Source organism: Leopardus geoffroyi, chromosome E3 (genome assembly GCF_018350155.1).
Source record: "Leopardus geoffroyi isolate Oge1 chromosome E3, O.geoffroyi_Oge1_pat1.0, whole genome shotgun sequence".
In the NCBI taxonomy this organism is placed as follows: Eukaryota; Metazoa; Chordata; class Mammalia; order Carnivora; family Felidae; genus Leopardus; species Leopardus geoffroyi.
In genome coordinates, this window is record NC_059340.1 from 39,964,531 (window position 1) to 41,037,111 (window position 1,072,581).

Consider the following 1,072,581-nt stretch of genomic DNA (forward strand, 5'->3'; position numbering starts at 1 on the left):
CACAGGGGGGCACCTGGGTGGCTCGTCTGTTGAGCGTCCGACTTCGGCTCAGGTCATGATCTCACAGTTCGTGGGTTCGAGCCCCGCATCAGGCTCCGTGCTGACAGCTCAGAGCCCAGAGCCTGCTTTGGATTCTGTGTCTCCCTCTCTCTCTGCCCCTCCCCCACTCAAACTCTGTCTCTCGCTCTCAAAAAATAAAACATTTGAAAAATTAAAAAAAAATTGTATACACAGGGAACCCAAAAGAATGACTGAAAACCCGTAAGAAACAGTGAAAAGAAGGTTGAAGTGACCAGTTACAAAATTAGCATTAAAAGAAAAGCAATAGCTTTCTTATAAACAAACCAGGTAGAAAAATATATTTGAGGAAAAGAGCATTTTTTCAATAGCAACACCAGAAGAAAACATGTAGGAAGAAATGTAATGAGAAATATGCCCATATGACCTATATGAAGAATACCTTTACGGAGAAAAATGTAGAACTCTTATCAAGAGACATAAGAAAAGGGTCAAGTAAATGGAGAGATAGATCTTGTCTTTGCATAGGAAGAGTCCATATGAAGATATAATTCTCCTAAATAGTTCTACAAAGTTTACATAGTCCCAATAAAGATTTCGACAGGATTTTTAAAAAACTGATTCAGAAGTCCATATGAATCACAAAGGTGTGAAATTAGGCAAGAAAATTCTGAAAGGGACAGATAATGACCAGGAACTATCCAAAAATTCAATTTATTTTTATATAACTTCATTAATTAAAAAATACCAGACTAGGATAGTAACAGCTCAATAAAAAAAAGAAGAATCTATATATATCCACCAAAGTATACATGGGAATTTAGTATGTGATAAAACATTTCAAATTAACTGAAGAAATATCAATGACTGCATTGATGTCTGTTTGTTTAACAACGTAGGTGAAATCAGTTCTTTGAAAGACATAACCTACCAAAACTCACTCGAGAAGAAATAGGTAACCTGAATAGTTCTATTTCTACTAAAGAAATTATATTCCTAGTTACAAACATTCCAAGAAAGAAAATCCAGAATCAGATGGTTTTATTGGCAAATTCTAACAAACATTAAGGAAGAAACAGTATTAATTCTATACAATCTCTTCCAGGACTTGGAAAAAGTGAGACTACTTCCCAACTCATTTTATGATGTCAGCATTACCTTGTTACCAAATCCAGACAAAAATATTATAAGGGTGACATATAACTAAAAACATAATAATAAGGCAAAAAGAAAAGTCTTTACTCTCGGATGTCATGATATTCCCAAGAAGTCTACAAAAATTTTTTACAACTAGTAAGTATGTTTAGCAAGGTCCTAGGGGACAAGGTCAGCATACAAAAATTGAGCGTATTTCTATATACTAGTAAAGAACACATGGAAACCCAGTTTTTTCAAAGTACTATTTGTGATAATGACAATACTGATGAAATGAAACGCTTAGGAATAAATCAAGCAAAATATGTGCAGAATCTAGATGAAAGAACACTAATGAAAAGGGTTTTTTTTGGTTGTTTTAAGAAATAAATGGAAAGGCATACCATATTCATGGACTAGAGAAGTCTGTACTATTAAGACAGCACTTCTACTCACGCTGAATTTTAGATTTAGTGCCATCTGAATCAAAACCTCTCCACTATAGTTTGTAGGCACCAACAAGCTGACTTTAAAATTCATATGAAATGAAGAAAAAAATCATATGAAATGGCAAAGGGAATAAAATAGTCAAAATCATTTTGAAAGAGGTACAAAATTGGACACATACTACCTCATTAAAGCTACACTAATCATGACAATATAATATCAGCTGAAGCACAGGCAAGCCAACTATGGCCCATGGGCCAAATTCAACCCACTACAGCCCAGCCTACAAAGTTAAGATTGGTTTTGACTCCTTTTAATGGTTGGAAGATCTGCCCTCAACCACTGTTACTGAACAATGAATAGCTTTGAAGTTAGCTTTTACAGCGCTCATGTGTGAAGCTTACACTGCAGTACAGTCATTTAGATGACAGCCAACATGGTTTGAATCACAAGTAATCGCAAACCATTGTAAGCACTTCGCATGCTATCAAAAGATAAAACAAGAAATGAAATCTCCATTCCCACACAAATTCACAGCAGATATATCTTCCAAGCTCAGACTACAGTTCCAGCAGCATTTTTTCCACATTTTTACTCGATGTGTAAGTACAAAGGAAGTTTTCGTATTTCAAAATCCATTTAACTGTGCGTTTGAGGAGTTTCTACCTCGCCTTCAATTGGTGGCCATTAATCTATAATGTAATGACATGCTAAAAGGCAAATATCAAGAGAGGAATCTAACCGAATTCTATAAATGCCATTCAAGCCATGAATACACTCCATTGAAATCATATTCATGGTGAAACACACGAAATCTTATTACAAGTCAGTTTTAACAGACGAAGGTTTACAATAAATTTTGATGGTAGGGGATGCTGCCTTTGAACCCCAGCAAAGCAATATGTTATCCCATAAAAAAAAAAAGAACTTCATTTTTCTCATCAGTAGATACATATTGCAAAAAATATACATTTTCAATTATACAAATGTCACTGATAAAATTTTTGTGGAAACCTGTGTCTTATATAACAAGTATCTGTCTGATGTCCTGAATGTTGCCTCTTGGCATGCAGAGCCTAAAAAATGTAATACCAGGCGCCTTACAGAAAAAAACACACAAAATCCTGGACTGAAAGATTAAAGATACACAGATCAATGGAACAGAAGAGTCCAAAAATAGATCTTCACACATGTGGTCAATTTTCCACAAAAGGGCAGATCAGTGGAAAAGGAAGTGTCTTTTTCACGGATGGTGGTGGAACAGCTGGAATCCACGTATGGGGGGGTGGGAGTAAACCTCCACTTTGGTCGGTACTTCAATCCATTATACAAAATGAATTCAAAATAGAGCATTGGGGGGTACCTGGGGGGCTCAGTCGGTTAAGCATCTGACTCTTGATTTCAGCTCCAGCCTTGATCTCAGGGTCGTGAGTTCAAAGCCGTGCATTAGTCTCCAGGCTGGGCTTGGAGCCTACTTAAAAAAAAAATAGGGCATTGACCTAATTGCAAAGCCTAAAACCCTAAAACTTCTAACACACACACACACACACACACACACACACACACACACACACACACAAGAATGTCTCCCATGACCTCAGATTAAACAAAGATTCCTGAGATATGACACCAAAAGCATAAAAGAAAATTTGAAAACTTGGACTTCATCAAAATTGAAACCTTTTTCTCTGCAAAAGATTAACAGAGTGAAGAAACAAGGCACAGATTGGGAGAAAATATTTGTAAATTGCTGATCTGACAAAGGAGCTGCATGCAGAGTATATAAAACTCTCAAAACTCAACAGTAAGAAAATTAACCCAATTTTTAAAGATGTTCAAAAAGGATATATATATACATATATATATATATATGGCAAATCAGCCCATGAAAAGATGCTCAGCATTATCAGTCATTAGGAAAAGCAAATTCAAACCACAATAAAATACTACTACATAGCTACTAGAATGGCTAAAAAAAATTTTAAGAGGTGGCAAAGTTACAGAGCGACTGGACTTCTTATATACCGCCAGGGGTGATGCAAAATGGCACAGTCACATGGGAAAATATTTTGGCAGTTTCTTGTGGTTTCTTTTAAAGCTAAACACACACTTCCATACAGTTCAACAATCCTATTTCTAAGGTTTTACCTAAGTAAAATTAATGTTTATTTTCAAACACACAAACAACGTTTGTTTTTTTTTACCCAAGAACCTATATACAAATTATTAATAGAAGGCTTTACTCAAAAGCTCCCCCAAACTAGGAACTGGACCCTCGCTAAGTGCCAAACACTTTTCGAAGTATTCTGTGTGTTTTCGTGCTGTGAACGCTCACGACAATCCTAGGAAGTGAGTACTGCGTGATCCCCACTTTACACAAGGGAACCAAGGTACAGGGAGGTTACGTCAGGCATTAAGAGCTGGGATTTAAGGCTGCGTGGCCACAGTCCATAACCATATTTTAACCACTACAATATTAATTCCTCTCCATCACAGAATGAAGGAGTATGTGTATAACCCTTGGTCTAGAGTGAATCCTATGGCAACAATCAGAGAAATCCTATTCTAAAAATTCTGCATTGAATACCACCAACTTAGGTACTGCTGTACAAGAAAGTACATATATAAGCATATATAGTTACAGTTAGGCAGGGAGATAGTGTTTGTACCTCTGCAAAAGAAATAGCTGCTGACGTATTGGTTTCATTTTTAAGATGCATTAGTGTGTGTAAGTATATATACGTGCCAGCCAACTTTTGCAATGACAAGGTTTAGTGCCTTTTGTAAAGCCATAGCTTTGCTTATGAGTGTCACCATGGGCTTTAACTTTTGCCATCAATCTTGACAAATGTCTGAGCCACAGGACTCCCAAGGAGAATTCCATGCAATTTCTTGGCATGCTTTCGCGCTATTTGAATGTAATTTACATACCAGAGACTGTTAAAGAGTCCTGGAACCCAACTGCCTGGCTCCTGGTCTCACCTCTACTGTGTGACTCTGAACAAATTACGACCCTTATCTGGACCTCCGCTTGGAATAGGACACCGGATGGAGCATCTAGGCTTAGTGGGCCTCGAGCAGAGATGTGATTGTTGACAAATCCTAGAAGGGTCCAGCCCTCTGCACACAGTTGTTCGTGACCAAGTGCCCAGAGCCTGGAATCTTCCCACAGAACATCTTCCTTTGCCATTGACCTTCATACCCTCTCAGTTCATGATTATAATGGCTGATAATAGTTACCATGGGAGCACCCTAACAGGATTAAGAACAAAAGTATTAGTTAGTACTCCGCATGTGTCCGTCTTGGTCTGCATGCTCCCTCTTCCTGTACCCCCACCTTCCCTTCTGTCTGAGGGAAGTCTGAGTCAGCCAGCTCTGATCCTGGATTTGGTTATGCAGAACGCTTTCAGGTTTAGAAAGGGATGGAAAAAAAATTGCAAGGTGTAACCAATATAACTTAGAAATGGCAAGGATTGGTTCTTGAAAGAAAGATTGAATGAGGAAGAGGCTAGTCGGCCAGGCTTATGGAGTCTCCCGGCAGACACTTGGGTTGCGAGGGAGGGGGTGACGGGGAGAGAGGGTCTTTAAGATGCTTGCGACCCATTAATAATCCCCCCCCACACACACACACACCTCTCTTATAATTGCATTCGGTTCTTTTGTTTTTTGTTTGGGGGTGGTTTTTTGGTTTGGTTGGTTGATGTGGTTTTTCTTGTTTTTGTTATGGGGGTTTTGTATGCTCATTATAGAGACCAGCCTGTGTGAGTCTCTAGCTATACCCACGTGGCACTATCATTTCTTTTGCATGTGTGCGGCAGGCATTGTGATAAGCATTTATGCGTTTTCTCATTTGACCCTGAAACAAAATACTTTTGAGTTCGGTATGACTAGTATCATCACTTTGATTTTAGGGATAGGAGATGGAGGTTCTGAAAGGTCAAATGACGTGCCCGCACTAGTTAAAGGGCCAGGGCCAGATGTGAAGCCGGGTCTTCTCACTCTTTCATTCAGCAACTATTTACCAAGTGCCGCCTCTGTGCCAGGCATTCTGGGACCCTGAGATGTAGCCATGAAGTAGACAAAGTCCCTTGTCTCTTGGAGCCCACGTTGTAGTGAGGGAGACAGAGGGAAGGAAAGCCAACAAATGAGTAAGTAAACAGCACCACTTCAGATGGTAAAAGACAAGGGGCCCCGCAATCACTAATCCTCGGGAGTCTTTGGGAGGCTGGGGCAGAAGCCTCCAGACTGGGGTCATTACTTTACAGTTTTGTCGGCCGCGTCCTGGTGGCCGAGATGCGCTGGGAGCGGCCGGAGCCGGGCTGGCAGCAGGCGGCGCCCCAGGTGCGCCCCCGGGACCGGGACCGCTGCGGGGAAGCCCCGCCGCCGGGCAGCTGAGCTGCAGGTGCGCCTCTGACGCCGAGGATCCGGAGTCGTAGGCCCCTGGCAGCGCTCAGTCCGGGCACTGGGGACCCGAGCGGGCCGGCCCGCGGCGACTGTTGGCCCCGCGCCTCCCTGCCCCGCGCACGAGACTCAGGCCCTAGCCCCTCGCCCAGTCCCGCCCCGCCCCTGCCACGCGACCTCACCGCCCCCCAGGGGATCCCTGGGCAGCCTCAGGACCTGTCTGCACCAGGTGACTCTGCCCCTGCCTTGGGACACTCCCATCCATGGTCGACCCCAACGCAACCTCAGGACCCTCTCAGCTCCAGATGCCCCCAGGCTGACCCGTATCCCTCCTGTCTGAGGGACCCTCCCGTCGGAGGTGACCCGGACCCTGTCAAAGGCTCAAAACAGCCAAAGTAAAACCAATGAATCGCCGAAGTCGTAATCAGCCAAACTTTATTGTGCACCCACCAAAGTGAATTTGCAGACCAGGAAGGAAGCTCGGGGGATATATTGTAATAGAGCAGCTCGCACAGCGGGACAGCGGAGACTGTTCCTCACAGCGCTTCGTTACATTGCACTTTTCGGGGGCCGTCTGTCAACCTCGGCACATAGTTCACGTTTTGCTCATCATTTCTAGAGGCACAGCAAGAAATGATCCAAGTCAAGTTCGCCCTGCCAAAAGAGGCCACAATAAGCTCTGCTCCCAGGACTAAACTGGCTCTGTCTGCTCAGGGACCCTACAAGGTTGGTCTCGGTTTGTTTCTGATTTTAACCACCCTAACCCACGACCTTCCTGCTGAGGTGACCCCGACCCTGAATCACCACCCGCAGGCCTCCCCGCCCTTCTCCTCTCCGCCCCACGACCCTGGACACACCGCAGGATGCTGGGCCTTCCAACCTGCCCTGCGGCCGTTTTCTAGAAGGTTCCTCGCCCTCTGTCCAGAGCTCCCAGGACCTCCCCGCCCGGCCGGCAGTCCGAGCCAGGCCCGAGGCGGCCACTCGCCCTCCCTCCGCGACACCGGGACCCGCGCCCAAAGAAGAACAGTGCTGGGGGAAATGGCTGAACGGCCGGGGAAGGTCGAGGTTCGGGGAGCGACTGCTGCAGCCGCTGGAAGCGCAGGTGCACGCCACGACGCCCCGCCCCGCTCTGCCCTACCCCCCGCCGGGAGCCCGGCGCCCCCTGCCGGTCGCGCGCGGGTGCGCGGGGTCTGCGCAGGCGCGGGCGGGGCGGGGCGTCCGGGCGGGCCGGGCACCCGCAGGGTTGGCGTACTGCGCACGCGCGAGCCGGCCGGCGCGCCCCCTGCAGGAGCTCGAGCCGCCCGGTCAGCCCCGCCGCGGGTTGCAGGTGCCCCCTCCCAGCCGGGCGGCCCAGCCGCTGTCACCACCGGCGGTCGTCGCCGCCGCCGCCGCGAGGCCGAGCGCAGCCGGGCCCGAGGCCGGGGACCCCGCGAGAGGGCAGCGCGCCGGCCGCCGCCGCCCTGGCGCCGAGGGTCGGTGAGTGCCGCCGGGACCCGCCACGCGCGCTCGCTTGCTCCGGAGGCTCGCGGCAGCCCCCCGCCCGGCCGCCTTCCTGCCGTGGCCGCCCCCCTCCCCCCGCCCATCACTCTGCGGCCGTCCCCCTCCCGGCACCCCGCCCCGGCGCGGCAGGTGCACCTCCCGTGGAGGCAGCGCCTGGCCACCGAGACTCTGGCTTCCCCTCGGGCCGAGCCTCTGGGCGTGTCCCCCTCCTCGAGAGCGTCTCCCTCCCGCCGGCCCCCGAGCTGGACGCGCCGCCGCACCCTTTGTGCCGAGCCGGGAGGGGGCACAGGCGGCACCCGCTGGCCTTGGTCCTGAGGCACCCGGAGCATCCGCCCGCCAGAGCCTTGCAGCCCTCAGGCCGGGAGCCCCGGCAGGGCCGCCGGGATGCTGCTGGCTCATCCCTCGTTCAGAGAGATTCTCAGTGTGGGTGGGAGTCCTTCCCCACCCTGGAGTCCGCCTCATTCCCGGGAGCCAGAATGGGGGGGCAGGGGTCCACTGTTCATGGTGGGAGTTGTGTGGTGGACAGAAAGGCAGGGACGCCTGGCCTGGGTGGAGAGGCCTGCAACCGCTCTCAGTAACCTCTGGAGTCGGTATGAATTTGCGTTTACACCTGTGTTGGCGTTCAGGCAGTACGCTGTCGCTTCATGAGGGCCGGTTTTGTCTCCTGCACCAGGGTTTAGGACAGGTGTATATTTGGTTCATGAATGAGTGCCTTGGTCACTTCCTTAGACGTCGCCTAATTAAAGCCCATCACCTCACAGGGTTTATTTCTGTGTGTTGGCTCCTTTGCCTCCTGAACTTCGAGCCCACTTACTGCCACGACTGGCTCTCGTCGGGCTCGCATTCCCAGCACATAGCCAGAGTCTGGCACATAACAGGCACTCAAGAAACGCTTGTTGAATGGGTGGCTGACACCCTGAGACAGAGCCAGGGCCTGGGCAAGGTGCAAATGAAAGTCAGCCTGACTTTTTTTTTTCCTACTGAACACCTGTGTCATTTGATTGGGAACGTTTTGGGGCTGCCTTTTGTAAACCTGAAAGGATCAAGGTTGTTTTACAAAATTTGTGTCAAGGGAAAATAAGAAAAAAAAAAAAAAAAAAAGAAAAGGAGAACAGGTAAAAATGGATGGCCTGGGAATCCCCTCACCTGTTTTTCAACTCCTTGCAGATTTTTTTTTTCACTGCACACTTGGTCATCACATCTGGCAAACAGGATGACATGGTTCGCTCTCCGAGGCCATCTCCCATCATCCTGATGAGACAGCCGTTTGAACAAGACAGAGCAGCTCAGGTTGTCCCTTCAAAGACGCTAGCCTTACACGGTGCATGTGCCGGTCTCCTGGGAACCTGTTTTGACTTGGTCTCGAGTGAGAAGGCCCAGGGAGGACTCTCTCCGTGACTGTTTGTTCTCTAGCCCTGCTTCCCATGACGACAGTAGACCTATCCGCTCTCGAGTCAGTGAGGGGGAAAGCATTCTAGAAGTCTGGGGAGAAGGATGGGCAAGGCTCTAGCATGACAGAAAGACCGATTGGATGTGATCCCTGCTCTTGGGGCCCTTAGGATGTTGCTAGAGTATGATTTATTCACCAGTAGCTGCGACGTAAGACAGGTTGAGATAAGTAGCAAGCGAGGCATCAGCAAAGCTGCCGCAGGCGTCCAGAGGCTGAGGGGCGAGAGCTGAACCCTGACTGCGTGTCAGAATCGCCAGGAACGGGGGAGCCTGGGCACATCGGTCAGTTAAGCATCTGAGTCTTGATTTCAGCTCAGGTCATGATTGCGTGGTTCATGAGAGTGAACCCCAAGTTGGGCTCTGCAGTAACTGTGGGGAGCCTGCTTGGGATTCTCTCTCTCCCTCTCTCTTAGCCCCTCCCCCACTCACTCATGCTTGCACACACCCTCCCTCTCTCTCTCTCTCTCTCTCTCTCTCTCTCAAAATAAATAAACTTCAAAAGAAAAAGGAATCACCCAGGAATGAGTCCCGTGCCCAGACCAGAGCCTAGAATCTTCCGGAGTGGGCCTCTGATGTCAGTTTCTGTCTTGAAGCACCCCCGGGAGATTCTGTCGTGCAGCCAGGATGTCCACGGCTGCTTCTCAGAGGGGCTCGGACCGGACTGGGAAACGATTTTCCAAGAAGACAAAACCCCAAAAGTCCCAGGCCCCTGTGGGAAAGTGTATGGTGTTGTCCCACTGTCCCTGTCCTGGGAGACTTGGGCTTTGCTCATCCCCCGAATGGCTCAGAGATTCAGAGTCAACAGGCAGACAGGTACCTTTGCAGGAGCTGAGTAATGAGCCTGAGCCGTGGTTACCTCTCCCTGGGGGCCCTCAAGTGCCTCATTACCTCATCTCCTCCACCTAGAGAGGCAGGACAGAACAGGGATGGGACCAAGGCTCCGGCAGGGCTGAGGGAAACAGGAGCTAGCACAGGCTTTGTGGGACCCTCTCCTGGGCCACACCTTTGACTTAAAAGTACAGGGGCGCCTGGGTGGCGCAGTCGGTTAAGCGTCCGACTTCAGCCAGGTCACGATCTCGCGGTCCGTGAGTTCGAGCCCCGCGTCGGGCTCCGGGCTGATGGCTCAGAGCCTGGAGCCTGTTTCCGATTCTGTGTCTCCCTCTCTCTCTGCCCCTCCCCCGTTCATGCTCTGTCTCTCTCTGTCCCAAAAAATAAATAAACGTTGAAAAAAAAATTTTTTTTTAAAAAGTACACCCCACCAAGCCCTGCCAGGTGACGAGCTTCACTATAGACTCGGAGCTGTGCGACCCTGAGGAGACGCCCTGGATGGGGTGGGCGGTGCTGGTGAGCGTGAGGCCAGCAAACCACGGGCGGTCCAATGCAAGTGACCACAGCCTTGAACCCAGCCTCCGGCGGCTCTCGGACAATGACCAAGGCTTGTGGATCTGTTCCCACCTCATCTATGCAGGGGCCCCTCGGGTAAATCCATCATCCACCAGCTGTTTCTTGTGTGCTGGTATGCGTCAAAGAATTTGAGCTTGTACCCCCTGGGTTTTAATTATTTGTTTGTTAAGTAGAGCCGTGTACTAGTGTCCTGAAAATCACAGACCTAAATACATACAGAAATACAGACCTTTTAAAGGGACAGGAGGCAGAGCAAACACGATTAAATTTGTTCCACATATTGACGCTACCAGACCAACCTTAAAAACATGTGCTGTTTTTATGATTATTTTTTTAAGTAATCTCTCTGCCCAGCTTGGGGCTTGAACTCCCAACCCCCAGATCAAGAGTTGTGTGCTCTGCCGACAAAGCCAGCCAGGCACCACCCTTGTATGTTGTTTCTAAAAGAAAGCCTTGTGAGCAAGTCTCCATCCCATTTATTTTAATTTTTTTAATGTTTATTTATTTTTGAGAGAGAGAGAGAGAGAGAGAGAGAGAGCAAGCAGGGGAGGGGCAGAGAGAGAGAGAGGGAGACACAGAATCTGAAGCAGGCTCCAAGCTCTGAGCTGTCAGCACAGAGCCCGATACTGGGCTCGAACCCACGGACCGCGAGATCATGACCTGAGCTGAAGTCGGATGTTTAACCAACTCCATCCCTTTATAAAGCCTTGGTGAAACTTGAGTCCCCTGGTCAGCAGGTCTGGCTCTGGGTTCTGTGTATTTCAGTTCCTGGTTCTGGTGGTGTCACAGGGAAATGCCATGTTCACAACGTCACCTGTGAAGCCACACAGACCGCGCTCCCAGCTGGGAGACTTGCTTTTCACTCCTGCTTATCAGCCTGCGAGGGTTCTTGGGGCCCTAGGCGTTCAGGGGCTGTCGGGGCAGGGAAGCTTCTGGCGCCCGAGGTTCCTGGAGTGTGGGTGTGAGCGTGTGTGTAGATGGCTCTGTTGCAGCGGACACCCACTCCAAACACCCTTCCGAGCTCTGGGGTTTAGTTTGAAAAGCCGCAGCTCTCACACCTTGTCACCTTTTCTTTGAAGGGACAGGTTTGAGTGTGTTGGCTTAAAAGAAATCAGCTAGCTGACATACTCACGCAGTCATTCGCCATTGAGTAAAAGAAAAGGCCTCTCGGAAGAGAGTCTGCATTTCCTCCTTACGTGCTGAGTCCTGAGATAACCAATGAGCCTCCCGGTCACTGGCGGCGTTCACGGTCATTTCCCAAGTCCCGACAAAGTATCAGAAAGCTTCAGCTGTGATTTCGTTTGTTTGTTTTAATTGAGCACAACGCATCATATCCCGAGTCATGTGAAGCCCCAAGACGGGGGCGAGGCTCCAAGCAAAGCGGTGGGCGGGGGCCCAGGGCCACGCCGTGTCTCAGAGCCCCTCCTGCCCCCCGGGGTGCATGGCCCCCAACACACAGGCCAGCAGGACTGCCACGGTCCTTTCGTGTACTGAGTGTCGGTAAAGCCCATTTGTCTCTCAGTTTTAAAGAAAAATACTTACAAGTGCAATTTGTCACCGTCTATTCTAGTAGATCGTCTTGCTCACCCAACTCACAGCTCAGTAGTGGGGTTCACTGGCAGGCACCGGACTCTATGAACGTGCCTGCTGTTTTCAGCCTGTGTTTTACGGTGTTTATTTATTGGTGTTAAGACACTGTATCTGCAGAATCCATTGAAATAGACATTTTCATGTTCATTGGGCACCTCCCCGCAAAACACCCCCCACAAAAAAACCCAGAGATCGTGGATCAACAAATGAGGAGCAGCATTACTGCCCTCCCCCAATCCCGCTGCCTTCTCGGCACAGCGTCTGAGGCCTCAGTCCACTTCCCTTTCTGGCTCATTCCCTGCTGCTCCCTCCCCAGGCGCTAAGAACTACGGCCGCTCCCCACCACATACTCTTCCACTTTTCCGTGATCTTATCCCACCCCCCCCACCCCCGCCACCCAGCTACTGGGACACTCGAGACTGGCCTCCCTTGTCACCCACCCCAGGAGCCTTCCCAGAGCCTCCCTCCCCCACGTCGTGCGCACGCACACAATAAACCCGATCTTCTCCAGAATCTCCCGACGCCTCCTTTGGCTCGAGCCACGGCACTTACGGTACACGTACGCGTTCGCAGGCTGTGAGCATCTTGGGTTAGGAATGTTGTGATTCCCATTTCCAAACCCTCAGCCCCCCTTGCACAGCAAGAACTTGGCAGATGTCTGTTGGATGAATCAATGCTTTTTTGTCTTGTGTATCGTAGAAGATTCTACCCACAAGCATTAATTAAGTACCTATTTGGCGTGTACACACGTAGGCCTTTACTACCAATGACTGTTGTGGACTCCCCGTGTCGATGAGGAAATGCCTCCCTAGCTGAGACAGGTCCTCACCAACCTGACTCCTCAGGAAAAGCACCGAGTCCCGGCCAGCGCCACCAGTAAGGCCCTGTCTCTGTTCCACGCCCGTGGAACGGATGTGCTTTTCTGCTCCCTGTGTGACACGCGGAGGGAAGCCCAGCTTTGTGGAGACCCCCCCCCCCCATTTCTCACCGTGCCGTCCTCCAGCCTGGGCAGACTTAGGCTCCCCTGGGAGGAGATGCACTGAGCTCGGGATGTGACAGGAGCTCGTGACCCAAGGGCATGTGCCCTGCACCGGGGCCCTGGGCATTTCCCCTTGCTGGTCTCGAGGCCGCCTCGGCAGTGACCTCTCTGGAAGCGTTAATGCCACCCTGTTCCTTATGGGCTGAAATGAAACCTGGTTTTGCACGAGCACACAGACCGGGGGGGGGGGGGGGGGGGGGAATGTTCCAGCCCAGAATGGGAAAGCACAGGTGAGGCAGTGGAGGTGCGTGGCGTCTCAGCGCGCCCTGAAGAACCCCGCCAGCGTGGCATCTGCACAGTCACAGTGCCCGTGAACTAGCACGACCCACAGATCTCGAACGCGCGCAAGTTACTGGAAAAACCGTCTTTAGAGGAATCCTGTGCGCCACTCTGAGAGCCCTCAGGAGCTAGCAGGCCACGGGGTGCGCTGACTGTGGACCAATTCAGTGACTCGCCTGAAAAGCAAACATCAAAATACTCAACGCTTTGTGTAAAGTTTAATATTTTAACAGTGAACAAACAAAGCTTTTAGTGGGTGGGGGCGGGGGGAAGCTTTCCCTTCCCCTTGTGGCTCTGCCCCTGAGGAGCGAAGGTAGCCCCACAGGGGAAGTTCTCAGCGGCTCTTGTGGGGCGGAGGTGGCGGCTTTGCAAGTGGCCCCCGCCTGAGTGTTTGCCGTGGGGTGGAAGGCGCGGGGCTGGCTCCGGGTCGCCGTCACCGCCACTTCTGGGGACGCTGTGCCTCCGCGTTGAGTGTTTGAAGCAACTTTTCACTTCCTTTCCTCATGCACCTTTGCTTTCGTAACCAGGAAGTTTCCCAGATTTTGTAATTCTGGGAATCTCCTTTAAATTTCTTTTTGCTGGAACAGACCGGAAGCAAGTATGGCATCGGTTGGGACTTTGGATGGCGCCGGGTGTGCGTGAGGCCACGGGCCCGGTGCTAGAGAGACACAGAAATAAACACCTATCAAAGTGGCGGGGCTCCGGGAGTATTTTCTGTGTGATTTCTAATGTTACATTGTGGGAGCGACACATGTGATTTTATAAAGATGTCGACTACTTTCAGGATCCACGGGGATGTGGTAGCCAGCAACACAGGCAGGGAGGGTCACGTCCTGGCTCTGCGGCTTTCTTCCTGTGCGATCCCGGGTCAGGTGCTTCCTCCTCTCTTTGTAAGAGTGGAGACGGCAGAAGCCAGGGCTAGAGGAGCTCTAGAAGCATAAAAATGATGTGAATGCTTCTCTTTCCATGCATCGGGGGGAACGAAGACCCACCCCTGCGGCCTCTGTCCCCCTGAATCCTTCTTTCTCTGTTATCGGATCTGCTCTGTCTTAAGTAACACACTTGCAATCCGTTTTGCTGTTCGTTTTCTAACTTGGTGAGAGGTGTTCCATGATCGCTTTCCATGTTTTGCTCTAGAGCCCTCCCTTCGCCCAGAGGTGCCCAAGAGTCATGCCAGCGAGCCCCGGGCCCCTCCTGATGTCCCGTGAGGCGTCAGCCACCCTGCCGCACTCGAGAGGCCCGCAGGCCCCACCCCAGAGCCCTCGAAACAGAGCTGCGTCCTCCCAGCCAGTCGTGCCATAGCCCTGGAGGGAGACCGCGGCCGGGAGCCTCTGCCAGGACCCAGGTCAGTTCACGGGTGCTGCTGTCGCCTCGTAGGGACTGCGGGAACACGCCCGGTCTAACCTTGTGCCCTCCCCAGCCCTCAGCCGGGAGAGGCAGGATTAAGCACGGGGATGTGTCCTTTCTTGGCCAGACTTTCCCAGCAAAGGAAGTCCCCTACTTCTCTGACCAGAAGACTTCCTCGAACCGTGACCTTTTTGTATTTCCATCTTGGTAGAGGAAGAAAGTTCAACCCGGCCGGGTGCCCGTCCGCCTGTCCTGGGGATGATGGGCCCCGCTTGAGGAAGTGCTTTCCCGTCTTAGCCTAACCCGCTTCTGGAAACCTTTTATAAACCACAGGCCCTCACGGGTCTCACGAAACCACTGCTCTTTTATTAACTGTCCACAACTGATTTTATGACAGTTTTTCCACCTTGTTAATTTTGAAAGAATTTGGGTAATTTATTAAGTCACTAGTTCATAGCACTCCATACTATCTCAGCTTTCATGCCTTCACGTTTTAACCATGCAGTTAATTAAAAGCGTATCTTAGGTTAGTTTGTAAGTAACTTCTCTGAGTTGTGCTCTCTACCAGTATTTGTTGACTACTCTCGAACGCATAAATTTTGAGCATTGTTAGATGGATCTGCACCGCCCCTTCTTAACTAAAAAAAGCAAGAGTTTCATTTTATTTTTTTTTTTTTAATTTTTTTTTTTCAACGTTTATTTATTTTTGGGACAGAGAGAGACAGAGCATGAACGGGGGAGGGGCAGAGAGAGAGGGAGACACAGAATAGGAAACAGGCTCCAGGCTCTGAGCCATCAGCCCAGAGCCCGACGCGGGGCTCGAACTCACGGACCGCAAGATCGTGACCTGGCTGAAGTCGGACGCTTAACCGACTGCGCCACCCAGGCGCCCCAAGAGTTTCATTTTAAAAAGAGCTTTCCTGGAAATGACTCCGACCGACTGAGGCCAAATGTAAAGTTGGCCTTTTTAAGAAAACCCACGAGTTCTCACTCCGCCTGCGGGGTCTCAGGGCGGCTCCTCCGGGTGGTGGTGTTAGCGTGCGGTGCGCTCACGGAGGAACGATTGCCTAGCCATTTGTCCGAGCGTTCGCGCCTCTTAACGGCCCCTGGTTGTGTGGGGTTGTTTCCACCCGTGTGCGGAGCCAGTTCGTTGAACTCAGAACTTTCCGCGTGTGTCACACAGGCGTCTCCTCACCTGAAGGACTGTGAGCCGCGAAGGGCCCCTCAAAGGTCCCCCCGCGACCTGGCCGTGCGGACGGGAACCAGGAGTGCTCTGGGGTGTCCCCACCTCCACCGCCCACGTGCCCACCCTGGGTCTGAGCAGCCTGGTCCACCCCCAGCCTTCATGCCAGCAGCTTCCGGAAGGCGGTGCTGCCGTGTCCTGGACGTCGTGGGGTCTTCCTGAGCTAACTGACACCACCTCCTTCTGTAGCAGGTGAGCGTCTCACCTGGGCCCCGTGTCTCTGCTCACACTAGACCCTAGACGCCTAGGGAAATGCACGTCCCCAGATGGAGGGAGGCCTTTACAACGCCCCACCCCATGTGGGTGAATGATGTGAATGCTTCTCTTTCCATGCATCGGGGGAAACCCCGCTCTTGGTTCTGCCCAGCTCTGCGCACCGTTGTTAGATATGATATCCCGCTGTGCCACGGGGCGGGTTTTCTTTGGAGATCTTCTTTCTGTCATGGGGAGGCCACATGGCAGCATTCACGGTTAAAGCAGGAAAAACTGGTCCCAAGCGTTCAAGGCGGGAGAGCCGGCGGGCGCCGTGCCATCGTTCTGCCCACCTGTCCGCCTACCGTGTCTGCTCCCGGTCAACAGGGCGAGGCCCTCTCCCCGGCCTGTCTTCCCCACCGCGCCGCTCTCTGCTCTTGCTGGTTCTGTGAGCGTGGCCAGGGAAGCCGGGGGAGGGGGGATGAGCGGAGAGGCAGCACAGAGGACACAGGGGACACCTGGGTGGTGGTCACCCCGCGCCAGCAGCACGTGGCGCATAGAGCTGGTCTCTGAGGGTGCGTCTCGGGAGGAGATGGTCACCGCCCTGGAGCGCGCCTTCTCTGGGAGCGGCCAGAGCAGCGCTGGCAACCGCGCAGCAGCCGGGAAGGGGGGACGCGGCAGGAGGGCCCCGTCTGAGAGAGTCTCCCGGCCCCCAGGTGCACCGGGCCTTCCGGTGGGCGCGGACATGGCGGCGCTCAGGCAGCTGGCGCTCCTGCTCTGGAAGAACTACACGGTGCAGGTGGGTGTGCGGGGCGCGCCGGGAGCCGGGACCCAGGAGGGGTGGCCCGGGGAGGCTGCCGTGACCCCCGCCGCCACGCCCTCCCTTCCTCTTCCAGAAGCGCAGAGTGCTGGTCACCGTCCTGGAGCTCTTCCTGCCCCTGCTGTTCTCTGGGATCCTGATCTGGCTCCGCTTGAAGATCCAGTCGGAAAACGTGCCCAACGCCACCATCTACCCCGGCCAGTCCATCCGGGAGCTGCCCCTGTTCTTCAGCTTCCCCCCTCCCGGCGACGCCTGGGAGCTGGCCTACATCCCATCCCACAGCGACGCCGTGAAGACCATCACAGAGACGGCGCGGAGGACGTTGGTCATCAACATGAGAGGTGAGATGTCCCCTGGATCCCGTCGCGTCTGGCCGTGAGGCTCGGGCCCGGGCGAGCGGCCCCGGCCGGCGGCCAGACCAGCATCGCCCCTTGTTGGCGGGTCACTCGTCATAGAGTGGGGACCAGACTTGCAAGGGCGGAGTGGAGCCCCGTGTGTGCCCGCTGCAGCAGCACGGGCTCTGGAACCGCTCCCGATTACTCGTGGTGGGAACAGCCGTCCACACCCTGGGAAGGCTCTTGCGTTACAGGGGCAAGGTGTGCCGGGAGTGTGCGGTGCTGGGGCCTTTTCTGGGTTGTGGTTCTGGGAGGACAGCGCTAGCAGAAGGCATCAGGAAGCCTGCCGAGGGACACTCCCAGTACGCGTGCCTGTCACCTTCCTTCACTCTGCTTCCAGTGTGAAAAGCGTGATCGATCCCTTTCCCGCCTCTCGATTTAGGCAATGTAACCTCGGGGGGAGGTCCTTGGCCCTTACTGGGTGATGACCGGGAAGCCCTTCGTGTGGAGCAGGGTCTGGTGACGGAGAAACCGTGTGACACATTACGTTAGCATCCACTCACATCTTCCCGACCCCACACGCAGCCTCCCCGCTGGGGGTCAGTCTCTGAGATGGGGTGGGGGTGGGGGGGCAGGGGAGGGGCACCAGTGCCCTCGGCCGCCGGTCTCTCTGCCCAAAACGAAAGCCTCCCTGATCCCTGAGGACAGGCGGACAAAGCCCAAAGGAAACCTGTACCTATGCAGTCTTTGATCTGAACGTGACCCGGAGCAGCCAGAGTGCTGAGTGGGACGGGCGCTCGGGCAGCTCACGGCTTTCCCACAGCTCGGGGCTTCCGCTCGGAGAAGGACTTTGAGGACTACGTCAGGTACGACAACCGTTCCTCCAACGTGCTGGCCGCCATAGTGTTCGAGCACACCTTCAACCACAGCAGGGAGTCCCTGCCACTGGCGGTGAGGACCCCACCCCACAAAGCCCCTCTCTCCCTCCCCCAAACAAGCCTGGCCTGCAAAGGGGCTCTGCCAGCCTGGGAGGTGATACCTGGCCTTGCTGCCGGGCCAGCGTCACTGTCACGGGCCCCTCGGAGGGCGCCCGGTGCCGTGCTAGCCTGGGGGGCTGCACGGTGGAGGAAGCCTGAAGGAGGCAGTGCACTGCAGATTCTCATCCCCCCGCATCTCCAGGCCTCTGTGCACAGATGGGGCAGGTGGGAAAGGAGCAGACACCTGGGACCTGCCCACCCCGGCATTAGAATTTCAGCTATCTATTTAAACAAACAAAAGGAAGTCCTTTGCCCATCTGATGGCATTAAGACCCGGTTAATTTTTTTTTTTTTAATTTTTTTTTTTCAACCTTTATTTATTTTTGGGACAGAGAGAGACAGAGCATGAATGGGGGAGGGGCAGAGAGAGAGGGAGACACAGAATCGGAAACAGGCTCCAGGCTCTGAGCCATCAGCCCAGAGCCCGACGCGGGGCTCAAACTCACGGACCGCGAGATCATGACCTGGCTGAAGTCGGACGCTTAACCGACTGCGCCACCCAGGCGCCCTGAGACCCGGTTAATTAAGACTGTCCAGTTCCCCGAGCATTATTTCTGCGGCCCTCCGCCGATTATCAGGGACGCCTCAGGTGCAGAGTTCCTGTAGGTAGATAGCGAGACGGCGAGAACACTGCGGGGGCTCGGCTGCGGGGCCCCTGTCGCCGCCCCGGGCAGGACCACTCGCTCTGACGCTCCGGGACCCTGTGTCATTGGCGAGGGGCAGGAGAGGTGGTGACTTCACGGCACTGAGCCCCCTGATGGGTCTCTGGTTTGACGCGGATGTGTGCCTCTGTGCCTGTCAATCAGAGCAAGTGGCTTTATCTTTGGTCCCACAGGTGAGGTACCACTTACGGTTCAGTTACACACGAAGAAATTACATGTGGACCCGAACAGGCTCCTTTTTCCTGAAAGAGACCGAAGGATGGCACACCACTTCCCTTTTCCCACTGTTCCCAAACCCAGGACCAAGGGAACCCGCGTCCCCCGATGGCGGAGAACCTGGTGAGAAGCTTGGGCAGCGGCTGGATCCCTCACTGGGCCACTGCCTGGTGATCGCGGGGGTCCCACCTTGCCTTTCTTTGCAGAAATACTCCTAAAGGAGCGTTTGATCATCTTCTGCGTAGAAGGAGGGAAACTTCTGGGAAAACTGGGTTCTGAAAGGTTAAAATACTCAGGATGGCAAAGGCCGTCTCTCTGGTTCCCAGGGGGCACATGCTCTCGAAGGAAACCTCTGTGTTTCGGTCAGTTTGCATCCGATCTGTGGGCTTGGTTTCACACCTCCCTTCTCTCCCTGGCTTCCACTGTGTCCAGGCTAATGGGCTTTGTAAGCCGTGTGGTCCTTGAGTAATTGTCCAGGGTTAAATTGCATCCGTGGGGCGCTTGCAGAAACTGGATCTTGGCCAGTTGTACCCTGTCTTTGCGTGTGTTGGTCTGTCCCGTGTGACCTTGGTGGGCAGTCGACCTGTTGGTCTCCTCGCAAGCACGGTTGTGTTCTAGAATGGAGTGGAGCCAGGGGTAAGCGAGGAGTAGCTGGGACCCGTCCGTGGGTTCCAGGAGGCAGCCAGGGTGTTGCAGAGAACACAGGATCCCACGGCCTGTAGGAGGCAGAGCGTGTTCGAGATTTTGGTGGAAAGACCCAGGAATGTCTCTAAACGATGCACCAGGGGGTAGCCACACCCACTGCCTGGGCCAGGACTGTTCTATTTGTGGGGACACTTTCCTGAGGTTGGAAGCAACAGGAGAAAGACCAGCAAACTGCACCAGGTACAAACTTGAAATTTGACAAAAAAGGAAAAGACGTAACACCAATGACTCTGTTTTGTGTTTTGTTTCTCTTCCGAGATTTTATTTAGCTTCAAGTTAGTTAACATGTAGTGTAGTATTGATTTCAGGAGTAGAACCCAGTGATTCATCTCTTACATACGACACCCAGTGCCCATCCCAACAAGTGCCGTCTTCAGTGCCCATCACCCATTTAGCCCCTCCCCCACCCACTTCCGTCCAGCAACCCCAGTTCGTTTTCTGTATTTAAGAGTCTCATATGCTTTGTCTCCCTCTCTGTTTTTATCTTATTTTATTTTTCCTTCTCTTCCCCTATGTTCATCTGTTTAGTTTTTTATTTTCTTTTAAAAATTTTTTTAATGTTTTTATTTATTTTTGAAGGAGAAAGAGAGACAGAGCATGAGAGGGGGAGGAACAGAGAGAGAGAGGGAGACACAGAATTCGAAGCAGGCTCCAGGCTCTAAGCTGTCAGCCCGGAACCCATTGCGGGGCTCGAACTCATGAACTGTGAGATCATGACCTGAGCTGAAGCCGGAGGCTTAACCGACTGAGCCACCCAGGCGCCCCTATCTAGTTTTTTAAATGCCACGTAAGAGTGAAATTGTATTTGTCTCTCTCTGACTTATTTTGTTTCGCATAATACCCTCTGGCTCCGTCCACGTCATTGCAGATGGCAAGATTTCCTTCTTTTTCATAGCTGAGTAATATTCTAGTGTGTATATATGTGTATCACACACAACATCTCTTCTATCCATTTGTCAGTCCATAGACATTTGGGCTCTTTCCATACTTAGGCTATTGTCGATAGCGCTGCTATAAACATTGGGGTGCATGTGTCCCTTCGATACAGCATACCTGTACCCTTTGGATAAATACCTAGTAGTGCCATTGCTGGGTCGTAGGGTAATTCTAGTTTTAATTTTTGAGGAACCTCCACAATGTTTTCCAGAGCGGCTGCACCAGTTTGCGTTCCCACCACCAGTTGCAAGGGGGTTCCCCTTTCTCCGCATCCTCACCAACATCTGTTGTCCCCTGAGTTGTTAACGTTAGCCATTCTGACAGGTGTAAGGTGGTATCTCATTGTGGTTTTGATTTATATTTCCCTGATGATGAGTGATGTTGAGTTGTTTTTTTTTTTTTTTTTTTTTTTTTTGAGAAATGTCTGTTCGTGTCCTTTACCCATTTCTTCACTGGATTATTTGTTTTGTTGGGTGTTGAGTTTGATATGTTATTTATAGATTTTGGATACCAGCCCTTTATCTGATATGTCATTTACAGATGTCTTCTCTTATTCCATCGGTTGCCTTTTAGTTTTGTTGTTTCGTTCATTATGCAGAAGCTTTTTAACTTGAGCAAGTCCCAAGCGTCCATTTTTGCTTTGCCTTAGAGACATGTGTTATAAGAAGTTGCTCCCTCTGAGGCCACAGAGGTTGCTGCTTGCGTTCTCCTCGAGGATTCTGATGGCTTCATTTAGGTCTTTCGTCCATTTAGAGTTTAGTTTTGTGTCTGTTGTAAGAAAGTGGTCCAGGTTCATTCTGCCTGTCGCTGTCCAGTTGCCATTGGATATTCTTTCCTGCCTTGTCGAAGATGAGTTGGCCATACATTTGTGGGTCCATTTCCGGGTTCTCTGTTCTGTTCCATTGATATGTGTGTCTGCTTTTGTGCTGGTACATACATACAACACCAATGTTAAAAGCAAGTAGGAGCCTGGGGAAAACATTTCAGCAAATGACAGGGGTCCACGTATTTTTATGTTAAGGACTCATTAGTCCACACCAGTTACAAGGACACAAAGACCCCTGAGGTGTGGAAGGGATGCGGGCCTGGCACCCAGCACGCCCTCAGCATCCCCAGCCTGGGCTCTGCCCCAGCCCCGTGTCCACACCTCAGACCCGCTGAGCCCGTGATGGGAATTCAGCCTCTGGAATAGTCAGAAAGGAGGAAGGGTGCACACGTGCAAAGGTGTTTGCCATGGTCACAGACCTGCGGGCGGCGGGAGACGATGGGGGACAGGGTGACGCCTCCATTCCTCGGAGCGCTGAGCAGCCCCAGAAGTCGTGGTGACAAAGATGAGGTAACAGGACAGGCCTCACGAGCAGCGGTGTGATGTGATAAGACCAGTGTCCCGGGGCCCTGTCCCTCCCCCGCCTCAGTGCCTCCACGTGTCCAACGGAGACACGGCCAGCTGCTCTGCAGGTGGGTTGTGAAGAGCTGAACCCCCATCCAGCACCACGGCGGGTGTCGGTAACTGCTGCCACAGCCCCAGAAGTCTCAAACCCAAGGGCGACGTGGTACCCGCCATGCTGGGCTCTTTTCTCCTCTTTTCCTTAGGGGCTGGCTGCAGGCTGCTGGCATTTCCATGTTCCAGGACGCTGGGTCGTGTTGTAAATGTCACTGTACTTTTTGAATGAGGGTGCCCCTCTCTGTCCTCGGGGACTCGGGCTGCCTTGTGCTCCCCTGTGGCTGTGCCCACCTCTTCTTTAGGCCGCTCTGCCGGGCCAGGCTCAGGACTGGAGCTCCCTGTCCCGAGCCTGCCGCTCTTCCCAGGCCCTTCACTGGAAGAATTTATGACCGCCCACGTGGAGGGGGGGGGCCGGAAAGGGCCAGCGCGGAGAGCGCACAATGCCCGAAGGCCTTCGGGCTGTGACTCCGCCTGCTTTTGTGGTGCTAGCTTTGGGGGTGGGGGGATGGAATAGAAGCTGCCAGTCACCGGGCCTCACGACAGCAGCTGGTTACACCGGATTGTCTGGGTGGACCTGATGCAGTCACGGGGTCCTTCGAAGTGGACGCGGGAGGCAGTCGGGAGGGTCAGAGAGATGCCGCCCGGCTGGCGTTGGGGGTGGGTCAGGGGCCACGGGCTGGAGATGAGGGCGGCTCCTACAAGCTAGAAGACCGGGGACACCGTAGGAGCATGAGGTGGTGTCGCTCCGGGGCCGCGTTCACCAGGGAGACCCCGGCACAGCTCAGGGCACGCGGCTCCGTGAGCCGCGCCCGCGATGCGGCCCTTCTGACGCGAGCCCACCCATGTGCGGGACGTGCTGTGCTCCGCACCCAGGGTACATCCGAGAAGGCTTCCTGGCTGTGCAGCACGCAGTGGACCGGGCCATCATGCAGTACCACGCAAACGCCTCCACGCACCAGCTGTTTGAGAAGCTCACCGTGATCGCCAAGAGGTTCCCTTACCCGCCTTTCATCTCGGACCCGTTCCTCGTCGCCATGCAGTATCAGCTCCCCCTGCTGCTTGTGCTGAGTCTCACCTACAGCTCCCTCACCGTCATCCGGGCCGTCGTGCAGGAGAAGGAGAGGAGGCTGAAGGTACCCTGCCCCACGCGGCCCCGCGCCATCCAGGCGGGGCGTGGGCCGAACGCCCACCGTGGTGCCGGTGACCCCCGGGCTTCTGTGAAATCAAGCCCAGTACATCCAGATCTTTCACACCCAACAGAGCACCGCATTTTGCGTACAGCGTGCTGAGGTCTGAAACGTTGGAAAGACCACGGTTTGGATGTGCTGGGTCAAGTGAGACACGGCTTTGAAACTAATTGCACTGCTTTGTCTTCACTTTTTGGCCGTGGCTACTATAAAATTCTAAGTTGTTGTTGGTTTTTTTTTAAGTTTATTTTTGAGAGAGAGAGAGACAGACAGACAGAATCCCAGGCAGGCTCCATGCTGACAGTGCAGAGCCTGATGCAGGGCTCGAACTCACGAGCCTCGAGACCACGACCTGACAGAAATCAAGAGTTAGATGCTTAACTGGCCTAGCCCCCCAGGCACCCACTAAAACTCTAAATTATATACACACACGTTCCGTTTCTGCTGCGCAGAGCCACTCTAGAGAGAAACAGCCTTCACGGAGGGCCCGTTCACTCTGCACAGATCCGGGACAGCTGTGGGTGTGGACCGCCAGGCTCACTGGGATGGGGGTTAAGGAAAGCGTCGCCACAAAGAACGTCCCTGCCTTAGTCGGGTACAGTTGTGTGCTAGCGTCACCTGTAAACTCATCCCAGTGACGCGCCCATAGTGACCCAGACGCCGTGTGAAGTCCTTCCCTGGCGGTTGTCTGCAGGGCCGGTGAATTGATACTTAGCGTATTCTCAGTGACCACATCTGCGATCGCTGGGGCCTGTAAGCCGCGCGGGCAGGCGGCCGGGAGAGGGTTCGGGGGTGCCGTCTGCTGGGGCACCGGAAATAGCAGCGAAGTGAGGCGATGACGCGGTTGGCGGCAGACGTCAAATGGCTCACGAACCGGGGCGCCTGGGTGGCGCAGTCGGTTAGGCGTCCGACTTCAGCCAGGTCACGATCTCGCGGTCCGTGAGTTCGAGCCCCGCGTCGGGCTCTGGGCTGATGGCTCAGAGCCTGGAGCTTGTTTCAGATTCTGTGTCTCCCTCTCTCTCTGCCCCTTCCCTGTTCATGCTCTGTCTCTCTCTGTCCCAAAAATAAATAAACGTTGGAAAAAAAAAAAATTTAAAAAAAAAAAAAAAAAAAAAAAAAAAAAATGGCTCACGAACCAACGCTGGCGCCCACACGCGTGGGGAGAGGGAGGAGGAGGGCAGGGGATGCCGGCACAGCGGGACCCGCGAGAGTCCCCCGGTGGCCCGGCGTGGCACGCGCATGCGCCCGGAGGCACGGGCCGCAGGCCAGGGTGCGGGGGTGTCAGTGCGGCCCTCTCCCCAGGAGTACATGCGCATGATGGGGCTCAGCAGCTGGCTGCACTGGAGCGCCTGGTTCCTCCTCTTCTTCCTCTTCCTTTTCGTGGCCGTGTCCTTCGTGACCCTGCTCTTCTGCATCAAGGTGAGTGTGGCCTCGCCAGGAGCCTGGCGGTCGGGCGGACGGGAGAGGCCGCCGCGGCACCCCAGGCACCCCCGGCCTCGGCTCGGCCTCCGGGGTGGGGGGTGGGGGGGGGGGAGGACGGCGCACGCGGCCCTTCTCCCACCCTGTCCACTCTCGTTGGAGGCCGGGAACGTTTAAGGTCTTCCTGGTTTTGTCCCCACCTTCCCCACCGCGGCCTGCCCGGGTGACCGTGGACGCCCGCCACGCAGGTGAGGAAGGGCGTGGCGGTGCTCGCTCACAGCGACCCCTCGCTGGTGCTGGTTTTCCTGCTGTGCTTTGCCGCCGCCTCCGTCTCCTTCAGCTTCATGGTCAGCGCCTTCTTCAGCAGAGGTGAGCCGTCCTGCCCTGGGCCCCCAGGGGCCCCAGCGAAACCCTGCCGTGTCCCCCCCGGGCCCCCTGCCCGGAGTCAGAGCAGCTACGGCTGGGGGGGGGCTGTGCTCTGTGCCTTCATTCAGACCCTGTCCTCGGGACGTCGGGCACGCACCTGATTCCAGCCCTTTCTTCTCTGGCCGTCAGCATGTCCTAACCTTGCTCTCCCGCCCGAGTCGTGTCCAGTAGCCGTGGAAAGCTGTCTCCGCGCTGGGTGTGTTCCCGTGGCCGCGCACGTCGCCCGGCAGTCCCGGGTGGTGTCTCTTCCTTTAGCTGCGCTTTGGTCTGAGGACTGGTGTCTTTTTTCAGCTCCGCAAAATCCCGCTCACACGTCGACCCGGTTTTGGGCTCCGTGATCACCGTCCCTGCCTCTCGCGTTGTCCTCGTCTCTTTTTTCCTTTCCTGTTGGGGCAACATACACATAACGGGCAGTTTACCACCATAACCATTTTTGCGCGCACAGTCGAGTGGGCTCCACGCTGTGTCGTAACCGTCCCCACCACCCACCCCAGAGTTTTTCCGTCCCCCCAGACTGAAGCTCTGTCCCCCTTACACCGACTCTCCGTCCCTCCCCGGCCCTGGCGCCCACCATCCACCTTCTGTCTCTGCGGTGGCGGGAACTCGCGTGAGCGGGATCACACCTACTTCTCATTTTGTGCCTGATTCTCTCACTGTGTGAACCGCCCTGGGGTTCATCCACGTCACAGCGGGTTCGGGATTCCCTTCCCCTGTAAGGCTGAGTGACATTCTGTCGTGTGGATGGGCCACTTGGCTTATCCACCCGTCACCGCACACTCGGGTGCTTCCACGGTCCAGCGCTTGTGAATCGTGCAGCCGTGACCATGCGTGTGCAGGCACCTCTCCGAGACCCGCCTGCAGCCCTTGGGGCCGCGGACCCAGTAGCGGGAGTTGCGGGTCCTCCACTGACTCTCTGTTTAGTTGTTTGAGGAACTGCCAGACTTTTCCACAGCGACCGCACCGCTCTCCATTCCCGCCCGCGGCACACGCTTTCCCCGCACCTCGCCAGCACTCGTCATTTTCTGATTCGGGGGGTGGTTTTTTAAAAGTTTATTTATTTGTTTTGAGAGAGGTCAGGGGAGGGGCAGAGAGAGAATCTCCACACTGGGCATGGAGCCCAGTGTGGGGCTCCATCCCAAGACCCCGGAATCATGACCTGAACCCAAATCAAAAGTCAGATGCTCAACCGACTGAGCCACTCGGGTGCCCTGGGGGTGTTTTGGTAGAAGCCATGCTGGTGGGTATGGGGAGGGTGTCTGGAGGGAAAGCTTGTGTGCACCTGTTTGAGCTGTCGGCTAAACTAGCCACTGTTTTCACGGGACACCGTGTTTGTTGGGAAGAATGACCATCAGACTATGATTACTCCCCTTGGATATTTGGCACTTTCTCAAATGGGAGCTGGTTTTTAAGGAAAATAACTGGCGGTATCTGACGTCCATTGAATTTTTAAAATTCTTTTTAACATTTATTTTTGAGAGAGAGACAGAGCACAACAGAAGCGGGGGAGGGGCAGAGAAAGAGGGAAACACAGAATCTGAAGCGGGCTCCAGGTTCCAAGCTGTCAGCAGAGACAAGGGGCTCGAACCCAGGAACGGGGAGATCATGACCTGATCCCAAGTTGGAAGCTTAACCGACTGAACTACCCAGGCGCCCCTGATGTCAATTGTAAAATTCAAGCTTTCAAGCCAAAATAGGATTTTACATACTTGAATCTAACACCGTGCGCGTGACGACGCGCTTGATCTCTTAGGAGGTTGGTGTCCGTGTTACCGGTGAGATTTTTTTTCTGTATGTCACATAATAAAATGTATTTATTTACATTTAAAAGATCCACATAGGGGCGCCTGGGTGGCGCAGTCGGTTAAGCGTCCAACTTCAGCCAGGTCACGATCTCGCGGTCCGTGAGTTCGAGCCCCGCGTCGGGCTCTGGGCTGATGGCTCAGAGCCTGGAGCCTGTTTCCGATTCTGTGTCTCCCTCTCTCTCTGCCCCTCCCCCGTTCATGCTCTGTCTCTCTCTGTCCCAAAAATAAATAAACGTTGGAAAAAAAAAAAAAAAAAGATCCACATAGCTCAGCAAGCAATATTTTCCTCACGACCCACGTATCACATTACAAAATCATGCACGAGTCACAGCCCTTTCAGATAGACAGGTGGCTTTTCACATAACAGAGCATGAAAAGTTCTTTGGTCAGTTTGAGTCCACGTGGCACGTGGCCTTTGAGAAACGACCGCCTGAGTAGCGCTGTCTCAGAGAAGAATATCCGGAAATACCGAGAAGGCTGTTAAAATTCCTCCTCCTTTTCCAACCACTTATCTGGGTGAAGGCGGTTTCCTTCATGGGCCTCAACCCAAACGGTGTGATACGGCAGGGTGAACAGGGAGCAGATACGAGAACCCAGCTCTAACCTCTTAAATCAGACATTACAGAGCTTTGCAAAAGCGTAACACGGTGCCACCTTTCTCACTAAATTGTGGGAAATCTAGTTGATTTTTGTAAAAATACTGTTAGCTTAGAGTGGGTTCAATATTCTTAAAAGTCTCTAGGCTCAGTCGGCGGGGCCTCTGGCTCTTGATTTTGGCTACTCGTGGAGGGGAGGGGAGGGGAGAGGCTTGTCTGTTTGGTGTGTGCCAGGCTCCCTGGTGAGTGGGATGCCTGGTGGGAAGCGGGGTCGGGCCGGGGGCTCGGGGGGTCCGGTGTGCACGGTCAAGGTGCAGTCTGCAGCAGAGGGCGGGGGAAGTCGGCCTGGGGGTCACGTTCCCCACGGCACATGTGCCCGGACGAGCGGAGAGGCCTCGGGTGGCGCTTGGGGTCCTCAGGCCCGCGCTGCAGCCCGTGTTCGGCACACCTGTCTTCTCTCCGTCCGCAGCCAACATGGCGGCAGCCATCGGGGGCTTCCTGTACTTCTTCACGTACACCCCCTACTTCTTCGTTGCCCCCCGATACAACTGGATGACCCTCAGCCAGAAGCTCCTGTCCTGCCTCCTGTCCAATGTCGCCATGGCGATGGGGGCCCAGCTCATGGGGAAATTTGAAGCGAAAGGTGAGTATCTTCCTTCTGGCGAGCTGCCCTCGCCGACTGAGTTACTAAGAGAGCCTGACCAGGGGTGGCTCCAGCTCCGAGCAGGGCACCCCAGCGAGCCGGGGGTGGGACAGAAGGTGCTCAGTCACGGGGAGGCTCACGTCCCAGCAGGCGGGAGGCGGGGCAGGAGCCCTGAAGCCCAGAGGACAGAGCGTTAACGTGTCTCGTGCTGCGCGGCCACCACTCGTGGGGGGCAGTGTGGCCTCAAGGTCCTGCTGGTGGCGGGGGGCGGGGGGGGTGGCGGGCATTGTTGCTGCGGGACCCCATGGGGGTCTTGACTCAGCACCTGGTCCCAAGTCTACAGGGAATGGGGTGGGGGGGGGGGAGGAGACAACCCCCTGCTGTCGGTCAAGTGGCAGAACCAGAACCAGCCCCTCCCTACGCAGTAAGGGGGGATGAGGGCACGGACACCTGAGAGTGAATCAAGTCACAGGCCAGAGCTGTTGTCCTGAGTGTTGTGAAATTTCCTGATCTTGTAAACGTCACAGGTTGAACAAAGCGCATCACTGTGCTGACTTTGGCACCTGGGCTGCCTCCCGCTCAGGTTTCCGGAAAGGGTGGAGAGGGTCCGGTTGAACCCTGAAAGCCACCCGCTGGGGCGTGCCACCAGGGCTCTCCAGGGCTCCCCAGGCGCTCAGGACCTTGGAGGGAGCTGTCCCTGCCCCTGTGCTGAGAGGAGGCGGGAGGGGGAGCACGAACTTCTGCGTGGCCGCCCTGTGCCGGCGTCCGTCCCCGAGCGCGTGCCGCTGCTCTGGCCTCCTCTCTCAGGGGGTGCAGTGCAGTCTCCCATCCCGGGACTGACCTGTGCCCCTGCGGTGCCGGCCCCGTGCACCCCGGGTCTCCGTCTCGGGCTGCCTGGTCTCATTCCCCACAGTCCTGGCTCTTGTGGCTTCCTGGTGGGGGTCTGTGGGAGGAGAGAGCCCATGGCACCTCCACGTGGCCTTGTCTTTAGAAATGTTTTCTTCCTTGGCAAGGTCTTCTGACACTTTGGCTTTTATTTATTTTTAACGTTTATTTATTTTTGAGAGAGAGAGAGAGAGAGGGAGACAGAGGATCCGAAGCAGGCTCCACGCTGACAGCAGTTAGCCCTCTGTGAGGCTTGAACTCAGGAACCATGAGATCATGAACAAGCAGAAGTCGGGTGCTTGGTCACTTGAGCCACCCAGGTGCCCCTGACTCTTCGGCTTTTAAATATCTGTGTTTCTGGAGCCCCTGGGTGGCTCAGTTGGTTAAGCGTGTGGCCTCAGCTCGGGTCGTGATCTCGCCATCCATGAGCTGGAGGTGTCTGTGCTGACAGCTCAGAAGCTGTAGCCTGCCTCAGATTCTGTGTCTCCGTTTCTCTCTGCCCCTCTGCCACTCGTGCTCTGTTTCCATCATTCTGAAAATACTCATTAAAAAATCTGTGTTTCTGTGTTTAGTAGTATGTGATAAATGTACACTTGTTTATTTATTTTTGAGAGAGAGAATAGGCAAGCACGGGGGAGGGGAGAGAGAGAGAGAGAGAGAGAGAGAGAGAGAGAGAGAATCCCAAGCAGACTCTGCACTGTCAGCTCAGAGCCTGATGCAGGGCTCAGTCTCACAGACTGTGAGACCATGACCTGAGCTGAAATCAAGAGTCAGACAGTTAACCGACTGGGCCACCCAGGTGCCTCTGACAGTGCATTTTAAAAGTCTGCATTTATGGGGGCGCTTGGGTAGCTCAGTGGGTTGAACGTCCGACTTCAGCTCAGGTCATGATCTCGCAGTCAGTGAGTTCAAGCCCCGCATCGGGCTCTGTGCTGACAGCTCAGAGCCTGGAGCCTGCTTCGGATTCTCTGTCTCCCTCTGTCTCTCTGCCCCTCCCCCACTTGTGCTGTCTCTCTCTATCTCTCAAAAATAAATTTTTTTTTAAATGTAAAAAAAAATTTTTTAATAAAAAAAAAAGTCTACATTTATGGGGCACCTGGGTGGCTCAGTCGGTTAAGCATCCGACTCTTTTTTTTTTCAACGTTTGTTTATTTTTGAGGGGAGGGGAGGGGCAGAGAGAGGGAGACACAGAATCTGAAGCAGACTCCAGGCTCCGAGCTGTCAGCACAGAGCCCGACGCGGGGCTCGAATTCACAGAGTGCAAGATATGACATGAGCCGTAGTCGGACACTCAACTGACTGAGCCACCCAGGCACCCCGCGTCTGATTCTTGATTTCAGCTCGGGTCATGATCTTACGACTCATGAGTTCCAGCCCCACCCTGGGCTCTGTGCTGACAACGTGGATTCTGTCTGCCCCTACCCCACTCACACTCTGTCTGCGTCTCAAAAATCAGTAAACAAACACTTATAAATAAATAAGATGCACTGTGCCTTGCAGGGTTCAGACACTTTGTTTTAAAGCCATTAACAAAGAAGAGTATAACTATACAGCCACTCTTGTTCTCAATGTTCTACACTGAATTTACTTAGGCTCAAGTTGTTGTTTTTTTTTTTTTTTAACGTTTATTTATTTTTGAGAGAGAGAGCACGAGAGGAGATGGGAGGAGATGGCAAAGAGAGGGAGACAGAATCCGAAGCAGGCTCTAGGCTCTGAGCTGTCAGCACAGAGCCCGATGCAGGGCTCAAACTCACGGACTGCAGGATCATGACCTGAGCCCGAAGTCAGACGTTCAACCACCGGAGCCACCCAGGCGCCCTGACGCTGAATTTACTTACACACGCAAACTTCTAATTGCTTGAGAATGAACAGTGATCAAAGCCAGAGCATAGCCATTTCCGCGAGGGGCCCTGGGGCCAATCCCCAAGCACCGTTTGGGCTGTTGTCGGCAAACCCACAGAAGACGAAACCCTACGAGTGCCGCTAAGGAGAGTTTGTGTGTGAGTCAGGTCCTCCCGGTTTCTGAAAAGACCCAGATTGAGTGCCCGCTATTCCAGAGCTGGCCTTCACCCAGACCGTGCATGTGTACGTGCGTGTCTGTGTGTGTGTGGACGTGGACGGATGTGCACGTGGGTCGTAAATCAAACCTGAGCCTCCCTCGTCAGTCCACAGGCTCTTGCTGGTTCTGTAACTTTCCGATTTTGTGGCTCGCTGTTGTCTAGAGCCTCGAGGAAAGTCGCGGGTGTGCCGTAAAAGCGGGAAGGGAGAAGTCGCGCTGGCTTGGCGGGGACCTGCGCGCGGTGCCGCTGGGGCCGAGGGGCCGTTTCAGGCCCCCGTCCCGGTGTCTTCCAGGCGTGGGCGTCCAGTGGCGAAACCTCCTGAGTCCCGTCAATGTGGACGATGACTTCTCCTTTGGGCAAGTGCTGGGCATGCTACTGCTGGACTCCGTGCTCTACGGCCTGGTGACCTGGTACGTGGAGGCTGTGTTCCCGGGGCAGTTCGGCGTGCCCCAGCCCTGGTACTTCTTCATCATGGTGAGTGCTGGCGGCCCTCTTCCGCACGGGGGCAGGGGTGTCCCCCGCACACGCCCCAGGCCCCTCCGGTCCCTGGCACTCAACGCCTCGTCGGGCATGTCCCGCGTGCAGTCAGGGAGCCGTGTGTCCCAAAGGCCCTGAGACCCCCTACTGGCCAAGATGAGCCCTGCAGTCCAGGATCTGGAAAGGGCTCGCCCTGGCCCTGCAGCACAGGACCGGCACACGCCCACCCCCCGGCCTCACGTCAAACAAATATCCCACTGGTTCCTCCGCCTACCAAGTAACACAGCCTCCAGCCTCTTGTAAAAATGATCGCGTTGCTGGGATTCCCGGCACAGTCCCACCGCCCAGAGACGAGCCGTGCTGACCCCTTGGTGTGCAGTGGTTCAGATTGTTCTGAACACGTACCCTCCAGCAGCCTGAGCCTGTGGGTGCGTGATATACGCACACTTGCTTTTACGAAAAGGGGACCATGTTGTACAAGTCTCGAAACTTGTTTGGGGTGGTTTTTTTGTTTATTTAAGTTTATTTTACTTTGAGAGAGAGACTGTGTGTGTATGTGTGGGAGGGGCAGAGAGAGAGAGAGAGAAAGAGAGAGAGAATCCCAAGCAGGCTCCGCACTGTCAGCTCAGAACCCAACACGTGGCTCGAACTCACCAACCACAAGATCATGACCTGAGCCAAAACCAAGAGTCAGACACTTACCTGACTGAGCCACCCAGGCACCCTGAAGCTTTTTTTTTTAACCTAACTTAGCTATCTTAAATACAAATGTGTGTGAATCTGTGTATAAATATGCTTTTAGATACCTGTGCATAATTATAAGTTTTGTTTTCATCTTTGAATTAAGTATCTGCATTTTCAGGAATCACCTTCGTTTTTTGTTTTTTGTTTTTTGTTTTTTGTTTTTTAACTTTTTTTTTTTTCAATGTTTATTTATTTTTGGGACAGAGAGAGACAGAGCATGATCGGGGGAGGGGCAGAGAGAGAGGGAGACACAGAATCGGAAACAGGCTCCAGGCTCTGAGCCATCAGCCCAGAGCCTGACGCGGGGCTCGAACTCACGGACCGCGAGATCGTGACCTGGCTGAAGTCGGACGCTTAACCGACTGCGCCACCCAGGCGCCCAATCACCTTCGTTTTTGAGCACAGCACCGCGTGGGGCCACCACCATGTGGTCCGTCAGTCCCTGCTGCTGGCGGGTGAGGTGCCACCTGAGTGTCCCCTCTCTGGTTCCACACATACTCACCATGAAGACACTGGAGTGTTTCATCACATCTAAGGTGCCCCTGATCCATAGGGGCACTGTCACTTTCTCACCAAGACAAATGGTGACAGTTAACTGTGGCACTCCGTGATCTGTGACACATTCTGATTTCAGAGCCCTGTAAAACGTGACACGTGTGTCCCTTAAGACCAACAGGCTGGGGACACCCGGGTGGCTCAGTCACTTAAGCATCCGACTCCTGATTCCGGCTCAGGTCCTGATCTCACAGTTTGTGGGTTCGAGCCCCACCTTGGGCTCTGCACTGACAGCTTGGAGCCTGTTTGAGATTCTTTGTCTCCCTCTCTCTCTCACTCTGCCCTTCATGCTTGTGCACATGCGTGCACTCTCTTTCCCTCTCTCTCAAACAGCAACAACAAACATTAAAAAAAAGAACAACAGGCCGTGGTGTGCTAGAACCATTCCAGGCATGGGAAGTACCAAGAACGGAGAGGGGGGTGCCCCTGTGGGGCTTAGCTGGGGGCGGCTCTCCCAGGGCCCGGTTCTTCCCTTTCCTGTGACCCTCCCCACACCCGTGTGTCATCTGTGCCCATGGACCACCCAAGGGCAGGGGTTCTGCATGGCCTGTGGCTGTATTCTTACACATCCCACAGCCTGGCATTGTTGTGGCTAGACAGAGGGCAGGGTTCCTTGTCTAGACTGAGGGCATGGTTTTTTATCTAGACAGAAGGCAGGGGTCATTGTCTAGATGGAAGGTGGGGGTCATTGTCTAGATAGAAGGCGGGGGTTGTTGTCTAGACAGAGGGCAGGAGTTGTCTAGACAGATGGTGGTGGTCATTGTCTAGACAGAGGGCAGGGGTCATTGTCTTGATGGAGGATGAGGGTCGTTGTCTAGACAGATGGCGAGGCTCATTGTCTAGATGGAAGGTGGGGGTTGTTGTCTATACAGATGACAGGGGTCATTGTCTACATGGAGAGTGGGGGTCATTGTCTATACAGATGGCAGGGGTTATTGTCTAGATGGAAGGCAGGGGTTGTTGTCTAGACAGAGGGCAGGGATTTTCTAGAGACAGATGACTGTGGTCCTTGTCTAGACAGAGGGCGGGGAAGCTTCCTCATAGCAAGGGAAGGCCAGGCCTTTTGGCTCCCCTTGCTTATTTTGTGAGCTCCTGTGTAGCTGAGTGAGGGCCAGTCAGGCGTGGAGACACAGCCTCCCTCCTGTTTTGCCCGGACAGCGCCCCGGACTGGAACATTCAGCAGCCTGTCTTTGGTTTAAAGGTCCTCATTTACTTTTCATCTGTGTCACATGTGAGTTGTCTGCACCACCAACAAGCCTGTCAGGGATTGTGTGCCCAAATGGCGGGTCAGGAGAGAGGCTCAGAGCCTCCCTGGGTAGATGAGGGAGGAGCCGCGTGCACCCGCGCCCCACAGAGGCCTCGGGCCACCCCACCTCTGCAGCAGGGCCCCGGGCGAGGGCTGTTTGCTGACAGTGTTTGGCGTGTCGGGGAACCTGCTGCCGTTCCTCACAAACACAATGAACTGACATGAGTTGGCTGCTTGAGACCCGTCTGCTTTCCACCCCAGCCCTCGTACTGGTGCGGGCATCCACGGACAGTTTTGGGGAAAGAAGAGGAAGATGATGATCCAGAGAAAGTGCTCAGAACCGAGTACTTTGAGGCTGAGCCAGAGGACCTGGTGGCCGGGATCAAGATCAAGCATGTGACCAAGGTGCCACACCCTGTGGGGTGGGTGGGGACGGGGACCTCATGCCACGGGGCATGAGACCTGCCACCTTGCCCAGGGCTGTCTCCAAGCTGGGGGCCATCCCCCAGGCCCTATTGCTCCTAGACCCCCGTGGCTGCTCTCTGACCCCTCCCCAGGCTCTGTCCCCAGGGCTCAGGGGACTCAGGGGGGAGCCAGCAGTGCATGCTGCCTGGGCTTACCCTGGAGTCAGCCCTGCCCCCAAACACTTGCTGGTCCACTGCAGCGGGACAGACATCACCCGGGGCGGGGGTGGGGGGAGGCATGGCCTCCAATCAGCCCTTCGCCAGAAATTTCCCGCCTCTGCACTGACCGGCCACGCTGGGCACTGTCTCCTGAGACCCGTCGGGCAGGTGTTCCAGCGGGGGTCTGGGGGCCAGGCAGGGCCTGAAGTCCAGGGCTGCCCTCGGCCTTCGCTGCAGGTGTTCAGAGTGGGGAACAAGGGCAAAGCAGCCGTCAGAGACCTGAATCTGAACCTGTACGAGGGGCAGATCACGGTGCTGCTGGGCCACAACGGCGCGGGGAAGACCACCACCCTCTCCATGCTCACAGGTGAGGCGCCACGGCCTCGGCTCCGGCCGGCCGGTCAGCGGTCCGGCCAGGCAAGGGTCACACCTCGTGCTGACGGGGGTGGGGAGAGGGTCCGGTGTTCCCGCTGAACTTCGGCCTCCGGGTCTTCTGCTTGGCCCTAGGTCTCTTTCCCCCAACCAGCGGCCGGGCGTATATCAACGGGTACGAGATTTCACAGGACATGGTTCAGATCCGCAAGAGCTTGGGCCTGTGCCCGCAGCACGACATCCTGTTTGACAACCTGACCGTCGCAGAACACCTGTACTTCTACGCACAGGTGAGCCGGCCGGCCGCTGAGTGCGCTTAGGTCGTGTAGTGGTTTCCTTGTCTGCGAGCTTGGGCCCCAAGGCGTGAACCCCCAGCTTCCCAGCAAATAGAACCCACCTGGAGCAGCCGCTCGCAGACCTGCAACGGGGCGGCGGGGAGGGAAGTCAGGGCACACGGCGCAGCACGCGGAGGGAAGGAGGAGGCGCCAAGGCCGGGAGCCCCTGCCCGACGTCCCTGCCCCCGCTGTCTCAGCTCAAGGGCCTGTCCCGCCTCAAGTGCCCCGAAGAGGTCCAGCGGATGCTGCACGCCCTCAGCCTGGAGGACAAGCGGGACTCCCTGAGCAGGTGCCTGAGCGGGGGCCTGAGGCGCAAGCTGTCCATCGGCATCGCCCTCATCGCGGGCTCCAAGGTAGGCGGGCGGGAGGCCCCGGGGCGGGGCGCCCAGCACGGCGGGCGGCCACGGGGAGCCGCCGCCACCCCGCCACCCCGCCACCGGCTCCTCGGCCCGGCCCGCAGGTGCTGATGCTGGACGAGCCCACCTCGGGCATGGACGCCGTGTCCAGGAGGGCCATCTGGGACCTGCTGCAGCAGCACAAGAGTCAGCGCACCGTGCTGCTCACCACGCACTTCATGGACGAGGCCGACCTGCTGGGGGACCGCGTGGCCATCATGGCCAAGGGGGAGCTTCAGTGCTGCGGGTCCTCGCTGTTCCTCAAGCAGAAGTACGGTGAGCGGGGCGGGCGGGGCCCTGCGGCCGGGACAGGGGCCGGGACGGGAGGAGGGAGCGCGGGAGCAGTCTTGATTGGGTTAGGACGACGTCCCGCTGTGACCGGGAGGGGGCAGCCAAGCGTCAGCCAAGGCCGCCGAGACCAGCGGTGCCCTTGCAGAGGCCACACTGGCTACCGTGGAGGCGCGCGGCCTGTGGCACATTCCAGGGCTGGGTTTGCCATGTGAGTGTGGCTTCCTCGAAGGCAGCTCATGGTCCGACGCCCCAGGCCCACACACATCCCACCAGCAGACGAGCTCCCCTCCTCACACACCCCGGGACTTGTGCACCTCCCTTCCCCAGTCCCTTGGCCGGCGCACAGCCCTGCCCGGCGGATGGCGACCAGACGTGGTCACCCTCGGGGCCGCCGTTGTCCGGGGCTCCCTTGTGGAGAAAGCAGAGAGGGCAGGTCTTGGGGACGGTTCCTGCCGCAGCCTGAGAGTGGACTGCAGAGCCCAGCTGTCCTTACCGGCAGCGCTCCCAGGTGCCCCAGTGTCTCCGCCCAGCAAGGGACTGGGAGAAAAGCCCTGAGGATCGCACCGAGGGGTCCAGGCGCACCCGCTCCAGTGCCGCCGTCCCCGCTTTCCGGCCTCTTTCCCACGACCTGTCCTGGTCACAAGCCGAGGGCCCGGAGGGACGGCAGAAGTAGGACACGGCATCCCGGGGGGGCTCCTCGGTGTTGCAGGTGCGGGCTACCACATGACGCTGGTGAAGGAGCCCCACTGTGACCCCGAGGCCATCTCCCGGCTGGTGCGCCACCACGTACCCAGCGCCACGCTGGAGAGCAGAGCCGGCGCAGAGCTGTCCTTCATCCTGCCCAAGGAGAGCACCCACAGGTACGCGTCCCCGGGGGCGCAGGCACGGCCCTGAGAAGGGGGCTCAGTGGGCCTCGGAGGCTCCATGCGTAGGGTCCCCTGCTCCTGCCTGTCAGGCTCGGCCAGCAGGGCTCCCAAGCCCACAGCTGTGACAGCAGGTGGAGAACCAGTGCAGTGGAACTGGGAACCCTCCCTGGGTGGAGAGTGTCTGCCGTCGCTCTCGGCACACGGCCGGCCCCTCCCCCCAGGTTCGCCCACGCACAGCACCCATGAGCTCCTCGTGGAATCGTGAATGTGTGTGTCTTCTTTGTCTCACGCTGTGAGTCACGCGCCGAAGCCTTGTGAACAGAGCAGGTTCTGGTGTGGGGGGTAAGAACCCAACCCTCGATTCATGTTCAGAAACTTTGGGGTATAAATCTTTAAAGTCTGTTTAGCGTTGCTACGAGCCCGATCGATGGCATGGTTTTGGGTTCCCCCACTCCGTCACACCGTGACTTCGTCAACATCTGTTCCAGCACCACGCACTCCTGGTTTCCCCCCAAGAATACGCCAGGAGACATCCTTCTAGAACACTCTTGGTCTAAATCTCCAGTGACCCCCTCAGGAGGGGCAAACGGTACCAAGTTCCTTCCGCAGAGGTGATGTACGTGACTTCCCCGTCAGCAGGACGGGACAGTGTCCATTTTACACCACGCTTGCCAGCTTTGATGAAGTTCTTTTTTAAATATTTGCATAGCCAGTGGCTGAAATGGCATTTTGTTTTCCTTCCGCTCCTGCTAACAGGAGGTCGGTCTTGCCACCGCTCACACAGCTTTCTCTGGATATCGTGTGTTCCTGTCTCTCGCTCGTGTATCAGTCAGAGCATTTTATGGAGCGATATCAACCATTTTTGCTGCAATTTTTTCCATTTGGTCGTTGACTGATTTTGTGGGACTTTTTTCCCCATGCAGATACTTTACATTTAACGGGTCCTTTCTTTTCCTCTGAGATTTTTTCCTTAGAAAGTGCTACCCCGCAATCGAATGAATATCCTCCAGGTTTTTTGGTTTTTTGTTTTTGTGATTTCACGTGGATGTTTTCTAGCAAACAGTATCTCAGGCCTAAGTCCTCACGGCAGAAGGTCATGTGGCCGGGGCGCCTGGGTGTCTCAGTCAGTTGAGCATCTGACTCCTGATTTCCGCTCAGTTCATGGGCTCGTGGGATCCACTGAGTGTGGAGCCCGCTTAAGATTCTGTCTCTCTCTTTCTCTCTGCCCCCGTCCCCAGCTTGCGCATGTATGTTCTCTCTCTTAAAAAAAAAATGTCACGTAGGGAAAAAGAGGGGGAAACAAACCCAACTCCCGGTTTTCCAGGCAGCTTTTCCAGGCGCCAAGGCCTCTCTGCCCCGCCCCGGGCCACGTGGAGGAATAAGTTGCCTCCAAAGTCACTGAGAGGCAGCTCTTCACTCGAGGTCTTGCTTCCAGGTTCGAAAGTCTGTTTGCCAAACTGGAGAAGCAGCAGAAGGAGCTGGGGATCGCCAGCTTCGGGGCCTCGGTCACCACCATGGAGGAGGTCTTCCTCCGGTCAGTAAACACGGGCGTCCATCAGTCTAGGCGCCGATGCTTGTCGACAGCATGCCGGTGAAGCAGCCCCCTGACTGTCAGATCCAACCCCGACCTGAGGGGGGCGCGCCGGCGTGGGCGGGGCCCCAACTCCCCAGGGCACTCAGAAGGCAGAGGGCGGCTGAACTCCGATCTCCTCTCCGGAAACTTCCGCCCCACCCCCCTTCATGGGGAGGGTGCAGGCGGCCCAGCGGCCTCTGTTCACCATGTGGGCCCGACAGGCAGGCCCCCAGAACTGCGGGCGGCAGGGGCTGCCCAGGGTGGCGAAGATGTTCACCAGATTTTCCTCCAGCGCCTGTTTGGCAGATGGAGTGCTAGGGACTAGAAGGAACAAAAGTACGTGTGAGGTACATGTTTTTCTCTGAGGATCCCGGGACCTAGCGAGGAGGCAGAACAGTGAGTGTGTGCGCGGTGTGCACATATCAGGTGGCTCACGGGTGTCCACGCAGCCCCACCACCCACCCGGCCGCTGCCTGCACTCCCCCCACGCACACCCGTCCCCACTGAGCCATTCCTGGGCGGCTCCTTCCGGAGCACACGCACCTGCCCGTCGGTCCCAGCTCGGCCCCGGGCGCCCGGACCCATGGCGCCCAGTGCTGGCACAACTACACTCCCGGGGCCTCCATCATGCCCCCAGTACCCCCCTCCCCGTCCCTGTGGCTTTGGCCCATCTCCCAGGAAGACCGCGGTCCTTGTGGGCAGGGGCTTTGTCCGGTTATCTGTCCCTCGTGGACTCCACGTCTGGTGTTCTGATGGCATCTGGTGATGGGCACGTGAGGAGACACACCACAGCCAGCAGAGCTAACAGCGTGCCCCTCCTCCTCCCTCCCTGACGGCCCCCACGGGGAGCTGAGCGGTGACCGGGCCTCCTGTGTCTTGGCACAGTGTGGGCAAACTGGTGGACACCAGCATGGACATCCAGGCCATCCAGCTCCCTGCCCTGCAATACCAGCACGAGAGGCGGGCGAGCGACTGGGCAGTGGACAGCCACCTGTGCGGGGCCATGGACCCGACCGACGGCATTGGCTCCCTGATCGAGGACGAGTGCACCACCGCCAAGCTCAACACTGGGGTGAGTGCCAAGGGCTGGGCCGGCCGGTGCGGGAAGGCTGGGAGACCCCTGAGCCCCACGTGTTAGCATCCAGGGGGACAAATGAGGGCTCCTGGAGGGTCAGTTCACTGGGAAGAGGGCAGATTACAGCTCACGCGCTCACAGCAGGGAGAAGGAAAACCCAGCACATTGTAATTCAGAGACTGTAATATCGTTTTGTTCTAAGTGGGCCGCGTTGCATATGCTGCTGACTCTGCTCTGTTTACCGAGGGCTTTGCCGTAAGCCTGGTGTTCGCTCAGTAAAGGGCAGCGCTGCTCTATCTTACAGACGGGAAAGCAGAGTCTGGGTCACGGTGGCCTGGCCAGCACGTGACAGAGCAGGAGTCTGACCCTGGAGGGGTCCCCACGCTTGGAGGGCTCCCGTATGAGCGCAGACGGGGTCCCCTGCCAAGATCGAGGGAAAGGCAGCGGCCTTGGCTCCCCCAGTGTGGTGGGACCCCCCCGAGGCCCTTGTGGGGACCCGCAGGGACACGGATGGGCACATCTCCCGTGTTATCGAAGGAGGAGCTTTGCAAGAAGCCCTGGGGCCTCGGGGCGCACGCATCGGTTGGAGGCCACCAGGCGTGTGCTGGGAGCGTGCCTGCGGCTGAGGGTGGGGGGCAGGGGTGTGCTGCTGGCCCCGCGGGGCACCGTGACAGCCCGTCCCCTCTGCCACAGCTCGCCCTCCACTGCCAGCAGTTCTGGGCCATGTTCCTGAAGAAGGCCGTGTACAGCTTGCGCGAGTGGAAGATGGTGGTGGCCCAGGTCCTGGTCCCTCTGACGTGCGTCACCCTGGCCCTCCTGGCCGTCAACTACTCCTCGGAGACCTTTGATGACCCCATGCTGGAGCTGACCCTGGGCGCGTACGGCAGAACTGTCGTGCCCTTTGCTGTCCCCGGGGCCTCCCGGCTGGACCAGCAGCTGTCGGAGCAGCTGAAGACCATGCTGCAGGCCGAGGGCCAGGAGCCGCGGGAGGTGCTGGGTAAGGGCCGGGCCCGGAGCCCAGCTTCTCAGCACAGGCACCGTGGGCATTTGGGGCGTTGGCTCCTCCCTGTCCGCGCACCCTGGGATGTTGAGAAGCATCGCTGGCATTGCGTCCCCCTCTCCCCACCCCGTCGTCGTGACAACCACAACTGCCTCCGGGCATCACCACTAGGGGGAAGGCCGTTGCCTGAGTCAGGAAGGCACAGGCAACATCTGGGACTAAGGTTTGCCCAGGACGGGCGGCTACTTAGGTCTGTGTCGGGGTCAGAGGTGAAACATGAAACCTCCGTGGTGTCACCGTTGCCCTTCGTTTGCCGGGCTGGTCACAGCACACACTGAGGTAACATGGTGCTCTCTTCCAGCACCTCAGACCGAAGCACCTGCGTCCCTGGCCCTGGCAGTCAGACGCGGCCCTGGGTTCAGAGCAGGCCTCGAGCTCGGGTCAGATGGGCCAGACGTGGGGGAAGGTGTCCTTGGCTTGCTGCTCCCTCCCCCTGCTGGACCGCAGCCCAGAGACTCAGGAAGCAGGCTCTGGTTTAGGGGAAGGCTGGATGCCTCTGCGCCCCGGAACCGGAACCAGCCCGCCTTCTAGTGCCCGCTTCTGCCCCGAGTCCCAGTGTGGCCCTGACCACCCCTGCGACCCTGGTTAGGCCTCAGGAGACATCCTGTCACCTCCGTGTGCCCTCGGCCACGTTTGCCGGCTGTCCCCCAGCCTGGCCCAAAGATTCTGGGCATCTCGTGGCACACGGTGGCTCTGGGGGGTTCGGGACATGGCCTCAGATGTCCCTGGCCTGAGTCCTTCTGGAAGACCAAAGTGTCCGTTCCCTTGTCGAGCGTGCAACCTTCCGGCTTTGTTCGCCTCGCCGTGTGGTCTTGTTTCACTGCTTTTAAGGCCATCGGATGCTTTTTCTTCTGTAACGGCAGCTGCGGCCCCATTGGCAGAGCCTCTGTCACTCTTAACGTCAGGGCTCCCGGACACGTCCCTGCCCCTCGCTGACCCTAGGGCCTGCAAGGCAGACGTCCTCTCTCTTGACCCTGTTTACAGGCCAGGGCAGTGAGGGCGTGTGTAGGTGCACGTGATGCTGGGCCGGGCAGCCGCCAGCGACCATAGGGTGGACCCCAGCACCCCTGTCTGAACCCCTGTCCCCACATCTCCACCACGGAGCGAAGCAGGGCTGGGGCGGGTCCTGGCTCCTCGAATGCCAGGAGGGTCCGGCACCTGCAGTGGGGTTTGCCAGGGTTCTTGCTGGTGAGGAGAGAATCCTCCTCCTCCCTGGGCCCTACTCCCTCAGGCCACTCTTTTTAAAGACCACCTTTTTCTCCTGATTACAAAAGGTTACTTACTCATTCCATAAAAACTGGGAAACCAGAGAAACAGGCGGAGGTCCTGTCTAATCTCGCCCCTTGAGGGCAGACCCCTCCCCGCTGGCTCGCCCAGCCGCCCCACAGGAGGTCACAGGCCTGCCTCTTAGAGCCCCTCCCTCTCTGGAGCGGCCTCCTCCCTGCCCCACCGGCCCTGGTCCAGGGCTGCCTCCCTTTAGTCTCGGGAGGCATTTGGGGGGCAGAAGAAGGAGTGTGGCCCTCCCACTTGGCCTCCTGTGGCCCCGGGGTGCCCATTCGCCCAGGCCCCGCCGCTCCCATGACGTGGCCCCCCCGGCCCGTGGGCTCCGCGAGAGTAGAAGGTGGTGTTTCCTTGCCACGGCCCCTCCAGGCCTCCGAGCTCCTCAGAGTGGGCACCTCGGGCACGTGCCCCAGGGGCCGTTGTCCGCTCCTGACCCTCTGTCGCCCCCCAGGTGACCTGGAGGAGTTCCTGGTTTTCAGGGCTTCGGTGGAAGGAGGTGGCTTCAACGAGCGGTGCCTGGTGGCCGTGTCCTTCAGAGACGTCGGCGAGCGGACGGTCGTCACTGCCCTGTTCAACAACCAGGCGTACCACTCCCCAGCCACCGCGCTGGCTGTCGTCGACAACCTTCTGTTCAAGCTGCTGTGCGGCCCCCGGGCCTCCATCGTGGTCTCCAACTACCCCCAGCCCCGGAGCGCCCTGCAGGCCGCCAAGGACCAGTTCAACGAGTAGGTGCACTGCCCCTGCCAGGGCCCTGCCCCCACCCATCAGGGCCTTGCACCGGGCACCGCCAGGGCCACCAAGGGCCACGTAGGCAGATGAAGCACAGTTTGTGCCTTCAGGAAGCTTCTGGGTTTCGGCCAGGGAACCTCTGCCCCACGTCTTCCCCAGCCCCGCGTATTCACTGTCTCCTCAGACAACAGATTAGCTGGGGAGGCCCTATCCCACATACTGAAGTATCCGAGGGGGGACTCCTGAGGCCTCGGAGCACAGCCGTGCCCTCTTCCCTAATCTGCACCCGGCTCCTGCTGGCCATTGTCCCCGGGGGTCTCGGCACACGCTTGTGCCCGGGGCAGTGCCTCTGTGTGTGAACCAGAATACAGAACACAGTGAAGTCAGGTATTGCTGCCCAAGGTGGCCTCAAATCAGGGAGCCCTGTGGGCCTCTCTCTTCTCAGGCCTTGTCATGCTCTGGTATGTGTGGGACTCTCCCCCATGCTGGTCACAGAGCCCCCTAAACGCCCCTAAACCCCAGAACGTCCAGAAGAGGCCAAGAAAATCAGTTTCGGAACAAGATCAGTGACTCCATGTGGGGCGATTAATTAACGGGGAGGGGCAGCCTTATCCCCACCCCCCACACACACCAGACTGCTCTGGGCCTTGCGATGTCTTCGTCCCCCTCTGCTACCTCCTGTCTCTACCCTGAAAGCAGAGACACAGCAGCCGCTCTGTGCCCTCCTTGTCCTGCCGGGGACAGGCGGGCACACGGATGAACACTCGTGGCGGGTCGGACTGGTGGTCTGAAGGCCGCACAGCCCTGGGGAGGGGCCTCCGCTCTGCTTGGGCCCTGGGGACACAGGCCTGCGGGGCCCTCAGACCTGGGCGGGGTGGTCAGCGGCCACAGGTGGGGTGGGGGACTGTGCTGGGGACATCAGGAAGTTGGCAGCTCCCTCCCGGTGGGCTCTGCGTGAGGAGACCCCCAGGTCAGCTGAGGTCGGGGCGGCAGGAACTTTGGTTCTGTTTCAGCAGCTTTAGGAGACGGAGGTCACCTGTTGTGACGTGGGCTGGAGTGGTTGTTAGTACTCACAGGGCGGGGCCAGCCCCGAATCTGATAGAATTGTCCCAGTTGTTTTAGTTCCAGATGCATCGTGAAAGGATGACCCCAGAGAGTCTGCTTCACACCCTCATCACCCTCATCACACGTAGTTACAAGTTTTTTCCCTTGTGGTGAGAAGTTTTAAGATCCTGTCCAAGCAACTTTCAAATGAGCAACCCGGTGTCGGGTTAACCTTAACTGTGGTCACCGTGCCCGACGTGGCATCCCCAGGACCCACTTATTTTATGACTGGAAGCTAGTTGACGCCCTTCACCCGCGTTGCCCACCCCCTGGCAAGCACCAGTCCGTTCTCTGTATCTGTGAGTTCCTTTTTGTTTCGTTTGTAGATTCCGTGTGTAAGTGAGATCTTAGGGTAGTCGTCTTTCTCTGTCTGACTTAGTCAATTCGGCACGGTGCCCTCCAGGCCCATCCACGTTGTCACACACGGCAGGTTCTCCTTCTCTGTTGTAGCTGGAAAATACTCTGTTGTATATGTAGCACAGTCTGTCTCTCCACTCACCTGTCGATGGACATGCTGTTGTTTCTGCCTTGGCTGTTGTAAATAACGCTGCTATGAACATGGGGAGGGGGAGGTTTCTTCATTGTTTTTTTTTTTTTTTTAATTTTAGAGAGTGTGTGCGAGTGAGGGAGCGGGGCAGAGGCAGAGAGAGAGGGAAGGGAGAGGGAGAGAGAACCCTAAGCAGGCTCCACTCTCAGTGCAGAGCACAATGTGGGGCTCGATCACATGGCCCTAGGAACATGACCTGAGCCAAAATCGAGTCAGACGCCCAACCAACTGAGCCACCCAGGCGCCCTGAGGCTTCATTTTCTTTGGATAACCACCCATAAGTGCAATTGCTGGGTCATAGGGTGGTTCTGTTTTTAACTGTTGTTTTTTTAATATACATATTTTTTTTTAATTTTTTTTTTTCAACGTTTATTTATTTTTGGGACAGAGAGAGACAGAGCATGAACGGGGGAGGGGCAGAGAGAGAGGGAGACACAGAATCGGAAACAGGCTCCAGGCTCTGAGCCATCAGCCCAGAGCCTGATGCGGGGCTCGAACTCCCGGACCGTGAGATCGTGACCTGGCTGAAGTCGGACGCTTAACCGACTGCGCCACCCAGGCGCCCCAATATACATATTTTTGTACTGTTTATTTTTGAGAGAGAGAGAAAGAGAGCAAGAGAGGGGCAGAGAGAGAGGGAGTCACAGAATCTGAATCAAGCCACAGGCTCTGAACTGTCAGCGAAGAGCCCAATGCGGGGCTCAAACCCATGAACTGTGAGATCATGACCTGTGTCAATGTCGAACACTTAACTGACTGAGCCACCCGGGCGCCCCCTATTTTTAACTTTCTGAGGAGCCTGCCCACTGCTCTTCAGAGTGGCTGTTCCAGCTTGCGTGCCCGCCAGCAGGGCACGAGGGGCCCCCTCTCCCGCATCCACGCCAGCACATTCTCTCTTCGTGATGCTGGCCATTCTGGCCGGGGAGAGGGGATCTCTCCTTATGGCTTTGGTTTGCATTTCCCTGGTGGTTAGTGATGCTGTGCACCTTTTCACGTGCCTCTTGGACCACAGTACAATCTTACTGCGTGGCCATCACACCCTGAAGGAGCCCCGGGACACCAGCAGCCACCTGCCCCCCGACCCGTGTCTCCTTTTGCAGACGGCCTCCACTCTCTTCCTGTCTCCATGGATTTGCCCGTACTGGACGTTTCGTGTGAATGGAATCATCTAATAAGAGGCCTTTTGTGACCGGCTGTTCTCACTTTTCAAGGGCTTATCCACGTTGTAGTGTGGATACTTAATTCCCTCTTTTTTTTTTGGCCAATAACATCCACATGTTGAAGCCCTGCTTATTGAGACAGCCAGGAGGTTTCTGAGCAACAGAGTAATGCCACCAGTGGTGGTTTCTGGAAGGTGTTGCTGGCAACCTAACGCAGAATGCACCGGATTGGGGGCGGGGGGGGATGAACCACTGCAGCCATGCAGATGCCAATGGGGTCCACCAAGGGCAGGGCCAGCCAGGCAGGGGGTCCTCAGGAGATGTGGGAAAGGCAGCGACAGTGGGGCCATTGCCTGAGTGGGGGACGTGGGGGATGCAGGGACAGCTTGAAGGCGACTGGGAGAGTGGTATGTCCATCACTGGGGGCAGGAAGCCCAGAGGAGGAGCTGTTCTGGCAGGGAGGGGTTTTCCTGGCTCGGGGACACGCCCCCCCTCCCCCCCCACCAGCTCCGGCATTCCCTCTTAAACCCCTTTACTGCCTGGCCCCTCCATCGCATGCTTTGGATGGATGCTGGCTGGACTCACTGTGCTCAGTCCCTGACCTGCCCTGTTCCCCCCGCTCCGCAGGAGCCGGAAGGGATTTGACATTGCCCTCAACTTGCTCTTCGCCATGGCGTTCCTGGCCAGCACGTTCTCCATCCTGGCGGTCAGCGAGAGGGCCGTCCAGGCCAAGCACGTCCAGTTTGTGAGCGGTGTCCACGTGGCCACTTTCTGGCTCTCCGCTCTGCTGTGGGACCTCATGTCCTTCCTCGTCCCCAGTCTGCTGCTGCTGGTGAGGGCTGTGTGGTGCGGGGACCCTCCCCTGCACATCCCGGGGCCCTGCCTTGGCGCCCCTGCGCAGACCACAGGTCCGCGCTGGCAGATCAGCCCCAGTTCTGGGATGCTGGCTGGGAATCCCACCGGCAGCACCCCTCACCTGTGTCTGCACCCCCAGCCTTCATCCCACTGTGGCGGGCAAGGTCCAGGCGCGGGGCGCCCTGGTGACCGCTCCAACGGCAAAGGGGAGGGGGGGTGTCATCGGGGGGGGGGGTCCCAGGGCTGAAAGCCACCCTGGAGACAGGGCCCCCAGGCACCGCCTACCTCTGTGCTGCCGCAGGTGGTGTTCAAGGCCTTTGACGTGCACGCCTTCACGCACGATGGCCACATGGCCGACGCCCTCCTGCTGCTCATGCTCTACGGCTGGGCCATCATCCCCCTCATGTACCTGATGAACTTCTTCTTCTCGGGAGCGGCCGCTGCCTACACGAGGCTGACCATATTCAACATCCTGTCGGGCATAGCCACCTTCCTTGTGGTCACCATCATGCGCATCCCAGGTGGGAGCCTGGAGATGACCCCCCAGGTGCCCGGGGGCCAGGTGGCACCAGTGTGGCCACTGGGCCAGGCCATACTCAGGCCCTTCTGCCAAAGGTGGTCCCACTGGGCCGGCAGCCAGCGGCTCTGCCTGGCGGTTTCGGCAGGGGGGAGCGGGCCAAGGAGGAGGGGGCTTCACCCAGCTGGGCACCCGGCCCGCACACCCTCGGATCTGCGGACCTGTCCTGGGGGCGGGTGTCCTGCGTCCCTCAGCGTCCACTCGTCTGTGCCCTTCCCCACAGCGGTGAAGTTAGAAGAGCTTTCCAGAACCCTGGACCACGTGTTCCTGGTGCTGCCCAACCACTGTCTGGGGATGGCCGTCAGCAGCTTCCACGAGAACTTCGAGATGAGGCGATACTGCACCTCATCGGAGGTCGCGGCACACTACTGCCGGAAATACAGTGAGTGTCCGGGCCCCGCGGCTGCCCCTCCCCACTCCTGCCTGGCTTGTTCCCACGGAGGGGCTCCTTCCACAAAACAGCCCGGGCTCCCGCAGTCCTGTGCGCTGCCTCCAGGCTGCGCACCTGCCTTCACGTGGCCGCCGCCCAGCATCTCTGTATCTCAAATCTTCCTCTGCCTTTCTCTTGTAAGGACGCCTGGCGTTGGATTCAGGGCCCTAAGCTACACCTGCAAAGACCCTTTTCCTAAGTGGGGTTGCGCACAGGTTCTGGGCGCTAGGACATAGACGCGTCTTTCTGGGGCCACCTTTCAGGCTCCCACAGGCGCCCTTCCTGTGCCTGGAGCTGTCTTCGGCGGTGGTAGCTGTCACCACTGTGACCATGGCAAGGCAGGGAGGAGGTGTCCCATCTTCACATCCCAGTGCCGTCCCCAAGGGAGGAAGGGGCGTGTGAGTGAGCCAGGGTGTGACCCGGTCACTTGTCACGGGCACCCCTCGCAAGGTAGAACTGCCCCAAAACGCGGGGAGTCCCCGGGGCTTCTGAGGGGCAGTGACAAGGATGACAAATGGATCCCGGGCCTTCGTGGCCTCTGCCGAGGGGCTGGTGTGCAGGTGCCCGTGGGCCCAGAGAGGGGCTCAGGCCGGGACCTGGGGCAGGAGAGCGCTCCGGGGCCAGGCTCAGTGCTCACTCCCTCGCCCGCACAGACATCCGGTACCAGCAGAACTTCTACGCGTGGAGCGCCCCGGGGGTCGGCAGGTTCGTGACCTCCATGGCTGCTTCCGGGTTTGCCTACCTCAGCCTGCTCTTCCTCGTTGAGACGGACACGCTGTGGAGGCTGAAGACCTGCCTCTGTGCCTTCCGGAGGAGGCGGGCGCTGGTGAGTGGGTCCCGGGCACTCCCCACGCCTCCGCCGCCACGGGCCTGGGGCTCAGCCACCCGGCAGGGTGCAGGCGTCCAGGCCCTCGTGTCTGCCACACACACCCCACCCCACAAACAAAACCCGCGGGACCGCACTGGACACACACACGTGAACCCAGGGCGAGGTGGTGCTCTGACATGAAGACCCCTCTGGGAAGGACTTCGCGTCCACGCAGTACAGCCCCCCACCCCCTCAGCCAAGTGTCACGGCTTTCGCGGCGCGCCCTGCACAGGCCTTTCTCCTCGGCCGTCAGCCTCTCCTCGATGCCAGTGTCAGCCCCGGGCCCACCCAGCCATCCTTGTGAAAGTCCCGAGTCCCTATATGAGCAGTCTCAGAGACCCCCATCCTGTGTCCTGTGGAGAAGGACCTCCTGAGCCGGAGCTCACGGGTGCGGTCTTTCTCTGGAACCATCAGACGGAAGCGTACTCTCGGACATCGGCACTTCCCGAGGACCAGGATGTGGTGGACGAGAGGAACCGGGTCCTGGCCCCCAGCCTGGAGTCCCTGCTGGACACTCCTCTGGTTATCAAGGAGCTCTCCAAGGTAAGGCCCCCCCTGCCCCCCACTCCCCGGGTTCCGCCCCTGTGCCGCTGCCTCCAGGCCTCAGTGCCCGTGCCCCGCAGGTGTACGAGCAGCGGACGCCCCTGCTTGCCGTGGACAAGATCTCCCTCGCGGTCCAGAAAGGAGAGTGCTTCGGCTTGCTGGGTTTCAACGGAGCGGGGAAAACCACTACTTTCAAAATGCTGACCGGGGAGGAGACCATCACTTCTGGGGACGCCTTTGTCGGGGGCTACAGCATCAGCTCGGAAATCGGGAAGGTGGGTGTGGGAAGACGGGGCACCCTGGAAGCAGGGATGGGCTCGTTTCTGGCTCGCAGTTCACAAGGCAGTGACCAGGAGCCAGAGCGAAGCAAACAATGAGGGGGAGACAGGACAGGAAGAGAAGAGCCGCCCCCCTTGTCCTGGCCGGGCTGGCAGCCAGGTCCGGGCTCTCTCTGAGAAGCTGCTCTCTGGACCCGGGCATGTTGAGTTCACAGCGGTCTGCAGCCTGTGCGCACAGATTTATCGTAGTGGTGCCCTGGGCCGTTCAGACCAGGCATTGCACCAAAGCCGGGTAAAAGTTCACCAAAGCACACTGCTAAGAGCATTGTAGAGCCCGATGCTCAGTGAGGAGCCCCGGCTAAGATCTGTGAGCCCTGAGAGACAGCACGTGACCCGGCTCTGCAGAGGGCACGCTGTGTTCCCTGGGCTTGGGTCTCGGGGCCTTGCCGGGTAAAGGGGAGAAACTGAGGCCTGTGCCCCCCGTGGCAGGGGTGTCCCAGGAGACTTCTCCACGTGGGGCCAGGTGAGGAGGATCCAGGCTGCCCTCCCACTGCGTCTACCACTGGGGATTGGGTGGAAGGTTCTGTGTGCCGAGGCGAGGAACAGAGAAGAGTCCGTGCCTGGTGGCGACTGCGTGTCCCGGGGGCTTCTGGTCTGCCCTGCCCCCAGAGCACAGCCCACACCGTGTGGAGGAAGGCCTTCCTCTCCAGACCCCAAGAAGCCCCATACAGTGTTTCGGGGCCCATGAGCAGTGGACACACGCCAAGAAACCAAGGCCCATGCCTAGAACCCGCACATACGGGTGCCCGCAGGAGACGCAAGCCCACTGCTTGAGCTGGGCAGCCGCCAGGCCCAGGTCATAAAACGTCTGTGTTTGCCATGGTGAAGGGAATAAGCGAGATTAGAAACATACGCGGGCAAGAGAAAACCATAAATGTGACCCAGAGGCTGGGGAGGGAGGGGACTCTTGGGTACATCCAGTCTGAGTTCCGGGGAAGGTACTAACTGACGGGGCAGTGGCCGAGAGCATTCCCAGGCCGACTGAACACAGGTTCTGGAAGCCTAGAAATGGCCAGGAAGGCGAGGAGAAAGAAATCCCGTGTCTGGGATCCATGGTTCCCCCGCCAGCCAGAGTGGTCCGGGAGAAGGTGCCGGCCCCAGGGGGCCCTGGCTCTGCTGGACGGGGCCCGCCGCTCAGAGCCCTGCCACCGCATCACCTGACTGGGTGACAAGCCACCCCAAAGGTGTCGCCAGCAAACGTGCCCTCCATCCGAGAAGAAAGGAAGGCCCGAGACACGTTACATGCCTGATGGGTGGACGAGCCGTCGCACGGCAGATACTCTCACGGCGACGAGCGCGTGTCCTCACTACCCCACCCACGCGCCCGTGGTCGCCTAGGCCCCGGCCCACCTCTGCGCCATCGGTGTGGGGTGGCAGGTGCGCTTCCCCGAGCCGGCCAAGCGCGTCCCGTGTCCCTGACAAAGCGCAGCATGCTGGCCGTGAGCCGTGGGTGGCCATAGACACACCTGCTGGGCGGAGCCTGGGGGACTCCCCTCTGACCTGCCGCGTCTTGCCTCCAGGTACGGCAGCGAATCGGCTACTGCCCCCAGTTCGACGCTCTGCTGGACCACATGACGGGCCGGGAGACGCTGGTCATGTACGCCCGGCTCCGGGGCATCCCCGAGCGCCACATAGGCGCCTGCGTGGAGAACACGCTTCGGGGCCTGCTTCTGGAGCCTCATGCCAACAAGCTGGTCAGGACGTACAGGTGTGCCTGCGCTCGGGTCCCCTTCCCTGCCCCACGTCTGCCCAGGGCAGAGTTGGAGTCTCCCTTACGATAAAGCGGGGGGCAGCCAAACGGGTCGGGGGCCAGAGCCCATACCCGTTGATGTGGCTTTGAAAGGGGACTGGGGGACATGACCCAGGCAGTGTGCCAGGTGGAACGGGGCTGCCCTGCCCGTTCCCGCTGCCCAGAGGCAAGACCACTAGTAAGGCGGCGTCGGGCCCCTGTCAGGCCCCCTTAAGTGCAGACGGTGTGTATGCTGACCACCTTGGGCACAGCTTTCAGTGGGGCCTCTGACACTGCAAGGTGGGCTTCGCAGGCATCATGCTGCCCTCATTCCTGTTCACCTGGGGTGCCCAGCAATGAATGGGCCCCGTCCGATGCTGGGACATGGGGAGCCCGTGCTGTCAGACTTGTCTCACCCCACCCTCTCTGCCCCCAGTGGTGGCAACAAGCGAAAGCTGAGCACCGGCGTTGCTCTGCTCGGAGAGCCTTCCGTCATCTTCCTGGACGAGCCGTCCACCGGCATGGACCCCGTGGCCCGGCGCCTGCTCTGGGACACCGTGGCACGGGCCCGCGAGTCGGGCAAGGCCATCGTCATCACCTCCCATAGGTAGAGCCGGGGTCTCTAGGGGTCGATGGAAGAGCCAGAATGGAGGCTGTGGAAGGGGTGGGTTGGGTGGGGCCGGGTGGACAGACGACCAGCCAGCAGCTGGTTCAGAATCTGTGAGGAAAGTCCCCGGGCTTAACCATGTGGGCCACCCTCTGAACACGGGAATCGGGAACAGCTTGATCTGGCCGACAACACCGGCCCGCCCGCATGAGCCTTTGACGTGGGAGGCAGGCAGTGGCGCCCCCGGCCCCGTATCAGACCTCTGTCCCTCTCCCCAGCATGGAAGAATGTGAGGCCTTGTGCACCCGGCTGGCCATCATGGTGCAGGGCCAGTTCAAGTGCCTGGGCAGCCCACAGCACCTCAAGAGCAAGTTTGGCAGCGGCTACTCCCTGCGGGCCAAGGTCCGGAGCGAAGGGCGGCAGGAGGCCCTGGAGGAGTTCAAGGCGTTTGTGAACCTGACCTTCCCAGGTGTGTCTCCGTGCCTCATCCCTGCCGAGTCCCGGGCCCGCGACCCCTGGGAGGAGGGCCGTGATTCCAGGGTCCCGGGCGGCTCTCCCCTGGCCCCCACAGCCCGGCCCTCACGGGGACCCGGCGTCTCCTTCGTGCAGGCAGCGTCCTGGAGGATGAGCACCAAGGGATGGTCCATTACCACCTGCCCGGGGAGGACCTCAGCTGGGCCAAGGTGAGTGGGGGCCGTGCCAGCACCGCTGGGGCTGGGGAAGGCCCTTCCAGGAATGACTCCTTCTGTGGCGCCTCTAGGCTCCTTCCAAAGAGGAGAGTCACTTTCTGCTCTAGCTCTCACCCCCAAATCCGCTAGGTCTGGGGGTTCACTTAAGTCAGAAAAAAAATTGGCGTAAAAAAGGAAACTGACCCGCAAAGAGGATATATGTTGCCCAGGGTCACGCTCTGAGCTGGCAAGATTGGGGGAGGCCCGGCCCCCCGCCATGCGGCACAGCCCCCTGCTCCCCGAAGGGCTGGCTGCTCCCTGCAGGTGCGCCGGGGACCAGGCTGGGGCAGAGCTGGGACCTCTGGGAGCCTTACCGCTGCCGTGGCCGGGGGCCTCGCACGCCAGCCGAGGAGCCCACCCTGGGCTTGCTGGCAGCAGCCTTTCTGCTCCCACAAGGTGTTTGGTGTCCTGGAGAAGGCCAAGGAGAAGTACGCGGTGGACGACTACTCCGTGAGCCAGATCTCCCTGGAGCAAGTGTTCCTGAGCTTCGCGCACCTGCAGCCTCCCGCCGAGGACGAGGGGCCCTGAGGAGCCGGCAGGGGCGGGGCAGGCGGGCGCCCAGGCAGGCGTCCCCTCCCTCCCGGTTCATCTTACCCTGCACCTTTATTTCTAATCACTATTTTCTGTAACGGACACGAGAATCGAGGCACAGTAGGGACCGGGCCTCGGCGCCGTCACGCTGCGAACCGGCACGCGAACGTCCATGTCCGAGGCAGGCGCCGAAGCCCCTCTCTGGAACTCGGGGCCCGGCCAGGAGCGGTCCAGCAGCCCGCGCGGGCACGCCTGGGGGTCTCTGGGCAGAGAGCCGCTCAGGAAGGGGCTGAATTAGCTGAAGTGCTCGCGACGAGAGCACGCGGGACACCCCCACGGTCGCACACGGCACGGAGCCTCCCCGGGGGTGAAACGGGAAGTCCGCCGGGCAGCGGGCAGCAGGGCTCGCCAGGTTGCCCAGAGCGGAGGGAAAGCCGCCCGTGGCGGTCCACGACGGAGGTGCTGGCTGTGACGAGGCACCGCGGCCTCGGCTCCCGGGGGGGGGTCCCGGGAGTCACTGCGCCACACAGCCCGGACGCCGCGCCCGGCCGGCCGGCCCCATCCCACCGGCGTCTTCCAGAGTCAGCTGGGGCCGGGGGAGAAGGCGGTCCCTCCTCCCAAGACGGGCTTCCTGAGAACCCGCCCGCGGGAGGCCGGCCGGGGCCCGGGGCGGGACCGAGTGACTGTGTGGAGGGGTGCACCTACCGCGTGGTGACTCTGTGCGGAAAATAAAGTCTGGGAGGGAACATGGCCACGTCTGTGAGTCACACGAGATGGGGGTCACGGGCCCGGTTCCCTGGCCTGCAGGCCTAGCACGGGCCTCCCACGTCAGGTTTCACATGGACAAAAAAGCAAGAGCTCGTTTCTGCCAGGTACGTGGTAACTTCCAGAACTCACCACCAGGAGCTGGAGGAATAAGCCAGACCTGCCAGTGCCGAAGCAGGTTAAATGGGCACCTGACACACCCTTGGTCTACACGAGGAAGCGCGAGTGCAGCGGGGCAGAGGGGGAAGCTGAGGGGGGCGGGGGCGGACGGGGCTCTGACTCGAGGGCCCCTTGTGGGTTTTAGGCCATTTTCCAGAAGATTCTTCCTCCACATCAGCTGCCTTTTTATTTATACTCTTATTTCTTGACGGTTTTCTAAATGTCGTTTTGACACCGTCCCCCCCCCCCCCCCCCGCCGGAGAATTCAGTTTTAGGGAAGACCTGTCTCATCACCGTGGCTCCTTCAGGAGTTTCCCGTTTGCATTTTTACTGGCCTCTGGAGGTCTGTGAATGCTGCCCATGGCCTCCAGCTCTTCTGTTCCCCCTGGAATTCTTTACACCATCAGCATTTAGTTCCACATTATAAAAAATAAATTCGGGGGCCGGTGTGGTCTAAGATGAGCCCCACAGAAGGCGTGTTCTGGGAGGTGGGCCTGTGGCCCGACACCAGGCCCGGGGGGGGGGGGGGGGCGGGGAGGGAGGAGCATAGAGCTTGGCAACTGCAGTTAGGGAGAAGGGACCCCAGGAGCAGCAGGAAGGGGCACCACTTTTGGGGTCCCCATGGCATCCCCAAGTCATCTGCAAGGCTACTGGAAACCTAGCAGTAGAGCTCAAGGAGCCGGGGCTGGAGCCCACCTGATTTGGTTTGAACTGATGCAGCTCCAGGCCCAGGGGAGAGGGGAAAGGACCACGGACACCCTGACAGGAGAGCTGGCCTGCTTCATCCCCCACGCCAGCCCATCCCGCTCTCCCGCAGACCCTGGGGCCCAGAGGGTCCCTGGACGTGCTGGTCCCAAACAGCTGCTGCATCTGCTGGACCCCTGCCCCTCCCCAGCTCATCAGCAGACCCAGAAGACAAGGTCGCACCTTGCCTACCCCGTGGGCCTGGTGGGGGGCTCCCAAGGGGCGGACACCAACGTGAGGGCCAAGAGCAAGCCTGTGTAAGATCCTGCCCCGTCCGATGGTGTGGCTCGACCGAAACACAGACCGTGAACTGCCCCTCGGCAGGACACCTGCACTCAGAGGTTAGAGGGGGCTGCTCCACAGGGAGGGTTGGGCAGACCCTGCTGGGGGCAGGGCTTAGGCCGAGCTCCATCCACTGCTTTCCCTGTGGGGAAAGAATGCCAGGCAGCAGGTCACAGGGCGAGGGGACCCCACCCCAGGCCCCAGAAACCGCTCCTGCGGAATGGAGACTGCAGCCGGCTTGCTGTGCACATCAGAAGGCCCAGTCCCAGCAGCTTTGAAACCACACAGGCGTTTATTTCTCCGTCAAGTACAAAGTCCAGAGACAGTGGTCTGGGTGTTGTCGCCGACAAGGCCTCGGGAAGCCAGCCTCCATCTGCCTGCTCTGTCCAGGTGCAGGCCTCCCTCAAGCTCTGCTCTTGGGTTCAAGGTCACCCTGAGGCTCCAGACAGAAGCAGCAGGGGGACGGGAGGAGGACACAGCTCCCGGATGTCACGTGCTTCTGAGTCCACGTCGTTGCACAGAACGCAGGCACATGGCTGCTCCAGGGAGAGGGAGCCGGGACACAGGGTCCTTTATTTAGCTGGGTACCCCAGATAAGAGCCAGGTCCCAGGACATCCCAGTTTCCACCACGACTGCAGTGTGCAGGTTCGCATCCTCAAGGGGTCCACAAGTGTGCCTTCGTGGTCCACTTGCGCTGGCGAGACCCCACCTGACTTAGGAAGACCCACAGGCTAGCAGAAATGACCCTACCCTAGGGCCCAGCCCCTGCCCCCCATGGTGTCCCTGACCCTATGGTCGCAGGGACACAGAAAAACAAACTGGACAGGTTTTTTTGCTGGGCAAACGCCACACCCGATCTTCAATCCAGGACTCCAGAAGGAGCGAAGGTCACCTCAGTCTCAGGGACCTTCAGCCCTGTCTCACAAAGCAGCTGACAGGACCAGGGCAGAAGAAGGAGTGAGCCAAGGCCAGCAGCTGGAAGGAAGGCCGGAAGGCTGGTCCAAGGGTGGCCGCAAGCTGCCTGGGGATGACCACACATCGTAGGTGGGAGAGGAGCCAGCCCGTCCGGTCCAGCCTGGACCCACGTGAGCCCGGGCTGAAGTCAGTCAGTCCCTTGACCACAGAGACAGCAACGTCCCGGTGCCCCAGAGCAGTCAGCCCGGACACCCACAGTGCCAGAACCTGGAGGTGAGGGGGGAGGTTTCCGAGAGGCCAGCCCGGGGCTAGACCACCAGCCAGGGCAACAGATTTGGCGATGGCATCTGTAGGACACCCCATGCCAGCTGCTGTTCGGCTCCCTTCTGGGAACCAGCACGACACCGATGGTGTAGGCCAGCCAGGTCCTCTGAGACCACCCCCCCCCAGCCCCCACTCCCACACAGACTGGTCAGTGAGAAGGGAGGGCCACCTGTGCTCACCCGGACCCTGTGGCCCTTACCTGCACACCAAGGGACATTCCTGGGTAGACAGCTTGGGCTCTATCTGGACCCAGAGGGGCTCCTGCAGCAAAGAGGTGGCCACAGAGGTTCTAAGAGGTCCCCCCAAAACCAAAGTCAGGATTAGGCTGCTCACTCCACCCCTCAGCTGAGGCAAGCGGGCCATGTGTGATATCCCACTCTGCAGACACGAGGTGCCTTCCTTGAACCCCGGCTCAGGTCCACCTCCAAAACCTGGGAGGTTCGAGTCCCTGAAGCCTATCTCCTTTCCCAAAGGACAGCAAAGCCCCTGGGGTCCCCGCACGAGGGGGCTCAGGGAAGGTAGGTTGAGAGGCTGCCTGAGAAGGCACGACAAGGCAGAGGTCTCGACCCCGGCAGCCCGCCCAGGAGAGCACCAGGAAGCGGGGCGCTGGGCCCTGGAGTCCCATCCCCACCTGACAGGCCCACGTGGTGGTGTCCTCAAACAGGCACGAGGAGCTGAAGCTACGGGGTCGGGCCCGGGGAGCGGGGGCCCTGCCTTCCTTCCTCAACACACAGGGCTGCCCAGGCCCCGCTCCTGGGGCCCGGCCTACACCACACAGATGCTGGCATCAGACGCCTGCAGGGTTGGAGAAGTCCCAAGTCGGCTGGCTGTGGGTGGCACAATGTAGGTCCTGGGAGCAGGGCCAAGCCATCTTGGCCCCAGCCGACACTGCGACACGGCCCACAGGTCCGCCAACAATGCAGCGTACGAGCTCCACTGCTCCGCGCCCAGCTGTGACCGCCCCGGCTCAGGCACACTATCCTTGACTTCCCTGGGGCAGAAATGAACATGGGGCTTTGGGCATGAAAACCAGCACAAGCCCCCAGCTCACTGCTCAGCCACCCCCAGGAGAGTCCAGAGTCACCTGCTGGCAGGGAGACGGGAGAGGTCTCAGGACCCGACAACCCACACCTTAGGAGGCACAAGCCTGCAGCCAGAGAGGCTCCCCACAACTCCAGACCCTCGCTGGCTGTCTGACCCTTTAAGGCCCAGCCTGGCCACCGAGAAGGACCAGCCAGTGCCTCTTCCTGGGCTCCTGCGGGGGCTGCAGGCTCTCACCTCCACAGAGAGACACAGGCCTTCTCTTCTAATGCCTGCCTCAAGGCCACCGAGCCATGACCGCCTCCCTGACTCCACCCAAACTCTTCTGTTCTACCTGGCCGGGCAACCCCTCCCCTTGGTGCAGGGACTCTCAGCGGTAGGTAGGAGTCCTTTCTTGGGGATGCAATGCCTACTTGAGGCTCCCGGATGGCGCACTGTGACCTCCAGCACCATCCAGACTAAACCCTCTCCGTGTCCCCGGTCACCAGCCTCCAAGGGCAAGCACTGCAGAGGCCCACAGAGAATGAAGGCAGAGGGAATATTCTGTCTTGACAAGGGTACGTTTCCAAATGGAGAGCAGCGCCACATGCCAGCAGGTGGCCCCCGACCCTGGAAGGGAAGGGAGGGGCTCAGGACACTGGCAAAGCCTGAAAGATGCCTGTGGTATAGTGCTCCAGGCCTGGGGCTGGCTGCCCAATGCAGTCTCCAGGAGCCCTGCCCCACCCCCCTCCACCAAACCTGGGCCAAAGGCCTCCCGAGGTCCCCAAAGGACGTAGCGTCCCAGCCCTCAGCCCCCAGGGCCTCAGTAAGTTGGCACAGGGGTGTAAGAAGGGTGAAGCCAGAACTCCTGGAAGGCCAGGGGGCAGGCGGCCTCCAGATTTATTTCCTTATGTTTCTTCTGAACACATTCTGTTCATCTTCAAAACGGCAAAAGATGCTCAAATTTTAAAGCTCAACAGCTGATAACACACTTGGTAACAAAAATCAGCAATATTTAGAAACAAACTTGATTAAATTCATGTGTATGAATAAATCATGCTTTTAGATTTAACATAAAACGTGTTAAAATTTATACGCATGCCAAACTATAGCATTCCGCTCATTTTGTAAAAAGTAGCGGGGGTTGGCTGCCCGGCTGGATTGTTCCCACCCTTGCCAAGGTGGGGTCGCTGGCCCACTCCTTCCCCACCTAGGGTGCCGGTGCGGCCCTGGGCATGCACTGATGGTGGGCCCAGGATGTGTGGGGCTCCGACATGCTGCCACGGCCACCCTGTCCCCAGGGCTGACCCTCTGGGCCCCTTGACGGCTGCAGGGCAGAGCCAGGGCTGCCCTCTGTTCCACTCACTCCTCCGTGCGTGGCCATGGCAGACATGACAATGACAGTAGAGAATTCAATGCTCTAAATGCACCCCCACCACGCCAGGGCAAATCTAAATCCAAAGGGAGGCCCCTGCACCGGACTGACTGCCTGCCTGCCAACACATCCCCCCTAGAAATGTGTTGGTGCCTTAGCAGAAGGGACACAGGAGGGGGCTGCTCCTTCCGGGCTCCCTTTTGTCCGTGACTCTGAGACACCCCCCAGCCCGGGGTGAAGGTGTTGGGGCACAGCTGACAACCTCCGGATGGGGCCAGATTGGCTGGACAGGGAAAGGCACCACCATCCACAGGCTGGGAAAACCACAGCGCAGAGAACAATGACGTGCAGACAGCGTCTGCAGCGCCAACCGTCTGGTCACCAAGCTGCAACCTGGACTCCCCGGTCCTTGTCCTAGCGGTTAGTCCGTCTCCACATCACAGAGATTCCTTTCTCCAGAAAGATCCGATTTCGATCTGTTCCCTTCTCTTCCTTGATGCACCTACCTGTTCGGACAACGTCTGGGGCGGGGTGCACCTTCCTCGCTCCCACCAAGGGTCATGCAGTAACAACCGCTTGCCGGACACGGGTGGGGGAACGCTGGCGGCCCCGTGGGGAACAAAACCCGAAAGCGCTAGCCTCTTTGGCGCCGGGTTTTATTCTCCCAGCCTCCTGCCTGGGTCCGGGCCACACTGCTTTGCCAGAAGGCTGACTGCCTCCCTGCCTGCGCTGTTCACCGGCCAGGGTGAAGAAGCCTCGGCGCCGGATGTTGCACATCCTCCACGTCGCCCCACCACCGCTGAACTCCACCTTCGTAGCCTGGCCTGCGAGCCGCCACACTGGCCTCCCCTCCCTTCTTGCAACGCCGTAGCGCGGCTATTCCCTCTGCCGGGCGCCCCCTCCCCCTCGGGTCTCAGCCGCAGTGTCACCTCCTCGGAGGCGCTTCCCCCTCCGCATCCTGTCTTCTACCCTGATGTTCGCTCCCAGGTCGTGACGGTCGCACTGTCCCCCGTCTAGTCCCGGAACCCGGCCGAGCTCCGTCAGCGCAACAGCGGCTTCCGCACGGTCACTCCGCCCACCTGACGTGGTTTTTAACCGCACGAACCCAGCCCCGCACCCACTCAGGCCCCTGAGCCGCCTGAGCCCCGCGGGACCCCCACGGCCCGCAGCCAGAAGCCGGAGCGCCCGCACCGCCCTCGGCCCAGCCACCGGCCGCACAGCGTGCGAAGCGCGGGGGTCAAGGGTGGCGCGCCCGGGCTACCGCCAGACCCGCCGCCTGCCCAGTGCGCACGCGCGAGGGCTGGGGCAAGGCCGCCACTGCGTTAACCCCCTCCGCGCCGCCCCGGGGGCTGCCCCAGCGGCGCGGCGCTGCCGACCGCGGTCCCACAATCGGCCGGCCCCCTGAGGCGTGCCGCCAGCCCCTGGCAGTCCCCGACACCTCCTCAAAAAGGGAGCTAGAGGAAGAGTCGCCGACGCGGCTCGCCAAAAACGGCCGTGGCCCTTTAACATTCCCCTCGCTCGCGCCCATTGGCTAGGGCGCTCTGCGTCATCGCTGCGCGCCCGACAGCGGCGCCTTCCCGCTCCCTAACCCTGACGCCAGAGCGGCGCCGGCCTTAGCGGCTGAGGAGAGCGGGAGGAGGTTGCGGCGGCGGGAAGATGTAAGTTGGGGGAATCCGACCCCATCCGAGCTCCGGGGACCGCCCGCAAAGCTCGGCGGGGCGCGTGGTGGAGCCGGCCCGCTCCTCGGCCTCTCGGTAGGGACGGCAGCCTGGCGGTGCGGCACCGGGTCTAAGAAGAAAGAGTGTGGCCCGGGGCGGGTGGAGTGGGAGGCGCCGAGGCCGCGGCCCGGAAGTGGTCGGGGCCGCGGCGGGCGGAAGGGCGCCTCAGATCGTCCCCCTCTGCGGCGGGCCCTGCTAGGCCCGCGGGACTCGGAGCAGCCGGGAGCGCGGCTTCCGCCTTCGGGGCTCTCTCGCCGGGTTGGAGACCCAGGCCCGCAACGCCAGGCCCTGCCCTGGAAGCGCTCGCGGCCCGGCGCCTGGACTGGGGAGTTGTGAGTGAACGCGGACGGGGGCGGCGAGGTCGCGCGTGGGGCCCGTGCCAGTGGGTGCGGAGTGGCTTTGGTGGGGTGCCCTGGGAGACCGACTGAGCCTCCCTTCGAGGCCGTTAATTCAGACATGACTCCACGGCCGTTTACCAGGCTCCCGGGTGCCGTTTTCCGCGCGAGTCCTTGGAGATACGGCCCCTGATGTCATGCAGCTCCGTTGGACGGGTTACCCCCCACAAGGGAGGTTACGGGAAGGTTCAAGTCCACGAAGGGAAGTCGTGGCTTTTTCTTTTATTTCGCATGAATTGTGCCTAAAATGTGCTTTTAAATGGGGAAGGTGCTCTGAAGAGTTGAGCCGAAACGCCATCTGCTCGAGGTTTAACTAATTGTTCTCTCTCTCTCTGGCTGTTGGACGCGCACCTTTCCGGAGGATGGGGGAGGTAACCAAGGTCCTGTGCTGTTACCTGAACTTGTGTGAACAGAGAGCCTCAATCTTTGCTTTCTAGCACTCGGCCACGCCCAGCAAAGTGTTCGCTCACCCTGTGGTTCTTAATTCGTAGAGTTTAAGAATTCCGGTGGTGCTTGTTGTCACCGAGCACACGGGGGGGGGGGGGGGGGGAGGGGGGTGTGAGTCTGCAGTCACGTGTGCCTACGGAGCACTTGAAATACACCTAGGCCAAATTGAAGGGTTTAAAGGCTTAGTGGGGGGGGTGGGGGTGCAGATATTTCACTAATGAGTTTTTATACTGATTGTATGTTGAAAAGATAACATTTGGGGTATAGCGTGTCCACTGTATTACTGAAAGTCAATTTCATCTGTTAACTTACCTAATGTGGCTGCTAGAAGATTTAGGATTTTAGCTCACACTCTATTTCTATTGGACAGTACTGCACTTGGTGATCCTGACCGGGTGGTTCAGGGACCCCTGGTGAGCATTCAAGAGATTATGTGTGACTTTGGGAGACCAGAGTTCACGTGGGGAAAAAGCTTCCAAACATGGAAAAAACGTCCCTTTCTTCTAAGGAAAGCTAACATTGATTGAGCCTTAACTAGGTGCCAAGTTTCTTTCATGAGTAATAAATTTGCTTAATGATCTTGGTGACTCTGGAGGTGTAGGAACTGTAATTGTCACTCTAATGCTTTTGAGAAATTGAGGCTCAGGACGGTTAAGTGACTTACCCAAGGTCACACAGCAAAGCTCTGAATTAAACAGATACACTGACTCCGGACGCTTAACCAGTGAATTACACTTCCCGCTTGTCGGAGGCCACTGAGCTTCTCCAGTGTTGCTTGCTCAGTGCCCATAGCACCTTACTGTTTTAAGGCAGAACATCTTAAACGACGTTATCAGCTTGGAAAAGAGCAGCAAAGGTGGCGTTCTGCTTGCTTCTGCTCTAATCTGATCGTCCGAAGCTGGCCTTCACCCTGGAGTCACAGAATTTATTCAGGATCTTGGGCACCCCTACACAACGTGAAACAGGATCCCAGTTGGCTGCTGTGTCCAGGTTACTTACAGGCTGTTGAGGAAGAGGAACTAGGAGTAGTGGAGACCAGTACCTGAGACCTTTGCTTGCAACTCAAGCAAATTGTAGAAAACCTCACTGCAAATATTGAAGTTTGTTCTAAGTCATACTCCCTAATGGTACTAATGACCATTTATTGAGCACATGCTGCAGTCCAGATACTTTGTTAAACCTTTATGAGCAGTGCCATCCAGTTCTAGTGCCCCCCCCCCCCACACGCATGTGATTTTGGGGAAAAAATGTAAGCATAAAGTTAAAAGAATTGCAGTGACTACCCTCATAACCACCACCTAGATCGTACAAGTCCCATTTCTACCAGATTTGCTTTTTACGCGTCAATATTTTTATTATATCTTGAAGTACGTTGTAGCCTCTGGTGTAACACTTCTATCTGCCTGTCGTTAACTAAAGTTGCATTTGCAATGACTCTTTTTTGGGTTTTTTTCTTAAGTTTATTTATTTTGAGAGAGAGCAGGGGAGGGGTAGAGAGAGAAAGAGAATCCCGAGCAGGCCCTCCACTGTCAGCTAGGAGTCTGATGCAGGCTCAGTCTCACAAACTGAGATCATGACCTGAGCCGAAATCAAGATTTGGAGGCTTAACTGACTGAACCCCCCGCCCCCAGGCGCACCATGCAATGACTGCTTTTTAAATGTTCATAGGGGAACATTTTATTTGTTTGCATTTGGGTATTAAATGTTTTGATGCTACCTGTCGCTTTTGAAATGGTTTTTGCTTCCAGTCGTAGCCTAGATCCAAAGTATCCTACGAGGAAATTACAGCAGTTAAACAAGAGATCTGACCACACCAGTAACCCTTTCAGGAGAGCCACTCTTGGGGTTTTTTTCTGTTCTGCATGCAAATGTGGTGCTGTGGTATTGGGGGGGGGGGGGCGGTAGAGGGCTCATCAAACCTATGAGTGCAAAATGGGTATTGTACCTCCTGTAAAAATACAGTGACGGGCGCCACCACCGTTTCCTTAAGGAAAAGACCACAAACTGAGGTGAGGGTCTACCTGTGGGGGTGGGACCCTCCCCAAGGAAATGGAAGAGGTCCCTGTGTGTTCCTGGCTTTGTGGACGCTCGCTGCTCGCTGTGTTCCTTGCCATCTTCTCGTGTGCTCGCCTTTTGACTGCAAAGCGAATTTGTTGCCTTGCCAATACGTTCACTCTGTAAATCCTTTTATCTTGTTATTAGGCTGCACTTTGGCGTAAATTGCAATCGATTAGGGATCGTTTCTCAGACTCGAGTTAGAAGTGAGAGTTCAGATAAGTGAGGCCGCCATTGCTGCTTTGAACACCTCAGAAGGGGAGAATGGATTTATCAGGAGTGAAAAAGAAGAGCTTGCTAGGAGTCAAAGAAAATAATAAAAAGTCCAGCACTAGGTAATCCTTCTGTCAGATTTTTCTAGTGCTACTTTGGGGGTGCTCGTTACTAGGGACCCTCAGAAAGGGGAAGATTGGAAATGTCTCACATTCTACAGTGAAGTGTCCTAAGCCACAGATCGTTTTGTTCTGTGATCAGCTGGGGTCTCTGTAGCCCTTTGGATCCCCTCCTGGGTAGTGTTGTTTCAGGGTTTGGTCAGAGGGGCTCGTGATCTCACACTCTTCCTCACCGTCCAGGGCTCCCTCTCCTACCAAACGCAAAGACCGCTCTGATGAGAAGTCCAAGGATCGTTCTAAAGATAAAGGGGCCACCAAGGAGTCTAGTGAGAAGGACCGGGGCAGGGAGAAAACGCGGAAGAGGCGCAGCGCTTCCAGCGGCAGCAGCAGCACCAGGTGGGGCCGCGGGCGGGGCCCTGAGAGCCACGCCCCTTTCTGTCCACTGAGCCCGCCCACTGCTCTGTAGTCCGAATTCTTCACGCAGAAGATTGTGGGATTGTTAATAAAGGCCTTAACTGTAGCACAACGCTTTGGGGTTTGCTCCGGTTCCCTATGGAGGATGGTGTTAAAGAATGAGACATCTGGGGGTAGATTTTTCTCTCCAGTGCTTTTTTCTTTAGTTGTGATTGGATTGCCTGAGCCTAAAGCTTGCATTTCTTCGCTTGAGCGCCAGCCCGAACCCCTCGGTAGCCTCCTTCCGGGATGGATTGGTGTTCTGACCTGCAGGCTCTTTCTGTACCTCCCAGCAGTCAAGGCTCCTGTGTGGCTCGGAAGCGGCTCCTTCCTTTCCTGCCCCTGCGCAGTTGGAATGCTGTTTTCTGTCCCTGCCAGGGGCTTTGGCTAGAGAAGGCTGGGGCAGATATCGTCCCCACCCCCCCGGGGTGGGGGGACGACATGGAGGTTGGAAAATAATGAGGACAGCGGTGGCCTCTTGGGAGCATGAGCACGTACAGGCTCTTCTGTGTCTGCCGGGAAGAAAGGCTCCCCTCCGCTGCTGCTTGTGACACTTCTGTCGCCCTGGTCAGGTCCCGGTCCAGCTCTACCTCCAGCTCGGGCTCCAGCACCAGCACTGGCTCGAGCAGCGGCTCGAGCTCTTCTTCCGCATCCAGCCGCTCGGGAAGCTCCAGCACCTCCCGCAGCTCCAGCTCCAGCAGCTCGTCTGGCTCGCCGAGTCCTTCTCGACGCAGGCACGACAACAGGAGGCGCTCCCGCTCCAAGTAAGCTCCCTTCCGGCACCGCTTCCCACGGCGGGGGGGTGGGGGTGGGGGGGTCTTGGTTTGGAGACCAAAACCCCAAAACTTGTCAGTCATCTGGGAACTCAGTTTGCAAACTGGGGACTATAAAGTGACAGTAGCTGTTATAAAAGTAGCCTGTAGAGGAGTCTGTGTCTTACTTAGTCGGATTTCTGAGGCAGAGATAACAGGAATATGCACGAACTGGTAGGGAAAGCTGCCTTATAAAAAACTCAACAGTAGCAGTTAGCAGCCCCACTTAAAAATTTTTTTTGACTTGACAGAAATTGATTGTTTCCGTTGTTGTGTTTTTTCAATCAGATCCAAACCACCCAAAAGAGATGAAAAGGAAAGGAAAAGGCGGAGTCCTTCCCCTAAACCCACCAAAGTGCACATCGGGAGGCTCACTAGGAATGTGACCAAGGTGAGGGATCTCTCCTTGGTGGACAGAGGTGGACAGAGGTCCACTCACCTCTGTCCAGTGGGCAGAGGGGGCACGTCTCTTCAAATGTTTTAAATGGGAAACCAGAGAAGCTGGCCTTTGCTGGAGGTAACCGAGAACATAGGCTCTGAGGACACTGGCGGGAGCCCTGACTCCTTTATCCGAGTTGTTCTGTGTGAGAGAGACGCCCCAGGTGCCTATCCTGTCATCGTCTTGGGGTGACTTCTCAGCTCCCACACGGGTAATTGGTGGGTGCACATCAGAGTGACCCTTCTTTCCTCTAGGACCACATCATGGAGATATTCTCCACCTACGGGAAAATTAAAATGATTGACATGCCTGTGGAAAGGATGCACCCCCACCTGTCTAAAGGCTACGCGTACGTGGAGTTTGAGAATCCGGACGAGGCCGAGAAGGCTCTGAAGCACATGGATGGAGGTGGGTGACCCTGCCTGCGCCCCTCTGGGCCCACTCTCTGCTCCCTGCGCGAGGCTGGCCTCGGCCTGGCGGAGGGACCTTTCAAACCAGTTTCCACCAGCTCCCTGCAGCTCTTGCCCGACTCCATCCTTGACCAGTGGGGGTGTGTTCACCAAAAACAAGTTTATGAGATCTCATTCTTGGGAAAATTTCAGCAAAAGTGAATACATTAACATCTTTAGAGTTTTCCAATCTGTGAGAACTTAAGGAACGAAGGGGTTTATTTTATACAATATTATGAATGTGAATAATGCAGCATTTGGCTTTTGTATGGCAGTGTTTTCTCTAGTCCTCTCTGAGAGTCATCTTCTGTTATGCTGACGTTTCAGCATTTTTAGGTTTACTTTGCTGAATTCATACATTTTACCCATCTCCCTCAAGCTTGTGTCGTAACTATTTGTGACATTTGTAGCTGTTTTGTATTGAGCAGAAGGGTTTTGACGGCGGCTGAGCACTTGTGAATAGTTTTGGATGGCCGGTTTCCATCTTGTCTTCACGTCTGTGTCTTTGAGGAGCGTGGAATCGGTCTCCGCCCCAGCTCGCTGCTCTTGTCATCCACGCAGCTGGGGCTGAGAGCCGGCTCCGTCCACAGCACTGTGCATGGGGTATCTGGCCACGCAGGGAAGAGTCTGAACACCCCAGAACCTTGGAGTCCTCGGAAGCCTGTTACCCACTGGAAAAACAGTGTAATGGTGTGATGGCTAGTCTCCCTGGAGCCCTGATGGAGCTTGGACACTAGGAACTTTCCCTTAACGCTAAGCTAGCTGTCTTCAGTCTACTGAAATCCCTTTGAGGGGCGCATGAGTGACTCATTCGGTTGAGCGTCCAGTTCTTCATTTTGGCTCAGGTCGTGACCTCACAGTTCGTGGGACCAAGCCCTGTGTAGGGCTCTGTGCTGACAGTGAGGAGCCTGCTTGGGTTTCTCTCGCTCGCTCGCTCGCTCGCTCTGCCCCCCTCTGTCTCTCAAATCCTAAAACATAACCAGTCGCTCCCTTTGAAGTTTTTTAGGAGTTTGTCATGAACTGTGCCCACCGCCTCTTGATCTTAACCACACCTTCATTTTAGAGACTCTCAAACATGCGTCTTTGAGAGCTGGAGCACTTGCTAAGAATTCAGGACACTCGGCCACGTCCAGGGTGTGCATGGTCGTAGCCCACGTTTTTCAAGATTCTGGTAGGATCTGTGTGTGTGTGTGTGTCCACATACTGTACTGCGCCTCATCGAGTGGAGCAACTCCATGCTGGCTCCAGAAGGAATGTGGAAGAGCTTGGCCTTTCCTGGCAGCTGCCCAGAATATAGAGTTGTCTTCATTGCTGTATGATCGGTGTCCTTGACATTCCTGATTTGGGCTGGCCTTGGCAATGGGCCATGTGGAGGCAGGGGGTGCCTTAGGCTGCGTTTACTTAAGTCTCGTGAGTGCGTTCTGAACACCGGTCTACATGCCTGATCCACCTCCTTGCCATCTCTGCTGTCGCCTTGAGGGTGGGAGCTGAGAAGATGAGAGAGGGCACACGAGGGCTGTGCTCGGTCCCCTGAGCGGTCCCTGGACTGGGCCAGGGTGCGTGCTCCCCTGAGGTTCCTGGGTCTGCGCCTTGGTCTCCTTTGCTTGCTTTTTCTGAGGCCCTGAAGGCTCCTTGGCCTCCATCCTGAGCCGCCTCCCTTCACTGTTCTCATCGGCTACATTCGCATACGTGGCTGCACTCAGAGTCCCCTCCCCAAGGCACTTTTTCCACACTCTGAAGACAGACTTGACAGCTGAACCTTGGTTTGGTTTTGCTCCCCTGCCCCAGTAGTACTTTCTTCTTCCCGAGCCACGATGCAGTCATAGCTCACCTAGAAACAGGGGTGCCGATCATCCCTCCCACCCCATCCACCGCCACATTGTAGTGACCTGGCGGCCCATTTACAGTGGACACTGCCCTCGTCGGGACCCAGCACCCAGAGGCCACCTTCTGGTCCCCTGGGAGGAGCCCTCTGAGGAAAGTATCTCCACGGCGGGTATCGGGAGGGGGGCCAGGCCCCCTGGCTAAGAGGCCACACGTCTTCGAGGGCAGTCCTTCTGGATCTCTTACATTTCACCCCATCTGCTTCCCTCAGAGCCCCCACAGTGCTGCCCCTCCTCTTGCCTGTCCCTCCCAACCTTCTAGAGGAGGCAGCTCAGCGCTAGGCCCACCTTCTGGCTCAGGTCAGGGCACAGCCCTTCCCCATCAGTGAACGGGCTCAGGTGTCCGCTTGGATGCACTTCCTTTGGTGGCTGCTGTGCATGAGGGGTCTTGGTGCCTCGAGACTGAGTTCCCTCTTCGCTTCCACGCTGGATGCACGTTTCCTGGCCAAACCGCCCACAGTAGTGACTGGGTGTGATATTTTGTGACTTGATCTTTTTTTCAACAGGACAAATCGATGGCCAGGAGATCACCGCCACCGCTGTGCTGGCCCCATGGCCCAGGCCACCGCCCAGGAGATTCAGCCCTCCCAGGAGAATGCTGCCTCCACCTCCCATGTGGCGTCGGTCGCCCCCACGGATGAGAAGAAGGTAGGTCTGTTTGGAGTCTCCCAGAGGACTGCTTGAGGCCTGTGTGGGTTTGTTTCATTTACACACACAGCATGATGGTGCTGACCTTGGAGCCCTGCTCAGCCTGTGGGCTGGGATGGGACGGCCCTATGGGGCACCGCTGCGGGTGGACCACTACTCCTGGAGTCTGGGTCCTGTCCCCTTCCTAGCTAACAGGACTGGAAGGCTCAGGAGAGGAGTTTGAGTCAGGTGAGGGAGGGGCTGTCCCTGGGCAGAGGCCAGAGCACGGCCCTCCTCTGCTGGTGGTGTTGAGCCGCCCCGTGCACGGCCCTCAGGAAGGAAGGGCTCCCAGGCAGTGCCGTCAGAGAGCCATCCTGGCTTAGAGCGTTGACGTGTGCAACTCCACAGAATGTTCCTTCCAGAAGCCAGCTTCGTCCTGTGGCCGGAGACACGGAGCTGTGTCTGTGGTGGCAGCCTCGGCGTCTGACTTGGTCTTTCCTCTCCCCGCAGGTCGCGCTCCCCGAGACGCAGGTCCCCGGTGCGCCGGCGGTCCCGCTCGCCCGGCCGCCGCCGCCACAGGAGCCGCTCCAGCTCCAACTCCTCCCGATAAGCAGGCCACCGGGGCTCTGCACCCTGGAACTTCTGTCCCGTCCACTTCAGTTCGGTCACTTGTGTAGCGGCAGGAGGATTGGTAGGAGAGAAATTCCTCACTCAGGGCAGGCTTCGAAGGCGGCGATTGAGGCGTTTCCTCTGAAGGCAGAGTTCCAGCTGCAGGAGCGTTAGTGGCTTGGGGTTGTGCCTGTAAAGACGCCCGCCAGGCCTCTGGCTAGAAAGCTCCCACGTTCGCAGTTCCTCAGAGTCCATTCAGTGGCAAAGCCAGCAGGGACAACGCAGGGCTCCGGGTGGCAGTGCGGCCCCAGCCCGGGGGTGGGGGCTGGGCCAGTGGCCTGGTCGTGCCCAAGCTTGCCGGTCTGAGGGGCCCCTCAGGAAGGGGCCTGCCTTCCATGCGGCTGCTGATCCTGCTGGCCTGGCCCTGCTCCCCCTGCTCCGGTCCTCCTCCGATATCTACAGGCAGACGCCCTGTGTTCATCCCCGGAAATGGTTGTTTTTACACGTACTCATGCACACACACCACATCCCGCGGCTCCCTTTCTCTCTGCACTTGGTGAACAAGTTGAGAGCCAGCTCCACAGGGCCATCAAGCACCCCCCCCCCTTGTACCTGTCATTCACTGTGGTCTCGCAGGTTACCGTGGCAACGTGTACATTGCTTTTTTGGCTTTTATTGTACAGTCAGTACTATAAATTTGTTGTTTTGAGTTTTGTAACTTGTAGCATTTTAGGCGCTGTTGTGTTTGTACTTTGTTGTGTAGAGTGAAGGGATTGTGTTGAATAAACGGGATTAGACTGCAGACTGAGTACTGGCTTCGCTGCCCCCTTCCTGTCTGTGACCCCAGAAACAGCTTCACTTCTGAAGCTAAAAACTTGAGGCACTAGAAACACACGACCGCATCTTGGTTCATTTCCGCAGGCACACTTCCAGCGTCTGAGCAGAACAGCCGGTCAGCACGCCAGGGAGTTGGGCAGATCTTGCCTGCACGGAGAGAGGGATGCTCTTATCACCTTGATATTCCCAGGAGCTTGGCGTTTAGCCTGACCAGAAACCGATCTCCTTGGCTGCTGCCATGTTAGTCAGCCACGAAATAATGAAAAAAACGGTTTTCCACCTCAAAAGTCGGTTGTGTCACAACGAAGACTTAGAAACTGTAAAAAATTGAGGTTTCAGTCACCCAGCCCTGAACTTGGCCCTTCCTGTGTCCATATTCAAATGGGATGTCAGCGAGACCACCTCCTGCCAGGCAGCACAGTGGCTTCCTACCCAGCAGGGGACACCAGTGTTGAGCGGGGACCCTTTCGGTGTTTCCGAATGCAGGACAGAGCAAATAAAATCAGGTGCTCCCTTTGCTGTCAACAGTGACCGCCTCCACCTCACCCCCCGTGGCACCCTTTTTAGTCCTCGGGCTCTGCAGGGGGGCGGTTTTGAGAAATGACCCTGGTGTAATTCGCTTGCCTTTGTTGCGCCTGCTGGGATGGCTGGGGCTGCTACCCGCAAAGGCCCTTATGGCCTCAAGCTCACGACCGACTCTGGGACTCACACGCTCCCTGAGTCGTGCAGTCACCCCACCCCCCATCCGCAGCTGTCGCTGCCTTGGCCTTAGCTTTGGTTGGTGGGCAGCGTGGGAAGCGTGCCAGCCTCCCAGGGGTTCAGACGTGGGTGGAGGCGAGCGCGGTGGCCTCCGGGTTTGTGAGGAGAGTTTGTCCCAGACGGGACCACGCCAGCCCTCCCGCCGCCGCCACCTAGCGTCACTGCGGCGCTCCCCCGACTCTCCTGCTAACCACTGTCTCTCGGCAGTGCCCCGCCCTCGACACCCGACACGCCAAGTGGGGCGGGGCTGCTGGAGGCGGGGCGTGGGCCGGGGCGTCCAAACCCCAACTTGGCCTGGTCAAGATGGCGCTGATGGTCGGAGCGCGCGTCCTGGCTCGCAACCTGCTCCGCCCGTGTGCGTGACTCCGGGGGTCTGGAATTGGGGGGTGCGGGGCAGCAGGGGCCCGGGGAGCCGGGAGGGGGGCCGGAGGAGACAGGGGCCCCGGACCCGAGGGAGCGGGAGGTTTGGGGGGGGGGGGCGGGATTGGGGACAGGGAGGTGCCGGGGACCTCAGGGAGCTGGAGGGAGACGGGGAGCTGACTGGGGTCCGGGGCTAACGGGCCTCGCGCTGTCGTTCGTAGGGTCCCGGCTGCCGGACGCGGTTCCCGGGCGGACGGGGCCGGCCGCCGGCGGCGGGGACGGTGTGCGGTGTTTCGGGAGCCCTCGGGTGCTGGTGGAGACGGACCCGGCGAAAGGTAAGCGCTCCTGCGGCCGCACGTTCGGCCCCGCCGTCTGGGCTTTCCCTGGCTCGGCCCGCCCCGGGGCCTGGAGGACTCGAAGCAGGGGTGCCACGCCGTCCCACGCCCGCTCCCTCCTCGCCCGCCGCGTGTCTTCCTGCCCGCGGCTCCTGGGGACGCCTGAAGGCCATTCGAGATCAAGCCCTATACGAAGACAGTTTCTGTTGCGTTCAAAGCTTAAAGGTCATCAACCCACGTGCTTTTCCCCAGTTCATTATGAAGATAAAAGTGTTTTGGTTTGTAAAGTTTGAGGGGTATGCTCCTCTATCTAAACTCTTCAGTTGGAAATTGAAAATAATGGAAGTATTTTAGAGTAAAGTAATTTTTTTTTTTTTATATTCTGGCATGACACAGGACCTAGCAGATGGTTTACTAATTAAAGCCAGGAGCCACCTCCCACCCCCATCAGAGCCTCTGGGAAAACTCTCCAAAAGGGACAGAAAAGGTAGAAAAAGCACCGTTGAGTTTTCTCTACCTGAGAATGTTCCCAACCTGGGTCCTGAGAAGGCTTGCAGCCAGGGCTGGGCCCACTTCCAGGTTTTGGGGACACGCTGTGCTCAGGCCTCCAAGAGGAGCTGGGGGGCTGCTGTGGTTGGGGGGCTGCGGCCTCAGCCCACCTCCCCCGCGACCTGGATTCGCCCCAAGTCCTCTGCGTCAACTCATGGAAACCTTTACCCTCTCCCCTGAGTGTCCTTGATTCTGCCGGACCGGGCTCTGTAAAAATCCAGTCAGCCTCAAAAACTTCCCTCTGAACCAAGTTCGGGGAGCTTGCTTCTGGGAATTTTGATCGCTTCTTACACGTCCCTGTACGTTCCTGTAGCTGGTTAGTAAGTAACCTCTCCCTCAGAAGCCGGAGGTCTCAAAACAGCCCGTTTGTCTTCAGGACTTGGTTCTCACTCCTAGAGGACTGTTTACGTTGACCATCTGAAGATTTCTAAGGTCCTGACCAGGGAAATGTAGCCTAAATGAACGGTGGCCCTTCGAAAGCCCTTGGGGTCTGTCCTTGGGCCAGGTAGCCAGAACAGATGGCCTCAGCTGGCCCAGGCTGGTGGCTGCCCTGTCCCAAGTGCTGGTCTGCCCCCTCCCCCCACCCCCGGCCTCCCTCGCTGCTGGCAGGACGCACAAGCGGATCGTGGAGAATTTAAGAATGTCAGCCCGCCAACATGTTTAGCAAGAACCAGAACCCCCAGTGCACTTCCTCCTTCGTATCTGGTCTTAGAGTCTGCTCGCTCACTCCTCAGGAAAGTAAGGCCATCTCCTACTCCCCTGGGGACAGGGGACTGGCCTCTGGAGGAACAAGATAAGCAGATATTTGCTCATGAACGTTCACGGCCGCAGTAGTCACAAGAGCCTCAAGGTGGAAGGGACCCAGTGTCCACCAGCACACGAACAGATACAGTGCGGTCCACACGTGTGCAGGGAGACACTGGGCCTCAGAAAGGGGTGGGACGTTGACCCAGCGGCACAGGCCGGCCTGGAGAACGCGGTGCTCAGTGAAAGGAGCCACGCATAAAAGGTTGTGTGCTTCCATGCACACGAAACGTCCAGAGTAGATGGGTCCGTAGAGGCAGAAAGTAGACACTCAGTGGCCAGGGGCCGGGGAGGAGCCGGAACTGCTCGTGGGCGCAGGGTCCTGTGTGGGATAGAAATGCCCGGCAATTAGATCGTGGTAGCATTGGGACACTGTGCATGTCCCTATAGACCTGGACCGCCCACTTTCATTTATTTATTTATTTTTTAATGTTTATTTTTGAGAGAGAGACAGAGCAGATGCAGGGGAGGGGCAGAGTGAGAGGGAGACACAGAATCGGAAGCAGGCTCCAGGCTCTGAGCCGTCAGCACAGAGCCCAGCGCGGGGCTCGAACTCACGAACCGTGAGGTCATGACCTGAGCCGAAGTCGGACGCTCAACCGATGGAGCCACCCAGGCGCCCCGTGGACTGTCCACTTTTAAATAGTTAGCTTACGTTAGGTGAATCTCACTTGTATTTGAAAAACCAAAACCGGGGCGCCTGGGTGGCTCCGTCGTTTGAGCGTCCTGACTTCGGCTCAGGTCATGATCTCGAGATGTGAGTCCAAGCCCCGCATGGGGCTTCGTGCCGACGGTGCAGAGCCTGCTTAGGATTCTCTCTTTCCCTCTCTGCCCTTCCCCCACACGCACATACAAGCTGGCTCGCTCTCTCAAATAAATAAACTTAACCAATTTTAATAACCGGAAGTTAAAAACGAAAACTGTCGCTTCCCAGGGCCAGGTTCAGGGTGCGGGATGGTTGGCTGTGCTTTTCCAGTCCTGGGTGTGAGCTTTCTCCTCTTCATTTTCAAACTAGGGGTCGCCGTGATAAAGTTGAAGAACCCCCCGGTGAACAGCCTCAGCCTGGAGATGCTGACGGAGTTTGTCATCAGCCTGGAGAAACTGGAAAACGACAAGACCTTCCGAGGCGTCATCATCACTTCGGTGGGTGCTCGTTGGTTCCCCGAGTTCCGATCACGGCAGGAACCTGCTGTGAGGTCACGTCCACACGTCACGTGCTGTAGAATGACCAGGTAGACCCGGATGCCGGTGCCACCAGGGACCCTAGTCCTGGGCCTGGTCCAGGGGGGCCCCCAGTGGTCCTGGCATGCTGTGGGCAGATGGCTCCCCCCAGAGCACCGCGACCTCTGCCCCAGGCCGGACTGTGGGGAGAGCCTCAGTGCCCTGCAGTCGGGCCAGAACTCAGGGGAGGGCAGTGAATTGTCTGCAAGGGTGGCCTGGACCCCGCGCTGATAGGTGACGGGTAGTCCACCGGGATATCCTGTTGGCAGTGGAGCCACTAGGCGTGTTCCCTGGTGGCCACGCTCCCTCGTTCCTCTTCGCCTGGGCCTTAGAGTCAAGTTCTCAGAGGGCAGATTTTCCCTTCTGAATTCTCTAGGGAACCTTGGTGTTGCGTCCAAGAGCCGACAGATGCTGCTGTTTAATGACATCTGTGGGAGGGGTGTCACCGGTGAGGCCGGGGAGGGGGCGGTCCTCAGCCTGGGCCGGGTAGACCCCATAGACCGACAGGATCGGGGGCCACGCCGGCTCCGGCAGCCCCACCTACTTTGCCAGGAGAGGAAGTAGATGGGAGCGCGGCCTGATGTAACAAGCCCTTCGTCGTGTCAGGAGGAGTCCTGGAGTCGCCTTTCGAGTTGCGGGGAGCCTCCGCATGAGCGTCTCCCAGTAGAAGGGCCACCGTTCTACAGAGACCAGTGAGGACGTCTTGTCGCACCATTGTTACAGGCAGAGGGTCGCGGTCTCTTCCGGGCAAGGCTTGGCACGTCCACTGGGCACGCGCCTGCTTTCCTTAAACCCTCAGCCGGTCCTGGGTGTGACCTGGTGTTGTCCCAGCTCTGAGCTCTCGGGGTGGGTCTGATGCACACACCAGGGGAGTCCCGTGGAGTGGCCCCCCGGGGAAGAGGGTGGCGCTCCAGGGGCAGGGCTGGCGCTCGTGGGCACGGGTCACTGTGACAGTTGAGGCTGACCTGTCTAGACGTGTTGCAGTTCCCTGGGAGTGTTTTGCTCGGGAAAATTTCTGAAAATATTCCCTTCAAGAAGTTTCACAGCGTGATTGATCACGCCAGGAAACGAGAGCTGGGAAGACCCACGACTTCTGTCCCTCGGCAACAAAGCGGGGCTCCGTGCGCCCGCCCCACCCCCCCACCCCCCCCCCCCCGGCCCCGGTCTCAAAGCGGCACGGCCCCCGGGGGATGGGGAGCCGGCGTGTGTCCCTCCAAAGCCCACATTGTCCCCGGGACTGTGTCATCTTACAAATGTGTCTCCGTGTGTCTTTGGCTGGGTGCCTACTGTGTCTGCAGCACAAGGCCTGCCCAGTGGGCCCTCAGCAGATGACGGTGCGACGTGACGCTGCTCTCGTGGGGACACACGATAGAGGCCGCAGACGAGGGCTCACGACAACAGCAGCGCGTTTTTCTCCGCTCTCCTGGAGCGTCCCTCTCCGCTTCTTGCAGCTGCTGCCGGGTGCTGGCACCCCTGTACCCCGCCTCCTCCACCCCGGGTCTCTGCGTCCACGTTTCCCTCCCCTTAGAAGGACCCCTGCTCTCACGTGGTCTCACGTCGGTCCCATCTGCAAAGACCCTGTTTTGAAAACAGTCACACTCGTGGGCACTGGGGGTAAAGGCAGACACGGTTCGGCCCGCTGCAGACGTGCTGCCGAGTCCCAGATCACAGCCCGTCCGGTCCGTCTGGCGGGGCGAGCCCCCGTCAGCACGACCGCGGTGTCTCTCCCGCAGCCACAAGCTTTCCTCGAGCGTCCGGACCGTGGGCGCCCTCTTCCCCGCCACGTGCAGATGATCTGCGTGGGGCATTTGGAGGGCAGGGAGGGGTGCCCGCGTTCGGCATTGGTTAGGGAAGGCGGCACGCGCTCAGAGCAGGGGCAGCCCTGTCCCCGCCACCACCCCGTCCCCGGGGCGCCTGTGACAGCCAGGTCGCGCTGGCACGCGGCCTAGGGAGACGACAGGTTGGCCTCCAAGCGTCTGCGTGCACAGGTCCACGTGGAATTGCGCTCTGCACCCTGCACACGAGCTTGGTCCTGTTGCTTAATGTGAGGACGCGGAGACGTCGCCTGTGACCGTCCCGTACTTCACGTGTCGGTAACAGGTCACGCCAGCCCCGGACACGCTCCAACCACGGGAACATCTCGTTCACTTAGAAACGTTGTGACCACGCGACGGCCCCGCGTGGTGGCCACGGAGCAACCCCGCCCCGCCTCTGGGCCGGCAGTGTTTGCTGGAAAGCAGCGCCGTGCTGGCGGTCCCCTGTGTCTGCTTCCCCCGCTCTGTGGCGGCTGTGTCGGGACCTGGGGCGTCCACACGGGACCCACAGCCTTCTAGGCCAGGCTTCTGTCTCGTGCGTGACCGCCCAGGGCAGAGTTCTGGCTCCTCAGCTCATTGCTGTCCCTTCCCGTCCTGGCTCGCTTCTGACGGCAGCACCTCCCGGCCCGCGCTGGCGTCTGCAGCGTTCTTGACCTCGAGGGTAAATCAGAACGTGTGCCCCCTCCGGGCCTCTGAGTTCCCCTGCCAGCACACGCGGCCATGCCCAGAGCCCGCTGTTTATGTTCCTGAGGGAGCACCCGACCCTGCCTGCCTGTTTTGCCTTTTCCCATTTGAAGCTGGAAAGTAGGAGGAGCTAAGTCCGAGGGAGGTCCCAGCTTCGGCTCCTGGGGGCCTGATCCTGCCACCTTGAACATGACCTCGCCCCCACTGCATCTTGAGCGCCTGTGGGCTCCCGGGCCCCGGGGACGGGTTGCTGCCAGGAGATGGACGGTGACGGGGCCCCTGGCTCCTTCACTCCGTTAGGACTGCCCCGGGATCTTCTCGGCTGGCCTGGACCTGACGGAGATGTGCGGGAAGAGCCAAGCGCACTATGCCGAGTACTGGAGGGCCGTGCAGGAGCTGTGGCTGCGGCTCTACCTGTCCAACCTGGTGCTGATTGCTGCCATCAACGTGAGTGTCCCCGCTCCTGAGTGGCCTCACTGGCTCACCAGAGCCAGCCCGGCGCGTGGGGGGGCATGAAGAGGTCCTGTCCTTGGGAAGGCTGGGAAGGGAACAGTTGGGGGAGACCCTCGGATGTGCACAGGGGAGCCTCCACTGCAGACAGGCGTGACCTGGTGACGGGGTACTTCGCGGGGCGGGGGGCAGGGACCAGGGCACGTGGTCGACGCGGCCCAGCAAGAGGGCTGTATAGGGAGAGGGGCTTGAGGAGGGGATCAGATTCACGTCTGGAAACATCGTTCCGGTCTGCCCTCGAGAAGGTAGGGGCTGTTCACGCTCAGGAACCGGTGTGCCTGAAGACAGGGGACACGCCAGGTGAGGTGCCAGAAGGGTCTGAGCCAGGGGACGGGAGGGTGGCGAGAGTCAGGACGACCCACGAGGCGCGTGACAGCCGACGGCAGCTTGCCGTCTCTGTTCAAGGCAGTGCAGTGCGTGAGATGAGGGCGGTGTGAGTTTGGGGTTCCCAGGACATCCCGCTGGGGATGGCGATGGGTCCCGTGGGCCGTGACGGGTTGTGACCGCTCCGGCCGGATGCTGGTTTGGCGTTTTAGCATCCGGACCAAAGCCGTGAAAAGAAAGACGGCTTGCCACCCAGACAGGAGGGAGATTTTCTGGCCCCCGAGAGCTGGTGGCCCTACGAGGTGACGGGGCTGATGGGCAAGCCCGAGTCCCCGTGGTGCACGGCCAGCCCAGCCGGTGTGGGTGCAGCACCCCGGGGGCGCACACCCACCGTGGGACCTGGCTCTCCGGAGCGCAGCCCCAGAGCCAGACGGCGCGTCTTCCCCCGCAGGGAGTCAGCCCCGCGGGAGGCTGCCTGATCAGCCTCACCTGTGACTACCGCATCCTGGCGGACAACCCCAAGTACAACATCGGGCTGAACGAGACTCTGCTGGGCATCATCGCCCCGCCCTGGTAAGGCCGGGGGCTGGGCCCGCCCTCCGCTCGGCCCTGGGGCGAGCCCGTCTGCCTGGGAGACTCCAGCAAGCGAATTGTGTTCCAGGTTTAAAGACACCCTGGTGAACACCGTCGGCCACCGCGTGGCAGAGCGCGCCCTGCAGCTGGGGCTGCTCTTCCCGCCCGCAGAGGCCCTGCGGGTGGGCATGGTAGACCAGCTGGTGCCCGAGGACCAAGTGCACAGCACGGCACTGTCGGTGATGGCCCAGTGGCTGGCCATTCCAGGTGAGGGGCACAGGGAGGGGCTGCAGGTGTGCGCACCGACGGGCGAGCCTCCCCCCGCCACGGCCGGGTGCTCTGGTGAGACCAGAGCCTTCACGCCAAGGTGCTCTGTGCAAGTCGTGGACGTGCCATCTATAAGAGCGGACTTAGTGTCCTGAGGTCACTATAACAGATGACCCCGAGGTGGGGGGAGGTGCTTAAAACAACAAAATGTGTTCTCGAAGTCAGCAGGCCAGGAGACCAAAATCAGTGTTTGGGCAGGGCGGTGCTCTCTCCAGAGGCCCTAGGGGAGGCTCCTTCCTGCCACTGGGGGCTCCAGACATTCCTTGGCTTGTAGATGCGTCGCGCCCAGCTCCGCTTTCCCCTTTCCCCTTCACGTGGCCTCCCAATTGCACACCCCGCTTCCTTTCTCCTGTTAGGACGTTTGTGGCATTTAGGGCCCACCCTAAACCCACGATGATCTCATTCCATCTACCTCCACAGAAACCCCTTTCCAAATAAGGCCACAGGCACAGATTCTAGAGCTGCGCTGTGGACTTGTATGGATCTTTTGGGGGGTCCACTGTTCAACCCACTGCACGAGTAGAAACAGCCTGCGTGTCCGTTTATAGAAATAGGGCTGGTGACGTCAGCGGACCGTGCCTAAAGGGCCAGGTGGATCTTCGGCCTGGTGGGTCAGCGTCCGCCACACTGTGGCGTTGGAGCACAGAGGCCGCCAGAGCCTGTCTGTGTTCAGTAGAACGGGCGCCCCTGATACCTAAATTTCATATCCTCTTCACGTGTCCCAAAAATGTCTTTTTTTCAGTTCTTTTTTTCCAATTATATAAAACTGTAAAAACCGGGGCACCTTGGTGGCTCAGTAGGTTAAGCGTCCGACTCTTGATCTCAGCTCAGGGTCTCGAGCTCGGGGTCGTGCGTTCAAGCGCCACGTTGGGCTCTGCCATGGGTGTGAAGCCTACTTTAAAAAAAAAAAAAAAAAAAGGAGAAACGATTCTTAGCTCACGGGCCACGGGGGCCAGGTTTGCTGACCCCTGACACAGACACACGGCTACGTGCTGCGCCGCTGTTATTTACGTCGTAAGAGAACCTGTAGTGGAGGGAAACTAGCCCCCATAGTATAGTTGAGTGAGAATAACAGGGTAAAAGGCAAGGCACCCTGGATGTTTTTCAAGGAAATGGGTAGGCAGTGGGGAACAGGTGATTTTCATTTTTTTCTTTGCTTAGTTGTATTTTCTCAGTGTCCCGGCAGAGCTTCTGTTGAAAGTCTCTCGGGAAGGTTGGGCACGATACGACCGTCTTGGGGTGGGTTCTCACACACGGACCCCTTTCTGTAGACCACGCTCGACAGCTGACCAAGAATCTGATGCGCAAGCCCACAGCCGACCGCCTGGTCACACAGCGCGACGCGGACACCCAGTACTTCGTCCAGTTCATCTCCCGGGACTCCATCCAAAAGTCCCTGCGCGTGTACTTAGACAGGCTCAGACAGAAGAAAGGCTAGGGTCCGGGCCACGCACGCGGGGTTTGCACCACATGTGGCCTTCTGGGGGCCGTCTTCTTCCAAGGGGTTTTAAGCAAGGTATTTTCCGATTTCAAGGTACTTTCAGCTCTTGGTCTCACTGGTCTTAGAAGCTCTGTTCCCGGTAGCTAGTGTCCCAAGGCCACTGCCCCCCAAGAGCGCCTTTTCCGCCTGGCAAGTGGGCAGGGCGGGATCGGGGGGCGGCATCTCTGTTGGGGAATCGTGAACTGGCAGGAGGGGCAGTGCAGGATTCAGCGACATCGCTGTTGAATGTCCCCTTTCCCCGAGCAGAAGTGTGAATAAAGTCCTCACGTTGTCCCGTAACTGGCTGCCCGGCCGCCTGACTGCTAGGGGCACGTGACCAGCCCGGTGTGGGCCGGTGAGCCGCACGGGACCCCCAGAGGAAAGGACTCTGGCCACCCCATCTGCCTGTTTACATGGAGGGGGCACAAAGGTTCAGAGACCGGGTGCTTGGGAAGCAGGGAGGGGTGAGCCCGTCTGTGCCACAAGAGCCCCGGCCTTACTTTAGGAAGGTGACCTGAGAAAAAGTCACGCGGGCTCTTGAAGCAAACGTATGCCCTCCACACAGTTCAGGCCGGTTCCCAAAGTTGCCAAACGTGAGATGTTTCCCAAACCAGCAACCTCGCTGGGCCCCTGTCAGTCACACCCTGTCCCCCATTCGTGCTCGTTCCCGATCCTCGGGTGATGGGCTTCCCCGGGACACAGGCCACAGTTCTCCCCAAGTCCTTGTCCAGCCCAGGGCTCCTGAGAAGGAACCCGCCCCGCCTGGGCACGGCGTCCAGCCTGCTCGCCCCTGAGGGAGAGAGAGGGCGGCAGGGACGGTGAGGTTGGCCCTGTCTGTCAGCACTGCCCGCGCGCGCGCGCGCGCGTGTGTGTGTGTGTGTGTCCGTGTCCCCAGCTGCGCTCAGCACCAGTCCTCGGACGCATTTACGGTTGGCACGGAGGGAAAGCAAGCACACTCGGGAGCTGTATTCTAGAGCCTGGTCTGAAGGGCGTCAGTTCCCAGCAGGGTGTGACACGGGTGGGCTGGGCCATCCCTGTTCCCCTAGGGGGCTGGGACCTGGGACCCACTGGGCTGCAGCACCAAAGTCTGGGCCTCACAGGGGTGGAGTCCTAAGAAAGGACACGGAGGCCTTGAAGCCGACCAGTGTGTGGTCCTGGCTAAGCGCTCGCTCCCGTTTATTGAGCACAGCCACGCGCCCGGCGCCCTGCAGGTGCTCCTCACAAGGAGGAGGTAGATGTCGTAGCCCATTTTACAGATGGGGAGACAGGCTGAGTGGGCCTGTGATGTGTCCACAGCCACGTGTCCAGCCAGCCCTGCCCCACGGCTTGCTGGGGCTTGGCCAGCCATCCGGAAGGAGATCAGTGGGGGCCAGAGTCCTCCTCAGGTCGAGTCTGGAGGCAGCGTGCCCTGACCAGGCCTTGAAGGTTTTCAGTGGGACTTCAGGGTCACCTCCACAGGAAAATGGTCACTGATGGCAAGGGCCTGGAGGGAGAGGAGGTGGGGCCTGCTGGGCAACCTCTCCTCCCTTGCAAGCTCCACCCCCTCCACCTCCCACCCCTCCACACCCCCACACCCCGCCCCCGGGGAGGGGGGGGGCGGCGGGCATCTACAGACCACTGTGCTGCCTGCAGGTGGCGTGGGGCACGGACTGGGGACCCCACTCCAGAAGAGGCCAAGGGCATCTCCTCCCGCCATCCCACACTTGTTCCTTTCGGCTAGAAATGAGCCCCTAAGGGCGCTTCCGAGACACTAGTGCGGGGAGGGGCGCCCACGGCCGTGGGCAGCAAGACACTGGCCACCCCCACGCCCGTCAGTTCCCCCCCCCCCCCCCGCGCCCACCTGAGTCTGGTCCAGGCCGAACTCCTCCTGGAAGTCGTGCACAGCGGCCGAGTGGGGCTTCAGGCTCCTGCGCAGGCGGGCGCCGCACACCACGATGCGGTCGTAGGCGCAGTCCGAGTTGCCCACCGTGGTGTCCGCGCTGTCCGGGATGAGCCACTTGAAGACCTCGCTACTGCGCAGGCGGATTGCCGGCCAGTCCTGCGCCCTCACGTAGCTGCAGTCCGCATTGAAGTCGCCCAAGAACAGCAAGTCCTGCGGGGCCGCGAAGCCCGGGCTGAGCCCGCGAGAGGGACGCATCCCCCACCCCCACCCCGGACGCGCCCGCTGGGGGCGGGGGCGGGGCTTACGTCGGTGCCCCATTTGTCGATCACGTCCAGGTACACGTCGTAGAGAGCGTCGATCTCCGCCACGGCCTGGTGCGGCGCCGCGTGCAGCGGGATCAGCACTAGCTCCCCGGCAGCTGCGGAAGGCGCGTGTCAGAAGTGGGGGGGGGGGGGGGGGGGGCGGGGCTGGGGCGGGGCCGCGGAAGGGGAGGGGCGGGGCCTTACCCGAACCGGGTGCGGAGAACTTGACCACGAAAGGTTCACGGCTGAAGGCGTCCTCCGGGTCCGGGTACTGGTACGTGTCCACCACCGACACCGCGTCCTTCCTGGGGGAAGGAGACTGGTGGTGGCGCTGGGCCGGCCCCATCCTGCCCTGCGCGCCCAGGCCCCGCCGCCCCGCCCCTCACCTGTAGACGAACAGGTACATTTCTTTGTACTGGTCCCGACCCAGGGGCTCGCTGCTCACAAAGCTGTACTCGTGCCTGGACACGCTGCGGAGACAAGGGCCAGGCCCGCGGTCAAGTCACCCGCCGGGCCCTGCGAGCCCGGCCTGGGCTCCGAACGCTGGACCCTGTCCCCCGCACCTGTTGATCTGCTCCATGAGCGCGGACACGGCGCTCAGGTCCGGGTCTCGCACCTCCTGCACCAGCGTGATGTCATAGCCAGCCACGATCTGGGGGAGGAGCCGGCAGGTGCGGGGTCACGCGCCGGCGGAATCACCGGAGAAGCCCAGCTGCGGCCCCGCCTCCCGGCCCCTGGCCTCACTTGCGCAATGACACCGCCGCAGGCTGGGTCCGACACTTTGCTGTCGCCAAAGCTCTGGATGTTGAAGGCTCCGATGCGCAGCGCCGCGGCCCCGGCGGCCCCCAGCGCCCAGAGCGCGGCCATTAGGGCGCGGAACCCACTCATGGCGCGGAGCGGGCGGCTGGGAGTGACAGAGACGCTCCTGAGCTCAAATCTGGAGTCAGACACACCAAGCCGCCCCTCTCCGCCCCAGCCCCGGGGCCACGGGGGCCGGTGAGAACGCTTGACACAGAGGTTCCCTGCGTCTCCATGTCTCCCCAGTGGTGCACTAGGCTTACCGTGGCCCTTCTCCGTCGTAGGGAAACTGAGCCCCAAATACAAGCACCCCATTCCCATCCAGCCCCCTGGTCAGCCCAGTCCTCCCCAGCCACGGCACCCCCACACAGGCCGGCTCCATCACTCACCTGGGATGCGGGTGGGGCGGCAGCCGAGGCTCAGGATCTAGGTCAGAGATCCAGGCTGGGGGTGTGTCTGTGGCACAACACAGACTCCTCGCTTGGTGGGGCAGCAGTTCTGGTGCCAGGGCTCAGGCGGGTATTTGAGGCCCTGGTCCAGGGAGGGGCTGGACTGCTCTGGGTCCGCCCCCTCAATGAAGTTGGACGCTGGAACTCCTGGTGGCCGGTCCCAGGGAGAGCCCTGACGGCCAGGTGGCAGGGGCATCCACCCTGGGCCTGCTCTGGTGCCCCCAAGCCCATCAGAAGCGGGACTCCGCAGACTCTGACCACCTCCCAGCACCATGTCAGGACTGGATAAGAGGGTCAGCCATCCAAGGTACCGTCCTTGTTCCTGTCCTCCCCCCATCCCCCAAAACTAGGTCATCCAAAATCTCCCTCCTTCAGCGGCACCTTCTGGGAAAACAACGCAGTGCACGCCTGTCCCCCCACACGCTGTCACCTCAAGGGAAAAAGCCTTGGTCCCCTGTCCCAACAGACAGCACCAGGGCTGGAGGCGGGGAAACGGCATCCCCTTCCACCCACCTGGGGGGGGGCTCAGGAAGCTGGAGTCACGACTCCCACTGGGCAGGGCAGCAGGAGGAGGCTGCCTGTCCACATGCCAGTGACACCCACACACCGCCAAGGTGCCGCCAGCCCCTCCGGAGCCCTGGGCGGGGCGGCCGGGCATGAGAGTCCAGAGGGTGGCCCGGGCAGGCGTGCTGCCACAGGGAAACCTGCCAGGACAGTGGCCCCAGACCCCGAGGCTGCCGCTGCCACGGCAACATCACAAGTGGCAGATTTTCACATTTTATTGTAAAGCAACAAAAAACTATTTACACTCCCACATCCCCTCTGAACACCTGAATGCTGTGTTCTTTCTTCTCTGGGTCCTCGCCCCTACCCAGCCCAGCCCCCAGGACCCTGCAGGCGGCCACGCTAGACAATGACCGTCTGCACCTCGAGCTGGCCCTCCGGTGAGGCGATGACCAGCTCGCCCGCATGCTCTAGGATTTCAATGTCCTCCGACGAAACCATGGTCACGGTGGCCTGCTCGGCGCCATTTGCACCCGCACGGGCCGTGAGCACGGTGCCCTCGCTGATGGCCGAGGCCAGCGTCATGGCCACCTGTTCCGTCAGGCTCTCAGGGGTGGCGATGGTGATGGTGTCGGCGGCAGCCGCCTCTGGGCCCAGCCCCGCCTCCTGGTCCATAGTCACATTCTGCACGATGATCTGGTGCCCGGCGCTGGCCTGGTGCACGATCTGCTGTACCACCTTCATGATGTGGCTGTCCACCTGTGGGGGGCTCACCGCTCAGCTCGCGCTGCGGAGGGGCGGGGGCGGGGACGGGGGCCCCCACCACCCTCCTCGGCCCTCCCCCAGCCCCTCACCTCTGTCTGGGCTCCCTCAATGATCTCTGCGGCTTCGCTAGCCTCCGCGTCGTCCGCAGCAGCCTGGACACGGGTCAGAGGTCAGCCGACTCCAGGGGAGGCTCCGCCACGCCACCGTCCCACCCCGCCCCTGCCGCACCCACCTCAATGATGTACTCCTGGGTGTCGGCCACGACGGAAGAGAACTCGACCAGCACGGCGTGCGGGTCCTCAGTGAGGACTGCGGCGGCGGCCGCGGGGCTCTCCTCGGCCACCAGCAGCTCCTCCACCTCCAGCAGGCAGCCGCCTGGGGCGGGGGGGTGGGGGTGGGGGGGCTTGGTCAGCACGCCGGGCACCCCTCCCCGCCCTCGCCCCCCACCGCGCCGGGCCCTGACCTTTGGTGCGCAGGTGCCGGTTGAGGGTGCCGTGCTCGGCGAAGCCCCGGCCACAGCGGTAGCACTTGAAGGGCTTCTCGCCCGTGTGGTGCCGCACGTGCCGCACCAGGGAGCCCTTCTCCCGGAAGCCACGGCTACAGAACGGGCACACGTGCGGCTTCTCCTCCAGGTGCGTCCGGAAGTGCACCTGCTGGGCGTTCTGTGGACCCGCCCCGTCAGTGCCGGCCTGGCCTCGGCCTCTGGGCCAGGCTGGAGGGGCTGGGGGAGGGGCTGTGTGGTCAAGAGGCAGGGACGGGGCAGGGATCTGGCCCAGGAGAGGGGAGCCCTTGGGTCAGCGGTCGGGGCCCGAGCACCCACCTTGGTCTTGTAGCACTTGCCACACTCAGGACACGGATAGGGCCGCTCATCTGAGTGGACGCGCCGGTGGCCGCGGACATGTGCGATGGTCTTGTAGAGCTTCCCGCAGTCTCCGCAGCGGAAACGTCGCTCGTGCACGTGAACCTCCTGGTGCTTCTTGAGCAGGTAGGCCTTGGGGAAGGCCTTGCCACACTGCACGCATGTGAACGGCCTTGGCCCTGGGGCCGCACGGGATGTCAGGCCGGGTCGCCACCCAAGGGGCCCAAACACACATCCTGGCTGGCTGCCAGGTGCCCCCCACTCCTGCCACCCACCTGCGTGGCCCCTTTTGTGGGCCTCCAGGGTGGCCGCCGTCGGGAAGGTCTCACTGCACTGAGGGCACGGGTGGATCCTGGGCACGGCTGAGGGCCCGCTGGCCACCTGCTGGCGGGCGGGGGGAGGTGTCCCAGCATGCCTCCAGCACCCACTGCGGGCCGGACCCCAGCAGCACCAACAACAGAGCCGTGGCACCCCCCACACCGGCAAGCTCCACCATGAGCCCAGGGAAGGCAGTAAACGGGGGAAAATCACTGCAGAAAGTGGCTCAATGTTTCCACCCCAGGGAGCACAGCAAGGACGGCTCCCAGGCCAGGGTCGTGACCCTGTACCCAAGGTCTGACCCCCAAAGGAGCTCGCCAGCGGCGCAGGCACCTACTGTCTCCACTGGCTCCACCTCCAGCAGCGGCAGCTCCGGGGGACCGTCTCCCAGGGGCTGGGGACTGGGCGCCGCGGGAGGGGCTTGCTCCAGGGCCCCCTCTTCTCCAGTGACACGCTCAAGGACAATGCCGGAGTTCTGCATGGCCTGGTGCAGCAGGTTCTCACGGCCACCCTCACCGGAACAGGGAAGCTCCTCGGAGCCGGGGGGCTGTGGGCAGGCAGACGGAGGGCAGCTGGTCAGGCAGAGACACTCGGTACCCACTTGCACGCACTACACGGAGCAGAGCCAAGGGGCCCCAGGGGCACTGTGCATACGTCTTGGGGAGCCCCACAGCCCATTCCACCTCACCCCAGCTCCCTGCCCTCTGGCATGCCATTGGTCTCCTGTCTCCCCTGCAACCACACTGAGCACCAGGAAGGCAGGCCAGCTTGGTCCCGTTCCCGCTGGAGCCAGTGACCGGCACAGAGCACGGCACTGAGCGGACAGAGGCCAGCCCCTGACCTGCCCGCACCTCTGGGGCCAGGGCTTTCATGCCCAAGGGAAGTTCTTGCATCTGGACATGGACTTCGTGGATGACAGTGCCCTTGGCGTCTGTCACCAGGTGAATCACAGGCGATGTCTCCATAGGTTCGCCCGTCACCGATGATGATGTAACGGTCCCCACGGTGGAGGCGCCAGATCCTTTAAGGCAGAACCAGGAGAGTCCCTGAAGAGACCGCTGACCAGGGCAGCACCCAGGCCCGGGCCAGGGCGGGGAGCCCCTACCTCGCGGACCCGCAGGCGCGTCCTCTTTGCCCACAAGCACGTCCTTGCTCGCGCTGAAGCGAATCTTTTCCGTGCACGGGGTCAGAGACTTGAGGTGCCGGGTCAGCGCACCCGACTCCCGGAAGCTCTTCCCGCACTTGGCGCACTTATAGGGGCGCTCATCTACAGAGAGGGCAGGGTCAGCCCCGGGGCCAAGGGGCAGGCAGGCCCCCAGCCACAGCCTCATGCTCCCCCCAGAGGCAGGGGCCACAAGGCCGGCTCACGGCCGCCTCCTGGCTCACCCGTGTGCCGCCGGTGGTGCCGGATGAGCGAACCCTTGGTCCGGAAGGACGCCCCGCACAGCTTGCACTCGTGGTCCTTGCGGCTGCTGTGGGTGACCATGTGGGCCTTGAGGATGCTGCCCTGGGGGAGAGCGGGGAAGCAGGGCTCAGGCACCTCCCCGGCGGAAGTGGGAGGGAGGCCCGGCCCCACCCGCCGGCGGGGCCCCGAGCACGCAGCCCCCGGCCTCACCGTCTTGAAGGTCTTGTGGCACAGCGCGCACACGTATCGGCCGTCCTTGTTCACCAGCAGCTTGACCTGGGCCTGCTCGCCCTCCCCGGGAAGGCCCGGGCCCTGACGGCTGGGGCTGCCTGGGGCTTCCGCCATCTCGTTGTCCCCCGGCTCTGCCTCGGCGGCCACAATGACCTCTTTGATGTGTCCACCGCCTGAGGAGAAGAGGGTCAGCCTGAGCCTCGAGACTCTGCGGGCCCTGCCACCTCCTTTGATCCCTGCCTGGGGACGCTGCTAGGACATGGTGGAGCTGTCCTGACCGCCCTCCAGCTCCAGGGCCTAGTATCTGCTCCCTGAGCCGGAGGCCGCCCAGAGGAGCTCCAGGACCCCAGAATGTGCCCAGGGGGAAGACCCACCATGAGCACCGGTGCCCCCTCCTAAGCCAAGGAGCGCAGGACTGGATGTGCGCAGGGGTCCTGCCCCCTCTGAGGACAACTGAGTGCCAGCACAGAGACGGTGGATGGGCTGGCCCCGCTCACTGCCCCGGCTCCCACTGTCAGGTAAGAAAGATGCCTCGGGGGACGGGGGGGAGGTCACCCACTGTGTCTTGAGGCAGGCAGGCTGGGGACCCTCCCGGGAGAGTGAGTGCTCCCCAGAAACCTGGAGCTGCCTGAGGAAGGAGGCCTGGCCTTGGCGCCTCTCGCGGGTGATGAAAAGATCTGACAACGTGCAAAGCTAAGCTGTAAACACACTTCATAATTTCTGCTCATAAAAACGACATGTGGGAAGCGGCTGTAAAGCCACTTCTTAGGAACCGTCTCAATCAGTCAGACATAGTGTGTTGACAAGCCATTCTCACACAGAACGCAAGCACCGTGACTCAGACAATTAAGGCCATCTCTCGCCCCTGCCCTGGCTTATGCGCTGGATGCTCTATCTTTGCTCCGCCCCAGAAGCAAACCTCCAGAAGGCCAGGGACCTCTGCCAGGCGAGGACTTGGGATAGAGCGTGGCACAAGACACAGCAGGCGGACGGCTCAAGGAAGGGAGAACAGGGCTGCCCTGAGTCCAGAGATGAAAAGCAAGTTTGTTTCCAGCCAAGAGGCCGGAGGGCCGGGAAGAGGTATCTGGCCCCCCACACCGCCCCTGCCGACTGTGGCCCCTGGCCCCCCAATCCTGGGAAGTCAGCAACTGGCAGTTTAGGACTCTAGCCAACCCTGGAGCAAGGAGTAGCAGACTCCTACGGGGCATGTGGTGCACCCAAGATGCCTGCAAAGCGGGAAACTCCCAAGGGGACAGAGAGGCAGGAGGTACCCAGAGGGGAGCCCTCAGAGCACAGGGACGAGCCACCGAGCAGCAGGTGTGGGCCAGCTGGAGGTCAGGGGGGCGGGAAGGGGCCTGGCCAGAGGTGCCACCCAACCCCAGGGGATTTGTTTTCCCATATGACACCATCCAGGGCCAGAGCGCGGCCCCACCCCCCACATGACAACATTCCTATCCAGAATGGCAACAGGTGAATGTCCCTGTCCACAGGAATGTCAGGCAGGGGAAGGGACAGCATGGAGACAAGGACGGATGTCCGGCTGCCTCCGTGAGGTGGGTCCGTGGCAGAAAGGCCTACTCTGCGGCTCCCCTCCCGAGGTCTCCACCCCTCTTCCTGCCCCATCTGGTCCCAAGGGCTTCCCAAGGCCAAGGTGTACCTGTCACCCAAACCCACATCCTGTGCAGCCGCCCACTCAGGCACCTGCCAAGACTCCTGCCCAGCAGACCCCTAGATAACAACCCTTTCTTCCAAGCTGGGCAGCAGGCTGCACCCTCCTGTCCGGCTGCCCTTTGAAGGCTCCCCCTTCCCATTCCAGACCTATCAACTCCCCCCTCTCCCGCCGCACACCAGCAAGGCACTCGAACTTAAAAAGAGCCATCAAGGAGGCTGACTGGGCACTATACGCTCATAAAAGCCAGGTGAGAATCAGGGCAGGAGTTGCCACCCCCACAGGGGAGGGGACAGCCAAGGTCAGACAGCAGGTCCGGACAGGGCTGGAGCCACCAGTGCATCCTGCAACCTGACCCATCAGAGTGGACTGTGGGGTGGGGAGCAGGAACCGGGGTTGGCAGAAAAATGGGGAAGATTCCAGAAGGACCAGGGAAGGACCAGGGAAGCAGCAGGAGCAAGCAGCCAGCTCGTGACTGTGCACAAAGTGAGGACTCCCTGAGCGCAGGCCACACGCCTCCCCTCTCCTGGCGGGCAGGGCTTGGTGCCCAGTGCTCACTCTGGAGGGCCTCGGCCCTCCTCAGCCAGGCTTTGCTCTCAGGAGAGCAGAGGGTCACAGCAGCAAGGGTCCCTCGCCTCCAGCCCTAACCACAAACAGCTGTGCTGAGAGCCACACATGGACAGACACTGGGAGACCGCGCCGGCTTACCCACGATGTCGGGTGCGTGGCTGATGTCTGTCGTTAATGCGGCCGTCTCCACCACGATGTGGGCCACCGTGATGGGCTCCTCCGGGTCGGCCACCGCTGGCACCACCTGCCGTGGGGGGACAGGGGACAGAAAGGATTCTCCTGCAGGGCTCCAGAGTTCCCTTGGCTTGGAGAGGGCAGGCTTGGGTTTATCTCCACACGGGAAGGCTGCGGTGGGACTTGTCATCTCCTCCGACATCTCTCCCACCCCTGGTCTGAGTCTGACTCCCATCCTGGTCCCTCCAACCCAGGCCTAAGGGGTCAGCCCCGTCACTCAAACGCCCCTGGCCACCATGGACTGGACGCAGAGCAGCGAGCACCCTTGCAGAGGGCTCCCGGGAGAAGTGACCGGCAGTTCCGGCCGAAGCCCAGTTGGCTGTGCAGGGATGAAGGTCAGCACCCTCACCCACCAGCCCCAGCCAAGCTATCAAGCGATGTGGGTCCAGGGGCCTTCCTGGAGGAAAGGGCACCACCGGGAGGGGCCAGGAAAGAGCACAGGGTCTGAGGGAGATGGCTGTAGTCCCACCGTCCTCTGGGCCATTCCCTGTGACGACCTGAGGTGGCTGACATCTCCCAGAGCCTCCTTTCCCAATGCCATCCGACGAGGGGCCCGAGAACACCACCGTGCAAAGGTGCTGGGGACCTTCAGAGGCCTGGATGCGTACAGCACAAGCACGTGCAGCATGACAACCTTGGCCATGTTTATGACAAAGTGGCAGGACTCCCAGAGCCACCCTTTGCAGGATCCCGAGAAACCATGTGTCAGGGGTGCCTGGGAGCTCAGGTGGTTGAGCATCTGACTCTTGTTTCGGCTCAAGTCATGATCTCAGAGTTTGTGAGTTCAAGCCCCACGTCAGGCTCTGTGCTGACAGTGCGGAGCCTGCTTGGGATATTCCCCCTCCCTTTCTCTGTCTCTCTCTCTGTCTCTCTCTCTCTCTCTTCCTCCCCCAGCCTCTGTCTCTCTCTCAAAATAAATAAATACATTTTAAAAAGGAAAAGAAAAAGAAACCGTGCGTACAGGGCAGGAGAGAAGCCAAAAGAACAAAAGCCACCATGACAGCCCTGAGCCACTGAGCCAGGACAGACCCTGAGCCTCCAAGAAAGGAGGGATGTCAATTGCGCAGGCTTCAGCCAGAGGCTGCTGGGCAGGCAGGGCCATCCCAAGCCATCCAGGAAACCAGGAACACTGCCAAGCTCTTAGGGACAGGGCCCAGGCTCCCTCACCCATGACCAGATGCCTGTCCTCTGTCCACCCCCGTGCCACAGGGAACCGGCTGCACAGGTCTGTCAGGGCACGCACACACCCCTTCCCAGCCACCAGGTGAGCCCAAGGAGGAGGGCGCACATGTGCGTGGACGTGTGGTGGCAGGTGGAGAGGGCTCACCTCCTGGCCCAGCAGCGCAGCAGCAGCAGGGGCGGCAGGCAGGGCCTCCTGAGGGGCCCGCTGGCAGACTTTTTGGAGTTTGTGCTGAACAAAATCTTCCAAGGCAGTGAACTCGGCCTGGCAGCGGCCACATCTGTGCACATCGTCCTCATCTGCAACAAGCCTGTGCTCAGTGGGGCCTGGGAGGGCCTCCAGCCCCAGGCCAAACCCACCGAAGGGTGCCATCGGACCACAGGCACCTTCCAGCCTCTGGTGACCTGCGGAAGAGGTGCCCACCCCAGGGAGAACAGCATCCAGCAGGTGGGGGCCCCAACCTGAGAGTTAGACTGCAGAGATCCAGTGAGGCTGCCGTGCCCAAAGCCCCCACTTCAGAGATGAGGGGACAGAGCCCCAGGGAGCAGCTAAGAGGTGGAGGGATTCACCCAAGCCGGTTTGGGGACAGTGGAGGCCCAGAGTTTAAGATTGCTTCATCGGCTCTGAACAGGCAGGAGCTCCCTCTTCTGGAGAAGACACTCAGGGTGCAACTTCCCAGAGAGGCTCCACACCCCAGGCTCAAGTCCCTCACCATGTAGGCTGACCATGCCTGCCCCAGGTCCCACAGCAGGCACTTCCCACTCACTGAGCCCCTCCTGGGTGCCAGGCACCTCACTGGGGAAGTCCCCAAATCCAGCCAGCGCCCTGGGGAAATAAGGATGACTATTCTCATTCCAGGAAAATGACCTGAGATTCAAGACCACCCAGCTGGTGAGTGTTCGGGCCAGAATCTGAACCTGAGGGTCTACTCCAGATGCCCCGCTATTTGCACAAAGGGATGGGAGGATGTTCCTTGTGCTTCTATAAACGTCTGCCAGTTCCCACCACCTCACATCCGGTCCCACATCAAGGTCAAACCCAGGCCTGGCACACGGAAGGATCCCAGTCCATGTCTTTTGACTCAGTGAGCAAACAAAGGCCCACACCACAACCACGACGGGCCCACACAAGACCACCTGCCAGAGGGCGATCCCCTCCAGATGGTTCGCAGTCACAAGCGAAGCACTGACGTGCCCACCACCCTTTTAACCTTCCCCCCTTGCTCTCCAAGTCTGACTCGCTGTTGCCAGCGAAGGAACACCCACCACAGAAGGGGACACACTCCGCCCCGTGTAACAGCGACAAGGCTGGGGACAAGCACAGCAGGGCCCAGCAACCTCCAAAGAGATCCCTCTCCAGGCTGGCACTGCCCCTAGTGGTACTGCCCCTCCCCCAGCTGGAATAAGAAGGAGCAAGAAAAAACCATGCGCTGAGAACAGGAGTTCTGCGGAGACAGGGGCCACTACCCCAATATCGCTAGCCAGCCCCCCCTCCTGTCTGGCCCAGTCTATAGCCTCATGAGACAAGCTCGGAGGAGAGAGACCCAACTTCTGTCTGCACAAGCTGTCAGGGCGCCGGGTCGTCCGCTCTGCCCTCAACCAGTTGCCACCAGCTCCGTCTTCCTTCTCACCGGGGTCCGGGGAGGCAGCGCAGCCCAGAAGGTAGGGGAGTCGGTTGAGGAGTCACACAGCCCTGGCATCCAGTCCAGTCCTTGCTACTTACTAGCTGGGTGACTTGGTCACCTTCACACCTTTGAACCCCAATTTCCCGCATCCACAAAATGGGAATGAATCACAACAACAACAACAGGAGCGTCCAGGGTTGGTTTGAGGACAAAAACGCTGAAGCCGGGTAAGTGCTTAACACGTTTTTAGCAGCAGCAGCGGCAGCAGCATCCCCTGCCCAGGAGCAAACAGCCAGAACGTGGCGAAAGTGGCAGGTGTGGGACGGAGCCCGCAGGCCGGCTGCAGGCCACCGGCTCTCCACCACTGGGCTCTGCTGCCTCCCCGAGGGGCAGCCGGGGGCCTGGGGGCGAGGCCCCGCGCTACCCCACCCCCAGCCTCCAGCCCCACCCCAGCCAGGGCTCTAGAAACCCGTCAGGGGCATTGGGAGGGGGCCCAGAGGAGGGCGGGGCCTTGCCCAGACAGGGAGGCGAAGAGGCGCCTGACCGCCGGCCTGAGGGCCAAGGCCGCCAGTGGAGGCGACGGCAGAGGTCTACACACGAGCAACCCCACAGCCTTGGGCACCTGTGAGGACCCGCGAGTGGGCACCGAGGCCCACGGGGTGATGGGCGCCCCACAGGAGAGGCCCGAGGGTCTGAGGAAGCCGGGGAGCGCGTGGAGGGCTATGCAGGACCCCTTGGGGACCCGTGAGGTCCGCAAGGAACCGGGGTCTGGGACGGTCGGTCGCGTCCACAGCTTAGGCCCTCGGAGCCGCCTCCAGCCAGGACTGAGCCGTCCCCACCCCGGCCGCGCCCGACCCTGTCAGGCCCCGTCAGGCCCTGTTACCTTCTTCGCTAAAGGGCGCCGGGAGGCCGAGGAACCCGCCAGGAGCCAAGGCCGCCGCCGCCGCCGCCGCGACCCCGCCCTCGCCCGCCTCCCGCCCGGCTTCGGCCCGGGCTTCTGCCGTATGCGCGGCCGTCACCCGCACTGCCATCGCGCCCTCCATGTCGCAACGCGCCGCAGGAAGATGGCGGATTTACGACCGTGTCGTCATAACAACGGGCCGCGCTGAGGCGAGCGAGAGAAAACGACGAGAGGAGGCCGACGGGGCGGAGCCAGGTGGGTTTGACAGACAGGCAGCGGGGCGGAGCCTAGGAAGAGAGGCCTAGAATCTCAGAGGCGGGGCCAGACTCCCGGAGAGAAGGCAGGGGGAGGGGCTGCTCGGGGGCGTGGTTACGCTGGAGCGGACTGACTGGCAGGCGGAGGGGCGGGGACAGAGGCGGGCCCGAGGGGCGGGGCTGGGTGAGGCGGGGGCGTGGCCATGCTGGAGGGGCGAAGGGCTTGGTTCCCCGAGCGGCCCCGGAAGCTTCAGGAAAGGTTGAAACAGACGTTCTGAGCCGGTGGTGCAGCCGCGGGCGCCCCGCGGGCGAGACACTGCCCCACCCCAGCTCCGGCGGGTAGTGTGGTGCGCGGGTAGTGCGGTGCTCGTCGCCCCAGCCCCACCCCTCGGGTCAGAGGCACCCGATTTGGGTTTGGCTCACGGATAGCTTCGCTAAGCCTTTTATACTTACGCGTATTTTTTACATTGTAATAAATATACATAAGACTTGCCTTTAATGGCATTTAGTGCATTCACAACGTGCACACAATGTGCATCACCACCGCCAAGTTCCAGAACATTGTCGTTATTCCGAGAGGAAACCTAACCCCTTAGCACTCACTCCCCATTCTCCCCTACTCCCAGCCCCTGGCAACTACTTTCAGTCTGTAAGGATTTGCCTTTTCTGGATATTCTCAAATAAATGGAATTACACATGTGGTCTTGTACATCTGGCTTGTTTTGCTTAGCATAATGTTTCCCAGATTCATCTGTACTGGAAGCACGTCACTACATTTCTTTTTATAGGCTGAATAATATTACATCGCCAGGAAAGACCACAATTTATTTAGTCTTCGCATTCGGTTGGGTTGTTCCCACCTTTTCCACTATTATGAATAGTGCTGCCATGAACACACATGTACAAATTCCTTTTATTCTTTTCAGGTGATATTTTTTTTTTTTTTTTTATTAAATTTTTTTTTTTTTAACGTTTATTTATTTTTGAGACAGAGAGAGACAGAGCATGAACGGGGGAGGGGCAGAGAGAGAGGGAGACACAGAATCGGAAACAGGCTCCAGGCTCTGAGCCATCAGCCCAGAGCCTGACGCGGGGCTCGAACTCACGGACCGCGAGATCGTGACCTGGCTGAAGTCGGACGCTTAACCGACTGCGCCACCCAGGCGCCCCTCAGGTGATATTTAATTAGCTCTATGAAGCTAAGCACTTTACAGGATTTTCTCATTTAAGTACCAATCGCCCCCATTTTGAAGATGAAGAAACTGAGGCACAGTACTGATAGGACGCTTGCCCAAGGGCGGACTGGAGACAGAAGTCTGCACAGAGCCATGGGCTGGAAACCCACAGGATGTGCTCTCTGCCACATCAGTTATCTTCTGTGGCCCAGCCCTGTGCTGAATCCCAGAGACTCCGATGAATCAGAACTGGTCTCCTCCAGGAAGGCTAATCTCTAGAAAAGACCAAGCAGAGACTCAAGGGATGGGGCAGAGAGTAGACTGTTCTGCCCTGGCAAGGACACCAAGCAGAGACTGTCTCCATGCTGGGGCTGCCCAGCTGGGCCCCCGAGGACCCTTGGCCTGGCAGAAGCTGGCCTGTGTGAAGCACAGGTCAGACGGTCAGAAGTCAGACTGGGGTAACGATTGAGGTTGCTTTCTGCATGAGGCTTGCTCGCCAACGCAGGGGGATAGGCAGACCGTGTGAAAACATTTCAAAAGGATCCCTCTGACTGCTGTGCGGATAAAAGGTCCTCAGGGCCCATAGAGGCAAGAAGATCCCAGATGGATGGTCTCTGAGAGGGACAAACCGGAGGAAGACTGGGGGCTGGGGGGAGCTTGTGGAGGGGGCTTCTGGGAAGGGAGGACCAGGAAGACAGCTCACTTAAGGATGTGCTGAAGAGTAATGGTGAAGCCAGCATCAGAAAGAGAGAGGAAGCCCCAGAGGAATGGGATAGGGCAGGGTCTCAAAGGCAGAGGACACCCTGAGTGTGGGTGGACACGAGGAGGAGCCGGCCCAGGGGAGACAGAGAGCCTGCCTGCCGCGTGCTCCAGAACCGTGTCCAGAGCGGACCAAAGCTCCTGCCTGGTGGCTCCCTGGGAGTCAGGAAAGGGCATCCTGCACCAGTGAGTCCCAGGTCCTGCGTTAGCGAGAGCCCAGGCAGGCCAGCGGGTACAGGGGCAGACAGGCCTAAGGTCACTGGAAGGCAGAGTGGCCAGAGAAAGACAGGAAAACTGGAGTCCCCACTCCCCCAAACAGCCTCCTCCCCAACCCAGCCCTCCGCGGCACGGGCTCCAGAGGCACCCTGTGTGTTTTTAGTCAGTGCTGTGCTGACCTGCTGTGGCCAGAGCCACGGAGACTCCATCACCCTTTATGAGGACTGCTCAACCTCTGTTCTTTGATGGACTTATTGAACCAATCCCATGCTGAAGAATATTTAGATTGCTTCCGAATTTTTTTTGTGTGCCACTTGAGCCCTTTTGAAATGACTCCCTTTTTTACTTAGCTCATTGGAAGCAATACCATCTGCGAAAACAGATTCAATGGCTACTTGCATTTTCTAATACAACTTTTTTCATGTTTGCTTATTTATTTTGAGAGAGAGAGAGAGAGAGAGAGAGTGAGCATGCAAGCAGGGGAGGGGCAGAGAGAGAGGGAGAGAGAAAGAATCCCGAGCAGGCTCCTCACTGTCAGCGCAGAACCCAACGTGGGGCTCGATCCCACGAACCTTGGGACCATGACCTGAGCCAACATCAAGAGTCAGACCCGGCCTGCTGAGCCACCCGGGCACCCCCATTAGTTCCTAATACAATTTAAATCCATGCAAGGCTGTTAAAATTAAATAGCGTCTAGTGTCTGTCCTTGTACCATCTAAATCCGTGCCCCATATAGCCTGCAGGGGGGGGCTTCCTCACTTTGGGGAACCCTGGCGCCATCCACTCGCAGGTATACACTGAACGTCTACCGTGTGTCGGGAACACATCATGACCATGATGCACTCCTCCCCCATCTATACAGGGCACCTCCCTCAAGGTCAGCCCCCCTGCCATAAAGTGCACTGTCCCTTCCAGCCTCCTGCAGGACCATGACCACAACCACCTCCCCTCTCGACACTGGCCGCCCCACCTTTCCCACCGTGCCGGCTCAGTCCCTACAACCCACAGGACGTGTCAAACCAATCAGGTATGGCAGAGCTCCACTTTGGAGTCAACTGAGTTTAATCCCAACCCTACCTCGTCCAGCCGGTGACTCTCTCTGGCTCAGTTTCCTCATCCACGAATGGGGACACTACTAGCCTCTGCCTCTTAGGGCTGTAATGCAGGTGAGGAACAGGGCTCAGTGCCTAGATGCTTACCAGTGCCCAGTAGACCAAGGCACCCGGGCAGATATTGCACATGCTGGCCCATGGCTGGACAGCAACAGCACTGGCCAGTGTACCATATACCCTGGATGCTTCTGGGTGAAAGCAGGATTTCTGATCTTCTGTCAAATCCAGCTCCAAAACTAAGTGGGAAGACACAGGGAGGAAGGTGCTCCCCTTGTGGGCAGTGGGTGCACCAGGCAGGAACACTTTGCATGCCCTGCCTTTGTGGGCCACGGCCCCTCCAATCTCTTCCAGGGTTCCCAGGCCAACAGAGACCAGCAGAAACGAGCCACGTATAAATAAACAGGGCCCTAAGGCAACTGAGGTCACTGGTTTTACCTCATGGGTTTGGGGGTGGGAATGGGTCCAGAGCAGAGTTTATGGAGACCTGGGGCCCAAGAGAAGAGCAGGAGTTTGACACTCTGGGAGCTGGGGGTCTGGGGCACCTGTCACAGGGTAGGCTTTCAAGAAACCGGGCCCTTTGCAATTCTGCTCCCTGGCCCTACTGGAAGTAATAACAATAAACATACACCTACCTGTGAACTTGCAGTTCCAATCGCAATTATATTTCACCCAAGAGAAATGAGTGCCGGGGTCCACAAATGAGTGTGTAGGAACCAGAATGTTCACAGAAGTAGTATTTACAATGCTCCCAAACTGCAAACAACCCAATGTCCACCTACTGGAGAACAGACCGACGGATGTATTCTTACAAGGGCTCACATGGCAATTAAAACAACAACAGAAAAGGATGGATTTCCCAGACATTGTGTCGATCCATAGAAGCGAGACTCATGGCAAGTCTGTGAGGCCATCTGGAACAGGCAGAGGAGGCTATGACTCATTCCATGGGGACAGAAGTCGGAAAAGTGGTTGGGGGAGGGGTATCCGCTATTGACTGGCTGAGGGACTGTGAGGGAACTTTCTGGAACGAGGGAAATATTCTCTGGCTTGATGTGGGTTGTGTTCACACAGGCGTATAGGTATGTAAAATTCCATCAAGCTGCACACTTAAGATCGATGCACTTCTACTGTGTATGAGGCCTCAATAAAAGTTAACAATGATACCAAATAAGATGATGGTAAGTGCTGTGTTGTACGCAGTGTCTTCTTAACCCCTAAACCTGCCGCCTTGTAATAACTCGTTCGCATGACCACTAAGGCAATCCGCCGCCTTATAATAAATAACCCGTTCACAGTACCACTAAGGCACAGGGAGAGCGTTAAAAAAAATATATTTTTTTTTTTACACTTATTCATTTTTGAGAGACAGAGAGAGACAGAGCACAAGCGGGGAGGGGGCAGAGAGAGAGGGAGACACAGAATCCGAGGCAGGCTCCAGGCTCTGAGCTGTCAGCACAGAGCCCCACGCGGGGCTCGAACTCACCAACCCCAAAATCATGACCCGAGCCAAAGTCGGACGCTTAACCGACTGAGCCACCCAAGCGCCCCTTAGGGAGAGCGTTTTTGCAAAGGACCGGATATGGGAACGCGAGGCCTGCCGGGACGGAGCCCCGGGCTGCACTCGGCACTCAGCCGTAATCGGCTCACGCGCTAACACCGTGTCCGTCCGCAGCGTGCCCAGGGCGGAGGGCACGGCCCGGCGCCGCCCAGGAAAGGTGCAGGCGTGACGCCGACCCCAAGGCGGACCTCTCCGCCCGCCACAACGCCCCGCCGCGCTCCTGCCGCGGAGAAGCCAGCCAATCGGCAGCCGGCCCGGCCCGGGGTCACTCGATTAAGGGCCTCCGTCACCTAGGCTGACCACGCGGCGCCAATGGGCGAGCTGCCCTGCGGCCGCCAATGAGCTGCGGCCTTACGTCCAGCGCCGGCTCTGGGCTCCTCCGCAGCGTTTCCGCAGTGAACGCTCCTCTCCGAATGCCGGTTGGCTCCCTTCCAGCCAATCACCGGGGAGCCTCGGACTCAATAGCCAATGGCCGCCCGCCTCCCAGTGCCGGGCCGCGACGGTTGGCGCTGAGTTCCCGCAGCCCGCGGGAGGCGGGGGCGGATTGGCGCAGGTGGCGTCCAATGGGCGGCGCGCGCGAGGAGCGGGGCCAATGAGCGCGCCGGGGGCGGGGCGGGAGCTGCGGCGGGCGGCTGCAAGGAGCGGCCGGTGGCAGCGGCGGCGGCGGGCGGCCGGTGGCGGCGGCGGGCGGCCATGGCGGCGGTGGCGGAGGCCGGCGGTGACGACGCCCGCTGCGTGCGGCTGAGCGCCGAGCGGGCCCAGGCGCTGCTGGCCGACGTGGACACGCTGCTGTTCGACTGCGACGGCGTGCTGTGGCGCGGCGAGACGGCCGTGCCCGGCGCGCCCGAGGCCCTGTCGGCGCTGCGGGCCAGCGGCAAGCGCCTCGGCTTCATCACCAACAACAGCAGCAAGACCCGCGAGGCCTACGCCGAGAAGCTGCGGCGCCTGGGCTTCGGCGGCCCGGCGGGGCCCGGCGCCGGCCTCGAGGTCTTCGGCACGGCCTACTGCACCGCGCTCTACCTGCGCCAGCGCCTGGCGGGCGCACCGGCCCCCAAGGCCTACGTGCTGGGCAGCGAGGCCCTGGCCGCCGAGCTGAAGGCCGTGGGCGTCTCCTGCGTGGGCGTGGGGCCCGAGCCGCTGCTGGGCGACAGCCCCGGCGCCTGGCTGGACGCGCCTCTCGATCCGGATGTGCGCGCGGTCGTGGTGGGCTTCGACCCGCACTTCAGCTACATGAAGCTCACCAAGGCGGTGCGCTACCTGCAGCAGCCCGGCTGCCTGCTCGTAGGCACCAACATGGACAACCGGCTCCCGCTCGAGAACGGCCGCTTCATCGCGGGTCCGTGCGGGGCGGGGGCGGCGGGAGGCTCAGGGCGGGCCGCCGGCCGCTCCTGTCCTCTGACCCCGGGTGCTCTCCTCCCCTCCCTCTCCGCCCCGCAGGTACCGGCTGTCTGGTCCGAGCCGTGGAGATGGCCGCCCAGCGCCAGGCCGACATCATAGGGAAGCCCAGCCGCTTCATCTTCGACTGCGTGTCCCAGGAGTACGGCATCGACCCAGAGCGCACCGTCATGGTGGGAGATCGCCTGGACACAGACATCCTCCTGGGCGTCACCTGTGGTCTGAAGACCATCCTGACCCTCACCGGCGTTTCCACTCTAGGGGACGTGAAGAGTAATCAGGAAAGTGACTGCATGTCTAAGAAGAAAATGGTTCCTGACTTCTATGTTGACAGCATAGCTGACCTTTTGCCCGCCCTTCAAGGTTAAAGACTTAGTGTCTTTAATCTCCAGAATAAAACAAATTGAAAACCACTTACCCAAATTAATAGGTGGGGCTTAAGCATCCGCTCAGCTCGGTGGCTTCAGAGAGTATACTTGGAGTTAAGTAAAGGCACTAGTTGTTAACCTTGTAAGTAAACGTTTGGGGGGTGATGTTGTTTACAGATGCTTATATCTGAAGATGCACTTTTAAACCTGGAGGGCGTTGTGGGGGTCCTGGGCATCCGGTGCCATTGACAAGGGCAGGCTTAATCTGTCCAGGATTCGGGTCACCTCAGGGTGGTTACCCAACCTGCTCATGGGACTGAAGCAGGTCTAGGATGTTCCATGTTTTATTGAAAATTTTATTCAGGGATTGGGCCTCCTATACAGGGTAAAGGGGAGGACGGTCCGGTTATTTTGACTGTTGTGAGGAACTTGTACAAAGAGCCCCAGGGCCTGTCTGTGTGGTCGTCTGCGGATGATCCTGCTCCAGGATCCCGGCTCCTCACCTGCAGGGAGTGGAGGACAGGGTATGTCCCTGTCCCTGGGCCGCAGGGTGCTGACCTCACCACCACTGCCCCACGCTTCCTTAAAAACCACTCTGATGTCACAATCAAGTGTCTGTTCCGCTTCGGATATCCAGGGCTGCCACACCTCATATGTGGTCATGGAGTTCTGGCAACTGCGTCCTGCTAAGCCTCAGTTTTTTCAAGTGTGCATTTAAATCCAGCTGACTTGAACTGAGCAAAGCGTTGGCTGAGCAGCCAAGAGGGTGTGGATGCCTTTGCTGAACTCTGGGCAGCTGTGCAGAGAGCTCAGAGTAGTGTTGGTACCAAAAATTATTTTTTTACAGTTTTGAACAACTTTTGTCAAACGGTGGAATTGAATCTTAAGTGTGTTAATTAATAGCTGTGCTCTGTCTTGTAGGGAAAAATCCCCTGGAGAAGTCTCCGTGCCCCGCAGCCAGCAGCACGGCTAAAGGCCTGTGCTGGCCAAGGAATGCCTGTCGCCCTGGGCGCCCTGTGGGGGAGGGGAGGTGGGGCGGAAAGAGGTGTCCCCAAGAACAGGAAATCCTTTTGCAAGGCGTCCGATGTCTTCCTGTCCTCCCGTACCCTGTCGGGGTGGGGGTGAGATGCCAGTGGTCCACGAGGCCACTTATGTCGGCTTTGGAGCCCCTTGTGGGAGGCCAGCAGGAGGACTGGCCGGGTCCACCTGCTAGCCGAGGGTTCTTGGCAGTGGGCCCTGGCCTTTTCTGCCTCTTCCTAAGTTGCTGACCTGATAAGCAGACTGTCCAGCCGTACTTGTAGGGCAGGGCCTGGGAAGCTGTTCCTTTGGGCCGACTCCTTCCCGGTGCCTCTCCCCGTATTCCACTGGCACTTGCCCCCAGTTTCTCTCCTAGCCCCAGAGCCGCTCCTTCACTGAATCTCTTCAGTTCTCATAGCAATAAAGGGTGTCCCAAGCCTGCAGCTCTTCCCCGGGCCGGGGTGGGGTGTCTGGGGTTTGAACTCTGCGGCGGGGCAGCACGAGGGCGGCCAGCACCTGTGAGGTTGGTGGTGCTGACGTTGGCTCTGCGAGGTCGGCTCAAGGTGGGTCTGGATATTGAGCAGGCCTGTCAGGGCGTTGTCACCCACACCAGGAGCACGCGGCAGGTGCGGTGGCCAGCAGCACTTCCGCTGGGCAGCGGCCCGGGAGCCCAAGCGCGCCGCATCTCTCCCTGTTGCACTGTGTGAACCCAAATCTGTATTAAACTCTCAAACCTGCGCTGACTCTGGCGTTCTTTGCCCGTGTTTTGACAGCGGCCCTCGTGCAGAGGCTGCAGCAGCCTCGCCCAGTGTGGGTGTGGGGGGCTCCAAGGAGGACGCGTTCTGGGATCGCAGTTCCAGGGCCGGGGTGCCGACCACCACGACGTCACCGCATCCCAGGCCCGTTAGAGAGGGGTGGGTGAGTGGGTTCCGGGGAATTAGGAAAAAGGCACAGAGGGAGGCCACGGGCAAGGACTACAGGGTGTGAAGCTTGTTGGGAGCACACATCCTGTGAGCTGCCGGTGCCCGGCGGAGCCCTGTCACAACCCGCGTCCTGAAGAAGCTGGAGACGCAGGCTGGGAGCAGGGCCTCAGAGGAAACCACCCTGGGCAGGGCCGGGCCGGCAGTGCAGGGGCTCCAGTAGGCTGCCTGGACCCATCCTGGTCTCACACGTGCGTGCCATGTCTGAGGAATTGGGAAGCGGCTGGGGGGACATGGGATCAAAGGACACAGGCAGCGCGGACTCCCTTACCGGTCATTCATGAAATGCATTTATTGATGGTTTGCCACGTGCCAAGCCCCAGGAATCCAGAAGTAACAGTAAAGAGACTGGAACAGCCTCTTTAGAAAACTTAAGCCCGTCCCCAAGCAGACTGTAAAGTCGTTCTGCCTGGGCCGCCCTCGGTGCCAATCAGTGGGACCTGGTTTCCCGGACAGCCATGCACTTCCAGTCTCCAGTCAGCACAGGCCAGGTGTCCAAGAGCCAGGCACAGCGACAAGCACCCCACCCCACCCCAAGGATGGGGGCTGTCCCGGCTCTGACCCTGATATCAGGTAGCTGGGCTGGCGGGAAGCAAGGGGGGCAGGAGAGGAGGGGGGCCGGGATGGTTGTTGGCTCATCACTGTACCGAGGTTTCCCCAGCTGACGGCAAGGGGCAGCAGACAATCCGCGCATTGTCACCAGGGCCGCGGCATGGAGCAGACGGGCTGCTGCGAGGAGAGCCCCGGGCCGGGCCAGGTGAGTGCCTCCAAACACCTGGTGCCCTCGCCAGGGACAGAGACCCAGGGCTTGACCTGGGCAGGGGACAGGAGCGCAAGTGCCCACCTCCCACCCCTCGCCTTCCCGAACCAGCCTGCTCCCCGGTCTCTGCTCTAGGCCCCACGGACTGCGACGTGCCCCCGGGTGAAGGCCAAGCCCTGGAAGACCCCCGGCCTGCTCCTGCTGCTGCTGGCACTGGCCGCTGCGGGGGCCGTGGCTGGAGGGCTTCTTGGCTTCGCTCACAGCCCTCCCAAGGTGAGCTCCTCCTCAGGACCCAGCCAGGGACACAGACACTGGGAGGTGGGGGGAGGACAGCACACCCCAGCCTTCCAGTGGAGCCAGGGCCCTGAGCAGAGGCAGGAGGCCCCGGCAGGCGGAGGGGTCAGAAACCTCACAGGGAGAACTGGGGGCGTGTCGGGGGCCGCCCCGGCCTACCCAGCTGAGCTCTGGCTTCCTGATGTCAGCCTCTGCTGCAGATGCTCCGTCTGACCCTCCCGGGCCCCAGGGCACTCCGGTCCAACCAAACCACCCAGGTGGATGCGGCCCGGAACGTGGCGACCATCCGGGTGACCCCAGCCCAGAGCAACCACAGCTGGGCGGTGCTGTTCGATGGGCAGAGCGTGAGTGGGCTGGGGGTGTGGTCAGCACCCACGGATGTACAGGTGGCCCTGCCTCACCCGCCTGCCTCCCCAGGGCTGCGTCTGTTACCGCCCCTCAGAACACCGGGCCTGCTTCCTCCGCCCGATGGAACCCCGAGATCGCGAGACCCTAGAGCTGCTGGTGAACAGCTCACAGGTAAGCAGCCCCGTGCGGCCCATGCGGCCAGGCTCCCGGGGCCAGGGGACAAAGGGTCCTGTGTACAGCCCGGCCCTGCAACGGGCCGGAGCTCTGGTTTCAGGGAACAGAAGCCCTGTCTTCCCTCGGCTGAGGCTGCTGACAAGAGCTGAGGGTGGTGCCAGCACCGGGCCAGCGTGTCCAGGGGACAGGCCCTGCCCCGATCAGGGCAGGTGCAGGTGCCCCAGTGCCATGGCCCACCAGAGTCTTCTCCGCAGGCCCAAGGGTCTCACGGCCCCAGCCAGGACACCCGCTACGTCCAGGAGCTGCTGGCAGTGCTTGGGGACCGTGAGGTGGACCCCGCCCAGGTGGGGGAGTCGGTGCGGCGCCTTTGCACAAAAACGCCCATTTACTGGGCCCGTCGAGCAGAGGGTAAGTTGGGGCTGTGCTGAGAGGCCCGGGCTCCTGCACGACAGTCTGGAGAGAAGGGTGAGGAGCCCCCTGGGGCTCAAGCAGGCCCCTTCCCCCAGGACCCCGGAGGCAGCGGCTGGTCTACCTGTGCATCGACATCTGCTTCCCCAGCAACATCTGCGTGTCGGTCTGCTTTTATTACCTCCCAGACTGAGTTCAGAGCCCGGCCCGGCCCACAGGCCAGCCAGCTGGCCGTCCCCGCCATCAGTCGCAAGGAAGGTGGCTGCCGGCGGGGCTAATAAACCCTGCACCTGGCCATAACGGTGTTCTTTGTGGCTTCAGAACACAGAACGGGCAGGTGGTGGAGGGAACACTGGCTTGGGACGGGACACCAGCCTCGGATCCCCTAAGTCACGTGGCTCTGGAATTTCGGAAACAAGGGTAGGCTGGCTCAGGTCGGCTGCCTGTCACATCCACATAAGCAACTGGAAGCTGAGAGGATCCCAGGCCATACCGGCCTGGCCCCTGGAAGCCGGCCGAGGGGACCAGGGTAGCCAGGCAGGGCCAGCTGGCCTGGGCTGGTGGAGGTTCCCTCTGAGCCGGGCATCTGAACAGACGTATTCAGCAGGCGCTGCCTGGGCAGCTGCCTGCGGCTCCAAGGGGGCCCAGGTTAGCCCAGCACGCTGTCGTTGAAGGCCAAGCAGACCACAGCTTTCTGATGGCCCCCGTACTCTCTCTTGATCTCTCCTGTCTCCACGCACCAGAGCCGGGCCAGGTTGTCAGAGGAGGCTGCGGGGAGGGTGTAAGCAGTGGCTCAGCACGCAGCCCCAGGGCAGGAGTACAGGGGGCTGGCGGGTATGGGGATGGACAGGCCGGGTACACCGGGCTCACCGGTGACGATGTACTGAGAGTCCCCCGAGAAGGCGCAGCCCCACATCCAGCCTCGGGATGACTCTCCCGGGTTGCTGCTCCTGATGCTGAGCTCTGTCATCAGGGAAAAGTTGGACGTCCTCCAGATCTTGCATGTCTGGTCAGCCGAGCAGGTGGCAAGGAGCCTAGGGAGGGGCGTGAGTGCGGTGGGGGTGTCATCAGCAGTCACTCCCACCCTGCACCCCTCCGCCATCCACGAGGCAGGCCCCGACCCATCAGGCCCCCCGAGCCCGCACACACGTGGAGTCGGGGCTGAAGCGGCACTGCAGGGCGTAGCGGGTGTGTGCAGGGATCTTGGTCTTGGGGATGAGCTGTGTCACCTCGTCGCCAATGCCCCCAGTCAGATTCCAGACGTAGCAGTTCCCCTGCAAGCAGGCGAGGAGTCATGGGAAGCCTGGAGCCTTCCATCTGACGCACAGGGAAGGCTGCCCTGGCAGCTGGACCCGGACCCAGGGGCTGCCACCCAACACGCAGAGATCTGGGGGCCCGGGACGTGTGGCCGGCACCTCTGGTCCTGCCCGCACAGACTGCCCGGCAACCTGAGAGCGAGAGGCCGCGCCTGGCCTTCGTGAGTGCTGTTGGCCAATGGGAGTGTGAAGAATGAGAAGGGAGTCGGGCCCCTCAGACAGTGGGGACAGAAGGAGGGCGGTCTGGGGGACACCATGGGACAGCTGATCTGTTGAGATGTAAGGACGTTACAGGGAGAAGACGAGGCCAGACGGGGCATCGGGGCTAAACCCCAGCGTCCCAAGGCCAGGGTGAAGAGCCAGGTCACCTAGGGGTCTGTGCAGGGAATGGAGCCCTCGGGCAGCTGAGAGAGAGTGGCACAGGGGTGGAGGGTATCAGTGAGGGCGGAGGGAGGACACAGAGCGGCCGCAGCCGATGTGCGAGGACACAAGCCAAACTGGGACCAGGAGGAGACGGGGAGGAGAGGGAAGTAGAATCGAGAGGCTCTGGAGGTGGAGGTGACAGCCGCTGGATGAGCCATGGTAGGAGCGAGAGGGGGCGTCAGGATCGACACCCGGGTTTCTGGCTTTGGTGGCTGGGTGGGAGCCCAGGGTGGGGGGAGCAGGCCTGCGGGGGGTGGGGGAGTGTGAGGGAACATCTGGGGAATAAGCCACGCGGAGGAGTAAGGAGGATAAGGGGCCGGGTGGAGCTGGCCTCCCCGGCGCGCTCACACCCAGGACTCACGGTGCTGTTGACGGCTGCCATGTAGCTGGCATCGGGGTCGATGTGGGCAGATGTGATGGAGACCTCAGGCTCGGGTATCAGCTGCTCGTTGTGGTCGGTCTTCAAGTCCCAGATGTGGATGGCGCCGCTCTGGTCACCCACGATGAGCTCCGCCTGGGGTGCAGCGGAGGTGAGGGAGGGCGGGAGTCTCCGGCCCTCCTGCACACCTCGGTGCCCGGCCCCGTGCGCACCCCTCACCTGGTTGGGGTGCAGGCACACGCAGTTAATGGGTGCGTTCACCTGGAAGATCCGCTGACACTGTAGGTTGCGGGACCTTTGGGGCGGGGCACACGCTGTGGTGGGTGCGATCAGCACCCCACAACGTGCTCTCTGCATTCGGCACCCCCAGGGGCGGCCCCCGGCCTCAAGGTGGCACTTGATGCGGTTCATGCTCCAGAGCTCTCTGCGGTGTCAGGCTGAGGCCGGGCTCGTCTTTGTGTGGCTTCACCCCTGCGCTACCCTGCTTTTGTCACTGCCCTCAATAAATCACCCACTCGGGAAAGCCCATCTCAGCCTCTGCTTGGAGGGCCCCGCCCGGAGACGGTCTCCTGGCTGGCCCCCAGCCCCACACAACCAGCAGCAGGCCCCTCCTACCCACGGCCCCACACCTGAGGTCCCAGATCCGAGCGGTGCAGTCCTCCCCACCCGTGTACATCCACCGACCGTCCTCATGGAAGCCCACAGACGCGATGTTCTTGTTGACCCCGTCGTAGCTGATGATGGGGTTGGGGTTGTTGGAGCTGAGATCATACATGCGAATGTGCTGGTAACCTAGGGGCACAGGGTAAAGTGAAGAGTGGCTGTGCCTGGAGAGGCTCAGCAGAGATGGAGGGTCGGGGTCGAGGGTACAGGTACCTGCAGCCGCGATCATGCTGCGGTCAGGCGTGATCTCCAGTGCGTTCACCTGCTAGGGTCTGTTAAGGAGCGTGACGAACGGAGCCCTGGAGCCAGAACCCCTCAGGGCCTCCACCGTCTGGCTCCGGCTGCTGCATCCTTCCCACCCCAGGCACCCGTCCTTTGCCTAAGCTGTCACCGCCGCCAGGCGTCCTTCCCCGGGTGGAGGATACAGAGTCCTGATGCTGCACCGTGCGGGTACAGATCCCACTGTGGGCCTGCCAGAAGCGCACCGTGTGGTCATAGCCCGCAGTGGCCAAGATGACCGGGTCACTGCCCACCGTGCCCGGGGACGTGTTCATGGTGTGGAAGAAGGCTTGGGTCTGCACTGGACCCGACTTCTGAAAAGTAGGGGCCAAAGGTCAGAACATCTGCACCAGAGAGGGAGGTGCAGTATTTAGGGAACACCCTCTGGGTCCACTGGGTGCTGAGAGACAGGCATTATCACTCTCATTTTAGAGATGAGAAAACAGGCTTAGAGGTTCAGAGAACGCGTGACAACCTACGGACAGCTCCCAGCTCCAAGGCACGTGCTCCGTTCCGCGCCCCCACGGACCGGGACAGGACGCCACCCCACCCGTCGCCGGCAGGGGGCGGTCACGCCCGGGGCGCCGCTCTGCCGCAGGGGCGGGCCGCGCATGCGCAAGGAAGCGGACGGGCCGGAGAGGAAAGCCGAGCCCTGCGGCTGCGCATGCGTAGCAGGCCCGCGGCTAGGCCTGATGGGAGGGGGCGCTCTCTGGCCCCGACCCTCGGGTTTCCCGGTGCTTCGCCGACAGCCCTGGCTGCGTCCCGCTGGGCCACCTTCACCCAGGCGCTCTCTCCTGGCCACCCAGGAGCCGCTTTGCGGCCCTCGCCCCGCGGCCCCCGTACCTTACACGCGGCTCTGCGCTCCGCCGCGGCCCAGGACGGCGAGCGGAGCCGGAGCAAGTCGATAGAGGCCGCGGCCGAGCGTAGAGTTATCGATGGGCCTTGGGCGACACCACGAGACTTAGGCGGCGGGGGGGGGGGGGGTGGGGTGGGACGAGACCAACGTTCTGGGGCGGGGGGAGGACCCCGTGAGGCCTGGCCTCAGCCTTCTCCCCACTGGGGCACCCCACCCTTCGGACAGCTACCCATTTTCCAGGCTTGGTCCCAAGGGGGGCTCCGCCCCACCCCCTTCCCTCTATCCCCTGCTCCCCACGCCCGTCTAGGATGCCCAAGTAAATTACAGGACGCCCAGTTAACATTTGAATTTCAGGGAAGCAATGATAATTATTTTTTTGGTATAAGTATATCCCAAATATTCCACGGGATATACTCATACTAAAAAGCTAAATGGGGAATGCAAATGTTTAACTGGATGTTTTCTAGTTTTATTTGCTAGAAATGGCAATCCTAGTCTGGGCTCTTTCAGTCCTCTTCAGCCCTGGCCTGACCCTCTTGTCTGCCCCCTCTGCCCAATGACCCCTCCAAAACTGGGGTCCCTCATGCTTCCTGTTCTATTTAGCACGCCCACACTCCATGCACTGTGGCCTCATCCTCTTAAATGGAAAAACAAAAATCCCACGGTTTCTTCCCACCACACTGAAAACACAGCAACACACCTCCCCTCCTTCCTCTGGCTCCACATCCTCCCACCATGCCGCTGGGCCCTGGGTCCCAGGAACTTCCCTCCAGTACCTTCCCCACCTTCCTCCTTCCCCTGGGCTTGCTTTCTCCCTCTGTCTGCTCCAGATGCCACGTGCTCTATCCTGCCAGGGTGGACAACAGTAGAAGAATTTGACATCGTTCTGAGGGAGAGAGAGAGAATCCCAAGCAGGCTCTGCGCCATCAGCACAGTGCCTGACACAGGGCTCTATCCCACGAACCAGACTGTGAGATCACGACCTGAGCCAAAATCAAGAGTCAGCGCTTAACCCACTGAGCCACCCAGCCGCCCCTGGGCGTGTTTTTGTTTTAATTGTTTTCACACACTATGAAATTAACCTTTTTTTTTTTTTTAAGTTTCATTTATTGGGGAGACTGGGTGGCTCAGTGGGTTAAGCGTCCAACTCTTGATTTTGGCTCAGGTTATGATTTCACAGTTTGTGAGTTCAAGCCCAAATCAGGTTCTGTGCTGACAGTGCAGAGCCTGCTTGGGATTCTCTTTACCCCTTTCTCTCTCTCTGTTCCTACCCTGCTTGCGCGCACGCTCTCTCTCTCTCTCTCAAAATAAATACATAAACTCAAAAACATTTTTTTTTAAGTTTTATTTGTTTATTTTTTAGCGATCTCTACACCCAACATGGAGCTTGAACTCACAAACCCTGAGATCAAGAGTCACGTTCTCTTCCCACTGAACCAGCCAGGTGCTCCTGAAATTGACCATTTTTAAAAAAAAAATTTTTTTTTTCAACGTTTATTTATTTTTGGGACAGAGAGAGACAGAGCATGAAAGGGGGAGGGGCAGAGAGAGAGGGAGACACAGAATCGGAAACAGGCTCCAGGCTCTGAGCCATCAGCCCAGAGCCCGACGCGGGGCTCGAACTCACGGACTGCGAGATCGTGACCTGGCTGAAGTCGGACGCTCAACCGACTGCGCCACCCAGGCGCCCCAAAATTGACCATTTTTAGAGGGAACAATTTAATGGCTCGTAATACATTTACGGTGCTGTGCAATCACTACCTCTGTTTAGTTCCAGAACATTTTCATCACCCCAGAGGAAAACCCTGTACCTCCGTGCCCTCTCTCCCCCTTACCCCTCCCCACTCAACCCCCGGCCCCTGGCAACCGCCAGCCTACTTTCTGTCTCTATGGATTCGCCTGTTCCGGAAATTGCATATAAATGGAATCCTACGATATATGGCTTTTTTCACTGAACATGATGATTCAAAGTTCATCCAGGTGGTGGGGGTGCAGGTAGCACTTCACTCCTCTTTATGGCCCAATAATATTCCATCGTGTGGCTGGACTGCGTTGATTTACCCGCTCATCCGCTGGGGGACACTTGACTTGTTTACACTTCTTGGCTATTACGAATTATACTGCTGTGAATGTGCTGGCACAAGTATCTTTTTGAGTACGTGTTTCCATTTCCCTGTATACCAGGAGTGGAATTGGTGGGTCACATGGTAACTCTATGTTTAACTTTTTGAGAGACCGCCAGAAGGTATCTGGTCTTCACAATGGCTGTGCCAAGGAGAAACCACGCTGGTTTTGGAGATGGGGAAACAGAGGTTCAGAGAGGTAGAGTCATACGTCTAAGGGCACACAGCTGGAACACGATAAAACCCATCCTGCTGGGCTCAGCTCTCCCATGACCTTGCCCCTTCTCGGCAGCCCGACACCTTGCGTGTCCCCTCCATCCTCCTCTGTAAGTACGGGAGCTCCGCCCAGGCAGCTCTGGGAGCGGCAGATGAATACGTAGGGTCAGAAGGCTGGCAGGGGAGCTCTGTGAGCCCCAACACCTGAAAGACATCCGGAACAGTCTGAACCCACGAAGGAGCCTGAGAGCAGGAGGCAGGAGGGAGGGCTGGAGCTGAGGGAAGGCTGGAAGATTCCACCAGGTATCTCTGGGGTCCCACCTGTGGCCCAGGGGCCAGGCCCTGAACTGTTTGTCCTTTCTGTGGGGGCTCTGGGTACAGCCTGGGGACTGCACATGTCCCACACCTAGGGGTAACTGCTGGGCCGGGCAGGGCTCCCCACCCAGCCCGAGCAGCTCCAGCATCTCTGCTGGGCGGAAAGAGGGGACAGGAGGCATGGCTGTTGACCCTGTCTTATGTAGCAAGCACCAGCCGAGCACGTTACAGAGGTGGCGTCTACGAGAATGAGAGGAACGATGGCAGCTGACATATGCTGTGTGCTCCCAGCAGCCCGTGGGGACGGTCCCCTTGCCATCCCCACTTTATACGTAAGGGACCAGGCAGCAGGGCTCTGGGGGGCTGGGAGGGGCACCTCCAGCTGGTGGGCAGGAGCAGGGCTTGCGCAGGTCCCAGTGGAGACTGCCATGCAGCTGGGAAGGGGGCCAGCCCGGGCTGCAGTGAGGCGGCCTCCAGCTCGACTCCAGGCTGAGCTTCAGCAGTTCTGCTGGCTCAGCAGCCCCTCCTCCCGGGATCCTCGGAGGCCCGACTTCCTGGAGGGCTGCCCAAGTCCCGCCTCTGCATCCTCGTACCCCCCAGTCGGAGCCTGCCTGCGACCCCCTCCTCAGGCTTGGGGGGGCCCCAGGCAGACGCACGTCCCTGTTTTCACGTGGACCTTCCCCTCAGCCCTGGGCTGCAGGCAGCAGCACCGCTGGCCCATTTTACGGATGTGGCAGCTGGGTGTCAGGGCTCCTCCAAGGTTGCCGGGCTGGTCAGTGGTGCATCTAGGACTTCTTGACCCCTCCCAGGCCATTAGCCTCACATAGCAGAGCGAACTGAGCAGAATCTGTAACAGCTCTCGTCTTCAGTTCCTGAAAGTGGACCACACAGCAAGGTACCCGCTTACAGGTCTGGGGAGTGACTACGGGGTGCCTATTTGTGGGTTACAGATACAGCTGAGGGGGGGTGGGGCGGGGCGGGCAGCTGCAGGCGGGACCAGTTCATTGCTCAGAGGAATTAGAGAGTTCTAATTTGGAACTTGGCCTTTTGGGCCATGATGAGAGCGTATTTGTCAAGGTAGGAGGACAGAACCTATTTTATTTAATGAGTTATTAGCCTGGCTTATAACAGTTAAATATTTGGACATTTGGTGTGTGGGCCTCTGTTTGTACCCTTGCCCCAGGCCCTGCAAACGTCAGGCTCGGGCCAGAGTGGTTTACCGTGGTCAGCCGAAACACAGAAATAATGGTGAGGAGGACAGCTATCTTCTTCTTTGTATTTTTTGTAACGCTTCCGTGTGCTAGGCACCCTGCTGGGGTCTGCAGATTCGGAGATGAGTAAAGTATACTTGCTACCCAGAGAGCCCAGGCAGAGAGAGCCAAGAATATCACAATATCCACAGCAGCCATTTATTGAGCACTTACTAACTTCTACTGCAAAGTGCTTTATGGAGAGCATCACGATTAATCCTCAAAACACTTAAGGAAAGCTATCATCATTCTTAACCCGGTTTTACAAAGGGGAAACCACGACTCAGAAAGACAAAGACCAGGAAGACAAATGCAGTGAGAGGCAGACCTAGGGCACATGCAGAGACCAGTGTGGGTTCAAAGCTCGGACACGTGACCTTCAGATTCTAGGACCTTGGGCGGGTCACTTGGCTTCTCTTGAGGCTCACTTTCTTCACCTGTAAAACGCACACAGTAAATCTGTGAAGTGACCAGCATGGTCCCTGAGCTAGCAGAGGCCCAGGAATTGGTTACTATAAAGGGTGGGGGGAGGGTCTTTGTGTTTAGGGACAGCCCCCACCCCCACCCCAGGAGGCATATGCTGAGAGACTTAGGGCTCACTCCCTAAAGTCCAAGGAAGACCCCATGGTGGGGAGGGATCAGCTGCCTGGATCGGGGGATCGTACCGCGCCAGCTGCTTCCCCGCCCCCAACCCAGCCACCCTCCACCTGGACCCTGCTTGATGGTCTAGCCGTAGGAAGCGGGGTATCCGGTCATCGTATGCGCAGTCCCCTCCAAAAGCTCCTGACAGCCTTGCCCTGCAGGGGTGGGGGGTGGTGATCTGCCCCTCTCTGCAGATGAGAGCAGTGAGCCTGGGCCGGCACTCCGGACCCTAGCCCACCTGTCTGTAGAATACTGCAGCTGTGACAAGGTGAGCGCCGGAGGCCCAGGAGGTCAGAAGGGTGAGACCTCTGTGTGTGAGCACTGGCTGGGGGGCACGAGGCCGTGGGGAGTGGTCAGTGTCTGTTAAGCAAGACTGTCCAGCCCGGGAGTTGCCACAGTCTGTGGCCCGAGGCTGGAGAGTAAACACACTTGGTGGGGGGTCAGAACGGTGCTGGGCAAGACTGTGACCCCGTCGGCGCTGGGGATGGGGGTTGAGCCCCCATTGGTGGCAGGTGTGGGAGGCTGCACCGCACTTGGTGCTGGAGGGCTGCCCTGGGGTTGGGGTTCAGACTGAGGCTGGGGGGCAGGGAGCTGTTGCCCTGCATTGTTTGTGGAAAGAGCAGGAGGCTGCAGGGGAAGAAACGGCAGTTGGGGGTGGGGGTGCGGGTTCCCTGACACCGAATTCATTATTGGGAGATTCCTCTTCACAATCCCTCGACACCTCCCACGGGAACCACGGGCCAGAAATGTCTGACAGCCTCTGGCAGGCCGGCTCCCGTGCCGCCCGTTGCACGCCCGTGCCGGGGTCTCTCGGCGCCCGGGTCCCCGCCCGCCCACTGCCTCCGAGTCCCTCCCCCCGCCCCGTGGGTCCCGCAGCCTCTGGAAACCTCTCTCGGGCTCAGCCTCGCGCCGCCGCCGTGTCGGGGCTCAGTGTCCAGCACCGCCCCCCCACCCCCGGCGACTGCCGTCCCCAGCCCCTGGCGGTCGCCTGGGGCCGCGGGCTGTCCGCAGAGGCCGGCGCGGCCGGCGCGGCCCGCACGTGGGGAGGGGGCGTCTCGGGAGCACGGGGCCCGATGTAGGGGCGGAGCCAAGGAGCCGGGCGCGCGGCCGGCGCGGGCGGACGGAGGTCAGCGGCCGCAGGAGGGGGACCCAGGCGTCCGGGAGGCGGCGCCAGGTGCCGCGCCCCCGCCCTGGGCCGCCCCCCGCCCGTGACGCGCTCCCCGCCCCTCGGCGCCGGGAGCCCGAGCCCGAGTCCGAGCCCGAGCCCGAGCCCGAGCCCGAGCCCGAGGACCGCGCCGGGCGCGGGCGGCGGAGGAGGCGGCGGGGGAGGCAGGAGGATGCGGCCGGGGCCGCGGGGCCGCCGCCGCCGCCTCTGAGCCGCGCCGAGCGCACGGAGCGCAGCCGCGTCGCTGCGGCCCGGCCGCGCCATGGGGAAGGAGCAAGAGCTGGTGCAGGCGGTGAAGGCGGAGGACGTGGGGACCGCGCAGAGGCTGCTGCAGAGGCCGCGGCCCGGGAAGGCCAGTGAGTGCGGGGGGCGCGGGCGGGCGGGGGCCACCTCGGGCGCCTGCCCCCCACCCCTCCCGGCGCGGGGGATGCTGTCGGGTCCCCGGGGGCGGGGCGGGGCCAGCGGCGCCCAGACCCTCGGTCCGCACCCCCGCCTCCGGCTCGTCCCCCAGCCCCCCCCCCCCCCCCCAACCAGCCGGCACCTGGCCGCAGGCGTCCCCCTCCCTTCCCGGGCTACGGGCTTACAGCTGGAGGGCTTTGCTGGGCCGTCAAAGGGCGAGGCAGATGCCACCCCCACCCCCCCAACCCCCCCCCCGCCCCGCTTCCCCACCGTGGAGGGAGGGAGGGGGCCCTGGCGGTGAGGGGCCACCACAGGACTGACAGTCCCTGTCAGACCCCCTCCCCGCCCCATGTTTAATAACACGCTTTGCAGGGAATGGGGGGCAGGACCATGTTGGGGGTGTGGCTGCCCAGGCATGGCCGGCTGGGGGCCATTTACTCATGCGGGAGCAGAGGCCCAAGGTCGCCCAGCCCAGGGCAAGCCTGTGCTCCAGGCGAGTGCAGACCCTGCCGCAGACCCTGGTCCTCTCTGGCTTCCCTGCTGGGAAAGGGGCTGGGCAGTGGGGGGAGGGGGCTCCCAGTGGCCATCCTGAGCTTGCGCTGTGAGGGCCCCTGGGAAAGGTTGGGAGCTTGGAGTCCTGATCCCAGCACTCATCCCAGCTCAGCCCAGAGCCTCCCCGGGGGCCACCGGAGATGGATGGATGGGTGTGTGGACCAGCTGGGTGTGCGGCTGCGCACGTATGGCCATGTCAGTGTGTCAGGGCACCTGTGCGGGCGCGGGCAGGACTCTGCAGGGTGGCACGTGCGGTCTGGGTGCCTCACTCTCCCCCCCCACCGCCCCCCCCCCCCCCCAGGGACTGTAGGTAACCCAGGGCACGTATATACAGGCTGGCTCTGTCTTGTGGTCTCCAGGCCCAGGGATGGTCTGCTAGTTGGGGTCAGCTTCACGGCCTCAGGGCTCAGAAGGGGAGGGCTTCTAGGCCGAGGCAGCCTTAGCAGAGCCTTGAAAGCAGGTGGAGGGATTGAAAGGGAGGGAAGGCAAGGTAAAGGTTTCCACCTAGTGGTCACGCGACCTTGGGAACCGAGGACTCCGGCTCTCCAGTCCTCAGTCTCCTCATCTGTAGGATGGGGGCGGTTTTGGTCCCTGCCTCACAGAAGAGCACGCACGAAGAACAGGTACTTCATACGTGCTCGGGAAGTGCTGTGACTGTCTCCTTAGGCAGCCCCAGACGGGCTTCAGGGGAAGCGGGGGCATCAGATTGGGCCATCCAGGGAAGGTGCGGGGACTTGTACCTGGATCTTTGCATTTGTCCCTGCACGGTCTGCTTTCTGGGAGAGACACCTGCCCTGGGCCCCGTATCTGGGCTCTCTGACTCACAGGGGCGGGCGTAATAAATCAGACAGAGAAATCCCTCCATGAATTAGCTCGGTTGTCATGGCAACGCTGGCCTGCTTTGGAGTAAGATGTATTTTGATTCAGCAAAGTACAGGCTGGAGTTTGGGCCAGGGGGTGGGGGGCATCCAGCGGTGCTCTCTCGGACCCCCGGACTCCAGAGGTCTTCCCTGGATAGTTGTTGCTGTGACCTCCACCCACTTCTGGTACCTTCCCTCCACCCCAAGCCCTGAGTGTTGCCCCAGGGTCTGCCTCCAGGCAAGCCTCCTCTCACACGCTCAGGCACCGGGACCCTCAGCGGCTGTCCTTGAGGGGAAGGAGACGGTGCTCTGGAGGGAGAATGCCAGGGTGGGGCTGGCCTTGTGCCCTTTGTTCTGGCCCCACCTCCCCTTCCCCGAATTCACTGCACGCTACAGACCAACATGCCTGTTTCGTCTCGCCTTGGCCCACTAATACTTTCCTTGCGGTGTCCGGCCAGAGCTCCCTGCCTGGGGTGGGGGCAGGGGGGACACCACCTGGCCCTGCCTGTCCTGGGGGGGTGAGAGAGCACCTTGCCCTGTGCTGGCGTCAGAGGCCAGGACTGCATCCCTAGAGGGGACAGATGTGGCTCTGTGGGGCTGGCAGACAAGTGGCTTCTGTGGTTGGAGGAGCATCTGGGCAGGGGTGGAGGGAGGCCACAAGGGCAGCGTGCGAGAGGGGCTGAGACCCCACCCCCACCCCCTGCCTGGGCCTCTGCAGTTTGGAGTCTGGGGCCCACCTCAAGGGCAGGGACGGTCCCAGGAAAGTGGTGAGAGGACTGGGTGACAAGAGCTGGGAGAGCCCAAGACACGGGGCAGGTTGGGGACGAAGTTTATGTACATCGGCTACGTGGAGGCTGCAGGACTTGGGCCCTTGTGGACCAGAGAAAGGGGACCGCTGGGTCCCCACCTGCCCCCTTCTCCCCTGCCTCTCAGGCCCCTCCAGCCGTGCCTGCTCCAGCGTCACACAGGGCGCCTGTCGCTGTGAACTGCGCCTCCCCAACCCCAGGCAGGCTTCGGTTGTGTGACTTCCCTGTGAGCCCGGGGCCCACCACAGGAATCGGGGGTGCTCCAAGATCTCGGGCTCCCCTCCACCAATTCCAGCTACTTTCCCCTCTGAGGAGGCCTGCAGCGAGGAGGGGGTGACGGGACCTCAGCGGGATTCCCCCCTCGTGTAAGGAGTGGTCTTCCTGATGGGGACTGCCCTTCCCCACTGGTGTCTGTGCTACTTCTGGGGCCTTGACCTCCAGCCCCTCTAAAATTTCAATGCCTGCAGGTGTGGCCAGGTGAGAGGGGTGGGGAGACCTGGCTACCTGGGAATTAACGAGAAGGGGGAGCAAACATCAGAGCTGGGCAGAGTGTTCTAGAAGAGAGCATCCTGAGCATGGCCCCCAGGGGGCAGGTGCTACGGGACAGCAATGTTGGGGATCCAGGGTATCTGTTCCGGCACCAATTTACCTAGCATCTCCTATGGGCCCCGCACTGTTTCTGCCACCAAGGATATGGCATTGAGCACAATAGATAAAAACCCCATCCTTCTGGATCGGGTTGTTTAGTGATGGAGACAGACAACAATCATTAGGCGGCATTGATAGGAGCCAGAGAGAGAAACACAACAGATAGGGACAGGAAGGGGGTTGCCATTCTAGATGGGGAGCCCGGTGGGGCTTCTCCAAGCAGGTGACATTTGGATAAAGTCCTGAATGACATAAGGGAGAGAGTCATGGGGATAAATGGGGGAAAAGCAGCCCCCCTCCACCACAGACACAGTGTGTGCAAAGGCCCTGTGGCAGGGGCCGCCAGTGTGCTGTAGCACCATCGCTGAGGCTTGTGTGGCTGGAAGAGGGCTGATGAGAGAGTCAAAGCGAAGCAGGAGGGCCATGTCCTGTGAGCCATTGGCCAGCATTGGTCTTCGCCCCCAGTGACACAGGAGCTGTTGGAGGGTTTCAGGAGAGGAGCGATGGGATGTGACATGTTCTAACAGGGTCCCCCTGACCTCAGTGGTACAGAGGACAGACTGAGGGGCAGGGTACAAGTGGGGATGCCAGTGGAGAGGTGATGGCAGCGATCCTTTGAGAGATGCTGGCCTGGTCAGGGTGCTGACAGTGACCGTGGGGAGAATAATAGGACCCCGAGTGTATTCGGAGGTCGTCTTGAAGGTGGAGCCAAACAGGACTTGCTGATGGAGACACTATCGGGCGCTCAGGGCTGACTCCAAGGTTTTGGCCTGGACCACTGAGGGGAGGGTGGCTTTGCTGCCACCTTAGATGGACATCAGTGCCCCCAAAGTGTGTGAGCAGGGCGGGAGTGGGGCAGCGGAGACGCCTCTTTCCCAGGAGCCTCTGCTCTGCTCTGCTCTGTGCAGGAGAAACCCCTCGCTGGAGAGGTTGGGGGTGGGATTCCCACAGAGCTAAAACTAGTAATTGCCACTTATGGAGGCGACTCTCTGCCAGACCCTTCATGCTTTAAGGGTGGACGCACACTTAAGCCTATGAGGCTGGCCCCATTAGCCCCCTTCGAGCTCAAGGCCAGGGCTATAGGGCTAGTAAGGGCCCAGTGAGACTCTGAATTTGAGCCCTACTGACTTGGTAGGCTCTGTGGGCCCTCGAGGCCTCACACCATGCATCCCGCGGCTGAGAGCCAAGGCTGGGGCAGTGGGGGCTGCTGTGGGTCACCAAGCAGCTCCTGGAGCAGCCCCTCTGTGACTCGACTCCCTTGGGTTCCTGCTCTTGGGGGCCCCTGCCTCCATCCCTGTCCTGGGCCTGGACAAAGGGGCTTCTGTCCTGCCAGCCCCTCCCTCACAGAGCGACTGACCCACAAATGGGTTATGTAACCATGGCCCAGACAGGCAGGGGCTTGGCCTGAGTCCGGCTGGAACCGAGCCCACAGGGAGGGTTTCGGTGGGCTCCCCTCCTCTGACAGTCAGCTGGTGGAGGCCAGGACCTGGGTGGGGGGGGGGGGTGCGGTTCGGGAGGAGACTAGGGACCCAAAGGGAGGGCTTGGGCCCCTCGGGCTTCAGGCAGGCTGATCCCAGTGCCCAAGTGGGCCCTTGTAGATGTGGTGGCCATGCTTGTGTCGTCACTCAGGGGCACCAGGCCGCCAGCCTGCCTCCCCTTCCTGCCTTGCCAGGTGGGACTCAACCACACGGGCAGGCCCAGGGCTGGGAATGGGGGGAGGCTGCACCCTGAAAATGCAGATCTTCCCCCAGAGATACCCCCATTTCCGGGTGTTCCAGCCTTCCCAGGCCACCCCCGGCCCCATCTGGGTCCTTTGGAGAAACAGATTGTGCCGGCTCTCTCCCTCCCGCCATCGGCAGGTGCTTAGCCAGCGTCCCAAGGGAGGGGGTACATGTGCACATGTGTGTGCCTGTGTGGGTGCACAGCTCTGGCTTCCTTCCCCCGGTGGGGACAGGCTTGGAGCCTTTGGCTCTGTGAACTTACCAACACCTTAGTTTGGTCCAAAAGCTGGTACCTGGAGCTGAGTGCAGGGGACAGAGATGAAATGTTTTCTGGCTAAAGACTAAAGATAGCTTTGGCTCTGAGCCTGCCAGAGAGCTAGCCAGCACCCTCTGCCTGCTCTTAGGCTGCCTGGAGGGGCTGGGCAGAGCCCCCCTCACTGTCACTTTCCCATCCCTAGAGCTCCTGGGCTCCACCAAGAAGATCAATGTCAACTTCCAGGACCCAGATGGGTGAGTTCTCAGCCAGGGAGATGCCCGGCTGGCAAGGGGTTCCAGGGGGGCTCCTGCGGAAGGCCGGGGTGCCCGGGTCCTTGCCTTTTCATGCCTGTCGCCTGCTGCAGCTTCTCGGCCCTGCACCACGCGGCCCTGAACGGCAACACAGAATTGATCACCCTGCTGCTGGAGGCCCAGGCTGCTGTGGACATCAAGGACAACAAAGGCAAGGCCTGATAGGGACCTCGGAGCCAGATCAGGGGGTCAAGGTCAGGGGTGGTGTCTCTAGAGACCTGAATGGTCCCATGATTGAGGTGTCAGTCCGGAGTCTCCATCTGGGTGGAAGCGGGATTCCATGGGATCAGTATCCTGCGGGCCTGGGTTGGGTCCAGGGTCAAGGGCTAGCTCCCAACGGGCCCCCTGCCCACTCCTAGGCATGCGGCCACTGCACTATGCGGCCTGGCAGGGCCGGAAGGAGCCCATGAAGCTGGTGCTGAAGGCGGGCTCGGCGGTGAACATCCCGTCTGACGAGGGCCACATCCCTCTGCACCTGGCAGCCCAGCACGGTCACTATGATGTGGTAAGGGACGCCTCAGCGTGGGGGTGGGGAGGGCCCTGGCACGGGTGGTGCCAGCCCAGCGGCCGCCCTCGAGTCTGACTGCGCCCTGCGGCCCCACAGTCCGAAATGCTGCTACAGCACCAGTCCAATCCGTGCATGGTGGACAACTCGGGGAAGACGCCCCTGGACCTGGCTTGTGAGTTCGGCCGCGTCGGGGTAAGTGTCCCCAGAGAGCCGGGTGGGACTCCCATCTGCTCGGTCTTCCCTCCTGGGGTGGGGGAGGGGAGACACGCCTGCAGCCTCCCGCCCCATGTGCGGGCCCCCCTTCTCTGACCCCTCCTCAAGGTGGTCCAGCTGCTTCTAAATAGCAACATGTGCGCGGCCTTGCTGGAGCCCCGGCCGGGGGATACGACCGACCCCAACGGCACCAGCCCCCTGCACCTGGCAGCCAAGAACGGCCACATTGACATCATCAGGTATGGCCGAGTGCGGCTGGGGGGAGGGAGACCCGGCCGCGGGCTTCCTGCTCCCCGTTTAGTGACAGGAGCAGCCAGGGAGCCGCGGGGATGCCATCAGGCCTCCGCGTGCAAAGGATGCCTCTGGCCGCCCACGTAAAGGATGCACTGGAGGGGCCTGGGGGGTGGCTTCTTCAGCCCCAAGCCCAGGTTGTGGCCCTGACACTTGCTGGGCGACCTCGTGGAGACACTTGACTTCTTCGAGACCCCGCCGTACGGGTTAGCACGAGGCCAGCACTTGCACCAGTGCTGGGTCACTGTCAGACCCCCTGTTGCCCGGGAGGCAGGGCAGGGCTGGCTCACCCTCAGGGCCTGGGACCTGGGGCCCCATGGGGGGATGGGACGGAGCTCCTGCCACGAGGCGCTGCCCGCTCCCACCCGCCCACCCTCCTTCTAGACTCCTCCTCCAAGCCGGCATCGACATAAACCGCCAGACCAAGTCTGGCACAGCCCTGCATGAGGCCGCGCTCTGCGGGAAGACAGAAGTGGTCCGGCTGCTGCTGGATGTGAGTCAGGGGGCCGGGGGAGCTGGGGCAGGTGGGGGCCTGGGGGCTCCTGACGGGCCTCACCCTCTGGCACATACAGAATGGGATTAATGCCCACGTGAGGAACACCTACAGCCAGACGGCCCTGGACATCGTGCACCAGTTCACCACATCCCAAGCCAGCAAGGAGATCAAACAACTGCTTCGAGGTGGGACCAGGGCGGGGTTGGGGGGGGGGGTTGGGGATAATGGGGAGGGCAGGGCTGGGTCAGGCCAGCTCGAAGGACTGTGGGGGGGGGTCTGTCTCCTGTGTCCCCAGAGGCCTCGGCGGCCCTGCAGGTCCGGGCGACCAAGGATTACTGCAACAATTACGACCTGACCAGCCTCAACGTGAAAGCTGGGGACATCATCACAGTAAGGGCGGCCCGGGGCTGCGCGGGCAAGGGTGGGCGGGACCCCGGGCGTGACGCCCATAACACCTTGTGCAGCAGTTGGGTGGTCTGGGGGCCACCCGCCCACTGGGCCTGTGGGGTGTCCCCCTGAGCACGCCCCCCTCCCACCCCCCGCCTCATCTGGCAGGTCCTAGAGCAGCATCCGGATGGCCGGTGGAAGGGCTGTATCCATGACAACCGGACGGGCAACGACCGGGTGGGCTACTTCCCGTCGTCCCTGGGCGAGGCCATCGTGAAGCGAGCAGGCATGTCCCACCCAGGCCTGGGCTTGGGGGCCCGAAGGAAGCCGGTGCACGTGTGTTGGGTGGCAGGGCCACTCCTAGGTGTGGGATCCAGAGTGGGGTCGTGCCGGCTCTCATCAGCACCCCCACACCTTTTCCTTCATTTATTTAATAGACATTGTGCACCAGCCACTAGGAATAGACGGTGACCCAGACGTCCAAGAATGATGGACGTCATTCTTGTTCTCAAGGAGCTCACCTCTGGGAAGGGAGGGGAGTAGGGGCCAGTGGCGTAAATACACGAACAGACATGACGACTAATGCCATAGGGAACGTGGACGGAGACCTGCTTCTTAGGGTGCTCAGAGAAGCCCCTGAGATGTGGGAGGGGCTGGCCCCAGGCACAGCATCCTGACAGCAGGGCTCACATATGCAAAGGCACTGAGGCAGAGGAGAGCATAAGGTCCCAAAGGAGGCCAGCATAGCATGGCTGGTGCAGAGTGAGTGAGAGGGTTGGGGGGCGAATCCACAGGGCATGGATTGTTTTCAGACGGGGACCACCGAGAGGGTTACCTCCTAGAGAGGATGAGGACATTGACAGGTGGGGTGAGGGTACGGTGTGTGTGTGTGGGGGGGGGGGCAGTTAGGAGGCGTGGCCAGCCTGCCCAGTGTCATCTAGGCTTTTGGAGCCCTCTTCCCCCTCCCTGCTCCCCTGGCAGAGAGGAGGTACACCCTCTGCTCTCCCCACCCAGGACCACAGGGCCACTGGCAGGACTGCCTGGCCTGGGCCCTCTTGCCCCGTTCTCCTGCTCTCAAATGTATAGGGTGGGGAGGGGGTCTTCTGAGGTTCTCTCAGCTCCTTGGAGACAGCTAGGGCCAGACAGGCCAGGGACACCCCCCTCTCCATGTCAGGCCCCCGGACCCGGCTGGTCTGAGATTCCAGGAGGCTGTTCCTGGTCCACAGGTTCTCGGGCAGGTACTGAACCAAGCCCATCCCAGGCAGGCAGCTCACCGGGGCCCTCTGCGCCCCCCGAGGAGATCTGGGTGCTGAGGAAGCCTTTTGCAGGTACGTGGGGGGGCCCCCCGGTGAGCAGGGCAGCGGAGCTTCCCAGGCAGCAGCCGGGCCGGCACCCACGGAGGGTGCTCCCTCGTGTTGGCAGGTGGGGACCGCAGCGGCAGCCTGGGCAGCGTGGCTGGTGGACGAAGCAGTGGGGGCCACACCCTGCATGCGGGCTCCGAAGGGGTCAAGGTAGGTGGTCTGGGGGCAGGGCCGGGGCCGCCTGGGTGCAGAGCGGTGCTGGCCAGCCATCCCGTCTGGGTTGCAGCTCCTGGCGACGGTCCTGTCACAGAAGTCGGTCTCTGAGTCCAGCCCTGGGGACGGCCCCGCCAAGCCTCCAGAGGGCTCCACAGGTAAGAGCAAGGACGTGGCACTGCCGGCCTGGCGAGGAGGTGGCCCCCCGGGCGGCCCCGGCCCCACCACGCCCTCTTGTCTCCAGGTGCAGCCCGGTCCCAGCTCCCAGCGGCCCACGCAGGGCAGGTGTATGGGGAGCAGCCACCCAGGAAGCTGGAGCCAGCCTCGGAGGGCAAGGTACAGGGCCGGGGCTGGCAGCAGGGAGGGGCTCCCGGGCAGCCTGCGTGGTCTGGCCACGGCGTGGCGGGGGGCCCTTGACAGGCCAGGCCCGTACTTCTGTCCGTCTGTCAGTCTGTGTGTGTAGCTGTCATCTATCGCGTGGGTCATGTGTGTCAGCTAGCGCGTCCTGGCGGTGAGACGTGGGTGTGAGGTGAGCAGGGGACGTGCCTGCGTGTGGGTGGTGATGGTGAGCCGGGCACGTGTGCTTGTGTGTGTGCGTGTAGAAGGCTGCGGTGTGAGGCGAGACCAGGTGTGTGTGTGTGTGTGTGTGTGTGTGTGTGTGTGTGTGTGTGTGTGTGTCGGGGGGGTGAGCAGGGCCCCGTGTGCTGAGAAGGTGCGAGCGGCTGGCTGTTTCCTCCCCCACGCCCCTGGACGGAGCCCACCCGCCAGGGAGTGTGGGGGCTGTGCTGAGGCGCCCCACCCGAGGCCCGGTCCCGAGCCCCTTATGCGGGGCTGCACCACAGGGTGTCCCTGGTGCAGGAACGGGGGGATGGTCAGGGAAGCCCATGACACGGACAGCAGCTGGACTCTTCTGGTGGAGACCACGGGAGGAGGCCAGGACGCTGATGGAGCTCGCGACGGCGGCGTCGGGGAGCACACAGTGAGGAGCGGCACCGGTGCCAGGCCGCTCCAGGCCCGGCCACAGGGGGACCGGCGGACGGCAGACCGAGCGGCTGAGGCCTTCGGCTGAGCAGAGAAGGAGACAGCGCAGCGGCCGGGGTGCACGCACGCCCGGTGGGCGGGCAGGCGAGCGAGCCTGCAGCGGGTGCCTTGTGTCTTCCAGAGCGCCGAGGCCGTCGGCCAGTGGCTCGCCACGTTCCAGCTGCAACTCTATGCCCCCAATTTCATCAGCGCTGGCTACGACCTGCCCACCATCAGCCGCATGACCCCGGAGGTGGGCTGCCCAAAGGCTGGCCGCCGGTCACGACTGACATGGCCCCCCCTGCCCCCAGCCTGCTGCTAACGGGCCTCTCCTCTACCTAGGACCTCACGGCCATCGGGGTCACCAAGCCAGGCCACCGGAAGAAGATCACCGCAGAGATCAGCGGCTTGAGCATTCCCGACTGGCTGCCTGAGCACAAACCCGTAAGGCTCCCTGCACCCCAGCGGCTGTGCCCAGGATGGTCAGACAGACAGACAGACTGCCTCCCTGGCTACAGCCCTCACCCGCCCTCCGGGGCTCCAGAGAGAGAAAAGAGGATGGCCTCTGTTTATCTGTCACGGGTGCTGGAGCCAGCCTTCTGGGGGCAGGGGTGACAGCCTCTGGGGTTCGTCGGGGCAAGGGGAGCCTGAAGCCGGGAGGGTGCCCCTCTCTAGTACGCGCTCCCGCAAAGATCCCTCCACACCTGGGCAGCCACCCGGGCACCCGCCTGGCACCCCGCAGCACTGCCCACCGCATACCCACCCAGACGCTAGAGGCCCCCGTGCTGACGGATGCGTGTGCACCCAGACACGTGTGCGGGGAGGGTGTCCGCCTGCTTCGTGTGTACAGACAGCACGCGTGCACCAAATATAGCCAAGGCGCCCGCTGACGACTGCGTGCACACACCCACACATCGCACCGCACGCGCTGGCTGTGTGGATGGCGGACGCCCACACAGACCACGGTTCGTGCCGTGGCTAACTGTCAACCCGTGGTGTGACAGGTTCTGGGCCTGCGCAAGGCGGGCCCCAGGCCTGTGGAATCTACGCTGCCTCTCTGAGCCTCGGGCTGGGCTGGAGGAGAGATCCCGTGGCCCCCCGGAGCCCCCAGGGCTGTGGGTCGGCGACTGGCGGGTTCGTGCTCAGCGTGCTCCGTCGGCGGCTCGGGGGTGCTCCCAACGAGCAGGTCCCCGTCGCACGGGCCTGCTTTGCTCTGTGCACCCAGGGGTGACCAAGTGTGCCGCGTGTTGGTGGGCGAGTGACATCCAGCTGGGAGTGTGCACAGGTGGACGTGGTTCAGGGAGCCACCACGTGCTTCTGGGTAAAGAGCATCACGGGTAGTTCCATGCGTGCGTGACGTGTGCCCAGTGAGGGTGTGGAAGTGGCGAGAGGGCGTGCGCGTGACGTGGAGAGTGTCGGTGCCCGCGTATGGCTGGGATGCACCGTGTGCGTACACGTGTCCGGTCGGTGGTGCCGTGTGTCCGTGTCTATGACGTATGACGTGCAAGGCGTGTCCCCCGGGGTGCCGTCCCCACGGCTGCCTTGGCAGGTGAGGAAGCTCGTTCTTGCCCCCCCCCCCCAAACGGTGTCCCGAGGATAGGGTCGCCCCTGTGTGTGTGTGTGCGTGTGCTCGCACATGCGTGTGTGCTGCTGGCCTTGGGCTCCTACTGAGGTCGCGCTGTCTCTGAAGCTGACACCTCTGGCCTGTCTATGCGTCCTTCTGTCTGTCTGTGCCAGGCTGGCCCGGTGCCCCCACCCCCGAAAGCTCGGAGTAGCGAGCAGGGTGTGGACAGCTAGCTCGGGCTGCCCTCCGTGTCCCCTGCTCCACAGGCGAACCTGGCCGTGTGGCTGTCCATGATCGGCCTGGCCCAGTACTACAAAGTGCTGGTGGACAACGGCTATGAGAACATCGACTTCATTACCGACATCACCTGGGAAGACCTACAGGAGATCGGCATCACCAAGCTGGGTGAGGCCCCCGGCCCCGGGCTCCTCCGCCTTCTGGTCCCTGCCGCCCTCCCCGGCCTGACCTGCCCGTGCCCTACCCAGGCCACCAGAAGAAGCTGATGCTGGCAGTGAGGAAACTGGCGGAGCTGCAGAAGGCAGAGTACGCCAAGTTCGAGGGGGGACCCCTGCGCCGGAAGGCCCCGCAGTCGCTCGAGGTGATGGCCATTGAGTCACCTCCCCCGCCCGAGCCTGCCCCGGCTGACTGCCAGTCTCCCAAGATGACCACCTTCCAGGACAGCGAGCTCAGTGGTGAGCTGCAGGCTGCCATGACTGGCCCGGCCGAGGGGGGCGCCGCTGCCGCCGCCGCCGCCGCCGCCGCCACCGCCACCACTGCTGAGAAGCCCTCCAACCACCTGCCCCCGACGCCGAGGGCCTCCGTGCGGCAGGAGCCCAGCCTGGGTGGACAGGCGCGGCACATGAGCAGCTCTCAGGAGCTGCTGGGGGACGGGCCCCCTGGGCCCGGCAGCCCCATGTCACGAAGCCAGGAGTACCTGCTGGACGAAGGGCCAGCCCCTGGCACCCCACCCAAGGAGACCCGGCCCAGCCGCCACGGCCACAGCGTCAAGCGGGCCAGCGTGCCTCCGGTGCCTGGCAAGCCGCGGCAGGTCCTTCCGCCAGGTGCCAGCCACTTCACACCTCCCCAAACGCCCACGAAAGCCCAGCCGGGCTCCCCTCAAGCCCTGGGGGGGCCTCATGGTCCAGCCCCAGCCACAGCCAAGGTGAAGCCCACCCCGCAGCTGCTGCCACCAACAGAACGACCCATGTCACCCCGTTCGCTGCCTCAGTCACCCACACACCGCGGTTTTGCCTACGTGCTGCCCCAGCCCGTGGAGAGCGACGCAGGGCCGGCCGCTCCCGGGCCCGTGCCCGTGCCCGCGGCCGCCCCCCCGCCCGTGCCCACACTGTGCCTGCCTCCGGAGGCTGACGCGGAGCCAGGGCGGCCCAAGAAGCGTGCCCACAGCCTGAATCGCTATGCGGCATCCGACAGCGAGCCAGAGCGGGACGAGCTGCTGGTGCCAGCCGCCGCAGGGCCCTACGCCACCGTCCAGCGGCGCGTGGGCCGTAGCCACTCGGTGCGAGCGCCCGCCGGAACCGACAAGAATGTCAACCGCAGCCAGTCCTTTGCGGTGCGGCCCCGAAAGAAGGGGCCGCCCCCGCCCCCGCCCAAGCGCTCCAGCTCAGCCATGGCCAGCGCCAACCTGGCAGATGAGTCGGCGCCAGATGCTGAGACGGAAGGGGCTGGGACCGAGGATGGCCGGCTGGGGGTCCGGGCACAGCGCCGGCGGGCCAGCGACCTGGCTGGCAGCGTGGACACCGGCAGCGCTGGCAGCGTGAAGAGCATCGCAGCCATGCTAGAGCTGTCATCCATTGGGGGTGGGGGCCGAGCAGCCCGCAGGCCCCCCGAGGGCCACCCCACGCCCCGCCCCGCCAGCCCGGAGCCAGGCCGGGTGGCCACGGTGCTGGCCTCGGTGAAGCACAAGGAAGCCATTGGGCCTGACGGCGAGGTGGTGAACAGGCGCCGCACCCTCAGCGGGCCTGTCACGGGACTCCTGGCCACCGTCCGCAGGGCGCCTGGGGAGTCAGGGGGGCCTGCAGACCACGGCCACTTTGTGGAGGATGGGAGCGCCCGGCAGCGGTCTCGAGGTCCAGCCAAGGGAGAGGCGAGTGGGGAGGGCCCGCCCCTGGCCAGAGTGGAGGCCAGTGCCACGCTCAAGAGGCGCATCCGGGCCAAGCAGAGCCAGCAGGAGAGCGTCAAGTTCATCCTGACGGAGTCTGACACGGTCAAGCGCCGGCCCAAGGCCAAGGAGCGGGAAGCAGGTCCTGAGCCGCCGCCGCCGCCACTGTCTGTGTACCAGAATGGCACGGGCACCGTGCGCCGCAGGCCGACCTCTGAGCAGACTGGGCCCCCGGAGCTGCCCCCGCCGCCCCCACCTGCAGAACCCCCGCCTTCCGACCTGATGCACCTTCCCCCGCTGCCCCCACCTGACACGGATTCCCGGAAGCCAGCCAAGCCGCCTGTCTCTCCCAAGCCCATGCTGGCTCAGCCTGTTCCCAAGATCCAGGGCTCACCCACACCTGCCTCCAAGAAGGTGCCGCTGCCAGGTCCTGGCAGCCCAGGTAGGTGAAAGGAGCCAGCTGGGCAAGCCCCCCCCCCCCCCACCTCCCCACTCCATGGTTTGAGGGGTTTTCCTCTTGAACTCGAGGAAGGCCAGGTGGAATGGGGTGGGAAGCACAAGGTGAAGACCCTTGTGCTCAGACCTCAGACCCTGTCATCCACCCACCCATTGGACAACACTGCCGACCCCAAATTGGGAGGAGGGTGGATGTTCGTCACCTTGCTCAGTGGATGAGGCACAGAAACCCATGGATAACAGCACCTGTTGGAGGGAAGACAGGTGCACGATGCTGGGTCACGGAGGACTCTGGGAGGCTTGAGAGTGGCCAAGCTTGAAAGTCACCCCAGCACTAGAGAGAGGGGGCAGGCTTCCAAGCAGAAGGATCAGACATGCGAAGGCCCCATGGTATTCAAGCAACCCAAGGGCCAGTGTCTGCAGCAGGCCACACCTGAAGGGGGATGGAGGGAGTAGTGTGCGGACAGAGAAGGGTCTGGAAGCCGGTGACCCGAGCAGATACGCATAGGGAAACGCGCCCCCTGGCGGCTGCAGGGAGCCGGGGCTCCGAGGGGCAGCGGGGTCCGCAGCGCTGTTCTCGAGGGCGAGGCGGAGCGCTGCGGCAGGGCTCTCCCGCCCCCTGTGCGAATCTCCTCCTCCCCGCAGAGGTGAAGCGCGCCCACGGCACGCCGCCGCCCGTGTCTCCCAAGCCGCCGCCGCCGCCCACGGCGCCCAAGCCGGCCAAGGCCGCGGCGGGGCTGCAGTCGGGCAGTGCCAGCCCGTCGCCCGCGCCCTCGCCGGCTCGCCAGCCACCCGCCGCCCTCGCTAAGCCGGCCAGCACGCCGCCCTCGCTGAGCGCCAGCCCCGCCAAGCCCCCGTCCCCCGGCGCGTCCGCGCTGCACGTGCCCGCCAAGCCACCGCGCGCCGCCGCCGCCGCCGCCGCCGCCACCACCGCCACCGCCGGGCCCCCCGCCGCGCCCGACGGCGCCTCGCCGGGAGACAGCGCCCGGCAGAAGCTGGAGGAGACGAGCGCGTGCCTGGCGGCCGCGCTGCAAGCCGTAGAGGAGAAGATCCGGCAGGAGGACGCGCAGGGCGCGCGGTAGGTGCGGGGCGGGGTCCGCGCGCGCTCCGAGGCTGCGGCGCTCCAGCTCGAGTCGAGGGAGGGGCGGGGCGGGGCGGGGAGGGGCTGCGGGGCGGGGCCCGGGGCAGCAGGGGGCGGGGTCGCGTCGTGCGGGGCCGGGCCCGGGGCGGCGGGGGCGGGGTCGAGTAGGGCTGAGGAGCGGAGGCAGGGGCGGGTCGTGCGGGGCCGCGGAGCCGGGGGTCGAATCTTGCGGATCGGTGGAGGCGGGGCGGGTCGTGAGGGACAGGGGCGGGGCCCGGGCAGGGTGTCGCGCGCGCGAGCCGCCAGCTCACGCCGCGCCCGCCCCCAGCCCCTCGTCCGCGGAGGAGAAGAGCACCGGCAGCATACTGGACGACATCGGCAGCATGTTCGACGACCTGGCCGACCAGCTGGACGCCATGCTGGAGTGACGCGGCTGCTCACGTCGGGCCCGCCCGCGCCGCCCGGGGCCCCCGGCCCGCACACTGACCTTTACCTCAGGGTGGGCACCTCTGGGCGCAGCGCGAGCGGGCAGGGCGGAGGGCCGACGGGGGGCCAGGCGGGCAGGGGCGGGCCCGTGCTGCCCATCCCCTGCACAAGCACAACTCCTGCCCCCTGGGCCCAGGCCGGACGGCCGGCCTGGAGGACTGCCTGGCCAGGGGACCCGAGGGCTCTAAGTAAATGCTGCTGCCCGGCGGGTGCCCGTCCCCGTCTGCTGCTCCCTGTGCAATAACTGCTGGGCCACACCCGCCCACCCGCGCCGGGCTCTGCCTGCTGCGGGCGAGGAAGGGCAGCCCCTGGCCCCCTGCCCTGAGGCCAGGCCGGGTCTGCCCTGGGAGGCAGTGGGAGGCGGACGGTCGCTTTGGCCCCCTCCCCGATCTGTGGCAGAGCACAGGCCTACGCCCAGCACAGAACTGCCCATTGGGGACTTCTGCCAGCCGCTCCAGCGCAGCACAAGGGACTGGGGCTGGGATCACGCCCCCTGCCCCACTGTACCCCCCCAGAATATAAGCTATCGAGAGTATTAATTTATTGGGAATGAGCTGAGGCAGATTTCCCCAGAGAAACAAAAAGGTATAACTTTAACAAATATATATTTAAAGAAAGAAAAAATATTATTGATTCTATAGAAAACCATTTACCAACTGTAAGGACACTGAAGTCTAGCTCAAGACAAAAGCTGTTAGAGGCCCTGGCTGTCTGTCTGTCCATCCTTCCCTCCCTCCGTCTAGGACACCTGGCCCAGTAGCACAAACAGGAGGCTGGGGTCCGGGAGGGTCCGTGCTCCGCTAGGGCCTCCCCTCGCTCTCCTAACTTCTCTGCGTCTGAAGAACTCGAAGGATGTGCCTTGCTCGCTGCTGGGCTGTGTCCTCCACACCGTGGAGCCGGTGGGGAGGGGCTCCCTGCTCTCCCAGGGTGCCGGTGTGAGGCGCGCCTGGGCTCCGGGGGAGCCGTGCGTGCAGCGTGGGCACGTCAGCTGGGTGACCTCGGTGGGTGCAGGGCGTGCATGCCAGGCTGCGTGTGGCGTGTGTCAGGGTGTGCCTGACCCTCCCTCCTCAGGGCTCCTCGCTGGCCCCGTACAGACAGCCTGCCCTCCCCCATCTGAGTTCCCATGGACGCTTCTGCTCATGGTCCAAGGCTGTGTCGTGTGGTCGTTCTTGCCCTCTCTCTCTTTTCCTCTCTCTCCCCTTTCCAAAAAGTACTGACTGGCCTCCTCTATTGTGTTTGCTGATCCACGTGTGTTGGGCACAACTTTGACGTTTCTTAAAAAAAAAAAAAAAAAAAAAAAAAAAAAAAAAAGAATTTAAAAACGCCGAAAACCAGCGGTTGCGAGGCGGGCGGGTGGAAGGGGTCAGCCAAGGTGGCATCTGAGCGTGTGGGCCCTTTCCAGCTGTCATGCCCTGATACTTCCCCAGGTGGGTGTGCCTGGCCTCTCTTCAACGGGCGGCCCAGGCTGGGGCTCCAGCAAGTGGGGAGGGGGGTTCCGGGCAGGGAGCTACTGTCAGCTGTCAATAAACAGCAGAAAACAGAGCTGCCTGGCTCACTTCTTGGGGACGTGTGTTGGGGAGAACGGGGGTCTAGCTTGCTCCTGGCAGGGAAGAGAAGTCACCAAGAGGGCCACATCCTGGAGCTGACAGGAGCCCTTCTGTGGCTCCTCCCCAGCCTCCCTCCCACTGGCCGCTGGTGCCGCAGCACAACAGCATTCCCGGGTGGCCTGTCACCCCAAGGACTATCCCCACTCACAGCCACAGTCTGTGCAGCTTTTATTTCAATCAAGAAGTAATCAAATCTATATACAGTCTAAAAACAGTAGAAAAGGTGAGTAAAAAGGCCCACAGTCCATCTGGGGCAGGGATGGAGGGTGGGCCGGGCGAGCATCGTACCTGGCACCCAGCGGGAGGGGCTGGGCACTGTCTTGGCGGCGACGATCACAGGACCAAGCAGAGGGAGGCTCGCCGGGCACAGGGTGGGGAGGGCACTGCCTGGCCAGGTGAACCTGTCAGTCTGTCCCCGCAGGGCAGGCAGTGAGCGCCCCTTGAGACCCCTCATGTGGCCAGCCTGGTTGGGACAAGCCTAGGGAGGTCCCAGAGGAAGCCAAGACTGGTCTGGATTCTGTTAGCAAGTCCAAACCTGCAGAGGAAGGGCTCTGTTTCAGCTGCCCCTCCGGCCACGCCGCCCCACCACCACCTGCCATCCACACCTGCCCTCCGGTGCCACCGACCCAAGGCTTCTAGCTCCTCGCCCCCCCGCCCCCTGCTCCACACGCACAGCCCCTTTGGAAGGCCTGAGCCGAGGCACTGACCTTCACAGTGCTGTCCACAGCTCCCGAGAAGAGCCGGCCCCGGGACACGGCCAGTGCGGTCACACTGCCCTGGTGACGCAGCAGGGTCTGCGTGCAGATCATGTTGTCCATGCTCCAGACCTGGGGGCACACGGGACATGAGGGCCTGCCCACCTGGGCCCAACCGCCCACCGTGAACCTCCCACCATCACTAGGTCCGCACGCACCCTGAGAGACCGGTCATAGGACGCGCTGAAGACTTTGGTCTGGTCTGGCGTTGAGATGACCGCCAGGGCATACACAGTGCCAACGTGGCCTGTCAGGGTCCGCACCTGCTCCTTGGACTCAATGTCCCACACCTGAAGGAATGGCCCAGGCAGGTCAGAGCCACAGGCTCCGGGGAGGACAGCGCCCCGGAGGCAGGCCCTGCCCCTAGGTGCCCGCCTTACGTGGATGAGGTTCTCATAGGTGCCACAGACGATGTGGTGATTCGTCACAGCGATAGAGTAGACGCTGCCGCCAGATGTCTGCAGGACGTGGATGCAGTCGAGGGTCCGGATGTCCCAGATCTACGGACAAGCTCGAGCCCGTCGGTCCCAGGCCCGGCACCTTCCCCTCAGGGCCTCTGGACGCTAAGCAGCCCGCTCGTCACCCAGGATGTGTGTGAGGGTCTCCCCAACCCGGCGGCATGGGGGCAGGGCAGACGGAGCCCCCGGGGCCGGCCTGGGCAGTGCCGGCCCAGGGGTCTAGCCTAGTGAGGGGTCTTCCCACGCAAAGCGTGTGGGGACGCACCTTGATTGTCTGGTAGGAGCCGCTGTACAGGTAGCTCTGGGCAGCCACCAGCGCCCGCACCCAGTGGTTGAGGCCCGTGAGCTCCTTCTTCAGCTTCAGTTCAGTGCCCACGATATCCCAGACCTGTGGGGACGGCCACGGATGCAGGCTGGGGCGCGGGGGTCCGGTAGCCCGCCGCCCCACATGTGCACACGCGAGGCCGGCCTGACCTTGATGGCCTTCAGGGAGCCGCTGAACAGCATGTTGTGGGAGGAGACCAGCGTGCACACGGGGTTGTCGTGGGCCCGGATCGTGTTCACCTTCTGCAGGTTCTGGATGTCCCACACCTGGCGGGAAGGACGACAGGAAGCCTCGGGTCGTGGTGGCACGGCGGGCCTGGGGCCCCCGGAAGCCGGTGCGGCCCAGGCCCCTCCCACCCACCTGCCGCGGCCCCACTCACGATGATGGTGCAGTCCGCCGAGCCGCTGTAGAGCTTGCACCTGGGGGAGCGGAGCCAAGCGGTCAGGGCAGGAGAAGCCACCGTCCCCGCTGGTGCGGCCCTGCCAGGCCAAGGGAGCACCAGCCACCGGGAAGCCACCGGAACCGGCAGCTCGGCCGGGTTCCTCCTGCTGCCCCCAGCCCTCCGTCCTCCCGTTCCGGCGAGGGAACCTTGGGGGTAGAAGCCCGACCCCGCCGCCTGCCTGGCAAGCGTCCGACAGCAAGCTGCGAGGTAACTACCCCTGTTCGCGCCGCCGACGGCCACGCTGCTGCTTTCCGGGAACGCACGTCTCTCCCTCTCCTGCCCACGACATGAAGTCTCGTGACACGAGACAGGAGAGAAGGTCGACAGGGGCTACCCTTCTCGGGCGAGGGGGGAGCTGGGCAGGCTACTCTGTGGTCCTGTCCCCAAGCTGTGCCTGAGGCTCTGGCTACAGGCCAGCCGAGCGACGGCTCAGTTCCTACCTCCCCGAGGCGCCCCAGCTCCGGGGCCACACACTGTGAACGTGGGGGCCTGCGTGCCACCACCTAGCCATCCAGCCCTGCTCAAGGATGAGGGTGCCCCGCAGGAGAGGTAGACACAGCCAGCTGAGGACACACGTGGCCCGTGGGGGGAGCAGGGCGTCTCCCGTCCCCGCCTCCACGTGGGTACCATGCATGCCCGCACTCACCCCTGGATACAGAGCGCCAGCACAATGCCGTCGTGGCCTTCTAGCGTCTTCTGGCACTTGTAGGTGGTACACGTATCCCACACCTGCAGAGGCCACGATCAGGCTGGGTCCCAGGAGGGTCAGCCCAACGCCAGGGGGCAGCATGGTGGGAATGTGGAGGGAAGGTGGGCGCAGGCAGGCCAGAGCTGGCACAGCTTGGCAGGCAGTGCCCATTGCCCCCCACCCCCTGCCACCAGGCTGTAGACCACCTCCCTGGGCAAGACCCCACTCACCTTGATGGTCTTGTCAGAGGAGCCACTGAAGAGCAGGTCCCCCATGGAGTAGACACACAGACACCAGACGGGGCCCTGGTGGCCCACAAAGGTTCCTTTGCACTTGAAGATCTGTTGTGGGTCATAGGCTGCGGAGACGGGAGGAGCCGGTGAGGGCCCGGGGGCGCCCAGGGGCAGCAGAGGGGGCAGCGGCAGGCCCGTACTCACATCCGAGGATGCCTGTGTTCAGCCGCGCATTGATGTGGGACAGCTCATCCTGCCAAGACCAAGAGTACAGGGCATGCTGGCTGTGGGTCCGTGGTCCCCCTGCCCCCACGCGGCAGCAGCCGCCTCCCCCAGCACAGACACTGAACCCTGACAGCGGGGTGGCAGGGAGCGGGGCAAGCCTCCTGTTGGGGCCTAGGCCGAGGGCTGGTCCTGCGTCCCCACCCCCCCACCCCCCCCCACCCCCCCCCACCCCCCCCCACCCCCCCCACCCCGCACGTGGCCCCCTCCCGCTTACGTTCAACATGGACGCATCCCTCCGGAACTCCATGAGGTCCTCGCTGAGCTTGCTCTGGTTTTCGTCTAGGACGTCTGAGTGGCAAGGAAGAGGGTGTCAGGGACCGGGAGGAGAGGCCACACCCCTGCCTTCTGGGCCGCGCCCTCACCGAACTTGAGCTCCAGGCTCTTCTCCAGCTGGTCAATCTTCTCCGAGAGCTTGCCCAGCATGGAGCGCAGGAAGGCGATCTCCTGGTCCTTCTGGGCCAGCGCCACGTGCATCTCGTGGAAGCGGTCGTCCGTCTGCTGCAGGAACTCCTTCAGGCCCTCGAAGCGGCAGGTCTCCAGGTGTGTCTCGTACGTGTCCTGGTTCCCGATGAATGTGCACCTGGAGACGCAGGATGGCTGCCCTGCCCACCTGCCTGCCCAGTGAGGCACTGCCCCTGCCCCCCCCCCCCACGCCTCCCCACACCTCCCACCTGCTGCCCACCTGTCCATCCTGCTCCCACTCAGCACCCATCAGGCCGCTTTGGGAGGAAATCTAGTCCTTCTGCTCCCGAAGCTCCTTAAGGGCTCTTCCGCAGCCTTCGACAGCCTCCCGGCTCCTGCCTCTTCCCCCCCTCCCACCGCCCCCTGCTCTCTAGCCCACTCATGATGGTCCAGCCGCCCGAAGCCCTCATGCTAGTCTTTGGCTCACACCCACACATGCATCAGTTCTCAGGGACCCCCCCGACCACTCCGACCCCTCTGCGTTCCTGTGGGGCTCAGGCCTCTCCTTCATGGCACCTGTACCTCAGTTTGTAATTACATAGCTGACGGTGAGGCTCCCGCTAAGGTCCGTCTCCCCAGGACCCTGGCTGTCTCCCCAGCGCCCAGCACACAAGCAGATCTCAACAAGGGTTCGCTGAAGGAGGGACTGTGAATGCCAGCCCGGAGGCCCCGCCGCCCCCGCCCTGCCCGCCCACCGGCCGGGGGCAGCCCACATGCCCGCCCCCGCCCACTCACCCGTACTTGGAGTGGGGACACTTGATGTGCTCACACTCCTTGAGGTGGGCCTCCAGGTTCATCTTGAGGAGGGGCGGGCAGCTGGGGTTGTTGGGGCACCGCACAGGCCTGTAGTCACAGCTGCCCTCGTGGTCCCTTTGGGAGGCGGGCGTCAGTCCCCAGAGGCACCGGCTCTCAGCACCCCTGGGAGGGGTGGGGGGCGGGGGCCAAGGACAGCACTTACTTCCGAGCGCTGAGCTTGATGGTGAAGGGGCACCCTCGGGGATCCACCTCAAAGACGGCAGGCTTCCCGGCCCCCGCTGCCCGGCAGCCGTGCCTGCAGTGGATGAACAGCTCCCCGATCTGCTCGGCCACCGCGATGTTGTTCACCACCACCGTCAGCTTGGCGTGGTCCACGGGGCACTTCTCTGGAGGGGAGGGCGTGCTGACCTCACCGTCCACCTGGCTGTCCCTGCCCCGGCAGCTCTGCTCTGAGTGCTGCGACCAGGCTGCGCTGGGGGCGGGCTCTTCCCTGCCTGGTAAGTCCCGGTGTGGCAGGCCCGGAACGGGCTCCTCAGGCTGGCTGCACCGAGCCTCTTTCTGGGCCCTGATGCACCCATCTACCTGCCCCGCTGCCATGCCTGAATCTGGATGGGGGCACAGCTGGGCCACCAAGGGTGACCACTGGGTGAGCAGGAGGGACCGGAGACCTCTGGGCTGACTCAGGAGTCTGGGACAGGGCAGAGGGAGCTGGGGCAGAACCTGGAGAGGAACTAGCCCCGGGCCCAGGGGCCCAGGCCTGAGAGGGTGAGGCGGGGGGCCCTGATGGCCAAGGCACTCTTGCTGGAAACAGCTGGTGCTGAGGCCAGGAGGCCCCGCGATGTGGGTCTCACCACTTCGCCCATCAAGGTCCGGAGCCCGGCCTGAGTGCCCCGTGGCAGAGACGCTGGGGGCAGGGCTAGGGAGAAGCCACCACGTGCCAAGGGCGTGATCAGTGCTGGGCCTAGGCTGGGACCTCTCCGGAGGGACCCTTCCCAAGCGGGGTCATGAGGTCAGCCGGACCGGGGTCTGGGGAGGGGGGGGGGCCCTACCTGACTTCAAGGCGCATCTTCGGCAGAAAGTGTGCTGTGGAGACAACGGGTGGGCTTGGGGCATGGACACAGAGTCGCCCCCACCCCGTGCCCACCGAAGAGGGCAGCCCCTGGGCGGCCACGCCCGGCCCCGTGGTGGCGCACGTGTCAGGAAGGGAGGGGCGGCCTCACCCCGCACGTGGTGATCACGGGGTCCTTGAACACGCTGCAGCACAGCTGGCAGCACAGCTTCACCGACGGCTGCTCAGCAAACACCAGGGGCTCCTAGAACCGGGCAGGGCAGGGTGAAGGGGGGCCGGGGCGCAGACGGCGGTGGGGGGCGGGGGCGGGTAGCGGCCAAGAAGGGCCTGCCGAGGAGGCCTGGGGCCGGGCCTGAGCGTGAGAGGACCGAAGCAGGGAGGACCCCTCCAGCCGCGCCCTTGGCCGTGCGCACCTGCTTCTCTAGCGGTGATGGAGACTCGAAGACCCCACACGGGCGCCGCCCTCACTTCCCAAAGCTGGACCCCAGGTAGCCCACAGGAAGAGGTGCCTGGGGAGTGGGGGGGGGGGGGGGGCGTAGGCCAGACCTTCCCGCCCCTCGAGGGGCCGCCTGCTGGGCGGACACACCTACCGGCTCCTCCTCCTCCTCGGGCAGCGAGAACGTGGAGCGCAGGGACATGCTGGACTCTGAGTGCAGGGAGCGGACGGAGATGGCCGAGTCGGAGCGGCGTGGGGTGCTGATGGGGGGCTGCGGCGCACAGGGACAGGCGGGCCCGTCAGCCGGTGGGGAGGCCGGGGCCCCCTCACCCCGCAGAGCCGCCGCCTGTGCCCAGGGAGCCGATGGGGCGCCCGGGCCCCCCGCCGGCCCAGCGGTCCCGGCCCTGTGGCTGGGCCACCCGCTCACGTCTGCCAGCTTTCTTTGTGTAAATGGAGAGACTTCCTGCTATTCAATTCCAGAAGGACACGCTCGCCTGGCCTGCTTCCTGCTTCCCGTGAGGGAATGTGGGCTGCACACGGGGCACCTCCACCAGCCAGTCCCGGGCCGGCCTCCACGCCTGGACTGCCAGAGGAAGGGAAGGCCGGCAGAGGCTGGGGGCTCCACGTCCCCTTGGGTTTGGCTGCCCGTCTGGCTTCCCTGGCTGGGGACACGGGGCCGGGCCACTGAGGCTCCCAGGGAAGGCAGGGACCTCCCCACTGAACCCTGGCCAAGATTCTCAGAGGGAGGAAGAGCCACGGGTGCCTGCCTCTGCCTGAGTCACGGAAGATGAGGATCTGGGGGATCCTGGGTGGGGAAACCGTCCCCTCCCCCCCGCCTTGGCCTAGAACCCCCCAGTAAAGATCCTGTAAGAGCCACTGCTCCCCACCCAGCCCACGGGCTTCCTCCTGGCCCCGGCCACTCTGGGGAAAATCCCCTCCCGGGCAGCCATGGGTGAGTCAGAGGTCACGGAGGCCGAGGCAGGCGGAGCCAGGGAGTGGGGCGCAAGGTGCCTGCTTTGTGCTTAGAGAAGGCCTAGTGTAGCGCCTGGCACACAGCGCGTTCAAGTAATTAAAAAAACACTGTTTCCCTTAGTATTAAATAGGAAACGAAGGCCTAGCAGCCCAGCATGAGAAGACTCGGGTCCTGGAGGCTGGGAGGACAGGAGAACCAGCTGGAGTCCGTGGGGCCACCACGCTGGCGAGAATCCCAAGAATCCACAAGGGGAAGCAGAAAGCGAGGCTCTGCAGAGGTGAGCGGCAGGAGGGCAGGAGCCACCCCCTCGGCCAGGGCAGCTCCTCGCTTCCGACGGGCCCAGAGCCCAGCCACACGGTCCAGTGGCCAGGCAGGCAGGGGACAGCCACTGTGACCCTGGCCACACAGCCTGGGCACTGGCAGCCAGCCTCGACTCCACCCCAGCCCCTTCCTCACTCCGAGCCAGCGGCACGAGGTTCTCTGGCTCTCCCTGTCAGCACAGCCCTCGCAGGCCTGTTGTTATCCCCCAGCTCCGGCCGCCCTCCTTCCAGCCACCTGCTCAGGGGTCCCGCCTCCACCCACCAGCCCACCCTCCAATCCTCTACTCAATAGCAGACAACTTTAAAAATGGAAATGTGATCTGTTACCCACACGCCTGAACCTTCTGTGGCTCCCATGGCCTTCAAGACGGAGCTGAGTGCGCTTCGCCCTAGCTCGCAGGCTCTGCACCCTCCGGCCCCACTGCTCCTTCCTCCTCCACAAAGTCCTGCCACGGGCGCTTAGGCCTCACGACGTCCAGACATACCAGCCCTCTGTCTCACCAACCCACCGTAGCCTGCAGACCGTAGCTCAGGGCGTGCCTCGAGGTGGAGCCTCCCCTTCAGCTACCCCTGGGACTTGGCCCTGGGGAAGGACGGCATGGCCGGAGGCCGTGGGGAGAGAAGTGACCACGGCACAGACCTACCATGCTATCCTCCTCGTCCCGCGGTGAGTAGGCGAGGGTGCTAGAAGAAGACGGTGTCCTGCGGTGCTGTTTGTACGTGCTGGTCCCATCGGCTGCCAAGAAGAGAGGGTGGGGTTGCCACGAGTGTGATCCGGAGGGGCATGGCTGGCCCCCCGTGGCGGGAAGTGGGCTCCCTGGAGGGACGGGCCCGGTGGGGGCAGGGGCTGGGCCAGACAGGGGGCTAATCCCCTCCGGGAAGTCTCCTTGCCCCCCACCCTCTCCCGTGTCCTCCTTCTTGATCTGAGGGCCACTTGGCTGGGGCTGAGCTCGTGGGCAGCTGGGAGCCACCCTGCCCCTGTCAGGGGCCTGAGCAGGACAAGGGCCAGAACGCAAGCTGGCCTGAGCCCCCAGCAAGCCCCGCACTGGCCCTGCATCCTCAGCCCCCTCCAGGGCCAGGCAGGTGGGGAGGGAGGGCACAGCCTGGGGCCAGCCCGGCTCAGGTGGTCTCCAGGGCCTATCCTCTGTGCCTGGAGCTCCGGAGCCCCCGACAGTCACACTCCCAAGGCAGGCTGAAGGTGGGGTGGAGGGATCATCTCTCTGACTCTACAAGGTGCCAGCGGTCTGACCCTGGGGCTGCCCTGTGCCCAGCTGCGGCAAGAGCCCAACATCTGAGTGATTAATCTGGAGGTTGCCTGGCACGAGGTGGGATGTCATCTTGCTTGGCCCTCAAGGTAACCCTGCCAGTGGGCGGGTCCTCTGATGTCCTCAGTGCCCAGAGGAAGAGACAGGGACAGAGGCCTGAGGCCCCTGTGTGTGGTGGGGACTGACAGGCAGCCCGCTGTTTGGGTCTGTTTGTCTCCCAGCTGTTCCCCTGGCCAGAACCTGGAACCACCCTCGGGCCTTCTCAGCCCACTCCAGGGAAGGCGTTGGTCAGGAGTCCATGGGGAAGCCAGAAGCCCTGGAGTGGCCACCACCGGCCTCAGGCCCGCCCAAACCCAGACATCACGACCAGCCCCAAAGGCATGGATTCATGAGTCGGGCTTTAAGCAGCTCCCCTGTCACTGGGCCTCAGTTTCCCTATCTGTGAGAGGGGTCAGGTGAGGTGACTGTTCATACCCAGTCCGGACCCATCCCTGCCACCGATGGGGTTGCCGGGTAGGGCGAGAGGGAGACAGACTCCCATCACTGTCTGCTCCAGGAGCGCGGGACTGCCGTGACGGGGGCCCCTGCAGCTTCTAAGAGTAAATGAGGCGTTGAGGAACAGTGACCTGGGCGCTTGTATTAGGGGAGACGTTTATTTATTCTCAGGACAGAACATCTAAGAAGGAAAAGGGGCGCTTTTGGAGCATCTGATTGAGCCACCCTGGGGCAGAGGGGCCAGCGTGAGCACGTGCGCACAGTGGTCCTGTGGCCTCACTGCTGACTGCTTCGAGAGGGAACCCCGGAAAAGCAATTAAAAATCGGCTTCACCTACGAGGAGCAGAGGACCAAAAAGGCAAAGGAACAAAGTCCATCCCTGAACCCCCAGCCCTGACAAGAGAGGCAACACACCCTCATGACTCAGGGAAGGAGGTAGTGCCCCGGGCCGTTAGCCCCCTCACAACCTCCTCGAACACACGGCCCCGGGCTGGAACCGGTCTGGAGAAAGGACATCGCGAGGACTTCTTACCACCCACACGTGTCCAGCGTGGCCCCCAGTCCCGACCTCCCGGAGGCTGCTAGGAGCCAGGGCGGGGATGAACCAGAGGATGCTAGGACAAGGGACAGGGAAGGTGGGGCAGCCCTCCCCAGAGGTAACGGGTGAGGCCCCAGGACGGAGGTGCTGGGATGCCCGGGGTTGCAGGGGGAGGAGAAGGATGCGGCAGCAGAGGTGGGGGGGGGGGTGCGGCAGGCAGCCTAGGGCCGACACCGATGCCCCCTCCTGCCCCACCAGGACGTGCCCGCAGACCCCAGTGGGAGTAAGGGACGCCCAGATTCTGCCCAACCCGCCCTGGCCTGGGCTCACAGGCTGGCTCACCTTTTGTGATGGTGGTGACGGCCGAAAAGGCAGGCCCGAAGGTCGTTTCCATTCTGGTCTGGACAGAGAACAGGTGAGACTTGGCATCGACCCCCAGCGAGGATGTGTACACACACGTGGACGGGCACCGACACGCTTTCATAGCACCATGGTCACGTGCGCGCGTGAGCTCACGAGGACACACGCGGCACAGGCCCTCCACGTAGGAGGGGACTGCTCTGGAGGCTCTGCGGGGACCCCGGCACACGAGGTGGGCACGAGGGGCAGACCCTTCCCCGTGAGGTTCCCGCTTACCCCGGCGGTGACGTCGGCAGTGGGAAGGTTGGCGGGCCCCCCGGAGAAGCGGTTGTAGCGGGCGCTCTTGCCCGAGCTCATGCTCTAGAGAGGCATCTAGGGTCCGCGGGCAGCGTCTCCTGAGGGGGGAGCACAACGGTGGTGGGGACGGTGGCCCGGACTCGTCAGATTGGCCGGCGTTGACCCACGCGGCCAGGCCTGCTCTGGCTGGTCCACTCCAGGCACACTTTGGCCTCTCCACCACCAGTGCCAACAAGGGCGGGTCCATGCGGGCAAAGTCTCTTTCCCTCCTCCCATCCCAGGTGTGCACAGGCCCAAGGAAGGGAGGAGGCCCTGGGGGCAGGCAGGCAGCCGGCACGCAGCTTTACCTTCCTTCAAGGCTCAGGCTTTTGGAAACGTCACCAGCTCTGCCCCAGAGGCGGAAGCCCCCGCTGTGCTCTGCCCGAACCTCTGGGTCTGAGGGCAAGTGTCCCTGGAGCCAAGACTGGGCCGTGGTGTGGCACCCGGGGCGGGATCAAGCCGTGTGCCTGCTTCCTACCAGGTAGGACAGTCCCGGTCTGCAGGATGGAAGGACGCTGGCCACACCCCAGACGACCTGTCGGTGATGTACCTGGGGCCCAGCCTCTCAGAGCCTCATCACGCAGATAAAGCCCCTTTGGGGCAGGGGGAGGAGATGAGAGTCCTGATCCCAGACCTTGTGCAGGTCCAACTGTGAACTCAGGACTCACAGGCTGAGGTGGTGGGGAGAAGGCACAGTGGGTATCACCCTGGGCCTGCAAGAATTACTCCCCCCACCCCACTCCACCCAAGACGAGGGGCCTGGCCATTAGAGAGGAAAGGGGGACCAGCCTGAAGCCCCAATCGTGGATAGCCTGGGGAAGCCACCCCACTGCCAGGGCGACGCCCACCTTCCCAGGGGCCCTCCTGGGGTCAGCGTCCACAGCAGCATCTATCTCCCCTCTGGAGTCAGCCGTAGCCTCGAGGGCCCAGCTTTAAGCCAGGCTCCCCGCGAGGAGGAGCACAGGCGAGCTCTCTCCCCGGGACACCCCTGGGAGGCCACAGCTCAGGCTCATCACCTGCTGCTAGACCGGGCCAGCAGAAAGAGTGTCGGGAACTCCCGGGGAGGCCGGCACGTCCCACTCCCGTGGGGCGCAAGGGCACATGCAGGCTGGGGCCCACCCTGTGCTGTGAAGGCCCCCCACGACTGAGGAGGGGGCTCCGGGTGGAGGGGCTGCTGAGCCACCTGGCCGTGTCTGCCTCACACACGCCACAGCCACTCGGTGGTCCTCCAACCCAACCTAGGGGTCTACGGGGAGGGGCTGGCTCCTGAGCCACGTGTTCCCATGCTGCGCTGCTGAGCTGTCACAGTTCCTGCATCTTCTCTCCCACCTGCCCCTTTGAATACCACCTGCGATGCCACCCTCCCCCCGCCCCCAGTCTTCTAGACTCGGGCCTCGGTGCGGGGGCTGTCAGTCCCCACACTTGGCCCTGCTACAAGGCACCGCCACCGATGCTCTCAGCGCCCTGGGGGTCCAGGTAGACCAGGGGATGGGGGGTTCCCAAGATGTTGGCCACAGCCTCCCCCTCCTGCCCATCACTCCCCCTGCTGTGACTCAAGAGACTTGGCTGTTAAGTCCCAGACCAGGCTCTCCGGTGGCTTGTCCTCATGGGGGAGAGGCAGGGACTCCCGAGAGTGGGCAGTACCAGGCCCTTGGTGGAGGCGTGGCTGTGGTGGGTCCAGAAGCCCCACCTCCAGTGCCGCTGCTGGTCTCCACGCTAAGCAGGAAATCCTGGGGCCACACTGCTTGCAGCAAGGACACCCCGGCTGGGGTGACGTAGGAGCTCCAGGACTCACCTTTTGGGAAACCCAAGGTCGGCTCCCGCCTCGGCACCACGGGGCGTGCCAGGAGGAGGCTGGGGGTGGGTCACGGGGAGGCGGCCGGCCCACACTGACCTGGATTTTACAATTCATCTGCTCCCTCTGCCACAAGCTCCCGAGGCCCAGCGGCCAGCGGCTGGCTCCAGCGCGCGGCTCCCGTGGTCCAGGCAGCCGGGACCCCAGCAGGGACTCCCCCCAGGACGGCGGCCAGCACGCCAGCCCCCGTGGGGCCTGTGTGCCTGCTGCTCAGTCTGAGGGAGCAGGCGTCTGGCTCTCCCTCACTCTGAAGTGAAGTAAACAGAAAGGCACGCAGGGCAACATGCAAATCGGCTGGAAAGTCCCCTGACAGCCAATAGCGGCCAGGCCAGCAGACACACAACCCGGGGGCGGGGTGGGGGGTGGGGGGGGGAGATGTACAGACTGGCCAGAGAGCAGAGTGGAGCCAGGGAAGGAGGGAAGTAACTGCTTCCCCATTTACATGGTTTGGCCTGCACTCCCAGCCAGGGACCCGAGGCGGGGGGAGGGGGGGGTTGCTGGGCTGCAGCCACCGCCTCCCCCAGCTGTGCACCCCCAGATCACAACGATCAGATCCTACCCTAACTAAGCATCCTGGAATTGAGCAAGATGCCCTGAGCCTTCCGCTCCGCTCCCCCAGGGGCTGCATTTTGCAATAAGTCTTCGCCGGTGTCTCCCAGCTCTGTGGGCCCAAACCCCAGAAACAACAGCACAGCTGCGTACGCCCCCCACCCCGCTGGGCCCGGCTGTCCGGGTGGGGGGTATGCCCCCGCCCCCCAGGGGTAGGCCTCCTCGCCACCCCGCACCAGGCCTGTATGCAGGCGGACAGGGAGTTGTCAGCCACACGACTGGACACTCCCATACTGGGAAAAGCTATGGGCTGAGCCTACCAGGCACAGCTCCCCTTCCCTCCCCAGCCGAGTCCCCCCACCCTGCCTGCTCCAGGTGCCGTGCCTCCGCAGAGCCCAGGCGAGGGACACAAGGACCGTATCTCTTAAAGAGAAAAGACCGCATGCAGGTCCTGCTGGAGATGGGGCCTCAGGTGAGGCTGGTGGGAGAGTGGTACCCAAGGTGCCCGGGGTCAGTGCAAAACCAGCTCCCCTGCTTGAGCCTAGGGTCAAGGCCCAGGGATCTCTGTTCACCCAAGTCCATGTCCAAAGGGCCCCTGGGGCACACTCCTTGCCCGACAAGGGAATGAAGATCCACCTATAATGCCCCAGCCCCTCTTCAGGAAAGCCCCCACCAGCCCCGTGCTCTGGGCAGCCTACACCAGAGAGCAGGCCAGCTCCCTTGGGAACCCCTCCCCACTCCCACCCCCTGGAGGGAGGCCAATGGGGTCTGCTAGGCTCACCCTTGGGAATGTGGGACAAAGATCCCCCACTGTGGTCCCTGTGGCTGGCAGCCAGCAGAGTGGGTAGTGTAGGCTGTAAATGCTGGAGTGGGACGGCGGGGGGGGAGGGGGGGGAGACGACAGTGGGATGGCCAGAAGCAGGTCCTTCGAGGAGTGGGCGTGGTGGGGACCCCTCAGCAGCATGTGCTGAGCCAGCAATGGGGGTAGGCTGGCCCTGGAAGCACCATCAGGCCACACATTTAGTGGTGACTGCCCCAGGGTGAGCATGGGTGGCCAGGACACCTCAGCCCTGCCTGGCACAGAGCTGTGGGTGGCCACCAGACTGCAGCCAGAGCTCCAGATGCAGTCCCTGGTATCACCCATGGACCACCCAGCCCCTGGGTCGGCCCCCGCTGGCCCCCTGGCCCAAGCCCACGCAGGACTGCCAAATCCTACAGAAACAGGCTGGGTTGCCATAGCAAAGCCATATACACCTCTCCCAGCAGTTCCCTGATGTCCCCTTAGCACGTCTTTTCCATCCCAGATAGGCAGGGTGTGACGTCAGGGCCCCCCCCAAGCACCTCAGCAGGCCCGGGTTTGAGGCCTGCCCGACCCCCTTCCCTCCGAGCACCCAGCCCTGGACTCTGCCCTCACCTTCCATCCTTCCCTCTGTGCCCACAGTTCCTAAAGGGTGGCCTCAGGGTTGCCAGACTGGACACCTGTCGTGGCCTCCTCTCCCCAAGGCTGTGTCCTCGCACTCCCCACCCAGCCTCTCCAGCACCCGTGGGTCCCTCTGCTGGAGGGAGGTGTACACCTGACACAGCCTGGGGGGCTCCTAGAGAGCTTCCCAGAGGAAGGGGCTGCCCAGATCCAGAGCAGGGAGAGAGTATTCTGGAAAAAGGCGGTGTTTGGCCTCCTCTCTAGCCGTAGGGGCCACTTTTACCTGCCCACACCCTTCCTCCAACTCAGCGTCTGGGCCGACCCAGGCTGCAGAGGCACAAGGGGGAAGCAAGTCCCAGGCTGTCTTAAATCAGTGAGTCTAAGGTCAGCCGGCTGGCTTAGTTGGAAGGGCGCGCGACTCTTGATCTTGTGGTCGAGAGTTCGAGCCCCACGTAGGGTGGAGAGATTACTTAAATAAATCAAGCTTCAGAAAAAAAAAAAAAAAATCAGTGAGTCTAAACTTGTGGAGACAGGTCCTGGGCCTCTGCCCAAGAGCCCAGGGACACCTCGGACCCGGGCTACACCTCCAGGCCGCCCTGGCTGTTTCCGCCTCCCTGACTTCCTCTTTCTTGGTTCCCTACAGAAGCTTGGGGAGTGTGCACAAAGTCCCAGCCGGGAGCCCCGCCTGGACATGCAGACACGCACCAGCCCGCTCCACTGTCCATTCCATGCCCTTTCAGCCCAGGCTGTGGTACTACAGTCTTTCTGGCACATTCCTTCAGTCCCGGTTTCCGTGAGGCTGCTCCTTCCCCGGGGGATAGCCGAGTACCAGGTCTCCATGTGACCTCAGCACTGGACTCCAGGACCGCTTTCTCCCTCCTCTGCCCCACCTGACCCCATGTCCCTCCAAGGAGCAACCGAATTTCTTCTGTGGAAGGGTCAGCACACCGGGGACACCCCGGGGCATCTATTGAAAGCTGAGGGGTTCGGGCCCCTCTACGAGGGTACCTCCTGCATAAGCCAGCCAGATGGCCCGGTAAAGTCCTAGGAGCCGACTCAACAGCAAGGTCAGGCCAATGGGGACCCAGGTTCGGAGCAAGTTATGTCCTGCTGACCCCTCCCAAGGCTGGGCATATGCTGGCACACTTCACTTATGTGCTTATACTGACCCCTCCAAGTGTTCCTTATGGACAGCACGACGGTCAGGCCACAAATGCAGGACTCAAGACCTGGGTTCAAATCCCACCTCTGCCACGTAACAGCTGCGTGACTTTGGGCAAGCTGCTTGCCCTCCAGGGCCTCAGATTTCTCACTCGTTAAACAGAGTGGATGTACTCCCATCTGAAAGGAGCTGCGAGAGGCGGGGCAACAGTGAGGGCTCCACTGACAGCAGCCCCTCTTCGAGAGTCAAGAGTAGAGGCCGGGAGGCCACCCCAGGACTTAGAGCCCACAAGGCATCACGCCGCGGCCAACCAAAGCCCTGTTGTGCCAGCAAACCGAGGAGCCCATGGTGCACCAAAGCCAGCCGCACACCAAGCCGTGCCGAGGAGCACCACACCGCAGAGCCCAGGCCGCCTGGAGCCGTCCAAACAGGTCAGGCCCTTCAACCACACCTCTCCCGTTTCCCAAACTCTCTGATTTCGCAGCCGGCCGGCCGGCCAAGGTTCACACCCACTGCATGCCAGTCCCTGTGAGGGTGAGAGGGCACGTGGTGACGGCTGAACATGAGTCTGACCTTGAGAAGCTAGGGGGCCTGGCAGGAGAGGTAGACAGGCTCGGGAGCATTAGTAAGCCCCATTCGAGCTGCCAAAGACCCTTTTCTGTGGGTTCCTGTCCCAGCAGAGTCAGTGCTTCAGGCTCTGATCTTTCCCATTCATTTCCAGAAATATCGTGTGTGACACACAGCCACAGTAGGGGTTGCTCCACAGGGACCCCTCAGGAAGGAAGACATCCCCTCCTTCCCAGCTGGTTACCTCCCTCAGCCAGGTTGCCAGGATCCCTGCTTCCCCTCAGAGGGAGCTTCTGGATTCCTGGGGCCAGTGCAGCTATAACATGCAGGAACCGTGACACACAGAGACCCGGGATTCCGGAGAAACGTGAATGCCCAGAGCAATGCAAGTAGGGATGTATGACACGGGGAAGGGGTGTGGGAAGGGAGAGGCCCAAAGAGAAGGAATGAGGAAGAGGGAGGTCACATGCTTGGCAAAGGCCAAGGGGTGGGCAGCCCTCAGGAGAGGGGGCCTGTGTGTGCACAGGAAGGGGTGTGAGGGATGGGGAGAAGGGTGACCAGTCTGGGCAGCTTGGAGCTCTAGGCAAGGGAGGCAGCAAAGCAGGGTGGAATCCCCAGCCCTACCCTCCACCCCTGTCCTGCCAAAGCAGGGTGGGATCCAGCACAATCGCAGCCTCGGCTCCAGCTGAATGCCCTGGACTTGTTCAAGGCAACGAGGCCGGAACAGCCAGACAGCCTCATCTCCCACCCCCTCTACACACAACCAGGGGCTCTTTACCGGCCTTGGATCTGATGCTGGCTCTCCTGTGCTCGAATCCTCCAACAGCCTTCCTTGCAGGCACAATACAATCCCTCCACCATGCACTCTGGTGTGGCCCCGTGGACTAGGCCTCTCACCCCTCTGCCAGCACTCACTGGCGCACCAAGCCCTTTCTTGCTCTGGGCCTTTGCACACCTTGCTCCCTCTGCCTGGCATGCTCTTCCAGCAACTTCCCAAGACAGGCTGCTTGCTGTAGGCACCTCCCCCCTCTCCAAGCCACTCGAGAGCGCCCCGTACTCTTTCTCAGCGCCCTGTTTCTCTCATAGCACCTATCACAACTCTTTAGGATTCTGTGTGTACTGTCAATCCCTCCCCGCTCTAGATGGCCGGTTCTCAAGCCGGGGTGTGTGGGGTTGAGGGAGGATTTTGTCCCCCAGGAGACGTTTGGCGGTGTCTGCAGGCATTTTGGGTTGTCAAGACGTGGGGGTGGGAGAGGTTACTGGCATCTAATGGGTGGGGACCAGGGATGCTACTCAACATCCTACAAAGCACAGCAGAGAAGGATCGGCGAGAAGTGTCAACAGCGGCCGGGCTGAGAAAAGCTGCAGAAGAGCCTACGAGAACTGGGACCCCGGCGGCGCTCAACGAACGCAAAAAGAAGGAATGAATAAAGAAGGGGAGAATGGGGCAATGGGGCGAGCGACGGACAGACGCCGAGACCCCGGCCCGTGTCGGCCCCGCCCCCCCCCCAGGCCCGACGCCTCCGCGGACCCCGAAGCGCCTACCGCGCGGCCCCGAGGCGCGAGCCCCGGGCCGGGCGCGCCGCGCGGACACTCACCCGCCCGCGGCCGCCCGGGAGCGGCAGCGATACCCTCCCGCTTCATCGTGCCCCCGCGGCCGCTGGCCGGGAGACAGACCGGACGCGCGAGCCGGAAGCGCTGAGACGCTACGCCCGCCGGGACTTGTAGTTCCCCGTCTCTCAATGCCTGGGTCCCCGCCTCACGCGCGGCTCTCCAGAAACTACGAATTCCGGCGGCTCCGACGTCGCGGGGCGGGATTGGCAGCTTCAGAATCACTCTATGTTGCAGATCGGAGTCTGATTGGTTCTGTGCATCTGTCGCTCACAGTTAAGGTCCAAGGCCTCTGCTAAAGGGAGAAGCTTCGCGAGTCTGGTTCAGGAGACCGGGGGCGGGTACTTCCGGCATGATTGCCCAATCGCAGAGGTGGGGCACTTTCTATAAAAGCTTCAGCCTCGGGCGCGTGCTTTCTTTTGGGAATTCAGTGGCGGCCGTGGGCGTTTGTCTGTGCGGACGCTGCGAGTCCACGTTAGGGGAGGATCTGGGCCCCGAATGGGGCTGAGGGGTCCTCCAGGGCCATCTTCCGCCGGTGCTCCGCCTCTGTCTTCAGCGTTGTACGCGTTCCTTGCTCCGCCCGCCCCTCCCCCCACCCGTCCCGTTCTGTTGGGAAGGTGCGACTCCAGACCGACTTCTCTCCGCAGGTAAGCCTGGGCCGGGCTTGGTTTCCCCTTTGCAGCCTGGAGCCTGTGATGAATTGCTTTCGTTTCTGACACCTCGTATGAAAACTGCATGTGCAGTCTGATTATTTTGCAAGACTGAGGCTTCAGGGTGCGCCCCCCTTGACAGGAGGGGCTGGTGTGAAAACATCTCGAAAAAATCGGGGTAGCGGGCTTCTGTCTACATTTCGGCTCTGTGTGTCTGACTTGTAGGGCGGTCGGTGACGTGGTTGGAGACCGTGGACGTAAATGAACGTCAGCCCGGGGCCTGGTGGTAAGGCGGGAGTCCACGTCCGTATCTGCGGCGCTTAACAATAAAGCAGAGGTGGTGAGTTGATGGGAGCGCAAGTGTCTTTATTTTCACACGCGTTTGCCCCCCAGAGGACTCCGCGGGAGGACTGGCTCGTTCCGTGGCAGTCTTGGGAAGGGGTAGAGAAAGATGGATATTCACACGGTGACCTTTCAACTATTGGGATGCCTTCTCGTTTTTTTGCCTGGAAGAGCAGAAATCCCGGGGCGGAGCGGGGGGTCTTTGTCTTAAGCAGGTGAGGAACTCTTCCTCCTCACCGGCCACAGAGCACTGTTTTCTGTTTGGTTGGGTCTTGCAGAGGGAAGTGGACATCAACCACCCAACCACCTAGGTTCCCCGTGCTCCCTAGACAGCAGCCCTAGTTGAGGGTACTACCCTCTTAGCGTTGTCTTCAACCCGTACTTTGCCGAGGGCGCAAGAAGGGGACTTCTTGTAACAGAAGAGACCGGCAGTCCAGAAAACACAACTTTATTCACCAGGACTGAAAACAAAGACTCTTAACCTAAAGACCTATGAGCTGGAGCACACTGCCAGCCTCCTGGCTTGACCTCACTCTGCACAGGCCTCAGCTGGGCTGGCAGTTCTAGTTTCCCTGACGGTTTCTGATTTCCCACATGCCGTTCGTGTATTAGAAAGCCGCAAACTTGGCGTCCTCCAGGCAACACGAGAGGAAGACCCTGCTGATGTTTGAACCAGAGTCTCTGAGTGTGTGGGCTGGCAGCTTTGGTCCTTGGGGCACAGATGCATGATTGGATGTGCAGCGAAGCCCTCTGCCCCAGGCACGGACAGGAGTCCGGCCTCTCCCTGCCTGGGCAGCGGGTGCCGCTGAAGACATGGCTTTTGAGGGGTTAGGCACTGTACACGTGGCGCTGGCACCAGGGTCCAGCCTTGAAGCTGGGCACGTCCAGGAGAGGGCAGCAGAGTGCCGTGGCAGCAAGACCAGGCTCCCCGCATGGGCTTTACATTGTGGGGTGTCTCCTGTACGGGAGGCCGTTGCTTCTCCATCAAGGCCTTGGGGGCAAGGCCCTGAGTCAGGGGCTGCAGACCCACTGGCTCCGTGAAGCCTGTCGGAACTGAGGCTCTAGGGAAAGACAAGGCTCTGTCTGGGAGTCCCAGAAACGGCCGCCCTCGAGTTGACTGCCAGGTGACCCTCTGTCCAGCCTTGCAGGGGCCTCCCAGAGGATGTGCAGTGGCAGTGCCCAGTCAGGTTCAGGGTCTGCAGCAGGAGGCCCCTCGGCCCTCCCTCTTGACGTAGTCGTGCAGCCGGAAGCGAGGCTCACTGGGGACCTTCATGGAGCGCTGCTTCAACTCCCTGTGGGGCAGAGGGGACCATGGGACAGCTTCCTCCACCAGCAGAGAGATTCAGACTCTGGGTCTGGAGGAACTTCCTGGTGACTACCAGCACTTACTTTGCTACGGCTGTGAAGGCCAAGTCTACGTTGAGGCCTGTCTTGGCGCTGGTCTCCATGAAGGGCAGCCCGTACTCCTGCAAACAGCTGCTGCCAGCCAGGTGGCAGCCTGGTGGAGATAGCCCAGGCCCTGCAACCCCAGGGACGCTCCCCGGACACCCACCCCACCCCGGCTCACCTTAGCCAACTTCTCCCCATCCTCCCTTTTCACCACACGCTCCTGGGCAGAGTCCACCTGGCATGGGGGGGTGGGTCTTGGTGAGAGCTGGCCCAGGGCTTACCCTACCACCCCTGCCCCCATACAGAGCCACGGTGGAGAGGATGGGCTGGGGTGCCCACCTTGTTCCCCAGCAGCATGAGCACCACGTCATGTTGGGCATAATCCTGGATCTCAGTCAGCCAGGCCTGTGGGGGAAAAGCTGAGACCAGGCTGGAGGCTGGCACTCTGCTCGCCCCTTGCCCCTCCAGGCCTCACTGCTTGGGGTGCCTGTTGGGCTCTGGCTAATAGGAAGGCCCAGAAATCGAGGTCCCTGGGCCCTGTTGAGGCACCCTCGACAAGCACCTTACCCAAGGTGTTGGACTGACAGAGCTGGAAGGTCCTCAGACTCCCTTCAGCTCATGCTCCACCTGAGCCACCAGAGGGGCCGCCTCCCTGCAGTCAGTAGGGTCCTTAGCCCCCTGGGACCCTAATGCCATCACGGCCTGTTCCTGCCACCACCACCAGGAAGGAAACCACTGACCTGGATATTGTCAAAGGAGGCCTTGTTGGTGACATCATAGAGCAGCAGCAGTGCTGGGGGCAGAGGACGAGTGAGGACACCTCCAGGGCCCACCACAGCTTCCTGTCACCCACACCCACACGCATCACAGCCTCCACACTTCCTGCCATGCTCCTGCCCAGGGCACCCTCCTCCGTGCAGAAGCCAGGGAAACCTGACACCCACGAGAGCACAGCCTCTGACTCCCCGGGACTGGCGTCCCCCACCCACAAGCTCACCATGAGCATCACGGTAGTAGGCGTGGGTGACGCTCCGGAACCGCTCCTGGCCAGCTGTGTCCCAGATCTGGAGTGACAGGCACAGGGCCGCCAGTTCCTCCTGGGTGTTCACTACCCTCAACCCTCTGCCCCCCGCTGCTCCCCACACCACTCACCTGCAGCTTCACCTTCATGCCATCCACATCCAGAACTTTGTTCTGAAATAACAACCAGCCCGGTCCAGCAACCAACAGCTAGAACACTGCTGCCCTCCGGTGGGGAGCTCCCAGCTTCCCCCCCTCACCGTGCCTCCTGCACCTCCCCCTGGTGAGCCCCTCCTGGTAGCCCACTCCCACCCTGGAGGCCCAGCACCTGCTCCACCAGCTCCCTGCCCTTGAAGGTGACTTACACCACCCACCTGGTCAGTCGCTGAGTCCCGTTGCTCCCGCCTCCCCCCACTCCCTTCCCTCTGCCAGCACCCCTCCAGCCCAGCCTGGCTGCCCACTTCCCCCTGTGCCTAGCCATAGCCAGCTTCCTGGTTTAAGAGCCGGCAGCCCCCTGAGGGCGGGTCCCAGCACAGTACAGTAACCACAGAGCCTGAAACTGCCTGGTACACAGTGGGTGCTCATTAAATGTTTGCTGGCCGGTAGTGGTTCCTAGCCGGACCTTCCCGGTGCAGGGCTAGTGGCAGGGAAAGACCCAACCCCACGGTTCCCATCTGCTGTGGTGGGGGTGGGGGCCCCTGGCAGCTGGAACACCACCGCCCCCCTCTTCCCCAAGCTCCTGCTGTCAGGGTGCTTCTGGGTCTCCAAGGAACCAATGGCACAGCCATCTGCTGGGCTGAGGCGGGGGGGGGGGGGGGGGGGACTGGGAAGGACACCCTGCCTTCACTGGCACCCTGAACAGGGGTGTGAACCAAACAGCCTCACCTCCCTCGCCACCTGCCCCAGAGCCAAGAGGGAGGTGAGAAGGGGGGAGATGGGTCCAAAACAGGGCAAGGACCATCTGTCCAGGGTCAGAGCTGCCCCCTTTCGGCACCTGAACCCTTACTTCATCTCAGAAGACTTGAGGGGACCTGGACCCTCAAGCAGGGTAACCCATGGCCCCCCAGACTGGGAGGAGCCCCCTTTCCTGTTCCCAGAATGGGCCTCCCTCCCAGCCTCCCACCAACTGGGTCTAATTAAAGGGTGAGAAAAAATGCAAATTTGGGATTTGTCTAGAACACACCAGCACCTTGGCAAGGCAAGAATTTAGACTGGTGACTCGAGGTGGGGGCTGGAATGCTGCCACCCACCAGGCCGAAGGCCGCAGCCCTCAATGTCGCCTGCTGACTCCACAGGCTGCTAAAGGTGCCAGGTGGGGGGAAATGAGAGGGAGGTGAAGTCCAGGGGCACTTCCCTTCCCCTCAGAAAACCCCAGGACACCCCTCCTGCTGGGGGCAACCTGGGAGGGGGCTCTCGAAGAGGGGGGAGCAGCCAGGCGGCAGCACTTCCCGTGAGCCTCCTCACCCAAGGGCAGGGACCCGCCCCTGCTCCCAGAGGGGGTACGTGCTCCACACCACCTGTCTTCCTAGGTCCTTTGGCAGGTTTCCTGGCACCTCTGTACAGAAGGACAGTGATGTTCGCCTTCCAAGTGAACATGGGCCTTGAGTGTCCTCTGTCAGCCATCACCCGGAGGGTGGGAAGGCACCACGGCCCACCTACCCTGAGGCACAGAAGGTAGCTCCAGGCACAGGGGTGCTCTCCCTGCTTCAGTCAGATGCAGCCCTCACCTGTCTCCAGGACCCTTAGGGGGTCAGGAGGTGTGGTTTGCTGGGTAAGGCATCCCACCTCAACCACCTGGGCCCTGAGAGCCGGGTGGTCCAGACAGGAGCTCGAGCTCCACCCTGTGAGCCTGTTGGTGTCACTGGGGTAACGGAGAAACCAGCTGCCCAGGGGTGTTGTGAGAGCCCAGGGAGCTGGTGTCAGGGGCCCAGGGCATGGCTGGGCCAGCTCAGTGCTTAGGACGTGAGCTTCCACTCTCACCCGGAAGTCGATGCCCACAGTGGAGATGAAGGTCCCTGCCAGGAAAGCCCCGTCCTTGAAGCGCACGAGTAAGCAGGTCTTCCCCACGCCTGAGTCCCCCACCAGCATGACCTGGGGTGAACAGGAGGGTCAGAGGTGTTAGGGACAGAGGGGACCAAGGTGCTGGCCCACCCAGAGGGGTGTCTGGCCTTCCCTGCGCTGGCCTGGCCAGGAGTGGAGGAACCGGTCTCGGGCTCACAGGTTCGGCAGGACTTGGGGGAGACATAGCAGCTATGGTGGCTGCCAGCCTAGACCTCCAGGCTCCCACCTCCAGAAGGTTCTGTCCCCTCTTGAACAGTGGCCCAATTCATTCAACCAGTGAGGAGTGGGGGCAGCTGCCTCCATCCAGGGTCCTACCCAACCCACCCCAGACCCTGGACATCATGCTTGATCTGGAAGGAAAGCATGTGGGGCTTGGTGGGGAGCTGGGTCTGGGGATTGGTAGCTGGAGACCTTCTGAAAGGCCTGCAGGGGTCTCTGTGCCAGGGGCTTCTTCCCATCCCAGTAAGACTCTGGAGGAATTTGCCACATGGGAGTCAGATCTTGGTGTGAGGAGGGGCCTCGGTCAGGTCTGTGGAGCAGGAGGGGCAGTCAGGCCTCCCCCCTCCTCCCCTCCCCCAGCCTGCTGCCCCAGGCTCCAAACCCAAAGACAGTCCTGACAACCCCTCCACGATTCACAGGCTCCTGCCCAGGGCTGAAGAAGGCTCTAGTGCTCCCTACCCGACTGGCAAACCTCTTCTTAATCTCCCCCGTCCTCCAAAAAGAGAAGACCCACAGACCCTGGGGGTGCGGAAGGCAGCATATGGGAAATGGTGAGACTGGGCCCCGCGCGGGGGCGGGGGCGGTGTCATTCGGGACCCGGGACGGAGCACCTGCCAGGTCTGGGACCCTTTGTCCAGCCCTGCCAGCTGTGGCGTTAGGGGGCAGACCTTGCCAGCTGTTAGGTATCTGAAATCCGGGTCTGAAGGCTGTGTGTGTATGCCATGCACCGTGCCAGCTGCTGGATGCCGCTCCGGCGGGCTCCCCGCCGAGGGTCCGCGGGGTCCTGCATCCCCTCCCCGACCTCTCCCGGCTCGGCTCGGGCAGAGCGCCACCTGCTGCGCTCGCATGGGGCGGGGGCCGGCTCACCTTGAAGGCGACGTCGTAGAAGTCGCCGCCGCCAAGCGAGGGCCGGCCGGGCTGCGGGGGTCCGTTGGGCCGCGCCTGGGGGCCGGGGCGCGCAGTCCCTGGGCGCGCCGGCCGGGACCCGTCGGCCGCAGGCAGCGCGGAGGCAGCGGGCCCGCTGGCCCCCTTTCTCTTGGGGGTCTTCTTCCTGGACATGGCGGGCGGGCGCTCAGGGAGCTCCCGCTGCAGCCGCCGCGCCCCGGGCCGCTCTGCTCCCCGCGCCCGCCGAGCGCGACACGGACCCGAACCCGTCCCGCGGCGGCGGCGGCGGCTGCGGCGACGGCGGCGGCATCGCGGGCGCCAGGCTCCCCGCAGCCCCGCCCCCGCGCCCCACAGCCCGCAGCCACTCAGGCCCGGCCTCCCCACCCCGCCGCCAATGGCCGCGCTGGGGCGGGGGCATGCAAATGAGCCGGCCGCCCCGGGGCGGGGTCACGAGGCCCGGCCACTGCCCTAGGTGCTCCCGGTGGGCTCGCGTCCGCCGGGTGCGTGCAGCTCCCGCCCTGCCCCAGGCCCTGCGACCTCACTCCGTGGCCACCCACCTCCGTGAGGCGGTGGGTCTGGGTGAGGCGGGATCCTGTCGTTTTCCCGCGTGTACCCCCTCCCCCCCCCCCCCCCCCCCCGCACTGCTCCTTGCCCAGTGACCCTCACTGGACGGCCTCTGGGCCTGGGACGAGGGGAGTGCCCGAGAAGGGGGCGCTGAGGCAGTGGGACTGCATGGGGTGGACACCCTGGGTTTCTGTCCCTTCCCAGCCGGAGATGCCACCTGGTCTGCTGCGCCCTCCCTTCTCCCCTTAGGGCAGGCAAACAAACCGGGAGTGGGGGCTCCCAGCGCTCTGGGCTCATCTGACAGCTGGTTACCAGAGGCAGGACACAGCTAGCACTTGAGAGCCGCAAGGCGCCCTCCCCCGCAGCTTCTGCCCGCTGGGCTGAAGCCTCAGGACCCTTGGGTAAAGGGAAATCCACCTTAGGGCAGTAGCAAGCCCTCTGAGGGGCCTTTTCCCTGGGGCTCTGCCCTCAGGGGTTTGGGAGGAGAAGGGGCTAGGAGGTTCCTCCTCCAGAATGTGGCTAGCTCCTTGCCCTTCTGGTGCCAGGTTCTGGCCCCAAGGGGGCCAAGTGCTGAATGTCCAAATCCCATGCTAGGCCCTGGCAGACCGGCCTCCAGAGCCTGACACCTCCTCTCCACCTGAACTGTCTGTCTCCACCCAAGATTCTCTGGGTTTTGAGAATGAGGCTGAGACAGTCATGGAATCCCAGGAGCAGTGAGCCAACATGCCCCTCACCTAGGGCTTGGGGGCAGCGGGTGTAGGCACAAAGGCATTTCTTCGGGGATCAGCCTTTGCTCCATACCTCTCTGGGAGCTGGAGGGTTGGCCTGGCTGTCCCCTAAGATGTGACAGCTGACACATGGACCCTAGGTCCTTCAGAGGCCTGAGCCCTCTCAGCTGGCAGGTCCCAGAGCCCAAATAATTATAATGGGCAGAAGATGCCTCTAGGGCTCAGAGATCGGGGACAACACAACAGAGTGATTTCCCAAGAGGGGCTGGCAAGGCCCTTCACGGGAGAGGCTGTGGAAATCGCCCTTTCCCGAGTGTCACTGTGTGCCAGGCACAAGTTATCCTCAAACCTATCCTGTGAAGTGAGTAATGCTATGATCCCCAATGTTCAGATGGGAAAACTGAGGCCCAGAGACGGAAAGGGAGCTGTCCAAAATCACCAGGCTAGAAAGTGACAGAGCCGGGTTTGTACCTAACTCTTGGCTCCAGAGAACATACACTGCCCCTTGGCAGGGTTGGCCCAGGATTCTCTGGAGACCCATCCCTCAGGGCCCTGGCAGAGCCGGGGGACAAGCCTGAGGAAGCCCTCTGAGGGCCTACTCTCTTGTCTCACTCCTCTTCTTCCAGGCCAATGCAGATGTGTGGGCAGCGGGGCTTGGGGTGGGAATGTGGAGCTCCCACTGCTGGGGCCCTGGGGATTCCAGGTGACCTACCCTCCATGAGGCCAACTTCAGGGTAGCCGCCCCCGGGGTCTCAGCCAGTGCCCACTAAGCCCAGGATCCAGGGCGACCAGAAAGGAGTCTGGGGTGCCCGAGGGGTAGGTAAGGCAGCCTGAGTCGAGGGTGGGGCTAATGCTAATGGGGTAACGGGAAGAGGGAAGGTAGTAGGCACTTCGGAGAGACTGGGGAGCCAGGAGGGGCGGGCAGCTGAAAGCAGCAGAAGGGAAAGACTTGACCTTGTAACCTTTAGAATCAGAGTATGTATATGTAAAAACCCAGGTCTCCGGTTTGTTTTGAAGAGAGAGTTCGAGGTCCCTGGACCACAGCATCCCTCCTGCCACTCTTGCCTTCCAGCAGTCCTCCTAATCTTTGATCATTATGTCCCTTGGTTCCTCTGTTCGCCATCTGTCTCATTCTCTGGGATGAAGTTCTCTGGGTACAGGAAGCAGCTTGTCTTGGTCACTGCCATATTCCTGGCAGCTGGCTCCAGGCCTCGATAAACTATTATTAAATTCGTGAAAGAAATATGAGTTAGAAACGGGCCCCACTTCAGGAGGACACGTCATTGCCAGCAAGGATTTAAGGCAGAAGGTACCTCCGTGTGCAGTGAGGCAGGACTAGTGTTACCCAGTAGTGAGAGCAGGGCCTTGTGGAGGAGGGGCATTGGCTCCAGGCTCGGAAGGTTGAACAGGAGTCCAGCAGGAGAGGACACAGAGAAACTTGCCAGGTAGAGGAGTGAATACGTATAAGCTCAGAGTGCCAGTGGGTGGGCTTTTGGAGAGGAGGCCACAGTGTCGTGTCCGGATGCTTGGAGAAAATCTCATCGGTAACATAGGAGGGGGCTAGATTCGCAAGTGAATGTGAAAGTTCAGCCTAGAGGCTTGGAAATTGTTCGGCGAGAAGTAGGGAGCCATGCACAGTTGCTGAGCAAAGCAACAGAGGACTTTGCTACAGGAGTACAGGAGGTAAAGTGGAGGGGGTGCAGGGTGCCGCCTGTAGATGGGGAGATGAGTTGGAAAGGGGTGGCAGGAACCGAGGGTGGGGGGAATCAGCCCCTGGGGCAGAGGCAGCATAGCGCTGAGGTACGCTAAGGGGCGACTTCTCTGCCACCCCACCCGATCGGGAGGGAAGGCCTCGGTCTCCTGCCTTTGGGTCTGTGATTGCTCTGACCAGTACCTATGGCTGAAGTGGCCCTGTGTCCGTTTCTGGACCCAGACCTTCTAGACTAGCAGTCCTACATCCCTTCTCCTGGAACACTCATTCCTGGGCCCCAGCTGACATACCGTGAGAAAGTCCAAGCAGCCTTGTGAAGAATCCCGGGTGGAAAGGAACTCACTTGCTGCCCGTGGAGGATAGGAGTTGTCCTGGCAACGAGCGCTTAGTTCTGGTGGGTTCCATGCGGAGCTGGGATAAGCTGACCCCACTGAGCCCTGCCCAAACTGCATTTGGGGGATTTTTGTTCCACAGGAATAGATAACTAGAACAGGCTGCCAGCCAGGGGAAGGAAGGGGGCCAGTTCGGTGGGAAAGGTCAGCAGGGTGGCCTTGACCGGACTTGGGGAAGCCCAGACTGTTGGGATCTTCAGGCCTGCAAAGAAGACCTCTGGGCCTCCAGGGCAGGTCCCTGAGGCGGGGTGTGGCGCTGAGGTGAGTGCTGAGGCTGAGCTAGAGTGCGGAGTGAAGGAAGGGTGCCTGTGGGCCTAACCCTCCTCGCAGGGGGCTGGTTCTGCTGGCCAGAGAGGGTGGACACATATCTGTGTCTCAGCAAAGGGAGAGAGCAATCCCAGATATGTTCCCGCCTCACTCCTGGATCCTCCCTCCAGCACCCTGTGGCGGCCTGGGTTCCTGATGCCTTCCTGTGCCTGGGCCTCCAGCTCCGGCATGCTGCCCTCTGACTTGCCCTTCTGGCTGTCCGGACCCTCTGTCATGGAGTGACGTGTGCCATGAGTACCCAGACACAACAACTCTCTGGGACCTACGGCCTGAGGCAATCCCTCTCTGGAGCCCCATTTTCCAAGCCGGCCAGCCTTACCGACACATTCTGCTGACCCACGGGGCCATGGTCCTGGAGCCAGGCAGTCTTCCTCGTCCTTCCAGGCACTGCTTGGAGCCCCCTCCTCCAGGCAGGCAGCCTTCCAGGCTCCTCCCACCCCCACTCCTTGCTCTACAGACACGCTGTGGACACACATTTGCTCCCCACGGGTCCCTCAGGAGGCTGCATGGCCTCCGCACCGGCCTCTGAGCTTCCTGAGGACGGCACCCGTCCTGTCTCCACCAAGCACTCAATGAACAGGTCTGTGACTGAGCAGGACAGGGCTGGACTGGACCTCAGGGGTCTTGTATTCAGTGGGGAGGGGAGTGGCAGCCCTCCCAAGTCTCATGCCCCCAGAGCCCCTCCCCAGAAGTGAGTCCTAGGGAACTGAGCTGCCTGTGATCTCAGGGAGGGGACCCTGGCTGGGGATGGTGCCAGAAGGCAGAGGCCCCGGATCCCTGGCTGGCTGCGGGCCCCGGGGCACGTGGTGTCCTGAACCTGCGCCCCTCTGCCTGGAATGAGGGGGCGAGAGGAGCTGATCCCTGAGGTCCCTTCCAGCTCAAACACCTTATGTTCTATGAAATCCACGTGAGCGTTGCCATGGAGACGGCAGAGAGGAACTGTAGCGGCTCCCCCCAGAAGACAGAAGAGAGAGTCACCCCAGGAAGCGGCTGATGTCAGAGGTGTGCTCGCCCCCTCCCCCCAGTGCCCAGGTGCACAGGGGCCACGCTGAGCCCCTACTCCCTCCTGCTCCCTCCTGCTCCCGCGAGGCTGAGAGGAGACACCCTGCCTGCGGCACTCGGCACTCACTGGGGTTGCACCGAGGCCCTCCCGGACAGGACAGGTGGTAAGGGGTGGGTGTCCGCCCGTTGGGGCAGGGACTATTGTGTGAGGGCTGGAGCAGTGGGTGGTTTCCCTGCAAGCCTGACTGCCCTCTGGCATCCCTTCCCCCCCCCCGTGGCTCAGGTACTCAGACCTGAGTGCTCTTGGCGGTCCGTCTCGGGATGCAAAATGTGCCTGAGCCCCGCGGGCTGCTGCTCGGTCCGACTCTGCACTCAGGCCCCTGGCAGGTGAGACCTCTGTCGGGAGGAGCACAGGTCAGCCCCCCACTCCAGGCTCTCCGGGCAACCTTTGAGTGCTGTGCTGGGGAGGCAGAGGTATAAAGGAATAAAACGGATACCTGTGTAGCCATGACAACTGCAGGAGTCCGAGCACCGGCTGCGCCTGGTGTGGGCCAGTGATGCACTCGCCTTGTCTCTCCTTTTCTCCTTAATTATGGAAGTGATCTGTGACTTCCGCCCACGAGAAATAAAAGTGCTTGGGGCACCCGGGTGGCTCAGTTGGTTGGCTGTCCCACTTCGGCTCGGGTCATGATCTCGCGGTCCATGAGTTCGAGCCCCGCTTCGGGCTCTGTGCTGCCAGCTCAGACCCTGGAGCCTGCTTCGTATTCTGTGTCTCCCTCTCTCTCTGCCCCTCCCCCACTCACGCTCTGTCTCTATAAAAAATTAACATTAAAAAATTAAGGAAAAAAAATAAGAAATAAAAGTGCTTGTTCTCCCCAAACCGTTATTAGGTCTGGCAGTGGCGACCGTATCAGTCTCCCACAAAAATGTAGGAGAGGTAACAAAGATGCATAGCAGGTAAACGTGGTACCACCACAAAACAGCTCAAATTTGTTATATTCTGCTTGCGAGGCCACGGTGAATGGAGATATGAAGCTGACGGGGCTCAGGGAGCTAAAGCAAGTCTGGGTTCTTCTGGGGAGGATCCTTGCCTCTTCAGCTTGCTTTCCTTGGCTCGTGGCCACCTTCTTCCAGCTCCCCTTTCCAGAGCCACCCGGCCTTCCTACTGCCATCAAATCTCCCATTACAGGGACCGTTGTGATCACATTTAGGCCCCCTCTGGCTAATCCAGGACAACCCTTCATCTTAAGACCCTTAACTTAATCACAGCTGCGAGGTCTCTTTTGCCAGGTGAGGCCCCGTTCACAGGCTCTGAGCACCAGGACCCGTATCTCTCTGGGATCCACTGCTCAGCTCCCTCAGCACCGTCCACGTTTTGTAGTTTGCGGTTTTGTGGGAAACAAAGGTTCTGTGGTTGACACAGACCTGAAAATCACCGGACAACAGATTCCTTCTTCTGTACTATCTTAATCCAGTTTGTTTAGGCATACAAATTATGCTATACCGAATACGTTTCATTACACATAAATATGCATTAAATTTATTGGGATGTGCCCATGTCCTCTAAGAGTACACATAAAATCACATCAGATCACATATCTGATCTGTCCACATTTGATGGGATTTTCCCATAAACAGATCTGGATTCAGTGTCTTCTCCCCTCCCCTACCCCATGGCTCTGCTACGTTTTCGATTTCTTCCTTTATGATTGGTCTATTTGAGCTTTTTATTTCTTCTTGAGTCAGTTTTAATAGTTTGTCTTGTTCTAGCATATAATGATCCTATCGAGATTTCAAAAGTTTATGAACAATTGCACATATATTTCTTTTATAATTTTTACTTCTATTTCTGTGAATAAACCTGTGTTCTTAACCTTAATGCTCCGTATTTTGTTTTTATCTCTCTTGCAGTCACACTTGCCAGCAGACTCTTTTTAAAAATCTCAGTGGCTTTATACATCAAAAATAGCTCTCTTTGTTTTATTGATCCATTCTACTCTTTCTTCTAAGGTAATTTATACTCTTAGGGCACCTGGCTGGCTCAGCCGGTAGAGCACGCGACTCAGTCAGTCTCAGGGCTGTGAGTTCGAGCCCCACCTCGGGTGTCGAGATTATTTAAATAAATAAACCTTAAAAAAGAAAATGTACAATTTGGTAAGTTTTTACATATGTATACACCCATGAAACCATGACTGCGATTAATACAAAGGAGGAATCTATCGCTTCTACGTTTACCTTTCTTTTTTAATTAAAAAAATCATTTTAAGTTTTATTTATTTATTTTGAGAGAGAGAGAGAGAGAGAGAGAGCGCGCGCGCATGAGCAGGGGAGGGGCAGAGAAAGAGGGGAAGAGAGAATCCCAAGCAGGCTCTGTGCTGTCGATGAGGAGCCTGATGCGGGGCTCGAACCGGCAAACCGTGAGATCATGACCTGAGCCAAAACCAAGAGTCAGATGCTTAACCGACGGAGCCACCCAGGGGCCCCTACATTTATCTTTCAATTACCTGGCTTGTCAGGGTGTCCTGCCTTGTCCCAAGGTCCTCTGCAGACGGCTCTTCAGGCCTCACCTCAGGTAGATGTCCTTGTGTTTGGGTGGGCTGAAGGGAGCGTGTAGTGTACTAAACATATATTTAGTATGCCTCCTCATCACGAGAATCCTTGTTCTGTAGCAGAGAAATGTAACAAAATTTACATATATTATGATCATCCATGTGCTGGGTCTTATTTGATTAATAATGCTTATTCTGATTAATACATTGATCCACTATTTCCTTTTGTAATTCTTTCCTGGGCTGATTAGGTTTTCTTGTGTACTCCTCCCCCCCACCCATTTTTCCCTTTTACGCTAACAGCTATCATTAACTTCATCAAAAACCTTAAGGGGCACCTGGCTGGCTCAGTTGGAAGAGCATGCAGCACCTTGATCTTGGGGTTGTGAGTTCAAGCCCCACATTTGGTGTAGCGATTACTTAAATAAAATTTTAAAAACTTAAAAAAAAACCTACCTGAAAATCTAAGTTTTATCAATAAAGAATTGTCAGGGCACCTGGGTGGCTCAGTTGGTTAAGCATCAATGCTTGGTTTGGGCTTAGGTCATGATTTCACAGGTTCGTGGGTTCAAGCCCCATGCTGGGCTTTGTGCTGACAGCTTGGAGCTTGCTTGGGATTCTCTCTCTCTCTGCCCCTCCCCCACCTCAAAAATCAATAAATAAACATTAAAAAAAAAACCCAATTCTCCAATGTCCCCCTCTCTGAATCAAACAAATCTTTGGCCCATTTTATTTTCTGTTTGTTGAAAGAGTCAAGAATTTCATTTCCAGATAATGAATTTCTTCCCTAAACACGTCTTTTCTGTTTCAGAAATCCTTTTGAAACAATTGTATTTACTCCACCACCTTCTTCAAACAGTCACTTAGACTGGATTCACCTGCTTTTCTCATTTTTCACCTCTCTTTTCCTATCTCAAGTTTGTCATTTGACTGGAATTAAAAGTTTGGGTTGGACGGGCACCTGGGAGGCGTGAGGACTCCGTGGAAGGAGGCTGTGGAGGGAAGGGTGGAGAAACGAAGGATGTGGGTTTCCTCCCCTTTGTCTCACGGGAAGAAAAACCCTTTACCGCTACTCTGTACCCTTCTCTTTCCTCTGACATCTAAGCATCTAGGAGCAACGGGCCACTGCCACGTGTACTCCCTCACTTGCCACCAACCGGCTGGCATCTGGCTTGCTATCTAACCCCTCAACTCCATGCGCCCTCAGTAAAGGTCATGGGTGAATACAGTGCCTTCAGCTTTATGCAGGCGACATGGCAGGATCGAGGGACGGGATGACCCTCAGGACTAGGGGCGCTGACATGCCCCTGGATAAGTGTTCTGCCCGCAATAGATAGCTCATAAACACACGTCCCCCGAGTGCGTGATGCCAATTGGCACATGACATAGGGGCCGAGGAAGCTTCTTAGAGGAGGGACCTCTGCTGATTCTGTGAGCATAAGTAATCGTGGAGGGGGGATGGAAAAGCACTGCAGGCAAAGGGAACAACGTGGGGAAGGGCTAAGAGGCGGGAGGCTGTAGACAGTGCTGGAAGCCCCAAGGGGGGGGGTACATGTGGTTCTGTGCAGTGTGGGTGGGCCAAGGGGGCATGCGTGGCTGCACCACCCCCAGCCCTTGGTCTGTTCCTGCAGCCCGAGCCCCTGCTGGCTTCCTCCCTGTAGCCTTTCTCTCAACTTCCATACACCTTACCTGTTTCCCACTACTTCTCTGGGGCATTCTCATTCAGACTCCCTCCAAACCTTCTTTCCCCTCCTTCTCTAGGGTGGGGCTCCCCACATCTGGGGATTTTCATCTGCCCCAGGTCTGCTCACCCTCCCCTCCCAGTCTCACCCCCCCCCCCTTTAAGTTGCACTCTGGGCACCTTCTCCAGTGGCCTAGGGCACCACGTGTCCAGAACCTACTCCTCACCTTTCCCTCCACATCCCTCCTCCCTGAGGTCATGCCCACCCATCCCAGCCCCCAGCCCCCAGATGAGGTACCATCTGAGCCTCTTCCTTTCCTCCCCAGAGCTCCTGCGTCACCCCATCAACCCCACCTTGGCTTAGACCCTCATATCAGTGTTTTCCAAACTGGGTTCCCAAGCACTCCCTCTGTGACTCTGTATAAAAGTGTTCATGAGGCCCAAGAGGCTCGCGGGCTCAGCAGTCTCTCCCTATTCCCCCTCCTGTCTAACTTAAGTCCTTCTCCATACCCTGTAGGGAATTGGTCCAAGAGGCTCCAAATTGGAGAGTTGAGCCCTGAGAACGGGCCACAGCTGCCAGAGCTGGACTATCGGCCGCCTTCCTCCACCCTGGACACCTGGAGATCCTCTGCCTGTTCCTGAGTCATGTGACCTCCAGGACATGGCAGACTGCCTGTTCCCTGTTCATCCCTGGCCTCTGCCTCATGGGGTCCCCACCTGTTCACCCTGGGATCTTTCCTGAGAGCTGGCTCTGGGCTGGATGTGATCTTCCCCCAGCCCTGAAACAGCCCTAAATGCTATTTCCGTCACACAGATGAGGAGAGTGAGGGGTTTGGATGCCACGGCATGCTGGGGGGGAGGGGAAGCAGGGCTGCAGTGCGCCCCATGGTGACCTTGCTTGGGCTCTTCCAGTGACAGGTAGCAGGACATAGACCCAGACTTGTGGATCTGGTTGAGGTTTCCAGCTATTTTAAGCAGGGGGACAGAGGACAGGAAGTCCGGAAGCCTTGGGATGCAGTCTGGCACCTGGTCTCAGGGTAGTGGGACAGGGACCTCGCCCATGTGAGGATCTGGGGACTTCTCCCTGTGACCGCTCTGCTCCCTACAGTCAGGCATCCACAATGGCCCGATGGTGGAACAATTTTATTACTTCTTCACTGAAAGTTGAGACAACGTAAAATCCATCCTTTTAAGAGCGCAATTCAGTGATTTTTAGTGTATTTACAAGGCTGTGCAACCATCGCCACTACCTAATTCCAGAGAACGTCCTCCTCATCCCAGGAGGAAACCCCACACCCATTAGCAGTCACTCCCCATTCCAGGCTCCCCAGCCCCGAGAGCCACAAATGCACTTTTCTTTTAGATTCGGTAGGACGCGGGTGCCCCGGCTGCAGAGCGAGGCCTCCTGCCCTCCGCCCGGCGGGCGGCGGCTGGGACGCTGCGCCTCCCCCGCCCAGCTGAGGCCCACCTGGGGCGTCACCTCCGTGACAGCGGGGACTAGCCGCCACACGTCGCCGGCCCTCTGGAGGAGCGCCAAGAGAGGACGCGGTGCGTATTTACTGAGCGCCTACCCCGGGCCAGGAGCTTGGAATACGGCCGAGACGGAGAGGGACAGAGGCGCTGGGAGTGGGCGAGCGCCCGCAGCGGGCGCTCAAAGGTCGCGGGCCGCGGGGGTTACCACCGCTGGTGTTCGTACTGCGGCGACGCTCGCCACCGCGAAGGGCTGCGGGGCGCCCCGGCGGCGGGGAACCGAGGCTGGAGGGCGCGCGAGGGCAGCTGCGCCGAGGCCCCACCCGCGCCGCTCCCGAGGGAGGAGTGCGCGCGGCCGCGCGACGCCCCGCCTACCCCCCGAGCGCGCGGCCGCCCTGCAGAGCGAAGGGCGGGGCCTGAGGACGCCCCGCCCCCGCCCGCCCCGCGCCGCGCCAGGAGCTGGAGGAGGAGCGGCGGCGGGCCCGCACTGCAGCGCGAGCGCGCGACCGGCCGGCCGTGGACGTAGAGTGCGGCCGGGCCCGAGCGCCGAGCGGGCGTCGCGCAGGCAGACAGGCCGTGGCCGCCGTCGGATCCCGCCCCGCGCCCCGCCATGCAGTCCGCGGGCCCCGCCTGAGCCGCGGCCGCCGGCGCCGGGCGGGCTCGGGGGCTCGGGGCCGGGCCGGGGCCATGCGCGCGCTGCCCTGACGATGCCGCCCGCCGCGCCCGCCCGCCTGGCGCTCGCCCTGGGCCTGGGCCTGTGGCTCGGGGCGCTGGCGGGGGGCCCCGGGCGCGGCTGCGGGCCGTGCGCGCCGCCCTGCCTGTGCGGCCCGGCGCCCGGCGCCGCCTGCCGCGTCAACTGCTCCGGCCGCGGACTGCGGACGCTCGGACCCGCGCTGCGCATCCCCGCCGACGCCACCGCGCTGTGAGTAACCCGCCGCCCTGCGCCGCGGGCCGGGCGGTTGCCATGGCGCCGGGCGGGCGCCGGGACTCGGGGGCGCCCGGGGCGTGGGGCGGCCTCGGCGCGCCTGCACCCTCGGCTCCGGGGAGAGGCCGGGCCGGGCAGGCCGCCGGCCTGGCGGGCCTCGCAGGGCGTGGGCGCGTCCCCGGCCTCTGAAGGGGAAACGCAGTGCGGGCCAGGCCTCTCCCAGGGCGAGGCTCCAAACGCAGTGAGGTCGGCCCGACTAAATAAGGAAAACCCGGGACCGCGGCCGGTCCTCAGCCCCCCTGGCCTGCGCCAGGGCGGAGCAGAAACATCCCGGTTTCTCTGAAAGCAGAAGTATCCCACCTGGTGGGGCTCCGCAATCGCGAGTTAAGGGGGAACCCGCGGCAGCGCGCGGGGGCTGCGTGGGAGGCGTCTGAAGGGAACCCGCAAACTGTTAGACGCTAATTAGAGGCTAATAGAACGCAGCCTGGGGGAACGCTCTGCACCTGGGACCTCTGCAGCAGGAAACCAGGAGGGAGAGAGCTCTGTCTGGGATGGCGGGCCAGGCCTCCTGGAAGAGGTGTCTGGACAGAGATTTGAAGGATGTGTAAGAATTGGCCTGATGCTGAAGGAGGAGTCTGGAGGCTGCGGGAGGCGGGGAGGAGGGAGCCGTGTGTGCAAGGCTTGGAGGCTGCATTTGGCCATGTGCGGGTGTAGGGTACACCCCACTGTGGCAACTGCAGGGGCATTTTGAGGGAGTGGGGCAGGACGAGAGGTGGGCTCCGCTCTTAATGGACCTTATGCCCCTCGTGTCTAGGGCTCCGATGTTATCCTGGGGACAATGGGTAGGTGGAGTTGCCAGGACTGGTTTAAAATGCTGAAGAGCTATTGTCAGGTGTCCACTTGGACTCAGATGGTGTGATTTGCCCAAGAACAAGTAGCGGCCAGCACATGGCAGGGCCCAGTTTGCCTGAGGTGCTCCGGACCCGGAGTTGGAATGGGGAGGGTACAGGGGACCAGGATTTGCAGACCGTTGTCCCCTGGCTAGGGGACAGGCTCGGGGCCTGCTGATCTGCATTCCTGTGGCCCTGTGTGGATTTCTTGGGCACTTTCAGGCACCTGAGCTGGGAGTCCCGTTCGTCTTTGGCCGCATGCTGGAATCCTCTGGGGAGCATTTAGTGTCCTCAGACCATCCCACCCTGGGGATGGGTCCTGGAATTTGGTTCTGTAACATTCCCTGGGCGCCTCCAGTGTGTGGGCCCCTTTAATTAGGGGACCCGTGGCCAGTGTTGAGATGAGTTTGGATGTTGGCGGGTAGGTGGGTGAAGTAGGGAAGGGTACTTCTCCTGGGGGGTCTGGATGTCCTTGGGGCTTTGTCGGGTGGAATTGGGGGTTCTCCAGGGTCAGGTGGGAGCCTGTCGCTCAGCCACCTGATCACTTAAGCCTAAGTTGCCATCCCAGCTGTCTCAGAGGTGGGAGATGGGCGTGTCGCCTGCACCAGCCCCTGTATAATCGCTTCCGATGCACCCCACCTGCTTCTGGATGCTGTGCGTGAAGTTACCCATCTCTGGTTGGCTGGGAGCTGCTGAGGTCAGGCCTGGCTCCTTCTGGTTCTTCTCTGGTTTCCCTGCTTCCCCAGCACCTGGTGCTGAGCTGGCCTCCAGGAGCTGTGCAGGAAATCAACCGTAGAGGTGGTCCTGTAGCGGGGAGCAGGCTCTGGAGCCTCTTGAGCCCAGTGATGGAGCCCAGGACTGTTGCTTCGTGTGTGTCCCCTTAGGCTTTGGTCTTGGGAACTGGCGGGCTGGCCCAGCCTGACAGGACAGGATTCCCAGGTTGCTGGACCCGCTGAGCTTGCGATGGGACCCTGAGAAGTAGGTAGATGGGGATCAGAGGATATCCCACACTGTCCTTTACACCCCGAAGCTGCCTCTGGGAGATTTCTGGAGGCTGGGGGCCAGGAACTGAGGGAGATCGGGCTCCCCACTGGTTCCCCAGACCACCATCTGGGCTCTGTCGGCTGCCCCAGCAGCCTGTCAATCCTGCAAGCCCTGTGCTCAGGGAGAGGGAGATAGGGGAGTCTTCTCCTCTCCAAGGGAGAAGGACCAAGCTCAGAGAGGGCAGGGAGCCTGCTGGGTAAGGGTGTACGTGCCCAGGGGCCCCAGCAGCCCTGCTTTCTGGGTGCTGCCAGCGGTTCAGGCCTGGTACCTGTGTCATCAGTCCCGTGGCCACCCCTCCATGAGACTCCTCGTATAGCTTGAGGTGCCCCAGGGCCAGACGGGTATAAGGACCAAGGCTGGCCCACAGGGGACTCGGGGCCTCAGCGCCTCAGCATGCAGGATGGCCTGGGCTTCTGAAACTGAGCCTTTCCTGGGTGAGATGGTGCTGCTGGTTAGGTGGCCTGAGAGAGGTGACGTCACTAGCAAAGGGTTGCTGTTTTTAAAGCATCATCGTGTACCATTGGAACATGCACAGAAGTAGGCAAAGTTTTGTGCTGAACCTCATGGACCCGTTGCCCTCTGCCCTGCCCTCCACACTCCCACCTCCGTTTTTGAACCAAATTCCAGCTCTCTCGTTCTTTGATGTATAAACATTTTGGAGTGGATGGCCACGCCGTGGTCTCCCCTAAGACAGTGGGTGATTCCCTGATCTCAGTATGTATCCAGTGTGTCAAGGTTTTGGATTGTCTCTGTTTTTTGAGTACTTTGAGTTAGGATCCAGATACGGTCCTCACAGTGCAATTACTGTGCTCCGTCTTCTGACAAGGTATCCGTTTTCCCACATCTCTTTCCTTCCTTATGCTGCTTGTTGAAAGCGGCCCTGACTGGGGTCTGGGCTTGAACTGCACCTCTGCCATCACCATGGCGACGTCTGGTTTGTCCCGCTGCCCTCTGTTTCCTGTAGTTTGACAGTCCAGGGCTGTGTTGTGTGGCAAGCCACATTTCAAGTACCCCGGAGGCGCTTGTGGCCAGTGGCTACTGCATGGCACAGGACAGCACGGAGGTAGAATGTTGGTCACAGGAGAGAGGTCTGGATGTGACGGTGCTCCTCCGGCTGTGGTCTGTCGATCAGTGTCACGTGTGGCTGGCTGTTGTCGGCCACCCCCTTCTCGGGATGTGTGCTGTTGGTTTCCGTCGGTGGTCTGTAGGACTAGGTTTGGAGCAGGAACTTGGTGGGGACTTGGTTCATGGAGGGAAATATCAGGACCTTAGGGTCTTTTGTCACCTGGGGGTACTTAGGGCCTCGCCTCTAAATGACAGGAGGGAGCGAGGGAGACCGGGGAGGCTGGGCCCCCAGCATCTGCATGGCACACGGGCGTGAGGGGAGGTGGCATCTGTGGCCGTTGGGCCCGGTGTGTGCGTAACGCGTCCGGCTGTACGTGCCGCGCGTGTTGCTGCCTTGAGGACTGGCCTGGCCACAGAGGGTCCCCTCCCTGAGCCCTCATCATCAGACGGAGAGCCTGGCTGCTGTGTGCTGCGCCCCGTGCCTAGAGTCTGTGAGGCTCGGTTATTACGGCCAAGCCCATGTTAAACCGAAGACACAGATGCGGGGAGTGGGCTGCTTTGGAGGCGCTGCCTGGACGGACCCCCGGTGTAGGTGACGCTGCAAGGTCTGAGGGAGTGCGTGCCAGACGGGGACAGCCTGGAGGGGTCTCTGAGGCTCCAGGTGATGGAGGTGTGGGAGAAGCAGGCGGGGAGGGTGGCATTGAAAGGTCCCTGATGGAAGTGGCAGGGAACACTGGCTGCTGCATGGAGTTGGGTCTCAGGAGGATTGGCGCCTCCCGCGTGCCCAGCTGCTCTCCCCTCATGTTCCCCGAGCTGCACGGTGTGGCCAGCCTGCACTTGGAAATCAGAGAGAAACGCACGTGTAGCTGTGGTTTCCCAGTGGGACACGGAAGGCTGAGTTGCCAGAGCTGTAGACAGGAGGGCACCTGCCAGCTTCTGGGTGTGGTTGGCCCCCAACTGGGCGGGAGGGCGAGTGGGGAGGCCTTGGCTGCGTGTGCACACTTGGGTACGAGAAGGGACCGACACCGGAACGCCCACAGCGCCAACAGCCAACCCTCGGGAGCCCACCGGCGCCCGGGAGCCTTGAGGGCGGCCGCCTCTGGGGATGGGCCCACCTGCAGGGGTGAGCATGTGCAGGCCGTTTCTGTGATGGGCGCCCGCGGCCAGAACGTAAACGAAGGGCGTCTTACACACGGTCGATGCTGATGAGATACACGGCCCAAGTGAAAATGGGTGAAGGATCTGAACAGACGTTGTCTTCAATAAAGACGCGGGTGACCAGGGAGCACGTGAAAAGATGCTCAGCATCCAGCTTTCGAGGAAACCCAGATCAAACCGCAGTGAGAGGTCTATCACCAAAGACGGGTCATAGCACGTGTTGGTGAGGACGTGCAGAAGCTGGAACCTTCACGCACCACGGGCGGGCGTAAAACGGGGCGGCACATCGGAGAGCCATCTACCAGCTCCTGGAAAGATTAAATGTGGAGTCACGGTAGGAGCCAGCATTTCTGCTCCTGGGTGTCTGTTCAAGAGAACTGAAACCCGTGTCTACCCATAAACTACCCACGGTAGCAGAGACGTGGAAACAGCCCCAGTGTCTGGCAGCAGACGAGCAGATCCACGGAATGTGGTCCGTCCACACGGTGGAGTACCACTCAGCCATCAAAAGGAACAAAGCGCTGGCACCTGCAACAGCCTGGATGCGCCTTGAAAACATGTTCGGTGAAGGAAGCCAGACTAGAGGCCCCGTGTTGAATGATTTCACCGGTAGGAAATGTCCCGAACAGGCAAATCCACGGAGCCAGAAAGCAGATTAGTGTTTTCTCCAGCTGGGGTTGGGGGATGGGGTTTGGAGATGACGGCCAAGGAGTGTGGGGTTTCTGTTTGGGGTGATGAGAATGTTGTGGAATCACACAGTGGTGATGGTTGCACAACCCTGAGAAGATGCTAAAAACCACTGAATTGTATACTTCACAACGGTGAACCTCAGAGCATGTGAATTACATCCGAATTAAAAAACAAATCTCTGAAGAAAAGAGTGGGGGGGGGTGCGCACCCCCACTCCCCACCACTGTCTCGTCCTCTCCCTCTGTGTTGCCATGTTGTGGGCTCCTTGCTAAGCCTTTTCTGTCCTTGATCTCTCAGTGCCTTGCCATAGTGCTGTGGGGTTGGAACTTGATGCGTTTCACAGACTGGGAAACTGAGGCTTCCCGAGGTGGAGTCACTTCCTCAGGTCACATGGCTGGGGAGTTGTGGCAGAGAAGTGATTTTGTCAGCACGTTCTGGAGCAGAGCCCTGGAGCTGCGCACGGGGGCCTGGTTCGACGAGGTGGCAGTGGGGACATCTTTGAGTGGGATTGAGAGGGACTGGGTGGGATCTGGGCTCAGCTGCCTGCTCGGCCCTGCCCTGCGAAGCCCTTGGGCCCAACTCCCTCCTTGGACTTCCCTTGGCCATCCACGCTGTGGTTCTTCCCGCTGACTTCCTGCCTGGTTCTAGGAGGGAGGCGTGGGGACCCAGGAGTCGGGACTCTGGCCCTAAGTCAGACCTGGGTCACGTCCCAGCTCCCCCATTTTCTTTTTAAAAAAAAAAATTTTTTTTTTTTTTTAACATTTATTTATTTTTCAGACAGAGAGAGAGCATGAACAGGGGAGGGTCAGAGAGAGAGGGAGACACAGAATCCGAAACAGGCTCCAGGCTCTGAGCTGTCGGCACCGAGCCCGATGTGGGGCTTGAACTCACAGACCCCGAGATCATGACCTGAGCTGAAGTCGGACGCTTAACCGACTAAGCCACCCAGGCGCCCCCCAGCTCCCCCATTTTCTGCGTGACCTTGGCTGAGTCACTCAGCCTTCCTGAGCTGTAGTCTCCACACCTGCAAGGCAGGCACCTTGAATGGATGCCCTCCTGGGGTTGTGGGCTCCTCCACAAGGCTCGGTGCTGAGGCCACAGTGATCGTAACTGTTGCCCAAGTGGCCCTCAGTTCTATTCCCCCATGTTCTTGGAGCCTGTTACTTTGTCCTCAAGCACCGGCTGCCGGGAAGTGGGTCCTTGGGACCTGCCCGCTGACAGACAAAAGCCCGAGGAGAGGACCCCCGGAGCACATGTGCTGGTGACTCAGATCTGAGCACATTGCTCAGACCCCACGGCCGATGAGGCAGGCACAAGGGAGCCCCAGCAGGCGGACCCTTGCACACTCTCAGCACCCACCGCAGGGACGCCTGGTGTCCAGAAGCCTTCCTGCCGCCCCTGGTCTGACCTCGGGGGTGCCTTCCACGCAGGGTCGCGCAGCGGTGGGGATTCGTGAGGCCTGGTGCGCTCCTCTGGTGTGTGGATCTCAGTTTTATGCGTTTGTGTTTCTGATGCATTTGAGTACAGATTCGTGACGCTTGGAAGCTTGGAGGTATATACAGAATGTGTGAATTCTCATGGTCACCTTGTTCTGTGACCTGGGATGATGTGGCGCCATTGAGATCCAGGCGCCACGAGAGCCGCTTGGCACCCTCCTGCTGCTTGCCTGTGGTCACGCACATGGCACAGCCTTGTGATCTCCCTTGGGCTAGCAGTGTAGGTGCCCGGTGTTGGTGAGACTCGGGTTCCCTTTCCTGCTTCCCTGCAGGCTCATCTTGTGATTCTCCCCCGAGACCAGAGTGTCGTCTCCTGTAGGGGCCTCCTCCTCCTCTCTCTCTCGCTCTGCCTTGGCCCTGAGCAGTGAGTCTCTGGCCACTGTCCTATCACAGCTGGCTGGGTGGCCCTGCGGGACGTGGGTCCTGCCCCCACGGGCTACCCCTGGGACTGGAGGGGGGGGTACTTCTCCCACCACTTGTGTTTCCCCCACGGCTCTTGAGACCCTGGCTCTCGAGGGAGACCCTGGCTGGGCTTTGGTGTCAAGTAAGGAAGCCATTTTGGATGGAGATGCACATTTTCCTTTCCGGAACACTCTGCAGTGGCCAGCGCCAGCAGCGGGAACCCAGACGGGCCCAGCCCACTGAGCACTCTGGAATGAAAACACCCCGTGTGTCCTGCCGCTGTCTGGGGTGGTGGCGGCCGTCTGGCCCCGGGCACACTGGGGCCTGGCCCTCCGAGTTGGGTGCCTGTGTGTCTCCAGCCGGCCAAGGCGGGGCTGTGTCCACGGGGTGGGCCGCGTGCAGCGGGGGCGCCGGCCGAGCGTGCCTGCAGTCTTGCTGCCGAACAAAACGCAGCTGGAAAATGCAGCTCACGTCCTTTTTTCCCGGAACACCTCGTTCTTTGTGGCTTGGCAGCCGTCTCCGCCAAGGGGCCCGGTGGTGCCCAGCCGCCCGTGCCAGGGAGGGGGCTGCATCTGTGGCCAAGGTGGGCAGGGCTCTTTCTCTCCCTGAGGTGCTGTGGGCCCCGGCCTGGACAAGTGTGGTGGCTCCGGCTTTAGCAGCCCCCCTGGGCCCTGAAGGCACGGAGCTCGCTCCAGGGTGCTGGGGGCCACCCTGGAAAGGGCTTTGTCCTGAGGCAGGGCCAGAAGCCAGCTTTTCCTGCTGGTTTAAGCAGGGGACGAGGGCCAGTGCTCAGGGCAAGGCTAACAGCCCTGGCAGCCTCCAGGTTCTGGTGCCTTCGCACTGCTCTGTAACCCTGCTGTCAGGCTGGTTTGCACGGTCGTCTCTGCCCAGCAGCCGAGTGGGTGATGTCTGTGTCCCTGGAAGGCCAGAGGCCACATGCCAGCTCCCCAGCCAAAATGGGGAGGAGCCCAGCTGTTCTTGTCCGGTCTTCCGACTCTGGGAGGTGATGGTGAGGAGGGTGGCCTCCCAGAGCCCCAGCACTACCACCTGTGGGAGGGGATGGTGTGTGCTCCTGGCTGGCTGTGACAGGTCTGGATGTGGTACCCAGGCACGGTGCCAGATCTGGAGGGAGGCTGCTTCCCCCCCCCCCCCCCCCCCACTTTACTGGTCCTTTCCTCCCCTTGCCCAAATTCCCAGCTGTGGGTGGAGGGGCAAGCTGGACCCTCTCCTGGGCAGCCCTGCCTTGTTAATGCCCTGAAGGTGGCTACCTCTGGTGAATTGAACTTGGAACACCTCTCCTCCAGAGGATGTCTTTCCCTCCTAGTGTGGGGGACACCCCATACCTTCATCTCCTTTCTGCAGGTCAGAGCCCCCCCCCCCCCCGCCCCCGCCCCCATGCCCCAGCCCAGCCTGTGGTCCCAGGGCTTCCTAGGCCAGCAGTATCACCACCCCAGATACCCGTGTCCTGTCCTGGTGAGGGTCCACTTGTGGGAGGGCAGAGCCTGGGTGAGGGGGCCCCATAAGATGCTGAGAAATGTGGGCCACTTCCTGGATCTGGAAGGTTCCCTCGGCAGGCCTTTCCTCCTCATCTTGGTGGCTGAGACAGCCCCTTGCTGATGCCCTGGGGCCGGAGGGGCCCTCCCTGTCCCTTCTCCCCAGAGAGCCTGCCCCTGCCCCTCCCCCATGGGCCCACTCGGCATGTTTGTCTTCAAATCCGCTCCTTCCTAAACTTGAATTCATTAATTTAAACATCATCATTTCCGGTCCTGGAAGCCAGCCTTGCTCACCATAAATAGATGGAATGAAAACAGAATGAGGTTATTACACTCAAACTGGCTCGGGTGCTGGGCTCCCAGCCGCCTGCCCCCAGTGCTGCTAGTGAGGCGGTGGGGGGGGGGGGGCGGTGGGGGCCCAGGTCCAGCACTCTGGCCTCTCCCCTTGTGCCTGGGCCTGGCTCCTGAGGGCGGGAGGGGGGCATGCGGGGTTCTTCCTTGCTGGGCTGATGAGACCTGTGGGGCCTCCGGGGAGAGGACAGGCCAGCCCAGGCTGTGTTTCCAGGAGGCCTGGGAGGGATGGAGGGAGGAGCACGGAGCCCTGGGCGTTGGATGGGGAATGGGGTACCTTCTCCCCCTCCAGCAAGGCCGTCCTGTCCTGCCAGAGGGAGGAGGCAGCTGCTGGCTCGCAAGGAGTGGGTTACATAACCTCTGCAGAGGCCCCTCCAGAGCTCATTCCACCCCCCCCCCCCAAGCCCTGTTTCCAGTGCGGCGGCCAGCGCAGGGGTGGGGGTGACAGGCTGGGGCCTGGCACTCACCCCCGCCGCTGACCACATGCGTCTGGAATGTGCAGATGTTTCCTTGGGGGCTCCGGCTGGCCCCCAGACCCCGCCCAGCATCTGGACTAGGGAGCGGGCACAGGGGCCACTCCTCTCTTTGGCAGAGGAGGAAACTGAGGCTGCTCAGGGCTGCGGGACAGGGTCCCAGCTTATCCTGGGCCTCTGGCTCCTCCACTCTAGAAGGGGACTGCTCTGGGAGACCCCCCAGACTCAGGAACTCTCAGGATGTGCTGACTGTGGCCATCCTATCCTCAGGCTTCCACCTTCACACACCCTGACCCACTCCACTTTACCAGTGCAGCCCCTTCTGATCTCTCCCTGCCCCGCCCTGCCCTCCCCGGCCTGGGATGTGAGCAGGGGCGGGTCGTAAGTGCTGAGCCTTGTGTGCAGAGGGCACAGGGGAGCTGCCGTGGCTCATGGGATGGGGTCCTTTAGCAGCTGTTGCCGGCACTTCCAGCTCCGTAGTCGAAGCAGGGATCCCTCCACTAGGCTTCTGCTTTGAGCAGGAAAGACCAGACCCAGACATACAGGGACATGCGGTTGGATGCCTGAACTCCAAGGCCCGAGAGAATGTCTGGTCTGGAAAGCGGGGGGAGTCAGGACCACCCCGGCACAGGGGGACAGACTGGGCTCCCCGGTGACTGCTGGGTGACTTTGGGGGAGGAGAAGGAAGGCCAGCCTCTGAGCCTGATCCCTAGTGCCTGGGGAGGTGAAATGTGTCTTGTGCTGTCACGGATGTGTGCCTGCCCCCTGGTGGTGTGTGTGTCCCCAGGTCACCCACCTCCTCCCTAAGCTGGCCTGACCCCTGCAGCCTGGGCCTTGGGGTCCCTGGAGGTTGTTTGTGTGGGCCTCGGAGGGGCCCGGGAGTGTGTAGCTGGCCCAGAGGGTGGGCCCTCTTTGCCCCAGGACCTCTTAAGGGTGCTGTCTGGCCAGGCTACTGGCCCTCCTCCCAGGAGGGGCCGGACACTGCTGTGCTTGGCTGTGCTGGGCCCCTGCGGCAGAGGCTCCCTGGGCGTGCTGTGTCTCCCCCTTGCATTGCAGGACCCCGGTGTAGGGGCAGGGTGTCAGACTGTGATGATGTCACCTGGGGGTTGCAGCGGAAGTCCTAGTGGCTGGGGGGTTGGAGCAGGGCTGGCGTGAGGCCTCCTTGGTGTTCCCCCAGAGCAGTGATGGCAAGAACAGATGGAAATGTGGACAAGTGGCTGTTTGGGACCTTGGGTCTGTGGGTTCCTTTCAGTTTCCTCCTTCTCGCGTCCCCCCAGGGCTCCCCCTCAGGGTCCCTTCTGCTCTTCCCATCCCTGCCAGTGCATACTGTCATTGTGGCCTGCCCCACGCAGATGCTCCCACATCTGGGCAGGCTGGGGGCTGGGGCTCAGGACCTTTGGTGTGGCACCTGGCTCCTGTCCTGGTTCTGCCCTTAGGGTATGGGACCTTGGCCAGCAGGGTCCCGGGGAGCCTGCTGGTGTTTTCTGTGCACTGTGGGCCAGGCTCGGCCCAGGTGAGTGCTGGGGTGGGGGAAGGGGCTCAGCTGGGGCCTGGAAGGCAAGGAGCACGTGGCCAGTGCCCGTGACTGTGTGACCATGACGGTGGGGCCTTCCGCATGTGGGGGAAGGGAGCCTCAGTGGGGCGCGCTAGGCCAGGCGGAGCTGGATGGAGGACTTAACTGGGCCGAGGATGGCCTGGAGCCACAGGCCAATGAGGCCAGGGACAGTGGTGCCCTGACAGGCCAGGGTGGGTGCTGGCTGAGTGGCCTGGGACCCAGGCTCGACCTGCCCCTCCCACCCGCTGCCCTGGTTTCTCAGGCACCACAGGCGGCTCCCAGCAGCTGCCACTCATGATGGATTTTCCAGAAAACGGGATGTGGAAAAACATTTTAGGGATTTTCCTTCTTTCTTTCCTCTTGTGCTTGAGACCCAAGCTGGGAAGCTCTCCTGGGAACTCTCACCCCGTGCACCACCATCCCTAGGTCGCATCTGTCCGGATCGTCTCTCTCCTGGGACTGTTGGTTCTCATGCCGCCGCAGCCTGATTGTCCCTCAGAGGCCCAGGCCCCCTGCCAGCCTCAGTTCAGACATCCGGGGGTCCATCCGTAGGTCTCATGGAAGTTTCTCATGACACAGCCATTGCCACTGCAGAACGTCGTAGTTGACCAGTGGGTGTGAGGCCGGCTGTGTCTCCCTGGCCTCCCAGCCTGCCCAGCCCATCCTGGGAACCACCTGGCAGGGTCAGGCCTCTCCATTGTTGGAGTTCCTGGGACCTACACGAGCAGGTGTGTGTGTGTGTGTGTGTGTGTGTGCGTGTGTGTGCGCGTGCGCACGCACGTACACACACACAGTTTTCTCCTCCCACCCGTGGGAAACCGAGAGGCTCGCTAAGGCCAGCGCCTCATCTGGGGCACCTTGCTGGGACGGGCAGGGCTCTGGCCTTGAGCCCATTGTCAGTCACAGTACACCTCCTCAGGGTGGAGGAGGCCTTGCTCTTCAGTGGGGCTCCTGGCCCCCCGTGCCACCTGCCTTTGTGTCTGCTTCCCTCTGAAGCCCCCATCCCAGGTCCCCTCGGGCAGTCTGTCCTTTTCTGCACGGAAGTCTCCACACCCCGTTTCTTGTCTTTCAAGGGCAGAATGAGTATGGGAAACGGGGGGGTGGGGGGACTTGCCTGCTCCCAAGATTGAGACGTTACCAGGGCCCCTGGGTAGCACGGTCGGGTTAAGCCCCCGCCTCTTGACTTCATTCAGCTCAGGTCATGATCTCATGGTTGGTGGGATCGATCGAGTCCCGCATCGGGCTCTGTGCCGACAGCGCAGAGCCTGCTTGGGATTCTCTGTCCCCTTCTTTCTCTGTCTCTCTCTCTCTCTCGATGAATAAATAAACTTAAAAAAGACCGAGTTGTTACTGTGCACCCCTTTCCGGCCCTTCCTTTAGATCTCCGTTTGTCCAGTTGCAGAGAGAGGGGCTGCATTTTGCGCCTGGATTTTTCTTGCCCCTGAGGGGGCTGCCCCCGCCCGGCGGCTCCAGGCTCTCTGACTGTAAAGCCTGGTTTGCCCCACAGGTGACAGGAGGGGCTCTGCGGCTCCCCTGGCTCCTGGGGGGGGGGGGCGGCAGTGCCGCCCTGTGAGAGGGCTCCAGCTGGTCCTGCCCTTTCCTAGGCCCTTGTTGGTTGCCATGAGATGCTGGGTGGCCAGCGGGTCTCCACGGTGAAGCAGCTGTCAGGGGCCATGGTGGGGGTCATTTCCTCAGCCTGGTTCCGGATGTGGTTCCTGGCATTGCAAGCCAGGCAGGGGTACTGCTCCAGCCACCCCAGCCTGCAAGGTCCCGGGACTCTCCCCTTTCTCTGTGTTTTTGGGGGCCTGTTTGTATGGAGGCCTGGTCTCAGCTGCCACTCAGTGCCTGGGCTCCTGGGAGGACCTTGATTTCACACCAGCGTGTTCTGACTAAGGTCCTGCTGTATTTGGAGCAGGCCGGGCAGAGCAGGACCCGTTTCAGAGGGTGACTATTGCGAGCTGGGTGGGGGCCAGGCAGGTGTCCGGGGGTGGGGTGTCTGGACTGGGCTGTGGCTGGGGTAGGCGGGAGTTTTGAGCGTTTTAAGAGCTGGGTTGGCAGGACCTAGGAATGGTTAGGCTGGGAGGAGGCATCAATGGATCCCTGGCCTCTGCACAACTGGGTTGTCACTGGGGGCAGGGGTAGGGCTGGTGAGAGGTGTTCTGGGGACCTCAGAGGGCGGGAGGTGACATCTGCAAGGGCAGAGGCTCTGCGGGTGGGAGGCCCAGGTGTCATCACTTTGGAGGCCGTGACCAGGGTCTACTCAGACATGCGTGAGCCTGAGGAAGGGGTGAGGGGAGCAGTGGAGCAGGTGACCAGAGGTGTTCACCAGGTCAGGGTGGTCCGTGGGTCTCTGTCCCAAGAAGTGGATGGGCAGGGGCCACCGTGGCCTCCACCCCCAGGCCAGCCAGGAATCTTTGGCTACAGAGCGTGTTGCCTGAAAGGCTTTGACTCTCCTGGAGGAGTGGGGCCAGCGTCGCCAGCACCAGGGGTCACGGTTCTGAAAACGTTCACAACTTGGATAAAAGTCTATCGTGCTGTTTCCATTGGGGTGTCTCCAGTTGTTACCCACAGGGAACGGTTTTTCCGTCCGTCTGTGACCTCTGTGTTTCTCTCACTAATTTCATGTTCTTTAAGTCTTTTTTCCCCTGTAGTCCTCACCGTTTATTAGCAGTGTGTGTGCAAAGGGCATTAGGGCCTTTGATCCCTTGTCTAAATTGCTAGCGCTCTTCTCGGCTCGTTTTCTGATTTTATTGATACTCTGTGTGGAGGTTGCATGTTTTTCTGTAGTTGGATCATCTGGCTCGGATGTTTTGTTTCTGCCTGTCGTTTCGTGCTGTGAAGAGTCTGTCGCGTCCTCCTGTATCCTTTCAGTCTGTTCGGTTCTAGAAGAGTGTCACCTTTAACTTTGGGTCTTGGTTTTGGTTTTTGTTTTTCCCCACTGCTGAGACGTTCCCCTGTCACATTTGATTTTGAACCTCCTGGGGTTTATTGAGGTCAGTCTCTCACTCCCGGTGGCTAGTGTTGTCTGTGTTAATCTTGTGTCCTTGAGTGGACTCTTGCAGGGTCAATATGTCTCCGGAGGGCCCAGCACACGCAGCTCGGTGTAACATAGCGTAAACCTGCGTTTCGTGGTGATTCTTGCCCGGTGATGCTTCCCGTTGAACCTGTGTACTACTGTGTTCTTACTGGGGTCCTGTTAGCCTTGGGCTTGGCTGCGTTCCATTGGCATTGCTGTGCTGTGGGGTTGTCCACCAGGGTCTTCTCCTTTTATCGGTCTTTGCGCCCCGCTGTGTCTCAGGGCATTTTGAGACCATCTCCTTCCTGGAGCCGGCAACAGCTGGGCCCCTGGCCCTGGAGACCCTTGGGCTGCCATGCTGGGCCAGGGGGTAGGGGACTGGTGGGGACAGGGGTGTGGATGGCGCGCTCAGGGCTCCCAGCCTTCTCCTGCTCCTTTGTTTGGATCCCATACCCTGGCCCCAAGTGTAGTGAGTGGGGGGTGGGAGGCTGCAAGTTGTGGCTGTGAGGAAGCCTCTGGGGGTGGGCCTGGGCCTGGGCCTGGGCCTACACCTGCTCGTGTCCTGTCCGGGGCTCGGGCACTGATTTGTGGCCGCTCTGCTCCTTAGAGATGTGTCCCACAACCTGCTCCGGGCACTGGACGCTGGGCTCCTGGCGAACCTCTCTGCATTGACAGAGCTGTGAGTGTCCCCTCTGGTGAGGGGGGGGGGGGTCAGGTGGTGGCTACCTGTCACCGTTTCGGTTATGGGGGCTCCCGTCAGACACGGCTGAATCCCCCTTTTCTTCCAGGGACATAAGTAACAACAAGATTTCTACTTTAGAAGAAGGATTATTTGCTAATTTATTTAATTTAAGTGAAATGTAAGTTGTGGTTTTTGGTGGGTGTTGGTAGCCAACCCTGAGGCCCCCAGTAACCCTCCCTGCCGTCCTGCCCTGGCCTCCGGGCCCACTCCCCTTTGAGACCAGGCCCCGAGGGCTGTATGCTCGCCTGCTGGAGCCCTCCGAGGGCCTGGCGGGCTGCCACGGGGTGGTGGGACGCTGTGTGTGTCGGGGCGCCCCCGGCGCCCACTCCCTGGGGCGAGGCCAGTGCAGACTTCCTTGAGGGCCCCTCATCTGCCCTGCCGACTCCTGAGCGCCCGGCCCTGCGCCTCCTGCAGAAACCTGAGCGGAAACCCACTGGAGTGTGACTGTGGTCTGGCGTGGCTGCCTCGCTGGGTGGAAGAGCAGCGGGTTCGCGTGGTTCGGCCCGAGGCGGCCACGTGTGCCGGGCCCGGCCCCCTAGCTGGCCGGCCCCTGCTCGGCGTCCCATTGTCAGATAGCGGCTGTGGTGAGTATGGCTGAATGTGACCAGCTGGGTCCTTCTCTGTCGGCTAGGACCCCGTAGGTGTTCCAGGGTCACCGGCCTGGGGGGTGGTGGCAGGTGGGACTCTGGGAACAGAGGCACCTGGGCAGCAGTTGTGGCTGCTGAGACAGACGAGGTTGGGGGTCAAGGGAGCAGTGCAGGTGGGAGGAGGGGAGGGTGGTGAGTGCCAGGCCGGGGGGGGTGGTGGCGACGTGATCTGGGGTCTAGGATGGGGCACAGACACCGTAGGGGTGGGGCCTGCCTGGGGACCAGCCTAGGGTGGGGACAGGGGTGCAGCAAGGGCGGGGCCTGCCCAGGACCAGGCTGTCTGCTCTGTCCAGGTGAGGAGTACATCGCCTGCCTCCCGGACAACAGCTCTGGTGCCGCGGTGCCGGTGGCCTTCTCCACTGCCCACGAGGGCCCGCTGGCACCCGAGGCCTGCGGCGCCTTCTGCTTTGCGGCTGGCTGGGGCCTCGGGGCCCTCTCGGACCAGGGCTGGTGCCTGTGCGGGGCGGCCCAGCCCCCCAACGCCTCCTCGGCTTGCCTACCCTTGTGCTCCAGCCCCCCGCTGCCCCTCGCCCCTGCCTGCGGGGGCCCCACCCTCCTTGAGAACGTCTTCCCTGCCTCCCCAGGGGCCGCCCTGGTGGGGCCTCCAGGACCCCTGGCCTCTGGCCAGCCAGCAGCCTTCCATGTCACTGCCTCCCTGCCCGTCAGCTCCACACACTGGGACTTTGGTGACGGCTCCCCTAAGGTGGATGTTGCTGGTCCTGCCACCACTCACCGCTATTCCCTGCCCGGCCACTACCAGGTGACAGCCGTGCTGGCCCTGGGGGCTGGCTCAGCCCAGCTAGGGGCCAAGGTGCAAGTGGAGGCGGCCCCTGCTGCCCTGGAGCTCGAGTGTCCAGTCTCGGTACTCAGTGATGAGAGCCTCAAGCTTGGCGTCCGAAATCGTGGTGGCTCCGGCCTGGAAGCCACCTACAGTATTGTGTCTTTGGGCGAGGAGCCAGGTCGAGGTGGGTGCCTTCTCGCCCCCAGGGGCTGGAATGGGTGGGGCAGTCCTGGCTGGGCCCACACTGATGCCCCCATCCCTGCCTGCTGACTCCCCAGTGGTGCATCCGCTCTGCCCCTCGGACACCGTGATCTTCCCCGGTAATGGGCACTGCTACCGCCTGGTGGCCGAGAAGGCCGCCTGGCTGCAGGCACAGGAGCAGTGCCGGGCGTGGGCCGGGGCCGCCCTGGCCATGGTGGACAGTCCCGCCGTCCAGCGCTTCCTGGTCTCCCAGGTCACCAGGTACCTGCCCCCACCCCCAGACAGGCTGTGAGGTGGGATCCCCGGAATGCTGGGTCAGAGACAGAGCCTAAGTCTTGAGGAGGATCAGGAGAGGTGGGGGTGCTTGGAGGGGCCAAGGCCGGCCGGCCGGCCTGAGTGGGGCCTGGGAGCCCTGCTCATCCGACACCATCTCATCAGCGTTTCAGACACAGATGTGGAGGTACGGGTAGGGTAGGGGATGCATCACAGGTCCCACGTGCTGCCCACCCCCTGCTGTCCCCTGCCGAGCCCCTCCTGGCAGGGGCAGGGACAGTTCTGGTGTGACCATGGAGGCCACCCACGCACAAGGAACCTCTTGGACGCCTTCGTCCCCCCAGGCCTGCGAGGAAATGTGCTCTCCTATAGCAGGCCTCGCCCCTGCCTCTGCTCTCAGCACCTGCCAGGGCTGGGAAGGGAATGGAGGCTGGACGCCTGCTTCTCCCAGAGTCCCTGTTTGGGGAGGTGTCGATTGCAGTGTGGATCGCATCCACAGCGACATCCTCAGCGTCCACCAGAGGAACTCGAGGCCCAGAATGGTCCGGGCCCTTGCCCAGGGTCACTCGGTTAACTGGCGGTAGCCGGGCCCCAGTGCCTGGCTCTGACCATGGCACCTCACTCCTCTCCGTGTGCCATCGTTTGTCCCCGTTCCTGACCTTGTGTCTATCAGCCCAGTCTCCAGGAGGGCCCTCCTACCTTGTCAGAGCTGTGAGGAGTAGCGTTTGGGGAGCTGATGTTCAGGCGTCTTGCTCCCCAAATGCAACACCTGGAGCCTTCTCACGGAATAAGCGTGGGTGTGTGCAGCCTTTGGCCACATTGAGGCCTCTCCCGGCAAGGAGCCCTCAGCTGGGCCCCTGGCCCCATGGGCAGGTGGGGGTGGACATTGCCACCGCCTTGCTTGCCAGGTCCTTTTTCTGAGCCTCGTTTTTCCTCGTCTCGAAAGTGGGGGGAAGGACAAGGTCTCACCTGAGGGGCTGCTGTAGGGAACGAGGAAGAAGCCCCCAGAGAGACAGGGCAGGTGGAGGGGTGTCTTTGGAGAGCCCCCCCGAGTGCCCTCTCCCCCCACCATCTGCCTGCAGGAGCCTGGACGTGTGGATTGGCTTCTCGGCTGTGGAGGGGGCTGAGGCGGGCCCTGCCGTGCGGGGTGAGGCCTTCAGCCTGGAGAGCTGCCAGAACTGGCTGCCTGGGGAGCCGCACCCTGCCACGGCTGAGCGCTGTGTGCGGCTTGGGCCCGCGGGGCAGTGCAACACGGACCTGTGCTCGGTGCCCCACAGCTACGTCTGTGAGCTCCGGCCTGGAGGTGCGCTTGGGGCTACCGGAGGGGCTAGGGGGCACCTTGTGTCCTGGACCAGGACAGCTGCCTCCCTAACCGATGAAAGGTCTCCTGGCCGCCCTGGGAGCTCCTCCGCATGGCTGTCCCGCCCCCCCCTCCCCCAGCCCCCAAACACGCAGTGTTTCCCGGCTGCCCCAGGACAGTCCCGTCTCTCACCCAGGCTCCTTCCTAGCTGCTCAGTGTCGGTTTGGTGTTTGCTGAGCACCTGTTGTCCCAACCTGAGCCTGCACCAGATGAAGCAGACGGAGGGGGAGGGGGCTGGGGGGCTACCGACAAGTGGCTCAGTCCTGGGTCTGGCCCTGCCTGGGACCCGTGGACACCCTCTTCCTTGGCCCGCGACCAGCACCTTACCGTACACGCGCTGTCCCAGGTCCTGTGTGGGATGCGGAGAACTTCCTTGTGGGAGCGCCCCCTGGAGACCTGCAGGGACCCTTGAGTCCCCTGGCACAGCAGGAGGCCCTGTCAGCCCCCCAGGAGCCTGTCGAGGTAGGCTGACCCCAGGACCCTCCACGACCTGATCTGGAGACTTAGCCTTGGCCTGGCTTTTGAGTGTCTCTGAAAAACAAGCTCTTTTTTCTGGACCTTTAACGTCCTACCTGCCAAGGAGAGACACGTAGGAAGCCCACTGCCGTGCACAGGGGAGAGGTACCCACCCGGGTAGCTCAGAGAGCTGTGAGTGCTCCTCAGTGTTTTCTCTGGGTGTTTGTGGATTTTTAAAAAACAAGGTCAGGGTCCTGCTGCCCACAGATGGTTTTGACCTGATTTTTTGTCTCTAGTGACCGTTAGCCACAATGTGAAGCCCTGTCTGGGGGCTCCTTCCCCTCTGACCCAGTGGGTGCGGGGGGGGTGGGGTGGCGGGGGCTGGGGTCTGTGGAGCTGAGCAGTCCCCCTTTCCCCAGGTGATGGTGTTCCCCAGCCTGGGCCTGAGTAGAGAAGCCTTCCTCATCGCTGCCGAGTTCGGCACTCAGGAGCTCCACCGACCCGCCCAGCTGCGGCTGCAGGTGTTCCGGCCCGAGGGAGGAGCAGGTGGGGCTCCGTCCCGTTGGGGCAGTGGGGACCTGTCTGTGCCATCACGTGTAGTGGCTCCTTGGCTATTGGACTGGTCTCTAGCCTTGAGATCCACAGAGTGGGGTCTGTAGAGAAACCGACTCCTGCTCGGTGTCGCCGGGACTCGCCTGAGTCAGTCAGCTGGCCTGGTGTTAGGAGGAATAGAGGAGGGATGGTGGGGGTGAGGGTGGGCGTGCTGCCTGGCAAGACCTCGTGTCTCCCTGGGGGTGGGGGGTCCCTGACACCCCTCCTCTCCTTGCAGGGGCCCCAGGACATGGCGGGGAGCCTGAGAATGCGTCCCTGGAGAGCCAGGCTCGGCCGGTGCCCGCGTGCACCCCAGAGGGACGCTGGTGCCCCCAAACTGGTATCCCCCTGTCACCGGACACCCTCTGCCGGCCCCGGGTCTGTGCCAACGCGTCCACGTCAGGGCCAGGGCCCCCTGGGACCTCCTGTGTGCTCTGGAAGGAGTTTCTGTTCTCCGTGCCGGCAGGCCCTCCCACCCAGTACTCAGTACGTGTGCTGGCTCTGCTGCCTGAGGCCTGGGTCTCTCCCTGAAGCACAGACAGTACACTCTTCCACTTGGCGCACCAGGCCCCTGCCTTTCTCCGGCTTTGTCCTTGTCCTTGCTCACCCCCCAGCATGAGAAGCTGCCACCCGGGCCCTTCTGCTTGTCCTGCCCCTGCCTGGCCCGCATCCTGGCCCTCTGCCCTGCACACGGCCCATCCCTCTGAGCCTGTCTGTCAGCCCCCGGCCTGGGGGAGTGAGTGAGTGAGTGCCCGAGAGCCGGGCCCCCTGTGGGTGTGAGTCTAGATTACCCCAGGTGGATCCCGCCTGCCTGCTGGAGCCCCTGGTTCTGTGCTCCCTTGTAGCCCCCCGCCCTGCAGCGTCCCGCTGTGAGGACCCGACACAGCCCGCCTCCTTCCTGCAGGTCCCCTTCCAGGGCCAGGACGGCCCCCTGCTCCCCGGTGACCTTGTCACCTTGCAGCACGACGCTGGACCAGGTGCCCTCCTGCACTGCTCGCCGGCACTCGGACCCCCTGGCCCTGAGGCGCCGTACTTGTCCGCCGTGGCCTCGGCCTGGCTGGCCCACCTGCCCGCCCAGCTGGAGGTGGCCCCGACCGGCCCCGCCTGCGCCCTGCGGCTGCTCGCCGCCACAGAGCGCCTCACCCCTCTGCTCGGCCTGAGGCCCAACCCGGGGCTGCGGCGGCCTGGGCACTATGAGGTCCGGGCCACAGTGGGCAACAGCGTGTCCACGCACAACCTGTCCTGCGACTTTGATGTGCTCTCCCCGGTGGCTGGCCTGCGTGTGGCCTATCCCACCCCCCACGATGGCCGCCTCTACGTGCCCACCAACGGCTCGGTCTTGGTGCTCCGGGTAGACTTGGGCACCAACGCCACGGCCACGGCCCACTGGCCTGGGGGCAATGTCAGCGCACCCTTTGAGGCCGCCTGCCCTGCCCCGGTGGCTGCCCTGGTGCCCAGCTGTGCTCTCGAGGCCAACACCACCCTGTTCTCGGTGCTGGCCCTGCCTGGCCTCCGCGAGGGCGATCACACGGTGGAGGTGGTGGTGGAGAACAGCGCCGGCCGGGCCAACCTCAGCCTGCAGGTGAAGGCCGAGGAGCCCATCTGCGGCCTCCGGGCCACACCCAGCCCCGAAGCCCGGGTGCTGCAAGGCGTCCTGGTGGTGAGTGAGGCGGGGAAGGCGGCCCGGGGTTGGTTTCTGGGCAGGTTCTGTTCTTGGGCTCCTCAGACCGGCGCTAGTTCCCGAGTTAGCGAGGAAGCACCTGTCAAACAGCAGCTCTGAGCATCTGCGGTCTCTCCCACGGCCCCCAAGCAGCTCTACCTTCATGGAGCCTGAGTGTCTTCAAGGCCCCTGCTGTGTTCCCGTCATGCCGAAGGGAGTGCTTTTGCGGGGCGGTGGTCCTCATGTCACCCTGCTGCTGTCAGTGCCATACCTGCTGCTCGGGGTGTCCCCCCACGCCCTCCCACACACGCACAGGTCAGCCACCAGCTCTACGGCCTGCACACGGGCTGTCAGAAGGGCCGCCTCTGACCTCAGCTCCCTGCTCACACCTGTTCTGTCGGCTGACTCGGGTAAACACCCAGAACCACAAGGCCTCTTGAGACTCCCGTGCCTTCCCAAGCAGCCTGTGCTGAGACTGCGGGCCCCGGGCAGGAGCCCGGGGACAGGGTGCATGGAGACTCAGATGGTGGGCTCTTTCTGTCCCTGGTGCTAGATCACTTTCCAGACAGGAAGCCGGAGGAACTGAAACGTCAAAGGGCATGTCAGCCCATAGTCCTATGACACGTGGCCCCCTAGGCCCCCCACCCCCCTCCCCCTGCCCTCCACCTCCCGTGGTGTCTGAAGTCTTGGCCTGGGAAACCCCCTGGGGAGGCGTGTCCAGGTGGTGGAATTCTGCTTAGGGCAGAATTGGGTCTCCAAAGCCCCAGCGCCGCCCACACTGTGCCCTCCCTGCAGAGGTACAGCCCCATGGTGGACGCCGGCTCAGACGTGGCCTTCCGCTGGACTATAGACGACAAGCAGTCCCTTACCTTCCACAATGTGGTCTTCAACGTCATCTACCAGAGCGCTGCTGTCTTCAAGCTCTCGGTGGGTGGGCGGGGGCGGGGGCGGGGCGGGGGCGGGGCCGGGACCGGGACTGCCGTGCTCATCTTGGCCTTCTGTTCCGCTTTGCTTCCCGAGGACCCCTCGGCTGGCCGCGGGTGAGTGCAGGGTGGGGTTCTGACTGCGCTGCTTTGGGCCTCCTCGCCACCGGCTGGCAGCCCACACACTGCTACCTGTCCCCACAGCTGACGGCCTCCAACCATGTGAGCAATGTCACCGTGAACTATAACGTCACCGTGGAGCGGATGAACAGGATGAGGGGCCTCTGGGTGTCTGCAGTGCCACCCGTGTTGCCCCCCAGTGCCACGCTGGCACTGGCTGCCCACGTGCTGGTGGACTCGGCTGTGGAGGTGGCTTTTCTGTGAGTGCTCCTGGTCTGGCGGGCAGTGGAGCCAGCCGAGCCCTTGTGGGGCTGAGGCCCGGCTCTCCCCCAGCCCACCCCTCCTCACCTGCCAGGAGGTGGTGGGTACATGGGACCCTGGGAGAGGGGAGCGGCTGCAGCCGGCCCAGCGTGCTCCCGCTCCAGCCTGCTCATTGCCTGCCTGTGGCCCGGCAGGTGGACCTTTGGGGACGGGGACCAGGTGATTGGCCAGTTCAAGCCTCCGTACAATGAGTCCTTCCGGGTGCCAGATCCTGCGGTCGCCCAGGTGCTGGTGGAGCACAATGTCACACACGCCTACGCCATCCCAGGTGAGCGCTGGGGCCCGCCACCCTGCCGTGGGGACAGCCCCCTTCTGCCCAGTCTGGGTTGGTGGCCTGGGGCCCTTAATAGAGTGAAAGAGTGGTGTCCGGGCCACTGAGCCCCGTGATTCAAGTCTCTTGGGCAGAAACTGGACCTTCCTGGCCCCTACTCAGACCCACTTTTGGCTCAGAAGGGAGTTACCTTTTATTTTTAAAATTCCAGAAGTTTCACACGCAGAATGCACAGTGATCATTGGTGACCCCACCATCCTTGCCCTGCACCGACCCTCTCTCTTCACCAGGGAGGGTCTGCTCCCATCTCATTTATGCCCCAGCCCCGCGTCTTGCCCTCTGCTTGTGGCACCCTGCACTGGCCCCATTGCGAGGACCTCCCGGGACAGGGCCCAAGGGCATTCTCCCTTGACGTTTTGACCGAGGGCCTGTTCTATCTTCCCGAGGGGCCCTGGCGCGCAGCAGCACGGGGTTAGGTCATGGCTTCGCCAAGCAGGTGGTGGAGGTGGCCCTGGCCCTGTTCTCACTCAGGCCTGTTCCCCAGGTGAGTACAACCTGACCCTGCTGGTGTCCAACGCCTTCGAGAACCTGACGCGGCAAGTGTCTGTGAGCGTGCGTGCCACCCTGCCTGCTGTGGCTGTGGCCGTGGGAAGCCGTGTCCTGGTGGCTGGCCAGTCTGTCACCTTTGCCCCACACCCACTGCCCTCATCTGGGGGCATCCTGTACACGTGGGACTTCGGAGATGGCTCCCCAGCTGTGACGCAGCACCGGCCGGAGGTCAACCACACATACAGCTCAGGGGGCGCGTACCGCGTCCATCTGGAGGTCAACAACACGGTTAGCAGCGTGGCGGCACGTGTCGGCATCCGTGTCTTTGAGGAGCTTCGGGGCCTGAGCGTGAGCCTCAGCCCGTCTGTGGAGCAGGGCGCACCTGTGACCGTCAGCGCCGCCCTGGAGTCGGGAGACAATGTCACGTGGACTTTTGACATGGGGGACGGCACGGTGCTCACGGGCCCTGAGGCCACGGTGGAGCACGTGTACCTGCGGGCACGGAACTGCACGGTGACTGTGGGAGCGTCCAGCCCCGCGGGCCGCCTGGCGCTGAGCCTGCCCCTGCAGGTGTTTGTCCTGGAGGTGCTGCGGATCGAGCCTGCGGCCTGCATCCCTGTGCAGCCCCTCGCCCGGCTCACGGCCCACGTCACTGGGGACCCCACCCACTACGTCTTTGACTGGACGTTCGGGGATGGCTCCTCCAACACCACCGTCTCGGGGGACCCGACAGTGACGCACAACTTCACACGGAGCGGCACGTTCCCCTTGACGCTGGTCCTCTCGAGCCACGTGAACAAGGCCCATTACTTCACCAGCGTCTGCGTGGAGCCCGAGCTGGGCAACGTGACCCTGTGGCCCGAGAGGCAGTTCGTGCGGCTCGGGGACGAGGCCCGGTGGGTGGCTCGCGCCTGGCCCCCGTTCCTCTACCGTTACACCTGGGACTTTGGCACTGAGGATCCTGCCCGCGTCGGGGGCCCCGAGGCCACGTTTGCCTACCCGGCCTCTGGCTCCTACCTGGTGACGGTTGCCGTATCCAACAACATCTCGGCTGCCAACGACTCCGCGCTCGTGGAGGTGCAGGAGCCCGTGGAGCTCACGGCTGTCCGGGTCAACGGTTCTCGCGTGCTGGAGCTGCAGCAGCCGTACCTGTTCTCCGCCGTGGGCCGCGGGTGCCCCGCCACCTACCTGTGGGAGCTGGGGGACGGTGGGCTCCTCGAGGGCTCCGCGGTCACCCACGCCTACAACAGCACGGGCCACTTCACCGTCCGCGTGACCGGGTGGAACGAGGTGAGCCGTGGCGAGGCTCGGCTGAACGTCACGGTGCGGGAGCGTGCGCGGGGGCTCAGCGTCAACGCCAGCCGCACGGTGGTGCCCCTCAACGGCAGCGTCAGCTTCGCCACCTCCCTGGAGGCCGGCAGCGACGTGCGCTACTCCTGGGTGCTCTGCGACCGCTGCACGCCCATCCCCGGGGGCCCCACCATCTCCTACACCTTCCGCTCGGTGGGCACCTTCAACATCATCGTCACGGCCGAGAACGAGGTGGGCGCCGCCCAGGACAGCATCTTTGTCTACGTCCTGCAGCACATCGAGGGGCTGCAGGTGGTGGGGGGCGGAGGCGGCTGCTGCTTTCCCACCAACCGCACGCTGCAGCTGCAGGCCGTGGTCCGGGACGGCACCAACATCTCCTACAGCTGGACCGCCCAGCGGGACGGCGGCCCGGCGCTGGCCGGCAGCGGCAGAGCCTTCTCGCTCACTGTGCTCGAGGCCGGCACTTACCACATCCAGCTGCGGGCCGCCAACATGCTGGGCAGTGCCCTGGCCAATCGCACGGTGGACTTTGTGGAGCCTGTGGGGTGGCTGGCCGCAGCCGCCTCCCCGAACCCGGCCGCCGTCGATGCCAGCGTCACCCTCTGTGCCAAGCTGGCTGGGGGCAGCGGCGTCATTTATAGCTGGTCTCTGGAGGGAGGACTGAGCTGGGAGACCCCAGAGCCGTCCACGACCCACACCTTCCCCACCCCCGGCCTGTACCTGGTCACGGTCACGGCTAGGAACCAGCTGGGCTCGGCCAACGCCACCACTGAGGTGGCCGTGCAGGTGCCCGTAAGTGGCCTCAGCATCAGGGCCGGCGAGCTGGGTGGCAGCTTCGTGGCGGCGGGTTCTGCCGTGCCCTTCTGGGGGCAGCTGGACTCAGGCACCGACGTGAGCTGGTGCTGGGCGGTGCCGGGTGGCAGCAGGCACGGCCAGCACGTTTCTGTGGTCTTCCGTGACGCCGGCGCCTTCTCCGTCCGGCTCAACGCCTCCAATGCCGTCAGCTGGGGCCTGGCCACGCGTGAGCTCACGGTGGAAGAGCCCGTCGCGGGCCTCGTGCTGTGGGCCAGCAGCAAGGTGGTGGCGCCCGGGCAGCTGGTCCACCTGCAGGTCCTGCTGGCCGCCGGCTCTGCCGTCAGCTTCTACCTGCAGGTCGGCGGGGCCGCCACGGAGGCGCTGCCCGGGCCCCGCTTCTCCCGCAGTTTCCCCCGGGCCGGGGACTACACGCTGAGCGTGCAGGCGGAAAACCACGTGAGCCGGGCCCAGGCGCAGGTGCGCATCTTGGTGCTAGAGGCGGTGGGTGGGCTCCAGGTGCCCAACTGCTGTGAGCCAGGCATCCCCACGGGCACGGAGAGGAACTTCACGGCCCGCGTGCAGCGGGGGTCCCGCGTGGCCTACGCGTGGTACTTCTCCTTGCAAAAGGTCCAGGGGGACTCGCTGGTCATTCTGTCAGGCCGCGACGTCACCTACACCCCCGTGGCCGCGGGGCTGCTGGAAATCCACGTGCGCGCCTTCAACGAGCTGGGTGGCGTGAACCGCACCCTCGTGGTCGAGGTCCAGGACACCATCCAGCACGTGGTGCTGCGCAGCGGCCGCTGCTTTACCAACCGTTCGGCCCGGTTCGAGGCCGCCACGAGCCCTAGCCCCCGGCGTGTGGCCTATCGCTGGGACTTCGGGGATGGGGCCCCGGCGGAGGACACGGAGGAGCCCTGGGCCGAACACTCCTACCTGCAGCCTGGAGACTACCGCGTGGAGGTGAATGCGTCCAACCTGGTGAGCTTCTTCGTGGCCCAGGCCACGGTCACCGTCCACGTGCTGGCCTGTAGGGAGCCCGAGGTGGACGTGGCCCTGCCCCCGCAGGTGCTGATGCGGCGCTCCCAGCGCAACTACCTGGAAGCCCACGTCAACCTGCGTGACTGCGTCACCTACCAGACGGAGTACCGGTGGGAGGTGTACCGTGCCGCTGGCTGCCATCGGCCGGTGCGCATGGCCCCCGTGGCTCTGCCCAGCGTGGACATGAGCCGGCCCCAGCTGGTGGTGCCACGGCTGGCGCTGCCTGTGGGCCACTACTGCTTTGTGTTCCTGGTGTCGTTTGGGGACACCCCGCTGGCACGGAGCATCCAAGCCAATGTGACAGTGGTCCCTGAGCGCCTGGTGCCCATCATCGAGGGAGGCTCGTACCGTGTGTGGTCGGACACTCAGGACCTGGTGCTGGATGGGAGCAAGTCCTACGATCCCAACCTGGAGGACGGCGACCAGACGCCACTCAGCTTCCACTGGGCCTGTGTGGCCTCAACGCAGGTCCGGTGCACAAGGGGGTGTGAGGTCCCCTCTGGCTCCCTTGGTCGTTCGTGCGGATGAGCCTCGGAGGGGCAGGGGGCCTTCCAAACGTGCCCGGGGCTGGGCTCTGCTTTGAAGCCGTCCAGGGTCTCACGACCCCTTCCCTTGTGGCTACAGAGTGAGACTGGCGGGTGCGCTCTGACCTTTGGGCCCCGGGGGAGCAGCGTGGTCACCGTCCCCCGGGAGCGCCTGCAAGCTGGCGTGGAGTACACCTTCAACCTGACCGTGTGGAAGGCAGGCCGGAAGGAGGAGGCCACAAACCAGACGGTGGGTGCCACGGGCCCAGTCCTTAGCCCAGCAAGGCGGAGATCCGGGCCCCGGGGTGGCCGAGGTACAGCCAGGAAGGGCTGAGCACACAGGGCCATTCATGCCAAACACTCTTGGTGAAGGTTTCCTGTGTTTTGGTGTTCTGGAAGCTGTTGGTTCTCACTGTGAGTTACTACATTTGATTGATACAGATTCTCTTTAACAAAACGTTTTGCTTCAGTTTTGTTTCCTTCCGGAAGCGCTGCGGCCTTCCGGAGCTTAGAGGGGTCCTGGGTGCTCTAGGTATTTATTAGTGAGAAGTAAGGGGTTCCAGCAGCACCAAAGGCAGTGAGGAAACCGGCCCCCTTCCCAGAGCATGGGTGTCCTCATTTTTGAACAGGAAGAGCCTGTTCTCAGCCCTGGGTGGACACGTGCTCAACATTGCTGCCCCCTGCACCCTCCAGGCAGGTCAGGACCGAGGTGCCAGCGGCCCCTGGGGCCAGCGCTGCTGCGGCCTGCCGATGGCGGCAGGTGCGCGAGGTGCTGCTGGTGCCTGGGACGGGCTGTGTGGGGACGGGGGAGCTCGGAGCGGGGTCCAGCCTGGATTGGCTGAGGTGGGACTGACCTCAGATGGGGCTGTGCAGCGAGCACGGCCGCCTTCACCCCACACGTGGCATTCGTTCTGTTTCTCCTCCACGGGTCCGTCCGTCCGTCCATCCATCCTGTTCACAGGTGACTACCTGAGTGCTTCGTGTGTGCTAGGCCCAAGCTGGGTTTTGGGTGCTACGGAAAATAAACACGAGGTGGACTCTGTCCTCTTGGGTGCCCACCACCATCCTCCAGACTGGGAGACATCAAAAACGGAACGAATGTACTTGAGCAGGGCTGAGCCCACGGAGCCTTGGGAAGTTGGACTCCGGGTTAACTAGGTGCCGGCAGGGCCCAGGGAGGAGCCTTCCCAGCCAGGAGAACAGCATCAGGGCAGAGGCCAGAGGCCCAGCTCCCCTGGGGAGCCTGGCCGGGGCTGACTGCCCTGTGCAGACTCAGGGTGTGGGCCCCAGGAGTGGAGGCCCTGGCTCAGGTCGTGGCTTCTTATCTTGTCCCCAGGTGTTGATCCGCAGGGGTCGGGTGCCCCTTGTGTCCTTGGAGTGTGTGTCCTGCAAGGCACAGGCCGTGTACGCAGTGAGCCGTAGCTCCTATGTGTACCTAGAGGGCCGCTGTGACAACTGTAGCGGGGGCTCCCAGCGAGGGGTGAGCGAATGTAGGACTGGGGGGCGGGGCGGGGCCGCGCGGGGGCGGGGCCTGGGCGGGGCAGGGCGGGGCTGCTCCCGGTCCTCAGCACCTTGGTCTCTGTCCCCTGGCTCTGCAGCGCTGGGCGGCGCGTACTTTCAGCAATCAGACGCTGGTGCTGGACGAGACGACCACGTCGACAGGCAGTTCAGGCATGCGGCTGGTGGTACGGCGCGGCGTGCTGCGGGACGGCGAGGGTTACACGTTCACCCTCACGGTGCTGGGCCGCTCTGGTGAGGAAGAGGGCTGTGCCTCCATCCGCCTCTCCGCCAACCGGCCCCCGCGCGGAGGCTCTTGCCGCCTCTTCCCGCTGGACGCCGTGCGCGCCCTCACCACCAAGGTGCATTTCGAGTGCACAGGTGAGTACAGCTGCAGGGGACAGGGAGGCGCGGCGCAGGGAGTCTGGGGCGCCGCTGACACTGAGGGGCCCGCAGGCTGGCAGGATGCGGAAGACGCAGGCGCCCCACTCGTGTACGCCCTGTTGCTGCGGCGCTGTCGCCAGGGCCACTGCGAAGAGTTCTGCGTCTACAGGGGCAGTCTCTCTGCCTACGGAGCCGTGCTGCCGCCTGGTTTTGCACCACACTTCCAGGTGGACTTGGCCGTGGTCGTGCAGGACCAGCTAGGCGCCGCTGTGGTTGCTCTCAATAGGTGAGCCTGCGCGGGATCTGGGCAGGTGGGAGCGGGGACTGCCATTTGTTCACCGAGAGCTTCTGCACGCAGGTCTCTGGCCATCACCTTGCCCGAACTCCCTAGTGACCTGCCAGGTGGCCCCCTGGACCTCACGACTTGGCTGCACAGCCTCACGGAGAGCATGCTTCCCAGACTACTGAGACAGGCTGACCCCCAGCATGTCATCGAGTACTCTCTGGCCCTCATCACTGTGCTCAACGAGGCCAGCGCAGGGGTGAGGAGTTCCCTCCTCTAATCTGCCCTCGGTGGGGAGCATGGGCCCGGGCCAGTCTTCGCTGCCTCGCAAGCAGTTGGCCCCCTGACTCGTCTCCTTGAAATAACTCCTCTTCTCCACAGTCCCAGCCTGTGGACCCTTCCCCCGATGCCAGCCCTCCACACCCCCATGAGAAGTCCTGGGAAAGCCCCCTAAGCCCCCTTTTGTCCCTGAAGAAACAGGGTTTGAGCCGCTGCCCGAGTTTTCTAGTGGCTGAGACAACTTGTGTCGCTGCCAGTGAAGCTGCCCATTGCCCTGAGGGCTCCCCTGTGCTCACTGCCCTCAGCACGAGCAGGCGCTGGCCTCGTCAGCAGAGTCGGACCCCAGGCGGCAGCTGCAAGCCCAGATACGCAAAAACGTCACGGAGATTCTGGTCTCCCTGCGGGTCAACACCGTGGATGACATCCGGCAGATTGCTGCGGCGCTGGCCCAGTGCACGGTAGGGTGGGCCTCGGGCCCCGTGGCAGCCCCTGTCCTGGCCATGTCTCCCTGGCCGTGTGCCTGTCCTTGGCCATTAAGCATGTGAGCCGCAGGTGCGACTGTGCAGGGTGGCCTAGGGGTAAGGAGCGGCTTGGCTCTAAGGAGAGCACACGTGAAGAGGCTGTTCCGGTGCCCTCCCACTCAGCCCATGGTCACACCTGATCGGGCTTCTGCAGCCCCAAGCGGTTAGCCACCACTGTCGCCCAGGACTCGAGAACCAGGCTCGGCTGAGCCGAGCACAGTCTTGATGGGGACGGGGGCACGCTGTGCCTCTGCGTGGCGGGAAATTGCTGCACAGCTTTCAGCAGAGAAGGAGGCAGAGAACCTTCCCAGGCGGGAGAGGTGACCTGTGACACGTGGCCAGGCACACGGATTAGGGCGAGTGGCAGGACCGCGTTACCTTGGACCTTCCTCGCCCGCGGGTGGGGAGAAACCACAGAAGAGCTCTCGGCAGGGAGGCACATGGCTAGAACCCACGCTTGGGGTGGTTTCTCCAGCTGCAGCGTGAAGGGTGTTGGGGAAAGGCCTGGGCCACGTGGCCGGTGTGACGGAACTGAAGTGGGTTGAGGGGTCACGGGGGGTGCTGGCCCTGCTAAGCCAGGCCGGAGGAGGGCTGCCTACGGCATCTGGCCTCCCTGCAGGTGTCCAGCAGGGAGCTCGTGTGCCGCTCGTGTCTGAAGAAGACGCTGCACAAGCTCGAGGGCATGATGCACATCCTGCAGGCCGAGACCGCCGAGGGCACCGGCACGCCCACGGCCATTGCTGACAGCATTCTCAACATCACAGGTGCGGCCGGGGCCAGGCAGGCGCGTGCTCCCCACCCCCGCCCCTGCTTGCCCCCCCTCTGAGCCCTCCCCGCCACCTCTCCTCCCACAGGTGACCTCATCCACTTGGCCAGCGCGGACGTGCAGGGCCCGCAGCCCTCAGAGCTGGGCGCAGAGCCGCCGTCGCTGATGGTGGCGTCCAGGGCCTACCACCTGTCGTCGGCCCTCATGTGTATCCTCATGCGCTCCCGCGTGCTCAACGAGGAGCCCCTGACGCTGGCCGGCGAGGAGATCGTGGCACAGGGCAAGCGCTCAGACCCGCTGAGCCTGCTCTGCCAGGGCGACGCCTCGGTTCCCGGCTGCCACTTCTCCATCCCCGAGGCCTTCAGCGGGGCCCTGTCCAACCTCAGTGATGTGGTACAGCTCATCATCCTCGTCGACTCCAACCCCTTCCCCTTCGGCTACATCAGCAACTATACTGTCTCCACCAAGGTGGCGTCCATGGCCTTCCAGACGCAGGCCGGGGCCCAGATCCCCATTGGCCGGCTGGCCTCGGAGCGCGCCATCACCGTGAAAGTACCCAACAACTCAGACCAGGCTGCACGGGGCTGCCACACCCCTGCCGGTTCTGCCGTCGTCCAGCCGCAGGCCTCGGTCGGAGTTGTGGTTGTCCCCGAGGACAGCAACCCTGACGCCGGGTTGCACCTACAGCTCACCTACTCGGTGCTTAGCGGTGGGTGCTGCGGGCCTCGGCCCAACCTGTGTGGGGGACCCTTGGTGAGCAGGTGTCTTTCGTGCCCCCCCCCCCCCCCCGCCCCCGACTCGTGACCTTTAGGAAAGTCTGCCTCCTGCTTCATAGGCTGGCCGGGGCCTGGCCCCAGGGCAGCGGGGAACGAGGCAACAGTGAGTGCTGCCGGCAACAGAGAGCTCTCCAGCCCCCCAGCCCCAGGCTGCAGGGCTGCCTGGGAGCGTCCCCCAGGGTGTGCGAGCTGCGCGGGGCAGCCGTCCAATGCTGTCCTTGTGCCCCTAGAACACTACCTGTCCCGGGAGCCCGAGCCCTACCTGGCTGTGTACCTGCACTCGGTGCCGCAGCCCAACGAGCACAACTGCTCAGCCAGCAGGAGGATCGGCCCGGAGGCGCTGGCGGGTGGGGACCACAGGCCCTACACCTTCTTCATCGCCCCAGGGTGAGCCCACGCCCCGCCCTGGGAGCAGGCCACCGCGGACCCACAGTGGGGGCTAATCTCTGACGGCTGGCTGGACGCCAGCGGGGTCACCGGGTTTCCTGTGGGAGTAGGTCTGGCGGCAGGAGGACCGGAGGCGGGCGTGGCTGCAGCTGAGGGGTCCGGGAGCAGGACCCGCCCTGACTCGGGCGGGGCAGGGTCTGGCTGTGACACTTGCTCAACTTCTAGGAGCAGAGACCCAGGCGGGACTTATTACCTGAACTTGACCAGCCACTTCCGTTGGTCGGCACTGGAAGTGACCGTGGGCCTGTACACATCCCTGTGCCAGTACTTCAGTGAGAAGGACATGATGTGGAGGACAGAGGGCCTTGTGCCTTTGGAAGAGACGTCGCCCAGCCAGGCCGTCTGCCTCACCCGCCACCTCACTGCCTTCGGGGCCAGCCTCTTCGTGCCTCCCAGCCACGTGCGGTTCATCTTTCCAGTGAGTTGCACCGTGTTCCTGGGGGCTCGGGGGCCCCAGCCTTTCTCTCGTCCTGAGGAAGTGAGGTGAGGGCCGTGCCTCCTGGACCTGATGGCTCTGTCTCCCCAGGAACCGGCCTCAGGCATGAACTACGTCGTCCTGCTGACCTGTTCCGTGTGTCTGGTGACCTATGTGGTCATGGCCGTGATCCTGCGTAAGCTGGACCAGCTGGACGTCAGCCGTGTCCGCGTGATCCCTTTCTGCGGGAAGGGGGGCCGCTTCAAGTACGAGATCCTGGTCAAGACTGGCTGGGGCCGGGGCTCAGGTGAGGCGGGGGGCTGTCTGGTCCAGGCCTCCCGGCTGCCCTTGCGTGTGCTCTCTGGCTATCTTCTCTGGTAGCGACTATCTTAGTAGACGATGGGACGAGGGCTCCGTTCACCCGGTGCCGCGTGGGGCGGGAGCTCATCAGGCCTCACGGTGCTCTCCGGGCACACGGGGCATCGGAGTGCGGGGCCTGCCTGTGTGAGCGAGCGGACGACGGTGGGGGTGGTGGTGAGCCGTTACTGGGAAGACGGACTGACCGAGCGAGGACAGTGTGACTTGAACGTTAGACGTGCTGGGGGCAACAGCGTTCGATTTCTTCGTGCAAAACTTGCTGAGCAGCGTGGGCAGTGCTGGCCGTGTGGCTGTAGGAGGTGCCACGCGCGTGAGCGTGTTCTCCATGCCTCGGCCGCTTCCTGCGCTCCCCCCTCCGTGTGTCTTTGTTGGCCCTCCTGCTCTTGCCCCCCCCACCCCCGGCGTGTTCTGGTTGGCCCTCCTCGGTGACCCCGCCCCCCGGCGTGTCCTCATTGGTCCTCCTGCCTCTGCCCCCCCCCCCACTTGTCCTCATTGGCCCTCCTGCTCCGTGACACCCCTCTGACCGCTCACGTGGGTTGCTCTGTGACATCTTTGTTCTTTCTCTCGTGGTCCCTGTCTGCCTACGTTGGCGAGTTTGGTGTCATGGCCTCGGCCAGTGTCGACCTGACTGGTGACCGTTGTTCTGAACGTCTCTCCCACGTTACCACTTGTCTCCTCCTCGCTGTGCTCTTACCCTCACCGGCCAGTCCCCGTTTTTGCAAAACATCATGTGCATATGGTGTCACAGGGAGGTGGGGCCGACTGTGTCTCACGGAGTCGCTCGGTTAATCTGGCGCCCCCCCTGCTGCGCCGTGTCGTTGGCGGCTGCGTGTCTGGCACATTGAGGGGGGTGAGAGGGCACCTGTCAGAGCGGCCTGTCTGCCGAGCGAAGGAAGGTCCGCCCGGGGTCACGTACCCAGCCCCGCTGCCTCTCTGTCCATCCTCCAGGGACCACGGCACACGTGGGCATCATGCTGTATGGGGCTGAGGGCCGCAGCGGCCACCGGCACCTGGATGGGGACAGGGCCTTCCGCCGCAACAGCCTGGACGTGTTCCAGATCGCCACGCCGCACAGCCTGGGCAGCGTGCGGAAGATCCGCGTGTGGCACGACAACAAAGGTCTGTGGGGGCGCCCGCGGCCGCCCCTCCGGCACCCCACCAGCGCCCTTCAGCCTGACTCACCGCCCCTCCCCTGCAGGGCTCAGCCCCGCCTGGTTCCTGCAGCACATCATCGTCCGGGACCTGCAGACCGCCTGCAGCACCTTCTTCCTGGTCAACGACTGGCTGTCGGTGGAGACTGAGGCCAATGGCGGCCTCGTGGAGAAGGAGGTGCTGGCAGCAAGTAAGGGCCTGGGCCCGTCCCTGCCCGGGCTGGCCGAGGCGTGGCCTGTGCCGCTGGCCTCCTGAAGCCAGCTGTGCCCTTTCTGCAGGCGACGCGGCTGTGCGGCGGTTCCGGCGCCTCCTGGTGGCCGAGCTGCAGCGTGGCTTTTTTGACAAGCATCTCTGGCTCTCCCTCTGGGACCGGCCACCTCGGAGCCGCTTCACCCGCGTCCAGCGGGCCACCTGTTGCGTCCTCCTCGTCTGCCTCTTCCTGGGCGCCAATGCTGTGTGGTATGGGGTCGTGGGAGACGCCGCCTACAGGTGGGTGCCCGTGGGGGGCCCGAGGATCTCCTCCTGCCCGACCCCTCCTACCCCCCCACAGCCTCTCCCAGCCCGGGCCTCTCTCCTCTCCTGCCACACAGCGCGGGGCCCGTGTCCGGTCTGATCCCGCTGAGTGCCGACACAGTTGCCGTCGGCCTGGTGTCCAGTGTGGTCGTCTATCCCGTCTACCTGGTCATTCTGTTTCTCTTCCGGATGTCCCGGAGCAAGGTGGGCTGGGCCCCGGGGAGCTTCCAGAGGACAGAGCGTGGGCCTCGTTGCTGCCGCCAAGGGTGGCCGGAGGGAAGGGCAGAAGGTCGAGACGACTGACCCAGGGAGACAGAGAGATGCAGATTGTCCAGATCACGAATGAACCAACGGGGCCCCACTTCTGATGCCACGGAAATCACAGGGCAGATGGGGGGGGGGGGGGGTGGGTCCTGTGACTGCTGTAGACCAGCCTGTCAGGTGACTGAGGGGAGACGGGCAGGGTCCCGGAAAGACCCGGGAGGATGTCGCAAACCTGAGCAGATCTCTAGCAAGAGGCCAAAGTGGCGATTTAAACCCTCTGACAAGGAAGAGCCCAAACGGCCTCCCTGGTGGTTCCCGTGCACCTGCCGAAGGGCCAGCACCTCACAGGCTCGGAGAGACAAGGGGCAGGTGCTTCCCGCCCGATCTGATGGGGACTGCACGAGATGAGGGAAGGACAGAGCACTTCCCTCAGGAGGGACCCACCGCCATACCCTGGGGGCGTGTGCGCCAGGGGTCCCGTGGGGTAATCCGCCGCCTGGTTCGAGTCGATGACAAATAAAACTGGAGTCCTCAGCTCTGCCAGCTGCGTTCCAGTGCCCTGAGCGGCTTGTGGCTACCGTGATGGACAGTGCAGATACAGAACGTGTGCCCGATTCTAGAACATTCTCTAGCACAGCCCCAGCCTAGGCTCTGCCTGCTCCGGAGGTGGCACACTTCTGCTGAATGCCTGCCTCTCCCCTAGGTGGCTGGGGGCCCGAGCCCCACCCCCACGGGGCAGCCGGTCCTGGACATCGACAGCTACCTGGACTCGTCTGTGCTGGACAGCTCCTTCCTGGCCTTCCCGGGGCTCCGCGCTGAGGCAAGTGTGGCCCCCCACCCCCCCCCGGGGCCCTGCCCGGGCTGGGTGGGTCCCGCTGCCTCTGGGCAGCTCAGAACCTGAGGTGTTCTCTGTGCTTCTCAACAGGCCTTTGCCGGACAAATGAAAAGTGACTTATTTTTGGATGATTGCAAAAGGTAGGAGTCCCCAGAGCAAGCGTGAGCCTTGGCGTGGGTCCGCCACACCTCGTGCGTGGTGCATTATGGGTGTCTGCGCTGCGTGCGTTTTGTCCCCTGGCCCCGTGTATTGTTGTCACACATGCTCTAGGGCCGTGTTGTACGTGTGCCCCCCTGGGCCCCACTTGTTTCACCTGTGTCACCTACAGCCTGGTGTGCTGGCCGTCCAGTGAAGGCACGCTGAATTGGCCGGACCTGCTGAGTGACCCATCCATCGTGGGCAGCACCCTGCAGCGGCTGGCACGGGGCCGCCTGGGCCCGGAGGAGGACGGGCTCTCCCTGGTCAGCCCTTCCTCACGTGCCAAGTCCTTCTCAGCTTCGGGTGAGCAGGGGTGGGGAGGGTGGTATCCCCATGCGATCCCCGGGAAGGTTCTGAAGAACCTGGGGGTGGGAGAAACCATGCCCTCGCTGACGTGTTTTCCCTCTAGACGAGGACCTCATCCGGCGGATCGTGGCTGAAGGGGCCGGCAGCCTGGCCCCTGCCCGGGACGCGCAAGTAGAAACAGATCTGCTCGCTGGCCTGTAAGTCCCTGGCTCCCGGGGGTTGGGGGGTGGTGGGGAGCCCAGGCCAAGAAGCCCCGCTCCCCGCCTGGGACTGGCCTTGTGCGGGGCTGGGCCCCTTACCTATTGAAAGGACCTCACAGGATGGCAAGCGTTCCCCACAGGTGGCGGAGGTGTGGGGTGATGGGGTGCTCAGGACCAGGTTTTCCAAACATCCCGCTTGTTTTCTTTTGAGATTGTTTCAATTTTACGTTTTTAAGAATCTCTCAACTTCTGAGATGGACGATTCGTGTAAAACTATCTCTTATTTCCTTTTTTTCCTCCAATAATCACATATCTGCTCCTTTTAACTCTTGTCGTTCTCAAGCACCAAAGATGACACATATGAACCGTCCTGAGCACAGGGAACGGTGGGGGGAGGGGGGCCTCTCGAGTCGTTTTGCAAACACAGATAACCGTGGCATGATCGCATGTTACGAAGAAATTGGAAATTGATTCAGAAGGTCTATACTATGGGGAGATCCTGGGACAGCAGCCCCAGATAGCTCCAGCCCAGAGCCTTTCCTCAAGTCCAGGTTCAGGCCTTGGGCTGACTGCGCGAACGGGCCCCACGGACGTTCACTGGCCTGCGCGGAGCTGCCCGCCCCGCAGGGCCCAGGCCCCCCTCCAGAGACGCTGCGCCCCCCCCCCCCCCCCCCCCCCCGGGTCCCGGTCTCAGAACCGGCCCGGTGCACGCTCCGGCCACCACAAGTTTTCATTGACTCCCGACTCCTCTCTTGGCGTCCTTCCTCACGCACACCTGCCGCTGCCCTTCCGGTCCCGAGTCTGACCCTCCTGTTTGCTCTTGCGCCTCCGTCCAAACGTCCCCCTCGGCGGAGTCCTGCTCCCTGAGTCAGGCCCTGCCGCTGCTCTCCTAGGGCACCAGCCCTCTGTCGCCATGTGACCGGTTACCCCAAAACTCTGCTTCGAGGGAGCCAGACGGCAGGCAGGTTGTGGTTGTCCCCATCTGACCCTCACCCTGGCTGGCTTGAGTGCCCTCACGGCATGACGGCCGACACCTCAGAGCGAGTGGCCCAAGCAAAGCAGGAACCACAGAGTCCTTTACGACCCAGCCCTGTCAGTCACCACTGTGTCCTTGCCCGCGGAAGTGGCGGGAGGGGGGAAGTGTCCCTTGGAGGCGGCTCGCCTTACGACGCTCCAGCAGCTGCGTGAGCTGGCCCTGCCGCCTCCGTCGACCGCTTCCCTCCTTTTCTGCCGTCATCTTTGCTGTCTTCTGCCCCCCTTCTGCCTAGAGGCATCCTCCCCAAGACAAGAGCCCCAGGTCTCCTTCCTGCCGTTCTTGGCGCGGCAGCTCCCCGGCTGGGGCCTTCCTGCCTGCAAATGCATGAGGGCGTAGTGATGGGGACCTCCTCTCTGTCCTCCCTGCCTCCGGGCGTCTTGCCTGCACGCTCCCCCCCCCCAGCAGCGTGCGTGGCCTTGGCTCCTTTCACTCGGGGCCAGAACGGTGCCGGCCTCGGCCGGGGACCCGGGGTGCTGGCCCGTGACAGACAGGCTTTGGTCTCCTGCGGCTTGGTGTTTGGTGAAGCCGCGTGTATTTTAGGCCATATCTGCTATGCCACCTGCCCTGACACCACATCCACATGTAAAACATGAACGTGGGCGTCCGGAGAAAGCCCTAGAAAGAACAGGAATGCCGCTGCTCCTGCCTAATGAGGATATGGAGCACCTGTTCTCTAGTCCATCTCAAGAAAAAGTTTGCTTGCTGTCCTGACTTCCCACCCGCATAAACGATACTTCTCACTCTGTCGAAGGCTCACAAACCCGGGCGCGTTCAGCGCAGCTCATGGCAGGCACCTGCTGGGAGCGGGGGAGGGGGGCCTGTTCTGTGTAGTCAGGGCACAGCTGTGCAGGCCCCCTCGCCAGGCGCGCGCTTGGCCCTTCGGAAGTGCCTGTCACACCCTTGTTTCACATCCCCCCGCCCCCGGAGCCCCCGTTCCTTGGTGGGGCAGCTGTGCAGCCGGCCAGGTCAGTGTGGCGCCGTGGGCCACACACACTTCTCTCGGCCCCGGGAACCCTAGATACTGTCGGGATTTTGAGACAAAGGTGTTTCCTTGTTCAAGAGTTGCATCTTGGGTCACAAAGCTGCGTCAGCGCGCGGTCCCTTTGTGAAACGTGGGTCTGCGTGGGGAGGTTGGGGGCGAAGACGCGAGGTGTGCGGGGTGCGCCCCGGAAGGTCGCGACGCGAACTCGGAGCCTTGGGGCCGCTTCAGCCATGCTGCGAGCCACCGCCGCTGGGGTGACGATGGGAGAGGACTCTGTCCGTGGGTGGAGGAGCAGCGAGCGAGGGGGAGACGGCAGCGGAGGCTGACGTGGGTTTTCGGCCTGAGGGGCAGGGCAGGCACCGGGGGCCCTTCCCAGAGTCACCGGTGGTGGTCTGAGCCCCAGCGCTGTATCTACCCGGGTTTGGGGCAATGTCTTCTCTCGGCTGACACGGGGGCGGGGTGCAGGGGTACGGGGGCTCAGGGACGTCGTGCTGTGGGCCGACAGCTGAGCGCGGGCTACGCCGCCCCCCCCCCCCCTTTCTGTGCCTCAGGTCCAGCGCTCCTGCGGAGAGGACGGAGACGCTGATGCTGCAGAGGCTGGGGGACAGGGGGCTGCCCAGCCCGGGTCTGACCTGGGAGCGGCCCCAGTCAGCAAAGCCCGCCAGGACAGGTGTGCTCTCGTGTCCCCAGGATGCCCCTCTGGGCCCCTCCCCGTGGGCTGCCCGTCACCTGTCTTCCTCCCTAGGACTGGTGGACGGTCTGCGGAGGCGGCTGCTGCCAGCCTGGTGTGCCCCCCTGGCCCACGGACTCAGCCTGCTCTTGGTGGCTGTGGCTGTGGGGGTCTCCGGCTGGGTGGGTGCCGGCTTCTCCCCTGGTGTGGGTGTGATGTGGCTCCTCTCGAGCAGCTCCAGCTTCTTGGCCTCCTTCTTCGGCTGGGAGCCGCTCAAGGTGAGTGGGACGTTGGGGGGCCGGGCTGCCAGCCCCTGGCGCCTGTGGGCCCCTCTGACGCCTCCCTTGGCCCAGGTCCTGCTGGAGGCCCTGTACTTCTCCCTGGTGGCCAAGCGGCTGCACCCCGACGAGGATGACACCTTGGTGGAGAGCCCGGCTGTGACCCCTGTGAGTGAGCGTGTGCCCCGTGTGCGGCCCCCACACGGCTTTGCGCTCTTCCTGGCGAAGGAAGAGGCCCGAAAGGTCAAGAAGCTGCACGGGATGCTGAGGGTGAGCCGCTCTCCTGTCCCGTGTCTGGCCGAAACCGCACCTTCTTGCAGGTTCTCCCTCGGAGACCCCGCGCGTGCGCCCTGTGGTCCTCTCGCCCCCGCCCCGCCCCCCTCGGCCCCAGCTCCCGGTGCCTGTGCCCCGCCGTGCCTCTTCCCATGCCCGGCTCGATGAGCAGCCTCGCAGGCCCTACGGGCCATCTTCTCTGCCTTTGGAGGGACCACCTGTCCGCCCCTCTGGCGGGATGCTGGCGGGTGTCTGTGCCGCCCCACTGGCACCAGGCACCTTGGCCACGGGCGGTTTGCTGGCCAGTGCCGTGACGGTGGGCCACACTGGGATTGGCTGACCCCAGGGCCGTCCCTGCCCCCAGAGCTTCCTGGTATACATGCTCTTCCTGCTGGTGACGCTGCTGGCCAACCATGGGGACGCTTCCTGCCACAGCCATGCCTACCGCCTGCAGAGTGCCATCAAACAGGAGCTCGGCAGCCAGGCCTTCCTGGCCATCACCCGGTACAGGCATCCCCGTGCACATGCGCGTGTCCACCTTGCCAGGCCGGGGAGGCATCGATGCCCGCCAGATCCCTTCTCGATCTTGTCCTTGGTGCAACCCAGTCCCCAGGGGACGTGGGGCAGCGTCTTGGATTGTCGTGGGTTGTCAGGACCGGAGTAGGTGGTGTTGGCAACACGGGACCGGAGACACTGTTCAAAACGTCCCGGGGCGCCTGGGGGGGCCCAGTCAGTTGAGCGTCAGAGTGTTGGTTTCGGTGCAGGTCACGATCCCACGGTGTCAGGGGTGAAAGCCCCGCGTCAAGACTGCGTCCTGACATTGCGGACCCTACTTGGGATTCTGTCTCCCTCGTTCTCTACCCCTACCCCGCTCATGCTGTCTGTGTCTCTCTCAAAACAAATAAGTCAATAATCTTCGGGTACCCAGAACCGCCCCGTAACACTTCCTGCTCCAAACGTCAGTATGCTGAGCTTGAGGCTTCTGGGTCTTGACCTAGTCCCGTCCCGTGGCACTGGCAGCCTGCTGTTGGCTGGGCTGGGGCGGCAGGAGCAGTGCTCTGTGGGCCCCTGACCACCCCCGCCCCCAGGGGTGCAGGGCACTGCCGGGTAGAACATGGAACTCTGTCTGTGTGAGCAGGTCTGAGGAGTTTTGGCCGTGGCTGTCCCACGTCCTGCTCCCCTACATCCATGGGAACCAGTCCAGCCCGGAGCTGGGGCCCCCGCGACTGCGGCAGGTGCGGCTGCAGGAAGGTGAGCCGTGGAGGGAGGCCTGGCACTGCGTCCTCGATCTCCCCCAAAGAGACACCCCTGGCTGCATTCTGGTTCCAGCTGTCTGTCTAGCTGCGCATCCCTTACGTTCTCCGTCTGTGACACTGGGACCTCTGCCTTCTGGGTTGCAGGGAGGGTCTGGTGGGATCACGTAGAGCCCAGCTGGCAAAGAACTCCCCCTCTGCTTTCAGCACTCTGCCCAGACCCTGCTCGCCCGGGTGTGCCCATGTGCGCGGCAGCCGCAGGCTCCTTCAGCACAGGCGACTATGGCGTCGGCTGGGGCAGTGCTGCCCACAACGGCTCCAAGACGTGGGCCTACTCTGCGCCAGACCTGCTGGGGTGAGCACAGAGGGAGGGCCCCGGGATCCGGGAGGATCCGGGACGCAGGGAGGGGGGGTTGTTCCCCACGGGCGCCCCCTAGCCCCAGCCAGCCTTGCCTCCCAGGTTCTTCCAGGGCCGGGGCCGGGCTCTAACGCCGTCCCCTCGCCGGCAGGGTCTGGTCCTGGGGCTACTGCGCCGTGTACGACAGCGGGGGCTACGTGCAGGAGCTGGGGCTGAGCCTGGAAGAGAGCCGCGCGCAGCTGGGCTTCCTGCAGCTGCACAACTGGATCGACAACAGGTGCTCGCGCTCGGCCTGTCCCCGTCTCTCCGCACTGCGGCGCTTCCGGCGGGCACACGGGGGTCCCCACGCGGCCCCCCTCCGCGGTCCACTCCCCCACCCCGCCGCTTTTCCGTGTCCCTGTCTTTCCCCATGCACCTCACTGACCGCTCAGCCTCCACCTCCTCCCCGGGCCCCGCGTCACCCGCCGCCCAAGCCCCTTTGTCTGGGAAGACACCCAGTCTTTTTACCCTGCCCGCCCCTCTCGCCGTGTAGGAGCCGCGCGGTGTTCGTGGAGCTCACGCGCTACAGCCCGGCCGTGGGGCTACATGCCGCCGTCACGCTGCGCCTCGAGTTCCCGGCGGCCGGGCACGCCGTGACCGCAGTCAGCGTGCGCCCATTCGCGCTGCGACGCCTGAGTTCCGGCCTCTCGCTGCCGCTGCTCACCTCGGTGGGTGCCGGCCGCGCCCGTCCCGTCGCCCCGCCCCCGCGCAAGTCCCGCCCCGCCCCCTCCCCCCTCACTCCGCCCCGCCCCCGCAGGTGAGCCTGCTGCTGTTCGCGCTGTACTTCTCGGTGGCCGAGGCGCGTGTGTGGCGCCGGGAAGGGCGGACGCGCGCCGCACAGTCCGGAGCCTGGGCGCGGTGGCTGCTGGTGGCCCTGACCGCGGCCGCGGCGCTCGTGCGCCTGGCCCAGCTGGGTGTCGCCGACCGCCAGTGGACCCGCTTCGTGCGCCGCCGCCCACGCCGCTTCACCAGCTTCGAGCAGGTGGCGCAGCTGAGCTCCGCGGCTCGCGGCCTGGCCGCCTCGCTGCTCTTTCTCCTGCTGGTCAAGGTGAGGGCTGGGCCGGCGGGGGTCGGCTGGGGCCCGGGCCGGCTCCAACCGGCGGCGGTTGGGTCAACTGACACCGCTCGCCCCCAGGCCGCCCAGCAGCTGCGCTTCGTGCGCCAGTGGTCGGTTTTCGGCAAGACGCTCTACAGGGCCCTGCCGGAGCTCGTGGGCGCGGCCTTGGGCCTGGTGGTGCTCGCCGCGGCTTATGCCCAGCTGGCCATTCTGGTAGGTGGCGGTGAGGCCGTCAGGGGAGGGGGGGCTCAGCCCGGGACGCGCCCCTCACGCGCGCCCCTTCCCCTTGCAGCTGGTCGCTTCCTGCGTGGACTCGTTTCGGAGCGCCCTGAGGGCCGTCTTGGTGCCCTGCCCTGGGTCTGGGGGTCCTGCCCCGTGCCCCGCGGAGTCCTGGCGCCTCTCCCCGCTGCTGTGCACTGGGCTCTGGGCGCTGCGGCTGTGGGGGGCCCTGAGGCTGGGGGCGGTCCTCCTGCGGTGGCGGTACCACGCGCTGCGTGGGGAGCTCTACCGGCCGGCCTGGGAGCCGCAGGACTACGAGATGGTGGAGCTGTTCTTGCGCAGGCTGCGCCTCTGGATGGGCTTCAGTAAGGTTAAGGAGGTGGGTACGGCCCAGTGGGGGGGAGAGGGACGCACCCTGGGCCCAGGGGAGCCCGGGGTGCAGCCGGACTGACGGAGCCCCTGTGCCGCCCCCAGTTCCGTCACAAAGTCCGGTTTGAAGGGATGGAACCGCTGCCCTCGCGCTCCTCCAGGGGCTCCAAGTCGTCCCCGGACGCACCCCCCCCCAGTGGGGGCTCAGACGCCTCCCGGCCCTCCACGGCCTCCAGCCAGCTGGACACACCCAGCGGGGGCCTGAGCCGGCTGGGGCCGCGTGGGGAGCCCGAGCCCTCTCGGCTCCAAGCCGTGTTCGAAGCCCTTCTGACCCAGTTCGACCGACTCAACCAGGCCACGGAGGATGTCTACCAGCTGGAGCAGAGGCTTCAGAGCCTGCAAGGCCGCAGGAGCACGGGTGCCCCCAGCCCCTCCTCAGACCTGCGGCCAGCCCTGCCTGGCCGTCTTGCCCGGGCCAGTCGTGGCGTGGGTCTGGCCCCGGGCCCCTGCAGGGTTTCCCTGCGGGCTAAGAACAAGGTCCACCCCGGCAGCACTTAGTCCCCGGGGGGTCCTGGGCTCAGACCCCTTCCCTGGGGTGGGCCTCTGGCTTCAGTCTGCTCTGCAGAGGGAGCCAGAGCAGACACCGCTCAGTATTAATTTCTGCCACCCTTACGGTCTCGGGCCAGGCAGAAGAGCTGCACGAAGGCCCCCAGGGAGCAGTCGTCTCTCTCTCTGTGGGTCTCAGCACTTTAAAGACGCCATGTGGGCAGCCAGGACCCAGGGTCCCCTCCCCGGCTCCCCGTGGGAGGACACAGCAGTATTGGGCTGAGTGCCCAGCCTCTGAGATGCTAATTTATTACCAGAGTCCTCAGGTACAGCGGGCTGTGCCCGGCCCCACCTCCTGGGCAGACATCTCCCCTTTGCTAAGGATCCAGGCTTCGGGGAGGGGAACCTGCACCTCCCGTCGTCTCCCCCTAAGTTATTACCTCTCCCTTGCCCCTGCTGAGTGCACGCACCTTCAGCCGCAGTGTCTCTGTCGTCAGTAATTTATACGGGGTTAAAAATGTATTTTTGTACGTAGCTCTCTTTTTCATTAGGGCCGAGGGACCTGGTGGCTGCAGTGGCTCCATGCCCCCCGTCTCCTGTGGGGAGGGGTGCTGGGGCTGCAGAGCTGGCCTCCCTCCCCAGACACCTAACCAGAGTTGGATCCAAGTTGGGCCTGGGGCTGGGATGGGAGGCTTGTTGGAAGGGCCCAGCCATCGCCTCGGCACTTCCTGTCACCACCCCCCCTCCCCACCCCTGTGGCCTTGCTCTCTGCCTGGGCTGTGACAGCAAGAGGGCAGAGCCCAGACCTGCGGGTGTCAGGTCTGGGGGAGGAGGAGGACGCGGGCGGCGCCAGAACTCCAGGGTGGAAGGAGCCCTGCCCCGGGGCTGGCTCCCGGGGCTGGGGCAGGTGAGGGTCTGTGTACCGGAGAACACGTGGGTGGTGGCACGGTGGCCCCCGACCGCAGCCCAACAGGCCCTGTACCACCTCCGTGGGTGTGGCCATAGCTACAGCCTTGATCCCATCCCCACCCGACAAAGTCAAATAAACCAGCTGGCTGACTGCATCTGCGTCTGGCTCTGAGTGACACGGGGGGGAGGCCGGGGCTGCACCACTGCTTTATTTCATTTGCGCATATAACGGCGGGGCACGGGACCCGGCTCACACGAACTCGGTGAAGTCATCCACAGAGGAGATGAGGCGCTTCCGCTGGCCCGTCTCGTACGTGGGCATGGGCTCAGCCGGGGCTGGGGCCTTGGCGTGGCCCGGAGGGTGCGTCTGCGTCAGCGGCAGGCTGGGGTTGGGGTAGTGGGCTTCCTCACGGATCTGCAGGGGACGGGGAGCCTTCAGGAAGAAGCGGGGGCGGGGGGGCACTTGCCCTCCATGAGCTGGATGCCAGTGCACGCCCCCCTCCCCCCAAGGCATCTGAGGCCCACCTGCCCTACCCGGTGGCGCAGCCGCTTGATGTGACGGAGCCTGGCGATCCACTTGGACGGGTAGATATCCGTGGGGTTGGAGCGGCTATGGTGCACCTGGGAGGCCATCTGGGGTGGGAGACGGGGAGCACTGAGGCCCTTGTGGCCGGCACCCCTGGGCCCGTCCCACCCTGCCCCGGGCCGACCCCTCTGCTCACGTTGGCGTGCAGAGCCATCTGACGGGCCACGAAGGGCAGGTTGCGATCAGACACGATCTTGGCCACGCTGGTGTCCACGAGGCCCTCCATATCTGAGGAGACACAGAGCTCGTGAGGGGCTCAGGGCCGCGAGGGCCTCCCCGCCCGGCCCCAGGGCTCACCCTTCCTGCACTGCAGGGACACCAGGTTGCACTCGTAGTCCAGGGGGGTGATGATCACGTGGACGAAGTTGAACTGGCCCTGGGCAGACAAGGGCAGAGGTCACCCCGGGCCTTGCCCCTTTCTCGCTCGGCTCCGAGAGGCGCTTGCTAACTCCACAAACCTGCCCTGTCGGTCACTAGCCCCGTAGACACGCTTCCGACCGAGCCTGGGGGCAGGGCCGTCCCTCATCTCCTCCCCCGGGCCGCCTTCCCTCCTAAAGGCCGACTCCACATCCAGATCCCACCAACTGAATCCCCCCGAGTTCAGGTCCAGTCACGACCCTAAACAGGCGCATGACCCCCACCTCGCCTGCCTGTGCTACCCGTGACTCCTGCTGCCACCTGGCTGCCAGCTGCCTCCCTGTCCTGAGAGCAGCCCGGACGCCTACACAGGCGGACCGCTTCCCTGTGCGTCTCTGGGTGTGCACCACACACACCCACCCCAGCTCCGTGCCACCCCTCGGGCACCGTGGCCCGCGACTGGACTCTCACCAGCGGCCTCGTGTTTGCGTTCAGCGACCCCCTCTGAGGCTTGCTGTTGGGTTTAGAATCTGAACACTTGTGAGCTTCGGACCTGCCCCCCGACCCTGCCTTCCACATGCTGTGTGATGACACGAGGGAGGTGTCAGAGAGGGGGACTCCGAGACCCAGGGACACACAAATCCCTGCTCTGTGCCCGGCCCCCCACTAGGCTCATTGGCTCCCGTGAGGGCCGCTGTCCCCGTCATTGTCATTACAGAGAAAACTGGCTCGGGGGGGGGGGGGGGGGGGGGGGGGAACGTGCCCACTCCAACTGGTGGCAGGAGGCACTGGAGGTCCTTTTATTGCCGTACTGACCCCGACAGTGCCTGCTGTCTGCACTCAACACAGACCAGAGAGAGCACTTGCCCAGAGGTGTAGACTCGAGCCAGGGGTGCCCACCTGCGCCCGCCTCCAGGGCCCCCACTCACTTTAATGGTGCCCAGTTTGAAGTCCTCGCCAGAGTCATTATAGACAATGGACACAAAGTCGTTGCCCAGATGGCGCTTCTTGTCACAGCGGTGCTTGTCCACGTCCTTGGTGGGCATCAGGGTGGCGATATGGAAGACAGCTGCAAGGCGCATGGGGCCAAGTTGAGCGGGGCCTGGCATGGCCCCAGGCAGAGCACCAGCGTGGGGCGCCTCTTGGTTCCTCCAGAGGCTCTCGGGCCTGCGGGACCCGCCCCCTCCAGTGCCTGGCCAGCAGCCTTGCCTCCTCACCCCGAGGGCATAGCTTCTGGATGCACAGGCGCCAGCCCCACTGCTACCCCGTCCCCGTCGGGGGAAGTCAGGCCCTCAGCCACCCTCGGCCACCCTCAGCCCCGAGTGCGGGCCGGCGGAAGGTGCCTACCCTGCATGATGTCATCGTGCCAGCAGTAGGTGAACTGGCCGTCCTCCCCGCACACGTCCAGACCGCCCAGGTACACCTTATCGGGCTGGCAGTCCTTGAGCTCGATGAGCTTGCCCAGGCCCGTCAGGAACTCTGTGTACCGGTACGAGCCGTGCTCGTTGGACAGGATGGCGAGCTCGCTGCTGCTCTGTGGGGAGAGAGGAGCTCGGCGGCACCCGCCCCTGCCCGGCTCCTCGGGGCCCCGGCGCGCACCCGGGGGCGCCATCTGGACCCCGTCTCTCGCACAGAGCACGGGTCCACCAGCCAATTTGCTCAGGCGGACCAAAAACACACCCAGAGGCTGGCATTCCGCGGCATCCCAGCCCCGCGCCGCAGGCCTGCTCCTCTCATGGGGACGAGGGGCGCCCCGCTCCCACCGGCTCTTCGTGCGGCAGCCAGAAGGATGCTCCGGAGGCTGGGGCCGAGTTACCTCCAACCCTCGGCTCAGAACCATTCATGGCCCTCCCACCTCCCTGGGAACAACACGCAGCCCTGAGGCCGTCCACGCCTCCCCTCTACTTCCCCATCCTGCCTCGGCCCCGTGTGCGCGCCGTGGGCACTGCGCCAGCCACCCCGTGCCCGGGTCGCTGATGTGAGCAGTGCCCCGCCCACACCTGTGGCGTCCACGCACCCACCACCATCTCTGCAGCCCCCAACATCCCTCTGGGCACCGTGGGCTCACACGCTCCGCCGTCACTCCCGCCGCATCCCGGGCACTGGAACAGCAGCCTGCACAGGGCCCCACGAGCACTTGATGCTCTGGCAGCTCACGCAGTGACTGAGCTCGGTGGCGGACGAGGGGCCGGGCCCTGAACCCAGCCCCAGCCAGGGAGGCCATCCGGCTGGGCTCGGGCCCCCAGCACCCTTACCTGGCCTTCTCCCACGTACAGGACAGCGATCTTGTGTGTGTCGTAGGATGGGATCTGGTCGAGGAGCTGCACCGACCGCTCGAAGGACTGTAGCCACAGAGCCCCGCCTGAGCCTTGGGCGGCCGTCGTGCCACCACCAGCCCGTCAGGCGCCTGTCCGGGGAGGGCTCTCCTCGCCCGGGGGCAGGAGGGGGGAGGGGTCGCTATAGGCTGCCACAGGGAGCTGAGGCTTGGTCTCTGCAAGCCTGGGCTGTGGGCACCCCACGGTGTCCCCCACCCAGGCTCCGGGGGGACCCCGCACCGGAGAGAAAGCACACGTACCTCATTAGGCAGAAGGATCGGCTTGTTGGACTCGTCGCCAAAGAAAGGAGAGTGGTAGAGCTGCAGGAACACGAAGCTGCAGGGGCAGAGATGGGAGGGCCGGGCCGGGCCCGGTCACTGCTGGCACCGCCGCCCCATCGCCGAAGGAACCGCCCTTCTGTCTGGCTCCCACCGGCCACGGGGCACAGACTACACGACCCGTCGGCCGGGGGCCACTCAGGCACCGTGTCCCCATGGGGACTGTCCGGCAGCTCCCGCCCGAAAGGGCAAGGCTCACCTGGGGTTGATGCCTGGCACCTTCTCAGTATTGGAGGCCCCAGCTCTGCTCTTGAAGGCGTCCCGCTCTACCCTCTTGCCTCTGCGTGACGGGGCTGAATCCGAAATGGTGTAGCCTCTGGGACGCAGGCCACCGGGGGAACGGGGACAGCCAGAAGGCAAGGGACCCTCGGGCCTCGCAGGGCCCCGGCCCTGACTCTCTTCACCTGGGGTTGACCAGGTGGCACCTGCCCCGTCCAGAGTCCCGGACTGTGAGCGGGCCTTGGCCTCGGGGCTCAGCCGGCCAACGTCGGCCTTGTCCCCAGGGTCCCCGAGTGTATCCTGCAGGGTCTGCAGCTCCGGCGAGGAGCTAGACTTGCTGAGGGGCTGGGCGGGCTGGAAGGAGAGCCCCGCAGAGGGCCGGGCTCCCTCGGCAGACACGGCCCGCCCGATGGGGAGCCCTCCGGCAGCCACCTCCTCTGCGGCGAAAGACTTCTCCTCTTGGCTGGAGCTGGAAGACGACTGGAAAGGAAGGAGTCCAGAGAGCCTTCGTTGGAAGACACCAGTGAACCCTCCCAGGGGCCTACGCGGGGGCGACGAAGCCCCACCTGCCCCCCAGCCAGGGCCACAGGAGCCACTCGGCAGCAAGCGGATGGCCACGGCCCCGCCCCCTCCCCTAGGACGACTCCTGCCCCTGCTGAGCAGCAGGGCCACAGGATGCCGACAATGAGCCACTAGCCCTGCGGGGACCACCGGGAAGCCCCGGGCCATCCACGCAGAAGGGACTCGGAAGGACAGCTAGCCAGTTCTTACATAACAAAAGAGGAAGAAAAACCTCGTGTGAGTTCACAGCAAGCCAGCCGGAGCCACAAAGCCTGGAGCGGAGGCCCCGCCCCTCTTCCCACAGCGCCCTCCCCCGCCTAGTACTCACTCTACTGTAGGCTTCAGGGCGCCGACAGCGCCGCTCTGGGCCCAGGGTGGCCTCAAAGTCCTCCAGCTCAGTGGGCTCGCCTGGCAAATCAGTCTCGCTGGGACTTCCCTCCTCCAGAACCACCGCGGAGTCTGGGAGGACACAGATGAGGCTACTAGGTGCTGGCCCGGCCCCCAGGAGCTCACGTGGCCTGAGGTACCAGCCTCTCCCCGGCAAGAGAGCACAGCGGCCCCCCAACAGAGCCTCACCTAAGGCCTTCCTTGCCTGTGGCTCTAAGCTGCCCACACCCCATCAAGTCAGCTGGAGAAGGGCGCCCTCAGGGGCCTGGATGTGACCCCTGACACGGGGAGTCTCCAACACAGGCTCCCGGACGTAGGGACGTGGGGGGCATCCGGCTCCTGGAATCCCCAGCCCAGGATCCACAGCACCCGCCGCTGCTGCTCCAGCAAGGGAAACGGCCGGGGGCGGGACCCAAGCCCAAGAGCCCATGAGGGAGGAGCCCCCGCCTAAGACGGGGTCCCAGCTCAGAAGGAGTGGCGCGCCCACACTGGCCCCCAGGAACCGGGACGAGAGGCCAGAGTCCCTCTGTGATGGGACCTGAGGAGAAGCCTGATGGAGAAACACCCGTGCGCACACACAGACTCGGAAGCCCGTTCTGGAAAGCCGAGGCGCACTATCGGAGCCCAAGCCAACCCCGAGCTGAGGAATGCTAAGGAGGGTACGATGCCCTGAAGCAGCATTTCCTGTGCCGATGTGAGGGCAGGGGCGGGGGAGGGGGAAGCAACCGGGGGTTAGCGCAGCCCGCGGCCGCCACACACGCAGCCCCACACGCACACGGCCTGCCAGCCGCCTGCCGGAGCCCGTCTGCACGCTGCCCTTTCCCAACTGGCTCCTGTCCACATGTGGGCACCCAGGTGTGCCCAAGGGCCATGCAGGTCAGAGCCCGCCCCTGCCAGGGCCTGGGAACAACGGGCCAAAGGCTGGTCTGCAGGGCCTCTGGCCAGCCCACGACGAGAGGCAGACACAGCCCAATTTGTGGGTTCGCAAAGCCAATCGGACCACCAGAAGCCCGGGAAAAGTCAGCGGGGCTGAGCCCCAGGGCCAGGCTCGCCCCAAAGAACTGCCCCCTGCCAGCATCTGTGGCTTAGCTGCCCAAGGTCACCTCCTGAGGCCTGAAGATGTGGCTGTAAGGGCCTGCCCGACGTGGGGACAGAGCTCAGCCACGAAGGGCATGCAGCAGAGGGGGTCCGCCAGCAAAGCGCAGGCATTCTGCACAGACGTCCTCATGCGAGTCGGGGCCCTTCTCCCAGAGGGCACGGAGCGGCTCTGGCGGGACCACGGAGGGATGAGCGGATGAGGGGCGATGAGAACAGCATCTACGAGGCAGAGCGGCGCTCTGGAGCAAACACCGCTTCCCTTAAAGAGACACACGAGTACCTGCCCAGGAAATGCTCCTGTGCAGCTCTCCTTGGCAACTGGTCTGGTACAGGGAGGAGAAAGAGGCCACTGCAAGGGAAACCGCGAGCGGCCAGTCAGCAGAAGGGGAGACTATGCACAGTCGAGCAGAGGAAAGGCACCACTAGTCCCGCACAGAGCCCGGGCCTGGAGAGAGAGAGCGGAGGGGCCAGCGGCGCCCGGCTCCTCAAGCTGCCGGAGCCGGCGTCTGGAAGGGGAGCGCGGCCCTCCTCCTCGCCAACACAGGTCCCGGGCCGCTAAGCGCCATCTGCGGCCACAGGGAAGGCCAGACGGTGGCCCGGAAGCTCCGCAGCAGCAGGCTGGGCACGGGCACGAGCGCAGGCAGGTGCAGACTGTGTGCTCGGCGCATCCACACCCACACCCGAGCAGAAGCGCGGCTACCGCCTAGAGCCCCGGCCACGGGCGCTCCGAGGAGAGCGCAGGGCAAAGGCTTTGCGGGGGCTCTGCCGTGCCCGCCCCCGCACAGCTACCGCCCGCCTCGGGAAGAGGGTCCCTTTAGTGGGAAGGGGCCCTGCTCCCACGTCAGGCTGTGGCGGTGGCGAGGAAAGCTCCGGGACCCCCGCTGTGGGCGCGACCCGCGGCGCAGGGGAGCGACGCTGCCTCCAGACAGCACGGCCAGGTCGGGCGGGATGGGTACCCACCTGTGTTAGAACGTGGGGGCGGAGGGGGCTTGGCAGAGCCGGCCGCCGGCACCGAAAGTGACTTGTACAGGGCCGTGTCACGACGCTCCTTGAAGCGCTCGGCGGCCATGAGGGCGTTGGACAGCTCCTGCAGGGGCATGTTGTTGATGTCCGAGGAGAAGGGGCTGAGGGGGTTCTCCAGGCTCATCAGCCAGCTGGTGTTCCCTGCGGAGGGGCAGGCAGCACCCCTCAGGCCGCGGGCCCGACACCGCCACCGGCCATCCCCACCCTCAAGGGCACATGCCCGGGGTGGGCAGAGCTCCCTGTGCTCAACCAGGGAGCGATGGGGAAGGGGGGGAAGGCTCTAGCAAAGGCAGGCCCCTGGCTGGCCCCGACGCTCCACCCCCACACCGCCAGACCCGCAGGTCAGGAGTAGCCCCAGTCCGGTGGTCGCCCGCCTCACAGACGCACAGGAGGGCCTCAGCTCATACCACTCTCCACCCCAGGTCAGCTCTCACACCGTCAGGCCCGGCAGAGGCACCGCAAAGAACACACATCACCGAAAAGCTTGGATGGGGCAGAGCTGGGGGCTTTCTGGGCTCCCTCTCCCCACAAGGCCCACGGGCCAACGCTTTGACGCTGCCCTCCACACCGAGCGTCCTCACATTGAGAGCATCTCCCTCAACCCTGACCCACCTCCTCCGGCCCTTCCTGGGCCTTCTCATCCAGTCTCTGGCCTCCCCCGTGCTGGCTCCCCAAGAGGACCCAGGGCCCACAGCCTTACTGCCTGCCCAGGAGGCTCCCCAGGACCGGGCGCCTCGTCCTCCCCAGTCACCACTCGCCACGCTGCGCCCTAAGCGGACCCCAGGCCCCGGGCCTTGGCTTCCTTTAACCTCAGATACCCATTACAGGCTGAATCGTGTGCCGCAAAATTCCTGTGCGGAAGTCCTCACCTCCAGCACCTCGGAAAGCACCACGGTAAGGGAAAACCCAATCTCCCGGGTGGTCCCTAATCCACAGAGTCCTCACCAGGGGACACACACCCGCACAGAGGGACGACCACGCGAGAACACGAGGGAAGACACACGCGTGTGCACCCCGGGAAGAGAGGCCTCAACAGGATCCAGCCCGGTTGGCACCCTCACCTGGGACTTAACAGCCCCTGGGAGCAGGAGAAAATACCTTTCTGTTGCTGAACCTGCCCGCTCCGGGGCACTCTGTCAGGGAGGCCCGAGCGGACTAGCGCAGGCCCTCCCCACTCAGGCCTGTGGATCCCCCTCACCGCTCACCGTGTGGGCGTCACGGAGCAGAAGCTCCCTCGGCCCAGCCTGCCTGCCCCTCCTGTGTACCTAAGACCCTCGTGGCTAATGGTCCCGCAGCCACTGTGTGTGCTGACCGAGGCCCAGGCGTGCCAAGGGCAGACCCGTCAGTACCCGTGGGCCTCCGGACCAAGATCTCCGCCCAGCCCTGGGTCAGCAGGGGTACGTAGGCCGCCAGGCTCGTCTTCTCCTGCGCCGGGAGCTGGGCGGCAGCCGAGGCCCTCTCGGACGTACTGGCTGGTGTGGTCTGTGCGCCTGGGCAGTGGGTGGCTGGAGCATCCAAGGCACCAACACGAAGGCCGTGGCCCCCTGGGGAAGGGGAGGACAGGAGGGCTGGTGACCCCCACCTGCCCGACGCAGAGCCGCCGGCTCAGAACTGGCTGTTCCACCCAGGGCCCTGCTGGCCACGGAGCCCCAGGCCAGCAACCAGAGGCAGCTCAGCCCTCTCTGGGTGTCAGCCTCAGTGGGCCCAGGGCAGGAGGAAGGGGCCCCAGCACCTGCCCCACCTGCCCCCACCGTCGGACCGTGGCTCGTTCTGGCTGCAGCAAAAGAAAGCTACAGGGGTGAGCTGAGCTGAGGACAGGGACTGCCGAGGGTTCACAGGAAACACAAGCCATGAGAAACGGACCCTCGGCGACAAGGGCCCGCGGGCCAGAGTGGTGCAAGAGGCGCACCGCCTGCCACACCCCGTGACGAGGGCTCGCGGAAACAACACCCCGGCAGTGTTCGCGAGTGCGTGCACCCACAGAAGCCCCGAGGAGGCAGGGAGGGGCACAGGCTCACCAGACATGGAGCGGACGCGGTCCCGGGCCCCACGGCACACCTGCTGCCCAGCCTGGGACTCCAACTTGGCAGGCGCCTCCTTTGTCTGCCTCACGTGCGCACCGGGGTCAGAGCTGAGGACGGAAGGGTCCGTGCCGAGCGTGACCGAGATGCCTCACAGGCTCCAGGCCGGCGTGCAACCGAGCCACCCCAGCCTGGGCTCGGGACCGCCAGGGTCACGGCCCGATAGGCAGGGGCTGGAAGGTGCGGTCACCTCAGCTCTGGGCTGCCCTGCAGCTCTCCTGAGTCCAAGCCCAGCAGTGACCGGGTCCCGGTCCCCACGCTCGTCGTCACAGTGACGAGCTTGTTTCCAACCAGCCAGGTCTTGGTCCTGCCACCAGCCAAGAGGAACTCCCCTACAGGGGACCTGAAAAGCAGAGGGGCATCGGCCAACACCTTGCCCAGTGGGCTCTGGACAGGCGTCGTGGTTCCAAAGGCGCTTCCGACTGAGGGCCGCCTGCAGGAAGGAGCCCCGCACGACTCACCCGCCACCGCCACTCTGACCCATTACAGTCACAGAAGAAGAGAGCGCGGTGCTGTGCCTCCCTCCCAGCCTGTACCTCTTGGGGACCGCCGTGAAGTTGGAGAACACGTATCTGGCCATCATGTCCAGACAAGTCTCCGTGAGCTCCAGGTGGAGATTTTTCAAGTTGTCGTCAGCCTGGGCCATTGAGTTCTCGTCCGCAGACCCCAAGCTGGCACTCGTGAGGGACGTCTGGATCCTGCTGAAGGGAGGGGCCCAGCGAGGTCAGGGGCCGACCGGCCCCTCCTCTCCCCCCGGGGGCCAGAGCTGGAGGCATGCATTTGCTGGGGGGCCGCGCCCACAAACGCCCCACCGGGGCGCACGGCCAGTGGAGCCGCGGCGCGGCAGACCGCGCCGACACATCCTCCCAGAGAGAGGAGGGCAAGGCCTCACGGGAGACACCAGAGACCGACATCCCCTCACCGAAGCGCAGGAGTTAGGGGACGGCTTTGTGGCAGAGCCCTTTAGTCATGCAGAGACACGAAGACCACACACACACACACACACACACACACACACACACACACACACACACACACAAAGATTGCATTCTGCCCACGGGGCCACCTCCCGATGACGGGGAGGGTCTGGGCTTCGTGTGCAGCTCTTCACCCTGAACTCAGGCCGCCCCAGCTCCGCACGCACCCCGTGACCAGAAGGGGCTTATGTGGGCTTAATTCTGATGCCAATTTTTCAAAGCCCCTTTGCCACGTTCTGCTTGTGATAGAGACTGTGCTAGAAAAGAGCGGAGAGCCTCGCTGCCCCACCCCCAGCCCCCCAAACCACACTCAGCAGAGGCCAGCCTGAGGCTGGAGCCCAAGCCAGGCTCCTAGGAAGTGGGTCTCCTGGGCCCGAAGGGGCTTCCTTGGGGAGGAGACCACCCCCATCCCGCAGCTCAGCGCAGCCTAGCACGGCCGGCGCCTGGCGGGAGCAGCGACCCCCAGGGGCCCACACCCGCACTCAGACACAGCAGGGAGAAGTGAGCGAGGCCACGCCCCTCAAGGGTTCTGACCTCACCAGCCCGGCCCCCACCCCCGCTGCCCCACTCAAAGCCCCCCGCGCCCTTTCAGCCGCCCCAGAAAGCGGACCTTTACTAAGAGAAAGCTCAAGAACAAAGTCCACCTGAGAGGATACGAAAGCCAATCCCAGGAGCATGCTCCCCCGTCCCCCGTGGGCGCTGCTTTCATACGCAGAGGCCCCTCGCCTCCGGGGACAGGCCTGTGGGCAGCTGCCACCGGGTGCCTGGTTTCCTCAGAGCTACCGCCCTCCCTGCTTTGGGCTCCCAGGCCAGCCTCCGAGGAGGCCTGCAGCCAGCCCGTGCTGGGATGAGGCTCGGGGACAGAATGCAACCTTCCCAACCCTCACCACCAGGCTCCCCGGGACCGAGGGCTGGGCTGGGCTGGGCAGGACGGGCCTCTGTCTCCTGCTCCTCCAGCTCCGGCCAGGCGACGAGGTCATGCAAGCGCCCCATGCACCGCCACCCGGGCGCTCCCGCCTGCAGTGCCGCCGCACGGGCCAAGCTGCAGGGTCTGAGCCCCCCACCCGAAGAAGCCCACTACCTGCGGACCACATGTTCAGACACACTGATGCTGCGGCACCGGAAGGCGTCGGCTGCAGAGCTCTCCTGGAATTCTCTCACGGGTGGGGAGTTATTCAAGCCTTGTTTGGGGGGTCTGGCTATCCTCAAACTACCAGGTGAGGAAGGAAGGCCCAAGCCCCAGAGAGCCCAGCTCCCGGGAGGGGAGAGCAAGCCATTGGAGGGATGAGAAGGAAAGGTCACAGGCCACGGGGTCAGGATGGACAGCCCGCGGGTGAGATGAACAAAAAACCATGCCAGAGGCCAGTTAGCAGGGGGAAGAAACAGAAAACAAAAACGCATGAAAATACATCTTGTAAACATAACTGAGAAAAAGTCACGGTACCAAAACAAAGAACATTAGTGCAAATTAAACGTGTATGGAGTGCTCCGCACGGCAGATTCCAGGCTGCGCTGACCAGGCGTCCCCCCCACCTCAGCCCTGCGGCCGGCACCACCCAGCTCGGGGAGCAGGGAGCGCGGAGCCCCCACAGGTCACCACTCAAAGAGGCCGGTTCTTAGTTCGAGGTCCCGGGCCCCCGGCGACCCGGGCTTCAGAAGCCAGCTTTTAACTTTAAGTCACGATGACCTGGTCATTCTGGAAAATGCCGTACTCCCCCCCTCCCACCCCCCCAGGGGAGAACTGAAAAGCTGGGGCAGAAGGCGGGGGCAGAAAGAGGAGTCGCCGTTCCGGTGAGGTGCAGACGAGACAAAGCCTAGCACGGCTCTCGGCTTTGGCAAAAGCGGCTGTGACGGGACAGGGGAGCGTGTCCCCTGACTGGCAGCAGGCTGGACAGCAAGCTCAGGAGGAAGGGGGACCGCGGCCCGAGGCCAGGCTGACTACAGGGCCCTGGAGCTCCTCCTCACCCGGGCCCAGGTACTCGGCTTCCCGGGAGCCACAGCTGCCCTGTCGCAGCCCTCGGCTCACTGGGTGGAGCCGGGCCACCCAGACGCCCTACAGCTGGCACCCTGATCCCGTCGGCAAGTCCGCCCTCGGTGCTCCGTGGCCGGGACTGGCTGCAGGCCACGGCGCCGGCCGCTGCAGCTAGATGCGGGCGTTAGCAGCATCGCAGGCCCTGCCCTACCTGACGCCGGGACCCCTGGGGCCCAGCACGGCCCGCACGGGGCATCCCCTCGGCCACGTTCCCTTTCCGCTAGACAGCCCAGCGGCAACAGGTCAGCCCAGACCCCACCGTGCCGGTCACACAGGCCACGCTCGCCGACCCACCCCGGCCCGTGCCCTCCACAGACACTGGGCACGCCCTCCGCAGGCCCGCACCTCTTGGGCCTCTCGTTGAGACTGGTGCTCCGCGCTCTGAAGCTGTCCTTCTCCGGGGTGTCGTCAAAAGACAGGAGGACATTGGAGCGTAGGCCCTGGCAGTGGAACAGAGCTGAGCTGCAGGCCAGGGGGACTGACCCCCATGTCTCCTCCCTCTGCAGGCCTGGGACATGGTGAGCACAACACCCGACGACGCCCACCTCCCTCTCCCCTGACCGTCACCCCACTGCAGCCAGGAGCAAAGCAGGTCCCACCCTGCAAGGAGTTTGAGCTCCTCCGGCCTACCTTAGTGATATAAGGAACAAAATCCTTCCGAAAAGGCAGACGGCATCTAATGAACCACATGGCTATGACGTGATGGGCCAGGCACACGATGTACTGATTAAACCTGAGGAGGAAGACAAGCGGTTTGGCCCGGTCCAGGCCCCCGAGGCTGATGTGCCAAGCCGAGCACAGAAGGGGGGCCCAGAGGCCACAGGCCCGTCCTAGGACTGAGACCAGCACGCAGGGGCACCTGGGTGGCTCAGTCGGTTAAGCGTCCGACTCTTGATTTCAGTTCAGGTCGTCATCTCGCAGTTCGCGAGTTCGAGCCCCGCATCGGTCTACACTGGCAGCGTGGAGCCTGCTTGGGATTCTCTCTCTTCCTCTCTCTCTGCCCCTCCCCTGCTCCCTGGCACGTACTGTCTCTTAAAATACTTTTGTCTAAAAAAAGACCAGCACGCTGTCTGCTCCAAGGAGCCGCGGGCTGGCCCAGGTCACAGGGAGGGACGTGACCGGCACTTACTTGGAGGGGTTGGTGTACGGCAGGGAGATGGCAAACACACTCGCGTACTGCTCAGCGGCAAAGTTCCTGTAGAGGTGAGGCAGCCTGGCCAGAGCTGCGGGACAGGGACACGGCCGGTGAGGGGGCCTGGGCCAAGGCAGGCCCACACCCGGTGTCCCCAGGGTCCTGTGCTACTTCCAAAAGCCGGCGCGGCCACCCTGACTGAAGAGGGCTGCAAAGGAGTGAAGCTCGCAGCCTCCTTGAGCGTGACCTTCCCTCGACCCTCAGCTTTCTATTCCAAGGGCCAGAAACCCACGGTCCCCGGGCCAAAGCCAGCGGCCTGCGTCTGCATGACCTGTGAACTAAAAACGGCTTTTATGTTTTTAAAAGCTACGAACCAAAAGAATGCACAGCAAAGGCCAACACGTGGCCCTTTACAGAAGTGCTGGTGGCCTGCTCTGCTCCCGTCCCCCACCCTGCTGAGGGCCAGACAGCGCTAGAGTACTGGGAACGAAGGGGGGAGTGAGGCAGCCCGAGCTCCTGGAAGTCGCAGTCTGAGAGGCGAATCAGCAAAGCCCCTCGGCAGAGCTCACACGCAGGGTGTGTGCCCTGAGGGGAATAAAGAGGATGCCGAGAGCCAGGCCAAGTGCAGGGACCCATGTCGGGCAACACAGAGGCTTCAATGCCATTGAAGCTAAGACAGAGGATGAGAATGGAGCCAGCCACTCGAAGGCCAGGAAGGAAAGCAGTTAAGGCTTGGGTGTAGGAAGTGCAAAGGCCCTGAGGCAACAGAGCATGGCACAGCCCAGGTGCTCCATGGAGACCGCGCACTAACCTATGTCCCAAGAGAGAGAGCAAAATGAGCTCAGAGAAGTCAACACAGGTTATTCTGGGTACATTGCAGCCCCAAACCCAAGAGTCCCCCGCCCCCCCCCCCCCCCCCGGCCCCCCCCGGCCCCCCCCCCCCCCCCCCCACACACACACACAACGACAAGCATGCAGGCGGATGCTTACTTGACAGGAATTCGAGGAGTGGAATGGCCATGCTGGCTGTGGCCGAAATGTGTGTAAGCTTCACGACCAAGACAGGCAGCGCCTTGATGATGATGTCGGGCATTTCGACGCTGCACACGGCCAGGGCCACCACACACTGGCTGGCACAGCGGTAGATCAGGCCTTGCTCCAGGCAGTACACCATCTCCCGCTGCGGGGCAGCACGGGTGCCTCAGACCCAGCCCGCCACAGGCCGGCCCTCCGCACCCCTGCCCCTGCCCACACACAGGTTTCTCTCCCCTCACCCCACTCCAGAACGTTCTACAGAGGGGGAGACCAAGGCTTAGGAAGGTGAAGCGCCTCATCCCAGGTCCTTAAGCACATAAGCAGCACAGGGCCAGGAGGTGGACCCACCCGAGGCGAAGGGACAGCAGGGCAGCTCTGGTCAGGCCTTTCCTGGCACCTCCGACCGGCCAACGCCGGCAGGCGACGCTCCCCGCCCCGGCTCCTCAGCCAACCCCGGAGCTGGGACACGCTGGGCCCGTTAGCCCCCCGGTCACGGAACCTTATTACGGGGGGAGGTTCCGCCCGACGCAGCAAGACGGGCAGAGGCCCACACAGCTCCGGGCAGCCAGTACCCAGCAGGAGGCAGCTCCCGCTCAAGCCACAGCCTCAGGCCAAACCACCCGGTAGCTCAGGGCCCCGTGGAGGATTTCGATTTCCTGAAGCCAGCCCCACCCGCCAGGAACGCCCTGGGCCTCAAGGGTTCTCGGGAAACCTTCACCCCGGCATGGCCTGCTGCCCAACAGGGCACAGCCAGGACGAACCAGGCCGAGCCACATAGGAGACGGTGCAGTCAGGGAGGGAGGGAGGGAGGGAGGAGACGGGGAGCGTGAGCTCCCGTCCTTGCCACGACCAGGAATGCCGGCTCAGAGCGGCCCGAGGCTAGTCGAGGCCCCACTCCTTGCCAGCTGTCACCGTGAGCAGACCACCCGACCTAAGACTTCAGTTCCCTCGTCAACGAAGGCAGAGTGACCGCGAAGCATCGGGACTTTAACCGAGATAGCCAATGTGATGGCAGCACGGGCCTTGTGCCCAGCAGCGGGGAACAAAGGGGAGGACTGCTGCCGTGTGCTTCTGCACCTGACGACAGACGTGGAGGCAGACAGAAGTCCGGCGTCCCGGACCCTGTTGCCTGGCCTCTCAAAACAGGTCCAGCTCTGCCAAGTGGCTCAGCGCTTGTCCTGAAGCCAGGGTGGGACAAGCAGGCGGGGCTCCGCAGAGAGAAAAAATGCTGCTGCACGTGGGGTCGACAGTCGACACCGCATTAAGCCCACACCACCCGGAAGGGAACGCAGGAGCGCCGCGCCAGCAGGGGTCCGGCGGCCACGGGGAAAGCAAGGCCAGCTCCCGGCCGAGCAGCCACCCGGATCATGAGAAAAACGTCCGGCCCGTGCGGCTAGAGCAAACATCCTGGGACCCAGGCTTTCCAATGCCGGCACCACGAGCTCACCTGTCCCTCCCCCACCCGGTACCTGTCTGGCTTTGTCCAAATAGTTATGGTAAGAGATTAACGCCGTCAGCACAGGAACCACAGCCAGGTGCAGGTCTGTCCTGGAGAAACCTTCCGGGGTGCCTCGGAGCCGCTCCAGAGTTCTGGGACCTGAAAGCTAAAGACCAAGGCCCCCCATGTGAGGCCCGGGCGGATAGCCAGGCAGACTGCTCGGGGGCCGAGGGTGCGGGGGAGCCCGTGAGAATGCAGGTCCGGTGCAAGGAGGCCTCGTGAGCCCAGGGGGTGGGGGCTCTCCCATTTCCTTTTCTGGCCAAGGGTCTGCCTTTTCCCAGAAGTGTGCAGCAGGGGGCGCCCACGCTGGTGTGCTACGGACAGTCGGAGAGGGGATGAGCGTGTCACAGGAGCCCCGGTGAGGGGTGAGGAAGACGGCGGAAGGACTCAAAATACCACATCTGGCTCACAAGCCCTTCAGTGAGGCCTCCGATTTTCTGGCCCCTGAGCTGGGAAAGGACAGGGCCCCACGCGCGATGTGCGCTGCACGCAGGGGTCTGTCTCTGGGGGAGACCGCCCTCTCGGGCTTCCACGGTTGACCTCCCGGGGCCTCACGGTCCTTGGGAGGAAGGCACCGGCTGCAGCCCCGGTGTGGGTGGTGACGTTACCATGGAGCAGAGGGCGGAAGACAGCTGGTCGACGCTGCACGGGGACGTGAAGATGAGGACCTTGAAGCGCAGGGACTCGGGCAGCTTGCCGAGAACAAGCTTCAGCACCTTCCAGTCCGTCTCCTGCAGGAAAAAGGGCCGCTCAGCGGGGACCATCTGGGCCCTGCAGACACAAGACGCGGCTCAGGGCCTGAAGCGCAGTCTGAGCTGGGCAGTCTGAGCTGCGTGACCTCTGGACGCCCTCTGTGCCCGCAGCCCGAGAAGCACGTGCCCCTCCGAGAAAGTTCACCCCGGCATGATGGCGGCCGCCCTCCCGAGGCCAGGCTGAGCGGGAGGCCCGGTGCACGGCCCCTACCGCCTCTCCCTTCTGAGCCGGCCCCGGGACTCCCCACACCTGACCCCCTCCCCGTGTACCCGGTGACCCACAGGCTGCCCGTCCAGGGCACGGCGCCCACGGCATGCTGACTGACGCCCACCCGGAGCACAGTGAACATGCAGCAAGGAAAAAGCTCGTGTACTAGCTCAAAGAGAAGGGAGCAAGCATTCCTGAACAATCTACAAGCCCACACACACACTCTAGGACCCAAATCCACCTGGGCACACGGCAACGGGAAAACATGGTCGTAGCCCCCTGCAACTTCCAGAGGCCGCCACCCGTAAGCTCAGTGGCCACCAAACCAGAGAGCTGCTCCCCAGATCCCACCTGTGACTCAGAGGCCTCGAGACTCTCACAGGAAGTGTCCGACGGCAGCCATTAGTGCCAACGCCCAGCGCCCCCAGGGAAGCCGCTTCCCTGCCCGTGGCCTTCAAGGGCTCACCGAAGCCCCCGCAGGCTTCCCAGCCCCGCTGTGCCACATTGCTAGCCACGTCACCTCTCCCCGGACCCTGTATGGGAATAGGCCTCTGCCCCTCCCCTTCCGTGTCACGGCCCCAGCTTTGCCTCCTGCCGCCAGAACTGCACCTACCCTGCCTGCAGGCTCGGCTGACTCCTGCCACTGGAACCTCTCACCTGCCCCTCCAGGTGCCCCCAACCGGGGCTCAGTGCACCCCAGTCTCCTGCTGAGGCACACCAGTCCCGCGATCCCGGCTATCTGCCTACCTGCCCCCACATCATACCACAACCGTCGCCCAGAGGCAGGAAGGTCTCCTCGGTTCTGTGCCCAGCCCCGGGTGATGGCTGCGCACGGCGGATGCTCCCCACTGTGACCTTGGGGTGAACCTACCAAGGTCGCCGCTACAGAGACAGGCACCATGCCCCGTGGGCGGCACCAACCACCGCTCGGTGTGCCCTGGCTCAGCTGAGGAACCAGCCACCCCACCTGCTTTAAGCACTGCAGCAGGACCCGGAAGAGCAGGGAGTAGGGCAGGGAGCCAAGCCGCACAGCGGGACCGGCAGGTGCTGGGCCGGACGGCCCGGTGGGAGGCGACAGGGGGCCGCCGGCCTTCTTCTCAGAGCCTCTCTCTGGCTCCCTGTGGAGACAAGTGGCAGGAGCCCTGAGGCCGAAGCCCCCACTCCACGGGGTCAGGACAGGTGCTGGCCCCCGGCCCCGCCCCACACTGTCGTCAGGACGGCTCTGGACACTCGCACAGACCCAGGGCCACCCCAGGGCAGACGGCGGTGGACGCCACGGCCCGGAACTGGAGAAGCAGGGCTGACACGCACGTGGAGTCGCAGACGCAGTAGGGGCTGAACCTCACAGCCCCGTCCTTGCTGGGCAGGCCGAGGCGGTGCAGGGAGTCCGCCCTCAGCAGCAGCAGGAAGTCAAAGGCCTGCAGAGAGAAAGCAAGGTCCAACAAGGCAGGGACGACGCCGGGCCGTCCACTGGCACCCAGGCATCTCAGAAAGGGCCATTCCCGCAAACAGCCAACGCGCCCCGACTGCACTGTGCACAAAGAGGCACCGGGGCCGAGACGCAGGCGTCCCTACCTTCTCCCTCAGAGCCCGCGGAGGTGCGCCCTCCCCACGGCAGGGACAACACCGTGGCCTCATGCCAGGCACAGCGGGGCCCGCCCCAGCGACAGAGGGAAAGGGCATCTCACATGCCGGGTGAGCAGCACCACGCAGCCCAGGGTGCCAAAAAACCAGAACCCTGCTCGGGTGCTGTCACTTCCTCCAATGAACAACAGGTCACTTAACTGGGCTGCCCAAATGACAGGGGGCTGCCTGACACGTGGATGCTCTAGAAGGGACCAGCGTTTCTGTCCCAGAGGCCTCTGCTCAGCGGTGCCCTCAGAGCAGTCAGTCCTGCCAGCTCTCTCAGCAGCAGCGACCCTCCACACCTGGCCCCGCCCCACCCCGCCCTCCAGCCCCGCCCCTCCACCCAGCCCAATCCGTAGCCCCGCCCCTGCGCCCTACAGCCCCGCCCAGTCCCACCCGCGCCCGGCCCCCCAGAGACTCCACAGCCCCAGCAGAGACCAGGCTGTGGCTGCGTGCCACCCTGAAAGACAGTGCAGTCCCCTTTCTCTGCCCACACCTGAGGCCACGGGAGGGCTCAGACTTGCACACGCAGAGGCACACGCACTGCAGGCAAAGGGAGGGGCAGCAGCTACTGGGGAGGCTGCAGCCCCAGCCGGTGCTAAGGATGGAACGGTCCGCCAAAGTCCCCTCCTGGGACCACCTGCCACCTCCCCGGAGTGAGGTCCCCGATGTCACCAGGAGGTCCCCAGGAAGGGACCGTGGGCAGCCCTGAGGCGCAGCTTGCTCCACTACGGCCACCGACAGCCGGCTGGCCCTCCTACCTGCAGCCGGATGCTACTGGCGATGGGCAGGGTATAGCCGTGCTTGTAGTGGAGCTGCAGGTGGCTGACGAGGGTCTCGTACACACGCACCGCGTGGCTGGCAGGCAAGGCGTACAGCTTGGTCTGCAGAGAGAGCACGCCGCTCGCTCGGAAGGCAGCAGGCTGAAATGCAGCCATGCGGCCAGCACCCTCGTGCCCAGGAACCAGGACAAGCCCTCCCCAAGTAACTGGGAGGGGTCTGCCATTCCCTGGAAGGCACAGACCCTTCAAGCCACTAATTCCAGTCCAGGGACTTCATCCCATGGACACTCCACATGTGCACACTCTCAGTTATGGGGAAAAAATCAGGAACAACGACACGTTCACGCCCTCAATGGGAACTCTCCTAATAAATCAGGAAAATCTGTCCAATGGCCCACCACTCGGCAACATGGGTGACAAGACCCCCGTGGGCTGGAAGCACGTTCTCTCTGCCACCAGGAAAGTGGACAGACCAGGCGTGAGGCCCCGGGGTGCTCGAGGAGGGTAAGGGGGCCCACTCACCGGCCACCGGGCTGTCATCCCACTGTAGCCCCCTTCCTGCCCCACCTCCCTGATAGGTGAGCCTGGGAGAGGCCAGGTGAGACTTTGGTGTGGGGGGCTTCGGGGTGGCATGGGCCGCCCAGGGGCAGCAGGGACCCCTCTGTGGTCCGTGGTACTCTTGAAGAGAACAGTGAGGGCTTAAAACATGTGTCACTGCTATTCTTTTTAAAGACAACTCATTAACAAAACAAGGTGGGGGGAGGGAGGGAGCCGGACACAACGCTGACAACACAGGGGCAGGTCCAGAGAGGACAGAAGAGGACGGACGGCTGCCTGCCCGTTCTGCAGGAAAGAGAGACAATCTAACTCTCTGCTGTGTGTATACTGTTTAAGTGAACGCATAAATGACTTATCAAGCTGTTTTTTACCGTTTACTCTTAAGAGAGAGAGAAATACAGAGCATAAGCGGGGAAGGGGCAGAGTGAGAGACAGACACAGAATCCGAAGCAGGCTCCAGGCTCTGAGCTGTCAGCACAGAGCCTGACACGGGGCCCGAAGTCACAAGCCATGAGATCATGACCTGAGCCGAAGTCGGACGCTTAACCGATGGAGCCGCCCAAGCGCCCCATGGATGACTTTTTAATTACATAAAAAGAAAACAAAAACGGCCTGGCCCCAGACTTTGCCACAACTAGGAAACAGCTTGGCTCTGTGGCCCCACCCTCAGGTCTCCAGGGCTGGGGTCCCAGGTGAGGGTAACAGATGGCCTCTCTCACGTCTCTGCGGCAGGGACCTGGGGGCGCTCAGGCCACAGGCCCCTCAGCCCAGCATGCTCCCTCACACGTCACAGCGGTCAGGAGAGCTGGGCCCCCCCTGAAGGGGCACCGGGGATGGGCTGCCCGGCTTTCCTCCCCCAGTTCACGCTGGCACACCACAGCGTCGTCACGGGTAAGCCCTATGGGAAACTGCCACGCCCTTGAACAGCTCATGAACTGCAAGTTTCCGAGGCAACTGACTCGAACACTCTGCTTCACGGAATACTGACACCGGCAAGTAACCTCCACACACACTGTGGTGCTTTGAGACGGACGGCAGGGCCCAGGCGGAGGTTGTCTGGGGCGTGAAGGGGGGAGGCCACGGCCCCAGCGACCCTCAGGGACACGGGGGGACAGCCACGCCACAGGAGGGCGAGGACATGCTGCTACAACTGAGGGAAAGAGTACGTGCCGACCCTCTAACTGGCAACCAACTCCTGTTCACAGCGTGCAAAGTGCTCTCGCGATTCAACGAAAAGGCAAAGACCCAGTTAAACAGCGAGCAGAAGATGTGCACACGCTTGTGCCCAAAGTGACACCAGTGACCGATGGGCACATGAAAGGCCGCTCGTCACAGGCATCAGGGGAAAGCAGGTCAAGCCACAACAAGGTAGCACTTCCCAGGCACCCGCACGGCTACACTCAAGAAAAGCAGAAGAGGAGTGCCGGGGAGGATGTGGACGAAGCAGAACCTCACACCCGCTCCCGGGAAGGTCTAACGGAGCGAGCCCGGAGGAAGGCAGGCTGGCGGCTCCTCAAACAAAGCACAGAGTTACCGTCTGACCCAGGATCCCTCTGCTAGGTGGGAGCCCCAGAGAGACGGAAACCTATGTCCACACCGCAACTTGTACAGGAGTGTTCACAGCAGGGTGATTCACGAGACTCCAAGGGTGGAAAGAACCCGTGTCTCTCGAGCGACAAAGACGACGCAGGCAAGGCACACCGGCACGACTACGAGCCCTGGACGTGAGAGGAGCAGGCATGGACGCCTGCCGCCACGGGGAGGAGCCACAGGAGCTCGTGGTGTGGGATTCCATTTCTGCGAAACGTCCAGAACAGGCAGACCCACAGGACAGAAAGCGAACCAGGGGCTGCCAGGGGCAGGGGTGCTGGGGGGGGGGGGGGGGGAGGGGGTGGCTAACGGGTGCAGAGTTCCTTCTGGGGAACGAGGATGTTCTAAAACCGTAGTGATGCCCACACAACTCTGAAGATACTGAAAAAAGCCACCAAACCTCACACTTTAAGTGGATGAGTTACGTGGTTTATGACTTACATCTCAACAAAGCTGTTCAAAGAACCCCAGCGCCCACGGGGCCAGCGTCGATGGCGGGCCTGCGGTGAGAGCTGAGGGGACAGTCCCGGCACTGACTCAGGGGCATCTCCGCACAGACTGCTCTGGCCGACCCTGTCCACCCCTCCCCACAGCTCTCGGGAGCCCCGCACCCCACGACCGGAGGGGTCTGGGTCACTGCCAGTTTGCCCTCTGCGGCCCCCAGGGGGGTGCCCGGGGTCCCAGGAGACGCATCCCGACAGGCGGCTGGCCGCCGCAACCTCCCAGAAGAGCAGAGGCCCACCTGAAGGATCACCAGGAGCCCCAAGACGGCAGTCTTCACATCCTCTAAGGAGGCTGAATATGCCACCACATCTCTTTCCTCCAGCTCAGGGGGTGTGGAAAGGGAGCGGGCCATCACCTTTAGAGAGAACACGTGTGCTCACCTTCGCGGTTCAGGCCTCCCTCCGGCAGCAACCATCAGACCTGATGCTTTCTCCTGTTTCTCAAAAGCTGCATTTCACACACCTGAGGGACCGACCGTTCAGAAACTGCAACGTATTTCAGCATTAAAAGAAAAACGCGCTGGCTGTGCAGCAGTACTGGGCCGAAGCCTGCTTCCCGGCCGCCCCCCCCAGGAGCCCCAGATGCAGGCCCGGCGAGGTCTCCAGCGCTGCCCATCCCTGCCGTGGGAGGAGCCCTGCCTGCAAGGCGCACCGATCGCCCTGGGGAGAATGGGGGCAGAGAGCCCAGAGCCTAGTGCCGCCTGCAGGGCTTTGCCACAAAGAGGGGTCCCTCTGGCGGCCCAGGTACCCGCCGGAGGGGCTCTCACCTTCTCCACAATGTCCAGCAGGCTGTTGAAGTGGTGGGTGTGACAGCCTTCGGCCAGGTCCACCAGCAACTGGGTGGCCAGTTTCCGGACTTGGGGGTCTTTGTCCTCCGGGATGTGGGAGAGCTGAGAGATGACCACCGAGCTGATCAGCTCCTCCTGTGGCGGCACAAGTGGGCACACGTGAGCCACGTGCGGCAGAGGCGTGGCGGCACCTGAGGGATGCTCTGCGTGGCCGGGCCCAGGCCCAGGTGTGATGCAGCAGCGAGCGTCCTGGCTACTCCTGACATTCACCGTCACGGTTCAGAACAGTCCTAGGCGGAGGGCCCCCTGCATGCGAGCCCTGGGGTAGGAAGACCTCATTCCTGACATCACAGAGTCCTCGATAACCGGCCACAAGAGCTTTCACGGCCGCAGGTACAAAGCACCACAGCAACAGAGAGCAGGACAAGACCGACCCTGACATGAGGGAGCAGAGAACCCAGAGGGCCTTCCTGGAAGAGGCAGCACTGAACTGGGTTCCAAGGGACAGAGATGCAGACAAAGGGAAAGTTAAGAGGGTAGCAGAGGGCGGACAGGTGCTGGGAACACGGGCAATGACAGGAATGCTGGCTAAGGGACAGGGGCAAAGCCTGAAGTGCGCCTCCTGGAGGAAAGGGGACACAGGCAGGGGAACAAGGGCAGGGGCACACGGATGTCTCTGAAGGACAGATGGACTCTGGCCACAGACCAAGTACATGATGGGCCAGAGGGAAAAAACTGGCAGTGGAGACACAGGCAGGGCCTGGAGCCACCGAGGTCAAGCTGGGATTAGAGAGGGTGACACCGAAGCAAAAAGAAAACGTCCTCACGCAAGACCGTGTCCAGAATCTTTGTGTTTTAGGTGACTACTGGGGCGAGATCCCTGCGGGCGGGAATGGAGTCAGGGCCCCTCACTGGTCTCTAGGCTCAGCACAGGCCAGGCAGGGGGCTCCGGACAACAGAAGGACGCGAGAAGTAACAAAGGAGCAAATGTGGACTTAAGAAAGCCTGCTACACAGTCCAGGGCACACCCAGGAGACCCGCAGTGCCCGCGCAGCTCACAAACGCACCTCGAGCCCACTGATCCCGGAGTCCCACCCCCACCAGAACTCGTACCTCATAGAACTGCCTGTTGATGAGCAGCACAAAGGACAGGACGTCGAGCACCTTGATGCGCACAGCACTGCGGGATTCGTTCCTGGGGGCAGGACACAGCGGCTAGAGGTGGTGGTGGGCAGGGGGCGAGGGAGCACGGCTGCTAGAGGCGGCGATGGGGGGGGAGCACGGCTGCTAGAGGTGGGTGGGGCGGGGGAGCACGGCTGCTAGAGGTGGGTGGGGCGGGGGAGCACGACTGCTAGAGGTGGGTGGGGCGGGGGAGCACGGCTGCTAGAGGTGGGTGGGGCGGGGGAGCACGGCTGCTAGAGGTGGGTGGGGCGGGGGAGCACGGCTGCTAGAGGTGGGTGGGGCGGGGGAGTACGGCTGCTAGAGGTGGGTGGGGCGGGGGAGCACGGCTGCGAGAGGTGGGTGGGGGGGAACACAGCTGCTAGAGGTGGGGGGAGGCACGGCTGCCAGCCTCAGCCTCCACCAGGCCCTAGCTCACCTGCAGCCCGAGTCTGAGGGCTGCCCCTGGGCCCCAGCCCCCAGAACCACGCACCTCTGCAGCAGGGTAGACCCTGCACAGGGCCCAGCTTCTCGACATTTAGACCCAACACTGGGCAAAGGGGCAGAGAGCTCAGCCCTTGGAGAGAGTGTCTTTTTACACAACCACTCGACAGGAAGAAATTAAGTGCAGGGGCCTCAGAGGACTCTGTCCTACTGGAAAACAAACCTTTTCCTGCACAGGGAGAACTAGTCCTTTCAAGACTGAGAAAGGAGGGCGCCTGGGTGGTTCAGTCAGTTAAACGTCAGACTCTTGACTTCAGCTCAGGTCACGACCTCACGGTTTGTGAGCTGGAGCCCTGTATCGGGCTTTGCGCTGACAGCACGGAGCCAGCTTGGGGTTCTGTCTCTCTCTCTCTGCCCCTCCACTTACACTCGCGCGCATGCGTGCTCTCTCTCACAAACGTTAAGAAATGAAAAAAAGAAAAAAGGGAAAAAGGAAAGCCCGGACTCCCTATGTGCCAGACTGGGCCCCGAGCACAGACACAGGCCTCCAAAGGCTCCCTACCGGAAGAATCTCTCCATCAGTAACTGCAGGTTGTGAATCCAGCCGTCCTTTGCCGGATGGATGGACTGAGCCCTGTAGGTTATTAAGTTTAGGAGGGACGACTCCTGTCAAAATAAGAAACAGCTGGCATTAAGGAGCCGCTCTGCCCTCGAGGAGGGTTTCCTACATGTAGGCGGGCGCGCGCACACACACACACACACACATACGGCCCGTGCTGCTGGCCTGGGGGGGCATATCTCCTCAGGGACGCCAGCCACTCAGAGGCCCAAGGTGGGAAGTCTACACAACAAAGGCTCTAATGGCAGTAGTGAAAATTCATTTAAAAACCCACATCAAAGCCTTGGCATCAGGCTGTGCGTTTCTGGTGCCAACAAAGCCTGTGGCCCGGGGGCAGACGCACCAAGCAGCAGGTGTCCCTGGAGCTGGCCAGCACCTTCCTCCAGACAGGTGGGAGGAAGCTGATGGTTAGGCTAGCACCGACTCTAACAGACCCACGCTCGCTCGGCTTGCTGATGCCCCAGCAAACTTCCCTGCTGGAGCACAGACCCCAGAAAAGCAGGAGCCTGCTAGCCCTTTATCTCAAACTCAAGGAAACTGGTTTCAGACCCGCAGGGCCATGGCCCCCAGAGCTGAGGGGTCCCACTTCTCCCCCAGAAGCCTGACCTAAACCAGCCTTCTGCCCAAGCACCAAGGCCCTGCCCAGTTGAGGGAGAAGAGGTCTCACCGGCCTCTGGTCTGCACATCTCTCGACGAGCTCGAAGTATCTCTCGTGCGAGCCGTGGAACTCATTCTGGTCACACAGCTCCTCCACTGTGGTCAGCAGGTCATGGACGATGGCTCTGAGCTCCGGGCTGTCCAGGCTCTGAAACGCCAAAGTGCAGTCACACAGAAGTGACTTCCGCTCCACGGGTCTGGCCCAGCAGCCAAGCCCTGAGGGACGAGAGTCCAGTCGCTGCCGAGCTCCAGTCCTCCGCCCGCCGGCCTGGCCGCCGGCACACCACCCACCCTAGTCCCCCAGGAGACCCAGCCCTAAGGCCACACCGGACACAGCCTCGTCTCTTCTGCGGCTCCCGTGCCGCCAGCATTGCCCCCTCCTGATGTGGCCAACGCTTCCTCCAAGGCTACGCTAAAGTCACGGGCGGCGTGCTGAATGCTCTGGGGAGCCACTTACGGGCCACGAAGGGAATCTGCTGTGTTACTGTCTGGATCAACACCAGCCTGCCCCCTTGCTCGCCCGCATATTCCTGCTCCAAACCATGGAGCAGCTTTGGCAAAACCAGCCATCCTCAGTGGGCGGCCAGATGACACCACGGAGAACCATCAGTGTGGCCTCAGCAGGCTTGGGGGGAGGGAAGCAAAACGCACGGGGGGCCGTCCCCCGGTGAGGTGAGCCTGCCGCACCCGAGGATCCACAGCCAGCTGGGAAGGGCCCTGTGGCCGGCCAGCACCCGGTCGCGGTCCGCCCTGGGCCGCCGGCCATCCCGCCGCCTCACCTGGAGCTGCTGCAGCAGACGTTCGATGATGTCCAGCAGGATATCCCACGTCACAGCCTGGAGCTCCCTCCGGTACTTCTTGATGAGTCTGGTGACAGACAGGACGATTTCATAGGACACCACCTCGTTCGGACAGGTCATGGCCTGGAACAAGAGACCTGGCGGTCAGCCTCTGCCTGCTCATGCATAGGGAGCCCCCCTTCACACGGCCCTCCAAACCTAGCTTAAGAGGCTTTAGGGGGACTCGCTCCCCACACTTCTGTCACGGCCACAGAAAGAGGATCTTAGGAGCTTGCAAGCATTTTCTACACCGGCTCCAAAGGGCTGGACTCAGCCAGACCATTCACTACAAATTCTGGGCCACTGGCTCGCCAGCCTAGCAGAATGTGAAAGCCACCCTGGGACAGGCGCTGTGCAGGGACCGCACCTTCCACGCCGCGGGAGGCAGAGGCACGGCGGGAAGAGCAGCTCGGCAGAGGGAGCGTGAGCCTGGACACGACGCGGCGGCTAAGAGGATGGTGTGACGGCCCCAGCTCACCAGGGGCCGTGACGGCTGTGTGACAACGTGCATGGCAAGCGCTCTGAACACTGTCAGCACCGTGGCAGCGAGCTACTTCGCTGGCCTTGTGCTACAGCAAGAGTGAGATGAGCGCCTGATGACACAAAACCACCAACCAGGGGGAATCTTCCTCGGTTCTGATGCTAATTGACAGAAGATAAAGCTCGTAAGATACAAGGTGTGCTTGAAGATAAAACCTTCCAGTGGTCCTGAATCTCGTCCCCAAGCTGCAAACGGCACCTCAGCCCCTGCAGTAGGACCCACCTCGAATGGGCCTGTGCCCGGCCTGTGACTGTGGAGTCCCCGACCCTGCTCCCTGCACACAGAGACCACCGTACCTCGTAAAACGACGGCAGCACGGAGGTCGGGGAGTTCTTGAGCGAGTAGAGTCGGTGCGCCCCCCAGAGAGCCATGCCCACGAAGAACACGGCCCCTCTCAGCAGCGGGGCGTCTTCCATGTAGGCTCTGAAAGCGTTCCGCAGAGAGAGCAGAGGTCAGCGGAGCCCAGGCGGCCTCCCCGAGGCCCCTGCTCTCACGGGCCAGAAGCAAAGCTGGCCAAGAGGTGGCGGGCAGGGAACACAGGCCAGTAGCCAACAACCAGATTCAACGTCCTAAGCGATGCATTCGCCCCACACTTGCCAGACGCCAGGGCACGAAGGTGAGAGAAAGTCCCCAGCCTCCGGCTGCCGAAGGTTTAAGAGGCACACGTGCGAACCAGAGAACCACAGAAGGAAATGCCAAGTTTCTAGCTCAAATGACAGCTAAGAGGGGAAGTCACGGGACAGAACAAAACCGGCTCAGGGGCGCCTGGGTGGCTCAGCCGGTTAAGCATCCGACATCAGCTCAGGTCATGATCTCGCAGTCCATGAGTTTGAGCCCCGCATCGGGCTCTATGCTGACAGCTCAGTGCTGGAGCCTGCTTCAGATTCTGTGTCTATCTACTACTCCTCCACTCACTCTGTCTCTGTCTCTCAAAGATGAATAAATGTTGAAAAAAATTAAAAAAAAAAAAAAAAAAGAACAAAACTGGCTCAGGCGGTCAGGAAACCAAGGACCATGCTACATCAAAACACATGCAGAAGCTCGGCCAAGGTCACGCCAGCAAGAGGCGGCGGCATGTGCCGAGGCCTCGGGCGGCTGGGAGAAGATCGAGGACAGGCGAGAGGCCCACGGGCTGAAGCAAGGCAGGCCACCCAGGCCCTACCCTTCACGGGGGGTTTCGTTCTTATCCCCAGAGCAGTGGGAGCCACCCTGGCTCCGAGCAAATGGTGCCACAGTCCCATGGTGCTGGGAGAAGGGCATGGAGTTGCTGTGCGGAGGAAGGGACTCCAAGAGGTCATGAGAGGGTACAGGAGGCCAGTGGGGAGAGTGGGGGGCAGAGGGGCGGAGGCCCTAGATGGGGAGACACCTGTGACAGCCTGGCTGTGGGAGGTGAGGGCAAGGGCCTTGTACCAGGATCAGCAGTGAGGCAGCCTCCCCGGAGGAGGCCCGAAGGGGGGGTGGTAGATACGGGTTCAGTTCTGGATGCTCTGACTTTCCAGCAGAAGAGAGGACAGGGACCAGGCACGGGAGACATAAGCTCTGGCTTTAGTGCAAGCTTCTGGAGCAGGCACCAGAGGGACAGGGAAGCTCCCTGGGAGCCTCTGCTAGGCAGGACCCAGCACAGCCAGCCTCCCCAAGGCGGCTCTGTGGCCGCGGACCAAGCCGCCTCGCTCTCACCGGTCCCCCCAGGGCCCTGCCCACACTCGCCTGTCCTCCATGATGCGGCACATGTTGTAGATGGCACTGTGACCCAGGTGGGTGCCCAGGAGATTACGCATCAGCTGGGAAACAGAGCACACCATCATTAGAGACTGGCAGATAGGAGCCCCGGGCCCCGTGGGCCAGCCTCACGCAGCCACTGTTCTGGAGCCCCCCAGGTCCGGCTGGCCCTCCACCATCGCCTCCCAAACAGAGGCAGCAGCTTCCAAAATGCCCCCAAAACCCTGACCTCAGCTCAACCGCCTGGGAAAACGCTACTGGATTCCCCTCCCCAGGGCACGGTCTGGCCACCTGAGACTCAGATGGCCATTCACCAGAGAGATGGGTCTTGTCCTATCCATCCAGGAAAGAACTGTCCAGAACAACAGCTAAGACCCCCACCTTCCAGCAAGGCTCACAGAGCTCCTTGACGTTGACGGTACGACAGAGAGTGACGATGAACAGGGGCAGGCTCTCAGCCGGCAGACAGTTGTAGCAGACGACGGCGTCCAGCACCTGCAGAGAGACCTGACGGGGTGGAGAGAGGGGTCACGTCGGCCCTGCCCCACCCCTCACCTGCAGGGGGAACACCCTCAGCCTCCTCCCCACCCTCGTCTAGTCAGTGACTATCACACCTCCCCACTGCCAAAGCGGCCTTCTTAGAACAAGAGTGACGAGTGTCACCCGTCACTGTGGGTCATCCCACCCTCAACCATGACCCCCACGGCGGAGATCATCCAACCAATCGTGCTTCCTACTATAGCCAGCCCAGAGCCACACGACCAGCGAGGGGCAGTGCAGGCCTTGACCCCAAAGCTTATGCTGTCAAGCACTATGCCAGCTGGCCTGCCAGGAAGGAGAGGGAGAAGAACCGTCCCTGGCAGGACCAGCTACTGACCTCTATGTCCACAGAGGACACAGTCTGGACACACAGCAGGCAGATCATGCTGTTGGAAGAAATGCCAAGTCAGTGAAGGGACGTTTCCCAGAAGCTGCGTGGCTCTGTCTCACTTTCTGGTGACTCTACAAGTCCCCCTTGTAGGAAGGACTCATCCCCCTTAGGGCTCCGCTCACCCACTGACAGGTGCCCGCTCTGTGCCAGCCACTGCTCAGGGCTGGACATACAGACCAACAAGACCCCACCCGTGCCCTCACGAATTTCACAGAGTGTTTCGAAAGAAATGATACCAAAACTTATAGTCAAGAAACATCGGGCAACGTTACTCGTCCGTAAAAGAGAAAATGCTATCGTTTTACCAACTGAGGTAGAAGGTGTCTGTGGCTACTCCAACCTCTCCCCTCGTTTGCTGACTTCAACAGCTTTATTCCCAACACAGAGCTAAAATAAAAGCCCGAGGCGGCAGGACTGCGGTCGGAGGAACGTTATCGGAACTGTTCTTACTGGACCATTGATGCGATGTATTCATCCAGGTAACAGCTGTTGAATTTGACCAAGTTCACAAGCACCAGAAGGAACTCTGAGGACAGGCCGATGTCCATCCACTGCAGCACAAACCCAGCTGGGGGGAAGGGGAGGACAATGTACTGCCCACTCCCCTCCTCCCCGGGAAGACACCCCAGTCCCTCTCACTGCAGCCAACCGCAGCCCTGGCCCCCGTGCGACAAGACGCCGTGCACGGAGCCGACAGAGGCTCGCTGGAGCCCAACAGGTCAGCATGTTACGGACCCGGGAATTTGCCAGCCCCCACGATGCACTGAGGGCATCTAGGCTGAGAGGCAGTAGCAGAGTTTGTGCATTTGATGCTCAGAGCCCGGGATGCGGGGCTTGGGAGCATCACCAAGCACGCATCCAGGAGGCCAATTCCTGGCCCCCTCCCCCTCCCCGAGTACCTCTCAACAGAGACAAAAAGCCACTCTTGACCACTGGCCAAATAACCTCAGAAAACCTGAGGACAGGCTTCAAGTCAGCACCTGTCCTGGGGACCAACTGACAGCTGAGGCCCATCTCTGGCCCCGAGTCAGACTGACTTGTCCTTCCTCTTCTCTCCACAGCAGTGATAAGAAACCTCAAGTCCCAGAGAAACATCACCCCATCAGGACAAGAGAGGAAGGCCAGCCAAGGACAGGGCTAGGAGGTCAGGCCCAGAGCAGAGGACCAGGAAGAAGACATGGCGAGATGGCCCCAGCGCCCCAGAAACCCAGAAATTAGGGCACTCTAATAAAACAGACTGATGCTGGGTCAGCAGCACACTCTCCCTACAGAACACTCAGACCACCTGCTGCCCCGCTAAAAGGCCTCACTCTCCAGGGATTCTGAGCCAGAGGGGCTGGAGTGAAGCCCAGGACTGTGCATCTCTAACAGGCTCCCCGGGAGATGGGCAGCTGATCTAGGTTGCACACAGTTGAGCGGAACCTCGCAGTACCGCGCCCTCTGCAGGCCATCCCTGTAAACTGCAGCACTCGCTCTCGGCCTCAGCAGCCCTGCAGCAACCCGGATCAAATTTGATCCCCAATGCCAGAGAAACCTCACACCCGACACGGCACCCACCCAGTTCTTCTTCCAAATATGTGATGTGTCTCCCATTGTCTGTGAGGGCCTTGAAAACTTCCAGTCTTTCGTGGAGATCTTCGTTAGAGGGGTAATCCTTGATGACCTTAAAGAAGAGGGCCCTGAGGACGCCCAAGCGGTCCCCCTGAAGGTAAAACCACAAGGTCAGCAGTCCCGCCAGGACCCCCAGCTGGGGTTCCCGAGCAGCTGTGGGCCGTGCAGGAAGTACACTGGGCTCCAGGACTCCTGACCCTGGGACCCTCTCTCCTTCCCACAGAAACGACTGTAGGGGGCACACTGGGCACATCGGAGCAGCTCCAGATAGGTGTGCGTATAGAGCACCTACTGCGTGCGAGCTCCGGGCACGGTGGTGGCACACAGCAGGGGACAATACAGTTCTGGCCCTCATGGGGCTCGTGGCTGGGAAGAGACACGTCTGTGCCCCCACGATGACAAATAACAGTGTAACCGCACTGGGAGGCTACAGGCCTCTGCAAGCAGCTGGAGGACCAGAGGAAAACTCCAAGAGGGAAGGGTGCCTTCCAGACAGGAATGGTGAGGCAGCCCGCAGTTCTAGGGAAGGCTGACAGTAGCCGGGCCGGGGCAGGGGGATGGGGGCAGCCAGAGCACATAACGACCGTTCCCTCATGGCAGGCACGTCCCTGACAACTTACACGAAACGCCTCACTTACACCCCAAAACGCTCCTGAGAAGGAAGGAACAAGCACCCCCATTTTGCAGGAGAGCCAGGGGGGATGCGCACTCAGGCGGTCCTGCTGCGGAGCCCCTGGGAAGCAGGCCCCCCCCCCTCGCCCGGCACCCTCATCAAAGGTGAGAGTCCACGCACAGCACAGCAGGGGCTGTCAGCGGGCCGCCCCACGACACCTCCCCCACCCGTCCCAGCTCCGCCGACGCACACACCCGCCGTTACCTGCCCCTGCACGATGGCCTTCAGCAGAGCCAGCACCGCATGCCGGGCCTCCGGTGGCCGCTCTGGCTGCAGCATGTCCTCGACGGCCTTCCAGAGCGCTTCCACTGCATGCTGCCACCAGCAGGGAGGGGACAGCAATTAGGGTGTGCTGGCCCCTCAACTCAAGGGACAGTACCATGAGAAAAGCACGGAGCGGAACAGTCCTTTGGACGTAGAACCCACTCCTCTCAAGCCCATGCCTCGTGTACCGGGCACAGCCCACATGACCCTGAACCTGACACAGGTGTAGCTCCACGCTACTTAACCCCACCGGTCCCGGCCACAGCCTGTGGGGAGGGAGGAGAGCAGCAGGCTAGGGGAGTCGTCCCGGTTGCCCCAGAGATCAGCCAGGAACCCCCTTTCGAGCTTGCCCAAGGAGTCTCAGAACCAGGCGGTCCCAAGTCTGCAGCCTGAGGCAGAAACCCTGCTTCCCTGGCTTCCCTGCGTACACACACCAGCTGAGGGCCGCCCTGAACCACACCATGGCCAAGACCTCCGTGTGGGCTTCTGGAATCTGCCTCCTCTCACTAAGCCCCACTCAGCGCACGGAGAGGGATCCCGTTCCCCACAGCTACCCAGGGTCAGCCTCTCACACGTCACCTTCTCTTCTCCACGTTAACCCTTCGACCAGGGTTTGCTGACCACTCACCCTTTCCTGGGCTCACTTCTCTTAGGAGGGGACTAAACGTCTCTTAGATGTTGTCTGATCGACATCCTGACTACTTCGGCATACTCTGGAACTTTCTCCTCCTTTGTCCCATGCTCAACACTCCTACTGATGCAACCTAAGCCACAACAACAGGCAGACACCGAGCCTGTGGACTCTGCCAGCCTCTCGGGCTAATGTGTCTACTCAGGCGATGGCAGCCGGGACACTGCACGCCCACACCCACAATTTCCCAACACAGATGCCTACTGTCACATTTATTCCGGCTGACGAGTAGCCCGCAAGTTTTAGACGACCTGCCGTGGACATCTTGGTTGCTCTCCCCTCCCCCTTAGCAAATGCCAATCTGCTAAGTCCAAGTCTCCCCCCAAGTCGCTCACGCAAACTCGAGACAAGGCTGCAGCAGAGCTCTTGACGTGCTCTCCTGACAGCTGCCCACTCTGTCCTCGGGATGCCCGGAGAGAGCCCGCAAACATCTGCCCGAAACAAGCAGACACCTCTCCCCAGAACACACCAGAACTGCTAAGCCTTGACTCACGCTCTTTGCTGACGTTCCTTTACTTCCCTGCCCCCAAGTCTGAAACGTGACGGGGCACGCAAGCACGTGTTTTCAATCGCCGTAAACCCTTTCTTGGAACTGCCGGAAACGCCTCAGTCCCTCCACGTGTAACTGACCCCTAAGAGTGATACTCCACGCGTTTCCAGAAGATTCCCCATCACTAAGATGCAGGTTAAGCTTAGCAGTTAGCGGCCAACCCCGTTCCCAGAAAGAGCCGAACAAGCCCTCCCAACAGGTCCCCGCCATTCAGCAGCCAACTGAGGCAGACCTTACCTCTTCAAACTTCTTCGTTTTTGCAACTTCACAGATCTGCCCGATCACCCGGATGCGATTGTTGAGGCCACATTCAACGCTCAGCTCCTGGAGAGACACGAAAGAAGGCAAAGGGGCCGGCGCTCAGGCGACAGGTCTCCACAACCGCCAATCACAGACCACGCCGAGAGCTGTACCGCATCTCCCACACTGGAGATTTGCTGCGGGTCCTTCTGGAATCAGGAATCGCCCGGAGTTTACTGCTCCGTCTCAGTGGGGTGATCACAGACCACTCGTCTTTTTCAAGGCTGCGTTTCTTTGCGTTGAGATGAAATTTACATAACAAAATCAGCCATTTGAGGCATTTAAAACTGTACAATTCAGTTTCTAGTACATTCACGCTGCCCGCAACCACCTCCACTGATTCCAGAACATTCTCATCACCTCAAACCTGGGGGCAGTCATGGCGCATCCCCCGGGCCCCGACAAACTTTCTGTCTCTACGGGTTTACCTGTTCTGCCCACTTTACAGACATGGAATCACACGCTATGTGGGGGCCTCTGTGCGGGGCTTCTCTCACTCGGCATGTTTTCAGTGTTCACTCACGTTATGGCAGGGGTCAATGCCTCATTGCCTTTCGTTTTGTTTACACGTTCACCAGCCGATGAACATTTTGGCTGTTTCTGAATGGGAAACTTCACAAGGGCAAAAATCGGACATTTATAAAACACGGTGCCAGGCGTGTGGTGGAAAGATTCACACCACACACACGGGAAGACAAAGACCCGCTCCTCCCAGGAACTCACAAATTACCAGTTAACGCCTGGCTACCCTCCTGATCACAAGGGGAAGCCGGCCATGGCATTTAGGCCATGTCCGTAGGATAGGTTTTCCTGCACTAACGCCTGAATACTACCTCTAGTGTGCTGGACCAAGTCCCCGGGACCCTGACTCCCTGAATCTCCGAAGGAAAGACATATATGCCTCTGCACTACTGGGGACAGCAGCCCTGAGCAGCCGGTCGCCAGCAACCCATCTCTGGCAGAAGCTGGCGAGGGACCAAACCCAGCCTTCCTCGCATCTCCCGACAGGCTGGCAGGACAGACGCAGGCAGCTCACTCACTCTCAGGATTTCCGCCGTGATGATAAACTCCGTCTGCTTGCCCTCTGCAGACCTGGGGTTTGGCCGCGGGGTTCCCAGTCCAAACAGAATCCTGAACTTCTCCTTCAAGCCTGAATCCTTGCTTGTCGGCTTGGCCATGGTGGGCAGGGACGCACCAGAGGCCGCCTCTGCGCCGAGGAAACGAGCAGAGATCTCAGGAGCAGCTCCCCTGCACCTGCCCCGCTGCAGACCTCCGGGACCCCAGGACCCCCAGGCCTGGCCAACAGCAGGCCGGCTGCCGCGCCGCCCGACTGGGGGCACAGGGTGGAGTCCCCGACGTTCGCCCCCTCTCTCTTCCCCACGTGGGGGCGGCCTGTCGGGGGGTGGCGCCGGAAGCAGGGAGCCCCTCGCACCCGCTCTGTTTTAACACCAAGGAGCGCTCGCGGCTCCAGGCTCCGGCTGCGGTGGGCTCCGCGGAAGCCCGGGACCCGGGACACCGCGGGGTCCGCCCCCGCCGCCTCAGCGCCGAGCAGGGCCCCCCGGCGCGGCCGCCTCCCCCTGCCCCATCGGGGTCGGGCAACACCGCGGGCCGGGACGGCGCCTGCGGTCGGGACGCCGCGAGCCACTCACCCCGCGCCGCGCCCGCCGCGCGCCAGGCTCCCCGGCGCGGAGAAGGGAGCGCACCCCCGGCAACCGCCCCCCGCCCCAAAACGGGCCGCCGCCGGAAGTTCGACCTGCACTTCCGGCGGCGGGCGGGGCCGAAGGCGGCCGCCGAGCTTGCTGGGAGTCGTAGTTCCGGGCCGCTCTGTGCCGGAAATGCGGGGGCGAGCGTCACGTAACGTGGTCACGGGGGCCGCCGGGAAGTGTAGTCCGCAGGACTCAAGCATGAACGCGACGGGCGTGAGGATGGTGACCCGGAGCCGCAGCCGGGGCCCGGGGGCCGGGCCGCGGGGGGGTGGGGAGAAGGCCGCGCCGCTCTGGAGGGGAGAGGCGGCTGCAGGTAGTGCCGCGCCCGGATCGGAGCCTGGGGAGAGAAACGGGGGAAGGGGCCTGCAAGGGGCTGGGGACTGGGGGCTGGGATTCGGGGTCGCTCCCACGTGCGGCCCTGGCTCCCACCCTGCGCCCTGTTCCTAGGACACAGGGGCAGGGGTCCCCAGGGACTGGGTCCGGGCGCTCCCACCTCCCCCATCATCGTTCTGAACTGGAAGCCTGCCCCGAGATATTCCACTTGTGCCAAGCTAGCTGTGGGCCGACCAGCCTTATCCTCGTAGCTGCTTCCCTCTCAGAGAGACCAGGTGCCGCGGACACGTGCAGCCGGAAGTCCTCTTTCCCGGCTGGCTAGCGGGTGCCTCCCGGGGGGCGTGGTCTTCGCTAGGTTTATCCTCGTAGGCATTAAGGACCTAGGAACTGCGGGGTGAGCAAGACCCACGGGTCCCTGCAACGTGCCCTGCAGGGCGTCCAGAGGGGGGTTCCCGTAGGCACCCAGTGAACTTAGAGGTAGTCCAGACAGGGAGCTCCACTGTGATACAAGCATGGCGGAAGCACTGGGGCAAGGCGAAGTCTGTGACGATGGCCGCTAGGCAGGAGCTGTGATGCTGGGGTGGAGTTTGGAGTTCGCCGCGACTACAAGGAAAAAGCAATAAGGAGACTTAAACAGAAGTGATGCAATCTGTTTTTGGGCCAGAAATTTCTCTCCGGCGCAGTGTGGAAACTAGATTGGGGGGGGCGGGGGGACCATGGCAGAGGCTGTTGGTAGAGTCCTCCTGTGCTAACGCAGACTTGGTCAGGAAGGCAGTGGCGTAAGGAGGGCTGAGTCGTCAAAGGGTGGCCTGCAGAGGCCAGAGCACCCCCGCTGCGGTAGATGGTTGTGGAGTGAATGATGCTGGGTGAGTAGCAGGTAGGGCACCGCCCCCACCCCACCCTCCCCTGTGGCCCCTGCTGAAGGCTCGGAATGGCACTATTTGCAGAAGGAAGGAAGAGCCCCAGCCCTTCGAGGCATCGGCGGAAGACACAAAAACTGAATGTGGCCTACGATCGCGAGGAAGAAGACACCAAACCCCCCAGGGCACCAAGCTGGGAGCCCCGGGACTGGCGGCAGCAGCTGCTGAACATCCGCGCCATGAGGAGCGGGAAGGACGCACCTGTGGACTGGCTGGGGGTTGAGCACTGCTACGACTCCGACGCACCCCCAAAGGTAGGCCGGGGCCCCAGCCGCCTGGGGACGCCCTTCTGGACGAGACGCCTGCTTCCTCTCAGGCCTCGGGCGGGGCACAGCCTGACACGTGGCAGCTCGTGGCTGACGCCCTCACCTGCAGGACCTGGTGCGCCGGCCGGCATCACCTGCTTCATGGTGGCCACTCAGCAGGCCAGGACTACCTGTGCCCGGGGCTTCCTGCTCCGTCTCCTGCCAGCAGAGGCCCGGGCGCAGCAGGCCAGCTCGGTAGTGTTTGCTGAGAGTTCCTTCCACTTCATGGCCTGGAGCCTGATCCTTAGACGAACTCGCTTCTAATCCCAGCCCTGCTGCCAGGGACCTGGGTGCACGTAGTTGTTTGGGCTTCACCTGCTCACGTGTGACACGGATGGTGTTACTCACGAAGCAGTCACAGGCACACGTGCAGCCGTTGGCTGTCGAGCACCCATGTGCCAAGTGGGATTCTAAGCGCTGCGGTCGTTCGCTTAAACCTTCCAATGATCCTGTGAGGTAGATACCGTGGTTGTCCCCACATCACGTGTGAAAAAACAGAACAACGCCAGGCCGGACCCCGCATGCACTCTGTTGGCCAGGGTGGGTGGAAGGTGGACGCCCTACGGGTTGCCCAGGGTCACAGGTGGAGGTGGTACAGGGTTTGGCTGGGGCCCGGCCCACAGTGAGCGCTCAGGACCTGCCACTCCCCTGGTCCCTGTCACTGTGCAAGCAGGTGCGGAGGTACCAGGTGCTGCTGTCGCTGATGCTCTCCAGCCAAACCAAAGACCAGGTGACAGCGGGTGCCATGCAGCGGCTGCGGGCTCGGGGCCTGACAGTGGACAGCATCCTGCAGACGGATGACAGCACGCTGGGCACGCTCATCTACCCCGTCGGCTTCTGGAGGGTGAGCCCACCGGCCTGGAGGCTGGGGTGCCACCGGCCTGGGAAAGATGTCAGGAAGCTGAGGGGAGACCGTGGGGGTGCGGGAGGCCAGGTGGGGCATCTCAGGCCACGGGGACCTGGATGTGAGTTCCCGCTGGAGCCTCTGCCCCACTGACCAGCAGATGGACCCAGGGCTGTGGGGCCTCCCTCCTTGGCCTTTCCTGTTTGCAGCCCACCCCTTCCTTCCTCCACCTCCCCACCCAGCTGACTGGCGCTTCCTTTCCTCCCTGAGGCTACCCACCTCTCCCTTTGTTTACTCCAAGCCTCCCTGGAGTGCGTCACCCTCCTCTCTGGAGCCCCAGCAGGCCATGGAGCGCTGGGTGGCGAGTGGGCGGATCTGTTGAAGGCAGCCAGGCGGGTGGGGCCGCTTCCCCTTGGCACTGGCATGGGCCACAGTTTTGTCAGATGGTTTTTAAATAGCCCTCTCCACTCAGGCACAGAATGGGAACCACCCAGCTGGCCTGGCGGCTGGAGGGGGAGCCCCAGGTTCCAGCCTTCCTTCCTGAAGGCCCAGGTGCTGCTGTGCCATGGCCGGCCCACTTAGCCTACTTGGTTTCTGGGAGAATGATGGGGCAGGGGACCTGGGCTCGACCCCACACACATGTCATTGGCCCAGGCGGGTGGGAAGCAGACAGGCTCATTCCCTCGGCTCATTCTCACCTCCTGGCAGGATGATGCAGACAGGTGCCTCTGAGGGTGTCTTGGGCAGGTGACAGGCAGCTCTGGGCACCTGTGGCTCTGCCTCGGGACTCCACTGTCCACTTCCAGGGCTGACCGCCCCTTCCACCTTTCAGAGCAAGGTAAAGTACATCAAGCAGACTAGTGCCATCCTGCAGCAGCGCTATGGCGGGGACATCCCAGATTCTGTGGCAGAGCTCGTGGCACTGCCAGGCGTTGGACCCAAGATGGCACACTTGGCCATGGCGGTGGCCTGGGGCACCGTGTCAGGCATCGGTAAGTGGCATACACCCACAAGGAGGGTAGGGCAGGGTTAGCTGCCGTCAGGGCTCCCCACGTCCTGTGACCTGCAACCCCAGCTCATGTCTCCTCACCCCCAGCTTAGCCCAAAGGGTCAGAAAGATGTTTCCAGCACTGCTGGACCTGCCTCGCCTGTAGATGGGTAGTTGTGGGAGGAGATCCTATGTGCTGAGCACCTACTGTGTGCTGGGCTCTGAGAGGCCCCGGGGACGGACTCAAGGTCTATGCGTGGCATTGTCGGAGCTGGCTCAGTCTGGGGCAACTGAGCAGACTTCTTGAGGCGGTGATAACTCATTCAAGAGCTGAGGAGTGAGGCGGGGCTGGCCAGGCAGAAAGAACAGCATCCCCAAAGCCGTCAGATGGGAGAAAGACCGGTAGGAGGCTCAAGAACGGGCATAGGCAGGGGAGGCACGGTAAAGGCAGGGGGAGCCTGGGGAAGGAGAAAGGGCTGGGGATACAGGGAGGAGGAGCTGGGTGGGGAGCCCCTCCTGGAATCCATTTCCTGACATTGGTGGCCCTCCGAATGAAGACAGACCCCGCTTAGGGTGTTGCTAATGTTTCAGATCTTTGCCCAGAGTGTTGGGGCTTCCGAGGCCAGGCAGCGGTAGCCTGGCCAGCCCAGAAACCAGGGCTTGACCTTGATTTCTCTGTGTGCCCCCACCCCAGGCTCCTCTGGAGCTCCTGCAGGAGCTGGGGAGGAGGTGGGAACTTCCCAGCGCTTCCCCGGCTACTAAAGCCTGGTCCCTGGGGTGGGGACCCTTCTGAGCCCTGCGCCCAGATGGAAGGGCAGCACAGGGCTGAGGGCCCTGACTGTGAAGTTAAGGCTAGAGACCCGGCAGCCCCAGAGACTGGCACTGGGCCCGGCAGGGGGCTAGGTCAGAGCCTCCCCGCTCCCCACTACCCCCACAGGCTTCTGCAGCCGCCAGCCTCTCAACAGATACTTGAGCTTATCTTGACAGTGGCTGTCCTCGGCTGCCTGAGTCCCAGGAGGGGTCCCGCAAGTCTCCTGGGGGAAGGGCCCACAGCCCAGGCGACCCGACTTTGGGAGCAGCAGACACACCAGGAAGAAGTGTCAGATGTCACCTTTTCTGGTTGTCTGTGGGCATGGCCACCTGTAAGGAGAAACTGGAAAGGGTAGGCCTCTGGGTGACAGGCGATGTGGTCACCTCTATGTTACAGAGGAGGAAACTGAGGGTTGGTAACCCACCAGTGCGACCCCTATGCCTGTGTGCTCTCCCTGTGCTCCCAGGGTGCCCTCCGTCAGGGTCTGGGGAGGGCCTGAGCCTTTTTCCAGACTATCGGTAGCCGGGGGGAAGGGAATAGATGTGAGACTCACTTTCTCTTTTGCGAAGTAGAGAGAAGGCGGGGACTGCCGCTGGCAGGAAGGACGAAGCCCCCGTGAGCAGGTGCCCAGGCCAAGCCCTGGGGTGGACCAAGCCAAGCCCTGGGGAGGAGCAGGGGCTGTGGCCCAAGTAGATGACAGCCGCAGGTGGCCTGGCCACACTCCCTCTGTCCCGACCAGGCAGTGGCAGGTGCAAGCTCTGTGGCTCCTCGAGCCAACCCTCTGGACCCAGCTGTGACCACCCGGCCTGGCGCCCACAGCCGGTGCCTAGACCAGGAGGCACGGCTGCACCCCAGATGGAGGGCCCAAGCCCTGTGGCTCAAGCCACTGACCCGCCCTCTGTGCAGTTCTGGGCCCTGCATGGAAGCCCAGGGCCAAGGTGGGCCCGGGGCTCCGGGCAGGGACTGGGACCGTCGGGGCCGGCAGGCGTGCCCTGTGCTAAGCAGGTCCTGTCTGCAACCAGCGGTAGACACGCATGTGCACAGAATTGCCAACAGACTCGGGTGGACCAAGACAGCGACCAATTCCCCGGAGAAGACTCGTGCTGCCCTGGAGGAGTGGCTGCCCCGGTGCGGCAGGGTAGGGGCGGGCGGGGCTCCCCTCAGTCAGCCGCCCTTGCTGACGCCCCCCTCCACCTTCACAGGGAGCTGTGGGGCGAGATCAACGGACTGTTGGTGGGCTTCGGCCAGCAGACTTGTCTGCCCGTCCACCCACGCTGCCAGGGCTGCCTCAACCGGACGCTGTGCCCGGCCGCGCGGGGCCTCTGAGGACCATGGTGCTTCGGCCCTGGACGCCGTTCTGGGTAGTGCGCTGCGTGCCTTTGCTGGGGAGCCCCAGCCTGTTTGTAATAAAGCTTGGGAGTTGTTTGCAGTTGGGGTCTGAGTTTTGTTTTGGTTTTGGGTTTTTTTTTTTTTTTGAGTTTATTTATCTTGAGAGAGAGCACAAGCAGGGGAGAGGCAGAGAGAAGGAGAGACAGAATCCCAAGCAGGCTCTTTGCTGGCACAGAGCCTGATGCAGGGATTGAACTCACAAACTGCAAGATCATGACCCGAGCCGAGGTCAAGAGTCGGACGCTTAACCGACTGTGCCACCCAGGTGCCCCCGGGGGTCTGGCTGTTTTACCCCAGGGGTTTGGGGACAGACTGGGAAGCACGTGCAGGAGCTGTGTTGCCTCTGCTCTGGTGTCTGAACTGGGCTGCCTGGGAGGCTGGAATGAGGATGTGACAATCCGGGCTCTGTACTGGGTTGGGGGAGCGGTGGCGGTGACGGATGTGCAGGAGTCAGAGGAGATGGGCCGTGGGAGCCAGCTGCAGCCAGCTGCTGGGAAACCCGCTGGAGATACGGCCTCCTCCCTCCTGGGACACACGCTCCCCTCCTGAACTTGAGCGCTCTGACAGCCCTCTGCCAGGAGGCCCTGCCCTGTGTTTACAGAGCCACCCAGCCTCCAAAGTAACACCAATAGGCCCAGGCTGGGAGCCCACAGGGCATGAGACCCAACCTATGTGTACCTGCAGGGGTGGCACCAGGGCAGAGGGAGCGCAGGGAGCGTCAAGGACCTGGGAGGCACTGAGGGCAACTTGCTGGGTGAGGGGCAAGGGGGAGGCTGACAAGAGCCCCAGAGTGTACCAGTGAAGGGGTGGGGGGGGGGGGTACAGGGAGCTGAGACAGGTCAGGCTTGGCCGCCTGGCGGATACAGTGGAAAGAGGCTTAGGAATGGGACCCCGCTTCCAGCAGCTGAGACGAGTTTCCCCAGGGCCGCTGCCCAGACCACAGCCCTCCACCCGCAAGCAAGGGCTCAGGAAGGACAGAGGCGGCCAAGGGTCTGAGGAAGGCCTGTTTATTCCGAGGGCGCGCATGCGCTATGGCTTACAGGGCAAACAGCGATATCGGTCGGGTTCAGAGCAGGGAGGAAAGGGAGAGTGGGTGGTGTCTCCTGGGGGCAGGCAGGCTCTCCCCCAGCCTCAGGGCTGTGGTGCAGGGACAAGAGGCCTGTCCAGAGGCCACCCTCTTCAGGGACACGGGACCTCTATCCTCAGGCCCCTGGGAGCCCAGGCCCTGTGCCCTAGACCAGTTCAGCGGGGACATGGGAGGCCTGGCTTAGTGACCCCCCCACAGCAGGGACAGGGGCAGAGGGGCAGCTCCTACAGCCACATCTGGCCTCCCAGCCTCACCTTGGAGCCCCCACACTCACAGCCCGGTCCCCCTCCATCTCTCTGTCCCTGAACGTGCCCGGGACTCCCAGTTCGGAGGACTGCTGTTGAGGAGTGGGGAGGACGTGGTTTGCAGAGAAAGGTTTGTTTTATTGCAATTACTTAGAGAGCGCGTCCTAAGGGGGTGGGGGTGGGGGCGGGGGCGGGGGCGGGACTCTGGTATTAAGTGGAAACATGTGTGGAGCTGGAGCTCTGTGTTTGTTTTTTTTTTTCTTTCTTTTTTGGAAGAAAAGCAAAAACAAAAATTCCTTTAAGTCAGCAGGCCCGGGCAGAGCAGCAAGGGCCGGGCCACGGTCGCCACTGCCTCTCCCTCTCCCTCTCTCACATCTGGCAGGCGGGGGGGGGGGGGGGGGGGGGGGGGGGCGGGGAGGGCCCTCTCCCCTCTCCCCTCTCCAGCACCCAGCAGGTAGGGGGGCAGGACGGGGCGCACTGGGGCGCACGTTGGTTCCTGGATAGCGGTGGGCCCAGCACGGCTTCAAGGGGGTGAGGAGGCACCCCCTCCAGTCCACTGAGGCCTGGGGAACTCGGGGCTGGGCCCGTGCGGGGAAGAGGCCGGGTCGCCGGCAAACAGGCGGGGGGGGGGGGGGCTCAGAAGTTGCTGAAGATCTCGCGCTTCCGGTTCCAGTCCATCTGCGGTGCCCGCTTGTTGACCCGGGTGGCTCTCGCCTTCTCCTTGGCCTCGGCCGCCGTGGGGCTCAGGTGGAGGCCACTCTCCTGAAAGGGGTCACGTTTCCAGGTGCTGCTGTCCTGGGGGCAAGCAGAGTGGGCAGGTGGCCAGAGTGAGCCCTGGACCCGAGCCCTCAGTCAGGTTACCCTACCCAGGAAGCTCACACCAGAGGCCTGCCGACGGGGCCGGGGCGGCAGGCCCAAGGGGCTTCCTGGAGGTGGTGACCCCACTGCCTAGGCCGACAGCTCCACAAACACCCACCCCCAAGGCCTCTGACCCCCCCCCCCCCAGCGTGTGATCGCGGCAGTGGAGATGGGCAGGCACTTGCTACCTCAGTGTCCTTGTCTAAGCCAGGCAGATCACTTCGGGACGAACACGCCGAGCCACCATTGAGCTGGGAAACCAAGGGCAAGGCGTGGCTTCAGGGACCCTGCCCGGGAGCCCGTGCACACACACACGCGCGCACGCGTGCCTACACACACGTCAGAGCCGCACTCATGCTTCCGCTTGGCGGAAGGCGCGGAGCCTCTACCGTGCTGCAGGCCCAGCCCGGGGCGGGACGCTGGACAGCCAGCGGTGAGCGAGCAGGCGGCCTGGCCCTGGCCGGCTCACGACAGGAATCACCCCCAGGAGCATCACCTGGGGTGAAACCAGGGGCTGCTTCCCAAGGAGACACTGAGTGTGACTCCAGGTCGCCAGCCAGCAGTGGGCAGAGGGAACGGCACAGCCAGGCGCCCCACGGAGCTGGGGTGTGGCTGGCCCAGGACAGGCTCCACGGCGGACGTCAAAGCTACAAGGGGTTGGGCAAGAGTGAGCCCCACGATCGTACTGACACAAGCAGACCTCGAGCTGGGGGTGGGGGGCTCTGTCCAGCCTGTGGGTCCCCAGAGGCCCCCACTGGGGTCTCCTGTGCCCACCCTGTCCACTCCCGGCCTCTCACCTGGGCAGGGCTGGTCCCGTTGGTGACGGGTGATGGCAGTGGACCTGTGGGGACAGTGTGTCAGAGGCTGCCCAGCCCCCCATGCTCCACCACGTCCCCAGGCAGCAGCCCACCTTCCACATGCTCCTCGGTGGGTGTGACCCGTAGCCGCCTGAAGTGCTCGTCCGTCTCAGGGTCCACCACCAGCAGCCGGGCCTCGTCCTCTCGCGCCTTGATGCTGGACACCACCTCCGCGTGGCGCAGCCCCTCCACGTTCTGCCCGTTCACCTGCCACCAGCAGCGTGGGGTCAGCGCTGCCTGAGGTCAGGCCCCCAAAGGCCCCCTGAGCCACCTGGCCAGGTGTGGCATCAAATATTCATCAACGTTGTCACCAGCCGTGGCAGCAAGAGGAATCCCAGCTCAGGTTCCCAGCATGTTCCCTCCTCCAGCAAGGACCTCCCTGCCCAGACACACACGCAGGGGACACGGGCCGGAGACACACTCGGGGTGGGGGACGCAGGCCCAGACACACACTCAGAGGACAGGGGCATAGACACACACACACACACACACACGTGTGTGTGTGTGTGTGTGTGTGTGTGTGTGTGTGTGACAGGTACCTCGATGAGTCGGTCCTGGGCGCGGAGGCCAGAGTGAGCGGCAGGTGAGCCTGGGTCCACAGAGCGGATATACTGTCCCGGCCGGGACTTGTCACTGTGCAGGTTGAACCCGTAGCCTTGGGGGCCCTTTCGCAGGTGGCAGAGCCGAGGGCGTAGCTCCCTGGGGGGTCCACTGACATCCTGCAGGCACAAAAGACCAGGCTCCGCACTGCTCTCCCACCCCCCTTGAAGCCACCGACCCAGCCCCCAAGGCCTCTGGGCCCCAGTATGCAGCTGCAGGGGCGGTGGGCCAGAGGGATCCCCAACCCCACACCCAGCGGCCCCAGGTCTCAGGGACAAATAGTGCACCCGTGCCTGCCCCCGCCCCCTGCCCCCTTAGGCTGCTTGTGACCGAGCTCCAGCCGCAGGTCCTAAGCAAAGCCTCAATTTCCAAATCCAAAAACAACTTCAGGACCAGGGGCTTTGCAGGGGTGCTGACAGAGTCAGCTGAAGGGCAGCGGAGAGCACAGGTGAGGGTGGTAGAAGCCAGGTGAGATAGCTGCCACTCGTGACAGTGTCCTGGGGCCACTGTCCCTGGAGGCCCTGCCCGTGCAGCCCCTCCCCGAGTGCCGGGCTGACGTTGTCTGTTCTCCCAGCGGCCTCCATAGGCCAGTGCGATGTGTTTGCTTTCACATTCCAGAGCAAGCTGCGGCCACCCCCACCCCCACGGGGCCCAGAGACAGGGCACACGGGCTGCAGCCGAAGCCAAGTGAGAAGGCCAAGGGTGGGACCTGCCCTCCTACCCTCCCAGCCAGAACACAGAAGGTCACTCGTGCCCCCAGAGTCCCCCCACCCTGCCTTTGACAACCCAGAGCCTTGCCTCGCTTTACCTCTGGCATCCTGCAGCAGGGCTCCGGGTCAGGGACCGTGCAGGCAGGGGCCGAGCCCCAGGACCCCCACCCAGCCACAGCCTGGGGCAGTGACCGCAGTGCCGAGTGGCTAGCGGCTGACGGTGCTCAATTAAACATGGCCGGTGGCCGGAGTGCGCGGGCGGGCAGGCAGCTCAGGTTTCCCGGGACGCCCAGGACGCCCGGGACTCGAGTGTGCCTGCAGGTGAGCGTGTACAGGGTGGGGGTGCTCCCAGGGGCCCCTCCGTTACTCTCCACCTACCCTTGCCCTCAGGGAAGGTCTCCAGGCTTTGGGCACCTGCCTCTTGCAGCCCAGGCCACCCCCTGACTACTCCAGACCCCAGGCCCGTGAGCTTGTTCCAAGTCTCAAACCTGACCGTGAGTGCCCTAACCTGCTAGTCGGCCCGGCTGGAGGACCGAGTACAGCTTTTATCACAGGGCAGGTGCCCTGCCCGGGCTCCGGGCCCCCTGCTTGTCCCAAACACCCTCTTCCTGACCAGCCTGCACCCCTCCTCTGGGACCCCGGTCCCCAAAGCCTGCCCAGACATGCCCTCCGGATCCCCACTGCAGGCCACTACCTGGCCCCATGACCCCAGGAACTCAAACAGGGCTACAGTTCCTTGGTCCCAGGGCTTGGGCTGGGCAACATGGGCAGAACGTATGGGCGTGAGACCCCCAAGTTCTCCAGGGCCCTGTCGCACAGACTCATCCGCTCTCCCAGACACACCTGGAAGTGCCCGTCCCTTGCGGGCTATCAGAGCAGAGAGGCCCTGAGGCTGGCTGGTCCGGAGCAGGGCCAGGGCCGGGGTTACACACATTTCGCAAGGGCACATGCAGAGGCACGCGGTCAGAGACGGGACATCTAAACACACACGGCTCACAAACACGCTACCCGGCGACACGTGCGTGCGAGGACAGCCCAGCCCCCTTGGCGCTACGGACTCTTCTCACGCCCTCCACAGCGACCTCCCTGGCAGGTCTCTCAAGGCCCCCAAACAGGAAGCAGGACTGCAGGAGCATCTGGGGCCGCGACGCCAGGCTGAAGTCACATCCGGGTTTGGGACCATCCTGGCCATCTCCCTGCCTCAACCCGGCTCGGCCACAGCTCACCACACCAGCCAAGAGGCTTCTCCTGAAGTCTTGCCTAAATTCCCCTCTTGGATCCAGGGACCAACAAACCCAGCACCGGACCCTCCAGTTGAGAGGCTGGGACGCGGGGGACGAGGCAGCGGAGAGGCCCAAGGAGAGGCCCCGAGAAGAGAAGAGAAGCAGCGGGTCAGGAGGGGGCGCAGGCAGGCCCTAGCGCATTGCTCAAATTCCTCACTGCCTGTCCTGGCTCCAAGCACTTCCTGCCGCCTCCCAGCCAGGCCCTCGGGCTCCCACGGGCTCCCACGGGCCCCTGGCCGGGCAGCCCAGAGCTGGACAAGCCCTGGTCTCACAGCCCAGCCCGCAACCAGACAAAGAAGCTGGCATGGGGGTATACCCCCGGAGCTGAGCTGTGCCCCCTCCCCCCACATGGTGACTCACCAGCCCTGGCAGAGAAGGGCCCCCATTGTTGCTCTGGGTCCAGCCGGCTTGCACCAGGGGGCCCCAAGTGCCCTCTCCTGACCCTGGGGGACATGGGCTAAGCTGGTTGCCGGGGTCCTCTTGGTCCACGCTGCCCCCACCCAGCCCCCACCCAGCCTGACCTGCGCAAGCCCCCAGGATGGGCTCTGTGGAGGGGCTCCTGGAGCTGGGGCTGCTGCTGTGGCATCCCGAGAGCGGGCCATGGGAGGCAGGACAGAGTGGCAGGCAACGAGTGTCCAGCTGGAGAGGCCTGAGCTCTCTGGCCAGCCCAGGCCACCACCCCATTTATCCACCTCCCACTGTGGGCCCCCGGCTCCCCAGGGAGGGGTGGGGACAGGGGCACTGAGTCACTTTGGGGAGCAGGGTGGTGGCTGGGTTCCCCCTCCCATGCCCGGGCCCCAGCTAGGCACCCCCTACTGGCTAGCTTTCAGTCTCAAGAAAGGAAGGAAGGAAGCTGCTGGAAGGCCCTGCCCTGCTCCCAGGACCCGAGGCTGGGGGGACAGGGAGGCAAGGGAGGGGACCCCGGCGCCAGAACGGAAGGCAGAACAGAGCCCTCTGGTAGTTACTAGGTCCCATGCCGGCCAACCCCTGAAGGACTCTCCCCCTTACTCACAGCCCCTAAGGGCCTCCAGAACGGGGGTGGGGGCCCGGGGTCTGTCACCACCTCCACAGCCCTGGTGCTGCGAGCCGTCCCGTCTGTTCGGGGGCTGTCCCCTATCGTCACGGTCGGGATCAGCTGCGCTGCAGCTGCAGGGCCACCGAGCCTGGTCTGGCCGGGGCTGAGTCACCACCACCGACTAGGACCCCGCAGCACCCCAACGGGAGGGGCCGGCCGCATTAGTGGATGCCGCAGCCGGCATGGAGGAAAGGGAGCCATGACTCCCAGCTTGGCCCTAAGCAGACCGCATGAGTCCCACCCGGTCCCCCTGCCCCATTGCACAGGAGCCCTGTCGGAGCATGGCCCCATGTGTAAGCATCACCCTCCCAGGCACCCTGACAGCTAGTTAGTCCTGTGCAGGTCGGCCGGGGCCCGGCTCTTCCTTCTGACACTGAGCTCAACTGATCGGACACCGGGTCTCTGGCCGGGAGGCTGTGGGGGTACACCCTGTCCCCTGGGCCTCCCCTGACCTTCTGGACTCCCTGTCCCCAGGCCAGCCCCCACCACAGAGCCCTTGCCACTCAGGCCCCACTTTGTTCCTCTAAAAATACACCCAGAGGAAGCCCCCTCCTAGGGCTTCCTGTAGCTCCCAGAGCCTGAAATAGCAGAGGGGGAAGGTCCCACCCAAGGACAAGGTGCCTCGACACCCCACCCTCCAGATAAGGCCCGAGGGCGGATCTTTCCACAGGAAGGCGAATTCAGCGTTTGTGTCTAACTCAATGGATAAACGCCTAGGGGGAAGGGCACTTCCTCCTGGAGGTAAGATGCCCGAAGGAGGCCCTACTCCAACTGTAGGCCTGCAAGGCCAGGGGCCCGGGCCAGCCAGCGCCCCCTCCCAAAACCTCGTTGAAAGCACATACCTGACCCTGATGCCCCCTACTCGGGCCATGACCACCCCCGAGGGTTCACGCGCAGACCTGTGCGCATGCTGGCTTCCCACCTGAAAAGCCATCTGCCCCCCAGGACAGACACCGTAGCGTCCGGTCACCAGCACCACCAGCTCACACAGGAGGCATGCGCACCCAGAAACTCTGCACACAGAAACTTCAGATCTCACGCCACCTAGGGCAGCTGGTTCTCAAAGTGGGATCTGGGGAAACCCCTGGGATTGGATCCCTTGAAGACATTTCCCTTGGGGCACCTGGATGGCTCAGTCAGCTGAGCACCTGACTCTTGATTTTGGCTCGGGTCATGAGCCCAGGGTCGTGGGATCGAGCCCCGCGTTGGGCTCCGTGCTCAGATTCTCACTCTCTCTCCCTCTGCTCTTCTCCCCACCTCCTCTCAAATTCAAACAGACAAACATAAAAAGGGGTGCCTGGGCGGCTCAGTCCATTAAGCGTCGGACTCTTGGTCTTGGCTCGGGTCATGGTCTCACTGTGCTGACAACACAGAGCCTGCTCGGGATTCTCTCTCTCCTTCTCTTTCTGTGCTCCTGCCCTGCACACACGTGTGTTCTCTCTCTCTCTAATTAAAAGAGAGAGAGAGAGAGAGAGTTTTCTTTAAAAAAAGGCAAAGGGGGCATGAGGGACAACAACCTTGGGGCTTCAAGAGGGCAGAGTAAGCACAATGAGGCTCTTCCTCTCAGCCTCCCCCAGGGGGCCACCCCCAAGTTCTGCCACCCGGAAGGAGGTCCACACGCACGTTAATTCCAGCTCTTCCACCCTGGAGTGGAGGCAGGAAAGGAGAAGCACCCCAACCGCTGTAGACCCCAAGCTGAAGACTCAGCTTAGAGTATCCTCAGCTGTCCCCAACCATGCACCGCCCATGGGGAAGGACCAGCCCCTCCCTCCCAGGGCCTTCCCAGCACAAGCAGGCTCCTCAGACAGACAGACACCTGAGGCCAGCACAGAGCTAGGGACGCCCCCTCCTGGGGGACCTCTCCTCCCAGGCCCCCGGGCCCGTCGGCCAGGCTCGACAGAGTGACCTTTCCTAGGCCAGGTAGCTCTGATGGGCATCCTGGGGAAGAGGGTTGGCGATGGGGGGCCAGGGACCGGGGCCAGGCTGCCCTGATCCCACCTGGCTTAGAACACAAGCTGAGGGCAGAAAGAGTGGCTCCACGTAGCCAAGAGGGTAGTCGCCAAGGCCCCGGAGAGGGAGAAGAAGGGATGGAGACAGAGACTTCTGGAGGTGAGCGGAGGCGGAGACGGCGGAACCTGCCATACCTTCTGGCCAGCCTCGGAGCCGACGCTGCCGGCACGGGCCCAGTCCGGCTTTGGCTCCCAGGGGTCGTGGATGGGCGGAAGCCCTCGGTGGGCCATCTCCTCAGTGCAGGTCAGCTGCCGCCTGCGGAGCTCCTCGTCCGTCTCCTTGTCCACCACCAGCAGCCGCGTCTGCGTTTCCACAGCCTTGATCCTCTGCACCACCTGCGGCAGGCAGGTTGGCGGGGAGCAGGTCAGCGGTCGGCACTCTGGGCAGCACATGGACGGTGGCACCACCCGGGGCTGGCCCAGGATCACGGGCAGGCGGCTGGCCTGCCAGCGGTGGGCGGCTGGACCGAGAGGCCCGCCGGCTCCGCCCTCCACCCCCGGGGGCTCAGGCAGCTCCCTCCCTCTTTCCCCAGGACGCCCGACACAGGCTGCAGGGACTACAGGATCACTGCAGGGACTCGCCTCGGCCCAGGGTCCTGTCCGAGAAGGGCCGGGAAGCTGGATGAGGCAGCTGGTCTGGAAGGTGGTGCGTGGCTGGGCTTCAGGGTTTCAGTGTGTGTGCGCGTGCGCACGTTGCATGCGTGCATGTGTGTGTGCACGTGTGTGCAGGCATGCATCCATCTGCCTCAGGGTTTGCCTCTCAGTCTGGGTTTGAGGGAGCAAGGGGTCTCCCTAGGTGCCAGTCTGGGGGGGGGGGGTCTCTGCCCACTGCTGCTCTTTTCAGTAGTGGACCACGGACGTCTAAACTGCGGCCTTGGGGTGCCTGGGTGGCTCAGTCGGTGAAGCGTCCGACTCTCGGTTTCGGCTGGAGTCATGATCTCACGGTTTGCGTGAGTTTGAGCCCCTAACGGGCTCGTGCCAACGGCGCAGATCCTGCTTGGGATTCTCTCTCCCTCTCTGCCCCTCCCCCACTCGTGCTCGCTGGCTCCCTCTGTCTCAAAATAAATAAACTTAAAAATAATAAGTAAGTAAACCCCTGCCTATGAGCCCTCATTTGCCTCGGAACCATGGCCACGGACCTTTTCCTGCTGGACCTGCAGAGAGGGAAAGGCCTGGATTCCTGTGGCAAGGCCCTCGCTCGGGTACCCACACACAACCTGGTAAACAGGGTTCAGACCCAGCAGGCGGAGGCCACCTGTGGGACAACTGTGACGCTATGGCCACCTGTGCGTCTATGTGGGTGCCCGCAAAGCATCTACATCATGTGGGTGACCATGGGGCATGCGTGCCAGGGTGTACCCTGCAGGGAGACAGAGCAGTGACCACTGGGCATTGGGGTGGGAAGGACAAAACCCCCACCCCCACCCCAAATCTTGGGGGAGGGCAGAGAGGGTCCCGTCAGCTGCTCAGAAGTCATCAACAGAGAGGAGGGTGTGAACCAGGCCCATCTTCCCCCCGGCCCCCCTCCGATCCTGCTCTCTCAGTGAGAGCGACAGGAGGACCCCAGCACCCTGCCACTTCCTGCCTGTGGGACCCAGACAAGACACACAATGTCCTCAAGCATCAGTGTCCTCATCTGTAGAATGGGAACTGTAACTGCCTCTCTTCCCTCCTGGGACAGCATGGTCCTGCGTGTAAACTTAGAGATGGACCCCCAGAGGCCTGAGAGAAGCAGGTGCCCTTGGGGCAAGGGCGGCAGGGACTGTAAAACTGAGGCCAGATACCAGCTCTGCCAGCCCCTCCCTTGTTCCGTCCAGCCAAGACCTCTGGCCCACACCCCCACCCTCCTTCAGCAAACTGCTTTATCCAGCTGACACTCTGGGTTAAAGACAGAACGGAGGCAGACAGATGGACAGACAAGGGCCCCAGGGGTAGACACAGCAGTTCAGCTGCCGGTCCAGCCAAGAAGCCATTTACTAATCTCTAGGCCCCAGGGCTAGCCACGCAGACAGGTCACAGACTCACAGGTGCTGGGGAGGACACAGAGAACCCTGAGCAGAAGGGGTGGAGGGAGGCTGGACTCAAGCCAGGTGACTCCCTGGCAAGGGGGAGATAGATCGTCCCCAGGAAGCAGAACTTGCAGAGAAGAGACCCTGCCTTCCCTCTGGCCCTCATCTCTAGCTGCCGGAGGCGGAGGGCCGGGGCAGTGGCCCCCGCAGGGCTGGGCAGCCTCCAACGAGACACCATCAGCCAGGACACACACGATAACTACACATATCCAGGCAGGTGGACACACAGGCTTGGACACACACACACACACACACACACACACACACACACACACCCAGGCCTATATATTCACACATACACTGTCCAGCACCCAGAGCCCAGCTCACACACACACATCCCGGCATGCAGATCTGTCCACACATATACACCTAGGGGTACAGACCCGTGTATTCACACACACAGTCCACACGTGCGCACGTGCACACACACACACACACACACACACTCGCTGATACAAGCACGTAAAGGTGTGCCCTTATTGTGACACCCTTCTGTACACCCAGGCAGATGTGCACACACATGGGTGACCCCCAGAGGGACCTGTACACACACATACCCAGCTGTGTACACACGCACGTGTTGACACTCACGAAAAACACTCAGGGCCCCCAGTTGCACGGAGACGCCCCCCAAGGTGACGGACGCCTCCATTCATTGCACACTGAGGCCCTAACAAGACTTAAGTGTCAGGGCCAAGGGCCAGGAGCCGCAGTGCAGGCCCCTCCCTGCCAGGATGCCCCCTCCGCGGTGCAGGACGGAGCTGCCTGAGGGGCAGAGGCGAGGAAGGAGGCCGGCGGCCTCCGTGGCCACTTCCCCCACCTCCTAGCCGGAGCCCACGCAGGGCCTTGTGCGACCCCCTCGGGCCCCCGGGCAGGGCGCCGAGGCCTGGGGGCAGGCAATGCGGAGGGCGGCGGTCGTTGACGCCCCCCCCTTCCCCCTGCCAGCTCGGGGAGGGGGCCCAGCGGGGCAGCGGGCCGGGGGCGGGGCGCGGGCACCCACCTGGTGATGCGTCTCGCCCTCCACGTTGACGCCGTTGACCTCGACCAGCCTGTCTCCGGCGCGCAGCGCGGCCGCCTCGGCGGGGGAGCCCGGCTCCACGCGCCGGATGAACTGCCCGCGGCGGCCCTTCTCGCCGTGCAGGTGGAAGCCGTAGCCGTGCTCGCCGCGGACCAGGCGGCACAGGCGCGGCCGCAGCGGCTCCGGTGAGGCCATGACGCCGGCTGCCCACCGGCCGGCCGCGGGCCGGCCACGGCGCTGACGCCTGCCGCGGGCAGGCAGGGGCGCGGGGGGCGGCGCGGAGGCGGCAGCGACGGCGCCGGGGTCCCGGCGGCGCCCTCGGCTGCTCTCGCTCGGCTCTCGTCGACTCGGACTCGGGCTCCGGCTCCGGCTGCGGCGCCGCCCCCGCGCCCGCCCCTTCCCCGCCTCCTCCGTTCGGCCGCCCCCGCCCCGGCCACGGCCCTGCCTCGGCACCCCGCCAATCCCGGCGGAGGCTGCGGGGCCTAGGGACGCCCCCCTCGGTCTTGCCCCGACTCTGGGCAGCCTCCCTGGCGCCAGCGCCTTTGCCTCCTGTTCCAGCGGCATTTATTGACCACCTACTGTATGCGTGGCACCAAGGCGGGCTGTGGAGGTGGGGGGAGGAGTGGAGAAAGGGTCTTCAGGGTGAGGAACCGGCCAGAGGGTAAGAACAAGAGCCACAGCTCTGCCCACCATCCTCAGGAAGTTCCCCCCCCCTCCCCCCGCTACACACACACACACACACACACACACACACACACACACACACACACACACCGGTGTCCCTGTGTCAGGATCCCTCCTGCACCCAGAGCTGCCCTGGCCCAACAGAGTCCCAGGATGGTCCAGGAGACAGAAAGAGGAGTTTGAAAGTGACAAGGCGGGGCGCCTGGGTGGCGCAGTCGGTTAAGCGTCCGACTTCAGCCAGGTCACGATCTCGCAGTCCGTGAGTTCGAGCCCCGCGTCGGGCTCTGGGCTGATGGCTCGGAGCCTGGAGCCTGTTTCCGATTCTGTGTCTCCCTCTCTCTCTGCCCCTCCCCCGTTCATGCTCTGTCTCTCTCTGTCTCAACAATAAATAAACGTTGAAAAAAAAAATTAAAAAAAAAAAAAAGAAAGTGACAAGGCAGCAGCCCTTCCCTATATTCTGGAGGCTAGTGACTGGGCAGCGCCCTGGCCCTCCCAAGGAGACCGTGTGGACCTGTGCTGGGCACGTCCATTAAACATTACCCCCCACACTCCTCTCTTAGCCTGGGCCTCTCACTTGTGCCCCTGGTCATCCCAGGCAGAGATTAAATGTACTGAGACCTTTGGCCTCTGACCTCTGGCTGGTGACCAGTGCTCACAGAAGCTGTTCCCAGGAGCTGGCCCCTGTGATCTCTGCCCCAGCCCTCCCCTCCCTCTGTCCTTCTCCCCTAGCATCTAGCCGTCCCCAGCAGGAGTACCCCTTCCCCCAACCAGACAAGAATGACAACAGAAAACCATTTATGCTTTGTGGTGGCTCTGAGTACACTTTATCTGGAACAACCCCAGGGTGCAGATCAGGGAACCAAGTTCTAAAGAGGAATGAGACCCAGGCGAGGTTCCCTGGCTCCTCTTAGGGCAGGGCTGTGAGATGCCAAGTCCACACTTTACCACCGAGCGCTTCCCCAGCCTCGGATCCAGGAAGACAGCTGAGCTGCAGGCTCCCCCTCAGCCTGCCCCTGCCCCTTCCCAGCCTGCCCAGCCCCCTGCACATACCTGGTTCCCCGGGCTGAGGCTTAACCAGCCCAGGCAGTTCCCCATGGGGACAGAGGCAGGCTCAGCTTGGGCCTAGTGCTTGCCGCTCCTTCTCCCCTCTCCAGTGCCCTCAGCCTGGGCTCCCAGCCTCCGCCCAAGCACAGAGCCCTCCTCTGGGCAGCCTCCTGGGCTGCAGCCCCTTGGGTGTCCACACCCCAGCTGCTGCCCCTAAAAGCCACTTAGGCCAAAGCTGCATGGCTGCTTCCCCACCCCCACCTCTAAGTTCCTGGCTGATGCTGCCATAGGCGTCTGTCTGCTTTTCTGTCCAGAGGCTGCCTGTCTGGCCTGTGACTGGCCTCTCCGGACCCAACCTGGTGCTGCTGCTCCCGGTGGCTGTGAGGATGGGTGTGGCAGTGCTGCCTACTATATACTATTCCTGATGGGGCTTAGGGGTCACCCCATAGCAACCAGCACCAGCCAGGACCTGCCAGGCTGTAGCTTGGGGCCACACCAGCATCTAGGGAGGTGGCTGGATGGGAGCCCCCCAGGCTGGGGGCAGAGAAGGTAGGAACCCCTGGTCCTCCCGGTTGGGAAGCTTGGACATCTCCTCCCCCCCCACCCCACCCCACCCCCACACATAGGACAGACACTCCCGGGATCAGCCACTGGCCCTCACTGCCTCCCGCAGCCCAGGACTCAGCCAGTGAGTGACGATGGATGGGAACAGACCACCACCGGAGGGAGGCGGAATCAGGGGTGGGTGGTCATAGTCAGGGGCCAGGAACACTGCTTCACAGCATAACAAAAGGCAACAAAGTAGAGTTAATAAGGGAGGTAGGTAACACCCCAGAATAAAGGAGAGCTGCAGGTTAAGTTCCAAAGGGGGAGCAGGAATGGGGAAGAGGAGCAGGGGAAGAATGGGGGCCCGACAACAGAGGCAGGGAAGACAACCCAGCTGCTCTCCTGGGCAAACTCTCCCATGCCCATCCTCCAGCCTCTGACTGAGAGAGAAAAGCGAGACAGAGAAACAAACCGAGGGAACAGCATGGACAAAGGCTCAGAAGAGCAGACAGAAAGGTGTTCAGGGGGCTGTAAGCTGTTTGGGGTCTCCGGCGAAATGGGCCAGAGAAAGTGATCATCTAGGCTGGCAGCAGGGGGAGGTCAGGTGGGAGGTGATCCCCACGCCCCGAAGCCCTCATCCCACTCCTGCCACCTTGCCACACAGGCCTTGTGACAGGCGGCGACGGAGACCTTTCCCGGCGATTCCCTCCGCAGAGGGTCCCCCTGGGGTGCGGGTTGGCCTGGGGCTCCATTGGTGGGGAGGGGGCTTTCCTCCGAGCTCTGGCTACCTCCCAGGGGCAACGCCCCCAGCGATGGGCGGAGCCTGGCCCTGGGCGGGGACTCTGGGCTGTGGCGGTGGGCTGAGGCCTGGTCCCGAACCAGAGGAAGGGTCGGGGGCCCGTCTGTGGGGTGGAGCCATTAGTCTGACGCCCCGGTAATGGCCCAGAGCTTCCCGGGCCGGCGCTGCCTCCCTAATGGGCATTAATGGCCCCACGGGATGACAGGACCTCGCGTATGGCCTCCTCCCTCGGACTACGCCAGGCTTCTCTTCAGAGCTCGAAACTGGAGCAGGCGGGGGACCAGCGCGACGGAAACTGTGATGAGAACGAGAGACCCGGAGACGAGAAGGGGAGACAAGGGGAGAACCGCGACGACCACCGAGGGAGGCAGCGCAGGAGCCCGCCCACCCGCTCTGGGCCCGCCCACGCCCCTGCTCCCAGGGAGACTGCAGCCCCAGAGAGCAGCCGCGCAGCGCCACCTGCTGGCTGTCGCTGGGATCGCTTCATCCGAGGGGCTGGCCCAGGCCCCGCCCCTCTGGCTCCGACTCGGTTCTGCCTCCCGGGTTGGGTGGAGATTAGAGCGGGAGCGACGCACTAGGGCTCCTTGTACTGCAGGGGCACGGGGGTGCACGTAGGTGGTGGGCAGGGAAGCTGGGCCTCTGCCAAGTCCCTAATCGGGGACTTTCACCTTGGACCTGGCACCAACCTCTCTGGACTGGGGTACCTCCAGGCCTCGTGAAATCTAGCGTCTCACCAAGTGTTCCGGCACTTGTGACCAAACATTTACAGGCCACTTGGCACCAGGCGCTGGTGAGCACTGGGGAAACATCGCTTAGATCCAAGGGCAAGCCCAGGACTGGCACAGCCCTTGAGGAGGGCATTTAAACATGGCCTGAGGCCCCAGAGTCCTTCTTCAGGGTGGACCGTGGGGCTGTTCTGGAATCTGCTCAGAGTTCCTGCTCTCTGTGTGAGGGAGGGGAGGGAGCAATGAGACTGCGGCGCAGGGCAGCCCTAGACTTTGTGCACGTGGCACATAGATTTCGTGCCATCAGTGGTGGAGAGCCCTTGAGGTGTTGTGCACAGGACACGCGTGTTGTGAAAGACCAAGTTTGGCAGGAGTGGTCTTGGAGCGCAGAGAGTGTGTTGACCTGAGGAGTCAGGTGGCCGCCCCTCCCCTCAGTGCAGATCCTGGAATCAGAGTCAGTAAATTTAGGGGTTGGTCGGGGCGCCCGGGTGGCTCAGTCGGTTAAGCGTCTGACTTCGGCTCAGGTCATGATCTCGTGTCTCGTGACTTCCAGCCCCGCGTTGGCCTCTGTGTTGGCAGCACCCAGCCTGGAGCCTGCTTCGGATTCTGTGTCTCCCTGTCTCTCTGCCCCTCCCCTGCTCACTGTCTCTCTCTCTCTCCCTCAAAAATAAAAAGCATTAAAAAATAAATAATAAATAAATAAATCCAGGGGTTGGTAAGAATTGGGAGGGTGGAGTAAAAAAGAGCGCCCATGTTAGGGGACCACGTGGGGAGAAGGATGCATCCAGGAGATGAGGAGTTGCCAGTAAGGAGAGACAGGGGCTTCCAGAGGCCACGGGGAATGTGGGGGCCAGTTCTAGGTGGGCCTGTCGAAGTTAGCTGGCCCAAGAGGCATGGGACCACCCCTCCTCCAGTCCTTGCTGGGTGCCCCAAGGGAAGACCTTGCCAAATGGCCAAGGGAGGGCTCCGGGAGGCAGACAGTATCAGGGCACAGCAGACGGGCACTTCGAGGTCTGGTCCAGAACAGTTGTGGGAGTCAGAGCCCATACTGAGGAGGGTTAATGAGGGAGCAGACGGGTGGAGGGGCCCGGGCACCTGTGAGCAGGATCTATAAGGGGGCCCAGGTGGAGGGAGGTCCTTATTCAAGATGGCAGAGGACACTTACACGGGGCTTGGAGCCAATAACTGGAAATGTGGAGAGGATCAGAGGGGGAAGAGTCTCTGGGGAGGCAAGGGGCCTTTCCTCCCTAGGAGGAGAGCGTGGCCTGAAGAAGGGGTACAAAGGAGATCGTGGCTGAAATGAAGCCGGGAGATGGGGGAAAGGCTGGGTGGGCTGCCAAGGCTCCTGAACCTGGCCAGGGGCCACAGTGAGGGGGGGGGGCACTTGCAGGGCTCCTGGGAGGCTGAGGTGGGGGCTCTCCCTCTCAGCTGGTAGGGTATGAGTGCCTACTCTCCTTTCTGGTGGATGGCAGCAGGACCCAGGGGCTGACTCGTGCCTACCTCCCATGAGACCTCTCCCCTCCTGTGGGACCCTGGGACCTGGTCTGATGACCCCACCCCCAAATAGGAGGGGCAGTACTGGCAGAGAAGGGAAAAGGGGACCTAGGCCCCAGCAATGTCTCTGCCTCTGTCCCCCCTTCTGTTCCCCAAGCACTTACAGTTGGAGATGGTTAGGAGCGGGCATCCCTTGGCCAGAGAGAAGGCTCCTGATATTTGCCAGGGCGTGGGTGCAGCTGTTTGTGCCCTAGAGCTAGATGCTAAGTACACATCACAGAGGAAAGGGGTCACACATGGGGACACATGAACCAGGCAAATTTATTGACCACTCGCTGTGAGCCCTAGAGAACTAATCTATTCTGCCTGGGTCAGGAGAAAGGGCATTGCCAGCAGGGGCTGCGCTCAGGATAGCCCTGGAGACGTGGGGTCTGGCGAACGCGGTTCTCTGGGCAGACCGTGGCTGAACAGGAGACTCTCCAAAGGCTCTAGAAAGAAGAGCAGGACCTCGAGGACAGGGCTGTGCGCCCTCCACTACCCACCCACCACACAAAACGTCCCCAAGGCTGGAAAGGGTAGGACACTCCAGGGAAGCCTTTCTCCCTAAGGAGTGGGAGACAGGAGAGTCGTGGGGTGCCTCGTGGGCATGTGAGTGGGCGCACCGGGCTCAGATCTCCCCAGACGTCCTCGCCCCCTTCTCCCCACGTACCTGGCCTGCTCCGCGGAGGAGCCCTGGCTCCAGTCCCGGCGCGCGCTCGGGGTGGCGCCAGCTCCAAGGCGCACTGACCCGGAGCCCTGCGCGCGAGTGCCTTCCGGTCTCCAACAGTTCCCGAACCCCAGAGGGCAGCAGAAGAGCACCTCGGGGGACGGGCGCCGGACGGAGGGTGTCTCTGGCAGATGGCTCCTGCGGGGACGCGCCCAGGCCCTGGGTGTCCGAGGCAACGGGTCCGGCAGCGAGGCGCAGCGCGCGGCGATGCATGTAGGGCGAGCGGCGCAGCCCCATGAGCAAGCCCGCGGCGCGGCCCACCGTGTGGTAGCGGGGACTCGCCACGTGCTTGTACCAGGCGTCAGCGGGCAGCGACAGCAGCAGCAGCAGCAACGATGCGAGCACCGGCCGGCCCGCAGGGCCCCGCACCCCCGTGCCCCGCGCCAGGATGCTCACGTGCACGGCCGCCCGGCGGGGCAGGCCAGGAACTAACGCAACCGGGTCTCGGCGCCCCGCGGGGACTGCGGCGGCGTCGGGGAGCCAGAGCGCCCGTGGATCCGACTATAACCGCTCGCGGGCCCCGCCCCTGCTCGTCCCGGCGGTACCCGCTGGGCTCCCAAAGGAGGGAGAAGAGAGGCCCGGGCTGCCGTGGCAAGGACGTGGGTGGGTTATCAGAGCACCTTCTCCGAGTGGCGGTGGGCCTTCAGCCAGAGCTCATCTTGACGATCCGCTGGGAGCGCCCTTGTCGTCCCCTCCCCCAGGGGGCTGCTCTGCTTCCTCCTCCCGCCAAGGAGAATGCGTGCCCCCTTAACCACAGCTCTTGCAGGTTGTACACTGAAGAGGAAAGACGGAGGCTGGAAGAGCCCTCTGCGTCATTCAAGAACCCTCTGTGGATCTACTTCCCGGAGGGCTCTCTTGTCCTCACCTACATAGCTCTTCAGTCTGTCCCCTACCCCTTCCTCTCCTCTCCCACCCTCGCTTCTGCCCACCAACCCATTTCCCAGCTGCAGCTGGATGCTTGCAACCACGAGTTTGGCCACATGGAGCCCTCCCTGAGGTGGTTAGTGGTTCCCTAGGGCTTCCAGAATCAAGAGGAAGCCCCTCTCATCCGGCAGCCCTGGCTCGGGCAGGATGAGGCCCTGTGGCCCTCTAGCCTGCTTTCTGGTCCCGATTCCCCCCACCCAAGACCATTTTCTCTGGCCAGTCTCCATCATCTTTCTGCTGTACCCAGCAACCAGTGATTCTGCCCACCTCTGCACTTCTGTGCCTGGAACATCCTTCCCTTCCTTGCCATCACTCAGGATCCCGTCTACGTGGCCCTCGTGTGAATAGTCCCCGAGTATTCCTTCCTGGCTATAGGGGTTTAACAACCCCTTCCAGAGGGCAGAGCCCGACCCGTTCTTGCCAGAGCCCCAGCCCAGGAAGGATGCAGCCCTCAAAACAATCCGACTTCACCGCACCCCCAGCAACCACAACATTCGCCTAACACCTTCTAGGTTCCAGACACCAAGGATCCTGAAATGTCTTCTTTTTTATCTCCTAACAATGCCATGAAGGTAGCATGATTATTTCTTTTAAGTGTGTTTATGTGAGCTATGCACCTAGAGTAAAGCCCAAGGCAGGACTTGAACTCAAGACCCTGAGATCACCTGAGCTGGGATCAGGAGACAGACGCTTAACCGAGTCACCTAGGCACCCCAAGGTTTTACTTTTTTAAGTACTCTTTACACCCAATGTGGGGTTCGAACTCACAACACTGAGATCAAGAGTCACGTGCTTCAGGGACTTGAGCCAGCCACGCGCGCCGAGGAGGGTCAATTATTGACCCCGTTTGCCAGTGAGGAAGGTTAAGGCACCAGGAAAATGGACTTGTTTGGATCCCACCCGCTGGGTAACGGTGGGGCGAGTGGGCTCCAACCTAGATCCCCAGGTTGGGGGTCTGAGCTGAAGTTCTTGACGGAAACTGTCCCTCACCCTCTGCCTGTGTCTTTAGCAAAAGGGAAGGGGGGATTCTGGGAGTTGAAGGGAACAGAGCCTGGGCCAGTCCTTCCTCCCAGGTCTCCGTGTCAAGGGACCATCGTGGGGCTGTGGGGGCAGAGGATGGCAGCTGCCGAAGGGAGGAGGGGCCCGACACGGTTCTGGCAAGCTCTGGGGGGCAGTCAGAAGCAGCAGCAGCCCTCCCCACAGGGCCCTGCAGAACGGGGGGGGGGGGTGTGCCGTGCTTGGTGGTGGGGGGTGTGGGGGAAGGGTGTGTGTGCTGGTCTCTCCTGTCTGCTACATTTGCAAACTGGGAATGATAATGGCCCCTCATCAGCTCGCTGTGAGCATGAACTCAGGCGTGGGTGTTGGGGCCATGCCTAGCACACAGTAGCTGCTAAGAAAAATGGTTGTGCAGGGGAGCCTGGGTGGCTCAGTCAGCTAAGTATCTGACTTCGGCTCAGGTCACGGTCTCGGGGTTCATGAGTTTGGGCCCCGCATCGGGCTTTGTGCTGACAGCTCGGAGCCTGGGTCCTGCTTCCGATTCTATGTCTCCCCTTCTCTGCTCACGTTCTGTCTCTATCGAAAATAAATAAAAACATTTAAAAATTTAAGGGGCGCCTGGGTGGCTCAGTCAGTTGAGTGACTACAATTCAGGCCATGATCTCACGGTTCACGAGTTCAAGTCCCGCGTCGGGCTCTGTGTGACAGCTCGGAGCCTGGAGCCTGCTTCGGATTCTGTGTCTCCCTCTCTCTGTACCCCTCCCCGACTTGGGCTCTGTCTCTTTCTCTCTCTCAAAAATAAACATTAAAAATTTTTTTAATTTAAAAAATAAAAATTAAAAAATGGTTGTGGCTGCTACCGTCCCAGAGGCTGACCTGCCTCCTAAACTGTTGGTAAAACACTCGGAGGGGTGACGGGGCAGGCGCTGCTGGGGTGGCAGGCGCAGAGGGAGCCGTGGGCGCACTGGAGGACCACGGGACCAGGGAGCCTCATGGAAAGCAGCCTCCCCCCGGGCACCATAAGGGGCCTGGAGAGCCGCCTGGAGTGTGCGGTGGGCGGGCACCGCGGCACGACGCGGGCTGCCAGGGTCCTCTGACGCTGCACATCCTCCCTTTTAAGGGTACTTGGGGGCTCCTGGAGCCCCCAGGGATCGAAGGGAGGCGTCAGCATAGGATCACCTGTGGCTAGGCGGTTAGAACACTGAAGTCCAGCTACAAGTACCAGCACAGACAAATCCCCAGAGCACGACGGCTAAACAGAGGAAAGTCCTCTGCACGATGATGTTCGGTATCTGAAGTTAAAACCCGAGCCGCTTGTCCTGCTTTTTTATAGCTGTGAAGCCGAGAAGGAAAACGTCATGGTGGGAACAAGGGAGGAAGGCCAGGCAGAGAGGAAGCGGGGCTCCGATCAGGTGCAGGTGTGCAGAAGGCCTGCGGGGAGGGAGCCCAGGGCCAGGTGGGGGGAGCGAAGCACACAGTAGTCCTGGGGACTCCCAATTTAGGGTACGGGGGGGGCTCCGTGCCCTGCCCAGCCCTGAACACAGGGACCCAGTGACAAAGGCCTCTGCCCCTCTCCCACTAAGGGTCTGGAGCCAAAGCTCCACCGTGGGAGGAGGGGAGGAGGTGACAGGTCCATGGCCATGAGAACTGACTCTCCTCTGTGGGGCTTGCCTCTCCCTTCATCCACCCAACAGCCTCCTGGAAACCAAGGGAACGTGGCTTTGGCCTGTTTCCGCACCACCTTTCCCGCACGGGCACCAAGCCCTCCTGGGCCAGGACATCTTCCTGACACTCAGCCTCAACACTGGGCACAGAGCCTGGCCCCGACAGGGACTTGCAGCCTAAGGATGCGGTGATGGAGCAAATTTCTGTTTCGTCTTATTTTTCATGTTGTATTTATTTATTTTCAGAGAGAGACAGAGAGTGTTAACTGGGGAGGGACAGCGAGAGGCAGACACAGAATCCAAAGCAGGCTCCAGGCTCCGAGCTGTCCGCACCGAGCTCGACGCGGGGCTGAAAACCTTGAAGCATGAGATCATGACCTGAGCTGAACTCAGACGCTTGACCAACTGAGCCACCCAGGTGCCCCTGTCTTATTATTTTTAATTACTAATTTCTAGTAAGGTAATTTACATTATAAATTGATGCTACCAGGAGAGAAACATGAAAGGCGTCCTCACCGCCCCGCCTGCCGTTCACATCCCAGTCCTGCTCTGCAGGTGCAAGTGCTCACAAGTCCCCCAGCTGTTTCTTCTAGTTTTACCCCCTATTTAAAAATCGTAAACTTAACTGCTATTCTAAAAATCAGTGGGGTTTTTTTTTTGTCTCGAGAGAAAGAGAACACGAGCAGGGGAGAGAGAATCCCCAGCAGGCTCCTAGCTCAGCACGGAGCCCAACGTGGGGCTCAATCCCACGACTCAGGGATCCTGAGCAGAGCAGAAATGGGAGTGAGAAGCTTGATCAAGGGAGCCATCCAGGCCCCCCCAGTGGTCTTTTCAAGGAGGCGTAACAGACTTTCAGTGTGCACATCTAACAACTGCATTTGTTAGGGATGCATACATCGTGTGCCCACAGCCCAGATCAAGAGAGCAAAGACTTCAGCTCCCCAGGAAGCTCCCTTCGCCCCCTCCCAACCAGAAGCCCCCAGCAAAACCGATGGCCACATCGGGGCTCCTCACCCTTGGCACTGCCCGCATCTGTGGGGGCTGCCCTGGGCACTGTCGGACGTGTAACAGCATCCCTGGCCTTTACTCATCTGTACAGGCAGAGTAACAGCCTCTCCCCAAGCCGTCTGCACCGCACATATCCTGGAACCCGTGCACTCTTACTGGATAAGGGGACAGAGGACTGAACTTGCAGACGAAATTAGAAATTAGGCAGGCTCATCAGTTGACCTTAATATAAGCAGATGGTCCTGAATCATCCACGTGGGCCTAGCGTCGTCACATGGGTCCTTTAGTGTGGAAGTCCTTTAGTGAGGGGTCAGGGAAGGGGTGGGGATGACACCAAGAGGCTGGCATGACGCAATTCGCAGACACGGGGGGGGGGGGCGCCTCTAAGGCTGGAAAAACGAGCAAAACTGCCCCCAATTGGGAACCACAGACCCTTAGATTATAAACTGCTGCTTTCCAAAGTATCTGTTGCAGGCAGCACCAAAAGGCTTCCTACAAATTCAGATGAAGCTTCGGCCCTCTTACACCCCGATAAGCCCACTTTCCATCCCTCCATCCTTCTACTAGGATTTTATCACAATTTTTGGCTAACTCACCAGTCAGCGTGCACATTATTATGGCCGTGTAAATCGTTTCACTGCTAAGCCAAGTAATGTACTATGGTTAGGTTTCCTTTCTTGCCGAATGCTTGTCACTTTTTTTTTTCTGCTTGTTTCTCTATATGTTTATTTTCCTATTTTCCCCCAAAGGCTCTGAGAGACAGGTCGAGCTCTTTGCAGTAACTTTTCTGGATTCTCAAGCACGTGAGGGCACCCAATGAGTACCGTGTTTTCTGGAGGCCTCCCCGTGGGAGGTGGCAGCCTCCTGCTCCAGACTGCATACCCCTCTCCTCTCACACCTACTCAGGAGTCTCCGCACAGGCACCATCCCACACTTTGCTGTCACTCTCATCTGGCTTGAAAGCCGTGTTCTGGATGCCAGGTCATCTTGCAACGGATAGTCCCTAACATTTTGGAGACGTGAACCCTCTGGTAACTTCATGTGTGCTAAATACGTTGTCCCTTTTATGGCAGTGGCTTTATGCCTAGTGGAAAGATTTTTCTGGGCATAGAAGGTGTGCATGGATATCCTAGTCCCTCAAAAATTTGACAGAATTTCCAGCTTCCCGTGTTCCAGGAGTAAAGTCTGATTCTCCATCCTTCCAGGGTCTTCTCCCTCCTCACCTCCCCCTCCTTCAAGCTCTGGGGTGGGGGTGGGGGGGATCTTCACTTTGTCTGCAGTCCTCCTGTTTGCCTCTGCCATGCCTGATGATGTCACTCGCGGGTGGCCTTTCTTCCTTGCCTGGGCCCTTTCAGTATGGAGACTTGTGTCCCTGAGCCGTGGCCTGTGTTACCTTAGTCTTTCATAATTTGCCCCTCTCCGTTTTCTGTGTTCTCTCCGAAGTTCCTATTAATTACATATTGTACCTTCTAGAGTAAGATTTCCATCCTCTTGGGGCACCTGGGTGGCTCAGTCGGCTGAGCGTCTGACTTCGGCTCGGGTCATGATCTCACAGTCTGTGAGTTCGAGCCTCGCGTCGGGCTCTGTGCTGACAGCTCAGAGCCCGGAGCCCGTTTCAGATTCTGTGTCTCCCTCTCTCTCTGACCCTCCCCCGTTCATGCTCTGTCTCTCTCTGTCTCAAAAATAAATAAACGTTAAAAGAAAAAAAAAGAAAAAAGAAGTCACAGCTACTGTTATTAAAAAAATAAAAAGATTTCCATCCTCTTTATTTTCCATCTGTTTTTTTGTTCTGCTTGCCAAGAGATTTCTTTAAGTGTATCTTCCCATTTTGCTCTTGAATTTTTACTTATGTTTTTAATTTCTAGTAGCTCTTTCTTGTTCTGATTTGTTTGGTGCTTGTTATCGTTCAAGGCATCTTATTCTCATGGAAGCGGTATCTTTTCTGGAAATATCAAATAGAGCTCTTTTTTTTTTTTTTTTTTTTAATGTTTACTTATTTATTTGAAAGAGAGGGAGATCAGGGAAGGGACACAAGGAGAGGGAGACAGAGAATCCCAAGTAGGCTTTGTCAGTGCAGAGCCTGATGCCAGGGCTCAAACACACAAACCATGAGATCATGACCTGAGCCACCCATGCGTATGTATGTATGTATGTATGTATGTATGTATGTATGTGTGTGTGTATGATGTATGTCTGTTTATTTATTTATGAATGAATGAAGGCTCCACACCCAACATGGGGCTGAAACCCACGATCCTGAGATCAAGAGTTATGTGCTCTACCAGCCAGGCACCCCAAATACAGCTCTTTCTAAAACCTTCCTTTTGCTCTCTGGGTTGGCTTATTCTGGTCTATCTTTCACACTGCAGGTTTTCCTTCTAAGTCTAGAGATCTGGCTGCCTGTCTGTCCCCAGGTATGTGTGAGACCTGGATGCCCTTTGTGTGGGGGCATGGCTTGCTGAGTGATGGGCTTCACTGTAGGAATGGCTTTTCCTTCTGCAATGCCGTGGTCAGTGAAGCTTTTCTCTGGGGCTGGTCAGTTTCTCCACTGGAAAGTCTCCTATTGAGAGCACGTGGTGGGGCGGAAGGGATTGGATACAGTCATCAGGGCAGGGTAGGAGGGCCCAGGTCCCCAGGTTCACGCACTGACTTGCAGGCACTGCAGTTTTTAGTCCCCCGCCTCAGCTCGCCAGCAGTGAAACTTATCAGGGTTCCCCCCAAAGGTGTTAAGAATGTTTTCTAAAATAAGTCACTCCATCATTTTCCTGTCCTAAAATTTGTTTATGTGTTTCACTAGCTGTTTCCTCCCTTCCTGTTCTCTTTGCACTTGTGGATTGAAAGTGTTTTTATTCCTTTACTGTCCTTTAGTGGGCTTTCATGAGAGTCGGATGGCAACTGCATGTGGCCAGTCCACCAGATTTATTTGGTGTGATGATCCCTGTTTTACAACTGAGGAAGCCAAGGGTTTGGTGAGCCAATCAAGTTTGCCAGCAAGTAAGTGGCTGAAGGGGGGTTTCCAGCCCATTTCTGTCTGATTCTAAAGTCCAGGCTTGGGGTGCCTGGCTGGTTCAGTCGGTGGAGCACATGACTCTTGATCTCGGGGTCGTGAGTTCCAGCCCCAAGCTATGTATGGCACCTACTTAAAAAATAAATAAATAAAAAGAGGGTCATCTGGGTGGCTCTCAATCTCAGGGCTGTGAGTTCAAGCCCCACGTTGGACATGAAGCCTACATAAAAAAAAGAGGGGGGGCCTGGGTGCCTCAGTTGGTTAAGCGACTGACGGACTTCAGCTCAGGTCATGATCTCACAGTTCGTGAGTTTGAGCCCCATGTCAGGCTCTGTGCTGGCAGCTCAGAGACTGGAGCCTGCTTCGGATTCCGTGTCTCCCTCTCTCTCTGCCCCTCCCCGCTGGCACTCGGTCTCTCTCTCTCTCTGCCTCTGTCAAAAATAAACATTTAGGGGCGCCTGGGTGGCGCAGTCGGTTAAGCGTCCGACTTCAGCCAGGTCACGATCTCGCGGTCCGGGAGTTCGAGCCCCGCGTCGGGCTCTGGGCTGATGGCTCAGAGCCTGGAGCCTGTTTCCGATTCTGTGTCTCCCTCTCTCTCTGCCCCTCCCCCGTTCATGCTCTGTCTCTCTCTGTCCCAAAAATAAATAAAAACGTTGAAAAAAAAAAAAAAATTTAAAAAAAAAAAAAATAAAATAAACATTTAAAAAAATTTTAAAAAAAGAAGAGAATAATTAAAAATTAAGTCCAGACTCGTTCCCTACAACACACTGTCTTTTTTATACAAGGTTTCAGATTTGACTCGCCTCCTTCGATGACGTAAGGGAGGTCTGGAGTGTGCCTGGCCTCCAAGGGCAGGGAGGAAGCCCCGGTATTCACCACCATCAGTTCAACAAACCTGCGCTGATGCTTCTCCGCGACAAGCCCCCCCCCCCGCCCCCCCCCCCCAAGCTCAGCAGGGTGTGCCCAGTCAAGAGCACGTGGTTCCCTGCCTGATTTTTCCACAAGGATTGGGGGAGACAGTCCCTGGCTCGGGGATGGATGTCTTTTCCAATAAGGATTTGCAGGAAACTCTTACTTAGGCAGGTGGTGGCGGTGCCTGGCGAGCAGGCCCGTGTGTGTTCCAAACACAAGCGGTGAGGGCTGGAGAGAAATGCTGGGCTCCCGAGACGAGAGCCTAGCTTATAAACTACGGGCCGTCGCGTTAACTCTGCATTTCGCAGCGACACGGGAGAGCGCTTGCACGCGAGTACGGCCCATCCACAGCAGGGGCACACTTACACTGAGCGTCATCCGGGGTCGCTCGGACACTCGCACCCGTCCGGCGGCGCTGCGTGTCCCCGCGCGAAGAGCTCTGGCCACGGAGCCCTTGCGCAGCCCTACTCTGGCCCGCGCGTCTCGCTGGGGCGGAAGTCGCGGCGCACGCTTCCGCCGGGCGGGCCCGTTGCTGGGCGGGGCGCTGACGTCGCCCCGGAAGGGGCGGGCCCGCCGGGAGCCAGGCCGCGCCGCGCCGCGCCGCGCCGGCCGGAGGGGCCCGCAGCCCGGACCATGGCGGCGGCGGTGGCGGGCGCCGAGGGGCGGCGCGCGGCCCTGGAGGCGGCGGCGGCGGTGACGCCCGAGCGGGGCGGCGGGAGCTGCGTGCTGTGCTGCGGGGACCTGGAGGCCACGGCGCTGGGCCGCTGCGACCACCCGGTGTGCTACCGCTGCTCCACCAAGATGCGGGTGTTGTGCGAGCAGCGCTACTGCGCCGTGTGCCGCGAGGAGCTGCGCCAGGTGCGCCGAGCCGGCCGGGCCGCGCGTTCGGGGCGCCGGGGCGGGCGCGGGGCGCGGCCGGAAAGGGACTTTGCCTTCCTGGTGTCCGGCCGCGGGCCTGGCGGCGCCGGCTTCCGAAAGACAAGCCTGACGGGGCCACCCGGGGCTGGCTCCCGGCCGTGGGGCCGGCAGGCTGGGGGTGGCCTCAGCTGGGTCGAAGAGGGAGCGGTCCCTGGGGGGGACGGTTCGTCCTGCGCCCCAGGGATTCCTGCCGGGCCACAGGAAGAGGCATGATCAGAGCAAGAACTACCTAATCTGCTTGCTCTGGAGAGTTTATTCCTCAGGGGTCTCCACTGGAGGCGGAGGACTTGGGGTGGAGGGGACTGGGCAAGGGAGCACCTCCAGAGGCAGTCTGTCCTGGAAGCAGAGGGTCAAAGTGGGTATTTCCAGCCCAGACGTGTGTGTGTTTGGGTCCCTCAGGTTAACCCCAGCAAAGTCCTCCCTCCATAGACCGGCGCCTTCATGTACGGAGGGGCGGTGGCCCTTGGTCTGCCCACCACAGGGGAAGGGACGACCATCGAGGTTTCCTTAGAACTCTTGGTGGATCGGGATAAAAGTGTTCTGAAGTTTTTCTCCTCCTTGCCAGTTCAGGGTGGGGGGAGGGGCTCAGCTCCACAGTGGAGGTGGAGATGTTTATGACTCTCTCCAGACTTGGAAGCCATGGAGGGTGTCAGAGGACACCATGGAGATTCCCCCCACCCTCCCAATAATGTCAGATGCTGGCTGGGAGCACCTAGCTGGAGCTCCCTGGATTTGCTTTGAAATCTGTTTGCTTCCAGCATTGTGAAATTCCGTGGTTTGTTCATGGAAAGCTTGGGCTGGTGACATCTGCCAGGGAATCTGACTTTCTTCTTCCTAGAAGTGACGCAGACATGGCATTGTTGAGGAGTAGTTCCTTTGGTTGTTTTGTTTTGTTTAAGTAGAAATTATGTCTGATGCTATAATTCCCGAGCTCTCCATGGGCACTCTGTGCTCCATTAGGAGACGCTTGGAGATGCCGCCAGTCTATCATGGGGTGAACAGAGATAGCCCTGGGAGAGATCTAGGGTGGAGGGGTGGTCAGGAAAGCCTTGGGCCTGTGGCTTAGTGAGCGCCTCCCAGCATTGCCACTCTTGCATGCTTGCATGGCATGACGTAACTCTTGGATGGCCAGGTTTCCCAGTGCACCTGTAGTTTCCTTCCAGAAAGGACGGGGCTGCAGGTCTCGCTCGGGAAGTGAGCAGGCACCTATGTGTGGCTACTCTAGCCGGCATCTGGCCTCTCTCACTCCTTGTGGGTCCCACACCCTTCCAGTGCTCTGTGGCAAGGGGGTGTTGACATGAGCTGTCAGCAGGCTCCTGCTGGGGCGTGCTTTGGCACTGGGTGCCTTTGGCTGATTCTGGCCTTCCTCTCGGGCCTGCTCTGAACTACTGGGCAGCAGGAGAGTGTCCCGGGAAGTGTGTGAGATGACGATCCTCTCTGTTCATCTTGCTTCCCTCCCACTCTTGAACTTGCAGCCCCACCCTGGTCCTTTGTGTTCCCTTGCTGAGTCCCGCACTGTCCTCTGAATGTGCCATGCCCACCAGGGAATCCCACAGCAACCCCCAGCCCCTGAACCCTGCCTCTGCTCTGTCCTTCCTTACAGGACTAAGTCTTTGTAAACACTTGGGAGGAAAGTGAGCCAAGGGACTGTGTGGAACAGGCCTACCCCTGGACCGGGCACTTCCCTGTGTCTGCCCCTGGGGCAGGCGTTGCAAAGAGCGGACGCAGAGCAGCCCTGCAGCTGCTGGTCAGGCGAGGAGCCAGACTGATCTAGATTGCCCAGCAGGTGCTCAGGGTAGAGGCGAGGCCAGGCTCCCAGGTTGTCTCTCAGGTCTGTCTCTGTCCACCCCGGATGGTTTCCAGGGTGCACCGGCAAGACCAATGTCAGGCTTCCCATCCACCCTTCTTCCCCAGTCACATCTCTCCTACAGGCCGTTTTCTTCTGAGAGATGATTCAGGTCTTGGGCTCCACCTGGCCCTGATGCCCCTCGCACGTCCAAGAGGTTTGATGGGGCTGCTGTACAAAGTGGGATGTGTCTGAGCTAGTCTCCCTTCCATTTCACAGGCAGGAGGTGGGTGGGGACCTGCTGATGACAGGTCAGGAGGCCAGGCCTGCTGACCGGTCTTGTTTTCCTGTTGCTGGGGCCCATCCCCACTGGCCTGGTCCACCTGGGCTCCTCAGGGGCCTTTGCTTCTAGATGGGGCCCACCTTCAGCATCAGGCTCACTCTCGCCAGTGGTCGATGCTAGCGCCACCCATCCCTTCTTCCACTCATGCTCAGGGAGCGCCCACTGCATACTGGGAGTGGGGAGCAGCAAAGCCCCAGGCAGGAACACGTACCCACCTCGTGGGGGTCCGAGCAGGGCTCTCCTCCCATCTCCTGCTCCCTCTCTTCAGGGATTGGCCTGGCATCCTGGGGCCCACCCAGGGGTGCCCTTTCCCCCTCTGACACCTGCTGCCTGGCCTACCCAGGGGCTTCCCGGGATGGTCCATCCTCACGTGTCCAGGCTGGGCCTGTGCCTCTGTCCTCAGACCCATGACCCTCTCCCATCAGGGTGATCACTAGGGTAGGTGGGTCTCGGGCCATGCTGGTGGGATGCCTGGCGGTTCCTCCGCGTCCCGGGTTGGGCCACCGTGCCCTGATCTTGTTGGGCGACTCGGTCCTGCCATTCGCTCACCCTGTGCTGTGGGCAGGGACACTGGCCACGCCAAGCCGCACTGCCATCTTCCTGCCTGCCCCTCACTCTCCTGACATCTGGTGCAGGCCTCCGGGGGCCCCATCTCACAGCCTGTCTAGGAGGGGCCACCAGCATTTCCCCACTCGCACCCCCTGGCTCCAAATCTGCTCCCCCTCATTCTCAGACAGACCCAGCCTTGAGCCTGTGTGCCGCAGCCACTTTCCTTTCCCCGACCTCTTCCTGGGGTTGCCACCCCTTCCCGAGCCAGCCCAGTGCCCCCTTCTCCTGGCGTGGCTCACGTGTGCTCAGCACAGCCTGGCAGTCCATCTTGAGGACTGTACCCTACCTCTGTCCACAGCGAGGGTGCCCGCAGCAAGACACTCCCAAGGGGGATCAGGGCAGACCTCGGAGAGGAAGGCGCCGGAGCTGGGGGAGGCAGTGGTGACGGTGCGACCCGGCTCTGGTGTCCTCTGCGGAAGGAAGTTGTTCCTCTGTTTAGTCTGCTGGACTTGGATGCCTTTTGGCTGGGGGTTCCCTCACGGGCTGCTGCTGAGCCGCCTTGTGGGCAGATGCCGGGCTCCTAAGTCTGCTGTCTGTGTTGCCTCAGCATAGCTAGGACCCTGAGTTGCACGACAGGCCTTGTGATCTGTGGCCGGCCTGCAGCATTCTGACCAGCTCAGGGCCCTGCGTGTGCAGGCGCTGGTCCCCTGGCAAGAGGCAGTAGGGACTAGGGTCTGGGCTCGGAAAGCAGGGCTGGGTGGGGGCCTGCCCCAGAGGGGCAGGTCTCCTGAGAAGAGGCCAGTGTGAGACCCGGGGTCCTGGGGAGAAAACCAGGGGGAGGGGGAGCCTCAGGAGCACAGCTGTAATGAGCACCCACTCATTGCGTGGCAGGGGCAGTGGTGGGTGGTCACGTTCGCCCTGCCCAGCCTTGCCAGACGTGACATCAAGGGGAAGAAAAGCCTGTTGGGGCAAGCTCGTCCTCCTCCACCCCCCACAATGGGTGTGGCTGGACCCTGATGCTTCCCTTGGGCTCCTATGGGGGTGTGGGGGTCGGCTTCTTCTACCCACAGTGTATCACCGGAAGTGTGGACTGAGGTCCCCAGCTTCTGCCCCAGGACCCCCAGGGAACCAGTTTTAACCGTCCTGCTGCTGGGGGACATTGTGACCACCCATTCTCCCCACCCAGTACTGCGCTTTTCCAAGTTCATGGCCATTCTGATCCCAGGTATCCTCCCTGGCTGAGCTTAGCTGAGTCTAAACATGACAGGGATGACCTTGACATGGCCCAAGGTGAGGACTCTGAGCTGAGGCGAGTGACCAGCTCCAGGCGAGGGGGGACAGTGTTGGAGTGGGAAGGGGCATGGAGAGACCAGCAGTGTGTCTGGATCCAAGGGAGGGGAGTGGGGGCCAGCGAGGAGGGAGCCTGGAGGGAACAGTGCCTTTGTTGTCTAGGAGGGGAGGCCTGGGCCTGCGAGAGGGTCCTGGGGCTGGGCTCTGTGGAGGGGCTGAGCACGCTGTACTCAGAGTGCCGGAGACCCCTGGGAAAGAGGCTGCAGGAGTGTCTGCACCCTGCCCCTGCTGAGTGCCCGCAGCTCGGCACTGACCCCCCTGACAACCGGATGGCAGGCAGGAACCTGGCCAAGAAGCAGTCAGGGGCCATGACCGACTCCTCCGTGGCATCATGGGTGGACAGAGCATGACTAGGCCTTGACTCGTGGTTGCCTGTCTCGTCCTGGTGACATTATTTCCATAGCTGCTTCTTAGACTGCATCTGGCCTGTGCTCAACACCCATGTGATTAAGCCCTGGCTTGCTTCGTCCCTGTCACTGCCCCCTGGGGTCACCGCCCCCGGGATGACCTCGGTCTGTTGCATAGCTGGTTTGGCTGTGGATGAGGGAGAGCCTGCCGCCCCCTGGTGGCCAGGCCGGGTATTGCGTCTCCATCCAGGCCACCCCAGGTGGGCACGCCGCAGGTGTGGAGAGGGGGCCCTGGGTGGCCCAGGATAGCAGAGACTGCTGCCCGCAGGGCCTGACGTGGGCCTCCCACGAGGGGCTGAGGCCCTCCCTTTCTTCTTAGCCGGACAGTGTCCTCCAGTGGGTGTCCACAGCCCTTCTCAGCAGGCCCCTCACTCTTGCTCCCAGGTGGTCTTTGGGAAGAAGCTTCCCGCCTTTGCCACAATCCCCCTCCACCAGTTGCAGCACGAGAAGAAATATGACATCTATTTCGCGGACGGGAAAGTTTTTGCCTTGTACAGGTGAGCGGGGTTCCAGGGGCCTGCAGCCAGCCTGGGTCTGGGGAGGGGCTTGTGGCAGGGATGGGCACGGCCCTCGGGTGGGTGAGGGGGCAGCGTGCGTGTCAGGGCCCCCCTGCTTTCCTGGCGCCAGCCCAGCAGGGGTGGATGGGCGGGGCGAGTCTAGGGAAAGCGCTGGGTTGTAGCGTGGTGCCGGCTTTCTGGGGCGTGTGAGGCGCACGCAAGCCCACGTGAGCTGGGATCTTAGCCCGTGGCAGGAAACCCCATGAAGGGCGCGGCTGTCGCGGGGCGGGTGAGGGGCTGGCTCCCAGCGTGGTAGTCACCTTGCCCGCCCTACGCAGAGGTCGGCCATCCCGCAGCCGGGCTCAACCCCGGGGCCCCTGCGCTGGTGGGCGTGCCGGGTGCCCGTCGTCCTGGCTCCTCCCAAAGCGCACGCAGAGGCCGTGAGTAGGCGCCAGGGCTCGCTCCGGCCGGTGCCACTGAGTGCCCGCACGGCCGGGGCGGCCGATGTGTCTCTAGGCAGCTGCTTCAGCACGAGTGCCCACAGTGCCCCGAGCTGCCGCCGTTCGGCCTCTTCGGAGACCTGGAACAGCACATGCGGAGGCAGCACGAGCTCTTCTGCTGCAAGCTGTGCCTCAGGCACCTCAAGGTGCGCCCCGCCCCGCTCTCCTGGCTTGCGCCGCCCCCCCCCCCTGCTGCCACGCGGGTCCCCCCAGCTGTCCTGCCTCGCGCAGCCCCGGCGGGGAGGGGCTGCCGGCGTCTGGGGGCCCAGAGCTGGCACCAGCGCCACCGGGTCCCCTGTGTTGCGGGGCTGTGGGAAGGGCCCCCCCCCGGCGCCCAGCACCCTGTTCCCTGCAGATCTTCACGTATGAGCGCAAATGGTACTCGCGCAAGGACCTGGCGCGGCACCGCATGCAGGGGGACCCCGATGACACGTCGCACCGCGGGCACCCGCTCTGCAAGTTCTGTGACGAGCGCTACCTGGACAACGACGAGCTGCTGAAACACCTGCGGCGAGACCACTACTTCTGCCACTTCTGTGACTCGGACGGGGCCCAAGACTACTACAGGTGGGCGCGGGCCCCGGGCACCCGAGCGGGCTGGGCAGGGCCGCTGGCCGGGATGGCGGGGCCCACGGGCTCCGGCTGACACCCCGGCCCCCCGCCAGCGACTACGCCTACCTGCGCGAACACTTCCGGGAGAAGCACTTCCTGTGTGAGGAGGGTCGCTGCAGCACCGAGCAGTTCACCCATGCCTTCCGCACCGAGATTGACCTCAAGGCCCACAGGACGGCCTGCCACAGCCGCAGCCGTGCCGAGGCCCGCCAGAATCGCCAGATCGACCTGCAGTTCAGCTACACGCCACGGCACTCTCGCCGGAACGAGGGTGAGCACAGCCTTCCCTCTGAGGAGCGGGGCTCCCTCTGGCTCCAGCCGGGCGCTCCCCGGGGGCCTGCAGACCTCAGACCCAGGTCCTGACCTGACCCCTCGTGTGCCAGTGGATGGGAGACACGCACCTCCTCGCCTCTCAACGAGCCCTGAGCGTCTGAGCACATTGTGACCACAGGGAGCGCTTTGCAGCAGTCGGCTCCTGGTGTCTCCTATCTGCCCCCCAGGGGCGGGGGTGGGGCAGCGGGGTGGAGTGAGGAGCGCCTGGGGCTGACAGAGACCCTGGAGGTGTCTGAGCCCATCCTCGGGGGTCCTGGAGCACCTGCCTCGGTCCGGCCCGGGCCCGTGACAGGCTGTGTGCCGGCCACAGGGGTCGTCGGGGGCGAGGACTACGAGGAGGTGGACAGGTACAACCGCCAAGGCCGTGCGGGCCGGGCCAGTGGTCGTGGAGCCCAGCAGAGCCGCCGAGGAAGCTGGAGGTACAAGAGGTGGGAGGATTTGCGTGCCGCTGACGTTCTCCTGGCGCCGGCCCCGCGGCGGTGGCAGCGGCCGACAACTGGGCTGGGACCAGGCAGAGGGGTTGGGGGACTTTGGCCTGCCGGTGTCTGGCGTCCTGTACCTGGCAGTGGGCCTGCTTAGTGTCCTGAGCAAGCAGACGTGCCCTGCTCTTTTCTCTAGCTGTAGCCAGAGACCCCAGTAACACAGGTCGGGGTGAGTGACGGGGGCCTGTGTCACTTGGGGGCTCCGTGCAGTTGAGCTGTGAAACGCTGTTGATGCAAACACACGCTCAGGCCGGGTGCCACCCCCAGTGTCGGGCAGGACGGAGGCATCTGTGGAGCCCGGAGCACTGGGCTCCCTGGCTGCCCAGGGAGCCCCAGCCTGAGGCTGGCACCTGAGTCATGCCGTATCCGCAGCGCCCTCTCCTGGCCAGTGAGGGTGGGCCTGTGCCCGCTGGCCGGATGCATCGGGGGTGGGGGGTGGGGCCCCTCCCGGGGTGGGGCCCCTCCCCAGCACCTCGCTCTGCGCACCGCTGTAGTCCTGGGCCTTGCCCAGCCTGAAGGCCTCCCCCTCCCAGGGAAGAAGAGGACCGGGAAGTGGCAGCTGCCATCCGGGCCTCAGTGGCCGCACAGCAGCAGCAGCAGCAACAGCAGCAGCAGCAGCAGCAGGAGACACGCAGGAGTGAGGACCGGGAGGAGGGCGGCAGGCCCAAGAAGGAGGAGGCAGGGGTGCGGGGTCTCGAGGAGCCCCGAGGTGCCCGGCGCCCGCCCCGGACTCAGGGTGAAGGTCCAGGTGAGTTGACTCTGCCCTGGCGTGGGAGCCACTTGGGAGGTGAGAGGCAGGCTCCAGGCCCGCACGGTGCCCGGGACTGACGGGGGGCCCCCGGGAGCTCACCCGGGGGGTCTCTTCCCACACCCTGGACGTTGCTCAGCGCTGACCTCGGGTCCTTTTATGTCTCACAGGCCCCAAGGAAGCCTCAGCCAACGGTCCTATAAGCCAGGAGTCCCTCCCGGCAGCCGGCCCGGCCGTAGGGGCCATGCTTCCAAGGTACGCTTGCACAGAACCGGGGTAAGAGAGGGGGGCTCCTGCGGAAGGTGGGTGCAGGGCAGGGGAGGCCCCGCAGGCCGCTGACGCCACTCCCCTTCCTGGGCTCAGCACCCTCCCGCCCCCCACCTCGAAGCTCAAGGACGAAGACTTCCCCAGCCTCTGCGCCTCCACCTCCTCCTCCGCCTCCTCCTCGTCCACCGCCGCGGCTGCTCTGGGCCCCGCGGGGCTGGCACTGGCCTACCATGTCCCTGCCAGAGGCAGGAGCACCTTCCAGGAGGACGACTTCCCCGCCCTGGTGTCCTCCGCCTCGAAGCCCAGCTCCGCCCCCACCAGCCTCATTTCTGCCTGGAACAGCAGCGGCAGCAAGAAAGTGGCGCATCCCACCACAGGGGCCCAGGCTGCTGGCGGCAGCAGCCAGCCCCCCAGGAAGGCTGGGAAGGGGGGCAAGGGCAGCAAGAAGGGCGGGCCGCCCCCCTCAGAGGAGGAGGAGGAGGATGGCCGCGCCGGCCTCACCGCCCAGGAGCTCCGGAGCGTGCCCACCACGGTGGCCGTCTCCTCCCTGCTGGCACTGGCCTCCACCCAGACCCTCACCAAGGTTGGCAAGAAAAAGAAGGTGGGCTCAGAGAAGCCGGGCGCCGCCTCGCCGCCCCCACCGCCCCCTGACAGAGATGGACCCCCTGGGGCAGAGCGGGCCCCCGGCGCACCCGCCGGCAGAGCCGAGGGGCCAGTTGCCGTCATTGTCAACGGACACACGGAGGGGCCAGCCCCGGCTCGGAGCACACCCAAGGAGCCCCCTGGGCTCCCACGGCCCCTGGGGCCCCTTCCCTGCCCCACAGCCCAAGAAGACTTCCCAGCACTGGGAGTCCCCTGCCCACCCAGGATGCCCCCTCCCCCAGGTACGTGCGCCTGGCTCAGGCCCGCCACTGGGCATCTGGGTCAGATTGGAGCCCCTGGGCCCGGGGGGAGGGGGAGCACACCCTGAGGGGCTGTGTCGGGGGGCAGCCACCGGCCAGCCAACAGGGACGGGAAGCCTGCGAGGTAGGGGCCAGCCGCCCCGGAAGCTTGGCGGCACCCCCCTGAGGAGTCTGCTTACCCTCCCTGTAAACTGGGGCAGGCCTAGTGGCCTTGGCCTTTCCAGAGGAGGGAGTAAGTCACCTTCGGGCAAGAGGCCAGTGTTGCCGGAGGGAGCGCAGCTGGTGGGCTGGCCGGCAGGGGGAGCCACAGCGGGCCCCTGGAGCCCAGCCAGCCAGGGTCACGTTCTGGGTCTGGCGGGGCCACCCCTGCAGGCTTCAACGCCGTGGTGCTCCTGAAGGGCGCTCCACCCCCACCCCCACCCGGCCTGGTGCCCCCTGTCAGCAAGCCGCCGCCTGGCTTCTCCGGCCTCCTGCCCAGCCCACACCCAGCCTGCGTCCCTAGCACTGCCACCGCCACAAAAGCGTAAGTGTTGGTGGGCCATGCAGCCTTGTGCCCCCCGGGAGCCGGGGAGGGCCCTCACCTTGGGCCACCCCAGAGGCTGAAGCCTCCACCTCCTCCCCATCTCTCGGCCCCCAGACCGAGGCTGACACCTGCACCACAGGCCTACCTGGTGCCCGAGAACTTCCGGGAGAGGAACCTGCAGCTCATCCAGTCCATCAGGGACTTCCTGCAGAGTGACGAGGCCCGCTTCAGCAAGTTCAAGAGCCAATCGGGGGAGTTCAGACAGGTGAGTCAGGCAGGGTTGTGGGGGGCCGGTACAGCCACTGCTGGGGCTCAGGCCCTCACGGGACATGACTGGGTCTGGCTCTGGATGGCAGGGCGTGATCTCCGCGGCCCAGTATTACAAGAGCTGCCGTGACCTGCTCGGGGAGAACTTCCAGAAGATCTTCAACGAGCTGCTGGTGCTCCTTCCCGACACGGCCAAGCAGCAGGAGCTGCTGTCCGCGCACACGCACTTCCGAGGCCGAGAGAGGCCTCCGGGCACCAAGGCCAAGAAGAAGAAGAGCGCGTGGCAGGCCAGTGCCCGGCCGGCGGGCCTGGACTGCTGCGTGTGCCCCACCTGCCAGCAGGTGCTCGCACATGGGGACGTCAGCAGCCACCAGGCACTGCACGCCGCCCAGGACAACGACTTTCCCTCCCTGCAAGCCATCGCCAGGATCCTCACGTAGCTCCCGCCAGCATGGGCAGGAGCCGCCACACCCGTGAGCCTCCTTCCTCCTTCCTGGCTGCCGTGCAGTCGGGTGAGGCCCTGGTGAGGCCGCCTGCTCGGCCCCTCAGCTGGCCGGCCCGCCAGGGGTCACCAGGAAGGCCCACCCTGCCCCGTCAGCACACCGTCACATAGGAGTCCATCCCGTTTCCTCCTGGGAGCCGGGCGAAGGCCTTGGTGGCGGGCTGCTTTTGGTTTGTTCTCATGCTTTTGGAGGTTGTGAGGGGAGGGAAGGGCTGGGAGGCCGTAGCCTGTCCGTGCTGTCCGAGCTGGTGGCAACAGTGGCCCTCTCCAGGCGCCCCCCCCCCCAGCCAGAGGGCTGCGGCGCTGCGGCCCCCAAGCCAGAAGCTGTGGGTCCACCCGTGCTGGAGTCAGATGTTGAGCGTGTTGTGTAAACAGTTGGCTGTTTCGTGATTCAAGAACGTTCAGGATTAAAAGCAGACGCGAAATTGTGCTACTTGAAGTTGTATCTTTTTATGAGACAAGCTGAATCTGGGATCTCTAATTGCCTCTGACCTTTTATAAGACCGTGTATCTTCAAATAAATTTATTTTGCAATAACGCACATAGCCTGTATTCTGAGCTTCTCTGTCCTCCCAGACCACCCCGCAGCTGGGGGGGCTCAGAGCTGTCAGCCAGGGAGCAACTGGGTGGGGGTGGGGACGACCCGTGCACGGAGCTGGGGCGGCTGGGCTGTGCTCCCAGGAAGCAGCAACCAGCCAGTGCCCTGTCCTGGACGTCTGGCACCGCCCAGGCCTCCCAGGAATACACCAGGACATGTCTGACCTATAGTCAAGTAGCCAGTAAAACCATCCTTCCAGAACATGGGAGTCCTACAGAGCCAAGGTTTGCACCTGCAGACTGGTCAGGAGCTACTGAGGTAAACCGCAAAAGCACATCAGAAGAGAGTGTGTCTGAAATTCTGCGAAAAAATAATTTGTGAATTATTCAGATCTAGTATCTCAGAAGGGGACCAGAGAAATCTCCCCTTTCTGCCCTAAACCACGTAAACAGTAGTTCTAAACACACAACCACATCCAAATAAAGAAAAGGAAGTGTCCTTACGTGAGAACTGAGCTTTTTTTTTTTTTTTTTTTTTAACATTTATTCATTTTTGAGAGGCAGAGTGTAAGGAGGGGAGGGGCAGAGAGAGCGGGAGACACAGAATCCAAAGCAGGCTCCAGGCTCCGAGCTGTCAGCACAGAGCCCAACACCGGGCTCAAACCCACGAACTTGGAGATCATGACCTGAGCTGAAGTTGGACGCTTAACCAAATGAGCCACCCAAGTGCCCCCAGAGATGTCTTTCTAAATGAGGAAGGGGTACCCATGATGATGAGGGGCCAGGCCAGGACCCCACAACTGCTGTGTGGACGCTGTGGGCCTGGGCCATGCTGCCTGCCTGTGGTTGGGACCAGAGCAGGGCCCATGGGTGATGGCCGTGCTCGGGTCCCAGCAGCGGAGAGAGCCTTCACCCTCTTTACCCTCCACTGGGCCGCGTAGAGGCCACCTGCCTTCCCTAGGACCCACCGGAAGCCCCTCACAGCTGATGCCCTCTTTGCGGGCCTGAGTAAAACCAGCCCCACAGAAGAGTAATCTGGATAATAAGGCATCTTGTTAACAGTATCTAAAATAAGCTACTCCTAATGAAGCAAGAACCATACTAATATTAGGCAACACTTAAGTGATGCCTGCCGTGTGACAAGCCCTGCTCTGGGCTCTGCATATGCCTTAGCATGACCCCCAGCCCGCTCCTGGGACCAGAATTATTATCCCCTCTTACAGAAGGGGAGGCTGAGGCACAGACGAGCTGAGAGACTTACCTGAGACAGCCCTGCTCAGATGTGGCCAAGCTGGCATTCCAGCCCCAGAGACAGTTCTCAAGGCCATTTCTCTCAACCAGAAGGTTATCAAACAATTAGAAATCTAAGAAATGAGGGGCACCTGGGTGGCTGAGTCAGTGAAGCGTCAGACTTTCGGCTCAGGTCATGATCTCACGGTTCATGGGTTCGAGCTCTGCATGGGGCTCTGTGCTGACAGCTCGGAGCCCGGAGCCTGCTTCGGATTCTGTGTCTCCCTCTCTCTGCCCCTCCCCCCTCATGCTCTGTCTGTCTGTCTGTCTCTCTCTCTCTCTGTCAAAAATAAATAAACATTAAAAAACAATTAAAAAAAAAAAAAAAGCAAACAAGACCAAGCTGGGAAAATCTCCAGAGATGGAATTAGCTGGCCATGGAATGTGGCTCTGGAAGCTGCACGGAGCACCTGGGGGGGTCCCAGGAACGGAAGGCAGACATGTAGAGAAGGGGACAGGCAGAGAAGTAATGACTGCTTTTCTTAGCATTGAAGAAAGACAGAAAGCTTAATAAGCACTGGGGTGCACCTGAATGGCTCTGTTGGTAGATCACGTGACTCCATCTCGGGTCGTGAGTTCCAACCCCACATTGGAGTTGCGTGGAGATCAATAAATGGTTGTTTAAAACACACACACACACATAACACAAGTACTAAACAGGATACTTCTTTAAAAAGCCACATCTCAACACAATACAACTTATAATACATTTTACCAAAAAGGAAACAGATAACCCACAAAGGATAATCATCCTTGTCTGTCGCTCTCAAATATAAACGTCAAAAAAAAAACAAAAACAGTTTAGATTAAAAAAAAGAGAGAGAGAGAGAGAGAGGGGTCTCCTGCTTTGAGCCACCCAGAGGGATGTGTGGTGGGGGCCTCAGGGACCCCCAGAATGTGGGCATCAGCCTGACCTCCCCTTGCTGCCCCTTCCTGGATTCTGGGCGCTGATGGGGCAGATCCCAACCTCTGGCACCCGCAGGGGCAGGGGTAGAAATGACTCGGAGACTGTGCCGAGGAAACTCACTTACAGTCTTTATTGTAAAGAAGTTGCAGTTGAAACATGGGGACACTGAAAATACACCATCAGGGATTGTTCTTTGGGAAGAGGGAGAGAAAGATCCATAGATACAAAAATTGTAAACATGTTCACTTAAATACCCACACATAATTGGTCTATGCTACAACGTACAGGGCTGTCACTCAACTGCAACTCCAGAGGGAGGCGTCTGTCTGTAAGAATGAAATGTGGCAGCCGCATTTGGTATTGACATAATGTAAAAAGCCGGCTTTGAGCAATGCATGAGTCGTCAGCTACGCAGAGGGCCCCGACCTTGGGCTGTGCCTTACCACGGGGGTGCAGGGCAGTTTGCTGAGGGGATGGTCCGGGAAGCCAAGGTAAAGGGGTTTGCACAGATCGGCCGTGTCCGGGGCACTGTGGGCATGGGGAGCCTCTGGGCCTCCCTCCTTGTGAGGGGCTTGTGTCTCCAGGCACCCAGGCGTCCCCAGCCTCCCTTAGGCAAGGTCTTACTGAAGGGGTTGGGAGAGGGCAGGTGGCCAGGCCTAGAGCCGTGTTGTGCCTTCCTAGCCCAGAATGCCCACATGTGGGCAGGCTCCCGGGCCAAGGCAGGTGGGGATGGGAGCAGGGGCCACAGACAGTGAGGCTGCTTGCGGGGAACTAGGAGGTGAAGCCCGAGGACTTGACCACAATCACAACATCAACAGGACCAGGCTAGTCTAGCGAGCCTGTGAGGGCAAGTGGGTGGAGGCTCCAGACAGAGCGCACGCACAGCCCCATGGGGTAAGCCACCACAACAGGAGCAGGGACCGTCACTACCCTCAGGGACACGGGATGGGAACAGCGCCCATGTCTGAGGGGCAGCCCCTGCACCTCGCTGTGGACAGCTAGACCCCTGACCCCAGAGTGGACAGGTGAGCCGGGGGCTAGCTGACTCAGGAGAGGAATGGCCCCCTCCCAGGCTGATTCACCAGAGGTTGGAGGACACACGTCCAAGACCGCACTGTCCCCTCCTCAGGACCTTGGGCCTGGGGCCAGCGCCTAGGGGGACAGGGGGAACCTGGGGGGGGGGGGCAGCCTAGGCACCCTGGGGGCTACCCTCTCTTGGCCCCAGATGGCCCACAGTGGCCACCCCCTCTGTCCCTGGCGCTGGGCCAGGAGGACCTGAGGGAGGTCCCAGGACGCCCTGGACCCTGCCTGCCTTGGTGGCAGCCTCCGAGCCCTGGTGGGGGCCTGCCGGCCACTAGTAGGCAGGCACCTGGTACCCTTTGGGGCTGGTGTCCAGGGTCTCGGTGAAGGGAGGGCTCTGGTAGGTCTCGGTGCCCTCCACGCCGCTGCCCACCGGGTAGCCAGGATAGGTCTGACCCGCCCCGGCGCCCAGCTGTTCGGTGGCAAAGAGCGACATGTCCGTGCCCAGGCGGAACCGCTGCAGGGCCTTCACAGTGAGCGCCACCTGAGGGGGAGCCCGGGGTCAGCCAGCACCGACCCCGCCCCGCCCCGGCCCCGGCCCGGCCCCCGCCGGCCGCACTCACCCAGCTGAGGATGGAGAAGAAGCTGAAGGCGATGGCGGCCCGCGCCGCGTCTCCCGCCTGCAGCGTGCCGGGCCCGGGCGCCGTGCGCTGCCACTGGTTGGTGAGGAAGCAGAAGCCCACGAACCACAGGAAGGACCAGAGCCCTGCGGGCAGGCGCGCGAGTCAGGGGAGGCCGGCGCGGGAGGCCCCGCCCACCGCCGGCAAGCCCCGCCCCGGACGAAGCCCCGCCCCGCGGCCCGGCCCCGCCCACCTGAGAAGCCCAGGTCCAGCAGCACCGCGCGGCGGCGGTCGCGGACGCTGCTGATCTGCTGGAAGCGCACGTCGAGCAGCAGGAAGGCGGCGCAGGCAAGGAAGGCCCCCAGGCCGAGAGCGACGCCGAAGCGGCAGGCGCCCGCGTTCCCGTTGAAGACGCAGCGCAGCTCGGGGCCGCTGTCGGTGTTCACGTAGCCCTCGTTGACTATGGGCCCGAAGACGGCGATGGAGAACACCTGCGGGCGGCGGGAGGGAGGGGGCAGGGGCACTCAGGGCCCTGCGGTGGCGCCCCCTTCCCAGCCGAGGCGGATGTCCCCGTCACCCACCGCGACTGCTCACGCCCTCGGGCCTGTCCCTACCTCTCCCCGCAGCACAGGGCCCATCTGTGGATGGGATCTTCGGGCACCCTTCCCTTAATACCTCCCTCACGTATTTAAAAATTTTGGACATTGGAACGCCTGGGTGGCTCAGTCGGTTAAACCTCCGACCTCAGCTCAGGTCACGATCCCACAGTTCATGGGTTCAAGCCCCGCCTCGGGCTGTGTGCTGACAGCTAAGCGCCTGGAGCCTGCTTCAGATTCTGTGTCTCCCTCTCTCTTTTCCCCTCCCCACTCCCTCCCTCCCTCTCTCTCTCTCTCTCTCTCTCTCTCTCTCTCAAAATAAATAAAAACATTTTTAGTAATTATGGACATATACTATTTAATGAGCATCTATTATGCTCAGGCACTATGCTTAAAACCACGACTTTACATGGATTCCTCATAGAATCCTCCCTGCAAACCACAAGGGGGCCATTGTTCTTATCCCCTTTATAGATGGGAAAATTGGGGCTCCAATTAGTGAAGTCACTTGGCTGATAAAAGATGGGGCTGACATTCAAACTGGGTCATCAGCACCGCAGGGCCCCTACACTCCAGACTGTAGGAACAGGAGCCTTCACCTGGATCAGTGATTCCCAGGCTCCAGCGGGTGGCGCTGTGGGAAGCAGGTGTGAAGAGAGGGGCCAGACCACACAGGGAAGCCGCGGAGGGACAGCTGCACAGCTGACACCCAGGCCCTGCCTAGAACCCACCCTCAGCATCCGGCAGCTGTGTGGCCCTGCTTCTTAACATGCCAAATACAGTAACAGGTGCAGCTCATGGAGTATTGGGGCCAGCGAAATAATGCCCACCTGCCGTGCTGCACTTGGTGGGCACCCAAGGGATGACAGCCCCATGTGACTGATTATTGGCACCATAAGTGTTCCGGCTCAAAAGGTGATACTATTAACCTTCGGGGTTCAGTCAAACCACAGCATCCCGTGCCCACAAAGGCTGGAAGGCAGGTGGCAGCGGACCATAGTCATTTTACTTTATTTATTTATTTATTTATTTATTTATTTATTTATTTATTTTATTAAGGTAGGTTCCACAGCCAATGTGGGGCTTGAACTCACGACCCTGAGTCACATGCTCTACCGACTGAGCCAGCCAGGCACCCCCGGACCACAGTCATTTTAAACCTGATGCTGCTGTTTTAGCTCTGGGCAGCGCTGTGTTTCTAAAAACAGACCTTCAGTTTCAACTTCATTTCTCTCCTTTCCTTCGCCAGCTCCTTGAGATGAAGTTCGGAGGGAAACCCAGGTGTGGGGTATGGATATGTGCCCCCAGGGTGGTCCACAAGTCGCACCAGAGCTGGCACTAGGATACAGGGGTCCTATCCTGGTCTCCCCCAAGTCAGCCCACCCTGGGCATCGCTCTCCTTGAAGACAAGCGGGCAGGTGCAGCTGGCACCAAGTGCCAGCGGCTACACAAAACCCATATAGTCACCCCACCTCTCCATCTTTCCTGCCTGGAAGCGTTCGAGGGGGAAGCAGGACTCCCCCTCTAGGGATGCCCCACTGGGCGAGGCTGTGCCCAAATCTGCCTCTCCCACACCACCCCCTGGAAGTCCTTCTAGTGCAGAGCCCCTTCTTGCTGCCCCACCCAGAGGGATCCCAGAGCACCCCCACACTCACAATTGCAACTGGGGGGCCTGGGAAAGGGCCAGTTCCCTTCGAAGGAGGCTGGAGGATGTGTGTGGGGGAGAAGCGGGCGGAAGCTCTGCCTGATACACTTGGCTCCCACAGCCCCCTCCTCGTGCTGAGATGGAGCGCTCGAGCCCAATCCCGTCCCCGCCCCTGTGCCCGCTTCCAGGTCGTGAGAACAAGAAAAACGGAGCGAGGGCTAAGGTAGGGGACAGAGTTAGACCTAAGGAGGAATTGGAGGATGGGGGCGGCGGGCGGTGACCTCTCAAGGTCCCCCGGCGGTTGCCGCCGGCCCCTCCCCCTCCCGCAGGTGGGCGCGCCCAGCCCGGTGACGTCACCCCAACCTGCGGCCGGCGGGGGAGGGGCCCGCGGGGACAAGGATGGGGGCGAGGGGCTAGGGGCAGCGGGAAAGGACGAGGGATGCGAGGCCAGGCGAGGCGGGATCGGGGGCCGGGGCGGGGGCCACTCACCCAGGACGCGACCCGCAGTAGGGTCTGGGGCCGCCGGGCGAAGCTCACGGGGTCCAGGGCGGCCCCCGCGCGGCCCGCGCCGAACGAGGCTCCCTCCATGGCTGGCCCAGGAGGGACGTGCGCCCCCGGCGCCCTCTGTCTGTCTGTCCGTCCAGCCGGCCCCGCCCGAGGCCGCCCGGGTGTGCTGCCGATGCTGCTGGCGCTGCCGCTGCTGCCGCCGCCTCCCGGGAGCGCGCGCCGGCCGCGGCGGGGGCGCGCGGGGCGGGGCCGAGCCGGTGCCCCCCGCCAACTGGTCCGCGCGCCGGGCTGGAGCCCGCCCCTCCCTCCGCCCCGCCCACCGACCCACCCCCTACCTTCACTTGCTAGACCCCGCTCTGAGATGCAGACCGCCCGCCGAGCCCGCGTCTGGAGCAGGGGCTAGGGGTCCGAGCCGCCCCTCACGGGTGAAGTCGGGAGTCAGCAGGGGAGGGAGACGCTGGGCTCAGCCTTTCCCGCAGCCAGGCGAAGGGACAGACGAACCTGACCCCGCCCCTCTGAGCTGAGCTCTTTGGCGAGTGAAGGGTAACCCGCTAGGGCTCCAGCGTCTTCCCCAGCCAGCCCTCAGGGAAGGGGAACCCGACTCCCCGTCCCTGGTTCCCCGCAGACCAGAGAGAAATTACTGGGCCCTTCCAATGAACCCACACAGTTGCACCCTAGCTTCTCCTTCGGAAGGTCCTAACCTCCCTGACAGGGAGAGAGAACGGCCTCTGCCGCGCAGAGGCACTTATCCAGGAGGACAGAGCCCACAGGCCAGCATGGGTGGGGCTTGGGGGACATTTCTGCTCCTTTTCGGTGGCTGGAGGCAGTCATTCCAAGGGTCCCCAGTGAGCCCATCACACTCCTGGTCTCCCCAACCACTTGAGGCTGACATGTTTAGTTTGGGGCCACAGGGTGGGAAGAAACATGAGATGGGGAGTTTGGACAGGCTGGGGTCCCCGCCGGGTCTCCTGTGCAGACCCCCAAGCCCAAGATAGACAGGGTCCCCTCCTCCCGTTTTTCTTGGCCAGCCTGGCAGGGTCCAGGACGACTGCTGTGTTTGTGGCTTGGGCATCGACAGGAAACGTTGGCATTTCTGGATCATTTACAGTGCCAGGTGTGGCACCACAATGGTGGGAGGCAGGGACTATCAGAGCCTCCCCCCCCCCCCCCCACTTTTCAGATCACACACAGGCAGCTGGTTGAGTTCCCGCATCACATCAGAAAGCGACTGGTGCTCAGAGGGTCCTTGCTGTGCTGTCCGTGTGCACAGTGATGCCTGGTCCCATCCCAGTGTGGAAGCCATCCCAGGGCAGGCATGGCCAGAAGTGTCGCCGGTGAGACTCGTGGTCCATTCCACTGTGCATCTGGTCGGTCACCCTCATCTGTCAGCAACAGCTCCTGGTCTGTCCTGAGCACCATCTGTTTGCCCCTTTTGTGTGACCATTTGCATCAGCATCCCAACAGGCTGCTTTCTTGGGCCTGAAAAGCAAACCTCTACTCCTGACCCCCTTCCTGTCCGGATGCCCCCTGGTATTGCTCCCTTTAGTCCCAGGGACAATTCAGACGTCCCCACCCCATGCTTCCAGGTGTCGCCCTCTCCTCACGTTCCTATTTCGTGAGCCCTTTCTCATCACCCTTTTGGGGTTCTCTCCTCTTGTCCAACCTGTGACCTCCTGTGACCTTTGAACCTTGGGGGTCCCAGGGCATGGTCCTGGGGCTTTTCTCCTCCCTCTCCGCTCACTCCCTTGGTCTGTGTGCTGTGACAGCTCGAGCCAGAACCTCCCCTTGAACTATAGTCCCACTTGCCTTCGCCTGGATTTGGGGGCGGGGGGAGCCTCCAGGAAGCCAGAGTTATGGGAAAAGGGAACATCCAGGCGGTGTGTTCCTGAGCCAACCACAGCATCCCTAGAGAGGCCAGCCGGTTCCCCAACTAGCAGGTGACTTGGGAGGCTAGAAATAAGCCACGTGCAGGGAAAAGTCCACCCAGAGGAGGAAAGCGGCGCGACTTCTCTGCCGGCTGCTCTCTGCCTCCGATTCCTTTGCGCCACTGTCCTCTCTGGGGAGGCCCTGCGGAAGCCAGCACCCCCGTGGTGCTGGTTGGGGGAAGACGCTGAGGAAGCCATGCCAAAGGCTCTGCTTCTGCCATGCTTCTGCCAAGATGCCATGAGCACAGAGATGACCAGGGCATTAGGACCCCAGGGATGGGGCTGCTTGTTACTGGTCCATTCCGGCGGGGGGCCACGCCTGGGAGCGGATCCGGGAAGACGCCCCCAAGCCTGCTCCACCCACAGCCTTCTCCAGGTCACTGATACCCAGAGCAACTTCATCCTCCCAGCTGCTGGGGCCCAAACCTCACGGTCCACTCTGGCTCCTTTCTCTTGGCTCTACTGCTACCCTGGGGCAAGCCTGCCTCTCCGCGGTCACATGCCTGCCCTCCCTGCTCTCACCCACACCTGCCTCAGCCCAGATCCGCAGCCAGAGGAACCTTTGGGAACTCATCTTGCCATTCCCTGGCTCCAAATCCTCTGAGACCTCCCCATCACGGGAGGTAGGTGGGTGTTGAAACAAAGTCCTTGCCTGGTACCTTGAAGACTCGGTGCCGTCTGACCTCCCACTCACCTCTGACCTGCCCTCAGCTCCAGCACTCGGCTTCCGTGCTGTTCCTGGAGCTTCCTGGGCTGCTCTTGCCCCGGGACCTTGCCCTCCTCTGAGCAGAACTTGGACAGAAGGAAGCAGCTGCCCAGGGCGGCGCGGACAGGCCCTGTCCCTCGCCGCAAGTCCCAGCACAGAACACACCGAAGCCAGGCCCTTGGTCACCTCTCCATCATTTTATTTTGGTCTCAAGCTGAGGCTGGCCCCACACGCCTGCGTCAGGCCTGGTACAGGTAAGTGCTGGACAGGAGGCGGGCAGCAGCACGGGTGGAGCCTCAGAGAAGCCTGCCTGTGCTCTCCCCGTAGGGACCGAGCGGGGGCGGGGGGCGGGGGCGCCTCAGCCCCCAGGCCTCTTTTCCCGAATTACTGACAGCACTCAGCCTACGGAGCTGCGGTCACTGCAGCAGTCTCTAGCTACATGGTGGGGAGACCATGGCCCAGCCTCGAGGAGCAGGACAGGGAGCCCAGGCAGGCCCTGCACTTTCTCGTGCAGGGAAGTGGGCCCCAGGGCGTGGAGGCTGCATTCTGAATGGAAGGCACAGCCTGGACTGCTCCTGCCTCCTTCACCTGCAGCCCCCGGGGCCTCGGCCGAGGAGGAGCCAGCAGGGCGTCTGCGGCAGGCACCTCCACTTGTACTCCAGACCTAAGAGGGAAAGGGCCCCAAGAGCAGTGTCTGGGGATCACCCAACTGAGACACGACAGGCTGTGGCTCCGATGCACTTTAATGAGTGCCCCGCCCCTCTCTACCCAGGCTGCCAGCAGACCCAGGCTGCTGTCCCACGGCTCTGCCGGCCACCGTCTAGTCGCAGGACCCATCCTTCCAGCCGTCACGCCAGCGCTCATCCACTTGCGAGCAGTCAAAGTCCGGCTTGCCTAGCTTGCGGTTCACTTCATTGTGCAGGCGGCACAGCCACTGGGTGAAGCACGCCCGGGTGCGCGTGTCTGGCTGGTTCCTGCATATCCTGTGTGGCGGAATCACGTAGAGGATGGGGACGGGCGGTGGCCCCGCTGCCCCTGCCCCTCCAGCTCCTTGCCTGCTCCATCCAGGGAGGAAAGCTGGGGTGCTGCTGTCAGCTACACCCAGAGTGCCCTTGTGCTGAGACACAGGAGCTCCCAGAACAGGGCTGATCCTGCAGTGTCCAACAGTGATGGGCTCCTCGGCCAGCTCGGGCCCCCTTCCTGAGGAGCTTGGCAAACCCTGACAACAGCTCAGAGCAAGACATTAAGGCACAAACCAGGCAACTTTACAACCTCATAACAATCAAGAAGTCTCCCCGAGCATCCCTGGCCCCAGGCAGTGTGTGGAAGGGGTGGGGCCAGCACAAAGGCATAACCGAAAACCAAACCTGTTTCTAGCACCTGGGGCCCCGGTGCCTCAGCTTAGCAAGGGACCTGTTCCAACTGCCCAGGCTTCACAGGGCTGCCCTGGCCCCCACATTCAGCCCAGAAACACCTCCTGGGTGCCAAACAACAGCTCTTGGGCCCCCCATTGAGGAAAAAGGAACTCTAAGGAAGCAAAAGCAGTGGATTCTCAAGGTCTCGAGATCAGCAGTCCTGCTCCAGAAGTCAGGCAAAGTGGACTCCTTAACCTGCCCGGGCCTCCAGTGCTAAGCAAGGGACTTTGTAAGAGAAGCCTGGCCAGGCGCCTCTGGCTGTAGAAAGAAAGCAGCAGCCCCGGGCAGCTTGGCCTTTGAGGAGAAAGGAGAAGGCTCAGTGGATCCAAAGCCCACTGCTGGTGCTCCCTGCTCCGGGAAACCCTCTGTCACCTCTGCACCTACTTGTCCAGGCTCCCCTTTATGACATCAGGTAGGGGCCCCAAGCCCAGGCCGATGCTCTGCTGCCTACAGATGAGGCGGACACAACTTACCTCTTCCTTATGTCTTCGGCACACTCCTCACACGGGTAAAACTTGGAAAATAAATGTATGAACTGAGCCATGTCTTGCTGCTGTTCTGGGGTCGGCAGATCGGGGTAGTAGGCGGCCAGGGTGTGGAGGACAGCCCAGCTGTGGCGGCCCAGTTCCTCGCGATCGGGAGGGCAGTCTTCCCTAAACTTGCTGTCCCGCTGCGGGAGGAGATCGACCAAGGGTCAGTTCACCTCCCTGGACCAGGAGGCGACAAGACTCCCCTTTTCCCCGCCCCAAGACAGAGGCTCACTGTCTTGAGACAGAAGTCCTAGGCCACCGATCCGGCACACATGTGGCTGAAAGCCTAAAGGCCGGCCCTCCCTCGGGGCAAGGTTTAGGGGCAGCCTACCCTGCGGGGCACATGTCTGTCAGGCATAGGGCCCGTGGGGCCCCTCGACTTGGGCCTTGGGAGATCAGCGCGGGGGCCCGAGAACAAGCAAGGTGTGGGGGCCGAGGGCGCGGGTGCTTGTGCGGGCCGGGACTAGGGGTCAGCCGGGCTCGCGGGCCTCTGCGGGTAGGTGGCGGCCCCGGGGTGCATCTGCACCTTCTGCTGCGTCCGCATCCACGTCTTGAAGTCCACGCAGGCCCGGCAGGGCCGCCTCCGGGACGTGTCCTCCTCGGTGACCTGAGAATCGGAGGTCGGCGCCGGGGCTGGCGTCGGGGCCGAGGCAGCGGCATCTCTCCGCCCCGCGCCCCGTCCGCGCGCGTCCGTCACTAGGTCGTCCATCACCTCGGAGCGCGCGCCGCCGGGCAGAAACGAGAAGAGGTTCCCGCCGTAGAAGCGCCCCCGCTCGCCGGGCGCCGCCATATTGCTCGCGCAATGCCTGCCGGGCCAGCTCGGCCTCCAGATGGGCCTCCAAGACGGCCGCCAGGCCAGCGCGCGCGCCGCCGCCAGGGCGCGGCCACAGGACCCGGGCGCGCGCGCCGCGGGCACAGGCTCGGGTTCGGCCGCGGGTTGGGAGGACGGGCTCGAGCTGGGGCTGGGGCTGGGGCTGGAGCTGGGGGCGGGGGCGGGGGCGGGGCCCGGGGCCGGGGCGGGGTCCGGCAGGGAGGTAGGGCTGTGGGCCGAGGACCGCGCTCGAGAGGCTGCAGAGCCCGAGGCTTGGGTCCGGGTCGGCGTGGGCGAAGGGCCAGCAGCCCGGGTCCTGGCCGCGTCGCTGGGCCTCGATCCGCGTCCCGAGCCCGGCTTGCGTCGTCCGTGGCGGCGCTCCCGCTTCCTCCAGTAGAAGAGCAGCGTGTTGTGGAAAACGCGTCGCGGCCGCGCGCTGGACTCAGGCTGCTGCGATCGAGGCGAAGTCCGTGTTCCGGCCCGTGACGCCCCCATCGCTCTGCTCTGACCGCCCCGCGTGCCCGCGGCCAGGCTCTGTGCCCTCAGCCGGGGCGCGCCCAGCGGCGGGAGGCGCGGCGCCATGGCAACGAGGGACGGTGCAGTGAGCGCACAGAGAACGGCGCGCGCTAGGGCCTGGGTCCCGCGGATCCCTCCGAGCGACCGGCGCCAAGACAACGGGCGCCTCGCAACGCGGGGCGGGGCTGTGCCTGCAAAGAAGGCGGCGCGCGGCTCTGGGCTCCTCCCGGCCGGGAGGAGCCCGGATCCTCCAGCCTGCCCGAAGGGGTTATTTCCACCTGGGGAGTCGTCTCAGCTTCTATACCTACTTTCATTCATTATGCAAATATTTGTGTAGTGCCTAATCTGTTCCAAGCACTGGTCTAGGCGCTGGTCAGGGTGGGCACAAGATCCGTCCCTGACCTCCTCAGCTCCTTGTCCAGTGGTCAAGACGGAAAAAGTAAAAACAAAACAAAAAAGGAGTCACACTAACAAATGTTCACTTACAAATTATGGGGACCATGAACAGGGCGTGGTAAGTCAAGGAGGCCTCATTGAGGAGGTGCCCCTCAGGCAGGGGCCTGAAGGATGAGGAATCGGCTAAGGAGGGCAGTCAAGGCCAAGGCTGGAGATGAGAGGGTCTTGGCCTCTCACATGGGCAAAAAGTGGGTGGGACAGGACCTGGGGAAGGTGGTGGGAGGAGAGACTCAAAGCTAGGCAGGAGCACGGGAGGGCCTCATCAACTGCCCTCGGAGCTGGGAATTGATTTTAAGGACCATAGGAAGGTGCTGGACAATTTGGGGCAGGGCTACCCCGACCTGATCCCATTTCTACCTCGGTTTGTTTGTTTCTAATTTGAAAAAGAGAGCAAGGGAGAGGCAGTGGGGGGTGGGGGAGAATCCGAAGCAGGCTCTTCGCTCAGTGCGGAGCCCGAAGCGCAACTTGACCTCACAATCCTGGTATCATGACCTGAGCCAAAATCAAGAGTCGGACGCTCAATGGACTGATCCACTCAGGCGCCCCCTGATGAGGGAGCATGAGGCAGGCTGAGGGGCCAGGCACAAGCTAGCACACCCCCATCCCCAGGTGGGATATGTGTGATATTCCTTGGACGCTGGACAAAAAGAAAAAAAAAAAAAAAAATGGTTAAACTGGTAAGTCTCCACCCGTTTACCAGAAGAAGGCAATCCTGCAATAGCCTAAAGTCCAGAAACTCACTACTGTCTTAACGTTGATGCTTTGCTAGAGGAAAAAACAACCTTAGTTTCACAATAGCTAGGCCTCCAATAATCTGTGAGTCTTTAGCATATGACAATCTCATTCTAGTAACTCCCTCTCCCCAACTCCATAAAATGGTCACCCCACACCTATAGTGCAGCTCTTCCTACCTATGGGTCCTGTCCCCGTGCTTTAATAAAATTGCCTTTTTGCACCCAAGATGTCTAAGAATTCTTTCTTGGCCGTCAGCTCTGGACCTTCCCCCCCGTTACCCTAAAACCTCATCACCCCCCATTTCTATTTTGCAAAGATTCCTCTGGAGAGTGGATTTCATGGGAGCTAGTGAGGAGCACGGGCATGGGAGGAGGGGGCAGTTGTCCAAGTGAGAGGTGAGGGTGGGGGCTAAGGAGAGGGGATAGAAAGGAACCGGGGTTGCTGGTGCTGCGGAGCAGGGGTTTTCAGTTGGGGCAGGGAGAGGTCCCAGCAGTCTTCCGGGCCCCTGGCTGTGAATAAACCGACTCTTCCCCAGCTTTTCTGCTCTGTCTTCCAAGGGAGAAGGGTCTGCCCACCCTGGACCCTGCCAGGCCAGCTGGGCCCTCAGCACGGCCCCCACTGAGCTTGGGGGAGTGTGACGGCTGGGCTGAAGGCACCCTGCAGTTCAGGCCTGTGTCCACAGGTGTTCATTGCTGGGCCAAATCCAGGGAAGGTTTGAGGGCTTCAGAGAGAGCCGCTGGTTGGACAGATACACAAAGGCCCTTTGTCAAGGCCAGGGTGGTTTCTGGGAGGGCTGCCCTAGAGGCTAACCCCTCCCTGGACAGATTGGGGTTGGAGTCCCAACATAGAGCTGGTGGCCCCAACAGCAGGAAAGGCCACCATATACTAGGGTTGGATGGACTTCTGGAAATCATCCCTGTAAGGAAGCAGCTCAGAGATGTGGGGCACGTGAGCACGCCCCGTCGGGGGGTTCCGGGGCCTAACTTCTCTTCACTTCAGTTAGTCACCTCTGATTTCAGAGGTTGTGTTTGCAGTAAATTGTGATCAATCAGAAATTCAGAGGCAGCTCTCAAACCCGTCCTAGTCACCACCTCCCCCAAGTGCCAGTGACTGCAGAGATGGACCCTCTTTGTCCTGCCCCAAGTCACTCCCACCCCTCCCCAACACATCCAGAAAGACTGATATTAACTATCCATTGAATACAAATTTCCTCCTCTGTGATTTGGGAACATTAAGAGGTCCTCCCTCCAATATGAATATTAAGCCAAACAATGTTCACAAAGCTCTTAGCACTGGGTCCTTGGTTCCAGACTTCCCAGGTGAGTTCAAAGACAGGTCATGGAGCACGCCCCGGAGGAGGACCTCCCTAGTCCCAGTTCCAGCAGCACAGGGCGTGGAAGAGCGGGAGAGGTAGGCCAGACCTGGCGGCACTTTGATGGCTTTCTTTTCCTCCTCCTTTCTGTGGCAGACTCAGGCCAGAGGGCCTCCAGCTACAGTCCCCACCCTCCACCGCCTCCTTGCCTCACCCCTGCCAACCCGGCTCCACCCCCCCCCCCCCCCCCCCCCCCCCCGCAAGCCCTGCGTTGCTGTCCCTCCACCCAGATCTTCTACTTTGGGCACTGTGAGGACGCTGGGAAGGACGGAGGGCAGGGCAGTGCTACAAAGACCCGGCAGGTCTGGGACGTCCCCGGGGAATTCCAATCAGTTTTCCCGGTGCTGGGGAGTCCCCCTGGCCCCTGTGAGCAAGGTCGCAGAGGGATACTCGCAGTGGGTCGCCACCCTTGGCTAGCTCCAGAAGCCCAAGTCCGTGACTCGGGAGGCACAGCGATGGCAGGCCCCCGGCACCCCGTGTCGGTATGCACACTGGCCCTAGTGCAGACAGAGCGGCATCAGGTATGACCGGGTGGGTACCTGCCAGCCCCAAGGAAGGAGGGAATTCCTGGCCCAGCCCCTCCAGTATTTCTCCCAACAGACATTTGCCTTCTCTGTGAGCTGGTCGGACGACAGTGACACCTTTGTGCGCAGGAGCTGGGATGAGTTCAAGACACTCCACGTGAGTGAGCCTGGGGGACCCCGAATCCCCGGCAGCAAGACCCACCAATGACCCCTGTCTGGGCGTTTGCCCTTGCCCCCACAAGGGCGTCCAGCCCCTACGACCATCCCAAGGGAACCCCACCCCCCCCAAGGGAACCGGTGGACTCTGAGACCGATTCGCCGGTTCTCCCTCAGAAGACCCTCAAGGAAACCTTCCCGGTAGAGGCGGGCCTGCTGCGGAGATCAGACCGCGTTCTCCCCAAGCTTCGCGGTGAGGCCGGCAGGGATCCCGGGAGGGGCGGGGCGCCAGCGGCCCGGCAGAGAGAACCCTGGGGCAGGGGTCCCACAGCCTGTTCCTGTCTTGCCCGCAGACGCATCGCTGTTGGTGCGCGGGGGGCGCACCGGACGCGGCCTAGCGCGCCTGCGGCTGCTGGAGACCTACTCGCGGGCGCTGCTGGGGGCGGCGGAGCGCGTGTCCCAGAGCCCGGCGCTCACCGGTTTCTTCGCGCCGCAACCCCTGGACCTGGAGCCCACACTGCCACCTGGCAGGTGCCTGACTCGCCCCCAACTCCCTGCCTGTGGAAGAACTTGGAGGCTGGGGGGGGGGGGGGGTGGTGGTGGTGGTGGGACCTACGAGGAGCTAAGGCTGGGCGGACTGGTGAGGGGTGACCTCTCACCTGTACCCACCGCCCTTCCCAGTCTGGTGATCCTGCCTGCCCCTGAAGAGCCCACGCCCCGCCCACCGGACAGCCTCACCATCCGTGGCCTGGAGGCTCAGAGCCTGCGCTGCCTGCAGCCTTTCAGCACCCAGGACATGCAGGGCCGGCCTTTCCAAGCACGGGCCCAGGAGGCCCTAGACGTGCTGCTGCGACACCCCTCAGGTAGGGCTGGACAGGACTGTGCAGACTCGACCACCTGCCTCCGGGACCTCAGCGGGCTTGGGGACCCGAACCCCCGCCCGCCTCTTGCCCACAGGCTGGTGGCTGGTGGCAAATGAAGACCAGCAGACAGCATGGTTTCCTGCTCCCTACCTGGAGGAAGCAGCCTTGGGCCAAGAGCAACAACCCCTAGGGAGTGGTGGTATGCCAGTGCCCTCCTCCCCACCCTAAGCCACCTGCCATCTCTGGGCAGGCTGCAGCAAAGCTGAGTCACAGGAAACACCTAACAGATGGAGGAGATCGAGGACATGGGGCGACTAGGTGGTGGCAGTGACCCCATAGCACGTACTTGGTCCCCACAGTGAGCTGGAGCCCCAGTGGCTTTGCATGCTATCCATTACCAGGGGGATGCCTTAAGGTGATTCTGTGGGAGACCACAAAGTGGGGACCCCGGCCTCTGTGGCCCTGCAAGTGACCCCGAGCGCCCATTCCCAGGGCCCCAATTCTGCACTGCCCTCGCCTATGAGAGCAGCCACGAGGATGAACTGTCCGTGCCCGCAGGGGCGCGCGTGCGCGTGCTGGAAACATCCGACCGCGGCTGGTGGCTGTGCAGGTGAGTAGGGGCGGGGCTGGAGCTGGGCCCAGCTTGGGGCGGGGCAGGATCCAGGGCTGGCCAAACTCCGCCCTCCTCACAGGTTCGGCAGGCGCTCTGGTCTTCTCCCGGCCATGCGGCTGCGACCAGAGGGCCTGGGCGCTCTCCTGAGTAGACCGGGGCTCCACCGCGAGGCCAACGGCGAGGAGGTTAGAGTGGGAGAGGCCCAAGGCTCCCCTGAGACCTCCCAGGCTGCGACCCTTCCCCCTACCGTGCCCGCCCGCCCCACGCTGAGCGCCATTCAGAGCCGCTGCTGCACCATCACCCGCAGGGCACTGCTGCGCAAGGACCCCCTTGAGGGTGTGTGGAATTGCGCAGAGGGCAAGGCAAACGCTCCAGACCCTGGGGAGGACTGATGCCAGCCACCACCATCAGGGCTGGAGGAGGAGCATGTGAGGGTGGGAGCCTTGGCGGGAAGGGCCAGGAAGCTATACTCCTCCATCGCCTGAGTAAAGCTCTTCTGACTGATCCACACCTCGTGTCTGCCTGTACTTAGGGGCAGGGCCTTTTGGGTCTTGGCCAGGCCAGGGCACAGGGGTGGGACCTGGGACCTGGGCTGAGACAAAGCCCCGACAGACACAGGGAATCAGAGTAGAAAAGTAACCTTTCAGCATGTTTCAGAGAGCAGAGGGGGCCACAGGCAGGGGGGGCAACTTCATGTTGTGCCACAGGAAGTCCAGGAAGGTGGCTGCCTGCAGCGTCCGGCTGAGTCGCTGAAAATGCCGCTCTGGAGGAGGACAGAGGGACGTCAGGGGGTCTGGCCGGGCCGCGCCCTGTCCCCCCGGCCCCCTTCCCCCCCCCCCCCACCTACCAGTGTAGGGTAGCAGGGCCTCGAGTGAGGCCTGCAGGCCCTGGTAGGCCAGGAGCTCTTCCGGGGCCTCGTGCCGCAGGAGCACACCCAGCACAGCCTGGGCTTCGTGGCAGTGCCTGGAGTTGGTGTTCCACGTGACACAGAAATGCAGCAAGGCCTCTGTGGGTGACAAGGACAGTCAGACCTGCCCGCGGGCTGCCTTGCCCATACTGGCCACTGCCCAGCCTGCCCTCCCACCCGACCTTTCTGGTCTCGTCGCAGCTGCAGCACTGTGGCTCCCAGCTTCTCGCAGGCCTCGGGGTCCCTCCGGATGGCTGTGGGGGGCAGGGGAAGAGGGGAGACTGAGTCCCAGGGAAGGGGCACAAGATGGACCCAAGACCCCGTCTGTGTGGCCCAAGGCGGCACTGACCCTGGATAACAGTCAGCACAGTGTGGGGCCGGTCCAGGGAGATGGCCAAGCCCAGTGCCCGCAGGTACCGTCTCTCATGGAGCAGGTTGTCCAGTTCTTGCTGCCTGGTGGGGGGGAAAACAGGGTCACTGGGGGACCTGGCTGGGACCGACAGCGGAGCCATCCGAGGGCTGACTCAGGAGTCAGCACCCTGGCCCGAAGCACCTGCTGGTGGTGAGCTGTGTTGCTGCTCCAGCCTCAGTTTCCCCATGCCCTAAAGCATAGCTGAAACCTGCATACCCCGCTCCAAGGGTGCGATACACGGGACGTGGTTGACACGGGGGTGGCACTCACGGGGGAGCTGGGCGAGGACCCCCACACTTACTTGACCACCTCCTCCTCCCGCTTGGCCTGCTCTTCTGCTTGCTCCTCTTCGGTCACATCCTGGGGTCAGAGCGAGATCGGACCGGCACTAGCATGCAGCCCTGCACCTCCCACCACCCCTCCCCGACCCCTGCCCCGAGCCTACATACCTTCCAGAGGATGACACAGGAGTCACTAGCACCGGTAAGGGCACGGTCGTCCAGCCGGCTGCAGTGCAGCCCCCAGACTTTGTCCTCGTGGGCGTCCAGAGTCTTCACACACTCGTTGCTCTTGATGGTCCAGAGCTTCACGAGACCATCAGAGCCGCTGGGGTCGGGAATGGGAGGGGGCTCAGTCCTGGGGCCCATCCGGCAGCAAACCGCCACCCGTATCCCCAGCCCCCGCACCTGGACAGCAGCTGTGTACCGCGGCTTACGAAGGCCACCTTGAGCACAGAAGCATCGTGCCCCTCGAACGTCTGTGGGATGGGGCGGGTGAGGGGGGAGGATGTGAGCCGGCACCGGGGAGGGGGGGGGGGGCCGGGCCTGCGGTGGGGACAGCTTACCTTGAGGCAGCTGAAGTCCTGCAGCGCCCAGAGCTTGACGGTACCATCAGCGGACGCGGTGGCCAGCACCTGGTCCATGGGCGAGAACTGGACACACCAGAGGCCGCGCCGGTGGCCTGAAAAGACGCCCAGCAGCCGGCACTGCGGCAGAGCCCAGAGCTTGGCCGTGCGGTCCTGTGAGCCCGTGGCCAGCAGCTTGTCGTTGGGGGCAACAGCCACACTGTTGATATCCTGGGGACGGGAGCAGGTGGCGACTCAGGCTCCCATCCCGGCAAGGGCCCTGTCATACCCGTGCCCCGATGTGCCACGTGCTGTCACCTTGTCATGGCAGCGCTGTGTGGCCTGAGCCTGGAGAAGGACAGGACCGCTGTCCGAGGATGCACCCTTGGACAGCAGGGCTTCAGGGATAGGCCACAGCTTCACGGTGCAGTCCTGGCTGCCCGTCACCAGGAAGGTCTCCTTCAGCCTGAGACCAGATTTGGGGTAGGGGGAGACACTTGCTGAGTCACGGCCAGCCCTGTCTACCAGGGCATCACAGCCGGAGTCTGCAGGATCACGGTCCCAACCAGGGGGACCGTTCCCGAATGCAGACAGCTTGTGGACAACCCCCACATGCCTCTGGAACCACTTAATTCACACTCTCCACCACCTGCCCTGGGTCCACCGGAGTTGGTGACTTTGTCACAACAACACCCCACCCGTCCCCTAGCAGAAAATGTCTTCTTTGCCCGAGCCTTGCTCAGTGTCATTCTTTCTGACCTGAAACCTCCCTCCCCTTCCTAGTTTGTAAAGTTTACTTTGAGAGAGAGACAGAGAGACAGGGAGAGAGAAAGTAAGACAGCGTGAGCAGGGGGAGGGGCAGAAAGAGAGGAAGAGAATCCCAAAAGGCTCCACACCACGGGGTTCAATCCCATGAACTATGAGATCAAGACCTGAGCCCAAATCAAGGATGGAGGTTTAGCCGACTGAGCCCCCCAGGCGCCCCAAGCCTCCCCGCTTTTATTCACCCAGCCCCAAGACCACTTCTGAGGCGCCTCTACTTCCAACAGCAACCGGGGGTGCCCCTGGTGTGTTGTGATATATCCCCAGTCCTAAGCCTCAAAGATCAAGGCCAAAGCCTTCCCCCCACACATCCCCCTGAGCTGGACCCCCATTAGCAGGGTTCTGCAAGAGCACGGACTCCAGCCCTGACCCACTACCTAGAGCAGCAGATCGTGCCCACGCTGTGCGTGTGCCCGGAGCCCTGAGCCACACAGGCCACCTTGCCAGCCTTGTTCATCCTCCAGATGCAGATGCTCTGATCCTGGGAACAAAAGGGGTGAGGACAGAGGCTGGGCTGGACTTTCCCACCTGGGACCCAAGCCTCCACACCTCTCCAGATGCCTTACCTTGGCACAGCTGGCAAAGAGCCGCCCCTTCCGGAAGACATCCAGGGCCAGGACAATATCTGGGAGAAAGCAGAGAGAAAACGGCCATCGATTACGGTAAAGGAAGGCAGCCCAGCCCAGCCCAGCCCAGGACGAAGCGCTGGGGGCATCAGCTCAGCTCGCTCACCGGTGTGGCCGTGGAGAATCTGGCAGGCCATTGTCTGGAGCTCAAACACTTTCAGGCTGGGGCTGTTGGAAGCCACGACGATGTGGGAGTCTTCGGGCCCGAGAAACCGGACGTCCAACACCTCCTCGCTGTAGCCGGCAAACTGGGGGTGGTGGTGGGGGGGGGACAGGAGGGTCACAAGCCAGAGCCCGCATGAGTGGAGGGCCGGCCCCCGCAGGCCTCGGGCTCGGCAGGGGCGGAGCTCACCTGTTTCCGCAGCTGCAGGGAGCGAGCCTCGTAGAGCAGCAGGTTGTGGTCGGCGGTGACGCTGACCAGCAGGCCGGCGGAAGGGGCCAGAGCGCAGCGGGTCAGCTCCTGCTTGGGGCCCGGCAACTGCCGCTGTGTGTACACACACTGCCCGGAGGCCGCCTCCCACACGCGCAGCAGGCCTGCGTGGGGGCAGGGGTGCTGGGATCCGAGTCCACAGACCTCCCCCAGCCCCCGCTGCCCACCCTGGCCTGGCCCCGCACACCTTGGTCTCCGGCTGTCAGGAAGTGCAGGCCCTTGGACTTCACGCCCAGCTCCGGTGCCGGCTCCTCGGGCAACAGCACGGCGGCCTCCACACTCTGAGGATAAATAAGCAGGTCAGACAGGCAGACCCACCCTCTCCCTGCCCCCTTCACTGGCCCCGGCCCCCCGGAGCCCCCACCTCAAACACTGGCACAGTCTTCGTGGCTTGGTGGGTCCGGAGGTCCCAGACAACGCAGATTTTGTCCCGGCCCGAGCTGGGGGGGGGGGGAGGAAACAGCCACCTCAGTTCTCAAGTGTGAGCTGTAGCCCTCCACTTCCCGTGTGGCCCAAGAGGCTGTCCGCTGACCTCAGCATGGAGTGGCCGTCCGCGCTGAAGGTCAGTGAGGTGACGGCACTGTAGTGCGCGGTCATTGTGGCCAGGCACAACTGGTCCTGTAGAGACCACACGCGGATGGTGGCGTCCCCAGCCGAGGAGAAAAGCAGCAGGCGTGCGGGGTCCGGGTGGAAGGCCACCAAGCTGCAGGCACGTGGTGGGGTGGGGCAGGTGAGCTGTGAAGCCCTGGGCCTAACGCCCCGCCCGCCCTGCCGGACCCCGACTCACTGTACGACCCCCGATGACCCCCGAAAGTGGTGCGTCCCGTAGTGCCGCACGACGTCCCAGACACGCACTGCCCCGTCGCAGCCACCTAGGGGAACGTGTTTGAAGTGAAGGGGCTGCTGTGCCCGGAGACCGCTGACCGTGGGCCCTCCAGCCGGCCCGGCCACCCAGTCAGGGCCCTACCTGTGGCTAGCAGCGTGGAGGTGGGGTCAAAGGCCATGGCGGCCACAGGGGCCGTGTGTATCGCCTTCCACAGGCGGGTGATGCTGCCCTCTCGCCAGGCCCACTGAGCCAGAAGCAGTGCCCGGCTGGCTGTCACCAGCACCTGGAGGAGGATGCGGTTCAGCTGGGCGTGTGGAGACATGGCCACAGGTCCTCAAAGTTGGACCGAGAGGTCCCAGAGTCCGCCTCCCGTCCCTGCGCCACGTACCTCGTCGTCTGGGCTGAGATCGAAGGCGGTGATGTCCTCCTGGTCCTCCTAGAGGCGAGAGTTGGCACACGGTACTGTGAGAACAGGCTGCCCCCACACCTGCCCCCTGCCCTGGCTCTCTCCATCCTCACCTGTTCCAGGCTCCGCAGCACAGCCCCCGAGGCCACGTCCAGGATGTTGACTCTGGTACCACAAACGCAGAAGAGATGCTGCCCAGTCTGGTCCAGCTGGTGACAGAAGGGTCTTAGCCAAGATAGCTCTCTGCAGCCCCTGCCTGCCCCCCCACTCTGCCCCTCCCCGGGCTGGTACCTGCACCTTCCCGCCCTTGTAGAAAGGCTCGATCTTGCGCTCGACAGCATAGCTAGAGGGATGACAGGGGGGGAAGACGGTGAGTCACCCACCCCTTGGTCCCGGGTGCCAGCTCTGTGCGGGGTGCTCTCCCAACAGGACCCTGCCCTGGAGGAGATCCCAGGCAGAGGCATGGGAGGTCAGAGGTGGCTCTTCTGTCATCTTCTCTCAGCAGCACTGTGGGATGGGTGTTGGTTACCCCCATGTCACAGAGAATGGGACACCCGGAGCTGGGCAGTGATTCACGCCAGGTCCTCAGGCAGGAGGACAGCAGCCCAGGCTTTCCGGAGAGTCCCCAGAGCCCAGAAGGCTGTGCCTTGGGGGCCCCCTGCTGGCCGTGGGAGGCCAGCTCAGGGTACCAGCCTGGAGCAACAGCCATCTCCCAGGGCCCTCCAGTCCCAGGCCCAGGCCGCCCCTTCCCCAAGCCTGGCCCCTTCCTCCCACCCACCAAGTAGCCTTCATCTGTCGCCTCCTCCCTCCCCCCGCTGCTGCTTCCATGCTGGTCCAGGCCACTGCACTCTCATCTGGACAGCTGCTCCAACCTTTTCACCAGGCCCCTATCTCCCACCTCAAGGGCTGCTGCCAAAAAGGCCTTTCAGAACACACCTGCTTAGGTCACCACCTTACAGATTTCCGAGACCCTGGCTGGAGGAGCCTCTGCTGACCTTTTCTGTGTCACACAGGATGTTCCCTGCGTGTGGCTTGGGTCTCTCTTCCTGGACTTCAGTGATGCCTGGCTAACTCCACTGGGGGGAAGCCTGACAACCAAGATGAAATGGGAGTCCCCCAACCCCCGAACCCAGGTGGCTATCCCACAGAGATGTTCTTGGCACCAGGCGTTGCTCGTCACTACTAGTGACAGAGACGATGCGCTTGACATGTTTCTTCTGTCACACCGAGCCCCCACGGAGGGAATGAGTCTGTCCGGTTCACCAGGATGGTCAGGGGATCTTGGGGAATGAATAAGCACAGGATGCGGGGCCTCCAGGGCCACGGCGGACCCGCCCATCTCCAGTCGTGTCGAAGAGGGACAGCTGGGGAAAGCCTCCAGGCCGCCTGCCCCAGAGTGGTTCTTCTCCCGGTACCTGAGGGTCGAGGCGTCCCGCTGCCGTCCAGGATCAGCCGCGACTTGTGCTCAGCCCGACCCTTCCTCCTCTAGACTTTTTCATCCACAACTCCTAAGCCAGCTCCTGATGTAATAACCGAGGCTGGCCCCCCGACTTTGTAATAACGCAGCCGCCACGACCCCTGCGGGGCAGTCCGCACACCGCCCTCAGGCTCTCCCCAGGCCCGAATGGGCGCCCGGTGCAGGGCGGGCGCATTTGCTATTCCTGCTGCGAACCTCGCTCCCTCCCTGGGCGGCACCCGCAGCCGCAGCGCCCCGGCTCACTTGGCCTTGAAGCGACCCACTCCCGCCACGGGCTCCGCCATGTCGTCGTCGTCGCCGCCGCCGCCGCCGCCGCCGCGTGAGGGAACCCGGCTCGCCACTTCTCACTGCCGGCGCGCTGCAGATGGCGTCACGGCCCACGACTATGGCGTCATCAGCACTGTGCGCTCGGCGCCATCTTTACTGTGGGCAGCTTCCGCCTAAGGAAGCGGAAGATGCATTTCTGGCCTGGAGGGGCGGGGGTAGAGCGGCGTGGAGGCGGGCTGCGGGCGTTGGGCGAAGATGGCAGTTACGGGGTTTGCTGTTTGCCTTTTAGTGGAAATTTTAAAAGAGAGTCGTAGAAGATGTTTACTAAACTGATCCCAAGACTCCTGCCCCCTGGGCATTCTGGGATTTGGGGGCAAGTGCGGTCGGGTGCGGTCAACTAGGTCCGGCCTCGGGGCTCATGGTCTGGCGCAGACATTTGGGAGACACCAGAGGAGAAAAAACAAAACCCTGCCTTCAAGTAGCTCAGGTGCTACAGGGGAGAAGGGTGGGCGAAGGAAGGGCGAGAAATTAGTGCGCTGGATGGAGCGGAGTGCAGGGGGTGCACTTTCACATGGGGTGGTGGGAGAGGATTCATCGAGAAGGTGACACCTGAGCCAGACCTGAAGCTGGTACGCATGGACCCCTGTGGCTGTGTGGGGGAACAGTGCTTGTGGCTCCCGGGAACTAGCAGAGAGGAGAATGGAAGGGCAGGAGGTCGGAGACAAATGGGGGTTCCTCGTGAGTCATTGTGAGGCGTTGACTTCTAGGAGTTCAGCGTTTTGAGCTCTTTGTGTGATTGGCTGTGAAGCTAGTAAGCAGATCCCTTCCCTGGGAGAGGATCAGGGGAAACCTCTATGAGAAGACATCCGAGGGAAAAGAAACCAGGCAAATGGAGAGCAAGGAGAAGAGCCTTCTGGGAAGAAGAGGTCCAGGGAGAAAGGTCGTCGTATCCCTGCGGAGTGAAGGCAGTAGTGCCCGGAAAGGGGGCAGGGTGACAAATGGGATAAAGCTGTGATGCCAGCAAGCACAGAGGTGGTAGGGGGGGGGCCAGGCCTGGGCTCCGCGTTTATTTACGTCTCTAATTACAAGGTACCTAAGCCCGGGGCTCCCCACACCTCGGCCCCAGTGCTGCCTTCTGGGGTGGCCTCAGTCTCCTCTTGCGGGGTGCCCACGATCAGCGCGTCGTCCTCCCGCAGGAAGTCCCGGAGCTGGGCCAGCTGCCTGCGGATGAAGTTGGTGGCGTGGTGCACCTTGCGCACACGCCGCAGGAGGCCCAGCACCAGGCTCCGGCTGCGCTCCTGCCGCTGGCTCCAGGCCTCACGCAGCTCCTGGTAGCAGTTGTGGTGGGCACGCTCCACCGGGCCCAGAGTGGCCCCACAGCCCAGTGGGCAGTGCTGCCGGGCCCCGTGCTGGCAGTGCTGCCGGTGCTCGGCCAGGGCCCCACGCGGCACCCGTGCCGGGCAGCCCTCGTTGGGACAAGCCATCAGCTCAAAAGGGCAGGAGTCCTGGTGCCCCCTGCGATGGGCCAGGGGGCATGTCACTAAGCAGCCAGCTTCTGCGTTCTTGCACTGGGGGTAGGGAGAGCACCATGTGAGCCAGGCCAGCTTGGACACTGCCAGCTCACGAGCGGCCTACCTTCCGCAGACTCCCCCATCCGTCACATTGAACTGGGAGACTGCCAAGCCCTAATGGCATGAATGATGAGGAGAGGGAAATCGTCGGGCAGATGCTTGGAGGTGGGAAGAATCTAGATCTCTGAGGCACAGGGCCTGAGGCTTGAGGAACCGAGACATCTATAAAAATAGGGGGCTGGAGAGTAGTGGCCAGCACAGCAGACACTTCGTTCTCTAAAAATTTTGTAGAATCCCCATTTTACAACTGAGGCCCCCGGGGCTCAGAAAACTTAGGTAACTTGCCTAAAGTCACACAGCAAGTAAGTGACAGAGATGTGACTCAAACTCAGGACTGATGACCCCCAGGCTTCAGTCTATGCTGCTGGAGCAGAAACCCTCCGGTCTTTCTGATAGGATTCTCCTTACCCCTCTCCTGGCTCTCCCCCTGCCCTGGCAGGAGCAGAAGGGTGGTGGGAGTGGGTGCTTCAAGCTACCTTGACTTCCAAGCGGCCAATGGTCCTCCGAAGTTTATTTACATGGACCATCTTTTTCCGTTTCACTTCTTTCCTGCAGCACGGACAGGTCTTTTGTCTAGGAAGCATGAGTGGGGGGGGGGGGGGGAGGGTTGGGAGTGGGAAGGACCAGTTGGCAGTAACATGCCTTCCCAGGAGTTCCCTTCTCAAGCTGGAAGAGGCATGAGGGCTTCATAGGGAACTCGGCTCTGAGGCTGGAGCCGCAGATCCCACAGGCTGCAAGGGCCCACATATTTTTATGTCCCAGGAGATTTGGCAGTGGACTCTTCCGGCCATTGTAAGTCACTGCTCGGCAGGTCTTCCTCTCTATTCCAGGCCACAGCCTTGCTCCTGCCCTCCCAGCCTCTCGGGGACCCACTAGCACCTGGCTAGCCACCGGAGGATGCATTTCTTGCAGAAGATGTGGCTGCATGGCAGCCTCACTGGCCTCTTGAGAACCCCGTGGCATACGGAGCACAGGAAGCTGCAGTCGGGAGGGCTGGCGAAGAGGTTGAGATCATACCCGCCACTCTGCAAACGCCAAAATCAGGGCCTGGCTGGGACCAGGATCGGACCGTGTACCCAAAGGGAAACTCCCAAGTGGAGGGTCGGGTCAGCATCCATTTTGAGGGGGCAGCTGTGAGGGTCAAGACAACTACCAGTCCCTGGCTGGAACTGGCCTCAGTCTGGAGTTAGACCTGACCAGAGCCCTCGAAAATGTTGGTTTTCTAGTCTCGTTTGGGAACCTGTTACCCAGTGTTCACACTCAGAATAAGGAACGGGGTCCAGCTCTGGAGTCAGGAACAAACTTAAGGGCCAGAGGCAAGAGGGTCCCGTGCTCACCATGATCTGTGTCTGGACGGCAGCTCCACTGACCCCCAGGGATCAGGAGCCTCCATTTCACAGCAGGAGTGGGCCGACATCACAGTGGCATTGTCCGGCTCAGGCCAATCACAGCCTTGGTCCAGGGCCCACTGGTAGGTATTCTGTACCATCTAGCCCTTGCTTATAATTGAGAGGTAGGCAGTGTGGACCGGGGGCAGGTGTCTGGAGCCTCTGCCTGATCCCCAGGCAGTACCAGGCCGGGAACCAAACTTCTGGGTGCTGTTTTCCCAAAGCTGAGGCTTCGGCAGGAAAGTAGGAATCATTCCCCTGCCCTTCCTCAAATAGTGCTGCTCAGGCCAGATGTCCAAGAGTCCAGGACTTTTCCCACTGACCCACCAGCAGGTCTCTTAGGATCTAAGACATCTAGCTCCAGAGTACAGATGAGGGATGTCAGGACCAAATTCCCATACAACCAGTGGTACCACAGTAACGGGGGGCCTGGTATGCGGAAGGGTGTTCCAGAACAGGGAGGCTCTATTTGGGCAGGCCTAGGAGGAAAGACATGTGGAGACCAATCTCAACCTGGGAAACCAGGATGTTCCCACACCCGAGGCACATTCCCAGAGAACTGTAGGTTCACTACCAGAGTGTTAAGCTCACCAAATCCTAAAGACCCTATCCCCCTCCTGAGAGGGGCCACTGCAAGCCTTTGAGCTGGGGATCTTACACTCCGATGCTATCAACCTCAAAAATAAAAATCAGTTATTTTACTAGCAAAGGGAAATTCTTTAGAAATAACAGAGAATTGCGATTCAAGACATGCAAGCTATGCTAAAACCACAACCAAAGCCAACAAACAAAGGAAATCTTTATTTTGTGGAAAGAAAATTGGGAGAGATTTTTTTGAACCAATGTCCACCGGACAAAAGCAAGAGTTCAGGGTGATGGCGGTTTCTCACTGGCTGAGTCGCAGGAGTGATCCACACAGCTTTCCCTGATAGGGTCTGTAATTGATATTGAGCGGTAGGGCTCCCCCTTCCTCACTCCCCCCCCCCCCCCCCCCCCCCCCCCCCCCACCGTATTTTAGCCTTGTTTCTCTGTATTCTCACTTTCTGGTGGTTTGCTGGCCCAGCCCAACTCACCACCAAGCTCGAAAATACTTTCTATGCTCCTGGACAAGGTATGGGGTGTGGAGGAGCACACGTGGGTCTCCAATGTAGTTCTGCCACTTACAGAATGACTAACGAGTCACCTGCCAACCTCCGAGAGCCACGGTGTACCCGTCTACGCCATCCAACACAGAGTTGGACCGGTCGCGAAGAGGAGGTACCCCAGAGTCTCTCCCCTCCACAAACACCTTGCTCCCTGCGTCCCAGAGATGCACCTCCCAGGCTGATGGCTGGGGGGGGGCCAAGGGCAGTCACACGCGGTCGACTCCGACCACCAGCTTCGTTGAGCGCTGAGAGCAGAGCTTGCCTCCCTGCCGTCCTGGCGTCCTGAGCCTCGGGGTCGGGGCGCCGGCGACCTGCAGACAGAGCATGGGGTCAGGAGTCAGAGGCCAGAGCACGGGCGGCGGGGCCGGGGCGGCCGCGCTTGTCGGGGCCTGGGTTTCACCTCCCCACACCGACGAGTGGGCGGTGAGCTGAGGCCCCCGGTGGCTCTGGGCGCCGAATCTCACCCGCGGCCACGACCAAAGCCGCGGGTGATTTTCAACCAACGCCGTCCCCCCCAGCTACCACCCCGGGACGCGAGGACAAGACCTACCTGCAGCGAACAGGAGGAGCAAGACGACTGCAACTCAGAGAATTCGCGCCGCGGAGCCGCAGGCGCGCAAGCGCACACAAAGCGGGCGGGGGAACACTGGGAGCGCGTCACCACCTGTCTGATTGGTCCGTGGCAAAGTCGCGCCTAGGGCAGCCACGATCTCGCGGCACTTGGCTTGCTATAAATGCTCCCTCCCGCGCGGCCTAGTTCTTCTTCTCCGGGAATACACGTGAGTCTTCCTGCTGCGGGTGGCGGTACCCGGGCTGGGGTGGTGGGAGTGCGCGGACGGCCGGCGGGGCCCCGGGTTGGCGCGTTGGCGCTCCCGGGAGGGAGTCGTGCTCTGGGCGCCTCGTGCGACCGCGAATGCCAGGGCTTCGCTGACTGTCTTCTTCTCGTCATTCTTTTCAGCAAATGGCGGATGACGCCGGTGCTGCGGGAGGGCCCGGAGGGCCCGGGGGCCCTGGGATGGGAGGCCGCGGCGGCTTCCGCGGAGGCTTCGGCAGCGGCATCCGGGGTCGGGGCCGCGGCCGGGGTCGAGGCCGGGGCCGCGGCCGCGGAGCTCGCGGAGGCAAGGCCGAGGACAAGGAGGTAGGTTCGGGCTGCGCGCGTGAGACGGGCCCATGGGCGGCGGCGCCGGACGCACGGTCCTAGTCACCTGAGCTTTTTCTTTCCAGTGGATGCCCGTCACCAAGCTGGGCCGCCTGGTCAAGGATATGAAGATCAAGTCCCTGGAGGAGATCTATCTCTTCTCTCTGCCCATCAAGGTAGCGCGTGCGTCCTCCCGCGGACGGACCGGTGGGCGGGTGCGGCCTCTGGGCTTCTCGTTTCCGGGGATGACTTCTGTCCGTGGCGGGACAACTTGGGGACCGGTTCCAGGGGTCCGGGTGACGGTTCTCAAAGGTGGCTTCTGTGTCGTGATGACCGCTTTTGTGTCCACGTCACGTTTTTCAGGAGTCCGAGATCATTGATTTTTTCTTGGGGGCGTCCCTCAAGGACGAGGTCTTGAAGATTATGCCTGTGCAGAAGCAGACCCGCGCTGGCCAGCGGACCAGGTTCAAGGTAGCCGAGCCGTTCCTGCCGAGGCGCTTTGTGAGGCTCTCTCGGCTCTGCACAGCCACGCTTGCTGCCTCACGTGTGGCTTTCGTAACGGGGAGAGAGAGGAAAGATCTCCTCTGGACCTCAGAGCGGCCTGGCGGTGGCCACTCTTTCCTTGAGGAGGGCAACAGGTCCTGGTGGGTGTTCTGGTGGGAGTTGCTGGTGCTGTGCGGGCCTGTGCGGGCAATGGACCACGGGTCATATCAGGTTTTTTATAGGCATTTGTTGCCATCGGAGACTACAACGGACACGTTGGTCTGGGTGTTAAGTGTTCTAAGGAGGTAGCCACCGCCATCCGCGGGGCCATCATCTTGGCCAAGCTTTCCATCGTCCCCGTGCGGCGAGGCTACTGGGGGAACAAGATTGGGAAGCCCCACACTGTACCATGCAAGGTAGGCCGGGGGTAGCCAACCATGGGGCTTGCAGGGGTGCAGACTCCTGATCACCCATCTGCTGACTCCTCCCGCCTTCACAGGTGACAGGCCGCTGTGGTTCTGTGCTGGTGCGCCTCATTCCTGCCCCCAGAGGCACTGGCATTGTCTCAGCCCCTGTACCTAAGAAGCTACTGATGATGGCTGGTATCGATGACTGCTACACCTCAGCTAGGGGCTGCACTGCCACCCTGGGCAACTTCGGTAGGTGGTCCCAAGGGGGGCTGTGGCTTCTCTCAGCTCCGCTTAATCATACTCGGTGTGTGGTTGGCGTATTTTCAGAGAGAGAGAGGAAGGCTCTCCTAATGCACGGCGGACCGGCCCCAAGTGGCCTCTCTGTTCCTAGGAGTGCAACAGTGTCTGTCTGTACCTGTGGTGTTTGTCACAAGAACCCACCAGCTCACTCCTGTTTTCCCCTTTGCAGCCAAGGCCACTTTTGATGCCATTTCCAAGACCTACAGCTATCTCACCCCTGATCTTTGGAAGGAGACTGTGTTCACCAAGTCTCCCTATCAGGTACTGCCTGCCTACCCCCCCTTGTGAGCCTGGACAAGTGTGGACGGTGGGGCGGCATCTGTACAACTTAAGTCTCTGTTTTTCCCAGGAATTCACTGACCATCTTGTAAAGACCCACACCAGAGTCTCTGTGCAGAGGACCCAGGCTCCAGCTGTGGCCACCACATAGTTTTGTATGAGAAAAATAAAGTGAATTGAAGCTTGTTAATAGTGTTTTTTATTTCAAGTTTAGTAGCAGGTAGATTTGAAGGGTGACGAAGCCAACGAAATGAATTAAGATTCACCAATAGGTCAAAGAAGGATTGAAAAAGACTAAAAGCCAATTTGACATCCCTCTTTATTTTAGCAATAGTTCCGTATGGGGGCTGAAAGAGCTGCCTCACGCAGCGGCGGCCTCTTTAGCAGCTTTTCTCTCTGCCAGCATCCGCTGCTTCTGCTTCGCCAGGCACTTTCTGGCTGAATAATGGGCACCCAGGTCATGATCTGAGGAAGAGATTGGGGGAGGGAAGTCATGGGCCAAATCTACCAAAGGCATAGACTGGAGTCTTCTCTAGAAGCAGAGAAAGAAAAGGCAGCACAGATACCTGGCAGCAAACAGACCCCTCCCCCAACCAGTCAGCACACTTGGGCACGAATGTTTGTAAAAAACCCTGACTGGAGAAAATGGAGGGTTGAAGGATGAGGCCAGTGTGGGGGCTCACGTACAGCGGTCCTGGTAGGCCTTGGCCACCTGGGCAAACTGCTCAATCTCCTTGGCGCAATTCTCCCTGTAGCTCTCGCCTTCCCTCTGCTGACACGCCTTCAGCCTTTCCTGGATAATATTGACGATTTCTTGATCAACTTTACTGAAAGAAGAACCAAGAAAGTGGTCCACAAAGAATCCTTACCTGTACCCAGAGGTCATAGGTCGGGGCTCTCCACCCACAAGATGTGGGCCAAGCCCAGGAGGCATTCTTGTCAACCCACCACCATCCCAGGGTCTCCCCAGGGAAAGGGCCCAGCCAGGGATGCTCACTGTGCAAGGCTCAGTATTCCCTGACTTAAGAAGGGACATACTAGTCTCTCCTCCATTGCATTTCTGCTTCAAACATGCACAAGACGTCCTTTTCCTGGCACTCGGTGATATCTGGCACACGACGGAACTCCCGATGGTAGTAGTAATACCTGTTCTTCGCATGCTGCCGCTCTATAAACTCTGTAAAGAAAAACCCTCCTTGTTTGGACAGGCCAGAGTCGGCTCTTAGCTTTGTTACTTCCCACAAACCAAAGAAGCAGATTTCCCAAATGTTCCCAGCTTTCACAAAGACTGCCATTTGGACTCTATAACAAGTGTGGCTGGTAGCCCTGGGCTACAAATGGTGACCTCCACCATTTATGGAGGGTTCCTGGGAGCCAGGCACGTTGTCTCACTCGGTCCCCAAAACAATCCTGTGGGGTGGGTCCTTTTCAGTACAGATAGTACCGAGGCCCAGAGAGATACAAGATTCAGAACCCACGCTCTGCAAGCCCACACCCTTCTCCAGATCCCCCTGTGGGCCAACCTCGCCCACCACACAAGGTCTCCACCCTGTAGGCAGACGGCCCGTGCCAGTTTTGCCACCACTGACTTTCTGGCCTCAACTTCCCCACCGGTAAACTAACGAGTTGGAACTGGTGCGATCTCATCCCTCCAGACGTATAGAACACTTTCTAGGGGCGCCTCGGTGGCTCAGTCGGTTAAGCGTCTGACTTCAGCTCAGGTGACGATCTCACGATCCAGGAGTTCAAGCCCCGCGTCGTGCTCTGGGCTGATGGCTCAGAGCCTGGAGCCTGCTTCCGATTCTGTGTCTCCCTCTCTCTCTGCCCCTCCCCCGTTCATGCTCTGTCTCTGTCTCAAAAATAAATAAAAACGTTAAAAAAAAAAATTAAACACTTTCTAAAAAATCATTACAAAAAAGAGGAGTGCATCCATTGCTGTGCCTTTCCCAGATGTGGGGGTCTGATTTGTTGACTTTATCCCAACAAGCCACCAGGGCATGGCGCTCACTCCAAATGTTTTGTTGTTGAACGAATGAATTGGTTAATTATTTTCTTAACGGAGGCTCCATGCCTAGCGTGGAGTCCAACACATGGCTTGAACTCACAACCCTGAGATCAAGACCTGAACTGAGATCAAGAGGGGGATGCTTAACCGACTGAGCCACCCTGGCACCCCTGAATTGGTTAAGGATGAATTGCTTAGCATGAGTGACTGAGGGCAGTGTGTGCTCGTGGTACGGAGCGAGCTGAACAACAAACTGGGCAACAAAGAGCTGTTTTAAACATCTACCTGGTTTGGACCACGGTTGGGGGTATCTGGACAGCTCTTAAGCTTGGGCACACACGGAGTACAAGTCACAGCATATCTAGGTCGAGGGGACTTCGGCCATCCCCTGGCTATCCGGGTCATTTTGCAGGCGTGCAGAGGGTTAGCAGAGAACCCTTCAACAGCCGTTTGCTGACTGCCTACTGTGCACAACTCAGGATGCAAAGCGTGCAGGGAGAATGGGGTTTAACAAGCCTCAGGCCAGGGTGCGATCCGCACACACCCCTTAATATTTGGGCCAGCCTGGAGACCAGGGGTGCGTGGAGAGTTCCCCCAGGCGGCGAGGGCCGGAAGGCAATGAGGGGTCTTGGTGCAGAAGCGAGGGGTGTTCCTAGGGTGCAGTGGAAACGGGGTGGGGCTCCAAGGAGGCGACGAGACCCCAGGTGTCCGGGTGGGGACGACGGGGACCGGTCACAGGGGCGAAGCCCTAGGTGCGGCGGAGTATTCCAGATTGGGCGGCGGGGGGCCCTGGGGAGCGGTGAGGCCCGGATGGGGTTCGTACCTCTCACTAGGGTCACAGGTCGGTCCACGAGGAGATCGAAAGCCTTCGTCACATAGGTTATGGGGTTGGGCAGCGAGGTCTGCGGCGAGGGCGCCGGTGTGCGGCGCGGGGGCTCGGGGTACACGTCCTTATCCCAGCTATCCGGCATGTCGGCGGCGTGCGGTGGGGCTCTTCTCTCGGACGAGCGAGCCTGGCCTCTGACCGGTTACCACGGCCTAGTTCGCCCGCAGCAGAGGACACCCTAGGGCGGCTGCGCCAGCGCAAGGCGGCCGGCACTCGCGAGGCACCATGGGACTTATAGTTCTCCCGCGGCAGAGGCCGCTGTAGGACAGCTGCGCCTGCGCGGGACTGCCTGCGCTCGCGAGGCACTATGGGACTCGTAGTTCTGCAGCCCCGCCCAACGGTGGGCTCGGGTAAACCCCTCCCAGCGCGGGGGCTGCGGCTTGTGTGCTGTGCGCTAGACGCTGGTCTCGGCGCTTGGAATACGCCAGTGGAGAAAACAGAGGCCCCTGCTTACGTTCTAAGACGAGACAAACACTGGAAGAAGCAGACTGTTCATTCAGTTTCTTTGGTGTGCCGGTACGTGGCAAGTGCAGTAGGCAGCAAGACGAACAGAGCTGGGCCCTTCTGGAGAACTCAGACCGGTAGAACAACCAAAAAACACAACAAAGTCAACAAATAACAAACTACCAAATGCCCCGCTCTTTCAGGAAGCCTTCCTGAATTGTCCCTTCCCTGCAGCCTTCTCTGGGCTCCACTGTGTCTTCCAGAGCCCCTCATGGATTGGCCAATGCCAGTAAGCCTAGGGGACTTTCTGGGGCAGAGCAAGAGGCAGGGCTTGCCCTTAGGGCCCCCACCCACAGGAAGAAGTGGCTCCTATGCTGGATGCAGAGTGCTCTGGTCTGGGACTGATGTTTCTGTCCCGGCCCCGAGCACTGTTGTGCCCCTTGGGGTAGCTGTCCTACTGACCACTGACCAGGGCCCTGTTGATCACCTTCCGTGATCTCCGTATCTGGCATGGCCCTCGGCCAGCACCACGGAGGGTGCTGGTCACTTCATGCCTGGAGGCCGGGGTCAGGGACATGGAGCCATCAACTCTACGGATGCACAGGATCTGGGGTCACAGAAATGTCAGATCGTGAAATCACGAACCCTTAGAAACACACACTGTCAGACCAAAAGAATCTTAACATTGGCCTGTACCGTGGGGGTGAACAAGGGGATCCCACAGAGCCAGGCCCGATGCCACCGCTATGGCTCACCAGAAGAATATGAGAAAGCAGAGAACTCGATTAAAGCAAAGCACGGGAGTGGCATCTTTCCGCTGCTGTTTGGTAGCAGAGGGGCTTGGGGATCATGTAGCAGAAGCAGGAAAAGGCATACGAGAGGGAGGAACCCAAGTAGCTTGTGGCTCTGTGCCCGGCCCCCTGGTTCTTGGCCCGTGTGCCAGGAACCGATCCTACCACAGCCGCCTGTCTTGCCGTGCTCAAGGGCTTCAGCATGGGTGGCCTTCCCTTTGCCCTGAGTGTGCGGGTGTCCCTTCTTTTCTTTTCTTTTTTTTTTTTTTTTATGTTTTATTATTTATTCTTTTTTTTTTTTTTAATTTTTTTTTTTTCAACGTTTATTTATTTTTGGGACAGAGAGAGACAGAGCATGAACGGGGGAGGGGCAGAGAGAGAGGGAGACACAGAATCGGAAACAGGCCCCAGGCTCTGAGCCATCAGCCCAGAGCCCGACGCGGGGCTCGAACTCATGGACCGTGAGATCGTGACCTGGCTGAAGTCGGACGCTTAACCGACTGCGCCACCCAGGCGCCCCTTATTATTTATTCTTGAGAGAGAGAGAGAGAGAGAGAGAGCGAGCGTGAGTGGGGGAGGGGCAGAGAAGGAGACACAGAATCCCAAGCAGGCTCCAGGCCCTGAGCTGTCAGCACAGAGCCCAACACGGGGTTTGAACTCACAAGCTGTGAGATCGTGACCTGAGCCCAAGTCGGACGCTTTACCGACTGAGCCACCCAGGCGCCCCTGCGGGCGTCCCTTCTATGCTTCCTCCGCTCAGGTAGTCTCTCTCCCCCTGGGCCACTCCTGGGGCTGAGGGTTGCCCCTTCCCAGTGATTTAATTCCTGTGGGGCTCAGCCCAAAGTGTTACAAGTTTTTTTTGTCATTAACAACAGCAATGACAGAGAATTGTGACATTTTACTAGCACAAAATCTTAGCGCCAGCAAGGCAAGATCCCCAGGCCCTCAGAGACATTTCCAGGCCTGTAAAACTGACTCTGTCTATAGGTTCAGAACTTAATAAGCGTAGAACCTTTGTTCTTGGATGACAGCTATTCCCACCCCCGGCACCCGGCACCCCAGGCAGTTTGGCCAGGCCCTGCTCGCGGCCCTCAGGATGAGACAGGAACAGCCAGCCAAGTGGACCAGACCCTCCTGACCGCAGCTGCCTGAGAGAAGCCCTCTCCCCAACCTGGGCTCCTTGACTCTTTACCAGGCCGACTTGTTCCTGGCCTTGGGAGGGCAACACAAGGCAGAAAACGAAGTGGTGTGACCCAGTCCCCGGGCCCTTGAGGAAAGCAGTGACAGGCCTGGCTCCAGGTATCCCCACCCCAGCCTGTCCATCGGATGCCCCCTCTCGCTCCGCCCCAGGCCAGGCCTGCTCCTGGCACCAGAGCCCATGACCGCCACGGAACATGACCAAGCTCTTCTGCCAGGGGCTAAATCTGGGACCTGGCTGCCGGGCGTTCTGGCCCTGCCATTCGACCTCCAGCGCCTGTCGGGGAGGCCCCTTCCTTTCCTGACCTGCCGGGACGGGCTGCCATGGTCAGTGGGCTAGGGGGCTGGAGCCAGCCAGCTTCCTGGGAGGGGCAGGTGGGCTTCTGGAGTCTCTTCCCAGCAGGGATGGTCCTTGGGCCTGTAGGGGAGGAGGTGACTGAAGGGGACAACAGGGGGCCAGAGCTCGGGCTGCCAGGCCTGGAATGGGCAAGAAGATAGACAGATGGCCGTGCCTCCCTTTCCCTCTAGCCCTCGGCCACAGTGTGGGCCTGTCCCTCCTGGGCCCAGCAGGCTGAGCCCACTAAAGCGGGAAGCCTGCGGGTGAGGAGAGCTTGGTGCTGGCTCTGTCCCTAAGACACTGTCCCTGAGCCGACCTGCCCTCCTTCCCTACAGATAGATGGAGGCACTGAAGACCACCAGGGCCCCGTCTGGGGTCTCTGACTCACTTCTCTGGGCCCAGAGACGCCCCAGCTCTGACTGTCCCCTCCTCCTCCCACCCCCAGTCCCACCGGAAGTTCTCTGCCCCTCGGCACGGACACCTGGGCTTCCTGCCCCACAAGAGGAGCAGCCGGCACCGGGGCAAGGTGAAGACTTGGCCTCGGGACGACCCCAGCCGGCCGGTGCACCTCACGGCTTTCCTGGGCTACAAGGCTGGCATGACGCACACTCTTCGAGAAGTGCACCGGCCGGGGCTCAGTGAGTGGCTGCGGGGGGACACGGGGGTGGGGGAGGGTGCGGAGCATCCCCAACTGCCAGAGGGTCTGGAAAGACTTCCGGAGGCCAGGAGCCTGAACTGGGCGCCAGGACAGGAGACGGTCCCAGAAAGGGCGAGGCCATGCCGCAGGAACCACAGTCAGGACACTGACTGTCACCGAGCCCTGACCGCTGGCCACCCCTCGAGGTGTGTTCTGTCATCGCCCCCGGTTTACAGATGAGGAAATTAAGCAGTTGTGAAACTTGCCCATCACCAGTCCGTAAGTGCGAGAGCTACAGTTCAAAGGCAGGTGCCCCGATATACCTTTTGTTTTGAGATCATTGTAGAATCCCACGCACCCGTGACCCAATTTCCCGACGGAAACATCTTATAAACTACGGTAATATGTCACAACCGGTTATCGACATGGATACAACCTACCCATCGTGTCCAGGTTTCCTGTGCGTGTTTAGTTCCATGCGGCTCTGCCACGTGTAAATGTGTGTACCGTGGAACATTCCATCCTCACGGGAGTCCTTCCTGCTGCCCCTTTATAGCATCAGCCACCACGCCTCCAACTTTCTGGCAGCTACTCCTGTGTTCTTTTCATCACCTCATATATGTGTGTATGTATATACATATATATATATATATTTGAGAGCGAGGGAGTGTGAGGGGGGAGGAGCAGAGAGAGAGAGGAAGAGAGAGTCCCAAGCAGGCTCCACACTGACGGTGTGCTTTATCCCACGAACCGTGAGATCATGACCTGAGCTGAAATCAAGAGTCGGACGCTTAATCACCTGAGGCACGCAGGCTCCCCATCTCCTGATATGTTTCTTTTAGACTTGCTTTTACTTTGTTTCAGTGTCAGTAATAACATCTATAAAATCACGGGTTTTGGGCAAAATACAGGTATTTTTCTAGAGCTCATCAACGTATATTCACAACTGTTAAAATTTCAACGGCTCAAGTGCTCTCCACTAAAGGAGTCCCGACCCTGCCCTTGGGGGGATGCTGCCCTGGCTGTCGGCTCTCCTCGCCCATTTCCAGAGGGTCTGATGGGGAAACTGAGGCAGGGAGCAAGTCAGGCGTTGTCTGAGATCTCAGAGTCAGAGCTAGCAGAGACCACTCGAAGGGCCCTGCCCAGCACCTGCTCCTTGCCCCAGACGGAGCAGAGAGAAGGGGCAGGGAGGGTGCAGGCTGGGGGCCGGAGGTCAGTGGGAGCCCTAAGGCCATGGTGTTCCACCCTCCCTTGGGCAGGAGGGGCTGTGGTTGGCTCTTCCACTCCATCCCCTTTCCCCGTGGGTCCCAGAGGCCCTCCTCCATGCCCCTGTCTCCGGGTCCCCTCCAGAAATTTCGAAGCGGGAGGAAGTGGAGGCAGTGACGATTGTGGAGACGCCGCCTCTGGTGGTGGTCGGCGTTGTGGGCTATGTGGCCACTCCTCGAGGCCTGCGGAGCTTCAAGACCATCTTTGCAGAGCACCTCAGTGATGAGTGCCGTCGCCGCTTCTACAAGGACTGGTGAGCGTTGCCCCCGGGGGGACCACGTGTGGACTGGCACGAGGCGGGTGGGAAGTGGCAACAGTGTATGGGAGGCAGGAAAGTGTTTGTGGGGGAGGTTGCCTTCAATTCAATGAAAGACAAGTACTAGGGGGCTGGAGTGGAAATTGGGATAGAGGAAGAGAGGAAGCGCGTGTTCTAATCCCCAGGGTTAATTAAGGGACTAATTTGATGAAATGTTAGAGTCGGCTCAGAGCTTCCTAGCAGCCAGGGTGAAAAGGGAAATAGCTAGCTGACAAGCTCTTCTCCTCAGAAAGGAAGGCATTTGGGGGCACTCAGTCCTGAAAGGGAAGGCCCACGTGCCCAAGGAACCTCACCGACACCCCCATCCTTACAGAGTTAGAGGCATAGCCCGGTCCTGGCCCTCTCTGGGAGGTAATAAGCTTGGGCTTCTGAGCCAGCACGGGCTGTACGACCACAGGCGAGCTGGCTCACCTCTTAGAGCCTCTTAGATTGATCCCCCCCCATCACAGACACCACCAGCTGGAGACACCATCCGATGGAGTAATCCCTGTGTCATGAGGCACACAGAAAGTGCTCAGCGAGTGCCAGCTGGCCTTGTTTCTGTTCTTTCTACTGTTATCAATTTGGCCCTCACCCAGGGACTTTGACTTTTGTGAGCTTTCGTTTCTTCCTCTGTAGAATGGGGACAGTACATCCACCCTCCAGAGTTTGGGGGAGGGTTGGGAACGACGCGGCGTGGCGCCTGGCCAGTACTGGCCGTTGGCCCTAGAAGCGGGGTCTGCGGCCGCAGCGGTGTAGGCAGGTGGCCGTGGCGCCGGCCAGCACGCGCCTCCCTCGAGCTCGGGCACATCTGACGGCCACACGCAGGCCTCAGGAGGCGGGAGCGTGTCCACTCTGTACAGGAGGAGCCGGAGACCCGGAGAGGGAGGGGCGGTCTGTGCTTGACGACGGGGAGCCCGGGGGAGGGCCCCGCGGTGGCCTCCCCGGGAAGGGAAGGAGGGGGGAGAGGACATTCCCTGCCCCGAGGGGCCTGTTTGGTGGGCTGTGGGCACGTGGGGGCCGGGCAGGCCTGGGCAGCTGCCCCGGCTGGCCCCTCTACGTGGCTCCTGCGTGTGGCTCAGGCACAAGAGCAAGAAGAAAGCCTTCACCAAGGCCTGCAAGAGATGGCGTGACGCCGAGGGCAAAAAGCAGCTGCAGAAAGACTTTGCCGCCATGAAGAAGTATTGCAAAGTCATTCGTGTCATTGTCCACACTCAGGTCAGCCCTACCACCTCGTCCGCACCCGGTCTGCCGGTCCACTCCCTGGGCCCACCCTCCCCCGCCCCAGCTTCCAGGCGCCCTGGCAAATGTCAGCCTAAAAATACCACGAGCCGGAGCACGGCCCCAAAGGGCTGGGTGACTGGCTGTGCTGGCCTCCCGCAGCCCCGGGGATGCGTGTCCGTGTACTCTGAGGGCCCTGGGCCGTCCGCCACGCCTCGTGGTCACCCAAGGCCCTGACACGCCCCACAAGGCCTGGATCTCCTGCCGATGTCCAGTGTAGAGGGCCAGCCACCTCCCGTTGGGTCCTGGCACGAGGCGTGTGGGAGTCAACATTCGTACGTGGGGTCTGGCTTGAGTGGGCTGACAGGTTGCTAACACCTTCTGGCGTATTCTGGAACAGTCCTTGGCATCCGGTCCTCAGGGAAGGCTTGCGTAGGCCTGGAGCAGCACCCCTCTGCTCCCCTGCCTCGGTTACTGCCACACTTGCTGTTCCTGGTTACGCGTGTCATGGGTTGTGTCCGTTTCCCTTTACAGACTAGCTCCACGGGGGCAGGGCCGTGGCTGCCCGTTCAGTGCTGTGCCCCCAGCACCCCAGCCACTGAGAGCCCTGTATGCAGTAGGTGCTCCATAAGTACGTGTTGAGCACTGGGCTGTGACTTGCGTCCCTGCTTCCACCTGTGTGTCCCCGCAGCCCGTGCCTCACACAGCAGCAGCCAGAGGTGTCTAAAAACGTGAACCAGATTGTGCCACATCCTGCACTTAGAATAAAGCCCACGCCTCTCCCTTCAAGACTGGCCCGGGCAGGGCCCAGCTCACCTCTGACTTCATCGTGCACCACGTTCCTCCTTGCTCACCACGGTCTAGACATACTGCTCTCGTTTCTAGCCCACCAGCTCCCCAGGATCTTCCCTGCCACAGGGCCTTTGCACAGGTGGTTCCCTCTGCTCCCCAAACTTTCAGATCTTCACTCAGTAGCTCCTTCTTGTCATTGAGGGCTGTCCCCTCAGAGGACACGTACTGCCTTACATGCAGTAACTGTCCCTGCTGCCCCCAATATTCCATCAGAATATTCAGTCCTCCCCAGTGCCCAGCACAGGATATAGCATATCGAAAGACTGGAGCACTGGAACATCTGCTGAATGCACGTATGCATGAAAGCCTGCTGGGGGTCACCGGCCAGTCATGCCAGGTCTGCGGTTGGGGGGTGCAGCCCTCTGGGAACCGACTGGCCGGGCCATGTCCTGCAGATGAAGCTGCTGCCTTTCCGGCAGAAGAAGGCCCACATCATGGAGATCCAGCTGAATGGCGGCACGGTGGCTGAGAAGGTGGCCTGGGCCCAGGCCCGGCTAGAGAAGCAGGTGCCGGTGCACAGTGTGTTCAGCCAGAGCGAGGTCATCGATGTCATTGCTGTCACCAAGGGCCGGGGGGTCAAAGGTAGGGCTGGGTGGGGACGGTGGCTCCAGGAAGGCTGCCTGGAGGGGGTGGGGGCCAGACTGGCCTCTAAGCCCGCCCCCACCACCTGCAGGGGTCACGAGCCGCTGGCATACCAAGAAGCTGCCACGGAAGACCCACAAGGGACTGCGCAAGGTGGCCTGCATTGGCGCCTGGCACCCTGCCCGTGTGGGCTGCTCCATCGCTCGGGCCGGGCAGAAGGGCTATCACCACCGCACGGAGCTCAACAAGAAGGTGCGTCCGCAGTCCTGGTGGTAGAGGGACCCTTGTGACCGGACCCCAGGGGGTAGGGTGCCTGACCCAGACGCTGCCTGGCCCCCCAAAGGCTCTGAAATGCCCCTGCCGGTGCCTGGGTCTGAGCACCCGTGCTGATGGGTATAGACCTGCCACTGGCTCCAGAGGCCACGTGCTGCCTGCCACGTGCCCTGCTGTCCTTGCAGATCTACCGGATTGGCCGCGGGCTGCACAAGGAGGACGGGAAGGTGGTCAGGAACAATGCGTCCACCAGCTACGATGTGACGGACAAGTCCATCACGCCACTGGTGAGGGGGTCTGGTGTGCACGTGTGGAGCAGGTGTGTGGGGTGCCTCCCTGCCCCCAGAGCTCAGGCCCCAGCGAGCAGCCCCCCGGTGGAACAAACCCCTGCCGTCCCTGCATCCTCTGAGCCCCCTCGGCACACAGCTCACACTCCGACCGCCGTCATGGGTGTGGAGCACGGCAGCTCCAGCCGTGGCCTGGGACTCGGGCCACCTGGGTTCAAGTCCCGGCTGCACTAGGTAGCAGCTGCAAGGCCTGAACGAGTGATTCTGCTTCTCTGAGCCTCAGTGTCTCCCTCGCTAAGAGTGTTCAGTGAGATAAGGACTTAGAATGTGGCTCAGGTGCTGCCCTGGGGCCAGGGGCTGGCTCCAGCTCATGTGTGGGGAGCTCTCCCGGGGCTTGCAGCTGCCCCTAACACTGCAGCCCCTTTCGGAGCCTGGATCCTGACCCACCTCCCCGCAGGGCGGCTTTCCCCACTACGGGGAAGTCAACAATGACTTCGTCATGCTGAAGGGTTGCATCGCGGGCACCAAGAAGCGGGTCATCACGCTGAGGAAGGTCAGTGCCTCTATGGTGGGAGGGTCGAGGGACTGGCCTGCCCTGTCCTTCACCTTGCTCCCAAGAGGGTGGGAATAGGGAGAGCAAAAAGGGAGGGGTTCTGGCAGGAGCCGAGGGAGTGAGACCTTCCCGTGTGGCCTGGGGGTGGCGGGAGGCAGTGGGTGAGGACCTTGCATCTTGCTCCTCTCCAGTCCCTCCTGGTGCACCACAGCCGCCAGGCCCTGGAGAACATCGAACTCAAGTTCATAGACACCACCTCCAAGTTTGGCCACGGCCGCTTCCAGACGGCCCAAGAGAAGAGGGTGTTCATGGTGAGCCCACCTACCCACCTACCCCTTGTTCTCTGGGGCTCAGACCCCACACCCCTCTTGCGCCACAGTTGGGTAGCTGTCGCAGATGAGGGTGGCTGGGGCGTCCCCTGCCCTCATCCAGAGAAGGGGCTTATAGGAGTCGAGTCCCGGGCACTGACTCGTGCGTGGAAAGAAAGCGGAGCAGAGGCTGGCAGTATTCCCGGCTAGACCTCCGTGGCGAGCGCTGCTGTCTCCTCCAACCCCTCAACCAGGGTCCCCAGAAGAAACATCTTGAGAAGGAAAAGTCCGAGACCTCGAGAGACCTGTAGGCGGCTTGGGATGGAGGGAGCCTGAAGGAAGCGCGGCGCGACCCCCGCCTGCCCCCGCTGTCTAATAAAGTGCGAAGGCGACTCTTCCCACGGTGTCTCAGAGTTGCGAGCGCGGAAAGGCGGGGGACCGCGGGTGGCCCGGGGGCTCCGCGAGCGGGCAGGACCCTTGCGGCGTGGTGCCGCTCCAAGCCGGCGCAGCTCAGCGGCGCCCCCTGGCGATCGGGAGGGGCTGCCGAACGCGGGCGTCGGGGACTCAGCTCCCTAGCCGTCCCTAGGAGCAGTCGGGGGCGGGGCCTGTGAGGAAACTCCGGAGGGCAGGTCCTCGCCCTAGGGAGAGATTGGTCCGCGGGAAGGGGGGGCGGGGCCTCCTGGAGGGTCGTGATTGGTCCTCTGGGGGGCGGGGCCTCGACCCGGATCCAGGCAGTGATTGGGCCTCGGGAGGAGGGGCGGGCCCTGGGCGCCGACCCGGGGGCAGTCGGCCCGTGGCCTCGGATCTGTCCGAGGAAGGGGTTGCCCCGCGGTACTGCCGGCGCCATGTCGTTCTGCAGCTTCTTCGGGGGCGAGGTTTTCCAGAACCACTTTGAGCCAGGTCTGTTCTGTGACCTCCTGGGAGGGCAGCGGGGAGGGGGGGCGCGTAGTAGAGTGGGCGTCGCTGCTCTCGGGCGGTGGTGGAACCCTTGAGCCCCGGGAAGGGCGGACCCCACCGGGAGCGAATGTGATCGCGCGGGGAGCAGCGCATGTGAGTAAAGGGGACCGCGGAGTAGGGGGGTCTGGGGAGCCTGAAAAGTAGGGGTTCCTGAGGGGGAGAGGGGACATTAGAGCGAGGGCGTCGCTGACCTCGAGGAGTGCGTGAGCAAGGCCGTTTCTGGGAGGGATCCGTGGGGTCAGGGTACAGGGAGGGGGTGACGCCGGTGCGGGGATCCGGATTGGGATCTGGACTTCAGAGGGACACGATCGAGGATCTTGTCCTAGGGCATCCCCCTGATGATAGCCCTGCCTTTTCCCCTCCCGGGTTCCTGGGATCCGCAAGGTAAGCTGGCAAGCACAGAGCGTTCCCTTCGGACCCAACGTGTCTTCCCGGGTGCCTCCCCCCATCTGCCCAGGGCCCTGGGTTGGGTAACCAGGAGAGCCGCTGGGCAACCAAGTGCCAGTGAAGTTTGGCCAGACAGCTGGAGTGGGGGTGGGGTGTTTGGGACGTGGCCAACCGTCCCTCCAGGCCCCAGGCTTTGAGAGGCCCTAGGGTGTCCCCTTCTGGGCCGTGCTGTCTGGTAATGGCCTAATTTGGTAAAAACGTGCCCCACAGGCAAGACTAGGGCAGTGCACTGCCTCGGTGGGAACCTTTGGATGTCAGCCCTCTAGGAAGCTGGGCGGTGACACTGGGCATCTGTGGATGTCGGCTGTGGCACAGGACTCTCTAGGCAAAGCCCTCCACCGAGGCCCTCTGGCGGTAGGCCCCCAGTTGTCCCAGGGGGCTCTGCCAGGCAGGAAGCTCCACTTTGGCAGCTACTGGGCACCCCCCTCTTGCTTCCTTCTCCAGTGGCTGGCAAAGGCTGTGTAGTTCATGGACTCTGGGGTAGGCTGTCCTCAGGGTGGACACTGGGTGCGGGCTTCCCCTGTGGGGGGCCCTAAGCAGTTACCTGTTCCGCAGGTCGGTTTTGCAGCCTTCCCCCCCCCCCCCAAAGTGATCTTTTGGGGCTGGGTTAAAACCTGTTCTTGGGGCGCCTGGGTGGCGCAGTCGGTTAAGCGTCCGACTTCAGCCAGGTCACGATCTCGCGGTCCGTGAGTTCGAGCCCCGCGTCGGGCTCTGGGCTGATGGCTCAGAGCCTGGAGCCTGTTTCCGATTCTGTGTCTCCCTCTCTCTCTGCCCCTCCCCCATTCATGCTCTGTCTCTCTCTGTCCCAAAAATAAATAAACGTTGAAAAAAAAAAAAAAACCTGTTCTCTTCCCTGGGTCTCTGTCTTCCTGGGCCCCCTGTCTGGCCTGGAGACCTGTTTGGTGGGACCATTCTCTTCCCTCACAGAGAGCAGGCCAGTGGCTGGGTGTCCAGCTCAAGGCCTCCCCGGCATCAGGAACGGCCACTTGGAAGGGAGGTGGGCTGGGGCCTGCTGGGGTGGGAGTGCTGTCTCCTCATCATACTGTCTGGGCTCCTTCCTGACTGCACACCCTCGAGCTGTGTTTTGCATCACTCAGGCACTGCAGCTCTAAAACGGAAAGGTCCTCTTACAAAACAAAACTGAAAAAGGGGCTCCTGTCTGGCTCAGTTGGTGGAGCATTGGCCCTTTAGGCTCGTGAGTTCAAGCCCCACATTGGGCACAGAGCCTACTTGAAAAAAAAAAAAAAGTAACCACAAAACTAAGCTAAACTGGAAGGGTCTACATCACAGGACTGTGGATAAAGTTCAATGAGATAAGTGTGAGAAGTGGCTCTTCGTGGCACATGCTAAGGACCACTGAACGTGAGCTCAGTGGCGTGTTCCAGGCCTGGGAGTGGCAGGTGTCAGCGTGGGTAGAATGTGCAGCCCACCCTGCAGACGGACGGTGCTGTGTTCTCGCCCCAAGGATTTGGGCACTCACCCCAGAGAGGCTGGAGCCAATGTGTCTGCCTTTGTCTTTCCTTCTGCCCCCAGGTGTCTACGTGTGTGCCAAGTGCGGCTACGAGCTCTTCTCCAGCCGCTCAAAGTATGCACACTCGTCCCCGTGGCCGGCCTTCACTGAGACCATTCATGCTGATAGTGTGGCCAAGCGTCCGGAGCACAATTCGCCTAAAGCCTTAAAGGTGGGTGGCAGCCCCAGGGGGTGGGGAGGGGTGTTGGTCAGGGAGAGCCCGAGGTGGCTGCTCCTTCTCTGCTTCCCCCACAGCTCTCGGGGCTCACAGTCTGTCTGTGCCGGTCTTCTGGCCTCTGCCACCCTACCTGGGGAGCCTGGGGTCCTGATGGAGACGGGGAAACAGGACTGCTTTCCCGTGCGGGCTCCGGGATGGAGGTTGACCTCTCCTGCCCACAGTTACCTTGGGAAATGGGTGGGGGGAGGACACCATCTCTGCTGGTGGCAGGGGGGCCATCGCTGCAGTTGTTTTGTGGTCTTTCCAGGTGTCCTGTGGCAGGTGTGGCAATGGGCTGGGACATGAGTTCCTGAACGATGGCCCCAAGCCGGGACAGTCCCGCTTCTGAATATTTAGCAGCTCGCTGAAGTTCATCCCGAAAGGTGAGCAGCTGGACATAGGCCTGTTGTACATTTCAGAGGCCCGGGGGTGGGGGACACACGGTTCTTGTCCTCTCGCAGTGACGAAGCATCGGGACACCAAAGCACACTGCCCAGGAGCTGCCCAGGGCCACCCCAAAAAGGTGGCTGCAGGGCAAGGACAAGGGCAGGTGTCCCGATGGGTCACATGTGCCCCAAAAAGGGGCATCTAAGGGTGGGTGTGGTGAAGGGCTTTGTGTGGGGGCCTGGACCTTCCCAGAGATTAGAGGGGGAGGCAAGGCCAGGCAGACGCTGAGGGCCGGGCTGTGTGGTCACGGCCTTGCTCCTCAGCCTCTCTGAGCTGGCCTCCTGCTCTGCATAGTGGGTGTGATCGCAGAGCCTCCTTCACGGGCTGTTTGAGGACAGCCGCGTTGATGTGATGCCCCTGGGGCCTGGCACACGGTAAGCGCTCCCGTGTGTCCTCCTGTTGGCAGGTCTTCCTTTTTTTTTTTTTTTTTAGTGTTTATTTATTTTTGAGAGAGAGAGACACGCACACACAGCGTGTGAGCAGGGGAGGGGCAGAGAGAGAGGGAGACACAGAATCCAAAGCAGCTCCAGGCTCCGAGCTGACAGCACAGAGCCCGACGCGGGGCTCAAACTCACGGACCGCGAGATCACGACCTGAGCCGAAGTCGGAGGCTCAACTGACTGAGCCGCCCCAGCAGTGTTCTTATAACAGATTTCTCCACCCTCTGAAGGTGGAGTGTCCCTACGAAACCTTCCATGAGCCAGAAGGGTGTGCAGAGAGGAGTGCCTCCCAGTTACCGGAAGTTCGCCTCGTGCCACTTCCTTGTTAGGAAAGCCCTTGTGCATCGGGAGCTGTTTTCAGTAACTGACAGAAATCCAGAGGAGTTTCACGTATGATACCTTATCGCTTAGGATTAAAGCCGTTGCCTCATTCGCGTAGATAACGCCTGTGTAATGCACATGAAGTGTAAAAGCAAAGTGGCCCACGTCTTGGGAACGAGGGCCCCGGTGCTGGTGTTTGTTCGGCAGCTGTCTCTCCTGTGGGTTTTTATCTGGGCGCAGCGTCGCCTCTGGGCCCTGGCCCTCTTGCTCGCAGAGGTTCTCACAAGTCAGCACGTCTGTCTGCACCGCCGGCCCCTCTCGACTCCTGCCCACACTTGGTAGCTCCAGTCCCAGCTCCCCACTTGTCGCCAGCAGGGCCGTGGCCAGTCCCTAATCTCAGTTTGTTCCTCTGTAAAATGGGCTTGCTAACAGCACATGCTGGCTGTTGTCCTGAGGGAGTGAGGCTAGGCGAGAGGGTCCGTAGGGCCGGCGATGGTAAGGTGTGACGTGATTTTGTCTTTTTGTAGTTACTGGCCTTTGTCCCGTGGAGGAAGGAGAGACTGGGCTCTCCTGGAGGTGTCGGGGAACAAAATGGGGCCCACAGGCTCCCCCAAGCCGGGGGCCCGGGTGCTCCCAGCTGCCCTGCTCTGCAGGCTGGAGCGGGGCGCCTAGCTCGGGGAATGGTGTCTGGAGCATAATTTAGCAGTGATTTGTGTTTCTCTCCGTCTGTCCTTTTAGGCAAAGGAACTTCTGCCTCTCAGGAGCCGTAGGCGGGCAGCACATACTTACTCTAGCCGGACACTGTGCTGTGGCCACTCTCCGGCCGTCCAACCTCGGAATTGGAACCCCAGCCATCCAGACGGGGCGGGGAGGGGGGCTGGCTGAAGCGTCAGGATCTCGGCTCTGCACAGGTTCTCCTGAAGGCACTGCTCTGGCACGATGGCCCACGCCCTGCTGCCCGGGGTGGGCCCGAGGGCTCTGCTCATGTGGGAGCCTCAGGGAGGTGGGCTGGAAGCCTAGCTGGTCTCTGCATGACGGTACAACCCCACCTTCTCTTCTCCGCAGCCCCCTGCCCCCACCCCGTCTGCCTGGACTCACCCCCAGGGGACCCGATTCTGAGCCTGGCTCTGGCCCTCGCCAAAGCTCATTCCCATCTCCCCCAGGCTGGGCCGTGAGGCAGGGTGCGGGGAGGGAGGCAGCCCTCGCCGGCTGCTCCGGCCCTGGTCACTACATGATTCACTCTGGTCAAAGCCTTCCAGGCAGCCAGAGTGGTGATGATCTGTGACGGCTGGAGGGGCAGGCCGGGGGCCAGACTTCTGGTCTCCCAGTTACGAGAGGAGAGATCCTGAACCCGGTTTCACAACCTTGCCTCACTCGGGCTTAGGAAAGTGGCTCTTGCTCCATTTCCTGGATCGTGCAAGGCCGGGGCCCACAGCCCGCACCTTCCCGGGAAGCAGTGACTATGCCTTCCTGTACCCGCTCTGAAGCCCTTGCTGTCCGGGAAGGTGGGTGATGCCGAAGCCCCCTCCCGTCTTAACTCCCGTCTCGAGTGATCAGGAGATCAGTAAACAAACGGAACACGGGCTCGCTGCACTTGTGGTGCTGTCTGCTGCTGGGGAGGCGGCGGTAAGACAGACAGACAGACAGGCGGACAGATGGGCCTCCCGCAGGGCCTTCCCCTGTGTTTGGGGAGACAGGAAGTTCACATCAGATGATGATCAGGGCTGTGAATACGTACCCCAGAGGAAGGACGCTCGATTGTGTGTGTGGTGGTGGGGGGGGGGGGGCGATAACCCTCTGGTTATTCCCCGGTTCCAAATGCATAATTGGAGCAGACGTACTCAGGAGCTGGGAGCACCCCCAGGTTGCAAGGATTGGAGCCCGCAGGTGTGAGGACAAAAGGGCAAAGGTGGTGGATGAGGGATGAGGTTAGAATGGCTGGCGGGGTGGGCGGCGGGAAGGACGGCCAGTGATACTGCTGGTCTGTCTGGTCTGCTCATTCCTTGGGAATGGGACTCCGCCCCTTCCCTGATCCCCAGCCACAGGCTAGGGGTCCCTGCTCTGGCGGTGGTGGGGGGGGGGGGTGGTCACTGGCCTGTGCAGGTGCTGCGGGCTCACTGTGTGACCTTGGGCAGAGCACTTAACCTTCCTCTGTGGAGCCCAGCCTGTCTCCTGGATGGGGCTGTGGCAGGGGGTGTCGCAGCTGAGCGGGTTCTGAGTGTATGTCACCCTGTGGGGTTAGATCTCTCAGACACCAGCTTGGTCACTGGGTCGTCTGTGCAGAGGGAGTTGTGCAAGGGGAGGGGTCAGCACTGACAAAAAGCACCAGGGAGGACCATGCTGAAGAACCCCATTCGGGAGAGTGGCAGCCTCCTTCTCTAGAAAACATCTCCGTCTCTGCTCTGCTGGGGGGCCAGTAGTGACTGCACCTGCTAGAAAACTGCCTCCTGGGACCGCACAGGGTGTGCCCTTCACCCCACGACTTTAGTCCCATCTCTGCTGGACTTCTCCCTGCATGGACCCCTCTGTGTCCCTAGTTGGGGCTGTCCCAGTCACCTGGGATCATCATCGGCCCTGGGGCACTGCCTAGCACAGCCTGTGACCCATACACTCGGAGGCTAGCGGCCAGTCTTGGCCAAGGGCAAGCCCACGGTAGGTGAGCAGTGACTGAATGCTCACTGTGTTTCTATAGGCAACCTCACCCCGAGTATCTTCCTCACCCTGGTGGGGCAGGGCAGGAACAGGAGGCTTGGAGACTCGGGAGACTTGCCTCAGGCCTCGGGCTCTCTCTGCCCACACTGTCTCTTTCCTCTTTTCTATGCCCCGAACGAGGAACAGTGGCCCTGGGAACATGGTGACCATCTTTTGAGCACAGTCTGAAGGCAGCAAGCATGTTGAAGGGGCCTAGCAGTGGGGAGGCAGCTAGCTGAGTGGTCAGAGGGAATCTCCAGGCCCAGGGCTAGGGCGGACCTCGGGCTTTCCTTACCTCTCCTGGCACCTCTGGCTCAGCAGGTCCCTGAGTAAACTTGGCCCAGGACCAGGCTGGCCTCCTTCTGCAAATTGGGTGGATGTGTCCAGGACATGCCCCTGGGGCTGCCTCTCGGGGGCCAGATCTCCAGCAGGAGAGGCCGGAGGGCCTGCTGGAGCCTGGGTGAGGCTGGTAGGGACGCTGTGGGACAGTACCTGACTGCCTGCACTCCACGGGCCCCATACAGGTTCACTGGGGGTGGGAAGGGCTGGAAGCAGGGTCCTTGGAGGGGTGGAGGAAGAAGGGTGGTCCCCTTTCATCAGGAGCCTGGAAAAGGATGGCTATGGGCAGGGCCTGTCTGCCAGGGGCTGGGGTGGGAGTGAGTTGTCTCTTGTGGAAACAGATCCCCCCACCTCCTTCTTCTTGCTGGGTTACACCATAACCTTTGGCCTGCAGCCCTACTTCCTCCTGAGACACAAAAGACGTTTTGAGAACCCAGCTCCCTCCCTCCCCCTCCAGCACTCCCTCCCTTGCCAAGTGGACCCTCCAGGGCACAGCCTTGCAGACAAGTGTTCTGTTCAGGGGCAGACGGCTCCCCATGCTCTGTCAACACCAGTCAACAGCGGCCGGCAGGCCCGTGCACGCGGGGGCACCCAGGGCAAGGGAGGAAGTGGTATGTGTCTGGGATCCCGCTGATCCCCTGTAGGGGCCCGCGGCCCCCCTGCTCAGGAGACGCTGGCAGGGTGCGTGAGTGACCCAACCGTGCTTGGGACTTGTGCTCACTCACGGCTTTCGTTTTCTCTGGGTGACAAGTGCCAGGGAGAGCCGTGACCTTGGTGGGGGTGCGGCCGATTCGTAGGTCCCAGGAACCCTGTGACTCCGTGTACGAATGTGGCTGGGCAGGCAAGTGGGAGGGGGCGCCCAGAGAGGACGGTGGAGGTCACCGCCAAGCCAGCGTCCGGGTCCCCACCCTCATACGAGGTCCTGGTAGGGGACGTAATGCGATGAACCCCTTCGGAGGCCACCAGTTAGCGAGCGGCGCAGGGACTGTGTGCAGCACCCACGGGCAGGGGGCGAGCTCGCTCCGCGCTGCGCGTGCGCCACGGCCGGTCTGAGAGGCCCTGCGGTTCCCCGAGGCGCCGCCAGGGGCGCAGCAGCGGCACCTCCGACGGCGAGGGCTGATCCAGCCCCCTCCAGGGACCCCGTGACCCAGCGGTGCTCAGTGGTGAGCGCCGGCGTCCTCCAGCCCGCTCGGCCACGCCGGCCCAGCCTGCCAGTACCCGGAACACAGGTAACTGAGGCCTCCCGGCGTCCGACGGCGCGAGGGCCCGCGGTGTAGGGGCCCCATTTGGTAGGCTTCGCGAAAGTGACCTGTTGCTCCCAGCCCCTTCTCCAGGGCAGCCCCGCGGGACCCCCCTGCTCCCGATGCCCCCGCCTCTTCAGCCTGCGGCCCTTCAGCGTCCTCAAGTTGCTCCTGCTGCCATCCTGGCCCACCTGGGGCACCAGGTTCTGAGGGCACCACCTTCTCGCGTCTGTGCCCACTTCTCTCCGCAATGGTGACAGCTCCTAGCTAGCCTCCCCCAACGTGTGTGATCTCCGCAAAAAAAAAAAAGACAAAAAAAAAAAAAAAAAAAAAAAAAGACCAGAAACTTCCCTCTGTGGTTCCTGCAGGCTCTGCTGGCTCTGGTCCCACAGATCCCGTGTCTCCAGCCACCTTTCTACTCCGTGAATGAGAGTAGTGTTATTTACCGCAGCTCCCGGGCTCCTGTTAACCGCACCCCTTGCACGCACACCCTTGCACCTGGGCCTCTAGGCCAGCCAGACTCCACTCTGAAACATGCCCCCGTGTTCCCGCCTTCTATACTTTGCTGTTCCTTCTTTCTCACCCCCTCCCCATGTGCCGGAATCCTTCTAGAAGCCTCTCCCAGTGGCTCTGCCCAGTGGCTCTCTCCTGCCCCCACGCTGCGGGGGCCCCGGGCTGGTCTCCTATATGTGTGCACAGACCGGGCCCCTGCGGTCCCCGCTTGCAGGCCTCAGCTCACCCCAGGTCAGAGAGCTCCTTCAAGTCCGTGTCCAGGGTGCACTCGTCGTGTTCCCTCCCCCACGCTGAGCCCCATGGGAGAGTGCACGGAGAAGGGGCCGAGGAGTGTATGTCAAATCGCACTGCCTTCTGCTCACTCTGTAGGGGTGAGCGAGCCAACCTGCACATCTGTGTGAGCGTGTCTGTGGTCTGGGAGATGCAGGGACCCCGGGACCACCTGTCACCTTGCCCCAGCCCTAGGGTTCTGCTTACAGGAGCTCAGGGGCAGGAAGCACAGAGAAGATGGGGGGGTGGGGTCGGGGGTGGGGGTGGGCTTCCCGTCACTTCCTGTGGCTGACGGGGGTGGGTGGGAGGAAGGACTAAGGGTTACCTGCAGATAGGCTACCTCCACCCCTACCCCTCACTGCCCCCCAAGGCCTGTATGCAGGCGTAATTTGTTCCTTGTAAAATCACAGAGATTATCCATGCTTCAGAACCTGGGGGAACGGGAGCCACAGGAGCCAGGGCCCTCGGTGCCCTGCACCCCCACTCTGCAGCTTGCCTGCTGCCCTGGGCTGCCCCCTCCACCTCTGACTCCAGTGGCTTTTTGTTCCCTTAGTCTAGACACTGGGTTTTTGCTGGGCCCCCATCTCTGAGCCGGGAACTCCTGGTGTGTGTCTGGAAGTTGGCGGCGGGGGGGGGGGGGGGTAGGGAGGGCAGAGAGGCTGGAGTCAGGGGGAGATAGCAATGGCCAGTAGAGGTGACATGGGCAGAGTCACTGTTCTCTGAGGAGGGGGTGGAGGTCAATCTTCAAGGTCCTCTAGCAGGAGCAGGAAAGCCTGCGGCTTAGGGAGGGGGCAGATGGGAAAGGGGAGGAGTTTGAGGCACCGGTCCCAAGATGCTCTGCCCTGGCATCTGGGTTCTGACTCTCCCCTGAAGGCCAAGTGCAACAAGCCCGGCCGTCTGTCTGGCCAACTGTGGTGATGGGGTGCTTCCCCTGGAAATGAGGGGTTGGGGGGGCGGCTGTCTGTGGGTGTCCTGTCCCCTGGCCAGGCTGGACTTGCTTCTGGGTGGCGCGTGGGGAGATGCAGGCTGGGGACCAGTGGGCGAGCCTCTGAACCCCCAATCGTGCACACACATACACCCCACAAGCCCGCAGGGTCCTGTGCGTCTGCGGAGCTTGGGGTTCCTTAGCCTGCGTCAGATTCCTGGCTCCCAATGGAAGGTGCTCACAGCCACCCTCTGGCCCACGGGGGGCCCTGCCAGGGCACAGTGCCCTGCTGTGGGGCCATTAGATGAGGCCCAGCCCTGCCCATGCTGCTGAGGGGCTTCTAGGTCCAGAGGCCTGGCTCGGGGCTGTGAAGCTGGAGGTCGTGGGGATGGTGTGGGGGCAGAAACAGCCTTGTTTCCTTTTCTTTCTTTCTTTCTTTTTTAATGTTTATTTATTTTGAGAGGGAGCGAGAGCGAGAGCCCAAGCAGGGGAGGGGCAGAGCGAAAGAGAGACCAAGAATCTCACGCAGGTTAAGGGAACAGAGACAGAGAATCTCCCAGTCAAGGGAGCCTTTTCATGTGTCCCTCCGGACCCTGGGAATCTTGTCTGCCCTGGCAAACCCTTCTGTGCACGTTGCCCCAGGCGGAGCTGGCCACCAGGAACAAGGCCCTGGGTTCTGGCCAGCCAGGCCCCCGAAAGTCTTTCCTCTCCAGTCTCGTCCAAGAAGGATGAATAGCGAGTACGCTGTCCCATGCCCACTGCCACCTCACCACGAAGGGTCTAGGAGGTAGACACCCAGAGGGATGGGGCCAGTGTCCGCGTTGTTTGATAAAGTAGGAAAGTGAGGTTCAGAGAGACTTGACGCCTTACCTGCCAAGGTCACCTCGTTGCCTACCAGGGTGAACTGGGAACAGTGGAGTCCGGGGGTGGGTGGGCTCGGTTGGTAGACATCTCTGAGGGGTCCCTCTCCAGGAGAAAACCGCATCCTCTCTGTGCTCAGGCAAATCCGGCATCTGAAGCAGAACAAGCCCACACAAATCAAGGACAGCTGGGCCTGCCCTCAGCCGCAGCCCCCTCCCCTCGGCCCCCCTTGCCGGCTCCAGGACCCCCGCGGACTGCGGGAGTCGGGCGAGGGGGTAAGGGTGTGGTTCTAGCGAAGGGAGTTCTGGAAGCCCCGCGTGTGTGGAATCTCCCCCAGCTGTCCCCCGTGGAGGGAGGGACCGCACGGTGTCAGGGATCACTTTCCAGAGTGGGGCAGCTGCTGACGCACCCTGCTTGGGGGGGCCCACGCTGGGGGTGCCCGCCCTGGGGAGGGGACAGTCTGCGAAAGAGGAAGAGAGGAGCCCGGGGGTGGGGCACGCACATAGACTCCGTCACTCACACACTCTCTCACTCACACAGCCAGGCCACTCAGCCACTCGACAAACATTCATGAGTGCTCACCGCGGTCAAGACTGACCCCGTCCCCGCTCTTGCTGCGCTCACGGGGAGGTGGAGACAGATGGGGACCAAAATCACCCACCAAGGGAGTAATTACAGTCAGTGGAGGGGACTCAGATATAGCTGGGCAGCTGGGTCATGGGTCTGTGAGGCCAGGCTGGGCCTTTCTCTTGCCATGACCTCGCTCCCCAGGCCTCTTCCCTGGACTCGCCCCTGTGTCCCCCTCTGCTCTGACCTTCCCTGTCGTCTCCTCCAGGGACGCTGTTTACTAGCGGCCTGCAGCTCGGGCCACTCTTCCCCAGTGCTGCCTCCTCCCAGCCAGCTAGCACAGCAGACCTGACTACCTCAATGTCTGATGGTTGGCCTAAGGAGGATGGACAGATGGACCTCTGCCTGGCCATCCTGCCTGGGCAGGGGGTCCAGTCTGGGCAAGGGGGGATTGAGCCATGTTGGACCCTGAAGGCCAAGGGGCCCTCCCGGGAGATCCAGCTGGCAGAGAAGCTGGCTGATGCATTTCTTCTTCACAGTGGAGGTGAGACCGGACAGGGCGGGAGGTGAGCGAGCCTCTCAGGGTGCAGGGACAGCCACAGGACCGGTGCTCCCATGGCCTGGTTTCTTTCGACTCACTTCCTGCCATGTGGCTCAGAGCGGGGGATCCACTGTGTCTAGACCACCCAGAGAGGTGCCAGTGGAGAGCTGGGGCTGGACCCTGATGGCAAGGTAGGGCGGAGGCAGACCGGAGGGGCCACTTCGACATCCTGGGCAGGAGGGAAGGCGGCAACCCCCACGTGTGAGGAGGCTTGCCTGACCATCACTTCCTCCAGAAAGCCATCCCTGACCTCTTCCTCCATTCACATCCTTCCACTAGCCGGCCATTGTCAAGTGCCCATTTGGTGCCAGTCTCTGTTAGGTGCTAGGGACCCCCCGGTGAGCAAATGTCCCAAGGCTGCCTTCCTGGGTGTCCCCAGATTTGCCCCCACCTGTCACTTGAGGGATGGTGGCTGGAGGGAGGGGCTCAGCTAGGAAATTATCCTTGTCCCCGGACTCCATTCCCCAGCCCCCAGCATGTCCTGCTGTCGTTGATAAGTTGCTTCTGGAAAATCCTCAAGCAGCTATGTGTGTCAGGGGTTGGGGGACTGAGGAAAAGCCATTCTCAGTAGGAGGAACAGCATGAGCCAAGGCTGGGAGGAGGAAGCCACTCTCCCTGTGCCAGGGCCGGGAGACAGAGGGGCCGCCAGGGTCGAATGCTGGAATCTGGAGCCCTGAGAGGGGCCTGCTGAGACTGTGAGTGGGTGCTCCAGGTGGAGCAGGGCCCCACCCAGGACAGGTCTAAGGAGAACCAGTCTGTCTGGAACAGATCCCCTTTTAAGCTAGACCAGAAGAAGAACTTCCTGTGACCCTGTGTGTATCAACATGCACCCCAGACAGTACTGTGCCAACGACCCGCCTACAGGGCTCCTGGCTGAGTCTTGCCCTGACAAGCAGGTGCAGGCCTGTGTCTGGGATCCGGGCTGGGGCCCTGATCAGCCGCCTTCATGCCACTGGCTCTGCAGAGCCCCCTTAGTTCAGGGCTGCCTCTAGGTGGGAGACCTGGAAATTCCTGTGGGTCACAGAGGCCCCTGGCCTTTGCAGAGGCCCCAGGTTTCTGGGACTTGCCCAGATGCCATTGGTCCCAGGAACGAGCAGAACCCAGGGCAGTGGCCTCTGAGCAGCTAGTGAGAGGTCGGCCTCTCCTAGGAGCCCATGCCCATGGGGCAGCAAGCTTCAGTGAGGAAGTCCTGGGCAGAGACATAGAGAGGACACCGTTCCTTTTCCGTCTCTTCCTGGGACTGTTGCTCCCGGAGCCCTTTCCTTCTCTGCTTTCCTTGTGTTGTGTGGGGGGTTCAGTGAACCTGGGGCTGCATAAACTCCCCACAGAGTGTCCAGCGCCCAGCAGGTCCCGTAACTGTGAGTGGCCCCTGGCCCCTGAATGTCACTGCACCTCAGCAGGAGCTCCTAAGATAGAACCCGGGCTCCTCCTTCCGGTCTCCCATCCCACCTCTCCAAAATCTTCTCATCTACAGGAGCCACGTTGCCAGCATTAGAGATGGGTCCCTGACATCCCAGGGCAACGCCAGGTGGACTGGGCTGCAGAGACAGACGGTGTGACATGGTAGAAAGGGTCGGGAGACAGATCTGAATGGGGCCTTGGGACAGACGCCTGTCGTCCCTGAGCCTGCTTCCCAGGACCCTAAAATGGTAATCGTATTGGACAACCGTCTCCGGCCGCCAGGGTTGGGACCCTGACGAATGGCAAGCCAACGGTCAGGAAAGCGCGCTCCATTCTCCGCTCAGACTTCCCTCAACATTCCCGGGAACGCCTCGGCGCAGTAGGGCCCGGGTCCACACTCACCCGCGCACCTGCTGCTACGCCCTTGTCCGGAGGGACTGGGATCCGCCTTCTAAGAGCCGGTCCTTCATCTCAGTCCTGTCACTGCCCTGAGACCCGACCCGTCGCCGCAGCATCCAGGCGCGCAATGGTGATGACCCCGAAGCCTCGCAGGCTGGAGCCCAGGTCTCCAAGAGGGCGCGACAGGTAACCTCTGGGGCTCCAAATCACGCCTCAGCCTCGGCGGGCGCCTGCGAGTCCCGGGCCCGGGAGTGGTCCAGGGGGCGGGGCCTCCGGACTGGGCGGGGCCTCCGGGTCCCGCCCCGCGTCGGCTTCGAGCCTGCCGAGTGGCGGGGCGCAGAGCAGAAGCCCGGCGCGGGCTGGCTGAGCGCGGCACGGGCCGGGATGCGCTCGCTCCTGTAGCCCGCGTTCCACCGTCTGGGCGCAGCACCACCCTATGGCAGGTAGCGGCGGCCTGGGTGGCGGGGCCGGGGGCGGCCAGGGCGCGGGGGCCGGGCAGGGGGCCGCGCTGCGGGTGCCGCGTGCGCCGCTGCTCCTCGCCGCGCTGGTGCTCGGCGCCTACTGCCTCTGCGCCCTCCCCGGCCGCTGCCCGCCGGCCGCCCGCGCTCCGGTGCCGGCGCCCGCGCCCGCTGAGCCGCTCCGCGCCGTCGGTCCCCGGGGGGCGCCGGGCCTGCCTGTGGCCAGCGGCCCGGGACGCCGGCGCTTCCCGCAGGCGCTCATCGTGGGCGTGAAGAAGGGCGGCACGCGCGCCCTGCTGGAGTTCCTGCGGCTGCACCCCGACGTCCGCGCGCTCGGCTCTGAGCCCCACTTCTTCGACAGGTGCTATGAGCGCGGCCTCGCCTGGTACCGGTGAGCGCCCTGGCGGGTGCCTTCCAACAACAGGGGGACGCGCCCCTGGGGGTCTCACTGGGGGCGCGGGGGGGGGGCAGGTGTCCGGAATCCGGGCTGAGACCAGCCTGGGTGTGTTTGGGGGGGCGAAGCTTGACCCCGCGGACGCGGGCCCCCAGCATTGGGTTTTACGGAAAGGAGGAGCGGTCACTGGCCGGGGGCTCCCAGAAACTTTGAAACTCCAGGGGAAACCCTGGTTCAGGGGCTGCTGAGGGGTCCCCGCAAGAGTGGCAGGGAGGAGTTTCCATCCTACACCAGTAGTTTGAAGCTAGTGGGGTTTGAGGGGCATTAGAAATGCTTTATGCTTATCCGCGCTTCCCCACTGGATCACCCTGGGAGAGCATGTCTGACTGGATCACCCTGGGAGAGCATGTCTGACCTCCGGCCAATCACCCCAAGAGTTTTCCCTGTAGCCCCCTAGAGAGCGTTTGTTTCCTCCCCCAGACCCCCAATCCCGAGAAGAGGAGTCCTTCTCTGTGGTCCTGGGGGTCCGGAGAGAGTCACGGCTTTACTTAAAAAGGAGGAAGGGGTTGGGATTGGGGCCCCAGCCTCGCTCAAGGGGCTCTGTAGCTGTCCCGCTGCCTGTCTGGCTGGCCTTGGGGTGCTGTGGTAGAATGTGGGGGAGCACCCCCACTCCGGCCCCCGCTGTGGCAGCGAGCGTGAGGCCCTGCCCTCTGCCTCCTTCGACTGTGCACAAGCCTGCCTGTCCCTTCCTGCGGGGAAGCGAGGGCTTACAGATGGAGAGTGAGTCACCCCACTCCCCGCAGCTTTCACCTCATCCCCAAACTATGGGGCAGAGAGGACCCAGCGCAAGGTCACCTGGTGAATTAATGGGGAGTGGAGGGGGTGGCAGGACCCGGGCTTTTGACTCTCAGATGTACCAGTTTCCTCTTCCCAGATACCAAACCCCCACCACCCCTTCCCCTTTGTTATCTTTGCATTTTGCATTGAAACCACTCAGGGGTTTGGAGGGGCCCCATTGAGAACGGGGGTCCTGGTTCCTGAGCTCTGAAGGATTACTGCTGTCGAGGGTCTTAGGGAAGCCAGATGGTGAGGGGAAAGTGAGTCTATCCTTGGACCCAGTTGGCTGAATCCCCCAGCATGCCTGGTGCTCAGGGAGAGACGCTACCCCACTCTGACGGTGCTGCAGCATCCAAAAGCATCCCTAATCCCGGGATGCTGTTGATGCTGTTGCCCTGCAGAGGGAGAGGAAGAGGAGGAGGAGAGAAGGAGGGGGAGGAGGAGGGAAGGAGGGGAGGGGACAGGAAGGAGGGTGGAGGACACACTGTTAGCTCTAGCAGACTTCAGAGCCCATCACTGACCCCATGAGCTGTAACTACAAGGAGCTGTGGGGAGGCACCGGGCTGGACTAAGGAGGGGCTGCTGCAGAGGCTGGTCTCGAAGAGCCTGGGGTCCGGGGGGCTGTGCAGGCCCTCCCTGGGTGCATGCTCCCGCTCTGGAGAGGACGAGGCATCTGAAAGGCAGGGGGCAGATTCTCAGCTCTGGGTAGGGAGCTCCTGGGACACTGGGGTGCCTGGCATGGGGCCCGGGGGATTCCGGAGCATGTCTGGTGAAGAAGAGACTTTGCCCTTCCTCCTTTTTAGAGCCACCTCCACTGGGAGGAGGGGCGGATGCAGAGGAGGCAGAGGGTCAGGTTCCAGTGGCCTCCAGGAACCCAGAGCTGTCAGGGCTGGCGAGCACTGACCCCTCTGGCCAATGCAGGCTGGCTGAGCTTCTGAGGTACGTGTGTCCAAGTACCCTCAAAAGGGCTGTGGCTGTGTAGTGACATGTGGAGGTGGGCTCGGTATTCCCCCCGGTGGCCCTGTGCCTCTGGACCTGTCTGTCCTTTCAACCGGCTGTGAGGATGCACTGAGCCTCTGAAAATGCCCACTCGCCTCAGTTTCCCCCAGTGCAAAGAGGTCGGCCAGCCCCTGGGCGTGGTCTGGCCGTGTTATCCTGTCTCGGGACCCTGATTTGGACCTCCAGCGCAGAGCCCTGTTCTGGGTGGGGAGTCGGGGCAGTGTGTAGAGGAGGAGCAGCTAGTGTCCCCAGTTGAATTTTTGGGACCCCTCCTCCCCCCTTGCTCATGGGGCTGTGACCAATCTCATTCCAGGCAGTGACTTTGGTCCTTCCCATGGACTGGGCGGGTAGGACCTACTCAAAGTCGATTTTGGCCCAACCGTCCCCTCTCTTTGGGCTCCAGGAAGTTCATCTCTCAGGCTCCTGAGGGTCCTCTATCTTGGGGACTGCGACCTTCAAGGGCTCCCCAACTCAGCATTTGTTCCTTTATTCACTCACTCTGTTTGGCAGGTGCCGAAGTCACACAAACCCCTCCAAGTCTCAGTTCAGGGAGGAGTGCCCTATCTAGGGGCAAGTGGGGGCTATACTTTGACCACAGTGTTTTGGAAAAGCGGGAGGAGAGGGGGAGGGGTGCAGGGGTGGGGGACACCCCCCCTCGCTCCTGGGGCCCAAGCAGGAGCGGTGAAGGAGGGGTGTGAGTATGTGGGGGGAGGGACCCCGGCTTCTGTGGGACTTATCTGTCCCTGCTCACCTGGAGACAGAGACCCCTGTGGCAGGGCACTCAATGCCCCCATGCCCCCAGCACTGCAGGGTTCCACCTGGAACTGGAACTGGTTTCTGCTGGGTCCCAGGCAGGCTGGATGGGGCCCAGGAGAGGTGTGGGACACAGAGCGAGGCCCAGACAGAGGAGGGAGAGTCGCCCAGGGCTGGATTGAAGCCGCAGGGAAATGCAGACCAGATGAGCTGTGGGGGTGGTGCGTGTGTATGTGTGTGTGTGTGTGGGGGGGGTGTCCATAGAACAGCTTGTCAGATGTTTGCTGTGTGGGGGTCAGTATCTTGCTCCTCGTATCCTCCTCGGTCTCTGCCACCCCACAAAAGCCCCCATCCCTACCCTACTCCGAGCTCTGGCTAGGCCTGGGGAGAGTAATTGATCCCAAAGCTCTTGGAGCTCAAAGCCAGTTTGCGGCAGGAGTGGGCCAGGAAAGTCTGCACCGCCACCCCCCCCCCCACTTCCACCCCTCCCCGTGGCGGTCTGGAGGTGTGGCTCTGCTTCTGCTCCTCTAACTTCCTTGGGGAGAAAGGTGCTGATGTCAAAGCTGGGTGGGGGGCGTTCCCTGAGCAATCGGGGCGGGTTCCTTCCCTGAGAAGGACAATGAAAGGAGGGGTGGTGACTTCTGATGCTGTGTGGCACTGCGTCTCTTTGTGGGTGTCAGCAGTGAGGCCCAGTGCAGGGACACCCACCCCTTATTATGAGTTTCCTCTCATGGAAAGGGACCCCTGTTGCTGTGGGCCTCAGCCCTTGGCGTTGTCACCACCCGAGGTCTCCTCGAACTTGTCCCTTTGAACGGGGAGGACCGGGGTCTGCTCCTCCCTGGGTTCCCAGCTGCAGGAGGCAGGCCACGAGGTGCAGGAGCTCTGGCAGCGGCAGGTACGGGGCAGGGCTGCAGACTAACGTCCACCCTGGTACTTCCTGCTTCCTCTCGGAGCCTCGGTGTGCCTGTCTATGAAATGGGGCAGTGAGCAGCTCACAGAGATGGGAGAAGCAGACTTGTCCCCATGACCTCCCAGACCGGCTCTGCCCAGGTCCTTGTTCTGAGCGAGTGGGGAGGCTCCCATAGCTAGCAGCCCATTCAGCCCACCGGACGCCCCTGGGCCCCCGAGGTGGATTCAGGGAGCCGGTGGCATGTCCCAGACTCACACGTGCGCACCCCCCATCCCACCACCAGCACCCTCCAAGCTAAGCGCCCCGACTCGTTGGGTCTGTGCACCTGTGTGCCCACCTGACCTGGGTGTTTTGGGGGTTTGAGCAGGAAGAAGAGACTCCCAGGGGCTTGAGACCCTGGAACCTGAAACCTGAACCCCACCTTCCTGCCTGGGGCCAGTTGTGGGGGGGCTGTCAGAGGGGCAGGAGGACGGGAGGCAGGGCTAGCTGGGCGGAGGCCTCCCCTCCCTCTGCCTCCCACAGATCCCGGGAGCCTCTGCCTCTGTTGACCTAGTTCCCAGCCCTCCCTCGGAGCTGTTTGCTCAGCTGGCCAGGCAGCGCCCTGCCCACCGCACCCTGTACTACCTGGCTGGCAGGCGGGGCTGTGGGACACTGGTTCAGGATGGGCTTCCCCAGGCTTGGCGTGGTCAGGGGGCCGACTCCCCAGAACCTTGGGATGGGGTCCGTGCTCCCCTCCCCTGGTCAGCTGCAGCCTTGCACGTTGGGGTCCAAGCCAGGTCTGGGAGGCCCAGGCGGCTGAGGTCTTGGGACGGGTCCTCAAGCCACCCCTAGTAGCTTTTGGTATTCTGGTCCATTCTGATGTGTGTGGCCCAGGTCAGCAGGGCTTTCATCAGAGGTGGGAGAAGGCTGTGCAGGGGAGGGAGCGAGAGGGGACACTTGTCAACAATTAAGGGCCTAATTTAGGGGATGCCATCAGCCCCTTGCTGTGTGTGTGACGGGAGGTAATTACGGGGCAGGGGCCTGCGGGGGGGCGGGGAGGCTGGTTCAGCCGTGTGGGCAGCAGGTCCTGGCCACTGGCCTCACGAGGACGGGGTCTGGCGTGGGCACGGTCCGGCTCTGGGAGGGGGGTGGGTAGCAGCCTATATCTGGCCACCCAAGCACCTAGGGTGGGTGGGTCTGGTGGGGAAGGCTTGCCTGCCCTGGAGGCTCCCTGGAGGAAGGGGAGGTCAGCCCTGGCTCCCTGGGGGCCAGTCCCCACCCTCACCTCCCTCTGCTCCCACCCGCCCCACAGGAGCCTGATGCCACGCACCCTGGACGGGCAGATCACCCTGGAGAAGACCCCTAGCTACTTCGTGACCCGGGAGGCCCCCGGCCGCATCCACGGCATGTCCCCGGACACGAAGCTGATCGTGGTGGTGCGGAACCCTGTGACGCGGGCCATCTCCGACTACGCCCAGACGCTCTCCAAGACCCCGGGCCTGCCCAGTTTCCGTGCCCTGGCCTTCCGCCACGGCCTGGGCCCCGTGGACACGGCCTGGAGCGCCGTACGCATCGGCCTGTACGCCCAGCACCTGACCAACTGGCTGCGGCTCTTTCCCCTGTCCCGCTTCCTATTCGTCAGCGGGGAGCGCCTGGTCAGCGACCCGGCCGGGGAGGTGGGCCGCGTGCAGGACTTCCTGGGCCTCAAACGCGTGGTCACGGACAAGCACTTCTACTTTAACGCCACCAAGGGCTTCCCCTGCCTCAAGAAGGCCCAGGGGGGCAGCCGCCCCCGCTGCCTGGGCAAATCCAAGGGCCGGCCCCACCCCCGCGTGCCCGAGGCCGTGGTCCGGCGCCTGCGGGACTTCTACCGGCCCTTCAACCGCAGGTTTTACCAGATGACCGGCCAGGACTTTGGCTGGGACTGAGGAGGACGGGCCAGCCCGTGCCCGGCCCGGGGGCCCTCGCTCACCTTAATTTATGCCGGCCACCGGGCCGTGGAGCCTGCAGACAGATGATGGGTAGGGAAAAGTATTTAAGGAATAAAGCCTGGGTCTGTGTTCTTCCACATAATCTGGAAGGTGGCCAGACGGGGGCTGGAGGTGCCACCGCCCAGGGAAACGCTAACCATACCACCTGTCTCTACAGGGCACTGTTCGTATGCCCGGAGTGGTCCAAAACCCAATCCGTAGACATCCCTTGGGGTGCGCAGTGAGCTTGGCCACATGTCACACATGAGCAACTGAGGCTCAGAGAGGTTTAGGGCCTGCCCAGTGACGCACAGCTCAGACTCTGGAGGCCCTCCTGTGCGCCCTGGGATGCTGAGCTATGCTGGAATGTTGTCCCCGTGCGGCAGATGAGGAAACTGAGGCTCCAGGTTGCCCACGTGAGGGCTAGGGCGGGGACGAAAGTTGGATCTGGCCAACTCAGGGCTGCACCCATGACTGCGGCTGATTTCGTGTCTTAGTGCCCATTGGATGCTCCCTCCTGGGAATCTGGTGAGGTTGCGTTACATGGAGTGTGACGTTTGGAGCAGCAGCGGGGTATTGGTTTTAAGCATCCCCAAGCCCCTGGGGACAGTGTGGCACCACCCACCACAGGCCACACCCATGCTGCCACTCCCACCCTCCAGACCCTGCCTGCTTGGGGGGGACTTGCCCTCTCAGTGGGTTCCACCCACTCCCCCAGGCCCTGGATGCCCCAGTTCTGCTGTGTTCCAGGAAGAGCTCCCGCCCTTGGGGGATGGGCAGAGGTGAATGGCCATCTGGGGCCCAGCTGCCTGCTCAGATCCTGGCTTAGGCCAGGCTCGGGTGAGTTAGGCTGCCCTCTCCACCCCTCTGGCCCTGGGAAGGTGGGGGCCCCTTCCTAATGACTGTCACCTGCTCCTGGCCACAGTGTTGCTTGCCAGGTGCCCACAAACGGCCCTGACAATGACCTCCGGGGACCCTTGGAACCAAGCCTGGCATGCCCCGGCTGTGCTGGGTCCTCACAGGACCTGGCTGCGTCCTCTGCACACCAGGCCTTGGGTCCATATCAAATCTTCAGCCCTGCTGTGGCCTTTCCAGCTCTGGGCTACTTGGAGTAGCTGCCCGTCCTGGGCCCCGGGGTGGAAATGAGGGATGATTTCCAGGGGAGTGACCGCTTACCTTCCAGGCACCTTTTCTGGCTAACCGTGAGCCAGTGGGCCCAGCAGTCACGGTGGCTACCGTCTTTGTCACATGACCTTACCAGTGGTAGACACCTGGGGTCACCTGATTGTCTATGAGAAGAGGCTCGACAGGAAGTGGGGAGGGAGTTGGGGGCATCTCTCCTCAGCGGCCCGGAGCCTGCCCCTCGCTCCTGCTGGTTCTGGGCCCAGAGGACACTCCTGTCTGGATTGTCCTGAGGGGCCAGCACTGTCAGGAAGCTCTGCCATCGGGGCCAGGCCAGAGGCAGGACCGGGGGCTGGTCCTGAGACACCCTGGCGGAGATGCGGTGGCAGATGTGGGCAGATGCGGCTGAGACACAACTGCAGGCCCCTCCCCCGCCTGGATGTCTGCCGTGGGAGGAGGGCCCAACGTGCAATAATGGTGACCAACGTGCAAGAACGGTGACGAGGCAGGGGCCTCTGGGCCCCGCCGGATGGCACGGCCTGGGCTTGGCGTCTCTGTCCCCATTCCCGGTGCTGGGGCCCCACTTAGCGACCGTGTGGCAGTCCGCCCCGGGTGTCAGGGCGGGAGGGAAGGCAGTTCCCAGCCTGGGCCATGCCCGCTGCTTCCCTCTTCCTGGACACACCCTTGTCCAAACTTTTAGCAGCTCCGGCCCTCTGCGGCTTGCCCCCACCCCTAGCCAGCATGCCACCCTCACCCCTACGCTTTTGCCCCCACAGCTCCTTCCACCTGTCTCGATCTGCGTAGCCTTTGTACATGCTGTTCCCTCTGCCTGAAATGCCTTTCAGGCACAGAAGGTGCGGGCTGAGAGGGGACAGCCTAGGAGTGCGGAGGCTGTTCCCTCACACCAGTCTCCTTTCCTCCCTACAGTTAGAGCCCCTTTCCCGAGCCCACTGACATGACCCACTTTTCCCTTCCGGAAGCTTCTTGGAAGCAGAGCTGTGGGAGCCACCAGTTTGTCTGGCTCTGGTGCCCAGAAGGCAGGCTGGAAACAGTGTGGAGAAAGGGTGAGCTGGCTGGTCCCGGTCCTCCCCCATCCCCCTCCCAGTGGAAACCGGGCCCGACCGCCCGCCAGCGCCCAGAGCCTGGTGCCCAGCTGGGCCTCAGAACACACTGAGGGCAGATGCGGTGGGTCTTCCCGGCTGTGTGTGGGGGTGGGTCTCCGTGGGAGAGTCATCGGCCTTTAATTAAAGTCCCTAAATTGTTTCCCCAGCTGCTCAGTGGGTTTTCCATGTTGGAATGTTCCAGATGGAGCACAGAGTGCTGATCCAATTACCTTCTTCCTGTTCTGCTCAGTGGGGGAGAAAAGGCCGGGGACCCCTTCTCCGTTCCTCGCAAGCCAGCCAGACTGGGATGAGATGGGTGGGGGTGGGGGTGCTCACAGCCTTGGGTGTCCAGGAAGGGGCTTGGCGACACCTGGGGAGGGGGCGGCTTCTACCGCACCTGCCTCAGACCTTCAGGCCATGGTTGGTACAGGCTGGGGGTCCACGGGGTCCTTGCTCCCCGACCCCCAGGACAGGCAGGTGCATCTGGGTGAGGATGGGGTTCTTTACCCTGAGCCTTACACATGTAGGCCATGCAGATCCTGAGCAGACCCTGCCCTGAGTGGCCTCTGTGCCAGGCTGGAGACAGGAAGGTCGGGACTCGGATCTGCCCTCCCTGTTGGGAGCTAGTCGCCGTCCATGGGACCTCGCCGCCTCCCTCCCCTGGAGCCCCCGGAGCCCCTGGAGGAGGCTCCACAGCCTGGCGACCCCCGGACCCCATCTGCAGCCACCTGTGGACTCTTGTCCTCCTGTGAGGGGGTACCTCTCTCCAGGGTTGGGGGGTCTGGTGGGCTGACCTTGCTGGCTCCCCTCCCAGGCTCCTAAGAGTGGCTGCAGGACCAGGTGTGGAAGGGGAGGCTGGGCCCTGGGGAAAAGTCTGGAAAGAGAGGGACTGTTCTGGGCAGCACCTGTGAGCCCCCTTCACCCCAGGAGGAGCGGTGCTTTGGGGAAAGGCCTGGTCCACCTGGGGCTCATGGCTGGTCTCCGTGTCCCAGGGTGGACACCTCTGGCACCTGTCCCCTCGGCCAGATCTAGAGGCCCTTCCTGAAGTTTAGACGGCCCCGCTCCTGGGAAGCTCCCCATTCCTCTTAAGAAGCCGCTGGGCTGCGCTGTCCAAACAGCTCCTCCTGCATCTGCACCGGGAGGGGCTAGGAAGACGGGGCAGACCCTCGGTGCTCTCCTCTGGCGGCCGTGGCAGCAGCCTCTGGGACCCCGGGACCCCTCTGGGCCTTCGGATGCTGCGCAGCAAGGGGCTGGCAATTTGCTGACATCATGAACCCAGTGGTTCATTTCTGTGGGACTCTCCCTTTCTAGAAGTTTTCTCTTAAATTGGCAAGGGCTGACTCCTGAAGACTCCTTGGGGGCAAAGGCCCAGGCCAGGGGGTGCGCTGGGGGCTGTGGGAGGCTGGGATGGAGGGACCGGGAAGGAGTCAGCTGTGGCCTCAGGATCCGGTGCCTCCGTGGGCCCGCCTCGGCCCTTTGAACCGCAGGACCAGTGGATCACTCGCATGGCTGTGGCCGTGGCAGGGGCCTCGCCCTCCCTCCCGAGGGAAGCCGCCACCTCCTGCGGCCCACAGCCCTCAGGCTCCTCCCCGGGGCTCTCTGGTTCTGAACTCAGGCTTTCTCTATTTCCTTCGCATCTGTCTTACTTGGGCTCTCGGAGGAGGGTGGCCACCCTCCACAGGGCCGGAGAAGCACAGCACTAACCACGCAGGCACCAGCATGCACGGATGAGGGGATAGGGCAGGGAGTGACAAGGACAGCCATGGGAAATGATCTGCACCCTGCAGGAGGCCACACGCCAGGGCCGGGGGCTGCGTAGCCCTCCAGGCCCGCAGGAGCCAAAGGATGGAAGCAACTCAGGTGACCATCAACAGACAAATCGATAAACAAAACGTGCTCTGTCCCTGCAACGGACTATCCTTCCGCCATGAGACGGGTAGAAGTCCTGATACACACCGTAGTGTGAACGAATCTTGGAAACATCCGGGTAAGGAGAGCAGCCAGACACAAAAGGTCACCGATCGTATGGTTGCATTGATGTGAAATGTCCAGAACGGGAAAATCCATACAGACCCAAAGCCGAGTGTGGTGGTTGCCGGGGGCTGGGGGAGGGGCCGGGGGGGGGGGGCGCGTGTTTAACGGGCACGGAGTGTCCTTTTGGCGGGGGATAAACATGTTTGGGAACTAGGTCGAGGGGGCGGTCACACAACACTGTGAGTGCACTCAATGCCACAGACTCGTTCACTTTAACACGGAATTTCCTTCAACGTGAATTTCATCTCCCTTTTGTTTTTAAAGTTACACATCTCTTTATTGTGGGACTTCTCCGTTTTTTCTTTTTTTTAATACTTATTTTTTGGGAGCGCGAAAGCAGGGGACGTCAGAGAGAGGGGGACAGAGGATCTGAAACAGGCTCTGTGCTGACAGCAGGGAGCCAGACTGGGACTTGAACCCATGAACCGTGAGCTCATGACCTGAGACAAAGTCAGACGCTTGACCGACTGAGCCACCCAGGTGCCCCTCGTCTCAATTTTTTTTAAAAAAGGACTTCCGTAGGGGCATCTGGGTGGTTCAGTCAGTTAAGCGTTTGACTCTTGGTTTGGGCTCAGGTCATGATCTCACGGTTTCGTGAGTTCGAGCCCCGTGTTGGGCTCTGTGCTGGTGGAGTGGAGCCTGCTTGGGATTCACTCTCACTCTCTCTCTCTCTCTACCCCCCCCCCCGCCACTCCCCTACTCATGCTGTCTCTCTCAAAAGTATACAAATGTTAAAAATTAAAAAAAAAAAAAACGACTTCCATAGAAAACTCTGACATATGGGGATGGGTTATTAATTCCCCAAGGGCACATTGAGAAGTGCCCACCACAGGTGTAACGGGTGAAGTTACAGGGAGCGATGGTTCAGGGGCATAACAGCCGGAGATTTCCTTCCGTGAAGGGTGAGGGGCCGGGCTCGGCAGCAGGGGGATGGCTGTGTTGGCAGCCCTGCAGGCCATCAGGGAGACCAACTTGGGGAGACCAGCTGGCAGGCTTGCCCTGGCCCCCCTCCCTCCATGCCCCTCAGAGACCCTGGACTGCTCCCAGCACAAAGCTGTGGAATCATCTGGGGCACAGTCGATGCTGGGCAGGCTGGCCTGGGTAGAAGAGGTTTGTTTGAAACCCCAGGCGGGGTTGAGGGTGGGCGTGCCGGGCAAGGCCAGTGTCGATTCCTGGAGCCCGTCTTCTGGGGTTCAGGAGCACGACCTGCCCTCTGGACAAAAGCTGCCGGGGCCGCGTCTCCACATAGACCGTGGGCAGAGCCTGGCCAGGAATGCCCGGGAGGCTCCGTGCCATGGGGACTCTGCCTATAGCAGCCACCAGGAAGACCCCACAGAGGGCAGGCCATCAATACCAAGGAGACCCTCCAGATGCCTGTGCACCTGTGGGCCAGCCCGCATCAGGTGACGGCCCCTCCTTGAGCCCTGCCGCCCTGGGACGTTCGGCCCCCGCCTTTGGTAATGATGAGACTCCTGTTCCTCGGCCCCCAGCACAGGCAGTTCCCAGGTTGCCAGGGCCTTCAGACAAGAGGCCGGGGAATTTTTTTTTTTTTTTTTTTTTATACTGCTTAATCTGAGCCACATCGAATATGCTTTTTGTTGGAAGAGCCGTACGAAAACAGCCAGTCAACCCAGACAGTTAAGGCAAAACTGTTGCCAAGAGGATTTCATGTTCGAGTATTCCGATTAAGAGGAAATCGGGGTCTTGTTCTCGCTGCCTCTCTGCTCCCAGCCCCGCCGTGGCATCTGACAGCCACGCACCGGTCAGACCCTCCTGCCTCTGTTCCAGCTTCCAGGAGCGAGGACGGGGTGTGTGAGGGAAAGCCTGTCTGGAGATGGACGCTTGGACCATGCACGGAAGGGGAAGCCCGTCTTCCAGGGGAGGACAGCACAGTGGGCTACTCCTGTGCCAACGCGCCAGTTTGTTTGGGAGAAGCATCTGGAAACTGCCTGACCCCCAGTCTCACTGTCTGGACTTGGGTTGGGAGGCGGGGGGGGGGAGCCCCCCATACAGGACGTGTGCAGGGGAACTAGTGCTCCTGTCACTGGCTGGTCCTGCCAGCTGCAAAGCGGGGAGACACACAGGCTGACGAGAGAGCATTGCTGGGGTACAGAGTCACAGGCAGGCCCAGAAGAGCAAGAAAAAACAAATCCGGGATTCCTTTGCCCCTAAGGAGTTCACCACCTCATGATGCGCTCCGAAAGAGCCCAGAAGTCTGGGGAGTCAGAAAGATCAGGAAAGAAGGAAAGGAGACAGACGCCAATGATGATAATGCCTACTGGAGTTTCCTGGGCGCAGAAGAACCTATGAAAGTGCTCAATACGGTGCCAGGACGAGGCAGGTGTTCGACCAGTGTTATTTTATTTTATTTTATTTTATTTTATTTATTTATTTATTTATTCATTTTATTTATTTATTATTTATTTATTTATTTTATTTGTTATTTGATTTTTAATTATTTATTTATTCATTTTATTTATTATTTATTTTATTTATTATTTTATTTTTATTATTTATTTATTTATTTATTCATTTTGTTTATTATTTATTTTATTTTATTTTATTTATTTTATGTTATTTGATTTATTTATTTATTTATTTATTCACTTTATTTATTATTTAATTTTATTTATTTTATTTATTATTTTATTATTTATGTATTCATTTTATTTATTATTTATTTCATTTATTTTAATTTATTTATTTTATTTATTTTTATTTTATTTGTTATTTTATTTTTATTTTATTATTTATTTATTTATTTATTCATTTTATTATTTATTTTATTTTATTTATTTTATTTGTTATTTGATTTATTTTATTTTTATTATTTATTTATTTATTCATTTTATTATTTATTTTATTTATTTTATTTTATTTATTTGATTTATTATTTTATTATTTTATTTATTTATTTATTCATTTTGTTTATTATTTATTTATTTTGTTTTCTTTTATTTATTATTTTATTTATGTTTATTTTTGAGAGAAACAGAGTGCAAGCGGAGGAGGGGCAGAGGGAAAGGGAGACACAGAATCCGAAGCAGGCTCCAGGCTCCATGCTGTCAGCTCAGAGCCTGACGTGGGGCTCAGACTCATGAACCTCCAGATCATGACCTGAGCTGAAGCCGGTCGCGCAATCGACAGAGCCACCCAGGCGCCCTAGTCAGTGTTATTTTAGTTCCGAATCAGGTAGCTGTGTTATTACCCTGTTTTGCAGATGAGTAAACTGAGGCTGAGGAGGGCCACGTGTTACAGGAGCTGGCAGGGCACACATAGCCTGCTTCATCCGCTCACGGCTGAGCCTCTGTGCCCGAGCTGCAGTGGGAGGGGGCCGTGTGCATGCCCCCTCACAGCCATACCCTGGGTGGACAGGGGTGGCCGGCGGAACCCCGAGATGTCTCCCAAGACTTCCAGACCTTGCTATGAATGTCTATAAACTGCCCCCCCCCCCCCCCAGCTCGGTGGGGGACCTGTGAATTCAATGCATGTTGCTAATCGGCAGACTTTGGGTTTCATAAGGGAGAGAGGCTGGAGCGAGGCTGACCTAATCCGTGGGGCTCCTGGAAAGGGGTCTAGTTTAATGGGTTGGGGGTGATGAATGTTCTGCAACAGGTCAGAGGGGTGGGCGCACAGCTTTGGGAGAGCACTAAATGTCCCTGAATTGTTCCCTTTGAAATGGCTAATTTTATGTTCCATGAATTTCACCTCTTAAAAATCAGAAACAGAAAGGGAGAGTCTTAGCATGAACTGTAGCAAATAGCACACACGGCGAAGGGGGCGGGCGGATTCAAACAACACACGTGTACTGCTCACAGTTGTGAGGCTGGAAGTTCAGGATCAGGGCGCTAACAGGTCTGGTGTCTGGTGGGGCCGGCTTGCTGGCTGGCGGAAGGCTGTGGCTCGGGCCTCGAGTGGTGGAGAGCAGAGAGAGGAAGCGGTTCCCAAGCCTCTTCTGATGGCACTGGTCCCCTTCCTGAGGCCCCACCCTCATGGCCTCATCACTCCTAAAGGTCCTGCCCCTAATGCCGTCACCTGGGGGCTTGGGTTTCAACATATGTGTTTTGGAGCACCTGTGGTTCATAATGGGGGCTAGGCAGGCAGGGACAGAAGTCAGAGAGACCCCCTTGCTGGCCTGGCAGAAAGCAGACAGCATGCTGTGAACGGGGGGGGGGGGGGGGGGGGCCCTGTCGAAAGGAGCCACAGGCTGCCTCTAAGAGCTGAGAGTGGTCCCGGCCTGGCTGGCAGAAAGCCAGGGACTCAGTCACGCTAGGGAATGGGTTCGGCCGACACCTGCGTGAGGCTGGGAGGAGCCCCCAGACCCCAGATGAGACCCCCTACCCTGGTCCAACCTTGATGGGAAGCTTGGGACTCCTGACTCGTGGAGATGGCGAGGCCCCAGTGGGAGCTGGATTTGTGCTCATTTGTTACACAGCATCGGAAACTAATACAACACAGTGAGCCAGCTAGGAAGAATGTTCCGGAAGTGGGAAGCCAGGCTGACAAGGTTCATGCTGCCCTCACTTTCTGGATCGTGAGGTGCGAAGGATCCGGAAGCTAAGGCATGGTGACTCTGTCTGTACCAGTGGTTCCTGCCCGTGGGCCCACGTGGGCGGGCGGCTGTCCCAGGTCACCTAGGCTGCCACTTCTCCCCAGGCGGGCTGGGAAGGCTGGCGCCGCTCTGGGTGAGACCCAGTGGGGGTGCAGTCTGGTTTTCATTAAGTATCAGAAGCTCAGCGTTAATCCGCGCCAGAAGCAAACATTTACTCCCTGCCTCGCTGTAAACACGAGTGCTTTGAGACATGGGTCCTCAGGCCATCGGGGAGATGTGCGTGGTCCTTCAGAAGCTCCTGTCTGCACAGCAGAGCTTGGGTCTGGAAGACAGGAGGGCCGGGGTGCACACACCAGACCTGACGGTGGCTGTGTGGCCACGCCAGGCCCGAGCTGGCGGACAGCGGCAGGCGCGGCCTCCATCCTCGTCCAGGCAGCGCGTAGGGGTTGTGAGAGGGCATGCCCTGTCCCAGAAGCTTTTCGGGGCCGTTTCTAGCCCCGTGACCTGCTTGATGTGTGACTCAGGCAGGATCGACTCTTCAGGGCCCGAGGTCCTGTGCTCTGTGAGGGACCCCCCTCCCAGCCTTGTCCGCCAGCGGAGTTGGAAGCTGAGGCTGGAATTCAGGCCTTCGGTGTGGGGGGGAGGGGGTCCAGCCCCAGCAGACAGGATGCGAGGCCACGGAAGCATATCTGCTGCAGGGGTCCGTGGTGAATTGCATAGTGTCCCCCCCAAATTCGTGTCTACCCAGAGCCTGTGACCGTGACCTTGCTTGAAACAGGGTCTTTGCAGATACAATTAGTTAAGGATTTCAAGATGAGAGCATCCTGGATCAGGGTGGGCCCTATCTCCAGTGACTGCTGTCCTTCTAGGAAGGGGTGGCCACATAGAGACGCACAGAGAAGGGGCAGAAACACTGAGGCTGGACGGCAGTTCCAGGAGCTGGAAGAGGCAGGAAGGGGCCTCCGTGTTTTAGGGGAGCCCAGCCCTGCGACCCTTCGATTTCATCCTCTGGCCTCTGGGGCTGTGAGACATTACATCTCTGTTTTTAAAGCTGCGCGGCTTGTGGTGCTTTGTTGTGGTGGCCCCAGGACACTCACCAGGGTTGGGGAAAAAGGGTCCGGGCTTCCCCCACCCTGTGAAGGTCCTGGACTCGGGTCAGCGCCGGGTGTGGTTGGCCCATGTGTGCGGGGGACACAGCAGGACCTCAGTAACACGTGTGTCCCGCCTGTGGGACAGACATATGACTTCTGTTTGAGGGCCTGCCATCCCCCTGAAGTCGCCCGCCGGCCGCGTTGAGGGAGGGAGCCTGGGGTTCATTTCCCACCGCTGCCTTAACAAAGCACCACAAGGGGTGCTTGGCTGGTTCAGTCTGTTAAGTGTCTGACTCTTGGTTTCGGCTCAGGTCACGATCTCAATGGTTTCCTGAGTTCCAGCCCCGGGTTGGGCTCTGTGCTGACATCGAGGAGACTGCCTGGGATTCTTTCTCTCTCCCTCTCTCTCTCTCTCTGCCCCTCCCGTGCTCGCGCTGTCTCTTTCTCAGAAATACACTTTAAAAAGAAAAAAAATCACCTTGAGCTCAGCCTCTTGAGGCTGCCAAACGTTCTCTCCCATAGTTCCAGAGGTCGAAGCGTAGCAAGGGTCTCCCTAGGCTAAAATCAAGGTGTGGGCAGGACAGCATTCCTCCTTGGAGGCCTTGGGGAGACTCTGTTTGCTGCTCAGGGTGTTGGTGAAATTCTGTTCCTGGCGGTTGTAGGACTGAGGCCCGTTTTGCATGCTGGCTATCAGCTGAGGGCCACTCCCAGCTTCTGGAGCCCAGCCACTCCTTGGCTCCTGGCCCCTCCACCTTCTCCAAAGCCACAAACAGTGGGTAGGAGTCTTTCTCGTGCTCCTGATCTCCATGACCTGCCAGGGAAAGGTCAACGCTTTTAAGGACACTTGTGAGGACACACTGGGCTTGTCCAGATAACCCAGGACGATCTGCTCCTTGACTTAATCCCAGATGCAGTCTCCTTTGCCACATAAGGCACATATTCACAGGCTCTAGGGATTAGGATGCGGACACCTTGGGGGGCCATCATTCTACCAATCACAGACCCCAAAGCAATGACCCCAGGATCTGCCTTTGTTTGGGGGCCCCAAGGCGTCAGAGTTCGGGGGTGGCAGTGACCTCATTGCCTGTGCCTATGGCACAGCCTGTGGCTGGCTGTTTCCACTTGTTGGGCTTTTCTCCATTTGGGGCTGAGTCACCTGCTGCTGTCTAGCAAGATGGCCCAGACTCTGCAGGCTTGGCTGCACCACACACCTGGGGGAATCTCCACAGGTCCATGGGGCTATGGGTTTCTGCGTAACAAGCTCTTGGGTAATTCCGCTGCCAGGCTGGGGGCTGCAGCCTTGCCCACCCTCAGTGCTCCCCCAGTCACGCTCAGTGCTCCCCTCACCACCCCCAGTGCTCCCCGGCCACCCTCGATGCTCCCTGAATGCCCCTAGTGCTCCCTAGCCGCCTCCCAGTGCTCCCGGCTGCCCCCAGTACTCTCCTGACCACCGGTGGTGCTCCCCGGCCACCCCTCAGTGCTTTCTGGCCACCCTTGGTGCTCCCCAGCCACCTCTTAGTGCTCCCCAGCTGCCCCTAGTGCTCCCCGGCTGCCCCTAGTACTCCCCGGCCACCTCCCAATGCTCCCTGGCTGCCCGCAATGCTCCCCCAGCCAGCATAGTGCTCTCAGCTGCCCCCAATGTTCCTTGGCCACCCCTAGTGCTCTCCAGATGGCCCCAGTGCTCCCCCGACCACCCACAGTGTTCCTCTGCTGCCCTTAGTGCTCCCCGGCCACCTAGCAGTGCTCCCGGCTGCCCCCAGTGCTTCCCCTGCCACCCCTCAGTGCTTTCTGGCCGCCCTCAATGCTCCCCTGGACAGCATAATGCTCCCCAGCTGCCCCCAATGCTCCTCGGCCACCCTCTGGTGCTCCCCCAACCACCCTCAGTGCTCCCTGACCACCCGTAACGGTCCCCGACTTCCGTCAGTGCTCCCTGGCCGCCCTCAGTCCTCCCTGGCCACCCCTAGTGCACGACCAGCCACCTGTGATGCTCCCCGACCACCACTGAATGCTCCCCGGTTGCCCCTAGTACTCCTTGGCCACCTCTCAATGCTTCCCAGCTGCCCCCAGTGCTTCCCTGGCCACCCTCAGTGCTTTCTGGCCGCCTTCAGTACTCCCTGGCCACCCCCGATGCTCCCCCAGCCACCCGCGGGGCTCCCCGGCTGCCATCAATGCTCCCTGGCCGCCTCCAGAGCTCCCCCAGCCAGCACAGAGAAGCAGGCTTGGCCCTCCTCTCAATACCAGGTCACGCTCCTCATTCGAGCCCCTTCACCCGCAGCCCTGGGGTGTGTGAGTCTCCTTCCCGAGGGCCGAGCACCCGCTCATTCCGTCTGGACGTGGGGCGGCCCCGCCCCGGACAGGGCTCCGCAGACGCTAGCACAGGGCTGTGCGTCCTCCCTCCAAAGAGGGGAAAGCAGGCGGCCTGGCAGGAGGCCCCTGGAGAATAAGATCGCAGGGGGGCGGCGGCGGGCGAGCCAGGCAGCCGCCGTGTGAAGCCCCCTTCCCGTGGGGCCCCGGTCGCAGAGACCCTGCGAGCCGCCCCCGGGCGGGGCTTCCTCCGAGGTGAGCAAACCCGGAAGGGGAGGGGACGCTCCCGGGACTGCAGGAAACGGGCCTCGTGCCGGCCCACCCCTCGCTGGCTCTTCTCCAGCTCGCTCTGCTGGCCCGCCTCTCTCTCTCTCTCTCTCTCTCTCTCTCTCTCTCTCTCTCTCTCTCTCTCATTCCCTCCCTCCCCCCCTCTCTCTCCCCCCCCCTCTTTTTCTCCCTCCCTCTCTCCCTCTCTCTGTCTCTCTGTCTCTGTCTGTCTCTCTGTCTCTGTCTCCTCCAGGGGAAGCCTGGCTGCAGCTCCCAGGGCTCGGCGGGTTGCCTCCTTCCAGCCTGAGACACGGGGGTGGGGGAAGCTGGCGTGGCCAACAGCACCTGGAGCTGGCGGTGGGGTGCTGACCAGGACAGCGTCACCGAGGCCGCGTGCCCGTCATCCCGTCATCCCCGTGCGATGCAAGCCGTGTTTCTTGGCGGTCTTAATGGACTTCAAGAGGTGAGTGTAACCACTATTCCCATTTTACAGAGGAGAAGACGGAGGCTGTGAGGACCTCACTGAAGTCCTTGCTGCTGAGAAAAGCCCCCGCCAGGCCTTCAGCCCAGATCTGCCTGGTCCGGAGCCCAGACCCTTCCTCTCTCAGAATCCTGATGGGGTGTGTGGGGCCCAACGGGGCGCCTCGGGATCCAGGAGGCAGAGAGTGGAGGCAGGGTCACTGCAGCAAAGGTTTCCAGGAGGAGGTGGGAGCCGGGGCTTTTGCAGAAGTCGGACGGGGAAGGCTGGTCTCCAGAGAGGGTCCCGGGGCCGCTGGGGAGGCCTGGCCCGCGGGGCCGACCGGCCCGAGGTGGGAATTCGCCTGTGCCCCCTCTTGCAATCATGTCCTGGGGTGGTTTGTGCGTCTGTCCCTGCCCCAGCTGAGGATACGCCCAGAGAGCATGCTCGAGGGTCCAGAACCCCTCCCGCCCAGACTAGGGAAAAAAAATCAGAGCCACGTCGCCCTCCTGAGAGGGGCAAGAAGCGGCAAGCCTGGCCAGAACCAGGGGTGGGCATTTAAGTTGTAACCCACGGGCTCCTGGGGGTGCTCAGGCCGTTACGTGCCCGGCTCTTGATTTCTGCTCAGGTCATGATCTCATGGTTTGTGAGTTTGAGTCCCGCGTGGGGCTCTGTGCTGGGTGTGTAGCCTGCTTGGGTCTCTCTCTCTCTCTCTCTCTCTCTGCCCCTCCCCCACCCGGCTATTTTTCTCTCTTTCTCAAAAAAAAACCAAAAAAACAAAAATCATAACCCAAGACCCTCTGGGTCACCTCCGTTCCTGGCTCCCTCTTGCTCCCTCCCCCTTCCCTCTGCTCTTTGGTTTTAATGGTCTCCAGGTTCTGGTGACTTGGAATAAAAAAGAATGAGCAGATTTCTCAGCCTTCCTCTAAGCAGGGTGGTCACGCTCCCCAGGCTGCGAGAGGCCACCTTCAGTCCGGGGGGGGCCAGGGCCGGGTCGGGGACAGGGTCACGTCCCCTGTCTGACGGGCCCCGTGCTCTGTGTCGAGGGTGCAGACGCAGAGGAGTTTCAGCTGTATGCAGAGAGCACAGGGCCCGTCAGAGGCAGGTCAGAGTCAGAAGGTTGGGAGGAAGAAGAGAGGCAGGGAGCCAGCCAAGGACACTTGCGGGTGACTGAGGATCGTCACAGGCACCCAGGGGCCCGGTGACTCATGAAGGCACACACGCTCCAGCCTGACAGAGGCCCTCCTGCCTGCCCAGGACCGATGAGTACGCCCTGGCCGGGGTACTCCGAGGCCAGCACCCCATTCCCATGGGCCCAGGCGCCAAGCCATGGTGACAGGGCCACCCCAGGTGTCTTTTTTTTTAAGTTTATTTTTGAGAGAGAGCATGAGCAGGGGAGGGGCAGAGAGAGAGGGGGACACAGAATCCGAAGCAGGCTCCAGGCTCTGAGCTGTCACTATAGAGCCCGATGCGGGGCTCAAACTCATGAACCTTGAGATCAGGACCTGAGCTGAAGTGGGACGCTTAACCGACTGAGCCACCCAGGCACCCCTGGGCCACCCCAAGGATCTTTAAACCACCACACCTGGGCACGCGGGTACCTGGCTGGATGGGAGTAGGTGAGAGGCTCACACTTGCCAGGACCAGGGTGTCGGTGGGGGTGCAGAGGACTGGGGACCCTCATCTCCCCTCCCTCACCACCTAGTCTCAGCGCAGCCATAGTTGCAGGGTGGGGAGGAGGAGGGAGAGCGCGGAGAGTTTTTTTATTTAGTAAGTGAAAATACAGGATGCCCAGTTAAATTTGAATGTTGGATAAATCAATAATTCTTTCGCCTGAGCATGTCCTATGCTTATATTTAAGATGTATTCTTTGGGGGCGCCTGGGTGGCGCAGTCGGTTAAGCGTCCGACTTCAGTCAGGTCACGATCTCGCGGTCCGTGAGTTCGAGCCCCGCGTCAGGCTCTGGGCTGATGGCTCAGAGCCTGGAGCCTGCTTCCGATTCTGTGTCTCCCTCTCTCTCTGCCCCTCCCCCGTTCATGCTCTGTCTCTCTCTGTCCCAAAAATAAATAAACGTTGAAAAAAAAATTAAAAAAAAAAAAAAAAAGATGTATTCTTTGTTTATCTGAAATCTGAATTTAACTGTGCATCCTGTGTTATATCTGGCGACCCTGTGGGCAGGTCCAAAGCCCGAGAAGGCTGAGGAGTGGGTGCCCGAGGTGGGCGGTGAGGTGGCGGGAGGTACCCTGCGCGCTGGGAGTCCAGGGCCCAAGGATGCTTTCTTGTCTCGTTGGACTTCACTTACAAAACACGTGCTCAAGGATAGCAAGAGTTTTAAGACAGTGACAGAAGAGTGTCAGGCCAAGTGTGGGGTCCTTCTGAGAGGAGGCGCTGTGTGGTGCGATTGCAAAGGGCCACACCCATGAAGCTAGCCTTGGGTATGTCCCCCGATATGTATATCAGAAGTTAAACTTGAGAGGGGCGCCTGGGTGGCTCCATTGGTTGAGCATCTGAATTCAGCTCAGGTCATGATCTCACAGTTCATGGGTTCGAGCCCCGCGTCAGAGCTTGCAGCCTGCTTCACATTCTGTGTCTCCCTCTCTCTCTCCCCCTCCCTTGCTTGTGCTCTGTCTCTCTCTCTCAAAAATAAACGTTTAAAAAAATTAAAAAAAAAACATAAAGAAATTAAACTTGAGAAAATTTAAAATATTTATTAACTGGTTTAAAAATAATAATAAAAAATTAAAAAACAAATAAAAATAACAATAATAAATCCCTTAGCGGTTAACTACAAGTAACATGTTTTTATGAAAAATAATTTTATTTCAAAAAAGGAATTTTATTAAAAAAAAAAAAACCCACCGGAATTAGCAAGATCTGCTTTTACATTTTTGCAAGTCTTTTTACTATTTGGCCTCACAGAAGACTCTGGAAGACAGCTGGATTCGCATATCTGCCTTTGCATGCACCCATTTGAAGCGGCCACCGCCACATTCAATTTTAGAACGTCTTCATCACCCCCAAAAGAAGTCTCATACCCAGTAGCGATCACACCCCACTCCCTGCTTCCTGGCCCCTTGTGACCACTGGCCTACTTCCTGTCTTTCTGGATTTGCTTATTCCAGACATTTGATATGAGTGGAATCATACAATAGGTGGCCTTTGTGACTGGCTTCTGTCACTGAAGGTGATGTTCTCAAGGTTCATCCACGCTGCGGGGTATGTCTGTGCCCCCTTCCTTTTGATTTGATTTGATTTGATTTGATTATTATTATTTTTTTAATGTTTATTTACTTTTGAGACAGAGACAGAGCATGAACAGGGGAGGGAAGACCCAGAAACCGAAGCAGGCTCCAGGATCTGAGCTGTCAGCACAGAGCCCGACGCGGGGCTTGAACCCACAAACCGTGAGATCATGACCTGAACTAAAGTCCCGACGCTCAACCGACTGAGCCACCCAGGTGCCCCCATTTGCTCATTTTTAAAATGCCTTGTCTGTTTTTTTTTTTTAATTGTAATAGCTTTTTATAAAGTCTAGATATGAGCCTCTTACTGGACGTATGATGTGTAAATACGTTCTCCAGGCTGGGGGGCTGCCTCACAAGTCGGGTATTCAAATGTCAACAAGTGGAAGAGAGAAGCTCCAGGTGGAATGTTCATCTGGGAGCGCCAGCGTGCAGGGGGGAGTCTAAACCCCGAGACCGTTCTCCCTCGCCCGGGGGTGATGGCTGAGGACGGGACAGAGAAGCCTTGGGGTCCCCCAACATTTAGAGTCAGGGGCCGGAGGGGGAGCCAGCCTTGGGACGGGGAAGCTGTGGCCGCTGGCACAGGAGGGCAGCCAGGAGAGGATGCTGTTCTGGAGCCCAAGTAAAGGACGTCTTTGCGGGCGGGGGTCATCCGCTGTGCCGAGTGCGCTCATCCACTCGCCTCACCTCGCGCGGCGACCTGGTCTGTGGTGGGGGCCGTCCTGCGTGCCGCTGCTAACACCCCTTTCCGCTTGTGACAACCAAAGATGTCCAGACATCGTGGAGCATCCCACAGCGGGACAAATCACCCCAGCTGAGAACCCCCGCGTCGGGTGCGTTTAGGGACAGGGAGGCCTGTCTCAGCCACCTCCTGTTCATGGTGGACGCTCAACACCCGATACTGGACAGATGACACCAGTCGCGGCTTACCAGTGACGTGGACTAACGGCCCAGCCACGCAGGGCCACGGCAGTTGCACTTGGGAACAGAGTGAGCCCGCCGGGGCTGTGGGTGGCAGGCTTTGTGGTAGCAAGACGGCGAGGTGCCCCCTTCCTGTGGGAGCACCTGACGGGCCCGTGTGAACAATCTCGTGGGCTGACAAGGGACCTGAAGCCCGCTGTCGAGGGCCGAGCAGGTGCTGTGCTCCGTCTGACAAGGACGCGCCTCTCCGTGGGAGCTGGAGGGAGGCCTCCAGCTCGGTCGCTCGAGGCCCCCTGGTTTCAGGTGTCAAGGCAGGATGTCACATCGGGTCTTAATTCTAGGCCTTCCACTGAAGGCCCCTGGGCTCCTGCATGGCAGGGGCCGAAGCCGTCCCATGGCCGGGTCACTGGGGAAGGCCCGGCGTCGCCAGCAGGGTCAGTGTGTGAACCTGGGCTGTGACTGCTTCCCTTGAGATGCCCGTGGCCTGGAGCTCGGGGGGACCGTCCCTCCCCACTCCCCACTCCTACGCGCTTCGGTCGACTTCCTTTTCTAGGTTGTATTCACCTGTGCAAATGTTTGCGTGCCCAGCTCCCGGGGTGGAGCTGCGTTTCGGAGGAGAGAGCCTCTCGCTCTCACTGCTTGTTTAATTCTTTTCCTCTCCCAGGGACACTCAGTGTCTGTTTTCTCCTGCACGCACGCACAGGTCCTGTCTGAGGGGCGATTAAGAAAGCTTTGCCTTTCTGCCCTGGAAGGGAACCTGCAGCGAAAGGTGATTCACCGGAAAAGAGTGAGTGTGCATGTTGTCTGCTCCTGGTAGGAGTCAGCGCTGGGAGGACCGTGCGGGTTCTGGGGTCTGTCCCTCCGGCTCGGATCGCAGGCTGCAGGCGGCGTGTCCGTTTTCGCCTTAGATGGACGGGCAGAAAATCAATGTTTTACTCTGCTGACAAAGACACCCCTGACAGCTCAAAGGCAGGAGACCATTAAATACCACAGATACAGGATTCACGGTGGAGGTGAAGCTTCGAGCGACCGCTGGGGGTGCCCCGCCCCCCCACCCCAGGAGTGCGGTGTCTGAGATGCGGGAGAGCAGAGGTTTTTCTTGTTTTTTTTTAACATTTGAAAACTTTTTATTATGAAAAAATTGTAGACTTAAGAAGCGTCCCGGAGATGGGGTGCCTGGGTGGCTCAGTCAGTTAAGCGGCCGACTTCGGCTCAGGTCATGATCTCGCGGTCCATGAGTTCGAGCCCCGCGGCGGGCTCTGTGCTGACAGCTCGCAGCCTGGAGCCTGCTTCGGATTCCGTGTCTCCCCCTCTCGCTCTGCCCCTCCCCCACTCACATTCTGTCTCTGTCTTTCTCAAAAATAAATAAACATTAAAAAAAATTAAAACTTTCGCCCCTACTCTTGGCATTTGTTGGTGCATGGAGCATTTGGTTTGAGTTCCAGAAGCTCTATGAGCAGCCTTCCCTCCCCTCCTCTGCAGAATCAAACTCAGGCTGCCAATAGCCTTGAGGCAAAGTCCTTGTAAAGTCCGCTGCGAGTTAGCGGACCCAGGGAAACTGTCACTACACGTGTCACACATCAAGGTGACACAATTACGTGAGCGGCTCCAAGAAGCCGTTCTGTCCAGATATTCCTGTGGCAGAAATGACCCAGGGGCTCCGCTCGTGTCTCAGGTTCTGGTCGCAAATGTGACTTTTAGGGTTCGATCAGAAGTCACCCGTGTCTTCAAGCCCACATCGCTGCCACGTCACTTCTGTCAAGAGGCGTGTATGCAATTAATACACACATGGGAAACTAATTATAACAAACCCATCAGGTAGCAGCAGCAGAGCACAAATCCGGCCTCCCATTGACTGATGCCAATCATCTTGGACACACACGCCCTCAGCCCTGGTTTTACACCTTCGGGACTGTTCTACTTTGTGTCGGTCTGTCACTTTGCGAGTGTGCTCACCGCAGGCTCTGCTTCGCGATGCACCTGGGGTATGTGTGCACAGAATCGCGAGGATGTTTCTCTCTGCCAGTAGTCTCGCTGCTTTGTTCCGACTCTTCTCTGGTACGTGACGGAAAGCGTACGAGAAAAGAATAAAGAAGTAAGACCCGAAAGGCCGAGCCGGGAGATTAACTGATGGCGGTCACGGAGACAGCCAAGGCTGGGAGGCTGGTGTGCACCTGCCAGAGACCAGGCTCCCACGGTCTCAGCCACTGGCCTTCTGGGCGGAACGCTTCATCCTCCCTGGCCTGGTGGGCGTGGCCTGCCAGTCGCTGGCACAAGCCACAGACAGGGGCCCCTCACTCCAGAACTTTCCGAGGTGGCCCACCTACTGCTGGGCGGATGGGCCGCTCCAGCATTCCTCCCTCCAGCGGCGCCGGCCGAGGACAAGGCTCCCGCAAAGGGCAGGGATCTTGAGTTCAGCTTTCAGCCCCAGGGCCCAGCCCAGGGCCTGCCCTCCCCTAGCCCGGCTCTGTGCTCAGCGAAGCTTCCTGTGGGTGAATCAGGGGAGGCGCTCAAGCCCCCAAAGCCTCGCGGGCTTCTGGAACATCCGGAATGTTCTCCAACAGAACACTCTGTTTGCTCAGCGCTTGATGTTGAGTGCGTGGCGCTCGATGTCGGTTAACGGTGTCCTGCGTCGATGAAGCGTTTGGCTCGGGATGGGAGCGAGGGGACAGGAGGCGGTGCTGTTCCCCTGTGGTCGGGGTGGCCCAAATGCAAGCCCCGGGGCCGGACATGCATGTGCGGATCCCCTCCTGCAAACTCCAGAGGAAAGTCTCAGAGTTATTTTGGGGCCGAGGACACTTGGGTGTCATAAGAGAGAATCGCAGACCCGCTTCGAGGGGCTTTCAGGTGAGGGGCTGGATGGAATTGTTTTGAATTAGTTGTCATTGCTGGGGGGGCGTGGGGGGGGGCGGCTGTGCCCCTTGCCTGTGGGCCGGGAAGAGTCCAAGGAAGTGGCTTTGTGATTCTCCCCGGTGAGTCAGGTGAGTGGGGATTGAGGGGCTGAGGGCTGCCGGTCGGTTCACTTACAGGGTCCAGAACCCTACTTGTCCCGGGGGAGGGCACCCCAAAATACGGGCCTGGCTGGGGCTCGTCGACCAAGGGGGGGGGTGTCGTGCTGGTAAGGGACTGCTGTCATGGTCACCTCTTCTCGCACCCAGACTTTTCCATGAATCAGGGCCCCCGGCACAACACTGGGCCCACCTGGCTAATTCAGCATCACCATTTTGTGAGGGCAGCTGATTAGAACCCTCAATTCTAGAACTCTCTTACCAGGGAACCTAACGTCGTCACATCTTGGGGGTTAGGATGTGGCCGTCTTTGGGGGGGCGTCATTCTGCGGACAAGACCCACCACCAGGAGGTTTCGAGCCCCTGAGGGTGCATCCCAGACATGCCATGCAGAGAAGGCTCTGGGCATAGCCGCTGCTGGGTGGCTGGGTGGCTGGGTGGCTAGGTGGCTCGGTGGCCAGTGCCAGGAGGCAGAATCTCAGTACCTGGTGCCTCCGCTCCTGCAGACATTAACAGGACATCGAGATGACCACAGGCTCCGTTCACGTCTCATTCAAGACAGAACGAGAATGTTCCGGAGCCACAGGAGGAAAACAGAAACTGGTGAGAGGAAATTTAATGACAGATTTGATTTAACTCGCTATAGTAGCATTTTAACGTGTGGTTAATACACATTATCACGAAGTTATCTTACATTCTTGTTTTTTGTTCTTAGCCTTTGAGGCCCGACGTGTCTTTTACATTTACGGCACATCTCAATTCAGACCAGCCACATTTCAAAATGTTTTTATTTTTATTTATTTAGGGGTGGGGGAGGGGCAGAGGGAGACAGATAATCCCAAGCAGGCTCCGTGCTGTCAGCACAGAGCCCGACGCGGGGCTTGAATTCGTGAACCGTGAGCTCATGACCTGAGGTGCAATCAAGAGTCGGATGCTTGACTGACTGAGTCACCCTGGTGCCCTCAGACCAGTCACATTTCAAAGGCCACACGTGGCTGGTGGCCCCTGTATCAGCCAGTGCGTTTCCAAATCCCTAGGAATTCACAGAGAAAATGGTTTCCAGTTCAGAAGAAACATTCCCTGTTTCAGGTGGAGACATAACCATGTGGCAAGTCACCGTCATTGTCCTGCCTCCCTCCCTCCTTCTCTCCTTCCGTCTTTTGGGGACCGGGGCTGTTCTCCTCACCCCCGGGGGGAGCTTGCGTGAGTCACTTACCCTTTTAAAGCTTCTGTTTATCCGCCTGTAACGTGGAGAAGGTGGTTCTTTCTCCCCTGCATTGTCAAAAGGCCTAAACAGCACGCTCCTGGCACTGTTACTGGACGGATGGGGGTCCCTGTCCTCACCGTCATGGCGATCAGACCCGCTGTGGGCCCGGCTATTGGCCGGCTGCCACCGGGAGCTCCCTGCCCCAGAGGCAGGGTGGTTAAAGGTTTTCTAAAAACTAGGAAATGATGTAAGTCCAGTGCTAAACCCCCGGTGCTCTAAGGTCAGAAAACAACCCTGTGACCCGGGGGAGACAAGAGCCCTGCGCAGGGCCTCCTGGGACTCTGTGTCGAAGAGCAGGACAAAATCCCTGCTCTGTCGTCTGTTCCAGCACCAGGGCGTGTGGCCGGTCCTACTCAGGTGTCACGTGGAGTGAATTCTCTTGATTCCTTGGTGGTTGAGTCACTGTGTGTCCCGGGACCTGGCTTCCTCTCCAGGAGCAATCGGGGTTAGGGAAAAGACCTCTCAAACGGGTCAGCAGCCTGCAAGGGTAAACAGAGGCATCCTGGCATGTGGCTGTGAGGTCCCTGCCCCTTTTGTGGACGATTTGACATCCCTCAGCAGCACGGTGACAGGTACCCTAGAGGCCCGCTGGGACCAGGCAGATGGCCCTCAGTGCTCCCATGCTTTTCTGCTGGCAAAGAAGCTTTGCAGTGCGGGGTGATTAACAATCCTGGGAGGGCTGTGTGGCTTTTCTCGAATTACTAAGAGAAGGGTCCCCCTTCTTTGTCATTTAAAACAATTTTCTTTATGTTTATTTTTTTAATTTTTTATTTATTTTCGAGAGAGAGAGAGGGAGACACAGAATCCGAAGCAGGCTCCAGGCTCCGAGCTGTCAGCACAGAGCCCAACATGGGGCTCGAACTCAAGAACCATGAGATCATGAACTGATATGAAGTCGGACGCTTAACTGATTGAGCCACCCAGGTGCCCCATATGTTTATTCACTTTTGAGAGAGAGAGAGAGAGACAAGGAGGGGCAGAGGATCTGAAACAGGCTCCATGCTGACAGCACAGAGCCCGATGTGGGGCTCGAAATCACAAACCATGAGATCATGACCTGAGCGGAAATCAAGAGTCGGATGCTTAACCGACTGAGCCACCTGGGGACCTCCCAGTTTTCTTCCTTTAAAGTGACTAGTCCTACGTGACTTGGTGACCATGGTCTCCAATATGACCCTCCGGTACAGCCTTGGACGCACAATCAATGCACCCAAACACATCCTGGTGAAAAATTAAACATTCTCATTGAACCTGTGCAAATAGATATCTTGCCATGAAAAGAGTTTCCGAATTCTCAGGGCTCAGTGATAATCAGATCATTTTTAAATGGTTCAGCTTCTGAAAGCAGTTTTACTGAATTGCTGTGGACTACAGATGGCTTACCAAGGGACGGGGCTTCCTTGTGTCCCCAGAAAGTAGAACATTAGAAAGACATCAACCATACCCCAAACAAGTACCTGCAATAACCCTTCCCTCCACATCTTTTAGCCCTACGTGCAAAGCTGTGTTCCCCGGGGGCTCAGCTCTCGGAAAGGCTCCTGCTTCTCAATTAGGAGAGTTTTGGAAATCCAGACTTGGAAAACCATTGCCGTCCAAAAGCCCGTCTGGGCTCAGAGGTCTGTTCTCCGCAGTTTCTTCTGTCAAGTGTCAACAATCTGATCAGAAGAGTCCCTTCCCAGGGGGCTGGGGCTGTTGGAGACGTGCCGGCCGTGGGCTTAGGGCAGGGCCCATCGGGGAGCGTGGCTGTCTGCCTGCCGAGACTTAGTGGCTCTGGTTACTTTATTGCTGCGAGTTTTCAGATCCGAACGGTCTGATGAGAGCTCATAGTAAGAATGCGGTAACTTCGCAGGGAATCTGGTTTTCTCCAGGGCACACAAAACAGGGTAATGAAACCATTCTGAGTTTTTTTTAGACAAAGCGTCTCTAAGGCTAATGATTAAGCCTGTTTTCAAAGCAGTCACTGAATATTACATCTGATTTATAACAGTGTACGGACATAATTTTTATAAAGGAAAAAATCTCGTGACAGAACATGTAATTATTCTGAGACATAATCCTCTTTTTTTTTTTTAAGCCAACAATATCAAGTAGAGAGATTCAATAAGTCTTTGGAGTAGACATCTTTTTTTTTTTTTTTTAACGTTTCTTTATTTTAGAGGTGGGGGAGAGAGTGGGGGAGGGTCAGAGAGAGAGGGAGACACAGAATCCGAAGCAGGCTCCAGGCTCTGAGCTGTCAGGACAGAGGTCGATGCGGGGCTCGAACTCACAAACTGTCGCGATGGTGACCTGAGCCGAAGTCCGATGCTCAACCGACTAAGCCACCCAGGCGCCCCGTAGCTCTGATGTGCATCTCTCACTGAGAATCTCTGGGCTAGAAAACGTTCCATTTAAATTAAAGAAGTAAGGTTGAGGACCCCATTCTAATAGTAACTGAACGTGTGACGTAATTTGATTCCCTTGTGGGCAAACAGAGGCATAGTGCCCCCAGGATACTGATAAGTACAGGAAATAGGACGGGACTATGTCATAAAGGGATTTGATCGTATTTTCACCTACGTTAGCAACTATTTTAGAAGCCAGGCCATTAAAGAGGATCCAGGGGAGACTCCCAGGTAGCCCAGCATTTCGGAGACACTTCTGCAAATAACAGTTTCGTCCACCAACATGCCTGGGCGGTGGGCTGAGGGCCTCTTCCGACTTGGCCGCTCTTCCTGTGTTGTCCTCATGCTACCCACACAGGCACAAACCCAACTATTTCTAGCACCCACTTTTATAAGGCGAGAGAACAAACCTTTGTGGCCCTGGGAAGGATCTGCTGGCAAATCGTAGAGATGATGTTAAGTGAAAAAGATATTCGGAGGGTTTTATTTATTTATTTTTTTCTGCATTTGGGACCCCATTCTAGGAACGCAAAAACGAAAACGTCGTCTGCGGAGATTCGGACACTTGGCTGAGATAGGGTCACGAGTGAGGCGCCTGGGTGGCTCAGTGGGCTAACCGTCCCACTTTAGCTCAGGTCATGATCTCGTGGTTCATGGGTTCGAGCCCCGCATTGGGCTCTGTGCTGACAGCTCAGAGCCTGGAGCCTGCTTCGGATTCTGTGTCTCCCTCTCTCTCTGTCCCTCACCCGCTTCATTCTGTCTCTCTCTCTCTTGAAAATAAATAAACATTAAAAAAAAAAAAACTTAAAAAAAAGATAGGGTCATGAGTGCCTGGGAACCAGTCCTAGGTTACCTATTGAATCAAAGTGGAAATAAAATTTTGAATGATACACACAGAAGGCAATCTGCTGATAAAGAACATTAGCTCTTTTATAGGTGCAGTACCTCTGGGGGTTGGTTCTCCTCTTGAAAAATCGACAAAGTTGACATTGAGCACAGACATTTATTCTGATAAGACCCAGAATCTCTGCCATTCAGGCAATGGAATGAATCGCTTTCATGTGTCCGGAGGGCGCATCAATCAGTAAACTAAGAAGGAAGCCCAGAAAGTTGAGCAGACCTCTCTCAAATTTTATCACGCTTCATAGCTTCTTTCCAGACCCAAGTATTATGAACCAAGGCAAATAAAAATCACTTCTCGAGTTTTGTCCTTTCATATTCTGGAGCAAACCAGCTATCATTTTAGGACCACGTTTCTGTGTCAGGGGGTCTGAGAGATCAAAACAAATTTCATGATCTCACGAAGACATTATTTGTGTTAACACATGGCACATTCATCAATGCTCTCTGAAGATCGATCAGTACATATTTCAGAAATGTCATTTGACCCAACAGTGTCCTTTATAGCATTTTTCCCCCAGTGCGTGATCTCATATTGCATTCAGTCGTCGTGTCTGTAATTCCTTCTAATCTGGAACAGCTCCTCTGCTTCGCTTGTCTTTTGTGATGTTGACGTTTTCGTAGACGACAGCCCCAGCCCCACCAGAAGAAATAGAATGTTTCTCATTTAGGGGTTTCTGATATTTCCTCACGTTTGGATTCAGTTATTCGCCCCCAGTCAGAATTCCACATAAGTGGCCTTTGCAGGGTGTCACGGCTCCAGCTACCCCGATGGGGGACGTGATTTCCAATCACTCATGTCAAGAAGTTCTGAGACAGAGCCTCAGTAAGAGTTGCTGGTTTTCCCTGGTGACCAATAAGCAGTATGTGGGCAGATGCCGTGCAAACACCCTGCTCCTCGTCCATTTGCCCCATTAGATGTGACATCTGTTAATGACTCTTGCCTTTACCAGTGTCTCTGTGATGGGTGCAGAAGGCTGATTTTCTGATTCAGCAACCTTCCACCCACACCAGTGGGCATTCTCCTGAAGCGAGAGCCCCCACTTCTGCCCCATTTATTAATTTATGTATTTATTTTTGGTGTGGACTCATGGTTTCTTAAAGATAAATCTGTGACAATTTCTTAATTGTCTCAGTGTCCAAATTATCCCAAGCGTGATCCGTGGGAGTCCTGTCAAGCAGGCTCCTGGGTCCTGTAGACCCACCCCCGTCATACTTTCGGGAACTTTTCCTTTCTTTCTGGTATAATGAGGTAGTTCTGGCTCATTTTGGCCTTTTCTCCCCAAGTCCTGGAAAAATCAGCCATTTTTCTGGGGAGCCTTGGTTCCTGTTAGTGAGGAAGGGTGTTAGGGGCCAAGTTCTGGGTGCTGGGTGTGCTCAGTGGAGTTGGGGTGTCTTTGTTTAGAGACTCAGACAAAGCTAGAAAGTAAACACACGTGTGCACGCACACACACACATATCCACGCACACAAATGCTCGCATTCACGCATGTGCCTACCTCGGAGGTCGTGTGTCTGTGCCGATTTCTCTTCCCACCCATCCTCCAGGCCACATCCCACCACCGTCGATACCTTTATTTGCTCAGTCCTACAACAGACCTAAAGGAGCTTCAGGACTGCTTCACCATTTCTCCCACAAACAACAACTCTGGGAAAGGGTCCAGGAATTGTTAGCAGTTTTCCTAGTGTGCTGACTGTCCCTGCCCTTGGAGACGGAGTGTGGCTTGTATGCAAAGTGAAATCCTGTATTATTATTATTATTATTATTATTATTATTATTATTATTATTTTTAATCCTGTATTTGTGAATGCGTGGGATTCTTCTCAGGGCCTTCCGGGGGGCGGGGGGCAGGGACAGCCATTCAAAATGCAGTTGAATTCACGTGTTTTGTTTTTCTTTAGTTTTAGGGCTTTGGTCTTCCCATCCTCGTTCATTTGCTTTTACTTTTTAAGCATGCAGAAGGCGTTTGAAACACTTGAACCTATGCAAACAGGTGAGCTCCCCACCGCTCCCCACGCAGCTCCCCCCTCCCCACCCATCTCCCGTCTCTTGTATGTCACCAACTTTATTGTTTTCTGGTTTGTCTCCTCGTGTTTCTCTTGGTAAAGGTAGGCACGCGTGCACGCGCACACATACGTTTTCTTATCTCTTCTTCCTTAGGCAAGAGGTAGCATACTCTACATGCTGTTTTGTACTTTGCTTTTATCGCTTAGTAATAATGGCCCTTGGCAATGACTCCCTATCAGTTCATGGCGAGCTCCTTCCTTGTTTTTTTGCAGCCACAGTGTACTCCATTATGGAGGTCAACCATAGGCAATCCAACCAATCTCCTGCGATCAGTCACTCATCAGTGACAATTTCATGAGCCGTCCCTCTCTGCCTTTAAGAAAATTGCGATAGGGGCGCCTGGGTGGCTCAGTCGGTTAAGCGGCTGACTCCGGCTCAGGTCACAATCTCGCGGTCCGTGAGTTCGAGCCCCGTGTCGGGCTCTGTGCTGACAGCTCAGAGCCTGGAGCCTGTTTCGGATTCTGTGTCTCCCCCTCTCTCTGACCCTCCCCCATTCATGCTCTGTCTTTCTCTGTCTCAAAAATAAATAAACGTTAAACAAAATAAAAAAAAAATTGCGATAAACTACACATGACATTGAAATTACTCTTTTTTTTTTTTTTTTTTTAATTTTTTTTTTTTTTCAACGTTTATTCATTTTTGGGACAGAGAGAGACAGAGCATGAACGGGGGTGGGGCAGAGAGAGAGGGAGACACAGAATCGGAAACAGGCTCCAGGCTCCGAGCCGTCAGCACAGAGCCCGACGCGGGGCTCGAACTCCCGGACCGCGAGATCGTGACCTGGCTGAAGTCGGACGCCCAACCGACTGCGCCACCCAGGCGCCCCTTTTTTTTTTTTTTTTTTTTTTTTTTTTAAATTTTGAAATTACTCTTGTAACCGTTTTCAGTGCACAGTCCAGTGGCTTTAAGCACCGTCGCACCATCGTTCAGCGACCACCCTCCATCCCAGAATTCTTTGTCTTCCCCAACTGAAACGCCGTGCCTATGACACACGGACCTCCCCTCCCCTATCCCTGGCGCCCACCATCTATTTACTGTCTCTATGAATTTGGTGACTCTAGGGACCTCGTATAAATGGGATCATATGATATCTGTCCTTTTGTGACTGGCTTATTCCACTGAGTGTCATGGCCTCCGTGTCCATCCATGCTGGAGCAGGTGTCAGAATTTCCTTCCTTTTTTTTTTTTTTTTAAAATTTTTTTAATGTTTTGTTTTTGAGAGACAGAGAGAGACAGAGCGTGAGCAGGGGAGGGGCAGAGAGAGAGGGAGACACAGAAGGGGAAGCAGGCTCCAGGCTCTGAGCTGTCAGCATAGAGCCTGATGTGGGGCTCGATCTCATGACTATGACATCATGATCTGAGCCGTAATCAGCAGACACTTAACCTACTGGGCCACCCAGGCACCGCCTGTCCCTTTTTAAAATGAACTTCTTGGGGCACCTGGGTGCCTCTGTCATTTAAGTGTCTGCCTTCAGCTCAGGTCATGATCTCACAGCTCGTGAGTTCAAGCCCCACATGGGGCTCTGTGCTGACAGCTCAGAGCGTGGAGCCTGCTTCAGATTCTGTGTGTCCCTCTCTCTCTGCCCCTTCCCCACTCATGCTCTGTCTCTGTCTCACAAAAATGAATACATGTTAAAAATGAAAAAAAAATAACAAAATAAAATGAACTTTTCATGCATTCAGATTGGGTTGAACAGGAGGAAAGGCAGCCAGGTCACCATTGCAGGAGCTCTGTGGTCTGCTGTGTCCAGCCCGGGGCTCCAGGAGATGGGAACACTTTCCACCCCCTTCCCTCTCCAGGGTGGGCTAGACTTACTGACTCATTTCAAAGTGAAGGGCCTGGAGAGGGGGAAAAAAAGTAACTCTGCAGCTGAGAAACCTGGCAGGTGCACTTTGACCAGGTGATCAAGGTGAGTGGTTTGCGTGGACGTGAGGTATCCCAGCCGTGATGTGGTGAGAAGGGCACCTGACCTCTGAGGTTGTTCCCCCAAACCCAGAACCCCGCTGTAATCTCAAGAAGACATCAGACAAACCCAGGCAGGGGGACACTGAGCACGACGCACGACCGCCCCGAGACTGGCAGGACCACAAGGAGCGGCTGACGACCGAAGGAGACCGGGGTGCCTGATGGCCAAACGCAGGGTGGCCCCTGGATGGGCTCCAGTGACAGAAGACCTTAATGGGAAAACTGGTGAAATCCAGGTCAAGCCTAGAGTTTGGTTAGTAGTAACTCGCCACTCCCAGCCTCCCAGTGGTGACAAATACGCTATGGTTATGTAAGACGCTATGGGGGGTGGGGGTGGGGGAAGGGTATTCGGGGCTCGCTGTACTATCTTTGCAACGTCTCTGTAAATATAAAATTGTTCCAAAATAGAAAGCTTATTTTGGAAAACTGCTAAGGATCAAAAAGCTGGCACGCGGGCTCTCAGCATATTGAAAATGCAAACACCAGTTAAATAACGGTGAATCGCAGGGACATTTTGATCAGAAATGTTTTTTGTAGGAAAGAGTATCTTGAAAAAGTCATTCTGCATGGGGTTTTTAGACACCGGCGAGGTCCTCTGTATACTGATCGCGTTTCTGACAAAAGCTTCTGTATCTTTGCAGAGAGGAAGCTAAATGTCAAAGTGGTGACAAATCGGGCGTCTGGGTGGCTCAGTCGGTTAAGCGTCCAACTTTGGCTCAGGTCATGATCTCCAAGTTTGTGGGTTTGAGCCCCTCATCGGGCTCTGTGCTGACAGCTTGGAGCCTGGAGCCTGCTTCGGATTCTGTGTCTCCCTCTCTCTGCACCTTCCCCACTCACACTCTGTTTCTCTCTCTCAAAAATAAACATTAAAAAAAAAAAACCAACAAATCGGTGACAATTCCTTCACCGTGCTGATGTCAGCCAAGGCGTCCTCATCCTTCAGCTCCTGACCTTCTGGCAAGATGGACAGGTGACCTCTTTGCATATGGTAATCACCCAGGTATGTTACCTTCATGATGACTTCCTCTGAATGTAAGTGTCTAAGTCATATTCTTAGGTGAAGTTACCTCTGAATTATCCAAAGTATGTTTGAGAAGTAACATTGTTTCCAGGCTAGTGTAAGAGGTTCTCCCGTACTGAGCAATTTGGTGGCACCGTTGGTCGGTCATTTAAGGATTTGGACGGTGGGACTTGATAGGTCCAGGGAGGAGAATGATTTATTGCTCTTCAGGTGATTGGAGGAGGAGGTGGGTGAGGTGGGACATTGAGGGGGTGCTGATTGGACCAAATTAAGATCCGCCTCCTTCCGCCACGGTGTGGTAGCCAGATTTTAAAGACTCTTCAGCCAAAGTTGAATTCTCTCCAAGCTAATCATTTCATGCTGGTTTTGATTTATTTTATTTATCTTCTTAAAAAAATTTTTTAACATTTATTTATTATTGAGAGACAGAGAGACACAGAGTGTGAGCAGGGGAGGGGCAGAGAGAGGGGGAGACACAGAATCCGAAGCAGGCTCCAGGCTCTGAGCTGTCAGCACAGAGCCTGGCCCGGGGCTCGAATTCACAAGCAGTGAGGTCATGACCTGAGCCGAAGTCGGACACTTAACCGACTGAGCCACCCAGGCGCCCCTATTTTTTAGTTTTGTAACATTTTTCAGAGAGAGAGTGCCAGCAGGGGAGGGGCACAGAGAGACAGGGAGTTACAGAATCTGAAGCAGACTCCAGTCTCTTAGCTGTCAGCACAGAGCCTGATGCAGGGGCTTGAACCCATGGACCACATGATCATGACCTCAGCTGAAGTCGGACACTTGACCGACTGAGCCACCCAGGCGCCCTGAAATGGGAACCGAAATTTAATAAGATGGAATATTCTGGCTAGCCAGGGGTTTTCTGCAAGTCAGCACAATAACTGTATCTGCAGATCTTGTCTCCTCGGTTTTCAAGTCTGTGTGTGCAAGTCCCAGGAGCGTTACTTTACTGGCCCAAGCAAGGGGCATGTGCGTGGCGGGGCCTTGGGGGTCCAGGAGGACTGAGCTGGCACCGTGGATCTCCCAGCTTTCATCCTTCAGAGGAATAACCTCTTCCTCATCTTTGTGTCTCGGCATGTGGTGCCGCGTGGGCTTTTGACTCCTGGGAGGAGCTGGGTAATCAGCATAAAAAGGAAATCAAGCTTTTAATTGATCATTAGGAATTGCTTCTTTCCGTGCCTGATTCTGGTGTTGCCTTCTGGGCTCATTTCCTACACGGTAAGAAGTGTGATGAACTGTCCATCCCGGGTACGGTGCAGACGCAGCCGTTTCTTGTGATTCGCAGTTGCAAAGTCTAGAAAGTCACGCTGGACCCTGAATGAGCAAACGCTGAAGCCTCTCTCCCCGGGGAAATGCGGGCCCAAATGCCTGCGGGCCTCTGATCCCGTTTTCATCCACGGATCAGTACGTAACCTGTTTTATGACGGGCTGTGCTCACAGACACCTTATTTAACATACACCGTCAGTTCACGCACGGTGAACTCACGGCCCCCGGTGGTCTAACTCCCGCCTGAACAAAGCCTACGGACAAGGTACTTTGTCCACGAGCCCATCTCGGCACCCTGCACTGGGGAGAGGGAACGTCTTTTCCAGCAGCAAGATCATCAGCAGATAGACACAAGTGAGAGCAAAGCGGGTGTGAACAGATTCGAAAAGCACACTTCTCTGCAGCGGGGGAGCTGGGGCAAGACGGCGGTGGCGGACCTCAGCTGGGTCAGGAGACTCCAGGCGTCTGCCCTTCTGAACGTGTCCGTGAATGACCGCCAAAGTGTCGGGGACAGCGTTTGGAGTTACAGGCACATTTTATCACGTGGGCGGTTTCCCAAATACGGAATCTGTGAATAATGAGAACCGACTGTCTACCTGGGGAAAGAAACGTTTTCATCGAGAGTGAGTCTGGAAGGTGAATGCTGAATTATTTTATTGTATGTATTATCTTTTTTTTGTGTGTTTATTTTTGAGAGAGACACAGACAGACAGAGTGTGAGCCGGGGAGGGGCAGAGAGGGAGGGAGACACAGAAGCCGAAGCGGGATCCTGGCTCGGAGCTGTCAGCACGGAGCCCGATGCGGAGCTCGAAACCATGAATTGCGAGATCATGACCTGAGCCGAAGTCAGATGCTTCACCGGCTGAACCGCCCAGGTGCCCCTGAATGCTGAATAATTTTAGAAGGTTGATTCTTTTTTGAAAAACTGGATGATCAGGGAAACAGCGCCAGGGCAAGCCCCATTTTCGCTCTACTGCCATTGTGGCTTCTGAACCGGAAGGGAGGAATTCAGCACGGTGACGCCCCCCTCCCGCCCTGCAAGAGTCCCTTGAAGATCAGGACAGCGGCCGCAGGTGGAAGGCCCCCAAAGCAAGCATGTGACGCGTGAGAGAACTTATGAATGTGCGCAGGTGATCTGTCCACACGGGTGTCGGTTTCCCTGCTCGTGGAAAACACTCCGACAAAAGACGTTTTTTTTTTTTTTAATTAATTTATTTTTTTTTTTTAATTTTTTTTTTCAACTTTTATTTATTTTTGGGACAGAGAGAGACACAGCATGAACGGGGGAGGGGCAGAGAGAGAGGGAGACACAGAATCGGAAACAGGCTCCAGGCTCTGAGCCATCAGCCCAGAGCCTGACGCGGGGCTCGAACTCACGGACCACGAGATCGTGACCTGGCTGAGGTCGGACGCTTAACCGGCTGCGCCACCCAGGCGCCCCAAAAGACGTTTTTAAAAGACGGAGGGGAAAGGGGAAAAGGAAAAACCTGCAAGCCACTCACCTTGTCTTTATCCCTAGAGTAGAATGGGGTGCATTGAGTTTCCCGAGCCATTTCTCTGGAACCCAACGTCTCAGGGAGCGGAAGGTCGACTACCCTAAAATCTGATAAGAGTCTCATATTCAGAACGGGCCAGTTCTGTGCACAGCCTCAATGGGAGACACAAGCCAGGTGCTTTCACGACACACTGGGATTGCTTTGTGATCCAGCCGAGACACCGGTGTTATCGAAGGGTGATGGGGTGCCCTTCCGACGTTTATAGTGCGTGCATGCGTGTGGCTGCCGGCGTGGGACACTTTTTCTGGGGTCAGCGCCATTCCCTCTCTCCTCTTTGTCGTGTCTTTACACCTCTTCTGTAGATCCTGGGATGGGGCAGGGATGAGGGTGCACGAGGAAAAAAGTGGAGCTATTTAAAGGAAACAGCAAGCAGTATTTATAAAAGTCTGAGACCAAATTCAGTCTGTGCGGTTTATGCAAAGTCCATGTAAGTTGTATAATTACACACACACGTTGGCATCTCCAGCTGTATACGTCTCTAGAGTGCCCTTGGGAGTTTCGGATTCGAGACCCACAGAGCAGCCCTGATCTCGACGGATGACCCCACCGTTCCTCTCCTGTGGCCCGGCAGCCCGGCCCACCGACGTGCTCACACGCAGCGCTTTGACCTTCACACAACAAAGGTAACTTCTCTCACAATGAAGCCGTCTCAGACGGAATCTACGTCATTCTACAAAGGCTTCAGGGCACATTAGGGAAGAAACTTTTGCTTTTCAAGCCAAGAATGTCCTATGCTACAGAACAGGCTGTAGCAAACAGGAGGCTCCCAGAAACAACCTGTGCAGGTGTTCACAATGGATTCCTGCTGGAAGGTTCTGGATGTCTCAGAAAATAGGTTTGGGGCGCCCGGGGGGCTCACTGGGTTAAGCCTCCGACTCTTGATCTCGGCTCAGGTCATGATCTCACGGTTTGTGAGTTTGATCCCAGCATGGGGCTCTGAGCTGACAGCACAGGGCCTGCTTGGGATTCTCTCTCTCTCTCTCTCTCTCTCTCTGCCCCTTTCCCAATCCTGCACTCATTCTCTCGAAATAAATAAACATAAAAACAGAAAATAGGATTAGAACATAATGTACTTAAAAAAATTTTTTTTTTAAATTTTTGAGACAGAGCATGAGCAGGGGAGGGGCAGAGAGAGAGGGAGACACAGAATCTGAAGCAGGCTCCAGGCTCTGAGCCGTCAGCACAGAGCCCGACGTGGGGCTCGGACCCACGAACCACGAGATCATGACCTGAGCTGAAGTCGGATGCTTCACTGACTGAGCCACCCAGGTGCCCCAGAACATGATGTACTTTTAAGAATGCAATGGAACGTAATCTCAGAAATGGTTAATGTAACCCAGGATCCAGTATTCAAAGTGTGGCCTCTGTTTAACGGCACCAGAATGAGAAGGAATAAGTCCCGTACCTCTCAAGGCAGGGATGCTTTCAGAGATAAGAAGTCGAGGGAAGGCCGCCACATGGCATGCCAGGGTCGTGGGGCCCGTCCCTCGACCTTGGGCAGCAGGTCTGTCCTGGCAGTACAGCAATGCTGTGACATTCGGTGTTATGACAGTGCATCACAGCCAAGAACTCAGGACAGCCTGACTGAGCCAGAGTGTGGACGGGTGCACGACCCCCATGTCACCCCTCGAGAGCAGGGGAGCTGGGGCGGCGAGACCAAAGGTTTGGCACCCGAACCTGTGCCTTCCTTATCATTTGCTACAGGTCTGGAAACAAATGACGGCATCCCGGACCTCTGTGTCCTCGCTCAGCGGACACACCAAGGTTCTGGGTCGAGTGCCATCCCGCCACAAAGTTCACATCCCGTGGGAAGCTCAGAATGCGACCTAACGTGGGAATGGGGACTTTGCAGGTGCAATTAGGAGAGGTCACACTGGATTAGGGTGTGCTCGGAGTCTAACGGCTGGTGTCCTTACCAGAAGGCAAGACCCAGACGCACACGGAGGGACAGCGCCGCCTGCCAGCAGGAACAGACTGGAAGGATGCGGCCACCACCCGAAGAAGGTCAGGGATGGCTAGCAGCACCCCGGAGCTGGAAGAGGTCAAGGACTCTGCCCGAGAGCCTCTGCGGGGAGTGTGGCCCTGCGCACACCTTGATTTAGGACTTTCGGCCTCCAGAACTTCTGTTGTTGGAGGCCTTTGAGTTTGTGGTTGTTTGTGACCGTAGCCCCAGGACACTGACGAGGGTGCCCGCAGGGGCCGCTCCACCAACCAGACGTGTCCCTGGGGACACACCTTTGCCCTTCCTGCCTTCTGCACAAGAAAAAGCTACAAGTGACAGCAGAGGGAAGTGAGGCCAGGCCAAGCACAAGACTTCGGAACCATTTTCAGAACAAGCAGGGGCTTTGTTCGATTGACGGCGTCTCCAGCAGTGCCTGGCACAGTGTATTTTTTTTTTTTTTAATTTTTAAGCTTTTTTTTTTTAATGTTTTATTTATTTTTGAGAGAGAGAGAGAGACTGAGCACAAGCTGGGGAGGGGCAGAGACCAAGGGAGACACAGAATCCGAAGCAGGCTCCAGGCTCCGAGCTGTCAGCACAGAGCCCGACGTGGGGCTCGAACCCACGAACCGTGGGCTCATGACCTGAGCCAAAGTTGGGCGCTTAACTGACGGAGCCACCCAGGCACCCGAGAACTGTGTATTTCTTTTTTTTTCTTTTAATTTTTTTTTTTTCAACGTTTATTTATTTTTGGGACAGAGAGAGACAGAGCATGAACGGGGGAGGGGCAGAGAGAGAGGGAGACACAGAATCGGAAACAGGCTCCAGGCTCTGAGCCATCAGCCCAGAGCCCGACGCGGGGCTCGAACTCACGGACCGCGAGATCGTGACCTGGCCGAAGTCGGACGCTTAACCGACTGCGCCACCCAGGCGCCCCAGAACTGTGTATTTCTTGAATGAACGCATGAGGGACGGAGTATGGAGAACAGGGTAAATCAGTGTTGCTGCTTTCCAAATGGAGGCAACAGGCTAAATGAATAACAAATAAATAAATGAAATGAAAAGTCGACACACAAAATGGTCACGAATATCATGAGTGTTAGAAGGAAGTGAGTAGAGTGCTGAGATACAAAATAACCGGGCGACCCAGGACGGAATCACATTGGCCGGGAGAGGCCTCTTTAAGGCAGGACATTTAAAAGAAAGAAAGAAAGAAAAAAAAAAAGGCAGGACATTTAAGGTGAGACTCATTAGTAAGGATGAGAAAGAGCCAAGCTTGGGGAGAAGGATTCCAGGAACACAGCAGGTGAATGCAAAGGCCCTGGGGCAGAAAAGAGCTGAAATTGTTCCCAGCACTGGAAAACCCCTCAGGACATGGCTTGATGGCTTGGCGAGTTGCAGATGAAGGGATAAGAGGGGAGGTCAGGAAGGGCTTCAGGGCCCGATCACCCCAAGCCTTGACAGGGTGAGCTGGGGGTGGGGGGGGAGTCAGATAAAATACAGGACACATAAGTTTGTAGTATAATCATGTCTCGTGCGATATTTGGGACACATAAAAAAATGATGCATTGTTTGTCTGAAATTTAACAGACGTCCGGTATTTTTATCAGCCAACTCTGGCAACTCTAGTTCTGAGAACTGAAAGAACTTGTGTCAAATGACTCAAGACTGAAAAAATGCTAAGTGGTTTTTTTTAAATAGAATTTCTCTTGTCTTAATGTTTATTTATTTATTTTGAGAGAGAGTATGTGTGAGCAGGGGAAGGGCGGAGAGGGAGAGAGAGAAGCCCACGCAGGCTCTACGCTCAGTGCGGAGCCCAAAGCGGGGCTCGATCCCATAAACCCTGGGATCATGATCTGAGACGAAACCAAGGGTCAGACGCCCAACTGGCCGAGCCACACAGGCACCCCCTACTCAGAAGACTTTTACTCTGAAATTCGTTCATGCTGCTTTCTCCCTTCCCTTCTCTGGGGCTCCCGACCAGCAGGTGTAATGGACATTCAGTCTCCCCACTTGTGGGTGGTGGGCGCCGGGGGGTTTGGGTTTGCTTGGGGAAGTCTCTGGAGGAGGTTAGCCAAGGAAGGTACATGTTCTGGGTCATTTTTTTTTTCCAGCAAAGATTTCTTTTTATCGAGGTGGAATTCATATAATGTAAAAGTAACCGTTTTCACGTGAACAATGCGGTGACCTTCAGTGTTAGAGAAGATGCAGAGATCATTCCCCCCTACGCCAACTCCACGGGTCCCCAGCGGGTCCTCTACAGATCGTCCATTTGTCCCCTGAAGCCCACCCCTCTGCCCGAGCCCTCCCTCACGCTGACCCCATTTCTCTCCCTGGGCTGATCTGTTTTCTTTCAAACCCACAGGTAACAATAATAAAAATAATTGTGAGCAACTAATGGGAACTGATCGCTGCCTTAGATGCTGGGAACTTGCTTGTTTATTTGCCAGAAGAGCTCTGTGACTAGCTTCTATCATTATCCCCTTTTTAGAGTGGAGTCCACTGAGGCACAGAGAAGTTAACTTACCATTTTCTTTGTGAAATGTGTGCTTGGAGTTTTAAAAAGGCTTTCTGACACCTCAATAATGCCTACAGTTATGAATCCTAAACCAGAAGCCAGCAGAGTCGGTAACAGTCGCTCACTACAGGGTCAGAATGAGAATTTAGACGGATATGGCTCGTGTATCGAACATTCGCGTTACCACTGGCATTGTTCTGTGGTTTAAAACATCACTGTTGCTAACATCGCGTTCCCAGCCATGCAGCCGCTGGCGGGAGGAAAGAATAACTAAGACCTTTACGGCTTCTGACTTTTATAGCCCCTGGTCTGACGGTGGAGGATGAGTTCATAGGTGCTGTCGTCACATGCTATAAATACAACTTCATATTTTGTGCCTCGAGGTGGGATTTCGATACACCTTTAAGGGTAACATTTTCCTGGGTGAACTTTTTAAAAACACTTTTCATGTTTATTTATTTTTGAGAGAGAGAGAGAGAGAGCATGTACAGAGGACGGGCAGAGGGAGAGGGAGACACAGAATCAGAAGCAGGCTCCAGGCTCCGAGCTGTCAGCAGAGAGCCCAATGTGGGGCTCAAGCCAGTGAACCGTGAGATTGTGACCTGAGCCGAAGTCAGGCACCTCGCCCACTGAGCCACCCAGGTGCCCCCTGGGTGAACTTAAACAAGTGCGATAGATTTTTTAAGAAGCAGAAAACAAGTGCATGAAATTCTTGTCTACGCTGCATGTAGTATGGATAAAAGCAATATGAGTTCCCATTGGAAAATGGTGTTAATCTTGAGCAAATGACTTTGTGAGTTGTTGGATGCTACTGGGACCCGCCTATTTGTGTGATCGGTGAATTTTGAATGAATTCTTTCCAGGAACATTAACCACAGTGAAATGTTCTGGACAGGGGTATTAGTAACATCTCCTAATTAATTAAAAAAGAAAAAAGGTAATTACATTCTCTGTCAGGGCCGTTAAATCATTTTCTGCTTATGAATTCTTGAAGCTGCTTGAGATTTGCTCAGATCTTTACTTGAGCTGGTTAAAGACAAACAAGCATGAGCTTGTAATAAACATTTAAGAGTGTGGCGGCTGCCCGGGTTGGGTCAAGCGGGGTTGGAGGAACTAGGAAGTTTGTGGAGAGAATCTGATGAACCCGCACCCACCCTCCAGGCACCTCCCTTACTCCCCCCTCCAACCACCTCCCTCACTCCCCCTCCAGCCCCCTCCCTCACTCCCCGCTTCCAACCACCTTCCTCACTCCTGCACCTGGAGATTGGTTTCTGGACCTTAGCACAGCAGCCGGGCGCTGAGGCTGACAGTGAACAGGACGAGTCTGTGGGAACGAGGGCTGAGACCCCTATGTCAGCGTGTCCTTCCTCAGCCCCATTGATGCTTGGGGTCGGATTCTTTATTGCGGGGGCTGTCTGATGCACATGCACAGTAGGATGGTGGGAGCACCCTGTCCTCTATGCACCGGCTGTCACATCACCATGTGTCCCCTGGGGGACAGTCACTGAGCTTAGTTGGCTGGAGGAACTGAGCAGGCCATATTTGAGGGTGGGGGCCAGATTTAGCAAATGAAACTACAGGACGCTGGGTTAAAGTTGAATCTCTGCTACACAATGAATAATTTTTTTTTTTTTTGTATTATATGTCTCAAATATTGCATGGGCGGTACTGGGTCCCCTGTATTTTTTTTTTTTAAGTTGATTCATTTATTTTGAGAGAGAGAGGGAGAAAGCACCAGTGGGGGAGGGTCAGAGAGAGGAGAGAGAGAGAATCCCAAGCAGGCTCCACGCTGTCAGTGCAGAACCCGCTGTGGGGCTCGAACCATGAATTGTGAGATCGTGACCTGAGCCAAAATCAAGAGTCGGCTACTCAACTGACTGAGCCACCCAGGTGCCTCGCGAATGTGTCTTGCTAGCAGACTCAGTTCCTCGTCAGCTTTCCGGCTTTGATGGAGCCAGTGGCCAGGATGGCAAGTCCCATGGCCGGCAGCTCAGGCCGTCAGTCCAACAGACCTCAGATTACTGAGTTCTGCCAGCAGCCGCCTGAGCCTAGAAGATTCTTTCCAGCTGAGCCCCTTCAGATGAGGCCCCAGCCCTGGGTGACACCCTGAGACAGCCCCGGGAGACCCCACGCAGAGGACCCAGCAAAGCCATGCCCACCGCCTGAGCCACAGAGACGGTGATGACAAATGGGCTCGTCCCAAGCTCCGTTTTGGGGCAGCTTGTAACAGAGCAATAGATTCCTCGTGCCTTCCCTTTGCACAAATGAGATCGCACGCTGGCCGCTGTTGTGAGCGCTCTAAGAAACTACACACAAGAGCTGCCGGAACGAGGGCCAAGGGGTACAGACTGACGGTGCCTCCATCGGGCACAGAGCGGTGCCCTTGTCTCCCTGGGTTTTTTCACCAAACAGTAACTTGCTGCCCTAACGGTGTGACAAGCGAGGTCGGTGTCAAGCCATACGTAACATTGAAGAAAATGTGCAAAAAGGCTGGGCCACCTGGGTGGCTCGGTCGGTGAAGCGTCTGACTTGGGCTCAGGTCATGATCTCACAGTCCATGAGTTCAAGCCCTGTGTTGGGCTCTGTGCTGACATCTCAGAGCCTGAAGCCTGTTTCGGATTTCTGTGTCTCCTTCTCTCTCTGTCCCTCCCTGCTCGCGTGCTCTCTCTCACTATTTATTTATTCAAAACTAAATAAACATTAAAAAAAACCAAATAGGGGCGCCTGGGTGGCGCAGTCGGTTAAGCGTCCGACTTCAGCCAGGTCACGATCTCGCGGTCCGTGAGCTCGAGCCCCGCGTCGGGCTCTGGGCTGATGGCTCGGAGCCTGGAGCCTGTTTCCGATTCTGTGTCTCCCTCTCTCTCTGACCCTCCCCTGTTCATGCTCTGTCTCTCTCTGTCTTAAAAATGAATAAACGTTAAAAAAAAAAAAAGAAAAAAAGAAACTGTTCAAGGTTGCCATTACCACGTCTAAGCAGCTCTAGATTATATGAGTGCCAGTGGGCGTGGTTGTGACCCGTTAACACTTTATGGACACTTAAATTCGAATTTCGTATCATTTCCACATGTCGTGAACTAGTCTTCTTTTGATTTCTTCAGCCATTAAAAAAAAACCAAACGTAGAAAACATCGTATGGCGCACCAAGTCGTACAAAAAACAGGTGGCAGCCAGATTCAGTCCACAGTCCACTTGAAAGAATGCCGTGTGTCATTCTTGGGGATTTTTATTTTTTTATTTTTTATTTTTTTTTAATGTTTATTTACTTTTGAGAGAGAGAGACATAGTGCTAGCTTCCCTTCCTCTCTTGGTCCTTCTCCCATTTCATTCTGTTGCTTACATTTAGTCACCATGGATATATTTTCTCTTATCTGATATTAGGGATTTCTTAAGGACAATAATAATATTTTTCAAGGGATTTTAACACCTTTACTCCATATATCTCTTGTAGCTTCTCCTTTCATTTAAATGCTTCATCCCAAACTATTTCGCATGGGTCTTGTGTCTCAAAGTTTCTGAGGCCTTGGATGTCTTAAGAACAACATATATTTTAAAGTTTATTTATTTTGTAAGGGAGGGAGAGAGAGAGAGAAGGAGAGAGAGAATCCCAAGCAGGCTCTGTGCTGTCAGCTCGGAGCCCAATGCGGGGCTCTATCCCACGACCAGTGAGATCATGACTTGGGCCGAGGTCAAGAGTTGGCTGCTTAATTGACTGAGCCCCCAGGCGTCCTTTAAAATTATTACTATTGAGGTATAATCCATATATTGTAACATTAATTCTTTTCAAGCATACAGTTCGGCAGTTTCTAGTATATTCACAAAGTTGTGCGACCATCACCACACTGTAACTGGAGAGCATTTTTATCATGCAAAAAAGAACGCCCGTGTTCATTAGCATCCACTCCCTGTTTACTCCCACCCCCAGTCTCGGACAACCTCTGCTCTGATTTCTGTCTCTAGGGATTTGCCCCTTCTGGGCTTTTCCATGTCAGTGGAGGAAACTGTCCTCAACTCTACACCCGTTAGACACCCCCTCACATCAGATCTTTACCATGTCTTCTTCTTATGGGTTATATTGTGTCTCCAAACTATGTTTCAGTCTTAACCCCGAGGACCTCAGAATGTGACCTTATTTAGAAATAGGATCTTTGCAGATTTAACCAGCTTAAGATGAGGCCATTGGGGTGACCCCCAATCCAATATGATTGGTGTCCTTATAGGAAGGGAAATTTGGGCACAGAGGGTAGTTGATGTTAAGATAAAGGGATAAGATACGAGAAGTCTACACGCCCAGAAGTACCCAAGATGGTGGAAAAAACACAAAAAGTTGGAAGGAGCGAGGGGGATCCTTCCCTGGAGTCTGCACAGGGCTCCTTGCCCCATCTCCTTCCTGCACGCCGAAACCCTGGCCATTCCTCAGTTCCTTGAACACAGACGGGACAGCTTGGACCATAAGGATGGGGCCACATGGGTGAGCTGGAAAAAGCCTGGGTCCCTGACAGTTTTGCCAAGTAACCCTGGAGCATTTGCCTTTGGACTTACACGTGAGACAGAAACGTCTATCTTGCTTGCGTCTCTGGTATTTGTTTACTGTTATCTGCAGTCAGAATCAACTTCATGGGTGTGCTTCTTGCGTGGTGGCCCAGGGTTCCCCACCTGGAAGGGCCCTGTACCTGGTTTATCATCTGCTGTCGCCATCTTGAAATTCTGATTAATATTTGAACAAAGGGCTCTGTGTTTTCATCGTGCGCCGGGCCCTGAAAGTCGTGGAGGTGATTCTGTTTGCCACTGGATCTGATCCCCCATAATACAGTCTGACTCTGAAGGCTGCACTCTTTCTACTTCCTGGACAGCCATTCTTTTAGTGATCAAGTTCCAACATCAATCGTTTGTGCCCGGAGCGTCAGGGATGTGGATTGTTTTTGCTCCTTGGTGTCCATTCGCCTTTCTGTTAGAAGGACAGCAAATTTCCTTTTAATTCAAAAGTTTGGGATGGGGGGGGGGTGGTGGGAGGGGAGGAGGGGGGGAGAAGGAGGGGAGGGAGGGAGAGGGGGCCCACCCTAGCTCCAGGGTTGGGCATTTGAAGTAGGCTCATCAATGCTTTCCATTCCCTGGTCGTAGGGATTGATTCAGGGTGGGGTCAGTGACCCATTTCCAGCCAGTGACAGTCAGACCCAGAATCTGTATTTCATCCGTAGGGACAATGAGCTCCATAGGGGACGCAGAGAAGCTGAGACTTGGGTTTAAGCCTCCGGATTGGGTTGTTTGTTTGTTTTTGAGAGAAAAAGAGTGAGAGAGAGAGAGAGAACACGAGTGGGAGAGGAGGAGGGACAGAGAAAGAGGGAGACAGAGTATCTGAAATGGGCTCTGTGCGGACAGCAGCCAGCTGACATGGGGCTCAAACCCAGAAACTGTGAGATCATGACCTGAGCCAAGTCGGCCACTCAACTGACCAAGCCACCCAGCCACCCCAAGAGTTTTGTCTCAACTATCCCGACTTTTACTAGAACCAGTAAAATCCACCACCAGCACCACGATCCGTTTCCTTGAAAGCCAGTTGGATTGTATTTTGTCACTTGCAATGACAAAGGCCCTAATTAACCCATAAAATGAACCCATAAAATTTTCTCAAACAAAGCGCTACCTTCACAGTGCTATCTTAATGAAACTATTAAGGACTATCCTACTCGCAGGATTCTGATGCGTTGTTGTTGCTGTTGTTTTGGGGGCTCCTGTGACACAGCAGATCATATCTGGCAAAGTGACCAAGATATCTCATAGGGGCTGGGCAACTTCTGTATCACAGGGTCAGAAAGAATCTATCTGTTTAGCTATAGTACGCATTTAGGTCTTGAAGGAGTACACTCAGATACACAGGGGGAAAGGGAAAGGAGATGAACAACATAAAAAGTCTTTATCCAGGGACACCTGGGTGGCTCAGTCAGTTAAGCGTCCGACTTCAGCTCCCGTCATGATCTCACAGTTCGTGGGTTCGAGCCCCGTGCCGGGCTCTGTGCTGACAGCTCAGAGCCCAGGGTCTGCTTCGGATACGGTGTCTCCCCCTCTCTCTGCCCCTCCCCCACTCAGGCTCCGTCTCTCTCTGTCTCTCTCTCAAAAATAAACATTAAATTTAAAAAAATTAAAAAAAAAAGAGAGCCTAGCAAAATATAAATGAAAGGATGTGATATACAAAGTCTTTTTTTCCCCTGTTAATCCATAGCTTAAAGCCTTTGAAATAATTCGATCAGTGGTTGGTATCACATGAAATGGTGACCCCAGAGCAGTCTGTCAGTTCCCTGCGTGCCATTTTTCAACAGCATGGCGTAATTATAATGGACTTTATTGACACGATAAATATGGGAGCACAGGTGGTATCTGTTTCCAGTTGTCTAATTGAAGAAATAAAGATCTTGTAATATAGACTTGACATGGAGAATTTGTCAAGCCACAATAAAATTTTGCAATAGCTCTGACCTTGGGGTCATAAAAAGACTGATCAGGAGGAAAACATTTTTATGATCTAGGAGCGATTCCATTGACTTATTTCACTCTTTTCTCTGGAATGCCAAAATGGAGGGAACCGCTTCCCACTGCTGCTTTTCTAAACCCGAGCGGGAAAATCAATACAAATGCTGTCTGAAGTCAGGAGCTACCGTTAAGTAATAAAACACAGGTAACTTTTATTTTTAAGAATACTGACCCCAAAAGAGTGAGGGGTCCTGGAATTAAAAAAATTTTTTTTTTGTTTTTTAAATTTACATCCAGATTAGTGAGTATCTAGTGCAACAATGATTTCAGGAGTAGATTTCTTAGTGTCCCTCCCCCATTTAGCCCCTCCCCCCTCCCCCCACCCCTCCCGTAACCCTCAGTTAGTTCTCCATATTGATGAGTCTCTTGTGTTTTGTCCCCCTGTTTTTATATTATTTTTGTTTCCCTTCCCTTGTGTTCATCTGTTTTGTGTCTTAAAGTCCTCATAGAAGTGAAGTCTAGGATATTTGTCTTTCTCTGACTAATTTCACTTAGCATAATACCCTCCACTTCCATCCATGTAGCTGCAAATGGCCAGATTTCATTCTTTTTGATTGCCGACTAATACTCTGTTATACATTATACCACATCTTCTTTATCCATTCATCCATCGGTGGACATTTGGGCTCTTTCCATACTTTGGCTGTTGTTGATCGTGCTGCCATAAACATGGGGGTGCATGTGTCCCTTCGAAACAGCACACCTTTATCCCTCGGATAAATGCCTAGCAGTGCCATTGCTGGGTCATAGGGTAGTTCTATTTTTAGTTTTTTGAGGAATCTCCATACTGTTTTCCAGAGTGGCTGCACCAGCTTGCATTCCCAAGGGGTCTTGGAATTTGACCATTAATTAGCCTTTTGAAGCTAACGTCAACCGGTGTGAGAGAAAAAACATTGGTGATTTTCTTCAAAACAGATCAAAAGATCTTGTAATATGGAGTCGACATGGAGAACATCATCTTATCTTGCACAACTCGAATAACGTTTCACTTAGGGATAAACACAATAAGAATAATACCAGTTACGGGATTTCCTTCCACATTTTCCCATCCATCATTTCCCAGGGATGACTACCCCAACTACGGCCCTGAGGTGTGTAAAAAAGAAGCCGGGGAGGGTCATGCTTATTTACGTTTGACACAAAGTAGATCATGCCCCCAATTCAGCTGCAGGCTAGAGCTAGAAGCAGCCCTACAATGTGAATCTGCTGGTCTGCCTGTCGTCACCAGAACCACCAGAACGTAAAGGCTGATGCGGCTCAGGTCATGATCTCACAGTTTGTGAGTTCGAGCCCCATGTTGGGCTCTGTGCTGACAGTTGGGAGCCTGGAGCCTGCTTCAGATTCTGTGTCTCTCTCGCTGCCTCTCTCTCAAAGATAAATAAACATTAAAAAAATTAAAAACAAAAACAAAAAGCTTCGGTCCAGGAGATCGTGACACATACACAAATAAACACACCGTGTTTCCCTGCAGGGTTTGTACTTTTGTGTTCATCTGTGTCCCGCCGGACCTGTCCAAACCTTTTATTTGACAGATAAGGAAAACGATACTCTCAGAGTCTTGACCGACACCGCTCATTAGTGGCAAAGCTGAAATGTGACCAGACAGCTTGACTTTTAGTTCCTGCGATTCCTGCTAGCCCCTCCTAAACCCCAGGTATTTCCTTGTTTTAGATACGTGCATGCGCAAAGAATTCGCTATGATAAGAGAGCTCTGATGAGTGCATATGGAAATTAAGCACATTGAGACCTATCTGTCGTCCTTTTCTCAGAGTGATGATTTTAAATTTTGAAACGTCTTTGGTAATTGGGGTTTTCTCGTGCTTCCTTTGGCCCGTGCCAAAATATCGAACAACACAGATAAACGATTGTGCTCTGAGCAAATTACTGAACGTGTAAACAAACCTAACAAAGGCGAAGCCTGGGATTTGGACCCAGAATGAGAAAAGGGTGGTGCTGCGCACAGCTTTTCCCAAGCACCTGTATTCTTACCTTGGAGGACTTTTGGACTCTGGGACGGGCAGACTGAGCAGGAGTTATCATTCAAAGCGGTGGGGTGCCTTCATTCCAGGGAGCTCTGAAAAATCTTTTTTTTTTTTTTTTTTTTGAGAGAGAGAGGGACAGGGTGTGAGTGGGGCAGGGGCAGAGAGAGGGGGAGACGCAGAATCCGAAGCAGGGTCCAGGCTCTGAGCTGTCAGCACAGAGCCCGACGCGGGGCTCGAACTCACGGACCATGAGATCATGACCTGAGCTGAAGTTGGACGTTCAGCCGACTGAGCCACCCAGGTGCCCCTCGAGGGAGCTCTTATGAAAATGTTTTCTAGAAGTAATAATGCCATGACGAACGTGATGGACAATGAAGCGAAGGCAATGGAAGTAAAGACATTGTGCTCACGGGGTCACCAGGTGTCATATATCTTTAAATCTTTTATTTGTTTATTTTGAGAGAGAGAGAGCATGAGCACAAGTGGGGGAGGGGTAGAAAAAGGGAAGGAGAGAGAGAATCCCAAGCAGGCTCTATGTAGTCAGTGCAGAATCTGACGCAGGGCTCGATCCCATGAACCATGAGATCATGATCTGAGCCGAAATCAAGCATCAGATATTCAACCGACTGAGCCACCCAGGTGCCCCATGAAATTCATTTCTAAACATAAATACATTACCTACGTGCAAGTCTTGGGGAAATGGGCATGTTTTAGAGAAATGGTGGGAAAGTGGGGTAGCGTTTTAAACTGAGTCCAAATTCTAGAAAGTGATGAATGCCAAACTAGGGAATTGTGACTCGAATCCAGGGGTCTGCAAATGATGGCTCACAGGCCAGACGTAGCCCACTGCCTGTTTGGTAAATGGAGTTTTACCAGGACACAGACATGCCCATTTGTTCAGGTATTGTCTGTGGGTAGTTTTGTTTTGTTTTGTTTTTTTCACTATAAGGGTAGAGCGGAGTCATTTCAACAGAGACCATATGATCCCTTCCAGAAAAATATGGATTCACTCGATGATGGACAGTATTGAAGGTTCCAGAACAGAGAAGGGCTGTGCTCAGTCTGGCATGGGGGTGTAGGACGGGCTGGAACAGAGAGAGGTCCGAGTCACGCGACAGGATGCCACTGGAGCCCAAGTGAGAGTGGTTGCCATAAACATGGGGCGACAAGGACAGGTTCAAGAGACATTCCAGGAAAAACGGAACCTGCCACCTGGTTAGAGAAGAGCAGAGCAGCAGACGGGATTCAAGGCTACCTTTGAGGCTCTGAGCTCCGGTTACTAGCTGCACATCTGCCACAGAACTGCAAGACCAGCGGCTGGCCCGGGGTGAGCGTCTGACTTTGGTTTTAGCTCTACATCCCTGGTCCTTCGGGTGGGGCAAGCACCTGGGACGTTGCTGATGTGCGGCTGGAACGTGAGAGGTCTGTGATACAGTTCACGGCAATGCCACTGGTAAAGGTATGTTGCCATAAGCTAGGAGGGTTTTAACAAGTTGTGTGTGTCTGATGTGCGCTGTGATATAAAGTGGCCCATGACAGCCCTCCAGAGAGGTGCGCCCTTCGTAACATCCCAGCAGTAACTTCCTGGTGGGATCGACTGAGGGGCAGCCAGAGTGGGCTCCAAGATTCAAATGTGTCAGTGGTGTCCCCTCCCTCAGCGCATGTGGACATCAGGCACGGGGAGCATAGAAGGGACACACTGCCAGGCGCAGCAGTCCCTATGCGTGGACTACAGGCACTACGGGGTGCCCAGCCCGCTCACTGCTCACTTTACCACGGAGCATTGTGCACCTGGGGCCCTCATAGGTTCTCCAGTCCCTTCCGAGTTCCACCTCGATTCCGACTGCTTCCGGTCAGAGGTTACTGTTCTGTTTCTCCTCTCTGCTGGTGGAACAAGTCGAGTTCTTTCCGGCTTGGGCCACCCACACTTGAGAAGGGATCTGTTCTTCCCACAGCCCCCTGGATTCTGACTCAGCAGTTTGTATGGATCTTCCCCAGAACTTTCCAGAACGTTCTTGGGCTCTTGGTGCTTGGGCTACTACTCTGGAGTTGCTAGTGCTTTGTTTTTTCATGAATTCTCTGCCTTCTGATGCTTCTTCAAACCTTCCCGAGTCCTGCTCCCCCCAAATGTGCTTTCACTCTCCTCTCGTTTGCCCCAGCAGCCCCTAATCACTTTGCATTGCCCTTGAACCCTATCTAGTTCTTACCGTCCCATTCATGGGCTACCTTGCTCCTCTTCTCCAGACAAACGTGTGCAAAAACGTACAGAAATATCTGTAAGCGTTAGCACATCTAGAATCTACTTAAATGTTGGCTGGTCCCTGGATGGAGAGAGGAGTGGGGAGTGACACTAATGGTTGATCACTCAGTATTTCTGCGCCCGGGACGGATGCTGTAATCACAGGATCAACTTCAGAAAAGTTATTTTGTTGTTAAGTATATTAAAGGTGGTGTTGCAATTCATTAAAATAATTGCCAAGCTTTTCCTCCCGATTAGTAAGTGTAAAGTTGATTACTATATATTTTTCCTGTCACTCCTTTGTGACATATTCCTAAGATGGTTTGACAGGTGGAGTGCTCTGGGGAGGCGACGGGCACAGCCTCATACCATTTCTTTAGACAGACACGCAAGCTATCTTACCTCTGACCTTTGTTCGCTCACCCTTGACTCCTCCATCAAGTGGCAAGCCTAGGCATTCCTTGTCCTTGCTTCTGTTCACATCCATCCAAAACGCATTGACAAGTCAATTCTATTGTTAAGAACAAACCAAGTTGACAGAATTGCTATAAAAAACGGATGAAACGAATTCTTTTCGCAACAAGAGGGTCCCAATCTGATTATTAACATCAAACAACCCCACTGTTTTAGGCTCGTGTTTCCAAGCAGCGTGTCTTATGAAAAGCCTTTTGTGTCCCAGGCTGACTATGCTCGTTTAATCTCAGATAGCTTTCAGCGAAAATTAATTTACTAAGATATGAAATATACAAACAAAAGTTAAAAAAAAATATGACTCCCCTACTGAGGCTCAAGTGAAAAATGCTTGCAAACTGTTTTTATACTTTCTTTTTTTCCCTTTAAAATTGACTTAAAATGCCAGTTCATTCTTTTGGAAAGATCATGATATGTTCTTTTAAAGACAAAGACTGGAGAGGAAAACGGACAATTTTAAAAAGCTTTCTCTATTAAATTTGATATGTTGGGCATGTAGGTACTTTATTTGGCTTTTGATTGTTATTTGGGAAATTAAAAACTAACAAATGAGGAAAAGTAAAAGCTATGTTGGGATGGTAACATAAACTTGCCTCTGATGTTGTATTTTTCTTTTTCTTTTAATTTTTAAAATGTTTATTTATTTTTGAGAGAGAGAGAGAATGAGCAGGGGAGGGGCAAAGAGAGAGAGACGGGGAGAGACGATCTGAAGCAGGCTCCAGGCTCTGAGCTGTCAGCACAGAGCCCGACGCGGGGCTCGAACTCACAGACTGTGAGATCATGACCTGAGCCGAAGTCGGCCGCTTAACTGACTGAGCCACCCAGGCGCCCCTATGTTTCTCCTTTTAAAGGGACAAACTCAACAACTTCAATAATGGTACACGTGGACAAATCTAATAGCTCTAGCTGCTGGATCTTGACTCGTTTGCCCCTGGTTAGTACTCTAGTAACAATAATTCGTTTATGAGTCATTACACGAAAGGGATTTCCAAATGGTGGTAATGAAAATCACGAAGAGCCGGCAATTTTTGTCCGGCTCACCTGAGCCCAACAGCCGGCACCCGTAATGGCCCACCCGGTTGGCACCAGTGCCCCTCCCCCACCCGACACGATGGTGACAGCGCCCCGGGGCCTCCCGCGCCCTCCTCCCCGGGGGGGCTTCCTCCCGCGACCGCACCCTCAGGCACAGGCACGCGCACCTGCAGAACCTCGTCCAGCCGGGTCCTGGGACCCTGGGACTTCTGCTGGGCGCCCGACCTTCCGCAGCCCCGCCGCCCCTGCCCGCTGTCGGGGCCAGCGGGGACGGAAGAGCCGGGGGCCACGCACGCTCTAGTCTCCCGGAGCCCCGCCCCTCACCAGACGCGGTCGGAGCGGGACCTCTGGGCCCTCCGGGCGGCTGAGGGAGCGGGGCGGGGCCAGAGCGAAGGGCTGGGCGGAGCACGCGCCAGGGTGGAGGGCGCGGCGAGGCGCGGAGCGTGGGAGGGCGGGGCGTAGGGCGGGGCGAAGGCCGTTAGGGGCGGGGCCTGCGCTGACGGTCTCGCGGCGGGCGGGCGGCCGGCGCCGCGCGCTGTGGAGAGGCGGCGGAGCGAGGGCAGGGCGGGCGCGAAGAGCCGCGGGGCGCGGCGGCTGAGGTGAAAGCCGCGGTCGCGCCCCGGCCGGCCTGGCCCGGGCGCGTGGGGCCGGGGACGCAGGGCACTCCTTGGGACCCCGAGCGCGCGGACCGGCGCGGTCTGTGAGGGGCGCGCGCGCGAGGGGCCTGCGGCGACGCGTCGCGCGGGGCGAGTCGGGGTTCGGGTCGCGCGGCTCTCATTTCCTTTGCTTCCCCCTGCGTGCGGGGCGCGGCCTTCCGAAGCGGGGTTCGCGAAGCCAGCTGGCCGGAAGCGCTGTCGTCGCGGCGAGAGGACTCCGCGGCCGCGTGTCACGGAGGGTGGCCGGCGGCGGGGCGGGGGTGCGGCGGACCGCGGCGGCGGCACCACTTACGTTGGCCCCGGGGCTCGCTGGTCGGCGCCGTGCACCTGTGCCCCGCAGCCGAGCCGAGAGGCGCTGTGGGGACGCGGCCGGGCGAGCTGAGCGCGGTGCTGGCGTCGCGGAGCCGACGAGGGACGCCGAGGGCGGGCGGGGACGCGGGCAGGGCGGCGGGAGCGGTGTTCTCTGGAGACCGGCAGGATGTGCGGAGCCTGTCTCGGGAAGAACCTGGGGGCTGTGGGGGCTCCTCAGGGGGCCGGGGTCGCGTCGGGGGGGACTGAGCGGTTTTGGGGGGCGTGGTCTGGCAGAGGCTAGATGAGCTGGACGTTCCAGGGCTGCACCTCCGCGTTGGGACGGAACTCCGTGCGTGCGACCGAGTGAAGTGTTGAAGGAGTTCTCTGTGGTGTGGAGAAGGGAGGGAGGGGGAGGCAAAGGTAGAGGTAGGGAGGAGTAAGGAGGTCAGGGGGATGGAGGAGGGCGGGGGAGGGAGGGGGAGGCAGAGAGGGGTACGGAGGTCAGGGGGAGGCAAAGGTGGAGGTAGGGAGGAGTAAGGAGGTCAGGGGAGGGAGGGGGAGGCAGAGAGGGGTATGGAGGTCAGGGGGAGGCAAAGGTGGAGGTAGGGTGGAGTAAGGAGGTCAGGGGGATGGAGGGGGAGGCAGAGAGGGGTACGGAGGTCAGGGAGGTCAGGGTCGTGTCGCAGGGCAGGGCGTGGGAGGGATGGGGGAGGCAGAGAGGGGTACGGAGGTCAGGGAGGTCAGGGTCGTGGCGCAGGGCAGGGCGTGGGAGGGATGGGGGAGGCAGAGAGGGGTACAGAGGTCAGGGGGAGGCAAAGGTGGAGGTAGGGAGGAGTAAGGAGGGCGGGGGAGGGAGGGGGAGGCAGAGAGGGGTACGGAGGTCAGGGGGAGGCAAAGGTGGAGGTAGAGAGGAGTAAGGAGGTCGGGGATGGAGGGGAGGCAGAGAGGGGTATGGAGGTCAGGGGGAGGCAAAGGTGGAGGTAGGGAGGAGTAAGGAGGTCAGGGGGATGGAGGGGGAGGCAGAGAGGGGTACGGAGGTCAGGGGGAGGCAAAGGTGGAGGTAGGGAGGAGTAAGGAGGGCGGGGGAGGGAGGGGGAGGCAGAGAGGGGTATGGAGGTCAGGGGGAGGCAAAGGTGGAGGTAGGGAGGAGTAAGGAGGTCAGGGGGATGGAGGGGGAGGCAGAGAGGGGTACGGAGGTCAGGGAGGTCAGGGTCGTGGTGCAGGGCAGGGCGTGGGAGGGATGGGGGAGGCAGAGAGGGGTACGGAGGTCAGGGGGAGGCAAAGGTGGAGGTAGGGAGGAGTAAGGAGGGCGGGGGAGGGAGGGGGAGGCAGAGAGGGGTACGGAGGTCAGGGGGAGGCAAAGGTGGAGGTAGAGAGGAGTAAGGAGGTCAGGGGGATGGAGGGGGAGGCAGAGAGGGGTACGGAGGTCAGGGAGGTCAGGGTCGTGTCGCAGGGCAGGGCGGGGGAGGGAGGGGGAGGCAGAGGGGTACGGAGGTCAGGGGGAGGCAAAGGTGGAGGTAGAGAGGAGTAAGGAGGTCAGGGGGATGGAGGGGGAGGCAGAGAGGGGTACGGAGGTCAGGGAGGTCAGGGTCGTGTCGCAGGGCAGGGCGTGGGAGGGATGGGGGAGGCAGAGAGGGGTACGGAGGTCAGGGGGAGGCAAAGGTGGAGGTAGGGAGGAGTAAGGAGGTCAGGGGAGGGAGGGGGAGGCAGAGGGGTATGGAGGTCAGGGGGAGGCAAAGGTGGAGGTAGGGTGGAGTAAGGAGGTCAGGGGGATGGAGGGGGAGGCAGAGAGGGGTACGGAGGTCAGGGAGGTCAGGGTCGTGTCGCAGGGCAGGGCGTGGGAGGGACGGGGGAGGCAGAGAGGGGTACGGAGGTCAGGGGGAGGCAAAGGTGGAGGTAGGGAGGAGTAAGGAGGTCAGGGGAGGGAGGGGGAGGCAGAGAGGGGTATGGAGGTCAGGGGGAGGCAAAGGTGGAGGTAGGGAGGAGTAAGGAGGTCAGGGGGATGGAGGGGGAGGCAGAGAGGGGTACTGAGGTCAGGGAGGTCAGGGTCGTGTCGCAGGGCAGGGCGTGGGAGGGATGGGGGAGGCAGAGAGGGGTACGGAGGTCAGGGGGAGGCAAAGGTGGAGGTAGGGAGGAGTAAGGAGGGCGGGGGAGAGAGTGGGAGGCAGAGAGGGGTACGGAGGTCAGGGGGAGGCAAAGGTGGAGGTAGGGAGGAGTAAGGAGGGCGGGGGAGAGAGGGGGAGGCAGAGAGGGGTATGGAGGTCAGGGGGAGGCAAAGGTGGAGGTAGGGAGGAGTAAGGAGGTCAGGGGATGGAGGGGGAGGCAGAGAGGGGTATGGAGGTCAGGGGGAGGCAAAGGTGGAGGTAGGGAGGAGTAAGGAGGTCAGGGGGATGGAGGGGGAGGCAGAGAGGGGTACTGAGGTCAGGGAGGTCAGGGTCGTGGTGCAGGGCAGGGCGTGGGAGGGATGGGGGAGGCAGAGAGGGGTATGGAGGTCAGGGGGAGGCAAAGGTGGAGGTAGGGAGGAGTAAGGAGGGCGGGGGAGGGAGGGGGAGGCAGAGAGGGGTACGGAGGTCAGGGGGAGGCAAAGGTGGAGGTAGAGAGGAGTAAGGAGGTCAGGGGGATGGAGGGGGAGGCAGAGAGGGGTATGGAGGTCAGGGAGGTCAGGGTCGTGTCGCAGGGCAGGGCGGGGGAGGGAGGGGGAGGCAGAGGGGTACGGAGGTCAGGGGGAGGCAAAGGTGGAGGTAGAGAGGAGTAAGGAGGTCAGGGGGATGGAGGGGGAGGCAGAGAGGGGTACGGAGGTCAGGGAGGTCAGGGTCGTGTCGCAGGGCAGGGCGTGGGAGGGATGGGGGAGGCAGAGAGGGGTACGGAGGTCAGGGGGAGGCAAAGGTGGAGGTAGGGAGGATTAAGGAGGTCAGGGGGATGGAGGGGGAGGCAGAGAGGGGTACGGAGGTCAGGGAGGTCAGGGTCGTGTCACAGGGCAGGGCGTGGGAGGGATGGGGGAGGCAGAGAGGGGTACGGAGGTCAGGGGGAGGCAAAGGTGGAGGTAGGGAGGAGTAAGGAGGTCAGGGGAGGGAGGGGGAGGCAGAGAGGGGTACGGAGGTCAGGGGGGTGGCGGAAGCCAGCGGATTCAGGAGGCAGTTGGGAGAATGCGCAGGGCCGGGCCGGGCGGTTTGGAATCAGTGCCTCGAAGGACAGGATTTGGTGGCGGCCGAGTCTGAGTCTGAGGCCGGCTCCACCACACCCCCCCTGGCACCCAGGCTTCCCCAGTAACACACCCCTTCTGGGCTCCGGAGAAAAAGTCAGCGGGGTGTGTGGCAAGGGCCTGTCCCTCCCTCTGCCCCTGACTGTCATCCTAGGCCTCAAATTGGCTGACTGTGGCCTGCTCAGAGTTGGGGACGATGGCCTCAAATTCAGAGGGTTGGTAGGGTTTGTCCTGAGGGTCCGGCTGTGAGCCAGACGCCTTAGAGCCAGCAGTGGGGCCCAGGGCCCAGCCATGCCCTCACCAGGCCTGAAACAAGGGGCCGGAGGGAGGTTGCCTTTTATTTTTCCTAGTTGCTTTTGTTTATTTATTGTTAATTTTTAAATGTTTATTTTTGAGGGAGACACAGAGCATGAGTGGGGGAGGAGCAGAGAGAGAGGGAGACAGACTCGGAAGCAGGCTCCAGGCTCTGAGCTGTCAGCACAGAGCCCGACGCGGGGCTCGAACTCACGAACTGCGAGATCATGACCCGAGCCGAAGTCAGAGGCTCAACCGACTGAGCCCCCCAGGCACCCCGATGACTTTGTTTTTAGAAATCATCTTTCATTGACCGAGTTTGCCTTTTTATTTTTTAAAAGTAATCTCTATACCCAACATGGGGCTTGAGCTCACAACGCCAAGACCAGGATTCGCATGTTCTACCGCCTGAACCAGCCAGGCGCCCCAGAAGGTTGCCCTTGGAAAGTGGGAGGAGGGCCCAGAGCTCAGGAAGGGGAATTTGGGAGCTGGGGGGTAGGGCAGCCCGAGATTGTCATGCTGTGTCTGGTGTCTGTAGCGTAGAGCCAGCTCGGAGCAGGCACTCCACAGCTGTTCCCCGTGGCATTGCCGCCGTGTTCCCTCTACCCTTGCCAAGGATCTGGATCCGTGGCCCTGAGGCTGTACACATCCAGTCCTACATCTGACCCTCTGTTTTCACTGCTGCTCTGAGGCTCCTGGGTGAGGGACCAGCTCCCAGCCCTGCCCGTCCTGATGCAGGGCCTGTGGCAGATCAGACACAACCTGCATGTGTTGAGTAAATAAGTGAAATTGAATAAATCTACCAGTTTGGTGCAGCTGACAAAGGTTGCTACACTGAAACCTCTTACAGTACAGTGAGTGATGACCCTGAGGGAGGGGCCAACATCCGATATTTTGATATCATTCATTTGATATTGAGTGCTTTTTATGTGCAAGGTAGCCTTGAAATACACTCATGAAAATCTCTGAGGTGCCATCCTTCCCTCATGGAGCGTCCCATCTAGAGATGCGGGTAAAACACTACCTCTCCCACACACAGTGTAACCAGATTTGAGGTATTTACCAACAGAGTTTGCTGTATTTCCAAAAGTAGGATTTATGCTAATAAATATTTAAGTCTGCAAGTGTCCCATTGAATCATCTTTACCTGAAACTCTAAACTTGCAGGGTGCTCAAAAATTGCTAAATTTACATGTTTTTGGGAAGTGAAAGTTAAAAATTACAACCTAACTATATCATTCAAAACTGTAAAAGGACTTTTTGAAACATGTTTTTTACAGGTTTGATCTGTACTGACTTATGTATCACTGTTAAAATAGAAACTTTTCCCAAAGACTGAATAAAATATCTGAGGCTTTCCTAGACGATTTTTTTAAATCTTGGCACTTTTCATGGTTTTTTCAGTTATTTAATTTATGCACTCAAGTTATGTTTTCTAAAATGTAGGTAAAAGAATGGCCAACTCCTCTGCATCAAAGACCTTCACGGCACTTGCAGATCTGTATCCAAATATGGCTAACCTGGTAGGTTTTAAGATCTAGTGGTTTGGGTCTCTAATGAAACTATTTGGTAACATTATATTCCATCAACATTATTGACTTGACACGTGCTTATATAATTGACAAGATACTCACTGCCTCAGTACCATTATTAGATATTAGGTACCCCTAAACCGCTTTGAATTTATGTCAGCGACATGAAAATTAGTCTCTCTTTTGGTTAGGGGGTAGGACATTGTAGGTATAATTAGCAATTGTTTAAAATAATCAAGTTTAGTTGTATTGTTTTAATTAAATATTTACTAACAGCTCCAATTTAGCATAATAAAATTAAAACATTTTTACTCAGCAAGATCTATTCTCTGACCAAACTGTACTTAAGTTATACATTTAAATACTTATCAATAGGCTCCTTTTATGACCTAAAGGTACACGACAGATATAGTTGTGAAATATTATGTGAAAATTCATTTTTTACTGAAGGACTGCAGGGGGAGTCCATCATTTCAAATATACGAAGACTTATTTAGTCAAACAAAATCTAGATGGAATCCTATTATCGTAAGGTGGTCACACCCCCTTACCTTCCCTGCCCTAGCAAATCTGTTGTTTATATCTGGCATTTACAAACCCGGTTTCTTAAAATGGGATTAAATTTACTTGTAACTGTAATAATGTGTAATGAGAAGTTTGTTAATGTTAAAAAATAATTGTTGCTGTTATAGTGTTTCTTGAAAGGTAAGCTATTTGTTAATTTCCTCATCGGTTAGAAAGTTGTACTCGATATTTCCATTAGGTGTATTTTTACAACAAAATTTGGTGAGATCTGCATGCATATGGAATTTAAGAAATAGCAGTGTGTCTAAATGTAGTGAGACTAGTTAATAGCTCAGCTAGAATGTGGTAGTCTTGAAAGTTTGAACATATTTTAAATGTAACAGATTATTGCAGGGTTAAAATCAGCTGCTAGAATTAGTAATGTAAGTTTAGATTTATCTTTTCAGGGAAAACATTTTTATTTCTTAAAGTACTTTTTCAATTTTTCTCTGGTAGTCACTAAAGAGAACGTTAAAATGTTTAGGGAGATGTTAATATCTTTAAGGTTAAGATCTAGGACTTCAGAGCATAGATTTATTAGCATTAATAGACAAGTTTTGTTACAATCAAATTTATATTACCGTTTAGCATGTTTGGATTACAAAGCTAAGCAATTTTATGTGGCTTGTTAGAAAGTCCTATATTAAGGAAAGCTTTGAAGACCGTGGCAAATAAAACTGTATATACATGTGTTTTGAATGAATTCAGTAAGACTGGATAGCAATGGGCAGTGACTGCGCTCCACCTAGTGATTGAAAGTAAAGTAGAAACTTGCTAAGTATTGAATGATTATATTTGCAGTGGCAGTTAACTGTCTTATTGCTTCGTACTATTCCTTGTGGAATTGAACATTTATGAAGTTCTTTTAGATGTTTGTCTGGAGTAAATATATTTAAATGGCTCCTAGTCAAAAATGTTTGTTAGAGCCAGTAAAGTATAACAAGTCCATGAAATTAAATTTACCATCTACATCTGTGTTTAATATTTGTCTTCTATAACCCTTTTGTTTTCCAGAAAATAATTGGTATAGTTATTGGGAAAACAGATGTCAAAGGCTTTCCAGACAGAAAAAGCTGAGTTCTGGTTGACTCTTTGCTTCATTTTTCATCAAGTGTGGCTTATGACTGCAACAAAGTATATTTAAGTTATTGAACCTCTCATGCCCATTGAACTCCTTGAGGGCAATGGCCATGCTCTCTATTGTATGGTAAAGTACTTGATTTAAGGCCATATGTGGAAGGACGTTAAAATCATTTTTAATGACATGTACAGCTGTGTGGCCATAGTAAGGACTCTACCTTAACGATCACTCTCAGCCTCAGAGGTGCACATACACAGGTACAGCTAAGACAGAACATGACAAAGGACAGGGGTTTTGAGCACGGATGTGTCATGATAGAGTCGTGTTGAGGGAGAGAAGTCCAGCAGCACATCTACATATTTATTCAACCAGACCACCCAGTGGAAAAAATCCATTTTTTGTATGCGGAAAATACAGTTACCTTTGGTTTTAGTGGTTCTCACTGAGTTGTTTGACCTGTGTAAAGCTTTTAGGACTATGAAAACATAATCCAAGACTAAAATTAGATTTTCAAAATCAACTCGTTTTCAAACTATTGTAGGTGACACAGAACAATACCATATAAAATGCCAAAACTGGGGCGCCTGGGTGGCGCAGTCGGTTAAGCGTCCGACTTCAGCCAGGTCACGATCTCGCGGTCCGTGAGTTCGAGCTCCGCGTCGGGCTCTGGGCTGATGGCTCAGAGCCTGGAGCCTGTTTCCGATTCTGTGTCTCCCTCTCTCTCTCTGCCCCTCCCCCGTTCATGCTCTGTCTCTCTCTGTCCCAAAAATAAATAAACGTTGAAAAAAAAAAATTTAAAATGCCAAAACTAGCGACGCATTACTGTTAGCTTTTCAAACATCAGTGCTGCGTGTTAAAGGTTGCAGTCTGAGTGCTTCTGGACCGCTGGAGGGAGGTCAGAGCTCTCATTAGACAGAAATTTTGTTTGAATCACCTGAGTAATTATGCCTATCTTTTTTTGACTCATGGTAGCTTTCTTTTATTTCATGGAATTTAAAAAAAATTTTTTTTAACGTTTATTTATTTTTGAGACAGGCAGAGAGACAGAGCGTGAGTGGGGGAGGGACAGAGAAAGAGGGAGACACAGAATCGGAAGCAGGCTCCAGGCTCCCAGCGCTGAGCTCAGAGCCGGAGGCGGGGCTCGAACTCGCAGACTGTGAGATCATGACCTGAGCCGAAGTCAGACGCTCAACCGACTGAGCCACTCAGGCACCCGTATTTCATGCGGTATTCTTAAGTTTGATGTAAATAATGAAGATGTCATCTTGCACCCATGCTTGCTTATACCTTCACTTATTTCATCATGATTAATTCGATAGAATTATCATTTGAATAGTTTGAGCAAATCCATATATCTGTTTTCTAAGCTCTAAAAAGAATAACTTAAAATACGTGAATTAGAAAAATGCCAGTATTTAAACATTTGCTAAAATCACAACAGTGAAATACAATTTTTACCTATCAGACTGTGAGGGTAGAGAGCTGTTCCTGTGGTGTTCGACTACTTTTTATGCGTATATGCACAAAACTCCTTTTGGAGACAAGGCGTGCTTACTGACTTTGAGGAAACATTACACATGTATTAATATGTTTTCACTAAAAATTCAAGCAGTTACAGAAGGTTATATAGTTGAAAAATGAACTTTTTAATTCAGCCCCCAGCTCTTCTGAACCTAGTCTCCTTCCCGAAGGTAAACGCTAATAACAGTTTGGTAGATACCTGTAATTTATACATGTATGTTAGGTTGTATTTAAAAACATTTTTTTTAATGTTTATTTTTTTTGGGGGGGTGGGTGTTGGGCAGAGAGAGAGGGAGACAGAATCTGAAGCAGGCTCCAGGCTCCAAATTGTCAGCACACGGCTTGACATGGGGCTGGAACTCAACGAACCAACCATGAGACCGTGACCTGAGCCAAAGTCAGTTGCTTAACTGACTGAGCCACCCAGGTGCCCCACTTTTTTAAAAAAATTAAAAAAAAAAATTGTTTTAGTGAATGTGAGTTTAGGAGAGGGACACAGAGAAAATCCCAGGCAGGTTCCACAGCCTGACGCGGGGCTCTATCCCACAACCCTGGGATCTTGACCTGAGCCAAAATCAAGAATTGGTTACTCTACCGTCCGGAGCCGCCCAGGCATCCCATGGTTGTATTGCTTTTTTAATCAGCAAAAAAGCAGGGAAGAAATTTTATTTCAGGGGGAAAAGATGTTCCTGCTGACCCCTAGTGGCGCATTTGGTAGCACACATTTATTTATTTGAAGTAATTTAGATCTGAATTACGACTTAGTTTAAAATAATACCAGTAAGAGAGAAATTGCAGAACCTAAGCTACTATCTGTATGGTTCAAGCCTATGTGTCATTTCCCTCGAAATCCACAGATAACTGGGGAAAGAGAACAGAGGGGTCAGTCGTGAGGAGAGTTACCGACTGGCAGCTTTGAGATTCATACAGGCATAACATCGTAGAATTTGTATCTGAAATAATATTTTTACCATGTGTTTGAGTATGTTTGTTATAATAATAATCCTGTTTATTCAAACTTAAGAGTTTTCATTTGAAACATGAAAGCATTGGTTTCCCTTAGATGTTGGATCCGAGAGGTACACTTTCAGTTTTACCATTCGGGACTCACCAGCCCATTTTGTAAATGCAGCGTCCTGGGGCAGCGAAGGCTATATCAGATCTCTTTCTGACAGCTTTAGGATTGGAGAGTGTGGTAAGTGGGCATTGGTTCTTAAACTGTTTCTGTTAGACTATTATTCCTGTGATGTATTTGAGGGAGTCAAAATAAAACACGGTTCCTTATTCTCAAGAACCTTATCAGAAGGAAGGCGTGCAGCTTTTCATTGCTTGAAATCCATTAATGTGATACTCCCGTATTTTTACCAGGTAGCTTTACGATCTTTGGTTTCTTTCCTTTTTGAGTTTGCATCAATACCTGTTGTAGCGATAGCCATTTGTCTTTCCGCAAACATAATAAGGCTGCCAGGTAGCTTTTGATAAAACATAATGTTTGAATTTTAATGGGACTTTAAGAAGCTTTGCTTTCAGATTCAAATACCAAGTCTTTGGTATCCTTTGCCCATTCCAGGATCCCTCTGATGGGACAGTGTACTGTACTAAAAAACAAGGACTCTGGAAACAGATCTGGGTTCAAATGCTGGTTCCAACACTTATTTACATCATGGCTTTGAGGAAATTTCTTAACCTTGTTGAGCCTCAACTATGCATTAGTGCCCTGTAGATTCTCATGAGTGTTAAATGAGGTTGTGCGCCTGGTGTCAGTGCAGAACTTTGTCATCCGGTGGGTGGCAGCTCCAGCCTTGTGCGGGAGACAACATGTACAGCAGCCCTCTTTCATGGTAGGAAAAAAAGGGGAAGAGTAGTGCACATAATTGAACTATTCCTCTCCAGTGCTGCGGCATCCAGCAGGGTACTACGTGTTCCTGTGGCTTAGCACCTACTCGTACATTTATTCCCTTGTCTTGTGAGCTGGCAGCGTTGTTTGTAGTGTCTCTGTAACTGAGTGATAACATGTGGACTCTGAAGGCAGAAAACTGTGCAAACTTCACAGGGCCCAGGACAGTGAGAAACATTTCTTGGATGAATGCCAGTACGTTAGTTATGTGGAGCTCAAGATATATTTTGGTTTTAAACCATATGTGGATGGGTGTGAGGGTGAATGAGATAAGGGATTCTGAAAGCATTAAGGTTGACGATAATGATAAAGCTAAGTAGGATCTCAGTGTGGTGGAGTGAAAAGATTACAAATTTTAGACCAACAAGTGTAAGTCTAGCTCTACTACTTTCTAGATATAAACCCTAAGAAAGTTATTTAACCTCTGTGACTTCTTCATTTGTAAAAAGGGATCATCATGGAGTGGTTGCGTGAGGAATTCGCAAAACAGCACAGAGAGGTCTCATGTAGACCATAATGAGGAAACAGAAGCCCTAAAATGTTAAGTCATAAAGCTGATGAGTTGTGGAACTGAAATCAGGAGGTGGATTTTGTATCGCTCTTTCTGCCCCAAGGCTCTCGTTTCCCAAAGCGACAGTGAATGGGGTGAAGTTCACTTAAAGTATATGATTTATGGAAGGGCAAGTCACGACCAGATCACATGTTGAGAGTGACTAGTCAACAAAGCAACGTTAATGCAGGTCATCAGTTGGGATTGAAACCCAAAACATAAGAAATGTCATCTGGGATCAAATTGATGGTCAAACCCTGGGCTTCTGTGCCTCACCGTGCCATAAGAAAAGGACCATGAAGGATGTGTAACACTGACTCAGAAGTTAGAAATAACATTGTAGTGTTCATTGTTAGGAATACCTGTTCTTTATTTATCTAGTTACTCTTCTGTAATAGTATCTTTTCCTCCTCTTGTAGTGATCATTGAAAATCCTCTCATCCAACGAAAGGAATTAGAAAGAGAAGAAAAATTCAGCCCGGCAACTCCTGGGTAAATATTCCAGCACAGAGTCAACACCTTTGTGCGAGAGTGACCGTCGCTGTTAAGTGCCTGTGCGTCAGGTTAGCAGAGGGCTTACTGAGGGTAGAGGCTTCGGCCTGAAAATTAGAAGTTTAGTTCTTCCTCACAGTATTTACCTTTGATTGTGAAGTAATGGACGTTGATATAGGAGTACATGAAAACTGGCTTTGTTACTTTTATTCTCGTGCTTAGATTTAGACACATTTGGCTCTAGTCACATTAAAGCTGAGCAACAGGAAGGAGAGCTAAATCTTGTAAGTCCTGTATATGTGTCATAGCAAAAAGGTACGACTCTGGCTACATGCCTCACTCTCTTAGTTCGTGTTGTCTGGAAGCAGAGCCAAGAGGAGCTGTTGTGTGCAGGTGGTGGCTGTCAGGGGCCGCCTGTAACAATAGGGTCAGGGTAGAGCAGAGAGGCGGCTCGACCGGAGCCAGGAGGGAGCTCTGGAACGTGAGTGGCACCCCTGAAGGAAGGGCAGTGGGCTTCGGGCCCCGTGTTCGCAGGCCACTGGTGGCGTTCCATTCCCCGCTGCTGGCATTTCTGATGGAGGACGGTTCTCCAGAGAAAGGTGAGGCTGGCACAGGGCTGTCAGTGGGACTCTGTCCCACTACACACATACCCTCCCCCCTTCCATTCTGTCCTCGTCATACACCAGACCCCAGTTCTCGTTTCTGTGCAGCCACACAGATCTCTTTCCACTTTCTGAACACACTGGGCTCCGTGCACCGACACCACATGCATTTCACTTCCCTCTGCACAGAGCAGTCTCCTCTCATCTGCTTTGGACGTTTGTTCCTTCTCCTCAGTGAAGTGTCCACTTGAACGCCACCTCCTTAGGCCTTCTCCATTTACTTTGTGTTAGCTGCCCTGCCAGTCCCTCGCTGGGACCTCGCCCTTTGCCCTTATCATCATAACCTGCGATCTGAAATGATTTCATTGCTGTCTGTCCCCCACTCATACCTGTGAGCTCCATGAGATCAAAGGTCTTGTCCGTCTTCTTACCACTGTATTCCCTCTGCCTAGACTAGGGTTTGGCACATAATAGCTCTCGGCAGATATTTATGGAATGAACGTATGAATGGATGGAGGGAGGGTCAGGAGGAAGAGCATTTTTGGTAGAGGGAACAAGCATGAAACTTCCTGGCATTTTCCAGAACAATTAATAGTAGGTTGAAGCATAGGAAACTGTTGCTATTTGACTATATTTGGTCTAAAAACTAGTGCGGGTGCAGGTGTACGTGTCACTCTCATCATCTAGTATCTGATGTGGCTGGAATACAGGGCAAGGGCAGGGAGCAGTGGGAGGGAAAGCTGGAGAGAAGAGCAGAGAAACCTCACAGGCAGCTCTGCCTGCCTGCCTACCAACTTCATTCTCTGGCGATGGCTAGCCCAGAAGGTCTTTGAGCTGGGAAAGAATATGTTCATATTTGTGGTCGAGGAACATCACTTCAGCTACCTGAGTGGGGAAGGAAGCTTAGGAGACAAGGCACTAATTGGGGTGAGAAGTGATAAGATAAAACCCTGCAGAAGTAGGGGGGGTGTGGGAAGAGGGCCTGGGTTAGAGGGCTGGACAGAGGCTCCCGGAGGGGACTTGGGAGTTGATTGGCTGCACGGGGAGAGCACCTCGATTCAAGTTCAGTATGTAGATGTTAGGCATCTACTCCACAGAGAGCATCATAGGAGGAAGTGTATGCACGGTCCTGATGCAGGCAGGGCAGGGGGTGTCAAGAGATGGCAATGATGGGACACCCCCACCCTGACATTTCAGAGTACTTTTATGCCCCTGTTTCACAGAGAACAAAACAGAAGCTCAGAGTTTTGGGCAAGGTCAGAAACTCGTATGCTTACAACTCGGGCACGGATTGGTCATCAGAACATTTTCTTAATGAAAATACATTTTAGACAAAAAATACTGTACAACATTTTTCACTGTTTCTGAGGGTATAAATTGTCTTGATATAGTCTAAGTCACAAGCAAAAAGATAATTTAATGTGAACCTGGAAATATTTTTCTACTAGAAAGTCACTTGATATTAACTATTTGTATATGTGTGTTTACAATTTAGCAACTGTAAACTATTGCTCAGTGAGAATCACTCCACCGTAAAAGTTTGTTCCAGTTATGAAGTGGACACCAAGCTCCTTGCTCTGATATACTTACCGATTAAAGAGTCTCGTGATTACTATTCACTGGGTGATATTGTTGCAAATGGACACAGTCTGGATGGAAAGATTATTAACGTGCTTGCAGCTGTGAGGTCGGTGAGTTAAAGCCTCAACAAAGCCAACCTCTCTTTGGCAGGGAGTCCTATCACTGCATTTCTGTTTGGAAAGTATTAACCAGTTGGAGTAAATTTTCTTGATCCATAGTCACTTGAATTCAGAAAATGGTACAAGTTCTCATCAACATCAAAGTAGCATTTTATCTGTGAGTGAGTAGCAAAAGAAAATCATATTTGAGTGTGAAATGCAGCACACTCATAAATGATCTACTAACTGTACGAGAGCTTTTCATACTTGGGTTAAATAAAGACACGAATGGAAAGGGTAAATTCATTGACTTGAAGATCTGCAGGAAGTCTCCTGAAGGAGTGGAAGTTGGACAACTCATGTCGTCCATTCGTGTGTGTGCTCGTGATATCCTGAGATGGGGGTGAGAATATCCACTGTGTGGCCGGTCCGTGACCTAATGCAGGCATTGTGGGGTGCTGCGGAGCCCCTCACCAATGGCCCATCATCATCTCTCTCTCACAGTTGCTGCAGTGAGTTTCAAACTGTTGGTCAGACTAGTCACTTGGCAGGCATTTAGAGAGAGAGCTCAAAAGTAAGGTTTCAGGGCCCCTGGGTGGCTCAGTGAGTTAAGCATCTGACTCTTGATCTCAGCTTAGGTCATAATCTCAGGGTCATGAGTTTAAGCTACTCTGTGCTGGGTGTGAAGCCTACCAAAAAAAAAAAAAAAAAAAAGTTTCACTAAAAAAAGCTCATGAAGAAGATGAAAGGAGCAAGACCAATTCCTCAGTATATATAGTGATGATAGTCAAAGACCATATATATATATATATATATGTATATATATGAAATAGCCCTGGGTATTGAAGATAATGTAGATAATGTTGTAAGTAATTGCTCATTGCTTTTCTGTATTAAATGACAGGGTTGATTCTCCCTGTTGACAGACCTGTGATGGTGAAGCCACGTCTGCTTTGCTGTCCACCTTAGCCCCAGCCTAGCACAGTGCCTGCCACAGTGAGCCCTCGATATAATTCAGATCAGAGGAATAAATACCCTATATGAAAATACTGAAAAACAGAAGCGGTGCCTTGGTGGCTCAGTCAGTTAAGCATCCGACTTTGGCTCAGGTCATGATCTCACAGCTCCTGAGTTCAAGCCCCACATCAGGCTCTGTGCTGACAGCTCAGAGCCTGGAGTCTGCTTTCGATTCTGTCTCCCTCTCTCTGCCCCTGCCCCTGCCCCTGCCCCACTCATGCTCTGTCTCTCTCTCTCAAAAACAAATAAACATTTAAAAAATTTTTTTAAATTGGAGAGATCCCTTTCTGGGCAATTTATCTTGTTAAAAAATTTTTTTTTTCAATGTTTACTTATTTTTGAGAGAGAGAGAGAGACAGACAGAGAGAGGGAGACACAGAATCTGAAGCAGGCTCCAGGCTCCGAGCTGTCAGCACAGAGCCCAACACAGGGCTTGAACTTATGAACCCTGAGATCATGACCTGAGCCTAAGTCAGACCTTTAACCAATTGAGCCACCCAGGCGCCCTGGGCAATTTTAGCTTCTTAGGTAAAGGCGAAATATGATCTCAATTTCCCTGCAATTCCATATAATGCCATTATATTACAATGTAGTAAGAATTCTCTAAAACTCAGTATCGAGTATAAACAGAAGCCTGCAAAGCTTTTCCTGCTTAACCGCCGTGGGTCTGGTACTCTCTTTTCTAGGATGATGTTACCTCTTTGTTTTCCCATTCTTTCTTCTGCCATTTTGCTTCCATCCCTCTTTCATTTCCTTTTCTTCGCATTTTTGTTTAACCCTTTCTCTCTTCTTTCTTACCTCTTTCTCTTCACTTTAGAGGCCTTTTCCTGTAATTCTCTTGTGTGCTGTGGTATGGCAGACCTCTGTCCTCCTCGGGCTGTCCTTTCCTCCGACTTTCCTTCTAGATCCTGCTCTATTGCTGGCAGCTGTGTCTTTCCTCAGCTCCTTCCCCTGGAGCTCACCCCTGCCAGGAGATGCAGTGGTGACAGTAGCTTAAGGAGCAGCCGGCTGACTGCCCATGCTTGGGCCACTGCTCTGCGGCTGTCAGAGGGGCCTGCTCTTAAATTTGAGAACTCCCTGGGAGGACAGAAGGGCCCCTGAGCTTACCTCCACTTCCGTGATCTTCTTATCCGCAATGTGGGTCAAACGAGATGGGGGTCAAAGTGCCCTCCCATACGTCCCTCATTTGGTCCTCACCACCTCATCCCTATGGAGGCGGCAAAGAAGGCATTGATACCATACCTGTGCTAGCAAGAAGAGGTTGCTGAGGCCTTGGAAGACTGAGCTCATTCAGTCACATATACTCCATGCCAGGCTCTGAGCCAAGCCACGGGGATCACAGGGTGTTGAAAATATACTTTCTATCCTCAGTGAGTCCACCTAGATGCCACCCAGGGGCTTGTCTTGGAGCATTGTTTTTGACATGTTGAAAACATCCCATAGTCTTAAAGCACATATTTCTGTATCTCTCTTTAATCAAAGTGTGTAACTTATAACTTCAGCTAAATATACCTAGTTTAGATAAAAGATGTTAAAAAAATTTTTTTTAATGTTTGCTTATTTTTGAGAGCGGGGGTAGAGGGAGGGGCAGAGAGTGGGAGACTCAGAATCTGAAGCAGGCTCCAGGCTCTGAGCTGTCAGCACGGAGCCTGATGTGGGGCTCAAACTCTCGAACGGTGAGATCATGACCTGAACCGAAGCCGGACGTTTAACTGACTGAGCCACCCAGGCACCCCAGAAGATGCTTTCTAAAAATGTGTGTGTGTGTGTGTGTGTGTGTGTGTGTGTGAGAGAGAGAGACAGAGAGAGAGACAGAGACAGAGACAGAGAGACAGAGACAGAGAGAGAGAGAATCCCAAGCAGGCTGCACTGAGCCATTCAGATGACCCCTAGATAGAAGATTCTTTTAAAATCACCAAATATATAGTAGTGATTCTTTCTATTTTGATATTTTAATTTGATATTTAAAAGATAAAGATTTGAGTACTTCCATTAACAAACATTTAAGTACCTCTACAACTATAGGTGAAGAATAATTATTTCCTTCAATTCCTAAGGTTGGAGAACCAAAATACTTTACAACTTCAGACCGAAGAAAAGGCCAGAGGTGTGAGGTGAAACTCTATGATGAGACGGAGTCTTCTTTTACAATGATATGGTAACCTCCCACATCTGTTCCAAACTGAAATCCCTGCTGTTATCACCAAGACAGAATGCTTTTGTTTCACCAAAAAGATGATGGATTTCATAGTAGGAGAGGGGTAATGACTGGAGAGAAATAATTATTGGAGACTTTGCTCTTGTACATTGACCTGTTACACTCTGTGCTGTAAGATTAACTTAAAATGAGATCTTTAGGCAGCATGGGATTGTTTAGATGGACTCCACTGTGACTGGTTCATTCTTGTTCTCTGCTTTATAACAAACAATGATTTATTTGGTCCCATTGGTAATAAACCAGCCAGATTTTCCCTGATTGCCTGGGTCGCGTCCTGGAGTCAGGCTGTGGGAAGACCCAGGCTGCACCTGGGGCACCGTAGGGTAGGATGTGGCATTATCTAGACTCCAGAAGCCAGGGCACCAAAAAAACAACAAAAAAAAAAAAAAAAAAAAAACAAACAAACAAAAAAAACAACAACAAAAAAAACAAAAACCCATTGATGTGAAACAGGCCTTCAACCCATCAGGTCTCCTGAACAGTTTATCCAATGTGGGAGCCCTCTCTTAATGGTCTGACAGAGAGACTTTAAAGGCTTTCAATTTGTAGTCACTCAGTTCTACCTCGCCTGGAGTGACCTAAGTAGTGGGCAAAGATGGAACTGATGGGGCAGAAGTTGTTAAAGATGAATAGTATCAAAGGAATGATTTATCATGCAGTTGTTAAATGCTTTGTGAAATTTTCAGACAGTGTATCCTGCAAAATGCAGGAGAAGCCAGCATCCTTAACTTGTGCCTTGATAACTTGGGGAATCGTTAACTCCAGCCATTAGGACATTCTTTTTTTGGTAAATAAAGTGGTCACTGCCAGTTTTCCCTACTGTATTTGACTTTTGCTTCTTTTTAAAAATATGCAGTTGGGATAATGAATCTATTCTAGTTGCACAGAGCTGGATGCCACGAGAAACAGGTATGATACTGTGATGATTGTGTTCACTGTTTGTCATTTTTTATACCCCCCCCCACACATAATAATTTTAAAATGGCTTTTTCCCCCTAAACAGTAATATTTGCCTCAGATGTAAGAATAAGTTTTGACAAATTTCGGAACTGCATGACAGCAACAGTAATCTCAAAAACCATTATTACAACTAATCCAGGTAAAAGGCCATCTGAAATTTCTTATCCCTTTGGAAATGTCTGTCTGACACATTTCAGTATTTGTGCAGTATATTTAAGAATGAAAACAATGCTTGGATTTCATTTGAATTAAAAGTGAAAACTGCTTTATCTGCTTTACATTTATATTTCTTAAATTTGCAGCAAGCTATCTCTTTGCTGTTTTTACTAAAGAAATGTGAAAAACTAGATTCATTTTTAGAGTATCATCCCTTGTAATGATTTCTGAGAGATCAATGCTATTGATTGGATTACCTAAATTTCTGTTTTAAAAATAAATTCAGTTTTACTATATTCAAATAATTTCATACTGGAGTACTGAGAACATATACATAGTATCATTAGTTCATAGCATGAATGAAATACCGCTAAGGCCCACGGGCGTGGATGTTGAAAGCAGTCACAGTTTATTCCAGCATGCAGTCTGGGGAGCGGGATCTGGGGAGACGTGAGGGGTTGGTGCCTTTAAGGACCCTCAGAGCGCTTTGTACTGCAGATAGAATGCTTAGCCTGGCACCAGAGCCGGAATGACCCTTCACAATCTCAGGAAGATGTAAATACGACAGTGTTCCCTCTCGAACAGCAGCTCACTCTGCCGGCCACTAACAGAGCATCGACACTGACTGGGAATTATAAAGCAATTTTCTGTCTTTGAGCAAACCATTATCAGAATTTTTTAAAGTATGACCTAAAGCGACAAGACTCTGTTGTCTCCATAAGTGCACTGGACCTTGCACATCTGCCCAGGGACGCCGTGTCCCTGAAAGTGGTGTCGTGGAAGGTGACGTGACGTGCCCTGGCTTGCCTTCGTTGAGATCTCATCTGCTGTGCACATGCTGTGTGCCAGGAATTCTCCTGGGGTCCAGTGACAAAACACAAATGTCTCTGCCCGCGTGATGCTCACCGTCTAGCAGGAGAGAGATAAGAAACAACAAAGATAACACATCTGTGGATTATGAAGTATTTAAGAAGAAAAAGAGGAATGGGGTCAGGAGGGGCCAGAATGACATGGTGGGTATAGGGAAGGTTGGCCTCCTTGGGAAGGTGACATTTGAGCAGAGACGTGGTGAGGCAGTGAGAGGGTTAACCACAGGAAAGAGCGCCAGGCAAAGGAGCAGCCAGTGCAAAGGCCCAGAGGCTGGAGGGAGCCTGCTTGTGGGTAGAACAGCAAGGAGGCCGGTGTGGCTGCAGCTGACAGAGCACAGGCAGGAGGAGGTGTCAAGGTCGGAGGGGAGGGTGGGTCTCAAGAAGGCTTTATAGGCTAATGAGAGGTCATAGGGAAGGAGAACCGGTCAGGATTTGGAGCAGAGGGTGGCATTTTCTATGAACTAAAAGGATCGCTCTAGCTGCTTTTTATAAATCGATGGTGGCACAACTGTGATCTATTCTCAACATTTAAGACAAGACTGCACTCTTCGGTTCCTTTTCTTTCCATTTCTTTCCTTGAGAGGAATACTATGGTTTATTATTTTTTAATAATTTATCAATATTAATAGTTTTAATAGTATTATACAGAGTAATGTCAATGATTAAGAAATCTCCATCCTTGGGCGCCTGGGTGGCGCAGTCGGTTAAGCGTCCGACTTCAGCCAGGTCACGATCTCGCGGTCCGTGAGTTCGAGCCCCGCGTCAGGCTCTGGGCTGACGGCTCAGAGCCTGAAGCCTGTTTCTGATTCTGTGTCTCCCTCTCTCTCTGCCCCTCCCCCGTTCATGCTGTGTCTCTCTCTGTCCCAAAAATAAATAAACGTTGAAAAAAAAAATTAAAAAAAAAAAAAAAGAAATCTCCATCCTTTAAGGGTAAATTAGGCCTGGGAAAATTTCTAAAAGACATTTGGGTTTGTCTGTTGGAAAATGTTATCAAGCTCACTAGGACAAAACTCAAAGCTAAGTTAATGAGACACATATTCAATGGATGTTGTCTATTTGGTTCTGAAAACAGATGCAAAGGTGAAATGTCAAAGTGTTTGAGCAATGCCAGCATCACTAGAATAGACACCTGTTTCTCAAAGAGAAAAGGAGAGTACTCAGGAGGGTGTGTGAATTTTCATGTGCATATTTCAAAAAAAATTTCAATGTTTGTTTTGAGACAGATAGAACGTGAGCAGGGGAGGGGCAGAGAGAGAGGGAGACACAGAATCCGAAGCAGGCTCCAGGCTCTGAGCTGTCAGCACAGAGCCCGACGCAGGGCTCGAACCCACGAACCACAAGATCATGACCTGGGCTGAAGTCGGTCACTTAACCAACTTAGCCACCCAGGCGCGCCTCATGTGCATATTTAATCACCCTTATTTCTAATTTCCTGGGCTATATCAGCCAAGTAGAAATTAAAAACCTCTACTGGCTTAAACTGTCATCCTAGCTTTGCTTATGGCTTTCTCTGCCCTGTGAGTGTCCACCACACAGGCCTGAGAACCTTGTCGGCAGGGATCTTCATAGCCGCACCTGCAGGGGGGTAAGGGGTGGAGGGGGGGCCGTGGTTGGATTTCTGTGACCTCGGTCCAGCCCCTGTCTCTGTCTCCAGTGCCGCAGTTCCGTCCGTGGTTCTGAAACATGCATTCATTCACTCACTCACTTACAAATATCTGTTGAATGCCTTTTATTTGCCAAGCACTGAGATGACGTGAGTCCTTTCTGGAACAAGGCCGGACACGATGGATGGATGGTCAGATGAGTGAAAGGACAGTCACTGTACGGGGTGTGAGAGCCTCAGGGCTGGAAAGGCAGAAGCCCTGCTCACAAGGAATTTCAGGATGGTTCTGTGAAAGCTCAGTGATAGGACTCTTGGTTGAACAGGAGCGAGGGAGAAGTGCCTGCCTCTGCCCGGGGGCTCAGTGGGGAGGGGCCCCCCGCAATGGCAGGTCTACAGAGTGTTGGAGTCGGTCAGGGAGGGCTGAAAGGCCGTTAGGTGTTGGAGGTTGGGGGCTTGGGCTGAAGGTGTCGGGGTCACATGGAAACCTTCTGGTACACATTCTGACTATTCCTGAGAATACTTGTATTCCAAGTCGAGGAGCAAGACTTTCAAATAAACTTAAAAATTTTTTTCTGATCAGAAAAGAAATGCATATAAAATTCAGAAAATACTAAAAGCAAAAAGGGAAAACAACACCTATACTCCTACTATTTTACAAGAGAATCATTTCTTTGATACACACTCTTCCAGATAACCTTGCCTATCTATGTGTGTGTGTGTGTGTGTGTGTATTTAATTTAAAGGAAATTGTTCCACATAGTTTTGTAAGCTGCCCTTTAACAATGTCTGGTCTACATCTCTTTGCTGAATAGACTGCTGATGGCTGCACAATATCCTATTTATGTTTTCATATGCCTTTACTCCTTGAAAATCATTTTGGATCCCTTGCAGTTATCTAAAAAGTGATCCATTGTTTTTCATTTATTGTGCATTTTCGATTTAAGATACACCAGAAGCTAACATCCTGTTGAATTTTATAAGAGAGAATAAAGAAACAAATCCTCTGGATGGTGAAATCGACAGTTATCTGAAAGATTCCATAAATTGTAAGCGACCTTTAAATGTTATTTGGATTTTTAAAAGGAAGTACTTTGTTTTACACAGTAAAAGATACCATATTCTTATTCTGTAACTGCTATATTTCCACTTTCTAAAAGGTTGTATAAAACTTTTAGAGGTTTCTAAAACCTTTTGCCAATCTCATGGGAGCTAAAAACTTGAGTTGACTGTCTTTTTCTTACTTTTAAGAATTATTTATGTATGTAGATAGGAGTCCTTTTTATCCTCTAAGATTGCTAGCATGCCCCACTCGGAGGCTTGCCTTCCCACGCTTTTACTGGTGTCTTCTGATGACCAGAAAGTCTTCAATGAAATAAAATGAATTAAAATTCCCATTCTTTTCCTTTTTTTTTTTTTTTGCTTATTTTTTTTGTTGTTATGTCCATTTATATAATCAGGTTTAATATAGCAGATATAATAATTTTTCTGTTACTTAACTGAACCTGTTACATGTTCTCATTTGAACTTTATAGTTTTTCTAATCTTTTGGAGTTCTTCGAATACACAGCTGTTAATTACTTTTTATTTTTAGTAAATGCAATAGTTGATGTCTATACAGTTGAACAATTAAAGGTAAAAGCTTTGAAGAATGAAGGGAAAGCTGACCCTTTCTACGGGATTCTTTATGCTCACATTTCTACACTGAACATTGATGGTGCGACCACAACTGTCGTTCGACGCCGATGGTAAGCAGACATATTACTGTCACCAAAGTCATCCTTGTAAGAAATATAGACCAACTAACGTTAATAAATTTTAAGCCCTACAAAAGTTAAAGATATTCTTTGAAATAACAGTGGTTATATATTTGAACGAAAGGTATAAATGAATAACCCATACTTAAGTTTCCAAGACAGAGTACTTAGATTGAAAGATTGTAATTGCCTTAAATTTTTTTTTAATGTTTATTTACTTTGGAGGGAGAGAGAGAGAGTGAGTGAATGAGTGGGGGCAGAGAGAGAGGGAGACACAGAATCCCAAGCAGGCTCCAGGCTCTGAGCACAGTGCCTGACGTGGGGCTCGAACTCACATGCCGCGAGATCACGACCTCAACTGAGGTCAGATGCTTAACCAACTGAGCCACCCACGTGCCCCAATAATTGCCTTTAAAAAAAGATTTTAAGTAATCCCTATACCCAGTGTGGGGCTCAAACGCATAATCCTGAGGTCAAGAGTCGCACACTCCACTAACTGAGCCAGCCAGGTGCCCCTATAACTGCCTTTAAACAAAAAGTTCCTTTTTTAAAAATATTTATTTTTGAGAGAGAGGTAGAGCATGCAAAAATGGAGGCGGGGCCGAGAGGGGAGGGCAGAGGATCCAAAGCGGGCTCTGTGCTGAGAGCTCAGCCCAACACGGGGCTCAGACCCACAAACCGTGAGATCATGACCTGAGCTGAAGTCAGACCGCTCAACCAACCCAGCCACCCAGGCTTTCCCCCCCCCCCCTCTCTCTCTCTCTCTCTTTTTTACTGTTTATTTATTTTGAGAGAGAGCAAGGGAGAGAGGCAGGGAGAGAGGGAGAGAGAATCCAGCAGGCTCCATGCTCAGCGTGATGTGGGGCTCCATTCATGACCATGAGATCATGACCGAGCCAAAATCAAGAGTCAGCTGCTTAACCGACTGAGCCACTCAGGTGCCCCTATAATTGTCTTTTAAGGTAAAATTTGATTTGCTGTGTTTCTGTAGTCACAAAATAAAAAGATATAATACTGCCAGAAACTTTGAACTGAGATGACAAGTGACAGCATTTAGAATTTTTCCTTGTTTATTTTTGAGAGAGAGAGAGCACATGTGCATACCCACAAATGGGGGAGGGGCAGGGCAAAGGAGAGACAGAATCCCAAGCAGGCTCCACACCCTCAGCACAGAGCCCGACTTGGGACTCAAACTCACAAACCGTGAGGTCACAACCTGGGTCTAGATCAAGAGTCAGACACTCAACAGACTGTGCCACTCAGACGCCCTTAGCATTTAAAAAAAAATTCTTTTCAGCTGTGGGCGCCTGAGTGGCTCAGTCGGTTAAGCATCTGACTTCAGCTCAGGTCATGATCTCATGGTTCATGAGCTCGAGCCCTATTTCTCTTTGTCTCTGCTCCTTGTGGTATTTCTCTCTCTCTCTCTCTCTCTCTCTCTCCCTCCCTCCTTTCTGCCCTCCCTCGTCTCTCTCTCTTAAAAAAAATTATTTTCAGCCACATGGTAAATATGATTTCTAGCCTCTCCTAGGTCAAAGTTATTGTACAAAAGCAAACCCCAGTAGATTTAATAATCTTAGCCAAAAGATGCTTAGCAAGAAACATCTAGGACGTTACTATGAATTTTTGTAATTGAAAATTTTATTGAGATAGTTGTAGACTCACATGGAGTTGTAAGAACTAATAAAGAGAATCCAAGGACACTTTCTCCACTTCCCTCCGATGGTAAAATTTTATGAAACTATAGTATTATATCGTAGCCAGGGTATTGATATTAATTCAATCTGATGATTTTTATTCAAATTTCACCAGACTGACATGCAGTCATTTGTGTGTGTGTGTGAAGTTCTATGTAGTTTTATTACATGTGTAGCTTTGTGTATCTACCACCACAGTCAGGATACTGATCTATGGATTTTAAAAACATTTTATGATTTGGTATTAAAGTTGAAAAAAAACCAGTGTGGAGGTGGCGATGTATGTCAGGTGTTTACTTTTTTTTTTTTTTTTTTTCAACATTTATTTATTTTTGGGACAGAGAGAGACAGAGTATGAACGGGGGAGGGGCAGAGAGAGAGGGAGACACAGAATCGGAAACAGGCTCCAGGCTCTGAGCCATCAGCCCAGAGCCCGACGCGGGGCTCGAACTCACGGACCGCGAGATCGTGACCTGGCTGAAGTCGGACGCTTAACCGACTGCGCCACCCAGGCGCCCCAGGTGTTTACTTTTTGAAAAATATTTTTCAAAAACTTTTTGAAAATTTTAATGTCTTTCTCATTTTTTTCCTACATCTTTAATATTGATACGTGAGGAAAAGCATCTAAAATTTAGCTTAAAAGTGATACGTGCCCAGACAAGAAAGCACCGTCTTCAGATTGCCCCTCCACTTGAGAAACTTGAGTTGGTCTTTCTGTTCCAAGTGGCTAAAGCAGACTGCTCCAAACATATGGAACAGCATGTAATTCCCCTAAAGAGAGAAGAGTGGGCTCCTGGCAGTACTAACAGCATTCAGGGTGTGAACTTGACCACCCCTAGGATTTTTCTGTCAACATGTGGAGGCCTAGTACAGAAGCATCATGTGAGCATTTGTCGAACCCGGGCTTTCCGGGGACAGGACATGATCCTTGCCCTCAGCGCCCTGAGCCAGGGAGACTAGACGGACGTACCTGCAGTGTCAAGGAATAGGCCGTGACAGATTTCCAGGGCTGAGAGCCGGTCCTGCCGCTGTCTGCAGAAGGGAAGGGGTGAAGGAGCCCCAGCAGGGGGATGCAGGGCAGTGGAAAATGGGATTGACCGCAAATTGTGGTGTTGCCTGCTTCGCCCGTCCGTCTGGCATTGCATTGCTCTAAGGGCTCCGGAAATCCTTACTCTGGTTTAGACTTTTAAGGGAACGTGGTTCTTCAGCTAGAGATCAGGTTGGTCATTTACGCCCTCACCTGTTATCACTGTCTTTGTTTCTTTTCAGCTCGGGCTGTGGATACGTTATGAAGGAAGCATCCGGCACCTGCCCTACTTGCCACCGAGATTCTTTGGAACTTAAATCTGTTTTTCTCAGCTTCCACTTGCTAATTGATGTCACTGACCACACAGGCACCCTCCATGCCTGCAGCCTCACGGGAGGTGTTGCAGAGGAGACTTTAGGCTGCACGGTAAGTAGCAGAAAGGAACGTGTGTTTAGAAATAATTCCAGATTGAATTCTCTTCCCCCAAACATAGGTTATTTCAGTGGACATTTGATAGAAATTAAGTCATTAATAAAGAGGTCTGGGGGAAAAGTCAGTCTTGATGGAAACACACATTGCTTTAGTGAAGAAATAATTGCACGTTTGCCAATCACCGCTAATCTCGCTGCTGGGAATAGTGTTGGAGGCTGTTGGCTGCAGTGGAGAAAAACCTTCTCTGTAGTCACAGTGGGCAGAACAGCGCATTGGGGGGTGCCGATCGGTGGTGAGACAGAAGGAGGGTTTGGCAACGCGACCAGCTGCGCAAAGTGAGCCCGATGCAGTCAGCGACACGGTGGCCTCCACCGGGACGGCAGCAGATACTTAGGGGCGTGTGGGCTTGATGACACGCATGTGTTTTTTATGGTGAGAACCTGCTCCTGAAGTTTACCATTAAACCTCGGTCCCAAGTGGTTTCTAGTTTGTGAAGGGGAGTTTTCTAGACTGAGCCACCTGACTCCCTTCAGGGGTTTCCTTCAGAGCCTTTCCGACCTCTCCTCCATTTAGAGAATTGAGCTGTCACTTGTGTGAATAAAATCCCAGTCAAGTGAGCAAAGTGAAGCTCCACATTGCTGTCAAGATGAGTTATTTATACAGACTTCGGAAATGTGTGTTTGATCGTTTTAACCAGGTGAATGAGTTTCTTACAATGACGGATGAACAGAAAACAGCGCTGAAGTGGCAATTTCTTCTGGAGAGAAGCAAACTTTACTTAAAAGTTAGTATATTTTACAGTACTATGTCACTCTATATATTCAAGTAATAAGAAAATCCTAGAGTAAGACCTCGAAAGTTCGGGAATTTGTTATTTTTAATACCCAATTCCACATGTGCAGAAGGACTTGGCTACTGTGGAAACAATGCAAGTCATCTGTGTTTTTTTTCCCCCCTAAAGTATAAAGGGACTTCACAGGACACCAAAGAAATAGACCAGCAAGGGGTGCCTGGCTGGCCCAGTCGGTGGAGGGTGGGATTCTTCATCTCAGGGTTGTGAGTTCAAGGCCCACGTTGGGTGTAGAGATTACTTAAAAATAGGATCTTTAAAAGAAAGAGAGAAAGAAATAGACCAACAAAGACACTATATGTAAGGTTAACTCCAAGGCAGTGCACTGGGCTGTCAAAGCTGGTCCTCGCCCTGCCCCACCTGTGTGGCGGTGCCCCTCAATTCAGTAAGCAGAATTGGATGGCACGGTCACATGCGTGGGTGCGGGGGGCTACACAGTCTCCGGGTTTGAACTCTAATCCCGCCACTCAGCCTCTGTGACCCTCTAAAACGCTGTGATCCTGCTGCTCTAACCAGAGCAGGGCCGCAGCATTGGGGGGAGGGGGTGGTGTCACAGAATCTTAGCATTAAAGGGGAAAGGGGACTGAGACAAACTCCTGTTGTTTTGCAAATGAGGAAAATGGGACCAAGAAATACTGCTACTTGTGCCAGGTCACAGGTGAGATAGGGCTGCAGCCTACGTGGCTCCTCTCCTTCTGCCAGTCTGAAAAGTTTTCTCCTTCACACTCTTCAAAGTTTTCAAGCTCCTCTTTCAGAGAATTTTATCTGTCTGTATTTACTGCACGAGGACGTAACATCAAGAACAACCTAAAACACGTTCATGAGCACACATTCCTTTAACAGTCTGCAGTGTCGTCATCTCATGTTCCATAGCCTCTGGAAAACCACCGTGTGTTCTGTGGAAGAATGAGAATAAAAAGGCCAACCGCGTCTTAGTATAATCACGGAAGTAGTTGTGATCTCACAGAGACTCTAAAATAGTCTTTGAGAACACTGCATCTCCACCAGCCCAGCCTGAGAAGCAGGTGTTCCCATTTTCTAGTGGCTTCTTTCCTTGTGGCCTCAAGCATATCTGAGTGGGTTACCGACATGGAGTTACCTGTGGTCTCACTGATATTTCTAGGACCTTGCTTTGAGACTTCTTCATTGCTAGGCCTAAGGGGGAAATTGCAAGGATATGCTGTGTCTCTTCCACCATTAGCATGGGTCCATGTGAATACTGTCCGTTCCCAAGTCAGAATATACTCAGATCTATGACCGACTTTGTTTTCCCTCCAAATAGGAGGTGCAAGTTGCTAATGAATTTGATCAATTTAAATTCATGGCAAGTTACTTACAGTTTTCCTAACTCGATTCAAACATACCAATAAATTGCTCTCAAGTAAATATTGTACCTTCCCAAAGAATATTTTTAAAAAGTATTTAAGTCAGACTGAACAAAGATTTTAAGCAGATATAAAATGGTCATATCACAGGGCCACCTGTGTGGTTTAGTCAGTTAGGTGGCCCATTTTGGCTCAGGTCGTGATCTCATGGTCTGTGAGTTCAAGTCCCGTGTTGGTCTCTGTGCTGACAGCTCAGAACCTGGAGCCTGCTTGGGATTCTGTGTCTCCCCCTCTCTCTGCCCTTTCCCTGCTCACTCTCTGTCTGTCTCTCAGAAATAAATTAAAAAGTTAAAATGATCATAATACAAAATGTAATAAAGATATTGGGGCGCCTGGATGGCTCAGTCGGTTAAGCGGCCGACTTCGGCTCAGGTCATGATCTCACAGTCCGTGAGTTTGAGCCCCGCGTCGGGCTCTGTGCTGACAGCTCAGAGCCTGGAGCCTGCTTCAGATTCTGTGTCTCCCTCTCTCTGTGACCCTCCCTCGTTCATGCTCTCTCTCTGTCTCAAAAATAAATAAACATTAAAAAAAATTTAAAAAAATGTAATAAAGATCTTGAGAATCAAATACAATTTATCAATTATTTTAAATCAGTTAAAAAATGAAAGTATTGTTGTACAGATGGGATATTTTGTATATGCATATTTCAGTTAAAAATAGGGGTGCCTGCGGGGGCTTAGTCGGTTGAGTGTCCAACTCTTGATTTTGGCTCAGGTCATGAGCTCATGGTTCGTGAGATCTAGCCCCACACACTGGCTTTCGCGCTGAGTGTGGAGCCTGCTTGGGATTCTCTCTGTCCCTCTGCCCCTGCCTCTCTCTCTCTCTCTCTCCTTCAAAACAAACAAAACTTTGGCTACTTCAAATGGTTTAGTTGGAGGGATTTCAAAAGAAGGTATTTTAATGTTTTAAAACACATGGTGATATTACTACAGGTCCTTTTAAGTCTGATGTTAGTGTCAAATGATTTCCAAAAAGGGTAAAGCCATGACTGTCATACAAAAATAAAATGAACGCATCAAAGATTTAAGTCAATTCATTAGTTAGTGAAGAAACCAGGAATGTGTCCCCCCTGAATGAATTCAGAGGAGAACCGGGAGAAGAGGCATAAAGGCAGGCTACCAGCAGTGCTGAAGCGGGCTTCTGTGCACCTGCAGAGTGGTCCTTCTGCAGGGCAGAGTGGTCGAGTCCTCACCCAGATGGGGTTTATCTGGATTTCTCCGAGCGGGACCACTATTTGCGTCACTATCTGTTTCCTGCAACTTAAAAACCGCTCCATCAAGGCCCTGAAAAGTGTTGCCGAATGAGGCAGCTCCAGCGCTCTGGCCAGCCGCACCCCGACTGGGGGAGGGGGGTGGGGACGCTCCATGGGACGGTGCCCACGGAGCTTCGTTGCCCAGTTCAGTCTTGCAGTGTTTCCTGCCAGGAGTCTTTTCCGAGTAGTCTTTGAAAGTAAACCAGCTAGCTGATGTGCCCTTCTGCCCTGCGTTAAATAAAATGTTGGTGAAGGTGCTTTATTGTCAGAAGGGAGACGTTGTTATCAATAAAGCACATCACCACGTCCCCATAGCCTGACAGATTAGGTCGCCACCACGGGTTAACATCTGTCACAGCTGCTGGCTTGACACACTTTATTTTATGCATGATTGTACGCATGTAACCTCTGCACCCAATGTGGGGCTTGAACTCATGACACTGAGATCAAGAGGTACATGCTCCACTGACTGAGCCAGCCGGGTGCCCCTTGAAGACACTTTAAACCCTTCTTTTTGTTAAGTATTGGATTTGAAACTCCAATTTTCCCACCAAAGAGAAATGCCATGAAACAAATAACATAGATTTTTACAAAATCAGCATCAGGAGCCACATCTGTAATTTCTCTCCAAACTGGCCCTGAGACTGGGACTCTCTCAGGTGTATGCTCACACCTGCAGAACAGCTCATCGTGGCTCTCTTGTGCTCACTGGTTTTCAACTTTATATACATGGTGGTTTTTAAAGTTAACTCCCTCTCTCTCTCTCTTTTCTCCCTGCAGTTCTTTTTATCACATAGAGCAAGGGGTGGACTGAGAGTTAGCGTGCTCTCGTGTAAGCTTGCAGACCCTACTGAGGCAAGCAAGAACTTGTCTGGACAAGGAAATACTTAAAACAGGGTGTTTTAAACTCCCTGGAAAGTGGAAAACGAGTTTGAAGATTATGGATGAAATTGTATTTTGTTCAAATGTGGTAAAAATGTTTCTATAAATTGTTATTGTGTTACCTTCTGGAGTTGGTTGAGAGGGGTGAATCTTAAAATCTCTCATACAACCCAGCTCCTTTGTCAGAAGTCCTTTTCTTCCAGCTTTGCCTAAGTTGGAAAACGTTTGCATGAATTAATAAACAAGTTTAATCTTCCCCACAGATATGAATGATTTCTTTTTTTTTTTTTTTAATTTACATCCAAGTTAGTTAGCATGTAGTGCAACAATGATTTCAGGAGTAGATTCCTTGATGCCCCTTCCCCATTTAGCCCATCCCCCCCCAACCCCTCCAGTAACCCTCTGTTTGTTCTCCATATTTAAGAGTCTCTTCTCTTTTGTCCCCTCCCTGTTTTGATATTATTTTTGCTTCCCTTCTCTTATGTTCATCTGTTTTGTGTCTTTAAAAAAAAATTTTTTTTAACGTTTATTTTTGAGACAGAGAGAGACAGAGCATGAACGGGGGAGGGTCAGAGAGAGGGAGACACAGAATCTGAAACAGGCTCCAGGCTCTGAGCTGTCAGCACAGAGCCCGACTCGGGGCTCGAACTCACGGACCGTGAGATCATGACCTGAGCCGAAGTCGGCCGCTTAACCGACTGAGCCACCCAGGCGCCCCTGTTTTGTGTCTTAAAGTCCTCACATGAGTGAAGTCCTATGCTATCTGTCTTTCTCTGACTAATTTCACTTAGCATAATAGCCTCCACATCCATCCACGTAGTTGAAAATGGCAAGATATCATTCTTTTTCATTGCCAATATACGAGTGTATCGATATACGAGTATCGATAATACTCCATCGTATAAATATACCGCATCTTCTTTATCCATTCATCCATCGATGGACATTTGGGCTCTTTCCATACTTTGGCTGCTGTTGATAGTGCTGCTGTAAACGTAGGGGTGCATGTGTCTCTTCGAAACAGCACACCTGTATCCCGTGGATAAATGCCTCGTAGTGCAACTGCTAAGTCGTACGGTAGTTCTATTTTTAGTTTTTTGAGGAACCTCCATCCTGTTTTCCAGAGTGGCTGCACCAGTTTGCATTCCCACCAGCAGTGCAAAAGAGATCCTCTTTCTCGGCATCCTCGCCAACATCTGTTGTTGCCTGAGTTGTTCATTTTAGCCACTCTGATAGGTGTGAGGTGGTATCTCACTGTGGTTTTGATTTGTATTTCCTTGATGACTGATGTTGCACATTTTTTCATGTGTCGGTTGGCCATCTGGATGTCTTCTTTGGAGAAGTGTCTATTTGTGTCTTTTGCCCATTTCTTCACTGGATTATTTGTTTTTTGGGTGTTGGGTTTAATAAGTTCTTTATAGATTTTGGATACTAACCTCTTTATCTGATATGTCGTTTGCAAATACCTTCTCCCATTCTGTCGGTTGCCTTTGAGTTTTGCTGATTGTTTCCTTTGCTGTGCAGCAGCTTTTTATTTTGATGAGGTCCCAGTAGTTCATTTTTGCTTTTGTTTCCCTTGCCTCTGGAGATGTGTTGCATAAGAAGTTGCTGCAGCCGAGATCAAAGAGGTTTGTGCCTGCTTTCTCCTCGAAGATTTTGATGGCTTCCTGTCTTACATTTAGGTCTGTCATCCATTTCGAGTTTATTTTTGTGTCTGGTGTAAAAGTGGTCCAGGTTCATTCTTCTGCATGTCGCTGTCCAGTTTTCCCAGCACCACTTGCCAAAGAGACTGTCTTTATTCCATTGGATATTCTTTCCTGCTTGGTCAAAGATGAGTTGGCCATACATTTGTGGGTTCATTTCTGGGTTCTCTATTCCGTTCCATTGATCTGAGTGTCTGTTCTTGTGCCAGTACAATACTGTCTTCATAATTACAGCTTTGCAGTGTAGCTTGAAGTCTGGGATTGTGATGCCTCCTGCTTTGGTTTTCTTTTTCAAGATTGCTTTGGCTAATCTGGCTCTTTTCTGGTTCCATACAAATTTTAGGATCATTTGTTCTAGCTCTGTGAAGAATGCTGGTGTTATTTGGATAGGGATCACATTGAATCTATAGATTGCTTTGGGTAGTATTGACATTTTAACAATATTTATTCTTCCTATCCAGGAGCATGGAATCTTTTCCCATTTTTTTTTAGGGGGGGCCTTCTTCAATTTCTTTAATAAGCTTTCTATAGTTTTAGGTGTATAGATTTCTCACCTCTTTGGTTAGATTTATTCCTAGGTCTTTTATGGGTTTTGGTGCAGTTGTAAATGGGATCGATTCCTTGATTTCTCTGTTGCTTCGTTGTTGGTATATATGAATAATTTCTTTAAGCCCCTTTCCTCTTTGTCTTGTTTCCATGGAGAAGGATCAGAAGTTCCGAAAATGATGTCCCTGGAGCTTGGCAGGGGCTGACTGCTCTCCAGGGGCTGGGGAGGGGCGGGAACAGTAGAAACCGGGGTCAGTGCCGGGCAGCGGCTTTGAACGCTCAAGAGCTTCTCTGATCCTCTCCTGTGATGACACATGAAGCTGCTCAATGCTTATGGAGGCTGGCTGACTCAGGGCTGACAGGTGTGAGCCCGACTCAGCTGGGAGGAGACCAGCCTCAGAAGTTCTTAGGAGCGGCGCCAGCCTGGGGCCTGGAAGGATGAGGGTGTCCCGGCAGGACGCCGCCCCCACCCCGGCTGTCCTGCTCAAAGCCCCGGGGTGTCCTGCTCAGCCCCGGCCGTTCCACACTTGCTGCATAGACCCACCAGCGCGGTCAACACTGGCCCGCAGTCTGGGAGGTTTGGCCTTTCCGTCCCCCACGCCTGGAGTGAAAAACAAAAGGTAAGTATATGAAACTCTTAGAAAGCAGGTGTTGGGACATAAACTTGTCAGCAGCGTGGTGTTTGCTTTTACCATGGGCAGCCGTGGGTGGACCTGGTGTGTCCAGACCATGGTAAGAAACAAGATGATGGAGGACTTGCCCGAGTTGGGCAGGCGGGGAGTGTGCCCGATGAAGCAGGGTACAGGTGTCCATCCAGACGACAGGCAGGGAAGGAAGGAGGAGGGTGGTGGTGGTGGGGGGGGGGGGGCGGTGGTCATGCCCTTCCCATTGGAGCGGGCAGGTTCAGGGTGGGGAGGAGAGGGAAGTTGAGGGTGCCCACCTGGTGTCCACATTCACACTCTCTGTTGGTTAAGCAAGAGTGGGTGTCCAGGAGCCCAGGAGACGAGGCAGGACACCAGGCCCTGATGGTGTGTCACGAAGTGCCGTGCCCGGCTCCCTGTGCCCTGACCTCTAGCAGCGGGTCCCCAAGACCAAGGCCTGGACCACAGGTGCCAGGACCAGGTGTGGGCTCTTACGGTCCATGGGCCTCAGCTGCTCTGGCTGTTTTGCCACTGGCTTCAGCAGCCTAATACAGACGCCTAACACAGGCATTCTGAAATTGGGCTGTGTTTCACACTCCGTGTTCTCTAGCCACAGCCTGAGGACCCTAGCAAGGTGGCAGAGGGCTCTGAATGGCCTCCGCGCAGCTGCCTTGGTGACCTGGGAGTCCACCAGCATTTACTTAAGAAGACCCCGTACCTGTCACTGGAGGGATGCCCTGACTGTGCATTTCTTTTTTAAATTTTTATTTATGTATTTATTTTAATATGAAATTTATTGTCAAATTGGTTTCCATGCAACACCCAGTACTCATCCCAACAGGTGCCCTCCTCAGTACCCATCACCCACCCCCCATCAATCCTCAGTTTGTTCTCAGTCTTTAAGAGTCTCTTATGGTTTGCCTTCCTCCCTCTCTTTTTTCCCTTCCCCTCCCCCATGGTCTTCTGTTAAGTTTCTCAGGATCCACATAAGAGTGAAAACATACGGTATCTGTCTTTCTCTGTATGACTTATCGCACTTAGCAGAACACTCTCCAGTGCCATCCACGTTGCTACAAATGGCCAGATTTCATTCTTTCTCATTGCCAAGTAGTATTCCATTGTATACATAAACCACAACTTCTTTACCCATTCATCAGTGGATGGACATTTAGGCTCTTTCCATAATTTGGCTATTGTTGAAAGTGCTGCTATAAACATTGGGGTACAAGTGCCCCTATGCATCAGCACTCCTGTATCCCTTGGGTCAATTCCTAGCAGTGCTATCACTAGGTCATAGGGTAGATCTATTTTTAATTTTTTGAGGAACCTCCACCCTGTTTTCCAGAGCCGCTGCACCAGTTTGAATTCCCACCAACAGTGCAAGAGCGTTCCCATTTCTCCACATCCTCTCCAGCATCTGTAGTCTCCTGATTTGTTCCTTTTAGCCACTCTGACTGGCGTGAGGTGATATCTCAGTATGGTTTTGATTTGTATTTCCCTGATGAGGAGTAATGTTGAGCATCTTTTCATGTGCCTGTTGGCCATCTGGATATCTTCTTTAGAGAAGTAAGTGTCTATTCATGTTTTCTGCCCACTTCTTCACTGGATTATTTGTTTTTCGGGTGTGGAGTTTGGTGAGGTCTTTATAGATTTTGGATACTAGCCCTTTGTCTGATATGTCATTTGCAAATATCTTTTCCCACTCTGTCGGTTGCCTTTTGGTTTTGTTGTTTCCTTTGCTGTGCAGAAGCTTTTTATCTTCATGAGGTCCCAGTAGTTCATTTTTGCTTTTAATTCCCTTGCCTTTGGAGATGTGTCAAGTAAGAAATTGCTGCGGCTGAGGTCAGAGAGGTTTTTTCCTGCTTTCTCCTCTAGGGTTTTGATGGTTTCCTGTCTAAAATACAAATGGTTTCCTGCCTAAAGTACAAATTTTAGGACTGCTTGTTCTAGCTTCGAGAAGAATGCTGGTGCAATTTTGATGGGGATTGCATTAAATGCATAGATAGCTTTGGGTAGTATTGACATTTTATTTCACCTGATGACACAGGAAGTCTATAGGGCCAGGGGTCAGGCCACACCGAATCATAGGGGCGCCACAAACTGTAACTCACACCTTTATGAAATGAAGATGACAAACTGGTTGATACCTAAGTTTGGTTGTAGATTGGCCAGAATTCACACGCTAACAGGTAAAGAAGCTACTCCGTCCCACAAAATACACAGGCCCTTGTCCGGGACCTGCACTCCCCCGCTGCTCTCCAGGAGCTGCTCTGCCTGGTCTCTGCATCCTCGGACCTGCAGCTTTGCTCTTGCTGTCCACAGTCGCATGGCGGCTGTACGATTCTTCCTGATCCACTAGTGGTTCATTTCGGGAAGATCCTCCTCTCCTAATGCTGTGCTGGTGAGTTTATTTGCCTGATACTGTGCACGTGGCAGAAACACGGTGTCCGTGTGTCCGTCTGTCACTCATCTTGAGGAACCCTGGGGTGGTTTCTGCTTTTTAACTATATTTTGTTATAAAGTTTGACGTGTTTATTGTAGAAAAATTAGAAAATACTAGATAACAAATGGGGAAAGCCCTAACCTCCCGCCCCCGAAGTCTTTCCCTGGTGTGTGATGCATTCTTTTCTTGTGTGTATGTTTTTGCTGTTGTTTTTTGTGGTAAAATATACATCACGTAACATTCACCATTTTAGCCATTTTTAGGCTTACAGTTCAGTGGCATTAAATACATTCACAATGTTGTGGTGCTGTCACCACCATTCATTTCCAGATGGTGGTCACCATCCCGAATGGAAACTCTGCCCCCATTAGACTAGAACTCCCATTTCTGCACCCCCAGCCCCCGGGCACCTCTAATCTACCTCATCTCTGTGAGCTTGCCTCTTCCAGGGGCTTCATACACTGTGTGACCTTGTGTGTCTGGCTTTTTCTCCGAGCACCATGTTTTCACGGTTCACCTATGTTACAGTGTGTGTCAGTCTCATTCCTTTTAATGATTGAGTAGTTTCCGCCGTGTGGATGGAAGGGAGGCTAATCTGCTCATCTGTCGATGGACGCTTGGGCTGTTCCCATCGTTGGCTCTTGTGGTCAGCCAGTCAGCGCTGTTACAGACGTGCGTGTACAAGCACTTTTCATTTTCCTGTACGTCTTTCCTGTCACATATCTGTCTTTCTTTGTGAAAACATACAATTTGCAAACGCAGGTTACATTATAATCTGCTTCCACACTGGGAACTTTGTGATCACTTACTACTGGACACAACTTCAATGGCCGCATGTCCTCTCATCACAGGAGTGTAGGGTACTGAGTGTCATCTCCCCAGTACTGCTAGACATGTTAGGTGCTCCCCAGCTTTTGCTGTTGTAAACACCAGCTATAGCTAAGTGTCCACATTCTTATTTCCTTGGGATGAGTTTCCGGACATTAAATTGCTACAATAATACCAATAGCTGACATTATCGAGTGCTTTCTACGTGACACATTGTAACAAACACTTTACCTATAGTATCCGATTTACTCAAGTACTGTGTTTCCAATAACAAAACATTTGAAACGTGTGCAGCCTGCCGGGGCTGTCGGGCCTCAGCCAGGTCCCTTCATGTTCAGGTAGACATCTCCAACCCTCAGCTTCCTTGGGAGGCGGAGAACCACCTGGGGAAGTCGTGGGAAGGGTGGGGGCAGGTCCCAGCAGTGACTTCCCCTTGGGACGGCCAGTGCACTGAAGCTCGCCTCTAGCTCTGAGCCCACCACGTTCTTTCTTAGTTTGCTCTCTGCCTTTTGTGGTTCCTCTTGAGTTTTCTCCTGAGGGTGGTCCTTCAGTAAGTCACCTGAACAAGAACCCCACTCAGCTCTGCCTCTGGGGTACTCAATCATAGTACCAGCCAGAGAAAGGGATTACGAAATCTGTATTCACTGACCTGGAATGATGTTTCATAGTCTATCAAGTGGATGTATTCATTTTTTATAAAAGCTCAAGAAACATTAAAGTGCAAAAGAACAAATGTGAACCATAGGTTCTACAGGAACTACTATCGCATGGGATTATTTCCTTCAGGGTGCTAACGGTATTGTGTGTAGAAGGTCCCTGTCCGTACGAGATGCGCATTGGAAGGGTGGAGGGTTTCTGCAGTTTGCAGTTTTCCAACCAAGTGCGCTTAGGCATATGTCTGTGTGGAGGGAGAGAGGGAGAGCAAACATAGCCAATATTGACAATTACCGAATCTAACGAAGGGTGTACAGAGCTCATTGTATTAGTCTTTCAACTTTTTGGTACGTTTAGTTTATTCAAAATAAAAAGTTGGGGGGAATATGCCTCCTGGGCTTACAGTGATTTTAGCAAGAGCAGGAATTGTGGGAATTGGTGTCTCTCCGTGTTTTATTCTCCCAGCCAAGGACTTTCTGTGCTATACGTGCAATGCTGTTGTCAGCCGTTTGTGACAAAGCCCATGCCACCACTGCGGTGGACGCTGACCTCAGGGGCACCCTGCGCTCCCTGGGAGCTGGCTTGTGCCACTGGGCGCTGCATGTGAGCACCGCTCCTGCCTCCTCCTTTGGCTTTGAAGGTCTGTCAGCTCGATGGACTCGTCTCAGTTGAACCTTGTATCCTAACCTAGTTAGACTGACACACTTTCAATACCAGCGGGCCCTTGAGTCAGCTCTTCCCCTTAGGAGAACCAGCCGGATGAAATAACTGCAAACGTGCTCACTCTACTAGCAAGTAATGAGAAACGATTTCAATTGCCAACAATGGGGGGACGGACTTGAGAGTCTTACGCGGTCACTGAAATCAGGACTGCAGAAATGTGCCAACCGACATAGCCAGTCACAATGTACGGTGAGAAAAACAGGTTAGAAAATTGTGTTATGAGCAGATCTTCTTTTAAAAAATCACAGGGGCGCCTGGCTGGCGCAGTCGGTTTACTTTGGCTCAGGTCATGATCTAGCGGTCTGTGAGTTCGAGCCCCATGTTGGGCTCTGTGCTGACAGCTCGGAGCCTGGAGCCTGCTTTTGGATTGTGTCCACCCCTCCCCTGCTTGTGCTCTGTCTCGCCCTGTCTCTTAAAAATAAATAAATGTTTAAAAAAATTAAAAATTACAATGTCATCCACAGGTTTGGAAGAAGGTAGACTGCATGCTTCACTGTAGCTGGCTCTGGGTGAAAGAAATTTTGGGTGTTTTGCGTATTCATGTTCCCTACCTCTTCTGTAATAAGCGTATACTGCTTAAGCAGTTACAATAAGAAACCTGATTAGAAAAGAAGTTAAGATAGTGTGACACTTGGTAAACAAGTCCAATCCCGGCACCTCACAGTAAGTGTGGAATTAAATGTGGGGGTTGCCTAATACCTAAACGTCTGAGTCTTCCTGTAGATCTGCTTACAAGATGCAGCCTGCCTTGTGGTCAAGACTTCAAGTTCTGGTCTTAGGAAAGCTGGGTTAGAGCACGGCTCTCTCCCTCAGCCGAGTGACTGTGGAGCCAGGCCGGCTAGCCTCTAAATCCACATCTTCCTGTGTGATAGGGACGGCAGGCAGAGCAATCTCACAGCTTTGCTGAGGGTTCAGTAATACGCGGAAAGCTCTTGGCACGGTGCCTAGCAGTACTAAGGGTTCAATAAATGTGAGCTATTATTAAATGAGATGTCCTCAGCTTTCTGGGAGGGGCCGGCGGACACTGGCACTGTGCGTCTTGCCGAGACTCTCCGTCCGAGGAGGGCAGGCAAGAACAAGAGTAGCTCTCCCAGGCCATTCAACTTCCCCGAAGCCTCCTGTGTCTGGCTGGAGGTGGAGCTGCTGATTAACTCTGTTAGCAGAGCACAGTGCTCCAGAGGCCAAAGAGCAATGATCAAGGTTTAAAGCCCCTTCATGCGAAAGCGTCCTTCCTAGCCACTACTGGAGGAGAAAAAGTACACTTTAAGGCCAAACAAAAGATAGCATATTTATTTGGAGAATAATCGTTTCAAAATTATCTCCCAAATTCAGAATCTATGGGCCATGGCACAGATGAGTGAGGTCATCATTAATTGACCACTTATTACAATCTTAAATTAACTGATTATGTGGAGTAGTGGTTTTCCCCAGTTCCGTGATAAGAATCACTTGGAATGCTGGAGATTAATTCTGCCAATTAATATGGTGGGCCTGGTATGTGTCAGTAAGGTGGAAATTTTTTATTTTTACAATACCTCCAGATGGTTATCGTGATCAAGGAATTTTAGAAAACATGATTTTCAACTTCCTTTGGAGATTTTCAGTGTTGAATTCCTGATCCCAGAATGACTCACGGAAAAGTCTTATCCAGTCTGGTTTTAGGAAAGGAAAGTAAGGCCTCTGAACATTTAGTTTGATAAATTCTCCTCTTTGGAAGCTTCACGAAAACTTTGTTTTTTGTTTTTGTTTTTTTTTTCCTAAAAGACAATCGTTCTTTCCATTTCTGGCCCAGCTTTTCGATCACGTTTTCCTGGAAGAGTCCGTCTTCCTTAAGTCATAACAACCCAATTAAGTCATATTTAAAAATTATTTCTTATTAAAGCATCGTTGCATTTAACAATTTTGCTTGCTTCTTCTGTCCACCTCCCTTCTCTCCTGAAACTTAAGAAGTCCGGGTGCTTTGTACAGACTCAGTACTCTGGCCTTTCGACCTTAAATCTCATACTGACGACCCCGTGTATGCCAGCCTGGATCTCATCGTTTTCTTTAACGGGTCCGACTCCCTTTGGCGTCCCGGTCAAGATAATATCTCCTTCTTCCAAGGTCATTATCTTAGAAACGTAGCTGATAATGTAGGGGATGGAAAAGATCATGGAGGACGTGTCACCCTCCTGTCTTAGTTCGCCGTTGACCTTGAGCCAGAGCTTCAGGTTGTGAGGGTCGGGGATCTTCTCTTTGGGCACGAACGCGCTGACGGGGCAGGAGGCCGTGAAGCTCTTGGCGAGGGTCCAGGGCAGCCCCTTCTTCTTGCACTCGTCCTGCACGTCTCTGGCGGTCATGTCCAGGCACAGGGCATAGCCGGCCACGTAGTCCATGGCGGCGGCCTCGGGCACCGCGCGGCCGCGCCTGCCCATTACCACGCCCAGCTCGAGCTCGTGGTGCAGGTTGCGGCTGTAGGCCGGCATGAGGATGGCCGAGCCCTCGGGGGCGTAGGCGGTGGACGGCTTCAGGAAGAGCACCGGCTCGCTCGGCACGGCGCTCTGCATCTCCCTGGCGTGCTCCGCGTAGTTCCTGCCCACGCACACGATGTTCTTTCCCCACTCCCAGAAGCGGGACAACGGCCTGGGGGCTGCCATGTCCCGGCCGGGCGACCCCGAAGTCACGTGACTCCGCCGGAACCCGGTCACCTGATGCCTACGGCGCCCGGGAGAGAACCAACTACCTCTGAGCGCCGTCCCGTCGGCTACGGCCAGTTCCGCTCTGCGCTCTACCGGGCGCTCGGGAGTCGCAGCGCTCGAACTCCTGGGAGCCGCTGTCCAGCAGCTGCCTCGGCCACCGGTCTGGTCCCTGGAGAGAGGCGGAGGCCCTGACGCTGCTCTCCGGTCGCCGCCTCAGCCGCCTCCTGCCGCCTCCCGGCCCGAGCTCAGGTCCGCCGCTGCCGGGCGGCGAGCGGGCATGGGTTTGGACGCGAGCGCCGATTGGTCGGGGTCTGGGGCGGGGGCGCGAGACGTGCGCCGATTGGCTGGGGGGCGGGGCAGCGGGCGCCGATTGGCCGCGGCGCGCCGCCGGCGTGTGCACCCCGCCCGCCCCTCGCGCCGCCGCCGACGCCGCCGACGCCGCCGCCGCCGCCGCCGCCCGGGTCATGGTGCTGGGCCGCGGGCTGCTCGGCCTCCGGAGCGTCTCCGCACTGGGAGCCGCCTGCGCCCGCCGCGGCCTGGGTACGTGGGCCGGGGCTGGCCGGGGTCTGACGAGGCGCGCGCCTGACAGGGGTCGGGGGCGCGGGGACCGGCCCGCGGAGGGGATTCCGCCGGCGTCGCGGCCGGGTAACGGCGGTTAGGCCGCCGCGCCCGCCCGAGGGGGGCCGGGGCGCCGGGGACGGCCGGGAGGCGCCGGTCCGCCGCGGGCTGACGCTGTTTTCTGTCGACACAGGCTCGTAACCCCCGCGCAGGCAGGCCGCCTGGGGTCGGGAAAAGGCGCCGCGGCGCTTGAGTCAGGCTTGGCGGGGGCTGAAGACAGCGGGGTCACTGGTCAGCTGGGGGTTGCTGCAGCAACTGTGCCCGGTAAGGAGCCTCGCGCCGCCTCCCCGCCCCTGCGGGCCCATAGCCCCGGGGAGCGCGTTCCCGTCTTCTCCTCCAGGAGAAACCCGGGCCACACTATTCCGAGGTGTAGACAAAGGGCGCAGACCCGGCGCGGGTCCCGGGAGACGTGGGAACCTTGACCCCCCCCCCCCCCCCCCCCCCCCCCCCGCCTCCAGCCTCTCTTCCTCACCACCCAGCCCTCCAGACTGAGAGGCGTGGGACGCGCCGGCCCAGGGGCCTGCTCCTGCAGCTGTCACAGTCACCGTGTTCCCTCCCGCCTTGAGGGAATGTTTTGACCTTGATCTTGAAATCTCTTTTTCCTTATTCCTGACGTCTCTTGTGGCTGGTGTAGCGGCAGGGGCAGTAGGTTAACCTGAGCCTTTGGAGATGGTTAGTCGTTACCCGAATGACCACACAGCTGTTAGGGACAGGAAGCCAGCCCCTGCAAATCTCAGCGAGCGCTCTCAGGGGTCTGGAGTGGGTGAGCTGTTGCCCTTGCTAAGGGAAGGGCCCCCGGAGACCCTCACCGGACTGTCAGGGCCTCTGGCAGATCGCCTGTCTGGGGCTTGGTTTCGGCTCAGGTCATGATCCCATGGTTTGTGAGTTCAAGCCCCCGGCAGCCTCTGTGCTGACAGGGTGCAGCCTGCTTTGGCTTCTCTCCCTCCCTCTCTCTGCCCCTCCCCCTGTTTGTGCTTTCTTTTTCCCTCAAAATAAATAAACTGGAAAAAAAAAATCCATATGTTAAAAAGAGAGAGAGAGAGAGAAGCCACTCAAAACAGGTCTCAGGACTTGGCCCCGACTATAGGCTGCAGTCCTGTGCCCTCTGCTTATACACAAGCAAACTGGTTGCAAACCAGTGAGCTGGAAGCATTTCTCAGGCATATAATTTTTGGAAAAGGACTAATGTTTCTGGTGGTGCCTGCAGAAATAATTGTGAGTTCCCCAGGCTCCCCAGGAGAAGCCTCAGCACAGGTTGTAAATAGTGTTCCTTCACTGGTAGCGCTCCTCTCCCAGCCTGCAGAGTCTTGCTTTAACCCTTTAATCCTGTCACCCCCCACCCCCCACCCCCACCCCACTCTGCTCTGCAGTCCTTCCTGGGCCCTGATAGCACTGGACTTTAGCAGAGGTGGAATATCACAGAAACTGGATGATACAGAAATGTTTGTTTTGCCGTGGGCGAGAAGGGCCGGGGAAATGCCAGCCGCTTGTCAGAGGAAAGGGGGATTGGATACTTGGCGTCCTCTTTAAAGCTGCGATTCGGCCAGTCTCCCCATGAGCACGCCACCGCCCCTGGGGCCGCGGTCCGTCAGTCAGCTGGTGCTGCCTGCGTTTTGGATCCCTTCAGGGACAGTCCCCCCATCCCAGTACCGACCCCAGAATTTCACGGCCGGGTCCTGTCACCTTTAGTGGTGTTGATCTTTTTTTGCGTTGAGACTTAGAGTATTGTTGGCGCTTCTGTGAATTTTTAGGTTGAATAAGTTTGTTGAAAATATCTTGGCACCTGACTCCTTGGTGGAGGATACTTTTGGCTCTTGCCCTGGCGGGGTCCTGTGGCTCAACAGATGGTGATTCCGTCTCCTACACACTTGAATCTGGAACCCTGGTGGCCCCTGGTGGGTTTTGGGGGTTATCCAGACTTCCAGTTCTGCCCTTTGAAAGTGACTATTGTTCTCTTCTCTGGCTGGAGGCCTGGAAGGGGCGGTGAGCCCGTGTGACTGAGGCTCTGTTAGCTGGGCCGCGGGGCACTGAAACGTAGTCCCGCTGGGCATGTGCCCTCGGGCTTCCTCTCTTCCTGGTCTGAGTCAGGTGTGAGCACCCAGAACGAGCGGCGGTCACAGCTGACGGTGGTTTGATCACAGCCACAAGCTGGTCCTTCTGTCCTCTTGGAACCCGCGAGAAAGAAAATAAGGATCATGGTCTGAGAGAAATGATTTGTGAATATGCACATGAATAATTTTCTGTATTTTCCTTGCGGATATGGGAAAGTGAGGATATTTTCTTCTTTACCAAAGGAACTCAGAGAAGCAGACACGGCGAGCCTCACGCTCTGTTGCTCGCTGTCACTTTCCCAGGTCGTGGCATCAGGACGCCAGGGCTCCTGTGCTGTGTCAGCCTGGCACGGCCTCCTGTGGACGCTGACCGGGGCTGCCCTTTGTCTTCAGGTCCGGCCCTGCTGGGCGTCCTTCTCCATCACACGGACTGTAGGAAGAGCTCCACCATGGACCAGGGAACCCTGAGGGTCGAGTTGCTGCCCGCGCTGACCGACAACTACATGTACCTGATCATCGACGGCGAGACCAAGGAGGCCGCCATCGTGGACCCGGTGCAGCCTCAGAAGGTGGGAGGCCCCAGCGCCGCGTGTTTGTCCCCCGCCGGGGTTCCTGTCTGCTGTGTCCTCGCGGCTTGGCCGAAGCTAAACCGAAATTAATCCATTTGGTTTTGAAAAACAACTGAACTAGTGTCCGGCCACTCTGCTGTGGGGCACAAGGCCGGGGGCGGGTGGGGCCGGCAAAGGCTGGGGCGTGGAGAGAAGTGGGTTTCTGTCTGTAAGGTCCCTGGTGGGGGGCGGGGAGCAGGAGCCCCCCTCAGCCTGCCTGCCCTTCCACGAGGCTTGCTGTCCCTCCACACTGCCTCTGGGGGTGGCGACATCGTCTGGAGGGGCTCAGGTTGCGGCTGGCACGGAGCCGCCACTTGCTGCATGAGAGAAAAAGGCCACCTTTGCCCTGCGCTGCTGGAGGGGTGTTGGGGGGCGGGGTGGGGCCCAGGTCGGCAGGGTCAGGTCAGGGCCCAGCCCCTCCTGGCAAACCCTGGGTCCCGCTGGGCACCCCCGCAGGCTTTGGAGCCAGTGCTGGGAGCGCGGCCATGGCCCATGTCTTGTCTCACGTTTGGCTGCAGGTCGTAGAAACGGTGAACAAGCACGGCGTGAAGCTGACCACAGTGCTCACCACCCACCACCACTGGTAAGCTCTGGAGCCCGAGCTGCCTCCACGTCAGTCGAGCCGCCTGGGCCTGTACGCCCCAGGCTGGCGTCCGTGGGGGTCGGCACCTGCAGGCTCCCTGGACCCTCCCACAGGCGGAGGCCCGGGGCGTCGGGGTCCCCGGAAGCCGGCCCCTCCCAGCCGTATCCTCTGCGCCGCCGAGGGCTGGCCCCGGCGGGACCGTGAGAGGACTCGAGGGCGCCGGCCTCCGGGCTGCTGCCCCTCGACCTTGGCCCCGGCCACGGGCTCTGCTAACTCCGGGGCTCTGTGGGGAGGACCTCCAGCCGCATCTTTGAAGGCTCTTGGGCTTGTGTGATGGGAGACCGGCTTTGATGTCGGGGAAGAACCTAGTCTAGACGTTAGTGTTTTTAAAAATCAAGCAGGTGTATTTGGAGAGGTTGTGGTTTTTGAAATTTGAAGGGAAAAGGATGAAAGGAGCACTTGTGTTTGGGTTTTAGACCCTCCTGTGGGGTTTTTGAAACTTTTGAGTCTCTTCTCAGCTGGAAAAAAATCTTTATTTGGCTCATTTTCTTTTCTAATTAAGTGCCTGAGGGCAGCCAACCCCTGACGGCCCGTCCCCGAGGCTGCCGCTGCGCTTGAGTCTGCGTGGGGCGTCTTCCCCGTGGGAGTGTCCTGGGCACGTGGGTCGGCCAGAGTTTGCTCTGTGGTGGCACCTTCTCGGTCGATGTAACTAAGCCGCTGAGAGTCTATGGGGGCGTCGGGTGTTAATTCCTGGTGCTGACGGATGGGTTTACTGCCGTGCCCTTGGCCGCTGCCCAGCCAGCTGCTCTTTCTGGAAGGTGCCCCGCGGGCTGCGGCCTCTCTCCTGCGCCAAGTAACCACCACGTCACTTTTCTGATGTTGCGATGCTCTGAGGTTTTTCACGCGGTTGTGTTGGAACACAAGATCCCAAACTGGGCCCCAGGCTGAGCCCCAGGGTGTAGGCGCCTCCCTCTCTCACTGTCCTCGCTCTCCTCGGTGGAGGCGGAGGTGTTTCTGCAGGTCAGTGGGGGACAGTGCTGGGATGCTGGCCTGTGTGGAGCTGACCTGGGGGTGCGGGAAGGGCCCGCCCCCGTTATCTCTGGGCTCTGCCGTGTCTGGGCCCCCGGAGGACTCCGTAGATAAACGTGTGGTGAGGAGCAGGCGCTCTCTGGCCATCCGCAGCCCTCGCCTGGTCCTGGGAAGGCTGATCTGCTGTTGGGACACTAGCCCTGCTCCGAGGTCAGGGCCCTGGGCTCACGCTGGCGTGGTTCCAGCCCCACAAGGCCAGGGGTGGAACTCTTTTCCTGTTTCTGAAGCGCAGGTCAGGCTGCCCCCATTGAGCACTGGGAGCCCTGGAGGAGTGTCCTGGCTGAGGTTAGAATCCCTTGCAGGGTGGGGGTGGGTGGGGAGGCGTGTGTCCAGGGCTGGCCCGGCCCCAGCTCGCCCTCTGCCTCTGCCCGTTTGTGTGTGTGTGTGTGTGTCTATTTGTTTGTTTGTTTAGATGTAAGTGTTTGTATGTTTTAAAGTTTTTAATATTTTAATTTTTAACATTTTATTTTAGAGCATGAGTGAGGAAGAGGGCAGAGGGAGAGAGAGAGAGAAGAGAGAATCCTATGCAGAGCCCCACAAGGGGTTGAATCCCATGACCGTGAGACCATGACCTGATGAGCCTGAGTCGGATGCTTAACTGACTGAGCCCCCCAGGCACCCCTAAAGTGTTAGTTTTGACTCCAGTTAACGTACAGTGTTAGTTTGCTTCACGTGTACGGTACAGTGACTCAGCAGTTCCATACGTCACCTGGAGGTCGTCACGACAAGCGCTCTCTTAAGCCCCATCCTGTTTCCCCCGCCCCCTCTGGTGACCATCAGTGTGTTCTCTGTAGTTAAGAGTCTGTCTCTTGGCTTGCCCCCCCTGCCCCCGATTTGTTTTTCCCTTTGCTCATTTTGTTTCTTAAATTCCACATATGAGTGAGATCACACGGTATTTGTCTTTCTCTGACTTATTTTGCTTAGCATTGTACTTTCTAGACCTATCTGTGTCGTTGCAAACGGCAAGAGTTCATACTTTTTTATGACTAATGTTCCGTTGTGTGTGTGTATACACATAAATATATCGCATTTTCTTTATTCATTTATCAGTCAGAGGACACTTGGGCTGCTTCCTTACCTTGGCTGTTGTAGATAATGCTGCTATAAACATTGGGGTGTTCTTGTATCCCTTGGATAGATACCTAGCAGTGCAACTGCTGGGCCGTAGGGTAGTTCTGTTTTTAATTTTTTGAGGGACCTCCATACTTTTCTTCAGAATGGCTGCACCGGTTTGCATTCCCACCAAAAAGGGTTCCCCTTTCTCCGCATCCTTGCCAATGTCTCTTGTTGCCTGAGTTGTTCACGTGAGCCATTCTGACAGGTGTGAGGCGATATGTCATTGTGGTTTTGATTTGCATTTCCCTGATGATGAGTGATGTGGAGCATTTTTTCATGTGTCGGTTGGCTATCTGGATGTCCTCTTTGGGGAAGTGTCTATTTGTGTCTTTTGCCCATTTCTTCACTGGATTATTTGTGTTTTGGCCTGGACGGTCCCCTATGTCAGGAGCATCACAGGCACATCGGTTTGATAAGTTCTTTATAGATTTTGGATACCAACCCTTTATCTGATATGTCATTTGCAAATATCTTCTCCCATTCTGTGAGTTGCCTTTGAGTTTTGTTGATTGTTTCGTTCGCTGTGCAGAAGCTTTTTATCTTGATGAGGTCCCAATTTTTGCTTTCGTTTGCCTTGCCTCCAGAGGTGTGTGTAGTAAGAAGTTGCTCTGATTGACGTCAAAGAAGTTACCGCCTGTGTTCTCCTCGAGGATTTTGATGGCTTCCTGTCTTCATTTAGGCCTCTCATCCATTTTGAGTTTATTTTTGTGTCTGGTGTAAGAAATTGGTCCGGGTTCATTTTTCTTCATGTTTGCTGTCCAGTTTTCCCAGCACCACTTGCTGAAGAGACTGTCTTTATTCCATTGGATATTCTTTCCTGCTTGGTCAAAGAGGAGTCGGCCATCTGTTTGTGGGTCCATTTCTGGGTTCTCTGTCCTGTTCCACTGATCTGAGCGTCTGTTCTTGTGCCAGTACCCTACTGTCTTGATGAGGACAGCTTTGTGATACAGCTTGAAGTTCTGGCTTTCCTCTTCAGGGTTGCTTTGATTTTTCGGGGTCTTTTGTGGATCCATATAGATTTTAGGATCGTTTGTTCTAGGTCTGTGAAGGATGCTGGTGTTATTTTGATAGGGATTGAATTAAACGTGTAGATTGCTTTGGGTAGTATCGAAATTTTAGCGATTTTGTTTTTCTACTCCACTTCTCGCAAATGCTTTTGTTCAGTGTATTATAGTTTTCAGAGTACAGGCCTTTCATCTCCTTGGCTAGGTTTATTCCTGGATATCTTATTCTTTTGGGTGTAACTGTAGATGGGCCTGTGTGCTCAGAGCAGCGGGTCCCAAACTGGGACGAGGGGGCCTTTGAAACTCCCGCTGTGCCAGCCGCCCCCCGGCCAACGGCGTCAGGAGCGGGGCAGGAGCCAGGACTTGGTGCTTCTTACAGATCCTCTGGCGACTCTTATGTGCCCAAAGCTTGGGAGCTGGGGGCTTGGGGATTATCCAGGTGTTTGTGATTTGGGTCGGTCGCTCCAGAAGCTTCTCCCGCAACAGGGCAGGGGCACAGAAGTGCCTCATTTGGGAATGGCGTATCTGAGAGCGTTCTTTTCAGTGGAGCCAAATGACACTGAGGCCAGTTTCCTGTGTTGGGAGATGTGTTCCCGCTTCTGAGAAGGTAACCAGGAAAGAACATCTGGTCGGGGTTTAAAAGCAAGCGGGCCCCTCCCATGAGCAGGAGCCCAGGTCTCCTTTCCAACTTCCAGGGACCACGCTGGTGGGAACGAGAAGCTGGTCAAGTTGGAGCCTGGGTTGAAGGTGTGTGGGGGCGATGACCGGATCGGGGCACTGACTCACAAGGTCACGCATCTGTCCACACTGCAGGTGAGCAGCGAACGAATGGAAAGCACTCGAACGTGGTTGGCCTCTGGGCCTTAAAGGGGCGGGGTGTGGCAGGGACACTCGCCCTGCTCCTGGCAGTTCCCTCCCCTACCCAGGGGCCCAGAGGGGACCTCGAGGGCTTGGGATCGGAGGCAGCATAACCTGCGAATGGCTGGAGGGCCTCTCGGGGCCGCCTAGGCCTGCACGGTCCCCAGTGTCAGGAGCATCACAGGCACGTCAGTAGGCCGATGGTCCCGGCTGCGGGGAGAGGCTGCCAGGCAGGGTTTTGAGACCGTTGGGGAAGTGGAAAAACAGAGCACGCACGCATCAGGTTCTCACATCAGCGTCACGTCTCTTGGAAGTGATGACGATGTGCGGTTAAGCGAGGGGACGTCCCTCTCCTAGGAGACTCAGCTGGAGCCTTTAGGGGCGATATGTCAGCGCGTGCGCGACTCCAGGTGTGTGTGTACAGGACACGCTGCGGACGGGCGCACCGTTAGCATTTGGTGACCGGGTAAAGGTCACAGAAGTTCCTCTTTTTTTCAGTTTTTTGGTAGGTTTGAAAGTTTATTTTTATTTTTATTTTTATTTTTTTATTTTATTTATTTTTTTTTCAACGTTTATTTATTTTTGGGACAGAAAGAGACAGAGCATGAACGGGGGAGGGGCAGAGAGAGAGGGAGACACAGAAGCGGAAACAGGCTCCAGACTCTGAGCCATCAGCCCAGAGCCCGACGCGGGGCTTGAACTCACGGACCGCGAGATCGTGACCTGGCTGAAGTCGGATGCTTAACCGACTGCGCCACCCAGGCGCCCCGAAAGTTTTTTTTTAAAGTTGGCAGGGGGGCAGTGGGAGACAGAGAAGGAAAACCAAACGGAAGGTCAAGTACTTAAGAAGGAAAGCTAGCTTTTCTAGCACGACAGCTGTTTCAAATTTGGCCCGATGTTGAGGAAGAAAGCAAAAGAAGCCCCTTTGCTTTTGCACACCAGCAATACCAGGTTGCAGGGTGCACCTCGCCTCTGGGGCGCCCTCGAGGTCGGGGTCCCACGGTCACCGGCGAGATCTGTGTCCTGCTCAGTGGAGCAGTGGTGATGGAAGCCGCGCTCTCCTTGGGGCGTTGAGGGTCTGAGGGGGAGTCCGTGGGATCGGTGGTCCACCTCCTGGGAGCCCGTGGGGAGTTCGCAGCGTGCAGGGAGCCCATGCCAGTGCGTGCTTCGTTTAAGGTGGGGTCTCTCAACGTCAAGTGCCTGTCGACACCGTGCCACACTTCCGGCCACATCTGCTACTTCGTGAGCAAGCCCGGGAGCTCTGAGCCTCCTGCTGTGTTCACAGGTGAGGAGTGTTCTGTGTGCGTGCTGGGGCGGGGTGCACTTTAAAAGACCCCCGTGACTTAGGGTTGTCCGCGAGCTCGGGGCAGAGAAGCGGAGCGTTTGCGGCCAGGCTTCCCGAGCAGGGCTGTGGCAGGGGGCCTGCAGCCCTGGGGGCAGAGCACGGGAAGGCCGCTGTTTGGATGCACCCCCGGCCTTGGCCTGCGTGAGTGGCCGGCAGGTAGGCCTTTCCAGCAGTCGAAGGGGCTTTTCCCTTTGGAGAGAAAGTGAGAGAATGTTGGTGCTGATGGGGGAGCCGGTGAGGACCGGAGCGGCAGAGCGTATCAGCCCCAGCCTCGAGCAGGCCCTGCGGCGGCCAGAGGCAGCGTGGGGGTCCAGAGCGGCTCTGCAGCCGGGCGGGTACGTGTGGGGATCCGGGTGGGGACCCATGTCGGCTCTGCGGCGGGGCTCAGTCAACGGCCAAGTGCGGCGCGGGTGACATGAGACGTTAACTTGGGGAAACCACAGACGGAGCGTGGGGTGCACGGGGCCTCTGGGACCTCCACAGCGCTCGTGAGCCCCTCTTCCCCCGTCAAAGCCGACTTTAAAGACTGCAGCCATTCTCAGTGTCTTCGGTGGTGCAGCAGCAGGAGGTGTGGTCCCTGGGGTGACCCCGAGTTCGGGCTGTGCAGCCCTGAGCTCGCTCTGGGCCTCGCCCGCCTGTGTGGGGGCAGGTGGGCACCGGGCCTGGGAGAGTCTGCGCCCCTGTCATTGCTGCGTCGGGTGGGTCCTTGGACGTCAGTCTGTGCATCTGCCGGGTGGGCTCTTGGGGGTTGGAGTGAGGCGGGTCCCTGGGGACGGCACAGAGGGGAGAAGCCGTGTCCCCGCCTTGGAAGGCGGGTCTGCCTGCGCAGAGACCCTGGTCTGAGCCCAGGCCCATGCGGTGCGTGTGTCCTCCATGAGACCATGGCCAGCGGGGGCGTGTTGTACGTGCCAAGTCGCGTGTGCCCTCGCGGCGCAGCTCAGGTGTCCGCGGCACGGACAGTGAGGACTCAACGTGTGGGAACCGGGACGTCCGGCAGGTCCCGGTGTGGAAATAGGGGAAGGCCGGGCCCCCGAGTCTCCTGTTCCCGTGTGCAGCCCGGCCTCCTCTGTGGTCTCTCTGGCTTCTAGCTGGTTCTGACTCACCCTACCTGGTGGGGCTGCTCAGGGGCACAGCCCAGTCCTGACCCCACTAGGACGTCCTGTCGTCTTGTGGGGACAGTGCTGCACCACACTGTGATGGCCCCACGGTGGCAACCTGGTCCTCGGTTGTGGTCCCAGTGGCCCTCCCACCCCCACCTCGGGGAAGAGTCTGGCCTGCACTGATGGAGGAGGACTCCCCGCCACCGGGGCCTGGAGAACAGTGGTGCCTGAGCCCCCGCTTGGCACGGAGCCCTTCTCAGGGAGGACCCAGGGCGGGAAGCAGCAGCCCACAGAGCCTCAGTGGGGGTCAGGATCAGGGGTGTCAGGAGGAGGGGAGTCAGGAGGAGAGGTGTCAGAAGGAGGGCCAGGAGGAGGGGTATCTGGAGGAGGGGTGTCAGGAGGAGGGTCAGGAGCAGGGGTGTCTGGAGGAGGGCCAGGAGGGGAGTCAGGAAGAGGGTGGAGGCGGGTCAGGAACAGGGATGTCAGGAGGAGGGGATGCCCCTCTAAAGGGCTGAGGCAGGAAGGGGGTCTGTGAGGCGGCAGGCTCGGGTCTTGAGGGCCCGGGTGGTGGCCAGTGGGATCCCGGGGGTTCTATGGGCTGGCACTGCCGCCCAGGATGAGAGGAGACTTGGGGAGGGGCCCCGGCTGGCTCACGTGACTCTCGGTCTCGGGGTTGTGAGTCGAGCTCTACATTGGGTGCAGAGATTACTTAAGAAAAGAAAAAACAACCCCCAACACAATTATAAAGAAGTAAAAAGAAAAAAGAGGCGCCTTAGGGAGGTGGGCCTGGGAGGGCTGCTGGGTGGGTGGGGACAAGGGCTGGTGGGGGGGTCTCGGCGCTATGGGGACAGGCTAGGACAGTGAAGGGAGGAGTCGGGAGACCCTAAGGGGTGGGTTTGAGCCGCTGTTGGCGGGACTGGTAGTGCCAGTTAGCGAGACTTGACGGGAGAGGTTGGGGCACGGGAGCCGCGAGCTGGACGTCTCTCTGGGTCCAACCTGGCAGTTGGGGGTGGCCCATCGGGGGTCTGGTAGAGGCCGGCTGTGGGTACAGCCATGAACGCTTGGTGTCCAGTGTAGCTCAGGAGCTGGCCACCAGCCCCTCAGGGGGTGTCCTGCCGGCAGCCCCCCACTGCTCCGTGGCTGTCCCGTTTTGCAGGCGACACCTTGTTCGTGGCTGGCTGTGGGAAGTTCTACGAAGGGACAGCGGACGAGATGTACAAAGCCCTGCTTGAGATCCTGGGCCGGCTCCCTCCAGACACGGTAGGTGGGGCCCCACGGAGCGAGGTCCTCACCTCCCGCCCGTCCTGTCCCCCGTGTTGGGCAGAGTGGGAAGGCAGAGGCATTTCCTCTGGAAGCGTGGCTTTTCTTGTACTGTTTATTGCTGTTTAACGTACACGCGAGAAATGCCCGTTGTCCTCAGGGACACCTCGGTGCGTGTCGCTAAAAGGACCTGGCCCAGAGCCCCGCATGCGTGTCTGCGAGGGCTTTGAGGACAGATCACGGAGACTCTCTGAACTCACAGTTTGGTGTTCTCCTCAGAGAGTGTACTGCGGCCACGAATATACCATCAACAACCTCAAGTTCGCGCGCCACGTGGAGCCCAACAATACTGCCATTCAGGAGAAACTGGCCTGGGCCAAGGTGAGTGGGGCGCCCCGGGCGGGGGTGCGTCCGCGGGTCCGTGACCCCGAAGTGCCTCTCTGGGAGCAGCGCTGTCAGGGCGCGGTGTCCAGTGTGGGCAGAGGGCGCTCCTCCTGGCCGGCAAGCCAGTCTGGTCTCGGAGCGGCCCTCCTGGAACTCCGCGAGGAAGGCCCAGTTCTCTGGTTAACGTCCTTTCTGACACAGTGGGGCTGGGTTGGGCCTGGGAGTCCGCATTTCCAGCAGGTGCCCGGGTGAGGCCGGCGCCGTGGGTCCCTGATCTGTGCCCCACGTCCTGAGCACAGGGTAGGGGGGACCGTGAGTGAGCACCTCCGCCTCCCGTTTGGGGAAAGCGCACCTGCTGGCCAGCGGCGGGATTTGCCCCAGAGGCTGCTAGTCCGGAAGGCATTTATTTCCGTGGCGACCCCTAGGGGTGCTCAGAGGTGTGGCTGCAGGGGTGGCCTACTGTCCCGGAGGCGTCTTCAGTGGGGCGTCTGCAAATGCTGCTGCAGGTGGGTGGGCTGAGGGAGGTGCCCCTGGACTTGGGGGCCCTTCCCCATCTGGTGGCTGACAGGTGTCAGTAAGCCACACCTGGAGGCCTCAGGTGCCGCTGGGCCTTCTGCTCCGTTCATGACCAGTGCTACTTTGGAGTTTTGTTTCTTAATAAATCACCTGTTTTTTTTGAGCATCTTTATCAGGTTTTGGGCACGGGCTCACAAAATAACACCTGTAAGACTTCAGACACTACCTTTATCACTTGGTCAACATTATCCCTTTTTTTTCGCAGTGCACGTAGGCGAGTATTTTAGTGACCTCCATGAACTCACCCTGTATATGTACCACACGTACTGTTCCTTTTCATTTAGTAATGGGTCCTGCTGCTTTTTCCATAGCAATCTATTCATACTGAACTAATTCGCTTCGTAGTTACCTACTTTTATTAAAAATTTCTTTAAGTGTTTATTTTTGAGAGTGAGAGAGACAGAGTGCGAGTGGGGGAGGGGCAGAGAGAGAGGGAGACACAGAATCTGAAGCAGCTCCAGGCGCTGAGCGGTCAGCACGGAGCCCCACGCGGGCCTCTAACCTACGTGGGGCTCAGGTCATGACCTGAGCTTCACTGAGCCCCCCAGGCGCCCCCGTGCACATTGTACTAATTTGCTTCATAGTTATCTACTTCTAAAACACTAATCTTAACTGAGGATACTTTCCATTTGATAAAACATACCTGTGTTGAGTGAGCAGTACACGGTTTGATGACTTTTGACAGTATGTGGCCCTGTGTGAGCCCCCCACCCCCAGTCGAGATTCAGAGTTTCCCTTGTCACTCTGCTTTCACCCCCCAGCTGCAGATCGGCTGTCATGTAGGTCACTCTGTTCTGCAGTCTCAGAAACAGAGCTGTAGAACACTGGCCGTGTCTGGCTCTTCAGCTCAACGTAACTGGAGATTCATCCCCGTTCTTGACTTCTGAGCGGTGTGCTGTACTGCAGTTTGTTTATCCGCGGTGGATGGACTCTTGGGTCGTTTCCAGCGTTTTGCTATTGTAAACAAAGTTGCCGTGAACCTCTGTGCGCACGTCTTTGTGTGAACACAGGTTTCGCGGTGCGTGGGTACAGACCTGGGGCAGCGGGGCCCGGCCGCCTGAAGTGTACGTTTAACTTTGAAGAAGCTCCCGAGCCTCTTGGCCCGCCCTCTGGGGACGTGTAAGCCCCAGGGGCTCCCCGTGCACAGGTATCGCCGACGTTTTCAATTTCAGCCGTCCTAATTAAGGCGTGTAGCCGTGTCTCCCTGTGGTTTTAAAGTTTCCGTTGCTCTGGTGGCTGTCGGCCTCTTACAGGTCCTCTTTTGTGAAATGTCTGTTCAAATCTTTGGTCCGTTTGAAAAACTGAACTCAGTTGCAAGAATTCCTTATGTATTCTGGAAACACGTCTTTACCAGATACATATCTCAAATATTTTCACCCGGTCTGTGGCTTGCCCTTTTATTTTCTTAACAGTGTCTTTTCCCGAATAAAAGTTTACACTTTTTTTTTTTTTTTTTTTTTTTTTTTTTTTTAAATTTTTTTTTTTCAACGTTTATTCATCTTTGGGACAGAGAGAGACAGAGCATGAACCGGGGAGGGGCAGAGAGAGAGGGAGACACAGAATCGGAAACAGGCTCCAGGCTCCGAGCCATCAGCCCAGAGCCTGATGCGGGGCTCGAACTCACGGACCGCGAGATCGTGACCTGGCTGAAGTCGGACGCTTAACCGACTGCGCCACCCAGGCGCCCCAAAAGTTTACACTTTTGATGAAGTTCAGTTTGTTGATATTTTCTCTTTACACCCTTGGTGTCCTAAGAAATCTTTGCACACCCCTTGCCGCCAAGACTCTGTGCTGTGTTTTCTCCTGACAGTTGTGTGGTCTTAGCTCTTACGGTCATTCAGATTTATACTTAGGCCCGTGATCCTGCTCGTATCGACGTCGGTGTCCGTGTGAGGTCGGGGTGCGAGTGCATTTGCTTTTGCAAGTTGACATCCTACTGCACAGCACCACTTGTTGGAAAGATCGTCCTTTCCTTGTTGGATTACCTTGGTGTCTTTGCTAAGTAAAACGGACAGTGCAGGCGTGAGTCACCTCTGGACCCTCCTCGCTGTTCCGTGGGTCTCTGGGCTTCTCCTCCATCAATAGCAGATGGTCTCAGTTACTGTAGCTTGTGGTAAGTCTGGGAATCAGGCTGTATGAATCCTCCAACTGTGGTCTTTTTTGTAAAATTGGTTTTGGCTCTTTGAAGAGCTTTGCATTTCCATAGAAATTTTAGGATCTTGTTAATTTTTACAAAAAGGTCAGCTTGGCTTTTGATTGGGACTGTGATGCGACAAAAGATTTGGAGAACTGAGATCTTCACAGTATTGAGTCTTTTCGTGAATATACTGTCGCTTTCCGTTTACTGAGGTCATCAGTTCCTCTCGGCAGTCTTTTGTAATCTTCGTTGCTAAAGAAGCTGTGCAGGTTGTTAAATGTATCCTTAAGTACTTCACTTTTTTGTATTTGGCTGAAAATGATCATTGTTGAAGTCTTCAGCAATACAAACGATACTTGTTTGATCTTGTATCGTGACCTTGCTAAGCTCCCTTACTCTAGCGTCTTTTTCGTAGATTCCTCAGCACACAATCACGTCGTCGGCTAAAGAGACACTTTTCTTCCTTCTTTTCCGATTGATGTGCCTCTTATTTACTTTGTTGGCCTAATCACACCGGCTGCGGTCTCCGGTACGATGCCGAATAGAGACGGTGGGAGCGGACACCTCTGCTTTGTTCCCGGTCTCGGCGGGGAAGCATTCGGTGTGTCACCAGTACGTTAGCTGCAAGTTTTTTGTGATCTTTCTTAGGTTGAGGGCGTTCCCTTCCATTCCTGGTTTTCTGAGAGTTTTAATCACGAGTGGGTGTTGAATTCTGCAAACCGACTTTTTCTCTAGTGTGTGACCATATCTTGCTTTACTGTTAATATGGCGGGGTACATTGGTTTCATTTTTTTTTTAATTTCTTTGGAGAGAGAGACAGAGAGGCTCCTTGCTGATGCGGGGCCTGATCCCACGAGCTGTGAGACCATGACCTGAGAAACCGAGTCGGGTGCGTAACCGGCTGAGCCCCCCGGGTACCCCCTCAGTTGGTTTCAAATGTTAAACCCACCTTGCTTTCTAGACAGACTTTGTCGTGCTGTGTTACGCTGCCACAGTGCCTCTGTGTCTGTGTTCACAAGGGATATTGGCCTGTAGTTTTATTTTCTTGTAACGTGTTTGGTCTTAGTACTGGGGCAGAGCTGGCCTCATTAAGTGACTCGGAAGGTGTTTCCTCGTATTTTCTGAAGGAATCTTTCTGTGATACTATTTTTTCCTTTAATGTTAGAATTCACCACTGGAACCATCTGGACATTGAATTCTCTTTGTGGAAAGATGTCGTCGTCATTGTTAGAAGTGATGTCTGTCTTTTGTGTGTAGGGCTCTTAGATGTTTGCATCTTCTCGAGTCCATTTTGTTAGCAGCTTCTGTCTTCCAAGGAACTGTGTACATTTTGTCAAGGTTTTCAAATTTGTTGACGGTTTTCATGCTGTCTTTCTCGAGTGTCAACTTTGTGGTGGTACAGTTCACGTGTGATAAACCGCATCGGTTTCAAGCGAAGGGCCGAGTGAATTCTGACAGATAAACTGACACCACTGAAACGACGACCATTACGATGAAGACACAGAACGTTCCACCACCCCCGAAAGGCTTCTTCACGCCTCACTGTCTTCGCGGCTCCGGACACCTACCGATCTGCTGGGTGCCCTAGAGCTGTTGCGGTTTTTAGAATTTCGTGTAAACGGAAGGTACCTCATGCACGGTCTCCTGTTCACTCAGCAGCAGGATTCGGAGGTGCACCCCTGCTGCTGCGTGTCAGGAGTTGATTCCTTTTCACCCCCGAGCAGTATTCCATTGTTGGGTTTATCCGTTCCCCCATCCGTAGACGTTTGTGCTGTTTCCGGGTGTCGGCTGCTGTGAACCTCTGCGCACAAATCCGTGTGTGACACACCCTTTCATTTCTCTCGAGTAAATACCTAGGAGTGAAACGGGTAGGTGGTAGCGGTGTACGTTTGACTTGTAGAGAAAGTGCCGAGTTGGCTTCCTAAGTGGCTGTCACTTTACATTTGTGTCAGCCGAGTGTGAGAGTTCCTCTCGTTCCACAAGCTCGCCAGCCCTCGGCATCGTCACTCGTTGTGGTTTTAGTCATTCTAATGGGTACGTAGTGCAGTCGCGTTGTGGTTTCAGCTTGCATTTCCCTAGTGTCTCAAAACGTTCAGCGTCTTTTTCTGTGCTTATTGGCCATTCTGTGAACTGTGTGTTCAAATCTTTTGGCCATTTAAAAATTTGAACTGTCTAATTTTCGATCACAAGAGAATTTTGTAAGTATATGCTGGACGCAAGTCCTCTGTCGGCTGGTTTCTCTCGTTTTGTGGATTGCCTTTTATTTTTTTGACAATGTTTTTTGAAGAGCAAACATTTTTAATTTTGATAATCAAGTCCAGCACATTAACTTTTTTATGGTTCATACTTTTTGTCTCTTATCTAAGAAATATTTGCTTTACCCAAGTTCAAGAAACATTAAAAAAAAATTTTTTTTTGACACTTATTTTTGAGAGAGGGGCAGAGAGAGAGACGGAGACACAGCATCCGAAGCAGGCTCCAGGCTCTCAGCTGTCAGTACAGAGCCTGATGTGGGGCTCAAACTCATGAACCGTGAGATCATGACCCGAGCTGAAGTTGGACATTTAACCAGGCGCCCCAGCACTCATTTTAATAGATAATCTACAAGGTGATGACCGTGTATGGTCCTCTGACTATACGTGTCGACGTGTTTTAGAATTATCCTTAGAAGTGTTAACTTGTTTCCTTCCCTCATAGGAGGTGGAGAAGGAATTCTCAGGAGGAGTGAATACTGGAGGAAGCAGGGAATATTCTAAAACACCCAGCTTGTTTTCACCAGAAGGGGAGGATCAGAGATTAGCGACAAGCCTTCATCTTGACCTCCCGCCAGACCCCTACTTGGTGTCCCACCAGCAGTTGAAGGATCACCTCTTGCCACCACTGGTCACGTTTGGGGGTGGCACCGGGACCCTCGGGTCTGAGGGCCCTGTGTGTGGGTGCCGACAGGTGCTGTCCAAGCTCTGACCCTGTGGCCCTTGAGATCAGCCCGGCAGAAGGTCAGGGGCCGCAGGGAGGGCGGAGACCCCCAGCTGCCAGCTGACGTCCCGCACAGGTCCGTACAGGAGTGACCAGTGGGCCAGATGGTGCTGATCAGGAGTGAAACCATCCCGACCGGAGGGCTCGTCCTGGGTTTTTCTTCTGGGGAGCCTGTGACGAGAGCTTGCCGCCTTCTAGAGGGGCTGTGAGCCCAGGGCAGGGACCACGGGCACCTGTCACCTCGCTCTTGCAAGCAGTGAGCTGTGCATGGCCCATGACTGGTCTTGGTGCAGGGCTGGTGGTGTTTTCTTCTGCGTTTTCTGCGTTTTTGCTGGTTATTTTTATCATGTAAAACACACACTTCATATCAGCGTAAAAGTTTTCGCGTCCCCCTCCACTTCCAGGACAGCAAGGGGAGAAGGGACAACTTGTCGGTGGTGGCCGGGACACTCGCGTCTCCACAGCGGGAAGGGGCCCGTCCTTGCACTGACCTGACCCCGTTCCCTTTGCCTTCTGAGTTGGATGGTATTTTAAGATTAGAAAGTACTCTGAAATGTTCCTTTAGACGTTTCCGTGTTCACGTGACCTCTGTCCTCTGCAGGAGAAGTATGGTATCGGGGAGCCCACAGTGCCGTCCACCATCGCGGAGGAGTTCACCTACAACCCGTTCATGAGAGTGAGGTGAGGGGCGTGGGCACCTCCGGGTCACCCTCGTGCCGCCGGCGGGGGCCCGCTCACCAGTCCCTGCAGCTCCCGGGTGGCTCAGGCGACGCCACGGGGTCTTAGCAAGTGCCCTGAGCCTAGGAAGCAGGCAGCTTTGTCAGGGGTTCTCTCCTTACACGTGGCCAGGGTGTGGGGTCCTTTCTGACACCGCAGTCAGGATCCACACGTGGGCAGGCACGGTCCCCGGGAATCTCGTGGAGCTCTGTCACCGGGGCGCTGCCGGGAGCCAGCGTGGAGTCCGTGTCCCCCGTCTTCTGGGTCATGGGCAGGACGGCTTGGCCAGCAGGCCTTCTACCATTAGGAACACGCGAGTTGGCCGTTAGTGCCGGCCTTTCGTTTCGAAGGATGTCCCGACTTCTGCCTGCTCTTTTCTTCCCTGGGGCCCCGGGACCCCAGGGGCCCTGGGGCGGGTGGTGGGCCGGGGGGCACCACGTGTGGCCTGCAGCCTGGCCTTCGGCTTCCGCAGGGAGAAGACGGTGCAGCAGCATGCTGGCGAGACGGACCCGGTGACCACTATGAGGGCCATCCGCAAAGAGAAGGACCATTTCAAGGTGCCCCGGGACTGAGGTGGCCGTAGGGCCTGGGGCGCCCGTGGCCACTGCCGCCTTCAAGCACATTTTGGGTGTTCAGATGTTTTAGGTGAATTTCCTGCCAGGAGTGGAGGAAATTCAATCTTGGCTTAATTTTAAATTAATTTCAGAGCCCTTTGCCCGTGTTATCAGATGTTCTAATGCATATTTATAAGAGAAGTCTAGAAAGTGTATTATTCCCCGATGCTCTGCTTGCGGACTCTCTGTTCTCTCTGGCCTTCGGTGGGGCCCTGGTCCTCGCCGTGTGAGCCCCACGTGGTGCCCTCTGAGAGCCGGCCCTGTCCCCGCCCCGTGCCCCCCAGAGCAGGACGCCTGGGGGATGGCGTCGCCCTCACCTCCTTCTCTGGTGGGTCCTGTGGCGTCCTCTTCACAGAGCCGTTTCCGCGTGGACGTGGAGTAGAACCCCAGCCCCGCCTGGGGCACCGAAGGGTTCGTGGACACAGCATTTCTGTGCTTGGGGCCTCCGCCCCGCGGTGCCCCAATCCCTGGGTGCCTGGTCCTGGGCCGCCCGCAGGGACAGGCGTGGACACCGTGCCTCGTGTGGATGAAGGAGCTCTCCGACGCGACCGCTGGCACCTTGCCGCCCCCGCTGAGGTTTGATCCATCTAGCCCCCCTGCAGGGGAGAGGCCCCCATCACCTTCCCCCTGGCCGAAGTGCGGGGAGGCCGGGTCCCTGACCTGCGTATCCTTGTCCTGAGTTCCCTCTGCTTTTGCCGGAGGAAACCCCGAAAGCTGCTGTCCCGGGCAGCGGCCATTTCCTTAGCCAGCCGCCGCAGGCCAGACCCGGGCTGGGGGAGCGGGGCGGGCTCTGGCTGCACCGAGCCTCAGGCCACGTGGGGGTAGTGGGAGGACCCAGAGGCGGGACGGGGAGGGACGAGGCTCGGGGCCCAGCCGGGGGCAGGACGGGCTGCTCACGTGTGCACCCGGAGGTCTTCCGGTTCAGACCCGACCTCCTCCGCTCGGCTCTGCCCTGTGACGCACGGCGCCCGAGGCCCTGCCTGCCCCACCCTCTCCTGCTGGACAGCCCCCGGTTAGTGCTTCTCGTCCAGCTGAGGTTGTCTCCCGCCACTCTCCTCAGACAGCCTCCGGTCGCCAAGGACCTGTCCAGGTCCTGGCTCCGCAGCTGCCCATGTGGCCATGGTGCCGTGCGGCCGGGGAGCAGTCACCCTTGTCCAAAGAGGATGCCTTAGGTGGAGCCTCAGCCCCCCTGCACCCCCAGGTGTGTCAGGGAATGGGGTTTCTGTGGGTCCTTCTAGATGCTTCATTTTGTAGCTCTGTACTGCCAACTGGGCGTAGTGGTGTGGGCGTCTCAGGATGCGTCGTGGTGCTTTGCGAGGCCTGTCGGTACCGGAGAGCGCGGGTATGCGGTGTGGCCCTCTGCTGTGTCCCCTCCGTCCGGGCCCTGTGCGTGAGCAATTCTCGTGTAGTCAGGGACCCCACAGCCACCGCCTCCCCAGCCCACCTCCCCCCCACCCCATGGGGATGTGTTTCTTTAGTTTGCATGTTAACAACTGCACATTCAGATGCCAAAGAAGAGAAATAAACGTTTCTGAAACGTACGAACACAGAAGCGCGCCCCTGCACCCGGCCTCTCCCCACCCCGGGAGCCCTGGATAGCAACTCCCTTTGCACGTGTTGTCCTTGGTGGTGGGACCCGCTGGGCCACCCCCACTGGCTCTTGGGCTGTGGTGCAGCTCAAACGCTCTCACGTGGGCCCCAGCTGGCCGTGGAGGATGGGCACTTCCACGCGGGAGAACGTGTTGGCCCATCCGGTGGAGGAGTCTTGTCCGCCGCACGAGGGTGTGGACCGCCCTGGGGCTGCTCCGCGGGCGTCGCGTGTGCTGGTGTCTGTGGCCCCCCGGGAAGCGAGTGGGGCGCTCCGTGGAGGCTGCACGAGAACCGGCGGGGACGGGGGAGGCTGGCCGTGTGCGTTTCCGACCCCGGGCTGCCTCTCCTCGGGCTTCTGGCCAGTGTTCTGCTGGCTTTGCTCCTTGCCGACCTTCCCCGTTGAGGGTCAGCCGTGCTCCAGTCACACGTGTTTGAGTTGGTCGCTCCGCACTCTGTCGTCTTATTGAAGAAATCTTTGATGGAGTCAAGTTCGTGTCTCCTACTTTCCGTCCTCTGCTGCCCTCCTGGTTATGTGCTTGCTTCTGACACTCGTGTTTGTAATTCACGTGAAGATGCTGTTATGCCGGCGGTCGGTGGTTTGCCTCCCTGGAGGCACTTTACGTCCCCCCTGCTCGTCTGCACCGCCAGCCCGAGGGCCCGCATCCGGGGGTGCAGACCTGTTCTGAGGCCCCACATTCCCCCTTACTACAGCTTTAGAATAAGTCTTCGTTTCTAGGAAGGGACACGGCCCCACCTGGCCCTTTGCCCGTATGTACGAACGTTAGAGTATTGACGGCTGTGGTTTGGGCCGGAATAGGGTTCACTGGATTTCTGGACTTGTGACAAGTGTCAGGCTGTGGACATGCCCCCCCCCCCCCCCCCCCCCGTCTGGCATTAGGGTCTCTGCCGCTCTTTCTGCTGCTAAAACTCGTGTAGTGCCAGTGTCCGCGTGACCCTGTGACTGAGGCTCGCGGTCCCCAAGGAGACTGTCCCCTCAGATGGTTGTAAGCTTGGGCCCCCCCCCCAGGCCTCCTGCCCTTCTGACCACCTGGCTGCGACTTCCACGCATTCCCACTGACCCCTCATCTTCCGTAGGTCACCAGCATGGCTCCTAGAACTCAGAGAAGTGCCACCGTGATGATTTCGCAGTGTGATTATAACGGGCACAGCCAAGCAAATGGCCCAGAACGTGGGCTGTGCCCGCTGTGGCACACATGAGCCTGTGTTGAGGTGCTCTGGGGTCACTGCATCATCCTTGGCCCTGCGAGTGGACTCTTGCCACCGGGTGGGTCCTTCTGGTAGGACTGTCCCCCTCAAGTGACCGCGTTAGGGTAAATTCAGGTATGTCGAGGCTGCTGTGACCATGTGGGAAATTCCAAGGAAGGAGAGACTCCCTGCCCGACCCAGGGGAAGGCAGAGCGCCACGCAGCACTTGCCTGGGTGACGTCGGGTGTCACGGCTTCCTTCCCAGACGTCGGTTCTCCGGGAACGTCAGTCCCAGTCTACTTTGTTCTTGTCGTAAATGGCGTCTTTTTCAGATCACGTCAGTGCTCAGGAACGTAAAGGAGCACAGTGAGCTTTGTTTAGGGAACCTCCTTTTCCCCACGTGGGCTCGGTTTCCTTCGTGAACTTTCTGCGGTCTTGCTGCTTGGCCTTTTGTCCTGTGGGTCTCCCGTATTGAGGTGGGGGGAGGGGAGAGGGGCACTGCTCCTCGTCCTGAACCCCAGTGACCGGTTTGACAAACACCTGGGGGCCGAGGCCGAGCTACCTTCGGGGTTGAGTGAACACAGAAAGCCCTGCCCTTGTCGGATTTCTGTCCCGGTAGAGGGACGGAGTGACAAGATGGACATCCTGGGCAGCTCGGACTGAGGAAGCACTAAGGAAAATAAAGTGGGCAAGGAGCAAGCGGGAAGCCTTGTGGCCAGGGAGGTGATGTGAGCAAAAACTAAAGGTTCAGGGAGAGGGCCTTGCTGATCTCTGGGAGAGACCAGCGAGTGCCGAGGCCCTGGGGCAGAAGTGCGTGACGGGAGCCCAGTGTGGCTGAGCCTTGAGGGGAGGCGATTGGGGAGCGGTGGCAGGCGGGTCGGCGGACAGGGTGCGGGGGGACCCTGGGGGCCACTCGCAGCCGTGCGGAGGTGGGGGCGGGCAGGTCTCCACGGGATCTCGAGTGCGTGTGGGGCTGCAGGGGAGGCCAAGGGGTTCGCAGCGTGAGCCGAGCGGTGAGCACGCTGTTGTGGGGGGTCCAGCTGCGTCCACTGGGGCCGGGGGCGGGTCCAGGCCGAAGCGCGCCCTCGGGAGTCGCCAGCACCCGGGAGGCTGGGCGCGCTAGCGGGGCAGTGAGGTGGGGGCGTTGGGGCGCCGGCAGGTGGCAAGACACGCAGAAGCGTGGCCGAAAGTCACCCCCAGGGGAACCGGGCTTTGTCACACGCTTTACTCTGGTCTGGCCGACTCTACGTGAGTGTGTCGGCGGCTGCACTCCGGCCTTCCTTGTACAAGCCCGGTCTGCTTCCTGTAAATGATGGCAACACGGTGCGGGGGGCAGGGGGAGGTCTCTTCACTCGTGGGGAGCTCGAAGGAGGTGATTCTGCTGGGAGCCTGGTGCTCGCTCTGTGCACTTTTGCACACCACCGGCTCCCTTCGTAAACGGTTATGGGCTGTCCCTCCGTGGGTTTCAGCCACTTGGGGAGACGTCTTTCTTTGCAACATTTTCTCTTTCCTCTTTTCAAGAATTAAATCTCCATACCCAGTGTGGGGCTTGAACTCACACCCCACTGAGCCAGCCCGGCACCCTCCTTCCAGCATTTCCTGAAGGGGTCAGGGGTGCCCTCCTGCTCGCTGATCTCTTGCTGCGGCTCCCGCCTCCTGGGCTCCTAGGTGTCGCCTTTCTGAGCACGGATGCGAAGCTGGGAGCCTGTCCGAAGCGTGCGGTGCGGGGCACGGCGGTGTGGCTGGGGCCTGGCGTGGCTTCTCTCCTTCACCTCTTCCCTGACACGTAGGGGCTCTGAGGCGGCCCGTCCTCCTCCCATCGGGCACGAGCCCAGGGCCCCCGCGGCCCGGGGAGGAGTGCTGAAGTCTCTCCCTAGGGCCGTGCGCCCACTTTCCTGGCTGGGGTCTGTCTGCCCTGCTGTGGTGCTGCTCTCCAGCTAGGAAGGCACTGGGCTCTCAGTGGTGACCGGGCCTTACTAATCAGAACCTACCACACGTCTCTGTGTACGGGGTGAGGTTCACAGCAGTGACCCGAGTGTGTGTTTCAGGGCCTTTGAGGACATTCATCGTGGTGTAGCCCCCTGAACTTTTCATCATTAACGTGTCAGTGAAACCATAAAAGCAGAGGCTTCTCTTGGTCCATCTCCCCAGGATGCCGATCCTGGGCCGGGGCAGCAGGGAGGCCTGGGACGTGGTCTGGTATGGGGCCCACAGATCCAGACGGCGAGACACTCTGTGCCCATGTGCCGCCGGGGCTCTGTCTGCATCAAAGGTCAGCCCTTAGCAGAGGTGGGGGTCAAGCCCATCCGGGGTCCCACCGTGGCCAGGTGGGTGTGTGTAGGTGGGGAGAGGGGGGCGAGGAGGCAGGACACCACATCCTGTGTCTTCCTTCCCCGGCTGCCAGCTCAGACAGGTGTCATAATTATGTGTCACCTGGAACCCTGACTTTCTAAGAGTCCTCTGATGAAGCAGCAAATGGCTCCTGTCCACTGAGTGGGCGTGGCAGCCCCTGGGGACAAAGAACACTTTGTATGTACAGCGTAAGCAAGGGTACAACTGAGAAATCGCAAGGAAGATAAGTAACGTAGCAGTAAGGATTAGAGGTGTTAATTCTCGGCAAGAGCCAGACCGCGTCGATGCCATCGCCAAGGACGCGGAAGGAGCACGGCGCGCGACTGCTCGACGGAACCCGCCTGGGCTCAGAACGGCCCGCGCAGCGGCGTCCTCAGGCACAGACCACAACTCTGGCCACGGAACAAGTCGTCCTAAGTTTCCAGAAGCCAACGCATACAAAGTACATCCTCTGACCCCAGCGGAATTAGTTACCTGTGGCAGAACGAAGTGAGGAAAACTTCCCCTCGTTTAGAAGTGAAGTAACAGATCTCTAAGCATGTGGGTCAAAAGAAGCAAAAGCGGACACCAGCGTCTGTCAGACACAGACAAGCCCAGGGCCTCCTACACCTGCACAGAAAAGGCTTCTACCTCAGGACACTAGAGAAGAGCAAGAGAAGCACAAAGGAAGAAGAAGAAGACAGGAAATCAGCCGGACAGTAAACCCCAAACTCTCTGAAAAGATCATCAAGTTGACAGACCCACGGTGATACAACACCCAGGTTCCCGAATTCACGCGGGAGACGGGACCGGACCACCCACCCTGCAGAAATAAACGTCAAGGCCTCTCCAGGAATGCGAGTGAACGACACCGATGAATTCCTACGGACACAAATCATTTAAATGGACTGAGAAAAAACCAGAAAAACACCACAGACCTGTAATAAGAAACTGAATTAACACAGAAAGTCTAAAGTTCACACAAAGGAAGAGCCTGGTGACTTCACGGAGCCTTCGGTCAATAACACCCATCACTCACAAAGTCTTTCAGAAGACAGAGGGACGCTTCCCAGCTCCTTTGCGACGCAAGCCTGGGCCTGACAGAAGACTAGACGTCGGTGTCCCTGGTGAACCTAGGTGTTAACTTTGTAACACAGCATCAGCAACCCAAATACGACAGCACTTGCACCATCAGCTGCACATCTGAAAACCAACAGACGTCGCGGCCCATCCTAGGGGAACGAAGGACAAAATCCACGGGATCAACTCAACGGGCGCAGCGAAACAAGGAACGAAACCCGGCACGTTCGTGGTGGGAAGTGTCCAACCGCGGGAAGGCAGCTTCCTTGGCCTCAGGATAAAAGACACCCGTGCGAAGTTTCCTCGTGGACCTCGTGCCGGCAGCCTTGAGTCGGACCCGGGCCACGCCGGACCACAGTGTCTGCGGGGCTGCGTCCTCCCAGAGGCGTCCTACTGCCGGAGGCGCCCACGTTCCTCGGCTCCTGGCCTCCTCCCTGTCTACTCCCCACCCGTGGTTGGGGTCCTCTCACTGCCTACGCCCGCCCTTCCTGATCCCCCGCTTCCACCGTCAAGGACCCCTGCGGTGACACTGGGTCCATCTGGAAAACCCAGGTTAGTCTCACTATCCAGGCTGATCAGCACCTCCACTCCCTTTGCCCGTGTAACCCGACACAGTCCGGATTCCGGCGGAAGGACAGGGTATCTTCGAGAGCATCATTCCGCCTGTCAGAGCATCAGAAGTCATGGTGACGGGCCGAATGCTCACCTCCAACACCAGGAGCAGGTGAGGGAGGTGTGCTCTCGCCTCCGTACTCAACATCGTACTGGGCGTGCGGTGAGGCACAGAAAGGAACAGAAAAGGGGTAGGACACAGACTGGAGAGAACAAGCGAACACGTTCTTAGTCACGGCTGATAGGGTCCTACAGAATCTGGACACACGCACACACCTGGCCGGTGAGTTTGACGGTCCCGGACACAAGATCGGTAAGAGAGATACAGGATCCTTCTACCTGCTAATGACCACCTGGAAATGAAATTCAGACCACTTCATTCACAACAGCACCGAGACTAATAACATAAGTAGAAACTATTTTATCAAAAACACAAGGGGCACCTGGGTGGCTCAGTCGGTTAAGTGTCCAACTCTTGCTTTCGGCTCTGGTCGTGATCTCAAGGTTGTGAGTTCAAGCCCCACATCAGGCTGTGTGATGAGCAAGTATCCTGCTTGGGCTTCTCTGTCTCTCTCTGCTCACGCTCGTGCTCTGTCTGAAAATAATAAGCAAACGTTAAAGTTAAAAAAATAGTGTCAAGATTAGAAAAATTAAGGAAGAGGTAAGTAAATGGGAAGGTACTCCGTGTCTCTTGATTAGAAGAACTTTGTGATCTTGGGTTAGGCACACAAAAAGCATGAAACAAAAAAAACCTCAGTAAGTTGGACTTCACTAAACTTCCACGTTTCAAAGGACAAGGTTTTTTTTTTTAATTTTTTTTTTTAACGTTTTTTATTTATTTTTGAGATAGGGAGAGACAGAGTGTGAACGGGGGAGGGTCAGGGAGAGGGAGACACAGAATCTGAAACAGGCTCCAGGCTCTGAGCTGTCAGCACAGAGCCCGACGCGGGGCTTGAACTCACGGACCGCGAGATCGTGATCTGAGCCGAAGTCGGCTGCTTAACTGACTGAGCCACCCAGGCGCCCCAAGGTTTTTTTTTTTTTTTAATTGGTAAGCCACAGCCAAGGAAAAGTATCTGCAAGTATCGTGTCTGATAACCGACAATTAAAGTCTGACAACTCAGAAAACAATTTAAAAACGTACAAGACTCAGATCAACACCCCGCCCGCGAAGACGAGGACCACTGTGCACATGAGAAGGTGCTCGGCCCTAACTGTCCACGACACGGAGGGTCGCGGGATGGGAGCAGCTGACCTGCAGACAGCACACCCCGCGTGCGGGTGAGGACGAGACCCAGCTGGAACGCTCCCACTTCTCACAATGTTACGCTTTTGAGAATGGTTCTTTAAAAAGTCAGACATAAGGGGTGCCTGGCTGTCAGGAGAGCACGAGAGTTGATCTTGGGGTGGTGAGTTTGAGCCCCACGTCGGGCATAGAGGCCACTTAAAAATAAACTCCTTAAAAAGTTATACATAAATATCCTGTGAAGCAGCAATTCCACTCCTGAGAACCTACTGGAAGGACGAGACACACGTCCACACCAAGACTTGTATCTGAGCGTTCATGCCAACGCCGTAGCAGCCCCCAAAACAGAAACAAAGCAAACGCCCATCAGCTGGCTAGTGGACCCACACGTGGTGCAGATCCCTAGGGCGACAGCCATTCAGCCAACAAGGCACGAAGGACTCACACGCTGCTGTGTGGGGGACGCACAAGACCACAGAGCGCACACAGGGTCCTGTAGCGGCGGGGGGGGGGGGGGGGGGCACGCCGTCCAAACCGCAAGGCTGTGCACTTTCTACACATCACAAGCTGTTGGCGCGGAAGAGAGCCATCGGTGAAGGTGTCGCGCCAGCTAACGCTCACTGTGCCACCCCACAAGCGACAGGCGCGTCCGGCCCCGACTGATGGGAGACGGAACCCAAGGGAAAAAAAGGGATCAGATAATATCAAGAAGCAACAACCACCTAGGAGAAAACCTACACACGACCAGAGATCCCAGGAGCACCGAGAGCACCGCGTGCGGGGGCGGGAAGACAGCATGGTGAGAACACCCGTCCGCCACAAACCTGAGCACGACCCTCACCCCGACAGGCTCCGGTTTCGGCTTACACACCCAGCAAGCTGCTCCTGCGACATGTGAGGAACCAAAAGGGGCCACGTGCAGGTGGCTGGACGGCTCCAGCGGGGATCTGCTCCACAAGCCACGGACACTTCCCCACACCCTCTGGCCTCGGGGGCAGCCCCCCATGGCCAGGGGCCCCGACATCGTGTCCACACGCACATCCAGGGTGCACTCTGGTCCCTGTGGCACATGGGATGTGACCACACGAGGGTCTGCACGGTCAGGACTCTGGGTTTGCTGTCCCTCAGGCTGGCACCCGAGGAACCCAGCTCAGTGACCCTGCAGGGTTTAGGGACAGCAGGCAGGATGCCACGGCCCACATGTGCCCGATGGGGGACTTGTATCCGGAGAAGAAGTTTTTAAACACACCCATCAGACTATCCGACAATCGAACAAAATCACAAAATGGGACATTCCCCCAGCGACAAGCCCGAGGTGCTGGTGCGTCACCAACATTTGAGAAACAAACGACAGCCGACGTTCACTCCCCTTTGGGGCCGGGGACGGCCGGGGCGGGGGTGCGGTGTGCGACTCCACAGCCCAGAGCAATCCAAGTGTCGCGCCCCGAGGTCTGAGCTGGACGCCAGGACCGCTCAGCCTCCACGACAGAAGCAGCCAAAGCCAGTGCGCGAACCCCGTACACAGAAGCTTGGAAGCGAAGGACGCCGCGCGCCTCGGGCAGACCCTCGGGCGGTCAACCGTGCATGGCAGACGCATCAAGGGACCCGGCAGCCAGGACAGGCCGCTCTGGGAGGCCTGGGGCGCCGGGGACAGGCTGGCGTTGCAGCGACCCCCAGCCCCCCGAGTTCTCCAGCGCCCCACCCGGGATCTATAGACAGCACGGTCCCCTCCCCATGCTCACCCTCCCTTCCTGACGAGGGTCCTCGGCCACGAACGTGCTGAGTCTGCACTTTGCGCTGTGTCAGTGCGTGTTTACCGTGTAAATTTCTGGGCGTGGACTTTCTCCCGGCAGATCTATAATTTCTCAGAACGACCTGGAAATCAATCAAAGCTCAATAAAGGGAGAGATAAAGCTGCCCTCACCCTCAGGCATGAGCAGCTCAGGCAGAGCAGGGGCGAGGCAGGGTGGGGGGCTGGGGAGGGGCGCCGCAGCTGCCCACTGTCCCCTCCACGGGGCTGTGAAGCAACCGCCTCCCTCCGCGTCGCCTCGCGGTGGGGGCGTCACGTTGGAGTCTGAATGTCCGCAAGCCCTGCCTCCAGCCCCGCCTGCGCAGCCAGAGGAGGGCCCCGTGGGCAGAGGCCGGGAGGCGGGGCTGGAGGGCCGACTGCACCCCGCCAGCCCCAGGGAAGAGGGGTTCTGGGCAGAGCAGAGGCCGGTGGATGAAGGCGCAGCAGGGCTCCCCTCGCTCGAGCAACCAGCACCTTGCTGCCCCCCTACTTCCTGGCCTGACCCAGGGCTGCCTGCAGGCCAGGCGCTGGGCCGCCATCCTGTGCGGAGCGGGGTGGCCATGCCTCCCCCCCGCCCCCCCCACCCCCCCGCCCCAACAGCTCTGGGGACAGCAGGAGTCCCAAAGCACGTGGAGGCTGGTCTTGCGGCGCAAGACCTGGCCCCCAAGGCTGGGCCTCCCTCCGCTCTTCCCGGGAGGGCAGTGCTAGGAAAGCAAACACGAGGTGGCCGGGAGCCCGGCTGCTGTTCCTAGAAGAGGCTGGGGGAGGAGGAGCGGCCAGACACCAGCTGACCCTGAGGTCGCAGAAGCCCCGGGGAGTCCTAATGAGGACCCCACCCAGGCTGTTAGGAAACGGGCAGGGGGAGGGAAGGTGTGGCCAGCATGCCAGACCCAGCTCCTACTTAACTCCCACGTGGCCATCTGCTGAGCGGGGAGGTCCCCCACAGTGGCCCGAGGGGCCCCCACCTGGGCTCCGGGGGCTGGCCAAGCAGCGGGGCCTCCTCTCCCAGCTTCCCCAAAGCTGTCCCGACCACAGGCTGCTGCAGGGGAGACCCCTGCCCCCACACGCTTGCTGCCCCAGCTCTGCCCAGCTCAGCCCTGCAGGGCGGAGGTGGGGGGACACGCCCATCCCCCAGAGCTGCACCACCGCCCACCTCGATCCCCAAAGGTGGCTTCGGGGTGAACGCGGCACCCCCCGACTCTCCCCTGTGCTATCTGCACCCGGGGCACTCGGGGCCGATGCTGGCAGCCGGGCATGAGGGGGTTAATGGAACCCGGGTCAGCAGGGCTGGGCTGGCCTGCGGCAGGGTGCTGGCTGCCCCAGCAGTGGGGAAGTCAGAGGGCAGGAGCAGCCGGCCCCAGCAGACGCACCCCTGCTCACTGCCCACCTGTGGTCTGCTCTGCACGCGGGATGGCCCTGAAGAGAGGTGAGGCGCCCCCAAGTGCCCCGGTCCCTCGCTCTGGGGGCAGCCGCCCGGCCAGGGGCGGGCCTTTCTGGGTGGGCCGATGGGGGAAGTGTCCCTGCTGGGGTCCCAGAACGCCTCAGTTCCCTCTGTCCACCTCCACTCTGGTCCCAGGGCCCAGGACAGTGGTGCAGGGGAAGGGTGGGAGTCCCCTCTCAACCCCCAGAGACCCTCCCCTGGGGACTGCTGCCCTTCCAGCCCCGTGGGGCCTGGTCCCGTCCACAGGGGATGGGGCATGCTCTGACCTCACGCTGAGTCCCTGAGCCCTTCCAAGGGCCGGGACAGGCCCAGTTCTGTGGACAGCCCAGCGTTCAATGCAGGTTTTGGGGTGGCACTGCTGTGAGGCCCAGCGCCCTTTGTCCTAACACACCCCTGGCCCCTGGCGAGGGGATGGCGTTCTGTCCACCCTGCTTCTGTCCCCATGCCGGCAGCGGGCTGCATATGCCAGGGAACACCCGTGTGAGGGCCCTCCAATCTGGGGGCAACGGCCGGCGCTCGAGGGCAGCGAGCACACATGACCCGGGCCTGTGCCAGAAAGCCCTCCCGCATTCCCCCTGGGCCCACCTGGCAGCCTGGCCGGTGCCCGTGTTCGGGACGCAGACGGCCGCCCAGCTCTACGGGCAGGTTTCCTCTGGGAAGGGGCATCGCTGCCCTGCCGGGTGGAGAGGACAGTTGGTCTGGAGCCGGACGACAGCTGTCCTGTCTGGCGCCGCTTCTAGTCCCGGCGGGGTGAGTACGACTCGGCTCCCACCTTTCTGCCGCCTGACTGGCAGCGCCTGTCTTCACGGTCACGTGCTGTGGTCTCGGTGCCGAGTTCCATACCGAGCTGCGGGCGCAGGCCAAGGCCTGGAACGTCCCGGGTCTCGCTCGCCCCGGGACTCACGTCCTCCGGGTCCTCTCCTTGCAGGAGGCCCGGCCCTGGCCGTGCTCCTGGTCTCCTGGGCAGCGCTGGGCCCCTGCGGCCTGGAGGGAGCGGAGCCCGGGGCTCTGGGGAAGGCTGAGAGCCCGCCATGCCCAGCCGTCTGCACCTGCGGCCACGAGGACTATTCGGACGAGCTCAGCGTCTTCTGCAGCTCCAGGAACCTCACGCGGCTGCCCGACGGCATCCCGGACGGCGCCAGGGCCCTGTGGCTGGACGGCAACAACTTCTCCTCCATCCCCGCGGCGGCCTTCCAGAACCTCTCCGGTCTGGGCTTCCTCAACCTACAGGGCAGCGGGCTGGCCAGCCTGGAGCCGCGGGCACTGCTCGGCCTGCACAACCTCCACCACCTGCACCTGGAGCGGAACCAGCTGCGGGGGCTGGCGGCCCACACGTTCCTGCACACCCCGGGCCTCGCCTCGCTCGGCCTCAGCAACAACCTGCTGGGCAGGGTGGACGAGGGCCTCTTCCGGGGGCTGTCCGGCCTCTGGGACCTCAACCTCGGCTGGAACAGCCTGGCCGTGCTCCCGGACGCCGCCTTCCAGGGCCTGGCCGGCCTCCGCGAGCTGGTGCTGGCGGGCAACAAGCTGGCCTACCTGCAGCCCGTGCTCTTCTGTGGCCTCGGCGAGCTGCGGGAGTTGGACCTGAGTAGGAACGCCCTGCGCAGCGTCAAGGCCAACGTCTTCGTCAAACTGCCCAAGCTCCAGAAGCTCTACCTGGACCACAACCTCATCGCCGCCGTGGCCCCCGGCGCCTTCCTGGGCCTGAGGGCGCTGCGCTGGCTGGACCTGTCGCACAACCGGCTGGGCGGCCTCCTGGAGGACACCTTCCCCGGCCTGCTGGGCCTGCACGTCCTGCGCCTCTCGCACAACGCCATCGCGGGCTTGCGGCCCCGCACCTTCAAGGACCTGCACTTCCTGGAGGAGCTGCGGCTGGACCACAACCGCATCCGGCAGCTGCACGGCCAGGCCTTCGAGGGCCTGGGCCAGCTGGAGGTGCTCACGCTCAACGACAACCAGATCCAGGAGATCGAGGCGGGCGCCTTCCTCGGCCTCCTGAGCGTGGCGGTCATGAACCTGTCCGGGAACTGCCTGCGGGCGCTCCCGGAGCAGGCGTTCCAGGGCCTGGGGCGGCTGCACAGCCTCCACCTGGAGCGCAGCTGCCTGGGCCGCATCCGCCCGCACGCCTTCGCCGGCCTCTCGGGGCTGCGCCGGCTCTTCCTCCGGGACAACGGCATCGTGGCCGTGGAGGACCAGGGCCTGCAGGGGCTCGCGGAGCTCCTGGAGCTGGACCTCACCGCCAACCGGCTCGCACACCTGCCCGGCCAGCTCTTCCAGGGGCTCGGCAAGCTGGAGTACCTGCTCCTCGCCGGCAACCGGCTGGTGGCGCTGTCCGCGGACGCCCTGAGGCCCCTGCAGCGCGTCTTCTGGCTGGACGTGTCGCACAACCGCCTGGAGGCCTTGCCCGAGGACGTGCTGGCGCCGCTGGGGCAGCTGCGCTACCTGAACCTCAGGAACAACTCCCTGCGGACCTTCGTGCCGCGGGCCCCCGGCCTGGAGCGCCTGTGGCTTGAGGGCAACCCCTGGGACTGCGGCTGCCGCCTCCGGGCCCTCAGGGCCCTGGCCCTGCAGCAGCCCGACGTGGTCCCCCGCTTCGTGCGGGCAGCGCCGGACGGCGACGACGGCCAGCCGCCTGCGTACGCCTACAACAACATCACCTGCACTGGCCCCGCAGCCGTCGCCGGCCTCGACCTGCGGGACGTGGCCGAGGCCCACTTTGCTCACTGCTGACCGTGGGCTCGCCGGCCCAGAGCCCGGCGGGGACACGATGTCCGCCTCGGGGGCCAGGCATCACCTGCTCGCTTGCCGGGGTCCTGTCCCTGGGAGGACCTGGGGCAGGCGGGGGGTTCTGCTGGTGGGGGCACCGCCATCACATAGCACCCCCCCCCCCAGTCGGTAATTAAAAGCAATCTAACAAACGCGTGTGACCACAGGGGTGTAGCCTGGGGGGGGGGGGTTGGGAAGAAGGGTTCCGTCCCAGGTCCCCGTCCTGTGTCCCCCCACCACCACACCCCTCCTAGGACGCCCGCCCACACCTGAGGGGCGGCAGCACCCACTCTGGGGCCCCAGAACCTCGGCTGTCCTCTTCGTGCAGTGTCCCTGGAGGCCCTGGTCCTGGGAAGCCGAGGTTCAGCCGGGGCAGCCTCCGTTGCCAGCTGGGACACGGGTCCGTGCCCCCAGCTCCGGGCCAAAGCTCTCGGCAGTGCCCCCTTTGCCGTCCTTTCCACACCCGGAAGCATCTGTCCGTGGCGCGCCCGCCCCTGTCCCTCAGGAAGTGGGACCGGAGGTTGCCCTCCACCTCGCTCCTCTCTCCTGCTCTCAGCTCTGCCCTGGGCCCTGGGGCGGGAGGAGGCGGGAGCGGCTAAGCCTCCCCCAACGCACATGCCTCTCCGCCATCACCAAGCCCTCCACGTGCTGCCACCACACTTGACCCAAACGTATCCAGGGGGCTCGGGGCCGGGGTGCCTGCTTCTTGAGAAGGGCTCAACATGCAAATACAGAGCCGGGACCGGGACAGGAGAGTCTGGAAGCATCAGACCTGTCACCGCGGTGAGGGGTGTAAAGGAGAACATTTAATTGTGGGTTCCTTTGAAGTGACAAACTTAATACCTCACGACACACTCTCTTCTGTCACCACCCCCCTTCTGTCACAGGAGTCCCGAGGACAGCAGAGGCCCCGACGATTTTCCAGGCACGTGGGCTTTGGGGCCCAGGGGGAGACGACTGCCGTTTGAGCACAGTGAGACCAAGTGGGAACGTGCCAGCCAGGGAGAGCTCAGGCCACCGGGACCCCACACGTCCCCCTGGGCCCTGCCACGGGCCAACCTGGGGGAACCACTCATTGTCAGCCGCTCCGCTGTCCAGATGCTACGGGAGCACCGGACTGGCTCCAGGGGCAGGGCTGAGGGAGGGAATGCTGGCCCCACACCCTTCTGCTTGGGTCTGCATATACTCCGCCAGGAGGCCCATGGTGGGGGGGCTGGGCCGCGGGGGGTGGGGGGGGGAGGGTTCGATCAGGGGACGCGAGCAGGCGCCTCGGTCAGAACTTTCTGGGCTATAGACAGGAGCGCAGGGAAGGCTGGGCTCTCAGGAAATTCCCGGATGAAGTCTCGACCCTCCTCTAGGCTCTTAGTGAGCTCTGGGTCCAGGGGCACAGAGCCTGTGAAGGGAGACGGCAGGGGAGGGGCCGTGAGGGCGGCGGGGAGGGCCCCGCAGAGGGGCTCCCAGAGCCAGCCCAAGGGCCAACGGGGGCCGCAACGCACTCACCCAGGAAGGGGACTCCGGCGTGACTGGCCAGCTCCTCCCCGCCTCCCCGGGAGAAGACGCTGGTGCACTCCTACAACAGACACGTGCTGCTCCCTCCGCCGGCCCAACCCCCTCAAGGGCTGCTGACCCCCGCCAAGTCCCCACGACTCACCGCGCAGTGTGGGCAGACGAAACCGCTCATGTTCTCCACCACCCCGAGCACCCGCAGCCCCGTTTTCCTACAGAAGGTCAGCTCCCGCCTCACGTCCCCCACGGACACCGCCTGAGACCGAGGAAGAGAGGACCGTGGCCAGCGGGTCACTCTGCCTGGCCCTGGGTGTAGGGTCCCAGACCTCCAGGAGACCGAAGGAGCTCACGGGGTACCTGGGGTGTGGTGACCACGAGGGCCCCCAGGGGACCGTAGGGACGCAGGGCGTCCACGGTGGCCATGTGCTCATCAGACGTCCCCGGTGGCGTGTCTACAACCAGGTAGTCCAGCTGCCCCCAGGCCACGTCCGACACGAACTGCTTTATCAGCGCTGTAGCGACCCAGGGAGGCCCGGGGGCAGGTGAGGCCAGGGTCTCACGGGGGCCTCTCCAAGTCCCTGGCCAGCAGCCAGCCTCCAGCAGAGGGGCCGCCCGAGGGCAGCACAGCAAGCCGTTCCTCTGGGAGACGGAAGCGCACCGCGCGGCAGGGAGGCTCCTTCCCGGGCCCCCAACACTCCTGCTCAGGCCTCCGCCGGGCCCCGTGAGCCTCCTGGGGGTGTCGGTGCCCGGACCCGGGTGCACCTCAAGCCTTGGCAGCCGGAGGGGAGGCGGCCTGCAGCGACGGCCCACACAGGCACGCCCCGAAGCAGCCCCCCGCGCTCAGCCTGCTGGGGCAGAAACCCCAGAGCCCAGCCTCGCCGGGGCCTCCTGCCCTCATCCCCCGCACCGGCCTGATGGCTCAGGTGGGCAGCAGGACCGTCGTGGAAACAGGGAGCCTGCCGTGGGAGTCTCTGCTTTACCCAACAACGTGGGGAGGGCCCGCGGTTCCTGCGCTTTCTAATGGGAACAGCTGAGGCGAGTAGGAAGGCTGGCCGCCCCCCTCCGCCCGCCATCACCACCGGCCATTACCATTCTTCTTGGGCCCCCTCCACACCACGGCCTCGTCGGGGTTCTCCAGCAGAAAGCCCACGGACATGAGGCAGATGCTCTGCTCCTGGTCCACATAGACGGGCACCCAGCCGCCGTCACACTGGTGCACGGCCCTGCCCTGTGCCCGAAGCATGCGGGGGATGCTGGGACCACACAGGTCCACGTCGAGGATCCCCACCTGCAAGGAAGCGGGACGTCCACACTGCGCAGGGGGCTCCCGAGGCAGGGGCAGAAGGGACGTCCGCGCAGTGGCCGGGTTGGGGGGTGCTCACCTTCTTGCCTGCATGGCGCAGGGCCAAGGCCAGCTCCGTGGAGATGGTGCTTTTCCCGACCCCCCCCTTTCCTGAGAGCACGAGGATGATGTGCCGGACGCCTGCCAGGTTTCCAGCCTCTAGCCGGAAGGGAGGAGGGCAGAGGACCTCAGTGCCAGGCGCTCTTCCACGCTCACTCACCGAGGGGTCGCCCAGCACCTCCCACGCCCCAGATTCTGAGACCTGCCCCCTCACCCTGACATCAGCAAACACCCCAGGCAGAAGGTCTTCCAGTCGCCCAGCCCCAGATTTGACCCTCGGGTTTTCTGAATGCTGCCACCACAGCCCCTGCCTGCAGCCCGGCTGCTGGGGCGGGACTGACGGGCCTCGAGCCGCCCCTTTACACTGCACACCTGTGAGCTCGCTCACACGCGGCTCGCACGTGGTCGATGAGCCGAGGGGCTGCTGGCTCCCAGCTGACTCCAGGGGAAAACAGGCAAACATGGACGACGATGGGGGACCGGCTCATCGTGACAGATGGCAGGTGCGTCTGTGCTGGGGCGGCCCCCACCCCCGCTCCTAGGACGGACCTGTGGGTGCCCAGCGTCCTCTTCTCGGGAAGGACGCTTCTGGCTCCGGGGACCAGAACCGCCTCTCTGACTCAGACCGGTCCTTAAGCCCCACGTGCATTAGGGTGGCCACAGTTTGCACCTGCATCCTTGGCTATTCCCCATGAGGGCCCGGGTCCAACAACCGTGGATCCCTGCTGGCCGTTGGCCACTCTGCCTCAGCCCCCCTCTCCTTTCAGGGAGCCTGAAATGTCACTGAATATTCACCATTCCCACCCCTGCCACCCCCAGGGGCTGCCATCTGCATCCACGCAACCCCTGTGCGACACTCTCTTGTTACCTCAGCGCCCTCTGGCCCTCGCCATCCAGACTCCTGCCCGGTGTCCGACAAGCGACTTTCCCCACCACCGTCGCTGCGAGCCCGGGTCCTCAGGCGGGCTCCACAAACAACGGTACTGATACCACCCCCCTGCTCAACGCTCCATGGGTAGGTTCAAAGGCCCCCACCTGCAAAGCCTCCACAAGAAAACCCGAGAGGGACAACTGGCCCAGCTTCTGGCGGGTCTCTGTCACAAAAGCACACAGTGCCTGCCCCAGGTCTGCCCCGAGGACTCGGACCGGACCGAGCACGACTTCGAGCCGCGCGCGGCAAAGCGCCGCTACGGAAAGTCTCCTCCGCACGCCCCGCCCCACTTCTCTTCCTCTGCAGGGACCTTTAGAAAGTTACCCTAGTACTTCGCGCAGAACCAGAAGAGACGTCCGGGTTCGCGTTAGGACCCCCGCTTAACCCAGAACTCTACCAGTACGTCGGTTACAACCTGAGCCTCCGACCTTCCGGCACCAGCAGGCCCCCGAATCGGACGCATGGCGTGCAGTACGGCGACCCCGCGCCCGTCACCTGCCTGCCCGCGGCTGAAAACCCAGGGCCGCGCCCCGCAGCTGCGCGCCGGACCCTCCCACTCCCGAGGACCCCGGCGCTCACCGGCCGCCGCCTCCATCCCGCCGCGCCCCGCGGCCGCTTTCCGCTTCCAGCGCGCAGCGCCCGCCCCCTGGCCGTCCTGATAGGGCCACTCGCGCGGCACTCAGCCAATCACGTCCCACGTAAGGTGCACGCACGTTGCGGTGCGTCCAGCGAACCGGAGATGGACTCACTTCCGTGTTGGGCCCTTTCTCGCCCTATGCCGAACGGGCGCCCGGGCCCTCTCCCCGACGGCTTGAGATGTGACCAATAGGGATGTCGAGTCAGGATTGACAGGCCCAGCATCCTGTCGGCAGGAAACATGTGCCGCGCGGCCCGCCCCCTGCTCCGGGCCGCCAGCGCCCGCCAACACCCGGCCGCGGCAGCAGGGCCAATGCGGCGCGGGGGGCGGGCTGCGGGGCGGGGATTGTTTACGTCTCGTTCGGGAGCTGAAAGTAGGTCACGGCCGGCCGGCGGAACGCGGCGGCGGCGACAGGTGAGCGGCGGTCGGCGGCACCCGCGCCCGCTGGCCTGGCGGTTCCGCTGGCGGCGGGAGGCCCAGGTGCGCCTTTGTTCGTGCGGGCGGCGGTGCCAAGCGTCCCCGTCGTAATTCCCGCCACCGCGCGGCAGCGGACACCCGCGGGGACCGGGTCGGGAGCGCGTCGCCCGCTGTGCGCTGCGGCGGGGCCGCCACCTGCGCCGAGCGGGCGGGGGCGCCTGGGCTCCGGAAGCTCTCGGTGCAGGGGACCGCCGGGACGGTTACAGAAGCCGGCAAGGAACCTGCGAGCCCAGCACGGGAGGGGAGGGCATTCCGGGCAAAGGGCAGGGCAGGGCTAGCAACTGCAACGGGGCCCTTGCGGCTTGGGGAAGCACAGGCGAACTTGAAGGTGTTGCAGAAATTTGCATTCTCTGTTAATGATGCAAGGCTGGAGGGGTTTCAGGGCTTTTTAAGCGTTGTTTAATTTTTAAGATTTGTGTTTCCGAACACAACCTTGGTTGTAATGAGTGGAGTGGGAGGAGCCAGAAGGAAGGTGAGCTGTGGTTGGGAAGTCGGGCGACCGCAGGGATGGAGAGGTGTTCAGGCCACGCCTTGGAGGTGCTGTGACGCTGTTAGGCTACCGCCCAAGGAAGGAGAGGGGTGTTCAGGATGACTGCGGTGGGTCTGGCATGAGGAACTGGGCGGTTGGAGATGCCGTTTGTCAAACTGGGCAACAGAGGAGGAGCCAGACAAGGTTTGAGATGCCTGAGGGACACGCAGGCAGGACAGCTGGGCTCAGTAGGCTGAGCTCAGAGAGGGGCTGAAATCCACACTCGGGAGTCATGGGTGTCTGGATGGTGTTCTATGCTCTCTGTCTGGCTTTTATCAAGGTGCTTGCACCCTGGAGGGAGGTGTGAGGTCAGGAAGAGTTCCAGAGCCCTGGCTGGGCACACACGTGGCTCCTAAGAGCGGCCACCTTGAGATGGGCCTGGCACCGCTGGCTGAGGACGGAGCGTGGGAGTTGGTGCCACAGATCTTCTTGGCTCAGAACCTGAGTTTTCTTCCAGATCCTGTCCACCATGGCCAGGCGTCCTCGCAGCAGCACAGCTTGGCATTTCGTCCTGAGTGCAGCCCGCCGAGATGCGGATGCCCGGGCCGTGGCTCTGGCGGGGAGTGCTAACTGGGGCTACGACTCAGATGGGCAGGTAGGTCCTAGTGGGGGAGGTGGACGTGGCTGGACCGAAGGGTTGAGACGCCCAGGACGGGCACTGCCTGAGCCCAGACTGAAAGACGAAGATGCGCCCGAGGGCAGAGGACGGGCCCTCCTGCCTCTTGGGTGCTCTGTGCTCACCCAGGCAGTTTATCTCGGTTGAGGACCCACCGGTCCCGGGGTGACAGGACCCAGGGCAGATGGTGTATCCTTCTCTGTGCTTTCCATTTTCTGTCAGTTTATTCAACAAAAGCTTCTGTTCCACTCACCTGACCGTCTTCCAAAGGTAGCTATCGTTAACCTAACGCGCGTGCTCTTGCCTGGACAGATGTGCGTTTGACGTTTATGTATATGCACACATGTGTGTAGGAAGACTTTTGATTCTTGGAGACCAAAGTTGCAGCACCTTTCCTCCGTTGGCAACTCCAGAGCTCCAGGAAGGCCAGGAGCCAGGAGCTGTCCACAGAGTGGCTTGACTGGGGTGCAGGGTGGCTGACGCCCCCGAGTCTCACCGCGCCAGCCGCAGCCGGGCCAGGATGGGGCGGCTTGGCCGTTGTGCCTGTTGGCTGGGTGGGCACTGTGGAGGGCTTCCTGAGTCTCCTCGACCTAGGCAGGGGTTTGGTTCTGCCCTGAGTCCCCTCTGGCTTCCTGCAGGGGTGACCCTCGGGCGACTCACGTCTGCCGTGTCACAGCCACCCACCCTTTTGCCCCTGCGCAGCCAGGTGTTCTGGGAGGAAGGGGTTGCATCTCTTCTAGAGTGAGTGTGGCTGAGCCCCACAGAACCTCCAGACCCGGAGGCTGCAGTTCTGAGTTGGGGCGGCAGCCCCTTCCTAGGGCCTCACTGCCCCAGCCAGCAAGAGGCCAGAGGCCTGCATTCCTGTCCTGCCTCTGGCTCCCCTGGACCACGTGACCCAGAGCAGTCTGTTCTGCCAGTCCCTGCCTTGACCAGCTCATCACTGGGAGATGCGGGAGGTGTTCAGAGGCCGGGTCACAGCATCTGACACACATTTGCTGCTCATCTGTCACCTGCTGGACCTGGAGTACTGGATTGTGTGGGTGGGCCGGTCACCCCGAGAACCTCTGAAGGATGAACACGCCTCTCCCTTGTTCTGCTCTGGTCTGTGACCCTGGCTGCTGACCGAGTGGGAAGGGGGCTAGGGTCTGCCCCTGGCCAGTAGAGCCAGTCTGCCTTGGCTTTTAGGGATCAGCATTCCATGGTAGTGGGGTGCTTGGGGTCTCCTTCCTGTATCCCTTTGGCATCGGTCTGTAACTGAAGCTTCCCATTCTCTTTGCTTGGTCTCTGCCACACGGCTTCTGGGTGACAACCCCGTGGCCCCAACTGTAACAGAAAAGAAACAAGGACTGGGTTCTCTCGAGGGGCTTCCACTCTGGTGGGAGAAGGGAGGAGAGAGATCTGCGGGACGGGGAGCACAGCAGGGGATGGAGGGGCTGGAAGAGCCTCTCTGAAGTGACACGCAGAAGCTGCGGTCTAACGGCGGACCACCCTCACCCTGTGGGAGAAAGTGGACAGGCCTGTGGGGGGTTGGGAGGCTGCCTGGTGGGCTCCGATGGAGGCTGTGGGCCTTCGCTCAGAGCAGTGACTTGCTGAGGTGCGGCAGGCCCAGCCCGGGTCTGAGCAGGGGCTGCCGGCCTGCTGCGCGGAGGGCATTTCAGGGAGCGAGAGGAGGGCCCAGAGGCCAGGAGAGGGAGTTGGAGGGTGGGGCCGGACCAGGACCCCAGCCCCTTGCTGGTTGGCCTGGAGTCCACAGCTAAGGCAGGCGTCCAGAAAGGCCTGTGTCTTTAGAACAGGAACAGCTCCTGTGCACAGAAAGCATCCCTAACTGGCCTGCAAGAACGATCTGGCTCTGGGTCACCATTAGGCCTTCAAGACTTGGAACACGTGCCCGGACGACTGGGCCCCTCGGGCAGATGGATGACCAGGTCTCCACTCAGTGTTTTCCTACTGGAGAAGTGGCATGGGGCCACGGGGCTCCAGGGTGCACGGGCACTGCCACGGCGAGGGGCACCTGGAGTCCGGCTGTTGCCCGAGGGCACGGCCCTCGCCCTGGGGCTCCCTTGCTTCCGGCTGCCCTCGGGTGGGGCTGTGGCGTATCCTCAGCCTGGAAGCTGCCTAGAGAACAAGGAACGGTGGCGCGGGCAGGCGGCCCCCGGTGGCTCAACGTCAGCTGGAAGCCCAGTGCCCCTGGCTGTGCGGAAACGGGGTGGAGCCCTTGAAGCCACTGCCAGGAGGCCGGAGCTGTCCAAGGTCACCGTGGGTGGCACCGGCAAGGGTGGGCAGTGCGTGCGTGGGAGACCCGGGAAGCCCTCCGAGGCCAAATCCCCGGGTCCCTTCCTGGGCCATTAGAGCCGCTGACCCGCGGGCCTAGGGACTGTGGGCGGCGGTGCCCCACACCCGAGCAACCAGTCTTTCCCTCCCAGCACAGTGACTCTGACTCGGACCCCGAGTCCTCAGCCCTGCCGCCACCCATCCCCAGCGCCGTGCCCGTGACCGGGGAGTCCTTCTGTGACTGTGACAGTCCGAGTGAGGCCTCCTTCTGCAACAGCCTGCACGCGGCACACCGGGGCAAGGACTGTCGCTGCGGCGAGGAAGATGAGCGTGAGTGCCTGGGGGCCCCGGGGGGGGGGGGCGGGGAGGAGGCCGGGGCCAGCCTGCCCTCCAGCCCTGGCCTCCGGCGGCCTCCCCCCTCGCAGATTTTGACTGGGTGTGGGATGACCTGAATAAGTCTTCGGCCACCCTGCTGAGCTGTGACAACCGCAAGGTCAACTTCCACACGGAGTACAGCTGCGGCACGGCGGCCATCCGGGGCACCAAGGAGCTGGGGGAGGGCCAGCATTTCTGGGAGATCAAGATGACCTCTCCCGTCTATGGCACCGACATGGTAAGCAGCCGGGGGGCGGGGGGCAGGAGTGCCTCCAGGGCCCAGGCCCGCCCCCCACCTCCCCAGCTGGCGGGCCTTGGCAGGCCCTTGACCCCCGGTGCCCGCCCCGCTCTCCCCAGATGGTGGGCATCGGGACATCAGACGTGGATCTGGACAAGTATCACCACACATTCTGCAGCCTGCTCGGCAGGGACGAGGACAGCTGGGGCCTCTCCTATACGGGTGCGCGGGGCACTGCGGCCGGTGGGGCGGGCGGGAGGCCGGGGTGGCATGGCTCACCCCTCCGCCACTCCCCGCCCCCCCCCAGGGCTCCTCCACCACAAGGGCGACAAGATGAGCTTCTCGTCGAGATTCGGCCAGGGCTCCATCATTGGTGTGCACCTGGACACCTGGCACGGCACGCTGACCTTCTTCAAGAACAGGAAGTGCATAGGTGAGGGCGGCTGGGCCCGGGCCCCCGGGGCCGGCAGCTGGAGCCCCAGGCCAAGCACCCCAGGCTCCCCAGGGGGCTGTCCTCACAGAAGCCTGAGGCGCCGGGATTCCCGGCGCGAGAGTCGTCAGGGATGTCCGTGTCCTCGGATGCCGTCGGGGGACACGCAGCCCCCACAGGGGGCCAGAGCTCAGGCTATGCTCCCTGCTCCCGCAGGCGTGGCGGCCACCAAGCTGCAGAACAAGAAGTTCTACCCGATGGTGTGCTCCACCGCGGCCAAGAGCAGCATGAAGGTGATCCGCTCGTGCGCCAGCGTCACGTCCCTGCAGTTCCTGTGCTGCTACCGCCTGCGCCAGCTGCGGCCCGACTCCGGGGACACGCTGGAGGGTCTGCCCCTGCCGCCCGGCCTGAAGCAGGTGCTGCGCCACAAGCTGGGCTGGGTCCTGAGCATGAGCTGTGGCCGCCACAAGCCCCCCGCGCCCTCGCCCAAGGCCATGGCCGATCCCAGCGGCCCTGAGACCCGGCGCTGCCAGAGGAAGCGCTGCCGACGGACCTAACTTGTTTTCCAACGAAAACTGCTTTTCCGGGCCGAGGTGGCGCGTTCTCCGTCCCTCCCTTTTGGGCCACGCTCCAGGGCAGCAGACAGGACGGAGCTGAGGTCCGTCCCTCTGCCACCCGAGGCTGGGACAGGCCCTGCGCTCCTGAAAGCAGAACTGTCCAAGGGCACCTGCTTCCTGCGTTGGGTGTGGGGGCGGCCGTCCTGGCTCTTTGGGACTGACCGCGGGCCCGGGCGGCTGTTGGGGGCTGCGGAGGACACACGTCAGAGGCGGCACCGCGGCTGCCGCCAGCCGGGGCTCTTTCTTAACTTGCCTTTTGCATGTGGTCAGCTGCTGTCTCTCCCGTCCCAGGCTGAAATGACCCTAATAAACTGGGCGTTTGGGCAACGCCTCGCAGTGGTGATGGGACGAGGCCTGGGGCTCTTTCCTTATCAGGTCCAGCTGCATCACGGTGCTTTCCAGGAGACAGCCTGGCTGTCTTTCCTCCCGCAAGACCCCATCTTACCGCTTCTTCCCCTTCCTGACCGTTCCGCTGGGGCACCAGGCCCGCAGCCGCCGTGGACAGGACCCAGGGCAGGGGAACCTCACCACCACCCTCTCCAGCCAGCGTGGCAGCTCCTGGCAAGAGCATCATCTCCTGCTCCTCCCGGCACCACCCCCTCGGGGCCAGGGGGCCAGACCTGACTGAGCATTCCACCCTCCCATCCCCCACATGCAGCGCTGTTCCCTTCCCTCGGCCTGTGGTAGTTTCCAGTTAACCCGCTAGGCAGGGCAGGCGGCGTACCCCCTTCTGGTCCTGCGGACGTGGTCAGGAGCCCAGGTCCAGCAGGAGCTCAGGACTGGTCGTGGTCAAGAAGAGGCAGATGCGGCGGGCAAGGTCAGGGCCCACCCTGCGGGGCCGCGCACCATCGCCCGTCTTCACGGGGAGGTCAGCCAGGAGGGCCATGCGCTCCTGCTCTGTGTTGCAGGTCCTGTAGGCCTAGGGCAGGCACGGGGATGAGCAGGGCAGGTCCTGGAGACTTGGCTCCAAATGTGGGGGGGGGGGGGGCAGTGCAGGGGGACCTACCTGCTGCAGAAGGCGGGGGGAGGGGAAGGCGGTGACAACGGCATCGGCCACGGCCGGGCTGACCCGGTTGAACTGCCTGATCTGCCGCCACCAGACCCGCCGAAGCCCTGTGCCATGTCTTGCCACTCGCTCACCCCCTGCCCAGCGTCCAGCCACACAGAAGGAAAAGGCACGGGACTCCCGGTACTGCCTGCAGACAGAGAAGGATGCAGGGGAACTTCTAGAAACTTCTCACGTTCTGAACGTCCCACTCTCCAAGCTCAACAAAGCCCTCAGTCTTCCCCGCTCCCAAAGCTATCAGAAAGGTACCACCTCTCCAGGCACTTCTGTCCCCCCTCCCGGCTGCAGCCACCCGTCAGGGTGGTGGTCACGCACTTGAGGGGGCGCCGCGCGAAGGCCTTGGTGAACGCGCACACGTGCCGACTCAGCTCCTGCCAGGAGGCCACCAGCAGCACATCCAGGTGTGCCCAGAGCTGCAGGAGCACCAGGGCCTGAGGATGTGAGCCCAGAGTGGGTCAGCGGAGGTCACCCTTGGGGACACCCAGCTGAGACCAACCCCACATGCCGCCTGGGACCAAAATCGGGGCCGCGGGGCCCTGGAGAGCAGTCCAAGCTCCAGGACCAAGGCCAAACACCTCACCCCACCCAACCAGCCCTCACCTCCTCCACCCTGGGCCAGCTGAGTGCCACTGCCGTACGGGCCACTGCTGCAGTCTCCGGCTGCCTCGTCTCGTGGATGTTGCTGGGCTGGTGAGACCTGAGCAGAGGTTGCCTGTCCCTCCGGCTCCCGCCACCCTGCCATTCCCACCCTCCAGTTCTGTTTCCCCGATCTGCCCAAGGAAGGGGGGCAGCTGTGTCACAGCCACCCCCAAAGCCACCACCTTTCCCCTGAACCCTCCCATCCCAGCCGGGCCTATTGAAGGCATTGGGGTGACCGGTACCACAGGTAGGCATCCAGCCCAATGACGGCTACGTGGGGGCTGGCGGAGCCCTCAGGAGAGATCCACGGTACCGAGCAGGGTGGGCCACAGGTCTGCAAGCCAAGGATGAACACACCCGTTTTGGAGGCTGTGGCAGGCAGGACCCACGGGCTACCAGGCCACAGCCAGTTTGCAGACAGAAAAAAAGCGAGCTTGGGAGTAACTGAGGGGTCCTGGGAAAAACAGACACAGTCTTTCTCTGGTCACCCAGCCAGCTCCTGTTGGAAACTGGCTTTACGCCTCTAGCAAAGGCAAAGAACATGTGAAAGCCCCGGGCACGTCCCAGGTACTGAAAAGAGCAAGGCTGAGTCCCCATCCCCCATTTCTGCTCTATCCCTGCACCCTAGCAGGCCCTGTGGCTGGCATATGACACGTTTGATAAGTACCTAACAACAGACAGCAAAACCTGCAAAGAGTCTGATTGAACGTCTCTGACTTCTCGCTAGTTTCTCTGGGAAACCTTCCTCATCCTGACTCTCATCCTGTGGAAATGGCTGTGGCTCCCATCCACTTCCAGGCCAAGAACCCACTTGGCTTCTCCATCTTGCCCACAACAGCTCCACAGTTGCTGATGAGAACTCCAGACTGCTGCATGCATGCATGCCCTGTCTGACCCTCTCTCCTTAAGCAGGGAAGGGAGACAGGCAGAACAGCTCCCCCACGCTAAGAAACCCAGCCCCTGGAGATTTGTGGACGCCTACCGCCCCCACCAGAGCACCTGGGTCAGCTGGTTGACGCCCTGCAGAAACTCCTCGGGCTCCAGGAGCAGCAGAAAATCCTGTTCACCTGCGTCCCACACCTCAGAAGGCACCTGTGGGGCACCCAGGTGGCTCTGAGGCTCCGGGCCACAGTCAATCCCAGGCTCCACCAGAACTGCTCTGCTAAAAAACCCATGTCCCATCCCCTGCCAGGTCCAAGGCCAGTCGGGTTCTAAGGACAGGAGCCCTGCAACTTACCAGCACAGTAGCTTGGGCCCCACCCACTCAGTGTTCTTCCTTCCCAGTTTACCGATCTGTAAAATGTGCAGGGTGTGTGAAGCCTCGCACATAAAACACTCTGGCCAGAATCGTACTCTGTTACAAACCAGGACACTCACGGTACGGGAGCAAGAATCCGGCTTTGCTCTGGTCCACCTGAGGCTCCGGGCCAGGCGCTGGGTTTCCACTTGGTACTCACAGCCCAGAGTGCTCAGGGCCTCCAGCAGGATGCCAGCACCAGCATCTTCCAGAACGGCTGCGAAAGGCCGCAAGAACACAGCGGTCACTACTTCCCTGCCCCGCGGGCGAGGCCACCATCTGGTCGCCCCCAGGCCACACGCGTCCCCGCCAGGAAACCCACGCCAATTCCTGGACGGGAGGCGGCCTTGGGGATGCGGCTGCCCCTGGGGCGCCCGCAGGGGGCGGTTCTGGGTCCCGCGGCCACTCCCCGCGCCCGCCCGCACCTGGGTCCACGCGCACCGCCACGCGCCGCAGGGCCTGCTCGGGCCGCAGCGCCTTGGCCGCCGCCCTGCGCTCCTCCGCCGGGCCGGGCACCCTCGCACCCTCCTCCGCGCCCGCGGGGCCCTCGGCGTCCGAGTCCGAGACCTCCCATGTCGGGGGACGCCGCAGACACCCGCCCCGGCGCGAGCTCCCCGCCCTCCCCGCATCCGTCCGCGACATGGCCGGCCCGGCCTCCAACTGGCTTCCGGCCGAGCCCGGACGCCTTTGCGCGGGACACCGGCCGCTTCCGGCGGCGGCGGTGGAGCGGCTTCCGGTCGGCGGGGCGCGCACCATGGCGCGGAAGAAGTTGCGGCCGCGGCTCATCGCCGAGCTGGCCCGTCGCGTGCGGGCCCTGCGGGAGCAACGGGAGCGGCCGCGCGACTCGCAGCGCTATGCGCTGGACTACGGGACGCTGACGCGGTCGGACTCGGGCCGCCGGCTGCCCGCGCGCGCCTGGGCCGACGTGCGCCGCGAGAGCAGCCTGCTGCAGCTGCTCAGCCGCCTGCCGCTCTTCGGCCTGGGCCGCCTCGTGACGCGCAAGTCCTGGCTGTGGCAGCACGACGAGCCGTGCTACTGGCGCCTCACGCGCGTGCGGCCTGACTACACGGCGCAGGTGCGAGCGCGCGCCCCGTCCCCCGCCACCGCCTCCGGGGCCGCGCGCGCGCGCTCTGAGCCGACCCCCTCCCTCTGCCCTTGCTTTGCAGAACTTGGAGCACGGCAAGGCCTGGGGCATCCTGACCTTCAAAGGTGAGGCGTTGGGGCCCCGGGTGGGGTGGCCGTCGGCCGCAGCCTGCCCCGCGAGCGTGTGTGCGATGCGCGCCGGCCCTCTTTCCCAGGACACACGGAGAGCGAGGCCCGGGAGATCGCGCAGGTCATGCACCACGACTGGCGGCTGGTGCCCAAGCACGAGGAGGCGGCCTTCACGGCTGTCACGCCGGCACCGCCCGAGGACGCTCAGTGCCGTGTGCCCTACCCGCCGCTCCTCCGGGCCATGATTCTAGCGGAGCGACGGAAGAGCGGGGACACCAGCACCGAGGAGCCCATGCTGAATCTCGAGAGGACGCGAGAGCATCCCTGGGACTACCCTGCGAAACAGGAGGCGAAGAAAAAGGCCAAGGCCGCCGCGGTGTAAAACGCCAGAGCGGGCAGGCTGTCCGGGAAGCGTACAGCGCTGGGCCCCGGTGTGAGAGCGAGAATGAACCCCCGGGAGCTTGCATCCGACCCGCCCCCGGCGACTTGTGCTGAAACGGACGGGCCGTTGCCCCGGTGTCTTTCCTTTGTCCCCCAGCTCTGTGATGGCTGCCGGGGGGAAGCCGCGGGCGGCGGGGCTGGCCGTGTGCAGCCCTCGCGCTGGCGCCTGTACCTTCCAGGCTCTTTCCCCGTCCCCGTCGCGTGCGGCCTCTGCCGGGACTCAGGCAGACTGCACGCGAATAAAGGCAGAAGCCATAGCCTTGGGGTGTGGTTTCTTTGACTGTGGGGCTGGGTTGGAGGAGTCTGGGGCTTGGGGAGCGCCGGGCGGGTGTCGCAGGGGTCCTGGGGTGGGCGTGAGCCTCAGCGCCCGCCCTCCCGGCCGCGGCCCGGCCCCTTTAAGCGCAGGCCCCGCCCGGTCCGAGCCTCTGCCACCACCGCCGCCGCCATCATGATCTGCCTGGTGCTGACGGTGCTGGCCCACCTCTTCCCGGCGGGTGAGCGGCGCGGGCCGGGGGCGGGCCGCCGGGGCGGGGGCGGGGGGCGGACGGGCCTGACGCGCCGCGCCCCGCGGGTCCCCGCAGCCTGCGCCGGCGTGCACGAGCGCACCTTCCTGGCCGTGAAGCCCGACGGCGTGCAGCGGCGGCTCGTGGGCGAGATCGTGCGGCGCTTCGAGAGGAAAGGCTTCAAGCTGGTGGCGCTGAAGCTGGTGCAGGTGAGGGAGGGCGAGGGCGGGGGCGGGGCGCAGGGGGAAGCGGGCGGGGGTCCCGGCGCGCGCGGCCCGACCCCACCCCGGCCCGCCGCAGGCCTCGGAGGAACTGCTGCGTGAGCACTACGCCGAACTGCGCGAGCGCCCCTTCTACGGCCGCCTGGTGGACTACATGGGCTCGGGGCCGGTGGTGGCCATGGTGAGTGCCGGCCGCGGGCGGGAGGGCGGGCGGTCCGTCCCTGGCCTCGCGCCGAGCACCCCGCCGACCCGCTCACAGGTGTGGCAGGGGCTGGACGTGGTGCGCGCCTCGAGGGCCCTCATCGGGGCCACGGACCCGGCCGACGCGGCGCCCGGCACCATCCGCGGGGACTTCTGCGTCGAGGTTGGCAAGTAAGGCCGCCAGAGCTTGCGCCCAGCCCGTCGCGACGCCCCAGCGGCCGCCGGCGCTCACGCGGCTCTCCCGCAGGAACGTGATCCACGGCAGCGACTCGGTGGAGAGCGCCCGCCGCGAGATCGCCCTCTGGTTCCGCGGCGACGAGCTGCTGTGCTGGGAGGACAGCGCCGGGCACTGGCTGTACGAGTAGCCCTGCCCGCGGGCCCCAGGGGCCGTCCGGTTTGCGACCCGCCTGGAAACGCACTCGGGCCAGCGCTGAGGCTGGCCGGCACTTCTGCTTACAATAAAGTGAAGTGCTTATGCTCACGTTGGTCTGGGCCCAGGGACACAGAACTACGTGTTAAGACATTTATTACATACAGAGCAGATACGTGGGTTTGCTTGCAGGGCCAAAGCCTGAGGAGAATGTCCGCCCAGCCCCTCCCCCCCAGCCGCACCCACCCAGCTAGCCCCCGAGTCACTGCACGGCCTGTGGGAACAGACAAGGGACTGAACGTACATCACAGTGGAGGGTGGCAGGGTGGTGGGGGGAAGCCTGCAGCTGCACGGGGCTGTGGCCAGGCCGGCTGGGCTCCTGGGGAGGCTGCCGGAGATGTGTGCTTCTCTGGTGGGAGGTGGGTGGGCAGCAGGGCCGGGGGCTGCCCCAACCAGCGCCCCTCTCCAGCAGGTTCAGGGAGCAGCAGTCCAGGGCGGCACCCCTCAAAGCAAGTGGCCATCCACACCCAGAGCCGGCCACACTGCCAGCCCTAGGCACTTAGAGTGTGTCTCGGGAGCTGGGCTCCTTGGAAACTGTGGGAGGCAGTCCCCAGACAAGTTCCCCTGTCACCCTGAGGCTGAGCCTGTATCTTAGGACCGGCCCCAGGAGAGGCCAGGGGCCTCCCCCTTCTTCCTGAGGCCTGGGCTTGCCCTGGCAGCCTGAGAAATTCCACCCTAGGGGTTTCTGGGATGGGTAGGACTCCAGAGCCTGCTCCTGCCAGGGGGGGGGTCTCCTGCCCGACAGAGCGAGCAGAAAGAGGGCAGCTGCCTTAGGCAGGCTGGTCACGCGCTTTCATGCCAGTTCCCGGGGTGGCAGGGAGCGGGGTGGGGAGCGTCCAGGGAAGGCTAGTGGCTGGGCCGGCCCCCCTAGGGTCAGGCCCCCCCTTCAGGCAGCAGGCAAAGGCTAGTGGGCTCCGGCTGGGAAGACTTGGCGGGCGGAAATCCCTGCCTCCTGCTCCAGGAGCACGGGAAGTGGGGGGGCCCCGGGGGGAGCTGGGAGCTGCCTGTAGGGCCCCTTCCCAGCCTGACCTACCACGGGATCCTGCCTCGCTCTGGCGCCAAAGGGCCCCTGGGACGTGGGAACTTGGGATGGGGGGCCGGCCACAAGCTGCCGGGGAAAGCACGTCCGTCTGGAGGGGTCCTTCCCCTCCCTGGTGAGCGCGCCACCCGGGTTCCCTGCCTCCCTGACCCACGCTGCCGCCCGCTGTCGGGGACGCCCGGCCGTAAGGTGAAAGCTGCAGGTTGAGAGCTTAGAAGAGGGGCTGGCGCCGGGCTGCCTGCAGGGCGGGCAGCGGGCAGGCGGGCGGGGTCGTATGTACACGTTGGCGTCGGGCAGGAGGGGCGCCGGAAGCCGAAGCCTCACTCGGGGCTGTAGGACACCTGCCACACGATGATGTGGCTGCGCTCGGCCTTGGACAGCAAGGGCTTCACCTGGTTCACGTCCCCCGCGCTCTCCTCCGTGTCGTCATCCTCTCCGTCGCCTAGGGAGACAGCAGCCGCGGTGATGAGACGGCCCTGCTGGGGACGCGCTGACCCGGGCAGCGCCCACTCACCGATGCGGAAGTCGATGTAGCCCTCCCCGCCACTCAGCACCAGCACGTTCTTCAGCTGCTGGCCCTCGGCTTCAGAGGCAGGGGCGGCCGGCCCGGGGCTCTCGGACGGGCTGTCGAGCACGCTGCCGTTGAGAGTGGCCAACACGTTCCCTGTCGGGGCACAGGGACCTCAGCGGGGCAGCCGAAGGGAGGCCACGCGCGGCCCTGCAGCGGGGGTGGGCCCGGCCCCTCCTCACCTGGCACGGAGACGAAAAACTTGACGGCGTCGCGGTGCCCGTGGAAGCAGAGCTGGGCCTGGGCCATGGAGCAGTAGGGGATGAAGCTGCTGGCTGATTTGTCACTGCTGTCGTCACCGTACACGTGAATGACACCCCCCGGACGGGCCCCCTCTCCGGAGGTGGGGGAGGTCTTGTTGGCTGGAGAGAGAGCAGGGCCCCAGGACCCGAGCCTGAGTAGGAGACCAGATCTCTAGCGGGCGAGGGGCAGAGGGTGGGAGTGCGCCCTCGCCGAGGGGCCAGGCCGGCCTCGGCCCACAGGGCCTCTCAGGCGGGGGCTTCCCTCTAGGGGCAGCAGACAGGTGCTCTGACTTACCCCGGAGCCCCAGGAGCTGGCCTCGGTGCAGGACCACGGCTGGGGGAGATGGGGGGGACGGAACATGGAAGAGACAGGAGAGGAGTCACGGGAGGGGCGGCGGTGGGGGGGGGGAGCGCGGGGCAAGGCCGCAGCCCGGGAGGCACCCCATCCCCCAGTACGGCCCGGCAGAGCCCGCCCCGCAACCCCGGCCCTGACTCTTGCCCTTTGGCAGCAGCCGTCGGGGGGGGGGGGGGGTGACTCACTCTCGGTCAGCGGGATGGAGATGACGACGCCGTTGCCGGTGCCCACCCAGAGGCGGTTGCCCGCGATGAGCAGGGCTGTGATGCGCACGAAGGAGAAGCCCAGCTTGCCTGTGCCTGGGGGGGGGGGGGGGGGGGGGGGGAGTCAGCATGGCGGGGCCAGGGGCCCTCCCTGCCCGCCCCCCGAGCCGTCGCAGCCCCTCACCCAGCATCTTGCTGACATAGGGTTCGATGTCCACGTCCTGTAGGTGCTGGTGGGTGTGGGCGTGGTAGAGCCTCAGCGTGGAGTCCAGGCGGATGGACACCCACACCCCGTCGCCGATCCACGCCAGCTGCCGGACCTGGCTCTCCCGCCGTGGGTGGGCGTCAAATGATTTCTGTGGAGTCACGGCAGCTTGCGTCAGTGGGGGCGGGGGGGGGGGTACTCTGACCCCGCCACGGCCACCGGGTCACTGCTAATTCCCCTCTACTGCCTGCTTTGCTCCTCAAGGTCCAGGCTCCTAGGAGGAGCTGTCGCCACGCACCGGCCCCCTCCGCGCAGGGCCAGGTGGCCGAGGGGAGGCATGTGGGGCCCACGTGGTGTCACTCTGACTTGTCACAGAGTGCAGCAGCAGGCGGGATCCGGTCAGACGCACTCGCAGCCTGGCCGGTGACGTCGTCTCCCCGAGCACGTCTCCCGTGACCCCTCCACGAAGCCCCCAGTGCCTGTTAGAAGGCACGTTGGGAGTGACATCAGCTGACCGCCCCACACGGAGACCCTCCTGCCGCCAGCACTCACCTCGATCTGCATCGTCTTGGGCTGGATGACGTGCACCTTGTTCTTGTAGCCGCACCAGACGCGGTCGTACACGACGGCCATGCAGCGGATGGAGTGGTGTGGGTGGCCCAGGTCCATCAGGTGGTAGTTGCTCAGGTCCCACTGGCCATCTGCAGAGAGCCCAAGACACCTGCTCACACCTGGCCGGGGCCCACCTCCGCTCACACAGGGGTGGCTGCTCGGCCCAGGCCTCACCTTCGCCTCGGTGGAAGATGGCCAGAGTTCCGTCTGCCAGGGCCACCAGCACTCGCCCTTTCACGTGCCTGGAACGGAATGGTGGTGAGCGGGTGGAGGCCAGGCCACCCCGGGCCCCTCCCGGGCCCTCCCGGGCCCTGGCCTCTGCTGGCGGTCACATACACCAGGCTCAGGACGGAGTCCTTCAGCTTGATGGAGTGCAGACACTTCTTCCAGTTGGCCACAGCCGAGTGCACGTAGAGCCTGTGGGAGGAGGCCGTGGTGGGCAGGGGTGCTTGCCCGGGGACCCTGCCCCACCGCGGCCCCAGGGCCCCACCTACCAGCCGTTCTGGGCTCCCAGCCACATAGTGGGGGCAGCGCTGGTGCTGGCCCCCGCAGGGTCTGCGCTGGGCTCCGGCTCTGGCTGCACACCCCCCGTGTCGGCCTCCTGCCCGTTCTCGCTGCAGGAAGGATGGCGGCTCCAGGGTGGCCTGTGGAAGCCCGTCCCCGCCCGCCTCTGCCAGTCTCCCTCCCCTCTGTCTGCCCCGTCCCGAGATCGCCCACCTGCCAGGCTGGGTGCTGGGGGCCGGGGTGGGGGCCAGGTCAGTGAAGACGTGCTCCGTGAGGGGCCCGGGCCGCACCGCAGCTGCCTCCGCCTCGCTGGGCCCAGAGTCTGGCACCTCCGTGGCTTCTGTGGCCTCTTCCGTGGACTGAGCTGGGTTGACCTTCCCGTTGGCGACGGCAGCCACCTCCCCTGCGTGAGGAGAAGGTGAGCCTGGCTGGCTGGGCGGTGGGGAGGAACGCGGGGCTCAGAGAAGATAGCCGCCCGGGCTCAGGCCCAGACTCACCTTGGCCCTTGTCCAGCACCGGGGTGTCCCCTCGGGAGGAGCAGTTGCTGCGTGGCACGTTGCAGCGGGTGGCACAGCCCACCAGGGTGATACCCGCCAGCACACCGTCTGCACTAGAGTCTTCTGGGTTTACGTCGCCGTCCAGGAAGATCTCCCCCGGAGGGTAGTCGCTGTCACTGGCCGCTGGGGGGAGAGTCACCGCCCCGTCACTCCTCACCAAGAAGCCCCTACTACAAGACCACACCCAGGGCTCCTGTCCCGGTGTGGGTGCTGGGGGAGGAGGTGGGCCCCAGGCTCTGCTCTCAGGCCAGCCCAGCCTCAGCACGGGGGCCTGCAGGCCACCACCGCCTGGAGGCCTGGGAAGCCTGCGAGAGTGGAGTAGTTCAAAGGACTGTGGTCACATGACAGAACCTTAAGAAGTCTGAGGAGCTTGGAGTCATCTCAGCAAACGGACCCCGGCAGGGCCCTGGCCACCCCCAGGTGCTGGTGTGCGGCAAAGCCTAGCCTGGGGGGGCCCCAGCTCTCCCTGCTGCAGCCGGCCAGTGGGAGCTGGGCCCCCCAGTAGGTCCACGTTCAGCACCCGACTGACATTTCCGTCTGTCCCGGGGCCCAACGCATCTCCTTCCAGTTGGGTGAGTGGGCCTCGCCTTGGGTCTCGCCAGTTGTTCACAACACTAATGGGGACACCCCCACAGGCTCCCGAGTGTCCACATCATGTCCCAAGCAAGGCCGGGGCCGCCTCTACGTCGCAGCCACGTGCGGGGCGGCGCAGACCCCAGCGCTGTGGGTGTGGGCGTCCACGCGGGGCTGGCCCTCACCTGGAATGCTGGAGATGCACAGGACGTGGGCATTGCAGACGGTGAACTGGTCCACCACGGTGCCCGGCTGGTTGGCATCGATGATGACCACCTTGCTGGTGGTCAGGGTGCTGGTGAGGATCCACACGCGGCTGGAGGTGGCATCCACCTCGGGGAGCTCTCTTGCCTGTTTTGGGGCACAGGAGACGGGGGCTGGTGCCGGGTGCGGGCCACACCAGCAGCCGCACGGGGCGGTGGGGCCGCCTGGACTCTATCCGGAGATAACCTTGCCTGTGGCCTTAGGGGAGACGGCTCTCCTCCCTTGTAGCGGGGCGACAAAAACTCAGGACTGGACTTCCTACCAAGACCGCTGGCATGTGTGGCCTCACTCCCATGGAGAACTGAGCTCCTGAGTCTAAGTCCCTGCCCCCCAAGTCAGCCTAGGCCACAGAACAAGGACCCGTGGGTGAATCATTTTCTGCCACCCTCCTGTGCACAGCTTGCAAGGACAGAGATGCGCCCGGTGGCCTGACCCCTCCAGCCCTACCGCCTGCAGAGCGTCTGGGCCTCCACACTTCCCCACCCGCCGAGGACAAAGCACGGGTCCCACGTGCCCTGGACAGGGGGTGGGTCCTCAGATGAGCCCAGTCTCCAGCCCCGGCCTTAGTCATCCTGTCTCTGTCACTCCCGACAAGACTCCAGTGCCGGGCACAGCCCGAGTACACACACGGCAGCAAAGCAGGGGTCCCTGGCCCTGCCTTCCACTCTGACCTTCTTCTCGGGGGACGTGTGATTGCTCTTGGTCTCTCCTTCCACTTCCCGGTCGCAGGTCAGAGGGTCACGGCCTGGCGGGGGCTTGACTCCATTCGCGGAGTCGTCCTCGCTTGGTTTCCACCCACTCAGGTTGACGCCCGCAGCACACCACAGCTGGGAGAAGGGTCGTGTGGTCAGGAGCCCAGTCCCCTCCGCTGGCCCCTGGGGGCGGCGGGGCCTGAGACAGGTGCTCCCGCCCAGCCCCATGTGCCAGGCCGGCTGGGCCGGCTCACCTTCATGGTTGGGTCCTTCTCCACCAGAGGGCGGCAGTACACGGGGACAGGCACGTTCTTCATCCGCGTGTCCTCCTGGCCCCCATTGGGACTCAGCTGCAACCACAAGGCCGAGCGGCCACGTGGGCGCGAGGCGTGGGGCAGAGGGCCGGCCCCGGGCAGGAAGGGCCGCGGCGGCACTGCAGGGCTGCCCCAGCACCCTCCCCACCCCACCCCGCGCCCCGCGCCCCCTGCAGCACCTGCTTGTACTTGGCCGGCAGGCTCCAGCCGCAGGCCTGCAGCCGCCCGTCGTCGTTGCGCACGTGCTCGCGCACCTGCCGGTACTGCTCGCGCTTCTGCTCCCGGCGGGCGGACGAAGTGCAGTCACTGGGCAGGAGACGCGGCAGGTTACTCCTCGGCCGCGCGGGTCTGCCCTGTGGGGCGTGCGCCCCGTGCCCCGGTGCCCGTTCGGCCGCTGCTGCCACCGAGGGCTGGCTGGCAGGGCCCTGCAGTGAGGTGCCCCCCCCCCCCCCCCCGCCCCCAACCCTTTCCAGGGCAACATCAGTCTTCTGATGCAAGACACAGAATTCCCCACTTCTGCCCTGGAGCCAGGTTCTTGGTATCAAAACTAAGGAAAACATAAAATTCCGAAGGACGCCTATTCCCCGGAAGAAAGCTAACCTTGCTGGTAAACTTCCCATCAGCTCCAAGCGTCCCTGTGGGGCGCAGGTACGCAGGCCAGGCGGGGTTGGGGGGGGTCCCCCAGGGCAGGGGAGCACAGCTGAGAGACTTTGTGCGGGGACTGAGGGGAGGGACACCTGGGGCGCCCCGTCAGGGTGTGGGCACAGAGAGGTCAGCCTCCTTCCCACCAGGGACCCCGCCCCCAGCACAGGCCTCACGCTCCTGCCTCGGAGCCCAGAGGGGAGAGGCCCCGGGACACACCGTGTCCTCCTCGCCCCCCGCCCCCACGCAGGCCAGTGGGAGACACTCACTCATCGGGGAAGAACTCCAGAGGCCGGCTGCCAGCCGAGATCTGGCACATGGCATGGCTGCGGCGCTGGCTGAAGCCGGCCGTGGTGGGCGATTTGTAGTGAATGTTCACCGAGGGATAGGAGCGCTTGGCCGGAGGGGGGCTGGAGGAGGAGCTGAAGAGGCGGCTGAAGCTGCCAGCGGAGGCATGGCAAGTGAGGGGCGGCCAGTGGGGAGCCGTCCCTGCCCCCACCCCACCCCGGCGCCCCAACTCACAACTGCCAGATGGTGGACTTCTTCTTCTCCTGGACAGACGGATGCTCTCGGGACGCTCTGCGGGGAGGGGCCGGGAAGGAGCCCCGCTCGGCCAGCGTCCAGTGGACTTGCCCACACACCACACCCCCTCTGGGCCGTACCCAGTCAAACCCTGCACCGCTGTTGCTGGACTTCTCTGGCTTCGCTTGCCCAGGACCTTCTCAGGGGGTGGGGCGGGCAGGCGGGGGGGGGGGCCCTCCCCGTGGCCAGGAATGGAGCCTCGGGGAAGAGGGGTCCCTGCGTGGGTCGGTTCAAATCCCCCGAGGGGTTCCAGCACACCAGGCCCAACATGCCCCAGCCCAGCTCTAGCCCCTGGCCGGGGCGGGGCCCCCAAACAGCTCCCATGAGGCCCCTCCAGTCCTCCTATGAGACACGGGGCTGGGGTGCAGACCAAACTCAATGCCACCATCAGGGCCTCCTCTGGGGGTCACAGATCCCAAAAGGAGACGGGGGTGCCTTCCAGAGCCCCAAGGGCAGCCTGGGGGACCCACCTGATCATCTCGGTCCACCGCACGGCCTCCTGAAGCTCCATCAGCCTTTCTTTGTACTGGTTCCGCTCCATGAGCACACGTGCCATCTCCACCCGCGTGAAGCGACGGCGCTGCGCCATGGGGATCTTGTCCTGGGGGGGAGGGGGGCGCTGCCGGTCAGCCAGCGAGGGGCCTGCTGGCCGACTCAACACTGCGCCTCCTCGCCGGGCCGGCCCGGGTGTGGGCGAATCCCAGGGCGGGTTCCCACGGAGCCTCAGGAAACGTGGCGGGGAGGGTGTGGGCAGGGGGCAGGAGATGCCGGGGGCCTGCCCGCCCCCAAAAGGTCACACGATACACTTGAGGGCTACGACACGGCCCCTGGACACCCTGGCGATCCCAGGTGAAACCGTCCGTCAACGCTAACAGGTGAGGCCGGTCCCAGGTGGAACCATGGGAAGACAGGTTCTAGGGAAGGTGCAGTGAGCAGGACCCGGGGTCACACGTCCGAGTAGGACGTGGGAGGTTCTGGCAGATGTGTGGGGTCTGCCGTCTGTGGGTGCTGTGGCAGGACCAAGTCCGCGCCGAGGAGCTGTGTCCTGGGCTGCTACAGTCTGGCACAGGGGTGAGGGGCCAGGGGGAGCTGCTGGGCCAGGGAGCATGAGACCCCGGCCCCACGCAAGGAGGCACGGGCCCCGATTGATGCCTCCCGTGGCTCCACGATTCACCCGCACCTTTGTTTCTGCTCCCGGGGGTGGGGTTCGCTGGGCTGAAGGAGCCCCTACTGCGTCTCGGATGGCTGCTACGTGAGCAGCGCCCTGACACCCCCGAAGCTGAGAGCTGACGAGAGGTGGGGCCAGGACGCACCACTCACTTTGGGACGAGGAGCTGGGCCCCACCCTCTCCTGCAGGAAAGCGGCCCAGTCACCAGACCTGGGCTCTATTCCGGAAAGGAGGCCAGAAGGGGTCCACGAATTACGGGCAAAGGCCCCTACAAACACTCCCTGCATGTCAGGTACGAACCCCCAAGGAGCAGAGGGCTCCTGAGAACATTCCTTGCACCTCAGAGGGGGCCCACAGGCCGAACGGGGGTTCCCACTAAGAAGGGGCAGAGGAGGTGACAGAGGAAGGATGAGGAGGGCCCAGAGACCCAGAGAATTAGCGCGCCCCGGGAGCCCACCCCACACCACCCGCCCCCCCTGCCCCGCATGTTAATAGTGGAATATACCAATTCTGTACAGAGATAGCTGCTTACATCCTCCACCTCTTCTTTGGGTTCGCGGCGGGCGATGATGGCTTCTGACTTCACTCTGCAGGACGAGGAGGGAAATGTGACTGTGGGGAGGGGGGGCGGAAGCCCACAGCCCTGCTAGCTCACGCCCGGAAGCCCAGATGTCTCTCCTGGCTGCCCAGCAGGGCCGTGGGGCCTGGCTAACGGGCAGGCAGGGCCACGTGCACAGGCGGCAGGGCCGCAGGCCGGCCCCAGACAGGTGTGTGGCACCTGCAGGCCCGACAAGTGCCGCCTGCCCGCCCCCCCCCCCGCTCCTGTCACACCCCCACTCCGGTCTGGAGCTACAGGCACCCCTCGGATGAGCATCAGGCTGGAAGAGAAGCCACAGGGAGGTGCAGAGTGCTGGGGAGGGGACCCCAGAGCTTCCTGGGTGCCTGAACTCCCTCCTCCTCAATAAACATAAGGCACGAGAGTGGCAGGACACCCAAGGCGTGACATCCATGCCTCCTGGGGGACTCCCGGGGGGGTGGGGAGAGGAGGCCCACAAGTGAGCTGGAACAGAGAGGAGGTGAGGCTGCCGCGCGGGGGAGGAGAGGACTGGGGTGGGGGGCGGGCCTGGCCCCTCCTCCTCCCAGGAGCCTCCAGGCCTAGGCTCACCTCCTCAACTCCTCCTCCAGGTCCTTGATGCGGCCCTCCAGCCGGGCCTTGGCCTGTCTGGCAGCTTCCAGGTCCCCTTTCAGCACCTCCTGCTCCCCGGACAGCTGGTCCACCTTGGCGATGAGGTCATTCTTCACCACGTTCAGAGCGTTTCTTTGGAAAGGCAGAAAGACGAGGGCTCTGCGTGAGCCAGCCTGCTCGCTATGATGGGGGCCTCCAAGGGGCCGAGAGGTCACAGCTCCGGGTTGCTACAGGGAGGCCCGGCCCTGGGGGAGGGCCATCTCAGCAAGCCCTGTGCCAGACAGGAGTCCTTACTTGGTTTCTAGAAGCTGTGAGTTCTCCAGCAGCAGGTTCCCCACTTCCTTGCCCATTCCTGCAACAAAAGGCACGGAGAGATTACCTGTGCCTGGCGAGGCCAGACCCTGACACTACCATACCTGCCCCAGAGTACCAAAAATCCTCCCCGGGGGGTGGCTCAGCCCTGGGAGGGCAGAGGCGAGGGTGCGAGGCCAGCAGTCTGGTCTCCGGGAAGCCAGACAATCCCTGCAGAGGGGTCTCTGCGGCTCCTCAGGCCCAACAACGTGGTCAGGGATGCAAGCCCAGAACAGCCCCTGGAGGGTACTGAGGAGGGCCCTGCTGCCTCAACGGGCACGGCAGCCCCGGGTTGAGCTCCCGCGGCTATCCACGTGAGGCCAGTGTGCCGCAGGGCCCAGCCGGCACCGGCGTGAGCCGGCCCCAAGGACCACCTCAATCTGTCCTCTCTGCCAGCATCCTCCTGTCTCCCCTCACCCTTCGGGAGGCACACCCTGTGCAGGGCCGTCCCCGGGAGAACAGCGGTTGGTGCTGTGGTGATGGGGACAGAGAAGGCAGCTCAGGACGGCACAGAGCCCCCAGCCAAGGAGATGGGATGGCCCCATGGTAGGCGTGGCCCTCCACCGGGGCCAGGAGCAGGGCTGGGGGAACCTGGCCCGCCGCGGTGAGGACAGCAGGAGGCAGGGGTAAGGGAGAGCGGGGAGGACACGCTCCCTGGGGTTGGTGCCCAGAGGGGCCGACCCGGCCCCTGTAAGCCAGCCCCAAAGTGGACCCCGCCGTCTGAGCTTTGCAGGCGCGCCACAGCAACTCCAAAGGACTGAACCTCATCTGTTGGGACAGAAAGCCCCAGAGACCCAGGGTCTGTTCCTCCCATTCACCAGCCCCCTCCCCCCCGACCCCCGGTATGAGGCGATTGTGAGACGAGACCCCCGACACACACGGTGTGCGCAGAGTGGGTTCTGACGGCTGTCCCCATCTGCGCCCCCTGGCCTCGGATGTGGCCCGCCCCCCCCCCTCCACCTGTCCAGGGTGTGCTCGGAGGGAGGCGGCTGGGGGCTCAGCACTGCAGCTCCCCACTCGAGCCCCAACCCCACCCTGGAGCCAGGAATGCCTGTGGCCCCTGCTGACCCCACCGCCAATCCCACCATGCAGAGCAAAGCAAAAGGCTCAGGAAGCACGAGAAGGTGTGAGGCAGACAGAGGAAGCCAAGAAAGGGAGGAACGCAAACTGAAACAGGGCCTTGGGCTTACCAAAGAAATCATGGCGCACTGCGAGAGTCGTCCCAGTGCGGGAGTGAGCCCAGTGCGGGAGCCGGGTGGCGGGGGAGGGGGGGTTGGGGGGGTTGGTGGGGGAGGAGGGAGGGAGAGAAAGAAGCGCATTAAGCCTCAGTGAACAGCAGGGCGGCGGTGCCGTGTGGCTGCTTCTCGCTGGATTAGGGGTGGACACGGGGGAGGGCAGCAGGGCCGGGGGGGGGGTGGCACAGAGCCTGCTTCTCGCTGGGTTAGGGGTGCACACAGGGGAGGGCTGGGAGGGCTGGGGGGGTGGACACAGGAGACGGCGGGAGGGAGGGCCGGGGGCTGGACACAGGAGTCGGGGGAGGGAGGGCCGGGGGGTGGACACAGGAGACGGGGGGAGGGAGGGCTGGGGGGGTGGACACAGGGGAGGGTGGGCAGGCCGGGGGGGTGGCACGGAGCCTGCTTCTCACTGGGTTAGGGGTGCACACAGGGGAGGGCTGGGAGGGCTGGGGGGGTGGACACAGGAGACGGCGGGAGGGAGGGCCGGGGGCTGGACACAGGAGTCGGGGGAGGGAGGGCCGGGGGGTGGACACAGGAGACGGGTGGAGGGAGGGCTGGGGGGGTGGACACAGGGGAGGGTGGGCAGGCCGGGGGGGTGGCACGGAGCCTGCTTCTCACTGGGTTAGGGGTGCACACAGGGGAGGCTGGGAGGGCTGGGGGGGTGGACACAGGAGAGGGCGGGAGGGAGGGCTGGACACAGGGGAGGGCCGGCGGGCAGGTGGGATGGACACAGGGGTGGGTTGGGAGGGCCGGGGGGTGGCACGGAGCCAGCTGCTCCTTCTGGACATTGCATCCTTGGCTGCACAGGTCACCAGGCCAAGGGCAGCGGGTGATGAGATGAGGGGCCGGGCAGTGTACTTGACCCCGTGCACCAGAGTCCTGGGCCGTGAGGGTGGGGGTTAAGGGCACAAGTCTGCAAATGAGGGAAAGCTGTGCCCGGGGACCCGGCATGCCTTCGAGTACACGGGGGAGGCCGCGTGTGGCCGGGCCGGGGCCTCAGAGTCTCCTGCTGCGAACAATCGGAGAAGCCCGGGGCTGGGCCATCTGCCATGTGGGCATGGGACCCCTGACTTCTGGGGCGTGCCTGACAGGGGAGAACCCTGAGAAATGTCACTGGGGCACTCTCTGCCTTTGAGGGACAGGGTCCAGGGCACAGCCATTCTCCCTCGCGTGTCAGGGCCACTGTCAGTTGGCTAGTAGAGCAAACCAAGAGAAGCTTCCGAGCGGCAGTAGGCTGGTAAGCAGAAGCATGTGTGCCTTAGTGGCCTGGAGGGGACCCAGGAAGGGACAGGCCGCACAGCCTGCGGTGACTGGACAGCAGTGGGGAGTGTCCCCAGGATGCCCCCCACTGCAGCCGGACAGCGCCGTGAGGAGGGGTGGCAGACGGGTGGAGATACGCACCTGAGAACTCCCCTGGGGCCGTGTCCAGCAAAGCACAGAGAGACGGGGGAAGGAAGTGACAAAGGTCAGTTGGTGACTGGAACCAACAAAATAAAGAAATTCTTATTACAGAGAAAGCAACAACGCGTGAAAGAATACAAGCAGATGTCACCAGGCCTGTGGGCAACAAATGCCACTGGGGACGGCGACCCTGAAGGAAAACAGAGACCCCGAGCGCCGGGCCCCACGCCTGCTCAGCCCTCAGGAGGGCGAGGCCCCCGAAGACGCAGCAGCGACGGCCGGGGAAGGTGACAGGGTGTGCGCGCGGGGGGCTGCGCCGGGGGGCCCGGGGCGTCCAGGCCTCAGGTGCCCCCAGAGCGCGCGAGCTTGGCCTCGTGGCCCCCGCCTCTCCCGCCAGCCCAGGCCTTTCAGGAAGGGCGCGACCTCAGGGAAAGGACGGCCAGAAAAAGAGAAAGATGCAAGGGCCCGGCTGGCAGGGAGGGAAAGGCAGGCAGAAAGCAGGGGCGCTGGGGACAGGGGTGGAGGCGTGTGGGGCCGGCAGTGCCTTCCTCCTGGGCTCCAAACTTTTCCCAGCTGAAGACTGGGTGCAACAGTACTGCGTACGTGGTCACTTCGTCACTTGACGTAAATGACACAACGCACAACGTGCTGCAGGAACTGAAATGATAGAGGAATGTGCCAGCTCAACAGTGGACGTGACCGCTCATCTCGACGCCCCAGGGCAACCGTGCTCAAGAGCTGATCTTCTGTCTCTCAGAACTCTTTCCAGATAAACACCAGCTTTTCTTTTTAATGTTTTTATTTTTGAGAGACAGAGACAAAGCACGAGCAGGGGAGGGGCAGAGAGAGAGAGAGAGAGAGGGAGACACAGAATCCGAGGCAGCTCCGGGCTCCGAGCTGTCAGCACAGAGCCTGACGCGGGGCTCGAACTCACGAACTGTGAGGTCCCGACCTGAGTTGAAGTGGAACACAAGTGATTGAGCCACCCAGGCGCCCTGAAGAATACCAGCTTTTAAAACACAAAACCAAAGGGGGCACCTGGGTGGCTCAGTCGGTTAAGCGTCTGACTCTTGCTTTTAGTTCAGGTCATGGTCTTGCGGCTTCATGGGTTCCGGGCCCACGTCGGGCTCTATGCCGGCAGTGCAGAACCTGCGTGGGATTCACTCTCTCCCTCTGCCCCTCCCTCCCCACGCTGTGTCTTTCTCTCTCCCAATAAATACATACATACATAGGCACGTACGCACAAACCAAGGGCAAATACCCAGCTTCTTGGGCCATTTGCTCTGTCCCACCTGACCCCGTGTCACGGGACTGTGCACTGGAGATCTGTGCTCGCCTGGGATGAGTGCTCAGCGCACAGGGGCGTGCATTCACCACCCAGCACCCCAGATTCCAGGCGGGGACGGGTAGGAGCGACCGCTCACCTCACCCCACCAGCACGGCTCCGCGGGCCGCACGACCACCTCCCGGCCGTGGGCGCCCTAGCACCTGCTTCGTGTTTGTTGCTCTTGTGAGAAAAAAACAAAAACAAAAACTCATCTGTGTTTTCTCTTTTCTGTCCTGCCTCATTCTTGAAGTTGAACATCTTTTTGTGCTTGGTGGGCATCTTCTGGGAACTTCCTGATTTCATCCTCTGCTCAGGTTCCACTGTACTTGACCTCTGTCAGCGAGGGAGATCACGTATATGTTGACTTGTGCGTAGCCAGACCTGGCAGCACTTTCCTCTACGGTTGTGGCCATGCAGAGAACACTCTCCGGCGTTCTTCCAGTCCCGCTGTCCTCGCGTGTTTATGTTTAGGTCCGAAGTCCCCCTACAAAGTCTTCTGTGTACGGCGGGAGGTTGGGACCAGACTTCATTCTTCACCAAATGGCATTCAACTAATCCACCCGTTTTCCGGTGATGTGAAGCACCACATTCAGCGTCGGTGAATTCCCACACGGGGCCAGCTCTCCTCATACGAACCGGAGGGGTCACGGGTTTGTTGCCACCCCGGGTCCGCCGCCCTCCGCATCACAGCTTGTAAACTCTTTGGTGCCTGGAGTGTCAGACAGCCGTGCAGCCTGTTCTTAGCCCTTTCCGGGCTCTTCTCACATGTTCTCCTGGACGGAGTCTGGAGTCTGCGCACGAAGCTCTTTGGCCGGGGCTGGGTACGGACAATGGGCTGAGCCGTGAGGCCACCCGGCAGCTTTACAGAGCTCAGCCTGCAGACCCGGAGCGTGCAGAAGTTCTCGATGCATGAGGCCTTTCATGTTCTTTTTTTAAATGTTTATTTTTTTCTGAGGGGAGGGAAGGGCAGAGAGAGAGGGAGACACAGAATCTGAAGCAGGCTCCAGGCTGTCAGCACAGAGCCTGATGCAGGGCCTGAACTCAATGAACTGCAAAATCATGACCTGAGTTGAAGTCGAATGCTTAACCGACTAAGCCGCCCGGGCGCCCCTTTCTATGTTCTTCCGTCATGTTCCCGAGTTCTGTGCACATGGGCTGGTCTCTCTCTCAAGGTTAACGTCTAGACGGCGTCTGGGTCTGGTTGCCACGGGGCGGGACCCCGCTACCTGGGCACAGCGCAGCGGGTAGAATGCACGTCCGGTTGGCCTGTGCCGGCCTTCGGACTCCAACTCACTGACGCAGGGTGCACTGCCTGGCTTGTCTGAGCCTCAGTTTCCTCGCCCGTGAAGGAGAGACATGACCTCCGTAGCTCGGGCTCCCTGGAAACTCCCTGGTAGACGCCAGCACGTGCTACGTGGTCACTAGGTGCTAACTCTTCAGCTCCCCAGCTACGTCAGCTCTGAGAGGCGCACTCTCGAAGCACGGCACCTCTGAGACTGGGTGTGCTCTCACGATCGAAGGCGTGTCCCCCTTCAACTTGAAACAAGGGCTTCCTTTCCTGGAGATTTCTAGACTAATGGTGTATCTTACAAGCGGTGCGGTCAGCTCAGTGAAACGTAACAAGACGGGCCCATCCAGGGTCCTTCCTTCCTTGCTAAAGGAATTCACGGTCCAAATACCGTGGCGAATAGACACGATCCAAATGCCCGATCCAGACATGCAGAGCTTTGAAGGACGCCGTCCTCGGCCACGCCGACAACATCACCGTGTTTCTGCTATTGCAGGACCTTGCCATTGTGAGGACGGCCGCCCACTGGCCGCAGGCTTTTTGCTGTTTAGCAGCCACACAGGGAACGCAGGGGACAGGCGCGAGGCTCTTCAGAAAGACTCTAGCCGAGCCAGACAACGGGGCTGGGGCCCCTCGGCAAGGGGACTGGAGCCGACCCCAGCCCATTCCTCCACCCTGCTGGGCAAAGGGAGGGCTCCTCTGCCTGGCGCCCCACTGACACAGTGTGACAGCGCCTGATTCCTTCTCAACTCCCCGGGGTGGCCTGCCTTTCAGATGCCCGTCGTGCCTAAGGCTCTGGAAGGGCACGCCCAAGAACAGGGCCCACGCCAGCCAGAATAGAGCGGGGCCCAGGGTGGCCACCGGCCAGTGACCAATGACGGGACGCGCTGGCGGGCAGGCCACCCAGAGTCACGGGCGGCGACGAGGCCGGCCAACACCAGTCATCCTCCACGACCACGCGAGGGACCAAATGTAGACCAGAAGCATCAGGCACGATGGCCAGCAGTGGATCAACGGCCACGTGAGGTGGGGGCCCATCTGTGCCACGGAGCACCGCTCTGCCGGGGAAGGATGGAACGCTGACCCCTGCTACAACACGTAAAAACCTCACGGGCACTCGTGCACAGAAAGAGGCCAGGTGGAAGAGGAGGGCCAGGAGACAGGAAGTGCCCAGGAGGGCAAGTGCACAGACACGGATGGGTCACTGTGCGTGGGCACAGGCTTCCTTCGGGGGGGACAGCGCTCTAGAGCTGTGGGGTGCTGACCTCACGGCCCTGAGCTCACTCAGAGATACTGGACTCTGCGCTCTGGGCATACCCATGACATTCCATCCCTAGAAAGCACAGAGGGCAGTCAGTCACGCCTGCTGCTCTGGCTGGACCTGGGTTCAAGTCCCCATTGTGCTGCTTCGCTTCACCTTCCCCGGGCTCAGCTTCTTCATCCATGAAATGGGGGCGGCGGCAGCACCCCCGATTAAAGGCAGACGCACACATCTAACGCTGGTGTGACTCTTCTCGTGACCGTGTCGATGACTGGAACCGTGTCGTGAGACGAGACTGAAAAGCACAAGGTCTGGGACTCCAGCTGGGCGCCTCCCCTACGGTCCCCTCCCCAACCTGCGGCCGGCCCCTAAACACGGCGTGGGGCAGCTGAGCTGCCCACGGCCAGGAACTCGAACGTGGAGCCGGGTCGCGGACACGTGAACGCCGTGTGCCTATGCGCTCTTCCAGGGAGAAGGCCGCCACCTTTCATCAGAGACTCAGGAGTGCAGCACACACGAGGCCCTCGCGCCCTCACAGCCTCCAAGGAGCAGAAAGGTGCTCCTTCGCGGACACACACGTGTGCCCGGTCACCCACTACAGCCTTGCTCCCGGGCACAAACTCTAGGGACGGGAGTTCCTTCCCATGCCGCTCCCGGCCTGGCAGGTCCAACGTCTCAAGAACAGCCAGGCACAAGCCCAACGGAAGCCACATCTGGGAAAGCAACGTGGAGCCAGCGTCAGGAGCCCACATCGCTAGGCTGAGGTTCCCACCTCTAGAACCCTGTCCTAAAGAAGTCTCCAGGGGGGCGAGCTGATTTACGCCCACAGGTATCTGTGACCGCAGCATCCAAACAGCAAAAACCAGAGCCTGGCAGAACGGGTTAATTTACAGTCTCATGCCACAAGGTGAAGCGCACTGGGGGTATTAGCAGGTCAGAGAGATGGTAACATCGCCCACAAAGGGGAGGACAGACGTGACCCGAAACCCCCCACGTGCCACGTACGTGTGTGTGCTACGGCACCTGGGAAGGTGCACTCGTCACGATCGTCTGGCTTTTACTCTCTTGTTGGCAATTTCTGGTATTACGCGAATATTGTCATAAACGCGCACTACTTTTCCAAAGATAAAAATTGGAACGTATATAGGATTACCTGAACTCTATAAAGGAGGGTGCAAAGGCGTCAGAATATTGAAAATGATTTCCTCTAAGTACCTTTTTTCTATATGTTAACAGTTTCTGTTATTTTTTGAAGTAGGCTTCACCGCAGGCGGCTGTGCTCCCGGGGGGCCTCTGCGGCCCGAGCGAGACAACCAGCAGGGCCGGAGCTAAGAGAGTGAGGCTGTGCAGATGGAAACCACCAGCTGGTGGCCCTCCCTCGTGGGCTCCAGCCGGGCCACGTCTGCAGCCGGAAGCCCGGCCATCCACCGAAGACACTGCCGTCCACACAGGGGAGCTGAGCCCGAGGCAGACACACTCTACAAATGTCCTCAAGTCCCTGATGGCCAAAGGTCACCAGTGCAGAGGGACATTGGTGGGAAGTAGAAGTCTTCGACGCAAGGGGCGCCTGGGCGGCTCAGCTGGTTGAGCGTCCGGCTCCTGTTTTCAGCTCAGGTCATGATCTCGTGGGTTCGTGGGTTTGAGCCCCTTCGTCAGACTCTTGGCTGACAGGGCAGAGGCTGCTTAGGATTCTCTGTCTCTGCCTCTCCCTCTGCCCCTCTCCCGCTCTCTCTCTCAAAATAAATAAACATTAAAAAACAAAACAAACCTCATCCACGTGAGGCAGCTCCACCTCCTTGGGCAGCACGTGACCAAACCCGGGCCACAGGGCCTGCAGGCAGCCTCACGGATTTCTGGGCTGAAGTGGCACCGCCGACTGGCTGCCCCCTCCTAAGCCACGAGAGCTGGGGGTACCATCCCTCCACAGAAGCCGGCGTGGGGAGGAGAGGACAAGCCAGAGCCACAGATCCCCCACAACACGGTCACCCTCTGCCCCGGAGGCTGCCTTGCTGGGAGGAAGGGACCGAGAGCTCTGGTCCTGCAGCAGGCCTTCAGGGGACAAGGTCAGCGGGGGCAGGAGCTGGCGGCGGGGGGGGGGGGGTGTGGGGGTGGGGGGTGAGGCGTGCCACTGCAAGGATCCGATTTCCCACCTGGCCCTGGACCCCGAGAGCAGTGCTCGGCTGCATACACGGCCTCTACATGCCTGACGCCCACCCCAGGACAGGAAGGAGGCCCCGGAGAGAGTCCACACGGGGAACTGTCTCTGCACCCATTTCTGACCCAGGTGCAGGGAGCTCTGGAGGCGACCACGGTGCCGAGGGCTTGCAGATGGGCAGCGACCCTGTCTGGGCATTTTCTGCGAGGAGCACAATTGCTAAAAAGTGCACCGCCTAGGCACGGGCACGGTTTTCAGGGTGATGGAAGGCTCTAAAATTAGGTAGTAAGACAGGTCTGTGAGCACCCTGAAACCCACTGAACTTTATACTTTAAGGGGATACCTTTTATGGAATGTGAAATATATCTCGACAAAACTGTGAAAAGAAACCCCTAGGTTGCAGCTGACAAAGACTTTGCTTTCATTACGAACAAAAGCAACGGCAGCAAGCCCGAGGCCCTGGGGTCACGGGGGTGGCCTGAGTTTACCTAGCAGGTCCGCTCCTTCATCCACGTCCCCGATGACCTCCGACCCCGCGGTCGACAGTTCGTGGTACAGGGAGTCAGTGTTGATGCCAAAAGCCTTGTTCACGATCCCCTGGGTTGGGCTGTGAGGACATGCGGCCGGGGGAGGGCAGGGTGAGTGGGCAGCGTTCTGGGCTGCGGGCGGGGGCTCTCCAACACCGCCCAAGGGGCCGCTCAATGCCAGCGCTGCCTGTGCAAGAGGCTGCAGGGGGCACCTTCGCCAAAGGCCCCACCTCCACAGTGAACACTGAGCCCACCCGGCCCCCGGGCTCAGTGAGTACCTGTTGCCCGTGCGATCGAGACGGGGCTCCCGACTCATGTCCAGCTCCGGGGTGGAGTCGATAATGTCTTGAACATCAGACCACTCGTCACTGCTGCCCATGCCTGAGGGGTGGGGGGGACACACAGGAACCCCAGGGTTAGGGGGGGCGCCTGCCCTCTGGCCCCGTATCTGGAGACCCCACACTAGACCCCCGCCAGGCAGGGACCGTCAGGAAAGGGCTTCCTCCTCGCTGGCGGCCACGTGGGGCCCCTTCATCAGAATCGGGTCTCCTTTTCATGACCTCCAACGACCAGACCCAAAGCCCTGTCTCTCCTCCTGTCCCTCCTCTAGTGAGTGCGTCTGCTGGGTGATGGCAGTGTACCGTCAGAAGCCGGGTTGCCCCCTGAGTCCACGCGCTGAAGCCACAGCCCCCGGAACCCCTGCATGTGACTGCATCTGGAGATGGGGACTCTGAAGAGGTGAAGGCCACACGGGCAGGCCCTGGTCTCATCTGACCGTGTCCTAAGAGGAAGGGACGACCCCACGAGGACACTGCCACCCTGATCGCTCACTTCTGGCTCCGTGGCCGGGGAGCCCACGAATGTCTGCGCTGTCTGTGCTGGCACCCGAGCTAAAAGCGGTAGCCGGAAGGGACGGCAGGATAGCAGGTGGGGGGGGAGGGGCGCCGCCCGGGAGCACGCGGGCGGCCGAGGCACCTATGCTGACGTTCCGCATCTCCTGTGTGACCTGGACCTCCATGTTGCGGCTGTTGCGCTTCTCCCGAGCCCGCTTGCTGCTCTTCGTGCTGGCGCCGTAGTCCCCCAGCGGCTGCAGGCTCTCGTTGAGCGGCGTCACCGCCGCCGAGGGCACGGAGGACGTGGGCGTGTTGGACTTGGTGCCCGTGGTGCTGGGCGTGGCAGCCGCGGAAGACTGGCCCGACTCGGACATCTCGTCCTGCGGACACTAGGGCCGAACACAGGGAAGGGAGAAGCTCGTCATGTGGGCCAGCACGCCCCCAGGCTCTGGGTACGGCCGGGCACGCCGTGCAGGGCCAGCAGGGGCCTTGGCCACCTCCACGGGGCCCCCGTGCTGGGCTCCCTCGGCCACGGTCAAACGGCGCTCTGTGCCGGGACCGGGAGGGACAGGAGGACCCCTGCTCTGCTGTCGGGCCAGCTCCTCGGGCCCGGTCCCTTGGTTCACCCAGCCACTCCTCCCACTTTGCAGAGGTTGCTGCCACCTTATTTAAATGCTGCACATCGGGGCTTGTAGCCTACACGTTCCCGGGAACAGCCCCGCCGATGCCGCGTGTGATGGACATGAAGCTAGGTGAACGTGACAAGCAACCCTTTGCAGCCAGCGGGGCGGGGTCGGAAACAAGGTGCGCCTCAGGGCGGGGCGGAGGGCTCTACGGGGCCTGGGAGGAGGCTGAGCATGCCTTCGGATCAAGCTACAAGCTACGGGTGCTGCGGCCGGCCGCCCCGCCTCCCGCCTCCCGCCCCCCACTCCATCTCCCGCTCCCAGTGCTGGCCGCAGCCAGGGGCTGGGAGGGGCACAGACCTCCCGAACGAACGCAGAGACTAGAGGGAATGTGGAATTCTCGGCCCCCACGGCTCAAGCACCTACACGTCCACACAAATGCCAACAAACTGTGACTCTTCTTCCACGGAACGGGTCACCCTCAAAACATTCCCGGAGCGGACAGAGACCGACCATTAAAATGCGCCCTCGGCCGCTGACCGTGAGAGCCTCTTGCCGCGAACACGCTCTACTTGAGGAAGTACGACACAGGAAACCAGCCCGCTCCTCTCCCGATCTTTCCTCCTGAAGCTCCTGACAAGATCCATAACCTGGCCCCACGCGGCTACGAACACCGACAACCGTGACTCACCCCCAACCCGGTCCTCGGTGGGCGCGCCAGAACCTGCCGGCAGCACCCCCAGGCCCTATCACCACCCTCTTGCGGGGCCCGGCTCCCGGTGCACACCCCAGTCGCCAGCGGCAGTGGCTCACACGGTTTCTCCAGAAGGGGTGCTTCTGGGGGCGCTGAGGGGAAGGAGCCGACGGCAGGGGTGCGTGGCCTTCTCCATAAAGCTGGACACACGCTGGGACCCACTCACACCCGCCTTCAACTAGGAAGGCCTGACCAGGCTCCCGTGGCTGCCTCTAGGTGACCGGGAGGCAGAGCTGGTTGGGGACCTCTGAGACCCGCCTTTTCCTGACCCGCGTGGTCAGTGTCAGGCCAGGGCCTGGGGTGGTGACCTCCAGCTTCATCTCACAGGCTGCGGGGACGCGTCTGCCGGGAATCCAAATCGACACCCTCCTCGACCCGGTGGCCAGGTCCGCAGGGATGTGTGTTGATGTGTGGGAACACCCGTGGCTCTCACAACTGGGGACGGGTAGGTGCTCCTGGGGTCCAGTGGGTGGAGGCGGGGGTCCACTCACTATCCTGCAGGCCACAGGACGGCCCCCATAGCCAAGAACAACGGGCCCGGATTATTAATGTGCTGAGGCCACAGGCCTCGCGTGACAGGTCCTGTCTCCCTGGGGGCACCCCGTCCAAGCATTTTCTATTTGGGTTCCACCGCCTAAGGCCGATTTGAGAAGGAAAAATCCTCTTTGTTACACGAGGCACACTGACAGCCTCTGTGATGGGGCTGCCCCAGTGGTCTGTCCGCCCCACACGACACAGGCTCCCAGGCCTCCCGCGGGCAGGGGCCCTCTGCTGCACGGAGCCCCGGGCCAGCACTCGAGAGACGGCCGCAGGGGACCCGAGGCACGGGGAAGTCCGAGAGGGCCGAGGGAGGCCGGCATTCGAGTCCACGCCTCTCTGGACCACACGTTTTCTGGGCCGCCTCCTCAACGGCCACGTCCGGTGGCCTGTCTGTGCCCCGCCAGCTGGTGTCTGCGGGTCTGCAGCGGGCCTCCTCGCCCCCAAAGTCACCGAGGGGAACCGTGCGGCGCAGCCAGGCCTCCCCCAGCCCCTGGCTCTCCCTGAGCCTACAGGCCGCCGCCTACCCGCAGGACGCTCCCCTGGCCACCACTTACCTAACGGCAAACCTCTCAACCTCCTAAACCATCAACGTGTGGCAGTGACCTCCAAATGCAAAGAACCCAAACTCTTAGCGGTCATTCCTCACCATGAGTAGCCACAACTGTTTGGTTAAAACACTGAAAATACAGCACATAAAAACAAAAAACAGAACAAAAAAACAACAAAAAAAATTAAGAAATTAGAAAGACCTTAAAACCTAGAACACAAAATAAAAAGAACTTAAATGTAATTAAAAAAAGGCAAATAAAACACATATACGAACTGAAACAGAAAACACGGTGATGAAGAGTAAAGCTACTTTGGACGTCGCAGCGGCAGGAAGAGACGCAGGAAGAAAGCTGGTGGGGGTGCGGGCAAGAGGCGGGGCTCAGCGGCCCCGCAACCCCTGCGGCCACCTCCCCCGGCCGCCCCGCATGAGCCGTCATCTCCAGTGGCATAGCCAGGCTTTGCCGGGGGGGGGGGGGGGGGGGGGGTGGGGGGGTGGGGCGCGCACCCGGCCCCCCAGGCCCCTGCCCTTCTGCCCCACCCCCCACACGGGCAGGTCCATTAACAGGTGGGCCGGCACCCAGGTCAAAGGTCGCAGAGACATGCTCAGTGTCTGCAGCAAAAGCGAAAGCGAGTGGGGTCACTTGGTGACAGAACGGGCAGCTTGCAGCCACCTCCAGCAGTCAAGCTGGACACCCAGGGACGAATGGACAGTCAGCCACAAGCTGCGGCAGGGAGAAGCTCCACAAGTTCAGGCCCCACAACCGCCAGCCCGCCCCAGTCCAGAGGCCCAGGGGCTTGGCCTTCCACAGGCACCTCCAACAGCCTCTGCGCGAAGGGCACCAGGCCTGGGTCGCCTCCTCCAGCCCTGGGGGTGGCATCCTTACCTGGCGATGGGGCCACAGCCTGTCTGGTGAAGGCAGGCTGAGCTCACAGACCGAAACCGGCAGCACGTGACCAGGGGCCCTGAATGAGTCCCTGCCCCTGGCTTTCTCGGGGACCCCGCTGGGGCGTGCACTCCCCAGATAAGTGCACAGACCCAGGACAGCCATCTCCCCAGACTCGGAGACCCAGAAGTCAGGAGCACAGCAAGGACAGTCTAGAGGAGAAGACGCCGACCCCTCACCCTGGACTTCCCCGCAACTGGCGTGCAAATCTCAGATGCTAAGAGGACGGCACGTTCCGGGCCGGTGTCCAGTCTGGCCACGGGGCTCATACTTTGGGGCGAGTTGAGGAACAGACGTGCTTGTGCCCCCAAACAAAGGGTCAGCTCAGCCCTGGCCTGAAGCCCACGCCCCCAGAGCAGTCCTTCTCTCCAGCTCGGACGCCCCTCCGCGAGAGGCCCTGCGAACCCAGGGGCAGCTGCAAAGGGTTGGCCGCAAAGACAGCTTCCTGAATGAGCATGGGACGATGGGGGGACGGGACAGGGGAGAGGAGGCGGGGGGACCCTCACTCCACGGCACGGCTACAAAACCTGGTAGCTGGAGCTCAACTGCAGCTGGCCGAGGTCACTCAGGTGCCAGTGGTCCCCCGCAGGCACGAGCTTGCCCCCCATCTGTGCACGTACCATGCCGTCGGCCAGGGGGAAGACGTTCAGAGAGGTGGGGCGCTCCTTCCTGCTGAAACGTGAGGGAGAGAGGAAGGAAGCGCACATTAGAGGTGGCTCCCCACTCGAGAACGGGGCTCGCTCTGGACACGCAGGGGCCTGCTCTGAGGGAGCGGGGTCCTGGGTGGGGGCACAGGGGCCGCCTGCCCCCTGAGCTCCTCTGGAACCAAACGCGGTCCCATGTTCGGGAGAAGCTGGGCTGTCCTGCGGGCCTGTGTGACACTCCCTGGTTTCACTGTGACTCACGTTTGGGGATTTCGGTCTCACACCCGCTATGTGCGCTAAGAAGTCCCACGGGGGAGCCAGCAGCAGGCCCCCCGGCAACGTGGCCGCACAGAGCGCCCCCGGGGGGAGACTTTACGATGGCGGTCTTTCCTACAGGTGGCGCAGCGTGCCTGCTTGCTGCTGTCGGCCCTGCGTCTGTGTCCTGGGGCCAGACAGAAGGGATCGACCTCTTCGCTCCGTCCTTCGCTCCCTGTCCCCCAACCCGCTCCAATGTTCCTTCACGAGACCTCACTGCAAAACGTCAGAACCGACGTGGGCAGAGTGAAGAGGGGCTCCGTCCTCCTGTTGGGTGTCCGTGTCCTTGACAGCCCGAGGGGGCCCCTTTCTCCCACTCCACGCAGTTCTTCCTGGTCATCATGGAGCAAAGACCCCAGAGGGGAGTTCTTTTAAAGGTGTGCCAGGAGATAGGGATGAAGCCAGGATGAAGCCCAAAGCTGCCTGCCAAGTTCAGTCCCCAGGGGACGTTCCATCGGGGGCTTCTGATTGGATCCTGGGTGGCACACAGCCCAGGCCGGCCCATGCATGCCCTGCCCCGGGGCAGACACACCACACCCGGGAGAAGGTGGTCCACTCGATAGCCCGTGCTGCCCAGAGCTGTTCGGGCCACGAATTAAAGCCCCCCCACCACAGCATCTCACGCTTGGAGCCTGACCCCCAGAGAGTGTGGTGGGAGGAGTGGCGGGGGGCTTCTGCAGAGTTCCCCCACGGCCGGGTCCAGAGGCTGGACTGTTCTGGAGAGAGAAGACAGGCAGCTTCCTGCGGTGCTTGGAGGGTGCAGGTGACAGAGAGGAGACGTGAGGCCGTCACCCCTGATGTGAACTTGCTGCAGCCGGGCAGGGGCTTCGTGAGGCCTGGCCCTGGGAAGGGAGCGGGGGGGGGGCGCTCTCTGGCCGTGGCCAAGATGAAGGAGAAAAACACGGGGTCTGAGTTGGAGTCCTGCTTCGTCCCCTTTGAGGCCGGCTCGTGTGTCCTATTCAGCAAGACGCTGCCTCCCCTGGACCCGCTGAGACCTGGCTGTGCCGTCCCAGGGTCAGTCTGTGGCAGGGACAGAACCAGAGGAGTGGAGTGCTCCCGGGGGCTGCACCCTTCAGGGCCTCTCAGGAAGCTGGTTTCCCGTGGACGACCTGAGGGGCCTCACGCAGCCCTCGTCACCCGTGACAGAGGACGCGTTCTCAGGCGTGTCTCAGCTGCTCACGTGAGAGCTAGAGACTCAGATCTTAAGAAAGACATCAGGTTAGCAAGCTCCGAGCCTGCAGGCCCATCAAAACCTCAGCAAGCCTGAGGCTCAGCCGGTGCTCAGGCTGCCTCCTGCCAGCAGCCCGTCACGCCCCCCTGCCACGCCCAGGTGTCTGGAAGGCAGTGGCCGCCACACGGTCAGCACATCCCCAGAGGAGGGGCCTGGTCTCAGGCCACAGCGGCCAGGCTCCCAGGAATGCCCATCGCCTGCTCTTCCCCCTCGGGCCCCCGGGGCCAACGCGGGGATCCCTCTCCTCAGGCCTGGCTCCACCTCCGGAGAGATGCAGAGTGGGTCCCTGGGCCCCAGGTGGAGGGCAGCGTGTAAGCATCCCGCCTCGGAGGACACGTGTCCCCCACTTCCACGGCTCTGTGCACAGACGTGCCTCGTGAGCAGTCAGGCTGCTCTCTTGCAAGGGCGTCCTCCCCGGGGACCCAACATCATCTCCTCCCTCTGCTCCTCACACAGCCACGGGCAGCCGGGTCCACAGTCCCCTGGGCACTTGCTGGGCACTGCCCACCTGTGGCCCAGACCTGTCCAAAGCTTGGCCACTTCAGAAGCCGCAGCCCTAGGGAGTCACACCGCCTGCAGAGGTCAAGCTGCCCGCAAGGGTCACGGTCACACAGCGGGCTCTGGGCCCAGAAATGGGAGCGACTGTGAGTCCAGGACCGTGTGACACCAGAGCACAGGGTCTCCAGCCCTGCCCGGCCGGGTCCAGCGCGGCGGACCCAAGGTCTGATCTGAGAACAAGGAGGATGCCTGCCGGGCAGGGCCCCTGCACCACCACCTACTCTGGGGCTGGCTCAGGAACCCGGGCCCAGCCCACTGCCGCCTCTCCATGGCCTCCGAGCGCCACATCCAGACTCCATGATCGGTAACACCGCTGCGAAGAGCAGGGCGAGGACCAGCCCTGCACCTGTAATTAAGAACCACTGGCCGGACTGACTCTCCCGAACCCCAGGGCACCCCGAGCGCTCCGCGCAACAGCGCGGACGCTGCCCCAGGCTTTACCTTTTCCTCCACGACTGGCGAGGACTGCAGGGCAGCGACAGACAAGGGCCAGCACACAGCGGCAACAGCACAGAGGGCGAGACGAGAAGACAGTATTAGAGGGCAGAGGTCAGGAGCTCAGGTCACACGTGCTCACATGGAGGATGAGTGTGCGGTGCGGGCCAACGGCCAGGCACCCCACTCTGGACTTCCCTCCACAGGAACAGACACGTGGAAACACGCAGACATCTGCACGCGACAGACACACAACACAGACACATGACCCTCTCCGCTTCACCGAGAGGCCCCCAAGTGGGGCCTGTGCAGGCGAACAGGTTGCACACATACTCTGCACAGGGAGGATGGCGAGTGTCGTCTGGCACACGTGGGCACGTGGGGATGGAGCACGCGTCACACATACCCGAACCCGCGTCTCTAAAGACACACAGACTAAGACGACCGAGCCAGGAGTGAAGAAAACGCCGGAGTAGGTTTTGCAGCGATCGGTGGCTCCCAGCACCTGTGGCCTCCACGAGGGGCCAGAGTCTGAACTCGGAAGCTGGGGCAGACGTACATCTGTCCCCAAAGAGCTGCGGCAGGAGGGGGACACCCTGGAGAAGCAGGTCAGGATGGTGTGGGGGGGCGCCTCCCCGGGCCCCCAGGTGCAGTAGCGCGGCAAGAGAAGGCTCATGCTTCCTGTTTCCACCTGCACTCCCTCTGGGAACTTGGGGTAGAGGCTGTTCACCCGGAAACAGTCCTGGGCAGTCAGACACGCACAGTGCACCCTCAGAGAGTGTGGGCTGCGGGCACGCGATGCAGGAGAGGTGGCCGGTTTCGCGGGCTGCTGAGGAAGTTCAACGCCGAGGGGCCGGCTAGCAGGGCGATGGCGGCCGTGCAGACCCACAGCAACCCCCTCCACCCCCCACCCAGACAAGTGCCGCTCCGGCCATCACCAGGCACGAGCACCTTCCTCTTCGTGGCCAGAGGGACCCGGCAGAGGCCGACCATATCCAAGGAGGTCTCGGCTGACAGCTCAGGTGCATTCTTCCTGCAAGTAGGACTCTCTCACACGGGTGGGGCTCTGGCTCAGGAAGGTCCGTTAACGGACTGCTGACGGCCTAGAGACCATGGTGACTACATACCCCTCGACCGTGGGGTTCCCTTCTAGTAGGATCAAATCAGGGAGAAGAGGCTCGGCGGATACCCGCACCAGAGCCCCTCCCTCTCCTGGACAGCCGCCAGGTCCGTGTTACAAAAGAAGGGGCTCCTGTGGGCTCTTGCCAGAGTCCCCCCTCCCCCCCACCGAGGGCGGTACGGTCTACACCAACAGGAGGTGGACTGTCAGCTGAACGGAAGACACCCGTTCCTTGCTGAACAGGTTGTGGGGCTGCTTAGGACCATCCTGGGGCCCGGAGGGAGGAGAGCGCACAGAGCTTCCACGAACGGCCGTGGGGCCTCGGAGGGGACCCTCGACGGGACCCTGTGAGCCGGCCCCTCTCGAGTTTGAGTCTTGACCAGCAGAAGGGTGGCGCCCGAAACGGGCTGGAGCCCAGCTCCGACACCAGGGAGGCTGGAGGGCCTGGTGCCGTGCTCCGTCCAGACTGGCTCAGGGTCGAGGGAGCTACAAGACACGCGGGAGAGCAGGTTCCCAGACCAGGTCCTGCGTCCGGCGCACACGGAGACATCCACGGAAAGCAACCCCATCCTGCAACCGTGGGGCCTCTTCCACATCCAGGAAGAAACTGAGGCCCGACCCGACCCCCGGTGACGGCCAGGACGTTCGGTGCCCGGCTTTGTAACTTGGGCAGCTTCTGCTTTTGGCTGAGCCTGCGTCATCCTGAGGTTCTGCGCATCCCTGGGGCCCAGCGTGCTGACCCCTCGTAGAACCCTGCACGCTCATGGCCTCCAAGTCCTGAATTCAGAAGTCACACTCCGGGTTTCTGGGAAAACTGGGCCCTTCTCCCTGGGCTCTCTCCTTTGTGACCTTTGAGGTGCTCCTGTCCTAAAGGAGGCTGGCAGGGAAACAGCCTGAAGGTTCTGGAATGCTGCAGCTCTCAGGAACTGGCCACGAGCCCAGCGCTCATCAGAGATGCCCAAACCGCCCAGCTGCTTCAGCCCCAGCCCAGACTGCCCTGACCAACTCCCCACAGAAAACAACACAAAGACCCCTGCCCCAGGTTAGCATTCAAGTGCAGCTGCTCAGAAATCTTCCCGGCACCTCTGAGTTGCAGGAGGGAGGACCTCACAGTGTGCTCAAGAGAAAATCTCAGCCGTGAGCCAGTAGCTTACGAGATCGCTATATCCCACCTTCAGACATCTGTGACCCAGAAATGATACCTACAGAGTTCTGTCACTCAAACCGTTCGGTCCGTATGCCCTCACTACCTGGTGCTGACTCAGCTGACGAACAGCACAGCGTGTGACACCTCCCTGGGGAGTGAGAATTCACTGCAGGGAAGCGTCCTCAAGGGCCGGCGCCCCCGCTCCCCGCGAGAAGCAGGGGGGGCTGTGAAAAACAGGCTGACCGTCCCTGCACCTCCTTTCCTAGGTCCTGCTAGGCCTTCTTCACATGCATGCTCAGTGTTTCTGTTTTCAAGTCAGACGCCTCTAGCACAAGATACAACAGCTCTGCCCGCTGGTAAAGACCGTGGTCGGCAACGGTCACAGCGGCAGGGCCTGAGCCCTCCCGTCTGCGGCGTGACCCGTCGAAGAGGCGGGCACGGAGAAAGCTTTGGCAGCCAGCAAGGGCTTCATGCGACGTGACCATGACTTGAAGCCTTGGCCTGCAGGAATGACGGGCCACCGCTGGAAATGGACCCATCACCAAGCTCGATCTGGGGGACCTGGGATTCCAACCTCCGGCCCCTCCTCCGACCTACTAGAGACTTGGGACTTCTGTCCCGGCCCACCCGGCCCAGGTCCATAACCTGGGTCTCCCCAGGCCAACTCCCTCAAGTTGCCGACACCCTCGGGAAGTTCGCTGACAGTCCGCTCCTTTGGGCCTTATCCTGACCGAAGGGCACAGGGGGGAGAAAGCAGCTGGCCTCGGCAGGCCTCTCTCCACCCCCCAAATAAAACCAGCGGAGCTCCTGGACTCAGACCAGCGAGGGCCTCTGGATCTGCTGGTGCCACCCTGGCCTGCAGTAAGAATGTGGCTCCACGCGGCGGTCACCAGGCTGTCTAGGCCTCTTCCCCACCCATGCGTCAGTGCTCGTGATTCGAGGTAGTTAAGGCCCACAGTCACGGAGATCTGGGTTAGTGAATGAGACACACACGCCTCACAGAGATCAGAACCTTCGTTCCTGACTCCTCCTGGGAGATTCCACTTGCTATGTTTTACCAAGGAGAAAATAGGGTGTGGAAGAGGCTGCTCCAGGAGAGGGGCCAGAGCTGGGCTTCCAACGTCCCTGAGTGGCCCTGGTCCGGGCGTCCCACACAACACTGCACCGCCCCGCCTGCCTCCACACTCTGGGCATCTCTGCACCTGTCTGTGCGTGACCCCAGAAGCCCCACGAGTGTCGATGGGAGGCCACAGGCAAGTTTTAGTGAGTAGGTGGGTCCAGAAACAAGGCCCTGAGATGATCAGGAACGGCCACCCCATTATCCCAGGGCCTTTGTAATCGCACATGGCCAGCAGGAGGGCCACCCCGTTCCCCCGGACCGGCTTGGGCGCCAGGGCACGGGCGGGGCACGTTCCTGCTCCAGCCACACACCCCGGCCAGGAACCCGAGTCAGGGAGAAGCAGCTCTCCAGAGCGCCCCCTGCCCTCCCGGCCCAGGCACCTCGGGGATGAGGGAACCAGAGAGGCTGCCACCTCCAGCTTCCCGCCTTACCTCCTCCCAGGCAGGCTGCCCTCGGTTTGGCTGTTTCCCCCAACCTGCTGCATCTTGGACCTCTCGATATGTTCTACGTAGGTCTGGATCATCTGTGGAGGAGGAGGCTGCCATGTGAGTCATTCCCACTGACCCCGGCCCTTCTCCCGTCCTCTAACTGTGGTACTTTCCAGGCCCGCTGTGCTCCGACAGCAGTAAAAACGACGCTTGCGAAAGGGAGTCTGGCCAGCACGTGGCTAACCACTTTCCGGCTGGGGCAGGAGAAACCGGAAGTAAAGGCCAGAAGCCTCGCACGGCTGCCGGGCCGCGGGCGGGCACCCACCTCGGTGTGTCGCTGGTGCAGGGCGTTGTATTCCTTCTTCATCTCGGACTCTCTCTCCTCCAAGCGGGAAACTAGAAAACACAGCCGCCGCGTGTCAACGGCACAACCCACATCTCCACGCCCCCTCACTTCCCCTCCGGGCTCGGCACGTGGGCAGAGGGTCCCAGGACAAACTGACGCCTGGTGCAGAGGGCCACCCTCAGGAGAGAACGCCGGGGCCGCCAGAAGGCAGGTCCTGGCTGGTCTGGGCGGCACCTGGTGTGCTCAGTCCTGCCACGAGGAGAACCAGGGTGCCTGAAGCTCAGCCACGGACGACTGGCTGCGTCTGAGCTGGCCGGCGGCCCCCGAGACGGAGTCAGGTGCAGACAGGACTCCAGCAAGTGGCTTGTACAAGGGGGCAGAGTTCATACGTGAGTAGCCTCCGTGCCGAGGCAAAGAGCAGAAGACATCTGAAATGTGGGACGGGACACACAAGTGTCCCTTACACGTACCGAAGGCTGCAAAGACCACGCTGTGACCTGCCACCTCCGGGCACGGGGGTTCCCCCTGAGTTGACAATCCCTGGCCCTCAGCAAGGGCCTACTCTGGCCACGAAATGCAGGGAAGTCACCCGAGTGCCCCACAGGCCTGCTGGGGAGCTCACGAGGCAGCCAGGCACTCTGCACCTGTGCCCCACCGAGCAAGTGTGCGGCCAGGACACCTTCCGCCTGTGGCCCTCTGTTCAAACTTCAGCTGTGTCCTTTCTCCGTCACGAAAACTTCTACTCACGGGTCACCATAACGTTGACTTTTAAACAAAGACTTGTGAAAACCGAAACAATGCTTCTTATAACAACCCTCATCCAAAAGCACTCCATTGCCCCTGCATGCAGGGGACACAGTGATCCTGCAGGCCCCCTGCCAGCCCGGCACCCCCAGGCAGGGCCACGCCGGCGGGCTCCCTCAGCAGGCCTGGCCTCCCGACCACCCAACAGCGGCGTCCCCTCGGTGCCACGCAGACAGGGAACCGCACCTCACGGGAGCTGTGACCCAAGGGGTCACACGGGATGGCGCGCTGGCCCAGTCTGGCTCGGACCGCAGCCTGAAGCCAAAATGCTTTGTCATCAAAGGAGCCTCGTTTACTTATTTCCACAAGGAATCGGAGGCTGATTACGGGAAATGCGTGGCAGCATAAAGAGGTAAGACAAAGGGTAGGGCGAGTGACAGCGCGGGTAGAAGATGGCTGTCCCGGGCTCCCTCGCTCTCCTTTCATCAAAGGCTCTCAACATCCTTCCCAGCTGGGGTCAGCCTGGGAACAACAGACACATTCAAATGCCGGTCCCCCTCTGGCGGGCCACTTACTCTGATCCGCGTAGTTCTTGGCCTTCAGTTCCAGCTGGCGGGTCTGAAACTCATAATGTTCCACCTGGATTTGCAGCTCCTTCTTCTCCTGTTCCAGGGCATCTTCAAACTCGATGAATTTCTACACGCGGGAGGAGAAACAGAGCAGGCGTGTCGTGAACGTGGGATGCCAGGCGACAGCAGCCTTTCACAGAGGGGTAAAAGGCTTCGGGGACTGACATTCACAGGCTCCCGAGGCCACATGGCCTGTCACCCTCAGGCAGCAAACCCCGACACACGGGGGCCCCTGAGGAGGGGCCAGAGTTTGCAAGAAACCTTCGGTGTGCGTGGGGGGCTCCGTCGGTTAAGCATCAGACTCTTGATCTCCACTCAGGTCATGGTCTCACGGTTGAGGAGTCTGAGCCCTGTGTCCGGCTCTGCACTGATGACAGAGGCTGCTTGGGGTTCTCTCTCTCGTCTCTGTCCCCACCCCGCTTGTGCTCTTTCTCCCTCTCTCAAAATAATAAATACCCTTATTAAAAAAAAAAGGGGGGGGGGCTCACGCCTGGTTTAATGTTCTGCTGTTGCCATCCTGCAATTCCTACTAGTATTTGAACAAGGGATCTCACAGTTCCATTTCCACACTGGGCCCCACAAGTCGGGTACCTGGTCCTTTTGCAACAGAGTGACGTTACTCCTCTCGATACCACAACACACCTAAACGAGGTCAAGTCTACTTGGCTCTTCATCTGTATTCCCATTGCCACTCAGTTCAGGAAGCCATCACCACTGGAATAACCAGCAATGGAGATCGGTCTTTGGAACCTTTCCCTTACATGCTAAGTAGCTAAGCAAAATTATCATCAAATCCAGTGAAAAGAAAGCACTTTGAAAAAAAAAAAAAAAAAAAAAAGGCCAATTCTTGGGACTCCCGGGTGGCTCAGTCGGTTAAGCGTCTGACTCTAGATTTCAGTTCAGGGCAGGATCTCAGGGTTCACGGGATTGAGCCCCGCATCAGGCTCTGCGCTGACAGTGTGGAGCCTGCTTGGGATTCTGTCTCCCTCTCTCTCTCCCCCTCCCCTGCTCACACTCTGTCTCTCAAACAAACATCAAAAGCAAACGATTGCTACCAACAATTACATGACACACAAATTCGTGAAGCGTTCCCTATTTTTGTGTTGTATGGAAACCAATTTGACAATAAATTTCATATTAAAAAAACAAAACATAACAAGCCTAGTAAAAATAAATAAATTACAATTCATTTGAAAAACAAAAAGCGATTTCGTTTGTAGGAAGCAGGAGTATCAGCTACATTAACACATGAAGAGTTTCTCAGAAGATGGGAATACAGGGGCGCCTGGGTGGCTTCGCCGGTTAGGCGCCCAACTTCAGCTCAGGTCACGATCTCATGGTTCCTGGGTTCGAGCCCCGCGTCGGACTGTGTGTTGGCAGCTCAGAGCCTTGAGCCTGCTTCAGATTCTGTGTCTCCCTCTCTTTCTGCCCCTCCCCAGCTCACATGGTCTCTCTCCCTCTCAAAAATATACAAACATTAAAAAAAATTTTTTTTGGGGGCGCCTGGGTGGCGCAGTCGGTTAAGCGTCCGACTTCAGCCAGGTCACGATCTCGCGGTCCGTGAGTTCGGGCCCCGCGTCGGGCTCTGTGCTGACAGCTCAGAGCCTGGAGCCTGTTTCAGATTCTGTGTCTCCCTCTCTCTGATCCTCCCCCGTTCATGCTCTGTCTCTCTCTGTCTCAAAAATAAATAAACATTAAAAAAAAAAATTAGGGGCGCCTGGGTGGTGCAGTCGGTTAAGCATCCGACTTCAGCCAGGTCACGATCTCGCGGTCCGTGAGTTCGAGCCCCGCGTCGGGCTCTGGGGCTGATGGCTCAGAGCCTGGAGCCTGTTTCCGATTCTGTGTCTCCCTCTCTCTCTGCCCCTCCCCCGTTCATGCTCTGTCTCTCTCTGTCCCAAAAATAAATAAACGTTGAAAAAAAAAATTTTTTTTTTTTAAAGAGATGGGAATATAAAACTGATGGCTGGTCTTGGGTTTTGGGCATCTGAAAGAGTGCCGGAACAACTGCACCCAGGACCCAGCGGCTCAAGGCCTTTGTGCCCCAAGCCGACTTGTCTGGGCCCAGCGGGAGAGGGCGGGAACCCCGGGGGAGGGGCAGACAGGCGCCCCAGGAACAGGAAAATGCACACTGATGGTGCAGCTGCGCACAAAATACAAGTCAGTTGTTCTGTGGGCTTGGGACTGAACCAGTGGGTGAAGAATAAGCTGTTGTTAACAGACTGATAAGGTTATTTTTTAAACTGGGTAATTTTAATTCCCATTACTTAAAAAAACATTATGTTGGGGCGCCTGGGTGGCTCAGTCGGTTAAGCATCCGACTTCGACTCAGGTCACGATCTCATGGTTTGTGGGTTCGAGCCCCGCGTCGTGCTCTGTGCTGACAGCGCAGAGCCTGGAGCCTGCTTCGGATTCTGTGTCTCCTCCTCTCTCTGCCCCTCCCATGCTCATGCTCGGTCTCTCAAGAATAAATAAACATCAAAAAAAAATTTTTTTTTAATTATGAAAATAATGAAACGTAGGGGCGCCTGGGTGGCTCAGTCGGTTGAGTGGGCAACTCCTGATTTCGGCTCAGGTTATGAGCCCAGGGTCGTGGGATTGAGCCCCACGCTGGGCTCGATGCTGAGTGTGGAGCCTGCTTGGGATCTTTCTTTCCCTCCGTCCCTCCCTGCTCATGCTCTCTATCCCTCTCTCAATTAAAAAAAAAAAAGAGAGAGAGAGAGAAGAACGAAACGTAAACAACATGTGCTTTTGTAGGAAAATCAGGTGAGAGCGTGAAGTAAGAAGAAGGCTATTTTCAAGAAACCACAATTCTACCCTCTGGAGTCGGTTTAAGATTAGGAGGTGTTCTTCCAGATATGTGTGGGTGTGGGTGCACAGGGCAGATGCGCAATCTCTTGTACGCAGGGTCGCGTGGCCTGATTTACTCGGTGGCTTCGGGCGGAGCTTCTTTCTTTCTTTTTTTTTTTTTTTTAATTTTTTTTTTTTTCAACGTTTATTTATTTTTGGGACAGAGAGAGACAGAGCATGAACGGGGGAGGGGCAGAGAGAGAGGGAGACACAGAATCGGAAACAGGCTCCAGGCTTGAGCCATCAGCCCAGAGCCCGACGCGGGGCTCGAACTCACGGACCGCGAGATCGTGACCTGGCTGAAGTCGGACGCCTAACCGACTGCGCCACCCAGGCGCCCCACGGAGCTTCTTTCTACATCCAGAAACACTCTACCACCTCTGCCGCCGTGAGAAGCGGTGCGTGCAGAGCGGACTCCGTCCCGTGGATTACCCGCTGTCGGGGCTTCCGGGCTGCTCGCACACGCCCGTTATTGGGGTCACCGCCTGCGCAAAGGCACGATGGCTACCTGCTCTCGAAGGCTGTGGTCCCAGTCGGTGGACGACCCTCCGGCAGGGTCGCCCAGCTCCGGCTCCCCCGGGGCTAGGGCAGCAGCCCTTCCCAGAGCCCCCCGCTGCCTCGGCACAGAGCTTAACCAGAACGCTGCCAGCCGCACGCGTGGGAAAGCGACCGGCCACGATCGTCCCGGCTTTCAGTTCCCTGCTGACTCTGCTAGTGAACATTTTCCACAAACCGGCCGGGTGCATACTGCACCTCTTCCACGAGCAGCTCGCTACGTCCTGGCCCAGCGTCCTACGACCGTGTCCCCGCTGCTCTCCGTGATCTGCAAGGACTTCCTCTGTGCCTGCTCGAGTCTGTCTCACAGGCTACAGACGCGCCCCAGGACGCGGCTGGGTGCGCACACTGTGCCAGTTGACTTAATGGTCTCTCCTGTCCTGTTGCTTTGAAATGCCACCTTTATCACAGGCAAAACCCTAGGAGAGATTTCGGGCTGTCTGTGAGCCAGTACCAGGGGGCTTTCTGAACGTGGACTGTTACGTTACCCTTCAGTATCTGTTCCACGCTCATCCTCTCAAGTTCCCTTTCAACGTTTTCTTGGTTATTCCCACTTGCTCATCCTTCTAGAGTGGAGCTTCTTTCTACATCCAGAAACGCTCTACCACGTCCGCCGTGATAGAGCACCGTCTGGTCACTTCTGTATCTATTTTTAAGAAGCAGTTTCCCTGTCTCTAAGCACCAGCTCTCTGCACCCCGGGAAGGGGTCCCGGTTTTTGGTGACCAAGTCCTCAGGGCTGGGATGAAGAGAAAAGTCATCGCGAGCCCGTCAAAGGCTGTTTGACGGAAGACGGAAAATTCTCCCTTCCTTTACACCGACCCCACCCGGGGCCAGTGGCACCACTGTGGTTTCACACAAAGAAGGGGCCACGTCGTGACAACCGCCCCGTCTCTATTTCGTCACGTGTTACTTGCACTTGACATGTGGAAACCAGCTAAGGGATTTCCAAATTAAAGACCGTGTCAGAAAGCTGTCCTTCCCAGGTTCTTACGAAGCTCAAGACAGACTTTCTTAAGTGTATCCTGATAGGTGATGATTAAAATTTTTTAACGTCTATTTTTGAGAGACAGACAGAGAGCAAGCAGGGGAGGGGCAGACAGAGAGGGAGACAACAGAATCCAAAGCAGGCTCTAGGCTCTAAGGTGTCAGCACAGAGTCTGACGTGTGGCTCGAACCCACGAACCATGAGATCATGACCTGGGCCGAAGTCGGACACTTAACTGACTGATCCGCCCAGGAGCCCCCCCGACCCCCGATAGGTGACCATTAAAATCAACCTAAGTGCCAGTGCCAGAAAGCTTTGCCGTGGAACACAACCACCGACGTGTCTGCAGATTCCCGATGAAGCCAGCCCCAAACCAGACCACAGCAGAAGTCCTCTGACCTTGGCATGTTACGGCTTTCGGCGTCGGGAAGGATGGAGACACGGACCAGGAGCAAGCACCAAGTGAAGCTATGAACACGGGCATCCTTAAGGCCAAAGGCAAAGGGCACGCAGGGGGCAGGGACACAGAGCCCACGGTGGGTAAGCAGGGCATCTGTGGTTCTCGGGCCGCGTGGAGCCCTGGGCCCAAGGAATGGCCCTACGGGGCGGGAACCGCTCCACCCTCAGGGATGGGTCATTCCACCCTCTCGCACCCCTGCTCAAAGGCACGTGCATGGGCGCTCACGTGGAGCAGTTCCTCGGGTGAGCCCAAGTGACCACCAGCAGATGTGAGGACCCCGGCCTCGGGCCCACGCTCTCCACGCTGGCTTCTGGACCACGGCGTGTGCGGCGGGGAGCCCCTGTTCCTGGGCTCCCTGACGTCGGCACCCTACCAGACAGAACCGACTGGGGGCCCCGCAAGGCCTCCGGGTCTGTGACAGCATTACAGACACGACGTGGCATGGACAGCTTGCAAGAAATCCTCCTCTCTTCCCCTCTTGAAGGAATTATTTCAGAGTCGTTAAAGAGACTCTGGTTAACAACAGCGCAAGCCCGCCATTCACCCGAAATAGAACACGCAATGGAATCTTCGTCAAATATCAGAGGGAACAAATAACGTGGGGGAACAGTGCCTGGCCGAGACGCCATACTGAATCTTTGCGTTTTAGCAGGACACGCTCAGAGCTAGACTCGGAAAGAAGCGCACATCATCTGGACAAGTGAGGGAGAAGGCAGGGGCACCCTGGCTGGCAGCGAGCTCAAGAGAGAAGCAAGGAGGCTGCCAACCCCAGCTCCCCGGGCACAGGGGTGGGCCACGTGGGGGAGGGGCTGGTAGCAGGACACTGTATCATCTGGGTGAGCAAAGTCACCCCAAATTCAATAGATGGCTTCAAAAAAGCAGAAAATATTTTTAATTAGATACCACTTAGTTTAGATTTAAGGGAATCAAGATTTTTCAGTGCTGGCGGACAGGGTAGGGTGGAGAATAAGTAAAGTCTGTAAAGAAAATCTTCCAAAATTTTAAAAGTGGGATCTGACGAGGGGCGCCTGGGTGGCTCAGGCAGTTAAGAATCTGACTTGATCTCAGCTCGGGTCATGATCTAACGGTCTGTGAGTTCGAGCCCTACTTTGGGCTCTGGGCTGACAGGGTGGAGCCCGCTTGGGATGCTCTCTCTCCCTCTCTCTGTGCCCCTCCCCCACTCGCAGGAGCTCATAGGCAGGCTTTCTCTCTCAAAATAAATCAACAAACGTTAAAAAAAAAAAGAATCCGTGGGGCGCCTGGGGGGCTCAGTCGGTTGAACACCCGACTTCGGCTCGTGTCACGATCTCGCAGTTGACGAGTTCGAGCCCCGCGTCGGGCTCTGTGCTGACAGCTCAGAGCCTGGAGCCTGCTTCTCATTCTGTGTCTCCTTCTCTCTCTGCCACTCCCCCGTTCATGCTCTGTCTCTGTCTCAAAAATAAAGATAAACGTTAAAAAAGAAATGAAAAAAAAAAAAAAAAGAATCTTTTACAAAATAGGACTACAACTGACAAGAATAAAAATTTGACCGTCAGCATTTGGGCCGTGTGGGTCTGCATGGTACCGAAGACACAAAAACAAAAATCTCCCACCTGAACCCACTCTACACATAGTAGCATCTCAGGCCCAAAGATGTCCGGAAGGCGTGACGGCAGCAGAGTGAAAACTCGGTGCACGTGCTGACTATACGTACCGTGGGTTTGAGTGCACTTGAAGTTGACCATCTGTCTAACCAAGTCTCCTCAAAATATCACGAAGCACAGGATAACGCACAGTGTTTACGGCCACTCTTGTGACAAGTCTTTTGAGCGCCCCAAAGAGCAAGGACCGGCCAACACACAGTTGAGGAAAACGCGACCTATTCTCAGCATCTAGACATCAAACACCGAAGGCGCACTTCTAAATACCAAGAGACCACACAATTCTCCGTTTCGATTTGTTTTAAGGAGTCTGCCCCCTCTCTCCCATGAACAAAGTGCTCTGTTTTAAAGTGAAACTAGGGGTGCCTGGGGGGCTCAGTCGGTTAAGCATCCAACTTCAGCTCAGGTCATGATCTCATGGTCTGTGAGTTTGAGCCCTGTGTTGGGCTTTGGGCTGACAGCTCAGAGTCTGGAGCCTGCTTTGGACTCTGGGTCTCCCTCTCTCACTCTCCCTCCCCCGCTTGCGCGCGCTCTCTCTCTCTCTCTCTCTCTCTCTCTCTGAAAAAGAAATAAACATTAAAAAAAAGTTAAACTCAACTTTGGTTTTCGAATTTGCTTTCAGGTGAATTTCAAGACACACACGGAAAGAACCTGAGCGCGGCCTCTTTCTAACTCAGAGCCAGAGAATTTCCTCAGTGTTCCATGGAATGAGGTCATTCATCCCAGTGTGTCCATAAAAGCAAAGGTAAGAGGTAAACCGACCTTTTGTGTCAAATATAAAATTAAAAACACAGCAGAAATCAGTATCCCTAATTCCCAGAACGTAAGAGAGATTATCAGGTAAACACTTTTTATAACATAATCATTAATTCTGGCAACTTCCACAACACAAGGTTATTTTAATGGCAAAGTAAGTTAACATATCCAATCTAATCCTTCCCTCGTATGTGTCCTTTAGGGCAGGGTCATACACAGGAAATAATTCAACTCTGGCTGGTTTGTTAGAAGAGAATCCAGGGGCGCCTGGGTGACTCAGTCAATTAAGCACCCGACTCCAGCTCTGGTCCCGGTTCTCACAGTTCGTGGGCTGGAGCCCTGAGTCAGGCTCTGTGCCGACAGCTCAGAGCCTGGAGCCTCCTTCGGATTCTGTGTCTCCCTTGCTCTCTACCGCTCCCCTGCTCAAAGTCTCTCTCTCCCTCTCAAAAATAAATAAATACACATTAAAAGAAAAAAAAAAAATGAACCCAACAGAAATCAAAGACCTCGTTTTTGCATCAGCCGTCATTTAATTCCTTCTGGGGTGGTGCAGGGATAGAGTAGATTTCCGAAAAAAGTCCTCTTTTTTGGACTTTTAGGCAGGCAGGGCAGTAAACAGTTGGGGTGCTGGCCACAGACTTGATGCACAGGGGGAGGCGCCCTTGTCCTGGAGGCTGACCCCCCCCTGTACGGTGATGGCACTCATGAAATATTTACCGGGCTCTCCCTGGGGCGGTGAGTCCCTGAGACCACAGATGTTTTTTTTTACAGCTTGCTTTCCAACGGTGTCACCGCGTAGACCATGAAACGCAGTGCGGGCAGCGGGGCGGAGCAGCCGGGAAGTTACCCCCAGGTACCGGCCCGCCGAGCCCGGGGCGGGGGGGGGGGGGGGGGGCCCACAGGGTGAGAGAGGACAGTGCACTTTTGTATTCTGGTAGGACGCACACCTGTGGGGGGCCAGGCCGTGCAGGAATCCAAGAATCAGGCTGGATTCACAGAAAAAGCAGAAGTTTCTCACATTCATGTCACAGGGACCACTGGTTTAGCATCCGCCTGAACCGAATCCCAACAAATGGCGATGGTTTACTTCACACTGACTTCCAAGGATTGGCAAGACAGGAAAAATATCTTTATTTTTATGTCTCAAAAAAGATTTTTATGGGTGTGTTTACATACCAAGTATTAGCATATACTTTATATGTTAAGTATATGCTATATAAAACACACACACCAGATACATAAAATACCTGACGTGGGTGGTAACGTGGGACAGAAGGAAGGGAAGATAAAACTAAGAGCCTGACTGTCCCAGCCTGGGACAGATGGCCGAGTCTCTCTCAGGGGTGTGCCCGGCTCCTTGCACGTGCTTGCCCGCCCCGTTCGTACCTGGCCCCTGCTCCTGCGAGGCTGAGGGCACGCGTGCCAGGGGTACTCTGTCTGGCCGTTCCGTGCGCACAGGGGGCTGCTGTCTAGAAATGAACACGGCAGGCGTGACAGAGACCCTGAGCCACACGCGTGAGCAGGCACCCACGGGCTTCCACAGTGCTGAGGAGGGGGCTGGGAAGGCCGGGGAAGGACCCATGAAGCAGCAGGGCATCTGGACAGCGGGCAGAGTTCCTGGGGACGGGAGCCCAGAGACTCTTATGAGACGTGTCGCTTTGAACCTGTCGCTATTGCCAATCAGAATCTAAACTTGCCAGCCTTTGCCCCACGAGGCCTCCCGAACAAGGGGTAGTCCTCGGGGACAAGGACCTGTCCCCACCTAACCTGGCATTCCCCAAATCTCCTGGCCATAAGAGGTGATGACTACGCGGGCTCCAAGTATCTGCTGTCAGCCACCCACTGCTCGTGGCCTCTCCTGGGTCGGGGGTGTCTCCCCAGGACCCCCGCAGGCAGGGGCTCCCGGGCTGGCCTGTCCCAAGCTACAGCAGCAGGGCCTTGGGCCGCGGACAAATGCACCTCCCCACTTCACCGGCACGGGCGGGACGGACAACGGGGCCAGCTCAGCTACTGCTGAGGGGAGGGTACGGACAACACCTGCAAGAACCCGGATGAGTCTCAAAGTCATTACACAGAAAGACGCCGGACCAAAAAAAGACCAAAAAACTGCACGATTCTATTTATATAAAGTTCTAGAAAACGCAAACTAATCTACCGTGACGGAAAGCGGATCAGCGGTTCCCTGGGGGTGGGGGACGCAGGGAGAGGCCACTGAGGGGCAGAAGGAAACTTCAGGGATGGTGGCGACCATCGTCACCCTGACCGCGGGGACGGTTTCTGGGTGTGAACAGGTCAACACTCGCCACGCTGCACAAACGCATACAGTGTAGCGCGTTGAAGGGAAGACGCGGCCGGGGTCCCAGATCTCCACCTGGGCCGTGACGCCAGCCATTTTGCAGGCGCTGGGGATTTCTCGACAGGTTCTTCCCAGCCTTTCGAGAATTCCCTCGCCTCCTGCTCTTTCCCGAACAGCTGGCATTCCTTTGTTGTTGCTTGTGTCACAATATTTTGCTTCTGTCTGGTCTCCCGTGTCCAGTCCTCCTGCTCTGGGTGCTCTTCTCTTTCGGACCACAATCACCGCCAGCGGCTCCCTTTCTGGCCCGAGGCCGTGTAAGGGGATGCCTCCTGCCCGCCCTTCCTGCCCTGCCTGCCCGGGGCGGGGCCGCTGATGCTGTGGCTGTTTACGGGAATTAAAGTGACATAAAGTAAGAACTCACTTCCCCTGCGGCCTGAGCCACCTGTGCAGTGTCAGTGATCCCATGTGGTCACTGGCCATTGAACCGGACAGCTGCCCCATGGACTCAGTGGTGGAGGCCTTGCCCTCCGGGAACTAGAAAGACGGTTGGGTGTGGTGTGCACTGAGGCAGAGGAAGGCCGCTTCCCTCATCCTCATGCGCAAGGGCGGGGCCCACTCCCGGGTAGGGTGGGAGGTGTGGGGTGGGCCGACTGGGGCGACAGGGCCCCTCCCTCTGGTCGGGCACTCATCCATCCAAGCACCCAGCATCTGGATGTGTCCACAAAGCCCCCGTGCCAGACGCTGGGGAGGCAGGGGTGCACGGGGACTGGAAGACCATGCAGAGGGGCAGCTGGGGGGAGCAGAGCGTGGTGCAGGGAGCCGGCCAGAGTGAGGTGGGCCTGGCCGGTTCAAGCATGGGGGTGGGGTGTCGTTTCTGTCCCTCTACCCAGAGTAGTCCCGTCCCTACTTTTCACCCCGCATCCCGTGCCTCCACTGCACGGGAACATGGAGTAGCATCTCCCCCCGTACCTCCCCCCCCCCCCCCCCAAGACCTAATTCCCAGAGCCTGCAGCCGAGCCTGGCACTCAGGGGGCTCTGGTGAACGAGGACACGGGTGGGTGCAGGCCCGGATGGGACGTGCCTTTGGAAAAGTCCCCTCTGGCGGAGGAGGAGGGGTTGGGACAGGGAGAGAGGCCGGCAGGCCAGCGTGACGATGCCGACTGGAACCAGGACCGTGGCAAAGGAGACCAAAAAAGCACGGGAAACTTAAAGTCAGGCCACAAGAATGGCCAGGACTCAGTGAGTGTGGGGCTTGGGAGGTAACGTCCTGACCTTTCCCAGAGCACAGGAAACCCGTGCCCGAAAAGGCACATTGGCCCTGCCGCTGATGGCGCCCCTGGCTGTCCGCTGCAGCTCTGTGTTGGCACAGTGAACAGGCCATCCCGCCACCCTCACAATGAATGGGACCTGAGAGAGGGCCCTGTCCTGCACTCGTGTGCCTCCGCCCGACACCCATCTTGTACACAGCAAGGATTTCAGGGACCCCAGGAAACGCGTGACGTCACCTCTGGGGGCTCTCTGCTGTCCTAAACCCGGTCACGCGGTCACGTGAAAGCCAAACCGAGGAGCGTCCTGCAAAACCAGGGGCCTGTGACAGTCTCAAAAAGTAGAAAGCGAGGAACCGATCCAGGAGAGAGGACCAGCAGGACCCCGGAGTTGTTGGCAGAGTGAGGAGGAGGGATGGAGAGAGAGAAAAGCAGTGCAGGGGGCGCGCGGGGGGCTCAGTCATTAAGCCTCTGACTCGTGGCTCAGGTCATGATCTCGCAGTCACAGTTGGTGAGACCCAGCCCCGCGTTTGGGATTCTCTCTTTCCCTCCCCGCGCCCTGCTACCGCATACATGAGCCCTCTCTCTCAAAAATAAATAAACATTAAAAAGTTTGCAAATAAAAAGAACAAGGTAGAAAAGTGCTCCTATTTGGGAATGTATGCAGAGTATTATTTGCGCACCCTCTATAAATGGTTCCAAAACAGCAAGTTTTAGAAAACTTAAAAATAAAAAACCCAGCGGGGTGCCTGGCTGGCTCAGCTGGTAGAGAATGTGACTCTTGATTTCAGGGGTTGTGAGTTTCAGCCCCGTGTGGGGGGGAGGGGCAGAGCTCATTAAAAAAATTAAATTAATACCATTAAAAAAAACCCCAGGAGGGGCGCCTGGGTGGCGCAGTCGGTTAAGCGTCCGACTTCAGCCAGGTCACGATCTCGCGGTCCGGGAGTTCGAGCCCCGCGTCAGGCTCTGGGCTGATGGCTCGGAGCCTGGAGCCTGTTTCCGATTCTGTGTCTCCCTCTCTCTCTGCCCCTCCCCCGTTCATGCTCTGTCTCTCTCTGTCCCCCAAAAAATAAATAAACGTTGAAAAAAAAAAAAAAAACCCAGGTATTAACTTTAATTTAGCATCCAACTTCGCCTCAGGTCATGATCCCCCAGTTCTGGGAGTTCGAGCCCCGTGTCGGGGTTTTTGCTGGCAGCTCAAAGCCTGGAATCTGCTGCAGATTCTGTGTCTCCCTCTCTTTGTCCCTCCCATGCTTGTGCTCTCTGTCCCTCTCAAAAACAAACTGAAAACATTATAAACAAACAAACAAACAAACATACATTAAAAAAGAAGCCCTCGCTTGGGAAGAACTCACACTAACTTGTACCAGTCCTTGACCCCGCTGTCTAGCCGCCGCCACCGGGCCCGGAGGGTTCCTGACACGGCAGGACAGGCAGGTGGCAGGGCTGTGGGCCCAGAGGCCAGCAGACCGAAGTGGGCACCTTCCACACGTTTGCTCTGGCCGGGGAACGCCCCAACCCGTCTGCAGGTTTAAGGGCGATGCGGTGGTTCTCTGGGAGACTCAGGACAGCTACAGCGGGCCAGCCTTTAGAAGTAACCGGGAGAGGCAGTACTGGCCACTAAATCTTAATGGCTTTATCTAAAAAAAAACTTACAGGCTTTTAAAAACTACTTTTAACATTACAACGTGGCAAAATCCGAAGATGACATGCCTTGTCCAAGCAGCAGCGAATTTACTATTTGTCATCTGGGAAACAAGAAGAAAAGCTTCTGATTCAGTGCATTAATTCACTTATGAGAAGAGGCAAAATGATCGTCTCTACAGAGTGGATCCAGCTTAATCCTATCCAAATGTTCTCCCGAGAAATAAATTACTTTTACAGAACCAGAAACGGTTTGGGGCAAAACTTTCTTCCCGTCGGATGCCTTCCTTTGGTAGCACCAAATGCCGAGGCATCGGCACACGTTTCTCTGAAAGGGCATCCGCTTGGTTGACTTGAATGAGTTGGGGGCACGACGAGTAGTCTCTTTAGGGTGAAGATGATTTTGATGCAAGTAACGGCTATCAAACTCACATCTGGCTGACAAACGACTGTTTCTCCTCCTATGAACTACGTGCCTGAGCCCTGCCCCGCCCCGGGGAGCCCTCTGCCTGTTCCTCCCTCAAGTCACACTGGGTGGGCAACTACCTGCTCTGTGGTGCTCTCACCCAACTGCCCACCGCCACCCTTCCTAACAGGAAGGAACTTGGTGGATTTAAAAAACAACTTCCTGTCAATCGGATAAGGATTCAGCATTTTTAAGGTCTCCGTAGAAATTTTAGAGTCGGCAATAGGTCCGCTTAGCTGCACAAGCTTGAGCAGGACTCCGAGATCTCAATTCCAAGGGCAAACCCCACACAATCAGAGACCGAGATGCCCAGCGCTTGCCGTCCGCAAATCCACCGAGGCGCCCTCCCCTGACTCGACTAAATCTGCCTCGCCGCAGTTCTCCAGGCAAATGACAGCCAACGAGGAGACTTGGCACTTGGTAGGAAAAGAACTTCGCAGCTGGCAAGCCGCTTGCCCTACAGAGGTAGCCACTGCGGCCGGAAAGGGGCACACCAGGCGATGCGAGTGCAGCTCCCAAGCGCAGGGCTGGTACTCAAGCCCACGTGGACTCCAGGGCTTGGCCCCGCTGCTTGGCCCCCACCGTCTCTAGCCGCCCTTGCTCCCACCAAATGAGCCATCCCAGAACCAGAACATGCTCGCAATCCCTGGCTGCAGTGATTACGGGCAGCAGTAGGGGGACATGGGTAGTTGCTCTGCTCAAGGCTTTTTAAACAAAACCTGCAGATTCTGTCTGCCTGGAAGGCTACAGCGGCTCAGGTTACCCAGCTGTGACTAAGCCTTCTGGAGCAGAGTGGCCAGGGACGCAGGAGCTACTCTGCGCCACGAACGTGCCTCAGCCTGTGACGTTCCAGCTCCTCTGTTAGGAGACACACATCTGTGATCTCAATTCCCTGCCTGGAAAAGAAGTGGTCTTTTCCACAAAACTGGAAATAAATGTCTGGCAGATTTAAGGAATGAGACAGAATGCCAAAATGGTTACAGTATTTGGCCTTCTTCTTTACTTGTAACATGGCCTGAGGTCTTTCCAAGGGCGTCCTGTTAGCAGCTAATCACAGCCCTGGGCCGGCTAGCCAAGCATTTGTCGGCTCCGTGGCTTTCTGCTCAGGCAGCTCTAGGCAGCTTCTCTTAAGAGCTGGGCGATGCCGGGTCTCGGACTCAAAGGCAGCGTCCTGCTAACCACACGCACACCCCCCAGCTTGTAATCCAGGCGAGGGCAAGTGGGAGGCAGCAAGCACAGTCACTCATGGCGGCACTCGAACTGCACAGAGCAGAGCAGGGGCCCGATCCACACCTCGCTCATTTTTTAAGCTGGAAGGTTAGCGCTGTTAGCCTTAAGGTGGTCAACCTTGATCTTCCCCTTTCATCTCTTCTCACCCACCATGGGGACCAGACAGGCACAGGAAGAAAGAAAACACATCTATGGGAGACATCAGTTAGACATCACGTGGCTGCAGAGAGGAATCAGAGAAGGGGAGGCCGCAGCCACTCCCCACCACCGCGGCCGGGCAAGGGTAACCCCCGCACTCCACTTTTCTCGGGGTGCAGCTCTCTGACCTCTCGCAATAGCATGATACAGAAGAGACCAGGCCAGGAGTCCGGGTAGACTGGGTCCAGCCTGGCTCTTGTAGGGCTTGTGACCTTGGTCCAGCCCCCCCACGTCTTGGGCCCACTTCCTTCCCCAGTTAGGGCCACTCTGAGCACTAAAATCCTATGAGCTGTTGCACCCCCTCCAGTTGAGAACTTTAAACCAGTGGCCAGACTGATACCCCAACCAATACACAACAGCCTCTTGACAGATGTGTGACCCCAAAGGCAAAATAACTACCCTGAGTAGGAACGACTTAAGAACCAAACTAGAATGTAACCCACTCCGATTCAAGAAAAAGCCTGAACACCCAAACAATCTTCTGCTTCAATACTAACATCAAAAATTGCGCTAAGCCAAACTAACTGAAAAGAAATGTGGCTCATGTAACAAGCAGCTTCGCATTCATACATCAAAGACTATCACCTAATGCCTAGAATGAAAGACCCTCAGAGAGGCTTAGAGATTGTCTAGAGCACCTGATTCATTTGATGGAAAATCAAAATCCAGAGTGGGCAGGCGATGTGGACAAGGTCACAGAGGCCAAGCAGGGCTGGGGACCCACACCCCCTGCACCCGCCCGGGGCTGGCACACAGTTGGCACTAAGCATTTGAGAGCGAATGAGTAAGTCAAGCGGTGTTCCCCACAACGCATGGTTCTTCTAACTGGTTCGTAAATAAGTGATTTCCAGGTTACGGAGGTTTCCTAGAACGTAGTCAAATATTTCAAAATTCCACGCTTAATTTCCCAGAAGCAAGGGTGAAATTTCTCAGCCTTTTCCACGTAAGCTAATAACATTCCCAACTGAGGGAACCACAAGGCAAAGACGTCACCTCCAGAAACCTGGGGTCTTTCCCCTGGTGCCATTGGAGCAACCCAGGTGCCGCTTCGGTTAGCTGTTTACATCAATCACCAAATTCATCCATGTCGCTGCACTGGGGCCTAAGGGAAAGGTGTTGGGACAACACCCCGCTTCGGGCGCAGAACCCCAAGGCCAGATGTCCCGTTTCGGGGAGGATTTAGAATGCCAGCAGCCAAAGGCAGTAACGGGGGGTGGGGGTGGGGATCTAGGAAACAGCTTCGCAAAAACACACACACGGGCCGACAGAACGGACGCCTGGAGTGAGAGGTGGGTGTGGAGCGGGCAGAGAGGCCTGGCCAGAGGCTCAGGCCGCTCAGGCCGCCTGGTGCTGCTGGCTAGAGCAGCGGGGTCAGGCCCCGGGGAGCGGCCGAGGGGCGCGGGGGGTGGGGGGAGGGGCCCGGGCGGGGCAGGGTCCCCCGGGCGGCGCGGGGCGGGGTCCCCCGGGCGGGAAGGGGTCCCCGGGGCGGGGCGGGTCCCCCGGGCGCCGCGGCCCGGCCCACGCACCTCCTCGGCCTGCTTGCGCAGCGCCTTCTCCCGCTCGTACTGGGTGAGCAGCTGCTCGTTGTCCTCGCGCAGCAGCTCCAGCTCCACCTCGTGCTCCTGGTTCTCGCTGAGCACCGAGTCCAGGTTCTCCAGCACGTTGACCACGAGCGGCATGAGCTCCTTGACCACCTCCTCGTCGTAGCAGTGGATGAGGCGCTCGAACTCGCGGTAGATGGAGCCGGCCAGGCCCGACACCCGCTCCGACATCACCGAGCCGGAGCAGTAGTCGTCCTGGTACACCACCACGCCGCCGCCCTCGTCCATCTGGATCTCCATCATCGCGGCCACCGCCGCCGCCAGCGCGGCCCGCTGTCCGCCGGCGCGCCCGCCCGCCCCGGCTGCCCGTAGTCCGCAGGCCGCGGCCCGTCGCCTCCTCCTCCTCCTCCGCCGCCGCCGCCGCCGCCTCAGGGCTCGGGCGCCGCCGCCGCCGCTGCTGATGCTGCTGCTGCTGCCGCTGCCTAGGCTGCGCCCGTCAGTCAGCGGCCGGAAGTTCTGCTGCCCGGAAGTCCCGCCCAAGCTCCGCGGCGCGGCACCACTTAAGGGTCGCGGGGCCCGTGACGTAGGGGTAGCCCGCCCCCGGGACGGAAGCTCGGCCGAACGGGGCAGGGAGCACTTCCGGTCTGGCTTGTCACGGCCGCTGCTCGCCAGCGCACGTCACCCTGAGCGGGTTCCCGCAGCTCCCACGACACTGGTCCGACTTTAAACGTCACCTCGCCCTGTCCCAGGAGCATATGGGCACGGTCGTTGCGCCGTAGAGGCTGCGGCCGCAGCAGCCATCCCGCGCCTGCCGCGGCGCAGAGCTGCCTGCCCCTGAGCTCCGCGCGCGTGCGCGCGTCCCCGCGCTTGTGCCCGGGTACCAGCGAAGTGACGCTGCCCATCTTGTCCCCAAGTCCCCGAATAAGCTCTTTCACCCGGGCTGCTGCGCTGTCCTGCGTTGTGTGTAACTTCCTCAGACTCCCCGGCTTCGCGAGAGCTGTAATCACCCCACTGGGTTCTGAATTTCAGGGGTTGTCCTTTGAATTTGTCCTTCTTGATCCTACATTCTATGTCTTGATAGGCTCTTATTTCCTCCACTTGCATCCACTTGAATGAAATCTCTTTAGCAAGGTTTTTTTTTTGTTGTTGTTGTTGTTTGTTTTTTAAATCATAATTACAGTATCTGCAGCCTTTGCGAATCTGATTATGCGGTCTGTTGTTTTGGTTGATTCTTGCTTAGGCTGCTCCTCCTTCCCTTCTGAACTAGGATCCCTTGGATCTTTGTGGAAACACTTTGAAGTGTGAGTTTAGAGTTTCTCCACAGGGATCTGCATTTGCTTTCACCGGTATCTGAGGACACCAACGCACAAGTTACACTTGCATCTTGAGGGTCACACAGGTAGTAGTAGTTGATTAAAAACAACAGCCACTAAACTTGTCAGAGCTTAATACGAACAGAAATGCTCTCATCCCTTTTACCTAATGAAATGCTTCAAGGTCAGTTCATCCTAACCTGACTGCACCAAATCAATGAACTCTCCTGCAGATAATGATGTCCTGAATACTATTGCACAAATTTTCCCCTTGCAACCTAATTTGCTGTATGGATGCTCACCCACCCCATTAGAGATAAACTAAGGTTTCTGTCTCAGATCCAGATTATCTGGAGTAAAAAAAAACAAAAACAAACAAACAAACAAACAAAAAAAAAAAAACCATTTATTTTTGAGAGACAACATGAGTGGGGCAGGAACAGAGAGGGAGACACAGAATCCAAAGTTGGACGCTTAACCGACCAAGCCACCCAGGCGCCCCCAGATTATCTGGATTTTGATGCTAGCTAAGTGACTCAGTCATCCCATTTCATTTCCAAACTGAGCCTAAAAATACTACCAACCTCCTAGGAAAGTTATGAACATTAATAAGCTAATCCATTAAAGGGGCTTCATACATTTCTAGCAATATAGTAAGGGCGCAATATAGAATTGTTAGGTTTATTCTCAAGATGAAGAGTCAGGACAAACAAGTATGTGTAATTTTTCTTTTTGAGCCAATTACAAAAAAAGCTTGTGAGTGTTTTGGGGGAATGTTCAAGACTTCTGCCTTAGGCCTTTTTTCATAAACATGAGCCCTTTGAACCCCCTTAGTACCAAATATACAGTAGGGTAGCCCCCGCTGTGAGGCCAATTGGCCACCAACTTTACTGGTTTTTATTACTAACATAACTGGGCAGATTTACTTGAAACTGGCTAAAACAGAACGAAGTTTTAACAAGATGAGCCGCTGGGCAATTCCTGATGCGTACTTGAGGACGCCACTCGTGTACTCGGGCGACATAAGCTAGAACTTGCTTTAACAGACTTCCATTCAGATTTGTAAGCTAAACTGGGGCACAATTTTTTTTCCCTCTGCACATGACCCTAAAATGTAAGGTGAGTACTTGGGTTTCAAAAGTGCTGCTTTAGCCTGGCTCTGTGGCACAATGGATGGCATACTGGACTTCCAGGAGTGCGCTCGTCATGATGAGCGAAGGGCGATGTATCAAAGTGTTGAATCGCTGTACTATACACTTGAAACAGTACACTGTTGGGGCGCCTGGGTGGCGCAGTCGGTTAAGCGTCCGACTTCAGCCAGGTCACGATCTCGCGGTCCGGGAGTTCGAGCCCCGCGTCGGGCTCTGGGCTGATGGCTCAGAGCCTGGAGCCTGTTTCCGATTCTGTGTCTCCCTCTCTCTCTGCCCCTCCCCTGTTCATGCTCTGTCTCTCTCTGTCCCAAAAATAAAAATAAACGTTGAAAAAAAAATTAAAAAAAAAAAAAAAAAAAAAAGAAACAGTACACTGTTTGTTGACTAACTGGAATTTAAATAAAAACTTTAAAAAGGTTATACTTTAATTTGCTAGAAAGTCACCTAGGACCCTGTAATGTCTCCCTTAATTCTTCCTATGCTGAATTTTGATGGCACTTCGTCGTCAAACATACAACAGGAATATTTCAGTCGTGATCTTCAAGAATGCTAAGGATTAAGGCTACAATAAGAAATGACCGGGTAACACAGGAGGAATATACATTCTTGCCACGCTCGAAAATACAACAAGTTCTGTTCCGCTAATGGAGCCAGTACATTCTGGAGAAAACACAGGATGTGAAATGGCAACGCTTTCATGTTTATCGATCGCTCCCTCACCATAACATTCGTAGAGTTACCTTGGTCCTTTCAGACGTGGCCACTGCCCAGCTGCTGGAGACAAATGGGTGGTGACTCTCCAGGACTGAGCTGCCCTATGGCTGGGGCCGCTTTAACGGTACCAGTGCCTAGCGCACGTCTTGGGACATGCTCTGCACTCGAACACGTTTTCGGATGAACAAACGAAGACGGTGTCCGTGGCGTATGTCCAGTTTCTTTCTGATATGCTATTCTGGTGCTGGCTGTGGTCCAGCAGGGAGAATGGTGTGCAGCCTCCTGTGGGGTGGGGCTGTGAGGGGGGCCTCCCAGCAGGTGGTCTGAGTGGTTTCATCACCCTAGGTCCATGTAATGCATATTGTTTGCTTTTACGACATAGGGAAATAGCTATCATGTAAGAGGGAAAGACATTCAATCTGTGCTTTCTTTGCAGGACTTTAATCTAATGGCAGACTAAAAGCTCAGCACCACATCTACTTATTACCAAGCTTGTTACTGGAGTTGGAAAGCCCACTCAAGAGGCAAGTGCAATGCTGTCATTTCTTTAGGAAAACAAGTGGTTAGGAGGAAAAAAAAATGATTACCTTTAACTTACCTACAGAAACCCAAAAGAACACCGGCAAATTCCTGTTCATTCTATTCAAAGTTAGGTCTTTGGTTTCCAAATTTAAAACTGTAAACCCATGGGGCGCCTGGGTGGCGGTTAAGTGTTTCACTTCAGTTCAGGTCATGATGTTGCAGTTTGTGGGTTCGAGCCCTGTGTTGGGCTCTGTGCTGACAGCTTGGAGCCTGGGGCCTTCTTCAGATTCTGTGTCTCCCTCTCTCTCTGCCCCTCCCCCACTCGTGCTGTCTCCCTTTCTCAAAAATAAACCTTAGAACAATTTTTTTAAATAATAAAACAACCCCTGTAAATCCATAACCTCTGAGAAGATTAACTTGGGCATCCTCTGGCTAAATGGTGCAGGGGTGGGGCGGGGAGGGGGTGAAGGCAAACCCCTTCAGCAAAGAACACCTGTGAGGGAAGGAGCAGGGTCCAGGCATTTCGGGAAACGGATGCTGAGAAGCACATGTGAACATGCACACAAAAGACTGACCCAGACTTCGAGTACGTGATTGCGAAGTTTAATTCAACGTGTATACCCAGTCCTGCTTTGTAACAAGATGCCCCTATCAAAACTACATTGTGCTGTGAGTACAGACTTCTCGTTTTTGATACAGCTCTAGAAAAAAGTTGGCACCAAATGCACATAAAAAAAATTTTAAGGCTTAATAAAAATACAGACATAACTTCTCAACGCAGCTTAGAGATTGAAAACAGGATGCTGAGTTAATGAATCTTCCAAATACAGGCAGTCCCCAGTTACAGAGCATTTTCCACATAGGAATGGCCACCCCACCAGCTCACAGGAGCAGAAAGGCCTCTCCTGCTCCTCCCAGTGACCAGACCACCAGGCACCCTAAACTTGTTTCTGCGGCCCCGGGGAGGGAAGGATGGAGATCAAAGGCAGCGCGTCTGTCTCCACTGCACAGAGGCTCTGGCTACAGTTCTGGTTTCCCTCCATTGCCACCCCTACCCCCCCATCTGTGCCTGAGATCCCTGCCGGTGGACAGAAGTAGAGAGCTCCTCCTTGCTTCCTCTCGCTGGGTGGGCAGCGAGGGCAGGGGTGAAGCCACAGGGGCCAGCACTACGGTATCAGGGTTCCTGGCAAACCAATTTGGAATTCACAAATCAGTTTCTTGCACACTGAAAACCACAAGACAGAGTCATAAATGGTACTTCATTTCTACCACGAGAACACTGTGTTAAGCACGTTAACGTGTGTTTGGGCTTAAGCCCTAAGCACCATTTATGACATTTTTTAATGGGGGGGGGGGGGAAGATGCTCCGAGTTCCAACCAACTTTCCTATAAATGGCCATTTGAAAGGTGGAGACAGGAAGTACTTGCACGAGACAGGAAGAGTTGCATGGAATGAGTTTCTTGGCTCCAGAGAGCACAGGGCAGTTGAAAGGGGGAAAACGGTCTTTGGTTGACAAAGTCACGTGCACCAGGTCTAAGAGTGGAGCTCGGCAGGTGGCTCCCGCAGGCACTTCGGTGTCTAGGCCACGGTGGGTGCGACCGAACCCAGCGTCATTGGTTTTCTACACTGTGATAAGGATGCAGGTGTTTTTAGCACACGGCACTAGCTTTGTAGGCACTCGTACTGACAGGTACCCCCACCCAAACCCCGTCCCCTGTGAGCTGTTGGTCCAATGTGAGTGAGCCTAAGAACAGAGAAAGTAGCCCTGTAGGGGCAGGCGGGAGAAGCCTTCGCCCGACAGATCAGAGCGACAGGACTCCGGCCAGCCCGTTATCTCAGCTGGCGAGTAGCAGGAATTGGCCAGTTGAGACTTCGCCATCGAACCATTTCATCTTCTGGCCCCAGGTCTCCAGGTCTCCTCTGGAAACTGAACACGGTCCGGAGGTTCTGCAAAGCTTTATAAAGAGCAGCTAAGCAAACTTTGCTTCCTCTTTACTCTACCTGAGCAAGTGACTTTTTCCTAGAAAGGTGTCAGAAACAGATCAGCGTCCACAGTCATTTATGTAAAGCTGGGATTTTATAATAGCTCTTTAGATATTATTAAAGATTCAAACCTAAGAACCCAAGGTTCAGGAGCACTGCTTCCTCCCACCGTCAACAGGACTAAAGATGTAGGAAGGATTTAAGTAACCCGCTGTCTGGATGCATGTGGACAGTTTTAAAGCTGCAGAAGTCAGGGGGGCTGGCCAACAGGAAGATCTGACTTGAGAAGGGGTCTGTCCGCCTGGCTGGTGATGGGCACGGACCTAGCATGGAGGCCGCTGAGGGAAAGAGGGGACAAATCACAGTGAAACCAGCCTGCGCATGGCCAAGCGTCTGGATGGCAGACACGGAGCACCTCAAAATGCTGCCGCGAAGCGTGAGACTGAGAACGACTTTTTGGTTTCTGCTGACAGCTGCCGAACACAAGCAACTGACGTGTCAGGAAATGTGCGGAGCCACACGCTGGGGCTGATGGCAAAGGAGGCACCGGGGGGCCACAGCGGCAGGCACGGGAACCGTCCTGCGGTCAACGGGGTGAGGATCTGAGGGGCCAGCCACCCAAAGACCCCACCCCCACCAGTCCCCGCCCGTAGTGTTCTGGCCAACACCTTGCTCCCGTATCCCACGGCAACACACATGTTGTTTTTGATTTTCTTGCCAAGGCTTTAAATTTAAACTCTGCTGCCGTGTTAGTGATTTCTGGACCCCCGGCCGGCCAGCAGAGTGCCAGTGCGGCAAGGCCGAGGGCAACCCCATGCCACCAGGACTCACCGCGGCCCGGCCCCACTGGCCCCCGCGCCCCTCGCAGAGCCCCGTCACGTCTGCAGTTACAAGCAAGTCCTGTCTTCTACCCACCAAGACAGGTCTCCCGGCAGTCTGGAAGGTGAGGTCCTCCGCGGCTCTGGGATGGCCACGTGCCCGAGCTGCGGCTTCAGATACACAACAGACCCTCTCCCCACCCGGCTCCTTTGGGCTACAAGACTACAGTATTTGAAATCCTATCTCTCCGGTGTTTTGTCTGGCTACAGGGGAAGCGGCAGCCCCTCTTAGTAGAAGGAGATACTGGATTTGCCTCCAGGCGGGTTCAGGACTTTGTTGTGAGAACGAGGGCGGGGGCCCAACCTGGGCTCGTGGCTGTCAGCTGTGGGCATGGGCACAGGCTGCTGGGTGCGGCCTGCGTCTCCAGGGCCGCCCTTCTGCCCCAGCTCTTCTCCTGGCGAGGTGCTGGCTGCAGCTGTGGGACAAAGTCAGCATGCCATCCCGTTAGAGGCGGCCCAGCAACCAGACAGGCGAGCTCCACATAAAGACTGGCACAGACCAGCCGCCAAGGGCACACCATAACGAGCACAGAGCAAGGCTTCTGTCTTGTCCCAAGAACACATACCGATTAGCAGAGGGCATTCTTGAACCAGGGCTTCATACCATAAACTCTTTGGAAAATTCCTTAAGTTAATTATTCCTTTACACTGCTTTTTGGACCCCATTCCCCTTTCTTCCACGTCAAGAACAAATAACAAGCTTTCTCAACTTGAGCATGACGAGGAAGAGAGGGATCCAGCAAGGTGAGGCAAGGCTTGTGGACAGTCACTCAGCCTTTCTAGATGAAGGGACTCCCGTTTATCTTGGTTCCCCATCGGGGGAGTGGTGACTCTCAGCACAGCCAGCTGGGAGGGCGAGGCACAGGCTGGCACACACTTGCCAGCGGGGCAGCTCTCCCCGCCACACACGGGCCCCACGGTCCCCCCCCTTCCCACTCCACCGGTCTTGCTGTCCCCTGTGCGCTTCTCTTCTGCCTCAGTGCTGCCTGCGCTACCCTCGGTCATACGTCCATTCGAGGCTTCAGATCCCTGCCCTTCACTACATGACATCAGCTTCTAGAAGGGGACCCCCAGTCTTAGACGTAGGCCGACCACCAATGACAAGAAGTGAAGAAAGGCCCATGGCGGCCCACTGGGAAGTTTTCACCCACCCAACTGAGCCCACGTCCCTGGCTTTCTTCAAATACTACATACACATCCTCTCAGCAACAAACACGACCTTGCCCGTTTTTGTCAGCAGGCCGGAAGGGGCATGGAATGTTCCCTAATCCCCTGGGGACACACCAGCAACTCTCCCAGAGCGAGCACACTCAGGGGAGGGACAGGAAACAGCAGCTCACCTTTAGGGGCCGACTTTGGGTCTTCTCCTTCGCACAAGAACACGTGGTCCTGCAACAAGGCAAAACGCAGGTCAACACGTGATTCAGAAACATTTTACCCACCTTCAAATGTATGATACAAATCGGAGCACAGACGGGTTTATTTACTTTTAACTTTTAAAAATGTTTTCACTGTGGAGAATTTTACCCACGGACGGTGACACAAACCCCCACGTAACATACTGCAGCGACAGAGACGTGAGCTCTCTGCCGTCTGGGGCTCAGCCACACTTCCAACTGCGATGGTGAGCGCCTTTTTTTCCCTCTAATTTATTCTGAGAGAGACCACATGCGCATGTGAGCGCAAGCAGGGAAGGGGCAGGAGAGAGGGGTAGAGAGAGAATCCCAAGCAGGCTCTGCACTAGCATAGAGCCTAACGTGGGCCTTCCTATCACAAACAGATCCTGACCTGAGCCAAAATGAAGAGTCGGACGCCTAACCGACTGGGCCCCCAGGGCGCCCCTGCTGAGCATGTCTTTATGTGCTTACTTGTAGATCTTCTTTGGGGGAAATGTCCAGTCAAGTCCTTTGCCCATTTTTGAATCAGACTGTCTTTCTGTGGCTGAGTTTCGGAAGTTCTTTATGTATTCCTGAGAATAAACTGCTATCCGATGACAGGATTTGCAATGCAAACGATCTCTCCTGCTCTATGGGCTGTCTTTTCATTTTCCTAACAGTGTCTTTTGATGCACTTAAGTCTAAAAAGTTTCTTTTAAAGATTTTTAAGCAATCTCTACAGCCAACGTGGGGCTTGAACTCATGACCCTGAGATCAAGAGTCACACACTCCTACTGACAGAGCCAGCCAGGCGCCCCGAAAGTTTTCAGTTTTAATGAAATCCAATGTACTTACTTGAAATTTTGTTCCCCGTGTTTAGTGTCACGTTTATGAAACCACTGCCAAAACCACGCAAACACTGATCAGGCACCCGGCCAGCTCCGTCAGAAGAGCTCTTGGGGGTCTCGGTCATGAACTCGAGCCGCACGTTGGGTGCACATTATTTTAAAATGAAATCGTAACAGACACAACAAAACAAAGCACAAAAAGATCGTGGAGAATCGTCCCTATGTTTTCTTCTAAGAATCTTACTGCTTTAACCCTTAAATTTCGATCTTTGATCCATTTTTAGTTCATATCTATACACAGTGTAAGCTAGGAGTCCGCCTCCACTCTCTGGCACGCGCATATCCAGTTGTCCTGGCAGAAGAGACTGTCCTCCCCCATCGAAATGATCCAGGCGCCCTTGTACAAGTACCAATTAAACCTGCACGTGAGGGTCTATTTCTCAGCTCTCCGTGCTACTCCACGGTCTCTATGTCCTTAGGCCAGCACCACACTGTTTGGACGAATGGAACTTTGTACCGAGTTCTGAGACTGGGAAGTGAGAGCCATCCATCTTTGTTCTTTGTCAAGCTGTCCGGCTACTCGGCATTCCTTGAGATTCCCTGTGAATTTTAGGGTGGGTCTTTCCCTTTTTTACAAACAAAAAGCAAAACCAAACCAAACAACGTGGTTGGGACTTTGATAGGAATTGTATTCTTTTAATTTTTTTTTAACGTTTATTTATTTATTTGTGGGGGGGGGGGGGCACAGAGAGAGAGTGAGTGAGAGAGAATCCCAAGCGGGATCCACACTGTCAGCAAGGAGCCCGACACGGGGCTTGAACTCTGGAACCATGAGATCATGACGTGAACCAGAATCAAGAGTCGGATGCTCAACTGGCTGAGCCACCCAGGCACCCCCATTCTCATTTTTTTTTTTCAACGTTTATTTATTTTTGGGACAGAGAGAGACAGAGCATGAACGGGGGAGGGGCAGAGAGAGAGGGAGACACAGAATCGGAAACAGGCTCCAGGCTCCGAGCCATCAGCCCAGAGCCCGACGCGGGGCTCGAACTCAGGGACCGCGAGATCGTGACCTGGCTGAAGCCGGACGCTCAACCGACTGCGCCACCCAGGCGCCCCTGTTCAATCTCTTTTTAACCGTCGTGATTACTGACTGGCTTCCTGTGACTGCTACGTAGAACCCTCTATTTTGCATTACTCTGCCTGAATCCCTGTGGTATCAGTTAATGTGAAGTTCGGTCTGACTCGGCCTCGATTTTTTGACAAGAATTCAAAGGTGGTCTATGATGTTCTATCAAAAGGAACAGCCTGTAATTTCTGGTGGTCCCGTCTTGTGATGTTGTGGTGTAAGCCCGGGGGATTCCTAAGCTTATCCCCCACATGATGTCAGCCACAGATGCTCATCGCCGAGATCCACAGTTTCATTACAAGTTGGCAAAATGGTGATATTTGAATTGTTATTCCTTCCTCATTTTGGGCTGAGTACTCCTATAAAAGGAAAACTCCCTCCACAGCAGCCACCCTGAGGTGCGGCTCACGCGGGAATGCTGGCACATGGTACATTCTGTCCTCCGGCACTCTCCCAGCAACAAGTAGACTTTTCTAAGTATGATTATGAGCCCATGAATTCGAAACGCCGGAGCAAGTTTAATCTAATGGGGCTGCTGTGCTCCCGGTGACCACTAGCACCTGCAGGGAAGGACAGTCGCCCAGGTCGCCCATCGGCACACGAGACCAGCTTCCCAGGCTACAGTCATCACGAGGCTGGCGTGTAGTCTCCGTGATTCAGGGGAGATGGGAAACCCTGTGACTAGCGACCGCACTCAGGAAAACCAACGTCAGCCACCTTGCCTCCTCCCCCTCACACACCACACCTGCCTCAGAGCCTTTTTGTTTTTCCTACTTTCACGTGTGCTACCTGACTTAGCCCATACCTTGGGTTTGTTTGGGTGTGCTGAAGGCGACGTAGCAGCAACTGGGGACCCAAAGATATCACTGGTCTTCCCACCGGGTGGGTTGAGACGTTGTCGCGTCTGCACCGGCGTGGATTCGTCAAAGATACCGCTTCCTTTCCCCCCTGTAGAAACAATTACACAACAGTGAGCAAACCCACAACATCCATCTGGTCCCATCCTCGACGTTCATTACTTCAGAGACCTCTCCTCCTAGGGACACTTCAATGCCAGTCCCTGGTTTAGGCCAACAAGGGTGGGGTGATTGGGTTGATGAGGGTCCCTAAAGCCCTATGTCAGACCTGCTTTTTTGGGGGCCTTCTGGGACCTTCATTTCTGGAAGCTGAACCGGGCTGGCCTCTAGAGACAAGACGGTAAGGTGGCATAAAACACCACTTCCCATCTACTAAAATTTCCTTAACTTTGAACTTGGTGTGTTGTCTGTTGAACAGTCTTCTTCATTAAACCCGTGAAAAGTCCTTTATGTTAAAAGCAAATAGCTGTTGCACTTTTAGGTCAGACAGACATAAATGAATTTAACAACAAGTCATATTCAAGGCAGACCTGTAATCTGGAAAATAACACAGATCAGTCATTCTTGTGGCCTCATTCTGGCCAGAACGCCCAGTGACAACTACAGGTGTCAGCAAATTTCAGACACAGAACGCCTTGCAGTACAGGTAAGTGACTTGATGAGCCATAATGAAGATATGCATCTAATGCCTAACTTTTCACAGCTGATGACTCTGGCCAGACACCAAAGTCAACGCCCAAAAGCCTCCGTGAAGCAGAGATGGCTGTCACACAATGCCAGCTGGCCGTCTCTTCACTCCACAGATGCCAGCTCCTCTCGGCACGCGGGGGCGGGGGGGGGGGGCGGGAGGGGGGAGGGCTGTCACAGTCACGGCCCTCATGTACCAAGGATGTACCTTAAAATCTCACAAGAGGAAAAAAGATGCATCCCACTAACTAGCTAGGTGACCACACACAAATTACTTGGCCTTTCTGTGCCCGCAAATCCTCAACTGCAGAATGAAAGGACCTTGCTCACAGCGCTGTGAGCGGATTCAATGCCTCACTGTAGCTCAGACATCACATGCTTAGAAGGATGCCGGGGACACAAATGCTCCAGAGCGTTCGCTGTGTTGTCTACGTACCGATAACAAAACATCTCCTGGATGTATATACCGCTCAGCGACAAAAGGCACACAACGTTCCGTACAGCGTATATTCACTTGTATCTGAATCAACAAAGTGGTTACTCCACGTCCCCCCACCCCGCCCCGGGGGGCCGTGTGCACACAGGACACGGGATGGACGGGGTGCAGGACTCACGACTGCTTATCATGTCATTTTTCGCAGCGCTGAGCTTTGCCTACTGTTTAAGAAACCACGTGGCAAGCAGTCCCCGCTTGGCTCTCGTAACACGCACGGCTGACGCGGAGAAACACGAGCACGCAGGCCCGTGGGCTCCCAGGGGATGGGCTCCACCGCCAAAGTGGATGGTGACCCAGAGCGGCTGCTGGGATGCCAGTGTCCCGGGGCCGCCTGTGCAGGAAGCGGGCGCATGCTCGTGTCACCTTGGGGCGTCCACACACCTTGCCCTCCCAGGCCCTGCACTGGGGAAGCCAGCACAGCATGGCACAGCACAGCACTGGACTGCGGGGGGAGCTCCTGAACAGCCACTTGCCAACTGAGCCTGGACAAGTGGCTCCAACCCTCTGGCCTTGTGTGTCAACTGTCAGGAGGCGATACGTAGCAAGAGGACCGACCTAGGGCGGCCGGTGAGGGGGCAGCGAGTGGAGGGGGCAGAGCGGGACCAGGCAGATGAGCCCTCAGGGATCCCCAGTGATGCTGCTGAGCTACGGTCAGCAAAAGCGTCTCCACCACAAAGTGGAGAAAAGTACTGCTGAAGGTCGTCCCATACTGTGTTGTTTCTGGTTGTGCTACAAAGCCTTAATTAAATTCTTTAAAAAATGTGCACTCAGCTTTTAAAAAAAATGGAACATAAAAGTAACTCAATTTGGGGGCACCTGAATGGCTCAGTCGGTTAAGCGTTGGGCTCAGGTCACGATCTCACGCACGGTTCTGAGATTGAGCCCTGCTTTGGGCTCTGCGCTGGGCGTGGAGCTCGCTTAGGATCGATTCTCTGTCTCCCTCTCCCTCTCCCTGCCCTCCCCCCACGTGCACGCATGTGCTGGCTCTCCCTCTCAGAAAGACAAACCAAAGTAACTCAAGTTGAAGTTTTTGGCTAAAGACACTGATCATTTAGGAAAAAAACCTTTTTTTAATGTTTTACTTTTTTAAGAGCACATGACTGGCAGAAGGGCAGAGAGAGGGAGACAGAGGATACGAAGCAGGTTCTGAAGCAGGCTTCACACTGACGCACAGAGCCTGACACAGGGCTCGAACTCACGCACCTCTAGATCAGGACCTGAGCCCGAAGCTGGATGCTCAACTGAGCCACCCAGGTGCCTCCAAAATTTTTTTAAATTATAAAATGTAACTGAAAATCTCCTAAGACATAATTGTCTCAAATAACGACACAGCCAACACCCAGGTCACCGCCGGCCGAAGCGTACAGAGCACGACCAGCTCCCAGAAGCCTGCGTGTCTCCCCCACCCCAGGTCACCACACGCCTGAGTTTTGTGGAGACCGTGGCATTGTCGGTGTGTTGCTCCTGCGTGTAGGTCCAGCCCTACACAGTACAGCTCCGTTCCTGCCCTTTATGAGGGGTCAGCCTGCGTGTCTGCCGGTTGACATTTACCTGGGCGATGAATTCAGCTCTGAGGAAGGAAAGGTGCTCGATGCACTCATAACCGAAGGAAGATAAAGTCAAGGTGCGCTCTTTGAAGAATCCAAGTGCGTAAGACAGACACGGTGTCGGCAGGGTGGGGAGCACGTGCGGCACACGGGGTGGCCGACATGGGGGGCAACTTTAAATGATCCCGCAATTCCATTTCTAGACACTATCACCACTGGTTTTCCAGGTGGTAAGTTCAGACCACGCGCACTGGAGTCCAGAAAAGTGCCATCTGAGGGCTAGTTCCGCCCCTGGTGAGGTGTGAGGTCCAGATGCTGCAGGGAACCCCCTGAGCCTGTTTCACTCTCTGTAAAGAACCCCGCCCCCCCCCCCAACCTCCTAGGGGTGTTGAGACAAAGCACCGAGCACAATCCCTGAAAAATATCCGGTCCCTGTTGTTAGAACCGGAGGACAAGCCGTGGGAGATGTGAGCCGGACAGCCAGCAGAGCCCACGCGTGAAGGGTCAGTGAGCACTAGGCCCGACCACGCCGCCGGTGAGCCCTCAGGGACGATCCCGAGCTAAGTCACACCCTCCGCCCCGGACACGTGGGCAGGGGCTTAGGTCTGCGGGGTGGGGCACGCTGGCACGCTTCCCTTTCGGGCTTCCCTTGAGAGTTGCACACAGATGGTTTCCAAAGAGCACCTGGCAGGACCGAAAACAGGCCCCAAACGAGGACCACGAGGTCCGGGCAGGAACCCAGCCCAGGGAGTGAGTTCCGGCAGCTGTGGCCACATCTTGGGACCACACACCACACAGAGGCTCTCCTGTCTCCCTCTCTCTCCCTCTCTCCAGCCAGGAGGGGCCCGGGCTGCCCACTGGGGAATCACCGGAGGGTGTGCAAAGCAGCACCGCCATGCTTCCCAGGGAACTCGCCACCCCAGGGGCAGCCCCAGACACCCTGCCGAGCCAGCGGCCAGTCGTAGGCGCAAGAGGCACATACGGTGACCTACACGGCTATCGCTGACACACAGGAAGTGCAGGGCTGACCCCTCCGGCCCACACCTGTACGCCAGATACGAGGAGAACGTTGCTCCCTTGGAAGAACTCCTGCTTCTTCTGCTCCACCCAGAACTTTAACCCTCCGCCCTCCCTCGCCATAAGAAAACCACCAACCAAGCACAGTACTAGCCGTTCCTCTAGGGTTTGGTAAAGAAACACGTGCAGCAGGGCTGCAGCGGCGTGGGGAGCCGTTCGAGCCTCGCTTCCGCAGCGTCTGCCATCTGGGTCCGGCCTCTCAGATCTTCACTGACGAACAAATGTTATTCTCCCCAGGATACAGGTAACTATCACCGTGGTCATTCAACCGGATAGTCTATCGGCCAAAAAACATTTTTCTGAGACTGTCTCATTGTGACTACTGCAAGGTGGGCCAAACGGTAAAGCGTTATATGGACCGAGTCACCCTTTTCAGAGCTTCTATCCCATTGACAATCGGATTAAAATGCTCTCCCTAGGGGTGCCTGGTAGCTCAGGTCACGATCTCACGGTTCCTGAGCTCGAGCCCCACATCAGGCTTTGCACGGACAGCACGGGGCCTGCTTGGGACTCTCTCTGCCCCTCCCCTACTTGTGCATGTGCTCATGCTCTTTCTCTCAAAAATAAACATATAATATCTATTATATAAATATTCTCCCTAAGAAAAATGTTTAAATGCCTAAACTGCACATAATTTCTGAAATCACAAGGGGCCCTTCAAACGACTGGGAGAGCCTCCCTTGGTGGGAACCGAACCCCTTCGTCTCCTCTGCATCCTCAGGGCCTGGATTCAGCCAAGGTCTGTGGTCAGAGGAAGGAGGATTCAAGAATGACTGAGCCACCGTCAGACAAAAAGCAGAAGTCAGGATAAAACTGTCCATACATTCCAGGGGCGCCCAGGGGGCTCAGTCGGTTAAGCATCTGACTTTGGCTCAGGTCATGATCCCACGGTTCATGGGTTACATACAGCCCCACATTGGGCTCTATGCTGACAGCTCAGAGCCCAGAGCCTGCTTCGGATTCTGTATCTCCCTCTCTCTCTGCCCCTCCCCTACTCACACTCTGTCTCTCTCTCTTCTTCAAACATAAACAAACATTAAAAACATTTTTTGAAAAAGGGAGGGGTCAGCACAAAGAAAAAATGTTATCAAAAGAGCAGCATAGAACAGAACAGACAGAGGCAGAAGGATTAATGGCTCACAAAGGCCCTACCTGGGGGATTGGTCCTCTTAGGTATGTTCTGAGGCTCTTCAGTTGGTCCAAAAATATTAGACGCCATCCTATTGGGCCTGCTTGAAGGAGCAGCTTCTTCTGGACTTCCAAAGAGATTGCTGGCCTCTCCTCCCGGGGGCTTCATGGCCCTACAAGCACAGAGGGAGTGTGAGTCACTGATGGCCCTGGACATCACCATTCAGGCAGTACGGCGTAACCACACAGGACAGACACACCTTCTGATGTCTAAGAAAAAAATTGCAATGATTTGACACTAGCCCCTCTAGAAATGGTACACTTGCAAATTATTGTGACCCTGTGGTAAGTAAAATTAATTTCCCTAACACAAAGTGACAGCCACATTCAGTAGAATTTAATGCTAATTTTAATTAGTACACAAGAGTACACAATACTACAAACACAACTGGGGTGCCTGGCTGGCTCAGTCGGTGGAGCGTGTGACTCTTGCTCTTAGGGTCGTTAGTTCAAGCCCCATGTGGGGTGTAGAGATTGTAGAAATTCCTTACAGAATTAAATTAAAAAAATTAAAAATTTAATGCCACAAACGCATTCAGTAGTGTTTAATATCGTAGCTGACATTTGTGAAGTACTTACTATTTCCGTCAACTGTTCCAAGGAGCGCACGCAACAAACCCTCTAAGGCAGGCAGTATTTTCACAGACGGTGCATCAGAGACAGAGAAAAGTCACAAGAAAGGTCGTGTGGGAAGGAGCAGAACCGGAAGGCAGGCCCAAGCAGTCTGGGTCTAGAGTGCAGACTACAGCCTCAGGCCTCTGTTAAAGGCCTCTAGAAGAAATGAGGGTCAGGACTGATCTGCGCAGTCCGCACTAGAGTAATCATCTCGGGTCCTAAGTCCGGTAAAATCAATAGAACGCCGATCAGAGAGATCGGAGGACACACCCACCAGCACAACTGCTGGCTTCACCTCAGCACACAGACACCACGTGACCACTCAGGCACCCCCCCCCGCCCCCCAAACCGCAGCATCTACCCCAAGTCTCCACCGGTGAGAAAACAGCCTGCATCATTTGGAGGCTTTCAGGAAACATTTATGAAGGGGAAGACCGGGACCTCGAGTCACTTTTTATTGCGGTAACTGAAGAGTTAAGAAACTTTCACAAAGCTCCGCCTGGACTCCCCCAGAGCTTCAAACCACGTCAGTAGAGCAGTGGCGCACCGAGTTCGTGTGCATCTTTGCAGAACACGTACAAAGATCTTAAAAATGCATTTTAAAGGTGAGAAGGCACTATTGAAACGGACTTTGAAACCGGGGAGCGGCCTGTGTGCCTTCACTAGTCCTGGGCAACCGGACCATGCTACAGACAGGGGGAAACTGAAGGAAACTCAGAGCTCGAAACCACGTGAAATGCATGAGGCTTTGCAGGCACTGCGCATGACTTAGGTCACAAGAAAAAAAAAAAAAAAAAAAAAAAAGACACTTAAAATGCTTTTTGTTTCCTTAAAAGAGCTAGAAAGGGAGGGGTGCCAGTTGGTTAAGCATCTGACTGGCTCAGGTCATGATCTTGCGGTTTGTGGGTTCAAGCCCCACGTCGGGCTCTGTGCTGATGGCTGTGTCTCCCTCTCTCTCTGCCCCTCCTCCACTCGCACTCTGCCTCTAAAATAAATAAACATTAAAAAAATTAAAAAAAAAAATAAAGAGCTAGAAAGGGAGCTGACCATGGACTATAATTTAAAGCGAAGGGAGTAGTTCTCAGACTCTCTCTGGCTGTAAAGCAGGACTGCAGAAAAGTACCCCTCTGCTTTATACAGGGCAGATGACGTGCCAGCTGGGACCCAGACACACTCCACGGGCAAGCCGTGCTATACCACGCGCCAGCAGGCCTTCCACACGGTGCCGGTGCCGAATCCCTGGCTGCCTGGGAGGGTGGGGAAGGTGGATACCTACTCAGCAGTTAGTATTTCCTTAATGACTTGGTGAAGGGAAAAAAGTTACTTTCATTTGAGAGAAAAAAAAAAAAAAAGGAAAAAAGAAAACCAGTAACGAGATTTAAATTAGGAAGTTAAAAAAATTTTTTGTTTCTAACATTTATTTATTTTTGAGGGACAGAGCAAGATAGAGCATGAGTGGGGGAATAGCAGAGAGAGAAGGAGACACAGAATCTGAAGCAGGCTCCAGGCTCTGAGCTGTCAGCACAGAGACCGACGCAGGGCTTGAACCCACCGACTGTGAGATCATGACCTGAGCCGAAGTTGGATGCTTAACCAACTGAGCTACCCAAGCACCCCAGAAAGGTCTTAGTAAGGTCAGGTTCTGGGGCGCCTGGGTGGCTCAGTCGGTTAAGCGGCCGACTTCGGCTCAGGTCATGATCTCGCGGTCCGTGAGTTCGGGCCCCGCGTCGGGCTCTGTGCTGACAGCTCAGAGCCTGGAGCCTGTTTCAGATTCTGTGTCTCCCTCTCTCTGATCCTCCCCCGTTCATGCTCTGTCTCTCTCTGTCTCAAAAATAAATAAATGTTAGGGGCGCCTGGGTGGTGCAGTCGGTTAAGCATCCGACTTCAGCCAGGTCACGATCTCGCGGTCCGTGAGTTCGAGCCCCGCGTCGGGCTCTGGGGCTGATGGCTCAGAGCCTGGAGACTGTTTCCGATTCTGTGTCTCCCTCTCTCTCTGCCCCTCCCCCGTTCATGCTCTGTCTCTCTCTGTCCCAAAAATAAATAAACGTTGAAAAAAAAAAATAAAAAAAAATAAAAAAATAAAATAAATGTTAAAAAAAAAAAAAAAGGTCAGGTTCTGCAGTGACAGGGCAGAACCTGCTTGGGATTCCCTCTGTCTCCACCTCTCCCCCTCTTGCACCTGTGCTCTCTCAAAATTAAAACAAACAAACAAACAAACAAACAAACAAAAGGTCTTAATAAGACCTCAGGTCACCTACTTTGTTGGCGACCACACTAAGGCCATCTGACTTCTACACCATTTATAGATCACACAGCCCAGTCTCATACTCCTGGCTGGCTACAGCAGGCCAGACATTCTCGGGTCTCTACAACCATCTCGCTGACAAATGGGATGGGGATCTGCAATCTTCAGAACCGAACTGAATTTATCATCAAGGCTTCAGCTGAGTTCAAATTCCTATTTTACGAGTTTACTTGAAACATGGCTCTTCCTTCAACCTCCCAGGTCCTGTTCTAATCTGAAGCGGATTCCTTCTGATTCAGAGCTCTTTAGGACTCTCTCCACAACCTTGTCATCTCCCGGTCCCCTGTGCGCTGCACCCTTGCTTCGCTCATCCGGGGGCCCAAGTGCCTGTCCCTGGGCACGTGCACCATACCCTGTGCACGGAAAGATGGCAAGAGCAAGTCCTGAGCCTGGAGCAGCTCTGTTTGTGGGGAAAGCCAGCGCCGTGCGCAGGGGGCTCTACTGTCCCAATCAGCGATGCCACTGAGCGCTGGGTCTTACTGGAACTTAAGATCTCTGTGGAGGAAGCAAGGCCCAAATCGAGTCTGTGGTCTCTGTGTGGGAGGGGTACTCCCGGGGGCAAAGGAGGGAAGCCAGAGTTACTGGAAATGACCAAATATTAATTTGGGGTGGTGGAAATATAGTGTTTATTACATTATGCTATATACCTTCCTGAATTTTATTTTACTTTGAAAACAAAGGGAGCACAGGAAGCCCAGAATGCTGCAGTCAAGAGATCGCTGTGCCTACTGACCAAGCTACCTGGGTGGTGACATCTTCATCACAAGGCGTGGGGTGGGCGCTAGGGCTGCCCACCCTTGGAGCAGATCTGCAGACCGCACAGGCTGCCCAACAGGATCTCAAATAAGGGGACTGAGAGTGAAAGAGGTTATTCTGATAAAAACAGCACCCGTGGCAAAGGCTCCGAGTGGCCTCCAGGAGGCTTGCTACCAGGTGTAGTTATCACTAGGACACTAACTGCAGGGAGGCAGATGGGAATACTGGTGAGTTCAGAACTCCCAAAGGAGGGGCACGATCCAATGACCTTTTTTCTCTCGTCTCACCCCTCAATATATTCCCATAAAAGCATTCAAGTACACAAGAGGAGCGAGAGGGCACGTGACAAAGAAAAGCCACAGATAAAGCTCAAGGGGACGGCGGTACCGGCAGAGGCAGGTACCCGTGCCCCTGACCCTCCCTCCGAGAGCTCGTGTCCGGGTTTCAGAAAAGCTTTCTGGGGACTGCTCAGACTTGGAGAGAAGCGGTAACAAGACTTTCCAAACGCACAGTTTACAGCTTAGGTGGATGACCTCAGACTAATGCTGGCTGGAGTGTGACGCCTGTATGGCTCAAAATCTCTTTAACACAAGATAACCCCTTAGCAAGAGAGGAGAAGATGTAGGCTCTTCAAGGAGGAAATCCTGGCCGGGTGGTCTTGCAGCCACCACTTGACTCTCTCCCTCAACAGCCCAAGAAACATGAGCCTCACAAGGCCCATCCGGCTAATCAATCCCTTTAACACGGCTGCGGAAACCCAAACTTGTGACCGATCCCGGCAGCAGCTTCCAATCACATTGAATCATTCAACCAAGAAGACTGCTTTTCCTTCTTCAACGTTCTCCAAGAAATTGTCTCCTGTCCATAATACCCTCTCCAAAGGAAGTGTGAACTGATACTTTAGAGCAGAGGCTCTGCAGCTCGAGAAGTCCATAGGACATCAGCGTTAGGGTGTTTATTCGTTAACGCCAACGTTTATTGGGCATCCAGTGCCAGGCCACGTGCATGACAGGGGACAGACCCAAGGACATAAATGAGAAAGTGCTAGAAGGGGCCTCCACCCAGCGGGCACAAGTGATGCTCCCCGGTGGTTCCTGAGCACCAGAATATGGGTGCATTCTGGGCACTGCGGGATGAACCTCTGGCCCCCGCCAGCACACATCTAGACGTATGTGACTGGATTGATAGCTAATTACCTGGTCAGGTGTAGAAGTGACGACTGCCCTAACTCCCCCGGGATGTACAGGGTTTCAGCAAATCAAAGCGGTTCTTTGAAGGAATATTTACACTGTATCGATCTCAACAGCTGCTACACACACATATTCCCTTCTACTTTTAGGTCAAGGCTGGGGCACAGAAGAGGCTCACGGTAATAGGAACTTGTTGGCATCTACAACCCCCCCCCCCCCCCCCCCCCCCGTCCCCACCGACTCTACAGTACAAGCTGGCTCCTCCAGTGCCAAGACAGACCTTCTCCCTAGCTCTGGCAACTGTAATCTATGTGACTTCTAATACCCACACAGCGTTTACAAGTTAAAAAGAAAGCTTGCCATGTGTTCCTGAATGTTGAAGCCCGGTCAGAAACCCAACAATTGGTCATTTGCTTCTACTACTTGCAGTAAGCCTGGTTCTCCATCAGCAAGGCAGGGAAGACACTGCCTGGCTCCCAAGCTATAGGGTTAGGGGAGGGCAGCGCCTGGTCCCACAAGGCCCCGGAATCAGGGGAGGGCAGCGCCTGGCCCCACAAGGCCCTGGGATCAGGCGAGGGCAGCGCCTGGCCCCACAAGGCCCTGGGATCAGGGGAGGGCAGCGCCTGGCCCAATGGGGCTGCGGGACCAGGGGAGGGCAGAATCCCGCCACATGGGTCTGCGGGATTAGGGGAAGGCACAGGGGTTGGCCCCACGGGGCTGCAGGACCAGGGGAGGGCAGGACCCGCCACATGGGTCTGCTGGATTAGAGGACAGGGGCTGGCCCCACAAGGCTGCGGGACCAGGGGAGAGCAAGGCCCCACCACATGGGTCTGCGGGATTAGGAAAGGGCAGGGGCTGCAGGATCAGGGGAGGGTAGCACCCGGCCTCACAGGGCTATGGGACCAGGGGAGGGCAGGGTCTGGCCCCACGGGGCTGCGGGATTAGGGGAGGGCAGCGCCCGGCCTCACAGGGCTATGGGACCAAGGGAGGGCAGAGCCCAGCGCCAAAGGGCTGCGGGACCAGGGGAGGGCAGCTCCCGGACTCACAGGGCTATGGGACCAGGGGAGGGCAGCGCCTGGCCCCACAAGACCCTGGGATCAGGCGAGGGCAGCGCCTGGCCCCACGGGGCTGCGGGACCAGGGGAGGGCGGGGCCCCGCCCGAGGGGGCTACGGGACCAGGGGAGGGCAGGAGCTGGCTCCTCGGAACTGCGGGATTAGGGGAAGGCAGGGCCCCGCCACATGGGGCTGTAGGATTAGGAAAAGCAGCGCCCGGCCCCTCGGGATTAGGGGAGGGCGTGGGCTGGCCCCACGGGGCTGCGGGATTAGGGGAGAGTAGCGCCCGGCCCCACAGGATGCAGGACCCAGAAGGACACCCACGGTGACCCCCCACCTCTCGGCCCCGTCCACCGCACACCGGCGCTAGCACGGGGTCCGGGAGGGCGGGTCCCCGTACGCACCGGCACGGCCCCGAGGCAGCACACCGCTCGGCCAGCGTCCCCGGGCGCGCCGGACACGGAAGGGAACGCGGGCCCGTGGTGAGACGCGAGGGGCGGCGCGCCTCGGGCCTTCCGCCGAGACCCTAGCGGGCGCGGGGAACGCGTCCCGCCTGAGCGCCCGCCTCTCGGACGGGGAAGAGGGGGCCTCGGCTCTGTGAGGTCACCCGTCACCCGCGCCCCGCAACGTGGCCGCGCCCGCCACGCACCTGGAGCCGGCCCGGCTGCCCTCGCTCTCCAGGCCCTGGAACATGTCGCCCGCTGCCCGGCGCCTCCTGGCCCGCTGTGCCGCCGTTCCCGCCCGGCCCCACGCAGCGCGAGGTCCGCCCGCCGGAGTCCATTAGATATCGCCAATGCCAGTCACGCCGCCGCAGCCAATAGCGACGCCTGGCCCCGCCCCCGCCCCACTGGACAGGCCTTGGACGAGGCCCACGCCGCGCTCGCAGCCGATTGGTGAGAACAGATGCCGCTCAGGCCTCGGGCGCCGACATTGGGCAGCAGGGCGACAGGGGCGGCACGTAGCCCCACCCGAAGCGGACGCCAGGGCCGCCCGATCCCCTTGCGCAGGCGCGGGCCGCGCACCCCGGAAGCGCCTCAGGGCCGGGGACCGCCGCCCGCCCCGGAGGCGCGCGGGACTGCCCGGCGTGCGGCCAGCGCCCACTAGCCGGGCTGCAAAGATGTCACTCGGAGACCGCGCGAAGGAGAGGCTCACTCGGGAAGTATTAGATCAAGTATTAGTATGTATTTATGCACAATAATAAAAACAGATTTACAAGTTGAACTGGAAATTTAAACATAAGAAGTTTAACAGGTTTTGTTTATTATATTAAATAACCAAAACACCTTTTATTCCCAAAATTGGTAAAGAATAAATAATATAATTTACAATATGGTACAAAAAATAATCAGGAAGGACAGGCATTCTGCTTTATACATACACTGTATATGTATATTTATAATCTATAAAACAAATTCACATCTCAAACAAGCCGAAACCTTAGATGATATGGCTTAACGATTATCAAAAGAAACAGCGGTAAGTTCTGCGGCCCAGACCATAGCTCTAGCGTCAGCTATCCTGTTACAAAACAAAGGGTCCAGGTTGCTGTAGTGCTTCCAAGACTTAACGTGAGTTACAAATTACTGCGGGGTCCGGAGAGGTCTGACAGGAAAGGTTTGCGGTGGGTTTCTTCCTTTTTTTTCATAAGACAAGGTGCCCTATTTTCTCACAAATGCATTTGATAGATCTCAGTGTCTTAAAAAAAAAAACAACTGCTGCTTTCCTCCTCTACTGGTGTCCAAAATCTTTTATTCCATAACTTTTCTTTGCACAAGTTTGGATCCCATGCTGTGGTCAAGTTCAAAGATGCTATCAAACTGAAAAGGACACCCTTTCCAGGATTCTGATGCTAAGTTGGAAATGTGAGAAAGCAAGTAGATCAATGGATGAAATGTTTTCAAATATCCCCACTCCCTGAGCAAGTACTCTACACCTAGGAGATACGGAAAGATGAGGAAAATGTCACCAACAATCCTATGTGGGGCCTCCAGCTTCGACTTCTCTCTCTATTTTCTAGAGTGTAATGCTCATCACTGGATAGTCACCATAGGAATCAAGGCCCAAACACACCAACTCCCTGGAGACCAGCTATCTCCCGTCTCAATCTTTAAAGAAGATGAATCAGCAAAAAGATCCCAGACAGCAGTAGACTGACTCGGGAGGGATTTTCTGAGGAACAGCCCTGGTCTTACAATGTGCTCGAATGCACAAAGAAAGCCAGAGGTTCACACGGAGATGACAACTTTCGTTGGGAAGGCAGAGGAAGATAAAGGAAGAGGGAAGTTTCTCTGCTTGGGTCTTTTGAAAATTCCAGCCCTGAACATTAGCTGCTTATTTTTATACACATACATTTAGGCTGGGAGAAAACACACTCATCCTTTTAATGCTAACGACGCCACTTCCCCTTAGCATGGCGAGCAAATGCTTATTTATACCTGTCTGGTTGCTGCAGAAGTGGCAGAATTCTCTGGAAATCGTTGTCAGCTTTATTACAGGTAAGAAGAATCCATCCACTGTCCTCATTAACCCACCTCCCAGCTGGATGACACTCCAGAGAGTCTGTGGTCCAGCCCCCAAGGGAAGGAGACACTAAATGGCCTACAAAAGCTGATCCAGATCCCTACTTTTCCTCCTTTTAGGTGTCATTGAGTAACCTGTGCCACCCTACCCACCAGACTGCCTCGGGGCGTCCCCTAAGGAAAGCAGCTTAAGACCTTCTACCATCTCTGGCAACGTGCACACTGCCACCAGGCACTGCTCCCAGCACCGGTGCTATAATGTTACTTGGTGTCTCTGGTCCCAGACAGTGGGAGTAGAAGCAAGTTATGAGTGGCCTGAACTTGGTCTGGTGTCCTAACCTACTAAAGACCTAACAAAGCCAGATGCCCAGGGACAGATGTGCTGATCTTATCACCTCAACAGGGCGCTAATTCCAGGAAACGGATGGATGGATCACAAAACCACATAAGCTAGTTTAAAGAAGCTGTGGTTCAACTGACACCATCTGTATCTTTTATTAAAGGGGTGCCATGTCCCTCTCTGACACATCCCCAGAGCTTTAGGACTTTCTGTAAGAGTCCAGAAGAGTGGCTTTTATTGGTGCTATTTGGACCCAGACCCAGACCCGAAAGAGGGAAACCTCCTTATAGGCAAGAGCTCTGAGAGACACTTAAGACGAGGGAAGGAGGCTACTGCCCGGAAGCCCAACTGCCTGCTCTCCTCCGCTGCTCGGGGGGAACGACCCTGCCCGCAGCCTGTAGCGGCCACATACGTCCGCTGAGACGGTGAGATCAGGAGCATCCCCTCTGGTCGTATAAGACCTTTTCTCCCTTTTCACGCTGCCTCAACTCTTCACAGCGGACAGGGAGAGAAGCCCGTGTAGAGGGCCGGGGCTGGCCCGGGAGGCTGCCGCTCCATTCTGCTGCCAGTCGGGAAGAGGAAAGAGAAACGGTGGTCAGTTCTGGCGGGTTTCAGAAGCCAAAGAGCCTGGCTGCGGGGCGGAGGGTGAAGCAGCAGGTGGGACGGCGGGACGCAGGTTTCACCTGAACACCACCACAGCACTGGCTCCCGGCCGCCACGGATGCGGCCGCATGGTGCTTTGTCTGTGGAGCCTCCCAAGGCCGAGAAGCAAAGGAGCCTTGTTGGCTCCGCTCTGCGGGAACACCGGGCACGGAACCATCTGCAGCGATGCCAAATGGTCACCGGGGCCGGGGAGCACACCAGAGGGATGTGGTTTTTGTGTGCTCCGACTACACCCAGGCGTTCTGACCTCTGCTTGCGTTCCCCGTGCGGGAAGAGGAGAGACGGAAGGCCACGGGGTGGAAATAACGTGAAGGATGAAATCTGTGTGCCCGGGAGGCTCTGCGCGAAAGCCCACGGAAGGGTCAGGGGATGCTGAGGCAGAGAAACCCCTCCCCACGAGGCCCGAGCCGTCAGGTGCCAGACAGCAGCACGCCGGCAGATCAGGAGCTCGTTGGCAAAGGCTCAAGTGTGGTCCCAACAGAGAGAGAACATCTTAGTTGACCAAGAAGAGACTCAGATCGCCAGGAAGAAACTTGAACACAGGAAGGAAACCATTAAACTCTGCTCTTCTCTGACATCTCCTAATTCTCAAAACACGAGCAAAACTTTTTTCCAACCAGTTTAGCAGAACTTTTTCCTAAAAGTCCACACAACCTGTGTAAAACAGGATTCTTTCCTCCTTCCCATTGAGTCAGAACAAACCTCTAGGTTTCTGCGGTGATGGCACCCCTTAGGCCGCCCTGTGATCCGACAGTCCTCTGAGGGGTCTGCTAAGGGTAGAGACCCCACGAGGCAGAGCCTAGGCCATGCCCTGCTGTCCCTCCCTGTCATCACTCTGCAGAGAAAGCAACCCAAGAGTGCATAGGTTTGGCAGAAAGAAAGCAGCGGTGGCTGGAAGCATCCCTGCAGAGAATGGGGAGGCCGCAACTCCCTGGGACCAGCGACTACGCCAAGGCACACCCATTCCTTTCCCTCAGAAAGAAAGCCCACTGGAACATCGAACACAACAACTGAGGCAGAAGCGTGGGCAGAAATGTGGTCGCTATGCTGACCCTAACAGGAGACCTCATGGCCGGCAGGGAATTGCTCCAGCCCCATGGCCACGGCTGACATAGGCCCTTCCAGAGAATTCGTCCTCGTGTCCCGCGCCACCACTGGCCTCTGCCCGTTGGGACACGACTTGCTGCGTGTTGTGCGTTCTGGGGTGCAGAAGTTCCTCTGTTCGGACCGTCCTCTGGAGGGCCTGGGCTTGATTTGTGTTTTCTCTAGCCTGAAGAGGGCTACACCTACCACAGTTGAGGACCACCAGCCACGTGAGCCCTCCTCTGCAGCCTCCAGGATGCCCTGCCAGTGACGAGGTGTGGTCACTGGGACAGGTCACCGACGGGGGGCCCACCTCCACTGCCATCAAACAGGACCTCTCGGCGGCTGGGGTCGGCGATGGCTAGCTCTTGGGCCAAATCATTGAATCGAGATATGTAATCGATGCTGTTTTCATTCATCATGCACACCAGCTGGGAATCCACAACCTGTGGGGCAGACGACACAAGGGAAGACCATGTCAGCCGGTGACTGGCTGGCTGCTGGACTGGAAGCGAATGGCCACCGTGATGGGGACACAACAGCTAACCAGGCTATCCGGCGGCTGGGATCAGAGTGGTAGTTCCTAGCACACAACACTTACGGGAGACGATCAATAAGCAACGAGGCAAACGAGACGGAAGCAGAGATAGCGGCCACGGGGGTGGGGAGCACATGGCCAGGAAAGAAATAAGAAGTGCAAAGACCGTGAGGGAAGACAGGCTTTGGCTCTCGAAGAAACGAGCAAGCTGGCGGACAGGGCAAAGGAAGGAAAACAGGGACAAAGACCAGCGTGGGCAGAGCAGAGCCCTGGGCACAAACACAGGAGACTCGGTCGTCAGTGTGTGTCGTCTGCCTCCTTTGCAAGGGGCGTTGCTTTTGTGCACTCAGGGCCCAGAGCAGTGCCTGGCATGGAGTAGGCCCCAGGTAAGTATTTGTCAATGAATTGCATGACACAGTGAACAAATGAGAAGGCTTTGGAAAACTCTGAGTACAGCTATGGTAGGAACCCGAATTTTAAATTTTTTATGAGAGAGGTGCCCGGCCAGCTCAGTTGGAAGAGTATGTGACTCCTGATCTTGGGGTCATGAGTTTAAGCCCCACAATACGATGAAAACATTACTTAAATAAGTAAACTTTAAACTTTTCACGAGAAATATCATAGAAATTAAAGTTCGTTTTCAAAAAGTAAAGTTGGGGCGCCTGGGTGGCTCAGTCGGTTAAGCGTCCGACTTCAGCCAGGTCACGATCTTGCGGTCCGTGAGTTCGAGCCCCGCGTCAGGCTCTGGGCTGATGGCTCGGAGCCTGGAGCCTGTTTCCGATCCTGTGTCTCCCTCTCTCTCTGCCCCTCCCCCGTTCATGCTCTGTCTCTCTCTGTCCCAAAAATAAATTAAAAAAACGTTGAAAAAAAGAAAAAAAAAAAAAAATTAAAAAAAAAAAAAAAAAAAAAAAAGTAAAGCAAATAGACGTGTCTCTCTTCTCCATGTACGTTCCCCATCAGCTTCATCATTGTCAATCTGGGCCAGCCTGGCTCCACATTTCCCGCCTACAACTCACAGGCATCACCTCTGTTCACATCTTATCAGAAGGGCCTGAAGAGGGCCTAGGATGAACCCGGGCTGATCCTGGGAAGAACCGGGGGTCAGTCTAGCACGTGCCTGGGATGAACCTGGGGTGGGTCTGGGGTGGGCCTGGGGTGGACCCAAGATGGGCCCAAGAGTCTACACTTCTAACAGCCCCAGACACTGCCGAGCTGCTCTGGGGACCGCCTATGAACCGTGAGGTCCTGGCATGCTGTCTACGGCTACGTGAGCTGCACTTGTCTGCACGGACGCTGAGCGCTCGTAAGCGTCCGCGCACACACAGGAAGGGGACAGATGGGCTGCGCACGTGACCGCAGAGCCATGGGGCTTAAGAAACGTGCAGGGAGGGTGGGTACGGCGTTCTTCTGTCTGTGTCTCTGTCTGGGCAGAAGATCTGTTCCCATCCCGGATCGGCTCGAAACTCTGCAAAGCCTCCCTGTGAGGCCCCCACATCTCTAGGCACAGGTGAGGACTCACAGAAGCTGAGGATCCCTGGGAGACAGCCGTGAGCGCCCTTCCCTCCAGAACCTGACTATAAAATCCCCAGGAGATACCACTGACACCTGGACGTCCCACAGGAAAAGTATGTAAGGAGTGTTGCTTGAGAACCTAACAACTGACTCGACCCTTCGGGGTGGGGGGACCTAGATGTGGCGTTCTCTCCGTCTTAGGCACATCCTCTGCCTCAGTCTGAGCACCAGGGCTGCATGCCCCACACTAGCTCAGTGCACCTGTGTCTACTCCGTCGACGGGCACCTGTCCTCGCTGGCCTCACCTGCTTGCTGACACCATTCGCTCCTTGTGGGGCGGGCACCCGGGGAGCCTCGTGAGCAGACAATGAAACGGGCCTCTCAGACCGAGTCTCAGCTCCACGTCGAGGGTCTACCATCACCTGACGCGGGCAGGAGCCCGGGGGAGCAGAGCCCACTCGCCAGCTTCGCTGGCCAGCAGCCTCCTGCCACGACGCAGGGGAATGCTGCCCGTGCTGTCTCTGCCTGTCAGGGGCAGCGTCGATGACGGGCCTCTACCGCTGCCTGCACTGTCCCTGTCTATCGGGGAGGGGCAGCAACGATGACAGGTTCCCTACCACTGCCACCCACTGGCTAAAACCAGAAGCAAGGCGGCGAGGAGCGGCACTCCCGCCTCGGGTCACGCAGCTGCTGTAGGACAGAACGAGATCCAAACCCTAGCTGGGCTGCCCCCAGAGGCCCAGCGGTTGGCCCGACGCCAGGGCGTCCCAGGCTCCCAGCCTCCAGGGCCGAGCTGTCACTTAGGGTATGTCACGTGCCGCCGTGCGGGAACGGACGCCGCCTCCCTAGTCGGGAGAACTCGCAGCTCTCAGGCACCACACGGGCCGGCTGGAGGGGAAGGCCAGCTCTGGGAGGCGGGCTGGTGGTGGAAGTTGGGCGAAGGCTGCGCACTCACCTCAGCGACGTCAGCCAGGGACCTGGACACGAAGGAGTCTCTCGAGTTGCCATCCAGCAAGCTGGGGCCCAGCAGAGAGGTGCCGCTGGGGGGCCCCGTGGGGGTCGGCAGCATCTTCCGGCTCTTCTCCGGGGAGATGAAGCTCGCTGCCGAGAGAAGGAGAACGCGTGCTGAGGCTGGCTAGCCCGGACCCGTCCAAGGGGAGGATCCCGCGGGCCGCACGGGGCCGGCATCAGCCCCATGCTCATGTGGGTGCAGCCGTTGCGCGGTGCGTGGCCCTTCTCACACGGGGACGCTGGCAGAGCTCTCCGTGCAGCATCTGGTCATCACCCTCTCCTCCATGTAAGGTAGTCTCCAACTCTTCATAATTTATATTTGACCTTGCAAACACCCGCACTGTCCTATGCGATTTCATCATCGATGCTGCCTACCCGTACCGCCATCGATGGAGCCCCCACCGTTCGGGGCCACCAGGCCTGGTGCCCACACGTGCGCCGACCCGGCTCATCGTGTGTACAACAGCCCCTTTCAGGGGCCACCAGTCCCCTGACGACGCGCACGCCCGGCTGCCCTCAACACCAGGTGCGCTGACCCCAACGTGCCACAGGAGCTCCTCCTGTGTAGGCCACAGAGGCCGGTGTGGCTGTCCTTAGCAGCTCCTCCCACCATACGAACACCTGGCTCCTGGGGAGGGGACCCATCCCACGATGCTCTGATCTTCAGAACACGCTGAGGATGGGGGAGGAAACTGAAAACCCCCCGAGCCGCATCCGGCCCTGCCGACAACAACAAGGGCAGAAGGCCCGCGCGGGCAGGAGCCAAGATAGGGGGCGGCCCGGAGAAAGGCACAGGAGACTGAGAGGTGAGGCACCCATCTCAGCTGGGCTGAAGGTCACACGTGTCCACGTTCGCCATAGCACGGTGATGTGCATTTCCCCTGCGTAAGTGCCGCGGGATGCACCCCGAAACAAGATAGGAGTTCTAGGACTTCTGCCGCAGTGCAGAGACGTTAGACTCCAGTCCCTGCCTGATGTGCCACGGGGAGCCCGCTGGCGCCCTGCTGGCCTGCGACGACGACCCAGGCGCCTACACTCACCAAACAAGCTGCTGAGCGACGAGTCTGTGGGGTCGCTGGGGCACCACTGGGGGTCGTGGGTGGGGGAGGCGATCCAGTCTGGCTGGGGGCTGCTGGATGGGGACGGAAGGCTCTTGGAACTGTCACTGCCATTCAGCTTTGCTGGAGAAAGAGGGACTCCCTCACCTGTCAACGGACACCCCGGATCAGAGATGGCGGGGGGGGGCAGGGGGGGAGAGCACCCCACCTCCCCAACCTGCCATCGACAAACAGCAGCACGGCACAGTCAGGCACCACTGAGCGCCTAGACCCGGGGCCACGCAGGGCCCCGTGGAGGATGAACAATATTGGCCTGCAGGGGAGACCCGTGGTGGCAACCCCAGCAGCTGTGGTTATGACTGACAGGGCCAGACCCCATGTTGAGGGCCACCCCAACCCATCACTGGTGCCGACACCAGCCCTCTGAGGCACACGCTTCCCAACTTCACCGGGAAAACGCACGACGGTGCGAGCTGAGTTGTGTGTGAATCCACAGCCGGAAGCAGACCAGCTGTCCGGGGAGCCAGGTAGGCCAGGGCCCCAAAGGCCCCAGGCCAACACCCTCCAAGGGCCCGCACAACCAGGATTCACAGCTAGCCAGAAAGAGGCCCTCTCTGAGCCTTGGGCTGCAGAGGCCTTGCGGGCCCTCCACTGGGGCCGCTCCCACAGGCAGCAGACCCTCCACACCCCAGAGGGGACTCAGGATGGGAGCGTGCCCCGCAAGTGTGCAGACACCTGGCAGGAGGTCAGGCCCCCGGGGGACCTGGAGAGGAGGGTACACGGGCGCCCCGACCCTCACCATACTGGCCGGAGCTGATGGCGATCTCGATGATGGAGTCGCTGATGTGCGTGGCGGGCTCGCCCTGCGAGAGCACGTCCTCAGGCGGGCCGGGCAGGGAGATGTCCAGCAGTGCGGAGACATTGGGCGGGGACAGGCGGCTGCTGGAGCCCTCCGGCGCGGGCACGGGTGTGGGGAGCCCGTTGTGGAGGGGAGCCTTGGCCAGCTCAGATAAGGAGAGAACAGGTGAGCCCTGGGCGGAGACACAGCGGGTCAGTCAGGAGCACGGAATGCAAAATCAGCCTCAGCTTCACGAGCAGTGACATGTGACAGGCGGACTGCCGCAAACGAGGACCCGAGGGGTCGCTTCTTCCTCCCCAGCGAGGAACACGCACAGGGGATTCACTTCTCCTGAAACCACTCCAGGGCGGGCAGCGTGGGAAGGCCTGGCGGAGGCAGCCGGCAGGACAGCTGGTAAACCAGGCAGAGGGGTAGTGCCGGGGGGCGGCGCTACCCACTGCCACCCTCCTCCGCCTTGGCCCAGGACACTTAGTCCTTCCAGGGGTGCATCTGAAACAGGCCGCCTTGCGGAGGGGAAGGAGGAAGGACTTGAGGCGGAGGACACACGTTCACCTGTCTGGGCGAGGCAGGTGGACGGACAAAGCCACCGGGCGGCAACGGCTGTCTGTGTGCCCTTGCCACAACCTCCGGAGAAGCAAGGCGAGGGTCACAGGAAGACCCCGAGGGTGGGGGCCTGGCCTAGGGGTCCCGGGGCAGGCACTGTGCTCAGCAACTGACAGCACATCCTACCTGGAAACTGTCCGTCACTGGCTCCTGCTCAGACCTCGAGGGCACGCTGACGAACGGGCCGCTGGCGCCCTACAACACCACCAGGACAGCCCGTGACCCTCCGCCCACACCTGGGGTCGTCTGCCAGTTCAGAAGGCAAGCCAAGTCCCAGCAAAGCCCGAGGGCACGGGCGGTGGGGGGAGCCGGAGGCCAGGCGGGGAGACAGGGCGAGCGACTTCTGCAGACAGACAGAGCTCCACGCCTGTCTTAGCTCTGGACCCTGCCGCATCACAGCAAGCCTGTCCCCAACTGCCTTTCTTGGTGGCTCTCCCCTCGGGACCACACGATGCTCACCCACGCCATGGCCTCCCTGGTTCAGGCACTCTCCTCCAGCCTACCGGGGCCCGTCCACTCCTCAGGCAGAATTGGGAGCCCAGCGTGATCTCAGCCCCGTGGCCTTGGTGCCCACATATCTGGAAAGTGACTGACCTATCCCAGAAGCTGGTGGGGATGCGAAGAAGCCTTTCTAAACACACTCACCCCCACGGCAGGGATGGGGTCTCCGTTCTGGTGGGTGCCGGTGGAGTCCTGACCCGGGACGGTAGCGGTCACCTCGTCTGAAGAGAGCGGGGAGATGCCAGACAAGCCCTCAGTGTCCAAGACAGGCAGGGGGCTCCCGGGGATGATGCCGGCACTTTTAGCTGCCAAGTCGATAGCACCTAGCAGCAGAAAGGACATTTCGAACCTCGGCTCCAGGGACACCCTGACACGTGCCCCAGGGGGCTCCCTCACACCTCATTTCCAAGAAGGCCAAAGGCCCCGAAGGGTAACCACACACAAGGACTGCAGGAGAAGAGAACAGAAACCTCACTTGGAGGCTGTCGTGCTGACGACAGAAACTTACTGGCCAGATGGCCCGGGGCCTGGGGTGGAAGGGCCTTGGGCACAATCGGCCGAGACAGGGCCGCTTTGGTCAGGGAGGACTGGATGGGCCGGAACGAGCCTCTGCCTGTGAGGACAAGAACAGAGACAGACGCGTCGGCGTGCACCCTCTGACCGCACAAAGGGGGCCGCACACGGTTTCCTTTGAAGCCGCAGACAGAAGCTGAACCATTTCGGGAAGCACTGAGCCTCCCAAACCCTGGCTGACGACAGACAGGGGTCAGACGGGGTCAGACGGGGAGAAAGCCCCGGCTCCCGGGACTCAGCGCCACCACGCTCCCCAGGCCGCTGGAAGGGTGCAGTCGTACTGCCGCCGGCGCGGGCCCAAAGGGGGACGTGCGCCCGCACAGCCTGACTCTGCCTCGGCAGGTGGGCGCCCCCGCTGGACGGGGCAGCTGAGAGTGGGCACGAGGAGCCATCGACGCTCTGGCGCGTGCGCCCGGCAGGTGCGGATCGAGGCTGGCTTAGAGGGTGCGTCGCAGAGTGCAAGCTCCGCTCGCCATCCCTACTGTGTAACAAAGTGTCCCTCAAAGAGCCAGGCTCCTGCTGCGCTTCCGGACCCGTGGCAGAGTGCCATGCACACGCCGAGGTCACGCCTGCCGGGGGCGGACGACAGGTGCTCCCCGGACACTAGCGAGCAGAGCCTCCAAGCCAGGGCCCCCGAGCCCACCTGTGAAGGAAACTGCCCGCACCCCACCTGCCAGGGGTCCAGGCCCGCCGCTCCACGGCCCCGGCCCACACGGGGGCACACCCGGTGTTTGTGGACGGGACGCACAGGGGAATGCTGGGGAGGTCATGCCGAGAGCCAATGGCACAAACGTCTAGCGTGCCCAAAGACGAGGCCGGGTAGCGAAGGAGTGAAGCCGGGCACTTACCAGTTATGGAAGAATTGGACAGGATGGAAAAGGAACAGACGTTGTGGGACTGGTTTTCAGATGGCCGAGGAAGCAGCGTTCTCTGTGGAGGAAGAGGACCCTGTCATCAGGTGATGGAGAGGCCCTGGCACCAAGAATCACTCAGGGAATGAGTGACGGGCTGGAGGGGACATTCCAGGCGAGAGGGGCCCGAGGGGGGCTCCGGCACTAGAGCCGACGATACGAGGGCCCCCAGGGCACCCTGAGGACAGCTGTGTCCATGGACCCCAAGTCCCTGAATACTGGAGCCTCTCCGGGGAGAGCCCTGGGGAGCGATGCCAGGCTAACCCAGAACGCCCCCCCGGTCCTGCACAACTGCTCACGAGCACTGGACAGGGACGGTTACGAGACACACCCTAGATCTGGGACTCCTCACGTTTGCGGTGAAGAAAATAAAGTGGCTCCTTGCGATGCAGACGGGCAAAGGGCCTTCGCCACTCTGCCCACCCGTCCCTGCTCCTGGCCTAGGTCTCCTGGGTGTGAATAATTAAGTGCCAACGGGCCCACCGCCTAGTAGGGAATTACGGGAATTGCCGAAACCGTTAGTCACTGAAGTAAAACGTGAACGCGGTCTATCTGACACCACAAAGCATCACGAGACGCTGCCGGCTCTGGGTGCACAGGTGTGGACTCCCTATCCCGCAGAGGCTCCCCGAGGCTTCATCACAGAGAGGCTCCTACCAGGGACGCTAACGACACAGAGGGCCGACAGGTCTGCTCAGCTAACAGGAGGCAGCCGGGCAGCCCGCTTCCACCGCAAGGAGCCGTGCAGGTTGTGTGTTGGCCTCGCTTCAGACGCGCCCCGTCGGGAGAGGGGGACAGGAAATGCCGGGGCTGCAGCAGCCCCGCCGCCCTGCCCTGGGCGTGTGACAGCAGCCTGGATGGCAGGGGAACGCAAGACCAGGGCCGTGTGCCAATGACACTTTCTATAAAACCGTAAATGCAAAAAGAGCGCATACTACGCGCGGTTCCGTTTACGTGAAACGCTCAGAGGAGGCAAATCCACAGAGACAGAAAGTGGGCTGGTGGTGGTCGTGGCTGCCAACGTCTGGGGGGGGAGGGGCAATTCAGGTAACGTGAAGATGTTCCGGGATCAGACAGGGGTGGCAGGCGCACAGCCCTGGGAATGTGCTAATGCCACTGAACAGTACACGTCAGACCTTTACGCCGCGCGAATCGTGAACCGAGAGAGTCGTCACAAAACTAAAGGCCGCCATGGAAGGCCACGCAAGTCTGTAGTCCTGGATGGACTCCCACGAGCCAGCCAGCATCCTCCCGCTTCCCCGGGCAGGACTCGCGAACTTCACCCGACACGCAGCTTCCACGCGCGGCGCACACGGGACCTAGAATACAACCGTCTCCCACACCCACAGGGGACGTGTTCCAAGACCCCCCCGGAGGCCTCCAAGTACACGTGGCATCAAACCCTGCGTGGGCTTTTTCTGTGTGGACACAGCTGCGATCAAGTTTGTCAGTTAGGCACGGTAACAAATCAACAACGCCGAGTCACGACGCGGTAACACCATGACGATATACTGGAACGGGAACGTGTGAGCGTGGTCTCGAAGGATCTCAGCGCCGCACGGACTCCTGTCCCTCAGCTCGTCACCCACGTGAGCGGCACAGGCACGTGACGCAGCGAGCCTACTGCTGCCCTTGTGACGAGCTGTCAGGACAACGTCTGCTCCCCGCTGACCTCGGGTACCATCCGCGGCTAAGGGGGGGCCGCTCTACGCCATTCTGCGTCAGCCCTGTCGTGTCAGCTCATTTCTAAGGAAGTTCATCTCGAGACAGGAAGACGACAGCACTAACTAACAGAGACCTACGCGTTTATTCCCACGTAACACGTTGGTCAACGTCTAAGCTTACGGTCCTTTCAGAATCCGAGCGTCACCCCTTTTATCTTTTTACCTGTAAGTACAAACGCCCCTGCAGTCGCAGGCCTGTCGCTCCTGGGCTGTGCCCTCGGGGCCGCACGTGGCTCCTATGGGGTCTCCGGCACTCACTGTTAGGAGCTCAGGAGAGCCATTCCGCCCACCTTGCCAACTGCTTCCGCTGACTACGTACACCTAAACAGAGGCTCCGACACTCCTCGAACGTATCCCCGCCCGGGACACTCTTGGGACTCAAATCCCCACAACTTCCTGGTTGTTTTGCAAGGGCTTTCCATGCTATGCAAAGATTATCATTACTTCGGGGCACAGTCAGAGCCCCCGTTACTACTCCGTCCCAGGCGTAAGAAGGAAGGAGGGGCGGAGGCCTCGGTCTCAGAGGAGGAGCCGCAGGAAGGCCGAGGGGTGGGAGCACCCAGACTCCCAAGGGCACCCTCACCTGGACCACCAATGGCTTCCGCAGGTGCCGGTTCCGCAACTTCCTGGGCTTCGGCAGGAAGAAATCCGACTGCATCTGTGAGGAGACAGCGTGGGCCTGAGAGCGAGCCCCCAGAGCCCCCGGGACGCAGGGCCCCCCCCTCCGCCAGCAGGGCGCCGCCCCCACTTACGCTGATGGAGTTCAGGTGCTGACGGAAAGTCAGTTCTGTCTCCTTACTGGGAGAGTAGAGCTTCCCGTGTCGGCTGTTGGGCGGCAAAGTAGTGGGGACAGCGAAAAGGCCACCGTCTGAGTCACTGCTGCCTGTGCTGGAGGGGCCAGCCACCAACAGGGGTCTCGGCGGGTTTCTCAGACCTAGAGACCAAAGGAGAGCCAAAACAACCACTCACCCAGCAGCACCCCCAGCACAAACAGAGCGGTCTCGGGAAGAGAACTGGGAAGGAATTCGGGACAACTATTCCGATTTCAGTCCCCAAACCTACTTCCTATCTTCTCCCTGGAACTCTAGCTCCCACTGTGAGTAAAACCTTGGCCCTCGCCGATAAAGGCACTCTGCCGCTTTCATCGACAGCAGGAAGCGCAGACAGGCCTTCAAAGACATTTCAGAGCTGGAAGAACCTTCCAGACCATCTTGCGTAGACCAGAGGTCGGCAAGCTTCCTCTATAAAGAGTCAGAGAGTAACTGCTAGCTTGCTGGGCCATACAGTTCTGCAGCTGTGGCGTAGGCGGCCGGCCCCCAGCAGCCTGTGCGCCTGCGCGAGGCCACGCGCCACGGTCGACCGGTCCCGGCTCTCAATCTCTGTTACACCAGAAACAGCCCGGAGGTAAGAGGACAGAAAATATTTACTTAGGAACCACGACTTTGGGACTCTGCTGTTTCCTGCATGCACCCTCATTCGTGGTGGACACGGGTCCCCTCTCCTTAGCTCATTTACAAATCTGTGAAATTCAGCTCCTGCTCGTGCAGTCCAGAGACAGACCCTCTAGGCACCAGTTGGACTCTGGCACCACAAACGTATTGGTCTAGAAGGATCCCCAATTCAGAAAGAGATGTGTGTCAGGGTGCCTGGGTGGCTCAGTCAGTCAGGCATCCGACTTCGGCTCAGGTCATGATCTCAGGGTTCCTGGGTTCGAGCCCCACGTCGTGCTCTGTGCTGGCAGCTTGGAGCCTGGAACCTGCTTCGGAGTCTGTCTCCCTCTCTCTAACCACACCCCCCCTTCCCCCGCTTCATGCTGTCTCTCTCTGTCTCAAAAATAAACATTAAAAAAAAAAGGAAAGAAAGAGATGGGTGTCCAAGAACGCACAGAATTATGTAATTTCAAAAACAGAACGGAAGGCAGGACCACACCATCCACCAGCCAGCCCCACCATCGACACTTGAGCCTCCATCCGCAAGGACACCAGACCCAGTCTCGGTCACCCCAGAGGACACCACACGGTGCTCTCGTTCAACAGGCAGGCTATTCCCCACACACAGAAAACAGGAAGCTAGTGACGTGCTCAGAACGTCTCAGAAAACAACCCCGGAGAACCACTAACACACAGGACGCTAAGTCTGTTCGGTCAGATTAAGAACAAGGTGTGGGGCTGGTGGTCATCACACAGAGACCCCGGCTGGTGAGGGACGTTCAAGACGTCCAGGACGGCCAAGGTCCTGCAGCGAGAGCACCCACCTACAGGGACCGTTATGACACCCTTCACACCTGGCGAGGACGCACAGCATGTGCCCGTCCTCAACGCCTGTTGCCCCCGTGTACCAGGTAACCCAAGTCATGACCCCGAACTTAAGCTGCTCCCCAGTTACAGCTGGGACAGAGGGACAGTGCAGACGGGCAGGCCAGAGTTAACTGCTCGGAAATCCCTTAACCCGAGGGCTGACTTGTAACGTGAAGGGAAACACTCCCTTCTCCGACTCGCAGCCGCCGATTCAGCATGTTAGAGAGGCTTCCGCTGACCTCACAAGGATCCCCCGAAGCGACCCAACTGTCATGGGCCACCGCTTGTTTCCCACCGGGAGCGCCCCAGGACCTCAAAGCCTTACGTGCCAGGCGCGTGCTCACCTCCCCGTGAGGGGTGGGGATTTCTGCTCTAACACCCGGGCCAGCGGGGCCGGGCGTCAGGCATCCCCGTGCCCTCAGCTGACACGGCCCACGCGGCCAGGAAGGCACCGGGACGGACGGGTCTCACCTGAGGAGCAGGACGCGGAGCTCGGAGAGAAGGCCTTGCTGTTGCGCAGGGCGGACTGGCTACGCGGGCAGCGCGGGCTCCGGGAGCTGACAGTCACCACCTTCCCTGGCGGGGTCGCGGACTGCTCCTCCTGGGCGGGCCTCGCAGAAGCCGTGGAGCTGACGTTCCCTTCTGGAGCCTGGGACAGAAAGGGCCACCACAGGAGCCCAACTCAGCCCGTGAACAATGGTTCTGGGATGAATGCCCCCGAACGGAAGGCAGGAGAATGCCCTCAAGCTTAGGGGACACCAACGGGCTCAGAGACCACACTTCTACAAAGGCAAAGGGCAGCGTCCCCAAATCACTTGGCAGAAGGCCACTTTTAAAAGCCCCTGGTCGGGCACGCCCTCAGGGGCACAACCATTCTCTGCTCCTGGCTTCGCTGCCCGTAGGTGACACGGACAGGCCACCCCCTCGTGGGGTGACAGGAGGCAGAGATGTGTGAAGGTAGCGGGTCTCCCACCAGCCTACGAAGTGCTCGCGCTGCTGGAGGGAGCCGCTGGATGGCCGGTGACACCAACCACGTTTCAAAGGCCCGCCTGAGGGGGATGCACCGGCCTGTCCTGATCCTGAGCTGGAGATTCTCTACAGTTAACCACACTCACAGTCCAAAAGCCCTCTGCGGAGTCGGAATGCCAACCTCGGGGCTCTGCAGGCCCCAGCACGGGCTACTGACCCGCAGAGGCCCCGGGGGGAGACACGCCCTCAGGCCCACCTCAGGCCTCACTCTGGTGACCTCCTCCCCGACCGCCCCCAGGGCCCACCGGGCCGAGCTTTCTGTGAATTAGGGAGCCCCGTCCCCTGCTGTCAGCACAACCTGGTCTGCTCTGCTTGCTCAGTGACCCTGCGTCCTCCTGTGCCCCCACAGCCCCTGCCCACCTTTCCCGTTCTGTGGGACCCTCCCTCTCCGTCCCCTCCCATGTGGCTTATCCAGCGTCCCCGTCCAACCAGCCAACAGCGCGCCCAGCAGCCTCCCGACGAGGTCCCGGCTGTCTGGCTCGCAGGCTCAGCCGGCCCGCCTTTCACTCAAGGTCTCCGCGCTCAGCTTAGGCCTCTGCCCGCTGGTTCTCACACCTGAGCCGTATCAGAACTGCCTGGGTCCGGAGGTCCAGACGGGGTCTCTGGGCCACAAGAGCCTGCATCTCCCACAAGTCCCCAGGAGACGTGGAGGCTGCTGGGCCCCACCCTGGGGCCATGGGTCTGAGCACCCTGCTTTGAGTTCTCTGCAGGGTTTCCAAGCTGCTCCTCCCTCCTCTCCCAGGCAAGGCCAAGGCCAGGACCTGCGTCCCCTGCCGCCCCAGGCTTCTCAGGAGCTGGCCTCACTTGGCCTCCTTCCCCAGGGTGCCGGACACACTTCTGTCTCACCAGGATCCTCCCCTGAGGCCTCCAAAACCCTAATTTGAGATCGCTTCCTAAATTCCTCATCTCTGTCCAGTTACCCAAACACGGCCCCTGTCTGCGCGCAGGTCGCCGGCCTCCACCCCACTAAATCTAAAGGCTGCTGCTCACCCTCGGGCCGTACCCATGCGGCCTCTGCAGCATCCGGCCAGTTCCCACCCACCCGAGAGCACCACCTCCCCCACGGCACCACTCGCACCCTCCACGTACTAAGGGAGCACCTCTCAGAGGCAAAAGCCGTGCAGGGACGCAGCCAGGAAGGGGATGGGGAGCCTGAGGGAGAAGGTTGGGAGATGGGGGAGGAGGCTCACCGAGGGCCGTCCGCCCAGGAGAAGCGGGTGTGCTGTGCAGACGGGACTTGGCGCCGAAGGGTCCACAGGGACCCCACAGTCCCGTTCTGTCCCCCAAGCTCCACTCCCTCCTGGCCACCATGTTCTGCCCGGAGCTCACGAACCCTCCCGCTACCGCTGAGCCCACACAGCAGCTTAGGAACCCCCTGCCGTTTCTTGTGCCCAGGAAAGCCCACCGGACTTTCTCATCGGTGGCACCTTCCCACCCCGTCTCTGCTGACTGGACGCCCCAGGAGGGGGTCACAGCCACTCCCCTGGCTCAGGGGCCACCCCATCACAGAACCTCCTGAGGAGCCCCGGAGCCCTCACCCCGTGGGGCGGAGCCAGCACCCGTCCGTTCTCACCCCCTCCCTCCTCTGAGCCTGTGCCACCGTCCTCCAGGACGGCCACACTAAAGCACAAACCGCCCTGTCGTTCTCTCCGTGAAACTCGCAACGTTCCTGATGTTAGCCGAAGCCCAACCCCCACTGGGCTCCTGGAAGTGGTTGCTGCATTGCAGTCCCCTCGGCCAGCACGTGAGGGCTCAGCGTGATTACTGAGGCCTAGCAAGGCACGGCTTACCGGTCACTGTCGTCTTTGGAGCCTCGTGTGAGCCACAAAGGACACTGCCCGGGCCTGGCAGCAAACAGGAGCCCTGCTCTATGAAGCATGGCCTCTGTGGTCACCCCAGTCCCTCCTGCTGCCCTTCCAGCTGAGAGCCCTGGGGTACATGGTCACCCTGGGCCCTCCTCCCCTCTTGCTGAGAGCCCCGGGGCACATGGTCACCCGGGTCCCTCCTCCCCTCCCGCTGAAAGCCCTGGGGCACATGGTCCCCCCTTCTCCCCTCCCTCTGAGAGCCCTGGGGCGCATGGTCCCCCCGGTCCCCCCTCCATCTGAGAGCCCTGGGGCACATGGTCACCCTGGGCCCTGCCTCCCCTCCCGCTGAGAGCCCTGGGGGCGCAGGGTCACCCCGATCCCCCCTCCTCCCCTCCCGCCAAGAGCCCCGGGGCGCACTAACCAGCCTGGGGTTGACCTCGGTGGAGATGAGCTTCAGGAGACAGCTGAGCAGGCGCTGCTTGTGGAAGGTGGGGGGCGGGGAGCCGCCGCGGGGGCCCTGCGCCTGCCCGCCGGGGGCCTGGCCCTCGGGGCCCAGCACGGCCAGCCAGTCGTACTCCAGCTGCAGCTTGTTCGGCTTGCCCATCATGAGGTAGACTTCGGCCAGCGTAAGGCTTTCGGAGGTCTGCAGGTTCCAGCCCTCCTCACGGAGCTGCTGGGCGAGCCGGCTGGCAGGGACGTCCTTCGGAGGCTTGGCGGCAGGCTGTCCCTGAGGCAGGGGTTCCAGGGGGCTCCCCTTGTCCTGGGGCTCCTCCGCGGGTGCGTCTGCCAAGTCTTTAGTGCAAACATCTGGCTGGAGCCCGGGACTGGACTGAAGCTCTGGACCCGGTGGGGCCCGGACGGGGGATGGGGCCCCGGCCCGGGCAAGGTCGGCCGCCTCCGCGCTGCCAGGACCACGAGTCTCTGGGGAGGCGCACCCCGGGGGCCGCGAGTCCGCGCATCGGCACTGCTCGGGGATGATGAGGTCCTGACAGGACTTCATGTAGCGGGGGAAGGGGTCAAGGAGGGAGAGCTCCTCCTCCAGCTCTGGGAGCTGGCCGCAGGTGCACGGCACGTCCCCGGGCTCTCGGGCGGGGCCATCTGCAGGAGCAGCCGTGGGGGTCTTCTCAAGCCGCGCCCCTGCATCCTGGAGCCTGTCAGGAGTGTCTAGACCACCGAGGCTTGGGGCGGCCCCCTCCCCGGGGGCACTTTCAGGGGAACTCTCTCCGGAGCTCTGCGAGGCGTCGGTGGACGGAGGGGGACGTCCGGGGCCCTTGCCCTCGGAGCCACCCCGTGGACACTTCACCTGGCCCCTGGCCGTGCCCTGGCCGCTCTGGATGCCCAGGATCTGCGCTGGAGGCAATGTGTGGGTGTCCCTGGCGCTCTGCCTGCACCGGCCGCCCTCCTGCCAGTGCACAGTGCAGAAGGCTTTGGAGTGCACCACGCGGGCCACGCCCGGGAGCGGCGTCAGCGTGCAGCTCTCTCCGGGGAACAGGTGCAGGGCCACCTTCTCCTGCACGGGCGCCGCGAGCGAGTGCTGCAGCTGCCGGTCCTCCAGCGTCTTCCGCTGCCACAGAGGTCAAGGAGCAGCCGCGGCAGTGGGCCCCACCGCGCAGTGCCGGGCCTCGAGCAGACCACCGGCCAGGCACCTCCTCCCTCACCGATGTCACACCCAACGAGCCCCTCCCGGCTGGGGGCAGCCCGGGACACAGGAAGTCTGGGGCTGTCCTCGGCCGTGCCGCTCAGCCCGCCAGCGGGGACGCCATGCACGTCCCCTGCCCCGAGCCACGTGGACCAGATGCCGCCACCAGCAGTGTGGACAACAGGAAGGAGCTCACACCCGAGCCCCAGGACAAGGGGCTACGGGTTTAGTTCTGGTTCTACGCAACCCCGTGGGCCCGCTGTACTCTCAGGCCAGAGAAGCGAGACCCCACCCTCAGGCGCAGGGGCCGCGGAGTTCGGGCGAGTTTGTTTTAGTAGGAAAAGGATACGATCCGCACTTCGTGGAGCGCCCACTTCTGTTTTAAGAATTCGATGAGGCTGGAGACCTTCCGGTGGAGCTCCACGATCATCCTGCCGAGAAATCACAGGCAGGACACGGCGGCCATTACACAGGGAGGGGACCTTCTGAAGGGCAGCGCAAGGCCATGAGGCGAGGCCATGGGATCGAGGAAGGGGTATCAGAGGGGCCGAACCCACAGTACCCCAGCAGGCCACACACTCCTTGTCTTAAAAATGAACGCTTTAAGTTGAAATAACTAGAAACTCACACGAAACCAGAAGAAAACAAGAGCAATCCCTTGTGCCCACTGCACACAGTACGAGATCTCCCTCAGGACACAGGCCGTGATGTGACCCACCATCCTGTTCTCTTAGCACCTTTTGGGCCCAGAAAGCGTGGCCTGACCAGACTTAATCGATACCAAAAAAAATTTAAAACAAGGAAACAATGAGGTCCTGACACAAACAAACCTCAAAAAAGTCCTGCTCCCATGGAGCGCCTGGGTGGCTCAGTCAGTTGAGCATCCGACTTCGGCTCGGGTCATGATCTCATGGTTCTTGAGTTCAAGTCCCGTGTCGGGCCCTGTGCTGACAGCTCAGAGCCTGGAGCCTGCTTGGGATTCTGTGTCTCCCTCTCTGTCTGCCCATTCCCCCCTGTCCCCCAACCCCGTGTCTGTCTCTCTCTCTAAAAAAAAAAAAAAAAAAAAAAAAAAAGAAAAAGTCCCACTCCCTGAAAGAAGCCAGACCTAAGACCACATGGGCACCTTTGTCTTTAGTGAACTGTCCCCGGCAGGCAAATCTAGAGACAGACAGCAGATGAGTGACGGCTGGAGGCTGGCGGGGGCGGGGAGGGGGGCGGGCAATTTAGTGGAACGTTTCCTTTCGGGGAACCGAAATGTTCTGGAGCCAGACGGAGGAGATACTCATACAACGCTGTGCGAAGGTCCTCAAGGCCCCTGAGTCAGATGCCTTGAAGTGACTAACGGTTAATTGTACGTTATAGAATTTGACTCAACCAAAAAAGAGAAGGTATAAACGGAAGACGGTGCACACCCAACACGGGGCCCCGAACACGTATCAGACCTACACGTCCATGAAGATGACGAGAGAGGCGCGGAAAGGGGTTTTGAGGGTAAACACAAGGGAAAGATTCTGGAGCCATCAACCTGGGAACCACATCCTGCACCCCGTGCTCGGCCCACGAGCGCCTGCCCAGGTGGGACCCTGGGTCTGAGGGCCACAGTGAGTGCACGCAGGGTCAGAGAGCGCAAAGGCCCGTTCAGAGCACTGGGGGAGCCCCACTGCTCCCCACGGATGCCAAAAGCCATGTTACCTGAGCCTCGGGTTCTGAGCCAGGCTCTGCACGCGGGCCCAGGCGTGGTTGTTCCTCGGCTGCAGCTCCACAGGGACTTTCAGGGGCAGGCGCACCGGCTTCTGGTCCTCGTCGTCACTCAAGCCTATGACAAGAAGGGGCCGTGAGAGCCGGGCACACGGACGCCAGCGCAAAATGTGAAAAGGTGCTCCGGGCAGACGGCCTCAAGAGTCTCGAGAGGGAGACTGGCAGGGGAGCCTGCGAGGCTCCACGTTCTGAAGGAGAACTGCGACGTGGCCGCTTGTACATCTGGGAGCCCGAGCCACGGACCAGGCTGCGACGGGCCAGGAGAGCGTCACCTGCGATGCCGGCTGCCACTTGGTCTGAACGAGCCAGGGCCTCTGAGGGCACCCTGATCTCCTATGCAGATGCGCTGCCGTGACCAGGGGTTTCAACTGCAGGTGCCGCCAACCGGCAGGACCACGTTCAGTAGACTCTGAACCAGCGCGAGACTCCGAACCGTCCATCGAGAGCCCGCGCGAGCCCCTGCCCCAAGTCCATGTTCACGTACCATCTGGGTCACACAGCTTCTTCAGAGCTCGGCACATGGGCGCTTTGATCCGCAGGTTTCTCCCTTTGTAGCGCACGGTGGTGGCCCTGGGAACAGAGTTTCAAGGAGACAGTGAGGCCTCCAACTGACCGGCCTCTCCCCACCTGGCACACACACAAGGGCCAGCGTGCCCGGAACACACAGAGCCTGGGCAGGTGAGGGTCCCCAGGAAGCTGCTAGGGTCACAGCTGTGCACGGCGAGACCTCAACATGACCCGGGCGGTCCCACTATTTTCCTGCCCGAGCCTCACACTGTAGAGGACATCTGCGCGCCCTCTGGCCTGGCGACCGGCGTGGCACCAGCTGCTGTCCATCCCCTGGAAAACCCACCTCACAGAAACCCCCAGCGGACATCAAACGCGTGCCCTTCTCTCCTCCCCTTCCGCCTCAGGTCCCGCGAGAGAAAGTCTGAGCCCCCTCGCGATGAACACCACTGTAAACCACGGCAGTGGTGCCCGGGGAGTACGGGACACTCTCAGCCGGCAGGCACGGTGCCACTTGTTCGTGCTCTCCAGAACTGACCTGTGGGCACATCCACACTGTCACAGCTGTGGGTGACACTCCGTCTGGACGCTGCTATGGCCAAAATGTATATAGTACACAAACTAAAGTAATTCCATGTGACCGACAAACAGGAAAACCACAACGGTAGCTCCTTTCAAAAAGCACACTTAGAATGCTCCAGAGATAATAACAGCCGGCTGCTCTGCAAAGCGGCAGTAAAGTCACGCACAGGCAGGACAAGTCCGAAAGACGCTGCAGCGCCACTGCCCTGGGCCCTGCTGCTCTCTCGCTCTGCCTCCGGAAAGTCACAAAGGATGCACGTTGGCTGGAACTGCCATACAAAACACGGACCTCCGGAACGAGCTACCCGATGCCAGTGAGCGAAAGCGGTTTTCATTTTGGAAAAATGGTCAAGGTCTGTATACCGTTTAGGACTGTGCGTTAACCAGTTCTTCGAATGCTGGCCAGCTGGGACCCCCTCCAGGAGAGCTGCTCTGTCCTTGCCATTCCTGAGAAATCCTCGGTGAAAAAGTTACAGAACGCACGCGGTGTGCTTCCAAGGATGTGAAAAAAGCGACGGATTTCTATCTGTACGCACCGACCTCAGAAGGACACGCGTGGAATCTGCGCACAGTTACTTCTGGAGAGGGAAGGGGGTGGGGGGCTGGGGTCCGCTTCTGTTTTACACCGAGGGTGTGCGCCACTGACGTTTTTACAAGGTCGTACTGGCACACCACTCACGGAGCTTTACACAGTATCGCCCTGAAATGGGAGCTCCGAAGGCCAAGGGCACCCTGCAGTGGGGCGCGGCTGGGGGGCGCACACATCGCACACGCCACAGCGCGTCCCAGCCTCTGCCTCTGAGGAAACAAGGCCGCACGCCCCTCCTCCTTGGCAAAGAAGCCGCTCAAATTTCCAACACGGGTCCCCTAAAGGGCAGACTTCACCACTGCCCCCCGTTGAGCGTTTCTAGGGCCAAGCCGGAGGCGCGACGTGGGGCAGGGCTGACGGCTGGAGACAGCCCGCTCGAACAGGAAGTTCAAGGATTCCAGCAGCGACACGCCCGTGGCCTCTGCCTCTGTACCCGGCGCCCCCAGCGTACCGCTGGGCCCCCTGTGCCGGGAATCCGATGCGGGATGCCACGAGCGGCACTGAGGACGGGCAGGCTGCCCAGAGACCAGGGGACACCAGGAGGCCTCCGCCCCTCACTGTGTCAGGTGGCACAGTTCAGAGGATGGCGTCTACGCGGAACGTGCCGCTCGCTCCACTGAGACCAAACACGTGCGGTATAATCATCTCAGTCCGGGAAACGGAGGTGGCCACGTGCGGCCGGGGGTGTGCCACAGATGGCCTCAGTCCCGGCCCGTCCCCAGCGACAGCTCTGGGGCTGGCGGGCCTCTCTGCCCGTCACTTCTCGTTCGGTCTGTGCCAAACCAACAACACAGAGCGGGAGGGGCCGTGCCAGGGGGCACCTGCGCTTGCGATAATCACATTTTCCGTTAAACTGCTCTTTTGAGACTTCCTTTTTTTTTTTTAAAGTGAAATTGAGCAGCCTTTGGTAGGACCAGAACATTCTGAGATTACAATCCCTTCCCTATTCTCTCAAATGGAAGTTCTATGAGTGGCCTGAGGCCAGAGCCTGCGGGGGCAAAGCCGTACTTGAGCTCGGCTCTGGGAGGCCAGGCAGCAGCACCCCAGGGCTCGGCGTCTGCATGAGACTCACAGGTTGCCCTCCGACAGGTTCACACAGAGGGCTCCATGCAAACCGCCCCCCTGTCGTCACTTTGACACAACAGGCAACAAGCTAATCCCTCTACACGTACACGCACAGGAGCCTGGCTTTCCCGTCTGCAAAATCACGCGATGAACCCAGAAAGCGCGTGCTAAGTCTATGCTGCCCGCCTGCAACCATCCTAGGGAGAGGGGACCTCAGAGCTCTCCTCAGCCCGTCTGCTCCCGAGTCCCACAGATCTGTAATGAAAGGACACCCACAGTTCACCGAACAAAGCCTGCATGAGAAGCAAGGATGGGAAGGCACTTAAATAAATGCCCCGCGAGCTCTGGCCTTAAATAAAGCTGCAGTTCTCCACGGGCACCGTACTGATCCCCCCCCACCTGCTTCACCTTTACGGGCCATTTGCTCTGTTTGTGGGAACCAGGGTCTGCTGCTGGAAGAATGGACACATCAGGCAGGGGGACACAAGGGAAACCTAGAGACAGACCCACACAGCAAGGCCCCTGGCTTCACACAAGGGCGCAAAAGAGCCAAGGGAGGAAGGACAGTGCTTGCAACAGATGGAGCTGGAGTAAGCGGTCACACAGCCCACAAAAACCCACCCCGGCATAAAGGGCACGTCACGTATCACGGACCAAAATTTCCCACCATAAGCCTTGCACACAAAGACACGCAGCAGCGCGTGACCTTCGGGCACACGAAGTTCTCGGACGAGACCCAGAGGTCATGGCCTGCACAGAGAGATGGCGGACGGCACCCTGGAGGGACCGGGCACCTCGCCCTGCCGTGGGCACCACGAAAGTGGGACAAGCCGCGGACCAGGGGAAAACATTGCCCGCCGCCTGTCTGACATGAGGCTCGTGTCTGCAAGGAGGGAAACAGAGGCAAGAAAAATGCAGTTTCAGGTAAGCCTCTTGACGGCCCGCAGCCCCCTAACACCTGGAGCACGCCTGTGACCTTCTGTGAGGAACTCATGGCAGCCTTCCTGCCTTAACGTTTCTGTTTGATTAAGGACTAAAAGTTACCTTAGCCTAACAGGAGCTGCCCCTCCAGGTCCTGAAAGCCTGCTTCCAAATTCCTTAGAGACTCACCCTGTCCCTAACCCCCACTAACTTAAAAGCATATACTCAGCCACTCCTCACAACCCCAGTGCGGCTTTTTCTGCCCACGGGTCCTGGCCCCCTGCTTTAATAAAATCACCTTTTTGCACCAAAGACGTCTCGAGAATTCTTTCCTAGCTGTTTGCTCATGAACCCCATCAGACGACACCTTGAGAACTTTCTAAACTCAATAATAAGGAAACGGACATGAGATTTGAGCAGGCCCATCACCAGAGACAGACAGAAGGACAAACACAAGACATTCAACGCGGTCCGTCGCCAGGGAAACACGCACCACCACCACCGGGAGATGCTGCTGCCCGTCCCCCAGGACGGCTCAGGACAGCTGCCACGCCAAGCATGCAGGGCATGGGCAGCGCCCGGGACGGTCCCTGGAGAGCGGCACGCCATCTCCCCACGGAGCGGCACATGCTCACCTGTGGACTTGCCCAGGCGACACGGAACACACACCCGCAGGCGAAGGTTTAGAGCAGTTCCTTCTGTGTAACAGTCCATGTTCCTCACCAGGGGACAGACCAGGGGACGGCGCAGCGGGGACACTGCTCTGCAGGAAAAGGCATGAACTACGGACCCACAGGGACAGATCTCAAGAGCGTACTGCTGAGTGGGAGATGCCAACCTCCGAAGGCCACACGTGGCATCACCCCATTTGGATGGCATTCCGGGAAAGGCAGGACCACGGGGGTCAGAGAGCAGCTGAGGGGCTGCCGGGGCTGGGTGTGGGAGGCGGCCACGAGGGGGTGTGGGGGTGACGGAGCCGCCCGTATCTGGATCGGGGTGGTACCCAACTCCGCGCACTTCTTGGAACTCAGAAGAGCAAGCGAAAGGAGCCAGTCCGAAAAGGACGTCTGCCGTACGACACCAACTCGGCGACATTCTGGAAAAGGCAGCTGTGCAGACAGTAAAGGTGGGAGGTCACCGGGGGCAGGGAGGAGGGAAACGACCGGGGAGCACGGGGGACTCCCGAGTCAGTGACACTACTCTGCAGGATCCCGGAACGGCGAAGCAGGACACTGCACGCCTCACTGTTGTTTACGGGCCATCGTGAGACACAGGCACAGATACTGAAGACATCAGCTCAAAACCCACTTACTGACAGCGACACGCGGCACGCGCCACGGACCACAGACGAGTCCACAGTCCAGCAGGGGAAAAAGACACATTAAAACACAACAGGACAGGGGCGCCCGGGTGGCGCAGTCGGTTGAGCGTCCGACTTCAGCCAGGTCGCGATCTCGCGGTCCGTGAGTTCGAGCCCCGCGTCGGGCTCTGGGCTGATGGCTCAGAGCCTGGAGCCTGTTTCCGATTGTGTGTCTCCCTCTCTCTCTGCCCCTCCCCCGTTCATGCTCTGTCTCTCTCTGTCCCAAAAATAAATAAATGTTGAAAAAAAAAAAATTAAAAAAATAAATAAATAAAACACAACAGGACAAGTAACACACGCCCCCGCGCGCGTGCACACTCTGGATGCACTCTTGCGCTGGTAAATCCAGGTGAAGGGTACAGAGCTGTCTGCCATACCTCTGTTCCAACCTTTCCGATGTTTAAACTTTTTCACGATAAACTGCCTGGAAGGCGAACAGAGTGACCGTCTTGCTTCTTAGACACAGGCGAGTTTGGTGTGCGACACTCGTCTGTCCAAGCAAACAAAGCAGCTGGCAGCACCTGGCGTCGATGTACTTGTCCGCCTGGGATCTGCCGGGGGGCGGGGGGGCAGGGAGGGGCGCCGGGGGAACCCCGACGGACCGGTAAAGGGCCTGACAGGTGAACACCCGCAGCGCTGGATGGAGTGCCGTGCTGACCAGTCACACGCGAAAGACGCGTCACTTCCAGACTTCATGGAGTCCCAGGGCTAGGGAGGGGCGTCCCAGTTCGCAGCTGAGGGACGAGCAAGAGCCCGTCACCGAGGGCACGGAGGGAGCGTCCCAGATGGGGCAGCAGGAGGAAATGGCAGTCAGAAACCCGAATCCCAGTGAGGCGTGCAGCCTGCCACCCACAGCTGCGTTCTGGCGACTCTCCCAAGCACCGCCCCACCCCCAGCCACAGCCTCGGTGATGGGGCCAGGAGGAAGGAGGAAGAAGGAAGAAGGAAGCAGGAGCCAGGGTACCACGCCCTGTGCTGAACCTGCCGCAGCCCAGGGCCTCACGAGCTCTGCACCAGAGCTGGCTCCTACCCGTCCCAGAGGGAGACCAGCACTGGGGGGTCTCCCTCACCCCACAGCCCTCCAGGGGCTCCTAGACGGTCCTACCACCAGGCAGTGACAGCACCCATGCTCGATGAGGCCCAGTCAAGGCTGAAGCCACAGATGTTACGTTTTCGCTGCCAGAAATACAGACAAATACGTTTTATAAACATAGCTCCACAGAACAAATGTGATTATAGCAATTTAAAGCTAATAAAAAAGAACACGTTTCCCCAACATGGAACTTTTCCCTCCTAAATAGACAAAGACACTATTGTTAAAGACTCAAATAACAAAAGACACGTGTCAAGTCAAGAATGGGGACGCCCCACTGGGTGGGTGGCCCAGCTGGTTAAGTGTCCGACTTTGGCTCAGGTCATGATCTCACAGCTCCTGACTTCAAGCCCCAGGATGGGCTCTGTACTGACAGCTCAGAGCCTGGAGCCTGTTTCGGATTCTGTGTCTCCCTCTCTCTGCGCCCCTCCTATGCTCACGCTCTCTCTCTCAAAAACAAACCCTGAGGGGCGCCTGGGTGGCTCAGTCGGTTAGGCGGCCGACTTCGGCTCAGGTCATGGTCTCGCGGTCCGTGAGTTCGAGCCCCGTGTCGGGCTCTGTGCTGACAGCTCAGAGCCTGGAGCCTGTTTCAGATTCTATGTCTCCCTCTTTCTCTGACTCTCCCCTGTTCATGCTCTCTCTCTCTCTGTCTCAAAAATAAATAAATGTTAAAAAAATAAAAAATAAAAAAAACCCAAACCTTGAAAAAAAAAAAAAAGAACGGGGGTACAAAGAGAACCCCAGTGTGAGGTGGGAGCCCCGCATCGAGCCACCTCACCGTGGCCACGCAGCCACGCACACACCCCGCCTCACTTCCAGAAAAAGAACAGAGGCCCCTACGTCCCGCCCAGGAACTGGTCTTCTCTGTGATGCCCTTTTGCTAGCGAGAGCCAATCTGAGATGTTACAAGCGTGGCTTGCCCATTGATCGGACCGCTCTCTAGAAGTGGGGTGGGGTCAGAGGGCATACGCACCGAGCTCCCGCTGTTTGCAAACACCCACTGTGGACGGCCGAAGCTAACGCCTCTCCATTCACACCTACCACTGTGACTGTCTGTGTGCCTTCCTTCTTCTCCTGAGCAGAGGGGGGTGGTACAAGGCATCTAGGGAGGTGGGCATTAAACATTGACCCCCCTTCTGGATCTGGGTGGGGTCATCACGCACTCACAGGGCTGTGCAGGAAGGAGGCTCCGAGGGCATCCCTGCAGGGGTCCCCTGGCAGCACGGCTCAGGGAGGGAAGTTGCTGCCGGGGGACTCCGGCTGCAGCCCCACACCTGTGGATCCAGAGAGTTCACACTGGAAGGTAGACACCCTCTCACGCCCTCAACGTGACCTGCTACTGTCAGCCTTGACCTTGTTCTCGGGGTGAGGTCGTGTCCCATCTGGCTCCTTCCCGCCTCCCCGCGCGCAGCCCACACCCGAGGGGGAAGGAGCCACGCTCCCCTCCCAGCAGGCGGAGGTTCTACACAAATTACGTGGAACCTTGCATGGGAAGTTCATCCCTTGTCCCCCACAGAGTCACCCAATCACCGATGGCATCGGTCCAGACTCATGCGTGTTTAATATTTATGGGTCATAACCCAACTGTAAACATTCAAAGCAAACAGGAATCCTTGCTTGTCCAGAATAATCCTGACCATCACGTTACCTGTGGGCTTTACTGTGATGGTTCCTCACTGAGACCGAGGGCGCCCAGTGCTGTGTCTGAGGTTACCTGGACCTTTGGACCCCCAGCTCAGGGCCCGGGGCTCTCCAATCTCTGGCAGCTCCTAAAAGTGATCCTCTGGACACTTTCACACTTATCAAAACACGCCTTCCTCACATCAGATCAACCATGAGGCATCAGGCCCGCGTGCCTTTCCAGAAGCCCAGGAGCCCACCCTCTCCCCGTGCGGGCCCTCCCAACAAGACCAAGACAGAGCCTAAGACAGAGCCAAACGAACTGGCTTTGCCATCAAGCTGGCCACACACGCCCTGAGCAGAAAGAACCAGGAAGAGTCTCAGCCAACGACTCGGGCGACTCAGGTACAAGGTCGAGTGAGAGCTCCCCCAAAATCGCATCCGGGGACAGCACTCCGCCTCAGGGCAGCTCTCGCCCGCTGGGCAGACGGTAGCGTCAGAAACCACCTCGAACAAGGACTTCGCCTGCCGTCCAAGGCTCCTTGGGTGCACACAAGCCGTTCAAAGAGCCTACAAACTCAGAAACTGTAGCAGGCGGCTGGCGGGGGAGGGGAGCCAAATGACCCACAAGGCCACAGCTGGTGGCCTCCAGGAGGCTCCCTCTGCCCAAAGACGAATTTTTAAGGTGACCCGCACTCCCCGGCACGGGGTGGGGGCGGGGGGTGAATCGGGGCTCGCCGGAGCAGCGGTGATACGCAAAGCCCAGTTACCATTGGGCCTGTTCACAGAAATAAGCCCCCAGAACTGAACAGGGGCACCTGTAAGGGAAGACGCCGGGCTGGAGCCAGAGCAGAAGTCACACGGCTGGCCCCACCCGTCAGGGGCTCACACGTGAGGGATGGGCCTGCAGACCACCCGACAACACAATCAGGGAGAAAAGGGACCTGGGTGCGGGAAAGCCGTGACTGCAGAGGTGGCAGGGCCGACCAGCCCTCCACCAGCAGGGGGCTGGGGACGGCGGGTGAGTCCAGCTGAGACGAGGAGCAGGGATCTGGGGAGAGTACACGAGCTCGGGGCGGGGGGACAGACACGGCAGCCGGTGACGGGGGCCAGGCCGAGGGAGAAATGCACGCACACAGAAGCTGCAGACCGCCGAACGGGGGTGGTCAGGGCACCGGCTGGAGCAGCTATGAGAGGCCGAGGGGCCACACTGCCTCCACCTGACTGGGGAAAAGAGCAAGCGGTGGCCAGGGGAGACCTGAGAGTGTGGGGTCGGGGCCTTTCCCTGAAAGAACTCCCAGAGATTTCCAGCTGGGGCCCAGGAGATGTCTAGGACACGACGGGATTTATAAATCGAGGCACAGAAATGAGGCACAAGTTATGGGGCGCCTGGGTGGCGCAGTCGGTTAAGCGTCCGACTTCAGCCAGGTCACGATCTCGCGGTCTGTGAGTTCGAGCCCCGCATCGGGCTCTGGGCTGATGGCTCAGAGCCTGGAGCCTGTTTCCGATTCTGTGTCTCCCTCTCTCTCTGCCCCTCCCCCGTTCATGCTCTGTCTCTCTCTGTCCCAAAAAAAATAAATAAACGTTGAAAAAAAAAAAATTTAAAAAAAAAAAGAAATGAGGCACAAGTTAGATTTGGAATCCCTCACCCACAAACGGGGACAGAGGCCCTGGGGAGCACTAACACGGCCCACGGAGAGCATGCAGGGGCACAGAGCTCAGTACGCCCTTGGGATGGTCCCAGGAGGGACGAAGGAGGAGAGAAGACCGGGCAGTTAAAGGGCTGGAGAGCCGCGAGTCAGACACTTGGCTGGGGGCCGGGATCACCTAGCAAGGCTGACAGTGCAGGAGGGCTCCAAGGCCAACACCGGAGTCGGGGCCAGGGGGCAAAGCACACGGTGCCACTGGGACGACGGGAGATGGGGCACGTGGCAGGGGCCACGTGCCACCTCCGTGGCAGGAACGGCCTCTGCAGTTGGGCTAAGCAAACAGGAACCCCAAGCTCCCGGACGCCGTGAGGGTGAGGGCAGAACGCAGCAGCATCAGACCTGGCTTCGCCTCGTGGGGCACAGAGCCCCAGCAGATGCGGGAAGGGGCAGCACAGGAAAGGGACCGGGAGGGCGACAGGAAAGTGGGACAGGGCTTGCTCTGGTGAGAGGAGAAGGCACTCCCCAACACGAGGTGGGGAAGGGAACGTGAGGCGGGGAGGGCCGCGTGGACGCTGCCACCCCCGTGGGGGACCCGTGGGAAGAACGAGACAGGGAGCAGCCCAGGCCAAGTCTCCCTGCTCCCCCGGGGCTCTGAGAGGCTATCAGCTTGAACCCTGGGGAGGTCAGCACTTCAGGGACCTCGGCGAGCAAAGGGAAGAAAACCCCATCCATCTTCAGCTCTGCATCTCAGGGAAGGGCGCACGCGTCCACACAACAGCAACGCTCCCCAGGACGGGCCTACTCACCCTGCCTGGATGAGCTCGTTCAGCTTCGTGGCATTCTTGTCGTCCATACCTAAACGCAAAATAAATAAACGTAAGCGTGGAGTAGTTCGGAGCAAACTGGGTAAACGGTCCCAGATTGTTATCTTCAAGCAGAAAGCAAACACCCCAGTTCCTTTACAGAACATTCAGAGATTTCCAGAACACAACCCCTCCGGCAGCCGCGGCTCCTCCGGCAAAGCCGGTGCTGAAGGTGCCGTCGGCACCTGCACGGCCCTCCTTCCCTCGGGACTTTCTCAGGGGAAGCAGGCGCTGCCTGCCTCCTGCCCAGACCCCCGGCACGCTGCACCTCTCCTCATCCCTAGCCTCCGAGCTCAGAGACTCGCTTCTCAGGGCACCCGGCAGGCACACTTCTCCCTCTGGGCACGTGCCATCCTTGGGCCCGGTATCGTCGGTCGTGGATGCCTAGGTGCCCGGGGTGGACGAATGACAAACCGAGACCCTGTGCGTTCACTAGAGCAGACGCCACGTTCCTCTGCCCTCCCAGGGTCACTGCTGTCCTCAACAGAAGACACAGGGACAGAGAGCACGCGGAGGTGGTGGGGGTTTGAGGGTCATTGCAAAATTCTTTGGACTCTTCTGTACGTTTTGGGGAAACGAAATTAACAGGCCATAAACACACATCCAGGCGGAAAAGCAAGACAAGAACAAAATCCTTAGAGCGGCCAGAGAAATGTGGCGCATCCCCTCCAGAGGCATGAGGACACAACGGTCAGCGGCCTCTCACCAGAAACAGCGCAGGCCAGAGACGGGGGAATAACAGCTTCAAAGTGAAGACAGGGAAAACTATCAAACCAGAGCTCCACATCCGGCAAAAACACCTTTCGAGAACGAACACGACCTAAGGGCTCCTGGGTGGCTCAGTCGGTTAAGCGTCCGTCTCCTGATTTTGGCTCAGGTCATGATCTCACGGTTCGTGGGCTCGAGCCCCACGCTGGGCTGTGAGCTGACAGTGTGGAGCCTGCTTGGGATTCTCTCTTGCTCTCTCCCTCGCTCTCGCTCTCAAAAATAAATGTTAAAAAAAGGCTAAGAAAAAGAAAAAGAAAACAACATAAAGCTTTACAGATGACTCACCACTGAAAGAATTCACAGCCACACACGACAACCGCGTGGCGAGAAAGACCAGCGCGAGCCCTGCAGACCGAAGGGAAATGGTGCAGAGGGAGCAGCTGCTGGGAAAGAGGCGCGGGAGGGGGAGGCAGGTGCGCAGCCAAGCAGCCGCCCTGCAAAGAAAAGCTGCCCAGACACACGGGTGTCTCCCAGGCCCCCCAACACCAGCCCCTGTCACAGAAAGCCCCCGTGTGAGACTCAGTCCTGGGGGCAAGAAAACCTGTCACTTAATGGCCAAGGAGCCTACGGTCACTCGTTTTCACCCAACTGGAGCGTCCTGAGCCCCAGGGACAACGCCCAGGACAGGAGCTGCCACGATGCTAGACACGAGCAGTGCATGTCCGAATCCCAGCAACACAGCAGAGACACCACGTCCGCTGCTTCAGGATTCGTGAGTCTGGAGAGCTCAGGGAGAAACAGGCGTGTCCACCGCTGGCACGCCCCGAGCACGCTTCGTGCACAGCCCGGAAGCGGCTCCCAACGAGCAGTCACGAGAGGCTGTGGCCTGGGGGTGCCCTGCACGAGGCAGTACCCCGAAGCCTGCCCTTCCCTGCAGACTCACAAAACGACACAACAGTGTCCCCGCAAATGGACCCGTCGGGGGAGTGTTGTGGGGGGTGGGGCGCTCAGGCAGGGCCTCATGGGGTGCGTGTGCGAGAGAAGGTGCAAGTGTGACGTGCAACTGGGCTGGGAGGAACCGACGAGGCACCACCGGCAGGACTGGGTCAGCTGAGCTGCAGGGCGGCAGGAAGAGGGGCTGAGGTCCAAGTGCAGGGGATCCTGCGATAGCCAGGGAGGGTGACGGTAAGCCGCCTAAAGTTAGGGAGCAAGGTGCTGACAGATCACGCAAAGTCAGACTGGCTGAGACACGGGCACGGCAGGGACAAAGAAGGGGCCCCACACACCACCCACCAGAGGACACAGGCGGGGAGCCAGGCTGGCCTATGCGGAGCAATCCATAAGCGCCCATCCCCCCCGCTCCTCGGCTGCTTCCACGCCCCCGCCCCGCTGCCCCCTCTGAGAGGCCCCCTCGCACGGTCTCATGGGGCCTCGGGAGCGGCCCTGTGGGCGAGCGCTCTTCCCCCGTGCGACAGTGGCCAGGGGCACCCGCAGAGACCAGCGCGCCCCTCTCCTCGGAGGTCACACGGGGAGGCAAGGTCGGCCACGAGCTGCTCGGTGCCCCAGGAAGGCCAGAGCAGCCGACGTCTATCGGAAATCTGGGTGCAAGGAGACGAGCAGCGAGACACCCGTGGAGGGACCTGGACCCTCCCAAGTACTAGTGTCTCGGGAGACCAAACGTGAGGCTGTTCTCGTCTACGGGCCCAAGGGGTGCCACAGGCTCAAGTGGGACCACGTCCCCAACTGGCGCCCGGACAGATGCGTTGGGTTTTCCGGGAAAACTGAACGCGGACGGGTACTAGGGAAGACGGCAGCACGTCGAGCGGTGACAGGAAGGCGGGCACGCATGACAACATGCCTGGGTCTAGGACGCCTGAGCGAGAGGGCGCGCACGTGTGAGGAGGGGTGCACGGACGTGGCCAATGTCAACGACACGCCGGCCTGAGCGAAAGTGAGGGTCTGTGGGGCCGTGGTGCTCGCCAGCGCACCGCACGTAAGACGTTTTCAAGAGTCAAGTCGGGGCAAGGAGAAGAGCCGTGGCAGTAAAGACCCAACGGCGACGGTACGGCAGGCCCCGTGAGGAGCAGCCACACATGCGGGGACCCCCGGGAGCCCCATACTCACAGCCCCCAACCTTCTTCCGCAGCTCGCCATAGCAGATCAGACCATACAGCTCCTGGGACGACTTCTTCAGCCCACGGGAGAACACTGAAAGACGAAGGACGGACAGCGTTAGGGGGGAAGACACACACGCCGGGGTCGGCCAGCTCGTGGCAGGGAGGGGTGTGCAGACGTCGACTCCGGGGACACGGAGACGCGAGCCCACGGGAACACAGGGCCGCTTTTCAAGTCTGCAAAGTGAGAAGTTAAACAGGAAACCTGGGGAGGGGCTAGAAGATGAGTGATGTCCAGGCAGTGCGATGGCCCCCAGGAGGAGAAACTGGGAGGGGGGTGTGGCCAGCTTCGGGGAGGCGGGGCCCGGGGGGGGGGGGCGGGCGTGACCACTCAATCTGTCACACATCTCTCTGCGCACACACAGAATCCGCCCGAATTCTGTGTGAGGCCAGCAGTCCCCAGGACCGGGGAGGTAGGGTGTCAGACCATCTCTGACCGCTGACCAGCCCGCCCCGCGCCCCGGGCCACACGGAAGAGGAGCCACGGCCCCTACAATTACAAGTATTGACACCCAACTCCTGAGCAACAGACCCCCTTCATGGGGAAGCGATGCATCCGGGTCAGACGCCACACATCCCCGCCCGCACCCTAGGTCCTGGCCTCTGGTGTGAGCAGATGGCTTCCAGAAGCTCCTGAAATGACTGAAGACAGACTCGGGACAGAACGTGTCCCTTTCACACACCTCTCTTTCCTGCTGAGTTGTTGACTGGAGCCGTCCTGGACCCAGACAGCATGCAGGGACGGCAACGCAGAAGGAGGGCAGGCCCTAGGTCCCTGGCACCCGCCTGGACCGCCTATGTGCTGAGGTCTGAGACGCGAGAGAACCCTTCCACACTACCCAAGTTCCACGGCAGCTGCAAGCAAACTTGGATACAAGTTATCGGCCCAGCCCCAGCAGTCTGGTGGCCCTTATGTCGCCTCACAGAGCCGTGACCGGTGCACCTGAGCCTCCACTGTCCTCACGACTGCTCTCTCCGGCCTCTCCTCGGAGACCCCTTTCCAAAGTTGCAACGTTCACCCACGTGTGATTAAACCACCAGGCAAGGAAAATGGCGATATATTAGCAACCAGAAAATAAGACCTCGAATAAACGATCTAAAACAAAAGCTCCAAACCTCACACAGGCTGCGAGGAGCCGGGGACTGCCAACACCACCGGTCAACTGCTCCTCAAGGTTCTCCTGACAAAGACGCAAGGTCTCATTGGATTCCCACAGGAGATCGCTACTAAGGATGCTTTAAGGTCCGCTGGGCAGAGGACGAACAAGCACGGGTCGTACCGACAACAGAACGGTGACAGCCATACGAGGGAACGAGGCTCTAACGCCCACAGTGACGTGAATGCACAAAGAAGATGCGATGCTCGGTGTGAGAGTTCACACGCAGAAGGCCACACGCTGTTTGGTACCGTCTGTGTGAAGCGTCCAGAGCAGCGAATCTACGGCTGCAGCGGCTGAGGATGGGTGGGCGGCTGGGCAGCGCCGAGCCCTGAACTAATGCCCGTGCGCCACGAAGGGGCAGCCGGCTGCCACCAACGTGCACCAACGTGCTCGCTGGGATTGGCCAGAAACCCAGGCGGAGCCGCCAGCTCAACAGAAAGAAGGCTCTTCTCGTGGGCTGCTATTATGAGACGCCAAGAAGCACACAGGTCAGGTAAAGGACAGCGGGGACGTGGGCCACACCATACAGAAGGCACACGTGCTGGGTCTGAGCCCGCAGGGCCTGCTGTGGAACCGACATGAGGTGCAGGGGTGGGACCCGAGAGCAGCGGCTCGTCCACCCCTCGGCCCAGTCGGGGAAAGAGCCGAAGAGGAGTCGCACCTGCCGGGACCAGGGGGGTTCAGGAGGCCATCCAGGAGGAGGAGGCGACAAAAACACAGAAAACCGACCCTAAGTGCCTCTCAAATCCAACCAAGAAAAAACCCCTGTGCGTGGTACTGCATCTGCCCTGGGGACCCGAGTGTCCCCAAAACAGTGGCCACTCTGCCCACAGTGTGGTCGGCATGAAAGACAGTGTGCCCGCTGGCGGCCCCGGAATCACCTCCTCCCTCTCGCCCCGCAGCTTTCTCATGCGAAGAGAGCTTTCCGGGACCAGCCCCTGGGGCAGAGCCCCCTCTCGTGGATGACTGAAAGCCGCTAGAGAACGGGATGTGCAACAAAAAAAAGTATAAAAAAAAAAACACAAAGAGCCAAAGAACTACGACTGTGCCTGTGGCCGCCGGCACAAAAACATCCGTGAAGATGATGGATGTTGTCGAGTCTCGGACTCGACAGGACCTGGACCGGTGGTGATGTTTTCAAATCAATTAGAGATCCGAGCAGCGCTCTCAGGCAGGGGTGCGCACAGCCAGCAAACACACGGACGCCGTGGGGACAACCTGGTCAACGATGACACGTGGCTGACTGGCCACCAGGCACCCAGGCCAGCAGACGATCTTCCGTGACTGGTCACGTGGACACCGAAAGCAAATGAACAAAACAGTATCGGCAAGAGGGCTGCCGACTCTGACCGGGTGGTCCCCATCCACGGAACGGGCAGGCCGCTAGGAGGTGCTGGACCCACCCATCGCTCTGTGATCTGCTCCGCCCCGAGGCGCCAGCGGAAGGCACTCCGCCGGTGAGAAACGACAGCGCTTGCTGGCCGGACAGCAGCTCAGCATGGCCACCCCCTGGGCACAATCGGGCACCGCACACGGGGCCTTGTGGGAAGGCAGACGTGCCGCGAGGGGGACGAGACGCTCAAGATGAGACGCAGCTCGTTTCACCTGTCGTGTGAATTTACCCGAAGAAAGGATTTCTGGAGGAGACTGCCGTGTGGACAGGGACGCCGCATTACTTAAAAACACGAGAAGTGAGGTGCCGGTCTGAAAGGAAACATTTGCGGTAACGCCGACTCAAAGAAACGAGGCTGAACAGAAAGCACACGGAGAAATCCCACAGTGGCGGGAGAAGGTGGCCTGCGAGCCGACGCACAAAGGAGGAAGGGTGAGCCACTGTGCTGAGAACACGGCGGGGGCGTCTGGGGAGAGGGTGCCGGCTCGGCCGTGGGGCTCGGCTCCCCCGCTTACTGTCGGGAAAGGATCTCCGTGTCCGAACCCGGGTTTTCTCGTGTGCCCTTGGGGTGGCGTGCTCAGCGAGCACAGAGCGGGCCAGCCCGCAGACCACAGGGGGCAGGGAAGGATCCGGGCCCGGCAGACGCGGCCCCGCTGTGGATCTGGCGACGTGAGGGGCAGACTAGGAAGGGCAGGACCAGACGGGGAGAAGAGCGATGCTCTAGAACAGGACCAAAGGGGACCAGGCGGTGGGAACAGACCCCAGAAGCTCTGAGGTATGACCAGCAGGACTCTGACTGGCAGGTCACAGATGTCCACAAAGATTCAAAGGGAAGAAACGACAAGGGACGGTGTCAGGTGATAACCATGACCATCTGAGCTTAGGCACCCCCTCCCCAAGGGCTCCCAGACGGGCCAGTGGCAGCGAGAAAGGATTCCTCTAGGATAGCGGTCCCCAAATGCAGGCCAAATGCAGCCCACGGCCTCTTTTTGTGAAGGAAGTATTTGGGGAACACGGCAATACACACGTGCGTACATCTGGTCTACAAATGAGCTAAGGCGGCAGAACGTGGCAGTTTTGTTAAAGACGGTAAACCCCGAAGCGCCAAATATTTACCACCCGGCCCCTGACACAAAGGCACACCCCTTGAATCGTGCTCTCTGGGCCTTTCTAAGGTCAGAGGAGGAACCCCAGGTGCCAGGGGGAGCCAGGGAAGAGGGGCTGATGGGTCACTCTGGGTGGTGCTGGCTCCCGCGTGACTAAAATACACCCCAATGTGCCGAGGGAACGGCCCACAGGCGGGGCCCAGGCGGCAACACGGGAGTCCCCAAGGGCTGACACAAAGGGTTCACGGCAAAGGCTCCAAGTGGGGATGACCACCGCCATCTCGGTCGTCCTACGTGAGGATTTGTATTGTTTACACAGAAGGGTCAGAAACGAACGGAGTCGGTAGAAGCAAACGTCTGGAAGGACGGAGCTACAAGAGCGGTTGTGGAAGTGAAGACCAGCGTCGAGAAGGGTGGAATCAATGATCAAGTGCTGGCGTGACCCGTGGGGACAGAGGGGCTGGTCAGAATGGCTGCTCCGAGAGGGACGTCAGACCCGCACTGGAGGATGACCCGGGTGGGCGAACTGAAGACAGGGCTACCCAAGCCTGGCCTCAAACACAGAGGTGAGCCTCGGGAGAGCTAGCCCTCCACCCCGGCCCTGCCCAACCCCCGCCCCGAGGAGCCACCACCGGGGAGAGAAGGGTGGGCGCTGGCTGTGTGTGCGCGTGGTGGGGGGGTCCGATTCTGGCCTGCTGCACCTGTGGCCGCCTCTCCTCATCCACTGTGGTGACCTCCCCTCCCAGTGGGGGACGCAGGCCCAGAGCACGAGGAATGCATTCAGCTAAACGGCCGGCGGTCACCAGAGGTACCAGCAGCCAGAGCACCGCGAGGCACGGGAGCCCTGGCAGCAGGGCCGGGTGAGAACCACGCCGCCGTGTGTCTGATGGGTTTGCCGGAAACCAGCTCCGACCGGGAGCCGGCCGCGCCTCCCACCTGCCACCTCCCACGAGCCAAGCCTCGGCACACTCACCGTTATCAAAGTCAATGTACTTGGTGATCTTGTGCCACGTGCGGTAGTAGAAGTGGCGGACCTGCTCTTTGTTCTTCACCATGCTCGCGGGCTTCCCTTTCTTCTTGTACTTGAGGGCGATGTTGTTCTGGATGGCTTCAAAGTCTTTCCCGTGCTGGAAAATCAAGCGCACGTTAAAGGCACAGAGCTTACAACAAGGCAGGCTTCCGTACCGCACAGACGCTTCCCGGGAAAGGAGAAAGCCGAACGGACCGTGCGGCGGTCAAGCACGTGTCCTTCACGGCATCAGCTTCAACGTCACCTCTCCAGAACCTCAGGCGTTTTTTTGTTTTGTTTTTTGTTTTTCTGAAACCCCAAAGACGTGCGTGAAGACCGAGGTTTTAACTGGAATAATGGATAAGGCAGCAATAGAAACTCAGGGATAAAACTGTCATAGCACGGGAGACCAAAGTGTAGGACCCCAGAGCAGGAGGACACAATGCTCATGGCTCAGATGAAAAGGTTAATGCCCAGAGTCCCCTAGAGACCATGAAAGAAGACAGCACCATGAAGACAATTGTGCGAACACAGAACAGAAAGACGAAGGAGCTCAGAGTGTTGCATACCTGACCTCTTAAAACAATACAACCATCCAGAGACATCCTCACTGCTCTGATCAAACAAAATGCATCCTATACTCAAATACGGGCCGCAAATGTAAACACTTAGAGAGCCACAGAATATGCTCTGAATACATCTATGGGCCATCCTTCCTTCAACATCTTCATGCAAAAGCTGAGAATTTCTGAGAATTTCAGACTGGAACTGATGCTCCCGAGAACACCGTCACCACCAGCACTGTTCCGGAGCTGCAGATGCCATCGAAGCTGAGGCAGTGAGGAGTCCTGGGGAGAGCCCAGCGATGACAGCATGCCAGCAGCACCGTGCGCCCCCAGCACCCATATCTCGGTTTCTAAATCCCACTTCCCGAGAGGAACCAGGGCCTCTTGGAGAGATGGGAGCAGGGAAAGTACCAGTGAGGCTGGAATATCTTGCTGTGCACGGATGCAAGTGCCGACGGCACCACAGGAGCTTGGGGGAAGAACACAGGAGGCAAGCTGAAGAGGCTCCCAGTGGCCAAATCTGCCACAATCTGGGCAACAAAACCATCAATGGTGTGAATAGACTGTGACCCAAAGACTAGCCTACATATCCCTGAATCCACATATAAGGGAATTACTGAATTCACACCTCAACAGAGGAGACCAAAGAGCTTTTTCTTGAGTGAGGTTTCCAACCAATAAGTGTAGGAATAATGAAGCCAGAAAATCGTGATGGACAAACGCTGTAACAATGGTTATTTCAGATAAGAAGCGGCAATAGTGCCTAAAGTTAGTGGGGAAAAAATGAAAAACGGGGTATTTGTTTACGTAGTCTCAAAGTAAAGAAAAAAAAAAGACTAGGCAGCACAGGACCTGGCAGGTGCCACCTGAACGCAGTCACCAGGGGTCACACCACGAGCACGGGACAGAACACCTCACACATTCCGGACAGGATGCACCCAGGACAGCCCACACTCCCGTGGCTTCCTTGACAAAAGTGCAAAGTGTGTTTAATCATAAGGAAAGCTCAGAGAAGCCCAGAGCTAGGGGCATTCCACAACCTAACAGACCACAAGTCTTCAAAGGGCCCAGGTCTTGAGAGCCGGAAGGAGGCCCCCGATGGAGTGCTCAGGAGTCATGTCCACTAAATGCAAGGTGAGACCCTGATCCAGAACGGACACCAGTGGGAACACCAGCTAAACCTAGTAACACCTGCAGGTCAGTAAATGCTACGGTCCCACGTCGAATCTCATCACGCTGGCCCCACTGAGGTCATGTGCACATCGGGAAAGGTATATGGAATTCTCTGTACTCTTTCTGCAAGTTTTTCCTCCAAGTCTGAAATTCAAAGTTAAAGGGTGCCTGGGTGGCTCAGTCTGGTTAAGCATCTGATCTCGCAGTCCATGAGTTCAAGCCCTGCGTCAGGCTCTGTGCTGACAGCTCAGAGCCTGGAGCCTGCTTCGAATTCTGTGTCTCTCTCTCTGCACCTCCCCCACTCGCACTCTGTCTCTCTCAGATATAAACGTGGAAAAAAAATTTTTTTTTGATGTAAAGTTAAGAGGCATCGGGGTAGCTTAGCTGGTTAAGAATCTTACTCGTGGGGCGCCTGGGTGGCGCAGTCAGTTGGGCGTCCGGCTTCAGCCGGGTCACGATCTCGCGGTCCGTGAGTTCGAGCCCCGCGTCGGGCTCTGGGCTGATGGCTCAGAGCCTGGAGCCTGTTTCCGATTCTGTGTCTCCCTCTCTCTCTGCCCCTCCCCCGTTCATGCTCTGTCTCTCTCTGTCCCAAAAAACAAATGAACGTTGAAAAAAAAAAAAAAAATTAAAAAAAAAAAAAAAAAAAAGAATCTTACTCGTGATTTTGGCTCAGGTCATGATCTCACAGTTCGTGGGATGGGGCCCCGTGTTGGGCTCTGTGCTGACATCATGGAGCCTGCTTGGGATTCTCTCCATCCCTCTGCCCTCTGCCCATCCCCTGCTTGCTTTCCTCTCTCACTCTAAGTAATAAGCATTTTTTTTTTTAATGAAAAATGAAAATTTGAAAAAGAACTCGTTCATTGTTTAAAAAAACAGCTTGGGCACCTGTGTGGCTAAGTTAGTTCAGTGACCCACTTTGGCTCAGGTCATGATCTCACAGTTTGAGTTCGAGCCCTGAGTCAGGCTCTGTACTGACAGCTCAGAGCCTGGAGCCCGCTTTGGATTCTGTGTCTCCCTCTCTCTGCCCCTCCCCTGCTCATGCTCTGTCTCTCTCTCTCTCTCTCACTCTCAAAACTAAACATTGAAAAATTTGAAAACACACACACACACACACAACGGCAGGTAAAACACGAAAAGGCGTCTTCGATGCCCTCCTCTGGGCGCCCCGCTCCCCGCAGCCCCCCCCACCCCCCGCCACAGCCTTTGATCAGAACCACAATGGAACGCGTGCAGACGACCTCTCCATCTCTCAGCTTCGCTGCGTGGTGGGAACCAAACCCACGAGGCACACGCTCTCAGTGGGCTGGAGCCAGAATCTGGGTTTGGTGATTCCCCATCCCGTGTTCTAAGACGACGCTGCCGTCCGAGTTCCTGGGGTGCCTGTCAGCACGGACTTGCAACTTTTCAAGCTCCTGTTACACTTCCCTAATCAGATCGGCCCTTCAGGGCGGCTTTTTCGCACCCTGGCACCGCTCCCGCGCTCTGTCCCACAGGGGCCTGCACCCACAAGCTACCCGGGGAGAACTAAGCACGGGAGCCTGGCCACTGAGGCAGAAGTCACAAACGTGAAAAGGGAAAACGGGAAGTCGGCAACAGGCTTTGTGAAGAACCAACCAACACCAAGCGGGTAATGACGTCAAGGATGACAACAGTGACGTCAGCTCTCTGACAGGGGCCACGGCCCACACCCGTTGCCACAGGAAGAGTCTGGGACAGGCCTGGCCCGTCTGTGTCCCTCCCGGAACCGTCCCAAGTTTAGTGGGCGGCGAGGGTGGCACTCCTGCCTCTGGGAAGTGTCTGAAACAGGAGACAGCACAGAAATGTCACCACCCACACACACAGGGTGACAGAGGCTCCGTGCCATCACTAGAGTCCTGCACGGGTTGGGCTTGAGACTGCCCCTCCCCGTTCCTCTCGGTCATGACAGCTGCTCAGTCCCTTGTGCCTCTCTGGGCCGAGCTGGGTCTGTGTCGCTGGAAGCACAGCTGAGTCCCACGTGTGCGTGGAAAAGGCAGGAATGACTGACACAGCCCGCAGGGGCCCCCGCGCCCCTCAGTCCAAGCCATTCTGTCACCCCCCCAACCCCAGCTCGTCAGCCCTACATCAAGGCCTCGCCAGGGTCCTGCCGAGCCCACGTCAGACACACAGCTCAGCAGTAAAGCACACACTCGCCCTCTCTCTCTCATGCACACACACACACACACACGATACGTGGGACACCCAGTCCCAGCTGTGGAAAGCACGAAGTGACCAGAAGTGTCAACTATTATGGTTAATCCAGGATTTCAGGAGATCTCAAACACCTCGCTGGCGGAAAACGTACAACCAGAAAGCTGGCCCAGCGACAAGGGACTGAACTAACTTACCCAAAGACAGGCGGGGCGGGTCACTGCCAGGGAACCCTCCCCGCACTTTTTAACAGACGAGCATATCTTCCGCCCTCGTTCTGCACCCTGGCAGCCTGACCCCCACAGAGCTGCACCCCCCACCACCCCCCGGGAAGGAGGGGCCACACCAAAGCAGCTAAGGTTTCAGGTGAGGGTCAGCTACACATTCAAGGACAGTCCTCGGCCCTCTGGTCTTCTACACCTAACATACAACTTCAGAGAGGCCTAGTCTGGGGACGTGAGTATACAAAACCAGCCCGTGCCGTGCTCTGAAACCGTCACGGGGAGGGAAAGAACACACTTGACCTGTGTGAGGGACTCTGCACCTGGCAGAACGAGCCTCAAACACACACTCCGTGATCTCCCCAGACGACTGAGTCCCTCGGCATGGACACAGTGGCCTCCTCCAACAGGGACAGCAGAACCAAAGCACTCCCCGGAGGGAGAAGGACAGCCAAGGGAATATTCTGCCATCGGCACGGAGTCTTCCCTCCGCGCAGCTCTAATCTCTCCAAGGACACTTGGGCGTATCAGCTCCAAAGCCCCTTTCTGCCATGAGCCCTGTTTGCCAGGCTTGGGAAGACTTTTCCATCACTCCCATTACTTCGCTATTAAAGGAATCAGGCTCGGGGCACATGGGTGGCTCCGGGGGTTAAGCCTCCAACTTCAGCTCAGGTCATGATCTCAAGGTTCGGGGCTTTGAGCACCGCATTGGGCTCTGCGCTGACAGCTCAGAGTCTGGAGCCTGCTTCAGATTCTGTGTCTCTCTCTCTCTGCCCCTCCCCTGCTCACACTCTGTCTCTCTCTCTCAAAAATAAATAAACACGGAAAAAGTTAAAAAAAAAAAAAAAAGGCATCAGGCTCGCTGACTGAGCAACCCACTCGTGACACCGCACCCCAATGAGGCCACCTACAATACCGCACGCACACGGACGTTCACTGCAGCGCTACTTATCACAGAATCCGGAAGGAACCACCCCAATCAGCAACACAGGGATGGTTAAACAGAGCAAGGGTTGGATGGAGGGTAAGCACTGAGGTGCTGCAGGCCACTAGTGTCTGCTGTCACTGCTCGATTTGGTCACTGTAGTCAAAAGCGGCCAGAAACCACGTACAAGTGAATGGGTGTGGCTGCGTCCCAGTCAACCTTCGTTTATAAAAACAGTGAGCACGCAAGCCGGTTTGTTCGCACATGAAGTAGAATGTTTTTAGGCGTTAACAGTATACCGAGCAAAAGAACGATAACATACCATGGAAAGGTACTTGAGATTAGTAAAAAGGGTATGTCTAGGGCGCCTGGTGGCTCAGTCGGCGGAGCGTCCAACTTCGGCTCAGGTCACCATCTCATGGTTCATGAGTTCGAGCCATGCTGACTCAGGTCATGATCTCACGGTTCCTGGGTTTGAGCCCCGCATTGGGCTCTGTGCTGACAGCTCAGAGCCTGGAGCCTGCCTTGGATTCTGTGTCTCCCTCTCCCTCTGCCCCTCCCCGGCTCATGCTCTCTCTCTCTCTCTCTCTCAAAAATAAAGAAAATGTTGAAAAAATATTTTTAATAAAAGTAAAAAGAGTATGTCCATTACGGTTGCAAACATTTGGGAAAGCAAAACAGAGAAGTGAGAAAGGTTGGCAGGGAGCACGGCGGGGAGCACGACAGGGAGCACGGCAGCCTCTCTTTGGACATTGGGATTGGGATCGGGGCGGGGGCGGGGGGGGGGCAGCTTCTATTTTTAGGACTTTCCACTCTGTCCCAGGTCAGCTGTGACATCTCTCAGGGTTGAGCTGCCTGCTCTGACTGATGTGCCAAGTGTCCCCTTGTCCCTCCCTGTCAGGGACCGACCAAGCCTCCCGGGTCAGCCCACTCAACTGCACAGGGAAGGCACAGGGACAGGACAGCGCTCTTCAGGAGAGAATGTTCCTGAGACAACAGAGAGACTCTTGGAAGAGAAGGAAAGGAATCCAACAGAGACGCTTCCTAACAACCACCTCGCTCTCAACCGGCTTTTAAAGTCACACGGTGAGGACAAAGGGCGAGGTCCATGGCGAGGCATGGGTCTCGGGGACCCACGCCTGCAGCCCACCAGGGGCTCCCCACCGAGCTGCTGAGCTAGAAGATCTGGTAGCCACGTGGCTAGCGAGGCAAAGGCAAACAGGGAAACGCGGACAGAGGCGAGAGGCTGGCCGTGCGGCCTGTCCTGGCCCCAGAGCTCACCTCGTACAGCCCCTCGAAGAAGGTGTTCTTGTCCTCTGTGCTCCACGACTCCCACTGCCGCCGGGCCTTCTTGCCTTCTTCCTTCTCACCGCCTGATGACCCCAAGTTCCGGGAAGAGGAGCGGGAGCCCCCGGCAGGGGCGGCAGGGGCGGCAGGGGCGGCCCCAGACCCATTTCCGGACGACGATCCGCCACCGTCGGCTCCTTGGAGAAAAAGAACTATACAGTGATCTGTTCCGAAGGCTGCAGGGCTCGGGGACGCCCCGTGGCCCCCGCGTCAAGGGTGGTGCCACACGGGACGGCACCTGGGACCCACCACGGGCCCGGTGGGGCTGTTCACCGATGACCTCGTGCTGACCTGACCTGACTCCTTCCGATCTTTTTACGGAGAGTGAAAGCAGAAAGAGGTTTCCATGGACCCACTGAGAGAGCACAACGTCCCCACTGGAGGCAGACCACCCTTTGCCCCATGACCTGAAAACACACGTCACACGTCACAGCGTCTCTCTTTCTCAGATGTGTCTGGGGTGAAGTAATTCTGGTCTTTCCAAACGAACGCAGTGAAATTCAAACTCAAGAAAACATTTAAGCATGTGTGAAATACCACCTTCTCTTAGAAACAACCCATACTTCAGAATGCAAATCACTCGATGCCTTTAAAGGAACCTTTAAAAGATCTCAAAGGTCCTCTTTGTTGAACAACTTCCACCGACAAAATCTGACATTCCAGAGTGACCGGACAAGCCCGCAGGTGCTCTGCCAGCAACAGTGACGAGTCCCAGGAACGCACGCTGAACGGGAAGAGCACGGCGAAGTGTGACGGCTCGGCACTCCCAGGGGAACGCAGGCAATCCGCGAGGGGCAAGGGTCACGGATAGAACACGTTTACGACCTAGCCCACTCCTCCCATCCATCTGGCTCCTTCCTCAGAGAGAAGGGAAGCCCCCACACACACCCACGATAGCCGGACTCTCCCCCAGGGACCTGCAGGACCATCGGTGGGGAGCAATGCAAACTCTCAAGGGCTGGGGACGGGGGTAAAGTAAGACCATAAAGATAAAAGCACTTGGGAAAGCAAAAGCGAAACCAACGCTGAATATCGTGAAATGCTTTCCCGGTGAGATGATTGTAGGCTTGTCCAGAGAGGCCGCCTCCCCGCTCGCTCAGGCAGGGCCTCCCGGCGAGGTACGCCCGCCTCACCCCCTCGACAGGCGTGCGCCTCCAGATCCGGGGCAAAGACGGGGAGTTCACAGCAAAGCATAGGACGTGCAAAACTTTAAGCCCACTGATCCATCTCCACTGGCCAACACCACCCTGGAGAAACACGAGGCGTGGAGCGGGGGTGGCCTGAGGGACGGGAGGAGGCAGGGTCACCGTGCACCAAGAGGTCTGCCGGACCGCGGCTCCATGTCGCTGTGCCGAAATAAGGAGCATTTTACCCACGAGTCAGCCCCCAGAAAGCAGAATGCGTTGTCACACATGCAGAAAGATCATGCGGCTACGCAGAATGGGTGGGATTCTCTCACGTGGAAAAGTGTGCACAAGTTCAGGGACTTCAGAAGCCAACAAGACTGGGGCCCAGAAACCGCCGTTCGTCACCGCTGCCCTGTCCAAGTCACTGCCGCTACCACGAGGGACCCTATACACACACTAATTAAAACTCAATAAAACACAAAACCCATAACCTCGGTCACACCAGCCACATTTCTAGCGGTCAGTGTCCCCAAGTGGCTGGTGGCCCCTGTGCGAGACAGCACAGACTACTTCTACCGTGGCAGGAAGTGCCAGCGTGGTGTCCGGGAGCTTGATGCCCACGGTCCCAGGCACGCTGTCGGAGGGGAAGACACAGTCAGGGTTTCCCAGCGCGGCCCGTGTGCCTGCCAGTCATTGCGCCGCCCGCACGCACAACAGAACCGTCCCCCGGGCGTCCTCCCTCCTCCCAGGGGGCTGAGGGCGTGCGCCACACACATCTGACTTCGTCCATTCCTCACCAAACCAAACCCAAGATGTGACCTAGCGAACAAACCCGACACCCCCCAGGACGTCTCTGACAGGCGGCGGCCTCCGAGCACACCTGCCGGGACACCTGGCTTCACACCATGCCCTGTAGAGCCAGAGGCGCTTCTCCCGCCAGGGCACCGACACCCTGAAACCCAGGCACTCGTGGCTGATTCTGGAGCCTATAACTCCTGAGGTGTAGCGATCCGAAAAGGGCTGGCTGATCGCCCCTGAGCCACCCACAACAAAGGATTTCGGAGTCCTTTTCAACCTGTGATGAAACGCTCGCTTAGCTCTTTTTCCAAAACAAGAGCGACCCGCCCGGCAGGCCTATCGGTGCACCCGGGCCGCCGGCCCACGCCTGTGGCTGCGTGTGCTCGGAAGTCACACGCGCGTCTCTGCGGTCTACGACGCAGACAGCCCGCCCGCTCTCGCGACAGGCCCCCGATCACGGTGCCGGGGAGACTCCAGACCAGGGGAGCGAAGCCTGAAGGCCAACAGGACCGAAGCGCTTCCGAGCAGAAAGGAACCTCAGGGACAGAGCGCAGAGTAAAGTGAACGTCTGAACGTTCTTGTTCAACAAACAAAGCAAATCACGCCAAGTAACCATTTCTAATGTTTGCTGACCATCAGTCGAGACCTCGACTGCTTCGTGAAAGTCAAGTAGAATCGCACAGCTTCATCAGGAGAGGACATGCTGTCCGGCCCATCCCCCAAATTCCGGCCGAGGACGAGGGCGCCTCATCCCGGCTCATGCGAGCCCTCAGCCGCGGGCAGAAACAAGACACAGGAGCAGAGACACTGTGGCAGACCGTGACGCTGGGCCCCCGAGAGACGCCACCACCAGTGCAGAAACATTCAGATGCCAAGAGCGACGCGTGAAGGGGGAGAGGGAAGCCAGCGAGGACAGAGGGGAGCTGCCGCAGGGGGAAGAGAAGACCGCCGTGAGCAAGACCGGGTTGGGTATGGGGGCTTTCTCAGGGCTGGGAGTGGATGCGCGCAGAGGACCAAGGCCCACGCCCCAAGCGAGGCCACAGAGAGAGCGAGAGCCTGCGTGACGAGAAGTCAGCATCCAAGAAACCTGGAGGGAGGGGCGCCCGCGTGGCTTAGCCGGTTTGAGCCTCCGACTTTGGCTCAGGTCAGGATCTCACGGTTCGTGGGTTCAAGCCCCGCGTCGGGCTCCGTGCTGATGATGTGGAGCCAGCTCGGGATGTGTTCTCTCTCTCTCTCTCTCTCTCTCATCACCCTCTCCTACTCACGCTTTCCCTCTCAGAAATAAATAAAAACACTTAAAACTCAAACAAACAAACCTAGGAAAAAAACGTACAAGACAAGGATCCCAACGGCGGGGTCGCAGAAGGCAAGAACAGGCTCTGACCTTTCTGTGCCCAGGCCTGGCACCGGGCCTCACAGCAGACGCTTGATGAGAGCAGGGGCACCGCAGGAGAGGTCAGAGGCCCCCCGCCAGGCCCCGAAGCCCAGTGCCTCCAGAACAGAGCCCACCCTCCCTCTCAACCTGCTTCTGTGCCCCCATCCTCCAGCTGCCCAGGGGCCGCCCAGCTTCTCCCCGTTCCCAGGCCAACCCTGTACCACCCCTGAGTGAGACAACTTGAATGGCCTCCTCCCCCGTCTCCAAATCCTCAACCCTGGCCACGGCCTGCCCTCCAGAGCGTGCACCTGACAAATGCACACGTGTGGCCGGGGTCTGCCGGCTGTGGCGGCCCACTCCCCGCCGGGACGAGCTAGGCCGTCTGCCTCCTGCATGCGCCCCCCACCCCCCCACCCACCACATCTCTGCAGGAGCCCGGGGCACCATTACTCACGCCCCTCACGTCACCGGAACGGGAGACGATGCCCGCCTTCCGAATGGGAACGCTGAGGCACAGGGACAGTGGCCTGGCGGGCACACCACGCAGCTGCTTGGACCAGGAAAGGAACGTGATTTCTAAGGCACCTTTACAGCGCGTTGGAACGCTTTACTCCTTTCTGTCTTCACGGTGTGCGGCTATTATCCACATTTCAGGAACGGGGAGACCGAGACTCCAAAAGCACGAAAGCCCCGAGGCCTCCGGGCAGCTAGAACCAAGCTTCTTATTCCAAACCCCGGCATCCTCCCCTCGAGCCACACAACACCATGGTGGCTGACACCCACGTCACAGCTGCTTCTGTATTTTTACTACACACCGAGCTGAAAAATCCACGGATTTCAGGACGGAGGGAGCTTGACCTCGACATCCTTCCCTCAGCCTGCGACGCAAAAAGGAACGGACAGGTTCAATGACGTGCCCAAGCTCACGCGGCAGTCAGCGGCAAGCGTCAGGACTGGGGAGCACGTGTACCGCTGAAAACAAAACCGTGGGACGTGACCAGGTAAGACACAGAAGACGCACTAACTCGCTATCCTGGACGTTTCCTTTCGAGTCTGGGGAGCCTCCTTCCAAAGGTATGAACGCGGAGACTGACAGAAGACCCGCACCACGAGGTGCTGCGCGACGTCCCTCGAGGGGGACTCAGGCGGGCCACCCCGCACTTCGTCCACCCTCAGCTAGAAAGACGTTCCAGTGTCTGCGGACAGAAGCGCATCTCCAGGCACCGGAACGCTTCCTCGTGGCCTGGGTCTGCGGTGAGAGGGGATGGGGACCTTTCAGAGGCCGAGCATGACACACGCCGGCCCGTTCACCTGGCCGCCTCCGGTCACAACATGCCACGGTCGAGACAGGGGCTGCTTCTGTGCCCCTCGTAGCACACGCCCTCCACGTCCGACGCCACAGCGGCCAAGCTCGCTCTTAGAGCCCAGCCGTGACTGAGGGGACGCCCTCGCCACCGAGGCCGGAAGGACGACGTGGAACAAGGCCATTCCCGGGCAGGGCGTCGCGTCAGCAGACGTGGCGCACGCCGGTCTTCCGCAAGCTGCTCGCCTCCACCAGGACGCCTCCCCCCTGCTCGGCCTTTGCCGGGTCTCCACAGAGCGCAAGGGACACCGCAGCCGTGCCGTCGGAGTCCCTGCGTGGGGTCCCCGCCTCCGAGACATCCTCTTCCACCATCCGAAGGTGACCTGGACCCGCACGGTCCCGGCACGTGTCCCGGGCCCCGCCCGCAGCGTCTGCTGCGTCTCCAGCCTCCACACGACACAGCCTCGACCTCAATGCGCCCGGGGCTGGTCTCCCTCCAAGGGACACGAAACGTACGCCTTCTTCAGCGAATGACGAGATTTTCTGCAGGTAACTCTCGAGACCCCAGGCAAACACGACACCCGAGAATCTCTTCGGCCTTACGCACGTCGGTCTTCGGCGCTAACGCTGAGGTCACACGACGTAAGATGCTTGCGCACGCCACCGCCCACGACGAAGCTCGCTGTCACGTTTCCTCTGTTCTCTTTACCACTTCGTGTAACCCAAAACGAGACACGGTGTACAGCGTAAAACGAAAATCCTACGGAATCCTCGGTGGGCCAAGGGCAACTCCACAAGCGGGTGCCGCAGAAACGGTAGTTCTGATGTTAACAGCCAGCGAGGTATTTGAAAATCAGCTCCACCTTCCAGCCGATGCTCGGATGTTGCCTTATCTACTCGCCTATGCTCTCTGTCCGGCTCTTCAACGTGAAGCCAGTGCAGTCTGTATGACCCTGAATTCAGTCTTCCACTGAGAGCCCCTGGGCTATGGGTGTTTTCCTCTCTATCCCGCACAGCTTCCTCAGGGCCCAGATCTGAGGTGGCCAGGGACGCAGGCCTCCTGACCCGACGTGCGGTCGGGGGTCACAAAGCAGCACCGTGTGTCAGGGCTACCGTGTCTTCTACCACGTGGGGCGTGGGGGGGGACACCCCGCCTTCCTCCTCCTCTTCTCCCCAAGAGGTCTGAGAGCTCTTGGCAAAGCCTGGTATCCCTGCCCAGGCGGCCGCGGTGGGCTCCGTACGGTCATCACTGAAATTTTTTTTTTTTAATTTATCTGTTTGAGAGACACAGAGAACCAGCAGCGGAGGAGTAGAGAGAGGGAGACAGAGGATCCGAAGCAGGCTCTGAGCTGTCAGCAGACAGCCCGAGGCGGGGCCAGAACTCACAAACCACGAGATCGCGACCTGAGTCAAAGTCGACACTTAAACTACCGAGACACCCAGGCGCCCCGATGCCGCACCTGGTTTTATTAAACGTCACTTACCGACTGACACTGGGCACAAGAATCCCAGGCCTGGGGCCTGGCCCAAGAGCCCGGGAAGCGACAACAGGAGCGACCGGAGCAGATGAGGAGCAAAGCGCCGGTGCCGACGGACAGAAAGGCCCCGGGGGGAGGGGCGCACTCTGACCACGCCCTGCGCAGGGCTCTCCCAGAGGCCCACACACACAGAGCTCCACTGACTTCACGGAACCTACCTTCCAGAATGCTCTCTTGCAACACAGAGGACCCACGTCCAAACTGCAAGCTGACCCCTTCATCCCTCAACATTACCTTAAGGTGGCTTTCGCCACTATCTCAGCCGACCCACTTGGAAAGCAAAGAACCTAACATTTGGGCCGCTGAAGGGACCTCCGTTTGTCCCACAGCCAAACCGGCCCCACAGCAGCTCCGGGGGTAGGACCTGGGTCTCCCGACTGCCGGCTCACCTCTCTTTCCGGTATGGTATTCGTCTCCCAAAGGCTGACCCCATTGGGGTGGCACAGCTCACATGGTGTCTTCTAAAAACACCTAGAAGCTAGGAGTAGCCCACGGTTTGTGCAAAACATACGTAAGTTCTGCACGGGGATTTGCTGATTCCCTCAGAACGAGCACAGAGAAACCAGGTGACACAGCCCAACTCCAAGTGCGTGGAGCCCGCACTTTCATGACCAGCCTGCCCGCAGGTGGGTGGAAGGAAGGGTCTTGGGCAGGGAGCAGGGGAGAAGGAGGGCGGCAATGGAAAGCGAGAGTCTACTCTGCACCCGCCTCAACTGGCCCGACAAGGCAGGTAGCAGCTCACGGGCGTTCCTGGGACCTCTCTCTCCCCACAGGGGACACCTGCCCGTGTCCACCTGCCCAGCCTCTCTAGCTCCCTAACCTCAAAACTATGCACGTTTCCCGTAACAGAGGCGTCGGGAGATTCTTAACGACTTACACCAGGGCTTAGCGGTGATATTTACTGCACCGAGGCAGACGCTGGCGTTATCCCCGTTCACAATGAAACCAAGCCTCCAAGAGACAGGTTTGCTCAGTCACCCACATCGCGAACTGGCCAAAGGCAGAAGAGCCTCGAGAGCTCTGTGTCCTCGACCTGGTTCTTACAGGTACGTGAATTCTGGGTTTCAGGCTCAAACACATCCTTGGTTTGCGGCTTACCTTCCGCTTAGGTGGAGCACGTCCTTCAAACAACAAAGTTCAGTTTCTGCGCCCACTTGACACTGAAGTAACAGATACGAGATGCCCGGCACCTAGGTGCTAAACCCTGACCTTTAAAATTCAAAAAGAATTTAATGCAGGATCGTACTAGAAAAAAGTCACTGTTTGTTGAAGTTGACAAAACACAGTCCTCTTGGAGAGCAAGAAAACAGCACTGCGGACAGCAATCCAAGGGGACTTCCTTCCCTCCACAAGACCGTCCCCCCACACTCACCGCAAGCTTCGCACGCCTGTCTGCAAGCTATCGGCCAAAGAACCGCCAACAACCAGACGAATGGAAATCTCATTTTTTGAAAAAACTAAAAAACGCTAGGACTGTTCGTTTCCCCCTGGATCTGCGCTCCACACCCCAGGTGGAGATTTCCACAATCTGTAAGACAGATGCCCCTCTAAGAAGTGTCTGCAAAGGTTACAGGGCACACAGTCGGAACCTGACCTTTGCTGGCTGCTAATGGAGACGATAAGCAAGCAGAGGTTCCCGAGACACGTGGCGGGGCACCGTGAAGTGTGGAGCCAACATCAGACCCCACCAGGAAACTCCAAGCTCAACCTTCCCTGTGAAGCAAAGCAGACATGCTTCCTACCTCTCTCCTAAAAGCCACCATTACGGTTTGACTTTACTCTCACTCCGGGAAATATCAGCTTGCTAAAATAAGAAAGTACGTAGCTCCCAAGAAGCACATATCCTGACAAGCTTCCGTTTTCCTAACGGAAAGTCGATCGCCACTCAGAGCCACACTCTGGGACAAGAACCAATGATGTGATGTGAGGCTCCTCCAGGGGCCCTTCTCCATCAGAGCCACACTCTTCTGGGCAAACGAAAGCAAACCTCCCCTCATCACCTGACGGCTGTGAGTCTAACCACACACCGAAGCCAGAGCGCCGCGGCACCTGACGCACAGCTGGCCATTTACAGGTAACCAAGGGCTTTCACTCGGCCCGTCACACGTGAGCAGCCACCGCTGTGCCTGGTTTCTCAGGGGAGTGGGCGCCTCTCTCTGGCAGATTCAAGAAGCCAAACAAGCAGACGAAAGGTCAGAGGGCCAAGTTGGCAAGGCCCTGAGCTCCGCCAGGGCTTCTGAAGCCACAAACCATTGACGGCATCCCAGGGGCTGAGCTGACTTACACACCTGTAACCAGGAGCGGAAAAGCTATTTGGTTTACACAACAAATAAAGCAAATTAACGTTTTCCTAATTAACTGACGACTCTCACACCAACGTAAATGTACGTGACCCAAGGTTTAATTTCTGAAACGTGCCAAATTACCGCACACTTACAAGTTTACTTAAACCCAATCTACCAAAAACAAAAATTTGGTAAGGCCAGGATGATTTCAGAGGCCGGCCTCCTCAGATGAGGACAAGACAGAACTCCGCTGAATCGTACACATTTGGCACACGTCTCCAAAGTGGGTTCTTTCTCCGTTGGTTTCTGAAATCTTTCCTTCTTAAGATGATCAGGGTCGTCTAACAAATTGCACTTACCTTTTCCCAAGGAACTAAACATAAGGCTTTTTTTCCTGAAAAACTCATTGGAACTTTGTTCCGTTTGCTACCTGTAAAAGTGCTGCAGACTCGGCCTCGAAGGAAAAGGACGTTACGAGCAGCTCTCTTACAGAGAAAAGCGGTACATGACGGAGAATGAACGCAGCAGCAGCAGCACCACGGCGCGGCTCTCCTCCCGTTTCTAGAAGGGACCCTAGCGAAGCTGCACTACTGTCCATTGGGTCAGAACGCGGGGCCAACACCGCAGACGGTAGGTACGTCCCAGGCCGCAGATGTTCTCACTACCTCCTGCCCCAGGGGACAGCCTTTCGTGGCGCCCGGTGGCAAGTCTAAGGGCTGCATCCCCGTGTCCTCAGCACTTTTGAGCCTAGACTACAGGAGGCAGGGAGCGATGGGCCCAAGTCAGACTCTGTGATGGTCACTTTTGGCTTCTTATCAAATGAGTTTCAAAAGCCCACTCCTTTGTTGTACGTCCACCAGCTCGTGTCCAGGAAAAGAGACGCGGTAGGTATTTCGCCTTTCCTCTCCCTACTATTGTCTGCGGTTTAAAGAGCCCACCGTGTAGGTCACCGAGGCTGCTCTACCAGGAAAACCCCCCCAGACTCAGGAACCCATTGTACTTGCCCAGAACGCATACTCACTGCCTCTTCCCGGAGTTTCAGCACGGAGAGCAACAGCCTCTTGGGAGGAGAAAGGGGGCACGTCCCCTGCCCAGTGCCACCTGAAGTGAGCGGCAGCGCGCGCGGGGACGCGGGGCGGGGGTCCCTGTGAGCCACCTCCCCCCCCCCCCCCCCCCCCGGGGTCCGGGGCACACCCTGGAGGAGCTGGGGTCCCGTACCTTTTCCTCGCGGCCCCGAGCCGCCGGCGCCGCCGCTCCCCCCGGCGCACGACGAGTCCTTCCTGAGCCTCTTGCTCTGCGGCCTGACGCTGGACCGGAGGAAGTGGTGCTGGTCCTGCGGGCAGGCGGGCGGCGGGGACGGGGCCTGCGGGCCGCCCGCGGGCGCAGGGGGGCCGTCGCCGCCGTCCCGGGGGGTCCTGGCGTCCCTCTTTGTGCCGCCGCTCTCCTCGGCCGCGTCCCCGCCGCCGGGCCCCTCGCCCTCCAGCGAGTCCTCCTCGGCCGACCGCTTGCCCAGCCGCTTGAGCCCGTCCTCCCCGCCGCCGCCGCCGCCGTCTCCCAACTTCACTGTCATCCTGGCGGGGCAGGGGAGGGGACCCCGGTGAGGCGCGCGCCCGGCAGCCTGCCCGAGAAGTTTAGCGCACCGATGCCCTCTCAACATGGCCGCCGTTGTTTGTTCCCGATCCCCTCCCGGCCGCCCGCCGCCGCCGCCGCCGCCGCCGCCGCCGCCGCCGGGCCCGGCCCGGCCCCCGGCCCCCGGCCCCCGACGCCGACCCCGGCGAACGGCGGCCGGCAGGCGCGGAGGCAGCGGGGCTGGCGGTCCGGGGGGCCGCGGCCGGACCGCCCTGCCCGCGCGGCGCCCCGGCCGGCGGGGTCGTGGGGTGGGGGTGGGGAGGGCCGGGGACGGCGGGCCCCGGAGGAGGTCCCGGGGTCCCCGGGCCGAGCCCCGAGCCACCTACCCCGTGGGGCCGCGACTCATGGCCTGCGCGGCGGGCGGCTCGCGCGCCGGCGTCTCCCAGAGCCGCCCCAGCCTCGGCGCCCGCGCCCCCGACCCCACCCCTCCCCGCCCCCAAAACGCGCGGGGCTCCGGGCCCGCGCACCTGCCCCACACGCCGCTCCCCAAAGTTGGCCCCGGAGCGGGGGCGAGGGGCCCGGATCCACCCCGCCAGGGGAGAGGCGCGGGCTCGCCTGCGTGCACAGGGGACTCCATGGTGGCCCGCGGCTGCCGGTCCGCCTGCTTATTTTAAAACACACGTAAAGAATAATAAGCTCGGGGTTTCTGGGAATCTTGCTTCCTAGGGTGGGAGGTGTGTGCTGCTGCCGAGATTTACGAATTAAAAATGCTTCTACAACAAAGGAACCTGGGGCACGGAACAGGTTGGAGCCACCGGTGAACGTGACATCCGCAGACACGTCCAGGTCCAAATGCAAGAATGGGCAGAAGACCGGGTCGTGTAAAAATTCTCGACAACCGTTGGTAAAACCCTTGCATTAACTTTGTTACCCGCGGCAGTGTGAAATGTCAACCACAGAACTGAGGACCCTAAAAATGTGCGCAAGCCCAGAGAAGCAGATCCGCTCAAAAACTGAGTCAGGATCAGGTAGCATCACATTATAAGCCCCCGAAAGGGTCAGTAATGTGTACCCGTGATAAAGCAAGAAAGATGAAAATTAGATTCCTCAACAGGGGATGATACTATGTCCAAACTGTTTGACATCCTCAACAAAGCTGCTGAGAATGGAAACGCTCCGTTCAAAAGGGAAAAGACAGCAAGGCATCCAGGCTAGGGGTGAAACACAGGAATAGGGGCAATGGTCTCTCACTGAAACACTTAGAGAAGAGTAAAAATCCGAGCAAAAAATCATAGTAACACCTCCCACTGCTCCAATGTATTGTCAGAAAATGATCTGGGCCAGTTTTCATCTGCTGGAATTGGTCTTACAAATTATTCGAATTTAAGGAATGACAATTAAGAAAACAAATACAAAAAAAAAAAAAAAAAAAAACCTCTGCCAAAGAATAAAACCATACAGGGCAAACACCCAAACTTTTTAGAGGACTTCACTGCACAGCACTTAAGGCGACCTATTTCTCAACCTATCGTTCCTACCTAAGAAACCTGGGAACACCCCAAAGGGCCTTTCTCTGGGTTATAATGCGGAGAAACCTACTCCCAGGGACCTTTTATCCCCAAAACTACCCACAGTCAAGCCAGGCAGGACCCACGCAGGGCATACACCGGCCACAACACAACAGACTTTCCTGTGTGCCCGGCTGAACACAGGGAAGACCTGAACGCAGAAGGACACGGCTTCTCAGAACCAAAAGGATATTGACACATTTCAGAGTTTTCCCCTACAGGAAAAGGAAACCACGGGGATGGAATCCTTTGACCGAAAACCTCCAACGCTACTTCCTGACCGTTCGCAGAGGTGGAATCACCTCAAGCGAAAAATCCCGACTCGACACCGTTTTGTCAGGCTTCGGGAAGGAAAAAGCAAAACCCTCCCTCCCGGGCCGACTTCTGGCTGCACACAAAGAGCGCTGTCACCGCGCCACTCCTCGGTCCGGACTCCGCCGGGCCACCCCGACGGAGTACCGCGTGCGTAAGCACCGACGCGAGGGCACAGGCCGCTTCTCCCGCAGCCCCGCTCCACCTGGGGCCCGGGCCTCGCCATGACAGGCGGTCGGGGCGGCCCACCCCTCCCGAACCCCGGCCCCCGGTCACCTTCTTCATCAACACCTCGCAGCGGCCTGGCTTCGCGGGCTCCCCGGGGGCCTCCCGGGCGCCCGCAGAACCGGCCGGGCCGGGCAGCCCCGGCCCCCGAGAGCCCGCTGCACAGAAGCCGCGACGTCGATGTGGTCCTCCCGCCTCGGAAGCAGTTGCCCGGGGGCCCTCGCCCCGGCACGTCTCCTCCGCGGCAGGCGAGCGGCTGACGAGGCTGCGGGCGCGGGTGCTGCCGCCTCTCAGCTCCCGGAGGCCCGGCCCGCCGCGCTCAGCAGCAGTTCCGGCTACGGCAGCCGGCAGAGACCGCGGGCACTGCGCGCGGGGCGGGGCGGGGCGGACGACGCGCGGGGCGGGGCAGGGCGGGGCGACGCGCGCGGGGACGAGCACGCCCGAGTTTCCAGCGGGCGCGCCCCCCTAGGGGCGCTGCCATTGGCCAGCAGCGGGCGCGCGCGCTTGCCCGTACAGACGCTGGGAGGGGGCGCGGGGCGGGCCTGCGACGCTGGTAGTGTTGTGACGCCGGCCTCGCGGCCGTGCGGGCCAATGCGTCTCTCCGGATTGGCGGATAGACAGCCAATAGGGACAGCGCCCTGGCTGTGATTGGCCGGAGCCGTGTTGACGGGTGCGTGAGAAGTAAACGCCGCCTCAGCTCAGAGTCTTGAATCCGGCGCGAACCGGGTTTTTGACGACAAAGTATACAAATGCAACTGAGTGAGATAAATACGCCCTTTATTAGATCGAGTGTGTGCTTTTGAAGTTTCTTAGTGCAGTGGATGGCGCTGGACACGTGGGTCATATTTTTTCGTCATGGCGATAAAGGAGTGTGTTCTAAATTCTCGCGTTTATTACGGAAGAGAGGATAAGCGGGGTGGTGTCCTAGGATACAAACCTGGAAGGAGCAGCGTATGAGTCATAGAGCTCTAATGCACAATAAGACGGATGCAGACGATAATATTGTAGTTACGTCATATGACCGATGTCGCTACAGCCGCCACATAACATGAATGCATCAAAGTAACACGCAGTACACCTTAAACCTACAGTGTCTCATGTCAGGGTTTTTTTCCCCCAATAAATGTTTTTGTTTCTGAAAATGAGGTCTTTAAAAACGGCATATTCCTTGTACCTATGTGATCCAGCACCTATCCTGTCGGATCCAGTAGTATCTGCATTTTCCTTTTATCTTTTTCACTTAATGTGGACTTCTTTGCTGTAGCAACATTTTTTTCCCTTTAACGACATGACTTTGCTGTGTTGTTCAAAGTTAATTTCCAAGTTTAAGCACGCCTGACCGAAAAGGCACGTTCTAGTGCCTTTGGGAATGCAATCTGCCGCCACGAGTCACATTGGTTTCTAATGGGATGAAGCCATAGGTACCCTTGGCTACCATTTTCTCGCCAAAGGAGACCATACGGCCCCCAAAGCGTTGCATGCACATCAAGTACTACGTCGAATCAATCGGCTTTGCTCAGAAATCCTCTTTAACCACACCCTCCTCCTTGAGATGAGACAAAGTAGAGCCCAGCAAACGGTGTGCGGTCCCAAAGACCGAAGAAGATGAACCGAAGAGAATCTTAAGGAAGATGGCGTTCCATTTCTCCTCCACACTGTCAGCTGACCAACCCGTTTATTAAGGTGTAACTGCAGGAGCCGGTCCCAACAGGCTTTGCATCCTCATCACACCTATAAAAATGTCACCCGCTTCCCTTCTCTGCGCAGCACAGGCAAATGCTGGCCTCCTAGCTCCCCTTTCTGAGCTGGCGTTGTTGGTTGTAAACTGCGACGGGGACAAAATGCCCCGCAGGACCGCGGAGCTGGCCGCCGGCGGGGACCCGCCAGGGACTCTTGCCCTTGGCGCCTCACGAACACTCTCGACCGTATTCGGCTCTTTCCGGCCTCTCGAGGCGCTTCGGGTGGCCTCGGCTTCCGCCGCTCTCACGTTCGGCAGTTTCCGCGTTCCGCGCGCAGCCGTTGTCCGGGCAACGCGCTGCGGCTCGGCGGAGGTGAGTGGGGTCGAAGGGCGAGGGCTGCGAGCCGCCGGGTAGGGGCTCCGTGGCGGTCTGGGGCGGGGGAGCGGAGCGATGACGAGCCGGGCCAGACCCCGGTCCCGCGGACCCCCGGGCCATTTTCCTCCGGAAACCGGGCCTCGGCCGAGCGGGTCGGGGTCGGCGGGAGCTGGGCGCGGCGTCCGAGGTCAGCACGCGATGATGGCCACAGCGGGCTCAGTCCGGGCTCCACCGAGGGCCGCGGGGCGGGACGAGCCCCCGGCGGGGCCCGGGAGGGGAGGCGGGCGGCGCCGGCAGGGCTCCCGGGACCCCCGCGGGACGGGGTGGGGGTTAGAAAACCGCCCCTATGCGCGGCCGGTCGGCCTTCGCGTGCAAGGCCTGCGGCTGTGACCCTGAACCGTCTGCGGTGAGGGGGCGCCAACTGGATGGCCGCGAGTGCCCGCGCCCCTGCATTCTGCCGCCGCCCCCCAGAGCCTCCCCCCGCCCCCCCCCCCTCGCTGCTCAGTCCGCCTGCGCACCCCGAACCCCCAGCTGAGCCGGGCGCCCCGAGGCGGTGGTCCGCGGCAGGGACTGGCGTCGGACAGGAGCAAATCGCTTAGAACTAACGGAATTTGCTTCTTTTCCTCAAAGTTTGTACATTTGCCACTTTGTTGTTGTTCTAGAGGCCCCGAGTTTAAGGAAAGGAAGTGCGCTTGTTTGCGAACTGATGCCACTGATCGGTGTCCTTAGGTAAGGATAACATTGTTAGTCACCTCTTCTTGTGTTTACTCTGGTAGCTTTTGTTTATGATTACGCAGATAATACTTCTTCGTGGTGGAAAAACGTTGAAACGCAGGTACAAGGAATGGTGAGCAATCCATCACACTGGGTAAAAACGGACTCACCCACCTTGGCCGCTGGTTGCAATAAAGCAGCAAGAGCGTCTTCCCTTGCTAATCAATATCTTCATCGCCTGGAGGGGGTGCTGTTCTCAGGGCTGGGGGTGCAGCCAGGGACTCCCACCTGCAGCAGGTAGAGAGGTCAGTCAAGCACACGTTTGCAATAAAGTCTGAAGGACTTTGCAAATGAAGGACCGGCCTGTGTGGGGACGCTGGAGAGAAGCCTAGAACAACCTGGTAGCGAAGTCAGAGAGGGATGGGGCTTCTGAATATCCAAAGGTGGAGTGTGGGGGAGGGAGTCTCCCAGGAAGTCCCAGGCAGGAAAAAGTAGTTCAAAAACCTGAGAGTGGGCCGCCTGGGTGGCTTAAGCCGACTTGGGCTCAGGTCATGATCTCACGGTTCCGGGGTTCGAGCCCCGCATCAGGCTCTGTGCTGACAGCTCAGAGCCTGGGGCCTGCTCGGGATTCTGTGTCTCCCTCTCTGTCTGCCCCTACCCCGCTCCTGCTGTCTCTCTCTCTGGGTCAAAAATAAATAAAACGTTAAAAAAATAAAACCTGTGAGCACCCATGCTTATTCCACAGCGATGTTTGAGACAAAAAATCCAGGGGAAACCAGGTTTTACCTCAAGTGCTGTCGTAACTCTTCCTTCAGTCTAACAAAATTAACGTGACTTATTTTTCAGAGCAATATTTTCACCAAGTAAACTTGCTAAACACGGGTACAAATTTGTCACAGCCCCAAATTTCCACCCTTGGTTGGCTGCGACACATGAAGACTCAAAAGCTTTCCTTTGCTTTAATGCAAACGTTTCCTTTCGTTTAAACGCCCAGATTTTTATGCGGTTTTTTTTCCGTTGTACTGACTTCATTTGAAAGTGCATAAGGATAGTCGGAGCCCCGTCCAGAGTGGATGTCCCCTTTGTGATGGGGGGAGAGGTCTCTGGATCCTGCCCCTTCCCCTGACTCCGGCCCCCCATGCCTCCCGCCCGTGCCTCCCTGCTCCACCAGCAGCCCCCAGCATGTGTTCCTTACTCCATGGCAGTGAGAACACCACCTCAGAAAGTGTGCGTGTGTTTCGGACTCAGTGTATACTCAGAAGAAAAAGGGGAACGTTTGATATGTGACTGTTCATTTGTACCTTCGTGCATTTACCTTTTTCCTGAAATGGGTTTCCTTCTCTAAATCCAAGCTGAGACTTCGAGGCTTCCTCTGATACAATTATTGTTGCTGCTAAAGCAAATGGCATAGTCCCTTCTCCACTCCGATGGTAGAACGTCGCAGCAATTCATTTTTTTTTTTAACACCATTTTTTTTGTCGTGGCTAACTATACGTAACATAAAATCTACCCTTTTAATTATTTGCGTGTATACAACCGGTGACATTAAGCACATTGACGTGTGGTATAACCATCCCCACCAACCCTCTTCAGTATTCTTGATCTTCCCAAACAGAAATCCTCTCTCCGTTAAACACTAGCTCCCCATCCCCCAGCGCTACAGGCCCTGGTGCCCACCCTTTCACTTTCTGTCTCTTTGAATGTGACTGTGCTAGGTCCCTCCCAGAGGTAGAAACACACTGCATTCGATCTTCTGTGATTGGCTTATTTCGCTGAGCGGAACGTAACGTCTCCTACGTTCATCGATATTGTGACATGTCAGAATCTCAAGGCTGGTTCGTTCTGTGTTCTGTATGTGCACCATATTGTGTGTCTCCCTTCATCTGCCAAGAGACCGTGGTTGTTCTGTCTTTCTGACTACTGTGAATAGTGCTGCTGTGAACGTGCGTGTACAAGGATGTACCCGACCCCCTGCTTTCAGTCTTCCGGGTGTATACCCAAAGGTGGAGCTGCTGAACCACATGGTCCTTCTGTGTTTGAGTTTTCAGGAACCACCATACCGTCTTCCACAGCGTCTGCACCAGTTCGCACTCCCACCGGCAGTGCACGAGGGTTCCGATTTCCCCACGTCTTTGCCAAGAGTTCTTTTCTATCTTTCTGGTAACAGCCATTTTTTTAAAAATGTAATTTATTGCTGCGTTAGCTAACATACAGTGTATACGGGGTGCTCTTGGTTTTGGGGGTAGATTCCCGTGATTCATCGCTTACGTACAACACTCAGCGCTCATCCCAACAAGTGCCCTCCTCGCTGTCTGTCACCCATGTTCCCCTTCCCCCCGCTCCCCCATCAACACTCAGCTTGTTCTCTGTATTTAAGAGTCTCTTATGGTTCGTCTCCCTCTCTGTTTGAAACTTTTTTCCCCTTCCCTTCCCCCATGATCTTAAGTTTCTCAAGTTCCACATATGAGGGAGAGCCTGTGATATCTTTGACTGACTTATTTCACTCAGCTTAATACCCTCCATTCCATCCACATTGTTGCAAATGGCAGGATTTCATTCCTTCTCATTGCCAAGCAGTACGTCGTCTATGTAAACCACATCTTTATCTGATAACGGCCATTCTAACGGGCATGACGTTGAATACTTTTAAATGATAGCACACGAACCTGCAAATATTGTCTTATCTGCCAGTTAGCTGCCCCGAACTGACTCGAGGCTGTGACAAGTGGGCATCGGGACTGGCCAGTCACGCACCGTCCCACCCTCCTGCGCGGGGCAGTATGCAAATCTTTTCCGGGAAAGAAAGACGTTAAGTCCGGAGAACGAATCAAGTTCACCGTCCCTACTCTTGCTGTGGCTTCATTTTCTCGATTCTCTAACCAAGGAACCCTCTTGCCTTCTACTATCTGAGAATCTGATGTTGAAGACAGCCGTGGTCTTCAGGCTTTATAGCAAATCGAATACTAGGTTTTTCTATAGATTTCCGTGAAGCAGTTTCACTTCTATTTGGCTGGAGATTTTTGCTCAAAGGGCAGCTATGGAAATACAAATTGTCCTCCTTATGATTGGAATAAGGATGTCGTCTAGCCTGCTGGGCTTTACTTTATTGTTTTGATGGCAGTGTTTTATTCTTTCCGTCGTGCCTGGATCATTCCGGGTCCAATTTCTTGCTTCCTTGTACGCTTTCCCCCTGTTAGAGCTCTCTTCCACATAAAGTTGCCTGCATGGTCTTAAGGGGCCTTTGTCAGTTGCATCATGTTCCGGTGTTGGCTTCATGATGCTTGTCCTTCCCGGTTCCTTGTATGGTCACTGTCTTTGTTTTGTTCAAAACCAACAGGACTTGGCCATCTTTCCCACGCAGGTTTGAGCCCTGACTTGGTCTGAGTGTCATCATGGCCCTCTATTTTGACCACCGAGTGGAAGCCCCGGACTCCGTTGGGTCTCCTTCCCACATCCACTGGCACCCTGTGCATCCGTTCCTGGCAGTTGCCTCCGTCAGCCCGACCTCAGGAGGCAGCGTGGATGTATACCTGGAACAAGTGAGTAGTAAGAAGCCACAGTGCTGACTCCCAGAGCTCTGGCTCTTGTCTCCTCTTCGTTCTCACGTATATGTGTGCACATGGGTGTGGTGGGGTGTGTGTGTGTGTGTGTGTGTGTGTGTGTGTGTGTATCACGTTTTCCTGGGATTCAAACTCCCAATATTATAAAAGCCCTTCAGTGTGGACAGTTCTCTCAGCCCCGGCACTTAGGTTGGGGACATGGTTAGGAGTGTCTAGCAGATTCCACAGTCAGCCTGTGGCCTCTGACCAGAGCCAACCCCTCCGTGCATCTGTGCGTCCCGGTCCAGTCTCCTGTTGGCCACGTTGGCCACTGGAAGCTCTGCTGGTGTCCTGTGGCCGCCATAACGAATCCCCGTGAGCTGAGTGGCTTAAAACATATCTGTCCTCTCACAGTCTGGAGGCCACAGTCTGAAATGAGGGCTCCTCAGGGCCACGCTGTCCCCGAAGACTCTGGGAGAGGACCATGCCAGCCCTCATCCTGGCTTCTGGCGGCCACCTCTCTTTGTACCCACATCGCTCCACTGCCATCATGTGTGTCTGTGTCTCTTTCCCCTTCTTGTAAGGACACCAGCCATTGGCTTCGGGCTCATTCTAATGACCTTTTCTTAACCTGATCATGTGCAGAGGCTCTATTTCCAAATAAGGTCGTGGCACAGGTACTGGGTCAGGACTTCAGCACATCTCTTTCCGGGATGGCTCTTTGAGAGCTTTGTAGAAGCCCCCCCACCCCCATGGGGCGCCTGGGTGGCGCAGTCGGTTAAGCGTCCGACTTCAGCCAGGTCACGATCTCGCGGTCCGTGAGTTCGAGCCCCGCGTCGGGCTCTGGGCTGATGGCTCAGAGCCTGGAGCCTGTTTCCGATTCTGTGTCTCCCTCTCTCTCTGCCCCTCCCCCCGTTCATGCTCTGTCTCTCTCTGTCCCAAAAATAAATAAACGTTGAAAATTTAAAAAAAAAAAAAAAAAAAAAAAAAAGAAGCCCCCCCACCCCCTGCTCCCCACCACTCTCCGTGCACGACACCCCTCATGTGTCACAAAGACAATCACGTTTCCCTTCCCGCTGCAACCCTCTGCAGTCCCACCGCACCTTCACTGGAGCGGCGAAGGTCATCAGTGATGTCTGCATGCTTCTGGGCCCTATCTGAGGTCCCCCGCTCCTGGAAAACAGCCTGGAGGTGAGAGGGGCCGCAAATAGCTTTGGCATTGCAGACCCTGGAAAGGCTCCTGGGGTCACCCAAGAGCCTGCACTCAGGGGTGCCTGGGTGGCTCAGTCGGTTGAGCGTCCGACTTCAGCTCAGGTCACGATCTCACCGTCCATGAGTTCAAGCCCCGTGTCAGGGTTGGTGACACTCCCCCGCTTGCACTCTGTCTCTGTCTCTCTCAAAGTAATAAATAAACATTAAAAAACTTAAAAAAAAAAGAGCCCGCACTTATAGAACCTTGGGGTCAACGCACTTGACCTCCGGGCCTAGTGCTTATTTTTGTAAATAAAGTTTTATTGGAACCCATTGAAATGCTAGCTAGCAACCAAGCCGTTGGGAGTATGAGGTATGAGATCATACGCCTTGATAACCTGGTCAGCGTGGTCAGTTGAGTCTTAATTCTATGCCCTCATAGCCAAGGGTCAGATTGGTGTTTCTATGAAAATTAAGTAGAACGTTTCCTTAATAAACAGCTCTTTATATCCTCTAGCTGATACCGATTTCATTGATCAGCCAGAAGTTCCAGAGTAGCTGTCTCCCTTCACCACGTGGGATTTACCTCTTGTCCGTTGTAGGGTGACCATGCGCCCGATACGCATATCGAGAGGTCGTTCCGGGTCACTTCCTTGTGCTGGCATCCGACGCGAATGATCCTGGCTGTTGGCTGGGAGACCGGAGAAGTGACAGTGTTTAATAAGCAGGACAAGGAGCAGCATGCGGTCCCCCCGACCCACACCAGCGACATCACCGTCCTCAAGTGGAGCCCCAACGGGAACTGCCTCGTGTCGGGGGACAGGGTAAGCAGACGTGGTTGTCACTGATTTCAGATCGCTGCATCCCCGTCGGTGCTGTTAGAGTGCAAGTGGGGAAGAGTGTTAAAGGTCAGAATTTGAGACATAGTGGTTGCTGAATTCCCTTGACCTTGTTGGATGTCACGGCAGAAGCTGTTTTATACTGAAAGTAAGGTTTGAAAATTTCGTCCTACCATCATACTCTGGCAGAGGTGTGTCTGTAATTTTTTAAGTGAACTTTTCTAGGAAACTATGTTCATCAAGGTGAGGTGACTGTTACAGGTACTGTCACTTTTATGCTCCCCCCACCCCCCACCCCCGAATCAGCAGGTTCCCTGAGCACACTCCTTCGTTGCCTGGGAGGCCCTGGTCCTAATTATCTAGCTCAGGGCTTCCTCATGGAGCTCACTTTGCCCCCGGGGGACAGTTGGCAGAATGTTTCTGCTGTCAGAGTGGCTGGAGGGGGCCGTCTACTGGCATCTAGTGGGTGAAGATCCGAGGAACTTCCCACAACACAGAGTTATCAGCCGAAAGTGCTAAGTAAGTGTTCCCAGGCTGAGAGTCAGCATCTATACCTAATTCGATTCACAGACGGGTGGCAGAAACTTGACACTGCGGTCATTCATTTCCCTTGGGCAAGGTAATACGTTTACGTGTGTCAAAGTCCACAGACTATGAAAAGGTCTCTACCGTGACAGGACTCTCCAACCCCATGCACTCCGCTCCCCTCCACCCCGCCCTCCAGCGCCTACAGCTTCCCGAAGCTTCTCCCGTTTCTTCCGATTCACAGCAGCACATACCGATGCATTCTGTCCCGTTGCCACTTCTGAAAAATTTCAAGCTATTAAAGGAGTTGAAAGACTAGCCCGAGGAGCACCGTGTACCCTTCGCGTAAATTCTCTGGTTGTTACATTTTGACACGTCTGCTTTCTCTATCTTTTCCCCTGAATACTTGAGAATTTGTTGCAGAGATCACACTTCACCCCAGGTCCTCTGACGTTGATGTCTTGAGGACAGGGACTTGTACACAGCTGCCACGTGTGTGGCACTCGCGCTGAGGAAGGCGAGCGCTGAGGCGGCGCCCTCTCGGGCTGTCCCGTCCTGTCCCGTCCACGGCGGGTGTTGTCCTAACCCAGAATGTGGCCAAGGACCACGTGCTGCGTTTGGCTGTCCCTTCTCTTTGGTTTCCCTGAATCACGAACGGTTCCCTGGTCTCATCTTTCCTTTCTTCTCTTGTTTTTGGTCTTTGGTGACATCACCAAACGGAGGAGTCCAGACAGGTTATTTTGTAGACTGTCCCTCAGTATAGACTTGTTGTGCTTGGCGGGGGGTGGCAGTTAGGTGACGGGTAGCAACGTGGGGAGCCTTGCAGGTTCCCGGAGCCAGTGCCAGCAGGGGTGGGGAACAGGGTTCCCCACCACCGAACACTAAGTAGTCCTCGTGCACGGGGTGCCCAGAATTCAACTCCGTTCTGACACCGTGCACCTAGAGACAGCGCCAGGTCCCACGGGTCACGGCCTCCGTCCCGCACCCCCACCCCCACCCGTGCTCCCGCCACAGGCCACAGAGTGGAGGGTCCTCCTCGGGCTCTTGCAGCCGGTTAGAGCGGCTCCCAGAGGCCAGGGAACCACGTACTCGCGCTTCGCGGTGTGTGGAAGGATGCGATAAAGGACACGAGGCAGCAGCCAGATGAAGAGACGCACAGGGCACGTCCGGGGAGGGCGCAGAGCTCCCGAGTCCTCGAGTCCTCGCCGGGTGCCACTCCCCGCACCCCTCCCTGCCCGGAGGCCTGCGGTCGCAGTCCTGGGCGGTTATGGAGGCCTCGCTGGAGCCCTCTGACCAGTGGCGGGTCCTCCCGGCAGCCACCCCGCCCCTGGGCAGAGACCCAAAGTCACCTTCGTTAACGTGAGCGGAGACCCATCTGTGGCCCTTCTCACGGGAGATTCCGTGAACCAGTGGTGAGGGAACGTTTGGTCCTCTGAATGAGCGAGGACATATTTGTTATCAGCCAGGGTGTCGTGGGTCCTAATGTGTCACGGGTCACGTGAAGTGATGGTATGTCCCGGCACTCCCGTGTCAACACACTGACTGCACTTTCGTCTCGTACGACATTAGACTCTCGATCGTGCGTGGGGCTGATTTCTTGTCTTCCGAGGTGACTTGTGTCTAGAGTGTATAAAACTGTGATGAATGTGGTCGCCACGAGGGAGACCGGGCAGCTCAGGTGTTGCCTCCGGTCTGGCACCTGGTTACCCAGAAACCCGAGGGGGCTTTGCTGAGAGACTTTGTGTGTAAGTTGCCTTTTAAGGCCGACACTACAGCTGATCCTGGAACCACCTGGGAGTTAGGGGCATCAAGCCTCTCCCAGTCAGAGATCTGCGTAGAACTTTGACTCCCCAGAAGCTTACCTGCTAACAGCCTTTGTTGACCCAAACCCTGGCCAGTAACATAACAGTTGAATAACAACGTCTTACGCGCCGGGTGTATCATATACTGCGTGCTTACCATAAAGTGGGCTGGAATAAAGAAAACTGCAAAAAACTCACACGGAAGAGAAGATACGTTTACGGCGCCATACCCTGAAAGTCCACCTATAAAGGACCCACGTCGAGACCCGAGTTGTTCGAGGGCCATCTGTAACTGGAAAGCACTTTCCCGTTTACGATGATATAGTGCTCTCGGGCCTGCGGGACGATCGGGGGCACGCTGAGAGAACAAAGGATGGGAAGAAGAGTGTGTGGCAGCCTCCTCGAGCGGGAGATGTGCCCTGACAGCTGCGTGGGCCTCCTTGCTGACGGATTCTATGGAAGTGGTGCCGTTTGGCAAAGCTCAGCATGCCTCCGCAGCCACAGAGGCCTCCTGGCCCGGGCCCGATGGCACCGTCTCCCCACCCGACCTCTCGCGCTCGTGAGTGCCCTAAGCTTGAGAGCTCGATGACTTAAAAATTGCACATGTAGTACGCCTGTCCCCAGGTGGTGGTTTCCTGGGAAAATGGCTGATGCCAGGACTGGGGCCGGGCCCTGAGCCCAGAGGATCTGGAGAGCCAGCAAGTAAGGGAAGTGCTCGCAGATCCCGCAGTCCGGGCTGGGTCGGAGGGACGCAGGAGCTAACGAAAGACCTCCCGGTGGCCGAAGCTGGAGCTCGAAAGTGAACCAAGTGGTGCTGGATTGTAACCCAAAGCGGAAAGTCACCGTCTGTGACATAAACAGGGGTATGAACCCGTGATGTAGTAATTAGTGAGTGGTGGAGAAGAGACAGATCTCTCGTCCTGAGGAACCCAAGCGATTATGTAGATGGTCCACACTCAAGCGGGTGACTTCGTTCCAAATAGTACGGGACGGAGAGAGGGGAGAAGCATAGACTTCACCGTGAACAAGGTCACCCAAGGGACCTCACCGGGCGGAGAGGGTCAGCAGTGGCATAGATGAGGCTCGTCAGTGGCACCGATCACCCGTGTGACGTGACGTGACGAGAAGGGCGCGCAGTCTCCGTGGCCTTCTCCCCGAACCTGCAACCCAGCCCAGTCGCGAGAAGAGCGTCAGACGGGTCCCGACGGAGGGACGCCCCACATCATCCCTGACCAGTCCTGTAAGCTGGGGGGGTCAGAGACACTGTCCCGGCCCAGAGGAGCCTAAGGGGACGTGACGCCCAAATGTCCTGTGGCTCCTGGTGTGGGGGGGGGGGGGGGGACCCAGGGAGAAATTGTGAATAAAGCACAACTCTAGTCAATACAGTACGTCAGTGTCGGCTTGTTAAATCTGGGAAACGCACTATACTAAGTAAGGTCTGCTCACGGGAGAAGTGAGGGGTGGAGAACAGGACTTCTCTGAATGATCTCTACCGCTTTTGGTAAATCTGAGTCTATTCAAAAATTGAGTTTCGAAAGCTGGCTGTGTGGCAGGTGTTATCTGGGGGAGTGAGGGTGGCAGAGGGCACACGGAAGGCTCCTGTTCCTCCCACGTTCACGGCGCACACATAACAGTGTTGTGACTTGTTGTAAAAGGAATCGGCCTTTATTCTCTCGCACCGTGTAACACTCCCACCGGTCACCGTAAGATTGTGTCTCCTTCACACGGTGTTGGGTTTTCCAGCTTGGCGTCCTGCTCTTGTGGAGGTTGGACCAAAGGGGTCGGGTACAAGGGCCTCCTCTGCTGAAGCACGACTACGGAAAACACCTAACCCACTGCATCTTCCGGCTCCCCCCTCCTGGCGAGTGAGTAAGAGCGCGGGGCTGGTGCGGGGCGGGCTGCGGGCACATCTGCAGTGACCACGCCTTCCTGTAAGGAACCTCTGGGAATCTGACTTCCTGTCGTGTCTGCCTTCCAAAGGGACCTCATTCAGCTGGCGAAGGCGGCTGTGAGTGGCGATGAGCGAGCCCTGGACATGTTTAACTGGAGGAAAAGCGGCTTTGGGAGTCTCCTGAAAATGGGCTCTCAAGAGGGACTGTCGTTCTTTGTCAGCCTGATGGATGGTGAGAATCTTAGGTGGGGATTCTAGGACATTGAAGCGTTTAGGGGCGTCTGGTAGGGACTGTGAACAAAGAGGTGATGTCTCTGCATAAAAAAGCAGTAGCCTGTGTGTGTGCCAGCCTTAGAGTGACGCGTCAGCGACTCTCGGCCATCACTGACCCAGCGTTCAGAGAAGGGCCTCACCTGGTCCTGATGGAGGCGGATGGGCCCGGCTTGTGTTTGGAGGGCTCTCAGGACAAGGCCCCGTTGGTACCTCCCCCCGCCCCAGCCGCTCCCGTGTGCAGCTCCGGGGGACGGTGCTGCCCTCTTGTTGTCCACTCTGTGTGGCCCGGAAGCGCCCTGACCTGAGCTCTGGGGAGGGAGTGTGACAGGGCAGGACGGGCGGGGGCACCATCTGTCTGGGTCCTGACTCCTTAGTGTGAGCAGGGACACAGGCACCCACAGCAGCAGATAAGTGCGGTATGGGGTGCGGGCAAAGAAGAGGGGTTACGGGAGACACGAGTGTGCATGCCGCAGGAGCGAGAGCAGGGAAGGGGCGCTCGTGATGGCTTCCACAGGGCGGGCCGCCGCGCAGCTCAGCCTTGATGGGAAGAAGAGAGCAGAGGGCAGCTGCCAGGGCTGGGCTTTGCCCTTGTTAGGGTAGAGATACCACTTGTTTCTGGAGGTAAAAAGAGACGGCTGATGGAGGGGACTTGGAGGAGGTCCAGAGGGCCAGGCGTGGTACAGAGCCGTGGGCGGTGCCGGGAGGAAGAGGCCAGCGCCAAGGCCCCCTTAGCAGGGAGTCGAGGAGATGATGTGGGAAGAAGGCCCAGTGGGCAGGGGTGTGCGGTGGGGACAAGCCTGGCTCTGGAAGGGTCAGGCCTGCCCCTCCCACAGGAGCTATGGGCCTCGGGAGGGTCACCCTATGCAGTCAGACCCCTGCCTGCGAGCTTGCGGGACACGTCAGCTGAGTGAACACGTGTGGGTGTCACCAAGCCTGCCACAGATGCTCGCTGAGGCGGTACCGGCACGGTGACGTCATGCTGACCGCGGGCCTCGGCACAACCTTGAACTTGTAGGTTGAACGGGAAGTCACGCTATCCTTGGAAGCAGATGAGAGCAGACGGGAAGGGTGAGGAGGCTCCTGAGAGCTGCTTGGCGGGCACTCACCGGAGGCTCCCCACCGACTCAGAAGGCTGAGGAGGGGCCGGCAGGCCGGGCAGAGCAGGGGAGGGAGGGCCTCTGGGTCGGGAGAACGCGTGCGGCTGCGGGAGGGCCGTGGCTCCAGGTCTCGGCGTCTGGGTGAGGGATGTGCGCCTAATGTCAGCACATCAGGGGGAACAGAGAGTTTCGAGGCCGCCCGGCAGGTGGGCAGGGCTGAGAAGTGAAGTTTATTTCAGAGATGGCCGGGGAGTCTACGTGCAGACGGCTTTTCAATGTTTGGTTTGTAAAGTTTTATAATGGACGTGTTTATGCTTTGCAAACGCGCCTAAGTAGCTACAGGGACCGCCGGCGAGTGCCCCCCACCTGGACTGACCCCTTTGCCCTTAGGGACGCTGCACTATGTGGACGAGAAAGGCAAGACCACCGAGGCAGCGTCCACGGACAGCTCGGTGCAGGCGCTCTTCTACCTGGAGAGGAGGGAGGCCCTGGTGGTGGTCACGCGGAGCCTGCTGCTGTCCCTGTTCGTGGTGAGGCCCGAGGGCGAAGCGGAGGAAGTGATGAAGGTAGGCGGGCAGCAGGGCGGCCGGGCCGGGCTTCACCCGACCTGAGCACCGCCGTCCAGGACCGTCACGAAGGTGACTCCGTTCCCAGGAGCTTTGCGGGAATCCGCCGACGGGCGGGGGCGGGAGAGGGCGGCCAGCTCGCAGCCTGGGGACCCGGCTCTGACTAGGGACAACTGCTTACCCCGCAGCAGCAGCTCAATTGACCTTCACGGTGGGAACGGGATGGGGGACAACGTCCTGCTTCCCACCCTTGTGCGGATGGGGCCCTCACTTCCCTCCGTCACAGCCGCCGCTGCCCCCCCTCCCCTGCACGCACCCTGTTTTGCCCCAAGGCTTGTCAGTCGCCCTCCTGGGCAGCACACGTCCAGCTGTGGGGCTGCCGAGATCCAGCGAGGCCTGGAGCAGGTGTCTCAGCCCCGTGTTGGCCACTGCTCTCGGCCTGCCGCTCAGCGAGGGCTGGTCCACCCTGCCTCTGGCCAGTCCCCTGGTTTGTACCAGCTGAGTCCACATTCCTGAGAGAATTCTGAACTTCTCCTGAAGATGATCCTGTAGGTTACCGAGCTGATTGATTTCTTGTGAATAGGTGTTTACACAATTACTTAGGTGCCCCCGGCACAGCAGTGGAAAATAGGGTCCTGAGTCATGTGGACCCGGGTCCAGATCTCCGTGAGCCTCTCACTGGCCGGGGGGCCCGGGCAGAACAGGGTCACGACACCTGCCCGAGAGCGTGTGGTCCTGTCTGAACGGGGCTCGCCTTGGTAGTTGCTCTAGAAACGCACTCACCATGCGCCATGCGTGGAAGCCACAGTCGTTAGCCATTTAACATACCACAGAGAGTCGTGTGGCTGAGTGGGCGTCGCCTTTCCATGTGTCTCCACCCACCCGGCTGGCACATCCCCACCAGGCCACCACACACTGGACGCTCTGGGCTCCAAAGAGCAACGTGCTTCCTTCAGGTTGTTTCTCGTCATCAGGTCAAGTTGAGTGGGAAGACGGGTCACCGGGCAGACATCGCATTGATTGAGGACAGTGTGCTCGTGACCGCCGTAGGGGAGCCCATCCTCAGGTAAGAGCCCGGATGCTCGGCAGGCACCGCCATCGAGGGTCAGTCCCTTTGGAGTCACGTCCATACAACCAGCTCTGAGGTCAGAGAGTAGAGCACAGCACCGACCCAGGCGTCCCCTCTCGGCCCTCACCGGGCAGGCCCGTCCCGATTCCGACGCGTGGTTTTCTCGAGCCTGGCGTATGTGGAATCACGTCTTGGCTTATCTACCTGCCTCTGCTCCATGTGATACTTGGGTTTCTCCCATGTTAATGCCTGTGGTTGGGGTCCCTTCGTTCTCGTTGTGACCTGGTGTCACACGAACCCTGCTCCCTTTGAATATGAACAAGGCATCAAATAGATCTAAGCATAATGACGGCGGGCCTTTCGTGTCGGAGTCCCTCGGGCTCCGTCTGCTTCCCGATCGCTGTGCACATGGAGCAAGACCCTGGGAGGCGGGGAAGGGCGCGACACGGTCCCCTGAATGGCGCCATCTGCCTTTCATTGTAGATTCTGGGATTTGGAAGGAGGAGAGAATTACGTGCTGAGTCCAGAAGAGAAGTTTGGTTTCGAGAAAGGAGAGAACATAAACTGTGTTTCTTACTGTAAAGTCAAAGGTGAGCCTTGTCGGGTGCCGGAGAGAGAGAGGCAGCCTCAGTCCTCGCTCTGCGGGCTGCAAAACGGCTGGTGGCGACTCAGAGAGTGGTAGATGGGTTGTAACTGTCAGTCGCCTGAGCAAAGTCACTGGAGAGCGGGAAAATGACAGCACGCGAAGGTCGGCGGGTTTGCTCGACAGTGTGGCCACCGTGGGTACAGGCAGGTGACCTGTGTTCCCTCCTGAAACCGCGAGGAAAAGCGTGGGAAAGTAACAATACGCACGCATGTGCCTGTACGCACGTGTGCACGTGTGTACACACACGGAGGACAGGAAAACGGGCGACGAGCCAGGCCATCATTTATTTTGTGCCTGCTGGGCACTGGGTGCCAGGGTAGCCCCAGAAGCAGCACTGAACGGGCACCCAGGCCCCTGCTCTCGTGGAAAATCCAGAGGAGCAGCGCCAGCACCCCCGGCGCACACGGGTGGGGGCGGGGCCGGTGCCGGAGCTCACCGGGCAGAGGGCTGGTTCGGATGTTTGAGAGCCTTTGCCCCTGCCTTTAACCCTTTCACCTCAGAGAGCTTCGTTTTTACCCGCAGGTCTCCTGGCAGCGGGCACCGATAAGGGGCGAGTTGCCATGTGGAGAAAACTGCCGGGCCCGCAGAGCGGCCGAGCGGCCGAGGGCAAGGACAGGTGGGCCATTCAGACCCCCACTGAGCTCGAAGGCAACATCACACAGATCAAGGTACGCGGCACCGGGGCGCTGGGCACTCTCTCCGCCCTGCGACGGCGGAGGACGTGGTTGGCTTTGAACCTGCCAGTTCCTCAGCCTAGGGCCCTATAAAAACAACAGAGTGACTCTGAAGGCCTTTGGGGTTTCGGAACTGTGGATACGGGACTGTGGGTGTGTAGTCCTCGGTACCCGTGTTCTCCGTCCACCCACCCTCTCTCCGTCACCTCTCTCTACGCTGACAGCAGCTTTGTCGAGATGGGTAACACCCTGGTTTTCCTTTCAGTGTATTCGGAGTGTGCACTCCTCCCCCTCCAGCCCCCCATCCCCTGTCCTCTGTGCGCACGCGCGCGCTTTCTGTCTCTGGGTTTGCCCGCACTTGGCGTGTCGTAGAGACGGAACCGTACGGCCCGCCGCTTTCCGTGTCCGGCCTCTGTCACCGAGCGTCACGTGTCCCCCGCCCGTGCCCGTTACGGTGCATGTGGGCGGTTCATCCCTTCCCACAGCTGAGGGGCGCCCAGTGCGGGCATGGACCACGTTTCGTTTCCGTTCTCCTTCCGTCCGTTCCATCGATGGACACATGGGTTGTTTCCACGTCTGGACTTGTTGTGACTCACGTGGCCATGAACGTTTGTGTCCAAGTTTCTGTGTGGACATACGATTTCATTTCTCTTGGGCGTATGCGTTTTCTGCTCTTTTATTATGAATTGTCTCCCTGTCGATGGCCCGTATTTGGGGAGATGCAGTGTCACACCTTCCTTCGCTTCTCTAGGTGCCGTTTCCTGTATTGTTTGAATATGTTTGTAGTGGCTGCTGTGAAGGCCTGTTAAACGTGACGTCTGGGCCTTCTGGCAGTTTCTGTTTGCTTTTACTTTCCAGGGTGTCTGTCATACTCTCCTGTTTTACGTGGCTCTCGATTTTTGGTTGCAAACCGTTCCTCCAGCCGCACCCCCTCCCCCGCCTCTAGGGTTTCTTGCTGCCGCTTGTTTATTTGTTTGCTGGCTGGACCACCGCAGTGACGTCTCTGTCCCCTGGCGCAGCAGGGACCGTGAGGCTCTCTGACCGTCCTCTCCCTGATCTGCCGAACTTCGTGCCTCAGCCGCCCTCAGCTGCTGGCCAGTGGCTCTGGGCATCGATTGCCCCACGGTCCAGTCCCATCCGATTTGGGCAGGTGTGGTCTTTGAGCTCAGGGTCGGTGCTTTGTTGTGACCCAGTAAGGCCGCTCTAGGCGTGTCTGTCCCCCATTCCCTCTGGGCATCGGTCTGGCTTGTGGGGAGCTTGTAGCTCTCGTGAAGCTCCCAGCCTCCTCCCGATGCTCACACCCAAACCCCCGCTCTCTCCGAGAGCTCCCTGAGGCTCGGACTTGCCCACGTTCTGTTTCCAGCGAGGTCACCTCCTCTGGGGAGTGCTTCGGAGCTCTGTTCCCATGGGCTGTCTCTCCTCCTGGGGGAAGAAAGTCTGGGTCAGCCCTCCAGAGCTCAGAATGGGGACGGTGGCCACTTCTGTGCAGTGATACCCTGCCTGCCCTGCGAGCAGGGAGCCGGGCTCCGCGGCCTGTGGTCTTCTCAGGCCGCCTCTCCCAGAGTGGAGCCCACGCACCATGAGCGAGCCGGGGCGCGGGCGTGGGGGCCCGGCATTCTCGGGCACCCCGTGAGCCGCAGGGACCCCACCCTCACAACGTGGAGCTGGGGGAGTGAGAAACGCCACCTGGGAGATGCTGTGGCCGCGATGAGACAGGGAGCTGACCTCCCGGCCACACCTGCCCGGGGGTGGGGGAGGGAGGGCGCCACAGACGCTGCTGTTCCTGCCGGGTCCAGTGGACTTTCCCGAGGCCTTCTTCATTTGCCTCTTGCCCAACTTCCAGAGCGTTAGGTGGCCGTTGCCTCACACTTTGCTCCGGTTGTGCCCGCCCCCGCCTCAGGGCTCCTGACCTGCTGCCTCAGACCTGGTCCTCAGACCTGCGGTGTGCGGTCCTCTGAGACCAGATCTACCTAAGCGCAGCCGGGTCAGGACAGGAGGACACACGTGCTAAGTGGTCAGGGGCGCCATATGGCACTTTGGGGGCTACCCTTAGACCCTTGTGGCACAGCCAGAGGTAAAAGTCGCTTCTCGGTGAAGTAGGGAGTTAAATATCTTACCGAGGCCAAAATGAATGGCTGCAAAGAGCATAGATTATTATCAGGTCAGCAGAGAACGTACGACTTTCTCAGATTTGAAGAGATAGGAAGAGCCCTGCTAATTTTCCTGAAGAACTTAAAGAGAAACCAAGTAAGCGCTGAGACGTTCCTTAAAGAGAAGTCTCGATCTCATAAAAGTGTTATTTCTTCCCAAGTAAATTTACCCGTTATATGTACGTCTGTGCAAATCATGACCTTTTTTTTTTCCCCTTCCGGAGGAATTCAGCAAAGTTAACTCCTCTGGGAGAGCACGTGGCACATGGCTGAGGAAAACACGTACAGAATCAGAACGTTTCCGTATCCCCGACCAGAACATATCTCAAAACTAGAGCAATTAAAACAGTGCACGCTGGTCGCGAACGGGTAAACGTAGCCGTGGAACGGGATAGCGCAGCCAAAGCCAGACTGAGGTAGATTTGGAAGGTGATGTGAAGTTATCAAAGCAGGAGTTCGTGTCACCGGAGGAGAGCCACGCGATTTAATACACTGTGTCAGCCTGCTGTCCGTTTACAAAGAATAAACATCCCTAAATTGACAATTAACGGGTCAGAACAGACCGGAGACGGAACAGCCACGCCAGTGTCTCCCTGTCGCGTCACACCTCGAGCGTCCGCGTTTTACAGTTTTCTGTACAGCGCGTACTTTACGCTTAAAAATCTGTAAATCGGTTTCCATAACGAGGGGAGGTAGTGCCGGGAAAACTGTCGACGCTCCGCGCGTGTGCCGCTCTCCTGACCGCGCCTCCCTCCTCTTTGCCCCACTCTCGTCTCGTCTGTGGCGCGGAACCCAGTGGGGCTCGCGGAAGAGCCTGCTGGCGGTCAACAGCATCAGCTCCGTGGTGATCCTCAGCGAGCAGGCCATGTGCTCACACTTCCACCAGCAAGTGGCCGTGGTGCAGACCTCCCCAAGCCTGCTCAGCGTGTCCTTCCTGTCCACGGGTGTGACGCACAGCCTGCGCACAGACATGCACGTCCGCGGGGTGTTCGCCACCAAGGTGACCGCGCGGGGGACGCTGGGCTCGGCCGGGCTCTTTGGTGTAGACAAAGGACCTGGCCAGCTGTCTGGGTCACTCGGGGCGGTAGGGGTGCCGGTGGCAGGTTGCTTTATGATCTCCGTGACTCTCTATAGGATGCCGTTGCTGTCTGGAACGGGAAACAGGTGGCGATCTTTGAGCCTTCTGGAGCCACGTTACGGAATGCAGGTGAGAGCCTTGTCCCCCCACGGGGGGCTCACAGCACCCTGCTTTTATCTTCTCGCCATCTAACTGGGGTGCTGGTGCCCGTGGTGTGGGCCCTGGCCAAGGGCTCTGGCCCTTCACTGATGGGCGGCACCCTACCGAAGCCAGCGGGGGTGGCCGGGAAGCCCTCCTGGGCGCCGGGACAGTGAACAGCCGCAGTGCTTTCTGGGGAAGGGGGTTGCTACGATAACCTGGCTTCTGAACTGGTTCCCGAGCCGCTCAGAGCAGGAGCCCCGTGGCACCTTGACCAAAGCCAGCCTGTGTCTGGAAACGTGAGATGGGCTGTCAGAGACGCTCTGTCAGCCTCCGCCTCCTCACGGGCGCCTTTCCCTCACTCTTCAGCACAGGCCTGTGGGAGTGTCCTGGGGCTGCTGTGACAGTGACCACAACCTAGGCAGAAATTTTCTCTCTCACAGCCGTAGAGGTCAGGAGTCCAGACTCACTTTCCCCGGGGCCAAATCGAGGTGCCGACAGGCCGCGCTACCCCCTGAGCACTTGGGGAGTCTGTCCCTCGCTTCTTCCAGCGTTTGGCGGCTGCTGGCCATCCTTGGCTTGGGCCCCATCGTTCCGGGGCCTACCCTCACCGTCACCTCGTTCCTGTTGCAAATCGGCTCCCTCTTACGGGATGCTCGTGGTTGCCTTTAGGGCCCACCTGAGTCATCCGGGACAATCTCCCCATCTCACAACCCTCCAGCTTTGCCCTTATCCTAACATTCACGGCTCCAGGGATGGAGACCTGACAGCTCTGGGGGTCGTGTCCAGCATACCCGAACGACCCTCGGGATGCGCTTCTTGGCCGGCTCTCCTATACGGTTGTCATGTCCACCCGTGCTGACCCCGCGGGTCCGGTCATCGCGTGCTCTGGGAGGCTCTCCCTGTGGGCTTGTCTGAGCCGCTCTCACGTCCCTGGGGGTGTTGCTCCCTCGCCCCAGAGGAGGCTGTCCCCGCTTCCCAACCCGTCCCTCCTTTTCTCCTCTAACACTTCATTGCCTAAATTTTCCTAGAGGACTTTTCCTGCCCTGCCTCGTGTTCTGGCCTTACTTAACGTCCTCTCTTCCAGGGCAGACCCCCTCGGGGCAGGGATGAACTTCTTGCCTCACGGGAAGACAGCACGGCAGGTGCTGAGGTGCTGACGTATTTTTTGTCTCGTGTGTGTCATCACCTCCCTGACTAGATAAGAACCGGTCGAGACCCAGAGACTAGGGCTGGTGGCCTCCAAAGGTCCACCTAGAGTGGACGGACACCTGCTTGAACAGCTGCACCAGCTACTAGTTGGAGGAGAGAGGAGACGGCTAGTGAGTGGGGCAGGGCGGGGTCCCTAGTGCCGCAGCCCCGCACCAGCCCCGGGCCTGCACGCGCTGTCCCCGTGCCTCGGGCCTCGCTTTCCTGCACGAACGCACCCCTCACTGCGCTGTGGTGAGGGCCGCGGCGAGAAGGAAACGTGCGTGAGGAGCTGAAGTCTGAGCACGTGTGCAAAGGTGGGCTGCCGTCGTATCCTGTTCATCTCTCGTCCTAGGAACCTTCCTGTGTGAATCTCCAGTGTTAGCCATGCACGAGGAAAACGTTTACACCGTGGAGCCAAACCGAGTTCAAGTTCGAACCTGGCAGGTAAATCACTGCTCTGGAGCGAGAGGGTTTGATGGTAAAGCAACGAGAACAGTGTAAAAGGCCATCTGCAAGTCCAGCCACAGCCACTTACTGACTGCACGCGGCCAGACCGTAGTCCCCCGGCCCGGTGCTTGGTTGTAAACTGGACCCCAGGCCGGCTGCTCCACCCGTGACTGCCGGGATTTGTGATATCGGGGGGCGGGGCAACGGCCCCACACAGTGATCAGGACTAGGTCGCTGGACCCTGAGTCCACGGGCTGGAAGTGGGAGGAAACGTTTGCTGCAGTTAATGTCCATCCTGAAGGCTCTGGACAGGCCCTGCCCTGCATGTTGTGTCCGTATCCCAGACACGCGCAGGAGCCTGGGGCTGACCTGGTGCGTTAGTTTCCTGAGCCTGCCATCCCAAAGCACCATAAATCGAGCGGCTTAAGGCAATAGAAATTTACTTTCTCGCAGTTCAGGAGGCCACAACCCAGGGGTGGGCAGGGCTGGCTCCTTCTGAGGTTCTGAGGGAGCGTCCATCCCACGCATCCCCTGCTTCTGGTGGCCCCGGCGTGCCTTGCTGTGCAGATGCATCACTCCGTCTCTGCCTCTGTGTTCACTTGGCCCTCTTGTGTCTGTGTCTTGTTTTCTGTGTCTTATAAGGATGTTTGTCCTCGGATTTAGGGTCACCCTAATCCAGAGCAGTCTTCTCTTGAGATCCTTAATTCCATCTGCAAAGACCTTTTTTCCAAAATAAGGTCACGGTCACAAGTTCCAGGGGGACAGATTTAGGGGCCACCACTCAGCCCAGGACACGCAGCAGCGTTGTGTCAAGGTCGGGAAAACTTTCACGGCCCCGGTCTCAGCTCTTAGTGGGACTGTGTCGTCTGTCTCTGAGTCCTTTGCTGGGATCCGTGTTCGGTTTCTGTGGGCTGCAGTTCGCCTGCGCCGTGTCATCCACTGATCACCCTGCGTGCCGCAGATTTCCAAGTTCTTCCTGGTGGGGCTCAGGGCGGGTGGGAAGTGCCCCTCGGGGAGGCCCTGGAGTAGAGCCTCCCTTGGGGATGCCGCCTCCCACCCCACCTCCGCCGTGAGGTCCTCAACCTGTTTGAGGTGGGAGGGGAAGCAGAGAGAGAGCTGCAGGGAAGGAGGCCAGAGCCCCCTGCCGCTGGCATTGGTTGGGGACACCTGTTGAGGCCAAGAGGGGCCATGTTAACAGCCCATGAATGGCGCAGCTATGTGAGCACAGGTGGCCCGCGGGCCCCGCTGTAGGGTTGGGGGGTGGACAGCCAGCAGAACTGGGCTCATCGGGGAGTAGCAGAGAATTGCATCCGGGATGAGCAAGTTACAGCAAAACCACAGCAAGTCTGCAGAACCGGGAGAGGAGGCTCTTCTGCGGGTGCGGGGAGGCTGTTGTAGACAAAACGTCCCCTGGGGTGAGCTGGGGGCTGGGCTGTTGTGGGAGGGGACCTCCCTCCTGCTGGGGTAGCAGTCTACCCTTGAACAACTTATAGGCAAGGGGGCCAAGCCCCCAAGCAGTCAAAATCCACATGTAACTAGACTCCCCAAAACTCTGGTGACCGGAAGCCTTACCAGTAGCACAGTTGGTTAACGCGTGTTTTGTAATACGTGTTGTACTACACTTGATCTTAGCCGAAAGGCCAAGAAGCAATTATCTGTGTTACATACTGTATTTTGACAATAAAGCAAGCTAGGGAAAAGAGAAGAAAATCACAAGGAAAATATCTTTAGTCTGTACCATATTTACAAAGAAATGTGCAGGTCAGTGTGTAAGTGGACAGCGCGGCTCAGAGCCCTGTTGTCCAAGGGCCAGCTGTATATCCACTTGCACCGTTGGTCTCTTCCTGTGGAGTCTGCAACCAACCTGGAAGGTGGGGCTGAGAGCGCCCCCTGCCGGCCTCCTGACTTTTTTTTTTTTCTAACATTTATTTTTGAGAGAGAGAGAGAGAGAGAGGAAGATACAGAATCTGAGGCAGGCTTCAGGCTGTGAGCTGTCAGCACAGAGCCCGATGTGGGGCTTGAACTCACAAACCGTGAGATCACGACCTGAGCCGAAGTACGATGCTCAACTAACTGAGCCACCCAGGCGTCCCCCGACTCCATTTTCTAAACGAGGTTTCCCTTTATTCTCACATCTCCCCTTTTTGATCAAGATCTTTCTTTGAAAGCATCACTGATCAAGTCAGGTTTTCCATATTTAGTGGTCCTGTTCCTCCGTGCCAGGAAGGACCTTGCCTGGTTGTCCTGTCCCACATCACAGGTCAAGTGCATAGCTTGCTGCAAACCAGTTAGGGCCACGTTTCAGTAACACGGAAGGTCAGGAGGCGGAGAAAGGCAGCCTGAAGGTACACAAGCCCAAAGTTTGTACGGTTCCAGTGCCGTAAGCCTTGGAGAGCATCTCCTTGTTGGGTACGTCGTGTTTTAAAAGTTTGAAGAAGTAACAAAATACAGACCTTAAGATAACATACAAAAGAGGAAGTAACACGATAAGGCCAAATCATATGACGAGCCAGGACCAGGTGTGAAGGGAGCCGACTGAAATACTTACCAGCACTTACTCTGATGTAGGGGGAAGGGTTCTCCCTGCGGAAGCAAACTGAGGCCGTGTCTTCCTCCTGAAATCTCCCTCGACGACAGCCACGAGGGCAGCACAGCGGGCCTGCAGGGGCACCCTGAAAGAATGAGCCGTGCATCTGGGAGGATACAGTGCAAGCAGAGAAAGAAAGCAATAGATGAACTTCTTGCAAAACGGCAAAACTTCAAAGACGTCTTAAGTCAGTACTGTCATCTCAGACGCGCAGTGTGGAACCAGAGGTGTTCTCACGGATACAACACGTACACTTGTAAATTCAGACACCGTGAATCTGGGTAATAGTTTCGACGAAGGAAAGACTTCTGCAAATTCTGAACCTTCTCGCTCTTCAGAAAACATTTGTGAAAATGAAAGATTCATGTGTCATTGGATCATGACGAGGCTTCAGCGAAAGGCCATAAACGAAGAGGTTTGCCCTTTCTCGAGGGTGTGGGAAATGCAGACGAAAGCGTCCCTGTCGTGAAAGACAGCAGCTGCAGCGGCGAGAAGGAGCACAGGCCTGGGTTGCACGTCTTGGCAAAGCGGTCTCGTCCGCCTCAGTTCCAGGAAATCTGTGCTCTCAGGTCACCGGACGGCACGCAGGGCCACTCGGGGTTCACTGCTTCGTTTAGATGCGTCACATGAATCCAGAGTCTATTTCCTGTAGTTTGGCAGCACAAAGGCTGGTTACCCGTGGCTAAGAACCTTTCCAGTGGGGAAGAAAATCTTTCTGGAGGCTTCTTTTCTGACAGCCTCCAGGTGGCGAGGCTGATCTAAGGTCACCGTCTCCCAGGAGCGCACGGTGAAAAGATCGCTCTGTCAAAGCATGGTTATTTTTAATGGAAGCATTTAGGCCTTCACAACATTGAAGTGCATCTCCTGTTACCAGCTGTGGGTCAGAGGTGGCAGGGGCCAAGTGCCCTGACACCCTGTGACGACCTCAGAGGGTGAGAGCCTAGGAGTCCCCACGGCGGGGGATCTCAGATATAGGACCAACCACAGTGCTTTAGGCCACGATGGTTGGAGGGCCTCTACACATTTTGCCAACTGAGTCTTAGCAGTGCCGTTAGGTGAATGTGACTCACCCACGGTGACGACGCTGCACAACCAGCCAGACAGGACAGACTCACTGCAGCGCCCGCCTGGGAAATGGGTCCCCTGGTCACTGCATAGCTGGAGAGCGGTTCCGTAGGGGTAATGTTTTCTGACAGAATTTTAGCCACAGAAATGGCAGGGGCCTGTGTGCAAGGGAAAACTTCAGCCCAGTGAGAAAAGATACGGACCGTGACCAAAACATATTTACGTCCGTGAGACGAGCACGTTTTATGAAACGAGCAGGCTTCTCCAGATTGTACGTTTGACAGGCAGGGCGAGCGAGGCGGGCACTTCTCGTGGCACTTCTCTTAATACGTCTCCACGTTTGTTCATGAACCCTATCATTTTGTGAGTAAACCAGTGGTTTAATACGTGTCTGGTGGTAACAAGTGGGACTTTGGAATTTCTGGCGGGGCCGGGGTGTTACTTGGTCGAACTTTTATCAAACCGACAATTACCAATGTTTCCAACATTGTCTTTGTCTTCTGGGGCCAATCGTTGGGCATCTCTGGTCAGTTGTTCCAGATCGTCATTTGGAAGAACATCCCTTTGGAAGATGACTGAGGTCTAGCTACCGGCCTCCCTGACAGCGGCATTGTTGGTGGAAATAGCAGCCTAGTGGTTTCCTTTGGCCTCCAGGGAGCCAAGTCTTGAATGCCCTTAACGACACTCAGAGCTGCTGGCCGAAGTGAGGCTTCTAATACATTTCAGACGTAGGAGCCATCTGAAATTTCATCCGCATTGGAGCTAAGGAAATCTTGTTGCTCCCGGAACGTCTCCGGATCCCGGGCGGCCCCGAAGGCACGCCGAGTGTTGGCGTAAATGTGTGCGGTTTTACCCCGGCTGAGGTCCGAGCTCCGGGGCGGGCCTGTGGCAGCCCGTTGGGCTGAGGCAGCAGGCGGTAAAGCAGCCGCCTCGATGGCTGCCACGGGAGTTGCGGTAGCAGAGCTGGCACGGTGCCCGCCGCTTCCCTCCGCAAACCATGAAAGCGCGCGTTGGTTGGACGAGTTTCCTGTCACTTGCGATGGGCAAGGTGATCTGTCCGCGTCAAGCAGTCACGAGGGGTTTCATGTGCGTCCAGGTGGAGTCCTTGTTCTGAGATCGGATGCCCAAAGCGTCGAGCCTGAGTTTGAGCAAACTGCAACCTTTCTTTGGAGACTTTGTCTGTTTTTTTTTTTTAAGTTTATTAATTTTGAGAGAGGAGAGAGAGAGACTGCGTGTGAGCAGGGGAGGGTCAGAGCGGGAGAATCCCAAGCAGCCTCCGTGCTGTCCGCGCAGAGCCCGACGCGGGGCTTGGATTTATGATCGGTGAGATCGGGACCTGAGCTGGAATCAACAGTCGGACATTTAGCCACCTGAGCCACCCAGGCGCCCTGGAGACTTTGCGTCTTTAAGGCCAGAAGTTTTAACAGGTGAACGTTGTTTCCCATGAGGAGAAGCAGAAGCAAAGCAAATCGTCTACATACTGTAACAGCCCAGAGTCTCCAGAAAACCGCATCATCCAAATCCGCTTTAAAGGTTTGCGAAAAGGAAGAAGGACACTCTGAGAAACCCTGGGGCATTGCTGGCTATCCTCGTCAACTAGAATACTAAAAACGCGCACATCAATTGCGGTGAGACTGTTGCTTGCAATGGATGTTGGCGTAGGAGGGTTGGGAACAAGGGGGTGCCTAGGGGCAACTCATTTATTGTTTCCAGCTCAACAGACCTCCACGCTCAGCCACTGGTTTTTCTCACAGGTAAAACGGGGCTGTTACAGGGTCTCGTCCAGGGGAAAACAAAGCCCTGAGCCTTGTAAGTCATCATGGGTCTCGTGCCTTGAAGGACATCTATATTTGAGGGTCCTATTCCGGGGACAGGTTGTGAGGAATCCGTTTGAATCTTGATGGCACATGCAGTATGGATTCCGCCAATGTCGTTTGAGGATTTTGCTTATAAAGGGGATAGTAGCTCCTCCAATAGGGACAAGTAACCAGTGTCCGCAGACTCGGCCCCGGTGCCATCAGAGAAGGAGCTAATAAAAGACACCAAAGGGTCTTTTACTTTGAGTACTGCTGTCAAATTGAGAGTGAATTCCCCCTTTTGGGAGAAAAAAATTCTAGCCTGATACTTTCCTGAGAAAGCTTGACCCAACAGATGACTAGTCAGAGGAAGTAAGGAGAAAGGGTGTGTGTCTCTCAAAGGACCTAGACAAAAGGAAAGGGGTTCAGGGACAGGAAACTGTTGGGCTCTATTGGGGCCACCCACTATTTGAACTGTTTTGGTATTCCAGTATTCTAAGGCCGGGGCAGCTTCACAGCAGTGAGGTTGAACGGGAGTGTGGCCCCGGTGTCAGTAAGAACAGAGGGTCGTTCCCAATTTGGAGAGTAGTTTGAGCCAGTTAAGAGGGAACATTGGGAAGAGCCCCTGTACCTCTTTGGAGCCCCATTACTGGCAATTAGGAGGGCCTGGAAAGGCTGGCTAGAAGGCTGAAGGGGCCTGGTGGCCTGGTGGCCCGTAAGTAGTAATAGTCTTTTCCAGTGTCCCGGCCCTTTGCAGTAATACCAGAAAACAGGCATATTTGGTTCTGTCTAGAGGCCTTCGTTTGCCACAGTTGAAAATTAAGAATTGTAGCAGTTTTTCTTTTAGGCAGTTCATTCAGGATGCACCCTGCCTGGTTTGCCAGATTAACTCCATGTGGAGTGGATGTCATTTCCCATTCCATCCTGGTTTTAACTAAGACCCGGGTTCAGTCTGTGAAATAAACAGAGATTTAAGCGACCCGTGTGGGCTTGACATCTAAAGACCAGAGGGACACCTGTGTGGTGGCTCAGTCGGTTAAGCGTCCGACTCTTGATCTCGTCTCTGGCCATGATCTCATGGTTTCGTGAGTTCAAGCCCCGCATCGGGCTGTGCTGACAGCATGGAGTCTGCCTGGGATTCCCTCTCTCCTCTCTGTTAAAATAAACAAACACTTAAAAACATTTTTTAAAGAAGATCAGTATTTTCTTTGAAAGCGATCTGAAGTCAATTATAATAGTTTTTAAAATTTTTTTTTAATGTTTATTTTTGACAGAGACAGAGCATGTGCGGGGGAGGGGCAGAGAGAGAGGGAGACACAGAATCGGAAGCAGGCTCCAGGCTCTGAGCTGTCAGCACAGAGCCCAATGTGGGGATTGAACTCATGAACTGTCAGATCACGACCTGAGTCAAAGTTGGATGCTTAACCGCCTGAGCCGCCCCGGCGCCCCTGAAGTCAATTGTGATAGTTAATGAACAGGTTCATCAGCCCTTTTTATGTTCTGTTTTTGCAAGTATGAATTTTATTCCAATCAACAGGCTTGGGAAGAGCTACTGTAATCGCTTGGTGATTTCCAGTGAGTGTTCTAGCACCTTGCAAAATCACAGAGTTTAGTTTTTCTAAATCCCTTTCGGAATGTTCCCATTGGACTAGGTTCATCCAGTATTTGGCCTGGGCTCATGCACTAAATGATAAAAATAAGAAACCAGGTTCGTAAGTTCGAATAAATGTTAAATTCTTCAACAAACCTATGGCGGGGCGGGTCCCAGTCACTTTAGGAAACTCTGCAACTAAGGCTCACGATTCAGCCTTGGGCCACGGAACATAAAAAATTCAAGCTTTATTTGGATCTTCGGAAGCCTTAACTTTAAGGAGGCAGGTGTGAATAGTTCAGGAGTGGAGGGAGACTCAGAGGAAAGGGGAAGTTTGACAAAAGGATTGGAGTGAGGCAGCAGCACTGTGTGGGAGTGGGGGCAGGTGCAGAGTGAGGAAGAGAAACTGGCCCCAGAGCTGGGCCCAAGCACAAGGTGGCTGTCAGCCTGGGGATAAGGACCACCAGGGGAGAGGAAAGAGAGTCCTCAGAAGCCATTTTGACTTATTTCAGTTGTTTGTCTGCCTCAGTTAATTCAGAAATGGTATTTTTGTAAAGAGGCAAACTGAGAATCCTGAAAACGTCTGCAGGTGTCAAGGCACCGATTAAGATGGGCATCCCGTTCAGGCTTGTGTGTTTCGAGGTTGTTTTTGATTTTTTCGAGTTGGAGCTTTGTGATTTAATTTTGAGCAAAACAATGTGAGGAAATCAAACGTTCCCCATAATGGCTTTTGAAGTTAGAAATTGTTTTTCGTTAAGTCTGTCCATTTGGTTAGAAATCCCATTAGGAGGGGGCATGGTTTTGAAACTTGGGTCCAGTCAGGATCCCAGAAAGGAGGAGCGTGGCATGACCTCAAGAGCATTTTGGTGCCTAGGATCCTATATCTTACGAGCTTTTTTTCTAAAAAAAAAAAAAAAAAAAAAAAAAAAAAGACCTAAACACTTGCAAAAAGAAGTTGGACCAAAGGACAAACAACTCTCAAAAAGGACAAAGCCTTAAAACATCTCAAGTAAGCCCGGAGAGCTCAAAACACAGAGCAAGGCTCAAAATCCAGGAGCAAACCTACCCTCCAACCCCAAGGTGGGTGGCACACTTCGGGGAGCCCAGTGGGCTCTGTGGGCACCGGCACCTGTTTGCTCAACAGCCTGGAGTCACTGGGAGTCTTCTCCTCGTGTTGATTTTCACAGGGTGGTCAACATGCTGAGAAAGGATGAAAGGCATACCAGGTACGGGAGCATGGCCTGCTGGGAAAGGGTGAAAGGCACACTGGGAACAGGAGCGTGGCCTGCTGGGAAAGAGTGAAAGGCACCCTGGGAACGGGAGCGTGGCCTGCTGGGAAAGGGCGAAAGGCACACTGGGAACGTGAACGTGGCCTGCTGGGAAAGAGTGAAAGGCATACTGGGAACGGGAGCGTGGCCTGCTGGGAAAAAGGGCGAAAGGCCTTCTGTGAAACGTGGAGACGACTGACAAGCCCGCTGACGGCCTTAGGGTCCTCCAACAACAGACGGGCTGGAGTTGGGTGTGAATTTTCTAACTAACAGGCATATGTGCCTGTGGAAACTCGTAATCAACGTGCAGTAGCTCTCGGGTTTGGAAAGCCGGGGGACGTCTCTGCACACCGTGCTCCCCACTCTTGAGGACGTACACACGCACACCGCGGTTGTCGTTGCCTCTTTGAGACGACGCCGGCTGCCATGCACCGTCCACTTCTCTAGGGGGACTCCTTTCCGGGCCGGGAGGTGGCGCTCCACTCGCCCCTGGTGCTTTCTGCTATTTGGTGTCGGTGAGGGCACCTCGATTACGGGGGCCCGAGCTTCCAAAGAAGGGGCTGGTGGGGGCGGAAGCAGTGGGAGAGAAGGCAGGAGGACCAGCTGGCCTGACTAAAGGCTTTCATCCGAAGCCCGCGGGGGGTGTGAAGCCCGGAGGGATGGGGACAAGCATTCCGGCTTTAGTTTTGTTACTTTCTGCTGGAAGATGGGTTTTGTGTGTGAGCGGCGTGGTGGGGGGGGAGCTGCCCGCAGTGAGGTCAGGTGGGCGGGGCCACGGTGCGGTCCGAGGACCTGGAGCCAGGCAGCTGGGAACTGAGGCTACAGCGAGGGAAGGGGCCAAGCAGTGCTTGGGGGCGTTGGCAGTTAGGTGACAGGTAGCAACGTAGGGAGCCTTGCAGGTTCCCGGAGGAACAGGGTTCCCCACCACCGAACACTAAGTAGTCCTCGTGCACGGGGTGCCCAGAATTCAACTCCGTTCTGACACCGTGCACCTAGAGACAGCGCCAGGTCCCACGGGTCACGGCCTCCGTCCCGCACCCCCACCCCCACCCGTGCTCCCGCCACAGGCCACAGAGTGGAGGGTCCTCCTCGGGCTCTTGCAGCCGGTTAGAGCGGCTCCCAGAGGCCAGGGAACCACGTACTCGCGCTTCGCGGTGTGTGGAAGGATGCGATAGAGGACACGAGGCAGCAGCCAGATGAAGAGACGCACAGGGCACGTCCGGGGAGGGCGCAGAGCTCCCGAGTCCTCGAGTCCTCGCCGGGTGCCACTCCCCGCACCCCTCCCTGCCCGGAGGCCTGCGGTCGCAGTCCTGGGCGGTTATGGAGGCCTCGCTGGAGCCCTCTGACCAGTGGCGGGTCCTCCCGGCAGCCACCCCGCCCCTGGGCAGAGACCCAAAGTCACCTTCGTTAACGTGAGCGGAGACCCATCTGTGGCCCTTTTCACTGGAAATTCCACGGGTTTTGGCGGCCGTGAGCACCACACACCCCTGAGCCTTCCCTGTGTGGTGTTAGAATCTGCCAGGTGCCCCGCGTCCTACCTGAGAGCCTGCTTACTGCGAACACGATTACCTGTGAGGAATGTTCAGGAACCAAAGTAAGATGCTAGGTGCACGCTGCTTCCCTTAATCATTCTCCTTTTCTTTTCCTCAGGGGACTGTGAAACAGCTCCTACTGTTCCCAGAGGCGGAGGGGAGCCCATGCTTCCTTGACATCTGTGGAGATTTCCTGGTTGTGGGGACAGACTTGGCTCACTTTAAAAGCTTTGATCTTTCCCGAAGGTACGGTCTCTGTCCAAATAAAAGTATAGACGTATATCGGGAGATATTGCGGGTTCAGATTGAGGCCGTTGCGATAGAGTGAATTTCTCAATAAAGCGAGTCAGATTAATTTTTTATTTTCTCGGTACATGTAAAAGATAGGTCTGTTCTCTAGTCAAGTGTGCAGTAGCATTATGTCAAAAAAAATGTTTGTGCCTTAAATAAGAAAGCAGTTTATTGCTAAAAACCGCCGACTGTCACCTGAACGTGCAGCACCTGTGAGCACAGGTCACCGTAACAAATACGACAATGACGAAAAGGTTTGAGATAAGGCAAGAATTACCAGAATGGAACCTGAAGACACAAAGTGAGCAAATGATGTTGGCAAAATGGCACCGACTGACTTTTTGACCACGGGGTTGCCGCAGACCTTCCGTTTGTAAAAAACACAGTGTGTGGGATGGGCAGTAAAGTATGTCCGCACACTTTGTAAAAACTAACCAGGAGACAGCGTGGCGGGTAGAAACGGACGAGAGTCATTTCAACGTTAACGTACCGCTGAATTTTTTGAAATGCTCTATGTCTTGGCTTTGAAAATTTGTTTTGGGCCCATTCTATTCTTGGGGTTGTGCTGCTGTCTGGTGAGCGTGGAGTGAGGGCAATATTGCTAACGCCTAAACAACACCCGTGGCAGCTAGAGCTTTGCTTTACCTTGGTGCAGTGTTTGGAAAAAAGAAGGATCTCTTTCCATTCCTTTTTTGTTGTTTTTGTTTTTGAGAGAGAGAGCGAGAGAGAGAGCACACATTCACGTGCGCAGGGGACGGGCAGACAGAGAGTGAGAGTCCCAGGCAGGCTCTATGCTCAGCGCAGAGCCTGATGCAGGGCTTGATCCCATGACCCTGGGATCATGACCTGAGCAGAAATCAAGAGTCAGACCCTCAACCAGATGAGCCACCCAGGAACCCCTTGGCTTAAATTCTTAATACTTGTGTAGTGGGGGAGGGCACATATGGAACGAGGGTTGAGCCGGTAGAGCCCAGGGGAGTTTTTAGGCAGTAAAATTTTCTCCGTGGTAGGGGCACCTGGGTGGTTCAGTCGGTTAAGCATCCGCCTTTGGCTCCGGTCATGATCTCACGGTCTGTGGGTTTGAGTCCCACGTCGGGCTCTGTGCCGACAGCTCAGAGCCTGGAGCCTGCTTCGGATTCTGCGTCTCCCTCTCTCTCTTACCCTCCCCCACTTCCAATCTGTCTCTCTCTCAAAAATAAACATTAAAAATGTTTTTCTGTGGTAAATACAAGGCACCACAGTTGTCAGAGCCTATAGCCCTTTACAGCAGAAAATGAGTCTTAATGTGCGTCAATTTTTAAAATCTTTCAGGGGATCACAGGATAGAGTACGGAATGTGACAGTCACCTAAGTATGGTAGAAATGTGTGAACCAGCCCTTGGAGAGGCGGTGCTGACCCCGGCCCTTCGGGTAGTGGTGGTGGTGGTGGTGGTGTTGATACTGGGGGCTGAGGGACTGGACACAGGACCGCACTGCCGTCCACAGAGCTCCCCGCACAGGGCACAGGGCAAGCATCCCGCGCCGCCACTCAGCTGCACAGGGTGAAGGTGCAGGTTTTGGGAACTGGGGCTTCAGTGTTGGGAGCAGGTGACATAAGCGAGGGGAGGAGGCGAGAATGAGCCTCACGACGAAGGGTTGAGCACAAGTCATGTTTAGCTTCATACAGACACAGACGTCGGGCGCGCGTCGAGACATCTCCGGATACACATCCGGGCACCAGTGAGTCCGCGTGCGGGGCCTTGCTTTGCCAGCACGCCCAGGGCCCAGGTGCAGGTTTCCACAGCGCTCTCCAGCAGGACCACGAGGCTCCTTGGAGAAATTCTAGGACGGAGGCAGGAAATGTCACAGGAGCCTGGAGTCAGACAAACTGTCCCAGCCCGGGGGGCCTAAGGACACGGGGCCTGGAAGGGATCCTGGGACACAGAGGACACCAGGGAAACACGGAGGAAATGAGAATTAAGTGGAAACAGTCGGGAGGAGCCACCGCTGCTGACCCAGTGCCGTTTGTAACAGCATCACGCCAGAACCCAGTAAACGGGCTAGAGACACGCGTGTTTGTACGTGGCACGTGGGACAGCAGCCCGTTCTGGCAGGACGAACGGCCGAAACGTGTCACAGGGACAGAGGCTGAGCACAGAGGAGTAAGGGGAGGGATACGTATTCACTTCTGTTCGTTAAACCTGGGAACTTTACAGACTGACCCAGACATTGAATCAGTATGTTTATGCCTGAAAGTAATACGACGTTATTGTCGTCGTATCTCAGTTTAGCAACTTAAACTGCTGACGCTCGCCCTGTACCCTGATCTGGGCCCTCTGCCGCGGCACAAGACCTCCGGCGTGCGAGCAGCCATGCCTTCGAGGAGCCCCGAGTTCTTTGAAGGAAGGTTTCTGTTTTCTCAGAGAGCGGGCTCTGGCCCTGTGAGCTGCCTGGCCACAGGCCTGCGCCTCCCCTGAGCCCCCGTGTCCCCCTACAGAGAGGCCAAAGAGCACTGTGGTGACCGGAAGCTGGCCGAACTGATCCCGGGCGCAGCGGGCATGGCCTCGCTCAGGTGTAACGCCAGCGGCGGCAAGATCAGCATCCTCCTCAGCAAGGTGGGTGCGTGGCGGCAGCTGCTCCCCGGACCGCGGCCTCCTCTGGCCGTGCCCACTGTGCCCCCCTCCCCCTGACCACGGCCTCCTCCGGCCGTGCCCACTGTGCTCCCTTCCTGCCACGAGACCTGAGCCCCCACCTGTCCCCGGTCCCTAGTTCCTCTGAGACAGTGGGTCCCCCTGTGCAGGGTCCCCCTCTGCACCTCTTCTCTTTTCTGTACCTTTTCACCAGCCGGCTGTGTTCTCTTGGCACGAGGGGGCAGCAAGGCCCTCTGAGCCTCTGGCTTAGAGAAGGCAAGGACAGCTAGGGAGCAGAGTCTGACAGAAGGGACGCGGACACATCTGTCCTGCCCTGTAGGCAGTGAGCCTTGCTGCCCACGAGTGTTTGCCTGCGAATCCATTCGTTCACCACCTACTTACCGGTTGCCTTCCGGGAACCAGGCACTGTGTTGGGCACCGCGGACACAAGCCGATGCTTAATTAGGAGAGTGTGGCCCCTTCCTGTGGACAAACAGACGTCCATCAGAGACGGTCCAACTGCGGGCCATGCTGGGCGGGAGGCTTCCAGACGAGCATGTGGCAGGGGCAGGGGAGGCACAGGGAGACGCGCCCGGAGTACAAGCAGGTGGTACAGCGTGACCCGAGGGTCTGCCATCCCTGGCAGAGGGTCGAGGCTGAGGCCGGCACGGTCAGTGGGCCATCACACGGGCGCCAGCCTTGGTGCAGGGGCAAGGCAGGACCGTCACATAGCATCTTTCTACAGGTTGCTTCTCAGTGGTGGGGGGGTGTGCAGAAGTCTTCTGGGGGTTGGGGATCATCTGGGGCGGGGGGCACGGATGGGTGGGGACTGATTCCACCCCGGGCAGCCACGTGGAGGTTGAAAGGGGGACGGTGGGGCGTCCTGTCTCAGTGCTGAGTTCGAGGCTCCTCAGGGCGGCACGTGGGCCAGCGAAGACAAGCCTGAGTCTCAGAGGCTAAGTCTGGCTGGAGATGGGGGTCCTCGGGCGGCAGGAGGGCAGCGCCAGAGCCCAGGGGCACAGAAGCAGAAGCAGGGTGGGCATCTCAGGACACGGCACCATCTCCTGCTGGGGTGAATGCATGGCGCGGGCGGGGACAGTGCGGTGACACTAAAGGACAAAAACATCTCTCCTTGCACCAGGAATTCTTGTCTGCGGTGAAAGAAAACATGGCAAAGAAATAAAGTTCAGGCAGCACAAGCGAGCTTGTGGTGAAAACCAGCTGCCCCCAGCCCCGCTGGCGCTCCCCGCGGGAGGGTGCACTTTGGAAAGGAGGGGCTGGCGCGGGCAGTGGTCCACCGTTCCCCTGGACGGGGGGCGGGGGGGGGCAGGAGGCTGGGCACCTTCAGTGTCGCCGACGCATCTCCTGGCTCGTTGTTGGTCTTTCCTCTCGCGGACGGTGTTTGTGATGAGAAACCGCTGCCATCGGGCTTACGGTGTTCTCTGTCTGAAGTTTTGACGGGCTGATCTTCTTGTTTTTCTTGAGTCCTCAGGCCCCATTTAGCATCCTGCCGCCTGGTAAGACAAAGCCTTGCGCAGTCTCCCCGAGTCGTTGGCGTTCGTTCCTCCACCAGCCAAGCTGCTCCCCTTCTCTCGTCTTCATTCGCCTGTGCGAGAACTGGCGCGTGGGGATCCACTCCTCTGTGTCCCTGTGGTTCATCCACCTCAGCCGCACAGCTGGCGTTGGCCCTCCACGGTGTTCTAGAGTTTCTCGGCCCCCTGAAATTACAAAGTACCCCCCGGACAGCTGTCTCAGTGGGACGACGGTGCCCCGACACCCACGTTAGGAGTGCTGGAGTGGCCGGCGGGTCGTGGACGCCACGCGCTTGTTCTCAAACCCACGGGGTGCCAGCCACGCGGTTCCATGAGCCCCGTTCTGTCTTCCCCTAGGCTGACGGCAGCCCCGATTCCAAAATCTGCTTCTACGACGTGGAAATGGACATAGTGACTCTCCTGGACCTCAAGACGGGGCAGATTGATCGGAGGGAGACGCTGTCCTTCAGCGGGCAAGAGACCAAGAAGTAAGGCTATGATTCAGCGGGACCAGTGTAAAGCTAGTGAAAATGATACACAGCTTCCGAGCAGGTGGTGGCCGAGTGACGCTCCAGACTTGAAGGCCCTTAGCAGGTGGTGGTGGAGGAAACCGTGAAGCCACCAGCCCCGACAGTCGGGATGGATGTGAGCCCCTGGGGTCCTGGAATTACCCGGCAGAAACGGGCTTCTGGAAGGGCGGTGGCAGCCATGGGCACACGGCGGCCCGGATGTTGGGGGGGAGTGGCAGTCACTCAGCCTTGTCTGTACCTGGGAAGGGAGCACGTCTGTCTGGGTGGTGGTGTCTTTCTAGAAAAGTAATCACTGCTCTTCAGGGAGTTCGTATGACCTGTGTTTGAGGTCCTGCTGCTGCCAGGGACACGCTCGCCCTGCCCCACTGAGGGCTCACCTCTGACTCTGGAAAGTGACACCTGAGGGCCCAGTGCGCGGCTCAGGACCCAGGGTGCACGCTGCGGCCGGCACCCACACCGCGTGCCCGACAGCAGAGCCCGAGGCCGGCCTTGCCGGGCATCTGCTCCTTTTCTCTGTTACAGTCCCCTCCCACTCCACTGCTGAAACGCTTTTCCAGAACCTTCTTTCTCCTGGGGGCTTAAACTGGTCGCCACTGGTGGCCCTGCCCGAACAGGCCCGTCCTCACCTCTCCCCAGCCTCGCTCTGCTTTCTCGGCCCCAAATGTCCGCTGGAATCTCATTTCCAGAGATCACTCTTGTCTCGGCTGTGTGCTCGGAAACCTCACAGTTCACCTCTCCCTTAGTCCCCTCGGCTGTGACTCGTCCCATTTCCCTTGTTTGAATCATGTCTCAGACTCACGCTTTCCCTCTGCCCTCCACCTTCAAGCCACGTCCTCCCCGGCCCGGCCTGTCACTCCTCCGGTGGCAGCAGGGACAGTGCGTGGCCTCCCCGCAGACTCCCCTCCGCTTCTGAGATCTGACCTTCCTTTGCCTCCAGACCCACCTTGCCTGTGGGCAGCAACACCTACCCCTCGGCACGTGTCCGCCCTACAGGACGCAAGGTCCACACCGGTCCTGGCAGGCGCCCTCTGTGGAGTCTCCAGAGCCAAAGCGTCACGCGCCCTCCGACGCGGCTGCCCTGGGCCTCTTTGACTGGCTTTGTTTGATGTGAGCGTGCCCCCGGCAGGCTGGCTGCAGCGTGCTGTGGGAAGGGGCCCCGGAGCAGGCAGTCTGTGGAGCGCACAGCAGCCTGCGGACGCGGACGCCGACCCTGGGCACGTGCTTCCAGAGCGCATCTCCGCCCTCGGGACTCAGGATGGGCCTTCTCTTTCAGGAGCCCCGCCTTTGCGGACGACAGACTGAGGGATCTCGTTCCCGTGAGCCACTTCTGGGACCAGAGCGAGCCCAGGCTGTTCGTGTGCGAGGCCGTGCGGGAGGCGCGGGGGGCCCCGCTGCAGCCCGGGGACAAGAAGCCCCCCGCCGAGGACGGCCCGGACCCCACGGTACCCTGACTGCGTCGTGGTTGTCTCTTGGTGCAGGGGTCTGGGCAGGTTTACGGTCCTGACGTGGTTTATGGGAAAGCTGGAGGGAGGTTGGTGCCCGTGGAGCAGACTGCCTCCTCGACATGTGGCCTGCGTGGCCTCTGGGTTTGCGTGGCGGCGGGCCCCACCCTCTCTGTGTGCTCCCACTCGGGCTGTCCTGTTTTAGTTCTCCCATGACGTCGAGTGCTGCATATTACTTTCTCCCTGGGACCGAGCCTGCCACCCTAACAGTTAACAGAGCTAACCCATGGCGGGCGTGTGTCCTGGGGCTGGGTCAGCAAGGCCGGTTCCCGCTGACCTCCTCGCCCTGGCCCCTGACCTCCACCCTACCAGGCACCCCCCACCCACCCCCCCGTAGCGTCCAGGACTCTGATGCTTTCCTTACGTACGTTGTCAGAACGTCTGGAGCTCCCTGGGAGAGGCCAGCGGCCGGCTGTGCCTCCCTGTGATGACCTTGTTCCGAGAGGGGTCTGTAGCCGGTCCCAGTAAGTCGGCAAGGGCAGCCAGCCTGCTGACGCTGGCGGCCTTGTGTCCCTGCCAAAGGAAGCCCCCCCTCCCCAGGGTGGCGAGCACAGGGCCCAGGATTATCAGCGGTGGGTGTCTGTGCCCCCAGACATTCAGACGCACGGCCGATCCTTGGTTCTGAAACGCTGAGTGGTAAACAGGTGGCATCTCCGTGACTCTGTGACTGGAACAGGAGACGGCCCCGGGCGGGCAGTGAGGGTGCGCGCTGATCGCCACTCTGGGGCCCTTGCCGACACGCTGACCGGGTGCCGTGTCCGGGCTTCTCGAGGAGGGTGAGGCCCGGGAGGGCTTCGCCACCTGGACCTCCTGCTGCTCCTGTCCACAGGGGGCTGGACGGCACTGCCGCCCCGGTCCCTCCACCCCCCCTCCCCAAGAGCGGATGAGAGAATCTTTCTGCTGCTGCCTTTGAAATGAGAGTCGAGGAGCTGAACAGAAAAACTGACGCCCGAGAGTTCTTTGGTGTCGTTTACCAGCTGGGTGGGGAAAGATTTGTTTTTGCTACAAGGAAACCCGTCCCTAAGAGGGTCTAGCGGCTCTCCACAGAGGATGTGGCACATCCTTCCAGAAGGGGGCTAGTGGATTATCCGCATGAGGCTGTGTGCCCACGTTCATCCTTCTTCTCTGTGTGTCAACATCCTGGCCGTGAACGTGGGGATCAGATGCACGATGGAAGGTGACGTGGTCACACCAGAGCCGACAGCGTCTCCCTCTCCCTCAGGCCGACGTGCTGGTCCTGTCCTTCTTCGTCACCGAAGAGCATGGCTTCTTGCTCCAGGACAGCTTCTCCCGGCCTCCCGCCTACCAGACCCTTCTGGGAATTCAAGTGCCTCACTATTACTTCACGAGGAAGGTGGGAGCCCCGCGAGCGCGGGGCCACGTTCCCGGGTCCCAGCAGGGCGGGGGGTCTCTGGCGGCCACGGCTCACCCCTCATTATGCACCGCGTACCACGTGCTCTAATTTGTGGCCCAAAACTCCAGCAGCTGGGAGGCCCCTGGGTCAGGAAAGTGACAAGCCTTGGCTGTGCCGTCAAGACAAGGTAGCACGGACGTGACGTGTCTGCGGTCCTCGGGTAGGGGACTAATGGTGATGCGGGCGCAGAGGTGGCCCCCGGGGACAGGCCAGCCTGTGGCTTTTCAGGAAGCGTGTCTCACTCACATGTCTGCTTGTTTATTTTCGACGGAACGGGGTTGTTTTCACACACGTGCACGCTCTCAGCTAGCTTGTCTTGCAAAGAGTTGTCTGCCTCCCCTGGGGCTTGGCCTCCTTGTCGCCAGGGTCTCCGGACCCGTGAGTGTCTCGCGGCTCCGCCCACAGCTTTTCTTCATCCCCTTATTTTAAACCATCTCTGCCCTCACGCCGGCATTTTTCTGGATTTCATTCTCATTTCACGTTCCTCAGGAACGTTCGTCTTTCCTTTGACCTGAGGACTGAAAACATCGTGAGAGCGCGTTTATGGTTCCTCCTATCGAGTTTTCCTCCTAATTTCCCTGATTTGGTTTGAAGCAGGGTTCAATAGCGAACAGTCAAGAAAGAGTTCTTGAGATGTTCTGGTACAAAGGGGTGGTTTTATTACGGCAGGGGGACAGGACCCGTGGGCAGAAAGAGCCGCACCGGGGTCATGAGAGGCAGCTGTTACCCTTGGGAGTTGGACGGGCGGAGGATGGTAATGACAAGGAGGTTTCCAAACGGACCGTCCGTACGCTGGGGACTCCAGGATCCCGGAGGCCTGGCTGTCGTCTGGCTGAGGGGGTTTTCCCGCTAGCGAAGCATTACCGACCGTGAAGACAGTGGGGTTCCTGGGGGAACATCTGCTCTGCCGGCCTCAAGTATTTCTCCAGGGCTGCAGGTTAGAAGGAAAGTCAATCTTATCCGCATTTCTGTTGTTCTGCCCGTTATTCCCAGCATGGACTTTGGTTTCTCCCGTTCGCGTGAGCCTTCCGTGTTCCCCTCACCATCCGGCCCCTAGACTTTGCCTTACTCGTACGTGGCCCCTTCTGCTTGCGTTCCTCTGTCCCTCTGCCCCCAGGCTTGTCGGGGAGTCTGATGCCACAGCAGCCCTGGTGTGGGAGCCGCACGCCTACGTCGCTCCGCATAGCCCCTGTCCTGGCTCAGACTGTGGCTTGAACGGCCCGTCACCATGTTGTAATGCAGGAAATAGTTTATGAACTAGATTAGCAACGAAGGGAATCTTATTAACTTGATCTCTAACGTGCTAGTAAGAGGAAGCTGTGAAGCATCGTGTTTCTTTGAAAGCTGCCCTTCTTCTGGATTACTGACCCGTATCCGAGGCCGTCAGCACCGCGTCCAGAGGTCCCCTGTCTGCACACTTGAGGGTGTGGATGAGAACGTGACAACCCAGGGTCCCCAGCTCAGTGCCCCCTCTCGGAACAGAGCTGAGGCTCCGAAACGAGGGCAGCGGCCTCGCTGTGGCGGGTGAGCCACGGCACTCTTGTTTCTGTGAGAATTCCCCGGCACAACCACAGTGGGCCCGGTTCTGATCAGAACGGGGCACCGGGTGCACAGCAGACTGACCGGCTGGAAGTCCGGCCTCTGCCTCACAGTTTGTGCACATGTTTTCTGAAAGTTCCCGCTCAGGGCCGACTCTGCAGCTTTCAGCCTCCTCCTGACGTGACCCGGCCTGTGCTCATCCACCCAGACTAGGGGCTGCCCCAGGCCCTTTGCTTATGCTCTGCTCTGTGCCTGGAAGGGCCTTGCCATCCACACCTGGGTCTGACAAATCCTCCCAGTGTTTCAAGTGCCCCCCCAAAGTTAGAGACTTTAGGTGAACATCAGGGAGCAGCAAGATGAGGGGCTGCTGAGAACCGAGTGGGGGCAGGGGTCACGCAGCAGCAGCCACGGCGATGAGATCTGTTAGGGTTCCTAGACCCAATTCCGCCGTGGCGAGGGAGCCCCCCACAACACGAAGAAAGTCTCAGATACCACCTGGAGGCCTGAGAATTCAACTCCGTTTTTTTCTTTTTTATTTAACATTCATTTTTGGGAGACCGAGAGCGAGTGGGGGAGGGGCAGAGAGAGAGGAAGATACAGAATCTGAAGCAGGCTCCAGGCTCTGAGCTGTCAGCACAGAGCCCAACGTGGGGCTCAAACTCACAGACCGTGAGATCATGACCTCAGCCTAAGTCGGACGCTCAACCGACCGAGCCACCCAGGCGCCCCCGATTTTGTTTTTTTTTTTTTCTTAAAAAGATTTTTTTTACAGAAGCATAGTTAATATCCAAAGTTACACTGGCTGCAGGTGTACAACATAGTGACCTGACCCTTCTGTACACAGCTCTATGCTCAACACAATCCAGTCGGTTCTGACACCGTGCACCCAGAGACAGTGCCTGGTCCCACGGATCATGGCCTCCATCCTGCACCCCCACCCGTGCTCCCGCCACAGGCCACAGAGTGGAGGGTCCTCCTTGGGCTCTTGCAGCCGGTTAGAGCAGCTCCCAGAGGCCAGGGAACCATGTACTCGCGCTTAGCGGTGTGTGGAGGATGCGATAAAGGACACGAGGCAGCAGCCAGATGAAGAGACGCACAGGGCACGTCCGGGGAGGGCGCAGAGCTCCCGAGTCCTCGAGTCCTCGCCGGGTGCCACTCCCCGCACCCCTCCGTGCCCGGAGGCCTGCGGTCGCAGTCCTGGGCGGTTATGGAGGCCTCGCTGGAGCCCTCTGACCAGTGGCGGGTCCTCCCGGCAGCCACCCTGCCCCTGGGCAGAGACCCAAAGTCACCTTCATTCTGAGGCCTTATCATGGGGAAATTCCAGGGGTTTTAGCAGCTGTGAGCTGTGAATCTGTGGGGAAGAAACGTATGGTCGTTTGAGTGACCGAGTACACACTTGTTATCAATGACAACGTCCCAGGAGACCAGGGACTAGCCAGGGGAGCCGGGTCCAAGGAGCGTGGGCCGTGACCACCTTTAGAGAGGCAGAGAACCGGGGCCTTCGCAGAGAGAAAAGCGTATGATGCGGGAGGCGGGGCGCGTGTGGGCCCCAGGCGAGATGGAGCAGAGCAGCACCTGGCAGGGCGGAAGGGAGCAGGGTGGGGAGGGGAAGGGCCCAGGTGCCGTCAGCACGTTGTCTCCCCAGGCCCGTCTGGGAAGCGCTGCGCAGGGTCAGTGGTTCTTCTGAAAAACATCAGTGAGGGTACACGACTAATCTGGGTTATGGCTTTGGAAAGTTCTGCCGGAAATCTTGTTGGCGTTACTTGATTCTAGGGCCCCGTGCCCGTGCGAGACCTCTCGAGGCTGTGGAGTAACCGAGGGGTCGGCATTCGTGAGCTAGAGGCTGAGGGACAGGTCCCTACGCGGGACAGCCTGTGCTTTCTGCTGCCTGAAACCGGCGCCCACAGCTTTCCCGGTGCCCGGCAGGGACGGCGGCCACCTCCGCGCACGGGCACGCATCTCGAGCAGAGGCTCAGTGTGCGTATCCGCTTCCCCGACCCGACAGCTAACGGTGTCCTTTGTCATTCAGCCAGGAGAAGCAGACGGGGAAGACCAGGGGGACCCGGGGCGCCACCGCGTCCCCCACCTGGTGGGCAGGAGACCCCTGCGAGACTTCGTTGGACTGGAGGGCTGCGATAAGCCCACCCAGGATGCCATGCTCGACTTCAGCTTCTTTGTCACCATCGGAGACATGGATGAAGCTTTGAAATGTATCAAGCTCATCAAAAGGTGAGGACTCTGCTCGCTGAGGTATGAGGGCACGTGTGCACCTCCGGGAGCCTCTCTGTAGGCCTCTGTCCCTTCTCGAGGTTCTGAGAAGCAGTAACTCTTCTGTGATTGTGTCACAGAGGATCTCCTGGTTTGTCACCCACGGAGGCAGGTGAATTAGGCAGCACAGCAGGGCGTGGGCAAGCCCAGCTCCCCTCTGCTGGGCTCAGAGTCTCTTGGGCTGCTGTGTATTTGATTGATTTTTAAGTGTTCCGGGTACCTTCTAGTCAAAAGTTCTGCAGTTGCTAGATATTCGCAGTACCTATTCCTCTGGGAATAATTGCTACTAAACAGGAAGGCTTCGGTAACAGACACCTGAAACAGTACAGGGAAACACGGTTAAAATCGCTCTAAATGAAAAAAAAATTTTTTTTAATGTTTATTTTTGAGACAGAGCATGAGCAGGGGAGGGGCAGAGAGAGAGAGAGAGAGAGAGAGACAGAATATGAATCCCAAGCAGGCTCCAGACCTCGAGCTGTCAGTGCAGAGCCTGATGTGGAGCTCGAACCCATGAACCCCGAGATCATGACCTGAGCCAAAGTCGGACGCTTAACCAACTGAGCCGCCCCAGGCGCCCCATGCTCTAAAATGTTTAATCAAAGGCTGTCTCCAAGCAACCTCATCTCCATTCCTGAGAGAATTCAGCAACTCTTCTCAAGAGCACTGACAGGCGTTCACATCCGAAGGGCAGGAAAATTATTACATGGTGAAAGTGAAGCGGGAACACAGAGATGAAAACTGAACCTGTCACCTAGAACAGCCCCTCGTTTGCAGTGATGGTACTTTTCAAACGAGCGCATGACTCCCAGTCCCTTGTCTTATTTCTAAAACTGTGGCCAAACCTTGTTTCTGGAGCAGGCCGTGTCCACACTGACCTCTCTACGAGAGGGCTCTTCACTTGACAGGTGAACCAGAGTGGCTGATGGCACAGCCCAGTCTTTCCCTGGCCTCCTTTCATTTACCATAAACACAATCACAACTACGTGGTTAGCTTTAATACTTTAACGTACCTTAGCATAGTCGTATGTGTGATATTATGAAATCGTACGTCTTTTTTTACGTTATTTTTTTTTGAGAGAGACAGAGTCAGTGAAGGGGTGGGGGGGACAGAGAGAGAGGGAGACACAGAATTCGAAGCAGGCTCTAGGGTCTGAGCTGTGAGCGCAGAGCCCGATGTGGGGCTCGAACTCACGGACCGTGAGATCATGACCTGAGCTGAAGTTGGACGCTCAACTGGCTGAGCCCCCCAGGCGCCCCTGAAATTGTACATCTTAACCGTTTCATTATTCTTTTAAAAATCTATTATTTTTAGCATGTGCTTGGGGGGTGCGGAAGGGTCCATTGTGGAAGGAAGCTCGGAGGGAGGAAGGTCAGACTTAAATGTTCCCATGAGTGTGCTGGGGTGGGACACAAATCTGGTTATTTCTACAGCATGTGATGAGTTTATTGTAAATGGTCAAGCTTTAGATGCTTTTCAGTCGTTCTCAATTGCATTATGATTTTTAAAGCACGAGCCGCACTGCACTGTTTGTCTCCCTGAAGACAGGCTCCACACAGCTACCTCATGTTCACCAGAAGGTCGAAAGAGCGAGGCTTAACGTTTTTTAGTGGGAGGTGGCCTGGCTTGGGGGGAGGCGGCCTCATGTTGGGGGAGGCGGCCAGCGGGCCTCTGATCTGACCCTGGCTTGGTGTGCTACCCGCGGGCCCCAGTGTCAGCTTCCTGGGGATCACTGCCGCCAGGTGGCGCAGGGCCAAGCATTTCAGTGCACAGGAAGCGTCCAGGTGGGTGCGGTGGGCACTCTGTCCTGACAGATGTGGACAGGCATCCGGGGTTCTGGAGGGTGAGGGCCGGTGTTGAACCCCTCGAGTGCAACTCTTCAGTGTTTTCCGTTTGGCCTGGGGAGTAACAGCTGACTCACCTCCTCCCGATTTAGGACCAGTGTCATTTGCAATCAGTGTCGTGTCACGAAGGCATCTGTAGACCACCCAGAATTTGGCTGAAGCTAGGTTGAAGATTTTTATAGGGGAAAAGAGTAAAGCGGTCTCTCTGAATTTTCTTAAACAAATAAATGTTTCCCCCTCTTACCCTGCCAGTGGTGGACCTGTCTTACCACAGTGTTCGTCTGCGGGCCCTTGGTGGAGCAGGAGTGTAAGGGCCTGAGCGACCCACAGGTGTCTTCCCACCGGGCCTTTAAAAATGTTTCAAGCCTTCTCTTCCTGCCGGCCCACAAAATGCCACAAGGCCAGACCAAATTCTTTTCACCCGCGTGGCAGCGTGATGGATAAAACACGAGTTTTAGACAGTGGTGGGAAGTTCGCGTTTTATTTTAACTTAGAAAAATAATCAGGAGCAAAACGGACATTCCTGACACAGTCCTGTCATAAAACCGTAGCCATCTGGTTGTAAATTCTAAGTCACTCGAGGAAGATCACGGACCATTCCGGAAAATCTTCCCGGGTAGTCTGCTTTACCAAAGTAAATGTGACCGAGGACCCACCCCTCAGCAGATAGAGAATAAATTAATCCTAGACCGAGGCGCAGAGTGAGCTGGCTGCCGTCCTTGCACCTGAGGAGCTGCTCTCCTCCTGGAACGTGCGGACAGTGAAGCCCAGTGGTGGGCGCATCAGGAGCGTGGCGCAGGCGGTATATAACCACGTAATATGCTTATGTGTGACGTAGTAAACGTAGCTGTGGGTCGTACATGTATATATGGGAAACCCTACGGATGGCCCGCACGGACAGCCCTGCGGCTTCTACGCTGTTTGGTTATAGTGGACAAAGTCCTGAGCAGGTGTCCCCCAGCGGCCCTCAGCACGGTGACTCCACGTACTCGTTGTCCAGCCCTCGGCGGAACCGCGCGGTCAGGGAGCGGCTGATGACAATCACCCGGGGTGCGATGCAGTCCTCTCTCCTGTGAAGGATGTTCCAGATGAGCATGGCGGCTGCCAGGGTGGCCAGGAGGCAGGCACCAATGTTCAGGTAGCAAGACCAGGACAGGCTGGTGTACGGGCCGATTCTGTAGAACGTCACCAGCCCGATGACCAGGACGAAACCTGCAAGTGAGAGAGGAGAGTTCAGAAAGGCCCGTGTGGCGCCGGGGCAGGACCGGCCGCTCGGTCTGTAGAGCCCTGCGGACACGCAGCCCCTGCTCGCCCCTGTGGGCCGTCGCCCCTTTGTGTGCCACGCTTCAGCGTGGAGCCGCTTTTCATTGGCCTCTGTGGGCCTTTATGACCTTTGGGGGGCCGTCTAGTCCTGGCACGGAACAATTTCCGGGGGCCCCGCGAGAAAGCTGCCTGGTCCCGGCGCACTCTCCCTTTGGTCCAGCAGGGCCGGGCCATTTCCTCTGCGTGAGCTGCTCCCGGCTTGCAGAAATGCTCCATTCGAAAGTAAGGCGTCCCTGACTCTCCCAGTTTATCGGCTCTTGCCTCAGGGAAACGCGGGTTTCGTGCCGGGGGCCTGCCGCCTAGGATAACAGGACACTGGTGTTTGATAGAGTTCAGGGCTGAGTCCGGGCCGGGAGCCCCTACGGGCACGAAGGAGAGGCCCCGCCACTCCTTGTGTGGGTCTCCGACCCCTCAGCCAGGAGGCGCCGGATGAGGTCGCAAGGAGGCGTGATGCCGAGCCGGAGCCGTGGCCGGAGTGGCTGGCGTGGCTGGAGAGGGCAGGGAGGGCTGGGCAGAAGCAGGGGCCTGGGCGGCTCTCACCACACCTCTGCTGTGGCGACCTAGGGGAAGCCGTGTCTTGGAACCCAAAGCACCTGACGAGGACAGAGCTTCTTACAGCGATCCGGACGGAACCCTGGGCGCCTGCCGGACTCGCCCGTGTCCCCTGCCCTGGGCTCTGGCCAGGCCAGCCTCCCGCTGCGGTCCCTCCCCCGCCCTGTGCTGTGACATCCGTCCGTCTGTTCCTGTGGTCCCTCCGTCCCCCACAGCCTCCCCTGCTTTCCTCAGGAAACCAGACCCTGCACGACCCCCGTGGCCCCGGAGCTGAGCCGCAGTGGTGCCAGCTCATGGTTCTGGAAACTTATAAATTAGTGCAGGACGGGGGCAGGGGTAGGGGGGAGCCAGCTCTCACAAGCAGCATGGTGTCATTATCGCGGCACCTTCCAGAAAGCATGAATTAAACATTGATCCACCCCAGTCATGTGCTAAACAATAGCAGCAGTGACTAATCTCTGTTAATTCTCTGCAGTACTTAGGAGAGCTTTTTATACACAGAAAGCTTCTGGATACTTCCTTTCTGTTAAAAATAACTATTTCTCTTTGTCATGCACACTGACAGAAAGAATCTTCTGGCGTTTCTCTTTCCCGGTGAAGAGTGTATCCCTTGCCCGTCGTTCTGTGGCCCCAAGTTTTGTGTTGTCGGGGAAAGGAGTTCGAGTCTGTGTTTTGTGCCATGACAATGAAAACACTTGGTGTGTGCCCCTCAGTTCTCTGTGTCTTTGGGCATTTTCTGCCGGCAAAGGGAGCTCCTCGTGCACCGTTCTCCACAAGGCCTGGCAGGATGGGGCAAGCAGGGAGCACCGGGAGAGCAGGCGAACGCGCAGGGTCGTGCCCGAGGTCACCCAGGAGGCACTGGGACGGGTGCTCCCACAGGGCAGGCAGGAGCCTTCTGTAGGGAGCCAGGCCGAGCAGAGGGCACGCCAGCGGGTGGGAAGGGGTTCACCCGAATGGCCGCCGCGGTCCAAGTCTGTGCCTGCCCGTTGCCGGCGTCCGGCGTCCTTGTGCTGCTTATAGGAATGTCTGTAAACCTCTGCTCTGCGGCCTGAGCCCCGGTTCTGCAGCATCATTTGTGGGGGTGGACGGCCCCTCCCCAGCTCCGCGGCTGACTGGGGTCGGCCGACAGTGCTGAAGAGTAAGGACGGGTCTGCGAAGTCCGTCGCGAGACTTTTTGGGACAGACCGGTGCAGAGCTGGCCCTGAGCCGGAAGGATCCAGGCCCCCTAGCTCACCGGCACCGGAAGGGAGAAGGCGCCTGTCACTCAGATGCGGGTGCCGGGGCCGCCCGCCTTTGCCAGGCCTCGAGTCTCTGCCTCCGCCCTCTGTTAGGCTGCAGCCACGCCGGCCCCTTTTCACTCCTCCGGGAACCCGGGTTCCAGCCTCTCCGGGCCTTTGCTGGCTCAGCCGGCCCGTGCTGGCCCAGCCCTGGGGAGGAAGACTGCGCTCGGAGCTCAGCCTGTCCCCCACTGTCACCCCTGGGCTGGCCGGAGGCCTCCCGGAGGGCCTTCCAGGAATCACTTACGGAGTGAATTATTTGAGACAAACCAGCTAGATCCCGTGGTGCGGAATTAAATGCAGCGTGGGCCTCTGGGAAGGAGGCGTGACAAAGAGCGACTTTATAGCACCCAAGCCCGTCGGAGGGACAGGGCCCTTTAGCCACGATGGCGTCTCTCAGCGTTGGAGCCACAGCGGGACGTGCCAGTTCCCACTCTGCCCCCTGTGCCGGTTTCCACACGCGTGTGCTGTGCGGAGGCTTGACGCGTCCTCGGGGAGCCGAAGCGGCGCTCTTGTCGGGCTAACCAGGGAGGTGCGCCCTGGCCCAGCACGGTGAGTGCAGGTGGGGGAACGCTGCGCCGGGGAAGCAGGCACGAGCCGACACAGACCCTCCCGGAGGGTGGCCACCTGTGGACGGGGCACCTCCAGGCACCGAAGACCCTGACTCACGGGACCCGTCCCCGACGCGTGTGGGTAGAGCGGCCGCCGGCTTCCCACCCCCACCCAGCACCCACGCGCCGTCCGAGCCCTGAGTGGCGGGTGCCCCTCGGGCCCACACTGGCCAGCCTCACGGGGTTGCTGAAATGTATTGTTGCTTATTTTCTCAAGACGAGCACCGCGTATTTCTGAAAGCAGGGTCGCTGTCTCCTGTTGCCGTCCGAGTCTGTTTCTTGCCCCCTCCCTGGGGCCGTGCGGCCCACACGATGCTCAGATTCTGGCGTCACAGCGTGGAGCCGCCTCCGGTGACGAGTAACGTTTTTCATGTTAGAGATGAAGGAACAGGTGGGGGAGGACAGAGTGAGTAAAGAACAAGAATTCACAGGTGCACCAACGAGCTGCGCGTGGCGCCCACGTCCCGCAGTCGTGGGTGACAGAGGTGGCGGCCCCGTGTCAACGTGGAGCCTGCCGGACGGAATCTTAGAGTCCGGCCGGCGGCAGGCGGCACCGGGCGGGTTTCGAGCACAGTCTGCGGTGCGTCTCCCCTCGCTGGCTTGGTTCAGAGGCTGCACCTTACTTGGCTCTTTTTTCTAGGAGAAGTGGGGGGGGAATCTATAGTGAAAACCGGTTTAAAAATCTGCGTTGACATGACTCATCCTGTGTAAAGACCAGTTCAACTCAGAACACGTGTGGTCAGAGAGGAGCTTGACTCCCCAACATTAAAAAATGACTTTAGAAAAGCCTCTCCTCAAGCGGGAAGATGCAAAGAACCTGCCAGAACAGCGGTGCAAGCACGGAACCGCGAGAAGCGCCCGAGCCACGCGGGGGGATGTTCCGTCCGGCAGTGCGAGGACAGGTGACCCTGTCTGGGTTCCCGGGGGCGGTACGAACCGCACAGACACGGGGATGTCCTGTGTGCCCTGTGTTGGCAGTGGAAAGGATGGGGCACATTAGGCACGTGGCCCTTCATGAAGTTCTCCTGCGGGGCGAGGGGCCCGGGTGTGGGAAGGAGCCCCGGCCCCGCCGGCCTCAAACCACGGGCTTCCCGGCTCTGGCACGTGGTGTGGAGACCCCCTGGGAGTGTCCTGGAGGCGGCTCTCCCAGGACTTGTCAGCGATGGTCACGTCTGTCCAGAAACACACAAAAGGGGCGAGTGTGAGCACAGCCTGAATTCTGCATGCGGAGTCAGTTCCATTTTCGCGAATCTGTTTCCAAAGCAAACAGCCGCTTCCTGTGAGCCGGCCACGCGGGCGCTGCGAATCACAGCTCGGCCTGCACGGCGTCCCTTTCCCCTCGCTTCCTTCCTGCCTCCTTCCGAGGGCTGCGGTGCCTGTCACAGGGCCTTCCTGTTGGAGTGACTGTCGAGCACACGCAGGTGGCGTAAGGAGAGACCGTGCAGCTGAACCCTGAACCTTCACACAGCATGCCTGCCCCGTGGTGCCTGCGACTTAGGTGTCGTGACGGCCTCCAGGGAGAGCGTTCCCAGACAAAGAGCACATGGCCCGTCTCGGCACGGCCGCAGCTGGGATGTCCCAGCTTCTGTGAACAGCAGAGTGACGGGGTCCACACGCTCCTTCCTAGAGGGAGGGATTCTGGGAAAGGAAGAGCTGAAGGTTCGACGGGTCCGGTCACCTTTCCACGGAGCTGCAGCTCCCGCGCGGCGCCTGGCATGCCAGGGCTGAGGGCGCCGAGGCCCCCAGAGGACGTGGAAGTGAGCAACAAACGCAGGATGTGGTTGGGGTGCAGACCAGCGCTGTGGAGGCAGGGGCCAAAGACAGAAGAGCACTCTGTCCAGACCAAGCCAAGCCCTGTTCTTCGTGAAAAACAAAAACTCAGATATTCCCACAGGAGGATCCCCGAGCCTACGAATGGCAGAATCCCCACCAGCTCACGAGCTGCCAGGACCGACGACATCAGCATTCTCACGGGCACGGGGTGCTCAGTGTGCGTGTAAATTTTGCCATCCCAAGAAAAAAAAATGCTGATTTCCAGAAGCAGAGCGAGGAAGCCAGAGACGTGGGGCCCAGGAGGTTCTGCCATGATTCTGCTCCCAGGGTCGTCCCGCTGGAGTTCTGGAGGCTTCGCGTCTGGAGGAGGAGCGGGCTGGTGAAGGTTGGCGTCTACTGGCTGGGCCACGTGTGCAGGGACCCTGCACTCTGTGCAGTGCCAAGGGACAGGGAACAAGCCTGTGAGCTCGGGGCTGCTCGTCAGCGGCCCAGAGGACGTGAGGAGTCACTGGACAGGGGTCCCGAGGACAGCCCGGTGCTGTCATGAAGGGGTTCAGCACAACGCAGAACACTGGCCTGCGCGAGTCGGTTGTTCATCTGTCCTCAAACTACAGCGTTTCGTGGTGGGATTGTGCTGTACGGAAAGCCCTCGGTCTGAAAAAGCTGCAGGGCCTCTCGGATGACAGACGAGGAGGCTGGACTGAGATTCTGCAGACGTGGAGATGAGGGGCCACTTAGGATCAAAGCTAATAAATTGTAAACCAGGAGTCACATCAAACGTTACAAAGTCGCGGACGCTTGAGACGGAGGAGAAGCCTTACACCACAGTCGATTTGTCACCAGTGGACCCAAAGCCAGGGAAGTGGGACGCCTGGACTACGGGCCCCATGCTGGGACATCACAGAGGGACTGGAGTTTTCCTCAGCGCCCCTGGGCGTCCCCGACACAGTGGGCCCAGCCTGGGTCGGCCGTCGGGGCCCTTGCTGCAGCGCGGGAGGACTTCCCGGTCTCCGGAGGGGCTGGGAGGTGCCGCACATGCTCTCCGGTGAGCAGTGGGGGTGAGGGAGGGGTGTGGAGGAGGGAACAGATGAGCGGCCTAGTCCTTGGGTCCCCCACCGCGTCATCAGGCAAGACAAGAAGCAGAGACTGCTAGCTGAGGGCTCTCGGGACTGGGGCCTCACCCCCAGGAGAGCTCAATGCAGTTATTGCAGGGAGGCCAGCCGCGTGGGACCCCGACGCCAGCCTGAATGTGCACCTGCGGCCACAGTGCTCTGAGACCACTTCCGCGACGAGCAGGGAGTTGCCCTTCAAAGGTGCAGCTCGACTGAGGAACAGAGCCCTGAATAGCCGTGAGAGTGTCCCACCTGGAAATAATCCGCCTGGGGACAGATTTGGTTGGCTCCCGCACGGCAGCTGGAGCCCGGGGGCCACTGGCACCTCACAAGCCATAGGTGGGGTCAACTTAGGAAAGTCCGGAGCCACCAGCGTTCTGGCAAGGAGGAGACTCCCCTCCCCGGTGCTGGCTGCTCCGGCACGCACGCCAGGCTCCGTGGGGAGTCTTCGGCTGACCCAGGAGCCCTGACGACGCTGCCCGGTGGCATCCCCAGCAAACACGAGGTTGGAGGTCAGGGTAATCACAGCGGCAGGTGTGGCTGAGCCTGCACCTCGGGTCCCGGCTGCCCAAGAGCACAGGGTGAGGTGGCTCATCCAGGGCCTCGGAGCCTGGTGCAGCACCTCGACACCCCAGGAAAAGCCCCAGTATGCTCAGGAACCCTCCAGAGCAAAGGAGCCTCCCTGTGACGCGCCTGCCGGGCAGGCTGCCCGCCGAAGCCGCCCTCGACTGTCTTGCTCCGGGTGTCGCTTAGGTGTCTGATGCAGGGTCCGATGGCCACCTGCGTGCGGTCATCAGACCAGGATGACCATGCGTTTCATGCACACGAGCAGGGAGACCAGACACGGACAAGCGAGAGAATAAAGGACAGGGGAAGGGTCGGCAGAGCCAGCTGCTGGGAGCCTGTATGGGCACACGGCCATAGCAGGGGGCCGCCCATGGCGGCTGTTCACCCTGGGATGGGGTCCGCCAGGCCGCCACAGCCGCCATGGGAGCTGTTGTCACAGGGAGCACGTGGAGGCCACACGGGGATGTTAAACGTGGGCGGAGGTGGAATAAGGGACAGAAAGCGTTTCCAACTCTAAAGCAAATTAGAATTACACGTGGAAAGTTCTACAAGGAGGCGGGAACCTCCCGTGTGGCAGCTGGAGCAGGTGTGAGGGACAGAGCGGCGGACAGGAAGGGAGTCTGGCCCCTGCACGCTCCAGCTTGCCCCGCCGCCCCGCAGACTCGCCTGCACCATCTCTCCCTGCTGCCCACCCTCTGGCCCCGGCACTGGGGACTGAAGGTTCGCTTGCATAACAGGTACCAGCAGGCATTTCCCCTCCTGGGACAGGATATCCCGGCGCCCTTCAGTCTCTCCCTGACTGTTTAAAGCAGACCAGAGCACAGGAAAAAACCTAACTCTAAAATTAGCAGCGTGGTGGCAGAAAGGCACACGGCTGCATTCTGTACTGTTTGTCAATGAAACAAGTCTAAACACGGCCAAGTGCATTTCCTTTTTGGGCAAAACAGACCTGTGGGGGTGAGGGCAGGGCGCCACCAGGAGACGCCTGCAGGGGCAGGAGGGGCCCCAGCGCCCCTCGGCGCTCCTGGCTCTTCCCGGCGGCCTCCGCCTGTGTGATGGTCTGTGCGCCCGGCCCCATGGTCTGGAAACGCCCGGGAGAGAGAGCGCCTGCCCCACAGGCAGGACAGGCCGCGGGGCGGCCTGGGCTGCCGCCAGGCAGCCGGGTTTACCTAACTGGGCCCCCGGGCTGCCTTTTCAAAACTATGTTATCTGGAAACAACACTGTCTTGCTCTGAAGCGAGGGCTCGCAGGAAGTGAGCCGACCATTCGACGCCAAACCTGCCATTTCTCTCCGGTAATTCTAATAAAAGATGCCGTGGTCCGTTTGGGCTGCCGCGGGGAGTTACTTCCAGGATCCAGATCTGTCCCTTTCTTTGCTAGGTTGTCACTGAATGTCTGTTCCTCATCTTCCACTTCCTTCTGGGAGGGGTGGAATTTCAGATAAGCTCCCTGTGGTAGGGGTGGGCAGTCTCCACGAGGCCAAGGACCCCGTTTCTGCCTCATGGGCCTAAGGTCAGCAGAGGGCAGAGGGGTAGTTTTCTGGACAGCCACCGTCCTTTGGGATGTCTGTGTTTCTACCCACAGCCGTGGACGAGGCAGAGGCCGAGGTGATCAGACATCCCAGCCCACCTGCCCCTTTAATTCTCAAGACCAGCCTGCTGGGGGCAGACAGAGGGGCCGGTGGGCTGGCAGTTTGCCCCGACCCCCACGGATTGCGGGTGGCAGAGCCGGTGTGCATGCCCGGCACCCCTGCCCCAAGGCGACTCCTTCCTGGAAGCCTCCTGGTCGGCCCTCTATGCTCCCGGGCCCTGTGGGTGACGGGGCCGCGGGGAAGTGACCGGCCCAGGACCACCCGCCTTCTATGAAAAGGCGCAGGAAGGCCTGTTTCCAATTCCCGATTCCCACCCGGGTCATTCGCAGCGTGTGAATTCCTGCCAGTCGGTCAGCTTCCCTCTCCAGAAAGATAAGGGCCGGGGGCCATTATTCCCGGAATGATTCACTTCAGACTTCCTGCCGTTTCTTTCGCCGGGTTTGTTGGAACTATACCTTCAACTTTGGGGCGTGCTGCAGTTCTCTGCTGGCAGGAGAGGCAAGCGGGTCGGCCGATAACGTCCCCACACCCTGGCCACGCCGTCCCCGCTTCCGACCGCGATCGTGCTTTCCCCAGCAGGCAACGGGGGACCTGAAATGCCCCCAGGTTTCGGTGATCAGGAAAACTGAGCTGGCGGCCAGAGCCGAGGGCGCACCAGCAGAGAAGCCCCTCTACTCACCGGGGTCACCTGGACAGCTTCCGTGGCTACCTGCGTGGAACCTCCCAGAAGAGTCGCACTCCTCATTTACGACTCCCACCACCCCTCTCAGCTTTTCAGGACCACGGGTGCGTCCGCACCCTCCCTGTCCTGCTACCCCCAACAGCCGCCCCTAAGGCCTCGCCACTCTGCGGCCTCCCGGCCCGCTCCCGTGGCAGCACGGGCGGTGGGCGTGGGTGCCAGGACACGGCGCGTATGCTCGGACACTGGTGTCCTCTCTGCTTTTTGCTGCTCACGAAAAAGGGCCTGGAGCTGAGCCGGGCCGGAACCACGAGCTTGCCCAGACCTCCCCGCTGGCACAATGTGAGCGGGGAAGGCAGAGGCGTGGGCTCAGGTGGGGGCTCTCACCCTGCCTGCGCCAGGCTGCTGCACTGTTGCGGGAGGACCATGAGTCCAGACCACCATCCACACCGGCTCCGTGGTCCCAGACTATGGGAAGCAGAGCAGGTCACTCTAGAGCCTCAGCGGCCGGTGTTAAAATGGAAAAAGGCAGGAGCTCAGGAGTGAACAGAAATGCCCATCCGGACGCTTCCTGTGTCTTCACTTCCCCATGCGTGTTTTTGTGTCATTTCCACCCCAGCGACGGGCCAGAGGGTGACCCACAGGGGTTGTGGTGACAGGAGAAGGCCACAGCGGGCCCACCGGCCCCCCACGAGCTGAGGGTGCAGTCGCTCTGCCTTCCCCGGGGCCCGAGGCTACCTACTTGCCAGCTGGAACGCGGCGGCCATGGCCTCCTCCCAGCACTGTGAATCGGGCGACATCAGGGGCAGGCCCGTCAGACCCAGGACGAAGGTGAGCTGGCCCGCAGCGAGTGCCGCCGTGGCCACCAGGTTGCAGGCGCGCATCATGTCAAACTGCACTGTGAGAACGACAGGGGGAGACGGGTGGTCAGCTCGGGTCGGGACTCCACGTGTGCCCGGAGCCCCGCGGCCCTCTCTCCCTGGCTCCTAGCTCTCCACTCCCCTCGCGCCCCAGTCCCGGGAGCCAGACGCACGGGGGATGCACCACAGACGGGGTCAGGGCTGCGGCGCTGCCTCGAGAGGCCCGTGGAGAGACCTCCCACGTGCCGGGCAGCAGAGCGCCGGCCTGCAGGAGTGCGCCCACCGTGAAGTCGGACCCCTACCGCACGGAGCCCCCGCCACGAGAGCAGAGGACCGGCCCCACCGGGCCCCAGCCCGCGGTGGTATCTGTGACTCGCCCGCGGGTGGGCAGGCGGCCTTCAAATTTCGCAGCCGAGGAGCCCAGAGGGAACAGGGCCGCTCCTGCCCACTGTGTGTCCAACGGCTTCCTCCTTGCCGTCGTCCCCGAGCACAGACCCGCACAGGGCTGTAGCAGTCAGGGTGGCCCTGCGGGCAGAGAGGCTAATGAAAGGAGAGGAGGAGGGAGGGGCCGCAGGAGGATGACAGTCCCCACGGCTGGACACCTTCCGGAGCCGGCAGCTGCCTTTGACCTGGCTTGCCGTGTAGATGAGCTATGTAGACGGTGAGCGTGGCCGGTTATGCCCTCCCACAGGGAAGACACCGCTCTCTCGCCCTGTGGGCTGACAGCTCACACTCCGTGCGTTTCAAAGTCGCCTTGAAAAAGTCCCTGCGGTTGCTAGAAGGCCTGACGCTCCTCTGACCCAGTAAACGGCAGGGGTGCCAGAGGCCGGACCCGGCGAGTGGGAACTCCTGGTGCAGAGCGAGGCACCGGCACCGGCACCCGCGCTTCCTCGCCTCCCCCCCCGGGCTGCGAGCCAGGCTTCAGGCCGATTTGCTCAAACTTTCCTGGCTGCCCACACGGTCTTCGGGGCACAACCCAAGTCGCGGCCAGCCTGACCAGTGGCCACACGTGCGTGCAGGAGACCAGACGGGCCCTGCTGTGCGGACGGAACCGGCTCCAGGCGGGTCCTTCCCGTGCACGGGAAGACTGGCCGGCCTCCCTCCCCGTGGAGGCCCCGCTCTTCGTATGCTCTCTGGGGGGCTCTTCTCGCTCTGCGTTCTTTGCTGTTGCTTGTACCGATACGTGACCACACACAAGTTTCTTCCACGCTAAAAGGCGGTCGAACGCGGGAGGTGGGGGCGACCTCAGAGACGAGGGGCGGTAAACACGGTGGGCACTAACAGCCCAGGACAGCGGGCACTCCGGTTCAGAGCCAGACCCGGGGGAGGTAAGGCTGGAGGAGCACAGAGGAGAGTGGCCTGCGTGGCCCCGGGAGCCAGGGCCCTGCCCTCCCGCTCGCCTGCCCCCAGCTCTGTCCCAGTGCACTGCCCGCGGCCCCGCGTGCCGCCCCCACCCCCTCAGCCTCTGCCCCTGTGGACGTGAGGATGTAGGCCAGAGGGTACAGCACCGACTGCCCGAGCCCACTCCCCTGACCAGCCGCGGAGGACCTGCCCGGCAGGCGTCCGCCACGCCCAGGGTACGTGACCTTGTGCATAGCCTGGCAGCGGCACCCAGCAGAACTGCGACATGAGGGACTGAGGCCGGCAGTGTGATGCGCACAGTTGCGCCTGGGGCCCCGGAGCCGTACACGTTTACCCGTGCCGCGCCTCGCTTCCAAAAAAGGCTAGGGTGCTGGACGGAATGCCTGGAATCCGGAGCTGTGAAACACGCGCAGAGAGCCACGCTGCCGGGGACTTGGGTGGTGAGGTCTCCATGGGAGCTAGGGGAGGACCTCGGGGACGCTGCGTCCCCACATCACCTCACGGGGACGAAAGCCACCTGAGCAATGGTCCTGGAGGACAGGACCCCGTGTGCATGGGGGGCCAGCCCCGGATCCCCGGCCCGGCACACTTGGGACACCCTGCAGCGGGGTCCCCTGACCCGTCATGGCGGGTGGTCCCTCGCCATGCTCGCTCCGTGAGTGTAGAGTGGCTCTTACCGGGCCGCGCAGGGGCCCCCAGAGCAGAGCGGACGAGCGTGTCCGCCATCCCCCCGCCTGCCTCAACATCTGGAGTCTCTCGGGCCCCGAGAAGGGAGCTCGGAGCAGATTGAGTCCGGCCTGACGCCACACACGCCTGCCTGTCGCGGACGGAGACGACCGCGGAGCCTGCAGGTGTTCAGGGCTGAGCTGGCAGGTGCTGGCGGAGTGCCGCTGCTCCCTCCTGCCCCATCCCTGCGCCCAGCGGAGCTGCACGCCGGGTGCTGGTGTGACAGGTGGCAGGCGCGGGCCGGGAGATGAGGTGCCAGAGCCCCCGCAGGAGCGCCGGGCAGCGCGCAGTCCACCTGGTCGCCGCTCCTGCTGCCCTGCGCTCGCGCCCTGGGGCAGGTGAGAAGCGTGTCAGCAGCTCAGTCTCCCTCACGAGAAGCTTCCGTGGCCTTTCCCTCATTTGCGGCGAATATTTGACACTCGTGTCGGTTAAGGATTAGCTCCACAGATGCCGTACCCGTGGGAGGATGTCCTAGAAGTCTTACGAATTGCTGATCAGGTTGTCGGGGGATGCAGGCAGCTGGCCGGGTGGGAAGGGGGTCTGGAGGCAGAGCACGTCCCAACCCGTAAATCCTCCTCCTGGCCTCGGCAAGGGGACAGAGCGTCTGGACGCCCAGGGCAGGCACCAGCTGGAGCTTGAGGCCCGGGCAGGGGCTGGGTGATGTGGGCTGCCTCTGGGCCAGGGGTGCTCTGTGGGCCAGGACAACCTCAGAACCCAAGAGGCCTGCTCTCCACCAGCCAGTCTCCTGGCACCCAAGTTCAACTGCACTGAGTTTTGAGAGCTTGCGGAAAAGTTTGAAATTCCTGCTTGTGACGGAGGGGGAGGGGCTGACAGGCACAGCCCCTCCCTGCCAGAAGACCCCCAGACCCAGAGGAAGGGGCTCTGAGCGGAAAAACTGGGGTGGCCTCCCCACAGGGACCTTGGTGGAGCACATGCCTCTTGCAGCCTCTGTCTCTGCCTGTGGAATGGGACCCCACCCCCACCCCGGCCCCTGAGCCGGGCAGGGCCCCCAGCACGTGGCAGGTGGGGGTAGTCACCGATGAGGACTCTGGGGACACCCTCCGAGAGCAGTTACAAAACCCCACTGAAGCCTCACGTTCTCTAAAGGACCAGCTCGAGTTCGGTCTCCTGCTGATCTTGGAGTTAGACCCTCAGCAGTAGCTTCACAGGGTCCACTCCGGAAGACCTCTGCCTGTCAGCCACTGTGACCACATAGGTGACACATGAGGTAACAAGCGTCTTACACCTGTGAGCCCTCTGCTCCCCTACCTTCAAACCTGACCCCACGGTCAAAGTCCTGTTCCCACCTTCCAGAGTGGTGAACAGACCGGCCGCGGGCCACCAGCTGGGCGGGGACAAACCCGTGAGGGGCTCTGCTCTCCAGAGCCACTGTCCTGAGCCCCTTCCTTGCCCCCAGGCTGGTCCCCTCCCAGAGGTCCCGTCTGCCATCTGACCCGAGTCGCTGCCTGAACGACTCTGTCAATCCGTGGAATGAAGTCAGAACTCAGCCGTGTTTTTAAGCTTCTTGCTTATTTCACTAACAATCTGTATTTTCCATCAAGGAAAGTGTATTTTCCTTGATTTGGTTAATGTATCTGCCCCATAGCTTTGCCTAAAGGCAGAGAAAAGCCCCATGCTCCCCCAAGAATTCCACCCAAAAGGAGCCAGAGTCAGGTCTGGCTCAGCAGAACTGTGGCCGGGGCTCCCCTGGAGGGTGGGTGCCGAGCTCGGGGTTTACCCGGGTCCCCATCACCAGGCGCGCGCCCCACGCCCATGACGTGCCCCGACCGTTCTAAAGGAGACGGAGAAGTCGGCAGACTTACGTTTGACGGTGCCTCGAGCCTCCTGGAAGCCTGCCGCCTCGGAGCCCCAGCCCAGGGCCTCACAGTCTCTGGCGTCCGCCGGCCCCGGCCGGGCCCCGGGGCTCGGCCCTCCCCGGGTCCCATCTGCCAGCCAGCAGGACTTCCACAGCCCCACGCTCCGCCTGCGCCCGTCCTCCAGCGTCTGGTACACCCAGTTGGGGGTGAAGGCCGCCGCGTTGTTGAGGACAAGAGAGACCAGGGCCACCAGCACCGCTGTGGCCACCAGTTTCTGAACAGTCATTGCTGACTGCCGGTGCCGTCCGCTTGTCCTGGAGAAAGTCCCAGCCCCGGTCAGTCGCTGTGGCCAGGGAGAGCCGAGACCAGCTAGGGGCTGCTAGAGGACATCACCGCTCATTCTCAGAGGCGTCTGGAAGGCCCATGTGACAGGTGCCGGTGAGCCCACCTGGGCCCGTCCTTACCCTCCCTCCTGCACCTGGAGCAGGGCCAGGCCCCAGCTGCAGCCAGCCTCTCCGCCCATCCCGGGGAGGGATCCGGGGCGCCAGCAACAGTCCAGAGTGGTGCGTGCGCCGTCTTCCTGAGAAGCTAGGCCTCTCCTCCCCGTGAGCCACCGGAGAGGCGGGCGGCGACGTGGGGGTATGTCCCGCCTGGCTCCCTAGGACCAGCTCCTCGGAGCAAACCCAGCAGCCGGGCTCCGAGCGGGGCCGGTTCAGCTGTGCCGGAGCGCTTCAGCCTCTGGCTGCCCGAGCCCCTGCCCTGTGCCTCCGCCACGGAACAGCCAGTCCTGGAAGGCAGAGGGCCTGCTGCGGGGAAGTGCCTGTGCGTCTGTGTGTGTGCGGCGCGCGCGTGTGTCCCCCCCTCGGCAGAGAGGAAATGGTTGTTTTTGAGGCTGTTTTTTGTGAGCTGGATGGAGGGCGTAGCCAACTGCAACAAAGAGCGGCAAGGCTGCTGCAACCAGACGCCGACAGGACACGTTTCCTGAGAGGAGAGCGGGGGGCTTCTGAAGCCCTGCTCCGGGGCCCTCCTCCCCTGCCCTCCCGGAGCAGACCCACGGTCCCGCCAGCCTGGCACTCGAGCACCACGAAGCAGCCACGGCGGCAGATAACCGCCCGGAGCATGAGCCCCTGCGCTGGGCCTGGGGACATCTGCACCCAGCTCAGGACGGGCAGGGCCCTGGTGGCCAGTCACCGGCTCTAGGGATTTGCCGGCCGTTCCCCCAGCGCGTAGGTGCCGGCAACCCACAGTGCCCCGGCCCTGGTCGTGGCAGTTCACAGATGGTGGAGGAAATGGCCGGGCGTGGTAGAGAGGCCTCCTGACACAGGCCTTTGCCTGGGTCGGGGCCACACCTGCAGACCTGCCGGGCCAGAGCATTGTCCTGGACGTGCAAGAAGGTGGGCTTCTGGACGTGCAGGGCAGGTGCCCCACCAGGGCCTGAGGGCAGAGGGCATGTCCCTGCCGAGGGGGCTGCAGCCCCTCTGCGTGTGCAGACACTCGGGGGAGGCCGTGCCACCCCACTGGAGAACCCCGTGCCCGACCGGGGCCCGGGAGCGGCTGTGCACAGAGAGAGCGGCGCCCGCGCCCCCCTCTACAAACACACGTACCCTGGACGTCGCGCGGGGAAAGCCCTCGGGCCCCTCTGGCTGCTCGCCGCCTTCACTAGCTGCCCGGCCAGCACCGGGCGCCCTCGTTATGGGAGAGGAGGCCACACACCTGCGAGAGGGGCCCGACAACCTGGAGAGGGACGGGCTCGGTCCCCTCGGCTTGGCCCTGTCGGCACCTGGGACGCCTGTACCCTGCTCGCCTGCCGCTTCTGGAGCTCTGGAGAGTTCCAACGACTTCGCCACCTCGTGTCCTGGAAGCCTCGGCCCCTTGTGTGTGTGTGTGTGTGCGCAGGGGGAGGGGTTTCAGTTTTACATTTCATTCAATGGCTAGCGGTAATCGTGAGATTAGTAAGCGTTGTGTTCAAAAAGTACATTCAAGCTTGCCGCGCCATCGGTCTCCAGGACGGTCAGGTACCTGGAGTCACAGACTTTCCCCACGTGACCCGTCATGTAAATCAGACTTAGTTTCTCACCAGCGTTGATAAAAGCAGACCCAGGGAGAGAAGTCGGTCTGGGGTCACGTGCATGGTCTTAACATGGCGAGTGCTTAGGCTGCGCTGATTATCACAACATCAGGATGGCGGGAACAGTCACAGCCCCCCCGACTTTGCATCCCATTCTTGTGGGGGGGGGGTTCCTGTGCCTGCTGCCTCGGGGAGCCCCACGCCACCAAGCCTATGACCCTGAAAGGCGGTTGGGGGAGGGGTGGGCAGGTCCTTGGAGGATCATAAGTCTCAAGACAACGTCTGTGCTTTGGATCCCTGATGGGCTTTGCTCGTGTCACAGCACGTGTCCTTTGTAGCAAACGTGCCGGCTGACTTCTTCCCACCTGCCTTCTTTCCTTGGCTTGTGTTCTCTCCCGCCTCTGCTCCAGCCTCCCGGAGGCTGCGGTGGGGGGGGGGGGGGGGGGAGACAGGGTCCTGTCTGCCCTCCAGGGGCACCCCTAGCCCTCTGCCTCTGGCCCCCTTCTCCAAGGTCTGGGACGAGCGTGTAATTCCGAGTCCCTGAGCGCATGGTACAGGAGTCACCTCGCCAAGGCACCTCTCCCCCGTTTTCCTTTAGAAGGGATCAGTCCCCTCCCCCTCATTTATTTAAGTCACTTCTCCCAGGGTGTACTTTGGTGGGTACTGGGTCAGTTCCCTCCAGCCCCTCTACCAGGTGAGGCAGGGAGGCCCAGGCCACTCACTGGGTCCTCCTGTCAGTCCATCGGCCATCTGGCCCTGCCCACAGAGGACCCTCCTCAGCCACCCGTGGGACCGCGGGGCCCACCCTGGGCACCCAAACCCCCAAGGGCCCTCCCTGTGCCCCAGAGCTGCTTGCGCCGGGCACTGTGGCGGGAGCTAAGAGCGGCGAAGCCGGGGCTGCTGGGTGCACCGGGAGGCCGTGAACCCTGCAAGCCTGAGGGGCAGGCCCGAGAAGAGGGGCCTCGGGGGCCAGTTCCGGCAGCTCTTCCAAGAGAGGCCGTCTTCAGGCCAGGCCCCTCGGCAGGCGGCCTGTGTGCCTTGGCGTCAGCGTCTCTCATGTTGATGAAGTGCAGATGTGAGCGCGTCGTGGCGGGGACGACAGGAAGCGCGGAGCTGCAGCGGGCTGGCGGCTGTCCAAAGCCCAGGGCCCCCGGTCCTGCGTGCAGGCCAGTGGCAGGGCTCCCGGGCCCACAGCCTCAGCCCCGCGGCCAGGGCTCGGGCTGTCCTCCCGACACATGCTTGTCCCCTGCTCGTGCGTACCGCCTGCCGGACCCCTCTAGCCTAGGAGTGCACCGGAAACCGAGTCGGGAAAGAGCTGAGATGGGCCGCCGGGTTCCTTTGCTTCTTTGGGTTTTGCACCTCCATCATACGCAGATGGCAGCCATCTGTGTTCACAACTCGGCGGAGGGTGGGGACACACGAGGACCCCGGGCCCCGGCCCGCCCCCACGCTGGTCTCAGCCTCGGGTGGAGAGTACGTTAAAGAAGGCTCTGATGTGGAACACGTCCAGAAGGGAGGGGGAGCCTGTTTCCATCCAGTACCTCGCGGCAGCCCTGGCTCGTCCGCCTGGCGGAGGAGGGGCAGCGACTCCATCAGTTCCGTGAGCCGGAAGAGAGCTCCTGCGCTCTGCCTGCGACCACCAGGTTCACCAGTCACCGCCGGCCCTCCTGGAGCCCCGGCCACGTGCTCACGTGCCTCCGCTGACAGGAGGTTGTGCCCTGACAAGCGTCCCCTCCCTCCCCCTTCCTCAGCAGTCCCGCTCTTCACAGGCAAGGCTGCGGTTAGATGCACTGACCACACAGCCGGGGGCCCCAGGGGCGCTGCAGACCCAGCCGCCCCCTCCTTGGCCGCGCTGTGCAGAGAGGATCTGAGTGCAGGGTGCACAGCGCCAGGACCCCTGAACTCTATTGTTTCCCAAGGTGGGAGGGGGAAGCTACCTCAAGGCAGAAGTTTCTAGACCCAGGGAGGGCAGGAGCCCTAGGTCATTGTCGGCAGGAGAGAGGTTGCTGGAAGGTTAAGGTGGGGGGTGGGACCCATGCCTCCGAACCTCCCCTCCCTGGGGCTGTGTGGGGTCACGGGGGCCCGTGGGCATGAGGACAGGGACGGGGTCCGGGGGATGTGCTGGGACCCCTGCCTCTATTCAGCCCAGGTGAGGGGCCCTCCGACCCCACGCTGAGCATCGTGCACTGGTCCTCAGTCCATCAGGCTTGGGGCCCCGCACCCCCTTCCCCAGGCCCCCTGGGGTGTGAAGGCTCTACGGCCCCCCCCCCCCCACGTGGCCTTTTCCCTTCTTCCTCGGCCCAGCTGAGGGCATGGACAGGTGTGTTTCAGAGGAGCATTTGCACAGCAGAAGGCCGTCAAGGCAGGGAGGAAAATGTCCTGAGCACGTCCCTGGCCCTGTCGGCTGCAGAGGACACGCAGGTGGCCTTCAGCCCCGGGAGGAGTCGGGGCCCCGGTTTGCCTTATCGCTGTGCCGAGGAAGCCTGTGCGGCACGCGTCTCTGTGGGGCTGGTGGCGTGAGGGCTCCAAGCTGACACGGCTGCCGTGTCCCCCGCACAGCGAGGCAGTCTGGGAGAACATGGCCCGCGTGTGCGTGAAGACCCAGCGGCTGGACGTCGCCAAGGTGTGCCTGGGGAACATGGGCCACGCTCGCGGAGCCCGAGCGCTGCGCGAGGCCGAGCAGGAGCCAGAGCTGGAGGCCAGGGTGGCCGTGCTGGCCATACAGCTGGGCATGCTGGTGAGTCCGGCAAAGCCCCAGGGTGGGGGGGCGGGGGGGGGGTGGGCTGCCCTGCAGCAGAGGTAGGGTTGCGGCTGGCTCCACTGGGGAGGCCATGGCGTCTGCTCCTCTGGGTCACTAGCTTCCGCCAGAAAGCAGAGCGAGGCCCCTGAGGCGCCACCGAGGCCTGTGTCCTCCGCCGCTGTCCTCCCCATCTCAGGCACGTGCATGAAACTCCCAGGCCGTCATGCGCCTGGGAGGCCAGGTGGGGTTGGGGTCCGCAGGACAGTGCAGCAGGCGGGATCTCCTCCTCGGCATGCAGGGGCAGCCCCCCAGCCTTCCTGGCTGATGCTTTCTCCCCGCGGGACACACTGCCACGCTGGCCTGGGCATCGCCACCCCCAGGGGACACCAGCAGGCTTCCTGGAGCCCGAGGGCCCACGCTCGCTCTCCCCTCTCCAGGAGGACGCCGAGCAGCTGTACCGGAAGTGTGGCCGCTACGACCTCCTCAACAAGCTGTACCAGGCGTCTGACCAGTGGCAGAAGGCCGTGGAGGCAGCGGAACTGCGGGACCGCATCCACCTGCGCACCACCTACTACAACTACGCCAGGCACCTGGAGGCCAGCGCCGACCGCAGCCTGGCCCTCAGCCAGTGAGCGAGGGCCCGTGGGGAGGGCTGGGAGGGACCCGCATGCCCCTGCTTCCTTCTCTGCCCCAGGGAGGGCCTTGGAGGCGCTCAGAAGAAGCTTGTAGGCTGAGGCACTGCCTCAGAGCAGGTGGCAGCCTTCTGGGTGGGAGGCTCCGCAGGGCAGCTGGAGCTCAGTCTCGTCAGAACCTCAGGCCCCCGAGCGTCTCGCACTGGGCTCCGGTCTCCGGGCCTGGGGTCGCCGGCAGCGCTGAGACCACGGGAGGAGCCACTGCCCCGCTGGCCTTGCAGCTACGAGAAGTCGGACACCCACCGCTTCGAGGTGCCCAGGATGCTCTCGGAGGACCCACAGTCCCTGGAGCTCTACGTCAATAAGATGAAGGACAAGTGAGTGTCGCCGCCAGGTGGTGGGCAGACGCGGGGTTGGCCGTGGTGCCCAGGGGCATCCTGCCGCTGCTTCCGTAGGGTGGGTGGCGGGGTGGGCGGAGCATGAGGCATCCGTGCTCTCCTGCAGAGCCGCGCCTTCCTGGCTGCTGGTGGCGCTGGGGTCCCGGGGCTCCTTTCCAGGGTGTGCAGGCCCTGAAGGGTTTCGTGGGCTCCCCCCAGGACCCTGTGGAGGTGGTGGGCCCAGTACCTGGAGAGCCAGGCAGAGATGGACGCCGCGCTGCACTACTACGAGCTGGCACAGGACTACTTCTCCCTGGTCCGCATCCACTGCTTCCAGGGCAACATCCAGAAGGTAGACGCCTCTGGGGCGCCTGGGGGCTCCGTCGGATAAGCCTCCTATCTCGGCTCAGGTCATGATCTCATGGTTCGTGGGGTCCAGCCTCGCGTCGGGCTCTGTGCTGACAGCTCGGAGCCTGGAGCCTGCTTCCGATTCTGTGTCTCCCTCTCTCTCTCTGCCCCTCCCCTGCTCACTCTCTGCGTCTCTCACTCTCTCAAAAATAAATAATCATTAAAAAAAAATAATAAAGAAGGTCGGAGGGGGCAGGGGGCAGGCCTGCCGGGTGTGGGGAGGCAGAGACATGGCCCCAGGGCTCCCTGCTCTCTTTCCAGGCTGCTGAGATCGCAAATGAGAGCGGAAACTGGGCCGCATCCTATCATCTGGCCCGCCAGTACGAGAGTCAGGAGGAGGTGAGGCAGGCAGTGCACTTCTACGCACGCGCACAGGCCTTCAACAACGCCATCCGCCTGTGCAAGGTAGGCGGCCGGCCGGCGTGCAGCCCCTGGTGGCTAAAGCCGGGCAGGTGGGAGGCTCCGTCCAGGTCACTTCAGAAAGAGGAGAGAGTTGTATCGTGAGGCCCTAATCCCCACCCCGGCCTGTTTCCACCACGCCCGCCTCACTCTGGGCGCGGGGAGCGTCCGCCCCCCCATCCGCCTGCCGCAGCCTCCTTGGCGGTGTTTGCAAAAGCGAGCACTCAGGCTGGCTCGGCGCTTGGGGCCTGTGCACAGCAAGGAGGGACATTCTGAGTGGGCGAGAGTGCCCCCACCCAGCCTGGAGAGCCCTCGTGTCAGATAGGTCCTACAACATTGTTAATAGGAAGAGAAGGGAGCCCCCCCCAGAATTCTGTGTGCGGACCCGGGGAGACATTCGACACTGGAAACCACAGTCATGTAGACCAACAGCGTGCCGGGCAGGGGCGGTGGGCTCCTCGGGCGCCCTCAGCACAGTGCACAGGAGGCCCTGGCGACCCCGTCCCCGCAGGAGAACGGCCTGGACGACCAGCTCATGAACCTGGCCCTGCTGAGCTCCCCCGAGGACATGACAGAGGCGGCGCTCTACTACGAGGACAAAGGCGAGCACGTGGACAGGGCGGTGATGCTGTACCACAAGGTGAGCCAGCGGCCGGCTACCCCGGGGCCTGCCGCCGTGCCGGGGGCGCCACTCGGGCGTTCTCGGGACCTGGGGCCTGGGCGGCCGCTCAGAGTGCCCCGCCATCCACAGGCCGGCCACTTCTCCAAGGCTCTGGAGCTGGCCTTCGCCACCCAGCAGTTTGTGGCCCTGCAGCTCATAGCGGAGGACCTGGACGAGAGGTCGGACCCTGCCCTCCTGGCCCGCTGCTCGGACTTCTTCCTTGAGCACAATCAGTACGAGAAGGCGGTGGAGCTGCTCCTGGCCGCAAAGAAGGTACGGCCTGGGGCCCCCGCGTGGCGCCCACTCAGGCACCGAAGCCCGGGGCCACCTTTTCCAGACACGGTGGATGTAGCTTTGCCGTCTCTCATGGTTACGGTTTCACAAGAAGGCTGCGGCTCTGGCCTGTCCTGGGGGTGTTGGAGCCTGGGAACGGGCTCGCTCGTGCAGCCCCTTCGTGAGTCTTTACGTCGTAACCAGGGCGGCATGCTCGTCCTTTCTGTGTGTGCGGCAAACACACGTGACATCAGATTTAGCATCTTAGCTATTTTCTAAGTGTGTTTAAAAAGTTTTTTAGCTTTATTTATTTGAGAGAGAGAGAGAGAGAAAGAGACAGAGCATTCACACGCAGGAGGGGCAGAGAGAGAGAGAGAGAGGAGAGAATCCCAAGCAGGCTCCGTGCTGTCAGGGCCCAACATGGGGCTCAAACTCACGAATCATGAGATAATGGCCTGAGCCGAAACTAAGAGTCAGACACTTAGGCGACTGAGCCTCCAGGTGCCCTGCTCTTTCTGAGTGTCAAGTGCATTGACATTGTGGTGCAATCTCCACGTACCTCCTTTCATCTTGCAAAACCAAAGCTCTGTCCCCCTGAAATGCCAGCTGCCCATCCTCCCCTAGCCCCAGCACCCACCGTCTACCTCCTGTGTCTATGAATTTGACGACTCCGGAGACCACACGTAACTGGAATCGTACAGGATCTGCCCTTGTGGGTCCGGTTTATTTCACTGAGTGTCGTACCGTCAAGGTTCATCGGTGCTGTAGCAGGTGTCAGAACCTCCTTCCTTTTTCAGGCCAAGTAGTACTCCGTTCCGCATAGGCAGTGCCTCGTGTTTCCCTGCCCTCGGACACTGGCTCGCCTCCACCTCTTGGCTCTTGTGAATACTGCTGCTGTGAACACGGGTGTACAGATCTCTCTTCAACCCTACTTTCAATTCCTGCAGGCATTTACCCAGAAACGGAATTACCAGACTCTCTGGTAACTCGGTTCTAGTTTTTTGAGGACCCTCCAGACCGTCTTCCACAGCCACTGCCCCAGTTTTCATTGCCAGCAGCCGTGCACAGGGCTCCCATCCTGCCACGTCCTAACCGTCACTTGTTGGTAGCGTTTTATAGAGCACTCTCAGGCGTGTTGCAACCATACTCTAAGTTGAAGGCTTGTCCCTGATAGCCACTGAATGGAGATGAAGAAAACTTAGCCATGCGAAATCAGCCTGTCCAAATTGAAAGTTATTTCTTCCTGAAGCCAGAATTGTGCTTGGAGCTTCGTGCCTCCCTGGTGAGCGACACGAGAATTCTCGCCCAAGTAAGAGGCACGTGCCGGGTTCATGGCCAGACCCAGCAGATAGATGCACATGTCCACCCTCCCTAAGGCAGCCCCAGGCCTAATCTGAGCCAGCAAAAACACCACAGGGCTTTTTCTAGCCAGATAAGTGGATTCTGTAGTTTCACAGTGAAACCCAGATAAGCCAGAACAGCCGGGAAAAATTTGGAAGAAGATTAACAAGCGGTGACGAGGCCCCAAGATTGTAAAACGCATCGGAGATAGAACACTTGAGGTCAAGTCCATGAGCAGGCCTACAGGTCAGTGGAAAATACTAGAAAACCCAGAAGGAGAACCATTTACATAGGCACATCTAGCAGGTGCTGAGGAGCACTTCACAACCGGGGGCAAAAGGTGAACCGTCCTCTCAAAGGGGTTGATGCAATGAGGCAGCCACTTGGGAAAACACGCAAGTAAACCCTCTTCGTCTCCTGTGTCCCAGCAAGTTCCAGATGTGTCTACGATTTAAGTGCGCCAGTGAAACGGCAGCCAGCACCGAAAGCCACAGGATGTCTCCTATAGTCTGAAAACACAGAAGGTGTGTTCTGAGTACGATTCAAAACCCAATGGGAAAGACTCATTGATGTAACCAAATAAAAATTTGAAAATAACACTTGGAAAAAACACCATAAAAAAAGTAAAGATAAATAATAAAACGAGAAAAGATATGTTCTGTCTCTATCCCAAAGTCTCCTGTTCCTAATGTGTGTGGAGTTCCTATAAACAGTAGGAAATTTACCAGCAACTCACAAGGAAAGGACAAAGATTATGGACAGTTTCTTTTAAGAAGGAAACGTAGGTGGGGACGCCTGGGTGGCTCTGTCAGTTAAGCATCTGTTGATTTCAACTCAGGTCATGATCCCAGGGTCGTGAGTTCGAGCCCCATGTCAGGCTCCTTGCGGCTGGCTCGGATTCTCTCTCTCTCCCCTCCCCCCCAAAATAAATAAGTAAACTTAAAAAAAAAAAAAAAAAGGAAGGAAATGTGGGTGGTTCCAGCACATCAGATTCTTAGCCTCGTTCGTAATAAGAGAAATACAAATCAAAACTCACGGAGATCCCATTTGCCCCGGATTCCACCCATGAAGGTGAAAAGGTAAGCAAACCCCCTGGATTGTCGTGGGACACAGGTGTGCTCGGGCAGGACAGGAACGCGGCAGGCACTGCCCGTCCCGGCCCGGGATCAGTCCCAACAGCGCACTGGCAGGTGGGCGTGGGAGTGGCGCGCCAGGGCTGTACCCGCGTGACGAGGCAGGTGTGCACCTGCAGGCGGGGTGTCGAGGAGCCAGCGTCCTCTTGTGGTGGAGCACCGCTCAGCCATCCAAACCACAGAGGTGGCATCTCCTCCAAGACCTGCCCTCAAGTGAAGGATACAAAATTTCCCCTACATTTTTAAGAAAATTAATTCAAACACTTAACTTAAAAATTTGAGAAGAATCGTGGAAGAAAATCAATTTCTGGCTTCTCTTTCCTCTCACAAGCAGGACAGTGTGCTCTGGGGCTCCCCGCTCCCCACTTGCCCTGCATAGTGCATAGCGTGACACGGTCACCGGGCTGAGCGTCGACCTCTGCGTGGTGAGCCGCTGCCCAGGGCCCCGCGGTGACCGCCCCTCCCGCCCCCCCCCCCCCCCTCCCCGGCGCCTTGCAGCACCACGAAGCCCTGCAGCTCTGCCTGGAGCAGAACATGACCATCACCGAGGAGATGGCTGAGAAGATGACCGTGCCCAAGGACTCCAAGGACCTGTCTGAAGAGTCTCGGCGCCAGCTGCTGGAGCAGATCGCCAACTGCTGCATGCGCCAGGGCAGCTACCACCTGGCCACCAAGAAGTACACGCAGGCAGGGAACAAGCTCAAGGTGAGCATGCCCGCCGGCGGGGTGGCACCCACGTGCCCGCGGCTCGCGTCTCCGCTTGCCCCGAGTTTAAGCGAGTTTAAGCCCGACCGACTTTCCCTGCCCGGGCTTGCCTGTGTCCTGCGGGGACCAAGGAGCCCTGAGCTCCCTCTGGTGGTGAAATCCTCGTGAGCCCGCCTGGCACTTCCCCGTCTAGGCCATGAGAGCGCTGCTGAAGTCGGGGGACACGGAGAAGATCGTGTTCTTTGCGGGCGTCTCGAGGCAAAAGGAGATCTACATCATGGCTGCCAACTACCTGCAGTCCCTGGACTGGCGGAAGGAGCCGGAGATCATGAAGACCATCATCAGCTTCTACACCAAGGGGCGGGCGCTGGACCTCCTGGCCAGCTTCTACGAGGCCTGCGCCCAGGTACACGCCCTCCACCCGGTCCCCGGTCCCCCCCGCCCCCGGGGCAGCTCGTGGACCCCTGCGGGCCCTGACGGGTCTCCTCCTTGCAGGTGGAGATCGATGAATACCAAAACTACGACAAAGCCCACGGGGCGCTGACCGAGGCCTACAAGTGCCTGGCCAAGGCCAAGGCCAAGAGCCCCCTGGACCAGGAGACCAAGCTGGCTCAGCTGCAGAGCAAGATGACACTGGTGAAGCGGCTTATCCAGGCCCGAAGGTGCGTTCACAGGACGGCTGCACCTCGGACCCCACGGAGCCCCCAGGCTCCCCCTCACAGCTGGGAACCAGACCCGGGTGTCACATGCAGCCAGCACTCAGCAGGGAGCCCCGTGAGCCCTGGGTGGGATGCGGCGGGCACTCCGCAGGGAGCCCCGTGGACCCTGGGTGGGATGCGGCGGGCACTCCGCGGGGAGCCCTGTGGACCCTGGGTGGGATGCGGGGAGCCCCATGGGCTCTGGGTGGGTTGTGGCAGGCATTCTGCGTGGGGGGGGGGGCACCCTGGGTGGGATGCATGGACATCATGTTGCATCCTTCACACTAAACTCCTCCTGGGGAATTCTCAAACCTTAGGTGCATTCCCAGGCCAGTTCCAGAAAAAAACAGAGAAGTCTGGGGGGGCAGTGAGGCAGATGTGGGTCAGGAGAGCATGTGTGTGAGGGGAGCCTGGGGCCTTCTAAAGTGTGTGCGGGGCTCCAGCTTGATGGTTGGGAGCCGGCGGGCCACCACAGCACCCAGTGGTGCGGGGACGGTTTGAAGGGCGCTTGCAGGCAGCAGGTTGTTGCTGTTTTTAGGAGAGACCATGTAAATTCGGACATGATGCCAGTTTTTATCTCCTGGCAACCCACCCGGCTTTGCCAGGAGCCCGCTATGTGGGCAGCAGGGCTCGGCTTATGCCCGAACCAGTATGAGCCTTTTCCTCATCTGGGAACAGGCTTTTAAAAGAAAAGTTGCAAAAATATTTTGAACCCTTGTACAAAGTGGGGCTCCCTGCTTGGATACGTAAGTTCTGGAATATCTGCTACGCCTGGGCTGCGGGAGGGAGAGAGCAGGACATTGGGAAGCAAGGAGCAGGGCACCCTGGAGCTCCTTCCTGGTCCCCCCGCCGCTTACACCACCCCTGTTCCGTGACGGACCCTGGACCCCAGCGTGTCGTGTCCAGCGCGCCACTGCGCTGGTCTTCGCTGGTGCTCACTCCCTGCCTGACCTCCTCGGGCAGGGCGCCCTGCATCCCCCTGCATCAGTGTCCCCCCTCCAGACTGGTGGGCCGGCAGGGATTGGGGTGACAAGCTGAGTGTAGCACGGTAGCAGGAGTGCGAGCTAGCGCAAGTTTCCATTCAGCGAATTGGTGAGTTTATGAATAAACTCAGTAATGAATCAGTTTAATTCATGGGAATTAACTTCACAAAAGTTTCGTGCCGCGACTCCAGGAGCTCCTCATTCAGGTGGGGAGGCTGCTCTGACCCCTGACCCCTGACCCCGGCCGTGTTCCTGCTCTGGGCAGGACATATGCCGAGGACCCTAAGGAGGCGGTCAAGCAGTGTGAGCTGCTCCTGGAGGAGCCCGAGCTGGACAGCAGCGTCCGCGTGGGGGACGTCTACAGCTTCCTGGTGCAGCACTACCTGCAGACGGAGGAGTTCCAAGCGGTGAGGCGGCGCGGGGGCGGGGCTTCCGGGGGAGGGGAGGGGCTTCTGGGGAAGGGGGCGGGGCTTCCGGGGAAGGGGGCCGGCTCCGCTTCGCGGCCGTCCCCGCCCTCTGAGCCACAGGTGTTTCTCCTGTGTTTGATTTTTCAGCCTTTTTTATTTGGAATAATTTCAAGCTGAGAATTACAAGGATAAGAGAACCCACACATAACTCTTCATCAGATTTGGCAGGTTTAAACATTTTGCTACATTTACGTACTCATTTTACGTGTGTGTTTTCAAATTTCTATTTTCTACCTAACATGGGTATTTTTCTGAGCGCTCTGAGAATCGCAGGCGCCCTGCCCTTCCCGCTTGGTTCGCAGACACTCGGGTAGATGCCCAGGGCTGGGATGGTGGGGTTGTGTGGTAAGTGTGTGTTTAACGTTTTAAGAAACTGCCAGACTTCTTCCTTTTTGTGGTGTCTTTTTCACGGTTGGTTTCAAGGTTATTCTAGCCTTATAAAATGCACTGGGGAGCATGCCCACCTCCCGTATTTTCCAGAAGAGTTTATGTAAGATTGCTGTGATTTCTTCCTTCCTTGATAGAATGCCTACCTGAACCCACCTGGCCTGGAGCTTTCTTTGCGGGAGGGTTTCGGTGATTCATTTTACCAGAGCACTTCTCAGACATGTTGGTGTCTGGACCCCTTTGCACTAGGAAAGTTATTGAGGACCCAAAGACCATTAGTCTGTGTGGGGCGCACCTACCAGGATTTACTCTTACCCAATAAAACTAATGTAAAAATATTTGTTAATTCACTTAAACCCGTGATATGTTAACATAAGTAACATTTTCATTGAAGCACTTTTATATTTTTTATATTTTGCAAAACAAATTGAGTGAGGAAAGTAGCACTATGTTACATTTCTCCAAATCTCTCGTCCGGCTAAATCCGATGGGATCGGTTTCTGCTTTTGCACTCAATTTGGTAAAATAGGGTTTTTCTTAGCTGAAATATATGAAGAAAATGTAGCCTCACAGCAATACGTAGGTGAAGGGGCCTTTTCAGACACGTGCAGGGCACCTTTGATGCTGTGCCACAAGTCAACAAGTGGTAATTCTTTTTTTTTTAATGTTTATTTATTTTTGAGGACAGAGGATTTGAAGCAGGCTCTGTGCTGAGAGCAGAGAGCCCAACGTGGGGCTCGAACTCACGAACTATGAGATCATGACCTGACCTGAAGTCAGCTGAGCCACCTAGGCGCCCCAGGTGGCAATTCTCAAAAGTTAGTGGCGATGTTGGGATGCTGTTGTATTCTGTCACATTTAAAACTCGATGGTCTCTCAGATCTTTTTCACACACATCGTTTTATGACATCATGTTGTTTGCGGAGTTAGAAGATGTTGACACATTTCATTATACGTATCAGAACACCATATTTGCAGAAATCACCACCAGCCTCGTCAGAAAATATGGCATTGGGAAGACGTCCGGCTCGTGGTGGCCGATACGTAAGGTTTCTGAAATCCTTCCGTTTGAAAGCTCAGATTTTATCCTTGGCAAAACCATTGCCTGTTACTCTTTTCCTTGATGTGGGGGCCCCCTTGGTTCCTTTTTGAGACAGTCTGCCACGAACCCGAGTCTGAGTAGCCACGCTTACCTGCAGTCACGTTTACAAGTAAAGGCGGTATTCTATGCGCGAGCGGCCACTTTTGCTCACGACCTCCAAAGCTGTGCCTCGTCTCCGCGCACGTTCGGTACGACCCGTCTTTCACTTCCGCCATCCTGGTGGGTGCGTCGCGGTAGCTCATGGTGGTTTCAGTGCCCCTCTCTCTCTGACCACCGGTGTTGCGCAGCTGCTCATAGGTTCGTCTCCTCCTCCAAGTGCCCGAGTCCTCCCCTGTCAGTTTGTTGGTTTTCTATGTGACATTCAGCTTCCCACAGTGGCCCTTGTTTGGAGCCTGTGGGACTTAGCAACCTTAACTTAGAAGAAATAAACATGAGTGGTGAGGTGGACAGGCCTAGGTCTCCTCCGGGCAGGGAAGGAAGGCCCCTGTCACTGCGCCGGTGTCTCCCGATGCGGTGGTGAGGTGAGTGCGAGGGAGCAACCCCAAGGCCCCTGACCCTGGTCAGTGTCCTCAGTGGCCAGGACATCCAGGAGCACTTCTGTCTTTGTCACCCTTCAGCTGTGTCTGGTGACCGTGCCTGCCTTCTGGAAACTGCTTCCTTGCCCGTGCCGACACCAGCTGTGCACACGGAGGGCGACGCCCCTGGGCCACAGTGCAGCCCTGCGGTCTCTGGCAGACCCCACTTTGGTGGGGCACGCCCTCAATTCCCCTTGCTCCCGAAGCTCAGAGCCCTGGCATTGGCCTTGGCCTGCCTTGTGCTTGTGTCCCGTGAGCCCTGCATGGTGCCTGGGTCACACAGGCAGTGGACACATTCTCAGGAAATCTCTTCCTGTGCGGGTGTCCCCCCACCTCGCTTGAGAATGCCGGAGGGCTTGCGTTCTGCCCATCCTCCGTCCTTCCAACACTCATGGCTCACCCTTCTACTTTCATCTTTCTCTCTTACTTTTTATATCTTGGTTCTGTCTGCTCAAAATAAAATTGCTCAGGAAATTTATCATCTTTAAGAAATGCTAAGATTAAGGGCACCTGAGTGACCCAACCTGTTGAGCATCTGACTTCAGCTCAGATCATGATCTCATGGTCTGTGACTTTGAGCCCCATGTCGGGCTCTCTGCTGTCAGTGCAGAGCCCGCTTCAGATCCTCTGTCCCCCCCCCCTGCCCCTCCCCCCGCCCAAACTAAACATTAAAAAAAAAAGAATACTAAGATCTGGAGCACCTGGTTGGCTCAGTCAGTTAAGCGTCTGGCCCTTGATTTTAGCTCAGGTCATGATCTCACAGTTCATGAGATCAAACTCCGTGTCGGGGTCTTTGTGGACAGTGTGGAGCCTGCTTGGGATTCTCTCTTTCTCCCCTTCCCCCGCTCACACACGTGTGTGCTCTCTGTCTCTAAAAATACACTTTATTTATTTTTTAAATGTTTATTTGAGAGAGAGAGAGAGCAAGCAAGGGAGGGGCAGAGAGAGAGGGAGACACAGAATCCGAAACAGGCTCCAGGCGCTGTGATGTCAGCGCAGAGCCCGACATGGGGCTAGAACTCATGAGCCTGATCATGACCTGATCCAAAGTCAGACACCCAACTGACTGAGCCACCCAGGTGCCCCTCAAAATACACTTAAAAAAAAAATTAAGATCTGATCTTTCCCATAAACAGTTTTAAAGCTCCTAGAAATTTTGATCACACCTGAGCTGATATGAAGTGTACCTTGGGAGTGGGCCTTAGAAGCCACATGGGACCCTGTTCCTCCCCTCATTCTTGTGTGTGGCCCTCCCTGTGGGTGCAGCAGGTGTTAGCAGGTGCAGGCAGGCCTGGGCAGATGTGAGCAGGCATGGGCAGGTGAGGGCAGGTGTGGGGCAGGCGTTGGCACGTGTGGAAGGGGGGACAGGTGTAGGCAGATGTAAGCAGGCACAGCAGGCGAGTGACGGGCCTGGGCACATGTGGACAGGTGTGGGTCCTCGAGCACAGGCCACTCACGGGACTCTCCGGGGCAGCTGGCTGGACCTGTTCGGCCGGGAGTGCTGATCACAGCTGACAGCATTGACAGAAGCTTAAAGTCGGACACCTTGGAAAGGCCGTGCAGTCACAGACCACTGCCCTGTTGGGAAGGTGTCCCTCACCACCTGGGGCGGGTGCCCAGGAAGCTCCGTGCCCCGGACCGAGGGGGTGGCTCCCCTGGTTCTCGCTGCGGACTAACCCGGTAACGGCTGTCCCCGCCCAGGCATACAGGTATCTGGAGGAGATGCGGAAGAAAGTGCCCTCCACCAACATGTCCTACTACGTGAGCCAGCAGACCGTGGACGCCGTGCACCGGGGCCTGGGCCTCCCTGTGATGCGCGCCATGTCCGGGCGGGTCCACAACAGCGTCGACGACCGCAGAGAGGCAGATGAGGAGGTGCAGGAGGAGGAAGAGGACAGCGAGCCCTGACAGCCGCTGCTGCTCCCCCAGAACCTGCCAGGGTTCGTGGCAAGAGCCTGACTTTCTCGTTGAGATGACAGCTGTGTCTGACACCCCAGGGCACCGGCTGTCCTGCTCAGAAGGGGCCTTGAGGTCCCTTTCCTGCCCAGGGACTTGGTTCCTCTTCTCCAGGACCGTCTCCCAAGCATAGTCTGTAAAGCCTAAAAACCTTGTGGAACTCGATGGACTGCAGATATTAGCGTGTTCACTGCGCCTCGTCCCAACACCCAGGCGAGTTCCAGGAGAGCACGTCTCACGGCTCCCGGCAGGACACGCCATCCCTGACCACGGGGCCCAGCGTCCACTGGAACAGAGACATAGGGGTGGCCAGCACATGTGTGTGGGGGGGGTGCAGTTCTCTGCACGAGGCAGCCTGGTGGCTCCGTCCGCGTGGGCGTGTCCCATCACCAGCCCCCACCGTGAAGGGCTGGCCCCACGACATGTCCGTGCAGGGAGGGGGACCTTGGGGTCTCCCACCCCCAGCTCGTCACCAGCTGCCAGAACCGTGTCCCCCTTCAGAGGGACATCGAGGCACCGCGGACCCTGCCTGAGCAGTCAGTGCCAAGAGGAATGGGTTTGAACACCTCTGGCTCCTTTTTATTCTTCCACTTTGTTGCTTTTTAAAGTCTGCGTTCAGGTGAGGAACGGGCTTGGGGACAGGCTGAGAATCAGCCCATAGGGGCCCCAGCGGCTCCCTCCCTCCTCGGGACCCCCCCCCCCCCTCCTGCCATGTTCAGGTGGCCCTGTCTGTGGACGCAGGGCCAGAGGCCCTCCCGCAGGCTGCTGGCGGGGCGGGCCTCCCTCTCCAGTGAGGACTAAGGAGAAGCGAGGGGGAGCAGTCGGTCTCTGAGTTTCTCCAGAAGCAGCAGGGCTTTCACAGCCAGCATCCTGCAGTCCTCGTCTGCGTCCCGGTCAGCCACATCTGCCAAAGACGAAAATAGAGCAGGACATCGGCGGTGCCATTTCCTCTTAGGGAGTCATCCCATACAAGCCCCCACAGGGCCTGGTGGGGCCTGGCCGTGTGCGGGGGCAGCACCCCACTCTCCCTGGGGCTGGGCGCCCAGCCAGCAGCCGGCGACAGGGAGGCAGCGGGATGGAGCGGACACCATCGTCTCCGCGGGGAGGCCACCGGTCCCGGGAAGCGGGACGCCACACGCCTGTGGCACGGGGCCCGAGGACCCGGAGCCGACCGGACACACGTGATCGGACAAAGCCCAAGGGTGCTCTGCAAACTAACTGACGCGACAAGAGGGGCCCCGCCTGAACCCCGGGCCCCCGAGTGTGGCGCCACGTCAGAGTGTCTACTCCCGGCCTGGAGCCCCGGGTGGACACCGGTGGGTGGGCATCACAGGTGCCTACGGGCAGGAGGTCACGTGTGCTCCAACAGACTTTTCAAAGAGAACACTGTGGCGAGGGGTGGGGGGGAGGGTGCAGGGAGGAAAGTTTATCCAAGTTAGTTGGCAAGTCTGGTGAGGTAACGTGCCTCCTGCATGGCTCTTGTGACCTTACAGAAAATAGACTTTTCCAGAACAAACGCACCGTCTCCCACATCGGGGCACCTTCTCTTGGGTCCTCCTGCAGGACCTCCCCAAAGTGACTCAAGAACAGCTGAGTCCCCACCCCCCCACCAGGGACCATTTCGTGCACAGACAGGGGGGATGTGACGGTCCTGGGGCCTCTGCACCGCCCCGTGCCCCGATGGCCACTGCACCAGCCTCCAACCACCCGCCTCGCCCATGCAGCTGGGGGCCTGGCACTCACCCGCCAGCCAGGATCGGGTTTCCAGCAGCTCGTCTGGCAGGTCTGCCAGCAGTCGCTCGGCCGGAACACTGAGGAGGACGGAGGAGACCGCGGACAGCAGGCCCCGGCGCACGTAGCTGCCAAGCCAGGCCGGGACGCTGAGCGCCGACGGAGCCCAGGCCAGGGAGACCCCGCTTCTCCGCGGTACAGCAGATCCACGGGCAAGCAACGCACGCTCCAGCCGCCCTGCCCCTTCGTGCTTGGGAAGCACCAGGCCGCCCCGCCTCTCGGCCACGCCCATGGGAGTCGCCCCCCCCCCCATCTCCTGCTGTCCTGGGAGCCCCGCCTCCACGTGCACGTGAGACCACTTTCCTCAGCCACACGGCCACTCACGCGTCGCTGTGGAAGCGAAGGGTCCACACGAACTCCAGGAGGGCCTTGCCCATGGTCACAGCCACCTTGAAACAGCAGAGGCCAGTGGGCAGGGGTCCTGGCACCCAAAGGTGGGTCCCAACAACCCAGCCCCAGGGCCAAGGGGACGCCCACCGGGAGGACAGCCACCGGCTCCGCCTCCCACTCACCGTGGTGTTCACAGCCAGGTACATCAGGGCCCCCAAGGTGTGGGCCAATCTCCCGAGAACCAGCTGGTCTTCTCCCAAAAGGTCAAAGGTCACCAGCGGTCTACAAGAGCATCAGGTGTGTGTGTGCGGGACGCGTGGTCGGGGCTCATTCTCCAACCCCTGGGCCACCAAGGGACAGCCAGCGCCCTGGAGGCGCCTCCTCACCGCCCGTTCCCATGTGGCTCCCACAGCCATGAGGAGAAGGCGTCAGACAGACACACGGCGCGTGGAGCATCGAGGCTCCACGGCGAGGCTCCGGCCCCGCCCACGGGGAACCTGCCAGCAACCCGCCATCCGTGACAGACACCGCGGATCCTGACGCCCTCGCTTTGCCATTTAAGCTACGAAGGACCGAAAGCCAGGTGGTGACCTTGCTGCTGCCCAAACCCCACCACAGACCCCGTCCTGGGAAGCCTCTGGTACTCGAGGGCGTCCAGGCCTCCTGCTCACCTGTCAAAGTGCTGAATGAGGGGGAAGAAGAAGTAGCCAGCCACCAAGCTGAACTGGTTGGCACCAGCGTCCCGTCCCCGCCTGGCAGAGCCCTGCAAACATGGTGCGCACAGGTGCCGCGTCCCTTCGCTGTCCGTACGCACCCCCGTCACAGCCCCGGCCCACGCGGACACAGCACATATAGGCCGTTTCTTGCTGACGCAGAATTCCGGGGCTTCTTTCGCTCCCGCATATTAAAGCCATGCGGCTCTGAGGCCCTAAGGCACGTGTCCCGACACGCAATTTGTACCCACCGCCCTCCCTCCACACAACAGCAGTGTCGGTGCCGCCCCGTCCCCCACCAGGACCTGAGCCCGGGCTGGCTGACCTGCGAGAACCGCCGGGTCTTGTTTCTGATCCGCTCCTCCACGACCGCGCGCCAGGCAGGAGCCACGGCGCTGCCGGGCGGGGGGGCGGGGCCCTGGGGGTCGCACTGGGGGTCCTTGGGCGCGCGGCCAGGCCGAGACAGCTCCTGGGCGGCCAGAGTCAGGACCTAGAGGAGCGGGAGACCCAGGGCAGCGGTCCTTGTTCTAGGGAGGGGCGGCGTCTTCTCAAACCCGAGGTAAACTGAGTTCCCGTTGGCGCCATCGGCCATCACAGGCTGCGCCAGGGAACGTTCTGGGGACCGCACAGGAAGTCCGTTCCGGCTACCCCAGGATCGCTTCACTTTGTGGGGGACAGAAGGGAAAGGCGGCCCCGCTCCTGCGCCCGGAGCTCCTGCGGTTCCAGAGCCTCGCCAACCTGCTGCCCAGCCGCCTGCACACAGGTGGGCCCCGGAACAGGCCTGCGCCGTCACATGCCTGGAGCCCTGGAACAGGCGGGGCCACGGACAGCAGCCTGGCGGCTGCAGGCGCCCGGCCGGGCAGTGCGTGCTAAGGGCTGTTCCTCTGAGGGTGGCACAGGACGCTGAACCGTCAACGTACTAGATGCCCCTGAACTGCAAGCACGGAGGTGGTGACTGTTCAGCGCCGTCTCGTGAGACACACAGCGTCACGCTTGCCGTCTTGACAGCCGTGCGCGCGCAGCTCAGCGGCAGCGGGTGCGTGCACATCGTATGGCCGTCGCCGCCATCGTTCCGAGACTCCGTCTTCCCAGACGCAGCCCTTTCCCCTGCGACGTGCCCTCCCCGCCGTCTACGTCAGTCTCTCTGATTCTGACGGCCCAGGGACCTCACGCAAGTGGATTCCTACAGGGTCCTCTGGTTCATCCACGTTGTGGCAGGTTACCACGTCCCTCCTCTGCGAGGCCCAAGTAACATCCCGACGTGTGCACAGACCACATTTTGTCTGTCTTACGACGGGGAACTGTACCGCGTGGGAATTCTGTCTCAATAAAGCTTCTGTCTCAGATGAAGGACACGGCCCCTACTGAATCCTGTGCGCTGCCCAGAAAACACCAGGCAGCTGCCAGTCCCAGCCCCTGGGTCCAGCCACGGGGGACTTGGGGAGGCCTCTGGTCCTGACCGTGGAGCTTTCGGCAGGGCGCTGTGCCAGGCCTGGCCCTCGTGAGGGCAGCTTGGGCGTGACAGGTGGGACGGAGGGCCCCGGGGCACTTACATCCAGAATGTCCATGCGCTGTCGGAGGCTGAAGTTGAGGGCGTAGAATTGCGAGGTCAGGTACTCTGCTACCTGAGCCAGACACACGAGAGGCCGCTGTGGACGCCACCCAGAGGCAGGGCCCCAACGCAGACACTGACTGGGCGGCGGGACGGGGACTCACCGGGGCCGGGTCTGTGACCACGACGGCCACAAGGGCTCTCTGGCGCAGCCCCTCAAAGCCCTCCACGCTCGTCTTCTCCTCCAGGTGCAGCAGCACCTTGGCCAGCTCCACACTCACCTGTGCGCAGGGGTTGGCGTGCCTCAGGCCCTGCGGCCCTGGGCCCCCGCAGCCCTCCACCTCCCCATCCCTGCCATGGGCCTCCTAGGCAGACACACACCCCTCCCCGACGTCCCTGCCCCACTCACCTCGCGTGCAGCCGCCGGGTTCCTGATGACCAACGCCTCGAGGGCCCGCAGGGCCGCCTCCCAGCGCTCCCAATCCTCGGACGAGGTCAGGGCTAAACAGAACACACACGGGCCTGCACTGGTCCCCAGCCCTGACCTTGCAGAGGCAGAGCCGACAGCCAGGGTCTGGACGCTGGGCAGAGGCAGCCGAGTCCCGGGACACGCAGGGTTCCCACGGCTCAGCCACCCCAGGGCAGGCGCTTGGACGGGCCTCCCGCCAGGGAAGAGACCCACCTTCCACGCAGTCCCGAACGTAGGTGGGCGCCTTGCTCCTCTTTAGCTCTTGGTCCCCCGACATGTCATAGGGGACAAGCTCATCGTCACTGGGGAAGCAACAGACACCGGTGGGGCCTGCCCGTCACCCGGGAGCAGACAGGCCGTGCTCCTGAGTCCCGGGAATTCACCCCAAGTCCTTGCGCCTCAGGAACAGCAGACTTTCCTATGGGAGGGCACTCGGAGAGAGGGTGGCCGCGGGGCCGACCCGTGGCCTCCAGACAGCGTGGGCCGTCCACTCCCACGCTCATGCGCGGCTCTGAGGCCAGCGCGGGACTGCTCCCCCACCTCTGTAGTTTCTACCCGAGGCCTCCCCCTACCTGTCCAGGTCAGATCCTGAGCCTTCCGGCAGGGCCTGGGGGACGCCACCGTCCACGCTCCCTCTGCCGGGGGTCTCTGCAGCCTCTGGAGTGACGACAGGGCTGTGGGGAGCAAAGAAGGAACCCGTCGGGGAGGCCCCACACAAGCTCCTGGCCCCGGAACCCACCTTCCCCAGGGAAATGTTTTCCCGGCCCCCACCCTGCGCTTCTCGGCTTCTGTCTCAGCAACGAGTCCAAGACGACAAGGTAAGGGAGCAGCAGGAACCGGGCCTGCCCAGCTTGGGGTGGAGACCGGGGGCAGGAAGCCCTCACCTCGCCTCCAAAGGGCTGTCGGCCGCAGGCCAGGGGGCTGCCAGGGCCAGCATCTCACGGCTCAGCTCATCTTCCTCATACTGCAACGCACACGGGCTGGAGCGAGTCACGGGGAGCGCCCGCCACCACCCCCCACTTGCCCCACTTGCCAAGTGTCCACGTGGCAGTGGGCGGTGCTGCGTGCACGGGCTCAGGAGCCCGCCCTCCTGAGGGGCTGCTCTCCCCCCCACCCCCACCCAGGAGGACATCCCAGGGGCTCAGCAACGGAGGGGAGGGGACGCCAGAGAGATCGCTTCCAAACACCTCCGGAATCCACCCGGGGCATCTGTTCAGGCACCGCTGAGGGGTCAACAAGCAGAAGGTTCGTGGGCCTGGACCCCAGAAGGCAAGGGGATACCAGGGAGGGAAACACAGGGCGCGGCCCTTGCTCACCTGGAACTTTAGGGGTGGCCCCTCAGGGTGGAGCCGGGTGCTGGCCACCTCGGCCACGATCATGCCCAGACGGCGCACAACGGGCAGGCTGCTGTCCAGGCGACTCTTCACCCCCGCCATCAGGCTAGTCAGCAGCTCTGGAAGCACCAAGCCCACACTGAGCACTGGGGGGCCAGTAGGGACGGGCGGGGACAGGAGGGGACAGGAGGGGGCAGCTCTGCACAGTGAGCACGTGGGGCTGGCGGGGACGGGCAGGGACGGGGTGGGGACAGTGTCCGCGTGGCCCACTCACCGTCTCGGCTGTCCTGGAGCTCCGCCTCACCCAGGAGCGCCAAGCAGATGAGGACGGCCTTGCTAATGTAGCGCTGCTGTGCCAGAGGCGCGTGGCGGACGGCACTGCAGCTGCCCCACGTCTCCAGGAGCCCCTTCAGTGCCTGGCGGGTGGCGCAGCCCGGTTACACAGCCGCAGCGACCTCCCCACCACAGCGCGGGAACGCACGGGCCTCGGTGCCCCCGTGCTTGCCAGCGTCCTCTGTTCCAGGCGGGAACGTTCTCCCTCTCCCACCAGAAGGTGGTCCCAGAACACCCCAGACAGAGGACCACACCGCGCTTACCTGTACGAGGAGCGGGCGCCGTTGGCTGTCTGTGGCCAGGTACCCCAGCAGGCTCTGCAGCATGGGCGTCTGGGACAGAAGCCAGGCATCCTGTCACTGTCTGTCGGCAGACGCCAGCTGCCCAGGCTCCCAGAGCACAAGCGGCTCTGGGCTGAGGGTCAGCGGGGTTTCCCGGACAACCGAGCTCAGCTGCACCTGCTACGGTCACTTCTCCTGGGCCCCCAGGGTGGCCCTCGGCCCACGCCCTCACCGAGTACTGGTACTGTAGGAACAGAAGTTTCCGGGTCATCACGAACTGGGCCTTCTTATTTTTCATCACCAGGTTCCCCAGCAGCCGTGAGAGGACTTCAGGCCTGTGAGGCACAGTCGGGGGGAGAGGGAAAAGTATGAACCCCAGATCTCAACAGGTCCGAGCTGCACCCCTCCCCAGCTCTGCGCTAACCACTGGGAGCCCGGGGCCTGCGCTTCAGCTCGGACTCCGTCCTGATTCGCTCTCCTCCCGGTAACGTGGAAACCTGGGACAGCCCAGCGCCTCCGTGCAAGAGGGTGTCCTTTCCCCGCTCTGCCCAAGGGGAGCAGGGGTGGCCAGGCTTATCTGGGAAGGGCCAGAGAACAAAAGCTCTATGTTTATGGGCCATCGGTCTCCGCAGAACTCCTGCAGCCAGAAGTAGCCAGGGGCGTGTGCGTGAGCGAGCGCGGCTGTGGACCCACAAAACGGTGGGCTGAGTTTGGCCCAAAGTCTGCAGTTTGCAGACGACTGGTGTAGAGTGGGATCCCCGCTCCCCTCCGTGGGTGAGAGCCCAGCAAACCCTCCAGCCGGTGTGGAAAGACGGGAGGATACAGCCCTTCCTCCCTCGGCCCTTTCACGTTCTACGCAAAGTCGTAAAGATGAAAAGAAAAAGAAAAAAGAACGGCAGCAGAAACCAAAAAAACAGAAACAGAAGAGACAGACCCATGCAAACCAACCCACAGCCTCAGGGCAGGAGCGTGACACAGCCCGGAAGACAGAGAAGCCATCGGCTCGCGGCCTGACGCGCTTACAGGGCAGTGTGGACACCTTGTAAAAGCCACAAACCAAGGACGAGCTGGGAGGGACCAGAAGCGCCTGGCAGGGGGTGAGTGCCTTCCTCACATTATTTTGCAAATAAGCACCCAGCAGCAGAGGGGGTGAGACCTCGGACGGTTCAGAGAGAGAACACGGGTCCCTGGACACACACCCCCGCGCCCAGAACCGAAGACACAGCCGGCGGGACCCAGCCAGCAGGACCCACCCTCACGCACTCGCGCCAGGGGACGCCGTCTGAAGGCGGTGCCATCGTACACGCACATGCCTGCGCAGCCCCGGGGGTGGGGGGTAGCGAAAGGGGTCTCCACGGCCACAGCCAGGGGAGGGGTGGGCTGGGCTGGTCCGCCACGGCCTCACCGCATGAGGTCCGACAAACCAGAGGCTTGGGCGCCGCCGCCCGCCCTCCTGGCTCCTTACCCCGCGGCGACCTCCACCAGTCCCGTCAGCAGCGCCTCCATGGCCCGGTCGGGCACACGCTCCACCAGGCGCCAGCAGACCCGCTGCCAGAGGCAGCTGCCCTGGGTGAGCGCCGTCAGCCGCGGCACCAGCACGCCCAGCATCTCCTCTGAGGGAAGCACACGGGGGCCCCTGAGCCCGGGGCCGGGGGGCCGGGCGATGGACATCAGCCCGCCCGGGGCCAGGCCCAGGCGAGGGAACTGCGCTGTCTTCCCCCTCCCGGGAGGGCCGACGGGAAGCGGGGGGGGGGGGGGGGGGGGGGGGGGGGGAGACGCCCAGACAGCGCTGCAGACCCCCCGGGACAGGAAACACTCACTCTGCCTCCCGCGGACACAGGCTTTCCCGAGCACCTGCGACAGGAAGGAGACGGAGCAGTCCCAGCCACCTGCGGGGCAAGAGGGAAAGCGGGATTTTCAAGAAGGGCGACGGTTAGGGCCACGGGACAACACCTGCCCAGGCGGGGACAGACCTCGTTTCCAGACAGGCGTCTGTGCGCTATAAAAGCACCGTTTTTCTCGATCTGATTCCAACTGGAACCTCAACAGCTGGAAGCCAACAGTAATTGCAAAAAGCCTCACACGCTCTTGCTCACCTAATCGCCACAATGACCCCACAGAGCGGGGACCGGTGTGGTGGCGCGGGGAGGGGGAGGCACCAAAGGCCCCGTGAGGCGGGCGGGCGGGAGGAAACAGGACTCGGGGACGAGGGGAGGATGGCGCCCCAGCCCCGCCGGAAGTGGCCACCCTGAGACGGTCATGACGCGCTCAGACGCAAGTGCGGTCTCTGCCACCTGAAGGGAGCGGCTGAGACCCCAAAAGGCGAACTGGACGCAGTCACCCAGCCGAGAAGCGGAAGTGGCCCAGAGTCGCTCTGGACACGTTCAGGACATGCTGGCGACTCCCCCCAGCACAGAGCAGGGACGGCCTGGCAGGGGCCCCGATGGAACCCGTGGGCTCCCTCCCCGTCTACAGTGGCGGAGGCTCCCTCGTGGGGTGGGCACAGGGACCACGTGAGCACACGCGTGAAGGGCCTCGAGCGGCGCCCAAGCGTGGCACCCACTCCACAGCCTTGGCTGGTGGGATGCTGGACATGCAGGGGTGAGACCCTGAGCTGCCCCGTGGCGGGAGAGCAGAGGGTGGTGTGGACACCAGGGCCCGTGGAGAGCAGCCCCATCCGGACGGCTGCACCGGCAGGCCAACCAGGAGCTAAAGGGTTCAAGGTCAGCTCCAGCTCCGAGGTCAACAGCCAAGAACGGGTGAAGCTCAGGGTACAGGTCGCTACCTCCCCACACAGGAGGCAACATCTGACCTGCCAACGGCATCACCCTGCGAATCCCAAGTCCCCAGAGGCCGTGAGAAGGTGGGGGGGCGGGGGAGGGAGGAAAGGGACGGTGGCCAGAGAAGCCGGCCGGAAGGACAGCACGGAGGGGCCCGCACCTCGGAGGGAGTCCACCACCGCCTGCAGCGCCCGCATCATCTCCTCGCCGAGCAGAGGGAAGTAATTCTGGGGGAGGAACGCGTCCAGGTTCTCCCGCTGCAGACGGTTGCCCAGGCAGTCGGGCAAGCCCACCACCTTGGCGAGGAGCGTCTCCTGGAGCAGCGGGGAGGCCGGCTCCGTCACCTGGCGACACTGGCCCTCCATCACAGCGGCCATCCTGCCCGCGCTCAGGAACCTGGCCAGCAGCTGTGCCACCTTCATCAGACGGGAACTCGGGCTGCAGCAAGAGTAGGTGTGACGGGCGGAGCGGCGAGCCCCCCACCCTCGGCGCTCCCCGCCCGGAGGGGGCAGCCACGGCCGTCAGTAAACCAGTAGTCCCACGGCGTCATCAGCGCTTAAAAAAACGAGCATTTAAATCCCGCCGCTGGGGCGCCTGGGTGGCTCTTGGTTTCCGTCCAGGGTTTGTGGGATCGAGCCTCGCGTCAGGCTCCGTGCTGACAGCCCGGGGCCCGCTTGGGATTCTCTCTCTCTCTGCCCCTCCCCTGCTCATGCTCTCTTTCTCTCAAGCTAAATAAACATTAAAGAAATAGCCAGCCAGTGGTGCGGCGTGAGCACCCGCCGGGCCCCATGGAGTCACCGACGCCACCTCCTCTCCCGCTCCGCGCCACAGGGCGCTTGCCGCTTATCTCCGGAACCGCTCAAACCCAGCTTCGCCACCGCACGAAGGCCGCGTCCCCACAGGCCCGTCCCGTGCTCTGACACCTGAGTCTGGGAACCGCCTTGAGCAAGTCCCCCCCCCCGCCCCCCAGGAGTTTGCCGGAGCGCCTGGGGGCCTCACTGCAGAGCTGATAGCCACGAGTGAGGCCAAGGGCCCGCGGACGCTGGCGAGGCCCACCGCCTACCTAGGTCACCTCAGCCCGGAGCTCACCCGCTGCCGAGGCCACCGGGATGGGGACGCTCCTGCCCCCTCCCTTCACCAACAGGGCGGGACCTACTGCTGCAAGAGCCTCTTCGTCGCAAGGGAGGTTAACAAACTGCTTTCGGTGTCCAGGGGCTCTGCTCCTCCCGCACCTTTCAGGACACCAAATTCTCACAGAACCTGCTGGTTCGCAACCCTTCCGGCCATGCCCCTGCCTCGTCACAAGTGCCCCGGAATCGGGCCCCCCTGCACTCACCCGGCGGCACCCTCGATGGACTCCATCAGCACCAGGAAGGCCTGGTCAGCCGGGCCCTCCAGGAAGAAGCTGGCCCACAGCTCCTCCACCTGGCCGTCGGGCAGAAGCCCCAGCCAGCCTGGGCTCAGCCTGCCCACTAGACACCTGAGGAGGGCGGAAAAGTGCACCCTGGCGAACTCCTCCTGCTCCCCGGGAAGGGCTGGGTTCTCCGCTCCGCTGAGATACCGCCTCAGGGACCCCAAGGTGGAGAGGACGCGGCCGCCATCCTCGCAAGAGGAAAGGGTGTGAATCGCTTCCCGCACGGTCAGCCGGACTGCAGAGAGCGCTGGGTCCATCCTGGGGCGCAGAGAAGCACATGAGTAGGCCGAGGAGCCCCTGGCATCTGCGCCAGTCACATCTCACATACGCTCAGACCCTCTGGCCCCCCTCGTTAAGCTTCTGGGGACCCCATCTCTCCTCACCCCTGCTGTCACCCAGCAGTATCCTCCCCTCCGGCATCCGTCACCATTCCTACCAAGAGTCTGTTTCATAGCTGGGGCCTCCATGATGCCCTCTACAGTAGGGTCACTGTGCCCCAGGGCCACAAGTGGGGGTGCTGTTGGCATCTCGTGAGCGGGTGGCAGACGCCGGGGATGCTGGTTTCACAGCCCACGTGTGCAGGACAACACCCACGACAGAGGGTGATCCAAACCCAAATGCTAACAGTGCTGAGCTTGAGATCCTGGGCTACCTGCGTTGCAGCATTTCTAACTGCCTGACCGTCCGTCTAACAGACTGTCCGTCTGCCAAACCGCCTTCTTTCCCAGAAACCAGCCCATCTGTAGGTAGTATTTCGGGTCAGGAGCCCCTGCAGCATTGAGTGCCATTACGCAGGCACCTATCCATCACAGGTGACCCAGCCCTAGATGAGCCTGCCTCAGGGGACCAGGGAGGGTCCCCAAGAGCCTAGGGCCTCCTCACCCAGCCGGGTCTAAGCGGGCTCCGGTGGCCAGCTAACACGCCAGCGACCCGCCAGTACCACACCCCCCTTCACAGCTGTGCCGGGAGCCCACGTCACGGCGCCCAAGTCACGGCGCGGCGAGCAGGGGTCCCCGAAGCGGGGGGGGGGGCAGTCTCGGGGAGCGCATGGGTCTCCGGGGCGGGAGGGGATCTCGGGGTGGGCGAGGGTCTTAAGGGTAGACGGGGTGTCGGGGCGCGCACGGGCCTGGGGACGGACGGGGGGGGGGGTCTCAGGGTGGGCCCGGGTCTCGGGGAGCGCACGGGCCTCCGGGGCGGGAGGGTGTCTCGGGGAAGCGCGCACCCGCTCGATCTCGGAGTCTCCAGGGTGTGCTCAAGGCCCGCCCCGCCGCTGCCGCGCCGCGCCGATTCGCCACGGTCGCCGAGGCCCAGTTCCGCAAGCGGTTCGCGGACTAGAGACTGAGAGCGCGGAGCACGAGCTCCCCGCGCGCTGGCAGAGCTGCTGCTGAATTTTTCGAGCCTGCGAGGCCGGTCCCGCGGGCCGATCGCGACGAATCCGCCGCGAGGCTGGGGAAGCCGGAAGAAGCGTGGGCGAGCGGCCGCTTCTGCGCCTGCGCCGGGCGGGGCGGGGCCCTGGTGGGCGGGAGCGAGCGCGCGCGCCTCCGCAGACACCCGCTGAGCGCCGAGCGCGCTCCCGGCCAACTCCGGGTCCCTGAGCCCGCGGCCGCCGGCTGAAAGCAGCGAGGTCTCGAGTGGTTTCGGGTCCCGATGGGCGGCCCAACAGGGGTGGGCGCCGCACGGTTCCGCGCGGGGCCGCCAGCCCCAGGTGGCCCTGTAAATTGGCCGAAATCCACTTCCTCGGTGGTCACGTTCCAAGGGCTGCTCTCCGTCCTGACGAACGGGCGGTGGGCAGTGCCGTGGGCGATCTGGAAAGACCTCACAGGGGAGGCGCCGCTTCAGCCTCGACTGCCCTTGCGAGGGAGCCCGGGAAGGGTGTATTCATTCAGCATGCACAAATTAAATGCCTACTGCGTACAGCAAGCACTCTTCCAGGACAGAGAATGAAGAAAATAAAGTGCCCGCTCACAAATCAGGGGCACAAGCTGGGGCGCCTGGGTGGCTCCGTCGGTTGAGCGTCGACTTGGGCTCAGGGCATGATCTCCCGGTCCGAGAGTTCGAGCCCCGCGTCCGGCTTGCTGCTGTCAGCCTGTCAATGCAAAGCCCGCTTTTGGATCCTCTGTCCTCCTCTGTCTGCCCCCACCCTGAGAGCGCTCTCTCTCTCTCTCTCTCTCTCTCTCCCTCAAAAATAAATAAACGTTTTTTGTTTTTTTTTAAGTTAAAAACAAGTCAGGAGCACAGTGAGATACAGCAGCGATAATGTCCTTCGGCAAAGAGAGATAAGAAAGTTCAAGCAGGCTGAGAAGGAGTCTCCTGTTGGAAGGTTCGCCCTGGGTGCAGGCAGGAGAACGGCCGGTAGGGGGCAGCGGCGGTCGCAGGGTCGCAGGTGCGAGGCTCGTGCTGCGCAGGTCTGGGCCTGGCGGTGAGGACGGCTGGCCTGGGGTGCTTCTGCAGGAGCGAGCCGATGGAGTGGGTGTGGGCTGTGACAGGTGCGAGGAATCCAGGACGATGTCTTCCTGGGACTCGGGGAATTCCTCCCAGTCCGCTTCTGGATGAGAGCCTCACTCTCGGGTTCCTACAGCAACTTCATGCAACTTCCATCCCCGTGTTTGCCCCAAGCCTATGAGGCCCATAGGTGCACAGAAGATAAACTTAAGCCTATACGTACTTGAAAAATGCCTTTGGGCCAGTTCACATTGGAGCGAGATGAAATTTTTTTTAATTTTTTTTTTTTAATTTTTTTTTCAACGTTTATTTATTTTTGGGACAGAGAGAGACAGAGCATGAACGGGGGAGGGTCAGAGAGAGAGGGAGACACAGAATCGGAAACAGGCTCCAGGCTCTGAGCCATCAGCCCAGAGCCCGACGCGGGGCTCGAACTCACGGACCGCGAGATCGTGACCTGGCTGAAGTCGGACGCTTAACCGACTGCGCCACCCAGGCGCCCCTAATTTTTTAACATTTATCTTTGAGAGAGAGAGAGAGAGAAAGAGAGAGTGGGGGAAGGGCAGGGAGAGAGGGAGACACAGAATCCGAAGCAGGCTGCAGGCTCCGAGCCGTCAGCACAGAGCCAGATGCGGGGCTCAAAGCCACAAACCGCCAGATCATGACCTGAGCCGAAGTCGGACGCTTCGCCGACGGAGCCACCCAGGCGCCCCATGAGCGAGATGAACAATTTTAAATGAAACTAATTTGGGGGCGCCTGGGTGGCTCCATGGGTGAAGCGTCCGACCTCGGCTCAGATCATGATCTCACGGTTGGTGACATGGGGCTCTCTGCTGTCAGTGCTTGAGACCCCCGGTCTCCCTCTCTCTCTCTCTGCCCCTTCCCCACTCAAACTTTCTCTCAAAAGTAAATAAACACTGAAAATAATTTTTACTCAGAAATGCTAAGGTGTGCTCGTGGACTTTTGGCAGCCAGCATTCAGTTCTCTGAGGAATGTCTCAGTCTTCCCCACGTGACCAGGTGTTTCCTCTGCGGACACTTTTAGCATCTTCTCCACCCTCCGTGGGGTCCTGACCCTGGAGGAGAGACCTGGCCCCCTCTGGCGTGTGGCCTTGGGGATGCTGGATGCTTTGGGCTGTGACACCTTCCTGGATTATCTTCCCCACTTCCTTGAGTCTCACTCTCTACACTCGTGTTTTTTTTTGTTTGTTTGTTTATTTTATTTATTTTTGGGACAGAAAGAGACAGAGCATGAACGGGGGAGGGGCAGAGAGAGAGGGAGACACAGAATCGGACACAGGCTCCAGGCTCTGAGCCATCAGCCCAGAGCCCGACGCGGGGCTCGAACTCACGGACCGTGAGATCTCACGGACCGTGAGATCGTGACCTGGCTGAAGTCGGACGCTTAACCGACTGCGCCACCCAGGCGCCCCTCTACACTCGTGTTTTATCGGGCTGACCTCAAAGGCTGCTTTTTCCCCTTTTCTTCCCCATCTCTTCATCTTTTTGCCCTACTTTCTGGGCAATCACTCAAACCTTGTCTTTCAGCTTTGCGGATTTACTTTTTTATTTGGAAAATGCTAGTTTTCATTTTCAAGAACAACTTCTTCCTCTTGATTATTCCTTTTCTCATAAGATCCTTTTTTTTTTTTTGGCCTTGCAGACACAAAGCTTTTCTTCCCTCTCCGGGGGTAGTGATTAAGACGTTTCTGAGCTTTTCCTCGGCTCTTGGCCTTGTTCCGCCCGGGCAGATTTCTGTCAGCAGGTCCCAGGGTCCAGTGACCCTTAGCTGAGCCGTCACATGAAACATGAGACAGTGAAGGGCGGGGAGCTGTGTATGTGGACGAGGGGAATTTGTTTTGATAGATGGGGGAAGGGAGGTGCTTTTTGTTGGTAAATGCAAGTTCCCCCAGGCCCGAGAAAGCTCCCGCCCTTGAGTCACTGGATTCTACTCCTGAGACCAATATTGCCCTGTGTGTTAATGAACTAGAGTGAAATAAAAACTTAAAAAAATCTAAGAGAATTTTTTTAAAATAGCTCCCACCCTCCTCCTACCTACCTGGGGGCAGGTGCCTGGCTTTGGTTGCTGCTTTCTGGAAGCTAGCGGAACCTCAGACTCCCACAAGCCAATATGTAGACATTTATTTCAATTACTCAGTTTCAGCATTAGCCTTAAAATAAGTGAATTTTGTGTATAATTTCCACTAAATTTTTTTTTTATTTTTTAACGTTTTATTTATTTTTCAGACAGGGAGAGACAGAGCATGAACGGGGGAGGGTCAGAGAGAGGGAGACACAGAATCGGAAACAGGCTCCAGGCCCTGAGCCATCAGCCCAGAGCCCGACGCGGGGCTCGAACTCACGGACCGCGAGATCATGACCTGAGCCGAAGTCGGCCGCTTAACCGACTGAGCCACCCAGGTGCCCCTAAAATTATTTTTTTTTTAACTGACGATGAAGGAGATTGAAAGTCACCTGACGCAGTGCACCTGCACGCACTTGCACGCCCGCACACGCTTGCACACTGCAGACTTGCACACCTACACGTGCTTACTTGCCTGCACACAGCTGCATATCCAGTCTTTCCCCGGGCAATGCTGTCCCATCACAATAGGTTGTGAGCCCCATATGTAACGTTAAGTTTTCTGTTAGCTGTGCTAAAACAGTAAAAAGGTCAGATGAAGATCATTTTAATTTTAACATACCTGTTACATACACAATACGAATGTATATATATATATATATATATATATATATATGTATATATGTATACACACATACGTCTTAAAGTAGGCTCCACACTCAACACAGGGCTTGAACTCATCACCCTGAGATCAAGAGTCGCGTGTTCTACTGACTGAGCCAGCCAAGTGCCCCAAGAACATATTTTGTTTAACCCAGTCGGTCCAGAATATTACCATTTCATTGTCATATGTAACGTACGATGCTTAGTGAGATCTTTCACATTCTTTTTTCGTATGAAGTCCTGTAATCCAGCGTGGGTTTCATTACACCCGTGGTGCAGCGCAATTCCGACCAGTCACATGGCAGGAAAGGGGGGGGTTTGCTCCGGGGTCAGACGGCTCGGCTCCAGAGAGCCACCTGACCACATCCCGCGGCAGAGCTGACGTGCAGAGGAGTCGCCAGCTGCAGGAGGTCGAGCAGGCACTGGGGACCCGGCAGCTCTGTGTCCAGATTCACGCGAGTCTCTTCACTGAAGCCTGTGCTGTGTCCCAGCCTCCCCACCATCCCTGGACGCCCCTAGCCTCTCAAACCTCCGTGTCACAAGCTGCATGGTGGTTCCCATAAAGTAGATCCAAGTTCATGAATGCAAGCTTATTCAGAGAAAGTGTCTTGGTGGATGTAATTAAGTTACAGACCTCAAGATCGTCATGGATTATGCAAGTGGGCCCGAATCCAGGGAGCAGTGTAACTTACAAGAGACAGAAGGACAGAGACACGGAGGAGAAGGCCGTGGGAAGACAGAGGAAGAGAGTGGGGTGACATGGCCACAAGGAGAGCCCGGGGCTGGACCAGGCAGGAGGGTCCTCCCCTGAAGCCTTGGGGAGGAAGGAGAAGGGCCCTGGGACGCTGGTCTCCAGAACTACAAGAGAATAAACTTCCGTTGTTTTAAGCTCCCCTGTGGCGGTCACTGGTTACAGTAGCACAGCCATCGGCCTAAGTAAATGGGGCAGGTGGGGACCTCACCCCAGGGCCAGCTGTAGGGACCGAGATGCAGGGAGGAAGCAGGATAAAAGCACGGCCAGTTCAACACGCGGCCGTGCTCAGACATGCATGGCTCCTCTGCCCCCCAGGTGCCCCTTCGATGGCAGCAAAATGACAAAGGTGAAGGAGCCCAGGGCCAGGGGAACACAAGGGACAGAGACAGCAGCAGGAGCAAGGATCCAACGTGGCCTGGGAGAGTGATAGGTGGAGGGTGGAGCAGGGGGAGCCCCAGAGGGGCCGGAAGTGCGGCAGCGTCCTGGGCAGCAGCCTATGGCCAGTAACCAATGGAGGTCCAAGGTCAAGGTCCCCAAGGCTCCAGGGGGAGGACCCTTCCTGCCTCGTCCGGCCCCCGGCTCTCCTGGTGGCCACGTCACCCCAGTCTCTGCCTCCGTCTTCCCATGGCCTCCCCCGCGTGTATTCACCTCTTCTGTCTCTTCTAAGGACACCCTAATTCAGCATGGGCTCATCGCCAGACCCTTAATGACACCCGCAAGGGTCTTTTTTCCATACAGACTCCCATTCACAGGCACAAGGCAATTCACAGAGTTAGGACTCAGACCTACCATTTCGGGGACCACCATGCAGCCCACCACACAACCTCCACCCCAAAATAAGTTAAGACGTCTCCCAGCCCCGTCCTCTGCCTTATCCAGAGGAGAGAGATGGGCCTCATGGGACTAGCACGCTGGGCCCCACTGCAGACCTGGCTCCGGGGGCTCCCTGGCCCTGGCTGGGCCCTGTCCTGTTTCCACTTCTCTTTGGTGGGAACGCGAGTCCGTGCGTCCCTGCTAAAGCCATCACCTCCGTCTGCCTCTGAGCCAGCCAGGCCAGGGCTCTCACCCAGAAGAATTATTTTCCGGAGAAACTGTTTGCCTCTGTTTTAAGCTCGTGTCCTTGGGACACGTGACCATCTCCCCAGAGCTCGCCTGCTGGAGGACAGATGCTTTGCACGAAGGTGGAGGAGGGAGGAAGCTCCCTCCCGTGGCACTCGAGCAGGGCTGTGGGTGGCGAAGGAGCCCACAGCAGACGGCCTCGTCCTGTGCGCGTCCTCGGGATGGGCGGCCCGCGGACGACCCTGTCTGTCTTCCTTATTTTTGTGTCTGTGTATCTGCATGGGGCTCTGTCTCAGGAAGCCGGCCCTGCAGCGCAAAGAAAACCATTTTTTGAGAGGCTCCGCAGACTAGAAGAGCAGGTAAGGGTGCCCAGTTGCGCGGGGCGGTTGATGGTGTCACAGAAACAGAGTGGGAAGTTGTCGGCGCTCTGGGGACCCAAACGTGGCGTCCTCGGTTCTTCCGTTCAGCCGATGCTATTGTCACCTGTGGTTGCAAAGCAGCACAGAAGGTTTCTTAGGCTCTGTTATGAAGATAAGCCAAGTGACCATGGGACTGGGTGGGCGTCGGGCTGGGAGGGGGCACGGGGAGCCCTGGGGAGTGCAGCTGAAGGGGCGCAGGGGCAGGACCCTGAGGGTCACAGGGCTGGGGGATGTCGGGCGGAGGGGGCGTGGGAGCCTGAAGCCCTCGCCCCACCTAGTGCAGCCCGGGGCCCTCGGGTTGGTCACCCACGTCTCTGAGCTCGTCCGCCCCGGGGCCGCGGTAATCGGCCCACCCCTCAGCAGCGGCCTGGGGGTCACATAAGTGCGGAGCGCGGCCAGAGCTTGGTAGGCGCCCAGATGCATGAGCGGGAAGTCATGTGCCGTGTCCTCTCCGGCCCTCGGCCCTTGTGATGGCTGTGTGTCCTCTCTCTAGTTTCGGAGGCTCCAAGAGGTGACCCTCACACACCTGCGGGGCCTTGCCAGCAACTACAACCTGTCCTACGACATTGACACTCGGTTCCAGAGCCTGGCCCTGGAGACCCAGGCCGTGAACCGGTCACAGGCCGCCGTGCAGGGCGACCCGAGCCGCCTCAAGACCTGGATGCAGAAGTCACAGCGCAGGAGCCGGAAGCCGGACTCCAGGCTGCTGGCCTTGGACTCCGCCCTGAGTGACAGGGACAGGCAGCTGGCCCAGGCGGGGAAGGAGCGGGAGGCACAGGGGGACGGCCTCGCCGGCCTGGGCCTGGCCCTGCGGGCCCTACAGGACACGGTGGACGGCCTCACGCACCTGGTGCAGAGCCAGGGCGCCAGGCTGGCTGCTCTCGAGGGACGGCTGCAGGTGGCCCGTCCTGGCGCCGTGGCCCGGGGGCCGACTCCAGCCCTGCCCCCGCCCCCGCCCCCCCCCATGGACCCTTGGTCAGGCAGACCTGAAGGGCAATGACCCCAAAGACGTTCACGTCCTGATCCCTGGGCCCTGTGGATGCGTCACCTCACACAGCAAGGGGAACTTCCGTCTGGGATGACGCATCCTGAGCCCCGGCTTCCCCGCAGGCCTGCGGGCCCTGTCTGTCTGCAGCTGGGTCCGCGTGGCCTCGGGCCACCTGGGCACCCTGCTCTCCTACGCCACCGAGGAGAATGACAACAAGCTCGTGCCGCACGGCAGGGACTCCCCGGTCCCTGGCTCTGTCCACTTCGTGATCGGAGACCCGGCCTTCAGGGAGCTGCCCCTGCAGCCACTGCTGGACGGCCGGTGGCACCACGTGTGTGTCATCTGGACGTCCACGCTGGGCAGGTACCGGCTCCACGTAGACCGCAGGCTAGTGGCCACCGGCTCCCGCTTCAGGGAGGGCTACGAGATCCCTCCAGGGGGGTCCCTTGTGCTGGGCCAGGAGCAAGACAGCGTGGGGGGTGGGTTCGACAGCTCCGAGGCCTTCGTGGGGAGCGTGGCGGGCCTGGCCATATGGGACCGGGCGCTGGTCCCCGGGGAGGTGGCAAGCCTCGCCACGGGGAGGGGGCTCCCTCCGGGCGCTATCCTCACGCTGGACGACGCCCACCGGGTGGGCGGATTCGTGCAGAGGGTGAACTGCAGCTGCCTGGCGCTCTGTCCCTGAGGCTGTGTTCTCGGGCTGGATGGGGACAGCCTGAGCAGCACCAGCCACCTGTCCCCCCGCCCCAGCACCCCTCCCCCGCAGAGGGCCCCCTCCCAGACTGGGGAGGGGACGGGGCAGCGTGGAGGGAGGGGGGGGCGGGCCACCGGGAGGATGGCAGGCAGGGACAGAATGGGCTGTGACACCATGCCAGCTGGGCCCCACCTGCCAGCAGGGAGCTCAGGACTCCAGTGGAGAATCTCTGGGCTGGGGCTGCCGATGGAGAACCCTGTTTTCCTGGAAACAGTGTGGGTGCATTTGAGCTACCGTGGGCCTCTCTAAGGCAGCTTATGGAAGAGTCCTTCTGGGCTGTCCTTGCTCCCGTGTCCCTCGTGGAGAGGACCAGGGATCCATTTCCTGCCCCAGGGCTCCACTGCCCTATGCCGGGTGCCCTGGGGGTTCCCTTAAGGTGCTGCGGTGGCTGGAGAGGCTGCCAGAGCCGTCGGGACGGGGGCCCCACAAAGGGAGCAGGCTATTCAGGAACGAACGGCAGCCTCGCCGGACCCTCACCGGAGCGCGTGTCACCAAGTTCACCCGTGTCACGGGCGCAGTTCAAAGATGATCAGCGAGTTTACCGAGCTGGGCAACCGTCACTGCGTTCCACTTTGGGGGGGTTTCCACGGCCCCTCACCCGCAAACCATGCCTGTTCGTGGTCGCTCCTGCCGCCCCGGCCGCCGCGACCACGGAGCGGCTCCCCGTCTCGGCCGACCTGCCTGGACATCGGGCATCTCTCGTGATGGAATCCCACTCCGTGTCTGCCTCTGCCGCTGAGCCCCCCGGCCTCGCCCACGAGGCAGCACGTCAGGCACCCGTCCTCTGCTGTGCCCGCCCCCACCAGCTGATGGGCACTGGGGTTGTGTCCAGGCTTCGGCTTCAGCAAATAAAGCTGCTCTGGGCATTGTCACGTGAGTCCCTATGCAGACACGCGCTCCCGTTCCCTCGAGTGGGCACCCGGGAGGAGGTTTTCAGGGCCACACGGCGGGGCGGGGTTTACTGTGTTGACATCGTAGGGTGATGGACATTAACCCCTCCGGGAGTGGAGATGCCCAAACCGAGGAGGAGGAGCCAAACCCAGGCTCACAGAATCAGGAAGGAGTCAGTGTAGACAGAACAGGGCAGTCGCCCCCTCCCCCCCGCCCCGCCCCACGTGGGAGAGGTGTGGAATCACTGAGTTTGGAAACGGGCTGGGTTCTCAGCACTCCCCCTGGTGAGTTTTATTTATTTTTTAAAGATTTTATTTAAAAAATTTTTTCTTTTACGTTTATTTATTAGTGAGAGACAGAGCGTGAGTGGGGGAGGGGCAGAGAGAGAAGGAGACACAGAATCCGAAGCAGCTCCAGGCTCGGAGCTGTCAGCACAGAGCCCGACACGGGGCTCGAACTCACGGACCGCGAGATCGCGACCTGAGCCGAAGTCGGACGCTCAACTGACTGAGCCACCCAGGCGCCCCTAAAGATTTTATTTTTAAGTAATGTCCACACCCAACATGGGGCTCAAACTCACAACCCGGAGGTCAAGGGTTGCACACTCTACCGACTGAGCCACCCAGGCATCCTGAGAACTGCCCCACTTTAAAAGTGAGAAGGGGGAGCGCCTGGGTGGCGCAGTCGGTTAAGCATCCAACTTCGGCTCAGGTTGTGATCCATTCGTGAGTTCGAGCCCGGCATCGGGCTCTGAGCGGGAGCCTGCTTCGGATTGTGTCTCCCTCTCTCTCTCTGCCCCTCCCCCACTCTCACTGTCTCTGTCTCTCTTTCTCAAAAATGAATAAACATTAACGAAATTTAAATAAAAATGAGAAAGCAAACTGGAGAGGCCCCCAAGCCCGCACCAGCCCAGCCTCAAGGGACCCTGGTTTCAGCCCTGCAGCTGCCCCGCGGGACAGGTGACTCCCTCGCTCTCTGCAGAGCTGTGGCCCCAGCAATCTGGGGCCTTCCGCTCAGACTCAGCCAGGCACCTCCCCCTACACCACCTGTCCATGAGTCAAGGTCTGAGGAGGGGTTCTGGAACTGAACCCCCCCCCCCACCGGGTGGCCACGTGAATGCCCCCTGAATCACTGGGCTCTGCTTCCTCTGGAACTTCCCCAGGGCACGACACCTTCAGGGAGAGCTGCGCCTTTTCTCCCTTCCCAGGCGCCTCGGGCTCTTTCTGGAGCTCTCGCTCAGTCCCACTGTGCTGTTAAGGAAGGAGAGAGAACATCTTTAGGGAAGACTGGTAATCTGAGCAGTATTTCTTCAGAGACAGCTGGGCCCCCTGCATAAAAAGACCACTCAGGGTGTTACTTCTGAGTGTCCTCCCCCCTTGGGTGGTTATAACACCCAGGGGCCCAGGTAGCTCACAGCAGCACCCCTACGAGTCCATAAGCCCTTCTAAACCACAGGGATTTGGCAAAGACAACATCGCCGTGGGCTCTCACATCCACATTCAGGAAACTTCGTGGGAGAGGGGATCCCAAGAGGGCACAGCGGCCTGGGGAAGGGCTTGCAGTCAGGGCTGACCCAGCGGCGGGGGCGGGGGGGGGGGTTCTGGTAAGTGAGAATTTGAGACAAGGGAAGCCATCCAGGGTTTGGAGCAAGGCAGTCTGAATGGGGCCATCCCCATGGGGCCAGTGACAAAGTCCCCTGTGCATTTTGAAGCATGATCTGTCGAATCCCAGCTATGACCTGAGTCTGCCGTGTTTCTGGGTAAAGAGGACGAGATGACCCAGGCGTCCTCCTTATGTTGCGGGGGCCAGGGCCTGATAGGAAGCTGGGGCTGGTTTCTCTCTTCCCCGCCTGGCCATCTATCCTCTACAAGGGCCACTGGTCCCACAGAAGCGCAAGTCCAGGCCCTTCGTCTGACAGTGTTGGCCTTTAGGACCAGCCTGGCCCTGCTTGGCGACAGGGATGCCCCCCACCTCCAGCAGGATCCCTTCATCCCCCATCGGTTCTCACCTCCCTATCACTCAGCTCAGCACTTCTGCTGGCCTGGACCCCATCATCCCCTCCACTCGGTCAAATGCACCCAGCCCAACCCTGCCTGCTCCTCTGGGCCGGTGTGTGCCAGCCTCCGTGCGCTGGGCCACAAACTGGGGGCCACCATGCCACTCTTGTCCACCACCAGAAAGGGCAAAGCCCTAAGACGCTAATGACAAAACGCCTCTTTCGAAAGAACGTTATTCTTAGAATTTCCAGAAGAGCATTGCACAGTAACTGTGGGGAAAATTTAAAACCCTGTTGGGGATTTCTTTCCTGGTAGTTTGGTTTTAGTTTTGATTTTGAGTTATTCGGGGGAGGGGCTCTGTTACCTTCGCAGCCTCAGAGCCTCTAACACACTTTTTTTTTTTTTTTTTTTTAAATTTTTTTTTTTTTCAACGTTTATTTATTTTTGGGACAGAGAGAGACAGAGCATGAACGGGGGAGGGGCAGAGAGAGAGGGAGACACAGAATCGGAAACAGGCTCCAGGCTCTGAGCCATCAGCCCAGAGCCCGATGCGGGGCTCGAACTCACGGACCGCGAGATCGTGACCTGGCTGAAGTCGGACGCTTAACCGACTGCGCCACCCAGGCGCCCCTCTAACACACTTTTTAAAGTTGTTTGTTGTGCTCGCTTCGGCAGCACATATACTAAAGTTGTTTGTTTTTTTAATGTATATTTATTTTTGAGAGAGAGAGCGCGAGCAGGGAAGGGGCAGAGAGAGGAGACCCAGAATCCTAAGCAGGCTCCAGGCTCCGAGCACGGAACCGATGTGGGGCTCGAACTCACGAACCATGAGATCATAACTTGAACCGACTTCATTCGCTTAACTGACTGAGCCACCCAGGCGCCGCTCTAACACACTTGTTACATCTTTTTCTTTTGACAAGTTTCAAACCTAAAATACAAAAGTTGTAAGAGGAATACATTGCACCATCATAAGTGCTTGGCCTAGACTGACCCAGTCAACATTCTGTCACATTTTGTCCTCCCTGTCGGTGGCCACCTGTCATTATGATGACCAGGCCATCCACCTGTATAGGTCGTGTGTCTCAAGAACAAGGACCTTCCCTGCGGTGACTCCAAGACGATGCTCAGCCTTGAGCGCTGAACCAGACTATCCTACCACCCAGTGCAGGGGCCATGGGGAGCCTCAGTCTGCCCGGCGGCGTCAATCCCGTGTCACACAGGGCGGTCCCAGCCCTTTGTGGAACAGAGCTGCCCGGCAGTTTAGCAGATGTCCCCCAGTCTGCGTGTGCGTGATTCCCCACCGTGATTCTGCAGCAATGCCACAGGGGCCACGTTTGTCACGGGCGCCGGCGACCGCTCACTCCCCGGCAACCCGGCGGCCACGTGTCCACCCGTCCTTCCGCGCTACTGGTCGGCGGCCACCTGCCCTCCTCCCCTTTCCTCCGGTCTCGTCCGCGCGGACTCCGGCCCTCCCCTCCATTCCTGCCGTGACCCGTTCTCGGAAGCCGCACTCCGGTCGGTCACCCAAGCGCCCGAGCGGGCGGCGCCCCTCTCGTCGACCCCAGCTGCCGCGGAACCGCCACCACCCAGGACGGCGCCGGGAGCGGGACTACAACTCCCAGAAGGCCCCGCGCGCGAGCCCCTGCGCGGCCGCCGTCGCGTATCACGTGGGGCTGGCCTCGCCGGTCACGTGGCCGCGGCGCGGGTCACGAGAACAAACACTCGGCCGCCGCGCTTCCCGGGCCGGTTCGGCCGCTGCTGGCCATGGCCAACGTGTCCAAGAAGGTGTCGTGGTCCGGCCGCGACCTGGACGACGACGAGGCGGCGCCCCTGCTGCGGAGGACGGCGCGGCCCGGGGCGCCAGCCGGCGAGGGCACGCCGCTGCTGAACGGGGCCGGGCCCGCGGCCGCCCGTCAGGTGAGTCCCCTCCGCCGGGAGAGCCCCGGGCCCGCGCCTCAGGCCCCCCGCCGCCGGGAGCCGGGAGCCGGGCGGGTGCGCCCCGGGCGGCCTTGGGCTACGCCTTCCCGGCCGCTCCGTCTCGCGGGTCAGCGGCTCTGGCGGGCGAGGGGTCGCCGGGTCGGCGGTGGCCCCGTGCCCGGCGGGTGCTGGCGGGCGCATCGGTGCTCTGACCATCCCTCTGCCGAAGAGGAGGCAGCTGAGGCTCGACTAGTTCCGGAACGTGCCCCGGGGCCGCTTTGGCAAATGGCAGCGCTGGCTGGATCCTGGGCCCTGGGTTCTGGAGTCTTGGGAGGGAAGCTCTGGACCGGGTGACTACTGGGGTTCGAGGGGCCGGCCCGGCTCCACGAGCTTCCGCTTGCACAGTGTTCTCTGGCGGTGGGGAGCTCTGCCGGCCCCCCTTTTCTGCAGGGACCAGTACGGGGCGATCTTAGGAAGGACGAGTATTTCCACCCAGGTGCCCTTGGCAATTAATTGAAACTGGGGCGTCCACACAGACGCTGGGAGCGAGTCAGGGTGGTTGCGGGGTGGTCAGCACATCGGCGATGCAGTGGAGGTGTTTAATGAATTGCGTGTGGTGTTGATTTTGAGTTCTTGGACTCTTTTTATCCATTGCTTGCTCTTACTGTTTTTGCGTTTATTTTCTAGTTTTTCTTTTCCTGGTCTAGATCTGTCCTTTAAACGTCTGGACAGTGTTTAAAGATGAGAGAGGACCCAAGCCTCAGGCTGTTTCTCTAGGGTTTATCTTTGTACCGCCCCCCCAGAGGCATCAGACAGCCAAAGCCCACGTCTGCTCTTTGAGTGAAATCTTAACGTTGAAATGCTTTCTGTGTCTATATGAGAAGTGATCTGAAGTGGCTCATTTGGTGGGGGGGGGGGGGGAATGCATAAGGGTGCTTTGTCATTTTCTTCTTGGAACGTTATTTTTTCCTCTTCTAAAAGAAAGTAACCCGAGGCCTACAAAATGGAAGCATAAAACTGGCTTTAATTAAGGAAATTGGAAACTTTGGGGTGGAATTTGGGTTTATCTCGAGAGTGAACGTGCTGGGGTTTCCCACTTTTCTCTCTTTGTTTTAACGTTTCTATTTATTAGTGAGAGACAGAGAGAGAGAGAGCGCGAGCACGAGTGGGGGAGGAGCAGAGAGAGAGGGAGACACAGAATCCAAAGCAGGCTCCAGGCTCCGAGCTGTCAGCCCAGAGCCTGACATGGGGCTAGAACCCAGGAACCGTGAGATCATGACCTGAGCCCAAGTCAAATGCTTAACTGACTGAGCCACTCAGGCGCCCTGGGGTTCCTCATTTCTCTTTGCAAATAGACACAGGAGTTGGCTCTTATGGTTTTTGTTTTGTTTCATTTTCTTTTTTTAAGAGCTCTTTGAAATCTTTTCTTAAAAAAAAATTTATTCCCTTAAAAAATGCTAAGCTCTTTGTTTATCTGTGTTAGATAGTAACAGACTAGCCTTTCTTTTTTAAAAAAATTTTTTTTTCAACGTTTATTTATTTTTTTTGGGACAGAGAGAGACAGAGCATGAACGGGGGAGGGGCAGAGAGAGAGGGAGACACAGAATCCGAAACAGGCTCCAGGCTCTGAGCCATCAGCCCAGAGCCCGACGCGGGGCTCGAACTCACGGGCCGCGAGATCGTGACCTGGCTGAAGTCGGACGCTTAACCGACTGCGCCACCCAGGCGCCCCCAGACTAGCCTTTCTTAAACAGTTAAGAAAAAAGTTTCTCCTGCACGTACTCAGTGCCCGGCTGTGTGCAGTGTGCCTGGGACACCGAAGCGCACGAAGCAGCTTCCTTCCGACCGGCTGCAGGCTCACGGAGACACAGGCCTCCTGCTCCGGGAAGACCGTGAGGGGCCCCAGAGACAGAAGAGGTCACAGTTGGTTCCATTCTTTTTTTAAATTTTTTTTTTGACATTTATTTATTTTTGAGACAGGGAGAGACAGAGCATGAACGGGGGAGGGTCAGAGAGAGGAGGCACAGAATCTGAAACAGGCTCCAGGCTCTGAGTTGTCAGCACAGAGCCCGACGTGGGGCTCGAACTCACGGGCCGCGAGATCGTGACCTGAGCTGAAGTCGGCCGCTCAACCGACTGCGCCACCCAGGCGCCCCTGGTTCCATTCTTGGAAGAGTGTGAGACCCTCAGGCAGGCCGATGGCTGGGAAAGGGTGAAGGGTGTGTTTGGGATCCTGTGTGAGTTTGGAAAGTAGGTGGGAGTGGGGAGAGAGGCGGGTGGGACCTGCAGGGGACAGCTGCTGGCTTTGAATTTGGCTGTATCTTGCGGAGAGCGCTGCAGGAAGCTGGCCGTTCCAGCCTGAAAGGATCGTAGCCCGCTGTGTGCGGACTGGCACGCGGGAGACTGTAGGCATTTGAGCCGGAAGTGTCGCTCCGCACCCCGGGAGGCGAGCCCCGCAGCCTCCTCTGCCTCAGCGTCCCCGCCCGCAGAAAGGTCTGTGTGCGTGCTGCGCTCAGCGCTGTGCCCGCCCCAGCCGGCCAGCGGTAGCCGCTGTTCGTAGTCTTCGCGTTGGGAACGGCAGCACGAACGTGACTGTCCTTGGGTTGTCGTTCACGGGGTGACTCCGCTGGAGGCTGACGGGATTCCTCGACGCTGGCCTTTGGGTGGGAGGGTCTGCTCTGGGCCCGCAGGCCGAGCTCAGCGTTAGGCTCGGGGGCGCCCTGGTGCTGCGCTCAGTCCCGGGTCCGTTTGGACTAAAGTGACATCCCAGGCCAGCAACCCCCCTGCAGGAATGTTCTAGTGAATCAGACGCGGGAGCTTGTCTTGGCCACCTACTGGCCCTCTGGGGTTTGTTGCAGTGTGTCCGGAGTGGCGTGGTGGTGGCGGTGGTGGTGCCACCGCAGCGTGGGCGTAGCCTGCTCCGCTCCTGCAGAAGCTGTTCTGGGCAGTGCCTGCCGGGTGACCTCCGTGCCAGGCTGCTGAGTGCCCCGTGGGGAGCAAGCACGGTGGGCAGGGTGTACTGGCCACCCTCCTGAGCTCAGCCGCCTGCCCGGAAGGAAGCAGGCTGCTCTGAGCCACCTGTGGGATGCTGTCCCCTTGGGCAGGCCCCTGGGCCCGTGGGGCCGGAGTGTGGGGTGATGGTGACTTATCAGCGAGTCACTGCCGTTGCGCTGCTGGGACAAGAAGAGGGTGTGGTCAGCCAGTCCCGGTTACGTATGTGGGTAGCGGGGAGCGGAGCATTTGGAGAACTTCTGGGGGAAATCTGAGGCAGAAGCAGATGCTTCAGCGGTGGGGGGTGGGGTGTCTGCAGGGTTTGTAAATGCAGGACGTTTCCAGGGACCTCAGCCTTGGGAAGATCCGCGTGGGACACCTTAGGGTCAGGAGGCGGGTAGCGCTGTCAGGTTAGTGTTTAGAATCGATTCCAGGGATCTTGTCTGGAAGCTGGGTTACCTCCGGGTCTTCCCTGGTGACCTTGGAGCCGCAGACCACAGTCGGGGAGCGCCAAGGGCCAGGGCGGGGTGTTCGGGGAATCTGCCCGGGCGGCTCATCCGTCGTCCTCACCAGCCCCTTGAGTGCTGGACATAAGCGAGCCCCCCGTCTTTCTCCTCGGTGGTTTCTAGCACCTCATCATTCCATCCTGGAAGTTCCTCTGCCTTGGCGTCTGTGTCCTGTCCTCCCTTTCTGTCTGCCCAGCCCCACCTTGGAGGGTCCAGGCTGGTTGCCCCACTGCCCTCCGTGAGGGCTCCCCAGATGGGTGTCCCTCCTGTCTTTAGTACCGCTCAGGCAGGGTCAGCGTGGGTGGGACAGACCCCTGTCATCAGCAAGGAGGCAGGCTGGAGAGCTGAGGGCCAAGACCAGGCCCAGGCCTAGATAGAACGTCCGGGGAAGCCTCCCGGGCAGAGGCCATGGTGGCGTTCCCGCCCAGACGATTCCGCCCGCCGTCCCCTGCCCCCTCTGCACGGCTCACTCCTTCTCGATGGGGCTCAGCCTGCCGGCCTCCTCGCCCACCTGACCCAGCGTGCCAGGTTCTCACAGGCTCCCTCGGGTTTGCACTCGGTTTACAGGCGCCTGCTTGCCTGTGTGCCCCTGGCCGCTGCGGCCCTGTCCTCAGTGTGGAGCATGGACCTTGGCGGCCGTGAGAATGCGGCACGGTCGAATAGAACAAGAGACAGCTTGTAAGTTTTTATTTTTTTTTAATCAAAAAAATTTTTTTTAATGTTTGCATATTTTTGAGAGAGACAGAGACAGAGCGTGAGTGGGGGAGGGGCAGAGAGAGAGGGAGACACAGAATCCGAAGCAGCTGCAGGCTCCGAGCTGTCAGTACAGAGCCTGATGCAGGGCTTGAACTCACAGACTGCAAGGTCATGACCTGAGCCAAAGTCGGACACTTAACTGACTGAGCCACCCAGGCGCCCCAGTAAGTTGCCTCTAAACTTTTGCTTTATGTTTGAGTAAAAACGTACGACAGGACTTGGCACCTTAACCAGTCTTCAGGGTACGGTTCAGTGGTGTCAGATGCGTTCATGTTGTGCAATTGTCCCCCCTGCCCGTCAGGGAACTCGCCCGCCTTGCACAACTAAAACACTGGCGCCCCAGCCCCTCCCCAGCCTGGCGCCCGCTTTTCTACTTCCCGTCTTTGTAGACCCGAGTAGGAACCGCGCTGTGGTGTACGTGCAGTCACAGCGTCTGTCTTGCCGTGGCCAGCTGCCGTCTCTCAGCATGACATCCCTAAGGTTCCTCTGCGTCGTAGCAGATTGCAGAATCTACTTCCTTTTCGAGGCCAGACTGTCTTCTTTTGCACATGTGGACCCCAGTGGATTTATCCGTTCATCCGCCAGGAGCCACTTGGGTTCCCCCCCAGCCCCCCGCCCCGTGGCCTGACCATGCTTCCGTGAGTGGGGTGTGCAAGTGTCTCTTCAGGTGCCTGCTTCCGGCTCTACGGTGCACCCCCAAGGTGGGGTTGCTGGGTCACGTGGTTATCTTGTGCTGAATTGTCCGAGGAGCCACCAGCTGTGTGCCGCGGCCGCCGCACCATCACGCCCCCGACCCCGGCACACAGGGCTCGGGCTCCTGGGCACCCCTGCCGCATTCACGACTCCGGGCTTTGGTGGTGGCCGTTCTGACAGGGGTGAGGTGGCATCTCGTGGTTTGGATGTGCATGGCTCTGGTGACGTCGAGCACATTGTCCTGTGCTCACTGGCCATATGCATCTCGCCTTTGGAGACGTGTACTCGGGGCCTCTGCCCGCTTTTGTGATTGGCTTCTTTTTGTGGTTGACTTGTGCGAGTTCTTCAGGGTTAAGGTGGTTGACTCCTTTCAGAAGTGCGATTCGTAGCACGTTCTCCCTCTCTGCAGGCTGCCTTCCCCTCTGTTGTGTCTTCGGATGCACGGGGGTTTTTTGGCAGGTCCCATTTGCACGTGCTTTTGTTTTTAATTTTAAAAATAGCTATGGATTTACAGGAAGTTGGCAAGGCCATACAGAGCGGGCCCGAGCGCCTCGCCCCCATTTCCTTCACTGCGTCAGTCCCCGTAGTGACAGCACAGCGCTGAAACCGGGACACTGATGTTGGCACGCGGGCGGTTTTCCGCCCGACGTCACGCAGGTGCCTCCGTGTGAGCGCCACCGCAGTCAACGTGCAGACCGTGTGCGTCGGCACGAGGCTCCCTCGTCCTGCCTCTTGTGGTCACCCCTCCCGCACCCCGATCCATTCTCGTCCCCCAGACCCGACGTTTCCAGAGAGTCAGGTCCGTGCAGCTGCACCGTGTGTAATCTCTGGGATCTTCGCGCCCTAGAGATTCCGTCCCGGCTGTTGTGCGTATCAGTAGTTTGAGGAGCTCGTATGTCACCTCACCCGTGTTTAAGAGAGAGAAACAGACACGACATGAAATAAATCACTGAACTTCAAGTAAATGGTTTTTCTCACCGTGAAAGATGTTTCCCGGAAGATGCCTTGAAGCCCAGGAAAGACGTGGAGAAGCTGGGGGGGGGGGGGGGGGGGGGAGGGGGGATGGGTGCTTCACCTCCACTGCCATCACGCGGTTTGGGTCCAGCGTGCTCTGCTGGGGTGCGGTCCACTCTCCACACCTGGCAGCCTCTGTGTCACCTGAGCACGGGGGACCGTGCCCACTGGACCCTTCTTGCCGCACCTCTCCGGAGGTGATGCGTGTGCGGCGGCCTGGCCCCTGCAAACCGTTTAGACGTCAGAGGAAGCACTTTGCGGGTCCCGACTTTGGGCACCCTTTTTGCGGAGGAGCGATTGCCTGGTGTACTCGAGCTCCTTTCGTGATCACCGGAGGATAAGTGGCTCCGTCTGCCGGGTCGAAGCGCAGACCACCGTCTCCAGATGCCCCTCACTTCGGCGCTCAGTTCCGCCCAGGCGTCGTTCAGCTGGGTTGTCCACGCTTGCGCCCCGTCCGCCAGCCGGTCAGCGTGTGTGGATGTGCGCCCAAGGAAGTGCACTCGGTGTTGGCCGCGCTCAGGCTTGCGGCCGGGGGCGGTGGCCCAGGACCCCTCCGGGTCCACGCGTCCTGTCTGCAGAGCGGAGGCTGTTCCAGGTCCAGGCGACCTCCTGGCTGCGGTTCCCTCGAGAACTGGGACCTCTTGCCGGCCCAGCGCAGTGGTCAGCGCGGCTGGCCCTCCTGCCCAGGGCGTGAAGCCGGGGAGCCCCGTCCTGCCTTTCTGCTCAGATTCAGCAGTTTGGGGCCGTTCCCGATCGTTTTTAAGAGAGAACCAGATGTTTCTGTCAGTAGCCCCGCTTTACCAGAACTCGCTGCACGTGTGTGGACGGACGTGCCCAGCTGCACACGGGGCACGGGTCCTCACGGGAACACGCAGCGCTGTGGGGTGAGCGTGGGCCCCATGGATGCCTGAGCCCGCAGACAGGACGAAGTGAGAGGTCGACAGCAGTGACTGGTAACGAAACAGGACAGTCGTGACGACGTCCCGTCCCAGAAGGTACGCGAATGCAGTCTCCCTCTCCAGGCGTCGTACTGTTGTCGTGCACGCGCCCTCGCTCCTTTGAGGATGCCAGGTGGCAGAATGCCCACGTGACGAGGTGGAGGGAGGCGGCTGGCACCTTGTGATGTGGCGCCAGGTGGCTGCTGACCTTGTGACCGCCCATCAGGAAGAGGGTCATCTGCCTGCTGACCACGCGGCGGGAACCGTGGCCGGGGGGCTGGCGTCTGATTTGTTCTCGTGCTGCGTCCTGTCCTCTGCGTCTGGGCCGACCCCCAACGCAAGGCGCCCAGCTGCATGTGCCCTCCTCAGAGAAACCACGAGTCACGTTTCGGTGCCAGTATGTTCCACGCAGTACTTGGGACATACTTAACGCTGCAACATGATGTTTCTCTGAAGTGCGAACGTTGGCCAGTCCCCCGACGTGGCCGGCCGGTGGGTGTAGGAGGAACCATGCGCCTGGGTGTCTGTCCTCTGTGGCTGACCCGCCCCCGGGCCCAGGAGCCCGGCCCCGCTTCAGAGGCACCCTGGGGGTGTGGGCGCCCTGACCACATGTCTGGAGGGGCTGCGTGGAGACCTGTGACAGGTCCCCGCCTGCCGGAGCCTCCCGGTCTCCCGACGACGAGACACAGGAGGATGGGTGGGGTGGGGGGAGCCTGGAGGACGCTCGTGTGGGCGTCCTGCAGCCCTTGGTCCCCGGGGCTGGCAGCTGTCTGCAGTCTCGGTAGAGCGGAGGAGGGCCCGGCCTCTGGGGCCAGGAAGGCCTGGGCTTCCCGTTCAGGGGCTCGACTCGTCCCTGGCCCCCCGCCGGCCGTGCGGTAGGGTGGGGGGCCCCAGGTGAGTCAGCACCGCCTGTGGCTGAGCGCCCTGTGATTTCTCTCACCCTTCCAGTCACCACGCTCAGCGTTTTTCCGGATCGGACAGATGAGCAACGTGGATCTGGATGACGAGCTGCTCGACCCCGTGAGTGCTAGACTCATCCCCTACCCTTCGCCTCTCACCACCCACCCCTTCCTCCTGTGGGGGTGCCGCCCGGCAGGGGGCGGACGGGGAGCGCCGAACACGAAGGTGGTGGACGGCGGGCAGGGCCGGGCAGAGCAGGGGGGCAGCCGTGGGTCGTGCAGAGCTCAGGGACAAAATGACCAGCTGTCTCGCGGGGACCCCAGAGCCTGGGCGACCGAGGGTCTGCTTGCCCTGAGGCTGAGCCACGTGAGCAGAGATGGGGCAGCGCGAGCCGGGAGGGAACACTGAGCGAGAGTGTCGCGTGGGAGCACGAGACAGCTGGGGAAAGGCCAGGGGAACAGGCACCACCCGGGGGAGAGGGGCCTCGAGTGGGCCGGAGGGGGACTCTGGGGACGAGGACCTCAGGGGTGAGGGACCTTTGGACAGCGTGATGCCCTCTTGCCCTGCCCCGTGCCGAGCTGTCCGGCAGCTGCCGGGGAGTGCTTCCTGAGCCCGCCCGGCTCCCCTGACTTGCATTTGATTTCCTCCTCGGTGCCTCGTGGTTCGGACCTGCATTTCTGTGATGGCTGGTGGCAGCCCTCCGTATGTCTTCTTTGCAGAAACGTCTGTTCCCATTCTGTGCCGTTTTTATCAGGTTATTTGTGTTTTCGTTATTGGGTTGTAAGAATTCTTTAACTTTTTTAAAGATTTTATTTCCTTATTTTTAAGTTTATATTCAAATTAGTCAGCGTGTAGTGCAACAGTGATTCAGGAGTAGATTCCTTAGTGCCCCTTCCCCATTTAGCCCATCCCCCCTCCCACACCCCCTCCAGCAACCCTCCATTTGTTCCCCATATTTATGAGTCTCTTCTCTTTTCTCCCCCTCCCTGTTTTGATATTATTTTTGTTGCCTTTCCCTTAGGTTCATCTGTTTTGTCTCTTAAGTTTTTTTTTGAATGTTTATTTTTGAGAGAGAGAGACAGACAGAGCATGAGTGGGGGAGGGGCAGAAAGAGAGGGAGACACAGAATCGGAAGCAGGCTCCAGGCTCCGAGCTGTCAGCACAGGGCCCGACGCAGGGCTTGAACCCACGAGCCGTGAGATCATGACCTCAGCCGAAGTCGGACGCTCAACCGACTGAGCCACCCAGGCGCCCCTCATCTGTTTTGTCTCTTAAAGTCCTCATAGGAGTGAAGTCCTCTGATATCTGTCTTTCTCTGACTGACTAATTTCACTTCGCATAATCCCCTGCAGTTCCATCCACGTAGTTGCAAATGGCAAGATTTCATTCTTTTTGACTGCCGAGTAATACTCCATCGTGTATATATTCCACATCTTCTTTTCCATTCATCCATCGCTGGACATTTGGGCTCTTTCCATACTTTGGCTCTTGTCTATAGTGCTGCTATAAACATGGGGGTGCATGTGTCCCTTTGAAATAGCACACCTTGGGGCGCCTGGGTGGCTCAGTCAGTTAAACGTCCAACTTCGGCTCAGGTCATGATCTCGCGGTCCGTGAGTTCGAGCCCCGCGTCAGGCTCTGTGCTGACAGCTCAGAGCCTGGAGCCTGTTTCGGATTCTGTGTCTCCCTCTCTCTCTGGCCCTCCCCCGTTCATGCTCTGTCTCTCTCTGTCTCAAAAATAAAATAAAAGATAAAGAAAAAAGAAAAGAAAAGAAAAGAAAAGAAAAGAAAAGAAAAGAAACAGCACACCTGTATCCCTTGGATAAATGCCTAGTAGGGCAGTTGCTGGGTCGGAGGGTAGTACTATTTTTAGTTTTTTGAGAAACCTCCATACTGTTTTCCAGAGTGGCTGCACCAGCTTGCATTCCCAAGAATTCTTTAATTTTGATGCACTCCAGTTAACTATTTCTTTCTGTTGTTACTGTACCTTTGCTGTCTTATGTAAGAAGCCACTGCCTAGTCCGAGGTCATGAAGATTTTCTCCTGTGTTTTCTTCTGAGACTTCTTTGATTTTAAAGATTTTGTTTGTTTTGGCGGAGAGAGAGAGAATGCCCATATGCACAGGCATACGAGTGGAGGAGGGGCAGAGAGAGAGAGAATCTCAAGCAGGCTCTGTGCTGCCCGCACGGAGCCCAACTTGGGGCGTGATCCCACAACCCTGGGGTCATGACCTGGCCTGAGATCTATGCTCAACCGACTGAGCCACCCAGACGCCTCGAGAGTTCTATGATTTTGGGTCTTGAATCTGTTTGTCACTGATTTTGTCTGATGGAAGGTGAGGGTAGAGCTTCACTCTTTTGGATGTGGATGTCCAGTTCCCTAGCACCGTTTCTCAGAAAAACCCTTCTTCTTTCCACACTGGGTTGTGTTGGCGCCATGTTCAAAAGTCAGCCATCCACGTGAGGCTCTGGGTCCCCCTCGTCTCCACCGATCCCTGTGTCTGTCCTGGAGCCAGAGCCACACTGTCCGGGGGACCGGAGCTTTCATGTGAGTCTTGAAACTAGGAAGTGAGTGTCCTCCAACTTTGTTCTCCTTTTTCAAGCTCGTATGGGCCGCTGGAGACCCCTTGTGTTTCTGTGTGGTTTTTAAGCATGTCGGTTTCTTTGGGGACGCCAGCTGGGGCGGCCCGGAACTCGCCGCTTCTTCTTAGTGCTTAGTCCTCTGACCTGTGAGCACAGTGTGTCTGTCCACATATTCACACCTCTAGGTTCTCTCAGCGGTGCGTTGTGGTTTTCAGCACACACGTCTTACGCTTCCCTTGGTAAATGTATTTTAGGAGTAAGTATCGTTTCATATCTTGTACTTCCGGTGCTAATGTAATTAGGGTCCTCTTAATTTCATTTTTGGTTGTTCGTTGCGGGCATTTAGAGATGTGTTTGATATTTGTGTGCTGATCGCATATCCTTCAATCTTAATGCGTTATAGTTTTAATAATTTTTTAGTATGTTTTTTGAGGTTTTGTGTATACAAGATCATGTCACCTGCAAATAGAGAGTTTTGTTTCTTCCTTTCCACTCTGGATGCCTCTTCTCTCTTGGTGCCTGACGGGCCTGGTGGAGCCTCCAGGACGAGGTCGAGTGGAAGTGACCATCCTCGTCTTGTTCCTGGTCTTCCGGGAGGAGCTTCGGTCCTTCGCCATCGAGGTTGATGACTGACGCCTCGACCAGGTTGACGTGGTTCTTTTCTTACTTTGTGACATATTTTTGTCACGAAGGAGTGTCGAATTTTTATCAGACGCTTTTTCTGAACTTACTGAGATGATTGTGTGGATTTTTTCCTTTATTCTGTTGAAACGGTATTGAACTGTTGTTACTCAACCACACTTCAGACACCAAGTGTGTGGGTTTTCCTCGCCAAGCAGTTCTCTGCAGACGTCGACCCGGTGTCCTACAACTTAACTCAATTCTGACACTCTTACCCGGCATTATGCAGACGCCCGGGGCTGAGGGCCCAGTCCCACGAGACCACCCCCTCTTCCGATGCCAGTCACAAATCCCGGCTGTCACCTGTGCTTCTGATCCATCGGCTCTGAGTCGGGGTTCTCATGCCCACCCCCCCTTCTCAGCCTCCATAATTTGCTAGAACGGCTCACAGAACTCAGGGAAACCCTCACTCATGTTTACTGGTCCATCGTCAAGGATAGGACTCTCGGGAACAGGCACCCTGCAGAAAGGCCACGGGATTTCGGAGCCGGGTGCTGGCCCCTGGGACAGACCAACAATGTATTTCCTGTGGTTCCATAAACATGACATTACTTGATTTTCGGACGTTAAGCCAGTCTCACGTCCCTGAGATAAACCTGCCTTGGTCGTGGAGCCGAGGGATCCGATGCGCTGGTTCCTCGTCCAGGACTTAGTGTCTGCATTCCTAAGGGGGTGTGCCTGTGCCCTCCTGTCTTGTGGCACCCTCGTCTGGCTCTAGGGTCCACAGACTGCTGGCTTCATAGAACAGATGGACACATGTTACCTCCCCTTCTCATTTGTGCTTGCTCTTAAAAAAAATTTTGGTGGGGGTGGGCGCCTGGGTGGCTCAGTCGGTTAAGCGTCAGACTTCGGCTCAGGTCACGATCTCACGGTTCGTGGGTTCGAGCCCCGCATCGGGCTCTGTGCTGACGGCTCAGAGCCTGGAGCCTGCTTCGGATTCTGTGTCTCCCTTTTTCTCTGACCCTCCCCCGTTCATGCTCTGTCTTTTTCTGTTTCAAAAATAAATAAAAACGTTAAAAAAAAAATTTAAAAAAAATTTTTTTAAATAATGCGTGTTTATTTTTGAGAGAGAACGAGCAGGGGAGGGGCAGACAGGGAGACAGAATTCGAAGCAGTCTCCAGGCTCTGAGCTGTCAGGACAGAGCCTGACGTGGGGCTCAAACCCACAAACCGTGAGATCGTGACCTGAGTCGAAGTCGGGTGCTTATCCGACTGAGTGCCGCAGGTGCCCCCCTGTGGTTTCTTCTTAAATGTGCTGGCTCGTCAAGTGTGTGGCTCTACTCTTTCTCCTACAGGACTTGGAACCCCCTCACCCTTTCCCCAAGGAGATCCCGCACAACGAGAAGCTCCTGTCCCTCAAGTACGAGGTGGGCCTCCTTCCTCTGGGCCCCACCCTAAGCAGCCCCTGGGCGCCTGTCCCCCGCCCCCGCCCCACGTGAAGCTGGAGCGTGGGGTCAGGCGTGGCGTTGTGTCTGCCGCCCGCAGAGCTTGGACTACGACAACAGCGAGAACCAGCTCTTCCTGGAGGAGGAGCGGCGGATCAACCACACGGTGAGTCTGCGCGGGCCGCCCACGCCGCTGCCCCGCGCTGCCCTGGCGCCATCTCCCTCCCCCTCCGTGGTCCTCGCACCTCCATCCCTTCTGCAAGAGACACCAGCGTGGGGCCCCGTGTGGGAGCGGCTGTGTCCTGTGGGTGGCGGAGGCCGCCTCCTCCCAGGCACCCAAGGTGGCGGCCTCTGATGGCAAATCGGTTGGGAAGGCCCACTGCCTCTGAGATGACCAGAGGCCGCCTCCCCGTGATGCGGGGTCCGTGTGTAGCGTGCTGTTCCCGGTGGGGGCCTCCCCCCCCTCACCCGCTTCTGATGGGCACCCCCCCCCCCCCACAGGCCTTCCGAACAGTGGAGATGAAGCGCTGGGTCATCTGTGCCATGATCGGGATCCTCACGGGCCTCGTGGCCTGCTTCATCGACATCGTGGTGGAGAACGTGGCTGGCCTGAAGTACAAGGTCGTCAAGGACAGTATCCTTTGTGTGTGGTCCCCAGCACAGGAGGGTCCACCGGCAGCGAAGCCTCTGAGCCCTGCGTGTGTGCTATCAAGGGCGGGGAGGGGTGGCTGCGTGCCCGTGTCTGTCATGGCCGGGAGGTGACGGTCCGGTCAGTGTGCAGCTCCTGGCGCTTGGGGCTCGGGAGGCCGGGCCGCAGGAGACAGCAGGGAAGTTTTCATCCTTGACGAGCCCTCGACATCGACAAGTTCACGGAGCGGGGCGGGCTGTCCTTCTCCCTTCTGCTGTGGGCCACCCTCAATTCCGCATTCGTGCTCGTCGGCTCCGCCATCGTCGCGTTTGTGGAGGTAGGGCCACCAGGAGGTCGAGGCAGGGGCGCCTGCGTGGGTGGGAGCCCTGACACTGTGCTGGCCGGGTGGGCGTGGCTACACTGCTGTGGCCTCTGGCGCAGGTGTTAAACGTCCAGTCACCCCCGACCCCAGGGCGCCGGGCTCCTGCCCCGCTCAGCAAGGACTGTGGGGCCGGCCCAGGTGGAAGGGACCCCCCGTGTCTCTCAGAAGCCTGCCTTCCTTCGCCTGCCCCTTTGCCTCTCCCTTGACGTGGGTATAGCATCCAGAAGCTTCTGTGTGGGGTGCTGTGCGGTGCCCTCCCCCCCAGCCCCTCGGCCAGTGTGTGGCATGTGCCTCCTGTCTGTCTTGTAGCGTCCCCCGCCCCTCGTGCCCTCTTGGGGACACCGGGCTTCCTTTCCTCTCCTTTCCCCACCCCTCCCCTGGTCTGCCGACCCCGGTGGTCACTGCCTGGGGGGTGAAGCGAGAATCCCTCCGTGGGCAGCTGTTCCCCGTGTGGGGCCCCGCGTGGCTGTGTCCTCCTGGGCCGGGTGGTGGCTGCGGCCCCTCGCTACCTGACCCGGCTCAGTGCTGGCCTCTGCCTCCTTCCAGCCGGTCGCTGCCGGCAGCGGGATCCCCCAGATCAAGTGCTTCCTCAACGGGGTGAAGATCCCGCATGTGGTCCGGCTCAAGGTGAGGCCCGGAGGGGGCGCGTGGCTGGCAGCAGGCGCTCCGCGTGGGGTTCTCACGGGGTCGGGAGCTCCCGGTTTGCCCGCCTGCACGTGGGGACCGGCCCAGACGGACTCTGTGTGCTGCCCGTGAGCACGTGCGTGGATTTTGCGTAATCTTGCTTTGGAAGGTGGTGAGGTTTTCTCTTAGCGCTTTAAGTCCTGCCCAAATGCTGAAATGGGGTATCTGTTAGGATCACGGGGGTGTGGAACCTAAGTTCTGTGTGGTGGTTAATGTTTCCAAACGAGAACAGCTCTGTTAGAGTGGTGGGTACGCTTGCCGTGACGCTTTTCTTGTTCTTAAAATTGTCCTCGATGGTCGTTACACTTACTGTCTCTGACACCCTGTTTCTGAGGAGGTTGGGGGGGTCAGGAGCGTGGTCCCTCCATGGTCATTTCCGGTGTTGGGTCGGCATGCCTCAGCCAGAGGCTTCTCACCCCGTCTGGGGAGAGGGGGTGCTCCTGGGGGCCGGCAGCTGTGCGCTGGGGGTGACACCCCGGGGGAGGCCCCGTGCCCTGCTGCAAAGGGCAGGACTCACCTCGGAGCCGCCAGGAGCAGCGTCTGCCCCGTTGCTACCACACTGGTAGCCAGGCGGCGGTGGGCAGCGGCCCTGGCAGGGGGTCGGCGGAGAAATGCACCTGGGGGCCCCGAGGAGCCGTACCTCCTGCTGCTTTCTGCTCCCTGGGACACACGAGGACTCAGGGTAGAAAATGGGAAGATTAAGGAAGTCAGGAAAGAATCAGCCGGGAGCCCAGCTCCGAGGATACCTGCGGTAGACGTGTGGGCCCTCCCCACCTGCCTTGTCCCGTGGGGCTGGGGCTGGACACGTAGTCGGGATTGCTTCACGTTTGCAGCTTTGCTACAGGTTCCCAGACCGTGTGGCCTTCGATCAGAGACTCGATGTGTTTTCCCTTGTATTCTAGACCCTCGTGATCAAAGTGTCTGGAGTGATCCTGTCTGTGGTGGGCGGACTGGCAGTGGGAAAGGTAATGGAGTGCGTGTGGTGCTGTCCTAGCCTGAGTCCCCCGCACTCTGCCTGCGACCCGAGGCCACTGTGTTCTCTTGGAGCCACGCTTGTCTGAGGGCGGCTGTCCTGTGCTTCTAGGAGGGGCCGATGATTCACTCGGGCTCTGTGATCGCCGCCGGGATTTCCCAAGGGAGGTCAACGTCGCTGAAGCGAGATTTCAAGGTGAGTTCTCTCCTGCCGACACGGACGACCACGCATCCCTGGGAGGCTCCGCCAGGACCTTGGCCTCTCCCGCGACCATCCCCAAGGCGCGCAGAACGAGGAGGCAAGAGTGACTCATGGACACATTGAAGAGGCTTAGTTCCGGGATCTGTTCCACAGCACTTTTGTCACGTTTCCCCTAAAAGCCACCACGTTTTGATGGCTAGTGCGCTGAGTTGATGTGGGAATGCACACGTTCGTTGTTTTTATAAGCAGAGTCTTAGATTTTTCAATCAAGAACGTGTTTTCAGCTCATCTGTTCGCAGTTGGCGGTGGGGTTTTGAGTTTCTAACGTGTCTCTTGGGCAGACTGTGACGTGTCCTCGTTGTTGTGAATGGGTGTCTTCGGTCCCCTCTCTCGGTTGTTGGCGTGCAAGGGTGCGTTCAGCGTGTGTCGCCTCGTCAGCTCTCTGGTCTTTGTGAATGCAAGTCGATGGCTGTCCCGAGACGCCTTCATGTCCCCTCCTCCCTGCCCCCCTCTGCCTTCGGGCCCTGTCTCCGTGGCCTCTGGCTGACCTCGGCCCTTTCTCAGTGAAGCGCCCTCGGGGAGGCTGGCTGAGCCCCACTCTCCCCGTTTCTTCCTGTTGTAGATCTTCGAGTACTTCCGCAGAGACACGGAGAAGCGGGACTTCGTCTCAGCGGGAGCTGCGGCCGGGGTGTCCGCTGCATTTGGAGCCCCTGTGGGTGAGGAGGGCGGCCTGTGCCGGGGAGGTCTCCGTGCCCACTGTGTGGAGGAGAGTTCTTGGTGTTGGCAGACTTTGAGCTCGGGGTGAGGATGGGCACGTGCCCCCGAGAGGCCCTGTGGCCGCCCTTGACGGTCTTGGGGCCCTGGGGTCTCGTGGGGCAGGGGCTGTGGTAGATGCGGGGTCCCCCGCGGCCTGGGTCAGTGCGGCAGTGCCGGGCTGCTTGCCGTTCTAGGTGGGGTGCTGTTCAGCTTGGAGGAGGGCGCCTCCTTCTGGAACCAGTTCCTGACGTGGAGAATAGTAAGTCTGTGGAGGGCCGCTCCCTCGCTGGAGTCAGGCACTGCCACTCCCTGGCCTCTGCTGTCTGGCGGGCCCCTGCTCCTGGGGAGACGTCCCCTGACGTGCTGGGAGCCGTGCACCCTGTGGGTCTGTCATGGCCAGACCTGCCCATCACTTGACCTGAGCCGCTGCCCGTCCCCCGTCAGCCGCGGGCCTTGTTTGCCACCGGCTCTCCTGCTTATCAGGACCCCAGGCCCCGCACAGCTCGTCCCTCAGCTCCATCACTGGCTTGGCCCAACGCTCATCCACACAAGGCAGTGACCCACTCGTCCAGCCGCGAGGGGCCAGCCTCGGGAGGGTCTCCAGACACCTCCTAAGTGACAGGGGAAGGCCCCCACCCGGCCTCCTGGCTCTGGGACTTCGGCCCAATGGGCTTGGTTCTGATGGCGCTCGTTCTCTCTGCCTACAGTTCTTTGCTTCCATGATTTCCACGTTCACCCTCAATTTTGTCCTGAGCATTTATCATGGAAACATATGGGACCTGTCGAGCCCAGGACTGATCAACTTTGGAAGATTTGACACAGAGGTAATATAATGTGCTCCCGCGTTCTTCCCGGTTCTTTCTTAGTGTGGGGCCAAGATCATCCCGGGATGATTCCGGTTCATTCTGAGAATGTGGACTGTAGAGAAATAGCTGGTTTTAGCTGCATGATAGAGCTGAGTGCCGAGGGCCGGAGATGAGAGGAAAGCACACCTCGGAACTGCCCGTCAGGTTAGGATGCCTGACACCCATCGGACACTCCCGGGGGTATCTTGGCAGTCCGCTGACTGTTGGGCAAAGGTGCTTAGATCCCACTCCCGGGAGGGGCCGCGCACGCGGACACAGAGGAGCCCCGGGTGGCTCAGAGGGTCACGAGACGTGTTCCCGGGGCTCCTCCTCGCTTGTGCCCCGCTGACTGCCATTTGGCAGAAGCTTGGGCTGTCCCCGCCTTCAGCTGGACGGAGACGCAGACCAGGAGCAGGTAAAAGCCTTACAGGGAGCGTGATCTGCTCAGAACGCCCGGCGCTTCTGTCTCGTGGGACCCCCACGGTTCTGCGTGCAAGTGCTGGGGGCGCCGTGTGCACGGGCAGACTGTGGGCCGTGTCTGTACCAGGGTCTGCGTGGAGACAGCTCACGGGCTGCTCGTTCTCTCCCCTGTGCAGACGATGGTGTACACGATCCACGAGATCCCCATCTTCATCGCCATGGGCGTGGTGGGTAAGGGCCGCTCCGTGCTTCCTGTCACTCCCCCAGACGGCCGCGGGTCCCTTCCAGTGGGGTCAGGGCCTGCCAGAGCCCAGCCTGGCCCAGCTTTGAGGTGGCCGGAGAGGAAAACAGCCCCGCACCCCGCGTCCTCCCGTGTCCTGCCCTGTGCACACGCCCCCAGGAGGGAGCCCACAGCCCGAAGACCAGAGCTTTACCTCTCCACCGGAGAAGCTGCTGTTGGGGGGAGAGGCAGGGGGTCCACAGAGAAATAGAATGAGCTGTGGATGGTGCTTTCTGCTGTGAGAAACCTTTTTTCCTGGAAGGAAAGCAAAGCCTCTGAGACAAGCCTGGGCGTCTGTCAGGGTGCAGTGACACAGACATACACTGCTCCCTTCCCACGCCTCTGCTGCCTGGGAGGCCACCTCCTTCCTCCCCCGTGTCCCTTACATGCTCCCCCTTCCCGGTCGTAGGTGGTATTCTTGGGGCCGTGTTCAATGCCTTGAATTACTGGCTGACGATGTTTCGAATCAGGTGAGAAACCTCCACTTTGTGGACCAAACGGACGAGTGTGGCTCCTGGGGCCTTTGAAAACGGATGTATTGTGGGCCCTGTGCCCACGGAGCCACGCGGAAGGCCGTGTGCCAACGTGTGTCCTTCTGTGATGGGTTGTACAGGAGGGGACAGGCCAGCGCTGGCCAGGGGCTGGGTGAGGCTGGGTTTGGCTGGAGGCCCGGAAAGGGGCCCTGGGGTTGGGGTCCTCCCAGTGGCTCCGTCCAGCCTCGGCCTGGTCCATCTGGGCGTCTCGACCCGGGGTATAGTTGGGCCCGCAGACCGGCAGAGCAGCGTGGGAGCTCACGACTTTTCTGAACCTTCCGGCGGGTCTTGGGCTCAAGGACGCACACCTTCCTTCTTGTCGTCTGGCCCGGACTGAAAGTGCTGCCGGGGAGCATCCAGATGACCTGGTGCCTGCGCGCTGTCACCCCATTGTGTCCTGTGACGGGCTTTCCTTGGAGCCATGGTCTCCATTGTCATGGCAGCGGCCCAGGCGTCCAGCCGTCCCAAGGCCCTGTCCATCCTGCTGTCTGCTCTAGGTACATCCACCGGCCCTGCCTCCAGGTGATTGAGGCCATGCTGGTGGCTGCCGTCACGGCCACGGTCGCCTTCGTGCTGATTTACTCATCGCGGGACTGCCAGCCCCTGCAGGGGAGCTCCGTGTCCTATCCCCTCCAGGTAAGGGGTCCAGGGTCGGGGGGAAGGGTCTGCCAGTCGGGGCCCAGCAGGAAGGAGGCTGGCACAGCTGAACTCCGGGATGGAGGGGCTTCCTAGGGCCACCGGGTGTCAGGGAGAGGCATTATGTCAGACAGGGTCTCCCCGGTCCTCCCTCTAGAGCACTGGCCTGCCCAGGGCCACACGAGGACTTCCAAAGCGGGTTGTTGTGGGTGTGGGCCTGAAAAGTGCAGCCACACTCACGCACGTGCTCTGGCGGTTGGCACACAGATAAACACGACAGGGTTTGCCTGTAAATGGGTTTATTTGGCCATGAAAAGGGGTGAAGCCCTGACACACACTACAGCGTGGAGGGACCTTGAAAACACTGTGGAGAGAAGCCAGACACAAAGTCCCGTATGGTGTGTGACGCTCTGTATGTGAAACATCCAGAACAGACGGGTCCACGGAGGCAGAGCAGATTCTCGGTGGCCAGGGGCTGGGGGACGCACCAGGGAGTGACCACTGACGGGTGGATAGAAACCGGTGTCACGGGTGTGGGTCTGGGCTTCCCCCAGCCCACTGGCTACCCGAGCCGGCCTCCTCTGTGGGTTAGGCGTCCAGGAACCACAGCTGTGCTCGCCTGGGAGGACCGGACCCCTGCGCACCAGTGCTCAGGTGGCCGCCTGTTGAGCCCCGGGAGTGTGCTCAGGGGTGCGTCCCGGAGTCCTCGTGTGCCCCGTTGTTCCGTGGACTGGCCCCTGCAGGCTGGACCTCTGATGCTCTGGCCGTTCCTGGGCCTGGCTCTTTGCTGGCCCCTGCTAGGCCTTGACCTGCCCCACCCATCACGTGGTTGGCCCCTGGCCCCAGCGGCCTGTCCCCTCTTCCACCCTCGCAGCTTTTCTGTGCGGACGGTGAGTACAACTCCATGGCCGCGGCCTTCTTCAACACCCCCGAGAAGAGCGTGGTCAGCCTTTTCCACGACCCACCAGGTGAGTGCCCAGGCTCTCTGGTGCCAGCCGCGTGTCCCCACGTGCTCTCTGACCGACCCGCGGTCACTGGGCCCAGGGCCCGAGTGTCGCCTTCTGGCCAGCTGTGCCCTGAGGGCAGGGGTCACCACCCTTGCCGCAGCGGTGGGCACGCTGGTGTGCAGGGCTTCGGCCGGGACCCTTCTCTTCCTGGAGGGCGGCTGCTGGCGTGGGTCCACGCGGGCGGGTCCACGCGGCAGGCCCTGGCCAGCCCCCTCTCCCCTAGGCTCCTACAACCCCGTGACGCTAGGTCTCTTCACCCTGGTCTACTTCTTCCTGGCCTGCTGGACCTACGGGCTCACGGTGTCTGCTGGCGTCTTCATCCCGTCCCTGCTCATCGGGGCCGCCTGGGGCCGGCTCTTCGGGATCTCCCTGTCCTACGTCACCGGGGCCGCGGTGAGTGTGGGCTCCCGGCGCGCGGGGACGGCGCTTGTGCTCGGCCTGGAGTTTCCTGGACGCTGGTGTTTGACGCGTCCTGTTGGCCCAGCCGCCTGTCTGTGCTGCACAGACGCTCGTCGGGGAGGCCTGGTGTTTCCCGTTACAGGACGGGCCCTGGGAGCATGTGACCGAGGCGCGTGTGCCCGGCCTCTGGGAACTTGGTTTCCATTTTTTGTGTTTTTATTCTTATTTTAGTCAAGATTTTCAAACCTGTGAGAAGGCACAGGCAGAGTCTCCCGTCCCCCCGTCTGCTCCCTTTTCCAGGCTCTGGTTGTGTGTTTTGTCAGGTTTCCTTCCAGACGTGGTCTTTGGGTGGCGGTCTTTCAATCCCGAAGCGGTTGTGCGCCGTAAGGCCTCCCCCTCCGCGGAAGCACGTAGTTTGGCGTTCCTTAGCGTGTTCGCAGACTTGTGTACGAGTCTCCGCTGTCGAGCGCCATGCTTGACATCCCTCACCCCAGGAAGCCGGCACCCCTGGCAGCCGCCGCCACACCCCGTCTCTGCACATGCACCCGTTCTGGGCATTTCCTGAGCGGAACCCCACGCTGTGAGGCGTCGCCCGCGTCTGTCCGTGCAGGGCACGTGCTCGGTTCCCTGCTCCCTCGCGGTGCAGTCATTTCTGCACAGATGGTGCCCGCTGCGTGCGCGTGGGTGCCACCGTCCTTCCTCAGCGCACAGAAGGTGCTTCTTGCCTTAGCTGCTGAGTCGTCCGGTGCGTGCAGGTGGCATAGGTCGTTCGGGGCATCCTGAGCGGGGCGCACCTAGGGTACTTCCAGGTTTCTGTCACCCCGGATGCTGCCACAGACCACTTTGCTCACGTGTGTGTAAACCATAGGGTTTCCTTCTAGGGCTGGAATTGCTGGGCCCAGTGGCCCCTGGGGCGTCATGCATCTCTTTGGGTTTGAGTAGGGGGCTGCCAGCCCCTGACCCTCCTCTGTCATCCCCACAGATCTGGGCGGATCCTGGCAAATACGCCCTGATGGGAGCGGCCGCCCAGCTGGGTGAGTCCTGGTCTCCCCGTGGGGTCCTAAGGTTAGGAGGGGGCGCCTTCCCCTTGGAGGAGTGAAGGCAGGAGTTGACCCCATGTCATTGTGCAGGGTCACTGTCCCCACCCAGTGAGGCCTGCCCGGGTGGACCACCAGGGTAAATGGTGGGGTCGGGGGGCACGCAGGTGTGCACAGAGAACACAGATGGGCAGGGGAGGTAGGAGAGGCCTTGTGGCCCACAGAGGCTGGACGCTAGCCCTGACTCCCCCCCCCGCCCCACCCCTGGACAGGTGGGATCGTGAGGATGACGCTCAGCCTGACCGTCATCATGATGGAGGCCACCAGCAACGTGACCTACGGCTTCCCCATCATGCTGGTCCTGATGACCGCCAAGATCGTGGGGGACATCTTCATCGAGGTGTGACTTGTGGGAAGGGGCCTGCCAATCCTTCTTGTCCCCTGCTTTGTGGGCCCCCCATGCCCCTGGCCGGGAGCCTGAGCCTGGGGGCTGGGGGTGTGCGGCAGAGGTGGAGGGAGGGACCGACAGAGCCCCCGCGCCAACAGCCCGCACGTCCTCAGGGCCTGTACGACATGCACATCCAGCTGCAGAGCGTGCCCTTCCTGCACTGGGAGGCCCCCGTCACCTCACATTCGCTCACTGCCAGGTACAGTGGCACCGTGGCAGCTTCTGGCGGTTTGGGAGGGCCCGTGTCTGAGGGTCTGGGGAAGCGCCGTGTGGGCGGCCGGCCGGGGAAGCCCTTGGGGGTCTGCGGGCTCCTGGCTCCCCGTCCCTGGTTTTCCCGCCTATGGGGGCTGCACCCGTATCGCGCGTCCACTCCCGTGTGAACAGAGCGGGAAGCTCCCCTCGGTCCCGTGGCTGGTCACGGCAAGGCCACAGCAGGGGCTCTTCCGCAGGGAGGTGATGAGCACGCCGGTCGTCTGCCTGCGGAGGAGGGAGAAGGTGGGCGTCATCGTGGACGTTCTCAGCAACACGGCCTCCAATCACAACGGGTTCCCCGTGGTGGAGCTGGCCGACGACAGCCAGGTACCCGGGGCGGCCCACCCGCGCCCACGCGGCCCGGGACGGCTGGCGGAGGCCAAGTTCCTGGCTGCATGCGTGGCCTGTGCGGCCGTGCTGTGGATATGGAGACCCTGCACGCGCAGTTGGGGCTCTGCCCCGCTTGCTGGGAAGGAACAGAATCAGGAGGCCGGGCAGAGGCGGCCCGCTGGGGGTGGCCAGCCATCCACGTGTCTTGGGCTCCTGCCCTGTCAGCTGAGGAGCTGTGGGGGGGGTGGGGGGACACCCGTCGGGAGCTGCCTGGGATGTCAGGGCCGCAGTGTGCATCTCACCCCGGCTTCTTGTCGCCTCGTTCCCACGGTCACGTCCCGTTGCCGCTGCCGGGAGTGTGCGAGATGTCTGCTGCAGGGCCGGTGTCTGCCTCGAAGGTCGCCACGGGGCCACTGAGCATGACAGGAAGGGCCTTGGGTTTGGGCTTCACCCACAGACCACAGACAGGTCTCTTTTCTGCAGCCGGCCCGGCTTCAGGGCTTGATCCTGCGCTCCCAGCTGATCGTCCTCCTGAAGCACAAGGTAGCTGCCGGGCGCCTGGGGGGGCGGGGGTGGGGGGCAGGAGACGCAGCCGGGTGCCCGAGTCCTGACACACCACTGCCTGCAGGTGTTTGTGGAGCGCTCCAACATGGGCCTGGTGCGGCGGCGGCTTCGGCTGAAGGACTTCCGGGACGCCTACCCACGCTTCCCCCCGATCCAGTCCATCCATGTGTCCCAGGATGAGCGGGAGTGCACCATGGATCTCTCAGAGTTCATGAACCCCTCCCCCTACACGGTGCCCCAGGTGCCTGCCTGAGAGGCTGTGGCCAGGGCAGGAGCCACTCCGAACACGTCCTTTGTTTTTCTCTTTTTTACACTTTTTCAATTTGAGACAGCGTGATGGGGCGCACACAAGTGGGGGAAGGGCAGAGAGGGAGGGAGAGCGGGGGAGGGGCGCAGAAAGAGAGCGAGAATCCCAAGCAGGCCCTGCACTGTCGTCGCAGAGCCCCACGCGGGGCTCAAACCCACGAACTGTGAGACTGTGGCCTGAGCTGAAATCAGGAGTCGGGCGCTCAACCAACTGAGCCCCCCAGGCGTCTCCGGGACGCATCTTTGTGCGGAGGGGGGGCGGTGCAGGGGGGACTGCCAGCCAACCTCTTCCCATACTAGCGGGGCTGGCAGGTCAGCTGAGGCCCTGTCCCCTGCCTTTGCAGGAGGCGTCCCTCCCTCGGGTGTTCAAGCTGTTCCGGGCACTGGGCCTCAGGCACCTGGTGGTGGTGGACAACTGCAACCAGGTGAGTGGTGGGGAGGGCGTGCCCAAGGGAGCCCTGGGGCAGGGCCCGGGTGCCACCCTCGCCCTTTGCCTCCTGAGCTGACTGCCCTGGTCGCGGGTGGGTACTCGCTCTCGGCTCCTGTGGGGACTCAAGGTTCGGTATCCAGACTGGCCACCTGCTCAGTCCTGGGGTTCCCCTTGGCACGTGAGGCAGCGGCTTCCACAGAGGCAGGGGGTTCCCAGCGTCACTGACTTGGCTTTGCCTCCACAGGTGGTCGGACTGGTGACCAGGAAAGACCTAGCCAGGTACCGGCTCGGGAAAGGGGGCCTTGAAGAGCTCTCCCTGGCCCAGACGTGAGGCCTCAGCCCTTCTCTGGGGTCCCCCCTACTCCCTGGATCAGCACTGGATCCAGCATTCCCTACTCCTCGGGACGTGTGTGTCTGTGTTTGTGCGCCTGTGAGACCGTGAGCGAGCGGCACCCCGTGGGTCCCAGTGGTGCCAGCCCGCAGGCAGGGCCCTCTGCTGCTTGTGTGCCATCTGTCCCCCTGCGGGCCGGCCTGGAAGGACCACACTGACTGCATCACCAGCTGGGGCCCGGGTGACGCACAGTTGCTGCAGAGATCGTGGCCTTGTCCCTTTGGCTCATTCTGTGGCCATGAGGTGATGGGCCTGGGCACTGGACCCTGCCTGGCAAAGGCTCCAGCTGGACACCTGGAGGCGGGGCCCTGGGGAGCGGCCTCTGCAGCCAGCTCTGTAGGGAGTTCGGCTCTTTTGCCAGACTCACCACACGGCCTCTCTGGGGTCTTGGCCAGAGAGAAAGCCGAAAACATCGATGGGGTGAACACCTCCGTCACTCCGAGCTGTGGTCCAGACCAGACCCACAGCTGTCGCCAGAGTGCACGGCACTGAGAGAGCTGCTATCTAAGCACGTGGGGGCTCCCACTGGCCTCTGAGGACCCTTGGTCCGGGGCCGTGTTCCAGGACAGCTCCTGTTCCAGTCCTGGGGCAGGTGGGCTCTGGGATGGGCTGGTGAGCCCAGAGCAAGAATGCTGTGCCTCTGTTAAGCTAGATGGGCCTGGATCTGGTGTCCTGTGTCCCCAGAGCCCTAGGGAACCTTTTCTGGAGGTGATTCTCTGGCCTACTTCTGAGACTAGGTGATGTGGGTGCCATTGTAGCAGCTGGGGGTGGGGTGGGGGACGGTTCGCCTTGGTTCTGGCCCCTTAAAGGAAGTGGGTCCTCAAAACGCTGGCCCCTTCTTGGTGGGAGCCCCCCTGGGGGACGCGGTGAGAGGAGCGGGGGCTTTGAAAGGGAGAAATAAAGGAATCGTACCCTCACACTTGCAGCTTGGCTCCCTTGTTCCTGCTCAGCACCAGCCACAGTCTAGCAGTGGGGGATTTGCAGGACCGCTGAGGGTGGGCGTGTCTGGGACGAGGCGTCTTGGATGCGCACGTGGGGACCCCACAGGGAGGCGGGGAAGGCAAGAGACACAGAAACCTGCGGGTGAGGAAGCAGTTGTGGCCGACACACGCCCACGGGATGTGCTGGCACCAGCTGCCAGACGGCTTCAGGGCCAGTCTGGGCGGTTTGCTGCCCCTGGGCCCTCGGTCTGGATGCTGCTCTGGGCCACGAGGGGGGTGATGTGGCCACAGGCAGGGCCTTGAAAGGGCCCCAGACCACGGGTTGACTTCGGAGTGTCCACCTTGTGCCCTCTGTGGGTGGGCTTGGGCGACCGGGCAGGGGAGCACCGTGCCGGGCTGGGAGGACCTGGCGTGGGAGAGTGTGGACGACCGGGCAGGGGGAGCACTGCGCCGGGCTGGGAGGACCTGGCATGCGATAGTGTGGACAACTGGGCAGGGGGAGCACCATGCCGGGCTGGGAGGACCTGGCATGCGATAGTGTGGACAACTGGGCAGGGGAGCACCGTGCCGGGCTGGGAGGACCTGGCGTGGGAGAGTGTGCATGTCGTGGTTTGCGTTGACGACATGAACCAGCCGCACGTTCGTCACGTGGGATTAAATAAAATGCACCATGGAAACGCTGCAGCCACCTCTGTTTGCTTTCTTACTGTGGCCGCGAGGATCCTGGAGCCCGCGCGCAGCCCGCGCCTGCGGCCCGCACCCTCTCCTGCTCCGGCCGCGTGCCTCTGCCTGTTCTATCTGTCCCGGACGACCCCTTCTCTGACCGGCTGGCCGGAGAATGCCCCCGCCTGTCCCTCCCACCCGGGGCCCGCTGGGGTCCCTGCTCCTGACCCACAGGCCAGCAGCCACTCCCTGCCCTGGCCCTGGCCGGCTGAATGGTGCCCTCTCGGGTCTTTCGGGAACAGGCAGTTGGGAAGGTCTTGCCGGGAGAGTTGAGGGCCCGGGTTCCACTGGCAGTTGGGCCGTGACGTGCGAAGGTTCTGGTGATGAAAAGACAGTTCCGGAAGAGCCCCTGCTGCTGTGTGGCTCTGGCTACCTTGCTGTTGGATCGGAAGGAGCGACGCGAGGGTGGGTGCCCCCCGAGGCCTTCCCTGCCTCCGTCCAGCCGCCCTGGTGCGAGGCCCGGGGCCTCGGCAGCGGCTGAGGCCACGGATGGTGGTTGCCGGTGAAGCCGTGTCGGGTGAGCCTGGTACCAACGGGGGCCGAGCCAGGAGGGCAGGAGTGTGGGCCACCCGGGACGGCACTAATTCCTTGACCCCTCAGGTCGCCTCGCTGCCCGAGGGCTCCCTTTGGAACTGGGCAGGCAGAGCACTGCCCCGTTTCTGCTGCCTAGTGCCGTGTGTCCTCAGGCTCCGGTCTCTCTGGGGCAGCGCGAGCCAAGCCCAGACGGGGCTGCGCTGGGTGACTCAGCTGGACGGGTGGAGGTGAGCGCAGTGGACACTGAGCTCAGCGGACAGGGATTTGAGTCCCTGTTATCCTGAGCTCCACCTGGGGGCCTTCGCCGGCCCAGAGGTCGCCTTCTCGCAGACCTGGCCGCTAGCCACCCCTTATCCGGGGCTTCGCCCCCCTCTCAGGCTGCGAGCACCATCACCCTGGGGGACCTGGGGCTCTCCCTGGAGGAGGAGCTGGCCAGCCCCGGGCTCTTGAGTCTGGAGGAGATCTCCGAGAGGTATGAGTCCAGCCACCTGGCGTCTGCCACGTCCGTCCCCGAGCAGGATCCCCCTAAGCCCCGGAAGCAGCTGGAGCAGTGGTGAGCCCGTGTGGAGCCGGGGAGGGAGAGCCACGCTGCCTACCGCCCCCACCCCCCGGCACACGCGGCCCGACTCAGCCTGCTCCTCACCCTGGCCAGGGTGGCCGACCTGCAGGCCGAGGTGGTGTCCCTGCGGGAACACAGGGACCGCTGTGAGCCGGCCATGCTGAGCCTGCTCCGGGAAATGCTCCGGCTCCGGGCCTGCGTGCAACTCCAGGACTCGGAGCTGAAGAAGCTTCAGCAGGACCTACGGCGGGTGGCCCGGGCCCCCGAGAAGGAGGCCCTCGAGGTCAGCTGCCCACCGTCCCCACCCACGGGCGGGGCTCCCCGGCCCCTGTGGGTGCCGGCCATGCTGTGAGGCTCAGCCTGCCCTTCCTCCTTCCAGTTCCCTAGCCCCCAGAACCAGACCCAGATGCAGGCCCTGGACAGGAGGTACTCCACACCGATGGCCTGGGCCCCAGCGGGGAGGTCAGGGGCTTTGGGAAAGCGGCGGCTGGGACGGGAACCTGGGGTCCCGGTCGCCTCGCTCTGGTAAGCAGCGTGTGTCCACGGCCCAGCCCGAGAAGTCTGGGTTTGCATGGGCCGTGGCACCTGCAGAGGAAAGGGCGGGAGACCCGTTGCCGGGGCCCCTGGGCCGGGACCTGAACCCCAAAGGCGGCCAGGAGGGCGGGCCAGGCAGGCCCCAGGCAGAAGTGGTTCTTGCGTGCCAGGCTGGTGGAGGTCCGGGAAGCCCTGACACAGGTCCGGAGGAAGCAGGCGCTCCAGGACTCTGAGCGGAAGGACACCGAGCAGGAGGCCAGCCTCAGGTGGGCTCCGCCTGCCTCCCTCGTCGGGGGCCGGCTCTGAACTTCCCACGTGTAGTCACGTGGGTAGGAGGCACCAAGGCAGGGAAGGCGTCCCCTGGCCCTTGGTGCCACGCTGCTGGTCGACAGGGTGGAGGGCTCGGACCCCCCCTGGACCCTCTGTGGGGAAAAGAGAGTTAGGTCCAGAATCCCTGCCGCTCTCTTTCCCATCAGTCACACTCATCCAAGCCGCTGTCACGTCCCCGCATGGGTACGCGGAAGTCAGCGGCTTATCCTTGTCTGTGTTTGCCCAGGTGGCCTGTAGGTCAGCCTGGGCCCCCCGGATGCAGGCCTGGCCTCGAGAGGGACTCTCAGTGTCCGGAGGCCCCGAAAAGTTCACGGTAGCCCCACAGCCAGGCCCTCTGGCCGGCCGGGCTGCCTTGACCCTCGCCGTTGCCCTAGGTTGGCCGAGCTGGCCGGGAGGCTGGAGCAGGAGGAACAGTCCCGGGAAGCGGCCTGCAGTGGACTGCAGAAGAGCCAGGAGGAGGCGAGCCAGAGGGCAGACCTTGAGGTGGCCAAGATGCAGGTACCAGGAGGGAGGCCGGGCCCGGGCAGCCAGGCGAGCCGCCACCAGGAGGGTCCGTCAGAAGAGACCACTGCACCTGTAGCCCGTGTCCTCCCCGCCCACGTGACTGGGCCCACGTGGTCCCCCCACGGTCCTGCCCCGTCTATAGGTGGCCACCAGCCACAGGTGGCTTCGTCCGTGGAAATGAGCTAACATTTTAGGTCCCTCGGTCACGTGAGCCACGTTCCAGATGCCCAGTAGCCGCACGTGGCCCAGGGCTGCCGATTTGGGAAGCGCTGAGACCGAGCTCATCCTTCTGCACAGATGACACCTCGGTGGCCCTGTCTTAGCCCCCGCCCCTCACCCCCCTCCTGTGACCAGCACCCAAATCAGGACATAGGACGTCGTAGCCCTGAAGCCCCTTCCTCGGCCATCTCCCGGCGTGGTCCCAGCCCTGGGCCGGTCAGATGCCCCTGCTGCGTGAGACCCTGGGAGGCAGGGCAGGGCACGGGAGGCACGTCTCCAGACCCAGCCTCTTCAGCTCTGCAAACAGAGACCAGGGCCTGCGCGGGCCAAGTGCTCCCAGCTGCTGCCCACATAGCTCGGCTGCCCAGCTTCGGTGGCCTCCCTTCCTCTGCCCTTCGGGAAGGTGGCGTCTTGGCTCCATCGAGACCCTGCCCACCGCTGCGACCAGGAGCTCCGGGAGGCACTCACTGGCCCTCGGATTCCTGACGTGCCAGGCGGGTTCCGAGCGCCCACGTCTTCCCCAAGCGCTCTCGGGTGCCCGGTCAGCAACCTGTGGCCTCTGCCTGGTTCTGCAAAGCCCACTCATTTACTGTTGTCCGTTTCTGCTTTTGCGCTGTAACCGCAGAGCGGACAGACTGAGGCACAGACCCTTGGGCTCTCACAGAGACCGTGTGCTGACCTGCTCCAGAGCGCCCCGTGTGCGGGGGCAAGGCTGGCGGGGCCCAGGGCACAGCTGCCTGCGGGGAGGAGGGGGCAGGAGCCCGGAGCTCAAGGGCGAAGTGCGTGTGTGGTCTATGCGCGCACGTCCCCGTGTGCGCACATGCGTGTGGATGTGTGCGAACGTGGAGCGCTCTCGTACTTACTCGGCTTCCCGCACGGAGGCTCCCGGCTCAGGATGCGATTCCCTGGGTGTGGCATCTGGTGGTCACCACGAGCCCCAGGTGTGTTCCGGACCCTGTAGACCCTTCACAGCCCTGGTGCCTGGCGCTCTGGGGGGAACACGTGGCCCCCGCCCGCCCCGCTGGCCTTCCTCAGGAGGGTGTGGTAGACCCAGCTCTTCGCGGCTCGGGGGCAGTGGGGGACACGGGACCCAGAGCCCCCTCTGTGATGGGCCCGGTTGGGCAAGAAAGCAAAGAAGTCCGAGATGGCAGGGGGGCCGGGGGCGGACGTGGCGAGGAGGGAGGTCCGACCCCGTGGCGGCCGCGCTGACCCCCCACAGGCCCAGGTGACCAAGCTCGGGGAGGAGATGAGCCTCCGCTTCCTCAAGAGAGAGGCCAAGCTGTGCGGCTTCCTGCAGAAGAGCTTCCTGGCCCTGGAGAAGGTGGGAGCCCGCGGGCCTGCGGCCGGGCCGGGCCCCCCACAGCCCCACTCACGGCAGGCGGGGGCGGGTCTCCCCACAGAGGATGAAGGTCTCGGAGAGCGCCCGGCTCAAGGCGGAGGGCGGCCTGCGGGAGGAGCTGGACAGCAGGTGGCGGGGGCTGCGGGAGCTGGCCGAGGAGCGCGTCCAGGCCCTGCAGGGGCAGCACGAGGTGCGCAGTAGGGGGGCAGGGGCTGCGGGTGGCCGGGCCGGGCCGGCCGGCGCCTGGGCTCAGGGCCACTTGCGCACAGCAGCAGGAAGCACGCCGCCTCCTGGAGCAGTGCCGGGGCCTGGACCGGGCCGTGGTCCAGCTGACCAAGTTCGTGCGGCAGAACCAGGTGTCCCTGAGCCGCATCCTCCTGGCCGAGCAGAAGGCCCGGTGGGTGTCCCGACCCCTTCCTCCCCCCGCCCCCGCTGATGGGGGCTCCCGTCCCCCCACGGAGGACTCAGCGTGCCCCACTGTACACAGCCCCCGTCCTGGTGGGCCCTGTGACCCTTCTCCGCTCCCCGGGTCTCCCGGATGGTTCCGGAGCCCGCCGCCAGGCCCCCGCCTGGACCCAGCGCCTCGGCGGGCAGGCAGCCTCGGCCGAGGGGCGGTCTGTCCACACGCACCGACCCCCAGGGACGTCAAGGGGCACCTGGAGGAGAGCCGGGCGGCGGAGCTGGCCACCTGCCTGCGGGAGGACCTGAAAGCCGTGCGGCTGGCCGGGGAGCTGGCCCAGCGGGAGGCGCACAGCGCGCTGGAGCTGGTGAGGGCCGCGGGGCCCGGGTCGGTCTCCCCGTGGGGCCCCCGCCTCCCCAGGGGCCTGCACTCAGCCCAGCGCCCCGCAGCAACGAGAGAAGAGCCAGGCCCTGGAGGTGTCGCTGGCCGAGCTGGAGACGCAGGTGAAGGACCTGAGTGACCACTTCCTGGCTCTGAGCTGGAGACTGGACCTGCAGGAGCAGACACTGAGCCTTCGGCTGAGCGAGGTGAGCGCGGAGCTGAGCGGAGCGCGGAGCAGGAGCAGGGGGGAGCGCGGAGCAGGAGCAGGAGCAGGGGGGAGCGTGGAGCAGGAGGAGGGGGGAGCGCGGAGCAGGAGCAGGAGCAGGGGGGCAGCACGGAGCAGGAGCAGGGGGGAGCTCGGAGCAGGAGGAGGGGGGAGCACGGAGCAGGAGGATGGGGGAGCACGGAGCAGGAGCAGGGGGGGAGCACGGAGCAGGAGGAGGGGGGAGCACGGAGCAGGAGGATGGGGGAGCACGGAGCAGGAGCAGGGGGGAGCGCGGAGCAGGAGCAGGGGGGAGCACGGAGCAGGGGGGAGCACGGAGCAGGAGGAGGGGGGAGCGCGGAGCAGGAGGAGGGGGGAGCACGGAGCAGGAGGAGGGGGGAGCACGGAGCAGGAGGAGGGGGGAGCGCGGAGCAGGAGGAGGGGAGAGCGCGGAGCAGGAGCAGGAGCAGGGGGGAGCACGGAGCAGGAGGAGGGGGGAGCGCGGAGCAGGAGGAGGGGGGAGCGCGGAGCAGGAGGAGGGGGGAGCGCGGAGCAGGAGCAGGAGCAGGGGGGAGCACGGAGCAGGAGGAGGGGGGAGCGCGGAGCAGGAGCAGGGGGGGAGCACGGAGCAGGAGGAGGGGGGAGCGCGGAGCAGGAGGAGGGGGGAGCGCGGAGTAGGAGCAGGGGGGGAGCACGGAGCAGGAGGAGGGGGGAGCACGGAGCAGGAGCAGGGGGGGAGCACGGAGCAGGAGCAGGGGGGAGCGCGGAGCAGGAGGAGGGGGGAGCACGGAGCAGGAGCAAGGGGGGAGCACGGAGCAGGAGGAGGGGGGAGCGCGGAGCAGGAGCAGGGGGGAGCACGGAGCAGGAGGAGGGGGGAGCGCGGAGCAGGAGCAGGGGGGAGCGCGGAGCAGGAGCAGGGGGGAGCACGGAGCAGGAGGAGGGGGGAGCGCGGAGCAGGCGGGAGCGCGGAGCAGGTGGAGGGGGGAGCACGGAGCAGGAGCAGGGGGGAGCGCGGAGCAGGAGCAGGGGGGAGCAGGGAGCAGGAGGAGGGGGGAGCGCGGAGCAGGAGGAGGGGGGAGCGCGGAGCAGGAGCAGGAGCAGGGGGGAGCACGGAGCAGGAGCAGGGGGGAGCTCGGAGCAGGAGGAGGGGGGGAGCGCGGAGCAGAAGCAGGGGGGAGCACGGAGCAGGAGGAGGGGGGAGCGCGGAGCAGGAGGAGGGGGGAGCGCGGAGCAGGAGCAGGGGGGAGCACGGAGCAGGAGGAGGGGGGAGCGCGGAGCAGGAGCAGGAGCAGGGGGGAGCACGGAGCAGGAGCAGGGGGGAGTGCGGAGCAGGAGCAGGGGGGAGCACGGAGCAGGAGGAGGGGGGAGCGCGGAGCAGGAGGAGGGGGGAGCACGGAGCAGGAGCAGGGGGGAGCGCGGAGCAGGAGCAGGGGGGAGCACAGAGCAGGAGGAGGGGGGAGCGCGGAGCAGGAGCAGGGGGGAGCGCGGAGCAGGAGGAGGGGGGAGCGCGGAGCAGGAGGAGGGGGGAGCACGGAGCAGGAGCAGGGGGGAGCACGGAGCAGGAGGAGGGGGGAGCGCGGACAGGAGGAGGGGGGGAGCGCGGAGCAGGAGCAGGGGGGAGCGCGGAGCAGGAGGAGGGGGGAGCGCGGAGCAGGAGCAGGGGGGAGCGCGGAGCAGGAGCAGGGGGGAGCACGGAGCAGGAGGAGGGGGGAGCGCGGAGCAGGGGGGAGCGCGGAGCAGGTGGAGGGGGGAGCACGGAGCAGGAGGAGGGGGGAGCGCGGAGCAGGAGCAGGGGGGAGCAGGGAGCAGGAGGAGGGGGGAGCGCGGAGCAGGAGGAGGGGGGAGCGCGGAGCAGGAGGAGGGGGGGAGCGCGGAGCAGGAGCAGGAGCAGGGGGGAGCGCGGAGCAGGAGCAGGGGGGAGCACGGAGCAGGAGGAGGGGGGAGCGCGGAGCAGGGGGGAGCGCGGAGCAGGTGGAGGGGGGAGCACGGAGCAGGAGCAGGGGGGAGCGCGGAGCAGGAGCAGGGGGGAGCAGGGAGCAGGAGGAGGGGGGAGCACGGAGCAGGAGCAGGGGGGAGCGCGGAGCAGGAGGAGGGGGGAGCGCGGAGCAGGTGGAGGGGGGAGCGCGGAGCAGGAGCAGGGGGGAGCGCGGAGCAGGAGGAGGGGGGAGCGCGGAGCAGGAGGAGGGGGGAGCGCGGAGCAGGAGCAGGGGGGAGCGCGGAGCAGGAGGAGGGGGGAGCGCGGACAGGAGGAGGGGGGAGCGCGGAGCAGGAGCAGGGGGGAGCACGGAGCAGGAGGAGGGGGGGAGCGCGGAGCAGGAGCAGGGGGGAGCGCGGAGCAGGAGCAGGGGGGAGCACGGAGCAGGAGGAGGGGGGAGCGCGGAGCAGGAGCAGGGGGGAGCGCGGAGCAGGAGCAGGGGGGGAGCGCGGAGCAGGAGGAGGGGGGAGCGCGGAGCAGGAGCAGGGGGGAGCGCGGAGCAGGAGCAGGGGGGAGCGCGGAGCAGGAGGAGGGGGGAGCGCGGAGCAGGAGCAGGGGGGGAGCGCGGAGCAGGAGGAGGGGGGAGCGCGGAGCAGGAGGAGGGGGGAGCGCGGAGCAGGAGGAAGGGGGAGCGCGGAGCAGGAGGAGGGGGGAGCACGGAGCGGGAGGAGGGGGGGAGCGCGGAGCAGGAGGAGGGGGGAGCATGGAGCGGAGCAGGAGGAGGGGGGAGCACGGAGCGGGAGGAGGGGGGAGCGCGGAGCAGGAGCAGGGGGGAGCATGGAGCGGAGCAGGAGGAGGGGGGAGCACGGAGCAGGAGCAGGGGGGAGCGCGGAGCAGGAGGAGGGGGGGAGCGCGGAGCAGGAGCAGGGGGGAGCGCGGAGCAGGAGCAGGGGGGAGCATGGAGCAGGAGGAGGGGGGAGCACAGAGCAGGAGGAAGGGGGAGCACGGAGCAGGAGGGGGGGGGAGCACGGAGCAGGAGCGGGGGGAGCACGGAGCAGGAGCGGGGGGAGCACGGAGCAGGAGCAGGGGGGAGCGCGGAGCAGGAGCAGAGGGGAGCGCGGAGCAGAGGGGGGTCACCTGCACCCCACACTCAGCCCCAGCCATCTCCAGTGCCTGAGCAAGCAGGCCTGACAGGCGGTCCCAAACCTCCCGCCCCTGCCCAGCTGCTGTCCACGAGGCCCGTGGTGGCCCCGACCACAAAGCGGATTCCAGAGGGGCCTGGCCCTTGGGTGTTTTCCTCTTTCTAGTAACAGTGTCGTTGACCTTTAATTCCCACGCCCTAGCGTCCACCCTTGGAAAGGGTGGGGATCGCGGCTGCTCACGTATTCAGGGTTGGACAACCACCACATAACTCGTAGATCCTTCCTGTCACCACAGAGGAAGCCCTGGTGTGGCTAGTGGTCACTCCCTACCCCGAGGCCCCTGGCGACCGCTGATCTGACGCCCGCCTCTGCGGATTTGCTTGTTCTGGACGTTTCCTATAAATGCTCCCATACAGTGTGTGACCAGCTTATCTTTTCTTCCGCTGATGGACACTGCACCGCCCCCTGGTCTGGCCACGGAAGGCGTTGCTGTGAATACACGTCCACCCTTCCACTTTGGGGCGGGGCCCCCCAAGCCTCCCAAGGCCACACGTCCACCCTTCTGCTATGGGGCGGGGCCCCCCCAGGCCTCCCGAGACCCCTCCCCTGCAGGTGTGGACAGGCTGCCCGTTGTGCCCTTGCTGACTGACTCCTGGTGGGCTCGGGGCCAAGCCAGGCCTCCTTCTTCCGGATATGGCTCTGCCCAGCCTGGGGGCCCTGCCCGGGGTCCCCGGGTCCCTGGAGAGTGGCTGTGTGCTGACTGGGTGGACGAGCTCAGAGTCGGCCCCCTCCGGAGCTCTCTGCTGCCTGGGTTCAACTCTGGCTCCAGTGGGCCCCGTCCATCCATCTGTCCCCCCTCCCTGTCCCCGCTGTGTCCTAGGCAAAGAGAGAGTGGGAAGGCTCAGAGCAGAAATCCCTGGAGGGCCTGGTCCGCTGTCAGAAGGAGGCTGAGGCGCACCTGAGGGAGGTGCGGGAGCGAGTGGACAGCCTGCCGCGGCAGGTGGGTGAGGGCTGGGCGCCCCGCCTCCCCCCACCCCCACCGTGCCGTGCCGCCCCGGCTGCCCGCCTACCTTGCCTCTGCTGCAGATAGAGGCCGTGTCCGACAAGTGCGTCCTCCACAAGAGCGACTCAGACCTCAAGATCTCGGCCGAGGGCAAGGCCAGGTGAGGCCCCAGCTCCTGGCCTCAGAACGGCCCTGCTGCGTCCACAAGTCTCCTACTCCCGCAGCCCCCCGCGCCTCCCCAGCTCTGCGCTTGGCCCCACCGGGTGCAGCCCACACACATCCTCCACTTGGCCTTCTGTCACCCCCTGGGGTCCCCCCAGTTCCCGCTGGAGGGGTGGCAAAGCTGGGCGCCCCCTCACGCCCTGCCCTCTTCCCTCTGCACGCCCTGGGCCTGGGACCCCCGCCCAGAGCCTCCTGTTCCTACAGGGAGTTCGAGGTCGGGGCTGTGCGGCAGGAGCTGGCCTCTCTGCTGTCCTCTGTTCAGCTGCTCAGGGAGGGCAACCCCGGGCGCAAGATTGCGGAGATCCAGGGCAAGCTGGTCACGGTACCCCTGAGCCCCTGTGCCCCTGTGCCCATCACACTCAGCAGAGGGGCCCCCAGAACCAGGACACCCTGAGCGGGGACACCTGTCCAGAGTCCCCAGACGCTGGGCTGGCAGCAATCACGGTGACAGGCGCCGGCTGAACCCTGGACTGAGTGACGCGCCCCAGATCCCACATGTCACAGGCCAGCTCCTGCCTGAGTGACGGGGGGACGGGGGTAGGGGCCAGCCTCAGGCCCGAGGGTTCGCCCCGCCCAACAGACGAGGGCCGTGTTTAGTTTCAGAACCAAATAATGAAACTGGAGAACAGCATCCAAGACAACAAGACCATCCAGAACCTCAAGTTTAATACAGAAACCAAGCTGGTGAGAGAGGTGGCCCCTCCGTGGACCCTGCCCCCCTCCCCCCTCCCCGGCACAACCTCTGGCTTTGTGGCCTTCCCCATGTCTGTCCGTCTGCGTGTCTGGCCCGAGCGGGGTTTCCCGGTAGATAAGACCCTGGTTTGTCCAGAGGGAGATAAATCCCGTCTGCTGTCGGGCCCCCTGTGGCCAGATTCCTGCGTTCCCGCGCCGGCCCCTCCTCACGGTGCCCTTGTCCGCAGCGCGCGGAGGAGTTGGCCAGCCTGCGTGAGAGCGTCGTGCGGCTGTGGAGTGAGGAGGGCCCGTGGGCGCTGACGCTGGGCAGCAGGAGGGTCCTCGGGTCCCCGGTGAGGCAGCGGTTTTTTATCAAGGACGCGGCCCCCGGAGAGGCGGTCCCCGTGAACTGCTGGGGCGTGTATCAGGCCGTGAGGTGGGCAGGGCAGCCGCCCTCTGGAGACCCCTCCAGGTCAGGGTGGTGCCGGGGAGGCCCCGAGGTCAGCAGGCGTGAGCCGCGTCTCCCGGCAGGTGGCTGCAGTGGAAGGCGGTCCTCATGAGCCGGGTGGCGCAGCGGAGGGCGAGCGCGGTCTCGGAGAGGTCCCTCTGCCAGGAGCCCGCCCGCCCGCTCACGTCCGCGTCCCTTTCCCGGAAATAAACGTGCCAGCTCCTGTTGCTGTCGGAGTCCAGAGTCCCCTCCCCCAGGAGCGCGAGCCCAGTGAGCCCTCCGCCCAGGGCTTTCCTGGGCCTTCCTGCCGACGGCCGTGGCGTCCCGGGGCCCCAGCCACTCACTGCAGGCCTCCTTGAGGGCCAGCTGGCCCGGGTCTGGGGTCCCCCGGGTCACGCCCGTGCGGTGGCCAGCACAGGAAGCAGCTCCCCCTGCCCCGATCTGGGGAGCGAATGTCGCGTTTGCTCCCACGCTCGGGGAGCGCCCTTTCTTCCCGCCTCCAAGGAGGCCCTCGCTCTTCCCACGTGGCTGGCCCTGCCACCTGCCTCGGGGCCTCAAGGAGGGGCAGCCCCAGGACCGGGCGGGTGGGCAGGTGGTGGGAACAGCTGCCCTTTGCTGCCCACCTGGGGCCTCAGGGATGTCTGGGTGGCGAACGGCCTCGCCCAGAGCCAGGCACAGTGTGTAGACCCCCTGAGCACACGACCTCTGAGGGGCTGCGGCTCCTGCCCGGGGGGGGGGGGGGGGGGGGGGGGGGGCCTCTGCTGGGGGCCGACTCCCTGGGCCTGCCAAGTCCCGACCTGAGCCGGCTCGTTCTGCTGGCTGCCGCCATGGTTGGGGGGCCCCAGGGGCTCCTCCGAGAGAGCAGTGACCGTCCAGACGCCTGCTGCTCCGGCCCGCCCCCCACCCCCGACCCCGGCCCACTCGCTAGGCCTCGGCCAGCTGCACCCCATCCAGGGTCTGGGGGCCTCCGCCGGGCAGTTCGGGGCCGGTCTCCGCAGACCAGCTGGCCAGCAGGTCGCTGAAGTCGGGCGTGCCGGGGCGGAGCAGGCCCAGGGGGCCGGGCGCCGGCTCCTCCCAGAAGGAGACCGGCAGCTTCCTCTGGGTCATGGGGACGATGTGGCCATACTTGTGCTCCAGCCGTAGCCGGCGGCCGGCCGGGGCCCCGGGCCCTGAGTACTGCCGCAGCCCGTAGTCAAAGAGCTCGGCCAGGGGCCCCAGCCCGCGTGCCTGCGCCTCGGGACCCCTCGGGGAGAGGACGCCGGGCTCCATAGCCTCCTCACCACCGGGGGGCCCACCCGGAGCCCGGTTCGCCAGGTCAGCACAGCGGAGGCCCTGGGCTGAGCTGTCGTCTGCACGGATGTCACTGGTGTCCGGGTCCTGCCCCTGTCCTTGCCGCCAAAGTACCGCTGGATGTCGCCGCTGATGAGCTCGGAGAAGCGCAGCAGCTGCAGGGGGTTCTCGGGGCTGCTGGGACCCCGGGGGGCTGCTTCTGGGGCCCAGCCTGAGGCCTGGGGGGCTGGGCTGCGGCCCTCTGGCCCCGCCCCCTCCAGCTCCTCCTCCCCCTCCTCCCCCTCCCCCTCCTCCTCCTCCTCCTCCTCCTCAGAAGTCTCTTGGGGCTCCGGGTCTGAGGGCAGGAAGGGCCCGTGGGTGGGCAGGGGCAGCCGGAAGTCGCAAAGAGGCCGGATCACGCCTGCGGCCATCTCCTCAAGGCCTGAGCTTCTGGGGCCTCTGGGGCAGCAGGGGCAGCTGGGGAGGGAAGCGGAGAGAGCACAGGTCGACCGACCGTCAGGTCCCCAGGCCTTGCAGCCACACTGGTGCTTACAGAGGGTGTCATGCTCAGAAGCTGGTGAGGTTCGCAGACAGCCTGGGACCGTGGGCATTGTGAGCGGTGGGCATCGCAGGGGTGGGGAACAGGAAGCTAAGGGGTGTAGAGGTGGCTCTGCTGGGACCGTGGAGATGGGGCAGGTGGCAGGCGAGGGGAGTGCCAGCCCAGGGGAGCAGAGCCCTGGTCCCAGCATGGAATTGCCCTGGCTCTTGATGGGACAGGCCCGCCGAGGTGGCATCTACCCAGGTGCTGGCAGGGGGGGCCCCCAAGATGCCCACACTGAGCCCGGGAACTGGGCCTGACGGCCTCGGCCAGCCTGCTGGGTCCAGGGCCCAGAGCCCTTATGGCTTCGGGGGGCCTCGGGGGCTTAGGGGAGGCTCAGAGCTGGACGCTGTTTCTCCCATGCTGTCTGATGGGTCCCAAGCTTTCATCTGTCTGCTCCCTGGCCGGGCACCTGGGGTTTGGCAGGGTCAGCAGGTCAGCAGGAGGCAGGGAAGGTGTGGGGTGGGAGTTTGAGGAGGTGGGGGGGGGGCAGGTGCTGGCCCTCCCTGGCCTGATGCCAAAGGGGGTTGACTCTGAGCTTTGGAGCGGTCACCCCCCCCCCCCCGGGGGGTGGTGCCCTCGCAGCGGGCAGGCAGGTGGTGAGCCCTTTTGCCTCCTGGCAAAGCACAGAAAGGGAGGGTGACGTGGGGAGAGGGAGAAGGGGGTCCCCGGGTGGTCAGAACCCTCACCCCAGGGAGGCTGGGTGTCACTCAGGGTCAGGCCTGCCTGGGGAGGGCAGGGGCCATGCTGTGCTGTGGCCCCAGCTTGGGCTCCTTGGGCTCCTCCTCCTTCAGCCGCACCCCTGTGCCTCAGCGCCGCCCTCCCCCCCCCCCCCAACACGACCTCCATGGCCCCTGATGGGTGGTCCCCACAGCCCACTTGGCGGGAAGGGCCCGCAGCCTTCCCGGGGAGGGGGGGTAGGCCTCATCCCACCCGCCACCGGTGGGGCTCCTACCTGGAGGCCGGCAGCTCCCGCGGGGCGGGCCCGCCTCCACCTGGGCTCCAGCATTTATAGCTGCGCTCCGAGGCCGGCCGGGCTGGCAAATATTTGGCGACTGCATTGTCATCGCAGACTGGGCAAATAGAGCCCGTTTGCTTTAGCGCCCGGCAACCAGGGCCCCGCGGGGGGAGCCTCAACCTGCCGGGGGACCGTGGAGTGTTTGCCGCAGGCCCAGCTGGCTCACACCCGGGGCCGAGGGCCCTTATCTCCGCCACCGACTGGGACCCGGACCAAGCTTTGTCAAATAGGCGGAAAATTAAATTTCATGCTATTTTGACTTCTGGAGTAGCCCTTCTCCAGCGCACATCCTGCCCGGGCAGTTCTCTGGGTAAACGGTGCTGCAGGCCGGCAGAGAAAGCTGCGGGACCACCAGCCCCCGTGGTGGCCTCATGCGGGGGCCCCTGGAACCCCCACTCAGCCCCCTCTAACCGCCAGGCCTTGCTGGCCCTGTGAACAGTCTCAACCCTCCCCCAGCAGGACCCCGGGGGGCCCCACATCGCGGCCCCTTCCCCCGGCTCCTATGTCCCACAGCTGCAGGCGTGTCCCTGCCCCACCCCCCACCACAGGGCTTCACCCCCAGGGTCCAAGCTGAGATGACCACTCTTTCCCTGGTGCCAAGCTTTTTTCTGGGGGGCTTGGCGCCCACCCCACCGCACCCCCACCATGGAGCGTGCTCCTCCCCTCGGGTTACACCATCAGCAGGCCCCCAGGGGGACTGCGTGTGGTGCTCCCCGAGTGTCTGGGGGCCCCCCGTAGTCAGTCACCCAAACTGCGGGTGTTGTCCAGGTGGGAACCCGTGCCACGCTTCTCCCCCACCGTCTGCTGCGGCGCTCCTTGGCGGTGACTGAGTCCCGGCAGCCTCTGCCGCCATCCACACGGGGCCACGTCCCATTTCCTTCTCTCTTAGGAGGACGCCCATCGTTGGACTCGGGGGGCCGCTGGGCTGCAGTCTGACCTCATATTCGTAACATCTGCAAAGACCCTATTTCCACGTAAGGTTCCATTCCGAGGTTCCGGTGGACCAGAGGCGGCTTCTGCCGGGTGCTTTGCTCCCCTGGAGCACCCCCCACACTGCCTGCTGGGAGGACTCCGGGGTCCCGTCCGCCACGGCTCAAAGCCACCACTGCTTGTGGGCCAGCCAGGTTCTGAGCACAGGACAGCGGCCCCCTCCCACCCCGGCAGACACCTGGCCCCTAATGTCCCTTCCAGCTCCCTGGGAGGGTCACGATGCCCTCCCGTCCTCCCGGGCCCTTGGCCTCCGCTCCAGGCTCTGTTCCCTTCAGGCAGGGGACAGCCCCCGTCCCAGCCAGTGTCACCCCGTTACGCACGGGGTGTGGGCACAGACCCAGGCCTTTCCTGCAAGTGGGGGCCGTGGGTGATTGCTGCCGGTCATTTCTCAAGCACCTGGAGGGCCCAGTGCAGGAGCCCCTGGTCAGAACCCCCAGCTCTGGGGGACTCAGGGAAATGAAGCCATCCCCCCAGGCCAGGCCGGTGACTTGGCAGGGGCAGACCTACGGAGCTGCCAGCATCCCGCAAGCAGGTGGTTCACCGGAGGCAGGGCCCCTACGCGTGCCAGGGGAAGGCTGCAGGCCTGTGTTCACTGACCGGGGTGAAGCCAGGCCCCGGGGGGTCTGTGTCGTGAGTCCAGTCTCCGTTTGGACCTCAGTCTGCTGTGGGGTGGCCCAGCACAGTCCAGCAACAGCCCTCTGGGACAGCCCAGGACCCCAGGGAGGGGCTCACCAGGTGTCCAGACTGGAGCCGCAGTGTCCCCTGCAGCTCATCAGGAAGGACTGGGGCCCGGGAAGGGGGTCAGCTGGTGCCGGCGCCCACCGCACTCAGTTGACCAAGGCGGGCCGCGGGGACCCGAGGGGAGTGCCGTCTGGGTGGAGCCTCCAGTCCTCATGGGCGCCCTGCCCCAGGCTCTGAGCAAGGTGAGGCGTGGCCCTGCCCTCGAGGAAGTCCCAGCCCTTGTGACCAGAGAATTGGCCTCCTTCGTGAAGCCGATTGCTTGGCACCGATGGGACCACAGCTCGCTCGGCCTGTCCATGGGAAGCGCAGGGGATCCAGCAGAGAGGACAGCCTGGAAAGGCCCAGGCCACAGGGAGCTGGCACCCCCATGGTTGGCTGGCCCCACGGACAGCCCCGTCATCATCTCCGGGTACTGTGGGCCTGTCACTCCACACGGCAAAGGGACCGTGCAGACGCGATTATGGATGATCCTGTGGGTCCAGGGCGGGGGCCCTGCAAGAGAGGAAGCTCAGGGCTGGAAGGGGAGACGTGACCACAGAAGCAGGGTCACTGCCGGCTTTGAGGTGGAACACAGGGGCCTCGAATGGCCGCCTGGGCCCTCAGCCATGCCCTCTGTGGCCGGAACAAATCTCAGTGTGCGGACGGGCCCATGATGGTCACACCCCCCCCCCCCCCCCCCCCCCCCCCCGCCCAGAGCCCACTCCTTCCTGATGGCCCTGTTTCCCTCCACCCCACAGGCCTACTTCTGCATCCTGGCCTCTGGCACAGGCCCCTGGTCAGTGGAGCTGGGGCTTTGACGGAGGCTTCGGGTCCTGCAGGGGGCCTGGCGAGGGGATGTCCATTAATGGCAGCCGTGGAAGACAGTCCACAATCAGCCAGCCCTGTCTTTCTCTGCTGGCATTATCTCAATGCTCTATTTCTGCCTGACCCGAGACCATGGAGGACCCCTAGCGTAAGAGGGAGAATTTTAGAGCAGGGGAGACAGCGGAGCAGTTAAAGGTTTGGGACGACCTGGGTAGCACAGCACGGGGCGGGCCTCTGGGCCGGAGGCTGGAGTGCAGGGAGGGCGCCGCTGCGCTAGTCCCAGCAATCAATGCTAGGGCCCCACAAAGCACAGCCTGAGGGGGCGAAGGTGTGGGACAGGCGTCCGTGAATTATCCACACCCTTGCTGCTCCCGAGTCTGAGCCACGTTCAAGATGAACCCAGGAGTCCGCGAGTGGAGGCTGAACTCCTGCTTTTGTTACCGGCAAGGCTGGGTTGGGGCGCGACAGTCTGGGGGGACCCTGGCCTGGGTCAGTGGACACACTTTCCCAGAATCACTGCCCACACATGTCTACCCTGGTGTTGGGTGGCCAGGGCCAGGCCGAGTGGCGTGGGGGGTCGCAAGCCCCCGGCTGCCCACTGGGACCCCTGGAGTGGGGCCGGGGACTGATGCACTCAGGCTGCCGGGCTTGGACCCCAGCACGTGTCCCGGCACCTGCTCCCCGCCGGCCCCGCTGTGGGCAGCGTCAGGCCTTACGGACCTCTGTGCCCCCGCTGCCCCCGTGGTCAGGCCTCGGTCCCCGGGGGAAAGGCCCCGCTCTTCCTAAGGCGTGGGTCTGCCTGCCCCCACGCGCCTCATATAGATCGTCCTGGCGAAAATCAATAACCCCAATATGTCAGCTCGCAGGCGGCCTCCGGTGAACCAGTCTTGTCCTCAGGCCCACGAGGGCTGGGCCTCCCCGCCCATTAGCGGGACATTAGGCCCCAGAGAGGTTTCTCTGTGTGCTTTGAGATAATGAAGGCCCAGGTGTTGGTTTACGCTCTGACGGGGGAGGGGGGGCTCGAACCCGAGCAGGCAGCGCCGGCACCCGGCCTGGCATGTCGGGGTCGTGGAGGAGAGGGCTCCAGACACACCGGGGCCCCCCAGACCCATCCGGTTGTGGCTCCACCGCGTCGGAGGGTCAAGGAGATCGCAGCATCTGCGGCCGTCGCTGCCCTCCAGCCACAGGCCACCGGGGCACACGGGTCGTTGAACAAGGCGGGCGTAAGCGGGAGTCAGGCCCACCGCGGGACGTGGTGTCTCGGTAGGAGTGCGTTGGCAGGGGCTGTGTGGGCCGAGGGGCTCTGCTCTGGGTCCGGAAGCAGGGTGACAGTGACCGTGCTGTCTCCCGGGGGCCGCCCCACAGAGCGCCACAAATGGGGTGGCCCAAGACACAGAAACCCCTCCTCTCGCAGTCTGGAGGCCAGAGTCTTAAGGGAAGGTGTCGGCAGGGCCGGCCCCTCGGACGGGCCCCGGGGAGAGTCAGTCCCCGGCCTCTCTCTCAGCTTCTGGTGTTGCTGGCGACCCTCGGTGCTCGTTGGCTTGGGGCCGCGTCGCTCCAGTCTCTGCCTGCCTCTTTGCATGGCCTCCCTCGTGTTTCTCTGTGTCTTTTCTCCTTTCCTCAGGGGGACACCGGTCCTTGGATGTAGGCCCCCCCCCCAATCCAGGATGCTGTCGTCTTAACTACATCTGCAAAGACCCCATTTCCAAATAAAGTCCTTGCTGGAGATCCAGGTAAATGTGAATTTGGGGGGACGTGGTTCAGCTCAGGAGGGCAACCTAATACATCTTCCCCAGAAGGAGGCAGCTGAGGCCCAGCCACAGCTGGAAAAGGACAGGGTCCGACCCACCTGCCGGGACAGGGGGACATGTTTGAGTGTCCAGATGTGATTGCGGAAGGGTCCTGTTTTGTCGTGAGCCATCGTGGTTCTGGAGTGACCAGAGTCAGTGTTATCCCCTGAAATTGCTTATGTCCACCAGGAGACCCGCCCTGTGAGCACAAGGCCAGCTCCCCGAGATCAGGGGCTTCTGTCCTCTTAAGACTTGGGGCGCCCGGGTGGCTCCGTCGGTTAAGCATTTGACTTCAGCTCCTGACCTGTGAGTTCCAACCCCGTGTCGGGCTCTGTGCTGACAGCTCGGAGCCCGGAGCCTGTTGCGGATTCTGTGTCTCCCTCTCTCTCTGCCCCGCCCCCACTCACGCTCTTGCCCTCTCAAAAATAAACATTAAAACAAAGAAAGCCTCTACAGGAACTACGTCTTTTGCATAGTGCTTTCACCTACAATGGACACCGAGTGGCAGGAGGAAGAGGAGAAAGAGGGGTCGTCTGGACACTCTGATTTGCTCATTCTTCATTGTGAGCAGGCACTCCCCCCCGCCCCAGACCCCAGCCTCGAATGCCCCTCAGAACCCAGTGGCAGTAAGGGTGACCCCACTGCCTCAGGGCCACAGGATGGAAGGGTGTTTCCAGGCCACCCCCTTATCAATCGTAGTTGTCCCAAGACCAGCCACAGACTCCCCAGGCACGGGACCGGTCCTCACAGCGGCCCGAGAAGGGCACGTGACACCCGTTGTACAAGTGAGGCTCGAGCGCTCAGGTCACCTGTCCCAGCTGTCTTGTTTTGTCACCCCTCCAGGGCAGTCACCGAGACTGAGATGGGATTCGTGGCCCCTTGGAGGCTGCCTTGACCCGGAGTGACCCCCCAGGCCCTACCCCCTCTCTCAGCTCTGCGCTCACTCTGCTGTCCCAGGCTAGCTTGTGCACAGTGCCCTTGGCGTCCCCAACAGGTGGCTGCATCAGCCTCAGTCAGCAGCTCCACCCCTAACCTCAGAGCTCCTTGATCTCCGCCTCCGCCAGGAAGACCTCCAGGCGGCACACGAGGGTGAATCTGGCCCATCCTGTGGACCACAGCAGACTCCTGGGGGTCCCTGGGGGTGAGTTAGTTTGGCAGCGATTTGGGGTGGGGTCCTGTGGTTGGCCAGAGGAAAAGCTCTCTAAAGTCATGATCTAGAAGGGAAGCCACTTTAGATTTCTTTTATTTATTTATTTATTAAGAAAAAAATTTTCTTGAGAGAAAGGCAGAGACAGAGGAAGAGACAGAATCCCAAGCAGGCTCCACACTGTCAGCACAGAGCCCGATGCTGGGCTCGAACTCCCGAACCATGAGATCATGACCTGAGCCTAAATCAAGGATCAGATGCTCAACCGACTGAGCCCCCCCAGGCACCCCCATGCTAGATTTCTAAATCGGCATGACCGTATATGCACTTTGCTTAGACCAAAAGCCTCATTTACAGTCCCCCATGCGTGCATCATACACCCATCTTGTGAACGGCGGCCTAAAGGAAAACATCTTGTCCTTGAGATACCATCAACGCCGCTTAATGATAAAATTCATGTTGCTGCCTATATGCTGATCTATAATCTTCTGAGCTTTCACAAGATGTAAAAAAAAAAAAAAAAAAAAGTCTAAAAACAATTCATTCTCCAGAACACTCTCTTCCCCGTGAAGATCGCATTTCCTGGGCAGCTGTCCTAACTTGGGTTGGAATAAAACTCTCTGTTTTCTATTTATACTAGAGTGTTCTCTCTGGTGAATTCGCATGGGCAGGGTGGAACAGGTGGGGTGGGGCCCAGCGAGGAGGACCCGGGCACACAGGTGCCTCTGTTGACACAGGCACCTCTCAACAGTCTAGCCTGGGCCCTGAGCTGCCGCGGGGCATCCGAGCTGGGCTTCCCCCGGTGGGGAGGACTCCCAGATGTTGTTGAGCTGGGAACACCTCCAGCCTGCCACTCTCGCCCTAATGTCTGGAGAGTGCCTGGTGGGGCGGGGAGCGGGGGCACTGGTCCCGGAGTCTGGTGTTTCTCCAGGAAGCAGGTGCAGGAGAGGGACGCTCCAGAGGGGAAGAAGCTGAATGAGGCAGGTAGCACATCACAGCTCACAAGGTGGCCTCACGATCTGATACTGTCACCAAGACACACCCCCCCCCCCCCCCCACGTCCCCACAAAATGACGCCTGGACACTCCATGTAGCCTTCTCACAACACCAAGGCCAGTCTGCCTGGAGGACAAAAGCTACCGTGGCTTCGCTATGAAGCCAGGTGGGGGAACGGCGTGGGGCAGGGAGCCCCGGGACAGCCCGAAGGACAGGAAGGTGCCGCGGGAGCCAGCGGCCCTGGCCCGGAGCGCGGAGACCGGCCGCGCGGTGAGCGCCGGGGTCGTGCCCTGCGGCTGAGGGACCATCGCCAGGAGGCCGAGAGCGACGATCTCGCTCCAGCCCTGCCGATTCCCAGGCACCGGACAGCTCTTTCCTCTTCTGGCTGGGGGAGAACTACATTGCCCGGCATGCCCATGCGGCCTGGCTTGCGTAAGCCGGCTGCGACGGAAAAGGCCGCCGGAGAAGGCGGGTCACTTCCGTTGCGCGAGCGGGCCCACGTTCTGTAGTCGTGAGCGGAGGCTCCAACGGCTACCGGTTTCCGGTTTCGCGCTCCGGAAGTGACGCAAACGGGCCGCGCCGCCCCGCCGAGCGCAGAGTCAGGGTCGCCATGAGCCGTGTCTGGCGTGCGCCGGCCACCGGGTGAGCTGCGCGCGGCCTCGGAGGGGCCGAGGGCGGGCGCGGCGGGCGGGCGCGCTCACGGCTGTCTCTTTTCCAGGGCTGTCCGGGCGCTGAGGTTCGTGCGCGGGGCTTCCCGACACCTGCACCCGCCGCCGGGTGTCCGGGCTCAGGGCCAGCCCGCGGCCGAGGCTGAGGAAGAGGACGACCCTAACCGTCCCATTCAGTTTTCCTCCAGCAAAGCCAGCCCGTCCCGCTGGAAAGTGCAGCACTCCCTGGGAGGGGAGCAGCAACGGCCCTGGTGGAGGGTGCTGCCCTTCAGCCTCTCGCTCATGGCTCTGGTGGCCTGGTGCTTCTTCAGGCAGGAGACCAGCACGGACCGGTGGTTGAAACAGGTGTTGGGAGAAGAGGAGCCGGAGCCCGGCGATCGTTCTCAGGAGCCTGGAGCTCCGACCGTCCACCAGGCGAGAGCGTAGCGGGGTGCCGGCGGGGGCTAGCAGCAAGGAGACAGGCAGCCGCCCTTGGGCTTTTGACATCGCGTTTGACCGTTTCTGCCTTGGTTATGCGCGTCCCCAGAGTGAAGGACTTGGCACAGCTGGCCACACCGACCCGCGTGAGGGCAGAGTGTCCACAGAACGGAACCGGCTCTTCGCCTGCTACTTGCTGCCCAACGGATACGCCCCGAGACGTTTCTCTTTCCGACCCGTGGAAAGGGTTTTGGTTGCACTATGTACCGTTGGATTTGGGATGTGTCTTTCTCCAAGGCGATCATGTTTCCAAAGCAATTCTGGGGACGCTGGCAATCCAGCGTAACCCAGTCTGCAGGTCGTTTGCTTTCCGAGACAGAGTAACTGGGAGAAGAGTGAAACTTTTTGTTTTTTAACGTACCGTGCTGTGTAGAAATAGATGTTAGTTTGACAGACTGACAATAAATTTTAATTTGGTGATGTGGAATTAAGCCAACCCCCTCCCTTTTTTGCATCTCATTAAAAAAAAAAAAAAAAAAGGCAGGGGGGCGGGTGCCTTTTAGTCCTCTCCAGTTCCTTTGTTTTTCTGTTTTTCCAGAATAGGAAGTGAGGAAAGAAACCTAAATGTAAATTGTGGGATTTACAAAAGATACCGGAAATAATGAACTTTCTTGACTTTACAAAGTCTTATTTTTAGCAAGGCAGCAACTTTTGGAGTAGAATAAAACTGGGCAGCATTTTTCGTTTTTTTAAACGTTTTATTTTTGAGAAAAAGCCCGTGTTTGTGCTGAGGGGAGGGCAGAGGGGGGTGGTGGGGACAGAGGATCCCTAACGGGCTCAGTGCTGACAGCGGAGAGCTCTGATGGGGGGCTGGAGCTCAGGAACCATAAGATCATGACCTGAGCTGAAGTCGGAGGCTTAACCGACTGAGCCCCCCAGGCGCCCTGCTAGGTATTTCTTTTGACAAATTACAGGCAGGATTTTTGGGTATCGAAATGATCTGCTTTTCAAACACTACTTACTAAGAAACTGCTTAATTTTGAATTAAATATGAGGGAAACAAGAGGAAGAGTTTATTCACTACGTTTCTAGTGGAAGGTTTTATTTTGGCATGTCTGTGGTGCTGAAGTTAACTAGAGGTCTCTTCGATCCGGGCGTTTGCAGACTGGTGGCTGCATGGCAGTGCACCGGCTTCCCGAAGGCTCTCTGCTGCAGGAGTTTCAATGTCGGGCCCGCCCCGGGGAAATTCCGCTTGTGTGGCAGGTGGGATTGATAGAAGGATGTTTATAGATTTATATGTTAATTATTTTTATTTTTTTTAAGTAAGCTCGGTACCCAGTGGGCTGGAACTTGTGACCCGGAGATCAAGAATCCCATGCTTTACTGACCGAGCTCACCAGGAGCCCCCAAGTATGTTCGTTTTTTGGAGGTAGATCAAGGTTTGGGAAGATTGTTATCTGGGAGGGAACAAAGAACGAAGCCGTCCTTTCTCCATCCTGGCACGGTTGTTACGTTTAATTGTGAGCTACCCAGTCATTCAAACCAGAACCCTTAACTGTTCCCTTCCCAGCTTTTGTAGAAAATAAAAAAACCTAATGAAAAGAATTTGTGTTGTAATTGAAAGTTACTCTCATATGGCAAAAGCAATGTGATCTATCAGGAAAAGTTAGACGCTGTCATAAGCAAAAGGAAGAGAAATCAGAAACACTTAACGATGCCACTGTGGGACAACCACTGTGAAAACGACGTATCTGTCCATAGAAATTCACACCTTTTCAAAACACGATGGTGGGTATAACCGTTTTTTGTGTTTTTTTTTTAATGTTTATTTATTTTTGAGACAGACAGAGCATGAATGGGGGAGGGTCAGAGAGAGGGAGACACAGAATCTGAAACGGGCTCCAGGCTCTGAGCTGTCAGCACAGAGCCTGACGCGGGGCTCGAACTCACGGACAGCGAGATCATGACCTGAGCTGAAGTCGGCCGCTCAGCCGACTGAGCCACCCAGGCACCCCAAGGGTATTACCGTTTTTGATGGCACATCATACCACACGGGAATAAGTCCTGAGTATCTCCCGGGCGGCTGACAGTGAGGGGTTTTCTGGTTCCTGACTTTGCACCCCAGACTCGGGTGGGCTTTGTCCTGAGCAAAAGGAAGACCTGAGGCCAGCGAGTGACCGTGCGAGCAGGCCCTCCCCACACCGGGTCTTGGCCGAGGGGTGGCAGCAGACAGATGGACAGGTGAGCCGTGACTTCCGTCCTTTCATTATTCATCCTTGTCCTGGGCTCCTCTTGCCGGGCCACGCGTCTTCAGGGGCTTGTTTGGACGCAGGCCACCAGCGGCGCGGGGCTCTGTTCCCAACAAAAAAATGTCTGCTTACTCCATGGGCTCTTCGTTGTTTTAATTTGCTTAAAAAAATTTTTTTAATATTTATTTTTGAGAGAGAGAGAGAGAGAGAGAGAGAGATGGAGCGCGAGTGGGGGAGGGGCAGAGGGAAAGGGAATCTGAGGCAGGTTCTGGGGGGATGCGGGGCTGAACTCGTGAACCCTAATATGACCTGAGCTGAACTCCGCTCAACCAACTGAGCAACCCAGGCGCCCCTTTAGCCTGGTGTTTAAAAAAATCTTTACTTTTAAAAAATTATTTGGGGGGGGGGAGGGGCAGAGAGAGAATCGCAAGCAGGCTCTTCGCTGATAGCCCCGAGCTGGAGGCCCCCTGGGAACTCCCCAAACATGAGATCGTCACCTGGGCCAGAAACAAGAGTCGGACCCTCAATAACCGAGCCACCCAACTGTCCTGGATTCTTCCTTGAAAATCAGCTTTAATGGTATATAACTCACATGGTGTTCACTTCACCCACTTAAAGCATGCAATGAAAATGTTGGCTATATTCACTTGGGGCAGCCATCGCCACAATCTAACTTTGGGACACGTTCCTAACCCCTGAAAGAAAGCTGGGTAGCCACCGCAGTCGCACCCCATGGCCCCCCGTCTCTCACACACCCAGCCCCAAGCAACCGGCTCCATTCTTTGCAGCTCAGCACCCAGCCCCGGGGGTCAGAGTCATGGACGAGTGGAGAGCCAGAGTGACCAGCCAGCCCGCGGCCTCCGTGCGGGGGGGACCCGCTGCGGGTGGCGCAGAGGCGCTGCGCGGTGGGCCGGGGTCCGCCAGAGCGCGGACTGGGGTGGACGCGGCCGAGGGGAGCCCGCGGGGGCGGGGCGGCGTGCTCGGGGCGTGTGCCCGCCGATGGGGGCGCGGCGCTAGGTCGCCCGGCGGGTCTGGGGTCCGCGGGGCGCCGGCGGGGGCGGGGCGGGGGCGGGGCCGGCCGGCGGGGGCGCGGGGGGCTCGGCACGGGGGGAGATCCGGAGGGGCGGGGGCGGGCCCGCCTGGCGCATGCGCGCTGCATTGTTTTGACTGAAAATGCCGTCGGTTTCGAAAGCGGCGGCGGCGGCGCTGAGCGGGTCCCCCCCGCAGACGGAGAAGCCGACCCACTACAGGTCAGTGGCAGGGCCGGCCGCGGCGGGGCCGGGGGACGGGGTGGGGGGCGGCCCCGCGCGCCCCCGGCTCGCGCCCCGCGCCCCTGGGCCTGGGTGCCGCCTCCGGTGCGGCCTGGGGCCCCGCGCCGCCCCCCGCCCCGCGCCCGGGCCTTCGCGTCGCGTCCGGGCTCGGGGCGGTGGACCGCCGTCCGACGCGGGCTGCCGCCGCCTGAGGTCGAAAGGCGGCGCCCAGGGTCTGGGGCGGCACCTGGGGGCGGGGGCTGGGGAGCGCGCCGGGAGGCTGGGGGGTCCACGCGCCTCTGCGGGGGAGGGTCGGGGGCTGGGGCGGATGCGCCCGGGGGCGGGGGGGGGCGGGAGGGGGGCGGTCCCCTGCGCTCGGGCGGCCCCCGCCTGGGATCAGGGATGGCACCACGGCTTGGGGGGTCGGGCGTGCCTGGGGTTGCCGTATCGCGCCTGAAGTTGGGCGTCGCGTCCGTGGCCGGGATGGGGAATGCTGCGGACGGGGTCTGGGGAGTCGCGCCTGGGCTGGGTGAGGGGGCGGCCGTCTGGGGTCCGGGGTCGGACCTAGGGTCGGGAATGGACAGCCATCTGGACTCGGGCTGTCTCTGCCCCGGGTCGGGGCGTGCCTGGGGTCGCTGTGTCGCGCCTGAAGTTGGGGGTCTCGTCCGTGGCCGGGATGGGCGACGCTGCGGGCGGGGTCTGGGGACTCGCACCTGGGCTGGGTGGGGGGGGGGTGGCCCTGTGGACTCGGAGTGGGGGCGGGGGTCGCGCCTGGGGCCGAGAATCGAGGGCTGCGCCTGGGGTCCGGGACCGTGCCTGGGATCGGAGGAACGCGCTGGGAATGGGGGGGGGGCGGCCGTTTGGGGCCGCCTGCCTTCAGAGAGGGGGCTGCTCTTGAGGTTGGGGCACCCTGGCTTGCGGGGTCCGGTCCCCGCTCCCGAGTCCTCGAGGCCGCCCGCCGGCGGCGGTGGCGGCGGAAGCGACCCGCAACGCTGTTTGTCTTTTTAGGTATCTAAAGGAATTTAGGACAGAGCAGTGCGCCCTGTTTGTGCAGCACAAGTGCGCCCAGCACAGGCCATTTACCTGTTTCCATTGGCATTTCCTAAATCAGCGTCGGCGCAGACCGCTCCGCAGGCGCGACGGCACCTTCAACTACAGCCCGGACGTGTACTGCTCCAAGTACGACGAGGCCAGCGGCGTGTGCCCCGACGGCGACGAGTGAGTGTGGGGCGGGGCCAGCTCTGGCCGCTCTTTCCAGCAGCCGCCACCTGTAGAGGGGGTCTGGTCTTTGTGACCAGTGGTGGTGGGCGGACTTTTCTCTACCTCCAGGACTGTGTCTCCGGGACACCCTTTGGGCGCTGCCAACCGACTTGACTTCACTTCCCATCTGGGACCCAGTTCCCCAGATTTTCCGTATTAGAGACAACCCTTATGAGGTGCACCTGTTAGGCTTAGGACCGTTTTGTAGTTGCCCCATGTTTTCTGGTTCAGAGAGTGTGTTAAAATGATGCTCACCCTGTGCAAGTTATACCTGGAATATTTACTTCCTTGCAGCATACATATCTAACGTCTTAAAAAAAAAATGATAGGGAAGTTATTTCATTTGCAGACTGTCGCTTATGTAGCACTTTTAAAGTTTAAGAAACCAAGGTTTTGTTTGGGTTGGCTTTTTTCTTACAAGTTTCTTGATGGTGTTATGAACAGATGTATTTATTTAGCAATGTGTAGAATGGGAAAACAGGGCACGTGCAGGCAGAGTGTATAGGCTTGTAACGGACAGAACCCAGTAACGGGAGGTTTTGCTTTTTTTTCCTGGGCTGTTTGAGGAAGGAGGAGGGCTGGTCCGCCTTTGCCGGGAGGTCAGATAGCATCACTGAGCTCCGGGCCCTCTGAATGACTTGTTCAACTTCTCTTTGGATCCAGGCCTGATCTGGGGCAGGTCCTTTGGGCTCAGTCCCCTGATCCCTTGAAAGGAGTTGCGTCTCCAGGCTCCCTTTTGAAAGAAAAATTTCTTTTAATGTTTATTTTTGAAAGAGAGAGAGAGAGAGAGAGATGGTGAGGGGAGGGGCAGAGAAAGGGAGACACAGAATCTGAAGCAGGCTCCAGGCTCCAAGCTGTCAGCATAGAGCCCGACACGGGGCTCGAACTCGTGAACCAGGAGATGATCTGAGCTAAAGTCAGACACGTGACTGACTGAGCCTCCCAGGAGCCCCGTGAAATGCTCCCTTCTGAAGACAGCTTTCACTGTGCTGCACTCAGACATCAGAGTGATGTGTGTCCTTCGTTTTCCAAAGATGCTTAGGCCAGGGAGTAAACTTTTCGTTCATGGTGATATCATAAGCTTTATATACTTACTGAAATATTTTTAGTTGAGCACCAGAGAGTTCAATAAGATTGTTATTAAGGCAGCTTGACGCTTGCTGGAATAACGCGCCCAGCCCTTCCTTGGTTAAGATGGTGCTACACTTCTGTGAAGTTTTAAAAGTGCCTTATATAATTGCTTCTTGAACTGATCTTTTCTGCAAACGTGTCTTCAGAAGAAATATGTTTCTCTGGCTGAGGTCTGGAATCAGGTCCCTCATTTCTCTTGGCGATGTCAGTCACCTCTCTGGCCTTGGGTCCTGAGTTCCCCAAGGGGGGAGGCAGTGCTGCTTGACCCTTGTGTGGCAGTCCCGTCACCCGACGTGTATGACCTCACCCCAGAGCCCTTTATGAAGGACTGACCGTATTCACTGATGCTTTCGGTACATGTAGACAAAGCAAGTTTGAACAGCTGTTTGGGGTTCCAGAGTCTGGATGTCCTGGTATTGACTTGGCCCCACTGTTAGACATCACCTGACGGATGAAGCGTCTGTGGGCGATCATTTCAGCTGGGCTCGATAGTAATTAAATAACAGGCAGCTGGTTTCTTTTTATTTTTATATGTTTATTTTTGAGAGAGCACGCGCAAGCACGAGGGGGGAGGGGCAGAGAGAGAGGGAGACACAGAATCCGAAGCAGGCTGCAGGCTCTGAGCTGTCAGCACAGAGCCCGATGCGGGGCTCGAACTCACCAGCTGTGGGATCATGACTCGAGCGGAAGTCGGATGCTCAACCGACTGAGCCCCCCAGGTGCCCCCCAAGCAATCATTTATTACAGAAATATTAACGTGTGATCTACATGACACGGAGGTCATCATTGAGAGCCAGATGAGTGGCAGTTAGGCGCCTGTTTGACATTTTCTGTTTGGGGGGTATCCTGTGACCCTCCATGCAGTAAGAAAGTCACACATATCTTAGTAAAGATTGTGTCACTTGTATCGAGGTTCAGCCTGGAATTCAGGAAGTGTTTGGCAGAGAGCAGATGTCTCCCCTGGGGGTCTCTCCTTAGTAATTACCGCTCAGTTCCATGGGGGAGGGACTTTCTCACCCCCCCCACGAGTGGAACAGCACAGCGTTTGTCCTGTTTGACTACATATTCTGGTTCACAAAGCATCACCATGGAATTCCTAAGTAGATACTACCTTCCAGAGTAAGGACAGAACCTTCCTTTTATTTCAGTTTATGCGTTCTCGAAAACTGTTTTGGGCTTGTGAACTACCAACCTGTTAATTTTTTTTTAATGTTTATTTTTGAGCGGGGGAGTGGCAGAGGGAGAGGGAGTGGCAGTGGGGGGGGGGGGGGAGAAAACAAAAAAAAAAAAAGAAAAGAAAGGAAAGAAAGAAAGAAAGAATCCCAAGCAGGCTCCACGCTGTCTGCACAGAGTCAGACATGAAGCTGGAAACCACGAACGGTGAGATGGTGACCAGAGCTGAAGTCAGAGGCTTAACCGGCTGAGCCTCCCAGGCGCCTCCCCCCCCCCATCCCGTTATTTTAGAACATGGATCCTATCAAAGAGCAAAGACCCTTAAGCCCTTGTCGGATGACCTAAGCATCCAGGACTGTTCTTGGAGCTGGCTGGAAGCAGCTCGCGGCCCGAGCTGTGTGGCAGGACCGGATGGGGACTCCAGGGGGATTGGCACCCCTGCTGTCACGGCCTTTCCTAGGATGGCGCTCACCTTCTCCCCTCACTGTCACGCCTCCTCCCGTGGCCCCTTCCCCCAGGGCCCCCCTCACGCTCCGTGGCGCTTCCAGTGTCACCTCTGGATAGACCTCCCGGTGTCATCTCCCCCTCCCCATGGACACCCCGGCTGTCACCCCCTCTTCTCCGCGGGCGGGCCCCCCCGATTAGCCAGGGAGGTCCCGCTGCCCTCGCGTCCACTGCTCGCCCTCTCAGGGCCCTCTGCTCTGGCGGACACGCCCCTTCCCCGGGGCCGGCTGCGATTGGTCGTGCGTCACGTGTTCCCGCCCCTCTTCGCCCCGCCCCGGCGGCTACAAGCCCGTCCGCGCTGGAGCGCCAGGGTCAGCTGAGCGGTGTGCGCGTTGGACAATCCTCGAGTAAGAGTCGAGAGAGTCGGCGGCGCAGAAAGCCGCTTCCGAGCCTGAGGTCTGGCCCAGCTCCATCGAGTCTGTGTTCCCACTTGTGAGGGTGCATCTCAGGTATTTCTTAGGCTGGGCTTCAAGGAGAGCGACTCCTGTCGGAGGTGTGCGCTGGCCCACCCTCATCCTGAAAGCTGCTGAGCGGCCTCGGGTGTGGACAGCCCAGGCCCCCAGCTGGTCCTGCTCTCCACGCCTGGCCCTCCGCCGTCAGGGCCGGCCTGGGTGTTCGCACCCGGAATCCAGGTGTGATTGGCGCCTCCTGTTGAGACGAGCAGGTGCGGAGCTCCTGGGGATGATTAGGCGCCTTCCCAGCGGCCTCTGCGGCCCTCGGGGGACATCTTCATTGGGGGAAATCAAGCAGCCCCCAACTGTCTCCTTGCTTACTAGGAAGTGAGCCTGTCCCATTACTGCGGCCTTTTTCTTTCAGGGCTCCCCTGGCTGGCCTGGCTCTTCTCCCACAAGCCCCCCCCCCCCCCACCTCACTGCACTTGGGGTATCTGGGACACAGGCCCGGGGTCAGGTGGGCCAGGGGCTTCCCGCTCATGAATCCGAGCGTGCTTGTGGGAGCTTGTTGGCTCAGAGAGACGTCCTGAGTGTCCGAGGTGTGGCGTGCCTGCCGCACCACACTGCCTTCAGCCGGCCCTTTCTAGGGAAAGACGCTCGCCTGTTTAGTTGTAAAAGCCCAAGTGTCTGGGGCCCTGAGCCCTGGGTGAACTTCACCCCCGCGTAGCTGTGGACTTGCTCCAAACTGACCTTCCAAGGGAACTCTGCTTGGGCTTGTAGGGTGGGGTGAGAGCCAGGGCAGGCCCGGAACGTCCCAGCCTAATAGTCCGGAGCCGGGGAGTTGCTGACAGTCTGCAGGACACGCGCTTTTCGGTCACATGTTAGCCAGCCGAGTGAGTGAAGTTGCAGGAGGTGACCGGGAGGGAGGCCCCCTCGGAGGCCAGTGGAGAGACGGCCAGTGGAGGCTTTTGTCTTCGAGGGAGGGTGGCAGCTGTGGGGGCGCAGAGGAAGGTGTGGACCTGTTGTCGGTGCTGATGGCCCACGTTAGGCACTGATGAGGGGCCGCTCCCCTGGCTCGGGAGTCCGGGCCGCCCTTGGAAACCAGGGGGTGCGGGGCTGAGCGGATGGGCCTGGCCAACACGGGGTTGGCTGTCAGCCCCCCATCCGTGGTGTCTAAGAGGCGGGGGCAGGTGTGAGCTGATCCTCGAGGTTTCCCCAGAAGCCCCTCCTGCTCCCCTTTGTCTGCAGCCCGACGTCTTTCTCCATATTTGCTGTTCCCCACATTCCGTGACTGCATGGCGTTGCTCGACTTGTTCTGGTTTGCACCTCTGTCTCCCCACCCCTGTTTGAGCGCCTTGGGCACTGGCAGGGAGTCAGGTTGTACTTGAGTGTCCCCGAACGCCCAGCGGTAGCCCCTGTCGCAGCCCCCGGAACCAGCAGTTGGGACCCGAGGAACCTTCCTGGACTCGACTCGGGGACCACACCTTCTGGGGTTGGCAAGCCCTCCAGGGGTTCTGACGCTGGGTCCAGTGTGCTCCTGGCTGGTGCTAACACACGGTGGATGTGAGCTGCGTGGGCCACCTCTGTCACCCACTGCAGACTGGCCTTGGCGGTTCTGTTTTTGTTTCAGGCAAGGGCTGCCAGAGGGAGGGGGACAGCCTGCTGGACACGGAGGGGCGGCCGTGAACCCCTGGTCTCGTCCTCCCTGCATCCTGGCGCGTGGGTTCCAGAGCATCGTGACTGTGCCCTCGTCTGGCTTGTGCTGTTCCATCATGGCATCGATGGAGATCTGCTGGGTTTTCTTTTAGAGCGAGCCAGAGTGCGCACATGAGCCCGGGAGAGGGGCAGAGAGAGAGGGAGAATACCAGGCAGGCTCCACCCTCGGTGCGGAGCCTGACACGGGGCTCGAGCCCACGACCCTGGGATCATGACCTGAGCCTAGATCAAGAGTTGAACACTTGATCTAGGTGCGCCTGGAGCCCTGTTTTAATTACACGGTTTGGGTCCCTAACTGTGGCAGGTAGCTTGAGAACCAAGGCCCCCACCTGAATCCGGTCACCGTGGGGCACATCACGGGTGCGGTGGGCTGGCCGTGGCCCAGGGGGAGGGGCGGGTGGATTAGCGGACTCCTGCGGGAAGAATCTGCCTGCGGTGTTGGGCGGAGCCCTGGGTCTTTCCGCCCGAAGGAGGGTTTTCTGGCTTTGCCACTATGTTGTCTCTGAAGTCCTGACCGCCTAGACCTTCTGCACGCGGAGCCACTGTGTGTCGTTAAGAGCCCTCCAGTATCTCGGGGTCCTGCCCTGAGTAAAATAGTCGAGGCTGCTCAGGGCCGGGCAGGGGCCCCGGCCGCGCCCTGGTTGCCTTGGCGATGGCACCAGAGAGGAGACGGTGCTTAGTGCCGAGCTGAGGGGCCGCTAGGGAATGAGCGAGGGCTGCGATGTGGCACGGGGCAGTCGGGCGGGCCCAGCGCCCCCCTCCCTGGGGCCGTGTTGTCGCTGAGCGGCCTTCATCTCTAGTCGCGGGCTCCCCGTGACAGCTTCCACGCCCCGGGTACCCAGAGACCCGTCCCGGGCCGGGGTGATGTGCGCGCAGGCCAGCGGGGGACACGGCTGCATAGAGAGGGGCGCGGGGCGGGTGCCCAGTCCTCGCTGTAGCCGCTCCGCCCGCCGTCCTCGCTCTGGCTCGTGGGCCATGCGTCCTGTCTCCTTTTCCAGGTGTGTGTCTAGTGGCGTGGCCATGCTTGTTTTCAAAAAGTGCCACCAGGTCATCTTGTCCGTTTGCCACCTCGCCCGTGTCTCAGGGGTGTGCGGGGATTGTCTGCGACGGGTGGCGTTCCGTGGAAGGCTTCGTCGGGGCCTCCGTGCCCTGTGGCACATCTGCCCCGTTGCCAGTTTCTGCCGTCGCCGAGGGAGTGCGTGTCCTCACCGCGGGCCTGTCTGAGGGGCCCCGGGGCGCTGGCCGCGCTCTGTCCTCCCGGCCCGCGTGCTGTGACGTCGCCGTGTCCGCCCGTGAAAATCCCGCAGAGGGCCAGACGTGACGCACACTTGTCTGTACAAACACGTAACATCTCTCTCCTCGTCTCCAGCGGGCTCTGTTTCCAACTACGATAGAACATTTGTAACGTAGGATTTGTAACGTAGGAAAACGGATGTAAGCATTTTCAGCGAGCGGTTTAGCGACACGGACGACTCCCATGGTGTCGTATATAACCGTCCCCACTGCCTGTTCCCCAGTCCTTTTCTTCGTCCCAACCTGAAGCTCTGTCCCCGCTCAGCACTGACGCCCCTCGCATCCACTCCCCACCTCCCGGGGACGTGACTCTGAGTCGTGGGACCTCGTAGAGTGGAATCACACAGCACGTGGGCTTTGCGTGTGGCTTCTCTCGCTGAGCGCAGCGTCCTCACGGTTTATCCGCGCTGTCCAGCGTGTCCGAGTTCTGTTCCCTTCGAGGCCGAGGAGCATCCTGGTCCACACGGGCTCCGTGTCGCTCCCCCACGTGTCATCTGATGGGCGCTGGGGTCGTTCGCAGCTTTCAGCTCTTGTGGGTCACGTGCTGTGACCCGGGTGCAGAGAACTCTCGCCCGGACGACAGCAGGGTCTCGCAGCGTTTCTGGGGCGCGCATCTGACAGCGGAAGTGCCGGACCCCGAGCTGGCTTCTCCTTTGGCTTTTGCTTCGTTGGTTCCCAGGGACCCGGCCTCGCGGCCACAGCGCCCTCTCCCCTCAGGCCCTGCACACCCCAGGTGCTCAGGAAGCTCTGGGGTGTGCTGTCTGAAGGCCGAGAGAGGGGTTGAGAGTGAGTGGCCCCCCAGTTCCTTGCTTCCGGGTTTTGTCCCTGCTTCGTGTGTGGGGAGCCATCCCGCCGGTGCTCCCAGTAGCCGGGTCCACGGTTTGCTGGGCACTGAGGTGGGACTGGGCCCTGACACGGTCCTCCTCAACCGTCCCCTCTGGAGGGGGACACGAGGCTCCTGCCTCACCCCTCAGGCGGCTCACGGGGAGTTGCTGGCTCAGGCTCTGTGCATTTTTTTTTTTTTCAAGTTTATTTTAAAACTAGTCTTTTTTTTTTTTAAACGTTTATTTTTGAGAGAGAGCAGGGAGGGGCGGAGAGAGAGAGGGAGACAGAGGATCTGAAGCAGACTCTCCACTGACACCAGAGTCCGAGGTGGGGCTTGAACTCAGGAACGGTGAGATGGTGACCTGAGCTGAAGCCAAGTGTCAGACACTTAAGACTGAGCCACCCAGGTGTCCCCGGCTCAGGCTCTTTTCAGTATTCCTCTCCCCTTCTGTGCCTCTCGTCTAGAGGGGCTGACCTCCATGTGGGCTCAGTGCCCAGCTTCACGTGTGGAGCCAGCCCCCCGGTGCCTGGGGACCCCGGGGGGACTCTCCCTGGGAGTGTGTGGCTTGGCACTTGCAAGTGGCACGGACCGCCCCCCTCCATCTGGGGCACGTGGTACCGCCCGCCCCCCCCCCCATCCCCCGCTCTCCTGGCCGGCTCCCACCAGCCTCCTCCTCCAGCCGCGTCCGGGTTTCTCCCCAGGCTCCTTCCCTCGAGGGGTCCCCTGAAGCACCCGGATGGATGCGAGTGACCACAAGTCCTCCTCTGATAATGCTCATCGGGAAAAAGGAGGGGCGCTGCTGCATCCCGGGCACGAACTTCATTTTTCCGTAATCAGAAAATGATGCAGGATGATTTCCAGGGCAATTTGGTTCTGTGTTTTTCCACCAGATGTAGTTGCGGGATCTGTGGGGCATCTGAGTGTCTGGGGGACGGGTCCAGGGGACAGGTGCTCCGCCCAGGACCTCAGGCCTGCGATCGGAACAGATAAGCGTGCGAAGGGAGACCGCGAGAGCAGGGCGTTGGCCAGGTGCCGACGAGGAGTGGGGCGGGTCCGCGCTGGTGTCCCCGAGGCCTCAGATGGCCTGTGTCTGCCCCTCTGCTTCCCAGGTGCCCGTACCTGCACCGGACGACCGGGGACACGGAGCGCAAGTACCACCTGCGCTACTACAAGACCGGGACGTGCATCCACGAGACGGACGCCCGTGGCCACTGCGTCAAGAACGGGCTGCACTGCGCCTTTGCGCACGGCCCGCTGGACCTGCGGCCGCCCGTGTGTGACATCAGGTGTGTGGGGCGTCCGCGCGGGGCGGCCGGCCAGCTCACCTCTCTGGGATGCTGGCCTGAGCGGCTCTCTCTCTGGCTTTGACTCTGACGAGAAGGTTTCCTTCCCGCTGCCCCGTGTGCCCGTGGGAGTTCACGAGGCTGAGCTTGTGCACCTTTGGGACCCCCTGGGGGGGGGGGTAACAGACGAGTCCTCGCTAAACGTGTCTCGGCTCTGGAGGTGTTGGATTCGTCCCAGGACAGGGCTGTGCCCGAGGCCCGAGGGCCGCCCGTCCCGAACCTTCTAGGTTGCTCCGCAGAGCGACGACACCGAACGATTCCGTCACCTTGCGGGAGGGCTTGGGACAGACTCGAGGCAGCGCTGTAACCAGTGTGACATTTGCTCGCAGGGAGCTGCAGGCCCAGGAATCCTTGCAAAGCGGCCAGCTTTGCGCTGGGGACGGCGTCCCTGATTTGCAGCCCGGGGCCTTGGCCAGCCAGGCCATGATCGAGAAGATCCTGGGCGAGGACCCCCGGTGGCAAGGTAACCCTGAGGCCACCATGGAGGGTGGGGGGAGGGGGAGGTCCTCTCCATTTGTAAAGTGACCACATGGTAGACCTCACCGCCTTCGTTTGTAGCCCACATGGGGAAACGGAGTCTCCAGCGGAGTATGTCACCCCCAATGCCTCAGGTAGCGGTGGCTGAGTGGGATCTGAGCCCCGGTGTCCAGGCCCCAAGGTTGCTCTGGATGTTTACCCTGGCGTCTTCTTGCCGAGGTCAGCCAGCGGCTGCCGCCTGGGGAGGGGAGTATGTGGCAGGCACGGCTCCTTCCGGGCGCCCCGTCCCAGAGCTGGGTTGATGTTCACCACATACCTGCTCTTGGGACGTCCGTGCTTCCGCCTTGGCCCTGCCCTGCGGGTCTCCCGGGGCCCTCGGCTCAGTCCCTGCAGCTCCTGGATGCGTCCCTCGGAGCTGCGGGACCCACGCTCCTCGCAGGCTTCACAAGTGATGGCTGTGGGCGGTGAAATTTGGGGGGGTGTTATTGTAAGTACCCGTAACGTAGTTAATTTACTGTTTCGGCTGTTTTCAAGTGAACAATTTGTGTCGTTTGGTACACTCACGGTGTTGTGCAAGCATCAGCACTAATTTGGAACGTTTCTGTAACATGCACGGAACCCCGTCCCCGTTAAGCAGCACCCCCTGCCCCGGCACTCACTAGTTTGCCTTCTCTCTGTGTGTTTGTCTGTTCTGGGTAGCTGATAAGGGCGGTGCGGTTTTAAGAAAAGTCCTCTAAGTCTTGATGGGGCTCCTTGGACTTGCTCGGCTGACAGCACCTGTGTAAACGGTGCTTTCACGCCGTCGTTACTGAGCAACAAACTTTCTCCTTGCAAATGTCTTTGGCTGCTCTCGGGAAGTCCACGCTAGGGCCCGGGGTACTGGATCAGTCAGCAGAGGCCATGCGAGGCTGATCCAGATTCTCCTCCCATCTCTACTATCCCCCCCGCCCCCACCGCCAACCCCTCCTTGAGACCAAGTGCCTGGCGCCCACCCCACGATGGCACCTGCCGGCTGGCCTCTTGGCTGGGCCGCGTGAAGAATGCCCCAGGGTCCCCTCTGTGTTTTGGGGCACCCACTGGTGCTGCGCGCTCGTCCCCCTGTGGCGGTGTCACTGCTTGGGGAAGGGCCGCCTCAGCGGGAGCTGTGTGCCCGCAGCTTCTGGCTTCCAGCACCTGAGGACACGTGCTTTGCCCGGTGTTTCTGTCTTTCTGGAAAACGCCCGTGAGAACCTCCTGTCTCCCACATTCCAGCCTGTCGTCTCCCCGTCTGGGATGCCCGCTGCCGCCTGTGTGAGCTCCGGTTCGTGGCGGGGGCACGCCGCCAGCCAGGCTGGGCTTGGGGAGGGAGAGCAGGGAGGCGGCGGTGAGGCCTGTGGCTTCGCCCTGGGGGCGGCCCTCAGCTCCTGCACCCGGGCCCGTGTCAGGAAGGTCCAGTTAGGCGCTCTGGCTTCGGTTACTGAGCGTTTCAGACGGAGCCTGTGGCGCCGACACTCGCGGTCAGATGCGCTGCTCCAGACCGTTGTTTCCACGCCTTCATTTTCCATCTCTATGTGGCGGTTCGGCTTTTAACTAGCAGATTTTATTTGTTGCTTTTTGGATGTCCAGAGGTGTCGCGGGTGGTATAGGGTCCTCTGTACCCCCTCCCACCTTCCCCTCGTGAACGCCTTGCCCCGACGTGACACTTTGGTTACGGGCAAGGAACCGACACGGACGCGTTCACTAACGTCCACAGTTTCCATTAGGGCTCACGCTCTGGGCTTGGCCAAAGCCGTGTCAAGGTCTGCTCTCGGCCTGGCCCCTGGCCACCACTGATCCTTTACGCTCCTGTTGGTTGCCGTGGTTTTGCCGTTTTCAGAATGTCCCATGGCTGGGGGCGCCTGGGTGGCTCAGTCGGTCACGCATCCGAGTTTGGCTCACGTCATCATCTCTCGGTTGTGTCGGATTGTATCTGTACGAGGCACTCGCTCCGCACTTGTGTATAAGTGTTCTAGGTTCTGTTTGCCTTTTTTAATATAAACTTGATTTATTTTGAGCGAGACAGAACAGGGGAGGGGCAGAGAAAGGGAAAAAGAGAATCCCAAGCGGGCTATGCACTGTCAACACAGAGCCCCATGTGGGGCTTGAACTCCCGAACCTCGAGATCGTGACCCGCGCTGAAACCAAGAGTTGGCTGCCTAACTGACTGAGCCACCCAGGCATCCCTAATTTGTTTTCCTAAAATGGGCTTTTTTGTTTCTCAGACCCTTTTTGTTCTTTCTGTGTCCCTCTGTGTGTCATTTAATGAGTTAGAAACTGTATCTGGTGTGGCTGGACAACGCGGTGACGTTAAACTTCGACCTGCAGACATTTCCTGAGGGTCGGGTCGCGTTGTCTTGGGTGCTGGGGCCCGCCCCTCCCCTCCCCCTGCCGCTCTCCCATCCCTTAGCGTGAAGCTCAGCCCTGCTGGGAACGGCAGCGGGAACAGTAGCGTCTGCAGGTGCCGTGTTGATCATGAACCAGGCTGCCAGTGGATACGAGTTTTAGGATTTTCTCTCATCAGTTCTTGCTTTCAAATGACCCCAGGTGGCTTTTTGTTTTGTTTTTGCTCTCAGATGAAATTCAGAAACATGAAATTAACTACTTAAACGATATACAAGGGGCACTGGCACCTGGGCTCAGTCACTTAAGCGTCTGACTTCAGCTCGGGTCATGATCTCACGGTTCCTGGGTTCAAGCCCCGCGTCGGGCTCTGTGCTGACAGCTCGGAGCCTGGGGCCTGCGTGGGATTCTGTGTCTCCCTCTCTCTCTGCCCCTTCCCTGCTCATGTTCTGTTTCTCTCTCAAAAATAAACATTAAAAAATTAAAAAAAAATTTTTTTTTCAACGTTTATTTATTTTTGGGACAGAGAGAGACAGAGCATGAACGGGGAAGGGGCAGAGAGAGAGGGAGACACAGAATCAGAAACAGGCTCCAGGCTCTGAGCCATCAGCCCAGAGCCCGATGCGGGGCTCGAACTCACAGACCGTGACATCGTGACCTGGCTGAAGTCGGACGCTTAACCGACTGCGCCACCCAGGCGCCCCAAAAATTTTTTTAAATAAAATTGAAAACCTATTTTTAGAGCAATTTGGGATTCCACTGATAGGAAAAGATGGAATTCTCATATGCCCTGTGACTCCGTGTGTGCACTGTCCCCACCACAGCGGGACATTTGTCCCTGCCCACCAGCCGACATCACAGGTCCTTAGCACCCCAAATCCACTGTTGATATCAGGGTTAAAATGCACCGTTTTAAAGTGTGCGTTTCAGGGGTTGTTTGGCCGTCAGGTGAGCTAGTTTAGAACCCTGTCATGAGCCCCCGCCGTCAACCCCTGGCAGCGTCCGTGTCCTTCCCGTCCGGGATCTGCCCCATCCCACGGCTCCTGTAGTCGAGTCACGCGACAGGTAGCCTTCCGGGTCTGGCCTCTCACCGAGCGTCACGTTCTGCAGGCTCGTCCAGGTCGTGGCGGGTGTCAGCGTCTCGCTCCCGATCGTGGCGGTGGGGTGGACACGCCGTGTCCTTTGGCCCGCTGAGCACACGTGCACGTGCTCCCATGTGGACCGCTGTGTTTTCAGACGCCAGTTTCGTACTGGGCAGCTATAAGACAGAGCCGTGTCCGAAGCCACCGCGTCTGTGTCGCCAGGGCTATGCATGTCCGCACTACCACAACAGCAGGGACCGGCGGCGGAGCCCGCGAAGGTTCCAGTACAGGTGAGCCTCTGCGGCGCGCGCGGCAGCGTGGCCCTGCCTCCCACCCCCCTCCCCCCCCGCGAGCCAGCGTTCTGCCGCGTGCGCGCGCGCCGGGCTCTGCCGCCTCCCGTGCGCGCGCACGAAAGGCCAGACGCGGCCGCGCGCGCGGGGCAGCGACGGTCGCGCTTCCTTCCTTCCGTCTCCGCGGTTTCGGGGCCCAGGGGCCGAGAGCCGCCCCTGCGCATCCTGCCAGTGGTAGTCACCAGAGCGCAGCCTGAGAGGATAAGATGAATCCACGTAGATGGAAGGGACGGAAAATGTGCCGAAAAATAAGAAAACCTTACTCCCCACGGCGCCTCGTTTTTTCCGGGAGTCCAAAGAGATTTTGATAAGGCTGTCCGACAACACGTGAAAAATGAGCATCAGGGCTGGGTTTTCCTGCTGTGGGATCACTTGTTTGGGACTCGGTGTGGGACCCAGCTCGGGAGGGAAGGAGGGAGGGCGCCCGCTGCCTGTCCAACGCTCGCACGGCACGCCACCCGGGCGCCTCCGAGCCGCACCCGCGGCGGAGCCGGCCGAGCCCCCCGCCTGGCTTCAGGCGGCCCTCACTCTGAGGCCCGCTCCCAGGGGTTGTGTGCGCCCGCCGCGTGCCAACAGCGGCTGGGCACACTGACGCCCCCCCCCCCCCCCCCCCCCCCGTCCTCCCAGGTCCACGCCGTGTCCCAGCGTGAAGCACGGTGACGAGTGGGGTGAGCCCGCGAGGTGTGACAGTGGGGACAGCTGTCAGTACTGCCATTCCCGCGCGGAGCAGCAGTTTCACCCGGAGGTACGAGGCACCCGCGTCGGCGCACAGCCCGGGGTAGGGGGAGGTCTCCCCCCTTTGACTCCGGGTCCCTGGGACCACCCTCTGGTCCTGCGATTCGCCGGGAGGATTCGCAGATGCCAGCAGCACTGTTGTGCCCACAGCCGTGATTCGTTGGTGACGGGATAGGGGCTGAGGTCAGCCAGGGGTGGGGCGGAGGGGGGGGGGTCCCTCCCGGGGCTGGGTCCCCGACCCACCGGGCCTGAGATTCCAGGGCTGTCCTGCAGGGAGTCACGTGGACCGTGTCTGTGGACAGGCGTGTCGGCCTCGGTGTCTGGGGTTTTCACTAGGGGTCACATAGACGTGCTGACCTCCATCTCCAGTCCCCCCAGAGGCTGAGCCCACACGACGGGGCCCAGAGCCCCTACCAGAAATCACGTTGTGACTATCCGGGGTGGCCTCAGAGCAGGTAAACAGAGACACTTACCAGGCAGGACACCCCGCCCTCCGGGAGCCGGTCAAGGCCGGACCTTCCTTTGGCACCGGCAGGGCACGGACGGTTGAAGTTCGCAGAGCTAACCAGAGCACGCTTGGGTTTGTGGTGAAAACAGACCAGCAAGGGGCTCCTGGGTGGCTCAGTCGGTTGAGCCTCCGACTTGGGCTCAGGTCATGATCTCATGCTTCGTGAGTTCGAGCCCCGTGTTGGGCTCTGTGCTGACAGCTCGGAGCCTGGAGCCTGCTTCCGATTTTGTGTGTCCCTCTCTCCCTGCCCCTCCCCTGCTGGTGCTATGTGTCTCTCTCTTAAAAAATGAATACACATAAAAAAAAAAAAAATAAAAAAAAAGATTACTGATTAGCAGGGATGCTTGGGCGGCTCAGTTGGTTAAGTATCTGACTCTTGGTTTCAGCTCAGGTCTGGATCTCATGATTTCGTGAGTTTGAGCCCCGCATCGGGCTCTGTGCTGACAGCATGGAGCCTGCTTGGGATTCTCTCTCTCCCCGCTTCTTCCTCTGCCCCTCCCCTGCTCGTGCTGTGTCTTTCTCTCAAAAATAAACACTAAAAAAAACCACAGCAAACCAGCCCTCTTCAGGGTTGTGAGAGTGTGGGGACCAGGACGGGTGGGGGGCAGTCCAGGAGGGTGGGGTGTGTGGCTCGCTTGCAGGAGGGGTGCCTCGAGGGCCCCGCAGGGGGCAGGGATGGAGCGGTCGAGGCGGAGAGCCAGGAATAAGGGAGGGGTCAGTGCCGGGCGGGGGATGGGCCACGCGGGCCGGTCGGGAGCAGGAGGCGCCCTGTTCTGGCCCATGGCTGCCCCTGGTGCCACCTGATTGGTGCTGGGCGTGGCCCGCCTGGGCTGGGTCGTGAACTCCGAGCCTGGCCTCTGCCGCCCGCCTGTGTCTCAGGCCCTACGATTGCCCCTCTTGACTCGGGATTTTTGTCTTCTGCTTCCTTTGCTGACTCATTGGCTACTGACTCATTCGTTCTGTTTCTAAAACTCAGAAATGTGGTAAAGGGTGCCGCCTCCACTGTGGCTCCGTGGCCCCAAGGGCACTCCGTCCCCATTCACCCCTGCGGCTCCTCGGGTACTCGGAACCCTTACCGTGCCCCAGCGCCGTGCCCAGGGAGGCCCTGGGCTCCCGGAAGGGGGCCCCGCATCTACTCTCCTCTTTCCTTTCTGGGGCTTCTGTTCTTTTCAGAGGTTCTGTGCTTTAAAATTCACGTAAAATGCCAGCCTCCTGATGTCATAGGTCCCGAGTTGGAGCCCCTCTGAAATTGCTTCTGTTGGTAGGCATTAAAATCTCAGCGCAGGCACTTAGCGGGTGAGTGAAGACCGAGGAGAGTACGTGGCCTTTGTGGGGGAAGGAAGGCCACTGGCTGGGGAAGACTTCCGGAGGGTGTAGTTTTGGGGTCTGGCAGGAGCGCCCTGGGGCCTGCCCCGCTTGGTGTGCTGTAGGGCCAGAACAGAGTGTTGTTGGCGCCGTGAGAGTATCTTTGACCCTAGTGAAGGGAATCAGGGCTGACCATGGAGCTCATGCATGTGGTCGTGACACAGGCATTTGTTGAGCGCCTGCTGTATACCGGGAGCACTGAATTGAGCATCTCTTTCAGAAAATGCCAAGTGGTGAAATTGACTTTGTGTGAGATTTCCTTTTTTTTTTTTTTTTTTGTAAGTTTATTTACTCATTTTGAGAGAGAATCCCGAGCAGGTTGTGTGCTTTCATCGCAGAGCTGGAAGCAATGCACGGCTGGATCTCGCAAACCGTTAGATCCTGACCTGAGCCCAACCGACGGGGCCCTCCACGCACCCCTGTGTGTTATTTCAAGGACAGTCAGGCCTGCTCTGCGGAGAGCGGGGGATTCTGGGGCCACGGCATACAGGGCCGGGGTCACATCCACACCGCCTCCTCAGGAGACGCGTTGTGGTTTGGAGCTGGGTCCTCTGGGCTTCCCGTGGAAACCCGTTCCCAACCCGGCCCCTTTGTTTTACTGGTAGATTTTATTTGCTTTATTTTCTCTTTGCCGCCCAGATCTACAAGTCCACAAAGTGCAACGACATGCGCCAAACCGGTTACTGCCCCCGGGGCCCCTTCTGCGCCTTCGCACACGTGGAAAGTAAGTGTGCGACGCCAGACTGCCCGCGCGCCTGGAGCGGGAGGGGGGCCGGGAGCACCCCACGTGCCTTTCAGGGTCACTTCAGGCCGCCCCCCGCCCAGAGACCTCCCTACCTTGTGGCCGGCCCTGCGGTTCCCTGGGGGCAGACCCCAACTCCGGCTGGCCCTCCCGGGGAGGGCGGCCAGTCCCTGCTGGACTCGCACGTCTTTCCACCGGGGGCACTGTGGCCGCCGTCCCCTGTCGCGCGGGGCGAGTGGCCTCCCCAGGCCCCCCTCCCCGGTCTGGGGACCCCTGGACCCCAGGTCGCCCTGCACGCAGCTCTGTTTGCAGCCAGCAGTCGCTCATGGCCTGCCCCCTCCCTCTGTTGACAGAGAGCCTCGGAACGGCCAACGGCTGGGGCTGCCCCACGCCCGCCCGCAGCTCCGCGGCCAGCAGCGGCCAGCCCGTGCACGTAAGTGGACGGCGTCCTGGGGAGGGTGCCGAGGGTGCCGTGTGGTTTTGTGAATGGCTGGGGACACGGATGGGCGTGGTCTCTGGGTGACTCGGCTGCGCGGTCTGCCTGGGGTGGTGGGGGGGGCGCCTCCTTCTAGAAGCCTGGGACAGCCCAGCCGAGCTCTGGCCTGGGCCGGCTGCCCCCAGACATGTCGGCAGCACGTAAGACGTGGTCTCCAGCGAGCGTGGGGAAGGGGCCCCGTGTCCGGCTGGGTCTCCTTGCAGGTGGGTGGCTGTGGCGCCAAGGGGGGCGTCCGGGCGGGGCAGGCCCCTAACAGCGGCCGGGGCTCTGGGTCCTGGGTCTGGCCCTGCCGGCCTGCTTCAGGCATTGAGAGATGTGGGGGGCACCTCAGGGAGAGGATGGTCCTGACCTGGTTGGACTTCATGTCTGTGCGGTGGAGGACACGGGGGGGCCTCAGGCCTCATGCCCTGCCCTTCACCCTGGCATCGTAGCGGGCTCCCCGTCTGCTCTCGCTCTGAGCTTTCGAGAGGGTGACGGGAGGGTGTTTGCATCTGCGTGTCGGATCTGCTGAGAAAGCGGCCCTTCGGCGAGGAGACTGGAGCCTCAGGCGTTTCCCCGCCCGCCTTCCTTCCCACTTTGGGCTTTTGCTTTTTTAACTTTTCATTTGGGTATATTTTTGTTTAATTAACTTATTTATTGAGAGAGAGAAAGAGCGAGCGTGCGCATGGGCAGGGAAGGGCACGGAGGGAGAGACCATCCCAAGTGGGCTCCCTGCTGTCAGCGCAGAGCCGGACACGGGGCTCGAACCCACAAACCGCGAGATCGTGACCTGAGCCGACATCAAGGGTCAGGCGCTCAACCTACTGAGCCCCTCAGGTGCTCCTGCCCCCACTTTGCGCTTTTTTTAGAAAAGAGGAAAACAGGAAAGGTGAGGAAAACCTGGATGGAATTTACTTACAAGGAGCCGGGCAGTGATCTGTCAGCTCGCGGCCTGTTCCGCGTCTCTGGCATCTCCGTGCCAGGTGGCGACACGGCCATCCTGCATTCCCAGTGGGTCAGCACCCAGTGTCCCCCCACGCCCCGGCATGCGGGGGTTCGATCTGATCCCGAGTCCATGGAGCCTGAAGACCAGACAGACAGCTCTCCCGCTGCAGCCCTGCAGGGTCTGGCGTGACCCCTCCTCGCCCCGGTGCTGACGGCAGATGGGCTCCCCTCACCCTGCAGCCTTGTCACGGGCCCGTCCACGAGGAGGACCGGGCTGCCCCTTCACACCCACGCTGGGCCTTTGTCCCTCTGCAAGTCCAGCTGGCGTCCTCTGGGGGAACCGAGCAGAGCAGAGCTCCCGACCCCCAGGAGCATAGCCGGGCGCTGGGCGTGGCAGGAAGCTCTCCCCACCCCCCCACCCACCCCCCCCCGGTCTTAGTGGCTCCCAGGGGACCATGCCGGTCGTGGGCTTAGGTGGTGGGCACAGGGCCACCGGCTTGCCCCTCCTGAGGGCCTAGGGTGAATGGAGCCTCAGGGGGCGGGGGTTGTGCCTCGGAGGCAACAGCCCAGGTGCGGTAGGTGACCCTGTGCCTTGGATGGCACGAGAACAGTGCCCACCCCTGCGGGCGTGGTCTAGTGAGGGCGTCTTTTATGTTCTTTTAATTGTTTTGCAGTTTAAAAACCCTACTTGCTAAGGGCGCCTGGGTGGCTCAGTCACTTAACCCTCTGACTCTTGATCTCAGCTCTGGTCTTGATCTCAGGGTCGTGAGTTCAAGGCCCGTGGCTCACGCCCAGCACGGGGCCTCCCTAAAAAAGGGGGATGGGGAATAAGTCAACCTGCTAGGACACGATGGGTGGCGGGTGCCAGGCTGCAGGGGATTCCCCGCGGGCGGAGACGAGGGCAGCGTGGAGAGCACGCGGTATGCCGTGTTCCTCGACGGGGTCACGTCGCCAGACAACCGAAAACACGCGTATCGCTCTCTGATCCCAGTTCCTGACCCAGAGCTCCTGAAACCCTTGTAACTTCCCAAGGGGATAAAAATACCTTGTGTTTCGGGGCGCCTGGGGGGCTCAGGTCACGATTTCCCGATTGGTGGGTTCAAGCGCCGCCTCGGGCTCTGTGCCGACATCGTGGAGCCTGCTTAGGATTCTCTCTCTCCCTCTCTTTCTCTGCCCTTCCCTGCTTGCGTGCTCTCTCTCAAAATAAATAAACTTAAAAAAAAAAAAAAAGATTAAAAAAACCCACCAAAACCCTCTTTTGTTTTGCAGAGGTGACTCTGGGTGGGCTCCTCGTAGCGCCTGGATGCGGGCTGGTCACCGGAAAGGCCAAGCCAGGGTTAGAATCTTGGGACTTTCTGCACCACCCGACATGATCCGGGGCAGGAAGGGGCTGCAGGCGGAATTAAGGGGGTGAGCCCCATGAAAATCGCTGCAGTGTGCGGTGTGGAGAGCGTCCGCACTGGCGACGTCTCCACGCTGGCGGGTGGAGGTCCCCAGCTGCGCAGGGACGGTAGCGCCCGCACTCGGGGCCCTCGCAGACCTCACCTGACATGTCTCTATCTGAACGTCTGTAGTGTTTATTATATTATGTAATAATCCGGTAAACGTAAGTGCTTCCCTGAGCCCTGGGAGCGGTTCTAGAAATCGGCCAAACCGGAGGAGAGAGTGGTGGGAATCCTGATTCGGAGCCAGTCGGTCAGAGGCACAGGTGACAGGGTGGGGTGGGGGGTTGCTGAAGCGGGGCCATCTTCAGGGGCCGACCCCAGGCAGAGGGTGTGGCCCAGCAGCAGGGAGCCTGGGGCAGGGGTGGCCGGAAAGGGCCTGGATGAAGGGGCGAGGTCCCCACAGGGAGCCCTGGGTTGCAAAGGCAAACAGAACCGCTTCAGGAAACGCGTGCTTGGCCTGGAGGTATATTCAGGTCAGTGGTCAGTGACTTCGGAGGCCCTCACCGGTCACTCTGGACAACAGAGATACAGGGAACTCTGAAAGCCCAAGGCCAAGTACTGCGTAGGAGGAAGGGGCCCCGGGCAGGGCCTGCATGGACACCTTTTCTTCCTCTGCCCCTGGTGATCACTCTGGGTCCTTCTACAAATCCAGAAACCAAAAAAATAAAGGAAGAAAGGCCAGAAGGACCCGAAATACCACTACAAGTTAACTTACTGTAAAAGTAGTCATAAAAATCAGAATCTGATTTTGTCCTTTGATCTGAAGGACATCTGGGTCTGCGGCCTTTGTGTTGATGTTTGACCTGGGGGAGCCCTGGTCCTGAGCTCTGTGAGCAAAGCCATCATTGGGCCCGGTTTTCCTGACAGGTGGCTCGTCAGTCAAGATTTGTGTATGTGTCGCAGAGGGACAAATGTTTCCCTCTACCCTTTCACGTTCGGTACGGGCCTCTGCAAATTAAACTGGTAAAAGATAAACGGGACAGAAGCCTTAGTGCTTATTCGTACAGAAGGTTTGGTGGTGAGGAAGTAAAGACCCCTTTGGGTCTAAGCAGACCTGGCGGCCCATATACCCTTTAACAAAGAGCGGTAGATCGTGGAGAAGGGGCCGGACAAAAGGAGTTTCTGCTGCTGGGGAGGTAAATTGTGGGACGGTAAATGTGGGGGGGAAAGCGATGTCGGATCAGGGTTACGTGGACGTAGTCGGGAGCGTCTGGTGGCTGAGGGTCGTCCTCTTCCCGGTGCGGGAGAGGCGAGGGGGTGCCTTCTCAAGGGCCAGCTGACACCCCGCTTTCAGCATTGTCAGTGGAATAATCCTTTGCTTCGGGATAGATCTCCCCAAGGCTTGCCTGGCTCTCCGGGCTCGGGTCTCACGACCTCTGGTCGCAGGGGGCACAGAGCTCACCCCCTCCTTCACACAGACCGGCCCGGAGGTTAGAGGTCAGCGTGCAGGTGTAAGAGACAGACTTGGGAGAACGGACAGAGGGTGGTAACTTGAACGCCTTTTCTGTTCTCTGAGATCCCCGGGCTCAGCGTTTTCTCTCCGGTGCGTGAAGCGGAGGTGTCTGTTTGTAAACCGTGCTGCTCTCTTCCAACCCTGGTGCTTTCCTGTTGTAGGCGAAGCGGAGAGAGTCACCTGCCGAGGGCAGCCACAAGGCCGCTGAGCAGGACAGCAAGCAGGTACCGCCCGGGGGGCTCCCGCTGTCCGCAGCGGGGCCGCCCTGTGTGCTGGGACTCTCGCACGTTCCCTCTTGACCCAGAGCCCTGTGCTTGTCCGTTCGGGACGTAGTTGTTTTCACTTAATTCTTAAACTGGCCTATTCCACACGCCTTTCGTCTCCACGTTCAAAACGTGTTTGTGTTGTACTTTGGACACAACGAAACCAAAACCTCCTGACGTTTTCCCCACGGGGAGTACGGGCGCCCTTCGCAGCCGCCTGTGGTGGTCCGCGTGTGTCCGGGGGCTGCCCTAACAAAGCCCCGCGGACGGGGCAGCCCCAACCACTCACCGTCCGGAGCTGGGAGTCCTCGTGTCGGGGCCAGTGGGGTCGGCACCTCCGAGGCTATGCGGGAGCTGCCTCTGTCCTGGGCCCGTACGCAGCCGATGACTCCCTGTCTCGTCCTGCTCGCACCCCCCCAGCCCCCTGACCCCGGGTCCGGGTCTGTCTCCACATTTCCCCCTTTTCATAAGGATCCCGGTCATTGATTAGGACGGCCTCATGTGAACTTGATTTCCCTGGTAAAGACCCCGTCTCCGGGTCAGGTCACGCTCTGGTGTTTTGGGGGTCAGGACCCCGCGGAATGAGCTTCCGGGGACACAGGGCGGCCCACGACCGCATCCAAGCTGCATCTGGGCCAGTGTCTCTGGGGGCTGCTGGAGAGACTCCCTGCTCCCGCGTCACGGCTCGGGGACACGTGCACACCTGAGGTAATCACAGGCTCCTGCCGTGAGTGTCCTCCGCGTGTCCCCTCCGGTGAGGCTGCTGTGGCCTCAGCTGAGGCTTCCCTGAGCCCGACCCCGGTTCGGTGGCGCAGTTCCCGAAGGCTCTTCGGACCCGCTTGCCCGTTTTAAGCAACGCTTTCGTCCTGGCCACCACTGCCGTCCGTCCCCGTCCCCGTAAGACAAGAGGGCCTGAGCCTCTGGGAGGCCTGGGGTGCGGTGCGGGTGGGCAGCGGGAGCCCCGGCCCCCCCAGGCCCAGCACATCACCACTTGTCACTGGCCCCTGTCGTCTTCCTTCTCCATTCCTACGTGGGCGACACGCCCGGTCCCTCTCTGCCCCGGTTTGCTTGGCGCCCACCTGAGGCCACCCCCTCGGGACTCTCCAGAGTGACCCCGACATTCTTCGTGGCCTCGGGAGCTTTGAGATCCGCAGAGGGGAGTTGAGGGTAAACTGGAGCTTTGTTACCTGGCAGCGTTTTGGAGAGTAAAGTGGACAAGACGTTCGTTGCGAATCCGAAGCAGGAAACGTTAGCGGCCACGGAGCCAACACGGGGGCCTCGGGACGTGGTGCTGCCTGACACGTCCTCACGTGCTGGCAGCCCGAGGAGCCTGCGTGGCTCATCTACAAGTCCCCTCCCACCTTCTCCCGGAGATGCCCTCCGTCCCACCCAAAGCCGGGCTCCGGGGACCTCGAGTGCCCGGTGGGAGGACTGGAAGGCCAGCGGAGGGGCTCCCGGCGTTTCCCTGGGACCCTCCGTTTGAAAGGCCACGGGGCCGGAGGCCGGCCCTCTGGGGACCCCTCCCTCGCCTGTGGGCCCCAGTCTGCCCCGGCCGGGGGACGCCCCAGCCCCCCCAGCCTTGAGAGCGTCATTCTCGGTTTTCGGGATAAAGCGTCCCCTGACGTCTTTGAGAGACACAGTCCCTGCACTATGACTTCGTGGGCGGGCGAAGTCACAGCAGGCGCCTCGGGCCCCCGGCTCGGCATTTGGGCTTGGCTGTGAGGTGTCTCGGAGTGTCCTTGTTGCTGCCACCCTTCCTGCCTCGCCCGGGGCTGCTGGGGCGGGCGGGAGGCACCCCTCCCCGTGCTGAGGAGACAGTCTGCCCCTGGGCCTGAGCCCCGGGAGCGCTGAGACTTTGGCGTCTGGACTGATGCAGTTCGTGTTAATTTTACGACAGCCTCATACGCGCGGTGACTGGCCGTCGCGGGGTCGGTCACCCTCGTGAGCGAGGCTAGCCGGCCGGGAAACACTCAGAGGAGCTTTGCTGTGTATGTTCCTCTCTCCCCGCTGCTCCCCGCGCAACACCTATGTTCATGTGTGGGTAAAATTTCACTTAAGCCGACAAACTAGTGGAATCCTCCCCCCTTGTGGTGGTGGCGCTCGTCCCCCCCGAAGTGAACTTCTGCTGGCGCATTTTGAAGCGAAACCCAGACGCCACACGCTTCCCTTTGCTGTGGCTTCTGGGCCCTGGGGTCACAGCGACCTCGGGTGGGCTGCGGACGCAGCTGCCGTGTGTCGAGCAGCCCCGGCCTGCGGCTCTGTGCCGTTTGCTTGGGACGGTGAGGTGCCGCCCAGACCCGGCGGGCTCTTCTGGGCTCTTCTGGGCTGCTCTCCGCAACTCGGATAACGTGCGGCGCCCAGGCTATTGCCTGAGTACTGAGGGGTAAAAACCTGAGGTCGTAGGGCCGTTTTTGCTTTTGGAGGCCATGCGGGCTCCCTACTTACGTCTTTTTTTTTTTTTTTTTTTTTTTAATAAACTCTTTTTTAATGTTTGCTTATTTTGAGAGAGAGCGAGCCAGCCCAGGAGGGGCAGAGAGGGAGAGAAAATCCCAAGCAGGCTCCACGCTGTCAGCTCGGGGAGCCTGACACGGGGCTGGATCCCACGAATGGAGATCGTGACCTGAATTGAAATCAAGAGTCGGACGTTTAACCCACTGAGCCCCCCCCCCCCCCCCCCCCAGGCTCCCTCTGGTTAGGTCTTTGGGTGGATTGCGTTTTGCTGCCCTAGATCAGCTGTTGGCAGCCATTTCTGCAGAAAAGCTCCTTGGATCAGACACTTTCTAGATGGATGTGTTCAGTCCCTGATTAGCCAGCCAATCTTGATTGCAGCTGTCGTGCTGACTGCAACCAACTCGGCCTTTACAGCCCCCCCAGAACGTTTGGAAGAGTCGGACTTCTGTTTTGCTTTGGGGATAGAAGTCGGACACCCGTCCCGTCCGTGACCCTGCGCCCTTCTGCTCTCCCCCGGGTCCGCCGTCACTGCGCCCTCACGGCGGCCGTTGTGTGTGCCCACCCGCTCACCCCGTGTGTCTTTGCACAGAACCACCTGCCGGTGTCCACAGGGGCTCATCCGCTCGCCCCCAGCCTGGGTTCCAGCGTGGCGTCCAGCGCCGGCTCCGGCAGCTCCTCCCCGGCCGCCCTGCCCTCGGCTCCCCGCACCCACCCGCCTGAGCCCGCCCCAGGTAGGTCTAAAACTTCCCTCGTGGCTCCCCGACTTCTCTTTGCGCTTACGTTGTATCTTTTCAGGACCCGCTGCACGCGTGTTTCGGTCACCTGTCACTTGGCTGTACTGCCCATGACCTAGAAACCCCCGCCCCTGCGTCCCTGGGAGTCACAGGCTGCAGAGGGGACCAGGACCCTTGGGCCGAGGCTGTGGCCCCTGGTCACCAAGACCAGGGTGGGAGGGGTTTGGGATGCAGCCGAGGGCAGCGGCACGGCTGAGGGGCCCTTAGCCCCTGGGAGTCCTAGAGGGTTTGCGGACCGATGAGGGGAGGGGCTGTCCTGAGAGCCGGGAAGAGGGGAGGGCACGGAGCTGGGGGGAGACCCGGCCCCCAGCCCCTCAGGCCACGTCTGGCTGCTGCGGACGCTTGCGTCGCTGAGCTCCCCAAAACCTGCATTTCTGTCCCGGCCGAGGGAGACCCGGCAGGGGCTCTGCTTGTGGCGTTTCCACGTCCTCTGCGCCAGGGCAGGCTGGGCAGGTGTGGCCGCGGGCAGGCCGGGGAGGCCGCTGCGGAGCGGTCTTCCCTGGGGTACACGCGTCCTGTCCACCTCCTTCCTGGTGCGGGGCGGGTGCCGGCTCCGCCCACGTTCCCACGTCAGGGCACCACGTTGACGCCAGAGCTGGCCACGTGGTCAGGCCCAGGGTGGTATTTCCCGCCCGGAGAGAACTGTCCGTTGCCGACAGCCAAGGATGGCACGCACGTTGTTTTCCACGCCTCAGCACCTGTGGACGCCAGTCACGCCACTGGCCGTGGGGTCGTGGCTGAGACGCAGGTGGGGACGACGGCAGCCAAGGCAAGGGAGGAGAGGTGTCCTTTCAGTGGCCATTTAGACGGCAAATCTTGGGCTCGGTCAGAGTACTTGGTGTCCCTTGTGCTGATGTGAGGGATGCCGGGCAGGCGTGCTTGACCTTGCTACCCGTGTCGCGGCTGCCTCTTGGGGCACTTCTACCCATGTGGGGCTCGAGGCTACCACCCCAGTGCTCATTCTGAGCTGCAAAGGGCCGCCTTATTCTGGAACCCCGGGGCCTTGTGTGGCCAGGCGCGTCTTCCCGCACGGCCCCAGCGTTCCTGCATGGGCTCCGACTGCCAAAGAACCCTCTAGAGTCCAGCCTGCCCAGCCCTCTGAGGACAGGGTGTCCTTGATGAAACCACCCCTCCCCCTGCTGGTGTTTCTGAGCCCTGACCTCAGTTCCTTGCCCTGCACACTCTTGTGCCTCCTCTCCCCACCCCGCCCCACCAGCTTCCCTGTGCTGGTCTTTTGTGGAAATCCTGTCCACGTAGGAGTGAAGACTAAACTGCCTCTTGCCCGGGCTCTGCCTTAGACTAGGGGAGTTTGTTCAAGTCCTCACATACTTCGTAGGGTGCGTCCGTGCGGGTTCTCTTTTAAGCAAAAACAGGCACGTGTGTGTTATTTTACGTTGACGTGGAATTGGGGTGGAGCGAGGTGTCCTTCCTGAACCCCTGAACCCCAGAGGCCTCTGGGCTTACGTGCTGGGCTTGCGTGCACTGGACCTGGCCGGTGGGCTTGAGAACTCAGCCCTCAGACTCACGCGCACCGGCAGAGAGCAGAGGCCAGGGCGGAGGCTTGAGGTCACTCTGCCCTTGTCTGAACTTGGGGCCAAAACACAGCAGGAGGGCAGCCGGAGCCAGCCTGGCCTCTGAGCAGGTTCCCTGCCCACTCGAGGGAGCCGAACAGTTCGTGGTCACAGAACGGAGATCCGAACTGTGTGTGTCTGAAGGGCTCCTCCAGAGCGCGTTAGCCTCGAGGCGCCTGGCTGACTCACACGCGGTGGGGGACCGTCTGGGTGGCGCGTGGGGCGCCTGCGCACAGGAGTCCTTGGTTACTCCCTGGAAATGAGCCGGAAAGCCATTGGTATAAATGGCATGCTTCATTTTGTTGTTTTGTGTTTTATGTGTAAAAAACACGGTTTTTAAAAATAAGGCTTATTGTCCCCAGTTTAAGGGTAGTAACAGTCAAGTGTGAGCATCGCGGGAAAGTAATTAGGAGAATGAAGTCCCTGCCACCAATCAGGAGAGGCCGACCTCCGCTCTGCTCACCTGAGCGGGCGAAAGCACTGGATGCACCTGTGCCCCCTGGGGTTGTGTGGTGACCCACGGGGGCCTCTGCCTGGTTCCACGCGTCACCATCTTGCAGTTCATTCTTTCATTGACAGAAGTGTTTCCTGAACCAAGTGCCCAGAGGCGAGGAGATCAATTCCTGTTCGGGATCAACACGGTCTGTTCACAGAAAACTGCTGCTGCTAAATCCTGAGCTGCTGCGGCAGTAGGGGCCTCCTTTCTCTGAACACGCTCTTGAGATCCCCAGTCAAATCATGTGCCAGTTAACAGGGGCCCCAGCTGGGAGAAGTGACACACTCCTCACAGCTGCCCTCTGCTCCCCGGAGGGCCCGTCCGGGCTGTCCTTCTGCCGCCGAGGACCCCAGGGCTCAGGGGCGCCTGGATCCAAGAGCCTGCTCTACCTACCTAGGGCCTAGCGGGTGTAGACCGGGTCCTTTTCTGCTCGTAGTCTGGTTCAGGCTATATCGTTACTAATGCAGTGCCTACAAAGAACGAGTAAATTCTAAAATAAATAGGTGCTGTTTGCAGACTAATTGTGTATTCGGTGGTTTAGCGGAGTCATTTCAGGGCCACTTGACAAGAGGCCATTTCCTTTGTCTCTATGAGCAGGCTGCCGGTGAAAATAGTCCCCTGCGGAGCTGGTGGCCTGGGGTGGCCGCGGGGCTGTGGGCAGCTGACTCTCCGTGACCTCCGAGGGCAGGGGTCATGGCTTGTTCGCCCTGACCGCTGCCTCGTGTGCGTTTTCACCTGAGCGGCTCCGCCTGGACCAAGATGCTTCCTTGCCTGAAGGAAGGCGGCCCTGCCCGGCGAGGCCCCCCCGCGAGCACCAGGACCCGGGCTTTGGGCTCGGCGCCGGGAGGGGCCAGGGCCGGTGACGGGGGAAGGGGGGGTGGCTGTGCGCCCGGCTGGGGGCCACACAGGGGGCCAGGGGGTGGGGCCGCCCCCCCCTCCCGCCCGGGACGCCGAGCGGCGGGGCCGCCCACGCACACCTGCTGGCTGGCGCGCACCCCGACAGGTGCGGCGGGGGCGGGGCCGGCGGAGTGGGCGGGTTGGCCGGAGGGTTGCGTCACCCGGGGCGGCCCGGCGGGGGCGGGCGTAAGGCTTACGTCACCGGGGGCGGGACGGACCTGAGGGTTACGTCACCCGGGGGCGGGGCGGCGCAGGGAGGGCGGGGAGCGGGCTGCGTTTGAATCGGCGGCGGCGGCGCGGTAGACGGTGAGTCAGCATCGTCAGCCCCGCGCCGCCAGGGTGCGGGTCGTCGTTATGCGGAACTGGCTGTGCACCCCCGGCGAGGTGAGAGCCAACCCCCTGTCTCGACGCGCCTCCCCGCGAGGCCCGCGAACCGCCCCTCCCCAGGTGCGCCGCACCCCCACGTGCCAACCCCCCCAGGTGGGGTGCGTCTCCCACCACCCCCCCCCCTGCTCCTTCCCGCTCCCCCGGGGGCCTCCTCCCCAGGCGCGCCACCCCTCGCCCTCCCCCCTCCTCCCCAGGTGCACACCTCCTCCTCTCCAGGTGCTCCTCGGACCCGCTCCGGTCGCCCGCCCCCGGGGCCGAGAGTGGACCGCCGGGGTCAGCACCGGGTTCCGCGGAGGCTCTGCGAGGAGGCGAAGGCGAACGTCCCCTTTCTGGGCACCTGCTCGGCAGAGGCGCCCTTTGGTCCCCTGCGTGGGCGCGCCGCAGGGCTTCTCCGGGGGAGGGGGGCCCGCGTTACCTAGCCGAGGTGGGTCTTTTGCTCCACGGCGAGGACCGGGTTCCTGCCTTGTCCTGCCGAGAACCGTCGGCTGCACCGTCGGAAATTGAGGCCGGTGGGTGGGTTTGCCAGGCGCTTCACCGTGCGGTCAGGGCAGATCGGCCTGCGGGGTGAGGGCATCCCGGCCGCGGCGGGCGCGCGTGTTAGGAGCGCGCCCGGCGTCGGGGCTTCCCCGTTCTGTCCTGTGTGCATTGTCCCTGCGCGTCCCTTGACCCCGAAGGACCGCGTCGCCTCTCGGATGTGCTGTGTCATGTCAGGGTCGGGGTTTTGCCAGGGCCGTTACTCAGCAGTTCTCCCGCGATTTCTCATTAACATCTGGGCGGTTCCTGGCAGTTGGGCAAGGCGGGTTTTGGGTCAGAGGCAGAGCTTACGTAATTCGGTTCATCTGGATCTTGAGTGTTAAAGCCTCTTTGAAAGTCAGCTCTTCCTTGAAGAGAACATCCCAGAAGACCTGGGTCTGAGTCAGAGAGCCGAGAGGTGCAGTAGGCGTGGGACCACCGCCGACACCCAAGCAGCCAGGGCACCCTGGCCGCGGCCGCTGTCCGGTGGGGGCTGGCTCCTCCGTGTCGCTCTGGGCCAGGGGGCTTCTTTGTGCTGAGTCATGGGGCGGGGGTCGGGGAGTGTGATAAGGCTGGGTCTTTTCAAGGTGAGGAAAAGCTTTTGCTTCAGCCTGTTTTCCTCGTCCGTCTCTTCATTTCTGGTTTTGTTACTCAGAAAGTGGTTCTGGAACTTTGTTGGCGTTAAAGCACACCACCCGTCAGCCCCTCCTGAGACCCCAGGTGCTGAAAGCTAGATCCGTGTCGTCAGGCCTGGCCGGCCTGCAAGTCCGGGCCAGAGGCTCAGGGGGCACGAGGGGCCAGGGCCAGGGGAGGGGGGGCAGAGCAGGTGGTGGACAGGTGGGGGCAGAGCAGGGGGTGTAGTGTTGGGGGGCGGGGAGGGCAGGGCGCCCTGCACCTGGTGCTGCATGGAGTGGGGACAGCCCCGCGAGTTTTGGAGGCCCAGCAGACGGTCTCCCAGGACCCCCGGGGCCCCTGGAGGCTGCACCTGGCTGCAGCCTGGCATCAGCTGAAGGGTAGAGAGGCTGGGGTGGGAGGAGCCTGGCCGGCCATAAGTGTCCACCAGCATGCCAGGGACATGTTCTTTGTGGGCAGTAGGACTCGACCTGCGGGGCTGGCCTCCTAGAAAGGTCACTCTTGGGACAGTGCAGGTGGGGGACGAGGGGCAGCCTGCAGAGATGGCTGGAGCTTGGGGCCCTCGCCAGCGAGGGTTCAGGGAGGATGGAGGGGCCGAGGGCTCCTGGCTTCTGCTCAGTGTCTGGGCCCTCGTGTCCCCGGAGTTTGAGAAGCTGCTGGTGAGGCAGTAGGTCCTCTCCCTGGTAGGAGGTGGTGAGGCGCCCTTGCTGGGAGATGCCGGTGTCTGAGGGTTAGGGCTGCTGAAGCCAGGCGTGTGTGTGGTGTGTGTGTGTGTGTGTGTGTGTGCGCGCGCACGCGCGTGTGCGTGTGCGTGCGTGTGTGTGCACGCTCGTGGAGCAGGGACAGGACGGGATGGGACCGGCCAGGCCTCCAGCGCTGAGAAGTCGGCCATAGTGGAGGAGGGTGAGGGACCGGGTGTGAGGGTGGGCTGCCTTTGACCGGGGCCCGGGGGCATGGGTGCCAGCTGGCATGGCTTGGCAGTGGTTTGTAGTGAGGGGGAAGTAGGAGGTCAAGAAAGCGGACATTGGTCAGCAAGGGGTGGGCCTGAGAGCAAGTGGGCCCTACGGGCCGTTCACGGCAAGGGGAGACGGGTCTGCCTGGGGCAGGGAGGGGGGCACCCAGCACGATGGTTGCCGGGGGTGTCCATGGCCCCCATTATTGCGGGGTAAATTACGTGCCCCCAGAAAATACGTCTCTGTTCTGACCCCCCTCACCCCCCAATCTGTGAACACGACTGCTTGGATGCAGGCTCTCCAGTTGCAGTCAAGGTAAAGTGAGGTCGTCGGGCTGGGCCCTGATCCAGTGTGCTTTGGGTCTGAATAAGAAGGTACTTTGGAGCCCACACGGGAGGTGGAGGGTGGGGTGGTTCATCCGCCAGCCCCAAGCAGCTAGACTGCGCCATTGGAGGGAGCCCAGCCGTGCGCACGTTGGTCTGGACTTCCGGCTCCCAACCGGGAGAACGCAGGAGTCGGTGCTCGGTCGGGGCGGCCCCTGGATGCAGATGCCCCTGTGCTCCTGGGCGTCAGGAAGAACGAGCCGGCCGGAGGCACCTGCTATAAAGGAAGGCCGGAGAAGCAAGCGTTGGGAGCCCCCCGTGGGGGCCGGGCCCCACAGGCGGGCGGTGTCTCCCTGAGCGCGAGGGCTGCGGAGGGGGGGTCTTGGTGCCGCAGTGGGCTCCCTGGGTCTCCCGGCCTTGGCCTCTTTGCTCTTCAGAGTGATTGGGGGATTTGGGGGTTCCGGCGCATGGGGGTGCCCGGGCCAGCTGCCACTCTTCACGTTCGCCTCCTTTCGGGATGAGTCCCTCACGAGTCTTTAAAATCTCTGTTGGAAGAGTGTTTCCTTTGGAGTGGGCAGGCCCGAGGCGGGCTGGGGTTCTTGCTCCTGGCTGTGGCTGTGGAGTGGGTGTGGCAGTGGTGACGATACAGACAGACCTCGCCAGGCAGCGCAGTGCTCTCCTGCCCAGACACTGGGTCCCCACGTGTCCCCTTCATGCGCCGCAGAGGCCAGAGCCAGTGGCTCGTGGACGGCAGATGTGCTTGCCGCGCTCTGTGAACTTAGCAGGGGGCCGCTAAGTACCAGTGTCTGGTGAAGGGCTGTCCCTGCAGCCAGCTCAGTGGGTCCCTCGGGCTGAGTGGTGCCCAGCAGCCCTAGAGACAGGGAAGGGACAGCGCAGCTGGGGCCGGACCTGAAGTCCGCACGCGTCCCGCAGCTGGCTCCTCGGGAACCTGCCTGCTCCTGGGACGTTCTCCGCAAGTCCTGTCTCTCCCCCCCCCCCCCCCCCCCCCGTTTCTCTGGTAATCATGGTAAATGCCTCTCATTTGAAAGGTGGTGGCTTCTCCGCAGTCACTGGCGGGTTCGGCCTTCGCTCCCGGGTTGTAACGTGGTCGTTTGAAACAGGCCTGGCCTGCCTGCTGCTTCCTGGCACGTCTCTGGCACGGCTGCTTCTGTGATGTGGTCAGAGGAGTGTGGGCCCAGCCGAGGGCTGGACGTGGTCAGAGATGAGCAATGGCGTCTCTCTCTGGTGGTTGTGACTTGGTGTCATTTGTCACACGGGGTTCAGGGCGCTTTTGACACTTTGCACTAGGAGGCTGGGGGCAGGAAAAAGGCAGAAGGCTGCAGAAGCCTGGCTCACGGACCCAGAGCAGGCAGGCTGTTCAGGGACAGGGCTCAGCCACACAGGAAAGGCCCACCTACTTCTGGGACGGGTGCTGGTGCAGGTGAACTTGTGCCTTTAGCGCCGCCGGGTCTTCTGTGGACCCAGCGCGTGTCCCGGGAGCGGGAATCACCAGGCCTTCCCGGCCCTCGCTGGATGGCCTGCGCGCTGTCCAGGTCCTCTGGCCGCTCGGCTGCTGGAACTTGGCAGCTTTGGGGGCTGGTGGGCCTGACCTCAGCAGCTCGGAGCCGGGGCCGTGTCACGTGGGGCCGGGGTGAAGGGAGAAGACCCTGCTTGCAGGAGAGGGTTTACGAGGAAATCTTCGGAAGTCGGGGGGCTCCAGGGGGCCCCACGTTGTTCCATTCCTCTGCTCTTTCACACGTGGGCCCCAGAAACTGTCCTAGTGCCGTGGGCTCTCTACTGAGGCTCTGGGGTCGCCCCGTGGTTACACCGTGTTTTGTTAACAGGCCCCGCTGTGGATCTTCATCCCGGCGATGTCAGCCTCGCACCCCTAGATAAGGAGCTGGAGGAGCATGACCTGGGCGACCTGGGACCGGCAGGTAGGAGTGCTGACCCCCTGCTCTTTTCAGGGCCGTGCTGGGGCGGCTGGGCCCTTTCTTTGGAGAGCCCTTCAGTGGTTCTTGGAGGGGGTGCTCCCAGCACGCCGGTGCGCGGTCAGCCTCCCACCATCTTTGCAGCTGCTGTGGGCACACGTATCCTGGGACACCATGTCCCCAAACGTTTGCCTCGTCTGCTGTGAAAATGAACCATTCTTGGGGGTCCCCGGATGTCCCAGGACCAGCATGCTGGCGGGTGGGTCAGCTGGGCAGGGCCTGGCAGGTGTCTGGCCTCCGCGGAGCCCCCGCCGAACCCCTCGCCCGTGAGCTCACTGCGCCAGGAGGGCGCGCCCACACGGTGGCTGCCCCCCTGGCCCCCAGCCGTGTGCCCCACCCCCCCGGGGTCACCCCCCAGCTTGGAGGCCAGGCGCCGTGTCTGGTGGTCAGTGCCTCCCGCTAACTCGGCTCCTCCGATCCGTGCAGGTCCGCGGTCGCCGGGGGGCTCGGCACCTGTCACCATCCCCGGCCGCCTGCCCCGCTCCCCTTCCCTGCTGTCGTCCCCCTCAGTGTCCGCCTCCCCACTCAGCTCGCTCTCCCAGTCTCTGTCGGGGCCCCTCGTCTCTTCGGCCATGACGCCCCCCCAGCAGCCGCCGGCCCTCACGTCGGAGCCCGGGGCGCTGGGCTCCTCGGCTGCGTCCTACAGCTCCTTAGGTGAGCCGGGCGCTGGCGGGGACGGTGGGGTGCGGTCGTCCCAGGGGGTTCCCTGGCCAGTCTGCGGGTTCGCTGGCGGTGCCTCAGGGCACGAAGCCCTGGCCTGTTCGTGGCCGGGACCCTGAGACACTGTTGTGACAACACACGGTGGCCCCGCTGTCACTCGCCTGCGGTGGAGGGCCTCAGGCGGGGACGTCACTGGAGACCCAGGGCAGCACAGACAGGCAGAAACCATGGACGGTGCTTCTTCCCTGGAAAACGTTCTTTCACGTGACTTGCTACGTTTTAAAGGAGTATTTTTAAGTATCGTTTTAATTTCTTATGTCACGAACACAGATCAGTAGGTGTCACCCCAGGCTCTCTGGGGTCCTCACGAGTTGGAGGCAGAACGGGTTTCAGGGATCAGAGTTTGATGCCGCTGCGGCACACGATGCGACGCTTGCAAATTCACTCCCTTGTCTGCCTCAAGCCCCCCAGGCAGCCGGACAGGGGCCGGGTAGAAAGATCTGGGGCACGCGTCCTTGTCTGCCAAGCCCCAAAGGCTGCCGGGGAGGCGCTCCCGCAGGTGACCTCTCCCGTCTCGTCTTGTCCACACTCAGGCTTGAACGGCGTCCCCGGGAGCATCTGGGACTTTGTTTCCGGCAGCTTCTCTCCCAGCCCGTCCCCCATCCTGAACGCCGGCCCTGCCCCCGCCTCAAGCGCCAGCCCGAGTGGAGCGGAGCTGGCCCGGGTCAGGCGGCAGCTGGACGAGGCCAAGAGGAAGATCCGGCAGTGGGAGGAGTCCTGGCAGCAGGTGAAGCAGGTGAGCCGGGAGGGGCCGGGGCGCAGGGCCGGCGGGACAGGCGCAGGCGCGTGCGGGCTCCCCCTGCACCGGCCGCTACAGCGCAGCCCCCTGGGTTTCAGGCCTGTGACGCGTGGCAGCGGGAGGCCAAGGAGGCCAAGGAGCGGGCGCTGGCGGCTGACAGCGCGCGGCAGCTGGCGCTGCAGAAGAAGGAGGAGGTGGAGGCCCAGTTCCGGAGGCTGCGGGAGGAGCTGGAGGGTCGAGGGCCGGGTGCCTTGCTCCCGGGGCTGCCGCGCTGTGCCGACCTCGGAGCCACCCCCCTCCCCAAGCTGCACTCGCTGCAGACTCGGCTGCGCCTGGATCTGGAAGCCGTGGATGGGGTGAGTCTGGGGGCCACAACCCTCTTCCTTCCCCGCCTGCCGGCCCTGCCCTGCGCGGTCCGGAGTCACCCTCCAGAGTCACCGTGGCACCTCGGCCTGTTCCACGCTTGGTGTTCTCTGCACTCAGCTACGGACCCCTTCCAGGCCAGGGCTTTGTGTTAGAGCCTGGAGCGTCTGAAGGTTCCAGAGCCCTGTCTCTCGCGCACTCTCTCCCTCCATTGGTCTGAGGTGCAGCTTCCCCACTTCCCCCTCCAGCTCCGGCTGCCCTCTTGGCCGCTGGGCTTGGTCCCGGGTCAGGGATCTGATGAGCCCAGTCCCGTGAGCCCGCCTGCTGGCCACAGGTGTGGGCCTCCATCTGGGCCCAGCCCAGCGAGGCGGCCACCCGCCTCGCCACCCCTTCCCACGCTGGTGCGGCAGCTCAGCTCCCTGGTCCTCGTGAAGGATCTCCCACCCCCGCCTTTGTTCCGGGGCGTCCCCGGTCCTGCCGGTGGGTCACCTGGGTCTCGCCCCGCAGGTGATCCTCCAGCTTCGAGCCAAGCAGTGCGCCGTGTGCCGGGAGCGGGCCCGCGGCGGCGCCCTGCAGCCCTGCGCCTGCTGCGAGGGTCCCCCGCTCCCGTGGTGACCACCGCGTCCTCACCGGCCCCTCGGGCGCCCCCGGGGCTCCGGAACGACGGGGGCTCACGGACCTGACGCACCAGGACCCTGACCAGCACTTTGTAAACCGGGGGATTTAGACGTTCTAAGTTGCTGTAAGCTGCTTCCTAGGTTCGTGATTTTTTTACTACGCGGTAACATGAAGCTTTGTATGTGTACTGTGAGCTGAGGACATTTCCTGTCAGTTTCTTGTTAATTCACGGTATGGTAAAGACCTTTGATTTCCTCTTCTGAAATTAGTACTTCTGAGATGAGCGTTTATCTAGTAGTGAGAAACACCTAGGACTTCTCAATAGTTTCCAAATTAAGTGCAGACATAGTATTCATAGCAGTGAGACTGAAAGACACATCTAGGGTTTTAGTTTTGTGAAAGGGACGCTCTCGATGGCGTGCACGCGCACATTAATTGGAGGTTTGTATTCCAGGCCCGTGAAATGGCGTTGCGCCTGATTTGCCCCATGACCCGTGGCCACTTTTTCTAAGTGCCTGAGCCTTGCAAAAGGAGCGAAGGAGGCCCTTCGCGCGGGTCCGTTCTCTCCTGTAGTGAGCAGCACGGCGGGGGGGCCCGCTGGCGGAGGCTTCGCATTAGTTTTACAAAGCTGTGCCTCGGCGGCACCCGGTGGCACCCGTAGCCTCTGGAGCCTGCTGGAGGGCGTCCCGGCTCCTTCGCGGGCAGCCTGAGGCCAGAGACTCGCTCATGCCCCTCCCTGCGACCAGACAGACGCCCGCCGGGGACCCCTGCCTGCAAGGGAGAGGCTCACAGGCCGCGGTGTAACCCAGGTATTACCAGGGTCACTCGGGGGACCCCAGGGTTGCAGAGAGAACCTGGCTGCCCTGCCGTGGCAAAAACACTCCCGAGAACAGGTCTGGTTTTGGTGAGGACCAGAATCTTCTCTGGTCTGCACTGGGTCATTTTTCCCAGCAATCTGGGGAGAAGCAAAAGAGGTGAGTGGTCTGCCCAGACTTTGCTCTCCCCGAGGCACATCTAGATGGCTGCAAGATCTTTCCCGAACCTGCCGCTGGGGTGGGAGCAGGTCACGGCCCCTCTGGCCTGGAAGTGAGTGCCGGTGTCTCTCGGCCCACTGTGGCTTTGCCAAAGACTTTTAATAGCATTTTTTAAAGCGCAGAATGGCTCGGTAAAAATTATCAGTGACCAAATATTTAGTAAGAGGTTTAAAACATTTTTAACGTAAGACAAAGCGATAGTTCTGTCCTTTAAGGGGGCCCGTGGCGGGCTGCAGCGAGTCCACTACTACAGGTGACCATCGACTTGGTTTTAGTGAATCGACTTTGTTTTCAATGATAGTGATGATGATTTATTAGCTCTTAGAAATGACGTATATTTTGTGCTACTGTTGCCACCGTTTAAAATTCTTTATTTTTATTAATATTTATGCACTTGTTTCACATTTCAGACCTTTGGTCTTTTATGGGAAACAGAACGTTTTTATTGTGGGTCCCCAGCCTCGGCATCGTCAGATGACAAACTGGGAACAGCCCGCGTGCTCCCCGTAGGCGGCTCGGGCGGGCTCCGCACAGCAGGCAGACCAGGCAGGGCTGCAGCGTCGCGGGGCCCCTCGGCCCTGCCTGAGCCGGTCCTTTCTGCTCGGGGTCTTGGCTGCGGCGGCCCTGGTCTCCTGCAGGAGGCGTCCCTACCCCGCAGGCCTCACGGGCTGGGCCCCCGCCCTCGCACAGGTGACGGGAGCACTGGGTGCGGTGTTAGCCATCACGGGGCCCGTTGTGGCCTCCGGCTGTTTGGAACTGGGGTCGGCAGAAGACCTCAGGTCAGTGTGGACACTTCACGTGGATTAATTTATGGAAGCCTCAATCTGTTTGTTCTGAGTATTTAGAGGAGGTCGTTACTGGAATGAATTTTCTTAACCCAGAAGGTAGTATTTATAAAGCATAATCATTTACTTGTAGTGAACCGTTCCAAGTTAACACTTGTTTAAATTTTTTTACACTATAGCATTTATGCAATGGTTTACAGAATTCATGGAATTATTTTTATCAGTATGGAAATTAATTAAAACTTTGAATCTTTATTCTGTCTGCCTCTTTGAGCCGATGCTGATGGCTGGCCGGCCCTGAAGGCAGAGGAAGCCCCCCCCACCCCACCCCGCCAGCCTGGCTCCGCCCCCGAGGCCTGTCTCAGGTCACAAGGTGTTCCCTCGTGGTCCCGGGTCGCCTCGGAGCTGTTCCGCTGTCCGGTCTGTGGGTGTCCTGGGGCCCCCGTGCTCAGAGGGGGGCGTTTCTGCCAGAACAGCGAGCAGCAGGAGGTCAGCGCAGGTCCCGCAGGTGGGCTGAGCCCCCACACCCCCGCAGGACTCACCCGAGGCCTGCGCGTAGGGGATGCCATGCTGTGTCAGCACGCTCCGGAGTCTCCTGACCTCCTTCCACAGCTCCCTGTGTGCCTGGAACAGAGCAGGTAAAAGGGCAGTGCCGTGGCCTCGTGGCTGGAGGCCAGCCCAGGGCTGGGGCGCCCTTCCCCGTCTGTACCTCACTGCAGTTCTCCAGGGTCTGGAACGCCAGGGCCTTGGCACCTCCTTCCCGCACGGAGTCACTGTCCTCCGGGGTCTTCAAGTAGCCGGCCTCCTCAAAGAGCGCCCTGAGCAACTTCTCGTAGCCCTGAGGGTCGTGGAAGAGGGAACCCCCAGCTCCTGGCCACCCTGTGCCCGGGCAAGGGGGTGCCCGCCTGGCACCTCACCTGGGACGTGATCAGCTCGTCAGCCAGGTCCTGTTCCACCTGGTCCCACCTGTGCTGCAGGGCCGCTGGCAGGGCCGGGTACACTGCAAGCGACCCAACAGACAGGGGCTTAGCCGAGTGCCTCTGCCCCCCCCCCCACCCTGCACCCCTGGGGCGGCCACCCCACTGGGGCCCACCTAACAGGGAGTGCGGGTGGCAGACCAGAGGCGTCTCGAAGGTCAGCGCGTAGACGCAGGTGCTGGGCTCAGACACGTGTGCCAGGCGGTTGCTTTTCCCACAGGTAAGCTCCACCTGTGGGAGAGCCTTGGTGGGCAGGTGGGGGGCGAGGAGCCTGCCCCCTCCCCCCGGGGTCCCAACGCGGGCCCACCTTGCTCTGCCGGCTCCGGGAGCGGCAGGAGTCGCCGTCCCTCATCCACATGCCCCTGAAGGTGTTGTTAGAGATCTCCCACTCGTGCCAGATGCTGGCGGGGGGGGGGGGGGGGGGGGGGGAGATGAGCGCGTGAGGCAGGCCGGGGGCGCCTCTTGGGGGCGGGGGGGGGGGGGTCCCCGTGAGCAGCCGGCGGCCCCTCTCACCCCAGGATCCCGCTGTAAGCGTTCCAGCGGAAGGTCTGCTCGTGTTGCGTCACGTTGTGGAAGGGGCACAGCTCGTACTTGTACCTGCGGGCACAGGGGCGTCAGGGGGGTCCCGGCGCCCGTCCCCGCCGGCAGCGCCCCGCACTCACGTGGACTCCACCAGGCTGAAGCACTTGCCGGAGAGCCTGAAGAGGTGCGCGGGCCCTGGAAGAGAGCGCGACAGCCGAGTCCGGCGGGGGCGCCCGCGGCTGGGACTCGGGACAGGAGCACCGGGGCCCACTGAAGCGACCTCCGAGGGCGACAGCGGGCACCCTGCAGCTGGCGGGCTGGCCTCCGTCAGGCCTCCGCGCTCGGGCGGAAAGGTGGGCACTGAGACTTCCTGGAGCCGGGGACGGGAGGCGGCCGGGGGACAACGGGGCCCCAAGAAGCGTGGGGACACGGGGAAAGGAAGACGGGCGAAAGCAACCGCGCGCTCACGGGTCATCGACGAGGAGCCTCGGCACGGAGCCGGGGTCGCAACAAATCCCTACCCGGGGACACAGGGCCTCATCGAGGGGAACGGTGCCAGAGCGGTCCCAGCAGAAGCCCATACGGCTCTCTGGGAGTAAAGGCTTCTAAATGTACTAGAAGAACTGGGACCTAGGCAGACACAAGAACAGGGGACAGCGGGAAGGAACGCTGGGGCAGACGGCAGAGACGAGGGCTCGATGCCACTCCGGCAGACGGAAGAGCCGGGCCGTGGGGCGAGGTCGCAGCATGGGGGCCCCCACGGGAGGGCTCGGATGGGCCGAGCGTCTGGGAGGACCAGAAGAAAGTCCCCAGTGTGACAGAAGAGGGGAACTCCAAGGAGGACAGGCGCAGACCCTCGGCAGACACCCAAGGGCGACGAGAACTGAGGCCCGTCGGGGGACCCAGCCTGCAGCCTGGAAGGCGGCGCAGTGAAGGACGCGGCCGTCAACCCACCGGCCAGGCGGACGGGGGACGGCAGAGGGGACCTGGTCCCCACAGGGTGCCCTCCCCTTGGAACGGTGAAGGCGAAGTCACGGCTGCGGCACAGAGCCGGGATGCTTGCCGTCCCGACCTTGTCAGTCTATCGAATGTGGAAGGTGCATCACAAAACCATCACACGTCTTTGCTGGTGGGTCCCCGGCGTCTTGAGGAGGTGAGCGTGGGACGGACGGCAGAGCTGGGGGGGGGGGGGGGACACTGATTTTGTTCGTGACTCAAACTGACGAGAAACTGCAATCAGATCTGAATAACCTGGTGTTATGAACCCCCAGAGTGACACAGAGGGAAAGAAGCGTCACAAGGGAGGAAACGAGGGACGAAATACACACTCTGTTTCCTGGGAGTCCTTCTTATCAACACGTCCAAGTGAAGGAATTAACTATCCATCTGGTCAAAAGGCACAGGCCGGCCAAGGGGAGGAGACCCCTCAGAGAGGCTCCTGTTAGCTGTAAAAGTCCGGAGAAAGAGGGCCGGGGCGGTCACACTGCCACCAGAGCGACCGTATGCCACAAACGGTCAGGAGAGACAACGGGTGTTCTGTTCTGAATAAACCTAAAAGGACTAAAACGCCACTTTCTGATCACAACGGAAACCAGAAATCAACAGCAGAAGCAGGAAATGCACAGATCCAGAGTAATTACACTCAGGGAAATCAGGAAATACTCGAGACAAGGAGAGCAGGAGGCTCAGAGCCCAGGTGCGGAGAGGGGGCCGGGCGTCTCCAGCACGTTCAAGTACGCGCTCACGCCGGTGACCTAGCTCTCACACTCTCAGCACTAAAACGAGCACACGAGACACAAAGCTGGCAGAAGAAAGAAAATGAAAAGCAGTAAAAGCCAACACTGCTTCTTTAAAAAGCTCCCCAAGATCCCAAGTGTTTCGCTAGACTGACTAGAACACACACACGAGCGCTGAAACCCCTAAAACCAGGCAGGAACGTGGGGAAGCTGCCAGTTTGGCTGAAAGACGGCTACCGGAATACTGAACGAGCCGGCCGCCAACCGATCGGTCAGCTATGCGAAACAGGCAGTTCCTAGGAACGCACCATTTATCAGTCCTTCTCAAGGGTCCCCAAGCCACGGAAGAGCGGACCACACGCTGCTTCACGGTGTGGGGCCAGCGTCACCCCGAACCCAAAGTCAACAAGTCACAAGGAAACCACGGTCCAATATCCACTCCGAACAGGAGTGTGAAAAAACCTCCACGAAACACTAGCAGACTGACGGCAACAACGCATTGAAAGGTTCCTACGTCGTCACCAAGTGGGGTTGATTCCTAGAACGTGAGGGTGGTTCAAAATACAACAATCACGGTAACAACACGATCCACTCCAGACCCAGGGGGGACCCCACGGCCACGCGACTGTTGCAGAAAAAGCACCTGACAAAATTCAAGCCTCTTTCATGAAACGAAGCCTCCACAACCAAGGAAACGAAGCAAACTGCCACCAACGCAGAAGCCGTATGGGCAGACCCCACGGCTGACCTCAGACGGAACGTGGGCAACACCCAGCGCGTTCCTCCTCCCTTCGGGCGCTCTTCGCCGTCGACGCCGCACTCAAGTTCTACCACAGCGATCAGGCGAGAAAGACAAGGCATCCAAACTGGAAAGGAAGAAAGAACTACGTGGCCACGTTAGCAGACGACATGATCGCGTATGTAGAAAACCCTAGTGGGGACTCCTGGGCCACTCAGTCGGATGTGTCTGACCCTTGATTTCAGCTCAGGTCACGATCTCACGGTTTGTGGGACCGAGCCCTGCGTCAGGCTTTGTGCTGACAGCAAGGAACCTGCTTGGGACACTCTGCACGCCTCCTTCCTCCCCAAAATAAACAAAAAGGGAAAAGAAAGAAAAGCAAACCCTAGAGTCCACAAAAATCTGTGGGCAAAGGGGCAAGATACAAAGTTGACACTGAAGAACGATGTGTGTTTTTCTACACTGACAACAACCCAAAAAGGAAATTTAAGACGACGATTCCATTTATAACGGTACCAAAAAATACATCTAATTTGGAATAAACCGAAGAGGCAAAATACTTGTACAGAGAAAACTACAAGATAGCACCTAAAAAATTAAGCATGTAAATAAATGGAATAAATGGAGAGAGAACCCTGTGTCCATGGATAGGACGATTTAATGTTAAAATGTGAATACTCTCCTAAATGACCTAATTGAGGGCAATCCATATCAAAATCCCAGGAACTTTTTTTTTTTTTTTTACACAAATAGTAAAACCCATCCTAAAATTAAAACAGAATCTCAACTCCAAACAGCCAAAACTATCTTGAAAAAGAACAGTTGAAAAAATTCCTTATTTCAAAACTTACTGCAAGACTACACATGAGAACAGTGCGACCCTGGCTTAAAGACAGACAGGTGCAGCGACAGGACAGAAGACATCTCGTGAATAAAGTCTTGAACATACATCCATATGACATGATGTGGGTGCCAAGACCATTCAGCAGGGAAAAGACCGTCTTCTCCGTAAATGGTGCTGGGAAACTTGCACGCACACAAGGATGACGCTGGACCCTTACTCTACACCGTACACAAAAATAACTCGGGGCGCCTGGCTGGGGGGGGGCAGCCTGTTGAGCACCCGACTCTTGACTTCAGCTCAGGTCACGATCTCATGGTTTGTGGGATCGATCAGGGTTTGTGCTGACAGCATGGACCCTTCTTGGGATTCTCTCTCTGCCCCTCTCACACACGTACTCTATCTCAAAAATAAACAAACATTAAAAATAAACATTAAGGGGCGCCTGGGTGGGTCAGTCGGTTGAGCGTCCGACTTTGGCTCAGGTCATGATCTCACAGCTGGTGAGTTGGAGCCCCACGTCAGGCTCTGTGCTCACAGCTCGGAGCCTGGAGCCTGCTTCTGCTTCTGTGTCTCCCTCTCCCCCTAACCCACTCGCATTCTGTCTCTGTCTCTCTCAAAAATAAACATTAAGAAATAAAAATTAAAAAAATAAAATCTATACGTACGATGGAGTATTATTCAGCCTTCACAAGTTCATCCTGACACCTGTTAAAACAGAGACGAACCTTGGAGACCTACGCTGAGTGAGCCACGCCGGTCACAAAAAGGCCAACACAGGACTCCACTTACGTGAGGTCCTTAGTCCGTGCGAGTGCCTCTAACAAAAGACCACACCCGGGGTGAGTTCTAAACTAATTTTTCACAGTTCCGGAGGCTGGAAGTACAGATAGGGCACCAGCACGGTCAAGTTCTGGTTCACGGGGACAGGGGGAGGCACCTCTGACGTCCCCCACGTGGTGGAAGCGGCTGGAAAGGTCTGGCGCCTCCCTTGGGAAGGGAAGAGGGTGCAGGTCCCGCTGTCGAGGGCTCCACCCTTGTGACGTAAGCACCTCTTAATACCATCAGTTTGGGGGTTCAGGCATCAAGGTACAAATGTGGGGGGGGACACATCCAGACCACAGCAGCTATCTAGAGCAAATTCAGACAGACGTAGAAGGTGGTGTTGGGGCTGGGGCAGGGGAACAGGGGCGTGGCCTTTAAGTAGTTTCAGTTCCAGAAGATGAGACGTTTCTGGAGACAGATGGTGGTGCGCACAACAACGTGAATGTGCTTCATGTCCCTGCACTGTAGGGACTGGTTAAAATAAGAAATTTTATGTATATTTTGCCACAATGAAAAAGAGAATTCTTACTATGCTTGGAAAAAGAAGTATCAGAATGCGGAATCATAAACAGAATCCAAACGGTCTAGGGGCGCCCAGCTGGCTGAGTCAGAAGAGTAGGCGACTCTTGATCCCAGGGTTGTAAGTTCAAGCCCCATGATGGGTGTACAGATGACTTAAAAAATAAATGAATAAACCGGAAAAAAAAAAAAAAAAACCCAGTATAGTATCGACATAAGAACAGACACGGAGATGAATGGAACAGAGAGCCCAGAAATAAACACACACATACGGTCAATTGACTCACGAGAAGGAGCCGAGAATCTCCAGTGGGGACAGGACGGTCTGTTCAATAAATGGCGGGGGACACCGGACCCCTACCTTACACCATACGCACAAATTAACTCAAAACGTATTAAAGACGTGAATGTGAGACCTGAAACCATGAAGCTCCTGGAGGAGAACGGGCGGGAAGCTCCCGGACAGCGGCCTTGGTGATGAACTTCTGGATGTGGCCACAAAAGCAAACACTGACAAGTGGGACTATGTAAAACTGGAAAGTTTCCGCACAGAGAGAGACCAAACAAGATGAAAAGGCAAGCTCCTGGACGGGCAAACGTATCTGCAGACCACCTCTCTGATGAGGGCTTCAAAACCCAAAATACAAAGAGCTCCTGCGACTCAACAGTGAACAGAAAACCATCTCACCGTCTCAAGGAGACGCCTGAGCCCTGTGCTCACTGCAGCCTGAGTTCAGCGGCCGAGACACGGAAGCACCTAGGTGACCGTGCCCGGTGGAGGGATAAAGAGGCGGTGTGCACACAGCCGAACGGCGCTCAGCCACGGACGAGGGAATCCTGCCATCCGCGAAGTGCGTGGGCCTCGAGAGCCCTATGCTAAGTGACATCAGAGAAACACAGATACCGGATGTCACACGTGGAATCTAAAAAATAAGCCACCAGACGTAAGATCCAGAGAACAGACCGGGGGCCGCCAGAGGACCGAATGGGTGAGGGGGTCAAACGGAACACACTTCCAGTGTAAGTAAGGCTCAGGGACTGGAACCCGACCACGTTTCCTCTCTGAAAACTGCTGAGAGAGTAGACACCAACAGTCCACATCACAAGAAAAAGCGATGCGCAGCTACGAAAGGTGACGGCTGTTAATTACACTTGCTACGGCCATCACTCTGCACCGGGTACAAATACCAACTCCCGTCCTGTACGCCCGGAACTACCACCGTGTTGCAGACCCATTACACCTCCACTTAAAAAGGACCAACGAGGGGCGCCTGGGTGGTGCAGTCAGTTAAGCGTCCGACTTCAGCCAGGTCACGATCTCGCGGTCCGGGAGTTCGAGCCCCGCGTCGGGCTCTGGGCTGATGGCTCAGGGCCTGGAGCCTGTTTCTGATTCTGTGTCTCCCTCTCTCTCTGCCCCTCCCCCGTTCATGCTCTGTCTCTCTCTGTCCCAAAAATAAATAAACGTTGAAAATAAATAAATAAATAAATAAGGACCAACGAATGCCCCCCCTCCCCCAGGGAGCACAAGGTAAGAGGACGAGGCAGGCTGCACGTGAGCCATGTGAACGTCTGCACGTTCAAAGTTACAAGGATGACCTACGTCCCTGCAGCTAAAACCAGATGAACCCAACTGTGTGCAACCGGGAGGGCCAGCTCAGTTTAAGAACATGAGGTTTCTTGAGTCCACAGTAATAACCCCACGTGAGACTTCTGACACCATCCTAGGTGTGCCGGAGAACAGAGCGGGAACTCTGGGCGACAGCGGGAGCCACACCAGCCAGCAGGACACCGAGCCCTCAGTGTCTCCGGAAGGCTTTGGGGAGCATGCAGAAGCAGGCGTGGGGTGCACGTGATCGTGCAGCTTCTGCCTCAGGGCGGGCCCAGTGGCACCACTGTGGTGGCCGAGCCCGGGCAGGCCCTCCCCAGTCTCCCTGACGGCAGGGGATGAGCCAGCACCCATAGGCGGAGGAGAAGCCCGGAGCTGCTTCACCGAGAGGGCCGCGTGCCCACAGGGACGGGAGCCTCCGCTTAGGACGGGTGGCCGGTGGCCGGTGAGACCTGTATGCTAAGTGCTTTAGGCTCAGCCCTTCAACTCCCGACACCCGAAGAAAAACCGTGCGCTTGACAAAACTAAGCGAGAAGAACCAGGGAGGGGCTCACTGGTGCCATCTTGTCCTGAGCAGAGCCTGCATCTGAGCTGCTGATGAGCGCGACACAGCCGGGAAGTCACGGAAACGTGAAGGCTCTGCTCTGGTGTGCAACTAGACAACTGTGGACAAGACAACCCTGACCTTCCAACTCCCCAGACTGCAGGCGTCAGTGGCGGGGAAGCAGCAAGCCCACACGTGGCTTTTGGGGGAAAAACACAACAAAACATAACAGCGTGGGTTTTAAAAATCAAGTTAGGAATATTCCTCTATATGGAAAACTTACATTGTTATTAAGGGGTCCTCTCATCTACTTTGTTTTAAAAACGAAACTTAACGGGCGCCTGGGTGACTCAGTCGGTTGAGCGTCCGACTTCGGCTCGGGCCATGATCTCGTGGTTCTTGAGTTCAAGCCCCGTGTCGGGCTCTGTGCTGATGGCTCAGAGCCTGGAGCCTGCTTTGGATTCTGTGTCTCCCTCTCTCTCTGGCCCTCCCCCCATTCATGCTCTCTGTCTCAAAAATAAATAAACGTTACAGATAAAAAATGAAACTTAAAGGGCGTCTGGGTGGCTCAGTCAGTTGGGCGTCCGACTTCGGCTCAGGTCATGATCTCACACACTGTGAGTTCGAACCCCGCGTCAGGCTCTGTGCTGACAGCTCGGAGCCTGGAGCCTGCTTCGGATTCTGTGTCTCCCTCTCTCTCTGGTCCTCCCCCCGCTCATGCTCTGTCTCTGTCTCAAAAATAAATAAACGTTAAAAAAAAAAAAAAATGAAACTTAAAGGGCCCCTGGGTGGCTCAGTCGGTTGAGCATCTGACTCTTGATTTTGGCTCAGGTCAAGATCGCACAGTTCACGGGATCAAGCCCCACATCAGGCTCTTCACTGACAGCATGGAACCTGCTTGGGATTCTCTCCCTCACTCACACACTCTCTTTTCCCTCAAAATAAACTTTAAAAAAAATATTTAAGTGCTGAAAGAAATTTACTATTGTCAGGCTGAAAGGACAGTTTTTCACTGAATTTTTTCAACTTTATTTGCCGTGTGCTTCACTGGAACCATTTTCGTTTACATGCATCATATGTGCTCAGAGCACTGGTTTTTAACAACTCAGCAAGCGACTGGAAGTGCGGGGTAACTGCTGTGATCCTGTTAACTCTCACTTTCCAGCCTGCACGCCAGACTTGACGAAAGGGCCCATCTCTACCGGAGGCCCCTTGCCCTCCTCCAGGTCGCTAACCTCCTGAATTCTGGCTTTCATCTGCTTAAGGAAAATCATTTCGCTACGTTATTTAAAAAACATTCCGACTGAGGCTCCTGGGCGGCTCAGTCAGCTGGGCGTCCGGCTCTTGATGTCGGCTCGGGGCATGATCTCACCGGTCTGTGGGTTCAAGCCCCGTGTCGGGCTCTACGCGGACAGTGCAGAGCCTGCGTGGGATTCTCTCCCCCCCGCTCGCTCTCTGCCCCCACCCCTCACACACGTGCGCTCTCTCTCAAAATAACTAAGCTTTAAAAAAAAATTTCAAGGTTCTCACATTAAAGGTTTCGGTGGTAACACTCGTGGTTTTTCAAAAGGAAGCTTAATTAGCAGAATTAGCTCTTGCTGAGACAGCTGGGTGCTCTCCCCAAGCTGCTCGGGGCGGGTGTCCGTATCTGTGACGCCCCGAACCCTTCACTCCCCTTCCATAAAGCAGCGTCTCTGGACGCCTCATTCTGGGCAGCCTGCTTGCATCAGAGTAAAAGACGCACATTTAGGTGGGGATAAGGGGTAAAAATGGAGAGTTCTGTCCTGATTACACAAAGCTAGGCTCTGAGATATTTTCTAACAAGCTATTTGAACTGTATAATCCCAACACGCCAAATATTCTCTGGGACTTTTATATAAGCATATGGCTCCGTAGGCCATAACTCTTCGGTTTAAGATACAATTTCAGAACAGAAGGGACCCCTCAGCGGGGCACCTGGGTGGCTCAGTCGGCTAAGCGTCCGACTTCGGCTTAGGTCATGATCTCACAGTCTGTGCGTTCAAGCCCCGCATCAGGCTCCGTGCCGACAGCTCAGAGACTGGAGCCTGCTTCGGATTCTGTGTCTCCCCCTCTCTCTGTCCCTCCCCACTCATGCTCCGTCTCACTCTCTCTCTCAAAAATAAGATTTTAAAAAGTTAAAAAAACCAAACACCTTATCGATCAGCCTATGAGTAAATATTAGCTTTTTTTTTTTTTTAACATTTATTTATTTTGAAAAAGAGTGCGCGTGTGTGCACTCAAGTAGGGGAGGGGCAGAGGGAGGAAGAGAGAATCCCAAGCGGGCTACGTGTTGTCAGCACAGAGCCCATGTGGGGCTTGAATCCGCAAACCGTGAGATCATGACCTGAACCAGAACCAAGAGTGGGACGGTCAACGGCCTGAGCCCCCCAGGCGCCCCGAATCTCAGTGTCTGTATATACTCAGCAAAAAGAAAACAGTGATGGCACAACAACACAGAGGAATCCCAGAAACACGAGTCCGGAAAGACACGAGACAGGCGAGCAAGTGCTCCAGAACTCCATTCAGCTGGAGTCCAAGCCCAGATGACCCTCCTCGACAGGGACGGAAACCAGAAAGTGACGGGGAGGAGGATTTGGAAAGAAACCCACAGGAATCTTCTGGGGGAGAGAACCGTTCTCTACCTCGTCTGGGGCCGTGATGGCATGGATGTGGTCAACTGCCCCACTTCATCAAAGTGAATGTGTCAACTATAGCTCCAGAAATACGGTTTCAATCTGAGCCAACGATGATACTCAAAAAGAAAAGAGAAACAAACAAGAAAAGGGGGGAAAAGGAACGCCCCTCTTTGTCAGGTGCCATCGGCTGGCGGAGGCAGGGACAGGATAGAGGCAGAAAATGGGTGCACACCCTCCTCCCTCAGGGCAGACCGTGAAACCACTGGACAGGCAGGCGCTCGGAGCCCAAGGACAGCTGGCGGCCGGCGGGCAGAAGCCAGTCTGGGCAGTTGGCAGACCCCGCAGCAATCCGCTGCGGTCAAGCTCGGCCCTCCAGTGTGGTGCCACACAGGCCACTGCCCCCCTGAGGCGTATCCATCCCAAACCGCTTAACCCAACCACCGGATGCAATCAAGCTTCCGAGCCTCCGTCCCCACTTCGAGCGCGTACCTGAGGAAGGACAGCAAGCTATGCGACGTGACCCAGACAAACCTGGGAGGTCGTTCTGGAAGACAGCTGGCTGGGCCCCGGTCATAAAAGCCTGCCTTTTAAAAGGGAGTGGAGGGGGGCGCCTGGGTGGCGCAGTCGGTTAAGCGTCCGACTTCAGCCAGGTCACGATCTCGCGGTCCGTGAGTTCGAGCCCCGCATCGGGCTCTGGGCTGATGGCTCGGAGCCTGGAGCCTGTTTCCGATTCTGTGTCTCCCTCTGTCTCTGCCCCTCCCCCGTTCATGCTCTGTCTCTCTCTGTCCCAAAAATAAATAAAAACGTTGAAAAAAAAAAATTAAAAAAAAAAAAGGGAGTGGAGGGTAAAGGGATCTGTTCCAGATCAACACTAAAGACACCTGATTACCTAAATGCACGTGCGGCCCTGGACTGATCCTGGCGTCGGGAGGGCGGGACAGCTGTAGACAACTGGAGAACGTGCATGTGACCTGCTCACGTTATGGAATTACCGCTAATTTGGGGGGATGGGAGGTCCGATCCAGACTGGAACTACCCAGGGATAACGTGTCCTGATAGTTTCAAATGGTGCGACAAAACGCAAGTTCCCTTTCTTCAGAATGGCCACAGGAAAACAAGGAAAGGCGAGGCAAACGCTTACTGCCGCGCTGAGACGTGGCGTTCGCCACCCCGTTTCTCTTTTCCACACTTTTCATAACAAACAGGATACATTTGTTTAGGGTCAAAGCTCACATCTGTCCCTCTCGGATCTCATCCCTCCCCCCCCACCCCCCATCCCTCTGGCCTCGCGCTCAAGGCCTCTACCTGGCCACTCCTTTGGCTGCCGCCTCCTCCCCAGATATCCCCACCCCTTACTTTTCGCCTTCAGCCTCCGACCCAATGTCGCTTCTCAGCCTTTTCCTGTCCCCCTATTTAAAAGGGGAATCCCCAAGGGCGCCGGGCTGGGGGCTCAGTCCATAGAGCAGTACTCTCCAACTCAGGGTCCCCTCTGTGCCCCGCGCTGGGTGTAGAATTTACATAACAATTAAAACGGCGACCCTCAAAACAACACTTGCCCCAGACGCCGCGCGCACGCGCGCGCGCGCGCGCCTGCCTGCTTGCTCGCTGGCTCTTTCCTGCTTTCATACCTTTGGAGCATTTCCCACCATCAACCACCCTACACTTCACCTACCTCGTAGCTTACTGGCGCGCGCACAGCCCGTTAGACCGTCAACCCCAGGAGGACAAGCTGTGTTTTTTGCTCATTGCTGCGTTCCCAGCACAGACCCTAACACAGAGTACTGTGCAGTTAAAAAACAAAAAACTAGATGTTTCCTGCTTGTATTTCTCACTGAACGAGCCAGCAACTCCACTTGTGGTACGGGACCTTAGGAAACCACTCACACGGGGTAGGAAGAGGCGATCCGCAGAAGGAAAGTTTCTAATGGCCAGAAAACCAAACACCTGGCAACAAAGGCACGCAGAGCCATCCTATAAACCACTAAGTATCAAGCGAAAAGGGCGAAGACCTATGTTCACCCTCTTAAAAAGTTCCAAGACACACAGTGAGCGACAACAGCAAATGAGCAAACCTGTGTCGTTATTAGTTTAACAGAAAAAGACAGAAAATAAGTCTTAAAAAAAGAGAAAAAAATCACGAAAGCAAATTAGTGCACGCTTTTACTTGTGTGCTCATGAACGTGAGCATGAAACACGTCTGTACCCAACTGTTCACGGAGATCACCTCCACAGACGGAATCAAAAAGGACTAAAGGCGTAGCGACTTAACTCGTCCTAGAACGTTCTGGAATTGCATCGCGCCCTCAAGCTCTGAAAGGCTGACAAACCAAGGCACGGGCCTCCCAGGCTGCCCGTCTGCCCCCGGGTCGGGAACCCACGCCGGCTCCCGGCTCCCTGCCCCGCCGCCCCCGCATCCAGGGTCCCGCACTCACCAGACAGCGGGGAAGGATCCCTCTTGGGCTGGAGGCGACTGGTCTGGGGCAGGAACGGGTTGTTGAGCCTGGGGGGAGCGGCAGGGTCAGGGGGCACCGGGCTCCGGGCGGCCCCGCCGCGCCCCGCCGCGCCCCGCCGCGCCCCGCGGGGCCGCTCACCCGAACGAGTTGGGCTCCTCCACCACCTTCATCTTGGCGGCAGCGGCGGCAGCGGGCCCTGCGGGGAACGGGGCGGTGAGGAGGCGGCCGGGCGACGCCGGCGGGGGACGCACGGGAGGGGCCCCGGGGCGCAGGGACACTAACCGCGCGCCGCGAGCCCCAGCAGCAGCAGCAGCAGCAGCAGGAAGCCCCCCGACCTCGCCGCCATCGCCCGCCGCGCGCGCCGTCACGTGGGCGCCGTTAGGTCACGTGGGCGCCGCCGCGCCGGAAGTGGTGCCCGGCGCCTGCGCAGGTGGGCCGCAGAGGAGGCGTGCGCCCGAGTGTCGGGGACCCCCGGCTGCTCCCCGCCATGGGCCGCAGGAGGGCAGCGCGCGGGCCGGTGGCCGAAGGCGGCCGCGCTCGGCGCCCCGCGGGCCGCTCCCTGGAGGCCTTCGCGGAGGAGGTGGGCGCCGCGCTGCGCGGTGAGTGGGGCGCGATCGGGGAATGGGCCGGGGGTCGCAGGCCCGGGGCGGGCCCTCGGAGCTGCGCCTGAGGCTCGGTACCCTTCTCTGCTCCGGTGCAGCGTCCGTGGAGCCAGAGGCGGCCGAGGACGAGGGCATTTCGGGGCCGGCGCGGCTGCCGTGCCCGCTGGCCATGTGGGAGCTGGGCCACTGCGACCCCCGGCGCTGCACGGGCCGCAAGCTGGCCCGCCTGGGCCTGGTGCGCTGCCTGCGCCTGGGCCACAGGTTCGGCGGCGTGGTGCTCAGCCCCGTGGGCTCCCAGTACGTGTCCCCCGCGGACAGGTAGGAGCGGGGGGTCAGGGGCGTGGGCGGGAGTCTCAGTAAGCCCCCGGCCCTGGCGCACCATTCCTTTCTGGGCTTTTCTACCTGTCTAGTTTGCGCCCCCCACCCCCATCCCTAATGCAGGACATAGTAGAACCTCAGTAAACGTTTGTGGAGTGAATAAAGGAGCCTACCCCGGGAACACACACCGTTGGGGCTGTTTCGGGGCCGGGGAATGATGTTCTTGTATCTCTAGCGAAGTCAGTTTTCAGGACTCCACCGTGGTGCGGGCCCCCGGAACCTAGCCCTCCTCTGCTTCTGACAGACAGCTGGTGGCACGGTGTGGGGTCGCGGTCATCGACTGCTCCTGGGCCCGACTGGATGAGACACCGTTTGGGAAGATGCGGGGGGGCCACTTGCGGCTGCTGCCCCACCTGGTAGCAGCCAACCCCGTGAACTACGGCCGACCCTGCAAACTGTCTTGCGTGGAGGCTTTTGCCGCGACTTTCTGCATCCTCGGTGAGCGCCGGAGCCCGCTAGCCTGGAAGTCTGGCTAGGCTCCCGGCAGTGTGTTTTCTGCTGGCACGTCCCGGGAGGGACGGGAGGGCCCGTGGGGTGGTCACGGTGGACAGGCTAGGATTTCAATCCCACCTTTGTCACCCCTCCACTTGTCCTCAGAGAATTTAGGGTCCCGGTAGAGGCTCAGACAGGCGGCCCCACGAGACTTGGGAAGAGGGCCTTAGTGGATGGCGGAGGCGGGTGAGCAGGCCGTCCGGACCGTGGGACGGAGTGTGAGATCTTGGGACAGCCTTGAGGGTGCTGGGAGCACACTTGGGATGGGAGAGGGATTGTCAACATCCTTGTGTTTTCTGTGTCCTCACCATCAGGCTTCTCCGACCTCGCTGTCATCTTGCTGCGGAAGTTCAAATGGGGCAAGGGCTTCCTAGACCTGAACCGCCAGCTCCTGGACAAGTATGCGGCCTGCAGCGGCCCAGAGGAGGTGTTGCAGGCGGAGCAGGAGTTCCTGGCCTGCGCCAAGGAGCACCCCGGGGAGGAGGAAATCGGTGAGCCCTGGCATGGACACAGGCCCCCTGGCTGGGTGCTAATCCTCCTCCAGGCATGCAGCCTCTTTTTGAGAAGCTGGGGGGGGGGGGGGGGGCGGGGGCGAGGTCACATGTGGGTGTTTTTCTTACTTGCTTCCTCTGTTCAGATCCTTTCGATGTGGACTCTGGGCGAGAGTTTGCAAACCCCAACAGGCCGCTGGCTGGCACCCGGTAGGTCCTTGGGCTTCCCAGTATGGGGACAGGTCAGACCCAGGGCTCTCCTCTGGCCTCGGCCCCTCCTGTGGATGGTGGGGGGGTGGGGGGAGGGGGATCCCCAAACAACAGCACGATGATTTTGTGACTGTGGTCAAGGACCGTGGCCGCCCCACTGGAGAGGTGCTGGTATTGAGAACACAGGGAATAGGAGAATCCGTTCTCAGCTGGGGCTTCTGTGAGTGAGCGTGCTGGGGATGGTGCCTTTAGTGAACGCGCCTCTCCCTTCCAGGCTGCTTACAGACAGCAGTGACAGCGACAGCGAAGACGAGCCTGTGGAGCGTGGGCCTGATGCCGAGGACGGAGGAGACGACAGTGGCTGCCCTGAAGAGGGTTCTCAGAAGCAAGGGGCAGAGGCCAGGGCCCCTGCCCAGGTTTGGAAAGGAATCAAGAAACGGCAGAGAGACTAAAGGTTGCAGACACGTATATTTTTTGAGGCGGAGCAATAAGAAACTCGAGAGGGAGCGGCAGGACTTGTGGGGATACAGACAGGCTGGCAGCCTCGGCCCTCAACACCGAGTGGCCCTGGACTGTGTCCCCGCGGTTCTGACACAGCTGTGCTCTGGGGCCTTCGAGCCCTCCCAGTGAAGCTGCAAGCCAGGAGACCCCGGTGTGAGCCTGTTTCTTTGCACTTGCCCTGGGGATGGGGGGGAGGGGACTCTCAGTCTCCAGCGAGGCCGAGTCGGATGGGAAGGGTCGGATGGGAAGGGTCTGGGCCGCTGGACGGTGGGGTGCCGGGCTTGGGGCCCATCTTGCATGGGCACGCGTGTGCGCACACGGAGGGACAGTAACTGCACAGCTGAGTGGCCGACATGGGTCCCCTCACCCTGACTGGTCGATCTTGCGTGAGGGCCCGGCCTCACAGTGATGTGGGGGCACCCTCCCCCAGGCCTAGGAGCCAGGTGGGGATTGGAGACCCGGGCGCTGCTTAGCAAACCTCTGTGTGTGCCCTCGGGTGAGGGTGAAGGGTCCCAGACGCTCACTTTGTCCCTCCACCAGGACACCTGGGAGCGGTTTCCCACCACAGCTGGGGTTGTCCAGACTCAAACCTGGGCCATCCCTCTTGTTGGCCTGTGAGGCCCTGCCACACTCCCCACCCCACAAAGCGAAGATCGTGCTTCCTCTGAGAAGGGCTGTGGCACTGGTAACGTTTGGGGCGGGCTGTTCCTTGCTGGGCGGAGGGCGCTGTCACGTTTACCGCAGGACTTCAGCAGCGTCCTTGGTCTCGCCATGGGTTCCGTGCCACCTCCTTCAGTAGTAGCCGTGACCACCGAAAACGCCTCCAGACGTAGCCTGATGTCTCCTGGGGAGCAGAGCCACCCCTCCGGGAACCCTGCGCGGGCTGCACAAGCTAAGGTTGCAGATAGAGAAGCTTGCCGGGTGTCCAGGCCCCGCGAGTTACCCCCAGATCCAGGGTGGGGGCTGCTCACTGGACGCAAGGGGTTCACGGTACACACCACACAAACACGGCCGGGGCAGCACGCACACCACACGGGGGAGCATGAGCTCCACTGCACAAAGCCGATGCGGGGCAGGACTGGGGGGGGGGGGGCGCCGGGCGGGAGCTCAGGGGTCCGCTTCCATGCACTTCTCCAGCTCCTTGAGTCTCTTGACAAATTCCTGCGCCTCCTTGTTGGTGCGGCCCTCCAGCATCCTCAGTGCCGACTTCACTACAGGCGGGAGGGTGGGGCCGGCATGAGACCGCGGCGGCCGTCGAACCCGCCACCCCCGGACCCTCACTCACCCTGGGCCCTGGGCCGGCGCAGATGCAAGGTGACGGGCTGCCTGGCCCTCGCGCTCCCTCCCACCTGAGGTCGTGCTATGCCACCGACGCTGCCCAGGCCGAGGGCTGCCTCCCCCGCGAAGTCGTTGGTGGACAGCCAGTCGTGGTCCATGACGGTAAACAGCACGCAGGCACCGCGGCGGCGGCACGCCTCTGCCGGCACAGAGCTGCGGGCGAAGGGCAGTCCCTGGAGCTCTGCCCCCTGTCCGGGAGGGGACGGGGGTCGCGGGCGGGGGGGGGGGGGGGGGGAACACTCACAAGTAGAAGAGCTCGTCGTACACGGGGTGCAGCGTCCGGTTCTTCACCTGGGTCCTCTGGCTGCGGACCAGCGGGAAGAGGTGTGGCGGGCCCAGCTCCACGATCACAAACGGGTCACTCAGGCCTGGGGGGCACAGGCGCGTGCGGCCCGTGAGCACCGCCCCCAGCGGCCCCGCCCCCTCCCCCCCTCCGCTGGCCCCGGCCCCGCCCCTCACCGTTGGCGTCCAGCGGCGGCAGGTCCGCGGCGTGCAGCACCTCCACCACCAGCCGCTGCTCCGCTGCCTCGTAGTGACAGCGCACGCTCAGGCGTCCGAACCGCTTCTGCTCCAGGGACCTCTGCGGAAGGGCTTGCGCCAGTGACCGCGGCGCAGGGGTTCGGGGGCGGGGCCGCGTGCCCACACTGCGCGTGCGCACACGGCCCCTCGCTACCTGCTTGAGCTTGTCCAGGTAGTACTGCTCGATGCACTCGCGGGTGGAGCACTGATGCAGGCGCAGCTCCTCCTCCAGCCTCTGCGGAGCCGAGGGGCTGCTGACCGTGGGCCCCCCCCGGCGCCGCGCCCCCCTCTCCCGCCGCCCGAGGCCCCGGGGCCAGACTCACCTTGTAGCTTCCGTCTTTCAGGCTCTCCAGGGGCAGACCCTGGCCCTCCGCGTGGAAAAAACTCACCAGGGCCTGGGGGCAGGGCGAAGTGGGAGGGATGTGGGGCACGGGTCGTGCTGGGGCTAGCGGCGGTGCCAGGCGGAGCCCTGAGCAGCACCAGGGCGCCTGGGAGCCCCGGGGCAGAGCCACTTGTCACACCTAGCGCAAACCGGGGCGGGGGAGGGGCCCGACAACGGTCTTGGCAGGTGGCCCAGGTGCTGCTCACACAGGCGGCCGGCAGGGAGGAGGCACTGGTCTGGTGGGAGTGCCAGGGGAGCGGTCCGGGCTGGGAAGGCCAGGCCTCCCGGCCGAGGGCACATGGCCGGGTGCCCCGGACAAGGGCCTGGGAGCCCCAGCAGGGAGGCCCCTCCACCTACCTCCAGCGTAAAGTGGAAGCGGCCGTAGAAATCAGCAGAGACGTCGAGGTTTGCCCCCAGTGCCCGAAGGATGGCCTGCAGGAGCAGCTCCCAGAGGGCCTCCAGCACCCTGCAGGGACACTCCGTGCCCGTGCCCGTGAAGGGACCCCAGGCCCCGCCCCGGCCCAACCGCCCCAAGCTGTACCTGCTAAGGTTCTCCTTCACCAGGGAGGTATTCAGCAGGGCCAGCTTCTCATCCAAGTACTTCATGAGCGGGGCCACGGCCTGCGGGCAGCATCCTCAGTGCCACACTGCCCGGGCCCCACCCCGCGCACGCTCCCCTCGGTGCCCAGGCCCTCACTTCATCGTTCTGGATGGAGTCGGGCGACAGGCTGATGTGCTGCACGTACTTCCTGATGTCAGCCACCATCTGAGGGACGGCAGAGCTCAGCACCGAGTGGCAGTGAGGGGGCGGCCGGGTCCTCTGCCCGCCCGCCCGCCCGCCCGCCCACCTTGGAGGTCAGGTGCGCCGTCACGGTGTGGACCTCCTGCTGCAGGTCTTCGTCCAGGGCCTGTGCACAGCCGAGCAGAGGGCGCGGGAGCACCCCCTCGGGCCCCGAGGTCACCTCCGGCCACGCCAGACCCCGCAGCGTCTGCCCGGCAGCCTTGCGCAGGAGCTCCACGTTGTTGAGAACCACACAGAGCTGGGGAGGCGGCCCACGTCGGGGGGGAGGGGTCGGCAGCCCGGTGGTGGCCCCGCCCCGCCCCGGCCCGGCCCCGCCCCCGCCCCCGGCCCGCCAGGCCGCTCACTGGCTCGCTCACTGCCTCGCCCGCGGCCCCCGGCTGAGCGTCCACCTTCTTCCGCAGCAGCTCAGTGTAGAAGAGGGTGGCCGCACACAGGTCCTACGGTGGGAGACGAGGGCTCAGGAGCTGCGGGCTGTGTCCCCTGGGCCCGCGGCCCTCCCAGACCCATCTCCTCCCAGACCACGCTCCCCAACGCACAGCCAACACACCTGGCTGAGCTGGGTGCCCAGGGCCTCGGCCTGGGCAGGGTCCGGCCATGCCAGGCGGGCCCACAGCTCCTGGATGTGACTGAAGCAGAGACTAGCTGTGGCCGCAGAACTGCTGTGCTTGGAGGAGGCGTCCATGGGCTCCAGCTAGGAAGGCAGGAGGAGGCCTGGGTGGCAAGGGGGGGCCCTGGTTGAGCCCAGCACCCTCAGGCCCGGGCGCCTACTCACCGTGTCCACATCCACGGCTCCCTGCAGCCTCCACCTGACCTGGTCCCGCAGCACCTGCAGCCAAAGCTTCACAGCGGGCAGGAACGGGCCATGGATGCCAGCCAGGGCGAGGGAGCGGCTGTCGCTGTGGCAGGAGGCCAGTGGGAGCTCGCCCGGACTCCGACACCTGGAGCCAGCACGTCCCAGGGTCCCGGCCCAAGGGGACACCCGGGAGAGCCTGCCTCCGAGGGCCCTCGGGCTGTCCCAGAGGCCTCCTGGAGGAGGCCGCGGGACAGGTGGGAGTGGGTGCAGGTCTGGGAGGCCAACAGTGGGAGGAGGCAGACAGGGCAGGCGGGGGGAAGGGGACAGGTTGGGGCAGGGCACCCACCGGCCGGGGATGCTGCTCCAGAAACGCTGGATGTCCGCCAGGGTCACGTACAGTTCGAAGAGCCCTGAGGCCACCTCGAGGGTCATCTTGGGGCTCAGCTCCTCCGTCAGCACCCAGGCCTCCTCGGCCACCTACTCAGGAGGACGCATTCAAGCCACCAGCAACGGGGAAAGCGGGCCCCTTCCCAGCCCGGGGGCTTCTCCCCACAGCCCCTCCTCACCAGACGCTCCAGCTGCCGGAAAGTGAGTGTGAAGAAGTCGATGTCGGTGATGCTGCAGGGAACAAATGTCACACACCTGCTTGCCCCGCCACCGGCCTGGCGGCATCCCTGAGGGGCCGGGGGCAGGGACGGCGGGCAGAGCCCTGGGCCCCACCTGTGGAAGAGGCTGGCGTAGATGCCGTAGCAGGACTGCAGATCCTCGTAGACGGCGTCCGCCAGCTCGACCAGCCCGGCGAGGCGCTGCGGCCCCGACTGCGAGGAAGCCCGGTTCACACTGACCTTCTGGCCCGCACCTACTTGCCGCCCCGCCCCCCCTCTGCTCCCCTCCCCCGCGGCACCTGCTCTCGAGGACTCTTGGTGTTCAGGAGCCTGTCATACCACTCACGGTTGCCTCTCTGCAAGACAAGCCACCAACACGGGGTGGTGAGTTGGGGGGAGGTTAAAAGGGCCCTGGAGCATGGCGGAGCAGGCCGGGAGCCGGGGGTGGGCGCAGCTGGGCACCCCCGTGTGGGCCGCGAGGGGCGGGCACCGGGCACAGATTCGCTACGAGACACACCTTCAGAGCAGCAGAGATGTCCGCGTTTAGTTCTGTCCGGAAGGAGCACACCTCAAAGGAAGGCTGGAAAATCTGCATCTTGCTGAGACACCTGGAGGGGCCGCCGGCTGACTGTGCGCTGCCCCACCCAGCTCCCTACCCACCCCCACCGACCCCCCACGCCCCCACCCCCGGCCAGGACCCGGGCGACACCCACTTGAGCAGCAGCTCCAGACGGTAGACGGCGGTGCTGTTGGTGGCGGGGAAGAAGTCTCGAAGCTGACGCAGCAGCCGCAGCCCAAACTCGGAGAAGGCATGGAAGCTGTCAGCCAGGCTCTCCTCCTGGGGGCACCGGCCCGTCGGAGCTGACCCCCACTGCCCTCCCCACGGGGTGGGGAGGGGCGGCCAGTCTGCAAGGGCCTCCTTGGGCCATCCGTGGGCCTGGTTTCTCCAAACTCAGCCACCACAGTCCCCACGGCCTCAGGGCCTTGGCGCCCCCCCCCCCCGCTCCCCCTACCCAGCTTCGAGCACCCACTCCCTCCGTCCCTCGCCCAGATGGAGGGCACGACCTCCCTCCCCTGGGACTCGGACACATCCCCTGTCTCAGCATTGCACAGTACCCGCTCTATCCTGGGTCATGAAGTTTGTTTTCAGCCCCACAGGGCCCTGTAAGCCGAGCACCCCATGTGGGCAGCACTCCGCCCTGTCTGCCCCAGCGCCAGCGGCCCCACAGCACACCCACCAGGAACAGCTCACCTGCCCTTGGGGCAGCGAAGACGCCTCTTCCCAATGCGCCTGCATGTCCTCCAGCAGCCCCAGCAGGTAGCCGTAGTCCAGGGTCCGGGTCTGATGGTGGCGGCTGCTGACCTGCCAGTGCCTGCAAGTCGGGGGGAGCCCCGCCCATGGGCACGGAGACCCCCGATGAGACCACCCCCCCCGTGCCCCTCCTACTTGCCCCTTACACGCCCCTAACTCCCCCATGGCACCGCCCCCTTTCATGCCTTCCCACTCAGAGGACTCCTTCCCTCGCTCGCCCCGCCCCGGGGCCCCGCCCACCCGCCGCCAGCCTGCCCGCGCCCCGCCCCGAGGCCGGCCCACCCGCCGCCGGCCTCCCTGTGCCCCGCCCCCGGAGGCCCCGCCCACTCACAGCACCGCCAGCTGCAGCGCCGACAGGTTGTTTTGCGCGCCGTGCAGGCAGAGGATCGTGGCCGCGGGCCCGCTGAGCTCTCCCCGCCAGCAGCTCGCCTTGGGCTGGGGGAGTTGGGGGCAGGCGTGGATGCAGGCAGGGGCCGCCATCCCCTCCTCCCCCCGGTGCCCAGGCTCCCCTGCTCTGCCTCCCCAGGCGCCCGGTCAGCTCAGCCCCTTCCGGAGGGCGAGGCTACCTCCTCGGATCGGTGCTCGAACTGCAGGAGACGACTGAGCAGCAGCATGTAGGACAGGAAGCCCGCCCGCCCGCGCTGGCTCATGCCCGTGTCCCTCTGGAATGCAGGAGCCGCCCGTCAGTCACCAGCCCTGCCCAAGGCCGTGGGCAGGGGTGCACGGCCAAGACGCAGGGCGGGGGACCCCCACGGCTCCCCACCTGTGTGGTGATCAGCTTGAGGACCAGCTGGCAGTCTCCTTGAACGCGGGAGGCGCTGGAGCGTGGTTCCAGCTTGAACCAGCGGTCTTCACCGGCCACGGGCACCTCCTGAAAGGAAAGGGTTCACACCGGCCATCCCCCCTCCAGCTCCCTCCCACGGACTCTCTGTGGGACCGAGAGGAGAACACACAGCTCTGCTGGCCCCGGAGACGGGTGGTCAGCACCGAGTGAGCCCTCAGGGTTGCCCGGACACCCAGGAAGCTGTTACCTCCCCCTCCCCTGCAGCTCAAGGCCCCACGAGCCCAAGAAGGCCAGGAGATGCTTGGGGGAGTCGCAGGGCAGACCCACCAGCAGTATCCCCGGAGCATGAGACCCCACAAACAGGCAGTCCGTGCGCGGAGCCCCGGCCCCCCACTCACCCGGACGGGTATGTTGAGACACCCCAGGAAATCATCTGTGTGGTCCTCCGCGGGCCCTGCTGTCCCATTTGCACGGGCCGACTTGACAATCTGTTTAAAATACCTAGGCAAAGCAGGGGGGGGGGGGCGGCCCCACCTTGGTCCCTGGGGAGCCACTATCTGCTGGCCCACGTGGCCAAGCTGCAGCCCCGGTGTCTGGGGGGCGCGAGGGTCCCACCCGTCCTACCTGCTCATGCCCTTCAGGCCGATGACTTCATTCAGCTTCCTGCATGCTTCCACCAGAGACACATCGTCGTCATGGTCCCTAGGGGCGGGGCGCAGAAACCTGGCTTGTCTGGAGCCTGGCTGGGCCCTGAGGGTCCTCTCCCAACCCACCCCCCCTCCCCGAGCAGGTGCACCCACACCCGCTGCCCTGCAGGGACCAGGGGCGTCTACCAGATGTCTAGGTGCAGCTGGTCCGTGCTGACATCCTCGATCTCGCTGTAAGGAAAACGGAGAGAAGCCCAGAGGGTGGAGGACCATCCCCTGCCCAGGGCTAGGGCGGGGACAATTTCAGGGGCTGCGGGCAGGGGTCCACGGGCTCGAGCTCTCAGGACAGGCCGCCCGGATTTGGATCCTGACTGTGGCCCCCGGGGCATGGCACCTCTCTCTCTGAGGCCATGTCCTCCTCTGGACAGTGGTCACGTGGACGGCCCCCACTCGGGTCCCTGGGGCAGGCACAGCGTGGCAGCCACCGGCCTGCGTCCTCAGGACATGCTCTGGCCCAGCAGGCAGCACCCCCCCACCCCCGCCCGACCGCCCTGCTGCCCAGCTGGGCCAGGGCCCTTACAAGACGAAGTTCTCCTTCCAGACAGGGTTCAGGGTGCTGCTCTTGACCTCGGTGACCTGGATGCACTTGGCCGGGAGCGGACCCCCACGCTTGCTGCCTTTGCGGAAGCTGAAGCGCTGCTCCGTGCGCGGCCCTGGCTCCCGGGGGGCACCCGAGGCCGGCAGGATACCCAGCATGCAGTACGGGTCACTGAAGCCTGAGACACATGGGGCGCCTCAGCCGCCAGCCCTGGGCCCTCCGTCCCTCCGTGGCCGCCGGACCCGGGCACGGCCGAGGTCCAGGCTGGTCCCCACTCACCATTGGGGTCTTTGGCCAGCAGGTTCTTGGCACGCATGACAGAGACTTTCAGGGCATACGTGGGGGCCTGTGGGCAGAGGGTGCTGACCGGCCTCTTGCACAAGGCTCGGTGTGACCGCGACAAGGCCCTGCTCTGTGTCCTCCCCACCCCGAGCCCTAGCACCGCGGCTGGCCAGCGTCTGCCCACGTGGGTGGCAGCCTCACCTTGGCCTTCTTCACACGCTCAATGGCCTCAGCGTGCTCCTCAGGGCTGGTACCAAACACCTATAGAGGGTGGGCCGGTGTGAGGGCTCAGGTACCCCCGAGGCAAACCCGGCCATTGTCCTGGGGGCCTCCCGGGGCAGAGGAAACACACACACACACACACACACACAGAGGAGGAGGAAAGATCTGTTTATCTGTCGGTCCATCCTCTGGGTCCGTTCCTCTGTCGGTTTGTCCTTTCTACCCTTCTTTGTGTGTGTGTGTGTGTGTGTGTGTGTGTGCACGCGTGTGTGTGTCCCCATCCCTCCATCCTCCCGGGCGCGCCTACCAGCGCATACGTGTATCTGCACATGCACGTGTGGGTATGTGTGCGTTCCGTACGTGGGGCGAATCTGTGTGTGTTGCATGGGTGATGGTGATGCCTCCAGGCAGAGGAAAGGGCTCCCCTGACAAGGCACGGCCAGGCCAGCACGGAGGGTGGGCCGGTGGGGCTCACCTGCTGAAGGTAGCCCAGTAGGGTCTCCTGGTCATCCACCTGGTCAGGGCCCATGGTCCCTGCACGGTAGAGGACTGTGTACAAGGCCTCCTCATAGAGCATCTCCACCTGTGGGTGGGGCGGGGCGCACATCCTGAGTCCCAGCCGCCCCATCCCCGTATCCTTCAGCCCCAGGCCCTGAGCCCTGGCCACTGGGGGTCGGGGCTCCTTGGTTCCACCCCCCCCCCCCCCCCCCGTATGCCTGGGAGGGGCGGGGCGTGGGGGCAGTCCTCAGGAGCTCCCCCCACTGGCAGACCGCAGTCCCAGCATCAGGACCTTTGCACCTGCTGGGCCCTGCACTGGCCCCCTGAGCTCTGCTTCCTACTTGCTTGCATGGGAAGTCCCGGCCCACTCACCCTTGCCACCTCTGGTGTCCACCCTGTCCCCAGATCCTGGGCTCCCTGGGGCCACGCCCCCTCCCCCTTACCTCCTCCTGGGTCAGGGCTCTCAGGCCACGGCTGGGGTCCACGGGCTCAGCAGGGGCTGGCGAACCGCTGCGCAAGAGGACCTGTGAGGAGCACCGGGGTGAGGGTCTCGCGGGGGGAGGGCCCCAGAGACGGCGGGAGTCGGTTTGAGGGGTGGGGGCCCGCTGCAGAGGGGGCTAGCGGGGAGGCCCACACCGGGCAGCAGCTCTGGGCCATCCTCACCTCGGGGCACGGCAGGCCCTGTCTGCCCTCCCCCTTCTTCAGAATGAGGCGCATGTGCGCGAAGAACTCCACGCCGTCCCCGGGCTTCCTGCAGGGAGAGGCCAGGCCTGAGACCCGGGCCCCACCCCCCCCCACCCCCACCCCCCCCCCCCCGCACACACCCGCCCCTGCCCAGGACCAGCTGCCGGCCGTGCGCCTCGAGGGGATTCCCCGTGTCCACACATCCGGGGACCCAGCGTGGCGTCCACGGCGCGCCCCGCTCTCCCAGCTCCCCCGGGGACGCGCGACGGTGCAGGCTTGGGCGCGGAGCACCCACCAAGCCCCTGCGGCCGGCTCCGGGGGGTCAGCGCTGGTGGCGGCCGGCTCTCCCTCGGCCCTCCGGCGGAAGGTGGGGCACGCCTGCACCTGCCGCAGCACGCTGCTCTTGATCTCCAGCAGGGTCGTCATGGCCGGCGGTCTGCGGGCAGAGCGCACGGCTGCGGCCCCTGCACGACCCAGCAGCACCGGCCCCAGAAACCGCACCGGGTGCACATCGAGCGGCGAACGGATCCGCCGGAAGCGCACACGAGCCGCGTTCCTGACGGCGCGGCCTCCTGGCCTCCGCGGGGCAACGGGAGCCTGAGGCCCTGCGACTCGGCTCCCGTGCTGCACCGCGCTGGGCACCCAGGGGCCACCGGGGGCCGGTCCCTCGGGCTCCCTCGGGCTCCCTCGAGCCCCCTCAGCCTTCGCGTCCCATCTGCAAGACGGGACATCCCTGCGGGGCCGCGCCGGGGACGGGACGAGGCTGCCAGGCGGTGGTCGTGCTGGCACGGTCCGGGCTCCCGTCACCGGTTGCTGCTGGACTTCACCGCAGAGGGCCCGTACTGCCACGCTCCCGCCGCCGCCGCCGCCGCCGCCGCCCATCTAGGGCTGGGACCCCTGGCTGTGTCCCTGGGGTCCTAGGACCGCTCAGCAGCAAGTGCCCGTATCTCCTGGGCGCTTTGCGAACGGGACGGACTTGTCGGGGCGGGGTGCCCAATTCACCCAGCCTGTAATGGTCCAGTCTGGGGCCAGGGCAGGCAAAGGTCCTGCAGGAGGCAACCCCTCCCCGGGACTCCCAAAGTCCTCATCCTGCAGAGGAGCTTGGGCAAGCAGACGCCACGTGGTGCCTGGGGCCTTCCTCGAGACCCCCTCACCCCGAGCGGCCAGCGTGCGCAGGAGGGGCCGCCGGCGAAGTCCTCGCCCGCCCAGCACAGCCAGGGACAGCGCCCCATCCTCTCCCTGTGGGCGCACTTGCACGCCTCCCCCTGGGGCCACAGGGTCCCCTGCAGACCCCGGAGGAAGGGCAGGAGGACCACTAAGCAGCCGTGGGCCCTCGAGCCCTGCTCCCGCTCAGCCCTGACCGGCCCAGGCACCCGACCCCTTCCCGACCCGCCTGTGCCTCCCCAAACCCCAGGGTGGTCTTCGTGCGCCCCTGCTGAAAACTAGCCAAGGAAAGTGCTGACCCCCCCCCACCCCGCTAGGCCGAATCTGCCCCTCGGTGCCCACCTTTCGGACTTCCCTGCCCCAGGATGTCAGCCTGTGCCTCCGCACGGGACATATCATGCTCCCTTCAGGGTACCACGGGGCCTTCGCGCCCACCGCCCTGCTCCCCTTCCCTGGTGGTGCCCACTTGTCCACTCGCCGAGGGCCCCTCCAGCCCAGGCACAGCCGTGCAGAGAAACACTGTCGTTTTCACTGGACAAAACAGGAAATGGGGACTCAGCCGGCTCCAACTACACCTGCCCCCGATCTCACGGGCAGTTGGTGGTGGGACAGCCAGGTTAGACCCACCTGCGCCCTGTGTGCCCAGGCCAGCTCCCCAGGCTGTGCCCGCCGTTCGCGGATCGTGCCCGTGTTCCTGCACGTCTCTACTTAACGTCTGCTCCCTCCTCCTTAGAATCCTGTGCTCTGTCGGGAGCGCCGGGGCCAGGGCAGACGGCACCTCATGAGTCCTACAGATTTTGTTCAACAAACCGGATCCCTGCTCCCAGCTGTGTCTGTCTGCCTCTCACTGGTCCCTGCGCTGCCGTCCCTGCTCAGGCCACCACTGCAGATGGCACATCCTCCTACCCCCTGGTGCCCCAGCCCTGGTTCTACGGAATGCTGGGCTCAGAGGGTCTCATCTGATCAGACCCGAGAGCTGGGGACAGAAGGGACAACTGGCCCATGGCCCTGAAACGAGGCCCCCACCTTCCTCGTACTTCTTACTGCCTCCCCCGGGAGCCTCCCTTCAAAGATCGGGAGGATGTGTGGACGGGGCTCAGCGGCTGGGGCCATGTGGTTCTGGAAGCTGTCGCCCCTACCGCCGGCAGCGAGGTCCTAAGGGGATGGGCATCAGGGCACCCCCCTCCTCTCTAGCTGTGGGGAAGAGGCTGCTACCCCCGCCCCGGCCCCCCAAAGCAAGGGAGCAGCCACTGCTTGAGCCGTTGCCAGGGCAACCGCCAATTGCGTCTGCGTGTGACAGGGGCTACAGGGGCTCACAGTCCCAGAGACAAACGTGACGCAGGAACCAAGCGGCCCGAGCCGCAGAGACGGGGTGTCTTTGTGGCAATAAAACGTTCAGGGTAGAGGGGGAGCCACCTCACCTCATAATCACAGCCCCCAAAAGGCCCCAAGCTGAGGCCCCGGGGTTAGGTGCTTACTCAAGGCCACAGAGCCAGCAAGTGGCCAGGGACGAACTCCCTTCTGAGCTCCCGGCACATCCTGACTTCTGGGGGTCCAGACAGGCTGGCCGCCCTTCCGTGGGGCTCCCTCCCTCAGCCCATGGGCCGGATGGGGGCAAAAGTGGCGTCTGGGCACCGGTGTCTGGGAGAGATGGCTCATCCCTGGGTGCCCAGACACTCCTCCAGTCGCCCTGGAAACCCCTGGCCGCGGGGGCACTGATGACGTTTCTGCACCAAATGGCCTGGGCCCTGGGAGCCAGCCAGCACCTCACTCGGAGCCGCACCAGCGGTGGGTGCGTGGCTGACCCCCAGGAAGCCCTTGCTGGCTGCAGGGACCCTCTGCCGGCCCCCGACAGAGCCCCTCCTTGAGCTCTCCCTGTCTCTGTCCCTTCTGGCCCCGGGCAGCAGCACACAGCAGAATGTGTCTGTAGCCTCCGCTCGGGCCCGGCCACCAGGGCCAGAGCGACTGCCCGACGGACAAAGTGAGGCTGGCCAAGGAGCTGAATGCCACACTGGCACTGGGGCCAAGCCGAAAGTACCACCTTGTCCCCTGGCCGTCTTCAAGACCCAGGGTGAATGGGAAAAGACAATTCTGCAAAGTTGCTATCACCGCCCCGTTTCGCAGCCCGGGGCTGGGCTGACCCGCCCGGAGCCAGGACTCAAAGCGAGGGCTGGAAGCCACACCCGTCTCCTGTAAGCCCACCTGTGGGCTTAGGTGGCACCAAAGCGGATGAGTCTAGGGGCACCTGAGCAGAGCCAGATGTATCTCCCTAGTTAGTGTCCCCTGTGGCCACCTGGCCACCCTCACGATGAATAAACACCTTGATAATAAACACTCAGAACACCAGGTCCCTTCTTACCAAAATCCGGTCCCTGGTGAAGCGAGGGCAGGGGTCCACTGGTGCTACCCTGGGTGTGTACGGGCAGTGGCAGGATGTCTGGCCCCACATTCTGGTCTCTGTGTCACCCTCTCAGCCTTCTCCTCCCAGCCAGCCACTCCCTTCACATTTTTTTTTTTTTTTCCTGGATGTCTCACTGTCCTGGGACTCCCTAGACAGTGCTCCCCTGCACACAGCTCAGCAGCCGTGTCCATCACAAATGCTGCTCCCTGAGATCTAATCCCAGCCCAGTCCCTGGGGAGATGCCTGGGAATGTGATTTTAAGCGAGCTCCGCAGCTGGACCTGAAGCCCTAGTTAGTCTGAGATCAACTGTCAGGGGCTACCTAGATGCTTCTAGAATGAACGCATGAAAAATGAAATTCTCTGTCCCTTCTTCCTCCGAGGCTCCCTCCCCCGCTCTTTACTCACCGGTCTCCACCGTGATGTCCCCCCTCCCTCCCCTCCCGTCCCCCTCCTCTCGGTGCTCCCCGCGGGAGCCTCGGGGGTGGGGGCCCCCAGATCCTTCGAGGTCCTTCCCTCCCTGATGAGCGGGTGGTCGCAGGCAGGTCAGAAGCCTGGTAGGTGCGTGTTGTTTTACACCATTCCGACCCGTGGAGGGATTTCGTGGAGACTAGGGGTCCTACGGAGACTGGCGGCAGGGTGGGGGGGACTGGGCACTGGGGGCATCTCCCCCACCCCCGCCCCCGGCGGCTGCCTGGGAAACCCCGCGGAGCGTCTCTGAAGTCCCTGGCCGCGACCCACCGGCGGCCTGCGCCTGGCGGGGATGGGGGCCCCGGCGTCGTTGGGTGGGGGTGGGGGGGGGGGTCCTGCTGCCCGCCTCCTCGATCCCCGCCCGCTCCGGCGCTCTTGGGGACGCGGGCCCAGAGAAGGGCCCGAGACCGTCCCTCCGAGCACGCGCCGGCTTCAATTTCCCCGGAGCCGAGGGAGCGTCTTCGCGACCTCCCGCCGCCCTCCTCCTCGGGGGGCCTCCCCGCGCCCCCTCGGGGTCCGCAAACGCAGGAGCCGGACCGGGCGCTGGCCGCAGGAGGGGGCGCCCCAAGGCCGTCCAAAGGCCGCGCACTCACCGTGGGCCGGGCCGGGGGCGCGCGGTCGGGGGCTCCGGAGATGCCGCGCTCCGCACCCGCTCCGGAGACGCCAGGCACAGCGCGCGCTGGCAGCCGCGCCGAACCCTGAGCGCTGCGGGGGCGGGGCCTGGCGGCGGGGGCCGCCCCCGCCCCGCCCCCGCCCCGCCCCCGCCGCTCCAGCCCGCCACGCCCCCGCCGCTCCCGCCGCTCCCGCGATCCCCTCCGCACCCAGGCCGCCTGGCGGGTCGGGCCACGGAGCCCCCTCCCCTGGGGGGCGGGGCGGTCAGCCAAGCCACCGGTAGGCGCAGAGCGGGGAGCAGGTTCTGCCGTGTCAGGACCCCGTCCCCTGGGGACCCTCGGGAAGCCAGAATTACCGAAACCGTATCAGACAAGCCCGGGCCGCAGCGAGGACTTTTCTGGAAGGGCTGCGCAGCCATCTCGAGTCGCCCTCCCAGCCCAAGCGCTGACCCCCACCGCCAGCCTGCACCCCGGGCGAAGGGTGCTGCCGGCACCAACCCGGGACGCGCCACAAGCACCCCGATCACCACTTGGGTGATCCTCCCGGTGGCGCAGGTGAGGGCTCTGGCGCCACCTGCAACCTCAGGCCTGGGCGGGATGCCCCGCTCGCACCCTTCCTAGCCCACCCTCCACCCTCTCTGAAATTTGAGCCAGCACCGCACTGTGTTGGCCTGCAGAGCTCGTTAAAACATTGTTGCACCAGCCCCAGACCTGCTGATGCCAAAAGTCTGGGCTAGGTAGGGGTGACCCGTCTGCATTTCTTTTTAAGTTTATTTATTTGGGGGGAGGGTGGGGTAGAGCGAGAGGGAAACCGAGAATCCCAAGCAGGATCCACCCTGTCAGTGCAGAGCCCAACGCCAGCCTCCAACTCACCAAACCGCGAGATGGTGACCTGAGCTGAAAACGGACTGAAAACTGAGCCACCCAGGTGCCCCCATCTGCGTTTCCGACAAGTCCCCGCTGGTGCTAGAGGTCCTGGAAGGAACGTGGAGGTTCTGGAGCTGTCTGAGGGGCGCCGGGTCCCCGGATCCCCGCCTTGCCTCTGGCTGATCTTGTTGGATCATCCGGGTACCTTGTATTCAGAGGATCGACAGATTTGGAGATGTTTTTAACTCAGAGGACCTCATCGCTAACGTGGGACCCCAGGCAGTGTGGGACACAGAAAGGCCCAGAGGCGAGGACGGTTTGCTCGGGGGAGGCCAGGGGTCAGCCGAGCTGAAGGAAGGGCCAGAGGCTGGAGGAACAGGTTTCCAACAGCTGCACACAGGGAGGCAGCCCGTCCGCCTGTGAACACCTGCGCCTTTTATTTCGTGGTGCGGGTGGGTGGGTGCGGGAGTGTGGGGAGCCCGGGGTGGGGGAACCAGGTGCTTCCTCTATCACCCCAAGCCGGAGTGGACACTGCTCTGATGGGCCACCTCCTGTCTCAGCTCCTGGGTTCAGACCCACACACGTGCAAGCTGCCCTCCGCACATCTGTACTGGAGGAGACACACAACTACAGCTGGGGGGGGGGGGTTGCGGGGGCAGCACGGCAGGGTGGATTCTCCTTCTGGAAGCTCTGTCTCCAGGCCCTGCCTCCATCCTGACCCAGCACAGCCAGGCAAATGGGGGCAGAAGGGTGCAGGGGAGCGAGAGACCAGCCACCCCTCGGCTTCCTTCTGCACGAGACAACGAGGCAGGAATCCGGGAGGGGACAGTTACCATTCTTCCCCGGGGCCTGGCGGGTCCTGAGCCAGGATCTCGGTGCTGATGCCCTCCCCTCCTGCAGTCTTTGCTCAGATTCTGCCAACCTGTTGGAACAAACACAGGCCTGGTTGCCATGGTGATCATCGTGGCTTTGGGGTGAAGAGATTCTGCGGCTGCTGTAAACAGGAAGTTAGGAAGGGCAGCTGCCAGGGGAGGGGCCCCTGCCCGCACCCCCATCCAATGCCCTTTGGGGAGCAAGGGACTGGAGGCCAGCACCGCCGAGGCTTCAGGCCTAACACTGCGGCCTGCTGGGGTGGAGGAGACCTTACGACTGCCCTGTACAGATAAGGAAACTGAAGCCCAGAGAGGGAAAGAGCTTTTTCAGGGCCACACAGCAACCGGCTGGGTTCATAGCCCAGCTCTGGGCCTCAGTTTCCCTTTTTTGTAAAATGGACATAGTATGCACCTGTCAGTGAGGGGGGTTCTCAGTGAGAAGCTAGTACTTGACCATGGTCACAGCAGGCTGGCCCTCCAGGGACTCAGTTCCTGCCTCCATAGGTTGGGGGTGACTCCACAGTGGGGAGAGAGGCCGGGAGCAGGCAATGTGGGACATGCACTTGTCACAGCAGGAGTTGGGCACAAAACACTTCACCTAGAGGGTCAGGCGGCTGGGACTGACCCAGGGGCGCACACCTTCTGGGCTTTGGGCGGGCAGGAGAGTGGTTTCCTCCTTGGGGCCAGGGGAAAACCCCCAGGCTCCAGGTGGATGGCCGCTGGAAAGCAGGGAGAAAGGCAGCACAGGAGGTGAGGGGGCGTCTCTGTAAGGCCACCTCCCCCTTGCGGGGCCTGGCTGGCTCGGTCAGTGGAGCGTGCGACTAGTGATCTCAGGTTGTAGGTTGGAGCCTCACGTCGCATGTAGATATTAGTTAAAAAATAAAATCTTGGGGTGCCTGGGGGGGCCTCAGCTGGTTAAGCATCCAACTTCAGCTCAGGTCATGATCTCACGGTTTGTGGGTTCGAGCCCCACGTTGGGCTCTGTGCTGACAGCTCGGAGCCTGGAGCATGCTTCGGATTTTGTGTCTCCCTCTCTCTCTGCCTCTCTCCTGCTCGTGCTCTCTCTCTATCAAAAATATACAAACATTAAAAAGGTAAAAATAAAATCAAGTAAAATAAAATCTTAAAAAAATACATGCTTGACCTGATGCCCTCTGGCGGCAGACCTTGGAATTGCAGGCATAGCCTTCTGGCAGTAAGGCTCCTCCCACCGCTCCCACTGGCACTGCGGCACCTGTCAGAGGCCTGCAGGGGTGGGGGTGGGGGTGGGGCAGCCTAGGAGAATCGTCGGGGCTCACCCAGGGACTTGGCCACGGCGCTGACTGCAGGAACCTGTCCCATCACCTGTGCCATCCTGGGTGCTTCTGCCAGCAGAAGAGGTGGCTGGCTCCAGGTGGGAGGGGGTCTGGCCCCTCACCTGAAATGCTGGCTCCTGGGGCCCAGTTGCCAGCACCCGCACAGGTGACACCTGTGCAGGACCAGGGTGGTCCTGGGCGCCAGGCCTGGCGGTGGAAGGGGAGCAGGCCCACACAGGGCTTTGCGGGTCTCTGTGAGGGCGGGCGGCCTGGCTGCAGCCCACTGTCCAGTGTCTGTCCACTGAGCCCGAGCGTCAGCTTCTGGCCCAGGGGCAGGTGTGCCGGCCCACCCTGGAGGGGGCGAAGGTCGTGTGTGACATCAGAAGGCAAAGCTGGGGGAGTCGAATACCCAGCATCACTCTGCACGATGGGGGCCCAGGTTCTGGGGCTCCAGGAGTGGGAGGGGCAGCGTTCAGGAACGTGGTGGCAGGTCACCTGGGAAGGCAGAGACCAGGAAGGGAGGACCTAGGCCCCGGCCCTGCCAACTTCCTGGGGCCCGGACAGCAGATGGGGCCAAGTGCTCCAGCCCCTGTCCACCCTGTGGTCCTAAGCCAGCCTCCTCGGTCAGGGTCAGGGCCTCTGCAGGTGGGGTCACAGGGTCCGGAGGTCTCTGGACGAGCCTCACAGGCCACCTTGCAGAACCCCCCCCCCCACCCTTCTGTCTCAGCACCAGGGCCAGCCCCTCCCTGCTGGAGCAGGCTCAGACTGGTTCGAGCCAGCCCAAGTCAGCGCTCAGCCTGGCCCTCCAGCCTGGCAACTCGTCGTCATGGCAACCTCAAAATGGAGGCCCCCCCCCCCCCCCCCCCCCCCCGGTCCACAGAGCCCAACGCCAGCTGATGCGAACCAGGAGGGTTTGGGGCGGCCCAGTTAGGGAATGAGGTGGCGCTGCTCAGTAGACAGGTGTGAGAGCGCGGCACTGGCCTGGGCGGGACAGTCCAGGGAGGCCAGGGGGACTCTCGGGGACCCATAGCCCGTCTTCCGGTGGCCGGCTTGTCCCGGGAGCCCCAAGGTGGGGCTGACACGTGGTCAGGGTCTGGGCACCTGAGGACTTCGACGCCCTTTCCTGTGGAGGCCCGGCCCGGGGTCCCCAGGAGGGACACCCTCCTCCGGCGCCAAGGGTCAGCACGGGATGTGTTCCCTGCCTTCGCTGCCCTCGCCTGGTCTCAGCGGGGACGAAGGAGGGGACCAGCCCCCCCCCCCCCCCCCCCCGCGAACCACTGAGGGTCTGACTCGAGGTCAGCGGTGGGGCGGCCCGCGTGGCACAGGGCAGGAAAGGACACAGCCTGCAGGCAGCACTTGTGGAAATGTTTTAATTAGAGGATTCTCAGATACAGTGGTTAACGTATTGCCCACAATTCCTTACTAAGTATCAGGCGCCTCATGCCGGGACAGGCTCTTCCCTCACAGCAGAAACAGGACGGGCACAGTCCCTCCTTCCCCCGTTACAAGAGTTACATCTTCGTTAAGCCAAGGACTGGGGCACAAGAGGACATTTCATTAGTCGAAGTCATGACAATTTGCTAGAAACATCGATTACTTCAGAATGCTTTAACTAGAAAATATATTGAATTTCCATATATATTAACCATATACACGTGTGGCTATTACTAAGTGTAGTTGAGTCATTACAAAATAAGACATTCTGGGAGAGGCTTCGCACACACACGACCCGGGTGGGTCCCCCGGGGGGCCCTCCGCATTAGAAAATACATCGCCAACATCAAGCGTCGAGCTCAGCTACACGACCAGCCGAGCAAGCGAGCAAGGCACTGGGACCGCGGGGCCACGCAGGCGCTGTGGATGGGGGCCTCACGCGCCCCCCCCCGCCCCCAGCCCACTGCCATCCTGCTGCCTGGCGAGTCGAGGTGCCCTTCCTGACCGAGGGCCCTGGCGACCAGCTCCCGCCCCTTCGGAGACCCCTCTGGCCCGGCCGGGTCCCTGCACCGGAGCCACACAGGTGAGCCGGCCGGGAAGGTGAGGTCAGCCGGCGCAGGGCAGGCTCCGGGCCTCCCGTCTACTCCGCACCGTGCTCCCTGGGACCAGGAGGCCAAGGCCCCACCTTGCTGGCACCAGGCCGCGGGGCACTGGGCCTGTCCCCCTCTGCGTCGGCGGCACCTCCCGGCTGGGCCCAAGTGAGCAGGCGGCCAGCTCCGGAAGCTGTGCGGCAGGCTCAGCTTCTGGGGTGCTTTCTGAGAACAGCCCTTCGGGAAAAAGGAAGCGCCCGTGCACAGTGGCCTCGGACCTGCCTCCGGGGCATCCTGACGCCCAGGACCCCCCCAGGCAGGGCTCCGGCCGGTGCCTGCGCACGGTCCTCCCTGGGGCCCGGAGGACCTCGGACCGGCCGGCGCCAGCTCCGGGAGGCTCCGGACGCCAGTTCCGCCCTGACCAGACCCGCCCTCTGAGGAGCGCAGAGACCCGGGGTCGGGAGACAAGCCCCGGGCACACACCTCCTCGCACACAGCGCTCCTCACGGGGCCCGGGCCGAGCGCCGCACGGGTCCAGGCGCAGCCGAGCACGGCCGCGAGCTGGGCGCCGCTGGCCTGCAGCCGCGTGGGGGGCCGGGCCCCGCGAGGCCGCCTCCTCACGCTCTTAATGACGATAATGCCACGAAAACCTTTATATAAACAGTTTATTTACTCTAAACAGCAACACAGACAAAACGCCATATAGACACAAAGGAAGTGATGCGGGAACGAGACGCCGGCTGACTTTGGATCTGAGGCTCGTAAGCAACACAACCCAGGGTGCGCGGAGACCGAGGCGGGAGGGAGGCCAGCTGAGGCCGGGCGTAGCTCTACACTGTGGGAAGCATGCCTGCATCCGCGAGCAAAGGAAACTAGGAAACTAGCTCCTCGGGGCTCATCGAAGTATAAAAGTTTATAATTTTACAGCAGTTGAAATACTGACATCAATATTAAAATAAAAGCAAGTTTTACATAACAATCAAAAATACAAAAGACTGAAGGAAGAGACCCTGTATGAAAAACCGGGCAATTCAGCGAGTCGAGGACTGTGTACCGGTGGCGGAAATGGAAAGTGGCGCCCGCCCAACCCTCCCCAGGCGACTAGTAATTGTACAGAGCAACGTTAGGTTTGCAAAAATGTTGTAAACAAGTTCTTGCCAGACCAATCCCTTCCTTCTTACGCTGCCACGCGGTCGCCGCTTATGAAGGTGCAAACTTCTTGGCCTGTGCTCGAACCCTCTTCTCATACTCCACTCTGTTTTGGCTGAGAAGGTCAAGAGAGAGACACGTCAGCAGGTGCAGCCCCCTCGGGGGCCCAGGGCCGGGCGGGCTCAGAGGGCAGCTCGCGGTCAGGAAGGCCTGGGGTGGGGCGGGGGTGGGGGCAGCGCAGCGAAGTTTACGAGTCTGACCGGCCACCGGCACCTCTCGGTTTGAAACCGTAGCGACGGTTCTGGAGAGAGAACCCAGACTGCCGGGCACCACTCTGCTGGCCAGGCGGACAGGACTTGGTGCCGGTTTCCCCACGGGGCTCCAGGGGACCGCCATGACCTCCAGGGCTGGTCTGGGGACCCCCCCCCCCCCCCCCACCCAAGGAGCCGAGGCACAGCACGCGTCCAGCGGGGACGCACCTGGGAGTGTGCAGTGCTCTCCGGAAGAGAGGGGTCCCTCCAAGCCGTGCTCTCCACAAGCGTGCCTCTCAGGGCGCTGCTCTGGGTCGCCTGTGGCCCAGGCCCCGGGGTGTGCGGGGGCTCCCAGGGTGGAGGGACAAAGGGCCACGAGAGCCGAGGAATCGAGGCCACAGGACAAGCCTCTGTCGCTGGGCCACGCCACGTGAGCTCCCACCCCAGCCAATAGCCCGGCCTGGCCCCGGGGTCCCCCGGATGGAGGCAGCTGCCTAGGGGGCTCTGGAAGGAGCTAGAAGGCAGTCAAGTCAGCTCTGAAGTGCTCCAGCGCACGCCGCTGGCGGGAGAAATCGTAGAAGAGGAGGGGTGGCGTGACGGGCGGCCAGGAGCCCGGGCCCCGCGGGGACGACCCTCAGCAGCCCCAGGCGAGCGGCCGCCCACCCTGCAGCGCCTGCTGCTGCCCCGGCAGCTACGGACACAGGCACGGAAAGGCCAGCCTCTCACAAGTGGCACCATGGCGCCCGTGGCCACCACCGGCCACCGCAAACATCACCCCTGCAACGAGGCGCACGCCAGGGCCGGCAGCAAGCTCTTTGAAGGCCACGGAGACCTTGGCTTTGCAGACCATTTGGTGTGTCGTGAGAACTCTGCGTGTACTGTCATGAGTGGCCTCACAGAGGCCTGGGCCAGCGGGCTGCTGCAGACGGAGGTCGTGGTGACCTCGCACAGCGCCCGGCCGGGGGCGGAGAACAGGGGGACACATCTCATGAGCCACTGGCACACAGCTGCCAAGGGACCACGTGACCTCCAGCTGAGCCACGGCGGGAACACGCCCCTGGGGATGCGGGCCTCGCCCCGCCTGGGCCTAGGGACCTGAGCCATCAACTGCAAGCTCCTGCCCGCAGGCAGGCATCGGACGTCTAGCCTGCTGCTCAGGGCGGCCAGAGAACGGTCCTGCCCTCGGCTTTCACCCTCTGCACCCACGGCTTCCAGAAATGTCCCCTGGAAGGAACACGTCCCTGCCTGACCTCTACCCCGTATGCTAGCCCTGCAGGTCCCAGAGCCCCGCTCCAGGCCTAAGCCCCACCTCCCAGACCAGCGGGGAAGCTGGCTGGCAGGGCCAGGGGATGCCGGACCCCACAACCAGGAGGCCTCTGCCCTGCTAACAATCCAGCCAGGCTCACAGCACCAGGTTTCGACTTGTCGCCCACCCTAAGACACACCTGGCCTTTCTCCCTCGGCACAGGTGGTGGACGCTGGCCCACGGGACTCACCGGCCACCACAGTGCCACACAGGGAAGGGCTACTCCCCCGTGGCCCACACGCAGGCCCAGGAGGGTGTGGGAAACAGGGCCACAGGAGAGCCGTGACACGAGATCTGGGGCCCGGGGAGCTGCGCTACTGGAAACGCCTCCTTTGGCACCCGCACCTGGGGGCCCTTTCCTCTGCGCCGGACTGAGATTCACCAAACGCACGGTCTGCCCAGCCACAGCTTCTCAGGGACAAAGTGGCCAACAGAGGCCCATATCACCTGACCTTCACCTCCTGCCACGCCCCACCCCGCCCAACAATACCGTGGCCACGCCAGCCCTCGCTCACCCGTTCTTGCCCACCACAGGCCCTTTGCACCTGCAGCTCCTGCTGCCTACAGGGCCTGTCCTGGTTGCTTCCTGGCCTCAGACGCTTCCCTGGCGGCCTCACTCGGTCTCCCCGTTACAGCTGGTGTCTCAGGGCCTTTCGCGAAGGCTGCCCGGAGCGGCAGGAACGGTTCTCCCACCCACAGCCAGCCTGCAGCTCCCCCTTCTTACGGGCTGCCCGGACCAGACTTCCGGGGAAACGCATGCAGGCCAGCGAGTGGCCACAGCAAGCAGCGCCAGACCGCTACTAACCAGTAAATCGTGTAGGCCTCTGCTTGAGCTGGGTCCTGGATATTTGGTTCATTTAGAAGTTCCTGTATTCCTAACAAGATCTGTGTGAGAGACAAGAGAACACAGGGGTCAGCGGTTTGAAAGGCAAGCTTTTCTGGGACATCGGCCTCGGCCTCAGATAAAGACCACAGGCCTCTGGCCCCACAGGAAGGCCGAGGCCAGCACCCTGCATGCCGTACCTGCTTGATCGTGATGGCCGGCCTCCAGTCCTTGTCCTCCTCGAGGATGGACAGGCACACTGTGCCCGAAGGGTACACGTTCGGGTGAAACAGCGGTGGTTCAAATTTGCCTGGACCACAGGGAAGAAGGAAACGTGTTTCTGGCGGCAGCGGTCGTCTGGCAGGATGATGCAATCTCCCTGCACCAGGGCAACCTGCTGCCACCAGGCATTTGGCGAAGGACGGTGGCCGTGAGGTGGCAGGAGGTGGGGGGCGGGGGCAGGCGTGCACCTTTCCCGGACTGGGAGGCGAAGCCATATGCTCGCCCGGACCCTGCCTCCCGACAGCGGGCGGACGGAGCCGAGTCCTGGGCATCCCCACCCCTCACGTCCCTCCCCAAGGCAGCACGGCAGGTGAGGACGGTCCTGGGGGGACAGCTGAGGGCAGAAACTCGGAGGCCTTGCTTCCAAACAAGTGGCCATTTTCAAAGCACAAAATTCTGCTCCAAAAAGAGAGGCTCTTAGGATCCCACGTTCTTTCTTTTAAAAAACAAAAGTTCCTTCTTTCTAAAAAATGAACACACGTAGGAAATCCTACAACAGAGAAGAGCAGGAAAACTGCCTCAAGCTCCCCGGGGACCGTCACCACAGCTGACAGGGTAGGGCGTTCCTCTATGCTTATCTGGGCACCATCCCCTCTTCTCGTCACTTAAAAACGTTAATTACGCCCCGAAAAGTACGATGGGTCTCACACAGCTTGACGGAACTCCCGAACCACCACCACACCGGGCACCAGCCCCCGGAGTCTCCCAGAGACTCCCCCCGGGCCATCAGGGTCCAGCCTGCGCCCTCCCGGCTCTGCGCTCACGGGTCACGCGCGCACATGTCTACGTGACGCCGCCAGTCCATCCGGCCGCGAGGAGGTGCTGCCCACCGCCAGCTCCCACTGCTTCACGATCCCAGACCCCCGGCAGCCTCACGGAGGTCAGCCGTCCCTGGGGACTCCGGACGGCGAGCACCTTCACTCACTGTGACGCCCCGGCCGCTTCTTGGAGAAACTCCCGGCCTCGTCTCCCGCCCGTTAATCTGGTCTGTCTCCTGACCTGTGGGCGTGCTGCACACCTTCTGGCTCGAGCCCCCGCAGGAAGGGCCCTCGGGAACCTGCTCCCGCCGCGAGCACGCCTTTCTGCTCTTTGAATTCAGCTTCTTCCTCAGCACAAGTCCCTGATTTTAATTTCATCTGGGCGGTCAATCTCTTTTCTCACCTAGGAAAGCACAGCCGTGGCGGGCACGGCCTCGCCCCAGCCCGACCCCGACTTCTGCTCACCGCTGGCTTCCTCCAGTCAGAGAAGCCCCTGCCGAGACCCCCTCCGCCGCAGGGCCGGCCGCTGACTTCCTGTGTGGCTCTGCTCTTCCGCATCACGCTGGGAGACGCCAGTCTCAGGTACTTGCAGGCCCTTCCCTCTGGCTGCTGTAGACTGTCCCCCAATGTTTACCCATTCTTCTTTTTTGGATTTTTTTTTAACGTTTGAGAGAGTGAGGGCTGCCTGGGTGGCTCAGGTGGGTAAATGTCTGACTTCGGCTCAGGTCACGATCTCACGGTTCGTGGGTTCGAGCCCCGCGTTGGGCTCTGTGCCGACACCTCAGAGCCTGGAGCCTGTTTTGGATTCCGTGTGTCCCCCTCTCTCTGCCCCTCCCCTGCTCGTGCTCCATCTCTCTCTGTCAAAAATATACGTTAAAGTTTGACAGAGTGAGTGAGCAGAGGGAGGAGCAGAGAGAGGAGAAGCAGACTCCAGGCTGTCGATGCAATCCCAGCAGAAATCAAGAGTCGGAGCTTAACTGACTGGGTCCCCGGGGCGCCCCCGCCCATCTTTGGACCGGGGACACTTGGCTGCCTCCAGCTTCTGGCCACTACAGATGGGGCTGCCGTGACCAAGCTGGTCCCCACCCGCGGTGAGCGCGCGTGCGCGTCACTTGAGCAGAGCAGCCGGGTCCTGGAGAGACCCAACTTCAGCTTCCGCAGACTCGGGGGACAGCTCTCCAGGGGAAGCGGTGCAAATCCACACCTGCGGTGGGGTCTGAGGGCCCCGCCGCTCCGCCCCTCCGCGGGAGATGACGTCGGCACCTCTTCCCACGCTGCGGGCACAAGAGGGGACAGCCTCCCGTGTGGCCCGACAGCGCCTGCGGTTTCCTTACTGGCGTGCCGACGCCCTTTGCGCTTCAGGGTCAGTGCTGGCCGGTGGGGGGGGAGGGCGTGTGCTCCCATCTGTCTCCCTCACTGGCTTCTCCTGGTGAACACGTGGTGCTCAGTGTGACGTAGCCCCGTTAGCGATGTTCTGCCTACGGGGCCAAAGCACTGTCTGTGCCTCGCTGCTGAAATCTACCGATCTTCTTCTAGAAGCCGCACCGTTCCTTCTTTCCACTGGATGTCGAGATTCATCTGGAAGGCTACCTAGGGTGAGGGGGGCGGATTCCTGTCTCCTCCGCAGGGATACTCTGTGGGCCCGGTCCATTCGCCGGACTAGCCTTGCGCCCATGTCATAAACATGTGGCACGCGTGGCTTCTGCCCGGCAGGCCTGCGTCCCAGTCACCGTGTCCCCGTAGCAGGTCTGTCCGGTTTACATCTTGCCCATCCTGCAGACGGGTGTGGGTGCCCTTGGACCGACGCGCCTCAGCCCCGGCCTCCCCGACCACCCCCGGCACTCTAAGGGCCGCGGCTGCTCTCCGTGCTCCTGACTTCTAGAATCTGTATGACGATTTCCACAAAAACTTCCACACTTGGATTTGATACTATTGCAAACGGTCGGGGTCAAACACTTCCGTTTGTTGCAATCATGCTGAAAATAGGTTTTTTGCAGGTTAATCCTTTATTGCACAACCTTACCAAAAAGATCTACAAAGAAAGGCGAGACCATCTGCAGCCCGTCTTCCCTTCCCGCTCTTCGGCTGGGATTTTTGTTTTTGCCTTGTCAAGTCCGCTTGGAATTCAGGTATCAAGCTGAACACAAGGGACGAAAGCAGCCGTGACCGGTCTCGTTTCTTAATCAGAGCTACTATTCAACGCAACACCTCCACGCGGCAGAAACAATTCAAACAGCAAAGAACCAGCCAAATGAAAAGTCTCCATCCCAGGGGTCACCCTGCTAATTATCCGTGCTTAAAACTCTTCTGCTAGACGCCGTTATGATGGAAAACGTTCTTCTACCTTTCCGAGTTACTAACCCAGCGGAGATGTTTCCGTATGGCCATTCCTGGTGGCCACGTGCTGTGCGGGACACTTCTCCACACAACGAGGCACGCCTTCACTCATTTAATTAACCAACCACGGACCGGTTTTGGTGGTTTCCAGCTGCAAGCGGGGAGGAATTTGGTGCTCCTCCCGTCCTGAGTCTCGCGAAAGCGCACTTTGATGACATAACCGTAGCACGACGTTAAAGACGGCCTCGGCCTTTTCTTCCCACAGCCTTCTCCGGAGACTTATCCATCCAGGCGGCACGCAGCCAACAAGTTGGATGTGGAGTGTTAACAAACGGGTGCGGTGACAACGGGTCAGGGAAGGAAACCCTGCGAGAGGTGGGGTTCCGGACCGTGGTCCTTGTGACGCCCATCCCTAGCGAGGGCATACAGTGGTGGCGCCTTATCCCCGACAGGGACTCAGGGCCAGGAGCCTCCCGGTGGATCACAGCCGGCACCCGAGACTACGCCCGCCACGTGCACCCGGCTCCAGTCCACGGCCTCCAGGGGTCAGAGCCCCCGGGGCCGCCGCACGGCAAACGTGGGGAAGCAGACGGCGTCGCGAGGGCTTCGCTCTACTTACATTTTGGGGGTGAGGATGGGTAGTCGTCCTTGAAAAGCATCCGCAGTTTAAACAAGCCTCCTTCCCATGGGGTCTGCGGGGAAACGAACGTGCAGTCAGGCGTGCCGCCGGCCTCCGCCGCGGGCTGAGCCCCGGAGGAACGGGCCTCTGCCGCACGCCCCCAGCACCGCCCCACAAACCGACCGGCTGTCCCCACGACGGGACCGTGGGGGCTGCCACGGGCCCTGAGGGGGCCGGAAAGAGCCATCCCCGGAGAGGAGCGTGGCGGGAGCTAGGCTTCCGGGAAGACAGGCGGGGGCCGGCAGGCCCCCCCCCGTGACCCAGGATCGGGGGTCAGGATCTCCACCTGAGCGGCCCCTGTCGCCAGCTCCACCAACACAGCCCTCCCCAGCCTCCTCCGGGAGGGACAAGGCCACGGCGCACCGGCCTCAGCCTCAGACGATGGGCCGAGAATGGGCTTAGCAAAGGCAGAGGTGCGGGCCCGGCCCTCCACGGAGCCGTGGCAAACGGAGAAAGCAGACCACATCGTCCGCGGACAAAGCCGAGTCCTAATCCTGCCAGCTTAGCATCGGGTGAGGAGGCTGTCAGGAAGCACCAGGCTGAGCTCACGCAAACGCCACGCCACGGGTGGAGGGACGTGGCGGCGATAAGGCGATAAGGCCGGGGTGTAACCAGGTCACCTCGGGGGTCTCCTCTTGGCTTTGGGGTCACCCAGAAAGAGCCGGATGCGGGGCTGCTGGAGACCTTGACTCCCAAATGCTTCAAATACGCTGGCCCTGACTGGACCCCCCGCTACCTGCCCCAGGCTCAAAGACACCAGGTCGAGCGTCACTATATCCTGGCTACTTCAGCTGCAGCGGGTTTGAAGGACAAACGGGAAGGCCCTTCCTTCCGTCTGGGCCCTTCTCCAGGGTGTCCCAAGGCTCCTCTTCCCTGAACACGCAGCAGGGTCTGCCCCCGGGCTCGGTGGGGGTGCCACACCCAGCCCCTCCTGCAACACAGCTCCTTCTTTCTGAATTAAAGCTGACTGGTGGGGGGGGGGGGGGGAATGACCTGTCACCCCAACCCTGTCCCCTCCCCCGGAGAAGCAGGTCAGCAGAGTGGCGCCCCTTACCCCTTTCTTCCCGGGAATGGCGCACTCCCAGTTCATGAGGTTCATCGTGCCATCGGGGTTTTTTGTTGGGACAGCCACAAAGCCCTGAGAGAAAACAACCACACAGGCACATCAACGTTCCGGCATCTCATTCCTCCTGCTCGCACAACAGTCCTGAGACTCCCAAGGGCACCCTGCGCAGAGTGTGTAACAGAGCAGGCGTGATGGGGTTCCCGGGTTCCACCGGGGGAAACCGCCCCCCCGCTACGCACAGAAATAAAGCTTTCCTTACAAACGGGTGGTCCTTTCTCCAGGCTTTCCTCTCCTGGGCCAGTCTGCTGAGGGCGATCCCCGACATGTTCAAAGTCCCTGTAAGAGACCGGGCAGAGCACGCGGTTAGGACAGGCAGAGTGCAGGAGCCGTCCGCCCCTCCCCTCGCTCACCCAGCTTGACACAGACCGGGCTCCCAGCAAACCGCCCAGCCTGGAGTCTGCCCTGGGCATCACGTCCCCAGGGGGCGACCCTGGCCTCCTCCCGCAGGCGGCTCTCCAGGAAAGAGGGAGCCAGGATGCTCCGGAGACCCAGAACACCTCCACGTGGGGCCCCTTCCCTGTGAACATCCCACCCCCAGGGGCCACGGCACAGGCCTAGGTATGTGCGGTGCAGGAAGGGTTCACCAGCATTCCCAGCAGATGCCCGCACACCTGTCCTGCCCTCTTGTCACACTGCAGAGGGCTGCAGCGACAGGGTTCCCACCGTCAGTCTCCACAGGAAAGGCAAGGACACGGTGGGGATGTCCAGAGCACTGCCTGAGGACCGGGGTGGGGGGCCAGGGCAGTGGCAGACCACTCCCCTCTGCCAATGCAGAGATTGGGGGGGTGGGCATCAGGCCCCCAGTGTAGAATCAGGGGCTCACAATTTAGATTCAGGTCTGGCCAAGAGAGTAACTCTTATTCTTGAAACCGAGTAGAAAGGTGCCCCAGGTCAGACAGCGAGCCCACCGCGTTGTGCACAAGTCCCTAGACTGCAACTGGCCCAGAGCACCTGACCCTCCTCCATCCCCTCTGCTTTCTCACCCCACCGCACCTCCCCATCCACTGGCACTCCACGAACATCAGAGATCAGGGCTCTTCTCCCATTTACTTCGGGAGAGTCAGCGGGGGTCGGGGCGGGGGGGGTGGCCGGCAGGACCCAGGAACCCCTGGGGAGAAGACGCCCGTGCAAGCCCAGAGGTAGACAGTCTGCCCGCTGGGCCCGCCAGTCCCAGGAGCGCTGCGAGAGTGGGTTGCTCAGAGTCCCGCTTCTGGGTGTCACCTCCAGACCACAGACCCCCAAGGCCTGGTGCCTTCAGGGTCCCCACTAGTGGCCCAGAGCTCCCCCTACCCCCGCCATCGGCTTGGCTCATGCTCCCTGCGGGGAGAGCTGCCTCTCAGGGTCTCCAGGGTGCTGCTCACCCCGCACAGCCTAAGGGGCCGGAGCCCCAACTTCCCTCTACCCTCAGAGGTCACTAACCTTGCTAGAGAATTTGGCCTTACGTCTGTCTTCAAAGTCCACGGAAACATAAACAAGGCTTGAACGAGACAAAAAGGGAGTCCCCTAGCCTGTCCCGACCCTCAGCCCCTCAGCTTTCCAAGGAGAGCGTCTCCTCTCTGCTCTTGTGGGCGAAAGGACCACACCTCACGTTCCTGAGGACAACAGGGGCGCCCTCCACCGGGGTCAGAACCACCTTCCAGCCACAACAATGCATGACAACGCGTGAAACCAGCCCTGCCTCCCGGCTCAGGCTCACCCACCGCCCCCGGGGCTCAACACAGACTCAGGACGACCCGAAGTGAAGATCCAGAAGGTAACGTGCCTGTTAAGCATGGAGCCTCAACTCGAACCCGGCTCACGTCCCCCTCTGCCTTCCGGGGGATGGCCTCCTCTCGGCTGCTGCCACCACCCACCTGTTGGCTACGCCTGTGCAAAGCCCCCCGCCCGGCTCAGGCTGACCCTCACCCGCCTCAGCAACCCAATCCAATTCACACCCTTCAGCCCCGCCACCCCGCTGGAGCTCGGGAGCGGTTAGGCCACCAGCTCAGCAGAGGCAGGCCCGGGTGGCGGTGTCACCTGGGTGCGTGTCAGAAACGAACGTCCCCAGGCCCCGGGGCCATGAGTCGGGAACTCTGGGTGGGGCCCAGCACTACAGGTTTGGGAGGCTCTTGGACAACTGTGTTCCCAGGAAAGGGGCAGGAGGGGCCTGGGCATCAGCACCGCAGCCTCCGGGGTCATCCATGGGCCCGGGTCTCAGGAAGCCGGCTGAGTTGTGACAGACACACCACCAGACCAATCAGATGGGGTCCGGTACTAAGAAAGTTTGTTTCTGTTATTGTAAGAAAAAGCAAAAGTCAAAAAGCAAAGTCCTCCACTCAGGAAACTGTCAGGATGACGTGACCCACGGGCTGAACCCCGGCCACCACCTCAGGCTGTGGCACTGACCCCAGAACACCTTGTAAATGGGCTCCAACCTTCCCTGACTGCAAAATTAAGTCCAAAATAGACAGCACCATGCTGGGACCCCAACCAGAACTCCTCTCTGTCACCGCTCCGTCCCAGGGCTCCGGCCTGCCCTCTTCCTTCCCTGTCCCTGTGCAGACCTGACTGCTAGGAGCACGATGCTATGGGGGTTTGGGACCGTGAAGGGCAACACCTGGGGGACCTCCTTCACTGGACAGCACACCTGTCTGGAATATTTGTTTGGGACAGAGGCAGAGGCCCAGGGAAAACGGCAAGGCGGGGGCAAGGATCCCGAAGACGAGGACCTGGGCTTGCATGAGGTGGACGGAGTACCCTCAGGGAGCCAGGGCACAGGGGAGCACAGCCCAGTCTGTCTTTAAGGTGCTCTCTGGCCAGAGGCTGGCAGGGACCCTGACACCTGAAAATCTTCACTTCCCCAAGTTTCTCAAACCCTTCACCTCAACTGGCTCTTCTGCACGGAACCTGACCCAGCACCAAGCCGGGTCAGTGGAAATGCCCTTCCCTGCAGAAGCCCTGAGGGCACGGGACACCCTGGACTCTCAATCAAGTGCCCGCGGCCCCATGCCCCCCACCGTCCTCGCAGTGATCACTGTGGCAGCACACACCCCCGCCCCCTGGGCAGACAGCACAAGTAGGCAGGACGCTTCTGCAGGATTAACCCACACAGAGCTTCGGTGACCGAAGGCATGCGAGGTCCCCAGTCAGTCTGAGCTCAGCCAGGCAACAAAACAGGTCTGTGAAACCACAGGCCAGCGCTCCCCACAGCGAGGAGCCATGGACACCGACAATCCGGGCACTCTGGAGGGGCTGCGACGGGGCCGGGCCAGGGGGGCGACCCTGAGTGCCGTCTGCTGGCTCACCGCGGGTCACAACCCTGCCACGGGCCACCTCTTCTGCCCTGAAGAGCAGCCAGAGTCACCTAGTCCTAGGGCCTGGCTGCATGTGCTTGTCCCGGTTTGTGGAAGGTAATGAGGGCTGGGCCCACCAAAGTCCCCGCAGCCCCCTCCTCGGGGGTGGCCGGTGGACCCGGACTGGGCAGCAAACTCGGTTTGTGCCATCGGGTCGCAGAGCCTCAGGTGCCCACCTGCACCGTCCCAAGCAGAGACCTGGTGCTTCCACTCCCACTGGCCTCCTGCCGCCAGGACAAAGCAGCCAGTTTGTTACATTTTCACCACAGCGCGGATCCATTCATTCAGAGTCCCAGATCCACCCGCCAAGCCAAGAGAGCCATTTCTGCAGCTTTAGGTGGACCACCTTTGCCCACCCCCTGGGGGTGGGGTGGGGCAGGAAACTCGGCGCACCTGACACAGCTGCCTGCGGAGGCCGCGCTTCCCTGCTCTCTCGAAACACACCTCCCAGGACCCCAGGCTGTTCCCGAAGCAAGGTCCCTAATGCCAGGACTCACCGGACAAAGGTCCAACAGCAAGAAGAACTCATCCCTAACCTCCCCCGCTACCAAAGACCAGAGCAAAGCGAGACAAATACAGGATCCATCTTCCCTTTCGGTGAAGTTGACGCTCTACCCAAAAGCCACCTTTTAAGTGTTTCCTTAAGAGCGAGAAACACTTAGGACTACAGACTTCCCAAACAAACAAAAGGACAACTTCACACACCGAGGAACTGAGTACATTTTCAAACTACACCAGCCGGACCAAGTGGTCCCGATTTCGGGGCAGCTGCAGGCCACGGTCAGGAGCCCGGCTAACCATCCCCTTCGCTTCCTCCTACTCACGTTAACTACCAGTTCCGACCTCCGTTCGATGGCTACAAAGCAACCGCGTACGAAAACTCTCCCTCGAGCGCAGCGCTAACGTCAGGGAGGGATCCCACCAACTGCAAGCGGAGCTCTTCAGAGGCACAAGAAAACTCAGACTGTTTTGGTTTCTCGACCCCCGCCAAACGAGCCGGCGATGTTGCAACCCCCCACTTTCAACTCTTTCGGCCGTGCACGCTCGCCCCAGCTGCCAGGCGCCACAGGTCTGTGTGCAGACCGTGACCCCGGAAACGAATTTCCCTGGGGCGGAGAAGAGCCCCGGCGGCGGGGCGGCCCAGGCTCGCGTCCCTGTCAACAGCGGCCGCTGCCAGCAGCACCTCGGGGACGCCGCCGAGCACGCGCCAGGGGGCCGTTCTCTCCGCTCCCGAACGGGGCGCGCGGCGGGGGGCCGAGGGGCCGGCCCGACGCGACCCCGGGCCCGGGGCCGAGGCCGCACGCCCGTAGCTCCGAGGAGGACCGGTTCCGGGGAGCGGGGCCTGCCCGGGGCGGAGGCGCGGGGCAGGGCCGGGGGTGAAGAGGCGCCCGCTCGGCCCGGGCCCGACGGCGGCGGAGGCCCCGAGCCCGGCCCCCGCCCGCGCCTCCCGCCGCCCGCCCGCCCGCGCCCCCGCGCTCACCTCGGGCGGCCGCGGCCCGGCGAGCGAGGCGGACGAGGAGGAGGAGGAAGCGGCGGCGGCGGCGGCGGCGGCGCTCCCTTTGTCTCGGGACTTCCCTCCCGAGCCCGCTCCGCGCGCAGCCCGAGCGCTCCGAGGACCCCGGCGGGCGGGGCGGGGCGGGGCCTGCGGGGCCTGCCCGCCGCGCGCCTGCCCCACGCGCCCCCGCCGCCGCCCCGCGCCCCGCGTCGCCCGCGCCGCCGCGCGCCGCCCGCCGCCGGCGCCCTGCTGTCGCGCGCTCGCGCCCCGGGCCCTGCTCGGGAGCGGGATCCGGGTGCGGCTTTCCAGTCAGGCGGCGCCGCGGACACCTGCGCCCTTAAAGGAGCCGCGTCCCCGAATGGAGGGAGCGTCTACAAACTCCCCCTCGCGATGCGTGTGTCCACTCGAGGACACGCCGGCGGGCAGCGGGGCCAGGGGGAGGCCGAGATCTCCAAGGGCTCCCCGGATGCCGTGCGGGCAGCTCTCCGGGCACGGGTCCCGGAGGTCTCCTTGGGGCTGGGACCAGGGGCCGGGCGGAAAAGATCACCGAGGCCTAAGGATCCCCTGAAGCGTCGCAGCACGGTGACGGTCCCCCGAGCACGGCGCCCTGTGAAACCCCTTGCAATTGGTCAGTTCCGGGCCCTGGGCGGGGCGTCCGTCGAAGCCGCCCAATGAGTTGACCCGGTACAGGAGGCCGAGTGCCGGCCCGACCGACGGGAGGAGTAGTGCGGATACTCCCTAACCCGGGGACGGGCCGGGGGGTGGGGGGCGGGGCGCCGGGGCTGCCGGCGGGTGGGGGAGGGGCGGGCGGCCCGGAGCGAACGCCGGCCCCTCCCGGTCTCGCCGGGCACCTCCCCGTCGGGCCCGCCTCGCTGCCCAAACCCCAAGCTCACGGTGGGGAGCGGGTGCCTTCCAAGGTCAGCCCGCTCCGCCCGTGGGCGCTTTGGGGTCAGGGAGCCGGAGGTGTCTCGGGTCCCCGCCCTGGACAGCGGCCGGTGGAGGGCACCTGGGCCCGGCTGCCCGGCATGGGGTGGGGGGCGCTGGACAGCGGGAGCGGCTTGCATTCATTCACTCCTGCTTTCCCTCCCTTCCCCTCTCCTTCCCTCAGAACCCCCTAGTTGGCCCTGTGCTGAGGCTGCCAGCTTCCCCCGGGACCTGGGACCACAGGTCCTGCGCCCACCAGATGCTCAGTGCATGTGGTTCCAGACGTCCTGTTACTTGGGGAGTAAAATGAGGGCGTCTCACAAGCCTTCAGATGGCAGGGGGAGGGCGGTGTCCCCTCGGTGTGGTGGCTGGGCATGGCTGGGTTGGGGACGGGTTGTGCCTAGGTTACCTCCCCATCAGTAATGGCCTCTAGGGCCTGGCTATGGTGACCGGGTGCCAGGTGATAAAGGCCAGAGGGCCTGGCCCCCTAAGCAGAATGTGAGAATTCCAGGTCTCTCCCAGACTCTGAATTCCAAAGGGGCTGCCCACTCCTGGATACCCTCAGTGACCCAGCACGGGCCTGGCCTGGGCATGCTGCTCCCCTCTGCCCCTCCACCCAGGCAGCTGCAGGTCTCCACCTCGGGTGCCAGAATCCTCAGGGGCTCCCCGGAGACACCTGTTCTCTGGGGCCCAACCCGGGATCGGAAGTTCTGAGTGGTCCTAGGAGTGTGTGTTTTAACAAGAGCCGCAGCTGAGCCTGGGCACGAGGCTACTCGCTACACTTCCATAAACTGTCTTCCTGGGGAGGAGCTCGGGCTTCGGTTCTGTCTTTCTCTGCCGGGAAGTTCACCCAGGGTCGCACGAGGAAGGCACCCAACAAATAGCGTAGCCACTAAAAGGTGGTGGCTGCTGGAGGAGAGAGGAGAACCAGGGGCTCCTGTGCACTCAGCACACATGAGGGCAGGGAGAGCAGGGCTGGCCACATGGGGGTGGCCTAGCGGGGTAATGAGGGGTGCAGTTGGGGGAGGTGACCAATGTGGTGTGTGTCCTGGGCCGGACCCTGTGGGCCACGGGGACCCATGGAAGGTTGTGGAGCAGGAAACGTAAGACTAGGTCCTGTCTTTACGTGTGGTGAGGGGATACCCGGAGATGGGGAGATGTGGCCCCTTGGCCCTGGTGGACAAGTTATCAACCAGTAGTAAGAACTGTCCCCCTGGTGGAGAGTGGCTCTCCTGCTGGGAGGAGAGTCAAGATTGGTGGAGAAGGAAGGGGCATTTAGCTGGAGGACGGGTTGGAGGAGGGCAGGGGGAGGGAGGGCAGAAGGCTCCCTCCGATCGGGTATCGTCAACGCAAAGCCTCCTTGAGCTCACACTCTGGCACACACATGCTCGGTGACGGCCCCCCGGCTGTCCTTTCATCAGTCAGCTCACACACTTACCCAGGGCACTGACTTTGACCTTGAAGAAGCACGCTGGCATGGTGTAGATTGGGCCGCGTGGCAAGGAAGAGTGGGGCGGCCTCTAGGACCTGAGAATGGCCCCCGCGACAGCCAGCAAGAAAGCGCCTCGGATGAGGGCATTCTCGTGGGAAATTGACGTAAGAAGAGTGCCTTGTTTAAAGCCACTAAGCGTGCAGCGAGCTGTCATGCAGCTAAGGGACACACACCTGGCTTAGATAGGGGGGTCACGGGGGGCTCTGAGGAGGGGACATCCAAACTAAGTCCTGAAGGAGGAGCAGGACCCGGCTGTGGGGATGCTGGGGGACGATACTTCCTGGCAGAGGGAATGGGAAGCAGGCTGAGCAGGGAGAGACCCGTGTGGCTGGGGCAGCACCAGCAGGGGAGGCTGGCATGGGGACAGGATGGAACGGATAGTTGGGCTGGACCGTACGTGACATTGCCAGGGTGCCGGGGACTTTGCTGCGTGTTCGACATGTGCCAGTTCCAGCAGGAGAGACGGGATTTGGTTGGGTCCAGCTCCTGGGTACAAAGGAGAAACTGAGTCTTGGAGGGGATGAGGCCTTTGTGCAGAATCAGTGAGTGTAGAACCCCGAGGGGGAAGAATGCTGGTCGGCCATGCCAGGCCATACGCCCACCCCACGAGGAGGGGGCGGTGTGGCTGGGAGCTGCCTGCAGTGGGGGCAGGATCGCTGCTCCCCTGGGTGTCTGTCTGTCAGAGGCCAAGCTGTGGGCACGGAGGCCCGCTGCTCCAGGGGCTGGGTTGAAAAGAAAACAGATCCACACACAAAAGAGTGAGGTTGGACCCCTTACCTCACACCACATACAAAACTAAAAGGAAACACAGGAGAAAACCTTCACAACGCTGGGTCTGGCCATCATTTCTTGGGGAAATCACCAGAACCACAGGCCAGTGAAGAGAAAATAGATAAATCGGGCTTCATCAATGTTGAAAACTTTTGCCCATCGAAGGAAACTACGGGAGAAAATATTCTCTGGAAGGAGTAAGGCCTGGGGCTGGACCTGCCTTCTCGAGCTCCGGGGGCCATTCCAGGAGGATAAGGAGCCTTCTTCCAGCTCTGGGGGACACATGCAGATGGCCAGGGGCTCCCTTTGCAAGTTCCTCAAAGGGCCAGGGCATCCCTCGGAACCGCGCCCCCTGCCCCCAGGCTCCTCAGCCCTTAGCCTGGCCCCACAGGACACAGAGGGCACCTTCCAGACGTCCCCATCTGGGATCCTGGGGCCGCGTGAAGGTATAATGATCCCTCCCCATCAGGCCAGTGGTCCCCAAGCCTGCTCATCCCTGTCCCCCAGATGGTTTGTACGTTAGATTAGAAGGAGTCAAGTCCGGGACCTTCTCTCTGTGCCGTGACCTGTGGGTTTGACTTCTTCTTCCCGCCCCAAAGGAGAAAGGCAGATGGTCATTGGATGCCCATCGCTGCAAACCACTGTCACCTGGGGGAGAGGCTGAGACCAGGCTTGGCGGTGGGCAGACCTCCTGCTGTGTGTCCCTCCCAGCCGCTGGGTGGTGGGGACCGTGACGGGGCGTGGCGTCCGCTCTGACCCGGCCAGCGGCGAGCTCCGCGACCCGTGTAGGAAACACCCGATCGCCTCCAGCGCCGTGGCGAGTAGAGGATACGAGGGTGGGTTGGTGGGGCTGGGGCGTCTCCCACGACTGGGCAGCATGAGCCTGGCACCAGCAGAGTTTGGTCCCCAGCCTCCCAACCCACGGAAGAGGCCATGGAGCGGGGTGCACGGGGCAGGGGGAGGGTGCCTCTTCTCCCCCGGGGCCTGCCCGCCTGGTCGCGCAGGCGTTCAACTCTTCCCTGTGTGTGGAACGTGGGGCCAAGGAGAAGTGGGTTGCCTCGTGTTCATTTTAGGATGGGAGACATGCTTGCCGCCCAGGATGCCGAGGGAGGGAGCTGGACACACCGAGGGGGGACCGGGCTCCACACGCCCTGCAGGCACACATTTCCAGAGGCCTCTCTCAGCCTGAGCCTCTCCCACTCCACCGCCCCCCGGTCCAAATGACGGGGGCTGGGGGGGGGGGCTCCGAGGACCCCAGAGCCACTGCCGGAGTGGGTCCTCGCCCCCCCTAGGCTGGGCCGGTCAGGTCTGTACCTCTCTGTCCTGTGGTGCAGCCGGCCCTGCCTCAAACAGGGACACGAGGACCCCGGACCAAGGTCTTGGCCCCAGCCCACCGCTTCCTGCCTCCAGACCCTGCAGCCTGATGGCTCCCACCTCCCCTCCTCCCTGCTCTGAACCCAGCATCCCAGAAGGCCCTCCCCATTGCGCTATAACCCTGTGTGGGGGTCTGCCTCCCCACCTGCACCCAGGTGGGGGAGGAGTTCAAAATATGCGGGGGTGGGGGTGCGTGGAAGACAGGAACAGCATACTCACCTGGCTGGGGCTACTCCCATGAGTCTCCGTGTCTCGTGGCCCAGGCGCCCCCAAGTCCCTGCCCTGGTGGCCGTGGCGGGCAAGGCAGGTCTGACCCTGCCCCACACGGAGCCACAGGCACCCTCTGACCTGGCTGTTCCTGTGTTTGCTCACCGATCCAGGTCAATAAGTGTGTGTTAAACGGAGACTTTCTATCACAGCCCCTGGGCCTTGCGCCCCCATAAACGCGGCACAGACCCAGCCGCGCTCCTTGACTGCAGCCACACAGAGTCACCTGCCAAGATTCTGTGTCCACAGCTTCTTTCCTGTGGGGCGTGGGGGCGGGGTGCGGGTGGGGGGCTGTCAGAGCTTGGAGAGCCGTGACCGTAACCACGAGGGCCCCCAAGGGGGGCCCTTGTCTTGTTTCAGTCAGCAGGATTTTACTGGGAACCAGAATGCCTCCTTTGTCCTCTAGTTCTCCGGTATTTCGCACAAGCTCCTTGAGCCCCTGAGAACTGTCTGTGGACACATTGCTCTGCCCCGACGGTGCCACAGGAAAACGCCATGCGCTCCACGGCCAGTGGGCCGTGTCCCCCCCCTGCTGCTTGGTCCCCACACCCCAGACTCCAGGTCCTAGAGATTCTCCGGACCAAGGATGTGTGTCCCCACGGCTGAGCCGGGTCCTGGTCGCTGCTGGCCCATCCCCGAGGAGGGACACGAGGCGCGGGAAGGGACAGCTGGGGGTCCAGTGTGGGGCCCGTTGGGTCCTGGGTGCCACGAGACGCTGCTGGAGGTGTATCTGCAGCCCCCGGGATGGAGGAGCAGAGTGAGGCACGCGTGCAAAGGCCACGGAATTGGTTACAAAGGCGGGTTTTACGTCACGTATTTTTACGACAATAAAAACGGTACAAAAGCCCCAAAGCCTGGCCAGAATGGTTGCTCACAACCATTACCTGTGACTTGAGTAAACCAGCCCCGCGTCGGGCTCTGTGCCGACAGCTCAGAGCGTGGAGCCTGCTTCAGATTCTGGGTCTCCCTCTCTCTCTGTTCCTCCCCTGCTCATGCTCTCTCTCTCTCTCTCTCTGTCTCTCTCAAAAATAAATAAACACTTAAAAAGTTTTTAAAACACACATTTTTTTTCTAAATGGGAAAAGAAAAATATTATCAGTAAGCGTGACTCAAGGAAAGGTAAGTAACCTTAGTAAATAAAGCAGTCACCAACACCAATTAGAAAAACACGGAAACCTGTAAAGCTGGTTGGCCAAGGAAGGCCAGAGACCAGTGACTCATGGAAGAGGGACTGAGATCAGGGATAAACAGAGGGGAAACTGAGGCCCACCCAGGGTAAGATAGAGAGTGTGGGCGCGGGGAGACAGGGCAGGGCCCAGGGGACAAGGGGCGGGGGATGTGCTTCCCTATCGGGGTCACGCGGGGCGGGGGGGGGGTGTGTGACCCAAGGGTTTGGGGAGCAGATCCTAACCCCGCGGCCCCTGAGGCGCTCTCCTGCCCAGGGGGAGATGGTGCTCGGACTCTGCCATCGGTCAGGGCGCGTGGCCCCCATGGGATTTCACAGCATCTGTGGCGGGACTGAATTGTGTCCCCCCAGTCCACACGTTCAATCCCGGAACCCCCCCTCTGCCCCCCCCCCCCCCCCCCCGCCCCGTGTGAGTGTGTTCGGAGGAAGGGCTGTCAGGAGGTAATTAAGGTTAAGAGAGGGTCGAGGGGGCTGGGTGCCTGCCCCGGGGTGGGGGGGGGGGGAGGAGCCTGCAGAGGACCCCCCCCCCCCCCCGGGGCAGGGGCAGGGCAGAGTTTTATTCAGGTCCACAGTTTGGGTGCTTAGTAAGGCCAGAGACTTAGGACAGCCCTGCCACATGAATGAATGAATGCTTGAATGAAGAGCGACAGGTTCTCAGGAAGGAGAGGGCTACCTGAGGGGCTCAGAGCTTAGGGAGTCCAGCGGATGTGTCACCCGTGGAGCAGGCTCCCAGGGCCAGGCGGGATGAACCAGGAAGCAGATGGTTCTGTGAAAGCCAGATGACTGAGGCTGCAAGCCGGGCGTGGGAGACCCCTGAATGGCTTGGGACAGATGTCCTGGTTAGAGTGGGGACGTGTGTGTGTGTGGGGGGAAACCCGGCCGCTGCCTCACGTTCTGGGGGTCTGGGTAGACCACAAGGCATAGGGCAGAGTTCTAGAGCCACGGCTCGGCTCCCTTGACTGGCTGGGACTCCCTGGGAAGGTCATGATCATGACCTTCGCAGAGGCCCCGAGGTCACTCGTGCCGGAGTCGGCTGCAGATCCCTTTCTTACTCTGGGCTCCCCTCGAAACCGGCCGGCGACAGGTGCACTGTTGCTCGATAACTGGGTCGGAGCAGAATCCCCTGGTGGGGCGGATACGGCCTCCAAACGTGCCTCTTTTTTGGTGGCAGCAGGGACAACGTGTAAGTTGTCCCTCATCTTGGAAGGGATGTCTCCGCGCCTCCAAAGCCCCACACCCTAAACGCCTCCCCAGTGAGTCACGCCCCTGGCAGGCGTGTGTCTTACCAGGTACTTGCGCCTTCTGGCCGACGACCGCGATGTCATCCGTGTGCAGGACCGGCGGGACGCCGTGCAGGATGGCTAGGTGACCACGGGCGACCCCCGGCTGCACGTCCTTCCCTGTGAGTGCGGCCTGCTTCGCTCCTGATGCTACTCGGAAAGAACACATTCACCAGATCGACAGCCACGCGCCCAGGGCCCAGGGCTGTTGATCTGTCCTCGCGAAGATGCCGGCACAGCATCTGCCGTTGAAGTTACCGAATAGCCACCAGGACCCGTGTGGTTTTTGCAGGGACTGTGCTGGTGAGTTCAGCGGGGACAGGAGGGGGCCGCCTCCCTGTATCATCGAAGCCTTTGCCATTCCCCTGGGGCTGCCCGTTGCCTCTGATTCATAGACTCAGCCGGGAGCTGAGGGCATTTCTAAGGGTTTCTACTAGGCCTCTCCCACCGTGATGGTCCCGGCATGCACTGGAGAGCTTCCTCTGGGAAAACGAGGCTCGTGGGTCTCTCCTCCTTCCGGGTCCTGGACGGAGGCGGCCTCGGTCACCGGCTGACCCTGATACACAGCAGTACACGGTCAGCGTCTGGCAACAACACCTGGTCTTCACCGAGTTAACTTCCGTGTTGTGTTTCTATTGACAACAAGTGACCCTGGTCTTCCGTTTCAGCTGCCGATTTACAGCTTTTGTTTCTGGCCCAGGTCTTACCGAAACACCTGATCAGATTGAAAGAGACCGCGTGGAGGGCGGGGGAGGGTGTGGGGAGCTGGGTCAGGCCCTACAGGACCAGCTGTCCCGCTCTCTGGCGCCCCCTGCGGGCCGCGTCCTGTGGGTCCCGCGCCCTCACTTGGGCTGGTCTGCTGTTCAGGTTTGGGGGCGCCAACGGACTGCCCCCTCTGCACCGGGCGCCTCCGCCCACGCCCCCGGGGGTCCAGAGACGAACCGGGGACGCGGCCGTGCCCTCCGAGGGCTCCCGGGGGGACAGCAGTGCAGCTGCCCCTGGGCCGGGCTCAGCGGGGAGCCAGTGGGGACCCCTCCCAGGGCACCGGGGCCTCAGCCCGGAGCTGTGCCTGCAGGTGGGCTGTGGAGTGTTGGGACACGGCGACAAGCTTCCGCGAGGACCGCCTAACGTCCGTGCCCTGACCTCAGCACCCTGACCTGTTTCATCCTGACCTCCACACCCTGAGCGCAGTGTCCCAACCTGTGCGCCCTGACCTCTGCTCCCTGACCTGCATACCCTGACCTCCACGCTCCGACCTCGTCGCCCTGACCTGCGCACCTTCACCTCCACGCCCTGACCTCCGCTGCGTGACCTTGGCGCGCTAAGCTGCGCACCTGACCCGGGCTCCCTGAGCTGTTCCGACTTAACACGACGGGCCTGCAGTACCTCCTTACGGCCACACGGGGGCGGAGGGGCGGAGGGGCGTGGCCAGCAAGGCCGGCGGCGGGACCCGATCCCCGGACACCTGGGCGCTGCGCCCCCAGGGGCTGGATTCTGCCGTCGCCGACTCCAGCTTCTCCGTGGAGCCTAAGGGGCTACAGAGACCGCTCACGTTGGTGTGCAGGTGTGCCCACCCCCAGAGAGGCGTTTGGGGGTGCGGGTGGCGGAGGGCGCGCCCTCTCCGTCTGTTAGGTTTCGGTCCCCACACTCGGGAGGCCAGGGGCATCGGTCGTTTGCTCGCTGCATGCTCCCAATGCCGGGGACAGCGCCCGACAGCCCATTCGCTGAAATGTCTGCACCAAGCCGGCGGAGTCAACCAACCGGGGACACGAAGTGGGAAACGAGGTAGGTTACAGAGCCCCATCTTTGCACCCGGTTCCTCCAGACACCCGCGGTCTCGAGGTTTGCTGCTGGGACAGCCGCACGTGGCCTCTGGCATTGCAGGATTCCCCCCTGCCAGGAAGGGGGGTGAATCAGGGCCCAGAGGAAAACACCAAAGGTCCCTGCTCCTCGCGCTGGGTTTGAAGTCCTGACTTCGTGTTTCTGAGTGGTGTTAAATGCGCCCAGACATCCCCACCTTCCTTCGCTGCGCCCCCCCCCCCCCCGTGGGACTCTGCTACAACAGGTGCTGGGGTCGGGGTCTTGCGGCCTGCCCCCCTCCGCCTGCTCCCCCCCCCCCAACCTGTCCTGACCTAGGTGTTTGCTGTGGCTCCTCGGCTTGGATCAGGTTCCCTCCGAGCAGAGCTCCAGTCGCCGGCATTCGGCTTCCGAAGATTCCTCCTCTCTCGGAACACGCCGCCTTTGGGGCCTGGCTACCTGCTCTGAACGCCTGCCTCGTTGCTTCCTCTTCTCCCGTTTCCATGAGCCAGGCTCTTGCTCTCTGTGCAAGAATCTTCTCTGGGCTCTCTGCCCCTGGGAGCCAACACCGGGGCCGGGGCACAGGTCCGCCTGACCGCACCACGCATGGCTAAGTGGTTTTCCACCCCTGCTGGTGCCCAGCACACGGTTTGAACGGTGCCCCACAAAGGCACGTCTGCTTCCTCCTCTCGGGGAGTTACAACGCCGCAAACTGCGTGACTAAGGGTCTGGATGATGCGCTGGGCCCTACAGGCAGACACGCCCTGGGGACACATGCAGGGATCGCAGCCCAGCTGTCCCTCACGGGCCCCAGGGCTCTGCCGCCTTTATTTCAGTCACTTTGTAGCTTTTCTCTTTTTCAAACCTTAGTAAGGTGTGATTCAGTCTTTTCGAGTGTAAACGTCCGAGGGGCGGGGCTCCTGCCTTCGCCTGCGCCTCTGTCAGCGGGGAGCCCCCCCCCAGCCTCCGCAGGACACGCTCTCTTGCTCCTGGGCTGTCCCCAGGTTAGGCTGTCTTACTTTCCCTGACTGCCGTGGCCAAGCACCACAGCTGGGTGGCCTAGAACAACAGAAATTTACTTTTTCGTGGTCCTGGCGCCCCCAGGGAGAGTCCTTCGCAGGCTCCCCCCGCTTCTGGAGGCCCCCGCGCTCCCTGGCCTGCGGACACATCACTCCTGTGCCTCTGTCTCCTCCTCTCTCCTAGGGACACCAGTCATTGCAGTCAGGGCCCACCCTCCTCCAGTCTGACCTTGACCTAGTGACGTCTGCAAATACCCTGGTTTTTTAATAGGACTGCATTTCGAGTTTCCGAGTGGACATGATTTGGAGAGGACACCATTCCAAACCCTGTGCGTCCGGGAACGGGACCGGGGAGCCCCTGTGCACCTGTTCCCCAGCAGGAGGAGGCCACACCACCAGGATCCTTTCCTGAAGTCTCCTTTCTGCTTCAGGTGGCTGGAGTCGGCCCAGAGTGTCACTGACCCAGGCCCGGGCTGAGCCCACGGGGACGGGCGTGATGTGGGATGGCACACAGCAAGCAGGGTGTGGGATGGGCGAGGGTCCGGCATTGGTGCCGCCTCCCAGCGGGTACAGAACACCCACGTGGGAGCCACGAGACCCCTGGACGCCTGCATCCACGCCTCTTCCTGCGGGCCGGGGCCCCCGGCGGTGCGGCCAGGGCGTCACGGGCTCCCATTCCTCCCCTGTGCCCCACACCTGCAGCATTAGTCGCAGCCCGTGGATGTGTCCCGGGGACGTGCTGGGTGTCCTCCTGGATGCCAGACTGTCCTCCCCTTCCTTCCTCTCCCCGGGGCGGGGGAGGGCCGGGCAGACCCTGCACGGTCACGCTCTCATGTGGGCCGGACGCGGAGGCCCGCTCCTGCCACCTTCTCCCTGTGACGACTCCGAGAGGCCACCGCATCACCGCCGCCAGCTCCGGCCGCCTGGCCTCCTCCCTCTTGCCTTGAGCCCATCTCAGACCTCCTTCTTCTTCTAAGAGATTTTTGAAAATTAACGTCGATTTACTTAGGGCATCGCGAGGTCCGTAGGAATACTGTGCACGGGAGGTCGTTGCCACAGGCACAGATGTCCTCACTTCCAGCGTCTGTCATTAGAGTGCTACGATTGTTACTGCCCGCGGACACCGTGGAGACCATCTTACTGGGCGCACAGCGCTGTGCACCCCGGGGGCCCTGACAACGTCGAAGGGACGCGTCTAGCACCACACCCCACCTTCCAGTGACATTCCCCAGCACGCGGGCTCCCGTCCGGCCCCGGCAGCCCTCGGGGATGGCTGCACGCAGACCGTCCTGTACACAAGGTCCCCTCCCAGGCCCTCCTCCCACTTTGTATACCAATGGCACCTGTAACTTGCAACAGCAGTTTTGTTTTGTTTTGTTTTTTCTCTAGTAAAACAAAAAGCTGGAGGGGCTCCTGGGCGGCTCAGCCACTTAAGGGTCCAACTTCGGCTCAGGTCATGATCTTGCAGCTCGTGAGTTCGAGCCCCGCGTCAGGCTCTGGGCTGATGGCTCGGAGCCTGGAGCCTGTTTCCGATTCTGTGTCTCCCTCTCTCTCTGCCCCTCCCCCGTTCATGCTCTGTCTCTCTCTGTCCCAAAAATAAAATAAAATAAGATAAAAAAAAAAAAAAGAAAGGCATATGCAGCTGCGTGATGCCAAAACCAAAGTGTGCTGTTCGGGGGGCTCTGTGGGGAATAAAACTAGACAGAAAAGCAGCAGAAGTCAGGATTGGGGGACTCCAACCAGACGTCCCCAAGGTGAGGTGTTTCCGAGTCCGTGTGAGCCTTGTGTGGGGGTGGGGAGACCTGTGCGGGCCCCACTCGGGGTCCAGTGTCCCTGACCGTCTGTCCCCTCCTCACCTGCAGCCTCGGGGCTGTGTGGGCGGAGAGGGCCCTTGGGGCCAGTTCGGTCCATGGGGGACCTCAGCCTCCCATTCCAGGCCCTGGGCTCAAGACCCAAGCAGGGCGAGGACGACACCAGGTGGGTGCTTGTCTCCGGTCCCTCTCGTCACGGACTCATCCGTGCTCTATTTGTCTATTCTCCCAGTAGCACATCACCTCCTGGGGGACGGGGTCTCCAAAAGACGAGGTCCGTGTCAGGTGGCTGAGACTATGACCACGGCCAGCTGACAAAGGTGACCCACACCAGCCGGCACCCCAAGTTCAACATCAGGCTGTCTGTTTTGGGCCCACGGACCCCGCCCTGCTGAACCCTGGGGCCCGTGTGAGGCTCTCCCAACGCCTCCACCTGCTCTAGGGCTCCCAAGCCTTTCCTGTCCAGGGTCCCCCTCGTGGTCCCCGCCAGGCAGGACCTGTGCTTGTCGCTAGATCTCCCACACCTGGAGGAGCAGCCACGGAGGAAAGCCCAGGCTCAGAGAGGCTGGAGATTTGCTCCGGGTCCCACGGCATTAATTTCTGAGGCGGGGCGAGCGCCTCTCCCGGGACCTGCCTGCCTGCACCCCTAGCAGCCTCCTCGACTGAGTGCACGTGTGGCCAGGAGGCTGGAGGCCCGGAGTGGAAGAGGCTTCCTGCCTGGACTTTTCTTCCCTCTTCCCCTCCCCTCTGGACACAGCGCCAGGGTTCTGGTCGGGGGTGGGGGGCTAGCCCCCGCATCGCCCAAACCGCGGTACATCACTGTCTCCATTGTCTGTACTTTTCTGTCTATGAGACAGGATGCTGGCTTCCCATTTCTGGAAGATAAGTGTTTACAATCCCAGGTCTTACCGAAACACCTGATCAGATTGAAAGAGACCGCGTGGAGGGCGGGGGAGGGTGTGGGGAGCTGGGTCAGGCCCTACAGGACCAGCTGTCCCGCTCTCTGGCGCCCCCTGCGGGCCGCGTCCTGTGGGTCCCGCGCCCTCACTTGGGCTGGTCTGCTGTTCAGGTTTGGGGGCGCCAACGGACTGCCCCCTCTGCACCGGGCGCCTCCGCCCACGCCCCCGGGGGTCCAGAGACGAACCGGGGACGCGGCCGTGCCCTCCGAGGGCTCCCGGGGGGACAGCAGTGCAGCTGCCCCTGGGCCGGGCTCAGCGGGGAGCCAGTGGGGACCCCTCCCAGGGCACCGGGGCCTCAGCCCGGAGCTGTGCCTGCAGGTGGGCTGTGGAGTGTTGGGACACGGGGACAGTGACAGGTCCTGGGGATGCTAACGGCCCCGCAGATGGAGGGATGCACCCATGTCCCCTCCCCCTCTAGGGCATCCGGAGGCTGGCGACCGAGGGGCAGGCCAGCAGACAGAAGGCACAAATGTGGGCCGGCGGCCTGGTTTCCCTTCCTCGCTCTCTCTTCTCCAGGGGCCCGGGGGAGGCGACAGGTACCAGCAGCAGCCCGGCTGTGGGCATTTGGCCCAGGCCTCCTGTCATGACCAGTCACCATCCCAGAGGCCACCGTGGGCTCAGGGGCGCAGGGCAGGGCCTGCTCCATCGCGGGGTCCTCCCCCCAAGCCCACAACGCCTTTCTTTGCTGGCAGGTGGGGAGACGTGCGAGTCCGCCGTGGCCCTGTGGCGTCCCCCCCAAACGAGTCATGCACCCCCACCCTGTGGAAAGCAGGCTCGGCCACAAGGCCTGTCCAGGCCACAGGGAGGAACGGAAGTAAGGCCCGTGGCCTGGGAGCGGAAGCTTTCAGAGGCAGCTCCCACTTACCTTCCTGCAGCCGCGGGATGAGGCTGTCAGCGGCAACTTCTGGAGGGAGGGCACGCGGGGGCTGGCAGGCCTCCAACATGTCCTCTGCCCGCTGGCCAGCCCTTTCCTTCAGTCTCCAGGGACAGCTGGCCTTGGCCGAGCCCCTTCCCTGTGACTGTGGCCGCCCGTGGCCTCCCCTGCTGGATCCTGTCTCCCCTCCCTCCCCATCCGGCACTGGCTCCCAGGCACTTCCTGCGTGCTGACTCCCCCTGGGAGCGGGCTTCCCCAAGCCCGGCGGCACCTGCAGCGGCCCCGGGTCCCCCAGCACTGACAAAGGGCACGTGCAGTGGCCCAGCGGTACCCGGGGAGCCGGCCGGTGTGCAGCCGCGGCCATGAGACGTCAGCTGTTCGAGAGATCGGGGACGACAGGGACTGTGGGGCCAAGGTGCGTGGCACCATCACTAAGCCGGCGGAGGCTCTAGGAAAAGACAACGAAAAGCTGAGGGTGATTAACTGGCGATCGTGGGCTGGCCGTGACGGCAGGTGGCGCTCGGTGCCCAGGGTGGGGCGAAGGAAGCGGGCTCCAGCAGAGCGGGCACCCCCTTGGGCACAGCCGCTGGCCGAGGCAGGTCCTGCACGCGGGACGTGACATCTGGGCAGGTGACCGGCTGCAGAGTGGCCCCCTGTCGCCCAGCCCACACCCTCTGCGGGTTCAGACCCCGGGATTATCTACCCCGGGATGCGAGGGCCCAGGAGACGGTGCTAGAAACTCAGCAGAGCCCGTGGTCCACGGGGCGGCTCGGGGGACACACGGTTCACCAAAGCCCTGGGGTTTGTGCTGGGCCCTGGCATCGTGAGACACAGCGTGGGGCTCTCCTCTGCCTGCCGGGCGGCCGGTGAGAGACACCGTCCCCCGACAGGCTTGCCGGTGGCACCAGGCCCATGGACCCGCCTACAGTCATTTGGCTGCTCTCCAAAACGAGAACAGACATAGCCGGCGCTTGGCGCCAACCCACGTGGGTTCCTGGGCCTGTGGGAACGAGGGCCGTATGTCCGTGGCACAGAGGACACTCTGTGTGAGGACGAGGGCCCCCTCCAGGACACAGGGCACGTCCTCATCAATGACCTTCCTGTGGGCCGCGTGCCCACAAGCTGGATCAATGGATCTGAGAGCACGGACGGCCCAGGCTGCCGGATCTGCTGTGATCCGGGCGGGAACCCGGTTTCCCATCCCCGCGCCTGGTCCCAGAGGACACCTCAAGACTCCTGCTGGGCAGCTACAGCTGTGCCTTGTCTCCTCGGGCTCCTGTACCAAGGCGCCGACCGGCAAGAAGCAGAGACCCCATCCGCCCGTCCTGGCAGCACATGTCAGCGTCCTGTGGCCACCGCACAAACTGCCATAGACTGGGGTGCCTAGGGCAACAGAACTTTATTCTCGGCGTTGTGGAGGCCGGAAGGCAGAAGCCAGGGGTCAGCAGGCTGGCTCCTTCTGGGAGGCTCAGAGGAAACTCTGTTCCAGGCCTCTCCCGGCTTCTGTCTGGCTTTCAGAGCAGGATGCCAAGCTCTGCCATCACACGGTCATCCTGTGCCCGCGTCCAGGGCTTCCTCCTCTTCCCGTGAGGACAAAGTCATACGGGATCGGGGCCCACGCCCATGACCTCACCCAAACGTGATCACATCTGCAACACGTGTTTCCTTTTTTTTTTTTTGAAATTTATTGTCAAATTGGTTTCCATGCAACACCCAGTACTCATCCCAACAGGTGCCCTCCTCAATGCCCATCACCCACCCCCCATCAACCCTCAGTTTGTTCTCAGTTTTTAAGAGTCTCTTATGTTTTGGCTCCCTCCCTCTCTAACCTTTTTTTTCCCCCTTCCCCTCCCCCATGGTCTTCTGTTAAGTTTCTCAGGATCCACATAAGAGTGAAAACATACGGTATCTGTCTTTCTCTGTATGACTTATCGCACTTAGCAGAACACTCTCCAGTGCCATCCACGTTGCTACAGATGGCCAGATTTCATTCTTTCTCATTGCCAAGTAGTATTCCATTGTATACATAAACCACAACTTCTTTACCCATTCATCAGTGGATGGACATTTAGGCTCTTTCCATAATTTGGCTATTGTTGAAAGTGCTGCTCTAAACATTGGGGTACAAGTGCCCCTATGCATCAGCACTCCTGTATCCCTTGGGTCAATTCCTAGCAGTGCTATTGCTGGGTCATAGGGTAGGTCTAGTTTTAATTTTTTGAGGAACCTCCACCCTGTTTTCCAGAGCGGCTGCACCATGCAACACGTGTTTCCAGTAAAGCTCCCATTCACGTGTGCCAGGGGTGAGGACTTCGGCCGCCACCCCAACCTGTCACGGCGAGGACAAGGTGAGCCCAGCTGGCGCTTCTCAGGCCGGCGGCCCCCGCTTGGTAGCCCTCCAGGTGATGAGAAGGAGTGAGACGGGGAGATGGGGCAGATACAGTGGGACGTCAGCTGGGCTCGGGGTCTCCCCGTGTGTGGGAGGCCACAGATCCGGGTACCCGGAGACAGGAGCGGCTGGAGGGAGGCCAGGTCGTGCGCCGGCCGGGACGTGGTCCCCTCTGGTCATTGTCTTGAGCTGGGCTGACCCCATCTCCGCTGGCTGGGGTGACATCACAGACAATTATAGGTCCTGGGGAGACTAGCTGGGGAAGGATGGGGGGGATGGGGTGGCTGGACCTTTACAGCGAGTGGCTCACGGCCTTTTGGGATCCCCAGGGTCAGGCGGGATGGGAAGTTTCTGGAACAGACATCAGAAACTGGATCCTTCCATCAGGCAGGCGGTTCTGTGTTTGACTCAGACCCGTGCCACATCCCAGCTGGACTCTGGCCACTAGTCGGAGGGCACATGGGGGTGGTCACATCATGGGGGAAGAACTCAGGCTCGCTGAGGTTGGGTGAGCCACAAGGGGCTGGGCTCCTCTGTTGCTGAGGCGGGAGCTGTGAGTCCCGCGGACACTGGAGGGCTCTCCCGGCCCGCAGGCTTGGGGGCCCAGACTCCTGCAAGGGAGTCCTGCGTCCTGGAGCTGGATGGGCTGGACTTTTAGTCGCATGGCCAGATCCTGGGAGAGAGGACGTGGGGGAACCGAGTGGACCGCAGGAGGGTGAGGGGGCCTCCGACCCCACCCGGCGTGGGCCATCCCCAATGCAGCCCCTTAAACTGCTGGATTTCTCCCTCCCTGAGGCTGAGGACTCAGTCCCAGGAAGGCCAGTCCCACCTGGGACCTGGAGGTGCCTGGGGACCTCGCTTGCCCCGCCCCCTTCGGAAGCATCTATCTACAAGTTGCGGCTCCAGGGGGTGAGGTCCACTCCCTCCCTTCCCCACCCCTCTGTCCAGGACCTGGGTCCCGGGAGCAGGAAGGCCCCTCAGCATCTGGCCCCAGGGACAAGGTGCCTGAGGCTCAGGGCAGGAGACACCGTGTGGTGGGGATCTTCGGCCCGGGTTGTGAGCGGCGGGGGTGGGGGGTTGGTGAGCTCTGGCCACGGGGATGTTCCTGCGGTCCGTGCCCTTAGTCCCTGCCTCGCGGAGCAGTCCCCAAACAGGCCACAGGGGAAGAGCCTGCTGACCCCGAAGGCCCTCGGGGGCGCCTTGGAATTACAGGCCAAGACCCCATTACACCGTGGAGGACCTGAACCCCAGAGGGGCCCGGTCAGCGGGTGCAGACCTCCACCGTGGGGCGGCCGCGGCCCGCAGAGACCTGCGGGCTGCCCAGAGGGAAGAGGCGCCCTGAGGCCGGGCCCCCACCCCCCACAGCCCTCGTGGCGGTCTGCCCGGGCGGGGGTGGGGGGAGGAGGAGGCCCGGGTGGGACCGGCTTGCTGACAAGGGACAGCGGGGGCCGCCTCGGCCATCTCTGCACTCGCCGAAGCCGCCTTCCGCGACGTCACGTGACCTGCAGTGCCGCGGCGCCCACGCGAGGGCAGCCACGTGCTCCCCGGGAAAGGGGCGGGGTCGGGACCCTGGAAGAACAGGGGCCACGTGGGATCCGCCCCGCCGCCTCCTGCCCGCGCTGGACGGGGACCCGGGCCGCCCCCCCCCCCCCCCCCCCCCCCCCCGTGGACTCCAGCCTGGGCCGAGCGGCTCAGCCGGAGTGCTGACCTTTCAGGATCCTTCTAAACATCTGGGCGAGGCTGTGTGTGCAGGTGTGTACGTGCGTGCGCGTGAAGGTGCGCCTGTGCCTATGAACAGGTCTGTACGTGCATACGTGCACGTTCATGTGTGTATGCGTGGGCACGCTTGTTGGCATATACGTCCCTGCTTCTGTCAGCCTTGAAGAGAGGGGCAGGTGGGTGGCAGGGCCACGTGGGTGGGTGATCACGTGTAACCCATGGCCTCTTGGAGGGCTTGCACTTTTTAAAAACATTTTCGCACTGAATCATCCAATGTGTCCCCTAGATAGTTCCAGAACAGGTGGGGTCTCCTCCCCAATGACGCCTTCGCTCCTCGGTTCTGAGGGAGACCCTACTTGCACACCTAGGCACCTGTGATAGGTCCCTTTGGGCACCTGCGGGCCCAGGGCCTTTTGGGGTGCCTCCTGCCCAGAATTCTGGGGTCCTTGGGGCACTGTTTGAAGACCGGCTTGAGAGGAAACGAAGAAGGCGGTCTAGGTCCCCCTGAGGCTGCCCCTGGGGTTTCTTGCTCCCCGTGGGCCGGACCAGCACCTCCCTCCTGCGGGGCATGAGTCGGCGTGGGCTGCAGCCGGGACACCTGGGTTTGGGACTTGGCCAGGACGGTGGCCAGTGTCGCAGGCGGTACAAGATGCTGGAATCAGGGGCAAAGCCTCTAAGGCGGCTGTTAAAACCCACAGCTAATGAAAAAGTAAGAAATCTCAGTAGAGAAATAAAAACTAAATAAATAAAAGATAAACTTATTAGAAGATAAACCTCTCTTCCCCAGACGAGCTCATTCCAACGGACTCCTGTCCCTTTCCCCAATCTTTCCTTTGTCGGTGGTTTCTGCTGTGAGGGTTGTCTGTGATTTTTGGATGTATTTTCCACCTGTTTCCAGTATCACGTTTGTTTATTTTTAAGATTTTATTTTTAAGTCATCTCTACACCCAACGTGGGGATGGAACTCACGACCCCGAGATCAAGGGTCATATGCTCCACTGCCTGAGCCAGCCGGGTGACCCTCATGGTCTAAATTATAAATTCGTATGATTTAATTTTATTCATGCTTGTGTATAACTGCTGAGTCACCAAATTCCTGAAAACTGACAACTGGGGTTTGTCTGGCTGCCCCCACGTCCCCCCAACTTCCCGGGGGGTCTGAGGCCAGGGAGGGGGGACCCGGCCTGGCCAGCGGCAGGGTGCTCACGGCCTCCTCGGCCCCCGGCTCTACCTCCGTGGCTGTTGTGTCCTTTTCTCAGTGAAATCAGCAGGCGTGTCCCTGGGCCTTAAACGGGTCACCCAGAGCGCTGCGCTGAGCAGAGATTTCAAGTGTGAGTCATGACTGCCGGGCAGACAACATGCCCTGCTGGCCACTTACAGGCATTCGACCGGAGGGGGTGACCCTGGGGACGAGAAGCAGCGAGCCCGGCCAGCCTGCGGCGGGTGTGGGGGCAGGGGGAGGGGCTAGGGGTGTCCGCACCCCATCCGGGCTGTTCCCGCCTGGTCTCTGACCCCACACCCCCCACCTTCGGGCTGGGGGAGGCTACTGCAAACCCCACGGCAAGGAGAACGAACGTCACTCCCTGTCCTGAGCGGGGCACTGGCTTCTCTCGTGGGCTCTCGGGCTGCCCTGAGCCCATATGGCTCCTTGGTGGCTGTGATGCCAGGGGCCTGGGGCCAGGCTCAGGTTGGGTGAGGCTCAGGGCTGCCCCGGGTCTGATTAGCCTGTTTGAACGCCGTGTCCGGGGGAAGGCGGTCTCTGCAAGGGACACGGCACCGGGTCTGGGGATCTCCCATCTTAAGGCTTCAGGGGGGATCTCGGCGACAGGAGGCTGTGAATACCCACCTACCTTCCCTCTGATGGGTCACACGTGTCACACGACTGTCTTACACGTCACATAAGAGTGGACTGTGAGCTGGCTGAGAACCCAATCTCAGGGTTCTCAGGGGCTGTCATGCGTACATAGGGCCCTGTGAAGGAGCCCCAGGCAGGGTGGAGCACAGGGGGTGCCCAGGGAACCTGCCCTCCGCACCCCTGCTCCGACACACCGAGTTCCCAACCAGTACCGTGAGCCTTTCTCTCCATCCCCTCCCCCCACCAGGACGGGTTCCCTCCACCCTTCATCGGGCACAGCAGGGCCGCCTCGGGGCCTTGGGTGGGAGAAGACAGATGTCCTCATCCCCACCTGCAAGCCTGCCATCCCCAAGGGTGTCCTTTTGTCCTGAGGACAACTGATGACCCCCAACAGAAGCCTAGTCTGCACACGTCCCCGGGTCCCTGGTCAGTCCCTGCTTTGTTTCTTCACTGTGTTTCTCGCCACCTCCAATGACCCTTTTCTGCAGCCCAGACCAGGGCAGACCCTCTGCCCGTTTTATGCGTTGTGTTCTCACGGCCCTGTGACTGGCACGGCGCCGGGCTCAGTAAATGTTTGTTGAGTGACTGAAAGACCAGTCATTAGCTCTGGTCCCAGGAAGGGGAAGGGGAGACACGCGCTGTCCTCCGCCAGCTTTACCCCGGGAGGGGGTCAAGCTGCAGCTGGGGAACCGGTGCGCAGAGGCATCGAGGGCCGCGGTGCTGACTCGGAACCCAACTAGCCCCAGTGATGCTTAGCCCAGTGTGGACACTGGCCAGAGTCAGTCTGACGGAGCCACTTGGGAGGATGCGCGGGCCCACCACAGTCCTGATCTGTAGTAAGGGCGTCCCTCCCCGCCGTCCCTCCCCGGTAGGGCCCGGTACCGTTGGCCCTGTGTCGTCCTGGGGTGCTTTTGGAAAATCTCATCAGAGCCCCTGAAAAGGCCCATTTGGGATTTACACGGGAATCACGTTGAATCTACAGGTGTTAACGCCTCCATGACACGTCGCCCTTCTCTCCAAGGCGGCGGCTCATGTCTCTACCGGTTCGGGGCTCTCCAGAAGTACACCCGAAGAGCTCACACGTGTTCCAAACGGAGCACCCAGCGAATGAGTAAACGCCGTGTGGTCTGTGCAGGGGACTGTTGATTCAGCCTCGAGAAGGGGGGATAGTGACGCTCGCTCCAACACAGATAAACCCCGAGGACCATATCGACACGCACCAGGCACACACCACAGGACACAGGTCCCTGGAGCCATCAGATCACAGGCACGGGAAGCAGATGGCAGGAGCCAGCGCGCCAGTTCTGTGAGATGAGGAAGTTCCGGACGGGGATGGTGGGGACGGGTGTGTGCTGTGAATATATTTAGGGCCACGGAACAGCGTGCTCAAAACGTTTAAGGTGAATTTTACGTTATGTGTATTTTACCATGACAAACACTTAGAGAAAAATCCTAATAATTTACTATGATGTACCTAGTTCTAGAATTACTTTTTAAGATTTTATTTAATTACTTACTTACTTATCTACTTACAGTGACAGAGCTCACACGAGCAGGGGAGGGGCAGAGAGGGAGAGAGCGAATCCCAAGCAGACTCTACACTCGGCCCAGAGCCCGACACGGGGCTCGATCCCAAGACCCTGGGATCGTGACCTGAGCCGAAATGGAGAGTCAGAGGCTCAACCGACTGAGGCACCCAGGCACCCCTCTTCGAGTGTGTTTTGATGAGTGGGTTTTTCAATGCTGACACACTCCCGACTTGCCAAAAACGCTTTTCAACGAATCATGCTACAGGTGGTCTCTAGCATTTATCTGCCTGTAATACCTTTTTCCACCCTTTTCCCCTTGACTTTTGCTTCTGTCTTGCAAACAGTGTATCACCTGGATGTGTGTGTTTTAATAGCCAACCCACCTTCAGAACCGGACTTTTGGCCACTAAGTGCTGTCCCTCTGTGTTTATTACGATCACTGATGCGCTCAGGCTGATTTCTACCACGCGAGCGTATTATATTTTATATTGGTCCACTAGCCCCGTGTTTGTTCCTTCTTCTCCCTCCCTTCCCTGTCTTCTAGAACAGACGCGTGCGGGAAGATGAGATCGTGTCCGCGCCATCCGCACCTCGTATCTCCGGCTCTCACTTTCCTGATTCCGTTGTGTTGATATCTGAACTGTTGATTCTGGGTTACTGTGGATACGGCTTCTCTCGGTCTTCGACGCTATCTTTTTGAAAAGGATGGCGGTAACCTTTGTCACGATATTTGATTTCTTTCGCTGAATTTATCTCTTGCAACATTTTCCCTTACGAGTCTTATCTCAACCGTCACAGAGAGTATCAGAGGTTTGAGATGCTGCGTTACCGAGGATATCCTTAGGTTGCCCTTGAAGGGCAGTTTGCTCGGTTCTAAATGATTTTTTTTTCCTTGCCTTTACTGACACGCAGAATGGTGAGTGCGTGCCTGTGTCTCCGGCCTGGCCCCCGCCTCGTGGTCGGGGTGGGCAGGAGCACCCAGAGGTGCCCACCCATCACCCACGGCTTCCTCCGGGGCTGCCCGAGTCACATTTTCACACGAAACTCATCAGATGTGTCCCCTGGGGCTCAAAGTGGAACTATCCAGGCGGGAGGGTCTCCTCGTAAGACACCTTCATCCGCAGGGAAGACCCTGCTTGCGTTTCTAGGCTCCGTGTCTGGCCACACCTGCAGGCTCTAGGCCCAAGGCCTTTTCCGGGGTCCCCTGCCTCTTCTGGGCGGCCCTGCTGAAGGGAGCCGAGAGCCAGGGCCCGACAGATGACGAGAGTGGGCGCGTCGCCCCCCGTGGCCTCCCTGACCTGCCCCGGGGCTCCACGGTGCCCCACCCCATGCTCCGGCCCTGCCTGTCTACGGTCAGCCTGAGCAGAAAAGGACCGGGCCGCTATCTCCTGCCCTGAGGTTGGGACTGGGGTTCCTCACCCCTTCTTCGGGGCTGCGTGGGCCTCCCAGCACCTCCCCGTCTCCGGAGCTCAGCGGTGATGCAGCCTGGGCTGGGCCCGGGGCCCGGGGTCACTGCTTCATCGACTCGGGGGCCTCGGGGAGTGGCTGAGGTCAGCGGAGCGCGGGCCTCCCGGAGGGTCTCCAACACAAGTTTCCCGGTGGCCTGGGGACCCGGGCCCCGACGCCCCCTCACTTCCCCTTGCCTGGGTGAGCAGGGAGGCCCAGACACTCCACGGAAGAGAGACCGAGTTGTTGGGAAGTACAAGCCCGGCTGGGGCACCGTCTGTGAATCGTAGATAGAGCGAAGGGATCCCCACAGGAGCACGACCGAACTGGTCCTGAGATGTCCCAGCCCAGCGGCACGGCTCGGAGCAAAGCCCCCCACGCCCACTCATGGGGCAGTTTTTTTCTCCCTCCTGGGGGCTGGAGGACGGGGATCCAGGCGGGGCAGGGCCGGCTCCTCTGAGGCCCTCTCCTGGGCCCCTCGCCTTGTCCCTCTGTGCCTGTCTGTATCCCCGTTGCCTCTTACAAGGACTCAGCCAGAGTGGATTAGGGCCTGCCCCTGTGGCCCTGATTTACCTAAATCGCCTGTGTAAAGACCCCATCTCCAGGTATAGTCACGTCCCGCGGTGCTGGGGACCGGCCCTTCGACATGTGAATTGCGGGGGACACAGCTCAGGCCGTAACAGGGGCCCTCTCCGGCGGAACCCACGGAGCCCTCCCCTCTGTGGGGAACCGGAGGGACATCTCTGTCCCTCCCGAGTCCCCTGTCAGACGCACACACCTGTCCCCACACACCGTTAGCAGAACCGTCTCTAAACCTCAGGCTCTCCTAGAAGGTGGCCGGCAGCTAAGAGGTGACGCCGAGGCTGAGGGCAGATGGCTTCAAGTTCATCTCTGTCTCAGCCTCAAAGCACCTTCCTGAGACAGCAGCCGGGACGGGCTGTCTCTTCACGGAAGGTCTCACTCTCTCCAGACACCACATTCGTGACTGTGTCCTTCACGATGGGACCTGCCCCCACGGTGTGGCCCAGGGGGTTTCCTCCCCGCCTGCTCTGCCTGGCTGGCAGAAGGTGGCAAGGCTGTGCCCTGTTTCGCCACAGAGTGTCCCTCCCCCCCCCGGGGGAGGGCTGACCCACTCTGGTCACTTCCTGTGTTGTTAGGATAAATGGGGGCCAGGGAGGGATGCCCAGGGAAGGGGCCGCCGTGGAGAAAGCTGCATCTGAGCTCTTCCCCTCGGGTCCCCTGCAGATGCTGTGGCTACTGTTTCTGACTCTCCCCTTCCCGGGGGGCGCTGTGCCCGTGACCCCTGGTGAGTCCGGATCCCCTCCAACGTGCTCAGGGCTCCCAGAAGTAGCCCAGGGGTTGTGGGGACTGTCCCTTTGGGAAAAGCTTCCCTTGTCCCTTCCTGAACTCTGAGGTCATTGTCTGGGCCCCTGATGGCCCCTCAACTTGTTCCGCAGCCCCCAGCCCAGGACAAGACTCGGTGGGCATCGTGGGGGGCTGCGATGTCTCAGGCTGGAGGTATCCGTGGCAGGTCAGCCTGAGGTTCTACAACATGGGGCTTGGCCTGTGGCAGCACGAATGCGGGGGCTCCCTCATCCACCCCCAGTGGGTGCTGACGGCTGCCCACTGTGTTGAGCCGTGAGTTGTGTGTCACCGTCCCCGTGGCTGGGTGCAAGCTGGGTGGGGGGGTGCCATGGGCAGGGTCCTGCTGCTTTGGGCGGGCTTCCTGGGGCCCCCTCCCAGCTCTGCGTGCCCCCTGCCGCCCCCCCCCCTGAGAAGCCCTGGGCCCCTTCTCCCCCAGGGAGGACTTGGAAGCTTGTGCCTTCAGGGTCCAAGTCGGGCAGCTGAGACTCTATGACCACGACCAGCTGCGCAAGGTGGCCGAGATCATCCGCCACCCCAAGTTCAACGCGAGCCTGTCCGCCCAGGGGGACGCGGACATCGCCCTGCTGAGACTGGAGGAGCCCGTGATGCTCTCTGAGCATGCCAACCTGGTCTCCCTCCCGCCTGCCTCCCTACGGGTCCCCTCAAGGAAGATGTGCTGGGTGACCGGCTGGGGTGACATCGCGGACAACTGTAGGTATTGGGGAGACTAGCTGGGGAAGGATGGGGGGATGGGGTGGCTGGGCCTTTAAAGAGAGTGGCTCACTGCACGGGCCTTTTGGGATCCCCAGGGTCAGGCGGATGCTGGGGTTCTGGGCAGGAAGTTTCTGGAACAGACGTCAGGAACTGGACGCTCGCCCCGGGGCAGGCGGTTCCGTGTTTGACTCCGGCCCCTGCCGTATCCGAGCTGGACTCTGGCCACCACGGTCGGAGGGCGCACGGGGGCGGTCATGTCACGGGGGACGAACTCAGGCTCGCTGAGTTCGGGTGACCCACAAGGTGTGGGGCTCCTCTGTCGCTGAGGCGGAGTTTCCCCGCAGGAGCTGTGAGTCCCGCCGACACTGGAGGGCTCTCCTGGGGCCTGTCCTCGGGCTCGGGGGCCCAGACTCCGGCGAGGGAGTCCTGCGTCCTGGAGCTGCGTGGGCATCTGGACAGAGGCCCCGGGCACAGAGGACGTGGGCTGTACCCGCGGGGGCTGGTGCTGGGCCCCGGGGTCCGGCCTGGCAGTGGGGGGCGGCCCAGCACACGGCGGGGTGTGCGCGCGTGGCCGGGAAGAAGGCCAGCCCGGTTCTGACGCGGCGCCTCCCCGCAGCGCCTCTGCCCCCCCCCTACCACCTGCAGGAGGTGGAGGTCCCCGTGGTGGGGAACGAGGAGTGTAACCGCCACTATCAGAACTCTTCGGACAGCAGCGATCAGGTCATCAAGGCCGACATGCTCTGTGCGGGCAGTGAGGGCCGGGACTCCTGCCAGGTGAGGCTCCCGGCTGCCCTGGCCTCTTCCCCTGCCCCCTTCCCGCCAGTCCCCGGGCCGTGGGGACGCGGGGAGCCCGGGCTGAGGGCCTTCTCTCCCCGCAGCTGGACTCCGGGGGCCCCCTGGTGTGCCGCTGGAACTGCACCTGGTTCCAGGTGGGGATCGTGAGCTGGGGCCACCAGTGCGGTCATCGCGACTTCCCCGGGGTGTACACGCGAGTGACGAGCTACGTGCCCTGGATCTGCCGGCACGTCCCTCTGTCCCCCGCACCCTAGAAGGGACAGACCCCCGAAGTCCCTGGTCTCGGCACCACGTTTCGCTGCGGGGTTGGGGGGAGCAGGGGAGCGGCTCCTCGAGGGGAGTCCGGCGTGGGAAAAAGCCCAGGAATCACAGGGGACGGCTTGCGATTGGAGTCTCATTAAACGCTCTGGGAGAACCGCCCAAGGCCGCGTCTGTACTTGACTGTGGTGCGTCTGCGGCTCTGGCTGGGGGGGGGGGGGGAGGGGCGCTGGCCAGGCCTGCCTGTCGGGGTCCCTGGCGCTGGCATCTGCGGGCCAGGCAGAGAGGAGAGGGGTGGCTCCCGGGGGCCCCGAAAGAATGTCAGGGGATGATGCGCTGCTTTCGGGGCTGGGGGGCTTCGGTCCTAGATCTCTCTTCCTCCCTCCTCCCTCCCCCCGCTGGCACGAGGCTCAGGATCCAGCGGGAGGCCCTGGGGGGGTCCTCCTCCGCCCCTCTGCTCCTTCAGAATGCCCTGCACTCCTGGACGGTGTCGGGCCTTTCTACAGACCATTTCCTCCCTTTCTGGCACCAGATCCTTTCCTGGATTTTCAATGTCCCATCTGACAAATCAAAACGTCTCTTTCCTTCATTCTGATAATGTGTCCCGAAAGCCTCGGTCCCCTAAGGTCCTCCCTGCGGGGATGACATCAGGCCGCCAGGTTGCCCCGCGAGGACAGCTTCACCAGGAAAACGGGGGTCTCCTTTGTCACCTCTGGGTTTTCTGGCCGTGATGGTGACGGGACAGCTGTTCCCCGCCCCCAACACCTGTCCATCAGGGTCCTGAATGCTCGGACCTACAGCAAGGAAGTCCCACATCAGGGGCCCCCCAGGCTGCGCCCCGTCCTGTCCTGCACTGCTCCGCTCCAGAAACCTCAGCTCTGTCCCTCCCTGCCAACCCCAGCTGCCTTAAAAAACAAACAAACAAACAAACAAACACAAAACACCAAATAAACATGGAACTGAAAAATTTTTAAAGAGCTCAGAGCTTTCATTTTCTGACGAATTTGTAGCTGACGAACCAGGACACGAGTGCCTGGAGAAGCCACCCAGACATCGGTGTCCATAAACGAGTTGGGGTCTCCCGGGCACCCCTCCCTGCACTGGGGACGCGGGGGTCTTAAAAGGGACAGCCATGGGGCGCCTGGGTGGCGCAGTCGGTTAAGCGTCCGACTTCAGCCAGGTCACGATCTCGCGGTCCGTGAGTTCGAGCCCCGCGTCGGGCTCTGGGCTGATGGCTCAGAGCCTGGAGCCTGTTTCCGATTCTGTGTCTCCCTCTCTCTCTGCCCCTCCCCCGTTCATACTCTGTCTCTCTCTGTCCCAAAAATAAATAAATGTTGGAAAAAAAAAAAAAATTTAAAAAAGAAAAAAAAAAAAAAAAGGGACAGCCACCGGGCGTGTAGTAGGACCATTCTGGGATCATCCATCAGATGGGGGCCCAGCGTCCAGCCCCTCCTGAGTTCGGGGGTCCCTTCTTAGGGGTCGGCCGGTGCTTCCCCATCCCCTCATCGTGGTTCGGCCACGTGACCGGGTGGGACCATGGCAGGGACCCAGCTGTGCCGGCAGCAGGGAGGCTGAGGGCGGACGAGGGCGCGGGTGAGAGGTCGGCTGTGGTGACGGGGTCGGGGGGCAGCCCCTCATGCCCAAGCGTCCCACCCTGCCCCCTCCGCCCAGGTTTCAGGGCCCAGCAGGGACCCACCGGGCTCCAGATGACTGGACCCTCCCCCAGCCGCGGCACCCTCGTCCCGCAAACCTCCGCCAGACCCCGGTGCTGAGACTGGGGAGCCTCGTCCTGTGCTGGCCCAGCGTGTGTCCAGTCCTGGGAAGAGGGAGGAGGCCTCCACGCAGGTCGTGCCGGGTCCCCACGGAGGTTGCTGCACCCATGGCCCTCGCCAGCTGGGGCCAGGTTACGGGACCTCTTGTGGGGCTGCCTGGGGAGCTGGTGGTCCCGCGAGGGGTCGGAGGGCAGGTGTAGACCCAGGGCCTGGGCCTGCAGAACGAAGCTCCCCCCTTACCCTTCGGATCTGCACCCCCAGGACGGCCTTTCTTGACCCTGGGCACCCGCTATCACCCCAGGAGGCCCGATTCACCCCCGGATGGGCCTGTGTCCACTCTGGCTGCTGGGTTCCCGGCGCCTGGCCCTGGGCCAGCAACAGTGGGTTCTCTGCAGGTGCTCGTGCCCTGACCACTAGTGGGGGGGGGGGGGCTTGCCCCCAGGTTCCCCGCTCTTGGCCCACCCACTTCCTGGGCTTGCAGGATAAAGGGGCTCCGAGGCCCCAGGGGCAGAAGGGAGAGGACCCAGAAGGGTGAGGACATAGCCCAGACCCCTGCCCTCTTCATCCCAGACGCGGGGGACCTGGCCCTGGTGTCCCGACTCCAGCCGCCCCCTCTCCCCCCGCAGATGCTGTGGCTGCTGTTCGTGACCCTCCCCTGCCTGGGGGGCTCTGTGTCCGTGACCCCTGGTGAGTGCCTACCCCATGCAGTGCTCCCGTCGTCCTGAAACCCATCGGTGACCTCGGGCCTGCCCTGACCTGGAGTGGGACAGGGTGGTGACCCTTGGGGGACACTGAGTGTGGGAGGCTGTGCTTAGCCCCAGGCGGCGGCCTCTGGGTCCCTGACGGCTCCCCCCTGCGCTTCCCCAGGGCCTGGCCTGGGGCCCGAGCTGGTGGGCACTGACAGGGACCATGACATCCCTGCCGGGAAGTGGCCATGGCAGGTCAGCCTGAGGGTCTTCAACGAAGAGTGTGACCGGTGGCAGCACGAATGTGGCGGCTCCCTCATCCACCCCCAGTGGGTGCTGACCGCGGCCCACTGCGTTGGACTGTGGGTGACTCTGGCCGCCCCCTTGGCAGGGGAGGGGGCGGGAGGGGAGCAGGCAGAGGGCCGGGGCGGTGTGAGGGGACAGTGTCCTGGGCCAGGAGACTCCGGGTCTGGGTGGCTCTGGGGGCGTCAGGGGGAGCCTTCAGGCTCTGAGCCCCTGGAGACAGTCCTGCTGGGGGGGTGGGGGTGACCAGGTGCCCGCCCCCACCCGGCTTCCTGGAGAAGCTCTTGGTCTCTCTCCCAGGGAGCCACAGAAATACAGGGTCCAAATGGGGCAGCTGAGACTCTATGACCACGGCCAGCTGCACAAGGTGGCCGAGATCGTCCGCCACCCCAAGTTCAACGTGAGCCTGTCTGCCTGGGGGGGCGCGGACATCGCCCTGCTGAGACTGGAGGCACCCGTGACGCTTTCCCAGCACGTGAACCCCGTCAGCCTTGCTCCTGATTCACTGGTGCTCAGCCCCGGAACAAAGTGCTGGGTGACCGGTTGGGGCACCTTTGGGGCTCACGGTAAGACCGGGGGGGGGGGGCCAGAGGAGGGACAAGGCAGAGGACACGGGGGTGGGGTGGGGACCGCACGGCCCACGGCCTCGGTCAGTGGGGGAACATGCCCGTCACAGATGGGCCGGCCGGACTACTGGCCACCCGCCCCCGGCCCGGCCTCAGGAGGCATCTGAGAACGTCCTTGTTTAAACTTGGACAACAGCCTCCGGGCGAGGGGTCACTGCTCCTGCAGCTGGGAACCCAGGGACTCGGGACTCATCCTGCTGGGAGGGGTTCACTGCTGTGCTTCCCGGGGAGACCACCTTCCCTTGCTTCCCTCCCTGCCCGTTTACCCAGGCTGTTTGCACACGGGAGGTTAAGACGGGGAAACTGAGGCCGGGGTGAAGGAGGCCCCGGGCTCAGGATCACATGATGGTCCTGGGAGGGCCTCCCTCCCCACCCTGGCTCGTGTCACTGGCCGGCTGCGGGGGGGTGGGGGGACCCGCAGGCTGAGAGTGAGGGTGTGGCTTCCTCTGGCACCACCCCGCTCGGCGACCACCAAACACGCCAGGGAACCGCGTGGCTCCCGGACCCCAAAGATCCCTCAAAACCCGTCCCAGCTCTTTCTGGGGTCTGGCTGTGAGCGTCCTTTCTGGGCCCCCAGCCCCTGGCGTGGCCCCGCTCTGTTGACGTGCCAGAATGTCGCGGCTTGGCCTCTTGGTTGTGAGTAAAGTAGCAAAGTCTTCAAAACCCCCACCGTGTGACCGCCAGTCGGGACAGGGACCTCAGTGTGGCTCGTTGGTTTCCGCATGGCCTTTCTCTCGTGTACCCAAGCCTGGCCTCTGATTTCATGGAGTGGCTTCTGGATACGCGACAACGAACTGGCCATGATTCCCGTCCCTTTTTCCATCGAAGCGATGGTGTGACGCGTGGCTCCGAGAGGAGGGACCCAGGGGAGCGTGACCTGGCGCCCCGGGGGTGGGGCGTGAGCCCCTGGAGCCGCCCTCTCTCACCCAGCCCCTCCCGCAGCCCTGCCATCCCCAGCCCACCGCCTGCAGGAGGCGGAGGTCCCCATCGTGGAGAACCAGGTCTGCGAGAAGATCTACCGCCAGGGGTCACCTGCTGGAGGCCACGGCGGTGTCATCAAGAAGGACATGCTGTGTGCGGGGAGGAGGGGAAGGGGTTCCCGCCAGGTGAGACTCGGGCCCGCCCCTGCCCTCCGTTTCAGGGCTTCTGGGTGTTGCAGTGGGGCGCCCTGCGGCCGACTGACCTGTGAGTCCCCCTTACAGGGTGACGCGGGGGGCCCCCTGGTCTGTTCCTGGCTGGACGTGTGGATCCAAGTGGGAGTGCTGAGCTGGGGCATGGCCTCCGGGCACATCGACTATCCTGCTGTCTACACCCGCGTGACGACCTACTCATCCTGGATCTACCAGCACGTCCCCCTGTGGCCTTGACGGGCCTGTGTGGCCGAGGAGCCAGCCACCCCTGCCACCCCCCCATTCGGCACCACCGTCTCCCAGGTGCCCTGTCCCCTCGGTGCCCTGTCCTTCTCTGACTTTGGGGCCCAAGAGGCAGAGGAGGGGCTGGGAAGCTGGTGTCTCCTTGACAGCGGGCATGTTGGGTGAGAAGCGTCAGGGACCTCCCTCCTCCCCGCTGTCTGCTGTCCTATTAAACTGTGTGCAAAGCAGCCTCCAGGATTTCTGCATGTACTTGACCGCGGTGGGGAGGGGGTACTTCCTGGTGGAGGTGCCAAGGCTCTGAAAGCTTCAGGAACAACCTGGACCAATTGTATCTGCTGGCAGGGCGAGTGGCTGAGCCGGGGAGGCCCCGTGGTTACTGCCCTGCCCTGGGTGGGGTCTGTTTCCAGGAGGCCACATTCTAGACCCCTCCTGCGGCTCGGCCTCCCTCCCCAGCCTCGTCCCCCCAATCCTCAGGGATGAGACCAAGGTCCCCTCCCGGCACTCCTTCCCCTGCATTACCTCATGTTCCCTAACTGCACCATCGAACCCAGCCTCCCCTGGGGGCCAGACACCAAGAAAAGTGAGAGGTGGTCCTACGCCGGCATCTGTCCTTCCCTACAACAGTGGGGATTCACTCCAGCTCCTGCAGGACGGCCTGCACCCTGTCTGCCAGGGTGGGGCCCGGGAGCCCGCCGGCCATGTGGGGCCATGTACGCATCACCAAGAGTGAATTACGTGAAAACTCACATCCTCAGTCTCACTATGTCATAGTGGGCACAGAGACACAGTCCATTGTTGTGGAAAGTTCCACGGATCAGTGCTGTTCGAATTTCAGAAAGTTGACTGTGGCCAACAGGATCCAGAGGTGGAGGCGGGACGACAGCTCACCTCTCTGGCTGGGTTCCTGCCCAGCTCCTGAGGTGCAGCTCCTTCCCTGTCCCAGTCTCTCTGCTCTGTCCTCCTTCCAACATCTGACTCCTCTGCTCCCCCCACCCCCACAGCGTCCTCAGTCCCTTCCACCCTGGTGGGTGCTGCTCCTTCCTCCCTTACACTAAGAAGAAGAGAAATGGAAACTTCTCTGAGCGAGGGTGTGGTTAGGAACAGAAGGGTCCGGGGCCAAGTCTCAGTTTTGTTTCGTTAAAACCGTTAGCAAAGCAAGACAGAACGTGACCAATGGTTTCTTGGGTGTGGGTACGGCTGGGGTGGCCCAGGGGCCCTGGGACTTCCTGATGGCTCCATCTGCTCTGGGGCTTGGGTTGGAGCGGTTGTTGCTCCATGCCCAAAAGTGGTGGGGTGGTGGGGGTAGTGGGGGTAGAAGGATGGATGGACTGGCAAGAGGGAGGGAGGATGTTCTCAGCGATACTCCACTCTTGGGCTGCTGTTCTCAGCCCACCCTCTGCTAGAAGGCCAGCCTCATCTCAAAATTCCAACCATCTATCATCCATCCACCTACCCAACTCATCCATCCATCCACCCATCCATCCATCCACCCACTCATCCATCCATCCATCCACTCATTCATCCACTCATCTATCTACTCATCCATTCATCCAAACATCCTTCCATCCACTCGTCTATCCACTCATCCATCCATCCATCCATCCACCCACTCATCCATCCTTCCATCCTCTCATCCATCCGCTCATCTATCCACTCATCCATTCATCCAACCATCCTTCCATCCACTTGTCTATCCACTCATCCATCCATCCATCCATCCATCCATCCATCCATCTACCCACTCATCCATCCCTCCATCCTCTCATCCATCCACTCATCTATCCACTCATCCATTCATCCAACCATCCTTCCATCCACTCATCCATCTATCCACTCATCCACTCATTTATCCACTCATCCATCCAACCATCCATCCATCCATCCATCCATCCATCCATCCACTCATCCATTCATTCATCCACTCATCCATCCATCCATCCATCCACCCACTCATCCATCCATCCATCCACTCATCCATCCATCCATCCATCCATCCACCCACTCATCCATCCATCCATCCACTCATCCATCCATCCATCCATCCACCCACTCATCCATCCTTCCATCCTCTCATCCATCCATCCATCCATCCACCCACTCATCCATCCTTCCATCCTCTCATCCATCCACTCATCTATCCACTCATCCATTCATCCAACCATCCTTCCATCCACTCGTCTATCCACTCATCCATCCCTCCATCCTCTCATCCATCCACTCATCTATCCACTCATCCATTCATCCAACCACCCTTCCATCCACTCGTCTATCCACTCATCCATCCATCCATCCTCTCATCCATCCACTCATCCATTCATCCAACCATCCTTCCATCCACTCATCCATCCATCCACTCATCCACTCATTTATCCACTCATCCATCCAACCATCCATCCATCCATCCATCCATCCATCCATCCACTCATCCATTCATTCATCCATACACTCTCCCACCTATCCATCCATCCACCCATCCATCCATCCACCCACTCATCCATCCATCCATCCATCCACTCATTCATCCATCCAGCCACCACTCATCCATCCTTCCCTCCTCTCATCCATCCACTCATCTATCTACTCATCCATTCATCCAACCATCCTTCCATCCACTCGTCTATCCACTCATCCATCCATCCATCCATCCACCCACTCATCCATCCTTCCATCCTCTCATCCACCCACTCATCCATCCTTCCATCCTCTCATCCATCCACCCATCCATCCATCCACCCACTCATCCATCCCTCCATCCTCTCATCCATCCACTCATCTATCCACTCATCCATTCATCCAACCACCCTTCCATCCACTCGTCTATCCACTCATCCATCCATCCATCCTCTCATCCATCCACTCATCCATTCATCCAACCATCCTTCCATCCACTCATCCATCCATCCACTCATCCACTCATTTATCCACTCATCCATTCAACCATCCATCCATCCATCCACTCATTCATCCATCCATCCACTCATTCATCCATCCATCCACCCACTCATCCATCCCTCCATCCTCTCATCCATCCACTCATCTATCCACTCATCCATTCATCCAACCACCCTTCCATCCACTCGTCTATCCACTCATCCATCCATCCATCCTCTCATCCATCCACTCATCCATTCATCCAACCATCCTTCCATCCACTCATCCATCCATCCACTCATCCACTCATTTATCCACTCATCCATCCAACCATCCATCCATCCATCCATCCATCCATCCATCCACTCATCCATTCATTCATCCATACACTCTCCCACCTATCCATCCATCCACCCATCCATCCATCCACCCACTCATCCATCCATCCATCCATCCATCCACTCATTCATCCATCCAGCCACCACTCATCCATCCTTCCCTCCTCTCATCCATCCACTCATCTATCTACTCATCCATTCATCCAACCATCCTTCCATCCACACATCTATCCTTCCATCCACTCATCCATCCATCCACTCATCCACTCATCTATCCACTCATCCATCCAACCATCCATCCACCTATCCATCCACCCACTCATCCATCCATCCATCCATCCACCCACTCATCCATCCTTCCATCCTCTCATCCATCCACTCATCTATCCACTCATCCATTCATCCAACCATCCTTCCATCCACTCGTCTATCCACTCATCCATTCATCCAACCATCTTTCCATCCACTCATCCTTGCATCCACTCATCAATCCACCCACTCATCCACCCACCCACCCACTCATCCATCCATCCATCCACTCATCCACGCATCCATCCATCCATCCGCCCATCCACCCACCCACTCACTTATCCATCCTGGAACGCTATATGGCAGATCTTGGACTGGATATGGAAGGTCCAGATAGGAATAGAACATGACGTCTGCCTTCCTCAGTCTTTGAGTCTGGCAAGAGACCACCTTTTAAGCAAATAATGAGCACAGGGTGCTGCATATAAGTGACACCCCAGAGGAAGATACGGTGGCCATGCTAAGGAGAACCTGAACAAGCCTTCCGCAGGTGTTGGTGGAAGTGCTCCAAGGAGGAGACGCTTGACTGGCTCTCCAAGGACAGGAAGGGTGTCCCTTGGTGGACACGGTAAGGAAGGCTCCCCTCAGGCAAACGCAGGAGGGCAGGGACCGGTCCGGGTCACCGGCAGGTGCGCACCTGGGGCGTCAGCTTGAGGCAGCATCCGTGAGGCACATGGGTTGAGGGAAAGTAGGTGCTGAGAAAGAAATGCCAGGAATTTCGGTGGAGCCTATTTGTGGATGTCTTTTCACCCGAACGCCATCTCAAAGTCACCCCGAGAGCTTTGTCAGGTGCATGTGACTACGCCTCCCTGGTCCCCACCCTGACTTGTGAGGACGATCCTGGAGTGTGACCCCTCTCAGGCTGCCTGCCAGGGGGCGCGGGGGGGTTTGGCACCGCAGCGTGGGATGGGTGCCTGAGCCCACCCGGGACCTGGAGCGGGGCCAAGAGGCTGCCGGGGGCGTGGGGAAGGCCACCAGCGCTGTCCACTTACTACTGTCCTGTCACCCAGCCCTCTGCCCTGGGCATCGAGGTGCCGGCCTGTGACCCCGGGCCCGTGTGGGGCTCTACTGTGACCGTCACTGCCCGCAGCCCAGCTGCCTTTGGGCCCCTCGGCCGCGTCTCTCCCCTGCCCGCTCCGTAGCCCGCACTGTCCCTCCTCCTGGAGCCCCGGGCGCCTCCACCAGGTTCGCAGTCGTGACTGGCAAGTGCCTGTGCTCGCCGGCGTCAGCCTGGCGGGCATCTGGGGCTTCGTGCGGAACGGGCTGCCCAGCAGCGGGAGGGCCGAGCCTCCTGTCCGGGGGGGCACCCCCCCAATGCCTTCAGGTGCTCCCCCTGGCTTCAGGACAGGGCCGGGGGCAGGAGGCTGGTGTCCCTGCCCCAGGGGCCTCCCAGGACCGCCCTCCGCACGTGCGTGTCCCTGGGGTGCCGGGCCGGGGAGGGCCCCGAGCCTCCGTCAGCGCCCTCGGGAAACGCCGAGCTTGGGTTCTGCTCTCTGAGCTCATTTCGCTCGCCTTATGTTAGAAAACAGGAACGGACCGGGTTGTCATCTTAGACGTGCTTGTCCTTCTATCAAGGGACAGACACAATTGGAAATTTCAAAATACACTTCCAAAGAGCTCTCGGGTCAAAGAAATGTCCGAACGGAGAGTACAAGCTGTTCAGGACCAACAAGAGGAAAATGCCGCCTGCCAATGTCGCGGGGATAGACGCGGAGCGTGTCTGCGGGACAAGAGCGGGTCAGCCCCGGGTTTGGGGAAAACGGGACAATCCAGAATGCCACGTTCACTGCGGAAGTAAAACAGCTGACGTAGCACAAGGAAAACATAAACGATACAATAAAAGACAATGTAACTAAAAGAACACAGTAAAGAGTGATTCAGAACAAGTAAGAGGGGCTTCTGGGGGGGCTCAGTCCCTTAAGCGTCTGACTTCAGCTCCGGTCATGATCTCACAGTTCATGGGTTCGAGCCCCGCATCAGGCTCTGTGCCAACAGCTCAGAACCTGGAGCCTGCTTTGAATTCTGTGTCTCCCTCTCTCTCTGTTCCTCCCCTGCTCTCTCTCTCTCTCGTAAAAATAAATAAAAACTAAAAAAAAAGAGAGAAAGAGAGAGAGAGCCTGAACAGAACTGTAATCGTTGAAGCATTTCACGTGGGCAGTTGAAAATCGACCCAGACACAAAGTACAAATTAAAACACCAGCCTTGCGTGGTTTCTCGAGAGAATGACACTAAATCTTGTAGGACCAGATGGTCCCCACTGAACACACCCTTCCAGGGAATAGAAGAAGGAGGAAAGAACAGAGCTGGGTACATAGAATAAAGGAGATTTCCGGGCCAAGTTCAATTAGGAGCATCGATTCAAAATCCAAAATAGAACATTATCATCTGATGCCAACGGTGTAGTTTAAAAACAGCAGTGAAACTGATGAGCATCTGAACCAGGATGGTTTAACGAGTAGAGATGGTTTACGAGCAGAGATAGATGAACGGCCTTGTCAACGCTACAGATAAGGAAAACGCATATGATTCTCTTGGTTGAGAAATTCAACCACCCTTCGTGATAAAACTCTTACCAAACTTGGGCCAAGGGGGACTCTGTCCATCCGATAAGAGGGAATCTCGCCAGCGGTAATAACCATCGCTGTGGGTGCGCGGGCTCCTTGGGAGCATCCGGGGGTCGCCTGAAACTGGCCCCCACGTGCAGAGGGCAGGGAGAGACTGAAGGAGGAGGCAGGCCACTCCAGCCGGGCGGGTGGCGGGGTCAACAAGCAAACGGGCCTTACCTACAAGACGCGTCCTGGGCTGCGGCACCCGCCCACCAGAGCTTAGAGGCTGATGTCGCGGGAGGCCCTCAGCGGGCTCAGCCGTGTACCCCGTGCAGGTGTTTAAAGGATCACATCACTACCTCAAGGCTGTGTCCTCGGAGCAGCCCCTGGGAGTGACGAGGCAAGTGGAACCCACATTCCGAGGACAGGGGAGGGGGCGAGGAGCCCCCCGCTGCCCAGATCCAGCTCACGGGTCAGCGGGTGGTCACGTCTCCACGGGCACAGCCGTCAGGCGCCTGTTTCCCTCCCCGCCCCTGGCAACCTCAGATCCACCTTCTGTCTGCACGGATTTGCCCGTTCTGGACGTTTCCCACACACAGAGCCACACGCTCCGGGGCCTTCTGAGCGGCTGTGCTCACTGAGCATCAGGCTTACGATGAACAGCCCCCCTTACAAAGCTCCTCGTGTGGATGCCGTCGGTGTCCCTGGCTTCCGTGGTTCCGAGGGGCTCGCTGGGGGAACGCGCCTCCCGCCGCCCGCCTCGCCTCTCTGCCCTTCTGTGCCCTGGCGTTGGGTCCGGGAGGATGAGGGAGACAGGCGGTGGCCACCCTCTCCCGGGCACCAGCAGGACGCACGCCCACAACCGTCGACTGTTAACTCGAGGTCCCTCCCGGCAGGAGACGTGAGGGCGCCTCACCTCGCCCGCAGCCCCCTGCCCCCCGCCCAGTTCCAGTGTCCCTTCCGGCTGGAAATTCATTTTCGGCGGGGAGCGCGCCCGCTGGCCGCAAACACTTAATGTGAACAAACAGGAAGCGTTGCTGGCGTTGGCCTCAGTGCCTGTGTTACTTTCCTGGGCCGCAGCTCAGAGCGCGCTCCCATGGCAGGTGACCCTCTGGAGGTCTGGGGCCAGAAGCGCAACTGCCCCGAGCGTGGCAGGAAGGCTCCCTCCTGGGCATCTGGGGCTCGTGGCCGCCACCCTCCAGCCCTGTCTCCACTGTCGCCGGGCGCCTCCTCTCCCGCGCCCCCTGTCCCAAACCTCCCCCCTCCCTTGTCCTTTATGGCCGCCGGTCACAGGATGTAGGGTCCACCCTGAATCCAAGATGATCTCACCTCAAGATCCTCAGTTCAGTCACGTCTGCAAAGACTCACCTTCCAGCGAGGTCACGTTCACAGGTACCCAGGGTTAGGATGTGAACACTATTCAACCCACCATCCTGCTGCGTGGCCCCAGGTTGATTTCTCTTTCTCCTCCAGTCGGACGTCCTGTGGGAGCCCTTCCGGCCAGGACGCTGAGCTGGCCAACTTCCCCAGCCCGGTCTGGGTGAAAATGCCCAATGTCCTCAAACCTCGCCCCGACTCCAGGTAGGCACAGAGTAAAGACAAAAGACGGACCTAGGCTTCTCCCATCGCGTGAGGACCCATATCACAGCCTCTGCACAGGACCAGCTCAGGCCACCCCTTCCCGGAACTCACCTGCACCCGGGGCTCCTCCTGCCGTCCCAGGCGTCCAGGCATCCAGGCTTGCAGGTGCCCAGGCGTCCAGGAGGCCACAGGCCCCGTGTCTGGTGACCGTAGCCCATGGCCGCTCCCGGTGGACCGTGTTCCCGCATCTTGCTCTCTGCACACGCGCGGCCTTTATCCTGATTGGCTGCTGCCGCGCCTTCCCGGAGGCCAGCAGGTCTGGTCCGGAGTCTCAGGGCACATTCTGCGCCCCAGCCTGATGCACGGCACACTCCGCACCGCCTCTCCTGTGGCCACGGCCCCGGGGGTCTCTGAGAACCAAGCCTCCAGGCCTGTTTTCCCCGTGTGTCCTCCTGAGGCTTCTCTCGTCGGGACTCAGGGGCTCCTGTAGCCGCGGGTCCAGCCTTCCTGCCTGCCTCCTCCCCCACGGGACCCTGTGCCCGCAGGAGGATCTGCGGGGAGCACTGCCGGGGCTTCCCAGGTAGACCCGCTCCTCAGGGAGAGGCTCACACACACGCATGTTAGCACACGCTGTCGCACGCATGCGCGCACACAAACACACGCACGCTCGCGCACGCAGGCGCGCTCACGCGCGCGCGCACATCCGTGCACGCGCGCACACACGCTCGCGCACGCGCTCACGTGCACGCACGCTCACACATGCACGCACGCATGCTCACACACGTTAACACACACACGCTCACGCACAGTCACACGTATACACATACAGGCCCACACGCACACACACACATGCACACACACAGATACACGCCCATGCTCAAACATACATGCTCACGTACATGCTCACACACACACACACACACACACTACAGTCCCCATGGAAAGTAAGACTCCTGTTCCAGAGAGATGTCCTAGCCTCCCTCCCTGAGGCGACCTGAACCCCAGGTGTGGCTGGGCAGCAAGGGGGGCACGGGCGGTGGGGTCTGTCTTCGGGAGACGCAGTCCCCAGCTGTCTGCGATCCCACCACCACCCCCACTCTCCCTGCCTGAAGCCGGAGTTTGGCGGACAGTGAGAAGGGGTTCCTGGCCCCGGGGCAGGAGCTGTGCTCCGGTGGGTGACCTGGCTGGGCCCTGAGCTGCTCTGATGGCCGCTGGGCCGCCGCTTCTGCGCCCGCCGAGGACACCTGAGTGCCAGGCCTCCGGGACTGGCCACCAGCATGGCCGAGCCTGGGCCAGGGCCACGTCCACCTGGACACGGGGCACGAGGGCTGATGGCCCTGCGCCTCAGGGGGCGTCGTGGGGTCCGGGCCTCTGCGCCGGAAGAGCCCCGTAGTCTGACAACTAAAAATGTCACCAGACTCGTGCAACGGCTCGGTTGAGACGTGCGGGCCTGGCAGGCGCCCAGTTGGTCTCTCCCAAGAGCTGCGCGGGCCCAGCGGGGGGATGCAGGGGGCGAGAGGTGGGGGTGGGGCCCCGACGGCCAACTCCAGTCGCCGCAGGGGCTTCCCCGCCACCTGAGGTGGCGGGGTGTGTCTGACCAGACCCCACCCACTTCCTTCCAAAGGAAGATAAAGGGACTCCCAGGGAGGGCTGGGGAGGAGGGCTTTGCGACCATCCATCCAGGTGAGGAGGCTGAGGTCGGATGCTCCGGGCTGGCTTTCCAGACCCTGGGGGCTGGCCCTGGTCATGTCACGCGGGCCCTCCCCTCCTTCCCCTGCAGATGCTGTGGCTGCTGTTCCTGTCCCTCCCCTGCCTGGGGGCCTCTGTGCCCGAAATCCCAGGTGAGTCCTAACCCGGCACAGTGCCCTCCCCGCCCCGGCCCCCGGCCCTGCGCCCCGGCCCGCCAACCCTCTGACTTCTGTGAGGACGGCCCAGAAGTCACCTGGGGTCTGCGGGACGGCACAGCCGCGTCCCCGACCCCTGCCCATTGTTCCCCCAGCGCCTGCCCCCGAGAGGGAGTTGGTGGGCATCGTGGGGGGTCACAATGCCCCCCAGGGGAAGTGGCCGTGGCAGGTCAGCCTGAGAGTCTACGTTTACCGCTGGGCCTCCTGGGTGCACATCTGCGGGGGCTCCCTCGTCCACCCCCAGTGGGTGCTGACTGCGGCCCACTGCATCGGCCGGTGAGTCCCTCTGCGGGCCCAACCCCCCCCCCCCCACACACACTGGATCGGGGGCGGGGGAAGGGGGCCGACGCAGAGACTGGGGCTCCCTCGGGGTCGTGCCCCTGACCAAGCGGGGCCTGGGGTCCGCCTCCCCCAGGAAAGACGCCGACCCTTCAGCCTACCGGATCCACGCCGGCAACGTGTATCTGTACGGGGGCAGGACGCTGTTGAACGTGAGCCGCGTCATCGTCCACCCCGACTACATCTCTGCCTTTCTGGGGTTTGACCTGGCCCTGCTGAAGCTGGCTACCCCCGTGACAATGTCCAGCAGGACTCGGCCGGTCACCCTGCCCCTGCAGAGCCTGGATTTCAGCCCGGAGGACGAGTGTTGGCTGACAAGCTGGGGCAGGGGCTTCTACTTCGGTGAGAATGCCTGGGGGGGTCGGGGGTCGGGTCCCGGAGGGGAGCTGGCGAGTTCCAGATCTTTCCTGCCGTCTGGGTCTGGGTTGGGCCGCGGGTGAGGGGGAAGGTTCAGGAGTCAGGAATACACGGGGAAGGAGGAAACTCCCTTTCCAGCCCCCTGTCTCCCAGGTGCGGGTGGGCAGGTGGCCACGTGGGCCCTGTGACTTTGGGTTTGTGTGAAGGAGCCGGGCCTGCCGGGTCAAAGAATCTGCCGGATGCGACAGTCAGCCCAGGGCGTCCGGACCCAAACCTGCTCCTCAGACTCCTGTGGTTTTCAGACGGCGGAATGACGTTGGAGGTGTGGGTCCACGATAACCAAGGACCCGGGCGGGTGCCTGGCGTATCGGTGTCCCGGGGCCACCGTATAAAGGACCGCACACAGGGGGACTTCAAATGACAGAAATTTATTCTCTCACAGTCTGGGGGCCAGAGTCCAAAATGGAACTGTTGGCAGGGATGGTTCCTTCCAGAAGCCTTAGCAGGGGAGCCCTCCTTGCCGCCCCCTGCTTCCGGCTCATCCTCAGCTGTGCCCACCCCCCTCTGGTCTCGTCGCCCGCCTTCTCTGAGGCTCAAACCCCCCTGCCTGTCCTCGCGGGGGGACACCAGCCACTGGACTTAGGGCCCCCCCTGCATCCAGTGCGACCTCATTTCCGCTTGATTACGTCCGCAAAGACTACTTCCACGTAAGGTCAAATTCTGAAGGTCGGGGTGAGCGTGAGTTTTTGAGGGACACTCTTCAACCCACTGTGTGTTTATGGAATCTGAGCCCATTCGTGACAGCGGGAGGAGTCGGCAGAAGTGGCCCGGGCCCACAGTCTGGGGCTCCTCTCTGCGTCCAGCCCTGGCGGTGTGGGTAGCGCCGACTGTTCTGTGGCAATGGCGGGGGGGGGGGGGGGGGGGGGGACAGCCGCCTCTGCGCCTCCGTTTCCTGACTCCTCCTTTCCACCCCAGAGCCGCTGAGCCCCCCCTACCGCCTGCAGCAGGTGCAAATCCCACTGGAAGAGGAGGGGGCCTGTGAGCAAGGTTACCAGAGGTTCCTGCACACCAGAGCCAATGGCAAGGTCATCCCGGAGGACATGCTGTGTGCCGGCACTCAGGGCCGCGGTCCCTGCACGGTGAGGCGCTCAGGCCGCCGGCCGCGGGTCTCCTCCCGGCCTCGCCCCCCCACCCCGGACGTGCCGCGTGACCGCCCCCTCTCCCCGCAGGGGGACTCCGGGGGCCCCCTGGTCTGCAAGAAAAAAGGCGCGTGGGTCCAGGTGGGCGTGGTCAGCTGGGGCATCGGCTGCTCCACGTACGAGCTGCCCGCCGTCTTCACAAACGTCCAGAGCCACGTGGACTGGATCCGACAGCAGCTGCGGAGGCGCCGGTGAGCCCAGGCTGCAGGACGGCGCTTCTTCCGCCGCGTCACCTCCCCAGAGCGAGCCTTCCGCGCCACTCCCCTCCCCTCCCTGCGGCTTCAGCCCTCCCCTCTCCTGCCCCTCCCTCGGCCGGCCGCATCCTTCCCCGGCCAGTGGGGACCGGCAGGGTGGAGGCCCCGACGGGGCTGGTGTGCTTGTCTCATTAAACTGTCTTGGTAAACAGGCTGGTGGTCGAGTGGTCTTTGAGGTGGGTGTGGCTGCAGAGCTGGGGGGCCCAGCCGTCCTGTCTGGGATCCCAGGGTGCTGGCGGGGGCTCGGGCAGGCGGAGGATGGGGGTCCGAGACTCTCCCCCGACCCCGGGCGGCCATCCCCTGTGCCATGCTGTCCGCAGCGCGCTCCGTCCTAAAGGAGGGTGTTTGCGAGTCTGCAGAGGGCGGAATCATCCTTGGGATCTCATTCATTCACCCCAGCAATGTCGGGGGGGGGAGCACCGCCCGGGGTTACAGGGGAACCGACCTTGCCTTCCTCCACCTCGGGGTCCGGAGGGGCGTACATGTGCAGCAAGGACTTGAAATGCAGCGAGGAGGGCCACACGGCCACATAAAGATGCCCAGCGGTGATAGACTTGGGGACACGACAGCGCGCGCGCGGGGGGAGGGTTGGGGCTGCAGTCACGGGAGACTCCGGACAAGAGCTGGCACTCGCCAACTCGTCATTGTGGTCACAGCAAATAACTGGAAGCCACCTAAATGTCCACGGAGAATTGTTTCCGTAAGTTACCCTAGACCCACACAGCCAAGGGTGGCGGATCATGAAAAATGATGTCTTTGTCTCCAGATGGGCGGGGCTGAAGGGGACGCCTGCCCAGCGGGCACCCTGGGGGCCCCTCTGGCCCACAGGCGCCCTGTGTGGGAGTGACCGTGGTCAGCCACAGTGGCCACTGCCAGCAGGAGGTCAGCCAGGCTGTCTACTTTCCGATGATTTTTTGTAGCCTGCGTCTTTTACATTATTTTCGTAATTAAAAACAAAGGTACTCTCACGTTGGAGGAAAATGAAGCTTCCTCGTTTTTAGAAGCCACGTCAAAGTAGGTTTTAAGCTCCTATAGCTGGTGGCATGTCGAGGGCTCCATCAAAACGGCCCTGGGCAACTGTCTTCCCATCCTGGAAGGGCAGGGTCCTCGTCACGAGGGACGCCGGGCTTTGCTGCGTGAGGCCAGATTTGATCCCCCGAAGCGACACTCTCAGTGAGGGCTCCCGGAACAGGCGCGAGGGCCTCCAGGTCTCGCCAAAGCCGGGTCACTCGTGTTCGTTGCTACTCTCCGCCGGTTTGTGCCCAAGCACCCGCCCGCCAGCGGGGCCGCGGGAGAAACGTGGCGCTGAGGGGCCTTCCCCCTCCAGACTCCCTCTGAGACGCCGGCGCCCGTGCCAGGACCCTCTGCCCGGTCTTTTGCCCAATGAAGGGCTTTTGCAATCAGCCTGGGCAGCCACATCCTTTACCCCACGATATCCCTGAACCAGGCGTCTAGTCCACGGTCCTGGACTTGACCTTGTGGCCTCGGTGTTGACGGTTACGCGGCCTCCCATCCTTCCTCTGCTTCCATCGCTGAGCCTTCTCTTGGTGGTCCGGTCCCGAGCCTATCAAAGCGACCAGGTGTCCCGCCCCCACGGCCCGGTCGCCTAGCCACCGGAGTCAGGATGGCCAAGGAACGGGGGGCTGAGGTCCGTCTCCTGGAGATGAGGGGCCCGGTCCTCACAACCGGCGCAGGAAGCCACACGGCTGGTGCTCGTTCGCGGCCCCGGGGTCACCCCTCACGCTGTGGTGGGGGTCCCCGGGGTGGGCACCGGGCCAGAGGCAGGAGGGTGTGAGGAGGGGCAGTCCTGTCCCCTCGAGAGCGCCCTCCTTCCAGGCCTCCCTTGCCGGCCGGTTTCCCTCGGGGACCCACGTTCTCCCTCTCCTCTGCCCAGACGCTGGAGGCCACGCTTTCTCTGACGGGCTCTGGGTGGCCGGCCTCGGGGGCTGGGCTGCTCGGACTCCCGTTCGCTCACATCCAGCCACGCTTAGCGTGGGGCTCTCCAGGATGGCGGACCCAGGCTTCCCCACCCCAGCTTGCCTCCTGGGGTCCCCTGGGCTCACTGTGTGCACGCCGTTGCCCCGTGCCCATGTGCCCTGGACAAGCAGGGCTGGGCCGGGCCCCCCGGCTCAGGGCTGCTATCGTGGACCTCTGTCCTTCTGTCCCCACTTGGAGGTAGCTCAGGTCAAGGTGTGCCACATTCCTGGTCACCTCCCCCAGGTTCCTGGGGCACCAATCACTGTCACCACCGACCATAGAGGTTCTTCTGTGCTTGGAGCTCAGGGGCCAGGAGCTCTGACAAGGGCTGAGGAAGGGGAGACACGGCTTGCTCCCGACGAGGAAGGGGGGCAGAGGGGCAGGGGCTGTGAAGCCGGGTTTGTCCACTCAGGATGGGGTGGAGGCCTGGGGACGGGGGCACTGCGCCATGTGCGGGGGTCCGTCCGTGGCCCTGACGGCCGGGCCAACTCGGGGGAAGAGACGTGACTGAACTGGCCAGAAGCGGGGCAGGGTGGGTAGACAGTGCCCCGGGCTGGGCCTGCCACGGGCTCTGCAGCCTCTGGTGCTCAGACGAGTCGTGAGAAGCACAGGCAGCCGGGGGTGGGCGGCCAGGGCGGGAGCCTGGCCTCCCGGGTGTGTGATGGGGAACCGGCTCCCCACCCCCCTGCACACACTCTGCTGATGCTCGGCGGCTTTCTCAGAGGAGCAAAGGCCTCCTTCCTTCTGCAAGCGCCCGCAGTAGGAACGGTGGCCGGGGCGGGGGCGTCCTGGGCCCTGGGAGTCCGCCCGCCCTGGGGGAGAAGGTCTGCCCGCTGCGTCGCCACATGCCTGAGGCCTGGGGACACGTGCTCCGAGCTGAGGGTGAGGAGGGGTGCCTCCCCGGCCTCCGGGGGTGCAGGAGCCTGCCTTGGGGCGTGCGGGGATCTTCCTCTGTTGGAGACACTGGCGGGGGCCAGTCCGCGTGGCTGAGGGCGGCCGAGTCTCAGGTGGGGCATGGGCCGGGGATGGCATATCCAGGTGGCAGCCGCCCCCGGGCTCAGCCTGACACCCGGCTGCCTTTCTCCCCCATCCTCCACTCCCCCCCTCCAAATGGAGCACTGCCCAAGCCGCCCGCCCACTTCCTGTGGCCAAAAGATAAAGGGCCTTGGGGGCCCCCAGAGCAGAGACCTGTGGAGCCTGGCAAGGTAGGGGCGCTGTCCCCTCTCGCAGAGCTGCAGAGGCCCCTGGCCCCCTCGGGCCCTGAGCTGTCCCTCCGTGCCCTCTCTCTTTGCAGATGCTGTGGCTGTTGCTTCTGACCCCCTTCTTCTCGGGGACCTGCCTCGCGGGGAGCCCAGGTGAGTCCTGACCCCACGGGGGTCCTCCCTTCCCAGAGGCTTCTGTAACCTTGTCTCCAGTTCCAGTCGCTGGGGGGCCTTGGGGCTGCCTGTCCGTGCCCTCGGGGGAGGCCTAGGTGGGGACGGGGCTCAGCCCTGGGCCCCGAAGCCCGGCCTCCCTCCCCCCTCATGTTGCTTCCCAGCCTCCCTCCCTGAAAACGAGCTGGTGGGCATCGTCGGGGGCCACAATGCCCCCCAGGGGAAGTGGCCGTGGCAGGTCAGCCTGAAAGTCTACAATTATAACTGGGCCTCCTGGGTGCACATCTGCGGGGGCTCCCTCATCCACCCCCAGTGGGTGCTGACTGCCGCCCACTGCATCGACCGGTGAGTCCCGCTCGCTGCCGTCCAGCTCTGGGCGAATCAGGAGGTGTGGGAATCCGGGCTCCAGGCGGGGCGGAGGGGGCCGCCCTCGAAGGACCCGCCTCCGTGGCTTCTTTGCGACCCCAGGAAGGACGCCGACCCGGCAGCCTACCGCATCCATGCCGGGGACGTGTACCTCTACGGGGGGAGGACGCTGCTGAATGTCACCCGCGTCATCGTCCACCCCGACTACATCAACGCGCATCTGGGTGCGGACGTGGCCCTGCTCCAGCTGTCACACTCTGTGAAATACACGGCTAACGTCAGGCCTGTCAAGCTCCCGTCGGCCCTGCTTGAGGTCACCCCAGAGGACGAGTGCTGGGTGACCGGCTGGGGCACCGTCATGGAGCATCGTGTGTACGGGGTGGGGGTTGGGAGGGGTTCGGGGCCGCGCGAGGCATTTCCCGACCTGGCCACACGGAGAAGTCCTGGCGGGTGGGCAGCTGCAGGTTCTGGAAAGGAATCGCCTTCCGACACCCTCCCCCCCCCCCCACCCCGTGTGCGCCCCAACCGGGAGATCCGACCCCAGAGGCTGGAGGGTCCCTGAAGCAGAACTGAGCTCGGGACCCAACACTGTGACGAGGAAATTCATATTCTTAGTTTTTTTTCAACTTATAGGAAGACATTGGGGGGCGGGCAGAAACCCTCACCCCCCCCCCCATTTTCTTCCCGGTCCTTCCAACTAAAGGCAGAATCCACCTTCCGGGTGTTAGGAATTTAGAGGGAGATGGGAACCCTGCACCCTGGGGTCCCCACGGTAGCGACCTGGGCGGGAACGCAGGCTCGCGGCCGACAGCGGGGGCCACGCTGCAGCCTCCGGTCACGTCTCTCCCCCAGAGTTGCTGCCTCCGCCCTACCGCCTGCAGGAGGTGGCGGTGACCGTGGTGGAGAACGCCGTCTGTGACCAGCAGTACCACAACGCCACCAGGCACCGCTTCGAGGGCAGGAAGATCATCCAGGACGACATGCTGTGTGCGGGGACCGAGGGCCGGGACTCCTGCCAGGTGAGTCCCGGCCCATCCCGGCCCCCACCCCGCGCTGGAGGCCAGCCGGGGCTCAGTGCTCTCTCTCCTTCCTCAGGGCGACTCCGGAGGCCCTCTGGTGTGCAAGATGACGGGTGCTTGGCACTTGGTGGGAGTGGTCAGCTGGGGCGAAAGCTGTGCCCTGAGAAACCGTCCCGGGGTCTACGCTCGCGTCCAGACGTACGTGCCCTGGATCACGCGGCACATCGGGAGGGGCGTCTGACCAGGGCCTGCTGGCCGTCCGCCCGGCTGGGCCCGGAGGAGACGCCTTCCTCCCCCCAGAGCCTGCTGCTTCGGCCTCTGCGCCCCCGTCCCCGGCCTGGGCTCCGCCTTCGCTTCTGGCCTCCTCAGTGTCCGGGACTTCCCTGACTGCTGGGGGAAGGAACAAGAAGACGCCAGGGGGCGGGCGGGAAGTCCCTGGGGCCCAGGGTGCCTCGCTGTGCTGTGTGTCAAATTAAAGAGCTTGAGGAATGACCAGAGTGTGGTCAGTCTTTGTGGAGTGGGCCCTCCGTGGGAGCGTGTCGGCCAGCCCCGAGGTACAGGGGGCCGCGCTGGGGCTGGTGTCCGACCAGGCTTGGCAAGGGAGAGTGAGGATCTCAGGGTTGGCTCCACTCTGCGGCCACAGCCCCCAGCTCTGTCCTGCACCAGAGGCCACCATGGTCCCAACCTTGCATCCGTCCCTCCTTCCATCCCCCCATCCTTCCAACCACCCATCTGTCCATCCCACTTCCCTCGTAAGGCAAGGTCTGTTCTGGGAATTAACCAGTTGCCACGCTAAAGTGACCTGGACATGATGCCAATATGTCCTCCCCTTTAGGGACGTGCTTGCCCATCTGGGTACCTTCAGGTGAGGGTCTTCGCTGGCTCCCCTGGGGGAGTTGGGGTATGAGCTCCAGGTTGGGAGCCCCTGGTTGGGTATGAGCTCCAGGTGCTGGGCAGCAGCCGGGGAGAAATGCCCCGTAGGCAGCCGGGGGAGGGGCTGGAGGCCACGGTGCCCCAGGGCCATGATGTGTGTGTGCTGCTGGGTTAGGGGGTGCCCTGAGCCCATGTGCCGGGCCAGGGTGGGGCAGGGAGGGCCCATTCACCTGCTGTGCAGGCGGGAGGGGGGAGGAGGGAGGAGCTGAGGGGCAGGCTCCGTGGCAGGCCCCACCTGCTCCTTCTGGGCACCTGCAGCTATGGCTGTCCCCACCACTTGTGCCCCGTGGATGCTGCCCCCTGGCACTAAGTGGCCAGCTCTGGGCCGCACAGGCCTCAGCAGGACCAGGGCGGCCCCAGGTGGCCTGTCTGTAGACCCACGTTTGTTTTTCCCCGTCACCCGGACAGGGGTGGGGATGGGTGTCCCCCACCTCCAGGAAGCCCTCCCCGGTTCCCGGGGGGCACACTGGCTCGTCTCCTCTGTCCTCCAGGAGTCGGGTCTTCGGGGCCGCCCCGGAGGGTCCCAGCTCGAGGCCCAGAGTGAGCCAGGAGACAGTCAGGCCCTCGTGACAGGCGACTGTGCCAGCCCACACTGCCCACGTCCCTGCCCCCGCGCCCATCTCAGGGTCCCGTGGTCTTCACCGCAGATCAGATGGGCACAGCCCCCAGCTGCCCAGCTCAGAGCAGGCGCTTCCTAACCGTCCGTCGTGTGACCAGGGCCTGATGACAGAGCCGATTAGGGGCCCTGGGAGGGGGCTGGACTTGTCTGCACCCGGCCCCGGCTTGAGACAGAAACTCTGAGGGCCACCTGTGCCCCCCCCAATGTCTCTGGCGACTGTTCCCTTTCTGCCCCCTATTTGACAGGAGAGCAAACCTGAGACACAGGGAGGGGGGGTCCTGTCCCTGGGTGCCTTCCTTCTCTGGCCCCGGGGATGCCCTCCCAGCCTGCTGGGGTCTCTGGTTGCCCAGGGGACATGGGTCACGTGGGCCCACGTGGTGGCCTCCGCAGGGGGACCCCTCCTCCTTGCCCCCACCCCCACACTAGCCGCTGACTCGGCTCTGGCTGCCCTCGGCCCCGACCTTTCCTGGTCTCGGCTGTGTGGGTTTGGTTTCCAGGCACACGGGAACTCCCCGCCCCTGCCCTGCCCGAGGTGCCCTTCATCTCTGATCTGCAGCTCTGGTCGTGAAGGAGCCTAGTCCTGTCTTTCCGCCCTCACCCTGTCCTCGCGGAGCCTTTCCTTGCAAGACGCGCCTCCTTCCACACCTCATCCGGCCCGAGGCCTACCCAGGCCTCAGAAAGTTCTAGAACTCATCACCCCAACAACGGACAGTGACAAACCCTGGGTGGGATGAGGGAAGGAGGACGGATTTCTTGGTTTTTTCTTTTTTTTATCTTGACACGTCCATATCTGCCAAGAGTTTCCAGGGGGCGGGTACTATACTTGTCATAAAAATAACTTCAGGATTCAGAAGAAGGTGCAGCCTCCCTGCCCCCCTGTGCCGAGGTCTCACGTCACATGGCAGCTGAGGGGGTCTGATGGGCAGAGCCGGGGCCCGGTCCCCCGATGCCCCTCTGGCCCCCGCCCTCGCTGGGCCCCTTCCCTGAGGGCTCGACGCTCACCAGGGGAAGGTCCCGCCTCGGTTCTTCCACGGCCCCCCCTCGATGTGAGGTCAGTTCTAGAAGGAGTAGAGCGCACGTGTGTGAACAACCGAGAAATGTTCAGTCTACAGGCACAAACACCTCCGACTGTAAAATGTTATGCCCAGAATTCGTGATCCCCAAAGACCACCAGGGAGCCGAGTCCGATGTAAAAGCAAAGAGCCTTTTTTCGAGCTAGCTCGAGCTCAATCCCTTACCGATGAGTGAGATACCGGGGAGAGAGAGTGACTTTCAAAAGGACAAAGGTTTTACTGGGGCCTAGGGGCCCTTGGTGAGGTAATGGCTGTGGCCCCAGCCGGTTGGCTGGGGAAGGGTCCGAGTCCTGTTAGGCAGGTGAGCCGGACGTTACTCAAGGGGAGGAGGCGTGGTCAAGGTGAAGGACACAGAACAAGATGGAGTAGGCTGGCGTAGGCCCGCCCTTTCATTCCTTGTCATGTAGCTTAGGGACCCAATCATGGGACCGGCTGCATTTATGGTGACAAGGGGAACAGGGTTTGGAGGTCCGAACCCCGACTCCCCTAATCACTCAGTTCATCTAGCTCTAGGACGTTTACTCGATCAGTCTTGCCTCCCTTCCCGCCGGCCCTTTTCGGACAATCTCGGGCCCAATGCCCTATCTCCTTGCAGTATGCGCACTGATCCTTCTGCAGCCTCTGCTTCCCCCGCCCTTGGTGGTTCCTTTACCTTTTCTTGCGTCGTCTGCCAGCTGCCGGAGACGGCGGTCTCGTTCCTCGGGGGAGTCGGCAGTGGTAGCTAGTAGTATTCTGGCCAGGTCTTGAGTCTGCTTCCTGCTGGCAGCCGCCATGGCGCGAGCCTGCTTGTCCTCAGGAGGCTCCCGGTTGTTATATACCTTTTCGGCTACCACCAGTAAGTCCTGCAGACTTTTTCTCCTACTCTATCTATTTTCTGTAATTTTCTCCTAATGTCTATGGTTGATTGGTTTACAAAGGCCATGATAACAGCTGCCTTGCTTTCCGGAGCCTCTGGATCCATGGGGGTATAGGTACGGAATGCCTCCATGATCCGTTCTAAAAAGGCAGCCGGAGATTCATCTTTTCCCTGTTGCACATTTCCTACTTTGGCCAAATTGGTTGGCTTTCTAGCAGCCATTCGGAGACCCCCCATTAGAGTCTGGGGGTAGACCCGGAGCCTCTCCTTACCTTCTGCCATGTTGAAATCCCACTAGGGCCGAGTTAAGGGGGGGAAGGAGGCATCTATCTGAGCCTGGTTGGTGGTGGGATTCCCGTCTGTGCCCGGAACTAGTTTTCGGGCCTCTTTGAAGATTCTTTCTCTTTCTTCAGTCGTGAACAGGACCTGCAAAAGCTGCTGGCAATCGTCCCACGTGGGGCTAGGAAGGGCTTAAGCCAAGAGGGTGGGTAGACGGGTAGTCTGAGTTTGTCCCATAAGGTCCATCCAGTATGTCCACAGAACAAAACAGAGAAACACAGAAGCAGACAAACAGAGGGCCCTTAGAAAGTCTTCCAACTCCATGGAAGCAAAACTGAAAGCTAGCTTAGACCTTTGAGGGGACTCCACGTCCCTCCAAAACCGAGAGCTAGATGACGGCCTCACGCCGACCAGCGGGAGAGACCCGCCTCGTCTCAGACCTTTGAGGGGATTGCACGTCCCCCCAAAACAGATGAGGGGATTCCACATCCCTCCAGAAGGGAGAATCGGAACGTCTTCCAAAACTCCCGGCCCGTGGTCCTCTGGTGCATCCACTTAGACCGCGTCGGGCACTACCAGAATTCCAGAAATGAGCTCACACAGAAAAGACAGAACAAACAGACAGACACTAACCGTGGCCAGCCAGGCTCTCCGGATCAGGGGTCCCTCGGGGGTCTTGGGGATCCCGGACGAGCCCCCAAATGTTATGCCCAGAATTCGTGATCCCCAAAGACCGCCAGGGAGCTGACTCCGTTGTAAAAGCAAAAGAGCCTTTATTCGAGCTAGCTCGAGCTCAATCCCCTACCGATGAGTGAGATACCGGGAAAGAGCGAGTTTCAAAAGGACAAAGGTTTTACTGGGGCCTAGGGGCAGTTGGCGAGGTAATGGCTGTGGCCTCAGCCGATTGGCTGGGGAAGGTTCTGAGTCCTGTTAGGCAGGGGAGGGGGGGTGGTGGTTACTCAAGGGGAGGAGGCGTGGTCAGGGTGAAGGACACAGAACAAGATAGAGTCCGCCGGCGTAGGCCCGTCCTTTCAAAAAGCACACAAAACAGCTTGCGGCAACTCTTAACAACAAAGTGTTGACGTATCTGGCTGAAAATCTCCCAACGAGGAGAAGAAGGCCAGAACTCTGACGAAGAGGCACCGGGCCACCAGAGGAGACACCCCCTGGGCAGCGCAGGGGGTTCTGAGCGCGGCCAGAAACGAGACGGGTGCGGGTCTCGAGCCGACACAGCAGAAGAACGCTGTTTGCTAGAAGACCTTCAAAAATTAAGGGTCTCGGGGCCCCCGGCTGGCTCAGTCAGTGGGGGGTGCGACTCTTAACCTCAGGGGCCTGAGTTCGAGCCCCACGTTGGGCGTGGAGCCTACTTAAAGATAGAAAATAATGAAAAGGACGTTAAAACTTGAGGGTCTGTTGGGTCTTTTCCCCATAACGTGGTTGTATTACGTCTTCTTTAAAAACTTTTACTGTTTCTGTATTCATTTTGAGGGAGACAAAGAGACAGCACGAAGGGGCGGGGCAGAGAGACAGAAAGAGAGAGAGAATCCCAAGCAGGCTCCCCAGAGGCCGACGCGCAGAGGCCGACGAGGGGCTCCATCCCACTAACCGCGAGACCGTGACCCGAGCTGAATCGAGAGTTGGACGTAGCAACAGGGGAATGGAGACCCTGTCCTGAGTAAGGCAGGGACAAGCAGGGGTGTATGGCCAGGGGCAGGGGTTTCTGAACGGGCATTCGCTAAGAGGGGGCATCTGGGGACTCATGCCAGAACCAGCCCACAGGGCTGCAAAACAAATCAGTTAAGGATCTCAGAGAAATGAATTTGAATTGTAATAACGTCTACCAAAAACCTAGGGAGGAGAAAATAATGGGTGCGAAGGTAAATGGCCATCAACTTAATACGAACTGCTAAATGCAGAAGAGGTTATATAAACACCTGACAGTGACCATATGCTAAAACCAATCATAAATATGCTAAGAACAGAGTTAAGGAAATCAAACTATATCACTAAAGAAAAGAAGCAAAACATGAAAGAAAGGCAAGAAAGGATCAGAGAAAATCATTAGAAACCACAGCCAACCAGGCAATAAAATGGCAATACGTACGTACGTATCGATCATTACTTTGAAGGTAAATGGAGTGAATGCTCCAATCTAGAGACGCAGGGTGTAAGCATGGATGAAAAAACAAAACCGATTTGTATGCCTATAAGTGACCCACTCTACACCTCAAGAATGATAGTGAGAGGACAGAGAAACATTGCACACATTAATGTCAAATGAAACCTGGAGTAGCAACACTTATATCAGAAAAAAATACACTTAAAAAAAGTACATAACAAGAGACAGAGGAGGACACTGTATAACAGTAAAGGCTACAACCCAAAAAGAAGATATAACAAGTGTAAATGTATCCCACAATTCGGTGGGATAGAATAGAATAGAATAGAATAGAATAGAATAGAATAAAATAAAATAAAATAAAATAAAATAAAATAAAATAAATAAAATAAAATAAAATAAAATAAAATAAAATAAAATATAAAACAACTCCAAATCTGGAGGAAGTGAAACTTTCACACTTTGCAGCTTACATGACACTATATAGAAAACCCTAAAGAGTCCACCCAATAACTGCTAGAACTGATAAATGAATTCAGCAATGTCACAGGATAAAAATCACTGTGCAGAAATCTGTGGTATTTGGAGAAAACAATACTGAAGCAGTAGAAATAGAAATTAAGAAAACAGTCCTATTTACACTTGTGCACCAAATAATAAGATGCCTATGAATAAATCTAACCAAAGTGGTGAGTGATCTATACTCTAAAAAGTATAAAACAGTGATAAAATTCAAGATGACACAAAGACATGGAAGGACATTCCATACTCATGGGTCGGAAGTACAACTATAGTGAAAATGTGTCTACTTCCCAAAGCAATGGACACAATTAATGCAATTTCCATCAAAATACCAACAACATTTTTCACAGAACTAGAACAGTCCTAAAATGTGTATGGAACCACAAAAGACCCCAATCTTCAGAGTGAACAACCTTTATGTGAAGTGGTAATTATGGATGGAACTATGCCTCTGGATCTTCTGCTCCAAAACACGGTAACTCTGGCCTAAGCATTTGAACAAACGTTAGATATATCCCAACCAGGGATCATTCCACAAAATACATCCTACAAACGTACCCTCAAAACTTTGCAGATTATGTAAAATATGGAAAAATCTAAAAATTGTCATGGCCAAGTGGAGCCTAAGGAGACAGGATGACTGTCATGGCCAGCTGGGATGAGTCTGGGACAGAAGTTAAACCCGAAGCAATCTGAATACAAATATAAACTTTAGTTAATACTATCATATCTCTTCGGGATAGTGATTGCGATCATGTACCAACTCATATGACGTCCATAGTCAGAAAACAGTCTGTTGTATGTAGAGACTCAATAATATCTTCTCCATTTTTTCTGGTAACTAGAAACCCATCACGAATGAAAAGATTATTAGTAATCATGGTTTTATGTTTGCGACACGTGATATTATATGACTAGTTCTAATATTAGTTACTAGCGATGGCCATGTACCTATTCTTGTTGTTCTTAGTATTGTTTAATTGAAATAATAGCATTCACGGTAGAGAAAACTAAATGCATGATAAACACTTCATAGAAACATCTACTTTACATACTTTAAGATAATAACGTATGTATATACCACTCTATTATGTGGTATGTAAATTAAGTGTTCTTCTGATCTTGAACGAGCATGTCATTGAAAGGCTTTCCATAAAGGTGGTTATCCTAGATAATGAATGATACTCAGATTTTACAGGATATACTTCACTTCATGCCTGAACACTGTCAAAACTAAAAATGTACACACGGCCAGATGAATCATTGTGACTGGCTCACTGATTGTAAAGAATCCTTGGTTTAATATTTTCACACATATTGTTTATCAGGAATACAAGAGAATCAAATGTTTCCAAATCAAAGAGATATTCAAAGACTGGAAGAACGATAGGGAATTCGAGGGGTTTCAGAAGGATAAGATGTGACCATGAAGTGGCAGTCACAGGCGAGCAGCTTTTTCTGGTCCACTTTGACAGGTTTGCATGAGGATATGTGACTTGCCAAAGGGTAAGTCCCAGAAGTACCAGAGGGAAAGACAACGCTTTAGGGAGAGGTGACTTGGAAAGGGTGCTTCTGTGCCTAAATGATGCCTCAGCAACCTCGCTGGGGGTCGGTCCCTGGGTGAAAGACGTCGAAAGGCCAACAGTAACCTAGACTCACAAAGATCTTAGTAACATAGATCAAAGTAACTTAGAGCCACAAAGATCTTAGAGCCACAGAGTTGATCTTCCTCTATGATCAGGGGATAGTTACAGTGTCACAGGACATGATCATCGGGCCGGCAGTAGATGGCTAAAATATTATTGAGGGCCATACATGTAATAAAAAATGTATACATAAAATTTGGCTTTGGAATGTTAAGAAAAATCACAGGCCCACCATGGAGTTACTTATGCTAAGGTCCCATGTCACTAAACCTAATCTCATTCCTGTAGGAATGTAACCTTTAACCAGTCAGCAAAGAATTTCCTAGCCAGTGCTGGAAATATAGCTCACAGATCCTTGCCATTCCCCTCAGAGAGGCAGTCTTGCCTAAATAAGGTATTCCATGCCCCTCATTTTTTTAAGTTTATTAATTTTGAGAGAGAGAGAAAGAGAGCACACGCAAGGGAGGGCAGGACAAGAGGGAGAGAGACAATCCCACGACCAAGAGGTCATGATCTGATCCAGGATCAAGAGTCAGACACTTAAGCAAGCCGTCCAGGCACCCCGAGACTGTGGAGTTTCAAAGGTTAGAAGCCTTGGCTGGGATACAGCCCCGAGGGCACTGGCCTACTCCTGAAGAGAAGGCAGCCAACAACTTGCAGGCAGATGGCATGGAAACAGTGACCTGGACAAAGCCTGGTGCACACAGTGGGGAGATTCTACACTCATCATGGAGAACATCCCTGAGAAGCAGTGTTCACAATGAGGGGACAAAGAGCTAGGACAGCGGAGCTGGGTGGGGCTATTTCCCTGCTCTGCCCCCTGCCCCCTGCCCCCCAGCATAAACACAGAGCCGTCTGCTGGAAACAAGGCAGTTCCCACACTGGCTGCCTAAGCTGCTTACACCAACCCCACCTTCCTGTGCTCTGGCAAGACTGGCCTTCTAGGTCATTCAAGGTTGCCTCAGTTGCCTCCCAGTGGAGCTGGCCCCTTCCCCAGAAGACCAGGTGAAGCCCATGACCACACCACCTCTCTTGACCAAAGAGTTGTGCAGGGCTTCACTTCTAGGAGCAGTCATTTCAAGTCTCATTTATCAAGCAGATCAGAGCAGGCCTAGATCAGACTCACCACATTCTGGCCAAGGACCCTACCTTTCCCATACAACTGACCTGAAGGATAGTGCAGCCAGAACACAAAACAGTGCACGCAACACACGCCACAGACACTCCGTGAAGTGCCAGGCCCTGGACATTGGATGACCTCCTCTTCATAAAACCATTCAACTCACAGGCAGGTAACACGATGAGCTTTGGTAACACAGAGATGGCAAATACTCAACCAAAATCCAAGACAAGAGGAAGGCAACCCAAATGAAAGAACAAGATAAGGTCATGGGCAGAGAAATGGAGGGAACACTTCCAAACTCATTCTATGAGGCCAGCATGGCCTTGAGTCCAAGCTGGACAAAGACCCCACTAAAAAGGAAAACTACAGACCAATTTCCCTGATGACCATGGATGCAAAAAATCTCAACAAAGAGTGGCAAACTGGATCCGAGAATACATAAAAAGAATTATTCAGCACAATGGGGTGGATTTTATTCCTGGGATGCGCAATCGATTCAATGGCAAAACAACTAGTAGAATGTCACGAAATATATACCTATCAATAATTACTCTGAAAGTAAATCGACTACATGCTCCAATCAAAAGACAAGGATAGGGTGTCAGAATGGACAAAAAAATAAATAAATAAATAAAAACAAAAAAAAAACAAGGCCTATCTAGATGCTGCCTACAAAGCCTTATTTGGACCTATGTCACCTGCAGATTTAAAAGGAGGGAATGAAAAAACATTTGTCATGACAACAAGGTCAAAAGAAAGCCAGTAGCAATACTTGTATTAGGCAAAATAAACTTTAAAATCGAGAGTGTAGTTTGGTACCCTTTTGGTCAATACCTAGTAGTAAAATTGCATGCACCCAATATTTATAGCAGCATTATCAGCGGTAGCCAAACTATGGAGAAAGCCCAACTATCCATCAACTGATGAAGGTATAAAGAACTTGTGGGGTGTGTGTGTGTGTGCATGTATACGCATATGTACTCACGTGTATGCTCATATATACATACAGATATACATACGTATATACAATGAAATGTAACTCAGCTTCAAAAAGAATGAAATCCTGCCACTTGCCACGATGTGGATGGACCTAGAATGTATTATGCCAAGTGGAATATGTCAATCAGTGAAAGACACGTATATGATTTCACTCGTGTGGAATTGAAGAAACAAAACAGATGAAAACATGGGAAGGGGGCAGGAAAAGAGAAGAGTGGTGACAAACCACATGAGTGTCTTAACCGTAGAGAAGAAGAGTGAGGGTTGATAGAGGAAGATGTGTCGGCGCTGGGCTAGATGGCGGACGAGTATTAAGGAGAGCACTTGTTGTCACGAGTGCTGGGTGTCGTATGTAAGGGATGAATCACTGGATTCTACTCCCGAAACAGAGAATGTGCTATATGTCAACTAAGACTTATATTAGAAAAATAAAGAAAGCTGTAACGAGATGAAGATAGACACTATCTCATACTAAAGGGGACAGCCACACAAGAAGATCCCATCGTTGTAAATTTTGATGCGCCCAATATGCAATCACCAACATATAAAACACTTAACAAAACCATAAAGGAATTGATAATAATATAACGATAATAGAGGACTTTAACACATCAGTCACATCAATGGACACAACCTGTGAACAGAAAATCAACAAGGAAACAATGGCTTTGAATGACACACTGGACCAGATGCGTTCAACAGATGTATTCAGAACACTCCATACTAAAATGGCAGAGTACATATTCTTTTCAAGCGCCCATGGGGCATTCTCCAGAAATGATCACATTCTACGTCACAAATCAGACCTCAACAGGTACCCAGACAGAGCTCAGACCAAGCATCTTCTCTGACCACAAAGCTAGGAAACTTGAAGTTAACCACGCTCATACACACACACACACACACACACACACACACACACACACACGGGGGGAAAGGCCACAAATAAAGGGAGGTTAAATAACATGCTATGAAATGAATGGGTCAAACAGGAAATCAATGAGAAAATACACTGAAACAAATGAAAATGAAAATACACTGGTATAAACCTTTGGAATGCGGCAAAAGCAATCTGAGATGGAAGTATATAGCAATACAAGCCTACCTTAAAGAGCAAGAAAAATCTCAAACCCTCCTAACTTACAACTAAAGACATGAGAAGAACAGCAGAAGGAAGGAAATAATAGAGATTAAGGCAGAAATAAGGGATATACAAACCCAAAAGACACTAGACCAAATCAATGAAACCAGGGGCTGGTTCCTTGAAAACGGTAATCAACATGAAAACCTCCTAGGCAGAGTTTTCACAAAGAAGAGAGAAAGGACTCAAATAAAGAAAATCACAAATAAGAAAGGAGAAACAACAGTCAACACTACAAAAATACAGTTAGAAGGTAATATTATGAACAACTATATGCCACAAATTGGACACTCTGACAAAAATGGACAAATTCCTAGAAACACAAAAACTACCAAAACTGAAACAGGAAGATACATAAAATCTGAAAACAGAAAGAAATCAAATCAGTAAGAAAAAAAAAAATCTCCCCCAACACAAGGGTTCAGGGCCAGAGGGCTTCCCTGATGAATTCTACCATCCATTTAAGGAAGAGGTAATATGTATTCTCCTCGAATTATTACAAAAATCCAAAAGAAGGAAAACTTACCAATTCATCTTATGAGGCCATCATTACCCTGATACCAACACCAGATAAAGCCTCCACCAAAACCGAAAACTGCCGGGGCGCCTGCGTGGCTCGGTAGGTTTACTGTCCAACTCTTAATTTTGGATTAGGACATTATCTTGCGGCGCGTGGGTTCGAGTCCCACATTGGCCCGTGCATTGACAGTGTGGGGCATGGCCAGGATTCTCTCTCTCCCTGACTCTCTGCCCCTCCCTCACTTTTATGTACTCTATCTAAGGAAAGAAATAAACATTTAAAAATATGTTAAAACATTTTTAAATAAAACTGCAGACCAACAGCCTGATGAGTATGTATGCAGAAATTCTCATTCAAATACCTTCAAACTAAAGTCAACAATACATGAATAGAATCATTTACCATAATCAAGTGGGATATATTCCCGGGCTGCAAGGGTGGTTCCACATTCACAGATCAATCAACATGATGCACCACAGTAATGGAAGAAAGGATAAGAACAGTATGATGCTTTCAACAGATGCAGGAAAACCATCTGACAAAATGTCACATCCATTCATGATAAAAACCCTCAGCAAAGTACATTGAGACTCAACCTACCTGCAAATCATAAAGGTCATCTAGGAAAAACCAACAACTCGTCTCATCCTCAATGGGGAAACATTGAAAGTGTTTCCTCCAAGGTCAGGGACAAGACAGGGATGACCCCTCTCACCACTATTATTCCACATAGTACAGGAAGTCCTAGCCACAGCAGTCAGACAAAACAAGAAACGAGGCATCCAAATTGGCAAGGAAGGAGCAGAACTTTCGCTGTTTGGAACTGACATGATGCTCTCTATACACAACAGGAAAGACTCCAATGAAAATTGCTAGGATCGATATACGAATTCGACAAATCACAATATACAGAAATCAATGTACAGAAATCTATTGCATTTCTGTAGACGAATGAATTAACAGAAAGAGAAAGTAAGGGATCCATCCCATTGACAGTTGCACCAAATACCCCAAGATACCTAGAATGAACCTAACCAAAGAGGTGAAAGACCTGTACTCTAAAGGCTGTGAAACACTGATGAAAGAAATGGAAGAGGACACAAAGAAAAGGAAACATACTTCACCCTCATGGATGGGAAGCAGAAAATACTGTTAAAATGTCCACACTCCTGAAAACAATCTACATATGTAATGAAATCCCTATCACACTAACAAAACCATTTGTCACAGAACTACAACAAGTAATCCCAAGATTTGTATGGAACGACAAAGACTCCAAACAGCAAAAACAAAATTGAAGAAGAAAACTAAAGCTGGAGGCATCACAATTCCAGATTTCAGGTTATATTAAAAAGCTGTACAGAACAGAACAGTATGGTCCTGGCCAAAAACAACAACATCAACAACAACAACAACAACAACAACAACAACACAGATGCAGAGATCAATAGAACAGAAATGCAGAAATGAACTCACACCTATATGGTCAATTAATTCTCAACACAGCAGGAAAGCATATCCAATGGAAAAGAAGAGATAGTCTGGGGACACGTGGGTGGCTGCAAAGCGTGTGATTGTGGGTTCAGCTCAGGGCATGATCTCAGGGCAGTGCAGAGCATGCGTGGGATTCTCAGTCCCCATTTCTCTCTGCCCCTCTTCTGCATTCTCTCTGTCTCTCAAAAATAAATACATACACTTAAAAAAGTATCCTCAACATATGGTTTTGGAAAAACTAGACAGCAACCTGCGAAACAAAACAAGACCAACAACGGACCACCTTCTTACAACATACACAAAAGTAAATCCAACACGGATAAAGACCTATGTGTGAAACCTGAAACCATAAAAATCCCAGAGGATAATGAACACAGGCAGTATCTTATTTGACATTGGCTGTACAAACGTCTTTGTAGATCTATCTCCTGAGTTGAGGGAAACACAAGCAAAAATAATGGGACTTCATAAAAATAAAAAGCTTCTGTCACCAAGGAAATAGTCAACAAAACTAAAACACCTACAAGAATAATATTTGTAAACGACATCTGATAAAGGGTTAGTGTCCAAAACATATAAAGTTATACAGCACCCCAAAATGGAGATCCGGTTAAAAATGGGCGGAAGACACGAACGGACATTTTCCCAAGGAAGACATACACATGGCCAAAGCCATGTGAAAAGATGCTCAACGATACTGATCTTCAGGAAAATACAATTCAAAAGTACAACGAGATAACACATCACATCCGTCAGAATGACTGAAATCAATGAATGATGAAACAGCAGGTGTTGCCAAGGATGTGAGGAAAGAGAATCCCTCTTGCACTGTGGGTAGGAATGCAGACTGGTGCAGCCACACTGGAAAACATCACGGAGATTCATCAAAAAAAAAAAAAGGAACTAGCTTACGATTCAGCAATTTCACCACGAGGTATTTCCACAAAGAATACAAAAATAATCCTTCAAAGGGATACATGCACCCTGATGTTGGCAGCAGCATTTTCTACAACAGCCAAATTACGGAAACTTCCCGAGCATCCATCCATCAACTGATGAATAAGTTGAGATGTAGTGTATGGAATGTAATATTATTTAGCCGTAAAAACAGGAAATCTTGTCATTTGCCACGAGGTGGAGGAGCGACAGAATGTTATGCTGGGTGAAAAATGCCTGTCAGAGAAAGACGAATATCAGGTGATTTCACTAACACGTGGAAATGAAACAAAACAAAGGGGCGGGGGGGGGGGTGGGAAGGACCCAGTGACAAACAGACTCTTCACTGGGAAACAAACTGCGGGCTTCCACAGCGAGGTGGGGAATGGGTGAAACAGCTGCTGGGGATGAAGAATGCACCTGGGATGAGCACCAGGTGACACGTGCAAGTGTTACTCTCTATCGGACACCTGAAACTAATATTACGCTAGGTCTTCACTCATGGAATTTAAATTAAAAGGTCACATAAGGTTAATGACACCTACCTACCAGGTTTTCTGTAGTTTTCAATCACTTCACTAGGTTGGAAAAATAACCATGACATTTTTAAAAAGCATGTATGATGTGGCGGACAGTTTGTGCCCTTACCTCCGTCTCTGGTTCCAGCAGGACGCAGAAACTGGGTCCCAGCTCATTCTTCTAGAAGGTCGTGAGAGGAGCATTTGATGTATTCACGTCCTAACGGAATGCGGCTCCCGTTCCTCGGAATTTCCGTCAGGGTTTCTTCCCGGAAACGAGCCTGAATCGGGAACAAACCATCGACTGCATCGATGAGGTGATGTCGTGGGACCCCGCAATCCATGAGTCCTTCAGTAGAATATGTCTTGTTCAAATACTGTCCGGGAAGGGGAGGAATGAAACACGGGAGCTGCCCAGCAGCCAGCTTGCCCAGGGAAGCCACCCAGCGCCCCCTCCTCAGCACTCAGTACAACAAGGCAGCTCCTCTCTGGCGACTCGGGAGATGCCAAGCTGCTGCAAAGCGCCCAAGGTCTCCCCTGGGGTGGGCGGCAGAACGCGCTGGAAAGGCAGCTCTACTCTCTGTCCTGTGTCCTGTGTCCTCTGGGAGCCACAGGGACCCTTCCTGCTCGGAGGTGTCCTGGGTCAGAAAAGCCGATGGTGCGCCCTCTGCTGGCCATCACTGTCCAGGCAGAGGAACCCGCCCCTCCGGGCGTGTGGTGCTCGAGCTCTCTCTGCTGGCCACCATGGGAATTCCTGCAATGTTGAAGACCCTGGTGGCTCAGCTGAGGGACCGAAGGTGCTCTGGGCAACTAAGCCTGTTCTCCACACTGGGAAAGGTTTAGTGATGGGGCCTGGGACACAAAGAAATCTTTTCCTTCTCCTTTCTTGTGAGTGGAGAATGAAACCGAATTTATTAACGTAATGACATCATTTGTAATGCTCTAAGCAATGTTCCCAGAAAAATAGACCGCCAAATGACACATGCTGAACAAGAGGTCATGGTGTTGACCACCTAAGTGTTTAGGTTAGATAAAGAATGGACACCTTTGAGAGAGAGATACCGGCTTCCAGCTATGGAATGAATGAACCTAGGGATACAAGGGACAGCCAAAGAAAGAGAGTCCATCCTGTAATAATACTGTGGCATGCTTTCACAGGATAGCTACACTTGTGCTTAAGAACAACATAATTTATAGACATATGGAAGGACTACAATGTATGCCTAAAACGAATACAACAAATGTGTGAAGAATATTTCAATTAAAAGTCGACATCCTTTATGCTATCTTTAATTTCTCTTTCTTTGCCAATAAACTATCATTCCTGGGGCGCTTCGGCGGCTTACTTGGTTAAGGGTCCGACTTCCACTAGGTCATGATCTTGCAGCCCATGAGTTTGAGCCCCGCGTCAGGCTCTATCCTGACAGCTCAGAGCCTGGAGCCTGCCTCAGATTCAGTATCTCCCACTCTCTCCCCCATCCCCAGCTCGGGCTCTCTCATAAAAGGAAAAGAAACATTAAAAATGAAAAATCATTCCTAATTTAGAATCTGTGACATTCCGTCTATACCAGATTCTCCAACATGACCATCTTGATGTTTAGAACTTATCTGAAAAGTCACTAATAATATCTGATGACACATATGTGACAAGGTCAGCATGCAACTTACAGGCAGCTGCACATCTGTTGTGAATTTACGACACGCATCCGTGGCTTATATTTCCAATGAAATGTGCTTTAGGGATACGGGTGGATGAAATAATGTCCATCAGTCATGTAGGTCAATTTCCTACAGGATCATCATGCCTTCAATTAGTCATTGCCATCTCTTCAAAATGAAAAGAAAGCTGGGAAAAGGAATTCTTTGAAGGATGTAAGAGAAGACTATGGTGTTTTAAAGGGTTCACCTACCTTCTGGAATCCTCAGATTGGTTGTGGACAGGAGGATAGCAACCCACGATTTGGATGCACACCGCTCGTTCCAGAGGGAGAATATGGACCTTCTTGTCAAATCCTTTTTATCACTATCAGCAGTTCAACTCTGCCAGGTCCAGACTGCCGGACCTGGGGGCAACACAATGCCTCATGCCTGGGTTCAGAACATGAGGAACGCCAGCTGGTGGCGGGAGGGGGGGAATCCCACAGGGCCTGGGGCAGTGAGGCAGATGACCCCGGGACACCTCCCCACAGGGCGGGCTCTGGAGTTTACCTGCCAAAGAGCAGCACACTCTCCCTGAAGACATCCTTCTCCATGACAGAACATAACGCTGAGCCCCGCAATTCCAGGAGAACTGACGGATGCCCATCTTTTCAATTGCAATGGCCTCTGCAGAGCTTGGCCCCAGGGACGTTGGAGTCTTAGAGTCATGAGACTATGATGCCCATGATACCAGCCCTTTCTGCCCCAACACTCAGAGCCACTTCCCACATCCCCTCTCCCCTGGCCCATCTCGCCCCGTCCACATACCTGGACCACGTCTCCACCTTTCTCCTTGTACTTCCTCTCTGTCTCTGTTTCTCTCTAACCACACCTCTCTGTGTTTCTTCCTTTCACTCTCTCGGTCTTGCCCCATCCCCCTATCACTCATCCAGTTTCTCTCTCCTTACCTGTCTCTTTGTCCACCTCTCCCCAGGCTTCAGGCTATCTGCTCTGTGCATGCAGCCCTGTCCAGGAGCACAGGGCACTCCTGTCTCTGTCTCTCTCGTCATGTTTTGTCCCAGGCCCTGATCACAATGGAGGAGAATCCCCCGTACAGCAGCTGCTCATGTTGACATTTGCTAGAGCAATGCTGCCAGCATGTGGACAGCCGGACATTTACCCTTGGTGGCCCAGCCAGGACCCAAAAGCTGCTGGAGGGCTGGCTGCTTCCTTAAGCTGGAAGGAAAAAGGGGCTCACAGGGTTCAGGGTCCCTGATGTAGATTGGATTGGCTGATGTAGAAGGAGCCGTAGGCTTACACCCAACTCTCCTGGGTGGTGTCGAAGGAACCTATCTCAGACCATGGACCTCTGCCCTCCCCATGCCTCAATACGGCATCAGGGGGAGCTTTAGGGGACACCGTGTGACTCGCCACAGAAATTGCGTCATTTGCCCCCTTGGAGGCCACCTGGATGGGTGCTATTGGTGGCAGCTGGGAAGGTGAGCTGTGAAGCCGGGTTTGTCCACTCAGGATGGGGCGGAGGCCTGGGGACGGGGGCACTGCGCCATGTGCGGGGGTCCGTCCGTGGCCCTGACGGCCGGGCCAATGCGGGGAAGAGACGTGACTGCACTGGCCGGAAGCGGGGCAGGGTGGGTGGACAGCACCCCGGGCCGGGCCTGCCACGGGCTCTGCGGCCTCTGGTGCTCAGACGTGTCGTGAGAAGCGCAGTCAGCCGGGGGTGGGCGGCCAGGATGGCAGTCTGGCCTCCCGGGTGTGTGATGGGAACCGGCTCCCCACCCCCCTGCACACACTCTGCCTGACACCCGGCTGCCTTTCTTCCCCATCCTCCACCCCCACCCCCCAATGGAACGCTGCCCAAGCCACCCACCCACTTCCTGTGGCCAATGGATAAAGGACCTCAGGGGCCCCCAGAGCAGAGACCCGTGGAGCCTGGCAAGGTAGGGGCGCTGTCCCCTCTCACACAGCTGCAGAGGCCCCTGGCCCCCTCCGGCCCTGAGCTGTCCCTCCGTGCCCTCTCTCTTTGCAGATGCTGTGGCTGTTGCTTCTGACCCCCTTCTTCTCGGGGACCTGCGTCGCGGGGAGCCCAGGTGAGTCCTGACCCCACGGGGGTCCTCCCTTCCCAGAGGCTCCTGTAACCTTGTCTCCAGTTCCAGTCGCTGGGGGGCCTTGGGGCTGCCTGTCCGTGCCCTCGGGGGAGGCCTAGGTGGGGACGGGGCTCAGCCCTGGGCCCCGAAGCCCGGCCTCCCTCCACCCTCATGTTGCTTCCCAGCCTCCCTCCCTGAAAACGAGCTGGTGGGCATCGTCGGGGGCCACAATGCCCCCCAGGGGAAGTGGCCGTGGCAGGTCAGCCTGAAAGTCTACAAGTAAAAGTGGGCCTCCTGGGTGCACATCTGCGGGGGCTCCCTCATCCACCCCCAGTGGGTGCTGACTGCCGCCCACTGCCTCGACCGGTGAGTCCCGTTCGCTGCCGTCCAGCTCTGGGCGAATCAGGAGGTGTGGGAATCCGGGCTCCAGGCGGGGCGGAGGGGGCCGCCCTCGAAGGACCCGCCTCCGTGGCTTCTTTGCGACCCCAGGAAGGACGCCGACCCGGCAGCCTACCGCATCCATGCCGGGGACGTGTACCTCTACGGGGGGAGGACGCTGCTGAATGTGACCCGCGTCATCGTCCACCCCGACTACATCAACCCCCAACTGGGTGCGGACGTGGCCCTGCTCCAGCTGTCACACTCTGTGAAATACACGGCTAACGTCATGCCTGTCAAGCTCCCGTCGGCCCTGCTTGAAGTCAACCCAGAGGACGAGTGCTGGGTGACCGGCTGGGGCACCGTCATGGTGCACGGTGTGTACGGGGTGGGGTTTGGGAGGGGTTCGGGGCCGCGCGAGGCATTTCCCGACCTGGCCACACGGAGAACTCCTGGCGGGTGGGCAGCTGCAGGTTCTGGAAAGGAATCGCCTTCCGACACCCTCCCCCCCCACCCCGTGTGCGCCCCAACCGGGAGATCCGACCCCAGAGGCTGGAGGCTCCCTGAAGCAGAACTGAGCTCGGGACCCAACACTGTGACGAGGAAATTCATATTCTTAGTTTTTTTTCAACTTATAGGAAGATATTGGGGGGCGGGCAGAAACCCTCACCCCCGCCCCCCCATTTTCTTCCCGGTCCTTCCAACTAAAGGCAGAATCCACCTTCCGGGTGTTAGGAATTTAGAGGGAGATGGGAACCCTGCACGCTGAGGTCCCCACGGTAGCGATCTGGGCGGGAACGCAGGCTCGCGGCCGACAGCGGGGGCCACGCTGCAGCCTCCGGTCACGTCTCTCCCCCAGAGTTGCTGCCTCCGCCCTACCGCCTGCAGGAGGTGGCGGTGACCGTGGTGGAGAACGCCGTCTGTGACCAGCAGTACCACAACGCCACCAGGCACCGCTTCGAGGGCAGGAAGATCATCCAGGACGACATGCTGTGTGCGGGGACCGAGGGCCGGGACTCCTGCCAGGTGAGTCCCGGCCCATCCCGGCCCCCACCCCGCGCTGGAGGCCAGCCGGGGCTCAGTGCTCTCTCTCCTTCCTCAGGGCGACTCCGGAGGCCCTCTGGTGTGCAAGATGACGGGTGCTTGGCACTTGGTGGGAGTGGTCAGCTGGGGCAAAAGCTGTGCCCTGAGAAACCGTCCCGGGGTCTACGCTCGCGTCCAGACGTACGTGCCCTGGATCACGCGGCACATCGGGAGGGGCGTCTGACCAGGGCCTGCTGGCCGTCCGCCCGGCTGGGCCCGGAGGAGCGACGCCTTCCTCCCCCCAGAGCCTGCTGCTTCGGCCTCTGCGCCCCCGTCCCCGGCCTGGGCTCCGCCTTCGCTTCTGGCCTCCTCAGTGTCCGGGACTTCCCTGACTGCTGGGGGAAGCTGCAAGAAGATGCCAGGGGGCGGGCGGGAAGTCCCTGGGGCCCAGGGTGCCTCGCTGTGCTGTGTGTCAAATTAAAGAGCTTGAGGAATGACCAGAGTGTGGTCAGTCTTTGTGGAGTGGGCCCTCCGTGGGAGCGTGTCGGCCAGCCCCGAGGTACAGGGGGCCGCGCTGGGGCTGGTGTCCTACCAGGCTTGGCAAGGGAGAGTGAGGATCTCAGGGTTGGCTCCACTCTGCGGCCACAGCCCCCAGCTCTGTCCTGCCCCAGAGGCCACCACGTGGTCCCAACCTTGCATCCGTCCCTCCTTCCATCCCCCCATCCTTCCAACCATCCATCTGTCCATCCCACTTGTCCCGTAAGGCAAGGTCTGTTCTGGGAATTAACCAGTTGCCACGCTAAAGTGACCTGGACATGATGCCAATATGTCCTCCCCTTTAGGGACGTGCTTGCCCATCTGGGTACCTTCAGGTGAGGGTCTTCGCTGGCTCCCCTGGGGGAGTTGGGTATGAGCTCCAGGTTGGGAGCCCCTGGTTGGGTATGAGCTCCAGGTGCTGGGCAGCAGCCGGGGAGAAATGCCCCGTAGGCAGCCGGGGGAGGGGCTGGAGGCCACGGTGCCCCAGGGCCATGATGTGTGTGTGCTGCTGGGTTAGGGGGTGCCCTGAGCCCATGTGCCGGGCCAGGGTGGGGCAGGGAAGGCCCATTCACCTGCTGTGCAGGCGGGAGGGGGGAGGAGGGAGGAGCTGAGGGGCAGGCTCCGTGGCAGGCCCCACCTGCTCCTTCTGGGCACCTGCAGCTATGGCTGTCCCCACCACTTGTGCCCCGTGGATGCTGCCCCCTGGCATTAAGTGGCCAGCTCTGGGCCGCACAGGCCTCAGCAGGACCAGGGCGGCCCCAGGTGGCCTGTGTGTAGACCCACGTTTGTTTTTCCCCGTCACCCGGACAGGGGTGGGGATGGGTGTCCCCCACCTCCAGGAAGCCCTCCCCGGTTCCCGGGGGGCACACTGGCTCGTCTCCTCTGTCCTCCAGGAGTCGGGTCTTCGGGGCCGCCCCGGAGGGTCCCAGCTCGAGGCCCAGAGTGAGCCAGGAGACAGTCAGGCCCTCGTGACAGGCGACTGTGCCAGCCCACACTGCCCACGTCCCTGCCCCCGCGCCCATCTCAGGGTCCCGTGGTCTTCACCGCAGATCAGATGGGCACAGCCCCCAGCTGCCCAGCTCAGAGCAGGCGCTTCCTAACCGTCCGTCGTGTGACCAGGGCCTGATGACAGAGCCGATTAGGGGCCCTGGGAGGGGGCTGGACTTGTCTGCACCCGGCCCCGGCTTGAGACAGAAACTCTGAGGGCCACCTGTGCCCCCCCCAATGTCTCTGGTGACTGTTCCCTTTCTGCCCCCTATTTGACAGGAGAGCAAACCTGAGACACAGGGAGGGGGGGTCCTGTCCCTGGGTGCCTTCCTTCTCTGGCCCCGGGGATGCCCTCCTAGCCTGCTGGGGTCTCTGGTTGCCCAGGGGACATGGGTCACGTGGGCCCACGGGGTGGCCTCCGCAGGGGGACCCCTCCTCCTTGCCCCCACCCCCACACTAGCCGCTGACTCGGCTCTGGCTGCCCTCGGCCCCGACCTTTCCTGGTCTCGGCTGTGTGGGTTTGGTTTCCAGGCACACGGGAACTCCCCGCCCCTGCCCTGCCCGAGGTGCCCTTCATCTCTGATCTGCAGCTCTGGTCATGAAGGAGCCTAGTCCTGTCTTTCCGCCCTCACCCTGTCCTCGCGGAGCCTTTCCTTGCAAGACGCGCCTCCTTCCACACCTCATCCGGCCCGAGGCCTACCCAGGCCTCAGAAAGTTCTAGAACTCATCACCCCAACAACGGACAGTGACAAACCCTGGGTGGGATGAGGGAAGGAGGACGGATTTCTTGGTTTTTTCTTTTTTTTATCTTGACACGTCCATATCTGCCAAGAGTTTCCAGGGGGCGGGTACTATACTTGTCATAAAAATAACTTCAGGATTCAGAAGAAGGTGCAGCCTCCCTGCCCCCCTGTGCCGAGGTCTCACGTCACATGGCAGCTGAGGGGGTCTGATGGGCAGAGCCGGGGCCCGGTCCCCCGATGCCCCTCTGGCCCCCGCCCTCGCTGGGCCCCTTCCCTGAGGGCTCGACGCTCACCAGGGGAAGGTCCCGCCTCGGTTCTTCCACAGCCCCCCTCGATGTGAGGTCAGTTCTAGAAGGAGTAGAGCGCACGTGTGTGAACAACCGAGAAATGTTCAGTCTACAGGCACAAACACCTCCGACTGTAAAATGTTATGCCCAGAATTCGTGATCCCCAAAGACCACCAGGGAGCCGAGTCCGATGTAAAAGCAAAGAGCCTTTTTTCGAGCTAGCTCGAGCTCAATCCCTTACCGATGAGTGAGATACCGGGGAGAGAGAGTGACTTTCAAAAGGACAAAGGTTTTACTGGGGCCTAGGGGCCCTTGGTGAGGTAATGGCTGTGGCCCCAGCCGGTTGGCTGGGGAAGGGTCCGAGTCCTGTTAGGCAGGTGAGCCGGACGTTACTCAAGGGGAGGAGGCGTGGTCAAGGTGAAGGACACAGAACAAGATGGAGTAGGCTGGCGTAGGCCCGCCCTTTCATTCCTTGTCATGTAGCTTAGGGACCCAATCATGGGACCGGCTGCATTTATGGTGACAAGGGGAACAGGGTTTGGAGGTCCGAACCCCGACTCCCCTAATCACTCAGTTCATCTAGCTCTAGGACGTTTACTCGATCAGTCTTGCCTCCCTTCCCGCCGGCCCTTTTCGGACAATCTCGGGCCCAATGCCCTATCTCCTTGCAGTATGCGCACTGATCCTTCTGCAGCCTCTGCTTCCCCCGCCCTTGGTGGTTCCTTTACCTTTTCTTGCGTCGTCTGCCAGCTGCCGGAGACGGCGGTCTCGTTCCTCGGGGGAGTCGGCAGTGGTAGCTAGTAGTATTCTGGCCAGGTCTTGAGTCTGCTTCCTGCTGGCAGCCGCCATGGCGCGAGCCTGCTTGTCCTCAGGAGGCTCCCGGTTGTTATATACCTTTTCGGCTACCACCAGTAAGTCCTGCAGACTTTTTCTCCTACTCTATCTATTTTCTGTAATTTTCTCCTAATGTCTATGGTCGATTGGTTTACAAAGGCCATGATAACAGCTGCCTTGCTTTCCGGAGCCTCTGGATCCATGGGGGTATAGGTACGGAATGCCTCCATGATCCGTTCTAAAAAGGCAGCCGGAGATTCATCTTTTCCCTGTTGCACATTTCCTACTTAGGCCAAATTGGTTGGCTTTCTAGCAGCCATTCGGAGACCCCCCATTAGAGTCTGGGGGTAGACCCGGAGCCTCTCCTTACCTTCTGCCATGTTGAAATCCCACTAGGGCCGAGTTAAGGGGGGGAAGGAGGCATCTATCTGAGCCTGGTTGGTGGTGGGATTCCCGTCTGTGCCCGGAACTAGTTTTCGGGCCTCTTTGAAGATTCTTTCTCTTTCTTCAGTCGTGAACAGGACCTGCAAAAGCTGCTGGCAATCGTCCCACGTGGGGCTAGGAAGGGCTTAAGCCAAGAGGGTGGGTAGACGGGTAGTCTGAGTTTGTCCCATAAGGTCCATCCAGTATGTCCACAGAACAAAACAGAGAAACACAGAAGCAGACAAACAGAGGGCCCTTAGAAAGTCTTCCAACTCCATGGAAGCAAAACTGAAAGCTAGCTTAGACCTTTGAGGGGACTCCACGTCCCTCCAAAACCGAGAGCTAGATGACGGCCTCACGCCGACCAGCGGGAGAGACCCGCCTCGTCTCAGACCTTTGAGGGGATTGCACGTCCCCCCAAAACAGATGAGGGGATTCCACATCCCTCCAGAAGGGAGAATCGGAACGTCTTCCAAAACTCCCGGCCCGTGGTCCTCTGGTGCATCCACTTAGACCGCGTCGGGCACTACCAGAATTCCAGAAATGAGCTCACACAGAAAAGACAGAACAAACAGACAGACACTAACCGTGGCCAGCCAGGCTCTCCGGATCAGGGGTCCCTCGGGGGTCTTGGGGATCCCGGACGAGCCCCCAAATGTTATGCCCAGAATTCGTGATCCCCAAAGACCGCCAGGGAGCTGACTCCGTTGTAAAAGCAAAAGAGCCTTTATTCGAGCTAGCTCGAGCTCAATCCCCTACCGATGAGTGAGATACCGGGAAAGAGCGAGTTTCAAAAGGACAAAGGTTTTACTGGGGCCTAGGGGCAGTTGGCGAGGTAATGGCTGTGGCCTCAGCCGATTGGCTGGGGAAGGTTCTGAGTCCTGTTAGGCAGGGGAGGGGGGGTGGTGGTTACTCAAGGGGAGGAGGCGTGGTCAGGGTGAAGGACACAGAACAAGATAGAGTCCGCCGGCGTAGGCCCGTCCTTTCAAAAAGCACACAAAACAGCTTGCGGCAACTCTTAACAACAAAGTGTTGACGTATCTGGCTGAAAATCTCCCAACGAGGAGAAGAAGGCCAGAACTCTGACGAAGAGGCACCGGGCCACCAGAGGAGACACCCCCTGGGCAGCGCAGGGGGTTCTGAGCGCGGCCAGAAACGAGACGGGTGCGGGTCTCGAGCCGACACAGCAGAAGAACGCTGTTTGCTAGAAGACCTTCAAAAATTAAGGGTCTCGGGGCCCCCGGCTGGCTCAGTCAGTGGGGGGTGCGACTCTTAACCTCAGGGGCCTGAGTTCGAGCCCCACGTTGGGCGTGGAGCCTACTTAAAGATAGAAAATAATGAAAAGGACGTTAAAACTTGAGGGTCTGTTGGGTCTTTTCCCCATAACGTGGTTGTATTACGTCTTCTTTAAAAACTTTTACTGTTTCTGTATTCATTTTGAGGGAGACAAAGAGACAGCACGAAGGGGCGGGGCAGAGAGACAGAAAGAGAGAGAGAATCCCAAGCAGGCTCCCCAGAGGCCGACGCGCAGAGGCCGACGAGGGGCTCCATCCCACTAACCGCGAGACCGTGACCCGAGCTGAATCGAGAGTTGGACGTTGCAACAGGGGAATGGAGACCCTGTCCTGAGTAAGGCAGGGACAAGCAGGGGTGTATGGCCAGGGGCAGGGGTTTCTGAACGGGCATTCGCTAAGAGGGGGCATCTGGGGACTCATGCCAGAACCAGCCCACAGGGCTGCAAAACAAATCAGTTAAGGATCTCAGAGAAATGAATTTGAATTGTAATAACGTCTACCAAAAACCTAGGGAGGAGAAAATAATGGGTGCGAAGGTAAATGGCCATCAACTTAATACGAACTGCTAAATGCAGAAGAGGTTATATAAACACCTGACAGTGACCATATGCTAAAACCAATCATAAATATGCTAAGAACAGAGTTAAGGAAATCAAACTATATCACTAAAGAAAAGAAGCAAAACATGAAAGAAAGGCAAGAAAGGATCAGAGAAAATCATTAGAAACCACAGCCAACCAGGCAATAAAATGGCAATACGTACGTACGTATCGATCATTACTTTGAAGGTAAATGGAGTGAATGCTCCAATCTAGAGACGCAGGGTGTAAGCATGGATGAAAAAACAAAACCGATTTGTATGCCTATAAGTGACCCACTCTACACCTCAAGAATGATAGTGAGAGGACAGAGAAACATTGCACACATTAATGTCAAATGAAACCTGGAGTAGCAACACTTATATCAGAAAAAAATACACTTAAAAAAAGTACATAACAAGAGACAGAGGAGGACACTGTATAACAGTAAAGGCTACAACCCAAAAAGAAGATATAACAAGTGTAAATGTATCCCACAATTCGGTGGGATAGAATAGAATAGAATAGAATAGAATACAATAAAATAAAATAAAATAAAATAAAATAAAATAAAATAAATAAAATAAAATAAAATAAAATAAAATAAAATAAAATATAAAACAACTCCAAATCTGGAGGAAGTGAAACTTTCACACTTTGCAGCTTACATGACACTATATAGAAAACCCTAAAGAGTCCACCCAATAACCGCTAGAACTGATAAATGAATTCAGCAATGTCACAGGATAAAAATCACTGTGCAGAAATCTGTGGTATTTGGAGAAAACAATACTGAAGCAGTAGAAATAGAAATTAAGAAAACAGTCCTATTTACACTTGTGCACCAAATAATAAGATGCCTATGAATAAATCTAACCAAAGTGGTGAGTGATCTATACTCTAAAAAGTATAAAACAGTGATAAAATTCAAGATGACACAAAGACATGGAAGGACATTCCATACTCATGGGTCGGAAGTACAACTATAGTGAAAATGTGTCTACTTCCCAAAGCAATGGACACAATTAATGCAATTTCCATCAAAATACCAACAACATTTTTCACAGAACTAGAACAGTCCTAAAATGTGTATGGAACCACAAAAGACCCCAATCTTCAGAGTGAACAACCTTTATGTGAAGTGGTAATTATGGATGGAACTATGCCTCTGGATCTTCTGCTCCAAAACACGGTAACTCTGGCCTAAGCATTTGAACAAACGTTAGATATATCCCAACCAGGGATCATTCCACAAAATACATCCTACAAACGTACCCTCAAAACTTTGCAGATTATGTAAAATATGGAAAAATCTAAAAATTGTCATGGCCAAGTGGAGCCTAAGGAGACAGGATGACTGTCATGGCCAGCTGGGATGAGTCTGGGACAGAAGTTAAACCCGAAGCAATCTGAATACAAATATAAACTTTAGTTAATACTATCATATCTCTTCGGGATAGTGATTGCGATCATGTACCAACTCATATGACGTCCATAGTCAGAAAACAGTCTGTTGTATGTAGAGACTCAATAATATCTTCTCCATTTTTTCTGGTAACTAGAAACCCATCACGAATGAAAAGATTATTAGTAATCATGGTTTTATGTTTGCGACACGTGATATTATATGACTAGTTCTAATATTAGTTACTAGCGATGGCCATGTACCTATTCTTGTTGTTCTTAGTATTGTTTAATTGAAATAATAGCATTCACGGTAGAGAAAACTAAATGCATGATAAACACTTCATAGAAACATCTACTTTACATACTTTAAGATAATAACGTATGTATATACCACTCTATTATGTGGTATGTAAATTAAGTGTTCTTCTGATCTTGAACGAGCATGTCATTGAAAGGCTTTCCATAAAGGTGGTTATCCTAGATAATGAATGATACTCAGATTTTACAGGATATACTTCACTTCATGCCTGAACACTGTCAAAACTAAAAATGTACACACGGCCAGATGAATCATTGTGACTGGCTCACTGATTGTAAAGAATCCTTGGTTTAATATTTTCACACATATTGTTTATCAGGAATACAAGAGAATCAAATGTTTCCAAATCAAAGAGATATTCAAAGACTGGAAGAACGATAGGGAATTCGAGGGGTTTCAGAAGGATAAGATGTGACCATGAAGTGGCAGTCACAGGCGAGCAGCTTTTTCTGGTCCACTTTGACAGGTTTGCATGAGGATATGTGACTTGCCAAAGGGTAAGTCCCAGAAGTACCAGAGGGAAAGACAACGCTTTAGGGAGAGGTGACTTGGAAAGGGTGCTTCTGTGCCTAAATGATGCCTCAGCAACCTCGCTGGGGGTCGGTCCCTGGGTGAAAGACATCGAAAGGCCAACAGTAACCTAGACTCACAAAGATCTTAGTAACATAGATCAAAGTAACTTAGAGCCACAAAGATCTTAGAGCCACAGAGTTGATCTTCCTCTATGATCAGGGGATAGTTACAGTGTCACAGGACATGATCATCGGGCCGGCAGTAGATGGCTAAAATATTATTGAGGGCCATACATGTAATAAAAAATGTATACATAAAATTTGGCTTTGGAATGTTAAGAAAAATCACAGGCCCACCATGGAGTTACTTATGCTAAGGTCCCATGTCACTAAACCTAATCTCATTCCTGTAGGAATGTAACCTTTAACCAGTCAGCAAAGAATTTCCTAGCCAGTGCTGGAAATATAGCTCACAGATCCTTGCCATTCCCCTCAGAGAGGCAGTCTTGCCTAAATAAGGTATTCCATGCCCCTCATTTTTTTAAGTTTATTAATTTTGAGAGAGAGAGAAAGAGAGCACACGCAAGGGAGGGCAGGACAAGAGGGAGAGAGACAATCCCACGACCAAGAGGTCATGATCTGATCCAGGATCAAGAGTCAGACACTTAAGCAAGCCGTCCAGGCACCCCGAGACTGTGGAGTTTCAAAGGTTAGAAGCCTTGGCTGGGATACAGCCCCGAGGGCACTGGCCTACTCCTGAAGAGAAGGCAGCCAACAACTTGCAGGCAGATGGCATGGAAACAGTGACCTGGACAAAGCCTGGTGCACACAGTGGGGAGATTCTACACTCATCGTGGAGAACATCCCTGAGAAGCAGTGTTCACAATGAGGGGACAAAGAGCTAGGACAGCGGAGCTGGGTGGGGCTATTTCCCTGCTCTGCCCCCTGCCCCCTGCCCCCCAGCATAAACACAGAGCCGTCTGCTGGAAACAAGGCAGTTCCCACACTGGCTGCCTAAGCTGCTTACACCAACCCCACCTTCCTGTGCTCTGGCAAGACTGGCCTTCTAGGTCATTCAAGGTTGCCTCAGTTGCCTCCCAGTGGAGCTGGCCCCTTCCCCAGAAGACCAGGTGAAGCCCATGACCACACCACCTCTCTTGACCAAAGAGTTGTGCAGGGCTTCACTTCTAGGAGCAGTCATTTCAAGTCTCATTTATCAAGCAGATCAGAGCAGGCCTAGATCAGACTCACCACATTCTGGCCAAGGACCCTACCTTTCCCATACAACTGACCTGAAGGATAGTGCAGCCAGAACACAAAACAGTGCACGCAACACACGCCACAGACACTCCGTGAAGTGCCAGGCCCTGGACATTGGATGACCTCCTCTTCATAAAACCATTCAACTCACAGGCAGGTAACACGATGAGCTTTGGTAACACAGAGATGGCAAATACTCAACCAAAATTCCAAGACAAGAGGAAGGCAACCCAAATGAAAGAACAAGATAAGGTCATGGGCAGAGAAATGGAGGGAACACTTCCAAACTCATTCTATGAGGCCAGCATGGCCTTGAGTCCAAGCTGGACAAAGACCCCACTAAAAAGGAAAACTACAGACCAATTTCCCTGATGACCATGGATGCAAAAAATCTCAACAAAGAGTGGCAAACTGGATCCGAGAATACATAAAAAGAATTATTCAGCACAATGGGGTGGATTTTATTCCTGGGATGCGCAATCGATTCAATGGCAAAACAACTAGTAGAATGTCACGAAATATATACCTATCAATAATTACTCTGAAAGTAAATCGACTACATGCTCCAATCAAAAGACAAGGATAGGGTGTCAGAATGGACAAAAAAATAAATAAATAAATAAAAACAAAAAAAAAACAAGGCCTATCTAGATGCTGCCTACAAAGCCTTATTTGGACCTATGTCACCTGCAGATTTAAAAGGAGGGAATGAAAAAACATTTGTCATGACAACAAGGTCAAAAGAAAGCCAGTAGCAATACTTGTATTAGGCAAAATAAACTTTAAAATCGAGAGTGTAGTTTGGTACCCTTTTGGTCAATACCTAGTAGTAAAATTGCATGCACCCAATATTTATAGCAGCATTATCAGCGGTAGCCAAACTATGGAGAAAGCCCAAGTATCCATCAACTGATGAAGGTATAAAGAACTTGTGGGGTGTGTGTGTGTGTGCATGTATACGCATATGTACTCACGTGTATGCTCATATATACATACAGATATACATACGTATATACAATGAAATGTAACTCAGCTTCAAAAAGAATGAAATCCTGCCACTTGCCACGATGTGGATGGACCTAGAATGTATTATGCCAAGTGGAATATGTCAATCAGTGAAAGACACGTATATGATTTCACTCGTGTGGAATTGAAGAAACAAAACAGATGAAAACATGGGAAGGGGGCAGGAAAAGAGAAGAGTGGTGACAAACCACATGAGTGTCTTAACCGTAGAGAAGAAGAGTGAGGGTTGATAGAGGAAGATGTGTCGGCGCTGGGCTAGATGGCGGACGAGTATTAAGGAGAGCACTTGTTGTCACGAGTGCTGGGTGTCGTATGTAAGGGATGAATCACTGGATTCTACTCCCGAAACAGAGAATGTGCTATATGTCAACTGAGACTTATATTAGAAAAATAAAGAAAGCTGTAACGAGATGAAGATAGACACTATCTCATACTAAAGGGGACAGCCACACAAGAAGATCCCATGGTTGTAAATTTTGATGCGCCCAATATGCAATCACCAACATATAAAACACTTAACAAAACCATAAAGGAATTGATAATAATATAACGATAATAGAGGACTTTAACACATCAGTCACATCAATGGACACAACCTGTGAACAGAAAATCAACAAGGAAACAATGGCTTTGAATGACACACTGGACCAGATGCGTTCAACAGATGTATTCAGAACACTCCATACTAAAATGGCAGAGTACATATTCTTTTCAAGCGCCCATGGGGCATTCTCCAGAAATGATCACATTCTACGTCACAAATCAGACCTCAACAGGTACCCAGACAGAGCTCAGACCAAGCATCTTCTCTGACCACAAAGCTAGGAAACTTGAAGTTAACCACGCTCATACACACACACACACACACACACACGGGGGGAAAGGCCACAAATAAAGGGAGGTTAAATAACATGCTACAAAATGAATGGGTCAAACAGGAAATCAATGAGAAAATACACTGAAACAAATGAAAATGAAAATACACTGGTAAAAACCTTTGGAATGCGGCAAAAGCAATCTGAGATGGAAGTATATAGCAATACAAGCCTACCTTAAAGAGCAAGAAAAATCTCAAACCCTCCTAACTTACAACTAAAGGAATGAGAAGAACAGCAGAAGGAAGGAAATAATAGAGATTAAGGCAGAAATAAGGGATATACAAACCCAAAAGACACTAGACCAAATCAATGAAACCAGGGGCTGGTTCCTTGAAAACAGCAATCAACATGAAAACCTCCTAGGCAGAGTTTTCACAAAGAAGAGAGAAAGGACTCAAATAAAGAAAATCACAAATAAGAAAGGAAAAACAACAGTCAACACTACAAAAATACAGTTAGAAGATAATATTATGAACAACTATATGCAACAAATTGGACACTCTGAGAAAAATGGACAAATTCCTAGAAACACAAAAACTACCAAAACTGAAACAGGAAGATACATAAAATCTGAAAACAGAAAGAAATCAAATCAGTAAGAAAAAAAAAAATCTCCCCCAACACAAGGGTTCAGGGCCAGAGGGCTTCCCTGATGAATTCTACCATCCATTTAAGGAAGAGGTAATATGTATTCTCCTCGAATTATTACAAAAAGTACAAAAGAAGGAAAACGTACCAATTCATCTTATGAGGCCATCATTACCCTGATACCAACACCAGATAAAGCCTCCACCAAAACCGAAAACTGCCGGGGCGCCTGCGTGGCTCGGTAGGTTTACTGTCCAACTCTTAATTTTGGATTAGGACATTATCTTGCGGCGCGTGGGTTCGAGTCCCACATTGGCCCGTGCATTGACAGTGTGGGGCACGGCCAGGATTCTCTCTCTCCCTGTCTCTCTGCCCCTCCCTCACTTTTATGTACTCTATCTAAGGAAGGAAATAAACATTTAAAAATATGTTAAAAATTTTTAAATAAAACTGCAGACCAACAGCCTGATGAGTATGTATGCAGAAATTCTCATTCAAATACCTTCAAACTAAAGTCAACAATACATGAATAGAATCATTTACCATAATCAAGTGGGATATATTCCCGGGCTGCAAGGGTGGTTCCACATTCACAGATCAATCAACATGATGCACCACAGTAATGGAAGAAAGGATAAGAACAGTATGATGCTTTTCACAAATGCAGGAAAACCATTTGACGAAATGTCACACCCATTCATGATAAAAACCCTCAGCAAAGTACATTGAGACTCAACCTACCTGCAAATCATAAAGGTCATCTAGGAAAAACCCACAACTCGTCTCATCCTCAATGGGGAAACATTGAAAGTGTTTCCTCCAAGGTCAGGGACAAGACAGGGATGACCCCTCTCACCACTATTATTCCACATAGTACAGGAAGTCCTAGCCACAGCAGTCAGACAAAACAAGAAACGAGGCATCCAAATTGGCAAGGAAGGAGCAGAACTTTCGCTGTTTGGAACGGACATGATGCTCTCTATACACAACAGGAAAGACTCCAATGAAAATTGCTAGGATCGATATACGAATTCGACAAATCACAATATACAGAAATCAATGTACAGAAATCTATTGCATTTCTGTAGACGAATGAATTAACAGAAAGAGAAAGTAAGGGATCCATCCCATTGACAGTTGCACCAAATACCCCAAGATACCTAGAATGAACCTAACCAAAGAGGTGAAAGACCTGTACTCTAAAGGCTGTGAAACACTGATGAAAGAAATGGAAGAGGACACAAGGAAAAGGAAACATATTTCACCCTCATGGATGGGAAGCAGAAAATACTGTTAAAATGTCTACACTCCTCAAAACAATCTACATATGTAATGAAATCCCTATCACACTAACAAAACCATTTGTCACAGAACTACAACAAGTAATCCCAAGATTTGTATGGAACGACAAAGACTCCAAACAACAAAAACAAAATTGAAGAAGAAAACTAAAGCTGGAGGCATCACAATTCCAGATTTCAGGTTATATTAAAAAGCTGTACAGAACAGAACAGTATGGTCCTGGCCAAAAACAACAACATCAACAACAACAACAACAACAACAACAACAACAACACAGATGCAGAGATCAATAGAACGGAAACGCAGAAATGAACTCACACCTATATGGTCAATTAATTCTCAACACAGCAGGAAAGCATACCAATGGAAAAGAAGAGATAGTCTGGGGACACGTGGGTGGCTGCAAAGCGTGTGATTGTGGGTTCAGCTCAGGGCATGATCTCAGGGCAGTGCAGAGCATGCGTGGGATTCTCAGTCCCCATTTCTCTCTGCCCCTCTTCTGCATTCTCTCTGTCTCTCAAAAATAAATACATACACTTAAAAAAATCTCCTCAACATATGGTTTTGGAAAAACTAGACAGCAACCTGCGAAACAAAACAAGACCAACAACGGACCACCTTCTTACAACATACACAAAAGTAAATCCAACACGGATAAAGACCTATGGGTGAAACCTGAAACCATAAAAATCCCAGAGGATAATGAACACAGGCAGTATCTCATTTGACATTGGCTGTACAAACGTCTTTGTAGATCTATCTCCTGAGTTGAGGGAAACACAAGCAAAAATAATGGGACTTCGTAAAAATAAAAAGCTTCTGTCACCAAGGAAATAGTCAACAAAACTAAAACACCTACAAGAATAATATTTGTAAACGACATCTGATAAAGGGTTAGTGTCCAAAACATATAAAGTTATACAGCACCCCAAAAAGGAGATCCGGTTAAAAATGGGCAGAAGACACGAACGGACATTTTCCCAAGGAAGACATACACATGGCCAAAGCCATGTGAAAAGATGCTCAACAATACTGATCTTCAGGAAAATACAATTCAAAAGTACAACGAGATAACACATCACATCCGTCAGAATGACTGAAATCAATGAATGATGAAACAGCAGGTGTTGCCAAGGATGTGAGGAAAGAGAATCCCTCTGCACTGTGGGTAGGAATGCAGACTGGTGCAGCCACACTGGAAAACATCACGGAGATTCATCAAAAAAAAAAAAAAAAAAAAGGAACTAGCTTACGATTCAGCAATTTCACCACGAGGTATTTCCACAAAGAATACAAAAATAATCCTTCAAAGGGATACATGCACCCTGATGTTGGCAGCAGCATTTTCTACAACAGCCAAATTACGGAAACTTCCCGAGCATCCATCCATCAACTGATGAATCAGTTGAGATGTAGTGTATGGAATGTAATATTATTTAGCCGTAAAAACAGGAAATCTTGTCATTTGCCACGAGGTGGAGGAGCGACAGAATGTTATGCTGGGTGAAAAATGCCTGTCAGAGAAAGACGAATATCAGGTGATTTCACTAACACGTGGAAATGAAACAAAACAAAGGGGCGGGGGGGGGGTGGGAAGGACCCAGTGACAAACAGACTCTTCACTGGGAAACAAACTGCGGGCTTCCACAGCGAGGGGGGGAATGGGTGAAACAGCTGCTGGGGATGAAGAATGCACCTGGGATGAGCACCAGGTGACACGTGCAAGTGTTACTCTCTATCGGACACCTGAAACTAATATTACGCTAGGTCTTCACTCATGGAATTTAAATTAAAAGGTCACATAAGGTTAATGACACCTACCTACCAGGTTTTCTGTAGTTTTCAATCACTTCACTAGGTTGGAAAAATAACCATGACATTTTTAAAAAGCATGTATGATGTGGCGGACAGTTTGTGCCCTTACCTCCGTCTCTGGTTCCAGCAGGACGCAGAAACTGGGTCCCAGCTCATTCTTCTAGAAGGTCGTGAGAGGAGCATTTGATGTATTCACGTCCTAACGGAATGCGGCTCCCGTTCCTCGGAATTTCCGTCAGGGTTTCTTCCCGGAAACGAGCCTGAATCGGGAACAAACCATCGACTGCATCGATGAGGTGATGTCGTGGGACCCCGCAATCCATGAGTCCTTCAGTAGAATATGTCTTGTTCAAATACTGTCCGGGAAGGGGAGGAATGAAACACGGGAGCTGCCCAGCAGCCAGCTTGCCCAGGGAAGCCACCCAGCGCCCCCTCCTCAGCACTCAGTACAACAAGGCAGCTCCTCTCTGGCGACTCGGGAGATGCCAAGTTGCTGCAAAGCTCCCAAGGTCTCCCCTGGGGTGGGCGGCAGAACGCGCTGGAAAGGCAGCTCTACTCTCTGTCCTGTGTCCTGTGTCCTCTGGGAGCCACAGGGACCCTTCCTGCTCGGAGGTGTCCTGGGTCAGAAAAGCCGATGGTGCGCCCTCTGCTGGCCATCACTGTCCAGGCAGAGGAACCCGCCCCTCCGGGTGTGTGGTGCTCGAGCTCTCTCTGCTGGCCACCATGGGAATTCCTGCAATGTTGAAGACCCTGGTGGCTCAGCTGAGGGACCGAAGGTGCTCTGGGCAACTAAGCCTGTTCTCCACACTGGGAAAGGTTTAGTGATGGGGCCTGGGACACAAAGAAATCTTTTCCTTCTCCTTTCTTGTGAGTGGAGAATGAAACCGAATTTATTAACGTAATGACATCATTTGTAATGCTCTAAGCAATGTTCCCAGAAAAATAGACCGCCAAATGACACATGCTGAACAAGAGGTCATGGTGTTGACCACCTAAGTGTTTAGGTTAGATAAAGAATGGACACCTTTGAGAGAGAGATACCGGCTTCCAGCTATGGAATGAATGAACCTAGGGATACAAGGGACAGCCAAAGAAAGAGAGTCCATCCTGTAATAATACTGTGGCATGCTTTCACAGGATAGCTACACTTGTGCTTAAGAACAACATAATTTATAGACATATGGAAGGACTACAATGTATGCCTAAAACGAATACAACAAATGTGTGAAGAATATTTCAATTAAAAGTCGACATCCTTTATGCTATCTTTAATTTCTCTTTCTTTGCCAATAAACTATCATTCCTGGGGCGCTTCGGCGGCTTACTTGGTTAAGGGTCCGACTTCCACTAGGTCATGATCTTGCAGCCCATGAGTTTGAGCCCCGCGTCAGGCTCTATCCTGACAGCTCAGAGCCTGGAGCCTGCCTCAGATTCAGTATCTCCCACTCTCTCCCCCATCCCCAGCTCGGGCTCTCTCATAAAAGGAAAAGAAACATTAAAAATGAAAAATCATTCCTAATTTAGAATCTGTGACATTCCGTCTATACCAGATTCTCCAACATGACCATCTTGATGTTTAGAACTTATCTGAAAAGTCACTAATAATATCTGATGACACATATGTGACAAGGTCAGCATGCAACTTACAGGCAGCTGCACATCTGTTGTGAATTTACGACACGCATCCGTGGCTTATATTTCCAATGAAATGTGCTTTAGGGATACGGGTGGATGAAATAATGTCCATCAGTCATGTAGGTCAATTTCCTACAGGATCATCATGCCTTCAATTAGTCATTGCCATCTCTTCAAAATGAAAAGAAAGCTGGGAAAAGGAATTCTTTGAAGGATGTAAGAGAAGACTATGGTGTTTTAAAGGGTTCACCTACCTTCTGGAATCCTCAGATTGGTTGTGGACAGGAGGATAGCAACCCACGATTTGGATGCACACCGCTCGTTCCAGAGGGAGAATATGGACCTTCTTGTCAAATCCTTTTTATCACTATCAGCAGTTCAACTCTGCCAGGTCCAGACTGCCGGACCTGGGGGCAACACAATGCCTCACGCCTGGGTTCAGAACATGAGGAACGCCAGCTGGTGGCGGGAGGGGGGGAATCCCACAGGGCCTGGGGCAGTGAGGCAGATGACCCCGGGACACCTCCCCACAGGGCGGGCTCTGGAGTTTACCTGCCAAAGAGCAGCACACTCTCCCTGAAGACATCCTTCTCCATGACAGAACATAACGCTGAGCCCCGCAATTCCAGGAGAACTGACGGATGCCCATCTTTTCAATTGCAATGGCCTCTGCAGAGCTTGGCCCCAGGGACGTTGGAGTCTTAGAGTCATGAGACTATGATGCCCATGATACCAGCCCTTTCTGCCCCAACACTCAGAGCCACTTCCCACATCCCCTCTCCCCTGGCCCATCTCGCCCCGTCCACATACCTGGACCACGTCTCCACCTTTCTCCTTGTACTTCCTCTCTGTCTCTGTTTCTCTCTAACCACACCTCTCTGTGTTTCTTCCTTTCACTCTCTCGGTCTTGCCCCATCCCCCTATCACTCATCCAGTTTCTCTCTCCTTACCTGTCTCTTTGTCCACCTCTCCCCAGGCTTCAGGCTATCTGCTCTGTGCATGCAGCCCTGTCCAGGAGCACAGGGCACTCCTGTCTCTGTCTCTCTCGTCATGTTTTGTCCCAGGCCCTGATCACAATGGAGGAGAATCCCCCGTACAGCAGCTGCTCATGTTGACATTTGCTAGAGCAATGCTGCCAGCATGTGGACAGCCGGACATTTACCCTTGGTGGCCCAGCCAGGACCCAAAAGCTGCTGGAGGGCTGGCTGCTTCCTTAAGCTGGAAGGAAAAAGGGGCTCACAGGGTTCAGGGTCCCTGATGTAGATTGGATTGGCTGATGTAGAAGGAGCCGTAGGCTTACACCCAACTCTCCTGGGTGGTGTCGAAGGAACCTATCTCAGACCATGGACCTCTGCCCTCCCCATGCCTCAATACGGCATCAGGGGGAGCTTTAGGGGACACCGTGTGACTCGCCACAGAAATTGCGTCATTTGCCCCCTTGGAGGCCACCTGGATGGGTGCTATTGGTGGCAGCTGGGAAGGTGAGCTGTGAAGCCGGGTTTGTCCACTCAGGATGGGGCGGAGGCCTGGGGACGGGGGCACTGCGCCATGTGCGGGGGTCCGTCCGTGGCCCTGACGGCCGGGCCAACGTGGGGAAGAGACGTGACTGCACTGGCCGGAAGCGGGGCAGGGTGGGTGGACAGCACCCCGGGCCGGGCCTGCCACGGGCTCTGCGGCCTCTGGTGCTCAGACGTGTCGTGAGAAGCGCAGTCAGCCGGGGGTGGGCGGCCAGGATGGCAGTCTGGCCTCCCGGGTGTGTGATGGGAACCGGCTCCCCACCCCCCTGCACACACTCTGCCTGACACCCGGCTGCCTTTCTTCCCCATCCTCCACCCCCACCCCCCAATGGAACGCTGCCCAAGCCACCCACCCACTTCCTGTGGCCAATGGATAAAGGACCTCAGGGGCCCCCAGAGCAGAGACCCGTGGAGCCTGGCAAGGTAGGGGCGCTGTCCCCTCTCACACAGCTGCAGAGGCCCCTGGCCCCCTCCGGCCCTGAGCTGTCCCTCCGTGCCCTCTCTCTTTGCAGATGCTGTGGCTGTTGCTTCTGACCCCCTTCTTCTCGGGGACCTGCGTCGCGGGGAGCCCAGGTGAGTCCTGACCCCACGGGGGTCCTCCCTTCCCAGAGGCTCCTGTAACCTTGTCTCCAGTTCCAGTCGCTGGGGGGCCTTGGGGCTGCCTGTCCGTGCCCTCGGGGGAGGCCTAGGTGGGGACGGGGCTCGGCCCTGGGCCCCGAGGCCCGGCCTCCCTCCCCCCTCATGTTGCTTCCCAGCCTCCCTCCCTGAAAACGAGCTGGTGGGCATCGTCGGGGGCCACAATGCCCCCCAGGGGAAGTGGCCGTGGCAGGTCAGCCTGAAAATCTACGATTATGACTGGGCCTCCTGGGTGCACATCTGCGGGGGCTCCCTCATCCACCCCCAGTGGGTGCTGACCGCCGCCCACTGCCTCATCCGGTGAGTCCCGCTCGCTGCCGTCCAGCTCTGGGCGAATCAGGAGGTGTGGGAATCCGGGCTCCAGGCGGGGCGGAGGGGGCCGCCCTCGAAGGACCCGCCTCCGTGGCTTCTTTGCGACCCCAGGAAGGACGCCGACCCGGCAGCCTACCGCATCCATGCCGGGGACGTGTACCTCTACGGGGGGAGGACGCTGCTGAATGTGACCCGCGTCATCGTCCACCCCGACTACATCAACCCCCAACTGGGTGCGGACGTGGCCCTGCTCCAGCTGTCACACTCTGTGAAATACACGGCTAACGTCAGGCCTGTCAAGCTCCCGTCGGCCCTGCTTGAAGTCACCCCAGAGGACGAGTGCTGGGTGACCGGCTGGGGCACCGTCATGGTGCACGGTGTGTACGGGGTGGGGTTTGGGAGGGGTTCGGGGCCGCGCGAGGCATTTCCCGACCTGGCCACACGGAGAAGTCCTGGCGGGTGGGCGGCTGCAGGTTCTGGAAAGGAATCGCCTTCCGACACCCTCCCCCCCCCCACCCCGTGTGTGCCCCAACCAGGAGATCCGACCCCAGAGGCTGGAGGGTCCCTGAAGCAGAACTGAGCTCGGGACCCAACACTGTGACGAGGAAATTCATATTCTTAGTTTTTTTTCAACTTATAGGAAGATATTGGGGGGCGGGCAGAAACCCTCAACCCCCCCCCCCCATTTTCTTCCCGGTCCTTCCAACTAAAGGCAGAATCCACCTTCCGGGTGTTAGGAATTTAGAGGGAGATGGGAACCCTGCACGCTGAGGTCCCCACGGTAGCGATCTGGGCGGGAACGCAGGCTCGCGGCCGACAGCGGGGGTCACGCTCCAGCCTCCGGTCACGTCTCTCCCCCAGAGTTGCTGCCTCCGCCCTACCGCCTGCAGGAGGTGGCGGTGACCGTGGTGGAGAACGCCGTCTGTGACCAGCAGTACCACAACACCACCAGGCACCGCTTCGAGGGCAGGAAGATCATCCAGGACGACATGCTGTGTGCGGGGACCGAGGGCCGGGACTCCTGCCAGGTGAGTCCCGGCCCATCCCGGCCCCCACCCCGCGCTGGAGGCCAGCCGGGGCTCAGTGCTCTCTCTCCTTCCTCAGGGCGACTCCGGAGGCCCTCTGGTGTGCAAGATGACGGGTGCTTGGCACTTGGTGGGAGTGGTCAGCTGGGGCGAAAGCTGTGCCCTGAGAAACCGTCCCGGGGTCTACGCTCGCGTCCAGACGTACGTGCCCTGGATCACGCGGCACATCGGGAGGGGCGTCTGACCAGGGCCTGCTGGCCGTCCGCCCGGCTGGGCCCGGAGGAGACGCCTTCCTCCCCCCAGAGCCTGCTGCTTCGGCCTCTGCGCCCCCGTCCCCGGCCTGGGCTCCGCCTTCGCTTCTGGCCTCCTCAGTGTCCGGGACTTCCCTGACTGCTGGGGGAAGCTGCAAGAAGATGCCAGGGGGCGGGCGGGAAGTCCCTGGGGCCCAGGGTGCCTCGCTGTGCTGTGTGTCAAATTAAAGAGCTTGAGGAATGACCAGAGTGTGGTCAGTCTTTGTGGAGTGGGCCCTCCGTGGGAGCGTGTCGGCCAGCCCCGAGGTACAGGGGGCCGCGCTGGGGCTGGTGTCCGACCAGGCTTGGCAAGGGAGAGTGAGGATCTCAGGGTTGGCTCCACTCTGCGGCCACAGCCCCCAGCTCTGTCCTGCACCAGAGGCCACCATGGTCCCAACCTTGCATCCGTCCCTCCTTCCATCCCCCCATCCTTCCAACCACCCATCTGTCCATCCCACTTCCCTCGTAAGGCAAGGTCTGTTCTGGGAATTAACCAGTTGCCACGCTAAAGTGACCTGGTCATGATGCCAATATGTCCTCCCCTTTAGGGACGTGCTTGCCCATCTGGGTACCTTCAGGTGAGGGTCTTCGCTGGCTCCCCTGGGGGAGTTGGGTATGAGCTCCAGGTTGGGAGCCCCTGGTTGGGTATGAGCTCCAGGTGCTGGGCAGCAGCCGGGGAGAAATGCCCCGTAGGCAGCCGGGGGAGGGGCTGGAGGCTGAGAAAGGAAGCCGGGAGTTGTCTCGATAGATAGAGCTGACGCTCAGACCCCGGGGAGCAAAGGGGGTGACGATGCCATAGTATTCAAGGGGGGCAGGAGGAGGCCAAAACATGGGTGTGCTTTCCTGGGCTGCCCCAGAGCGGGCGGCCCGGCCACACTTGGGGAGTCTCCCAGGATATGCAGATACCCCCTCCCCTCCCCCCACCGCACGCTGGGTCTCCCACGAGGCACAGCCGGGTGAAGCAGGAGGCCACGGTGCCCCAGGGCCATGATGTGTGCGCGCTGCAGGGTTAGGGGGTGCCCTGAGCCCATGTGCCGGGCCAGGGTGGGGCAGGGAGGGCCCATTCACCTGCTGTGCAGGCGGGAGGGGGGAGGAGGGAGGAGCTGAGGGGCAGGCTCCGTGGCGGGCCCCACCTGCGCCTTCTGGGCACCTGCAGCTATGGCTGTCCCCACCACTTGTGCCCCGTGGATGCTGCCCCCTGGCACTAAGTGGCCAGCTCTGGGCCGCACAGGCCACAGCAGGACCAGGGCGGCCCCAGGTGGCCTGTCTGTAGACCCACGTTTGTTTTTCCCCGTCACCCGGACAGGGGTGGGGATGGGTGTCCCCCACCTCCAGGAAGCCCTCCCCGGTTCCCGGGGGGCACACTGGCTCGTCTCCTCTGTCCTCCAGGAGTCGGGTCTTCGGGGCCGCCCCGGAGGGTCCCAGCTCGAGGCCCAGAGTGAGCCAGGAGACAGTCAGGCCCTCGTGACAGGCGACTGTGCCGGCCCACGCTGCCCACGTCCCTGCCCCCGCGCCCATCTCAGGGTCCCGTGGTCTTCACCGCAGATCAGATGGGCACAGTCCCCAGCTGCCCAGCTCAGAGCAGGCGCTTCCTCACCGTCCGTCGTGTGGCCAGGGCCCGATGACAGAGCCGATTAGGGGCCCTGGGAGGGGGCTGACTTGTCTGCACCCGGCCCCGGCTTGAGACAGAAACTCTGAGGGCCACCTGTGCCCCCCACAATGTCTCTGGCGACTGTGCCGTTTCTGCCCCCTATTTGACAGGAGAGCAAACCTGAGACACAGGGAGGGGGGGTCCTGTCCCTGGGTGCCTTCCTTCCTTGGCCCCGGGGATGCCCTCCCAGCCTGCTGGGGTCTCTGGTTGCCCAGGGGACATGGGTCACGTGGGCCCACGTGGTGGCCTCCGCAGGGGGACCCCTCCTCCTTGCCCCCACCCCCACACTAGCCGCTGACTCGGCTCTGGCTGCCCTCGGCCCCGACCTTTCCTGGTCTCGGCTGTGTGGGTTTGGTTTCCAGGCACACGGGAACTCCCCGCCCCTGCCCTGCCCGAGGTGCCCTTCATCTCTGATCTGCAGCTCTGGTCGTGAAGGAGCCTAGTCCTTCCTGTCTTTCCGCCCTCACCCTGTCCCCTCGGAGCCTTTCCTTGCGAGACGCGCCTCCTTCCACACCTCATCCGGCCCGAGGCCTACCCAGGCCTCAGAAAGTTCTAGAACTCATCACCCCAACAACGGACAGTGACAAACCCTGGGTGGGATGAGGGAAGGAGGACGGATTTCTTGGTTTTTTCTTTTTTTTATCTTGACACGTCCATATCTGCCAAGAGTTTCCAGGGGGCGGGTACTATACTTGTCATAAAAATAACTTCAGGATTCAGAAGAAGGTGCAGCCTCCCTGCCCCCCTGTGCCGAGGTCTCACGTCACATGGCAGCTGAGGGGGTCTGATGGGCAGAGCCGGGGCCCGGTCCCCCGATGCCCCTCTGGCCCCCGCCATCGCTGGGCCCCTTCCCTGAGGGCTCGACGCTCACCAGGGGAAGGTCCCGCCTCGGTTCTTCCACGGCCCCCCCTCGATGTGAGGTCAGTTCTAGAAGGAGTAGAGCGCACGTGTGTGAACAACCGAGAAATGTTCAGTCTACAGGCACAAACACCTCCGACTGTGAAAGTGTTATGCCCAGAACTTGTGATCCCCAAAGACCACCAGGGAGCCGAGTCCGATGTAAAAGCAAAGAGCCTTTTTTCGAGCTAGCTCGAGCTCAATCCCTTACCGATGAGTGAGATACCGGGGAGAGAGAGTGACTTTCAAAAGGACAAAGGTTTTACTGGGGCCTAGGGGCCCTTGGTGAGGTAATGGCTGTGGCCCCAGCCGGTTGGCTGGGGAAGGGTCCGAGTCCTGTTAGGCAGGTGTGCCCGAGGTTACTCAAGGGGAGGAGGCGTGGTCAACAAGATGGAGTTGGCTGGCGTAGGCCCGCCCTTTCATTCCCCCCTTGTCATGTAGCTTAGGGACCCAATCATGGGACCGGCTGCATTTATGGTGACAAGGGGAACAGGGTTTGGAGGTTTATGCAAAGTTCTGGGAAGCAAGTGTCCTTGGGGTGGCTCTGGGAGGTCTGATTAAGTACTGTCCCCGAGCTGGTGTCTATGAGCTGCCAGGTGATGTGTTGGGGGCGTGGGGACTCCCAGCAGCATGAGCAATGACATACAGAGTTAATAGAGTTACGAATATTTGGTGGGTGAGCTTGAGTGGGTTGTGTTGGTCCTGAGTGATGGCTCATCGCGTGACAAAGTCCTTCCGGGTCGAGGAGGGGTCCGCTGGCCGAACGTGGGTGTGATGGACCAAGGTCGCGATGCCGTCTACTTTGAGAGCGGTGGGGGTTGTCAGCACCCCGATGTAGGGTCCTTTCCAGCGCGGCTCAAGGGTCTCTCGGTGGTGCCTCTTAATGTAGGCCCAGGCTCCCGGCCTGTACTGATGAGGTGTCGGGGTCGGGCCAGCCTCTTGGATGGCACGGAGGCGCCGCCAAATGTCCTCGTGCGCCCTTTGGAGCCCTCTCAAGGAGAGAAAAAGTTCTTGATCTTTAAACTAAAGGTTGGGAATAATAGGGGGTGGCCTGCTAAACATGATCTCGTAGGGAGTAAAACCCAGCGTCAGGAGTGTTCCTGACCCGGTAAAGGGCGTACGGTAGGAGATCACCCAGTCCCCGCCAGTCTCCATGGTTAATTTGGTAAGGGTCTCTTTTAGGGTTCTATTCATTCTTTCTACCTGTCCTGAGCTCTGGGGCCTATAAGCACAATGTAATTTCCAGTTTGCCCCCACCGCCTTGGCTACTGCCTGTGTTACCTGCGAGATAAAAGCTGGTCCGTTGTCTGATCCTACCATGGCAGGAAAACCAGACGTGGGTAAGACGTCTTCTAGTAGCTTCTTAGCCACCGTCTGAGCCGTTTCATGCTTGGTTGGGTATGCCTCCACCCAGCCAGAGAAGGTGTCCCTGAATACTAAAAGATATTTATAACCGTACTTTCCTGGTTTGACTTCAGTGAAGTCGACTTCCCATTGGGCTCCCGGTCTGGTGCCTCTGAGCCTGGTTCCTTTTTTATTTGATGGGGCCCTCGCGTTGGTGAGTTGGCAGGTCTTGCAGGCAGATACAACTTGCTCTATTTTGGTGCCCTGTTGGTGAATCTTGATTCCGGCATGTTGGATTAAGTCTTTTAATTTTCGGGCCCCCACGTGAGTAGACCGATGCATGTGCTCTAATATTGAGACTCCGAGCTGGTCTGGCAGCACGAGCTCCTTGTTAGGTGTATACCACCATCCCATTATCTCCTGGGCCACGGGGAGTTTCTTGATCCGCTGTAACTCCTCCTGGGAGTATTTGGGCTGGTCTGGTAAAACTGGGTCTCCCCAGTCCGGTAGTTGTTAAGCCGTTTTCTAGCTCCCAACATTAGCGCCTTGGTGAGGGCGACGAGCTCTGCTCGCTGGGCTGACGTTCCGGAGGGTAGAGACTCCGCCCATACGGTGTCCGTTTCGGGGACCACCGCTGCACCCGCATACCTGTGTCCGTCCCGCACAAAGCTGCTGCCATCAGTGAACCGAGTAGCCTCGGCATCGGGGAGGGGCCGGTCGGTCAGGTCCGTCCGGAATCCATGTACTTGTTCCAGGATTCCTGCACAGTCATGTAGGGGAGCACCTAGGTCAGGGTCGGGCAGCAGGGTGGCAGGATTGAGGGCTGCACTGGGGTGGAACCGCACTCGTGGAGGGTTGAGTAGGAGGCTCTGGTAATGAGTCATACGTGTATTGCTCAGCCATCTATCTGGAGGCTGTTTCAGGACCCCTTCAATGGCGTGTGGGGTCGTGATCCAGATCTCCTGTCCTAAGGTCAGTTTGTCTGCGTCCTTGACTAGGAGTGCTGTCGCCGCAATAATTCCTAGGCATGGCGGCCAGCCGGCAGCCACTGGGTCTAGCTTCGTGGACAGGTAAGCCACCGGGTGGTTCCAAGGGCCTAAGGCTTGAGTTAGAACCCCTTTTGCTATTCCCTTATGTTCGTCTACAAAGAGGTGGAAGGGCTTCGTAATGTCTGGTAGGCCCAGGGCTGGGGCACTTAGGAGGGCCTTTTTTCACTGATTAAAGGCAGTTTCTTCTTTTTCAGCCCATTTAAATGTTTTCCCTCTTTGGTAGCTTCATATAGGGGCCTGGCGATCTCAGCAAAACCCTCTCGCTGCATATCTGAGCCTTCTTCGTGGACGCCCGGTACCCTAAGGCCCCCAGGGTAGCCAGCAGGCCCTGGGTCCCTCGCTCACAGTCTTGGCTGTGGTGCAGCAATCAGGATGTCATCTACGTACTGTAGGAGGGTGTGGCCAGGGTGCTCCCTTCTGTACTCACCCAGGTCCTCGTGTAGTGCCTCGTCGAAGATGGTGGGCGAAGTTTTGAATCCCTGAGGTAGCCGTGTCCAAGTGAGTTGCCCACTGTAGCCCTCCTCCGGATCATGCCACTCGAAGGCGAACAAGGGTTGGCTCTGGGGTGCCAGCGGCAGACTGAAGAAGGCATCCTTTCCATCTAGCACAGTATACCAGACCCTGGAGGGCGCCCAGGAGCTCAAGAGAGTATATGGGTTGGGAACAGTTGGGTGTATGTCCCTGACCCTCTTATTTACTTCCCGGAGTTCTTGTACCGGTCAGTAGTCATTTGTGTGAGGCTTTTTGACCGGCAGTAGGGGGGTGTTCCAGGGAGACTGGCAAGGAACTAGTACCCCTAGGCTTCGTAGTCTCCAGATGTGTGGCTAGAGCCCCTTCCGGGCCTCCTGAGACATGGGGTATTGTTTGATCCTTACCGGACTCTCTCCTGGCTTGAGCTCTACCAGGACCGGGGTCCTGTGAGCGACTAGTCCTATCCCCCCATCTCTGCCTAAACCGAGGGGAATCCTTGATGCCATCTGTCTATATTATCCTCTCTCGGGAGCGCCTCCTGGTGGAGGCGGTATTCATCCTCCAGTTTCATGGTCAGGACCTGGATGGGGGTGGCCCTTGCCATCGGTGACCTGAGGCCCCCCTTGTCTGAAAGTTATCTGAGCTCCAATCTTGGTCAGTAGTCCCGTCCTAACAGCGGGTAGGGGCATTCTGGTATTACCATAAAGGAGTGGGATACCTGGCCCGTTCCCAAATCTACTGTTCTTTGGGTAGTCCATGAATACTGGCTCATACAGTTGCCCCTTGTACCCAGGACTTCTTGCTGGCTAGTTTTCCTTGTGGGGTGCGGAGGACCGAATGTTGTGCTCCGGTGTCGACAAGGAAGTCAACAGGGGTCCCCTCCACTTTAAGAGTTACCCTGGGTTCGGGGAGAGGGTCCGAACCCCGACTCCCCTAATCACTCAGTTCATCTAGCTCTAGGACGTTTACTCGATCAGTCTTGCCTCCCTTCCCGCCGGCCCTTTTCGGACAATCTCGGGCCCAATGCCCTATCTCCTTGCAGTATGCGCACTGATCCTTCTGCAGCCTCTGCTTCCCCCTCCTTGGTGGTTCCTTTACCTTTTCTTGCGTCGTCTGCCAGCTGCCGGAGACGGCGGTCTCGTTCCTCGGGGGAGTCAGCAGTGGTAGCTAGTAGTATTCTGGCCAGGTCTCGAGTCTGCTTCCTGCTGGCAGCCGCCATGGCGCGAGCCTGCTTGTCCTCTGGAGGCTCCCAGTTGTTATATACCTTTTCGGCTACCACCAGTAAGTCCTGCAGACTTTTTCTCCTACTCTATCTATTTTCTGTAATTTTCTCCTAATGTCTATGGTCGATTGGTTTACAAAGGCCATGATAACAGCTGCCTTGCTTTCCGGAGCCTCTGGATCCATGGGGGTATAGGTACGGAATGCCTCCATGATCCGTTCTAAAAAGGCAGCCGGAGATTCATCTTTTCCCTGTTGCACATTTCCTACTTAGGCCAAATTGGTTGGCTTTCTAGCAGCCATTCGGAGACCCCCCATTAGAGTCTGGGGGTAGACCCGGAGCCTCTCCTTACCTTCTGCCATGTTGAAATCCCACTGGGGCCGAGTTAAGGGGGGGAAGGAGGCATCTATCTGAGCCTGGTTGGTGGTGGGATTCCCGTCTGTGCCCGGAACTAGTTTTCGGGCCTCATTGAAGATTCTTTCTCTTTCTTCAGTCGTGAACAGGACCTGCAAAAGCTGCTGGCAATCATCCCATGTGGGGCTAGGAAGGGCTTAAGCCAAGAGGGTGGGTAGAGGGGTAGTCTGAGTCTGTCCCATAAGGTCCTTCCAGTATGTCCAAAGAACAAAACAGAGAAACACAGAAGCAGACAAACAGAGGGCCCTTAGAAAGTCTTCCAACTCCATGGAAGCAAAACTGAAAGCTAGCTTAGACCTTTGAGGGGACTCCACGTCCCTCCAAAACCGAGAGCTAGACGACGGCCTCACGCCGACCAGCGGCAGAGACCCGCCTCGTCTCAGACCTTTGAGGGGATTGCACGTCCCCCCAAAACAGATGAGGGGATTCCACATCCCTCCAGAAGGGAGAATCGGAACGTCTTCCGAAACTCCCACCCCGTGGTCCTCCGGTGCATCCACTTAGACCGCGTCGGGCACTACCAGAATTCCAGAAATGAGCTCACACAGAAAAGACAGAACAAACAGACAGACACTAACCATGGCCAGTCAGGCTCTCCGGATCGCGGGTCCCTCGTGGGTCTTGGGGATCCCGGACGAGCCCCCAAATGTTATGCCCAGAATTCGTGATCCCCAAAGACCGCCAGGGAGCTGACTCCATTGTAAAAGCAAAAGAGCCTTTATTCGAGCTAGCTCGAGCTCAATCCCCTACCGATGAGTGAGATACCGGGAAAGAGAGCGAGTTTCAAAAGGACAAAGGTTTTACTGGGGCCTAGGGGCAGTTGGCGAGGTAATGGCTGTGGCCTCAGCCGATTGGCTGGGGAAGGTTCTGAGTCCTGTTAGGCAGGGGAGGGGGGGTGGTGGTTACTCAAGGGGAGGAGGCGTGGTCAGGGTGAAGGACACAGAACAAGATAGAGTCCGCCGGCGTAGGCCCGTCCTTTCAAAAAGCACACAAAACAGCTTGCGGCAACTCTTAACAACAAAGTGTTGACGTATCTGGCTGAAAATCTCCCAACGAGGAGAAGAAGGCCAGAACTCTGACGAAGAGGCACCGGGCCACCAGAGGAGACACCCCCTGGGCAGCGCAGGGGGTTCTGAGCGCGGCCAGAAACGAGACGGGTGCGGGTCTCGAGCCGACACAGCAGAAGAACGCTGTTTGCTAGAAGACCTTCAAAAATTAAGGGTCTCGGGGCCCCCGGCTGGCTCAGTCAGTGGGGGGTGCGACTCTTAACCTCAGGGGCCTGAGTTCGAGCCCCACGTTGGGCGTGGAGCCTACTTAAAGATAGAAAATAATGAAAAGGACGTTAAAACTTGAGGGTCTGTTGGGTCTTTTCCCCATAACGTGGTTGTATTACGTCTTCTTTAAAAACTTTTACTGTTTCTGTATTCATTTTGAGGGAGACAAAGAGACAGCACGAAGGGGCGGGGCAGAGAGACAGAAAGAGAGAGAGAATCCCAAGCAGGCTCCCCAGAGGCCGACGCGCAGAGGCCGACGAGGGGCTCCATCCCACTAACCGCGAGACCGTGACCCGAGCTGAATCGAGAGTTGGACGTAGCAACAGGGGAATGGAGACCCTGTCCTGAGTAAGGCAGGGACAAGCAGGGGTGTATGGCCAGGGGCAGGGGTTTCTGAACGGGCATTCGCTAAGAGGGGGCATCTGGGGACTCATGCCAGAACCAGCCCACAGGGCTGCAAAACAAATCAGTTAAGGATCTCAGAGAAATGAATTTGAATTGTAATAACGTCTACCAAAAACCTAGGGAGGAGAAAATAATGGGTGCGAAGGTAAATGGCCATCAACTTAATACGAACTGCTAAATGCAGAAGAGGTTATATAAACACCTGACAGTGACCATATGCTAAAACCAATCATAAATATGCTAAGAACAGAGTTAAGGAAATCAAACTATATCACTAAAGAAAAGAAGCAAAACATGAAAGAAAGGCAAGAAAGGATCAGAGAAAATCATTAGAAACCACAGCCAACCAGGCAATAAAATGGCAATACGTACGTACGTATCGATCATTACTTTGAAGGTAAATGGAGTGAATGCTCCAATCTAGAGACGCAGGGTGTAAGCATGGATGAAAAAACAAAACCGATTTGTATGCCTATAAGTGACCCACTCTACACCTCAAGAATGATAGTGAGAGGACAGAGAAACATTGCACACATTAATGTCAAATGAAACCTGGAGTAGCAACACTTATATCAGAAAAAAATACACTTAAAAAAAGTACATAACAAGAGACAGAGGAGGACACTGTATAACAGTAAAGGCTACAACCCAAAAAGAAGATATAACAAGTGTAAATGTATCCCACAATTCGGTGGGATAGAATAGAATAGAATAGAATAGAATAGAATAGAATAGAATAGAATAAAATAAAATAAAATAAAATAAAATAAAATAAAATAAATAAAATAAAATAAAATAAAATAAAATAAAATAAAATAAAATATAAAACAACTCCAAATCTGGAGGAAGTGAAACTTTCACACTTTGCAGCTTACATGACACTATATAGAAAACCCTAAAGAGTCCACCCAATAACTGCTAGAACTGATAAATGAATTCAGCAATGTCACAGGATAAAAATCACTGTGCAGAAATCTGTGGTATTTGGAGAAAACAATACTGAAGCAGTAGAAATAGAAATTAAGAAAACAGTCCTATTTACACTTGTGCACCAAATAATAAGATGCCTATGAATAAATCTAACCAAAGTGGTGAGTGATCTATACTCTAAAAAGTATAAAACAGTGATAAAATTCAAGATGACACAAAGACATGGAAGGACATTCCATACTCATGGGTCGGAAGTACAACTATAGTGAAAATGTGTCTACTTCCCAAAGCAATGGACACAATTAATGCAATTTCCATCAAAATACCAACAACATTTTTCACAGAACTAGAACAGTCCTAAAATGTGTATGGAACCACAAAAGACCCCAATCTTCAGAGTGAACAACCTTTATGTGAAGTGGTAATTATGGATGGAACTATGCCTCTGGATCTTCTGCTCCAAAACACGGTAACTCTGGCCTAAGCATTTGAACAAACGTTAGATATATCCCAACCAGGGATCATTCCACAAAATACATCCTACAAACGTACCCTCAAAACTTTGCAGATTATGTAAAATATGGAAAAATCTAAAAATTGTCATGGCCAAGTGGAGCCTAAGGAGACAGGATGACTGTCATGGCCAGCTGGGATGAGTCTGGGACAGAAGTTAAACCCGAAGCAATCTGAATACAAATATAAACTTTAGTTAATACTATCATATCTCTTCGGGATAGTGATTGCGATCATGTACCAACTCATATGACGTCCATAGTCAGAAAACAGTCTGTTGTATGTAGAGACTCAATAATATCTTCTCCATTTTTTCTGGTAACTAGAAACCCATCACGAATGAAAAGATTATTAGTAATCATGGTTTTATGTTTGCGACACGTGATATTATATGACTAGTTCTAATATTAGTTACTAGCGATGGCCATGTACCTATTCTTGTTGTTCTTAGTATTGTTTAATTGAAATAATAGCATTCACGGTAGAGAAAACTAAATGCATGATAAACACTTCATAGAAACATCTACTTTACATACTTTAAGATAATAACGTATGTATATACCACTCTATTATGTGGTATGTAAATTAAGTGTTCTTCTGATCTTGAACGAGCATGTCATTGAAAGGCTTTCCATAAAGGTGGTTATCCTAGATAATGAATGATACTCAGATTTTACAGGATATACTTCACTTCATGCCTGAACACTGTCAAAACTAAAAATGTACACACGGCCAGATGAATCATTGTGACTGGCTCACTGATTGTAAAGAATCCTTGGTTTAATATTTTCACACATATTGTTTATCAGGAATACAAGAGAATCAAATGTTTCCAAATCAAAGAGATATTCAAAGACTGGAAGAACGATAGGGAATTCGAGGGGTTTCAGAAGGATAAGATGTGACCATGAAGTGGCAGTCACAGGCGAGCAGCTTTTTCTGGTCCACTTTGACAGGTTTGCATGAGGATATGTGACTTGCCAAAGGGTAAGTCCCAGAAGTACCAGAGGGAAAGACAACGCTTTAGGGAGAGGTGACTTGGAAAGGGTGCTTCTGTGCCTAAATGATGCCTCAGCAACCTCGCTGGGGGTCGGTCCCTGGGTGAAAGACATCGAAAGGCCAACAGTAACCTAGACTCACAAAGATCTTAGTAACATAGATCAAAGTAACTTAGAGCCACAAAGATCTTAGAGCCACAGAGTTGATCTTCCTCTATGATCAGGGGATAGTTACAGTGTCACAGGACATGATCATCGGGCCGGCAGTAGATGGCTAAAATATTATTGAGGGCCATACATGTAATAAAAAATGTATACATAAAATTTGGCTTTGGAATGTTAAGAAAAATCACAGGCCCACCATGGAGTTACTTATGCTAAGGTCCCATGTCACTAAACCTAATCTCATTCCTGTAGGAATGTAACCTTTAACCAGTCAGCAAAGAATTTCCTAGCCAGTGCTGGAAATATAGCTCACAGATCCTTGCCATTCCCCTCAGAGAGGCAGTCTTGCCTAAATAAGGTATTCCATGCCCCTCATTTTTTTAAGTTTATTAATTTTGAGAGAGAGAGAAAGAGAGCACACGCAAGGGAGGGCAGGACAAGAGGGAGAGAGACAATCCCACGACCAAGAGGTCATGATCTGATCCAGGATCAAGAGTCAGACACTTAAGCAAGCCGTCCAGGCACCCCGAGACTGTGGAGTTTCAAAGGTTAGAAGCCTTGGCTGGGATACAGCCCCGAGGGCACTGGCCTACTCCTGAAGAGAAGGCAGCCAACAACTTGCAGGCAGATGGCATGGAAACAGTGACCTGGACAAAGCCTGGTGCACACAGTGGGGAGATTCTACACTCATCATGGAGAACATCCCTGAGAAGCAGTGTTCACAATGAGGGGACAAAGAGCTAGGACAGCGGAGCTGGGTGGGGCTATTTCCCTGCTCTGCCCCCTGCCCCCTGCCCCCCAGCATAAACACAGAGCCGTCTGCTGGAAACAAGGCAGTTCCCACACTGGCTGCCTAAGCTGCTTACACCAACCCCACCTTCCTGTGCTCTGGCAAGACTGGCCTTCTAGGTCATTCAAGGTTGCCTCAGTTGCCTCCCAGTGGAGCTGGCCCCTTCCCCAGAAGACCAGGTGAAGCCCATGACCACACCACCTCTCTTGACCAAAGAGTTGTGCAGGGCTTCACTTCTAGGAGCAGTCATTTCAAGTCTCATTTATCAAGCAGATCAGAGCAGGCCTAGATCAGACTCACCACATTCTGGCCAAGGACCCTACCTTTCCCATACAACTGACCTGAAGGATAGTGCAGCCAGAACACAAAACAGTGCACGCAACACACGCCACAGACACTCCGTGAAGTGCCAGGCCCTGGACATTGGATGACCTCCTCTTCATAAAACCATTCAACTCACAGGCAGGTAACACGATGAGCTTTGGTAACACAGAGATGGCAAATACTCAACCAAAATTCCAAGACAAGAGGAAGGCAACCCAAATGAAAGAACAAGATAAGGTCATGGGCAGAGAAATGGAGGGAACACTTCCAAACTCATTCTATGAGGCCAGCATGGCCTTGAGTCCAAGCTGGACAAAGACCCCACTAAAAAGGAAAACTACAGACCAATTTCCCTGATGACCATGGATGCAAAAAATCTCAACAAAGAGTGGCAAACTGGATCCGAGAATACATAAAAAGAATTATTCAGCACAATGGGGTGGATTTTATTCCTGGGATGCGCAATCGATTCAATGGCAAAACAACTAGTAGAATGTCACGAAATATATACCTATCAATAATTACTCTGAAAGTAAATCGACTACATGCTCCAATCAAAAGACAAGGATAGGGTGTCAGAATGGACAAAAAAATAAATAAATAAATAAAAACAAAAAAAAAACAAGGCCTATCTAGATGCTGCCTACAAAGCCTTATTTGGACCTATGTCACCTGCAGATTTAAAAGGAGGGAATGAAAAAACATTTGTCATGACAACAAGGTCAAAAGAAAGCCAGTAGCAATACTTGTATTAGGCAAAATAAACTTTAAAATCAAGAGTGTAGTTTGGTACCCTTTTGGTCAATACCTAGTAGTAAAATTGCATGCACCCAATATTTATAGCAGCATTATCAGCGGTAGCCAAACTATGGAGAAAGCCCAAGTATCCATCAACTGATGAAGGTATAAAGAACTTGTGGGGTGTGTGTGTGTGTGCATGTATACGCATATGTACTCACGTGTATGCTCATATATACATACAGATATACATACGTATATACAATGAAATGTAACTCAGCTTCAAAAAGAATGAAATCCTGCCACTTGCCACGATGTGGATGGACCTAGAATGTATTATGCCAAGTGGAATATGTCAATCAGTGAAAGACACGTATATGATTTCACTCGTGTGGAATTGAAGAAACAAAACAGATGAAAACATGGGAAGGGGGCAGGAAAAGAGAAGAGTGGTGACAAACCACATGAGTGTCTTAACCGTAGAGAAGAAGAGTGAGGGTTGATAGAGGAAGATGTGTCGGCGCTGGGCTAGATGGCGGACGAGTATTAAGGAGAGCACTTGTTGTCACGAGTGCTGGGTGTCGTATGTAAGGGATGAATCACTGGATTCTACTCCCGAAACAGAGAATGTGCTATATGTCAACTGAGACTTATATTAGAAAAATAAAGAAAGCTGTAACGAGATGAAGATAGACACTATCTCATACTAAAGGGGACAGCCACACAAGAAGATCCCATGGTTGTAAATTTTGATGCGCCCAATATGCAATCACCAACATATAAAACACTTAACAAAACCATAAAGGAATTGATAATAATATAACGATAATAGAGGACTTTAACACATCAGTCACATCAATGGACACAACCTGTGAACAGAAAATCAACAAGGAAACAATGGCTTTGAATGACACACTGGACCAGATGCGTTCAACAGATGTATTCAGAACACTCCATACTAAAATGGCAGAGTACATATTCTTTTCAAGCGCCCATGGGGCATTCTCCAGAAATGATCACATTCTACGTCACAAATCAGACCTCAACAGGTACCCAGACAGAGCTCAGACCAAGCATCTTCTCTGACCACAAAGCTAGGAAACTTGAAGTTAACCACGCTCATACACACACACACACACACACACACGGGGGGAAAGGCCACAAATAAAGGGAGGTTAAATAACATGCTACAAAATGAATGGGTCAAACAGGAAATCAATGAGAAAATACACTGAAACAAATGAAAATGAAAATACACTGGTAAAAACCTTTGGAATGCGGCAAAAGCAATCTGAGATGGAAGTATATAGCAATACAAGCCTACCTTAAAGAGCAAGAAAAATCTCAAACCCTCCTAACTTACAACTAAAGGAATGAGAAGAACAGCAGAAGGAAGGAAATAATAGAGATTAAGGCAGAAATAAGGGATATACAAACCCAAAAGACACTAGACCAAATCAATGAAACCAGGGGCTGGTTCCTTGAAAACAGCAATCAACATGAAAACCTCCTAGGCAGAGTTTTCACAAAGAAGAGAGAAAGGACTCAAATAAAGAAAATCACAAATAAGAAAGGAAAAACAACAGTCAACACTACAAAAATACAGTTAGAAGATAATATTATGAACAACTATATGCAACAAATTGGACACTCTGAGAAAAATGGACAAATTCCTAGAAACACAAAAACTACCAAAACTGAAACAGGAAGATACATAAAATCTGAAAACAGAAAGAAATCAAATCAGTAAGAAAAAAAAAAATCTCCCCCAACACAAGGGTTCAGGGCCAGAGGGCTTCCCTGATGAATTCTACCATCCATTTAAGGAAGAGGTAATATGTATTCTCCTCGAATTATTACAAAAAGTACAAAAGAAGGAAAACGTACCAATTCATCTTATGAGGCCATCATTACCCTGATACCAACACCAGATAAAGCCTCCACCAAAACCGAAAACTGCCGGGGCGCCTGCGTGGCTCGGTAGGTTTACTGTCCAACTCTTAATTTTGGATTAGGACATTATCTTGCGGCGCGTGGGTTCGAGTCCCACATTGGCCCGTGCATTGACAGTGTGGGGCACGGCCAGGATTCTCTCTCTCCCTGTCTCTCTGCCCCTCCCTCACTTTTATGTACTCTATCTAAGGAAGGAAATAAACATTTAAAAATATGTTAAAAATTTTTAAATAAAACTGCAGACCAACAGCCTGATGAGTATGTATGCAGAAATTCTCATTCAAATACCTTCAAACTAAAGTCAACAATACATGAATAGAATCATTTACCATAATCAAGTGGGATATATTCCCGGGCTGCAAGGGTGGTTCCACATTCACAGATCAATCAACATGATGCACCACAGTAATGGAAGAAAGGATAAGAACAGTATGATGCTTTTCACAAATGCAGGAAAACCATTTGACGAAATGTCACACCCATTCATGATAAAAACCCTCAGCAAAGTACATTGAGACTCAACCTACCTGCAAATCATAAAGGTCATCTAGGAAAAACCCACAACTCGTCTCATCCTCAATGGGGAAACATTGAAAGTGTTTCCTCCAAGGTCAGGGACAAGACAGGGATGACCCCTCTCACCACTATTATTCCACATAGTACAGGAAGTCCTAGCCACAGCAGTCAGACAAAACAAGAAACGAGGCATCCAAATTGGCAAGGAAGGAGCAGAACTTTCGCTGTTTGGAACGGACATGATGCTCTCTATACACAACAGGAAAGACTCCAATGAAAATTGCTAGGATCGATATACGAATTCGACAAATCACAATATACAGAAATCAATGTACAGAAATCTATTGCATTTCTGTAGACGAATGAATTAACAGAAAGAGAAAGTAAGGGATCCATCCCATTGACAGTTGCACCAAATACCCCAAGATACCTAGAATGAACCTAACCAAAGAGGTGAAAGACCTGTACTCTAAAGGCTGTGAAACACTGATGAAAGAAATGGAAGAGGACACAAGGAAAAGGAAACATATTTCACCCTCATGGATGGGAAGCAGAAAATACTGTTAAAATGTCTACACTCCTCAAAACAATCTACATATGTAATGAAATCCCTATCACACTAACAAAACCATTTGTCACAGAACTACAACAAGTAATCCCAAGATTTGTATGGAACGACAAAGACTCCAAACAACAAAAACAAAATTGAAGAAGAAAACTAAAGCTGGAGGCATCACAATTCCAGATTTCAGGTTATATTAAAAAGCTGTACAGAACAGAACAGTATGGTCCTGGCCAAAAACAACAACATCAACAACAACAACAACAACAACAACAACAACAACACAGATGCAGAGATCAATAGAACGGAAACGCAGAAATGAACTCACACCTATATGGTCAATTAATTCTCAACACAGCAGGAAAGCATACCAATGGAAAAGAAGAGATAGTCTGGGGACACGTGGGTGGCTGCAAAGCGTGTGATTGTGGGTTCAGCTCAGGGCATGATCTCAGGGCAGTGCAGAGCATGCGTGGGATTCTCAGTCCCCATTTCTCTCTGCCCCTCTTCTGCATTCTCTCTGTCTCTCAAAAATAAATACATACACTTAAAAAAATCTCCTCAACATATGGTTTTGGAAAAACTAGACAGCAACCTGCGAAACAAAACAAGACCAACAACGGACCACCTTCTTACAACATACACAAAAGTAAATCCAACACGGATAAAGACCTATGGGTGAAACCTGAAACCATAAAAATCCCAGAGGATAATGAACACAGGCAGTATCTCATTTGACATTGGCTGTACAAACGTCTTTGTAGATCTATCTCCTGAGTTGAGGGAAACACAAGCAAAAATAATGGGACTTCGTAAAAATAAAAAGCTTCTGTCACCAAGGAAATAGTCAACAAAACTAAAACACCTACAAGAATAATATTTGTAAACGACATCTGATAAAGGGTTAGTGTCCAAAACATATAAAGTTATACAGCACCCCAAAAAGGAGATCCGGTTAAAAATGGGCAGAAGACACGAACGGACATTTTCCCAAGGAAGACATACACATGGCCAAAGCCATGTGAAAAGATGCTCAACAATACTGATCTTCAGGAAAATACAATTCAAAAGTACAACGAGATAACACATCACATCCGTCAGAATGACTGAAATCAATGAATGATGAAACAGCAGGTGTTGCCAAGGATGTGAGGAAAGAGAATCCCTCTGCACTGTGGGTAGGAATGCAGACTGGTGCAGCCACACTGGAAAACATCACGGAGATTCATCAAAAAAAAAAAAAAAAAAAAAGGAACTAGCTTACGATTCAGCAATTTCACCACGAGGTATTTCCACAAAGAATACAAAAATAATCCTTCAAAGGGATACATGCACCCTGATGTTGGCAGCAGCATTTTCTACAACAGCCAAATTACGGAAACTTCCCGAGCATCCATCCATCAACTGATGAATCAGTTGAGATGTAGTGTATGGAATGTAATATTATTTAGCCGTAAAAACAGGAAATCTTGTCATTTGCCACGAGGTGGAGGAGCGACAGAATGTTATGCTGGGTGAAAAATGCCTGTCAGAGAAAGACGAATATCAGGTGATTTCACTAACACGTGGAAATGAAACAAAACAAAGGGGCGGGGGGGGGGGTGGGAAGGACCCAGTGACAAACAGACTCTTCACTGGGAAACAAACTGCGGGCTTCCACAGCGAGGGGGGGAATGGGTGAAACAGCTGCTGGGGATGAAGAATGCACCTGGGATGAGCACCAGGTGACACGTGCAAGTGTTACTCTCTATCGGACACCTGAAACTAATATTACGCTAGGTCTTCACTCATGGAATTTAAATTAAAAGGTCACATAAGGTTAATGACACCTACCTACCAGGTTTTCTGTAGTTTTCAATCACTTCACTAGGTTGGAAAAATAACCATGACATTTTTAAAAAGCATGTATGATGTGGCGGACAGTTTGTGCCCTTACCTCCGTCTCTGGTTCCAGCAGGACGCAGAAACTGGGTCCCAGCTCATTCTTCTAGAAGGTCGTGAGAGGAGCATTTGATGTATTCACGTCCTAACGGAATGCGGCTCCCGTTCCTCGGAATTTCCGTCAGGGTTTCTTCCCGGAAACGAGCCTGAATCGGGAACAAACCATCGACTGCATCGATGAGGTGATGTCGTGGGACCCCGCAATCCATGAGTCCTTCAGTAGAATATGTCTTGTTCAAATACTGTCCGGGAAGGGGAGGAATGAAACACGGGAGCTGCCCAGCAGCCAGCTTGCCCAGGGAAGCCACCCAGCGCCCCCTCCTCAGCACTCAGTACAACAAGGCAGCTCCTCTCTGGCGACTCGGGAGATGCCAAGTTGCTGCAAAGCTCCCAAGGTCTCCCCTGGGGTGGGCGGCAGAACGCGCTGGAAAGGCAGCTCTACTCTCTGTCCTGTGTCCTGTGTCCTCTGGGAGCCACAGGGACCCTTCCTGCTCGGAGGTGTCCTGGGTCAGAAAAGCCGATGGTGCGCCCTCTGCTGGCCATCACTGTCCAGGCAGAGGAACCCGCCCCTCCGGGTGTGTGGTGCTCGAGCTCTCTCTGCTGGCCACCATGGGAATTCCTGCAATGTTGAAGACCCTGGTGGCTCAGCTGAGGGACCGAAGGTGCTCTGGGCAACTAAGCCTGTTCTCCACACTGGGAAAGGTTTAGTGATGGGGCCTGGGACACAAAGAAATCTTTTCCTTCTCCTTTCTTGTGAGTGGAGAATGAAACCGAATTTATTAACGTAATGACATCATTTGTAATGCTCTAAGCAATGTTCCCAGAAAAATAGACCGCCAAATGACACATGCTGAACAAGAGGTCATGGTGTTGACCACCTAAGTGTTTAGGTTAGATAAAGAATGGACACCTTTGAGAGAGAGATACCGGCTTCCAGCTATGGAATGAATGAACCTAGGGATACAAGGGACAGCCAAAGAAAGAGAGTCCATCCTGTAATAATACTGTGGCATGCTTTCACAGGATAGCTACACTTGTGCTTAAGAACAACATAATTTATAGACATATGGAAGGACTACAATGTATGCCTAAAACGAATACAACAAATGTGTGAAGAATATTTCAATTAAAAGTCGACATCCTTTATGCTATCTTTAATTTCTCTTTCTTTGCCAATAAACTATCATTCCTGGGGCGCTTCGGCGGCTTACTTGGTTAAGGGTCCGACTTCCACTAGGTCATGATCTTGCAGCCCATGAGTTTGAGCCCCGCGTCAGGCTCTATCCTGACAGCTCAGAGCCTGGAGCCTGCCTCAGATTCAGTATCTCCCACTCTCTCCCCCATCCCCAGCTCGGGCTCTCTCATAAAAGGAAAAGAAACATTAAAAATGAAAAATCATTCCTAATTTAGAATCTGTGACATTCCGTCTATACCAGATTCTCCAACATGACCATCTTGATGTTTAGAACTTATCTGAAAAGTCACTAATAATATCTGATGACACATATGTGACAAGGTCAGCATGCAACTTACAGGCAGCTGCACATCTGTTGTGAATTTACGACACGCATCCGTGGCTTATATTTCCAATGAAATGTGCTTTAGGGATACGGGTGGATGAAATAATGTCCATCAGTCATGTAGGTCAATTTCCTACAGGATCATCATGCCTTCAATTAGTCATTGCCATCTCTTCAAAATGAAAAGAAAGCTGGGAAAAGGAATTCTTTGAAGGATGTAAGAGAAGACTATGGTGTTTTAAAGGGTTCACCTACCTTCTGGAATCCTCAGATTGGTTGTGGACAGGAGGATAGCAACCCACGATTTGGATGCACACCGCTCGTTCCAGAGGGAGAATATGGACCTTCTTGTCAAATCCTTTTTATCACTATCAGCAGTTCAACTCTGCCAGGTCCAGACTGCCGGACCTGGGGGCAACACAATGCCTCACGCCTGGGTTCAGAACATGAGGAACGCCAGCTGGTGGCGGGAGGGGGGGAATCCCACAGGGCCTGGGGCAGTGAGGCAGATGACCCCGGGACACCTCCCCACAGGGCGGGCTCTGGAGTTTACCTGCCAAAGAGCAGCACACTCTCCCTGAAGACATCCTTCTCCATGACAGAACATAACGCTGAGCCCCGCAATTCCAGGAGAACTGACGGATGCCCATCTTTTCAATTGCAATGGCCTCTGCAGAGCTTGGCCCCAGGGACGTTGGAGTCTTAGAGTCATGAGACTATGATGCCCATGATACCAGCCCTTTCTGCCCCAACACTCAGAGCCACTTCCCACATCCCCTCTCCCCTGGCCCATCTCGCCCCGTCCACATACCTGGACCACGTCTCCACCTTTCTCCTTGTACTTCCTCTCTGTCTCTGTTTCTCTCTAACCACACCTCTCTGTGTTTCTTCCTTTCACTCTCTCGGTCTTGCCCCATCCCCCTATCACTCATCCAGTTTCTCTCTCCTTACCTGTCTCTTTGTCCACCTCTCCCCAGGCTTCAGGCTATCTGCTCTGTGCATGCAGCCCTGTCCAGGAGCACAGGGCACTCCTGTCTCTGTCTCTCTCGTCATGTTTTGTCCCAGGCCCTGATCACAATGGAGGAGAATCCCCCGTACAGCAGCTGCTCATGTTGACATTTGCTAGAGCAATGCTGCCAGCATGTGGACAGCCGGACATTTACCCTTGGTGGCCCAGCCAGGACCCAAAAGCTGCTGGAGGGCTGGCTGCTTCCTTAAGCTGGAAGGAAAAAGGGGCTCACAGGGTTCAGGGTCCCTGATGTAGATTGGATTGGCTGATGTAGAAGGAGCCGTAGGCTTACACCCAACTCTCCTGGGTGGTGTCGAAGGAACCTATCTCAGACCATGGACCTCTGCCCTCCCCATGCCTCAATACGGCATCAGGGGGAGCTTTAGGGGACACCGTGTGACTCGCCACAGAAATTGCGTCATTTGCCCCCTTGGAGGCCACCTGGATGGGTGCTATTGGTGGCAGCTGGGAAGGTGAGCTGTGAAGCCGGGTTTGTCCACTCAGGATGGGGCGGAGGCCTGGGGACGGGGGCACTGCGCCATGTGCGGGGGTCCGTCCGTGGCCCTGACGGCCGGGCCAACGCGGGGAAGAGACGTGACTGCACTGGCCGGAAGCGGGGCAGGGTGGGTGGACAGCACCCCGGGCCGGGCCTGCCACGGGCTCTGCGGCCTCTGGTGCTCAGACGTGTCGTGAGAAGCGCAGTCAGCCGGGGGTGGGCGGCCAGGATGGCAGTCTGGCCTCCCGGGTGTGTGATGGGAACCGGCTCCCAACCCCCCTGCACACACTCTGCCTGACACCCGGCTGCCTTTCTTCCCCATCCTCCACCCCCACCCCCCAATGGAACGCTGCCCAAGCCACCCACCCACTTCCTGTGGCCAATGGATAAAGGACCTCGGGGGCCCCCAGAGCAGAGACCCGTGGAGCCTGGCAAGGTAGGGGCGCTGTCCCCTCTCACACAGCTGCAGAGGCCCCTGGCCCCCTCCGGCCCTGAGCTGTCCCTCCGTGCCCTCTCTCTTTGCAGATGCTGTGGCTGTTGCTTCTGACCCCCTTCTTCTCGGGGACCTGCGTCGCGGGGAGCCCAGGTGAGTCCTGACCCCACGGGGGTCCTCCCTTCCCAGAGGCTCCTGTAACCTTGTCTCCAGTTCCAGTCGCTGGGGGGCCTTGGGGCTGCCTGTCCGTGCCCTCGGGGGAGGCCTAGGTGGGGACGGGGCTCGGCCCTGGGCCCCGAGGCCCGGCCTCCCTCCCCCCTCATGTTGCTTCCCAGCCTCCCTCCCTGAAAACGAGCTGGTGGGCATCGTCGGGGGCCACAATGCCCCCCAGGGGAAGTGGCCGTGGCAGGTCAGCCTGAAAATCTACGATTATGACTGGGCCTCCTGGGTGCACATCTGCGGGGGCTCCCTCATCCACCCCCAGTGGGTGCTGACCGCCGCCCACTGCCTCATCCGGTGAGTCCCGCTCGCTGCCGTCCAGCTCTGGGCGAATCAGGAGGTGTGGGAATCCGGGCTCCAGGCGGGGCGGAGGGGGCCGCCCTCGAAGGACCCGCCTCCGTGGCTTCTTTGCGACCCCAGGAAGGACGCCGACCCGGCAGCCTACCGCATCCATGCCGGGGACGTGTACCTCTACGGGGGGAGGACGCTGCTGAATGTGACCCGCGTCATCGTCCACCCCGACTACATCAACCCCCAACTGGGTGCGGACGTGGCCCTGCTCCAGCTGTCACACTCTGTGAAATACACGGCTAACGTCAGGCCTGTCAAGCTCCCGTCGGCCCTGCTTGAAGTCACCCCAGAGGACGAGTGCTGGGTGACCGGCTGGGGCACCGTCATGGTGCACGGTGTGTACGGGGTGGGGTTTGGGAGGGGTTCGGGGCCGCGCGAGGCATTTCCCGACCTGGCCACACGGAGAAGTCCTGGCGGGTGGGCGGCTGCAGGTTCTGGAAAGGAATCGCCTTCCGACACCCTCCCCCCCCCCACCCCGTGTGTGCCCCAACCAGGAGATCCGACCCCAGAGGCTGGAGGGTCCCTGAAGCAGAACTGAGCTCGGGACCCAACACTGTGACGAGGAAATTCATATTCTTAGTTTTTTTTCAACTTATAGGAAGATATTGGGGGGCGGGCAGAAACCCTCAACCCCCCCCCCCCCATTTTCTTCCCGGTCCTTCCAACTAAAGGCAGAATCCACCTTCCGGGTGTTAGGAATTTAGAGGGAGATGGGAACCCTGCACGCTGAGGTCCCCACGGTAGCGATCTGGGCGGGAACGCAGGCTCGCGGCCGACAGCGGGGGTCACGCTCCAGCCTCCGGTCACGTCTCTCCCCCAGAGTTGCTGCCTCCGCCCTACCGCCTGCAGGAGGTGGCGGTGACCATGGTGGAGAACGCCGTCTGTGACCAGCAGTACCACAACACCACCAGGCACCGCTTCGAGGGCAGGAAGATCATCCAGGACGACATGCTGTGTGCGGGGACCGAGGGCCGGGACTCCTGCCAGGTGAGTCCCGGCCCATCCCGGCCCCCACCCCGCGCTGGAGGCCAGCCGGGGCTCAGTGCTCTCTCTCCTTCCTCAGGGCGACTCCGGAGGCCCTCTGGTGTGCAAGATGACGGGTGCTTGGCACTTGGTGGGAGTGGTCAGCTGGGGCGAAAGCTGTGCCCTGAGAAACCGTCCCGGGGTCTACGCTCGCGTCCAGACGTACGTGCCCTGGATCACGCGGCACATCGGGAGGGGCGTCTGACCAGGGCCTGCTGGCCGTCCGCCCGGCTGGGCCCGGAGGAGACGCCTTCCTCCCCCCAGAGCCTGCTGCTTCGGCCTCTGCGCCCCCGTCCCCGGCCTGGGCTCCGCCTTCGCTTCTGGCCTCCTCAGTGTCCGGGACTTCCCTGACTGCTGGGGGAAGCTGCAAGAAGATGCCAGGGGGCGGGCGGGAAGTCCCTGGGGCCCAGGGTGCCTCGCTGTGCTGTGTGTCAAATTAAAGAGCTTGAGGAATGACCAGAGTGTGGTCAGTCTTTGTGGAGTGGGCCCTCCGTGGGAGCGTGTCGGCCAGCCCCGAGGTACAGGGGGCCGCGCTGGGGCTGGTGTCCTACCTGGCTTGGCAAGGGAGAGTGAGGATCTCAGGGTTGGCTCCACTCTGCGGCCACAGCCCCCAGCTCTGTCCTGCACCAGAGGCCACCATGGTCCCAACCTTGCATCCGTCCCTCCTTCCATCCCCCCATCCTTCCAACCACCCATCTGTCCATCCCACTTCCCTCGTAAGGCAAGGTCTGTTCTGGGAATTAACCAGTTGCCACGCTAAAGTGACCTGGACATGATGCCAATATGTCCTCCCCTTTAGGGACGTGCTTGCCCATCTGGGTACCTTCAGGTGAGGGTCTTCGCTGGCTCCCCTGGGGGAGTTGGGGTATGAGCTCCAGGTTGGGAGCCCCTGGTTGGGTATGAGCTCCAGGTGCTGGGCAGCAGCCGGGGAGAAATGCCCCGTAGGCAGCCGGGGGAGGGGCTGGAGGCTGAGAAAGGAAGCCGGGAGTTGTCTCGATAGATAGAGCTGACGCTCAGACCCCGGGGAGCAAAGGGGGTGACGATGCCATAGTATTCGAGGGGGGCAGGAGGAGGCCAAAACATGGGTGTGCTTTCCTGGGCTGCCCCAGAGCGGGCGGCCCGGCCACACTTGGGGAGTCTCCCAGGATATGCAGATACCCCCTCCCCTCCCCCCACCGCACGCTGGGTCTCCCACGAGGCACAGCCGGGTGAAGCAGGAGGCCACGGTGCCCCAGGGCCATGATGTGTGCGCGCTGCAGGGTTAGGGGGTGCCCTGAGCCCATGTGCCGGGCCAGGGTGGGGCAGGGAGGGCCCATTCACCTGCTGTGCAGGCGGGAGGGGGGAGGAGGGAGGAGCTGAGGGGCAGGCTCCGTGGCAGGCCCCACCTGCTCCTTCTGGGCACCTGCAGCTATGGCTGTCCCCACCACTTGTGCCCCGTGGATGCTGCCCCCTGGCACTAAGTGGCCAGCTCTGGGCCGCACAGGCCACAGCAGGACCAGGGCGGCCCCAGGTGGCCTGTCTGTAGACCCACGTTTGTTTATCCCCGTCACCCGGACAGGGGTGGGGATGGGTGTCCCCCACCTCCAGGAAGCCCTCCCCGGTTCCCGGGGGGCACACTGGCTCGTCTCCTCTGTCCTCCAGGAGTCGGGTCTTCGGGGCCGCCCCGGAGGGTCCCAGCTCGAGGCCCAGAGTGAGCCAGGAGACAGTCAGGCCCTCGTGACAGGCGACTGTGCCAGCCCACACTGCCCACGTCCCTGCCCCCGCGCCCATCTCAGGGTCCCGTGGTCTTCACCGCAGATCAGATGGGCACAGCCCCCAGCTGCCCAGCTCAGAGCAGGCGCTTCCTAACCGTCCGTCGTGTGGCCAGGGCCCGATGACAGAGCCGATTAGGGGCCCTGGGAGGGGCTGGACTTGTCTGCACCCGGCCCCGGCTTGAGACAGAAACTCTGAGGGCCACCTGTGCCCCCCCCAATGTCTCTGGACACTGTGCCGTTTCTGCCCCCTATTTGACAGGAGAGCAAACCTGAGACACAGGGAGGGGGGGTCCTGTCCCTGGGTGCCTTCCTTCTCTGGCCCCGGGGATGCCCTCCCAGCCTGCTGGGGTCTCTGGTTGCCCAGGGGACATGGGTCACGCGGGCCCACGTGGTGGCCTCCGCAGGGGGACCCCTCCTCCTTGCCCCCACCCCCACACTAGCCGCTGACTCGGCTCTGGCTGCCCTCGGCCCCGACCTTTCCTGGTCTCGGCTGTGTGGGTTTGGTTTCCAGGCACACGGGAACTCCCCGCCCCTGCCCTGCCCGAGGTGCCCTTCATCTCTGATGTGCAGCTCTGGGTGTGAAGGAGCCTAGTCCTGTCTTTCCGCCCTCACCCTGTCCCCTCGGAGCCTTTCCTTGCAAGACGCGCCTCCTTCCACACCTCATCCGGCCCGAGGCCTACCCAGGCCTCAGAAAGTTCTAGAACTCATCACCCCAACAACGGACAGTGACAAACCCTGGGTGGGATGAGGGAAGGAGGACGGATTTCTTGGTTTTTTCTTTTTTTTATCTTGACATGTCCATATCCGCCAAGAGTTTCCAGGGGGCGGGTACTATACTTGTCATAAAAATAACTTCAGGATTCAGAAGAAGGTGCAGCCTCCCTGCCCCCCTGTGCCGAGGTCTCACGTCACATGGCAGCGGAGGGGGTCTGATGGGCAGAGCCGGGGCCCGGTCCCCCGATGCCCCTCTGGACCCCGCCCTCGCTGGGCCCCTTCCCTGAGGGCTCGACGCTCACCAGGGGAAGGTCCCGCCTCGGTTCTTCCACAGCCCCCCTCGATGTGAGGTCAGTTCTAGAAGGAGTAGAGCGCACGTGTGTGAACAACCGAGAAATGTTCAGTCTACACGCACAAACACCTCCGACTGTGAAATGTTATGCCCAGAATTCGTGATCCCCAAAGACCACCAGGGAGCCGAGTCCGATGTAAAAGCAAAGAGCCTTTTTTCGAGCTAGCTCGAGCTCAATCCCTTACCGATGAGTGAGATACCGGGGAGAGAGAGTGACTTTCAAAAGGACAAAGGTTTTACTGGGGCCTAGGGGCCCTTGGTGAGGTAATGGCTGTGTCCTCAGCCGGTTGGCTGGGGAAGGGTCCGAGTCCTGTTAGGCAGGTGAGCCGGACGTTACTCAAGGGGAGGAGGCGTGGTCAAGGTGAAGGACACAGAACAAGATGGACTAGGCTGGCGTAGGCCCGCCCTTTCATTCCCCCCTTGTCATGTAGCTTAGGGACCCAATCATGGGACCGGCTGCATTTATGGTGACAAGGGGAACAGGGTTTGGAGGTTTATGCAAAGTTCTGGGAAGCAAGTGTCCTTGGGGTGGCTCTGGGAGGTCTGATTAAGTACTGTCCCCGAGCTGGTGTCTATGAGCTGCCAGGTGATGTGTTGGGGGCGTGGGGACTCCCAGCAGCATGAGCAATGACATACAGAGTTAATAGAGTTACGAATATTCGGTGGGTGAGCTTGAGCGGGTTGTGTGGGTCCCGATTGACGGCTCATCGCATGACAAAGTCCTTCTGGGTTGAGGAGGGGTCCGCTGGCCGAACGTGGGTGTGATGGACCAAGGTCGCGATGCCGTCTACTTTGAGAGCGGTGGGGGTTGTCAGCACCCCGATGTAGGGTCCTTTCCAGCGCGGCTCGAGGGTCTCTCGGTGGTGCCTCTTAATGTAGACCCAGGCTCCCAGCCTGTACTGATGAGGTGTCGGGGTCGGGCCAGCCTCTTGGATGGCACGGAGGCGCGGCCAAATGTCCTCGTGCGCCCTTTGGAGCCCTCTCAAGGAGAGATCTCCTGTCCTAGGGTCAGTTTGTCTGTGTCCTTGACTAGGAGTGCTGTCGCCGCAATAATTCCTAGGCATGGCGGCCAGCCGGCAGCCACTGGGTCTAGTTTCGTGGACAGGTAAGCCACCGGGTGGTTCCAAGGGCCTAAGGCTTGAGTTAGAACCCCTTTTGCTATTCCCTTATATTCGTCTACAAAGAGGAGGAAGGGCTTCGTAATGTCTGGTAGGCCCAGGGCTGGGGCACTTAGGAGGGCCTTTTTCACTGATTAAAGGCAGTTTCTTCTTTTTCAGCCCATTTAAATGTTTTCCCCTCTTTGGTAGCTTCATATAGGGGCCTGGCGATCTCAGCAAAACCCTCTCGCTGCATATCTGAGCCTTCTTCGTGGACGCCCGATACCCTAAGACCCCAGGGTAGCCAGCAGGTCCTGGGTCCCTCGCTCACAGTCTTTGGCTGTGTCGGCAGCAATCAGGGTGTCATCTACGTACTGTAGGAGGGTGTGGCCAGGGTGCTCCCTTCTGTACTCACCCAGGTCCTCGTGTAGTGCCTCGTCGAAGATGGTGGGCGAAGTTTTGAATCCCTGAGGTAGCCGTGTCCAGGTGAGTTGCCCACTGTAGCCCTCCTCCGGATCATGCCACTCGAAGGCGAACAAGGGTTGGCTCTGGGGTGCCAGCGGCAGACTGAAGAAGGCATCCTTTCCATCTAGCACAGTATACCAGACCCTGGAGGGCGCCCAGGAGCTCAAGAGAGTATATGGGTTGGGAACAGTTGGGTGTATGTCCCTGACCCTCTTATTTACTTCCCGGAGTTCTTGTACCGGTCAGTAGTCATTTGTGTGAGGCTTTTTGACCGGCAGTAGGGGGGTGTTCCAGGGAGACTGGCAAGGAACTAGTACCCCTAGGCTTCGTAGTCTCCAGATGTGTGGCTAGAGCCCCTTCCGGGCCTCCTGAGACATGGGGTATTGTTTGATCCTTACCGGACTCTCTCCTGGCTTGAGCTCTACCAGGACCGGGGTCCTGTGAGCGACTAGTCCTATCCCCCCATCTCTGCCTAAACCGAGGGGAATCCTTGATGCCATCTGTCTATATTATCCTCTCTCGGGAGCGCCTCCTGGTGGAGGCGGTATTCATCCTCCAGTTTCATGGTCAGGACCTGGATGGGGGTGGCCCTTGCCATCGGTGACCTGAGGCCCCCCTTGTCTGAAAGTTATCTGAGCTCCAATCTTGGTCAGTAGTCCTGTCCTAACAGCGGGTAGGGGCATTCTGGTATTACCATAAAGGAGTGGGATACCTGGCCCGTTCCCAAATCTACTGTTCTTTGGGTAGTCCATGAATACTGGCTCATACAGTTGCCCCTTGTACCCAGGACTTCTTGCTGGCTAGTTTTCCTTGTGGGGTGCGGAGGACCGAATGTTGTGCTCCGGTGTCGACAAGGAAGTCAACAGGGGTCCCCTCCACTTTAAGAGTTACCCTGGGTTCGGGGAGAGGGTCCGAACCCCGACTCCCCTAATCACTCAGTTCATCTAGCTCTAGGACGTTTACTCGATCAGTCTTGCCTCCCTTCCCGCCGGCCCTTTTCGGACAATCTCGGGCCCAATGCCCTATCTCCTTGCAGTATGCGCACTGATCCTTCTGCAGCCTCTGCTTCCCCCTCCTTGGTGGTTCCTTTACCTTTTCTTGCGTCGTCTGCCAGCTGCCGGAGACGGCGGTCTCGTTCCTCGGGGGAGTCGGCAGTGGTAGCTAGTAGTATTCTGGCCAGGTCTCGAGTCTGCTTCCTGCTGGCAGCCGCCATGGCGCGAGCCTGCTTGTCCTCTGGAGGCTCCCAGTTGTTATATACCTTTTCGGCTACCACCAGTAAGTCCTGCAGACTTTTTCTCCTACTCTATCTATTTTCTGTAATTTTCTCCTAATGTCTATGGTCGATTGGTTTACAAAGGCCATGATAACAGCTGCCTTGCTTTCCGGAGCCTCTGGATCCATGGGGGTATAGGTACGGAATGCCTCCATGATCCGTTCTAAAAAGGCAGCCGGAGATTCATCTTTTCCCTGTTGCACATTTCCTACTTTGGCCAAATTGGTTGGCTTTCTAGCAGCCATTCGGAGACCCCCCATTAGAGTCTGGGGGTAGACCCGGAGCCTCTCCTTACCTTCTGCCATGTTGAAATCCCACTAGGGCCGAGTTAAGGGGGGGAAGGAGGCATCTATCTGAGCCTGGTTGGTGGTGGGATTCCCGTCTGTGCCCGGAACTAGTTTTCGGGCCTCTTTGAAGATTCTTTCTCTTTCTTCAGTCGTGAACAGGACCTGCAAAAGCTGCTGGCAATCGTCCCACGTGGGGCTAGGAAGGGCTTAAGCCAAGAGGGTGGGTAGACGGGTAGTCTGAGTTTGTCCCATAAGGTCCATCCAGTATGTCCACAGAACAAAACAGAGAAACACAGAAGCAGACAAACAGAGGGCCCTTAGAAAGTCTTCCAACTCCATGGAAGCAAAACTGAAAGCTAGCTTAGACCTTTGAGGGGACTCCACGTCCCTCCAAAACCGAGAGCTAGATGACGGCCTCACGCCGACCAGCGGGAGAGACCCGCCTCGTCTCAGACCTTTGAGGGGATTGCACGTCCCCCCAAAACAGATGAGGGGATTCCACATCCCTCCAGAAGGGAGAATCGGAACGTCTTCCAAAACTCCCGGCCCGTGGTCCTCTGGTGCATCCACTTAGACCGCGTCGGGCACTACCAGAATTCCAGAAATGAGCTCACACAGAAAAGACAGAACAAACAGACAGACACTAACCGTGGCCAGCCAGGCTCTCCGGATCAGGGGTCCCTCGGGGGTCTTGGGGATCCCGGACGAGCCCCCAAATGTTATGCCCAGAATTCGTGATCCCCAAAGACCGCCAGGGAGCTGACTCCGTTGTAAAAGCAAAAGAGCCTTTATTCGAGCTAGCTCGAGCTCAATCCCCTACCGATGAGTGAGATACCGGGAAAGAGCGAGTTTCAAAAGGACAAAGGTTTTACTGGGGCCTAGGGGCAGTTGGCGAGGTAATGGCTGTGGCCTCAGCCGATTGGCTGGGGAAGGTTCTGAGTCCTGTTAGGCAGGGGAGGGGGGGTGGTGGTTACTCAAGGGGAGGAGGCGTGGTCAGGGTGAAGGACACAGAACAAGATAGAGTCCGCCGGCGTAGGCCCGTCCTTTCAAAAAGCACACAAAACAGCTTGCGGCAACTCTTAACAACAAAGTGTTGACGTATCTGGCTGAAAATCTCCCAAGGAGGAGAAGAAGGCCAGAACTCTGACGAAGAGGCACCGGGCCACCAGAGGAGACACCCCCTGGGCAGCGCAGGGGGTTCTGAGCGCGGCCAGAAACGAGACGGGTGCGGGTCTCGAGCCGACACAGCAGAAGAACGCTGTTTGCTAGAAGACCTTCAAAAATTAAGGGTCTCGGGGCCCCCGGCTGGCTCAGTCAGTGGGGGGTGCGACTCTTAACCTCAGGGGCCTGAGTTCGAGCCCCACGTTGGGCGTGGAGCCTACTTAAAGATAGAAAATAATGAAAAGGACGTTAAAACTTGAGGGTCTGTTGGGTCTTTTCCCCATAACGTGGTTGTATTACGTCTTCTTTAAAAACTTTTACTGTTTCTGTATTCATTTTGAGGGAGACAAAGAGACAGCACGAAGGGGCGGGGCAGAGAGACAGAAAGAGAGAGAGAATCCCAAGCAGGCTCCCCAGAGGCCGACGCGCAGAGGCCGACGAGGGGCTCCATCCCACTAACCGCGAGACCGTGACCCGAGCTGAATCGAGAGTTGGACGTTGCAACAGGGGAATGGAGACCCTGTCCTGAGTAAGGCAGGGACAAGCAGGGGTGTATGGCCAGGGGCAGGGGTTTCTGAACGGGCATTCGCTAAGAGGGGGCATCTGGGGACTCATGCCAGAACCAGCCCACAGGGCTGCAAAACAAATCAGTTAAGGATCTCAGAGAAATGAATTTGAATTGTAATAACGTCTACCAAAAACCTAGGGAGGAGAAAATAATGGGTGTGAAGGTAAATGGCCATCAACTTAATACGAACTGCTAAATGCAGAAGAGGTTATATAAACACCTGACAGTGACCATATGCTAAAACCAATCATAAATATGCTAAGAACAGAGTTAAGGAAATCAAACTATATCACTAAAGAAAAGAAGCAAAACATGAAAGAAAGGCAAGAAAGGATCAGAGAAAATCATTAGAAACCACAGCCAACCAGGCAATAAAATGGCAATACGTACGTACGTATCGATCATTACTTTGAAGGTAAATGGAGTGAATGCTCCAATCTAGAGACGCAGGGTGTAAGCATGGATGAAAAAACAAAACCGATTTGTATGCCTATAAGTGACCCACTCTACACCTCAAGAATGATAGTGAGAGGACAGAGAAACATTGCACACATTAATGTCAAATGAAACCTGGAGTAGCAACACTTATATCAGAAAAAAATACACTTAAAAAAAGTACATAACAAGAGACAGAGGAGGACACTGTATAACAGTAAAGGCTACAACCCAAAAAGAAGATATAACAAGTGTAAATGTATCCCACAATTCGGTGGGATAGAATAGAATAGAATAGAATAGAATAAAATAAAATAAAATAAAATAAAATAAAATAAATAAAATAAAATAAAATAAAATAAAATAAAATAAAATAAAATAAAATATAAAACAACTCCAAATCTGGAGGAAGTGAAACTTTCACACTTTGCAGCTTACATGACACTATATAGAAAACCCTAAAGAGTCCACCCAATAACTGCTAGAACTGATAAATGAATTCAGCAATGTCACAGGATAAAAATCACTGTGCAGAAATCTGTGGTATTTGGAGAAAACAATACTGAAGCAGTAGAAATAGAAATTAAGAAAACAGTCCTATTTACACTTGTGCACCAAATAATAAGATGCCTATGAATAAATCTAACCAAAGTGGTGAGTGATCTATACTCTAAAAAGTATAAAACAGTGATAAAATTCAAGATGACACAAAGACATGGAAGGACATTCCATACTCATGGGTCGGAAGTACAACTATAGTGAAAATGTGTCTACTTCCCAAAGCAATGGACACAATTAATGCAATTTCCATCAAAATACCAACAACATTTTTCACAGAACTAGAACAGTCCTAAAATGTGTATGGAACCACAAAAGACCCCAATCTTCAGAGTGAACAACCTTTATGTGAAGTGGTAATTATGGATGGAACTATGCCTCTGGATCTTCTGCTCCAAAACACGGTAACTCTGGCCTAAGCATTTGAACAAACGTTAGATATATCCCAACCAGGGATCATTCCACAAAATACATCCTACAAACGTACCCTCAAAACTTTGCAGATTATGTAAAATATGGAAAAATCTAAAAATTGTCATGGCCAAGTGGAGCCTAAGGAGACAGGATGACTGTCATGGCCAGCTGGGATGAGTCTGGGACAGAAGTTAAACCCGAAGCAATCTGAATACAAATATAAACTTTAGTTAATACTATCATATCTCTTCGGGATAGTGATTGCGATCATGTACCAACTCATATGACGTCCATAGTCAGAAAACAGTCTGTTGTATGTAGAGACTCAATAATATCTTCTCCATTTTTTCTGGTAACTAGAAACCCATCACGAATGAAAAGATTATTAGTAATCATGGTTTTATGTTTGCGACACGTGATATTATATGACTAGTTCTAATATTAGTTACTAGCGATGGCCATGTACCTATTCTTGTTGTTCTTAGTATTGTTTAATTGAAATAATAGCATTCACGGTAGAGAAAACTAAATGCATGATAAACACTTCATAGAAACATCTACTTTACATACTTTAAGATAATAACGTATGTATATACCACTCTATTATGTGGTATGTAAATTAAGTGTTCTTCTGATCTTGAACGAGCATGTCATTGAAAGGCTTTCCATAAAGGTGGTTATCCTAGATAATGAATGATACTCAGATTTTACAGGATATACTTCACTTCATGCCTGAACACTGTCAAAACTAAAAACGTTCACACGGCCAGATGAATCATTGTGACTGGCTCACTGATTGTAAAGAATCCTTGGTTTAATATTTTCACACATATTTTTTTATCAGGAATACAAGAGAATCAAATGTTTCCAAATCAAAGAGATATTCAAAGACTGGAAGAACGATAGGGAATTTGAGGGATTTCAGAAGGATAAGATGTGACCATGAAGTGGCAGTCACAGGCGAGCAGCTTTTTCTGGTCCACTTTGACAGGTTTGCATGAGGATATGTGACCTGCCAAAGGGTAGGTCCCGGAAGTACCAGAGGAAAGACAACGCTTTAGGGAGAGGTGACTTGGAAAGGGTGCTTCTGTGCCTAAATGATGGCTCAGCAACCTCGCTGGGGGTCGGTCCCTGGGTGAAAGACATCGAAAGGCCAACCGTAACCTAGACTCACAAAGATCTTAGTAACATAGATCAAAGTAACTTAGAGCCACAAAGATCTTAGAGCCACAGAGTTGATCTTCCTCTATGATCAGGGGATAGTTACAGTGCCACAGGACATGATCATCGGGCCGGCAGTAGATGGCTAAAATATCATTGAGGGCCATACATGTAATAAAAAATGTATACGTAAAATTTGGCTTTGGAATGTTAAGAAAAATCACAGGCCCACCATGGAGTTACTTATGCTAAGGTCCCATGTCACTAAACCTAATCTCATTCCTGTAGGAATGTAACCTTTAACCAGTCAGCAAAGAATTTCCTAGCCAGTGCTGGAAATATAGCTCACAGATCCTTGCCATTCTCCTCAGAGAGGCAGTCTTGCCTAAATAAGGTATTCCATGCCCCTAATTTTTTTAAGTTTATTAATTTTGAGAGAGAGAGAGAGAGAGAGAGAGAGAACATGCAAGGGAGGGCAGGACAAGAGGGAAAGAGAGAATCCCACGACCAAGAGGTCATGATCCTCTCAATAGATGCAGAATAAACATTTGACAAAATGCAACAGCATTCTTTCTTGATGGAAAAAAAAAAAAACCCTCATGAAAGGAGGGATACAAGGATCGTGCCTCAATGTGAGAATGTCCAGATACGAAAGTCCCACAGCTAATAACATCTTCAATGGGGAAAAACTGAGAGCTTTCCCCCTAAGGTCAGGAACACGACAGGGATGTCCGTTCTCAGCACTGTTATTCACCATTCTGTTGGAAGTCCTGGCCTCAGCAATCAGACAACAAAAAGAAATACAAGGTGTCCAAGTTGGCGAGGAGGGGTCAAACTTTCCCTCCTCACAGATATGATGCTCTCCGTGGAAAATCCAAACGACTCCACCAAAAAACTTCTAGGACTGATACAGGAATTCAGGAAAGTCTCAGAATATAAAATCAATATACAGAAGCTGATTGCATTTCTATACACCAATAATGAATCAACAGAAAGAAAATTAAGGAATTGATCTCATTTACAACCACACTGAAAAGCATAAAATACCCAGGGATAAATCTAACCAAAGAGGTAAAAGATCAGTACATCAAAACAATAGAGGGGCGCCTGGGTGGCTCAGTCGGTTAAGTGCCGACTTCGGTTCAGGACATGATCCCGCATTTGTGGGTTTGAGTCCTGTGACGGGCTCTGTGCTGACAGCTTGGAGCCTGGAGCCTGCTTCAGATTCTGTGTCTCCCTCTCTCTCCCTGCTCACGGGCTCTTGCTCGCTCGCTCACTCTCTTGAAAACAAATAAACATTAAAAAAGTTAAAAGAACAAACCATAGAACATCTATGAAAGAAGGTGAAGAAGACACAAAGAAATGGAAAGACATCCCATGCTCATGGACTAGAAGAACAAATATTGTTAAAATGTCAATACTACCCAAAGCAATGGACAAATTCCATGTAATTCCTATCAAAATAACACCAGCATTCTTCCAGAGCTAGAACAAACAATCCTAAAATTTGTATGGAACCAGAAAAGACCCCAAAGAGCCAAAGTAATGTTGAAAAAGAAAAAAACAAACCTGGAGACATTACAATTCTGGACTTTACGGTGCATCAGAAAGCCGCAATCATCAAGACAGTATGGGACGGGCACAAAAACAGACACATAGATCAAAGGAACAGAATAGGGAACCCAGAAATGGACCCTCAAAATGATGGCCGAGTCATCTTTGACCAAACAGGAAAGAATTTCCAAAGGAAAAAAAGAGTCTCTTCAGCACATGGTACTGGGAAAAATGGACAGTGGGAAGAATGAACCTGGACTATGTTCTTAAACCTCTGGGTCTCTCTCTGTTTCTCTCTCTCTCTCTCTCTCTGACTCTCTCTCTCTCACACACACACACACCTCAAAAGGGATGAAAGATCTAAGTGTAAGACAGGAGACCATCAAAATCCTAGAGGAGAAAAAGGGCAACCTACCTCTTTGATCCTGACTGCAGCAACATATTGCTTGTCAAGACTCCAGAAACAAGGGCGATAAAAACAAAAAGGAACTATTGAGACCTCAGGATAAAAAGCTTCTGCACAGCAGAGGACACAATCAACAAAACTAAAAGGAAACTGAATGGAATGGGAGAAGATATTTGCAGGTGACCGATCAGATAAAGGGTTACTAGCCAAAATCTATAAAGAACATATCACACTCAACACCCAAAAACCAAATAACCCCGTGAAGAAATGGGCAAAAGACATGAAGAGACACTTTAACAAAGATGACATCCAGATCGGTCATACGCGAAAAGATGCTCAACCTCATTCGTCATAAGTGAAATACAAATCAAAACCACAATGGGATATCCCCTCACATCTATCAGAATGGCTAAAATTAACATCTCAGGAAACGACAGGTGTTGGCAAGGATGCAGAGAAAGGGAACGCTTTTGCAATGCTGGTGGGAGTGCAAAGTGGTGTAGCCATTCTGGAAAAGAGTATGGAGATTCGTTACAAACAACAGTAAGAGAACTACACTACGCCCCGGCAACTGCACTAAGAGGCATTTATCCAAAGGATACACTAACGCTGACTCGAACTGGCACATGCACTCCAATGTTTACAGCAGCATTATCAACCATAGCTAAATTATGCAAAGAGCCCAAATGACCATTGACAGATGAATGGATAAAGAAGATGTGGTACATTCATGCAGTGGAATATTACTCGGAGATCAAAAAGAGGGGAATCTTGCTATTTGCAACACGGTGGATGGAACCAGACTTTATTATGCTAACCATAATATGTCAGAGAAAGACACGCATCATATGATTTCTCTCATGTGTGGAATTTAATACACTGATGAACATAGTGAAAGGAAAGCAAAAATAAGATACAAACAGAGAGGGAGTTAAATGATAAGAGACTGTCAAATAGAGGGAAGAAGCTCAGGACTCCAGGAAGGTTTCTGAATAGGGGTATGGGCTAAATAGGTGATGGGCACTCGGGGGGGTGGGGAGCACTTGGGATGAGTACTGGATATATTCTGTCATTGATGGATCACTAAATTCTAATCCTGAAATTGTATTCCACTATAAGGTAACTAACTTGGGCTTCAATTTTAACAAAGAAGAAATATAGAAATAAGTAAAGAAATGTACTACCAGTCAAAAGAAGAGAATATTTAAATCAGACTCTTGGAGTGGAAACGAAAGACCAAAGTGTTACAGACAAGAAAGGATGAGAGAAAACATCAAGAAACAATGGCAAAACAACTAGTAGAATGTCACTAAATATATACCTATCAGTAATTACTCTGAATATAAATCGACTACACGCTCCAATCAAAAGACAAGGATAGGGTGTCAGAATGGACAAAAAAAAAAAAAAAAGAAACAAACAAAAACAAACAAACAAACAAAAAACAAGGCCTATCTAGATGCTGCCTACAAAGCCTTATTTGGAGCTATGTCACCTGCAGATTTAAAAGGAGGGAATGAAAAAACATTTGTCATGACAACAAGGTCAAAAGAAAGCCAGTAGCAATACTTGTATTAGGCAAAATAAACTTTAAAATCAAGAGTGTAGTTTGGTACCCTTTGGGTCAATACCTAGTAGTAAAATTGCATGCACCCAATATTTATAGCAGTATTATCAACAGTAGCCATACTATGGAGAAAGCCCAAGTATCCATCAACTGATGAAGGTATAAAGAACTTGTGGGGTGTATGTGTGTGTGTGTGTGTGTGTGCATGTATACGCATATGTACTCACGTGTATGCTCATATATACATACAGATATACATACGTATATACAATGAAATGTAACTCAGCTTCAAAAAGAATGAAATCCTGCCACTTGCCACGATGTGGATGGACCTAGAATGTATTATGCCAAGTGGAATATGTCACTCAGTGAAAGACACGTATATGATTTCACTCGTGTGGAATTGAAGAAACAAAACAGATGAAAACATGGGAAGGGGGCAGGAAAAGAGAAGAGTGGTGACAAACCACATGAGTGTCTTAACCGTAGAGAAGAAGAGTGAGGGTTGATAGAGGAAGATGTGTCGGCGCTGGGCTAGATGGCGGACGAGTATTAAGGAGAGCACTTGTTGTCACGAGTGCTGGGTGTCGTATGTAAGGGATGAATCACTGGATTCTACTCCCGAAACAGAGAATGTGCTATATGTCAACTGAGACTTATATTAGAAAAATAAAGAAAGCTGTAACGAGATGAAGATAGACACTATCTCATACTAAAGGGGACAGCCACACAAGAAGATCCCATGGTTGTAAATTTTGATGCGCCCAATATGCAATCACCAACATATAAAACACTTAACAAAACCATAAAGGAATTGATAATAATATAACGATAAAAGAGGACTTTAACACATCAGTCACATCAATGGACAGAACCTGTAAACAGAAAATCAACAAGGAAACAATGGCTTTGAATGACACACTGGACCAGATGCGTTCAACAGATGTATTCAGAACACTCCATACTAAAATGGCAGAGTACATATTCTTTTCAAGCGCCCATGGGGCATTCTCCAGAAATGATCACATTCTACGTCACAAATCAGACCTCAACAGGTACCCAGACAGAGCTCAGACCAAGCATCTTCTCTGACCACAAAGCTAGGAAACTTGAAGTTAACCACGCTCATACACACACACACACACACACACACACACACACACACGGGGGGAAAGACCACAAATAAAGGGAGGTTAAATAACATGCTACAAAATGAATGGGTCAAACAGGAAATCAATGAGAAAATACACTGAAACAAATGAAAATGAAAATACACTGGTATAAACCTTTGGAATGCGGCAAAAGCGATCTGAGATGGAAGAATATAGCAATATAAGCCTACCTTAAACAGCAAGAAAAATCTCAAACCCTCCTAACATACAACTAAAGACATGAGAAGAACAGCAGAAGGAAGGAAATAATAGAGATTAAGGCAGAAATAAGGGATATACAAACCCAAAAGACACTAGACCAAATCAATGAAACCAGGGGCTGGTTCCTTGAAAACGGTAATCAACATGAAAACCTCCTAGGCAGAGTTTTCACAAAGAAGAGAGAAAGGACTCAAATAAAGAAAATCACAAATAAGAAAGGAGAAACAACAGTCAACACTACAAAAATACAGTTAGAAGGTAATATTATGAACAACTATATGCCACAAATTGGACACTCTGACAAAAATGGACAAATTCCTAGAAACACAAAAACTACCAAAACTGAAACAGGAAGATACATAAAATCTGAAAACAGAAAGAAATCAAATCAGTAAGAAAAAAAAAAATCTCCCCCAACACAAGGGTTCAGGGCCAGAGGGCTTCCCTGATGAATTCTACCATCCATTTAAGGAAGAGGTAATATGTATTCTCCTCGAATTATTACAAAAATGCAAAAGAAGGAAAACTTACCAATTTATCTTATGAGGCCATCATTACCCTGATACCAACACCAGATAAAGCCTCCACCAAAACCGAAAACTGCCGGGGCGCCTGCGTGGCTCGGTAGGTTTACTGTCCAACTCTTAATTTTGGATTAGGACATTATCTTGCGGCGCGTGGGTTCGAGTCCCACATTGGCCCGTGCATTGACAGTGTGGGGCATGGCCAGGATTCTCTCTCTCCCTGTCTCTCTGCCCCTCCCTCACTTTTATGTACTCTATCTAAGGAAGGAAATAAACATTTAAAAATATGTTAAAAATTTTTAATAAAACTGCAGACCAACAGCCTGATGAGTATGTATGCAGAAATTCTCATTCAAATACCTTCAAACTAAAGTCAACAATACATGAATAGAATCATTTACCATAATCAAGTGGGATATATTCCCGGGCTGCAAGGGTGGTTCCACATTCACAGATCAATCAACATGATGCACCACAGTAATGGAAGAAAGGATAAGAAAAATATGATGCTTTCAACAGATGCAGGAAAACCATCTGACAAAATGTCACATCCATTCATGATAAAAACCCTCAGCAAAGTACATTGAGACTCAACGTACCTGCAAATCATAAAGGTCATCTAGGAAAAACCCACAACTCGTCTCATCCTCAATGGGGAAACATTGAAAGTGTTTCCTCCAAGGTCAGGGACAAGACAGGGATGACCCCTCTCACCACTATTATTCCACATAGTACAGGAAGTCCTAGCCACAGCAGTCAGACAAAACAAGAAACGAGGCATCCAAATTGGCAAGGAAGGAGCAGAACTTTCGCTGTTTGGAACGGACATGATGCTCTCTATACACAACAGGAAAGACTCCAATGAAAATTGCTAGGATCGATATACGAATTCGACAAATCACAATATACAGAAATCAATGTACAGAAATCGATTGCATTTCTGTAGACGAATGAATTAACAGAAAGAGAAAGTAAGGGATCCATCCCATTGACAGTTGCACCAAATACCCCAAGATACCTAGAATGAACCTAACCAAAGAGGTGAAAGACCTATACTCTAAAGGCTATGAAACACTGATGAAAGAAATGGAAGAGGACACAAAGAAAAGGAAACATACTTCACCCTCATGGATGGGAAGCAGAAAATACTGTTAAAATGTCCACACTCCTCAAAACAATCTGCGTATGTAATGAAATCCCTATCACACTAACAAAACCATTTGTCACAGAACTACAAGTAATCCCAAGATTTGTATGGAACGACAAAGACTCCAAACAGCAAAAACAAAATTGAAGAAGAAAACTAAAGCTGGAGGCATCACAATTCCAGACGTCAGGTTATATTAAAAAGCTGTACAGAACAGAACAGTATGGTCCTGGCCAAAAACAACAACATCAACAACAACAACACAGATGCAGAGATCAATAGAACGGAAACGCAGAAATGAACTCACACCTATATGGTCAATTAATTCTCAACACAGCAGGAAAGCATATCCAATGGAAAAGAAGAGATAGTCTGGGGACACGTGGGTGGCTGCAAAGCGTGTGATTGTGGGTTCAGCTCAGGGCATGATCTCAGGGCAGGGCAGAGCATGCGTGGGATTCTCAGTCCCCATTTCTCTCTGCCCCTCTTCTGCATTCTCTCTGTCTCTCAAAAATAAATACATACACTTAAAACAATCTCCTCAACATATGGTTTTGGAAAAACTAGACAGCAACCTGCGAAACAAAACAAGACCAACAACGGACCATCTTCTTACAACATACACAAAAGTAAATCCAACACGGATAAAGACCTATGTGTGAAACCTGAAACCATAAAAATCCCAGAGGATAATGAACACAGGCAGTATCTTATTTGACATTGGCTGTACAAACGTCTTTGTAGATCTATCTCCTGAGTTGAGGGAAACACAAGCAAAAATAATGGGACTTCGTAAAAATAAAAAGCTTCTGTCACCAAGGAGATAGTCAACAAAACTAAAACACCTACAAGAATAATATTTGTAAACGACATCTGATAAAGGGTTAGTGTCCAAAACATATAAAGTTATACAGCACCCCAAAAAGGAGATCCGGTTAAAAATGGGCAGAAGACACGAACGGACATTTTCCCAAGGAAGACATACACATGGCCAAAGCCATGTGAAAAGATGCTCAACGCTACTGATCTTCAGGAAAATACAATTCAAAAGTACAACGAGATAACACATCACATCCGTCAGAATGACTGAAATCAATGAATGATGAAACAGCAGGTGTTGCCAAGGATGTGAGGAAAGAGAATCCCTCTGCACTGTGGGTAGGAATGCAGACTGGTGCAGCCACACTGGAAAACATCACGGAGATTCATCAAAAAAAAAAAAAAAAAAAAAAGGAACTAGCTTACGATTCAGCAATTTCACCACGAGGTATTTCCACAAAGAATACAAAAATAATCCTTCAAAGGGATACATGCACCCTGATGTTGGCAGCAGCATTTTCTACAACAGCCAAATTACGGAAACTTCCCGAGCATCCATCCATCAACTGATGAATAAGTTGAGATGTAGTGTATGGAATGGAATATTATTTAGCCGTAAAAACAGGAAATCTTGTCATTTGCCACGAGGTGGATGGAGCGAGAGAACGTTATACTGGGTGAAATAAGCCTGTCAGAGAAAGACAAATACCAGATTATTTCACTAACACGTGGAAATGAAACAACACGGGGGGGGGGGGAGTGACAAACAGACTCTTCACTGGGAAACAAACTGCGGGCTTCCACAGCGAGGTGGGGAATGGGTGAAACAGCTGCTGGGGATTAAGAATGCACCTGGGATGAGCACCAGGTGACACGTGCAAGTGTTACTCTCTATCGGACACCTGAAACTAATATTACGCTAGGTCTTCACTCATGGAATTTAAATTAAAAGGTCACATAAGGTTAATGACACCTACCTACCAGGTTTTCTGTAGTTTTCAATCACTTCACTAGGTTGGAAAAATAACCATGACATTTTTAAAAAGCATGTATGATGTGGCGGACAGTTTGTGCCCTTACCTCCGTCTCTGGTTCCAGCAGGACGCAGAAACTGGGTCCCAGCTCATTCTTCTAGAAGGTCGTGAGAGGAGCATTTCATGTATTCACGTCCTAACGGAATGCGGCTCCCGTTCCTCGGAATTTCCGTCAGGGTTTCTTCCCGGAAACGAGCCTGAATCGGGAACAAACCATCGACTGCATCGATGAGGTGATGTCGTGGGACCCCGCAATCCATGAGTCCTTCAGTAGAATATGTCTTGTTCAAATACTGTCCGGGAAGGGGAGGAATGAAACACGGGAGCTGCCCAGCCAGCTTGCCCAGGGAAGCCACCCAGCGCCCCCTCCTCAGCACTCAGTACAACAAGGCAGCTCCTCTCTGGCGACTCGGGAGATGCCAAGTTGCTGCAAAGCTCCCAAGGTCTCCCCTGGGGTGGGCGCCAGAACGCGCTGGAAAGGCAGCTCTACTCTCTGTCCTGTGTCCTGTGTCCTCTGGGAGCCACAGGGACCCTTCCTGCTGGGAGGTGTCCTGGGTCGGAAAAGCCGATGGTGCGCCCTCTGCTGGCCATCACTGTCCAGGCAGAGGAACCCGCCCCTCCGGGTGTGTGGTGCTCGAGCTCCCTCTGCTGGCCACCATGGGAATTCCTGCAATGTGGAAGACCCTGGTGGCTCAGCTGAGGGACCGAAGGTGCTCTGGGCAACTAAGCCTGTTCTCCACACTGGGAAAGGTTTAGTGATGGGGCCTGGGACACAAAGAAATCTTTTCCTTCTCCTTTCTTGTGAGTGGAGAATGAAACCGAATTTATTAACGTAATGACATCATTTGTAATGCTCTAAGCAATGTTCCCAGAAAAATAGACCGCCAAATGACACATGCTGAACAAGAGGTCATGGTGTTGACCACCTAAGTGTTTAGGTTAGATAAAGAATGGACACCTTTGAGAGAGAGATACCGGCTTCCAGCTATGGAATGAATGAACCTAGGGATACAAGGGACAGCCAAAGAAAGAGAGTCCATCCTGTAATAATACTGTGGCATGCTTTCACAGGATAGCTACACTTGTGCTTAAGAACAACATAATTTATAGACATATGGAAGGACTACAATGTATGCCTAAAACGAATACAACAAATGTGTGAAGAATATTTCAATTAAAAGTCGACATCCTTTATGCTATCTTTAATTTCTCTTTCTTTGCCAATAAACTATCATTCCTGGGGCGCTTCGGCGGCTTACTTGGTTAAGGGTCCGACTTCCACTAGGTCATGATCTTGCAGCCCATGAGTTTGAGCCCCGCGTCAGGCTCTATCCTGACAGCTCAGAGCCTGGAGCCTGCCTCAGATTCAGTATCTCCCACTCTCTCCCCCATCCCCAGCTCGGGCTCTCTCATAAAAGGAAAAGAAACATTAAAAATGAAAAATCATTCCTAATTTAGAATCTGTGACATTCCGTCTATACCAGATTCTCCAACATGACCATCTTGATGTTTAGAACTTATCTGAAAAGTCACTAATAATATCTGATGACACATATGTGACAAGGTCAGCATGCAACTTACAGGCAGCTGCACATCTGTTGTGAATTTACGACACGCATCCGTGGCTTATATTTCCAATGAAATGTGCTTTAGGGATACGGGTGGATGAAATAATGTCCATCAGTCATGTAGGTCAATTTCCTACAGGATCATCATGCCTTCAATTAGTCATTGCCATCTCTTCAAAATGAAAAGAAAGCTGGGAAAAGGAATTCTTTGAAGGATGTAAGAGAAGACTATGGTGTTTTAAAGGGTTCACCTACCTTCTGGAATCCTCAGATTGGTTGTGGACAGGAGGATAGCAACCCACGATTTGGATGCACACCGCTCGTTCCAGAGGGAGAATATGGACCTTCTTGTCAAATCCTTTTTATCACTATCAGCAGTTCAACTCTGCCAGGTCCAGACTGCCGGACCTGGGGGCAACACAATGCCTCATGCCTGGGTTCAGAACATGAGGAACGCCAGCTGGTGGCGGGAGGGGGGACATCCCACAGGGCCTGGGGCAGTGAGGCAGATGACCCCGGGACACCTCCCCACAGGGCGGGCTCTGGAGTTTACCTGCCAAAGAGCAGCACACTCTCCCTGAAGACATCCTTCTCCATGACAGAACATAACGCTGAGCCCCGCAATTCCAGGAGAAGTGACGGATGCCCATCTTTTCAATTGCAATGGCCTCTGCAGAGCTTGGCCCCAGGGACATTGGAGTCTTAGAGTCATGAGACTATGACGCCCATGATACCAGCCCTTTCTGCCCCAACACTCAGAGCCACTTCCCACATCCCCTCTCCCCTGGCCCATCTCGCCCCGTCCACATACCTGGACCAGGTCTCCACTTTTCTCCTTGTACTTCCTCTCTGTCTCTGTTTCTCTCTAACCACACCTCTCTGTGTTTCTTCCATGCAGCCCTGTCCAGGAGCACAGGGCACTCCTGTCTCTCCCTTTCTCCTGTCACGTTTTGTCCCAGGCCCTGATCACAATGGAGGAGAATCCCCCGTACAGCAGCTGCTCATGTTGACATTTGCTAGAGCAATGCTGCCAGCATGTGGACAGCCGGACATTTACCCTTGGTGGCCCAGCCAGGACCCAAAAGCTGCTGGAGGGCTGGCTGCTTCCTTAAGCTGGAAGGAAAAAGGGGCTCACAGGGTTCAGGGTCCCTGATGTAGATTGGATTGGCTGATGTAGAAGGAGCCGTAGGCTTACACCCAACTCTCCTGGGTGGTGTCGAAGGAACCTATCTCAGACCATGGACCTCTGCCCTCCCCATGCCTCAATACGGCATCAGGGGGAGCTTTAGGGGACACCGTGTGACTCGCCACAAAAATTGTGTCATTTGCCCCCTTGGAGGCCACCTGGATGGGTGCTATTGGTGGCAGCTGGGAAGGTGAGCTGTGAAGCCGGGTTTGTCCACTCAGGATGGGGCGGAGGCCAGGGGACGGGGGCGCTGCGCCACGTGCGGGGTCCGTCCGTGGCCCTGACGGCCGGGCCAACGCGGGGAAGAGACGTGACTGCACTGGCCGGAAGCGGGGCAGGGTGGGTGGACAGCACCCCGGGCCGGGCCTGCCACGGGCTCTGCGGCCTCTGGTGCTCAGACGTGTCGTGAGAAGCACAGTCAGCCGGGGGTGGGCGGCCAGGATGGCAGTCTGGCCTCCCGGGTGTGTGATGAGAACCGGCTCCCCACCCCCCTGCACACACTCTGCCTGACACCCGGCTGCCTTTCTTCCCCATCCTCCACCCCCACCCCCCAATGGAACGCTGCCCAAGCCGCCCACCCAAATCCTGTGGCCAATGGATAAAGGACCTCGGGGGCCCCCAGAGCAGAGACCCGTGGAGCCTGGCAAGGTAGGGGCGCTGTCCCCTCTCACACAGCTGCAGAGGCCCCTGGCCCCCTCCGGCCCTGAGCTGTCCCTCCGTGCCCTCTCTCTTTGCAGATGCTGTGGCTGTTGCTTCTGACCCCCTTCTTCTCGGGGACCTGCGTCGCGGGGAGCCCAGGTGAGTCCTGACCCCACGGGGGTCCTCCCTTCCCAGAGGCTCCTGTAACCTTGTCTCCAGTTCCAGTCGCTGGGGGGCCTTGGGGCTGCCTGTCCGTGCCCTCGGGGGAGGCCTAGGTGGGGACGGGGCTCGGCCCTGGGCCCCGAGGCCCGGCCTCCCTCCCCCCTCATGTTGCTTCCCGGCCTCCCTCCCCCCTCATGTTGCTTCCCAGCCTCCCTCCCTGAAAACGAGCTGGTGGGCATCGTCGGGGGCCACAATGCCCCCCAGGGGAAGTGGCCGTGGCAGGTCAGCCTGAAAGTCTACAATTATAAGTGGGCCTCCTGGGTGCACATCTGCGGGGGCTCCCTCATCCACCCCCAGTGGGTGCTGACCGCCGCCCACTGCATCGACCGGTGAGTCCCGTTCGCTGCCGTCCAGCTCTGGGCGAATCAGGAGGTGTGGGAATCCGGGCTCCAGGCGGGGCGGAGGGGGCCGCCCTCGAAGGACCCGCCTCCGTGGCTTCTTTGCGACCCCAGGAAGGACGCCGACCCGGCAGCCTACCGCATCCATGCCGGGGACGTGTACCTCTACGGGGGGAGGACGCTGCTGAATGTGACCCGCGTCATCGTCCACCCCGACTACATCAACGCCTATCTGGGTGCGGACGTGGCCCTGCTCCAGCTGTCACACTCTGTGAAATACACGGCTAACGTCATGCCTGTCAAGCTCCCGTCGGCCCTGCTTGAAGTCACCCCAGAGGACGAGTGCTGGGTGACCGGCTGGGGCAACGTCATGATGCATCGTGTGTACGGGGTGGGGGTTGGGAGGGGTTCGGGGCCGCGCGAGGCATTTCCCGACCTGGCCACACGGAGAAGTCCTGGCGGGTGGGCGGCTGCAGGTTCTGGAAAGGAATCGCCTTCCGACACCCTCCCCCACCCCACCCCGTGTGCGCCCCAACCGGGAGATCCGACCCCAGAGGCTGGAGGGTCCCTGAAGCAGAACTGAGCTCGGGACCCAACACTGTGACGAGGAAATTCATATTCTTAGTTTTTTTTCAACTTATAGGAAGATATTGGGGGGCGGGCAGAAACCCTCACCCCCGCCCCCCCATTTTCTTCCCGGTCCTTCCAACTAAAGGCAGAATCCACCTTCCGGGTGTTAGGAATTTAGAGGGAGATGGGAACCCTGCACGCTGAGGTCCCCACGGTAGCGATCTGGGCGGGAACGCAGGCTCGCGGCCGACAGCGGGGGCCACGCTGCAGCCTCCGGTCACGTCTCTCCCCCAGAGTTGCTGCCTCCGCCCTACCGCCTGCAGGAGGTGGCGGTGACCGTGGTGGAGAACGCCGTCTGTGACCAGCAGTACCACAACGCCACCAGGTACCGCTTCGAGGGCAGGAAGATCATCCAGGACGACATGCTGTGTGCGGGGACCGAGGGCCGGGACTCCTGCCAGGTGAGTCCCGGCCCATCCCGGCCCCCACCCCGCGCTGGAGGCCAGCCGGGGCTCAGTGCTCTCTCTCCTTCCTCAGGGCGACTCCGGAGGCCCTCTGGTGTGCAAGATGACGGGTGCTTGGCACTTGGTGGGAGTGGTCAGCTGGGGCAAAAGCTGTGCCCTGAGAAACCGTCCCGGGGTCTACGCTCGCGTCCAGACGTACGTGCCCTGGATCACGCGGCACATCGGGAGGGGCGTCTGACCAGGGCCTGCTGGCCGTCCGCCCGGCTGGGCCCGGAGGAGACGCCTTCCTCCCCCCAGAGCCTGCTGCTTCGGCCTCTGCGCCCCCGTCCCCGGCCTGGGCTCCGCCTTCGCTTCTGGCCTCCTCAGTGTCCGGGACTTCCCTGACTGCTGGGGGAAGCTGCAAGAAGATGCCAGGGGGCGGGCGGGAAGTCCCTGGGGCCCAGGGTGCCTCGCTGTGCTGTGTGTCAAATTAAAGAGCTTGAGGAATGACCAGAGTGTGGTCAGTCTTTGTGGAGTGGGCCCTCCGTGGGAGCGTGTCGGCCAGCCCCGAGGTACAGGGGGCCGCGCTGGGGCTGGTGTCCTACCAGGCTTGGCAAGGGAGAGTGAGGATCTCAGGGTTGGCTCCACTCTGCGGCCACAGCCCCCAGCTCTGTCCTGCCCCAGAGGCCACCACGTGGTCCCAACCTTGCATCCGTCCCTCCTTCCATCCCCCCATCCTTCCAACCATCCATCTGTCCATCCCACTTGTCCCGTAAGGCAAGGTCTGTTCTGGGAATTAACCAGTTGCCACGCTAAAGTGACCTGGTCATGATGCCAATATGTCCTCCCCTTTAGGGACGTGCTTGCCCATCTGGGTACCTTCAGGTGAGGGTCTTCGCTGGCTCCCCTGGGGGAGTTGGGTATGAGCTCCAGGTTGGGAGCCCCTGGTTGGGTATGAGCTCCAGGTGCTGGGCAGCAGCCGGGGAGAAATGCCCCGTAGGCAGCCGGGGGAGGGGCTGGAGGCTGAGAAAGGAAGCCGGGAGTTGTCTCGATAGATAGAGCTGACGCTCAGACCCCGGGGAGCAAAGGGGGTGACGATGCCATAGTATTCGAGGGGGGCAGGAGGAGGCCAAAACATGGGTGTGCTTTCCTGGGCTGCCCCAGAGCGGGCGGCCCGGCCACACTTGGGGAGTCTCCCAGGATATGCAGATACCCCCTCCCCTCCCCCCACCGCATGCTGGGTCTCCCACGAGGCACAGCCGGGTGAAGCAGGAGGCCACGGTGCCCCAGGGCCATGATGTGTGCGCGCTGCAGGGTTAGGGGGTGCCCTGAGCCCATGTGCCGGGCCAGGGTGGGGCAGGGAGGGCCCATTCACCTGCTGTGCAGGCGGGAGGGGGGAGGAGGGAGGAGCTGAGGGGCAGGCTCCGTGGCAGGCCCCACCTGCTCCTTCTGGGCACCTGCAGCTATGGCTGTCCCCACCACTTGTGCCCTGTGGATGCTGCCCCCTGGCACTAAGTGGCCAGCTCTGGGCCGCACAGGCCACAGCAGGACCAGGGCGGCCCCAGGTGGCCTGTCTGTAGACCCACGTTTGTTTTTCCCCGTCACCCGGACAGGGGTGGGGATGGGTGTCCCCCACCTCCAGGAAGCCCTCCCCGGTTCCCGGGGGGCACACTGGCTCGTCTCCTCTGTCCTCCAGGAGTCGGGTCTTCGGGGCCGCCCCGGAGGGTCCCAGCTCGAGGCCCAGAGTGAGCCAGGAGACAGTCAGGCCCTCGTGACAGGCGACTGTGCCAGCCCACGCTGCCCACGTCCCTGCCCCCGCGCCCATCTCAGGGTCCCGTGGTCTTCACCGCAGATCAGATGGGCACAGCCCCCAGCTGCCCAGCTCAGAGCAGGCGCTTCCTAACCGTCCGTCGTGTGGCCAGGGCCCGATGACAGAGCCGATTAGGGGCCCTGGGAGGGGTCTGGACTTGTCTGCACCCGGCCCCGGCTCCCTGCCCAGCTCCAAATCGCAGACCAGGTGGGGGGGTCCCTCTGAGACCCTCTAGGTCAGTGAACCCTTTAGGTGTGGGGAAACTGAGGCATGAGGGGGTTTGCCTGATGATCTGGCAGGATGAGGCTTCTCGGGGCACAGACTTGTGTCTCCTGCCAGCTCTTGGTTCAAAAGGCATGTTTGTCATCTGTCCTGATGAATGAGGACAGTGACACCAGCTGTGTGTTGGGGCCTTTGCTGAAGCCATCATGGCCACACGCCAGACGGTGAGCCTCGGGAAGGGGTGACCTGCCCATCAGCCTGGTTGGGGTGGGCAGCAGGGTCAGGCCCAGGAGGCCTGATGTCACGCAGCGCAGGGGCAGGTCTGGAGACACCCAGGCACCACCCCCAGGTCCCCCCAGGCATGACTTTGGAGCCACCACCTGTGCTGGCTCCACCAGTGGGGACCCCTCTCCCCACCCGTAACCCCTCACGTGGCTCCCTGCAGAGCCCTCAGCTTCCCTGGACACACCTGGGTCTGTCGAGAGAGAATCTGGACAGCAGCCTTGGAGCCCCCTGATGTCTCTGTGACACCGTGCTGCTTCTGCCCCCATTTGACCCGAGAGCAAAGTGAGGCGCAGGGAGGGGTGTCCTGGCTCTAGGTGCCTCCCTCCCTTGGCCCTGGGGATACCCTCCCGGCCCGCCGGGGTCTCCTGTCGCCCGGCGGACACAGGGGCCCTCTGGGAAGGGCCCTACCAGCACGGTGGGAGGGCTGGACCCCCCACAGCTCCCTCTGCCCCTAGTCCCCCCACCCCCTGCACCTCTCTGTCCCCCACCCTCTGCAAGCTGCAGGAGTCAGGCGGGGCTGTACAAGGAACCTCGTGGACCATTCCAGAATCTCACCGCTAAGCACAGAGACTTTAGATTAAACGCATGTGTTTGTGTCTGACAACCGGAAGGAGAGAGGTGAATGTTGCTCTAGAAAGCTCCTTCTGGCCCAGAGAGCCCAGAAGACTCCCCCAAAGGACGGTGGTGATGTCGTTCTCTGTGTGTTCGGGCACATGGCTGTGTCTGAACGGCCAGGAGACCACAGACTTTCAAAGGCAAGGGTTAGCGCTGTCTACCTCAAAGAAAGACCCAGAAACGAGTAAACAGTCTGCAACTAGAATTGCTCAGTTGGGAGAGGACAGGGGCAGTTTGCTCTAGTGACTGTGTTCCCGGCACGGCCGCGGGGCAGGGCCCGCCGGGGGAGGGGGGTGGGGGCGCAGGGAGCCATCCGTGGGGGCGTCGGTGCTGAGCAGCGTCTGAACGGCAAGGCCGCTCCACCTAGAAGCCAGTCTGCGTGCTGGCGTGAGCGGTGACGGGGGGGACGCCCAGGTGCCCAGAGGAAAGACGGGACGGGTCGCAACTAGAACACCCAGCAGTGGGGCCCTCGGACCCGGTCCGGTGTTGCAGGTGGACTGCCGTTCCGCCCCCTGTGCCGAGGCCGAGGGCTCCAGTCGCCCAAGGGACCCTTCTCGTCACAACTCACGGAGATGCGAATTAGAACCTTAACGAGGTGCCACCCCCGACCAGCACGGTGGTCTGCGGGGTGGGGTCGGCCGGCCACTCTCCCCGTTGCTGCGGGTGGGGGGTGGCCCACGTGGGCTGTCCAGCTCGGGCGTGCGCATAGGAAGGGCCACAGCCGCCCGGCCCTCAGACCCCGGATGGGGACACCCCACGCCCCCCGTAGCAGCCTGGACAGCAGGGGCGAGCGCGGCCGTGAGAGGTGAGGGCGTGCTGGGAAACGCGAGGCTCGGGGAGTGTCGCACGGGGGGAGGAGGGGACGGGGGTGCGGGACGTCCCCTCAACCCCCACCTCAACCCCATCTCAGTGCCTGGGGGTCCCCAGAAACGTCTTTTCAACGGTCCTGGTTGCTTTCTCTGTCCCCAAGTGCATGATGTCAGTCACCAAAGAGACAAGCCAGTGAGCTGAGAAGCGGCCCTGGGTACAAGGGCCTGGGCAGGGCACAGTGGTTGGGGGCTGGGGACCCCACGGTGACCGCAGCTGCACCCGGCCGTGGCCTGCGCCCCCTTCCCTCTCCCTCAGTGACCCCCCCACAACTGGAGCCACGGCGACAACCACATGTATTCTGCAGGCACCGTAACGAGGATTAGCGCCCATGGCCTGCTCCCCGGGCAGGGCGCAGGGACGAAGCAGCGGTCGGGGGCAGCAGAGGGCTGGCAGCTCCGGGGACGGCTCAGGGCTCTTCGGGGACATACCGGCGGACCCAGTCCAGGTAGTGGGTGACCCGGGTGTAGATGCCTGACCGGTCAGCCTGAGCCCAGCCGTCGCCCCAGCTGACCACGCCTGCCTGCAGCCGGGTGCCCCTCACCTTGCAGACCGGGGGTCCTCCAGAGTCGCCCTGGGTGGGGGGGAGGGTCAGCGGTGGCCCGTGAGGCAGGGCGTGTGGGGGCGGCAGGGGGTTACAGGGAGCAGGGAGGCCGCACCTTCTTCTTAACCCGGAAGTTATTTTTATGACAAGTGTAGTACGTGCCCCCTGGAAACTCTTGGCGGATATGGACGTGTCAAGATAAAAAAAAGAAAAAACCAAGAAATCCGTCCTCCTTCCCTCATCCCACCCAGGGTTTGTCACTGTCCGTTGTTGGGGTGATGAGTTCTAGAACTTTCTGAGGCCTGGGTAGGCCTCGGGCCGGATGAGGTGTGGAAGGAGGCACGTCTTGCAAGGAAAGGCTCCGCGGGGACAGGGTGAGGGTGGAAAGACAGGACTAGGCTCCTTCACACCCAGAGCTGCAGATCAGAGAAGAAGGGCACCTCGGGCAGGGCAGGGGTGGGGAGTTCCCGTGTGCCTGGAAACCAAACCCACACAGCCGAGACCAGGAAAGGTCGGGGCCGAGGGCAGCCAGAGCCGAGTCAGCGGCTAGTGTGGGGGTGGGGGCAAGGAGGAGGGGTCCCCCTGCGGAGGCCACCCCGTGGGCCCACGTGACCCATGTCCCCTGGGCAACCAGAGACCCCAGCAGGCTGGGAGGGCATCCCCGGGGCCAGAGAAGGAAGGCACCCAGGGACAGGACCCCCCCTCCCTGTGTCTCAGGTTTGCTCTCCTGTCAAATAGGGGGCAGAAACGGAACAGTCGCCAGAGACATTGGGGGGGGGGCACAGGTGGCCCTCAGAGTTTCTGTCTCAAGCCAGGGCCGGGTGCAGACAAGTCCAGCCCCCTCCCAGGGCCCCTAATCGGCTCTGTCATCGGGCCCTGGCCACACGACGGACGGTTAGGAAGCGCCTGCTCTGAGCTGGGCAGCTGGGGGCTGTGCCCATCTGATCTGCGGTGAAGACCACGGGACCCTGAGATGGGCGCGGGGGCAGGGACGTGGGCAGTGTGGGCTGGCACAGTCGCCTGTCACGAGGGCCTGACTGTCTCCTGGCTCACTCTGGGCCTCGAGCTGGGACCCTCTGGGGCGGCCCCGAAGACCCGACTCCTGGAGGACAGAGGAGACGAGTCAGTGTGCCCCCCGGGAACCGGGGAGGGCTTCCTGGAGGTGGGGGACACCCATCCCCACCCCTGTCCGGGTGACGGGGAAAAACAAACGTGGGTCTACAGACAGGCCACCTGGGGCCGCCCTGGTCCTGCTGTGGCCTGTGCGGCCCAGAGCTGGCCACTTAGTGCCAGGGGGCAGCATCCACGGGGCACAAGTGGTGGGGACAGCCATAGCTGCAGGTGCCCAGAAGGAGCAGGTGGGGCCTGGCATGGAGCCTGCCCCTCAGCTCCTCCCTCCTCCCTCCTCCCGCCTCCCTCATCCGTTCTGCACAGCAGGTGAATGGGCCCTCCCTGCCCCACCCTGGCCCGGCACATGGGCTCAGGGCACCCCCTAACCCTGCAGTGCACACACATCATGGCCCTGGCCCCACGGAGGCTGTGAGCCCCCGAGAGATTGGGGTGAAGCAAGGAGTGGCTGAGCCTGAGGCCCTTCACTGTGTGTCCTCTGCCCACTGGGGTCAGTGTCAGAGAGCTTAGGTTGGACTGTGGCCCCAGACCGGGTGTTGTCCCCCTGGGTCACAGCACATAAGCTCTGTCCTCAGCCAGGAGGAGCCTCCCACCACACAGACTACCCTGGAGGCGGCTGTGGCCGGAGGGCCACGGTGGGGTCCTGCTTTGCCGTGTGGCAGCAAGGGCCTGGACCTGGCCCCGGGACTGGTCTGCACTACCCTCAGCCACCAGCGTGGTCACAGCTGTCACCCACAAGACTCTGGAGCCATCCCAAGTCCTATCCTATCCCGGCCCGTCTATACCCACTCTCATGCTGGGAAGGAGCCCTGGGAGGCCAGCGGGGCACTGGGCAGGTCAAAGGTCAGGGCCAGAGTCTTCGGGGCAGGAAGAGGACCGAGTGGGCAGACGGTGCAGCCTCAGCAGCTCGCCCCCCAGCACCCAGCCCTGCTGAGAGCCCTGGCAAGAACTTGCCAAGTTTCCCCAGAGCGTGAATGCCCACGTGTGAACTTGGTTCCCCTCTCGTGAGCCTGGCTCTTTCTTCCAGAACCAGAGGGGGGCCATGGAGTCTCCATGGAGACTCCGAGGCCGGCCCGGGAGCGTCACCCAGCCCCGCTCTCGGTGAGGCAACGGGCCCGCCGCGCTCCTGGCAGGGGTGCGGGTCCCGATGGCGAAAACCCAACGCGTTTCTTAAATAAGTTAATATTTATTCCCCTTTGCTTTGCTCCCCACCCCCTTCCCCCTTCCATTAAGCAGCCAAATTTCCTGTATCAGATTATTGCAACGTTTAACCTGAATTTGTAAAAGAAACGTCCGCGAACCGCAGGGGCTTTGCTGCAACCTCCCAGCCCGGGCGGGGCCGCCAGCAGAGGCGCCAGCTTATTGCATGGACCCCACTCCCTGGGGACGCGAGCGTGCCTCGATCGCCCCAACACAGATGCTGGGCAGCGGGCCCAGGAGCGGAGGCGGACAGAGAGGGGGACGAGGAGGGGGGACAAACAGGTGAGGACTCAGACCGTGAGCAACAGTGAAGCGTGGCCGTGGTGGCCTCGGGGACCGAGCTGCCACCAACCAGAGCACAGGTGGCCCCGAGCACGTGTTCCCTAGAAAAGTAAGTGGGTGTGAGGACGGGGCTCTGCTGGGCAGCCTCCGACTTCCTCTTTTTGGTCGTTTTCTGGTCTTTGTCCCAGGGATGCAGCGGTCGCGAGGGGACCGCTGACCAGGCCTCAGACCGCCTTGGCGGAGCTGGGAAAACCCAAACCCGAGCGCACCGGCCGGAGGCTCCCAGGCCGACGGCTACCCCCTGTTCTGCTTCGTCCAGACCCGGCGTCTGCCTCCCTCTCCCTGGGCGGACGGCCTCCCGGGCTCCTCTGCCTCGGCAGGGCCCGAGCTGGGGTCCACGCGCAGCCCCGCCCGGGGCCACCACCCTGCCGGGTGCGCCCCAACCCCAGTGCTAAAACCTGTGTGGCACCTTGCCCTCAGCTACACGGGCTTGTCTATGTGGTCACCCGGGATGGGGGTGGCCGGGGGGGACCCCGCTTTCTTTGGGGGGCTCTGGAGGACTTTGAGGTGCAGCCCCCGTCCCTTCTCTGGGGGGTCGCTGGAGAGCACGGGAGGCTCTGTTTTGTGGGGTTCAGGAGGCACTGTGGCCCCCGAAAGGGAAGCTCTGGGTTCAGGGGCCACGCTGTGGCCGCTGTCTGCAAACAGGTCTCCGCCAGGGCCCCCCACGTCCAGCGGCTCAAAGGCGAAGCTGGGGACGGTCAGGTGGTCTGCGCGGCAGGCCGCCTGTGCGCGACGCTCCCCCTTGGCGGCCGCGTCCGCCCCCGCCCCCTCCACGGGCTCCAGGGAGTCCCTGTGTGGCGTGGCCTCACAGGACGGGGTTCGCCGTCTCAGAGTGCCGCTGCCCTCTGCCGCCGGGGGCCGCGCGGTGCCCTCGTCCTCTGCGGGGGGGTCTACGGAGATGCAGGGGGGGCTCATCTTCTTCTTCCTGCGGGCCCCCGAGGGGGGCTCCGCCTCCGGGACCCGGGCCTTCACCTCCCGGACCTCCGAGCGGCCGTCCCCTCCTCCCTGCTCCGCCGAGGGCCGCCTCTGCTCATCCGCCTGGCCCGGCTGCCCCCGGAAGCCCTGGGCGTCGACGCCGCAGAAGCCGTGCAGGTCTGGCTCACCGCCTGCTCCCGGGGCATCAGGGGAGGCCGAGGGGCTCTGCGCCGAGCTGGTGATGTGGCTGACCTCCTCGTCAGCAGGGTCCGGGGCCTCGGCCTCCTCCCCTCCTGGGGCCGGCGGCCTACCGGAGACGCAGCGCTGCCCAAAAGTGTGCTTGCGGGCGCGGACGCTGGCGGGCCTCGGGGAACGGGGTGGGGACCGTACGGAGGCCCCCAGGGACGCCTGCCTCACGGGGGTCTTCCCGCCAGGCTCCGCCCAGCCTGGGCCACCATCCCTGGGGCCGGCCATCTGCCCTTCCAGGGAGCTGGTGCGCACGGCCTCCTGCAAGGATACGGGGTCAGGTGACCGAGGAGGCTGGGCAGGACCCAGGCAGCAGCCAGGGGCGCGGGAACCCCCACCCCACCCGCAGAGTAGGACCGAGACTCCCCAGGGCAAGCAGACACGCCGTCCGCCGGCCCCACCTATGCCGAACGCACCGCTCGTGCTGGGGGCACAGCGAGGACAGAGGACTAAGGACCTGAACTCCCGTGGGCAGAGCCTGCTGTGGCCCGGGAGGCCCCACTGGGCACAGAGCCCCCACCCTGCACAGCGCCAGCAGGGCCCGGAAGCCCAAGCACAGGGCACGTGGCAGAGAGAGGATCTGAGGCCGCGGCAGGAGGAGAGGAGTCTCGGGGTACGGGCGAGGCTCAGGGGTGCTGCGCTGCACGGGACTGAGACTAGTGCCCGAGGAGACACGGTTCCTGGGCCCTGTACGTCGTCCCAGACCGCAGGGACGTGCCCCCCTCCCCTGGTGTCCCCGCCACTCATCTTTCAAACGGGAGGGAACCACGGTGGGGCCCCCAGGCCTGGGCCGCGGGACTCGGAGGGCTTCTCCTACCTGTCTGCGGAGCAGTCGGCTGAGGCTAGGGGAGCGGGTTGCGCCCCGAGGGGACAGGGCACCGAGGGCGTCGGTGTCCCGGGCTGGGGATGGTGCGGCCGAAGAGACCCGGAGGGGGGTGCAGGGCTCTGCGGGCAGGGAGTGTGCAGAGGTGGACAGACCCGGGGCAGGACCTGGGGCAGGAAGGTGAGAACGCTGCAGCCTCGGCCACCTGGCGGAGGCCCGGCCGCCCCGTCCCGCCGGCCGCCTCCAGGGGCCTTACCCGAGGTTTCCGCATCCGTTTCAGGCAGCGGCCGAGGGTGTGGGGCGGAGGCGGGCGCCACGGGCCGGAACATGTAGCTGTCGTTGGGCAGGGACAGCATCCGGGACACAGACACCTTGCGCACGACCAGGAGGCCGGGGGCGTCCGGGCTCTGCGGGGCCGCGGGCCTGGGGCGGGCGGGGGGGCCTCGCGCCACCTCCAGCTCCAGCTCGGCGTCCAGCTCGGCGTCCTCGCGGGCCTCCTTGTTGCTCTCCTCCAAGTGCTTCATGAGCACGGCCACCACCACGTTGACCAGCACGAACTGTGCCACCAGCACGAAGGTGACGAAGTAGATGGGGGAGATGGCTGGCAGGTACGTGAGGCAGTGCTTGTCCTCGCGGGCGCACTCCCGCAGCGTGTCCTGCGGAGGCAGAGCAGGCAACTGTGGGCGCCCCGCCCCCCGCCCCCCTCCCCCCACCCCCTGGGCGCTCCACCCCCCACGACGGCTCAGGCGCTACCTTCATGATCCCGTTCCAGTTGTCCCCCGTGGACACGCGGAACAGCGTGAGGAAAGCCATGCCGAAGTTGGAGAAGGTGGCATGCCGGCTCAGGCCCTCGCAGGGGTTGTCGTCACTGCACTCTGCCGGGGAGACCCTCGCTCGGTCAGCCCGAGGGCTCTGCAGGGCGGTGTCTACCCTGGGCCCCGAGGCCACACAGGGCCACGCCGGACCCAACCGAGAGCCCTGCCCTCCCCCAGGGAGCAGATCGCGCGCTCCTGGGGAAAAGGACCCACGCGCAGCTCGGGGGCCCTGGCAGGTGGGTGCTGGCCTCTGTGGGGGCCGTGTCCTTTCAAGGCCGGGGGAGGGGAACAGGGCTGCCTGGAGCCCCACCCTGACATGCGAGACTTTCCGGGTACACAGGCCAAGCCCTCCGTGGCAGCCGGTTCTGGCTGAGCCCCAGCAGAGGGCACCCCTGCTCCCCAGGCCTGCCTCTCACGTCAGCATGCCCTCGGGCCCCAGGGCCAGGACGGACACGGCTGCCTTGTCGTGGGGCATAGGAAGCACCCCGAATAGGGGGCTGGGGGCTGGGGCACCAGCTGCCGAGTCCCAGGATCCCCTCTGGGCAGACCCTGAGCTGTGACAGCCACCTCCGCTGCCTTATAGACAAGTCCACGCTGGCGTCTGCCGGCAGCCACGAAGCACTCAGCGACATCGGGTGTTTTTGAGGAGATCCCAAGGGACTGGGCTGTCCTGGAAAGTCCCCACCTGCTCCCTGCCCACGCTGGCCAGAGCCTCGGGCCTGGGGGGTGGAACGAATCCCCGGTGACCATTAAAAAGGACACGGGCCAGCGTTTGTATCCCAGGGACCACAAGAAGCGGGGAGACGGGTGTATGTGCCTGCGAGTGCGTATCTGCACGCGCACACTTCCTCACGCTCACGTATGGCCCGGTCCTCCTGGCTAGGCGTGAACACGTGTGTATCCGTGCACGTCTGTGTGTGCATGCGTGTCAGGGGTCTGGCACCACACTCCTGCGAATGCGCGGATGCCCCTGTGTGAGGCCGACGCACGGGTGGGTCCTGGGCAGCTGAGGGCTGATGGGGGCGGCGGCCGGGTGAGGACACAGATGGGGCAGGAGGCGGGTGGCCGGTGTCTGCCGGGCGGGCACCCGGTGCCCGGGGGCCGCATGCGCGTGGGCGAGGCTGCGCACACTCACCGAGCCTCCCAAACAGCTCCACCCCCAGGGCAGCATAGATAAAAAACAGGAGCATGAAAAGTAGGCCGAGGTTCCCTACCTACACGAAGAGAGAAGCAGAGTGAGGTCAGGGGCAGCCTCAGCCCCCACCCGCTGGGCTCTCGGCGCCCCACCTCGCCGCCCTCACCCACGCTCCTGGCCAGGCTCCCGACACTGCCTTCGAGCCCTGTTCTCCACCCGTCCCTTCAGGCCCTGGAGCTCTGTGGCCCCCGGGGGCCCCTCTGCCAGCACCCCCCCTTCGGTCCAGTTCCTCACACCCACCCTGCACCCCGGGCCCCACCGCCCCCTGCTCCTCTGCTCCTCAGAGCCCCAGGCCACCTCCAGCCTCAGCGACCCCACTGGGGGCTAGCTATGCAGACCTAGGGCGTCCTGCCCCCTGCCCAGCCCTGGCACATGCCGCATTCGGCAGGGCGCCCTGGCGTCCTGTGACCCGTGCCATCCCCCTGACTCCTCCACCCCTTCCCCCCCTCACTCCTGCTGGCACGGGCCTCAGGGGCCGCAGAGGGGACAGGAGGGGGCTGGCCGAAGGTGGGAGGGGGTGTGTGGTGTGCAGATGGCTGGAGAGGAGGGGCTGTGGGGGTGAGTGAGCGGCTGGATAGGAACGCGCTGGGCTAGCAGACAGACAGCTGGCTGGGAGAGCTGGACATGGACAGAAGGACACAAGGGTGGACGGACAGATAGCTGGTGGAGGGCTGGGGATGGACAGAAGGACCCAGAGGTGGATGGACAGCTGGTGGGAGAGCTGGATGTATGGAAAGAAGGATACAGGAGTGGACGGACAGATAGCTGGTGGGAGGGCTAGAGATGGACAGAAGGGACACAGGGGTGGACGGATGGATGGACGGCTGGCGGAGAGTTGGGTGTATGGACAGAAGGACACAGGAGTGGGCGGATGGATGGACGGCTGGCGGAGAGTTGCACGTATGGACAGAAGGACATGGGTGGATGGACAGACGGACAGCTGGTGGAGAGTTGGATGTACAGAGAGAAAGACACGGATGGACAGACGGATGGATGGCTGGTGGAGAGGTGGACGTACGGACAGAAGGACACAGGGGTGGACAGACGCACTGGGTACAGTCCTCTGAACTCGGACCAGTCTTTCTGGTCCACATCCTCTGCCCACTGCATCCAGAATCAGACTGGGGGAGGTGCGCCCTGGTCTCCAGTCTTTCCCCAGAGGAACCGAGGCCCAGAGAGACACAGCCCTCCTCTCTGCCAGCACAGCAGAGGCGTTCCCTGCACACGTGGGGCGGTTACCGTGGCTTTTGCAAGACCGATGACCGTGTTAGCGAATGAATCGCATCGAGTGAGGCCCCCCCCCCCGGCTGCGTCTCGTGGTCTTGGGGGCGGCTGTAATGCCCACCTCGGGGCCGTGAACCGGACCCGGGCCCCGGGTCGAGGAGCTGCTGACCTACCTGGGGCAGGGCTTGAACCACCGTGTCCAGCAGGGCCCGCATGCCTGTGGCCATCTTGAGCAGTTTCAGCACTAGGGCCAGGAGCCGAGCATCAGTGGGGGGCGGTGGGGCCTGGGCCAGTCTGACCCTCCCCTGCTGCCGGAGACCCCGGGGCCACCCCCATCCCTGACGCTCCCCGGCCCCCAGACCGAGCCCAGGGGGACGCCGCAGGGCGAGCCGAGGAAGGACGCTGGGCCCGGGGTCGCGGAGGCCACGAGCAGGGGTCCCCGGGCGGGACAGGCGGGCGGCCTACCGCGGGCGATGCGGAGCACGCGCATGATGCGGATGATGGTGGGGTTGATGGGCAGGGCCGCGTTCATCTCGATCTCCTCCAGCGTGATGCCCATGATGGACAGCAGCACTATGGCCAGGTCCAGCTGGTTCCACCTGGGACAGGAGGCAGGCGGGCTCAGGGCCTCCTTCCGGCGCCCCGGCTGCGTCCCGCACCGCTCCTCGGCAGGACCGCGTCGTCGGGCCTCGGGCTGGGACCACGGGGCGCAGGGCTGTGGCTCTCACCCGCCCGTGCCCCAAGGGTCCTCCAGGCCCCGGGGCCCGCCCCACGCACCTGTCCTTGAAGAACCTCCGGAACCCAAAAGCCACCAGCTTCAGCACGGCCTCAAAGACAAAGACGATGGTGAACACGTAGTTGCAGTACTTCAGGGCCTCGTCCAGCGACTGTGAAGAGAGCGTCAGGCTGCAGGGCCAGCCCGAGGTGCCCGTGTGCCAGCCCCACCCCCCTCCCCACCAGCAGACCCTCGTCCCTCGGGCCTGGCCAACAAGCCCTGGTATGCAGGGCGGCGCCCGGTCTGGCGGCGTGGACAGCCTCTGGGCCGAGGGCACCGGTCCCTCCCAAGCCCAGACCCCCGGCCCAGCCTCAAGTGGACCCCTGCCCACATCCCGGGACGTGGCCATGCCACACCTGGCGTGGCTTCAAGGAAAGCCACGGAGGTTCAGGGCGGGAGGCTCTGTTGTTCTCGTCCCTTCCTCTGAAGGAGAAAGAGGGACGTCCTTTCTTTGATGAAATGGGGACGCAGACCAGATCAGGGCGAAATAAAAACCCGACTGCCTTCCCCCTGCCCGTCCCCTGCCCAGCTGATGCCTGGGCAGCTGGATGTTCCCACAGACAGCACTACTGGGGGGAGGGCCCTCCTCGTTCGCAGATGGCACCATGGAGGTAGAGGGGGAGGGCCCCCCAGGGCACGCGGCCCAGGGAGGTTCAACCAGTTCTAAAAAAAGGAAAACAAGGACGCTTTGCTCAAACCATAGCTTCACGTACCCCACCGACCCCAGCGAGGGCTTGGGAAAGTCTGCAGACGTGGGACCCCCGCCCCCGGCTCTGACCAGGTCCACCCCGCTGAGCGTCAGACCCCACCAACGGCCCTCCCAGGGCTTGCGTCCTCGCCACTGGTCCTGCGGACGGCGGTGGGGGGCGGGGGGAGCGGGAGTCTCCAGGCACTGAGCCCCACCTTGGGCTGGTTGTAGTGTTCCATGGACATGGTGATGACGTTGACCCCGATGATGAAGGTGATGAAGAGGTCAAGATAGTGGCTGGTGCACAGCGAGTGGATGGACCGGCGGGTGGGCGAGTAGTCCGCATAGTAGGGCCGGCGCTGGGCCTCTGCAGGGAGAGGGTGCCGTGAGCTGGGGCCGGGGGCTGCCCGCGCCCCGCGGCACCGAGATGGCGCCGTTCGTCTGCTCGGAAGCTGCGGTGTGCCAGCTGCTGGGGAAGGGCCTTGGGCTCAGACACGGGGGTTTGCGTGAGCCTGGGGGAGAGTTTCTCCCCAGAAAGGGGGCACCATTGGGGGCAAGAAGTGGCTCCTGCTGCTGGCTGGAACCACGGGAGGGGAGGCCTGGGGGACTGGGTCTCAGGAGCATGTCGCCCATCTGATCAGGGGGCCCCAACCCCAGGGCGGGGCCTAGGAGTGGGCCTGGCAGCCGAGACCCCACCTGGGCCCTGCCCTGGGGCCCCGCTCAGTCCCCACCCTGCCGGGGGCTCCCAAGCTGGGCTTCGTCATCGACCCTCCTGGGCTGACAAACACCAGTGCAAACGCCCTGACGAGGAAGCCTGAGCAGACAAGGGCCTTCCCGGGCGGCAGGGTCAGTCCATCCCTGACCCCAGCCGCCACAGGGCAGGCTGGCCTACCCCCCGCTCTCTCTCTCTCTCTCTCTCTCTCTTGTCCCGGGCATGCGCTGGCCCCGGTCACCAGGCCCAGAGTCCCTCCCTCCTCGTCCTCCAAGGGGCCAGTGGCCACCGCCTGCTGTCTGGGCTCTGCCGGACCTCTGGTCCATCTGAGGTTGATGGCCACGACCTGGGGCGGGGGTCATGCGTCCTCTAACGGTTCTGCCTGCACTAAATGCCGCCTGCAGTCACCCCGTTAGAGCTTATCGGTGTCGGCTGAGCACCAAGTGAAAGCACACTCCTGGGCCACAGCACCCTGCACAGGCGTGGCCAGGGTGGCGAGAGCTCTGGCGGCCCGAGCCAGAAGGCCCAGGGCCCGGGAGAGCAGGGGCTGCTGGGAGCCGACCCCTCCCCGGGACCCTCATGCTCCCTGGGCTGGCGTGCAGTCACTAGAGAGCTTGGCTCAGCTCACAAAGCCAAAGATGCAAACAGCCGGGCGGGGCAGGCCAGTGCCGGGGACGGGGAGCGGCCACAGATCGGCAGGTGCCCCAGGACGCAGCAGAGGTCCAGCCATGCAGGCAGCCGGGTGGAGGGACGAACCCAAGCTTGGAGACGGCAACACGGACACCAGGCAGGTGGGCCGGCGGATCCTTCCTCCCGCTGATGCCTGGCGCCCACCCCCCAGCCATCCTGGGCCCACCCCGCGATGGACCCCAGCAGGCCCGGCACCAGCCTGCAACGTCCACCCGTCCCCAAGGCAGCAACAGAGCAACGGAGCCCAGGCCAGCCCGTAGCCCCGTGCACTGGCTGGCCGAAGCGGGGGGGGGGGGGGGGGGGGCTAAGACATGCAGGGCGGGGGGCAGATACCTGGGCTGGGGAAGGTGCCTGGAAAGACAAGGAGATGGTCTGAGCTGGCCTCGGGGGGTGGGGCATGGACACTCCACACGGGGCGGGGCAGGTGGGGACACTCAGCAGGCCCCCTCCTGCAAGAAGCCCTCCTTGCTCCCGAGCTGGCTGGGACTCCCCTAAGACCCTGACTGACGTCTGACTGACGGCTTCATTTGCTCTTCCCTCGGGAAACGGACCTGCCCCTGTGGCGACGGGCGCTGGAAACCGGGGGTCTCGTTCGTGTCCTGTGCCCCTTGGGAGAAGATCCCCGCGCCACCTGTCCCCGGCGCCCTCCCCTGTCCTGGCCCCTCCCGGCCCCCACGCAGGCCCAGGACGAGGCGGGGCCCTCCGGTCCCGCCGCGGAGAAGCTGCTGGGGCCCGCGTGGGAGGGAGACCCGGCCGGAGCCGTTCCGCAGTCCCACGGGCCCGGGGCTCCCGAGGGTGGGAGGGGCCGACCCACCGCCACCCGGAGCGCCTTACTCCTGCGTTTCCTCTCCAGGCGCCGCTGCCGCTTCTCCTCGCGCCGCCGCGCCTCCTCGGCCTCCTGGTGCTGCCGGCACTTGTGGAAGTTCTCCACCACGACGCCCACGAACATGTTGAGCACGAAGAAGCTGACGATGAGCAGGAAGGAGATGAAATAGAGCAGCATCCACGGGTTGTGGTTGGGCACCGGCTGCGGCACACAAGCGACACGTGGGTCCCCGTCCTCCTGAGGGCACCTGTCCCCAGGACGGCCCACGCACGGCAGGACCCGAGACGGGGCTGCCTGGGAGACCTCCGGCCCCACACGGCCGCGAGTTCTGAGGCCAAAGGCAGCCTCTTGGGGGTCAGGTTGCCTGAGACGACCCACAAGACACGGAGAAGCGGGTCCCGGGAGGCCGGGGTTGCCCCCCCCCCACCCCCCCGGCCCCCGCACCTGCTGATCTATGCCCACGGCGTCCAGCCCGTCATACATAATGTTCACCCAGCCGTCCTTGGAGGAGAGCACGAACAGGGACATCAGCGCCTGCGGGGCCGGAGCAAGGGTGGTCACCACAGCCCTGCCTTCACCCCGAGACACCCGAGGGACCACACGACCCCCCGCTGATGGTCTCCGGCTCACAGACAGACCTGACCGTGACTGCCGTCCGGGGTTTCCGTTTTTCCCAGAAGGAGGAGGGCAGCCTGCACCCGCTGCCCGCACCCCATCCCTGCCCTGCCCATCCCCCACCAGAGCCCCGCCCCGCCCACCTGGCCGAGGTTGTCGAAGTTGTACTTTCGCCGCACCCAGCGGTAGCGCGCCGCCCGGCACTCGGCCTTGGTGGAGATGTTCCTGGTATCGGCGCCTTCGCAGTAATAAAACTTCCCCTTGAAGAGCTGACCAGGGCGTCGGGGTCATCCGGAGGGCCCCGCCCTCCTGGCTCCCAAGGCGGCTGGGACTTCCCTAAGACCCTGACTCCGACGGCTTCGCCCGCTCTTCCCACGGGGTCGGAACTCACGGGGGCGGACCCATGAGTCCACCAGACCCGCCCCGCACAGCCCTCCCAGGGCTGCCGGGCTGCTGCTGACCACAGACCACCGTCCCACGGCTGGGACACCCACGGGCAAGCAGGGTGCGCACCTGCACCCCCAGGATGCCGAAGATGATGAAGAAGGCACAGCAGATGAGGACGATGTTCCCGATGGGCCTGAGTGACGATATCAGAGTCTCCACCACCAGCTTGAGACCTGGAGCACGGCTGATGACCCTGGACGCAGAGCAGGGGCCCATCCTTGAACCCAGCCCCCAACCCCCATCCCCCACGCCCCCCCCTCCCTCCCGCTTCCCTGACTCCAGGACCCGCCCCTCCACAACCCCACCCCCACCTGGCAAAGGCCCCGCCCCTTCCCCCACTCCTCCTCTCCTTGCCTCCTCCTTGACTCCAGGCCCCACCCCTCCCTGGCTCGGCCGAGGCCCCGCCCACCTCAGAGGCCGCAGCGTCCTTAGCAGGCGCAGCACTCGCAGGATGCCCAGGATCTTGGCGCCACCGGCGGAGGCCATGGCTACCACGATGTCGACCAGGGACACCAGGACCAACAGCCCGTCCAGCACGTTCCAGCTGCTCTGCAGGTAGGCGTGATCGCCGGAGACCAGGCCCAGGGCCACCACCTGGGAGGCGCAGAGGAGGAGCCCAGGTGGGGGGCACGTTCAATTGGGGGCTGGGACAAGTACAGAAACTGGACACTGCTGGGCCCGCTGGTACCTTCACCATCATCTCAGCCACAAAAATCGCCGTGAAGATGTAGTTGGAGACGCTGAGGAAGACACGCTCCTGCAAGGACAGGCTGGTGAGAGGGGCCGGCCGCGCTCAGCCACGCCCCCACCCCCCGGGGCCAGAAGGGCGCCTCACGGTGCTGCTGGGGTCGATGTCAGGCCTTTCCAGGGCGATGGTGATGCAGTTGAGGAAGATGAACACCAGGACGACGTGATCGAACATCTTGTGAGCGATGATCTTCTGGCAGGAGACCCGGAACCTGGGCGGTTGGGCACGTGAGGCAGCGTGACCCGCTCCAGGGACAGCGTGGCTGCTACTGCCCCAGAGAACACAGCTCCGGGGCGCAAGAGACCCCGAGGCCCAGGGACGCTCGCTGCGTAGAGGGAGCCAGGAACCCAGGGGGCGGAGTCAGCCCCTCGCCGCGTGCCCCTCACCTGTTCTGCGGGGAGAAGAGGTACAGGGCCCAGGGCTCCCGGCTCCGACACCACGCGGGCTTGTAGGGCTCCAGCACTTTGCGCAGGCGCACGCAGCAGCTCTGGGGGCAGAGGACGCGGGTCCTCAGGGCCCCTCCCAGCCTGCCCCCGCCCCCCACCACGGGCCCTCCCACACTCAGGGCCCGCCTCCTCCTTAGGCCCAGCCCCATCCTTCTGTCTCTGGGGTCCCAGTAGTTCCAGCCTGGTCCTCCCCACCCACTGACAGAGACCCCCGCTGGGAGTCCAGGGGACCCCCTCCCCCAGCTGGCCCCCATCCTGCAGAACCGCCCTGAAAAAGGGCCTCACTGGGAAGGTGGCCCTGCCCTCTGCATCTGAGGAGCTGCCTGCCAGGGGCTGACCTGCTCAGGGCTCGGAACCACCCCTCAGGTGGGCGAAGGGTCGAGCCGGGGACCAATCTGCTCCAGGGCTCCGGGGGGATGAGCTGAGGCCGTGTCCCCGGCATCAAGGGCTGCTCAGCCTGTCCTGCTCTCCCCACCCACTTGTCTTGGGGCACCAGGAGACCCCACGAGTGACGTGCCCTGGGTCCCTGCCTCAGGCTCTGCTTTGGGGAACAAACCCAAACAGGAGGGAGATGTGGAGGACGGCCCCACTCACGTTCTCCACGTCGTCGTCATACTCGGCCGAGTCCTCCTTGTGGCTGTCGATGCGCAGAAAGAACTCACTGGGCAGGGCGAGCACCTGCCCGTTGCAGTCGTGGAACTTGCTGGGCAGCAGTGCGGCTGGCCGCGGGGGCCGCAGGTCCAGCGTGCTGCGCTGGTCCAGGGACTCGGCACGGCGCAGCGGGATGGTACGCGTCCCCAGCGAGGCCCCCGCCCCCGGCCTGCCGTCCTCCGCCTCCTCGTCCGTGCTCCCCTTGCCCTCCCCGGACAGCAGCGACTCCCGCTCCCCGCACTGGCTCCGGCGCTTGAGGCTGGGTGCGCGGCCCAGGCTGTTCCAGCTCGAGCGCCGGCTGCTCCAGGCACTGTTGGGGCCCCAGTGGGCGCAGGGCGAGCTTCGGAGGCTGGACTGTGTGTGTGTGGGAGGGGGGGTGAGGAGTGAGCAGGGCCAGCCCCCCGCCGAGACGTCCCAGGCCCTGGGCACCTGGCCACAGGGGCTTTTCCTGACCAGCTGCATTACTACTAACCCTGCTAGCAGCATCTGCCTGTGGATCACCTCCTATAACGCGCACACAACCCTACCAGCGAGCAGACTGCTTTTTCAGTGGTCTGCCTGTGGCACAAAGCCGGTCAACGAAGAGCCTGAGACAGCCAGTGAGTGTTGGGAGTGCTGAGTTGGGCTGGGGCTGGGGCTGGCACTGGGGCTGGGGCTGGGGCTGAGTTGGGGCTGGGATGGGGCTGAGCTAGACTGAGGCTGGGACTCGGGGATGGGGTGGGGCTGAGCTGGGAATGGGGCCAGGGCTGGGGTGGGCCTGAGCTGAGGCTGGGGCCAGGGCTGGGCTGGGGCTCGGGCTAGGGCTGGGTTGGGGCTGAGGCTGGTGCTGAGCTGGGCTGAGGCTCCGGCTGGGGCTGGGCAGAGGCTGGGACTGGGGCTAGGGCTGGGACTGGGGCTGGGGCTGGGTTGGGGCTGAGGCTGGAGCTCAGGCTGGGGTCAGGGCCGGGGCTGGGCTGGGGCTGAGCTGGGGCTGAGTTGGGGCTGGAGCTTGGGCTGAGCTGGGTTGAGGTTGAGGCTGGGGCTGGGGCTGAGGCCGGGGCTTGCGCTGGGGCCCGGTTGGGGCTGAGGCTGGGTTGGGGCTGGGATGGGGCTGGGTTGGGGTTGGGGATGAGGCTGGGGCTGAGCTGGGCTGAGCCTGGGGCTGGGACCAGGGCTGGAGCTGGGTTGGGGTTGGGGTTGGGGCTGAGGCTGGGATTGAACTGGGGCTGAGTTGAGGCTGAGCTGGGGCTGGAGCTTGGGCTGAGCTTGGGCTGACCCGGGCTGAGGCTGGGGCTGGGCTGGGCTGGGGCTGGGTTGGGATTGGGACTCGGCGACTTAGACTGTTCTGGCCTGGAGAGCAGGTAGTGGTGCTTATCAACAAGCCTGGCACCAGCCCTGGGCCAGACATCCTCAGACACTGGTAGGGCTGCTGGGTGGGCCCCCAAATCAGCTCACTGGCCCCCGTTGGACTTGCACAACTGTTGAGCTGCCGTCTCAGAAGAGACAAGGGTTTTGCCTCTGCATCCTCGCCCTGTCTGCTGTTACTCACTTCTACCTCCCGGGGCCAGCACGACGCTGCCTGTCCCCCTCCCTCGGTCCCCAACATCCAGGCTGGACGAGTCAGGCCGTGATGCGGCTGCTCGGCTGAGCGCTTCTTGGTGATGGCCACACTACGTCCCATCTTCCTGCTCTGCCTCGACTTTCCTGCGTGTACACGCCCCGCCCACCCCTGGCTTCCCCTCAGCGGCTGGCTTCTCCCACTCTGTCCCCCCTCCCCGCCCCTCCCCCGCCTTCTGGAAGCAGGGTGGACTGTGTCTGCTGGGGCGGCGTTTCCTGGGTTTGCATGGGGAGCCCCCGCCCAGCTTCTATCACGTGTCCCTCCCCACCCCCCGGCTTCTGTCACGTGTCCCCTCCCTGCTGTCCCTTTCCTTTGCCCTCCCGAGGTACGTCCTGTGCTCTACCGGCTTTTATCTCTCACTTCGGTCAGGAAGACGAACTGCCGGGGAGGAAGGGATCGCCATGCGCTCACGCTCCGCCCGCAAGAGCTGCCGCTCTGGCTCCACGTACGGGAAAACGGAGCGCCTGTCTCCTCCGCTCGGGGATGGGGACCCACGGGGTGGGACTGTGGCGCGTGCAGGACCCACACTCATACTGGGAAAGGCCCCAAGGACCCACGTGGGTGAAGCCTGGAGCCGGAGCAGGGGAGGGTCCCTACCAGTGACTTCTGGTCGCCCAGCTGGGGGTCCACAGAGCTGCTGCTGCCGCGCCTCGACTCCAGGAGGCCGGGGGCCGGGTCCAGGTGTGGGGAGCTCTTGGGGGTGGGCATGGGCGTGGCCGCTGTGCGCATGATGAGGGGAGGGGGCAGGCTGCCTCGGCCCTCCAGGTGCCCGTTGGGGGTCACTGCCAGCGGGTACATCTTCACCTCTGCAGACAGGAGGCGGGGATTTGCACCTGCAGAGCTTCCAGGAAGCGAACGTGCCCCCTAGAACTTGCCCACGGGAGCCCGTGCTAGGCCAGGATGGGGTGAACGGCACCCCCTCGACCCCCATGGTGCAAACGCTCACCCGTGGCCCGGGCGTCTGGGAACTTGTCAAAGTCCTCCTCCAAGTGGGCGGATGTCTTGTCCTCGTCCGTGTCGGATCTGTTGGCGTCACCCTGGGCCCGCAGACAGAAGACACACGTGAGGCTCCCCCGGGGACAGGAACCATCTGCGTCAAACACCCCCCCACAGGCCTCCTCCCTGAGCTAGGCTGGCGTGGAGGTGGGCGTGGCCGGGAGGGCTCGGCCCGAGGTTACTACCAAGGGCAGGTGTGGTGGCCGAACGACGCTCGCTCTCCATGTCTGTCTGGTGGGATTCCCGCCCCTCACCTCTGCCTGAAAGCCCTCCACCAGGATGGCCACCAGGAGGTTGAAGAGTACGTAGTTGCCGAAGGTCATCAGTGCCACGAAGTAGAGGGCCGCCCAGGAGGAGGTGGAGGCCATGCCGTTGTAGAGGACAACGTTCCAGTCCTCCTGCGTGAGGATCTGCGGAGAGGGGCCGGTTGGGGCTGGAGATGCCGGGGAGCCCTGGGGGGCGGCTTCACCGCACTGGCCTCAGACAGACCAAGGCACATGCTGGGGCTGCCCTGAGCAGGGCGGGGGGGGGGTTCTCCCGGGGACCACCGTTCCCGTCAGGGGATGCCTGCCCACCCCGGCTGTACCTGGAACACGGTGACGATGGCCCACAGCAGGGAGTCAAAGTTCTTCCTGTCGGGGACCGTGTCTCCGGTGTCTGTTGTCAGGCTGAACTTGCACCCAAAGAGGTGCATGCCCAGGATGCTAAGGGCAGGGCAGGATGGCAGGGAGGCGGGCAGCAGGTGAGCAGGGGCAGCGCCACGTGGCCATCCCTGCCCTCAGGGGTTGCCCTTCCACGCCTTCCCCGTTGGCCCGGTCCCCAGCTTCCTGCTTTACAGGGGCCTCCCTGCCGGTGCCCACGGCCTAGCCACCTCCATCCTACAGGTGGGAAGACGGAGACCGGGGTGGGAGGAACCGGGGCCTGTCTCGCTCAGCCTGCCTGGGCCGTTCTCTGCCCCAGCCCATCCTTGAGGCTTGACCCCACGCCAGGCTGGCACACAGTGGGTGCTCAGCACATAGCAGGTGAAGGCTGCCCCCACTCCTTCCCTGATTTCCTTGGGGCACAGATCCTCATCCAGCCATCTGGGGGTCCCGCCCATCCCCCCACCCGGCTGCGAGCCTGCAGAGCGGAGCCCACTCTGGGGTCCTACAGGGCCTGCCAGCACCCGGAGGGCCAGCCAATGAAGTCTGAACAGAGAACCAGTGACGGAGCCTCCACAAACGGAGGGCAGAGCGGTGGGCGGAGCGGTGGGCGGGCTGCGCCCGCATGCGTCCTGCGCTCCAGGTCCCGACCACGCAGCCCCGCGGGGGGAGGACGACGGCTCCCCGGCAGTCGGCCCACCTGAAGATGAAGATGAAGAGCATGAGCAACATGCAGAAGGTGGCCACGTTGTCCATGGTCTTCATGAGCACCACCAGCTGGCGCCGCAGCGCGGGCATGAAGCGCACCAGCTTGAGCACCCGCAGCAGCCGGAAGGTTCGCAGCACCGACAGGCCGCCGTCCGCCTGCCCGACGATCTCCCAGACGCTGAGGGGTCGGCCCGCGAGTCAGGAGGGGCCCCGCGTTGGGACCACGCCCCCGCCACGCCCCCTCCTCATGAAGACCACGCCCACGCCCCCCTCCCTGGGGACCACACACACACACACACACACACACACACACACACACGCGCGCACACACCCTGCCACGCCCCCCACCGGCCCCTACTCTTCCCAAAGCAGGAATGCCAGCCCGGGAGCCTTAGTGGCTGAGGAGAAGTTAAGCTGTGTCAAGGCGACTAGAGCCCGGGGGGGGGGGGGGGGGGGGGGGGGGGGGGGGGGGTGCGATTCACCATCTAAATAGCTGCTGTCGCTGGTGGCTGCCGGGCCCCAGCAGCTGCCAGAACTTGGGCTCTGATCTGGTCAGAAACTTCTCCATCCGGGGCCCTTTCCCCATCCTGTGCCTCTCACAGCGAGCTCTGTGTACCTCGTCTGCTCCCACTCAACTCTGTCCCCGCCAGGGGGGACCCCCTTGACTCCCGAAGGCCCTGCTTCCTCCTGGGGGAGACAGGTATCCCCAGATTCTCCCACTCCTTCCCGTGTTGACGCCATGCAGCAGATATCCCAGAGGAAAGCTGGCCTTCCTTGCAGGCACGGAGCCCTGAGTGGACTCCAGCCAGGAGGCGGAAGGGCTGCTGAGTGTCTACGCTGTCCCCACAGGGAACGGCTCCACCACATTCTGGAAACATTCTGAAACGCGGTGGACTGCGTGCAGCTGGCAGCGCCAGTAGGAAGGGACCTGGTCCCAGGGAGGGGACCCCGCCCTGCCCACGATGTGTGACTCTGTACAGCGCCAGAAACACTGCCAGCAAGCCCTCTCCCTCCGACTGGGGCTCTGCTCTCGGGGCGGGGCGGGGGTGCGGTCCCGGGCCCCGTGGCCCAGGCGGGAGACAGGGGACCACCTGATGACCACGATGATGCCGTCGAAGATGTTGTAGGGGTTCCGGATGTAGCCCAGCGGGCCGCAGGCCAGCAGCTTCAGCAGCATCTCCAGGGCGAACACACTGGTGAACACGATGTTGCTGATCTCCAGGGCGTTGGTCAGCTCGTCAGGCTGCGGGCAGTGGGGAGGCCGTCACGCCCCACCCACGGCTCCCACCCCTTGGAGGCAGGAGGGCTCCCTGCCCCCAAGAATCCGAGCATGGGTTCAACCACACTGGTGCAGCGGCTTGGAAGCAACCCGACTGGCTGCCCTCTGGAGGAGGAAGCGGAACCCAGCCTGCCTGGCCCTCCCACCCTGACCATCTCCGGCTCCCCTAGGCCCTGCCACCATGTCTGAGACCGGAGCAAATGGAGGCCACGGGGACGTGGGGGCACCAGCTCCAGGGTAGGCATGGGGGACCTGCCTTGCATCTGCTTCCCTGGTGTCTGGGGGCCTTGCATACCCCTTCTTGCTGGCAGGAGGTTCCAGAGGTCTTCTTACTGGGGACCTGCTGACTCATCTGTGTGTGTGCCTGAGCCAATGTATATGTTCCCACGCATGTGAGCACGCCTGTGCACACACGACACGTGTCTATACACGTGTTCCCCTCTGCACGGGTAGGTCTTACACGTCCACGTGCACTCACGTGACCACACACACCGGCGTGTGCACGTGTCCACGTGGGCAGAGGCTCTTCCTTACCAAGGAGTCCCCTGAAATCTGCTCACGTCCCTGTCCTTGCCTCTCACCCTCCCGAAAAGAGCCTCCCCACACGGGGCCTGCGGAAAGCCACCAATGCTCGGGTTTTCCCTAAATCCTCCAGAACGAGAAAAGCCGTGTAAACCCCTGGAAAAGCCCGAAGGATGGGACACGAAGAACTCCATTTGGTCACCCCGAGTGAACCAGCCTGGTCCCTAGAGAGAACGCCTTCTCCCTGCCAGACCCGGCTGCCGTCCTTCCTGCGGAGGCCCCGGTCCGGGGCGGGGGATGAGGAGGGCTTCCACGACTGCTGGGGGGCCAGACAACCCCACCACGGGCTCCCGGGGGCCATTCTACACTTTGGCCTCCCGTGGCCACGACGAGCATCCCAGCGGGCCTGGCTCACGGAAGGGGAGCCCTGATCTGCGAGAGCTGAGCCCATCCTCAGAAGAGCCACCAGGTGGCCTGGGGAACGCCCTTGGCCTCTGCTAGGTCTGTGGTGCTCTCCGCGGACCCCAGACGGGTAGAAGCTCCACACGGGAGGCACGGCGCGTGTCCGCGCTCACTCGATGAGGACCCAGTCCCAGAAAGGGACAGGAGCGTTTGTCAAGCGACTGAGCAGCCACCGTCCCTGGCCCCGCCCCCACCCTCAGGTGGGCCCGCGGCCACCTGCCTGCTCGTGGTACTCGACGCCCATGCTCAGCGTGTTGGTGAGGATGGCCACCATGATGCCGCGGTTGAAGTACTTGCTGTCCACGATCCGGCGCAGTTTGCCACCGAAGGCGGCCCAGATGCGGCCCGGCCCGCCCTGCTCGCCCGGGGCCGCCCGCCGCCGTGCCCGCTGCCGTGCGCTGCCCTGGCCTGGCGCGTCCGCCGCCGCGGGGGGCCGCATGGGGTCACGGCGGTCCCCGTGCCGCACGTCCTGAGTGAACTCATAGACCCCGTTGCCTTCCGAGCCCCCGCTCTCGGAGTCACTGAGCTCAAAGTCAGGGTCCTCTGGCGCGCTGGCACAGTACGGGCAGCTCTTCAGTTCGCAGGTCAGCGTGCCCGCCTGAGGGCTGGGCAGGGGACAGGGCACGCTCAGGCCCGACAGGCGGCTGGGGGCCCGGCCCAGTCCTGTGGGGGGAAGGACACGGGCCGGGTCAGGCTGCCGGGCCGCCCCTGCGGCGGAGGGCTCCGCGGGGTGAACGGCGCACGCGCGCACGCCCCACGCTCACTCCGCCCACACCCAAGGGTAGGGGCTCGAAGGAGCAGAGCGGCCGATCGGCCCCACAGCCACGCCACCCACGCAAACAGCACGCGAGCCACGGTCTCGGACTTCGCGAGGCGTAATTCATTGCAGCGTCCCGAGCCACTGCTATCTGAACCTCCGTCACTCTGACACAGAAGAGTCACCACAGTCGCCGAGGAGCCGTGACACCGCTCTCCTGTGCCGAGACTCTGGGACCCAGGGCGGGCTTCACCCCGACTTCACCCTGCAGCTTCAACCGCAGCCCACACTCCCGGGAGGCACCCGGCGGCCCTGCCCTGCCTGCTCCGGATGCGCCTTGGCCCCCACCCTGCACGCACCCCCTGGGAAGGCCCTGCAGTCTGCAGGGGACCTGGTGTCCCTCCACCTGCCTGTCCGAGGTGGGTGCCGCGGAGCTCCAGTGGGGAGGGACCGTGTGTCGGGGGACACCCCCGGGCCCTCGGGGGGCTCCGTGATCTCTCCCTCCCTCCCCCTGCCCCAGCACCCCCACCTAGAAGGGGACCAGACACTCTCTTCCAAAGTGGTCAGTCCTAGACACGGGCAGGTGGTCCCTCCTGGGGCCGGGGGGCAAAAGGACACAGGCTTCAGGTTTGACGGGTTCTGTCAGCCTCAAATTCTCATACCCTCGTGGGCAGATGCTTGTGCGGCGCTTGCACTGAAGCTACGTGGGGCTCGCTATAGACCAGGTGCTGTCCCCCTGCCACCGGTCGTGTCACGGCCCAAGGGGCCCGGGGCCCCCCCGGGGAGCACACGGGCAGGGCAGATGTGAGAGTCCCGCCTCCTCTTGGCTCACCGGGCCCCGGTCCCACCTCCTCTCCACAGGCCGGGCCCGGGGTCCTTACCGTGCTCCCCGACCAGATGCTGGATCTTCTCATAGGGATCAGGGCCCCTCAGGCTCAGGGGGCTGTGCTCTCCGGCGCCCGGAGGCCCGCCGGCCCGCTTCCCCTTGGGCCCGAGGCCGGTGCCGCCTCTGTTGCCGCCCACCGACGAGGGCAGGATGGTGGGGTAGTTCATGGCCCCCAGCCCCGTGGCCAGCTTGAGGCCGGCGGCGGCCGCGGCCGCGGTGTGTGCCACCCGGGCCCTCTCCTGCGGCCCCTCCACGTGGCAGTCCGCGTGGTACACGCTGTGCACTGACTCGGCATCGGGGGGCCCGCGGCCCGGCGAGGGCGGCGACGGCAGCGCTCCGGCCCGCACCAGCCTGGTGTCCTCGGGGCCGGGCCGGCGCGGGCTGCCGTGGCTGAAATGGTAGTGGTGGTGGTGGTGGTGGTGGTGGTGGTAGACCAGGTGGTGGACGGAGGCCGCGTGCCTGCCCGCGCGCCGCGGCCGGCGCCCGGGACCCTGGCCGTGCAGGGCGCCGCCGGGGTCCACCTTCTTGCGCCAACGGCTCTGCCAGCGGGCGTACAGGCGCAGGCCGCGCCTCTTGACCTTGCGGCAGACGTGGCCCACGTACTTGAGCAGCTCCTCGTAGCAGCTGCCGGGCTCCGAGAAGCTGGCCAGCGTGCTGTCGTTGGACAGGTAGCGTGCGCGCTGCTCCCGCATCAGCTGGTTCTCCCGCTGCTTGGTCTCCGAGAACTGCGTGGCGATCACCACCAGGCACAGGTTGATCATGAAGAAGGAGCCCACCTGCAGCAGGCGGGCGGGGGTGAGCCTCCTGTGGCCCGGCTGCCGACCCAGGCCGTGGGGGAGGGGGTCGTGGGCTGTCGGGGTCGGGCGGGGCGCCCCTACGACAGAGACCGAGCCCCGGGGGGAGACGCCGGAGAGCCACCGCACGGTGGCCGAGGACCCAGCTGTGAGTGAGGCTGGTGGGAGCGCCCCCGGATGGGTGGGGTCCTTGCTGATGCGACGCCGAGCCCCAGCACCCACCGCGGGCTGCACGGACCCTTGCCCCCATCTGCGCGCATGTGGAGGACACGGCGGCTGGCGGGGTGGGAGAGACCCCCCCCTTCCCGTCACCTGCACGGCTCGCCCCCTTCCCCACTCGGTCTGATCCCGACGAGACCCTCTCGACCGTGGCCACCGCCCGCCTCTCCAGGGCGGACCTCTCCAAACCCCTCAGCTTCACTCCCTCCGTGGCAGAGTCACCACGCGATGCTCTCCTCCGCTCACACTTGTGGTCAGAAACGAGGCAGGGCGTCTGCCTGTCTCTGTGCACAGCAGGGTCTTCACAGACCCTGCCCCGGACACCACGATGTCTGGAGGCCCATCTCCACCGTAGGGAGCTGTGCCTGGTGGGGCCCCTACGCTCCAGAGAGCCATGCCTTTGGGGCAACCTGTTCTGCGGAGAGCTGTGTCCGGAGGCTCGTGAACACCGTGGAGGGCCGTGACCCCAAGACACGGTCCGGAGTCTTCTGCAGCCTCCAGATGGGACCTGGCCGTGAGAGGGCCTGACGAGGCCTCCCGGAGGTGGGCTTTCTCCTCTGACCACCCCCCGCCGGGAGCTCAGCGGAAGCCCCCGGCCCTAGCACGGGCAGCCCTGGGTCTCTTTTGCTCTGGCCCGCCCTGCAGCTCGCCTAGTGCAGGGTCCCCGAGGGAGTCAGCAGAGGCTGGGATGGCGCAGCCTGGGGACGTGGCGACGTCCACCGAGAGGGGAATTGAGGGGTCTGCGGTCAGCTGTCACGACACAAGGGCACCTCCACCCGCTAGCGCTGGCGGCCACAGACATCCTGCCCAGCCCCCAGGACTCGCCCCGTCGCCCGCACTCACGATGATGAGCAAAATGAAGTAGATGAAGTTGTAGAAAGAGTGGGCGTCCATGACGTAGTACATGATGTCCACCCAGCCCTCCAGCGTGATCACCTGGGGGGGCAGGCGGCTGCACACACGGATGGCCCTGGGAGGGTGGCAGGGGCCTCCTCGCCTGCGTCCCCTCGGGGCCCACCGTGGGGCTGGTAGGGCAAGTGAACCGACCCCCCGGGGCCCCCCCACGCTCGGTGCACCCCCTCGATGGGGAAACTGAGGCCCAGGCCCTCAGCCGCAGAGCCGGGACCCACCTGGAAAATGGCGATCCAGGCGTAGCCGATGTTGTCGAAGTTGATGGCGCCGTTGTGGGGGTTGGAGCCGCCCGAGCGGCACACGTTGTAGTACTGGTTCCAGTTGATGCAGGCGTTGCGGCCCGCGCCAGCCACGCCCTCGGCCTGCGGCTGCCCGTAGGCCTCCCAGCCCAGCGTGCACTCCACGCGCAGCTCACGGCGGCTGGGGATGTGCGAGCACTTCTGCATGCCGTTGTCCCGGCGCGAGGAGCATATAAAGGGATTCTCCTCGCCCTCCTCTGTCTGGTAGTACGGCCGCAGGAAGGTGAGGTTGTTGTTCCTGCGGGCGGGTGGGAGGCGCAGAGGCAGAGAGGGAGACGGAGAGATGCGGAGAGATGGGGAGAGATGGGGAGAGAGAGGCCAAGATACACAGGAACACACGCAGAGACAGACACAGAGAGGGAAAGACACAGAGAAGCAAAAAAACAGTGAAAGACAGAATTGGGAAACACGAAGGCAGCGAAAGAAAACAGGCGGACAGAAACAGTGAAACACGAGCGAATTAACAGAAAAACAAAACCACACCTAAAAACAAAGAAACCGGAACCCCAACCAGAAATAGTCTAGAAAGGGCGCATCCTTAGAGCTTACGGCTGGAGAGGGAGAACCCTTCTGGGGGTGGAGCATCGGGTGCTAGACTGGAGGCAGACTGGGGGCAGAGCACTATCCTAGGCTGGGGGAGGAGCCTGCTGGGGGTGGAGCATCTGGGGCTGGGCTGGAAGGGGAGGAGGCTTCTGGGGGCAGAGCATCAGGGGGCCGGGCAGGAGTGGCAGGAGTCTGCTGGGTGAGGAGCATTGTCCTGGGCTGGGGAAGGAGCCTGCTGGGGGCAGAGCATCTGGGGCTGGGCTGGAAGGGGAGGAGCCTGCTGGGGGCGGAGTCTTATCCTGGGCTGGGGGCGGGGCATTGCCCTGGGCTGGGGGAGGAGCCTTCTGGGGATGGAGCATCAGGTGTCAGGCAGGCGGGGGAGGAGCCTGCTGGGGGCGGAGCATCTGGGGCTGGGCTGGAAGGGGAGGAGCCTGCTGGGGCAGAGCATTGTCCTGGGCTGGGGAGGAGCCTGCTGGGGGCGGAGCACTTGGGGCTGGGCTGGAAGGGGAGGAGCCTGCTGGGGGCGGAGCACTTGGGGCTGGGCTGGAAGGGGAGGAGCCTGCTGGGGGCGGAGCACTCGGGGCTGGGCTGGAAGGGGAGGAGCCTGCTGGGGGTGCACAACCCACAAGAGCCCTTAGGGCCACCCACCTGGCAAAGGTGCTGTCCAGGAAGCAGCGGTTGCGAAGCAGACCAGCCCAGAGCTGTACGCCCACGATGCCGAAGATGAAGAAGACAAAGAAACAGAGCAGAAGGACGTTCCCGAGCATGGGCAGCGTGTCCAGCAGCAGCGTGACCAGGATCCGCATGCCTGCAGGTGGCAAAGAAACAAGTCAGCAGGGCGGTGCTCTCCTGGGGTTCCTCTAGGCGCCCGCCCCTCCTGTGGGCCCTGCACCCTCCAGCTGTTCATACATGGGTATCAGCGACTCGGGGTGGGGGGAACCTGCACCGTGTCCCTACACATTCAGCGGGCGAGACACAAGGATCCCTGTGGATCAGACCTACATAAAGGACAGCAGGGCTGTGGGCCTAGGTCTCGAGGCTGATGGGTTCCCCCCACTCCTCCTGAATGACTGCCAGAGCCCCAGGGGCCCCCAGCAGCTCAGGCTTTGGGCTGCCTCCAGCCCTCGGGAGCCTGGGGTCTTGCAATGGGGACAGGGCTGGGAGCATTTCTTTCCGTGCTCTGCGGGAACCATGCAGAAGTGGGCCCTGCGCTGGAGGGAGGTGGGGGGGCCGCACGGACACCCAGGGCGTGTGGTGGTTTTTCCAGAGAGAGTTTCGAAGCCCTTGTTGCCTGGGTGCTGGGGGCTGTGAGAGGGTAAGTTAATTAATCCAGTCACCCAAGCCCTGTGTGCCCTCTACTCACCTGCACCTGTCCCCTCCCAGACCTGAACAAGGGTAAGACAAGCAAGGGCCGAGGCTCAGGCAGCAAACAGCACCCTCGGTCAGGGGGTGGGGGAGGGGGCAGGTGCCGAGGCCTCAGAGCAGCACCTGTGAAGTGGCAAATGGCCAAACTGGCACCTGGGGTCACAGGGGCTGAACCACAGCCAGGAATGGCACGGAAGTTTCAGAAGTGGCGGGGAGGAATATTTTTTTAATTTTTTTTTTTAACATTTATTTACTTTTGAAAGACAGAGAGAGAGAGAGAGCACAAGCAGGGGAGGGGCAGAGAGAGAAGGAGACACAGAACCTGAAGCAGGCTCCACGCTCCGAGCCACCAGCACAGACCCCGACGCGGGGCTCGAACTCGCGGACCGCACGATCATGACCTGAGCCGAAGTCGGCCACTCAACCGACTGAGCCACCCAGGCGCCCCAAAGGGGAGGAAGATTTGTGAGGGACACGCAGCCAGACATGAACTGGCTCAAAGGGCCACAGATGTGATCCAGGGATCAGAGTGGACCCCAGGAAGCCAGTGAGATGCAACTCCGCCTAGGGGAGGTGCGCAGTTTGGGACAGGGAAATGTCCCCAGAGGGAGGCCAGGCTGCTGGGGGCAATTCTGGACACTGCAGACATTTAACCTGAAAAGTGAGTTCTGCAGAAATGGGCCGTGTTGTGGCTTCCCTGCTCTCAAAGGTGGGCCCAGGTGAGCAGACTGCGCGGTGGGTGCCAGGCACCGAGCTGAGAGCCACGCACACCAGCTCCCCTCACGCTCACAGCCACCTGGGGGGGGGGTACCACTAGTGTCCTGCTGTTACAGTGGGGAAAACCGAGGCTCAGGGAGGTCAGTACCTTTCCCAGGCTCACACAGCACCTGAGCCCCACCTGACCCCTGAGGACAGAGCCAGCTGGGCAGGCGGGAAAAAGACCCAGGGGTCCCCCAGCACAGCACAACTCCGTGACACCTGCCCTCTGGTGGAGCTGACGGGCCCGTGGCAGGGTGGGTACTGGTCCCTGGCGGGGGGGGGGGGGGCACACCCTTCGGGGGGCTGTGGGACAGGCCTGGGTGCCAAGGCCGCCAGGACTCAGGCCTCCCTGCTGGAGAGGTTGTGTGCACACGGTACGCGCAGACCCATGCACACACACGTACGCACACGCCTTACGTGGTACCGTGGGCACTGCCCTCCTGCCCAGGGAGAGGAACGGCTGAATTCAGACGCGACACCGGAAAAGACTCAAACCATTCCCCCGCATGGGCAGATGACCTGTGTAAGGGCGGGCCGCTTTCCAAACAAGCACCCACGTGACTTCCCGGAAGCTTCTCTACGCTGCCCTGAAGCACCAGATGCCTCTGGCGGAGACAGGACCTGAGAGTCAGTGGCACGCGCCAGATGACAAAGCCACCAGGGCCTGCACAGCCCCCAGTGTGACCCAAATGGGCAGATGAGAAGCCCGAGGCCCAGAGCGTCCGGTCACCCCGCCGCACTGTGGGGAGCCAGGACCCCACACTGCCTGCCTGTCACACCCCAACATGGTCCAGGAGGGCTCTGTCCTCCCCAAAAGGGGCAAATCCGCCAGGGCCCTCCTCCCCCAGGACGAGGGTCTGTGCTGGGGCCAGAGAGTCCAGAAGCAGGCGGTGTGCCCGAGGGGACCCTTGAGAGCTGTCAGTAAGGCCGGTAGGACGCCCAGTCCTGTCCCACGGAGGGGTCACTTACTGGGCACACGGTTGATGGCGCGGAGGGGCCGCAACACACGCACCGTCCGGATGGCGGAGAGGCTCACGTTGTGTCCGTCCAGGGAGTACTCCATCATGCTGGTGGAGGGGCAGCGGGACACAGGGGCTCAGGGGGTGCCCACAGCCCCGGGGGGCAGAGGTGAGCACAGCCCTTCTCCAGGGCCAGGAGGCCCAGGGCAGGTGACCACACGTTGGGGGCCCAGTCCCTGAGCTGTACGCCGAGCCTCCCTGGGTCACCACTGGGGCCCTTTACCGCTCACCCCATCTGCCTGTCCTGCCACCCCCACTGCCAGCACAGGGAGCCCCCCAGGACCCACGTCCCGCTCCCTGGCAGAGGCTCCCCACCCTCAGCCTCCTCCCAGATTAGGCTTTGCTGGGGGCCCCTGCAGAGGGCACCGCCCATCCCCCTTCCTGGTGGGCCCCAGGGGCTCCCAGCCAGGCTCGGTCAGGCACTGGCGCCACCGCGGGACAGCCCTAGCTTTGGGGGCCAGGGGGTCCATACCCCGCCATGACGATGAAGAAATCCAGCCTGTTCCACGTGTCGCCCAGGTAGCACTTCTGCCCGAACAGCCCCAGGGCGACCATCTTGATGATCATCTCCACGGCAAAGAAGGCGAAGATGAAGTCGTCGAAGGCCTGGTGGGAGGCGGGGCCTGAAAGGCGGGGCCTGGGAGGCGGGGCCTGCACCCCCCCCCCCCCCCCCCCCCGCACCCAGGGGCTGCCCCCGCACGCCCGCACCCGGGGATGCACCACGGGCCCACCTCCAGGATGCTGCAGCGCTCCGACCGGCACTCGACGTCCTCGCAGGGCCGGAACATTCCCAGGGTCACGCAGTTGAGCATGATGACCAGCATGCTGACGTGCTCGAACCACGTGCGGCAGGCGGTCGAGTTAAGGGTGGACGCTGGAGGCTGAGACGGCCGCGGGGCAGCAGGGCAGGGGGCGGCGGCACCCCGACGGCCGCCACGGTGCCTACAGGCACGTCACGGGCTGAGCCCTCAACAGCCCCCGCGCCCACCCCGTCGGCCGGGCCTCAAGGGGCAGAGCCCTGGCGCTGGCCACTGTGCGCAGTGACCGCTGCATCCCCGCGTGGGCCACTGCTGCCACCCCCGCGCTGTGGATGACGGCTGCGGCCCCTCTGCCAGGCTCTCCCCCCCCAGCTCGGGTGTTCCAGAGTGAGGCCACACACTCGGTGCCCAGCCGGGACACCAACACATGCTGCAGACGCACACGAACCATGAGGGGGACTCCACGCTAACCCCCACGTGATGCCAGCAGGCGCGGGGTGCCCTGACCACAGCAGCTGGGATGACGGACGCGGGCTTTAGCTCAGCTCGGGGACTGCGCGTGGAGGACCCACAGCCCTCCTGTGCGCCTGGATGGATGGGGGCTAGGGAGGCCACCCCAAGCGGCCTGCAGCGACCGGCCACCTCCAAGAGTGTCCTGCTGGCAGGAGAGCGTCCAGGTGGCGTGGGGGCCTCGGGAGCTGGGTCAGCAGCCACCCCCAGGTACTCTGCACCTCGGCCACCCAGACCCGCGAGAACTCCCGGGCATTCCCAGAGCAGCCACCAGGTGGCGCTGGGGCCCCACGCAGGCTGCACAGTGGCCTGGCCCACCGTAGCTGTCTCTGCGAAGGGGTGCATCCCTACACCCAGCCCAGCTGGATCCCCAGGAACTCAGGGAGCTCTGTGTGAGGCATGGGGAGAGAGCCAGGCAGCACGGGGGACGGGGGCTCCACGCAAACCCTGTGGACGCACGCACGCAGTCCTCGTGGCCGGGAGGGCTTGGCGGTACTCTGTGCACCGCCTCCCCCCCCCCCCCCACCACGTCATCCCCACCGCACGAATCCCTGGACCCACCTCTGAGGTGGGCTTTCTGTGGGGCTGCCTAAGCCGGAGAACAAAGGGAGGAGAGCCATGGCCTAGGTGCCCAGAACCTGGGGCACGGTGGGGATAAGGCCTGGGGAGCTGAATGGGGTCAGAAACACAGGGCATAAAGGAGACTCCTCTGCAGGGGCTGGAAGCAGCCCGGGCCCTCGTCTCCCCCAGCCTCCTGGGCAGGGGCAGAGCCAGCAGGGCACAGTGCAGGGGCAAGAGCGGGTCAGGGCCAGCAGGGCACAGTCCGGCGCGGTGCCAGGCCACCAGGGTAATTATGTTCCCGCCGAGAGCGCCATAATTACAGTTAATGGGTTCAGCAGTAACAAGTGTTTCTGCTGTGGTCTAGCTGCAGAAAAACAGAAATCAGCTTCCTGCTAAGGCGGCACCCTGGCCCCCAAGCCCCATGATGGGTTGTCCGGGGAGGACAGGCGGACACCCTGGGGGGTTGGGGGGGGGGTTCAGACAGCTGGGCTAATGGCAGCACCGAATATCCAGGGTGCACCTACTGTGCATAAGCCTGGATCCATCTGGGGATCTTGGGGACCCCCTGCACAGATTGGGTCCCATGCTGTCACGGCGTGCTGAGGCTGCACATGGGCGCTGGTCCTCTCCACCACCCAGGCACCACTCTGCTGCCTCCCGACCCCTCTGTCCCTCCACTGCTGCGGTAATAGCTCTGTGGAGAGCTCACGCGTGGATAGGACGTGTGTGTGTGTGTGTGTGTGTGTGTGTCATGAAGACACAGCTGTGGTCAGTGACACAGAATGGCTCAGCAGACCGGCCTGCAGGGAGACAAAGCCCCACATCCCCACCAGGCACAGCAGGTGGCTCTGGGCAGGCGACAGTGAGATGGCTTGAGGGAGTGCATCCCACCCCACCCCTCCTCCCTGACCCAGGTAGACCCTGGGTCTTGCAGGTGCACGCCCCGCCCCCACCTGGCAGGGAGGCAGCATACACGAGCCTGGGGCCCCCAATGTGCGTGTGCAGCCACCCGTGCAGGTGTGGGGACTGTCTGCCTCTTTGGAACCTGGAACCCCCTCTCTCTGTCCCAGCACCCCAAGCTCTCCCAGGCTGGACTGCCTCCCCCACCAGGGAATCCTGTTTCTCCAGCCTGCTGCCTGACTTCTCCCAGGCTTGCGCCAGTGCTCACTCAAGATCCCCCTGGAGACCCCCCTGTAGGAACATCCAAACCAGGGAAGGTGTCCTCAATGAGGTGATGAATGTGCATGGTGGCCCTGCACCTGGCCCAGAACAAACCCACCGGCTACCCCCAAGCCCCCAATCAGCACTGCCACAGCCACTCCCGCCAAGCTGTGGTGTGGCCCCTGTTCTGGACTCTGGGGCACAGGGCCAGGCAGGGAATGAAGGGGTAGGTCCAGGCATCTCCTGGCCTGGGGGACTCTTGCAGGGGACCTGATCTAGACCCTGGAGCTGGTGTCAGGCAAAGCGGAGGACATCTACCCTCAACACTGGGCAGGAGGCAGACTATTCAGGCCAGGAGCTGGGAAGGGCCCTCACTCCCCAGGAGGAGACACAAACCAGGCCCCCAGGAACTTGAAAAGACAGCTCTCCTGGGGGCCCCTGAGCTGGGGTCCTACCTCCCCTGTTCTTCCCAAACTGCTGGCAAGCCATGCCCGCCCATCCGCTTCAGGTTCCTCCTGACGGTGCTGCTCCTGTGGGCCTTGGCCCGCCTGCCCCACCCATGAGGCATGTCCTGGGGCTCAAGACCCCTCAGGCAGGAGTCTGGGTACCCATCCTGGAGGGCATGAACACAGGTTCATCCAAGAAGTGGGACACTATCAGCGTGTGTGTGTGTCTGTGTGTGCGCGCGCGCGCGTGTGTGTGAGGCTGGGATAACCACGCCGGTCAGCATGGCTCCAGCACCTGGAAAGTTCTCCATCCATCACTGAGATCGCTCGCCCTTGTGGGGCTACTATGCTAGTGATACAGCCTCTATAGCCTCTGCCTCTCTCCCCCACAACCCCAAACACACACCTGGGAGGGAAGCGATCCTAGGGTCGTGCACCGGGGCCCCGAGACTTTTTCTCGGTCCATGTAAAGGAAGGTGCACAGGAGCGTGTGTGGTCCTCACAGGCAGCACAGGTCCTGTGGACAGCCAGGAGGCTCCCCGAGACAGGGGTCACAGGGCTGAATCAGCCCCCCACATCAGCAAGGCCACCTTCCTCCCCCATCACACCTTAGTGGGTAGCTGAGGACAGGCAGTGCCACCCAGCTACCCATCCAGAGCCCAGTGACTTCTGGAGACTTAATTACACAGATGGGTCTTCTGGATTTTAATTAAAAATCCTTTAGGTTTGGAACCAACTTCTGCAAATTAGAGTCAATTTCCACCAGGGGTCCAAGGAAGCCAAGCTGATGCGCAAGCAGGAGGAGGCAGCCACTCCTGCGTAGGGAGGGGCCCACGGTGCTGCCCAGGGCCTGGCCACAGAGGCTCCGGGGGCTTGAGTCCAAAGCTGAACGAGATGGTCTCGCCCACAGGATCCCAGAGCCAGCAAGGCTCTGTCTGGCCAGCAGTGAGCCCTCTGACCTACACTCTTTTGAGCGCCCTGATCCCAGGGCCTCCCTCAGGGCTGGAGACCCCACCAGCGGCGGGGACAGGGGTCCTGTCTGTTGGGAGACCCCTCAGGCGCCATGCCCACGCTGTGAGCCCCACACTCCGCACTCAGAGCCCTTCCAGTATATTCTGCCCAGCCTGGCCTGACACCAGCCTTTCATACCTCCCCGCTCCCCTTCAGGCCTTTGCTGAACCAAGGCTGCACCACCTCCCCACTTCTGGCAGCCACGCCACGGCTGGCCCCCCACCCCTGGTGGGTGTGGAGGAGGGGCCCAGTCCTGTCCTGAGGCTCTCGGTGCCAACTTCCTGACCTCTCCGACCATGGCTCCAATGCACCCCACACAGACACCCCAACGCGAGGCCGCAGTGGCGAGGAGGTGGTGGCCGCTGTCCGTGGTGCTGAAGCGGCCCTGACGGGGCTTGCTCAGGGCTGGGCCACTTGCTGGACAGCCCGAGGGATGCTGCTCGCCTGAGGGACTGAGGCTTTGCTGAGAACCGCTCCGTCAACCCACCCTTCCTCATTCTCAGACTCCCAGCTGGTTAAGAAAAGCACACCAAGAGAGGCTTCGAAGATGGCACTGGCCTGTGAGCCCCATCTCCTCCTGTCCCCGGGCGTGGGCACTGGGTGGGAATGTCCCAGAAGCGGGGGTGACCCCAACAGGGCTGGAAGCCAGAAGGGGCTCATGGCCACTCAGCCCCCCACTTTCACTGCCAACAGGGACCCTGACAGTCCGTGACACTGCCCCTCCCGAGTGACCGTGGTTTCTAGGGTCCCGGAACCAGGTGGAGTTCCCCGCAGACGCCTGCATGGCACGGGGCAGTGTGGTCCAAAGGGTGGTCCTGGACCCCCGAGCCAAAGCCTCATTGTTAACATGCAGCTCCCCACGGCCACCCAGCTGGCTCAAGGCCCCCAGACCCAGGGGGTGGGCCATTTCTCCCCCTGCCCAGCTCTGAGCCAGAGGACGAGAGCCTGACGCCGACAATACCACTGCTTGCCCCTCCTCTTTTCTGAGCCTCGGCTTCCCCCCACCCCCATACGATGGGAGTGTGGCAGCTATATTTCAGGGGCTGAGGGAAGCACCCAGATTCCTTACCTTCTGTGGGAGCATCCAGCAGGCTCCATGTCCCCCCTACCCTCCCTCATCCTGAGAATGCCACTTCAGCTCCCCTGGCCGGCCCCACACACGAGGAGGGAGGGGATGTGGTGTTTTCACCAGAGGGACAGGGACAGGGGGCTGGACACCCCTCACTGAGAGACACACACCAACGGGCAACACAGCAGCTGGAGGGGCCCCTCCGCAGGGCATGTGGGGACCAGGCCCTGATCCCACAGGCTGGGCTCCCTGAGGGGCTGTCAGGAGATCACGCGGATAGATCTGCAAAGCTCTGTCTCCGGAAGATGAGAAAGCCCCGTGCAGGCCAGCCCCGCCCACCGCCCTCCAGAGCAATCTGCTCAGCCAGCTAAGCTCCATTAGACCAAATCCACGACAGCTTGGCGTGAGTGTCCTCGTGTCTGGGGGGAGGGGGTGGGGAGGGGGGGGCGGCGGGGCAGGAGCAGCAGGAAGCAGGGGGCCCAGGGTGGGGTGGGCCAGAGACCCCTCCTCACCATGGCCTCAGCCAGGTCAGGTCCCCCGTCTGCCTGTCTGGGACCCACAGCAGCCGCCCCCGCAGCCGAGAGGAGGCCTTGGGCCGTTGTGATCCCCCGTACACGGGGAGTGCTCAGCCCAGACCCCCACGCGAGGCCCTCAGACACCAGCCTCGGACCCCGATGGGCCTTCAGTCTTCCTGGGTAGTGTGGACAAGTGGCCTGCACGGGCACATGGGGCGTAGGGGTCAGCTCAGCCAGTCCAGGGGCTCCACAGGTGCACACGCCTGCCCCAGACACACAGCGGCCGATGGAGGTCCCACATGCTGGGCCAAGGGCCCCACTCCGGTTGGACCGCTGATGGGGGCAAGCCCTTCCCAGCCCTGGGGGAGGTGGTGTGGGGCCTTCCGTGCCGCTGTGCACACAGGGCCTGCCGCCCCCGCCCCCCAGCCTTCATTCTCCTGAGCATTCAAGCTTGCTTTTCCATTTTGCTCCAGGAGAAGAGCGTATGTTTATTCATGGGGGAGAAAGCCCATCCTACAAGGGAAAACAATTCTGGGCCACTGACAGCAGACGTCTACTGTACCCCACACGGCTGAGTGGGTGGCTGCAGACAGAACAGCTGTGGGGCCGGAAGAAACACCCCACGCAGGCCCGAGCCAGCCGCAGACCAGACCCTGGGGCCCCGTGGGCAGCACGGGAGACCCCAAGAACCAGCCCACGTCTCAGTCACGGTGCGGCCTTCCCCGAGTCCAGCCCCTCCCGGGCGCTCCTCCCACACACCGACCGAGAGCCGGGCGGTTCCTGGGAACCAGTGAGGCTGCGGGCCCGGCGAGCCAGGAAGCATCACGTGGGGCCCCTGAACATCAGACCGTGTCCACGGACAGGGTGCGAGGCTGCAGCGGGGCCGCCGGCACTGGCGCAGAAACACATCCTGAGCAGACGGAGACCACCGTTCGTGAAAACAGCCACCATGTGGAGGCTCGCTCCTCTAGGACGTGGCTTGACACACGTGTACGAGAAGACACGGGAAAGTTCCGGCAGAAACCCTCACGGGGTGGGAGTGAGACAGGGTCCAGGCCGAGGCCGGGCCGACGGGGCTGGCAGGAGTCGAGAGGCCACTTTTGCTGCCCCCTACCCACCCCCACCCCGTGCCCTCTCGGCCCCCCGGTTCAGTCTGTGTGATTATGCATCTTGCGTGTTCTTACCGGAGACACACGCGTGATGGGGCTTCCCCGACGCTTCCCCGCGGCCCCCATTCCTCTGCACCACTCGTGGACACCATCTCCAGCCCTCCACGCGGGGCGGGCAAGACGGACAAGGGCTGAGCTTGGCGTCAGGAGACGTGCCCTCTGGAGACGGCCAGTTCCACGCGGAGCGTAGATGGCTGCTGGCAGCACCACGGACCCCATGTGGGTGCAGCTCCCACCCAGGCGCACCCCAGTTCCTCAGACCATCAGGTCACACACGGCTCGGCACACCCCAGAGAGAGGAGGGCCCTCTGACAGACACGCACGGGCTCACGGCTGCCCACGGGAGGAAACAACCCAAACGTCCACTAACGCACGCGTGCGCGGATAAACAAGGCGTGGCCCATCCGTACAGTGACACATCCCTCTGGCCGAGAAGAGGGGCGGAACCTCCACACCTGCTACCACGTGGGTGAATGGCGCGGGTGGGGCGCTCGGGGACAGAAGCCAACGGAAGAGGACGAGGGCTGCGGGATCTGGTTCCAGGACCCGTGTTGCCTGTGTCCACAACAGGCAAATGTGGACAGACCATGGACTAGTGGCTGCCAGGGGCTGGGGGAGGGGGGCAGAGAGTGAGAGCTAGTGGGGACAGGTTCCCTGTGGGGTGATGGAATGTTCTGGAACTAGGAAGAGCGGGAGCTTGCACCGCACCGTTAACACAATGAACTCCCCAGGACGTGTGCGTTTCACCTCAGTGACTGAAACACACAGAGTACTGGGGATTCTTTTTGACCACTCCATCTTGCTGGAGCCTCCAACCTGTCCTTGCTGTCCCTCAAATCCAGGCAGAGACTCAGGACCGGCACCTGGGCGGGCATGGAGGGACCCTCCCCCCCGGCTCCTCCGCCACGCGGCCTCCCTCCCTGCAGGGTACAGCAACCCCCCAGCTCTGCGCAGATGGGCTCCCCAGCACTCCAGGGTCCTCCTGGTGGCTTCCCATCGTGGGTCCAGCTGCCCGTGGGGATAGCATCCGATGACGCCTCCCAGAACTCACAGAGGACCAGGGTAGTCGGGCCCCTGGGACCCTTCAAAGGCAGAAGAGGAGCTCCAAGTAGGGTACTAAGGCAAAGCCACTTGCCATCCGCCCTGGGCTGATGTAGCCCAAGGACACCCTTGACCCTCAAAAACCCAGCCTGGCCACCCCTGGTCCCGGCAGGGTCCAGGGCTCCAGCCCCACACCACAGGGCCTCAGCAGGTCCACACCTGTGCACCTGCTAATGAAGCCCAAAGCCCGTGGGGACTCAGGCCTGGCGGGAGCTGTAGGCAGGGGTCTGCTCCCTGGTCTCAGGGGTTCTGGCAGGACCCCTGCCCTTGGGGGACCCTGGTCTCCTGGGACCGACTTCTTCTCTGAAGCCCTGAAGGCCCCCTTGCTCAGCAGGTGTGGAGCAGAGACCTTTGGGGGTCCCGCCTGCACCCTATGGTGTGAACCACGCTGTGGTGGTCATCCGTGTTCCTGCCGCCAGCATCCACCTTGTCGTCGGTGGGTCCCCCAAAGTCTTATCGCTTCTGCCCCAGCCTGGGGGGTCAGGCACCACCTGAAGGGAGAGCACGCCCCCACCCAAACCCCGGGCAGATGTACCTTCCCTGGTTCCTGGTGACGATTATTCCATAAACACTCCTGCTTAATTAACTAGCGACGAATCAACTGATTAAGGCTTCAGCCGCCATGACGGGGCCCAGCCCAGGGTGCGACGTTCAACTGCAGATTAGGGGGCCTCGGGGCAGTGGCACTGAACAGGAATGCGGGTGTGTCCAGGCTGGGCTCGCACACGCTGGGCCCCCAGGGAACATCTCGGTCATCTCAGCAGTGCTTGGGCTCAGCCGCTCAGACCTCTGCTGCACAGGCCCAGCACCCCTCACCAGGACTGACTGGTGCGGTGAGCGATGAAGCCGGTGTGGCCGAGACCTGTGGAGGACGGGGGGGGGGGGGGGGGAGGGGGGGGGGCCTGATGCTCTGGACAAAGCCAGCTACCCGGCACCTGCCACCATGCCAGGGTGCCTCGTCTAACAGCTGTGGGAACGGACGATGCCCACGGGGCTCCTGGAGGAGGGCCTCTGTGCCACCAACCCTGACGCCCACAGGGGCACAGGCCCCGTGCTCCAGTCTCACATGGGGGACTCTCTGAGGAGGGAGAAGCAGCCACTCCAGATCTCACCATGAAGGAAGTTTCTCTCCCGCCTGAGGTTGTTGCCATGACAACAGGCTGCTGAAAAGGTAAGGAGGGGGCTCTGGGAAGGGCCCCCCCCAGCTCACTCCCTCCAACAGCCCCTGGTCTCCAGCCTCCCCACCCACCCCTTAGGCCACCACCGCAGAATTTTAAGTGGGGGAAGGGGGTGGGGTCCCGAAGATTCTGTCAGCGTCTGGGAAGAAGGGGACGATGAGGGGAGGGCCTGGGGGCTCAGGCCAGGTGCGCCTGCAGGCAGACTATTTCGAAGTCAGAGACACGGTGGCCTTCTCAGTCTGTCCCCACCACACACGTCCACGCTGCACAGCAAGGGCCCTGGTTCCCTGTGGCCAACTCCCATTCACGCAACCCGTGGGGACACAGGACCCCTGCCCCAGCCAACCACACGTGCCCTGGGGAACCACAGGTCTGCCGGCCCATCAAGAACTCCCTGGACGTGGCTCACCCAGCACCTTGGCGACAGGATCTGCCACAGCCACTGTGGGGGCAGCGGTACCCGCCCCCCGAATCTCACATGGGCCCTGCCAGCCTCTGTGCCCGCCTGTCCCCTGGCCTCTCCCAAATGGTTCCTCTGCTCGGAGCCCCAGGCCCCTGCTGCTTCCCCTCCGGCCAGACTCAGGCTGCAAGGAGCCCTCCTCCCCACTCCGTCCCCATCCCCGTCCGCTCGCCCGTCCCTAGGCCGGTGTGACTCATGCTCACTGGGCTCCGGCTGGGGTGGGGAGCCAGCTGTTTGCTCTGGGCCTGCGGCTCAGGGTCACGCGGGGGGAGTTCTGGGGGGCCGGGCCATTCCCGGGAGATCGCCTCCCCTGGGAAGACAAGAGGCTGTATGTAGGCCCCCTCCCCATAGGAGCCGGCCACCCACCCCGGCCACCCACCCCGTGATAGGAGCTCATCACCCCACCCGTGCACACCTCTGGCCACTGGAACATTCTTTCTCTGTTCTGAGAGCTTCTCCCTGTACCGGTGGCCCTGGACACTTCCGGAGCTGTGCTCTGGGACTCGCCAGGAAGCCAGCTCTGACCCAGCAATGAACCCCCTTCCCTAACCCCTGGGCACGCCTGCCCCCGCGAAGCCCAGGGCATCCAGGGCTGAGGCCCACGTCCTGCCCAGCAGAGCCCAGTGCCTGGTTCTGTTCTGAGCAGTTCGTGGCACCGACGCCCCTGCTGCCGGCCTAATTTCTGAGCTCATCTGGGCACCGTGTTGTCCTCGCCCTAGCGGCGTCCACACCCATCTGCCGCAGAAGCAGCCCCCTGGACCCCGGCCGAGTAGGGCCCAGGGCAGCCAGACCCTGGCAAGAGACCTAGCCTGTGCCCGTGGCGTGCCTGTGCGCTGAGCACTGGAGACCAGCGTCTGGGCATGCGTGTGTCTGCTCAGGTGCGTGGACTACCCATTCCTGTGTGCTGGGCATGCCCCACACACGTGCATCGGAGCAGAAGAGGTGCGGGCAGGCTAACACGATCGGACACGTACAGCCGAGCTCACCTTGCCAGGAGGGGGGTTGGAGGTTGGCTTTTCTCCGGAAGAGCGAGCGCCCCCACCCCAGACAAAGCGAAACGCTCATTTACACAAACATCCTGGAGCCCGAGCACATGCCCACAGCTCCCTCTAATTGTGCACAATTTTAAAGACCATGCTAATTAGGAAGCGCGCTAATGTCTCTGCTTAGCTCTTAATAAGGAGCTTGATTTCGGATTTTTTCAAGGCATAATTGAGTGGAAAAGCACCCCGTCTCCACTTCCAATTATCATCCCGCAGGAAGCCTGACTGTGCTGGCCACGGACCCTCATGGAGACCCTGCCAGCCACTTGGTGGCGGCATGTGAGAGTGAGTTGGAGGCCCACAGCCCCCCTCCCAGGCCATTTTCCCGTCTGAAAGGGGAGCTAGCCCCCAGCTCTGTTCCTTTCCTCAATCTCAAGCTCTCCTGATGGATCTCCACGTCACAGCTCTGGCTCGGTTCCTGCTGGAGCAGCTGAGGGCTTGAACACTCCTAGGACCCAGCCATCCCTTCGGGCTGGCTTTGTCCTGGATGCAGAAGGCGGGTGGACTGGCCTTGCCACGTGAAGCCTCCTTCCCAGCGAGGCTCCTCTGCGCAGGCTGGGGCCCCCTGCAGGGGGCTGTGCATGACACCCCCCACCCCCCGACCCTGGAAGGGAAAGGCGTGGGTGGGGGGGCACAGAGCCAGGAGGGCCCCCGGGGAGGAGGACAGACCGCCCATGGGGACAGGGCTCCGGGGCCTGCTCTGGGCAGGAATTCTCCGGGCCAGAAATAACTGCCTCGGCACCAGTGCGCAGCTGCCCGAGGCCCGAATTAGCGACCCCGGGGGACTGGACGCTCCTTCCCTGGGAACTTGGCCTGGGGAACGCGCCTACCCCACCCCCAGCCGGCAGGCCACCGGAGAGCACGGCCCCAGGGTGTGTAGGGGCTGAAGGCAGCTCCCTCCGGCAAGAGCGCCGGGCCACACCTCAGCAGTGACCAACCCCGGAGGCCGGGAGCCCGCGGGTGGGGCCTGGCTTCCCCAGCTCTGCCCCACGGAGGGCAGGGCCAACCCCTCACGGTCTCATAAACACCCGACACATGCAGTGACCACGGTGGGAACACGCATCACGTGCAGGTATACGTCTCTGCACACATGGGAGCCTGGCAAAGGGGCCCCCGCAGCAGGACTGTCCCCACGGCCCTGCCCACGCCAGCCGGCCCCTCCCTGAAAACCCCAGCCTCCCCCAGGCGTGGCCTGGCAACTGGGCATTAAGAAGGAAGGGCAGGGGGCGCCTGGGGGGCTCAGTCTGTTGGGCATCTGACTCGATGTCGGCTCTGGTCACCATCTCACGGTTGGTGGGATTGAGCCCCGTGTCAGGCTCTGCGCTGACTGCAAGGAACATGCTCGGGAGTCTCTGTCTCCCGCCCTCTGTCCCTCTCCCGCTGTGCGCTCGCGCGCTCTCTCTCTCTCTCTCTCTCAAAATAAACAAACGTTAAAAAAAAAGGAAAAGGTGCTCCTCCATGGCACCCCCCCCCACCAACAGCTGGGCAGCCAAGGCCTCCTTCTGGGGGGGCTGGAACAGGGGAAGGGCCCCCAGACCTCCCACTCGAGGTCAGGGACCAAGTCCAGCCCCCACCCACAGACACGACACACCCTCTCCAAGGGCCCACAGGGCACCTTCCCCAACGTGCTGGTAGCCAAGAGCCCCCAGGCACAGGACAGCTGGGGGGCCTGCAGGGCACGGGGGTTTTTAAGTCCCTGGCAGATTTAGGAAGTAGCCCGCCAGCAGGAGGGCTGAAGCGGGGACAGCCGCGGAGGCCACCCACTCTCCTGAGCCGGTCGCCCACTCAGTGATTCCTCCGCCACCACTACCGGGCGTCCCCGTCAAGCCGGGACCCCTCGCACGGCACCGGTCCCACTGGACGGGGCCTGCCTTCTCGTCAGGGGCCCGGGGCTGCCCAGAGGAGGATGTTTGGGCAGAGCCCCAGGCTCGGGGGCTGGAGGCCCCAGGACCGGGAGCAGGATCTGGAACCAGGACCGTGGTCCTGAGAACCCCGCCAGGACGCGGACTCCCATGGTGATCAACCACCCGCCGTGGGAATCGTCCCTGAGCGGGGCAGAGGCTCAGGCTGGCCACTGGCCAGAGCCCACGACAGAGACCCAGGCGGGCCCTCCGCTCTGACTCCTGGAGAGAACCCGGGGTTGGGGCTCCTGGGGTAGGAGTCACGAACATGTGCTCCCCACACAGACCTCTAGGGGCCCCTGTAGCCCCTGGTAGGGACACACCTGGTGGCAGACTGCCTTCCCAGAGCCTGGCCCGGAGTTCAAATCCTGCCTCTGGAAGCAGCCCGAGCTTGGTTCCTCCCCCAAGGGCACCAACAGTCCAGAACCCACCCGCAGGGCAGCCAGAGGGACCCCCCCGAAAAGGCTCACCCTGGGCGAAGGGGCAGGAGTCCATGGACTCTGACGCCTTGTTTCACGGTGGACCCCAGAACCCAGGGACAAGAAAGCTCCTGGTCAGACAATAAGGTCAAGGCCCAGTGGGGTCGCCCGTCTTAACCGGGCCACCTCTTCTGGAGCTTGGAGAGCCCCCTGCGCCCAAGCAGACCTCCCAAATGTGCTGCTCAGCCAAGCATAAGACTGCGGGCCCCAAGCCCTCAGGAAGGCCCAGGCAGCCCCCCCTTACTCCTCACAGAGAGCCACTCCCCCAGCCCCTCAGCCCGGCACCGGACCCCAGAGGCCCTCTGGCCACGGAGGCTGGGGTGCTAGGCCTCGGGCCTCAGCCCTGGCCCTCCGCCCACCGCGTTATTAATAGCGGTGACATTTAAAAAGGATGGCCCAGAACCTCAGAGTGCAGATTTCAAAGTGAAACCAGCTGAACTTGAGCTCAGCACCCGGTGCTGCCGCCATGCCTCCAGAGACCCCTGCCGACCCCTGCCCATCGCCTGGCCCTGACATTTCCACACTGCCGTCACCGCCGGCGTCCTCACAGAGCCCGCCCCAAGCCCAGGGCCGACGTCCCTTTGAGCTTGGAGGAATGGACAGAGCACAGCACGGTTCTGGCCGCGGCGGAGGGTCACGGACATTCACCTCAAGTAAGAAGTCACGTTCCAGCCTGGGCCGAGGGGAGGGCAGGACGCGCTCATTTGAATTGTCCTGGAGTCAAGGTGCAAAGTGTCCCCGGTGCCAGGCCATAGCCAGCTTCCTTGCTCAGCCCCCAGCGATGGGCCATTCACTCCCACGCTAGACCTGCCCAGCCCCGTCCCCCTGGCCCTCCTAGGGGCTGAACTGTGTCCCCTCCAAATTCCTATGTTGCAGCCCTAATCCCTAGGGCCTCAGGAACGTGCCCGCATTTGGAGACAGGGCATTTTAAAGAGACGACTTATGTAAAATGGGGCCATGCAGGTGGGTCCTAATCCTACCCGACTGGGGTCTTTACAAGAGCGGCTCAGGACGGACACGAACACAGGGACAGCCACGAGAGGACACGGGGACGGGTCAGCCACTGCACGCCGAGAGAGGTCTCGGGAGGAGCAGGCCTGCCACGCCCGGATCGCAGACAAACTTCTGCTGCCGGAACCACACGATCAGTGGTCACTGGTAGTCACTACAGAAGCGCTGAGCGCACAAACCCAAGTCCCCAGGCGCTGTCACTTACCTGGGGGAACTTCCCTGTCCCCTTGGCCGGTCCTGGCTCACCCTGCAGCTGACCCCGATGCCCCGGCCCCACCAAGCTCCAGAAATCGGAGTGAAGAGACTTGGGGAGTGGCATTGGGGATCCTGCTGGCCAGACAGACGAGGCAGTCGGGACAGTTCAGTTTCTGAGCTCTTTGGCCCCATCTGTCCCGAGGGGTGGGGGAGGGGCCCCAGCAGCAGCCAGGTTCTGCCACGATGGGTGTGGTACAAAGGGCTCCCGGGGACCAAGGAGGACCACCGGGGACCAAGCTCGTCACCACTTCCCAGAGGAAGACCCAGCAGCCCAGGTCGTGCACAGAGAGGCAGGCTCCCCGAGCTGCCCGAGGGCACAGATGGCTGGCCCGCAGCTCCCTACGGACAGGACCCCCCAGACCCAAGCCCCCCGCGCCAGGCGGGCTGCACGCAGAGATGGGCTCCGAAAAGCCACCGGGGTAGGCAGGCGGGGACAGGTGCCCCATCGCCCTACGGGCCAGGCCCGGGTGATTCTGAAATGTCAGTGGCGGTCCTTGGCACGACACGGGAGGGACACGTTCCCACGGGTGATGCCAGCTCCCAGTCAGGCAGCCATGAGAGTTCCGTGCAGCGGCACACGGGACGCCAACAGCCAGGGCGGCGGCGGCACAAATATTTCAAACAGCACGGCGTTGATGCTTCAAGGGCTGAAATTCTTTAAGTCGAGAGCCCCGCTGTGCCGTTAAGCCGGCCAACCTGCAGGAAGTCAAGGACACCGCACACAGAGACTGCTGAACGAGACGCACCCACGTGACTGGAAAGGAGGCTCGGGGGGCCAGGGGCCCGGCCACAAGGGCACCACCCCCTTAGAAGGACACCAGGATGTCCCCGAGGCACGGCAGCCCCGGGCCAGCTGCGGACAAGGACCGGGGGCAGAGCCCAGGCGGCCAGGGGTGGTGATGGGGGGGGAGCTGGTGGGAGACGGGGGCCCAGATGCTGCTGACACAGGTGCGTGTCAGCGGGGCCCGCCTGGCTGATGTGACCGCCTGGGTCTAGTCCTGACGGGCCCCCACCTGCAGCACACCATCGGCTTTCTGCCTCGGGAACGCTCCTATACGTCCCTCAAAATCCAAAGCAAGGGCCCATCCTCCAGGAAGGAGAGGCCTCCTCTCTGCCTCACTGAGCACCTACTGTGTGTTAGGGACTACTCCGGGTCCTGGACGCGGGAGGAGACGAGGGCCAGGAGGAGTAGTAAATGCGGTGGGCACAGGCCCACTGGGGGGGGAGTGGTCCTCCGGGGCCTCCTCAGGGCACATGGTGCTCACGCCTCACGGAGGAACAATCTCAGGACACCTCTGCACTCACAGCAGGAAATCGCACCCTCAGCAGGCTCTAGTCACATGTGGCTTGGGCTCACATCTGCACACACGGCAGGCTCTCATTCAGCGGACCCCACCTCAGCTTCTGCACGCGTCCCCGGTGCCCCGAGACCCAACCCCCCCCCCCCCCCCCCCCCCCCACGCAGCAGACGGCCCGGCTGGGCCTGCCCACCTGCCCCAGCCGCAGGCCGGCCCTGGGGAGTCTCGCGGCCGAGCTGCGTGCCACTCGGCCCAGCCTGGCTCCCCTCCAGCCGCCCGAGTCAGAGCTGACCCCCTAATAACTCGATCCATTATGTCGGAGCAGAGTTCCTGGAAACCAGCAGGAAGGGGAAGGCTTCTGTGAATCATCTGAGCCGTTTCTTTTAAACCAACAACAGGGCGCCTCTCCCCTCCCCGTTGGCTGCTGCTGCCCCTTGCCGGGAGGCGGTGGGCGACCCGCTGGGTGGGGGCCGCAAGCAAGGCTGGACCCCAGCAGCCCGGGAGGAACCGGGTCATCCCTTCCAGAGCGCGGGGCCCCACCCCTCCCCCTCTGAGGCCTGGCCGAGCTCCTCCCACCCCGAGGTCAGCCTGCCTGGGGACTGGGGCCGCCCGCCAGTGGCAGTATCTGCATGATGGCACCTGCCCCCCACCCCCCTCCAGGAGACAGATGGTGGAGAAATCAAGGGTGGGCCCCAGGAGCAGGGGCCTGCCGGTGGCTGCAGGGCCCAGAGCGACCCACCCAGACTCATGGGCCCAACAGCCCGCTGCTGGGATGAACAGACGGGCCTGCCCCTGGTCCGGGCGGTGGTCAGGCCCCTGGGAACGCCGTCCACGTTCGCAAGGACGCCCGGGGACCACCACTGTTCCAGGCGGGTGGGGGTCCTGATCACACCCACCCCCATCCCCCGGGGGAGCAGGGCTCCTGACCGAACCCCACAGCAGCAGGAAGGAGCCCGGACTCCGCCGTGGAAGCGGGCAGTCGAGACTCACCAAACGGTGCAACGCTCTCTTCCCGCTAAAGCTCTGTGCTGTCACAAAAGAAACGCTACGTTAACACGTAACGGGTTTTTACCGTTCTACAAGGATTCTTACGTGAGGACTTTCAGATCTGTCGCTTCTGAATCCCAGGAAAGCGAATAAGGAGGCCACGCGCAGCACAGAGGCTCCTGGGCCGGTCCATCCGCAGACCCCGCGGTTTGGGACCTCCCGCTCCGGAGGGTGGCTCCGCTGTCGTCAGCTACCACACTCCGCAGTATCTGGGCCTGAGTCACCTCGAGCCAAGGGCTCCCACGCGCCAGAGGACATCTTCCAGCGCCCAGCTGGGGGCTCGGGCCCAGCCCCACTGCCTGCTGGGTCCCACTGGTCATGCTGCCCCCAGGTCCTGAACCCCTGGTCTCTCAGGGACCCTCCCCCTGACGGTGGCCGGCCCCTCCACAGTGTGAGTTCCGACTGGCCTCCAGGGGCGACCACGCCACCACATGCCTCCGACGTCCACAGGGACAGAAGCTACACGAATGAACGCGTTGCCACACGAAGGGGTCCCCACGCCCCCAAGGGAGGGTGGCCCCGTCCCGCCAAGACCTGCCCAAGGTTGAGCAGGCACCACAGGCCTGGGCCTGAGGGTTCAGGTGGGAACGGGTCCCACCCTTCCCGTGGCAGGCCCTGGCTGTGCTGGGCCCCGAGGCGACCCTTCCCGGGCAGGAGCCCCACAGCCCGCCCCCACCCCTGCCTCGAGCGCAGAGGGCCGCGCTGTGTCTCCGTGGCTGTAGGAAGCCAGCACAGAGGAAGCTGGTGCTTTCATAATAAATCCCGTAATTAGGGAATCCCCGAGCTCTGAGGAGCGCGGGCATGTGGTCGCCTGCTGTGCCCACGTCTCCGGGTTCCCGCCGCCAGGCGCATGGCGTGCTGCCCGGGGGAGATGGGCACAGCCCTGTGGGTGGGAGGGGGGCCCGGAGGGCGGGGACCAGCCGGAACCTGGGGATGCCGAGCTCCGGAGGAAATGCAAGGGCCGTTCTTTGCACTCGGACACGGAAGGCACGTTTGGAGAAGGCTCTGACACCCCCTACCCCACTGGCACATTTCTGGAAGCTTCCACGAGGCTGAGGTTCGGCAGCGTGAGGCTTTGCAGTACGGCTGCAGGCTCCACGTGGAGTGGAGGTACCAGGGAGGCTGGACCGAGGTCAGCGAGAGGGCTGAGGGAAGGGCCGTCGTGGGGTCTGGAAAGCTTCAGGCTGGCCAGGGCCGATCCTGGTTTTGGCCTGGCCTTCGCCCCCCACCCCGGGAGCCCCCCCTAGGAAACTGGTGCCCCCCAAACCTCCAGGGCCTCCACCCACAAGAAGTGGGGGGCTGTCCAGGAGGCATCCATGAGGAAGAGGCTGCTGGGTGACACGGGGCCCCAGAGCACACCACGGGAGAACGGGTGGGCAGGCACCAGTGTGGGTGGAGGGCTCTGGACCATCTGGGGTGACACCAGGACGGGGTGGCCAGAGCCGGGCTGAGGCCTCTGCACTGGGTAGGGGTGATGGGGGCTGGGGAGGATTTGGGAAGGGGGTGGGGGCTGAGCTGGACCTGGGGACCCGGCCAGCAGGGCCCCACGAATTGCCTGGGTGGGGTTGCACCCAGGGACCGAGGCAGCTCCTTCCTTCCCCAATCAGTGCAGAGCCTGGTGGCCCCAGGGCTTGGTGGTCAGGAGCTGCAAGAACCAGGGCAACTCCCCCTACCCCCGGTGGCTGTGAGGGACCCCCTCAGCCCAGTGCCCTCCCGCTGTTACCACAGGGACGCCCCAAGGCTAGGACACAGCAGTGGCTGGGTACGCCACACAGGAAACAGGACAGCAAGGTGTCCACCCCCCCCCCCGCCCCCGCCCCGGAGGCCCCAGGGCCCTCTCGCTGCCGCAGCCCCGCCAAGAACCCTTTGCAGAGCATGTGCTGGCAGGGGACACCAGAAGGGGTGCAAACCCGGTTGGCATGGCAACCAGGAAGCCAGCCGGGGCCTCAAGCAGATTGTTGAGCGCCGGGAGAAAAATGTATTTCCTAATTAAAGTCGGAGAGACAACAGTGATCCTGGGGCAGCATTGGTGACTTGGAGAGAACTCTGCTCAGGGGAGCGGTTTAGACGCTTTTAATGACCTGGTCCCCGCCCCCTCCCTCCCCGTGTCTCTCTTTTATGGTAAAACTCCAGACAAGACCAGAGACCACAGCGGAGTCGGCCAGGCTGCCAGATTCCTCAGAGCTCCCAGGTCCCACGGGCCCGCCCCCTGCAGCCCTGCTCCTGGGGGGCCAGGCTGCAGACCCCAAAGGGCTGGAGGGCGTGGGGAGGTGTCCCCCCCTCTTGAGGGAGCAGGTGGTGCCTGGCTGTCCACACAGAGATATTGGGGGGGGGAGGGCTGGCTGGGGGTGCTCGGTCCAGAGGCGAGGGCCCCCCTCCCCATGCCCACCAGGCAGCTGCAGTGCGTTGGAGGCGGGAGGCGCCCTCGGAGGTGGGGGGGGGGGGCATCGTCTCTTCCCGCCCGCCCTCCAGAGCTCTGCAGATAAACAGTCTAAATTAGGAATTAAAACATCCCTTGTTCCCACCAGCCGGCAGGCCGTATTTCAAACGTGCAGGAAACACCCCGGCCGCTGCCTGGAGCCCCGAACTTCCTAACATAATTCTGCAAGATCTCAAAGACAGAGGGGAGGGGGCTCGATGGGGCACAGCTCACTCACCTCGGGCCAGGCCTATCTGAGCCACGGGGCACACAGGCTGGGGTCCTGGGGACACCCCCCTCCCCGCGCACACTGGAGTCAAGCCACCCTGCCCCGGCCTCCCTTCAGCCCCCAAGAAGAGGGGCAGGGGAGCGCATGGCCCCACAGCTGGGCTCCTCCAGCTGCCCCCCTGGGAGGTGCCTGGGGCACCGGGTGCCCATTGGTGGAGGGCACGGCACTAGGAACCACCACCCTCCTGACCGCCCGGCTCTCTGCCCGGGAGGAGACCTGGGTGGGCACGGGGCAAAGACTCCCACGCTCACGCACAGCCTGGGGCTCCCCTGCCCTGAGGCTTCCTGCCCCCCCCCGCTCCCGGCCGGACCTGCGGGGGCCCTGCCTGGAAAGGGGCACAGCTCTGGGACAGAGGGAGCTCCGTGGCGGAGGACAATCCTCCGATGGCAGAACTTAGGGCCTCGCTCCAGAGTTCCAGACACCTGGCCCCGAGCTGGGGGCCGCCTGCTCCGGCAGGGGTCCGCGGGTGGGCCTGGAGGCAGGCAGGGGAGGGTACTGCGGCTGGTATGGGGGACGCCACCTTCCTGGGGGTGGTCCTGGGAGAGAACCCGGGGCCAAGGCAGAGATGGGGGGAGGCAGCGCGTCAGGAACTGAGAGGCGGGGTGTGGGGGTGGGCTTCTCTGAGAGCCTCCTGTCCGGCATCTGAGTCTACCCCAGGGCACGAGGACCAGGTGACTTCTGGTGCGTCTGCTCCGATCTCTTCACCAACACTCTACGCGGGGCCCCTGTCCCCCCACACCCATCAGTCCCAGCCACAGTTGGCAGTGTGCACACGCCCACAGCAACCGTTGAGAGGGACGCGGTCTGACCCACAGGGGCCAGACGCCAGGGTGGATGCCAGGGATCTGGCCCTGAATGCCACCCAGTCGCCTCAGGCTGGTGTGTGTGTGGGGGGCCCACAGCCCCCACGAGGCACCCATTGTCAGGCCACTCACCGAATGTGTGCTCTGACCCCCCGGCCACAGAAGAGTCACAGCTGCCCAGGACCTACCACCGCCTTTGACGGAAGGCCCTCTTAGCAAGTTGAAGTCGACATTCCTTCTGGAAGCAAAACCTGATAGTGCTCAGAAGCAGGACTGAGATCCCAGTGGTGAGAAAACACGGGCTGTACAGACGCCCATGGGGCCCCCCTGCACGCCTGGATGCAGCTGGACGGCAGGGTACCGCTGGCCCACCGATCCTGGTCTGATGTGGGGCCCCGGTGGCCCCAGGCATGAAGCCACCAGGCTCCCAACTCCAGGGAGCCGGCCAGGAGCACGTGGCCATGAGAGGCCCCTGGGGGACCACCCTCTGACCTAAGGGCTGACCCTCCGCCCACGGTGTCAACCTAGGGAGGCGACACCCTGAGGGTGAGGCGGACTGGTGGCGGGGACAGGGAGCCACTCAGGAGTCGTGCCTCTGCTCCCCGCCTGCACCCATCCATCCATCCCCACGCCGCTCACCTGGGCAAGCGGACCGATTTCCAGACCCTTCTCCACCACCCAAGACCTCACAGGCCACCAGGTGGCCGTCATTACTGCGTGTGGGACAAGGCACCACCCTCCTCTCTTCTCAGGACACAGGTCCCACGGCCTCCTGGTTGGCGCAACGTGAGAGAGTCCAGGCCTCGTGGGACCTGGACAGACCGATGCAACCACGGGCCAAAGAGTTCCAGCAGCGACATAGACAGCTGAACATGTGACACCTCCCTCCCTTCTCTGCTCCCCACTCCCCAGTGGCCCCGTGACATCAGGAGATCACTCTGCTATCTGCAATTCTCTAGAACCTTCCCCACATCCTCTCTGCTGTCCTGAGCACCCCTGAGCCATCAGCCTTAGGCCTGAACGGAAGCAGCCTGCCAGCTCACCCCAGACGGGTGGGGGGTAGAGGGGCGGGCTCTCCAGGGCCGGAGGCCTCAGCCTGGGCTCATCTCCACAGGCTGCTTGGTGGGTGGGGGCCCCAGGGGCCGCAGGGCTGCCTCCCCCTTCACCCGAGGTCAGTAGGACCCCGCGAGAGGCATGCTCTACAAATGCAAGCCCTGGGCAGGGTCACCCAGAGGCTGGGGCCAGCACGAGACTGTATATTTAGCCGGCAGTGGCCGTGAGAACAAATGTTGCCCCAGTGGGCCCTATTTTAGGCCCGCAGCTTAGATGCTCACTGCCAGGATATTTCGGAGCGGGGTGTTGCCAGGGGGCCCCAAGGCGGGTAGCAGAAGGTGGACGGGGGATTTGTGTCTGGAGGAGTCCACGTAGGCCAGGAACTATGTGTCAGGAGGGCGTGAGGGAGGCTTGGCCCCACTGGGAACCCTGCCCTGTGCTCCGGGGGGACCAGAGATGGCAGGACCCAGCCAGGGCTGCTGGGCTCTGGAGAGGTGCCTTCCAGAAGTTCCTACGTTGAGATCCTAGCTCCTACAACCTCAGAACGGGACTACGCTCGAAGATGAACCTTCCAACCAGCGATGCAGGTAAAGCGAGGCCGCTGGGCAGGGACTCTTGTAAAAAGAGGAGACCAAAACAGACACAGAGGAATGACTACGTGACGACACAGGGAGCAGACGGGCACCGGCCCGCCCAGGAGAAGAGTCTCAGGAGCCCGCCCGCCTCCCCTGGACCGCGGACTTCTGGTTTCCAGCACCGAGAGACAGTAGATGTCTGTGGTTTAAGAGTCTGGTCTGGGGTTCCCCCATACAGCAGCCCAAGCTGATTAATACAGGGGTCGAGGCTCCAGGTCGCCCCCAAACAAGGCAGCCCCACACAGGAGTTGGGAGACAGTGTACTCAGGAGTCTAAAGGGCCTGGTGCTCCCCAGGAGAAGGCTGAGTGGGATTCAGAGCTCATCCCCAGGGCGTGAGGGAACTCTGGGGGGAATCAGGGCCTATAGAACACACTGGGTATTACCCTGATGGAGACCTCCATTCCTACCAGAGCTGCCTCCTCCAGGAAGCCCTTCCCACCTGCACCATCGCATCTCCTATGGGACACAACCTGGGCAGAGCCGCCTGCCTCCCCACGTAGCACCCACTCAGGCAGCCGAAAGGTGTCCCAGAATGACCAGAGAAAGAGCCAAAACCCCAAGTCAGGAGCCTCCCTGTCTGGCTCAGGGTGGCAACATGGTGCCTGCCTCCTGGCATGGCTGGGCCCTGGGCAGATAGCCGGACTACCAGGAGCAGAGTCCACCCGCTTCACATGCCTGTGCTGGGACCCCCCCCCCCCACCACGGACGCCCCCTCGAGGGGAAGAGCCAACGAGGGGATCGGGTACACCCACACGGTCACCCATCACAGGGAGCCCCGGGCCTCAGGCTGGCCGTAGCAGCAGGCTCCTGGGGGTGAGGAGCGACCGCGGATGGTCACTGTGGGCATTCCTGCCTACCCACCCTTGCCTCGGAGGAGTGTGGTCCACCTCTCAGGATACAGGTGTCCACGCTCCTTCTAGAACGTTCTCCCACCACCAGGTCTGGGGCAGACAGAGGCGTGGGGGCCTATTTCCCACGGCTGAGGGACCACACGTGTGGCCCCTGGAGGCGGGAGAGGGGGGATGGCAGGTGGCAGGGATGCTCATGGAGACGGGCGTCCGAGGAGGTGGGCTGGGGGCTGACCGGATTCGCTAAGTTGCTTTATGTAACTCGGGCCAGGCCAGGAAACCGGAGCCCGGCTGGGGATTAGTGACAGGTGTCGCCATGGCAACCTGATTAGTGGGAAACACGTCGTGTTTGGGAGTGCAGCTCAGCTCAGCAGAGGTAAAAGGAGCCCCAGAGATTCATTAGCAACAGGGTCCCATGGCAACCGCACCAAGCTCATTAATAATTTTTTCTTATTCCAAGTGTGGGTGTTGAAATTCTCCAGAGAGCTGAACGGGAACGGAAGCCGGACGGACACACACACGCACACACGCTGCCCGGCACCGCCCCGCCCGGGGCTCCACACCAGCACACGCCTCACCCCACCTGTGCGCCCGTCTGTGTGCCAGGACACGGCACCTGGCACCCGCGTGGGCCCAGTGGCCCTGCCCTGCCTGGGCGGCCCCTCAAAGGGAGACCCAGCTCAGAAGTGTCGTTCTGACCCCGAGTGGGGGTGGGGGGGCTGCCAAGACCACCTCCGAGGGGATGCTCGTCCTTCCCTCCCGTCAGCAGGAAGGCAGGCGGGGAGGGTCCTGCTTCACCGGGCGTCAGGCGCTCCCCGGCTGCCTCCTCTGGGAGGACCGCCAAAGTTACGGCAGAGCCTCGGGCTCAGAGACCCCAAGTTTGGTGGGGCAGAGGGTTAGCACGCACGCCCCTGGGACGTCCCCTGGGACACAGCAATTCTGCTCTCGGGTGTGCACCCCGAAGACTGGAAACGGAAACCCGCGTACGACCGCGCGCTGCCCACAGGCGGAGGCAGCCCCAGGGCCCCCAGGGCTCGCTGTGGTGCGTCCACACAACAGGACAGGGTACGGCCACCGAAGAGAATGAAACCCTGGCAGGTGCCGCTGTGTGGACCCGCCCAGAGGACGTGACCTCACGGACAGAACAACACGTAAAGGGCCGCACGGCGAGGGATTCCATTTCTGTGAAACGCCCGGAAGAGGCAAATCTGGGGACAGAACGCTGACGGGTGGGGGCTGGGGGAGGGGACGGGGTCTCCTTCTGGGGTGAGGACAAAGTTCCAAAAATGATGGTGATGGCTGCACGGCTCTGCAGAGACAGTCAAAACCAGTGAATTCCGTGCTTCTGCGCGCGAGGCGCGTGAGGTGTAAATTACACGTCGACACGTCTGTGAAGGAACGAGCGTCTGGGCTCCGAACTCGGGAGACCGTGCAGAGACCTGCCCTGAGCCTCAGCTTCTCCCGGGACACAGAACTCGGGTGACACCGGCGAGGGGCTCCGCACGGCGAACGGGGCGGTTCCTCACCCGTGTCCCTTTGCCCCAGGGTCAGAGGGGACCGGAGCCTGACCCGCAGGGCACACCCACCTGCCGCAGGTGGGAACATGACTGACAACCCAGCACGGCCCCCCAGGGCGGCAGGGGCCCCCACCTCCGTGCTGGCTGTGCGGGGCGGTCTGCCCCTTTGCCCGTCCTGGCACCGTCCCAGAACACCCGCAAATGCAGGGAACCCCTGCTACTATGCAGCGCACTGGGTCTGGACGGGGAGACGGAACCCTTATCCTGGGGGCATCCGTCTGGGAGGCGGCTCTGGGGCAGACACACGGGGAGAGTCCTCACCCGGGGCACACCGGCCTGTTCCACGCTCCGGCGTGCGCCGCCATCCAGGCCACAGTGCAGCCCATGACCCCGATCAGTAGCCACACACACCCAGGGGCTGCTCTGTCACTCTGTCCCACTGAGCAGGCGGGGGACGGCTCCAGCCCCGAAGGGAGATCGCAAACATGGCAGGGACGGGCGGGAGGCCGGTACGTCGCTGGACTTTGGATACCACGATGCGTAGGCATGGTGGCCCCCGTGCGTGCTGAGCGGTCAGCCTGGGCCCCCCCAAGCCCCCAGGGCCCAGATACCCCTCCTCTCTGCCCCAGTGCCCCCCCCCACCAGGCCTGACCAAGGCTCAGCACGTGCAGGGCCAGACCCCCTCCCCGAGTCCGCCCAGCCTCTGCCTGAAGACTCCCAGGGTCTGTATCCCCCCTCCTTGTTCAAGTGACCCAGATTTCATGGTAGATTAAAAAAAAAAAAAAAAAAAAAAAGGCTCCGGAACGTTGAGGAAGAAGCGTCGGGAATGCCCAGTTCTAAAACGAGACCGTAGTCGGCGGATTTCACTTTGTGAGCCTCTGTGCCGCAGGCCCAGCCAGCCAGCCGCGCCCCCGGTGCCACTTGTGACCTCCCTTCACGTTCTTCAGACCGTGGCACGTGCCCCCAGCCCCCAAACCACCACAGCTGAGGGGGCTCCCAGGACACTCCCCACCCTCCAGGTGGACCGTTCCCAGGGGGCGGCCCCATGTCCCTGCCCCAACCCCCCACATCCGGCGTCCTCCTCACGGTCGTAACTCCTCCTGCCGTCCCCCCCGCCAGCACCTCAGGTCCCCACACGGGTGGGCTGTGTGAGGTGTCCTCTGGGTCCTGGAACGGCCCCTGAACCAAATATTCCTGGCCCACACCTGCAGGGCACCCATGGGCTCAGAACCTCAGGCGCCCGGCCTGCCACGCCCGAGGGCACATCAAGGGCTCGACAGACAGGTCCCCCTCTCAACACCATGGGCCGCACGGTGCCTCCCTGTGGCCAAACCAGCACGGCCGCCCTGCCGGCGGCCCGGGCTCCGGGCCGTGTCCTAGTCCCCCTCCACCAGGCGCTAATGCAGGCTGACTCATCGGACTGCGGCCGGCTGGCGACCGACCGCTGCAAAGACAAAGGGCCGCACGGCGGGGCGGACGATGGCGCGTGGCCCCCACCTGGCCCTGGGGACGCCCTCTGTGCTTCCAGACACGGGTTCCCATCTCTGTGGCAGGGCAGGGACTTCAAGAAGCAGTGGGCAGGGCCAGCCGTTCAGTGGACACCCAGGCCGCATATACGCCAGGCGCCCCCATCTAGAGGGAACAGCCGGGGGTCTCTGCCCCCCAACCCTGTGCCAGGTCCCTGACCCCACCGCCTGCTCATGGCCACCCCAGCACCCGGAGGCACCCCTCCCCAAGGGGACTGTCCGGATTGTCCTCGGCCGCAGCAGGGCCCGGGTCTCACCTACCTGCCCCCGCCACACAGCCAAGCACTGCCCTGGCACCCCGAACAAGGCCCTGGGAAGCTAGGGGTCCTGTGCCCGAAAGGCAGGGAGCAGCACTTTCCTCACCCATGAAGCGAGGGCTGGGCTCTTGGGGTCGTGGGAGCCCACCCCAAAACGGAGGGAACCTTTCTCTGGCCACCCCGTGGGCAGGGCCACTCTGTGGCTTCTCAGACGACAATGTGCCAAGGCCCCCCAGAGCCCCCACTGCCCCAGAGCGGGTCCCCAGCTGGGAATCCGGCCCCGATAACATCAGCCCCGGCACCACTGTGGCCGTGGGACCTAACTGTACCCCCGGGGATGCACGAGAGCCCCTGAGAACACGGGGTGGGGGGGGACCCTGGCTGAGTGGGGACCTCGGACTCTCGGAGAGTCTCCCTTGTCCTGCGGGGAGAGGCCCAAGCAGTGGAAAGGATGGTCCAGGGCATGTGCTCGACACCACGGCTGACACTCCCTGGGGGAAGCCCCCCCAGGAGCCCCCGAGGACAGGAACACACAGCCACGGCCACTCCCTGCCCGTCCTCACGGTGGGACCCACAGCCGGAGGGACACCCCAGGCCGGGAGCCCATGCCTGCCTCCCTGCCTCAGACGTCAGGAACACATATTCCGTCCACCCCACATCGCTCCGAATGACTGATTTCGCGGTTGGGTTTCCCTCTCCCTGGGTGGCTCCTCGTTGCAGAGCCTGACGCGGCACAGGTGACTGGGATTCATCCTAAAAAGGACTCCCTCCCGCTAAGACGCCCCTCACCTCCAGGATCTCCCTCCAGGGGGACGGCAGAAGGCAAGCCCAGGGGGCTGCGAGCTGGGGCAGGTGCCCTGGGGACCACGAGGGAGGAGGGGTCCAGGTGCCCCCAGGTTCTGATGGCTGTGGAAGCCCTGGGCAGCCCTGGGCCGCAGACACATCACCCCAACATCTGCCTGCATCTTCCCGGGACCTCACTCTTGGTTCTGAGGACACAGCCATTGCCCCGGGGCTCCCCCTTCTCCAGATTCACCTCAACCGCAAAAGCCCGACTTGCACAGATATCCACGTTCTGAGCTTCCCCGGAGACGTGAGTTTGGGGGACGCTATTCAAGCCAGCACGGCGGCTCACACGTGCCAGCTAGTGTGGACGCTGTGCCCACCCCTCTGCCCACCGTAAGCACACACCCTGCTTGCCCGACCCGAGCACCTGCCCCGGTGCACAGGAGGGTGCCTCCTCGCCTCGCCCCAACACCGCCGCCCTCGTGTTTGTTTCCCTTCACCCCCCTTCACGGTCTCCCTGGGGCCAGCGAGGACCCGTCCCCAGGCCGGAATCAAGGGCAGAGGCCAAAACGCACACACGGCCTGAGGGATGTGCACTCACCCCTTTTACCAACACAGGGATCGCCGTAACCGAGTGGAAAAGGTCAGCTGAAGGCTGGCCACTTGGGCTGCCCCAGAGGCAGTAGGGGTTCAAAGGTCACCCCCGGGGGCACTGAGTGGGTAGGGTGGGTGGCGGCCTTGGGCCTGGGTCCAGCAACACCCGCCACGTGGTTCCACGTCCCTGTTCCACGTCCAGCATCGGAGAGCCTGGGGCGGGGGGGGGGGGGGGGGGGGGGGCGCGGGGGGGGGGGCTCATTCCTACAGCCACCGCCTGAAGGGTCAGGGGCTGGAGGGGCTGGTCCCTCCGGGCCGGCTTGTCGGGCATCCTCCCAGGGGACGTGCCGTACTCGGCCAGTGGTCCAGACGAGGGTCTCGGGGTGGTGACCCAAGTGGCCCCCGCCTCTGATACAATGGTGGGGCCTGGCATCAGAGAGACGCCCGCCCCATGCCCCAGGCTCAGAGGCCACCTCCGCCTGGCTGCCTTGGACTCCAAGGACCCGAATCCCGTCCACCCCACTGGCTCTGCTGCCTACTGGGAAACACCCCCGCCTCTCCCTCCTCCGTTAGCGTGTCCCAGACTGCACACCCCGTGTGCAGACGGGGGACGGGATGGAGAGCAAGTCCAGGGTCTTCAAGGCCCTCTCATCGGCCAGCTGGAGACTGGACTGGGCCCTTCAGCACCCGATCCGGAGCCCCCAGTGAACCCCACACTATCAATGACCAACAAGGACGATCAGATGTGACTCAAGCGGAAACCAAAGGAAGCATGGGGCCACCACCACCTGCACAAAAGGACCATTAACCTCCTTCCTCGGCGGCCAGGGAGAGCCAAGGAATCCGAGAAGGCCCTGGGGCCTTCCTCCAGTGGGGGGACACTGGCTTCAGGCCTGCCCCCTGCAGAGATGCTGTCCCCCCGCCCTTGCGGCCCCCAGGCCAGAGAGGAGCTGAGACACAGGGCTCCTGCTGAAGACCACTGAGGTCCGGTCCAGAGAACAGATGCTGAGCCCTGTCCACCCCGATGTCCCCACTGTGCCCATACTCTGACTTCCCCTGGACGTCACCCTCAGTGGGGGGGAGGGCAAACAGAGTCCAGAACAGAGAGGACAGCGTGACCACACCGGCTTGCTGCCCCTGGCCCGGCGTGCCTTTGGGCCAAGGCCAGGGTCAGGCTCTACCGTGTTCCAGCAGGACGGGCCGTGCGCCCACCGAGGAGGACCAGCGTGCGCATGCGTGCCCGCACAGGCAGGCGCATCGGGAACGTCCGCTCCCTCCCTGGCCTAAGCCGTCCAGACGGAAGAAGCTGCGGCCTGGCCTGGGTCCATCCGACACGCGTGAGCAGCCAGGCCTAGAGACCACCAGCCGCACCCAAACCTCAGGAGCCCGGGCAGGGGGTTCTGCGGTCCCCTTTCTGCCCTCAGCTTTGGCGAAGAAAGGCCGTGGTGGAGGCCAGGGACCGGGGAGGTCTGCTCTGGGACACGGACCTGGTCCTCACACGCGTCGCAGGCAAGGAAAGGGGCTCGTCCAGGGCCGAAAACCCCCAAGAGCCAGGAGCGGCCCCCAGCCAGAGACGCAGGCGGCTCACAACACAGAGCTTCCTGCTGCTGGCGAGGACACAGGCGCCCCCCCCTCCCCCGCCTCCCTCCCCCCCCCCCCCCCCCCACGCTCTGACTTCGCACACTCATCAGCTGCCCCGCTGATCACAACCCGGGGCGCTGCCAGCCCGTTCCTGCGGCGGACGAGGGCGAGGGCTTGGCGGCCCGACTCAGGGAAGCACACCCCCACCTCCCCCGCAAGGCGTGCGTCTGCTCCGTGCGGCCCCGCCCCGGGCAGAACGAGCTGCTACTCACTCGGGGAAGACGGCGCGGCAGAGTGGCCCCCATCTGTCACCCGCGGCAGGCACGGCGCTCTGGGGACGGTGCCCAGACCCGCTGCCAGCTCTCGAGGGCCAGGCTGTCTTCCCCTGCACCCCATCCTGTCTGGGAATCCAAGGCTCCGGATCACCGCGTGGGCCTTCGCCTGACTGCACTCCCCAGGTCCACTTGCCGGGGAGTCGACCTGGGCCCGCGCGACTGCTGGGTGTCGCCGGGGTGTCAGAATTAACCACCGAGGGAGGAAGGGGGTATCTGGCTCCTCTGAGGCTCCCCCCCCCCCCCCCGCCCGCTCAAATACCCACTCGCAAGCAGAAAGAAAAAGGACCTTCCTAACTGGGCCTCCGAGGCTGTGCCGCCCCCTTCCAGGGCAGGCTCTGGACACAAACAGGACACCACGTTGGACGCCCCGACCTTCACTGCTTGGGGCCCAGCGTGGCTGCCCTGAATCCACCCCTGGGATGCCAGACAGGCTGGCCCATCCCCCGCACTCCTTCACATCCTCACTCTGCACTCGGGAGTCCTGCCAGCAACCCCGGGAGGCCGCTGTCTGGCCTGCCGCACCACCGGCAGGCGCGGGGAGCAACCCTGGACCACCCCGAGGGCTCCACCGTGCCAGGGAGGGCACCCAAAGCCTCCCTCGGCCAGACCAGATCTGGGGGGTCCGAATGCGACACCCACACAGTCCAAGGGCTCGGTCTGGGTGCTGGTGCCGGCTACGCCCTCACCTCAGTCCCACCTCCAGGCCTCTGCCCCCAGGGCGCTCTGTACCTGCTCTTTTCTCCCTACCTCACCGCCATTTCCCCCAGCCCGGTCTCCACACTGCCCCGACCTTGAGAAACGAGCCCCAAGGCCAGCTGGAGGCAGAGCCGCTCCCTGAGACCCAGGCCGGCCCGCCATCCTGCCTGCCATGCCCACAAGGCTTTCCTAGCCTTGGCCTCCTGCCTCTCCTTACCTGGGCCTCCTCGCAAACCCCCAACAGCTCCAAGCTTCACGGATACGTTCCACCTGCCTCAGGACCTTTGCTTGTGCCATTTGCTCCCCAGCCAAGGACGTTCCTGTCCACGTCCTCCCACCCAAGTCCCTGTCCACTAAGCTTCTAGCGCGCCCCTGACCCCCAGGCCCCAACAGCCTCCCCCTGGCCCACCCACCCCAACGCCTTCACTGAGATCAGTCCAGCCACACTCAGCTGCAGAATGGCTAACGGCTACACCTGGTCTCACCGTGACACACGCACCCAGGACTGACTCTGTGCTTCCTGGCCTCCGCCAACGAATCGGGCCACCAGTGAGCTCAACCAACACCAAATGCTGCCCCAGCTCAAAACCCCGTCAGGGCTGAGGTGGCGGCCCTGGACAAGCCTGAAGTCTAGGTAACTGCAGAGAAAACAAGCTCTCGGCCTAATCCCTTTCCGGGCAGTCCCAGGGCACCAAAAGCGATGGGGACACGGCCTGGTCCCTCGAAGGCGGACAAAACTCAACTCACTAATTCTCCTTCCAAGGCCTGCCCCCCCCAAAGGCTGCTTTCCTGTGGGAACCAGAAACCCATAAAAGCCTTCCTTTTCTTTCTCTACCACCAGCTCCTACCCGTCCACACAGCCCAAGCCAACCTCACTTCCTCCAAGAAGCCCTCCTTAGCAACCCACAGAACCCAGGGAGGTGACACCTTACGGCCCAGCTCTCACTTAGGAGACACGGGAGCTCAGCTCAGTGTTCAGAGCCCTCCCCCTCAAACCCCCCAGGAGCAGCCACACTAAGACCATGACACCCCCAGCCCTGCCTCTGGCGAGTACTCCGAGATCCGCCTCTCCACCGCTGCCCTCTCAGGTCTCGGGGACAACAACACCTCCCCGGGAAGCCCCCGCCACGATACCCCTGTCCCAGCTGGGGGAGAGCGGGTGTCTCTGCATCTGATCTCCTCCGCCTAGCCCCAGAGAGATGCTCGGCATGAACGTGTGCCCTCGGGACCTCCTTCTTCATGAGCTGTGAGCTTCAGCCTCAGGGCCGCAGGGACCTGGCCTGCAGGCTGGTGACCGTGGGCCTGGGGCAGATACGCTACACCCCGGCCGGCCCAGAGGGGTGAGGCCCCCACACTGCGCACACCATTTCCGTTTCGTGCCCCCTAATTCTACCCGGGCCAGGATGGCCTTCCCATCTGCCCCCCCCCCAGGCGGGTTTAGCGCCTGCGCGAGTGCCCCTCCCGGCCTCTGGGAAGACGCCCGTTCCCCTGGAAGGGCCGGCCTAGGGACACCAAGTCCAGGGAAACAGACACACTGGTGCCAGACGAGGGCCCGAATCCAGGAACAGCGCGCTGGGATGAGAAGGAGCTCGGAAGAAGCACCCCAGGCCTGCATCCCCAGAGCGCACGCAGGACGCCCCATGTGTGCGTGAGACAAAGTGCTCAGGGGATCACAGCCACAAGCTCAGGAAGGTGCACCTGTCCTGTTCCCGTCAGGTTGGTGGGGACACAGCGGGCTGCGGGACGGAGGGGGGGGCTGCCCCGCGTCAACGCCCCAAGTGTCCTGGCCAGGACACCCACACCCACCATAAGCCCCAGGCGCGGGTGGCGGTTTAACAGGCTGAAGCACGGGGTTCAGCAGACACCTTCAAAACGCTGGACTTGTCCGGCCTCACGCCCCTGCCAAACGCTGGGACCTGTGAGTCACACAGGGCTCACCCAGCTCTGCCCTCCAGCAGCCGTGTGACCTTGACGCGTCCCTCTGGCTTCTCCGAGCTCTGTGCCGAGGTGTGTTTGGCCCCCGGCCCCTGGGAAGCGGCTCCTGGAGGTGCACGCCACCCCTGAGCCCCCAAGTGCCTCCTCGACCACAGCCTAGTCCCTCGACACCTTTGCCGGGCTGCAGCTGGCCTCCCCGGGGGCCCCCTTCCCAACCGGTAAGCGTCCCCGGTGGCCCCGCCCGGCCTGGGTGCTGGGACCGCAGCAGCTGCGTCGCGCGTCGCAGGCGCCGCGAAGTCAGGAACCCTGGGGGAGCCCGGGCAGAACATAACCCAGCCACGCGGGCTACAACACACAGATCCCACCCACCTCCCTCTATAAATAAACCTGTGTAGGAGAGACAGCACTTGCCCCAAAAGTTCCAGCACGGTTATATTTTCGAAAAGCAAAGTAAATCAATGAGGGCACGGGCTGCCCCTGCAGGCTCCCTCGCTCTGCGTCGGAGGCCCCCTTAAGGCAAAAACAGACCAGGCGCGGTCGTTTGTGCCGGGGTCATCCACTTAGCGCTCCCAAAAGGTCGGGGGGCTTAAGGAAGGCCCCTTCCTGCATTCCACTCGCTGACGGGATCCGGGCTCGGCCCGGGCTCCACGGACGTCAGCTGGGATTCTGCCAGCGTCTGGAAAGCGAGAAGCTGCTGCACGGAGTGTGGGTTCCCAGAGCAAACCTAATTACCCCGTTTCCCTTTGACTTTGTCCTCTGCAGCGTGAGAGGCTCCCCAGGATGGGGAGGGAAGCAGCCGGAGGGGGCGGAAGTGCCCCGTGGCTACAGGATGCCCCACTGTCCGGCCAGGGCCGGCCCTGCTGACCCAGGGAATCTCAAGTGCTCTGAGCAGCCGTGCTGAGGCCTCGCAGACCCTTGGAGAGAACCGAGTCCCCCCTGTCCAAGCGCGCCAGCTTATTCTGAGTGCCCCCCAGGGCTGACGCACGCCCTGTATCTGCTGGAGGTCAGCGGCCGTCCCCCTGAGACCAAAGGCCATGACGTGCCCACCCCGCATGACAGATGCAGAATTTGCACAGAGGTAAAATGATCCCAGGATCTGAGCCCCTGACCTCCCCCCCGCCAACAGTTGGAGAAGACAGTGAGCTCCCCCGGCTGACAAACCCTCCCCCTCCAGCGTGGTCACGGGGAGCACACACTCAAGGACACTAACCCAGCCCTGCCACCCCCAGCCCCCACGGCCCTCTGGGCTGCAGCCCACCTGCGCACGGCTCCCCACCGCACCTTCCCTGCGCCCAATAACGCAAACAACCTTGTCAGACGTCCTCAGGGACACAGCCTGCCTTGAAGGCCCGGGACACCCAGCACCCCCGGGGTCAGCCTCCAGAGAACACCGCAGCCAGGCACGGGGGCTGTCAGAAGAGACAAAGTGCAGGCCTCGCAGACTCTTTCCCTAGCTGGTCTCTGCACGAGCTTGGAGGAGCCGGACTCCGTCCTGTCCCAAACCAAGCCCTGGGGCAAACCCGCCACCACACCCACCACTCCCGGCAAAGTGAGGCGACCCGGGGCCATCTCCAGGTCAGAGTCCCAGAGAGGAGGCCAGGCCGGCTGCTGTGCAGGAAGACAAGCCTGATGTCTGGGGGGGGGGGGGAGGGGGGGGTGCCCCCTGAAGGCCATCACCCGTGCAGGACACAGGCAGGCTCTGAAGCCTGCCGCCATGCCTGAGGCTGGCCCTGGGCCTCGGGACCATGATGACCTTCTTGACAACCAGAAGGTAAACTGGACTCAGCCGATGTTTAGATTTCGGAAAAGAGCATGGGTTTTATTACTTTTCTTCGGTACAGATTCTGCTCTCACGTTTAATATTTACACAGTTAAACACACAAGGTAGAAAAAATATACACACACATTGCTCATTTTCACCTCAGTCTCGATTCTGACAGAGGAAGTTTACAGGCTGGTCCCCACCTCCGTCAGCCTCCTGGCCTCGGCCCTGTCCCCCACTCCACGGACCCTGTCTGCCCAGTGTCTCCCTGTGGAAGGGCAGGAAGGCAGGGCGCCCACAGCCCGGCCACCTGGAAACCACTTCCCACCAGTAAGAGCCAACATTCAGGATGGACAGGACCCCACTGAGACAGTCCCCAAAGGCCATCTGCTGGGGGGCCACCAGACCAGCTGTCTGCATCCCAGAAGTGCCCCGGCCGACCCAACGCCAGTCTAGAACCTTCTCTGCCACTCTGGCCAAGAACAGAAAAGGGGCCCCTTCCCAGGGAAAGCACTAGAAGAAGGGACTCCACAGTGCAGAGCCAGCTGCGTCCCTGCCCCCCACCCCCAGCTGCGCATGACTTAAATCGGCCCCAGCACCGAGTTCAGCCTGGAGAGGCGAGTTCACAACCAACGTCACGGCATCTCTCCCTGGAAAAGGGCCGGCCGCCGCGCACCGCCTCCGGCCCCACCGGTCGATCTCCCGCGACGCTCGGAGGCGCAAAGCACAGGCTGGAAACTTTGCTCCCCTTACTCTACTTCCTTCCGGCCTCCCCCTCCCCTTCCCCGGCCAGGGTCCCGCCTCTGATGGACATTCTGTCGGCCCCGGGGGCGGCCTTCCCCTCCTGGCCGCCACCCACGGGAGCCCTGGGAGTTCCGACTTCCCGCCCCGCCGACCCCTCTCCTCTCCAAGTCCGTGATGGCCTCGCCGCTTCTCTCCCACCCTCTCCCATCCCGGACGGACTCTGGACCGGGGACACTCCTTTTGGGCACGCGGGGATGCCCCTGGTGCCCCCACTCCCGTGCCCTGAGCTGCCCGTGCGCCCAGCCCGCTCCGGCCTCGCAGGGGCCACACACAGGAGGTCCCGCGCTCCGGACCCCACGCCTTGCAGCCCGGCTGCCCTGGAAGGATATGGGTTACAAACCAGCCGGAGACACCAGCTGCGCGGCCGCGTGGTCTGCCCGAGGCAGAAGAAGACGGTGGCCGCCAGCGCCGGGTACGGGACGGGCTGCTCCTCGTCGGCGCCCAGCTCCGCGCCGCGCTCGGCCGCCGGGCTCTCGGGGGGCGACGCGCCGGCCCCGGACCCCGGCTCCGCCTCCCGCCCCGGCGCCCCGGGGCTCGCCGGGGACGCCCCTGCCGCCACCGCCGAGCCCGCGGCCGGAGCGCCCAGGGGCACTCGGACCTCGTCGGCCGCCTGCGCGCCCTCGGTCATGGTGGCAACGGGCAGCACCTGCGGGGTGACAGGCGGTGACCGCGACCCGGGAACGACACCCCTCGCCCGCCTGGGAAACGGCGGAGCTGCGGGAACAGCCGCGGTCGCCGGCATGTCTTTGTCTTCCCTTATTAGAGACAAATGCGCCCCCCGCCCCCGCCCGCCCCCTCCCTCCGGCGAGGGCTGGGCCGCCCCTCCCCCATCGCCGGGGCGGGGGGGGGGCCCCAAGGGCGCCCTCGCCGGCTCCGCTAAGTTGAAGAGGGTCCCGCCGCGCAGTGGGGCGCGCGTCCCCCGCCGTGTCTCACCTCGCTCCGGCGGCCGGCGGCGTCCCCGCGGGCATCGCCCGGGCGGCGCGGTCACCGCGGACCCGGCACGGCGCTCGGCCCCGGCTGGAGCGCGCCGCCCCCGGCCCGCGCCCCCGGCCCCGGCCCGCCGGCTTCGGCTCCCGCTCCGGCTGGCCCGGCGGCGACGGCGGCGACCCCGGGGCGGAAGGGGACCGCTGGGCTGACAAGCCGGGGACGCGGGGCGCGGGACCGGGGGGCGCGGGGCGGGGGCGCGAGGCGGCGAGCAAGCCCGGAGCGTGTCCGCGCGCGGCGCAGGAAACTTCGGAGTGAGCGGCGGAGGGCGGGGGCGGGGCCGGCGCGGGGGCGGGGCCGCAGGGGCGCCGAGAGGGAGGGGCCGCCCCCGCCCCCGCCCCGAGGCACGCGCGCGACCGACCCTCCCCCCTCGCGGGGGGCACCCGCCCGTTCCCAGGGGCAGGGAGGGCGGGGCTGGACCCCTCCGCGCCCCCCACCCCCTCTCCGGGCGCGCGGTGCGCCAGGGGGCGCGCGCGGAGAGGCTCGGCGGGGGGCGGGGAGCGGCGCCAACGTGCTCCCCGCCCCCCGCTGCGGGGGCGGCCCGAGCCGCGGAGGCGGGCTCTCCCCTCCCCCTCCCCCTCCCCGCCGCCGCGCACCGCCCCCTACACCCGGGCGAGGCGGGCCGGGGTCGCCGAGGGGGCGGGGCCGGGCGGACGTGGGCGGCCGCGGCCGTGACTGCGAGGCTGCGTGCCCCTCCCCCTCCGCGTGTGTGTTTTGGGTGTGACCGTGCCCGTGTGATGTGCCGCTGTGTCCGTGGGTGGGATTCTGGGTGCGCCCGCAGCCGCATCTCCCCCAGCACCCGCGCGCGCGCGCGCGCCCGCGCGCGCGCATACATGAGGCAGTTTCTGCGAACTTGTCCCGTGCCCACCCCTCCTGGGTGGGGACACGTGAGACCCTGCGGCCGGGGCCGGGCCCTCCTGCAGCCCCCAGTCTCACACACTGAGCACACGCAGAACAGGTCACTGAAGCTCCTGTGTTCCAGGGGTCCTTCCATAGAGGAGTCCTCGTGGGACCGTCGCTACCTCAGCGCCTGGACCAGACCAGGAAGGCAGGCCCCCACCAGGCACACAGGGAGACCTGCCCTCCGGGTGTCAGCGGAGGGGGTGGGGGCCGGGCCGGCTCCTGAACTCCTCCCCACCCCAGTGCCCCGCCTGGAGTCAGAACCAGGACCACCGGTCACCACGGTCACCATGGGACTACTGCTCTGGGAGCACCATTCCCCACCCCCCCCAGCCAGCCTCCTCGGAGGGGCGGCTCCCTCGCTCCTGCCAAGCCCCCCCTCCCCCCCACCCCTACCCCCACCCCCACCCCCACCCCCACCCCCACCCCCGTCAGCGTGCAGAGCCCCACCACCTCCGGACAAAGAGCAGGCAGCTGGCCGGTCCTCACGTGCTGCTCCAGGAGCCTTAGGCCTCACCGGCGGCTGGGGTGGCAGGGAGTGAAGGCCACCTGGGGACTCCCAGACCTGGCACGGCTGCCGCCCTGGGCTTCTCCACCTGCAGGGTGGGAAGGCGCTGTGCGGGGACTCCGGGAGGCCCTGGGGGCAGCTGCGCCCTGGGAAAGGCACTCTGTGGGGTGGACGAAGGTACGGGAAGGCGTGCCCACAGTAGCTGCCGGGCAGGCCCCAGGCGGTGCCCTCTGCTCAGGCTGCTCACCGCTGAGCGGCACCCCTCTCTTGTATACATGAACTTTTCAGGAAAAGGAAAACATTTACTCTATTTTAATGCCGCTACTTAGCGGCCGAGGGCCACAACCAGTAATTAAGGTCCTCAGACAGCAATTAGGGCTCTGGCCACGAGGAAGAAGGCTCTGGAGGAGCCCAGGGGCCTAGACCTCAGCCCTGCAGGGAAGCTTGCAAGGATGGGACAGACACAGAAGCCGAAGCAGGTCCTTGGGCAAGGGGCCCTGGATCCCCTGTTCTCCACACTCCTTACAATTGAGGGGGAAGCTCCAGATGGGTTTCAGCTGGAGGCTCTTCGTGGTTTGCTGGACAAAAATTAGCGACAGGTCAAATGGGTGCCGGGCCCTGGGAGGAACTGGGGACCCAGCGACAGGGACCAGTCCAGGCGCTGTTCTTGTTCCCCGAAGCTTCGTTCCAGCAAGGAGGCAGCCAGTAACACATCCTTGGATGCAGGATGAAAACATTTACAAACTGTGTTAAGTGCCATGGAGAGCTGAGAAAGATGGGGAGCAGGAGACATATTGAGAACGAGAAAGCAGCCAGAAGAGGAACAGAGGGTTATTCCCAGCAGGGCAAGCAGCCTGTGCAAAGGCCCTGTGGCACACAGGAGACGGCTGAGGAGTAGGAAAAACCAGAGAGAGCCTGGGGTACCTATGTGCTGGGCCAGCCTTGAGGTGGGGTGCTGGGGAAGGGGAGGGCAGGGCACAGTTTCCACGGGGTCCCTTGGCACAGGGAGAAAGCTGCATGTCATTCTGAACGAGACAGACTGTCACCCTTTTCTGTCACGCTCTGTCCTCTGGATGTCTGCAGAAAGGGCAGAGCCACGGATTTTTTAAAATAGACATTATTTTTTAAAGACAACATCTGTAACCTGACAAGGCCCATAGGCTTCAGAAACCCCGTGGCCCGTTTACAGACGGGGCATTTTCTACCTCCTACCATCTTCCGCTCCATCTGCCCGAGCCGAGGGCCTGCCAGAACCGGCCTCCCAAGGCTCTGCGTCCCCCGGGCTGGTGCTCACCGACTCCCGCGCTCCCGGCGTCCAGCGGGACTGCCCGCAGGAAGCCACGGGCTTGCACTGGGCCTCCGTCAGGCTCAAGGTAGCACAGCCGAGGCCGGCGGTCATCGGCGAGAGGGGGTCTGCCCCACGAGGGGGTAGCCTCGCCCGGGAGGGAAAATGACGCTGAAAACGCCGAGACGGTGATACGTTCACGTTGCTGGAAAGGAATGTTCAGGAGACACGAGGCATAGGACGATTTGGAAATTGGCATTAAAATTGTTTAATTAAACTGTACAGAGTGTTCAGATGTATTGTCTTTTAAACCCTCCAGGCCTCTGGAAAATTTGGTTCTGCTTTTTGCTATTTACTCTGTTTTTTTAAGGGCAAAGCTTTTCCTGGACAAAGATCTGGCGTGTGCGTGGGGTGTGGGGGAAATGGCCCCTTAGCTCAGTGGGAGGAAAGTAGAAACAGGCTCCGCCCCCCGGGAGAAGGCCTCAGCCCCTCGAGGTGTGTGGCTGTGGAACATTCCACCTGCCTTGGGGGGGCCCTCCGCTTTGAGAGTCCGGGCTGTGGGGCAGGGGGCAGCGTGGCCACCTCTGTCAGGACCCGGGGGCAGCCTCCGGAGCTCAGGGGCCCGTCCAGAGCTGCCTCTGCAGTGCTCACCTTGCCGTCTGCTGGCCCCCGTTTGCTTTGTGGGCCAGACCGTGGCTTCCCGTGGGGTTGGCCCGTGCCTGTCCCAGGTGGGTGGACAGGAAGTCTTAGCCCACGCTGGATTGGTAAGAGCCATGGCCAGAAGCCAAGGCTTGGGGGGGTGAGACCTGGGTCACCCGGCAGGTGAGTGTGCTGGGCCGTGGTCCTCACAGCGCGGCCGCTTGGTGGCTGTCGGGCAGAAGTGGAGGTGAGCCCCACTGAGCCCTCTGGGGTGCTGAAGGGAGCTCAGGCCTCCAAGGGGGCCTGGGCCGGCAGGCGGCCGACCCACCTTGACCTCCCCCAGCCCCTTCGAGCCCCACGCCGAAAGCCAAGCCCACAGGTGCTCCCCTTACTGTGCGTACGGCTGGGCCAGGTTCCACAGAGGGTGGCCTTCGGGACGGGCAGCCTGGGCCCCTGCCCAGCCAGGCGGCCTCCAGTGACAGGTGCTTCCCATGTTAAAACACATGTCGGCGGGGTGCCTGGCGGGGGCTCAGTCCACTAAGCGTCCGACTCTTCATTTCGGCCCTGGTCACGATCCGAGGGTCACTGAGTGTGGAGCCTGCTTAGATTCTCTCTCTGGCTCTCTCTGCCCCTTCCCCGCTCATGCGCTCTCCTCCCTAAGAAAAAAACAAAAGAACAAGTTGCCCAGTTAGCTTGGAATGGCAACGAATGAATACTTTTTAGTACAAATGTATCCTGTGTAACGTATGGGACGTACTTGTACTAGAAACCGTGTTTATGTCTGAAATTCAAATGTAACTGGCTGTTCTATATTTTCTCTGGTGACCTTCCTGCCGGCAGCAGGAGGTGAGGTGTGACAGAGCTGGGAGGCAGACCGGGAGGACTGAGTCAGGCGCCTTCCGTGGGGCCCCAGGGTGCTCACCCCAGGAGTCTGTGCACTCTGAAATAGGCACCGGGGAAGGGGGTTCTGTGCTGGGGCAGGCGGGGGGCGCCTGACTGGCGCCAGCGAGCTGGCCCTCGCCTACCTGCTCACACGCTACAGGCTCAGACGGTTCGGTTCCAGCCCCAGGCCTGCCAGCTCAGGTCACCTGGGGTCGCTGTGGAGGGGGGGCTGGAGGCCGTGGGGTGTGGCTTCGGCCCCCCAGTCTCCACAAGCAGGTCGCTCCGAAGTGTGGAACCTTCCAGACCTTCATTCTGTGGGTGCACAGCTGCACAGGGGGTTCAGAGCCCAAGCAGGTGGGGCGGCTGCGAGGTGCCTGGCTCACAGCGTGCACGGAGGGGCGGGCGCCCACTGGAGCCCCAAGGTGCCCGTGCTCGATTTGGGGCACCCACCCGCCAAGCTGTGCGTGTGCACCACGGGGCCGGGGGCCCGGGGACTGGCTGGCAGTTGGCCTGGGGGGGGGCGGGTCCAGGGCCTCTCAGCATTTCGGATGTGGCCTCGAGTCTCAACTGGGAGCAGTAAGGTTTCCATATTGGATGATGGAGCCTTAAATGGAGCTGAGCACAGAATCTGTCCGTTTTGTTACAGGTGGGTTGAAAGGTGGTGGAGGGTCTACACACGCTCACCATCACCGCGTGTGGGGCCTACCCCTTCCCGTCACCCTCCTCCTCCTGTCGCTGTTGTTCGAATACACGGAGCTCCAGGAGGGTGGAGAGACGGTGGGGGGCACGGCTGCTCCAGGCCCGAGTCTCACTCCCGTCTGCGGGAGCCCTGCCCTGCCCAGGACGTGCTGTGGGCACAGCCCACCGAGGGGTTTGGAACGTCTCCCGAGCCCCCAAGATCCCTGGGCCTGATAGAGGGGACGGAGACCATGCACACGACGCAGCATCCCTCAGCCACGAACAGGCGTGTGGCTCTGGCCGGCGACCTCGTGGGTGGACGTGGGAGAAGCATCTGGCTTGCAGTTCTGTCTACACCAAGCGTCCGGAACAGGCGCAGCCGCAGCGAGGTCGCCACGGGCTGGAGGGAGGGCGACGGGGATGAGCGTCCTTGCGGTGATGGAAATGTTCTAGAATTGTTCTAGGATCGGACATCCTTGGGCATGTGCTGGAAACCACCTGCACGCTCTACACTCCTGGGGCGCAGCGCGGGGGGGAGGGAGTCGGATCTCCGGAAGCCACGGGGCTAGAGGGAGGCCCACGGTGATGGGCTGTCCTCGGCAACCTGACCCCCTCGGGGGTGGCCTCCCGGCGCTTGCCTATCCCTTGGGATCATTGGCGGCCTAGGGCCTGGGGAGACCGCCCTGCGGCAGCATCTGACAGGGGTGGGACTCGCGGGAAGGAGTCAGGGCGTCTCTTGGGTGGTTTGGGTGGGATCTCCTCGGAGGGTGCGTCCCGGCCTTGAATCCAGGGGTGCAGGCCCCTGGGTGTGCAGGGGAGCCAGGGGGCGTGCCCCCCAACAAGGTCGCACCCGAGGGGGAGGGGCGTGGGCCGACGTGGGGTGAGGAAATGGGAGGGGGGGAGGTCACTGGCCAGGGTGCTTCCCCAGAGGACTTTGATGGGGCCGTGGGAAAGCGGGACACCCGAGGCAGATGTCAGGCTTCTCTCCCACCCCCCGCCCCCATTTCCTCCTCCGGCCCCCCTGCGCGGCCGGTCCCCCTGCCTGCAAGGAGCCTGGGCCCGGCAGACTCACTCGCAGGGTCCCCGCCAAAGTTCAGGCCTTGGAGTGAGACCCTCAGAGGTCAACACTGCCAGCCCCTCCTCCACCTGGCAGGCAGTGACTCCCCTATGGACGCCCCTCGAGAACCCAGGAGAGGCGACTCATACCCTCTGGGGACTGAGAACCCTGAAATGTGGTCTGCATGCTGACCTCTTCCCGGATTCACACCCTCCCACCCCCGTGGGCCGGGCGCTCGGGGTTCATGGCCCAGCCAGCAGGAGCCCCTCAGACCAGCGTGACTCAGCCCCTCCGGGAGCTGCCACCAGCTGCCTGGGGACATGTGAAGGGTGCGCCCGCCTCCGGCAGGCCGGTGATGCACGAGCGCCCTGCGGCCGAGGTGGGCCGGCGGCTTCATTCAGCCATCGGGTCGGAGGGTGGGGATGCCAGGCTGCAGGGACTGTGGGGACCCTGCCAGGAGGCCAGGCCGCCTCTGATTCCTGTCTCCTTTCACGCATTCACCCCAGGGCACTTTTTTTTTTTTTTAATCTGTACAGTTAAATGGAGATTTGAGCAGCCCTTCCTGACGGGGATAGGGAGCCCCGCCCCAGCTGCAGCGACAGGGACTGAGACAGCAGGTGAGGTGCCCACACACCAGGCCACCACGGGGGTCTGGCAGAGGCCGGGGCTCCGAAGGCATTCACATCATTTACGATAAAGCGTTCCTTCTTTGTTTAATGTTCCGTTGATTCCCCTCAACGCTGGCTTCCCCAGCACCCGCCCACCGGGACGTGGCAGGCAGGGCTCGGTTCTAGACGGGGAGGGAGGCTGACGCACCACAGCCGCCAGCCCGCCCGGCTCGGGGGACGCCTGCCTCCCCCGGAGAGAATTTCAGATGGCTCCAGACCCCGCCTGGGAGAGCTGAGCTGTGGCGAGTGGCAGTCCGGCCCTGAGGGCCTTGAGGGAGATGAGGCGGGACACAGCCAACCTGTCCCTGAAGAAAACCGTGTCCTTGAAGCCAGACTGGGGGCAGGCCAGCAGCCAGAGGATTCCAGCTTCAAGTGGAGACTTCCAGAACCCTCCTGCTTCCTCGTCGGGACAGCACCAACTCCTGGCTAAGGCCGGGACTGTGTCCAGGCTCCTCTTCTTGCCACATGCCTGGGGACGCCCTGGTGGGACTGGCCGGGGTGGGGAGGGGGGTGGCGGCATGGAGACAGCAGGTGGAGGTGTAGGCCCAGCCTGGAGAGGCCTCTGGCAGGTGCAGTGGGGAGTAAGGGAGTGTTGGACTAGCGCCCCAGGGTTCCCGGTGCCCGCATGGATCCTGCTTTCTCTGAGGCCACGGTGACATGGCAGACACCACACCAGCCCCCACTGTGGCCCTCAAAAGCTAATGTCACCGCCATGTGGTGGAAAGGGGCAGCCTTGCTTCTCAAGCCTCAGAAAGGGCCAGGCAGCGCCAGCCTTCCACGGGAGCCCACGGGAGCCACAGCAAGGGCTGAGGCGCAGGATGCAGAGATCCTGTTGCAAAGGCAGGCAGCCCAGAGACACAGCCCCAGAAAGTGCCCAACCTCCCGTCCCTGCCTGGGCACCTGCTTCTCAGCCAGTGGGAGAGATTGGTGCCCAGGGAGCAGGGAGGGGGCATTCCCACACCACCAGTCCCTGCTGTTGCCCCGTTGTCCCTCCAGACGTGAGCCTGTATCACCGAGCCACCTCTCAGATCTGTCAGCAGCTGTCTGGGTGCTTAGAATAACCAGGAAGAACCCCCCGCCCCCCACCCAGAACCTGCTCTCGGCCTGGTCTCCACCGGGACCTGCCCCCAGCCCCGGGGAGGACCCGCCTCGGCTCAGTGGCAGGGCCTGCTGCGGGTCGCCCACTGGGGTCTGCTGGGGCCAGGCTGGGTCGGGCCTGCGGGGACCCCCACCCCCCGGGGGAAAGGAGGGCGTGAGGCGGCAGAGTGGGCCAGGCCACACGCAGCGTCTAGCTGGAGTCAGGAACCAGGTAGGTGCTGCAGGGAGGAGGTCCGGGGAGACCTCACGACGTAAAGAGAGGGTTCCCTGGCACCCGGAGCTGCCCCCAGGCTGGGGCTCGGGGAGGGGCAAGCATATGAGCACCTGAGCTAGAGCCAGAGGTAGCTGGGGCCAAGCCCAGGCTGAGGTTGGGGCTGGTGCCAGGAGCACAGCCCCTCGGAGGGGCCTCCCCTTCCGTCGGAGAGGCCTCGCGGCAAGGCCGCCCCCCCCCCGTACCGGCTAGACCCTCGGGACGGGGCCCCTGGACGGTCCAGGAGGGCCAGTGTGGGGGCGGGGGGGGGGCACATCCTCTCGGATGCTGATTCTGGCTCCTGACCCCTCTCTTGGCCGGAGAGCAGCTTCAGGAGGCACGGGTTTCTGTTCCGCAGATGCCGACGCTTTAATTTTCCTGGATTTATGGCCTCTTCTGTGGCTTCATTACTGAGATAAGGACAGAGCCCATCACTGTCAGGCTCCGCTGGGGACGTGTGGCCGGCCCCGCGGACGGACACTGATGCCGTTCGTTCCGTGCGGCACAGCGGGGCCGGGGCGGGCGGCCTCCCACCGGGGCCACGTGGCCCACCCGGGACCTGATCAAGGCGTCAGTCATCGCCCTCGATGGCGAAGGACCGAAGCTCCTCCCGGAAGACCAGGAACAAGACGAGGATGGTCACTTCCACTCGACCTCGTCCTGGAGGCTCCGCCAGGCCCGTCAGGCACCAAGAGAGAAAAGGCTGAAAGTTTAGGGGCGCTCCGTCGGTTGGGCGTCCGACGGCAGCTGAGGTCATGATCTCACGGTCCGTGAGTTCGAGCCCCGCGTCGGGCTCGGTGCTGACAGCTCGGAGCCTGGAGCCTGCTTCGGATTCTGTGTCTCCCTCTCTCTGCCCCTCCCCCGTTCATGCTCTGTCTCTCTCTGTCTCAAAAATAAATAGATACATAGAAAAAACTGCTGAGAGTTTGGGAAGGAACAAGAAAAACTGTTTTTACACGCAGGCGTCATGATGGTGTGGGGAATCTTGCGGACCCGACCGCACACCAGCGAGCCCCGGGACGGATGTTAGTGGGGGCGGGGCAGCACACGGCGTGTGTCTCTTCTCTCCTAAGGACGCCGTCGTTGGATTTAGGCCCCACCTGGATGACGCAGGATGACCTCCTCTCGAGATCACTCACGTCTGTGAGCCTGCTTCCAAATGAGGTCCCATCCACAGGTTGCAGGGGTCAGGACGGGGCCACGTTCCTGGGGGGGCTACCACCTGGCCCATGTCACGGTCCCAGGGTCCCAAGGCCCCTGCCCAACGGGCGGTCCATCGCCTGACCGGCCTCCTGTGCCTACTCATCCCTGCAGACCTGGCCGTCCGCCTCCCTCGCAGAGCCCGGTCTGTGGCCCCGGGAAGGTGTCCCCGGGGAAAGCCTTCCTCTCACCAGCCTTCTTCTTCGCTGCAACTTCTCTGCGGCTTTATTGAGCGGCTGCCGCGGCCGCCTGGCCGGGGACCTCCTCACGCTGCCGGGACTGGCACCTCTCTCTCTCTCTTACTTTCACAGCGGCTGGAACACAGATTACGTTTCGGGTCCCGTCGGGTGGAAAATGCTTGTTCTGGGTCCCCGGAGCCCGCGTGGGCTGCTGATGTGTGGAGCTGCGGCTTCCCCGTCCCCGCGGTCTTCGGGGGGCGTCGAGAGCCGGCCGAGGGCCCCGGACCAGGGCGGCGGGAACCCTCGGGGAGCATGTAGACAGGTAGAGAGAGTCCCCCGGTTTGAGGTCTGGCAGGAGAGAGATCGCAGGGCCGGCATCAGCTGGGAGAGGCCGCGACGGGCGCCCGGCAGACAGGAAGCCGCTCAGACGAGCCCGGGCCGGGAGGGGGCCCGCGTCAGAACAGGGCAAAACCCTTATTCAAATTAGATACAAAAGAAGATCTAAGTAAACCAGGCGCTCTGATCCGCGTGGACGGACGCGGAGATGCTGCCGAAACTGCTCTATAAATTCACGTCCGCCTCCATGGAGCCTAACGGATGTCCAGTGAGTCGGACCAGCTGAGCCCACAACGTCTCGGATGGATGAGGGCTGGGACTAGCCAAGCCCGTTCCCGGAAAGGACACAGGGCGGTCCCCTCGCCCGGACGCCAGGATTTCCCGTCGCGCCGAAGTCGTCAGAGCACCTGCGCAGCCAAGCCCGAGAAGAAGGCCGGATGGGCCGCCAGCAGGAGGCCTCCGAGGGTGAGCGCTCGGGCCAGCAGGTGTCTGGCCGGAGCCGCCCGCGGCTGGCCCGCGTGGGCCGGGGTCAGGTGTCCCAGAATTTGGTGAGCTGGTGGTGGAAGCGGCCGGCACAACGAGCCGAGCGGAGCCGTGCACGGACTGAGCGCTCCACCTCAGCCCAAGGAGCATCACCCGTGCGGGGTGAGAAACGGTTGGACCGAGGGCCGCGTGCCAGAGTTAACGACCACACGCCTGGGGGCGCGGGACTGGGTCCAGATAGGCTCTGGGCACGGGCACGGGACGAGTGCGGGGTGGGGGGGGGCGTCCCGGGAACGGCTGGCCGCGGGGGACCTACGAGGAAGACTGCCGCGCGTTTTATTGCATTTGCAAACTCGCGGCGGGTCCCTAGACACAGACCTTTGTGAGTTGCCCGGTGACCCTCACACGTGGAGCGCAAAAGGCCGCTCGCGGAGCGTGCACGCAGCGCGCCCACGTCCGTGCGCGCGCGGCGTGCTGCGGGAGAGTTTCGTCTCCGAGGACGGTCCGGGGCGAACGCGGATATTCTCCGCGTTGTTGGTCCCGCTTGAAATAGCTCATCGTTTGAAACTGGCTTCAAACAGAGGTGTCCTCCCTCGGTGGGGCGCCCCCACCCCCCGCCTGGCGGGAATGCTTCCACCCACGCCTGGCCTTGGCAAGGTCGCGTGGGCTCACGTGATGCCACGTGCGGGAGTTCAGGATAGAAGCTTGCTCCAAGTAGAGAGAATCGTTCTCCGCCTGCCCGGCCGTCCAGCCTCCCTGGGAGCTCGGGGAGCCCCAGGGAGGGCACCGGCCGGGCTGCCTCCCGCCCAGCCTCCAACAGGGGCTCTGAAGGCACCATGGCCAGCTCAGCACCCCAGGGGTGAGGGCCCTCTCCCCCCCCCCCCCCGCCGGGCTCCTCTGATGTCGGGGAGGCAGAGTGCCAGCCCAGATACAGCACAGAATCGATCCAGTTGTAATTGGGACTTGGAAGACGTTTAATATTTAACTGGATTAAATATTTAAACAGGACAAGATGACAGGGAGCACGGCAGCCCCGGGAGACGGCAGCAGACGGGGTCTGCAGATGGGGGGCGGGCCCCACCCTCCCGGGGAGGGAGGGCCTCAGACACCCAGGCCCCCCTTCCAGATATGGCGGCTGACAGGGGGTTTCCTGCTCTCCGCTGGATGTGCACCCAGGACGTCTCCAGCCCCTCCAGCTGGCCCTTCTGAGCGCCAACTGTATGCCAAGCAGGGCTGGGGGATAGGACTGCCCTGCAGGCGCCCCTCAGGAGGTTATGAGTGGCTCCCTCCTTCAGGAAGTCTTCCTGGACTGAGCCAGCTCCACATCACACACCCTGTGACCCTCCTACACCCTTGTCACTCGTCAGGATGTACATGAGGCTGAGTGGCTCCAGTGCACCACTGGATGCTCTGGAGACAGATGCATGGCTGTCCTTATGGGGCCAGTGCCCTGCATGCAGTCAGTGGTCAGCACCTGTCCCTGACCAAGGGGCTCCTTGCCTCAGCTGGGGCTCCCAGCAGACAGCACCTGGCTGGGGGACGAGAGGCTGCCGGGAAAGCCCTGTCCCCGACGCCTCCCTGCCCCCGGCTGTCTTCGGGCAGGGACAGAGTTGGGGCTGCTGGGCTTGAAGCCCGTGACCCACCCGTGTCCGAGACGCTGCACAGGTTGGAGGGGCACGGTGGGGCCAGACTTGGCTCTGACCGTGTTGTCCCTGCTGGGGAGGCTGGCTGGGGGCGGGTGCTCAAGGGACAGCCACAGGGAGCAGCGTGAGGACCCAGGTGTGGGCTTCCTGGGGGGGCCACCTTGAAGTCCTAAGGCCGCAGAGCTGTGGTGATGGTGTCCCAGGGCCGTGCTCCCTCTGGAGGATCCAGGGCAGGATTCTTCCTGCCTCCCCAGCCTCCGGCATGGCCCTTCCGTGGCTTGTGGCCTCAGCACCCGACCTGTACCTCCACGGTCACGTGGCTGCCTCCCTGTGGGCGTGTGTCTAAGTCCCCTCTTCTTAGAAGGACGCCAGCTGCTGGCTTAGAGCCCCCCCAGATGACCTCATCTTAACTAAATCGTCTGCAAAGACCCTCGATCGTCTCCAGATAAGGTCCCATTTGCAGGCACTGGGGGTTAAGATGTGGACTTGCGTTTTGGGGACACAATTCACCCCACACCCTGGGGTCACCTCCACAAAGGGGGGGGCTAAGGGGTGGGCCCGGGGAGGTGGGGAGCAGGTGTCCCCAGCCCCTCCAGAGCCCGTGACGACCCCTCCATGCGGCTGGGCAGGTGGGGCTGGGCCTGTGGTCACCGGCTCTTGACCCCAAGTCCACGGAGTCGAGAGTGGGGAGCAGAGACCTCCTCGGGTGGTCAAAGACGTCGGCCTGGGGCCCCCCACCTGCCCGCCTCCCACCGGAAAGCACTCGCAAAGTGGGAGAGGCTGTTCTAGAATCCCCGGGTGGCACCAACCCCACCCCACCCCCAGCTCCCTGCAAGGGTGTCCTGACTTGGGATCTGGGAGGGATAGGACCGCCAGGCTGGGGGGAGGGTGTGTGCGTGTGTGTGTGTGTGTGTGTGTGGTCCCCTGACCGTTGTGGCTGCAGGAGGTGGCCGTCCATTTGCAGGGCCTGGGGTCCCCCCCCAAGGGCTCTCGGCAAAGTGTCTTGCCTCACCAGGACCGCGTCAACTCCTCGGTTGGCAAGGCCCTGCAGCCCAGGACGCTGGGATCTTAGGGCCTCTTCTGTGGCTGGAGGGCTCTGGGCAGCGGGACGGCCGCCCCCTGCCAGGCGGGGGCGGCTGGGGCCCCGCGTCCCTCTCCCCCGACTGCCTGCCGGACGGCGGGGCCCCCGGGGCCGGCTGGCGGTTTCCTCCCACACGCGGCACCGCACGTGGACGGGCCGAGCCGGGTCTGCAGAATGTCAACTCGGTGCAGGAGAAAGCACAGGGCGGCCGGGCCCCCGTGATGACTTGCAGACCCCAGGGGCCCAGACGGACAGAGCCCACACTCCAGCCCGGGACCACGGCGGTATTCCAGGCCGACCCCGGCTTCCTGAGTCAGTCCGGGTCTGGGGCTGGACCTGAGGGCACGGCCAGGCTGCAGGAGAAACCAGAGCAGGCAGGGAGGGGCCGACACAGCGCCTGAATCCTCATGGGGGGGGGGGTTGGATCCAGAGCAGGGACACCTCACCCATCCGAGCCTCGATCTCCTCGTCTGCAAGACCAGCCCAGTCGCTGTTCATGCTGCAGGGGTGGTCGTGGGCCCATAAAACAGGACCAAAGCGCTGGGGCCGGTGCTCCCGTCAGCTCTTCGGGCCTCCTGCTGGAGGGGTAGGCACACAGACAGAGAAGGGCAGGCCAGGGTAAGGAGGAGGGGAGCAGGGGGAGAGGAGGCCTGGCTGTTGGGGGTCTTCCACAGCCTCCCCCGCCCCCCCTGCCTTGGATGTGGGGAGGCTGCAAAGCCCGGGAAAGCCGTGACCCAGATTCCTGGACGCTGCCGGCCTCCACGCAGGAGACTGCTCACGGTCCCGCCGCCCTGGCTCCTCTGTGCCCTGAGGTCCGTGCATTTTACGGAGTGTCTGTCTTCTGCCCTGCAGGCCCCCAGCCCTGGTGACTCCTCGGAGGCTTGGCGGGGAGGTGCGGCAGGCAGGGGGAGGCCAGCTTCGGCTGGGTCACTCTGTCCCCCCAGGCTGGGCACTTGGGAGGAGGGAGGCCCGGACAAGCCTGCCCCAGTGGTGGCCTGGCGGGCTGGGCCCCCTCCACTGCTGAGGCCCGCGCAGTGAGCACGATGGGCTGCAGGCTGGCCCGGCCTGGGGACAGGACCCCCAGCTGTCTCTCTCAGGGGGTTGACCCAGAGAGTCCCCCGTTCTGAGCACCCACACCGCACACCCCTTTCCCACCCGGCTTCAACCCCGGGAGGGACAGGGCAC

General features: G+C 59.5%; 60 protein-coding genes, 16 long non-coding RNA genes, 6 other non-coding genes and 1 pseudogene across 238 annotated transcripts; 44 read left to right on the forward strand and 39 right to left on the reverse strand.

Moving 5' to 3' along the window:
- Positions 1 to 6,475: 6,475 nt before the first annotated feature.
- LOC123589094 (collagen alpha-2(I) chain-like) lies at positions 6,476 to 7,829 on the reverse strand. The gene is made up of 2 exons (XM_045460735.1): positions 6,858 to 7,829; positions 6,476 to 6,654 (listed from the first exon to the last, which is right to left on the reverse strand). Exons 1-2 carry the CDS (start codon positions 7,827 to 7,829, stop codon positions 6,616 to 6,618), a joined length of 1,011 nt encoding a protein of 336 aa, XP_045316691.1. The 3' UTR covers positions 6,476 to 6,615.
- On the forward strand, positions 7,352 to 53,605 carry ABCA3 (ATP binding cassette subfamily A member 3). The gene is made up of 33 exons (XM_045461306.1): positions 7,352 to 7,476; positions 14,399 to 14,606; positions 15,792 to 16,043; positions 16,760 to 16,842; positions 16,940 to 17,204; positions 18,022 to 18,149; positions 19,071 to 19,236; positions 23,072 to 23,331; positions 24,688 to 24,804; positions 25,053 to 25,173; positions 28,098 to 28,271; positions 31,509 to 31,690; positions 34,500 to 34,643; positions 35,099 to 35,228; positions 35,369 to 35,523; positions 35,766 to 35,921; positions 36,029 to 36,239; positions 36,964 to 37,114; positions 38,556 to 38,654; positions 39,579 to 39,765; positions 40,462 to 40,765; positions 42,561 to 42,834; positions 46,277 to 46,481; positions 46,806 to 47,025; positions 47,305 to 47,463; positions 48,165 to 48,337; positions 48,794 to 48,922; positions 49,003 to 49,197; positions 50,781 to 50,968; positions 51,426 to 51,596; positions 51,875 to 52,065; positions 52,206 to 52,279; positions 52,721 to 53,605. Exons 4-33 carry the CDS (start codon positions 16,789 to 16,791, stop codon positions 52,850 to 52,852), a joined length of 5,115 nt encoding a protein of 1,704 aa, XP_045317262.1. The 5' UTR covers positions 7,352 to 7,476; positions 14,399 to 14,606; positions 15,792 to 16,043; positions 16,760 to 16,788; the 3' UTR covers positions 52,853 to 53,605.
- Positions 53,606 to 55,075: 1,470 nt separating this feature from the next.
- Positions 55,076 to 60,015, reverse strand: LOC123589349. 6 transcript variants are annotated; one of them, XR_006708269.1, is made up of 3 exons: positions 59,370 to 60,011; positions 57,648 to 57,695; positions 55,076 to 57,036 (listed from the first exon to the last, which is right to left on the reverse strand). It is a non-coding gene; the product is annotated as an uncharacterized LOC123589349 (long non-coding RNA). The 6 variants fall into 6 exon arrangements; XR_006708266.1 differs by having other exon boundaries at positions 58,947 to 60,003; XR_006708270.1 differs by lacking the exon at positions 57,648 to 57,695 and having other exon boundaries at positions 59,370 to 60,015.
- Positions 59,969 to 69,461, forward strand: RNPS1 (RNA binding protein with serine rich domain 1). Of its 5 annotated transcripts, none has more exons than XM_045461313.1 (8): positions 59,969 to 60,098; positions 63,203 to 63,390; positions 63,628 to 63,783; positions 64,413 to 64,604; positions 64,941 to 65,043; positions 65,346 to 65,499; positions 67,930 to 68,071; positions 68,561 to 69,461. In XM_045461313.1, exons 2-8 carry the CDS (start codon positions 63,320 to 63,322, stop codon positions 68,658 to 68,660), a joined length of 918 nt encoding a protein of 305 aa, XP_045317269.1. In that variant the 5' UTR covers positions 59,969 to 60,098; positions 63,203 to 63,319; the 3' UTR covers positions 68,661 to 69,461. The 5 variants fall into 5 exon arrangements, with proteins under 5 accessions (XP_045317269.1, XP_045317273.1, XP_045317272.1 ...); XM_045461316.1 differs by having other exon boundaries at positions 60,082 to 60,194; XM_045461315.1 differs by lacking the exon at positions 59,969 to 60,098 and adding an exon at positions 60,374 to 60,490.
- A 1,014-nt stretch (positions 69,462 to 70,475) lies between these two features.
- ECI1 (enoyl-CoA delta isomerase 1) lies at positions 70,476 to 79,536 on the forward strand. 3 transcript variants are annotated; one of them, XM_045461319.1, is made up of 7 exons: positions 70,476 to 70,610; positions 70,837 to 70,950; positions 73,319 to 73,446; positions 76,323 to 76,469; positions 77,308 to 77,429; positions 77,518 to 77,696; positions 78,177 to 78,684. In XM_045461319.1, exons 1-7 carry the CDS (start codon positions 70,559 to 70,561, stop codon positions 78,302 to 78,304), a joined length of 870 nt encoding a protein of 289 aa, XP_045317275.1. In that variant the 5' UTR covers positions 70,476 to 70,558; the 3' UTR covers positions 78,305 to 78,684. The 3 variants fall into 3 exon arrangements, with proteins under 3 accessions (XP_045317275.1, XP_045317274.1, XP_045317276.1); XM_045461318.1 differs by lacking the exon at positions 78,177 to 78,684 and adding an exon at positions 79,028 to 79,536 and having other exon boundaries at positions 70,477 to 70,610; XM_045461320.1 differs by lacking the exons at positions 70,476 to 70,610; positions 70,837 to 70,950; positions 78,177 to 78,684 and adding exons at positions 71,323 to 71,437; positions 79,028 to 79,536.
- On the reverse strand, positions 72,182 to 83,310 carry DNASE1L2 (deoxyribonuclease 1 like 2). 2 transcript variants are annotated; one of them, XM_045461322.1, is made up of 8 exons: positions 82,608 to 83,310; positions 82,165 to 82,324; positions 81,984 to 82,072; positions 81,807 to 81,890; positions 81,625 to 81,725; positions 81,424 to 81,536; positions 81,077 to 81,328; positions 72,182 to 72,279 (listed from the first exon to the last, which is right to left on the reverse strand). In XM_045461322.1, the coding sequence occupies exons 2-8, from the start codon at positions 82,306 to 82,308 to the stop codon at positions 72,223 to 72,225; spliced, it is 840 nt and encodes a 279-aa protein (XP_045317278.1). In that variant the 5' UTR covers positions 82,309 to 82,324; positions 82,608 to 83,310; the 3' UTR covers positions 72,182 to 72,222. The 2 variants fall into 2 exon arrangements, with proteins under 2 accessions (XP_045317278.1, XP_045317279.1); XM_045461323.1 differs by lacking the exon at positions 72,182 to 72,279 and adding an exon at positions 80,389 to 80,719.
- A 121-nt stretch (positions 83,311 to 83,431) lies between these two features.
- E4F1 (E4F transcription factor 1) lies at positions 83,432 to 93,069 on the reverse strand. Of its 5 annotated transcripts, none has more exons than XM_045461310.1 (14): positions 92,910 to 93,069; positions 90,550 to 90,701; positions 89,127 to 89,232; positions 86,729 to 86,922; positions 86,500 to 86,620; positions 86,228 to 86,380; positions 85,965 to 86,134; positions 85,451 to 85,660; positions 85,071 to 85,176; positions 84,757 to 84,974; positions 84,400 to 84,598; positions 84,169 to 84,311; positions 84,026 to 84,088; positions 83,432 to 83,930 (listed from the first exon to the last, which is right to left on the reverse strand). In XM_045461310.1, exons 1-14 carry the CDS (start codon positions 93,067 to 93,069, stop codon positions 83,574 to 83,576), a joined length of 2,352 nt encoding a protein of 783 aa, XP_045317266.1. In that variant the 3' UTR covers positions 83,432 to 83,573. The 5 variants fall into 5 exon arrangements, with proteins under 5 accessions (XP_045317266.1, XP_045317265.1, XP_045317264.1 ...); XM_045461309.1 differs by having other exon boundaries at positions 85,071 to 85,179; XM_045461308.1 differs by having other exon boundaries at positions 86,219 to 86,380.
- A 2-nt stretch (positions 93,070 to 93,071) lies between these two features.
- LOC123589350 lies at positions 93,072 to 96,031 on the forward strand. Its single transcript, XR_006708271.1, has 2 exons — positions 93,072 to 93,182; positions 94,356 to 96,031. It is a non-coding gene; the product is annotated as an uncharacterized LOC123589350 (long non-coding RNA).
- A 2,504-nt stretch (positions 96,032 to 98,535) lies between these two features.
- LOC123588747 (phosphoglycolate phosphatase) lies at positions 98,536 to 101,524 on the forward strand. Its single transcript, XM_045459928.1, has 2 exons — positions 98,536 to 99,337; positions 99,439 to 101,524. Exons 1-2 carry the CDS (start codon positions 98,695 to 98,697, stop codon positions 99,762 to 99,764), a joined length of 969 nt encoding a protein of 322 aa, XP_045315884.1. The 5' UTR covers positions 98,536 to 98,694; the 3' UTR covers positions 99,765 to 101,524.
- Positions 101,525 to 102,028: 504 nt separating this feature from the next.
- Positions 102,029 to 107,729, reverse strand: MLST8 (MTOR associated protein, LST8 homolog). 4 transcript variants are annotated; one of them, XM_045459926.1, is made up of 9 exons: positions 107,649 to 107,729; positions 106,952 to 107,119; positions 106,740 to 106,791; positions 106,493 to 106,655; positions 106,083 to 106,158; positions 105,846 to 105,998; positions 104,895 to 105,019; positions 104,616 to 104,779; positions 102,029 to 104,513 (listed from the first exon to the last, which is right to left on the reverse strand). In XM_045459926.1, the coding sequence occupies exons 2-9, from the start codon at positions 107,078 to 107,080 to the stop codon at positions 104,395 to 104,397; spliced, it is 981 nt and encodes a 326-aa protein (XP_045315882.1). In that variant the 5' UTR covers positions 107,081 to 107,119; positions 107,649 to 107,729; the 3' UTR covers positions 102,029 to 104,394. The 4 variants fall into 4 exon arrangements, with proteins under 4 accessions (XP_045315882.1, XP_045315881.1, XP_045315883.1 ...); XM_045459925.1 differs by having other exon boundaries at positions 106,493 to 106,673; positions 106,952 to 107,116; positions 107,649 to 107,704; XM_045459927.1 differs by having other exon boundaries at positions 106,952 to 107,116; positions 107,649 to 107,703.
- BRICD5 (BRICHOS domain containing 5) lies at positions 102,474 to 103,938 on the forward strand. The gene is made up of 6 exons (XM_045460736.1): positions 102,474 to 102,518; positions 102,657 to 102,794; positions 103,004 to 103,159; positions 103,233 to 103,334; positions 103,592 to 103,745; positions 103,844 to 103,938. The coding sequence occupies exons 1-6, from the start codon at positions 102,474 to 102,476 to the stop codon at positions 103,936 to 103,938; spliced, it is 690 nt and encodes a 229-aa protein (XP_045316692.1).
- Positions 107,730 to 113,518: 5,789 nt separating the features above from the next.
- On the forward strand, positions 113,519 to 130,602 carry CASKIN1 (CASK interacting protein 1). Of its 4 annotated transcripts, none has more exons than XM_045462027.1 (20): positions 113,519 to 113,728; positions 118,817 to 118,868; positions 118,979 to 119,076; positions 119,285 to 119,430; positions 119,530 to 119,625; positions 119,755 to 119,885; positions 120,322 to 120,430; positions 120,510 to 120,618; positions 120,729 to 120,823; positions 120,989 to 121,106; positions 122,047 to 122,148; positions 122,243 to 122,331; positions 122,408 to 122,492; positions 122,579 to 122,670; positions 123,497 to 123,607; positions 123,697 to 123,798; positions 125,185 to 125,323; positions 125,404 to 127,479; positions 128,139 to 128,571; positions 128,903 to 130,602. In XM_045462027.1, exons 1-20 carry the CDS (start codon positions 113,635 to 113,637, stop codon positions 129,000 to 129,002), a joined length of 4,377 nt encoding a protein of 1,458 aa, XP_045317983.1. In that variant the 5' UTR covers positions 113,519 to 113,634; the 3' UTR covers positions 129,003 to 130,602. The 4 variants fall into 4 exon arrangements, with proteins under 4 accessions (XP_045317983.1, XP_045317985.1, XP_045317982.1 ...); XM_045462026.1 differs by lacking the exon at positions 113,519 to 113,728 and adding an exon at positions 118,232 to 118,496; XM_045462029.1 differs by lacking the exons at positions 123,497 to 123,607; positions 123,697 to 123,798.
- A 216-nt stretch (positions 130,603 to 130,818) lies between these two features.
- TRAF7 (TNF receptor associated factor 7) lies at positions 130,819 to 148,202 on the reverse strand. 5 transcript variants are annotated; one of them, XM_045462036.1, is made up of 22 exons: positions 148,015 to 148,117; positions 142,758 to 142,965; positions 140,804 to 140,922; positions 140,510 to 140,567; positions 138,514 to 138,605; positions 136,731 to 136,847; positions 136,292 to 136,384; positions 136,121 to 136,154; positions 135,274 to 135,457; positions 135,057 to 135,185; positions 134,216 to 134,433; positions 134,068 to 134,141; positions 133,773 to 133,821; positions 133,566 to 133,693; positions 133,294 to 133,376; positions 132,585 to 132,624; positions 132,355 to 132,471; positions 132,146 to 132,268; positions 131,803 to 131,922; positions 131,581 to 131,712; positions 131,375 to 131,494; positions 130,819 to 131,202 (listed from the first exon to the last, which is right to left on the reverse strand). In XM_045462036.1, exons 3-22 carry the CDS (start codon positions 140,882 to 140,884, stop codon positions 131,188 to 131,190), a joined length of 2,007 nt encoding a protein of 668 aa, XP_045317992.1. In that variant the 5' UTR covers positions 140,885 to 140,922; positions 142,758 to 142,965; positions 148,015 to 148,117; the 3' UTR covers positions 130,819 to 131,187. The 5 variants fall into 5 exon arrangements, with proteins under 5 accessions (XP_045317992.1, XP_045317990.1, XP_045317987.1 ...); XM_045462034.1 differs by having other exon boundaries at positions 135,051 to 135,185; positions 148,015 to 148,116; XM_045462031.1 differs by lacking the exon at positions 142,758 to 142,965 and having other exon boundaries at positions 135,051 to 135,185; positions 148,015 to 148,202.
- Positions 148,203 to 148,308: 106 nt separating this feature from the next.
- Positions 148,309 to 159,962, forward strand: LOC123589638. 2 transcript variants are annotated; one of them, XR_006708425.1, is made up of 4 exons: positions 148,425 to 148,674; positions 148,903 to 149,017; positions 154,128 to 154,259; positions 159,193 to 159,962. It is a non-coding gene; the product is annotated as an uncharacterized LOC123589638 (long non-coding RNA). The 2 variants fall into 2 exon arrangements; XR_006708424.1 differs by lacking the exons at positions 154,128 to 154,259; positions 159,193 to 159,962 and having other exon boundaries at positions 148,309 to 148,674; positions 148,903 to 149,026.
- On the forward strand, positions 148,715 to 148,797 carry LOC123589852. Its single transcript, XR_006708496.1, has one exon. It is a non-coding gene; the product is annotated as a small nucleolar RNA SNORD60 (small nucleolar RNA).
- On the reverse strand, positions 149,452 to 154,873 carry RAB26 (RAB26, member RAS oncogene family). Of its 4 annotated transcripts, none has more exons than XM_045462037.1 (9): positions 154,576 to 154,873; positions 153,409 to 153,519; positions 151,561 to 151,602; positions 151,406 to 151,472; positions 151,149 to 151,201; positions 150,748 to 150,813; positions 150,587 to 150,643; positions 150,409 to 150,485; positions 149,452 to 150,311 (listed from the first exon to the last, which is right to left on the reverse strand). In XM_045462037.1, the coding sequence occupies exons 1-9, from the start codon at positions 154,765 to 154,767 to the stop codon at positions 150,209 to 150,211; spliced, it is 768 nt and encodes a 255-aa protein (XP_045317993.1). In that variant the 5' UTR covers positions 154,768 to 154,873; the 3' UTR covers positions 149,452 to 150,208. The 4 variants fall into 4 exon arrangements, with proteins under 4 accessions (XP_045317993.1, XP_045317995.1, XP_045317994.1 ...); XM_045462039.1 differs by having other exon boundaries at positions 150,409 to 150,495; XM_045462038.1 differs by having other exon boundaries at positions 150,409 to 150,498.
- A 5,522-nt stretch (positions 159,963 to 165,484) lies between the features above and the next one.
- Positions 165,485 to 209,496, forward strand: PKD1 (polycystin 1, transient receptor potential channel interacting). 8 transcript variants are annotated; one of them, XM_045460630.1, is made up of 46 exons: positions 165,487 to 165,939; positions 180,183 to 180,254; positions 180,364 to 180,435; positions 180,732 to 180,901; positions 181,258 to 181,929; positions 182,024 to 182,207; positions 183,302 to 183,522; positions 183,926 to 184,041; positions 184,455 to 184,581; positions 184,865 to 185,112; positions 185,531 to 186,286; positions 187,082 to 187,213; positions 187,414 to 187,589; positions 187,785 to 187,918; positions 188,466 to 192,082; positions 192,239 to 192,388; positions 193,475 to 193,618; positions 193,734 to 194,016; positions 194,092 to 194,305; positions 194,363 to 194,561; positions 194,887 to 195,039; positions 195,722 to 195,866; positions 195,957 to 196,577; positions 196,875 to 197,031; positions 197,257 to 197,509; positions 197,618 to 197,813; positions 198,833 to 199,003; positions 199,083 to 199,226; positions 199,315 to 199,525; positions 199,627 to 199,753; positions 200,517 to 200,633; positions 200,739 to 200,788; positions 200,977 to 201,149; positions 201,256 to 201,349; positions 203,922 to 204,040; positions 204,116 to 204,318; positions 204,394 to 204,588; positions 204,956 to 205,095; positions 205,730 to 205,842; positions 206,052 to 206,199; positions 206,354 to 206,479; positions 206,735 to 206,909; positions 206,999 to 207,289; positions 207,377 to 207,511; positions 207,591 to 207,896; positions 207,992 to 209,496. In XM_045460630.1, the coding sequence occupies exons 1-46, from the start codon at positions 165,725 to 165,727 to the stop codon at positions 208,442 to 208,444; spliced, it is 12,918 nt and encodes a 4,305-aa protein (XP_045316586.1). In that variant the 5' UTR covers positions 165,487 to 165,724; the 3' UTR covers positions 208,445 to 209,496. The 8 variants fall into 8 exon arrangements, with proteins under 8 accessions (XP_045316589.1, XP_045316581.1, XP_045316586.1 ...); XM_045460631.1 differs by having other exon boundaries at positions 194,378 to 194,561; XM_045460632.1 differs by having other exon boundaries at positions 193,737 to 194,016; positions 194,378 to 194,561.
- A 33-nt stretch (positions 209,497 to 209,529) lies between these two features.
- TSC2 (TSC complex subunit 2) lies at positions 209,530 to 244,557 on the reverse strand. Of its 19 annotated transcripts, none has more exons than XM_045460637.1 (42): positions 244,434 to 244,550; positions 243,825 to 243,991; positions 242,722 to 242,808; positions 241,184 to 241,294; positions 240,253 to 240,397; positions 239,146 to 239,263; positions 238,642 to 238,690; positions 238,146 to 238,271; positions 237,753 to 237,826; positions 236,342 to 236,468; positions 235,445 to 235,588; positions 234,676 to 234,813; positions 233,952 to 234,055; positions 232,901 to 232,982; positions 231,767 to 231,922; positions 231,239 to 231,355; positions 228,328 to 228,450; positions 227,252 to 227,358; positions 226,908 to 227,058; positions 225,589 to 225,711; positions 224,952 to 225,086; positions 223,438 to 223,627; positions 222,445 to 222,538; positions 221,946 to 222,048; positions 221,661 to 221,755; positions 220,365 to 220,493; positions 218,843 to 219,004; positions 218,497 to 218,649; positions 218,244 to 218,356; positions 217,575 to 217,769; positions 216,163 to 216,366; positions 215,483 to 215,551; positions 214,046 to 214,176; positions 213,137 to 213,636; positions 212,860 to 212,935; positions 212,540 to 212,626; positions 211,632 to 211,818; positions 211,214 to 211,353; positions 210,225 to 210,303; positions 210,064 to 210,155; positions 209,876 to 209,974; positions 209,530 to 209,756 (listed from the first exon to the last, which is right to left on the reverse strand). In XM_045460637.1, the coding sequence occupies exons 2-42, from the start codon at positions 243,960 to 243,962 to the stop codon at positions 209,592 to 209,594; spliced, it is 5,418 nt and encodes a 1,805-aa protein (XP_045316593.1). In that variant the 5' UTR covers positions 243,963 to 243,991; positions 244,434 to 244,550; the 3' UTR covers positions 209,530 to 209,591. The 19 variants fall into 19 exon arrangements, with proteins under 19 accessions (XP_045316593.1, XP_045316591.1, XP_045316592.1 ...); XM_045460635.1 differs by having other exon boundaries at positions 209,867 to 209,974; XM_045460636.1 differs by having other exon boundaries at positions 218,843 to 219,007.
- Positions 244,558 to 244,599: 42 nt separating this feature from the next.
- Positions 244,600 to 250,147, forward strand: NTHL1 (nth like DNA glycosylase 1). Of its 4 annotated transcripts, none has more exons than XM_045460656.1 (6): positions 244,605 to 244,803; positions 245,771 to 245,997; positions 246,722 to 246,892; positions 247,725 to 247,884; positions 249,714 to 249,819; positions 249,894 to 250,120. In XM_045460656.1, the coding sequence occupies exons 1-6, from the start codon at positions 244,620 to 244,622 to the stop codon at positions 250,015 to 250,017; spliced, it is 972 nt and encodes a 323-aa protein (XP_045316612.1). In that variant the 5' UTR covers positions 244,605 to 244,619; the 3' UTR covers positions 250,018 to 250,120. The 4 variants fall into 4 exon arrangements, with proteins under 4 accessions (XP_045316610.1, XP_045316612.1, XP_045316614.1 ...); XM_045460658.1 differs by lacking the exon at positions 244,605 to 244,803 and adding an exon at positions 244,861 to 245,689; XM_045460654.1 differs by lacking the exon at positions 249,714 to 249,819 and having other exon boundaries at positions 244,600 to 244,803; positions 249,894 to 250,147.
- A 924-nt stretch (positions 250,148 to 251,071) lies between these two features.
- SLC9A3R2 (SLC9A3 regulator 2) lies at positions 251,072 to 262,282 on the reverse strand. 7 transcript variants are annotated; one of them, XM_045461905.1, is made up of 7 exons: positions 261,874 to 262,272; positions 258,940 to 259,140; positions 253,667 to 253,846; positions 253,181 to 253,334; positions 253,068 to 253,111; positions 252,459 to 252,521; positions 251,072 to 252,207 (listed from the first exon to the last, which is right to left on the reverse strand). In XM_045461905.1, exons 1-7 carry the CDS (start codon positions 262,084 to 262,086, stop codon positions 252,049 to 252,051), a joined length of 1,014 nt encoding a protein of 337 aa, XP_045317861.1. In that variant the 5' UTR covers positions 262,087 to 262,272; the 3' UTR covers positions 251,072 to 252,048. The 7 variants fall into 7 exon arrangements, with proteins under 7 accessions (XP_045317861.1, XP_045317860.1, XP_045317863.1 ...); XM_045461904.1 differs by having other exon boundaries at positions 252,456 to 252,521; positions 261,874 to 262,241; XM_045461907.1 differs by lacking the exons at positions 258,940 to 259,140; positions 261,874 to 262,272 and adding exons at positions 256,081 to 256,163; positions 256,242 to 257,960 and having other exon boundaries at positions 252,456 to 252,521.
- A 14,777-nt stretch (positions 262,283 to 277,059) lies between these two features.
- Positions 277,060 to 287,987, forward strand: ZNF598 (zinc finger protein 598, E3 ubiquitin ligase). Of its 4 annotated transcripts, none has more exons than XM_045461900.1 (12): positions 277,060 to 277,318; positions 282,198 to 282,310; positions 282,827 to 282,956; positions 283,166 to 283,377; positions 283,476 to 283,693; positions 284,066 to 284,183; positions 284,771 to 285,024; positions 285,156 to 285,240; positions 285,349 to 286,136; positions 286,527 to 286,677; positions 286,792 to 286,942; positions 287,034 to 287,987. In XM_045461900.1, exons 1-12 carry the CDS (start codon positions 277,094 to 277,096, stop codon positions 287,382 to 287,384), a joined length of 2,796 nt encoding a protein of 931 aa, XP_045317856.1. In that variant the 5' UTR covers positions 277,060 to 277,093; the 3' UTR covers positions 287,385 to 287,987. The 4 variants fall into 4 exon arrangements, with proteins under 4 accessions (XP_045317856.1, XP_045317857.1, XP_045317858.1 ...); XM_045461901.1 differs by having other exon boundaries at positions 284,066 to 284,174; XM_045461902.1 differs by having other exon boundaries at positions 277,061 to 277,318; positions 284,771 to 284,985.
- Positions 287,988 to 290,286: 2,299 nt separating this feature from the next.
- Positions 290,287 to 294,792, reverse strand: SYNGR3 (synaptogyrin 3). Its single transcript, XM_045460751.1, has 4 exons — positions 294,551 to 294,792; positions 292,074 to 292,311; positions 291,824 to 291,966; positions 290,287 to 291,744 (listed from the first exon to the last, which is right to left on the reverse strand). The coding sequence occupies exons 1-4, from the start codon at positions 294,647 to 294,649 to the stop codon at positions 291,535 to 291,537; spliced, it is 690 nt and encodes a 229-aa protein (XP_045316707.1). The 5' UTR covers positions 294,650 to 294,792; the 3' UTR covers positions 290,287 to 291,534.
- A 2,589-nt stretch (positions 294,793 to 297,381) lies between these two features.
- On the reverse strand, positions 297,382 to 300,608 carry GFER (growth factor, augmenter of liver regeneration). Its single transcript, XM_045460660.1, has 3 exons — positions 299,671 to 300,608; positions 299,088 to 299,284; positions 297,382 to 298,182 (listed from the first exon to the last, which is right to left on the reverse strand). Exons 1-3 carry the CDS (start codon positions 300,535 to 300,537, stop codon positions 298,020 to 298,022), a joined length of 1,227 nt encoding a protein of 408 aa, XP_045316616.1. The 5' UTR covers positions 300,538 to 300,608; the 3' UTR covers positions 297,382 to 298,019.
- Positions 300,609 to 303,240: 2,632 nt separating this feature from the next.
- On the forward strand, positions 303,241 to 305,700 carry NOXO1 (NADPH oxidase organizer 1). 2 transcript variants are annotated; one of them, XM_045462319.1, is made up of 8 exons: positions 303,241 to 303,555; positions 303,635 to 303,715; positions 303,892 to 303,967; positions 304,068 to 304,245; positions 304,396 to 304,577; positions 304,672 to 304,776; positions 305,070 to 305,187; positions 305,270 to 305,700. In XM_045462319.1, the coding sequence occupies exons 1-8, from the start codon at positions 303,490 to 303,492 to the stop codon at positions 305,580 to 305,582; spliced, it is 1,119 nt and encodes a 372-aa protein (XP_045318275.1). In that variant the 5' UTR covers positions 303,241 to 303,489; the 3' UTR covers positions 305,583 to 305,700. The 2 variants fall into 2 exon arrangements, with proteins under 2 accessions (XP_045318275.1, XP_045318274.1); XM_045462318.1 differs by having other exon boundaries at positions 304,068 to 304,577.
- A 112-nt stretch (positions 305,701 to 305,812) lies between these two features.
- TBL3 (transducin beta like 3) lies at positions 305,813 to 312,385 on the reverse strand. Of its 5 annotated transcripts, XM_045462315.1 has the most exons (23): positions 312,184 to 312,299; positions 311,879 to 311,983; positions 310,755 to 310,806; positions 310,577 to 310,672; positions 310,446 to 310,493; positions 310,199 to 310,340; positions 310,019 to 310,103; positions 309,764 to 309,934; positions 309,596 to 309,671; positions 309,419 to 309,512; positions 309,154 to 309,335; positions 308,908 to 309,049; positions 308,742 to 308,800; positions 308,553 to 308,656; positions 307,672 to 307,819; positions 307,354 to 307,584; positions 307,196 to 307,266; positions 306,959 to 307,115; positions 306,811 to 306,869; positions 306,447 to 306,550; positions 306,280 to 306,351; positions 306,038 to 306,196; positions 305,813 to 305,953 (listed from the first exon to the last, which is right to left on the reverse strand). In XM_045462315.1, exons 6-23 carry the CDS (start codon positions 310,233 to 310,235, stop codon positions 305,844 to 305,846), a joined length of 2,061 nt encoding a protein of 686 aa, XP_045318271.1. In that variant the 5' UTR covers positions 310,236 to 310,340; positions 310,446 to 310,493; positions 310,577 to 310,672; positions 310,755 to 310,806; positions 311,879 to 311,983; positions 312,184 to 312,299; the 3' UTR covers positions 305,813 to 305,843. The 5 variants fall into 5 exon arrangements, with proteins under 5 accessions (XP_045318271.1, XP_045318270.1, XP_045318272.1 ...); XM_045462314.1 differs by lacking the exon at positions 311,879 to 311,983 and having other exon boundaries at positions 312,184 to 312,385; XM_045462316.1 differs by lacking the exon at positions 312,184 to 312,299 and having other exon boundaries at positions 311,879 to 312,002.
- Positions 312,386 to 313,240: 855 nt separating this feature from the next.
- RNF151 (ring finger protein 151) lies at positions 313,241 to 315,565 on the reverse strand. 2 transcript variants are annotated; one of them, XM_045462323.1, is made up of 4 exons: positions 315,176 to 315,565; positions 314,718 to 314,863; positions 314,315 to 314,387; positions 313,241 to 313,775 (listed from the first exon to the last, which is right to left on the reverse strand). In XM_045462323.1, the coding sequence occupies exons 1-4, from the start codon at positions 315,176 to 315,178 to the stop codon at positions 313,290 to 313,292; spliced, it is 708 nt and encodes a 235-aa protein (XP_045318279.1). In that variant the 5' UTR covers positions 315,179 to 315,565; the 3' UTR covers positions 313,241 to 313,289. The 2 variants fall into 2 exon arrangements, with proteins under 2 accessions (XP_045318279.1, XP_045318278.1); XM_045462322.1 differs by having other exon boundaries at positions 314,315 to 314,411; positions 315,176 to 315,562.
- A 440-nt stretch (positions 315,566 to 316,005) lies between these two features.
- On the reverse strand, positions 316,006 to 317,043 carry LOC123589771. Its single transcript, XR_006708454.1, has 2 exons — positions 316,922 to 317,043; positions 316,006 to 316,682 (listed from the first exon to the last, which is right to left on the reverse strand). It is a non-coding gene; the product is annotated as an uncharacterized LOC123589771 (long non-coding RNA).
- On the reverse strand, positions 316,749 to 316,875 carry LOC123589860. The gene has a single exon (XR_006708504.1). It is a non-coding gene; the product is annotated as a small nucleolar RNA ACA64 (small nucleolar RNA).
- Position 317,044: 1 nt separating the features above from the next.
- RPS2 (ribosomal protein S2) lies at positions 317,045 to 319,171 on the forward strand. The gene is made up of 8 exons (XM_045462321.1): positions 317,045 to 317,150; positions 317,330 to 317,509; positions 317,596 to 317,685; positions 317,873 to 317,980; positions 318,235 to 318,408; positions 318,492 to 318,651; positions 318,872 to 318,963; positions 319,052 to 319,171. The coding sequence occupies exons 1-8, from the start codon at positions 317,106 to 317,108 to the stop codon at positions 319,130 to 319,132; spliced, it is 930 nt and encodes a 309-aa protein (XP_045318277.1). The 5' UTR covers positions 317,045 to 317,105; the 3' UTR covers positions 319,133 to 319,171.
- On the forward strand, positions 318,016 to 318,149 carry LOC123589850. Its single transcript, XR_006708494.1, has one exon. It is a non-coding gene; the product is annotated as a small nucleolar RNA SNORA64/SNORA10 family (small nucleolar RNA).
- LOC123589851 lies at positions 318,678 to 318,806 on the forward strand. The gene has a single exon (XR_006708495.1). It is a non-coding gene; the product is annotated as a small nucleolar RNA SNORA64/SNORA10 family (small nucleolar RNA).
- Positions 319,172 to 319,292: 121 nt separating the features above from the next.
- NDUFB10 (NADH:ubiquinone oxidoreductase subunit B10) lies at positions 319,293 to 322,078 on the reverse strand. The gene is made up of 4 exons (XM_045462324.1): positions 321,810 to 322,078; positions 320,020 to 320,158; positions 319,669 to 319,808; positions 319,293 to 319,446 (listed from the first exon to the last, which is right to left on the reverse strand). The coding sequence occupies exons 1-4, from the start codon at positions 321,955 to 321,957 to the stop codon at positions 319,343 to 319,345; spliced, it is 531 nt and encodes a 176-aa protein (XP_045318280.1). The 5' UTR covers positions 321,958 to 322,078; the 3' UTR covers positions 319,293 to 319,342.
- Positions 322,079 to 324,499: 2,421 nt separating this feature from the next.
- Positions 324,500 to 331,311, forward strand: RPL3L (ribosomal protein L3 like). Its single transcript, XM_045462320.1, has 10 exons — positions 324,500 to 324,631; positions 325,087 to 325,279; positions 326,629 to 326,797; positions 327,922 to 328,057; positions 329,308 to 329,494; positions 329,586 to 329,746; positions 329,953 to 330,054; positions 330,512 to 330,607; positions 330,799 to 330,918; positions 331,170 to 331,311. Exons 1-10 carry the CDS (start codon positions 324,629 to 324,631, stop codon positions 331,224 to 331,226), a joined length of 1,224 nt encoding a protein of 407 aa, XP_045318276.1. The 5' UTR covers positions 324,500 to 324,628; the 3' UTR covers positions 331,227 to 331,311.
- Positions 331,312 to 331,660: 349 nt separating this feature from the next.
- Positions 331,661 to 336,837, forward strand: MSRB1 (methionine sulfoxide reductase B1). The gene is made up of 4 exons (XM_045460209.1): positions 331,661 to 331,815; positions 333,853 to 334,001; positions 334,315 to 334,429; positions 335,993 to 336,837. Exons 1-4 carry the CDS (start codon positions 331,761 to 331,763, stop codon positions 336,022 to 336,024), a joined length of 351 nt encoding a protein of 116 aa, XP_045316165.1. The 5' UTR covers positions 331,661 to 331,760; the 3' UTR covers positions 336,025 to 336,837.
- An 8,661-nt stretch (positions 336,838 to 345,498) lies between these two features.
- HS3ST6 (heparan sulfate-glucosamine 3-sulfotransferase 6) lies at positions 345,499 to 351,462 on the forward strand. The gene is made up of 2 exons (XM_045460207.1): positions 345,499 to 345,911; positions 350,705 to 351,462. The coding sequence occupies exons 1-2, from the start codon at positions 345,499 to 345,501 to the stop codon at positions 351,318 to 351,320; spliced, it is 1,029 nt and encodes a 342-aa protein (XP_045316163.1). The 3' UTR covers positions 351,321 to 351,462.
- A 40,731-nt stretch (positions 351,463 to 392,193) lies between these two features.
- LOC123589314 lies at positions 392,194 to 400,912 on the reverse strand. Its single transcript, XR_006708254.1, has 4 exons — positions 400,768 to 400,912; positions 399,500 to 399,608; positions 396,866 to 396,959; positions 392,194 to 393,296 (listed from the first exon to the last, which is right to left on the reverse strand). It is a non-coding gene; the product is annotated as an uncharacterized LOC123589314 (long non-coding RNA).
- A 233-nt stretch (positions 400,913 to 401,145) lies between these two features.
- On the forward strand, positions 401,146 to 431,322 carry MEIOB (meiosis specific with OB-fold). Of its 3 annotated transcripts, none has more exons than XM_045460548.1 (14): positions 401,146 to 401,199; positions 406,490 to 406,566; positions 408,154 to 408,211; positions 410,805 to 410,936; positions 412,608 to 412,680; positions 414,778 to 414,973; positions 418,036 to 418,136; positions 419,053 to 419,105; positions 419,200 to 419,295; positions 422,729 to 422,830; positions 423,376 to 423,529; positions 426,502 to 426,685; positions 427,389 to 427,475; positions 430,959 to 431,322. In XM_045460548.1, exons 2-14 carry the CDS (start codon positions 406,498 to 406,500, stop codon positions 431,067 to 431,069), a joined length of 1,416 nt encoding a protein of 471 aa, XP_045316504.1. In that variant the 5' UTR covers positions 401,146 to 401,199; positions 406,490 to 406,497; the 3' UTR covers positions 431,070 to 431,322. The 3 variants fall into 3 exon arrangements, with proteins under 3 accessions (XP_045316504.1, XP_045316505.1, XP_045316506.1); XM_045460549.1 differs by lacking the exon at positions 401,146 to 401,199 and adding an exon at positions 404,660 to 404,854; XM_045460550.1 differs by lacking the exon at positions 401,146 to 401,199 and having other exon boundaries at positions 405,338 to 406,566; positions 423,403 to 423,529.
- Positions 431,323 to 439,866: 8,544 nt separating this feature from the next.
- FAHD1 (fumarylacetoacetate hydrolase domain containing 1) lies at positions 439,867 to 441,291 on the reverse strand. Its single transcript, XM_045462421.1, has one exon. The coding sequence runs from the start codon at positions 441,232 to 441,234 to the stop codon at positions 440,569 to 440,571; it is 666 nt and encodes a 221-aa protein (XP_045318377.1). The 5' UTR covers positions 441,235 to 441,291; the 3' UTR covers positions 439,867 to 440,568.
- A 117-nt stretch (positions 441,292 to 441,408) lies between these two features.
- Positions 441,409 to 460,478, forward strand: HAGH (hydroxyacylglutathione hydrolase). 11 transcript variants are annotated; one of them, XM_045462394.1, is made up of 10 exons: positions 441,409 to 441,525; positions 442,028 to 442,158; positions 444,339 to 444,514; positions 445,072 to 445,136; positions 449,041 to 449,158; positions 450,380 to 450,488; positions 452,805 to 452,908; positions 453,188 to 453,289; positions 459,583 to 459,662; positions 460,171 to 460,478. In XM_045462394.1, exons 3-10 carry the CDS (start codon positions 444,395 to 444,397, stop codon positions 460,268 to 460,270), a joined length of 798 nt encoding a protein of 265 aa, XP_045318350.1. In that variant the 5' UTR covers positions 441,409 to 441,525; positions 442,028 to 442,158; positions 444,339 to 444,394; the 3' UTR covers positions 460,271 to 460,478. The 11 variants fall into 11 exon arrangements, with proteins under 11 accessions (XP_045318350.1, XP_045318349.1, XP_045318340.1 ...); XM_045462384.1 differs by lacking the exon at positions 441,409 to 441,525 and adding an exon at positions 441,532 to 441,816 and having other exon boundaries at positions 444,249 to 444,514; positions 460,150 to 460,478; XM_045462385.1 differs by lacking the exon at positions 441,409 to 441,525 and adding an exon at positions 441,532 to 441,816 and having other exon boundaries at positions 444,249 to 444,514.
- On the forward strand, positions 446,432 to 474,531 carry IGFALS (insulin like growth factor binding protein acid labile subunit). 2 transcript variants are annotated; one of them, XM_045462383.1, is made up of 4 exons: positions 446,432 to 446,442; positions 461,238 to 461,513; positions 465,157 to 465,380; positions 472,536 to 474,531. In XM_045462383.1, the coding sequence occupies exons 3-4, from the start codon at positions 465,350 to 465,352 to the stop codon at positions 474,335 to 474,337; spliced, it is 1,833 nt and encodes a 610-aa protein (XP_045318339.1). In that variant the 5' UTR covers positions 446,432 to 446,442; positions 461,238 to 461,513; positions 465,157 to 465,349; the 3' UTR covers positions 474,338 to 474,531. The 2 variants fall into 2 exon arrangements, with proteins under 2 accessions (XP_045318339.1, XP_045318338.1); XM_045462382.1 differs by lacking the exons at positions 446,432 to 446,442; positions 461,238 to 461,513; positions 465,157 to 465,380 and adding an exon at positions 470,362 to 471,592.
- On the reverse strand, positions 458,989 to 461,243 carry LOC123589798. The gene is made up of 2 exons (XR_006708464.1): positions 460,630 to 461,243; positions 458,989 to 459,995 (listed from the first exon to the last, which is right to left on the reverse strand). It is a non-coding gene; the product is annotated as an uncharacterized LOC123589798 (long non-coding RNA).
- Positions 466,319 to 468,013, reverse strand: LOC123589797. Its single transcript, XR_006708462.1, has 2 exons — positions 467,575 to 468,013; positions 466,319 to 467,484 (listed from the first exon to the last, which is right to left on the reverse strand). It is a non-coding gene; the product is annotated as an uncharacterized LOC123589797 (long non-coding RNA).
- A 626-nt stretch (positions 474,532 to 475,157) lies between the features above and the next one.
- On the reverse strand, positions 475,158 to 478,953 carry NUBP2 (nucleotide binding protein 2). 11 transcript variants are annotated; one of them, XM_045462405.1, is made up of 8 exons: positions 478,792 to 478,822; positions 477,654 to 477,716; positions 477,262 to 477,380; positions 476,969 to 477,167; positions 476,237 to 476,391; positions 476,025 to 476,135; positions 475,874 to 475,943; positions 475,158 to 475,766 (listed from the first exon to the last, which is right to left on the reverse strand). In XM_045462405.1, the coding sequence occupies exons 1-8, from the start codon at positions 478,805 to 478,807 to the stop codon at positions 475,621 to 475,623; spliced, it is 879 nt and encodes a 292-aa protein (XP_045318361.1). In that variant the 5' UTR covers positions 478,808 to 478,822; the 3' UTR covers positions 475,158 to 475,620. The 11 variants fall into 11 exon arrangements, with proteins under 11 accessions (XP_045318361.1, XP_045318359.1, XP_045318363.1 ...); XM_045462403.1 differs by having other exon boundaries at positions 476,969 to 477,191; XM_045462407.1 differs by lacking the exon at positions 477,654 to 477,716 and having other exon boundaries at positions 478,792 to 478,953.
- A 2-nt stretch (positions 478,954 to 478,955) lies between these two features.
- SPSB3 (splA/ryanodine receptor domain and SOCS box containing 3) lies at positions 478,956 to 484,729 on the forward strand. Of its 2 annotated transcripts, XM_045462397.1 has the most exons (7): positions 478,956 to 479,263; positions 480,313 to 480,450; positions 482,895 to 483,072; positions 483,168 to 483,355; positions 483,475 to 483,577; positions 483,663 to 483,788; positions 484,002 to 484,729. In XM_045462397.1, exons 1-7 carry the CDS (start codon positions 479,090 to 479,092, stop codon positions 484,340 to 484,342), a joined length of 1,248 nt encoding a protein of 415 aa, XP_045318353.1. In that variant the 5' UTR covers positions 478,956 to 479,089; the 3' UTR covers positions 484,343 to 484,729. The 2 variants fall into 2 exon arrangements, with proteins under 2 accessions (XP_045318353.1, XP_045318352.1); XM_045462396.1 differs by having other exon boundaries at positions 478,982 to 479,263; positions 483,475 to 483,788.
- On the reverse strand, positions 479,709 to 488,069 carry EME2 (essential meiotic structure-specific endonuclease subunit 2). Of its 7 annotated transcripts, none has more exons than XM_045462412.1 (9): positions 487,830 to 488,069; positions 487,485 to 487,621; positions 487,107 to 487,199; positions 486,350 to 486,441; positions 486,069 to 486,165; positions 485,784 to 485,899; positions 485,409 to 485,598; positions 485,127 to 485,321; positions 479,709 to 481,794 (listed from the first exon to the last, which is right to left on the reverse strand). In XM_045462412.1, the coding sequence occupies exons 1-8, from the start codon at positions 488,044 to 488,046 to the stop codon at positions 485,151 to 485,153; spliced, it is 1,113 nt and encodes a 370-aa protein (XP_045318368.1). In that variant the 5' UTR covers positions 488,047 to 488,069; the 3' UTR covers positions 479,709 to 481,794; positions 485,127 to 485,150. The 7 variants fall into 7 exon arrangements, with proteins under 7 accessions (XP_045318368.1, XP_045318367.1, XP_045318369.1 ...); XM_045462411.1 differs by having other exon boundaries at positions 485,721 to 485,899; XM_045462415.1 differs by lacking the exon at positions 479,709 to 481,794 and having other exon boundaries at positions 485,161 to 485,321; positions 485,409 to 485,411; positions 485,543 to 485,598; positions 485,721 to 485,899.
- Positions 488,070 to 488,102: 33 nt separating this feature from the next.
- On the forward strand, positions 488,103 to 489,314 carry MRPS34 (mitochondrial ribosomal protein S34). The gene is made up of 3 exons (XM_045462420.1): positions 488,103 to 488,479; positions 488,571 to 488,613; positions 488,703 to 489,314. Exons 1-3 carry the CDS (start codon positions 488,159 to 488,161, stop codon positions 488,996 to 488,998), a joined length of 660 nt encoding a protein of 219 aa, XP_045318376.1. The 5' UTR covers positions 488,103 to 488,158; the 3' UTR covers positions 488,999 to 489,314.
- Positions 489,315 to 489,354: 40 nt separating this feature from the next.
- Positions 489,355 to 490,907, forward strand: NME3 (NME/NM23 nucleoside diphosphate kinase 3). 2 transcript variants are annotated; one of them, XM_045462418.1, is made up of 5 exons: positions 489,355 to 489,551; positions 489,639 to 489,769; positions 489,861 to 489,962; positions 490,041 to 490,145; positions 490,230 to 490,907. In XM_045462418.1, the coding sequence occupies exons 1-5, from the start codon at positions 489,506 to 489,508 to the stop codon at positions 490,905 to 490,907; spliced, it is 1,062 nt and encodes a 353-aa protein (XP_045318374.1). In that variant the 5' UTR covers positions 489,355 to 489,505. The 2 variants fall into 2 exon arrangements, with proteins under 2 accessions (XP_045318374.1, XP_045318375.1); XM_045462419.1 differs by having other exon boundaries at positions 489,396 to 489,551; positions 490,041 to 490,153; positions 490,230 to 490,463.
- Positions 490,455 to 538,917, reverse strand: MAPK8IP3 (mitogen-activated protein kinase 8 interacting protein 3). Of its 17 annotated transcripts, none has more exons than XM_045462376.1 (33): positions 538,494 to 538,917; positions 522,571 to 522,691; positions 521,231 to 521,301; positions 520,909 to 521,000; positions 517,097 to 517,120; positions 514,528 to 514,576; positions 510,640 to 510,886; positions 509,943 to 510,045; positions 509,626 to 509,744; positions 503,107 to 503,118; positions 501,661 to 501,678; positions 500,414 to 500,471; positions 500,099 to 500,251; positions 499,439 to 499,520; positions 498,235 to 498,365; positions 497,705 to 497,761; positions 497,452 to 497,622; positions 496,720 to 496,846; positions 496,481 to 496,576; positions 496,206 to 496,361; positions 495,456 to 495,621; positions 494,638 to 494,820; positions 494,354 to 494,543; positions 494,131 to 494,250; positions 493,973 to 494,053; positions 493,811 to 493,878; positions 493,577 to 493,725; positions 493,004 to 493,175; positions 492,802 to 492,915; positions 492,557 to 492,595; positions 492,202 to 492,381; positions 491,966 to 492,115; positions 490,455 to 491,893 (listed from the first exon to the last, which is right to left on the reverse strand). In XM_045462376.1, the coding sequence occupies exons 1-33, from the start codon at positions 538,809 to 538,811 to the stop codon at positions 491,772 to 491,774; spliced, it is 3,939 nt and encodes a 1,312-aa protein (XP_045318332.1). In that variant the 5' UTR covers positions 538,812 to 538,917; the 3' UTR covers positions 490,455 to 491,771. The 17 variants fall into 17 exon arrangements, with proteins under 17 accessions (XP_045318332.1, XP_045318321.1, XP_045318331.1 ...); XM_045462365.1 differs by having other exon boundaries at positions 514,435 to 514,576; XM_045462375.1 differs by having other exon boundaries at positions 514,528 to 514,579.
- Positions 538,918 to 542,795: 3,878 nt separating this feature from the next.
- JPT2 (Jupiter microtubule associated homolog 2) lies at positions 542,796 to 560,991 on the reverse strand. Of its 3 annotated transcripts, none has more exons than XM_045462063.1 (5): positions 560,844 to 560,991; positions 554,240 to 554,388; positions 549,229 to 549,371; positions 546,411 to 546,459; positions 542,796 to 545,486 (listed from the first exon to the last, which is right to left on the reverse strand). In XM_045462063.1, exons 1-5 carry the CDS (start codon positions 560,885 to 560,887, stop codon positions 545,299 to 545,301), a joined length of 573 nt encoding a protein of 190 aa, XP_045318019.1. In that variant the 5' UTR covers positions 560,888 to 560,991; the 3' UTR covers positions 542,796 to 545,298. The 3 variants fall into 3 exon arrangements, with proteins under 3 accessions (XP_045318019.1, XP_045318020.1, XP_045318021.1); XM_045462064.1 differs by lacking the exon at positions 560,844 to 560,991 and adding an exon at positions 560,599 to 560,734; XM_045462065.1 differs by lacking the exon at positions 560,844 to 560,991 and adding an exon at positions 554,855 to 555,070.
- Positions 560,992 to 561,354: 363 nt separating this feature from the next.
- Positions 561,355 to 619,271, reverse strand: CRAMP1 (cramped chromatin regulator homolog 1). Of its 3 annotated transcripts, none has more exons than XM_045462050.1 (21): positions 618,968 to 619,271; positions 616,461 to 616,813; positions 606,751 to 606,953; positions 600,380 to 600,533; positions 595,698 to 595,781; positions 592,809 to 592,857; positions 583,102 to 583,187; positions 582,552 to 582,675; positions 581,209 to 581,290; positions 579,642 to 580,784; positions 576,858 to 577,035; positions 574,842 to 575,023; positions 574,673 to 574,747; positions 572,303 to 572,384; positions 571,390 to 571,494; positions 571,026 to 571,204; positions 570,507 to 570,575; positions 569,718 to 569,949; positions 568,901 to 569,065; positions 567,805 to 567,950; positions 561,355 to 565,245 (listed from the first exon to the last, which is right to left on the reverse strand). In XM_045462050.1, exons 2-21 carry the CDS (start codon positions 616,810 to 616,812, stop codon positions 565,081 to 565,083), a joined length of 3,855 nt encoding a protein of 1,284 aa, XP_045318006.1. In that variant the 5' UTR covers position 616,813; positions 618,968 to 619,271; the 3' UTR covers positions 561,355 to 565,080. The 3 variants fall into 3 exon arrangements, with proteins under 3 accessions (XP_045318006.1, XP_045318005.1, XP_045318007.1); XM_045462049.1 differs by lacking the exon at positions 618,968 to 619,271 and adding an exon at positions 617,198 to 617,257; XM_045462051.1 differs by lacking the exons at positions 592,809 to 592,857; positions 595,698 to 595,781; positions 600,380 to 600,533; ... (1 more) ...; positions 616,461 to 616,813; positions 618,968 to 619,271 and adding an exon at positions 589,901 to 591,708.
- A 1,060-nt stretch (positions 619,272 to 620,331) lies between these two features.
- On the forward strand, positions 620,332 to 699,505 carry IFT140 (intraflagellar transport 140). Of its 7 annotated transcripts, XM_045462046.1 has the most exons (33): positions 620,332 to 620,967; positions 621,633 to 621,699; positions 623,400 to 623,606; positions 623,733 to 623,844; positions 625,046 to 625,223; positions 627,017 to 627,238; positions 631,324 to 631,445; positions 631,561 to 631,703; positions 633,232 to 633,407; positions 634,382 to 634,473; positions 634,960 to 635,066; positions 635,645 to 635,790; positions 638,743 to 638,946; positions 639,081 to 639,153; positions 640,706 to 640,797; positions 650,758 to 650,885; positions 653,407 to 653,524; positions 655,429 to 655,559; positions 656,875 to 657,043; positions 658,326 to 658,457; positions 662,086 to 662,285; positions 683,044 to 683,221; positions 683,662 to 683,852; positions 684,138 to 684,233; positions 684,453 to 684,585; positions 684,903 to 685,046; positions 685,552 to 685,680; positions 685,792 to 685,974; positions 688,947 to 689,153; positions 689,347 to 689,559; positions 689,649 to 689,815; positions 691,100 to 691,241; positions 695,067 to 699,505. In XM_045462046.1, exons 5-33 carry the CDS (start codon positions 625,077 to 625,079, stop codon positions 695,271 to 695,273), a joined length of 4,392 nt encoding a protein of 1,463 aa, XP_045318002.1. In that variant the 5' UTR covers positions 620,332 to 620,967; positions 621,633 to 621,699; positions 623,400 to 623,606; positions 623,733 to 623,844; positions 625,046 to 625,076; the 3' UTR covers positions 695,274 to 699,505. The 7 variants fall into 7 exon arrangements, with proteins under 7 accessions (XP_045318002.1, XP_045317999.1, XP_045317998.1 ...); XM_045462043.1 differs by lacking the exon at positions 623,733 to 623,844; XM_045462044.1 differs by lacking the exons at positions 620,332 to 620,967; positions 623,733 to 623,844 and adding an exon at positions 620,974 to 621,157.
- On the forward strand, positions 651,473 to 651,596 carry LOC123589859. Its single transcript, XR_006708503.1, has one exon. It is a non-coding gene; the product is annotated as a U4atac minor spliceosomal RNA (small nuclear RNA).
- Positions 664,632 to 679,701, reverse strand: TMEM204 (transmembrane protein 204). Its single transcript, XM_045462062.1, has 3 exons — positions 678,423 to 679,701; positions 674,394 to 674,549; positions 664,632 to 665,378 (listed from the first exon to the last, which is right to left on the reverse strand). Exons 1-3 carry the CDS (start codon positions 678,700 to 678,702, stop codon positions 665,134 to 665,136), a joined length of 681 nt encoding a protein of 226 aa, XP_045318018.1. The 5' UTR covers positions 678,703 to 679,701; the 3' UTR covers positions 664,632 to 665,133.
- LOC123589848 lies at positions 680,485 to 680,616 on the reverse strand. Its single transcript, XR_006708492.1, has one exon. It is a non-coding gene; the product is annotated as a small nucleolar RNA SNORA72 (small nucleolar RNA).
- TELO2 (telomere maintenance 2) lies at positions 695,875 to 707,801 on the reverse strand. 4 transcript variants are annotated; one of them, XM_045462055.1, is made up of 21 exons: positions 707,541 to 707,801; positions 706,241 to 706,576; positions 705,065 to 705,342; positions 703,945 to 704,013; positions 703,590 to 703,737; positions 702,357 to 702,459; positions 702,107 to 702,175; positions 701,785 to 701,926; positions 701,493 to 701,629; positions 701,061 to 701,140; positions 700,749 to 700,850; positions 700,390 to 700,478; positions 700,117 to 700,208; positions 699,872 to 699,988; positions 699,709 to 699,780; positions 698,481 to 698,645; positions 698,114 to 698,205; positions 697,625 to 697,724; positions 697,437 to 697,501; positions 697,065 to 697,180; positions 695,875 to 696,225 (listed from the first exon to the last, which is right to left on the reverse strand). In XM_045462055.1, exons 2-21 carry the CDS (start codon positions 706,573 to 706,575, stop codon positions 696,119 to 696,121), a joined length of 2,478 nt encoding a protein of 825 aa, XP_045318011.1. In that variant the 5' UTR covers position 706,576; positions 707,541 to 707,801; the 3' UTR covers positions 695,875 to 696,118. The 4 variants fall into 4 exon arrangements, with proteins under 4 accessions (XP_045318011.1, XP_045318012.1, XP_045318009.1 ...); XM_045462056.1 differs by having other exon boundaries at positions 706,755 to 707,800; XM_045462053.1 differs by having other exon boundaries at positions 697,437 to 697,724; positions 707,541 to 707,800.
- Positions 696,422 to 745,152, forward strand: CLCN7 (chloride voltage-gated channel 7). Of its 3 annotated transcripts, XM_045462057.1 has the most exons (25): positions 720,056 to 720,285; positions 728,132 to 728,203; positions 732,642 to 732,713; positions 732,832 to 732,897; positions 733,233 to 733,365; positions 733,587 to 733,696; positions 734,288 to 734,368; positions 735,328 to 735,390; positions 735,510 to 735,593; positions 736,222 to 736,315; positions 736,550 to 736,614; positions 737,063 to 737,179; positions 737,797 to 737,851; positions 738,310 to 738,370; positions 738,931 to 739,069; positions 739,944 to 740,037; positions 740,300 to 740,469; positions 741,458 to 741,509; positions 741,785 to 741,912; positions 742,074 to 742,159; positions 742,410 to 742,539; positions 743,026 to 743,085; positions 743,171 to 743,347; positions 743,757 to 743,837; positions 744,087 to 745,152. In XM_045462057.1, exons 1-25 carry the CDS (start codon positions 720,133 to 720,135, stop codon positions 744,171 to 744,173), a joined length of 2,430 nt encoding a protein of 809 aa, XP_045318013.1. In that variant the 5' UTR covers positions 720,056 to 720,132; the 3' UTR covers positions 744,174 to 745,152. The 3 variants fall into 3 exon arrangements, 2 of the variants coding, with proteins under 2 accessions (XP_045318014.1, XP_045318013.1); XM_045462058.1 differs by lacking the exon at positions 728,132 to 728,203 and having other exon boundaries at positions 720,055 to 720,285; XR_006708426.1 differs by lacking the exons at positions 728,132 to 728,203; positions 738,931 to 739,069; positions 739,944 to 740,037; ... (7 more) ...; positions 743,757 to 743,837; positions 744,087 to 745,152 and adding exons at positions 696,422 to 696,434; positions 715,537 to 716,350 and having other exon boundaries at positions 719,683 to 720,285.
- On the forward strand, positions 713,314 to 715,443 carry PTX4 (pentraxin 4). The gene is given in 3 exon segments (XM_045462059.1): positions 713,314 to 713,678; positions 714,232 to 714,821; positions 714,823 to 715,443. Coding segments are annotated over 3 exon segments (1,428 nt in total). The 5' UTR covers positions 713,314 to 713,426; the 3' UTR covers positions 715,409 to 715,443.
- An 860-nt stretch (positions 745,153 to 746,012) lies between the features above and the next one.
- Positions 746,013 to 756,528, forward strand: CCDC154 (coiled-coil domain containing 154). Its single transcript, XM_045460737.1, has 18 exons — positions 746,013 to 746,112; positions 746,340 to 746,414; positions 746,717 to 746,984; positions 747,084 to 747,273; positions 747,370 to 747,416; positions 747,695 to 747,790; positions 748,229 to 748,352; positions 749,797 to 749,898; positions 749,978 to 750,106; positions 750,189 to 750,313; positions 750,557 to 750,683; positions 750,766 to 750,903; positions 754,837 to 754,956; positions 755,043 to 755,119; positions 755,386 to 755,503; positions 755,779 to 755,865; positions 756,102 to 756,289; positions 756,385 to 756,528. The coding sequence occupies exons 1-18, from the start codon at positions 746,013 to 746,015 to the stop codon at positions 756,509 to 756,511; spliced, it is 2,238 nt and encodes a 745-aa protein (XP_045316693.1). The 3' UTR covers positions 756,512 to 756,528.
- On the reverse strand, positions 756,516 to 759,348 carry PERCC1 (proline and glutamate rich with coiled coil 1). Its single transcript, XM_045462061.1, is given in 3 exon segments — positions 756,516 to 757,686; positions 757,689 to 758,047; positions 759,124 to 759,348. Coding segments are annotated over 2 exon segments (774 nt in total). The 5' UTR covers positions 758,002 to 758,047; positions 759,124 to 759,348; the 3' UTR covers positions 756,516 to 757,225.
- A 6,815-nt stretch (positions 759,349 to 766,163) lies between these two features.
- Positions 766,164 to 768,344, forward strand: CE3H16orf91 (chromosome E3 C16orf91 homolog). Its single transcript, XM_045460403.1, has 2 exons — positions 766,164 to 766,296; positions 766,373 to 768,344. Exons 1-2 carry the CDS (start codon positions 766,265 to 766,267, stop codon positions 766,746 to 766,748), a joined length of 408 nt encoding a protein of 135 aa, XP_045316359.1. The 5' UTR covers positions 766,164 to 766,264; the 3' UTR covers positions 766,749 to 768,344.
- A 1,778-nt stretch (positions 768,345 to 770,122) lies between these two features.
- UNKL (unk like zinc finger) lies at positions 770,123 to 807,597 on the forward strand. 11 transcript variants are annotated; one of them, XM_045461789.1, is made up of 15 exons: positions 770,124 to 770,238; positions 771,247 to 771,456; positions 779,643 to 779,819; positions 780,206 to 780,339; positions 783,948 to 784,083; positions 784,771 to 784,888; positions 787,391 to 787,475; positions 787,847 to 787,926; positions 791,973 to 792,035; positions 795,115 to 795,256; positions 802,937 to 803,029; positions 803,510 to 803,737; positions 804,337 to 804,539; positions 804,641 to 804,902; positions 805,413 to 807,597. In XM_045461789.1, exons 1-15 carry the CDS (start codon positions 770,162 to 770,164, stop codon positions 805,586 to 805,588), a joined length of 2,184 nt encoding a protein of 727 aa, XP_045317745.1. In that variant the 5' UTR covers positions 770,124 to 770,161; the 3' UTR covers positions 805,589 to 807,597. The 11 variants fall into 11 exon arrangements, with proteins under 11 accessions (XP_045317738.1, XP_045317739.1, XP_045317745.1 ...); XM_045461778.1 differs by having other exon boundaries at positions 804,641 to 804,898; XM_045461779.1 differs by having other exon boundaries at positions 804,337 to 804,530; positions 804,641 to 804,898.
- On the reverse strand, positions 797,514 to 799,457 carry LOC123589545. The gene is made up of 2 exons (XR_006708383.1): positions 799,086 to 799,457; positions 797,514 to 797,856 (listed from the first exon to the last, which is right to left on the reverse strand). It is a non-coding gene; the product is annotated as an uncharacterized LOC123589545 (long non-coding RNA).
- Positions 807,443 to 821,156, reverse strand: GNPTG (N-acetylglucosamine-1-phosphate transferase subunit gamma). Of its 2 annotated transcripts, none has more exons than XM_045461793.1 (11): positions 821,044 to 821,156; positions 820,900 to 820,957; positions 820,741 to 820,808; positions 808,982 to 809,036; positions 808,833 to 808,916; positions 808,627 to 808,720; positions 808,436 to 808,550; positions 808,260 to 808,342; positions 808,052 to 808,180; positions 807,889 to 807,966; positions 807,443 to 807,810 (listed from the first exon to the last, which is right to left on the reverse strand). In XM_045461793.1, exons 1-11 carry the CDS (start codon positions 821,105 to 821,107, stop codon positions 807,709 to 807,711), a joined length of 930 nt encoding a protein of 309 aa, XP_045317749.1. In that variant the 5' UTR covers positions 821,108 to 821,156; the 3' UTR covers positions 807,443 to 807,708. The 2 variants fall into 2 exon arrangements, with proteins under 2 accessions (XP_045317749.1, XP_045317748.1); XM_045461792.1 differs by having other exon boundaries at positions 807,443 to 807,806; positions 807,885 to 807,966; positions 821,044 to 821,155.
- Positions 808,910 to 811,030, forward strand: LOC123589544. The gene is made up of 2 exons (XR_006708382.1): positions 808,910 to 810,095; positions 810,134 to 811,030. It is a non-coding gene; the product is annotated as an uncharacterized LOC123589544 (long non-coding RNA).
- Positions 821,154 to 823,581, forward strand: TSR3 (TSR3 ribosome maturation factor). Of its 2 annotated transcripts, none has more exons than XM_045461790.1 (6): positions 821,154 to 821,360; positions 821,462 to 821,681; positions 821,986 to 822,179; positions 822,548 to 822,724; positions 822,871 to 822,934; positions 823,209 to 823,581. In XM_045461790.1, the coding sequence occupies exons 1-6, from the start codon at positions 821,249 to 821,251 to the stop codon at positions 823,384 to 823,386; spliced, it is 945 nt and encodes a 314-aa protein (XP_045317746.1). In that variant the 5' UTR covers positions 821,154 to 821,248; the 3' UTR covers positions 823,387 to 823,581. The 2 variants fall into 2 exon arrangements, with proteins under 2 accessions (XP_045317746.1, XP_045317747.1); XM_045461791.1 differs by having other exon boundaries at positions 821,168 to 821,360; positions 821,462 to 821,660.
- BAIAP3 (BAI1 associated protein 3) lies at positions 823,384 to 837,641 on the reverse strand. Of its 6 annotated transcripts, XM_045461777.1 has the most exons (34): positions 837,529 to 837,641; positions 833,197 to 833,337; positions 832,881 to 832,968; positions 832,661 to 832,741; positions 832,195 to 832,302; positions 831,699 to 831,758; positions 831,495 to 831,561; positions 831,198 to 831,393; positions 830,804 to 830,848; positions 830,595 to 830,672; positions 830,369 to 830,471; positions 829,950 to 830,057; positions 829,753 to 829,848; positions 829,518 to 829,621; positions 829,127 to 829,247; positions 828,588 to 828,712; positions 828,392 to 828,482; positions 828,174 to 828,230; positions 827,990 to 828,087; positions 827,836 to 827,887; positions 827,616 to 827,746; positions 827,249 to 827,372; positions 827,024 to 827,167; positions 826,821 to 826,913; positions 826,523 to 826,714; positions 826,372 to 826,440; positions 826,216 to 826,295; positions 826,032 to 826,140; positions 825,616 to 825,687; positions 825,447 to 825,527; positions 825,233 to 825,353; positions 825,018 to 825,141; positions 824,721 to 824,926; positions 823,384 to 824,646 (listed from the first exon to the last, which is right to left on the reverse strand). In XM_045461777.1, exons 2-34 carry the CDS (start codon positions 833,325 to 833,327, stop codon positions 824,543 to 824,545), a joined length of 3,459 nt encoding a protein of 1,152 aa, XP_045317733.1. In that variant the 5' UTR covers positions 833,328 to 833,337; positions 837,529 to 837,641; the 3' UTR covers positions 823,384 to 824,542. The 6 variants fall into 6 exon arrangements, with proteins under 6 accessions (XP_045317733.1, XP_045317727.1, XP_045317728.1 ...); XM_045461771.1 differs by having other exon boundaries at positions 825,233 to 825,527; positions 837,529 to 837,628; XM_045461772.1 differs by having other exon boundaries at positions 826,032 to 826,295; positions 837,529 to 837,628.
- A 5,610-nt stretch (positions 837,642 to 843,251) lies between these two features.
- Positions 843,252 to 856,273, reverse strand: UBE2I (ubiquitin conjugating enzyme E2 I). Its single transcript, XM_045459829.1, has 7 exons — positions 856,128 to 856,273; positions 851,515 to 851,591; positions 851,244 to 851,327; positions 850,130 to 850,202; positions 846,334 to 846,443; positions 846,116 to 846,195; positions 843,252 to 843,868 (listed from the first exon to the last, which is right to left on the reverse strand). Exons 2-7 carry the CDS (start codon positions 851,578 to 851,580, stop codon positions 843,805 to 843,807), a joined length of 477 nt encoding a protein of 158 aa, XP_045315785.1. The 5' UTR covers positions 851,581 to 851,591; positions 856,128 to 856,273; the 3' UTR covers positions 843,252 to 843,804.
- LOC123588709 lies at positions 845,845 to 872,602 on the forward strand. The gene is made up of 4 exons (XR_006707984.1): positions 845,845 to 845,948; positions 857,791 to 857,798; positions 866,276 to 866,287; positions 872,588 to 872,602. It is a non-coding gene; the product is annotated as an uncharacterized LOC123588709 (long non-coding RNA).
- A 7,426-nt stretch (positions 872,603 to 880,028) lies between these two features.
- Positions 880,029 to 882,128, forward strand: LOC123589001 (mastin-like). 2 transcript variants are annotated; one of them, XM_045460555.1, is made up of 5 exons: positions 880,029 to 880,140; positions 880,366 to 880,472; positions 880,636 to 880,910; positions 881,530 to 881,687; positions 881,792 to 882,128. In XM_045460555.1, exons 2-5 carry the CDS (start codon positions 880,387 to 880,389, stop codon positions 881,960 to 881,962), a joined length of 690 nt encoding a protein of 229 aa, XP_045316511.1. In that variant the 5' UTR covers positions 880,029 to 880,140; positions 880,366 to 880,386; the 3' UTR covers positions 881,963 to 882,128. The 2 variants fall into 2 exon arrangements, with proteins under 2 accessions (XP_045316511.1, XP_045316510.1); XM_045460554.1 differs by having other exon boundaries at positions 880,032 to 880,140; positions 880,292 to 880,472.
- Positions 882,129 to 884,364: 2,236 nt separating this feature from the next.
- Positions 884,365 to 886,953, forward strand: LOC123589003 (mastin-like). The gene is made up of 5 exons (XM_045460557.1): positions 884,365 to 884,425; positions 884,606 to 884,786; positions 885,028 to 885,293; positions 886,296 to 886,459; positions 886,556 to 886,953. The coding sequence occupies exons 1-5, from the start codon at positions 884,365 to 884,367 to the stop codon at positions 886,718 to 886,720; spliced, it is 837 nt and encodes a 278-aa protein (XP_045316513.1). The 3' UTR covers positions 886,721 to 886,953.
- Positions 886,954 to 896,039: 9,086 nt separating this feature from the next.
- Positions 896,040 to 898,573, forward strand: LOC123589002 (putative serine protease 29). Its single transcript, XM_045460556.1, has 6 exons — positions 896,040 to 896,054; positions 896,152 to 896,212; positions 896,371 to 896,551; positions 896,691 to 896,956; positions 897,947 to 898,110; positions 898,201 to 898,573. Exons 2-6 carry the CDS (start codon positions 896,152 to 896,154, stop codon positions 898,363 to 898,365), a joined length of 837 nt encoding a protein of 278 aa, XP_045316512.1. The 5' UTR covers positions 896,040 to 896,054; the 3' UTR covers positions 898,366 to 898,573.
- Positions 898,574 to 901,695: 3,122 nt separating this feature from the next.
- Positions 901,696 to 903,651, forward strand: LOC123589004 (serine protease 29-like). The gene is made up of 5 exons (XM_045460558.1): positions 901,696 to 901,756; positions 901,939 to 902,119; positions 902,243 to 902,510; positions 902,995 to 903,159; positions 903,236 to 903,651. Exons 1-5 carry the CDS (start codon positions 901,696 to 901,698, stop codon positions 903,398 to 903,400), a joined length of 840 nt encoding a protein of 279 aa, XP_045316514.1. The 3' UTR covers positions 903,401 to 903,651.
- A 14,512-nt stretch (positions 903,652 to 918,163) lies between these two features.
- Positions 918,164 to 921,430, reverse strand: LOC123589124. Its single transcript, XR_006708173.1, has 3 exons — positions 920,146 to 921,430; positions 919,848 to 920,000; positions 918,164 to 918,286 (listed from the first exon to the last, which is right to left on the reverse strand). It is a non-coding gene; the product is annotated as an uncharacterized LOC123589124 (long non-coding RNA).
- A 34-nt stretch (positions 921,431 to 921,464) lies between these two features.
- Positions 921,465 to 923,578, forward strand: LOC123589123 (annotated as a pseudogene).
- Positions 923,579 to 938,076: 14,498 nt separating this feature from the next.
- LOC123589057 lies at positions 938,077 to 941,363 on the reverse strand. Its single transcript, XR_006708147.1, has 3 exons — positions 940,060 to 941,363; positions 939,762 to 939,914; positions 938,077 to 938,200 (listed from the first exon to the last, which is right to left on the reverse strand). It is a non-coding gene; the product is annotated as an uncharacterized LOC123589057 (long non-coding RNA).
- Positions 941,364 to 941,378: 15 nt separating this feature from the next.
- On the forward strand, positions 941,379 to 943,492 carry LOC123589056 (serine protease 29-like). The gene is made up of 6 exons (XM_045460659.1): positions 941,379 to 941,447; positions 941,537 to 941,597; positions 941,780 to 941,960; positions 942,084 to 942,349; positions 942,834 to 943,000; positions 943,077 to 943,492. The coding sequence occupies exons 1-6, from the start codon at positions 941,394 to 941,396 to the stop codon at positions 943,239 to 943,241; spliced, it is 894 nt and encodes a 297-aa protein (XP_045316615.1). The 5' UTR covers positions 941,379 to 941,393; the 3' UTR covers positions 943,242 to 943,492.
- An 18,042-nt stretch (positions 943,493 to 961,534) lies between these two features.
- LOC123589351 lies at positions 961,535 to 964,732 on the reverse strand. Its single transcript, XR_006708272.1, has 3 exons — positions 963,518 to 964,732; positions 963,220 to 963,372; positions 961,535 to 961,658 (listed from the first exon to the last, which is right to left on the reverse strand). It is a non-coding gene; the product is annotated as an uncharacterized LOC123589351 (long non-coding RNA).
- A 104-nt stretch (positions 964,733 to 964,836) lies between these two features.
- LOC123589172 (serine protease 29-like) lies at positions 964,837 to 966,951 on the forward strand. Its single transcript, XM_045460857.1, has 6 exons — positions 964,837 to 964,905; positions 964,995 to 965,055; positions 965,238 to 965,418; positions 965,542 to 965,807; positions 966,293 to 966,459; positions 966,536 to 966,951. The coding sequence occupies exons 1-6, from the start codon at positions 964,852 to 964,854 to the stop codon at positions 966,698 to 966,700; spliced, it is 894 nt and encodes a 297-aa protein (XP_045316813.1). The 5' UTR covers positions 964,837 to 964,851; the 3' UTR covers positions 966,701 to 966,951.
- An 18,254-nt stretch (positions 966,952 to 985,205) lies between these two features.
- On the reverse strand, positions 985,206 to 987,612 carry LOC123589105. The gene is made up of 3 exons (XR_006708166.1): positions 987,280 to 987,612; positions 986,982 to 987,134; positions 985,206 to 985,423 (listed from the first exon to the last, which is right to left on the reverse strand). It is a non-coding gene; the product is annotated as an uncharacterized LOC123589105 (long non-coding RNA).
- A 903-nt stretch (positions 987,613 to 988,515) lies between these two features.
- Positions 988,516 to 990,634, forward strand: LOC123589106 (serine protease 29-like). The gene is made up of 6 exons (XM_045460749.1): positions 988,516 to 988,560; positions 988,650 to 988,710; positions 988,922 to 989,102; positions 989,226 to 989,491; positions 989,976 to 990,142; positions 990,219 to 990,634. Exons 2-6 carry the CDS (start codon positions 988,650 to 988,652, stop codon positions 990,381 to 990,383), a joined length of 840 nt encoding a protein of 279 aa, XP_045316705.1. The 5' UTR covers positions 988,516 to 988,560; the 3' UTR covers positions 990,384 to 990,634.
- A 6,131-nt stretch (positions 990,635 to 996,765) lies between these two features.
- On the reverse strand, positions 996,766 to 1,058,748 carry CACNA1H (calcium voltage-gated channel subunit alpha1 H). 4 transcript variants are annotated; one of them, XM_045459852.1, is made up of 35 exons: positions 1,058,459 to 1,058,748; positions 1,057,855 to 1,058,171; positions 1,023,443 to 1,023,554; positions 1,023,184 to 1,023,317; positions 1,022,662 to 1,022,759; positions 1,020,217 to 1,020,376; positions 1,018,945 to 1,019,263; positions 1,018,658 to 1,018,750; positions 1,016,797 to 1,017,577; positions 1,015,379 to 1,015,821; positions 1,013,987 to 1,014,138; positions 1,012,888 to 1,013,073; positions 1,012,133 to 1,012,250; positions 1,011,801 to 1,011,956; positions 1,011,497 to 1,011,587; positions 1,011,148 to 1,011,356; positions 1,008,897 to 1,009,307; positions 1,008,243 to 1,008,343; positions 1,007,944 to 1,008,067; positions 1,007,797 to 1,007,865; positions 1,007,518 to 1,007,702; positions 1,007,175 to 1,007,301; positions 1,006,805 to 1,006,930; positions 1,006,491 to 1,006,580; positions 1,006,055 to 1,006,247; positions 1,005,554 to 1,005,571; positions 1,004,034 to 1,004,185; positions 1,003,133 to 1,003,242; positions 1,002,821 to 1,002,954; positions 1,002,529 to 1,002,599; positions 1,001,072 to 1,001,150; positions 999,875 to 999,996; positions 999,378 to 999,777; positions 999,116 to 999,288; positions 996,766 to 998,559 (listed from the first exon to the last, which is right to left on the reverse strand). In XM_045459852.1, the coding sequence occupies exons 2-35, from the start codon at positions 1,058,151 to 1,058,153 to the stop codon at positions 997,558 to 997,560; spliced, it is 7,038 nt and encodes a 2,345-aa protein (XP_045315808.1). In that variant the 5' UTR covers positions 1,058,154 to 1,058,171; positions 1,058,459 to 1,058,748; the 3' UTR covers positions 996,766 to 997,557. The 4 variants fall into 4 exon arrangements, with proteins under 4 accessions (XP_045315808.1, XP_045315804.1, XP_045315806.1 ...); XM_045459848.1 differs by lacking the exon at positions 1,058,459 to 1,058,748 and having other exon boundaries at positions 1,057,855 to 1,058,301; XM_045459850.1 differs by lacking the exons at positions 1,018,658 to 1,018,750; positions 1,058,459 to 1,058,748 and having other exon boundaries at positions 1,057,855 to 1,058,301.
- LOC123588714 lies at positions 1,001,678 to 1,002,141 on the forward strand. Its single transcript, XR_006707985.1, has 3 exons — positions 1,001,678 to 1,001,775; positions 1,001,829 to 1,001,935; positions 1,002,095 to 1,002,141. It is a non-coding gene; the product is annotated as an uncharacterized LOC123588714 (long non-coding RNA).
- Positions 1,026,838 to 1,035,003, reverse strand: LOC123588715. The gene is made up of 2 exons (XR_006707986.1): positions 1,028,228 to 1,035,003; positions 1,026,838 to 1,027,669 (listed from the first exon to the last, which is right to left on the reverse strand). It is a non-coding gene; the product is annotated as an uncharacterized LOC123588715 (long non-coding RNA).
- Positions 1,058,749 to 1,072,581: the final 13,833 nt, after the last annotated feature.

What these genes read in the sequence shown, in the direction of transcription:
- LOC123589094 (XM_045460735.1), bottom strand. Translation starts at nt 7,829, where the DNA reads ATGCTCCGGGTGCCTCAGGACCAAGGCCAGCGGGTGCCGCCTGTGCCC. An exon ending in GGAAGGCCCAGCATCCTGCG is followed by an intron (nt 6,655 to 6,857) that starts GTGTGTCCAGGG and finishes CTCTTTTGGCAG; the next exon opens with GGCGAACTTGACTTGGATCA.
- ABCA3 (XM_045461306.1), top strand. Translation starts at nt 16,789, where the DNA reads ATGGCGGCGCTCAGGCAGCTGGCGCTCCTGCTCTGGAAGAACTACACG. An exon ending in CCGCCAAGCTCAACACTGGG is followed by an intron (nt 39,766 to 40,461) that starts GTGAGTGCCAAG and finishes CCTCTGCCACAG; the next exon opens with CTCGCCCTCCACTGCCAGCA. An exon ending in CACCATCATGCGCATCCCAG is followed by an intron (nt 47,026 to 47,304) that starts GTGGGAGCCTGG and finishes CCTTCCCCACAG; the next exon opens with CGGTGAAGTTAGAAGAGCTT.
- RNPS1 (XM_045461313.1), top strand. Translation starts at nt 63,320, where the DNA reads ATGGATTTATCAGGAGTGAAAAAGAAGAGCTTGCTAGGAGTCAAAGAA. An exon ending in AATAAAAAGTCCAGCACTAG is followed by an intron (nt 63,391 to 63,627) that starts GTAATCCTTCTG and finishes CTCACCGTCCAG; the next exon opens with GGCTCCCTCTCCTACCAAAC. An exon ending in TCACTAGGAATGTGACCAAG is followed by an intron (nt 65,044 to 65,345) that starts GTGAGGGATCTC and finishes TCTTTCCTCTAG; the next exon opens with GACCACATCATGGAGATATT.
- ECI1 (XM_045461318.1), top strand. Translation starts at nt 70,559, where the DNA reads ATGGCGCTGATGGTCGGAGCGCGCGTCCTGGCTCGCAACCTGCTCCGC. An exon ending in TCGCAACCTGCTCCGCCCGT is followed by an intron (nt 70,611 to 70,836) that starts GTGCGTGACTCC and finishes TGTCGTTCGTAG; the next exon opens with GGTCCCGGCTGCCGGACGCG. An exon ending in GGCATCATCGCCCCGCCCTG is followed by an intron (nt 77,430 to 77,517) that starts GTAAGGCCGGGG and finishes ATTGTGTTCCAG; the next exon opens with GTTTAAAGACACCCTGGTGA.
- DNASE1L2 (XM_045461322.1), bottom strand. Translation starts at nt 82,308, where the DNA reads ATGAGTGGGTTCCGCGCCCTAATGGCCGCGCTCTGGGCGCTGGGGGCC. An exon ending in CTCATGGAGCAGATCAACAG is followed by an intron (nt 81,891 to 81,983) that starts GTGCGGGGGACA and finishes TTGTCTCCGCAG; the next exon opens with CGTGTCCAGGCACGAGTACA. An exon ending in GTTCTCCGCACCCGGTTCGG is followed by an intron (nt 81,537 to 81,624) that starts GTAAGGCCCCGC and finishes CGCCTTCCGCAG; the next exon opens with CTGCCGGGGAGCTAGTGCTG.
- E4F1 (XM_045461307.1), bottom strand. Translation starts at nt 93,069, where the DNA reads ATGGAGGGCGCGATGGCAGTGCGGGTGACGGCCGCGCATACGGCAGAA. An exon ending in CGCGCCTGCGGGTCCGCGAG is followed by an intron (nt 86,135 to 86,218) that starts GTAGGGGCTCCC and finishes TCTGCCTTAAAG; the next exon opens with GATCTGGCGCCTCCACCGTG. An exon ending in CCGGCACCTGCGCACCAAAG is followed by an intron (nt 84,312 to 84,399) that starts GTCAGGGCCCGG and finishes CCCCCGCCCCAG; the next exon opens with GCGGCTGCCTGCTGGAGGTG.
- LOC123588747 (XM_045459928.1), top strand. Translation starts at nt 98,695, where the DNA reads ATGGCGGCGGTGGCGGAGGCCGGCGGTGACGACGCCCGCTGCGTGCGG. An exon ending in GAACGGCCGCTTCATCGCGG is followed by an intron (nt 99,338 to 99,438) that starts GTCCGTGCGGGG and finishes TCCGCCCCGCAG; the next exon opens with GTACCGGCTGTCTGGTCCGA.
- BRICD5 (XM_045460736.1), top strand. Translation starts at nt 102,474, where the DNA reads ATGGAGCAGACGGGCTGCTGCGAGGAGAGCCCCGGGCCGGGCCAG. An exon ending in TCGCTCACAGCCCTCCCAAG is followed by an intron (nt 102,795 to 103,003) that starts GTGAGCTCCTCC and finishes TCCTGATGTCAG; the next exon opens with CCTCTGCTGCAGATGCTCCG. An exon ending in TGCTGGTGAACAGCTCACAG is followed by an intron (nt 103,335 to 103,591) that starts GTAAGCAGCCCC and finishes TCTTCTCCGCAG; the next exon opens with GCCCAAGGGTCTCACGGCCC.
- MLST8 (XM_045459924.1), bottom strand. Translation starts at nt 107,080, where the DNA reads ATGAACACGTCCCCGGGCACGGTGGGCAGTGACCCGGTCATCTTGGCC. An exon ending in CAGCATGATCGCGGCTGCAG is followed by an intron (nt 106,656 to 106,739) that starts GTACCTGTACCC and finishes CTGTGCCCCTAG; the next exon opens with GTTACCAGCACATTCGCATG. An exon ending in TGGCAGCCGTCAACAGCACC is followed by an intron (nt 105,020 to 105,845) that starts GTGAGTCCTGGG and finishes GCCTGCTTGCAG; the next exon opens with GGGAACTGCTACGTCTGGAA.
- CASKIN1 (XM_045462026.1), top strand. Translation starts at nt 118,247, where the DNA reads ATGCTTGTGTCGTCACTCAGGGGCACCAGGCCGCCAGCCTGCCTCCCC. An exon ending in GCTGAGGAAGCCTTTTGCAG is followed by an intron (nt 122,149 to 122,242) that starts GTACGTGGGGGG and finishes TCGTGTTGGCAG; the next exon opens with GTGGGGACCGCAGCGGCAGC. An exon ending in CGGGCTCCGAAGGGGTCAAG is followed by an intron (nt 122,332 to 122,407) that starts GTAGGTGGTCTG and finishes TCTGGGTTGCAG; the next exon opens with CTCCTGGCGACGGTCCTGTC.
- TRAF7 (XM_045462030.1), bottom strand. Translation starts at nt 140,651, where the DNA reads ATGAAAGCGTGTCGGTGCCCGTCCACGTGTGTGTACACATCCTCGCTG. An exon ending in ATCAAGCTCAGCGCTCGGAA is followed by an intron (nt 135,186 to 135,273) that starts GTAAGTGCTGTC and finishes CGCCTCCCAAAG; the next exon opens with GGACCACGAGGGCAGCTGTG. An exon ending in GCTCCCTGAAGGCCATCAAG is followed by an intron (nt 132,269 to 132,354) that starts GTCAGGCCGGCC and finishes CCGTCCCCACAG; the next exon opens with GTCTGGGATATCGTGGGCAC.
- RAB26 (XM_045462037.1), bottom strand. Translation starts at nt 154,767, where the DNA reads ATGTCCAGGAAGAAGACCCCCAAGAGAAAGGGGGCCAGCGGGCCCGCT. An exon ending in TCTACGACGTCGCCTTCAAG is followed by an intron (nt 153,520 to 154,575) that starts GTGAGCCGGCCC and finishes TGTTCACCCCAG; the next exon opens with GTCATGCTGGTGGGGGACTC. An exon ending in GCCTTCACAGCCGTAGCAAA is followed by an intron (nt 150,312 to 150,408) that starts GTAAGTGCTGGT and finishes TCTGCCCCACAG; the next exon opens with GGAGTTGAAGCAGCGCTCCA.
- PKD1 (XM_045460625.1), top strand. Translation starts at nt 165,725, where the DNA reads ATGCCGCCCGCCGCGCCCGCCCGCCTGGCGCTCGCCCTGGGCCTGGGC. An exon ending in CAAGTCCTTCTCAGCTTCGG is followed by an intron (nt 201,150 to 201,255) that starts GTGAGCAGGGGT and finishes TTTTCCCTCTAG; the next exon opens with ACGAGGACCTCATCCGGCGG. An exon ending in CGCTGCCGCTGCTCACCTCG is followed by an intron (nt 206,910 to 206,998) that starts GTGGGTGCCGGC and finishes CCGCCCCCGCAG; the next exon opens with GTGAGCCTGCTGCTGTTCGC.
- TSC2 (XM_045460634.1), bottom strand. Translation starts at nt 243,962, where the DNA reads ATGGCCAAGCCGACAAGCAAGGATTCAGGCTTGAAGGAGAAGTTCAGG. An exon ending in TCAACAGGCAGTTCTATGAG is followed by an intron (nt 231,923 to 232,900) that starts GTACGAGTTCTG and finishes GTGCCGCCACAG; the next exon opens with GAGGAGCTGATCAGCTCGGT. An exon ending in CCAGTAGCATCCGGCTGCAG is followed by an intron (nt 227,359 to 228,327) that starts GTAGGAGGGCCA and finishes TTCTCTCTGCAG; the next exon opens with GCCTTTGACTTCCTGCTGCT.
- NTHL1 (XM_045460654.1), top strand. Translation starts at nt 244,620, where the DNA reads ATGCGGGGGCGAGCGTCACGTAACGTGGTCACGGGGGCCGCCGGGAAG. An exon ending in ACTCCGACGCACCCCCAAAG is followed by an intron (nt 245,998 to 246,721) that starts GTAGGCCGGGGC and finishes CTGTGCAAGCAG; the next exon opens with GTGCGGAGGTACCAGGTGCT. An exon ending in GGGCACCGTGTCAGGCATCG is followed by an intron (nt 247,885 to 249,893) that starts GTAAGTGGCATA and finishes CCACCTTCACAG; the next exon opens with GGAGCTGTGGGGCGAGATCA.
- SLC9A3R2 (XM_045461904.1), bottom strand. Translation starts at nt 262,086, where the DNA reads ATGGCCTCACCGGAGCCGCTGCGGCCGCGCCTGTGCCGCCTGGTCCGC. An exon ending in GCTCCGAGGCTGGCCAGAAG is followed by an intron (nt 253,847 to 258,939) that starts GTATGGCAGGTT and finishes TTGTGCCTGCAG; the next exon opens with GATGTCAGTGGACCCCCCAG. An exon ending in CCCAGGACCGACTCATCGAG is followed by an intron (nt 253,335 to 253,666) that starts GTACCTGTCACA and finishes TGCTGGTGGCAG; the next exon opens with GTGAACGGGCAGAACGTGGA.
- ZNF598 (XM_045461900.1), top strand. Translation starts at nt 277,094, where the DNA reads ATGGCGGCGGCGGTGGCGGGCGCCGAGGGGCGGCGCGCGGCCCTGGAG. An exon ending in GCCGCGAGGAGCTGCGCCAG is followed by an intron (nt 277,319 to 282,197) that starts GTGCGCCGAGCC and finishes TCTTGCTCCCAG; the next exon opens with GTGGTCTTTGGGAAGAAGCT. An exon ending in CAGGATGCCCCCTCCCCCAG is followed by an intron (nt 286,137 to 286,526) that starts GTACGTGCGCCT and finishes CCACCCCTGCAG; the next exon opens with GCTTCAACGCCGTGGTGCTC.
- SYNGR3 (XM_045460751.1), bottom strand. Translation starts at nt 294,649, where the DNA reads ATGGAGGGAGCCTCGTTCGGCGCGGGCCGCGCGGGGGCCGCCCTGGAC. An exon ending in TACTGCGGGTCGCGTCCTGG is followed by an intron (nt 292,312 to 294,550) that starts GTGAGTGGCCCC and finishes CGCCGCCCGCAG; the next exon opens with GTGTTCTCCATCGCCGTCTT. An exon ending in TCTTCTCCATCCTCAGCTGG is followed by an intron (nt 291,745 to 291,823) that starts GTGAGTGCGGCC and finishes GCTCCCCCTCAG; the next exon opens with GTGGCGCTCACTGTGAAGGC.
- GFER (XM_045460660.1), bottom strand. Translation starts at nt 300,537, where the DNA reads ATGGCGCCGCGCCTCCCGCCGCTGGGCGCGCCCCGGCTGAGGGCACAG. An exon ending in GGATGCGGACGCAGCAGAAG is followed by an intron (nt 299,285 to 299,670) that starts GTGCAGATGCAC and finishes CTCCTCCCGCAG; the next exon opens with CGGGACAGCAAGTTTAGGGA. An exon ending in GCCGAAGACATAAGGAAGAG is followed by an intron (nt 298,183 to 299,087) that starts GTAAGTTGTGTC and finishes TCCGCCACACAG; the next exon opens with GATATGCAGGAACCAGCCAG.
- NOXO1 (XM_045462318.1), top strand. Translation starts at nt 303,490, where the DNA reads ATGGCAGGCCCCCGGCACCCCGTGTCGGTATGCACACTGGCCCTAGTG. An exon ending in TGCAGACAGAGCGGCATCAG is followed by an intron (nt 303,556 to 303,634) that starts GTATGACCGGGT and finishes TTCTCCCAACAG; the next exon opens with ACATTTGCCTTCTCTGTGAG. An exon ending in CGTTCTCCCCAAGCTTCGCG is followed by an intron (nt 303,968 to 304,067) that starts GTGAGGCCGGCA and finishes TCTTGCCCGCAG; the next exon opens with ACGCATCGCTGTTGGTGCGC.
- TBL3 (XM_045462313.1), bottom strand. Translation starts at nt 310,804, where the DNA reads ATGCTGTCGAGCGCAAGATCGAGCCTTTCTACAAGGGCGGGAAGGTGC. An exon ending in GGGTCATCGGGGGTCGTACA is followed by an intron (nt 309,935 to 310,018) that starts GTGAGTCGGGGT and finishes ACGTGCCTGCAG; the next exon opens with CTTGGTGGCCTTCCACCCGG. An exon ending in CCCTGCAGCTGCGGAAACAG is followed by an intron (nt 309,050 to 309,153) that starts GTGAGCTCCGCC and finishes CACCACCCCCAG; the next exon opens with TTTGCCGGCTACAGCGAGGA.
- RNF151 (XM_045462322.1), bottom strand. An exon ending in ATCCTCCGGTGGCTAGCCAG is followed by an intron (nt 314,412 to 314,717) that starts GTGCTAGTGGGT and finishes CATGCTTCCTAG; the next exon opens with ACAAAAGACCTGTCCGTGCT. An exon ending in TTGGCCGCTTGGAAGTCAAG is followed by an intron (nt 313,776 to 314,314) that starts GTAGCTTGAAGC and finishes CCCTACCCCCAG; the next exon opens with TGCAAGAACGCAGAAGCTGG.
- RPS2 (XM_045462321.1), top strand. Translation starts at nt 317,106, where the DNA reads ATGCTCCCTCCCGCGCGGCCTAGTTCTTCTTCTCCGGGAATACAC. An exon ending in GCCAGCGGACCAGGTTCAAG is followed by an intron (nt 317,981 to 318,234) that starts GTAGCCGAGCCG and finishes GGTTTTTTATAG; the next exon opens with GCATTTGTTGCCATCGGAGA. An exon ending in TGCCACCCTGGGCAACTTCG is followed by an intron (nt 318,652 to 318,871) that starts GTAGGTGGTCCC and finishes TCCCCTTTGCAG; the next exon opens with CCAAGGCCACTTTTGATGCC.
- NDUFB10 (XM_045462324.1), bottom strand. Translation starts at nt 321,957, where the DNA reads ATGCCGGATAGCTGGGATAAGGACGTGTACCCCGAGCCCCCGCGCCGC. An exon ending in ACCTGTGACCCTAGTGAGAG is followed by an intron (nt 320,159 to 321,809) that starts GTACGAACCCCA and finishes TTTTCTTTACAG; the next exon opens with AGTTTATAGAGCGGCAGCAT. An exon ending in ATGCAATGGAGGAGAGACTA is followed by an intron (nt 319,809 to 320,019) that starts GTATGTCCCTTC and finishes TTCTTCTTTCAG; the next exon opens with TAAAGTTGATCAAGAAATCG.
- RPL3L (XM_045462320.1), top strand. An exon ending in CAAGGGCCGGGGGGTCAAAG is followed by an intron (nt 329,495 to 329,585) that starts GTAGGGCTGGGT and finishes CACCACCTGCAG; the next exon opens with GGGTCACGAGCCGCTGGCAT. An exon ending in GGGTCATCACGCTGAGGAAG is followed by an intron (nt 330,608 to 330,798) that starts GTCAGTGCCTCT and finishes GCTCCTCTCCAG; the next exon opens with TCCCTCCTGGTGCACCACAG.
- HS3ST6 (XM_045460207.1), top strand. Translation starts at nt 345,499, where the DNA reads ATGGCAGGTAGCGGCGGCCTGGGTGGCGGGGCCGGGGGCGGCCAGGGC. An exon ending in CGCGGCCTCGCCTGGTACCG is followed by an intron (nt 345,912 to 350,704) that starts GTGAGCGCCCTG and finishes CCCGCCCCACAG; the next exon opens with GAGCCTGATGCCACGCACCC.
- MEIOB (XM_045460548.1), top strand. Translation starts at nt 406,498, where the DNA reads ATGGCCAACTCCTCTGCATCAAAGACCTTCACGGCACTTGCAGATCTG. An exon ending in TCTTCTTTTACAATGATATG is followed by an intron (nt 418,137 to 419,052) that starts GTAACCTCCCAC and finishes AAAAATATGCAG; the next exon opens with TTGGGATAATGAATCTATTC. An exon ending in AGGAGACTTTAGGCTGCACG is followed by an intron (nt 426,686 to 427,388) that starts GTAAGTAGCAGA and finishes CGTTTTAACCAG; the next exon opens with GTGAATGAGTTTCTTACAAT.
- FAHD1 (XM_045462421.1), bottom strand. Translation starts at nt 441,234, where the DNA reads ATGGCAGCCCCCAGGCCGTTGTCCCGCTTCTGGGAGTGGGGAAAGAAC.
- HAGH (XM_045462384.1), top strand. Translation starts at nt 441,554, where the DNA reads ATGGGTTTGGACGCGAGCGCCGATTGGTCGGGGTCTGGGGCGGGGGCG. An exon ending in TGCTGCAGCAACTGTGCCCG is followed by an intron (nt 442,159 to 444,248) that starts GTAAGGAGCCTC and finishes TCACTTTCCCAG; the next exon opens with GTCGTGGCATCAGGACGCCA. An exon ending in ACCCGGTGCAGCCTCAGAAG is followed by an intron (nt 444,515 to 445,071) that starts GTGGGAGGCCCC and finishes GTTTGGCTGCAG; the next exon opens with GTCGTAGAAACGGTGAACAA.
- IGFALS (XM_045462382.1), top strand. Translation starts at nt 471,421, where the DNA reads ATGAGGGGGTTAATGGAACCCGGGTCAGCAGGGCTGGGCTGGCCTGCG. An exon ending in CGGGATGGCCCTGAAGAGAG is followed by an intron (nt 471,593 to 472,535) that starts GTGAGGCGCCCC and finishes CTCTCCTTGCAG; the next exon opens with GAGGCCCGGCCCTGGCCGTG.
- NUBP2 (XM_045462399.1), bottom strand. An exon ending in TCGTGGTCACCACACCCCAG is followed by an intron (nt 476,136 to 476,236) that starts GTACCCCGTGAG and finishes CCTCGGTCTCAG; the next exon opens with GCGGTGTCCGTGGGGGACGT. An exon ending in TCGTCTGCCCACACTGCGCG is followed by an intron (nt 475,944 to 476,024) that starts GTGAGTCGTGGG and finishes TGTCTGTTGTAG; the next exon opens with GAGTGCACCAGCGTCTTCTC.
- SPSB3 (XM_045462396.1), top strand. Translation starts at nt 479,090, where the DNA reads ATGTGCCGCGCGGCCCGCCCCCTGCTCCGGGCCGCCAGCGCCCGCCAA. An exon ending in GCTACGACTCAGATGGGCAG is followed by an intron (nt 480,451 to 482,894) that starts GTAGGTCCTAGT and finishes TTTCCCTCCCAG; the next exon opens with CACAGTGACTCTGACTCGGA. An exon ending in CCGTCTATGGCACCGACATG is followed by an intron (nt 483,356 to 483,474) that starts GTAAGCAGCCGG and finishes CGCTCTCCCCAG; the next exon opens with ATGGTGGGCATCGGGACATC.
- EME2 (XM_045462411.1), bottom strand. Translation starts at nt 488,046, where the DNA reads ATGTCGCGGACGGATGCGGGGAGGGCGGGGAGCTCGCGCCGGGGCGGG. An exon ending in GGGCTGGATGCCTACCTGTG is followed by an intron (nt 486,166 to 486,349) that starts GTACCGGTCACC and finishes ACCTCTGCTCAG; the next exon opens with GTCTCACCAGCCCAGCAACA. An exon ending in CCCCCCGCCTTCTGCAGCAG is followed by an intron (nt 485,322 to 485,408) that starts GTAGGTCCCCCT and finishes TGCCTGCCCTAG; the next exon opens with GCCTACAGGACCTGCAACAC.
- MRPS34 (XM_045462420.1), top strand. Translation starts at nt 488,159, where the DNA reads ATGGCGCGGAAGAAGTTGCGGCCGCGGCTCATCGCCGAGCTGGCCCGT. An exon ending in GGCCTGACTACACGGCGCAG is followed by an intron (nt 488,480 to 488,570) that starts GTGCGAGCGCGC and finishes CTTGCTTTGCAG; the next exon opens with AACTTGGAGCACGGCAAGGC. An exon ending in GGGCATCCTGACCTTCAAAG is followed by an intron (nt 488,614 to 488,702) that starts GTGAGGCGTTGG and finishes CCTCTTTCCCAG; the next exon opens with GACACACGGAGAGCGAGGCC.
- NME3 (XM_045462418.1), top strand. Translation starts at nt 489,506, where the DNA reads ATGATCTGCCTGGTGCTGACGGTGCTGGCCCACCTCTTCCCGGCGG. An exon ending in GGCCCACCTCTTCCCGGCGG is followed by an intron (nt 489,552 to 489,638) that starts GTGAGCGGCGCG and finishes GGGTCCCCGCAG; the next exon opens with CCTGCGCCGGCGTGCACGAG. An exon ending in TGGCGCTGAAGCTGGTGCAG is followed by an intron (nt 489,770 to 489,860) that starts GTGAGGGAGGGC and finishes GGCCCGCCGCAG; the next exon opens with GCCTCGGAGGAACTGCTGCG.
- MAPK8IP3 (XM_045462364.1), bottom strand. Translation starts at nt 538,811, where the DNA reads ATGATGGAGATCCAGATGGACGAGGGCGGCGGCGTGGTGGTGTACCAG. An exon ending in TGCGCAAGCAGGCCGAGGAG is followed by an intron (nt 522,692 to 538,493) that starts GTGCGTGGGCCG and finishes TCCCGCGTGTAG; the next exon opens with AAATTCATCGAGTTTGAAGA. An exon ending in TGCCGGCCAAGTACAAGCAG is followed by an intron (nt 496,577 to 496,719) that starts GTGCTGCAGGGG and finishes TTGTGGTTGCAG; the next exon opens with CTGAGTCCCAATGGGGGCCA.
- JPT2 (XM_045462063.1), bottom strand. Translation starts at nt 560,887, where the DNA reads ATGTTCCAGGGCCTGGAGAGCGAGGGCAGCCGGGCCGGCTCCAG. An exon ending in GGCAGCCGGGCCGGCTCCAG is followed by an intron (nt 554,389 to 560,843) that starts GTGCGTGGCGGG and finishes CTGTGCTTGTAG; the next exon opens with GGCCATGAAGCCCCCGGGAG. An exon ending in CCCAAAGTCGGCCCCTAAAG is followed by an intron (nt 545,487 to 546,410) that starts GTGAGCTGCTGT and finishes TTTGTCCCACAG; the next exon opens with CTGCAGCCAGCACCTCGCCA.
- CRAMP1 (XM_045462049.1), bottom strand. Translation starts at nt 617,217, where the DNA reads ATGAGTCGCGGCCCCACGGG. An exon ending in GAAGCTGTGTGACCCAGATG is followed by an intron (nt 582,676 to 583,101) that starts GTACGTGAACAT and finishes TTCTTGTCATAG; the next exon opens with GCTTGAGTGACGACGAGGAC. An exon ending in CCCTGGCTGACGTCGCTGAG is followed by an intron (nt 565,246 to 567,804) that starts GTGAGTGCGCAG and finishes TCTGCCCCACAG; the next exon opens with GTTGTGGATTCCCAGCTGGT.
- IFT140 (XM_045462046.1), top strand. Translation starts at nt 625,077, where the DNA reads ATGGCCCTCTATTTTGACCACCGAGTGGAAGCCCCGGACTCCGTTGGG. An exon ending in GCGGGGTGTTCGCCACCAAG is followed by an intron (nt 638,947 to 639,080) that starts GTGACCGCGCGG and finishes GACTCTCTATAG; the next exon opens with GATGCCGTTGCTGTCTGGAA. An exon ending in TGCTCCTGGCCGCAAAGAAG is followed by an intron (nt 685,975 to 688,946) that starts GTACGGCCTGGG and finishes GGCGCCTTGCAG; the next exon opens with CACCACGAAGCCCTGCAGCT.
- TMEM204 (XM_045462062.1), bottom strand. Translation starts at nt 678,702, where the DNA reads ATGACTGTTCAGAAACTGGTGGCCACAGCGGTGCTGGTGGCCCTGGTC. An exon ending in GGCTCGAGGCACCGTCAAAC is followed by an intron (nt 674,550 to 678,422) that starts GTAAGTCTGCCG and finishes TCGTTCTCACAG; the next exon opens with TGCAGTTTGACATGATGCGC. An exon ending in CGCCGCGTTCCAGCTGGCAA is followed by an intron (nt 665,379 to 674,393) that starts GTAGGTAGCCTC and finishes TCTCACTTGCAG; the next exon opens with GTTTCGTCCTGGTCATCGGG.
- TELO2 (XM_045462053.1), bottom strand. Translation starts at nt 706,575, where the DNA reads ATGGACCCAGCGCTCTCTGCAGTCCGGCTGACCGTGCGGGAAGCGATT. An exon ending in TCCTACAGTACCAGTACTCG is followed by an intron (nt 702,176 to 702,356) that starts GTGAGGGCGTGG and finishes CTTCTGTCCCAG; the next exon opens with ACGCCCATGCTGCAGAGCCT. An exon ending in GGCCACCCCTAAAGTTCCAG is followed by an intron (nt 701,141 to 701,492) that starts GTGAGCAAGGGC and finishes TGTGCGTTGCAG; the next exon opens with TATGAGGAAGATGAGCTGAG.
- CLCN7 (XM_045462057.1), top strand. Translation starts at nt 720,133, where the DNA reads ATGGCCAACGTGTCCAAGAAGGTGTCGTGGTCCGGCCGCGACCTGGAC. An exon ending in CGCATGTGGTCCGGCTCAAG is followed by an intron (nt 734,369 to 735,327) that starts GTGAGGCCCGGA and finishes CTTGTATTCTAG; the next exon opens with ACCCTCGTGATCAAAGTGTC. An exon ending in TGCATTTGGAGCCCCTGTGG is followed by an intron (nt 736,316 to 736,549) that starts GTGAGGAGGGCG and finishes TTGCCGTTCTAG; the next exon opens with GTGGGGTGCTGTTCAGCTTG.
- CCDC154 (XM_045460737.1), top strand. Translation starts at nt 746,013, where the DNA reads ATGCCCCCGCCTGTCCCTCCCACCCGGGGCCCGCTGGGGTCCCTGCTC. An exon ending in TTGAGGTGGCCAAGATGCAG is followed by an intron (nt 748,353 to 749,796) that starts GTACCAGGAGGG and finishes GACCCCCCACAG; the next exon opens with GCCCAGGTGACCAAGCTCGG. An exon ending in TCCAGGGCAAGCTGGTCACG is followed by an intron (nt 755,504 to 755,778) that starts GTACCCCTGAGC and finishes GGCCGTGTTTAG; the next exon opens with TTTCAGAACCAAATAATGAA.
- CE3H16orf91 (XM_045460403.1), top strand. Translation starts at nt 766,265, where the DNA reads ATGAGCCGTGTCTGGCGTGCGCCGGCCACCGG. An exon ending in TGGCGTGCGCCGGCCACCGG is followed by an intron (nt 766,297 to 766,372) that starts GTGAGCTGCGCG and finishes TCTCTTTTCCAG; the next exon opens with GGCTGTCCGGGCGCTGAGGT.
- UNKL (XM_045461789.1), top strand. Translation starts at nt 770,162, where the DNA reads ATGCCGTCGGTTTCGAAAGCGGCGGCGGCGGCGCTGAGCGGGTCCCCC. An exon ending in CCGCCCGTGTGTGACATCAG is followed by an intron (nt 779,820 to 780,205) that starts GTGTGTGGGGCG and finishes ATTTGCTCGCAG; the next exon opens with GGAGCTGCAGGCCCAGGAAT. An exon ending in AGCAGCAGTTTCACCCGGAG is followed by an intron (nt 784,889 to 787,390) that starts GTACGAGGCACC and finishes TTTGCCGCCCAG; the next exon opens with ATCTACAAGTCCACAAAGTG.
- GNPTG (XM_045461793.1), bottom strand. Translation starts at nt 821,107, where the DNA reads ATGGCGGCGAGGTCGGGGGGCTTCCTGCTGCTGCTGCTGCTGCTGCTG. An exon ending in ACGAGCTGATCACGTCCCAG is followed by an intron (nt 808,181 to 808,259) that starts GTGAGGTGCCAG and finishes CACGACCCTCAG; the next exon opens with GGCTACGAGAAGTTGCTCAG. An exon ending in CCCTGGAGAACTGCAGTGAG is followed by an intron (nt 807,967 to 808,051) that starts GTACAGACGGGG and finishes GCTCTGTTCCAG; the next exon opens with GCACACAGGGAGCTGTGGAA.
- TSR3 (XM_045461790.1), top strand. Translation starts at nt 821,249, where the DNA reads ATGGGCCGCAGGAGGGCAGCGCGCGGGCCGGTGGCCGAAGGCGGCCGC. An exon ending in GGTGGGCGCCGCGCTGCGCG is followed by an intron (nt 821,361 to 821,461) that starts GTGAGTGGGGCG and finishes GCTCCGGTGCAG; the next exon opens with CGTCCGTGGAGCCAGAGGCG. An exon ending in CGCGACTTTCTGCATCCTCG is followed by an intron (nt 822,180 to 822,547) that starts GTGAGCGCCGGA and finishes CCTCACCATCAG; the next exon opens with GCTTCTCCGACCTCGCTGTC.
- BAIAP3 (XM_045461775.1), bottom strand. Translation starts at nt 833,327, where the DNA reads ATGACGACCCTGCTGGAGATCAAGAGCAGCGTGCTGCGGCAGGTGCAG. An exon ending in GGCCTGAAGGGCATGAGCAG is followed by an intron (nt 830,472 to 830,594) that starts GTAGGACGGGTG and finishes TGCTTTGCCTAG; the next exon opens with GTATTTTAAACAGATTGTCA. An exon ending in TGAAAGACGGAAGCTACAAG is followed by an intron (nt 825,528 to 825,615) that starts GTGAGTCTGGCC and finishes TCGGCTCCGCAG; the next exon opens with AGGCTGGAGGAGGAGCTGCG.
- UBE2I (XM_045459829.1), bottom strand. Translation starts at nt 851,580, where the DNA reads ATGTCGGGGATCGCCCTCAGCAGACTGGCCCAGGAGAGGAAAGCCTGG. An exon ending in CCATTCCCGGGAAGAAAGGG is followed by an intron (nt 850,203 to 851,243) that starts GTAAGGGGCGCC and finishes GTTTCCCCGCAG; the next exon opens with ACCCCATGGGAAGGAGGCTT. An exon ending in CGGCCATCACGATCAAGCAG is followed by an intron (nt 846,196 to 846,333) that starts GTACGGCATGCA and finishes TCTCTCACACAG; the next exon opens with ATCTTGTTAGGAATACAGGA.
- LOC123589001 (XM_045460554.1), top strand. Translation starts at nt 880,080, where the DNA reads ATGCTGTGGCTACTGTTTCTGACTCTCCCCTTCCCGGGGGGCGCTGTG. An exon ending in GCTGCCCACTGTGTTGAGCC is followed by an intron (nt 880,473 to 880,635) that starts GTGAGTTGTGTG and finishes CTTCTCCCCCAG; the next exon opens with GGAGGACTTGGAAGCTTGTG. An exon ending in AGGGCCGGGACTCCTGCCAG is followed by an intron (nt 881,688 to 881,791) that starts GTGAGGCTCCCG and finishes CTCTCCCCGCAG; the next exon opens with CTGGACTCCGGGGGCCCCCT.
- LOC123589003 (XM_045460557.1), top strand. Translation starts at nt 884,365, where the DNA reads ATGCTGTGGCTGCTGTTCGTGACCCTCCCCTGCCTGGGGGGCTCTGTG. An exon ending in GGGCACCTTTGGGGCTCACG is followed by an intron (nt 885,294 to 886,295) that starts GTAAGACCGGGG and finishes CCCCTCCCGCAG; the next exon opens with CCCTGCCATCCCCAGCCCAC. An exon ending in GGGGAAGGGGTTCCCGCCAG is followed by an intron (nt 886,460 to 886,555) that starts GTGAGACTCGGG and finishes TCCCCCTTACAG; the next exon opens with GGTGACGCGGGGGGCCCCCT.
- LOC123589002 (XM_045460556.1), top strand. Translation starts at nt 896,152, where the DNA reads ATGCTGTGGCTGCTGTTCCTGTCCCTCCCCTGCCTGGGGGCCTCTGTG. An exon ending in CTCTGTGCCCGAAATCCCAG is followed by an intron (nt 896,213 to 896,370) that starts GTGAGTCCTAAC and finishes TTGTTCCCCCAG; the next exon opens with CGCCTGCCCCCGAGAGGGAG. An exon ending in AGGGCCGCGGTCCCTGCACG is followed by an intron (nt 898,111 to 898,200) that starts GTGAGGCGCTCA and finishes CTCTCCCCGCAG; the next exon opens with GGGGACTCCGGGGGCCCCCT.
- LOC123589004 (XM_045460558.1), top strand. Translation starts at nt 901,696, where the DNA reads ATGCTGTGGCTGTTGCTTCTGACCCCCTTCTTCTCGGGGACCTGCCTC. An exon ending in GCACCGTCATGGAGCATCGT is followed by an intron (nt 902,511 to 902,994) that starts GTGTACGGGGTG and finishes TCTCCCCCAGAG; the next exon opens with TTGCTGCCTCCGCCCTACCG. An exon ending in AGGGCCGGGACTCCTGCCAG is followed by an intron (nt 903,160 to 903,235) that starts GTGAGTCCCGGC and finishes CTCCTTCCTCAG; the next exon opens with GGCGACTCCGGAGGCCCTCT.
- LOC123589056 (XM_045460659.1), top strand. Translation starts at nt 941,394, where the DNA reads ATGGATAAAGGACCTCAGGGGCCCCCAGAGCAGAGACCCGTGGAGCCT. An exon ending in CTGCGTCGCGGGGAGCCCAG is followed by an intron (nt 941,598 to 941,779) that starts GTGAGTCCTGAC and finishes GTTGCTTCCCAG; the next exon opens with CCTCCCTCCCTGAAAACGAG. An exon ending in GCCGCCCACTGCCTCATCCG is followed by an intron (nt 941,961 to 942,083) that starts GTGAGTCCCGCT and finishes TTGCGACCCCAG; the next exon opens with GAAGGACGCCGACCCGGCAG.
- LOC123589172 (XM_045460857.1), top strand. Translation starts at nt 964,852, where the DNA reads ATGGATAAAGGACCTCGGGGGCCCCCAGAGCAGAGACCCGTGGAGCCT. An exon ending in GCCGCCCACTGCCTCATCCG is followed by an intron (nt 965,419 to 965,541) that starts GTGAGTCCCGCT and finishes TTGCGACCCCAG; the next exon opens with GAAGGACGCCGACCCGGCAG. An exon ending in AGGGCCGGGACTCCTGCCAG is followed by an intron (nt 966,460 to 966,535) that starts GTGAGTCCCGGC and finishes CTCCTTCCTCAG; the next exon opens with GGCGACTCCGGAGGCCCTCT.
- LOC123589106 (XM_045460749.1), top strand. Translation starts at nt 988,650, where the DNA reads ATGCTGTGGCTGTTGCTTCTGACCCCCTTCTTCTCGGGGACCTGCGTC. An exon ending in CTGCGTCGCGGGGAGCCCAG is followed by an intron (nt 988,711 to 988,921) that starts GTGAGTCCTGAC and finishes GTTGCTTCCCAG; the next exon opens with CCTCCCTCCCTGAAAACGAG. An exon ending in AGGGCCGGGACTCCTGCCAG is followed by an intron (nt 990,143 to 990,218) that starts GTGAGTCCCGGC and finishes CTCCTTCCTCAG; the next exon opens with GGCGACTCCGGAGGCCCTCT.
- CACNA1H (XM_045459848.1), bottom strand. Translation starts at nt 1,058,267, where the DNA reads ATGCCGGCGACCGCGGCTGTTCCCGCAGCTCCGCCGTTTCCCAGGCGG. An exon ending in AGGACGCTGCGGCCTCTGAG is followed by an intron (nt 1,007,302 to 1,007,517) that starts GTGGGCGGGGCC and finishes CTCTGCGTCCAG; the next exon opens with GGTCATCAGCCGTGCTCCAG. An exon ending in AACACTACAACCAGCCCAAG is followed by an intron (nt 1,003,243 to 1,004,033) that starts GTGGGGCTCAGT and finishes CTCTCTTCACAG; the next exon opens with TCGCTGGACGAGGCCCTGAA.